The sequence below is a fragment of the Miniopterus schreibersii genome (genome assembly GCF_964146895.1).
Source record: "Miniopterus schreibersii genome assembly, chromosome: 10".
NCBI lineage: Eukaryota > Metazoa > Chordata > Mammalia > Chiroptera > Miniopteridae > Miniopterus > Miniopterus schreibersii.
The window spans coordinates 53,871,200-55,024,632 of NC_138110.1; the positions used below are offsets into that span (position 1 = coordinate 53,871,200).

The following is a 1,153,433-nucleotide window of genomic DNA, read 5'->3' on the forward strand; positions in this document are numbered from 1 at the left end:
CACACCCGGGGAGCCCAGGTGGTAGGTCATTTTCCTGACAGCAACCAGGCCCTGGACTAGCTGGAAGACCCGGGCTCCAAATGCAATTCTGGCAAGTGTGTTTCCTGAGGCTGACACTGTTTGCTCTTGGCCTTGACTTGCACGGCTTTCGTGAAGTAGAGGAAGTAGCTGCTCCTGAGAGCGAGTTCACCTGGCTGCTTCGGAGTTGGCGGGAGTGTGGCTCAAACACCTGGAGACCTGGTGGGTAGGAGGGAAGGGTTGCCAGATTTAGCAGATAAAATAACTATATTTGCACAGGACACATGTAAACTAAAAAGTTACTCATTGTTTATCAGAAATTTACATTTAACTGGGTTTCCCTTATTTTATTTGAAAACCCTAGGTAGGAGGTGATAAGTCACTTAATATAAGAAATAACTGAAGATAGGATAGTCTAACCTGACAAGTAGTGAGCATCTTGTTGCTGGAGGTATACAAGCAGAGGTTAGATAAGCATGAGTGGAGGTGCTATGCATGTGTGATAGGGCCTTGTATCCTCCACTCGCTTGTCTTGGAGGTGCTCAGTTTGTTTGAAACAGCTTGTAGATGTCCTGGGTGGTGAGAAAAGGCAAAATGTTGTCCAAGCCCTCCATGTCTCCCCTGCCCCATATGCAAGCCATTCCCGTGACTGGGCATGTCCTTCAGGGACTGTCCTCAGTGAAGCACTGTGCCTCTATGGTTCTCTAAGTGTGGTCCCTGGACCAGCAGCAGCAGCACCTCCTGGGTATCTGTTAGAAATTGAAACTCTCAGTCCCACCACAGACCCACTGAATAGGAGCTCTGTGTCTTATAACAAGCACTCCAGAGGATTGAGATGTGTGATCACATTTGAGAACCATGGGAACAGAGGATTGGGGCAGAAAACTGACCTGAGACCTCAAAACCGTGGCTTTGAGTTCATCTCCTCTGGGGGTGGAGTGAAGCTGGGAATTGCATTTGGAGTCAGGATATGGGAGGGGAGAGGTGGCTAATGCTCTGTGGGCTGTGGGCTAGCACAGAAATGAGGGCTTTCTTTCTGGTTTCTCCATGTGGCTGAGAGAGAGGCAGAGAGACAAAGCCAAGAGAGCTTGGTGAATGTTGTTAAAGAATTGCATTAAAAAAAATCCTCACCTGAGGATCTGTTTTTAAAAAAAAAATGATTTTAGAGAGAGCGGAGGGGGAGAGAGAGATAGAGAAACATCGATTGGCTGCCTCCCTACATGCCCGAACTGGGGATTGAACCCGAAACCTGGGTCTGTGCCCTGACTGGGAATCAAACCTGCAACCTTTTGGGTTAAGGGAGGATGCTTCACCCAACTGAGCCAGCTGGCTGGGGCAAGAATTGCATTTTTTAACAAAAGGATTTTTCTGCGTCTATGCGGGTCAGGTGTCAAGGAGGAAACTCAGTTCACACCTTCAAGGAGCTCACAGTGAAGTGGGGAGACAGTTAAAAAACAAGCTGCAACTGACAGACACAGTGCGTGCTGTAAACATGGCTGGGCAACATGGTAGAGGGGGATGTGTTTGTTTGGACCGGGGAGCACGGGTCCTGGAGGGTGGCATGGTGTGGCTTGCATATGGCGACAGGGGCAATAGTTTGCCCTCTCTCACTATCTGGGATGTCCCCAAGCTGTTAGAAGCAGCAGCGAGGGCCCTATCCTTGGAAGCAGGTGAGCTTAGCCTGCAAGACCATTCTAGTGCTGGACGGGAGCGTGGCCTGCATGACCTTCCAGGACAGGTCCCTTCTAGGATTGTTAAGCTGACCCCAGCCAGGGTCAGCTGTGGGTGGCCTGGGGCCTCTAGCTCTGGTCCCCTTTGTGACAGCCACTCTCTGCACCCCATCCCAGCTAAGTAACTGTCCGACTACTCATTTCTCATTAGTGGGCAGAAAAGAGTAGCTCTAGGGGCCATGTGTTAAATAAAGGAAAAGACACCAAGGGAAAAGATGGGAGTATCCAGGCTGAACCCTATGTGTTCACTAAATTTGCTTCTGTAAGGAGCAGCTTTATCTTCCCTACTTATCTCCCTCTGTGGAGGCGTCGTGGATTTTCTAGAGTACCTTTCTTAGCCCAGGGGGCACAGTGGGCATCTCCCCGGGCAGCTGTGTGCACTTGCCTCCCACAGATCTCTCCCCTGAATATGCTACAGGGCCAGCAGTCCTGTGTGACCCACCTCTGGGCTGGGTGGGGGCTGCGGGCCAGGGGCTGCTGGGATTCCAGGGGACTGGAGGACACCGAGGCTATTTCTCTGAAACCACACATTTTCTGTGATTGTGACTGAAATGCTTCTCTGGCAGCTGGCTGCTTGGCATCGGGAAACGTGGTCACACCGTTTGGCTGTCTTCACAGGCTCCATTTTAGTAACAGAACGTTGGCGCTGTTGAACTTGGCTGTGCTATTTTGTCCAGGTTGTTAACAGTCTCATAAACCTCTACCCTCCTTTTTCTCTCTGATATTTCTGGTCCATGGCCATGCCCAAATACATAAATTCTTCCCTACTCTGACTGCCAAGTCTAATAATATTTGTGCCGCACCCACAGTGTACAAAGTGCTTCCACACACAGTATCCAGGCCTCCGAGTGCATCAGCCTTTTCATCTGTAAAGTGGGAGGAATGACAGTAACCACAATAGTCACTTGTACTGAGAATTAAATGAGTTAATACATATAATGTTCTTAGAACAATGGCAGATAATAAATGTGGACTATTTTTGCTTTAAAAAAATGTTTTTATCAATTTCAGAGAGAGGAAAGGAGAGGGAGAGAGAGAGAAACATCAACGATGAGAGAAAATCATTGATCGGCTGCCTCCTGCACGGCCCCTACTGGGGATCGTGCCTGCAACCCGGGCATGTGCCCTGACGGGGAATCTAACGTGACTTCCAGGTTCATGGATCGACGCTCAACCACTGAGCTACGCTGGCTGGGCTATTTTCACTTTTTGAAGTAGGAATGATTTTCCCTGAAGACAGGAGGAGTTCCAGTATTAGTAGCGTATCAATGAATATCTAGTCAGAGCAGCTGCTCATAATAGCGCCCATCCCATTCATTCCTCACAGCCCATGGGCGCATCCCAATTTTGGTTCAAGTCTATAAAATGTATTATTGTCCTGTGACTCCCATAACAAATCACCACAAACTCACTGGCTTGAAACTATGCAAATGTACTCCCTTAAGCTCTGGAGGCCGGAAGTCTGAAATGGGTCTCCCTGCGCTAGAATCAAGGAGTCAGCAGGGCTGCGTTCCTTCAGCAGGCTCTGGGGGAGGATTTCTTCTCTGGCCTTTCCAGCTCCTGGAGGCCACCTGCGTTCCTCGGCTCCTGGCCACTTCCTCTGTCTTCAGGAACAGGGAGCCAGCCTGTTCATCTCTCTCTCTGCTTCTGACCCCAGCCCTCCTGTCTCCTTTTACATACAAGGACCCACCTGGACAGTCCAAGGTACTTCTCCCATCTCACAACTTTTAACTTAATCGCATCTCGAAAGCACCTCTTGCAATGTAAGGCCACCTATTCACAGGTGCTGGGGATTAGGACATGGGCATCTTTGGAGGGGACCATTGTTCTGCTCCCCCACATTCTCCATCTCTCCCATGGGTGTTGGAAGGCTGTGTGTGCGGGGGGCTGTGCATGTGGGCACACAGCTGGCATGTCGTAACGGGGGTTTCTTTTCCTACCTGAAGGTCTGATTCTGAGGAAGAGCCTGCTTTCCGATGGGGTCCCCTTGGAAAACACAGTCAGGGGGACCAGAAGGTGGCCCCAATCCAATTCCAGCCACCTTGTGGCAGGTGCTGCCAGTGCCCACCCCTCCCCAACCCTCTCTCCTTAGGGGTCACCTGCAGTTTCAGTGGGCAGTTCCTGTACACAGTGATGCCTTCCTACTGCAAGCTCGGGTGTCCCCCTGCCTGAGGTTTTTCTCCGGCTGCAGGAGTGAGCTCAGCCTTTGGTGGTGCAGGTGGAAATGCTGGGGTTGGACCACAGGAAGAATCCTTAACCAAGAAGGGGTAGGAGTTGGTGGGCATATCAGTGTCCTGCGGCTGCAGTAACAAATTACCATAAAGTGGGTGGCTTAAAACAACAGAAATTTCTTCTCACCATTCTCGAGGCCAGATGTCTGAAGTCAGGTGTTGGCTGGGCCTCACTCCCTGAAGGCTCCAGGAAAGAATCCTTCCTTGCCTCCTCCAGCTCCCGTGGCTCCTGACGTTCCCTGGCCTGTGGCTGCATCGCTCTAATCTCGGCCTCTGACTTCACAGGGCCTTTTCATTTTCTCTCTGTGTGTCTCTTAGCAGGACACTTGTCATTGGATTTAGTACTCACCTGGGTAATTCAGGATGACCTCATCTCAAGATCCTGAATTAGACTGATAAAGACCTTTTCTCCAATGAAGGTCACATTCGCAGGTTCCTGAGTTTAGGATGGGGATGTATGTTTTTGAGGGTCACAATTCAGCCCACTACAGTGAATGAACACCTGGCTTCCTCATCCCTTGGGGACACGTCTAAGTTGTATCCAAGTGAGATTGAGCCCCACCTGCTCACTAATACAGCGTTTACTGACCGTCTTCTCTCCCCTGGCTCACTCCCCCATTCCTTCCCTGTGTTTGCTCAGATCACCTTCCAAATGGCCTGCCTGCACCCAAATCCTTGTCTCTAGATCTGTTTCTGGGGGAACCCAAATTAAGACATGCCCTCTTCCTTGTAAGGCCCTTGCAAATGGCTGGAAGTCACATCTTAGCTGGTTCCCAGATGTGGTTTGCTCTGGACCACCTCGTGCTCTCTCATTCCTGGCTGATCTTTTTCTCAGATGCTCCCTAGTCAGTCCCCCAGTCTCCCTGGCCTGTCCCCTCCCCCATCACATTGCCCTTGTGATTCCACAACCTCATTCTTATCTTCTGGAGACCCCCAGCTGACGAGCGGCCTCAGCAGAGGGGAAGTAATTGCAAAGGTACCTGCTGCCTTAGATAGTGGAGAAAGTATCACAGTCAGCATGTGGCTTAATTGAATTAAAGGAAAAAAAAAAAGTCCCACTCCTCTCCCTCTGTTAACTCATTGCCCTTGACGAGATGCAAACAGAGCTCATCACAGAAGCAAGAGTCGAGGCCAGGAGGGTGGCTGGGCTGCAGGCCTGGCTTTATGGAGCTCCCAACCCTAAGAGGGAAGGAGCTGAGTGCTTGAGCCCCGGCCAGAGCTCAGGGGCATAAACAGGCCCCAGGCCTAGGGGCAAAGAAAGGAGGGTGTTTGGGGGTAAAAAGGCAAAGGTTTGGCTCTAGATGGATAGCATGACCCAGGAAGGTCTGATCAAGAGTCCTGTGCTCAGGGCCAGCAGGTCCAGAGAGCTGGCTAAGAGGGGTGGGAGGTGCTGGGAGGTGCTCTGGCTCCTCCCGGGGGGAGGAGTCAACTTGTCTGGTAGGTCAAGGCCAGGCCAGCGATTGGATCGTGGCGAGTTGTGGGCGGGGCTGCAGCGGGGAGTGCTGTAAATCACTCCTTCCCCCCCGGAGGAGGTGTCTCAGGCCAGCCTGCCCGCCTGCCAGTGTTCCTGGGGCTTTGAGGAGCAGAGGCGCCCCCAGTTGTGCTCCAGCCTTGGGTCCTTGGAGCTCTGTGCTGTGTGGACCAGGCGTGTGCCCAGCTCATTGCAGCAGAACATGGTGCTTCCTGTTTGGTGACTTCTCTAATGAGGGCTCCCTGAGGAATCCTGCAGGGAGGCAGAATTCAGGCAGTCCTGTGTGTCCAAACTCAATGGCATCAAGGCCTCACTTGACACCAGAGAGACCTCGATGCTCCTTCCCCATCAGAAGAGTGGGAGGAGCTGTGGGAGCTGTGGGGATGGCTCTGTGGGGACGGAGGGGTTCCCAGGCTAGTGAGGTCCCAGGGGACAGCCATGTCTTTTGTTTGGGAAGTAAGCAAATCAAAGACTGATCTTGTGTTTCCTTGTTGCTGAAGGTCCTTGTGTCAGCCACAGAATAAAGCAAAATAACTGGATTTTTTGGTCCACCAGGAAAGAACAGTCTTTTCCTCCTATTAGAACTTTGATTATGAATTGACTCAATCGTGTGAGTGCTTCGCATCCATACTTCCTAGGTTGTCTTCTAGTAGCCCCTGCAAGAAGCTCCCTCCTCTGTGACCCCCCTAAGACTTGCGTTTCACTGAGACACTTTCTCTCCATATGGTTGGAGAGGTAAAAGGTGACAGATTAAACACAATCTTGACCTAAGGTTGAGGAAGTTAAGAGCTATGGGCTTCCTTCTGGGGTACTTGGGGTTCATGGAAGGTTATGAAGCTGAGGGAGCACATGGTCAGAGCTATGCTTTGATAAGTAAAAGAAGAGACACATGTGCAGGTATAACAGGGCGTGATGTGGGGACAGAGATTTAATGCATCCAAAACTGAATGTTTGAACTAAAGGCCTTTATGTGTCCTGGTCCCTCTGCCTAGAACATTTATTTATTCCAGCTTAAACATCACTTCTCAGAGAGCTTCTCAGTTGACCTTTTTCTCAACTGAATTTCTTTCCCTTGTCACCCTCTCATGGCTTCCTCCGGTTTTCTGTCATAGCATTTACTAAAATTTTGAAAGTTTTAATTTGTTTTCCTAATCAGACCTTAAATTCTTTGGGGGCAGGATTCATGTTTTATTCATTTCTGTATGATGCCAAAGAAAAATTGTACTAGACAGAGTTTAAAAGGCAAGTAAGACTTTATTTAAGACTTGCAATAGGGGAGAGAGATGGAACTCAACTCCACAAAAGTCAGGAGGGCTTTTAAACTCTGGGGTGAGCTAATGGAAAGCTAGTGGAGGACATCTGTCTACTTGATTAGGCCATTTGTGTTTGCTAATCAGTGCTGATCAAAGTGAGGCTCCTACCCTCCCACAGAGACTGGGAGACAGAGGCACTATCTTTCTTGAGGGTTACATTTCTAGGGGATGGCTCCCAGGTCCTTGAGAAAGACATTTATGGGTTGTAAAACCAGCAAGAAGCTGGGAGAAGGTCTGCATCTCAAAGGGGCAGAGAAAGAACTTATAATTACAAGTTTTTTAAAGTAAGAAAAGGGAGTTCAGGAGTCTATAGTCAGGAAGAAACAGTCTAAAGTTTGGTGAAGATGAAAGAAATGTTAAGGCCACGCTGGTCAATGATTCTTTGCTACCTTCCTCCCTACAGTACCTGGCAAAAACCCAAGCTAATAATGAGTGTGTTTAATTGAAAATTAACATTTGTATGTCTACTTGGTTAATCTCCATTTCCCTCTCTAGACTATGAACTCCATGAAATGCAGGGATCATGCCCAGCTCGTTCATTAGTATAAATCCAATACTGTCTACTTGCTTCTAATGGGTGCTTAGTAAGTGCTTGCAGAATGAATGAATGAGTGGACGGATTGACGAAGAGAGACACGTCAAGGATGACTTCCAGCTTTTCAGTGTGGGAGAAAGAAAGTAATGGGGTGAGCGGTGGCTCATGTGTGATGGGATGAAGGCAGCTGAAACAGTTATTTGATCCCAGGCTGTCCTGCTGACTTCTTAGGGAGTAGTGTTTGGTATCTGAGATGGAGATGATTAAGGGAGGAATATTGGAGCCTGGGGAGGTGCTAGGACATGCAGATTACACCTCTCACTTGCCCTCTGTTTGATTTCTAACAAGTGACAATAGTCCTGGGGGGGAAGCGACAACAACTATGCTCTTTTGAGTTTATTTAGAAGACAGAGCTGCATGGAGGTGAGGACCTCCTTCCAGGCCACCCCACAGGCGGATGGATGCTGGTGCATGTAATTACTTTCAGTGTCAAAGCCTTGCAATCAGCCCTTTTGTCAGCAGCATCCATTGAATAGTTTTATCGAGCGCCTGAGGGTGATTTGTTCTAGCGCTGGAGTAATTGTCCAATCAACCTTGGGTCCCTCGGGAAGGCGGTTATGAAGAAAGCATCCTAAATCTTTGTGATTGAGAATGGATGGCTTCATTAATTAACTCAACAAACATTCATTGAGCACCTACTGTGTGCTGGGTCCGATGTCAGGTCTTCTAGGGGTTGGGGGGAGAATTTTTGCTCTAAAGAACCTATGGATGGTTACAGGGGATAAACAGAATAGCCCCTAATCTCATATGCATCCCAGGTGCCCCAGTGACAGCCCTGAGGGACAAAGGCTTCTCAGGATAGGGCCTGAGAAGACAGTGGGTGGGACTGGGGTGGAGACGAGCCGGCACTGACATTCAAAGTCAGTGACAAAGATTCTCTCCTTGACCCAAGTATCCGGGCTGCTGAGCCCTCTTCCTGGCTGGGCCTCAACTTTGGCCTATAAAGACTTGAGCAAACACTAACATAGCCTCTAGCAGCTCAAGGCCACCTCCCTTGGATGACCCTAGATTCCCTTACAGTGCCCGCCTGAGAAAACTCAAGGCCGCCAAAAGAACTATTTGTTCCATCCCACATCTGAGCTAGAGCCCTCTCCCTGTCTCTCTGGTAGAGCAGGCGCTTAACTTCGATTCTTGTTAGCAAACCAACCCAGATGGGCCAACATCGCCTTCCTGCTTTCCGTAATTTTTCACCTCCCTGACTCTGTTCAAGCCCTTGCCTCTCCCTTTCCCTTCTCCCCCACTCTCCCTGTAAAACACCCATCACCCCTGCACAAATCAGAGCTTGTTGCTTTCCCCCCTGTCAGTGGTTACCGAATAAAATGTCTTCACTGCTTTAACTGATGTCCATCTGTGTTTATCTCTGACATCAGTTCTCCATGGAAAAATAAAAAGGGAAAACTGACTCACACTGTTACTCAAAAAGAGACCTTTTGGGATTTGATCCAGCAGGAGAAATAGGGAGAAAAGGAGCCATGGACCCTGCAAGCTCAAGCCAGGAGTTGGGGCAATTATGCTCAGGGCCACAGGAAGTGGAAGAGTTTAAGTTGGGAGTCTTAGGATTAGAGCAGTGCCTTGCACGAAGTAAGCATCCACTAAATGTTAATTGTTGCTATTATTATTTAGTTCAAAAGAGCATTCCTTACCGTGGTATGGAGAGAGGATTGTGGGAAGCCAAAGTGGAGATGGGACAACAGTCAGGAAGCTGCTGCAGTGGTCCAGGCCAGAGATGGTGGTGGTCTTGCTTGCTCGGTGGTTACAGAGGTGGAGAGAAGTGGTGGATTCCAGGTGAGACTTAGGAGGTCGAGTTGGCAGGACCGGTGAATGGCTGGGAGTGGTGGGAGTAGGGGAGGGAAGGGCACACTCGGAGGATGGTGTCTAGGTTCCCGGAGTGGGAGTGTGCGCGGATGATGGAGCCGTTCCCAGGTGTAAGAGCAGGTGTGTGGGGGGGCAGATCACTTTCAGATGGAATTAAAGAGCAGGTGGGGGTGTCCAGTGTGCTGTTGGGACATGGGGCTGGAGCTCTGGAGGGCCATCCTTCAGGGAATGGGAGCTCTTTTCATTCCCTCATATACTTGGTTTGTCCTTGAGCTTCAGGCCCAGCACACGGAACCAGGCACATACATGACTTAGTTTGGGTTGTAGGGAAGGGAAAATTCTCCTCTACCCTCTTAGGCTCTCCGGCTGGGCCCAAGAATTAAACCACCAAACAGGAGAAAAGCATACATATTTTATTTCATTTTCACATGTACATGGGGCCTTCACGGAAGAATGAAGACCCAAAGAAGTGACCGGAGCAGCAACTTTTATACCTTTTAGACAGAGAAATGATAAATTTGTGAAGAAATGAAGAGAAGGAGGCTTGGGCTAGGGGCAGTAAAATATGGAGAAATGACTGGGAGTAATGTTGGGGGGAAACCAGTGGACAGTAAGGGGTGTTTTAGTAAATTTGTTTGTACAGGCCCATTTCAGCGTGGATTCCAAATCTCTGCTGATAAAGACGTTCTTGTGTTCGGCACAGGGGGGGCACCTTTCTCCTGGGAAATTTTATGGCCTGTTTTGAGGTAGAAAAGGGGAAGTCAGAGAGCCCCTCCTGCATCTGCAGTTTCTCAAGTGACTTCAGCTCAAAAGAATCAATATGACAAAGTGACCTATTTTGGGGTGGCATGTCCTGAACTCCTTCAGGGTTCTCCCAGACTTTGAGACAAGATTCAAGTGAAGGGACTTTAGTTTGGAAGTAGAGGTCATACAAGCAGGGAGTGAAACAGGGACAGAAGGAGCTAACAAATGTGTTACTGAGCCAGCACCCATGATGGCTGATGCTTCAGAATGACCCCAGAGAGAGACAAGGGAGCTGGGGTGTTTATACACCAATCCCCTAGTCACTGGCTGAGGGCGGCTCCTGGGAACCTCCGTTCCCTGGCACATCTGGCCGGCACATGCTGGCAGGGCAGCTTTCCACAGTTCCTGGAACAAGAGTCCTTGGGCACAGAGATAACAGATACTTGGAGTGAAGTTGCTGGCACTCAATGAAATGCCCAAGGGGGTATGGGCAGGACATGGACAGTGATGGCTCCAAAGTTTGATAATGCAATTTGTATAAATATTAGATTTGTATCCCAAGCTAGATGAAACTGGTCCTCTGCTTAGTCTTATGTCATATTACCAGAGTTAATTGCAACCTTCAAATAAACCCAGTGAGATTGGAGCAAATTATACCCGTAGCACAGGGAATCCAACCGTAACCAACCCATGAACTAACACTTCTGCGTCTCATCACTTGGGGTTCATTACTTTGTGAGCAATGAACGTTACTTGAGCATCTATTATGTTCTGGGCCCAACACTGGGTACTTCATAGCATCTCATTTAATCTTTGTAATAAAAACCCTACTAGAGAGGTATGGTTAGACCCAACTTCTAGATGAGGAGGGAGTCAGTGGTTTGCTCTGGTTGCAACAGTTGGCAGTGGGCAGAGCCAAGTTGCAACCCATTTTCTCTCTTCAGCCGTTTGCTGCCGCCTGGCAGGTAGAAATTACAAGAGCCATTTCAGCTCAAGTGCTTGGCTCACATTTGCATTCAGTATTTATTGACGTTCCCAGGCCCTTCCAGTACTTACTGTTGGGGCTTAATAAGTTCTAAATAATAATGACTTTTTCCCTGGATGACGACAGATGCTGTGTCAGCTGAGGCTGATTTCCACCTAATTTGCAGGGAATTTGTGCAGCACCGTGATGAGCTAAATATTTATGCAGGGAAGATGTATGTACAAATCACATTTCCATAAGAAACGCAAGGCAAATGAGCGTTTCCCACAAAAGAAGTTTATTGATGGGAAGAGATGCTTCAGAGAATCAAACATTAGCCGGGATTAACCAGCATTATCCAAGAGTTAGCCATATTTAGGCAATTTTAGCATTTATGCCAGAGGAGTGTCTTTATTAAGAGTTGCCAAGGATTGCTGGGGGAGAAATTGTTGAGGGAAAAGACTTGGGAAAGTGGAATGGCTCTTTCTTCAAATGACTCATCCCTCTAGGTGGATGACCCTGGGCAAGTTGCTGCTCTCTCTGAGCCTCGGTTTCCCAGGTTGTCATCTACTGGACAGGATTAGTTGTTCCTCAAGGCCTGCCCACCGCATCCTATAATTCTGTGCACTGCGACTGTATGTCTGCCTTTTCATTTGCACTTGAGGAGCAGGCTGGAGACCTGGACCACCAGCCTTCTCGTCGAGGGAAAGGAGTCAACGCTTAGGCCACCCACTGTGTGCCAGGCACTCCCTAGGTCCCTATGTCAATCAACTCATTACTCCTCAGAGCAGCTGAATGGCCTAGGTTTTATTTCCATTTTATAGCTAAAAACAAATAAGTTCCAAGTTAAGGATCATCTACTTTGGGGTCATGTTCCAGTGCTTTCCACCCATACCTAAGTAAATTGAACAAAACTTTTTTTTTAATCTTCACCCAAGGATATGTTTATTGATTTTAGAGCCGGGGGGGGGGGTTGGAAAAACATAAGTGTGAGAGAGAAACATCAACTGGTTGCCGCCTGCATGCTCCCTGACCAGAGAGGCAGGGAGCAAACCCACAACCTAGGTATGTGCCCTTGACTGGGAATCAAACTTGCAACCCTTTGGTGTGTGGCCGATGCTCTTACCACTGAGCTTACCGGCCAGGGCCAAAACCTTTTATTTTGGGTACCAAGGGGCAAAGAACACAGGCCTTGAGTCATATAGGCCTGAGTCAGAATTCTGCTTCCTCAGTGTACCAGCTCTATGGCGGGGTGAGTAACATCACCTCTCCAAGCTTTGTTTTCTCGTCTGCACCCACTCACTTTATGGTCTCCACGGAACAGGGCTATGGTGTGGTTTCTATGAGAAACCATCTAGCTCTTTGGTTCTAGTCTGAATAGTTGGTCATTCTGGGCTTCCCTCCAAGGGTCGTCTCAGATGGCCATGCTCACTGACTCCCTGGTGTAGGAAGCTGCTCTTGGTGTGGCTCTGGCTTTATCTCCACCCTTGTTCCCTTGAATTCCTTTGGCTGGTTCTACCCAAGCCCTGGCCTGCCTGACTTCTGCCTATGGACATGGTGTGTGGCTGGAGATACGGGTTCAAGCCCCAGCAGTTCCCACTTTCTACTTGTGTGACCTAGAGCCACTCTTTTGATTTCTCTGAGTGTCCATTTCTCTTCTGTAAAATGGGGATGATTTTACAGACTTTGTTGAAGACTTTTGCAGTTGATTAAGCTTCATGATGTTGGATTTAATTGCAGCTGAACCGTGTTCTGCCATTGCCCCAGGGAATGACCTCAGTCCTTCTGAATGAATTCTTTTGTGACCTTCAGAGTCCAAGGGTTAAAGACTCCCTCTGGCTTTGTTATAGAGGTATATCTGAACCCTGGTCCATTACTGTCAAGATTTAGGTGCCTCGAATAAGCCAGTAGGTGAAGACCTCCCTCAGGTGTTGCTTTAAGAAGACTGATCTCTGCCTGGCTGGGACAAATTTTCATGTAGATGTATCTCATTTAATGTTTTCAAAACCCTGTATCTAGGCGCAACCTGCCGAGGTCCCAGAGCCTGCAGGTAGCTGCCCTGGGACCCGGAGCCAGGTATCCTAGCGTCCTTTCTGCTGTGCCCACTCACAGCCCTATGCTCTGCTTGGAATTCAGCTTTGCCATCCCCAAGACCCACAGCCACCCCAAGACCACAGCCAGACTTTGAGTTTCACTTTCTTCGGAGGTTGTAATATGACTTTGAAAAGATATTTCAGGAAAATTACAAAGTTGTAAAAAATTTAGAGGTATGGGCTCGCAGGGGACTTCAGAAACATACAATCTCTCAAATAACAGCTTCATTGACATACAATTCACACACAATAAAATTCACCTTGTAAAAGAATACAACTCAGTGGATTTTAGTACATTCACAAAGTTGTTGTGCAATCTAATTTTAGAACATTTTCATCACCTCCCAAAGAAACCCCACACCTGCTGGCAGCCACTCCTCAGACATCCTGGCAACCATCGATTTGCTGTCTGTGACTGCCTATTCCGGACGTGTCATACACATGGAATCATGCAATAGGTGGCCCTTTGGGACTGGCTTCTTTCCCTTTTTTAGCATCATGTTTTCAAGGTTCACCCATGTTGTATGTGTATTAGTATTTTACTCCCTTAATGGATGAATAGTTCTTCACTCTATGGATCCACCACATGCTATCCGTTCATCAGCTGAGTTGACGGGCTACTCCAGCTGTGGGCATTCATGGGGAAGACTTTGTGTCACATGTATTTTCATTGACCGAGGCATTGACCGAGGACTGGAGCTGCTGGATCACTCGGCAACTCTGTGTGACACTCGGGAACAGTCAGACTTTTCCAAAGTGGCTGCACCTTTTATAATCCCACCTCCAAAAACTCTTGTATGGTTGATGTTGGTTGAAATGGGTTTGTAGACACTGACAGTCTGTTTGAGCTTCAAGCCCAGTTTTGTTCGAAGTCTCACAGGAACACTTAGATTGAATGAAAGGATTGGACTTAGCATGGCCAGAAAAGACCTTCCATGGTCTACAGTGTTGTACCCTAGATATGCTGGAATCAAAGTTAAAATACAGTCTTGGATTTGAGTTTTTGAGTAGGAGCTGTGATCTAGCACAGAACAGTTTAGAACAGTGCCTGTCTCTCTTGGAGTTCATTTTGATGAGACACTGAGACAGGGACCTGAGTACAAGCCATCTTCTTGGGAGGTGATCCCAAGAGACACCTGTTAAGGACTGGAGGAAATGAGACAGGGAAGGGAAGGAGGCAATGAGAGTGTGTTAGCAAGCAGGGCACCACTGTGGGCAACTGGAGCTCAATTCTGCCGGGGAATTCTGGGATCCAGTGCAGAGCATGCCTGAGAATTATCCCAGTGGAGAAACAAAGAGCTGGAGCATTCACCCACCAATTCCTGGTCTGTCAGTTGCTTGGCGGCTTCTGGGGTTTGCCCTGCACACTGGCCTGCCTGTACCCACAGCCAGTGCCCTGAGCAGCCTTTGGTGTGCCAGCATCAGCCTCGGGGCCAATTCGAATTGATACCTGAGTCACCTACCGGTAGCCATCTCTGCCCACATTAAAAAGGCTCGGTCAAAATGTCATGTAAAGCTGTTTCGGTTGACTTAAAGGAATCAAAAGTAGGAGAAATAAAATCTTTCCCTCACCCTCTCCCAGAGGTTCACAGCACAAAGCTTCCAGAGCCCAGGAAATAGCTGATAATATATTTTTTAAAAATTGAAGTTAGAGGCTGTTCTTTGAGAAAGAAAAGAATGGGGCAATTGAAATGCACTCGCTGAAGTAATCAGAGTTGAGAGGCAGGAATAGAAATGGAAATTAGAATCTGCCTGGAGACAATTTGGTGGGATAATCAAGGGCTAGGAATTGTGCCAGTTCCCCACAGATCGAAACCGCTGTGCTCCACAGGGCCCTGTGCACGTGTTTATCTTCAGGCCCCATGGAAGAAAGGGCCTCGGGGAGCAGCAGCTTCCAAATGCCACTGGAGACCAGAGTCACCTGGGACGTGTGATGGAAATACAGGTCTGGGGTCTCACTGCAGAATCTCCAAGGTGGGGCCTGGGAGTCTGAATTTAACAAGTTCCCCAGGTGACCGTGAGTCAGATCTGGGGACCTCTGAGAAGAAACAGTGATACTGAAGATAAAGTTCCAGACATTTCTGGAAACTGACAGGAACATGGACAATCTCCTGTGCTCCCTTCTCAGCCTCCCCCAGAGCCGTACTTGGATTTCACTGATTTCTGCTTTTGTAGGGGGCCCAGGCCTTTGTTCCTCCCCTGGCTCAAGTACCCGGCGGGAGTGTCTGTTGGGTTGGATTTTAGTCCTGCAAAGTGGGAATCTCAGACTGGCACAGTCCTCTCTGTGCGGCCTGGCCTCAACCAAGCAGACAAATAATCAAAGTCTAGTCAGTTGAAAGAGACACAGAAGAGTTGCTTTAACTTGAGTCTCTCTAAAAACACGAAGAGCCATGAAGGCCTCCCTTCGCCCCTCCTCAGATTTCCTTAGTCGTGTTATGGGCGGGATTGGGTCCTCCCCAAATTCATGTTGAAGTCCTAACCCCAGTACCTCCGAATGTGACCTCCTTTGAAGACAGAGTTTTTACAGATGTAATCCCGTTAAAATGAGGTCTTTAGGGTGGGCCCTAATTCAATACGACTGGTGTCCTTATCAAAAGGGGACATTTGGAGACAGACATGCATACAGAAGGGTGCTATGTGAACAGGAGGACGGCCTTGTTCAAGCAAAGGAGAGACCCTGGGACAGCTCCTTTCCTCATAGACTCAGAAGGAACCAACCCTGCCCCCAAGTTGACTTTGGACCTCCAGTCCCAAGAACTGTGAAATGATGAATTTCTGTTGTTGGAACCACCCAGTCTGGGTATTTTATTACCTAGTTAGCTTTGTCTCCAGTGGAGCCTACCTCCCAAATTTCTCCCAGTCCATCTTCTCTGTCCATCTTCAGAACCTTCACTGTAACCCAAACCTCCACCATCTCCCTGGACACCTGCATTAGCTCCTAACTTGCTTTTCTGCTTTTACTCTGCCTCCCGCCCCTCCCCCCCCCCCCCCCCCCCCCCCCCCCGGGTAGTTTTTCTCTGTCCAGCCACCAGCATCATGTTTTATAAATACATCTGATCCTGTCTCTCCTCAGCTCTAAACTCTGTTGTGGCTCCCTATGACTTTCAGGGTAAGGACCAGGTTCTCTAGCAGACAGGCGCAGTTATTGAGACCCGGCAGCCTCTTCCCTGCGGGCCGCCTTGCTAAAGGACTCCTCCCTCTGACTATCTCTGCGTCTCATCTCCCTGCTCTTCAGGGCTCTTCAGCACGCTGCCCGGCTGCTTGAGTTTGAATTGCAAGCAGTTAAGTACTGTATGTTTTTAAGGGAGAGGAAAGGGGAAAAAATCCCACCCCACCATATCAGAGCCTTCCTGGGAAACATGCACAGGCATCCACAGCTCGGTGTCCAGATGGGAGCCGAGCTGAGAAACAGTCCAGGTGACTGAGCTGGTGAGAGACCAGCGGTTCTCAGGGCCCCGCCTGCTGCTGCTCCTCCAGCAGGTTCCTGTGGCACCTGGAGTGTCGCCTGCTCATGGACGCCCGCGACACCTCCTCGCTCCCTCTCCCCAGCAGCAGGGCTCGAGCAGGTGTCTTTGATGGAATTAGTAGCTCCTCTAGCATAACAGAAATGAGATAACATCAGAGAGAGTGTAAATGAGGAGATGGGAAGATTTACTATATTAAAATGTTCACTGTGGTGTCACAGAAATGTGATGGGATAATTTACTGAGATGACTTTGTGCTTTGTTGAGGCAGTGAGAGTAGGATCAGAGACTGAGGGCCGCCTGTTTTGGATTTCGGTGTTTTCCTTCCTGTCCATGCTCTTTCCAAGTAGGTGTCTTTCTGCTCCCCTGCAGCGAACTAGACTCTATCTCAGTTCCGCCTGCCATGAAGTAACAACACTTTACTGCCAGGCTCCATCAGCTCTTCGCTACAGGCTCACAGCAACCCTGTCTCTCTGTGCCTCAGTTTCCTCATCTGTAAAATGAGGACAGTAATTATACCTACCCTCATGGGGCTGTTGTGAGGATTACGTGAGTTACTCTAGGTAAAGCACTTAAAACAACATCTGATATGTAGTAAGCGCTCTGTAAATGTCAGGCATTATAATCAATTATTATCACAGATTTATGGAGTCCGGGGATGGAAATAATCAGCATGTGTATCAGTCAGGGTTCTCCAGAGAAATGGAACCAGTAGGATCTCTGTCTTTGTCTGTAATCTGTATCTCTTATCATCTGTATCTCGATCTGTATCTATATCTATGTCTATCTACGTCTATGCTGATATCTCTAATAATCTATCTCTATTTTTAGATCTGTATCTCTGTGTATATCTATGTCTCTAAGGGTATCTATATCCATATCTATAGATCTCTCCTATCTTTATCTCTATATTTATATACGTACGTTTATTTCTAGGAATTGGCTCATGAGATTGTGGGGGCTGGCGAGTCTGAAACCTGTAGATGGGGCTGGCAGCCTGGGAAGTTTCAGGCAGGGCTGAAGCTGCAGCCTGGAGGCAGAGCTGCTTTTCCCCGGGACCCGCGGTGCTGCTCTCCAGGCCCCTCCCATCGCGGGGCGTCGCCTTCCCTCCGCCCGCCGACGGCAGGCGCGCCGCGCCCGGGCGCTTACGGACTCAGGGGCGCTTACGGACCCGGGGCGCTTACGGACCCGGGGCGCTTAGGGACCCGGGGCGCTTAGGGACCCGGGGCGCTTAGGGACCCGGGGCGCTTACTGTCTTGGGGCGCTTACGGACCCGGGGCGCTTACTGACTCAGGGGTGCTTACGGTCTCGGGGCGCTTACGGACCCGGGGCGCTTACTGTCTCGGGGCGCTTACGGACCCGGGGCGCTTACTGACTCAGGGGTGCTTACGGTCTCAGGGCGCTTACTGTCTCGGGGCGCTTACGGACCCGGGGCGCTTACTGACTCAGGGGTGCTTACGGTCTCGGGGCGCTTACTATCTCGGGGCGCTTACGGACCCGGGGCGCTTACGGACCCGGGGCGCTTACTGATTCAGGGGCGCTTACTGACCAGGGGCGCTTACTGACCCGGGGCGCTTACTGACTAGGGGCGCTTACTGACCCGGGGCGCTTACTGATTCAGGGGCGCTTACTGACCCGGGGCGCTTACTGACCCGGGGCGCTTACTGATTCAGGGGCGCTTACTGACCCGGGGCGCTTACTGACCCGGGGCGCTTACTGATTCAGGGGCGCTTACTGACCCGGGGCGCTTACGGACTCAGGGGCGCTTACGGACCCGGGGCGCTTACTGACCCGGGGCGCTTACTGACCCGGGGCGCTTACTGACTAGGGGCGCTTACTGACCCGGGGCGCTTACTGATTCAGGGGCGCTTACTGACCAGGGGCGCTTACTGACCCGGGGCGCTTACTGATTCAGGGGCGCTTACTGACCCGGGGCGCTTACTGATTCAGGGGCGCTTACTGACCCGGGGCGCTTACTGACCAGGGGCGCTTACGGACGCGGGCACAGTAGCCGGCCAGCGCACAGGGGGCGGCCGTGGGAGCCGCTGCCCGCGGGGCCTGCCCCCCAGGACATTCTCCCTCCGACTCCCGCCTCTGCCCCAGGCCGCCCCTCCCCGCCCCTGTGCAGCGGTTCCCTGCCCGGTTTATTTCTCCTGAAGGTAGGGGGATGGGGTGTCTTTGGGGTCCTGAGGTGACAGAGGGAAGGCAGAGCAAAGAGGGGTCCGGACACGTGGCAGCAGCGTCTCCTTCCCCCGCCGCCCCGGCCGTCCTCCCGCCGCCCCCCGCCGCCCCCGGCCGTCCTCCCCCCCGGCCCCCGCCGCCCCCGGCCGTCCTCCCCCCCGCCCCCCGCCGCCCCCGGCCGTCCTCCCCCCCGCCCCCCGCCGCCCCCGGCCGTCCTCCCCCCCGCCCCCCGCCGCCCCCGGCCGTCCTCCCCCCCGCCCCCCGCCGCCCCCGGCCGTCCTCCCCCCGCCCCCCGCCGCCCCCGGCCGTCCTCCCCCCGCCCCCCGCCGCCCCCCGCCGGCGAAGCTCCGCGGACACTCGCGCGCTCGGAGACGCGTTTCCCCGAAAGGGCGTCTGTTTCCTTCCCCGTCTGCAGCGAGGAGAAGCCCCTGCCTGGTCCCCCGCGCCCCACGCCTCTGCCGGACCACAATGGTGGGGGGAGGGGCCGCCCTCTCCCGCGCTGGGGACTGTGCCCCGCCCGGGGTTCCCGCGGGAGAGGAGGCGGTGCGCGCCCTCAGTCACGGGCCCTGCGCCTCGGGCGGCGGAGGCTTTGGCAGCAAACTCTTCAGGGCACGTGGCCTGTCGGTCTCCCCCAGTTGTCAAATTTTGTTTTAAAAAAGTGTGTGCCACGGAGTACTTACAGATGGAAGGATAGACTCTGGGATTCGCCCCAAGATTACACGGGAGGGGGAAGTGGCGGGGCGTGTTTGAAACCAGATCGGCAGCAAGTAGATGTTGGTGAAGGGGGCGGCGAGCGTGGGGGCGCCTTATACCGCCGCGTGTACTATTGAATAGGTTCTACGGTTTTCTATAATGAAAAATGTAAAGAGAAAAAGAGAAAAAACCCACATTACAAAATCCTTGAGTATTTCTAAAAAAAAAATAGTGTTCCTCAAGAATATACTCAAGGCTCCACGGATGTTTGATTACAATGTAACATTCTAATGTATTCTTAACTCTGACAGTCCAGGCAACAGGACGCGGTAGTTGAGAGCTGGGGCTGTCAGGCTCTGTAAGGGCCAGAGAGAGATCCGTTGTGGCTTTGTGGGCCATTTAATGCGGAGCAGCCACAGGCAGTATGTACATGATCGTGCATGGCTGTGCTCCAATAAAACTTTATGAACACTGACATTTGAATTTTATATAATTTCCACACATCTTCTTTTGATTTAACAAAAATCATTGCAAAATATACACAGCATTCCAAACTTGTGGGCCTTACAAAAATAAATGGTGGTCTCTCTCTGGCTTGCATGCCATAGTGTGAGGACCATGATATATAGATGATCAATTAACAAACCAGAGAAGAAGACCAACAAGGTAATTAGGCCTCCAGAGTTGAACTGTTTTCTTGAACAACCTGGGGAATGAAACGTCTTCCGCGTGTTAAAATAACCAAACCAAACCAAAACACCCAAGCCAACTGCATGGGGTGTTGGCTGAAAAACAATAAAAACATTAAGATGTGACAAAAGCGGAAGTCCCTTTCCTCACCGCTGAACCCTGACCACTACCTAGAGGTAACAGCTGGGTCCCTGTCTTCGGGGATGCCAGGACACACTTCTCCAGCCCTCTTCTTCCTGCCAAGGCCAGATACACATCAGTGGTGTTTCAAGGATCCAGCAAGAAACAAAGGTAATCTGACCGTTTCCCCTAGTACAAAGATGACATGCTTTACATTTGAGGATCCGCCCACTCACTGGCAGGCGAACGCTTGCTCCTAATTGATAAACCAGGGAAGAAGGGAATAGCTGTATGTCTGCACTGACATGTGTCAGCGTTGCTCTGAAAAATGATACCCATGAGCAGTAGCCTAATGGGGCCCTTGGGCAAACATTTCTTCTTGCCTCAACTTCCCTGGTCTCTCTGGCCCCATGTGGGTCTCTGGCTGGCGGGGGATAAGTTATCTGGTCCACCTGAGTGCCGTCTCATGTTTTCCCCCCTCTCTTTACTTTCCCTTTTGATCTCCTGAGAGTGGACACTGATTCGACTCAGCTTCCTTTCTGTTTTCCCTTGGGGAATCACACCTGGCTGTTTTTGTTCCTGGGATGGTGAGATACATTGAAAGCAGTGAGGAAAAAAAGTGTGAGAGAGAACAAACTGGCTGCTTCCACTGGAATCCTCGCTGGCGGTTCCTGAGTTTCCCATGGAAAGCACTTGGATGCTCAGAAGAAAGGGTCTGTGGCGTGTGTGCTGCGTATTTCTTTTAGGACCAGGAGGGAGGAGCCTCAGGGATTAGCCTGTCCAAATACATTCCTTTATAGATGGAGAAACTGAGACTCAGAGAGGTGGAAGGCAGGAAATAGGGGAGGGGTGCATGAATGAGAGAGAGATATGTTTTGGGGAGGCTGAGCAGGCCTGGAGCCTGGGATGGATGGGAGGAGGTTCTATAGGGTGTGTGATGGATGAGAGATGAGGGGGGAGGGGACCAGGCCAGATGCTCCTTGAATGCCCAGCTTAAGACTTGGCTTCCTCTTGGGGTTAAAAAGCTACTGGGAGGCTGAGGAAGGGTGAATGTTGGGTTCCACGATGCTTCAGAAAGAGCTTTCTATGAAGGAGGGACGTGTGATGTCTTTTGGCTGGAGGCTGGGAGACCTGGGGAGATGAGGAAGGACAGACAGCACGTCTGGACGTGTGGCGGTGGGTAGAAGAGCGAGAGGAGATAGTGGCCTGGGAGAGAGGCAGAGGCAAGGCCGGGGCCTTTTGTCCAGATGGGAGCTGAGTACATCTGAAGGGTAACATGAAGGAATCTGTGTGTGTGTGTGTGTGAGACTGAAGATAGGATGAGGTTGTCCCAGGGAGGGAGACCTTGGAGATCGTGACCCAGGGCCAGGTCAGGGATTCGGGGAGGACTGAGGTGGCAGGTGTTGGCTTTCACAGCTGGGGACCCAGCGTATAGTACGAGCCCAGCCACAAAGGCTGACCTGTGACAGCCCTGTTCACCATTGAGGTTCTGGTGTTGGAGGCCCCTGACCATAAAGGCACTGGCCACAGAGAGCAGAAGCCAGATGGGCAAGCCCGGGACCCTGGGTTTCCAGTGTGTCTCCGTCAGCTCACTGTCTCTCTGCTGGGACGAAGTGGAATCAGGGTGGTGCTGGGTACTGTTGAGTGATGGGTGACGTGAGAAAGCAGAAAACGTAATGACCTAGAAGAAAACCTATGCACGGGACGTCTGGAAGCCTCGGCTCAGTGTCCCTGTGTTTATCCCGACCCCTCTGGCCAGGCTCCTTACATGACATCAGGTGCTGCTCCAGTCATATTTATCTCAGATCCTTTCCAATTTCGGACAATTACTTTCTTGGCCATTAAGCTGGACCGAAGCAGAAATACGTTAATGTGCTTATTTATATTTCATTGGTTACCTAAGTTCCCTGCTAAGTGAGCTCTATGATTTCCAAAAGTGTCAGTGTGAAAGCTGAAATGGACTCAGCAATTTCTCAACCTGTCTTCCTGGAAGGTCAGTCTCGAAGCAGACTGCGTCTTTGTCACCGATCTCACGGCCCTTCCACCACGGTTGCCTCAGTTTTGAGCACAAGGACCTTAGACTCACAGAGTTACGGTCGGTATGCGAATCAATTCGAGAGCGCAGCAGAGAGAGGGCCTTTCTGGCTGGGAGGGAGCCTGGGTGGACATATGGAGAGTCACCGGAGCCTGGCCCCTTTGGGGAGCTGGAACCTGTAGCCGAGGGACTGAGACACCGGTGGGGTGGGGTGGGTGGGGCAGATGAGTGCTAGTCACGGAGGATTTTATGTAGGGAGATGGCACCGCCAGGCTTCACCCGAGGAAGATCATTTTGGCTGCGTGGTGGAGGCGCGTGGAAGGAGGAGAGGCACCGGCTCCCACACCCCGTCAGAGCCAGCTAAGACCAGCCTCATGAATTTAGAGCCCAGTGCAAAGTGAAAATGAGGAGCATCTTGTTCAAAATCTAAGTACAATGGACTATTGTTCCGCTCTATGGAGGAATAAAGTACTGATCCATGCAACAGCGTGGATGCACCTCAGAAACATGCTAAGTGAAAGGAGCCAGGCACAAAAAGTCACATATTGTGTGATTCCACTATATTAAATATCAAGAATAGGTAAATGCATAGACAGGGAAGTGGGTGCTATGGGCTGGGGATGGGGGAAGGGGGAATGGCTGCTTGATGGGCACGGGGTTTCCTTTTGGGATAGTGAGACAGTTTGGCACTAGATATAGGTGGTAGTTACCCAAGATGGCGAAGACACTAAATGCTACCAAATACACTAAATGTACACTTTAAAATGGTTAAGCGTTGTGTGAATTTTGCCTCAATAAAACCCAGGTACCCAGGTGCTGGGGGTTAGGGTGTGGCCATCAGTCGGGGGCGGGGGAGCATTCTGCCTTCTGCCCCCTGTGGCATGATGGTGAATCCCTGGCTCAGTAGATGCTGAGCCAGAGTCTTCTAAAAGGCCCACTTTATTGACAGGGTCCAGAAGTTCTTTGCCACTTTTTAGATAAGCTATCTTTCTGCTCTTGTGTGTGTTTAGAAAGATCTGTTGATGTGTAGTAGTAGCTACTGTAAATATAGGGTCGCTGGGACAGTTGGGTGGATGTCATGAGTTCCACATAGATTTCCGTGTCATCAGCTTCTCTCCCTGCAGTTCATCTAGCCTGGAAGGAGAGGGGCTGGTAAGTGTACAGAAGAGAAAGGGACCACAAGGGCAGGCTTCAGGCTCAGTTATTTAGTCCAGCTCTTTTCTTTGATACATCACAGAACCTGAGAATTGCAGGAAAACCCCTCTAAGCACCCCGGTGACCTTCCTTCCTAACAAATGCTTCCAGAGAGGGGAGCTCACTATTGTACTTGTCATGCCAGATAACCCCAAGGTTGAACGTTTCAACGCTTGGGACGCTTTTATTTTCCTGCGCTTGGAACGTGCCTGTTCCCATGATCTTGCAGGCTTCTCCAGAGCTCGTCCACCCTCCCGGGGATGGAATTTATTCACATCCCTGTTCAAATCTGGTGAGCGGATCTCTTTCCCCTCATTCCAGTGCCCCCCCTCTTCCCCCCCCCCCCATCCCCTTCTCAGGGGGCTGCCCCTCGGTCCTTAGGTCATCTCACACAGGAGCCCTTCTTCTGACTCTGTACTCCCGTGGCGGGGCTTGTCCATCTCCTAAGAAAAGACAGCTCCGCCCCAGAGGCACAAGCTTGCTGACCTCGGAAGGGGAATGGGTCTGTTATCAGCTGAATTCTCACTGCCCCCTTCAACTGGGGGTTGAAGTCCTAACCCCCAGTACTCTCAGTACTGGCAGCTTGAAGTTCCCGCTCTAGTAGGGTGGCCACAGAGGGCCCCACGTGCCTTCACAGGGGTCATTTCTGCAGGGTGCGGGGTTCAGAGGCTCATTATTAGCTGGACGCATGAGCTACATTAAAAGCAGAACAGAGTTCATCCCTTCCTGTGGGCTTAGCCTAGATGGTGCCTCAAGCCAGGCATTGATTATACAAGCGGAGGAAGGCCAGTGCGGAAAGCGGACACAGCCCTCTGATTGGCTGAGCTAGGTCACCGGGAGCAAACCAGAGGACAGGAGGTGGGGGTCTAGAAGCAAGAGACCCGGGGGGACCCTGTCACTGACAGCTAGCTGCCTTCTGTTTTCAGTGCTATGGGCCAAAACTAGTTGTCTTGGTTACGGAGCCCGTTTTCTTCCAGGAGCAAAGGGCAGATGTATTACTGTCTGTTGTGTCAAATGTAGGCGCCGTGAAGGAAAGCCAGGATTCAGACAGCCAGGGCTGGGGATTTTGGACCTCGAGGAGGCGGGGTGATTTCTAGGGAGGGTCAGGAAGGCGCTAGGAGCGGAGTGTCTCCACCCCTTGCCCCTCTCGGGCTGCAGCTCCGCTCTGAGCCCACGTTGAGCAGCAGTGATGCTAATGAGTCGGGCTCTGGGATTCTGCCCATGCTGAGGTGATCTGAGCTGCTGTCGCTGACGGGACATGCTTTGTGGCTGCGGATGTGATCCCTGGGGAGCATTCTGCAGTGTTGGGCTTAACACGAAGGAAGGTGCAGTTTGACGTGCTGCCTTGGTAGTGGGTGGAACAGAGAGGCCTGAATGGCCCAATCGCGAGTCTCCCTCTCCACTCTGCTCCCGTGGCTGGGTCCCCTTGTCACACAACCTCCTTATCAAGGGAACCAGGCACAGCTCCTACTTATCACTGAGGAGCAGGTCTCAGATTCCTGCCAGATTGTGGCATTATTCAAATAAGCCATTCACATCCTCTTGTGGGAAACCAGGGGACACCCCACCCCCTGATACTACAAGGCCTGTCTCCACAGCCCCTGGGTTTTCATTCAGTTCTGGAGTACAACACCCACGTGTCCTGGCATGACCCGCAGCGTCCTTCCCACCTGGCTGTGAGTGTGCATGATCAACAAAGTGCTGCCAGCTGTATCTTTCCAGTGGCGGGCCTTGTGTGCTTGGCCGTCGAAGGTACCAGCTCCAGCCCTTGTGAGCGTCGCCACAGTCCACTGGTCCTGCTCTCCTTTTCTCTTTGGAGGTACTGATAGGACAAGACCCCCGCTGTCTGGGTGTGCCAGCGTGCCCAGGGTTCAGATGCTTTCTTTCTATATGAATGAGCGAATTCATGAGCAAGAGGGAGAATCGGCTGTGCATAGTAAGGGAATTTGGCTCAATGTTCCCTAGAGTTGTGTGTTAGTTCAAATAAAAGGCACAATGCTGTAACAGCAGGATTCAAGAACACGGCTTAACGGACAAAGAAGTTGTTTGTCTCTCATACAAGGTCACGTTCTAAGTCAGTAGGTAGCTCTGCTCCACACAGCCCTTCAGGAACCCAGGCTGATTATGCCTTTGCCTTCTTCACGTGGCTTCAAAGGTCACTTTGGCTATTGCCATCTAGCCAGTAGGAGGGGGAAAATGTGAAAATCCAGACCATCAGGGCCATGAATTCTTTGTAAACAAGTGAGACAGAAATGGCACATGTCCATCACTGAGATGGGCAAATGGCCATCTTTAGCCTCCAAGGGAGGTGGGAAATGCAAGCCGTAGCCTGATGGCCATGTCCTAATCACAACAACTATGGAACAAAGGGAGAATAGACTTTGGTGGACAGCTGGCAGTCTCCCCAACAAGGAGCAACTTGATCTAGATGAAGGGACACAGGGCTGGGAGTCAGAAGGTACCGGTTCAAGTCCTGCCTCCCCCCCCCCCCCTTGCTAGCTATGTGCTCTTGGGCCGGAACCTTTCCACGCTGAGCTTTACCTTCTCCATCTGCAGAATCAAGACCATAGCCATGTTTACCTCCCTGTTTTGTCCTGAGGATCAAAGTGAGATGGCATGTAAACTCTAAATTGCTGGCATGCATAAGATACACTGTACCTCAAGGGCAGGGGGCTCTTGTCTTGATATCCTGGTTGCCTGCAATGCCCAACTTTACAAATGTGGCTGTTCACTAGGAACCAGAGAATCACTGGGACTGAGGTGGGGGTAACCTTCAGTGCTTGGGGCTCTGCAGGCAGCAGATCCTCTGGGAAGGCCTGCCTCTACCCACAGCTTTAGGAATTCCCTTTAGATTTGAGTATATGTAGTGGAGGAAAAGAGGAGTTGGACAGGCAAGCATTAGAGCTGGGGTTTTCAACCTTCGGCCCACAGACCTTTGGAGGGATCTATGTCTGGACACTGGGGTTTTGAACTCATTGGAAGTGCAATGAAAACATTTCCTTGAGGGAAGAAATTCCATACAGTTACCAGAATCTCAAAGGGCTCCTTGATGAAGGAAGGCTAAGAGGCTTGTGAATGATAGACAGTCTCAATCAGCGCCCTATAAAAAGGACAGTGACCAACTGGTATAGGTTTAGAGAAGGCAACTCAGAAGCTGAAGGGACAGGGAACACATCTTATGAGAAAGACACGCAAAGGGACATTGGGCTGTTCAGTTTGGAGGTGAGAGGTTGGGGCATCATGGTAGCACACAAATGTGGTCACCAGGTTTCTGCAGGGCAGAGTAGCAGGTGCTGCTCTGGAGGGTGCTGATGGCTCCCTACAGCAAGTCCTGCAGCTCTGCCTGAGGCTCTTCTCTGGCTGCAGGAGCTCAGGCACACGGGCAGGTTGAAATTCTGGGGAATGTACACCCCTGGGAGCAACACCCAACCAATGCTGTATGGAAATGGGTGGGTGGAACCTCAGTCTCCTCACCCCCTGGGTGGGGTAACTCTAAGGAATGTTCTATATCAGCGTTGAACAATAGAAATGTAATGTGAGCCATAATTGTGAGCCACATATGTACTTTTAAATTAAGGTTAAAAAGAAACAGGCGAAATCAATGTTAATACTGTATTTTAACTCAATATGTTAAAAATGTCATTTTAATTCATAATCAATATAAAAATCATTCATTAAGTATTTACTTTTTAAAAAATACAAAGTCTTCAAATTCTGGAGTGTATTTTATCTTTACTTGACATCTCAATTTGGACTACCCACAAGTTCAGGCACTTAATAGTCCCAGGTGGCTAGTGGCTGCCATACTGGCCAGCACAATTCTATATCATCTCCCAGAGGCTCCCCAGAGGGATGAAGCTACAGTTGCTCACAGTGGTAACATGCTCATCAATGCCTCCCCACAACCTCGTGTTAGCTTCCTTCCTTTCCCTGTCTCAGTTTCTCATTCCCTAACTAGGGGTTCCTAAAAGCACCTCCCAGATCAGGGTCTGCTTTTGGGAATCCCTTCCTAAGACAGGCAGCCAAGACCAAGGGTGCTCCAGAGCGTTAGGACCCATGGTGAAAGTATTAGGAGAGTTCTTGGAGCAGCACGAGGCCCATTCATTCATTCATTCATTCATTCATTCATTCATTCATTCAAAAATATGTGTTGAGCTATTGCTATGTGCCACGCACTGCTGGCCACTCGGAAGGGGAACCGGTACGATGTTCCCCATCACAAGAGGGGTCCAGGAAGAGGCAGACTGAATCCTCGGTGGGGCGGCTCCACAAGGACTTCACGAATCAGACTAGGATTTTGGTCACGTGCTGCTGGCCTCCTTTCCAGCCTGTAGATGCTGCCTTCCGTGATTCATCTGTGCCTCTGTGAAGCTTCTCGAGTTGCTAATTGCCTGTCTCCCACGGCACGTTTCTCCCTAAAGCTGCAAATCAAGGTTTTTGTGACATTTCTTCTCCAGCAGTGACTTGTGATTAGGTTGTTGTTCCTAAAAAAGGTCCATCCCTCATCATCTTTGCAATTTCCCTTTGATTTTCTTGTTTGGCAAATTGCTGTTCTCCAGATAAAAACTGGTTTGGCGTCTGCTCACTTTCACCCTTCATTACTCAGCTCGAAAACACACCTAAGACTACTGTTGCTGAAAGGGACCTCGGAGACCATCTGGCTCAATGCCTTCATTTCAGAGATGGGGAAACTGAGAGCTGGGGGGGACACTGCTAGCCCAAAGACACAAACAATGGCTCCGCTGAGATGGCAAGGAAGTACGTGGGGTCCCTGTAGTCTCTTTCCTCACCTCTCTGCCGCAGTCTGTCCTACCTCCAACCCGTGGGGCTGGCCCAGCCCAGGGCAAGCCTATACTTTCTGCATACATCACCGGCTGGGAGGTGGGTTGTGCCCCAGGAAGGAAATGGTTCTCATGATGGGGGGGGGGGGACCTTTTTTTTTTTTTTAGTCCTGAATTGCCCTGAGGCTTTTTTTTTTTTCTTTTTTTCCCTTTGAGGCTTTTGAGAGTGACCACACAATGATTAGGGCTTGAATCAGGATCCCAGTTCCTCCTCTGCTGGCTGTGGAACTTGAAATGGGTCTCCTGGCCTCTCTGAGCATCAGTTTCGACCCCTGCAGAGTGGGAATGATGATCCCAATAATGCTCCTTCGGTTTGCTCTGGCGATAAAGGACCAGTAAGTCCTTGCTGCAGCCTGCAAGATTTGTCCCCTGCTGAGCTTGACGACCCCTTTCACTCAGTACTTGAGCCTCTTGAGTTTTTTCCTCAGTTCCTCAAATATGCTGGTGTTTTTTTTTTAATATTTTTTATTGATTTCAGAGATAGGAAGGGAGAGGGAGAGAGAGAGATAGAAACATCAATGATGAGAGAGTCATTGATCGGCTTCCTCCTGCACGCCCCCGACTGGGGATCGAGCCCGCAACCTGGGCATGTGCTGTGACTGGGAATCGAACCTCAGTCTCTTGGATTCTATGTCGATGCTCAACCGCTGAGCCACGCTGGCCAGGCAAATATGCTGGGGTTGTCCTGCCACTGGGCCTTTGCCTCTACTGTTTCCTCTGTCAACAGTGTCTCTGCACCACTTTCTCTTTGATGCTCATTTATTTAATGCCTGCTTATCCTTTGATTTTTAACTCAGGAATGACCTCCTCAGAGGAGTCTTATTTATATTTTACTGAGGTTTGAATGTTAGGTCTTCTTGAAATATAATTGCTCACCCAATCTTTCTAGTCACCTAGTAAGGGAGGTGTTATTATCACATCTTGTGGCAGAGACAGTATTGCTCACCAAATATCACATTTGTTTTCTTATATTTCTTGGCTCCCTTGGAGTTAGGCAGGGCCAGGTGACTGCTTCTGGCCAATAAAATCTGAATGGGAGTCATGTGTGCCACTTCTGAGGTAGTTCAAAGCCCACTCTATTTAGTTCTTCCCTTGCCTTGCGGATATGGAGGCCTCATTTCCAGATGGTGCAGCTATAAGATGGTAGTGACTCTGCAGAGCGGAGCTCCTCACAGGCATATTTTGGATATTTACTGTGAGCAAGAAATAAGTTTTTGTGGTGTAAAGGCATTGATTGGGAGCTTGTTTGTTATGTAGCATAGCTTAGTTTATCCTGACTAATACACTCCCATTTTGCAGATAAGAAAACTGTGCCCCAGAGAGGGGAGATGACATGCTCAAAGTCACATGGAGTTATAATCAGAGTTTGGATTCTGCCCCTGTTGGTTTCATGAGGTTGTGAGGACACAGGTGAAAGTCTATTGAAAACTATAAACTGTTTTGTAAAAGATAAAATTTCTAAGGTGTTTTCCCAAAGGTCTGGTCTGAGGAGTTTAGGTTCCACATTAGGGGGTAGAAGAAAGATGCAGAGATGCCACGATGGACCTGTTGGTCTGGAGGACCTCGTACTATCCTCCAAGTCTGAAGTTTTTGCTTTATAGGGACCAGTGGATTGCAGTTAGTGGCTATGGCTGTTGAGGGTGAACATTGGCCTGTTCCCCCACCCCATGGGGCTCTTTCGTTCTAAATGCCACAGAATCTGAGTTTTTTGGGTCAGCTAGTCCAGCTGTTACCTAGCCATTATGGCCCCCAGACCACATGCTAGGCCAGTGGTAATCCAGTCTATGTGGAAACATGTTCTGCATTTCCAAACCAGATTGGGAGTGAGTCAGGCTGTCCAAACTAGACCTTACATTTCTGTCCCTCTGTCCCTCTCAGCTTCCCTCCCAACTCTCAGAACAGAGAAGCCAGTCCAACCAAAAGCTGCTCAAAAGAAGTGAAGTGCATTCTAGGCAGAGAAAATAGCTTGAGCAAAGGCATGGAAATATCAGAGAACTTGGTATAGCAGGGATAGCAATTGTGAATGAGTATTTTTAACTTTCTCCCTGATTCTATGGGGAATTCCGGCCTACTTGGTCACTTCCTGAGTTCACCTTCCTTGTACAGAATCCAGGTAAAGAATGAAATGGAGAGAAAGCACTAAAACTGTCAGAAGGTTAAGCTGATCTATCCAGTGAAAAATTGATGTGGAAACGTATAACGGAGGTGAGGACTGGAAAAGCCTCATGGTCTTGGAGATTGAGAGTGACTGAAAGAGAGAGAGAGTTTTAGGTAACTGCTGTGTGTGGGATTTTGGAAGCAGCAGCCACAGGGGAGATTTTAAAGATGTGTGTTGTTTATAAAGAATGTACTTTTGTCTTTGAAATTCTTTGAGAGAATAAATATTTGTATTATTTTAAATTACTTTTTGGCTGCTGGATTGTTTCTTTCAATATAACATTGTGTTGAGACTGGACCATGTGGTTCACCTCCATACTTGGGTTACATGATGTTTGGGGTTGAATTTGTGAGCAGCCAGTGTCAGCATCGTTGGGGGTAATCAGGGGAGAGCATATTATAGTATGTGAGGCTGTAGAGGATGAGAGACTTCAGAGCAGTGCCGGACCTATTCACACGCCCTAGGTCACCCACGTCCTGGTGCTGTGTTCTTCCCCTAGTGATGCACGTGGGAGCAATATTAATACTATTTGCTCACATTTACCATGCACTTACCATATGCCTGGGAGATTTCTAAGAGTTTTACTAATATTATATCAGTAATCCTCACAAGTACCCAATGAATAGGTATTATTAACACCCTCATTTTATAGAGAAGGAATTGAGGCATGAAGTTAAGGGATTTGCCCAAGGTTACTCCACTTGGAAGTGGTGGAGTCTGTATTTGAATCCAGGCAGTCCGGCTTTTGATAACTGTTATAGGACCAAGGCAATTGCTTTGAAAGGAAGGAATGATTTTGCAAGTTTCTGCAAGGTTTTTCTTATACCCCTTTCTTTTCCTTCCTTTCCCCTTTCTCTTTTGTGAGGGACTTGTCATGATATTATGTGAATTTATTGGATTTATAATACGGTTTACAGAGGCAATAGTTTTTAAAAGAAAATTGGCTTCCTTTTCAAAATGTCATGTTTCTCATTTTCTCTCAACATCTTGGGCTTTTTTTCAAGATCCCATCAGCTCCCGAGTCATTCAGAAGCATGCTTCACAATTAGAATGCTAGAAAATCTCAACCAGCCAATTTGAGTTTTGTGATTTGTTTAAAAGGACACTTAAAATAAACCCAGGAGTTGATTGTAAAGGAGAGGAATGAGTGGGCGCTAGGAGGTAGAGCCACAGAAGCAAGAAGGAGGCAGTTAGGCGTCCCTAGGGCTGAGGGGCTCCGTTCATCCATTTATAAATGACCTGACCATCTGTCTGTCTATCCTTTCAAAGGTACAGACATCCTCACTCATCCCTTTATCCAACCATCCAATCATTCCCACTAATTCTTGTACTCCATCCATCCATCCATCCATCCATCCATCCATCCATCCTCCATCCTTCCATCCACCCATCCATCCATCCATCCATCCATCCATCCATCCATCCATCCGTACGATTTCTCAGGAATCAGTCTGGAATGGCTGATTTATTACCATTTATTAAACATCTTCCATATGCCCAGAATTATCCTAGAGAGTTTATAAACACCATTATTTATAAAAATCCAATATTCCCAGCAACCCTAAAGAAGTAAGGCTCAGAAAAGTTAAATATCACACCCCCCACCCCCACCCCAGACTCTAAGACTACAGGGCTAATGAGAAGCAAATTAGGAACAGAGAAGGTGGATGTGGGAGAGTTGGGAACTGGCACAAGGTTTGCCCCTAACGTGGGCTAGGTTCTGGGGTAATTGACTTAGAGAAGATGGGGAAACAGGAAGTTCAGTCAAGTGGGGTGAGTGCTGGTGTCTGTCCAGAGGTATATCAGTCAGCTACTGCTGTATAACAAACCACCTCCAATTTCTCACTCCTATCACAAAGTTTCAGGGTTTAGAGGCTATCTTCCAAGAGCTGGGAACAAAGGCCAGACCTATCTTTGGGCAAAGCCAAATTCTTTACTACACAAAATTAAAGTTTGAGAAGGTTTGACTTAGGAAGAGGGGTGGAATCTTGTTGCTTTCACCCTCAGACACCTCTTCCCCTTGGTAAGCTCAGAATAGAGCTGCACACTAACAGGCTCTCCCTCCATGGTTGCTATTTCTTCCCTCCTGCACCTTTTACTCGCCTTCAAAGCAGAGTTTCTAGTGTTTTTCTTCTGCATGGACCCCCTCCCGCCAGCCTGGTTAGGCCTGTGGACTTCTACTCAGAATAAAGTTTTAAATGCATAACATACAAAGGATTCCAAAGAAAATCAAATTATATTGAAATATAGTTATTCAAATGTTAAGAAAACAATTTTGTGATATTGTGATAAATATGCTTCTTTGTTAACATGTTAACTATCGACCTAGTGGAGGGTTTTAGAAATACTGTGATTTCAAAGTTGTATTGAATATAAATATTTCAAAATATCTGAAACATACAGCAACTGTTAGGTGATATGAAGCTACCCATGGATTTTATTGGTAAAAGCCAAGCTCCTGCTGATACTACTATAGTTTGTTGCCTATATTCATAAGAGGAGAAAATGCAAAATTTCAGTCAGAGAGTAGAGAAAAAAAGATGTAATTTTGTTCCTGCTCAAGTTCAGAGATCACTGAATTCTACCCCTAGACTCGTAGAACCCAGGTTCAGAGGCCCTGCTGCAAAGTCTTGCATGACAAGTACTTATCTTTAATGGGGCACTGGATGAAATTTATTTTGAGAAATTTTTGAGAAGTTTGCAAGAGTCATTGAGATAATTGGAGGTACCCTAGAGTTTCACAGAACTTGAACTTGATGCACTGGTGCCTGAAGGACTTGTGGATAACCGTGAGTGGGGCTATTGATGCTTTCATCACCACCTCCGCACCCCCCACCCCGTTTGCAGACGTTACATTGTGTGATGTGGCTCAAGACTGGGCTTGGCTTTTCCCATTATCAGTAATGACATTTAAATGTAGTCAACCCAAAAGTACTGGCCCAAGGCCAGGGTGAAGATGAAAGAAAAATAAATGAAAATTAAGAAAAGCTGAAAGAAAACCAACTGTGCACAGCCTTTGGGAAATCCATTTGCAGCCTCCCAGAGTCAGTGAGTCCATCTGGAAAAAGCCAGAATTTCCACACTATTCAGGACAGAAAAAAAAAAGAACGAGACCAAGAGTAAGACTAATGGTTTTAAGAAAAGGCATTTCCAGCATGACCCCCAAAGATTTTGATTAGGTTCATGATTTCTTTTGCATAATTTTCACTGGCACTGTAAAATCTTCCACTCACAGAATGGTTTTCTTCTGTGTTTCCTTTTAAGCCATATGAAGGCAGACGTTGACTGTTGGACGCATGCCAAGGCTCTATCAAAGCAAAGCGTTTCCCCAGGAGCTCCGGGCCAGGAACCTTCCCATATTTCTATGTAACTAGTCCAGCCCCTGCCCCCAGGTGATAGACAAGCTCTGGGCATGGGTCCCCTTGGGATCCAGTCGGGATGGAAGTCTAGCAGTGGGGTTGGGGAACATTCTTACCTGGATCCTTTTAATTGTCAGAAGTTTGACAATGCAAAGGTAAGAGGGAAAGGCTGTCTTGTTGGGCTCAGCCTGAACTGCTGCTCCAAAGCCCAGCTGACAGCCTGCAAACTCACATCTGAATCACTGGAACCTCCCTGAAAACCCAGGGAATGGAAGCTGCGAGCCCTCTGGGCCCATTGCTCTGGTGTAGGGCTGAGCCCACCACACAGAGCCACAGGAAGAGGTATTATTGGCATTGGAGGGGGCACTGAAAGGTGCTTGTCCACCTTTGAAGGTTGGGTTCCACCTTAGATGTTTTTTGTCCAAGATGGAACTCAAGATATCTCTTCTAGCCTGGTCTTCTCCCAGGGAGTAGTGACACCAGGATCTTAGATGTGATCTTCCTCCTCAGTCCCCAAATCAGCATATCTTACTAATTTCATCTTCTAATTATATTTGAAATAATGTCCACTTCTCTCCATTTCCACTACCATCATCCTAGTCCCAGCCACCATCTCCAAGAGTCTAGGACCTTGACAACTACAGTGGCTTGTCATTGGTCTTCGTGTCTCACTCTGCTCCATTTCATTGATTTCCCGATGAATAAAAGCAAAGGAGAGAAAATGCATTTATTAAGTACCCACTATATTTTAATTCTTTAGTTAGTCAATACATTGAATAAACATTTATTGAGTATTTACTAATGTCCTACAAGCTCTGCTTTAGGTCTTGTGAGCTGAGATGTGTGGTCAGCCTCTTTCTGGTGGCATTCAGTGTTAACCTGGAGTGATCTCAAAGTTAAGTGTCTCTATTCTTGGTTAATGATGATTATCAAGCTTAACCGCTGTGCCTTTTCATTGTAATGACAAATTATTTTAAACAGAACAAGGAGTTTGGAAAGAAAGCCAAGTATCTACCACCCAAAACAAACACATGAATATTTAATCATATTTGCTTTAAATATTTCTTTAAAAAAATAAGTCAAATGCTATACTTACGACTGTGAGTGCCTCTTTGTGCCCTTCCTCAATCCTAGTCTCCCTTCCTCAAGGGAGTCACTCGGTTGATATTCTTCCCACTCATGTTTTAATACCTCATTTACATATGGATGTATTTATAATCTCTCTTTGCCTGGGTGAGTTTAAAAAATTAACATAAATGACATCATGCTGTAAATATTCTGCAACTTGCTTTTAAAAATTCAAACAATATAGTTCAGAAATTTATCCATGCTGATAATATCGATCAAGTGCATTCATTTTGACTGCTGTATAGTATTCCAGCCTAGAAACCCATCACAATTCACCTCTATGCTTGTCTAGTGAGGGCTATCTAGGTTGTGAATACTTTTCTTCTGATGGCAAATAGTTCTGTAGTAAAGGTCTTTATACCACTCTCCTCGAGAGGGATATTTCTATATCTTCAGTCTTTATCAGGTACTGACAAAGGGCTTTCTAAAGAGGCTGCCTTGTGATGTGGCAGGAAGGAGTTGGGACTCAGGTGACTCGGCTCCAGTCTAATTCTGGCACCGACTCATGACGTGCCTTCAGTCTTCCCCTTTCTTGGCCTTAGTTTCCCCATCTTGAAAATGAAGGCCAGGAGCAGCAGATTTCTCCAGTTCCTTTCTCCCGAGCTAGTTAAAGAGATGTGTTTCATTAAGATCTGTGGAAACCTCCCAGGGGCAGGCGTGCTGTACCCCACAGAGAAGCGTTTATTGGGGAGAGCGCCTGATGCTTTTCTGAGCTCCTACCAGGGTTGGGCGCTTTTGTTTTTAAGTTACTTGACTCAGGGAGATTAAAGGGTTTGCCCAAAGACCGCAGAGCTGGGAAGTCTCAGGATTGGGACTTGAACACAGGACCGAGGGGTTCCAGAGCCTGGGTCCTGTCTACCGGACAAGCAGCTCTAGTTTGGGCCCAGGGCACGTTCCCTCCCAACACCCCTGCCTGGGCTGAAATGGCATCTCCATGGGACGCTCCAGGGCAGGCCGCTGATGCCCGGGGGCCCAGGCCCGCTGGGGGAAGGCAGAGCTGAGCCTTTTGGGCACGAGGGGCTGAGAAAAAGCCCTCTCCCCAGGGAACATGAGGAACAAGTGGGCCGGGCGGAGGCTCAGGACATTGCAAAAGCTCTGGAGGTGTTTAGCCTCCGACCACAGCCGATGAACCGGCGCGGAGGCGGCGTCTACAGGGAGCAAATGCAGGCCGGCTGCCCGCTCTGCCGCATCCAGGGTCAGGCTCGCACCGCCAGTGCCTCCCGGGGAAGCCAGCCCCTCCTCCCCAAAAAGGCCTTGATCCAATAAGCCAACTTTTAATGGAGCAGCATCTTTCAACAGAAGGACGGCCACTTATCTCTGGGACCTAGCTGTGTGGTGACACAAATTTTCTGAGCTGCCCAATCTCACTCAAGGTTAGTAATTAAGGCGTAATTGAAATGAAATTAATTGCAATAAATGTGTAATTAGCACAGCCACTGATTAAGGGCATTTGAAACGCAATCTATGCATGAGACATTGATTGCCACGCTTTTTTGATAAATGTAATTGCAGTGATATCTTTTGTTATTCCAGAAGGTCCTTTTTTTGGTGTGCAAAAATTTCCACAGGAAGGACTGGCCATGAAGCCATCTGATTTTCTGAAATTCACACATTTAAAATGAGAATAACCTAGGCCCCAGTTGTGTTGGTTATAGCTCTTTTGCTTAGATTTTGTTTAGGATCTATAGGAGAACAGCCTCCTAGCCCATAGACATCTTTGTTCAAATCAGAAAAACGCACCCCTTCCTTTGGGCAGACCCAGCTCCTGCCAGGTGCACAGCTTGGCCAGTGGAGCATGGGCTGTGTTTCCACCCTCACTGTTCAACCAGCTGGGCACCTGTGTGCCGTGAACAACTTTTACATCCATACCCAGCAGACTTGGTGCCCTTCTCTGGAGGGAGGTGACAGGAAGGCAGAGCCAGACTTTATTGGCCTGAACCTTGTCTCAGGATCAAAGCCTACAGATCCTGGGTGTCCCCCTTCTCCCCCAGTCACCTTGATTGGTTGGATGTTATGCAGAGATTGCTAGCTGGAATGCTACTGCTAAAGGGCCAGCATTCCCGCTAGCAATTTCTGCATAACACGGGGTTGCTAATGGTGCCGCTGTTTCTAGTTCTGGAGCACTATGTGCTTCCTTCACCCTGCTCGTCTGTACATGGTCCCTCTTTTAAACTCACCTCAGTTAGCTCTACTCTACTTCCCCAGTGTCCTCACCTGAAACTGTCCCCCTTCCCACACTTTTCCTGGACACAGCAAACTATTTCACCCCCCTTTTTTTGCTCTGTCTTCCACCAAGAATTCACTCTCTCCCCTGTGCCTGGAAAACCCTAGTTAATCTGGCAAAATTCAGCTCAGATATTGGTCACCTCTATCAGGAAAGCCCTTCCTTTTCTGGTCTTGGCTCCTCCGGGCCATCGGCCAAGCCAAGCCCCACAGAGGAGAGATCAGAACCATGCCAGGCCCTCCAAGGTCCACACAAGGAGCCATTTTTAAAAATCCTCATCAGCAGATTTAGAACAAAGTTTGAACTGCATATATGCTGTGGTAGCCATGGTTACTGTAAAGGCATTCTAAATGGGGACGATTATATAACCAGCTGGGATGACTCTTTCGGGAAAAAAAAAAGTTTTGACCCGCTTCTTGCAATGAACTACCCGATGACCCAAAGACTAGGTGGTGACTCTGCATGAGGTCACTAAGGAATAATGCATTTGGGCTGCAGGTAGCAGTAAGTCTTGTCTACAGAGTGCCCCATGTCATCATCCAGGACAAAGTTCTCATTCTGCAGATGGGAAAACTGAGGCCTAGAGAGGGGAAGTGACTTTCCCTGAGTTCCACAAAAAGCTAGAGCCAGAATTGGGACTAGCTGCAGGGTGCCACAGGGGAAAGAGCCCTGAATTTGACATGAGACAACTGCAATATGAACCTTGGCTCTTGGAGCCTCAGTTTTTCTAAGTTGTGATTATTATTTGTATTAATCAGCATAATTAGCGTTGGTTGCTGTAACAAACATCCCAAAAATTTCAGTGACTTTTCAATAATAAAAGTTCTGTTATTTGCTTATGACACTGTATAATTGGGCACTTGATGGAAGACCTCCCTGTGATGACTTGGGAACCCAGGCTCCTTTCTCATCTCTTGGCTCTGCCAATCAAAGGATCTTTTTCTGTTTTGTTTTGTTAATCCTTGCCCAAGGATATTTTTTCCATTGATTTTTTTAAAAGAAAGAGTGGAAGGGAGGAAAGGAAGGAGGGAGGGGGAGAGTGAGAGGGAGAGAGAGAGACATTGATGTGAGAGAGACACATCAATTGGCTGCAACCCAGGTACATGCATGCCCTTGACTGGGAGTTGAACCCAGGACCCTTCAGTGTGCGGCTGACACTCTAACCATTGAGCAACACTGGCCAGGGACAATCAGAGGATCATGAAGAGCAGATGACGAAGGGCCTCCTTCTGCTAGGTGGACACATATAATGACAAGGAAGGTGGATTCATGCATCTCAAGGAGGGAACATGGAAAAGAGCTGTCCTCCAGCCAGGGGTATTTGCGTGGATTGCTTCATTTTTTACTTAGTAAAGTAGCATTTACTTACTACTTTAGCTAAACGTAGCAGCCTGCTTTAATATAAAGGTTGAAGGTCTCTGGAGCAGAGCAAGGAGGGGACCTATTAAAGCCTTCCACTTCCACCAGGCTCTGTCCCCGGCTGCCATGTTGGAACTCATCTTTTTGGGAGGCCACAAGATATAGGGAAAGATCAGAAACTTTGAAATTAGGCAGGTCCGAATTTTATCTTTGTTCCCATGGAATCTTGGGCAAGTCATTTACCTTCTCAGAGTTTCTTTATCAAAAAAGGGGATAATTAATAAGGCTGCAAAGATCTAAAGAGAACAGTATTTGCCCATAGCAGGTGCTCAATAAATATGCTCTTTATTTCCTTTCTGGTCTGCTCTAGAAACATTTTTAGAACCTGGAACCTACTGACCCCTCAAGACTGTGACCACTATTCCTCCTGTGGCTTTGCCTCTCTTTAATCCTTATACTGGTAGCTGTGCCTGGGGCACACTTCAGAAGAGAAGCTCCGTCTTCTTTGCATTTCTCACTCCGAGCTCCATCCTAGAATGCTGTTGTCCCCAACAGGCCCTGGTGGGAGAGGCCGGTGGATATCCCTTAGGACCCCCAGGGCCAACCCATGTAGTTTGTTGGAGGCCGAGAGGTGATTGGATTTTATTCCAAGTGCAACCAGAAACCACTGAAGGATGTTACAGCTCCAGAGAAGAATGACTTAATTTACATTTTAAAGGAGGCGACTTTCCGCGCCCCTGCTCAGTGGGGATGAATTGCAGAGATGAAGGCCTAGAAGCAGAAGACCCCTGGCATGAGGGTAGTTGGGGTGGAGAGAGGAAGACAGATTTAAGAAACATTTGGGAGAGAAAGTCAATGAGTCTCAATGAGCTGGAAGTTCTCAGGGAACACGAGGTGGGGGGCTCTGAAAGTGATCGGAGGGCGGAGGAAGGACACGGAGGGTCGCAACCTAGACCACAGCTCTTCAGCGAGAGACAATGGCACCCTAGTTGTGGAGGCAGCAGCAGCTAAAGGCACAGTGGTAGAAAACTTGACTGAGCTAAAGAAAGACTTGAATCTACAGATGGAAAGTCTTCCTGTAAAAATAAGAAAAAGAAACCATCTCATAGTTGCCTCCAGGGAAGACTGTGAATTTCAGGGATGAAGAGACAATTCGACAGCTACACTTGAAGGTAAACGTTTGAAAAAGAAAGAGAAAAATCAGACAGACTCAATGGCAAATTTCTCACAACATTAAATACAGAAGAAAAGAGATCAGGAGTCAAAGCTTTGAAGCAAAAGTTACCCCAAAATTCTGTATCCAAGGGAGAAGCCATTAACACTGGGAGACAGCTTAAAAATATGCTCAGGTGTGCAGAGACAGTGACTATACCACTTGGACTTTGTTTTTTCTGGAAAAGAAAAATAAAGGAAATACATTTTAACATATTAAGGTATAAAAAAACACTTTAAGGATAGAAAATTCAGGATACCAATGGTGGGCATAAGAATTGAAATCGTTTAAACCTAGCATAAATCGAAATATATTTTTGAATGGAAAGCAAATGTCAAGATAATTCTAGAAAGACTAAAAATAGAAATAGCTAATGGTTAGTGAACATCTCCTATGTGGTAGGTACTAACTGCTTTATCCGTATCAACTCATTTAATTCTCAAATCTTCACGAGGTGGGTGCTTTTAGAAGCCCTATTTTTAAAATGAGGAAGCTGAATATTGGGAGGTCAAAGAATTTCCCCGAGATCACACACACATGAACCCAGGAAATCTGACCCCAGAGTCTGCATGACTAATTATATTCCTTACTATGCATATGAGAGGGAGAGGGTAATAAAAATGAACATAAAGATGGGGTGACTTGCAAACCTAGGCAAATAAGAATGTGTATTAGAGGAAGTTCAGGTGGGAGTTCAAGCAAGATAACTTCCTACAACAAACACATAATCATCTTGAAAGAAAAAAAATACTTTTCAAGTTTGTATTATTTGACCCAGGAGTTCTACTTCTATAAATGTATCCTAAAACAGCCAGTCCCAGACCCAAAGATTTATGTACATGGGTGTTTATTGCAGTGGTGTTTATTATGGGGAAAAGTTGGATTGTTGTCAGCTTGGCCTAATGGTCTGACAGTCTCAAGATGCCCAAATCAGATGAGTGCCTCCTGTGTGCCAGGCGTTGTCCAGGCTGAGGAGAGTTCAAGGCCTAGCGTTGCCTTTTAGTGACTGTGATCGCAGACAGAGCATGTGCCTGCTCTGCGGTTCAGCTTCTTCATCTGTAAAGTGAGCCAGTACAGGGTGGGGCAAAAGTAGGTGTACAGTTGCGAGTATGCAAAACAGTTTATTCTTGAATTGTTATTGATTGATTATTGTATTATTTTCCATACGAACAACTGTACACCTACTTTTGCCCCACCCTCTATAGCCTCTACCTCACGGGATGGGAAGGAAGATTCATTGAGCCAAGACCCATGAAGTGCTTGGCACACTGCCTTAGTCCACTGGGGCTGCTGGTAGCAAAGTGCCACAGACTGGGTGGCTCAAACCACAGGAGTATGTTGTCTCGCAGTTCTGGTGGCTGGAAGTCCAAGGTCAAGGCGTTGGCCGGGTTGGTTCCTTCTGAGGTCTGTGAGGGAATGATCTGTTCCAGGCCTCTCTCCTTGGCGTGTTGAGGGTCATCTTTCCCCCGTTTCTTCACATCAGCTCCCCTGTATGCATAGCTGTCTCCAGATTTGCCCTTCTTAGTAGGACACCTGTCGTATCGGGTTAGGAGCCACCCTGAAGACCTCATCTTAACTGGATGACCTCTGTAAATGCCCTGTCTCCAAGTAAGGTCACATTCTGAGGTCGTGTGCGTTAGGACTTCAGCATATGGATGGGGGGGGCAGGGCACAATTCATCCCATGACGAGCACCTGTAGCCTCTGCAGCAGAAGCATTGGTCGCCATTATCACCAGAGTTCTGTGAGCTTTGTCAGGCTGCCCAGGCCATCCTGAGTTGCCACGGTTCTGATTTTCTGGAAAGGGGACAGCATCTTTCTTGCCTGAGCCACCGAGGGGGCATCCCTGCCTGTCTCCCAGGCCTCCATCCCAGACAGCTCAAAGTACCCACAGTCTCTGGAGTGCTGCCGGCTTCTACCCTGCAGGGCCATGCCTGTGTAGCTCCTTCTCTGTCCGGATGAGAGTTTGAAAAATTTATTGAATTCATCTATTTAGCAATCACTTCTTTTATGCTTCCTATGTGCTAGGCATTATTCTACACGTCTTGCAAACACTAACTCATTTAATGCTCACGGCCTATGAGGCAGGTGCTGTTATCCTTCCTAGATAAGGAAACTGAGGCCCAGAGATGCTGAAGAACTTGCCTGAGGTTTCACAATGAGCAAGTAGGGGAGCTGGGATTTGAACCCAGGCAGAGTTCTGTTCTGAACAACTACACCGTGAAGGGGGAGTGATGTGGGAGGAACACAGACTTTGGAGTCAGAGGAACATGAATTCCAGCAAATAAGCAGAACTAGAAATTTCCAGCACAGCCCGTTCCACTTACAACTTTCCATAGACGAGCAGGTGCATCCCCCAGTCCTCCTGACCATGTTCTGTCATGTTCTCCATCTCCACCCGAGATGACATCCCTGCCCCCCTGGTTCTGCCTCCCTCTCCCCCTTTCTTTTAAGGGCCTCCCTCGATAAGTCACGTGCCCAAGAATCCCCACCTCAAGGGCAGGATGGATTTCCAAGAAACAAAGACAGACACCTGGACCCTCAGCTGATGTTCCCTTTCCGGCTCCACAAGATCTGGCCTTGTTTCCTATGCTAGGTTCTGAGTGCTTGATTTTCTTTCCCAGCGGCCCCCCTTTGTCTGAGTTTGCATGAGGTCTTTCTGTTTCTTGCAGCTCAGTAAGTCCAAAATTGTGTGAACTCAGTAAAGCTGCTCAGCTAGTCTCAGTGTCACTCCATCTGGCAAATGGTGCTTGTTACTGTCCCACCTTCAGCCTCGCTTTGGTGACATTATTAATGAGAGAGCGCGTGGGGTGCCCTGCGGCGTTGTGAATGGCCTAGAGCAGGCACTCTATTAGTGGCTTCTAGATTCTCTTACAGTGTTCCCTTCCTCCCTTGCTCGAGTCAGCTCAGGCTGGGGAAGCACAAAGAGCACCTCTATCAGAGCGCCGGCCGTAGGACTTTCAAAGGGCCGCGGAAATGTGGGGATTCAAAGAGGGTTGAGTTTGGAGTCCCAAAGATCCAACCTCGACACTCTAGCTCGCTGCTTCTGAAGTTATAATGATCATGTGTCACCTGGCGGTCTCGTTAACATGCAGATCCTGATTCAGGAGGCCTGGGTGGAGCCCGAGACGCAGGCTTTGTATCCGAGCTCCAGGCGGGGTCCATGCTGCTTGTCCTAAGAGCAGCGAAACTTTGAGCCGCAAAGCTCTTGTCTTGTCTTTTGTTCCAGAGCGAATTTCCCCTCCCCCAACAGCCGACCTGAATGGCAGGCTCTTCCCTTTCTCTTTCATGTTTCATATCCAGCAAGATACGGTTCCTGCCAATAAGGAGATCTCAGTGGTGGAGGCGGCCAGGAAAGTTGTCAATCGTGAAGTGTGTGTGGTTAGTAGAGTTAACTGGAGATGTGACAGGCACTTGCTCCTGGAAAGGGGCTGTGGGCCTATCACTCTGCATGGATATCTCCTGATTTCTACCCCCTGCTCCTTGAAGCAAGGACCACATACCTAGAATCCAGCATTGCTGGGCCATCTCCTGTTGTCTGGACTCTGGTCTGGGTGCCCTCCGGTCTGGACAAAGTTAACCACACCTGAGCCTACCATGTCCCTATGGCAGTGGCCTTGGGCCTCCCAGCTCCCTACATATTAGAGGTCCCAGCCTACCTCTCCCTGATCCTGTTTTGACAGTGCCTGTGAAGAGAGGATCAGGTAGTCCCCGATATTAGGGAGGAAAACTGTTCTTTCCACAACATCTAATGCATTTTCTCTCTTAATTATAATCCTGGCCAAGTCCTTACAGACACTTTCCTTTTCAAACCGAGATTGGTTCCTTCTTCATGCTGCTGGCCGCTGGGCTGGGTCTCCCCCATCTGCTTGCTTTCTACTTGGCCGCCCTCCTTCCTTTGTTCCTCTCAGGGTTCACAGATTGGAGGCATTGTCCCAGAAAGGCCACCGTAGGTGTGAGGAGGGGTGGGTAGGCAGGTCCCCTGCTCATTGCCAAGCCGCCTTCTGTTGGCGTGTCTAGGAATTTGCACTTACAGCCTGAGAGTAACTGGACAGAGCGCAGGCCCTTAACCGATGCTGAGAATCCAGGCGTGCCAGGCACTGCCCTGGGGTCCTGGGTACAACGGTAAACAGTCGTGGTTCCTACCCAGTCCAGCTGGGGGCATTCCACTTTCCTTATCAACAGGGGGCGCCACACACACACACACACACACATATTCTGGTTTTCAATCTCCCGGGGGACCCCATCGCACTGTCTTCAGGGGAATGGCCTTTGTTACAAGCCTAAGGAAAACAAAAAGAAATTCCTAGAAACATACCTCACACCTGTTAGAAGGGCTTTTTATCAAAAAGAAGAAATCACAAGTGTTGGCAAGGATGTGAAAAGTCCCCCTGTATACTGTTGGTGGGAATGCAAATTAGTGCAGCCACTCTGGAAAAAAGTATGGAGGCGCCTCAAAAAGTTTTAAAAAATTAAAAATAGAACTACCATCTGATCCAGCAATCCTACTTCTGGCTACACATCCCAAGGAACGGAGATCAGGATCTGGAAAAAGAGATCTGCACTCCCAGGTTTATAGTATTATTCACAGTAGCCAGGACACGGAAACGACCTAAGTGTGTGTCAAAGGATGAATGAATAAAGAAGATGTGGTGTGTGCACACAGTGGGATATTATTTAGCCGTAAAAAGGAACGACAGCCTGCCATTTATAACAAATGGATGAACGTGGAGGACACTATGCTAAATGAAATAAGCCAGACAGAGAAAGACAAATGCTGCATGATCTCACTTATATGTGGCATCTAAAATAGGTAAACTCGTAAGTAGAGAGTAGCATGGTGCTTGTCAAGGGCTGGGGGAAGGAGGAACTGGGGAGATGGCCAGAAGGTACAAAGTTTCAGTTATGCGAGGTGACTCAGTTCTGGAGATCAAATACTGTATAACAATATGACTATAGTTAGCAATACTGCATTATGTACTTGAAATTCGTCTTGATAGTAGATCTTAAATGTTCTCCCCACACAAAAAAGAATGTGAGGTTATGGACATGTTAATTAGCTTGATTGTGGTGGTCATTTCACAGTACCTACGTATATCAAGGCATCAACTTGTACATACGCCTTAAACATATACAATTTTAATTTGCCACTTATACATCAATAAAACTGTTTAAAAAAAGAGCTAACATTTTCGTAATTTTTTATTACTAAGTGGAGGCGAAAGGAGTGGGGATCACAGGAAAGGTTTAGTACTGTTGGTAAAAAACACACCCAGAGTGCTGGGGACTTGTTTGATACGGAAGAGGGGACAAGTGGCCTTTGGAGGGTCTGGCCCCTCAGTGGAGGAAGACTGCTCTTGACAGGTGATGCTAATGACATATCTGGGCACCGCGTGCTTACACACAGGGCTCCGCGTGCAGCAGGAGAGGCTCTTGCCTGGAGACTGATGGTGAATGCCGACAATGCTCCAATCCCTGTGGAAAATGACTGCACTCAGCTCCCCAAATTCTGTTTTTCCATATTTATATATGCTGTTACCCAGTGAATACCTGATTAAGGAATGCAGCTGCCAAATGAATACATTTGTTGCTCATCAAACAGCACCATAAAGCCAGTGATGATGGGGCTTATTAAAACCTTCTTTCACTCTGAAAAATCCCCCACATGTCCCAGCCAGTCTCAATATCGCAGCTAATGAAATGGGTAACCAATACACAAAGAGATGTATTCAAGAGCAAATTAACTGCCTCAGGAATATGCACCATAAAGATTGCAGCCTGGAAAATAAATAGACAGTGTATCGGGCAAATTGGCCTCGTGTTTAAGTGTTGATGGGGTGGAAATATTGGTTTAGCTTCTTGAGAGAAGCAGGCAGGGGGGGATCTGGAAGGCAGACATGAACAATGACAAATCAATGCGGGGACCCTTTCATTTGCTCAAACAGGGACGCGGGGGGACAGGACTGAGTGAACATCTGTTGAGCCAATCCTAAGTGCCGGGCCCTGTGCTGGCCGTCTATGTGTGCTGCCACTGAGCCCCTGCATCACCCAAAGAGGTGGCACCCCTATGTTTGTGGCCTCACCTACTTTTGAGCACATAATGAGATTACACAGAGACTTTGTTCCTCTGTCTGTCCAAACTACTGTTTTAGTGCGCAGCTTCTATTAAAAACAACCAACCTCTCTTAAACAGCCTCCAGGCGTTTCTGAGCATCCTTGAACCCTCGCTCATGATATATATATATATATATAAAAAGATTTATCTTTGCTTCTGCTTCAAATTTTTGTCGTGCTCTCTGCCTGCTGTGCCTGTATCGTTCTCTGGGCACCTCCAGACCGCAGGGAGGCTGCACCCCACAGGCCCAATGGCCTTTCCTACTGTAGCTCCTTCTCTAAGACCCAAGGCTTGGTCTTCATGCTCTTGCTTCCCGAGTCCAGCCTGCAGACACGCATACGACTTGAGGAGAAGGCAATAGCAAGGGTTTCCAGTCACCTGGATTTGGGACCTGTGATCCCGGACGGGTCGCCTGACTCTCCTGAGTCCCTGTTGCCCACTGGGAGAGTGAAGATGATATCGTCTCCCTCGCAGGCCAGTGGGGAGGAATCCGTGGAGTAACATGCAGAAAGTTTCTGGAGTGAAGATTCCCAAACACCAGTCACTCCTGGGTTCTGATCTATTCCACGATTTTCATGGGCTTTCTTCCTTCCAAAAAGAACCAGTGAAGGCGTTAATTGGAAGGAAAGTCACTGCAGCTGGGGGCCCAGCCTCTCTAGAGGGACGAGAGGAGCTGGCTCCACGTCAGCAAGGCCACGAGCAGACAAAAGCAGCAGCCCCGAGCAACACATGCCCTCTGCTCCTGCTCAGGCAGTGTTTTCGTGATCACGTTTATTGTTTTATTTATTCTTTATTTTATATTAATATGTTTGCTGTGATATAATTATTATATTTCATTTTAGTCTGATTATTATAGTGATTATTTTAAAGGAAAGCTAGTGAATTGTTTGTACCTATCCCCTGACCCATTCCAGGCTGATTGACAGTAAATTTCCATTTGAAGTAGACTCCTAAGGGCTGTAAGGGCTGTGCACCCCATTTATTTATTGGTGCAGGCCTCAGACTGGGCTCCCCCAGAAGCAGACAAGGGTGTGAATGCAAGTGGTTTCCCTGGCAGGTGATTGGGAGCAATGGTAGGGGAATGGGGGACAGGGAAAGTGACAGGGAAGGGAAAGTATAGGGTGCCTCATTGAGCAGGCTACTGCTGTTGGGGAGCTTCTGGTAGACGGCACAGAACACACATCCCAGTTATCCCACCTGAGGGGGAGGGGGAGCGGAATTTATCCACCAGCTTTGGTTAGTTGTTGGTTGAAGCCTGGGGAAATTTATTCCCTGGCATTTCCAGCCTGCACACAGCATACTCAGGTGGCAGTGGTGGTGCCATCACCTACCGCTGACAGTAGGAAGCCATCACCTTGCACAGGAATGGTGAGTGCCAAGGGGATGTGGGTCAGGCATCAATGCTATCCGCACAAACTTAAAGATCCGGGACCTACAGAACATCCCACTTTTGTAATGATGTCTTTCTGTATTTGCCTTTCTCTCTGGACTATGAGCTCTCGGAGGACAGGACCATGTCTTGCTTTGTCCCCACCGTCCAGCGCAAACCGGGGCCAGAACAATCACTGAGCAAACACCTCCCGATGGACTGACTAGACAACTGAGGGAATAAGTGATCGAAGACTCGAGAATGCACAGGACAGAGATCACAAACTCAGGTGCCTACCAGGGCCAGGGGGAGGGTTAAATGAGTAACATGGTTCAGAAAGAAAAAAACTAGGAAGGTGGAGGTTGTTGGGGACCTGGAGGACACATGTCCTGTCTATGGGAACAGCTGCTCAGTCCCAATTGACTGTCACCTTGTGGGAATTGGACCCATGATGGCTGGACCTCTTGACTTTTTTTTTTTTAAAAAAAGCCAGGACTCCAGATTTTTATGTGAAACTTGTTGATTTTTAAATGTGGCCAATGACATAAAATATTTTTGAAAAGGGGCAGATCCCTCAAACCCATCTGGGTGATGTAACTCATTGCCAGGCACATGTACATGGCCATCTAGTTACCTGGAGCGGGAGACAGCGTAGAGCTCTCCTAGGGAGGCAGGGGCTTCCAGGTCCTTAGGGGTCCCCACCGGGATGTGTCCTTGAATGTTCATGAATTAGTAACATATAGTCTACTAGGTTCATGTAGTTCCTTAGGCAGGAGACTTGGTTTCTAATGCTGGTTGACTAGGAGGAAAGCCCTCTCCTCCCATATTTATGAAGTAGGTACATCAGCCTGACCTTTTTTGTGGCAAGGATACATTGAATAGGACAGTCCTTTATAGACTGTAACTCCAAGCTGGGTTGGTGCCCTTCCCAGAACTCTCCCTGCCCCAACTGAAGGCTGTTTCCTTAGCTTAGGGTTCTTCTAGGTTCTCTTACCTTCCCTACTCTGAGCCCTCTGGGCCTGCTGTGGAGGTCAGGCTCCTATCTGGTGGCCTTTGTCATGATCTACCTGTCTTTGCCAGGAGCCTGTTGATTTTTAAATGCGGCCAATGACAGATGTTTTTGAAAACAAGAGACAGATCTCTCAAACCCATCTGGGTGGGTGATGTGCTCAGCCGTGATTTCCACTTCTGGCAGGCTACCTTCTGGACCACTCAGCCTGGGTTTGCAGCTTGAAGTTCATGAGTCTGAGAAGCAAATACGAAATCAGTTCCTACTTTTGAGGCACTCACTGCCCTGGTGAGGCAGACCCTACTCCATGGCAATGCAAATACTAAGGGTCAGTGGCCTTCCTTTGTTTACCAAGGCCTATCCCTTTTTCTGGCATGCAGCTAAGACTACATTTCCCAGGGTCTCTTGCAGTTCAGTGAGATCGCATGACTGAGTTCTGACCACTGGAAAGTGGGCAGAAGCAATGTAGACCAACCTCCAGCATGGCCCATAAAAATCTGTGCAATTCTCAACACTCTTTCTTTCACCATCCACTGGGTAAAAGGACAGAGCTCCAAACACTGAGATAAGGGTGTAGCCACAAGATGGAAAGAACTTGGGATCCTGAATGACTGCACAGGGTAGAAATTTCTGCATCTCCAAAGGACACGTGTTGTGCTGTGATGTGAGGAACAAACATTATTGCTATGCCACTGGGGCTTTGGGGTTGTTTCTTACATCAGCTTGCCTCTTCTGTCTGACACAATGCCCTAAGGGGAAGTGACCTGCAGAGTGAACCCCTGGGCCACCTTAGAGGAAGGCCCTCTGCAGGGGGAAGGGCTGGACTTTGACTCAGCTCATTAGGGAGTTGTATGCTCTCTACCAGGGTAAGGGAAGTGTGGAGCTGGGGATTTGGGCACATCTGCTTCCACATATATTAAATTAAACATAATTAAATGGATTTTGCAATGCCCCTCGAGGTGGATAGAAAGAACTTCAGGCAAGAATAATTGTCCCAAGTTGTGGGTGAGAGTTGCTCTTTTAACCCTCCAGGAATCCTCAGCACCATCCATCTCAGCGGCGTAGGGTCGGCTCTACTTCAGGATAGCTAAAGACCGTGAATTGCTCTTGGCAAATGGTTCTACTTCTGAGAGTCACTTTTCTTGCTCACTCTGTGAGCCGCTGACAGTAGGACTGAACTTCACAGGCAGGCAAAGATCACTGGAGCTTGAAGCTCCACTAGCAACTTCTGTTCTGCCTCTCGGGACCTGGGAGAGAGAGTGTGTGTTTTCCACTCGGCGCATATCCCCTGCAGAAGAGAAGGGGGAGTAGTTCGGTCCCACACCATTTGGGGACAAATGTGTTCAGGAAGTCAACCTCTTTGCTGGATATTTATACCAACTACGTGTTCCCCCAGGACTGGATTACAAGGTTCAGAAACCAACTCTAGCTCTCATAAAGGGGAGGCTGCCGGAGCCCTCCCAAAGGAGGAGGGCTGGAGAAGGGGGTGTCAGAGTCAAGGCGGCTCCTGAGAGTAGGAAGAGGAACAGTGTGGGATGGGATGGACCCCCTATTTTGGCAGTTTCTGTGTCCCTCTGTTCAGTGAGGGAAGCCAGTTATACAAAGCACAGGACTTTGGAGGGCATTACTGGAGAGATATACAGGCTCCAAGGACCCCCAAAGTTACCCATGGGGATGTTCAGTTTTTGCTGATGCCGCGGCTGGATGAGAGAAGCTAGCCTTTGTCATTCTCATGAGGGTTGTTATACTCTATGGGGGGCCCTCTCCCCTAACTGTTCTGGACCCTCTGCAACTAACCAGTAAGATACAGCTGCACTGCCCTGCAGAGCAATGACTGTGACCCTGGGAGGCTCAGAGGTACATTTTCTAGACGTAGCATCACTCGGCAGGTCCCAGCCTCAAAGCTGCCCGAGGTCTGTCTGTTCCTGGGGCGGGGATTGACTTAGTCCTGTTTGCTTCTTTCTTCCTCCTAATAGCTCATCCTTCAGGGTCTGTCTGTAACAGATTGTGACAGCTCCTTGGCCAGGTGCCTCAGTGTCTCTTAAAATGAACAAGCAATAGATGTGTGAGGGTGGTGTGGGCCGCGATTGCTCCTGCTTATGCTGGGAAAGGGGGTGCTTGCAGGGACACGGGCGACCAGATGGTTCTGACACGAAGCCCCATTCCTGGGATCTCCAAATACGGCCAGCCCCTCCTTACCCGTGGTTTCGCTCTCTGCGGCTTCAGGTACCCGTGGACAACCGTGGCCTGAAAATACGAAATGGGAAATTTCAGAAATCAACAATTTATACGTTTTAAACTGTGTGCCACTCTGAGCAGCGTGATGACATCTGGTGCCATCGCTCTCCATCCTGTCCAGGGCGCGAATCATCCCTTCACCCAGCGTTTCCACGCTGCCCGTTAGTCACTCAGCAGCCGTCTTGGTTATCAGATCAACTGTCAGGGTATCACAGTGCTTGTGTTAAGTGACCCTTGTTTTCCTCATTAATGGCCCCAAAGCACAAGAGTAGTGACACCGGCATTTTGGATATGCCAAGGGAAGCGTTAAAGTGCTTCTCTGAGAGGTGTGTATGCACCGGGAGAAACATAGTCTATCTAGGGTTCTCGGTACTATCTGTGGATTTGCTGGGGGCCTTGGAATGTACCCCCTGCAGATAAGGGGGGACTACTGTTGAGACAATACTTTCAGAAGAGCGGCATAAAGCAAGTTCTCTGGACAAAGAGGCACTGGGTTAGCTTGTTGGATGCATCAAAAACAAGCTCTGAAGAGCTGAATGTTTCACCAGGGCCTGTAACACTTTACTCTTTGGTCTTCTAGGCTGTGGCACCAGGGGGCAGGCACCTGTAACACACTAATTTCTGCATATGGGTAAGGATGGATCTTTCAGAAGAGAGAAATCAAATCGGAGCAGAGATCACCCTGGGAGGGAGAAGGGGAAGGTTTTAAAAGGGCAGTCTCGGTAATGCGTTGTTCCCTCTTTAAATGTTCATTAGTGTGATGTCCAATGGCCTTATTTATCTCTTAAGTAGGGTATTTATAGAGTATTTTCAATGTGTGAGGCACTGGGAGGGATGGCTGCAAATATAAATAAGGTCTGAGCCCTCCTCTCAAAGGAGTTATAAACTGGGGGTAGTGATAATAGGGAATATTTATAGGGGGCTTTACAGTTTTCAAGGCCTCTTTTATGAATATCATAAAGCTATTGATCACGGATATTATACATTCAGTATTGTTTTAGTCGAGTGTCCTGAACGCATCAGGAAATGGAAGCTCAGAGAGGTTAAGTACCTTGTCCAAGTTCACACAGCTCGTCAGTGAAGAGACTAAGCTCAAAGTTGGATCCTCTGCCTAAATGTATTGTGTGTCTAGTCAAGGAGACAGATACATGTTCAAGAGATAGGAAGGGTTGTAGGAATATTAGAGAAGCGGAAGGAAGATGCTAACAGTGAAGTAACCACCGAGTCCTGGGATCGGTGAGGTGTGAGTGTGAGGAGAGTGCCCCCCTCAGCCCTCTAGCGCCTTCCTCTAACCCGTCACACTGCTGCGGAAGTTATTTTTCTACCATATCAATCTGATCGGGTCACTTCTGAGCTTAAAATCCTCCACTGGCTTCTCTCCGCCTCCAGGTAAAGTCGGCGGTGGACACTGAAGGTTTCCGCGGGACTGTTGTGAGGTTTTGTCCAGCAGGGTTCCCACGGGGACAGCGTGCGGGAGGAGGGTGCTGATTCTCTCGGCAGCGGGCTGTGGCCAACGGGAGACAGGGAGACAGAGGGTGAGGCAGGACAGCAGCCAGAGGTCACAGGGTCCACGTGACACAGGGAGGGGGCAGGAGGGGCTCCTGGGCGCGAGTAAGGGGAGAGGTGGGTGAGCTGGAGGTTGCAGAATGGCTGCGGGGATGCTTGGGCATTCGGCCGGATGGATAGGAGGCTGCGGGGAGAGTGCTGCTTAGCGACTTCCAAGGAGGCAGGCTCAGATGCTGCTGAAGTTCAGGGAGTGACCCTCCCAGGGGGCGCCTAGTAGAATATTGACCCCTCCCCCCAAGATGTCCATGTTCCAATCCTTCAACCTGGAGAGAGAGAGAGAGAGAACAAAAACTGCTGGCTTTGAAGATGGAGAAAGGGGCCGTGAGCCAAGGAATGCAGGTAACTTCCAGAAAAGTCAAGGAAACATTCTATTCTAGGGTCCCCAGAAGGAACACTGCCACCCTGGGCTTCTGACCTCTAGAACTATGAAACATCATTTATGTCATTTAAAGTCACTAAATTTGTTATAGCAGCCACTGGAAACTATCAGAGTAGCCAAGAGAATGGAGAAAGAAGCTTTTGGATGACTCTTCACATGTTGGGTTCTCTATTTCTTGACTAACTCCTCACCAACCAGGGAAGGCCTCTCAGAGGAGGTGACATTAGAGTTGAGACCTCAGCAATAAGAGAAATCTAGCCATGTGAGCCTAGAGATGTGTGTTCCAGGCAGAGGGCATAGCAGGTGAAAAGGCTCTGGGGTAGGAACAAGGTTGGGAGTTTCAAGGGATTGAAAGTGTCTGGAGTATGGTGTAGTAATCATGCAAATTAATGATAAAAGACAGTGCTAGGAACATTCTGGTTGCTCTTTAGATATTCATTTTCTTTATAGGGATGTGGTCTTTGCCCAGCTCCACTGGAAGATAGAGATTGGGATTATTTATAGATTAGGATTATTAATTTAAATCATAAGAGTAATACATATACAAAATTTTCTTATAAATGGATTTTTTGGCCTCTTAGGAGGCTGCATGCTGTCTTGGGAAGATTCCTGTGGGCTGGGGAGGCAAGGGACTTGGGAACTAATCCTGTGTGGTCTGTCACTGCTCCTCTGGGCCTCATTTCCCCATCTATAAGGTTATAACAGGGAGGGGCTGGGAGGTTCCAGCTGATCTGCCCTGAGCCCGAAGCCTGCTGACATCCCCTTAAGGGGTAGTCTAGTTCCTCTTCTGCCTCTCTCACCTCCTTTCCCTCTTTCTGATTCCACTTTGGACAGACATGTCTGGGGTGAGGCAGGAGAAAAAAGGGAATGGGTTCTTTTGGAATTACCACCTATGTCAGATGGCGTTTGGGAAATGTGCTTTGAATATACAGTAATGCTGGGAGCTAAGTCCATGCTCTTAATGGCAGTTTTCTTTATAGTTATTGCCCTGCTGCTGAGCCCAACAGTTTTATTTCTTACAAATGGACATCTTATGAAAAGAACAGTAAACAGAGCTGCAGAATCATGAGTGTGGCACTTGGACTTGACTCTGCAGGATTGAGGGAGAGGGTGGAGCCCCGACCTGGACCTTCTCCCTTAACTCGGGCACATTGTCAGGCTCCTCTGAGCCACTGTTTGCTCACCTGCAAAATGGGAATGATACCCCTTACACTGAGTTAAATAAGATGACACATGCCAAGTGTCTGGCACACAGTAGGAGCTCAATATTCGTCAGTGATTGTCTTCCATCCGTCCCCTGGGAATGGAGGAGTGGCTCTTCTTCCTAGGCAGCCAGCAAGCCCCTCTTTGCGGGCAATTCTCTAGGTTTGTTTTCTTGTGTAGTAATTAGGCACCAGCAGCCGAGAGTATCCAAACCCGCAGTGTTATCTTTTCCCAAAGCTGCTTCAGTTGATAGAGGGTTGGGTGGTAGATGACGGCTTGTTTTTCCAGGGAGGCTGTAAAATGTTCTGTGGAGCGAACACACAGCAAAGCTCATTTGTCTTGTCTTTTGTCTCTACAACCACATAGTTCAGAACAGACACCGTCCTCCTGTCTTGCTGACTTCCTGGACCTCTGAGCTTTGCCCACAGTCCCCCCTTCTGCCCACTGCCTGGAATGCTGGGGCTGCCCCAGCCCCCCCCCCCCCCCCCATCGCCAGGCTTCCCTCAGCAAGAGCATCGGCCAGGAGGGCGCTGTTCACCCTCCCAACGTGGCTGCTCCCCACAGCTTTCCGCCTGAGTGTCCACAGGCCCTGCGGGCTCAGCCTGTCCCAGACGGGCCCCCCTTTCCACACTTGCACCTTGTCTTCTCTGGGTCTCAGCCCGGGCGCCCACTGCCAAGTCCATGCGGGTCTCGCTCTTTTCCACCTCCACATCCCAACATTCATCGGGTCCAACCCTTTTCTCTCTGAAGTCTCTCCCAGACTGTCCTTCAACTCAGGCCCTGCCACCACCCACCCGGGGGAAGGATCCCCCTCCTTCCGCAAGGCTGCAGCCAGGGGGACAGTTCTGTTCTAGAACACTCTCCGGACTGGGTCAGCCTCTGCCCCCAGCCTGCGGTCCTGAGGACAGGTGGGGGGAGGAACCTATGGTCATCCCCAGAGGCCTGGGGGCAGGGCAGGGCAGGAAATGAGCCCAGGTTTTGGGGAAAAACAAACAAACAAACAAAACAAAGCACCCTGACCTTTGGTTCTGGTACCACCGTGTATTAGCCGTGTGATTTCTGACAGTATTTCAAATCTCCCTGGAGCCCAGTTTCTCCGTTTCTGAAAAGGAGACCACAGTTCTTATCTCAAAAAGTTACTGTAAAGTTTAGATGAAACCATGTATGTGGTCGATAGTACAAGCTTGGTAAATGTTAGGCTCTTCTCCCCGTCCTTCACTTTGGAACAGTACTTTGTGGTTCTGAGAACCTTTTCTTAGACGATCTTGATCGATCCATTCATTCCACACACTCGTGTGCCTGCTGTGAGCTGGGTGTAGTGCAGTGCGAGGTGCCATGTGCTGGGCGATGGTGGAGAGCAAATCAGACTTAGTTCCATCTTCCCTCAGCTTACATTTTGGTGGGGGAGACATCAAAAGCAAGCAACGAGCAGATAATATAACAGGGAGCATTAAGTGTCAGGATGAAAAAAATCAAGCAAGATGAGATAGTTGTGATAGAGACGGGGAAATCCTGGAGCTTAGATATCAGAGGCAAAGAGTCAATAAAGAAGCCAAACAAGAATTAAAATAATTTGCTGCTGGTGCTAAGTGATGTGAAGGAAGGAAGCATGGTTATGAGAAACCACAGGCAGGCTGAGAGAATGAAATAGTAAATGTATGGGACGTACCTTGTATGACAATAAATGACAGGCGCCCCATGACCCACGCTTCCCCCCATAGCTCTCTTTCCTGTATCTTTAATTTCTCCCTCTAGCAGATCCTTCCCGCCAGCTTTTATACGTGTTCAAGTCTCTGCTTGGCACACACCTCTGCCCCAAACCCCATGCCTTCCCCCATCTGTGATTCTACCGTAGCCCCCTCTAAGAAAACTTTTCTAAAGAGTCGTCTACACTTTCTTATCTCCACTTCCACGCCCCCAATTTATTCTTCTACTCATTTCGATTTTGTTTCTGCCCCCAGAAGCGTCCCAGAAATTGCTTTCTATGGAGTCACCAGTGACCTTCATGGCCACCGAATCCTTTGAGTTCTCACATCCTGTCTCTTGGCCACATTCAGTATCATTCTCTCTCTAATTTCCAGTGTGCCGTCTCTTCAAGTTTGTTTCCCCCACCTGTCTGCTTACTCTCTCAGTCTCCTTTGATGGCTTCTCTTCTGTTGGTTCCCAATGTCGAGTGTCCCGAGATTCCATCCTGGGTCCCCTTCTCTTCTCTCCCTATACATCCCTGGGAAATGGCTCAAGTCTCCCTAATTTATATCCTCAGCCCAGTTTGATCACCTGAACTCCAGGCCCATGTTCTTAATTCTTTCTTGGACACCTCCACTTGAAAGTCTCACAGTCACCTTAGTCTCAACAGGTGTAGACCGGCACCCACCATCTTCCCCCACCAATCCTGCTTGTCTAATCTTCCCATCAGTGAGCTTCGTTACTCTCCACCTGTTGTACAAGCCAGGCCTTGGCACTCACCATACTCTTTGGCCTCCCTCACCGCCCCGCACCCATATCTGCTGGTCATCAAGTCCTGTCGACACTCTACTCGCTTTTAGATTTGTCTCTCTCTCACCAATTCCTCTGCCTCCCTCCCCAGTCCAGGCCTCTAGCATCTCTTGCTGGGACAATTGCACAGTCTCCTTCCTTTCTCCACCTGTGTCTCCATCCCTCTGATCCATCTGCACACAGTGATCAGACAGATCATCCTAAAATGCAAATCAGATGGCATTCACTCTCCTGTTTGAAACCCTTCAAGGCTCTTCATTGCCAGCAGGATAAAAACCTGACTCTCCATTGCACCCCGGCCCCGTGGGCTTAGCCATGACCCATTTTTCTGCCCATATCACTTGTCTGTCACACAAGGCTCAGTCCAGGTCCTTGGACCTGCCAAGCTCTGTCTTGCCTGGGACCTTTCCAGTGCCCTTCCTCCCGACTGGTGCTCTCTTCTCACCCTCTTCCCAAATGGCTGTCCTGTGGAGACTGGCAGATGAGCTGCTCCAGCACCTTCTTTCGTAGACCAATACCCTGAAGTCTGGAGAGAAAGGGTGACCTGCTGAAGGTCCCCCAGCAAGTCTGGTGTGCTTTATACTAAGCCATCTCCTCAGACATCATGGGAAGGAAACTTGGCATCAGCTTGGACCCTTCCCCAAAGATTCAGGTTCTTTTTGCTGCTGAAATCAGAAAATGAGCTAATGGTCCCTCTGTCTTTGCCTTGCATTTCTGAGGCTGAGGCCTTGGTAACCCCCTGGCTTCTCCCACCACCATTCCAGACCCTTCACAATTCTGCCTCAGCTTTTCCCCATCCCACCTCCGATACAGACCCTCACCTACCAACACTCCTGTCTGCTCCCTCTCACCTAAAATAGCTTGAGTTTCTTGGTGGCTATTGGCACAACCTGGTTGGGAGTACTCAGACAAGGTGTCAGATCTGGGTACCCTGAGCAGAAGAAGTAGGGTGGATGCCAGGCCAAGATCAGTCAGTGAACCCTTGGCCACAGACTGGGCTGTAAACCAGGTCATAGACTAGCCCCAGTCTGTGCCCTGATCAGGGACTAAGCCCTACCCCCGGTCACAGACTAGACCTGCAGTTGTGGGCTCATGGTAGCTGATTCAGGGCAAGTCTGTCCCCTTAGAAGAGGACCCAGAATGAGTTTTCCGGGGAAAAACAGAGCCTGGACCAGCCTCTAGTTTTGTGACACTCACATGGGTTTTGAGAGTCACAGGCTGTAGAAGAGCCAGGCTCAAAGGACTGCAGTAAAATCGCATCTGGCAGAGCTTCCCAGCCAGTTTAGCTCCCAAATCATGGAGAGATTATTCCTGCCGATATCCATCAAGCTGCGATTGAGAGCATTTCAATGAGAAGGTGCTTTGACGATTCTTCAAGGATTTGGGGCCTAATGACTCGCACATCAGAGGACGATTTAATCTTTCCCTCCTAAAGCCCTCGCAACAAGGAGATCAGCTGCAGAATCCCAATTCATCCTGACATAAAAATGTGAGCTCAAGACAGTCCCACGTCCCCCGTAACTGCCCGGGGCTAATCGCTATGGTCTTGGGAGGATTTTGAAGAAGCTAAGGGAGGGTGGGTGCGGCGGATGGCATCCAGGGCCGTGCTGGGCTGTCATCCCCTGCGAGGCCCCTGGGACGAGCTGACGGAGGTGACATTGGTGGATGAGATGGAGTGCGGTTAAGGGGGGGAGTAGAAAGCCCAGCCTCCCGGGCTGGCCCGTTCCCTGCAGGGGGGCCTCCTCCTCCAATCATTCTCCACTGGACTTGGCCCTGAGCAGATGTCTCACAGCCACTTGCCTAATAGTGAGCCCTGAACGTGCCAGAAAACCCCTGCTTCCAAGTCATAAACGTATCAGTTAGAGCCCATGAGAGCTGCTATGGAGAAAACCAAAAGGAGGCTGCGACAGAGGCGACCCAGGCGTGTGTGGGACAGAGCGCCATCCTTAGAACTGGCTCTCCAGTGCTCTGGGGGTGGGAGCGGGTGCCCCAGCCACGGGCTCCCCTTTTTCCCCTCCACACCTGGCTGCTGGCTGGGGTCTCACACGTCTCCGGGCCCAGCCCACCATGGAAGCCACGGCCCATTCATCTCTTAAATGCTGAATCTCGCCCATGCCTTCCTTTGCAAAGATTTTCTTTTTGCTGCGATCGATGACATTGTGGGAGAAATTATGGGCTTGGACTTCAACAAATGGAGCCACTAATTTCAAAAGGTAACATATTTTGTAATAATTAGATGGCAAAAAACTGGAAACGATGAGGAGAGAACTCAATCAAGCTCTGGTCGGTGTATAATATAATCGTTTATACTAAATTTATGTCCATAATATACTGTGCAGCCAGGGAAGGTATGAGATAAAGTAATCGGACCCTTTTCCCATTTTTCCTTTCTATTAAAAGAAGACAACATTCTTCAAAAAGACACACAGAAGGCTTAAAGAAAAAATTTAACATATTTTACTACAGAAAAAACTTTAAAAAACTTTAAAAAACTTCTCTGCAGTGGAACACGGGGCTGAAGTTAAAGAAAAGCAAAAACCAGGAGAAAATCCTTGCAGCATCTACAACAAAGAGCCACAGTACCAAATATATGAAGAGTTTCTGCAGATCTATAAGGAGAAAGCAAGGGTGCAGTGGGAAATAGGCAGTGGCCGCGGCCAGATGACTTGTAGAAGAGGAAACACTGGATTACAGTGGAGGCCATGCAGATGGTCGCTCAGATCTCCCTTCAAGAGCGCCTCCTGTGGGGAGAATTGCTGATTGACAGCCTCAAGCTAAAGCATCTTTGGATCCTCTGTGGTGGTCTCGCCGGACCACGCTTCCCCTTGGCTGGTCCCAGTCAGTGCTGAGCACAGTGGGGCCCTTGAACCAGGCCGCCTTGGAAACTCCCCACTGGTCTGGTCGAGTCTTTCTCAGAAATGTGCTGTGGTACATAAGAAGCTATTCCTCCGTACTCATAATGCAGGAAGTACAAATTAAAGTGATACTATTTTCAACATATCAAATCGACAAAGCTTTGTAAAAGGTTGTTAATATCTGGTTTAGCAAGGGGGTACAAAATGAATCTGTCCTCCATGTTGTTGCTGATGTCAAGAGTGTAAAATATATATACAGGGATGGGTAAAGTAGGTGTTACACTTCTGAGTACACGAAACACAGATTATTCTTGTATTATTATTTAGTAAGTGGTGTTTTATTTTCCATATGAACAATTGTAAACCTACTTTTGCCCCACTCTGTATTCATTGAATCAGCATTTCACCTCCAGGAACCACTTCTATAGACACAAAAATGTGTTATGTTCAGGGCACCATTATTTGTATGCGTAAGGGACATGGAAATAACCTAAATGTGCATTAATAAGGAACATTGACATCAATCATGGAACCCACACAATGTAATTTGCAGCTGTTTAAACGAAAAAGGTAAAGCTATATGACATGAAAAGATATTCGTGATGCCAAGCTCAGTAAAAAAAAAAAAAAAGCAAAACTGAAGGATATACTGTATAATGCCCTTTAAGTAGGGGAACCCTTCATTAAATGCATTTACATACAAACAAACTGGTGAAAAAAGGCCAAAGTCTGGAAAGGCAGACACTAAATTGCTAAGATTGTCTTTCGGAAGAACAGTGAGATTGAGGCTAGTATGAAAGGGAGCCCTCAGTTTTCACTGTTTACTTCTTTATTATGGAGATGGTTCACAGTGCACATGGGTTTGTATTTTTAATTACAGTGAGCAATACAAAAGAAGAAAGGAAAGAGCCCAACAAGTCACCGCCAAAATGAGTATTGACCCCCTTGGGAGGTCGTGTCCGTGTCCCAGCCAATCTGTTCATAGTGTTTGGACTCACCTGGGAATGGCCTTCGGTGGCTCTCATTCCGTTCTTTATCCTTGAAAGTTATTTAAACAAAAATGTTAACAGGAAGTGGCATTGCTCACCTTGGTCTTTACCTGATTGGTCATGTCTGACTTCGAAAGTTTTTTGTTTTTTTTTTAAACAGGGAGAGAGAGAGAGAAACATCGATTTGTTGTTCCACTTATTTAGGCATTCATTGGTTGATTCTTATATATGCCCTGACTGGGGACTGAACCCACAACCTTGGCATATCAGGACGATGCTCTAACCAAACCGAGCTACCCCGCCAGGGATGAATGTCTTTTTATTATTTTCAAAAATTCACCACACCCTACTCTGTGCCAATCCCCTGTCCCAAAGGCCAAACCTGCTATCACTGAAGATATTGCAGGGACATAGCCAAGCTCTATGGCCTCAGTTTCCCCATATGTGTTGGAAGGGGTTGGATGAAATGGCTTGGCGTCTGGCAAATGGTTTAGGAATCCGAGGCCACTGGCACAGAGCTGCCATTCTTGGCACATCTACATGGCTGAGGTGTCAGGGAAGCCCACCCATGGCCATTGGCCTCGCCTTCACCCAAGTCTTCTACCTCCCCTCCAACACCCCATGATCCCTGGGAGCCGCACAGCTGGATAAATGCAACCCTGTGTCTCCGCCCTCCAAGACCCATGTGCCACACTGCTCTAGCTTTATGTTTCTGTACTGAGTCTCTTATGATCTCCTCTGATCAACCAGTTTGGGTTCCCTTTGCATTTTCTCTATAGATTGTATGGTTTGTACAATCAGCCGCTTTGTCCTGCTGCCGATATGACCAAGAACTTTACTTACCATATCAGAAAACACAGAGCCATGGAACCGACGTAGCTATAGACTCATAAACCTGAGACAAACCCCAAAGAGCAGAGTTCCCAAAATAATAAAGCCTTGAATAGTTCCCTTAAACCTGGACTGCCTGACAAAGACCATCTTATCCTTGGTCCTTGTAGTGACGATCTCTGAAGACGCCTTTGGGACTATGATAATCATGTGAGAAAGTTGCTGTTTTTACGCCATGAACAGATTAATGTAAGTGCCTTGAGCTTGGTGACTTTGCAGTTGTTTCCCTTTAAATAATTGCTGTGTTTTGCATTTGGTGAGCCAGCCCTTCGGAAGCCTGACACCCTTGCACTCTTTGCAAGTGAAATTTTCTTTTCCTTTGTAAATACTTCTGTTTCTGATTCTGCCTTTGACAGATGGGATAGCTTAATACACTAATGTGCTTTGTGTTCTCGCATTCCCTGTTCTGAGGTCAGGGCGTTTGTCTAAGGGAAGACTTGTGGTGCAGGGTGAACAAGAGAAGCTGCCTGAAGGAGGGGTCTTTTTTTTGGCTTTTGTTTTTTGAAAACCTAGGCTCACTGGGTGTGGGAACAGTGCAAAGTGAGGGAGAGAGTGGAGGTGGGGAGAGAGAGAGATAGAGAGAGAGAGAGAGAGAGAGAAAGAAAGAGGTCCCAAAGACCAGGAAGGACATGTGGTTGGAATTCTGTAAGGAGAAGGGAATTCCTGGAGGTCTCAGGGTACAGAGGGGGTAACTATGAGGGGTTCTAAGGAGGCTGGGTCCTTGGCATTGGGGCTCCCAGTCTGGGCAGAGGTTCCTGAGCCCAACTTGGCATGGAAGCAGCATTGCCATCTGCCAACAAGGATACCTAACGGCTTATAAAAGGCAACTAGTGTGGGCCTACAACTACTGGACATCCCAAAATTGGCTCTATGTAAAACCTTTCGGACCTTAATGGGAACTTGGGGGACAAGAAAGAACCCCAAGTATGACTTTCCTGCTAGATCAGTAAGCTGGGGCCTGGGATAGATTTTGAGGAAATAAAATTATTGTGACCCACTGCCATTTCTTCCAGTATTTAGCACCATCTGTCTTGTATTGTCTCCCCACCTGTGCTCTGCCCTCCCGCAACCTCCTGCCTTCCTCACACCCTGCCACCCTACAGGATACACTTTTGTTTGTCTGTCCTTCCCAGTAGGACCCGTTTTCATATTCCAATTGTCTACCACGCTGCCTTGACCCCAGCAGGTGCTTAAAAAATGTTGGTTGAAATGAACTGAGTTTCACCGAATCGTAGCCCACTTCCAGCCCCCCAGCCCTAGCACCATGCTCCGGGGCTGGTTGGCATTCGGTACATGTTTGCAGAACGGAGGAAGGTGAGTGGCGTATTCCAAGGTGACCACTTGGAGGAGACAAGACCAACCTGAATGGGTAAGTTTGGGTGTGTTTGTTCAAAAGCCGTTAGTGACCTGGTTTAATCACAGGAGACTGGCTAGCAAGGGGCCTGTGCATCTGCGAAGCCAGCCATTTTATGCCAACCCTCGCGTGGGAGCCGGTGCTGCTTGATCAATTAACCCCGTGCCCTTGTCTTCCATCTGTGCTTGGATCAAGACGCGCGGCTCTGCTGTCCGCGCAGAAGGTAATATCCATCCTTTGAATGGGCCTCATGTGCTCGGGTGATTGATGGGGTCCTGGGATCCGAGAGAGATCTGAAATCAATTGCTCGCTGTCTGCACACAGTGGCCGGCCCTCCCCGAGGCTTGGGAGGAGAGGAGGCGTCAGCTGTGGCCTCTCGCTAGGGACACCAGCCGGCCAGACGGATTAGGCCTGCCAAGGGCTGTTGGGAGGGCTTGTCCTCTATCCCCAGCCATGGCTCTGCCTCCTGGCAAAGAAATGAGTCCTGATTTGTGCCCGGGGCCACCAGGACACCTGTCGAGTGGTAAAAACAAGCTGTTTTAAAAGATGATGTCTGGCCAGTGTGAATAAGCTAGACTCCAACTGAATTATTTTTTAAACTTGTTTTCAAAGTCAATGCGGCTCTTGGCTACCCGAAGCTGTCTGTGAGGACACTTCATCAGGCAGCATTAAGGGCGGGCTCTGGATTCAGGCCGCCTAGGTTCCAACCCTGGCTTCTCCACTTGTTAACTGTGAGCTCTTGGGCTTACTTAGCTTCTCTGGGACTCAGTTTTCGCATCTGTAAACTGGGGATAATATTAGTACTTAACTCTAGACCCTTGCGGAGGGTTAACTGAGGTCGTCCTTGGGATGGTGTTCAGCTCGGTCTGGATGTCCCAGTACAGTTCCAGTGGGAACACTGGTGTGTTGAATGGGTGATTCTGGAGATGTCTGATCTCTGATTGTTTGTGTCTGTCTCCTTTGCTAGACTAACGGCTCTATGAAGGCGGTGGCTCTGGCTGCCTTGTTTACTGCTGGCCCCTGAGGTTTTGGCATTGAGCCTGGTTCACAAGATAAGTATCTGTTTCAGGGGGAAGAGAAAAAGGGTGATATGGGCATGAGCCAGGGACCCAGAGAAGGCTGGGGCAGCCCTGGGGGTTTGGGGTGGTAGGAATCAGGTCAAGGTGTCCGGCCACGCTGCACCATAGTGAAGCCCCAGAACGGGGCTCAAGGGGCCGGTATGGACACTGTGTGTAGACAGGGGATCTTGGGCAGCTTTCTCGCCCCTGGCACACTGAGTCGGGCATGTGGGCAGCAGACCTGGGCCAGCTCAGCATGAGCACCTTTTGGGCTGGGTCAGAGTATCCACGTGACTAGACATCATTGTGGGCAGCTGGGCAGGTCTGTGGCAAGCAGGGAGCAGCGTCAGCTACAGGATGAACCAACTACTAAGATGACCAGTGAGGGCATCTGGGAGCTCACACCAGCTTTGGAATCACGAATATGGGTACAGATCCCCTTCTGTACTTTGTGACCTAGGTAAATTAACTCCTAAATCTTAGTCTCCTCATCTGTAAAAGGGGAACTGTAATGCCAGCCTCACAAGATCTGCGATTGGAATGAAGCATGTGCATGAATGGCTAGCTCAGTATATAGTAGATGTTTAATAAACACTGCTTTCCCACCACCTTCCCTTTTGGGGAATCATTGAAAAAGCAATAACTCATTTTTTTGTTTTGTTTTTTTTGTTCTACTTGAAAGAAGCAAAGTACTTTACAGATGCTTTTATTTGAGAGTGATGAGTGACTGACCCATAAATTCACAGTAGGAATTCAGTGACTGTTTTGGAATACGTGAAGTGTTTAAGTTTCTGCAGCTTCCTCGAGGAGAAATTAAAGCTAGCACCAGCTTCTGACAGTCCCTATAATAACCTTTCTTTTAAAGATTTTATTTATTTATTAAAATTTTTATTTCGCTGAGTCATAAGTGATTTCGCTGAGTTGTCATCAGTGATGATTTCGCTGAGTCATGATGCACAATTTTGCTTATTTCATCCTCATTTTACAGATGAGGAAATAGAGGCTCATAGGGGTTAAGTGGCTTGCCTTGCATTTCATCCTGATACGTAGCAGATCCAGGAGCTGAACTGAGTCAGGCTGATTCCAGAGCCCATGCTCTTGCCCACTAAGCCCCGCTGCCTTCTAGTTCCCCTAGCCCAGGTGCTCAGTGAAAGCACCGAGTGAATAAACTTAAAAATGAAGCATGTCTTCAAAAAACTAAACATAGAATTATCATTCGATTCAGAAATCCTATTTCTGGGTATATACCCAAAGGAATTGAAAGCAGGGTCTCAAAGAGATACTTGTACACCCATGTTTACATTTGCAGCAGCATTAGTAACAATAGCTAACATGTGGAAACAACCCAGATGTCCCTCAATGGATGAACAGCTACACAAAATGTGCTATATGCAAACAACGGAACATTATTCATCCTTAAAAAGGGAAATTCTGATACATGCTACAACATCGATGAACCTTGAAGACGTCATGTGAAGTGAGATAAGCCAGACGCAGAAGGACAGATCTCGTATGGCTCCAAGTGTGTGAGGTACCCAGAGTATCAAAGGCATGGAGATAGAAAGTGCATGGTGGTTGCCAGAGGCTGGGGGGTGGGGGTGGGGGGGAAGGGGAGAAATGTGAAGCTTGTATTTTATGGGTACAGAGTTTTAGGAGGAGAAGATGAAAAATCTCTGAAGAGAGAGGCTGGTGATGGTTTCACAGCAACGTGAACGTACACTTTAAAATGTTCAGCTGGCCCTGGCCGGTATGACTCGGTTGCGTGGAGAGTTGTCCCACGCAGGGTTTGATTCCCGGTCGGGGCACATACCTAGGTTGCAGGCTGGGTCCCCAGTGGGGTGCGTATGGGAGGCAGCTGATTGATGTTTCTCACATCGATGTTTCTCTCTCTCTCCCCCTCTCCTTTCCTCTCTCTCTAAAATCAATACAAACATAACCTTGGTGAGAATTAAAAATAAAATGGTTACACTGATAAATTCTATGTTATATATATTTTAAGCAATAAAAATGACACATCAGTGGCTTTTCATATATCACAAGATTGTGCAACCACCGCCACTCTGTAACTCCAAAACAGTTTTATCACCGCCCCCCGAAGAAACGCTGTACCTGTTAGCAGCCACGCCCCATCCCTGCCTCCCCGCACCCCCGGCAAAGACATAAGGGGCCACATATTGAATGATTTCATATTATGAAGTGTACAGAACAGGCAAACCATATCACAATTTTTAAAGAAGATGGTGAGGAGAATATGTATTTTAAGTTCCTTCTTGGAGAGAAAGATGAGAGTGCTTGGAACTATTTGCATTCTTTCTTCAGATCCCCATTACAATCAGCCGTATTGCCCAGGGAAGCATGTTGTCTGGGCCTTGGGCAAAACAGAAGAGAAGGTCAAGTGTGGGAATCAAATCAATAGAATGGAACATGGTGAACTTTTCACCATCGTCAAGATAATGGTGAGTCATGGCTCTCACATATCAGGTGAACTGAGGCTGCTGAGTCTCATCAAGAGAAGGCTCAGGGGGAACATTCGAAGGGCTGCCACGGAAGGATATATGGGATCATGAACACAGTGGGGACCTTGGAAGCTCACAGACATGGATTTAACTTCTGGCTCTGCCACTTAGAACCTGCCACATCTTGGGCGTATTTACCTCTCTGAGTGTCAGTTTCCTCTTTGGTAAAGTGGAGATAATCACAGAGTTGTAAGATTATTGAAAGAATTAAATAATTTGTAAAATAGGTTTGATTCCCCTCTTCTATGTGCCTGCTGAGGGCAAAGCTGTCTCTTCATTTATAAGGTATTTGTTAAATCCCTGCTGAAAGACAGGCCTCTGTCAGGCATGGGGCAGTCATATGGAAGACAGAACCATCTATTTGAGGAGGCAGATAGATGAGTGACCACGACACAAGATAAGGTTCACTGCTTTGTTGGAAGCATTGAAAGGAACAAAGAGACAACTGAGAAAGTCATGGATGACCCTGGAAGGCTTAGGGACATTCTCGCTCAGGACATCATTCACGCTGGGTCTTTTAAGGGCGAGTAAGTTCAAGGGGAAGGGAAGCACAAGCATTGTGGTCCTGAGAACAGCAAGGAGGCTTGAAAACAGGGCTCTTAGGGGTGGTGAGAGGTTTGGAGAGGTTGCCTGTGGAACACTTGAGGCAGCAGTGGTGGGAAATGGGGTCGAGAGGTGAGTCAGACTAGATGGGAAAGAAGCTCAAGTATCAGGCCTTGGGGCATGGCCTTGACCTCTCTTGAAAGTCTCCTAAGGCTTATAGGGAATGGTATTTGGCAGAACCCCAGAGATGATAGTGAAGGAAGCGTCACTGGAGGCAGGGAGACCAAGTAGGAGGCCGCTTCACAGTTCAAGGGACAAGAATGAGACTGGGCTCATGGTGGAAATATCTAGGGAAGAGATTAACCAAAGAACTTATATGCATACGTGCATAACCCACGGAAGGCCTGGAGAGGGGGCGGGAGGGGAAGGAGAGGGTCAGTGGGGGGCATCTGTAATACTTTCAACAACAAAGATAAAAAAAAAAATACTTAGGGAACCAAACAGAGGGAACTTGGAGAAGGCGCAGTGTAGGCGTGTGGGAAATGGATGTGTCAAGGATAGCTTTTCCAAGAACCGCAGGGTGATGGTGAGAGAGGTGGGATTAGAACCCAGGAGCCCCCCTTTCCTGAATGGTGTAGTGAGGTCAGAGAGACCTGAGTCTAAGTCGCAGCACTGACACTGCTGTGTGACTCTGGGCAAGCCTAGTCTCCTCTCTGAGCTCAGTTCCCTCATTTCTAAAGCATGCATGATAATATCTATTCCACCGTGTGAAGATTAAATAAGATTCTTCAATGCAGAATTTACAGGTTGGAGCCTGCTTGTCTGTCAGCATCTGTGCAACATTTAACTTTTGAGAAAAATTTTGAACACTGTTCTAGGTGTTATGGGTACATCTGAGACCAAAACAGACCAAAAAATCTCAAAGTGTTTCAAAACTGAATTAATTGACAATTTTTAAAAACCAGGAGCTTTCAGTGAGTCTGAATTTCTGTTTTTTTTCTTAGACAATGGAAAGATCTGGCCTGAGTCATTTTTTCCTGTGGGAAACAGTGGGCTGGAGGTGAGTAGTGACTGTTCCCTTTAGTTAGAGCACTTACTCTACAGTTTACCACAGTCCCCACTACTCCCTATCGTCAACCCTGCTTGCTTCATACATTTATATCATCTGTGGTCATCTGAGTTTGGGACACCTGGTTTGGTCCAAATGTTGGTACACAGAAGAGGCTGAAAGGGTGAAGGCCATATGGGCTATTGTTAAATAATCCAAGGGTGTGGACTTGGGTTGAGGCTGTGGGGGTGGAGAGAAAAGGCTCGGTAAGAGAGAGACATCAATCACAAAAAGTCATCACCTGGAAACCAAATAGACTTGAGGGATAGTAGGGTGAGTCCAAAATCATCTAAGTTTTCCATCTTGGATAGGGAGAGTGATGGGGTATGTGTGTGGGGGGGCAGGCATTGAGAGGCAGGGGAACTGGAAGGATGTGAGAAAAAATGACAGTGGGACCTAATTCTAACCCCCCCTCCCACCCCCACGACCCCCGCATGGCTGCCTTAGCTTTGTTCGTTTATCAGAGCTGTGCAGGCCTGCTCAACAGAATTCCTTTGCAGTCTCCTCAGATGTCCTGGACCCACGCAAATGCTCAGGCCGCCCTGAGCGATGCCAGGAATCTTGGACTTTTCCACAGCTTCAGTCGCTGTGTTGCGCCTGCAGAGAAGCCAGTGCCTTTTGCATTTCTTCCCTTCCACGGCCACCTGGGCAGATGCCAAGGGTCCCAGGCAAGGCCTGGGGCGGAGCTTTGGCTCCTGTCCCAGGCACCAGTCGCCACGGGCTTCCATGCCAGCACTTCCTGTCCCTGGGAGCTGGTCCCCTGCTTACAGTTGAGGGAATTTTCCTTTTGTTATTTCCTTCATTACGGCTTCTCTTGCATCTGTTCTGCTCCCTCCTTCTAGAATTCCAAATGGGAGCTTGCAGAGCCTCCAGGCCGTGCCTCTGTTTCTCCTCTCCTGTTTCCTCAAATCCATCTTCTCCTCCCTTTCCTCGGCGTTTGGGGACATGGCTCACGCTGAACTTCCCAGTGACTCCTGCGCCTGTGGGCAGGTGAATCTGTTGCTTGGCCTCCTCTGCATTTAGGCATTTTCACGACCACTTTGCTTTTCCTTCTGAAAGCATTTTCTGATTTCAGAGCTTTTCTTTCAGAGATGCAATGTTATTTTTTTAGTCTTGTCTTGTGTTTTTTTTTTTTATGTTTCAGATTAGTTTTTTATTGTGAGAAAGCTTGCATAGGTCATTTGTATATACTTGCTTTAAGACAAGTAGAAATATTCAACCACAAAAGAGACGGAAAGAAGCAGTAAACCCATGCACTACAGCTAACAGTTTGTCTAAGTCCGTGCTTCTCAAGGCCGCCTTTGGTGAAGACCAGTTGCTGCATTTTAAAGATTAAAAATTTTTCATTTTTAAACCTTTTTTGTTTGCATTTTCAACTCATCACTTTTTAAAAATACTGTTAAAATGGGTTCCCCAAAACTCAAATAGAAAATGTATAGGTACAAGCCCCAAAGTCTTGTCTTGCTTTTATGTTTTATTTTGGAACGATATTGTATTTACAGAAAAGGTGCAAATATATTACAGGGAGCCCCCATGTACCCCTCTCCCCGATCCCCCCGGCGTGAACACGTTGCAGTGTGTGCTTGGATCTTACTGCATATGCTCGGGAGATTTCCTGAAGGAGCCTCACCTGTAGATGCAGGAAAACATTGGAAGAGACTCCGCTGCCTTTGGCTTTGCTCTTGCCACTACGTCTCCTCTTAGGGTAGGTGTTTCTGCTTTATTTCTGTCTTTTTTTTTTTAATATCTTTATTGACTTCAGAGAGAGGAAGGGAGAGGGAGAGAGAGCTAGAAACATCAATGATGAGAGTCATTGATCGGCTGCAGCCCGCAACCCGGGCGTGTGCCCTGACCGGGAATCGAACCCCGATCGCCTGGATCCTAGGTCCACGCTCAACCGCTGAGCCACGCCCGGCCAGGCTATTTCTGTATTCTTTGAGAGAGTATGTTTGCCTGCCACTGAGATGGGTTCTGCCCAGAACCTATGCTCATATCAGTTTGCTGAGACAGCAGCCCTCATGCCCCTGCCCACCTAGGGCCCCACCCTAGGGCCCCACCCTAGGCCCCACCCTAGGCCCCACCCTGGCAACGGCCCCACTGTGTTTGACCCACCACCCCACCTTCAGAAGGTTTGGGGTTAACTCCTATTTAGTTTAGGTTCCCTTAGAACCTGCGGTTAAAAATTTATGTGCAAATAGTTTATTTGAGAGGGGATTTCAGGACCCATCTGACATGGGGGGAGGCAGTGAGACAGGGAAGCAAAGGCGGCCAGTTCAGGTGCATCGCCCAGCAGGGCACCCCCAGGGACACCTGGGGCTCATTCCTGCCAGGGATCTCCGGGAACCGGTGAGAGCATGTGCCTCAGAGTTATCCTGCCAGGGAGGTGAGGGAGCTGGTGTATTTATACTCCTGCTTCCAGAGGCCTGATACTCCTGGTCTAGCTCCCACGGACACGGCCGGCTGCGACGGTCAGAGTCCTCGGGTGACACGCTGCCTGCTGCGAGCGCTGGGTGCTGGCGGAGGGAAGTCAGGCTGGCGTGCGGGGACTAGGTGCTGAGACACGGGTGGCCTCGCCAGCTCCTGCGCTCTGCGCTTCCTCTCCGCTTTGCTGTCTCCTCGCCTCTTATGGCCTTAAACTTTGCCCTTTGCCAAATGTCTCCCCTCTGACCTTTTCCTCCCACCCTGACACTCTTAGCTTTTCTTTTTCGGGTTTGGGGAGAAGGCAGGGACTCTGGTCCTGCCAGGGACCTACCTACCCTCCCTACTTTCCGGATGGGCTTTTTCCTTCTTATTGTGAATCGGGGTGGGCCAGCGTTCCCCTCGGTCCACTGCCACCTCCACCACAGGCATTCCACGAGGATTTTGCCTTAGAAAGTGAGACCCATCCTCACTTTCTGACATGGAGACAGAGTCTTCCCTTTGATCAATTTTAGATTTCTTTGTTCATTTCTATTGGTAGATCTGAGGAAAGAGATTTAACTCTCTCAAAATGCAAATATGACTTATTTCCCCGAAAGTACTCTCAATGTATTATCTTGGGGGGCATTTAAACGTATGTGTACTTAATTTAATAACAGTTACAAAAATAGCAGGCAGAAGCCGCTGCATTATTCACTTGGTTCAAAGATCATTTGTGTTTCCCCAACATTAACTTCCTGTACTTAAAGCTGACAAACCCCAGATAAATGCAGTAATTTCTTCACATTTCGCCAGTGATGAGCTCTTTACTTCTAACAGCAACAATTGCATTTCTCATTAACTTGTCCACTGCTGATCCTTGGAGTGTTTGAATCTTAGAAAAAAAAATTTGTAAGGAACTGTCATAGCTCCTGTAAGAGACTGAAGAATAAAGAAATAAGCTCTTGTGGTTTCCTCCTGGACACGAGGATGCTGCTTGGGCCCTGAGCCAGAGTTTCATCATTTCTTCTTCTGCTGCTGCTGATAGTAATTCTCGCCTATGCTGTTTGTGGTAGATGCTGCTTGGGTATGTGATGGGCAGAGTAGGGGAGGCTTCGGTGGGAAGCTTCAGAGAAGATTGGGGATTTTAGAAGGTCTTGAGTGCAAAGAGGGAAACAGGAATTTTAAACCAAGAGTTTTTAAGTGACTTCAAGTGACTTTAGCATCACTGGCTGAGTTGAGGTCAGAGGGAGATATGCACTGTTACCTGGTTTCACTGTGGCAAGTTGCAGCTCCTTGAGTGTTGCAGGCAGCATCTGGCTGTTGGTCAAGCCCTTGCTCTTCTCTCTGGGCACATTGCTAGACTGTGCTTCCCAAGCTCCCTTGCAGTCAGGTGTGGCTATGTAACTTATTCTAGCTGAGGAAATGTGAATGGAGTGATGGGCACCACTTTCAGACAGACCTATAAAAGCCTCTCATCTGCATCTCCCATACTCATTGCATTTATGTCCTGCAAAGGAGCATGGAGATCTTGGAAGCCACATGATAAGATGGACTCTGTCCACAAGAGAAAAGAAGCCTGGGTCCCTGAGTCACTGCTTGGAGGAGAGCTATCTGCTCATCCCAAACACCTCTTTTATCTTTATGTGAAGAGAAGTAAGCTTTTATATTGGGTTTGAACTGCTGTGGATGAATATTGTACAACAGCAAATATTATCTTGGCTAATATGTCCAGGGTCTGGCCGCAGACTGGAAAGCATTAGAATTACAGCCTGTGTTCTAATCTCCATCTCAGAGGCTCCCCGATGGGGTGATTGGTACAAGGAGTGGTCTGGGAAAGCAGGTGCTATGATGGGATTTTGGAGCCAGATCATCTGCTACCTGGTTGGCAATGAGGGTTGCAGTCCTGGTGGTAGGCGAAGCACAGAGAGCGCCTGATATAAGAAAATGTCACCAGTGTGAGCTGGGACGGTATTCTAAGGAAGAGAAAGCACCAGGTGATGCGAGCTACCAGGAATTTGAGAAATGGGGACAGATGGTATCTATACACTCAGGGGAATTGGATGGCTATTGCTAAGCTCAGTTGACACATTGGAAAAGATAAGGAAAGACTTTGAGTGATTCATGGGCAATTAAAAGCAAAGTGTGAAAACCCAGAGGCCCTCCTCCATAACAAGGAAAGGAACTCTCATTTCCTTAAAGCAGCGAGCAGAGAAAGCTGAGGCCCAGGCCCAGGACTTCATCATGAGAGAAGCGAAAGATAGATTCCCATCTAATCCTGTTTTCTGTGCCATGGTGAGAGCCCTGGCTGGGATAGAATGGGACTCTGACATGTGGGACAGGGACATCTGCATTGATGTACCCCAAACCTTGAATCCCTTGATTTCCCTAAACCATCTGAGTCTGCAGAAGTGGCCTGAAGATGGTGCAGAAGTTCAGAGCACTCTCCTGGGACATGTTGGGGCAAACAATGTGCGATTAGCAGGGATTCTAGAAGCATGTAAAAAAGGACCCATGGACAATGGGGGTGCTCTACCACGCTGCCCAGATCCCCATGCCGGACTGAAGGACTCGATCCCCTGCTGCTGGGGGTGCTGCTGGCTGTCAGCCCTCAGCCCTTGGTCCTCTGTAGGAAGACAACCACCTGTCTCTAGGTCATGCCCCTGCCCAGGGCAGCCTGTATTCACACGGGTATATGGAAGCCCAGCCTACTTCCCCAACTCAGGACAACTCTGAAGGGCCAACCTCAGAGAATCCTATGGAGTCAGCTGAGGCTTTTATCACTGTCCAGCTCCTCTCTGCCCAATCCTGTTGCCTTCCCCAGGGAGAGATCCCGGGAGCACTGGCTAGTCTCTGTCTCAGAGTCTGCGTCCTGGGGAACCCAACCTGCTGCACCTTGTAGGAAGGTTTCTCAGTGTAGACTAGCACATGGCTCTGGGTGAGTCCAACACAGCCTCTCTTCCTCCAGTGCCTGAGCAGGTCGCTGGTTCAAGGGCCTTGTATGAAGAAACAGGTATCCTCAAACCCTGGACTTCTCATCAATGCAGAGAGGTGCCAACACCGTGAAAGGCAGATTCACAGCCCCAGCTCATGCCCACTCTGGAGCCTGTGCTCACTGAGCAGGTCGACAGAGGTTGTCTGAAATCATGCCGAAGCTGATCACAGACATTGTAATCATCTATCCATGCACGCACGCTCCCACTTATGCATCCACCACGCACCCACCCTCCATCCACATCTCTTCATTCTAAGCCCACTCACTGATGATTACTGTGCGCAGGGCTCAGTGCTAGGAGCGGGGGACTACGAGGTGGGTAGGACTCAGAGCCTGTCCTGAAGCATCTCACAGTCTAGGGGAGGAGACAGACACATCGCCAGGCTCATGTCAGCGTGAGAAGTGTCATTTAGGGAGCTCTATGAGCCTGGAAGACAGAGCGACTGTGCTTCCCGTGTCTTCCCAGAGGAAGGGATGGCCGAGTCTGGCCTTGAAGGGTGAGTAGGAGTTTTATAGGTGGGAAGAGGGAGGTCAGTGGTGCCTCTGTCAGAGCAAAAGACACCTTAAAGCCAAGGAAGAGAGAAGGATTCCCTGGCATGAGAAGAGAACATGGTGAGGCAGAGAGAGAGAGAGAGAGAGAGACGGGAGCTGGGAGGGTGGGCAGTAGTGTCACACTGGGCTGTGTGGGCTTTATCCTGTGCATGGTTGGGGCCGGAGGCAACCTTCAGGGGAGTGGGACAGGGGAGTGAAACACAATATGAAAAATGGACAATCATCAGTTGAGAGCATGCTGAGGGACCAAGTAGGAGATGGCCAGAAGTAAATATAGATGGGCCAGAAAGAGGAGGCACTGCGGGTGTTTAGGAGGTAAAACCAACAGAATTTGGTTATAGCAGATGTAGAAGGTGAGGGAGAAGGTCAAGCCAGAGTCCTTTTGGTGTTTCTCTCTTGGGAGCCTGAGGACACGTTAATGCCAGAAACTGATAAGGGGGTCAAAGGAGACTCAGGTTTATTTGAGGGAGAGAGTAAGGGGCTAACCCCTCTGGAAAGATCCCAGATTGCTCCTCGTAGGGGGGAGTGCAGACTTCTACCCACAGGACCTCACCATGCTCTCTCACCTCCCTTGTCCCAGCACTATACTTGTGATTATGCGGCCCAACACAACATTAGAAACTTTGGGCATTCAGATCACACCATGGATCCACTTTAGTGTCACATCTCACCCGTTTGATACATGAACAATTTTTGAACAGAGTGTTGGTTCGTATTTTTTCCTCTGAATTCCATTGTTAGACTTGGCCCACTACCTCAGCTTGGCAAGATCTTCCTGAAACCTGATTCTGTCAGTCAATGAGAGTGGGAGAAAATTAATCCTAACAGCTTCAGGCTGAATCCCAGGGTTCTGAGCAACTCTTTAGCCCCTTTTGGAACAGTTTGACTGCTCAAGGTTGGAGTGAGTGGGGAGCACAAAGGGTGGGAAGAGAGAAATCAGTGGTGCCTCTGTCAGAGGTGAATTCACCATTGAGGTGAATGCCTCATTCTGTAACGATTTTTTGGGAGGCTGAGACTGGATGTGTGTGTGTGTGTTACAGAAATAAAGCCCAAGAAGGAAGAGGAGAGAGATATGAAGCAGGTAAGACCCCACCTGCATCATTTAATCTCAAGTTCTGTGTGAAGATTCAGGTCAGCTGGTACTTTCAAGACCAGTTCTGTCATCTCCGCCTGGGTGCCCAGTGGGGACTGAGCCAACACTCACTGCTGCTTCCATCCTAGGGGCTATATCTCGCCTTGGCCCCAAGCCCCACTGCCTGCCCTGTCTGCCCTCTCCGAACTCCCAGGCTGGTGGAAGAGGTACTTGATAACTCTCAGCTCCCCTTAACTCTGACACCCTGCTGTGTTAGGGGAATGCAGCCAGGCTCTGGGACAAGTTGGACAAAGCAGTCACTGACTTCCTATATGGGTCTTGTCCTTTGAGCCTCAGTTTCACCAGCATGAAATGAAAATAACAATCTGTGCTTCGTATCTGCATGAGGATTAAATGATATGCTTGAGCTAAACAAGTGAGCATCTGGGATGCAGTGTGTTCAGAGGGTGGGGGTCAGGGAGGGGGTCAGTCCTGCCAGGGTTCTATCAACCCAGGGGTTCTAAGAGCCCCTGGGGGGATGTTTTTCAGATCCACAAGTCTGGCTTGGAGATGGTGGATCAAACCAGAGAGGAGCTTCTGAGCCCAGCACAGTGCCTGTCCCCGAGCAAGCCCCCAGCCCCACTCACGGGCCATTGCTAAGCTTTCTGGGAAGGCAGGTGTGCTAAGACCACCAGCACTCCTACAGGCTGGAGCCCCAGGAGCCAGCAGCTTCCCTGCCAACAGCCTGTACGAGGAGAGGAGGTGATGCTCTTGGTGCAGACTCCCCACCTCCCCACGTCAGATGCCCGCAGAGCCAGGTGGAGCTGTGGAGGATCTTGGCAGGTGCAGGTGGCAGGACTGCAGCCAGCCTGGTGCCAGAAGAGGGGCTTGGCAGACACCACAGGGCAACAAAGAACACCAGCTAGGGAGGCTCAGAAATGTTCAGGAGAACAGTGACCACGAGGAGGTGGCCGGGCTCCTGAGGGGGTGGGCAGGGAGTCAGGGCAAGATATGAGAGGTGAGGTTCTTTTCTGATCTATTTTTGTTACTGTGGCCAAACGCACATCACATAAACTTGATCATTTTAACCACTTTAAAGTGTACAATTCGGTGGCATTAAGTACATTCACAGTGTTGTACGACCATCACCACTATCTAGTTCCAAAATGTTTTTATCACCCCGATGGAAACCCATTAGCAGGCACCCCCCCCCCCCCAGCCCAGCAACCACTAATCTGCTTCCTGTCTCCAGGGATTTGCCTCTTCTGGACGTTTCATATACATGGATTCACAGTACATGGCCTTTGCGTTTCACTCCTTCCATTTAGCATGACGTTTTCGAGGTTCGTCCCTGTCGTGGCATGGATCAGCCCTCATTCCTTTTTACTCTCATGCTGCATAGAGCCTGCGACACCGGCCGCACAGGTAAGTCAGTCCCCCTTCCCCTTCACCACTGACTTCCACCCGTGGGAGCTTCAGGGTCCCTGGGGGTGAAGGGGTGCAGGGTGGAGGAGGAGGCGAGGCAGGGCTGTGCCCGGAGCAGGGCAGGATCGTTTGGCTTGGAGGGAGTGTGACACTCAGCTGCGGGCTGGCACTAACCCCGAGCGCGGCCAGGGGGCAGCATGTCCCCGCGGAGCCTGCGCGCCCCAGGGGGAGCGGCCTTTATGAAGAAGCTAAACCTGGGCGCGGGCTCCGAGTTCACCGCCTTTCCACCAGGCGTGTTTCACATGTCTGCTCCAGGCAAACAAATTGTCTGGGCTTAATTTCAGAGAAATCGTTGTCAAGATTTGCTGAACCAGTTTAATTCTAAAGCACGTATTTATACGGGGCTTCAAAACTCACATCCCTGAGCACAATCACAAACGGAAGGGAGAGAGTTTAAGGTCAGATCTGCGCAGGGAGGGTCGCGGGGAGGGCCTGGAGATGGAGCGGGAAGGCTGGTGGACCCCACCACCTGGGCCTGGATGGAGCAGGGGCCCAGTATCTGGACTCCTCTTCCTCTCAGACCCACGGACAAGCTGGTGAGTGAGCAGAGGGAGTGTGTGTGTGTGCTGTGTGTCTCATGGGACATATGGGGCTTTGGGGAGAAGTGGCCTGTTTGGTTTCTGTTGACTGGTCCTCTCCCTTGGAGAAGCCAGCCTGCCACCATCTCCCCCATGCCACACATTGAGGGTTACTCTGCCCTATCCAGGCGCCTGCCCTCAGCTAAGGTTGAAGGGAGCAGGTAAGACTGATTACATGTTTGGAGACAGCTGGAGCCTCTAGCCCAGAAGAAAGAAGGCAGGGAGAATCTTGCCAGTGGAGGTCCCCTGCCCCCTGCTCAGGGGCGCGTTCTGCTGCAGCTGCAGGGAGGCGGTCACAAGCCCTGTAGTGAGGCCCAGTGGAGTCAGAGCACGCTGCCCCAGATTCCCCATGGAGGGCATAAGACAGAGGGGAGGAAGCCTTGGCCATGGAGACAGCAGAGCTTCTAGCAAGACTTGCTGTGTGATCTTGGCAAGTCCCCACACCTTTCTGGGTCTCAGTGTTCTCATCTGTACAGTGAACGTGTTGGACCCATTCAGATTCAAAAACAAACATAACTGAGCGGATTTTACCTTCCAGACTCCACACTAAGATCTTGCACGTCCATGATGTTGTCTAACTCTCAAACAGATACTGGAGGAGGCATTATGCTATGCCTTTTGCAAATGAGGAAGCAGAGGCTTAGAGAGGGATGTCACATGGGTGGCAGGGACTGTGTCACAGGGGTGGGCTGCAGGAGACCCTGCACACGCATCCTGCCTGGGAACCACAGTGAAGCAGATTTGAGCCCTGGAGACTTGTGGCCACCATGACTTCAAAAGGTTCATCTTAGAAAGAAATCTTTACTACAAAGGTCAGTTTCATTCACAGTGCCCCATACAAAGTTACCAAACTTTTAAGGGAAAAAAGGGTCAATCCACATTATACTCTGACACGTGAGGCAGCTGGTACAGCTTCATCAACATAGGCTTTTGGATTCCGAGAGGCCTCTGTTCAAATCTCAGCTCTGCTACTTTTGTAAATTGGGAATAATAATAATGCTTTAATTATTTTATAGAACTTGGTGAGATAGTCTCCATAAATGTAGCTTTAATGCGCATACATTGATTGAATGAGAAGCCTGAAGTTTGTACCTAATGTCAACTGAAATCTACAACATTCATGAAAACCTAAGTCACTGGTAACAGTCCATCTTGAAGAGACAGGGACAGAAAGGGCTGGGGAGGGGAAGGCCCGGAGGTTGGGGTGTTTGTAATTCATCCAGACTTTTCAAGGCATTGGCCATAGGAATGAAGAGTGGGCTTCCTTGTTCTGCTCAGCAACCTTGAACTTTATTTATTAAACCCTGCTTTGTGTTTAATCTCTCTCTCTCTCCCTCTCTCTCTCTCTCTCTCTCTCTCTCTCTCTCTCTCTCTCTCTCTCTCTGTGTGTGTGTGTGTAGTGACACAGCAGAACATCATAATTTTCTAATATGCAGTGTCAGCATCTTGGGGGATTTCAGGACTGATCCTAATAGCCGGCAATCTCGGCATTACAACAGTCAGATGCAAGAATCCTTGAAAGGTATGCAACTCTCTAAAGCTGGACACTGAAGCAGTTTTTCTTTAAACATTTATTACAAATACAAACATTATTTGTATTCAGCACACACTGAAAAGAGACTAAGCAGTTGGTCCTTTTTATTGCACTTGAAATCTGGCCCAATCTGGCAACCCCTTTTTAGAATCATACTAAATAAAGTTCCCAAGATGTGTGGGGAGGTGTGAGAATTTCTGTTTGTAGCACAAGGTTGTTGCAGTGGGCGTGAGTGTGGGTGTGGGTGTAGGGTGGGCGGGGTATCTGCTTGCACAGGCTAGGCACGTGGCTGGCCTGGGAGCCAGCAGGCTGCAGGCTTACCTCACTCTGGGTTGATGATGAAGGTGAGGTTGGGAGGAAGGAGTACCATATGAATGTTTATTTTTCAATTAAGAGGTCTCCAAGGTCAAATATACTGGTCAGAAACTCAATTCCAACCAGCTTAAATAAAGAGAATTTATGGACTCTTGGGGCTAGGAAGTCCATGGGTCTGACTTCAGGTATGGCTTGATCTAGGTGCATCTTAGGTTGGATTCCCTAGAAGCAGAGCTTACAAGTGGGGATTCTTGTGCAAGTGATTCACTGAGGGAGTGCTCTCAGAAGGAACCGCAAGGGAGTGAATGAATTTGCAAGTAAGATAATGCAGGAGAAGGAGCCAATGAAGAATGTGTTTACAGCCGGAGTCTAGCATCAACCCGATCCCACTGGGAGCTCTGAGGTATGAATAATATAGAGCTGGCCCACTCTAAGGCAAAGGCCTGGCCATTTGTACTCCCACGTTAGTCAGGCATTGGCTATGGGCTGCTTCTGGAATGAAGGGCATAACCTCCTTGGAATCTCTTTGGCCAAGGGCAAGGCTCTAAAGAAGAGTTCGAGTGTGAGCTGTTAGCAATCAGCAGCTTTAGCCAACACTTACAGATAAGTGCATCGGTCTGGGAGAGGGTATCTGGGTGAGGCAACAGCATTATCTACATCAAGGGGCTCAAGCAATGACTCCAGGTTTCATCTCTGACCGCTTTTCTTGGCTCCATTCTCAAACAGAGTGCAGGGACAAGATGATCACTGAAGGCCATAAGCTTGTGACATCCATGCAGCTTATATAGAAAAGAGGCCTGATATTTTCTGGTGTCCAAATATTAAGTTTCCTGGATTAGCTTAACACAATTTCATGCTCACCCCTCTGGTGGGGTTGACTCTAAGTAAACCTCATGGATAAGGTTCCCCATAACAGGTTTATGTTTCTAGAAGAGGGAGAGATGCTGAATAGGCAAAAACCCAGCAGCGATCCCCTGCTGGGCTCTTCTGAACTCATTTTAAGTCAGAAGGCCATTCTTTTTCTTTGCTTGTTTTGTAGTTTTCTTAAGAAATGTTGAGTGGCAGAGCCTGAGGGCCTTCAGTAGTCACCTCAATCCAACCCTCTCAACCTGCAGATGGAGAAATCGAGGCCCACAGAGGGGAAATGCAGAAGGGGGTTCTGGATGAGGGAACAGCATGTGCACAGCTATAGTGTGCTAAACATTTGGGGGAGCAGAAGTGCGCTAGGTAAACTGGAGGAGGCAGTTTGGGAGGGAGTAGATCAGCAAGTTCAGCTCATGGAAGGCCTCATGGACTAACAAAGGAGTACAGACTTTATCCTGAAAAATATGGGTTTGGTTTGAGGTTCTTCTGAGTTCACGCGGCTCTCTGCCTCTCATACCATTCTTCCCTCAAGGGTCTGGATCAAGCCGCCAGGAAGGCTGGAGACTGTGGGCTTAAACCCAGCCAGTGCCAATATCAAAGGGACCCATTCCAGGGGCAGAATTCAGTAGCAGGGTTGCTGGGTAGAGGTCGCATGAATTGGAAGGTAGGTGGGCATCACCTATGACATTTGAGTTCCCAGTGCGTTTTGAACAGGTCTCAGTCCAGAGCTGGGACGGGGGATGCTGACCAACCCTGACCAGGCAGTCCCAAATGGATTGCGGTTAGAGTCGGTCCCATTTTGAGGGGAATCTCTTGTCCTCTTCAGGGAAATTGAGGCAGGAACCTAGCTGGGAGGCTCAGGCGAGCACACAACAAGGAGAAATTGAAGATTACCGCTCTCCTGAGAGAGCAAGTGGGATTTCAACCCTCCCTCCACAGGGAGCTGAAGGTGCCAGGAGTCAGGAAGAGAGATACTTGTTGAGGTTATTCTTGCAGCTATAACCAATAACCTTCATCGTTTTAGTAACCTAATACAAGTTTTTTCTTCCTTGTGGATACCTAGGTTCCTTCCAGGTTATGGCTCTACCATTCTCCAGGGTCTGCATCCGTGCAGAAGAGCGAGAATGTGGAGAAAGCACATCCAAGTCTTTCTTGTCCTGGAGAGCCCCAAATATCTTCTGCTCATATTTGATTGGTGAGAACTGGTCACATGGCCTCACTTAGCTGCAAAGGCAGCTGGGAAATGTAGTTCCCCAATGGGCTGTGCTCCTCAGAGAGAACTCTCTATCAGGAAGGGGGGCATGGTTTTGATGAATAGCAGGCCAGCCCTGCCACGGGGCCCAGCAGACACTCCATCAGAGAGGGGCCTCGGTGAGTGCAGCTGGGAGTGGGATCACATCTTTGCTCTGCCCACAAGCAGTTGTACCTCATACAACCCAGCCTCTGAAATGATCTGAATGGTCTTGAGCTGTTTTCAAGCCAGCAGCCCGTGGCATTGGACTGAGGAGATAGGGACTCAGTGAAACACTGAGTACACAGGGTTTGAGATAAATCCGGCCTCCCTCCTGCGGCCTCTGTTAGTGCTGGGGCTGTGCTTGATCAGCGCCAGTTCTGTTTGGAATCAAGCACCTTCTCCCACCGTTTATTCCTGGCCTTCTCCTGGATCCGCAGTGAACGTGTGTGAGGCTAAATTCATAGCCTGAGGACATTCTCTTAGCAGCTCCTTGTCATGATCTAAATATAGACGCCTCACCTCTGGTGCAGAGCAGGGAGGAGAGAGGCTGCTGTGCAGACTCCTCACTGCAGCATCCTGGGGCTGGTCTCGAGCCTCGGCCTCTCTGCTTAGTCTGTGTGACCTTTAGTCCCTTTAGTCCCAAGACCTTTAGTACTGTTCCTTCATCTGTAAAATGGGAACAGGTGCTGTTGCAATGACAAAAACAGATAAGGAGTCCTAAAAGAGTTTTGTAGACTGTAAAGCGCTGTGACAACATCAGGGATCATGAGCAAGGTCCCTTGAGGAGCTGAGCTCTGTGGTCTTCTGCACTGACGTGGAAACATACCTTTTACGGGCTTCCCCTCCTCCATGTCTTGCTCTCCTGCTCCCTGGGTTGCCTCTCCAGTCCTTGTCTCAGTCTTGTTTTCAGAGGACCCAGATGTGGCCCTGCCTTCTCCAGGTGAGGAGACCAAGGCTCAAGAGGTTATTTATCCAAGGCTACCAGGCCAGTGTGAGGCTGAGCCAGGATGCAAACCCAGGTCTGATCCAAATCAGGGGCGGGAGAGAGAAGGAGCCGGAGAAGGGAAAGAAGAGGAGGAGGGGAACCGAAGAGGGGAGAGCAACAGAAACTAAGAGATCGTGAGAGCGGCAGGAGGAAGCAACGAGCGATCTGACCCATTCACAAACCTGCCTCACCACTCCTAGTCTTTATTTTTTACTCAAATAAAGTTCAATGCAAGTAAAACAAGCAGATATTTCAGCAGGTTTGAAGTATGTTGGTTCGTTCCCACTTCTCTTAAGTACATTTGTTTCTGGAGATGCTGTTTTCACTTCTTTTCCGGGGTGGGGATACAGAGAATGGAATTGATTATCCTTTGAGTTGGGGGCATGTACCATTATTGCCTTAAAAAAACTTTTTATTATGGAAAAATTTATAACAGAACATGAAACTAATAGTACAGTAACCCCCCATCAACCTGTCAGTCAGCTTCACAATTACTGAACAGAAAATGCCCTGCCTATAAAACTCAATCACCACAACAACTTTATCCTATGGGTACTATTATTACACCATTTTGCAGATGAAGAAACTGTGGCCTGGGAGATTAAGCAACTTTCCTAGAGTTACCCAGGCAGCTGGACTCTAGAATCCATGCTCTTGACTGCCATGCTGCCTGGGACTGGCTCTTTATTTTTTTATTTATTTACTTTTTCAAAATATAGCTTTATTGATTTCAGAGAGAGGAAGGGAGAGGGAGAGAGTGATAGAAACATCAATGATGAGAGAACCATTGATCGGCTGCAGCCCACAACCCGGGCATGTGCCCTGACCAGGAATTGAACCCTGATTGCCTGTATCCTAGGTCGATGTTCAACCGCTGAGCCACGCCCCGCTGGGCAGGACTGGCTCTTTAGACCTGGAGGTATTGTGCCATCTACATTCCTGGGAGTGCTGTTGATTATTTCAGGATGCTGGGGGATATGTGACATATTTGTGCCTTTGCTCAGAATATAATATAGACACTGATAGTCAAAGTATGACCCCACAGACTGGCAGGTTGAGCCTCTCCTGGGACAAATGCAGAATCTCAGGCCCCAGCCCAGATATTCTGAGTCAGAACTTATGGGCTTGTCCACCTGGAGAAAGAAGATACCTACCAAGAAGGTCTCCTGGTGGCTAACTGGGTTGAAATTTAAAGACAGAGCCTAGCAGCCGTTTCCAAAGCCACACTCAGGGAGAAGCCTGCCTTAAGCTGCCTGCCGCCTGCACTGAGCTGCCTGCTTGCACTGTGTCCCTGCCAGCGGAGCTAATCCTTATAAAGGAGTTTCTGGAATCATATTTTAGCCAATGGAAGTGAGACGTTCCCCATCCAATTAGAGCTGCCTAGCTGTAGCCTTATTAGCATCCTCACCAACCAATCAGAATGGCCCCATTCTGACCAATCAGGACAGTGCTTTTTGGACCAATTAAACTATGATGATTTTGAGTCAGCATTTGCATGAGGACGGACCAATCAGGGGCCAGGCAGGGGCTTCTCTCTCTGTAAGTCAGAGCCCTTCTGGCTCAGGGAGCGCCCTTGCCCTTTCCACTGAAGACTGGGTCCCAGGCTGGCTCTTGGTGGCCCAGGACTGAGCAGAGCTGTCTATCCAGAGAGGCCGCCTCTGCCCGGGGCTGTCCAGGCCCTCAGGCCCTGCTGTTCCCTAGCGGGCTCCATCACAGTTGAGCTGTAGCGCGACTGAGCTGCCCCGCAGCTGTGCTACATTACAGTCGAGCTGTTTGCCCTGAATGAAGTTTTCTTCTTCGCCACAACCCGAGTTAGGGATTCCTGTTGGAGCTGATTTGGCACCAGTGGCTATCGGTTGACACAGTGGAGCCCAGCAGTTTGTTTCGGCAGGTTCTCCAGGTGGGTCTGCGGCATAACACTGGTCTGCAGGGCTTTGCTTCCTCCCAGAGCGCTCCGCGATGCTGCTCTGCCTGCCATCCTGGGACTCCTCTCCCCCTCCCTCTCTCGGAGGCACGCTCCGTGTGTGCTTAGACACTCCATGCCTGGTGTTCCCAGGACGACACAAATCCTCGGAAACCCCATCTTTCTGACCGCACAATAGCTGTCCGGCAAATTGTCCACAGCCCAGTGCTCCTAGTAGATTCTGCCCATGTGGACTGCAGGCTTCTGTGAGTGTTGTCAGACTTGTGCACCAGGCTTCCAGGTCCTCCAGGCCGCCACCTCACACCACTGTGACTTACATATGCAGGTGGGAGGGGCGCCTGTTACAAATATACACCAGGGGGGTTTCACTTTTGTACCATAAAAATGGACAATTCCGCCACCCATAAAAGCTCATTTATTACTGAGTTCAATATTATGCATGAAAGACCAATTAATTTAACTCCCTGGCAATACCTTCCTGCCTGAGGCTGGACTCAGGATTGCAATTCCGGTTAAGGTGGGGCAGCTAAAATGAGCTTGAGGAGGTTGGCCTGCAGCCAGGTGCTAAGGGGCTGGGTTCTGATCCTGCCCTGGTGTGGCTACTGACTCCAGGCAAGTCTAGTCTTTCTCAGACTCAGTTTGTCACTTGAAAAAATGGGGATAACCCATTTTAGCTACTGCCTAAAACTGTGGCAATTAAATACTACCTTATTTCTTGAAACCAAGCCACTGACCACTAACCGTAAATGCCTTGTATTTTATGCATCACTAAGAAAGAAATGTTGTCAACTAAACTACATTCCATGCTTTTTATCACTTAAAATGTTTATCTTATGCTTATTGAAAGAGCTCTTTTAAATTCATTTAGACATAGATTCTATTATATAACACACATTTGCATAGATTAAAATAAAAATATAAGCAAAATAAATTGGTGACTGTATTCCTCAAACTTCTCCATATTCAAAGTTCAGTGGAGTTTTTCTTTTTTTCTCCTGGTATCCTCTGAAGTCAGGCCAAACAAAAATCCACATAGAGGATGTGAGTCCCACACTCTCCGGCATTTATCAGAATGGCCCTGGGAGTGTATTAATAGGCTGGAGTCATGGTACAAATGGTTATTTATATGTGTAGGTGATGGCTGAAGTACACCCTCCAGGAATTATTCACAATTAACAAGCACTTCAATAAATGAACAAATCTGTTCTTAATCCATTGAGGCAGCAATTTTTTATCTGGAACTCATCTACCTGAAACTTCTGGTTAACCAGCCCTCCCACACGGATCCAGAACAAAGCTAATTAGATATTATAATCATGACCTTCAGGCTCCTTCCAGAGCTTGAAGGGTACTTGAGTCATCAGTGAATATAATGTGTTCAGTAGAGTTTCAGTTGACAAGCGTAATAGAGTTGAAAATGGGTGTTCTATATGTACCTGTTAACTCTCTGTTAGCTACAAAAATGACTGGCAGCTCTCATGTGGTGAGCTCTTACCTGTGCCGGGGTTGGTGCTAAGAATTTTACAGGTATTAGCTCATTCAACCCTTCCAACCTCCTCTATGGATGGAGGTTCCGGTTTTGGGGAATCCCAGTGTGTCCTTAGGCAAACAGTGGGAACCAGGCTCTGCTCTCCTGCTTGTCCATTCTAAGTTGTCCTTGACTCAGGTCCCCATGCTAATGCAGTTCATGGGGAGTCTGGGATGCCCCAACTGGTATAAACCTCCAAGAGGCTCCTGTTAAATTCTTACATTTTACATGAGGAGACTGAGCCCATTGAGGTTGAGTGATGTGCTTAACTTTGCCCAGAACCCGTCTCCTAGACCTGTGTTTTCTCTGTTACACCAGAGTGTATTTGACATAATTCAGTTGCTATATTGATCATCGCTGGGAGTCTGTAGATTTATTTTATGGCCAAAGACAGGATCCACCAGACAGACCTTGTCTTTTTTATGATGGAGGAATTAGCTAAAACTTTATGCATTGACCGTATATGTTATGAAGCGTTGGCTGAGTCTGAATCCTTGAGGATAAGTGTGTCATGCATAACATTTGGTTGGTACATTTCTATTACTCTTCCCTTTCCTCATTCCCTATGTTCAATCTGTTAGCAGTCCTGCCAGTGCTAATTTTTAAAAGTATGGTAAATATGACTGCTTCTGACCATTTCACAACTCTTTCTTTGGTCCCAGCAGCTGACTTCTCTCACCTGGATGACTTCCTCAAACTCCTTACTAGAAAACCTGCTTCCATGCTTCTCATCACATATAGAATACAATACAAATTCCTTACCAGGGCCTCAAGACCTGGTAGGACTTGACCTCTGCGCTGCCCCCTAACCCCATACTCTATCTCAACACTCTCTTGCTCTGTTCTGGTCACCCTGGCCTTGCCATGGCTCAAATTTGCTAAAGTCATCCCTACCACAGGACCTTTGCACAGTCTATTTCCTTCATCTGGAATGATCTTTGCTCAGATGGTCTTTTAGCTCACTCTTCCATTTTATTCAGGCCTGAGAGGCTCTCCCAACTGCCATATCTAAAATAAATGCCCCACCCTTTCATTTTGTATTTCCTTATGCTGCTTTAGTGTTATAAAGAGCATTTAATAGTGCCCTTTTCTAAATAACAGTACTATTTATAAATATTTATTTGTTTCTTTGGTATTTGTCTGCCAACCTGCTAGAATTTTAAGCTTTGTGAGAACCAGAATTAACTCCCTATTTTTTATAGCCGTGCCTGGCATGTGGTAGGTGCTCAGTAAATAATTGTTGAAAAAAAAGTAAACTAAAAATTTAGAACTAATAAGAAGATATCCTGGAAAATAAAAACCTTAGGAATTTCCATATCCAGAAGGTACAGTACCCACACGAAATAAAATGGAAAACTTCATAGAGCCAAATGAAAGCCAATTTAAATAAATGAAGAGGCATATTGTGTTTTTGGATGGGAAAGACTTAATACTGTAAAGAAAACAATTTTCCCCAAGTTAGTCCATAAACTGAATGCAATTTCAACCCAATCCCCTTAGGAATTTATTGTGTAATTTGACAAAATTATTCAAAAATTCATGTGGAATGATAAATAGAGGAAAATAGTCAATGTATTTTTGGCAAAGTAATAAAAATGAGGAGACTTCAATGTCCAGATTCTAATATATATTATAAAGATGCGATGATGAAGATAATGTATTACTGGGGCAAAAATATGCCAAAATATCAATGAAATAGAATAGTAAATCCAGAAAGAAGAAAAGTAATACATTAGAATTTACTGTAAAAATTAGATTATAATCCATGAAATAAAATAAATATTAATGAGTCTATTCAGATACAAATAATTATATTTATTGGAGGAGAAGGGACAGCTCTTCCTTGCAGAGGACTTTTAATTAATAAACGTAGAAGGAATTATGGAAAGAGAAAATCTCATTAGGCAAGCACTGCAGTGATAATTGTTGCAGACAAGTACCATCAATCGATGTTAAAAATTAGTGGGTGAAAGTATTATGAGAAACAGGATATTTGCATGATTCTGAAGTATTTGCCCACAAAATGCTTATTAATTACTAGGAGAAAAAAGTAGCATTACTGTGAAGATCACCCAAGTGATCAATGTTAACATCATGTATAATGAGACACATCAATATCATATACCACCTGATGTGATGGATTGAGAAGGACACAACATCACAACATCGAATTCTATGATATTCTTGCTAGAAACAGGTAACCTCAATCTAATCACAAAAAATCAAGCAAACCCAAATTGAGGGACATGCTACAAAATAGCTGGCAAGTACTTCAAAATGTCAAGGTCATGAAAGACAGGGACAGACTGAGGAACTGTCAAATTGAAGGAAACTGAGAAGATAGGACACCTAAATGCAACATAAGATCTGGATTGCATCCTGGACCAGAAAATGGAAAAAGGGGGAAAATCAAATAAGGTTTGTAGATTATATAATAGTATTGTATCAATGTTAATTTTCTGGTATCAATAATTACACTATGTTTTATAAGTTTTTAACATTATGGGAAGCTGGGTGAAGGGTATACAAGAATTCTCAATTTCATTTTTGCAAGTTTTCTGAAAGTCTAAAATTATTTCAAATGAAGAGCTAAAAATAGTTTACTATGAGTAAGGTGGGGCAAACAATGGATTGTTCAGTCAGTGATGGTGGGACAATTAGCTAACCATTTGGAGAAATATATAGTATTTATTATATATAATATGTATGTTTTATTTATAAAAATGTAATTCGTACCATATACCAAAATAAATTCCATGTAAATTAAATAGCCCTAAACAACACATATAGAAAGTTACTTAAGTTACCTACTCTTTTTTTTTAATCCTCACTCGAGGATATGTTTTTATTGATTTTTTAGAGAGAGAGGAAGGGAGAGAGACAGAGAGAGAGAAAGATCATTGTGAGAGAAACACATTGGTTGCTTCCCATATGAGCTCCGAACAAGGATTGAACCTGCAACCTAGGTATGTGCCTTGCTGACTGGGAATCAAATCTGCAACCTTTTTGGTGCACGGGATGATGCTCCAACCAACTTAGCCACCTAGCCAGGACATATACTCTCTTTAAAGCAAAATAAATTGAGGTTAGATAAAGCAATAGTGGAAAATAAATATCTCATTTATACTCAATAATTATGAATCAGTTAATATTTAAGCTATTTTAATTAGTATTTATGGTTCAATATATTTATCCTTTTATAAAAAATAGGCTATTGTTTATACCTTTCTAATTAGGAACATACATCCTGGTCAGTTTTTAAATGAAAATCAGAAAGGCCTGGGGTTCAAATTTAGACTCCATTGCAAACTAGATATGACTCTGAGTCAATGTTTAGATATTAATTAATGAATTAGATTAATATAGTGTGTCCCCCAAAATGTATACACACTATGAATAATTATAAAGTCAGTGTTTATTAAAATACATTTCATTTTCAAAATGTAATAGAATCAGCTGTTAAAGTGTGTATACATTTTTTGGGGGGGGTCACCCTGTATTTGTTGAGTGAACACCATATGCTAGCCATAGTACTAGAATTTCCATTCTATTTTATGCTTTTAGTCTCCATTAATTTACTTGTAAACTAGAGATTACAGTGTTTGCCTCATAAGACTGTTGAGAGGTAATAAGATGGCATATTGAAGCTCTCAGAACAAAGCCTGGTATATAATAGATGCTCATTCAATGTTGGTGCATCTTGCATCCATCAATTAGATGTTATTTCATTTGCGAGTGACCACACACAATCACCTGAATTGTAAAAACATCATATTTACAAGTCTAATGTAGTGGTTAAGAGAACACATATTTTGCCCAGATGAGATGAACCCAAAGAGGCCCACACCAAGACACATCATAATTAAAATGCCAAAGGTTAAAGACAAAGAGAGAATCTTAAAAGCAGCAAGAGAAAGACAGTTATCTATAGAGAAGCTCCCATAAGACTGTTGGAGAATTCTAAACAGAAACATTTCAGGCCAGAAGGGATTGGCATGAAATATTCAAAGAGATCAAAAGCAAGGATCTACAACTGAGACTACGTTAGCCAGTAAGGCTATGATTTAAAATTGAAGAAGAACACCCCCCAATTTTTTTTTTAAAGTTGAAGGAGAAATAAAGAGCTTCCCAGACAAGAAAAGCAGTTTATTACCACCAAACCAGTATTACAAGATATGTTAAAGACCTTTCTTTCAGAAGAAGGAGCAGAAAGAAACACACACACACACAAAGGAACATAGTTAAAATAACAAAATGGCAATAAAAACATACCTATCAATAATCACTTTAAATGTAAATGGCTTAAATACTCCAATCAAAAGACTTAGGGTAGCCGAATGGATAGGAGAACAAGACCCTTATATATGCTGTCTACAAAAGACCCACCTCAAAACAAAAGATACACACAGACTAAAAGTAAAAGGATGGAAAAAGATGTCATGCAAATGGAAATGAAAAAAAAGCAGGGATAGCAGTACTTCCATCAAACAAAATAGACTTTAAAACAAAGCCTATAGTAAGAGAAAAAGGGCACTGCACAATGATAAAGGGAGCAGTCCAACAGGAGGATATAACCGTGGGTAACATTTATGCCCCCAATACAGGAGCACCTAAATATATAAAGCAAATTTTGATGGACACAAAGGGAGAGGCTGACAATAATACTATCATAGAAGGGTATTTTAATACCCCATCGACATCAATGGATACATCTTCCAAATACAAAATTAATAAGGAAACAGTCTTAAATGACACACTAGGTCAGATGGATTTAATTAATATTTTTAGAGCATTTCACCCCAAAACAGAATATACATTCTTTTCAAGTGCACATAGAACAGTTTCTAGGACAGACCACATGTTAGGACACAAAACAAGTCTCAATACACTTAAGAAGATTGAAATCATGTCAAGCATCTGCCCTGACCACAATGGTATGAAACTAGAAATCAATCACAAGAAAAACACTGAAAAATACACAAAGACATGTATGCTAAATAACATGTCACCAAACAATGAATGGGTTAACAATGAGATCAAGGAAGAAATCAAAAGCTGCCTTGAAACAAATGAAAATGAGAACACAACAACCCCAAATCTGTGGGATACAGAGAAAACAGTCCTAAGGGGGAAATTTGTAGCATTATGGGACTACCTGAAGAAACAAGAAAAACCTCAATGAACAATCTAACTGTACACTTAAAGGAACTGGAAAAAAGAACAACAAACAAAGCCTAGAGTGAGTAGAAGGAAGCAAATAATAAAGATCAGAGCAAAAATAAATGAAATAGAGTCTAAAAAAACAACACCAAAGATCAGTGAAACCAAGAGCTGATTCTTGGAAAAGATAAACAAGATTGACCAACCTTTAACCAGACTCATCAAGAAAAAAAGAGGACTCAGATAAATAAAATCAGAAGTGAAAGAGGAGAAATAACAACTGATACCACAGAAATACACAGGCAACACACAATACAATACGCAGATGCTGTATTATAGAATTGTATTATAGAATAGAATTACAGAATTGTAAATCTATATAATTTTATTAACCAATGTCACCCCAATAAATACAATAAAAAAAAAAAAAGCAGACTTGGAATCAGACTAGGTTCAAATTCTACGTTTTCTACATACTAGCTGTGTAACCTTGAGCAAGTTACTTAAGTCTGATACTCGGGGCCCCATCTACAAATTGGGGATAATAAGAGGATCTATCTCATAAGAGTGTTACGAAGATTAAATGAGTTAAGATTTGAAATGCATTTTGAATAATACTTGACATATAATATGTGCCATATATTGGTTTGCTAGATAGAATATAGATTTATACTTAGCCTTTCAGAACAGATCATGAAAGCCCAAATCTCTTTACCCTCTTCATTGAGATTGGTAAAAGGTGCTATCATTTTTTTGCTTGTATAACAATTTAAAAAAAAAATTGTTTTATTGTTGAAAGTATTACAAATATCCCCCATTTTCTCCCCTTTACACCCCTCCTTTCCCTCCCCAGTTCTTCCCCTGTCCACTGTCTGTGTCCATGGGCTGTGCATATATGCTTATAAGTTCTTTGGTCAATCTCCTCCTGCTATCATTTTTAGCTCCTGGGCATCAGCCCATGCCTTTTGACCAGGGCCTAGAGATTCAAAGCTTCACTCATAAGGAAATTTTCCATGCAAAGCAGTGGGCTGGTAAGGGGAGGGGGACCAGAGAGAGGGCTCTGTAATCACATTAGAATTGCAGCAAATACAAAGTTAGTGATTCCAGGCCGATTTGCTAATGAATTATTAACCTTAACACGGTGACAGTGGATCTGCAGAATAAATCATGTTGGGCTAAATAACCCAATTTACTTAGAACTAAGAAGGAAAGAAGAGACTACTCCTCAGTTGTGGGAAAACAATTCCCCATAGATCACGAAGTGTTTCACAAAGATGCTAACAGATTGCTTTCCTGTGGAGAAGAGAAATTGCCCAGCAGCAAAGTTCATGGGGAGCTGGGAACTGAGGACACACGTGACCCAGACCCAAGGCTGATATTCAGCTGGTTTCTCTGGTGCAGCAAACCTCCTGACGTCTGTCCTGATTGCTCCTGCCCATGCCAGAGTTTCTGTTTAATACTTTTAATAGCACTCTGCTTGGGACCACGGTCACTTGATTATAAGGCTGCTTCCATGCACTGGCAGATAATTAGCTGAAATCCAAGAAACACCAAGAGTAAAATTTGTTTGCTTTGTCAGGTTTCTTTCCCAGGGCAGTGATTGCCAAGTAACCACCTGGCTTCTGAACTTTGACCCAAGTGGGTGGACATACCTTAATTTTTCTTTCTTCCCTTCCAGGCAAGAATGCATGCACATTTAATTTAATTCTGTAAGAACTTAGGAAGAATTGATGACAGGCCATTTCCTTAAGCAGTAACGATAGTGCCCTTCCTTTCTAAAAATTATAAAAGAAAAAATACCAAACCACAAAAAAATGGGATCATCAAGATTCCGAATTTGGAGAGTGGACAGAAGGCAGCTTGGAAAATGGAGCTAGTTCTCTTTGTAATTGTGAAAGGAAAGTGAGGGATAAGCCAAGATAACCAGAACTTAAGAGTCGGAGGGTCGCCCGGCCGGGTGTGGCTCAGCGGTTGAGCGTCGACCTGGGATCCAGGCGATCAGGGTTCGATTCCCGGTCAGGGCACATGCCCGGTTGTGGGCTTGATCGATGACTCTCTCATCACTGATGTTTCTGTCTCTCTCTCTCCCTCTCATTTCCTCTCTGAAATCAATAAAGATATATTAAAAAAAAAAAAAAAAAGTCGGAGGGTCTGAAGTAGGGAGAAAGGACAGGTGTAGAGAAAAATAAAGCTTTGAAGAATCCTTGCTCTATGAACAGAGTGATGCTGGGAGATGTGTTAGAGATCTAAGGAGATGTCATCTCGCCAGCCTCCTACAAGACAGGTTTAACCAAGGAGAGTTTAATAAAAGGATTGTTCCAAGGGGTGGGAGTATTTAGGGAGACCCCTGAGAGATGGTACAGCACCCGTGGGCTAGCAACTGTGTGGAGCCGTTCCCACCTCAGGCCTGCGGCACCCAGCTATGCTCTGCCGGGATTTTTGATGCCTAGAAACAGTAAGATCATAAACATTATTTTTAAGCTGCTAAATTTTGGGGCAATTTGTCATAATGAAATAGATAAAATATACTATTTCTCTCCCCTACTTTCCTACTGATATTTTCTTCATTTCCCAAATGCATGAGAATCTTTGACTGAGGTCTTTTTCTTGGGGGGAGCCCGAACTAAGAAAACACACACACAAACGAAGGCCCAAAGAGAAGAAGGAATTTTCTGGAAGTCCTGCTTCGGGCTGGTAACACTTGATTCTGAGTCCGGGGTTCATAGCACCCCTTCCTGCGGGGGTGTCATTTATCAGGGAACGGGTGGCCAGAGGGAGGAGTGCTGGGCTTGAGGTCGGGGAACCGGCTTCGAGCTTCTGCTCTGCCAGTTTGTCCCAGGCGGCAGTGAAGGTTTTCAATACTTCAGGGCCTAACAACTGCTCAAGTGTGTGTGGATCAAATGAACCTAAAGCCAGTGACCAGGGCTTTGGAAATCTGCACCTTCCCGAAAATGCGAGCATTATTATGGTCCAAGTGGCCACAGGTCCCCAACTCGCTAATCACAGGACTGGCCATGTGACCATCAGTGGCCTGCGACTTGGAAGCTGCCCCCTGGGCTTCCAGCCTCGATGGCTTGTGAGCAAGTTCTTTTCTGGGCCTGGAATGACCCGGATGACTGACTGCCTCGTGCCCCCGGGAAGGAGGCGAGCGCTAGGTAGTCAGCCATCCGGCCCAGCCCACTCGCACCTCAGCTGCTCCCTCAACTGGGCTTTGTGTCCCAAGGTCCTTTTAAAATAATCCTATTTTGAGATGTTTATATACAAACCAGGGAAAGAATGGGGATATTATGCCTGTAATGGAAAGCGCTCATAAATAAAAAGGCACCATTTATCGTGCATTTCCAAGGCAGCGCTGCAGGGCTGGCTCGCTGGATGGGTTTTTCTGGCCGTTTTGTTGGGCCTTGTCAATCAGGCCTGCTGGGGAAGGAGCGTGCTTTGTGCTGAAGACAGTTTGCGGAGTCCAGGAGTTTCTCTGCGGCGCTGCTTATCTCCCTGTCACTGGGGCCTGGTATTCCAGTCCGTGGAGGATCCACTTCAGGAAAATAACTTTTTCTTTGCAATCAAGGCTTCTAACACGTTTCAATGGATTCTTCACAATCACTTGAGAACCTGTGGGGGTGGGGGCGGGGGCCAGGATGGGTTTGAGTGCAGCAAATGACACACATATATCACAGGCTACTCCCAGTTATGGCCTGTTGGATGTCTCCACAAGCACATCACCTCCAGGCATACCCGTCCGGCAATCCCCTTTATGGCCGTAGGTGGGTACTAGGGAAGGCGCCTTGAGAGGGGTGAGGAAAGAATATATTATCTGTGGCCCACTAGGTACTGGGCACAATGCTGAGAACTCTCTCTTCATTATCTCATTTTGTCCCTGCAAAAGCCCTGAGGGGCAAATACCATCATCATTTCCATTTTGCAGATGAGAAAACTGAAGCTCAAGGAGATGGAGCTAGTTGGCCAAGGTCATAGAGCGAGTAAGTACCGGAAAAGGGATTCAGACCATCGCTTCATGCTGTAAGTGTCTCCCAAATGATTCACTGGCTATAGCAAATATTACTGGTAAAACTGCTACTGCTGCAGAGCTACTGTTTTTCCTCCCTCTTGGGTCCTCCCCGAACATACCAACAATGCACCTATAACAGACTTCAGAAGTGTGGTCGCTGTTCAACAAGTATTCGCTTCCCACCGCGCTCTGCCCCGGAGATGCTGGCCTTGGCCATGTGGGCTGAGTGGTATGTGAAAAGTAGTCAGGACTTGGGCCCAAAGGCGGCTGGAATGCCATGGATTCAGTGGTGGCTGCTTCCCGCTAGGTAGAGTCAAGGAGCTCTGTCTGAGGAGTCCACAGGCAAGCAGACAGTGCAGCCTCGTACCCAAGACCATGGGCTCTGTCTGAATTCAGTCCTGGCCTATCAGCTCCATGACCTTGAGTAAACTCTTTCATTTTGCTGAGTCTCAGCTATGAAGTGGGCACAATGATGGCACCTACCTCATTTGGCTGGCAAGACAGTTCATGGAAGGTGCTGTAGCGGATGTGCGAGGGCCCTTCTGCTGTTCTCTTGACTCTCTGGTCACCTGCAGGTTTATCGGGTGGTTCCTGTACATGCCCATGGCCTCATTCATGCCTCAAAGCCCCTGCCATTCCCTCTGCCCACGAGCTTCTCTGGCCACAGGACAGAGCCACACGGGCATATAGAAGGGCCAGAGAGTTAATGTCTCAGGAGTGACTCTCAATTATTGAGGGGTGGGAGTTGGTGGATAAACCTTACAGTCAGTGGAATAATTCTAAGTGTGCAACATAGAGTTTCCATAAGTGTTTCCGGTGAGGACTGAGTCCCAGCTGCCTTCAGAGGGACCTACTCATTACCGCATGTTTCATTGGATTTCCTCTTGCCCTGTCTCTTCCTCACTCTCTCACTCTGTGCTCTGGAACCACCTCCCAAATAAACTACCTGCACCCAAATCCATGACTCAAATTCTGCTCTTGGGGAACCCAAATAAGTCAGGGCCTTAGCACAAAGCCTGGTGTTTAGTGAGGACTCAGCAAGCAGTCCTTCCTAGTGGACTATTATTACTTCTGCTGTGACTCTGGCTCTGCAGCACCCCTGTGACATCCTTGGGATGTCCTGTCTCCTCTATGGTCTGGGCCCAGCTTTGGAGAGCAGGAGCTCTGGCTGTGAGCTAGAGGGTGGCTGGCCAAGAGCTTCACCCCTTTTCTGAGTTTGGCTTCAGCACCTGTCCGCCAAATAGTTCCCGAAATCTCAGGGAGCTCAGCCAGCATTGGCAAGAGTACATCTTTCCTGCTGGACACAGCCTAGGCCTGGGAGTAAGAGAATCTACTAGCTGCATGCCCTGGGAAGGTGGCTAAGCCTCAGTTTCTTCCTCTGTACAGTGGGGTAATTAAGAGCATAGTGTTGTCTTACTTCATTCGGGCTGCTATAACAAAGTGCCACAGACTAGGTGGCTTATGAAAAATAGACATTTATTTTTCATAGTTCTGGAGGCTGGCGGTCCGAGATCAGGGTGCCAGCATGGTTGGGTGCTGGTGCAGTTCCTGTAAGTATAAACTCTCGTTGTCATCCCCATTTTATAGGTAAGAAACTGAGTCCCAGAGAGGCATGGAGCTTGCCCAGAGTCACACCACTGGTAAGTGGGGGTCCTGGGATTTGAACCCCGACAGTCTGGATCCAGAGCTTTTGCTTTAAACTACCTCCACATGCCCCACCCCATACTCACAGTAGCATGGGGGACCTGTTCTTCCAGGGGTCCCTCTGGGGAATTTTTGTACAACTTTAATTAACAATGCATCTGTTAGTTTTAGCCTCCTGGCTCCTTCCTACGTGCCAGTAAGTTGACATTTCTGGGCTTGGGTTGAATTTGCTGGGAAATTGTAGTCAGATATTCCAAGGACAATTGAACAGACTCTGTCCTGGTTTCCCAGGGGCCCCATCCTAGCTTCTAAGTGTGAGGCATTTATCATGGTTTCCCAGGACGTGACCAACCACCCAGTCATTTCCTTCCTCCCCATGGAGGGTTCTGAACCTTTGCAGGGTCACAGATTGTGGTGGGCACTGTCTTGGTGGCCTGCCAAGGTTCCTGTACTCAATATTCTCCCAGCTGCTGTGAGCGTTGGCTGCTCGTGTCTCACAGCTGCCCCCTCCTTAGGGTTAGCATATTTAGCAAATAAAAATAATTTGTTTAATTTGGCAACTCCAACTCTTCTCCAGAGAATTGTCTTTGATTGATGGGAGCAACCTACAGCCAATGTCAGGCTGATATGGAGGTCCAAAAGGTTTACCCCTTCTGTAGGATAGGGACAACTCTATGGTATGGTTTATGGTACATTTTATGGTCCAGAGTCTGCCTGTGGATCAGGCCAGGGCTACGCATGACCTGAGATCACATCCTTGCTGGGCATTTTTCCCTCTTCTCCTGACAAATTTCCCCTGAGAGCTCTTGCTCAGAAACTCACATGACCCTAAATCCTTGTCTCAGGCTCTCTTCTAGGGAACCCAGAGCACTTGAGAATATGATAAAAACACCCCCTGAAAAAAGCGCAGATGCAAACACACCAACATTGGCATTGATTTTTGAGATTAACCTTGAAGGGAACCCCTCACTCCATCCTATATTTCCCAGATCTTGTCTATCTCACCCTCTCAGAGCTGACAGTCAGTGACTGGAAGCCACTGGGATGGGATGAGGGTTAGCATGAAGTCAGCACTGCAAATTATAGGCAGGCTTTTTTGGCCCATGTAATTTCCATTATATGCAGAAATGGAAATCAAAATATGTCCAGTGAGAGGCAGTTGTCAACTGAATGTCATGATAAGGAATAATAGTTGAAAGGATATGAAATAAAAACAAGTTTGATCAAGTAATCTCTTTAAAACCATTCAAAGGCTTCCCACTGCTTTCCTGATAAAGAACAAAGCCCTTGACAGTGTCTCAAGGCCCGCCATGGATGGGTTCCTCACACCATGCCAGCTGCATTAAAAATTAATCTCCCATTTGATCTCTATGCTGCACCCACATTGGTCTCTTTCAGTCTTTCCCACTTATGTCCTTTCCTGCCTCAGGGCCTTTGCACATGTCACTTCCTTTCCCTGGGTTACTCTCCCCAGCCTTCTTCCTCCTCTCTTACTCAATTGCTTCCTTAGAGAAGCTCTTCCTGACTCCCCAGATTAGATCAATGCACTCTGCTTCACATTATGTAACATCTTGTATTTCTCCTTTATGTTAGCTACCTAATAAATCACCCCAAATTTAGCAGCTGAAAGAAGAAACACTTACTTGTCTCACAGTTTCTATGGGTCAGGCATATGGGAATGGCTTGGGTGAGTGGTTTTGGCTCAGGGGTCTCTCATGAGGTTATAGTCAGGCTCTTGGCCAGGGCTGCAGTCATTTGAAGGCTCAACTGGGGATGGAGACTCTGCTTCCAAGACCACTCAGATGGTTGCTGGAAGGCTTCAGTTTTTCACTAACTGGCCCCCTATCCATCAGCTGCCTGAACATTATCATGGATGGCAACTGGCTTCCCCTAGAGCAGTGATTCAACAGAGAGAGAGAGGGAGGGAGGAAGGAGGGAGAGAGAGAAGGAGGGAAAGAGAGAGAGAGAAGAATGCACCTAAAATGGGGACTCCAGTCTTTTTTTAAAGTTCTTTTTTAAAATTTATTGAATTTATGGGGGTAGCATTGGTTAATAAAATTAAATGGGTTCAGGTGTACAATTCTATAATACATCATCAGTATACTGTACTGTGTGTTCACCAGCCCAAGCCAAATCTCCTTCCATCACCATTTATCCCCTTAGCCTCTCATATCTCCTCCCCCCTTTCCCTCTGGTAATCACTATACTGTTATCTGTCTATAAGTTTTTATTTTATTTTTTGCTTAATACCTTCACCTGGCCTCAGTCTTTTTATAACCTAATCTTGGAAATGACATCCTATCACTTCCATTCCGTAGAATCGAGTCACTGAGTCTAGCCCACACTCAAAGGAAGGGGAAGTAAGTTCCACCCCTTGAGAGGAGGAGCACCCCAGAATTGGTGGGCCCATCTTTAAAATCACCCAATCACTTCTTATAGCTGTAGTTTTACCTTTAGTTTGGGAGATTACTTGATTCAAATCTATCTAGGCTGCACTACTCCCCGTTTTCTCACCACTGTATCCCAAGATTCAACAAATAGCACTGAATCAATATTTATTTAATAGAGGAATGACTTTATTTATTTATTTTGTCCATATAGTTCAAGAAAAACCTTTGTCAAAGAAGTCAGGATCACTGTTTGATAGAACGTCATTGAAACTTGGTGTACACATGAAAATTCTTACAGCTGGCTTTTCAATTTTCTTTTGAGGGTGAGGCATAGAGTCCATACACTTTTTTTTTTAATTTTGCAAACATTTACTGAACACTTACTATATACTAGAAAGAGTCCCAGTAGTGAGGGTGCAGAAATCAATAGTTTTATAAATGAAAACACCCACGCGTTAATGTAGAAAGCAGTCCAGAGGCTTTTGATAATCTTCAGATATGAAAGACAATTGTCATCTGTATTAGAAACAGACCCCTGGATGCAGTTTGCAAAGCTGTTTTACCAGCCCAGCCAGTCACCCAAGCGAAGTGACGTATTTACCTTTTTTAAAAGATCTTTATTGTTGAAAGTATTATAGGTGTCCCATTCCCCCCCCCCAATTGATCCCTTCCACCTCGTTTCCATCCCCTCCCCAGGCCTTCACCTCGTTATTGACCATATCCATGGGTTATGCATATATGCATATAACGTCTTTGGTTAATCTCTTCCCACCCTCCATCCCCCTTCCCTCTTTCCCCTGAAATATGATCGTCTGTTGCATACATCAATGTCTCTGGATCTATTTAGTCCGTCAGATTCTTTTGTTAATTAGCTTCTTCTTAAAGAAGCCCCTTCAACATTTCCTGCAGTGCTGGTCTGGTGGTGATTTCTTTAGCTTTTCCTTGTCTGAGAAGCTCTTTATCTGACCTTCAGTTCTAAATGATAGTTTTGCTGGGTAGAGTAATCTTGGTTGCAGGTTCTTGTTTTTTATCACTTTGAATATTTCTTGCTACTCCCTTCTGGCCTGCAAAGTTTCTGTTGAGTAATCAGCTGACAGTTGTATGGGTGCTACCTTGTAGATAACTAACTGCTTTTCTCTTGCTGCTTTTAAGATTCTCTCTTTGTCTTTAACCTTTGGCATTTTAATTATGATGCGTCTTGCCGTGGGCCTCTTTTGGTTCCTCTTCTTTGGGACCCTCTGTGCTTCCTGGACTTGTAAGTCTATTTCTTTGCCCAGGTAGGGGAAGTTTTCTGTCATTATTTTTTCAAATAGGTTCTCAATTTCTTGGTCTCGTTCTTCCCCTTCTGGCATCCCAGTAATACGAATGTTGGGCCTCTTGAAGTTGTCCCAGAGGCTCTTTACACTATCTTCATATTTCTGGATTCTTTTTTCTTTTTGCTCTTCTGGTTGGGTGTTTTTTGTTTCCTCATGTTCCAAATTGCTGATTTGATCCTTGGCATCCTCAACTCTACTGTTGATTCCCTGTAAATGATTCTTCATTTCAGTTTGTGTAGCTTTCATTTCAAATTGGTACTTTATTATGTCAGCGATGGCCTCACTCGTTTTCTTAATAGTCTTACTAAGATCCTTGAGCATTCTTACAACAATTATTCTGAACTCTGTATCTAGTAGCTTGCTTGGTTCTATTTCATTTAGTTCCTTTTCTGGATATTTCTTCTGTTCTTTCCTTTGTGACATGTTCCTTTGCCTCCACATTTTGGCTGCTTCCTGGTGTTTGTTTCTATGTATTAGGTAGAGCTGCTATGTCTCCTGGAATTTGTAGAGTGGCTTTGTGTAGTAGGTGTCCTGTAGGGTCCAGTGGCTCAGCCTCCTCAGTCACCTGAGCTGGGCCTTCTAGGTGCTCCCCTTTGTGGGCTGTGTGCACTGTCCTGTTGTAGTTGAGCCTTGATTGTTGTTGGTGTCACTGGGAGGAAATGACCCCCAGGCCAATCAGCTGTGAGGACCAGCTGCAACTATAGCCAAAGAGCTGCTGTGCTGGAGACACCCCTATGGAGCAGGATTTACTTCAGTGGAGCGTTGGTGTTCACCAAGTATGCCCCTTGAGTGTCACTCGTTGATGCAGTAGGGTTGTAATCTAGTGTGGCTGAGTCTGACCACCAGGTGCACTGTCTCTGAGGCCTCTGGGGAGGTGCAAAGTCAGCCTGTGCTTGTGCCTTGCCCAGGGCCACCCAGCATGAGCTACTCAGCAAACTCTAGTTGGCTGCTACTTGTGCTGGGCTTGGCAGTGTCCAGGAGAGGCCAAGCTATGAGCCAATGCAGCTGCCGCCAGTGCCAGGCCTGGGGCCGCTTATCAAGCCGTATGGGGCCCGCTGCTGCTTGTTGGAGAGATTTTAGGAAAGTCCTAAGCATGAAGCTCGAGAGGCCACTTGCACAGAAAAGCCCCTGGAAATGGCCTGGATGAGCTGCAGGTGGGGGGGGGCGGGGCCTCGGGAATCACGGGGCGGGGCCAAAGGTGCGAGTCAGGTGCTGGTGACTCAAACATGGCGCCTGCCTGCCGGCTGTGTGCGGGGAGGACTCGCCAAAGGAGCCATGGCCTCCGCCAGCCCTTCTGCCTGGGAGGAAGCCGCCCTCCGCCTCTCGCCCGGATCTCAGGCAGGTCAGTTCCTCCCCGAGTGTCCCGGGTCCTTTCCGGCTGCTGCCCGGCGCTGGGCTCAGAGGGAGCGTCCGAGTGAGTCCGTGCCGGGCCCTTTAGAGGAGCTGCTGGGGCTCCCGCAGCCTCCTCGACCCTCAGCCTCAGTGTCTGCTGGTTTCACAGCCCGGAGTTGTGGGGACTTCCTGGCCCTGGAGCCCTGGGCGGGGCTTGCTGTGGGTCTGGGACCCCTCCCTCCTCCGCCAAGATTCCCTCCCGGGTTTAACCCGTGGCACCTGGTGTGGGCCCGCAGCCAGGTCTCCGGATTCATCCCCTATTCGCCCGCATCGCCGCCCTTCCTACCAGTCTCGGTGCTTCTTCAGCTCCCTGGTTGTGGGGCTTCTGTTCAGCCGGATGTCAGGAGGCTCTGAGTGCTGGTGGTTCTGTGTTTTAGTTGTGATTTTGATGTGGTTGCGGGAGGCGGCAGGGACCCGGTTACCTGCGCCACCGTCTTGTTCAAGCTCCTCACGTATTTACCTTTGATTCCAAAGTGGCAGTGCCAACATCTGCCCTCTGGGTTTCCTACTTTGCTCACTGTTTGGAAATGTATAAGCGCTTTTGTCCTAGGAGCGGGATAGAGACGGAAAGGGGAAGGCACTATGTACGTCTGGAGGAGACCTTGGAGCGGTTGATGCTGAGGAACTGTCAGCGGAGGTCGCAGGGGCGTTCACAGAGAGCGAGGAAAATGTAAAGAAATGGGACTCGGGAAATGGGCCACAGCAGGGACAGGCTTGGGCTGAAATGAGTGCAGTTGGGAGGAGGCCTGGTCTCGGCTTAGGACACCTCAGTTCCTGTCCCACTGGGCTACACAGAGCCGTGTGGTCCCTTTCCTGGGCCTTTGTGTCCTTGCTTATAAATATGTGCACTGAATCAGGCCAGAGGCTTTGCAGTGTTTTTGTTAGCATATCTCTGTGCCATAACCCGACACCCAGACCTGCAGGACAGGTAAGACGCAAGCTCTCTGAGTGGAGTAGGGGGCTGTAGCTCAGGCCCCTGGTGCCTCCATGGTCCCTTGCTCTTAAAATTTCGGTTCGTCCCACTGAATTCCAATCACTAGCACATGCTTTTGTTCTTTTTATTTTTTGCCGAAAGCTTTTCTCTGGCTGCGAGTCCACTTTACCACCTATGTGGCAGGTACTGGGGAATTAACATCCCTACAAGCAGCCCTCAACCAGTGAGTGATAGGGGCTGGGGCATTTATACCTCAGGTCCCTTGCACCACCTCGGGTGGGCAGTGTGATGTAGGCTGACTCTCAGAGTTCCCCAGGTGGCACCAGCCCCGGGTGCCCGCAGTGGTAACTGTGTTGCTAACACTCACTTTACCGACTGCCTTCCCATCCCTGTCTCACATCCTCACTTCCCTACTGGTAATTCCTGGAATCACCTCCTAAGAATACGACTTGCATTAAAATTCTTGTCTCAGAGTCAGCTTCTGGGGGGAACCAAACTAATACAGGGGCTCAGAGCATAAAAAAGCTCCCCTTCTCTCCTTTCTTACCTCCTGAGATGCCTCTGCAGAGCTCCTGGGCCCAGAGCAGTTTGCAAACCACTGGATTTAAAAAAACCCCATTTCTTTTGGCCGTGGTGTTGGAAAATGCACACGTCTCTGCTTTAGTAGACTGTGGTGTATTAAAAGCAACATTACACTAGTGTTTTTAAGTGAAAAGAAGCAGGAGATTATTTATAAACCCAAAGTCAAATTATGCTTCGACTTTGTAGAAGGCGTATCATGAGCTTGCTTTCTCTCTTGCTCACTTGCTTTACGGAGCGAGGCAATGAACCTGTGCCAACTGGCAGGCGCACAGCCCCCACTCGGTTAGGGACGATGAAGCTTGAATGGTTTCTGGATTGATGGCCATCCCCTTCCTCTGGATGGGGGTTCCTTTTCTGACTCTTCCAACCTCCTTGTGGAAGAGAAAGGAAGAAAAGCAGAGCCTTAGAGATGTTTCTCCTCCACAGCTGGGGAGGTAAAATAAGCACAAAGCTCGCTACGGCCACCTGCTCAGGTTCCGTCCTTGACACTTCCAGGCACAGTGGCCTGACGTCCAACGGTCTCACTTGCGTTTTGTTACCTGCCGGCACTCTGCTGCCTTCCAGGGAATTCATACTCCTGGAGCAGCCCTCAAGCAAAAATCGATGGGTGCTGGGGTACAAAGCCCCCAGCCACCCTGCCCCTGGGGTAGGAAAGCTCAGGGGGTGTGCCACACCACTTCCCAGAGCTCCCCTGGAGTCAGGCTCCTGTCGCCCACAGCGGTAACGTGCTTGAAAACGCACCCTGTGCGCTGCCTCCCTTCCCCACTCCTCTGCTGGTACTTTCCTGCACCTCCCAGTAAATTCCAGCTGCTGCTCGAATACTTGTCTCCTAGTCTGCCTCTGAAGAAACTCAGACCAGAAGAAAGGTTTCCCAGACGAGCATCCCGTAGTTTCTACTTATGCCTTATGCGTCCCCGGAAGCCTATTTTGTAGGTCTCAGTATCAGTTGATGGGTGGAAGTTCATGGGCACTGTTGAGGGCCTCTGGGACCGGGACCCACGTGTGGTGAGAGCTGCCCCTGGGAGGCTGCTGTGGCCTGGAGTAAGGTAAAGGCCATGAATTGGTTCTCCATGACCACTTCCTCGTGGGTCAAACCTGCTCCTCCTGCTTAAATCCTACCCCTAGCGGGCTCCCGTGGCCTGCAGGTTATCCATGGTCTCTGCCCACCGCTTCTCCTCTGCCCTTTATGCTCCAATCATAGGCCATGTGGAGTTGCTCCACACCCCATTTCCATAGCCCTTTCATACCTGATGATTTTGGTTTACTGTTCCCCCTGCCTATATTGCCATTCCATACCTCCCCTTAGCAAAATCTTATTCATTGTTTAAAATCCAGTCCAATAGTCCCCTCCTCCAGGAAGCCTTCCTTGCCTCCTTCAGATGGAGGAAGAGCCCTTAGCCTTATTATCTGTCATGCCTTCCCATAACTCCCCGCACCTCTCTCACACTGTACTGAAATTGTCAGTGCAGGTCTGTCTCCTTGCCAGATGGCGAGCTCCTTGAAAACCCAGGCTATGTCTTCTTCAAAGGCCCTGGATGTTGCAGATGCTGGACATAGGCATTGTTTCCAAGTGATTTATTAAGGAACTGCTTGCACAAGAAACCAGTAAGGGGGCGGGAAAAGAGTGCCAGGGAGATATCAACACCTGGTTATGTGCACTCATGCAAAAACATCTTCAGGAGTCCAAAGCCGGTCTTCCAGAAGGTCACAGATATGGGCTGACAGAGGCAAAGGCTAGGGGATGATCCTCCACAGGCCCCAGAGCAGAGCCCCACAGACATGGAAACAGGGCACTGAGGGGATCAGGCTGATCACCAGGAGTGTCCGCTAGAGGGCTCCCCACAGTCCTGAAGACTGAACTGAAATGTGGCCTGGCCGGCATTTCCCCTGCGTGGCTCTGAGACACCTCAAACACAGCGTATCTCAAACCCAGCTCATCCGTGGCCCATAGGCCACTTCCTCCCCGCTCCCATTCTTCCTGGGGCCTCTGGCACTTGGCTCCAAATACTCACTACCTCCAGGGGGACCTTTGCCTCAGCGTCCACCCTCTTATGGTTACCCTTCATAAGTTCACCCAGTTCTTCCAATCTTCCTCTTAAAATATTTTTCAGTCATTCCCTTTTTTCCATTTTCATTATCTTGCTGCTCCATCCTCTGAGCCTAGCATAGTACTTGTATATATTTATTGAATGAATGAATGAATGAATGAATGAAAGAGGGATGGACCAGTGTGCAGAAAGAAGTCCAACCTCCCAAGCCTGGTGAGCCTGGTGTGCAATTTCCCCAGGAGCTAACCCCACCTTCTTTTTTGACCTTATGAGCTCCTAAATCCACATTCTGCTAATGACAAAGCAAACCACTCACGCCTTTGGTTCTCTCACCTGGGCGCTGCTCTTCTTTGCTCCTAAAAATCCCAATTTATCACCTCTACCTGTAAAAATCCTGCTTGTTTCTAAGGCTCAGCTCCCCAGCCTTCTTTGAACTGGTGACATTTATTTTGTTCCTCTCCTAAGGAACTAACTGCTAAAAAACTGTTTTTGTCATCACCACCTTTAAAAGATAGTGAACTCCTCCATGCCAAGAGTTGTGTGTGTGGTTGGCATTAGCTGTTCACCAAATATGGGGGGGGGGGCAGAATTAGGTTCACTGTTGTGGGTGTGGAAAATAATACAATAATAAGTAATGGTACAAGAATAAACTGTGTTTCACATATCCACAGCTGTAAACACACTTTGCCCCACTCAGTATTTTGGGTTGCCCCTCTTGTGGACACACAGAACTGTGTTTTCCTTTCTTCTCTCCATCTCTCCCATTTCACTTCCTTCCTCTCGTTCTTTTTAAAAAATATGTTTTTATTGATTTTTAGAGAGGGAGGAAGGTAGAGGGATAGAGAAATAGAAACAAGGATCGGCTGCCTCCTCACGCCCCCTACTGGGGATTGAGTCTGCAACCCAGGCATGTGCCCTGATCGGGAGTGGAACCAGTGACCTCTCGGTTCCTGGGTAGATGCTCAATCTCTGAGCAACCCCAGTTGGGCTCCCTTTCAGCCTTTTAAATTTCATTTTATCTGTTGGTTGAGCATGAAACGCTTGTGTGAGAAGCAGGAAGAAGAGAGCCATGCGATTTTTAATTTTTTAAGGTATGACTAAAGAACAGAAAACCTTGCCATAAGAAAAATAAATTTGTATTTTGAAAACATTAATCTTTTGGCCAGCAGAGGCAGTTTTGATCACATCTCTCATTCTTCAATTTCCCATCCTCTCTATCTCAAATTTCACCCCAAAAAGCAAAAGGGATAAGCTTTTCTAATGACGAAATAAATCTAATATTAAATCTTTGCGTCTTGCTTGTCTCACTTTCTGGGGTTATTTCCTACTATAATGGTCCGGGATCTTCAAAATGTCTTTAAGGGAAAAAATTTTTTCATCAGCTCCTGCGACGAATGAATCATACAGACAATTTGCTGCAACGGGCTTTTCTTTTGTGCGAAGGCAGGAAATCCTGAATGAGGGAGCTCAGACTTCACTAACCTCCTGGTTCTGAAATTACTCATCCAGACACCAAACAAAATTGAAAAATCAGAGAGATCTAGTTTAAAAGAAAGGGAATGGTTGATGGCCTGGGAACCAAGTAAGTACTCATTTCGCTTTTGTACCATTGGATGAAGATGCCAGATGAAAACAGGACTTGGAAACATCATGGAATTGACAGGCGGGGCTAAAAGATGGTGGCAGAGTGTTTATCATACAAAAAAAAGCGTGCATCTGGAGTGCCAGCAGCGGCCCTCGGCCCCAGAGCCTCGCCTGTCCCCTGTTGCCGTAACGAGCTCGTCCACGAGAACTGTCACCGAGTCTGCTTTATCTTCCGTGTGCTGGAGAGAGGGCGCATTCCAAGTGCCTCCCACATAAATCGGGGTTTGCTTCCTGACCTGGGAGATCAATTCTCTGTCAGAGAGCTGGCTGATGGATCACGGTGTGGCTGCCCTGCATTGAAAATCACATCGAATACCTTCTCGAACTCGCTTCTGAATTACAAGCTGCGTCTCCAAAGAGGAGGTTGTAGGTGACTCCACGCAGCTCGCCTCCCAAAGCCGTCTCGGTTTTCTCGGCTGCTGAACAAGGATGAGCGTGTGGTGCCTCCCTGCCTCCTAGGGCTGGATCTTAATCTGTGCCCCTCAGGAGCAGACCCTGAGACATGGATTCAAGAGCAAGAAGCGAACTGGGAGGTAAAGGTAGATGAAGGGTAAATGGAGACAGGAAAGAGAATGGCCGATAAACAGTGAGCTACTGAGCAGGCCACCAGTGGGTGACCGGCACTTAATCCCACCGGGGAGCCTGGGAGACTTGAAACATGCACCACAGAGTAAAACACCCACCCAAGGGTGAAGGGGCTAAGGTATTCGCCCCCCAACTCCCATTTGTCCTTCACCAGGGGCTTCTCGTGTGTGTGAGTGCACAGGTGTGCCTGTACATGAGTGCTTGTGCATGCGTGTACATGTGCACGTGTATATATGTGTATGTGCAGTGCGCGTGCAGGCACACACGTGCGCATGTGCACGCATATCTGTGCACATGTGCATACATGTACATGTGTGTGCATGTGCACACCTGTGTGTGTATGCAGGGAGGGGTGTTAATTCCCTGACACTTCTCGTTTGCCCTGCCCGCTGTAGAGTGGGCTCTGTCGGGAAGGAAAAAGCCCTCAGGCAAAGTGGTGCCTGGGCTGGCAGCCGGGAGTCAGACAGTGCGCACTGGCGAAGTAAGGTGAAGGGTGTGTGCAGGGTGACGACGGACTATTCTGAAGATTAAATGAGTTAATTATCCTGAAACGCTTAGCAAGTCCCCGGCACAGGGTAAGCACTCCTCACAGAGCTTGATGAGCTGGAAGCTAGACAGCTGTCCTTTGGAAGGACTTTTTGTCTTAGGATGGATTTTCCATATTTTTGTTTTTCCTTTTTTTCCTTTGGGACAACAAACAAACATAACAGTAGCCAAATGCATTACAGGTTTTCCTGAAGCCGACTGTAAGTGTGAAGTGTGCTTACAGATGGAGCTGTCTCAGTCAGAGGCGGTATAATGTCCCGGTGACGCGTGTGTGACAAACACCTGCCTCTCTGTTAGAGGAGCCGTCACATGATCGGCACGTCATTCAACCTAGCTATGCTGTGCTGTAGTAACAAATCAACCCGGAATCCTAGTGGCTTAACAGGAATTAACACTAGTCTCATCTCCTCCCTCCTGTTGGCTGGCACTGTGAGCTCCTTGAAGACGGGCATGGGCTGGACTTTAGTCACCACTGTATCCTTGGCACCTAGTACAGGGCATAGCACAAAGAGGGCACACTAAGTGAGTGAATGGACAAATCGGCAAATGGATCCCATAAGTATCATGTTCACAGATTTACTTTCATTCGAAATGTTGGCTTCCTCCCATCTACTCAGCTCCTTGAAGCTTTTCTTGCTCTCCCGAGTCTGAAAGAACTCATCTAACTTCTTGAACACTTTGTATTTCTCCACAGTGCATCCCATTCTGCCTTGCAGTATGGTAATCTGTGTGCATGTCAAACCTTGTCACCCTTCCCTCAAAAGCCTTACAGGGCTTCCAAGCACATTTAGGACACTCTCCATGTTCCTACTGGGTCTGTAAGATTCCACTGGTTTAGCACCTGAGTCTCTCCCTGGGCATCTCACCACCTTCTCTTCAACTCTTCTCCAGACATGGTGGTCTCATAACTGTTCCTTGCATGTGTCATGCATGGTCCTGCCTCAGGCCCTTTGCACCCGCTGTTCCCTATGACTTCACTTTCTGCCTCCAGATCACTTGTTCCATTGACTCAGGTCACTGCTCAGGTGTCATCACCTCAGAAAGGCCTTCCCTGACCACCATATCTTAAAAAGTATACACACTACAACATTAATCTGCTTTATATTTTTTCCATATCACACATTTGGTTGTTCTGACTGCCCCCTCCACGCACAACAATGCAAACTCTATGAGGACAGGGATCTTGTTTTACTTAGTGTGGTATCTTAAGCTCCCACAACAGTGACTGGCACTTAATAGGACCTCAGTAAAATATTTGTTGAATAAATTCATAAAGATTATTGTTCCATTTTAGACATGGAGTAACTGAATCCTACAGAACTGAGGAAAATTACACAAAGAAACAGCTATTTATCATATCACATCTATGTGCAGATAATTTAATCTTTATAACAATACTACATTTTTTACATATAGGGAAACTGAGGCATACAAGACTTACGTGACACAGTCAGGGAGCAACAGAGCAAGGATTCAAACCAGGTAATCTAGCTCCAGGTTTCATACTCTTACCCACTGTGCTATTCTCTAGGAGGTAGCCCAGCAGGATTGCACTGAGGGTTGTTGGAGGAACCACCAAGAGATTTAAACTAGAAGGTCTTTGTCAACTGTCCCAACATGGATTGAAAATTTCACATACAGGACCCATTATGGAATTGCCAACACTTAAACCTGGACCAAAGCCAGGGGTGAGTGTAGGGAGCTGTGCTGGGGGTGAGGCGATCACCCCCCTAGGAAAGCCATCAAACCCACACAAGGCACACACTTGAGGAGATGGCCTCATCATTGCGTCTGCAGGCGGAAAGGCCATATACAGAGGCTGGCAGGATGACTTACCATGTGAGTAAAAGTGGACAGTGTCTCTGCTTCTGGAATATTCGGATGTCATCATCCAAATAGACTCATCAGTGGGCTACCATCTCAGCAAGACATCCTTCCCCTAGCAAACTCCTTGAAGGCAGAGCTTGTGTCTCTACGGTACCTCATCCAGGGCCAGAGGTATGTGTGAGGTGCTCAATAAATGCTCAATGAATGGGGGTGACGTTTCTCCACCCATAAGTAGGCATTTATTTAGGGACACACCCATCTGCCTGACATGTCTCTCTCCACACTAATCTATCCCACACAGGTGTTCGACTTCAACCTCAAATATGACCAAAGCCCTTTCATGCTCATGAGCTTTCCCTGGTTTTTCATTGTCCCAGAAAAATTTCCAATGGCATTTATACTTAGAAAAAAGTCCCCTTTGCTATAGAATGTCAGCACTTGACAGAGGCCCAGAGACCATCTATTGTGTCTCCTCTATCTTTGCCCCCACTAATTTTACAGAGTTCTGATAAGGGGAAGGGAATTAGCCAAGGATGCAGAGGTCAGTGGTGGAGACAGGCCTGGAATCTGGGTCTCCTGAGGCCCAGCCCAGTGGCCCATCCTCTGTGAGCATCACAGGGCACAAAAAATCAGTGGCAACATCACAGAGCGCAGCTTTCCGCTTGAAAGCGGCTGAATTCTCCCCTCCCCCTGGCATAGTAACCATTTCGATATAGCTTTATCCCTCTTTGGACTCTGATCCAGGGGCTAGATAATTAATCAGGCTTTTGAATAATTAAAATTATTTAAAAATGCCTTTGTATCTGTGAAAATGGCTCCAGTAATTACTGCCTTATCAAGAAACTGATTCTGCAGACTGAAATCTTTCCCAACAGATAAGGTGTACTTTCACCTGAGGCTTCGGGATTCAGCAGTTGAGGAAGGGTGTTGGTTATGTTTAGCCAGTGCTTTTGGAGATGAGTAGCACCAGCTCTTGACTCCACACTCTCCACAGGTCCTCCTCTCATTTGTAGAATTCGATTTCCTAACAAGATACAGCATATTGCTTTCAAAGGCTGCTGCAAAGTATGATAATTCATTAAAATATTGGATTATTTAAACCCAATTCGGCACGTGGGCCTTGCTGAGCCTGCTTTCTAGATTTGACACCCACTTTTCAATGAAAACAAACTCTTGTAGAAGCAAAGTGAACGGGAGTGTTTGCTTCTCCTGAGTTACTCCCTGGTCCTGAGCCCTAAGATGTAGCATTCTGTCGCTGGAGCCCCACCCCTTCTTTGTCGTACCTCCCAATGGGTGCTCAAGGCTGACAACTTCATGCTGCGTTCAGGGTGCTTCACAGAAGCATGTCTGGTGGGCATTTCCAGGAATTACAATGCAATGGAAGAACCAACTACCCAACTGGGGCCTCTTACATCCCTCAGGACCAAGGATAGGGCCGATCACTGGATTAACCCAGGTGCAATCAAGTGGGGGTGGTGGCCGTGGGGTTGTATAGGAAGACCCTATTTTATAGTGGTTAAGAACACATGCTCTGGACTCAGACAATCTGGAGGTTGTGTTTTTCCAGATGCCTGTTTCTGCTGGCTTCCCGCTGGGCTTGGCCAATGGGAGGAACTGATGGGATGCTGAAAGGGCAGGGAAAAGGAGAGGCAAGGGAATTTCTTCTCCTCTCTCCAGCAGCAAAGAATTACCCTCCTTGTCTTCAGCTTCCCCTGGACACATCTGTCCTGGTCCCAGCCTCCATGCATCACCACAGGCCTTTGTCCCTCCATCTTAAGGCTAAGAGTGGCTGCTTGCTCTTAGGTATTTCTGTGTTACCTTCCTACCCTTTTTCAGGCTCTCAATTCCCTTCCCTTATCACCGCTATAGCCAATGTTATGAATTAAATTCCCTCTGTTGTAAATGCCTGAAGCAGTTACTGTTTTCCTGATTAGATCTTGACTGATTAACCACTATTTGATTAGTTAAGCCAACGTGTGTCCTCTTTGGCTTAAGTGAATTTGAGATGAGCCTCTGTTACTTACAACCCGGACAGTCTGGACTTCTGCAGGAGTCAGTAGGGAAAAAAGTAGCTACCAGCTCCTGAGTACTCACTCTATGCCAGGCACTGTGCTTAGCATGTTGTCATTGGTGAGGTAGGAATTATGATTTCCACTTTGCAGGTAAGGATGTGGAGACACAAATGGGTTAGGTAAACTTGATCAGGACCAAGTTCATTTTCTTTATAGGGAAATTCACTCAAAACCAGCTGCTTCTTTAAAATAAAGAATCCCCACAGATATATGGAGGCTCAGGGGAGGGAGGACAAGAGAGGAGGTGAGGAATGACAAGAGGCAGGTCTGTGTGCTGTTGCGTGACATGGGCTTAACATGCTTCTCCCAGTCAGGAGTCTAATGAGGAAAGAGAGCGCCGTGTAAATGAGGTACAGGCATTGCTGGTGACCGGGGTTCAAGTCAAGTTCTTGCTGCTAATTGCCCACACATTTCGCTAAAGGTAGTAAAGGGGAATCATTCGCGTGTCCTTAGAGACCGCGGCACCATTCAGTATTCATAGCAAATATATCACTGAGCTTCATAAGAATCATTTTAAAACAAAGCTTGGTCAGCTGTTTAATAATTTACTGATAGTGACAGCAGGGAGAATATCTAATAACCAGTGAGATTGGCTTTCAAATAGAAAATAAATTCATGTTAGAAGAGTTACAGGAGGGCAGAAAAGGGAAGGAGGGGGAAGCGTTATTAGCAGTAAGGAAATATTTAACGTTTGCCAATTCCAGATTTTTTTTTTTGACTCCTATCAAAAGGGAGAAACCTGATTATCCAGTGGTTGCAGAATCTCATGCATTTATATTTTACAACATTCATGGGCCCTTAATGTTCTTCACACAGGAAACAAAAATTACACAGAGGCCTAATAGCCCGCAGCAGAGGCTTTGACTCCAGCTGAACCCTGGGGAGCATCATGTTTGTTAACCTGGGGACTTGTGGGGACTATAACGTTTTTGCTGTCATATCTTGGTTTTTCCTGGAGTAGGAAAGGCCTGAGACATTTGAAAAGCAAAAGCCTCAAAGAAACAAAATCAACCCAAACTATAACTGTGCGTTCTCCTGCTCCGGGGAGAAGCTGGCTCAGAACTTATTACAGGGAATCTGGCTTCCGGGTAAATGGAACTTACTTATTTTTGTTTACTGGCTAATCTCTATTGAAATGTCTGTAAGAAAAGGGGGTTTGTGATGGCCGAGCTTGCAGTTTCCTGCTAAATTCTAATATTCTTGTTGTATGGTTTGGAGACACTATTTTACAGCAATTTTAAAAGGTCCAGGAGATGTTGAGAGGAAAGCAAAAACTAAATATACTGCCAATCACCAAACCTCCCTGTGCCTCAGTTTCCTCACCTGTAAATGGGGGAATAACACGAGAATTGTAGGGTGGATCACACATAGGGCTCTTGGCTGTGCATCTAACTCACAGTAAACTCAAGTTCAAGCGTGTTGGAAAGGCAGAGGCAAAACCAAAGGAAAAATCCCCAAGATTATCAGTCTTTAAGCTTCAGTGGCAGACAGTGATGAATAGTGTTTTTGGGTAGAGCAACATCGCGGCCCCCCTGCCCTTCAGCCCCCTCCCCAGAGCACAGGGCCCACTCTGTGCTCCAAGCAATCCCTCCCTTTGCCACTCTGAAGATAGGCTTCCAGATAAGACAGATGATTTCTGTGTTCCCAGACGGTCTTTCCTGGGGTTTTACATTCCAGGACCGTAACCCCCATTCTTCACGTTCATTTCAACAAACTCACTCTCATCCTGCCTTGAGGTATTAGCATTTTTTTTTTTTTTTTTTTAGCTTGTAGAAATAATGATTTATCAATGTTTTCCTTGACGTGAGAAGGAACGGCTTGGATAAACGTGAGCAGTCTGGCCTGTCACGCCAACGCACAATGTCGGTGCGCTTGGGCATCCCCGCCACCACCCCGCTCGGTTCCAGGAGGCGTGGAGGAGATTCTGGGGGCTGCTATCATTTTGGGTGAAGTGACTTTCTGCGAAGCATAGTAAAGTATTTTTCAAACAGATGTCGTTCTCTAAAATTGAAAGAATTATTTATTTCACTGGCTTGGCGATGGAGTAGCTGTCTGGTGGAGAACCTACTGAGGAGAACACTCATGCTTTGGCACAGAGGAAGGGGGAGGGAGGTTGTGTCAAAGTCAGAGGGTCTGTGTGGGTGTGGGGATTGAATGGGGTGTCGGGTGAGAGGAGGGGTAGGTAAGTAGAGGGCAGACCCCATGTAAATGGTTAGGTTTATAGACCACATATTAAAGAGGTTAATGAACATTTTGATTCATAAGTGAGATGGACAGATGTCACCTGACTACCCAAGATCCTTTGGAGAAGATACTCCTTCCCCCCTCCATTCCCTCTTTCCTGGGCTGTTAGTTATGGTGACCATCCCAATATGGAGGGGTGGACAAATGACCGAGGCAGGCCAATTAAAGCACTGTCCTCCCCACCACTTCCCTGGCCAAACAGATTGTTTTCGGAAATGGAATGTAACCCTACACTTTAGTCTTCACTCAAGTTTGGCAAGGGTGTTGCAAATGTGCTCTCTTTCTCTTTCTCTCTCTCTCTTTACTGAGTACTAAGCTACAAGAACTGTACGGAGCTGTCATTGTCCAACTTCCCTGACCACCCACTGAGAGAAGCACAACTAAGATCTGGAGAGAGGTGGGTGAGGGAGAGAGAATGAATGGCAACTGAGTACCTGAATCCAGCTTTGCCTGAAGGTACTCTCGAGTCATTCTGCTAAATACATCACTGGATGCCTCTTTTCACTTATACTTGTATGAGTTGAATGTCCTCAAGGAGTCTTGGCTAAAATACAATGTATGTTTGTGTTCCAGGCTCAGTGTTCATCCTCTAAGCCCTTATCGGTGTCAGAGACACAAAAACGGTCAAGATGCAGACCTGGCCTCAGCAGGCTCAGAGTTGTCCCTGGAGGCTCTCAACTTCCCTTGCATCAGCCATTTACAAATGTACATGTGCCTAAGAATCACCTGTGTCCAAGTTAAGAACTCAAACTCCTGAGCTACAACCTCTAGAGATTCTGATTCAGTTCCACATGAAATTAACCAGCACCCCGAGTGGTTCTGGAGCGGGCATGGCCCAGGGACCCATGTTGAGAATGCTGTCCACTTGCCCACCACGCCTTCTCCTTGTGTCCTATTTGAATGTCCAGACTCTTTCACATCTGTGAGCATGTGCCTGGCTGTCCCAGCTACCCAGAGCGCCCTTCTTTCCTTCTCTACCCGGTGAGGACTCCTCGTGGGGGGAGTTTAAGGTGAAATCGGGAGGAGATAGGCTTAGGAAGGCAGGTAAGGCCCAACCAGTGAAGGGCCTTGTTGGCCACATTAAGAATTTTGGACTTTATTCTGAGGGCAATGGGGCATCCTTGAAGGATTTTAAGCTGGCGAGTGACAAGGTTGTGGAGTGACGGTCTTCTTGACTGCTTGTTTAGGGTGGGGCTGGGAAGAGGGGGCAGAGAGGAGCTGAAGTTTGAGCTGAGTTCACTGCAGGGAGATACAGAGAAGCAACAGGTTCGCTGCGCTTCCAGTGGGTGAGTCCATCCCTACCTGGGATCCTCCTGAATCTGTGTCTGGAGTCTGGGACAAGGAGAGAGGCTGAGAGTCCTGGGGGAAACTTGGTGCTCTGAAAAGGCCATGTCCATTTACAAGACACCAGGCTGCCACAAGAACAGTGGCTTTTCTCCTGCTTCGTTAGAGAACCACTTTCCTGGGAGCGAGAAGTAAAGGCTCATGTTTTGATGTCATTAGTCAAACCCTGACATTACCACCACCCTGTCCCTGGTGTGCTGGTGGGACTTCTCAGTGTGGGCTCCTGTGGATGGGGTCACATTACCTCGGCATCCCCACTGCTCAGCAAGGCGCTGGGCACAGGTTAGAGACACAAATATCCATGGAGGGGCCCTGGCACACATCACTTAATTTTGTTGTGTGTATGTGTTTAATTAAGAGAAACAGCTGTTTGGCAGAGTACTTAGGCAAAGTGAGCTGCCGTCCAGCATTAAATTCAGGACCTCTCTGGCACTGAGGTCTACCTGCCAATAGTCTGGACCATGTGCTGGTGTTTTGGCCCAGGGACGGAGCAGCTGGCTCTCCATGCTGTGTTGTCATCCAGATGTCTATTAGAGTTGGCCTGGAGTCAAGGCTGGGGTGGTGTGGCGAATCTAAGACTTGGAATAGAAAAGAAAGGAAAGTACCTCTTGAGTGGGCCAGGCCTTGTAGGTGTTTTCATCTCCATTAATTCACTTAATTCCCACTTAGCTCAGCGAGGTAGAAATAATCACCCCAATTTCACAGATGGGGAAACAGATTTGGAGAGGGAGAGTATCTAGTTCATGGTCACCTGGGTGGTAAATGGAGGCGTGGGGAATGTGGGCAGGTACGAGGCCTCACCCCAAAAGGGGGTGTTGCCAATATGTAGCATGTTCTAGAATAAGAACCAGGTGTTGGGGGTCTGAAAATCATAAAAGAATAGGAGCAGGAAGGGTGTAAGGAACAGAGGATGCCTACCAAGAGCATGCTGCCATCCAAACCAAAGTCACCTGGAAGTGTCACCGGGCTCTGTGTGTCCCAGAGAGAGGAGCCAGCTTTGAAGCAGCATTGGGTCGGCGCAAGGGAAATCTAACCACAGGGCCTCAACCTGCAAATAATTCTTTCGTAAGGTCCTGCTTATGGACACAGCAATATCTCTGGGTAGAGCATGTTATTACAGAACAAAATGGTTGGCTCATGAGGTTACACTTGAAAAATACTTATCGTTTCTAAGTTGCATTTGGGTTATTTATAATTGCGTGCCTTGACAGACAGCATTAATGTTCCTGCCATAAAAACATTATTCAAGCCAGAACTACTGGCTCTGAAAGAGTCCGTGGTGTGTGCAGAAGCCACTCTGCTAATAGAAAGGTTAACTTGTATTTTTGAATTATTGATGGTGGCTTGTTACTAATTTTTTTTTCCTCAGAAAGGAGGAAATAATTAATGAAGAGATCATTGCCAATGTGTCTGACATCTATTAATGGTTTCATCTTGCAACCAGATTAAAAGAGACAGCTGGTCCATGAATTTATGTGTGGAGACAGCTCTGAATGTGCTGACAACTCCGTGGGAGGGCGGGGCGACCAGGGGAGGGGAGGCGGGGTGGGGGGCGAGGGGAGGGCTGGGCATCAGCACAGGGCTGCTGAGTGTCCCCTCCCAGTTGGCTGGCTGGGCCTCATCAAAGGGCTCTCAGAGGCTTTGCTGCAGAGGAGCCAGGCAGCGAATGGGCTATGACTCTCCTGACATCTTTCCAAACTGGTCTGTTCCCCCAGGAGCCCATTAACACCGTCACTGTGCCAGTCACTCGATGGTGTTTCCTCCATGGGTGTTTTAGATCAGTGGCTTTCAGCTTGAATCTGCATCCGAATCTCTAGGGAGGCTGGTTAAAACACAGACTCCTGGGCCCCACCTCCAGCACTTCTGATTCAGTCAGTCAGGGGTGGGGCCTGAAAATGTGCATTTCTAACAGGTTCCCAGGTGATGCTGAGGCGACTGGTCTAGGGATCACAGTCTGAGAACTGGTTTTAGACCAATGATTATCAGACGGTGCTGTGAGACTGCCTCAAGAGAAGGGCCAGCAAACTTCTCTAAAGGGCAAGACAGGAAATACCTTAGGTATTGAGGGCCAGCCAGACTCTGTCACAATTACTCAACTGGGCCTCAGTAGGGCAGATAACAGCCACAGGCAGTACGTAAACACATAGGCAGGATGTGTCCCAATAAAACTTTATTTATAAAAATAGCAGGGGGCCATCTCTGGCCCACTGGAAGTAGTTTGCTGACCTCTGTTCTAAAACAGTGTGGCGGCATAGAACTTTCCAGAAAAAGCATGGAAATGTTCTATATCTGTGCTCTCCAATTGGGCAGCCAGGAGCCACACATGGCTACAGAGCTCTTGAAATGTGGTAGTGTGACTATAAAAACTGAATTTCTAAATTTTAAATTTAAATGGCTAGTGGCACCCTGCTTCACATTAAGAAGATAAAAAGCTCTAATGGAGTGGCCATTCCTTGGCCACCTTCTTACACAGGGGTCTTTGCCCTCTTTGAGCCTCAATGTCCTCATTTGTAAGATGGGAATAAAACAGTAGCTATATCACCTTGGCCTAATGTGTCTCCTCCCAACCCCCACCTAGTGCTTTGCTCCCCACTGGAGGGCCGACTATCCTTGGGGACAGGGGAAGAGTTGGGAGATAGATGGAGGCCATCTCCATCTGTCCCTGTCTTTTACCTCCGTTATCGCCCAGTCTTCCCCATAAGGGCCAAGACTGCACCTATTGTTCAAGCTGCAAGCCCACAGCCCTGCCATCCCTGGCATGCAGCAGCCACTAAGCTCACTTGTTGAAAGGATGCCCCGAGTTTCAGGCTTCCCCTAAAACTGTGCTGGGATTAAGAGATCTGCAGCTAAAATATATGATCACTCCTGTCTGAGCACCCACCAGAGCTGAAAGGGAAGCCACTGTGCAGATAGGGAAACTGAGGCCCAGAGAGGGCTTGCCAAAGGTTCCAAAGGGTTAAGGGCTGAGTCACCCCAAGGATAAGAGGCTGCTTTCTTGAGCAGAATTAAAGGGGGCTGAGCATCACTCCACCCTCTCCAGCATCACCAAACTCACCCCAGGCCCCACCTCCTTGCCCCAGCACTGACATTGAGCCCAGCCCTGAGCTCCCCTGGCTGATGGGGGCAGATGGGAAAGCAGCCCCTCTTTTCTAATTAGCACTGGGCTCCTGGGAAGGAGGGTGGGGGATGCTGCTGTCACTCTCCGGTCCCCGAGAAGCCAGTTGAGAGGGGGCCTGGCTTGAGGCATCTGTGGCCTTGAGCCAGCCCTCTCCTTCCGTCACCCAGCAGCCTTGTGGAACAGACCAAGGAGAGAAACCACATTCCTACAGTGTGAAAAGCATCATTACAGTGGCCAGCCCAGGGGCCTTGGCAACAGACCTTGAGCAGGAAGTGCATCTTGGTCAGAGTTTCATAGGAAGCCTTAAGGACCAGCGTGAGTTTACCAGGGAGATGATGCAGGAAAGGGCCCTCCAGACAGAGGAAACAGCAGGTGAAAAAGCTCAGTAGTGTGCCTGGGTGCCAGAGCCCTGTTGGACAGCAGGTGAGAGCAGGTGCTCCTGAAAAAAATAGAGAGGGCAGTTTCTGGATGTGGAGGGCGGCTGGGAAAGCATAGAGGGCCAGGGTTCACCCTGGGCAGGTATAGCCTGGTACTGAGGTCGGGCACTGGTCCTGCTCCCCCAGCTCAGTTACCTTTGAAATGGAGCTTTTCTCAGGGCCACTTAAACCCCATTCAGACCTGGGAGCTTTGTGGGCAGCGATATAACATAAATAGTAGGAGGGCTCAGGAGGGAGCAGGAGGACCTGTGCTCTGAAGACTCTATGAGAGCTGCTGTTTTATACTCAGAAAGCTTGGGAGAGGGAATGAACAGGTGCCCAAGGGATCAGGGACAAGTTAGAAGCCTGACACCAAGCTCCTTAGTGGCTTAGAAACCTCCTGCTCTCCTGGGTCCTACCCTGAGATTAGCAATCAGCCATGCCCAGGGTCATAGGTCATGGGCTGGTGTCAGGCCTCTCCTCAGGCTTAGGGGAAGGGTTAGGAAGCAGCCAGAAGTTCACCTCTGAGCAGAAGGGATCTCTGATTGCAAATGTCCTGAGGGCCACTCATCTCTGCATATCCAGACTTAGCACAGAGTAAGTAAGGCACACTGTTAAGTGCTCCCTAAGTATTTGTAGAATTATTAAGAATCTCTGAGGCAGCCTGTGAAAGTTCCCCTCAAAGCTCCCACCATCCCCACCTGTGCAATCCCACTTTCCTCAGGGGCATGCGAACCAGCACACAGAGAAACCTGCCTGGCAGTTTTTATGTGTGGGACACACTGGCTGTTCTAATAGACTAGTCCAAGCCCTTTGCCTTTTGAAGGTGGGGATAGTGGTGGAAGCATGTGCCTGGGATTACAAGTGCAGGTGGGAGTTAATGGGTCTCCATTCAAGAGAACTGTTCCACTCCACCTAGTGGGAACTTGGGGAGAGAGGCCCTGTGTTCTCTGCCTTAGCAACTCAGTCCAGAGCCTGAGGATCCCCACTATGGAAACCTTGGCCATGCCTGACTTTCACATTTCTCCCCCAAAGTCTGTCCAATCCTTGGAATCCCCAAAAGGATGAGGGTGGGGGGGGGCTGTTGCTGTGCTGAAACAGAGGAAGGGGGGCTTTGGACAGGTTCACAGTGTGAATCTCTTGAGCACTGCCCAGGTGGCCCTGCCCCTGGTTTTTACAGCCTAGGCCTCCCCACTCCCAGGAGAGCAGAGAGTCTTAGCCAAGGGACAGCTCTGACTCTGATCTGTGGTTTATGAGCCCCAACCAGGTCTTTGTTCAGACCAGGAAGAAAAAGGGAAAAACTATAGGGTTCTGTCTCTGGAGAAAGGGAAGGGGGGAAGGCAGCAAGAAAGAGGGGGAGGCCTCGTGCCCCTTTTCCTCCTGCAGCTTGGGGGTTGGGACAAGGGAGAAACGTAGGTGCATAAGGGTACCTGGGCGGCTGAGGTGGGGGTGGGGGGCTGGCGATAGCGGCACAGTCATCGAGGAGCCCAGAAGAGTGCGTGTGTGCGCGCTCGCGTGTGTGTGTGCGTGTGCGTGTGTGTGTGTGTGTGGTTGTGGGGGAGGTGTCGACTCAGATGAAATTCTCGACTCAGGGCGTGCCTGAGACCCCTGCCAGCAGAGGCCCGCCCCAGTTTAGGACAACGCCCCTCCCCTCCCCTCCCCCATTCACTCGGCATCCTCGCCCCGCCCCCACTCACCTGTGGGCTGCTCCCGCTTTCCCTCCTCCCCACACCGCCCCGTACCTGCGCCCCAGCCGGGCAGACGAGGCTTGGCTGCGTGGCGCTGCGCTGGGCGAAGAGGCGAGGACTCTGCGGGGCATGTGGGTGCGGGGGGGTGGGGGGGATGTGTGTAGGCGCGTGACTGTGGGAGAGGCCCCGACCCGGCCAGCCCCGCGGACGGGGAGCGGGGGAGCCCGCGAGTGCCAGGCGCGGGCGTGTGCCAGGCGCGGGCGTGCGCGCGAGGGTGTGTGCGCGGCCGAGGCGGAGCGCGGGGCGGGCGACAGCGGCGGCGGCGTTAGGACTCGGGGGACACCGCCCCCCGCCCCCCCCCCCCCCGCGTCCCGCCCCCGCCCAGCCTCCAGCCTCAGTGCGCGCCGCACCTCGGCTCCGAGCGCAGCGGCGCGGGCTCCCGGAGCCTAGCGGAGCCAGCGGGGCGCCCAGGGCACGCACAGCCCGCGGCCGAGCCGGCGATGCGGGGCCGCCCCGCGCGCGCCCCAGTCCCGGCCCCGGCCCCCGCGGAGAGGGGCTGAGCCGCCCGCCGCCCGGATGGCGGGCATCGCCGCGCTCGCCCTCGTCCTGCTCCTGCGGCTGCAGCTGCCGCCGCTGCCCGGCGCCCGGGCTCAGAGCGCCGCAGGTGAGTGCGCCTCCCGGCTGCCCGCTCCTCCCGGGACCCGCCGCGGCGTCCGCGCGGGAGAAAGTTGTGCGCGTTCGCGGAGGGGCTCGGGTCCCGGTGGCCGGAGCCGCCGGCAGCCGCCCGGGAGCCAGCGAGCCCGCGTCTGGCCAAGTTTCCGCGTTACTTTCCGGCCGCCCCCTCCCCCCGCCCCGCGGGCTGGAGTAACTTTCCGCGGTTGTTGCGAATATTCCCACTTGCTGCCTCCCACTTGTCGGAATCCGTCCCTTGCGTGTTTGGGGCGAGAGAAGACGCGGCGGCGACGCCGGGCGTGGAGCGCCAGGGCCCGGCGGCTCCTCGGGCGGCGCGCGCTTTTTGCGGGGCGGACTGGTCGCCAGCAGGCCTCGGCTGCGGGGCTGGGCTGCTGCTCTCCCGGGTGTGCGGGAAGCTCAGACCGCTCAGCGCACCGCGCCCTTTAGCTGGCCCTTAAGCAGGCGCTGATTGCATGGGGGGCGGGGGGTTAACCACCGAGCGAGCCACCCCCTCCCTGTCCCCTGGTTTTTATCCAGAGCAAATGTGCGCCGGTGTTAAAGGCCCTTCAAGTAGAGTGGCTTTGACCTGTGAGCACGTCTGCTCCTGAAAAGTTTGGAGGACTCACCTTTGGGTCTGACCGTGGGGAGGAGGGGAGCAGAGGCAGTGCTCAGCGTGGGGTTGGGGTTCCCGATGGTAAGTGGGCATGCACAGCAGCCCCCCACGGCTCAGGGGCTTACGCACTTCCAAACTGTACCACAGGCAGTTCCCAGCCCCGAACCCCCCAAAAAAGCAGTGGCGGGAAGGAGAGAAGGGAAGAAGTGGCCAGGGTGTGCTGCCAAGTTCAGAATCACCTTGAAATTTCTTAGCACCAGTTGGCTTTGCTGTGACCACACTGCGTGGAGGCCGCTGGGGTGACGGGGACAGGCTGAGATGGGCAGGCGGGACTTGGGAAAGGCTCGTTTTGGACTGCTGACTACCAGCGGTGCCCAGTATATTATCATGCTGAGAGAAAGAAAGAAGAAAGAAAAGGAGACAGACAGACAGACGAGAAAGGAGCTTTGGGGCAAACGTCATTAAATAGGCTGCTTCTGAAGTTAAGAACCTCTGGAGTGACATCCTGTTGGAAGGAAATGCACTGGGGTCTCCCTCGCTCCAAACCAAAATGGGAACCGAATATGGGACTCCCCTCGCTGGGAAGTGAGGCGACTAGGACGCTTCTTTTGAGGTGTGTGAAGCGGAGAGATGGGGTTAGCAAGGGAGAGGAGAGGGACAGCCACGACACTGTTCTAAAGATGGTGCTCAGTTCTTGTTTTCCCGGGCTCGGGTCCGTGCTAGATGTGCTAGGGAGGGGAGGGAAGGAGGCTGTCTGTGGCAGTCCTGTGGACCCAGGCATGATTCGTCACTTAGATTTTCCGATCCTCCAAGTCCTGGCCCATATTAATAGTGCGCACCTTCCCAAAAAAACAATATCAAAAATATTCCACCGTGCGTCTCGCTCAGTCGGATCTTGGGGTTAGCGTGCGGTAAAACCGTAGCGGCTTGGGGACCCGTTCGGCGCCGAAAGCACGCAGGTTCCGGATGCCCCCGCCAGGTGGCGCTCGCCCACAACGGTTAACATGCAAATCTCGGTGGCTTTCATCTCAGGAACTGAACTTCTCTTTTCAGTGTTTAAATGAGTAATGTGTTTATTCAGCAGCCTTTTGTTAAAACATTAGAGAAGAGCGAGGAGCCAGCACCTTTTCTTCGTTTGCTCTTTGGAACACAGGGGAAAGAGAAGCAATCCTGGAGTACAGTTTGGGAGGAAATCCACCGTGTGTGTCTTTTGGTCCTGCCTGAGCTGGGTGGTCCCTGCAAACCTTCCCGAGCATATACTTAGCAAGTGACTGCGTTTGTTCCACGGGCTCCTTAAATGAGTGGGAGTAGATTGCTTTGGAGACTGGGTGTATTTTAAGCCTCACTCATTTGTAAAAATGGGGATTTTCTGTGTATAGCTATTCATTCTAGTTTCTTGCTAACTAGACCAATTAAGTTAGATTATTTTTCCAGGTTCCTTCATGAACATCTGCATTTGTAGGTGCAGCAATGCTGCCAATGTTGACTTTTAAAAATGGACTTACATTCTTACTTTTTTTTTTCTAAACACAGAAATTGTTGGAATCCAAATCTAGCATAAATAACACAATAGCTTGATTTCCTTTTGAGCATCTTATTTGAAACTTTTGTGAAGTTTGGGTAAATGATACATTTTAAAATTCAACGGCGTGCTCTCCACATTCTTTTAATATGAGATTCCCAGTCTGAAAAAGCAATTTCAAGTTTGTGAGCTTACATCCAGTTCACAGTTGGGGTGATATGTTTTGCTATAACATGTTGGTCACTGTGTCCAGAAGTCTGTGGTTGTAAGCCTGTCATCCAAAGGCAGTTTCCTTCTTCCTTGCTCTAAGATAGTGTTTCATGAGTCAGGATGATTTTTTGTAAGGAATGATAGTGAAAAAACATTTAAAATCATCCTGTTAAAGAGTGTGGCAAAGCATGATTTAGGATGGGTTAAGAAGGAAACAGTTAAACAAACAGATAAGGGGGTAATTGGTCCATTTACTACCGGGTTTCAGCCTTCACACATTGAGAGCAAAAATGGATCCTAGAGGGGGCTGGCTTGAGATCGCAGTTGTTAGCAATGCAGTCATTTAACTCGATAATCATTGCCAGAGACCTCTGGGGAACTGTTAGCAGTACAGTCAGATTTTACTTTCTGTCCTGGATTGCTTGATTTGTTTCCTAATAAAAGAACAATTAACGTGCAAACCTGGCTTGGATTCTGTTTCAGCAACAGTCGCAAACACATTCATAGTGAAAGCAGACCATCTCCTTGGGTTACAACCCACTGCCTTTCTCCTCTACTTCATTTCTTCTTGCCTTTCCCTGGCATAGCTCCTGCAGGCTCCAAGCTGCCAGCTGAGAGGCGTCGGCTGTAGCATGTAACTGTCACCTTTCAGAGCCATGATCACAGGGCATTACAGCATTGTTCTTTTAAGCACAGGATACTCCCGTGACTCTCCAACAGTGTGTTGCTGTGGAAACAAGAGCAATGCCATGTAGGCGGTGGGCCCTTCCTTGATAAATATTTATTGATGATGATGAAGAGATGGTGGTGTCTTGTGGCAACTATGATGAGGGACAGGGAGCTTTGGAGTCTGAAGTCCTCAGTTTGAATCCTGCCGCTGCGTCTCTCTAGCTCTGCCAGCTTGGGCAAGTCATTTACCTTCTCGGATCTCCGGCTTCTCATCTGTAAAAGGAGGATAGTTATAGCTGCCTCAGTGGGTTTTGTGAAGGCTGAAGATGCCGTATGCAGAGTGGGAAGGAGCCTGGTCTCGGCAGGACTTTGTCCTACTGGAGAGCCTTGACCATGCCTGGCCTGGGCACTGGTGTAGGTGCACTGGCCAAGGGAGCATCGAGGACGAGCTCCGTTAGGAATTGCCATTTAGATGGCTGGGTTTGGGTGATGACTGCTAGTTTTTCTTCTTGTTGGAGGTTGATTTCCTGCCCCCACTTTTAGAAAGAGATTTAAAATGAAATTTTCTAACAGGTGCCACTAATACATGTGGCCATTCGAGGGTTTAGACTGGCACTGTTTTAAGGGCATTTACCTTCCTAAATGAGAATTGATTAAAAAAACCCCCACATGGTTGCTCATTGTAACGGAGAAGTGTTTGGGTTTATTCTCACTCCCTACCCCCCTCCCTCATCCAATCTTCCTTCCCCCAGGGCCTGTCCCCTCCTCCGTTTGCATCTCTCACCCAGAAATCAAGTGCGGGCACTCTAGGGCAGTGGGGGTGGGGGAGAAAGATGCTTTGTGCACTTGATAAACAACGGAAGACTAAACAACCATAGAGAGGGCCATGGCACTCCAGAAAAGAAAGAACAGAGCTACGAGGTTACTGAAGATAAACCATGTCCGACAAGTGTAATAGCATTTGCCAGCACTTTACAGACCTGGGGCCAGGAGGCAACACCACGTAGATGTTAGGAAGCAGCTGGAGTGTCTCTGAAATCTTATAAAATGGAGTCGATTGGTTTGGAGAGGAAGAAAGCCATAGTTTTTGTTGTTGTTTTTTTTTTTTATGGATTAATAACATTCAGATGCAGCCAAAGGGACAGTGGTATCACTAGTGTTGTGTCCAGCTGGGCCAGGGTGGCCAGTTGGGGTCATGGGGTTCAGAATCTGGTGTGGGCTTGCTGGACACTTTTATTTGCCTGGGAAACAGAGACACGAACATGATAACGCCATTTATTTATTATCTGTTAGTAAGAGTTTCAGGCACTAAAGAAGCTACAGAGGGACCCAATGAGGATTCTATGGAGAGATCCCAAGGAACTGACCAGAAGTCAACTGTGAAAAAAATGAGAATTAATGGGTCAGAAAAGTGGAACAGTGAAAGGGCAAGGAGCCACTGAGAACTGGTGATCATTTGGCCTATTTTATCCCAAATGTCAGCATTATTTTACTTGGCCCATCCTAGGTATTTACACAGTGGCTGCTCAGAAGCCATCAGGCTGGCGGAGAACTAGTACACTGATGTGATCCACAGTGTTACAGACTTATTTTCATTTCACGCTGGAGTCGGACTGCTGCCTGACACACACACATCCACTGTGCATGAGTGGAATAGATATACATTCTTTCCAATTTCTCAAACATTCAGCTTAAAATTTTTATTGGGTGCTGGAGGGAACAAAAAATGGTGAAATTACTTTGGTAAGCAGTTTGGCAGTTTCTTTAAAAAGTTAAACATATATGTGCCATAGGATCCAGCAATTCTACTTCTAAGGATGTACCCAAAAAGAATTGGAAACATGTCTACACAAAGACCCATGCGTGAACGTTCAGGGCAGCATTATTTATAGTAGCCAAACACTGGAGGCCATCCCAGTGACCACTAGCTGGGGAATCCATCCAGTGGAACAGGGCTAGCAACAGGGCTAGCAACAGGAAGGCATGAACTATTGATATACTGCACACCACAACATGGACGGACTTCAAAAAGCATTATGCTAAGCAAAAGAAGCCAGATGCAAAAGATGACACATTATATGAAATATTCAGAAAAGGCAAATCTATAGAGACAGGAAGCAGATCAGTGGTTGCCTGGGGCTGGGCACAGGAACAGGGATTTATAGAGAAACTATTTTGAAGTGATAGAGAGATTTGAAAACTGGAAGGTGGTGATGGTTGTGTAACTATATAAATCCTGGCTCCCAGCTTGGGATGTGTCCTTGATAAGTTACTTCTCTGTTCGGAACCCATATTTCTGCAGCTGTAAAAGTGGGCACAGCAAAGCTTTGGTGCTGTAAGAGCCAGAGATCACACCAGTCAGTCATCCAGCTCTGTTCCTGGCATGGGAACAGCATTACTCTTAGCCTTTGCCAGTTTCCAGAATAGTTTGTTGCATTCGTTATTTGAAAGCCATTAGTTTATTTTTTATGTATTTTTTATTTTTAGTTAATTGTCATCCAAAGATATTTTTTCCATTGCTTTTCAGAGAGTGTGGAAAGGATGAGGTGAGGGGGAGAGAGACACAGGGAAGAGAGAGAGAGAGAGAGAAACATCGATGTGAGAGAGAGACCTCGATTGGTTGCCTCCTGCATGAGCCCCGACTGGGGCTGGGAATCGAACCTGCAACCCAGGTACGTGCCCTTGACCGGGAATCGAACCTGTGACCCTTTGGTGCAAGGGCCGACACTTCCATTGCTGAGCCACACCGACCCGGGAAAAAGGCCTTAGTTTTTGATTGTCTCCCTCAGCTCTTTGGACTGTGAATTAAATCAATGAACCAGCATTTCTTTCCCCTCAGCAGTTTGGCGTAAACGAAGACGTTCGAGACTATCAAGTTTTGCAAAGCATCTGAGCAGTTAGGTGGCTCTGCTCATTGCTGAGTCATGGCTACTGAAACAGGTCTTTGAGAGCTAAATTGGCAACATCTATTAAAATCGAAGATGCCGGTACCTAGGGCCCGGGTTTTGTGGGGTGTGGGTTGGCGAGGGGAGAGAACAGACCATTCACCCGTTTCCTTCCTCGTTAAGCCGAGGAAGCGGACATTCCGCAGAAGAGTGGAAGCTCCCCGCCCAGGGCCGCGCAGCACTGCCCGGCCCCTTAGCTTCCAGAGGTGAGGCCAGAGCTCCGTACCTGTGGGGTTTTCCGCCTTTGTAGGGGGCTTCCCGCAACACCCGTGAAGAACATCGCACGGGTGGGCCCTGTCCTGTTCTTCAAAAGCTGTTTACTAACCTTGAACTTTCCCAGCACCTTGAGGCTCACCCCCATCCAGTGAGAACAGGGCCGTTGCCCACACTCCCAGGGCCAGCGTCCCAGGACCTTGGAGCGCCTGTTTCCTTTCCGATCGCCCCAGCTCCGCTTTACCGTGGTACCGAAACCAATCCCGGGGTCACAGACCCGGTTCCTTGCTCCCCCGTGGCTCCTGCGGGCGGTTTTATATCCGGCCTTCCATTTCGCCCTGCGTTTGACTCTTTGGAATCAAGCGTGAGTTAATGGGTTCAGGCCAGCAAGGAGAAGTTTTGAAAGAGCACTTAATGCTTGACCATCATGAGTGAGTGGCTTTGGAAGGTCTGGACTTGCTTTAATCGACTATAATTATTGCTTATTACTGCTGCTCAAATGATCACAGGTTGGTCAAACCAGATTCATTTTCACCATTTTCAGACATTTTTTGAGAGCATCCTTACTTTTCTGTGACAACAAGGATCTTCAGGCTCACCTCTAGGTTTTCTCTCGCAAACATGAAGTCAGTTATTTTTTTAAAACAGAGTCCTCGTCTCTTTCAGTGGTGACATCAGAAACTGAGGTGCACACTGTGGTGTTCTATTTGAACGCTGGAGTAAAACAGAATAAAACAGGGACTGCTGGTGATGGCAAGGATAGAAAAAGAAAGACCATAAATAGCACGCATTATGACTGTTTATATCTTTGATTTTTTAAAAAATTGATTTGAGCACAAGAACTTACTCTAATTAAAAATATTTTTTGACATTGTCATGCTATGTGTTTAAATTAGAGGCCAGTTAGCTTAGAAGTTGATGTCATCATTTCTTTTTTTTTTAAGTATCTTGGAATTGACCCCCTAAGTGCACGGGTCCAGATGAGTCTCATCTCTCAGTGTTTCTGGGGCACCAACTTTCTGAGAAGAAGAGAGACAAATCCTAGTCTCCCTCTAAGGGAGGGAGATAACTAACTGTGTTAGTTATTGATCGCTGTGTAACAAGTTATCCACCCAAACTTAATGGCTTTATTTTCTCACCATTTCTTTGGGTCGGGAACCTGGGCGTGGCCCTAGCTGTGTTCTCTGGCTCTGGATCAGTCACAGGATGCAATCAGGTGTCAGCTGGTGCTGCAGTCAACTCAGCTCGAATGGTGGCGGGTCTGCTTCCAAGCTCACTTGCATGGTTGCTGGGAGCATTCAGTTGTTGGCTAAAGGGCCTCAACTATTGACTAGAAGCTGCCCTGGGTTCCTTGCCAGGTGGGCCCCTCCATCAGGACATGGTAGCTGGCTTCGTCAGAGTGAGCAGTTGAGAGGGCAGGAGAGAGTGTGAGCAAGACAGAGGTCAGTCTTTTAAAACTTAAATTTGGAAATAGCATCCCATCACATTGGCCGTTTTCTATTTGTCGGAAGGAGTCATAGGTCCAGGGCACACTCAAGGGGGGGAGTCACTCAAGGGCTCGGATACTGGGAAGTGGGGGTCCTTGGGAGCCATGTCAGGAGGTGCCTTCCGCAGGAACCTCAGATAATAGACAAGGGTAGGAAACCTTGTATCTTGGAGAAAAATGCGAATATAACTTTTTAAGTGTGTCCAAATCTTTTAATTCTTTGTATTATTTTGGGCACGAGTGTCAGCTCCTTGTCAGGCTTTTACTCTTTAAAGACCTTTGAAATGAGAGATTCACTGTCTTAGAATTCACTTAGCCCAAATCTTAAGAAATTAGGAATGTCAGAAAGTAAAAATGAATTAATGTAAAGATCCATCAGAAAAGTTTTCAAACTTTACCCTGAAAGTTGAAGTACTATAATGTTTTTATAATACTGTAAATCTTTCACACTAGTACCCAGGTTCTACAAGAACCGATTTATAAAAAGCTCCAAATAGATTAGAGCTATGATATAATTTAGCTGAAATTTAATATTTTTATTAGACTTCCCAGCTCTAGAAGTTAGTACTTACATTAGACTTTTTGACACATTTCCAGAAGGTTTTTAATTGTCACGTAAAACTAACACTGAGGATTTAATAAGTTACAGCGATTAAAAGTTTTAATGGAAATATACAAATAGTTGTGTGGATCAAAATATGTCCTGCCTGCACTTGTAGTTCCAATTGCTGTGACAATAGTACAGTCATTACAGAAAAAACTTAGTCACAGTATTTTTTCAGGTTGGGGCCCACGAGATCTTCCAGTGAAGGATAGTTTTGTCAAAATCCAGATGTGCAGACTAACCATTGGAATTCCTGGTGGGGACCTGCTCCAGGGATCTACCTGTTTTCACAGATTACCTATTTGTCTGGGACGTTGGCAGTGGTCATGGTTCCAAAGGTCCCATTGTGCCTGTCTAGGCATTGCCTGTATTTACGCTGGAGGGTCACACCAATTTATGATGGTCCCAGCCCCAGGCCCTTTTGGAGTCATTTCTACAAGGTGACCCTGGGGAAGCAGGAGTCAACACACCCTGAGTTGGCCCTTCATCTGCCCTGGGGAAGTGCTTGTCTGGCCTCCACTTTCAGGGGCTTGGATTTTTGAGCACTTTCTCAATTATTGACTGTCATCTCAGTCCTGCTGGGTCAGGCTGTGCAAGGTTGGGTGCCAGGCACCCCTCTGGTGGGAGAGAGGAAGGGAGGGGCATAATTTCCTAGGCGCCTAGGTCAGGGCTGCCGCAGGTGGTTATGTGGAGCCTGCTCCGCCTCGCATGCAGGACGGGGGCAAGGACCTCGTGCTGCTCCGCTGCAACTGCTTGATCTCAAAGCCATTTCCATGCCCCTTCATCTGTTTCCAGATCCTGAGCTCATTGGCATTGTTTCCTTTTGTTCAGTGAATCTTCCCTTCACCGAATATTGTCCACTTACTATTCCTTCACCTTTTGTGTTACTTTTCATCTTTTGTTATAGGGACGCGTGTGTGTTGGGGTGGGGGGCATGGTTTCCAGCTCAGAAACTTCAGCAGCCAAGACTTTAAGCCAAGATTTTAACCTGTCTCAATCCAGAGGTGGGGGGGAGGCATGCCCACCTGTTTTCAGAAGCGGGAGCATTGCCGGCCTCTTCCCTGCATCTCAGCTGGCTCCAGCTCAGGATGGTTATCTTCCTCTCAACAGAATTGTCTGCAGCAAAGCAAAGGGCAGCTTCTAGACACTTGGGCTGCGTTGTCTTGAGGCCATTTAAATTAGTTTGATGGAGGAGCTGTGGAACTTCCTGGAACAGAGGAAACTTAGAATTTTCATCTATTGCGATGCTCAGTTTAGACATGCAAACACCTTAGCTCAACCCAAGTACCAAACCACCCTGGCTTCACACAGGAGTTTAAAAAACATTTTTTTGTATACAAATCATTGCAAAATTTCCATCTCGATGAACTCTTTTGAATATTTTGCACAGATAGTGTGTGTTCCAGGTAGGACTTAATTTCTGGGACTGCACCCTTTGAACACCATCTTTGGTGGAGGAGTGCAATTAACCTGAACAAATCGCAGCGTTCCAAGGTCACCATTGCCTGTAAAAGATGTACGCATATTTTAAAATAGTGTATCTTTAGTTTAATTTGGGGCCACTCTCCTTATTGGTCACTTTTTTAGTGAAAGTTAGTCAAGTCAGAGCTTTCTTTTATTATCTTTGCTTTTTCCCACATGTAAGACATTTAGCACACATTTCCATTCACTTGCATACAGAAGCGTACTGTTACTGTTTTTACCTGAGAATTGGCTTAGCAAACACAGAAGCATTTCTCAGTTCCATTCTCATTGCCTCTCACCTCCCAAACCTCAGCAGCTATCATTTGTCCCTGGAAAGTTGCTGACCACCTGTTCCACCTGGAGCTCTAGGGTTCCTTGGTACTTGCCCCATCCCAGGTTACATTTCCATATGTCTCTTTGGGGGCATCCCTTTGCGATCTATAGATTCTGAGTCAAGCTTCAGACATTTCTTTCTTTTGGGGTCTGAACTCTCTTAGTCTGAGCTACCGTTTTGGCTCATATAGAAGATTCTGGGAGTTATGCCATGGGCTCATTGCCCTTTGTTCAGCCATCTTTTATTATATGTTAGGTCCAAATAATTGGAGGGAAAGGAACAGTGGATGCATTTTATTTGACTCTGCTCTTCCCACAAAAAATTCCTGTGGTTCAGTCTCGTTTTATCCATTGTTTCCCACCTAGACATTCTGATCCTCAACTAAAATCTGGCCACAATGAGGAGCTCTTTATGCCTGTCCCACTTATGACACCAAATGGCATCGTTTCATATGGGTTGCAGATGATGTGGCATAGACCTCATATGTACTCTCAAACTTTCATAAATCCCTGACTTGCTTACCTAAAGATGCAGGATATCAGGAGAGTGACGTGAACACACAGAGGAGCAGCAGATGTGGTATGTGTTGGCCTGATCTTTTTGGCTTCTTGGTTCCCTAATGGGGTGCATAGTTTCTAGTGACATCTTCAACACTGGCAGAATCCTGCTTGTGCCCAGAGGCAGGATTCTTGCTCTGCAGCTGCCCTTTTATATCAGCATCTTGGAAGAGCTTATGCTACAAATTTGAGCATCTATTAAGGACTATTTACAAATATTAGGCTCTTCTGGTTCACAGGCCAAACTCATCATCTGCTAGACCATCTTCTATAGGAAGGAAAAAGAATCAATGTTATGGATGTAACAATCAAATATGTGTTAATAATCAAACCATGGATGTTTGTGGTGGTATAAAGAGCAGGCTGGAAGGCTACATTCCTTAGGAGAGTCACGGGGAGGAATGGGGCTGGGATGGTAGATAAAGGGCAGCTTGGCTTTGTTTGTAATAGTCTATTACAGCTGAAAAGAGGAACATACTTTAAGAAAATTAGTTAAAATTAGTTAATAATTTGTGATAGAGAAAAATATAGGTGTTAACTACATTTCTCTTTGTAATATACCTGCATTTGTTTCCTTAAAAAGGAAAACTCCTGGAGTTTAATATTTGTTAGTAAAGTGCAGACGATAGAGATTTTAAACATATGTACTATTTTCATCAACCATTCTTTTGAAACAAATTAGGTCTCATTTTCCATATGGAAGACCTTCTTTCAACGCCTGTAATGATGATTCCTGTGGGAGTTCTAAGACCTCTGCGTTGGTTAGCGGGAGAGAAGAGAGGATTGTGTCACAGGTGCAGGGAGGCAGCTGAGCAGGAGCGGTTGGGGTCCCAGTGGAGGGGGCCTCATTAGCCACTGTGCATCCCCTTCGCACAGCCCTTCTCTCTCCTGGGACCTCCATGGAGACATTGCAGAGATTCCTCCATGGGATAGCCTTTGGTCCTGGGTTTTCTTGGGGCCCCAAGAAAGGCACATCTGGTACCCGGGGATCATGTTGCACAATCTTTTCAATGTTTAGAGATACCATAAACCTGGGCATAGTTTTCCCATCTGTGAAATGGCTTCTGTGCTCCTTAAGGGCTGGGGTTCTAGTCTCTGACTTTAAGAGTTGATTTTTTTCCCCCCCTGAAAATCAAATCGTTTGAGATGCTTGATAGAGGTTTAATATATTAAAAATCTACCCTTTCCCAATTAATCAGTTTTGTTGTCTGACACCATCCATAGTTTGCTTATTCAAAAGGAATAAGTTGTGAAATCCCAGGTCTAGGAGATGAAACAAACAGAATCTGTTTCCGGGACTGTTGTTGTCAAACAGGGACTGCGGTGGAGCAGTCGGATTAGCACACAGCAGAGGAATTCTCACTCCCCCAGGATGAAGCTTTCTAACCCCAAAGAGCATACAGAGGAGAGGAGCAGTTGGCTCTTGTTGGAATGGAAAGCAGAAAATATAGGGCGATGACAGGCCATTTGGTGAAATGATGGATGAGAGGGGAACAATAATAGGGAACCAGATTCAGAAGTTATGAAAATCACAGGTGCACCTGGGTATGTCTGCAGATCAGAACAGTGCACACTGAACGCCAGGGGAGTAAATGCAGGAGAGGAAATGGCTACCAGATAGCAAACACTAGCTCTGCTGCATGCTTTAAATACTTACAGCGAGCCAGACATTTTTCTAAGGCTTTACTAATTGTTGCTTATAGAGTCTTCATAACAGTCCTATTATATTGGCACCGTTATCATACAAAATGGGGCACAGAGTGGTTAAGTAGCAAGCTCAAGTCACTCAGCTGGTGAGTGGTAGAGCCATGACTTGAACCTGGGCAATTTGAGGCCTGAATCTGTTCTTAGCCACTATTTTTGCTCTCTCTGTAGTTTACTTTGTGCCCAGTGCTGTGCTAAGTTCATACTCAGGGGAAACATTCACATCCTATTTGAAATTCCTGGGCCGAAAGCTTTCCTTCAGAATTTTCTATGAGAATTCCTTTGGGGGAGTTCTAAGACTGTTTAATTCTCATAATCATCCTGTGAAATAGGCATGACAATCTCATACATCAGATAAGAGAATCGGCTTCATGGAGGTGCAAGGGCTTGGCCACTGTTACACTGGTGTTTGTCTCATTTCAGAGTCCAGGTTCTTAACCACCATATGATGTTGAATGTTAGGAGATTTTTATGGCCATAAGAGGTGTGGGAGAGAGGGGCTATCTTCCTAAGAAAATGCCCCATTTTCCTCCCAAATCAGTCTTAACTATCCTGTCTTATGAGAGGGTAGTTTTGAGGGGAGGACCCTCATTTGTCCTGGAACAAAAGTTGAGCCCCTGGCTGTGGCTGCCACTGATTCCACATTGGGGGCCCAGTTATTGAAGCTGCCACACCCCCAGGAACTCAGATGGGATGAGGGGCTCATCCAGACTGTGGTCCTTAGACCTCTGGTCTCCAGCAAACAAAGCATTTCAGGAAAGCACTTTTGGCTGGACATAGTTTGTTGAGTTTATTTAAGCCACAGGATAGCTGCCCTGTGTATTTAAGAGAGGTGATTACCATTCCAGTTTTACAAATGAGAGGCTGAAGGCTAAGCCATCTGGTAGGACTGCCTTTGAATTCATAGGATGCATCAGGTGTTGGCCGTCACAGATTTTGCTGCAAGAATCTTTGATTCTGAAATATAGGGGCCTATGTAATTTTTTCAAAATTAAATTTAGTGGGGTGACACTGGTAGGGCCTGTGTAATTTTCTCTCTAATCTCCAAAGGCCCCACATGCCGGCCATTAAGTTTTCATTGTGCGCCTGCAACAAAAAATGTGTAAACCCCTCTCAATTTCTACTCTTGTGACAGCAGTTTCTGAGCTTGGTCCCCGCTCTGACCTGACCTTTGGTAGTTCTTGGCTGTTTTTCCCGTGGAATCAGATCTGGAGCAGGTGGACCTATGTGCTTTGTCATGAAGGAAACCATAGTGGTTAAAAGTGTAGGCTCTGACCTTGGACTATGTGGGTTCAAGTCAATGCTGTGCTATTTATAAGCTGGATGACCTTTGAACAAGTTATTTGAGCCCTCTGAGTCTCAATTTTATCATCTGTGAAATGAGGCTAATAATAGTGACTTGCTTGTAGGGTGGTTGTAAGAAATCAGTGAAGTGATATGTGAAATGCTGAGCCTGGGGCCAGGCGCATGGTAAGTGCTCAATAAATGCCAGCCATTTTCGGTGGTGGTGCTATTGCTGGAGCAATATTGTCTGAGCTCAGTGGAGCAAAGCGTGCATGGCTAGGGTGACCAGTTGTCCTGATCTGTCCAGGATGTGGGACCTTCAGCGCTAAAACCAGGCATGTACCAGGCAAACCAGGGTGAATTGGTCACTCAAATGCCCATGCAGCTCTTCCAGAGTGATCTGATTGCATATGCTGTGCAGGCTCCTGCAAGTTGCATATATAATTCATATTCACATAGCAAAAAAAGATGATCTGATATTTGATTTGCATTTTATAGATGTCACTGTAGGAAGAAATAGACTAGCTTTTGTCAATTTCTGAAATATCACCACTAGAGGAGCTGTCTGGGATCTGGTGGTGTATCTCTCTGGATCCTGACAAAACACAGAATTCAACCCCAGTGTGTCAAGAGATTTTAACAAGGGACTATTCACGGGGTGGGTTTGAGTTTAAGGGAACCCACAGATGCTGAGACATTTAGTGACTAGGAACAGTCAGAGGCCATTGGCCCCCTTTAATTTGCAAAGGGGCAAGGAGGGGATTGTGTTAATGGAGCCCTTCTTTGTACTGCTCTGAGTTCCGGGAGGCATGACTCCTTTGCACTCTGTTTTCTGATTATGTTTAGCAGATGGGAACCACTGGCAGGAGATTATAAGGTAGGAGGAGAGGGATTAGGGTATTTATCCTGCTCTCTTCCTGCCTCACTGCTTTCTGGTATGGCTAGATTTCTCAATGGCAATTGTTCTCAAAGTGTGGTCCATAGACCAGGGGCATCAGAATCACCTGGGAACTTTTTATAAATGCAAATTTTTGTGACCCACCACAGACCTACTGAATCATAAACTCTGGGGGTGGGGCCCAGCAATCCGTGTTCTAACAAGCCTGCTAGGTGATTCCGATGCTCATGAAAATTTGAGAGCCACTGGTCTAGAGAGCAAAGATACACCATTAATTTCATGTGGGGCCTTTGGTCAGTCAAGCTCATGCTCTGGCTTGGAGGTCAGTTTCAGTCTTAGACAAATGAGAGGGAGTTTTGCTATCTCTGTTCATAGCACTTGATTCTCTTAAATAGTCCTTTAATTTACTTACGAGTTTATTTCCTCTTTCCTGCTAGAATTTAAGCACCATGATGGCCAGGACTTTGTTCTGTTCACCGTGATTTCCTGTGCCCAGCACAATTGCTGTACATGGTATACTCACTTAATGTTGGTGAATGAATGGATATTAAGTGATTGCTACAGTCACTTTCAGTAATTTTAGTCTTGCTTTGAAGATTCTGTGTTCTCTTATATAATAATGGCTGGTTTATCTTAAATCTGTCAATCTGAAATCTCAACCCACAATTCCATTTTTAAAGGAAAATAATAATTGATGAATTAAGGAGAGAACACTTAAAGCACCCTCTGTGCGTGTCAGGGACCATGGCACATACAGTATGTTACACAGTATCCCACTTAATCTAAATAAAGTCTCTGTGAAATTGGATCACTATAAAGAAATGCAATCTCAGTGAAGTTATGGAACATACCCAAAGTCACATAGCTATTCACACCAAATCCAGGTTTCAATCAAACTGTGCTCACTCCCAGGCCAATATTGTCTCAGTTCCAAAGTTGTGCAAGCTTGAGAAAAATCTACTGAATTGCAAGGATTGATTATGTCATAAAAAATTAGTTTGCCTTGAAATATACTATTTTATCTTGGGTCATTCAACTTGTTGGAAAGAGAATAGGCATTAAAATCAGAGAGATGTGAATCAAAATCCAGGCTCTTGCTACTTACTGGCTGTGTGTCCTTGGGCAAGTTACTGTACCTTTCTGAGCCTAGATCCCCCATCTGTCAATGGGGATAATCTACAGTCTGGTGGGGTGGGGGAGTTGTGACCATTTGAGATGATGCATATCAAATACCTGGCATAGATAGATAGCAATGGTCATTTCTGAGAATTTTTTCGAGAATTGGTAATTCATGTATGAATCATAGTAAATCTCAGGTCAGTAGGTGGATTTTAGAACTTATTGCTCTTCATTAGGAGAAACTGAAATGTAACTTGAACTCACAACAGTGTCTGGAGATATTTTCATTCCCGTCTGGACTGGCCGTGGGGTCAGACTGGCTGGGATCCTTAATTATCCTGCTTGCCAGCTGCATGTCTTTGCGCAGATGAGTTAATGCCTCTGAGCCTGAAATTTCTTTATTAGAAAATAGGGGATGATGGTGCCTATCCCATAGATGTTTACCAGCATCACGTGAAGTAACGTGTGAAGCAGTGAATAAATGGTGTGAAAATTGCCACTGTTCAATGGGAGTTTCCTCTGTACATCAGACATGTCCATGGTCTCATGGCTTTGAGTATTTCCCACACAGATACACGCCTGTGCATGTAGTTGGGCGCTGAGTGAGGTCCTACGTAGAAACAGTAAGTGGTACCGTATACACCAGACACTGTGTGAAAACTTTCTTTTCCCCAATCCTGCTATTTAAAGGGCCCACCTTCTAGAGAGCCATGAAGCACCTGGAAGAAGCTAAAGAGCCTCTGGGCTACCAACTAGCTATTAAACCCACACAAAGCTCTTGTCCTTGTCCAAGAAGAGCCCCCAGGCTCTCAAACAGTGTCTGCAGCTTTGACTTTGCACACAGGTCTTGTTTGTATTTGATTTCCAAGCCCAGAGGGTTTAGAAGGAAGGAGACTGGCTGCTTCAGGAAGGCTTGCTTGCAGTGGTGGTTAAAAAAAAGGTGCACCCAGCGGGGCGTGGCCGCGCAGTTGAGCATTGACCTGGTATCCAGGAGATTGCAGTTCGATTCCCCATCAGGGCACTTGCCTGGGTTGTGGGGCTTGATTCCCGGCCAGGGGCGTGCAGGAGGCAGCCGATCAATGACTTTCTCATCATTGATGTTTCTCTCTCTCTCTTCCTCTCTCTGAAATCCATAAAGATATATTTAATAATAAAAAAAAAGGTGCGATGGCCTGATTTCTGGAGAATTCTAAGCAGCAGCAGTGCTATCTCAATAAACTCAGTAGCCAGAGCCGCTGGGCTTGTGGGCAGGGGATGCTCCTCGCCTCTGACGGCCCTGGAGGCCATACTTTACTGCTTCGTAGAACATGTAGTGGCAGACAGGACGTGTGTGATTATTTTCAGGAGAAGAAATAGGTGTGGGATCTGAGTACAAGGACTGATTTTTTTATGGATAACTGTGAGTTATTAAAAAAAGCTAAATTGTTTTCTTTAATCCCAGTGATTCTGTTTTATACAGTGTTTTCAGGCATATTATTCCATTTTAATCCTTGCTCTTAAGTGCTACCACCCCTTTGCTGCTAGGAGGCTGACTCTTAGATGCAGGAAGGGACCAACCCAAGGTCACAGGCACTGAAACCTGCTTTTTACATTTTGTACTCACTGTGGCTCTATTCTAGCACGGAAGAGGGAAGGGATGTGTGTGGAACATTTCTATAGGCTCTGTAGACACAGCCCTTCAAGTGTCAGCTGTGGTGTTTAGTCTGATGCCTTCAGCCTCATGAACCCTGGATTTAACTATTTGGAGTAGTAACTGGAATTAAAGAGCATACCTTAGCTATCTGGGAAGCTCTGTGATCATGAAGGCAAGTGTTCTTAGGAGCAGCTTGAATGAAGGCATAGTGGAGGAGGCCGAGCAGGTAGGGGGAAATGCATAAAGAAGGGTGCAGGTTAAAAAAGGAGAGGGAGGGCCGAGGGCCTGGAATGGCATTCGGAGGACAGTCGTGGGGGAGCAGGGCGTTTCCTTGGAGGAGTATGCTTCCTCTCTCCTTTCTGGGGCTCCTTTGATTTTGCTTCACCTGACTCTTCTGGGGGAGCAGGTTGACAGCCTGAGGCTCTTTGTTAAAAATAACTCCTATTTGCCAAGAGAAATTCACACTAGCATGGGGAAAAATTGCTGTGGAATGGAGATTTGATAGAAAATGATGACCTAATAGCCACCGAAGGATAGTCCACATCTGGCTTTCTCAGATGCTGGTCCTGTCCAGTTGGCTGGGGTGGCCATGGCTCAGGACCGTCTAACTGCATTCCTGGTGGGAGACAGGCCAGGCGAATGCTGTCAGCCCCTCCTCCTAGATGCAGAGATGGCCATGCCACGCTTTGGCTTTCCTCTTTGTCACTTGTGTCAGAGGAAGATTTGGCAAATGACGTCCCTTTGTTGGAGAAAAAGGATTGAAATGGGTTTAATATTGTGGCTCCTTGAAAGAAATTAGTGCCTAACCTATTCTTTTACATTTGTGAAAGCCCAGCATCATGCAGTTGGGGGTGTGTGGAGAGTTGGCTGTATGTGGTTTCTGGGTTAGGATGACCTGAGAAATTTACACTGAAGTGGACCCTGTGTTAGTTAACTGCCGCTCCCTAAAAAATCACCACAAAGTTAGCCACTTAAAACAACACTTACTAAACCATGTAAGCCACTGAAAACATTGGCTCTTTCACAGTCCCTGTGGATCAGGAACCTGGGCACAGCTGAGCTGAGCCCCCTGGCTCAGAGTCTCTCAGGAGGTTGCAGTTAATGTGTAGATGAGGGCTGTGGTCTCACCTGAAGGCTTGACTGGGGAAGGGTCTGTTTCCAAGCTCATCTGGTTGTTGGCAGCATTCATTTCTTGCAGGCTTCTTGACTGAGGGTCTTACTTCCTTGTGGCTGTTGGCCAAAGGCCACTCTCAGTTCCTTGTCACATAGGCCTTTCTAACACAGTGGCTCACTGCATCTCCTGGCAAGGGAGAGAGAGTCTGTCAGCAAGACAGAAGCCACAGTTTTACTTCCCTAATCACAGAAATGACATCAAATATATATGCATATGTATATTTATGTAAACGTTAGCATATTCTGGTTGGTTAAAAGGTCATCACTACTGCAGTCCACCCATACTCACGGGGTGGGGATTACATAAGGGAGTGAGTGCTGGGCGGTGAGGATCATTGGGGACCATCTCTGAGTCTGCCTGCCACAGACCCACACCTCAACATCCGCCTCTTTTTCATACTCTTCAGAGCCTTGCCACAAAAATCTTTGGTTCTGTGAGGATGGGAGAGATTGAGATTTAACCTAGAGACTGAAAGAGAGGGATGGAAAGTTCCCGTTGAATTTGATCTGGCTACCTATTTACCTGGATTGACTTATCACGTGTCTTGCAAGAAGGCTTGTAATACGTGATTTCCTTTCACCCTCACTATAACCCCGAGAAGTCGGCAGGTGAGCGAGCCAAGTCTTAGAAACGAGCTTGAATTTTGTCCGGGTTCACAAGGGCCAAGAGCCCTTGGATTTTGAACAGAAGGCTTCAAGAATAAAGGCTTTGCTGGCGTTGACTAACATGGGGGCACTTCCTCTCTGCAAGGGCCAGGATTAGCTAGAGCTGGGCCACTGGGCCAAGTTGAATGTCAAGATATCAAGTAGAGTCTATGAGCAGATATGAAGGTCAGGCCAGGCTCCAGAGGGGATGTTGGAAGTCAGGATGATGGAAAGGCAACCAGAGAAACACAACAAAGCCTGAAAGGGCCAAGTCTCTTGACAGTCTTTACTTTCATATAAGTTAGAATTATGGGGGGGGGGGGAGGGGAGGACCTGTGCTTTTCCTCATTACCTGTGCACACCCCCACTGCTGAATTTCAACTTTGTAAAGTCAATCAGAGCCACTGCACTCTGATATCTGCCAACCACGAGGCGGGTTTTTCTCTCTGACCACTTTTGTCTGCATAGCTGTGATTGAATTTTTTCCAGTTTTTTTCTTATATTGAAAAAGTGAGTTACAAAAGGAAATGTGAAAATGCCAGAACTCATGATAATATATTGGAGGCATAGCTGGGCCTGTCCTGTGTACAGACAGTGTTGACTGTTTAGCTTCGACTTGTTGCTGGTCAGATGGTCTCAATTGTGAAAGGAAACAAAAGGAAAGAACACGTGTGAGTTGCTGAAAACGCATCCCCCGACCTTGGGTCTCAAAGCCCATGCTTAGTGATGGAGGAAAAATGGGGAAACCTTTAAAATTATGGATTGAGAATAAGCATTAAAGACAAGAAAAAAACTTCAGTGATTCACATACAGAGAGAAATCAACAGATCCATAGAGCTTTTGATGGGGAGATGGTTTGCCCCAGACTCTTTAATCAAGAGAATGGTGCTCAGCTTCCTATTGACACATTTTCCAAGAAAGTTGATGACACCAACAGAATCACCATGCAACTGCCAGAGTAATTCTTTAAAAACATAAATCAGACCGTGTTCCTTTTTTCTTTCAAATCTCTCCACTTGCACTTAGAATAAATAAAGCCCCAGCCCAAACTGCCGCTCCCTGCCTGTAAGAGCTGGTTCCCAAGAATGCCTTCCACCCCGTGCTTGACTGAGTCTAGCCTAGGGCCAGCGCGCTTCATCCCACAGGCCGCGTCTGGCCTACCACCTGTTTTTGTGCGGCCTGTGAACTCAGAATGGGTTTTATATCTTTATATGGTGGATGGCACATCAGAAGAAGAAGAGTTATTTCCAACATATGCAGATAGTATGAAATTCAAATTTCGGTATCCATATAAAAGTTATTTTGGAGCCCAGCCTTGTCCATTCATTTGCATGTTGTCTGTGGCTGCTTTCATGCTACGGGGTGGAGTTGAGAATAGTCAACCCCTCTATCCAAGGTTTCATTTTCTGTGGTTTGTTACCCTTGGTCAACCTCAGTCTAAACATGTTCAATAGAAAACTCCAGAAACAAGCCATTGCTAAGTTTTAAATTGGGTCCTTTCTGAGTTCTGTTGAAATCTCGTGCCATTCTGCTGCTTCCCGCCCTGAATGGGCATCATGGCTTTGTCCAGTGTGTCCACGCTGTAGACGCTCCCTGCCTATGCGTCACTTGGTAGCCATCTCCATTATCAGATCAACTGTTGAATCAATGTAGTGCTTTTTAAAGTAACCCTTGTTTGACTTCATAATGGCCCCTAAGCCATTTACATAATTTTCATTACTGTGTATTATTATCATTGTTGTACTTTATTATTATTGTTAACCTCTTACTGTGCCTAATTTACAAATTAAACTTTATCATAGGTGTGTCCGTATAGGAAAAAACATGGTATAGTATATATAGGGTTCAGTACTATTCGAGGTTTCAGGCATCCACTGGAGGTCTTGGCATGTATCCTCTGCAGATAGAGGGGACTGCTGTAGTTGCAATGAAAACTGTATACCCTGCAAAGGCTAAAGTAATTACTGTTTGGCCCTTTATAGAAAAGCTTAGCTGACCCCTGAATTAGCCACATGGACCTTCTTTTTTCTTCTTGAACAGTGAAAACCCGTGTTCACCTCAGGGCCTTTGCACTTGCTGTTCTCGCTGCTAGGATCCTGCTTCTTTTCAAACTCTTCTCAGCTATCACTCCTTCATTTACTGTCCACATGAGCTCGAAAATGCTGATATGATAATAGTGTCAAGAACTCAAAAGCATTTATTTCTTTACTTATTAGTTTGTTTCTCCCACGTGAATGTAGGTCCTGAGAGGGAGCAGTTGTGTCCTGCTCACCCCCTAGGAAGCGCCTGGCACATACCAGGTGCTTTGTACATGTTTGTTGACAGACTGCAGGAATGAATGGAAATCAGTGCTGAATCTGCAGCTCGACCCTCTGCCACATCTGTGCCAGTACATCCTCTGTATTCCTCTCCAACAACAGACTCATCTCCTTCATACAAAATGTCATTTTCAGTAAGCTGAGGTAATTGGAATTTAAGATAAGACATCACAAAATTTAATTTATTGTTTGTAACTTAATTTATTTTGTAATATTTGAAGTGAACAATCAGGTGTGCATTGTATCACACTTGAGGAGTAAGGGAATGAAACAGTCACATCATAATTAAAATTTCGTAGTTTTTAAAACTCCCCCGACGGTCACCCTCTTCTGTTCTATTCTTAAAGCGTGTAAGGATCTATATATTCCAGCTTTCAGACTTTCACTTGCAACTAATTTGGGGAACATGTTTTCTAAAAGAGAAGAGGCGGAATAGTGTTTATTCCTCCCTCCTTTATATACACACACACAAGGACACACACAGGTGAGAGAGGTGTGCTGTGGGTGGACATCCTTGGATGGCTTTTCCCTGAGGACACTGGGCCAGTGCAGGTGCCACAGAACTGTCCTAGTAACATGTGAGAACTAGCTACTGCCTCACACAGCCAGCCTGTTCCTCAGCTCAGGGTGGCACAGCATGGACCGTGCAAGCACTGGTGTGGTCAGGGAAGAGTGAGTTGTGTTATAGAGTAGCATGTCGAGAGGCAAGTGCTCTGTCCACCTCGTGTTCGCCAGAGATATTTATTTTGGAGACTCAGAAGCCACTAAGAGGCGAAGAGGGTACTGTGCCATGGCAAATCTTAGTAGGCACGCTGCCGTTCTTGGCAGGGCGTCCTTGCTGCTGTTGAAGACAGGTCTCCGCTCACCTTAGCCAGTTCCTCTGGTCCACCAGTGTTTGCTCAGTTCCCTCTCTGGCTCACCCACTAGAGTGAACACCAGCAGGGGAGACACGAAGGACCATTCCTGTCCTCAAGGAGTGCGCTGTCTGGTTTGGGGAAACAGATGGGTGTGCTGGCAGTCACCATACAGAGACTGTGGACATTAAGACACTGCTGCAAGGGACAGCCTGGGGGACAGCTCACTTGGCTGGAGACAGGGAAGGTTCTGGAAGATATTGATGATTGGCTGTGGGGTAGTGAGCCAGGTGAGGGCGTGAGAGGGCTGCCTGGGTTGAGCCAGTGCCCAACAGGTCATCGTGGAAGGCTAAGCCCTTCCGTGTGTAGGAGCCTTTGGAGGCCAGGATGGTGTGGTGGGAGGGTGAGAAGCAGCTTTATGACCTTATCCAAAGGCTTGACTCCTTGCTGGCTCTGGAGTCAAGGACCCTGGAGACCTCTCTTTGCAGGGAGGTGATGTTATATTGGCCAGGATCACTGAGATCATTTGGGGCATCTCCAGTTGTGTGCTTCAGTGACTTGAGGTAGGACAGCATGGAATAGCTTTTGCTTCTGCAGAAAGCTGTTAACACTCTTGCTTTTTGTGTATTTGTTAACAGAACAAGGGCTTTTCAGTCAGACACTGCTTTGGCCACTCCATTTCACACCCTGGGAAGTTCCTTAGTCTAGCTTGGCCTCAGTTTCATCATCTGTTAAAAGGGTGTAATTATAAAACCCACCTCTAGGGTTGTTCTGAGAATTAAATCAGTTAATACATATGGAAAGCACATACATAGTAAGTATACATCAGTGCTCCCTATTACTACTATATTTCCCTTTAATTTATTGCTCTCTCAATCCATCAAATGACACGTTGGGAAAATTTTAACTCTTGCCATCAAGTGTCAGTTGTGGAATAAAATTGAGTAACGGGTAGCAGTTTCAGTATGTAGTTCTTTCATTGAACAAGCCCCCCAAATGTGCACCATGCCTATTTAATTACATTTCCCTGCTTCCTGCCCTCCAGTTTCAAAGGCAGGAATCACCATATGAGCATGGTAATGTCACCATAATAATCTACTGAGTCTGTGTAAATAAGGAACATCTGTGCAATATTTATGATCCATAAAACACAGTTACACTCTAAAATGTTCTTATCCCAAGTAGGTCATTGCGATGGAGCTGCGACCAGAGGACCCTCCTGGGGCCCTCTGCTCTGTGTGCCGAGTTCTGTGCCAGCCGCCCAGATAGGAGGGGGCAGTGCCACATGGCATTTGGTGAAAATTAGGCTCCTGAGGATTTTGTTGCCCAGCAGAGCAAAACATGAGCTGTCTTTTTGCAGGAAAACTGGGGTGAAGGTGTCTTTATTTTTCTTTATTTTTGATCAAGAACAGCAGCTTTCTGTTGTGTGCATGGGTTTGGATGCTCTCTGGGCTGTGCAGGTGAAATCTAAAAACCCCCAGTGGTTTCCTGACGTTTGTGCTGCGTGTGTTACCATTAGTGCTTGGGTGTCCAGGCGACTCCGAGTGGAATTTGCAGCCCAATCTTAGTCATTGCCAAAGATGTCACAACGGGCGGTTTTCCCTTTGGTATTGATTTTCTTCCATTTATTCTGCTTTCCTTACTTGTATTCTCATGGGATTATATGTGTTTTTATAAACTAACATTTAAATTCTTTAATGAGCATGTCATTAAGCTCTCCTTGTCATTTGACATGCTCTTAAAGTCCACAAACTCATTTACGTGACCGGCTAAGAAAAACACAAGCAGAAAGCTGCGCCTGCTGTGTGCTGGGCATAGTCAAGCTCAGTGTTTTGCGTATAGTGTACACAGGGCTCCGCAAACTTTTTCTGCAAAGGGTCAGATAAGCAGACATAATATGTAACAATGGGCGTGGCTCTTTTCCAAGAAAACTTTTTTTACGAAAACAGGCAGCTGGCCCCTAGGCTCTGATTTTCTGACCCCGGCACTGGTATAAACATACATAGAGAAAGTCCACTAGTCACTAAGTGTCCACATTGACGAATTATCATCACAAGATGATGCTCCCATGAGACTGGCCCAGTGTCTAGGAAGGAGAACAGGACCAGGGGCTTAATTCCTTTATACCTCTTCCCACTATTACCCCTCCTCCAACCCTGGAGGTAGCCAGTGGCTTCTAAACATGGTAAATGTATTTTGTATTACATTAAATCCTGCATGTGAAAACACCATAGATTTAAAAAAAAATATTCTTGAGAGGCAGACTTGCTGCATGAGTGAGAGTGTGCTTCTAGCCGGCTCTCCTGTTGACTTGCTTTAACATCCCAAATTATTGATAAGCCCTTTGACTTTCAGTTCTTTTACCTGTAAAATGGGGATGTGAATGCTTGCATCAGGGGCTGTATGAAAAATCAATCAGATGCCACACTCGAGGTCCTTCATGCCGTCTTGTATACAGAAACCACCTAATTTTATTTTTTCATGGACGAAATTGCGTTATCCATGTTGGTGAGTCATTGGGTGCAGCAGGGTGCCTGCCACTCTTTGGGACTGTCACTACCTCTAAATAGAGAGCAGTTATCAATCAACCGGACTGATTAGCACGTCGATCAGTCACCAACCCTGATCAGCCTCAAGCGTGGTTAACTGCTTTCAGATTTATTCTGGCTGTTGGCTGCCTCCGTGAGGCCTGTGCTGGCATTTGGTTTTCCCAGAGCACCAAACAAATAGCCGTTGTGGGGGTTTCCTGGCACGGAGACCTCCCTCTTCGTTTGTATGCTGGTGGCTTCTCGCTCACACATGAGCGCTTGTCTCCGAGGCCCAGGTCCGGCTCTGCTGTATGGGCCGGCGGGGTGCAAGAGGCAGGCTGCTTCCTGCGGGGGCCCTTTTAAGATTGGGCTTTTGGGGGGAGGGGTGGGCAAGAGGGATTGGCTCCTTTTTGGGTCAACGTGCCAGTGTTTCTTTCAGCAGCGCAGCACGGTCCACACCACGGAGCTGAATGTAGTCAGGTTTCCAGCGCCTCTGTCTTCGCCCGTTTGCTTTGGCGATAGGGTGCGATCAAGGGCAGCAGCAGAAGTTAAATGTACCTTGGGGACATAAATGGCCATCGTCACTCTTAAAGCGCCTCCACCTCCTCCATCCAGAGGGGGATATTTAGGGAGACCATTATGGATGTGGAGAGTACATTACAGGGAGAGGTGCTCCGCAGCTTGAGAGCGATGTCGTAAAACCGAAAAGGCCCTTTCCAAAGGGCCCGCATGGCCCGCGAGGAAGCGCGCTCTTCCCTTTATGTGCGGGGAGTGTAACGGGGGAAAGACAGAAAGGAGACAAGTTCTACTCGCCAGGCGTCGTGCCAGGGGCACTTACAGACGTTATTTTGTGAAACTCTCACAGCAACTCTGAGAGGCAGATGTCATTACCGCCACTTACTGATGAAAAACTGAGGCTCGGGGCAGTTGGGTGGATTGCCCCACTGTTAGGGGCAAAGCCACATGATGATAATGCTGTAGCAGATGTCGGGGTCCCACCCACATTCTCTTCGGTGCTCCTCCCAGGTGTTAATGCCCCACCCCCACCCTGCAAGCAGCTCTCACCCATCGACTGATGGGAGTTGATGTCTAAACACCTCAGCCCCCTCACCCTCAGGTGGGATAGTTGGCAGTCACTTGTTCTACACTGGGCCCCCAGGATTTGTTCTCTAATCCTGGTCTCAAAAACTGCCTGTGGAAGAGCCCAAACCAAGTCAAATACTACTACTACTAATAATAATATCAGCATAATAATTATCGCTGATATTTACTGAGCAGTTCCTATGTCCCAGGTGCTGTGCTAAGCGGTTTAGATGGATTTTGTCACTAACTACTCAATAACAAACTTATGAAGTAGGTATTTTTACCATTTACATGTGAGGGAACTGAGATTCAGAGAGGTTGAGTGTCTTGTTTAAGGTCACACAGCTAAAGAGTCATACCCTTAAGAGAGCCAGGCTTTCTCTTCTAGGTTTTCTGTCTCCATGTCCAGTGCTCTCCCCAGCGAGCTGCCTGTTTTGACAGAAGTTGTCTTTGGCAACACTTGGGTTATTATGGAGTAGAATTGTTTTAGGAGGTGCTCATGCCCCTGGCGGTGGCTCGCTGCTGTGGCAGCTTGGGCCCTGTAGTGGGGTCTGGCTATATGTTCTGGGGTCATAAGTAGCTTTAATGGGAGCACAGACCTCATTCTGGAAGGCTTGCTTAGCTTCCTCAGCTCTGTTGGAGGTAGGGTGGCTTAGGTGATCTGGGTCTTGAGGTAGGAATAGGAGTTGGCCATTGTGAAGGGCAAGGGAATTAGATGTATGAACTAAGCCAAGAGGCAGAATTCTGAGTCAGCATGGCAGGTCCGGGGAGCTCTATGAGGCTGGCAAGAGGCCATGCAGGGGGTGTGGTGGGAAAAGAGGCTGGACATCCAGGCAGGGCCAGCTCACCCAGGACCCTACTACAGGGTGACACCAAGGAGTTCTGGGGACAGTAGGGAAACATTGACAGGTCCTAAGCAGGAAACTGACATAGTTCAATTTGCTTTTTAAAGTAATTACTCTCATTCTTGGTAAAAGGATGAATTGAATAGGAGAAGCCCAGAATCAGGGATACAAGTGAGGAGAGTGTAGAATAGCTCAGATTAAGGGTTGTAAATTTGAGATAAAAGCAGCTACATGTGTGTGTGGTAATTGATAAGGAAATGGTGTGACATTACTTTATGACTGAGCAGATGCCGAGGGAAAGGAGAGTCTAGGATACCTCCCTAGGATCCTTACTGTAGGATATAGATGGTAGCGGGAGCCCTTTCTGTTGATGCCTACTCAGCATTACTTCTCCCTTTCCTTCTAAGTGCACCTAGACTTTTATTCTCTTTCCCTTGGAATTCATCTCACGTCCAACAACCCTGTCCCCACCCCCAGTCTGTGAACTGGTCTTAGCCAGTCAGGGTTAATCCAGCTTTTTTGAATAGTTTATTGACTTTTTTAGAGAGAGAGGAGGGGAGAAGAAACATTGATATGAAAGTGAAACATCGATCAGCTGCACCCCTCCTACTGGGGATCGAGCCCTCAACCTCGGCCAGGGAATTGAACCAGCAACCTCATGGTTCATGAGACAGTGTCCAACCAATTGAGCCACACCGGCCAGGGCCACACACTACTTTCTAAAGAACGTTTCAGTCATGCTGTTCACATGGTCTCCAATCTCGAGGTATAGTTTCAGTCTCAAGATACTTAGCTTCATGAAGAGGAATGGTCAGAGGGCTGGTTCTCTCTGTGTCTTCAGCATGCCTTTGCCACAGTGTTTCTTCTGTCATTATAAATCTGATGGCAGCTGACTATCTACTCTGAGTGTGCTCATGTATTTGCCACTGGTAATGCCCCTCGTCTTAGGACAATGAAGTATCTGGGAGTCGATAAAACCTGGCTGAAGGGTAAAAATGGGGAGTGATTTTCTTTTAGTAAAAAATCAGGGAAGTGTTTGAGTCGTACCATCTCCATTTCAGGTTTTGGAATTGAATGCCAGGTGCAGAGTGTTAAATGGGACATTTGCAGAGCTTGGGAGAAGTTTGACACATAGTATGTAATAGGCTGGGGAGAGTGCTGTTTTTTTTTTTGTTTTATTGTTTTTTTTAATGTCCTCTACTTGTCACTTGTGCAGATTTGATTGCAAATATGCTTTTTGAGGTTACAAGGGTAATTGATTGAGTGGTTTCTTTCAGGAAATGGCATTCACCTGAGTGACATCCTCGAAACTGACAGATCCAGAGAAAGAGTGGGTGAAGGAAATACAAGACACTATCATTTTTATTCACTTAACAAATATTTATTAGGTACCTACTATGTGCTTTGGACCCTGCTGCTCAGATGGGGGTACAGTGGAGATGGCAGAGCACTGGAGGGGTCTTGCCTAGTCTAGCAGGGGACAGAGAAGCCAAGAGTATAAGCTAAACTCTACTGGGATAGATCTTTGGGTCCCAGATTAGGACCAGATGCCTGACTCGGCTCCCTCACTCGAGTGGGATGAGTGTATATATTTTATCTTTCTTGTCTAGTTATATATTATTTTAAACAAGTAAGACCAGCTCATTTAAGAAAACAAAACTCCTAGAGAAAAAAAGAACAGAAACAAAAATGGTGTCTCTGTGATTCTGCTACGGAGAGTCGGCCACTTTAATACTCTGGTAAATTTCTTCAGTCTTATTTTTTTGGCTTACGCTTAAAATGTAAACTTACTGTTTAGTCCTTGCAGCTGTGGTAAACTCGAACACAGGACAGAGCCTTTTCCCGAGCAGTTCCCGTATTTGATGAAACCATTGCTTCCATGACGAGGAATGAATTCAGAGTGAAACGGTCAAGGCTTCATCCAGACGGCACTGTGAAAAGAAGCGTTGCGTCCAGCACCGTTGCTGGTTCATCGGGTGGGTTTGCTGAGGCCGTCCTCCGCCTTTAGGAGAGCCAGAGGGGTGCCTCTTAGGCTCATTAGTCTTCCAGTTCTTGGTTTCTTAATTTCAGTGCATCTGTGGATTGAACGGAGTGTATACAGTTGACCCTCGAACAGTGTAGGGATGGGGGCGCTGGTCCCCGTGCAGTTGAAAATCCACCTTTAACTTTCGACTCCCCCAGAACTTAACTGCTAATAGCCTACTGTTGACCAGAGCCCTACTGATGGCATAAGCACGGTACCTTAAGTCGGTTAGCGCATATTTTGTATGTTATATGTATTATATACAATTTTACAATAAAGTAAGCTAGAGAAAAGAAAATGTGATGGAAAACACATTTATAGTAGTTATTGAAAAAAAAATCCGTGTCTATGTGGACCCACGCAGTTCAAACCTGTGTTGTTCAAAGGTCAACTGTGTTTAATTAATTAGAAAGCCACAGCATGGGTGTGCGGTTTACCTGTTCGTTTCTGGAGTCCAAGTTCCTGGATTCAATGCAAATCTCTCTGAGTTACCAAGCTTTCTGAGACTCAGTTTTTTCATCAGCAGAGTTTGCTTTCTTGCATTTTTTCGTTTTTATTGATTTGAGAGAAAGAGAGAGAGAGAGAGAGGGAGGGAGGGAAACACTGATTTGTTGTTCCACTTATTTATGCGTTCTTTGGTTGATTCTTGTATGTGCCCTGACTGGGAATTGAACCCATAACCTTGGCATATCAGGACAATACTTTAACCAGCTGAGCTACCCGGCCAGGGCCTGCTTTCTTGCCTTCTTTATTAGCTCTCTTTGTTAGAAGCTTCCTGATATGTTTAGGTGGAGAATCTTCAGGACATCTCAGACCAGCTGTGGTCTGTCCAGTCCCTTCTCATACTTGAGGTCCCACGTGGAGGCGGACCATGCCTGCCTTCATCTCTGGGAAGGGAGAATATTCCTTCCGTGGTAATAATTTTCTTCTAGAGTTTCTTCTCTCCTGGGGCTGAGTGAGCTCCAGGTGTTTGAAGGCCCTGGGGGGTCATGACAGCAGCTGTGATGATGGCTTCTGGGAAGAGCAGTGCTGACCCCCCAAGTATTTGCTCCAGCAGATACGGTAGAGCATTAACTGGGGATGTAGACCACAGTCCTTTCCTGGCCACTTTTGTGCTGTGTAGAAATCCACTTGAGAGTCTCTAAGTTTTTTTGCCCCAGGGGATGCCTTATTCTATACAAATAATGGACACAGTGGAGGACAGCCTACAGGGTGAGGCCGACTCCTTGGCTCTAGCAAGGTGGTGACGTGGGGCATCTTGGGTTCAGTCTAGCCCATGCTTCCCATTGTCAAGAGAATGTCTGGGAACCTGATTTTAAATGTTGGCTACATTTTAAACAAAACATATTTTGTTGTGTGCATCTGACAGAACCTAAGTGTGGGTTACCCATTGGATTAGGATTATCTAGAAATTTCCTTCTGGTCTTTACAGTTGAGAATTCTGCACCCCCCCCCCCCGCCTTGTCCTCTGTGCACATCTGCAGGAGTTCACACCTTCCTCCCCCTACATTGAATGAGTCCACTTTGCTGTCATTTTACTTTTGAAAATGTGGGACCAAGAGACCCCAGTGTTATAGATGCTGTGCAGTGATCTTGAAAATTAAAATACCACAGCTGTAAAGGAGGTTATGATTCATGCTGTTGCAGCACAAACCACCTATGGCTTGATGTGTGTACTGCCCAAGTGAGACTGGGTTGGGGACTTTGACGTACATTATCTCATTTAATCCTCACACCGCACCGTGAGTGGGGGGGGTGACCTCCACTTTACTGACGCTCTTTGAGGTTTAATCACTTGCTCAAGGATGCACAGCTGGCTAGGGACTGAGCCACACTCACTCTCTTGTCCATGCCTTGCACTCCAGAGTGGGCTGGGCTTCACCAGTTCATGGGGTGTTATTTCCCTTTACTCCTGGCCATCACCAATACCCCCCTGGACCGCGCCTTGCACAGAGTAGGTCCTTTACAATTGCCTTTCGTTCTTTTATAAAAAAGTAGCTTATTGATATTTAGAGACAGAGGAAGGAAGAGGGAGAGAGAGAGAGAAACATTGATGTGAGAGCAGGACATTGATCAGCGGCCTCCTGCAACCTGGGCTTGTGCCCCTGACCGGGAATCAAACCAGCAACCTTTTGGTGCACGAGACGACACCCAACCAACTGAGCCACACCGGCCAGGGCGGCAGTTGCCTTTCTTGATAATGATAATGTTTAGCTGGCTTTTCTCTAATGGGGAGAATTAGCCTAGTGGAAGCAATTTTTCTAGGCATATAATGAGCCTTTTCAAACCTGAATTTTCATGACAAAGTTTATTTTGTTGAAATACAAAAGAAAGGCAAATATTTACTTATTTTTATTTTATTAAAATGTAATGCACAGAGGCATATTTTTAGAAATGACAAATTGTTTCCTTCACAAAGGCATCTTGGGGAGAAAGAAACGTACCACATTTAGAAATTATATACTATTCTAGGCACATATCAAATACGTGTATTATTTGTAATTACATTGGTAATATATGTAATTACACAAGAAAACAATTAAAGCCAACCACATCCCGGGCAAACAGGAATCAAGATTTTTTCTCTTTTCCCCAGTTGCTTTGCAGCATTAATTTGTCTACCAGACGTAAGAATATCACACAGACATTTAAAAAAAAATCCCTGACCTACCTCAGGCACTTGAAGGATTTCTTGAGCAATGATAATGATGCTTCACAATCCAGGAGGTGAGAGTGAAACCTGTCTACTTCACTTCTGCTGCCGTGTGTTTTTTGCTCCATAAAAAAGGTAGCAGGCAGTACATTTTGAGATATGCTCACTCTACACCACCCCTGCACCTGAGCCTCCAGTGGCTCAGCTATGGGTAATTTCTTCCTGAAAAACAACAACCCTCATATCCTTTATTCCTTCTGCAAAAAATAGCTGGGCTGGTTGTGATCCATTGTTTGGAATGCACATTCTTTTAAGCAACTCAGGGGTTATGTGGAACATAATTTAAGCCTCTGATCTCAGGGGGGATTACTCATTGAACCATTGGTGCATCAGGCGATTATAAAGTGCCTGCTGTGTGCATCCAGTGCTGTACTGGGAGCTGGGGTTTCGGAGGGGAAATACCCAGTTCCTGTTCTGTGCCGATACAGTCGGGTCTGGTGGGTGAAAGACAAACAAGTACCACATGGCATGGACCATGCTGAGAGCCACGTGACAAGAACCAGGGGACCCTGGAGAGGAGGGGTCCAGAAGGATGACAGGTTTGGCAGGAACAGGTTGAAATTACTGGGATGCCTAACTCTTGCCCCAGGGGTGGGCTGGAGGGTTGGTGAGAATGCATGCCAGGCAGGGGTTGCAGATGTGCCAGGACAGCAAGGTGAGGACACCCTCTAGGAACTGCCAGGTCCTTAGAGGTGAGAGTGAGGGCCGGCTGTGAGGGTGTGGCGGGAGATGAGGGTAGACGAGGGGGCAGATGCCACCTCCCAGCCTGGAGGTGTGCAGATGTCAGTGATCTGCGGTTAGGTCGCAGGTGTGGACTCGGATCAGGTCTTCTCTGCAGCTACCGCAGAGAGAGCCCTTGCTTTGCTCAAGGAGATCCGTCGTGGATTTAAACTCTTGTCTTGGGTTACGCAGTTATCATGGTGTCCAGTCCCACAGGAGGGATCTAGATGGGCCGAATGGTGTGTGTGCTTATGGCCAAGGGTGAGGTCTGTGCTCGCTTTGGCTTTGACCAGATACTTCTTTCCCCTTGGAGATCTGTCCACAAACAGAAGTAGATGGAGGCTGCTGCTCGGGGGTGGGGTGGGGCTCTGCAGGCAGACTCTTAGGGGTAGACAGAGAAACATATGCAAAGTTGCTTCGCTCCCTGCTCCTCCTGCCTTCTCCCACTTTTCATCAGGTTCTCCTATATAGACTTAAAATGTTAGCAAACAAGAGACTGTGGGCTGCATTATTGAATCCTGCCTCCGTTGGACAGAATATAAATATCACTTAATTCCTTTGTGTGTTCAGCAAACATTTATGGAGCACCAGGCTCTGCACAGGCTCCCATCTCCGCTGCAGTCTCACGGGGGCGGTTGAATGAATTGTTGAGGGGTTTCTGACTGAGGGCTGTGGAGCAGAATGCGATGATGATGATGACAGTGACAGAGCTGGCATTTACTGAGTTTCTATTTTTCAACAAGCTTCATGTTCATGTCTCTTCTGCGAGGAGAATACTATTGTCTCTCGCTTTGCTGGTGAGGAAACTGAGGCGGCGGGGTTTTCTGGTAAGTGGAGGAACCAGAATCCACACCCAGGGTAGTTACCGGGCTTCTAGCTGGTGGGCACAGGCCCAGGAAAGGTTTCTCAGAGCTGGTGCCCCTTCATTGGGTTCTGAAGGCAGAGAAGTGTCCTGAGGGGTGACATGGGGCAGAGTGTGCTTTAGCTTGAGTAAAGCTGGATGAGTGTTTCCGGTGGAAGGTAGTAGGCAGTGTGATTGGAGTCAGAGAGGCTCTGCTGGGCTGCTCTGGGAGGGTCCTGGGTGCCGGCCAGGGATGCTCTGTCTTCCTGCGGATGACCTTATGACACAGCCTATTCCTCCTGACCGCTGAGTGCATTCCCAGGGTGCACTCAGAATCCCCGGGGCAGGTCCAGGAGGTGTAGAAGCCTACACAACCTGAGGGACCTCTTTAAGAAAAAGAACACAACATTTTTAATTTTAAGTTTTGTTAATTCTCACCAGAGGATATTTTTCCCGTTTATTTTTAGAGAGAGAGTGGGGGGGTGGAGAGGGAGAGGGAGAGACATCGAGATGAGAGAGACACATCCGTTGGTTATCTCCCGCACACGCCCTGGCTGGGGCCGGTTATCTAACCCGCAACCAAGGCGTGTGCCCTCGACTGGTAACTGAACCCACGACCCTTCAGTCTGCGGGCTGACTCTCTAACCACTGAGCGACACCGGCGCCAGAGCAAGAATACAACATTTTAAATACAAAATCAGGGCCTTGGAAAGGATGTGTGTAAGTGAGGGGCCTTGAAGTGTCAGCTTTGTTAGCATCATGCTAAATCCAGCCCTGGACAGACTTTTTCATTGACGTCATACTTATTTCTGCACCGGTCCAGGAAAACAGTGCTTCATGGTGGTTTTCAGGCCAGAACTGAGGGGGGTCTTTATTTTGTTATGACGTCCCCCAAGTCTGGAGGGTGGTCTAACCACAGTCTCTTTCCGGGCTGTGTCCTGGGATCGGCTCACTGGTTACTGTGGACAAGGGTCATCTTATGCACCCACGTACGGCCTCCTTGTACATCTGTTTGTTTCACTGCAGAGGGTTTAGAGACGGTTGGTATTCAGGACATAATTCACAGAGTGTTAGTGCCTTGCTAAATTTCAGTTTGTGTGTCTTTTGTCAAATATTTGGCTTAGCTGGGGCTGGTTGGCATATTGTGTTAGCTCAAAGTGATTTATCGTCTCAGTGTCATCCATTCAATACAGAGAGGTAATATTTAGAGTGTCAGTAGGGATTATGTTGTAATCTCAAGAAAAATATAGGAAGTTGGGTAGAGGAGAGAAAAAAAAATCCAGGGAGAAGAACCATGCAGTTATTAAAATAGACTTTTCTAATATATGTTCTTTTGCTGAGAGTTACATCCACAACTTCATTTCTCATCAGAAAGTCTCAAAGAGCCAATTTTCAGAAGTTCTTATCCCTCCTTGCATCTGATTATTTGGGGGCATTTTAAAGTGATATCATAAAATAGATCGAGAATGAAGTCCTATAAATGATCTTTAATCAACAGGCTGTGTTGCTTTGTGGAACAGAAAACAGTGAACAAAAGGCTGTGATTTTAATTCAAGGAAAGAGAGCTATTTACTTTAAGTATTTCTGCAGAATGGCAGAAGTAACTTATTCAGTTGTAATTAGACACATTGTAAAATGGACGATTGTGGAGAGCGTGGTTCTTGCTGGCTTCTGCGAGCGGGGAAGGCTCTTCTGCGTGGTTCTCTGCTATATCTGGCCGCAGATCCTGGTGCCAGAAATTAATCTGTGAGCCAGGGCAGAACCAGAGAAAAGCAGAAACCAAAACTATGCATGTTCCCTTTTTCATCCTGAAAATGGGTTATCCTTCCTTCTGTCTTGATAAGAAAATCCTGCAGCAAGTATTTAGATGAGGGAATTGCTTGGCTCTGAGATGGAGGAGACCTGGTTTAACAATAGGTAATGGGGAAAAATCTCTAGGGGAATTATATGTGCATCTATAGTGAACTGCGGCAACTTAAAAAAAAACACCTCTGTTATTTGGGGCTGCATTAACAGGAGAATAGGGAACAGACCATTGGAGGTGACCATTAGATGGAAATTCTTTGCTTTCTTTCAACAGGTATTTATAGAGGGCTCCCCATGTGCCAGGACTGAGGAGGCATTGGTGGGCAACATAGACATGTTTTGTTGGAGATCAGAGACTTTGGAAGGAGGAAGATAAATGGACAGTTAATTTCAAAACAGCTGGAGAATCCACGGGAGGAGAAGTCCAGCACTGCATGTAGAAGCCAGGGGTAGGGATGAAGCAGAGGAAACAGCCTTTGCATTGGCTCAGAGGTGAGCCAGCTTGGCACTTCGAGGGAACAAAATACGCAATGCTGTTGGAGCATGGAGGTGGAGGGTGCTCTAGAGCAAGAGGTGAGACCAGGAGGTGAACAGGCAAATCCTGCCGAGAAATACAGACCGTGGGGGTAGGTTATGGCTATTTCCCCAGGGCAATGGGAGCCACTAAAGAGTTTTACACTGTGATGGTTGTGACCAACTCTACTTTTTAAAAACATCGCTTTCACTTTTATGCCAGTAAAATGAATGGAGAGGGAAAGACGGCAGAAGGGAGATGAGTTAGAGAACATCTTTGAGAAAAATAAGTATGGCTTCAAATGGAGTCATGGCAATGAGCATGGAGGGGCGGGGGGGATGGACTTGAGAAATGGTTGGGGGAAAGATTCAACAGACAGATGATTATCTGGATGTTTGAGGACAGAGAGTCAATTCGACGCCCTGTTGGGAACTGGATAGGATCCATCTTCCAATAGAGTGTTGGGGTGTGTAGAGACAAGGTCACAAGTTCGGGTTTGTGTGCACTCAGGTGTGAGTGCCCATGGGGCACTGCAGTGGGGGTGTCTGGTAAGCAGTTGAGCATATGAGTGTGAAGTCTGAAGAGAGGCTAGAACCTGAGATCTTAGAGCCATTGGCACACGGATGGTCATTGAGTCTTGGGAGTGATGGGAAGAACCAGCTGTGCAGTGGGAAGAACCAAGGGTTCCAACACCAACGTGGTGGCACTGGAGATGTGGTGCCCCTCCTCTATCCTTGCTCTGTAGCAGAACCAGACCCCAGCAGGCACATTATCGCTGGATAGCAGGTAGGACTTCCACATGATTGCGAATACCTGGAAAGCATGGGTTTCTTATAAGGCGGTGAGTTTCCTGCTGCCCGATGTATTCGAGCAGAACCCCATGACCACTTGCCCTCAATTCTATGGAAGGCGTTCATGCATTAGGTGCAGCTGTTGCCTAAGTGACTTCTAGATACCACCTCTGTGTGATTGCTCCAGTCAAATTGCCCTTTTGGATGGTGGAGGCTGCTTCCAGATCCTTACGTTCAGTTGGCTGCCTGCCTGTCCCCTTTTGTGATCACTGCCTTCTCAAGTCTGTGTGGGTTCATAGTCACCACACCTGCCATTCTCCTTCCTGGAATCCCAGTTCCCTGCCCCTTTGTGTCTTCGTCAAGCCCAACGCCTGGACAAATTCAGCCCATTTTCTTCTCTCCTTTTTCTCAGGGGGCTGGATGCTGCTGGAGGAAAATTCTTCAGATCTTAAAAATGTGGCTTCTAGAAATGTGTGGTGCCAACCTCACCTGGGCCTTCAGGTTGGCCCTGTAATGTTTCCCTGTGCCTGGGCAGCCTTCCCAGTCTCTCCTGTAGCCCGCCTCGTCCTTCTGCATGCCTGGCAGGCTTCCCCTGTGCATCCTTTCCCTGTGCTGATTTGTTTTGTGTCCTTTCACTATAATAAATCATAGCCCTGAGTATGAGTCTCTGCTGAGTGCTGTGAGTCCTCCGCTAAACCATCGACAGTCAGGAGTTGTCTTGGCGTCTCCCGAGACACCTTCCCACCTTCATCTCTCTATATGCTCAACTAATTCATTTTAGCAAAGGAAAAAAAGATCCATCAGCAAAGCCATGCCTCTCCCTGTACCTGAGGGAGGTCTTCCCCCAGCCACCGCCCAGTGGCCTTCAACGCCATTGGTCACTCCTCTCGCTCTGGCTTCTTTGGCACAGGGGGCTCTGGCAGCTCCTTTCCCGCCTCCTCTGGGGGCTTGTTCTCTCAGTTGAAGTTGATTGGGGTCCTGTCCTAGTTAGCTTCTCCCTCTGCTTTGAACATGCCAGTGCTTCTTGCGGGGCTGAGATGGAAACATCGCAAGCTGCCAGTCCCCGGTTCCTGCCTGGGGAGGCAGACCAGACTCTCTGGGGAGAGGAGCCTGCACAAAGTGTCCCAAGGGGTCTGGGCCAGATTTCCCCCTTTAATTGAGAGCTGTCACCCTACATGACCTCACCTATACCCAATTCATTTACATGACAGGACCCCCCCACCCAAATCTGTACTTCCGGCCGCAACGCCTCTTTTGAGATTTGAACCCAGACCAGAACAGGTCTTGCCTGCTTTTCTCCATCCCTGTCATTGCCACCTTTGGCCAGGCTAGCATCTCTTGGGCCCCCCAGCACCCGTTCTCCCGCTGTGGTGGCCACAGTGACCTTTCTACACCAGTGTAAGAGAGTTGCCCCCTGTGTAAAACTCCTGAGTGTCTCCTTGGTGCTCTCACGCTGGGCTTGGCATTTGGTAGCCACTTAGCGTTTTTTTTGTTTTGTTTTGGTCAAATGGATGAGTGAGTGCATGAATGTGTGTTAGATTTTATTCAAGAGCCAAATTAGCAACCCCATGAGCCCTTTAGGCAGATAAAGAGCCAGAGTTGAGATTTAGAGCCAGCAAGCTGTTGAATTTGTATTTGATCAATTTGCTGAAGACTGGAAAGTGTAAAGGAAACCGGTGAGGGTGACAGGAAAGGGCACCACTTGCTTTTGTCTGAGAGTCTTAGGAAGAGCAAGTGCAGAGCATGGTTGAAGATAACTCACGGTGAGGGTACGGGGCGGGGGGCTTCTGATCCCTCCAGAACCCTGCAGTGCTCCACAAGACTCCCTCTTTATTGGGAGGAGAGGAGTTATTACAAAGATAGAGTCTCCTGGGAGGTGCAGTGATGCTCCTGGTCTGAGTCCAGCTCTGGCACGTGCTGCTGGTGTGAGCCTGGACAAGTCCTCTGTGCCTCAGTTTACTTATTTGTAAAGTAGAGCTCAGGATGGCTATCCCTAGTGGTAATCATGGGCATTACAGAGAAAATGTGTGTAAAGCTGGCATAGGGCGATCATTCATAAAAGCTAGGTGCAATCTGTCGTTGGTGGCGTGGTGGAGGCAGGAACAGTAGAGTCAGCCATCATGATCGGACTTCAGGTCTCCGTGTAGCAGGCCCTATACCTGGCACATCAACACCGCTTCTCCAGCCCCTCCTGTGGAATCTGGCACATAGTAGGTGCTCAGTGAAAATCACTGGATGGGTATTCATGGTCTGAATGCTAATTATTTAATGTAGGTGGGTTGATTGGCGGTATCTGCCATGTGGTTGATATTCAGCAAATCCTAGCGACTGCTCTTGTTATTTACCTGGAAACATAAAAAGTGGTTGTGATGGAAGGTTTATTTCCTTTCACAGAGAGCTAGTTGTATGATTCCTCAGGCCTTTAGCGGAACAACATGAATTTTCATGTCTGTCTTTGTGTAGGGCTATTTTCCCAGCAAGGACTCGCCTGGGGACTTAATTTCCTTTCGGTAGAGATAAGGGCCAAGACCTGGCCATTACCACGGAGGGCGAAGAGAACACAACAGTTCTGCCATCTTCAAAATTTTACATCCTGACCAGGTGCAGCCCTGTGCCCTGTGGCCACACTTGTTCTGTTTACCTTGAATGCCAGCTTATGGCCTTGGCCTTCCTTCAAGCCCTCTGCTCACATTTATAATTTCTGTTTTAGTAATCAAGTCCGTTTAGAACTTTGGGCTTGAGTCACTGTTTCTAGGTTTTCTCTCTGCAACACTGGGCACTTCAGGCACCTGGGGCACGGTCACAACATCGTTTTATTTGAATCCTCCCAGCAGTTCTTTATGGCGCTTCTGCCATCTCTGTTGGGAAATCAGGGAAGGGATGGCACGCGGAATTGAAATAACTTCGGGATCTGAGGTTAAGCTTGAGTTTTCCGTAGCCCATGTCAAGTGCTTTTAATTCTGTGTCGTAGTCTCCTTGAGGAAATCCCTTCAGAGGCTGCACATCGGCGTCATGGGTGCCTGGATGCCAACTTGGAGGAGGACTTGGAGTGGTTCTGTGGATGCCTAACTGCTGGCATTGGAGGTCTCTCCGCTGGTTGCTTTATGTAGATTTTGTTTCAAGACGCTATTCTAGGAATAAAGCCGGTAGTTGAAAGCATCTCTGCATTGCAAAGCCTTATACAAATATCATTTCAGTTTGATGAGTTTATAAACAGTTGATGTGGTCAGTTGTAAAAACGGCTGTGAATTCTCCCCCTTACCTCCATTGGTGCCCTCGAAGAGGTGGAGTCCCGTTTCTCCAGCCTTGGAATGGTCACGTGACTTGTCTCGGCCAGTGGGACAGTAGTAAAGGGGACGCAGGCTGAGGGTGGGAAAGTACCCGTGTCCTGGGGTGTGTTCTCCTTGGCTCCTGGGGTCCCTGCTGCTGCCTCGCTCTGTGTTGGGGAGCCCAGGCTGGCCTGCGGGACGAAACCATCATCCCAGCTGATAACCGGCTAAGTCTAGAGGCAGAGCCGTGAAGCTGAGCAGCGGCCGATCCCAGGTGCACAGTGGAGTCTGGCCTGGATCAGCAGAGCTGCCAGCTGCACCTGGATCAGGTCACTCACCCACAGGATCACGAGGTAAGTAAGTGGTGGTTTTTGAAGCCACTAAGTTTTGAGGGTAGTTTGTTGCACAGAAAAAGCTAACTGATAGAGTTGAATTAAATGGCCAATGAATTTTTTTTATTAGCCAAAGGATTTAAGAAAACAAAACAAAACAAATTTGTTACAAGATTTATTAAAAGTTAACTCTTTATCAGGGACTGTGAAATATCTTTCAGCTCATCAGTCTGGCATTTGTTCTAGAACTTTCCAGAACACATGCGGCTTATGAGCTTGGATTTCCAAGTTCAAGGAGAGTCTTTGGCCAGAGTGTGAGTCCGAATGTGTGGCCTCGCCAGACACCAGGATTAGTCGCGCTTGAGAATTCATGATCCAAGGAGGAAGAAATTTAGCCAGAAATGTTATCCTGAGCACAGCTCTGGCAGTTGGGAGTAATTGGCTGAAAACTATAAATTGCTTGGATTCAGCATTGTCAAAGATCATTTCACACACGGTGTCTCAGTGAGGGTATTAAGCCTCAAAAAAGTAACCTGGATTAAGAAGGCCTAGTGGATATGAAACATTGAATGGGGCATTAATAACGGAAAGTGTGGATGAACTTGAGGAACAACAGACTCAAAATAAAGCAGATGAAGTGAACTAGGATGAGTTTCTATTTAGCTCTAATATTCTACAACCAGAAGATCTCATCCTGTTGTATTAAAAGAAAATAGGCATTTTTTTCGTTATACACACACACACACATGCACACACCAGAGGAGATTTGCTAACTCTTTTCCACTTAAAAGCAATTGCACTTCTAAGAATTCTGCCTGGTGAGTAGCGTGTGCGTGCATGTGCGTGCATGTACAGGAAATGTATGGACTAGGGTGCTTACTGCAGTTTTCCTCATGCATGATGCAAATGTCCATACTACTGTTAAAGAGCAAGAGCAAGATCTCGAAGCATTAATATAGAACACTACCCAAGATCTGCTGATTGACTAAAGCAAGGTATAGAACGTTGTCTAGTGGCTTATCAGTTTTATAAGAAAGGATACTCACAAAACACACACACAACATATTGTATACTCATGGACTTATATGCCCAGATTACTGCCAGGAGGAAATACAAGGGTGTTAATAGTCAGTGCCTAAGAGAGGGAGCTGGGTGGCCTGTGGTCAGGGACAAGAGGGAGATTTTATTGTGTACTCTTTTGTATTTACTTTTCACTGTATTTCTGGATTATCTTTACAAAAATGTTCTGCAATGCATTTAAAATACAGTCGTCCCCCCTTATCCATGGGGATGGGTTTCAAGACCCCTAGTGGATGCCTGAAGCCATGCATAGTATGGAACCCTATATATGCTGTGTTCTTCCTATACATGCTTACCTGTGATAACATATAATTTATAAATTAGGCACAGTAAAAGATGAATAACAGTAACTAATAATAAGATTGAACAATTATAACAGTACGCTGTCATAAAAGTTATGTGAATGTGGTCTCTCTCTCCCTCTCATAACTGACCTGATAACCAAGACAGCTACTGAGTAGGCTAATGGGGGGCGGGTACATCTACAGCCTGGAGCCGCTGGACTAAAGGATGATTCAGTTCTGGGCAGGATGGGGCTGGACGCAACACGATGACAAGAGAGCTCACCATGCTACTTAGAACAGTGTGCAGTTTAAAACGAATTAATTCTTTATTTCTGGAATTTTCCACTTACTATTTTCTGACCGCGGTTGACGGTGGGGAAAAGTGAACCGCAGGTTGGGAGAGATTGCTGTGCTGCTTCTGTTCCACGTTGAGCCCCTGAAGGCTTCATGCCCTCGCCCTGCCGTGAGCCATGCCTCTGATTTCCGAGAAGGGGGAGAAGCTCCCGCCCAGCAGAGGAGTTGGCAGCACCCACTTTGGAGGCTCATCTGGGTTCTAGGCCACGTGGAGGCTTTGAACTTGGTTTCCTCATCAGTGAGCAGGACCTTCGTCCTGGGAACAGTCAAGGAATGAAGCTTGGCTCCCCATCTGGTTTGGTTCCAGGGCTAGCCCCTGGGCCACCTCACATTGCCACAGGGAAATGGAGTGGGCTGCCACTGGGGGGCGAGTTCTTCAAAGCGGGAGGTGTCCATGCAAGGTGACAGTGCCCCCAGGACCTCTCTGGGGAACTTCACCCTCCGGGGTTCTCCGTGGCCTGCAATTCTCATCCGTGGGAAACCAAATACACCAAGAAGCTGAGGAGCCTGAAGAGCAGGGGTGTGGAGGGATGCCAGGGAAGCACTATGGTTCCGTGTAAGCAAAACCAGTTAGAGAAAGTAGGATTTAAAAATAATTGCGTGGGGGGCAGGAGTAAAGGAGGTCTGGGAAGAGATGCGGAGGGAGGCAGGCCATGATGAATTTGTAGTATGCAGCTCAGTTCTTTCCGCAGGGTCACCGGTGCAGCAACACTTCCTGCTTGTGCCACCACATCTCTCTATTGGATTAAATGGATTTATTTTGGCGGAAATTAGCATTGGAGTTAGCGAAATACACTGGCCGACTTTCTACGGCTTCAGAACAGACTCTGCAGTGACCTGCAAGGTGGAAGGGTCTTGAGGAATAACTGATCCGCATCCTGCCTTTCACGGCTGACTGAGTTTTACCCAGAGAGGGTGAGTGGCTCTCCCACAGTCACTCAGGAAGGAGCCTGGGGTGCCAGGACTGTCCCTTGGTGCACCTGCCGCCTGACCTCTGATCTCGCTGTGCTGCACGATGGTGGTTCTGTGTCCACCTGTTTGTGGTCTGTCTGGCACCTGAGAGCAGTGTTGGTGGCAAAGTGTGTGGCCGTGAGGGTGTGTGGGGCCGTGGTTGGGGACAGGCAGGGTGTGAGACAGGGCCGGGGAAGGAAGGGAAGGAGGCTCACCTTGGCTGAGCCTCCAGGGGAAGCAGGAGAAGGTGCTGGTGCCCCAGTCCCAGGCGAGGGGGCTTTGTGGCTGGGACAGCGAACCAGGAGTGGTCTGACTGGGGAGGGTGTTTCCAGGTTGAATTGTTTTCCTTTTAAAGGACAGTTGCAATGACTCATCAACAGAGGGACCCTAGCTGGGCCCAGTATTAAGGTGCTCAGGTGTTTCATCTCCTTCGGTCCTCACAGTGGGGTAAATGCTACTCTCGGCTTACAAATGAGGAAACAGAGGCTCAAGGGGAGTCAATGGCTTGCCCGGGGCTGCACGATTCCCCTGCATTGGAGATGGAGGAGCTCCAGTGGGCTTGACGCCAGTGCTCACCACGCTCCTAACTGCCTGTCTCCCATCCCCGTGTTCCAGGCTGTGCGATGGGTTCTGGCCCACTTGGGGGTCTTTGGTTTAGCATTTCTGAGCAGTGCCCTTGGAATGAAGGAAGCCTGCTTCAGACCCTGTGTGTTGGAGGCTCCCCTGGATACCAGCAATACCAGCATCTTGACCTGTGTGTTGCCCAGTTGTCCAGATGTCCAAGGCAATGCTTACAGAGGTCACCAGAGCCCTGACTCGCACTCACTCTCTAGGCACTCTGCTTGCAACACCATGTGCATTGCGTCATTGAGTCCTCAGGACTGTTGGCTGTCTGAGGAGAAGTCATGGGCTCAGAGAAATTCAATAACTCTAGGTCACCCAGCTGGTGAAGGCTGGAGATAGGACTTGAATCCAGGCAGCCTGACTCCAGAAACCATGCTTTTCCTTAGGAACTGGAAAAGGCCTCCTCCCTGTGGGGAGGTCCCTTGGCTTTTGGCCTTTCCCATGCCCTGGAGTTGAGAGGCTCTCTTTTGTGGCAGCCTGAGCTTAATATTCCAGAACTATATTATGGAGGCCATAGCACACTTGAAACTCAGTGTGTGTGTGTGGGGGGGGTGGGGTGGGGTGGTATATGTTGGATGCAACAGCCAAAGGTGTCTGACCGTGAGTGAAGCTGCATTTCTGCAAAGTCTATGAAAATGCCATGGGTAGCAGGGGAGGGTAAGGAGGAAGGAGATGACTGGTTGTGCCCTGAGGGGATCCTCCCATTCTCCTTTGGAGCTGCTCACCTTTGAGGAGACTAGTAAGGTACTCAGCTGGCATTCTATGGGGTGTCTTCACCAGCCTTTCCTCTCCTACTTCCTGTTCTTCTGAACCCTCTAGCAGGGGTTAGTCAACTAGCAAGATAGTAAATATTTTAGACTTGTAGTTCATATAGTCTCTGTCACAATTAGTCAGCTCTGCCGTTGTTGCCAAAATTAATCATTGACAATATGGAAATAATTGGGCATGGCTGTGTTTCAATAAAACTTTATTGACAAAAACAAGCCGAGGGCCAGATTTAGCCCACAGGGGTTAGTTTGCCGATCCATGCTCTAGAGAGTGGAAACTGGGCTCTTGGGGCTTAGGAGACCTCAGTCACAGCCCGTGCATTACCCTTCAGTCACATGTCACCCTGACATCCTGCTTTAACTTTCTAGGCCTCAGTTTCCTCTTCTCATCAGGAGGAGGTTGGACTAGATCTCTTTGGGGTGATTAGAGGAGGATTTGGGGTGACATGGAACCCTGACTGGATCTTGGCAGAAGGCCAGGAGACAGGCATGGCAGAGGATTGTTAGCTGAGAGTTGGCCTTGATTCCAAAATGTGATGTCAGTTCTCATGCCAAACACTGAGTGAGTTGAGCAGAAAATGATTGGGAGTAGCAGGAAAATCTGCTGTAGGCTGCTGAGGACCTGGGGGAGGCCGTGGGGACATGTCTTCAAATAAACTCAGGAGCCTTTGTGGGCAGAATAAAAAAGCCTACAGCTAGAAGGAATTCAGAAACAGCTATAAATATAGACATGCCCTATGCTGCCTCATGAATTTAAACTCTGGAAACTAATTAATTAATTAGTTTTATTAAGAAGGCAATGATATTGAGCACAGATCGGCTAAGGCACGAAGAAGTAATGAAAAGTATCACCAGGGCCAAGGTGTGGAGGTACTGGGGTGTTGCAGATAGAAGTGTGTGTGTGTGTGTAGTAATGGGTGGGTAAATTAACATCTTCATTAACCCACCTAAAGTGGGGGTGGGCAGCACATTCATGGAATCTGAGACTGCTGAAAATTCAGGGCCTTTGGTAGTCCTAGAAATAACTGGTGTTTCCCAAGAGGGCTAGCAGTAGCGAGAAGGAAGGGAAACCTGATTGAATCATTTTTTTCAGCAATTAGCACCTACTGTGCACTGCTCCCTCTTCTAGGCACTGGGGACACAGCTCTGAAGAAGGCAAAGTCTTTGCCTTTATGAGCTCCTCCTTCCACGGGGAGGGAATGACTGTGAAGGTGCAGAAGATCTTACGGCAGATCATGGGAAGGTTGAAGACAGAAAGGGATCTGAAATTTGGGCCAGAAGGAATCACTGGGAACTCTGGCTCACTGTTAATTACTTGCTCCAAAGTCAGGCTGCAGCCACCCTGGTGAGCCAAAGCAACAGGTGATTAAATATCAAATAATTTATATTTGGCATTGAAAAGCAGAAGAGTAAAACCCCTGATTCCCCAGATCTTTGGGGCATGAGTCTAGCTTAATAGCTGAATTTTCTACTTGGATTTAAGCACCAAGATGATTATTTTAAAAACTTTAGTTTAAATATTTGCCTGGCAGGGAAAATATCATTCTCTGTTTAGAGAGAAGTCTTTCTAAAATTTATTCCATGTGGCTCTGTTTTGAAACAGGGGAAATCAAGTGGAATTTAGGTGCCCAAGATAAGTTATCAGGAAACACACATGCATGTCTATGAGCTTGCTTTAGCTATGAGGTATCTTTGCCCCTCTACTCAATAGCTCCATGATTTTGTACTTCTTAAGATTTTGTATTTGTTTTGAATAGTCTTTTTGTTTCTTTTCTTGCCCACATTGTCTCTCTATAGCAATCCCTTTCTTCTTTATCAGTCTTTATTTTGTTCTTTTACATTGAATGCTATGTATATGTTCATGTGGAAAGCTTTAAAAACTACAGACTGGAAGAAGAGAATTATTACCTACAGTTCCACCACCTAGAGACCATCGCTGTAAATATCTGGACTCATATCCTCTCTGAGTATCTCTTTGTCTCTCTTTTATATCGTACTGGAGTCACAATGTACGTATTACCTGGTGACCTGTTTTTTTTCCCCACCTATCATGGACATTTGTCAAAAATGTGTTCCTGCAGTATTACCTCATGTGTTTCTTTAAAAACTTTTCATCAGAAGTGTTCAAATATATATTAAAGCGTAGGGACTAGACTGGTACCACCATGTACTCACTTCCCAGCTTCAATAGTTGTCACCATTTTTCTAATCAAGTGACTCCTTCTCCCACCTACTCCACATAATTTTTCCTGGAGCATTTTAAAACAAAACCCCAGCCATATCACTTCACGTGCGAATTCTTCAGAAGACATATCTTCTCTACTGGGAGCAATTTTGCCCTCCAGGGGACATGTGGCAGTGTCTGAGACAGTTTTGGTTTTCATAGATGGGGGCGGTGGTGGTTGCTACCGGCATCCTGCAGGGAGGTCAGGGTTGCTGCTACCCATCCTATAATGCACAGGACATCCCTCTTCCAAACAAAGAATTACCTGGCCCCAAATGTCAACAGTAGTGCCAAGGCTAAGAAACTCTTGTCTAACAGATGGGGACTTCAAAGAAAATCTGCATGATTCTATTACCACATGCAATAACACTGATGACGATTCTTTAATCTCACCAAAATTTAACTTCTCAATTTTAAAAAATAGGCAACTAGTTTGAATCAGTACTCCAAAGTCTTTTAATTTCTTTCAGTCATTGACAGTTCCCCCTTTGCTTTTCTTCATGGCATTTGCTTTTTGAATACTCTGGGTCATTTTTGTTATCTGTAGATTTTCCCACACTGGATCTGGCTGACTGCATGTTTATGGTGTTCTGTATCTTGTCCCTCTCTTGCCCCATTTCCTATAAGCTGAAGTTCAGATTGATCAGTAAGTTCAGGTGTTGTCAACCTGATTTATTCATTGTGAATTTTCCCGGCAACCTTTTGTTCTATGCAGGTCCTCAACTGATTGGGTGAGGCCCATCCACATTATGGAAGCAATCTGCTTTACTCAGTATCCTGATGCATAATGTTAGCCTTATCCAAAAACTGCCTCACAGAAACACCTAGAATAATGTTCGACCAAACACCAGAGCCCTCTGTGGCCAATCAAGTTGATACGTAAAATTAACCGCCACGCCGAGCGATTCTGATGCAGGCTAGAGTTTGAGAACCACTCCTGCACTGGCTTTAACTGCCACTGATGGGCACTTTCTAGATGAACGATTTCATTAGGTATTGTAAAATGGTGACTTTCTAATTCTTTTGTTCCTTTTTGCATTTATTAACTGTAACTTTTGTATGAAGAAGGATTCTTTCTCATTAAGTCTGTGCTTACCCTGAAATACAGTCTTTACAGGAGAGACAGGATAAATGCTTGATTTATTTCCTTTATTATTTCTTTTTTTATTGAGGCATAACTTACACCTGATAACATGCACAAATCTTGACTGTCCAGCTCCATGAATTTACATGTGCACGCCTCATGTAGCTACCACCCAGGCTGAGCTACGGAGCATTCCCGGAGGCCCCCCTTACGCCCTTCCCAGCCGATGTCCCTCCCCGGGGTAAATAGTTGTATTTAAACTGTATTTATGCCATCTCTTTCCTCACAGTTTGTTTTTTATGGAATCCAAATAGTCATTTGTTTTTTTTCACAGTTTCTGGACTTGGTTCATTGTTATAAACTGTATTATCCAACCCAAGATGATAGAATACCTCTTCCTCCAGCCTTTAATATATATATTTTTTTGATTCAAGTTTTCCGAATAACTAGCTAGCTGCCCTAACATCATTTATTGAGTCCGCCCTCCCCCCCTTACTGATTTGAAGTGCCTTTTTAAAAAATCTTGTAGTAATTTCCCATATAAACTTGCATTTTTGTCTGAATGCTCTGTCCCGTTATATTTCTATGTCTCTTTCTGCCCAAAATCACTGTAATATGTCTTACCGTCAGGCAGGCCGAGTCACCCCGAGTCATTGAAGTAATTACATTTTCAGATTCCCCCCCCCCCCCCGACTATTCTTGCTGAATTCATTCTTCCGGGTGAATTTTGGTATCTTGTCGTCAAGGTTCGTGAACTGGGATTTTGGACTGGAATTACCTCTACAGTCCCGCAGAATTGAATGTTACGAAGCGCCTGAGAACAGCGGTCAGTGGGTTCAGTAGCTCCTTTTTGGCCTCTAGTACAGCACTCCAAGGTTTTGTATGTTTTTGTAAAATTCATTTCTAAATATTGATTTTCTTTATTTTTATTCTTTTGGAGAGGTATCTTTTCCCACTTTTTTAATATAGTTATTTTTGGTGTAAAAAGCTATTGATTTTTTAAATGTTTGTTTTTAAATTTAGTTCTCTTGCAGATATCTCTCCTTTCCTCTGTTCGCTTTTCAGTTGATGCTTTTGGATTTTTCAAGTATACAGTCAGCCACAAACAAAGATGATTTTGCTGTCTGTTTTCCAATATCTACGACTTGTTTTGTTCCTTTTGCCTTGACGAGCACTTACGGGACCAGGTTAAGTAACAATGGTGATAACGGGCATCCGTGCGGTTCCCTTTCTCTCGTGGGAACGCTTCCAGGGGTTCGCTCTTAAGTATTGTGCTGAATAGTTTGTGGTGGCGGCGGTGGTGGTGTGTGTGCATTTTTTATTGAGAAGCAAGGGTTCTGTTTTAATTTATCAAGGTTCTTTTACTTTTTTGTTAACTCAGGCATAAGTGAGGAATTTGATTAAATGCTTTCTTGGTGTCTACCGAGTTAAAATGTTTGCTTTTTAATGTATTAACATGGTGATTATTTTTAATAGACTCTGTTCTTGGGATGAACTCTATTAAGACAGGGTGTGTTATTTTTAAAAAATGCTTTTCTGAGTTTCTATTAGCTAAGTGCTTAATTAGGATTTTTACTTATGTTCATAAATTAGATTGATTTCAAGTCCTTTTCTTCCAGTCTTTGCCAAAAATCTGTTATTAGTATTATGCTAGCTATAACAAATAAAAGCTTGACTAAATAAATCACTCCTGAATCCATCTAGGCTTCAATGTTTCTTTGAGGCCTAATTCTTTGACAAAGACAGAGGATATTTTTATTTTAAATAGAAAATGAATCATTTTAAACGAAAATTTAAATTTGGCTAAGAGAAATGGTTTTATTTCCTGTCAAATTAGTTTTAAAAATTATTATAGAAACAATGCGTAATCATCACAGAACAATTTGAAAGTTCTAGAAAGTGAAAGGAATATAAAAGTCATTGTACCAACGTCCACAACATATTGGGGAAAAAACAGGGCTTCCAGGGAACAAGCGGAAGGCATTGGAAGCAGGGATAGAGGCGGTGTTGCCAAACAACCTGTAGAAAGCATGATGAACAGATTTCTGGAATTTTCTTCTGGATCCTGTAGTAGATTGTTTTCAGAGGTATGTACCTCCAAAGTCCCATGATGCTGTTCTTTTTTATTTGTTTTGCAGTATGTGAAAATTAAGTTCTGTGTGTTCTCTTTACTCTCGTGAACAGGATGCGATCTGTTCAGAAGTCATGTTTATTGAGCAACAGGGACAACTGCATTCTTCACGTTGTGTGTCAGGTTAGGCTTTTAAGAATGCCTTTTGCACTGATGTCCGGCTTAAAAAAATTCCTGCTCCTATGTCACATTCTTTAGTCCAGGGGTGGGGGTTGGGGTAAGGGAGAATATAATATATTCCAGTGTTTTCCACTTTCCCCCAATATCTGTCTAGTTTCCTGGGACTCACACTCTCTCTGGATCAGTGAAATAAAACCTTAGGAACCTGTAAACCCATGTGGCTCAGCCTCTGAATGGCATCGTGTTCTAGGAGTAGAGAGATCATTAAAAGGACATTTAGTTATTTGCTCACATCTGTTAAAGACCATTTATTAATGGGAATCCAAATATTTCTCAACTTTTTCTTCTCCTGCCCTTGCCCTACTTGCAAAGTCTTTGTAACACAGATCAGCTTAGTTTTTGGCCTAAATTCTTTCCTTTTGTCTCCTGCCTCTCTATTTCTATCTCTTTTTCTGTGTTCTCTTGATCCTGTTTCACAAAATCTCTAAAAAAGGACTCTTTGGAGTGGGGAAGGGGAGGTGGCAGCAGAGGAGAAGCTAAGCAGCTAAAGGTAGCTCCCTGTTGGTCAAGAGAAGGGGGGAAGTTGGCAAAATATCAGCCCCTTTTTCCCAGCAGAGTAGAAAGATTATGGGGTTAGAAAGGGCATGTGGGGTGGGGCTCAGTAGCTATTTGGTTCTGCAAATTAGAAGAAGATGCAGCCCCTTGTGGCCAAGCGCATGGTGTGTGGGGGGGAGACACTTCAGACCCCTGACTCCTTTGCAGGAAACACCCTGAAGAGTTACAGGGAGGGCGAGAGCCTATGGTGAAAGGCCGGGGACGCCATCAGTAAGCATGGTCTAAAACCAAAGGCTAAGACATTTACTGAACTGACTTATGAATGACCTGCCTAGGCTCAGGGCTAAGTGGGAGTTAATAAAACAAGCAAACGAGCAGTGTCTCCATGGAGACTCTTGTGGAGCTTACAACTCTATAGGGCCGATGGTCAGAAAACATAATACTATATATACACACACATGTAGTATTATGTATATGTATATATAAACACATTTATATATAAGTATATTTTTAAAATATATGTTTAAAACTGTGCTGAAGGGGAGCTTATCCTGACATATTATGATGTGCATAGTTTAAGAATGCACAGGGGCACCTGTCCTAGGCTTACAGCATGGACCTGTGGGGTAAAGATACAGACCACCCCCTAATTTTGAAACTCTTAGCCCAGCCAGGTCTGAATTGCAGACAGAGCAGGCTTATGGCTGGTAACCTACAGCCTGATTTTTGTTTTTCCTTCAAATATGCTGGAGGTTAGTGAAGCCAAGGGCTTGGCACTCCTGTGGTCTTAGAGCCCAGATCCACTCGTTCAGGTGCAGTGGCAGAAATGGGGAGCCCAGTGAAGACCTACATCCCCTCTCCAACTCTTTGCTAATTAGAGAAGCCTCTTCTTACAGCTCGACCTTTCTCCGTTGGTGCCATGTTCAGTGGAGGTGCTGTTCTGCCTTTTGACCTTTCCACCTGGCTATTTTGGGACCCCAGTAGTGTTTGTGCTGGGATAGGCTAGAAGAGTGTGTTGGTAACCTCAGGATTGTCAAGAGCACCAAAGTGCCTGATTTGTTGTAGGAGCTTAAAGCTTTCAGAGCTCTGCATGTCATCGTCTGAGATGGGATAGATACAGCAATAGGTCCAGTACAAGACTGGGTGCAGATCAGTCAACAGTTGGTCATTTCTTCATCTTATTAAAAGCTCTCTGACCCCTTTTGAATCTGTTTGCCCTGTATGGCTGCCACGAAAGTATCCAGTTGAACATGTCCTCCTGGTGCAGTGGAGGTCCCCTGGCTGCCTTCACCCACCTCCGATGGGATTACCAGGTTCCGACGTGCTTTCCTTCCCGTTGGTAGGGTAGACCTCTCCATCTCCGCATAGGCCTGGCTGACATTGCCTTCCCACCCTCGGCGCCTGAAAGGACAGTATTGTTCTGACCCCTGTCCCATGGCACTTATCAGCAGGAAAGATCTAGCAATATCTTCAAATACTCAGATTTGCACCTGTGGGAAGGAACTTGGGTAAATTAATCAAGCAGAGCGAGACTCATCAAAACCAAGCGAGGAGTGGAGGTTAGCCTGAGTCTGGCATGCAGAGAACCCACTCACCCACCATGTGGAACGGCACGGCCCAGGCTCTTCAAGCTCAGACACTACACCCGCCCATGGGGACATTCTCTTTGGCATGCCAACCTGGAGGACATGCCTACGGCACCCCCACCTTGGATGCTTTAACCCCTTCCGGGCCTCCGTTTGCCACAGGAAGTTTCCCTTTGCTACATTACACCAAGGAAGAGCCTTAGAGCAACTGCCTGGCTTTCACTGCATCAGCCCTTCTGGGCGCTGCTGGGCCAAGGGGCTGGCCAAGGGGCAGGCTGGGAGTGATGTGCCCTCCAGGCTTTTTTTTTTTTTTTGGTCTTTTACTAGTGCCAAGAGGTGCATTAGGGTGGAGAGGTGTCCTGGCTGTTTCCTGATTAGCCTTTTCTTTTTTTGGTGATTGCATTTTTTTTTTTTCTTACCTAGTGTTAAGGAGGAACCCAAAGGAGGGAGAGAAGTAGCTCACAACCATGCATAATTCTGCCCCTCAGACATCTCACCCTTGCCATGTTTCATTTTCTGTTGCAGTGAGGAGGAATGAAAACCATAATCTGGGGTCTATTTCTTGTTCATGCTGAATCCGGTGCAGATGTTGCTGGTTGGGTGGCTCTGCAGGGCAGCCCTCCTTTCAGTAAGGACTTTGGGACCTGGCTCAGAGGCTACATTCCACGGATTTTGTGGGTTTTTTTTTGACTGATAACCAGTCACTTCTATTCATTTCAGGACATAATATACTTTTTAGATCCATGGATGACACTAAGTTATAACCCTGTTTAAATATTCATAGGGTATTTTATTTTTGCAAAGATAGGTTCTAAAAATTATAATGCCAGATAGACTAATAATAATATACATATCAAAATTAGATTAAAAATGTAGGTCATGGCTCTCATTCACTGTCCTGGTGTTAGAGATGCCACGAAGACACGCACCTTAGAATACCACCGAGTACCCCAACATTTGCAGACACAGGCGTTGTCAAAAAGGTCTTTCTCTGATTTTAGCAAAGAGAAACTGACCAAGTTTTATTCTTTAACTACTGACATGATTTAACTTTGGTACATGGTATTACTATTTCTCCCATGGTAGCAAGTTCTCGTTTTCTCAAGGCTTTCCCCCTGACTTTCCTGAAATAAAATATCATATTTTCAATCTTCAAATTAAAGTGCTATCCTCATAAATATATGTACCAGGTTGGTATATTAACATATATGCTTTCCATTTCAGGCTGAGCAAAGACATGCATTTAGAGCTGCATTAACATTATTAAAGCAAAAGACAGTCCAACTGAATATCAAGAGAAATTGTGACCTTCTATGCAGTGTTTGATATAGAAAACATTGATTTTGACATATCTTTTTTTTTAAATCCCTACCGGAGGATATGTTTTTTTAAATTGATTTTTTAGAGAGAGTGGAAGTGGGGAGAGAGAGAGAAACATCGATGTGAGAGAGACATATCGATTGGTTGCTTCCCGCTTGTATACCGACAAGAGCTGGGGATGGACCCTGCAACTGAGGTACGTGCCCCTGGCCGGAATCGAACCCGGCACCCTTCAGTCCGCGAGCCGATGCTCTAACCACTGAGCCAAACCGACCAGGGCTCTTTAATTTTTTTTAAATTGAATTTATTGGGATGGCATTGGTTCACAAAACCATACAGGCTTCAAGTGTACAACTCAATAAAACATTATTTGCACAATGTTCTCCAAGAACATTCAAATAATAAGCCAAAAGGAAACGGCTGTTAAAGATTGTTCTCCAAACATCACAGCCAGGGAGGCCACGCTTGCCCACGATCTCTCCGATGGAAAACCACATCCATACCCCAGTGGCCACTAAACCTTTTAGCAGAGCCCCCTCACCAGTTTGAGCTGTAGGGATCTCCACAGGGGTGGGAGGAACCAGCTTAACCTTGGCTTAGTGCCAAAACGTGGCCAACCGAGGCTGAATGTCACCCCCGTAAGGATCCACCGAAGGGTCCACGGATGTTCGTTTACTGCTTGTAAGCACCACGGCCGTGCATGGCATCCCCACTCTTCCTGCTGCTGCTGTTACTATTACGAGGTGTCTCCATCTCCTCCTGAGAGTGGGAGGTTGGGGATGACTGGGGCGGGGGGCTGGTGTCATTCTCGGAACAGAAGTTTACTGTTCATTGTTTAAATAATGTACTGATTCTGAAATCGGTGCTCTGACTTTTGCAACATCTCTCCATATTGCAGGGAAGCATTGGCATCTGCTGAAAAGGGGCAGCGTAAGAAAACGAGAGCGTCCGGGGGAACTCCCCCTTTCTCGGGTGAACTCTTCCATGGAAGATTGTAGGGAGCAGTGCAGGGACGGTGTGGTCAGGCCTGGCTCTACCAGTGTGCAAGCCCGTCTTATAAAATACCCTGTTCTTCATTCTTTTCCAGATTCTACCCAATCATCAGCTACTTTCTTTTCACCTTCAAAGAACACATAAATAGTGACTAAGTACACAGTTTTCAGTTGTTTAAATCCATTTCTACAGATCTCCTCCCAAATGCCTTTCATTTTAAAAATCAATTACCTTATCCAGAATGCCTCCCTAATCTATTTCATTAAATTACCATCTTTCTGTGGCTTTCCTTTCAGCAACATAATTTGCTTTTAATAATTAATATAAAAGAATTTGAAATGTAATCTCTGAGCTCACTTAAAAGGTCTCTAATCAATTACCAGAATCTGTGGGTCTGCGACAGAGGTCCCCTCAAAGGTTTCAGCACCCCTTTTACCTAGCTGAGTCCCAACAGAAGCCCCATTTATCACACATTCCCGTGTAGTTGGCCAGCCCTCCGAAGACAAAGAATGGGTTTCAAATGAACAGTGATTCACACAATTGCTTTAAGGCTCTTTCAGAGGGAAAATAATGCCAACATTTATCACATAGAAATTAAAATGGAAATTTTGCTCAGGCCCAGTGCAGAGTGAGGCATGGTGGATAGCTACGTAGCACTGGTCCATTCTGGCTACTGAGGATTCTCTAATCTTAGCCTTATTTTCTGAGTTAGAGAGTCTGTTACATACGGTGGGAGGGGAAACTTACTAACAAGGATTTCTCTTCTATAGTCAGCGATACATGAGGTCAGAGTTGCAGGTGTAAGTTTGGCCGTTCATCCACCCATTCAGTGTGGGAGGTAGAAAGAGGGCAGAATTTGGCCTCGGGTAGATCTGAATTAAAATCCCAAATCGAAGTTAATTTCTGATTTTGAGCAAGGTACTTCTCTTTCAGCCTTTATTTATAATTCCCTTCCATGTAAAATTAGGGTAATACTTAGCTTATAAATATGTTGCTCTTTCTAATATTTGGGACCTGCTAATACACTGTGTTGCTCATGACTTTCAGATTTTTATTTCTAGAAGCCGATTGGTGTTGAGCCCAGCTAGTTTGCATATTTACGTTGGTGGTTATTTATTGTTCATTGCTTCTCATTATCATCCTCTGGGAGGGCAGGTGTCTTTGTTTCTTACACTGGTATCGAATGGGGCCCTGCACATAGTAGGCCCTCGGTAACTGTTGGTTGAATAGGCGAATGCATGAATTTTTGTCTCTGTTACCCACACGTTGTCAGCGTTTCTTGGAGTTGGTCCGTGAGGTTTTCCTTCCAGGTGATTTATCTTCTGAATGATGCTTTGTGTGAGTGCTCATTAAGTCCAGTCTCAGCACAGCCTGACTGATGAGTGCACTGGGGCCCAAATGCGTGGCCAGGGAAGCCAGCCTGGGATTAATCCCTGGCCTTGGTTACTCCTCGGGAGAGGCAAAGCCTGTGTGGAGATGTTGCCAGATTGTTGTGTGTGCAGAATCTAATTTATAGTTGTCCAGGGTCTCCTGAGAAGAAGGTGCATTTATATCATTACTAAACAGTAATTGATTACAAAGCCTGGTTGTGAAATTTACAATTATTGAATTACTCTGTGTTAGCTCATAAATTTCATTGCTTAATAAAATTATATGGGTTTCAGGTGTACAGTTCTGCAATACATCGTCTATATTGTATTGTGTGTTCACCACCCCAAGTCAAGTGTCCTTCCATCACCATTTATCTCCCCTTCACCCTTTTCTACCTTGCCCAGCCCCTTTCCCTCTGGTAATCACCATGCTGTTTGTTGTCTGTGTTTATGAGTTTTGGGTTTTTTTTTCTTAAACCCTTCCACTTTTTCACCCAGCTCCCTCAACCTCCATCCCCTCTGACAGCTGTCGGTTTGTTCTCTGTATCTAAGAGTCTCTATTTTGTTTGCTAGTTTATTTTGTTCACTAGATTCCACATATAAGTGAAATCATATGCTACTTGTCTTTCACTGTCTGGCTTATTTCACTTAGCATAATACTCTCTAGGTCCATCCATGCTGTTGCAAAAGTTAAGAGTTCCTTCTTTGTTATGACTGAGTAATATTCCATTGTGTAGATGAACCACAACTTTTTTATCCACTCAGCTACTGATGGGCACTTGGGCTGCTTCCAAATCTTGGCTCTTGTAAATAATGCTGCAGTGAACATAGGGGTGCGTATCTTCTTTCGAATTAGTGTTTCTGATTTCTTCGGATATATTCTCAGAAGTGGAATCACTGGGTCATATGACAGTTCCGTTTTTAATTTTTTGAGTTAACTCCATATGCTTTCCACAGTGGCTGCACCAGTCTGCATTCCCACCAACAGTGCACAAGGGTTCCTGTTTCTCCACGTCTTCGCTAACACTTGTTGTTTGTTGATTTATCGATGACAGACATTCTGGCAGGTGTGAAGTGATACTCATTGTGGTTTTAATTGCATTTCTCTGATGATCAGTGGCATTGAGCATCTTTTCATTATGTCCACTGGCCATCTGTATGTCCTCTTTAGAGAAGTGTCTGTTCAGGTCCTTTGCCCATTGTTTAATTGAATTGTTTTTCTTGGTGTTGAGTTTCATAAGTTCCTCATAAACTTTGGATATCAACCCTTATCAGATGTATCATTGGCTAATATGAGCAGGGTGGAGCCACCAGGAGTTGGGAGGATATGGATAATGGACCTCCCCTCAGGCTTGGGGGAAGGTGGGGGGGTGGCCCCCACCCCAGAGCCACACATCCGGTTCTGTCCTGGATTCTGCCCAGACTTGGGCAGGGTGAGCCAGCCAGGAATTGGGAGCATGGGGCCACAGTGAGCCCCAGGTGTGGGGCTTGCAGATCTGTGAGGGGTAGGTGCCGGTCAGGCTCATGAAAGGTGAGGGGAATGGCTCACCCCAAGTCACACCACTCAGTCACTGACACCCCCTGAGTCTGCCCAGACCTCTACACCCCGGCCCAGGCAGCTGACTCTTCTGCAGGGCGGGGTGACATGGAGTCCAGAAAGGTGGGGCTGTTGCTTCCCTCCCCCCCAGCTCATACCTTAAGGAGGATAGTCCTCCACCCAAGAAAGATAGTGTCTGCAGCATGGGAGTGTGATCAGCACAGGGATCCTGGGTCTATCTCTCTAATATCTCCCCAGAACCACAAACCCCAGCCTCTCCTCACATGACTAGTCTGTTCCCCCCTCCCTCCCCCAGAGCCCAGGGTGAGTGGCTGTGAATGACATTTTGTGTATTGGTCCTCTAAGACAGTGCCTGTGTCTAGCAGACTCGGGTCTCTCCCTGGTAGACAGAATCCCCACTAATTTTCACAGCCAGATGTTGTGTGGGTGCCTCTTCTGGCTCTGGTGCTCTGGCTGGGGAGCCCAGCCTGGGGTTGAGACCCGATGCTTCTCAGGGGGAACCCCCCACAGCTGAGATCCCTCAGGAATCTCAGCCATCACTCGTGGGAGTGGGGCCAGCCCTTTTCGCATCTCCACCCTTCTTACCAGTCTCGATGTGGCTTCTTCTGTAAATCCTTGGTTATAAGATGTCTCTTCAGCTGGTCTTCAGTTGGTTATTCAGGCTGATTGCTCTATATTTTAGTTGCAATTCCAGTTTGGTCCTGGGAGGGTGTGAGTGTAACATTTACCTACTCAGCTGCCATCTTGGACCCCCAGCTCATAAAGTTCAAATCTTTATTTCTAAAAGCAAATTGATATTCAGTCCAATAAATATTTTATTTAGATGTAATAATGGTGTTAGAGCAAAATTAAATTCTCATTTGGAAAATAAAGAATGACCTGGATGGGATTGGGAGGAGTGACTTGGCAGAGATGCACAGCAGGACTGTCGATGGGATTCAGTTACTTACTTAGAAGAGACTTTTCACACCTGGTTTCTTCTATTGCATTTCCTCTTTAAAAGTTCTCTAATTTGTAGGAAATCAAAGTACTTTATATATTGTGGGACTTTATATTTCATAAAGCATCTTTGGACTAGGTAATATTTATGCCTCGCAAAAGTCTTTTGAAGCAATTACAATGTACATTTCCCCCCCTATTTTACAGATTGAAAAACTGAGGTACAGAGAACTAAAGTGACTCACTTAGGATATACTATGAGAGAGGGAGTCCAAACCGGGTCAAGTGGTCTTTCAGCTGGCTCATAGTGCCTGTTAGCATCTATGTACTAGTAGGACTAAGTTCAGCTGCATAAAAAAGAAGCCTCTAAGTAACTGTGGTTTAACCAACATGAAAGTTGATTTCCACCTCTTGTAAAACTGTCATAGAGGAGGCAATCCAGCTAATCTAGTGGTACTAAAAAATTGAAAGGGTCCTAGGATCCTTCCAGTTTACTCCTCTATCATTCACGTGGTTTGTGGCCCCAGACCTCATGGTCCAAGGTGGCTGCTTGAGTTCCAGCCATTGCATGTGGAGTAGCTGGATGGAGATAGAGAAGAGCATATCTCTTCTCTTTTAAGATTCTCTGGGAGGTGGGTCTCAGCCATGGCTGTTGTAAACCCTTGGGACTCTGTGTCTGGGTCAAACAATACTGGGGCACTGCTGGGCCATTTTTTAGCTTTTTGATAGTCACCCAGGAGATGTTAAATGTTTCTAAGAAATCAGCAACTTGCTTTGTGAACTTCTCCAGGCTACAACAGATCACAAATATTCAAGCTGAAATCAAGCAGAAAAACCTTGAAATTGAACTTCTAAGACTAGAAAACGATACTGCAGATACTGTTCATTTTCCTTTTTGGCTCAAAAGTGTCCTACTCTGTAAAGCATGAACAATCATTTGGAAGCGGTGCTGAAAGAGAAGAGGTCCCTCAGGCAAAGGCTGCTGAAACCCATGTGCCAGGAAACCTGCCCGTTGAAGCTGCTTATCACAGATACCTGGTACATTTGCTGGAGTTGGCAGTGACTTTCATTGAGAGATTAGAAACCTATCTTGAAACAATTAGAAATATTCTTCATTTAGATGCAAATCTGAAGAAAATGAGCAAGGGTTTAGCCAAGGTGGATATTTTGTGACAGAGACAGAACTGGCAGAGAATATACTCACGTGGCAAGAACAACAAAAGCTAAAATATTAGCTGAAGAAACTTATCTTACTAAACATGATGTTATAACGCCTCCTTTCCCTTTTACAGTACTTCTAAAATTCATGTCCAAACTATTAATGCCAAATAATTCAACTGATTCAATTATAAATCATTAAAAAATGAATCATTTTTGCTTAATTATGCGTAGTCACGTGAAGTCCATTTCTAGTCAATGGTAACGTGGGTATTTATAGGCTTTGGGGCTGGCAATATTGAAAGAGCCCTCTCTATATTGAAATACTAAGATTCCAAGTTCATTAAGACCAAACTAAATTTTTCTTTGTTTTTCACATATAGGGTGTCCCCCAAAAAATGTGCACACGCTTTAACAGCTGATAGCTCAATTTTGAAAATGAAATGTATTTTAATAAACACTGCCTTTATAATTATTCAACGTGTGTATACGTTTTTTTGGGGCACCCTATATTTTCACTCCACTTTAGATAACACTAATGAAGATTAAAAAAAAAAATAAAAAGACTCCCTGGAAGGTCTACCTCAGCTTGTATCTCGTGGCTCAGAGTTTCATCATGGGGTATGTCACAGTGCAAAGGAGGCTGAAAAATAGTCTTTAATCTGGGCAAATAGTGCTCGGCAAAAACGGGAGTGCTGTTACCCAATGAGAGAGGGAAGATTAAGTTTGAGGGGACAAGAGACAGTTGTCCACAGCATGCACTCATCAGGGGCACGGGCACATTTGCCTGAATGCCACCCGTGAGGACTGTCTCCAGCTTCCAGCACCATCGTGGGTGCGGGGGTGGGGGGCTGACTGCAGAACGGGGGCATTGCTGGTTTATGCTGATTAGAAGGAGGCGGGGGATCCGTGAAGTCATCCGCTTCCTTCACATTGTGGCCGGCATTTCTAAACAGCGCTTTTCACCCTTCCCTTGGCCTCCGTCAAGTCTGGAGGGTCAGGTCATGGCTCCCTTCACTTCAGCCTGGGCAGCCCGAGAGGCGTGGGGTGTGGAGAGCAGGCGGGAGCAGCAGTCACCCCGTAACCGTGTGCCAGGCACTGGGCCAGGGCCCTTGGATACTGAGAAATGAAAGGCATGACTGCCGTCCTGTAGATCAGCGGTTCTCAAAGTGTGAGCCCACTGGCATCGCCTGGGAACCTGTGAGAAGTGCAGAGTCTACCCCAGGCCTCCTAAATCAGGAGCTCTGAGGGTGGGATGCAGCAGTCTGTTTTAATAAGTCCTCCAGGGCATTCTGAGATGTGCTAGAGTTTGATAAATACTGGAATCTTATAATGATGAGAAATAGCTTGGTGATCAAGAGCAGAGGTTTCAGAGCCCCCGGACTGGGTTTGAATTGTGGTTCAGTCACTCAGTAGCTGTGCAGTGTTGGGCAAGTTATTCAGCCTCTCTGAGCTTCAGTTTTCTCATCTGTAAAAGGGAGTGTTCTCTGTCCTGAGAATAAGGGTAAGATTTGTGTGAGGCGATGAAGTGCTCGGCACCTAGTGCGTGCTTGGTACACGACAGCTCTCATTATGTTCCAGCTTCTCGATGGGTGGCAGTATTATTGTGAATTCAGAAAGTTCCAGGAAATTCATATTTAAATACCAGAATAAAAACTGAAATTGAAGGATAAATGTAAATTATTTTTTCTAAATGCCCACCATTGTTTCTTTCCCCTGCCACTCCTTCCTTTTCAGTACGGGTAAAGCATGAATCGCTTCTAAAAAATAAAGCAATGTGGTTAAGAGTCTTGAAGAGGCCTTTTACCAGAGAGGATATTGACACTAAGCATGTGCAAAGGTGACAAATCTCCTTGGTCATCCAGAAATGCAAATAAGACTACAATGAAATTTCACTACACATGCACCAGATTCATTAAATGATAGACATGCTGTCGAATGCTGGTGACGATGTCAAGCGACTGGAACTCCCATATGCTGCTCCTGGGAGTGTACATTTGGCAGGTCCAATAAAGCTAAATATGTGCATAATTCATGAGGCACCATTTCACTTTTCGATCTACACCTGACTGAAATGGGTAAACATATTTACTCATAGACATGCACACGAATGGTCTCAGCATCATTATTCATAAGAACCAAGGAAGACTAGAAACAACCCTAATGCCCGTAGCAGGGTGGATAAATTGCGATATATTTATGCACAGGAATACCATCCCGTGAAAGTAATGAACTACTTCATTGCAGCAAAGTGAACAAATCTTAGTCAGCTTTGAGCAAGAGAAGCCAGACACAGATGATGAAAGAGTGTATGATCTCATTAATAAGTATTTCCCAAACAGGTAGAAACTAATCTGTGGGGCTAGAAGTCAAGACAGTAGTTACCTTGAGTGGGCGAGGGGATGCTGACTGGGAAGGGCCCTGAAGGGTGCTTCTGGGAGGTTGGTAGTGTTTTATTTCTTGATCTGGATGGCGATTATCTAAGTGTATTTGTGAAAATTTCTTAAGCAGTCTGTCCATGATTTTACACTTCTCTGGATGTATGCTTACATCAGTACATTTATGTACAATATCTGTGCAAAATGTACACAGTAAAACAAAAAGCACTAGAATTGTACACCTGAAACCTATATAATTTTATTAACCAATGTCACCCAAATAAATTCAATTAAAAAAAATAATAAAGCCTGGCCGGGAGTGGCTCAATGGTTGAGCATCGACCTAGGATCCAGGCAATCAGGGTTCGATTCCTGGTCAGGGCACATGCCCAGGTTGTGGGCTGCAGCTGATCAATGACTCTCTCATCATTGGTGTTTCTATCTCTCTTTCCCTCTCCCTTCCTCTCTCTGAAATCAAAGATATATTTAAAAATAATAATAATAATAATAAAGTTGAAAATCCATTCTACAAAAAACCACACAAAAGTCCCAAAACCCCAAACAACAGGAATAACAAAAGTCCCCGAAAAAGCATGATTAAGGGAGGCAATAGAACTGGCATTGGCTAGAAGAATGTCAGTCGTTCTCACATATCCCATTTCTGTTTAGCTAAGGAAGACAGGGGTTATCAACACACACACACACACACACACACACACATACACACACACACACACACACACACACACACACACACACACACACACACCATGTACTCACACAGTGTCTGCCTCCAGTATAGAAGTAGATAATCAGTTTCCAAGGAGAGTTCTTAAAAATCTAGATCTGAAAGTGGCAGGTGAGACAGACATCCCCAGTGTTATGCCCTGCAGTTACGGCAGGAACCCCTGAGATATTTAATGTGTTCGCGATGTTGGTTATTTTCTTTTTAGATCTTTATGACTCTGTGGCAGGTGTTGACCATGTGGTGACCATTCCTAGTTTAAGATTGAGGATGCTAAGCCAAAGAGAGCTTTAGTGGCTCGTCGTTGGTCACTCATCTTCTAAGTGGCCTTGCTAGGGACTCAAGCCTGGTCTGGCACCTGATTTCTGGACATTGCAGTGAGGTACCTGGAGGAAACTCAGACTCATGCATTGCTTACCTCAGGCAATGTGAAAAACCATACAGATCACATCAGTCACTTTGCAAATGGTGCTGGGATATTATGTGTAATATTAGCAGTAAGGGTTGATTTTGAATTTTTATTTTTATTTTGTTTTAACCAATAACTCTAGAAAGGATGAATGTTGAAACAAGAAGGTTTATTTTTACTCAGCAGGCTTTTAAACAGGACCGGATTCATGTACGTCTGTACATGATTCATGCTTGGGGGGCAGTTCCAAACATTCAAAGGACTGCTGCGCCAGGCTTTTAAAGATGAGGGATATAAACCCAGGTTTATGCCGCAGCTTATTGTTAAGGATTGTGCATAGGAGTCTCCCTTGAGTTCGGGGGATGGAATGGTTGCTTTTAAAATTTTCATTTATGTACAACTTACCCATAAGAAAAGACATAAAACTGAACAATAGAAGAGAGGCTAGAAAATAATTAGGGATAAAGTGCTTTTAAAAAACATATTCATCTGATTGTAAAAGTCAAATATATATATTGAATAAAGTTTGGCCAAACCAAAAAAGTTCAAAGAGTAAAATAAAATTATCTGCTATCCCCAAACCAGGGAGAGCCAACTGATCATAAACAAGTACTCAAGAGTGTTTCTTTCCAGAGCATTTATGTGTATAATGTACGTGCTAAAACAATAGAGATTTAGACAGTATGTTGCTTTCTGGTTATTTTTTAACTTATTGTTATTGTGAACATTTTTCCAATATTATTGCATATTCTCATTAACATTACTTGCAATGGCTAAATCATAATTTGTTCAAACTTCCCTTTAATATTGGACACTTAGATTGTTTCTAATTTTACAGTACTGTAACAAGGGCTTTAATGAACATCTTACTCATAAATTTGAGTTCCACTGATGATTTTCTTAGAATAAAAGTGGCATTTCCTGATTATTCGCTATAACCATTTTAGGCTCAGAATGCGTAATGGCAACATTTACGATGCTGGAGAAATCACTGGACCGGGGTTAACACAGGCCTTGGCTGGAATCCTGCCTTTACCACGCGCTAGCTGTGTGATCTCGGGTGGGTCCAAAGCTCAGTGAGCCTCAGCATCTCCGTTTGTAAAATGGGAATATAGTTTTCCATCTTATCAACCTATGAAAAGGACTCAGTGAGTACGCTGGGTGTTTAGGAGGCTTTGCTTAAATCAGACTCTGCCGAAGAAATTTTATACATTTTCTTTGTCTTCTTGAAGATCTTGATCAATTATCTAGAATTTTAACCAAATATATTCTCGTGTTTTTATTTTATTTTATTAAAATTTTTTTATTGAATTTAGAGAAAGGAAGGGGGGGAGAGAGAGAAAAAGATCGATTGGTACGTGCCCCCACTGGGGATCAAAGCCACAACCTAGGTATGTGCCCTGACTGGGAACCAGACCTGCCACCTTTCGGTGCATGGGACGGATGCTCCAACCAACTGAGCCACACCAGCCAGGGCTATTCTAATCTTTTTAAATCAACAAAGTATGATGCATGGGCCAAAGTCATCTCTCTCCCAGTTTTTGTGAATAAAGTTTTATTGGAATGCAGTCCTGCTCATTCATGTATGTATCGTCTGTGGCAGCTTTCACGCTACAGCGGCAGAACTAAAAATATTTATTATCTGGCCCTTTATAGAAAAACTTTGCTGAATTCTTACCAACCACAAAATATTTATTTCTGAAGTCATGATAGATAAGTGCTTTGTACTTCTAAAATCAAAGTTTTTCTGAGATAGAGGATGGACCTGAGCTTGTAGGGCTGTCCTCTCCATTGAATATAAATACTACAGGGAACTCCACTGAATGTAAATGCTGCAGAAGGAACAAGGAGATTTGGGCCTCCTACTTTGATCTACACACACATTTCTTTAGATTTCCCAGGAAAAAAGCCAGGGTGACCTCAAGTGAGATTGGGGTGATTTTTGTCTATGTTGTCTGCGTTTCAGAGCAGAACCTGGCACTGCACAACTTGAAGCTTTGTTGAGAATGTTTTGGAAGCATTTGTCGTAAGAGTGTAGGACAGGCTCTTTGCTCCTGACACTAAAATGACCTCTTTTCCTGAAACTGATTCTGCGTAAGAATGCCTTCTACCAGGCTCACAGAATGTCCGAGAGGTTCTGTTCCTTTGGTGTGTGGATGGGGGTTGACCTTGGCAATGTGGCTCAGTTCACGAGGCTGGTCCTTTGCTGTTTTCCCACCTACTATTCATAGTTCTTGTGACTGTGTCATATTGCTTCCAAATACTTCAGAAATGAAGTTTGGGACAGGAAAGCATGATTGGAGCAAAGCTTCAGACACTGTATTTTCCATCTGGACTTGGTTTTGTCAGGGAGCAGCGAAGTGTGGTGAGCTTCGGTGTTAGGCCTTGGTTTGTATACCTCATTACTCCTCTCCCGTGGTGTGACCTTGGGCTAATTAATAACCAGGACCAGCAGAGTGTTAGCTACTGCAATGGAGTAACACAGGTACTGACTCCTGCTGGTGGGGGTTTGGGGTAAAACATTCCCATGAATACACATGACTGCAGAAGTATGTGAAAACGGCCCCCTCTTTTCCGTGTAAGAGTCCTAACTAGAGTGGATTGTTGCCCCCAATTCTTCATCCCACCTTCTGTGCACAGGACTTCGTATTTCCTCCCAGTAGAGAGGTGTAGCTTCCTTACGTACCTGGTGAAGTTGGCATTGTCCATATGACTTCCTTAAGCCCATCAAGTATACAGTTGGGGATATCTGTGCCCAAACCCCAAGAAGCACCACATGTTTCTGTTTGCCCCTTTTGTGTTCTGTCATTGCCATGAGATGAACATGGGCGTCTGGTCCACTGGTCCAAGGTGGATGACAATCATGTGGAGGACACCTGGACCCCACTGGAGGCCCAGGCTAAGTCCAGCTGAGCTACACCATGGTCAGTTGTCCTGCAGACAACCTACAGACATGTGAACACAGAGTATGTTTTTGTTTTAAGCCACTGAATTTAGTGCCACCATTTTTGTGGCAAGAGCTATCTGATATAGCCCATGTTTCAACCCACATGGAATCCACAATTGGTGGCTGTTCAACAGTGGCATGTACTAGCCCCATGCCGCCTGTTGCAAACATAGACCCAAACAAAAATATATTTTCTCTCATTAGGAGCCCACAGACTTGTGGTAGAAAAAGAAAGAGATAATTATGGTAAAGCAGGCAAGCAGTGGTGATGGCAGTAAGCCCAATGCATTACCAGAACACAGGGGGGGCTGGACCTGTGGCAAGGGTTCATCAGGTAGGGCTTCCTGGAGGAGATCACTTGTGAGTAAGAAGCACAAGTAGGCATTGGCTGAGTAAATAAGGTGGTGGGTGAACATTGTCATTATTTATTATCACACAGGTAAGTCCGGTAAATAATTGTTAGGCTTTGATGTAGTTCTGTTATGTCATTAATTTCATGGTATCAATATTAACAACATTTAATGAATCCCCCACCATCTCTTTTTGTTCTGGTTTGTAATCATCAGTGATTGGCCCAGTGGGGTATCTGGAAGTCACTGGTTCTGTGTGGAAGTCGAGACTCGTGGTTCTAGAGGGCTGATGTGTGGTTGATGAGCTTCGATAGTGCTGAGTCAGCTGCCGAGTGTTATTAAATGGAAAGTTATTCTTTGTACGTTTGTTTGTCCAGTTCAGTAGATTCTTTAGTGGAGCTGATGAAAACAAAGTCATGAGTTCGGCCCCCTGCAAGGATCAGGTAGATTCACTGTCTGGAACTCATTACCCAGAGGTAAGCTTTCCGGATAGTACCTAGAGTTGGTGCGGACAGAAAGCTGATTACGTGATTTCTTCGAGGACAAGCCCATGAGGATGACAGCTGCAGTTTGCTGAGTTTGCAGTGTTAGGGGGTTTTCAGATGACTTTATTAGATTCCTATTTTGTAGAGAACAAAAGGAAGCTCAGAAATTGTTACTTGCCCAAGGCTATTTGTCTGCCTATAATGAAGCCATCCTCTGGCCTGTCTGGACCCAGAGGCTGTGCTGTTTGGAAGCCACTTGAGGGCAGGGTTTCTCATCTTTGGCTTAAATTGGCAATTGAATTGACATTTGGGGCCAGACAGTCCTTTGTTGTGGGGACTATCCTGTCTTTGTAGGATGTTCAGCCGCATCCCTGACCCCTACCCATTAGATGCCATAGGAACTCTTCCCTTCCCCAGTCCTGACAGCAAAAAATGTCTCCAGACATTGCCAAGAGTCCCCTTGGGGACAGTCACCCCTGAGTGAGAACCACACTCTCTGCTCTATGGTATCATTGATGGGGTAACCAGGGGAAACCAGGATCTGCAACTGGGGGCCGTGGACAGAGCGGAGAACCCCCATTTAGCATTCCTTGATGGGGCTTTGGATTTAAGTGCCTGTGTTCTCTGACCTTGACAAACTGGACATACCCGTGGGAAGACTCTGGCCTCCAGCTTACGGGCTACAGCAGGTTTCACCCACCTGCTTGTACCTTCTGTGTCCTGGGCACCTTCTCAACTCCTGCTTGACCTCCTAGGGCAGGGATATTGGAATTAGGTGTCTCCTCCCAAGAAGTGTCCGACTGTCCTCTCAGGGCACTGGCTCCAGGGGGTGAGTATTGGGGAGAGGAGATATGAGCGAGAGGTAACGCAGAGGGGAGAGGACTCTCACCAGGAAAGCTTTGCACACATCTGCATGCAACGATGGTGCACGTGACACATGCAGAATAGCGCCCGGCATGTGGGTAATGCTTAATAAATGTGGGTATGATTACTGTTATTATTAATACTGTTTATAACTGTAAGTCCTTTTTTTGTAAAATAAATAAATAACTAGTTTCCAGAACACATTCCCCCAGGCTTTCCGCTCCATTAATATTCAACTTACTTATTTAAATGTAATTTTTTTCAAGGTCCTATGTTTAATTTTTTAAAAACCTATAGAATTATTAGCATTTTAATGCATAATGACATTTAATAAATAATAACACTAGTGAGGGCTCAAATGTAAGCCATTTAATTTAACACCCTACCTATGTTTTCTCAAAAAAGACACAGAACAAAACTGTCTGCAAGAAATTGTACACTGTGACCAAATGTTCTCTGTAATTTGAGCTTCTGGCTTTTCTTTAAAAAAAACCCGCACATGCTATCAGTGGGGCAATGACCTTGCAGTGCACCCAACTCTGTGTATTTTATAGGCAGAAGTGCCTAGTAGAGTTAACTTTATTTAGAAATAACAGAACATGTACTAGTACCAGTAGTTGTTCTAAGCATTTAGAAATATTAGTTTATTTAATCCTATGAAGTAGGTACTCTTTTTGTTCCCATTTTCTTAGATGAGTAAACTGAGGCACAGAGAGATTTAGTAATCTCTAAATTACTAAAATCTCTAAATCTCCAAAGGCACACAGCTAGTACCTACAGAGCTGGGGTTCAAACCCAGGCAGTTTGGCTCTAGAATCTGCCTTCTTAACAATTACCTTCTTAACAATATTGCCTCTTCATAGGAGGAGAGGTGGGGGTGATTTATGAAATGGTTTCCCTTCCCCTTGGATATTAGGGAAAAGCTAATGAACCTATTGCTTCCTGCCTCAGCTGTTTCTCAAGATATTTCTTGACAGCAATACTGACTGCAAAAAAGGTTTACCTCGCATTAGATCTCAGAGAAGTAGAGAGCAGCACTCTGATGATGATCTCATCCCGTATATTTTACAGGGAAGAAAAAAAAATGCCTTTCTGTAAACACATTTTATTTAATGTGGAGTTTGTGTGTGTGTGTGTATTTGTTTTATCCATAGTTTGGCGTGTATAGCCTTTACATTATTATGTACATGTAAATTTCTAATGTATATAGAAATACAGATCATAAAGGGCATAACTGCAAAATTTCATTTGATATTTTTACGTTTTATTGTAGTGGTTCCAGTAACAATTCTACACTGAAATGAAATGTGATTCAATGTGTGCTGTTTCTCAAACAAGAGGTTCAGGAACACTCTACGCTGCATCAGTTATGAAATTTATGTTCCTATAGGTGTCATGGCAGGCTTCCTCCCTGCCATGTCCAACTCTACCAGAGCTCCAAGCCTTCAGTCTTCCCACTGGAAGCTTGAAGCCCACCCTTGAGTTTTGTCTCTTCTTTGAGAAGGACATCAGTAGCATAGAGTTCCCCTTCCCCATAGAGCTTATCCTTTGAGCTTCTTTCAAGGACAGATTGGCCATGGAGCTGACCCAGGATCCTATTTCTGGGCTTTCCAATGGTGACAGTTTTAAACCCTGTCACACAGAGGTGGGAAATGCATGGAGCACTTAATAAAAATGTTATCAAATTAAAAACCAAGTAGATCCACTGTGAGCTCTGCTATAAATAACTTATGAAAAGTGAAAAGATGTTTCTGTTAGCAAATTTAAAATAATCATCAGAATCCTTCAACAGATTGCTGGTAATTAAATTGAGAATTAAACAGCTTTGTCTGACTGTAGAGTTAATTAATAACTCATTACTTTTTTAATAAGCCAAATTCATTTGGAAACAGAAGAGAAACCACAAAGTTTATCATGGATGAGATGTTAGATTGGGATTATTTCTTCTTCTCTTGATGAGAGACTGAGCTTAATGAAAGCAGGAGACCCATTTGTATCATGAACGAGTTGCATCCAGAAACCTGACCATCCAAGGCAGAGAAAGCGGCAACCGTCCTTATTTTGAAAGTCTCCTTGGGCCACGTGGTGTTGATAAAGGTTGTGTCTGAATCTCCCTTTCCAGCTTTTGAATTTCAATTCGCTTATGAAATAGTCCTTTTTGAAGCTGTACAGATTCATCGAAACTCGTGGCTCTTCCTTCTATTTGCTATTGATTTTTCTTTCATTCCAGACGTACTAGGATCTTACCTAGAAAGAAATTCTCCGTTTTCCCACCTGCCTGCCTTTCTTCTCACTGCTGCCCTCCCCCTCCCGCCTCCCGCCCAGCCTCAGATTTCATTATTTCTTCATCTAGTTTTCTGACCCTTAGGTGACCTTATGTTATAGCATGGAACAGAGTGGAGTAGAGAGAAATGAACAGTTTCTGATTTTTAAGGCAAGTGCATTCTCATTCCATATGGAAATTTTCTGCTCCCCTGTTTGCAGGCACCAAGGAGCCCCATTTCCACATTGCAGTCTCCCATCCACAGTTCTTGGCAGTACTTGGTCCTGGGTAGATTGAGTTTGTCTTTTCGGATGTGTATGTATGTATGTGTTTGTTGAAGTGCAGCTTACAAGTGTTTCCACCATTTTGCCTTCTAGCCAATCAAATAAAAGTCACTCACCCTAAGATTTGAAAGAGTTGTTAGCTGTCATCTGGTCATATGCTCCTAGAATGCTCTGGTCCTCTGTTACCAGTGTGTCTCGTGCTGCTAAATCAATAGATATAATTTGGATCCCTTTTTTTCCACCTTCATCTACATATGAGGACATGTTTCCAATCATATAGATTGGAGACTTCCCAGCCAGAGTGGGAGGGAGATCAGAAGAGAATGTCATTTTCAGGGAAATGTTAAATGTCCTGCCTGGTGATGAGCTGATGTCCCCCTTGGCATGCAAACGAGTTTTCATTTTTTAAACAGATGCTGTGGCTCACTGCTAAGCATGAAAGTCTGGAAACTAGGAGCTCATTTCAAGAGCTGTTTGCCCACTCCAGGAGTAATTAGCATGACCTCAAAAGGTGATTAATCCTCAGAGTAATCCATTCTACAAATCTTTCTCGAGATCAGTTTGTTCCCATACTTTCCAAATGAGGACAGGGGCTCCCCAGCTCTCTGCTTTTGAGGTTTTCTCACTAGATTATTTTTTCTTCTTTAAACAGTGCTGTTCTTTAAAGCAGATCACAGAGCCCAGATCTCTAGCAAAGAACTGAAGAAGTCCCATTGTGGGCCCACTCTCGTGGAGGGGTCAGAGTAGCGTGAACAGGCACTCACTGCTCTGCACCCAGACTGCACCCCTTACCCTGGAACCGCCCGTCCACATTATAACTTGTGCTTCCCTACCCTTTCTAGCCTCCCCTTTCTTCTCTCACAGCCATTCCCCACAACTGAGACATGGCAGGTTCCAGAAATACTCGATGGATTCGTCGTTGGATAAATACGTGTTTCTCTTGTAGTATCTGAATTTCTTCCCTCCCACCCATTGGACTTGATCTGGGTAGCTCTGCCCAGTCGATGGGGTGGAGCTTGAGTCACAGAGGCCAGTGCAGGAATGGATGCCTTTCCCGGATGCCAGGAGGTGTGGGGTCAGGAAAGAGGCCCACCTCTGAAGGCAGGGGTCTCTGACTCCCTCCGTTTGTCTTTCTCTCCCCTGCTCCCCACCCCACCCAGGGCACCCTCAGGTATCTCCACAGGTTTCCTATTTAACCTGCCTACCTCTCCTCTTGCTGCTCCAAAATCCATGTCCTGGGAGAAGCCAGAGTAATTTTTAGTAAAGATTTTAGTGAAATATGCCATATACAGGGTGGGGCAAAAGTAGATTTACAGTTATTCGTATGGAAAATAATCATTAATAAATAATAATACAAGAATAAACTCGCATACTCACAACTGTAAACCTACTTTTGCCCCACCCTGTATACAGAAAAAGACGTTTACCTTAAATATTTATAAACTAAAGACCCCCACACAAACAGCACCCTGGTGAAGAGATGGGGTATCGTTAGCCCTCTGTATGCTCCAGCCTGCCCCTTCCTAGTCACTGTTCCCCCTAAATGTGAGCACTATCCCAACACCAGGGCAGTTTTTAGAATCATCAACCAGATTTTGTCACCCTTTAACTTCTGAGAGCATGCCAAGTTTCTTTTCAGCCTCAGGCTCTTTGCACATGATGAGTTCTCTTCCTGGAATACTGTTTCTCCAAATCCTTTCCCCCTTTCAGGCCTTAGCTTAAATGCCACCACCTCTGTGAGGTTTTCCTCAGCCACCTAACCTAAACTGGCCCTTCTCATATAATCCCCCTCTGTCACATCTCCTGTTCCTATATTGACTTACCATTGTCTATAATATCTTGTTTTTTTAATTGTTTGTTTGTGTGTGTATTTGCTTTTTACTTGTCTTTTCTACTTGAACTTCTGCTCAAGTGAAGATAGGGGCCATGTCTGACTCATTCATTGCCCTGTCTTCTGCCCCTGGTACAGTAGGTGCTAAATAAATATTGGATGAAAACCATGAACATGAAGTAGGCTGAGTATGAATGTCCAGTCTTGAGGGACCGAGGCAGGGAGTGAAGTCATGTCCCGCAGTGAAGGGCTCGGAGGTGAAGGCAGGCCTGCTGCCTGGTCCTGGCGGGCCGCTGTGGCTCCTGAGCCCTGGGCATGTTCGAGACCTTCATATCTGGCGCGTTTTGAACGGCACACATTACTGCTTTCCAGCCCAGTAATCAGCATGAGGGCTGCGCCCCAAACCCATTTTGTTGTGTGGCCACAGTCCACTGTTTCATTCTCTTCTCTACAATGAGGCCTGGTCCCTTGCCCACACTGTCCTGATATTTTCATTCACATGACCACAGTCCTTGCATAGTGAGACTTGCTTCCTACCCATTGCTTTATTGTGTATTGGAGAGTAAGGAAAACACAGAGAAAGGGAAGGAAAAATGAAAGAAATCAGGGAAACTCAGCAAGCGCCCGACCTCCTTAGCCAACTTCTCAGGTATGGCCATCCAATTACTGGGGGGTAGTGGGGGCTGGTCCTGGAATTTAAGCGACTTTATCTTAGATCGGCGCCAGAGGCGGTGCATTTGGCTAATGCATTTTTTATTACTCTAAAATAGAGACTTAAAGTGGATAAGGTTATTTGCATTTTTTAAAAAGCTTTTTAGATTTCAGATCTTAAAAATTCTGCTTGATTGTCCCACCGCATGGCTCAGAGCAGTGATTTTAGCACCCTTAGAATGGTGGGTCTAGCAAGACGTTTATTTTGTTTTTCGCATTGTTGGCTTCAAGTGCATTTCCCCTCCTCTCTCTCCGCAATGCTGTGGCATTTGTAGTGCTGCTTTTTGAAGAGCTCCTCATAAGCAGATAAGGGCAACTCCTGTAGAAGACCCTTGAGGGGACAGGCTCTTTATCTGTCTCAAGCCCCCACCCCAACGCTGTCTCCCAAGTCATGTTTTGCTTTTCTTTTCTTATGTAACCCCCCCCCCCCGAAATTTACTGACTTAATAGCAGTGTATTATTATCCCTCATGGTGCTGTGGCTTGTGTGGGCTCAACGGGGCGGTTCCTTCTTCAGGCCTGCTGTGAGGCTGTGGTCGGATGGTGCTGGCATTGGAGTCACGCGAAGGCTCAGCTGGGCTGGGCATCTGAGATGGCTCCCTCATGCTATGGGCGGTTGATGCTGGGCACCAGCTTTGAACTCAGCTGCGGCTGTCAACCAGAGCGTCCACAAGTGGCTTCTCACAGTGTGGCGACTGAGAAACTAGTGTCCCCAGAGGCAGGAAACACCAGATGCTGGGAAAGTGAAGAGCTACGCCTGGAGCCAGCACAACACTCTTTCTGCCCTATGCTATTGGTCCAAGAAGTCAGAGGGCCACCCTAGAGTCAAGGGGTGGAGATACAAACTCTACCTCTTGGTGGGGGAGCGTCAAGATCACTTCCCAGAAGAACAGGTGGCCTGGGAGAGATGGTTGCAGCCACCTCTGAAAAATACAGTCTCCATACTTTCTCTCCCACCTCAGTTTTCCCTGCCTGTAGCTATTCCAAAAGGCAGTGGGCTTTGGGAATGAGACCCTATATGGAGCAAGTGGCCAACGTTAATTCACTGCTGAACTCTGAGTGTTTAAGGTACCAGATAAACAGTATAAAAGATGTCAGGTTAACGTGCCATTTGTTTTCACACTTTGCACACACTTTACACACATACACTTAACACACACACACACACACACAAAACTGTGGTAAGAGCTGTAAATTGTTTTTCTGGAGTCCTGTAACCACCTGAAGATCCTTCCTTTGCTTCTGGCATTTAGATAACCCTCAAAAGCAAACCTGTTTAAATTTCTGCTGGCGTCGTGCAACTGCGATATTGATCCTTTGAGTTGAGAACAAAGTGCCTGTTCATGCCGCTGACTCCATGTACCTGCGGAGGCATTAGCCAGCGAGCCTGAACTTGATGCTAAATGACTGTTGTTTTTTATTTTTCCTTGTTATATAATTTGTTCCAACTTAAAAAAAAAAGCCTAATGGAAGAGGGTGTCTTGTCTTTTATTTTGCTCTTTTAACCAGAGGACGTGAAATTCTCCAAGTTGTGCTGCCATGTTCGTTTTCGGGAGAGATTCGTCAAGTGAATTGGTAAATGCTTGTCTTTCTTCTTTTCGGGCTGCTTTTTCTTTCGGCAAACTTTTCTAAAGGTGATAAATGGCTGAGAAGATGAAATGTCCACCCTCTGCAGGCTCGCTGTCTCCCACACACCCCTCGCTGCATATCAGTCTGAGACTATTTCCCCCCTCGCTTGACTCTGCTGGAAGATTTTGAGTTCATTTCACTTGAAAAAATTTTAAAGCAGTCTACATCCCTTTTTCCCCTTAAGTGGAAACAGAAAAACTAAAATAAAAAATTTTTAAATATATATTTTTATTTAATTTTAATTTTCACTTTCCTCACACACGTACATTCCTAAGCTGAAGAAATCTGGGTGGAGGAATGTTAACCTGTTACCTTATTTTTGATGCTTTATTGAACTTTTGGAGTCAGAAGCATGGGGCTAGAAGGGGTCTTGGGAGAACCAGTGTAAACCTCAATGTTACTGATGAGGCCCAGAGACAGTAGGTAACATGCTCAGGGCAGCCCAACAGTTCAGTGGCTGGTTGTTGTCTCTTGTCTGGCCTGGGGCAGCCTTGGCTTATCCATCTGTCTGGAGCAGCCCCTCCAGTGACCTGTCTTCCCTCCCTGGGCCCATTGCATCCTTGCGATTGAAGGGCCTCAGTACGTCCAGTGCCCTGTACATTGGAAACTAGCACCTGGTGTGTCGAAGAATGAATTAGTTTGAGACTCAACCTTCTCAACCACCCAAGCATGCACCACTTTCTATCAGGGTCAAAGGACAAGGGAACAGCTGTCATTGAAATCTGCCATGAGCCATTGTTATGTGCTGTCTTATTTAATGTTTATTTTCACTGCCTTCAGGAAGGTAGACCAGAGCAGGGAGGAAAAGACCACGAGGAGCATCAGACTGGGATAGGCAGCCAAATATGTGAGATCCACCCCTCTTCCCAACTTGCTGTGTGTCCTTCATAAAATTGCTTTCCCTCTCTGATCCATACTTCCTTCATCTATGGCAAATAGAATACATTCCTGACCTACTGACCACACTGGGTGTCAGGACATTCAAAGCAGATGGTGGCTGTGAAGTTATCCACATACACACAGGAAATTGTTACTATTATTTTTTGGATATGGGGTATAGAGGAGAGATTTAATCATCTGTCCCTGCTCATGGTGTAAAGATTTATCATTATTGTTATGGAGAAATGCCTGTGTGTGTGGGGGGGGGGGTAGGTGGGAGGGCGCAAGACTGCTGTCACTCTGCCTTAACCCAGGACAGAATGGCACCGGGGACGGGTGTGTGCTGTCTGATTTGGGATCTTTTATAAAGCTAGTATAAATCCGGCCTGTGCCAGAGTCCAGCCCGGTGGGGGGTACTGCCAGCCTGAGTATTAGTGGGCGGCGAGAGGAATGTCTGTCAGATGCAGGTAGCCAGCTCCCACTACAGGCAGACCACTGGGTAGGTGAGGGGAGTCAAAACTGAAACCACTTACAGGCTTCTGAAAGCCGCACATGCAATTACGGTGTCTCCTGCTGCTGGCCCAGGGGCCCGGAGCGCCACTACTTAAACATGGCCTTTGTAGACAGTTGTCATGCTAAGATTTATCCTAGAGGCTTTTTTCCCCTTAAACATATAATTTGGTTTGCTTCAAACTATGGAGTCAACTTCCCCATCCTTGTAAGGACTTATTCCACCAGGTTAGGGACAAATGCTGAGGCTTCAGTCCAGCCTTTGAAGATGCCATAGGATAAGGGAGCCCTCTAAAACAAAAAAAGTCGCCTTTTTGAAGAGTGGGCAGACAGGTCATGGAGAGCTTTCTAGCTAACAAATGCTTTTGGAGTACCTGTGGGGCAGTATTCTACGTATTCTGTGCATATGGATCCATGTCCTCTTTAAATGGCCCTATGAAGTAGGCACAGTTATCTTCATTTTACAGGTGAGGAAACTGAGGCAGAGAGGTTGTCTGACATGGCCCAGGTCCTCCAGACGAGACTGGATCCCAGGAAGACAGGCTCCAGGGTCTGTGTTCTTAGCGATTATGCTACGCTGTGTCTCTGTGGCTTTTAAGTAAAGGGAATCTTAACTGCAAGTTAAATATTGATTTTGGTAACCGTGGGTCTGTGATAAAGTTCCAAATTTCAGTTTAACTTCAGGCCCCCTGGGGCTTCTTTCCATCCTGGGAGATGAGCAGACTGGCTGACTGGCACCTGGCCCCAAATCCTGGAGGGGCCCTGCTGTCTGGGCCTTCCTCACGTGGCTGGCAGGGTGGGGGCAGGTGGAGGACCTTGGGGTCATCTTCAGAAGCCTCCTGCCTCCCCTTGCACAGCCTGGGCCTGCACTATGTCTGCATCTTGCATGCATATTAACATGAGCTGGTTTTCGTGTAAGAAGAGAAGTTTTGGGGCTTTCAAAGCCACATAGAAGACACTTAGGATCCCAAGGAGTCCCCTACTTTTTGCTGTAAGGAGCTGTGACCAGGGTTCGGCCATCATGTCACTGTCTGGCAGTGTGCCTAAGCTATTCCCTTGCCCCCTGGGCTTAGGTGTCTCCCTCTTTGAAATGAATGTGGGAAAAAGGATCCCTGTGTTTCTTTTGGCCCCCAACTTCTGAGAGTCAGGAGAGTGCGGTGTTTACCATCCCAAGGAGCCTGGTCAACTGGGTTCGAATCCCATCACCATCCATGACCAGCTGTGTGACCTTGGGCAAGTTACTCAGCCTCCCTGTGCCTCCACTTCTCCAACTGCAAACGGAACCGTAATGATATCTTGTCACAGAACTGTCATGAGGGTTGAGAGTGAACAGAGCCTGGCACAGAGCAGGTGCCTGACATTAGCTCTCATTAATGTTCTGTGGACATTAATTTCGCTTTCCTACATCATCAACTCTGTTGTCCTCGTGGCTGTCATTTTGAGTGGTGCTTGTGGGCAGGTGCTTACAATAACTCTGCAAGGCCCTTTGGATTTAACCCCATTTTCTGAGCCAGGAAAGAGGTGAGGCGACTTGCCTGAGGTTGCAGAGCCCGTAAGCTACAGAGCTGGGATTTGAGCCAACCATTTTGTGACCCACAGCGTGTGCCCTCTTCCCTGCCTCTGGCTTCCCTTTCCTCGGTGCCCTCTCCTGGCTCCCTTCCAGGGCTTTGCTCGGGCCCAGGGCACCGAGGCCCATGTGTGGCCCACGAGTGTGCTTGTTGAGACCCATGTGTGGCTGAAGCGTGTGCTCGCTGAGGCTGGCGCGCATCAGAAACTCGGGGGAAGCTGGTTTGGCTGCTGTTCTGGGTGCTCCTTCGCTGACGGATTTATGGTTGCCATGGCCTCCTGTTGCTCTGGAGCTCTGGCTTTTGAATTTAATCTCCTCCAAAGTACCTGCCTTCATCCTGGCAGTGCCTGCCTGTGTGCGAGGTAGAGGGGAGCTGTGAGCCCACACCAGCTGGTTTATGCCTTCGGGAAGGGGAGCCCAGGGCTTCCAGCCTCCCCAGCCAGCAGCCTCCTGCCCTGGCCCCTTTGAGCTGTGAACAGGGCCATCGTGAAATGCCTGCCCATTGATACGCTGAGCCCAGCCCTGACCAGCCCGCCCCTGGGGCTGGGAGGGGTTGTCTGGCTTCTGGATGCTTGTCCATCTGGAAGGGCCCTTGTTAGTATTCCAGGCAGGCAGGGCTGCGGATGGGGGAGCCTGCTGGGCCCAGAGCTGGCGGGGGGTGGAGGAAGCCCTCTGTCTAGAGCTCTGGGAGGAGGAACGGGGAGCAGTCTCCTGTGTGAGGCTCTTCCCAGGAGCCGACTCTTAGGGGGCTTTTCTGTGCTGTCACTCGGGGATCACAGCCCTTCCTCACATGCTGTTTAATGGCTTGGGCCACCTAAGAAAGGAGGTTACAAACCTTGCCGTTCTGATAGTATTGAGAAGGCAAGTGATCAGCTCCCTGTCTGCAGTCAGGTGGTGGGGAGAGGGGCGGGGGGAGGGAGGGAGAGAGAGGCTGGGCGGGGTTCAGGGGTGTGTGGGGGAGCCACACTGACCCATCCAGACCCTACGGGCCTCCTGGCCTGAGTGTCCAGAAACAGGAAGGCTGCGGGCTCCCAGCCTTGCGTTTGCTCACAGGGGCTGAATTCTAATCCTGGCCAGCTACTAACTCTGACAGTCACTTAACCTCCAGGCTTCTCAGTTCTCAGCTATAAAGCTGAAAAATAATAATAGTGATTTACCCCTCAGAGCTGGTGGGACACATTACTAATGGCAGGCGACAGGGTAAAAGTACAAGGTATTATTCACTGGGTATAAAACTACTTAATAACAGGCCAGCCAGCCAGTGGGCCCAAAACTGGAGCCTCAGGTGCATCGGCCAGCGCTCTGTTGAAATGGGCCCTGTCCTTCCCGAGGCACAGGTAGCTGGTGTGGACAGTCTCCCCAGGCTCCCTAGTGGGGGAGGAGACTTAATGTCCAAATGCAGAGAACGTCCAAGTCCCCAACCTCCCTGCAGTGCTGGCCCTGCTCCCACCCCAAAAGCTCTTTCAGGCAAGTGAGCCCCTGCACACCCCATACCCCATACCTGTAACACCTTCCATCCTTAACTCCTGACTATCCCTCAGAGCAGAGCTCCAGCATGTTTCTCTCCTAGAAGCCTCCCCTGCCAACCTGCTGTCATCTACCACCACGCGTGGCGCACGCTCCCGTTACCCCGTTCACAGCCAGGTGCACCTCCTGTCTGTAATGTTCATTCAACAAGCATGTATTAAACCCTTATTATGTGCAGACACTGTTCCAAATGCTGAGATGCAACCACAAACTAGACAAAAACCTCAGGCAATAAACACGAAAGTGGAGAAATACACACAAGAAATGGGGTTGTGGTGGGTTCTCTGAAGGAAGGGAACAGGCTGAGGGGGAGTGACCGGGACAGGGATCATTTTGGATGTGGCGTTCCAGGAAGGCTTCCCTGAGGCAATGGCATTTAGGCCCAATCCTAAAGGATGAGAAGGAGGATGCCTTGCAGAGAGCCTGAGGATAGCATTCCAGGAATGGGGAAGAGCAAGCCTGGGGGCCCTGCGGTGGGGGAGGAGCTTGAGAAGGAGCTTCATGGCTGGTGCATAATGGGCGATCGAGAGTGGGACAGTGGCCAGGTCACCTGGACCTCGCAGACCACGGTTAGACGTGCAGATTTCCTTCCTTAAGTGCAATGGGAAATCATCAGAGGGTTGAAGCATGGAAGTTGCATGAACTGGTGAACCTTTCTAAGGATCCTTCTGGCTGCTGTTGGAAAATAGATTTAGAGGGCTATGAAATAAATTGGATGACTGGTCCCAGAATTGATTTAAAACACTGATCTGTATGCGTGCGTGCATGGGCATGAGTGTGCGTGTGTACATGCACAGGTATTCCTGTTGTTGGATTCTGCAAATTGGATTTTCTAAGATTCTTTTCTCTTTTGAGAAAAAGAATCCTTATTAGCAAAAGCTGTACAAGTTATTGGGAGATTTGGAAGTTGCAGGAAAAAGCAGCCCAAGGTACCTGAAAACTTTACTGAATGTTTGGGAGACTTCGAAAATTTGCAAATTGTAAAGCTGAAGTAAACTTTTGAGCATTTAGGACTCATTGGTCAGGATATCTGAAGAGAGATTTGCATGTTATACGAAGTGGAAAAGGTATGGGAGTTTAGTTTTTGTAATGGGCACACAGCAAACGTGTCCTTCCCACCAATCTCTCTTCCTAAGTACAGCACTTTCCCTCACTTCAGTTCTTCTTTTAATGTTTGTTTTTATAAATAGTATACACTCATTATGTGAAATTTAAAAAGAGAAAATGTAAGAATGTCTCTTGGAATTTTATCAACTGAGTGCAAACACTGTTAAGTACTTGGTGTGTTGCCATTCTTTCTTGTGTATAGGTTTATGTTTTATGCACAGGGTAATTGTGTAAAATTTTGTAAGCTGGTTTCCTTCCCACAACATTGTGAAGTATTTACTCATTGTATCAGTCAGGATGGGCTGGGTTAAGCTGCAAGAACAAGTAATACCCAAGTCTTAGTGGCTTTAGACAACAAAAGTTTATTTCTTCTTGACTCTCATGTCTGCTAGGGTGGACTGGAGCCTCTGTACTGGGTCTTCTTTAATTGGCAACTTATGGGAATGGAACAGTTGTTATCTGCAATGTGGTTGTTCACTATAGCAAGTGGAAAGAGCACTTTGGAGTGCCTCACATCAGCATTTAAATGTCCTGAATGGAACTGGGATATCACTTTAGCTTTAATTCATTGGCAAGAGCTAATCACATGGTCCCACTTAACCACAAAGGGGCTGAAGAGTGGAATTTCATCCTAGGCTGTGATAGCTGACAGCCAAAAATATTTGGTGAGCAGTGCTAATGTCAACATACTATTTGTGTTTCTCATTTACACAGTCATTATTACAAAATATTACATGCACATGGAAAATATAGTTCTAAATAATGAACTGTGTATCTCTCATTTTCTCTTCTGTGGCTTTTCCGCTGCTGCATCTGGCCAGCTTCCCGCTCAGACATTCTGATGAACATACTCACCTGGACATGCCAGCCCCCTTGGGCAGCCCTTGACCAATGGGGGATGGATGCCAGTGGGTCCATATTCCCATCTTCCTTCCCTGGGCAGATACTCACAGAAGGCCCCTAGTGGGATACACTCTGTGTTGTTCTAGCGGCGATCAGTCCCATAGTGCACCCTTGGATTGACTTTCCCTCCCCTCCTGTTCCACTCTCTCCCTTCCTCCACTCCTGGGAAGACTGTCACCTGGGGTCACTTCCTAAAATAAAGTACCTCCTCACATGCCCTTGTCCTATGCTTTGTGTTTTAGGAAACCCTGGACAAGAGAGGCACGAATGTCTCTGCAATCAGAATTGTGCCCTTCAAAGGTTGCGGGCACCAAAGTTGGACGAATTTGCTTTCCTTACCATCCCACCTATTGCTAGAACCACAGCGTGATACGTTTTGACTGTGTTGGCGTCTGACTTCCCTGTGCAGCTTTTTGTTTGCTGCTTGTCTTTCATTTTTCCTGTTGATGGAGGAAGCAGATGCCTCTTCCCCGCATCCCTAACCCTCCCAGCTGTTCAGTGACACTTGTGAAAGACGGGCTCTGAGGCCTTCTACCTTCCTGGTGGGCCTGCGGCCCCGCGGCTCCTGGGCTTTGGTTTCTTGCTTTCCTGGCATTTCCTGGTTTCTTCTCTTTCTGGAATTCCCTGTCTTCTTTTTTCTAGTATTTCTTTTCATTTCATTTCACTCTATTTCTAATTAACTTTGTAAATGGATAAGTATATGAGAACATTTTCTTCTTGAGGATTGAAAAAATTTTTTTTAACCTTCACCCTGTGGGGTGTGCGTATATGTGTGTGAGTGTGTGTTTGTATGACTCTAGAAATTTAAAGTCAAAATAATTTTCTCCTTGACATTTTAAAACATGTTCCGTTGTCCTCTTAACACGGAGTGCTGCTAATTAGCTCAACCCAGGCCATTCTCATTCCTTTATGGGCAGTCTGCTTTGTTCTGGCCACACCGCCTTCCCTGACACGCGCCTGGAAGATTTAGGATGTTTTCTCTACGGGATTTTCCATTTCTCCTGTTTGGCGCTTGATGGATCCTTTCAGTCTTATTTCTTTCTTCAGTTCTGTGAATTTTCTTTCAAATTCTTTTGTGATTATTTCCTTTTCTCTGTTTTCTTTATTATCTCTCTAGGAGCTCCTGGTAGATGGGTATCTGCTCCACTGAATGGCATTTCACATCTCTGACTTTGTCTTTCATTTTCCAAATATTTATCTCTTTGCTCTATATTCTAAGAGATTTCCTGAAAATTTTCTATTAATGTTTTGGGGTTTGTTTTTGCAGGCATGTTCTTTATTTTTATAAACTCATTTCCTTTGTTTCTTTGCTTTTTCTTAAAAAAACAAAAGAAACAAAAAAAAACGCCAAAAAATAGCCACCTGCTCTTCCCTGTTTAGCGTGTCGTATCTTTTTTGATATCTTGGATTCTGGCCTTCTCATGACCTCCTCTGTCTGAGCCTTCCACCTCTGACCCCTCTCGCTGTTCACCCTGGACCTGTGGGTCGCCTGGGACTCCGGGCAAGGCCTGCGTGAGAGAGGGTCAGATACCACTGGGGCTGCCCACCTTGCTGTTCCTGCATAAGCATCTGCCCCCAGGCCCTTTGATTTGCAGCTGATGGACATTTTTATGCAGGAAACAATTGCTTTCCCTCTTCAAAAAAAAAAAAAAAGGATTCTTTGAAAGTTCTTGCCTGTTTCTGGTTACCTCTATTTTCCTTGGAGTCAGTTCCGTTGGTTCACTCCCTTCTTTGGTATTGTTTGATGATACTGGTGGTTCATTCATTCCAGGAACACAGGGCTGGACTGGGGTGACTGATGCCGGTAGCTGGAGTGCTGTGGGTTGCCTACCACCGTGTACACAGGCAGCTGAGTTGATTGGTGGGCTTCCCTGGGACATTTATGGAACAAAAGCAGTTTGTACACACACGTCTCACGCTCAGCCAGAGGAACATACTCCGGGTTGATAGTCCACAGTCTGGAAGCAGAAGCACCTCTTTGAAGGTTAATTGTCCTTAGAAATTATATCTCCTGCTTCATCCTGGGAAAGCTCATCTGCTGCTTGTGGGGGAAGAGGTGAGGGGTGATGGGCGAGACTGGGGGAGGCCAACACCTGTAACCTTCCTGCAGGCAGTTTCCACTCACTCGTCCCTTCCTCCCACTCCTGCTGTCCATATCTACTTCCATCGTGGCTTCATAATGGAAGCAGCCTCACCCTCCAGGTCCCTCCAGATCCCCTGTTTCTGCTGCCAGCACTGCCACCTGTCTTTCTTGTCCATAAGTCACCATAATGTCGAGGTGCTCTTATGATATCATCCTACTTCTACTTAATTACTGGAACATCAGTGGGTTTGGTGGGGAGGCGGAGAGGTGGACACATATCTCAGCTGGCCTTCAGGAACCATTCATTGTCATGATTTCAAACCCCTAGATTTATGGGAGCAATGCCTGGCTGTTAGCCGTTTAATTGTTTTCCAATTTTTCTCCCCTTTGCCCATGAGGAACATCTTTATAGAAGAAAACTTTTTAAACCATCGATCATTATTTTTGGGGGTCTGATTGCCAGGAGTGGAGTGAGTTTAAACGTTATGGTAAAAAGAACAGTTCACATCCTCACAGTACCGTGTACCAGCTGGTGGTTTTGAGCAAGTTGCTCAGCGTCTCAGCCTTATTTTCTTCATTTATTAGTCAGGGGAATAATATTCTTATTTTTTCTTTGGAGTGGGTGCATGGATTAAAATCAGTAATGAAAGTAATGCATATTTCGTGGTATTTCTCCCTTAAATATGCTTTCAATTAGTAATACCCACTATTATTATTATTATCCACTATTTGATCCTTACAGCAGGGAGGGATTATTTACTTCATTTTACAGACGAGGACAGGCACACTTAGGGAATTTGTCACTTTCTCAGGCCGCTGCTCTCATCCTCCTGCCCAGCTCCTTCGTATGTGGGAGAGGAAGGGCTCTTGTAGAATGCAGACGAGTTCAGAGTGAGTTCTTTCCCTAGGTAATGGGAGTTCCCGAAGCACCTTATTCTTCAGAGGTAAACGTTTTGTGAGATGTTTAGAAACTCCCCCAAACCCACTGGTGCCAGGCTAGGTTACTGGACCAGGGGATGGGCACAGCCGTGCATGCCAGGTAAGTTGGGCAGAGTCAGTGCCTGGTTTGAACACCTTGGGCATCAAGCTTCTTCTGCGTGACCTTGCTGCGGAGTCTGTAGAGGGTTAAAGCGTGAGAGGAGGGATTTGAACTCAGCACCATCCTGACTCAGAACCTGGCTGATGGGTAGGGATCGAATCACTCCTTGCGATGAGCACCATGTGAACGTTTGCAGACCGCGCAGGCGCAGGAATGAGGGCTGTTGAGGGAGACGCTCGGTTGGGGTGGCGGAGGCCCCCGGCTGCCTCTGCTGGGAACCTCAGCCCCTCTCTCTTGCAACCTGGGAAGGGGCCACCAAGGAACCTCCCGAACGGGCTCCTGGCTATTTTTCCTCCTTTATCGGAGTTCACTTTTCCCTTCCAGAGTTACCTTCGGCCCCTGATCACTCATCCAAAAATGCTGCCTTTGTCCACAGCAGTTTTGGAAGTTCCACTTTTGGAAGTGTTTTCAGAGCCAGTTTTACACACACCACACCACACACACACACACAGGCACACATCAAAACAAAACAAAACAAAGGAACATGATCTGCCATTTCTTGAGAAATTTGCTCAGTGGGATTGTCTTATTTTTGAACTAAAATGGTGCTGTCCAAGTTGACTGCTGGTATATTGTACTCAGGTGAGCTTGACCAGTAGGCTTCATGCCCCTGCTGTGCTGGGGTCACCAAGTTCCACAGGCCAGGGTTTGTGTCCTTGAGTAAAAGCTCACGGGGTAGAGTTTTGCTCTTTGAAAACATTGTCCCGCTCTCAAAACATGAAGATTTGTTTCACCTTTAATATACAAAGAAGAAAGTATCAGGTTGCTCAGGAGGCCCCCTGAAAAGGAGTTACACACCTTGTGAGCAGTGACAAAGAGCCGGGCCTGAGGCTACCAGCTCCCATTTGGATGTCCCAGTTTTACTTTAGTTAAAAAACAAAATCAATGCAACAACATGGATAGCTCTTAAAGATTATACTAAGTGAAAGAAACCAGACTCAAAAGCTATATACTATATGATTCCATATATGACATTATGGAAAAGGCAAAACTGTAGGAACAGAAATTAGGTTCGTGGTTGCCAGGGACTAGGGGAAAAGGAAGAGGCTCACTATACAGGGACATGAAGGAATTTTGGGGGGTGATTAAAAATATCCTTTATTTTGATAGTAGTGATGCTTGCAGTATTGTGGAAGTTTGTTAAAATTCACAGACCTATATACCTATAAAGGATGAATCCTGCTATATGCAATCAACCTGGGAGAAATTAAAATAGGACCAGTCACATTCCTTAATAGGCATATCTCCTCTACCCAGTTCTGGCGGCATTTAGCTACATTTACTGTGAGAAAAGCAATTCTTTTATGCTTAGAACAGAAGGATTAGTAAGCCCTAAGCTTGCTGGGTTTTATTGAATAACTTTGTATGTATAATGCGACAACCTCGTGGTCCTTAGTCACAAATTTGAAGTGTTTGCAGGCATTCTGAATCCTCAGAGGAAGAGATTATGTTTAGAATGGTTTTAAGGTTGAATGTACTTTATTATTTTTATGGTCTTTTGGAAATTAGTAATTCATGCTTGGTGGCTTGGATGACTCCCTATGATTGAGCACAAATTATTCCTTAGGCCAAAAAACACAGTCCCCTCTAGTTGAAGGTTGTACTTTGCTTGATGTTGAAGACATTTCCGAAATTATTCAACAAAGTCTGAGCTTCAGCATAAAATGATGATGTAATATATGCAGTTAAATGATTTTTTTTGGGTCAAATGTTTTATTCTTTAAAGGATGTAGAGCTTATAAGTGCCATGTTATGGTATTTTGGGGGGGGGCCTCACTTTGGATGAGTTGAATTAGAGAGTTTTTGCCTGGCTGCATCTGCACTTACGGTTGTCTAAGGCATCTATTTAAAGCAGGTCGCTGGACTTCGTATGCTGGACTTCGTATGGTTGTCTGCATGCAGGCAAGACATTTGGTGGTAACCGGAAATGAAGAGTGGGGGAGAAGCATTTGAGAGGGAAGCTGGGTGCAGGGAAGCTGAGCTCTTCCCTGGGTCTTGCTTCTTCAGTACTTATCTTGTCTTTCTGGGACCTCTGGGTTCTGTATATTCAGCTGACACCCCAAACTCGCAGGTGACTTTTTCTTAGAAATGTTTTTTATTTCTTAGCTAGAAAAAGAAGGGTTCCTTTTCTAAACTCTTACAGACCCTCTGTGTATTTGTCCCTTATGATTCTTAGTGCCCTGTTCTTTGAGAGGTACATGATTTATTATTTGATTGTAAACTCAGGGAAACTCAAGGAAATGCATAGTTGGTGCTCATTTGTTACTTGTTGGATGAATGGCTTTGGCAAGATTTCTAGCTTAAGTGTTAGCCAAGTAGCATTTTTAATTATGCATGATGAGGTGGCTTCTGGGATCACTGGCTAAACATAGAATGACTTAAATACCATTCATCTTGTGGAGTTTGGTGTAAGAACCAAATGTGGATGGGGAGAGCCTGGACAATCACAGGATGCGCCTAAAGGAATGAGATGTTTGAGGAGCCAAGGTCCGTGTTCTGATGCTGTTTCACAAAGCACTGTTGTGCATCCAGGCTCCTTAGCTGACTTGAGGGCCCTGGAAGCTCTATGGTTCTCTGGAACTTAATAAAACCAACAGCTCCTCTGAGAGTCAACCTGGAGGCTGGAGGGAAACTTCAATATCTAATTGTCACTGTCGAGTAAGAAAAATAAGGTTATAGTAGCTGTAAAACACCTCAAGTTACTTATTTTTTTATAAAAATTGTGTGTGTTCTTTTCATTATAAAAGTAAAGATCTATTCCTTATCAAAAGGAAAGGTACAGGAAGGTAAAAAGAAAAAACACCCATAATCCTATCATCTGGAGACATCCATGTTCATGGTTTTGGTGTATTTCCTTCTAATATTTTTGCTCTTTCCCCCCCTTAACTTCGTGAAGATCATAGGACATAGACACAATTTTCATATACTTATTTAACTATTCTTCCTGATTACAAAAACAATAAAAGTACCTACTACAGTGAGTATAATAAAAATGACATAATAGTAAATGTTGGCGAGGATGTGGAGAAACTGGAAAACTGGAACCCTCAGACGCAGCTGGTGGGCACGTAAAATGACACAGCCACTTTGGGAAAACAGTTTTGCTGTTTCTTAGAAAAGTTAAACATAATGTATCATATGACCCAGTAATTTTAGTTCTAGGCAGCTACCCAAGAGAAATGTGTGTGCACAGAAAGACTTGTATGAAAATGTTCATAGAAACATTATTTAACATAGCCAAAAAACGGAAGTAATTCAAATGCCCAGACACTGGGGAACGGATCCTGGAAATGTGGCCCATCCTTATGATAGAATTCATCCCATCCAGCAATAAAGTGACAGGAAGTGATAATATGTGCAGCATATAAATGAACAGCAAAGACACAGCTAAGTGAACGAAGCCAGGCAGAAAAGACCACAAATCGGACAATTACATTTATACGACATGTTCAGAAAACAGCAAATTAGTGGAGACCTAAAGTCGATTAGTGATTGCCTTGGGCTGCAGTTAGAAACAGGGTTTGGCTAGAAAGAGGCATGAGGGATGTTTTTGGGATGATGGAAATGTTTAAAACTATACTGATGGTCAGGCAACTCTGTAAGTGTAATCATAATCATTGCATCATACACTTAAAATTGTACCTCAATAAAGCTATTAAAATAAGAATATTCATAGAAGCACTATTCTTAATTGCCCTACCAAAAAAAAATAATAAACAAAGAGGAGAATTCTGGTCCTAGTCAATGTGATGAACAAAGCATGATCTGCTCGCAGTACCGGATATGCCAGGAGAGCGAGGGGCAGGGGTCCCATAACCAGTCGGAACTAAATTTCCAGACCATGCCAGCATGAGACATGCAGTGTGCGTGAGTATGTGTGAAAGGTCAGAGGTGGGGGGCAACAGCAGTATTGCAGGGAAGACACAGTCTTGGGTAACCTTTAGATATTGAGAGGCAAAAACAAATCTAAGTGTGGGTTTTACTTTGTAAGTTAGGGACAACCAGTAAAACATATTTTATAGCTTTCAAACTAGAAGTAGGAAAAAAATAAAATTTGATCAATTAAGCAAGAGATAGGACACCAGAAAGAAGAAAAGCACAGTACATGGAAAACACAAAATATGATGAAGAAATTAATCCTGCAATATCAGTGATGACAGAATAAATAGGTTGATCTCACTGATTAAAACACAGGAGCTAGCTCTTGCCCTGGCTGGGTAGCTCATTTGGTTAGAATGTTGTCCCAATATGCCAAGGTTGCAGGATCAATCCCCATTCAGGGCACATACAAAATCAACCAATGAATGCATAAATAAGTGGAACAACAAATTGAAGTCTCTCTTTCTCTCTCTCTCTCTCCCCCTCCCTCCCCCTCTCTTTCACCTTTCCTCCTTCTCCCTCCCCACTTCCCTCTCCCTTCGCTCTCTGTCTAAAATCAATATAAATAAAAAAATAAATAAATAAAGACACAGGAGCTCTTAGACTGGGTTACTAAAAAGATTCAGCAATACATGGTTTTAAGGGAGTCACATAAACAAGAGCACAGAGCAAAGTTGAAAATACAGACATAAAAATGGCATTCTAGGAAAATAACCAAAATAACACCAGGCTAGCAATTTCTGTATCATGTGAAATGGAATTTAAGGTGAACAACATGAAAAGAGATGAAAAGGGATGATTTATTCTGGAAATGCCACAATACCACAGCATTCCAAGAAGATACAATAGTCATGAACAAACATACCCAACAACACAGCCTCCAACTATATAAAGAAATAATTGGCAGAATTATTGTAATACAATAGCTCAATCTACCATTGTAGGTAGGGATTTTAATATAGTCTTCTTGGAAATGGATCAAACAGACAAAAATAAGCAAGACTGTGAAAGATTTGGATAACATGATTAATAAGCTTGCACCCAGAAAACACTAAACACGTATTATATTTTGAGCATACATGGAATTTTTACAAATATGGATCACATTATAGATCAGAAAGTCCGTCTCAGATTTCTAAGAATTGACATCATTCAGACCATATTTTCTGACCCAATGAAGTCAGAAGGATTGAAATAACAAAATAGGGTAGAATTTAATAAAAGAGGGATGGAAAAAAATAGAAACAATTCGGAAAACCAAATATTAGTTCTTTGAAAAGGTTAGGAATATGGACAGGTCTGTAGATCAAGGATAAAAAGAGAAAAGATGCATATAAAATAACTACAGATATAGAAGCAAATTACATATCCTAAGTGAATTGGATAAACAACTGTACACAAAGAAATGTGAAGAACCATGTGAAATGAATAGGTTTATGGAAAAAAATATAAGCATCCGAAGTCAGCCAGTTGATAAATGGAAAACTTGAGTGGAACAATCACTGCTGAAGAAATTGCAAGAGTGGTGAAAACTTCCTCCTCCTCTAACAATCATTAGGCCCACGCAGTTTTGTATGAATATAGAGTCTGCGTTGTACAAGTTGTTACAGAGACTTATAACAAGGGGAAAGCTGCTCTTGTTGCTTTCTGAAGCTTAATACCAAATTTATATCCTCAACATCAAAACTGAATGAAGATAGCACCAGAGAAGAGAAATTACAAGTCAGTTTCAGTTAAAATCTGAAATAAAATGTTAAGATTTTAAATCCAGCATTGTATTAAAAAAATCATACATGGCCCTGGCCAGTGTAGCTTAGTGGTTAGAGTGTTGGCCCCACACCAAAGGGTTGCAGGTTCAATTCCCAGTCATAGGCATGTACCTGGGTTGCAAGTTTGCTCCCCTGCCCCAACTGGGGCACATGCAGGAGGCAACCAATCGATGAGTCTCTCTCACATTGATGTTTCTCTCTCTCTCCCCTTCCCTCCCTCCTTTCCACTCTCTCTAAAAATCCATGGAAAAAATATCCTCGGGTGGGGATTAACAACAACAAAATTGTATATGGTTGGATTTGTCCTTGGAAGTGCAAGGGTGGTCTATTAGGGTAAGGTTAGCCTTTCTAACAAATAAGCTCTCTTATACATAGAGGTTTATTTCTTTCTCACAAAGTGAACAGTGGCTGGCAGGTGGCCCATGTGGTGATTCAGGGACCCAGGCTCTTTCCATCTTGTGGGTCAACCACTCGCTAAGGCCCTAGAGTCCCAAGAGAGAATGTGGAGAACCTCTTTGTAAGAGCTCTGTGCCTATAAGTGTTACATGCGTTTCTGCTCACATTCTGTCAATGAGAACTAGTCCCCTGGCCACATCTGCATGCTGGTAAGTGTCGTCCCAGGCTGGGTGGCCATCTCCCAGTGACAATGCCCCACTGTAGAAGGAATGGCACTAATTTTTTTTGATGGGCCAGGTAATGTCTGCTACAGATTTAACCTCAGGAAACCTGTCAATATAGATAATTACATTAGCAGGTTGAAGGGGAATAACCATATGATGATCTCAAAGGATATAGAAAAGGCACCTATTTATGACAAAAGCTCAGAGAAAAATAGGAAGGAATAGATTAGTTACATCAATCAACTTTTTGCTAGGTTATGCTACAGTAACAAACAGCCCCCAAATGTTAGTGACTTATGACCACAAGGGTTGATTTATGGTTCATGTTATGTGTTGGCTGTAAGTTGGCTGTGTCTTTGCTTGCTTCGTTCTGGAACCCAGGCTAGAAGAGCAGCCCCTACCTGAGGTGTGGTGACCCAGTAACAAAGGAGAAAGAGTGGTGGAGCACCAGATGATGGTTCCAAGTGTTAGCTTGGATGGGGCATATGTCACTTCTTTTATAATCCATTGGTCAGAGAAAGTCACATGGCTAAGCTTGATGTCCGTGTGATGGGATCAATAGTTTGTCCTATGGAAAAGACCCTGTGGAGATGGGCCTAGTAGAGAGAGGCAGCAAATAACTGGGAACAGCAATACAATCTGTTATTGAAAGGAAAGCCCTTAACCTGATAAAGTCTTTCCTCCAAAAACCTGTTGCAGACATTATGTTAAATGGATAAATTTTAGAAGCATTCTTTTTCAAGGTTAGAAAGAAGGGAGGATACCCATGATTATTGCTGCTACATACTGAACAAGGCTTGGGGTAATGCAGTAAAACAGATAAAAAGAAAGTCATAAGGGTTGGAAGGAAAAAGACAAATTGTTATTATTTGTACATACTATCATTTACTTGAAGAAAAAAATAATTAGCAGTCTAACCATCAGCAGTAGCGAATTCAATAATTTGTCAGATAATATACACATACAAATATCAGTTCTCCTCTGTATCAGAATAACAAACTCAGAAAATGTAATTGAAGATGTCATTCACAAAAGCAACAGCTATAGTGTATCTAGGAATTAATCTCCTCAAAGAGCGTGTAAGATTTATCCAGAGAAACTCCAAAAGGCATGAAAGAAAGTCTAAATAAGTGGAGAGGTATACTATGTTTATGAATAGGAAGGAAGGCTTAATATTGTCAAGATGTCATTCATTTCAAATTAATTTATAAACTTAATGTAGATGCAATAACATCACAGCATTTCCAGAGGTAGTTGGTCAAACACATCTTCACATTTGTATGGAAAGAAAAATACTCATTAATAGCTAATTAAGGAAAAGAACAGAAAAATGTGGGGATTTGTCCTACTCTCTGATGTGATTTTGGCATCTGAGAGTCGGTTGCTTGGACTTTCTAGTCAGTGAGTCCAAGTGACATTCTAGTTCACTGATTTCCAAGTCTGTTTCATTTATGATAAATTTATCTCTTATAAGAGAGTACAACCCTACTCTCTAAGCATTAGTTGAATGTTTACTTTGTGCCAGGCATTGGGGAAATAAAGAGGAATAAGCTTTGGACTCTGCCTCCCAGGAGTTCCCTTCAGGGGGCGAGGCAGAACACAAATGTTACTTAGCATGGTTGGTTCTAGACTACTGGTAGACAAGAGGGAGAGGGCAGGAAGGAAGCCGTGAGCAAGAAACTGGAGATGGCAATGTGCTTAAGAAGTAACTCTTAATTTTTAGGGGAGATCTGTGTTCAAAGTGTACAAAAATGGCACAAAGTGAAAAATGGGCCCAGAACAGAACTGCTGAGCACTCTGCAATGATGGAAATATGATGTGGGGGAAGCGAAGTGGCATGTGTATTTATGTGTGCCTGGTGCTAGCAGCAGGACGGCGAGAGAGCCGCCAGTGAGAAGAGCAGCTTTCCTGTGATCATTTGGAAGCGTAGTTTATTTCCCGATTGTTGGCTCTGCCTTTTCTCTGCCACTCAAATGTTATTGGGAAATGGATTCTCTTGCCAAAAGAGTGTGATTAATACTGCAGCTGGGTGTGGACTTAACAATAGATTGATGGTTATGTTTTTAAAGGGGCAGCCTGCTTACAGTTTATGTCACCATGGTATGTTGCATTTATCATCCCTAAGTGGAAGAGGCCTGTTTAAGTTAGATTTCTGTTCTTTTTCACAAGGCATTTATTTGTTCACTGCCCCTCCGCCCCCCGCCACCTTGCATTTGTTATTTGATTTTAGAGAGCAAATATGCATGAAACAGGGGCCATCATACCACATCTTACGTGTGGGTAGCAGTGTCTGCAAGTAATGCAGTGACTGCCACTGGATTTCCTGGGTGCTAAAGATGAGATGGGAATATTAGAGACGAAGGCTGCTTGCATGCCTAAGCTGGGCCTTGGTGAGCCACCAAGGTCTAAGTCTGAATTCTCTTTTCACAGGCCCCCAGACTCATTTACTCAGGGCCTCTTGAGGGGTCAGTTTCAGGCAGATTGGCACCCTGACCAAGTGCACAAGACACTGGTGCTAAAACTTGTTAATTCATAATGACAAATATAATTGTTAGGGAGCGTAAAAGTCTTATTCGTTCATTCATTTATCCAGCAAAGATAACTGAGCATTTACTGTATGCTTCAGCCAAGCTAAGAAGATACAATGACCGAAGGATGGGGGTTGTGAATGGGGAGGAGCAGTCCAGGAAAAGAGAACAGTGTGGGCAAAGGCCCCGGGTCCACTGCCTCTTACCTTCTCACTTCCGTAGGTTTCTTAACATCAAAAGCCAACATGGGTAAGAATGGTGCTTGGTGAGCATGGACCCATCAAAAAGGATACTGGCAGGTGGGACCCTTCAGTAGCTTTCCCCTTTGCACATGCTCAGGGGTGACTGGGAAGGATAACTGGAGAAGGTGGGTTTTAGATTGCGTGCATGGGTTGGGCCTGGGCTCCTTCCTCTACCTTAGTTGGATCTCAGACTTCCTGATGTCCTCTGGACCCTGTCAAAGCTGAACTCTGTTTCAGCAGGGAGCTCCCTCTTGCACGTTTAAGAGGTTTAGCTGAAGTAGATATCATGGACAGTCCTTGGTGGGTATATGCAATGAAATTTTGATTCACACCACTAGGTCCAGCTCATCTAGACCATCAATGTTGCCATCCTGTGGGAGGGTGTGTGCTATAGTGGGGAAGGACTTGGGCCCTGTCACCTCTTCTGGGGTTGAGCGTCTGCCTGTACCACTTAGTGAGCTGTGCAGCCATCCTCCTGCCTGACAAACAGGGTAACTTAGGGTAACTAATACTACCTGCCTTGTTGTTGAGAAGATTAGGCGATATAATGCATATAAAGCATTTGGCTCTTCTCCAAAGAGTAAGCATTTTATAGTGTTGGATGTGATAGCTATTATTATTTTTCAGTCCTTTTATTCATTAAGAAAAGTTCCACTGAACCTTACCATTAATTGAGTGGAGATGGAATGAAAAGGTGGGCTGGGCCCGGCCGGGCGTGGCTCAGCGGTTGAGTGTCTGCCTAGGATCCAGGAGATCATGGTTTGATTCCCCGGTCAGGGTACATGCTGGGTTGCGGGCTCGATCCTCAGTCGGGGGCATGCAGGAGGCAGCCGATCAATGACTCTCTCATCATTGATGTTTCTCTCTCTCTCTCTCTCCCTCTTCCTTCCTCTCTCTGAAATCAATAAAGATATATTAAAAAACAAAAAAAAAGGTGGGCTTGGCCAGACCACATTGGCCGTGGTAGTCATGCTTGGCGTTTTGAACCTCACCCTCGGGCAGTGGGAATCCAGCCCATGTTTTCAAGCAAGAGTTGATGTTATCTCATTTGTGGTTTAGAACCGTCCCTCAGGTCACAGGAAGGAGGACCAGAAGTCCCTTTGGGAGGCTGGTTGGGAATCCAGCGGAGATGTGCGGAGGGCCAGAGTGAGTGAAGGCTATGGCTTGAGGAGGAGAGGAAGGGATGGTGTCTAGAAATGCTTAGGAGGTATGGTCATGGAGACTCATGTGAAGTTGTGGGAGATGAGGGAAGGAGAGGAATGAAATCGTCCCCTGGACCTGTGTCTCAGGCGACTAGGTAGATGATGACACCAGCAGGGAGTGAAGGGAGGAGAGTGTGTGGAGGTGGTGATGGCAGCTGTGGATTTTTCCTTCTCTTTGTCTCAGCTAGCAGACAACCCTGGAGTTCTTGGGTTGGAGTGTATCCTTTGGGATCATTTTTGGGGACCCAAGAAGACCTTCAAGACTACTTATTCTCTCCTCCAATTAAGGACCACATATTTACAGTAAAAGGTCAGCCAGAGACCCCATCAAAGAAGAAAGCAGGCTCATTAGTGTTCTTTCCTGAGAGGTTTTTTTTTTTTTTTTTTTTTTGGTTTCATTTGGCTTGCATTTAAAATCAAGGGGAATGAGATGAAACCCTATTAAATATATCTCATGGTAACATTTTATTTTAATTTCATGTGCATAGTTAAGACACGGTATCCCAGGTGCATCAGAGAATGTAGTGCTAGGCTCCAGGAATCCTAGCACGGGACCCCAGCAATCATGAGGGAACTGGGGAGGTAGGGCTTTTCCTGGAAAAATGGAAAGACAAGATGTGCATAGAAGAAAAAGGCATTATCTGCCCACCCAACAAGAGAAAGAATTTAGTCGCAATGTTGTTACTGTTAGGTTAAAAAAACCAGCCCTTCAATTACTGTCTTTTCCCAATTACAATAGTGGAAATGATTTTTCAGTAGGGGATTTAAGATCCCTGACAGACATGAACATTTAGAAAACTTGCTGAGATGAAACTGAGCCTCTAGCCAGAGGTTCTTCAGCTCTGTAATGCATGGGATTCTGGAGTTCTGGCGAGTGAAAAGGGGATTTCAACCTTTCGAGTCCTGGGAACTCACATTTCTTGCTTTGCAAGTGAGCAGAAAGCTCTCATGACCGCTTTCCGCAAAGGACTGGGAAGTTCCAACTGCGCGCACCTGTTCAGTGAGCAGTTTAGCTTCTGCACATTTATTTATTCCTCCACACTCGGAGACGTGCTTTCCATTTCAGATTGTATTAGCTCTCAGGTCTTCCTTGGGTCCATGCAGATCTAGCTCACAGCGTGGTTGCAGATTAGTCAGGGGAATGGCCCAAGAGGCCTGGCCAGAGTCAGGGCGGATTTCTTCTGATTTTATCTTCAAATCGAGGCGCTCACATGAAAGGAGAATGATTTCCAGTTGGGCAGCATGTTTCACGCGGGAGGCTGTGGGGCACATCGCACAGGGATCCCAGCTTTATCACGGAGACGCAGCCACCTGTGGGGCAGAGCCTGACAACTGTCTAGCAGAGCACAGCCTGGCGGCATAATGAATGGCCGGAGCAGAAACGCTGCCAGCGCCCGGCCTTGGCGAGCGCACGCTGCCTGCCCGCGCTCGTGAGCCCCCAACATCTGGGCGTGCGTCCCCGCAGAGGAGCGCTCCTCTCCCGGTGCCAGACAGATCGGGAAGACGGCGCGGCCATATGCACTTGAAACAACGCCATCCAAGGGTCCCTGCCAAAACATGCTGCTTTTTCAGCATAGGGATGGATGCTCATACTTTGGTGAGGAATCCCACTAGGGCTCCGGTTCTTAAAACTTTCTTTTAATTAGGCGGGGTCTTAGGATGCTGATACATCTCCGTTGTTGAGCGCTAAAAAGCAGGGCAGTGGCCTAGAGAAAAACAAAACACTGTTCAGGAAGGGCTGCGTGCATCTTCGGCATCCACGCAGAAGGGGCTCTGTCCACAGGCCCTGCGCTGCGCTGGGAGTGAGATGAGAGAAAGTGCTGGGAAGGGGCAGGGCGAGGTGCGCGCTGTCAAAGTTGAAGCCAGCACATCCTTTCTGGAAAGCTCTGGCTGTGTGGGTGGAACCTCAGCGGTGGTGCCTCCAATGCTGTTCTTCCAGTTTTTTTTGACAGCCTGGTGTTTGACCCATGGACCCAAACACTTAGCTGCTTGATTATATGGAAGCTTAGGATTGCAAACCCTAATTAGAAATCCAGCCCAGCCCTCTCATTGTACAGATGGAGAAACTGAGTTCCCCTTCCTGAGAGCGGCTTCACGAAGGTTCTGTGAGAATGTGGAAAGAGGACTGACTCCATGGTGTTCCGCAGGGGATCACAGAGGGCTGATTAGTGTTAACTTTCTTTCCTGCAGAGTGGAGCTGAATGATGGACGTATGGAGCTTGGGCAGTCCGGTATGCAGATTGCCAAGTAGATCAGTTTTATTTTCCCTGCTTTCAGGACTCAGACTGCTGGGAAAAAGAACATATGGTCATTAACAGACATTACAAAATTTTGTTTAGTTTTTGCTTTTATTTAGCAGCCTAAAATCGAGCAATCTTTTAAGTGTGTGTTGACACGTTTTTATTAAAAGGATTGGTTGAGTCAATTCCGTTATAGTTACCTATTGCAGAGTTTCCAGACCTTTTTTTCATGACCCTTCCCCCCTCCAAAGAATCTCTTGGGCATTTTCCCCCCCAATTGCCACCCCCCCAACAAAATTTTACCACCACAGATGTACTGTATGTTTGTATCTGTGCTTTATACATGAAAAAGACTAAGATATTTTTGTACCCCCACCCCCAGGTTTGAGAATGAGCGACGCAAAAGAACAGCCCAGGCGGGTCTGAAGGCAGTGTCACCAGGTTCTATGCTCACTGGAGTAAGACACAGGCGCGTGCAAACACTTTTGAGTAATATAGGAAAATGTTATACTATGAGGAAAATGAGAGAGATGGACGCAAAGTGTGATCTGCAATATAGTACATCCATTGTATGTTCAACATTAAAAAAAGGACATCTGTGTTAGGAGTAGTTGTCCCTAGGCAGCTGATTTTCTTTTTCCCCTTTACTACCTCACTTTGCGTTTCCCCACAGTTTTTTTTACAATGAGCATGGATTCCATTTACAGTAAGACAACTGTTATTCTGCGAAGTAAGTAAGTGCTCTTTGCTCCTGCCTTTTTTGTGGACCTGCAAGGTCCTCAGTTGGTGGCAAAAAGGCTTCCTGGAATCTAAAGTGGGAGGCTCTGGCCTTTTTGAAGGCACAGGTGGCCTTTTTTTTCCTACTGACATCTTCAAATCCACTTCTGCCTTGACCTTACGCGAGGGACCACACCTGGGCCAGTGTTTGAGCTTGGTGGGAACCTAAGAGAATGTGGGCTTAAGAAGATACAAATTCCAGAATTAAGCACTAATTAAGTTCTTGGACACAAATCACTTCACACACTCCACTTAGAGGATTTGTTTAATTGACTGAGGAAATAGTTTGAAGGGGAAGAGCATTTCTTTTCATTAGTGTTCAAATGAAGTGCAAATTATAGAACTCGGGCTCCATATTTCCTAAAGATAGAAGCTTTAGAGAAAGGGGGACAAATTAGGATCGGAACTTAGTTTAAAACAGAAACAAATGCAGTTTGGGTAGAAGAGTTTGGACAATTTTCTACATGGGTAATTTGAGAGCAGCCAGCTAGTGCTGGCTTGGAAATGACTCCCCCCCCCCCTCCCCCCAGAGCTCAGGTTTGCAGCCGGATTTTATTTTGTGTTGTTTTATTTCACATTCAGCTTGGTTCTTTAATAAAAAATGTCTCTGGGCTAAGGAGACAATGTGAATATGGGAACCATGTGTCAGAGGCCTGCAAACCTACTTTGAGGAATTAGATGTTAAATGAGTCAAGATGGCACCTGCAATTACATGGACTGGGATAAAATTACAAGGGTTATTAATCTGCAGACTTCAGGGCTTAGAATGACTTCCAGGTGATTCAGCAACCAATTTCTCCTGCATATTACATCTTTGCACAATTATAGCCAGTGCATAGCTGTAATGTCTATAAGGTCATTATATTAATTTGTTGGTGGGGATTATTTCTTGGGTTCTTAATTGCATGAATTTTTCCTCGGAGTCTCAGAAATGTTGGCCAGTTTCAACAGTCAGGTTTGGTTCAGTTCAGCTCAACTCAATAGAAATAGATGAGTGCCAGCTACATGCCAGGCTATGAGGATACAGAGCTGAGAAAGGCAAGCCCTGATCTCAATGAGCCTTTGGTCTGGAGAGCTAGATCATATGTCCAGACAGGCACAGACCAGGCCAGTATGCATGAAATAGGCCAGGTGTAAACCAATGGAGATTCATGGCAACTGTTTCAATGGGACAACAACCCTTCCAGGTAAAGCTGATTGCTTCCTTGTAGGAAAGAGGCAATTTGCAAGAGGAGCTGGAAAGAGCAGATTTTAAAAATGTGAGCTTTCCTATTTTGGGTTGGTTCTCTGCAAGCAGAACCCAGGATGGGGGCCTGTGTGAAGGTAATTTAACTGAGACATCCTCGGAGGCCATGGTCCTCAAACTCTAGCAGGCTTGAGAATCACTGGGATGGCTTGTTTCAACACAAATTACTGGGCTCCACCCCCAGAGTTTCTGATTCAGAAAGTCTCCAGTGGGGCTTGAGATCTGCGTATCTAACAAGTTCCCAGGAGATGCTGGTGTTGGCCTGGGCACCAGGCTTTGAAAGCTACCGCTCTAAGGGCATTGGAGGTGAAGGAACCAGGACTGGAAGGAACAGGAGCAGGAGCGAGGCAAGGATGTGGTCATGTCCAGCTGCGGTGTGACCCATGGCTGTGGGTGGGGTGGGGGCGGGCCCTGGAGCACGAATTGCCCCGAACTTGTTCCCACTTTGGGACAATTTTGAGCAGGTCTTTGGTCCCCTCCCCACACCCTGGTGTTCATCACTCATCAGCCACTGCTCTGTGGTGGAGGTGAGTGGCCCCTGTTACGTTGAGGGCAGTTCCGTAGAGAAGGGGCACCTGTGAGCTGGGGAGTGGCCACCTCCCAGTGAAGATCTGGGCAGCTCACCAGCAGCAGCCACCAACCTCCCAGGGTAGAAGGATTGGGAACAAATTTCGGTATTAAAAACATCACACTCAAAGCAACTAGGCAGGGCCGTTAAAACACATCTGTAGGCCAGATTTGCTCATATGCTGCCTGCTGGTCACTTCTGGGCTAAAGATTTTTCTAGAACCTTCTCTAAGTAGGCATATACTGGGGCTGGTTGACGTCTTCTGAATAGCTTCCTGAAGTTAGTGGGAGGGTTCGCCTTAGCAGCTCACAGTGAGCTTGGTTCTCCAGAACATTTTCCCTGGCCAAGCAGGATGCTTTTCCAGCTGATACTGTATAAATCACAGGAAGGCTCTCCAAAGCCTCCTAGACTGGCTCACCATTATGCAGACTGTCATACATGACTAACGCATTATTACGGCCCCAGAGAAGCTGAGGGACTCCCACCTCATTTCTGGGGAGCCCATTTCACACCTGAATAGCTCTTATTTTAAAAAGTCAGCCGGATACTCATTACAAACTTGCCTTTGCAAAAAGACGCCTCGCTGCTTCTCCTTAAGCGCCTTCCCCACCCCCAGCCAAGTTCTTTCCTTGTCATACTGGAGATAATTCTTCCTCCTCCGTGGTGCTTACCTCTTTAGTTAATGTTATAAAGGAGTGTCAAGGGTGAATAAATAGAATGTGGTTATATTATTTATTATGGCCTTTTTGGATTCCACTTTTAGTAATAATGGCAAGTAAAATTCATTCTGTTTCTAAGGAATCAATTTGCTCTAATACACCACTTGTCATCATTTTGAAGTTAATGTAATATTGTAGAGGATTTGTTGCTGCAAATAGAAACAGTGATGGCACTGTCCAGTCTGCAGCTGCGGATGCCAGAAGAGCCTGGGTAGTAGTGGTAACATCAATATGAAGTATGCCAGCTGGATTGACGTGTCCACCCAGGGGTCCTGGCTACACCGAGCGCGCCGTTGTTAGAGACATCCTACGCTGGGCCACAGCTGGGCCAAGTATGCATTGTGGTTTGCCTGTGCCGCCCTTCCAAGCACGGGGCTGAGGGTCAGGGAAGGGCAGAGCTCACAGCTTTGGCATTTATTTCCTTTTGGGTGCTAAGCATTGTCCTCACTTATCCTTTGCATGGCCTCATTATGTGTGGCCTCGCTTATCTAGCAACCTCAGCTTCTCAGAGGAGAAGTCGAGAACCAGGAGGTAGATTTTGAACTCCACTGTTATCATTTTGCTAGTCACCCTCCTCCTCTTTGTCCATCACCAGTTCCTTCTCTGTGCTTTTATAGCATTTGGTACCTACTGTAGCCTTTCCATTGCTTCCTTTCACCTGTGCTCATCCAATTCTGCAGTGTTTGCCCTAGTTCTCTCTCCTTTCTTCTCTCATGGCAACACCACTGCCCTAAGGATGACCACTGCACCTCTTTCTCTGGCTTTGCTCTTGCTCTTAAATCCCAGTCTGACATCAGGTAATAACTTCCTGTTATTACCATCCCCTTACCCCCATCCCAGTTATCCCACAGGTGTATAAGCTTAACAGGTTGCAAATTGATTGCCCCCTTTCCTAATTTGCTTTTTCCCCTTTATTTCTAATTTTTGTTACTGGTGGCACCCTCTCCCCAGATACCCAGGAGTAATCTGAGGACTTCCCTTTTGGTAACTATTACTAGATTCTTGCCTGAAAGCACATCTCAGATCGTGTCACTCCCCTGTTCCCAAATCCCGAGACTGACTCCTTTTAAAAAAAAACTTATTGAGATAAAACTTGCACAACATAAAAGAACCATTTTAAAGGGCGCCATTGCATGATTTGGTACATTCAGTGTTGTATAGCCATAGCCTCTATCTAGTCCCAAAACCTATTCATCACCCAGAAGGAAATCCTGTGCCCATTAAGCAGCTTCTCCCCATTTTCCCCCCCAGCCCCTGGCTTCTTTTGCTTAGCGTAATGTTTTGCGGTTCACACTGTGTAGCAGCACCTATCAGTACTTCATTCATTTTCATGGCTGAGTAATAGTCCATTGTATGCATACCACAATTTGTGTATCTGTTCACCCTTTAGTGGACATTTGAACTGTTTCTACTTTTTGGCTCTTGTGAATAGTACTCTTATGGACATGTGTGTATATGTATTTATTTGCATACAGACTGACTACCTTTTTCTGTAGAACTCAATTTTATGACTTAAAAATGATTTCTGTTAAGGGCCAGATAGTAAATATTTTAGGTTTTATGGGCCATAAGGTCTCTTGTCACAACTACTCAACTCTGCTGTTGTAGCACAAAAGTAGCCATAGAAAACAGGTAAATGAATGGGCTTAGCTGTGTTCCAATAAAACTTTATTTATAAAAAGAGATGATGGGCCAGATTTGGCCCACAGGTCGTAGTTTTCTGGTATAGAACAAAATGAAGTTCCTCTCCCTAGAATCACATCCTTCCTGATTGTGTCATCCTCCCTAACCTTCCACCACCCTTTGCCATGTCCCAAAGTTCAGATGAAACAGGGTGCAGGGGACCACGGGGATGGAGGGTAGAAAATGGGACAGTGTGATTAGAGAAGAGGTAAGTGTGATTTAGTTGGAGTACAAAGTAGAGTAGCTGAAATAACCCTGGAGAGCAAACTCTGACTCACAGCCCTGAGGGCTTGAATGCCAGGTTGATAAATTGTCATGGAGTGTTTGTCTGCCGTCCTTCGCCATGCAGAGCTTGGGCTTCCATACTTTCTCAGTGTGGAGAATTCTCCTAGAGAATTCTGCTAGAGAAGCACTTTTCATTGGAAGACTTTCACGGAGCCTCTGCCGTGTTCTTGGGTTAATCTCATTTTAAAAGATGGAAGGAAAGAAGTTCATTGTCTGGAACATACCCTTTAAAAGAGTTGTAATTCACCGAGCTTGCGGAGATGTGCTCTCGTAGGTGACAGGGAGGCCTCCGGGGACAAATAAAGAAGAGTTTATGGAAAGAAACTGAGCTGAGCCCTTCTTGCATGAGCAGGAAGCCATCTGGGTGACACAGACTGTGGTGGGTGTGCATCTTTGTCCTTGGGCTCATTCAGGCCCCTGCCATGTGTGTAGTTTATGTAACTTTGGAAGGAGAGACTTTGAAAGAGCACACTGCCTGGATGGGAAACATGGTTTCCAGAAATCTTTTGTCTGAGAGAATACTCCAGCTGGTCGCTGTTTTCTTGAAGGCCCACACTTGGGCAGATACAGGGATAAAGACAACTGACAGACAGACTTAGGGTGATAGATTCGGGGAGCAGAGGTCCAGTCCTGACTTCCCTGATGGCTAGATGTGCAACTTACAAATTGTTTTATCTCTCTGGACCCCTTTGTTTCCCCATTTGTAAAGTGAGAGTTCCCCCACTCTGAGTCTTTGTCTGTCTGTGACACCATGAGTCTGCTTGTCCCAACCAGCATGTATCTATGAGGCAACACAAGCTGGTTTTGTCTTAGGACCTTCCTGGTCCACTCTGTACACACGAGTTTCCCCTTTCAGAAACCTTGCTCCCAACTTGTGTGACGTACATCACCCTGGTTTATTGTGCAAAGGTAAGATTTCTCCTTTGCGTAGCTCTGGGAAATTTCATTTTTCTATCGATAGATCTTTGGATCAAGTCCTCGAAAGCTGGCTAACTGGGAGACATTCTCTTCTCCCACTGGGTCACACACAACGATGTGATCACCAAAATCCGTATCTCCTTTCCTTTTGGGCCACAGTGAGAATACATTCCTATACCCTTTGTTGTCAGATGTAGGCCTGCATTGAGTTCTGGCCAGTGGAATGTGGGTAACTATGGTGAGGGCCTGACCCATACATCCCCACCACATGGGATTTTTGTTCTATTTTCTTGTCTGTGGAAGACTCTAAGGCCATAGGTTTTGCTGGAACTATAGGAGCCTGAGTCTGTGAGTTTGTGCTGAACTGTTGCATGAGTGCAAAGAAAAGGTTCATTGTTTTAAGATACCAAAGTGTCACCATTCTTTGGTACAGCAACTGGCCAGTGCTGACTAGTGCACCTACTATGTACTTAGGGCTGGGGATGCGCAAGGAAAGGAGATGGTTTCTCCATTTGGAGGTGCCTCCAGTCTAGAGTATGACTCTTCAGAAGCATGGCTTGGAGGCAGTTTTGGCTGTGGGTAGAAGGGTCATCTTTAGCAATGGGGACAAGCTACATCAGCATGACAAGAAAGGGCCAATGTGAAGACAGGAGATGGTCAGGCTAATATATGCTAGCTTCCAGAACCATGACTGAGTCTAGAAATAACCTCTTCTATTTTCTTAACCAAGCGCAGGGATTTTTCTGCCTATTGGATCCTGATACTTCCCAATTAACCTTTTCTTTGGAAGACAGTGGAAAAAGCTGTACTGAGAACCTCATGATAAGCAGGTAATTGAAGTGTTACCAGAGGCAGCCTGAGACATGTAGGTTTCCTGTTTGACATGAGCCAGCTCCTGTCAACTCTTGACTTCTAGAAGACTTACTTGAACTTGATGTTTGTGGGCAAGAAAGGATGAGATGTCTGGAGACAGTTCAGAGCTCGAAGCAGCAGCTCTCAAGATGACTTACGGTGCGATTTGATCAAGAAACATTTGTCCTGCATTAGCTAGATGTTGGATCCTTCTGTTGTTTTTCAATTTGAAGTCACTTAATGGGGGTTCTGAGAGGAAAACCCTATAGCAGGAAGGTGTGTTAGCCAGGACAGGCTAATTCTTGTAACAAACCACTTCAGCATTTCATTGTCTTAATACAATAAAACTTTGTTTCTTTCACTGCATCCAGTGTGGATGGACAGAGGAGCTTAGTTCCACACAGTCATTCAGGACTAAAGATTTTCCATATTGTGGTTTTGCCATCCTCTAGGTCCATGGAGTTCTTTCCATTCAGTTGGTGGGTGGGGAAAGAGGGAGTGTAGGTGGCATGGGAGGCTTTTATGGATGAGGCTGAAGAATTGCCATCATTATATCTATCTACATTCCATGGGCCAGGATTCAGTTACATGGCTGCACCTAAGTGCCTAATTGCAAGGGATCCTGGGAAATGTGGTCCCACTGTGTTCCCAGGAAGAAGAGGAAATGGGGTAGGATGAACAGGTAGAAGTCTCTGCCTAGAAGGGAGGTTGTTAAAAAAAAATAAATTGCCTAGGCCTCTTGAAAAGCTGTTGTTCACAGGTAAATGCAAGGAAAGCCAAATCATAAAACAAAACTGCTATGCTCTTAGAAAAATTTATATCCTGGAGAGTCCAAGTGAAACTGAGCTAGTGCATCTTTATTCCCCAAGACCTCTGGACTGTTAGGCCCTGACTCAGGCTGGGGATGGAACATAATGCCCTGGAACTTGCAGAGCTTCCTGTTGGGTTAAAGAGTCATGTGTCAGTGGCTCCTGTGTAGGTCATAACTGCTTCCTTCTTTCTCTGGAACTTTCCACATGTCTGGAGAAGGCCCTCAGTTCCCCAGCTCTCATTATGGAGAAATAGCACCATGGGACTTCTGACAAAAGGAATACAGCTCTTGACCTTGAGTCGCTCTGTCCTAAGACTGAGAGCACACTGGGATGACTCAGCATAGCATTTAGCAGTAGAAGCTGGCTCTTTGGCTGGGTGAAAGCGGGACAAAGAAGCTCCCTAAATGAAGTGTGGTTGGAGGCATTTACTGAAAGATGGGTTGACCGACACCTTTGCCACTTTGAGCCCATTGCTGCACGGTCTCTTTCATTCATTTCCCATCGAATCACCATGATTGCTCAATCTTCTGCGACCTTGAGTCTCACGTCTACCAGGAATCTGAAAACTTTCTAATTCACCTTTGCTCCGGCTCCAGGGAAGTTATTTGTAAGCCTAAATAGAACCAAACAGTTTTCTGCGAAGCAATTTTCTGAATGTGAAAGGACGTGACCAATAAGCAGGGAGATGTCCTCACAGATCTTGGCTTTAAAAACCACCCAAACCAGGTTGCTATACATTTGAAACTTGCCATGCTGCTATGCCTTATCCCTAGAGAAAGGCCCTCTTGGGGAATAAACTAATACAAAGGGATTATAGAGTCCAGAATTCTTTCTTTTTTCCTTGTGACCTTATTAGAGAAATTGTACCCTGGATAACAATATAGTGGAAAACTCCCCATGGAGTTACTTAGACTGAAAATCTGATTCCTTGAAAAGAAAATGGTAACTGTCAGCAGTGTTCAGGTTTGCATTCATCTAAGATTCCGTGGCCCATATTCATATATAAACATGAATTCTTTAATCTACATCCATTTGGTATTCATTTCTGATGATTTCCTCCAGCATAATGTTAAAATGATTGCATGCCACAGAAGAGTGTGTGTTGGTTTTCAGTGAGTGCTAATAGCGAGGAACATTTAGCAGTTTGAGATCTACCCTGCAAAGCAGAGAATTGAAGCTGATATTCAGATTATTATTTCTCATTATTATTAATTAACAGTAATAATAGAAGCTGCTGTTTATTGAAGGCCTGCTCCTTTCCCAGGTGTTTGGCATGAATTATCTCGAACCCTGACAACAGCCCGAAACCGAGGCTCAGTTGCGTTAAGTTGCTTGCCCCAGGTCACCTGCCAGGGAGAGACAAAGTGAGACTCGAAGCAAGGGCTGTTGGTTCCAAAGGCTTTTCTTTGTTTCTGCATAAAAAATAACAGCTTGAGTCACATTTAATAAAATGCACACTTTTGAAGTGTATAGTTTGAATTTTGACAAGTGCATGACCGCATAACCACCACCTGGATCAAGGTGTAGAGTAGTTTCATCCCCCAGAAGTTTCCCTCCTGCTCCTTTGCGACCCACCTCTCGCCTGCAGCCCCAGGCAACCAATGACCTGATTTGGGTCACTATAGATTAGATTTGTCTTTCGGAGAACTTCATAGGAGTGGAATCCTGCAGTATCAGCTCTTTCATGATCCTCTCCTTTTGTTTAGCATAATGTTTTTAAGCTTCACCCATGTCGTGTTATGTCTCTGTCATTTGTACATTCAGAGCTCCACTGTCACGCTTTGAATTGTGCCCCTGTTCTGTATATATTAGTATCAGATGAGAATTGCTCTTCCTGAGTTGTGGCAGTTCCTTTATGATGAAGGGTGGGACAAAGATGCAGAGATAAGATTTGCAGATGGGCTTTCGTGGGATCTGAGAAGACTGGGGTGAAGGGGTGCCTTGCAGCTCTGCTGTTTCAACTGTAAAATGCGGAGATAGACCTCTCTATGGATTTATTGTGAGGACTGCAGGAATGAAAACACGGAGTATCTAGAGCAGTGCTGGGCATGTAGTAAGTGCCCAATAGATTTAGCAGTTACTGTGCTCCAGACCAAGGTCATGAGCTCAAGAGGGCAGACGGCGTCGACAGCGGCAGAGCTGCTCAGAGCCCAGTGCTCGAGTGGAGCTCCCAGGACCCATCCTTAGCAGACAATATCTGGCGGCCCATCTGGACTCACGGTCCAAGGAGATTTTGAAGAGTTGAGTGTGAGCAGTGCAGTGAAGGACTTAAAGATGCTCACCCGGAATCAGAGGAAGTTTGATGGTTAGGACCTCTGAGTTCTGTCCTGAGGAGGAGGTGGGCAGAGGGTGTCCACCTGGCCTCTTGGGTGGGAGTGTCAGGGACCAGGACTCAGGAATTTCAGAACTGGCTGTGCCATCCCACAGTTGAGTGGATGGTCTGTGGAGGTGAAAGAGTGGGCCTGTTCATTTTGATTCCAGAATTTCATAAATATATGTGGAGCCCTTAGCATAAGCCACATGCTATGTTCGGTACTTTCACTGAATTCTCTCTCTCTCTTTCCCTCACCCCTTCTCTTTCCTCTCTCCTCTCTTTATAGCTATCTAACTGCTAAGCTACCTAGCTCTCTAGTATCTAGATATTTATCTTATTTTCTAATTTAAAAATTTGAGTTATAATTTAAATACATAGAGCTTAAGTGTATATGGTTCAATAAGTTTTGACAATTGCATACACTCTTGTAAAACCTACAACCTTACCAAGATACAGCACCTTTCCACACCCCAGAAAGTTCCCTTGGGCCCCTTTGCACTCAGCCTGCTCCTCCCAAGCAGTAATTAATCTGTTTTCTCTCAGACAAGTCTTCTCTGTTCTAGAACCTCAGCTGAATGGAATCACACAGTGCACGCTGTTTTGTGTCTAGCTCCTGGGGAGAACATGGAAGCTCCTGTTAAGTGTCAGCATGCTGGGCCCTGCGCCGGTGGCATTTCTACCCATGATCGCATTGGATCTTCACGGTAACCTTGCAAAGTATGTGTTTTTGCTCCGGTGTTGCAGACGAGGATGCTGACGTTCAAGGAAATTAAATAACTGGCTCACCATCACGTAGGTGGAAAGTGGCATCCGTTGGCCACACAGGCTTTGCGGTGTCTGTAATACGGCTTTTCTCAGGCTCGGAGAATTGTGTTTCACATTCTAGCACGTTCTGTTGCTGACAACGGCACCTCCTCGAAAGATAAAAAGAACCACAGATCACAGTCTGATGATGGGAGCAGGGCTGGTCGTGGAGCTCATTTTCCCTCAGTTATTCCCAAGCTTCATCTCACTGCTGGCCGGTTTGTTGTTTTGCATGGACTAGTCATTGCTCGGTGGGAGATGGCTCACGTTGCAATACCATTTCAGAGCAGAGCCCTGGGTCTGTGCAGCGCGGTCTTGTTGATATTTGGGATCCGTGTGTTCAATGTCACTCTGTGTTGGGCAGATTTTCTCCCCCCCTTTCCTCCCCCCCCTTTCCCTGCCGCTCCCTTTTCTTCACTCCCCTCCTACCTACCCCCCCCCCCCCCGCTTCCTTGCTGTCTTGCTTTTACTTGACCTCTTCCCCTTGCTTTTACTCTCTCACTCTCTTATGCTTCTGTTCTTTTGTTTTTTTCTGTCATTCTCATTGTTTCCTAAGAGAAAGCAGCTAGAAGAAATAGGAGCTGTTGAGAGACGTGTTGCTATGGAAAGGCCATTGGGCCTTCCAGAAGCCCTGATGTTTATTTATTTTTAATTGTTGAAAGTATTTATCTTTATTGTTGGAAGTATTATAGATGCCCCCCTTTCCCCCCCGGCTTACCCCTCCCCACTCCCACCCCCTCCCCAGGCCTTCACCACACTACTCTCTATGTCCATGGGTTATGCATATCTGCATATAAGTTCTTTGGTTAATCTCTTCCCGCCCCTGCCCTTCCCTCTGAGATCCCTCAGTCTGTTGCATGCCTCCATGCCTCTGGATCTATTTTGTTTGTCAGTTTACTTTGTTCATTAGATTCCACATATAAGTGAGATCATGTGATACGTGTCTTTCTCTGATTGGCTTATTTCACTTAGCATAATAATCTCCAAGCTCCTCCAAGTTGTCTCAAAGGGTAAGAGATCCTTCTTGTTTACAGCTGTTTAGTATTCCAACGTGTAAATGTACCACAGCGTTTTTATTCACTCATCTACTGACGAAACCCTGATGTTTTGGCAACTACCCTGCCAACCCCCTGCAGCTGTGTGCACAAGGGCAGGGCACTTGGATCTCTGCAAAATGGGGATAATCATTCCTTCCTTGCCTGTTGTTTCCTTTATTTGTTCATGCAACAGATATTTACTGAGTGCCTTCTGTATTAGTCTTTGCGTTAGGCATTGTGCAGGGAACAGGATAGACTTGGTCTCAGACATTTATATTCTAGAAGGGAGACAAAGACTAAACACATAATCATCCAATTAGCTGGCTCCTAAATTCTCTGCCGTTATCACACTCATGTTCCCCAATCACAAGGCCTATTTCCTGACTCAGAACTTCATGGTTCAGGTCCTACACTATCATTTAAAAAATTTTTTTTTTAAATCCTCACTTGAGGATATGTTTTTATTGATTGAAAGAGAGAGAGAAACATTGATGTGTGAGAGAAACATCAATCTGTTGCCTCCCATCCCCGACTGGGGATTGAACCCACATACTTTTGGTGCACAGGACAACGCTTCAACCAACTGAGCCACCTGGCCAGGGCCTATACTAGCATTTAAAAAATATTTAACTTTTTACTTTGAACTATTTCAAGGTGCACAAGAAGTTACAAAAATAGTATAGAGAGTTCCCTGTGCACTTTATCTAGTTTTCCCCAAAGGCAACGTCTTACATAACCACAATACATTGTCAGAACTGGGAAATTGAGTGTTAACTCATGGATAGGCCTGATTCAGACTTCACCGTTTTTGGTATGCTGCTGAGTCTCCTCCCCCTTCCCCTTCCCCTCTCTCCTCCCTCCCCCTGCCCCTCCTTTTTGGTGTATCGTTCTGTGAAATTTTATCACATGTGTAGATTCGGGTGGTCATTCCCACAGTCAGGAAGCATGGTTGTTCCACCACCACCAAGAAATTCCCGGTTGGTACTTACTGCTTTACTAGTCACACTCTCCCCCCCACCTCTAACCCGCAGCAACTACTAATATGTTCTCCGTCACTATAATTTTGTCATCTCAAGAATGTTATGTAAAGGTCATGCCTGGAAGTGGGGTGGCCCATCGCTTCCATTTTCATTTCATGGGCTTGAGTGCATGGGCGAGGACCCTGCTGTGAGAGGTGGAATGCGAGTGGGTGGAAGGACGGGAAGATGTAGTTCCTGGCGACAGCCACGTCTGGGGGGCAGCGCTACACCGTGGAAGAGGGGAGCCACGGTTTGGGGGATGGCTGTTTTCGCCTGTGTCCCAGTGAAAGGCTTCACTTTAGGTTAACAGTATCAGTGGCATTGTAAAGGATGATCCGAGTTCAAGTTCTGGGTTTGCCTCTTCTCATGCAGCCAAGGCAAACCATTCCCCTCTCTGCACCTCGGTTTTCTTACCTACCAATAGTGGGTTAAAGTAGATAATATGGTAGGTTCCTCTCTAACATTTAATGGTTTTATATTGTGCTCAATTTATTGGTCTCTGACACATTGAAAAATCTCTGAGATCTTGGCTGAAGGTAGGTTCAGTAAATCTGGGCTGGTTTGTTAAACCAACCCCCCATTTACCCACATCTTTAACCTGGAGGCGAAGGGAAACATAACAGACCCTGGGACCTCCCAGCACAACTGCAGTTGGAAATGGAAGGGTTTTGACAATTTAGTCAGGAGAGCAGTAAATTCAGCTCCTGATAAATAATTTACTTTGCGGACCGGGAAGCTGGTTTCTTTTTTCTTGCCTAGCTTGCTGCTTGAGAAATACAGACAATTGTGGTCATGCCAGGAGGGAAAGAAAAATAAAATGTATCTCCTTTGGCCTGTGACTGCCTGTCCTGTATGCTTGCACCACCGTTTCAGAGAAAGCCGCGGATTTCTATTTGCCAGAGCAGTGAGCGCCTCTCGTTTCCAGTTGGCCAGCCCTCGATCGCCAGTGGCGCTACCTGTCAGTGTCACAAGTCACAAGAAAGACTTAATAATTGCAAAAATTATGCTGATTGATACTGTGTGCACATCGAATGAAAGGGGATGAAAAGATAAAGCCCAAATGCCTCCTCAACAATTCCCTTCTCCCTTAATTGACAGGACCGGAAGGAGGTCCAGCCAAACGTGTGTGTTTCCAAGTCAGGCTTCATTTTGGTCTTTACATTTCATTTCTTTCATGTCTGAAGTTGCTTTTCTACATGCCCGGGGAACAGAGCAGCTCGGCAATGCGTTTAGCTCTCTGTCATCTGGGTTTTCAGGGGTCGATGAAACTTGGATGCTCATTAAGATTACTGAGCCTCATCATTTTTAATGTTGGGCCCAAGGTAATATTTAATGAGGCTGAAAAGTATATTAATAAAATTGCTTGTAGTAATTAGCAGGAAATTATAATGGTAGGGTGATGGGGAGATTTTAGAAATCAGTTAGTAGTGATCAAGACCAATCTGGAATGTCACTCCTTGTTCTTTGCTGCTTTCAATCATCATGAACTACACCTTTGCATTTTTGTCTTTGAAAAGAAAGGCTTTAATTGGGCTCATGCACATTGCTATTATTTCATGTTGTTTTGTTCCTTACTGAGTATCATAGAGAGTTAGAGATAGCTGGGTCTTTAGAATGATTTGTAAACCATCATATTGCCCCCTAGAGACAAATAGGATCTCTGTTATCTCTGCTGTTAGGACATCTCGTCTGAAAAGAGGGGCTTTCGGAGTCGCTGTGGGCTTCTCTGAACGGGTGACGAGAACATGAGACGTGAGTGGGGCTCAGCAGCCCAGAAAATATAAATAAGTGTAAACCCCCCAAAAGCTCACAGACTTGGGAGTTAGATTAATATCAAGGGCCTTCGTAGCATCTCCGAGTTTGACTTTTCCATTAACCCTTCTTCACTGCTCCTTATTTTGTTTTACAAGTAGGTTTGGAGGTAAAACTTCTAAAATGAACAAGAATCCAGGGAGGCAGGACTTCCCGTTGTTACCCTGGTTGGGGCCTGCGCTGGGTTGTGTTGGGAGTTTCCCTGTCCTGGCTATCATTGTCATCAACTCTGGTCTTCTATTTTATTTCTGCTCAGACAGGGGGTGGGGAGTCTGGAAAAAACCTGAAGTGGGCAGGAACTTCCAACATCTGAGACAACATTGCTTGTTGGTGAATAAAATAGTACCTAAGTTATTGATATAGGCGTATTAATTTCCTCTGCCCCTTTCTACCTCTCTTCCTGTGACACATTTTCATTGAGAACCTACTGTGCGCCATGCAGGCTGGGCGCTAGTTCCTGGGTACCACTCCTGCCTTTCAGAGGTTCGCCCAGCATTGGCCAGTGACCTCTCAAGGTGTGGGGACATGAAGGCTGGGAAGGTATTGGACAGCTCAGTGCCGGGGGAGGAGCGGGAAGGCTTGAACTGTGTGGAAGATGGTGTGGTATGTCTCCGCGAGAAAGGCAAGGGCAGGCCTTCCAGGCAGGGGGAAGAGCGCAGCCAGGCAGGCACGGAAATGTGCGCGAGTGCGGGATCCAGGGAGCTTCACGTCGTTGGGAAATGCTGCAGCACTGCGTGTCCGACATGTGAATGGCGGGTCCTGGGCCTGGGAGTTTGTGTGCGGTGCCACGGGAGTTGCTTTAATCCGTCTGATGACAGGGATGTGGCTAAAAGGTTTTAATAAGCCCGACCAGATTTGTGTTAAGAGAGACTGTTCTGCAGCTGGTGCTTGGGGTAGGTTGGAGGGGAAGGCCTGGCACCAAGGGACCGAGGGGGAGGGTGTGGCACTGCATTAGAGCAGTGGCCCTGAGGATAGGATGGAGGGGTGAGTGTGATACAGTGAGGAGGAGTGGATGCTGGGGTAGAGGGAGAAGAGACACAGGAAGACAGCTTCCAGGTCAAAAAAGGAAAGAGACGTAAACAGACTCATATACTATGTGGTCTTTTGTGACTGGTTCCTTTCCCTTAGCCTAGTGTTTTTAAGGTTCATCCATGGTGCAGCATGTACCATTCCATTTTGGGGCCAAATAATGTTCCGTCATATAGGTGCGTCACGTTTCCATTGTGTGCTCTTCCACTGATGGACAGTCGGGTGTTTCCACCTTTGGCTACTGTGAATAGTGCTGTTGTGAGCATTTTATGTACACACTTTTGCTTGAACACCTGTTTTTAATTCTGTTTGGGTATATACCTGGGAGTGGAATTGATGGCTCATATAGCTATTCCCCAGAATGGGCAAGTCTATAGGGACAGAAAGTATATTAGTGATTGCTTGGGGGAGTTTTGGGGGACTGGAGGGTCATAGCTAAAGGGTGCAGGGTTTCTCTTTGTGGTGATGGTTGCACATATCTGCAAATATACTAAAAGCCATTGAATTCACTTTAAATTGGTGAATTGTATGGTATGTAAGTTATATCTTAGTAAGTCTGGTTTCTTTTTTTTAAAGGGAATAGATAGAATGACCTCACCCTATTTTAAGTAGCTCCTAGAGCACCAATGAACTGTAAGTACAAATACAAAAACACTCATTCCAATTCAAAATTATGCATTTATTTGTACACGCAAACGTTGTACAATGAGATCGAATACTCCATGAGGGCAGGGCCCATGCCTAGCTTTGTGCTGTGTCTCCAGCGGCTTGCATGGTGCTGACACATACTGAATATGCAGTGGACATCTGCTAAGTCAGTGAATGAGTTGCTGTCGTGGTCCAGGGATCTAGTTTTTTACATACAGCACGTGATACTTATTTTACAGAGCAGCCAGGTTCCCCGGGCTTTGGGCTTAGTAACTGTTCCTTTGTTCATTTATGTGGCATTTTGAATCATTACCCCTGTTGTGTTTCTGTGCTTCCTGCCAAATTGACCACTATAAAGTCACTGGCTTTACCTTGTGCCAGTAATGGAGGTGGGCTGCCAGAGGATGGGTTGTCCACAGGGAAACTGGGGAGCCCATGATGGGACCCAGGACTCTCCTATTACATATTTTCTGTTCAACTCACCTCTTGCTATTTTGTTTATGTGAAACCATTGGTCCAAGTATCAAAAGTAATTCCAGGAACTTTTCATTAATTCATATTTATTCTTTAAAATAGAAAATTAAAATTACCTTTAAATGGTTAGTTTTTTAAAAGGGTTTGCTACATTTTCAAGTAAAATTTTTTTGGGTAGTTTTCTGTTCTCCTGGAGGCATATAGTTCCAACCTGATGAAAAAAGTCATTAGTGAAATAGGATACATAGATAGAAGGATGATATATTTTATTTCTGTACATCTATGTATATATTTATATCTAGGTATATATATAAAATATTTATCTATCTCTGTATCTATCAGTATATTTTTTTATTTAGTTTTAAAGTTTACTGAAGTTTTAAGTAAAATATTGTGTTTGATTTTTTCAAAGATATTTTGCAGTAATTTAATCAAAATAACTTGAAAAATTGCATTGAAAACACAGAAATTTGATTTATAAAAAAATATTTAGTATTTTTTAAAAAAATTATAGAGTAGATAGAAGGATGGTAAGTGACTGAGTCTAGGATAGCTTCCTGGAGTGGGTAGATTCAAGCAGAATTTTAACAAATTAAGAGAGATGAGTTGGCAAAGCATTTGTGTCTACCCTTACAACTGAATGATTTAGTTTGGTTTATTAAGAATATCTTGCTCTAGCCAGTTTGGCTCAGTGGTCAGAGCGTCGGCCCTCGGACTGAAGGTTCCCAGGTTCGATTCCAGCCAAGGGCACATACCTCAGTTGCAGGCTCAAGCCCCTTCGAATGTGGAAGGCAACCAATCGATGTGTCTCACATCTCTCTCTCTTTCTCTCTCTCTCCCTCTGAAAAAGCAACGGAAAAATATCCTAGGGTGAGGGTAAAAAAAAAAATCTTGATGGCAGTTTCAGTTTCTACAAATATTTTGTAGTTATTACTGATTCTCAGCCATCACCCTCACCTCCCTGGGACAAGAGAGCTGACACTGAAAGAAGGAAAGCTGTTTTTGATATGCACAGTGTGCAGCGGCCCTGCCACTTAACTGGATCTCATTTAATCCTTGTAGCAAACTTGCGACCATGCTTTCAACAAGAGCCACACTCAGTTCAAACTGGAATTAGCAGAAGGGCAGTATTATTGGTTCATGTATCTACGAAGACTATGAGATGACTTGGGTTTCAGGCAAAACTGGATCGGGTAACTCAAGGAATGTCACTGGGCTCAGCTTTCCAGCTCTCCCACTCCCCAGCCTCCCTTTCCTCACCCGGAAAGTGGGAACCATAAAGATGGGAAGGATTGGCTGGAATAACCTATGTAAAATGCTTAGCACACAGCTGGTGGCACAGCAGGAACTCGGTAAATATTAGTGATCGTTGTTATCCATAGCCCCTGGCTCAGGGAGAGTCCATGGCTAGTCCAAGTTCATACAATTAGATAGTGGCCAAGCAGGTCCTCGAACTCAGGTCTTCTAGCTCTTGTCTCATTTAGGAGAAAGGAGTGAGAGTTAACAGGCCTCATGATGCTACCTAAAGCATATTCAGACCCAAAAGAAGGTGCTAGTTTCCCCAGGAGAGTGAAGCTTGCTTGTCAGAAAGATTTTCCCAGGAAACACTTGGGCAGGAATACATAGGATGTTAGTGGTATAATTTAGAGCTTAAACGCAGAGCCAGTCTGGGAATTTGGTTATACATGAGGAGTTTGTTCTTCAAAGCTCTAGGTTGACCCTTGTCTGAGATTTTTGGATGCAAGATGATTACCAGGCTGCAAACTTTATATTGCCACTTACACTCCTATTACCAACTTTATGCCTCTTGGGAAATACATTGAAAAGATTGTTTTTTTAGACATTGAAGTTTCAAAGTGTTTATGTGTGTGTGTGTATGTATATTAGTATGTACCTAATTTTATCAGGCCTTTCATGAAGGCAACAGATCAATTAGATTTAGAATTGGACTCTTCTCTTTCCAAACAATATTAATCTTTCCTCCTTGCTAGACAGGAGGTTCTGACTCAGGATTTTGGATGCTACTCCCTACAACCTGCTCTGTGGCTGTGGGACTCTAGGGCCCAGGATGCTGAGGGTGACTTGTCTCTTCCCATGTTCCTGGGCTTGAGGGGATGACAGGATGAACACAGGGTGGTGGCCTCTGAGGCAAAGCCAGCACTGAATATTCAAGCCACGTTTCATTCTCTTGTTCAGCCCTTACATATTGGTGTTGATGGCTGCCTGGGACTCTCCCACTGCTGTTTGGAGTCCGATGTGGGTGTTGAAGGCAACAGCCAGGGGTGGTGTGTTACCTGTGATGGGAGGGTGGTGGCTGGGCAGAGGTGAGCACGTACCTTAGCGAGGGTCACTTGCAGAAAGACAGCTGTTGGTCAGCACCTCTCTCTCTGCATGGTGTCAGGGATGGGACAGGGCATCATGGCATGTCACCAACTTTGTCACTTTGTTGATTAACTTTGCCTCTCGGTTGTGGAGCAGATGGCAAAAATACATGAGGAATTCATCACCACCAGAAAAATAGAAGTAGAAACATATTTTCCCCAGGAGATATTTGGAAAAATGGTGGCTGATATTCCTGTAGATGACTCTATGAGCACTGGCAACGCCTGTCATTTCTACTTTCTTAGCATCTCTCAAATATCCGCTGTTTCTTCCCCGTGCCATTGCCTGGGGTCAAGCCCTCCTCTTCTGCCTGCCCAGACACCTGCCAAACTGCCTCCCAGGTGGCTCCCTGCATCCTGTCTCCCAGACCTGAGCTGAGCTGCCACATGGCTGTTTGAAAGAGTCTACGACTGGCCGTGCCGCTCCGGCACTCACACCCTGCCCTGGCCTCCATGCCCCATCTTTAGCCTGCTGAAAGTGTCTTCACGATGCATTGGCTCCCGCCAGCGAGGGCCCCTGGGCCCCCTGCCCACGCACTGCTGCCCCAGGATGGCCCATTCCCTCAGGCTGCCCCTTCCCACGTTCTTACCCTGCCTGGCCCACCCCCTCTGCCTAGCCAACCCCCCTGAGCTCTTTTCCCCCGGGAGTGCATCCTCACGTCTCCTCTGCTTTTGGCTGAGCCAGGACCTGCCTTTGTGTTTCCAGATTCTCTTTCTTGTTGCTTTTCCCCAACAATTCACGCAGTTGAATACTTGTCTGTTTTGCTTGCTACCCACAGTGAGTTCCTTACAGGAGGGTGGCTGTTCCTTATTTATCTTTGAACCCCTGAGACGGGAAGAAGTGTGTTACAGGGGTGATGAGACAATCCTGGGTTCCAGTTCCACTTATATCTGTGTGCTTTGGGTACTTTGGTTACCTTTTCTTAGCAGTACTGCAGCAGAGACAGAATTGCCACTATTTATGGAGTTACTGTGGGTATTAATTCTTATAGAACTGTACTTGGCACAGAACAAGTGAGCTAAATAAATGGTACATAGTGTCATCATCATCATCGTTGTCACCATCATTCCTAGTTTCTGGAAGATGCTACTCAATAAACTCGTGTTGATTAGAAGGATTAAATGGATGAGTGAAATGAATTGTTTTGTTGAGTTCTCTGAAATTGAGTTAATAAAAGAACATTAATATTCTCATGTCCCTTTTTTTCTCTGAATTTTATTTTCCCTTCCCCCAAGAGTGAATGATTCTCAGACGTTAGCAAAACACTTATAGTTGTTTGAGCGACCCAAGAACGCTGGGAAGGGAACCATTTTGCCCAAGACGCTCATAGCTAATGTCGGGATTTGCCTCCCTGCTGGTTGAGTGACACCCCATTTTCCCTCTTAGAGGAACTAAATGGCCTATATTTCTTTTTTAAATTAAAGTGAATGAAGATGAATCTCACAACTCCCTTGGAGATGCCTGGAGACACACTGGGACCTCAAATAAAAAAAGTTGGGAGTTGCTGAGCTTAAGCACAGCACTCCGGGTTCCCAAGAAAGATGAGGCCTGGGAAGCATCCCGTGTGCAGGAGGAAGGGGCGGGAGAACCAAGGGAAACAGCTACTTGGTGAGGCACAGATACGGGGGAGAAGGGACAGAGTGGGGAGGAGGGGCCATGTTGAAATGAAACTGTTGAGTGACTGATCTTTAACTTGATGAAAAGGGGCAAAACCAGTTCGAGCCGTGCTGAATAATTGCCCGAGAATTGTTCCTGGCCACCCTGTAAATGATGCCTCGCTATGCCAAAATATTGAAAGCAGACGGGAAATGATTGTTTCGAGCTCAGAGATTTCTCAGCTCTCTGCCTCTGCTAACGAGATGAGCCCATTAGCCTCCTCTCACTGTGAGCCTGCGTCGATAGCGGAATTTGTATCTCCTGAGGGATTGTCTACTGAGTTCGGTTGGGTTTAACAAGTGTTTATCAAAATCCCCGGATGTGTCTCGGGCTGGGATCGGATCCATGCAGGATGCCGGGGTTGTGGTGACTGGATCCTTGGACCCTGGGGTGGGGGGGGGGGATTCCTGGCGAGATGACAGGGAACCACTGCTGTGAACTAGAGTATAAAACAGACCGTGTGAGCCTGCTGCTCCGCATTGCACCTGGTTCCTTGCACCTGGAATAACCTCCAGACTCACGAGCGTGGCCTGAGGGGCATGGCTTGGCCCCTGCCAGCCTCTGGTCCGGTTCTCCCCCGCTGTGGCCTTGGCATGCACTCTTCCCTCCTCTGGAGTGAGTGCCGGTCCCTAACGTCTGCCGGCGCGGCGCTCCTCAGTTCCCAGGGTTTGGCTTAGCTGACGCCTCCTGGCCACAGAATCTGAATCGACCTCCCCTTCCCTGCCTCCTGTCCTCCTGTCCTCCTGTCCTCTCTCTCTCTCTCTGTTATCTGTAACTGCTATTTGTGATTGCTCTTTGTTTTCATACTCGTCTTTCTTTTCCCACGAGACTGTGAGCTCATGAGGGCAGGCCTTTCTCCATCTGGCCCTCTTTTTTGTCCCAGGACCTGGCATACAGCAGGTGCTCAGTACACTGTACCTGACTTGCCTACGGTGGCTGAGTCAGTAGCAAATAGCACTAATGGGACAAAGGAAGGAATTTTAGGGACAAGAGGTATTATGGAAGGAGCGCTACTTGGGGAGACCTGGGCCAAATCCTCTGGCCCCTTGGGACCCAGTTGCCTTGTGTCAAAAGAAATTGTGCTCAAGGATCCTCCCACCTGGCTCTCAAAATTCATGGAGTGGAAAAGCTCCGAGACAGAACAGCTTATTGATTGACAGCTCTTTGGCCCAAGCCTGCCCCCGAAATATTTTTATGAAGAGGCGTTGCTCACGGCTTGCCTGTCTCATGTTGACATTTTCAGGCTTAATTCGAGGCTGTTACCCCTTAAGTGGTCACACACCAGACACGCCAAATAACCTTGGCATGAGTGCTGGGAGAGGAGAGTGGAATAACAATTTGATTTTAGGTAGTTAAACGCCGAAGGCCTCTGCTCCACAGTTGCTTGCTTCCTTGTTTTAACAAGTTAAGTGAGTTCCGTATGAGATTTTAAAATTTGCTCAATAACGTTTTATTGAGTCGTCTACACTAGCTTGGAAGCGGTGGGAAGCACTGTTGAAAAAGGCTCCCTACCACTCCGAGCGATTGTTAAGAACATATATCCGAGCTTTTTACACACCTTGCTGCATTTAACCCCCCTGTCAACTCCATGGGGCGGTGCCTCAGTAGCGGAGTTTTATAGGGGGCCGCGCACAGATATAGAGAGGTGCCTGCGATGGAAGGCCACACGTTGGGGAGACGCAGGATTTGCATCTGGGTCTGTGATTCCAGTGCCGACCACTCTTGTTAGAGGGGGTCTGCTCCTGAGGAATTGATGATGTATTGATCGTAGTAGAACAACATGCTAGAAAGACTTGGCAGCTGTGCAGCCCACTCTGCACTGTGGCTGTCTTCCTGTCTGGAGTGGAAGACTGCCTGCCGTCTTCCCAGGCCAGTCTCCTTGACTGGCATCGCCTGCAGGGACCACTCTGTCCCTGAAGTCTGCAGGTGGTCACCTGGGTCAGCTGCCCCCAGAGGCTCAGCTGCCAGGACCAGAGGCTCTGCTGGGCCCCGAATTCTGCTTCTGCCCAGGCCTATCACACCCTGGCTTGGGGACTGGACTCCTGCTGCCCTCTGGGATCCTGCTTCAACTCCCGTGGACCCCCTGAGCCACAGTGGTGCCATCTCTTAGGCATTCCTGCTGGGTATCCATTGAAAAGGCCCCTAAGATTCCCTCAGCCCAGCATCAAAAGAGGCTAGACTTGTGCACGTGAGCCATTCTCTGCCGTGAAACTGAGGGAGGAAGGAAGAGAAAAGAATCGCCGGTCCTAGAATTTGAGAAGCCCTGAGAAGCCTCTTCCCAGGCCTGTGACATAAAAGCACTTTGTAAAAGTCACATTCTTTATGTTATTTGGGTCACTAAGTCACTGGGTGACCCTGGGAAGGTCATGTCCCTGCCTGGGCCTCAGTTTACCCACCTGTTAAGTGGGAAGGCTGAACTGGCTAAATTCACAGGTCCGTGGTCTGGTTTTTGGCCTGCCTTTAAATTTTTCACACATTCTCATGTAAAGGGACCTAGTGGTTAGAATCTCAAACTTTTGAGGCAGGGAGACTTCAAATGGGGCTGGCTGTGTGCAGGCTCTGTGACCTCGGGCAAGCCAGCTAAGCTTGCTGAACCCCCACTTCTCCATGTGTAAGGCAGGTGACACTAGATCCTCCCTCAGAGGGTATTTGTGAGGATTGATGAGGATAATCCAGGCAGCGTGGTTAGCCTATGTCTGGGACACAAAAATCCTGATTAAATATTAGCTAAACGTTAGATATTACCTATTTCTTCTCTTTCCTTCTTGCCCTAATCCCTGACCTCCTTCTCTTTTCTTTCTCTGGACACAGAGCCCTTCACTTTCCATCTTTAGCCCTGTGGATTGAAAGTAGTCAGCTCATCAAACAGCTCTCCCAGTGCCTCCCGAGGGCTGAAGGGAGGTGTCCCTGCTGGCCCCCCGGACCCCTTCCTCGCACTGTGCACTTGCAGTCGGCACCAACCCTGGGCGTGCTCAGGTGCCTGGCAGCTGGCAGACGGGGCGCCGGCAGGAGAAGGCTCACCTGTCGTTAGGACCAGAGTCCTAGAGGTTAGAGGTACTGGGTTTATCGCATCAGCACTTAAGGATGACTCGATTCCGATGGGCAACGTGGGAACCGGGGCTGCTGCCCAGCAGGCCTGGCCTCAGAGTGCTTGGCATTGATGTTGTATTAGTTTGCTAAGGCTGCTGTAACAAACACCACACTGAGTGGCATAAATAATAGAAACTTATCGTCTAACAATTCCAGAGTCTAGAAGCCCACGGTCAAGGTGCTGGCAGAGCCATGGTCCTTTGCAGGCACCAGGCGAGAATCCGTTCCAGGCCTGGTGGTTGGCTGGCACTGGTTGGTGTTCTTTGGCTTGTAGAAGCATCTCTGCTTCCTTGTTTCCTTGGTGTCCTCCCCGTGTATGTAGCTCTCTGTGATGAGGTTTTCCCTTTTTATAAGGGCACCAGTCCCATTGGATTAGGGCTCACTCTCATGACCTCACTTACCTTGGTCGTCTCTGTAAAGGCCTCCTATCTCTAATAAGTCCACATTCTGAAGTACTGGGTGTTAGGACTCCAACATATCTTTTTTTGGGTTCAATCCATAATAACGATTAATGGTTCCACATATGAATAGTAACATCATTGGGATACAGGCAAAATAGGGGGAGAGAACAGCAAAGACTAGGCATAAATACCCCCATTTAGATGATCCGATAGGATACAGCTCGAATCAGAACAAGGGAGGGAGAGGCTTGGACCACTGGGGCTTAGGTTACAGGAGATTGGAGGTATGAGAGGCTGGGAGGGAGGCTGGGAAGGGCAGACAGGTGGGGGGGCTGATGGATGGGTGGGTGGAGGAATGCCCTCCTCATTACCTGGGCCTAAGGCTGTGCTCCTTGGTGGTCATTCCTGTACTTAACTGAGAATATAGTTCTGTGTTCTGAGGTGGTCGGGGTTATAGAACTTCCGCTTGGGAAAGATTCTAAGATCACCAAGAACGGTTCTTCCTGAGGTGCGAGATTTGTGGGGACCGAGCACTGTGCAGTGGGGCTGCTTTCTCTTTCCCTCCCACAGTCTGGGACCTGCTGTCCCTGGGACCCAGTTTTCATTTCTAGGGAAGAGCGGATTGCTGGCTCTGGGCAGGACAGGTTTGACTTTAGGAGATGATGTGTGGCATCTAAGCGTGCTGCCTGGTTAGTAAATTATCCCCCCTGTTACTGGACGGTGAGATATTTTACACTGCAGCCTGCGGGCTCTGGGGTGCCTCTGCGACCAGATTTGCACTGGGAGTTGACCTTGAATGGACAGACCACCTGCCTGCTCTGGGCCAGAGCTATGGTCACTCACTGTCTTGAGCAATGTCTCTACCTAAGAAGGGGAGGGAGGAAACTAGTCCTTAGTGAGCACCTGCTGTGGGCCAGGCCTCTAACATGCTTCGTTGCCTTTACTCCTTACCTCAGTCCTAGGGAGCAACTATTACACAAATGAGGCAACTGAGGCTCAGGAAGGTTAAAGGACTTGCTGGAGTTAGACCTAGAATTTGAACTTAGGCATGATTGACTGAAAAAGTCTGTTCTCTCTCCAGGGATTGACAAATACTTGGACCAGGGCTTGGCAATCCTTTCTCATAAAGGGCCAGGTAATAAATATTTCCAGCTTCTCTCTCTGTCAGCATGAAAGCAGCCATTGATAATACATAAGCACAGTAAGCCGAGCTATGTTCCACTTACACTTTATTTAGAAAAACAGCCAGGGGGCCAGATTTAGCCTGGGGGCCGCTGTTTGCTGACCCTTGCTCCAGAAGAGCTGCCGTGACACATTACAGTCGCTCATGACGGCCATCCCTCCAGGGCGACAAGGCTCTTTTAGGTGCTTTCCAACAACTGGCTGTTGCTGCCTTTGGGGAACCAGGGGAGACTTGTCCCTGTGGTCTAAACATGAGGCTTGTGGGACAGATGGGGTTAAATGAGAAAGAGCGACATCAGCATAATTTCCTGCTCTGTGGTCACCGTCATACATTTGGAAAAGTCAATTCTAAAGTTAATCGCAATGCCCCAGCCAGTTCAGCTAAGTGGGTAGAGTGCTGGCTCTTAGACTGAAGGGTTCTGGGTTCGATTCTGGCCTAAGGCACATACCTCAGTTGCAGGCTTGATCCCCAGCCCTGGTCAGGTCGTGTGTGGGAGGCAACCAATCGATGTGTCTCTCTCACATAGAGGTTTCTCTCTCTCTCTTTCTCTCTCTCTCTCTTTCCCTTCCACTCTCTCCGAAAAGCAATGGAAAAAATATCCTCAGGTGAAGAGTAAAAAAACACAAAGTTAATCATAGCAACATTTAAGAACATTATATTTTAAAAGGAAACTTGTGTTCACTGAATATCACACAAGTAACATAAGGAGGCAGTAGAACATAGTGTGTAAGAATATAGCTTTGTAATCAGATCTGGGTTCAAATCCTAGCTTGACAACACACTCCTGGCCGCATGGCCCTGAGCAGGTCATTTAGGCTCTGGGTCTGGGTTTCCTGAGCTGTGAAGTGGTTAAAGTGGGGTTCTCAATCTTTCGCACACGTGAGAATCACCTGGAAGGCTTGTGAAGCAGGGATGGCTGGGCGCTATGCCCAGAGTTTCTGATTCAGTAGGTCTGGGGCAGAGCCAAGCGTTTGCATTTATAATAAGTTGCCAGGTGATGCTGTTGCTGCTGGTCTGGGCCCTGCACTTTGAGGATCACTGGGAAAGAAGATGCGAAGTGCTCCAGCTTCTTTTTCCCAACAGACACAAGTAGTGGGACAAGGGTGTGAGTGGAATTGGGAAGCAGGTAGTTTGCACTGCACGCTCAGGAAGCAGGAGGGGAGCATGGAGACTCCTCCAGCTTTGGGAGCAAAGTAAAGCCACCCACGGCCACCTGGAGGAGGCCTGGGCAGGTCGAGCTCTCAGTAATGTGATGAGAGAAGCTCTGGGAGGGTGAGGGTAAGGGGTTGGGGGGGAGGGGGACACCAGTAATGCAGGGAGAGTGCTTTATAGCCCGGTGGCTGGCATATGGTGAACAGCCAAGAAGTGTTAGTCATTGTTATTTTGTGTATTGTAAAAAAAATCTGTCGTTTCAGAAGTGCGTGTTGTGAAAGATACTCTGTCCTTCCTCCCCAGTCCCGCTCTCTATTGGTGACCACCATTGACCTTTTGGGGTGTATCTTTCAGGCGTTTTCTTTATTGACACTCATCATTCATAATTCTACCGAATGACCAGCAGCCGCCTGAAGGAGCTGGTGTTTTCACGCTCCCTTCCCAGTTCTGTTTATCGTCTGTCTTTTTGACCTTTCTATTGCGTAGAAGAAAAACTTTTTTTTTTTTAATTCTTACCTGAGGATATTTTTTCCATTGCTTTTCAGAGAGTGGAAGAGAAGGAGAGAGAGAGAGAGAGAGAGAGAAACATTGATGTGAGAGAGACACAGCGATTGGTCGCCTCCTGCACACGCCCTGACTGGGGATGGGGATGGAGCCTGCGACCGAGGTACGTGCCCTTGACTAGAGTTGAACCTGGGACCCTTCAGTCCGTGAGCCAGTGCTCCATCCACTGAGCCAGACTGGCCAGGGCTAGGATAAGCAATTTTTAATTAGCATTCATTTAGTTGAAAAATATTTTTAAATGTTTATTTATTTCTATGTTTCCCCTTCCTGTGACTTCACTCATTCGTTTTTCTTTCAGGTGGTTTTCTTCTGTTTCACTTGTAAGAGATCTAAGGGTATCAGGAACAGTAGTTCTTTATTTTATTTTTTAAATTTTAGAGTGTCAGTCTGAGGGCTGACACTCTAACCACTGAGCCAAACCAGCTAGGACAGAAACAGTGATCCTTTACCACACATGTAGTATTATGTTTTTCTCAGGCTGTTTCCTTTTTAATTGGTTATGAGTTTTTATATATATATTTTGTCACACAGAGGTCTTTTTTATGGTTTGCTTTCTTAATCTTTATGTGGTGAAATTCATCGGTATTTTGTTGTTCTTTGATTTCATGTCATCATCAGAGAGGCTTTCCTTACTTTCATAAAAGAGATCCCCCTCTACTCTGGTACCTTTATAGTTTCTCCTTTCTTTCCTCTCTCCTTTCTTTCCCTAATTTAAATATTTAATATATAAAAAGCCCTTATTTTGATATAAGGGGTGAGGTGGAGAGCTTGCTTCATTGTTATTTTATTCCAGGACGACAGCTAGTTATCTCAGTATCTTTTATTGAATAATCTATATGTTTCCTGCTTATAGGAAATACAACCTGAAATCCCATATATTTTAGGGTCTAATTAGCTTCTGTTTATTTCTCTTTCTAGTTATACAGTGGTACCATCTTGCTTTACTATTGCAGCTATGATATGTTTTAATATCAGAGGATTATGCCCCAAATATTTTAAAATTTCAAGTTTCCCAGGCATTTTTGCATGTCTTTTCTCCTGGAAAAATTTTAGGATGATTTTGTTAAGTGCTCTCCAAAAGATCCTGTTTGGGTTTTGGTTTGCTTTGCATTGGATTTATAGATTAATTTAGACACCACAGACATCTTTATAACATTAGTCCTCTCACACAGCGCAAGATAACTTTCGCCATTTACTCAAATCCCTTGTGTTATGGCCTCAGTGGGGTTTCACGGTTCCGTCTTTTAGGTATTGCACATTTCCAGTTTATTCCTATATCTTTCTATCTTTTTATATGGGATAAATGTTTCTATTATGTTTTCTGATTGGCTATTGCTGTTATAAAAAGACGTGGTTTTTAGGCATATATTTTATATCTGGCTTCCATACTAAAAAATCTTCTCAGTTCTAATAATGTTCAGTTATGCCCTTGGGTTTTAAGGTAGACAATAATATCTTCTACAAATTATGATACTTCTGTCTTCTCCCTTTTAATACGTGTTCACTCTTATTTATAACTTTTTCTTGTGCTAGAGCTTCCAGAATGAGGTTAAATAATAGTGATAATAGCAGGTATTGTTTTTGTTTTTCTTGATTCAGTTACAACACTCCCAGTTTTATTAAGTATGATGACTGTTTTTTGAGATAGATGTTCTTTATCATTTTAAGGAATTGGCATTCTATTACTGAGTTGGTTTTTTTCACATCAGAAATAAATGTTGAGATCATCTGTGTCTTTTACCCCATTGATGTATTATTTTTACACATTGTATGACTGAACTTTCAGATATGCAGCCGTGATTGTAATTAATTTCAATTGGTTATGGCTTATTATTTCTTTAATATAGCACTGGCTTTGATTTGCTGTATTTTATACAGCTTCATAATCCCGTTTCTGAAACCCTTTGGGTGGAATGTGTTTGCAATTCATATCTTATTAGATTTTAGGAAGGTAATGTGATACATATACTGTGAGCATTATATAATAATCCCAGTGGAGTCTGGGGAGGTGTCCCCTTAATCAAACACAGTAATATTTATGCAGCCAAACATGTGAATGCAAAGTTAAGTCTGATAAATAAATTCTAACAGTAGTCTCAGGTCAGGTGTAGCTGCGAAAGAAGTTGAGGTCAGGCTCGCTACTGTCTCAGGACGGGCTCCCTAGCAGCAGATCCGAAACAAGGGCTCACGTAGGATGGCTGGTTAGAAGGCATTGGCAGGAAAAATGGGTGGGCGGATGGACACGTGTGACCGGGAAGGGAGAGAAAGGAACCAGCAAAGTCCCAAGGAGGGTGACTGTGGCTCCACCAGAACCAGGGAGCTGGAGTGTTTATGCACAGTGGGTGAGGGCCGGAGGTCCTGTGCTTTGACAGCCCGGGCCGCTGCTCAGGCCATTGCCCAGGCCACTGCCACTCAATGAATTAGAAAACAGTCTTTAGAGACTTTTCACTTTCAGAATTCTGGATAAGAGATTGTGGATGTATATTTGATTTTGGCCGTAACATCTCAAAGCGGAGCTGTCTTTTCATACTCCAGACAAGCTGGGTAGCAGGATTTTTCTAGCTGCTTATCTTGGGAGCTTTCTTCCCTTTCTCTGGACAGCAGTGTAATTTATGAAACACCAGAATCATCGGTTCCCTGGAGGTTTTTCAGAGCAAGTGGGTAAAGCCACCGGCCACAGCACGTGGTTTGTGGAGGTAAATTTTTGACAAATATTTGAGTTTTAAAATAAGGGTTATTGATTTAGGCAAACCTGTTCCTGACTTTATATTTTGCTCAAAAACAGTGCCTTCCATTGACAGAGTTGTTGCTCATAGAATTTGCATATTTTCATAACACACTATAAATGCAATTACTTATCTTTTCTCCTTTATGTGAGTTAAGTTAAAGCAAAAATTTCATCTAATTCATTGTTGTGTCACCAATTCCTGACACTTAATAAGTGCTCAGTGAATATTTGCTGAATGCAAAAATCAATGCATGTGGCGCATTCACTCTCGCAATGACTAATTTTGCCTATTTATCTTCTTCCCTCTTGCCAAAGCTTTATCTATATTAGAGGCTTTTGAAAAGAACCAGATATTACATTTATCAATCCTATCATTAAAGATTTTTCTAATTCATTTAATACTTCTTTTAGCTTATTAATTCATTTCTGTTTCTTTTCTAAAACTTATAAGTTGATTGTTCAGTTCATTTATTTTCATTTTAATTCAATAGAAAAATTCAAGGTATGCATTTTCATTTGAATACAGCTTTGGCTTCATCCTGAAATGCTAGTTATTTCTTTTCTATTTTTCTAATTAGTCTGTAATTATATTTTACTTCCTCTTGAATGCAATAGTTTAACATATTATTTTAAAGTTTTTGAGTGGCTGAGCTTTTAAATATTTTCTCTCATAGCTAACTTCAAATTTTATTCCATTGTGATCGTAGACTATTACCTGTGTGATTTAATCTTGGGGATTTATTTTTATGTTTAGTTTTCATAAATTCTTAAAAACAAAATGAAAATTTCTCCTCTTTTCTCCTCTCCTATCCCCATAACGCACCCACACAACGTTATAAGAAACTGAGGAGTTATTCCTCCCACCAAACTGAACAGTGTGGATTAGGTGGCATTTATTTAATGATTGTGTATGAGGTCCTTTTTTATTTTATTTAATTTATATTTATTTATTTATTTATTTATTTATTTATTTATTTATTTATTTATATATCCTTATTGCTTTCAGAGAGAGGAAAGAAGAGAGAGAGACAGACAGACAGAAACATCAATGACGAGAGAGTCATTGGGGATCGAGCCCGCAACCCGGGCATGTGCCCTGACTGGGAATTGAACCCCGATCGCCTGGATCCTAGGTCGATGCTCAACGGCTGAGCCACACCCGGCCAGGCGAGGTCCTTTTTAAAAATCTCCTTTTTTGGGGAAGGCAATATAAAAATAACACATAACCCTCCTGACCAGTTCATTCCATTCTATAATACAGGTTAGAGCGTAAAATACAATAATGTCATTTTTTCTTTGCTGACTCTAAAAGGAAGCATCTCAGAAGGAGATTTTTCTCCAGGCTCCGTTTCCCTTTGTTCGTGGGGTTTGGCCCCTCAGCAGATGTTGGGACAGACTCACTGGGACCCAGAGAAGTGGGGACACTGGTGTGTGTGTTGTTGCCGGCCCAGGGGGAGTGCTTAGCGTACATTGCAGTTCCGAGCGGACCTTTTCCATCCCCTGCTTCCAGACGTGAGCACAAAGATTGCTCCTCTAAGTTATGTTCACATCATGTAAATTTTCAATAAATATGAATTGTCTGAAATTTCCCTCAACGGGCCGCCTGCTGTGAGTGTGGAAAAGAGAAATTTGACACAGGAGAGCAATTAACCTTGTTCAGTGAACTCCACTTTCTGTTTTCTTAAACTGTTGTGAGCCTCTTGGCCCCTCATCGTTGGGCTTCAGCATCTAGGCACCCCTGCGGACGCATCAGCCTCAGTTATCTTTAACCATCTGGGTTTTGAACGTAGCTTTCCTCCCTCCTCCCACAGAGGGCCATGGAGCACCTGCAATGTTCAGAGGTCAAAGAAAAGATGAACCAGACAGAACCCTCATCCTCTAAAACGGGGGCCAGAACATTACAGCCTGGTGGCCAGATCTAGCCCCATGGCCATAGCCTGCTTCCCACCTGTGTTTGTAAATAAAGTTTTATTGGAACGCAGCCATACCCATTCTTTTGTGTATTGTCCATATCTTTTGCGCTACACGGATAGAGTCAAGCAGCTGCCACAGAGACCATATGGCTCACAGATTCTAAAATATCTACTGTCTGATGCTTCACAGAAAGTTTGCTGACCCCTGATGTAGAAAGTCAAGGTCAGGGAAGAAAGATAACACGGAGCCCTGGGCATGCCGACATACCTAAAGCTCCAAGTGTTGGTGGTGAGGGCTGGGCCCATTTTCTGGGTGGTCCTTTTTGGAGGCAGGAGGTGTTCTGTTGCCTCTCGGGTTCTGCTCAGAGGGTGGGCGCAGAGGGGCAGGGTCACTCCCAGGAGCCTGGTCTCACCTCCCAGGGGCCTCGGGGCTGGAGTTAGGTGCCCAATCCAGCCAACCAGAGTGACACTTTGTTCTTATCTGCCTCGGTTAATATTTTCAAAGTGCTTAGAACAGTGCTTGACACAGAGAAAGTGCTATTAAGTGTTTATAAATAGTGAAAGCCTCTGAGGCCCTTGGGGGCCCTGGTAGAGGCCAGTAGCAGCTTTGGGTGCCCCCTTTCTCGGCCACACTTACGGGACACCTTCCAACAAACCCCACCCTGGACCAGCCCACTGAGCCTCCGCTGGCAGCAGGTGAGGGCGTGTGGGATGATGCGTGACCAGCTCTCCCTCCCCTTCCTCCTAACCCTCTCCTTTAGCTGTGGCACTGGGCCTGCATACTTCTTACAGCTGGCTGACCTTGAAGAATAATACTGGAAATAATGGTAATAACACTGATAATGAGCATAATTATTATGAGTAGCTATCATTCATTGAGACTTAGTATGTGTTAATTACTTTGCCTCCATCAGAGGCTGGCTTGCGCTATTGCCTGTTTTTGGATATAACATTTTATTGGCGCACAGCCGCATATTGCCTACGGTGCTTTTGTGCCGACAGGGCCAAGCGGAGTAGCTGTAGCGGAGACCACAGAGCCTGCAGGGACTGGAAGTTACCATCAGGCCCTTTACAGATCAAGTTGATCAACCCCGTGCCTACATTATCTCATGTAATTCCTCCACCCTCTCTGTGAGGTGGCACTCCCGTAAGCCCATTTTACAGATCGGAAATTGAGGCTCAGAGGTTAAATGACTGGCCCATATAGCAGAAACCAGCATCCTGTCTCCAAACTGGGGTTAAGGCTTTCTCTCTCTCTCCTCCTTTCCAGGTTGCTCAGAATTACGGGTGTGGAGGTGCTCTTGGCGTGGAGTGGCGTGGCAGAGGGGAGGGAGGGACACAGGTGGGATCAGGAGTGTGGAGAAATCTGGCCCCTGTTTAGCCATTGTCTCACAGTGATTTTTTTCAGTGTTGGCACAGTGAGTGGGCCAGATTGGAGCACCTGCCAGGCCCTTCCAGCTCTGATGGGCTGGCCTTCCGAGCCAGGGCGCCAGGGCTGGGGAATGCCGGCCTCAGGAATGAGGTTTAGCAGAGCAGAGGCAGGTCTCAGGGTGGTGTGGTGGGCGTGCCTTATGTGCCTGTGGTGTAGGGGACAGCTCACAAAGCCTGGCTTTGAATTCCAACTTCCCTCTTCTAGCCAGCAAGGCTGGGGGCATGTGCCCCACCTCCTGTGAGCCTCAGCTTCATCCCTCGTAAAATGGGGAGAAAAGTATGACAGCTCTCTCCTTTCGCTGCCTTCTGAAGGTACCGGGAGAGGTTACTCCTTCACACAGGCCACCCTGAATCCTCGCTGCTGAGTCACAGGGAGGTGGCAGGGATGGGTGGGCCGAGGTTGGGGTGGCATGCCAAGTCTGAGGCCCTGCCCTTGGATCGTGCCCAGGGCCCAACAGGCCACGTGTTGCCCTCGGTGCACTTGTTCTGACACCTGGCTCTCCACCACGGGAAAACTGGAGAGTGGGAGGGGAATCGAGACGCCTTCTCTTCTGCTCTCTGCTGCAGCTGCTGAGCTCCTCGCAGATTTGGGGGTAAAATTACCTTATTAATCTTTCTCTTGTAAATACCACTGTGAAAGAAGGGGATTTTGCATTCACTCGTCTTTTCATTATTATGGTAATAGCTTTCAATTTATAACTAATTAATGTTGCTCCTTCCTAACCTGGCCTTTATTATGAGAGGCCTGGGAGGAATCCAGGAGTGGATGGGGCCTGTGTAAGGATGCTGGAGCAGTTCTCTGTGGTCGCTTCTGGGCGGGATCCCCCAATGCAGAGGCCTGTTCCCATCTGTCTGCAGGCCAGGGGCTCAGGTGTGGCTGTTCACCTCTTAGGAGGAGATTGGCACCTGGAGGAAGGAGGCAGCCGGAGCAGGGAAGTTTCCAGAAGGCACCATTGAGAGGACCAGGAGAGAGCCCTGGAGATGGTCCAAAGGGAAAAAGGAAAGCTCAAGAGAATATAACTCTTGTCTTCAAAATGAATGTCACGTGGACCTGGACTGGTTCCCTGAGTTCCCAGTGAGAGACTGAAGAGAAATGGACAGTGGTTACAAGGAGGCAAATTTGGATACACTGTGAGAGATGTGCCCACTGTTGTGACATCCATAGGTATCTGAAAACAGAGCTGTTCTCCTTGGGAGGTCTCCAGTGCCCCACTACACATCCGCACACACACACCCTACAGGAGACGTTTGAATGAATTCAGGTTTAAAGACACACATGGCTCAGCATGAATTTTATGGTTGGAAAGTTGGGCCAGAGAACCTCCAAGGCCCTGTGATTGTGGGCTGCACATCACACATTTGTGTTTGGGAGAAGTGACAGAAAGGGACTTGGACACCCTGCTGCAGCTGTTTTGCTTCTATTTATTAGCATGATTGTTGAGTAAAGGGCTCACTCTATTGACAAGCTAACGCAGGCCAGTCTCCTGAAGTGTGAGCAGGATTGAAAACATAGGAGAAATGGGAGAAAGTTTGCTAATGACATGCACAGATCCTCTTTGATCTCGGGCTTGATTCAGAGCTCAGCCCTTCTGCTCTGCGGGGAGGCCAGATAAGAGATTCCAGTTTCCCTGTGGACTTCTCTGGAACTACAGAGTCATTAGTTTTCCTTGTTTATCAAGTGAACATAAATAGGTACAAAAATGGTTTCTCTTCTCCCTTCTGAATTAATTATATACGTTCCTCCATCCCTCCCCCAAACCCATCCAATGCTGGATTCATTAGATTTATTTGCTACTTTCTTTCCTACGAAAAGATTTGGGGGCAGTGGGTAAGGGGCATGGAGAGAATTTGGATCACCCTTGAGGCAATGTTGATGACTCCAAAGCATCCCTTTTTCAACACTGTTCAGTGGAATATTCTGCAACGATGGAAATGTTCTATACCTGACCTACCCAATGTGGTAGCCACTATAGCCACTAGCCTTGTGTGGCCACTGAGCACTTGAGCTGTGGACAGTGCAATTAGTTTTATTTAATTCTGCATTGATGGGGGTCCGAGGGGAAAGAGCAAAATGGCTGTCCACGTTTAATGGGCCAAGGCAAGTCACATTGCCACCCCTGAGTTCAGTAGGATGGGGGTGTATCGTCTATTAGGAAAGATGCCAGCAATGACATCACCAAGCCTCCTCCCCCTGGGACAGGGATGTCTAATCTCCCTCCAGGGAGAAGCACCCCAGTCACATGGGCAAGCCAGATATCAGTAGGGTGGGGCGAGGTAAACCTGCAGTAGTAAGAGTCTTAAACAATATAATATGAAATACTGTATAGTGGTATCCCAAGTTAATTGCCCAAAGGTCTTTGGGAGTCAGTTTCAGAATGCCTGGCCATCGAAGGTGGGAGAAGGAGCTGCTACACGGTGCCCCTGATTTGTTTCTGGAAGCTGTCGTTCTGGGTGTGATGCCAGTGTCTGCCGCCGATGCTAGTGATAAAGGCTGAAGCACTTCCAACCAGGGCCGCCCATTGGTGGCCTGTGTGCATGACTTTACTGTATCTTACCAGCAGCTGGTAGACCATGGAGACGCTTGATGGACAGCTGCTCCATGTAATTTCTGGGCCTGTAACTTGTTTGGAGCTGTCAGGGGCCAGACAGAGTGACTACTGTACCATCATGGCTTTGAAAAATACCTTTTTAAAGGCTTGTTCCAATCAGTCACAGGATGGAATAAATTGTGGAAGGCACTGAGACCCTGACAAGGCAGGCCTCATGGTCTGGAGGTGGAAGTCAAAGCTTTGCTTCTGTGCAGGCAGCTGAAGGGGGCACTGATGGATGACTCCCGGCTTGCATGCTTTCCCGCTCTGACCTGGACATGCATCGCCCTGTAGGGTGGGGGAATGGAAAGGATCATGCATAGGGAAGTGACTAGGAGAGGCCTGACCCTGTGCCTGCCTGACTCTCTGGACCCTCTCATGCCATCCACTGCCTCCCTCTTCTTCCATTTCACTTATTCCCCCTAGCCTGGCCCCTATTTTAGTTCTCAGTTTGCTCTCAGATTTGGCATTTACTGAAGGTTTTCTCAGGCTTAGCCCTGGTTGCTTGTAAGGCATTTAGATCAGATCTGATTCATACCAGAATAAAGATTCACTCTTAATTCCAGCCCCGAGGGATCTGTACCTTGCCTTAGGCTCTAGGATGCTCTGGCTGACGGGAGTAGCACTCAGCATCTCCGCTGGTGGTCTAAGACCTCTCACTGGCACTTTGTCCTTAGGATTACTTCATGACCCCAACTTGTCTCCTCTGAAATATTAGACCTCTAGAGGGAAGGACCATGCTGCTCATTATAAAAAGGGATTGATTTTATAACATTCAATTTCTTTATTTAGGACTAGGATAAACCTTGAGTGATGACGGTGCAAGATGGTAGGGGCTTCCAAAGCTACAGTGAATAAAAGAGGATATTTTGTTTACTATAATTTAGGGACCTTTGGGTGTAGGGTTTTTTTCTAGGGAAATAATTGCTGTGCATCAAGTTCAAAGGGCAAAGCGAGGGCAAAGGAGGAAGTATAAGAAGGAATGCCTGTGTCCCGCAGCATTCGAAGGAGCCTGAGGTCATCTGTGAGGAGGAAGGACAGCAGCTTGTAACTAAGCTTATGGGTGATGACTGTGAGGCATCTGCTCTCTATTCCTTAATGGGAGGTGCAGTAACAGGCGTGATAGTTTAGGGACATGTACAATGACTCCTGTGGCTTCAGTATTTGATAATCTTGCTTCCCTGTTATGTTTCATTAAAGACAAATATTTTAATTCAGAAAATTCTGGCCTGTATCACATAAGAGCTTTTCACTTTCCCTTTAACAGAGAAATCACTGTTTCTTAAAGAGAAGGACAATACTGGGATGGAAATGATGCTGACGCTGTGTGTCATTCTTTGGAAGTTCAGAAAGAGAGCAGACCTAGCTCTGAGATTTATTCTTGTCACTTAACTCTTGACCAGAGAAATTGGCAATTTCATTGCTTCTGGGACTGTGTGGACAATATAAATGAGTTATGTGTGTAGTTAGTGTATTAGTTTGCTGTGGCTGCCATAACAAAATACCGCAGACTGAGTGGCTTGGCTTAAACAACACAAATTTATTTTTTCACAGTTCTAGAGGATAGAAGTCGAAGATCAGTTTTCTGAATTAAGAGGTTTGGTTTCTCCTGAGGCCTCTCCCCTTGGCTTGCCGACGGCTGCCTTCTTGCTGTGTCCTCACATGGTCTTTCCTTTCTTCATGCACCCCTGGTGTCTCTTTTTGTGTCCAAATTCCCTCCTCTCATAAGAACACCAGTCAGATTGGATTAGGGCTCACCCTAATGACCTTATGTTAACTCAGTCACCTCTTTAAAGGTCCTTGCTCCAAATACAGTCACATCCTGAAGTACTGGGAGTTAGGGCCTCATCATATGAATTTTGAGGGACAGGTTTCAGGCCTTCACAGTTAGGCAGTATAGAACTGCATTCTGGAAGACTGAAATGCCCTACTGGAGCAACAGTTCTCCTGGATAGGCACCTACTGTTTTCAGTCTCCTCACTATTGTTGTCATCCTTCGCAGAAGGTCAGCAGAGAGCCTTCCCACGGCAGGTGCCCAGCAGGGTGAGAGGACTGGGATCCAAGCCAAAGGAAGGGATGCTGAAGTCTTGAGACATTGTAGTTGCCAGTAGAATTTTGACAGGCTGTTTTCCAAAAGTTCTCTGTGTTTGTGAAATATATTCTAGGGCTGATAGGTAAAAGTTCTGGGAAACAAATCTTAATGTAAGAATGAAACCTTTGAATGGCCAGAGATCTCTAAAAGTACGATGGATTGTTCCAGAAGATGGGAAGCTCCTGGGCTCAGGATGTATTTAGGCTGGGGGACCCCATAGTGGGGTTTTGTAAAGGGGATTCCTGTTTTACCTGCAGAGTTAGACCCGATGTTGTGAAGGTGGCTCTCAACCCTTGTTGCCTCTCCGTTTCCAAGTGTTTTATAAGTTGCTAAGCACCACAAAGCCAATGTACTGCTAAGATTTTCACCGTCAGTGTAAAAGGATGAGCTACTACCGGAAAATCGTGTTCCCTGGATTATTGCACTTTCTGACATAATTGTATTTCCTAGCCTGCAGTTGCATTCAGATCTGCCTCAGGAGGCCACGTGTGGGGGTGTGTCCAGGAGCCAAATGAGCTGTATCTCTCACACTCTCATTCTCACTCAGCAAATGTGGATAACGTCCCTCATACGTGTCAGGCGTGGAGAGCTGAGGATGCACCCTCTAGACATCCGCTGTCTGAGGGAGAGCAGGCCACCCTCAGAGGTCCAGTGTAGCCACGTTTCCAGCTCTTCAAAAGCAGGCCCTGGCTAGGCAGAGGTCAAGCCGTGGAACTGCTCACTCCTGGCATCTCTTGGCTGTTCTTGCCCTTTCTCGCCCAGCTCTGATACCCACCCCATTTGGGCCTTGATGCCATGTGGGGAGACCATCGAAGGCAGTAAGTACAAGACTTATTTGCCATCCTTGTGTCGGAGGACTCTTTTGAAAAATCTCCATCCATTGCAGACATTGGGCCCATTGCCTCCAGTTCCCAAACTTCCTGAGCTTCCGTGCCTCCCGTTGGATCCCTAGAGCACGGAGGAATTCACAGTGCTTATCGCAACACCTATCCTGTAAGGTAGGCTCAGCCAGTGGCTTGCCCAGTGTCAGCTCTTCCCTCATTCCTCACTCAGAAGGCCGGACTTGGTTTCATGCGTGTCTAGCTTGAAGCCCCATTTCCCAGCCGTCTCTGCAACATGGGTAGCCGTGTGACACAGGTCTGGCCAGTGAGATGGAAGAAGCTGGCTGCCTTCCGAGAGTCCCCCGCAGGGTGGCCCGCTCAGCTGGCTTACTTCCCTCGGTCCTTTCCCTTGCTCCTTCCTGCTGCCTGGAATGGGGACACCGCGCCGGAGGTGGAGCAGTGACCTGTGACGACAAAGAAACCAGGAGGAGAGAGAATTGCGGAGATCTTGGCCTGACAGCCTGAAGCCTTTGACTCAATGCCAGTAGTTGTTTTTTTCCGTACTTCTGATTATGTGAGAAAAACAAAACCTAATTGTTCAGGCCACATTATTTTGGTTTCTGTTACAGCTGAGTGCGGTTGTGAAGATTTATACGCAGTAACACTGCCTCTCTTGTCTGAACCCCTGAACTGCCTGTGTCTCCTCTGTTAGGCAGAGGTTTGAAAGGACTCTGGTCGGGATCAGCCAGGGCCCCTGGGGAGCCCCCACCCCTGCATGCAGCCTTCCCACGTCCTGGGGGGCCGGAGTGGGAGTGGAGCAGGCCAGGGAACCTGCTCCCCTGGGGGGCTCCTGCCCTGCGGGGAGTATAACCCGCTCCATTCAACTGAATTCAAGTCAGTTCTTGGGTTGCGAGCGCTGGGTGGGCCTTAGGCAAAGTGAGCAGGTTCTTGCTTTTGAGGGAATGACCTTAACCTGAAAGAAACGTGCGGAATTTTCTATAGCCACAGGCTCAGCGAGGACAGTGCAGCCCTTGAACTGGCTGACTAAGGGAGGGTCCTCTTTCGCCCTCGCTCTGCATCTTCTCGGATCTGGACTTGGCAGAGAAGAGGTCTGTGTGAGACCACTGCTTTCTTTCCGCTGGCTTACGCTGCCAAGATCTTACAATTTCCTCTGAAGAGATTATTTACCGTGTACTCTTCTTTTGATTAAATTCTATCTTTCAATTACAGTTTACATTTACTGTTATTCTGTATTAGTTTCAGGTGTACAGTGTAGCGGTTAGACAATCATATGCTTTACAAAGCGGTCCCCCGGTACTTCCAGGACCCACCTGGCACCATGCACAGTTACCACTGTGTGTTCTGGATTTCAGTAGCACTCTGGGTAAGTGGTGCCTGCGCAGTATCTTTAAATCTAGTTTGGTCAGTAGCCTGGGCTACCTTTGGTCATCTTCAGGGCCAGTGTTGGAATGGACATGGGTTATTCTGCTTAAGAGATCTGGGTTCAAATCTCAGCTCTGCCACTTACCCGTGAGGGGGCGCCTAGGATTTTCAGTAAGATAGATAGTGTCACCTTTAATAGGATGATTGTGACAATGGGGAAGATAGAGGCTTAAAAGTGCAAATCATGTCATAGGCATTAGATATATAGATGGCAAACTGTTTTAGCTTTGGTTCAGAATGTGTCATGGTTCCTTGAAAATCTCAAAACATGGTCAGGGTTAATTTAATTACAAATAGGTGTGGGCCACATGGCTTCCCTTTGAGAGGCGTCTCAGATCCCCAGCACGCTCGGGGCAGGCTGTGGGGCACAGTGGTGTTGGGCGGGGAGATGGTGCTCTCCATGTTCAAAACTGTCCTATTTCAAGTTATGGTTGCTGAATACTTTTCTTTTTTGTTATAGAAATATCTTCTCTTCTATGGATATAGAAATAACAGGTACTCGTTGTGCAAATGTGAAGAGTTGGATAGTGCCTGAAGGGAAAAGTGAATCTCCTGTCACCCCCTCCCTGGCACCACTGTGGCCTGTTTATGTGTCTGTGCTCCCAGTCCTCTTCCCATGCATGGAAGTACACACACTCACATACACTCACATGCATTTACACACAGTCACACAGATACTCAACACACTCACACGTACACATTCATACACATACACTCACATACACAAAGTCACACACACTCACATACACTTACACTCACACAGATACTCAACACACTCACACATTCATACACACACTCACACACATTCACACCCCCACACACTCATACATACACTCACACTCATACACTCATACTGCCACACACTCATACACACTCACACACACTCCAGACACACATACTCAGACACTCAGCACTCTCACACTCATACATTCACACACAGACTCACCCACACTCACACCCACATACTCATATACACATACTCACACACTCATACACACACACTAATACACACAAGCTCACAGACACACTCATGCATACTCACACACTTAGACACATATAATACACCCACTCTCACACACACCTCATACATTCACACACACACATACACTCACACACACACACATGTTCTTATAAGGGATCATAATATCTATTTCTACATTTTTTTGAGAACTTTTCCCCAGTAGTTCATATCGATCTATCTCATTTCTTTTATTGGCTGTATTTCTGCTCCTTTGCTTGGATGTACTATAATTTACTCAGTACCCAGTTGTAAGACATTTAGAATGCTTTCTTTTTATTTTTTTGCTCTTTCAAACAATGTGATGATGAATAAAAATATGTATTTATTAATTTTTAGAGAGAGAGAGGAAGGGAGAGGGAGAGAGAAACATCGAAGAGAGAGAAACATCAATCGACTGCCTCCTGCATGCCCGCTACTGGCTGTTGAGCCTCAAAGCCCGTCATGTGCCTTGACTGGAATCGAACTGCCAACCTCTCAGTTCACAGGAGGACACCCAACCAACTGAGCCACACCTGCCAGGGCTCTGCTTCACTTTTTAAATTCCTGGCCTAAGAGGCCACATGGAGACTGAATTGCCCTGTCCTGGGGAATCTGGCTCCTTCCCAGCCTCAGTGTCTCCCATTCCTGCCAACAGGCCTCCCTGCTGGGCTTTGGCCCCCACCGTGCTCCTGTCTTCCATCCATGGAGTGGGACTTGAGCAGCAGCCAGCGGCCTGCTCACCTTCCTCTGGGACGCAGGCATTTATTGCTCATGATGGTTTGACAGGAGTGCTGGCAGATGGTGGTTGATCTGAAGGTCTGAGGCGGGATGGAGTTTGGGCTTTTTCCTCCAAGTCCTGCCTTCCTGCCAGGAGGAATCCTATCTGTCCTTTGTACCCCTGGCAGTGCTTGGGTTTGATGGGTTGGCCACAGGTGCAGCCAAGATGAGGAGAGACATTTTCGGAGGGTAACAAGAGAGGGAGAGAGAGAAACTCAGAGCCACAGGGACAGGAGGAGAGAGAGACAAAGAGATCCAGGGAAGAAAGGCAGAGAGACATGGTCATGGTCAGGGTGTATATGCAAATACATGTCAGAGGAGGGAGACAGAGACAGAGGCAGAGACAGAGACAGAGACAGAGACAGAGACAGAGGCAGGCTAAGGAGGAGAGACATGGTTCCACAGAAGTAGAGAAAGGAAGAGGGGTGGAGAGGGCTAAGCACAGGGGAAAAGCGAGAGCAAGAGACAGGAAGGGAAATGCATGCAAAGGGAACTGGACCCCAACAGAAGCATTTGCCTCCAGAGCAAAATTTCAGGGGATGCCAAAAACCCAACAAGCAGGATAAATAATATTTTAATGCAGTATTTTAAAAAATCAAGTTGGTAAACTCCAGCCATCGGGCCGGCCACCTGTTCTTGTAAATGAAGTTTTGGAGGAGGGGTGGATCGGGGTGAGACAAGGGGGTTGGACAAGGGCAGGGGCGGATCCTGTCTTCCCCCCAATTTTTTGATTCTTTGTTCATCGTGGAATTTTTTTGCATTAATTATTTTTGCAAAACTGTCATGGTTTTTAAAAACATGACATTAAAATAACACTTATTTTGATTACTGAATTTATTGGCGTCTCCTTAAAAATTTGTGTATTGCTGACCTCACGCTAGTCTGGGCCCAGAAAGGAAGCAGCAGGGAGAGGAAAATACACTGGGGACAGAGGAGAAAGAGAGTGAGAGCCTGATGGAAGGAGAGGAAAAGGGAAATAGGAGGAGAGGAAATCGGTGGGGGGTGATAACAAGTGGTAAGAGAAAAACAGAAGAAAGAGACCCAAAGAGGAGGCAGTGAAGGAAGCAGTTAGAGGAATGAGCAGAGAGGACAGACAGGACATATCTGCCACAGGAGGGAGGAGGGGAAGCTGATCCAGGCAGAGAGAAAGGAAAAAGGACACTGACAGTCAGAGAGAAAGGAGGCAGGCAGCAGGGGGGACAGAGGGAGGGGGAAGGAAGAGAGGGGTGAGCACCCAGGAACCAGGGGGGAAGAGGCTGGCCAGAGGCAAGGAGTCTCAGCCCCAAGGCCGAGGCTGATGGGGAGAAGAGAGGCTGTGAGGACCGCTGTCCAGTGTGGGGTAAGGCCCTGTCCCCCAACCCCTGGACACTAGCTGACCCACAGCCCCCCTTGAACAGGAGCTAAGAGTGAAGGAGGCAGGGGACTGACAGGTTTGACAATCCTCAGGAGCAACAGGGACCCTTTCAGCTTGGGGCTGGGCTAGAAGGCTCAGATTCTGGAAGAGGGGACATCTCCCAATTCCGGTGTAGGATGACTTCCTTTATTTTGGGGGGCAATATTTAGTGTGTATTTATTTATTCTGTGAACCTTTCTGATTTGCATGTAATTCCCGAGGCCTCTTCCTGGATTATATACTTATGTCTCCAAAGAAGTCTACCGGCAGGTAACTTACAGGAGTTGCAAAGCTGAGGAGGTTAATACAGTGGTTGTGCCTGGTTATAGGTGAGGAAACCAGCTCCTGGAAGAGCGAGGTGACTTGCACAATCACTTGCAAGTGGCAGAGCTTGGAATCCGGCCCAGGAAGTCTGAGTCCACCACCCCACACTCAGTTCTTGTTCAGTGCTGGAGGCCTGCCAGGCTGTAGCATGTGCCATATGCCAAGGAAAGCAAGCCAGACAGGACCTCATTCAGGACACTCAAGCTTATGCCCACTCCCATCCCAATCTCCATCTCTGTCCTTAAATACCCCCTTTGGGATTGTTTTTATTTGTATCTTTCCTTTCCTGCAGAACTAGATCCTAGGAAACTGGGATTGCTTATTCATTGAATTATAGCATTAATAAAATTCTCTTTGTGTCTCCCTGATTTATTACTGCTCCAAGAAAAAGCAAAGAGAACAGAGGTGACACCTTTGAATACCTGCTCTGTTATGCTCAAAGATAGGAATTACCGCACTATTTTGCAGATGTGGGGAGTGAGGCTGGGAGAGTGTAAGCAATTTGCAGTCAGTGAGAGGTAGGGTGAGGATTCCACCTCAGGTCTATCTGGTTCTGCATCCAGCGTTGGCTTCTCTCTACCTACTTGTCTCCTAAGAGCCAAGCACTCCTGGACTTTCATGTACAAGTCCCTTCCAGCATCCAGTGCTCTTGTGATAGTATTATAGTGGGACCAGCCGAGGAAAGGTTATGCAGGTTATAAAAGAGGAAGAGTCTATGGTCCAAGTGGAGACCCAGCATTGTTCCCTCACTGTGTAGGACGCAGGTGACTGTAGAGGGATATGTACCATAAAAGCCTTAGAACCCTGGAATGCCTCCTTTTTCTTTAAAAGATCTCATGTCCCTGACTTTGCGTGCAAATGCTTTGAAATGCCTATCTAGCCCCAACTTTCACATCCCCTGTACTGTTTGACATGCAAAGTGTCATATTCAAAAGCAAATTAGTCTGAAATGAATCCTCTTTTACCCTTTTTGTTTCCCAAATCCAGATTTAGAAATTAGGCTCATTAATATGCACAAACACTGCTCAGTTAAGCCTGTTTTAATTTCTCTGTGTGCGTTGTAAACAGGGGTTACAAAGACGCTTTGAATTTTCATGGCAGATTTGGAGTAATATATACATTCGGGCCATTATCACATAATAAATAAATAACCCCCTGAAACTCAGTGTTGATGGTACCATCCCCGGAATGTTGATTTTTACTCTCCTTATCTTATCATGTGGGTATGTGGCTTTGCATTCAGAAGTCGCTGGAGGCCTGAATGTGGCCGGAAAATAATGCTCTGCCCCTTGGTATCCATTTGGTGGGCATATGCCAACATTAACACTGAGGGGAATGAGACCTCAGCTTGGCTCGTGAAGCTGGACTTGGAAAAACATCCCGTTTATTAAATTTTCCACTAAACGGTGACAGTTGTAGGCATTAGTTCCTCCTCATCTCTGCCAAATGAGTTGGAAGTGTGGGCCCGTCTTGTTATAGGCAGATAACAGAGCCGCAGGACTTGCCGAGAAGGTTCTGACCGTCAGGGTACGTGGCCAGGAGGCAGGACAGGGATGACACATAGAAACTGGATTTGCAAAGAGATCTCCTTTTCCAAAAATGACGGACAAGATGCCTTTTCCCATGATGCCACGGGCGCTGTGCTCTAAAGACGGCCTCCGCCCCAGGCCTGGAGGGAAGGAAATGGGGCCCGTTGGTAACAGAAGAAACGACAATATCTAGCATATACTGAACGTTTTCTACTGGACAATGAGCTCCGTTGCCTTATGCTCATTATTTTACTTAATCCTCACAACAATCCCTTGAGATATTTGCTGTTATCCCAGGAAAATAAACCGCCGAGAACTCAAACCCAGATCTGTGTGTCCCAAGCCTTTTTCCAGCCTCTCTCTCTCTCTCTCTCTCTTTCTCTTTCTCTCTCTCTCTTAAATATGTTTTTATTGATTTCAGAGAGAGGAAGGGAGAGGGAGAGAGAGAGAGAAACATTAATGATGAGACAGAGTCATTGACCAGCTGCCTCCTGCACGCCCCCTACGGGGGATGGAGGCTAAAACCCGGGCATGTGCCCTGATCAGGAAACCAACCGTGACCTCCTGGTTCATGGGCTGACATTCAACCACTGTGCCACACCAGACGGACCTACCAGCCTCTCTCTTGCTGCATTTATATTGTGCCCCCAGGGCCGGCACAGGGTATTAGAGTGGGTGCTCAGAAATGGTTGCTGAGAGAATGAATGAATGAACCAGGGAGTAAAAGCAGCACCCCCCTTCTCAGGCCATGCTTCCCCTTTGACCTCTCATCAAACTGATATGTTTCGCTAGAGAAGCCCCAGCTCCAAAGGGAGGGCCTGTGAGCGGGGTGGCCCCTCCCAGCTGTGTACCCTCTCCCTGGGTTGTACTTTCTCTTGGCTCTTACGGCACCTGCTTGTTTGTTTACTCTTGACCTGCATGCAGACAGGCTCCGCATCCTGACTTATTCACTGCTTTATGTATCTCCAGGGTCAAGCATAGCTCCTGGGCACACAAGAGGTAGCAGAGTTTATATTTTGTTGCTCGAGCTGGTTTGAGGGTTGCTCGTTATGAGTAAAATGCATTAATGGTAGCAGAAATCACTTCAGAGCACTCGATGCTTTGGGGGAGGATTCCACATTTCATGCCTCAGCCAGTTAGGCGCAGCCGCAGCTAGGTGAGGTTCTCTAGACCACGCATTCGCAGTGGGGGCCATAGCACCTCCCAGAGGGCAAAGTGGGTCATTGGAGAGAAAAGTTCTTACTCTTTTCATGTAAGAAGCACAGATGTGGTGGTACATAAATAGATATATAATATGTCTGCAGTATTAAGATATCATGGGGGGTGATTAGGGAAAATGTCTGAACAGGCTCCTGAGAGGGCAGGAATGGAAAAAAGTTCAAGAAACACTTCTCTGCAGGCAGAGTCTGCGAGAGGGATTCATGTGAAAGTGACTTACTGAGGGACCACTCCCAGGAGAAGGAGGGGAACAGGACGGGCCGGGGGAAGATGCTCTTAGCTGGAGACCAGCCTCAGCCTGACCCCACCAGTCAGGGGTCAAGAGCATCGATTGGTTCTCCCTTGAGGCAAGCGGCCTTGTGAACCCCATGACACTCAGCCACTGGCCGCTGACTGTCCACAGGGGGGTGAGTGGGGGAGTAACCTTCCTGGTGGCTCGGTGGCCAAGGGAAAGCCACAGCTGTGACCCTGCAGCAGCCAACCCCACTGTGGCTGAGGGTGGAGCACACCAGGTCAGTAAAAGGGATTTGGTTGGATGCCACCAGCATCTTCTATAGCACAAAACATTTCTTCAGTGGCTTTGGAGAAGTCCTCTGATTTCTTTCTCTATTTTTTACTGGCAAAGTGTACATAACTTCAAATTTACCATTTTGGCCATTTTTAAATGCACAATTCAGTGGCATTAAGGGTACATTGTAGTATAAACATCACCACCACCCATCTTCAGAACTTCTCATCTCAAACTGAAATTCTGTACCCATTAGACAACTCCCCATTCCTCTCTCCTCCAGGCCCCTGGTAACCACCATTCCATTTTCGATCTCTATGAGTTTGACTTCTCTAGGTAACTCATGTAAGTGGAATCACACAGTATTTTGTCTTTTGCGATGGGCTTATCTGACTTAACATAGTGTCTGTAAGGCTGATTCATGTTGTCGCATGTGTCTTTCTTTTTAAGGCTGAATGGTATTCCATTGTACGTGCAGACTGCATTTTGTTTATCTGTTCGTCTATCAGTGGACGCTCGGGTTGCTCCCGCCTTTAGGCTGTAAAGCTGCTGTGAACATGGCTGTGCCGGCATCTGTTTACCTCCTTGGAGTTTATGCTCAGATGCACTGCTGTCCTGGGGAGGGTACCGTGCTCTGACTCGTCACTGCGTCTCACTCCAGGCGTAGACCTCAGCCCATCATTGGGATCTTTGGCTGTGGAACAGGAGCAGCAGCAGAGGTGGGAGGGATCTTGCATTTGGGCAGGAAAGACTCTCCTGTTTTGGGGGATTAGCATCAATAAAAAATGAGCTGATTTTTAAGTTCCATTTTATACAAAATTATAAGCGGAGACAATTAAAATTGGTCATGTTTTAGAAACATTTTACCTTTTTATTCAGCTCACAGGGCAGACCCTGTCCATTTGTTGCTTGGGATATTTGCACTTGACTCTCTGGCCTCTTCCGTAGCCGGCTTGATGCTTACAGAGCATGTGGGAACACAGGCCCAGCAAAAGGTTTTGAATGAATGAATGAATGAACGAACGAATGAGTCCAAGAGTATATGGAAAGTGAGTTTGCCCTGGATTTGAGCCAGTAGCCTGCAGCTCATTTGCTTTCAGAGTAAGCGAAGGGCACCTGCCTAAGGAATAAGTTTTTCAAATTCCCTAGGCCTGGGGAGAGGGCAGCCTCCAGCTCTAGGGCCACCTGCCTTGCTTTTTGTCCCTGTCTTGACACTCCTGGGGACAATGGAAAAGCAGCCTTACCTGTTGCTTCTCTCTCAGGGGACTTGTGAAATCAAGTGGACTAAGGCCTTCCTAGCTCTTTACTCTCTTAGGAAGAAAGGCATTTTATGAGGATGGTAATATGCTGTCCTTGATATGGGAAGAACCTGCTTGGTGCTCACGGTTAGGGGGGCGTTCATGTTAAAGAGGATTTTTCATCTTTCTTTTCCTTCCTTGCGAGCGGTGAATTTTCACAACTCTATGGTCCTAGCTGATGCAAGGCATTTGAAAACGGGAGGTATCTGAAAATAAAGTTTGATGGTGATGGAATGATGATGATGATTGTTGATATGATACAGTCAACCAACATACACTGAGTGTTACTAAGTATGAGACTGTGCTTAATGCTTCATGCTTTACCTGCATTATCTCATCCAACCCTCACCACACCGTGAGGTCAGTGCTACAGTTGGACCAGTTGCATAGATGGGGAACCTGAGGTCCAAAGAGGTGATGATTTGCTCAAGGTCACACAGGTGGTAGGTGGCAGAGTTTTACATACATGCTGCAGTGTAGCTCACAGTAACAGTGCCCTAATGTAGATGTAAGCCAAGCCCTAAGCAATCATAAAGGAAGGGAGTAGATTTCTAATGGTTTATGATGAAGAAAGAGTTTCTGTAAAGGGGAGCATCTGAGTGGGCTTTGAAGAATTGGAAGGATTTTAGGGGGTGGGGAGTTAGAGAAGGCCATTCCAGAGCAGGTGTTGAGTTGGGTATGCAGGGTTTATTTGGGATTCAGGTGTGGCTGGACATTTAGCTTGTGTTAAATAAAACAGTGACTACCCTTGATGGAGATGAACCAAACCATCTCATGGGCCCTCATTTGAAAGATGGACAGATCAGGGAGCTCATCAGTTGCCAATTAGTAATTCAAGGTGACTGAACCTGTCAGCAGGGCCTTTGGGGAAGGTCTCATTGGAAAGCCAGAGGAACACGCACCAAGCATTCCAGGTGGTAGTGGCACAGGGCACTGTTTATAAGTTTGCCAGGGCTGCTCTAACAAAGTATGATATATAGGGTAGCTCTAAACAACAGAAATGTATGCCCTCACAGTTCTGGAGGCTGGAAGTCTGAAATCAAGGTGTTGGTAGACTAGGTTCCTTTTGGACGATCTGAGGAAGAATCTGTTTCATACCGCTCTCCTAGCTTCTGGTGGTTGCTGGCAGTCCTTGGTGTTCCTTGGCATTCTTGGATTTTACACACATGGCTCCAATCTGTGCCTGTTGTCAGGTGGCTGTCTTGTCCTTGTATGTCTTTGTCTCTGTTTTCTTATAAGGACGCCTTAGTCCAGTATGACCTCATCTTAACTAATTACATCTGCAAAGATCCTATTTCCAAATAAGGTCACATTCTAAGGTTTGGGTGGACATTAATTCCTGGAGGACACTGGTCAACCCAGTGCACATAGGGAGCAGAAGCCAGAGTAGAAGTGTGAGGTGAGTTGGGTGATTTGTTTAACACGAAGACTTAACAAGATGACTGCAAAGAAGATTCTGCTGGAATAAAATAACGAGAGATGTGACTATCTTGGGTCTGAATGTCTCACCAATGATTATTAACTCTACACAAGCTGGGAGTTTGGAGCCCACCAGCTTTGGCAGGGAGTGACTTGACAATGGAAGTTGGGTTGAAAAGGGGGATGACTGTGGCAAAGAGCCCAGATGGGTCAGCGTGGAAAGAGTTCATGGGTGAGCACTACGGTCTGAACTAGGTTGGGGGCAGTGGGCTGGAAAGGAAACAGAGATGTGGGGACATTTTTGAAGGAAGACACAGCAGGGCTTGGTGAGAGATGGGGTGTGGTAAGGAGTGAGAAGGATCTTTTGAATATAGGTGACCAGAATACTAAGAAGGAAGAGCTGGTTTTGTGGGAAAGATGATGAGTTTGGCTCTGGATGTGTTGAGTTAGTGCTCCCTCTGGGAGGGCAGATTGGAGATATCCGTGAGACAGCTGGAAATGTGGTCTGCAGCTGGGAGATGCTTTCCCTCTTTGCTCTGCTTGAGTAAACTTTAAGTAAAGGGTGCTGAAGTGTGAGGACCCCCTGCTCTCTGAGGGGATCAGATGATCAGAATTTATGTAAATGTAGCCACAGTTACAGATTCGAGTGAATGGAATAAGATAAGAGTGCACAAGAGGCAAAGATGGCAGAAAGATCTTTCTAAAACACAAATCTTAGCATGTTACTCTCTTGTCTACCCTCCGGGGGATGGTCCCCCATTGTTCTCAGGGTGATACCCAACTCCTTAGCTTGTGTTCCCTGTCCCTTGTGGCCTGGACCGAATCTTACGCCATTCTCTCATCCCGTCCTGACTACCGCCTCTCTGAGCCTCCCACAATTTGAAGAACACGTGGTGTCCCCCTTACTCTGTGATTCTGCGCCTTTCCCTCCCCTTTCCTGGAACCTCCTCTTAGGAGCTCTCTCCTGTCCATCAACATCCCAGGTCATCATCTTATAGCCTGTAATGCTCTGGGCTAAATGTGTCTCTTGACAGGCCCTTTCCCCAGTAGCCTCAGGCTACCTAAGGACAAGGGCTGCTTCTTGGGCATCCCTCCGGTCCAGCTTCTCTCACAGGGCTGGGCTCAGGATATGCAAGGATCAGTGAGTGAGTGAATGAGTGAATGAATAGGATAGAGAGAGAGATGAAATGCCATTTATGTTTAGTTCTTTTGGGGGGGCATCTCTTTTCAAGTTCTAACTTTGTCTTTTTGAAGAAACATTGGAGGTGTTGGAGAAAAAAATACATCAGTGACCTTGAAGTGGTCTCCACCCTCCCCTTTGCCTTCTGCTCTGGCTGCCTTGACATTAGCTGCCCGTAGCTCCTGTCATTTTTCACCAGGTCATTAGGATCATTAGCTCAACCACAAGATGCTCCTGGGCCACCACGTTCTGGTGAAGCAACCAGGACTCCCAGAGTGTTCTCAGAAGGAAGCTCTTCACATCAGGTGGAAAGCCCCAAACTGCACCTGACAGGTGCCTGAGTGACCAGAGTAGCTTTTGTATTTACTCTGCCCATCACAGAGCACTGGAAATAGGTGGGAAGGGTGGCATGCATGGTCAAGAGAGATGTCAGTCTTTGCTTCTTTGTTTGAATTTAGTCACTTATTGCCCCCCTCACAGTCATGGCCAGCTCTCTGTCTTTTAGAGGCACGAGTCCTTAAGTCTAAAGAACGTGACAAAGCTTTACTGCAGCATTATGGCTACGGAACAACGATCTACTCACATTTATTGAGCACTTAACATGTGCCAGGCACTGGGCTAAGGCAGCACTTTTACTTGGATTAGCTTATTTCATACTCGTGGCAGGTTCTCTTTCTTTACCCATGTTATAGTTGAGGAAACTCAGGCTAGGAGAGGTTATAACTTGGCCAAGGTCACGCAGCTGGTGAGTGCAGATAATGCCTGAAGTCTCAGCTACTCTGCTTACTACCTTTCTGAGCCTAAAGACTCAGAACTTTTCAGATTGGGCCGAGGAATGGTTCTAATATGTAAACAGAAAATTTTAAACAGAAAAGTTGATCATAGTTTTAAAGTTACTGGACAATGGGCCATGATGAGAAACTGAGAAGGAAACCTTCAGTGGGCGAGTTTGGATTTTAAGTGGTCTCCAAGTCCACAGAATTCTGCCCAGACAGTTCCCCTTCGTGGTTCAAATTGGGCGGTTCTGTTGGATTCACTTGGATAAGCAAAATCTGCAATGAGAAATATTAGTGTTTCTCCATCTTGATCTAAATCAAAACATTTGGTACAGTGGATTTAATTTACATATCAAAGTTATGAAAGTGAAATGATAAATAACTCATGAAGGCAAAAAATGGCTAAAGATAGGAGACAAATAAGACCTGATACTGCATGTATTTAAATCCCGAAGCCAATATTTCCATTCCGAGAACTGTTCCAAGCAAATATGTGTTTCCATTTCCAAGTCAAAAAATCAGAACCAAAAAAATACTTCTTCTCGAGGTCTTGTTGTTGCCTCTGAACCCTTTGAATTGTCAGGGGGAAGAGCAAAACTGCTTGGCTGAAAGACAGTTTTCACTTGGACTCTGCCGGGTACTTTATTTTCTACTTAAGTGATGTTTCAGATCTTGTTTAACCCTTTGATTGCGTGATCTCCTGGGCTATAATCTGCTCTTTCTGGACTTCTCTTGCCACTGTTCTTGATTTCACATTGCTCTGGCTGCTATGATTTTCCTGGGGAAGACTCATCCGGGTTCGATTTGTGCTGCTGTAGGAAGGATTTGTCCCCCTGAATTAGAATGAGATACTATTTTTATGACCTCAGGAGCTTCACAGTTGCTGTGGGCTACAGATTTCTGGCAGACTCTAAATTGCCAAAGCACACCTTGCCTCACAGCTTTTTCATAAGATACATTTTAATCAGCTTACCATCAATGTCTGCTTATGCGCTGAAGTGCTAGACTTCTCAGCAGGGGCGCGCCTCTCTTCCTGCGGGCCTCTCAGGAGGGGTATGGATGGGCTACTGAAAGTCGGTAACTTGCAGAAAGAAAAAGAATTTAATTGAGTTCATTTTGAGAGGCATGCAAACAGATGATTTCACTCATCTGATTTTATATTCATGGGAGGAGACAAAACAGCTCAATAAATGCTTCTTATTATTTTCATATTATGGCCAATAAAGAAGAAAAAGGCAGCCCTGGGGAGGATTAGGGCGCAAGGATGTAAAGTTCAAAGGGAAGTTGAGGGAAACTGAGCATGAAATATAAAAGTAAAGAGCGGTGCAGATGGAGCAAGCAGAGCACAGGGAAGGGGGACTCCGAGCAGACGGCCCAAGCGGCGGAGAGGCGCCGGGCTGGCAGCTGCAGGGTGTCATGTGTTTCCGCAGGTTTGGAGGTGAAAGAGCCCATAGTCATGATTTTTTGGGGGGTTGAGAATCAGAATAAATTACTATATGCTATTACTATGCTTTGCATGCTGGTAGAATCTCATGCAGTCTTATCTGGAGCAATCTTCCTCCATTGGGTGTAGCCATCCTGCAAGTGTACTTGAAAGTAAAAGTTTCCTTTTCCCTGAAACCTAAAGATGACACTCAGGGAGAGTGACCTGTTTTTAAAATTTTTTAAAAAATGATGTTTACTTTGCATTTCTGTTTCGAAAATGTATCCTCTTGCTCAATGTCAAAAATTAGAAATCTGTAGAATGGAAAATGTAGGGAACATATGGAAGAAAAAGTCACGACTCATATTTTGGACTATTTCCTCCCTCTATTTTACATACAGAATTGTGTGCTCTGTTCTTATAAATTTAGGGCTCAACTGCATTAAGTTTCCTACTGTAACCTTTTAAAATTTTACTACATTACCATGTACTTTATCATTGACTATTCCATTCCACATATTAACTTAGTAAAATATTTCCTTCTTGTTGGGCACATAGGTTGTTTCCAGTTTTTGCTCTTAGAAGAATGTTGTAATGAAAATCTTTGGCTATTGATCTTTGTGTACTTCTCTGATTGTTTCTGATTGAGTCCCAGAAATAGGAAAAGAGAGTCAAAACTACTTCTTTTTCAACGTTTTTAAGGTTCTCGAAGCACTTTCAAAATGGTGTTCACATTCACATACTCATTTGCCAGCACCTGCAGTTTCACAGCGTGACAGGTTCTGAGCTAGATTGCTGGGGAATCGGTGGAGGGCAAACTAAACACAGAATTTGCTTTCTGGAACATGCATTCTACTGGTAGTACGTAAGTATATCAATAATTAATTTAAAAAATTACAACCAATTTCATTTTTCAAAAAGAACTGTGTTAAGTATAAGGAAGGAGACAGTCAGGGACTTGTAATATCTAATCACAAGACAGCTGGTTAGTGGATACTGCTCTGAGGTGACATTTAAGCTGAGACCCGAAGGGTGAAACACCTGCTCTGGAAGAGCAGGGAAAGGACCATACCATGTAGTGCAGAGAACATCACGTGCAAAGGCTCTGAGGTGGGACAGAGCTTGGAACATTCTGGGAATTGTTAGAAGGCGCATGTGGCCAGAGCATAAGATGTGGAAGGAAAGATGGAATGAGATGGGGTTGGAGAGTGGCTGGTGGGCCATTACTGTCTAGAGTTTGCATTTTTTTTCTTTCTTTTTTTTTTTTTGCTGTGTGTGGTAAGAGCACTGAGAAGCCAGTGGGGGAGAGCTGGGATTTAATTCACATTTTAAAGAGGAGCCTGGCTGCTACATGAATGGAGGCCCAGAAGGGGGTGTGAGTAGCAGGAAGAACAGTGATGAAGGCACCTGAACAACCACCCATGTGTTTGTCCTCAGGACTGTTGGACTGAACTTGACAGCCTGGGACATCCCTTTCAGAAAGCTTTGAGTGATATTTCCCTAAACCTCTGTTTATTTTACATACAGGGCCGAATCCTCACATAAGTTATTTCATTGTCATCATTTCAAAGGTCTTAGGGTTTCTATTGCCTCTAAATGTCTTAGCGTTGGATCTGAAATGCTGCAAAATAAATGAAATAATTCACAACTACATTTTATTCTGCTATTGATGTGATGAAAATAATACTTGTTTCTATATACGAACAAAGAATGAGATCAAGAAATGTTATTTGAAATTTGTATGCTGTTTTCCTGTTGGTGGACATTTAGGTTGCTTTCGCTATTATAAATAATACTGTGATGAAGATCTTCATACATATTGGTCTGTTTCTGGGGGTGTAGTCTGTTAAAAAGTATGCATTTGAAAAAATTATTTAACCAAATTAAACGTCAGAACAATTGTGTGCCAGTTTAAACCCTGTCCTTGATGCATAAAGATGCCATTTCCTCACATTCTTGTCAACTCAGGATATTAATCTGTCTTTTTAATCTCATGCCTGTCTTTTAGTTGAGCAAATATATGTCTACTGGCGTTTCTTTGACAATTTAGTAGTTATATTATCTTTACTTATAGGGAGTTACTTTGTTTTGTTCACTGAACCTAGAGCAGAACTTTGAATGGTGCCTGGGTGGATGCTCATTTAATGCTCGCTGGTTGAATGAATGAAGACACGGACCATTTGCCCTCCTTTTGTGAATTGGTGAATAGCCTTTTCCCATTTTTTTGTAGGAATCGTCATCTTTTTCTTGGTAAGTGTTAGTAGTTTTTATATATTATAGATAATAACCCATTGTCAGACACTTCAAATACGTTTCCTGTGCTAGTCATTTCTCTTTGTAATTTTAGTGATTTTTGCAATAGGGTTTTATAAACTTTTACGAAGCATTTCAACCATTGCCCTGATAGTTTCTGGCTTGGAAACTATACTCAGAAAAGCCTTCCCCAGCCTAACATTATTATTTTTTAATATAAATTCACTCTGATTTTTCTTTTTGGTCAATAAGTTTAGTAATAAACTATTGTCACATTCCTGGAATAAACTTCACTTATTGTATGGTTTTAATTTTGGTGTTTTTCTATTTTTTAATGAATTGATTTCTGCTTTTATCTTTATTAAGCCCTTCTTTCTCCTTCACTCAACTTTTTATTTTCTAGCTTCTCGAGTTGATCGATTTCTTTAATAATTGATTTATTTTATTTCTTGTTCAGTTATTAAAGTATTTAAGGCTGTGAAATTTACTTATAGTTCACTTTGGCCACTTTCCATGTATTTTGACATGTGTATTATTGCTATTATCTGAAATACTGTAATTGCTATTTTGGTTTTTTTTTTGACCCAGGAATTAGTTCCAAGCTGTTGGAAAAATTATTTAGTCTCCTTTTGAAATTAATTTCTAGTTTACTGTAGTGCGAGTGGAGAATATAATCTATTATTAATTTCTTTTTGGCATTTATTGGGATTTTCTCAGTTGTTTAATGTTGGTTGATTTTACAACTATTCAGTGGGCATTAGAAAAGGAACTAAATTCTTTACTTGCAGTATACAAAGTATGAATAATGTGTTTACATTGACTTAAATAATATTGGTCAGATTTCCTACTTCGATGCTTATCTTCCTGGTTAGCTGCTGCTCTTACGTTTTTTCATCCCCTGCTCTGTATTTTCAGCAGGTTTTTCTTTATAATGTTTGATGCTATGTTATTTAGACTATGGATATTTTGACAGTGATATCTTTATTGTGGAAATAGCCATTTGTCAATTTAAAAATGACCTTTTTTGGTCAAAGTCAAGACTAGCCCTCTCACTGAATTCAACTGGATCACCTATAAATAGTCTCTGCTTTCACTTTATTTGAATTTTCTGGTATATTCTTGTCTTTATGTGCTTTTTGTCTTAATATTTGTGTGTGGTGTTGTTTCCATCTCTGAGTCACAGCTTTAGTTTTCTTCTTGGTAAACATCAGATACTTGTTTTCATTGATTTTGGAATCATTTTAAGAATCTGTTACTGATGAGTTTAGCCCCCTTATGCTTTTAGTTTTAACTGATATCTTTGCCATTAAATCTGTTTTCTGTTTGTTATGAGTGTTCATTTTGCCCACAGGCAAGACCTATAACTTACTACTTCTAACTACAGGTCATTTTTTATATTTTAAAAATAATAAAGTTTTATGCTTTAGCTATTTTTATAACTATATTTACCACAGTTATTTGACTAAAGTCAAATTTTGAATTTCATCAAGAATTTAAAATACTTTCATATCACTGCTTACTCATCTTTGAGAGCTATATTTTGGTTGAGCTTTTGGTCGTTTGGAGGCTTTGGTGGTTTTTCTCAGCGATGGCACATTAGCATGAGCCTCCTTGAGTGCTTGCATATTTGGGAGCATCAGGATCTTCACTTTGCCTGTTGTATCGCCCTTGCCTCTCCCCGCCCCAGTTCTGCATGACCACCTTTCTCCTTCCCCCTCCCTTCTCTCCGTCTTCACATGAACAGCTGGCTGGCTGGCTGGGGGACACCTTCCTCGCATCTCTGTAGACCCTGCCCCTCCGTGTCCTGGAGTCCCCACCTCCCCCCTTTGTGTATCACTCGCTTTGGCCCACGGGCTTGGTCATTCCGCCTTCGTCCTCCCCCCACCCCCAGTTTTCTTGAGGTGAACCCACAGGCATCACTGTATCGGTTTTAGTGTACAGCGCAGTGGTTCCACTTACACTATTGGAAAGTGACTACTGCAGTAAGTTTAGTTAGCACCCGTATAGGGACAGTAAACGGAGGAAGCAAAGGGAAAATGTTTTTTCCTCATGATGAGGACTTCTGGGATTCGCGCTCTCACCTTTCCTGTGTGTCATCCGGCAGGTTACGGGAACCGTCATACTGCACGTTACATTTCTGGTGCTTATTTATCTTGTTACTAGAAGTTTGTACCTTTTCACCACCTTTCTCCAAATCCTCCTTCCCCCACCCCCTGCCTCCGGTAGCCACAAATCTGATCTCTTTTTCTATGAGTTTTGTGTTTAAGATTCCACATAGTAAGTGCGGTCATAATAGTATTTGTCTTTCTCTGCCGGACTTATTTCATTTAGCATAATGCCCTCTGTCTTCCTCCTTGATATGCTCAGACTTCACTAGGATTCTTTCTCCATGCTGGTCATTTTTCAGTATTTTTTTTCCTAATGTCTGTGAGTCCTGTCAAGAGTCACAGTCAGATTTTCTTTATGATCATGAACTTTTTCTTCTGTCATATCACTGAATATAATTTCTATTTTGCTTCTTTAGTTTTCTCTTGAGCCCACCCATTCTAGATCCTTGGTGTTTATCTTTCATATCTAACGTTGTCTCCCTGATTGCTTTTATCAATTTATCCCTCCCCTCCCCTCCCCTCCCCTCCCCTCCCCTCCCCTCCCCTCCCCTCCCCTCCCCTCCCCTCCCCTCCCCTCCCCTCCCCTCCCCTCCCCTCCCCTCCCCTCCCCTCCCCTCCCCTCCCCTCCCCTCTTTTTCCCCTTCCCCTTCCCTCCCTTCCTATCCTCTCATTATTTTATCACATCTCAGAGCCTCTGATTTGAGTGCATATCCTGTCTTACTATGTGAAAGATTCCAAATTGTTCCCCATCCCACAACTTCTCAAAAATTTAGCCACACTGTTAATTTTCATTAAAAACAAACAAACAAGCAAACAAACTGCTGAACTATTTGTGGCTTCTATTAGGTGTGAGCTCAGAAGCATTTTATTCCCCACCCACTGCACCCCACCCCACTACAATTTGCCTTAGTTTTACAAGTAAAAATTTTAATTACAAAAATAAAACATTCTCATTGCATAAATCTCTGAAAGTCTTAAAAATTATACAAAGAGGGAAGCAAAAGCTTCTTATAATTTCACCATATGGTTTATTTTTTGATATATACTTTTAGTCTTCTTACCTATGTGTGTACGTGTGTATATGAATATAATGTGGATAATCTTCATGCTGTATGGAAACCTTTTTGCATAGCAATATATTGTAGAAATTTTCCATGTGGCTAAATATTTTTGTGTGGGGGGGAGTGAAATTTTATTTTACTTTTACATTTTTAATATATCTTCATTGTTGAGAATATTACAGATGCCCCCCATTGACCCCTTCACCCTGCTCCCCCTCCCCAGGCCCTCGCCGCACTGTCGTCTGTGTCCATGGGTTATGCATATATGCACTTAAGTCCTTTGGTGAATGTCTTCCTGCCCCCTCTTCCCTGCGAGATTCATCAGTCTGCGCATACCTGTGTTTCTTAGTTGTCTAAAGAGATGCTATGTATAGGAACTTAACGAAAGGCAAAAATGGGTGAGGCACAAGATGTATTTGGGTACAAATCTGAAGTACATCTAGAGTTGATTTATTACTGGAAGTGGCTGGGGAAGTGGTGGGTGGCTGTAGCGTGTCTCCCCTACACGCACTCCCCCGCACGTAGACACAAATATTCCCGTCAGTGGGGTGCGGAGGTGGGTTATACACCAGGTGTCGGGAGTCCCCAGAGGAGTTCAGGCTCCTGTCATCCAAGCCATGTGACTAGGGGCAGGTCACTTGACCTCTGAGCTTTATTTTCCTCAACTGTAGACATGGGGGATGGCAACACCTGTCCTTGCATATTTTACAGAGCTATTTTATTCCCAAATAAAATTGGAATGAGAAAATGTCTATGCAATTGCTTATTGAATGAATAATTCTATATACTGCAGAGGGACAATCTTGATGGCAAAAGTCCATTTGATTCCATTAACGTTTATTGAGCACCTACTCTGTTCAAAGGCCAATACGGGTAATCAATATAAGAGGCACAGTCCTATACTGAAATGGCCTTGTTAGGAACGTTTCATTTTTCTCAAGTCAATGATCTTCTGGGTGACAGTGCCAGCTTCTTCTCATCACTCCGATATGATTAATTCATTCATCACGTTAGACTGATTTAATTATTTATTATGGCGTTTTGTTTATTTAATTTGCATATCAATTGCCAGGGTGTGCTGCATATCTCAGCTTACAGCGGAATCCTATTAGGAAAGGTTTCGATGCTGCTGCAGGTTCCAGTGGCCTCCCCAGGGGCAGAAACTTTTCGGTAATTGAATACTTAGGTGCTGGGATGCAACAGCTAGAATTTTTCTTTTCTGACCTGAAGCTCAACCTCCTCCTTCCGGCTTCGGTCCAGGGAGACAGCTGGCTGTGAATTATGCATTCTCATCTAGTCTCTGGTCAATGTTTGCATATTTTACTTTTCCGTGGAGGGGACAGATGTTCCCTTGAGAAACAGTGTCTCAAACCCTTGGTACTTTATTTAAAGGAAAAGAAAGAAGGTTAATCGTTGTTTCCTTACCAATTGTCTCCTGGTTCTCCTTTCTCAACCCACGTAGTGCTGGGGCCCCAAAAAGACCTCACCCATTATTCCAGCTCCCCAGCTGGGAGCAGGGGAGAAGTGGCGCTTGACTCCCTGGACAGTGGGTTTGGTTACCTTCCTGACCATCAGTGTCATGTGAAGTGAGCCCTGCTGCCTGTCTTCAGTGCAGGGTGCTCTCTGCCCCCATCTCTCATACCCAGCGTCTTGGGATGAATGGCTGTTTGGACCCCAGAACACCAAAGTGTCAGAGGGTTTTAAGGATGATATCAGTTCTCAAGGGGACACCTAAATTGGGTGAGCCACTCAGGTTCACACAAGTTTTTTTAAAATATTTTTTTAATTGATTTTTAGAGAGAGAGGAAGGGAGAGGGAGAGAGAGAGAGAGAAACATGGATGTGAGAGCAGAACATCGATCGGCTGCCTCTTGCACGCCCCCTACTGGGGATGGAGCCAGCAACCCTGGCATGTACCCTGACTGGGAATCGAACTGGCAACCTTTTGGTGCATGGGACAACGTCCAGTCAACTAAGCCACACTGGCCAGGGCTCACACAAGTTTTGAAAGGTAGAGATGAGACTAGGATGAGAGTCTCTTGATTCTCCCAGCTCTGACCCTCTTCCCTTTTCTATAATACTTTCAATATAGGCTCTGACTTAAAACAGAATCAGTGGGTTCGCTTCTACTTATTCATTCATCTTGACTGCAACGTCATGAGACCCCTACACCAGAACCACCCAGCTGCTCCTGAAATCCCTGTCACCAGAAACTGTTGAGATGATGAATGTTCGTTGCCTCAAGCTGCTAAGATTTGAGGCGACTTGTTATGCAGCAACAGTTAACTAGTACAACAAGGAATTCTCAGTGGCCTGTACCCTTTAAAGTCTCTGTTCTCTCACCATGTTGCTGTGTCCCCTTTCTCAGCCCTCTGTGTCCATGTGTCCTTTAAGGACCCTTATCAAGAGATTGCTGCACCCTCCAAAATTCCTATTATTGATCACAATTTAGCTTCTTTTTTTAAAAAAAACTAAATCTCCCTCTCATGTTGGCCATGTCTGGATAGGCCTCGTCTTTTATGAACACATTCAGATGTTTCACTAAGCAAAAGGCTGTTGCTTCTCACGGGAAATTCTGCTGCTCTTCTCGGCCAGCTGGCCCAAATGGTAACCAGCTTACCCAGTACCCGTTGTTCCTCCATCACAGAATCTGAGGCTCAGAGAAGGGGCGTGAGTGAGCCACTCAGGGATTCAGTCAGGAAGGAGCAGAACTGGGTTTCATCTGGCTCCAGAGGCCGTCTCTGTCGGAGGCTTTAGGATGCTTCTCACATACTCACATTGAAGTTTTTCTAATAGTAGAAGAGAGTGTGTGCAGGCTCCCTGGGGGTCTGGGGCAGAGCCAGAGTAGCCTGCCTCCAGCAGCACATTTCTTTAAAGTTTCATGTTTTAACTTAAAAAATCCATGTGAATTTTTAATTCTTCTCATTAATATATTTATGTTGGTTTTAACATAATATTATGTTAGCCAGGCCAGTCTCAGTCATACCACAGTAACAAACAAACTCCAGAATCTCAGTAGCTTCCTTGATTGGGGAATGTACCTGGCATCTCGTCTTTCAAGGTATGAGACAACCAGTGTAACAAAAAATTGTATTGACCCAGATTCCACTAGTTGCCTGAGTTTTGGTTATCTTAAGTTAGCTGTTAACTTTGGAGCAGGAAAGAAAAAAAAATCTCAATAGCTTAATATGCATACACACAAAGGTGATTTCTGATTCAGATCACATTTCAGTGTGGGTTCTGTGGTTCCTCCAAGTGGTGACTCTGAGGTCCTTTTATCTTGTGACAATGACATGTGGCCTCTGAGGTTAGCACAGAAAGACGAGAGAGAGGGTAAATATGGAGCATTATTGGGCATTTTACAGCCGAGCTTAGGAGTGGTCTAAACCCATCCGGTTGACTGGACCCCAGTCCCATGGTCCTGATGGGACTGTAAGAGAGGACTGGTGTGAGGAGGTCATGTTTGCCCTGGAAGAGATCATTTAAACAGGATTTGACAAGTACATACCACTGTCTCTGCCACAAATATTTAAAATTACTATCAAAAGAATAACATCGAAAACATTTTCTACTATTTCCATTATTTAAGGGGTGAGATTGTGTTGCTTCGAGACTGTCACCTGGGAGATTATGTTGAGCAAGGGAGCCCACAGTGCGTTTTGAGTTCTGTGTCCAGGCAATTTCTCTTCTATTTATGTCACAATCTCTCACCAGGCCTTACTCACATAAATTGGTTATTTCACTGTGTTACAAGTGATGCCGGGGCAATCAGCAAGCAGACAGGTTCTGAATGCCCCTGGCCGCTGGCGTGATGCAATGCTTTAAGCTAACATCGGTGGGGTTTGGTGATGAGAATCGGGTTGCTTATAGCATATTGTCCTGTTTACCATCTCTGGGAAATGCTGGTGTGAGGAGTTTGAGCAAAGAAAAAGAACCAAGAATATTTTCTTTGTCACAAATAACTTAAATGTCCAGCCACGCTGTTCGCAAATTCCTGATCCGTAGACACCACGGGAGGTAATGAATGATTAGTGTTTTAAACCACTAATTTGGGGGTAGTATGTTACACAGAGACAGATAATCAGAACAGTTGCATCTAATAACTCTAACCATCCAATCCTCCAGCTTCCTTTCTGGGCTCAGCTATATTGCCATTTGTCATCAGAACACTAAGAGTTTCGCCCTGATTGCTGAACAGAGATGATAACTTCTTTCTTTGCTCCCTGTGCTCCTGGGAGGCAGGAAGAGAGGCGTGTACAGGCCAGTTTACGCAGACTGGGGTTTCCCCGCCCGTCCAGGGAGGGGCCTTGCTGAGTGGAACAAGCAAAGCAGCCTGGACATCCATCTACACCATTTAGGACCTACAACAATTTATCTAAAATCTCCAGGGAGTCCCTCTTAATGTATAGGCTCACTTTATGGTTTTTTTAAAATGTATTTTTCTTGATTTCAGAGAGAGGAAGGGAGAGGGGGAGAGAGAGAGAAACATCAATGATGAGAGATCTATTGATCGGCTGCCTCCTGCACACCCCCCGCTGGGGATCGAGCCCGCAGCCCGGGCATGTGCCCTGACTGGGAATCGAACCGCGATCTCCTGGATCCTAGGTCGATGCTCAACCACTGAGCCATGCCGGCCGGGCTGTATGGGCGACTTTAACCCCCGTATCCAGACCTCAAGCTCTTTTCCTCTTGATCTCATTCTCAGTGTGCCGTACAAATCTGCTCTAGACTGTCCTCCCTCCACAGGTCAGCTCTTGCAGGGGACAGCAAACTACAACCTGGGGCCAAGTGGGAATGACTTTCCCCCCCTTAATTATTATAGCACTGATTTATATTTACCTCTTAAAGGTCAACGATAAATATTCCATATATTTAAAAGAGCAATTGTGTCACATATGTTACTTTAAGTAAATGGAAAACCAGGAAAGAATTCTTGGTTATTCTCATCTGAACAGGAAAAAATATTTACTAGGATTTGAAGTTCATTGGCTGTATTCGGAAGAGCATTTAACCTGCTGGCCATCCTGAGAACTCTGGACGGACTGAGGGGGTTTGCATCTGGTGGTAAAGCCATCCCGGGGGACTTCTCACTCCATTAAGTGGGAGATGCCACGGGGATCGCAGTTATGAGGCACAGGTGTTAGCAGCAAGGAATCAGATATATGTATATATATTTATGTACATAAATAAATATATATGTGTGTGTATATATATACATATATATACTTAAATATATTTAACACTTACTGTGCTAAAATATACATAACACATATCATTTTAATCATCTTTAACTATGCAATTCAGTGGCATTAAGTGCATTCACAATGTTGTGCAACCATGATCACTGTTCATTTACGGAAAATTTTCATCATGGCCAAAGAGATTTTGTACTCATTAAACATTAACTCTCCATCTCCCTCTCTCCCTGCTTCTGGGACTACTCCTTTCTGTCTCCATGAATTTGCCTATTTTAGGTTCTCATATAAGTGGAATCACCCAATATTTTAAATAGCCCCCTTTTTTAAATCCTCACTCGAGGATTTTTTTAAAAATTGATTTTTTTAGAGAAAGAGGAATGGAGAGAGAAACATCAATCAGTTGACCGGGGATCAAACCCCCAAGCTAGGTATGTGCTCTGACTGGGAATCGAACCCGCAGCCTTTTTTGGTGTACGAGATGACGCTCCAACTACCCAAGCCACCCGGCCAGGACGATAGCCTTTAAAAAACACACCCACCAAATACGGTGTGATTGGGACACGGCCGTGCTCATTCGGTTGCATACGGTCGTGGCTGCTTTTGCGCTGCAAGGGCCGGAGAGCAGGGCTAAGAAGTTGTCATAGATACCGCGCGGCCTGCAGAGCAGAAACGTTCCTTATCTGGTGCTCTGAGAAAAAATTTGCAGACCCCTGAGCTGGAGGGAGGGCGGCTGACCTCTATGATTATTTCATTAGCATGGGAAAGGTGCCTCTTTCCCAGACCAGTGAGGGTCGATTTTTACAGTATTAAAGTATGAGACCTTTAGCTCTGCTGGATCAAATCCCTGCTCTGTTTCCAGCCTCCCTCATTTTCTTTGTTAAAAGAATGCAGACCATTTCAGAGCCCTGCCTGGCTTCTCTCCGGGGTTTGTTTCTGTCCACAGGGTCTCACTGACCTGCAAAGCCCTTCTTTGGCCTGAGTTTCCTAATTTAATACCCTTTGTTTCTACTCGATAATCTCTATTCCTTTCCTTGCAATGGAACAGAAACCTCTTCTGACCAATACTGCCCACTCCACACAGCTGTTTCACAGTTATGAAACAATATCTGCTAAAATACCTACCTCTGCAAGCTCCCCTTGACCTTAAGGTGAGTAATGGGTTAGTTCTGCCTTATGTAGATTTTGACCTTTCTTTGTGTTATCATTTTATCCCCTCCATAAAGAAAAATAATATTTCGACCTGGATTTCTAAAACCATGACAGTGCCTATGTTTTCTCAAAGTCATTTCTCTGTTTATGATGCATTTGTTTACAAATATAGTTCAGATGATCATTTTGCTTTATTTTCCCAAGATCTGTCATTTGAACCCTCCTGTTGAACATATGCTTTGGGGAGAGGTGGTGTCTGTGAATGAGGCAGACATTTCTAGGACATGGGGTTTGCTGTGGATCTCGAGGAACACCGTGGCTATTAGCAGGTTTGTTCCTTATTGATTTGGGCCCATTTGTGTGTAAGTTCACACATTTAAAAAAATCAATCGGTTTGCTCTCCTCAAACAAAACAAACCAAAATCCCGAGTACCAGATAATTTTGCCATCCGTCACTTATCAATGAACATCTTCATAAATGCCAACCCTGAACACAACCTCGGTGAGCGGTCTCAATCAGGGCGGGCAAATATTTCCATAAAGGACCAGCTAGTAAATATTTTTCTCCATAAAACCGTATTTGCAAAAACAGGCAGCCGGCCATAGTTTGTCAACCCCTGTTCTAGATCACTCGCAATCACGCTTTGTTTTTCCAACCTTTAAAATGACCTTGAGCAGGCGCATGGACCTAAGTTGTCTGTTCTATAAAATGGGTATGAGAATATCCATCTCATGGCATCTACCCATTCCCTCACTAATTTATTTACAAAGTGGTTATTGAGTGCCTACTGTGTGTGACACACCGTGCGATGATGTAGAGACGTTATGACACAGAATAGATGTGGACTGACTGTCTAGGAGATGTTGCAAGGACTAGGGGTCAAGTATGTATAGTCCCGGGGGTGGGAGGTGCTTCATACACAGTAGCTGCTTGTATTCCGTCATCATCATGCTCACTAGCGTTGGCAGTCTCAGGCCACAGGGTACGTGCTTAGCTTGTCAGATGGTTGCCCTCATTCCTGGCATGTCCCACCAGTTGACCCTTTGACTCTGTGTCAAGACTCGGTGCTCATCTCTGCTCCAGTGATTGAGCCGATCACAAGTTCTCATCAGGGGGCTCCTATTTCTCTGTAGCCACCGTCGCTCCTGGTTTATCGCCTGGGAGAAGCATCTAATAAAAAGTCAATGGCTCTGCTGGTCCTTCGTGAATGTGTGCTTCCCTGCTGCTTGGGACATATAATTTCATTGACCGTCATGAACCTGTCGTCCCTGTGTGATGTAAGGCTGAACGGCTTGCGGCGCATGGGGGCTGGGAACTCTGGACTAGACCCAAGTCAGAGGGTGCGAAGCCTTGAAAGCCCCCCCACCAAGGACCCTGTCCCTGGGAGAGCAGCCCCCTGGACCACTGATCCACACCCCTTCATGTTCATGTCACCAGTGTAAGAGCAAGGACAAGATAGAGACTGTGTCCTGAAAATGTGCCCAAGGATATTGTGGATGGGAAGGAGCCTTAAACATTTTCGGGCCTGACTCCTTGGGTTCATAGACGAGGTAAGAGAAAGGCACTCAATCATTTTCCCCCAATAATATTTATGGAGCATTTACTCTATGCTCAGCACTTTGGGGACACAGTGACAAGCAGGACAGACAGCCTGTAGTAGCCAGTCTCTGAGATTGCCCCCAGGGACCCCTGCCTCCTGTTCTCTCACCCTCATGTCATCCCCTTGTAGCCAGCAAGGTCTTCCTACAGACGCCTGTCAAAGCATGTCACTGGCCTGCTGGAAACCTCCCCCAGCTTCCCTTTGCACTTTCTACACTGTCCCGTGTAACATCCACCTGCCACATGGACTCTCTTAATTTAAATCCAATCATATTTGATAAAATGAACAATTCAGTGCCTCAGATGCACTAGCCACACTTCAGACACTAAGCTCTGCCCGCTCTGGGGTCTGCCCCCAGGACTGTCTCCTCGGGCTAACTCCACCCTGTACTCAGGAGCCACTTCCCACGGCACCTCCTCAAAGGCGCCTGACTTGAATTCCCATACACACACACACACCACACACACACACATACACATAGTAATCACAGCAGTGATGGAATTTGGCAGAAGTGGTGAGTTGGCACGTCCAAGATTAGATTATAGTAAAAGCTACTGCAGCTTGCATGTGGGTCTCCCTTTCTGTGGGATCCCTCTCTCTGAGGGCAGCAGCTGCCATGTTATGAGCTGCCCTGTGATGAACCCATGTCACCTGCAGCCAACGGCCATGTGAGTGAGTGTGGAAGAGGAGGACCTCTGGCACCAGCCAAACCTTCGGATGGCTGCTGCCTTCAGGTGTTACAAACCTAGCAAGTGCCATGGAGGGAAAGAGGGGCATAATGAGATCAGAATGACTGCTGTGATTACTGTGTGTGTGTGGTGTGTGTGTGTGTATGGGAATTCAAGTCAGGCGCCTTTGAGGAGGTGCCGTGGGAAGTGGCTCCTGAGTACAGGGTGGAGTTAGCCCGAGGAGACAGTCCTGGGGGCAGACCCCAGAGCGGGCAGAGCTTGGTGTGCCTGAAGTGTGGCTAGTGCATCTGAGGCACTGAATTGTTCATTTTATCAAATATGATTGGATTTAAGTTGAGAGAGTTCATGTGGCAGGTGGATGTTACATGGGACAGTGTAGAAAGTGCAAAGGGAAGCTGGGGGAGGTTTCCAGCAGGCCGGTGACATGGTTTGATAGGCGTCTGTAGGAAGACCTTGCTGGCTGTGTGGGGACAGTGGATGGAAGGTGGGCAAGGGGAGGCCGGGGGAGGCTCTTGGTCCAGGTGAGAGACAGCGCGGCCCCCCAGCAGCCCTGGGTTCTGCAGCTGGAGTGTCAGTGTGGGATCATTCCCACCTGGTCTGGCCCAGTGCAGGGGCATGGCCTCCAGGACAGTGCTGCTGAGATGGCTGCAGAGGACAGATGGTTCCCTCTGGCAGAGGAGGTCGGATCTGCTCCCAGCTCCCAGCCTTGCAGAAGTCCCTGTTACAGCTCCCTTTCCCAGGCTCGGGTGGAGCTGGGTATCTGCACAGTCCTACGTTGCAGGTTATTTACTGCCTGTGCTTTAGCTTGTTCATCTACAAATTGGATATTAATACTACCAAACTTTAGGAATCCCCTGGGCCTCAGATGAAATAAATCCATCTAAACCACTTACCACAATGAGTGGTACATGGTAGATTGATGACTGTTAGTGGCTGTTTGCCTTCTCATAATCACCGGCACCATCTCGAGCCCCATGTGCTAACCGCATGTGACCTCACCTGAGCCTCAGGGCTGGAAGGGCCTGATCCAGGAACAGCCTTTGAGCTGTTACTAAGGGGAATTGGGGCTGGATTCTCCGGCTGCTGCAGAGGGGAACTGATGAACCTGCATGAGCTCAGGTGGACAGAGGTACCAGAACATTCTGGTCCCTGTTCATCACGTGCCCATTGTTGCCTGAAAATGGACAGATAGAAGTACCCAGGAAGCTGATTGGCTTTGGGAACAGTGGATGCTCCTTAGTGACTCCCAGAGGAGCTGGGAACACCCCCAGGTCTGTGCCCTCACAGCCAGTGGCACTCTGGAAGTACTTCTGATCGACAAGAACATCTGGTTTGAGGCCCTCTCATCTCCTGTAGCCTCAGGAAGGTCACACATGTACAATGAAATATTAGTTTCAGGTAGTGTCAGGTCTTCATATTGATGTCAAGTATTTGTTGACAATCATATTAATATACTTTCTGTTATTCCTATGCTCAGTTTCTGGAACGAATGATTTCTACAGATGAATGAAAAAAGTACCAGTAAGCTCAGCCTTTCTGCACCGTGGTACTAATTTTATTCTGTGTCGCCTCACCTTTCGAGGCACCACTGGTTCACAGGGAGAATTTAGACCTCATGTCCCACTTCCGTCTTCCTTGTTCACGTGGCCTCGGTCAGCCTCACTGGCCACTTGGCTGTTCCTTGAGCTAGGACACACCTGGCCGTGCTTTTACATGGGCTGTTCTGGATACCCAAGCATCCTTCACACCCTCCCCCAGAGATCTGTGGGGCTCACTATCTCCCCCTCTTTGTTGAAGGTCACCTTCTCAGTGAGGCCAGCTCTGAGCACTGTTGATAATGATGGCCTCCCCTGACCCTGATCCACTTCTACTCTCTCTTCCCCATCGTATTCACCAACTTCATTATATATAATCTACTTTTAAAAATCACATTTATTTATTCATTAAAGAATAGTTAACATACAATATTATATTAGTGTCAGGTGTACAACATAGCGATTTGGATTTATATACCTCATGATGTGATCACCATGATAAGTCGTTACCATCTGTCACTGTACAAAGATACTGTGATATTATTGACTGTTCCCTGTGCTGTACATTGCATCCCTGAGGCTTTATTTTATAACTGGAAGTCTGTGTCTCATTCCCCTTCACCATTTTCACCCATCCCCCATTCTCCTTTCCTCTGTATCTATGAGTCTGTTTCTGTTTTGTTTATTTTGTTCTTTTAGATTCCACATTTAAGTGAAATCATATGCTATTTGTCTCTCTCTGTCTGACCAATTTCAATTAGCATAGTGTCCTCTAGATCCATCCATGTTGTTGCAAATGGCAAACTTTCATTCTTTTTTATGGTTGAGTCATATTCCATTGTATATATATACACCACATCTTTTTTTTTTTAAAAAAAAGTTTTTATTGATTTTTTTTTTAGAGAGAGAAAGGGAGAGAGAGAATAGAAACATCGACGAGAGAGAGACATTGATTGGCTGCCTCCTGCACGCCCTTTACTGGGGATCGAGCCTGCAACCCGGGCATGTGCCCTGACCAGGAATCGAACTGGTGAACTCTTGGCTTATGGGTCGATGCTCAACCACTGAGCCACACTAGCCGGGCACCACATCTTCATCATTCACCTATCGATGGACACCTAAGCTGCTTCCAGATCTTGGCTACTGTAAACAGTGGTGCAGTGACACAGGGGAGCATATCTCCTTTTGAATTAGTGTTTTTGCTTTCTTGGAATACATGCCCAGAAGTGGGCTTGCTGGGTCGTATTGTAGTTCTAGTTTGAACCTTTCAAGGATCGTCCCCACTGTCCCCCCCAGGGTCTGCGCCGGTCTCCATTCCCACCCCCAGCGCATGAGGGCTCCCTTTGTCCACATCGTCGCCAACACTCGTTGTTTGATGTATTTTTTTGACCTGTTTCCCCTCGCATAAGGTAAGTTCCACAAAAGTAGGGATCTTGGTTCCTTTCTGTACTGTCCCCTACTGTGTTCTCATTTTCTAGGACAGGGTCTGCTTATACATAGAGTGGTTGAGCCATAAAAATGTTGAATAAATAAGCATCCAGACTCTTTAGCCTGCTATCCAAGGCCCTGACCTCCCATACCAGCCTTCATTCCGCTCTTTCAAGATCCACTCTGCTCTGGCTCCCTATTGGGTCATAGTCACTTGACCTTCATGTTATATTTCTCACTTCTCCTTCCTGAATTGCCCGCTGCCTTACTCTTCTCTTTCCCACCCAGTGAATACACCCACCCTGCGGCCCTCCTGAGGCTCCTTACGCCACTGCGCCAGCCTCTCATTAGCACTTGTTGGCTCTGCTCACCTTCTGACATTCACCCCTTTAATTTATGCCCATTCTCAGGTGTTGAGTCCTTGAATGCTTCGTGCTTATGGTTGGCATCGCACAAGGAGAGTGCACTTGGGCGTCAGATCAACCCAGATTCTCTTTCCACTACTTATTAGAGTAGATCAAGTCAAAAAATTTCTCTAAGTCTATTTATCTAAAAATAGGAATAATAATACCTACCTGAGGAGTTATTGTGAGAACTAAATAAGATAACATGCATGAAAGCACATAGTAGGTGCCCAAGAAAACTTGTCGAGTGACTTTTGAGTGACTGCGGAGTCTTGGGGTGGGGGCGAGGAGCTGCCTGTTAACTGAACATATTTGATTCCAGGTGCTGATTGTGGAAGGGAGATTGTTTTGGTTCCGCATTAGAATAATGAGGAAGCTCTTATCTTTATTGGAATCCTTCCACAGAGAGAGGCAAGCTGTATTTGTGTCAGAGATAATGTGGTTCTTTTTACAGGCTTCTGTGTGACAGACAATAGTAGGGGCCTTTAACTGGTGTGCTCAGAGCTCTTTCTGTCTCTCTTTACCTGGTCTGTCAATGCCAGTCTTTACTTGGCTTCTGGGTGACTTTTGTGGCACTTGAGCAGTCACTTCTTTGTGAATCAAGGAGGGATTATGTGTGCAAGTGCACCGGCATACGTACACATACATGGGACCTGCGTGCTTGTGCACATGTAGATAAATGCATGTCTGCTAACACAGATGCATGTGCTGTGGGTGAGTACAGCATGTGTGTGATTGTGAGTGAACTTGGTGATTTCCTGTGGACACAGCACAGATGAGTGTGGCAGACCTGCCCAGATGGAGCCGGGCTTGGGGGCTGAGATCAAAGTAGAGTTGTCTGAGTAGGAGACCGGGGGCATGGCATTGGAGAGGAGCAGAGGGCATAGCTTGGAGATGTCTCTCATGGCAGCCTGGGGAGCTTCACCTGGGTGGGTGCCTGGACTCCCACTGTGGCTCTGCCCTTGGTAGCTCTGTGAACTTGGGAGTTGCTCCACCTCCTGCGGCTGATCAAGGGATTAAACAACACCATGATATAAATAGAGTGCTTAGGACAGAGAAGAATTACTCGAGCAGCACCAGCTTCTTTCTCAATTCACCTTTTTAAATTTTTTATTAAATTTATTGGGGTGACAATGGTTAGTATGAACATGTAGGTTTCAAATGTGGGTTTCTGTGTTACAAGATCTGTATATTGCTCTGTGTGCCCACCACCCAAAGTCATATTTTCTCCCATCACCATATATTAAGACCTTCAGAAAAGATGTTCAACCTCATTGGCAGTTAGGGAAATGCAAATCAAAACTGCAATGAGATACCACCTCAATTCACCTTTATTGTTATTTTCAACTCTGAGATTCCAGGGCTTTTGGTAGCCAGCATGGCTCTGACAGGCTGTTACAAAGCAATCTGAATTTTTTTTTTTAAATCCTCACCCGAGGATATTTTTTCCATTGGTTTTTAGAGAGAGAGAGAGAGAGAGAGAGAGAGAGAGAGAGAGAAACATCAATGCAAGAGAGACACATCAATTGGTTGCCTCCAGTACAAGCCCCTACCAGGGCTGAGGGTCAAGCCTGCAACCGAGGTACATGCCCTTGGCTGGAATCAAACCCGGAACCCTTCAGTTTTCAGGCTGACCCTCTGACCACTGAGCCAGACCGGCTAGGGCCAGAGTGGCATGAATTTAACCTAATGAAACATAAAGCCTCCCTTTAGGCTCCATGAAATGACCAACACGGCATGCAAAGGACTGGAGAGCTTGAAATAAGCAAGAAGAGACAAAGCCCCCAGGGCTGTGTCACCTCAACACGAAGGACCATCAGAGACACCTAGGACCTGAGCCTGTGGAAACAGGTGAGGCTCAGATCCCAGCACTGGCAGATACCTGCCAACCCTGGCTGGTTGTGTGACCTTGGGCAAGCCACCTAACACCGCTGGGGTATGTGAGGGTAGGGTTTGTATCTTCCACGTGGGTTATGAGAAGTTAGAAAGGAACAGTATCTAGCATGGAGGAAAGAGCACCTCTAGTCATCAGATCTCTTGACCTTGGACCTCCACAACTCAGAGCAATGATGACAACCTGGAGCATGTCCTCAGGAGGGTGGGTGTGAAAGAGGTTGGAAGGGATGGAGGTTGTTCAAGCTGGAGATACTGGTCCTACTCACTTCTGTAGCTCCCATCACCCTTATAACCTTGCTCATCAGGCTCCATCTTCACTGGATGCCTCTGACTTCTGGAAGGCTCTTGCTGCCTCAGGGCCTTTGCACAGTTCTCTTTGCCTAAAACTTTTTTCTTTTAAGTTTTGTGAACGACTAACTTTTTCCACACCCTTTGATCACATTTCAAATCCTACCTCCTCAGAAAGGCCTTTCCTGAACATCCTGGCCAAGTGAGGGCTCATGGTCCCTGGTGGGTGCTAATTGTCCAATGGTAGCTTTCTGGGGCCTTCTAAGGAAAGTATTTCAGTTCTAGAAGGTGCCTGAGCCCAAAGCAGGACACCCACATACTGCTGGTCTAGATAAGGTTGTTAGGAAAGCCACATTTTCCTGCAGATTAAAGTTGCCATGTCTTCAGACAGAGATTGTATCCGGGCCTACCAGCCTCCTATCTCTTCAACTAACTATAACACCTTAACACTAAATGTTAAGACGAGTGAACCCGATAACCTTCTCTTCTACCTTGGTAGCAGCACTAGCGTGAGTATGGACCCCCAGAAAGCAACAGTGAATCTCTTATGAATGCATATGTTTTCTGAACTGACACTTTTTGGATGAAAAAACAATAGGATCTTGGTGAAATCACTAATTTCTTTTAAGGGAACTAACCTTTTTTTTAAAATTAATTTTATTGTTAAGAGTATTAACAACTGTCCCCTGTTTTTCTTCCTTTGCCCCCTTCCACTCATCTCCCACCCCACCCCAGGCCTTCACCTGTTGTCGGTGTCCATGGCCTATGCGTAGATGCTTATAAGTTCTTTGTTTAATCTGTTCCTGCCCTCCATTTGCTAAACCAGTAGCATTAGGTTAAAAATAAGAAAATTACAAAATTCAATACCTGTGAGGACAATGACATCGAGGAAGCAAAAGTGTTTCCTTCAGCTATCTTAATCACAAACTGGCTTCAATGAACTCTTTATGCCTTCTGTGACCTCTGGAGCCACTGAGGTTAGCTTTGGGTCTGCTAATTGGTCTTACCAAAGAAAAAGTCGACTTTCTCTTGTCTTCATGATTTGAGGGAGTTTTGTAGTTGGAGCAAGGTGTTCACTGAAGTTAGGCTCCTGCCCTCCCACAGAGACTGGGAGACAAGGGTACTGTTTTCTCCCAAGCTTACGTTTCAAGATGGTTCCTAGGTCCATGAGAAAGACACTGGGTTCCTTGGGTTGCAAAACTGGTAAGAGGCTGGGAGAAGATTTATGTACATTTCAAAGAGGTGGAGAAAGAATTTGGAATTGTACATTTTCTAAAGTAAATGCTCCAAGAAAGGGGAGGTGAGGGCTCTATAGTCAGAAAGGAACCTGCGTATAGTTTAGTCAAATCCAGGGTAATGGTCAGAACCAAGGTTTGAACCCTGGGCTGTCTCATTCCCACAGATGCTCTCCTTCCCCCACAACTTATAGTGACCACACACAATGCAGGCTGCAGCTGAGGAGGTAAATCTGTCATTTAGAGGCAGCTTGGGCAGCTGCTGAAGAATTTGTCTTCTTATTTGAATAAGAGAATGCATTTAACACGTTGATGTTTCCTACAAATTGCAGATGCAACATACAGAAAAACTCTGTCTTAAAATTAGCTGTAGAATTTAGACTCACAATCTCAGAGCCCAAAGGACTCATAAATACAAGGTAATTTATTCCCCTGGGTATACAGGTGGGAGACCAGGTCTTGCCCAAGGTCACCGAGTGAACCCCAGGGTCAGTCCTGAGACTATGGCTAGGGCTCCAGACTCCCGTTTCTCAGCACTGAGTTCTTTTGGCCCCATCCTCCAAGACTTTGTGCCAGCAGCTTCTGGTTTTTTTTTGTTTTTTTTTTTCCCCCCTTTCTCTTCTTTTTAAAGGCTCACTGGCAGCTACTGCTCCAAGGCAGCAAATGTATTCATTTAAATGACTTCGTTTGGAAATAGAAGCTTGAATAATGATGTTACCATTTATAATTGCTCTGATTAACCACACCACGTTTTGCAGTTTAGAATAAAAAAAGCCTCATTCCTTTTGTGATGTGAATTTTAATTACTTTTTCTCAGGAAGACCCCCTCCAGGCATACCTGCCTGTTCCCCACCTCCTGGATCCTCAGAAAGACCCCTGTAGGCACACTGTGTGCTCCCTGGGTTCTCTGGCAGAGCTTTGAGCTGGGCACAGGGCAGAGGTTCTGGGAATATGTAGCTGGTTTGAGATTTTGGGGCAGGATCTACCTGCTTCCATATTGGGCCAAAGTTTCATACTTCTCTGGGGAACCCCACAGCATGGGGGCCCCACAAGGCCCAGACCGAAGACCTGGGATAAGGGAGCTTTTCTAAGGCTGTTTGATGCTCACCGCAGTTGTCATCCCTGAGATTACAAAGGGGCAGAATCATCCATAATTTATCCGCCAGTGAATATGGCTTCTCAGATGGATTTTTTTTTTTAACCTAAGGATATTTTCAGTTATTTTTCTATTCTTGTTTGACATTTTACCCATATGAAATAGGAAACAGCATAGTGCAGTGGAAAAGGCAGAGTTTAAGAAAATATAGGTGAATATTTTTTTGATCTCAAGAGGAACAAGGGCTTTCCAAGAGTAAAAGCCAAGAAATAAACTGTAAGGGGAAAGAGTGATTGATTTTGTTACGTCAAAATCATAGGTATTTGATGTAAACATTTAAGTAAAAATAAAATGATAGATGTTCATGATAAATATTTACCATAATGTTTATCATAAACATTTTTTTTAATCTTCACCCAGGGATATTTTTCCATTGTTTTTCAGAGAGAGTGGAAGGGAGAGAGTGAGAGAGAGAGAAACATTGATGTGAGAGAGACACATTGATTGATTGCCTCTCACATGTACCTCAGGGCCAGGGATCGAGCCTATAACTGTTGTATGTGCCCTCGGCGGGAATTGAACCCCGGGCCCTTTAGTCCACAGGCCAATGCTCCAACCACTGAGCTAAACAGGCTAGGGCAATCATAAACATTTTATATAAACATTTAAGTAAAATATAATGACAAGAAAGTTAAAAGACAAAGAACCTGGGGAAAATATTTACAACACACATCATTTACAATGGTCAACTATCCTTAATATATAATGAACACCAACAATCAACAAAAACACCAGTGTCTCTGTAGAAAAAGAAGAAAGGATGTGAATAGACAATTAAGGGAAATAAAAGCTTTATTTGTAGTTACTGAAATATAAATTAATAAAGAATAAAGGGGCTGTTTTTCTCTATTTACATGGACAACCGTTTAAACAATGATATTGGTGAGAATGAAGTGATGCGGTTGTCCCAGAGTATAAATTTCTGCAGTTATTTCTGTAGGAAGTTTCACGTATGTTTGAGAATCTTAAAATATGCATACATTTGACCTTATAATTCCATTCCCAGGAATTTATTATTATAGAGAGATAATTAGAGATGTACATAAAAGATAACATCAAAGGATTTTTATCAGCACATTATTTGGAATGGAGAAGATGAAGAAAAGCGATCTAAATGCCCAGTAATGGGGAGTACGTGCCTTTCACATAATGGAATTATCTGCATACATAAAAAATAATAGTTTCCAGTAATACTGAATGCCTTGTGGGAAGTCTCACACTACGTCCAGTCTAAAAATCAAGAAACTAACCTTCATATACAATCTATTACAGATTTTATTTAAATTACATATAAACATACATCAATAATGGAATAAAATGACCCAGAATGTTAGCAATTCTTGTCTTGAGTGGTACATTATGGACAGTTCTTAATTTCTTCTGTAAAGAAACTGGCAAACTGTTTTTCATATTTACTATAATAAACAAGTATTTCTTTTAAAAATGCCAAATGAGAAAGAATCAAGAAGTGCGGGGCGGAGGAGCCTGGGTTTAATCTGAGCCTTGCGTTTAGTAGCTGGTTGACCTTGTCGGTGTTTGGGGACCTTTTCTTCCCTGTCTGTAAAATGGGGATGAACGTAGCTCTGTGCAAGGTTTTCTAGGGGCTAACGCGGAATATAAGCAAAGGGCGTGGCGCTGGAGACACTCTTAGCGGATGTTCGCTGGGGTCCCCCCTCGCTCCGTGGGCCTTTCTGGCACCTTGGATTTGGAACTTAGGATCTGGATTGGTCTTTGAACTCTCTCCCACGGTTTGGTGTTTGTTTTGGGTGTTTCCTCGTTATTTAACCATAGCCACTTGTTCCACTTTCTCAAAAGATGACTAAATCACGCTGGTTGTCTGGCCTTGACGCTGCCCTGGTTGGAAATTAGAATGGGCTTGGCCGGACTGTAGCGCACTGGGCAATGGGCTCTTAAATCTCCCTCCCTCCCTCTCCCTCTCTCCCCCCCCTCCCTCTCTCTCTCTCTCTCTCTCTCTCTCTCTCTCTCTCTCTCTCTCTCTCTCTCTCTCTCTCTCGTTGGCTTGACTGTTCTAAAATCGTAACTCCTAGTGGTGGCAAAGGTGTGACGAAGCGGTTATTTGTATACTGTGGTCATGGGCATAGAAACACACATAACTTTGGGAAAATACATCAAAAGTCTTTAAGTGTCTTCAGACCTTTTGAGTCAGTAATTTTATGTTTGGGAAATACTGATTTAAGATAATAAACAGATAAATAACCATAATTTATCTATGATTAATTCCAACCCCGTGTCCTTTGTAGGATCTGAGGGGATAAGGCCCACATCTGGTTGCCTATATTCATGAAACCCATAGAGGTAGGGCTCCTTTGGCTGGAGGCCCCATACAGGTCTGTCTAGGTTATGGTGATGGGCAGGGCTCCAGCCATCAGACACAGTTCTCTCAGTCACTGAGGTTTAGATGAAAGAGGCCCTGTGGGGTCGTGCAGAGTCTGATCACTGTCATCAGCAAACACAGATCTCCACCCAGACAATGACAGGTAACTGATTTGTGACTTTGAGCAGAGCCTCCCCTTTCTGTGTGTCCATTTGCTCACCTGTAAAATGGGTGTGATGATGCTAGCCTTCCAGGGGTTTGGCGCATAGGGGAGGAGAGAAAGCATGCAGGGCAGGGTAGGGCAGGGCAGGAAAGACCAAGCACTTCATGGTCATATCTAGGTCATTCCCTTTTTTGGGTGAATTGGACTGATAATTGTGGGTACTTTAGCCTTCTGTGTTGATTCCCCTGGCTCCTGGGGAACAGCCAGGCTCTCACACTCCCCCCACATCCGTAGCTCCCAGAAGCAGTGCTGGCTGGATCCTTAGCCAGCTCTCCTAGGAACTGGGGGTGGGTATGGGCATGGGGGCGATTCTGTCTTGTTTTCTCAAGCATCATAATGCCTTGAGGGCACTTTAAGCCAGATGCTTTTGCAGGAAATGTTTTCACAAAATAAAAGGAGCTTACAAATATGACATAAACTTTATTTTAAAATATAAATTTGCTGAATGAAAAGGTTTTGGTAAAAAATAATGTATACCTACTACGAAGTTTGGAAAAGAGAGAAAAGCAGAAAGACTAGGGAGGCAAGGACTCAGAGTGTTCTGCCTGCCCAGAGACAGCCATGGTTAGGGTTGCCCTGCGTTTTCTTTCATGGCTGGCTGTGCCTTTCCTGCTAACTGACATCGTGCTGTATAGATTATAACGCATCTTGTTTTCATTTTTCACTTGGCTACATAGTATACCTCGTGGTATTAAAAACTTTGTAAAAATAGCTTTGAATAGCTGTATGTTATTATTCCATCCAGTGGCTATTAGATAGACAATTATTCATTTCAATTATTTGCGAATCAATGGAAAGTGATGTTGTTTTCCATGTCTGCTATTTTCTGACTCTTATCCTTTAATCTATATCAGATATTCCTGAAATTATTTCCTTGTTCAGAATGTCTCTCTCTCTCAGGCTCAGGGCTGGCGGAATCACACCTCCTCTCGATGTCTGCAATGATTCATGGTTAAATCTTTAATTCAGTTCAGCTATTTTTTAATGTTCTGTTGTCTATAATTTCCACTGGAAACTGAGCTGTTGCAGCGGCTCTGATGAGGAATCCTGCTCTGAGAAGCGAAGAGAATGGTGCGGTCCTGATTTGCATGCTGATGACAAATCAAAACTGACCGTGTGGGGTGGTGCTGGGAACAGCTCTTGTTTTAATTTTTTGTTAAGAGTTAAGATTAGTCAAAAAGATGAGGGCCTGTTCCGTATTGTGGGTAATGTGAATACAGTTGAAATTGAACAGATTTTTCTACTCTCTGTCTCTAGCCTTAGTGGGACTTGTACTAATTTTCTGGAGTTGTTCACCCGGCGCTTATGATTGCTTTTAGCAAAAGCGATCTCATTTCAGGAGCCTGTGAAGAGGAAAAGGAAATGTATTCTCGCGACTGCGAGTCAGTGTGGAGTGAGAGAAGCTGCGGAGAGCGCTGCATGTGTCTGTGGGTGTGGAAATGTGTGAGAGAGTGTGTTGGGTGCGGTGCACTTCCAGAGAGAAAGAAGTCTGAGCAGAGAGAAGGTGGTGAGTGCAGGGTGACCTGATGTATGCAGGGCAAGGGAGTCGGGAGTGGAGACCAGAGAGGCTGCTTGGCTTTGTCAAGATTGCACAGCTCAGTTCAAATTAATATCAGTGTCATTGCAAAGCTCCTCCTCTTCGTGGCCCACCGCATAGCACCTGTTGAGCCGGGATACAATCTGCTGCAGGGTGGAGGGAGGGAGGTGGGTGGCGGTGATCTGCAACAACTAATTGACGGCAGATAGCACTCAAGGACATTCTGAACTGTAAAAACAGCAGCCCAGGATTTACCTGGTTTTCATTGTACACACCCTCAGCTCTCAGCCCAAAACCTCTTGGAGAGAAACGGGACTGCAGAGCTGGGAACTACGTCCTGCTTAGCGTCTCACTTACGCACCTGCCAGGCGAGGTGGATCATTACCTGGAACTTACTCTTGGTTTTCTGTTTAAAAAAATACTGGTAAATAACCCCAAGCAGAATTTACTCATTTATACCTGGGGCAGGTATGTGAGCACACTGTTTTCCACTATTTTGTCTTGTACAAATTCAGTCGGGAGACCTACCCTTTGAGGCTTCAGCCCTGTTTTTTGTTTGTTTTGCAAGATAAAGATATGTATCCTTGTTTCTTTAATTACTTCAGCACATAATTAAGTACCTGCTATTTGCAGGTACCATTCCAGGAAAGGGTGTGTGGGGGTGAGGCCTTGTATGAAGAGTGTGCAGTTCAGAGAGGAGGGAGGCGATGCGTCGGCGATCAGGTAATGGCAGATAACAGTGCAGAAGAGAATGACATGGGACCTATGAGAGTGATAAAGAGGTGGGGCAGGGATTGTGCCTGGCCTCTGAGGGGGTGACATTTGAGCTGACATTTGAGGCCCAAATGTCAAGAGTAACCTGCCACGTAACAAGTTGGGAGGAGCAAGTTTTTTTTGGTGCTGGGTTTTGTTTCCTCCCCAAAAGTTATCTCTTCCTCAGTCTTCCCCAAAGAATGGTGCCACCACCCACTCAGGTGCTCGAATAAAAAACTCTAGGCGTCGTCTTCGACTCCTCGTGTCCTTTTCCCCCCCTCACCCTCCTTTTCCACCCCTGAAAGATACTCCCAGCTCTGCCTCCAGCTGTCATCACCTCTCTCCTGGACCATTGTAAAAGCTTCCTGTGTCCGTTTGCTTTCCTGTGCCCTGCAGTTATTGTCCACCAGGCCAACGCAGTAGCTACCAGCGGTAGGTAGGTATTTAGATTTAAATTATTAAAATAGAATAAAACTTAGTGGCTATTGCATTTGACAGTCTAGATAGAGGACATCATTGCAGGAAGTTCTTTGGATAACCCTTAGTTAGCTTGATCTTTCCAAAATATACACCAGGTCACTGGGAATAAAATCCATACTCTTATTCTGACTTACAGAGTCCCACGTGATCTGGCCCCTGCCCATCAGTCCAGCCTCATCTCACTCCTCTCCCCTCTTTCATCACCATCATACCTGGACTCCCTATTTCTGGAACACAGAGAGCTTGCTCACTCCTTGGGGCCTTTGCAGGAGCTCCCACCTTGGGTTCCCTCTGCAGGGAATGCCTGCCTTCCCTCCCCCAACCCAGACATATTCTTTGTGTGATGGCTCCTTGTTGCCATTTAGATCTCACAATAAATTATCACCACCTCCAGAGGCTTTTCTTGACTCTCCAAACTTAAGTAGCCACTCAGTCGCTGTCATATAATCAAGTTAAATAGTCTTTGCACTCTGGCTACTATGTGATGTTTTGCTTATTAATTTATTGCTGAATTGTCCTTTGTGTGTCTCAGCCCACTAGTGTACGGGCTGCCAAATGGCAAAGGACTTGTCTGTCTGGATCAGGGCTATAATCCTAGTGCCTAGAACAGTGCCTGCCTTATAGCAGATGCTCAACTAATATTTGTTTCAGGAATGAATGAATCCACCCAGGGAAGCAGGACAGCTTCTAGCCCACATGTCTTCTTTGTATGAATTACAAAAAAGTTCCCTCTGCCCTGGCTGACCTTGTATAATGAACATCCCGCACGGCTGAGCTTGGTAGCCCTGGGAAGGGGGCGATCTTTGCAAATGCAAAGAACCTGAGGCAGGAATATGCTTGATGTGTTTGAGAAAATGAAAGAGAAAAAGGATTGGTATGTTTGGAACATAGTTTGTAAAGTGAGGCAAAGAGTGAAAAAAGTCAGGAGAGATGGGTAGAAGACAGGTCACGAGGGACCCAGAAAATAGTGATAAGGAAATATTTTGTTCCAAGCACAGTGGGAAGCCATTGGAGGACTTTAAGCAGGGGAGAGGCATCTGATTTATGATTTATTTATTCTTACAGTTTTATTTCTTTGCTTTTATGGATAAATCTGTGTTAACATTTTTCTCAAGTATCTGATTTGGGGAAACTTTTAGTTTTCCAATAGGTGAGGATTTGCCTCTGTGAAGACTGAAAAATCCTCAGTCGACACTTTCAGGCCAAGCAATTAGGTTCCAAACACATGTTGAGTCTTCTCTGAAATGCTTTCTCACATGCACTGAAGCTAATTTTGAAGGTCAAAATCGTCACCTTTCTCCTAAAGGTGACAGAGGCACAGAGTAAAACTAATGAGGAAAAATCCCAAGTAGTTGAGTGTGGCCATTTGTTAGAGCTTTGAAATGCAAATAATTTGCACAGCTCTTCCTTTGGAGCTGGCACCTAGTCCTAGAACTAATCTGCCTGTGAACAGGAAAGCGTGGCCTCTGAGTAGAGACACATATAAGCACCGTTTGAATCTGTAACTTGCTCTTGTCTCAATTTCTTCTCTTGAAAATAAAGGAAAAATGCATCAAGTTCTTTGAAAAGTATTATTTACCATTTTCTCTCAATTCGAAGGTGCTATAAAGAACAAAGAGGCACCACGGGCTACTTTCTGGGAACAACAACATAAACATTATATTAAAAATACACATCAATGACAAAAAGGACTCCAATTTCAGGGAAGTTAAAATGTGAAGCAAAATATCTGTCTAACAACCATCCATCTGTCTGTCCATGTATCTACCTACCTACCTACCTACCTATCTGTGAATCAAAGGCTAATATAAGACTTACTATATTCTAAGTGCTTTAAATACAGACTCATTTAATGCTCATGCCTACTCTTGAGGTGGGTACTATTATTACTCCCACATTCCAGATAAAGAAACTGAGGCACACAGAAATTAAGTAACTTGTTCAAGGTCACACAGCTGTAAAGCAGCTGAGCCAGGATTTGAATACGAGCTGTCTGGCTCCAGGGTCTGACTTAACCTTTGTATGAGACACGGTGAAAATTTGGTGGGTGCTGACCATCAGCAAATTGATAGATGTCTTTCTTTGCTATTTAGCATAAAAACTCAAGTATGGATCCTTTACAGGTAGTTACCCATCTATGACTGATGTTGAAATTGCACTTTTTGTTAATCTGCACCCGAGGATATTTTTTACCATTGATTTTTCGAGAGAGTGGAAGGGAGGGAGGGAGAGGGGGGTTGGGGAGAGGCAGAGAGAGAGAAACATTCATGCGAGAGAGACACATCGATTGGTTGCCTTCCACATGAGCTCTCCCCGGGGCCAGGGATCCAACCAGCAACCCAGGTCCGTGCCCTTGCCTGGGAATTGAACCTGTGACCCTTTGATGCATGGGCCTACACTCTAACCACTGAGCCACACTGGCCAGAGCTGTTGTCGTTGTATTTGACTCTGGATTTGAAACACAGGCCCATATCTCAAGATTTGTTTTAATAAAGTCTTTTAATTATGGTCAGCCTGCTGAGTGGGATGAGCCCCGCCTGCCCGAGAGCCTGCTGGTCCTGGTAGACTCTGACCACCTTGTTATACTGTGACTGTTATTCTCTGAAGTTCTGGTCTAGGGCCCAGAGCACCCGGCTGATCTCGGAAGCCGGGTCCATCCTCTGACTTACAACAGCGTTTCACTGGCTTTTGGTTGTTCCAGTCAAGAAAGAAGGAAATAAATCAGAAGGACGCATTCCTGTTCCCCCCCTAGGTAGAATCATCCATTCTGCTGACTCTTTTCTTTTTTTATGGCTGTAAAATGAGGGGGAAATTGAGAACAACAGCAACCCAAACAGCATCTTCCTGTAGGCAAGCGTACGTGTGACACTCCATTAACGATAAGTGACATCTTCTTCCATCTAGCGGGAATCAACACAGTGTTCGCGTTAACCAGTCGTCGACAGCGCCAGAAGCGGATGATGACTTGTCAGTTTCCATCCGATCAATCATTTTCAGGCAAACGGTGTGCGTCCCTGGGCTCCACATGGGCACAGTCAGAGGGACACACCACTCGTTTGTGTGTAAGTGCTTGATGGGAATCGGGGGCTTAGAGCAGAGCCCGGGTAGGTCCCATTAGGAAGAGCAGAGACTGCAGAGGCGGACAGACCGAGGCCCCGGGCTCTGCCCTGCCACTCGCTGGCTTTGAGACCTTGGCTGACGTCCACAAGCTCTCTGAGCCTCGGCTCCCTTCCTTGTCAATAGAAATAACAGTGGTCCCTTACCTCACAGGTCATCGAGAGGAGTAAGTGGCTTGAAGCGTGTGAAAGTGATTTATAAACCGGGAAGCCCCGGGAAATGCCAGTTTTGTTATGATGTGTTTATCTTCAGTCAACTTTTGATTGAATGAACATAGAGTTCATTTGTGTAACTCTCAGCTCTCTCTCCTGAGGTCCAGCACCCTTCTTTCAACAAGTGTCCATGCTGTAGTTCATTTGGCTCTTTGCCAGTTCGTGCACCCACCTCTCCACCCACCCACCTCTCCAGTGGGTCCCCGTTGCCTGCCAGGTACTAACGAGGATCCAGACAACGAGGACAGGAGTGAGAGAGCTCAGTTCTGCTGGGGCTGAAGGGCTTAATGTCGTCTCATGAAGGAGATGACACCTGAGCAGAGCCTGAAGAGGTATTTCCCTGTCCCACAGGAGGAAGAGCATACCTGGAATACCATGTGACAGCCTCTCACATTTAGGGGGCTGAATGCAGGGATCATTCCTGGATTGAGTAGAGGGTGTTCAGGGGGTTTGTCTTGGCAGATATAAGGTGCAAGAGGCAAGCTGGGGCCAGATGATACGAATCCTCATGCATCAGACCGAGCATCTGGAGCTATCCCGATGCCCATGATTGGGCTGCCAGCCATTGACTGAAGGTTCCAGGTAGGAGAGTGTCAGTCCTTGGTTTCGTTCTTGGAAGTTCTTCCTGACATCTGACAGAGGTTGGCTTAGAGGGGGCAAGGCTGAAGGCGGGGGGCTAACAAGGAGGCTGCCGCAGTGGTCTGAGTGACAGTCGGAGAGGGAAGGGAGCAGCATGGGGCATCGGGACACAGGTGCTGGAGAACAGGCTTGGCCCCTGTATAGATTCCTAGGCTGCTGTAACATATGACCAGGAACTTGGAGGATCGAAACTATGGAAGTTTATTCTCTTACAGTTCTGGAGGCCAGCATCTGAAACCAAGATGTCAGTGGGCTGTCCTCCCACATGTGGCTCTGGAGGACAGTCCGTTCCTTGTCTGGTTGCTTCTGGTAGCTCTTGGCGTTCTTTGTGGCTGCGTCACTCCAGGCTCTGCCTCTTCTCCATGTGTCTGTGTCTTCTGTTTCTTATAAAGACAATTGTCATTGGAGTGAAGGCACACCTGGGTAATTCAGGATGATCTCATCTCAAGATTTTGAAATGAATTACATCTGTAAGGACCAGCTTTCCAAATAAGGTCACATTCACAGATTTGAGGGATTAGGACGTGGGCATATCCTTGGGGGGTCATCATTCCACCCACTACAGCTACGGAGTGAATGGAGCAGCTTCTGCTCTCAAGTCCCCTTAAGTAGTCGGAGAAGGGCTGGGCTCTTGCACAAATGTCCCAGCCGAAGGGCTGTATCATCTCCCCACAGTGCCTTTCTGGTGTCTGATGAGTAGACGATGCCACACCACCTGCCTCTCTGAAAGGAGGTGTTGTAAAGACTCAACAACAAATAGAAGTTAAAGTGGGGGGCCTCTTTAGAAATTAATTAGACATTGAAGTGACTCTTACCTGCGGAGAATCAAGTTTTCGCTGGCACTTCCCCAGGTACACTGGGGCAGTCTCCTAAGCGAAATGTGTTTTCTGCAGGCAGTTTTCCCTGAATTTTACACTTTTCTCTGCCCAATGATCATGTACAATAGAATGAGCTTTGGCCTCGCTCTGTTTGTGTTTTTCTCCTTGTTTGTGCCCAGTGGCTGTTAATAATGTTGGCAGAACCATGTCCCTGGGAAATTAGCGCCATCTTTATGTGGTTCAGACAGATGTGGCCGCTGCTGACACCCACGTGAAGAAGCTGCACTTGCCCGGAGCCCGCTGTCCGTTCGTTTGGCGAATGCCCTGGAGCACCTGCTAGGAGCTGGGCAGCGCTTTCTGCTGCAGATCCGGCGTGAACGAGGCACGGGCCCTGCTCAGACCCGCAGCCGTGGGGAGAATGGGCACGCATGGCCCTGGCACGGCCTACTGGGGCTGTGAGAGGCCCTGCAAGGGGCTGAGGGAGCTCAGAGGAGAGAGGGATTTCTACAGCAGAGCTGGCAACACCCAAGAAGTGCGTGAAATATTACCAGCCTCATGGGACATCAGGCATGCTACTTAAGGCCGGGTACCATTGGCACCTGTCAAGCTAGGCGAGAGAAAATAAAAATGGCATAATAGTTCGTGCTGGCAAGCATCTCACACATGGGTGTATTAAATAAGTAAATACTCAAAACTCATGATGCCCTAATTATTTTATGATATTTTATTATTAATCACCTATGCTCTTGACGTTATGTCTGTTGTATATCTGTAAGGCAGGAAGAGTGTCTAAGGTATCCTGTGGCTCATCCCTTTCAGTTTACATCTAGTGGTGCCACGCTGGGCATTTGAAATTGGTTATGGTAGGAATAGTTAAACCACAGAAATCAGCAAATGCCACAGATCAGGGCTTCCCCCCATCCCCACGAGGACAAGTTGTTAAACATTTACCGGAACACTGTAGAGGAGTGCTTATTTATGCCACTGTGTATGTATGTGTGTGTGTGTCGTACACATGCATGTGTGTTTATGGGTCCATGTCGTGAATGAGGTGTCTTTCCCCAGCTTTATATTTTCTTATTGGCTGATGGTGTTATATGGAAAAACTATGAGTTTATTTGCTTACTTTAAGCTGGCTATCTTTTTGAGTTTCAGTATACGTTACAATTTTCCTGTTGATTACCTTGGTTTTCCTAAGTAGATAATCACTTTCAAATAATGATAATTAAACAGTTTTACTAAGAATTTAAATCAAGAATGGTTATGTATTCTAATGAAATATCTTTTTGCATCTCTTGATACATTTGTGTGATTTTTAATTTAAAATATATTCCTCCTTGGATTAAATATATTAATTGATTTATTAATGCTCAAAAAGCCTTGTATTTCTGGAATGAATTTTACTTGGTCATGCTATGTTATTTTTTCATATATGATAGGACTTGGTTTCTTAATTCTTTTTTTGTATTTTTATTTATACACATGATATTGGTTTATAGTTTTATAATTCTTGCGATTTTGGTCAGATTTTGGTGTGAAGATTATGACAGAAATCTTTGTAAAATAAATAGTAGTGTGTTCCATTTTTTTCTTTGCTTTTTAAATTTATTAGTGGATAAATGCTGCTTGCCCTTTCGCCTTGTGATCAGGTAACAGAGCTTATAAGACGTTTAAAAATGATCTGTTGAGGTTCTTTTGTGACATTATTCTGTTATTTTTAAAATAAGCATTTAAAAAATATTCAAAACAGTATAAAGGGGATTCTCTGTAGGAAAAAAAAGTTTTATCCCTAGCTTTCAAATCAGCGTTGCTAATTATCCTCCTATGGAGTCCTCCTCTTTAGCTTTCCCCTTTCTGATCAGTCCGACTCAGAGAGGTGTGCACTATTGTTATGTTTCTGTTGCTTTCTTGATTTCTAACAGTTTGCTTTATATATTTCAATGCTGTATTACTCGCTGCAGAAAATGTCATGATAGGATTTCTGTGTGAATTATACCTTTTAGCAACGTAAAATGACTCTCTTTGTACTATTTAATGCCTTTCCTTTGAATTCCACCTTAATATGAGTAAGGTGCCCACTGACAGTTGCCTAATAAACCTGCCCATTTTTTCACATTTAACCTTTTTTGAACCTAATTGCTTCAGATTGTGTCTTATGGAGGATATTTAGTTTTACTGGATTTTTGACTCAGTCTGTGACTCAGTCTTTTACTAGGGAAGTTGAGGCCGTTGAGGCTTTATTTTTTCCCCTTTCTTTTTCTTGTTTGTTTTAGATTCTTGCCCCACACTTCCTTTCCTCTCTGACTAGCGCAGCACCCAGGCTTACAGTGGCGTTTGCATTCTTAAATGGCTGCGGAACAGAACAGGACAGAATCATGGAGAATGTGTGACAGTAACTGTATGTGGCTCAGAAATACTTGCTATTTGGTCCTTACAGAAAGGGTTGGCCAATTCCTCACTTAATAATTAGGTATTTATATTACATCATACTTTTTCTTTTGCGATTGGATACATGTAGCTGTGTTAAAAAATGTCTAAATTTAACTTTTTCTAAAACTTATTTCTAATTGCCTTCAAAATATTATATATTTTATTGGCTTTCCTGGGCGAGGTAGGGCAGGTAGGTTAGTTTTACAAACCCTTGTATGACCTCCATTCATTTTCTCAGTTGTTGAGTGTGTAGTATGGGATTTTTATCCATTCCTAATTTGATCAGTTATTTAAAATTATATATCTGTACATTAAAAAAAATCACTATTAATAACATTTATATTGTTTATAACTGTATTTACATTAGTTTTTAAGAAAATTCCATATTTAGCTTTTTTTGGTGCTCACTACCAGGCCTTAAAAATATTATTACCCATTCCTCATTAAAAAATATTTACCTCGCCTGGTCAGGCGTGGCTCAGCGATTGAGCGTCGACCTGGGATCCAGGCGATCAGGGTTTGATTCCCGGTCAGGGCACATGCCGGGGTTTTGGGCTTGATCAATGACTCTCTCATCATTGATGTTTCTGTCTCTCTCTCTCCCTCTCCCTTCCTCTCTCTGTAATCAATAAAGATATATTTTTTTAAAAAAAATTTACATCTGTTCCCTTTCTTTTTTTCTCTCAGTACTTTTCTGAGGAAAGTTAGCTGGTAGGCGGAGGGGATAGGTGGTGGTGGTAATGGTGTCTCTGCATTGCTGTCCAAATCCTTTTACATTTATAAATACCTTTTGTACACGAACAAAGAGGGCTTTAAACCCTGCAGATGTTTAGTCATTAGCTGCTGCAGTTCAGTGTTGTAGAGGAGAAGGCTGAGATCAGTCATTTAATTATATCACTGATTACTCATATAGTATCATTTTTTTCTTCCTGATGCTTGAAAAATTATTCAGGATGTTTAGAATATTCACTATAGCTTATTTATCTGATCTAATCTATTTTTAGGAATTCTCATTACTGATGGACCTCTCATATCTTTCATATTTCTAATATCCTTCCTGGTCATTTTATCATTTGGAGCTTTCTTTCTACACTGGGACCTGTAGTAACAGGTTTTCCCGATATGTCAGTGTTTCAGTATCCTTTGAACTCTTTATGGCGATTCTACATTTATCATCATATTAAGCATTAGTACTTCCACTAATGCTAGGAGGTATCAACATTATAAGTTAGGTATAAGATATCGAAGCTGAGAGTGAATTCTGCATCTCTATGCCTCTTTTCAACAAAGCACCTGCATTGGTTTCCTGTGGCTGTAACTCAGTGACTTAAAATAGCACAGATTTTTTACCTTAGAGCTCTGGAGGTCAGAAGTCTAAAATCACAGTATCGCAGGGCTGCATTCCTTTGGGAGGCCCTAGGGGCCACCTGCATTCCTTGGCTTGTGGCCCCGCAGCATTCAGGCCTCTGCTTCTGTTGGCACATTTCCTCTGACAGTCCTGCCTTCTTCTTCTACTTATAGGGACCCTTGTGATTACTTGGAGCCCAACGGATAACCCAGGAGAATCCCCCCATCTCAAGATCCTTAGCTTAATTATATCTACAAAGTCCCTTTTGCCACATATGATAACATAATCACAGGTTCCTGGCATTAGGATATGGACATTTGGGGACCATTGTCAGCCCACCGCAGGCCCCTTCCCTGAAGCATGCAGGGCCCCTCACCTATGGTCCCTGTTCGAAGGCAGTAGAGTGGTCTGTTTTCCTCTCCTCTGCCTTTTCTCCCACTTGCACACCTGTCTCATTTCTATGAAGTGGATGCCTCATTTTTCTGCCGGGACACCCATTCCTTCCTCCCAGCCAAATATAACTATAACCTTTCTTCTTAGGAAGTTACTTCATGTTTATTTTCGTCACCAAGCCATCACCCAGTTGTACACGATCACTAAAGCAGACATCATTCCTGGGCTGGGATACCGGAACAGGGAGGTTTGCTTTTAATAGGGGATAAAATAAGGTTTCATGTTCCTAGAGAACCAACGAAGACCAGAACGATCTTCACTGCCTGCTTCTTTCCGTTTTCCTTCCTGGAAAGTTGTATTCTGCAAATCACTGCTTCAGTATCCCACAGCCTCAGTTCTTAGAGCTTTTAAATACATTAAAATTCTCTTACCAACCGTTGAATTTCAAAACATTCTTTATTTTAATTACATATCTTTAAGTTTTTTCCTAGTCTTTTAACTAGATCCCTTTTTATCTGTTTATCTCATTTTGTTTTAAATTTCCTTCTTTCTTAGAAACCAGGTTTTCTTGAATTTATGGAGAGCTCAAAGCAGATAGCCAGAAATTTAATGGGCATTTCATGCAATAAATCATTTTAGAAAAGCACATTTTCCCTGCATACTTTATTCTCTCTGGTTTAATTTACAAAATATCTTCCTAGGCCCATATTGGTTGTATTTTTCTTTTGTAGTCATTTATAAATGGGGACAGTTCTACCTGCTGGAGTATTCTCGAAAAATCGAGGACTGAATTATTCGGGGTGCTGTTTGCTCTCTTTTGAGATGATGTGTGAGACATGGCCTTACCCTGGCAGCTGCTGCTTGGATTATTGTATCACCTGCTGCTTATTCGACAAGGACAGTTGTCTGAGAGGTGTGTGTGTGTGTGTGTGTGTGTGTGTGTGTACACGTGTGCGTGCCCATCAGTGTGGGGAGCCGGGTGAGTGGTGACGGGTACAGTCTGATGACCACACCTACCTGCAGAAGGGATACTTCTGTTGACTTAACTGAGATAGTTTACTAACATCTATCAAAATAAACGTGAACGTCGATTGAATATGCGAGTGACCTGCTCAGAGACTGAGTGTGCACTGCAGGCAGTAAGAGGGCTGGGCGGTCAAGGGGCACAGGAGCTGTGAGTCACCTGGGGACAGGGACTGTGCTGTCCCCGAGTTAGGGCCGGAATGGGGCGGGCCGGGAGGTCCAGGCGCGAGTTCCTGGGGGGGGGAGCGCTGCTCGTTGCCAGGTGCGCAGCTTTCCGTGTCCTGTGCTTATTCCCTTTGGCTTCCCCCTCAGCACTCAGGGAATCCTCCCGAAAGTTCCAGCCATTGGCAGCCATTCAGAGTCGGGGGAGGGCTTGTGCCTGGGTCCTGGCGTTAGGGGGACAGCAGGGCCCTGGGGTGAAGGTGTAGGAGGAGGGTGCTCGAAATGAGGAGGGTCCAGGCAAAAAGGTGAGAGTCAGCCTGGCCCTCGGCACTTTTTTTTTTTTTTTTTTTGGGGGGGGGGTGTTGTTTTTGTTTGTTCATTTCCAGTTGGCCCCTCTGGACTCAATTCTTGGGGGATTTGGTTTTGTGGTGTGATGGAGGCCAGTCACTGTATCTCTTTCCTCATCTGTAAGATGGGGGGGTAGCAGCACCCCGCGTTTTCTGGGCTGTTGAATGAAGTGATGCTTTTAAAGTACTTACCTCAGTCCCTGGCCCAGCCAGCTGTGCTCAGCCACATCTGGTTTTCTTTTCTTCTTCTTGAATGAAAGATACTCTGCCTAGTTTAGGGTTAGAACTTAGGTTAGTGTTATTTCTTTTGGTCATCACTGCTTCTTTAACTTTTAAAATTATTATGATTTAGAATTCAGCAAGTACTCATGTAGCACTTTCTATGAGCCAGGTCTGTATCAACTCCTCTAGTCCTCACATGAACCCTGTGAGGTTGGCACTATCTTACCCGTTTCACAGATGAGAAAATTGTGGCGCAGGCACCTTAAGGAACCTGCTCAGAGATACCTTGCTAATAAGTTCAAACCCAGGCAGTCTGGCTTCCGTTTGTCTTAACCATTAGGTTTATCATGAGGTTAGGGTGTTGGGTGCAGTTCACTAATACTGTAAAATAATAGTTGGGGGATGGTAAAATATACAAGATGAAAAGAGATACTGGGAGAACTGAGAAACCTAATTTAAGACAAAAAGTGGGATTGCTTTGCATTTCTCTGATGATTGATGGTATTGAGCATCTTTTCACATACCTGATGGCCATTCATATCTCTTCTTTAGAGGAATGTTTATTCAATTCCGTTGCCCATTTTATTTAATCAGGTTGTTTTGTGTGTGTTTTTTGCTTTTGAGTTGTAGGAGTTCCTTATATATTTTGGATATTAATATCTTATCAGATACATGGTTTCCAAATATCTTCTCCCATTATTTAGGTTGCCTTTTCACTCAGTTAATTGTTTTCTTTGCTGTGCAGATTTTAGTTTGATTTAGTCCCACTTATCTTTTTGCTTTTGTTCTGTTTGTGCTTTTGGTGTCATATCCAAGAAATCACAACAACCCTGATGTCATGAAACTTTCCTCCTGTGTTTTCTTCTAGGAGTTTTACATTCTAAGTCTTACATTTACATCTTTAATAACAGTCCTTTTCTTTGCTAAAAGTGCCTGGCATAGGTGATAAATTATATGTTCACTGTAGTGGGGTGGGTGGTGGAGGTGCAGGGAACAAGGTGGGAGGGAAAAAATGTTCTAGTCAGAGGTTCTGAGAGCTGGGGGAGGCCACTTCCCTTCTTGGGCACCAAGTCCCTATCTGCAATTAAGTTGCTTTGACCAGCCATTGTTTATGCCCCGCCCTCCCTCCTTCCCTCCCTTCCTCTTCTCCTCTTCTTCTTTTTAAAAAGAGTTTTGACTTTTAGAGAGAGAGGAAGGGAGCAGGAGAGAGAGAGAAACATTGATGGGAGAGGGAGACATGGACCGGCTGCCTCCTGCATGCCTGGCACCAGGGATCAAGCCCCCCGATCCAGGCACATGCCCTGACTGGGAATCGAACTGGGAACCCTCTGGTGCCCAGGACAGCGCCCAGCCAACCGAGCCACACCGGCCAGGGCACTTTCTTTCTTTTTTATTTCTAGCTTGCCTAGACTCTCACAACACACATTTTGGGGGGAAGCTCACCCCCGAAAGGGTGATGTGTAGGATGCTGGTACATAGCCTGATAATAACATGATATAGTACCAGCTCTTTCTGCTGAGCTCCTTCAAGGACCCCATGCTTGACTGATTACCTTCAATGAGGTGTCATTTAAGGGCAGGTGATGTGGGGATTGTAAGTATTGGGCTGAGAGTACAAAGTATTAATTGATACAAAAGTAATTAATGGAAACCTAATTAAAGCAGACATCCTGAACAGGGCACTCCTGGAATCCTGGGACAGTCTCAATTAACTTTCCTCCAGGCTTATTATGTGTAATTGGGAGGTATTAGCCTCTAATGGATGGGATTAATACAAAAATTAATTAATGAAAAAGGAAATTAAATGTGAGTTTGTTAAAAATTGCCAGAGATGGGTACATTATACCGGAACAGTCCGTCTAGAAGGTTTATTAATGGAAATCTTCACAAGTGACAAAGTCTCGCATGCGGAACAGACATCCGAGGCCCCCTTTCCATGCCCAACCTCACTGGGCATCATTTGTCTCCATTAACTAGCATCTGATGTCAGTGAGGGCTGCGAGAACCAAGGGAAAGTCTCAATGTGGAAGAATTGGAAGTTTTTCATTATTTTCTAGGAGAAAACGTGCATTCTGGCCTCCCTCCCCTGTGGCTCCACTCACACGGTAAAGGGTAAACAAAGACTGAGTCTTTTGGTCACTCAAAAAGATATAGAATATCAGCTTGACGTAGAGTATGCTATTAAAAGCAAACTTACTTTTTCTACAGCTGTATGAAGAATTAACTTGTTTTCATATCCAGACCTATTTGTGTAAGTGTGTATGAGCAAGTGACGTTGGTGAGGGCCCCTAATTGTGCTGGCGTGCCCTGCACATGGCCTCCCATGTGCCCCTGTGCACTGCAACCCATCCGTCTGTATGATTCACTGTTCTGTTCTATTGATCTGTAGTTAATCACTTCTGGGTTTCGATTTCTCGCCCTTGAAATGAGTCAGGGAGTTTAGGTATGCTCAGGGCAGTGCATGGTGCTGCTCTAGATGCATCTGAAATTTAGTGTGCACAGAAGTCACTTGGGAGCTTGTTTCAGATACGTGGGTTCCATGGTCACAGGCCTGAAGGAGGCTGCTCCCTTAGCTCTGGGGTGTGGTCCAGGAATCTGCATTTTCAGTGGGTGGTTTCCATACAGGCATCTTGAGTACTGGGATTTTTGATAGTTAAATGCTTTTTGCCACTGAATGAAGGAACAGTCACTTTTAATTCAAAGATGCTGTGGACTGAATGTTTGTGCCCCTCCAATACATATGTTGAATCCCAATGTCCAGTGTGATGGTGTTTGGAAGTGGGGCCTTAGGGAGGTGATTAGGTCACCCACATGAATGAGGTTAGTGTTCTTATAAAAGAGGCCCCAGAGAAACCATCTGGTTTGGATTTGCTTTTTCTCCCTCTACTGTTGTGCTCTTCTTTGGGTTGGCTTGGTCCAGTTTTCTTTGCAGGCCCCACAAAGGAAGGAGTGATATTAAGAAAAGGAAAGCTGGTGGGGAAGAGTCCCATTTCACTCATAAGCTGAAAAGGCATGAAAGTGTCTACAAAGGCCCAATTTATCCAGCCCAAGATTTTTATAAGTATACCTAAAAAACCCCACCCTCTCATTAGGTACCTGGAAACTGTGCTCCTGTATCCATTTTAAAAATATATATATATGATTATTGATTCAGAGAGAGGAAGGAAGAGGGAGAGAGAGAGTTGAAACATCAACGATGAGAGAGTAATCATTGATCGGCTGCCTCCTGCATGCCAATTGGGGAATCAAGCCCGCTGCTGGGCCTGTGCCCTGACCAGACATCAAACCATGATCTCCGGGATCTTAGGTTGATGCTCAATTGCTGAGCCATGCCAGGCTGAGTTCCTGTATCCATTTTAAAGGTGAGAAAGGAAAGCCTTAGAGAGGTTCAGTGTCTACCCAAGGTCACACAGCAAGCTGCTGGCAGGTCTGTTTCCAAACCCCTTGTACTGTATGTAACCCACTCTCAGGACTGTCATGTGGACCAAATGGAATAGCACATTTAAGAACTTAGTAAAGCAGCTGGGGTGCCTGTTGTTTTTGTTCTCGATGTGCTTTGTGGCTACACGAAAAGAGACGGGAAGCTTCCGATGGAGCAAGACATGATGGCCTTATTTGGTTATGCAGCCTCATGACTCTGGCTCATGGACTTTCTAGTTTGGTGATTCCCCATGTAGGATGGATGGGGTCCAGGCTCCTGAACAGTTTCACTGGTCGAAGAGGGTGCTGTTGATGTGTGGACCCAGCTATGTATGCAGCAGGCTGGTGGTAGGCGTCTGGCTAAAGCCTTGGGAGAGGAGAGGGCATAGGCTGGATACCGAGTGGCCGATGACCCTGCTCTGCTGTGCCTTTGAGTTTTCTCTCTTGACCTTCTGCCTGCGCTTTAACCCTGACAACTTCTGGTGGTCCTCATGGCTGATAGTCTGGGGGCTGGAGCCAGGGATCTGGTGTCTTTCCCTAAAGTGGAGGTTTTTAGTCTTAAAAACCTTTTTTTTTTGGCCAGACCCTATATCTGGCTCTTTCATATACTCTGTCTCATTTATTTCTCATGGCAACTCTAGGAGGTGGATGTCATTATCCATGATCTATAGCTGAGGAAACTGAGGCTCACCCAGCATGTAAGTGGGTGAACTGAGATTTAGAGTCAGGGTTACAGGATTCAAGTCAGTCATCACATCCTGCTGATAACCCTTAAATCTACTCCCACCTCCCCGAACCCACTGCCATTATTCTAGGCCAACCTACCATTGACTGTCCTGTGGACCACGGTGATAGACTGTGCACTCCTCTCCCTACACTGTACTTCATTTCCTGCTCCAAAAATATTGAAATCTTAGTTCCTCAAGGACTGAGACTTTATCTCGCACATCCACTGGTGAATCCCTAGAGTTTAACATCATGCCCGGCACATGGTAGGTTCTCACAAATGTTATGAATGAATAAATGGATGGATGGTTAGATTTATATTTAAAAAAAATTATCCTGGTGGATGGGATTTGCCCATCCATCCATCCATCCATCCATCCATCCATCCATCCATCCTCCATCTACTCATTCATCATCCATCATCCATCCATCTATCCATCCATCACGCATCCACTCATCCATCATCCATCCATCATCCATCCATCCATCCATCCATCCATCCATCCATCCATCCATCCATCCATCCTCCATCTACTCATTCATCATCCATCATCCATCCATCCATCCATCCATCCATCCATCCATCCATCCATCCATCCTCCATCTACTCATTCATCATCCATCATCCATCCATCCATCCATCCATCCATCCATCCATCCATCCATCCATCCTTCATCTATCCTTCATCCCCTCTTTATTCCTATCTATCTACTCAATCATTTATCAGAGCTAGAAAAAGGCAAAACACATTGAATCCTGTTAGGTCAAACTCAAATAGGTATTATAAAAGTTCTCTTTGATGAAGAAAACATATTTCTTTTTAAAAAGTGAATCAAGATAAAAGAAGGCACTTTTCATGAGTTAACAGGTGTCTCAAAATTTGGACCTTCATCTAAAATATTAAACTACAACCTGTGCCATTTCTAATTTTCTTCATAGATGGTCAGGGCAGCCCAAGTAATTCACATACAAGCTAAGTTCTGATTCCTTGCCTGTTAGAAAACCACTTGTGCTTCGGGTGCAAAATAGAGATTGCAGACATATTAATATTTAAGAGCTCGGAGTCTAAGCTGAGATATAGGCATGTAAAACAAGTAACCGATTACAGAGCAGATTTTTGTAATGTCCAGTAAGTCAGGGGTCCATAGAACCTCACCTGTAGGGCCCTTGTCCACCATCCTGGGTGCCCCAAGAACACCAGAGAAGCCAGCTCTACCTCTGAGGTTGGGGTTTGGAGCTGTTGGCACCCCAGTAGCTGGGGATTCCATGCTGCTTCCACAGACTTCTGCCTGTGGTCATAGTTAACAAAGGCAGCTAGGCGAGGAGGGACAAGATTACCAGAGCAGGAGCCTCATAAATATGAGATGAGACGGCTGGGATGGAAATGAAAGTTGAGATGCTCAAAAATAAAGCGTGAAAGAGGCCGGGCCCTGTATAAGAACGGGATTGATCTCTGCACGCTGACAGAATGTGCGATTTCCCTTTGCTTTACTACAGTGCTTCTGTTTCTATAGAAACCACCAATTTTATAGACACATCGGCTTTGTGAGAAGGCGTGGGGAGTTCAGTTTGAAGCCAAGTACCGTCAAGGCAGCGGCACTTCTAACCCCAGGGAGGGGGGCTTTCTTCCTTGCTAGCTAACTAGCTCTCCCGGGGATAGTTAATGATTACCAGGTTTGGAGCCTGTCGCTATTATTATAATAACACTTGCAATGTTTCTTCACTTCCATAGAGCCCCAAAGAAATGGCTCGTTCTAGGGTTCCCAGAGCATTCTCATGAGGGCAGCGCTGTCAACCTTCTTCCCTTCTTCCATTCATTCGTTCATCAGGTACATACTGATATCTTAGCCCCAGACCCTGTGCCAAGCCCCGGAGGAGTCCATGCTACAGTAAGGGAGACAGACAAGGAAATCAATTGCTTTATTTCAGTTCTACAAGGGAGGTTTTCCTGGCCAGGGCTCTCTTAGTGAGAAGTGGATGGTGTTGGGTGGATCTCAGGGATGGTTTGGCAGAGGTAAGCAATATCAGAGTGGTTCAGTTGTTTGCTGAATGACAAGCTACCCCCAGCTGAGTGGTATAAACCAACAATGGTTTTATACATTCACTGTCCTATGAATTGGAGATTAGGGCAGTGGAAAGGTTTGTCTCTGAGCTATGTTTGAGGCCTCAGTTGTGGTGGCTCTAAGGCTAACAGTGGCTGGCCTGGTTCAAATGGGTTTGTTTATTTTGAATATTGGTTCTTCTCCTGGCGTATGCTTGAGCCAGAATGTCCAAGAGTGGCTCTTCAACCCGCATGTCTACACCTGGTTAGAATGGCGAGAACAACTGAGGGCTAGTTGGCATCATGCTCTGTCTCCAGCAGCTTGGGCTTCCTTACATCATGGCCTCCTCAGGATAGTTGAAGCTCTTTCATGGCAGTGGATGCTGAGAGGCTTATTGTGACCTATCCTCCGAAGTTCCAAAGCAATACTATCGCTGCATTCTATTGGGAAGACCACTCATCAAGGCTAGAGCAGGGGAGGAGAGGAGCAGGCCCGACCTCTCAGTGGGGGAACGGCATGCATGTCTGGGCAGAGAAGGAGCTGATGGCAGACACCTTGGGCATGAGCTTCCCTCTTGAAACTAGCCGAGTTTTTGTTTTCAGGAATGTGGTGGGACCTCATGGAGAGGAAGTCAGTGTTGTGATGTCTTGTTGTTGGACAGTGGATCCAATAGGTGGCATGAAGACAATGTGGGTTGTCGTCATGCACATGGTGAGGGCTCCTGGCTCAGATTTTGATTCAAGGAGTGTGTTCCCAGCAGCGTATCCATGTCACAGAGGTCATAAAAATGTCCCCAAACAAGTGGACGTGTGGGTCTGATGCTCAGAATGGAACCAGGCATGGTGACATAGACCTCGCAGTCATTATTCTAGCTGGGGCTGGTGATTATACTTGGCAGACTCCAACCAAAACTGGCATAAGCAAAAAGGAAATGTTTTGGGTCATTTAAGTGAAAACTCCTGGGGTTGGGTCCTTCAAGCATAGCTGGATCAAGGGTCTCACATGATCTCTCTTTCATCTTTTCACTTTGCTTTTTTATGAACTGGCAGAATTCCTTCCTAGGCATGATTTCCTCTTAGGGAGGTGAGATGGCCACATTCTTACAACTCTAAGATCAGTGGGAAGGAGAACTGCTCATCACCAACCACTCAAAGCCTAAGTCAGACTTGCATTGGCTTGTGTTGGGTCACATGACAGTCCCTGAACAATTCAGTCTGGCCAGGGACATGTGGGGTCCTCATTGACCAACCCTAAGTTAAGTGCCTACACCTGAGTGAGGGTGGGATGGGGAGTTGATCCAGATGTTCCTAGAGACCAATGATGAATGGATAGAGCAGCCCAAACAGTACTGCCCTCTCCTGGTGGTAACTGAGGCCTAGAGAATAAATGAGGTCTAGGAAGAGAGTGTTACTGAGTGAGAATGGGGCCTACAAAGTTCTGAGGAGTAGCTGATGGATGGGCTAAGAAAGTAGACACCATAAAGAAGGCAGAGATGGGGTCCCTTGGAAGGTGGGAGGAAAGCCAACGGTATATAGCTTTCTAGAAACTAAGGGAAGGATGCATTTCAAGAGCATGGGAGTGGTCAGCATTGGAAATGCCTTGCAGAAATCAAGTGAGAGTCACTCATTCGTTCACTCAACAGATATATACTGAGCACCTATTATGTGCCAGCCACTGTTCTAGGACTGGCGATACAAAAACAAACAAAACAGACATAATTTTATGCCCTCAGGGATCTTACATCCCAGGTAAGAATGAAGAGTGGTCACTAGATTCAATGACAAAGGGGGCACTTGTCGGTGACTTTGGTGAGAACAGTTTCAGTGGAGTGCTGGGGGAGAGTGAGTGGAAGGTGAGATGACTGGAGAGCCCTCACAACTCTTGCAAGAAGTTTGCTTGTCAAAGGAAAGAGAGAAAGGATTGGAGCTGGAGTGGATGAGACACTGGGCAAAATTTTTAGATTGTATTTTTTTCTTAAATGAGAGTGGGCTCTCCCTTTCTGTGGATATGTTAGTTATTCTTCTGCAGCCTCAAATATTGTGATACTGTGTGTGGTCTGGTCCCCGGAAACATTTCTGCTGTCTGTTTGCCTTAAGGAGATACAGGTAGGCCCTTGGAGGGAGAGAGGTAATACTAGAATTTTCTCTTCCCCGAGAAGCAGATCAGAGGGGTCCTGCCATCCAGAGAGGAGGAGGGGAGACCCTCATCCCACCTTCCTTTAGTGCCTGTGCTGCCAGAGGACGGCGGAAGGCTGGGAGGATGCATTTTAATGTGCTCAAGTCTCTCCATCCTAAACACAACAAAATAAATAATTCAACCTCCCTGTGAGTGAGTCTGCATTCTTGATTCTAAATTCCTTCTCCGCAATGGAGACAGCAGCTTGGGAATGGTGAATTGGGCGGACCCAGGTAGTATGGGGGCCAGGGGGTTGGTAATGTGGAAAACCGGCCCCTGGATAACTGAGAGTTGATTATAATTTACCTAATTTTGTTAAACACGGCACAAGATCTCATACCTACAATTCCCAGGCAACCCTATCAGAAACCCCTTTATAGCTTCTCCCTTTCACCTGATTTAAAATCAGTGGTTCTCAGCCAAGGTCCGTTTTGCTCCCCAGGTGACATTTGACAAAGTCTGGGACATATTTTGGCTATCATGATGGGGTGCGGGGTGCTTAGTGGCATCTAGTGAGTAGAGGCCAGGATGCTACTAAACCTGCGATGCACAGGGCAGGCCCCCCCCCCCCCCCGGACAAAGAATCACCCGCTTAAAATGCCTGCAGTGCCGAGGCTGAGAGATCCTGTTGCCTTGTGTGGCAGAGGGGAGGGGCCGTGATGTTGGTGAAGAAAGGAAGGAAGACTTGGTGCAAGAATTATACAAATATATACCACAAATGATTCTGAGGCTCCCCCAGAGAGAGGGATGTTCAGGACTGGGACTGAGTTCTGGCCAGAGAATTTGATGGTTGCACTTACAGTCACAACTCAGGGCCCTTGTCTGAGGGACTGATAACATCCTGACCCCGTGCCATGTGGGTGACGTTCTCTGCTGATGCCAGAGCAGGGTCAGACCACACTGCCATCCTCACAGCTAAAATAGCAAAATTTGAACGTTCCGGTTTGCTTAGGTTTTGGGATTGCTGTTTTGTGTTTTTGGTTTTTTTTTCCCCAGCAAAAGCATAAAGGCACACGAATATTAATGTTTTCCTTTTTCTTTATGAGCGCTGGACCTCCCAGGGCTGGGCAGAACTGGATTCTGGCGACCCTAAGTGGTCGCCTTGCCACCTGCTCTGGCACTGCCCAGGTGAGGCATTGGGGGGGCCGTGTTTCCGCCACAGGGATCCTGCAGAGGGAGGAAGTTTCTTGGAGAATACGCCTTGGGGTCTCCCACTTCTTAGGGGGGCTGGTAGGCTGAAGGAAGGACAGCTGTCAGCGCTGCCTCCTCCATCGGTGCCCCTCACAGAGGCTGTGATGTCTCTAACTGGCCAGTGGTTGATACCCCCAGGGCTGTGCTATGCCTACAGTGTGCAGGACCCCCTGGAATATTATGCTACGTGAGAGAAGCCAGACACAGCGGACACATATCATGTGGTTCCATTTAGGCGAAATGGCCAGAGCAGGCAAATTCATACAGACAGAGAGCAGATTAGGGGTTGCCAGGGGCTGGGGAGAGGGGCAGGGAGCGACTGCTTAATGGGCAGGGAGGTCTTCTTTGGGAGTGATGAAATGTTTTGGAACTAGATAGAGGTGGTCGTTGCACAACATTGTGAATGTACTAAAAATGCCACTGAGCTGTACATTTTTAAATGAGTAGTTTTATGTGGAGTGAATTTCACCTCAATTAAAAGAAAAAATAACCCAATGGACAAAGAGGCTCAGCTGGCCCATCTCCGGGCCACAGAGCCCTGGGGGGGCACCAGGGGTGAGGCCCTCCCTTGGTTGGGGTGGGGGCAGCCCCTGGGAGGCCCCGATGGGGAGGCCCTGCCCTGTTGGACACTGGAAGCAGGGAGCATCTGCTGGGTCTCGTCTTTTTCATGTTCCATTGGAAGTGATAAATGAAGCTTTGCGTTGGCTTCACGGCAGATTAGTCCCGGGAGAAGCAGCAGACGCTCTGGCAGACACGTTTAAATCCTCAGTCTCAGCTTCCAGCAGGATATAGAACAGGGCTCGGGAGGGGTATCGCTCTGCCAGTGGCCCTTATGGGCACAGGGTGGCCAGCAGATGGCGGGGCACAGAAAGTAGACCTTTTTAATTCCCCCCACCCCTTTGTGGTCCACCCTGGGGGGTGCATGATGCTTGTGTTTAGTTCCAGTTCTGAGATAAACTACCCACCAGTGTTGTTAGGGTGACAAAAGTCAAACAGCTGTCATTTATTCGCTGTGTGACCTTGGACAGATTATTTAACCACTCTGCTCCAGTTTCCTTATCTGCAAAATGGTGATGATAATGCCTCTCCCACTGGAACCTTGAGGCTTAGATGAGCTTGTATAAATGTATGTACTTATATTTATTTAGATATGTATACATCACAGAAATATAATGTTTAAATACATTTAACATACATTTGTAATGTTATAGTTATGATGATAATATATAATGCAATAGCAAAACAAATATTTATAAATAACATAAACACCATATATAATATATAACATATATATAACATGATACACACTAGCTCCTGCTACAATGTCTGGCGCACCTGTAAAATGGTGGAGCGGGTTCATTCATTTATTCATGGAGTTTGTTGAGTACCTACTGTGTGCCAGGTGCAGGGACTAAACAGTGACTAAGAGGAGCATATTCTCTGCCTCCATGAAGCTTACATGCCAGCAGAGAGATAAAATAAGACATCAAAGAGAAACATAGTGGCAAATTCTAGCAAATACCGTGACTAAGAACAGGTGAGGAAGTGCTTACAGTAGAAATAGCTGCGTATGGTGGCTGGGAAAGGTTTCTACAAGGAGATGCTGTTTAAACTGAGACCTGGCCTAACAGAAGATGCCATCTATGTGAAAAGTGGGGAGCTTTTCAGGCGGAGGGCACAGCAGGGGAAAAGCTCTGAGGTGGCAGGGCGCTCGGCCTTCTGAAGGAATTGAATGAAGGCCCGTGGGGGGGATGGCACGCGGCCATGTGGCAGAGAAGGTCAGAGGGGCAGAGGGGTGGTCTGCGCGCAGTGAGCGCCTCGTACGCCTGGCCCAGGAGCGTGGATTCTATTCCAAGTTTCAAGCGAAGCCAGTGCGGGCCTGGGAGCGACGGGATTGTGCTGTAGGAGTGTCACTTTGCTGTTGTGAGGGAGATGGTTTGGGGAGCTCCGAGTGGACTGGGAAGAGCAGCTGCAAGTTTTTGCATTTGTCCCCGTGAGGAAGCGACACTTGCTCTCCAGCCTGCCTGGGAAGGTAGAAGTCCCAGCAGAACCTCCTTCGAGTCTTCCAGCTCCAAGATCCTAAACCGCTCTCCCATTTTTGCTCTTTTAGAAGAACCTTCACGACTCAGTGGGGGAATAGTGGGCACAGGGGTGTGGGCGGTGTTTCGTGGAGGTAGACAGAACCCCGGTCCTCCCTGGGCTCCTTATTTTGACTGCTGTTGTCACCCATGAGTTGACCCTAATGAGTGAGGTTTAGCTCATGACCCGACTCTCCTGGAGCAGAGGGGCTTAAATAACTTCAAGGAGGTGTATTGTGTTGAACTGCCTGTTGAGAGGTCAGTTGGGTGGCTTCGGATCCTCTGTGCAGGAGGAAGGAGATGGAGGGGATGTGGTAGCAAGGCGAGGGGGAGATTCTGGGCAGGGTGGAGGCTGTGAGCCCTATTTCGTCTGCCTGGTTTCCATCCTTCCAGAGATCGGAAGCCAGTGGGCAGTAAGGGGGACCCGAGGAGAGACTGCTGCTGTGCAGCACCTAGTGCTGGGGAGGGGAGTAAGCTGCTGGGCCTTCAGTGGGCAGCATTTCACATTAGGCCAGGCTTCCCCGCGCCTGCTCAGCTCCAAGCATTGGGCAAATGTTTCGAACCTGAAGGCTCTGCATACCCAGCCACAAGCCGGTCCCCAAAAAGGCTGGCTTTCGAGCGGTTGGGTCTGTTCCAGCAGCTGGTGAGTTCTGATCTTACTGCTCTGGGCTGGTATCCACTGGGTGTCTGAGCACTTAGGGGGACACTTTTCACACTGTGACATTTTCCTAACCTCAGCCTTTTTGGCAGCCAGGCAACTGGGCTGCTGCCTGCATGTCCTTGTAGTGGGAGTCTCGGCTGAGCCATGAAACCCTGTTGAAAGACCTCTCTCCCTCTCAAGTCATATTTGAATTTTGGTCTAAATAAATGGATGCTTGAAACCGATGCCATAGAAAAACTTCAAATGACAAGTCGTGAGCCCTTCTCATGAAGAATAGACGTGCTAAATATTAAACTCTGTGGATGCCTGTTGCAGAGTTGATTATAAAAGCGACGTAAGCCTTTCCCCATGCGCTCGACAAGCATTTGTGGACGCCTGACCCCAGTAAGAAAGTAATAATAGACGTGTGCTGAGCACATCTTATATGCCAGGGAGTGAGTACCAAACTATTCTGTGCATATTATCTCTTGGAATGTTCTGTCACCTTCATGAGGATGGTACTTTTAATGCCCTTTTTAGGGGGATGAAGTAACTGAGACTTAGAAGAGTTGCCCACTGGTTAATGGTCATTTAACCACAGCTAGTGGCGGTGCCACCGGTAAGGGAGAGAGCGCAAGAAAAGGCCAACCTTTCATCCTAAGTCTAGTGCAAAGAGGCAGATTCTAGACGAACACCTAGACAAGTACGAAAACGATAAAGGCAATGAAAGCGGCGTCCAGAAAGCGGTGTGGTGGGGGTACCTAGCCTATTCTTGTTTGGACGGGTTGGTCAGAGAAGGCTTCCATAGGCAGAAGCCACTTAAGCCTAAGTCACTCCCCACTTGGGTTCTGTTATCAGTTTGTACATGCTCTCCTCTGGAGCTATGACGGGGTGGGTGGGTAGAGGATCTGTCTTTCCTCTCTCTCGCTGAATGTCCCAGCGTCCTCCGTCCATCCTGTCCCCCTTATCCCTCTTGTTCCTTGCCAGCCAGCATGGACATGCCACATCATTTCTGTCTGCAGGATGTCTTTGGGCTGAGCACCTGCAAATGCTCCATGAGGTGGAGGAACCTAGATTCAAATCTGGCCCCACCATTTTGTAGATAGGTGACCTCAGGCAAGATACTTTCATGACTTCGAGCCTCTGCTCCTCATTGGTAGGCCCAAAGTAATAAGTACCGTCTCCCGGGAAGATGCTATTTTAAGAGTAAATCAGATAATTCTATTTCAAAGGCCCGGCACTGTGGCTGACTCACTGGAGACACCAAGTGCTAGTAAATTCTCCTGCATTACCTTTCAGGAAGTGGGCAGGGTAGTGGTGTTGAGAGGGGAAATAAATTACTTTCATCTCTCTGTCCAACAAATACTCCCTGGCTGGATAAGAGAATGTGCTTGAGTTTTTGTTGGATGGGGGATGAAGATAAAATGAATTTCTTCCATTCCAGCATTCTTCACTCTCTATCGCTCTGCCCTGCCTTTCCTTTCAGAGACCTTATTTCTACAGGAAACATTATTTTCTATTAATGATACCATTTGTTTACTTATTTGTTCATTACCTTTCTCTCTTGCTAAAATGTAAGCCTTCTGAAAGCCAGAACCTTGTCTGAGTCACCGCCAGGGCCCCACCTGTTAGTGGAGAGTGCAGCTCGTGGGAGGTATCGAGTGAGTATTTGATAAGTGAATGAAAAATTGAATCAAAGGATTTAGTTCCATTTGATTAAACAAACACTATCTGAGCACCAGCTTTGGTGAGCGCCAGCACCAACTACTGAGGTAGGCATTGGATATAGAGGTTGATGGGATAAATTCTGCTCTCAAGGATAGGAGAAGGGAAAACTGGGAGGCTCCATCCCATGGTCAGACAGAAAGCTGGGGCCTCCAGCCTTTCCCGTTCCCGAGCCAGTGTTGGTAGAAATGGGCTGAAACGGAAAGAGGGGGAGGAGCAACACCTGGGCGGAAAGCAGTCTGTATTCTGGGGCGCCTTCTACTTTGCAATTGGCCCTCCTCCTCACCGGGAATTAGCTTGGGCCACCTTGCCTGGCAGGAGAAACTGATAGCCCCCCGAGATCCATGTGATCCCGGAGCATTTGCCCCAGAGCACCCGAGGCGCTGCCATTTGGGGAAGACTCGCTTAATGAGAGGCCTGACCCGTGCCAGTGTGTGAGAGCCGGCTGGCGCGTCTTCTCTTTCCATGGATTATACAGGAACCGGCGACAGTTAAGGGGGCAAGTGAGTTGATAAAAGCATCTCTGGAGAACAAGCACTAAATGGTTTCTTTATTGCTCACCTCTCAAGGAACCTTCTGTTTAAACTGCCGGCAGTAAGTGCAGGTTAGACCTGTGAAGTTATTATCAATGCCGTTTTGAAGCCTAAGAACTTTATTTTTTAATTGGTTTCCTTTCTTTCCTTCCTACCCCCCGCCAAACTACTAATGCAATATGAAGAATGAAAATTTGTGATTTTTTTTTTTAAGACACAGGAACTGTTGAGAGAGAGAACAAAGAGGCCATTGAAACACTATAGACTTTTGGTAAAACGAAGACCACGCAGAACCCCGTTCCGTTCCCTCCTTTCTTTGCGCAGTGGAGCCCCCCCAGCGAGCGTGGGAGGAGTCAGGCTGGAAATGCAGGGGTGGGTGCCGAGGTAGGTTTACAGGCCTGAGTGCGCAAAACACAGTTTAGTCTTGTCATATTATTTCTTAATTATTGTCTTATTTTCCATATGAACAGCTGTAAACCTACTTTGGCCCCACCCTGCAAATACCCAGGCACATGCTATTGAATGAGAAATAGGCCACGGGAAAGAGGAAGCAGAGGGCTGTTCCTGACATGGAAAATGCAGAGGGCCAGAGACTGAATTGGTCAACTCTTTCTTCCCCAGAGCCTTTCTCTGACCCTCCTCTCATATGCTGCCAGCAATTTCAGACCTGTTTTATGGTTGGGGCTTAAAAACAAGTCAGTTGAAGTTATCTACAGCTTTTCCTAGAGGGCACTGCGAGGAAGTGGAAAGAGTCAGGAAGAACCAAGTTCACATCAGTTTATGCTTCCGTGGAAAACCGCGGTTGTCGAGACTCTGGGTTCTAGAGGATGCCCCTCTGGGCTGTATGCTTTGCTGCTGTGGAATTTATGCTATAATCTGTGAGTTGTAGGTAACTGATAGATAATGCACGTTCTGTCCCACCAGGGAGAGGGTCCACTGACCCACGCGACCCTCCTGAAACAATTTAACCTCTATCACCACATCCATTTAGATGTTTCTGATCTATGGACGTGACTATTCTGTGGATTTTCTTTTGAACCAATTATAGTATCTTCTTAATACTCATTGATTAATGACAAGATAAAATAAGTCATCTCTTTTTTATTTGAAATCCATATGAGAGTCATGATTTTACTGTTTTTTTTAAAAAAATATTTTTTTAATATTAGCTACTGAGGTGTGCTCTCTGAGTTGCTTAATCTCTTTGAGCCTTGATGTCCTCAGCTGCAGAATGGGAATAATACAGAGTGAAATTATCACAGTTTTTACTAAGGGCTTGCCAATTCATTGTCCCCCTTATTACTGATAGATAATATTTAGCAATTCAATTTTAGCTATTGTGAATGGGATTGTGTTTTATCAAGTGTGATTCATAAAATGTGATTCAGATTTTAGCTGGTGCTAATATCATTGGCGTCAAATGAAGATTTAAGAATTGCTCTAAAACCTTGTGATTTGAATGGGAGAAAAATTTTTCTCCGGTGGGTTCAGAAGTGAACTGGGAGCAGTGGGTAGAAATTGTAGGGTCAGATTTTGGCTGATAATAATAGGGGAGGATTCTTTTCTAACAGCTCACTGTAATGCTGGCTGGGGCCGCCTCCCAGGGTAGTGAGGTTTCCAGGACTAGAAGCGCCCAGGCAGAGCCTGGGTAGCTCGTGGTAACTGCAGTGCTAAAGAGAGGCCCAGCCTGATCCCCCATTTCTGAGATGCTTAGAAAAACACAGGCACACATAGGGAAAGTGACCAGAGCCCACTGCCTGGGAACCCGAGAGCCACAGCCTCATACTCCTTAGAGACCCTGTGTGTGTGCATCTGTGTGGATGGCACATGAACAGTGCCTGGGATAGTGCCTGGCACACAATAGATGCACATTGAATGGTGGCTTTAAGTAACCTGTCCTCTTGGAAGAGTTGTATCATATACCTACACAGGAAGGCATTAATTTGTTATACAGCAACACGCAATGCATACATGATAGGGAAAGCTGGCTGTCCACTGAGCAGGTGTGTGCGACTTCTGAGGGGTTGGCCATTTGCAGGTCAAGTAAGGAAACTGAGGCCGGGTGTGCTATGTAAACCATGCTTGGTTGCCCAGGTTGACTGAGACTCACTCGCAGGGGCTCTGCCCCCGAAGGCCAGTGGTCTTCTTTGTTTTCTGTCACATCCAACACTGAGCTCCTAATCTTCACTTCTAAACTCTCTTTTTCCCCAACGTTCAACTCCATTCTTCAGGTTACTTGGGTCAACACCTTGTAGCTATGGCTGATTCCTTTTATCTCATACTCTATAGTTAACACATCAGCAAATCCTTGACTCTACCTTCAAAATATATCCTAGATCCAACCTACTCATCTTTGCTGCTACCACCCTGGGTTAAGTCATTGTCAGCTGCCTTCTGAAGTAGAGCAGCAGCCCCCTAACTAGTCTCCCTCTTTCTGTCCTTGCCATCTCCCTAAAATTGGGCTCCATCCACTAGTCAGAAGAGGCCTCTGAAGCTATGAGACATTTATGTCACTCCTCTGTCCCAAGCCTTCCAGTAACTCCCCATCTCACTCTGCATAAAAGCCAAAGTTCTCACACACACCTGCCCCTCACACTTGTCTTACCTCGTTCCTGCTGCTCCGTCTCAGTCTCTCTGACTTCCGGCCAGTCGCCTCACTGACTTACATGCCTGCCTCATGACCTTTGCCCATGCCGCTTCTGTCTGCGATGCTCTATTCCCAGGTAGTCAGGTGGCTTGCTCCCTAATCTTTTTCATGATTTTGCTTAAATGTCACCTTCTCATTGGGGCCTTCTCACATGCTGCTTATTTCAACCTGTGCCCCTCACCCCTTCCTCAGCATTCCCCTCCCTACTTTGCTTTCTCCACCCAACACATTAGTTTTCATGTTCACTTTCTCCTTCCATTAGAAGATAAGCTCTATGAGGGCATGGCTTTTTGTGTGTTTTGTTCACCTACCATTTAGAACACTGCTTGGTCCCCAGTTGACACTCATTAAGTGTTGTTTGAAAAATAAACAGCCCAGCCAGGCATGGCTCAGCAGTTGAGCATTGACCTAGGATCCAGGAGTTCGTGGTTCAATTCCCTTTCAGGACACATGCCCAGGTTGTGGGCTCAATCCCCAGTCAGCAGCCGATCAATGACGACTCTCTCATCATTGATGTTTCAACTCTCTCTCTCCCTCTCCCTTGCTCTCTCTGAAATCAGTAAAGATTTTTTTTTAAAAAAGAAAAATAAACAGATGAGTTTCCAAAGACTTGCATGTGCCAGACCTTAGACAAGAGGCTCTGATGATACTTCCCTGCAGTTTCATTGGGCATTTCCGTGGCAGGCAGTTTTTGACCTGGTTCCCAATAATTCCTGTCAACTAGTATTCATGCCCTTGTGTAATCAATTCAGGTGTGGGCTGGACCTGGAGACTTGCTTCTAATAAATAAAATATGGCAAAAGTTATGGGATGTCATTTGTTAAATTAGATAAAAGACTAAGTTCCATCTTGCTAGAAGTGTCTCTTTGCTGGCACTTTCTCTTGCCCCTTCACTTGCTCACTCAGATGAAGCAAGGTGACATGGTGAGATACTTTATAGAGAGGCCCATGTGGTAAGGAACCAAGGGAGACCTTTACCTTGCCTGGTAAAGAGCTAAGACCTCAGTCTGATAGCCCAGGAGAGACTGAATCCTGCTAACATGACATGAGTGAGCTTAGAATTAGATCCTCCCCTGGTCAGGCCTTCAGATGAGACCACAGCCCAAGCCATCTTGATTGTACCTGATGAGATGCTAAAACAGAGGACACAGCTAATTTGTGCCTGGATTCCTGAGCCGCTGAACTGTGAGAAATGTGTATTATTTTATTAATTAATTTTTAATTTATTGATTAGAGAGAGAGGGAAGGAGAGAGAGAGAAACATCGATTTGTTGTTTCACTCATTTATGCATTCATTGGTTAATTTTTGTATGTGTCCTGATTAGAGATCGAACCAGCAACCTTGGTGTATTGGGATGTTGCTCTAACTAACTAAGCTACCTGGCCAGGGAGAAAACGTGTATTATTTGAAACTGCTCAGTTTTGGGGTAATTTGTTACACAGCGGTACATAACTGATACACTTATAATCTTTTCTTTTCCAATTGGGAGTTACGTTCCTTTATTAGAGGAGTTGAATTTTCCACTTTGTTTCCCTCATCCACAGACACACACACTTTAATTTGAGGCACTGTTGACACTGGTATTTGACACATGCTCAGGCCCAGCACACTGCCTGAGCCCGTTAGCGATGCCGTAATAAGACGGGTAAATTCTCAGCACCTCCTGGCACTGCTCAAGGCAGAGTCATAAGTGAGGCTTGTTCGATAATGCCGAGGTGTGTCATCGCCTGGAAGGCTGTCTGGTATTTATAGGAAGCTGAAAGTTAGGCACTGGGGAAAAATGAGTTCCAGACTGTTGCACTTATTTTCAGATAGAATCATAGTCTCGGAGAAATTGTGTAGGAGGTTGAGCTGATGGGGAATTCACCGCGCTTTCATGGCTCACTGGGCTCGTACAGTAGAGGAGAAAAATCAGCTTGTTGGTCGGGAAGACAACAGTCACATCTCCTCAGCTGCCTGGTGATAGATGTTCTAGGACAGGCTGAGGACACAGCTGCATTCTTTTTCTAACTTGAAGCCACTGAGTTGCATTTTAAAGTAAATCGACAAAAAGAAGGTGCTTTGACAGAAACATTGTGAGGCCCGTCTCACTGGAGGGCCAGGCTGGTTGACAAAACTGAACACTTTGAGATAAGCGTTTGGAAATTTAAAGAGGCGTCTTGTCTGTCATTTGTAATGGCTGAAAATGTGGAGGAAAATACAGTCTCGCGTGGAAAGGTTTAGAGGAGCTAAGTTTAATCAATCAATCAATCAATCAGTCACCGGACAAGCAAATAGCTACTGTATGCCTATTGTGTGGCTAAACCCATGCTCATTGATGGAAAATACAGTTAGATAAGACTCCATTCCTATTATTAAGGAGTTCATGGAATAGTGGTGGGCAACACATGTAAACCTAAAAAAAAATCACAATTCCATGCAATGAGGGCTGGGGCTCTATGGGAGGCCAAAGAGATCAATTGGTCCAATCCAAAGGGGACAGGAAAGGAAAAAAAATAAGGTTTTCTGAGGCAAATAAAATGGGTTGGTAAGTAGCAGGATAAAGATGTATGAGAGCAGAGGACATTTGAGGTTGAAGGACCAGCCTGTGCAAAGGCCCAGAGGTGAGTCAGCGAGGCTGGGATGGGGAATAGAAAAGTTCATCCAAGCACGTATGTGGGAGGCAGGAAAGGGGCTGCAGGGATGGATGAGGCTGGCCTGGAAAGGCCTTGAGGCCAGGCTAAAGCTTAGATTCCATTTTAAGGGCAGTGGAGCTCAGGTAGGGTCCCCAGAGGGAAGGCCTTCTCAGATCGGGGTTTGGAAGGGTCACTCTGAGGTCCCATTTGGAGGAGAGGCTGGAAGAGGTGAAAGCAGGGGCAGATAGATCAGTGAGAGCAGAGATGAGGACAGTCATTTGTATGCTACTCTGAACTACGCTTACTGTTCCCCATTATGTGTTTTCCTCATTTGGGATGAACTGCAGCCATCTCCAAGTATCAGGACACCCCCAGTGGGGAAGTAATGCAGTTAGTCATCTCAGAGATAACCTAGGTGTCTAGGGCGGACACAAGATTTTCAAGGTCCTTCTCAAAGAGCACGGTGAGGGCCCACCTGGAGGGTGGGCTGGCGGTGGGGTGACCAGCTGTCCTGGTTTGCCTCGATGTAGGACTTTCATCACTAAAACCAGGAATGTCCTGGCAAACTGGAACAAGTTGGTCACTGAGTCAGCAGGATGCCACTGACCGGGCTGCCCAGGGTGGAAAACAGGTTCTCTCCCTTTTTTACACTCTACCTCTCTCGTTCAGCTACCGCCCCATTCTGAATTGTCGAGCTTCTTTGTGTCCCATTTCAGTTCCCTGATCTCTTTGTCACAAATGTGGACTGGCCGCCTTCTAAAGGCCCACGGTCTTCACTTGCTGCTTCTGCTCCAGCCTGGGCCTGAGCTCCTTGTTCAGACCAGGCATGTGCCCCACTAGGAGGTGCTAGCTGCTCTACGGGAGCTGCCCCTACTCCAGGATTCACGTGCGAGGAGCTCAGATCTCTCCCGGGCTCCGTTCTAGGCTTGGGCCTGGGCTCCAGCTTTCATCTTTGTCACCTCAGGAAGTGGGCCCTGCCTTCCCTCAGCCCCAGGGCCTCCTCAGTCCGTGTGTTCTCAGAGCCCACCCCTCAGTGTTTGCCTCTCTGAGCATGGACTCAGTAGGACCTGTGCCCAAACCAGGCCCGTGTGCAGTAGTCCTGGGCCCAGGAGGCCGCTGAGGCCTCAGACCGCTGTTCCCAGGCGGCCCATGAGAATTGGGACGAATGCAGACAGGATGAGTTTTTAGTGCTAAAGTGAAGACCACGGGCTGAGACCTTCACTCCCAGTGGTCCAAGGCCGTGGCTCGCCCATACCAGCGTGGGTTGTGGAAGTGTGGGCTGGTCCAAACAGCATAAAGATGAAGACATTTAAAAAAGAGCTTCTGTATTCTAGGTACCAGGCACAACCATTCTCATAACCTCAGCTCATTCATCTGGCAGCTGTTCCATGCTACTTAGTGGACGGTAAGCTTTGTAGCTATGGTACAAGCTCCATCTCCTCGTAGAGAAGGCAAGTCTAGGACTTGTCTCTGAGGGTAGAGGAATTGGGGCAATTAGGCAAGGACTTTACTGCTACCCATCACGTTGCTGGTGCTCTCAGGCGAGTTTTGTTGAATGAATGATATGGGGCCGAATGCCCAGGGACACATGGCTGGTCCTTCGAGGACAGGCTGATCCTTGGTAGATGGGCACGCTTCTGGCTCCTTGGGGAAGACTGCACAAAGTGAAAGAAGGTCTGCGTCTTCTGACTGTGGAGCTGCAGTGGGAATGGTCTGGCCCCTCAGCTGACGATGCGGGTGGTCCCAGGAGACACCTGGGGAGGCACTGGGTGGTTTTCCGCCGCAGTGGCCCTGAAGGCTGGTGGCAGTGTTAGAGGGCGCTCCGGAGGCAGAGCTCATCTCCCTCACATCAACAAGCACCACGCAAGCCTTTCTTCTGATTTATCAGAAACAAGTTCAGGGAGATTATGCTTAAACTTTCCCCAAGTGGCTGCTTTCTGGAACGGGTACCAAGCATGCTGATAGCAGCAGCCTGGAGCCAGCTCCCTAATTTGGGGACCTTCTTCGGTCAGACCAGGCACTGATGTGGGGACACAGAACTGGCAGCAATGAGTGGCATGACCATTCCAATGCCCATTTACTAATCAATAGTGGTGGAAAGATTTCAAGTACTTAACAAATCGATTGCTAAGATGTTACCATGGCAACTGCTAATCCTTGAATGCCCATTCAGGGAGGGGTTCTGGAGGCACCTTCCCTGACATATGCTTGCTGGGCTGAGGATACGTGTATCCCTACAGACATCACACTGAGTACTGTCCCGTAGGATTGATCGAAGGGGAAAGCAGCCCCACCGTTTTGGCTCTGTGGGAGTAGTTGGGGAAGCTTTGCCAGACCTGGGACTTGGGCCCTGTCAAGTGGAAGCAGTTTCTCCCACCCTAACCTCTCTCTCCTCCTTTATTAGTTTTTAATTAAAATTTTTAAGTTTATATATAATGCATATTTTCTGTAGAAAATGTGGGGAAATGGAGAAGCACACAGAAGAAATAAAAACAGAGGTGATTTCTCATAAGAGCAGAGGTGATTAATATTCTATTTGGAGCACTTCCTTCCAGTGTTTTTTTAAATTTTCACATTTATGCGCTTGTATATTGCTAACACAATTGGAATAATTATGTGTGTGACAGTTTATTTCATATCCTGCTTTATTACCTAATGTCTTCCCATGAAATTGCCCCTCACTGTGGACTACTTGGAGCTCTCAGTTACTGATAGCAGCATGTCCTTCAACTACATGAGTATATATACTAGTGTTTTAAGCAGCCTACTTGGAATTCTCTTGCATTCATATAAATAACACTTTATTGTGCATCCTTGCCTGCAAGCCATAAAATACCCTCCTAGGAGAGAATTACTGTATCCACCTCTAAGGTTGTTAAAAATGACACAGGTGCCCAGACTTCCTCAGGGAAATGTAGCAACTTGGTCACCCACTAGCAGTAACTCTTTCATGGCTATTTTACCAAATTGATGGGCCATTTTGTTTGTTACTCTAGTATTTCCAGCTTGGAATCATCCAAAGTCAGTGGTAGGAGAGGGTTAGATATGAGAAGAATGAAACTTATGACTGATAAGGTCAGTCCTTGGGGAAGGAATGTTTTTCTCGTTGGTGCTGAAGCAACAGGATGGGTTTGTAGGTGTTGAGTGGCAGTTACCTGCCCTGGACAGTTGTGGAAAGGGGCTGATTCTCACTTGGAGCAGAGAAGGTGGTAGGGATGGGTGGAGGCCCCAGTACCTGAAACCCAGGAGTTCCTGCTCTGAGTTGGCTGAAGGCTGTCTGTCTGACACCTTTTTCCTGTCCCGCCGACCATTTCTTGGCTCTCTGGGCAGCTCTACCCACACCCCTCTCCTACCCACCAGAAGCACCATGGCAGGGCATCCCCAGAGCCCCTACTCTCATCCCTCCGTTGTCACTTTCACAGGACATATGCCACACGCACACGTTCTGTGGTACAAAGACAGGTGCACCCCAGAGGTTTCCTCTTTCTCGCGCCTGATCCCAGCCCGTTTTGTCCACCCCACAGCTCACAGCTGCAGGTGCCAGGGCTCTCCCCAGACAGCTGCAGTCATCTGCGTCCTGTCTTGGCCGTGTCCCCCTCTTCCCCTCCCTCTGCCCCTCTTGGGGCATCTCTGAGGGCTGCCTTGCCGGGAGCAGCTGTTGATTCAGATTTTCATCAGGACTTTGGTAATTAAAGCTTGAAGCTCTTCAGACATTTGCGTTCCATTACACTGAAAGAGCAGCTGTGTAAATTGGGGCAGGGAACCAGAGCCTTGTGCGGTGAGCTTGGGTTTAGATTAATCGAGTCTGTAGAGCTACTCCCCTCTCATCATCCAGATAGAGGTTTTGGGAAAGCAACGCTCGGCCCCCACCTTCTACCCCCCATTTCTATGAACAACCACTGTGTTCCCGGCGCTGTGCTGTGCTATTAATGACTAATGGCGTGTGACTTGGAGCCAGACTGCATGGGTTCGGACCCCAGCTCTGTCTTTTATTAGCTGTGTGACCTTGAGCAGGTTGCTTAATTTCTCTGTAGAATGCAGGAATTCCTAGTTTTTGTCATAGATGGTTAGTGGATCAAGCGAAATACCGCACAGAGGCTGCAGCACAGAGTAAGTGCCTAATTAGTGTTTGTTTATATTATTAGAATTTTACTTAAGGCCCCTGATAGCTCAGTTCACCATATCCTACCCCGAGTACAGAGGAGGAAATGGAGCCCTGTGGCGGATATCTGTTGGATATCCATGTGGATATGTCATTCAGGCCCTTAGATACGTAAGTCTGTAAGTCCAGGGGACGGGTCTGGAATAAAGATGGAAAATTTTTCAATGTGTAGATGCTATTTAGAGTCATGGGCTTGGATTGAGATCTTCAAGGAAGCACAGAAAAGAGATACAAGGACTGAGCCCTGAGCGTTCCAACATCTAGAGATCAAGAGGATGGGGAGAGTCCAGCCTGGGAGGGCCAGAGAGAACAGTGTCCAGACATCCAGGTGACTGTCAGCCATGTCCACACAGTGGGATGAGGTCTGAAGAGTGACCTTTGGGTTCAGCCACGTGGAGGTCATGGGTGCCCAGGGGGAGTGCAGTTTCCTGTCCTGGTGGCAGCAAAGGCCTGATTGGAGTGGGTCCCTGATGCAATGGCTTGTGATCGACACGGTGACTATGGAGAGCTCTTTCCAGGGTCTTGTTCTGAGGGGAACAAAGAAATAGTGAGCTTGCACGCCCTCCATGCCTCCGATAGCATTTTATTTTGAAAGGAACAAAGTAGTAAAGAAAATGTGGAAAATGGAGAAGAGGAAAGTATTACCCTAGACCCACCTCTCTTGTAGCATCACTGATGGAATATAAGTTAATTTTTAGCCCCACCCCCCACCATGCGTGTAGCCACTTATAAAGTTAGTGCAGGGTCGTTTTTTATCGCGCTTTTCTCACTTAGCGTTTTATCCCGAGCGCGTGTTTTCTCCATGCTCTCTCTGCCACAGTAACCTGGGCCGTTTAAAATTTGCATGATCTCATTAGGGCCTGTTCCCAAACCCCATATTTCCTGCGGAGTCTGAAACTAATGAAGGGGATGAAGAAATGCCTGTAAATATTTTGTTGTTTTGCAAACACAAGCACTCTTAAATCCAGCTTAATGATTGCTCCGTTTAATTAAACACTCCTGGTCGTCTTCGTTACCCACTTCTCTGCGCTGATTACTGCCCTGAAATGAGGGCAAGGATTCAAATGCGTTTCCTTCCTTCTTTCTTTCTCTTCTTTCACAAATGTGGGAGGAGACGTCGGAAGGGGAGTCTCTGATTCTGCTCTGTGTGTTCTTCAGACTCGCTTTGCTTAAATGTCCTTTGTGTGGGGTAAAGTTCCCTAATCTTTTCATGTGTGTGACCACGACTCCCTTCCCCCACTCTTGTTAAAAACGTATTAAGATGTTATTTCCAGACTATAAAATTTAAGTGTACGGCGTAGTCAGTTTTGGTCATTGTATACAGTCCTGTAGCCACCATCCCATCAAGACAGGGAATCATTCCCTCACCCTAAATGTCTCCTCCCTCTTTGCTTCCTGTTAACTACCCCCAACTCCTGCCCCAGGCAACTAGTTATCTGCTTTTTGATACTGTATTTTTTTTATTTTTACAATTTTATATGAAGGAATAATATGGCATATTGTCTTTTGCACTTGACTTTTTCTACTCTTTGCGAGATTTATTTGTCTTGTTGCATGTGTTAATATTTCATGCTGAGTAGTCTTCCATCGTAAGGATCTTCTACCAGGATTTGTTAATCCATTCACTTACTTTTCATTTCCTGTCTCGCTCAACTCACTGTATTCATCCTTAAATTGTGAGTGACAGAAACACCCAGTGAGCTTCTTTTAATGTTTTTGATCGCCTAGGACAATTGAAATGCTGAGTGCTCCACTTGTACCTGTGCTTGCCACACTCCCCTCGCGTGATCATAAATCCTAACCCAGGGGACTGGAATCCTAGGTGGGGATTGGGTTCTGAAGTCAGCAGATAAATTGGGGATGACAGGATTGTCACAGTTACCCTTGGAACGTCCCTTAAGGCACCCATGATAAAGTATGTTTGCTGGAGTAATTCTTATGCACACTGCAGTTTAAGATCCTTTGAACTAGACTAAAGGGAAGAAAAAAAGAAAGCGATGCCTATGAGTGGAGCAGGGAAGGTGTCCTGCATTTAGGGGGCGGGCGTTCTAAGGTCTTCCTGCTCCACTTTAGTTTGAAGTCTCTGTGTCTTTAATTCAAATGATTTTATTTATTCAATTTTTTTGGTAGGAGGGATTTAATGAGATAATATTTGCAAAAATAATTAGCCCACGGATTTGATTCTACCTCTTGCCAGATCAGAATCTCACACAAGCCTCATTTTTTGGGAAGCTGTTCAGAACTCGGCCATCTGATCTTCATCTTGTCCGGCTGCCTATCTCTGGTGTGGCCCCACAGACCAGTGCCATTGAATTGGTCTCTTAATCCCCTTGTCCTGTGTCTGAACTCAGTGTTCAGTCCTTGAGGGGATCTCAGATGATGGGGTCCAGCCATCCTCAGGCACAGAAGGGCAGAAAAGCACATTTGCTCTCCTGCTGCCCAGAGTCCCTGGCAGTTGTGTTTCTTGAGACATGTGCTGTCTTAATTCCCAGCTGCTTGGCCAGATCAGAAGGTGTCCCTTTGTTCGTGGTGAGAACGGCACCAGGTGTTAGACCGGTGGGGTCAGACGGGACCTGGGTTCAGCAACCTCAGTACTTGAGTTCTGGCTAAGAAAGAATTCAGAGTCAAGCCTCAAACTATAAGAGAACGTTTATTTAGAAAGTCACAGAGAGAGAAGTTAGTGGTATAAGAAATGGGCTCAGGAAACAAGTTGCAGAAGCAAAAGAAGGGCCCTTGGAGCTTAGGAGAGAGAAGGGTAAAAGTGAGGTGACTGGTGGGGGAGGGAGAGGGGGCCTGGAAAGAGCAACCTGGGTCCTCTGTCCTAAGGTTTTTAAGGGAGGGAATTTTAGGGGAGGTCCCAGGGAAGGATCTCAAAATAGATTCATCAGCTTTCCAGGTGTGTCTTTTCAGGGTCGTGGCCTCCACTGATTGGTTGGTGCCAGGACAGTGGGTCTAATATTAATCAGTGCAGCTGGTCCTGATGTGAGCCATGACCTTGCTTGTCTGGTTTTGTTGCTTTTCTGGGCCTGGAGCTGAAACACAACTGATGCCTAAATGTATTTGATGCAGGTCAGAGCCTCATTGTCCATGGGGCCTAATGCTTAAGGGCTGTTCTCCAGCCCCCTTGTTTGTTCCACCTCTAAGGGGTCTAACCTGCATGACTAGAAACATGCCAGGGGAGGAAAGGGTACCCTAGGGTGAGGTCCTTGTTGTCTCAGTTTTGCCCCTTGCTAGGCACCTGGAGAGGTAGCCATTCCCACCTACCCACTCCAAACAGCTTCACGCTTGAGCTCCACTCCCAACTAGCTGCATGGCTTCTGGCAAAGGCAGTTTCTTTACCAATTGAATGGGGACAGTGGCACCTCCCTCACCTGTAAGTTCTGAGGCACATGGGAGTTCCCTTCCATTCTGGCTGATGGGAAGATGGGAATCAATGTGATTTCACTGGCTAATTGTTTAATTGGTTGAGATCTTCTTTTGGTAATAAGTCAGCCCTAGTGAGTGAAATGGCCTTTAAAAACAATAGCAATTCATCTGTCTCCGGCAGTAGAGCTAGACACACTGGGAGCGGTATCCTAAGGCAGCCGCCTCCACCACTAAATCGTCATGGTGACTCACTCACACATCAACACCTGGACACTGCGCGGAGCATGGAGCACAGGCCAATCTGGTCCCCAGCCTGTGGATGTACCATGTCACCTTGCTGGCCAGCCTGCCTGGCCCAGAGAGCAGCAGCCAGCCCTTGGACATGAAGCCCTTGTGCAGACAAGGCAGTTAGCAGAGGGCCCTCAAGCTCAGAGGTGTGCTGACAGGGAGGAGACCAGAAAGCCTTACCTACAGCCTGGCCAGGCCCGGGATCCTGTTCTGAAAGGCTGAGTGTGTCCTGATGTGGGGCCTCTCGGCTGTGCTGTAAACTTTTTAATAGAAGCTCAGAATTTGAAGCACATTGTACATTGCAGTTGGGCTCTCAGAGAGGCCCTAAAAATGGCAGAGGCTCTCATCCTGGGAGCGATTTTCTCTTTGCTCTGACTACACAACATTAACGAAGACATTAGCATGGCCATTTCACTGGGATGGGCCAAAGTTTGGGCTGCCTCTGTTTCCTTAATTGCATCTCTCCTTTTTCCTCTTTATCTCTTGGTTTATTAAGTCATTGGCTGGCACACTCACGAAATGGGCTGTCTAGGGAGGGATAGGGTTTTGATAATTGGAATTGGAAACGGTGCCCTAAAGCCATGTTTTCCAGGCCCCTGCCTCACACAAATTTGCTCTTGTGTTTGTTCTGTTAACTGTAGGTACCAAAGACGGACATAGGATGGCATAGTGAACCCTCACTGTGCAGCATTGATAATTATCTCCTCGTGGCCAATTTTGTCTCACCCCATGGCCCCACCCACTTTACCCCTTATACTGTTGTTAATATATTTTTCCACTATTCTCCAAGTTCCCTCATGCTGCCCCTTTGTTGTCAAATCCTTCCCTCACCCTCAGCTCCCCGTAGCTGCTGATGTGTTTACACTTCCTGTAGTTTCGACTTTTCCAGAGTGGCAGATAAACGGAATCACGTATTGTGTAGCTTTATGGATCTAGCGTCTCTCAGTTCACAGCGTTTGATACTTGTGCATGTTGCTGCATGTGTCAAAGCTTTGTCCCTTTTTATTGCTAAGCAGCGGTCCACATTTGGTGTTTGAACTGGATTCTACGCATCCAAGGACCCGTGGAGATGGCTGGCATTGCCTTCATGGGTAATCCACCCAAGTATGTGCAAGTGGCCACGCTTCCGAGGGAGAGGGGATCTGAGCTCAGGTGGCCGATCACCTCACCTTTCCTGAAATGAACTGATGTGATGAAAGGTTGTGCCAGGCTGGGAAGCAGAAAAGGTGCCGTCCTCCTGCCTCGCACTCAGAGTAGCCTCTAGGAGATACGGTGATGAGATTAGATTGAAGGGGTTCACTGAGGGTTGATCCACAAATCTCTTTCCTGAGAAGGCAGAAACAATCCTGGCTGTGAAATCTGTCAAGGGAGTATGTGGGACGTTTTCACAGATGAAGATGGATACAACCATCAAAACAAAACAACAAAGCAAACACTCTCAAGTCTACTCCAGTGGTGTGTGTCAAAGGGATAACGTAGCACCCTACAGCAGAATTTAGCCTGGAAATGGAGGGAAAATTCAACATTAGGAAATTAAATAACACGTCACATTGGTACATTAAAATAGAACAACCATGTGATCCATTCAAAGACTTTTGATAAAATCCCACACCCATTCTGGTTTAAAAAGTAAGGAATCCAATACACCAAATGCTTTGGTCAACTAGAAATTGAGAGAGGAATCCTTGTGATACTAAAAACAAAAGCAAAACAAAACCTGCCCCTAAAAACCCAAAGCCCTATTCTAAATCTAAAACTAATGTCTTCATTTACTATGAAAAATTAGAAACATTGGCGTTGAAGCCAGTGTTAAGACTAAGTTGTCTGATACCCTACCTTGACCATGAAAAAGGTGTAATACATAATGGCTGTTATGGGTTGAATTGTGTTCTGAAAAAGCACATGTGTTGCAGTCCTAACCCCCCCATACCTCAGAATGTGACCTTATTTGAAAATAGGGTCTTCGAAGGTTTAACCAAATGGAGATGAGGTCATTAGGGTGGGGCCTAACCCCTTATGAATGGTATCCTTATAAAAAGGGGAAATTTTGACACGGAGACAGACAGGCACAGAGAGAAGACAATGCGAAGGGGCAGAGAACACCACGTGGAGATGAGGCAGAGATTGGAATAATGCATGTTCGAGCCATGCAACTCCGGAGACTTCCAGCAGACCGCTGGAAGCTGGAGGGAGGCATGGAACAGGTTCTTCCGCACTGCCCTCAGCAGGAACCAACCCTCCCAACCCTTTGATTTTTGACTTCCAGCCTCCAGAACCGCAAGACAACACATTTCTGTGGCTTAAACCACCCAGTCTGTGGTACTTCGTTATAGCAGCCACAGGAAACAGACTGAGTGCTCACTCTGTGTCAGGCATGGTCCTAAGCACTTTTATCTATGAACTTTTAATTTTTACAACAGTTTTATGACAAAGAGAGAATTATTATTGATTTTTTATCGAGAGAGAAACTAAGGCACAGAGACACAAACAAACTTTCCAAAAGCCACCTAGCTAGTAAGAAATAGGACAGTGATTTTAAACTCAGATGGTCTATATCCTGAACTAATCCCTAACGTTCCCACTAACTGTGGCCTATTCAGATCCGTGGTAATTACATGTTGGTACTTACATATTAGACACATAGATCAATGGAACAGATCGAAAGCCCAGAAATAGACGGTGTATGTAGGCATTTCACATATGGTAGTTACCAAGGAGGGGATGGGTTATTCAGAGGTGCCATAGAATTGACGGAAGTACTTTAAAACATAAAACAGAGTTATATTTATATGCCACATCATACATTAAAATTACCTCTACAGGAATTAAATATTTAGATGTATTCATGATTTAACAAGGGCATCGAAGGCCAGTACAGGTGAATATTTATTTCTTCTGCAGTATACAGAGTGTCTGATATTCTCTGTAGGCGATTCTGCCGCAGTGAGACACGATTTACAGATTTTACCTTATACTCAACCATGTCCAAATGGCCCAAATAATTCAGAGGTTAAAATAAACTAGTGAACTGTTTATAACTAAAAATATAGAAAATGGGCTAATGTCTTTAACGTGTAAAAAGAGCACTTACACGTTAGGATGGGTAGAGCCCAATGATAAAGCGAGGGAAGGGCATGAACAGGCAATTTACAAGCGGAGAAATGCCAAGGGCCTGTTGAAATGAAAAATGTTCAGCCTCATCCAGTATTCAAATAACTTAAAGTTAAAACAATGGGCCTCTGTACTTTACCAATTAAATTGAGGAAGATTAAAAACAGTGATGCTTCGTACTGGTGAAGATGCAAAACAGCCTTACACATCGCAGAAAGCAGTGTTCCTTGGAACAACGGTCCGGGAAGGTGGTGTGACTATATGTAGCTGTGAAGTTATGCGTGCCCTTTGATGCTGGAAATTCAACTTTTAGAAAATTATACCAGGGGAATAAGTGTGGATGTGTCCTAAGGTTTATCTCCTTGCTTTATAAATAATAATCATGAAAACAAGAGAAGGGGTTTGGTTTAGTAAATTATGGGCATATAGAATGGCAATCATTACAATTAGGTTTTAGGAGAATGTTTAGTCAGAAATGTGCCTGATATGCACTTTAAAAGCGGGTTGCAAAGCTTTATAGTTCACTCTGGTTCCAATTTATTTTTAGAAAATAAGTTTGTTTTTCAGTAGGACAAATGTTGCAAAATCCATATGAACAGTGGTGACTCTTGGAGAGGTAAGATCCGAAGAGATTTTGTTATTTTTTTCAAATTACTTGCAGTAAAAGCATATTATTTTTGCAATTAGATAAAACTAAGAAAGCTGATTAGATTTACATATAAATATATGTAGTGTGCTCCAATATAGTGTACACACCTTTCAGAGGTTAATTGCACCCCCACAATGCCATTTTGTCAGATGCATCGGTGCTAATGAGAGTTCTGAATATCTGGGACTTTATGGTAACTGGAATAGTTACTAATTAATGTGTATCAACAATTACAACTTGTTTAAATGTGTGTTGTTTAATTATAAATGCATTTTATAGGCACTCTACTCCTACTAACAATAATAGCTGATATATATTTCACTCTGAAAATGTGCCAGCCTTTTCCCTAGGTCTACATGTTAATGGTCTCTTTGAATGCCCCTAAGAAATTCTGTGAGGGCTGTGTGAGTGTGTGTGTGCACCAAGAGTCACAGAATACATAAAATAAATATGTTAGGTTTTTTTTGGAGGCGGCACCGTGATTTAAGAAAATGTCTTTTTGTGAGTGACTTTAAAGAAGACTCTGTGTCCTGTCCCCCCTCCCCCCCAGCTGCCTCCTCACGCTGCTCTTGTGGGTGGCGGCTCTGTTGCGGGAAGGCCGCTCTCCGGGGATCTGAGCTGTGCAGGCTCAGCGGGCTCTCAGAGATGCTCTCAGTGGTGTCTGCTTAGATCCTGGAGCAAACTGTAGACTCCCTGGGGAGCAGATGGAATGAGCTCCCCTTAAGCCCACCCTCCAGCGACATCATTTCTCCTAAGTTTTCAGTCAGAACTAGACAACAGTTTCCCTGTCTTACGTAACCTTTGTTATTTCCCGGATAGCTAGGCCGTGATGGAGGAGCATGTGACAGGGCTGCCATGGCACAGGCTGCTGCTTCCCGCAGCTTCCCGGGCACGGAGGTTGCCAGCCAGGGCCCCAGCTGTTTCTTAGCCCGGCCTGGGAGGCTGCCCAGAGGGGTCCCCGGGAAAGCTCAGCGGAGGAGGGATCCTAGGCCGTCCTGGGAGATGGGGGGCTGGGGTGTGTCACACGATGTGGCCTCCAGCTTCTTGTGGGAAATACCTCCAGCCAGACCACCTGCAGGGATTGAAGGGCTGCAGGCTGCCCGGGACGCTGGGGTTCAAAGGCGTGACGAGGCGTGGAGGGGGCGCGGGGAGCAGCGCCCAGGAGAGGAAGGGGAACGTTAACCGGAGTCTGAAATACCGGCGCCTCGGGCCGCTTGAGCGAACCAGGCAGGCGCCTGAATTATAGTATTTTGCCCAAGTTGGCAACAGCAGCGGTGTTGTTATAGTACAGTTGTTGAATGTTTTTCTCCCCAGGGTGAAATCCAAAGTGTTTGTGTGAGAGTAACAACGTTGGTGAGTGTCTTGCCCCTCAGGGCCGGCCCGTCTCCTGCCTGGGGTCTGGCGTGAAGTCGGGAAGGCGAGCTGCGCAGCTGCCCGGGTGCCCTGCGGGTGTCCGCGCTGGGCAGGTGGCAGAGGCCTCTGGGAAACGTGGCAGGACGGCCCTCGCTCCTGGAGCCCGGCGCCGCGCCTCCCCCTGCTCTCAGCCCCGTCACCCTTCCAAGGCCCTGGGAGGGGCTCAGGCAGCATGTTCAGATCGTCATGTATTTTATAAAATTATCAAAAGTAAGACAGTTTTAACCGCGTTGGTTAAGACTGCTGTGGGTTCTCCTCCAGCTTTCCCTTCATCATTCTTTCCTTTTGGCTGGGGGAAGGGGTTGAAGGTGGGGCTTTTGGACTAGACATGGGCATTTTAGGATCTGGATGAAGTGGAAGTTGAAATTTAGCTTGGGTCAGTGGAACCTATATATAGTATATGTACACACATACATATATTTCATATATAGTATAGACATTAGGTATGGTGTATATATTACACATGTAAATACCACATATACTAGGCATGTATGTGCTGTACATATGCATAAATATACTATTTGGTATATGTATCACATGCATATATAGTACATGTAGAGTTTATATCCACACATAAACATATTTCTTTTTTTTTTCTTATGTATAGTGGAAGTGACTTGCAGAAGCACAAGTCATCGAATCAAAGATTATTTATGAATGCTGAGGACACAGAAACACTTGTAATGCCCTGAAGTATTACAGACTGTACATGAAAGAAATTTGATAGTGGTTTCCCCAAATTGGACCACCATCCTAAAGTTTACGTGGCATTACATAAATGATGACTTGTGAACTTGAAGGAAACTCTAAAAAATTATTGCTAATAATAAATATATTTCAATTAACTTGCTAGAGGGGATATTGGAGTTTCTCATCTCATAAAAAAATGATGCTGCAAAGTCATTGTCATGAAGAGGTAATCAAGGGAATGCAGCCAGGCAGGTAGGGGGAAATATTGTCGGGAAGATAATTAATAACAGCTATTTTTCTGGATTGCACAATGTTTGTGTTACTCGTAGGCTGTTAGAAATTTGTTATTTGTAGTGATTTTGTTTTCCATTTCAAATAAATAGTCTCTCTTCTATGTTTGTACTCTTTTCCCCAAAGAATGTTTAAGCTTCAGGCTGCACAACGCTCAGACCTGCTCCTGGGACGGGAATGTTATTATTACCTTGTTACAGATGAGGAAATTGAAACTCCAAGAGGTTAAGTGGCTTGTCCAAGGTGACATGGTCATGGGCCGGGCTCGAAGATGCTCATCGCCCAAACCTGGTGTGGCCCTCACAGGGGCCGTGAGCGGGATGCGTTCTTGCTTCTCTGCGTTGGTGGTGTTGTGGCCGCCCTTTGTAGGCAGCTACTACTTCGGGAAGCACCCCTCTGTGTCCTAGTGTGCGGGGAGCTTTTTCACCTGGCTTCAGGTGAGTCAGCTCCTGGGGGCAAGTTGTGCAGTCCTGCCTGAGGCTGTCCTCCCCTGAAACTCAGGCTGCCATTTCTCACTCCTTTCACTCTGTCCCCGCTCTTACCTGTCAGGTTGGGGCTCCCCCTGTTGAGAGAAGGTCCCGTGGCCTCTGGGGAGGCTGGGTTAGAGAAGAAAACAACATCACACTGATGTGGCCCTGAAATGCTGTTGATGGAGACGGGGCAGAGGACAGCTGGGTCAGGCATCCCTCATCTTTTCACAGCTCTTCCCTCCAACAGCCCCTGACATCGCAACTGGCGATTGCCACCGGGTTTTCTAGAACCGTATCCACTTCCTCTCTCACTGTGCAGTTCTCTCAAGAATGAGTTGCGTGGTATATAAATTGTTGGCATTTTGGGGTGGGCCCTAATTGTCTTGCATCCTCTAAGTCAATGAAAAAAATATACAGCAGCGTAGCTTCAATGTTTGCTATTTTGGCTTCCTTTTGCCCATTTCGGTCATTATTGAGGTCAGAGGGTTGAAAAATCTGCATGTATCCACTCTCCTTTTCACTAATGCTGGTTTTGATTCTGATTTGTGCGTTTTTACTTTCTCTGAAATCCTGTATTAACCCACAGATCTGTCATCCAATACTGTTGTTTTTGCATCTTATATTGGTGTCTCTTTGTAGCTTTCTCTTCTTTTCATGAAGGGCTGGGTCTCTGCATCCTACTGAGGATACTGAAGATTTTTAAAAACATCTTCAGGTTCCTGTAGTAGGTCGGTTTTAGAGGTCTTCTGTTTAAGTTTCCGTGATGATTTTTTTGCTTTTGCTTTTCTGTTCATACTTTAAAAACTCACAATAGTTTTTATTTTTTTCCTGAAGATTCTATTTTTTGACTGTAGGTAGGAGATGGCAAGGATGAGACACTCCGAGTGGGTAAAACAGGTCTTATTTATTACAGAGGGCCAGTGGCACAGCTTCCTACTTGTTAGACCCTATTCAGAACTTCGGTGTTGACAGTGTGGAAGGAACACCTGGTCTACCTGGTTAGTTCCAGGCAGATATGGTTCGCCATCCCCCTCAAATTACAACAAAGGTTATCTGCCATTTGCATTGTAAAATCCGTTTCAGTATTCTCCAGATGCCAGTGATAGTTTTATTGTGAGTCCTTGTTTTCATTTCTGTTGGAAGTTTCACGTTTTCCAGTGTGTCCATAGGCATTGCAGTGATTTTCTGAGACAGACTGTCAGGAGCTTCCAGCCAGATGCATGGAACATGACTTGGCCAAGGTCATGTGGCCAGTTGGTGGCAGAGCCGGGTGTGTAATTCAGAGCTCCTTTCTCCCAGGCAAATCTTCAATCTTCAAGACCACCTGCTGCTCTTGTCCTGTCAGGACCTGAGCTATGATGTGATTTAGCAAGTGGTGGCTTTGTTAGAAGTTCATTTCTGTTCCAGAGAGTTTTAGCCTGAGGTAGAGTCACGCTGGTAGGGGCTGCACTCACAGGATCATATGTGAGGGCCTTTGTAGATTGAAAAAAAATGTGCATGGAGCTAAAAGTTGCTGAGTGCTTGTTCCAAAGAGAGAAAAGTGTTTATGTGTCCTGGCCACGAATTCCTAGGCATGGGGGAGTAGGAGGGAGGTGAGGTGGCTTGGAGGTCCTGGGTCTGTTTTTTGTGCTTAGGAATCTTTTTTTTTTTTTTTTTTTTAATGTGTTTTTATTGATTTTTAGAGAGAGAGGGAGGGAGAGTGTAGAGAGATAGAAACATCGATGAGAGAGAAGCATTATTGATCGCCTCCCTCCTGCACGCCTCCTACTGGAGATTGAGCCCACAACCCGGGCCTGTGCCCTGACCAGGAATTGAACTGGTGTCTTCTTGGTTCCTGGGTAGACTCTCAACTGCTGAGTCACACCAGCCCCGCTGTGCTTAGGAATCTTAATGAGTGCCCTGCCAACTCTTTTTGAAATGGTCATCAGAGGCTGCTTCCTTAATTATTAGGACAGTGCCCACTTCCCATTTGTGGTGCCTCTGTCTTGGTGAGATGTATCCAAAGTGTCACTTGGGAGAAAGACTGGACAGGCTTAATGATTTAACACGGTGGCCTGCTAGCAAAGCTCTCATTGAAGCTGCCCACGGCACCATCTCCATCCCTGAGACCTGAAAACACACTGGATCCACCATTCCTTTTGGACTGACCAGTCCTGGCATCCTGGTCATTTGAGCTCTAGCTGAGTTGAGGCTCCTTTATACTCTGACCTTAAAAAGCCTTCACTGCACATTTTTATAAGTTATTATTTACAATTTTTAAAAAATATATATCTTTATTGATTTCAGACAGAGGAAGGGAGAGGGAGAGACAGAGATAGAAACATCAATGATGAGAGAGTCATTGATCGAGCCCACAACCCAGGCATGTGCCCTGACCGGGAATCGAACCCCGATCGCCTGGATCCTAGGTCGACGCTCAACCCCTGAGCCACGCCCGGCTGGGCTTATTTACATTTTTAAAAAATGAATTTATTGGGGGTGATATTGGCTAATAAAATTCTATAGGTTTCAGGAATATAATTCTACAATACATCATCCGTATGTTGCACTGTGTGATCACCACCCTGAGTCAAGTCTCCTTCCATTATTATCTATCCCCCCTTTACCCTCTTTTACCTCCCCTCGTTCCCTTTCCATTCCCCATTTAATGCTCATTTAACAGGTAGCTGAAGCCCGGCTGGCAACCACAGACAGATTTGCAATGCTTACCTGTTCTGAGGGAGTTTTCACACCACCTGTGCTTATTATGATACTACTCAGACCTCAGTAAATATTTTATCTACACAATTACCAGTTTGGTGATTTATATAATGCTGGATGCTGTTACTGAGTTTAATTGACTACATGGAACCCTAATTTTTACTTCATGTAATTAAATGTTAATATACTTATAAGCACTGAGTCCATAAACCAGTATCTGTTAACCAGTCCTAAAAGTTTCTTAGGCTTCTGTGTGCATGGCCCTGAGGAAAGGGAACAGAATCAGAATCCACAAACCCAGGGGACCTGGACCGGACTCTTACCTCGCTGGAGTCTCAGGGTCTTCATCTTGAACGTGAGCATGAGTAACTCCTGCGTCCTAGGAGGTGGTTATGGTTGAGTGAGATTCTGTGGACGGCGGGCCTGACGGGAGGCAGAGAATGCCACTCAGTAAGATCACTGTCTGTGTTCACCTCCTGGATTTGTTTATCGAGTGCCTAGCGCGTGGTTACCAGCCGAGGCGGGGACCTTACCTGCTTTATTTCCCTCCGTGTGTTCACGGTCAGGTCCCCGTCCTAGACCGTGAGGCCCCCGAAGGAGGGGGACACGGCCCTTGTTAACCCCGCTCTGTCTCTGGTGCCTGGAGTAAGTCTGGCTCACCGTACACACTCAGTATAAGACTCACGCGTGACATCCAAGCTTGGGGACACGCGCCAAACTGGAGGAGCTGACTGGTTTTTCATGCAACAGACATTCTGATTGATACAGTCGTGGGGGCCTGTGCTTTGGGGTCGAGCTGAAAGTAATTCTGTCCCTGACTCTGCCCTTTGCAAGCCGTGTCACCTTGAGGAGGTAGGCTATTTAGCTCCTCTGAGCCTGGGTTCCAACCTCGCAAAAGCCGCGTTGAACCCCGAAGGGTGCTGACGGGGCTGCGGGAAGGGGAGGCGGTGCTGTGGGTGCCTGGATTGTTCACTTACCCAGTGGGCCACTGGCTGGCTTTTCCCCCAGTGGGACTCGGGGAGGCTTTAAGTGACCTGAAGAACACGCTCCCAGGGATTTCTGATGATTTTGAAGTGATGATTACAAGGGTCCACTCCTCGCTGGCAGGGTGGGAGCACCTGGCTGAGGCCTCTCCTGAGGTTCTCTAAGCCGGGTCACTAATGGTGCCGAGGTCTGGCGTGGGGTCAGAGGGAGCCCCGTGCGGACTGTGGGGCTGCACATGACCTTGAGCCACCAGGTCAGTGAGTGGAGGCGTGGGAAGCTGGCCTTGTTGGCGTGTCCTGTCAACTGAGGCTCAGGACACGTGGCTGCTTCTCTTTCTCTCTGAAAAAATTATGTGTTAAAAATAATTCACTTTCAGAAGAAGAGGTTTTTAGAAAGTCAGATATTTCTATAGCAGAAGCAACATTACTGATCACTTAGGTGGTATGGCCCAGGGACTAAAAATGTTGTGTTTGGAGCAGGACAGCCTCGGTTCAGATCCCAAACCAGCTAATTCCTCACTGTGAGATTTGGGGCAAGTTATTAAACTGGTTCTCAGTTTCATCATGCGAAAGTGGGATAGTAATAGTACTCACCGCATGGGGCTCTTTGAGGATTAACTGAGATAATCCGTATGGCTTAGCACAATGCACAGCATGCAGTAAGCACTCAGTAAATGCCAGCTGCTGTCATTATTGTCCCCACTTTACAGATGAGGAAATAGAGGCTCTGAGGTTACTCTGATCCACCCAAGGTCACAAAGAAAGTGCCAGAACCAAACCGTGCATTACCTTCAGATGCCAAGTCTGACACTTTACCACACTTTGACGATGAGGCATTGATTGAGTTTCCCTTTAGCTCTCAAGCATCAAGTGCCAGGCTCCTTGTCGAGTCTTGAGGATTCAGTGGCAAAGAAAGTGGGCATATATTTCCTCCCCTTGTGGACTTAGACTGGTGGTGGGAAGACCAAAAAAAAAAAAAGTAAGTAAATAAACTACTATAGAGTTACTGGGGAGCTCAGCAATACCCCCAGGGAGCAGAGCAGCAAGGTAGTGAGATAGAGAAGTGGAGGAGGGGGGAGGCTAATTCCCACAGAATGTTCAGAGGCTTCTCTGAGGTGGCGGCGTTTGGTCTTTGATGTGGCAGGTGCCCAGAGCCAGCCATGGGAAGCCACATGCAACTCAAGTGCAAGAGCATTCCAGGCCTGGGGAACAGCAGTGCAAGGACCCCGAGGCCATCCAGAGCTTGCCTTGGGCCACAGAGGCCTTCCCAACATGGGCACAGCTCCTGCCAGAAACCAGTGTAAAGCCCATTCCTGTGTGTAGAGGAAAGTTTGCTCACCTTTCCCCAACAGATCTAAAGTTTCCCTGAGACGGGTTATGACCTGTGGCCATCCCTTTCTTTCATTGCTCCCTCAGAACTAAAGATAAAAAGGTGCTGCCGTTGCCTGAGAGAAGATGAAAGATGCTATTCTGGCTTCGGAGTGGGCAGAGCTCTGGCCCGGGGCCAGGAGAGCTGGGTTCTGTCCCAGCCCTGCACCCCTTTCTTGGCAGCCTTGCCCTTTTCATGCCTGTTTCCCCACCTGTAAAATAAGGAGCTGGGCCAGATGACCCCTTCCCTCTTCAGACGTGGTGCAGCAGCTAAATCCCTGAATCTGCTCCTGGGCTGTTTTTTTGGGGTGGAGAAGAAAAGACTCTCCGTTGGGTGGGGCTGCTTTTCAGGCTGGTGGGCTCTCCAGCTGGACTCCAAATTGAGCCATCTCCTCTGTCCCCCATCCTCTGCCTGGCCAGATGAAGCTGGGGGTGACCCCGCACAGGCCCCCTCCTTCGCTCCTTCCTGCCGGTCACAGTGCAGGGCATCACGTGCGAGGTTCCTGGGGCAGAGCAGCCGGCTCTCCTTCGAGCCTCCGCTCTGGGTCTGCACGAGGCGTGGTCAGGGCCTGGGAGGGTGGGCCGGGTGAGAAGACAGAAGTCTGCCTGCCACACCCCACTGCGCTCTCTTCTTGTCCGACATCCAGATGTAACCTGGGGAAGGACACAGTCGCCGTCTCATAGGGTGTCAGAGATCCGAGTGCCCTTTGAGCAGGTCTAAGTTATTGCCTCCTGTTGTGCGGGGGAAATCTCTGGCCTGAGAGGTTAGTTGACTTGCCCAAGGTCACACAGCAGTGAGTAGTGAATGAAGCTGGGATATTTAGTGTAGATCAGTAGCTTATCACCAAAGGCACTGCTGATCCATGCAGGATATGATGGACCAACTCAGAGAGTTTCTTTAAATCTTTTGTTTTTGAGTTTATATAACCTGAACACTTAGAGCATAGCTCTCTTTCCCATTGCTAATTTATACCTTGGGATTTGATATTAATTTAACAAACCTTATTTAGCACCTACTATGTGCCAGGAACTATTCTAAGTCTTTACAAATATTAGATGTACCCAATCTTTATAAAACCCCCAAGGTACAGGCACTAATATTATCCATGTTTTACAGATGGGGAAATTGAGGAACATAGAAGTTAAATGACTTAACCAAGGTCACACAGTTAAAAAAAATAGACAGCTGGGATGCTGACCCTAGAATGGCCACACTTTAACCCCTACCATTGCTGTGTCTCACTGGGCAAAGAAGGTCATCCACCATCCAAGATGGGCACACCCAAGGGCCGCTCACCAACTTGAACTTCCTAGTTCACAGTTGGAAAAGCTGGAGCCTGGCAGGGTCCCGAGAGCACTGGATCGGGTTCCAGGACGTCGCTGTTTCTGTTAGCCCTGGCCTTTCCCGCTGCACGGCGCTGCCTTGGACATCGGAACAGGTCTCCGGCCGGAAGACACCCAGCAGCAAGTTCGTTATTCCCCCCGAAGTCCCGTTGCTGACTTCCACCTTTGTTGTTTCCATTCCTGGATTTATTATAATCCGCCGAATTAACCTGCGTTGCCTCGTGGAGTCTCTGGGAGAGGGCACCACTGGAACAGATCAGACATTGTTCTCCGGTCCTTGGGGAATGTCCGTACCATTGGAGAGACATCACCTTATTTATAACAAATTCACTGTTCAAAGAGGCTTAAAACAGATTTTTTTTCTTCTATTAGGACTATTGTTTCTATCTGTTGAGTCCATGAGTGTTTGACATTGGATGACTTTATAAAACATTCTACTAATTGGATTTGTTAAAGCAAATAAATCAAACACTAATTGGAACGTGCCCTGCCATTATTTTTGCTTACTGAATTAGATATAACGGTGCGAAGGCCTTCTTATCATATTTGTGCACTTATTTAAATACCCCCCTGGCATACACTTCTGCAAATTCAATTAGATATTCAGAAATGGAATTCAATTTATGCAAGGCTGGTTTGCATTCATTCGGGGGGCAGGACTCGCCTACCCGCGACAGGCTGCTCACGATTAATAAGCCCCACTTAGACGTGGCCCTGCCTTCAAAGCAGTCGTCGCCACGAGGGTGGAATCCCGATGATTTGGAGGTTGGAGAACTTGATCGTTAGAATGTGCGTGTCCACAGAACAGGAATGGCTTCACGGGCGTGTGACGTGTGTAGTCACACAGTGCATGGGACTTGAAAGGGCCCCTTGCTCTGCTATTGGACATCTTAATTTCTTAATTTTTTTTAAGCAAGAGGCTCACACTTTAGTTTTGCACTGAGTCCCACAGATTTTGTAGCTGAGATCTGCCCTGGTTCTCAGACCCCCTGGCTTAAGGAAGGAGTCCTTGGTTTGAGTCTTGGCTCTGCCCCTGATTGACGTTGGTGTTGAGTATGTCACTTGCTCCAGCCTTGGTTTCCTCGTCTGTGAAATGTGAAGACTGCTGGAGAACTCCTCACCATGGAGACAACGTGCTGTAATGTAGGTGAAGTGGTTATTTAAATCCAGGGAGCCGCTGTGTTTCTCTCTATCCCTTATCCTACCGGCCAAGAGTGTAGCTTCGGGGGACAGTGGGGGACGTGCTCCCCTCGACTTCCCAGAGGAAGGGAGACACATTCTACAGCTGAGAATTGGGAAGGAGGTGTCGAGAGCACATGATATCCAACACTCAAATGCTGAGACGAGGTACTTTTCTGTGACTGTTAAAATTGGAAATTTTTATGGCATTGAAGCGAAGGTCAGCAAGTACAGCCTGCAGGTCAGTCTGGGCCTTCGCTGGTTTGTGCTCAGCACATAGAGGCAGAATGGCTTTTCCATTTGAAATGGTCAGACAAATCAAAGAAGAATACTGCTTTGTGACATGTGAGCGACATATGCAATTCAAAGTGCAGTGTCAAAAAACCAAGTTTTATTAAACACAGCTCTGCCCGTTCCTTCTGTATGTTCACGGCTGTGTCCATGCCACAGCAGCACTGCTGAGCAGTAGTGACAGAGACTCAGTGGCCCACCGAGGTGGGCCGAATTCTAAATGGGCCCCTGAGTTTTCCAGCGCCTGGGACTTATATCCTGTGTAATTCCCATCCCTTGGACTGGACTGTGAGTAGGATAGAGTTCACTCCCGTCACTAGGTTATGTGAGTGACAAAGGTGAAGGAATTTTGCAGATGTGCTTAAGGTCCCAAATCAGTTGACTTCAGTGAATGAAAAAGGAGATGATCTTGGATGGGGCTGCCTGAATGAGATGAGTCCTTTCAAGGGGCTTCACCTGCCCAAAGGAAGGGATTTGAGACATGAGAGGGCTTATGGCAAGGACAGTGGGTGTCTGCTAGGGGCCGAGAGTGGCCTCTGGGTGACAGCGAGTCAGAGAGCAGGGACCTCAATCCTATAACTACAAGGAACTGAATTTGATCAAATACCACATGAGCACAAATGAGGACCCACACTCCAGAAAGGAATGCAGTTCCCCTACGCCCTGACTTCAGCCTTGTGAGGCCCCGGGAAGAGAGCCCGCCCCAGCCTTGCCTGGATTTCTGACCTGCAGAAACCATGAGATAGGAACTGGGTATTGCTTTAAGCCCTAAGTTTGTGGTTATTTGTTGGCTAACAACAGGAAGCCAGGACACCCACACGGTGGAAGTATTTACTCTCTGGCTTCTGATGGGAAATGTTTGCCAACCCCCGAGTCAGAAAACAATACTGGTCATTTCTATGACATCTCCCTCTCTGGGGCCCTCTAACCATTCAGTCCTGCCGTGTCTTGACTCTGTCTGAATAGCTCCCAAGTGTGAGCTCTTTACACGTCGGGGACGACTAGGTGAGACCTGACTCCCCCAGGTTAATAACTTATATAAATTTCAGGTGTATGGCTTTAGAGTGTGGCATCTCTGTGTATCATGTGCTCACCACCTGAAGCCTAGTCTCCCTCAGTCACCATATATTTGACCCCTCCACCCTGTTCATCCCCCCAGCCCCTTCCCCTCTGCCAGCCACCATTCTGTTGTCTGTGTCTGTCAGTTTGTTTTTGTCTGTTTTGTTTGTTCGTTTGTTGTTCCTTGTTTTACATCCCACATGTGTGTGAAATCATAAAGTTCTTGTCCTTTGTCATTTGACTCCTATCACTTGGCCTAATACTCTCAGGATCCATCCATGTTGTTACAAATGGCAACATTGCATCTTTTTTTTTTGTGACTGAGAGGTATCACTGTTCTTATTGCTGAAGGTGACGTCACTCTTTTTTCTTGAGATCTCCAGCTGGGCATGTCCCTTAGGAGCTCTGATGACAAGTTTGCTTGTGTAAAATGCAGAGAGCAGTGCTTCTCCCTTAGAGCAGGGGTTGGCAAACTGCGACCCCCTGGGTAAAATCGGGCCGGCCGCCTGCTTTTATAAATAAAGTTTTATTGGCACACAGCCACATCCATTTGTTTACCTATTGTCTCTGGCTGCTTTTATGCTGTAACAGCAGAGTTGAGTAGTTGTGACAGAGATTGTGTGGCCGCAAATCTGAAAGCATTTACCATCTGACCCTTTCCATAAAAATTATGTTGACCCCTGTCTTAGTAGTGGTGGTTGAACTTCCTCCATTTATACGCACACATATATAAACACATGCTTATATAGCTCAAGTACGGTACCTGACAGAGCAGAAGCCCAACAAATCTTTAGCTCCTCTTCTGCACTTAATTCTGTTCAAGAATACACAGGATTGTATCAGAAATGCAGAGGCGGGCACACTTATACTTTTATTGAATTCTGTTCCTCTCTCATTTTCAAAAGAAGGGCTTATGTTTTAAAAAATTCTGATTGGCACTATAAACTTTATTTATGCTTTAATGTATCCTAAAGTATGTGGCCTGCACTATTTTTACTTCCCTTACAGATGCTGATATGCTATACATTACTAAACCCAAATGGATTTTCAAAATCCAATTTCCTGGCTACAGTTTTCCATCTCTCTGTTGACTTTTTATGCTTGACTCACATCAGAGCATCTGGGGCCTTTGGCACATTTTGACTTTAACCTGTCCAGTTAAATAGCTCCTCTGTCTGGGTGCAGAGAGGTAGTGCTGGGTCCTTGGCGTGTGACTGCATTGCCCTGTTTTCCCTCAGTTATGTGGATCTTCCCCAAACCAGGACCTGTGATCTAGACACTGAGCCCATTTCCCAAGGTGGGAGTAGGTTTAGGAGGGTTTTGATTTCCAACCAAATGATCGTGATGGGTTTGACATCAGTTAAGTGGGGCTGCTTACTCTTTAAAACTGAATGAGGTGAGCAACCAAAAAGGGTCTTTTGGGGAATCTCTTCCACTATAAATCTTCTGCAAGTAGCCTGCCACAAACATCTGCAGAGGTGGCAGGTGTTGATGGCAGGCTACTTTCTGTCAGGTGTTATGGCCCCAAGGAATTGCACTGAGACAGATAAACATACTTTTTGAAAGAGCAAGAAGAGCTGCAGTGAGACTCGGGATCACGGGTTTGAATATTTTGTACTGTGGGTCCTGGCTTCTCCTTTCTTCTTTTCCTGTGGCTTTCAGTAGCTGGTCCTTGGGCTGGTGGCATGGCTCTGCATCTCTGTGGCACCTGCAAGGCCCCAGTCCTCTCTCAGTCTCTGGAATCCTTAATCTTTGCCACTGGAAAGTTCCTTAGTGATTATCTTGTCCAGCCCCTTGCCTTGCACACCTGAAGATGAAGGCCCAGAAATGAGAAGGGATACATGCCAAGGGTCTGTACCCAGATGGCAGGCTGGACTGCTGCCAGGGAGTATAATCTGAAGCTCATAGACACTCTATTTCTCAATCTGTTGGTTGAGAAGAAGAAAATTCAGGGAGGATTACTTAAAAAATATTTATTAAGTATATTTTCTCTCCCAGGAAGCTTTTAAAACTTATCTCTGGGTCAAACCAAACCAAAAGGAAACAGATTTCTAGGCTGCATCATTTTGGTCCCCAATGAGTTGCTTTTCCAAAATTATGTGTTTGGGTGATGCTATCAGTTTATATTGAGAATGATTCTGAGAGATCCTCTCGTGAAGCTGGCCATGCACCCTTGTTGTTGGATGCTGTTTCTGGATGTTGTTGGATGGTGTTCATTACAGGTGGGATTTCTGTTACCAGAACCTCTGTGGAGAAGTTCTTGTGGAATCTAAACAGCTGGAATGGTTGCTATTTTCCTGAGCAATTTGGGTTTTATTGTGTGAACACAGAGTGTACAGTATCCAAACAGATTTCCCTTTTTCTTTTGGCCATCGGAAGGTCAGAGTTAAATATGTAACTGCCTTTTAGCAGGTGGACATGTAGGAAATTGCAGCACGGACTTGCAGCCCTTTCCTTCTGTCCTGCTTTTCTTTGTTTTCCTGGTCTCAGTGTGCTTTTTGCTAACATGCTCTATTTCCTGCTTCTGTGTTTATTAGACCACTTAGACAGCGTCCTTTGACTGGACTTTATGCTCTCCGTGTACACAAAGCATGGGGCTGCTACACGGTCATCTTTCCCAGGAGTTCCATGGAAAAGTCATAAAGGGGGTTTGGACATACGTGTGAGAAAGTGCAGGGTGGGGGCCTATTTCTAGATATTCTTCTGTAGGGAGGGACACTGAGGTCCCCTATGGGATGGCAAATTCTGAAAGAGTGGGATAGAACCCCCAGGTGGCCTGACTGTCCCAAAGAAAGAGTAGCTTAAGATAGAGAGGCTGCTTTGGACTCCACTAAGCCAGCTCCTAGCAGGAGGCAAGAGAGGCCTGTGGTCTGAAAATAGGAGTTGGGTCCCTGGGGTCTCAGGCCTGCTGCTGTGGGACCCCAGGATCAAAGAGCAGACTGTTAGAAAGGAAAGGCGTTTGCTCACTGGCTGAAGGTTGAAGTGGCCACTAGAGCTCTGCAGGTGGAGGCAGCAAGGCACCCAGGGCGTGGCTGTGAAAAGTGGCTGTGATATGTCCCCTTAGAGTGCTGGGACCTATCAACTCTCAGCTCAGGGGTGGCCGAGTAGGCCACCTACCATTGGCCAAGGCCTGGAGGCGAGGAGTGGACAACTGACCCAGTAGACTAGGGACAAATTATTAATGTAACCTTGCTTGGGATCTGTAAGCTGGGATGCCCAGCGGTATAGCTGTGAGCCCTCTAAATCTTGTCTAGAAGAGGCAGAGAATTCGTTTACTTAGACCATAAGTTAAAATTTATTGATAACCTCCTCTTTGAGCTTTGACACACACCTCTATGAAAGTGTTTTCTGCATTGCACCTTAAGGTATGTTGCTGGGTTGTCTTTCCCTAAACTCTGCAAACTTTTTGAGGGTAAGAATCATATCTGTTTATTCTGTGCCCCTTTGTTAACTGTTTCTAGAATAAGTAAGGGAGTGGATTCAAATGAGAGAGACACAACCACCCAGAAGTTCTTTATCTTTCTGCTCTCCTCTCATCACCTTTTAAGTGAAAGGTTTGGTCCTTGGTCTGGGGGAGTACATTCTCTTTGATCTAGAGAGAGCATAGATTCTGTGGTTAGGTTGCAATGGATTTAAACCTAGCTCCAACACTTCCCTTTTCTGTGACCTGAACAGGTCACTTAACACTTCAATGCATTAATTACCTTTATTAAAGTAGGGATAAAAATCTACCTCATAAAGTTGTGAGAATTAAGTGAGAGCAAATAAGATGGCATATGCAACCAGTGCCTAGTGTATTCCCTGGCATGGAGCAAATGCACTAGAGAGCATATTCCTTATGTTAGTCAGGATGGACAAGGCTCTGCTGTGGTAACAGCTAACCCCTAAGATGTCAGTGGTGTGAGAAAAGCTGGTATTTTGCTCTTGAAAAGCTGAATGCCAATATTACCGCTTGGGTGACTCTTTGGGTGGCCATCCTCCAATGAGTGTCTCAGGGAGCTACATATTTTTCTTCCTTTGATGCCACCACCTTCAACAACAGCTGTGAAGGTCCTCGCAGCTTGGGCAGGTGAGAAGGGATGCTTTTTATGGGCTAGTCCTGCAAATGGTGGATATCGGTTTGTTACATGTTTCCAGGGTTTATCACGTGGTCTTCCCCAGATGCAAGGTGGCCTGGACACACAGTGTTCTTGTGCACACGAGAGAGAAGACCCAAACAGAGTGCTGAACACATAGCGCTGTCTTGGCCACACTTTTCCATCTCTAGCCCTGGAGGCTGACCTCAGCTTAGGATTGATTCTCAGTCAGCAATTCCCAGGAACACTTGAGATGCTGCAGGCTGCCCTTGCTTATCAATTCCAGTGTGTCGGGATCTGCTGTCGATGCTGTTGACCTGATTCATTTGTCTCCCACAGGCTGGGCTCCAGCAGGGCGATTACAGTTTAGGGAAAAGAGGTTGACCCTCTTAGAGCCACTGCAGCTGCTGCTGCTATGTTTTATACATTTTAGATGCAGTGTCTTGTTTTCATCTCTGGGACATTCATTCTGCTATTCTGGTTGCAGCAAGTTTCTAGAAGAGATTTGGGAGGATTGTTTGGAATTTGTCAGGTAGGCAGTGTGGGGAAGGAGCTTTCTAGGTTCGAGGGGCAAGTATGAGACTTGGAAGAGGAGCTCTAGCTGGGGGACTGGTATGGGCTCATGGTTCCTCACGTGTAGTTGGCCTGTGTCAGGCATCCCATGAACATGTATTGGTTCATTCATTCAATGTTTATTAAGCCCCTACTATGTGCCAGAACCATTCCCACTCTACCATCTAGTGGAAGCTGGTTGATTGCCTCCCTCCTTGCCTTTCCAAGGTCATCCTTCCCCACTGTATCTGGGGTGAAGTCTCCTCTGTCATCTGTTCCTAACCTTCCCTCTGGTCTCCTGGGCCTCCCATCCTCACCTGCTGACCCATGTCAATCCACACTGGTCATTGCCCTTCTTTCCTCAGTTCCCCGAAGCACCAGTGACATGTGGCTGTGGTGTGCAGAGGGACATCACAGAACAGGACAGGGACCTGTTTCCCATTCAAGGTCAGACAGGCTTCCTGGGCCATTCGGACTCAGCAGTCTGTCGCCCACCCGCCACAGCCTTCCTGGCACACGCTGAGACACGTGGTTACTCACTAGCTTCTTCTTGACCGTGAGCCTGTCTGGTTAAGTTGATCACGGTAGCATGCCTCTTCTGTGACCCATCGTATAGCTAGGACCTAGTACTCTGCTAGATCTACGCTAAGTGCCCAATTAAAGAATTGTTAAATTATTGAAGGAACAAATGAAAGCACATAGATATTTTAGTTCCTACTGATGCATCAGCCAGTTCCCATCACAGGAGACTTCTCACTAGCCATCGCCTTCTGTAGGTTTCTGCTTCCATGGTGCTCCTCGGACCTCTCCCTCCCTCTCCTTTCCTTCTCTCTCTAGCTTTCTACATAAAACACCCCACATTGCTGTTACATTTTAGTGCAAAGCAGTTTAATACTCTGCTCACTTCCAAACCCCTGTGCTACCAAAAGGGTTCAGCCCTCCTTCGCCCACCCTGAGACGCATTGGGGTGCTAAACGCCAATCTTCTGGGTTCCCATACACAGCAGGGAAGGAAGGTGGACAAAGCTTGGACCTCACAGGCGTTCTTCAGCGGCGTCGTGACCAGATTCTGTACTGAATCTGTCGACAGGCCTCTCACGGCCACTGTGCAGAGGGAGTCCCTGGTGTGAGGTGCATCGAAGGGGTTTTTCCTTTGCAGCTGATGGAGACGATGGCAATATTGCCTGAGGATGCAGACACACGCCGGGGCTCGCTGGGACTGGTTTCTGTACATCCAGCAGAGCCGCGTTTGGATGGGTGGCAGGGACCTACTGGGTGTTTATGGTGATGTGATGAGATCTGAACACCATAGAGACAAGAAAGGGGCAGTGGAAAAGATGGGCTGGGGCGTGAACCCGGGTCTGGGGGACCAGTTGGAGGCTGCTGTAGGTCTCAGTCCAAGTGTTGCCTCTGACTCTGTGCATCCTGCCAGCTCACCTGGAATGTCCTTCCTCTTCCTCTCCAGCCCTGGAGGTGCTTGCACGACAGCAACTGTGGTTACAGCTTGGGCCTGGGGACCAGTGGGTTTACCTGGGAGCAGATCGGGGTTCACGGCCCTGATCAGTGCACCTCCTCCAGGATATTGTGGGCTCTTGTTTCTCTGGATGGACCAGCGTTTCCGATATTACCTGGATGGAAGAGTTTATAACCCAGAGCATGTGCTTAGTAAATAATTCTTGTCAAAATCGAATTGACACAGCTTATTGTAAAATGGTGGATGTCTTAGATTTTAAAGGGGAAAGCTTTAAACACTGTCAACATTGACTTTATTATCTGCCAGGCGCATGCTTGTCTAATTCTTCACATATTTGATTTTTACTTTATGAAAATGATTTTTCAAAAATTGCTTTTAGAGGGGAGGAGGTGGACATTGAGAACTTATTCTGTGCTGTTACTTTTTGTATGTTATTCCATTTCATCCTCATGATATTTCTGTCTGGTGATCTGTCCCTCTGTAATACAGGTGATGAAACTGAGATACAGGTGTACAGACTGCTGAGGCCCCTGGCCGATTCACCCAGCTTTGCAAAGCTGAGATGCGTGTCTAGTTTTGCTAGACTCCAAAGCCGGTGCTCTCTGCTGCCTCGCAGCATCTCTTTGTGCTGTGGGAAGCAGTTCGAGAGGCATGCCCCCGCATTCATTTCTTCCTACTTAAAATGAGCCGTAGCTGTTTACTTTCTCAGGAAGGAAGATTAAAATCAATGTAGCTAGCCTTATTAACTTTTTTAAATAGGGGGGACCTGCAGCTGCCAGAGCCTTTCCCGAGAGCACCAAAGCAAATATAAAAATCCAATTTGCTTGCCCCCCCCCTTTAATCTTCTCCAGAGTTTAAAATTCAAAGCTGTAAATGAAGAGCCAATGAGACGGGGTAACGAACCGAGCCCCAGACATGAGGATGTATTTACCCATATCTCTTTGTTTGCAGGCGGCTGTTCCTTTGACGAGCACTACAGCAACTGTGGTTACAGCGTGGCCCTGGGGACCAATGGGTTTACCTGGGAGCAGATTAACACGTGGGAGAAACCAATGCTGGACCCAGCTGTGCCCACAGGTAGGTGACCCATTGTGTTTGGGGCTGTGATGGGGATGGTATCTTTTATGATGACTCATGGGAAAGAACTTTCTGATGGGTTAAGTTGTCTGAGAGGGTAATACTTAACTTTGTTGGTAGTAAGTTCCCCGTCCCCAGAGGTATGCAAAGCAAGGCTGAGCAAACTCTTAAGAATGTGGTTAGAGTCATACGTTACCTAGATTCAGGAACCTTTGGGATTTCTTTTAGCTTTGAGATTTTAAGCTTTAGCCCTGGTGCACACACCATCGGCTCTCGCCTGGGTAACTGGAAGGTTTTCTAACAGGCTTCTTGGCTTCCTCTTTGACATTAATCCTCTCTCCACACTGAAGCCAAAGAGATTGTTCTAGAATATGGACCTATTCATGTTACCTCTTTCCTTTATTGTCCCCGCTTCTCTTTATTTAGAATCTTTCTGAGGCTTCCTATTGCCCTGAGAAAGAACACCAAAGCCCCACGGTGGCCTCCAAGGCCGGGCGTGGCGGGTCCTGCCCATACCTCCAGCCGCTGCACCATGTCCCATTGCCCCGAGCTCACTGCACACTGGCTTCTGTCAGTTTCCAGAACGTTTAATGCCCTTTTCTGCCTCAGAAACGCACGTAAGATCAGCAGTGTTCATGGACCCAGCTTCACATCACTGCCTGAGGGTGGCTCTCCCTGGATGCCCCAGTGAGGGCCAGCTCCCTGTGCCTGTTTCCATCGCCCCTGTGCGTTGCCTCAGTGACACGCGCCGTACTTGACGCCACTTGTTCGGTGCATGTTTTACCCCAGGTGAGAGCTCCGCGTGATAGGGACCGTGACAGTCCTGTTCGCAGCTCCGTCCCCAGCGCCTAATAGAGCACATCACGTGTCGTATGTGCGGAATAACACTTCTGTTGGATGGATGCCTACAGACGGGCAGAGAGTCTTTATCACGTGTTGTTTAAATGAAGGAATGAAACCATAAATGCCTTTCGCCCTCTATGAACTGATCACACATTTTTAGTCTTTGCTGCCAATCCTTCCATTTTACAGGTGGGAAAACCAAGGCTTGGGAAGCTCAGTGGCATTGCTGCATGTCCCACTGTGCCACTCTCTCCTCCCAAAGGGACAGCGCTGCCTTCTAATCTTAATTTCCCCATCCGCTCATTACGGCGGCGTGTCATCTCGTAAATATTGGATCGTGCTAATGCAGTCTCCGGAGCTTTGCTAAGCAGAGGCCTTGGCTAACGATCGCCGAAGTCGCTCTGCTGGTGGCTTTCAGTGGCGCGGTCCCGTGTGGGCGGGGGCATGAAAGCGAGTCTGGATCGGGCGGGATTGTTTGTTCTCTCTGGCAAAGGCTGAAGCCTGACTGTTTCTTCTGTACAGCGAGCAGCCTCCATCGCGTTGGAAATCGAGTTCGAGTCTATATTCAGGTGGCCCATAACCTTATACTGACCTGCTTCTGTGTGACAGGCTCTGTGTTGGACTCTGAGTAAAGGAGACCGTGTCACTCTTGCACTCATCCCTCCGGTGGCTTCCCCCGGCCTGTAGGAGGAAACCTGAACTCCTGGCCGTCGCCTGCATGGTCCTGGATGATCGAGTGTCTTCTCTGAGCCCCTTTTCTTCTCTCTCAAAATGCTGCAGACACACTGGTTATTTTTCGGTCCCTTGGGCATGTGGGTGCACCCCCGGCTCAGGACCCTGCCTGTGCTGTTCCCTCTCATTGGAAGTGTCCGCCACTCCTCACCTGGCCGGCTTCTTCGGGCCTCAGCTCGGAGAACTCCTTCGGGAGACGAGCCCTCGTTGGTCTAAAGAAAGGCTCCCTCGTTCTCACAGCATTTTCTCCTTTGCTTTCCAAGTCCTCAGTGTGGACACATTTACAGGCCAGCTTATTCCCATCCTCTGCCGTAGCCGAGTCATTCTGGGGCCCCCATCCCTCTGCCTCAGTTTCCTCATCTTTACCAGGGGAACCGGTGTGAGAGTAAAATGGGACGATGCCTTTGGGGGTGTGAAGAGTCCACACATAATAGGGCTTAATCAGTGCTGGTTCCCCTAAATTCTCTCTGAGTCTGTCTCAGCACCATGCCCCCTCCTTCAAGCTCACCTGCCACCAGGTGCTGCTTTCACAGGTGACCCTTCCAGCGGGAGGTCTGCCGTGGACCCCGAGGGACCCAGAGCGACTCTCCCATCCCCAGGATCCATGCTGCCCGGGGGCCGGAGCACCTCCTGCATCCCGGCTCCGTTCATTCCGCGTTACACACACAACCGCTGTTGCCCCTGTGGGACAGCCCGGGCTAGCATTCCAGCCTTCAGACCCGGTTCTCCCCCACACCTCATCTTTATTTTGGGGGCTTTCACAGGGGACTGGGGTTATTACATCCACTGACCTCCTCTGCAGGCCTCTGTCTTTTCCATGGAGCTAGCTGCAGCTACCACTGGTTCCTCGCCCTGCCTTCCCCGGCCTTGGCGTGGGTTTCCACATGTCCAGGCTGAGGTACAGCCCGGGGCCCCGCAGGAGGGTCTCTGGGGAGCTGAACGGAGATGCAGGTGCCGGAACTGTCATTTTAAAAGGGCTAAAGTCAGAGGTAATGAGGTTTGGGCGGTTTCCTTCTATTTCCTCCTAATGATTGTAGGAGATTATTTTAAGTGCTGGGATGAATTTGGATTGAATCTCAGGCTGAAAAACAGGTGCATAGGAAACACTGCATTTACATGAACTTGAATCTGACCCTGAACCCCCACGGAGTTGGGTGTTTTCAGTCATCATGCTCCCCCATCTCTGTGGGTCTACAGTGTCCTGGGGACTTAAGCAGGCCACTGTGGCTTTCTCTGAGAAGCTCACTGTCCCATTTCCTCTGGTTCCTTTGGGTCTCGCAATTGTGCTGCCTCTTTCTCAGGCCTGGAGCCCTTGTCCCAGGTCCAGCCAGCCCAGGTGCATCACCCAGCAGCCCTTCTGGCGTCTGCCCCTCCTCAAGTGTTGTCACTAAGAAGTGTGGGACCATCAGACGCATCTCTCCTCCTTCCCAGTGTGGGAGAACCTCCGCACTCACCTTCTCAGCCTTACAGGCACACCTGTCTTGTCTGAGGCCCCCAGCATAATCTCTTCAGTAAGCAGAATCTTAGAAAACCCCAGGCAGCTTCTTGTGTCCAGAAAAAATTTCTAGAGCAGAGAAATACCATCTTAGCTGGTTACCTGACTGGAAGGGGCAGGTACTGGGAAGAGCCCAGGGAGAGCTGACACACAGGCTGAGTTTGTACATGTCCGTTAACTTCCTCCAGCCCCATCTCTGTCTCCTCAAATATTACTATTAACAGACTGATGTGTTTTGAGAGAGAGAGAGAGGAGGAGGGAGACGGAGAGAATATATGCATGTGATAACAGTACCAATAATAGTAAGGAAGCAGTATTTATGTGGTGCTTATTACGTAGCATGTACTCTCCTAAGCACTTCAAATACATCAACTGATTTAATCCTTGCAACAGTACTCTATGTAGATACAGTTATCTGCATTTTACAAATTGGAGAACTGGAGGCACAAAAAGCGTGAATCACTTCCCAAGGTCATAGTTAGCGGATGGTGGAGCCCGGATTTGCCTGCAGGAAGTCCGGGTCCAGAGTCTGTGCTCCCCGCCACCTGTCTGGGGCCTCCTAGGAGTTTAGATGAGGACTAGGATCTTAGTTCCCGGACTGTGTCTCTGTTTAGATCTGGTTTTCCCCTCCCAGAGCCACGGATGCACCATGGTTTATTTAACTGATGCCCAACAAATGGCAATCGGCGAAGAAACGATAAACATCAAACCTTATCCCACACGCCCAAATAAAAGGCAAGGTCTTTTTTCTCCAAACAGCTCTTGGAAATGTTCTTACAAGACATCTCATATAATGGGATGGTCTTTTGTATACTTTGAACTACAAAATTAATTGAGGAAACTACATTAACCAGCAGTGACCTCAATCGATGCTAGTTTGGGATGTTTACAGTGATAACAGAATTGATAGGGGGGAAAAGGCACGAAATTGAAGACAAGTTTAGTATTATTGTGGAGGACATGATCAAATAATGATGAGTGATAAAGATGCCTTGGAAACTCAGCAGAGGATCTTTGTGGCCAGATCAGAACATACATCTGTCAGATGAATGGAAAACACGTTTGTTCTGATGCTCACACAGACTTTTGCCTTGATGTTCAGTTTCCTGTGACATCAAACCCCGATTCAAAAAGTATTATATCTAAATAGAGTAATTGGCAGTAAAGGTGTGTTGACTGAGAAAGTACTTCTTCTGTGACAGACCTGATGTCAGTGGTATAGGTGATGAGTTTGAATAAGTCTCTATAATATATGGGAATGGACACTAAGCCACTGTTTTTTAACCTTACACATGTGTACTACTTCCTGGACAGTGTTCTGGGGGCTTTACATGTTTTAGGCTCATTTAATACTTCAGTTGCACTGGGTACTGTTATAACCTCTGTTTTATAAGAGAGGAAACTGAGGCCCAGAATGTTAAGTGACTTCAACCCTCAAATTAGTAGTAACTAGAGGAGTTGAGATTTGAACCCAGTCAGTCTGGCTCCAGAGTCTAGGCTATGAACCTCTGTCTATTTTTAACGTAATATGTTATCTTATGAAACCTGTGGCTTTAAGTATGTATGTGGAATTAAATCACATCTTAGACACCAGAAGTAGACATTTGACTGGTTTCTCTGTGCCCTGAACATTTTCTATATTAAAGTTGCCAGGAATGAAGGGAATGCCCCACTTCTAATCACTGAGGGTCGCCCATGCGATCAGTTTGTTGAACTGACGGAGCCCATCAGTGTCCACCTAAATGCAGGCATCGTGAGCAATCAGAAGTGGCCCTGCATCAGAGACATGTAGCTGGACCACAAAGGTGACCTCCCACATGCTCTTCAGTGTCCCGCTGTTTCCACATCAGCCACTCCCGGGACAGCCCAAGGGGAAGAGAGCAGACAGTCATCACAGTCACAGTGATGGCAGCCAGTGGGTGCGTGATGGGCCCACCGACTGGTCATCTTGTTTGGCTGCTGTTCTGGGGCCAGGGCTCTGCCAACTGAACCCCTCGGTTTTGAAAATACAGATCATACTGTCTTTAATGAGATAGGTTTTCATTATGCTTTAAATACTATAGAAACTTGAATTTTAATGACATATTATGAAAGATTTGATAAGAAAAAAATGGTAGTTTTGTACAAATATGGTAGGTTTTTTAATTTAGTAAAAAAGCCGGATGGCATGAGTGACTCCATAAAACAGGGTCCAATAATCTGGACAATTTCATAATCCCTTTTAGTCTCACTTGAGCACTTGAAATGTGGCCAGTCCTGTAAGCGTAAAATACACACCAGATTGTGAAGACTTAGTGTGAACAAAGGAATGTAAAACACCCATTAATAATTTTTATAGCCCTAGACGGTTTGGGTCAGTGGTTAGAGTTTCGGCCCATGGACGGAAGGGTCCCGGGTTTAATCCTGGCCAAGGGAACATGCCTTGGTTGCAGGCTCCCTCTGAGCCCGTCAGGGTGTCTCTCTCACATCAATGTTTCCCTCTCTTTCTCTCGCTCCCTTCCACTCTCTCTGAAAAGCAAATGGAAAAAATATCCTCCAGTGAGGGTTTAAAAAAATAATAATTTTTATCATTCTTGAAATGATTATGGTTTATATATATATTGAAATGATTATGGTTTAGGTATATTGGGGTAAATAAAATAAACTATGAAAATGATCTAACCTATTCCCCCCCTTTTTTAGCATGGCTACTAGAAATTTTAAAATTGCATATGTGGCTCTCATTGTACTTCTATTGTCCAGAAGGGTCCCAGCTGATCAGCTTTGTATCTTGTCAGTTGCACTCCCAACAACAGGGATGTCCCCCCTTGGCAATAGGAATGGCGAGCATTTATTGAGCACTCACTGCGTTCCAGGCACTCAGGATGTCTTCTCCTGTGTGGTTCACACACGCTATGTAGTGGAAGTGCCACTGTGTCCCTGCGTTTTGCAGATGGGGGAGTTGGAGCACGAAGAGGCTAAATAATTTGCCCTTAGTTGCAGAGGCAGTAAGTGGCTGCGGGCATGGCTCACACTGATGCCTCCCGGGCTTGCCTCCTTTAGGCGCGCAGACCAACATTTTCATCCCTGCCTTATACTACTGACTCGGCCTCTGAACCTGTTTCCCCAGTGAGGAGTGGGCTGGAGCATCCCTCAGGCCCCTCTAGCACTGTTCTTCTGTGGCTTTGTTGTGCTTCTGTGGGGGCCACGGGACCACGATGGGACCGGGGGTGGGCACGGTCTCTTCCACGAGGCCTTCTGGTTGGCCTGACCCTATCTCAGGGGGCCGGGGAGACTTCCCTGAGCGCCTTTCCCGGCTCTGCCTCTAACCTGAGACTTGGAGCAGGTCGGCTACTGTTCTCTGTGCTTTCTGTGTGCTTCTCTGTGAATAGGTCTAAAAGCAAGGAGTCCTGGGTTTTAGTCCTAGCTTTGCCGTTAACATGCTCTGTGACCTCATGCCAAGCTCCAGCCTTCCCCGGCCTTATTTATGTTATGCATGAAATCAGGAGCCAATCTCTTCTGGCTTTCATTTGTAATTTATGACACAAGACAAAAAGATACATTTTTAAATGTAGAAATTGAGTGACACATTTATAAAATAAAATGTCGGGGAAATCCTGTGGCCCTAACCCCATCTTTCTGTCTGTCGGTAGCCATGGTGACAGGGGCATTTGTCTTCATGAGTGTGTGGGGATGGGGCACAGGAAGACAAATCTGCCAGCCCAGCCGAGCTTCCTCTGCTCTCAGACAGCACCAGGAGTGCAGTGAGCAACCCCAGGCCCCTGGAGATTGCCTGGGGCACATCTTCAGATTTTATTTTCCCACAATTACTGATCATTTGGTCATTTTCAGAAATTCCCCTTTAACTGAGAAAGACGTCTGAGCCTCCTCTTGCCCCCTCCCTGCCACCCGCTCTTAGTCCACACGGTTTTGCCACTCTGCTTTGTGCTAACATAATTACACTTGAGCTTTGGAAAGCAACCGTTACTCTCGCAAACTGTTTTTCAAACTTTTCTCGACTCTGACAATTTCTTTTAAAATTGCTTCCTTTCCCAAGTGCTGTGTTCATCATTAAGGAGCCCAACCAAGTTCCAGTCTCTCAGAATTCAAAGCATTACTTGTTGTTAGTGAAGTAATTTGTAAAATCTACGGACTAGCAAAAGTATGCTATGTCCTTTGTTAAGAGTCCTGAAAGTTTCTAAGGTTCGAATTAGACTTACAGCTTGCAAGAGCCTTCTACACTGTTGCAAGAGCCTTCTAAACTATAGCTGCTAAAACATCTGTGTTCAAACACATAAACATGATGAGTCCATCATTCGAGGTTTAAGTAAGAAACCACTCTAGGTATTTCAATCAGGAAGATGTTTAATATAGGGTATTAGAGGCTTATAAAACTTTTGGAAGGCCTTGAGTATACGGTCAAATGAGCTTCAAAAAGGGTGCCAGGACCACACAATGGGGAAAGGACAGTCCCTTCAACTGACTGTGTCTGAAAACTACTTATCCACATACTAAGATTAAAGTTGGGCTCTTCCCTTACATCATGCCATACACAAAAATTAACTCGAAATGGATTAAATACCCAAATGTAAGGCTGAAACTATGAAACTCCTAGAAGAAAAATAAGTGAAAAGCTTCATGACTTTGAATTTGGCAGTGATTTTTTATTTGTTTTTTGGTTATGACAACAAAAGCAGAGACAACGAAAGCAAAAATAGGCAAGTGGGAGGGACGACATCAAACTTACAAACTTCTGTGAAGCCAAGGAAACAACAGAGTGTCAAGCAATCTCTGGAGTGGGAGAAAATATTTACGCACCTTGATGAGTAGCTGGGCCCAGGTTTCCTGTTGCAAAGAAATGTGTTGCTCTCAGCTAAAAAGACCACCCCCCACTTACCCACCCAGCCCTTCTGAGGGCAGATTAGAAGTATTGTGGCTCCAAACCCAGCTGATATAGGCTGTAATGCACTAAATTATCACTTGTTTTGCAGTCTTGACGAGAAAAACGAATGCAATTACACTCATGAATGTTGAAAAATGAAGCAAAGCAATGGGGGTCAGTGCATCCGAGGTGCTTTTCCAAATGAAAAGCTGTGTACGATGAATGCTAATGGCTCCCCCCCCTCCCTGGCATGTCATGCGATGTGATCTTTCTGAATTAAGGCAGCAGCTGGGCCAAGTGCCCAAGGCACAGGAGAGGTGGCTTTGAATGGCCCCCACAGTAGGAGACCCAGCAGGCAAACCCCAATTCCCTCTCTTGGCTGAGGACCTGGAATAGACCCAGTTTCCTAAAGCAGGTAACTGGAGTGCTCTCAACGATGCCTCCCAGCTTATGGACCCTGGCATCTATTCTGCAGGTTTTCTGTCATCCTGTCCAGCAAACATTTGCTGAGCATCTACTGTGTGCCATGCATGATGCTGGTAGTAGTAGAGATGAATCTCATATGCCCTGTCCCTCCCAACCAGTCTCTGCTGTCACCAAGGCCTAATGGGCATGATGTAGTCTGATGCTGGCTAACACGGGGGCCCCCACTATGGGGCTTACACTATATTTCTGTTTGACGTCAGCGATTTAGCCCCTGTCGACCTTTTCCTTTATGTCCTCTACAACACCTCCCTCCCAACCCCTTGCTGGTGGCCCTTCTGTCAGTTTTTCAACAATATCAGGCTCTTTCATGCCTCAGGACCTTTGCACTTGCTACTCCCCTTTCCCGGAAGGCTCTTCCCCAGCTCTTTTTCAACATAAATATCATCTGCTATGAGAAATATCTTCTGATTTTCCTATCTAAATACACCTGTCCTGTCATTCTTCAAGAAAACACCCTTTCTTTGTCATGATTGTAATATTTAGGTATTTTATTTAGTTGTTTGTGCATCTGTTTCTTCTAAGAGAACATTAGGGCAGAGAGCTCATCTGTTGTTTTTGTGTTTTTCCAGTTCTAACCTTATTACCTACCACGAAGTAGGCGCTCCATTATTTTTCTTAGAGAATGAACACATGTTTAAATGTCCCAAAGGAGAAAACTATTTTGATCATTTTGAGACGTTGACAAGATATTTGAAAACACTTAGTGGGTCCTAATTTATCAGTCGGGTATGGAAATTCTGGGTGAGACGCATGTGGCACCTGGAGGCTTAAATGGAGAGTGAGATGAAATACAGGGGGGTCAGGATGAAGAGAATTAACCAGGGATGCTGATGCTCCGGGTGCTGGCAGCAGTGGAGAGCTGTTACCGCCCTGGGACGAAAGGGCGATGGTAGGGGATGGGGTTATGGGCCTGCCTGGCACTGCCACACTGCAGAGCACCACAGCCACTCCCAGACCTCATCCCCCACCCTCTGGTGTTCTGCCAGGACCTCAGCCAGAGCAGAGGGGGAGGGAGGCCGGAGGATGCCAACCCCAGAGGTCAGACTCTGAGAACAGAGCAGGGTGAAGACGGTCGGGATTGGGGTGGGGGTGGGGCGCACAGAATAACTGCCATCCTGAAAACAGCCTGGAAAGCTGTTTTCTTAATGTGCCAGAGCACATCTATTCCAAACCAACTTCCAGTGTCCTGAAAATGTAAGGACGCTCACGATCACTAAAATTATTTGACATCACTCAGGGATTTCTGGTACCAGAATTGGATGGGTAATTATGGGAAAGGAAGAGAGAAAGTTATTATTTGCAGGGGATGTTATCTACCAAAACTCCAAGAGAAATTAGTGGAAAACGATTAGAAGCCATTAAAAGGGTCCACATGGTGATTAGTGAAGGAATAAATATACAAAATCAACAATTTCCTAAATCCTAGCAATAACCAGTTAGAGATATAATGTTAAAAGATTCATTTCATAAAAGCAACAAAAATATAAAAGGCTGAGGAACCAACTCCGAGGCGATCTGAAGGACCTGTAGAAGGGAGCGACAAAGCAAAACGGAGAAATTGTAAATGGATGTTTCTCTTTCTTGGATGAGAATACTTTATATTTTTAAAACTGGTCAATTTAATTTAAAATTTACAATATGAATTGCAATAGAAATTTGTAAGCAATGTTCCAAAATGATTTTAGAGTTTATCTGGAAAAATAAATGGTCACAGATTATGAAGCAGATATTGAAAGAAAATAATGAGGGAAGACCTCTACTTGTAAATTTTAGAAATATATTCTGGAATTAAAAGAGTCTGAATAGCACATGCCAATCCAAGAAGAGACAGGTAGATCAATAGAACATAATATATCCTTCAAATAGCTGTGTGTGTGTGTTAGGTAATCTTAACATTTCCAATTGATAAGGTTAATCAAGATAAAATTGAAATGATAACCCACCAAGAAGGGTGTAGGCCAGTTGAGTCCTCCATACTTGTATCAAAATATATTTTAGATAAATATAATACATTTGAGCTAAATGTAAAAATCTGAAAGCATCTAAGATATATAATACATACATCAATATTTAAATGACCTTTGGGAGCAGGAAGATAATTTTCTTTTTTATCTTCATTGCTTCTACCTTTAATGGTAACATCATAGTTAAAGGTAGAAGCAATGAAGACACAAAATTTATACATTTGTCCCTAAGTACTGTAAACATGATGAAAAGATCTACAGTAAACTGAACTCTAATATTTATAATACAAAATAAATGATCGATATCATTCATATGAAAAGAGCTCTTACAGATCAATAAGAAAGACAAAGGATCCGTTGGATGCATGTGCAGTGTTGCTGAGTGTTGGTGAGACTTCTGAGCAATGGGCGGTTGCACTGCTGGTGGGCATGCAAGTTAATACAGTGTGTAAGGAGCACAACTTAATGTCTTTCAGAGACATAAAGTGTGCTCATCTCACATCAGAAATTTTATTTTGGGGACTGTGTTCAAAGGAAATAATCAGAGATAAGTGTAATGTGAAAAATTCAGGGGTGTGACCTATGACATGGCACTTGACCTCCCGAAGCGTTCCTTTCTCCATCCACAGTGCAGGAGGGTGAATGAACTTGCCTTGCAGGGTGGCTGTGAGGGTCATTTGGGATGAGCGGCCTGGGAAAGCACTGCAGCTGTGAAACTCTGGGGAAATGGTGTGCATTCTCTATTAATTTGGGCCTGTCACACTTTGCCTTCCTCTCTACTCCCAGACCCTTGGACACCATCTACTGGGCAGCTTCTCCTGCCATTTCAGCTCAAGAAGGAACAAAGAAGAGAGAGTGTTGCACCTTTGCTCCAGCTCGGCACGGCCACTCTGAGGATGGGTGCTCAATTTGGCTCAACAAGCACTTAGGACCAACCACATATGAGACAGGATTATGCCAGACCTTGTGGTGGCAAAGACTCTCTTCTTGACCACATGTCAGTTAGGTTCCTCTGATCCCTCTGCTCAGCTAGGCCTTGGCCTTGCCCCCTACCCTAAAACTCCCACTCCCTGTCCTGTCTTTGGCCCGCCGAGCCCAGTTTTAGCGAGAATAGCAGGAATCCCCTTACCCTTGGTACCTGACACCCTGCTTGCCATCAGCAAGAATGCTGTTAAGTCAGTTCAGCAAGATTCCCCCACCCTCTCAGTAGTTCTCAGTCCACTGACCCACTTACTCCACCCCTTGGCTGTAAGTCCCCAGCTGTCTTCGCTGTATTCAGAACTGAGCCGAGTCTCTCTTCCCAGCTATGGGAATAGCTATTCCCATTCCTCTATTGCAATAGTCTTGAGTAAATTCTTCCTTGCCATTGAAACAAGTGTCAGAGCAATTTTTTCTTTGACAGCGGTTACCATGGCAAGTAAATCTCTGTGTACCCAAAGGGAGCTTTGGGTGTAATGGGTAGACAGATAGGCAGATGCACGATCCTCTGTATAAAAGAGAAGCTCATTCATTCATTAATTCGGCAAACACGTATCAGGAACCTGTAATACATCAGACACGAGGGATGCGGCTGGGAACGAGATGCTCCAGCTCCCGCCTTTGTGAAGCCTGCGGTCTGATGGGACAGACGACAAAAGTGAACATAAACAAGAAGAGCACAGAAGGAGCGGGTTCCTCGCCCCTGTGGCTGAGGGACAGGCGGGAGGTCCCAGGTGAATAAGAAAGCTTCCTGCAGGAGATGGCCTCTGAGCTGGGCGTCCACTGAGCTTAGCTGCTGTCTGTGGTCTGCGGGCATCCACAGGCTCAGAGCCTTGTAAGCACATTTGTGAGTAAGGACGGTGTTGGGTGAACCAGAAGCTAGCCTACGATGGGAGACCGTGGAAAGAGGCAGCGCAGCTGGGAGGGGACACGGACGGGGGGATTATCCTAATAGGATTTCACAAAGACCACTTAGCAGTCGCCGAGCTCCAGGGAAAAGCAGTTATGAGCTGAGGGTGGAGAAATAGCCGAGAATCTCGCAACTCTGCAAAAGCTTGGAGAGAAAAGCTGACAGCCGACACACTGAACAAGATGATGCTTGCAAAAAAGGTTAAAAGAGTAGACAGGAGGGAAAAAGTACACTAAGAGATATGGATGGAAACGGAAGCGCATTAATATAACGGGGGAGCGCGCGTTAAGATCATTCCCTCTCTAAGAAGGAGCAGAGCCAGGACTTACCGGTTATAGCCCTTCACACTGTCAGGCAACTCCTGGAACAAGATGTGGCAGTGGCAGGTCAGAATCGGCTGGAAAGAAAGCAGGTGCGGATATAAAACACAAGAGACAGAAATGGGATAGCTAGTCCTGACCCCTCCTCTTTAGAGACGGGGAAGCCGAGACCCAGAGCAATGATGTGACTTATTCAGAGTCACACAACATAGAAAGCGCTAGAGCTAAGAAATTGGAATCTTGTCCCTTGCTGGTGGAGATGCAAAGTGGTGCAGCTGCTGTGGAAAACAGTTTGGTGGTGCCTCAAAAAATTGAACATACAGTTACTACATGACCCAGCAATTCTACTCCTAAGCATATACCCCAAAGAACTGAAAACAGGTACTCAGACTTGATCCATGGTGGGTCTTCTGGCTACCAGTCCAATGCTCTTTTATTGCCCCCCAGCTGCTGTTTCTATCTTCCACTCTCTCTTTCTCTCCTCCCCCTTCTATCCCTCCCTCTTCTTTCCCACTTATATATACTAAATATATGACCTTGTTAAATATATGACCTTGGCTTCCCTGTCTGGTCATTGACTGGGACTTGATGAAGGTCCTTTCAGCCCCGATGGTGTGTGCATTTTCGCACACTTGGCTAACACATGTTCAGCAACTGCGGATCTGGTATTGATGAGGGGACAGTCCCCTCTGAATCATGCAGACTTGGGGGGCTGTCCAGAAGCTGATGCAGTCCCAACCTTGAAACAACTCTCATGTCCTCTCACATTTTAATTGCTTGTCTCAGGAGTTTCTAGTCTCTTTAATTTCTCTAGCATTACAAAGCAGTTGTCTCTCTCTGTTTCCTGGAGCACCTCTTCTTCCAGAGTGAGGGTTTTTGTTTTGTTTTGTTTTTACTATCTTTGCATGTTAAACCTACCTGGGGTCTGACACAATATTCATTTAAGTCTTAGGCTGGTTTTAGTTTTTTTTTCTCCTACTTGACTACATATATAAATGGGGACAGTTATACAGTGTTGTTATTTGATCCAAATAGTGAATGCTGAATTTTCTTTTGCTACTCTTCCTGTTTATTTGGGCACAGCTTGACTCCTCCCCTAATGGGAGAGGAAATCACTGGAGACTTGCAAAAAGCCATTGGGAGTCTTGTCTCCAGTTTCTGTCTCTAAATTAATCCAAAGTCTTACACTTAATCCATTTCTACTGAGTTGGTAACAGTTGTTCCTAGAGGGGGCAGGACCTCAAGCCCCTGAATGTGAGTCTGCCACTTTCATGGTCATTGTGTTTCATGCGTTTTGTTTTTTTTCTTGTGGTTCTGTTATTTTTTGGCTCATTCATTTTCTTTCTTTGCTCATTTGAGCCCTGGTGTGAGACGGTTTTCTGTCCAACAGGCAGTTCTGGGGAGGGATTAGGGAAGGACGTAAATCCATAGTGGGGAAAACAAACTCCATTTGGCATGGTTTGCATCTGTCCCATGGTTTGACAATACTTTCTAATTCATTCCCTTCAAATTGGGGGCTATCATGGAGCTTTTCTGTTCACCCAACATTTTTCTCCCTCCAACAGCTCTGCTCCATTTAGAAGTGGAAGATGGGCATGGATAGTTCTCCTTTCATTTCGGTCCAAGATGATGCTTAAAATCTGTGGCCTGAAGTTAGAGCTCTTTCTGTGTTTCAGCATTAATAGTATATACTTTTCGTTGTTGTTCGTTTCAGTCCACTTTGGAGATGGAGGTTCTGTGAAATGGTACTCAAACCACCATATTTTCTGGAAGACCTGGCATTCTCCCCACTCCACCATGCTGTGCGATTATAAATACACTGTTGCGCAGTCAGTGTGACATACTCTTATTGGAAAAGGTTTTCAATGACCATATTCACTGAAATGGCCTATTTTTGTGTCAAGTACATTATCGGGTATGTGTTTCTGAAAGAGTAGAACAGCAACAAACAAAAGACCCAGTTCCAGGCTGCCCAAAGATGCTGCAGGGCCTCCCTGGTCCCGACCCTAAGCGTTTATGTCAAGTTGCCACATGAGGTCTCAATGGTGAGTGCCTTTCGCTGGGCAGTGGGATTAGGTTTTCAGAAGACAATTTCCTTGTTTTCATTTAAGATCTTAATTTTTTTTGAAGGTGCTGCTGCTTTTGCTTTTACTGGAATAACTGATCAAATTTAATTTAATTTGCTTCCTTGCAAAGAAGGTGATCTCTGGCCCAGCTGCTGCTCTGGGCAGAGAGGGAGCAAGCAGGCTTGGAGATAAGCTCTGAACTTTATCAGCCGTCTCCAAGGTTTATGCTAATGAGCAGGGCTTAGAGATTCAGAAACTTTCCCAGTGATTGCTTTAACTGCCAGGCTACTTCCTAAGCAGCCTGAGTCTCTCTCTGAGGGGCCGTGAGGAAGGAGAGGGGTGGAGGGGATGTGGGATCATTTCTTCTGGCCGGTCTGTTTCATTGCTTTAAGGTGTCATGCCTGTGATGGGAACAAGGTACGTGGTAGGTGGCCGTGTTAGGAAGGGTCTCCTCCATCCCTCCTGTCACTGTGTGCTTAGGAAAACTCTGTGGCGTGAACTCTGAGGGGTAGCAGGGAGGGAAGGGTTTCGTGGCCCTGGGCGCAGCCCTGGTTGTGCCTGACTGCATGGTTTCCTCTGTGGAGCTGCTCGGCCTTGGCTTCCTCACGCTGTGTGTAAATAGGGGAAGTGCCTCAGGATGGAGCGTGTCCCATTCTTGGCTCTGCTCTCAGTAGCTAGCGGGGCACCTGCCAGAGTAGGCTTGGTAAGTATTTGCCGAATTAATGAATAAAGGGACTCATGAAGGAATGAAAGGAAACAGATGGGTACCTGTGGAAGGGAAGATGGAATGCCACTATTGTATCTCCAGATGCAGGCTCGGATGGAAGAATACTTGAGATTTAAATTCCTTTGTTCTTATACTGAAATGCAGCAAAGCTGTTGCTAGTTCCCCCGTCACCCGGGATCTGATTCTTCGCATTCCCATCGCCTTGGGCCTTGACTTCAACACCCGGGCCGTCCTGTTTTACCAACAGCTTTGGCTCCTCAAGTATCCTGGCAGCCTGGGTGGGACCTGCATTTGTGAACTCTCTCGATCAGTCAGATTGGACTTGTGTCCATGGCCTGGGCAGATCCACTCTTCCCAGTGGGCTTCCCCATGCCACCCACATCCCAGTCTTTCTTCCCCACCCAGTCGTGCTGAGCTAGTTCAAATCCCACCCAGGCCTCATGAACCAGAAGGCTGTAGATGCTAGAACTCATGTTGACAGGTCAGGTGAGGGGTTACATGAAGTAGGGGGGCAGTCTATGGTGGGGATAGAGTCCCTGGGTGAAGGATATACCTTCAGAGTAAATAAATGGAAAAAAGATCTTCAAACCAGTGAAAAACTGCTCTGGCTCTGAAAATCAAAGGACATAGCCCCTGAACAAGTGTGATTAGTATTCTAAAAACTCTGCAAGAGCATCAAAGGAAAACACCATTGGCATGAGCAAGAGGCTTCAGGGACAGATACAAAATAAATCTCAAAAATTTTTTAGCTTTTTTGTATGAGCAATTTTTGAGTTGTAACATATAGAACAAAGACAATCCCAATCATAATAGTACAGAATATTTTTAAAAGCTTTGGACTCAGGGTGATGATAAAAAATGCGGGACCTACATGAAGACATAAAACATGGAGGCACATCAAAGAGGACGTGATTGTTTGGAAAAGTACCATGTTTCTGAATGGAAAAGTTTAATCATGTAAATATGTCAGTTCTCCCCAAAATTGATTACACATTTATGTTATTTCAATCAAAATCCTTAAGGAATTGCTGTTTAGAACTTGACAAAAATTAGTCTAAGGTAATAAAAGGGAGATTTACATGGTAAAAAGTTATAAAGGGTTATAAAAATAATTTAACACTACAAACAATTTAGTTTAGTGACTGGTGAAATGAAATATAATTAGAACAGAACAGAAAGTAAAATAATAAGATTTGAGCATATGTAAATATTTATTATGTGATAATGATAGATTTCAGATCAGTGGGGGAAAGAATAGACTATTTAATTAATGCTGCTAGGAAAATTGGCTGTTTAGGGGGAAAGTTAGATCATTAACTCAGTTCGTATGAAAATAGATTGCTAGTGTGTTAAATGTAGGAAAGAAAACATAATGTGTTTCAATTTTGTATGATGTTAGAGTGAGAGTGATATTTCAAAGGACAAAGTCAAAGATGGAAATTATAATGAATGGTTGATATGTTATATATATACACATATATCTATATAATATTGATATTGTGTATGTGAAAATGAATGTTAAAAATGCTGTAAATGAAAATAAAATGCCCCATTTTTCTATTCCCCATTTCAGCAAAGCTCGTCCAGAGAGCTCTTATCCTCCCTGTCCCCAGGTCCCCTCGCTCAGGCCCTGCTGCTCCCACCCGCCTCAGGACCAGTCTGGTCAAAGTCTCCGCTGACTCCATGGCGCTCAGCACCGTGCTCCCCGCGTCGCCTGACCTGTCAGCCGCGTTTGGTCCGGTCAGTCTCTCTCTTCCTGAAACTCGGTCATCACTCGGCCTCTAAGTCGCCGCCTTCTCTTAGTGGCCCTCCTGCGGCCCTGCCTTTTCTTCCTCTCCCACGCTGGTTTCAGGTCCTCCTAGAGGGGGCGACCCCTGGATGCTGTCTCTTCTCCAGCTACACACCCCCCTTCAGGGACCTCACCCAGGCCCGTGGCCTAAAGAGCACCCATAGGCTGGAGGCTCCTAATTTTTTATCTCCAGCTCAGGCCTTTCTCAAGCTCTAGCTTGAGAAACGTGCCACCCCAGCTGCCAACAGGATATGCTCGTTCGGGGGCCTGACTGGTTCCTCCAGTTAGGCAAGCGCTGCACCAAACTCATCTTCCCACATCCCGCCCTCGGCCTGCTAGAGTGGGGAGAAATAGCATCACTTCAAATAATACAAATATAAATTAAATACCATTTTCTTCTATCATAGGAGTCAGCAAACTATGGCCTACAGCACAAATATGGTTCTCAGCCCGTTTGTGTAAATCCAGTTTATTGGACCATAGCCACACCCATTTAATTACCTATTGCCTATGCGTTGGCGCTGGCGAGATAGAGATGAGTAGTTGCGGTGACGGTGTGATCTACAGAGCCGAAAATATTTCCTGTTCGTCTCTTTACAGAAAATGTTTGCCGACCCCTGCTTTGTCACATGGATAGCAAGAACTTGAGCTGAAGCGATGGCAGACAGACAGAAAGCATCTTGTTTTCTATGGTTGGGTGGCCATCTATAAATTGTCCCAATTGGGACACTTTGAAGAGTAAAGGGATGCCCAAGGCAGGCAGGGAGGCATCATAGTTATATAGTTATGTAGAATAGATCTTTGACAATTAGGTGGGAAAAGGGAGAAATGCAAGACAGTGATTGATTAGAGTTGAGCAAGATTAATTAAGAAAGTTAGGTAAGAATAACAGATATTAGCACAGTCCTTTAACAGAAGGGGGGAGCTTTATGCCTCTTAATGTATCTTCACATATTTCCGATGGGAAATGGTCAATCAAGCAATTACTCTCAGTCCCACAGCAGACAGAATGCTATTTATTATGCAGCGTAATGGCAGAGACAGAGACTCAAGGACTTCTTAAGCTGTGTAGGGGACAGAATAGAAGATGCAAGACGGGAACAAAATGTTCAACTCTAATGAGTGAGTAGGAAGAACATCAGAAGGCTAGTAACTTAGATGTTTGAAATCATGGAGAATGGCCGACAGGAAGGATCAGCTATAATTAAGGGCACATCTAAGGAAGTGGCATGAAACTGCTTTGCAAGTTTGACTTAGCAGCGAGCCAGCTACTGAGGGCTCTAACGATGACCGAAGAGTGAAGGTGTTTATGGGGAAATGAGATACAGGAATCATTTTGTTTTTCCCCCATTTGTGAGCTTTCCATGTGATGAAAAGAAAAGGCATTGGGAGGTAGGTTGGCCCTGGGGATGCTCTGTGAGGATGTCTAACTTCAGATCACTTCTTCATGGTCAGGAGGGGACACTCTGAGGTGAGCTCCTGGAGAGCTGTTTTGCAGATGAGCCCCTGGGATTCTGAGCATTCTCCCTGCTGCATGGGGAGTAAGGACCAGGCCATGGGCTCCGGGTCTCATGAAGGGATGTGCAAGTCCAGGTCCTTCAGGGGCGACACCACAGGGCAGTTGGTATCTAGCAATTAAATGTAAAGGATTTTGTCTCCCTAGTGCCAGGGAGATGCCAGAAGATTTGCCAGGGGTAGATACATTCACAGCACTGGATGACAGCACTCATTTTCCTAACAGAAGCACAGCGTCTCCATCGCCGTGGGTCCAGACTTTGCTAAGATGGGCCACAGCCTATGTTACCAAATACCTTTGCAGGTTGGACTTGGCCATCCTCAGTTATTCCAGCTAGGATCTTAGAAGGACAGACTTGGGAGGCTTCTGAGAAATCAACTAGTCCAGTGCTTTTCAGCCTGAGGACCTGGGGATCTGGGAAGGAGAAGCGGTAGTCCTTGAATCACTTTTTGTATTTCAAGATGCTTGTGTGACAATGCGCCTAAGCTACACTGGTTTAAAGGAATCTCCAGTTCTTTGGGTTGGGGTTCAAGTGGCATCGTCCCAGTGACTAAGGCTGGTGATTTCATGCTGCTCAGGAGCCCTGAGGGGGGCAGTTATGTGTTGCTTTGATCAAGAGAAAATGGAGGAAGAGGTAATTTTTACTTCGGAAGCTCCATTTATATAATAGACATGTCTTTTAAAACATGGGGTCCAGGGAGAAGTGTACTCATAGGGAAGGTTGAGAACCACTTGTCTAATGCATTCGGTAGACTGCACCCCTTTATTTTGTTGTTGATGAAACTTACACCCAGAAAGAAATGAGACAGGAGGCACAACCCAAGTCGTAGGAAACCGAAACAGTGGGATTTGCCAGCTCTGAGTCTGAGATTTCAAGGGAAGACACAGGGAATACTAACTGAGGCACCTGGATGCCTGGAGCTGCCTGGAGGGCTGCAGCACTAACACTCATTGAGGACCTACTGTGTGCTAGGTGCTGTTCTAGGAGATTCATATACTTCGTCTCATTTAAACCTCAGAGCAATCCTGTGAGTTAGGGATTAATCCCTGAAAGATTTGGATGATGAAAACAAGGCTCAAGGAGTCTAAGAGTCTTGCCCAAGGTTATATAATAAGTAAATAATGGAACTGGTTCAGATCGAGGGGATTTGGGTCCCACAATCGATGTTCTGCCCACTACTCTGTTCTCCTTTGGAGAATGTGCCTCTCACAGTTTGGGCTGACCTAGGGACATGTGAGCAAAGGGTTCCAAGATGGTCTTCTTGGGAAAGAGAAGCCATTGACAGTGCCTGTAGATGTGTCTGAGTTGTTTCGGTGCTCCCCAGAAGCCCCACATGCCTGACTCTGCATAAATGCTGGATGAATTGATTCGACTTATTGGATTGTCACTCCAAGGGGCTCTTTTGTGGAAAAGAGAGTTTCATTGCTCTGTGGAGCTCTGAATTCAGACATAGAGCAAGTGGTGGAAACTTAGAAGGGAGCTGGTTATGATTTAAGAGAAGGTGGGACTCTGGTAATTAAAGGGATGGACTTCTTCCATTCACTTAACAAGTTCTGCTAACCCAGTGAAAGGCAAGCACCATTTTGACAGTCAGAAGGAGCCCTGTTTTCTAAGGGATGGAAACATCCCCTGCCTCTTGCCCCAAGCCATGTGTCCAAACTAGCCATTCTCAAGATGAACTTGATAGGTCAACTTGGTAATCTGGGGAGGGGCTGAGGGAGCTGTGCCAACTAGAGGTGGCCATCCATCACCCTCAAGTTCACCCAACAGTGCAGCTACAGGCCTGTGAGAGACATCGATGACTATGGCATCTGACTTTAACTCCCAATTTAGTGACCAGTGCTGGATCCATGTATCCTAGGCAGTGGTAATGGGTAGAACAACATCTCATGTGTATTGAGTACTTACTCCCTGAGCACTTGTGCACTGTGCTGGTGTCTTCCATGTGACCCCCTCATCCATCCCTTACCCTTCTCCATCCTGTTCACTCCTTGGAAGGCTGACCTGTAGGGAACACACCAGTGCCTGTTGGCTTTCATATGGCCAGAGATTGGAAGGAGGGACAGAGGAGAGTGTGGTCTGGGTACTTAGTCCCTGGACACCTCCCTATGCAGTCACCTGAGGCCAACTCTGTCCCTTGGCTGAAGGTCACTGCTCCTTTCAAGTGGGCCTTCTCACAACTGTTCTCTCTTGTTGGATTCCAGCGACTACCCTCCGACCCTCCTCTGACGACAGCTTTTCAGCTCTTGCCCTGCCTGTTCCCTCATAAATAGTTCCTTTCCTGTCTCCTCATTTGAACATGCCAAGTGTGACCTGGTTGATACCGGTGTGGTATCTAATTTGGTTGCGATAAAAACTGGACAAGATAGAGACTACGATTATTATCACCTCTGTTTTTAAGTGAGAAGACTCTGGCACGGACTGGCTTTGTCTTTTCCCCCAGACTTGCAGACTTAGTAAGGGGCAGAGACAGAGTCTGCACCCTGGCTGTCCATGTTTTTCATCACCACGTGAGGGTACCCCGTTTGCAAGCAGACTTAAGACGCAGAAGGAAAGGGAAACAAAAAAATGAAAGGAGAAGCAGGATGTGCCACCTTCTAGGAACCTGTTGCCCAATCCATATCCTTATTTTAACTCTCAGGGCTCACAGAAGATAGGAATGATCCAGCCACGTGGGGGCTTAGCCCTCCTAAGGGACACGCCAAAAGAGCCCTAAAGGGGTCATTTCCCAGAGTCCTGAGCTTTTAACCCCTTTAGTTAAACTAATACTTTATCCATATTGTGTTGGAGGTTCAACAAATGTCTGTGGCCTTGGCGCCACCTTCATATCAAGTGAGAGTGGGGCCTCTTTCGCCCCCTAGAGGCCAAGAGACGTGAGGTGGTTGCTGTGGTTCTCTTGACTGTGAAGCGGGGAGAGGAGCCCCAGCACCTCAGACTTGGGGAACATCTGGTGAGGGTGCAGCCAGCCCAGGTCCCTCCCTGCGTGGCTTTGTGCTTTGGAAGCATTTGCCCCAAGCCTGACATCTGCTTCTGTGATGCATTTGCTGAGCTCTCCTCAGAGGGGGCGGTCTCCACGAGGTGTTTCATTAGGTGTCTTAATAAGCCTTGTAACTGCAGCCTGGCCCGCCTGGCCCCTGTGGAGCTGCCTTCTACATGAGGCAGGGAAGGGTGGATGGTTCAGACATAATTTTCATTGGCAGCAGGAATATTATTTTTGCATTATAAAGCACGGTGGGTGACCTCATCAGCGGTGGGAGAAGGGAGCAGGAGCAAGCCAGTCATGGTTCAGTCACACAGAGGCTGGGGTGCCTGCAGGTGGTGGGAAGGTGCTAACTCCAGGTGCTCAGATCCCCTGTAGACCCCGAAGACGTCTGTCTCTATAGAGAGACTCATCCTGGACGCAGCAGGCGTGGCTGTCTCATGACTGAGGGCAAGGATTGTGTGTGCTCTTTGGGGGCGCCCCTGGGTTGAACCCTGAGCTCTGGACCAGCTGGAGGTTTGATTTTTCTCCTGCCCAGTTCTTCCCTGTTCTTGTTTCTCAGAGGTATGGGGCTACCTCTGACTTCCCGAGGTGTTCTAGGATAATCCAGCTTGCCCTTGAGCATGTACTACATTCTTGGCTATTTCCCTAGACCAGATGCAGAGTTCTGTTCGTATTTGCCTTGGATTCCTGCATCCAGATCACACCCTGGGAGCATCCTGACATGCCCCTCTCCCAGGCTTTGGCCCATCCGCATGCAGCAGATGGGTTGTGTGGCCTGTGTGCACCTGCCCCCAGACCCACCGCAGAGGCTGTTCGTGCTTGGCAAGGAGAGTCTGGGATTATAGACTTTTTAAAGCAATCCAGTGGTGGTATTCAGCAGGAACCCAGTCAGAATTTTTATAGATCTCTCTCTCTCTCTCTCTCTCTCACATACACACACGCTCTTCAATTTGTGATAGGATGGAAAATAGATTTACATAAAATCATAAACCATCAGACATGGAAAGGACAACCTTGGACAACCAACTAATACAACCCTCTAATTTTACAGAAGCAGCAGCTGAGATCCACAGGGCAAGTGACGTGGCCAATGCCACATAGCACATTAGTCGTTTGCACTTTCCCAGGCTGGACTTCCTGCGACTAAAATGATCATGGGCGGGGGTGGTGGTGGTGGGGGCACAAACCAACAGAAACAACATCTGACTTGGAATAAGGCTCTCGTTTGACAGCTGTGATGATCTTGAGAGCATTCACAGGCTCAGGCGTGAGAGAGGGGAGCTCCTTGCTGAGCAGTGTCCAGGCCCTTTGTCCTTAGGCATTACGTCTCTCTCACGGGGCATCTCCATCTCCTCTTGCATTTTAATAGGGGATGTTAACTTAAAGTATGGTCCAAGTTCAAGAAAAGCACCAATTCCCAGAGGGCTGGATATCAGGGACCCCAAACTCAACACTTTATTGACACACTAGCAGAAGATACGGGGACTGAGTACCTGGATAGGAAGGCTGAATAGAGTCGTGGATGGGGAGACATGGACCATTGACCCTCCACAGTAGATAGCTTGTTAAATACCAGTACTCCTGTCACCTAGCATGGGGTCTGACCCAAAATAGGTGCTCTCAGTGATGGACGGATGGATGGATGGATGGATGGATGGATGGATAGATGATTTCCAGACCGGTATTATACTTGCTCTGGATACTTGGAGGTACCCAAGGACAGGTTATTTTGGTGATTTGGGAGAGGGTAGAGGGGGTGGGAAGGGAAGTGTTAGTAGCCCTACATGCCTGTAGTCAAATGAGGGAGTGGTCAGTTGACTGTCCTCCAGGAGTCCCCACCAGGGTGTCTTTTGCCACTGCAAGTAACCGAGTTGGTGTTCTGTCAAAGTGTTGCCGGACAACAAGGCAAAAATGAGCCCGTGGCATTTCTGAAATCACTGGTCCTGGGAACATTCTGTACACCCAGAAGAGATCTTACAAAAAAGGCCTCTTCATTCCTATGGTAAAGTGGGGCCCTGTGGTGGCAGGAGCCCCCCTCCAGGCTTGTCTTTGAAGATGAGTTTATAAGAATTTCCCCCTTGATGCTTTTTGAATTTTACGGACTTCCTTCCTATCATGAATCTAAGTTATTTTTCATCATAAAATTAAAAAAAATACTATTACTAATGGTGTTTCCCCTATTATTACTGCTACATAACTGCCAATACTGCTTCATATGTTTCTTATGAGACTGAAGTGAAACAATGAATTTGCAGTGCCCAGCACAGTGCCTGCTACATAGTCAGCATTCAGACAAAGGCCATCCCTCCACTTAGGCTCCTCCGGATAAGTGTTGTCCCCAACGTGTGTATTTATCTTGGCTGTTTTGTTTCGATGTTCGATGTTTTTCCTCATTATCTTCTCTCATTCTGACAAATTTTACGAAGGTTGTTGATCTTGCCATTTTCTTGGCCGAGTTTCTAAGATTTTACACACAAACACGCACACATTAGTTTCCTAACCAGTTATAGAATCTTCTTCCAAAGGAAGGAGATGTACTCTATGAGGTCACCATATGTGATGATACGTGGCTAAGATATTACATGTAGAATTAAGCACAGAGAAGGCTTTGCTCCAATTCAGCACCCCCCCCATGCTTACTTCCCTCCTGAGAACCAAAGCTGCCACCATGGGGCATGGCCTCCTTTCTCTGCACATCTCAGGGACCTCTCTGTCCCCAATCCATCCCCTCGCCCCGTCAAGTACCCATTACACCTGCCACGTCCTTTATATTTCTCATCTTTGGATTCAAGCCACCAGAGGTTGTCACCCTTGCCAGCTTTCTTTGGAGAAATGACAACTTGAGATGCTACCATCTGCCACATTTACCTGAATTACCTCCAGTTCTGGAGTTTCTGCTTCCAAAAAGAAGTAATTCCTTGGGTTGATTTCTGACAGGTCCCCGGTTGTGGCAGCTGCTCCAGCAGAGGCCGTGGCGGGAGCGGCCAGTCCGCGGGGGTGTCGGGGGCAGAGTCCCCGGGCCTCTGCGGAGCTGAGCTGATCTTGTGACTTGTCAGCTCACTCAGGCGGCATGTGGGGCGCAATGTGCGCTCTGTAATTGCTTGTTTCCCTCCCGCCTGCGATTGTCTATCGGAAGCTATCAATAGCTGCAGTTTATTTGCCAAATCTCCTTAGGGAGCCAAAGTTTATCTCTCATGGGAAGAGTCCTCTGATCTTGGAATTTTTAAGCCAGAAGCTCCTTTGGGTAGGATGAAACCCACCTGCTTAGCAGGTGGAGAATTCGAGATCCAGGAAGCGAAGTCGCTTAGCCAAGGTGGCACTGGGTGGGACTGGACGGGGCTTTCCCCTAACTCTGGCCTCGTGGGGTTCAGCTGCCCACTGCGTCACGGGGCGCGCGGCCGTGTTGGCAGACGCTGGGCTCTTTCCCAGTGTGCTTGTCTTCTGGAGCTTGGGGGATGTTCTCAGTGCAGCCTCCGTGGGAACCTCTTCCAACCCCAGGAGGGAGACCTCCCTGTGTCCGGCTGCCTTTCATGACACCAGGATGCTGTCGGAGAATATGGGAGTTTTCTAATTCTGAAGATTTTTCTAAGAGTGGCCCTTGTTGTAACAGTGACTTGTGCCAAATCTTAGGCGATGTGGAATTGAGCTAATTAAAAAAACAAAACCACTGTGATGATTAGCATGAACGTGGCCTCTGTAACATGCTGAGACCTCGGCTTGGGGCTGATGATGAAGTGGGGAGCAAGGGGGTCGCTAGGACATGGAGCCACTTGCGTGAACTCGGGGCCTTCAGGCCAATTGATGGCTTCTTAAGGAGTGTGGCAACTTCGGCGTGAGCTGCATTAAAGCTGCTTTCCTCTCCCAGATTCACAAGTATGTAATGACCCTGCAGTAGCCAGTCTGCAGGGAGCTGCACAGGTCTCCTCTCTTGTCAGGTCGCCACAAGCTCACCAACCAGGTTCAGGTTGAATTTTCTACTTGTAGTCCGAAAATCCAAGAAGCTATGAAAATGGGAAGTTAGTTTTTAAAGTTTAACCCTAAATTCATTTGGCTGCCAAATCTGACCCAAGCTGATGTGAAGCTATTTATAGCATTTACTCATCTCACCTTGTGTGAGTTTTCATATGCTTCCTTGTGGAAATATTTATGTGTCTGAGCACAAACTGTTGCCCCAGATCCCACTGGGGAGGTTATGGGAACCATTCTGAAATCGGAAGTAGTCTTGTCTTGAAGGTTTTGGATCAAGGATGTGGATATAGATGACAATCTGCATTTTAGAGTTAGGGAAACAGAACCTCAGAGAGGTTAAGTGATTTGCCCAAGGACACTCAGCTCATGGATAGCACAGCTAGATCCAAATGTCATAGATTTCCAAGGGGCTTTGACTCATTAATGGGGGAGGTTCCTCCTCTGAGGATGCTCCCCAGCAGGGGGCAGGAGCCAGGCCAGCAGATGGTGGAATGTCTGCTTTGAGGCCCAGCCCCAGCTAGCAGTGGGATTTGCAGGGATGGGTACAGTGTACCTCTCATGGATAGAGGGCTTGGGGAGCATGCTTTCAGCAGCCTTGCCAAGCAGCCTAGGCTTCAGGGCCCAGAAGCCAAGGTCAAACAGACCCAGGGAAAAACGCTTTGCTCGAGTAGTACAGACACCTCCAAGGCCATGAAGAAGGAAGTCAGAGCCCTATGGGCAGGAAGGCCATTGGGGATCCCCCCAACTATATGGCATATTGGGCCTCTAATTAGCAACCCCTGATATGAGCTTAGAGTTCAGGCAATAGACAGGCAGAGTCCATAGGGCAGCTGAGTGGGTTGAACTGTGTCCTCCCATAAAAAGAAATATGTTGAAGTCCTGGACTCCTGGACTCAGAATATGACCTTATTTGGAAATAGGGTCTTTGTAGATGTAATTAGTTGAGCCATCCTTGTGTTGGTGAGCTCCAGTATGACCGGTGTCCTAATTAGAAGGTGACCACGAGAAGACACAGACACTGGGGAGCACACCATGTGGCCTGCCGTGAAGCTGTAAGGAGTGCCAAGGATTGCCCGCAAACCACCAGCAGCTAGGGAGAGGCAAGGAAGAGTTCTCCGCATGCCTCAGAGGGAGCGTGGCCCTGCCCACACCTTGATTTTACACTTTTACTCCCAGAACTGTGACAATCGTCACCAGTTTATGGTGAGTTGGTATGGCTGCCCTAGCAAGCCAATGGACCCAGGTATGTCACTAGGCAATGGTTCTCAGCCTTGGCTGACATTGGGACCTCCTGGGGCTCTTTCAAAAAGTCCCGATGGCCAGGCTGCACCCCAGTCCGATCTCATTAGAATGTCTGAGGGTGGAGCCCAGGCATCAGGGTGTTTAGAGCTCCCCAGGTTAGTTAGGGCCCGCAGCCCAGAGCACTGCTCCTTCAGGGTCCTGGCCGGTTCCCCGTAGTAACCGAGTACGGGGGAGTCTGAGTTTGGCTTCCACGTCACACCCGTCACAGGGTTTTCTGGGTCATTCTCCTTTCGTTCTGCCTTTTTGTTCACTTCTCAGCTTCCAGCCAGCGGGGTTCAGGGAAACAGCTACTTTCCATTAGAGGTAACACAGAACAGTGCCCGGTGCAGAGTAAGTGCTTTCTAAGAATTTGCCATTGTGATTTCTTCAGCCACTTTTACAATCCTCACTTCCTGGAAGGTGATCCCAGAGTGGGAAGATGTTACTGTTCTGGCTCAAAGGGCCATGCTTCTTGATATGTTTTACTTTCTTTTAATTAAAGCTTTTTTTCTTTTTTTTTTTTTCTTTTCATTTTGCTGGAGAACTAGATCATGTGAAAGTAACTTTTTTTTTTTAAAGAATGACCAGAGTGACATGGAGCTGGCTTTTCACTCCAAGGTTCAAGAGAGCCAGGGATTGGACTCTTACCTGAGGTGGGAAGGGCTGAAGGGCTCAGGGAGGCTGCGTGGAATGCCAGCCCCCAGCAGGATGCAGGAAGAGACCACCTGCCAGCATCTGCCCAACAGATGCCTCTCACTTTCTAGGCCTGGTGAGCGTTGGGAGGAGTCAGGCTCAGGCCTGTCCTCAGGGATGCTCACAGTCCCTGGTTGGGGCTGGGAGACACATTTAAAGTAGCCAGTGCTATGCAGTGTGACACAGGATTCATGAGGCTTGTGCCAGGGACAGAGGCTGTGGGCAGACAGAGGGTGGGCACACTCACAGTGGCACCGGGGATCCTCTGATGTGTCTTGTGGGTTCCACTCTCTGGCAGCATGAGGAATGAATGGGAGCTGAATCCTAGCTCTCTCCCAGCCCCTGTGTGACTGCAGGGACACCCATGTACTTGCTTCAGAACTTGGTCTCCCCACGTGTAATATGGGCTGGGGGAGAGAGAGGGCTGGGGACCATCACCCTCAAGATGTTACGTCTTTGAAGAAATCGGGAGGCACTGTAGGTATGTGTGACCTCAGACTGCCTGGGTTCAAATCCCAACTCTAGTACTTCTTTGCTGACTCACATGGGACAAGTTGCTTAGTCTCTCTGTGCCTCAGCTTCTTTATTTTTAATATGAGGAGGTAATAGTTCTTGATACTTAATTTGTGAGGATTAACATAAATGAACATAAAATGCCTGGCACAGAGCCACAGATATAACAAGTACTAAATAAACATTAGCTGTTGTCGTCTAATTCTTTGTTAGTCATTTTACATGTAGAGGAGGCCTTTGAAGATGAAAATTTAAAAATTAAATTGACAATAAAATTGTCCCAGTTTTATAGATGAGAAAGCTGCCAACAGGTATCAAAATTAGTGCCAGAAAGTAAGTGGCTTATTAGGGTGTCAAGCCCAGGTTTGTTCCACAGCTGGCTCATCCCCTTGTGTTTTGTTGGCCCACGCACAGGTCTTCCAGCTCAAGGTCTTGAGTTTCTCTAAAGACTTGGTGTTTCTTTTCGTGTTTCAATGCTCTGCTTGGCTCTTGGCTCTGAATTGCCCACCTTGCAAAGAGTCATGAGGATCAGCCTCTGATCTGGGAGGGCTTTGAAGGAAATAGGAATGTCCTATTTCCTGTTCAATAAATGTTGCCACTTATTGAACAGCTGGGAGTGCACAAACCAGGCAGAGACACTGAAGTCCCAGCAGCCATTTATAATTGATTTGGGGAACCTGTTTCCTGGGAGGTGAGCAGTTGAGAGGAGATGTAACACTTCCAGGAACGTAGTGCTGTGAATGGAGTATCTGGTATGGGAACTCTCCTGGCCCCAGCATTGATGGTAGGCAGAAGAGTGTTCCTTGCCTGAGCAGTGGGAGGCTGGGTAACTTGTTCCTGGCAGGTCTCTTGGTGACAGCTTGTTGGAGTCAAATTCTAGAGCTAGAGAGAGCTGGCCGACCCCAAGCCTTCATCTTACAATACAGATGAGGGAACTAGCCCAAGAGACCAAGTGGAGAGGTTCTTGCTGTCTGGACCCTGTTGTGTGCAAGGTACTGTGATAGCCACGTCCCAGCACGCTGTCTCAGAAACCTTTATTCTGCCCAGGAAATCCCCGCTTTCTAAAATGCAGAGCCCGGCGGGCGTGGCTCAGCGGTTGAACGTCGACCTAGGATCCAGGCGATTGGGGTTCGATTCCCGGTCAGGGCACATGCCCGGGTTGTGGGCTCAATCAGTGACTCTTTCATCATTGATGTTTCTATCTCTCTCTCTCCCTCTCCTTTCCTCTCTCTGAAATCAATAAAGATATATTTTAAAAAAATAAAATAAAATGCAGAATTCCTTCTTAATAAGACATGGATTTTTATTATGTTTTACCTGATTAAGGAGAAAGGAGAAGTATTTTCTGCTCTTGAACACACTTTCTTATTCTCTGTATCAGCTTCTGTCTCCCTGTCTGTCTGTCTGTCTGTCTGACTCTGTGTCTCTGTCTCTCTCTCACTACCTTCTTCTGATTATTAAGATGGAAAGTTTGGGAAATTCAGGAAATTGTGACAAAGAAAATGATAATTATCTATAAACCTAATAACTAGAGATAATCATTGTTAATACTTTCGCATCACTCCTACAAGTTATCTCTTTTCTGTTTTAATTAAAAACTATGTTCTTGCTTAGAACAGTTTTAAAAATAATATAGTATACAAGGCTTACAGTAGAAAACAGCAGCCCCCTCCCTCTTCATTCTCTCTCCCTGAAGGCGACCAGTCTCACCTCTTTTGGCTGTTTTCCCCCCGTTGTGATTCACACTGCATTTCTAAGTAACATATGAATTCTGCTATTTCTTGTTTATTTTGTTTGCATATTATCTATTGACTTGTCTGGCAGCTTTTAAAAACTTTCTGCCCAGCACAGACACTCACACATCCCAGCATGTTTCCTCCTTCAAACTTTCTTATATGGTAACATCATCAGATGGAGGAAACTCAGTTTTCAGGGTTGGCCTCATTTTAACTTTATTGATATTATCTACATCCAGGTGATGCAGTATATTGTGATAACATTCTTTTTTAAAATTTCTCTTGTAAGAGTTAATAATTGCCTTTTACAATTGCCTATTTAGTTTTCTTTTAACTGATCACTAAGATTTTCTGACTCTTCTCCCAGGAGAGTTATTCTCATCTCATTATATTCAAACTCATCAGGTTATCTGTTGTCCTCATGTGTCTGGAGCCCTCTGACTTCCTACTTTTATCTGAACTGCTTATTCTCTGTACCCTAGACACAATGGTTTTCCTGAGATTTCCTGCTATCTCTCCCCTTTTTCCAGGTTCCACAACTTCCTCATTCTATTAGAGTGCAGTATCTAGGAGCTTCCTAAGAAAGGCTTCATGCAAAGTGAAAATTTAAAAAAATTAAAAAAAATATCTTACATGGTTAACGGTCATTTTATTCTCTCTTTACATTATGTTGATAGTTTGGCTGGGTATAGAATTCTAGTAGGGTATAATTTTCCCTCACAATTAAATTTTTAAATTGACATACAGTAAAATTCACTCTATTTGGAATATAGTTCTACAGGTTTTGAAAAATGCATAGAATCATGTATCTATCACCCTAGTACATATAGAATAGACCCATCCCTCCAAAACTTATCTCATATTGACCTTTTGTTGTTGACCCCTTCCTTCCCTACTCCCTGCCCCTGGCAACCACTGGTATGTTTTCTAGCCCATGGTTGTGCCTTGCTATATAAATGGAACCGTATGTCACCTAGCTTTTTGAGTCTGACTTTTTTCAATTAGCATAATGCATTTGGGAGCTATCCATATTGTGGTGTATATCACTAGTTCATTGTTTCATTGCTGCTAAATAGTATTCCATTGCTTAGATTTATGACAATTTGTATATCCTCCACTTGAAGGATATTTGCACTGATTCCATTTTTTGGTGATCATGAATAAAACTGTTACAAGCATTGGCACACAAATATTTGTATCAATGGTCAATGTAAGTTTTGTTTTTTTTGGGTGAAGACTAGGAGTGGGATTACTGGGTTATATGATAAGTGTTTATTTAACCTTATAAGAAACTGTCAGTTTGTTTTCCAATGGCTGTCACATTTTGCATACCCACAAGCAATGTGTACAGTTTCAATTTATACCACATTCTCACCAGCACGGGGTACTCCCTTTGAAAAAAAATAATTTTAGCCATTCTAGTGAGTGTTGTGGCTTTAATTTGCATTTCCCTAATGAGTAATGATGTTGAGCACCTTTTTATATGCTTATTTGCTTTCTATATATCATCTTTTGTGATGTGTTTGTTCAAATCTTTTGCCAATTTGAAAAAATTCGGTTCTTGATGTATTATTATTGATCTTTGAGAGTTTTATATATATTATGGATATAAGCATTTTGTCAGATAAGTGATTTTTAAATATTTTATTCTGGTCTATGGCTTGTCTTTTCATTCTCTTACTAATATCTTTTACAGAGCAAAAGGATTTTAGTTTTGATGAAGTCCAACTTTATCAAAATTTTTTTATGGATGGTGTTTTGTTGTCACATCTAAGATTTCTTAGCCTAACTCAAGGTCATAAAGATTTTCTCCTCTTTTATGGTTTTACATTTTACATTTGAGGTTATGTCTCATTTTGAGTTAACTTTTGTATATGGTAAAAGGTATGAATCAAGGTTCTTTTTGGTATATAAATGTTCAATTGTTCCATCACTGTTTGTTGAAAAGACTCCCTTTTGCTATTGAACATTCGATTATCTTTGTACTTTGTCAGCTTCTCAGAATTTTTCTCTCTGTAAACCTTCAGTGTCTTTTTAAAAACACACACCACATTTTGAGGATTTCATAATGCCTTGGAGTAGATATTTTTTATTCGTAGCTCAGAGCTATTGGGTTACCATTCCAACCTACAACTTTATTATGTTTGGTTCTAGGAATATTTTTGATATCATTTCTTTGATAATATAGCTTCCGTTTTCTTTTGTCATTTTTTTTTTTTTTTTAACAAATCTTGTTAGTCAGGTTTTGGGTCTCCTAGGCTAACCCTGTAATTTCCTTTCCCTTTTCTTCTCTTTTCTGTTGTTCTGCTCCTTGACAGTTTCCTTACCTTCCCCTTCTAAGCCATCTTTTTACATTTTACTTCAGCCTTCATATTTTTAACATTTGAAACCTCTCTTCTGGTTCTCTGAATGCTCATTTTTTTATGACATTCTATTTTTGGATGAAATATCTTCTCTGTAAGTTTCTTAAAATGCTTTTAAAATGTTCTTTTGTTTTCTACCTGCCCTTTTTCCTCCTGTTTTTTTTTCTGCTCATGTCAGAGGTGTGCAGGTTTGCTGGTGATCGCCGGCTGCTGTCCACGCATCCCTAAGAGAGGGGACTAAAGTACTGAGTATGTGTATTGGGTGGGAGAGAGCTTGCTTACTGATGGCCTTGACCACACAGAGAAAAGGCAGTAAACTGGCCTTTGTGCTGGTGACTCTTGGAATGTTGACACAGAAGGTCTTTCCTTCTTTTCTGATCAGCTTCCCCAAAGATAAACCCTCTGCTCTTCTGAAGGGATGGGCAGCCCCTGTAAAGCTGACTCCTACCACTCTAAGAGCCAAGTAGGGGAGGTTTTTTCCACTCAGTGTGTTGGTTTCCCTGGATGCCCCTGTTTTGTTTATGGCACGTTGCCCCTCCTCAGCAGGTCCTGAAACCCTCTGTTTGATCAGTTACCATTTCTTTGATAACAGAAAACCATTCTTCTTCTTCTTCCAGAATGTTGACATCTCTCAATTGCTGTCATTTCCTTTTCCATTCTCTTGGTACTTGGGGATTTATGTCTTTCTAATTCCTACACTGTCATTTTAGTGAGAGTTGTGGAGAAAAGGGAGGTTAATGTTCATGTTTAATCTGTTATGTTAAACACTAGATAAAAGACTCCTCAAGTCTTTTTGTTTTCTGTAGATAGTGATTACCAAACAGACACACAAACACACATACACACATTTGCTAAATATGTAAATTTTATTTTACAAAATTTGGAAACAATCCATAAGTACTATTAGATAAACTTTTTCTCATTTAAAATTACATCATTGACATTTTTCTGTTATTTAAGAGTATTTTTTAATGACTGAAATTTTGCATCAATTAAATTATATCATGTTGCCATATTATTATTTTTTTAATCACGTCCTTACTCTTGGGCGCTGAAGTTGCCTCTAATCTTTCACTATTATGAATAGTACTGTTGTGGCATTTTTAACCTAAATTTTAGTTAGGATTTCCAATTATTTCTTCTAGATTGGGATTGTCCATTTGGCAATGTGGGCATTTGCGTGTGACATGGGATTTATATTGTAGTATGTGATTCATAAAGTGATACTGTGATACATATTGTCAAGCTGTCCTTCAGAAAATCTTTGTGCCAACTTTAGTCCAAGCATCAGTGATTATTTACTAAACCTTTGCAAATATTAGGAATTGTCACTGTTTTTCATTCTTTGTTAATTTGATAAGAGGAAATGACACTGTACATATTAATTGGGATTTTTCTTTCTAATCTGAGCTGGAACATATTGTATGTTCTGTCCTCTATGAATTATCTATTCATGAATATTTTTATATTTTTCACATATGTTTATAGGATCTTTTATGGAATAAGTTTACTTGCTACTTATATTAAAATATATTTTCCCAGTTTTCATTTGCTTTCAGAATAGTTCTTAATGTCTCTGAAGAATAGTTTTACTTTTTATTTGCAATTATAGAAAACTTCATATCTTCTTTTGCTTTGGGGCTTCAAACATTATTCCCCCATCCCCAAATGCAATCAATACTCTCACTTTTTTTTATAGATCTTTAATGACTTGATTTTTTTCATTTTTTCATATTCAATTTTTATTCTTTATATTTATGTATTAATTAACTAATGAATTAATTAATTTTTGGTTCATCATGTGGATAGGAATCTAAGTCTGTTGTGTTTCAAATAGTTAACTGGTGTCCCAGGACCATGGAGTTATAGTCTAAAGTTCCTCTCCTGACTTGAAGTAGAAACTATTTTTTAATCAAACACCTTTTTTTATAGAGTCTTTTGTTGGTGGTGTTAGTTTGTTTGTTTTGGGTTTTTTTGCTAACCTTCACCCGAGGATATTTTTTCCATTGATTTTTAGACAGGGTTGAAGGGAGGGGGAGAGGGAGAAGGAGAAGCATCCATGTGAGAGAGACTCTCGGGTTGGTTGCCTCCTGCACACGCCCGACGGAGGCTGGGAGCGAACCTGCAGCTGAGGTACGTGCACTTGACCGGGAATTGAACCCCTGACCCTTCAATGTGAGGGCCAATGCTCTCAGTGCAACACTTTAAATTATTGTAGCTTTATCAGGGATTTCTTACTTGAAAGGACACTTCTCTTTTCACTTTCCTTAAAGAAGCGTGGCTCTTTGTGTTTCCTTTTAGATGATCTTTAGAATTACTTGATCAAATTCCAAAAAACTCTTGGGGTTTCCTTAGAATTGCAAATATTGTAGAAATTATTTTTGCGTGTGCGAATTTTCCTTTTGACTGTATTGAGTTTTCAGATGTGGAATCATTACATATATCTTCATATTTTCATGGTTCTCATATCCCTCAGCCGAGTTTTATGGGTTTCTTTATATGTTGCTGTTTAAGTTGATTCCTAGGTATTTGCTACGACTGTGATTTGATTCACTCCCTGTTAGAGATTCCAAGTGGCTTTGCTGCTGCATAAGAAAGCTGTTGTGTTTCATCCATTTTTTAACCACTCACCTTACTGAACTCATAGTCCTGCAGATTTCTGAGCTGGTGCTTGGGGTTTTCTAGGTATTAAATCATCTCATCAGGCAAATGATGTTAATTTTATCTCCTACTTTTTATTATATATTCCTCTCCTCTTCCCTCACTTCCTCCTTCTCTGCCTCCCTTTTTAATTTCATTCCTTAGAACCTGCCGATCAGGTTGGACAGTGTTACTATAACCCTGTTTCCTCCTGAAGTAATGGAAATAACGTCAGTGTTCGACACGTACGAGCGATGCTGTCTTTTAGTTGCAGGCGGGCACTCTGCTGTTGTAAGGAAGTCTTCCCATGTCTAGAGTACTGACTGTTTAAAAGCCAAAAACGTTGAAAAGATTTCACCCAGAGCTTCTTTAGCAACAGTAGACTGACGACTGTATTTCTCACCTTCATCCTGCTAAAACGATAACATATAAATGCATTTCACATTTTTAAACCATCTTCCCATTTCTGGAATAAGCTTATTGTCCCTGAATATGCACGTGTTTCTTTTTTTTATAATGATTAATTCAGGGAGCAGTTTATGTGTGCATACTTATAGGTGAGACTGGTCTATGGTTTTGAAATTTAATTTTCAAAACATTTTTCAAGGTGTGTTAAACCAAAAAGTACGCATGGTTTAGATACCGAGCAGCTGGGAAGGGCTCGCAGTGACAGGCCACTCCGTGCTGTCCCACGGCTCTGCCCCCCGGAGCCCTCTCACGGCGCTCGCCTCTACTTTTGTTTCTCTGGTACTTACATCTGCATGTGTCAAGGCTTTGCTTAAAGTGCTTTTCTTGACTTATTAACTTATGCGATATCTACTGGTTTTCTGTTAAGGGAAACAAGGACTTGCCCTCTTCAGTCACCCTCCACTTTCCGTTATAGTTGGATTTTACCTTTCACGCCTTCTGCTGGCGATCTTTGCAATTCAGGCAGCATGCTGAGGCCTCCGCTGCTTGCCCCAGCTCCACCGGTAAGATGAGGCCGCCGGGGCTCCCCCTTTTCCCCACTCAGCTCCCTCGTTTCTATCTCTCAGCCTTGTCTTTACTCTTTTGTGGCCAAGGTGGGTAATTTTTAGACTTTTCTCTGTAACGGCTCTTGCCTTTCATGATTAAATAGCTGGATGATTATAAAAGTAGAAAACTCATAAATAACACTTTTATTATGACCGCGCAGATGGTTTCACTGCAAAGCCAGTGTGCGAGGATCATAGTTTGTTTTCTGCCAGACTCGGGAACATCTTTTATACCTCTGTGCCTAGCTTCAAGGTTGAATGGATTCTTTCTTTTGTTCACATTCCACTATTTTTTTTATTGTACCATCTAAACTATTAATCCTTCCTCTGCTATATGAGAGACCTCAGTCACTTCCACAGCCACCTGACCAACTGCCCAAATCATTGCAGATACTCTTCATGGTTCATTAGCTGCGTTGTCCTATCACAGTTAATATCAATGGCTTCAGCCCACAATGGAAGGTTTCCCCACCTCTATTCCCCCCTCCCCCCGCCCAGTCCCAAGCTTGGAAGTTAATTTGCTTCCAAACACATTTTACAAGGTTCACAGAAGCCCGGTATTAACATGAGATGAAAGAGAGCACACAAATTAAATATTTTCAATCCAAATAAGACTATATTCTCACATAATTTCCAAAGAAAGAACATGTAGGAGGTAGAAATTTTGAGGCCTTATATGACTGACATGCCTGGGTCATATTTAATTGATAGTTTTGCTGAGTATACAGTTTTTGGCTGAAACCCCCTTTCCTTCAAAATTTGAAGCTATTATGACTTTTTCCCCCTAGGATCCAAAGTGGTTGATAAAAAAATCCCTTCGACTGTGGCCCCCTCTTGTCATCATTGTTATTTTTGAACTTAAACAGTTAAAAAATCCATTTACTATTTCAAAGATGCCCTGGGTTATTACTATCAATGATTAGTTTGCTATTTGGGTCTGAAAAAAATTATTAAATTTTGTGCTCTCTTTCATTTGGTCTTAATATCAGGTATATGCAAACCTCCTAGAATATGTTGGAAAGCAGACACCAAACTCATCTTGGTGTTGAGCAAAACAAGGGGGCCTGTGAATGAGACGACCTTTCTCTAAAGAAAAAAGTAAAACTATTTCTTCTCACACATAGGGGTTAGTCTCAAGAGGAATTCTTGTGAATAACTTATTTTCCATCAGATTACAGACAATATAATTCTTATGTCACTCACCTCTTGATGAAACGTGGTCCTCAAGATGGTAGTGTGCCATTTGTTTCCTTCTATATAAAATCATGGGCTGCATGATTCCTAGGATTCCTTTAAGTGCTAGCATTTTATAATCCTATGAATTAGATAACTGAAGTCATTTTCCTAGAGTGATAACAGCTCATTCATTCACAAATACATTTATTGAAAACTTGCTCTTCGTATAAAATTTAAGAGCTTGCAAAGCAATTTACATATATTATCTAATTTAGTATTCCTAAAAAAATCCATGAGTTCACTATGATAATTATTTTCTCAGCTTACATATGGAAAACGTGACTCAGATGTTCAATTAAGATCATTGATAGAAACTGTATTACAGAATTCCTCTTGCCCAATACCTATTGAATTGAGCAAACCAAAATACAAGAAAATAAAAATTAAATTCGCTACAACGTCTATACAAGGTAAAGGGAGTAGTCAAATGCAATAAACCTTAAAAACTGGTAAATAAGGAAAGAAACAGAAAATACTGTTGTGATGTAGAGAGCTGGAGCTGGACTTCTCGTTCCCCATCCACTAACAGGCATACCCTAAGATTTCTCGCTACTACCCAAACATCTGGAGGAAAAGAGATGGACTGGGTAACATGATCATCTCCCTGTCTGACTAAGGAGTAAGAAAAATAGTGGGGGCAGAGACAAGTGAAAGGAGAAAGGTGGAACGCTTAGGGGGTGGTTAACTCTCTCATGGTGGCAAAAGCTTCAGGACTATGGACCTGATTGGAGAAATAATAGAAAAGGAGAGAATACCTCCTCATAGCTAAGAACAAATACCTGCCAGTAGATGGAGTGAGTCTGATCATAGGATATTTCTCAAAACCTAGGAAGAAGAAATAGATCTCCCGTATTCTAACCATGACTAACAGTCACCCTAGTGGAGCCTTCTTCCTGTCACTGCTTCTGTAGGTTACAGAAATCTGGTAAAACAAAGGACACTCAATCTTCAAACTTTAGCTTCAAGGGGAAAACTAACTGTTCCCAGCTCTGGTTGGAAGAGAGTCAGGTGTCACCTGTGCTATATATCACAGCAAATAGAATGTCAGGACAGAGCCACCCAAGCAGAGCAAGAAGGAGAGAGAGAGAGAGAGAAAGGCAAGCAAGCAGGGGGCTATGGAATGCAAAAACAATATTTCCAACCTAGAAAGAGGTATAAATTAAGGAGTAGAGCTGAATTATTCACAATTACTGTGCAGAACAACTTGATATGAAGTCAATAAGGTAAGAAACAGTTAAGAGATGAGGTGGTAAATTTACGGAATGAGATTAATAGGGACAAACAGAAACAAGGTGAGGCCCAGGTAGTATTCATGGTATTAAAGAGCCCTTAGGTAAATTAGGAGCAGCAAAAATGAAACAAACTAAAAGCCAAATAGAATATACACTGCAGGGAAAAAAAGTAGAGGGAAAGTCTTAATGAGCTCATGAATGCAGATGAAAGATGGATGCAAGTAGTCGAGGGAAGATTAATATAAAGATAGCTGAAAGGGAGAGAAGATTTATTCAAAGATAGATATAGATATGTAAACATGATTTATTCAAATATATAACTTAATATAGCTTAATCTAATATAGCATACAAAGAACAAATCCTTTTTGAATTGGCTATGCATGAGGCAGTTTTGTTTTTTTTAAAGAGGTTCACATGTATTTAATTTTCTACTAAAAGAGTGTGAGTTTAACACTATTAGTATTTCCAATTTATAGATGAGGAAATGATGACATAGTTAGTGATTTGCCTTACACCCTTACTATGTATGGCAGAATTGTGATTCTGAAGAGCAGGATTTTGCTCTTCTGTGTCTGAATAGAAAAAATCCTGAAGTGAATCAAGACCTGAGCTTGCAGCTCAAAGACAATGTGCCTTCCCACCAGCGATGGATGAGGGTTCCAATTTCTCCACATCTTATTATGGTGGTTTTTTTTATGTGTGTGTTTTTATTATAGGATTCCACTTATAAGATATGTATAATAGGCAAGTTCATAGAGAAAGTAGGTTAGAGGTTACCAGATTGGGGGAGGGGAGAATGGGGTATTATTGCTTAGTGGTTATGTTAACGGCGAATAGCACCAGATGTTAGACCTCAGTCCTTGAGTCCTGGCTAAGAAAGAATTCAGAGCCAAGACTCAAAGACAAGCAAAAGTTTATTTAGAAAGTCATAGAAGCAGAAGAAGTGAGCCATGGAAAAAGTGAGCCAGCTGGGCTGTGTGGGCTCAGGAAACAGGTTATAGAGGCAAAAGAAGGGCCCTTGGAGTTTAGGAGAAAAAAAGCAAAAGTATGCTCCTTGAGGGAAGAAATGGGGAAGAAGAGCACAGGTGTGTGAGAGAGAGAAAGAGAGAGACAGAGACAGAGAAAGAGAGAGAGGGAGAGAGAGAGAGTGTGCAGCTGGTCCTTCCTCTTAAGGGCTTTTATCTGGAGATCTCAGAGGAGAATCTCAGTAGAATATTCATTCACTTTCCAGGTGTGCCGTTTCAGGGTCGTGGTCTCTCCTGATTGGTTGGTGCCAGGGCAGGGGGTCATTAGTCATCATAGCTGGTCCTGATGTCAGCCATGGTGTTACCCTGCTAGGTCTTGCTGCTTTCCTGGGCCTGGAGCTGAAACACAACTGAGTCCTAGATGTTACCCCTAGGGCTTAATGCTTAAGGGAGTGGTCGTGCAAGGGCTTGCATGGGAGCTGTATGAGGCTATTCTCTGGCTCCCCTGTTCCTCCTCCAGGGGGGTCTGCCATATGGCTGGCGACATGCCAGAGGAGGAAAGGTCAGGGGAGGGTCCGAACCACATGATTAGTGATATGAAAGGTCAGGGGGTCTAAATCACGTGACCAGTGATATGCTAGGGTAGGAAAGGTCACCCCGGGGAGTGCGGTCCCACCTTACACTTGTCTTTTGCTAGGCACCTGGGGCTTTCCACCCTGGTGACCTTCCCTACCTGGCTTATTGTTCCTATTCTGCTCTTGTTTAACTGCCTACTACATTTACAGAATTTCCTTTCGGGGTGGTGAAAAGTTTTGGAAATAGATATTGTTGATGGATGCACAATATTGTTAGTGCAATTAACGCCACTGAATTTTACACTTAAGAATGGTTAAAATGGCAAATTTTTTGTTTTATATTTTACCACAATGAAAAAATAATAAAAAAAGATAGTGTATTCCAGGAAAATTTGGTACAGAATGCAGAACACCAAATATATCCTACTTAAGCTTGTAAACCTTCAGATAAAAAAAGAAATTATGCAGTTTCCAGACACAAGAACATCCTCCCCAAGGAGAAAGAAAAAAATACCAGGCTGGCTTCAAACTTCGTGCAGCAGCATTTGGTTTTGGAAGACAGTGGAATAATGTCTAATAGATATGATGGAAGGAAAGCACAGCCCAAGAATATCACGGATATAGAGCAAACAAGCAATTGTCCTCAAGAATAAATGTGCTCAGAATAAATATGCCTTCCACAAGATCTTGAAAAAAATACTGAATCACAAAGCCAGCTAATTAAGAGTGAATGAAAATAAAAGGTTTATGAATACGGAGCTCATGGTATAAGGATTGATGATGACTAGTGACTCCATATAAATAGAAAACTAACAATAAACAACTTGGGCAATTACAGTTATAGATCAGGATGTGAAGGTTATAAACCGGGCAGCATAACAACAGCCCACACCAACAATTAAAGCTGAGAAATTGGGAGATGGGGTTGGTGGGGAGTTGAGAGGAAGTCTGAGAGTACTAATGCCATCTTTCACAGCATGCAGTCATTAAAGAGTGCTTAAAATTAAAATAAATAGTTAAAAGACAACATAATTACTCCAAACTCTTTATGTTTTCTTTGCAATCTGTGTTCTTAACCTCAGAGGGATCTTTTGGCAAATATCTCATGGCGAAGAAACGTTTGAAGGTCTAGATTTCCTATAATTTTGCTTTAATTTTCTTCTGTTAAATACAAGGAAAAATAAATATAACACATAAAGATTTTAAAGTAGCGTGTAATATTTTATTCCACATTTGATCATTTCTATCCATCCCTTTGTCTCTGTGTTTATCAAGGTAATGACAATGATGTTTGCCCTGTGTTAATGACAGCTATTTCTGGGTGGTGAGACTTGGGATTTTTTTTAAGTTGGATCTTTGTCTTTTTTAATTTCTTGAAATTTTCAAAATGAGTATGTACCATTTCACAAAAATAAAAAGGCAGCCTTGGCCAGGTGGCTCAGTTGGTTGGAGCACCATCCTGTACGCCGAACGGTTGCCGGTTCAATTCGCGGTCAAGGCACATACCTAGGTTGTGGGTTTGATCCCCGGTCAGGGTGTGTGCGGGACACGATTGATTGATGTTTCTCGAATTGATATTTTTTTCTCTCTCCCTTCCTCTCTCTCTAAAATCAATGAAAAACATATCCTCTGGTGGGGACTAATTAAATAAATAAATAAGCAAAGTAAATGTGTCAAAATGTGAACAGAGGTTTATTCTGGATAGTGGAGCTATGGATGTTTATTATTTTATTCCCTGTAGGTTTCTCTATTTTTGGATACTTTTAATTTGTCAAAATTTTAAAAGCATAAAAAAATAAAGTGCAAAGGGGCATAAGTTACGTAGCTAGCGTGTAGCAGAGCCATGAATCAGGCTTCAAGGCTGGAGCCCTGGGAGTTATGAGCCCTGAGCAAAAGCAGGGAGCAGCGCTGAAAAACTTCTGGAGAGAACTGATCCCTGTTGACTCTGACTTTCCTCTTGTGGGCAGCGGGCACTATTTCAGTTGTTGAATTGAATCTAATGCCCAAGCTTTTATAGAAATCCTAAAACCATAGACTGTGAGAGCTGGAAGGAATCTGGAAATCGTTCCATCCAACCTGCACATTGAACAGGTGAGGGGTTGCGGGCACCAGATTCATGCAGTCACAGGCTTTAGAACCGGAAAATACTTCTGAGGCAATCTAGAGCAATCCTGCATGGGAACAGGTTACTGCTTTGTGTTAGCTCTGCATGAACTGGGTCAGTCTCCAAGTCCTGACCAGTCCTGGGCGACCACTCTGTAGCCATGGGGTGGGTGCCTGATTCAGATTCAACTGATACTGAATTCATGCTTTCCCTGTGCCTGGAACTGTGTTAGCGAGAGATCCTGGAGGCAAAAGAGCTGGGAAGCCACAAGTCTCCAGCAGGTAAGAGCATCTGTTGAGCTGCTGGCAGTTGGCAGTCATAGGGTCATACCTGTGTTTGTTGAGCACCCACTTTGGGGCCAGAGGAGCCAGAACTCTAGGCATTAGGTTTCCTGTGATTCTTGTACTTAGGGATTTCTAGAAGAGAACTTTCCTGATTACCACTCCCCAGCCTTCCACTGGTTGTGCAACGGTCTGAGTCATATAAAAACTCTAGAGTGGATTTGGTTTTTCTGATGGAGCCTTGATAGGAACATGATCTTTGTGAAATGAATAGTTTATCATTTCTCAGTTTTCCTTAAAAACATTTACCAGGTCCCAGTGGATGGTCAACTTCATCATTTGACCACCAAGGACTTGGCTTCATTCTTGACCTTGGCTCACATGTCCCTACACACCAGTGAGACCAAGATAGTAAAGGATTCTGGAACTTGGCTGTGGTGCCATCTGCCAGGTCTTTCCTCACTCTGTTTCCTCTGCCCCAAATGATCGTTCCCTTTCTCTACCTGGAATAGTCCTACATGACACTTTAAGAACCAATACAGATGTCACCTCCAAGCCTCCCATATAGAATGATTTGTGCCTCTTCTGTGTCCCCAGACCCATTGTTGAGTTCTCTGGGAAGCAGAAGCAGAGACTGAATTTGTTCAGATGTTTATTAGGAAGTGCCCCTGGGACTAGCAGCTATGATAGGAGGAGCAGGCAGAGCAAGAAATCGAGCTGGGTGCAGACTTCACACCGTTGTAGCCAACCCCAGGGGAACTCTGTAGCTAAGAGCGCCCATCCCAATCTGCAGGGGGCAGGAACAGCAGGAGCTTTACACTCCCGCCTACATCTGTCATTGGATGTCTGGGACCCAGAAGAGCAGGCCTTGGGTGAGGCCCTCTCTGCAGCTGAGACAACCCTTGATGGGGCTGATGGCTGAAGGCCATGTGCCAGTGTCCTAGCAGCTGGAGCAACAAGACTTTTCTTGAAAAGGGATCTGGGCAGTGCACCCCGAGGTCCACTCTACTCATCTGGACCAGGAAGTCCTCCAAGGAGCATCATACTTATTGCTTGGCTTGCATTCCTGGCACCAGGAATCATGCTTGCTCAGTGAATGTTTCTGATGGACACAGGATGAGTATATGAATGAATGAATGATTATAAACAGATGGATGGGACTGACGCCCAAACAGGTAGAAATCCCTTAAAGGAGTTAAGAAGTTTGGTCCATACATGTCACCTGTGCTTTTGGCTCTCGGTCCTGATATATCATTTTGGTGAAGACAGGAAAAGCAGGGCATAATGTACCCCTTGGTGTAGGTCGTGAAGGACAAGCCCTGAAAATCCCAAGAAGTGAATGAAGAATTGGATCCCCATGTTTGGAGTGAGACAGTGGGCACCATGGAGAGGACAGGGCTCAGGAACTCTATTGTGGATGCTTAGGATTCAGGGTGGGAATAAACCTTAAGATCCTTTAGAAATCCAGCCTCTTGTAGCTTCCGTAAAAATTCCCATGAGGACAGCACCAAAGGCAAAGGCCATAGCAGTAAGACAGGCAAAGAATCTGGGAGAAATGTTACCCACCTATGAAACGAACTGAAATGGTCAAAAAAATAAAGTTAAATCAGTCACCTGCGCCGTGCCCCCACAAAAGTGGGACGTGGCTTAAATTCTTTCCCATTCCTCTAGCAGAAGATCAAGGTCTATGCCAACCTAAAATGGGACAGTCACCCCTTTACAGGGTGAACAGGACTCTGAAGCACTCGGAGTTCTATTGTTTCCTCCCACCCTTTCTTTTTACATCTTGCTGGAGGCTGAAACTCACAAGCGCAACACGGCAAAAATTAGCAGGGAAATGGTGGCGGCACATTGCATCTTGGAAGGTGTAGTTTTCACAAGTCGAGTGCTATAGGTGGGCTGGGAGGAAAGTTTCTGTGGATGATGGTTTTTTATGTACGCCATCTGTTCATCGTGTCAGAGAGCCAGACCGTAAGCGTAGGAGACGATCCAACCACCCTGCTTGTGAATCTAATCATAGTTAATAAGACTAGCTAACGTTTATGGAGAGCCTAGTATTTGCTGGTACTCTCCTAAGTCAGGGGTCTGCAAACAACACCCCATGGCTGCCTCTGCTACCTGCTTTTATAAAGTTTTATTGGAACACAGCCTCATTCATTTGTTTATCTGTGCTTCATGAGTAGAGTTGAGTAATTGTGACCAAGACCATATGACCTACAAAGCTTAAAAGTGTTGATTAAATGACCCTTGATGGGAAAAGTTTATCAGCCTCTCCTCTGAGCCATTACATATTTTAACTCAGTTCATCCTCACAATGATCCTGTGAGGCTGGTATTTGTATTATCCCCATTTTGCAGATTGGGAAACAAAGACATGGAGAGTCTTAAGTAATTTGCCCGAGGATGCACTGTAGGAAATGGCAGCTCTGGGATGTGACTTGGGGTAGCCTGACTCCAGAGTCTGCATCTTCATCACTGTGCTGTACTCTCGAGGACAAACACACAGGATAGAAGAGTCTTCTATATATTCAGAATTAGGGTGTGAGATGAGCCTGTCTACCTGCTTCCCAGGTGTGTATCCAAGAAGAGGATCTGACAGACAAGGGACCAGACTGCTCTCCTTTGCCTATTAGCAGAGCGAGAAGCAAGGGACTGTGGCAATTCCAAGGGGATACATAGGTCGAGACTCAAGAAATTTCCTTGCAGTCTCATGACCTATACTATAAAAGTGATGCAGTAGCAGAAATGCATTGGTTCAGAAAATATAGCACTCATAGAACCTTCCTGGGGAAATAATCACTGAAAAGATACTTCAGAGCGTCAAAAGATTAGCTGGAAATCAAGAAGTCAAAATGAGGAAATCATGGGATAAAAAGGCTCATGACCATCCCTGGGGGGCACCTGCAGAAGCCCTATTCAACGTCTTCCAAAGCTTTCACGAAGAATTTTCATCTCAGCAAAGTGTCTCTGATTAAGTATCATGACTGTTTTGTTCCCAGCTGCCTTCCCAGAGCTCCAACAGTGCCTGGCACATAACAGGCACTCAGAGTGCATTTGCTGTGGAACAAACTGGCAACATCAGTGAACCGGCCACCCTGGGAAGGATGCTCACACCTTTCCTAGTGGCACCTGGTGGAGCTTCAAAGCAAACAAGTCCACTCTAAGTTGCAATCCCTCATTAAGACTCTCCTTCAAGAAAAGTTTACCAACTGCAGTTAAAAGCTCAATTAAATGCCACAACTACATAGAAAGTGCTAACTGTGCCAGTAAATGTGGCTGAAAGACCTCAAGATGTCCGTGTGGTGGTCTCTCTATGGTGGCTGATTTTCTCCCCTCCCTGCCACTCTTCTGTTTTTCCCCAGGTTTCACTTTATAATGAAAACCAATGACTACTGCACCACATCTGCAAATTTGATGTTTGGCCATCTACAGAAACCTTCCTAAGCCACTGCCTTAGACACCTCTTTGGGTGGTGAGCACAGTTGGGCTGTAGGAAGCTCATTATGGGCTGGATGGCATCTGCCCCTCAATTCTTATGTTGATCTCCTAACCAGAGTACCTCAGAATGTGACCTTATTTGGAAATAGGGCCATTGCAGATGAACTGGATGAGTCACACTGTAGTAGGTAGACCCCTAATAGAATGTGGCTGTCGTCTTTGTAAAAAGGGGAAGTTTGGAGATGGACACATATGCAGGGAGAATGCCACGTGAATTTAAAAGCAGAGATCCGGTGATGCGTGTACAAGCCAAGGAGCACCAGAGATCCCCGGCCAACTGCCAGAAGCTGGTGGAGTAGAGTGCGATAGATCGTCCCGCAGGGACTCAGAGGATCCCCCTGCCACACCGCCACCTCCGCCTCTAGCTTTCGGGACTTCGAGGCAGTGCATTTCTGCTGCTGCAGCAACTCAGTTTGTGGCACTGTTCCAGCAGCCCTAGCAAATGCAGACATAACTCATCGCCCACTTGACAGCTTTCAGTCCCTAGCCCCAGCTTTCAGTCCATAGCCCCAGCTTTCAGTCCATAGCCCCCCTCACACACGTCGTTTCCTCTCTTTCTGCTCTCTCCTCCCATTGCTGTTCCTGTCCGCTGTGGAGCCAGGGGGAGCTGCCGGGGCAGGTCTCCTTACAGCGCGGAGCAGAGGACCCGCAGCTGGACGGGGTGGGCAGAGTGGGCGGAAGGGCCACCGGGGAGGGAGGTGTTTGCACTGTGGCCAAGGGGTCCAAAGTCCGAAGTGGATTTTGGTAGAAGTGGGACGAGGGAAGGAGTCTGAGGCTGGGTACTGAGAGAAATGTAAGAAATAGGGCCTCCGGTCTGTAGTGGACAGGATTAGGAACAGGTGGAGAAGGGAAGGATGAGAGGGGAAGGGTGAGCTGATTGGGATGAAGGCCATGAAGAAGGTTGGGGGGGTTCAGAGACTTGATCTCAGAGGCCCCAATTGACAGCCATGGGGCCCCACTGGGACATCTTGGTGGCTTCAAGGACTTAAATAGGACTGGGAGACTCTATGTCTATTTCTGCGAGCCAGCATTTCTCTCTAAGAGCCTCCCTCTTCCTGCCTTTGACATGCGGCGACAGCTGTGGTCACCTCCTATGGCAATCAATGCCTCTCCCAGGCTGGACCACAAGGGGTGGTGCTCGGAGGCCTTCCTGGAAGTGGGAGTGGGAGTGGGAGGCAGTGCAAGGCAATAGTCAAGAGTGGGGCTCTGGACCGGTGTTGCCATGTTGTCACCCCAGGTGACCTATCCCTTCTTGAAAAATTTGGGGAACATCCAATAGACAGGAGCTGGCATGAGTCCCCTGGGTTACCATGGCCCACCCAAGTAGGCTGAGGCCCGGGGAACCCATCTGCAAGGAAAGGGGTTTCTCAAACTGGAGTGTGCACCAGCACCACCTGGAGGGCTTGTGGATGCACAGGCGGCTGGCCCCACCCCAGAGTTTCTGATTCAGGAGAACTGGGTTTTTTATCAAGTTCCCTGGTGATGCTGATGCAGCTGGTTTGGGGACCACATTTGGAGGGCCACTGGCAGAAAGAGATGCTCCTGAGTGTAAACTGGGGAGGGCCATGGCTTCCTGGTGCCTCCTGGGGTCCTTGCAAGTGGAAGGTGACGCGGGACCTGCCTTATCCTGCTGGTTTGTAGGGCCAACTATCTCACTCATTGCTGGAGTAGTTGGAGATCCACGAGAGGGCTCTGGGTCGATGCTGCCCCTGATGCTGAACCACGACAGCTGACATTTACATAGCTCTTACAATGTGTCAGGCACTATTCTAAGCATTTAACATCCATAAACACATTTCGTTCTCATGACGAATCTATGAGGCAGGTACTATTACCATGATCACTCTCATTTTACAGATGAAGAAACGGTGGCCTAGAGAGGTTAAGTCACTTGCCTAAGGCCACACAGCTGGTTGTGGGCAGAGCTGGGATTCCGTCTGGCAATCTGAATCCAGAGCCTCTGTGCTTATCCCCCAGTATCCCACTGCCCCTGACGGAGAAAGGAGGCAAGAAATGACCCTAATGATGTTGCCCAAGTTATCTGGCCTCAACTTGCCTTCCTTCTTACCTCAAAAAAGGAAGTAGCTTTTCCCATCTTAGATGAAAGAAATTCCTTTATGTTTTAAAAAAATAGGCTGTCAGGTTTAATTGGATAACAGCTGTCAAATTCTTGTAGCTCCTCAGAGGATGGTAAAGAGGAGGAATAATTATTGTGCTATTTTCTATGCAGACCCTAGTACATTTGGGGGAGTCAATAAGCGTCTAATGATATTCCTGGTAATTGGCCATGATTGAAGAGAGGCCTTGTTGAGTGTCTTCATGCTTGATGGCCAGTGGCCAGAGCTCTACTGCCCTGAGAGAGGCAGCAGGGTGTGGCCAAGGTGGGAGAGGGCCTCTTACGTGGGTCAGCTCGCACCCTTGCTGCCCTGGGTGGAGAGAAGGGCCGGCACTGCCTGTCCATCGGCCCGGCTTACGGACCTGGCCTTTCAGGGTTGGCAGTTAGGGACCAGCCAGCCCAGGGGTTCTCAGGGGGGCCCCGTGGATCAACAGCCTCAGCTTCACTTAGAAACTTGTTAGACGTGCAAATTCTTAGGCCCCCACCCCCAAACCTACTGGGCGTGGGGTCCGGCAATCTTTCAACAAGCTTTCCAAGTGATTCTGACAGAAGTAGCACTGACTCGAGGCAGACACACCCAACTTTGTGTCCTGGCGCTGCCACCGTCTGGCTGTGGGAGTGGGCAAGTGGCTGTGCCTCTCTGTACATCAAGTTTCCCACCTGTAAACTGAGGGTGGCGGGTTAGAGGAGTGGTCTGTAAGGTACTTGCTTCAGTCCCTCCACATGTTAGAGCCTATTTCTCTCCTTGGCTTTGAAACAGGCTGTCTGATCTGCCGAGAACATTCTGTCTGCTTCCTCTTTCCCTGTCTGACCCCTGCATCACCCTAGGCCTCAGTGTGGAGTTTATTTGCTCCAGCCAGGCGTTTTTTTCTTGCTTTTTATACCTCCTCCCCCAAATCCGGTCTGGGTTAGATACCCCTCCACGTGCACACCTATCATAGAACTTCCCACGTCCTCATAACTGCCTTTTACTTGTTGGCTCTCTCCGCAGGGGCACAAACTCTGCCCTGCTGACTGCTCTTTCTCTAGGGTCAGACACATAGTAGGTGTGCGAGTAATACTTGAGGTTAGAACCAGTGTCATTCAGTTTATAAAAATGCTTGGTTCCGGCGGATTTTGTGAACAAGCCCCTGGAGGGCTTAGCCTTCATGCGTGGAGCTGCATGGGGAAACTGAGGCATGAAGGTGCTGGCTGACTCAGGGATGCGTGGGTAGGAGAACAAGAGGAGAAAGTAAGTCCCAGTGGATTTAAGGGGCGGGGCTGTGGAATTGGGGGACGGACAACCTTTAGCACATTGGCCAAGGCGCAGAGGGGCCCGTGTGATGTCAGCGTTAGGCAGTGTCAGACCCTCCCCTCCGACACCCATGCTGGGGCCCGCTGACGAAGAATGCACGATGACATGTGGCCAGCACTTGTGGTAAGAAGTCTCCCCTGGCATCTCCGGGGCTAGCGTTTTGCAAAGCTCAGAGTAGCCCTTCACCTCGATGTGTATATTTATTTACTTATTTACTCCGGACAGGCTTAAGGAGCTCCGAGAACTAGATGGACGCTCTCTCCAGGTAAAAAGCGCAGGAACACGTACCTGTCACAGCGTCGACCTTGCCTCTCGGTGGGTATGTGGCCAGGCTGCTTTCAGGGTCAGACCCCATTGTTATGGGGGAGATGCAGGTGTCAGGTGAGGGGAAGGTAGATTTTAATACGTTCTGCCTCTCCAAGCCCGGGTATTTTAAAGCTCGGGAAATGACGGCAGTGACCCAGTTTAGTAACGTGAAGGCAAGACAGAGTATTTGGACAGGCTTCGTCATCCCTTCGCTCCGCTTTCCTCCCCCCGTTCCCAGTCGCGTCTTTTCCCATCGCAAATATACGAGGTAATAATCCAGTATTTTCCATGGAGCATGGCAAACATGCTCTATAGAAGACACAGTTGAACATTCTGCGAGTGTAATTGGAGCGTAAATGTAACTAATCAAAATATTATCATGCCAGCAGATGTGCGAAGAGTTTGGAGATTTAGAAAATATATAAATATATATATTTTAGTTCCATGTCATTTCAATTTAGAGATTTAGAGTTGCAGAACCAAAGAGCTCAGCCCAATGTATGTCAAGAACAATTTGGGGTCTGAGAATGTTCCTGACAAGCCCGTTGTTCTCTTTATTCTTAATATGGCAGCAGCTTGACAACTGATTTCATTTTGGTTCTTTCCTCCCACTTTTTGTTCCTCTTGCTACCTGCACCGGTTCCCCAGGGCAAGGCCAGCTGACCCCAGGGAGGGTGTGAGCCCCCCTTGCCGCCAAATACAACACGCCTGCCTGTGATGTGGAGCCTAAGAGCTAAATGATGATTGGAATTTCCTGCATTTGAATTTTGGCTGTGTTACTAGCTGTGTGGCCTTAGGGAAGTTACCTAACGTCTCTGTACCTCAGTTTGTAAGAGGAGGATAATGGTGGCTACCTCCTAGGGTTAATATTAGAATTAAATGAATGAATTGTAGTCAAACGCGATGGTACGTGTTTGCTGTTGTTGCTGTTACTAGTGAGCAGGCGTGACTTGTAGGGAAAGGAATTCTGTGGGAACACAAAAATTATGATGTTTCTCTGGGAGCTAGACCCAAGGACAAAGGTCTCTCCTTCCCCCCTCCTCTCTCCAGAAGGCATCTAGATAGAAAAATCCAAGCCAGCCCTGGCACCTAACTCACCACTAACTATTCAGGTGACTGTGAAGTCTGGGAACCGGAGACTTCTCTACCTGGAGGGAAGTTCAGGATTTCCCTGCTCAGCAGCTTTAAGGTGAGAAAGGGAGAGAGAATCCCTGGCTCTGGGGGTGCCATGTAACTAAGTCCAGGTGCACAGGAGAGGTCGGAGTCTGAGGGGAGCGCACGGCCTGCCCTTCAGTTCTGCCTTGACCTTGCCGACGTTGGGGGATTTCCCCCCTCCAAGAGCAACGCAAGCAAGGCCTTAGGTGTCACCGTTTCTGTGGCCGGTTCTCGTTCTGTCTTGTGTTGGGTCCCATTGTTTTTCCGTCAGTAACGTTGAGCTTTCCTCCTGGGGTGGTGAGACATCGCAGAGTCCTTGGCGGGGTGCTGTGTGAGGTTATATGCAGGGAGAACCCCGCCCCGCTGGGCCCCACGCCATTTCCCTGCATCTGTTTTCATCTCTAGGTTACTGTAACATCCAAAAGGAGAAGGTGTGAAAGTTGTTTATTTTGATTTTGCTTGGGGAGTGAAGGGAGTGGGCGTGGTTAAGGGGTGGTATGGGGTTTAGATTTTATTCCGCTTTGTCTCCACCACCTGCCTCCTCTCTGCTCCTTCCTGCCGCTCAGGGTCCCTTCCTCACCTGCACTCTCTTCCCCGGCCCGGCTGCCCCTTCCCCTTCCCCCTGCCTCCCCTCCACTTCCCTCGTCTTCACTGCCCTGCTTTCTCCTTCCCTTACTTCTCCCTCCCTTCCTCCTTCTGCCCCCCTCTCCTCCGCCTGCCCCTCCCTCCCCCTCCTGTCTCTTCTCACCTTCTCTCTGGGTGGGGAAGAGGGCTGGTGCCCCAGGTACCTGGTCTCTAGGGGCAAGGCCCACGCATAGAGCCTTTTCCATCCAGCCACCTGGGCTTAATTCTATTTTTAAACTGCATTATCTGCGCACACATGGATTATCAGAGAGCCGCTTCCTGGAGAATTGCCTTAACCGATTTGCATACGAAATGCTCAGACCCCAACTTTTGGTCTGAATGAGTGATTACAGAAATAGTTACTGCTTGTTCACACAAACCGACTCTGACACCGTGTTCAGTGTTCAGTTCCGTTGAAACTGCAGGGTGTTCTTGTTGTAAATAGGTATTATGTATCCATTAAACTGTAATTAATCCCTTCCTCCCTCCCTCTCTCCCTCCCTCCCTCCTCATTTTCAAGTGTATTATAAAAGAAACAAATTTCTTTGCTTTTTTTTGGACATGTGATAATTAGATTGCTTTGATTGAAAATATGGATAATGCTGAGTGATATGTTTGTTACTCTGGCCGCTGGTAAATTGTTATGTTTATGGTTAGCTGAGTGACTATTAGTTTTCATGATGTTACTGGTAGAACTGTTTCTCTTCCGCCTGTTTTCTTACTTTATGGTGCATTGTGTCTTTTGACATTTTTGTGTCCCTTGCTCCTTTGTTGTGATCAGACCGCTAAATGTTATCATTCTGGGCTTTTAAATGAGGCCTTGTCCAGAATAGCTATCATAAAGGTATGTGTGGGGAAGGGATGCAGGCATAACTGTTCTGTGGGCAGTAGTGACAGTCACGGAGAGTAAGTGAAGGACCATGCCTAGGCCGGGCAGCGTGGATTTCAAGAACACCATCACCTACGCAAAAACTCAGGAGCTGAGAAGTCTAGAGTGTGTGTTAGTTTCCTATTGCTGCTGTAACATAAAAATAGCACACATTTTTTTAGTCTTATTCTGGAGATCAGAAGTTCTAAATAGCACTGGGCTAAAATCAAGGTGTTGGAAGCACCATGCTCCTTTCTGGAGGCTCTGTGGGAGAATCTGTTTCCCTGCCTGTTCTAGTTTCTAGAGGCCACTTGTATTTCTTCATTCATGGCTCCCATGTCCATCTCCAAAGCCAGAGTCTTAGCATCGTCAGATCCCTCTCTGATTCCGCCTCACCTGCTTCTCTTGATCAGAATAATCTCCCCATCTCAAGTCATCTGATTATCAACCTTAATGCCATCTGAAACCTTAATCCCCCTTTGCCCAATAGGTGACATATTCACAGGTTCCACAGACTAGGACGTGGACATCTTTAAGCCACTGTTCTGCTCACCATGGGGTGCATGAGGACTGTGTGGGCAAAAGACTTGACCTCCCTCTTCCTCAGTGTTCCTCTCTTTAGAACAGGGATAGCACAGAACCACCTCATTGAGATGCTGAGAGATGCTTAGATCAATGCCTGGCACATACTAAATTTTCAATAAACATTAATAACATTAGACATGTGGTCAATTGCATGGGGCCCACTATCATCTGCTGCTGGCTTTTTATTAGGTATGAAATTAACATTTGTTGAGTCCTAGTGTTTCATTTAATTTTCACTGAAAACAGACAAACAAAAAACTTTGACGTGTAGCTGTCACAATCCCATTTTACAGATGAGGACATTGAAGCCCAGGAATGTTTACTGACTCGCTCAGAGTCATGCAATGAAGAAATGACAGGAGAGGGACTGAAACCCAGTTTTCATGCCTGCAGATTGAGGGCTCGTTCCGTGCCACCACAGCTGCCTTGGCTTCGGGCAGCATTTGGGTCCCTGCTGCCATCCGCTCCCTTCCCGTAGGTGCTGTCGCTGAAAGCTGGCGGGGCCACCTGTCTGCAGGGACGGCTCTGAGCTCTCGGAGCTCCAGGCGCTCAGCTGCCAGTCGCCCGAGCACACTCATGTAATCTTAATGAACAATGTGTAAAGCCATTAAAAACTCAATTTGGGCTTTCTTTTTACTGCCAACGTGAGGAAATGCAATCGTGAGGTGCTCATGTGTAAACACAATAGCCGCCATCTGCTGCGGAGAAGCGTTTTGCCTCCAAAAAGGGGATCTGTGCTGCAGACACATCAATAACGGGGCGCTTATCAAGGCGTTATTATGCACGAAAGGGGAAAATGCAGAATTTATGGCCAGCCGGAGAGCACTTCCTGGTTTAATTTCACAATTTTGGTGCTATGTATAATAACTATGAGGAAACTAATGCTAGTTTATGTTCCTTATCACGTCAGTGGATTTTTGAGAAAGAAAAAAAAGAGAGAGAAGAAAAAGAAATGTATTTACAGTCTCCCTCTTTCTTGTTTCTGACTGATCTCGGCGTAATGACCGGCTCATTTTTGATCTCCAGGAAAGTGACAGCCGCAGGATGATATTAATTAAGCCAACCTGTTGATGAAAGAGGGCCCCACTGAGCTGCTGATCCGTGAGGGCTTCAGCCCTGAACGAGCTGTAGACGGCAGGCCTGTGCTCTGCTCACAGATACGGCTTCCCTCCTTCCTGGAGGAGGTGGCTGCGCCTCTGTAGAGATGGCTGGATCCCTCCCTCCCCCAAGACTCTACCCTTGCATTGCTGGATGCTGTGGCTTCCTGCCCCTGTGCCTTTGCATGTGCTGTTCCCTGTCTTTGAAATGCTCTTCCAGAGTACCAGCAGGCACACTTCCATGGAAGGGATCCTGACTGGAAAGAGGACAGGCTCCCACATTCTGATGTGTGGAGTTCAGCTATGTACCCCCTGGTATCTACTTATATTTGCTGATGTATCCTAACCTGATGTGGTTGAGGATATTCCTGGGGAAGGGGCTTAGGAGAGAAAAACTTGAGCCCTGTGCAGTTAGGATATGAGAGCACTCATGTGTCCTACAGACCTGAGAGGGCCTGTTGCAGGGAGTGACCCCAGGGACACGAATAGAGAGAAAATCCAGCCCAAAGGATGATGCCAGGTGGAAGTAAGAGTTGAACTGTAGGGGACAGTGGTGCTGGGTGAACATGCATCCGGATGGAGAGGAGGAAAGGCCATGGGAGTTTGCAGAAAGAGCTGTCTCTTGAACCTTGTTGACTTGGGGGAGAAAGCAGTTCTGTTATGTGTCCCCTGATTGTGTCCCAGAGCAAAGAGACACTACCAAGGACCTGTCCGATCATGGAGACACCACAACTGGTGGCAAGGGCATATGAGGGACCTGTGCCTGGAAGTGCAGAGGGGACAAGGGGATTGCCATCGTTAATTAAGGTGCCTTGGGGACTTTGGGAATACTTGGGGAATATTGCTAGGAGCTGGAGTTCCAGCAGGTACAGGTGGGGGCTTAAAGGTGCTAAGATCCCACTGTCAGGGTTCCTAATATGCTCATTGGCTGGCAAGGTTTTATATCCATTCACTCTTCAAATTCCAGCTCAGCTTAGCTCAGTCCTGGAAGATGTTGACCCGCCTGGCCGAGTTAGCCGCTGCCTCTGTGTCAAGGCGGGATTCCCCGCTCGGTCCACTGGCAGGCTGCCTCTGCCGCTGGAGGCACCTTCCTCACTGCTGCTGCCCTCTCCATAGCCTGTGGCTCACTGAGCCCTGGGCCATGTACCTCCTGGCTTCCAGCGCAGACACTGGGGTTGGGTGCACCTGCTTGGTGGAGCCCAGGTCCTGTGCCTGAGTCTTAGCTACAGAGGAGGCTGGGAAAGTAGGCACTGGGCTTTTTTTTCTTTTAGATAGAGGGGAATGGGTCCTGCTTCAAAAGTTGGGGAGATTCCCCAAACACAGGAAGGGAGTTGAGGTATTGAGTGGCCAAACCACAGGGCAGATTTCTACTTCAGATCACTGTCTGGGTAACTTGGAGAGCGGCCTGAGAGCAGCCACACGTGGTGGGTGGCGTCTGAGGAGCAGTGTGTGACCACGATGGCTACACTGCCAGCTGCCCTGGTCAGTTTCCACTGTTGAAAGGTGGGCCTTCCCCAGGTCTGGCCCCAAGCCTTCTTTTGTTCTATCCAGATTGGGAGCTAAATGAGCTAATCCCACATTTTTCTTTTTTGTTGTTGATCCTTACCAGAGGGTATTTTTATTTCCATTGCTTTTCAGAGAGCGTGGATGGGAGGGAGGAAGGGGGAGAAAGAGACAGAAACATCGATGTGAGAGAAACACATTGACTGGTTGTCTCCTGAATGCACCCTGAGCGGGGCCGGGAGCAAATCCACAACCCAGGTACGTGCCCTTCACTGGGAATCAAACCCCCAACCTTTTGGTGTGGAGGCCAATGCTCTAGCCACTGTCCCTCTAAGACCTTGGTGAGGACGGGCTCTGACACCATGAGGAGCCTCCTACACTCACATAAGAACACTCAGAGTTCCTGGGGCCCCTGCTGTGTAGACAGTGTATACCTGCTGCCTTCTGAAGGGGCCCATCATCCGTTTATCTCTGGCCCACTAGCCTGGGAATACATATGTGGTCAAATTAACAAAATGCCTGTGATGACAGAACAATGGTCCTCCAGAGATGTCCGTGTCCCAGTCCCTGAAACCTGTGCCTTACGTGGCAGAGGGGACTTTGCCAATGTGATTGAATTAAGGATCTTGCAGTGGGGAGATTATGCTGGATTGTCTGAGTGGATCCAATATGTAGGATCCTTATAAGAGGGAGGTAGGAGGGTGAAAGTCAGAAAAAGGAGTTGTGCCAAAGGAAATAGAGGTTGAAGTCATGCCCGTTGGAGATGGAGGAAGGGGCCATGAGCCAAGGAATGCAGGCAGCCACTAAAAGCTGGACAAGCCTCCAGAAGGAAAGCAGCCCTCCTAACACCTTGAATTTGGACTTCTTGCCTCCAGAAGCATAAGAGAATACATTTGTGTTGTATTAGGCCGCTGAGTTTGTAGTAATTAGTTATAGCAGCCGTAGGACACTAATCCAGGATCTAAGTCGTGTGTCTCCCAAGCCTCCGCCTACTTGACTGCTGGGCCTCTGTCTGCCACATAAGGCTCTCCCCAGTGTCTCATGAGCGCACAAATGCAAGATCAGTTGCATGTGCTGCCCTTTTCTGGCATCCTGTGGAAGCCCACTGCCTGCAAGCCCTAGAAGGGGACCCTCACCACAGCTGCTGTGTGGGTGCCCTTCCCAATGTCACAGTACCCCTCTCCTGTGCCGGGGGTGCCACATGCTGATGCTGACTTTTAGCACCACACCCATGAAGGAGGCCAGTCTCTTACTTTCTGTCATTTGGATCCCAAGCAGCACTGCTTAGCAGTCTCACCAAGACATCCCTGAGCAGGACTCCGTCTGCCCTAACCTTCCGGCCTGCACCCTTCCCTCCTTTGGGATAGGCTGGGTGGGCAGCCATCATTTCTTTTTTTTCTCTTGTTTTCAATTATCTCATCGATCTCGCTGAGCTTAGCACCAAAACATACCTTTCTGTCTAGTCTGGGGCCAGAGCATGATATTCAGTTACACAAATTGACATCATGGACCAGGGTGGTGGTGGGGGGGGACATGGCGTGTGTCCCTGACCAAACCCAACCTGGCCCACCTATGACACGCAGGGTCCTAATGGGGCCTGAGGTGTCCCTTTCCTTGTCCAGGACTCATTCTTGGGTCCATTCTTTCCATCGTCTTCTTTCTGCTTTGTGCCCAGGGATGCTGCTCGTAACGATGTTCTTATTTGGAGCGTCTTGCAGCTTTGCTTGGGAGCTATCGTTACTCACCTCGTCTCCCTAAATAAAGGGACTTATGGAAAGCAGGGGCTCTGTGGGGGCGCAGAGACAAAAATGAGAATGCTTACTGTGGAGATAAATGACAGAATTTGAATGGCTCAGTGACCCAGGAACAGCTGATTCCTTGTCTACGGAAGGTCTGAAATGAGTATTCCTCACAGGTGGGTGGCCTTGCTCATGGCCATGGCTATTCAGGGACTGGGCTCCTTTTGTTGTGGCTCTGCTGTCACTTAGGCTCTTGGGCTTGTAGCTGGTGCCTGGGAAAGACAATGGAGCTGTGATGCTCACAGTTTTCATGGGCCTCATACAAACAGGCTGAGGATTTTGGTAAATGTAGATTTGGATTTTGTAGGCCTGGGATGGGGCCTGAGGTTCTGCTTTTCTTTTGAGCTCTCAGGAGATGCTGAGGCTTCTGGTGTGAGGATCATCCCTTGAGAGACAAGATACAAGAGGCTGGAGCAGTGGGGGTCGGGGGAGGGTGGAGGGAGGCAGCTTTTAGGGACCAGGCCTGGAAGTGGCACGCTTTATACTCACGTCCCACTGACTAGAATCCAGCTGCACGGCCCACCACTCTATAGAGGGAGGCTGGGGACTGTGCCCAGCTATGTGCCCAGAACAAGAGGACAGGTTTGTCCGTCAACAAGCAATTTCTGCTACATGGAGAGTCCATGGAGGGCTGAACCTTTCCACCATCTCCATCTTTGTGGAAATGCGGCTCCTTCTATCAACAGTCATAGGGACAGCAAGCTGGGAGTGGGTGGTCGTCACACGGCGCCACCTCCGCAGTGAGCCCGCCTCACCACTGGAGCCATGATGAAAAGAAGTGGGAACATGAGCTTGGTTTCGTACACAGATCTCAGAGCAGCAGTGCTTTTCTAGGTGACAATATTCATCCCGAATCACCTGAGTTTATCTGCTGTGTTTTATGATGCCATTTATTTCCTAGAATCATGGGACTTTTAAGTCACAGAGTATAGCCCTCTAAGTGGATTGTGAAGTTTCCTTAGACATCTCAGTTCCTCCAGGCTCTGTACCACCTGCAGAGCCGGGGAGCTCACTCTGTCTCCAGCCCTGCTGTCAATCCCATTTTGCATCAGCTCTACTCCTTAAAAGGTCCTTTGCACTGAAATGTGCCTCCTGGTGGTTTCTTTCAGAAGTCTGCCCTCAGGCACCTCTGTCACTTAGCTGCTGCCACAATAATGCGAGTAACATACTGGGAGGGACTACAGGGTTAACAACAGTGAGCACTTACCCTCAGCTCACTGTCCGAGCATTGAGCGTGGTTCTGCTGCTCCGGGTTGGGCTGGCGGGCCACAGGGCTGTGCCTGTCACTGCGTGGCTGGCGGGGCTGGGTTCTCGCTGTCGGTTCTACCGGGCCCTCCTCCGCTCAAGTCTGATCTCCATCCAAGCTGAAGGGGGCAGCAGCTACCCAGGGCGTGCTCTTCCTTGAAAGGTGGCGTCCCTGCAGGAGGGGTGCCCCGTGGGGCACTCACGCTTCAGGCCTCCGCTTGAATTGTTCTGTTAGCATCCTATGACCAAAGCAAGTGCCATCCAAAGTCCCAGGACCAGGACGCACCCTCTGCCTCTTCCACAAAGGGAGAGGCCAAGGACGCAGGTCTGGGGAGGGGCACAGGACTAGAAACAACCCTTTAACCTGTCATAGCAACTCCAGAGAGGCTCACTCCTTCCTAGGGGACAGCCTTTCGGATGCCTGGAAAGACTCGTCGTGTTTTCTGCAAATAGTAATAATCACACACACCTTGCGGTTGGAGAGCATCTGGTCCTCATTGCTCCCTGTGTGTGTGGCCCAGGGCAGGTCACTCAGGCTTTGCGTGAAAATCCTCTGTCTCCCAGGGTCATTCTGAAGATTAAATTGGGTGATATCGCGCTGGCACTCCTTACATGCTTAGCACTCCCTACCCTCCTCTCCAGGCCGAGCATCTCCCAGCTGGTCCTCATGTTTCTCCAGGGTCTTCCTTGTTGACTTGGCTGCACTGTGCTTTTCCTATACCCTCTGCCGATATTCCCCGTCCTGAATGCAAGGCTCGGGTGGAATATGTTGGAACAATGACATCTCCCGTGTCATTGAGCTCTTGTTTCCACTGAGACAGCCCCTGCTTGTGGGGATTGCATTCGCCTCCTGTTCCCCGTGGAGGTTGCCGTTACCTAAATCCCAGGGTTTTCATTCCATGCTTCCTGCAGGAGCCGCTGGATATAAGGCCCCTCCCGTAAATGTTTATAGAGTGTCCACTTTGTAGGAACATATTGTGCATGTTACTAGCTCTTCATTCTCAAAACCACCGTGTTGAGTAGGGTTTTTATTCCCAGAAGAGGACACTCAGGTTGAGAGGAGATGCGGAGGCTGAACCAGACCCTCCTGGAGTGACCAGATTTCTGGCCGCCGTGTTGATGGGTGTGACTGGTTTTCAGGAGGATTTTTTTTTCTCTCTCCTTATCTACGTCTTGCCCCTTGGCGGGCCTCCAGGCTCCTTCATGATGGTGAACAGCTCTGGGAGGGCCTCCGGCCAGAAGGCCCACCTCCTCCTGCCCACCCTGAAGGAGAATGACACGCACTGCATCGACTTCCACTACTACTTCTCCAGCCGCGACAGGTCCAGCCCGGGGGCCCTGAACGTCTACGTGAAGGTGAACGGCGGGCCCCAGGGCAACCCCGTCTGGAACGTGTCCGGCGTTGTCACCGAGGGCTGGGTGAAGGCAGAGCTGGCCATCAGCACCTTCTGGCCACATTTCTACCAGGTATGGTGTTTTAATAGTTCAGTTTTTTTTACGTGATCATAAACCCATACACCCCCTGCCTGCCTAGAGTTGTGAAGTTGAGAATGGACTTCACTTATTCATTCATGCAACCCATGCTTATTGAGCTCCCCCTGCTAGCCAGGCCCTGCGGGCACAGAGGCTATCCCGCACGGCCCCCGCCTCCCTGGAGCCCACGGTCTGGAGGAGACTGGTAGATAAGTATGACAACATAGTGGGGTGTGTGTGAGCTCCCAGGATGCTCAAGGAGCATAGACATTGAAGCCGTTGCTACAGTAATTGATGACGGAGATACTGTCATCCGATGAGGAAGATGCTATGATTATCCCTGTTTTCCAGATGAAAAAGTTGAGGTTCAGAGAGGGGAGAGAACTAGTCAAAGATCACGCCTACAAAAGAGGGTGTCTGGGAGAAGGCAATTTGATGGCTTCTAAGAGGAGATGACAGCTAGGCTGAGTCTTGAAGGTTGAATAAATAATTTCTGAAGAAGGAAGGGAAAGGCATTTCAGTTGTCAGGGGTAGGGCAGGCCATGCACTCGAGGAGTGCGTGAAAGATTTTGGCAGAGTTTGGAAACTCTATGTGGATTAAGGGGAGGTTGCAAAGGAGACATACATGGAATGAAGTCTGCAGGCAAGGAGGTCATGGGGGCTTTGAATGCCAGGCCAAGGAGATGACATGTATTCTCTAGTCTAGAGCAGTGTTGCTCACACTATCTGTAGTGGAAGATCAGACCCCTCCACAACTCATGGTGGACCTGTACTTCTACAAATGCAATAAAAATGTCACAGCAAAGCCAAATGGCTGTAACAGTTTTTAAACACCTCTCGCTTTCCCTGCTCATCTCATTGGGGACTGAGACACAGCATACAAGCTGGCCCTAGCCCACAGAGCTCCCAGTTGTCCTGGCCTGGGACTCTTGAAAGTTTTTTTGTTTTTGTTTTTGTTTTTTTAACAGCACTATAAAGGTGCAAGGCACATATTATAGACTCTACTTATTTTAAGTGTAAAATCCAATGATTTTTAGTAAAGCTACTGAGTTGTGCAATAATCATCATAAAGCAGTTTTAGAACATTTTTACCACCCTAATAAGACCCCTTGTGCCTGTTTTCAGTAATCCCCATGCCCACTGTTGGAAGTTTTTAAGTAAGAAAGTGCCATAGTCAGATCTGCATTTTGGAGAAATTTCTCTAGAGTCTGGAGCAGAAGGACCTGAGGGTGGCAAGGTTAGTGGCCGGGAGCTGCTGGGACATCAGTTCAACATCCAGGGTATAGTCCTTTCAGATATATCATGAAAGCAGCTGCAGACAACATGGAAATGAATGGGTGTAGCTGTGTTCCAATGAAATTTTATGGACAAAAACAAGTGGTGGGCCAGACTTGACCTCCAGGCCATAGTTTGCTGAACCCTGGTATAGGTGATAGAGCTGAGGTCCAAGAGCACACAGCAAATCACTGGCAAAGCTGGGACCAGAGCCCAGGTGCCCCAGTGTGTAAATGCCAAGTGTCTATAAGCCCATGGATACCTCCATGGATGCCTTCAGGTTCCCCTCAGAAACACCTACCTAGGACCAGATACAAATGGGACCACACGTGCAAGTATATGAACAGGAAAAGTGACCCAGGAGAGGGACATTCCCATTATTGGCCATCGTCTTTTGGAGTATAGAGAGGAAAAAGACATTTCTTGGGCATCCCTGTGTCCCAGGTCTGTGGTAAGCATATTGCCTCTCTCTTATCTGCATAGTAACTCCTGCGTTGGGTAGCAACATACCCTGTGTTCCAGAGTAGGGGGTATTATTGGAAAACTGAGGCATAGTTCCTGTGGCTCCAAGTTCAGTTTCCCACCTTTAGGGCAAATAGCCTGCCCGTTCTGAGACTCCTGTGCACCAGCTATGTGATGTTGGGTGTATCTCATCATAATCTGGAGTCAGGGTTGTGTTATGTGTAAGGCGGAGAGGGTAGTGGGACCAAAAAGAGGCTCTCCTGTGGATTTAATGAGATAGCACGTGTATAACATCACACTGGGCTGTCAGTGGGCCTCAGCAACTGTTGGGAGGGAGGGAAGAAGGGGAAGGGAGGGAAGACAGAAAAAGAGGAAGAAGGCAGGAGACCTTCTTAAAGAAATGCCCTGTGTGGCTGAGTTTGTCCTCAGTAAGGTCTGAGCTGGCCTCTGATTAGCAGCTTCCCCTGGGAGAATTTTCTGATTTCCAACTTGTTGGCCACTAGTACATTACATTACATTTCCTCTGCTCTGAGCTATGTGATGGAAAAGCCACTAAGGCACTGGGAGCAGCAATTTACAAAAGGCACGTGTGTCACACCCACCCACACAGTAGTGGATGGTCCCATGGCACATGCACAGCAGAGCACGCATGGGCTCACGTACCTGCACGCTCCCAGGCTCACCGCACACTCAGGGCCACCCACGCACATATGTCGGGGAGAGAGAAGAGGGGACCTATTAGGAGATTCAAAGACCTTTGCAAAATGGATTTTAATTTCACCGACCCCCAAGCTCTGGTCCTGAATGTATGAGTCTGTGGGCTAAATACAATTTTAGTTTTCGGCAGAGTTGGTCCTCACATACTGAAGGCTTATGTATTCACTTATTAAAGTCATATTTCACAGTCCTAAAATGGACTTTTAGCTCCGTAAGAAACAGAGAATTTTCTCTTTCTTATTAGTGGGCTTGTGGCACCAGGCCTTCAGCAGGGCCTGGGCTGAGAATGTCCCTGTGCCCCCCACCCCCACCTCCCACCTGGCATCTCTCAGGTGAGTGAGGGCTTATCAAATGCTGCGGAAGCCCCGCTTCAGATCGATGCCCCTTTCCAGGTGGTATTAATTCTGTTTCATGTTTTTAATGATTCTGAACTTATCCATCACAAGATTTTAAAAAAATAAAAGAACTCTATTAATTTTGCAGCCACTGGCTCAGTCTTTTCTCCATCACCTGCCTAGGTGAAATTAGCTTTTATTTGGCATGGTAATTACTCCATAGACCCCTGAAATTTAGGAGTCACCTGACTTGGATTCAGCTGGACTCAAAGCCCATTCTCAGCAATTCCTCTGGCATCCAGCACTCTGTAGGGAGCATCCCAAGGAGAGGGCCACTCTCCCCCTCTTTAAATTCCACTCCATTTCCTCTCTCATCCACCCACCCTCTCTGCTGAGCACAAACCCTCCTCGTCTGTGCAAGCCTCCTTGATTTCACCCTAAGCAGCTCTTCCTCATAAAAATATAAATGGTCCACTTTCTAGAAGTTCTGGGGCATTCTGGTGAGCCAACAGTTTTCTATCTCTTGTCTTTTTAAAAAAACTTTTTTTTTTCTTTTCAGAGAGAGGAAGGGAGAGAGAGATAGAAACATCAATGATGAGAGAGAATCATTGATTGGCTGCCTCCTGCACGCCCCCTACTGGGGATCAGGCCCGCAACCCGGGCATGTGCCCTGACCGGCAATCGAACTGTGTACTCCTGGATCCTAGGTCGATGCTCAACTGCTGAGCCATACCCAGCCAGGCTCAGTTTTTTTTGTTTTTTTTTTTAATTGTTAATGATTTTTAGAGAGAGAGGAAGGGAGAGGGAGAAACACTTTTCCTATTCTCAGCAGGTTTAGAATTTAGGGAGTGAAATGATTCATGAGCAAGCAATTGCGATATGGTGTGGTAGGTGCTGTAGTGGAGCTAATTGTACGGTGGTACATGATATCGTGATAATATAACATAAAGGGAAATACGAAAACATACCAAAAAGCATTTCATTTTTATTATAAATATAAAATAACTCATTTTCACTGCAGAAAATTTGGAAAATGTAGAAAAGTGCAAAGAAGAAAATAGTTCTCCTGAGAGTCATTAAAAATATTGCATTTGTAGATTACCATTCCGACTTCATCTTTGTGAATTGCCTGCTGAGGTCACTTGTCAGTTTTGTTTTTGGAGAGTTTATGTATTTTGTTGAGCCCCAGTCATTCTTTACACAGAACAGGTTGTTCACCTTTTTGCTGGCACATGTTGCAGATCTTTTTTCAACTTGTCACGTGACTTTTAATTTCCTTTCAGACTTTGTTAATGTACAAAACATACTTTGACATCATAGTTATTAAGAAGGTATTGCATATTTAGGCATTGCGTAACGTTTCAAGGTTAAGAAATGGACTTTGAAGCATTTGTCATTAATTTCCAGCTTTAGTGAATTTGGTGAGAATATGTACAGACCCAAGCCTATATGGCGCCTTCTTTGACGGATTGATTGAAGTTGTGCGTTAGCCTGTTATGTGATCTTTGTGTAAATAGCCCATGAGCATTTGAATAGAAATTTTATTCTCTAGATTCATTAACATTTATTTAGTAAATGTAATATTTATATTATATACATACTCAATAAATGCATTTTTTCTATTTGATTGGTCAGAGTCTAAAACATGGGTCACATTAATATAAGTGAGTTTTATTTAAACTATAACTACTATTTGTTTGTTTCTGTCATTTTCTCCTTTTAAGCTTATGGACTCATGTATTCTTTCAAATGACCATTTTAGTCTCCTTCCTGGTTTTTATTTTGCTCATGGTTTAAATTCTACTTTGATACTTTTACATTATTTTTGCAACAACCGTGTTCTGTTTATTTGTATTTCCCTATTATTTCCCTTTGTTCAGCTTGCTATTCTTAAGGTTCCTGAGTCATTCTGTTTAGGTGTTTATCTTATTGCTTACAGTTAGCCTTTGTCTATTTAGACAGTCGGAGAGCTTTTCTCTATTTTAACCTATTTATATTTATTGTCACAATAAATATTTTTTGCTATTTCTATCATTTTTATTACACAATTTGAATGCTTTTATACTGTTTCTTTATAAATGTATTTTCTGTATTCTATTTTCTTTTTATTGTTTTCCTATGGGCTTTACTTTGGTTTCCTTTGAATTATTAAAAATATAATCAAATAGGTAGGTAATAGTTTATAGAAAGGCCTTCTGCTGACTTTCTCCTTTGCGGGGTGAGGCAGCTATCACACTTTCATTTCTGCAGACTCTCCCCTACTTCCTGCACAGTTTTGTTTGTTAGCTCTCTCTGAAGGACCCTGCTATCTTAGCAAACCCCTCTTCCCGAGCGGTTGTCATGCAGGTGCCAGCTGCTTTATGTTTGGTGTGACTGCCATTCCCAAGTCACTTTATGTAATTCCCAGGCAGCCGCATGTTGACTCGGAGGAAGCTGCCCTTCACAGCCATCACCACCCGCTCCACCAGTTCCTTGGTGAGGGCAGCGCTGTAATGGGCTCGCCGAAGTTATGAGGTTGCTAAGGAGTTGGGGCTAGAGGTGAGAGTGGTGTGGGTGATTATCCAGTGTGGCGGGGTACCGGGCTTGTTGAGAATATAGGGAGGTCTAGGCAGGCCTATGGACTAGAAAAGTTGAGGTGCCATGTGAACCTGAGAGCAGGTTTAAGAGGAGTGAATTGGGAGAGGGGTGTGGGGCAGGAGCTGTGCCAAAATATAGGAAGATGGAATTTCCACTTTCTGGAGTGAAGGACAAGTCTGAGCCCGTGGCTGATGCTCAGTGAAGATAAGGCCATTGGAGTTAGGGAGGTCAAGGGGTTGGTCAGGTTGTCCTCGCAGATATTCACAGCTCCTGGATGGAGGTAGGGGTTGGGTGACAAAGGAAGCTGTTAATTGAGCCACAAAATCTTTACTGAAATAAGCAATTTGGTTGGGAGTCAGAATGGAGAATTTAAAAAATGTGTTGCCCTTGGATTCCCGGATACCAACAGTTGTGCATGGGGTTTACTTTTGAGAGGTGTTATTAAGACCCTCAGATGAACTCTGTTCCTTGGGGATATAACTCAGATCAGGATAAGCCCTCCTTTTCTCATGGTAGCTGCCAAGGTGAGCTCCTCCCTCGCCCTTCATAGGAAAGTTGGGGTATTAGCAAGTAATTCTACTCCGTGTTTCACTTGAAACAGCAACGAGAAAGGTGCAGATTGGGGTCTTCAGGCCATATTTGGGTGGTTTTTCCTGCATCCAAGCGTTATTTCTGAAATCCATTAAAAATGTTCCATGCGGCTGACTCTTTCTATGCTAGTCACCAGAGTGTGGCCTTTCTACCTTGTTTTGAAAATCCAAGTCAATTGCCAGGATAGCATCCTAGCCTAACATAAGGCCTCTTTGGGCGGTTCCAATGGGAAGCAGAATGATAAAGGGTTTTGGGGGGTGGGCAGATTCCTATGACCGGTGCCTTCAACCACTTCGTGAAACTGACTCCCGCCCTGTGTGTGTTGCAGGTGATATTTGAATCTGTCTCTTTGAAAGGTCATCCTGGCTACATCGCTGTGGACGAGGTTCGGGTTCTCGCTCATCCGTGCAGTAAGTCTGTCCCCTCCTCCTAACGCAGCCTTACTCCGTGCCAGGCTGGGTAGCTTGGGGGCTGTGATCACCCCCCCCCCGCTCGTTCAGCTCACAGACATCTCTCACTCTCTCTGTTTTTTAATTCTTCAAAAGTGCTTACGTACTTTGGTGCAATCAGTCCTGAATAAATCCATAATTTTGCCGGCCTGTTCAACAGGCAGCACCTACAGGAATTTGCAGAGACTGGCAAAACATCTTTGTTTGACTCTCTCTCCATTATTAAGAGAGTCTAAAGTCCTGATTGTTTATTAGTGGGATTCAGACCACTGAAGTGGAAGAATTAGAGGGCTTTGGATAGAATTGCATGCAATTGTCTTAAAAAAAAGAACAGCACCAAAACACTGAAGAAATTAGCACACTGTTCACTCACAGGGAAAAGTACCCCAAAGCTATTAATTTTTAAAAGTAATTTTAAATACACTCATCAGCTCTGTGTAGGCGTAGAGAAAGATTTCTCACAGTGGTTAGTACTTATGGTACAGTGTCAAGAGCCCTCAAGGGCATACCACTCCTCCGTGCCCATCAAGTTTCCCTTTGAATTTCTCTCTTTTTGCTGTATTTATTGTAAGATGCTTGAGTGTGTTTGAGCAGGGAGCTGTCATTCCTGGGTTCATTAAATCTCAGAGGGGACAAGTCCTGGGTGTAGGTAGTTGAGATGACATCATACCCCACTTGGTGGGGGGAAGGGCTGTAATCAAAGAGATGTGCGTGGTAGCTCCTAGGAGGCCTGATTGGGATGCCAGCCCTATTAGTTGGTGAGTGTTCTGCATATTGGAGATTCTCATCAGTTTCTCAGCAGCCATCTGGTTCCAGGCAACTCTTAGTAGGGCTCTGCTTCCTCTTTATAACCATGAGTCATGTTATTGGCGATGGTGCAATTTGCTGTTCCCTCAAGAGACATCATGTGCCTGAATTTCAGTCCTCCCATTTTGGGGCTATTCTCATTTCAGCCCCATCCATGCCACTTTAATTGAAATGACTCTTCCTATGTCTGCTGCAGTGAATTTGTCAAATCCTTGAACGTCACTTTGTTTCCCTGACACTAGAATGCCATTGTTTGACTCACTGTCTTAGGGCACTTTCTCTGGAGGAAATCGGGACAAGTTCCAAGGGGTTTGGGCAAGGCAATACTTGGGATAACTGTGTTCGGTGTCTGGGCAAGAGACCCTTCCTTCCCAGAAACCAGCCAGCATCTCAGGAATGCTGAGATCACTGCATATCGATCTGGGGAAGGGGCATTCTGGGCAGAGGAAACAGTAAGTGCAGAGGCTTTGCAGTGGGCATCAGCTTGATGGTGTGAGCATATCCTGGGCACTGTGAGTGCAGGCGAAGCGGTCTGAGTGAACGCTGGGGAGGGAAGCCGGGCCTGACCTTGCAGAGCCCTGAGAGTCATCATGAGCAGCTTCGATTTTAATCTGAGTGCAGGGGGTGCCACTGGAGGGGGTTTATGCCGGGGTTTGATATGATCTCATTTAATTGTTAAAAGATCGCTTCGGCAGCTCTGTAGAGAATGAGTTGAAGGGGAAGAAAGAATGAGTCAGGAGATCTATTAGAAAGAAAGTTCTGGAGTCATGCAAGAGATCCTGACCAGGGGAGTGGAGAGGCATCCACCCATCATTCAGCAAGCAGTCACTGAGCAGGAGCTCTCCGCCCGGCCCTGTTCTGGGCTTATGGGAGCAAGACAGATTCATTCTCTGCTCTCATGGGCTTCCCTTCAAGTGAAGGAGACTGAAAATTAAACAAACCCATCAGGTAATTCATTATATGACCTATACTAGATGGTATATTAGTTTGCTAAGGCTGCCATCACAAAATTCCACAGTCTGGAGGGCTTAAACAGAAATTTATTTTCTTGCAGTTCTGGAGGCCAGAAGTCCAAGATGAAGATGGCAGGTTTGGTTTCTCCCATGGCCCTCTCCTTGGCTTGTGGATGGCCGCTTTCTCACTTTGTCTTTACATGGTCTTTCCTCTGTGCACGTGTGCCCCTGTGTGTCTGTGTGTGTCCAGATCTTCTCATGAGGACACCAGTCAGATTGGATTAGGGCCCACTTCAACAACCTCGTTTTAAATTTAATCATCCCATTAAAGGCTCTCTCACTGAATACAATCCTAGGATGAGGTATCGAGCATTAGTGCTTCAACATATGAATTTTGGGGATCACAGTTCAGGCCATAGCACATGACAAACCATGCTATGAAGAAACATACACCGAGATGGAGAGCAGTGGGCAGATTAGAGATACATTTAGGGAGTAAAGTCAACTGGACCCATGTGATGGTTAGAATGGGAGCCAGAGCTGTCAGAAATGTAGCATTCCCAGATTCGTGGCTTCAGCTACTGGTATGAGCTCAGATGGTGTAAGTCTGGGGAGAATTGAGTCCTGCCTTCCAAACTACTGACCGTGCATGGGTCCTGGTGGCTGCTCATGGGATCACACATCATGCAGCCTGCCGGCGGCTTCCAGACCATCCATTGGCCTGACAGGGCTTTCTCCCCAACTCCAGCCTTAATACGGATGCATTTATAACTTCACTCAAAGACTGTTAGAAATTCAACTAGATTGAGAAATTTGCATTCTCTTTATGTCAGGCTTTTTAAATCTCCACTTTTGTCCTCCAAAGCATTATTTCTATTAACATATGGTCAGCATTTATCAATACTTATTTCGGGGGTGGGGGTAGTGCCCAACTGGCAATTGTATTCTTGATTGATTTAAATGCTTGCCTCCCAGCTTCCAAAACAGTGACCGAAAGATTGGCATCCTACTCAAAGGAGATTGTTTTCTCATACAAACTGAAATCTCTCGTCCATATTTTATAGCCCATTTAACATTTTTGTGTTACTCTGAACGTGTTTCCACCATAGTTACCCTCCACCATTGTTTCTCGGTGTTAGCCGTTAGCAGGGCCACCGCAGTTATAACCATGTACAAGAAATGTCAGCACAATTTTCCACCCAATTTCAAAGTTTCTAGCTCCTGTGTTGACTTTTAGAATTTTTAAAACTATTTTTTTACACCAACCTTCGGGCACAATGTCACTGGACCCGTGGAGCGTCTGTGACACGTCTCTAATGTATGTACCGAGCTTTCTCCTCGATTGTGTGGCTTCCTACTGAGCGCTGTCAGGTTTCAAGCGCGAGATAAAGGGCAGAATAATATGTCTTCAGATGCTGCAATGACATCTGCAGGAGTTTAAATGTCACCAACATCAAGGCATTTTGCCCCAAATGCACAGCAGTCTTTTGTTAACCCCATTCAGTGGGATTCCATTGTTGGGGGGCTGGGTCTCAGTGGGAAGTGGGTGTGGGATGCTGGTCTGGGTCCTGAGGTCAACTGTATTTGGCCGAAGGTTAGGGAGTTGACACTGGTGGGGTAATTCCCCCCCCACCACCACCACTGAGCTGTAGATGTTGGGGGGAAATAACAGTTGATAGAGCACAGGGCTCAGAAGTGAAGTGGAGAGTGGGGCTGGAATTGGGGAGGAAGATCAGAGAGACCAGGAGCTCAGAGAAGTGGACCAAACAGGTCCCCAATAGCCACAGAGAATATCCACAGAGAGAGATGTCTGTCATGATCTGGGGATGAGACCAGGGATCAGAATCAGAGACCATCATTGTTTCATTTGACAAATGTTAACACTCAGGGCCATCAAGCTTCTAAATTCTCTACCACTGAACCTAGGAGGGAGGGAGGAAGAGGGATGGGCATCCCTTTATAAAACCCAACGCCAGGCCTCCCAACATTACAGCTAAGACTCTGAGCTCCCTCCCTTCATGGAGTAGATGTTCCCCTTCCTCTTTAAACCTGTGGCATAAACGGGCTTTGGGTTCACAGTACATATTCCCATGTGAAGAACTGACTTGAACTGAGAGTTCCAAAAATAACTGTACAAATTATACAGAAGAGCAGAAAGGAAACAATTTCAGACAATCAAAGCAGCATGACATTTGTCAGCTTGACTAGGTGCAAGGAATCTTCAACTCTGAGAAGCCCACATGAGAGGCCTTCCTTGGGTCTTAGACTGTTGACTCCACTGTAGCCATGGTGTCCCGAAGGTAGCATCAGGGCGTCTCTGAGCTGTTGTTATTTGAAAAACCTGAGCAGAAGGTATATGTTTTTGCACAAGCATCTGCCCAGTTTCACCAAGGTTCTTGGTTCTGCTGAACTTTACAGGTGGTGACACAGTTTGGTAGAACAGATAGTTTAGAGGGTGAAGGCCATGGGGACAAATGGTAAGGAAAGGGATCCCTTGTGATAAAATATTTGGGAGTAATGAGAGGAGCCTGGAGAGTCAGCACAGCCTTGCCTTTGAGCCCTTTCTTTGGACCCCAGAGTCCAGCTGATACCATTGACCTTCCATTGCCCAGGAAGCAAGAGAATGTTTGTTAAATGCTGGTTTGGGGGCTAATATGCACCTGGTCTGAATGCTACCTCTGTCATTAAAGCTGTGTAGCTTTGGGCAAATGAAACTTGGTGAGCCGTGGTTTCTGCTTCTCTAAAAGGGAAATAATATTAGTGTTTGCTTTACAGGAATGTTTTGAAGTTAAATTAGATAAAATCTCTAAAGCATTTATCACAGTACCTGGCATTGTAGGAGCTTTCAATGAATGACATTATCATTATTTGTTTCTTTGGATATTTGACTTCCTCTGGAAAATAGGCCCATGTTGAATCTCCCTGATCCTCTTAACCACCGTCCATTTGATCCCATTCTGGGGGTAGTTGGTGACTGGCTCATCCTGGATTTGGCTGATGTGATGAGGACCCATGGCATTTTTGTACCTCAGTGAAGAAACACATTCTCCGAGGCATAGGTTATCAACCACGCTCATCTTTGAAGAGCTCACATAGGTGAGGACTTGTCTCCACAAGCAAGGAAGGAGATGAACCCAAGTTACCCATCATAAAATTTATGTTTAGTTCTAGATTTGATAGCTTATGGGCACTGTTTCATTTGAAAGTCCTTTTTTCTGTTACGCCAAGTCGCCAAACTAAATGTCCCACCTCCCTCCCATCTTTCAGAGAAACCATAGCTTAGAGGTGAAGACTCTGCCCGTTTTTGAGTTTCCTGCGCCTCAGTTCACTACTGTGAAGTAGAGATAGTAACACGACCAACCGTATTGGTTTAAATGAGCTGTTGTGTAGACACGGCGCCCGACACCAGTCACAGTCTGCAGGAAGGGAATGAGAGCCACTAGCACTCCCCTCCCCCTCTTCTCTCTCCTCGGCTCTCCTCCCTGCCCCTCACCTTCCTCATCGGCATCTTGGCCAAGGCCAGCTATGGAGGTCTGAGGCCCGAAGGTGCTTCCGTTCAGCTTGCTTCTTTCTTCTTTCTGCTCACCCAGGACACAAGGAGGAATTCCCTGCGGTGAACGCCTCCCCCAATTTCTTCTTGCAAACATGGCAGCACTGCCCAGCAGTTAGTAATATGGATTGGAGGTTCTCAGAGACCTGGATGCATGTCTTGGCTCCCCCATTTTCTGGCTGTCTGACACCTTTGAGCCTTAATTTTCTGACCTGTGAAATGGAGATACTGCCCACCTCATGGATTTTTGTGAGATGTTAGGCAAGAGGATGCATGTAAAGCTCTCAGAACATACCTGGCTCATAGTAAGCGATCAATCAATGGTAGCTCCTCACCGAGCCAGGCCACTTCCCAGGAACAAATTCCACCCTGCCCGGTGTGTCTTCTGAGCTGCCGTGTACCCGCAGGGAAGATGGTCTGCCTGTTGAATTCTGTCCTTATGTGCTTTTTGGTTTCTCTCTTAGGGAAAGCACCTCACTTTCTGCGGCTCCAAAATGTCGAGGTGAATGTGGGGCAGAATGCCACATTTCAGTGCATTGCTGGCGGGAAGTGGTCTCAGCATGACAAACTTTGGCTCCAGGTAAGGATGGGAGAGCCCCCTCCTCACACCTGCCCATCCCTTAGTAAGGGAAAAAATGGACATGCTGTGATGAAGGACTTGGTGGGTAAGGGGAAAGGATACTTTTTAAATACCTCTGATATTTAGTGTCCATGATCTTATTAAATATCAACTCTAATTCTATTATGTAGGCATCAGTATACCCATTTTACAGATGGAGAACTGATGCTACAAACATAAAAGTGCCAGAACTAGACCTTTCCAAACTGCTCTCTAATAAACTTTGTCCTTTAAGTCCCGATTCCCAGGGCTAAGGCAAACTAAGTCATTTTCACATGACTTTTAGAATCACTTTGTCGATTTGTACAAAAAAGCCTGTGATATATTAATGGGGACCGATTCCAGCTAATCTATAAATCACTTTGGGGAAAATTGACACCATAGCAATAATGAGTCTTCCGACCATGAACATGGTATATATTTTTACCTATTTAAGATCTTCAGTAATTTCACTCAGCAACGTTTTGTAATTTTCGGTGTACAGGTCCTGCACATCTTTTGTCAGACTTATCCCTAAGTATCTCATACTTGTGATGCTGTTGTAAAAGGCACTTGAAAAAATCTCAATCTCTGATTTTTCATTAGTAGTATATAGAAATCCAACTGACTTTTATATACTGATCTTGTATCCTACAACCTGTTAAATTTACTATGACTGCTTAAATTTAAATCAATTAAAATAAATTTCAAAACTCAGGTGCCCAGTTGCACCAGCCACATTTCAATGTACTGTAGCCTCCATGTTGGACAAGTGCAGGTACAAGAGCATTTTAGACATTGCAGAAAGCCTTATTGGAGAGGATAGCTCTAGAAAGATACCACTTCTGATTGAAGGAAACAGGAATATCGCTCGAAAGAAGTGGACTCCAGTTACCTCCAGCATCATATATTCGAAGACCTCTTTGGTTTCCTCTGATGGCCATAGTTTGGCTATTGCTCCCTAACTCATGCCCAGCACACTTGGATGGGAGTTCATAGTGTCGCTTCTCTTCCAGGATTTGAGCACATTTCCTGCTGTTGGAAAATCCCCGAGCGCAGAGCACATCTAGAGGCTAGTGGTTCTCCCTTGCACCTGAGCAGTAGAGTAGAGTGAAAATCACAGCAGTGCCCACCCTCCTGCTCCCTCGGGCTGCCTGCGGACCACAGGAGAGCACAGCACACCTCCACATGCCTCTCAAGCACGAAGTAGCGTTATTTACTCTTTTCACTATACTTAGTATTAAAGTGCATCAGGCTCCCCAAAAGCTTTGTCATTTCAGTGGCATTGCTGGAGTTGAGCCATGAGAAAGAAGGGACAATCACAGTATTTCCGGCACCTTTATTTGGGTTTCCCAATTGTTTTACACTCATTATTGCCGCAGTTCGGAGTTGCAGGCCCTGCGCCTTGAGTGTGTCCTTGGAAGGATGCTAAAGCAGGAGGCAATCGAGGTTTTGAAGGAAACAGGTGGGAGCACGTGGCGCGGCGCTCTCCCACGTCTTATTTATCTACTTTCCAATGTAAAGCAAATCCTGTCGCACAGAATGCTTTTCAGGTGGCTTACAATGGCACACAAAACATGACAAGGTAGCGGAAATTAAAAGCGGGGCGGCATGAGATAGAAGGAAAAGAACACCCCGGAGCTGGAAAGAAAGCTAGAGCCGCTAGCTCCACGTCCCCCGCCTGCGCGGGCCACACAACGGAATCAAGGCAGCTCGTCAGATACACAGTTCAGTGTCCGCAAGATAAACACAAACCGATTGCTGGGGAAAATTCTAACTGTTGTTCACACGGGCCAGACAGGAATTGTTCCCAGGAGCTCTCGGAAAGAAACAGCCTGTGATGTAAGGAGCTGCGCTCTCCGCTGCCGCCTTATTGAGGGCACGCGGGCGCGTTTCAGGGCCTTGCTGCACATAATGATGCTCGGCTAAGAGCAGTGTGGGGAGGTGGCTGAGGAGAGGGGGTGGGGTGAGCAATAGGATTTGACAGAGGTTCCTCGCTCTCTGCTGATCCATCTGTGTCCTGGGGTTCTTTAAATGTATCTGGTGAGTGAACAGATTCAATATTTCTTCAAGGAAACCTCCCCCAATATTGTCTCCCTCATCTATATTTCAGGAAATATTGGGAGGTAGACAGTTTCCATATGCTCTCTGGCAAATGCCTGCTTGGCTAGTTAAGTCCAGACTTATATCCTGCAGTGTAGTTGGAAATAGGTTAACATCTTTCTACACCTGCTACCCAAGAGACAGCTGCAGCCCGGATCAGAGACGGGCTGAGGCACTGGCGGATTTCTTATGCAGTGTCGCTTGGGATTTGTTCCAGCCCCTGGACGTGCAGCCTACAGACTCCGCCAAAGTTCGGTTCCATTTAACAGGGCTGGGGCAACTGAGCCTGAGAATTTCCAAAGGCATTGAAATAGACACATTGTGACCAAGAGTCTCCACCAGACACCCACAGCAGGTCTAATTCTCAGCAGTGCTATTTCCTGCTGTCGCTTCCAAGACAAGCTGAGGAATCAATGAGTCAGCAGAGGCAGAAACACTTTCATCCACCAGTCTTAAGTCAGGGAAATGAAGACAGTGACTTTGTTTCCAGAGCAGCATGTCAGTGGCCTTCCTTCTGGCAGTGGTCAGGGAGCAGTCGGCAGGCTCATAGTCTGAGATAAATCTTGTGGCCTGTGTTGTAGAGAATGCCTGCCTTCCTTTCTATAGAGCGGGACTCTGTAGCCTGCTCATCCTTAAATGGGTTCAGATCATAAATTAAGAACTTAAAAAGGAAGACCAGCCAGTCCTCCTACTTTACACCCTCCTGGAAACTCAACATGCTCTTTACAAGACCCCATCTGCTGGTGCCGACTATCATGGAGTTACAGCCAGAGTCTTGCGTCCGAATCAATGGACAGACTGTGTACCTGAGCCTAAAACAATTCTAATCCTTCAGGGAAAAGGCTAATAAAGGCTGATAGGAGTTATAATCAAGTTCATCTTGTTCTGGGGTGACTCCTTCTTGAGGTGAGGCGTACACACGATGTATGGGGGAAGGTCTGTGGCCTCATTCATAACTTGCTTCTTTCTTATGGGGTACATTATTGGCCTGAAGAACCCAAACTTGCAATTTTTCAAGCATTTTTTTCAAGCACAGAGACGGTGTGCATTCTGAGTAGAATGTCTAGTCTAAGGTTTGGGGAGCCCTTCAGAGAAAGAAACAAGGAACACTGTCCAGGGTACAGTAGGTGTAACTGTACCGACTGGATTAGCATGCAGCACAGGAATGCATGTGGGCACGTTTCCTAGAAGGTAATTTGGCGATAGATATCTAAAACCTTAAATGTGCACATTTTTCCAGCAAGTAATTTTACATATGGGAATTTACTCAGGAAGATAACCAGAGACAGGAAAAAAATTATCTGCCAGTGTGTTCAACAGAGGGACAAGCTGAGAACAACCCACATGTCCAGCAAAAGGGACTGAGTAAGTGAATGCTGGAATGGTGTCATTACATATCCGGTTATAGAAGTCCATCTCATGATATTCTCCCATATGTATTTAGGTGACAAGAGCAAGTTATAAAACAATTAATATGTTCAATGTATTCATTTTTATGAGCAAACAAACATATACAGCAGTCCCCCCTCTATCCACAGTTTCAGTTATCTGTGGTCAACAGTGGTCCTAAAATATTAAATGGAAAATTCCAGAAATAGACAATTCATTCATTTTAAATTGTATGCCTTTCTGAGGAGTGTGATGAAATCTCTAGCATTCCTGCTCTGTCCCACGCAGGCTGTGAGTCACTCCTTTGTCCACCCTGTCCATGCTCCATACCCTACCCACCTGTGAGTCACTTAGTAGCTGTCTTGATTATGGGGTTGGCTGTCTCAATATCACAGTGCTTGTGTTCAAGTTACTCTCATTTTACTCAATAATGGCCCCAAAGCTCAAGAGCAGAGATGCCGGTAATTTGAATATGCCAAAGAGAAGCTGTAAAGTACTTCCTGTAAGTGAAAAGATATGTATCTGTGACAAAACAGTGTATATGGGGTTCAGTACTATCCACGGTTTCAGGCATCCATTGGGGTCTTATACCTAATCCCCCACAGATAGGGGGGGACAACTGTATACACATATATATCCACATATTTGTAAACACAAATGTGTACATGCTTGTACACATACACACATATAACACTATGAGACACATATCAAGACATTTAGGCATTGATTGTGATGGTAGATTATGTATGCTTTTATTTTTATCTCTGTTCTGTTTCATCTAAATACACTAAAATGAATATAGGTAACTAATATAAACAGGAAAATGCTATTAAAATGAGAAAAATGGTCAAAAATATTCTAAGGATGGTAGGAAGCCTTAGCAGGGCTTTGGGGTAGCGAATTCCTCAGTGGGGGCAGCACAGACCCCCCCCCTTTGAGGCTACAGGTAAAATTACCCTTGGGTTTTGCCCATACCTTCATCGCCACCGTTGGATACTTTTCATCCATGAGGGGCTTTAGAAGTGTTTCGTTTGTCACCCAGTCTCTGTGGAAGACTGTGGCCCACGGGGGCCATGCTCACACTTCTCAGGGGCTCCAGAGCAGGCCCTATCATCCCCACTGCAGGGCTCATTTCCAGGCATCCCTACAAAGGATTTGCTCCACCAGGGGTTTTTACAACAAATAACATTTTAAGAGTCTCAGAAATAAGGCGATGTTTCTAAATGCTCTGCACAGATCTCAGCAGGGGCAGTGTATGTGTTTAGACAAATTGTAAATCGCAAATTGCAGGCATTGAACAGGGCACAGACCCTAATCTGGCAGGAAAAAGCTCCTGCCCGGCGAGCACATCAGCTCGACAGCAGCTACACCAGGCTGAGGAGATAAGCAGACACATCGGTCCTGGCTGCAGCAAATCTCCCAGCAACCCTGTTTGCCCGCTCCCAGCAGGGCGAATGCTGACTCCCGGGTGTTCTGGAGGCAGCTCCTCCCCTTGCGCCTGCATCAGGTGGCTCTTGCATTGTGGGGCTTCTGTTGAAAACCTAGTGGCCTCGCCATTGCTAAACAATACTGATAAATTATTGATAATACTTCTTATAGCTGATGTTTATTGAGTGGTTACACATATGATGTATTTAATTCTCCTAACCTGTCTCACAGGTAGGTATTATTTCTAGCCCATTGTGTAGATGAGTGTAGATGAGGCTGAGCCTTAGAGGGGTGAGCGAGTGGCACAGGTCAGAGTCATGCAGGTCATGCTGGTGGAGGCAGCCTTGGTCTGTGTCATATTCCTAAGTCCTGGGCTCACCCTTCCACGCCCACCTTGTGGGTCATCCTGAGTCACCGCTCCAGCCTTTCTTTCCGTACAGATGGCTTTCTATCAAAATAAGTCATGTTTAGCACATATTTACAGGCCTCTCATTTGCACTGTACTAGATTCTTAAATAGATTTGAGTTTCTCAAATCTAAAAAGTCAATGAAATAAAAATACCCTTGGAATAGTTTTCAAGTTCCTCCCCTCTAGTCGCCTTCTTGCTTGTCTCCACCTTTCTCAGCCACATGTATTGAATGTGGTGTCTACACTTGCAGTGGGCTTTCTGCAGTCCCCACCTCTTCCCAAAACACGGAGGTCACCAGAGTTTTCTTTGTTGCTAAAGCCAAGGGTGTTTATTGTTATTATGATGATGATGATGTTATTATCAGTCCTTATATTTGATTCCTTTAGTGTTTGATGATGCTCCCCTCTTGAAAGTCTTCCTGCCCTCTTGATTCAATGAAATCATACATCAACATCTATGAAGGGGGCCTGAGATTTTACCTTATTTGCAAGCTAATGAATTAGGCTGCAGGTTTCATAGATGTTGTCAGGAGATGTGAGTCTCCCGGGTCAGAGACGAAGCACTTTATGATTCACCCACCTCAAGCAGCATGAGCTTCATGTTTGCAACAGTTTTTCTTGTCTCTCCCTCTCCCCCCAGTTCTGTGGGGATGATATGAGGCTGGATCTAGGTGGGGTCTTCATACAGCAGGTCGGTGTCATAGCCAAGGGACCCTGTCTTAGGAAACCTTAATCTCTTTTAATATCTTTGTTGAGATATAATTTACAAACCATTAGTTTTGTAAGTCTACAATTCGATGGTTTTGGTGCATTTACAAAGCCACGGCACCATCACCACGTGCTTTGTCTTTCCTTCTTTTCACCTGCAGGTACCCCAGATGAAAAAAAGAACAGCTCCTTTAGAACAGCCCAGGGCGTGAAAATCCAGCTGGGCTTTGAATTCCTGGGAGGCTGCATTCTCTCAAATTCATCTGCCCCTCATGCCTCCCCCCCCCCCCACCTGTGCAGCTCACCTCTAGCCGACTCTCACCTGGAAACCCCCCTCTCACACTCACTCTTCCCTCCTCTGCTCTCTCCTGCCTTTGCATCAGTGTCTTCCCTCTGCCCACCCTCAGTCCACACGCTTCAGGTTTTGGTTCTCGCTTGTCCTGGCCCCAGTGCACAGGAGCTTGGAGAGAGGGTGTTGAGCAAGGCCGACCTGCTTCTTGCTCTCAGCGTTTACCTTCTGGCAGGGGAGACAGACATTAAGCAACTGACCACAGGGTTAAATATTTCATTACCCACGTGACCAGGCTACCAAGGGAAAGAAGGGTCTACTGAGTAGGGAGCAGGGAGGGCGGGGAGGCTACAAGTATCAGATAAGTGCTCTAGAGAGACGTGGCCTTCGAGCGGAATTCTGTGACGTGAACTGGAAATAGCCAAAGGGGGATTGTACCGCTTTGGGAGATGGCGCATGGGCAGGCCCTTCCCCACGCGCTCACCCTCTTTGCTCAGGGTTACGGCCAGGCTCCCCCTGGGGCTGATGCCAGGACCCTCCTGACTCGGCAGAAACTCTGAACCCAGAAATCAACCCCCAGCGAGCAGCCAGCGGGCCCTTGGCAGTGCTTCAGCGCAGCTAATCAAAAATGATTTCTGTCCACTTATATTTCTCTTAACATTTAATAAAGAGTAATCAAAAGCTATTCTTTAGAGACCGCCAGAGAGGTACAAGTATGGTCTTAAGAGAATCAATAGGCCAGGCTTAAGCGTGTTTCCAAATACCATGCCGTTGAAACAGTGTGACTCAAAGAGAAGAATATTCATTAGGAAGTGTGGGAATTTTACCTAAACATTATCTAGCCAGGAGATTTCTGGAGCAATTAGAGCAATTTTCAGCTGCAAATGCTGGGCCTTATTTTACTTTTCTTTTTTTAAAAAATGCCAGAAGCTAAGCTCAGCCCAGCACGCGGAAGGCAGGCTCTCCTCTGCTGAAGGGCCGGTGCTTCCCATCTGCCCACCGTAGGCCAGTTAGGGGCCTGCACGCTCTGGGCCTGCGCGCTCTGAACTGACCGCAGCCGCTTCGCGGGCCCTGCCTTACCTCTTTGTGAAGGGAGTTGTGTCGTGACACACGGAGCAGAGAGGATGGGGAACTGCAAAACGGTGAGGCCATTGTAGATACCCTGGTAGCTAATCGGGTACCGTGGACACGGCACGCTCCCCGTGGCACCGGGCGCTTCTCTGTCTCTCTCTCTGGGTGGCTCCTGAAAGTCGAGAGGCCTGGCCCGGGGCTGGAGGGAAGCACGTGTGCTAGGGTCAGGAATATTCAAGTGGGGATTTGCAACCCCTGCTCTTGCAAAGAGTGTGTGCTTTCAAACTAAGACCGTTTACCCCACATAGAACAGACTACGGGAAGGTGGAATTCGAGTTGTTTTAAAAGAGAGAGAATAGAAGAGAGAGCGGGACCACGGATTCACCTGTAGAGTGCCCTTTTCAATGGAGAACACGTGTGCCCCCTGGGTGGCTGAATTGGAAAAAGGTTCGCCTTCTGGGCGGGTTCAGCCCCATGAGCACGTAGTGTGGCAAGCAGACAGGGCCTTTGGAAAAGAAAACAGACAACGTTTGCTTGACCTCTCTGCTTCAGTTTCTTCATTTGTAAAACAGGAGTATTAACAGGACCTATCTCATGCTTTATCATGCACCAGAATCACCAAGAGGATCTGTTAAAACATGGCGTGGTGCCACCCCTTGAGTTCCTGATTTATTAGATCAGGGCTGGGACCTGAGGATCTGCATTTCTGACACATTCCCAGGGTGCCAGTTATTAGGTTTGGACAGAAACTTCATGTTCCTGAGGGCTTACCCCTCCCCTTCATGAGAAAGTAACTTTTGCGTGAGAATGTACCTTTCCCCTATATTCATTTTGTTCCTTATGCAAAGTAACTTTCTGCTCCCTGCTTGAGAAAGTAACCTTTAGATGAACTCTAGCAACAGCCTCGTTGGTACCCTTGCTAAGTTCCTGCCCTACACCCTATAGAGAGACTTCCTCCCCACACACTCCTGGCTGATGCCATTTGGAGCTCAGCCCATCTGTACTCAGAAGCCCTAAAAAATCCCCCTGACCTTCTCATCTGGCCTGTGTTCCTCCTCGGCAAGCCTAACACCAGTGAAGGGGGGCCTGGGGACCACACTTTGAGAAACACTGCTCTAGATCATTCTAAGAGTATTGCTTTTTCCACGCCAGCACTGTTTTCCTGCATGAAGTTCGGTATTTCAATGCTCAGCTATGTTTTACCCTTTATGCTATTTTGTTGCAATCTTCACCCAGCCTGTAAATTTCTCTGGGCAAAAGAAATTATGCTTTCCACAGGCTAGGCTCTCTCATTTTCTGTTTTGTTAAATAATGAGTACATTTTCAGTGTGATCAATAATAGAATAAAAAAAGGGGGGGAACCCTCAGACTACTAAGCCTGATAAACAACATCTACAAATGGATATCAGCCCCTGAATTCTCTTTAAAATTTGCATTTCAAACAATTCCCAGGTGATGCAGATGCAGCCGGCCCAGGAACCACCCTCGGCAAAGCACTTTTCTAGGGATTTTAAAAGCATTAAGTGAATTCCATCTTGTAAGCCAGTTAACACAGTGCCTAGCACAGACCAAGCACGTGCAAATGTGACTTTTACTAAATAAATGCTCAGACAAGTCTCATTAAGTTAAACAACACATTTATCAAACTCAGTTATGGGACTCTGTTCGTGGGAGATATCGTGCCTTTTCAGAGGAAGAGTGTGCTAGTTCAGGGTGCTCAGCTTTCCCCTGTCGTCAGTGTTCTATGGGGGTCAGTTCCAGCCCCATTGTTTTATGACACAGATCTTGGCGCAGACTATCAGCAAATGAGGCAGTGGCTCCTGGGATTTCCGGACACCCCCATGCCTAAGGTACTGGAGGAGGGGGCAGAGATGGGGGAGTGCTGGGTAGGATGGGTGCTGTCAGTGTGTTTATAGCATCCTTTATGACTCCGCGCCCCCAACCCCTGGACACTGTGCCTGTTGGCTGCTAAAGGCTCACAGCTCCTGCGCCCTGGGTCAAATGGGAAGTTTCTTCCTCCCCTCACTTGGCAGGCCATGGCCAGTGCCTGACTGCCATGGGGTTCAGTGCTGGCTCCTTGTCTCAAGGTGGGTCAGCTCTGTGGTTCATTTCATGCTCCAGAGCTCCCGTGGGGTCGGACTGAGGCTAGACATCCTTGCTCAGCTCCTTGCCGCCCCCTGTCCTTCACCCCTGTCTCCTGAGGGCTCCCAGTAAGTCACCGTGTCTCAGACCCTGCTTTGGGAAGCCTGACCTAAGACACTATGATTGGTGCCCACTGGGAAATGTATTCCGTTGGCTCCTCGACTCAGAGGGGCTAGAAGGTGATTCTGATTTAGCGCAGCTGACATAGGTCTGAAAGACCTGCCACAAGAGGGAAGGAAGTGAGCCCTGAAATTTCAGAGCAAGGATATACTTGCGTCTGAAAAAGATTACAGGAGCCAGAAGAAATTTCATGAGCCAGAGTGGTGACACGGGCCTAAGAAGGACTCCCCCCCCCCCCCCCCGCATCATCCTTGCCTGCTTCTCTCTGGCTTTTCCCTTCGCTGTCCCCCTCTTTCCTAGCATCCCCCGTTCACATCCCTGCGCGTTTACATGGCACTTGCGTCTTGGTTGGGAAGGTTTGCTCCCCACCTTGTCTCTGGGCTGTGGTCCCCTTCAGCTCCTGGCACAGCGCCTGCTCTACGCCCCCCGTGTCCACTCAAACCTGCTCAGCACCCATGGGCCTGGATCTCAGTTCTTTCCTGCTTAATGACCGCCCCCTCTTGCTTTCTCCCCTTGCAGTTTCTCTTCTGCCTCGGTCTGGGGCGGAGACAGTGGCTGGGACCTGGGCTTCTTATACACTTGTGCTACTTGAGTCCCTTCTCCACGTCGCCACAGGGCTCTGGCGTCCTAGCCTCTCGCCATCGCTGATCTTCCAGAATCCCTGCTGGTCTCTGTTTCTGGGCTCCTGGGTCACTGCTCGTCCGCCTTGACCTTCCATCTGGGCTCGTCTCTCTGGACTTGCCCTTCATGTCTCCTCGCCCACGGTCCGTCACAGCGCCGTTTCCTCTCGTGGCCCTGGGCCCTCCTGCTCGTCCCTGTCCTGCTGCTGGCTGCTCCCAATATGACAAGTGTGATTATCAAAGGCCTATTTTCTAGAGATTTTATAAGACAACCTGCAATTTCCTATCCTTCAATGGGAGAAAGCCTGGTGGTTTAGGAGCTAAACAGAAAGATGTGAATTGTTCAGGAGGATGCCCTTAATTCTCTCCGGTCCTGCTGGCTCTGCCATCATGAACAAGAAAAGTAACTAATTCTGGAGGAGACATCAAAATAAAGATTAAACTAAATGTGAAAAATGAATGTTTTGCACTTAATCAGCCCTTTGCTCTTTATATTAGTTTCTCATTGCTTATGTAGCAGATTACACAAATCTAGTGGCTTGAAACAGCACAGATTTATTACCTGACAGTTGTGGAGGTCAGAAGTCAGAACTGGGTTTTACTCGGCTAAAACCGAGGTGTTGGCTGGGCTGTGTTCCTTCCGGGGGCTCAGAGAGAGAACCCCTTCCTGTCCCTTTCCTAGCTTCTGGAAGCTGCCCCAGTCCCTTGGCTTGTGGCCCCTTCCTTCATCTTGAAGCCATCAATCCTGTCACTCTGACCTCTGCTTCTGTCACTACATCTTTTCTGACTCTGTCCCCTCTGCCTCCCTCTGTCACACATAAGGTCCCTTGTGATTATACTGGGACCTCAAGATCCTTAATCACATCTTTGAAGACCCTTTTGCCAAGGAAGGTGACAGACATATTCACAGGTTCCAGGGATTAGGATGTGGACATCTTTGGGGGGCATTATCCTGCTTACCCTACTTTCGTGGCTAATTTCGTGGCTAATTTGGAGAGAGCTCCACTAACGCCAGACTATGCCCTCAGGTGCTGAGCGTTTCATACGCCTTCCCATTTATTCGTCCTAATAACGCCATAAAGTGGACACCGGGATCAAGTCCATTGTATATGTGAGGAAACTGAAGCTCAGTGAAATAAATCGCCAGCCCAGGTTTGCACAAATGGAACATTTGGTTCTGTGTTTTACGATCAGGTCCTGTCCTGTCTTTCCCTTGCTCCCTTCCTGTCCTCTTACAAGTATCTAAATAACCGTAGTCTCCCCGGAGCTCTCCTGTGACACTGGGGGACGAGCCGTATCCAGGAGAGGGTGCCTTAGATTTGGAAACGATGGCAGGTGAGGAGTTTTAGGCCACATTGGTTTATGTATTTATTATGGCACATGCTTTTTTTATCTGGATTTTTATATACTTCCTTTTCCTTACTAGTCCATATTATGAACATATACCTCCGTTACCCCGGTTTTCATAAATTTTGCCAGGTGGTCGGCGGGCCGTTTCGAGCCGAAGGTTTTGGCGCTCTGGGTCAGGGAAGCGCCCGCTGTTCCTCGGGCTGTGAGCGGAGCTCCTCTCGTTCGGCTCCTCCTCGGGGCGCCGGCTACTTACACGGCAGGTAGCTGTCTGGTCTCCCTTCCCTTCATCAATGGTCTCTCCAGTTCCTTTCATCTTTGCTCGTTGGCTCTCTGGGTCTTTTTTCCAAGCCTGTTCTCAAGTCACTGATTTTCTGCAGCGCTGGTCCTGCGACTAATCATCTAGTGCCGTCCTGAAATCTGCACGAGGCAGCGTTTGCTTCCTGTAAGTCTTCCCTTGGCCCCTCAAGGTCTGTTTTCTTTTCTGTGCATTTCCTTAAGCAACTCGCCTCTTAGCTCATGTTTCTTAGAGCCCATGTGTCAGTATTACTCTTGGTTTCTCCTCTTTGATCCCGTAGATTTCTTGCCTGTTCAAAGCCTGGGATGTCTGAGAAAGTCCTGTGTCTCCTGAGCTGTCTGGTTGGGGCATGCACGTTTTTGTTTATTGCCTCTCACCTGCTACGCTACATTCCTCCCTCCACCTCCTGTCACTGTCCCTTTTTTATAGCAAAATAGGTGGATCCTGGTCACACCCATTACCCATACTCTCCCGCATTTGGGACTGGGGGTGCTCGAGGGGGTGAGTGATGGGGAAGTAGTTCCCCCACATTAGAGCTACGCAGGTGCGCAGGCTCTGAAGCCCGATGCCCTGCGTTCAAATCCCAGCGGTGCCCCTTCCAAGCTGTGCAGACTCGGGCTGGTGATTCCACGTCTCTGAGCTTCAGCTTCCTTGTTTATACAAGACACTGTGTGCCCCCCTTCTGGGTTTTTATGAGGAATTAATGAGAAGGCATGTGAAACAGCCTATAATAGCGTGCAGTCACTATTAGCTTATAAAAGAAAGAACAAAGTGTCCATGCTCTTATAAGCAGGTCAGGTTAGAAGACACCCACCCCTCACTCATCACTCACTCACTCGTACCCGCCAAGGTGGCCCTGCGGGGCTTGCTCAGCAGTGGGGAAATGGGCTCTTTGGCGACTCCAACTCTTCCCAGGCCCTCCCATACATGCGGCCAGCTCTTCCTCAAATCAGGGTGCATCCCTGTAGTTTCCCAGAATTTCCTCTACTTTCCTATTTGCAGATTGTGGGAAGGGAGCTGTGTTTGGAGCCTGGGAAGTTCTCAGCGTTTGATTCTAGTTGCACCATGAGGCAGGTGGTTGGCAGGTTCAGCCCCAGTGACTTTCCTTCCCCTTCCATTTCCTCTCTTTTCCTTTGTTTCTACACATCCTGTTGCGCAGCTTCTGGTATGGGAGGGGTTGTGACTACCTCTCATACTGCTGTGGCTTTTTAAAAATACAACTAGTTTTCTTATTTTCAAGTATAAAAGAAAGACATGGTAGAGGCAGAAAGTCCAGGGGATGCCAAAAAAGTAAAAGATTGCAATCAGGCTGTCCAGTCTGAGCAGGTCCCATGGATGCCTTGGTTACTCCATCTTTCGTGGCCTCGTGCTCACTGCCCTCCCCTGCTGTCCCACCTCAATTGCTCGGTACAGCTGAGCACGGTGACTTACCCGTCTTGTGTCCCAGTCCTGACACATCACTGACGGGGGCGATGGGAGATGACATGGATGAAGGTGGGTCACCCATGGGGTGGCACTTTCACTTTGTGCAGGAAGTGGTGATGAAGAGTGCATCTCGGAAGACTCGGGACATGGGGAAACTTATAAATCACAAGGCTTCCCTAACTCCAACCAGGCAATTAAAACAGTCCATCTTACTTTTGGAAAAAAAAAAAAAAATTAATGCAGGCAGTCACGAGAAGGTCTCAGTGAAAAGAATGCTTGGCTTGAAGTTGGACAACCTGGACAAGGGACTTATTTGCTCTACATATTTATTTAACCTCGCTGCCAAGTGAGTTCCTCTAAGAGCAGCAATAATGGACGCCTGAAACAAAGCTGTGAGGGTGAAAAAGGAGAGTCAGGGTCTGGCGCATAGTAGGTGCTTAGTAAATTTTCACTCAAACTGCATCCTCATGCTTGTGTCTTACCAGTTTTTATCACCTGTTGCTTGTGAAATGATCTCCTTCAAATTCAAAATATCACCTCCAAGATTCAGGAAGGGAAAGACAAAAATGCTTGTGTAGTCACCTTGATTCTAGAAGTGCCTGTCATGTCGAGAGGTTTCTGGGCACGGTGCTGGAGATGAAAAGACCAAAGCCCTGCTCTCAGGAGCTCACAATCCACAGTGGGAAGCACTTGTAGGCAAAAATGCGTGGGAAGCTTGTGCCATATACAGAGAGTGAATAGCTTCCAGAAAGTGGTGTGACGGGAATCGGGGGAACTTACCTGAGATGGTGATGAGCTGAACTGAGTTTTAAGAGAGAGGGAGTGTCCCTAGGGACACAGGAGGTCTCAGGCAGAGGGAAGAGCCTTTGCCACCCAGGGGAGGTGCTGAAAAGCCTCCATTCACACTCTAAGCTGGGGTTGGTCCTTGGTAGGGGTGGGACCCAGAGCCTGTGTTTGGGGTATCAGGACCCTAGCATGGGACTGGGGGCCAGGCTGTTTTTGATCACTTCCTGGGTTGGATTTTCACTAATCTGTCTGAGTCTGTCTTTGGAGGAACCCTGTGGGTCCTGCTTAAGAGACGAAGGAAAATGGGAGGAAGGTTAAGGGGCTAAGGCCCAATCCCCGGATGCTGGCTGAGCAAGAAGCCAGGTGTTTGGAAGGGGCCTGTGCCCTCTCTTCTTACCACCAGGCATCGGCCCTCTTTAATCAGCTCACCAGCAATGTTTCTTCTTGAATCAGATCTCTCCTGAAAGCCGGCCATGGAAACTCCTTCTTATAGAAAGTCAGGCCCAACCCCTTCCTGGGATGGTTGGAGCCTCTATGCTCCAGGTCACCCAGGAGCACGTGATGATATTTCTCCTCTCCCCACTTCCTCTGTCCTGCAGCAATGGAACGGCAGGGACACGGCTCTCATGGTCACCCGCGTGGTCAACCACAGGCGCTTCTCGGCCACTGTCAGTGTGGCAGACACTGCCCAGCGGAGTGTGAGCAAATACCGCTGCGTGATCCGCTCCGACGGTGGCTCCGGCGTGTCCAACTACGCCGAGCTGATCGTGAAAGGTGAGTGCCACGGCTCGGCGGGTATCAGGGGCTTTCTTGGCTCCACCCTTGCAAAGGAGGCCTTACGGGGTTTTCTCCTCTGCTGCTAGCCCTCCTCCCATTCGGGAGCATAAGACACAACTTCCGATCCCACGCTCCAAAAAGGGAGCCGCTATTGGAAAATCACGTGGTATCGCATTGCTTTTCAAAGTTGGGTCTCCCGTGCAGGACCCCTAAGTGACAGTCTGTGGGTACAAGGCGTGGAAGCCGCCTCCGCGTTCGGCTTTATTCTGCCCTTACAGTTAGAAGGAATCCGTGTCCTTGTGTTTGGTGGCGCTCTGCTCTAGTGTTCAGAGAGTACAATCGTTTCTCAGGGATTCTTATATTGAAAACACGATATAATGATAATATTTTGGAAGGACTTTTGAAATAAATAATCCTTTGCCTCACTGGCCCTGATTTAATTCTTTTCAGTTTTCTTGTTCACCTTGACATATCCTCGATACGCCTCCCGTTAGGCATGCACGCTGCTTCCTTTGCTGCCTCTTTCCAGGAGCTGCAAGTCCCGTTTATTCTGGAAAGTCTGTGTGAGCTTTGTTAGCATGCTTAATGGGTGTACACTGCTTCCTAAAGTGAATCACCCAGCATTTTCACGTCTCCCCGCTTGTAGTCACGGAGGTCATTCCAGGGGTCTTGTTTTCACGTCTCTCCTCTGTGCGTGCAACAATTAACACCTCAGTGGCGCCTTCTGAAGAGAGCGTTTTTATTCCACTGAACCAGGTTATTTCCTTGGATAAATTCCCTGGGGGTAGGGTTGGTAGGCCGAAGAGCGTGAGCATTAATTCTGGATTTTTCTTTGTTTTGCAATATTGCTTTTGCAGAAAACGGTTTGACAGGTTACACTGGCAACAGTAGCATATGAATGCACTCGCTTTCCAGCGCTATGCTCAGCGATTAAAATTTTCATATAGCATAATTTAGTGCATGAAATAATGAGGCTGTGCTTATGCTTGCTGTAGAATGGTACCTGGTGCGCTTGAAGGTGAACGAACACATTGACATCATCTCCCACCCCCCACCTCCCCAGAAGGCTCCCGAGCGGGTCTCCTTGGCCCAGGGATGGGTTGGTATGAAACCCCTGACCCCTCTTCGCTGCCTCCATGGAACTGGCAGCCCGGCCTGGACCAGACTGGGGTTTGCAGTCTGGGATTCTCTGTCCTGGGCTGTCCTGGCTCTTGATGTATATGCGTGTGGCTGACCATCTGGCTCGGCTTGGGTGTCATCACGTCAACTCCTGTGAGAGAATTTCCCTGAATCTCCTTCCCCAGCCCCACTGTGGTGATTGACTTCATTCTTTTACATCACCCTGGTGCCTTTTCTGCTTTTTCTATGTGGCACTATCACACTTCAAAATGATAATTTTCCTTTGTTTACCTGGTAACTTCCTGCCTCTCCCTTCAGGATATAAGCTCTGTGAAAAGAGGGGCATCTTCTGTTCAATTCATGGTTGACAGTAAGTCCCTGGAGCTCAGTGGAGGGCCTGGCCCAAGGGCTGGGCACGCCGAACCGTGTGAAATCGCGTGTTCAACTGTTTGGACCTGCACAATCCTTCATTTCATAAGGCTCAACCTTAAGATATTTGCTGAATGATGGATGAGTGAATGGATTATTGGCCTCAGCAGGAATTCATTTTCACCATAATGCCCTGAACACTTAGGCTAGAGATCAACAAATTAGCCAGTCATGAACAAAACAACTATGAGGGGAAAAAATCTTTAAAATTGTTGATATCAAGTGCCATTACTATATAAAAGAAACCATCATTTCTATTGCATTAGGCTCCTATCTTTGGGTTTTTTTGTGCCAATAGATTGATTTCTGTGACGAGTGGCCTTTGTAGCCCTTCCAGGTCCTCAATGAATATGTAATTTCCTGAGCCGTCCCCTCCAGAGCGCTCATTGTACCTGTTGTACGGTGGCCTCCCACACTAGAATAGAAGACCTGGGGGACCGTGGACTGTGTTGTCTCATGCTCTCCACGATCTTGCGAGCACCTTACACCTGCTGGGTGCAAACTTGGTTCTACATCAGACAGATGGAACCAGAAAACGTGTGTATTTTTCTTTCCCTCTGTCCTCAGTTGTGGGGGAAGAGGTCTGGAAGGCCAAATGCAGAGGCCTTTGGGACAGGATGTGGGTCCCATGATGAAGCATCATTGTCTTTATTTGGAGGGGTGGCCGGGGTTGACGGGACAGTGATTGATCCTTTGCTGGCTGTGCAGCCTGGGTCAGAGTTCAGCTTGGAGGGAGCGGTGCACGGGCCATGTTTGTGAACAGGGCAGGGAGAGGACACTGGGCTGTCACAGAAAGAGAGCCACCCCCGGGCAGCTGTTCTCCAGGTTTCATTCATTCAGTTCCAATTCAAAGGAAAGAGCTCGGGAGCCGGGGTGCCCAGGTTTGAATCCTTGCCCCATCTTGTCCCAGCTCTGTGACCTTGAATATCGACCTCTCCCAGCTCACCTGGGAGTGAAGATGTAGGATCACCACCCTCAGAGGGTGTGTGTCCTGAAGACTGAGACCGTGGATGGAGGAGTTCCCAGAACACTGCCAGGCCCACCTCCCTATAAAATGTTTGTTCCATAAAATAACCTGCTGGCATGGGTAGGATTTCCCAGGTGAGAAGTCCCAGGTGGTGAAAGGCCAGCGGGTGGGTAGGGGCAGGACACCTGACCCAGGTGCTGATTGAATTGCTGTCTATCTGGCCTTGAGGAAATCATTTAACGCTTCCTCCGCGAAGTGGAGCTCTCTCCCCATACAGTTGTATGCTGCACATAAGGAAAGGGAGGGAGGAAATATAAGCTGGGGCCCAACAAGTGGGCTTGGGGACATTTGAGTTGTGCAGTGCACACTAGGTCAGACTCCCCGGGTCTCTTCCCATATCCACCACCGCTGAGCCAGAAATCTGGGGACCAAGGAAAAGTAGTTGGTCATGCCTGCGCTCAGCCATCTAACCATATGGTCCCCACTCCACCTGGCATCATTCATCAGAACTTGGGCCATGCTGAGGTTGGGAAGTCATTGTGCCCCTTGGTGCCAGGGGGTGCCCGGATCTGGTGGCCCCTCTGATGCTGTTCACGGCAGGTTCTTGCACTGGGCTGAGCAGTGGAGGCCCAGCCTGGGCCTCTGGCTCCCTGAGCAGGCATGCTTTTGGCTGCCTTGCTCACGGCTAATGTGCTATCCTGAGATTGTGAGCATCCTAATTTGAGTGCAGGTGATATCAAATTCTCAGCGCGACACACAGATCGAAATGAAAGCAAATTGGAATTACTTAATTCCGAAGGGCTGTTTATTGAGTTGCGATACCGTACCTGGGCATACATTGGATTGCTCTGTAATTGAGGTTTCGCTCAATTGACAGTCCGGCCCCCTGACCTACCTATTTCAGACCAGTGTTCACAAATGCGCTGATTCTCTCCTCATTTCTGGGTCTCCAACTGTTTTTGATTTCAAGGCGTCTTAACTTATCCCAAGGATGTAGTTCTCTTCAACTGAAGTTATGCAGATGTGGTCCTGATGAAAATTCCCTAACATAAAAAAAAATGTGTCGTGGGTAGTGATTTTTAAATCTGTCTTCCAGCTCCATTTAACAGCCTACCATGGTCTCAGAACCCTCTTATCAATGTGTGGATTAGTGCCCAGCAGAAATACAATACTGCTGCTGGAGTCAGATGCTCTGATTTAAGTAATGATGTGACTTCCTGCCAGGGCAGCTTGGTAGTGTTGAGAGTAGGGATTTTTGGATATAACCACATGACACTTCCGATCTCAGTCCTGGCCCCAGTTGTCTCCCTGACTTCCGGCACATCATGTATTCACTCTGGGCCTCAGTTTCCTCATCTGTTCAATGGGGGTGAATATATCTAATTGGATCCTTATGAGAGGGAGACAATATGTGTATAGATCTTGGCACAAAGTGGACATGCATGCAGTTACAACTGTAACTCTCCATAATCATATTTTACTATCGTACTAAGGGGTAGTGTCCGAGCACATTGTCCATTTTTCCATGTCCTGCTTAAAGGAATGATAAGCTATACCGTAGAGATTTAAATTTAGTCACCTTCAGGTCTCTCTCCTCTCCTCTGAAATGGGATTGATGTCACCAAATGCAGCCTATTAGTCAAAATCACTTTCAGAAATGCTTTATTTATGTTGCACTGCCTTTTTTTTTTTTCCTTTTTTTTAAAATTTGTTCCAATATTTAAATTCCTCTTGAAATTGTGTCAGGTTTGGCCACATTGAGCCGGCATTCTGGGATGGCACTGCTGGATAGTGTGGCTGCTCCATCCTGGGGCATGTGTTTCACACTCGATCACTGCCCACATTTGGCCTGTTTTTCTCATGTAACTAGTCTAATTGCTTTAGGCATTTGAGTTTCCAGCCCCTGGTTTAGAGATTTCATGGCTGGAGTAGCTGACTTGTCTCTGTGTTCATTTGTGTAATAGTTGATTGAGCCCCAGCTAAGTGTCAGGTGGTGTAATGAGGTCATTGTGTAGCGGAAAGAATGATAGAAACCTATAATGCCTGGCATCTGGCTTGTGTCAGACTCCTCATACATGATCGTACTAATCCTGTCTACAACTCTGATACATGTTCTGTTAGTATCTGCCTTGTACAAGTGAGGGAGTGGTGGCTCAGAGAGGTTAGGTAACTTTCCCAAGGTCACACAGCTTGTATGTGGCAGAGCTAGCCTCAGACCATGCTCTTTCTCATACCACATTTCTTACAAAATCCAACATGGGAGGCCCTGTATTCGGGGGTGAGCTGAGGAAATACGGAGGGTGAACAACTGATGCAGTTTGGGAAATTCTTTTGAGGCTTCTAAGAGTGGTCCCATCCAAGCTGGACAGCCTGGATCACAGTTCTGGGACATGAGTGGGTGACATGTTGGAGGCTGGGAATCTAGGCAGGGGGACACTTGCAGAGTAGAGTGGGAGCTTTATTCTGTGGCAGTCAGGCGGCTCTGAGGGACCCTGCTACCCGGGGTCCACAACAGTGGTGCACACACGCTCTTGAGGCCGGGCCTCTGCATCCATCTCTTCTCCTCCCCACCCTCCCTGTGCCTGGTGGAAAGCCATGGTCAGGAAGGTGGCTGTGGTGAAGGCACAGCCTGTCCTTGGAAGAGGAGTGAAGGTCAGAAGCTTACGGGACTAGGGCCCCCAGAAGCCAACTTGACAGGGACTGGATGGAAGAGGCTTACTTTGGGTGCAGAGAGATGAGACAGGGAGAAGGGCAGTCCTTAAAGGGCACTGTCAAGCAAGTGACCACTGTGGGCATCTAGAGCTCAGTGCTGCTGGGGAACATGGGATCCAGGGTAGACTCCTGAGGCGTGAGAGTCAGGGTATTTGTACCCTCACCGCCACTGTTCGTTGTTGGGGTCCGCTCCTGGGGTGTTAACTTCCTGGCACTTCTGGCTTGTTGTACAGGACACAGAGGGGAGCACCCGGGGCTTTGGAGAAAGCCCACGGTCATCGAGGCTCAAATATGACAGTGGGAAGTTGGCCTGCACTCTTTGAAATAACAAGGCCTGGGAGATGGAAGCAGCTTCTGCTCCAGGGACCCTGCAGCAGCTGCACCTTGGAGGGGACCCAGGCCGCTGGCCGCTGCCTCATCGGTGGGAGCAGCGTGGGCGGGCCTGTGTGCTCGCAGAAGAGGCAGAGCCCGGACCACTCGGAGCCTTGGGCGCAGGAAGGAGCAGCTGGGGCTGCGGGGCGCAGCGGCAGGGGGCAGGCAGGGGCAGGCGGGAGCAGAGCCTGGGCTGGGGCCTGGCCCCTGCCCTGAAACCGTGCGTCCTGAGCCTGCCCGCACCCGCCACGCCCCACCGCCCTGCTGTCCAGGGGCTGGCACACCGCTCCTGTGCAGGGCGCGAGAGTCAGGGTTGCAGCTCTGTGTTCCAATTGCTCAGCTCTGCAGTTGCAGTAAAGCAGCCGTAGACAATATGTAAATGAGTGAGTGTGACGGTGTGCCAATAAAACTTTATCTACGGAAACCGGCTGTGGGCTGGATGTGGTTCCCTGGCCAGGCAGTTTGCTGATCACTGCATGGGACACCCACCCCCAACCCAACCCCTCCCCCACCTTTTTCAGTTGGATGACTATGCCAGCTTCCTCCATGCTCCACTCTCACGCCCCTGAGGTCTGCCCTCCATGGAGCAGCCGGAGTGATAATTTGAAAGCAAGTTTTTAAATCATAGTATTTCCTTGCTCTCAACCCTCCAATAGTTCCGATCACACTTAGAATAAAATCCAACCTTCTTAACATGATCTCTGGATCTGGCTCCTCTCTGTCTCTGGTTCCTGATCACCCTACCCCAGTATCTGTCCTCTCATTCTCTTCTCCAGCTACTCTGGCCAATTCCATCTTCCTCGAACCACATCAAGATAGCTCTGACCTCAGGACCTTTGTACTTGCTGTTCTCTTTGCCTGAAATGTTTTTCTTTTAGGTAATTATGTGGCTCATTTGTTTTGTCCACTGTGGTGTCTGCTCAGACATTAGCTTCTCAGAGAGTCTCCTCTGAGAAGAGTCACCTTAACTGAAACAGCTCCCATCCCCACCTCTGGCAACCCCGCACCGTAGTGCTGTGCTGTGGTTTCCTCCCTGCCTCTTAACCACTGCCTGATGTTGTCACTTAGGTCTTTATACTCCACAAACTCCTGCAGGAAGACGTTGTAGGTCTTGCTTTCTGTTGGACTTACAACACCTGGGACAGTAGTTGGCTTATTGAAGCGGCTTAAACATTTGCTATATCTGATGGAGTGTTCTCAGATCACCCCTCACAGCAGGCAGAAGCATTTTAGACTCCTCACCAGGCCTTCCTTTTGCTAAGCTTCTCATTATTGCTTGATCTCTAGCTTTCCTCGTACCTCTAAGCAAGTTGCATCTCCTTTATGGGTGCCTCTCTGTCTTTTCCACTATGTATTTTTTTCTTCGTTATTTTCTTCCTAGCTATGGAAGCTGTAAGCTTTGTCATTCCCTGTGTCCCTCCTATGGCCTTAGTTGTCCTGCTTTGGTTGCAGTGTTGGGGTCTCAGCTGACTGCCGTCGCCGTGCCACTTGTCCAGTCTACCATGTTGCCATGCTGATGGTCGTTTGAAAACCACTGGGCTCGCTCTAATGCCTGTCAGAGGAAGGCCGGCCTCGTGGTGAGCCCTCCCTTTTCTCCCCCGAGCCCTGCCCACCGGAGTAAACCTGCTCCCGCCCACGTCTAGAAGTTTAACACCTTTTCATGTCAGACTTAGCCCACCGCCTCCTCCCACTGCGTGTCTGACCTTGGCTTTCCTGGCAGATACTATTTCAGGCAAACCTCAGTGTCTTCATCTTCTCTGCAGGCTTTATTCTCTGTAGAAAAATATCCTGAGGATCAGACTCTGATTTTTTTGTCTTTCTTCAGTCATAACTTTGATTAATGGATTGCATCTTTTTTTTTTAACCACGGCTGCCATTGGCAAGCACACACAGATTGCAGCTCAGAGGTCTTGGGTTCAAATCCTGGTTCTTCCCCGAATTAGCTGTGTGAATTGGGAACATCGTTTCATGGCTCCCTCATTATAAAATGGAGCAACAGTGCAGCTCTAGACTCGGGACAGGGGCCCTGGGTAAGTCCGTCCTTTGTAAGCAAGGTGATGCCCACATGTTTATGCCTGTCTTCGCCAATCATCATCATCCCCACATTTGACAGCTGCCTGTCTTGGCCCTTGACTCCTGACTTTTGGATGATGTCACCGTTAGCTTTTCATGGGAAGAGAAAAATGACAGATGAGAGGAAAGTGGGAAACGTAACTAGACTATGTGTGTGTGTGGAGGGGGGAGGGAGAACCAGGAGATAGATGTGTACATGGCATTCTGTATGGGCACAGAGACCGGCCTGTTTTAGAAAAAGCATACATGTGGATAAATAAAACCTGCCGAGTATTGGTTTCCCTGAATTATTTTGACTGCTTCCTCAGCTGCATGCTGATGTGTTGCATTCACACTTTTAACAGATTTGGAAATTAAATCAAACAGCAATTGCATTAAATTCTCATTCACTTGGAACATTACCCTCCCGTGTTCAAATGGGAGAATTAGCCGGGGTGTGGAATGAGCTGTGAGGGCTGCAGTGAGCCAACGCCAGCCACTGCCCTGGGTGTTTCACCCGAGATCCCCTTTAATCCTCACAGGCTCCCTTGTTTCTGATGGTGCTGAGGCTGGTGACCCAGCCTCCTCAGTCTCACCGCCCCAGGTCTGTTCTCATCTATGGTGACTGAGACTTTTCCTGGCCCTCCTGGTGCTAATTTTCCAGAATGTTCTCTTCTGTAGCAGATGTACACGGAATATTGCTTCTAAGAACCTAAGTTTCAGTCTCAGTTAAACTCAGTGAGACTGTGGGCCCCAGATTTGGAAGGATGCTCCAGGCCACTGCCTCTGTCCCCCCACTGGAGCCTAATTCACTCTGAAATGTTACAGCCTCTGCCTACCCCCGCGGTCCTTAACTGAGGGTGATTTTGTCCCCCAGGGGACATTTGGTATTGTCTGGAGGCATATTGAATTGTCACAGCGGGGAGGGAAGTACTGGCAGCCTAGTGAGTGGAGGCCCCAGATGCTGCTAACTTCCCCCTAGTGACAGGTCAGGCTCCATCACAGAGAATCATCCAGCCCGAAAGGCAATGGGGCCGAGTGAGGCCCAGAAACCCTGACCCAGAGCTCTTCCCACGGGAGGTGTCTCTCTCTCATGCGCTACTGTTCATCTGCAATCCTATGGGCTCTGGGCAGGTGGGACGTGACATGTGGGAGAAAGAAGGTAGAGCTAGCCATGTGGCTGTGAAGAAGGGATTCACCTTCTCTGAGCCCCAGTCTCTCTGTCTAGAAAATTGACCCTTCTGGTTTATGCTGCGGCTGGTTTGACACTTGACTTATGGCTCTGGGTCTCCTCCCTCCCATTTTCTCACTAATTCCCCAGGGAGACCACCAAAAGGGAAGTGCAGTACTGGGAATGTGAGATGCTCCTGCTAACTCTCAGGCCCATAAAGCTGCTCCATGTCTGCCAAACACACGAGCCTCCCCTTCCACTGAGTGGAGCTGTGATTCAGAAGCAGCTAATCAGGGCCTGCATTTCCCAGCCTGCCTTGTTCTCAGTAGGACCATGCAATTTGCTCCTTAAAGGAAGGTGAGCAGAAGCACTGCACGCCTTTTCAGAGCCAAAGTGTTTAAAAAGCAGGTAGTCATTCTTTACACGCTCTTCTCCCTCTTTGGTTGGATGGGTGTAGACAATTCTAGAAGGTGTCAGAGTCCAAATATCAGTCCTGGGTTTCTGAATCGCTTTGTGCAGAAAAATTGCCTGCAAAGCAGGCCTATTATTTAACCAATAATAAACTAACATTCTGTTAAGCCACTATGCCTTGGGGTTTGTTACAGCACCTAGCTTCATACTAATTGATACAAGTTGGATCAAGAGAAGTCATTAGCAAGCTCTCCAGGCTAGAAAACTTTCTAACCTACCTCAAAGCAGATGAGAAGATGCTTATTCCCTCTCCCGTTGGTACTGGGCTCAGAGTTCCAAGTTTTGTACAACTCAGATGCTGGAAAATTATCCTTTCTTGTCAGGTGTTGCTTTTTTGAAAGATAAAGAAACTATCTCTTCCCAACCATTATTCATTGATGTAGAATCTACAAATTGCAGAATAACATGGGAGGGCAGAATTTGTGTGTTTATGGGAAGGAAAGGGGTTGGGATGGCTATGGCTGTGGCCCATGATACCCAGAAACTATGGGAGCTCACACCTGTCCAGATGTGACAACTTGGAAATGCTGTCCAGAAGGGTGGGTCTTGCATTAGGAGCCCAAGGACAGATGATACCCCTGTCAGGTGTATCAAAGTGTAGGATATATGTGGGGGCACAGAAGGGCAGAATATCTGAGAGGGGGCTGTCTGGGGCTCTAGTCCCAGGAGGACCTGGTACGTGAGCCAGATCTTCCTCATGCCCAGACTCCCCCAACACGCCACCTCTTCAGCTCAAGTCAGGTCACCTACCAGTGGAGCCCAGTGACTCCCACTGGGGATGAGTGGGATGGGGAGAGGGGGTAGAGCAAAGCATTTTGCATTTCAAAAACAAGTACCACGGTCCTTTAGATAGGATCCTCTGGAAGAAATCAGGGCAACCCATTTAAACATAAAAGCTGGAGCAATTAGGGGCAGATGCCAAAAAACAGTATTTCAGCAATTGGTAGGTGGGCACAGTGGGTTCCCAGTGTAATCAGTGGGGTTCAGGATGCTCACGTTGTGCTGTTTTTAAACTCACACGCATGTCCCCTGCCCAGGATATGCTGCCACCTGATCCAGGGACGGCAGGGCCAGCGCCCAGGAGAGGGTTAGCTTAGAGGGGAGGTGGCCTCCATCCTGCTCCTAAGTAGATACGAACGACCGTTTCTCTGGGCCTCATGTTCCCCATTTCTCAGAAGAGAGGGCTGTACTATACAAGTGGGTTTCAACCTGTTCTGCATTCAGACAATGGAGTGCCTTCCCAAGATGGCAGGGAAAACAAGTGACTCGGCCGCCAGAGCCGTGGGGCCCCTGGAACAGTATAAAGCCCGTTTCCCAGGTGCCTGGGCAGGTGCACTTCTCCCCGTCTTTAAAGGTTTGTGTGGGGTTTTTCCCTTTAATGCATAGGGCCCTCCTACTTTTTTATGCTGTCCTGGGCCCTGGTAGAAAATGAGCCTAGGATTTGGTCTCTTCTCTTTTAATGAAGTGTGCCCACTTCTCATTAGTAAAGTCGCAGCCCGCTGCGGTAGCCGCGTACCCAGAGGCAGACGCGACGCGCTCTGCCCGGCAGCTGGAACCCCTCCTGTCCAGGGAGCTTGGACTGGTGGGCAGCGGGCAGATGTGGCAGAGCAGCTGAGCGCCTGCCCTTAGAGCGGAAAAGCCTCCTGTCTGACCTCGTCAGCGGCCCCCGGTGCCCTGGGGCCTGCTCGGCTAATCTCTCACACTCGTGAGTGGGGCTCTGCCTCCCCGGGGCGGGCCTGCGATGTGCTGTGTCTTAGCGAGCAGTTGAAAATGGCCTTTCGAAGGGGAAGCCAGGAGGCTGCACTTGAGAAGCAGGCGGGGCTGGGGCTGGTTCCTGGCTCTGCTCGCTTTTTACTGTTGAATTAAACTCTGCAAGTGACCAAGTCTCAGTTTCTCCATCTGTAAAAGGAAAAAAATGATGTTACTCGCCTCCCATTTTCTGAGTGAAATAATGCATGGAGATTACAGAGCGTGGGACCTACTTTGTACTAGTTGCGGAAGTTCAAAGATTCATGTGACAATGCCATTTGGTCCCTGTACCGTTTAATTTTCCTCCTGGATAGGCAGGATGTTACACTTCCCAGACTCCCGCATCCAGGCGCAACCAGAGGGATGTGTCCCAAAGTGATAGCACCCCTTCCAGGCCAGCCCCTCATCTTTCTCATCCTGCTGTGACCTTGGGGCCCATGTGTTGAGCAGGCAGCATCTCCAGACAGAAGCCTGGGCCCCAGACTGGTGTGTGGAGCCAGCATCACCCCACCCCACCCCACCCCACTCCACTCCACCCGTAACCTTGGGCTGTGGCTTGAATGAGCAACACTGATCTCACCACGACTAATGCATCTCATGCAGGCAGGTCGGGTGGGACTGACGGCAGGCTCTGTCCATCACCGTGGCCCTGCCTGCCTGATGACTTACAGACCTCATTCTCAGGTTCCCCCCTGTGTAGTGGACAGACACCCACAGCGTCAAGGTAGTACTATAGTTCCCACTCGGCATTTTGTGGGGGCCCAGCAGTGACCAGAAGGGGGTTTTCTGAGTCTGACCTCATCGCAAGGGGAGATAGCTGATTCTTTCTGCCCAATGCCATCGGAATAGACTCATTGGAAGGCTGCTCTTTCTAGGCATTGCTACCACAGGCACATCTGTAGTCACCCCACCCCTGTGACTTTTCTTTTGGGGGTGCTGAGCTGACCACCTCTTTTGATCTTCACCTATCTTTCCCTAACTAAATGAATGCAGTCCACTAAGACCCAGCAAGCTCGCAGGCCGAGGGACAAGGGGGACTCCTCCAGATACCTGTACATGTCTGCTGAATCCTAGGCTCTGTGGACTTTATTCCCTGACTTCAGTGATAAGCGGAGATGAAGGCAACTGCAGGATGCCTTCCTCCCAGGCCTTGACCCAGAAGCTGGCTGAGTGTGGACTTGGTCCTGTTGCCTGTGCCTAGGGGGCCCACCTTATGGCCCCCACCTTAAGCTTATACTTTTCCCACCCTCTCTTATCCAGTCATGACGGCAGGGCTCCCACTTGGTTCCTGGTCCCTGATGTCATCAGGGCCTGCCCCACCATTTCCAGAAGCCACGGGGAGGCAGCTCCTAGATACATCTGTCATAATCATGTTTGCATGAGGGACCCTGCCAGGGGTTCTGGGGCCTGGATCAGAGGAGAGCTCCCTTAGTCCCCAATTTATCTCTGACCAGATGCCAACAATAGTTATCCTGCCCTTTGAGATTTGGGGAGAATGAGCTTTGAAATTTTTCAAAATTTTCAAATCTTTCAAAATTTTCTATACTCCCAGGGCCTCATATTGTGGCCACTTCTGACTTGACCTGGTTTCCATTCCTGCTGGCTTTTATCTCAGTTACCTCTCCTTATATGTTCTCTCTGCTCTGCACCATCCAAATTTGGGACTCATTCCCTTTTCCTTAATTTTTCTTCACCTTTTTCCCAACACGTGCACGCACAAAACATACACACACACACACACACACACACACACACACACACTCTCTCTCTCTCTCTCTCTCTCTCTCTTTGTGGTGTAGCAGACTTCAAAAGATTTAGGGCAAGGGAAGAGCTTTACCGCACAGCCATGCAAATGCCCCAATACTGGACATGGGGTTATTATTTGGTTATGGGGTTATGGGGGGTGCGCTCTGGCAAGCACTCTTGCCACCCCATCAGGAGGCTCTTGGTGGCTGCTGCTCTGAAGGCTCTGGCCTCCCTCCACGCTGCCCGGGCCTCTCCCTCCTCTTGCTTCCTCAGAAGCTCTGAGGCAGAGCAGTCTGGCAGCAGAGAGTTGCCCTGGGACCTGTTTGCATAGCTTGTTTCTGCCAGTCCCGCTCTCCAGTTATCCCCCTGCGGGCTTTGGATGAATTCCCCCTGGCAGATGTACGGCCCTCCCTTGCCTTTGTTTTGCATCTCAGAAGCGGGGCACATTTCACTGCCAGGGTAGATCCTACCCTTTCCTCGGCCCGTGACACCTACCTGGGCCTGGAGATCTCTGCAGCCCACAGATGCCCACACCCTCACTCTTGTCCTGCCAGAGCTGTGTGGTGACTGGCACAGTCAAGGGCAGGAGGGCTCAGCAGGGGCTGCTCTGAGCGTGGGGATGGCAGTGGGGAGCTATTCTCAGGCTCCTTTCAGTGGTGAGTGACAGCAACCCAACCCTAACAGGGTACAGCCCTAGAGGAAGGTGGTTGGCGCGCACCCCTGGGATGCCCAAGCACGGAGCCTGTGCAGCATCCCATTCCAGGGCTCGAATGGTGGACCCAGGGCTCTGCCTCTTCCCTGCAGTTCCTTTTATGCTTGTCCCCCCTCAGCATTATTCTCATGCGTGCTCATGGGGGAAGCTGGAGGCATGTCAGGGGCTGAGAGCTCCAGATGTTCCCCTTCCAGTTTAACTCTCAGCCTCAAGGGTAAGAGAGTTTTCTTTTCTCTCTGTCTGAATGTCAGCCCCAGGAGAGAACTCTGGTGACCCCTGTCTGAGGTGATAACCAATGCTGGACCAGCCATTCTGCCCAGTGGCACACGCAAGGGCCCTGTCGGTCCTGCGCCCGACTCTGTGGCCGGGGCAGAGTGAGTGTCCAGGCCTCGGGAAGATGCAGAGTGGGCGGCAGCCCTGCCCCTAGAGAGGGCTTCTGGGCAGACAGAAGTCAGACGGGCACAGGCTGGGTTTCCCTGGCTCACGCCCCGCTCTGCTGGGCCTTTTCTGGTGGCGAGGGGAGGGCATCAATCGCATCAAGATTTAGGATCGACTGGTAGGTTGTGGTCTACAGTCTGGGTCTCCTAGTTTCAGGCTTAAATAGCAATGATGTATTTTAATTATTTTTTGTGTTAGTGAGTTTCACAAGGGTGCAAGGCCATTTTACAACCAGATGTGTTCAGTTCTAAGTTCTACATCTGTCTGTCCCTGTCAGAGTCCAGTCCGTCTCAGTGTCTCTCTCAGTCTCTGCTTCTGTGCCCTTCCTTCCTGACTTACTCTCTCGCTCCCACATCACTTTCTTTCCTGTTGTCAGTGTCTTCCCAGCCCTGCTATCACCCTCTCTCGCCACCTTTCCTGTGCGTCAGAAGGTCACAAACAGGTAGCTGGGCTCCCTCTGCCTGCTTGTCCCAGTCCTCTGGTAGGACAGTTCCTCCTGGAATACACAGTTCCTATTTTCCTTCCTGCCCTCCCCTCCCCTCCCCACCTCTGCCCCCTCTCCCTTCTCGCTCCCTCTGACTCCAGGCTCTCCGTCACTACCTTTCCTTACTTGTTAATGCCTTATTACGCACCAGTGTTTGGGTGACAGCCAGTGGAGTTGCTGGCAGTGGCTCCCTCAGTTCTGATACCCGGGGGCATAGATGGGGCTGTACACATGTGGCATTAGCATCTCCCTGTGAGCCTTCTCCGATCAAGGGCAGCTAGCAGTCTGCACCATTCGCTGCTTTGTTAAACCAGCATAGAAATATATGCTGTCTCACCCTCCCTGTTAACTGCCCCTGTTGATTCACCAATGACGCAAATGCTTATTAAACACATACTATGTCCCAGGAATCTTCTAGACATGAGGGGTACATCAAAGAGCCGTATGGGGCCAGGGCCTCTGCTGCCTTGACGCTTGCACTCTAGTGGAGGGCAAAGAGGGAGGTGAGTTACCAGGTGAGGTCGTTGCGAGACCATCAGATACGGCTCTTAATTCGGTAAAGAGCGAGTGCTCTGCCGACCTAGGATCCAGGAGATCATGGTTGGATTCCCAGTCAGGGCACACCCCTGGGTTGCGGGCTCGATCCCCAATCGGGGGCGAGCAGGAGGCAGCCGATCAATGACTCTCTCATCATTGATGTTTCTCTCTCTCTCTCTCTCTCTCCATCTCCCTCCCTCTCTCTGAAATCAATAAAGACATTAAAAAAAAAAAAGAGCAAGTGCTCTGTGGGTGGCTTGTATTGACCTCTGTGGCTCCAAAGCAGGCCACAGGGTGACTTGTCTCCAATCCCAGCTCTGCCGCTCGCCAGCTCTGGGACTCAGGTGTGGCACTGGGACTCCACAAGCCTCTTGTCTCATCTACAGTGAGCACAAGGAGGTTGACCCCTCAGGTTGGCTGTGGGGTGTGAGTGAGGTGGCAGCTGGAAGCTCCTGCCCTCGGGGTGGACACCAGCCACCCCCTGGCCCTGTTCCACATGGCAGGGTGAATGCAGTTGTTGGGGTCCCTCCACTTGCGCCAGTGCTGCTAACCGGTACCAGTTCAATCTACTGCGGTATTAGTTTCTCAGGGCCGCCATAACAAGTGATCACAAGCTGGGTGGGTTAAAGTAACAGGAATTTATGCTCTCAGAGTTCTGGAGGCCAGAGGCCAAAATCAAAGTGTCAGCAGGGACCCCCTGGAGGCTCTGGGGAGAGTCCGCTCCATGCGGCTTTTCTGGTGGTTCCCGCTGGTACCTGGGCTTTAGACACGCTCCATTCTCTGCCTCCGTCACCACGTGGCCCTCTTCTCTTTGCGTGTGTCTCTGTCTGAATGTCCCTCTTCTGTCCCTCCAGTCACCTTATTCCAGTATGACCTCATCATAGCTCCATCACATCTGCAAAGACCCTATTTCCAAATAAGGCCAGGTTCCCAGATACGTGGGGGTTAGGAGTTGAACATATTTTTCCAGAGAGCACAGTGGAACTCACAACACCTCTATATGTTTTATAGATGTAAAATCTCCCCTCCAACTCCTCCTGAATTATTCGTGTGTGCCTTTGCTTCTGCAGAATTCTGATAGCTTCTTCTGTGGTGAATCAGGTGTGTGTCTTCCCCGGTGTGAGCAGTGGCTGGAGCTGGGAAGTTGCAGCTGCTGCTTTGTCTCCCTCCTTCGTCTCTCAGGCTTTGTCCCCTCTTCTCTTTCACACCCTCTCTGTATTGTGCCATCAGGTCCAATCCCGCCCCCACTGGCCCCATTACCTACAGGCGGCCCCCTTCATGAATTGGACCCCGTGCCTCTCCAGCCACCGCTCCCACAAGCCCCCTCCCTAGACCTCACCACAGACTTCAGTACCCTACCGGCTGGTGGTGTCAGTACTCACATGACCTACCCACATGCCTGGTTCCTGGCTTCCTGATTCCCCTTTGCCCAGCCTGTCATCTCGGGTGACCTCTCTAAACTGCATACCTTTTAGCAAAGGTGTCAAGTTCATTAGACTATGAGCTCCATGAGGACAGGCATGGAATCTGCTTGCTCATCCAGTATTCCTAGTGCTTGGCATGTTTTAGTCACTCCATGGATGTTTGTTGTATAACTGCGCCAATTACACGACCTGAGTGGCTCTCTATTACTTACAGTTTCTATGGGAGGATGGGAAAAACTCTTTGAAATTTCTTTTCTGCCAGACCTCTACAGTCCACCCAGGCTGGAAACCAGCCCAAATCGTTAGTTAGCCTCTGTGCTTTTGCACATGCTGTTCCCTTTTCCTGGAATGTCCTTCCCTATTTTGTCTGTCCTTTCATAGCTCAGCCTAAGCATTTCCCCACCAGGGAAGCCTTCCCTGGTAACCTTCCCCACCACTGAAAGTTATGTTAGGTGCCTCCAAATCTCTAGCCACCTAGCAGGAACCATTGCTAGACTGCAGTGTCTTTGAAGGTAAGGGCTGGGTTGAACTCATCTCCTTATTTCCAGGATCACTGTTTGTAGGAGGAATTCTGTTGGTGGCTACTAGCATGAAATTAAGTAGCTTTTTAATGTGTACAAAATGATGAACATGCCCCAAAGAGCTGATAATTATTATGATTTCCTTTTTTTTTTTTTTGGTGAGGAATCAAACTCTGAGAGGGTCAGAGACCTGGCTAAGGACACACAGCTAGAGTAGAGTTGGTGGGATGAGTGGCCTCAAGTTCTGTTGGGGGAAGCGCATACTCAGGAAGACAGGAGAGCAAATGCTAGGGTGTGGGATGCCCACGCAGAGACACGGGAAGCTCTGGGGGAGGCCTGGCTCCTGGCTCCGTCCTTGTGGAGACTGTGGGCACCAGGAACTGCAACCACTGTCCTCATTGCGATTCTCAGGAGACTCCTGTTCTCACTGCTCTTTTCAAGTGTCGTTCTTGCAGTTCAGCATGTGGGGGACATAGTGTTTGTCGCAACTGCTAATGACAGGGCTACTGAAAAAGACTGTCTATTTTTGGAATTAAGCTTCAGCCTAAAAGAAATAAAAATAAACATTGAGAGGTTTTTTTCCCTTTTTTAAAAGAAAAATATGTAGAAAAAAATCAATCCATCTCAGCATGTCTCCCTCTAGTGAGAATGGGAATGTAACCTAGTACTGGAGGTCAGTGGCTGGGGCTTAAGCCCTGGCCCTCCATGAGCTCACTTTCCCATGAGATTTCACTTTCTCCAGTTTCTGCCGGTCTCAAGGACAGCTGCAGGGTCAGAGCCAGCCTGGCTGCAGCCTCTTCCCTCTCCTCTCGGCACTTCTGGCCCTGTCACTATTCTTCGAGCTAGTCTGGACTGGGCAAAAGGGGTTAAGCTCCCCACGGGGCCACTGTCAAGTGCAACCCCAGATTCTGCCTCATCTGCCGCAGCCTCATTTGAGCATTAGTGAATCATTGGCAAGTGCCACTACTAATGGTAATGATGTGAATGTTGATCACATCTAACATATTCTGAGATTTCTGTGTGCTGAGCCCTTGCTAAGCACCTCTGGAAGACTGTATTCTGCAAATGTTTATCTTTCCTGATCCCACCCCGTGGGAAGAATGCATTTCCCCATCAACTTTGACAGAACCCCATTGACTTGAGCTTGGCCATTTGACTTGCTTTGACTAGTAGAAGGTGGGCAGAAGGAACAGTGCGCCAGTTCCAAGAAGAGGTACCATGTATTTCTGCCTCCCTGCTTGCCCATCGCCACCCATCATTAGAATCTGCTTCAGGCAGCAGCTGATCCTTCAGCCTCTTTCCTGGAATGAGGGGCACAAATAGCAGATTTAAATCCAACTTGGAGCTAAGCCTCACTGACCCACAGACCTGAGAGCAAGAAATAAGTATCTGTGTACATCTTTAAGATTCAGAGATGTTTGTTACTACAGCAAAAGCTGACTCATACAGCATATTTAAAGGGTGATCTTAGATAACTCTCACAGCAAATCCTCTGATATAGGTAGGGTATTACCTCATTTTACATATAGGGTTGTACTAGATCTTTTCCTTCTAGGATCCTACCAAGCTCTGATCTTCTATAACCACAAGCCTTGAGATCTGGTGGCATCAGCTCTCTATTCAGGTTGTGGTCAGTGGGCCTTGAAGAACAGAGTCACGTAATTTGCCATGGATCTGAAGAGTCTACTGAGAAGTAGCCTGAAGTCAAGAAGTAACTCCATCTCTTGGGTTCTTACTGATGTTTGGAAGGGCTGAGAGTAGTCCTTTGCCCTCCAGAGAGGAACTGGCTTCTGGAAGGCTGCCCTGCAGAATTGGAGTCAGTGATGTTCCACAGGACTCACTGTCCAGAGGTCCTTGAGGATCCCAGTCCCAGAGTTCTCTGGCTGAGCTGGAGTGATTGTCTGCCAGGTGATATGTAGAGCTAAGATTCTCCAGGGCCATATGCAGGGCAGCTAAAAGCAGGTCTAGGCAGCAAAGGAGTCATGAATAGCTCTCATACACAGTATTCTCAAGACCTTACATCTGAGTGGGAGACCTAGCTTCAGGGTCTGGTTCCTGGGTGGGACTCCTGAGCCATTTCTGAACTCCCCATGCAACACCTGTGGTCTCGAGGGCCTTTCTTCTCACATTGCCCCAGCACCCAGCTGAGGCTTGGATCCCCACTCCCAGCACCTGGAGATATTTCAGCCCAGAAGACCGATGCACAAAGGATGGAATGCCATTTCCTGTGAAGTGAAGCCGAGTGTGAAGCCCAAGCAGTCCTCCAATGGCTGTAAGGGCCGTGGATAGAGCGACTGCAAAAACATTATATTGATTGCAGAAAGTAACTGAAGTGAGAGTTCTGGAAGGCAGGCAGCCCTTAGCTCCAGTGAGGTGCTAATGAGCTCTGCAGCCAGCTACAGCTTGACCTTCATCTTCCCAGCAAAGACCCAGGGCTGTTGTGGAAGAGGGCACATGCCAGGGTGGGTGATGAGGTGATTAATGCTGAGCAGCTTCCTGGGCTCATACCAGCTCCTCTCCCTAAGTCTGTTTCTTTTTCCTTTTATCTCCACAAAGCAAAGCAAAGAGCCAGGCATGCACTGGGAATTTCTCCCTCTATCATGTTCTGATCTGTTTGCTGGTATAAATAAGCCAGTCTTTCAGAAGAGAGGGAGCCCTCCCCCTCTACAGACAGTAAGCCCAAGGATTTGCCTTGCTTCCTGCCCCTGTGATCCCAGCCACCCTCTTGGCTTCCCAAGGCTGAGTCACCCTGTTCCCCCGTGATGTCAGGATGTTCATGTCATCTGGAGGGCAGGCGGCTAAACCTCGTATCTGGGGAGGGAGTTGTTTGAAAGCGGGTGTGTGCCGTCCTATTGAATGGGGCAACTTGACTTCCCCACGGGGTTGCATCATGTGTTATCCTGCCGAGAAGCCTTCTCAGGAGGTCAGCTTTCCTGTTCATCCACCCGGAGCTCGGTACCTTGTCTCCTGGGCAAACGGAGTGTGCGAAGGTGTGTCTTCAGCACAGAAGCCACAAGCACAGGCCAGGAAAGGGATCCGGGGATCTTTACTGGTTATTAAAATATGAACGTTGGCATTCGTCTCTCACCTTGGATTTCTCAGAATCGCTATGTTTTTCTTGTTTCTCATGGATGTGCTTCACTAGCCCAGGTTTCAATTCCAGACCCCGAAGCAAGTGTCTCAGCCGTGAGCCCTAGAGCGTCAGACTTACAAGGAAAGGAAAACCGAGTTCTGATCTCAGTTCTGCCACCAACAGCAACATCAAGGGACCTGCCAGCTCCCTGAACAGTTAGCTGCAGGATCTTTCGCCCTTCAGTGCTTTTCCCTCTGCCATCCCGTGTCCTTTACCTTATCTCACATTGTTGTCTTTCAAAGCTCAGTTTAAATGTCACCTTCTCTATGAAGACTTCTTCCACCTCCCCAGATAGATGTGAACATACCCTCTTCTTAGCTCTTTTGAACTATCTCTGTTTAAAATATTTGTTGTTGGTTTGGTCATTTCGCTCCTCAAATATTTACTGAGTGGCTACTATATGCCCAGGCACTATTGGAGGACCAGGGATACAGGGGTTGATCAAACTGACTGTGAATATATTGTAGACCAGCGCTGCCCGGTACAGCTTTCTGTGACGGTGGACACCTACACCTGTGCTGTCTGCCGTCCGTGACTCATAGCCACGTGTTGCTGTCTAGTGCTCGAAATGTAGCTATTATGACTTAGGCATTGAATTTCAAATTTTATCTAATTTTAATTTGAACAGCCACACCTGGCTAGTGGCTGCCAATTCGGACAGCACCATTCTATAGGCAGAGGTGGACTTTGAAAGAGTTAATTCACCCATATATTATTACAGGTCGTGATTGGAGGCATGTTGGAATCCAATGGAGTATAATTGTAGGAAATAAGCAGGGAGAACCAGAAAGGCTTCTTAGAGGTAGTGACATTTTCATCTTAGGCCTGGAGGGTGAAAAGATGTCACCATTTACAGAGTGGGGAGAGTTATCTAGAGAAAGGCCACGGTGAGTCGGAGACAGTAGAGGCAGGAATGACCGTGGCATGTCCGAGGGATCGACATGTGTGGCCAGAACGGACTGGGTGAGCTGTGGGAGTGGCGGCTGGAGGGATAGTCAGAGGTAAGATCCTTGAAGGTGTTAGAGGCGCTGGGGGAGAGGACGGGGCTTGCTGGAAGTTTGAGAAAGGGCAGGGCAGCGAGCCGCGCCCCGGTGCTGGCTCAGTCCTGGCACCCACCCTGTGCCCAGCAGCCTGGGCCCCCGCCTGCGGCCTGCCCGCCCGGCGGGGAGCCTCATCTGCATCCTGCTCCCGTCCCTGCCTCCAGCCTGAGTTATTTAGGCCCGTCTGATTTATGTGGCTGCTACACACGGGGTGTGCATGTCGGGCTTAGGGGCCTGTCCGTGTTTGTCTCTGTGAACGAGAAATACTACCGTCTCCGCTGGAGCCATCTTTTCTGATCACGCCCGCTTGGTAGTTAAGATTCTGGGAGCATTTAGCACAAGGAGGAATTGCTGTAATGACAAGTGGATCCTTCTGTAACCTCTGCTTAATTGGATGAAGTGACAGCCCCAGCGAAGACTCAAATAAAATTTGGTGCAATTAGACTCTGCTGAACGTCTGGCGCCAGAGCCGCGGTGGAGATCGTGCAGCTCGATCACCGAGCCACGGAGGCGTCCGTCGGGCAGGAGGAGCCTGTGCCCGGGGCCAGGCGAAGGGGCTTCCCTCCCGTCCAACCCAAAATCCCGTGAACCTTCTCTCGAGAGGCTTCCGTGAAGGACAGGGTGGAGGCACTGAGGCACAGGGAGCGTCTTAGATTGGGTTCCTTGGGAATCAAATATGAGACAAGGAGTTAGATACAGAAGGTTTATTCCGGAAAGTTCTACTGGGGTGCACCCGCTGGGCAGTGAGGAAGGCAGGACTGGGCAGAGGGAAGACTCTCTTGCTATGTGGTCACAACTGAAGGCATAGGGATTAGACAGTCGGAGGACCCTGGAGCTTGGATTTCCCTTCAGAGTTGTCCCAAATTGAGGCTAAAGGACCCGGCCCTTGTGTTCCCACATCAGCCAGTCATTGGCCATATCCTCTGAACCCCAGCAAACGTAACCTTGGGTAAGGCTGTTCCCAGGAGGGATGAAGCCGTGAGTGATCAGCAGCTGACATTCCCAGCCCCTGGGAGGGCTCACCTGCCTCCCTGTCAGCAGATTACTACAGTGTCCCCTACAAGGTCAGCCAGAACGGACAGTGCATGGTTCCCTGGGAATTCCTGATCTCCTCGGATGTTGACGCCAGGCAGCCCCACTTGAACGCCCCTCTCCTCTCTCCAGTCCCTTTACCTTGTCCTCTGCCTGCTCGGGGTGAAATGGAGCAAGTCCTCTGACTATCTGGATCCGGTTCTCCTCTTCTACTGGCTTCCAGCACCTTCACTGGCCTCCAGGGCTCCTGTCTTACAGCTTTCTGCTCTCCTTCCCATGGCTGGTCAACTCTGTCTGAAGGAAACTTCCCAACGCACTTCTCACTCCCACCATGATTCCTCCCTGTTGGTGGCCTGATTCCCAGCAGGGAGCCTGGAAGCCCAACTCCATTGTCATCAGTGCATCCTGGTGTGATGGTGAAGTGTGGGCTCTGGGTCACATGGACCAGACTGAGGACCCCCACCACTTTCCAGATGAGCGATACTGGAGAAGTCAGGTTTTCTCTTTGTTGACACTGGGGATACAGACATGGATTCATATGTCTTGTGTCATATTTTTGTCATCTGGACCTTTCACCCTCTGTAAAATTGGAATCCGTCTGCCTACATCGCAGAGCTGTTGTGAGGACTAAGGTAGTTGTGACAGACCCACAGCACAGCACCTGGCAGGCCATGTTCAGCTCGGCCTGGCCCCAGGCAATCCAGGCCAAATCTCAGAGTCAGGTTAGAACCCAGATGCTTGAATGAAGTCCCAGGTGCAGCAGAAAGTCCTGAGGAGAGAGGGTGCGGCCTCCAGCCACATCTAGGCCCGATGCCCGAGATCTGAGCGAATGGACACCTTGGGGGCTACGCCTGAGTGCAGCTCCCATCTCACAGCCGAGGGCCAAACGGCCTTCATTCCTGGCTCACTCCCCCCGCCTCCTGCCACCCAGCCCCCTCCTCATGCAGCGCAGCCCCACAGCCTTCGCTTCTGCGTGGGAGAGGGGCTGTGAGAACTGTGTGTCCCCAGTCCCATGACTCGGGCTCTGTGGAGGCGTGTTTCTGTCTTGCAGGCAGCGGGAGCCGATGCGGAGTCGCACGTCCCAGTCCTGCCCCTCTCCCATTGTTGGACACACAGCAGGACTCCACAGGCAAATGGAAAAGAAAAGGCTTGATCACTGTTTATTTTCCTTAATTTTCATTGTGCCTCTTTTATTTTTACCCTTGATTACAAGCAACAGACAAGTTCCTCTCCGTCCCCCACCTTGCAGCTGTTAGTTTGAATAGCAGCTGCTAGACACCCACCCCCCCCCAACTCAAGGCTCAGAAAGGAGAGAAATTGGCTACAAGGGAAACAAGGGAAGCATTTTTAGGTCAGGGTGGGAACCTCATTTGGCCAAACCTGCAGTCTTTTGCTTGGCTCTGAAGTCTCCTTTGAATGCCAGACCACAGCTCCTGGGGACACAGTGTTTTCTGATGTTGTCATTGTTTTGCTCATTGTTTTTATTTGGAGACAAATGGCGTCCTCGGGGCCCCTCTATGGATAACTCTGTGGATCTAGTCATCCCATGTGTAGGGAGGGGCCATCTGCTTGTTAAGATTTCAGTTGTTTTTCCGTCCTTTATTTATCCCTTTTATATACTCATTCATTCATCAGGTGCATTTATACACCTGTGAATTGCTTGCATGTTGCTAGTGTCTGGGATGCAAAGTTAAATTAGACACTCTTTCTGACCTCAAAGATACTCAGTCTGGCTGGGGAGACTCGCATGCAAAGGATGATTGCAGTGAAGGATGGGCAACATCCCGTTTAGAAAATGGTCATTGCTAATGCCTGGGCGTGCTGTCCCTGTCCCGTGGCCCAGGTCTCCATTTTAGCAAATACTGCCCTTGTGATCTCAGGTAGGTTACCCTTTCCATGTCTGCTTCCTCATCAGTTATATTGTGGGGATTGATAGAATTCACCTCAGAAGATTATGAGGGTTACATGAGAGGGTGCAGCCTTGCTGGGCGTGGCTCTGCGGTTGAGCGTCGACCTAGGATCCAGGCGATCGGGGTTCGATTCCCCGTCAGGGCACATGCCTGGGTTGTGGGCTCGATCAACGACTCTCTCATCATTGATGTTTCTATCTCTCTCTCTCCCTCTCCTTTCCTCTCTCTGAAATCAATAAAGATATATTTAAAATAAATAAATAAGTAAATAAATAAATAAATAAATAAATAAGAGGGTGCATATGCCATGTTTGGTGGAGTACCCAGTGTGGGGTCAACTGTTAGTATCTTTTGGCTGGTGCCCCTGCTCTTGTTGACTAAGGAAGCTCAGGCTGTGGCTCCAGAGACTGGGGTTCAAAATTTGGCCTCATCACTGCATCATTTAACCTGTGGCAAGTCACCTAGCTTCTCCTCCCTTGCAGAATGGTGACATAATTTTACTCACAAGTAAGGCAATGCTACTCAAAGTGGGGTCATGGACCAGCAAAATCAGTATCACTGGAAGCTTACTAGAAATGTCAATTCTCAGGCCCCACCCCAGACCTGGAGAATCAGAACCTGGAGTAGGGTGTATGGGTCCATGTTTTAAAAGTCCTCCCAGGGATTATGGTGTGGGCTAAAATCTGAGAAGCACTGGGTTACAGATAAGGTATGAAAGTTGCCCAGCACACGACCTGCCCAAATGTTGATGATTAATAAGCTGTTATTACAGTGAGAGCAAAAATAACAGGTGGTGAGAAAGGGTGCAGTGTGGCTCAGTGGAAGGTTGAATTGGAGCCAGCTCTAGGAGGATGACTGGGGGTTTTTGAGAAGGAAGGCCACCTCTGGATGGAGGCACAGTGTGGGCAAAGGCACAGTAGTATTTGGAGGATGGTGAAAAGTTTGGTGCTGCTCGGGCAGAAAGTTCAAGGAGGGACATGGCTGAAGACAGTAATAGAGGCAGAGCCTGATGGAGCCAGATCACGAGGGTCTGGCTGGGCCAGGCCAAGGACTTTGAGCTTGATCTTGGGAAGATCCAAGGGCTCTAAACACAGAAGTGCCAAGATGAGATTTGTTGTAAAATGAGTCATAGAGCCTGCAGGGTACCAGTAAGAAAACACCCGGTGGATCAGGGCAAACAGTGGTCCCTTGAGTCTTCAGAGGAAACGTCCTACTGAAATTGAGTGTGGACTGGTAGACCAGTTGTTCTTTTTCACTTGCTCTTCCATCTGGCTTCTTATAAACATTCACTGAGTACCTGCAGTGGCTCTCTAGGCATTTGGGGATACACACAGAAGACAAGTGAAGCACCATCCCTACCCAACCATGGTCCACAGCCTCCTGAGAAACACGACGAGTGTGATCGTTAGACCTGTGATAAGGAAAGGAAGGCGACCTTCACCGAACAGCTGGTGCACCGGAAATGCCGTTGTTACATGATTCCTGCTAGTTATCATTCCTCGGCAGCGCTCTCAGGTGTCCCAAGGGTAGTTTCACTTAGTCCTCACAGTGACCCTTTTATAACTGAAGACACCTCACTCAAAGGTGTCACATGTATCAGAACTTAAAAAGGGATAGATATCAAAGAGGACATCAGGTTTGGGGAGGACGTTTTTTCTTTGTGCTGGGACACACAGGTTGCAGGACAAAGCTGGAAGGGCGATCCGGAGACAGGCACAAGGCCGCCTGAGATTCCAGACCAAGGAGGGCTCATTTGTCTTGTCAGCAGCAGAGCGATCTTAAAAAGGTGGGTGACATGATCAGAGCCACTTCAGAGAGACGCTTTGACATCTCAGAGTATTTTCTGGCAAAAAGTGAGGTTTTAGGAGGTAACATTTTATGAGGGGCACTGACATTTATTCATAGCATTTATACTTCTTTGCTTAATTCTCCTAAGACCTGTGTCTCTGTCAGAATCTTAGCAGAATGAGTGAGGTGCCGAAGCTCTTCTATTATCCCTCCCTTTCCCAGAAAAATCCCATTAGTAACAGCTCATCAGTCCATGAAGCGTAGTGATGGCAGCCACCAGGGGACTGAACGTAGGCTGCACTTGTGTGTCCTGAGAATGGAAGGCAGAAGGGGGCCAAGAGGAGAGGTGGGGATGGGGGAGCCTTACCTGTGTGGGTTCTTGACACGCACCAGCTCATGTAGTCTTCTCAACATGGCGAACAGGCATTGCTCCTGTTTTGCAAAGAGCAAAGTAAAGCTCAGTAAGGTGAAGTGCCTTGATCAGAGTCACACAGCTGCCCATCAGCTGGACCAGCCCCTTTTATCAAAGGGCCTTGGAACCCTGGTCTTGTGTGTGGCTCTGCGTAGGTGACATTGTTGCTAGTAACACCTGAGCAGTAAGTCAGTTTGTGATGGGCAAACTTCCAGCTGCTCTAAGGCCTTCGGGCCCTGTGGCAGGCAGAATAATGGCCACCCCCAAGAAGCCTATATCCTAATGTTTCTGCACTTCCATCCTCCACACTGCTGAGCCTGAGTTATGTCAACGTCCTCCTGTCATCCATGTCACCCACATTATCCTCCAATCCTACCTCTCACTGATCTATCTCATCTCCAGCCCCCAACATACACTTCTCTTGCCATTCTCTGGGTTCCTGTCTTTCTGGGGCTTCCTGTTGCCTTTAAAATAAATTTCAAATTCCTGAGTCAAACTTCAACCATCCATTGTCAACTCATTTCCAAGAACCCCGTTGCTGTCCATGCCTGGATAACTTTTGTTCTTGAAATTTCCCTGAAGATGCAGACTTCCCACCTTTGTTCATGCTGCTCATGCCCTGTTCACATTTCTTTGGAGAAGTGCTGCCCATTTAGAGGTAACAGTTCTGTCCCCATAGCCCATTTCACACTCTTCTCATTTGACACTTGTGACAATTGACAAATTGTGTGTTTACTGGAGTGTCCTCTCACACAGACAGACTGTGAGCTCAGAGGAGCTGGAACAGTGCTTGACATCACAGAAGACTCTCAAGCTTGCTAAGTTCATTTGGGTTCCCCCCCCCCCCCCCCCAGTTCTGATAAGCAAGGCTTATAAGTGTGTTAGTTCGAGATAGTGATTCTCAAAGTGGAGTCTGGACCAGCAGCATCAGCATCACCCGGGAACATATCAGGAACTCAAATTCTTCACTCCCATCCCAGACCTACTGAATCAGAACATTTGAGGATGGGCTTAGAAATCTAGAGTATTAATAAGTCCTCCAAGGAGATTCTGATGCACACTCGCATTGGAGAATCACTGACTTAGGTGAGAGCTGCCATAACAAATCACAAAATAGTGTCTAATGATTAAAGCAAGAGAGAAGTTTACAGTTGACTCATCACATATCTAAAATTGAGGCTCTCCTTCAAGTGGCGACTCAGGGACCCAGGCTCTTTTTATCTTTTGTCAACCACATTTACCATATGGCTTCTAAGGTCACTCTGTTCTTTGGCATCAGATGTTTGAAGGGAAACATTTGTGTTCTGTTGTGATTGATTTTTGTTTGTTTGTTTTGATGGACTAAGTCTGAAAGTGCACCTATTCGCACTCTATTTCCATCGACTAGAACTCAGCTGTGTGGTCATACCTAATTGTAAGGGAGGCTAGGAGTATCAGCCACCTTGTCCCAAGGAAGAAAGGCAACAGGCTTGTGAATTGTGAGATGGTCTTTGCCAAGTGAGATAGTCTTCATGTATTTATCAAAGGACAACTGACCCCTACCTGGTGCCAGGCCCAGGGCTCATCTGTGGCAGTGTGACACTGGAGGCCCCTCGGTCATGGGTGGTCACTTACTGTAGACAGCAGGTTGGCAGAGGCCCTTATAAAGCTTGAGTGTGAGCAGACAGGTGAATGGAAGCACATCACCCATTGGACTCATTTGCGATTTGGGGGTCATGTGCAGTGGAGTTAGGGTGAGGAAGGGCTCTCCTCCATATTGTTGGTTCTTTTATGAAAGACACCATGTTTTGGTATTTTTAACACTGAATGAGAAGGACTTATGGGTGAGGGAAAAAATACTCAGGGAAGTTAAGTGCCTTATCCAGGTTGTCCAGCTAGTTAGCTGCAGAAGGGGGAGCTGAATCGAAGACTTATGACCTTAAAGGGCTTGGGTTCTCATCTATACCTTGATATCCATATCAGAGTGCATCCTTCTAGAGGCCTCTCCCCAAGTTCAGCCTGAGAACCTCAAAAATCAGAGCTGGAATGAAGCCCTGAGGCCATTTTGCCCAGGCTTCCATCAAAAACTTTGGGCATTCTACTTCAAATTCTACATCTGCCTTCAATTTCTTCTTTACAGAAGGAACCATGGGCATGGCTGCCTCTGCGGCAACCCTATGTCAGCCTCCCTCTGGGGCCTCTTCTTGCCCAGGGAGATGCTCTCAGATCTCTCCAGGGTGCTGGACATTCTGCAGCTACCACACCAGCTCCAAGGCCCCTTCTCTCTCCTGTGCTTTGAGTGTGTGGAGATTTAAGCAGCATGAGCTCTAGTCTGCACGAGGGCGCCCCCACCTCCAGATGTGGTTCATTCAGTGATCAGTTGCAGTGGATCTGTGGAGGGCCCTCAGCTACCAGACAAATCGCCCACAGATGCTCCTCTATTAGCACACACATGTGAGATCCTGCTTAAGTGCTAAATCAATCCTGAGCCAGGTCACGTTGGGGAGAACACTTCATTTTGGTTAAAATTAGATTAAAGGGATTTTTTAAAATTTGGACTGGATTTTGTGAAGATGCTCTTTCTGATGGAAAACAGGTTTCTCCTAAATGGAAAAAATCCAAAGAAATGAAATATTTTCTTGATCATTTTTGTTTCAAAAGATCAGAGTTTTAAATATTTCTGCCATCTGTTCCCTATTATTTCTGAAACTTTGTGCTGAGTATCAGGGGGTGGGAGAGACTCAAACGGTCATCAGAGTTGTTTTAAGTAATTAAAACTGATAAAATGTGTAAGTTTTTACCTAATCTCTGGATGATTTGATTGGAGTCAACCAGATGTAAAAACGCCTGCAACAAATTATTCTCTGCCTATATGACATGCGATTTTGACAAAATATCTTGAAAACAGCTGCTAAGTATGCAGTCTGGGGATTTGACAGTGCAGAAGTTCAATTCTGTGTACTCAGAAAAGCTTGGAGAAAATCCAGAGTAACTTTGGTCATAAGAATGAATTGTGCTTATTCAAGAAGGAACTATATCTTGAGGCAAGATCTACAGATAAGTTCCCCCTCTCGGTGAGAAGTAGGCTATGGGCACATATGTTCTGCTAACATTTGTGCATTAGTCAACCTTTTCTTTCTCTTGACCTTTTTTCTCTTGCAAAAGCTCTTATTTCAAGGCCTAGCGCATTGAACTCTCTATAATAACCAAAACCATTTGCATGTTTGTGACACTCATCTCACCATACTGCACAATATATATATATATGCAAGTTATTCTGTGCCTATATGACATGCTATATATACACACACATATACACATACCTACATTCATGTATATGCAAGTAATTGTGCAGGATGGTGATAATGATATCATATATCTTTCTCCATTTACAACCATGTGACCTTGGATTAATCACTGAATTTTTCAAGCCTCAGTGTCCATATATGTAAAATGGGAATCGTGAGTTTCACCTCCTAGTCCTGCTAAAAGATAAACACATTTATCATGCACGTAAAGCCCACAGTTTTGATATATAGGGCGTGTTCAACATCTGCTAAGTCCCCTTTCCTTCCTCACTGGACATCCGAGATGAGTAGTAATCTCCTCAAGGGTAAGAACTCTTTCTGATCTCCATATATCACATAGTAGGCATTTGGTATGTTTATCAAATGTGAGTGAATGGATGAATGAATGGTAAGCGAAGCTTGTTATTTTCTGCTGGATCTCTAATAGCTGCGCCGAATGTCCCAAAGCTGGGGCTCCTGCCCAGGGCACGAGCTCACTGCGTTAGCCTTGGGAGGAGTGACCCCTTCATCGCAGCGCGGGCCACTTCTTCAGACGGGCCTGTCCGCGCATCTGTTTGTACCCATGGAGAACACCAGGCCATCTCCCGTGGTGCTGGGGCCTGTTCCTTCTGCTTCCTCTCGCAGGTACCCAGTGGCTTTCCCCGGCTGGCTCTTTCCGCTTGGCCTGTAAGCTTGTCCCTATCACCTCCAGTCTGAAAAATAATACCGGGCTTGATTTGCACATGCAGGGATCATGGTGATTACAGGGAACGGCCTCTCGCTTTTGCTAGACACTTTACGCAATCTCATTTATTTCTCGTAATACCCTTTAATGCAGGTCCTGTAACATTCCCCCTTTAGAATTGAAGACACTGAGGCACAGATTGGAGACATAAACCGCCCAAGGGCCGCAGCTGCAGAGCTAAGTCCTTGCCGTCCAGCTATGCTTCTGAGAGGACTGGCTTCACTGTTGCCCCTCTGCGCCCCTTTAGGGCTGGCCTCCAGGGCTGACGCCTCTGGGCTCCCTCCCTGTTGCTACCGCTGGGCCTTCTCTGTCCTGGGCGCCCCGGCTCCGCGCCTGTCCCTTCATGTAGTGCCCCCAGCGCGCTGCTCACATGCCCCTCTTGCTCCGTGTTGTCTCTGTGAGTGACTTCAGCCAGTCTCATTATTTTAATTATGACCAGGGATGTTGATGACTCCCACACCCATGTCCCTTGCTTGGACAGTTCTACTGAACTCCCAATTAACTAGCTGCCGGAGATAGTCCGTGGATTGCCACAGGCACCTTCAGTTCACGATGTTCTCCCTGAATTTTTGATTTCCGCTAATGGTCCCACCATTCATTTCATCGCGAACGCCGGAAAGAAACCTGAGACTCGTGTCAGATTCTTACCTTTTCCTCATTTCTCCCCCCACCCAGTCCACAGATCTAATCAATCAAAATGGCCCTTTCGATGTATCACCTGAATATGTTGTGACTATATCTTTCCCATCATAATTATTATCATTGCATCACCTCTCACCAGTTCTCAATTGGACCCTTGCAGTGCCTTTTTGGGAGGCAGGAGAGGTAAAACTTTTATTTTGGAGCCTGGCATGAATGCAGAAAAGGCTCACACAGTAACTGAATATACTAATGTTAAGAGCATCCTGATCCTGGTGTGAAATGTATCAGCACCTCAGAAAAGCCCCTTGAATCCCCTCCAAGCCCTTCATTCTCTGTCCTAAAAGTGTTCTAACTACTGGAGTTTTTCCTGGTTTTGAATTTATAGAAATAGATTTGTAAAGTATGAATTTTTGTCTTATTTCTTCCATTTGAAGTTATATTTGTGAGTCCCATCCATGTGTGTATAGCAAGAGTTTTCATTCTCAAATAGCATTTTCTTACTTGTATCTATTCTATTCAGTATGTGCCTGTTCTGCTGCCGACAGGCATCCGCGCTGTTCCTGTCTCGGGCGTAATGAGCCATGCTACATGACTATGCTGTATGTGTTTTTAGCGGCATTGGGCTCCATTTCTCCTGGCAACACGAGCAGCACTGGAATTGTTTTGTGGGGTTAGATACATTCTGCCAGACAGTATTCTAATGGAACACATCGAGGCATTCAGTCTTTTAACATTAGTCATTCTGGCAGGTGTATGGGGATAGTTCATTGTGCTTTTATGTTTTTATACATTTTTAATTGGATTTATTGGGGTGACACTGGTGAAGAAAATGATACCGGTTTTAGGTGCACAATCTGACAGCACATCATCTGTACACTGTATTGTGATGAGAACTGTTACACAAAGGGGAGAACTCATCGGGCACCCTCCCACGTGTATATCTTTTTGCCATTTAGATAACCTCTTTTAGAATTGCCTGTTCAAGTATTTTGCCTTTTTTTTCAAAAAAAACAACAACACTGAGGTGTGTCTTATTAATTTGTAGAAGTTCTTTATATCTGCTGGATGAGCCCTTGTCATTCATGCGTGTGTGTGTGTGTGTGTGTGTGTGTGTGTGTGTGTTCTATGACTTCCCTTGTCTTGTAATTAATGGTGTGTTGATGAATAAAAAGTTTTAATTTTAATGAAATCCAATTATCAATCTTCTGTTTAATTTTTTGCCATACTTAAGAAATATTCGTGTTCCCCATCAAAAAATGACTCCTGGGTTATCTTTTAGAAGCTACATTATTCTACATTGCATATGTATGTCTATGTGAACCATCTAAAATTGATTTTTGTGTAAGGTCTCATATAAAGACCAGGGTTCATTTTATCCATATGTATGTCAATCAACCCAGTACCATTATTAAAAATATCATTTTCCCCAATTTATTGCCGTTGAATCTTTGTAACTTATCAGGTGTCTATAAATGTATGGGTCCATTTCTGGATTCTCTGTTCTTTTCTCTTGTTCTGTTTGTTTATTGTTATTTATATATCTCATTGTCCTGATTGCTGTAGCTTTATTGTAAGTCTTGGATTTATCCCTACAACTCTGCTTTTTATATTAAAAAAATCAACAAACAGCAGTTATTTATTTGCTCACATGTCCGTGGGTTAGCTAGAGGTCAGCTGGTCTAGGCCAGGTTAATCAGAACTGCTCTATTCAAGTTGTGGGTTGAATAGCTCAGATCTCTGCTCTGTTTTTATTCTGGGACCCAGAATTGAAAGAGCAATTATTCAATTAGAAGACTCTTAGGACAATCACAGAAGTGCAAACAGGAGAGGCCCACCACATAAGCACTTAGAAAGGACTTTAATTTTAGAGCAGTTTTAGGTTCACAGCAAAACTCAATGGGAAGAATCATTTCCCGTGTACCCCTGCTCCCACACACATGCTCTTGTTTATCAAGAGTGTTGCAACGATTCCAGGTTTTTTGTATTTCCATAAAAATTTGTAACATCGATACATAAATTATATAACAAAAAAGCTTTTGGGATTTTGACCAAAATTTACACTGAGTTTCTAGAGCAATTTTGGGAGAATTTACCACTTAATAAAATGGAATCTTCCAATCCATGAATATGGAATAATCTCTTGATTCAATAAGATTTTAAAAATTTTCTGAACAACATTAAGATGTTCTCTTTATTTTTGGTTTTTATCTTTGGAACATTATTTCATTATTTCTTTAAATACTTTTTATGCCTATTCTCTCAGCTCCATCTCTCTGAGATGTCAATTTATACATGTTAGACCACTTGATATTATCTCACAGGTTTCTGAGTCTCTTTGCTTCTTAATCATTTTTTTCTGTGTTGTTGAGATTTCTACTTTCTGCTTTCATGTTCGGTGATCCTTTCTTCTACAGTGTCTGAACTGTTGCTAATCCCAGAGTAAACTTTTCATTTTAGATGTGGTACTTTTCAGTCATAGAATTAAAAAAGGAAAAAATTATTTTCCATTCTTCTGCTATGATTTATTTGTTTCCCCATCCTGTCCAAAATTTCTTTAAAACTTTCTGTACTTTTATAATAGTTATTTTAAAGTTCTCATCTGCAAATTCTAACATCTGAATCATCTTGGGGTCTGTTCTTTTAGCTGTGTGTGTGTGTGTGTGTGTGTGTGTGTGTGTGTTTCTTCACAAAAGAACTGTGGCTAATATGCTGTAGGTAGTTTGGATTATGTCAGTTTGCTTTAAATGGTATTAAATTGTATCCTGGTGGGCAGTTAAATTACTGGTACATTCTCCTGAAACTGTCAAGATTATTTGTTCTTTGTAAAAATGGATCTACTTCGTTTCGTCAGTCATCTTGGTGTGTGGTCCTTACTTTCGAATGTGACGCTCAGTTTTGTGACTGGTTCTTTCTGGGGTCTCACCTGAATCTTCAGTGCAGCTGGACCAGGATTCCAGTGTTCCCCAGCCTTGTGCAACCTCTGGTATTTCTGTTTAGCTCTCAGCCCTGTATCAGCGACTCTCTTTTAGACCTTACAGAGTTTTGCTCTGCATATGTGCAGACCAGCAATCTTCCAAAGACTGGCAGTGTATTCCCAGATGTCCTCCCCGACACCGTGCCTTACAAACTCCAGCCACTTCAGCAGCCCCAAAACTCTAATTCTGCCTCCTCGATTCAGCAAGACTGCCACACTCTGCTTGGACGCCACCTCCCTGTACTGGGGCCTAGAAATCACACTCAGGACACTTATTGGTCCATGTGGGACGTTGTCAGATGACAGTAGAATCAGACAACACATGTTAGGTAACAGATCCAAAGCTCCCTGTAGGATATGATCTTGCTTTGCTTTCTATCATATGATTCTCAGAACTCTAGAAAGATAAAACTGGGAGGCAGGTGACCGAAGGCATCACTTACCTTTTTTTCCATGGCCCTTTTTGAACCAGTGGAGAAACTGAGGCCCCGAGAAGGCAAGGGGCTTGTCCAACAGCCTTAACGGGAATTAGAGCTCTGTCTAGAACCTAGTATTGCTTACTCTTTTCCCTGGTTCCTTTCTCTTGTACTTAAATACATTTCTTCAAAGTTGAAAAGAAAGTGCTAAAGGAATCTAAGAGTTGCATTTTAGGTGTATGGTGAAATTTCGCAGGAGAGGGGCTGACAGCAAGGCAGATGGTACAGTGTATATTGGGAAGAAAAAAGACAGGGTTTTTTTTTCCAGGAGAAGCCTTTGGGTGCTGGGCCCCAGGAAGAAGGTATGTGAGATCCTGCCGGATCCTCTCAACGTACCTGCAGCATTTTCGTGATTCTCATTCAACCCTTGGCTGGCAGCAGTTTTTTAAAAAAATTGTTATTTGTTTTTTGGAGGTACCAAATTTAAGTGATTCAAAACTCAAAAGACAAAATAGATTATACTGCTGACCCTCAGTACAGCAGGGGTTTGAACTGTGCAGGTCCACGGATACGCGGATTTTTCTCAATAAATCCTGTAAGTGTATTTTCTGTATCTTATGGTTTTGTTTTTTTCTTATAATTTTCTTAATAAAATTTTCTTTTCTTTGACTTACTTTGTTGTAAGAATATAGTATACAGGGTGGGGCTAAAGTAGCTTTACAGTTGTTCATATGGAAAATAACACAATAACTAATTAATAATATGAGAATGAACTCTGTGTGTAGCATACTCACAACTGTAAACCTACTTTGTCCCCATGCTGTATAATACAACATGTAAAATATATGTTAATCAACTGTTTATGTTATCGATGAGGCTTCCAGTCAAAAGTAGGCTATTAGCAATTCAGTTCTGGGGGACATCGGCACCCCTCACCCCCGTGTTGTTCAAGAGTCAACTGCACATTGAACATTTGTCCTGCTCCATATCCCAGCCACATGCTTCTCTTCCCTGGAGATGATCAGTGTTACTGTTTTCTTGTGTATCTTTCCAGAGGTGTTTATGTGTAGACTAATCACATCTCCGTTCCACTGTCTTCTTTTTTAAAAAAAAACAATGTCTTTATTGATTTCAGAGAGAGGAAGGGAGAGGGAGAGAGAGAGAAACATCAATGATGAGAGTCATTGATCGGCTGCCTCCTGCACGCCCCCTGCTGGGGATCGAGCCCGCAACCCGGGCATGTGCCCTGACTGGGAATCGAACCGAGATCTCCTGGATCCTAGGTCGATGCTCAACCACTGAGCTATGCTGGCCGGGCTGCACTGTCTCCTTTTTCTTACGTAAGTTATAGCATATTACACAAGCTCTTTCAGGTCTTACTTTTCCTCCCCCTTACTGTGTCTCGGGCACCCTTCTGTGTTTGGACTGAAGGAGCTTCTCTTCTTCCTGACAGCCTCGGGCTTTTCCGCTGTGTGGACAGGCCACCGCCTGCTCACCTGGTTCCTGGGGACGGGCACTGGGTTTGCTTCTGGTCTTTTGCTATCGAGTGACCCTGCAATGAGTGTGCAAAAGGCATTTCATTGCGCTGGTGCGTCTTTAGTGTAATTTCTTAGGCCTGCCTGCGGTTGCCGAACATTTTTAACTTTTATAGATATTGCCAAGTTATTCCTCATAGGGGTTGCACTCACTTACATGCCTGCCAGCAATGTGCGAGAGTTGGCATCTGTTTTGATTGTTGCATTTTCGAGCTGGAAATCATTTTATATATCACCTTTCCCATATCCCTTGTGCTACGAATAGAGAGTCTAAGGCTCAGAGATGCAACCGAGATCATGCTGACTGTGAGTTGCTGTACCCTAAGTGCTCAGTCTGTGGGGGCTGCAGACCGCCAGGATGCCCAGATGTGCCCTGTCCCTGGCAAAGCGTGTCCTCGCACCACACATCCTCAGCTCATTAGAGAAGTACGCAGAGCCTGACTCAGTATCCAAGGCTCTCTGCAGGGGCCTCTTTCCCGAGCTGCATTGCAATGGTTTCTTCTCTTAAAATAAGAGTTAGTGTAGCCACTGGCAAGCCAGCTGCGGCCTAAGAAAAACTAAGCTGAGATCCAGGCTGGGCAGAGCTCATAATTAGACCCTGCGGGACTTGGTGAAAGGGACCACGTAGGCACCTGGGAACAGAAGCCTCATCTGAGGACAAAAGAAACGTCATTTAAGATTCCTTGTCCTAATGACATCCCTATTTCAGCCACAATGCCCTTGTACTTGGCGTCTCCCACATTGCCTCTGACTCATTAGTCCAGGTAAAAAGAGGAACACGATGCTTCTCACTGTCACGTGAGACTCGCCGACATCCCTGCTCCCGCTTGAACATAGGGTCCTATGGTTCCAGCATCAAGGGACAGAGGTATGTCTCCCCAGTGAATGGGAGTCGTGGGTTCTAGAGTGAGGCCACCCAAACTTGAGTCTCAGTCCTATTGTCAGGACTTAGTCGTTATGGGAATGTAGCCAACTAGTTAATCCCTCAGCCTCAGTATCCCCACTTGTGAAAGGGGGCGGGGAACATCAAGCCTACTAGCTAGGATGCACTAGGTAATGTTGCAGACAAACAGCACGGTCTTGTTCACATGATGTGGCCATTAGGGGTTGGACAGGGCTTTTCTCTATGCTCATGCTTTCTTTCTGAGACCCAGGATGGTAGAGCAGCCACCATCTGAAATTTTGCAGGTGACCGTGACAAAGAGAAGAAGGGGACGTGGGGAACCTGTGCACTGCCTCTTAAAATTTCCACCCAGAAGGACAGAAGTGCCTTCTCATTCGCCTTTTAATGATGAAAGCAAGCCCAACATCCCTCTGAGTTTCCATGGGCCATGTGGTCTTAGGGCTGTCACTCACCTGGGGCAGCCTCCTGTCTCCACACCTCCTCCTGGTGGTCTCCGTGGGCACTGCTGTCCTCTCTGCTGTGGACGGAATTTGGTGCCCTCTCTCTGGGCCCTGACCTTTGGTGGGGCAGTTCTTGTTAATGCCATTCCTGGCAACATCCCTTTGAAGGACGTGTGGGTAGTTACAACCCATTTTTCAGGTTACAAAACCAAAACTCTCAGAGACTAAATGTCTTCCTCAAGGCACACAGCAAATAAATAGGAAAGCAGGGAAATATTATTTATTGAGCAATTCTCTTCGTGATTTACTCATCCTGATAGGAAACTGAGGCCACGGGATATTAAGCAACTGGTTCAGGGACACGTAAGAGGACAGCGATGGAGAGATTTTTGAGGTCAAATAGAGAGAGTGAGTCAGGACCCTGAAGCGAAAAAGACTTTGTAAGTGTGGGAAGTGGAGAGTGCCTGGCCACCTTTGGCCCTGGGCTTAGCGGGCAGTGTTAGCCACAAGGACGGATGTCTCTGTTTCTTCCCCTGCGGCAGGGAGGTGAGTGGGGGCAGAGAGGGCTTGTGTGGAAATTCCAGAGAAAACAGTCATTTGTGATGTGATGACACATTAATCTAAGAAGTTACCTCTCTCTGATGGGATTGTATAAAACCTTGGCTCTTATGTGGCCCTGTTTTTCAAATAGCTTGGAATCTTGGGAGACTGTGCTCCCTCCAAGACTTTATACTGGTCTGTTCAGCGTGGGCTGAAGGCACAAAAAATCTTGTTAGTTTATAATTTTTTAAATTCTTAAAATAATGCCAGAAGACTAAAGACAACTTTGAACCTCCAGTCTTGTCACCCTAGCACATCTGAAGTCTCTTTGCTGGTTCTAATTCATCCACATATGTATGTGTTTGGCAAAGATGCCATTGGAAGAAAGTACCACTTTTATTTCACATATTTTTAAGTTAATGTTATGATGCACCTATTTTGTGTGTTCCTTGATGGCCTCTGATATATTTAACAAGTTCTGGGATTCGAGGCAGGTTATAGTTGAGACTGCGCACACTCCCATGTCTCTGCCACTTAATAGTGGCCTTGGGCACGTCTCTCAGGACCGCTGTGTCCATATCTACAAAATGGGGAGAAGAAATAATTCTGGTTCTAGTTGTCCCACAGGACCTTTGGACACTCCAAATATTCCCAAAGCGTGTGATCCAAATGTCATTGGATCTGTCCCTGTGGACCCCGCATTCTCTGGTCTCGGGCCATTGGTCTCTGCAAGACTTTCCACATCTACCTTACTCTGCCTTGACCTTCTTCACTCAGCTTCGGAGCCGGAATTCACCCTGGCGGCCGTGGGACTTGCAGCTCCACACCCAGCCCCCAGGTCCTGTACCCAGCCACCTGCTCCTCCTGGGGAGTCGCTTCTCCCCACTGGCTTTGCTGACTGCGCTCTGAGGGCAGCGAGTCCTGAAGACACGGTGAAGGGCGGGTAGTCTCCATGCCTAGGCCCTGGGCCGAGAGGGGCCCTCCGGTCACATGCATCACGACGCTGTCTGAGTGGCATCCTGGCGCACCCACAGCCGCTTCCACGGCTCCGGACTACCCGGCGCTGTGCGGGTTGCTGCGGCCTGCGGTTCCATCAGTGCCGTGCCCGCCTCTCTCCCAGTCTGGTCCGGATAATTTACCCACAGTGCCGGGATTTTGTCCAGAATGAGCAGGGATGACTCACGTTATTGCCCTAAAACCCCAGTGGGGACATGTCGCCGCTCTCTTCCTCCCCGGGGCGATCAGTTGGATTCTAACCTGCGGATGGCCACTCGCAGCCGGGCGGCGGTTTAAAATGCGGGCAAAGATTCATTCAGCTGAACCGAAGCTGGCAGGCGGATTGCCAGAGGGAGTCCTTGCTGCACACGCGGCTGTGCTCTGTCTGCTCTGGCGTCGTGGCTGCTTTCCGATGGCCGTTAGGGACCAAACGCTCTCGTCACATGGGCCGCCCCACGTGCTCTGCTCTGCTCGGGCTCCTGGAGGCACAGCGTCAGCCAGTCCCTCACCTGTCTCACTGTGTCTGGCCTAATATGCCCTTAATAATTGATTAACTCTTATGTTTTCATTTTAATATTAAATTATATATAAAAAAAAGAATCACAGATAGAAAGCACCTCAGAGAGCACCTCGTCTGGCCCAGAGACGGACAGTGATGTCGCCCAGGTGGCCCAGCGAGTCGGTGAGAGAGCTGGAAGTGGACTTGGCTCCTGCCTCCCACCAGGGCTCCCAATCTCCTTGGTGCTTTTCTTGACAGTTCCTGTCCCTGTCCCTAAAGGCTGGGACAATTCCAGTTGTGCCTTATCCTGTTGTTTCTCAGCCTCTTCTGAGTAACAAGGTTGGCTTGTTTAATAAGTTCAGCGTCAAAGTAGGTCAGGGATTTTATTTCTGTGCATGGGCCATTAGCATTCTTAAGTGAGAACACTTTTTTTTTTTTTTGAACTGCGAAAAGATCCCCTCTGTGGCTGAAATGCTCTGTGCCTGCCCATTTCCTGAGCTGTGTCCCACCCTTTTATACCACAAAGCCTCTGTGAGGGGGCTCCCAGCCTGCAGGCTGCTCAGCGGGCTCGGAGGCCACTGGGAGGACGTGGAGGGGACCGCGTGCTCGGCAGGGACCCAGGAGCTGCAGCGTGTGCAACCGGGGCCAGAAGGGCGAGGTGACTCCCCAGCCTCCTCAAGCCGGCGGTCACACTGAAACGAGGTTTGTGTTATGTTTTGTCAGAGCTAATTCTCTGAAAAACCCCAAACGCTAGTTTTGAGAGGGTTGAGCACTATGTCAAGAAATCTCTTAAATTTTTTGTGACTTAAGTGCCTGCCCAGATCTGTCACCCAGTGGCCAAGCTGGTGGGAGAGAGTTGGGGCCTGGCCCTTGCTGCTGTCTGTCAGGGAGAAGGGCAGGACGGGGCCAGGCGGGAGTTGGGGAGGGGGTGGGAGGTGACATGACACCTCATCTATTTAGGGCTGCTCCTGAGGATACTATCAAAGTTATATTTTTAGCAACGACCTGAATTGTTTCATGGGCTCACTCCTTTGTCACTTGCCTTTAACCTAAATGGGGCTGGTAATGCAATAGAAAAATTGTCTCTATTAAAAGTTCCTGCGTAAGGCACCATTGCTTGGCCTCAGTCCCCGCCATGCCATGACTGTTGTAGGGAAAAGACACAGGTGCAAATGAGCGCCACCCGCAGGCTGTAACGGGGGCTGCAGAGGCCTCTGGCCAAGTTTTCCACCCATCAATCTTTCCTGTGCTCCCCTCATGGTTTCTTTTCTGTATCTGTTCTCTTATTTGTTGAATACTTTTGCTTTTAAAAAGGCACATGTTTCCTTGATCTTTCAGATGAGAATTCCTATCACTAATCACTATGATGAAAGGAACTGATAAGTTTCTATTACAAGCTAAAGTATATCTCCAACTATTATGGTACTTTATAGATAAGTGCCGAGGATGTGCACCCGGTTGAACTCCATGTCCCACAGCATGTACCACACTCGGGAGCATGTCAGGGAGGCAGGTGAGGTGTTAGCCTTGGAGGAAAGAGCTATTTTAGTAAGTGTGTAATGACTATGAATATTTTATGCATGATTTAGTGCAAATATGTGGGGTGCATGAGGATTTGGTGGGAGCATAGAATAAGAGGTGGTGCGTTGGCCCCTTGGGACTGAGCCTTATAGTACCATGATGTAAGTGTGGTTCTTGGGTTAATTACACAGGGCTATCTGTAAGCATTAGAAATCCTTCCTGTATAACTAAGCCAGGAGGAGACAGATAGATGAGGAAGGCCATTCATCCATCCATCCATGCATCCATGCATCCATGCATCCATGCATTCATGCATTCATTCACTGCAGCCTCAGTGCTGGAATTAGAGACAGACAGACACAGGGCATGACTCACTGAAGAGCTGGGTGGCTGGGGAATTACCCAGAGGCCATACATATAATGAGTATTCCCCAAGTATTTTGATGAAAGAGTGAATGATGCAGCCCACTGGTTCTCAAACTTGGAAAGAAAGGGGGGAGTTTAACAAAATACTAATTTGAGATTTCACCCTAGAGACTTTTACTAAATTTGTAAGAGCTGAGACTAAACACCGGGAGCTTTATAACCTCGCCGGTGGCTGTCAGTTGAGTTCGAGAACCACCGTGAACCACTAAGGACTGTGTGTAAAGCCAGCTTTATACAAAGGGCCGTTAGTGAAAGCATTGGCGCTGTGTGGGGAGTGGACTCGGAGGGGCCCAGGCTGGTGCCGTTCAGGCGCGAGTCCGGCTCAGCTCTCTCACAGGCTCCCGTGAGCACCGGGCCTGCAGAGCACTGACAGCGATCTTCCTGTCACTGAGAGGGACTCGGCGTGTGCTTCTCATCTGCAGAGAAACTGGCTGCTTTTGAGCTGACACTGAGGCCTCGACAGGTTCGCACATCAGCCTTCCGGGCAGAAGGTGGATGGTTGGGATCAATCTTGAGTACAGCCATCTGTGGGGACACCTCACTGGGGTTTACATAATCCGAGCTGCGTTTCCTTTCCTTTAGAGGAATCAAAGCTGGGAGAGGGAGTTCATGGGGCTGTTTGAAGGGGCCGTAAAGGCCTCCACGCCGTGAAGAGCTGGGTAGGAATGATGCCCTCAGAGATCAATTCCTTTAAAAAATGTTGATGCCTTGGGAAATTGCCACATTAAAGCTGTTTGTCCTGTAGTATATGTGGCTTTAATCAGATTGCTTTCCAGATTAAGGTTCTAGATGAGGTTTTAGGCGAGATTTTATAAAACTTTGTTATTACTTATGTGTGTTTTTCCTCAATGAAGAATGATAGCAATTTAACCGTGACCATCAACGTGCCTCATTGAATAGGCCCATATAGATCTCTGCAGCAGGGCAGGCTTTCAAATTCACCTCTCCCTTTATTGCATATATGACCACAAAGGTGGGCTTTAAACATTTTTCTCCATTTTATCCCACCCCATCAAGAAATAAAGAGGCAGGGGTTAGGGCAGCTTTATTACCAAATCATACTCCACCTGCCTGGACGTTTGACTGCACAGTACCGTGGTGTAGACCCCTCTGCTCTGCCCTACGGCTGTGTCCGTCTCACACTCAGTCCCATCCATGCACCATCCATCCAGACCTTGTTGACATTTCCTTCCCCAGCTAATTTCATTTGAAGTATTTTGCAAATGAATGCCTTCAAAGGTATTCCCATCGTGTAATACACAGAAGAAATATATAACACTGCCAGGTATTAATTCCCTTGTTTGTTTACCACTACAAAATGCATCACTGGGTTTACCAAGGTGCAAGTCCATTTTTTCAGTACATTAAAATGTCTCCTTTGAGGGGGTCATTCAATGAGTAGGATGCCTCCTTTTATTTTTATCTCGAATAGATTCAGCCATGCCTTCCCCAGTCTATTGCCTGGTTGTGAGCCTCACCTTCAAAGGTGATTCTGGAACTGATCTTAAAGGAAGCTTCAAGCAGTGTGTGTGTGTGCGCGTGTGCATTTGATTGTGTCTCTTTATGTTAACTTCTAGCCAAGACTTTATGCTTTTTAATTACCAAAAAATCTGGTGATATTCCTTCAAAATTTTAATTACATGTGGAATATGTGTAATGTATTCGTCACCTATGATGACATAAAGCTGACCCCCAATGTAGTGGCTTAAACCGACAAGCATTTATGATCTCGCAGGCACGGGTTCGGAGCCCGGGCGCGGCCTGGCCGGTGGTTCCGGCTTGGGCTCTCTCACAGGCCACAGTCACCTAAGGCCTGGCTGAGGGGGGATCTGTGCCCAGGTTCGCTCATGTGGCTGTTGGGCGTCTTCGGAAGGTCCTTTTCAGAGACCACTCACATGGCTGTTGGCCTCAGAACCTCAATAGCTGTTGGCTGAAGGTAGCATTTCATTGCAATGTGTGCCTCTCCCTAAGGCAACTCACCGCAAGGCAGAGAGGAGGGAAAGGGAGAGGAGAGAGAGAAAAAGAGAAAGAGGGAGAAAGAGTGTAAGGAGGGGAATGGGAAAGAGGGAGGGGAGGGGAGAGGAGGGGAGGGGACGGTTGTCTTTTTGTAACCCACTCTCAGGAGGCACATTGTCACATCACTCCTGCCCTACTCTGTTAGGAGGGAGTCAGGCGGTCTAGCCCACTCTCAAAGGGTCAGGGTTACACACGAATATAGATACCAGGAGCACTGAGTCACTGGGGCCGCCTTAGAGACTGACTGCCCACAGCAATGGGGGCCTTTCAGCATCACAAAGGTGATCATCCTCTGTAGATACAGTTCAGGATTTCTTGTGCGGGAGGCACTGCGTTTTAGCTCTTTACGGTTCTGCAATGATAAAAGTCGAGTATTAAATACGTGGCTGAGTATATCTCCCACTTTCCAGATGCGCCACTGAGTCGGGCGGCTCTCCCATCTTCGTCTCTGTCAGGTCCAGTGAGGGGTCCGAAGGCCAGGGCCGTGCTGTGTACTGGCTGCAGGCTGTTCTGAGTTTCACTGTCTTACGTCTTTTTAATAGTTTTGAGCATATACTTCCTAATTCCCATCTTTAAGCAACTTCCCATCATCCTGATTGAAAACATAACTTAAAAAAATTTTATACTTATAAAAAATAAATGAAGAGTGCCACTAAAACTTGCAAAACAAAACAGATATATGTTTTTTCAGCTTTTCTGTGCTGTCAGGAAACTCTCTTCGGCTGGAAACAGAATCAAGTTATATGTTTATCAACTTAGCATTTGATTGAACACACTTTTTGTCAGGAATCTGAACTGATTTGTAAGCACTGATGAATTTGTGCAGAGTCAAAAGTAAAAGATTAACAAAGACTTGACATCAAAAGCATGATTTATAATTGGAAAAATTGACAAATTGAACTAATTAAAACTAAACTTGCTTGGTGAAAGCTCATATGAAGAAAAGACAAGCGTAAAAGAGAAAATATTTGTAAACCACATATGTGACAAAGGACTAGTACTTTGAATATATAAAAAATTCTTAAAACTCCACAGCAAAAAAATAATAAAAAACAAACAAAAACCAACAATTCAATTAGAAAATAGGCAAACGTTATGAGCAGACATTTCACCGAAGAGCATATACAGATGGCAAATACGCATGTGAAAAGACGTTCATCACCATTAGTCATTAGGGTAGCACACGTTAGAACCACAATGAGATATCACTACATACGTTTTTAGGGTGGCTGAAAAAATGATAGCACTGAGTGCTGGTGAAGATGCGGAGAAACTGGGTCACTCGTACACTGATGGCGGGATGTAAAATGGAATAGTTATTCTGGACGGCAGTTTGGCAGCTCCAAATTCCATATGACCTAGCAGCATCAATCCTGAATATTTTCAGAGAAAGAAAAACTTACATTCACACGAAAACCTGTACAATCATGATTGTCCTTTGCAGCTTTATTTGAAATAGATAAAACCTGGGAACAGCCCAGATGACCTTCACCAGGTGAATGTTTAAACAAGCTGGAGCCCATGTGTGACATGGAATGCCACTCCGCAGTAAAAAGGAACAGCTATGGATATGTGCAAGAGCCTGGCTTTATCTTTAGGGAATGAAGCTGAGTGGGGGGAAAAAGCTAATCCCAAGACATTCTATATTGTCATTGTTTTTAAATATCAAAATTTTAAAAATGTGATGTGCACCTTAAACTTATACAGTGATGTATGTCAATTATTTCTCAATAAAACTGGAAAAACATTAAAACATAGAAATGGAGACTGGATACGTGGTGCCCAGGTGTTAAGGCTGGGGTGGGAGAGGGAGGGAAGGGATGTGGTTATAAAAGGGCAACATGAGCATCCATGTGGTGGTGGGAATGTCCTGGGTCTTGACTGTTCTAATGTCAATATCCTGGTTGTGATATTATATGAAAGTTTTGCACAAAGTTATCAGTGGGGAAGCTGAGTAAAGGATACACAGGATCTCTTTGTTTCTTACAACTAGCATAAATTCGTAATTATCTCAAAAAGCTTAATTAAAAAGAATTAACACTGACATTTAAAGTGGCATACGGAATTCTCAGCCCCAGCTGGCGGGTCATTTCTGGGCAGGGGTGTGCAGTCCCCTTTTCGGTAGTACAGGGCTCTGTTCGAGACCTCTTATGCTGCTGGGTTTCCTAATAACATCCCACTACCAATTCTTGCAGGCCCTTTCTATTTATCAAAATATTTGTCACTCCAGGCCTTAAGGGAAAAATCAGATTGGCTGACAGCAGAACAGGATTATTCTGACTTTGCTTTGACTCATTCATTCAGCAAATATTCATGATCATTTGTTATGTGCCAAGGATCATGCAGGGCTATGAATAAGTTGGTGAGAAATAGAGAAGTGGTCTCTGCCCTCTTGGTGCTTACGGTCTGGTGGGGAAGAGCAGCATAAACAATCACACTAAATATCAATGCCATAAAGAAGAGTGTCTGGGAACAAGGGGGAAGTCAGGGAGGGCTTCCTTGAGGACGTGAGGTTTCAGCTGAGATAGGAAGCATGAACTAGGTTAAAGAGGGAGAAAGAGGAAATAGTGTGTGCAAAGGCCCTGAAGTAGAAAGTAACTCATTAGGGATATTTAAAAACAGACTTGCACGTCTGGAGCCTGAGCAGTGAGAGGGGCAATGGCAGGAGACAAGGCCGAACGGATAGACAGGGACCACATCACATCGTTCATGGTGTCTGAGGCCATAGGATAGAATGAAGTTGTTATTGTAGGAAGATCAGTTGGGCTACAGGGTGGAGAATGGATCTGAAGAAGGCAGAAGTAGGAGCAGGGTTAGAAGGCTTATGCGTATGGTAGAAATGGATGATTTAAAATTCTTTCTTTTTGTTAATTGAAATCTAGCATACAGTACAGTAAAGTACATTGGCTTTAACATATTCTCTTTTTGATTTCCATCATAATTTGAGGTTCTTTGGGATTTTTCTCCATACGCAGTTAAGCAGCCTGTGAATAAGGAAAGCTTTCTTACTTTCTTTCCAATCCTTATGTCTTTCATTTCTTTTTCTTGCCTCATTGCACTGGCTACAACACCCAGCAGAATTGGGAAAATCAGGGAAAGCATTCAGTATTTTACCACTGATTATGATGTTAGACTTATGTTTTAGATACCTGCTACCAGAGTAAAGAACTTGCCTTGTGTTTCTAGTTTGCTAAGAGTTTTATCATGAATAGATATAGACTTTCATTAAATGCTTCCTTAGCATCTCTTAAGGTTATTACATGATTTTTATCTTTTAGTCTGTCAATATGATGGGTCATATTGATTAATTTTCTAATGTTAAACTGATCTTGTAGTCCTGGAATAAATCCAAGTTGATTATGATAAATTATTCATTTATATGTCACTGGATTTGGTTTGCTAATATAAGGTGTAGCATATTTATCTCTATGTTTATGAGAAAGATGGGCCCCAAAGTTTCTTTTCTTGAGATATCCTTATAAGGTCTTGGCGTCAGTTATCTGGGGCTTGTAAAATGAGTCCGGAAGTATCTCTTCTCTTGTATTCCATGAAGCAATTTGTATAAATAGGGTATTTCCTTGAATCCCTTTATGCGTGTAAAAATTCAAGCTCATTTTACCTTATAGCTTCAAGTAGCATTTTGTCCAAGGAAGATGTTTTATCTAAAACTCTGTCATCGTGTAGATTCTCTTGGAAGTTTTTGTGTATTTCTTTGGGTTTCCTCTGCCTGTGTCTAAGAAGTACATGATTAATGCCCATCTGGCGTGAATCAGTGGTTGAGCATCGACCTAGGATCCAGGAGATTGCGGTTCGATTCCCGGTCAGGGCACAAGCCCGGATTGCTGGCTCGATCCCCAGTGAGGGTTGTGCAGGAGGCAGGTGATCAATGACTCTCACCACTGATGTTTCTCTCTCTCTCTCCTCCTCTCCCTTTCTCTCTCTGAAATCAATAAAGATATATTTTTAAAAAGAAGAAGTACATGATTAAGACGTTAGAAATACCTAATAGTGCCTGGAATGTGATAGCCACTCAATAAGTTTGCTTTCTCCTGTCCCCTCAGACTCTCTACCTGCCACAGAAGTACCCGGATTCAGGGGCCTGTAGTGGGCACCAACCTGAAGCCACTGATGCTGTTCTCAAAACCCCAGTGTCCACCTGCCAGAGTAAGAATTGTGGCCTTGGGGATGGGGACCATGGTCTGTGGCCCTTGAGACCTTGCAGCTTTCTGTGGTTATGAAGTCCTTCCCCAACGAGCTGCTGTTCGGGCTCGCTAACACTTCATGCTGAGTGTGGCAGAGCCCAGAGGCAGCCCCAGGGGGACCAAGGGCATTTGGAAGAGGCTCATTTTTTCAATTCCTTTACATAAAGGGGGCAGTCGTGTCTTAAACTCTCCCCACAGGCTGATCAGGCTGTTATGGCTAAGCCCCTTAATCCATCTGGACACTCTTTCCTGGTACTTCAGAGCAGTCGACACTTCCAGTCACTTCCAGCCATTTCAGCAAGCTTAGAGACTAATTATGCATCTCCCACCTGCAATAGGGATACGCCAAGGAGAGAAATTTGCAAAACAACAATATCTCTAAAGCCCCAGCCCCTTCATTCTCTCTCTTACTGTGGCTGGTAGCGTAGCAACTGAGGAAGCTGCCCAGACACAGGTCGCCCTGAGTTGCACATTTCTTCCCTCCCTCCCCCACCCCCTCTCCCTCTCCTCTGGCTTCTCTCAGATGTGTTCTGTTAAGACAGCTGCCATGTTTTCCCCATGGTGCTTGTTGAGTGTGAGTTAACCATCCCAGTGGGAGACTAGCAGCTTCCTCATGCATAAAGCTGAAATTGATTTCATCACATGTCCTGCAGGAGCCCCAGATGCTGGGAGTAGAGATCACAGGAGGCCTGAGAAGCTGGGTCGAGTGGCCCATTAATGGAGAGGGCGCGGGCAAGGCGAGAAGGACCAGTGAGGGAGGCCTTCTGAGTTTCAGGCATTTACGGTTGGTCCTTACACAGGGACCCAGTGAGATATGATCCATTACCTGGGTTTTACACATGGAGAAACTGAGGCTCAGGGGAATTATGTAACTTGCCCAAAGCCACACAGGTCAGTGACAGAGGTTGTAAGCCCAACTTCGTGTGTCTGACCTGGTGATCGTGCAGTTTCAACACACCACCCTGCCCTTCGTAAGTGAAAATAAATATGAAGACCAAAGGGATGGAGTGTAGAGTTTGGGTGCGTCATGGAGAAGCTGGGCAAGGCACTGGCGTGCTGGGCAGGGAACGTGAAGTAGATGACCCTTATGTGGACTGGGCAGATACTGTGGCCTCAAGGAAAGACGGAGGCTCCTCAGGCATGCACATGCCCCGGGCTTACCCGGCCTGCTGAATCCTAGCTTTATGCTTATACTGGTCCCATCTCCCTCCTGCTTATTCAATCAAGGACCAAGTCCTGTCCAGTCTCCTAGTCCTGTGTCGTCCAGTCCCTCTGTCTGTGCCCCATGGCCATTACCTTGGACCAGACCTCCAGTATCTCTCCCCTCAGTAATGGACGTGGTTTCCCCCGACTCTAGTCTCTCTCCTTTCAACCCATTCTCAACCTGCACTCAGAGGAGGTGTCACATTGCCTACAAAGCCTCAGGATGTCCCCTCAGGAAGACCCTTCTGATCTGGTCCCTGTTAAGCTCTCCGATTGCCCTTCTGCTGTCTTCCCCAGCAGAACGTGTTTCAGCAGGACGTGCCATTCGGAATGACCCAGTCTGCTCTTCTCTGTGAAGGCTCCCTCCTCCCCAGGTGCCTGGTGGACCCTCCTCTCCTCTCATCATCTCATGATTTGATTGCCCCAGGAAACCTTCCCTCATCTCCTCCATCGGATCTCCTCCTTGTATTAATTTCCAAGGGCCACTCGAACTACCACAAACAGTGGCTTAAAGCAGCACAAATTTATTCTCTACAAACATGGAAGTCAGGGTCTAAAATGGGTCAGCAGCGCTGCTTTTCTCCTGCTCTCGGGGATAGGCTGTTCCCTTGGCTTTTGCAGTTTCTGGAGGCCGCCTGCATTTCTCACTCGTGGCCCCCATCTGTGTTCAAAGCCAGCAGCCCCTCGGCCCTCACCCCCTCTGACTCCTGTCCTTCTGCCTCCCTCTTGCGCTTATAAGGTGATTTCATTGGCCCGCTTGGATGTTCCCAGACACTCTCGCCACTCAAGCTCATTCGTCACATTTTCGGAGTGCCCTGTGCCATGCACAGTTCTGGGGATTAGGGTGTGGGCATCTTTTGGGGGCCATTATTTCGTGTACCGTACTCCTCTGCGTCCACAAGATGCTGGCTCTGCCATGGTCCAGCCTTTTTTATTCTGAAGATTACTGATTTCTGCATCTGTTTCACTCCTCTCTTAGGTTCCTCCGGGGTAGAGACAGTCACTTTGGTTCACTATCCTCAGAACACAGAATCCGCCCTCCGCGCTTGTTTGTGGAACAGGAGACCATATCTCTCTGGCTCCCCTCTACCTGCCTCAGTCTCTGGCAAAATGTGAATCACGATGGTATCTACCCCTAGAGTTGCTGTGAAGATTAAATGAGTTAATATTTTAAGGCATAAGAACAGTGACAGGTGCACAAATCTGCAGTGTTTATTAGCTGCCACCGTTGTCAGTAGTATTGTTACGATTCTCATCTTCACCGTCATAGCCACTGTTTCCGTTGCAACTATGAGGTCGGAGAACTGATCTTCCAGTCTTTTTTGTTTTGGTGGAGATCTGTTTTTGTCTAGATCCCTGTGGGAATTTTCTTTCATCTTGGATTTCAAAACATTGCCAGTATGTGCTTAAGTTTGAGTCTTGTCATTGATTTTGCCTGGAACCCATTGTGCTCTTCATAGTCTGCAAAATCAGAACTTCATTTACTTCAGAGGCATTTTTTCGCTTCCTCTTTGGTTATTGTTCTGTTCCAGTTGTTTGGTATGTGCCCCCCAGGCTGCTAATTCTTAGCTTTGATGTCCGTTCACTGTTCTCTGTAACAGTCTCCTGCTTGCTTTTGTCCAATCCTTTATTGCCGCCCCAACATCTTATTTGGGGAAAACTTACCACATATTTTCTCTACCCGTTTAAATAAAACATCAAACATTTATTGAACATTAGCGTATGTTAGGCTAGGTAACAAAGACTAAGTCTAGTAGGCACCTACAGGCGGGTTCGGCATTCACCAGCTCTGTGTCCGTGGATTCAGCCGACCAATCAGTCAAAAAAAAAAACTTACAGTGTTGCTGATATGTATTATTTAGTTAGGCCTACAGCGCTTACATGTGTACTGAATATGCACAGACTCTCTTCTTGTCATTTTTCCCGAGACAATAGAGTATAACATAGCATTCACATGGCATGAGGTGTTATAAATAATCTGGAGATGATCTAAAGTGTAGGGGAGGGTGTGCGATGTGCGGAGGTTACATGCAAATACTATACCATTTTATATGAGGGACTTGGACATCCACAGATTTTGGTGTCCATGGGGGTCCTGGAATCAGACCCCCATGGATGCCAAGGGATAACTGTATCTGCTTATTATATCTTACGTTCAGGGCCCTCATGGGCCCATGCCAGGGAAACAAGAGAAGATGGGGCCTACGGCCGATGACTCGCACTCAGGGTCGTCAGGGAGCATATCCACATAGAACCCCTGTCGTCTCTGGCAGAAAATGTAGATACCTTTATAATTAGAATTATAAAACAGTCTTTCATTCTAAAGATGAAAAGATTGAGAACCACAAAGACTGAGTGTTCTGTCCAGGGTCACCCAGCTGGCTCATGCTAAATCCAGGGCAAAAAGAGACTCAGCCCATGGCCCCAAGCCAGTTTCCTTTCTGCTTTTTGATCCTCAGTTTATAATTTTATGAAACAGTGCTGCATGCCAATCAGCAGAATATCTAATCAGCGCGATGCTTTGAACATCTACTCTGTGCTGAGCCCTGTGGGGCCACACAACCGAGTAGTCGTGAAGTGGAATTGGGGAAAAAAAGGGTGGGGGGCAGAGTTGGATTAAAAGGGAAAGGAAAGACGTTCCTGTTGGGGAAATGCACGTGCAGAAGCCTGGCCGTGGGAACGCTGACACGGTGTGTGGGCCTGTGTGTGTGGGCGTGTGGGGTGGGGTGGGGCGTTTGGCAGACCCTGTGGGTCAGTGGGTAGCGGTGCGGTTATGTGATCAGGTAGAGCGAGGAGGCTGGTAGACAGAGTTGGAGGCCAGGTGACATCCACCTTTACATCCAGTTTTTCTCGAATCGTTTGATTTCTGTCGGGAGCGGACAGTGCATAAGCGCCAAGCTTGTTCTCCGCCTATTTGAAGCACTTTTGCTCTCTGTAGGAATTTCTGGGGAGTCAAACTGCTACAAGAGCTCACAGCAGGGAAAAGAAAGACAGAATTGGTCTGGAGATTGCTGCCTGAGGACGGGGCAGAATTACATTAAGGGGTCACCTCGCCACCTCCATGCTGAAGGAGAGCCCTGGCAGGTCAGGGGTGTTGCCGCCGAGGCCTCAGGGGGGCTCGCAGGGTCTTGTCCTTGACTCGCTTTGATGCTTTGCTGGTGGGGGCCAATAGCATCTCACCTTAAATCTCAGCTCCCTGAGGCCAGACTTCCTCCCTCTGGATGTGGTTCTAAATTTTGTGAGCAGAGAGTGCCATCAAATGTCAAACAATTTCTCCTGGCTTGGCACAGTTGAGAGAGATGATAGAGGATTTAAGTCTCATTCTCCCAAATATTCTGCGGTTCACGTCCTTGTAAGATGTAGTGGCATTTCCCCCACCTGCTGGGTCACACATAAGCCATATTTTTGTCTGTTTCTTTTCCTTAGTCTCTTTTTTTAGGTATCACTCACACCAGCAAAACACCTATATTTTAAGGGTACAGTTGGATGATTCTTATACCACTCTAGTCAAGAGGCAGAAATTTTACCACCCCAGAAACTTTCCTCATGCCCCCTTCTAGGCGGTCACCCCGCCACGGGCGATGCTTTCCTGATTATTATTAATATTTTATCACCCAGGTCAATATGTCATGTATTCCAGTGCCCCGGAGAGCTCTCTCCTGCCTCACCCTGCTCAGCACCTGCTCCCATAAATGGCTGTACTTCGGACATTGATCGCCGCAGATCAGCTCCGCCTGTTTTGAGCGTTTCCTGTGGGTGGGATCGTCGTGGGTCTTTCCCTGTCGTGTTCTACACAACACGATTTTCGTCTGACGCCCGTCCGTGTGGTTCAGTGATGTGTGCCTTTTTCCTTGCCGGGCGGTATTCTGTTTTATGCACATGCATCGGTTGTGTCGTAAGCTCCCCCCCGGGCCTGGCCTGGCCTCTGATTTCTTTCCTCCAGCAGCTTCTGAATCAGCTTCTCTCTCTGCTTGTGTCTCTGTCTGAGTCCTCGAGCGGAAGCTAAATGCGAGCCCGGGCAAGCAGCGCGGTGCCCGTTTTGCTCACCGCTCTGTCCTCAGTGCTCAGTTTAGAGTGGACACGCAGCAGGAGCCGGCGTGTGCATAATGAGTGAATGAATGGACAGCGTTCAGGACGCCTAGTTTTAATTGTGGACTCTTCCAGCCCTGTGTTTACTTCCCCAAACAAATCGGAACTGCAGGATTCTCAGGACAGTCTCTTGGCCCACAGACATATGTGAGTTTGGGAGCCCACAGATCGCACTCAAGCTCTCTCTGTAAGAGCTTTCCGAACCTCTAGGCCAGATTAGGTCCCTTTACAGGCCTCATAACTGTCTCTGTCACCCCCATCATGACCCTCATTGCACTTTATTGTCATTGCTGCTCTCAGTGGCTGCCCTACCCTCTGATTCCATGGGTCCAGATGGCCTGTATTTCTTTTCACCACTAAATTCCACACTCAGCACTCGAGGCCCATGAGAAGCACAGGGTACGGACTGGGTAGGGCTTCTTTCACAGGGAGTTGCTCTCTGACAGATTGTTCATCTCAAGACCCCAGACCCCAGATGTTAGACAAGAGAGAACTAGATTTTAAAGGACTGAATGTTTGTCTCCCCCCCCCCCCCCAAAAAAATTCATCTGTTGAAGTCCTAACCCCTCATGTGGTTGTACTAGCAGGTGATGCCTTTGGAAGGTGATTAGGTTTAGATGTGGTCCTGGTGGGTGGAGCCCCCCTTATGGGATTAGTGCCCTTATAAGAAGAGAGAGAGGCTAGAGATCTGTTTCCACCGTGTGAGGACACAGCAAGAAGGCAGAAGTCTGCAAACCCAGAGGGGCGTTCTCAGCACAAACTGAATCTGCCAGCACCTTGGTCTTGGACTTCCCGCCTCCAGAACTGTGAGAAATGTCTGCTGTGTAATCCGCCCAGTCTGTGGTATTTTGTGATGGCAGCCCAAGCTGCTAAGACATCCCTGGTGGAAGATTTCTACATAAGGTATAACCTTTCATGGGCAGGGGCTTGTCTTTATCCCTTAAATATTTTAGCCCAAATATTAAATCTCTGAGTGTGTTTGGTGGGTCATGGTCATGGGGAGCTAGACATTTACTTGGTGTTGTCCTGTGGAAGTCTTAGCATGTTCATTTTCACCCAAATATTTGGGATTCTGAGAGCCTGGAAGTACTAGATCTGTGACCTCTCCATCAAGTTCCGTTCATTCACATGATTGGACTCCCAGCCTCTAGCCCCCACAACAAAGGGTGGCTTCGGGGTCCCAAGAAGTGTTAGCTATTATGGGCATGTGGTCTCTCCTCCTTTCTTCTCAACATTGATTCTTCAGGGCTCCGTGCATGGGCGTCAGGAGGGTTTGCGGATTCCCGAAAGGATGTGCAAAACTCTAGGTAATGTGTTTATGTGCATGGTCTTGGGAAGGGAGTCGGGAATCTTACCAGATTTTCATAAGGGCCTCTGCATCCCCAAAAGTTCCTGGTGTTGGGTTCCTTCTAGTTAATCACTGAAATATCTCAAGCACAAGAGTAGAAAGGGCAAGGCAAGAATGCTACCGGAGCCCCGAGTTCTAATCCCCAACCCCACCTTCTTCTAGCTTTGTGGGTCCTGAGCCCTCCCTGGATCTCAGTTTCCTTTTTGTGACTCTGGTGGTTGGATTAGATGACTTCATAGGTTTCTTGCAGTGTCTGGTCGGACAGTTTATCACGGAGAGGAGAGCTGACACAAATCAACATGGTCTTTCTGTGCCTTTTTGTAAAAAGGTGGTATCTACCAAAAAAATCATTGTGTGTCTTATCCCAGCTTCTGTCTCTTTGAGCCCCTAGTACTTGTGACTTCTAAAGAATGGCAATTATAATCCATGGATTACGAGGAAAAGAAAACACAAAACTGTAATCCAGGTACAGGAAACACTGTGGTGTTTCCTCGGTGTGTTCTTGAGGGGACAGAGGGAGAGATGGCGGCATTGGCTCGTCTGCACAGGGACTTGAACTAGTAAGTCATTTGAGATGGAGACATTTATGTGCTCGAGGGAACGTCTGCAACTATACTCGCTCCGATCATCAGAAATACACGAAAAGCGACTCAACGTTTGGAAAGATTAATACTTTATTTTCTTTCTGTTGGTCAGCAATTTACTGTTAATGCTTGAAACAGGAGAACAGAAACGACAGTGGAAAGTCGATGGAAGAGAGTTTAATGTGGCCTCTTGCTCCAGCCTCAAATATTGAAGTCAGCTGCTCTTGATTATGTCCAGGGCCCTTTAGTAAATGATTAGCTTAAGGAATTGGTCAGGGTCTTCCCAGAGCTACAGATACTGCCCTTGGGGCCTCACTGGAGACAGATGGGAGCTGGGGAGAGTTGATCATGGTGATCAAAGGGTCTGTATATTTAAAATGCACAAAGGATGAGCCCAGAAATTATCTGCCTGCCAACCTAACTTCTCTACTTGGAACAAATTATCCAAAAATCAATTTGCAAACACCTTTGAGATAACAAGGCCTTGAGTAATAACCTCCGTGGCTTTGTAAAGAAAAGCATCTAGCTTGACTAATCTGCTTAATTTCCTTCTCTGGCCAAATGGCAGGCTATAATAGAGGCAATCTGAAGCTGTCCCTTAAGATTTCCTCTGAGCCACACTGAGAAAATATTGTCCACCTCTGTCTCACAGCAATTATTCTGTTTGTGGAGAATCTTTGTTGCTAGGTAATTAATTAGAAAGAAAACACTGAGTGAGTTTTATCTATCCGGAAGCTCTCACCTGAGTTCCAAACTGAAACTCATACCTGCCTCAGCCACCTGAATGACCCAGAGGTTGTCCAAAGTTCTTTAATATTGTACTCCACTCCCAAATGCCTCCCCTTCCCTGCACTTTCTAATGCTCCTCAAAGAATCATTAACTTGCTCATACCCCCTGCTAGATAATGCCATTCCTGGAAGGTGGTCCTAGGAAAATGTGAGACAAGCAGGACTGGAGTCATTTGCACAGAGATGTTCACTGCAGCATTAGTTACCAGAGCAAAACTTGGAGCAACTCACGTGCCCAACAATCGGAGGATAGTTAGTGTGGTTACCTGATGGGTTATTCTGTAGCTATTAAAGACGGTGATGATAAAATCCCTATAGTATATAAGCAAAGCCCTTAGGCTATAATAAGTGAAGGAAAAACAAATGTACGTTGTATCTATGTGTTCCTGGAACCGCATGAAAAAGGTGTACATATGTGAATAGGAACTGGAATGGAACATAGAGAAATAAAAAAGGCTATTATGTTGGGTGATAGGGAAGGGAACATATTTTCTCTTGCTTCTCACTTTCTTTATTGTTGTTCCACTGCTGTTTTTTTTGCAACAAGTAAAAAATATATCCACTTTGATTTCCACAAAATGGGCTTCAAGAGGCAAACAGCTTCCCAAGGGGCGAGCTGGTCTCGGAAGGCGTGCAGCGGTGGGTTCCATCCTGCCTTACGCTCCATGATCTTGGTTTGGTGACCTGGTCACTTGGGTTCTCAGTTTTTCCCCCCATCAAAACCGAGGTGATAATGTCTGAAGAACTATGCAAAGCAATGCCTGTGAGATTTCTTGGCCAACAAGAAGTACAAAATACATGTTGATTTCCGCAGCTTTGCCAGTGTTCGGCTGCCACAAATGCTTGCTGAAAGCTGGTCTGCTTAGCTGAAGATGCGGAACTTAACGGATGAGGGGCCGCAACAGGCTGCAAATACAGTATAACATGGCGTGACTGCTCCCTTGGCCCTCGATTCCCCTGGGCCGCTGTGTCCCTGCCGGAGGAACCTGCTAGAATGGAGGGAGAAGCTGAATTCTTGCTGTGTTACTTAGGCTCAAACCCCTCTCTGGGAGAACGTCCACTAACAACCTATGTGTTTCTATAAAAGAAATGTTTGTATACCTCAGGCGACCCTGGGTTTTGAACCAGACTCCGTTCAGTAAAGGCAGGTGCTCACCTGGGGACTGAAAGCAGAGTATTAACCCCGACGGCTTTGCTGTGTTCTGGGAAGACCTCCTCCCGGTTGCTTCTCTCTTTCCTTTCTTTAAACAAAAGACATACCCTAGGTACTAAATATAGTTGCTGAAGAAATACCGATTTGGGTACTTGGGTGCCGAACGTGAGCCAGGAATGGGGTTAGAAGGGGTTTGGGCTGTGTGGTGGCTCTGTCTGGAATCTTGTCCCTTTTCCTCACATGCTTGGATTCTGTCCTGTAAACCACATGAGTCTTATGTCCTTTCTGGATTGTCTTTCAGAGCCTCCCACTCCCATCGCCCCCCCAGAGCTGCTGGCTGTGGGGGCCACGTACCTGTGGATCAAGCCAAATGCCAACTCCATCATCGGGGACGGTCCCATCATCCTGAAGGAGGTGGAATATCGCACCACCACCGGCACCTGGGCCGAGACCCACATCGTGGACTCTCCCAACTACAAGCTGTGGCATCTGGACCCCGATGTGGAGTATGAGATACGGGTGCTACTCACAAGGCCAGGAGAGGGGGGCACAGGGCCACCGGGGCCTCCGCTCACCACCAGGACCAAGTGTGCGGGTAAGAGCCTCCTTCCTGATGCCCTTTGGAGAGGCTGGGCAGTTGCCGTGCGTGATCTTCCCCTTGGCTCTGCGGGACAGTCGTTCCTAGGCTTCCTTGGTGTGAGCGTGCGTCCTGTTGGGGAGAGAAACAGTCGGGGTGCTGGTCTCGCCTGAGAGGGCCTCCTGGCTTTCATGACATCTCCACAGACCTCTTGCTCTGACTGTGACTCTAAGAACTGCCTGACTAGCTGTGTCCTGGTTCTGACAGTGTTGCCGATGGGACGCTGGTTTGCTCTTACCAAGGGCTCCTACTGTTGACAGTGTCTCTGAGGGCTCCTGGCTCTGACTGTGTCCCCTGAAGGTCTCATTTGGACTTTATCTCTGAGTGCTTCTGGTTCCTGTTGTAATCCCGAGGTTTCTGATTTTAGCTGTGTCCCTGAGGATCCCTGGACTGGGCCTGTGACCCTAATGAGTTCTTGGTTTTGACAACTTATTCGAGGGTTCCTGGTTCCAGTTCTGTCTTGGAGGGGCTCCTGGTGCCAACTACATCCCGAGTGCCTCCTGGCTCTGAAAGTGTCTCTCTGTGGATTCTGGAACTGCTTAGTCGCAGGAGCCTCCTGGCTCTATGTCCCTTGGGGACTCCTGGCTCCTACCTGAGAGTCTGGGTTGGGACTGACCCCCTCCCAAGGGTCCTCTGGGTTCTATTCCTACAAGCTCCTGGCTCCATGTTTGCTGGGGAGCCTTGGCTCCAACTGTTTCTCTGAGGTTCCTGTGTGCTGCATATGAGTTTGCTGGCTGGGTCTGTGTCTAGGAGGGCTCTTTGGATCCAGCTATGTCCCTGAGGGCTCTGGGACTCTCTGCTGTTTCTAAAAAGGGGTGTTGGCTGAGATTGTGTCTCTAACTATATCCCTGAGATGTTCCAGCTCTGAATGCAACTCAAGAAATTAAAAGAACTCAGTGTTCATATTTCTTTTGCAAATCACATTATTTATATTGTCTCATTTCCCCCTCTAAGTAACCATTCAGTGTAAGTTATTTTATCTCATATATACATGAATGAATGGAGATTCAATTTTTAAGCATTGTGTTCAAAGTCATAGGATTGGCCAGTGGCAGTCAGGATTTGTACCTGACCCCAATGCCCTTGATCATTGGTGATTAACAGAGAGGCATGTGCCATCTGTGAGGTACAGACTGCTGGGGGGTTTCTGTGGGGGACCAGGGAAGCCATCGTGTGGGCTGCTGGGTCCAAGGGAAAAGGACACTGACAGCTTCGGGGTGGGGAGAGAAAGACCCATCAGCACAGTGCCCACCCTGGAACAAAAAGCAAAGTAAAATACAGTCCGTTCTGCTGTAATGTGACATACATGTTCCTAAAAATCACTGCATTATGCAAAGTTATGCAATAAAAACCACTGGGCTTGTGAGGCACAACACTTGTACCTCATCGGTGACATGCAAAAAAAAAAAAAGAGAGAAATATAGTAAAATTGGTGGCAGTTTTACACACGTTAATGGTCAAGATATGCATAAAAACTGCGATGCATATGGTGTTACCTTGAAACGCCCTGACGTCTGCTCGTGGACGTGGCGTCAGGAGGCTGCAGCGTGGGGTGCTGGGGAGCGGTGCAGGAGGGCCACGTGGCAGTGATGGGCCGTGTCACAGTAGGTGTCGGCGGGTGCGGCCTTAACTCAGGCGGTGAGCTGCGGGAGCGGGTGGGTACTGCGGGTGGGTGCTGTGTGTGTTCCTGGGTGGCTCAGTTCAGCCGGGTGCAGTTTCCTGCTCCATTCGTGTGTCTACGTTCAAAGTCACACACTGCAAATGTGAAATTCTTGTTACGCTCAAACTGTTTCCTAATATGTCAGTCACGATGGGGCACATTCACATTGTCAAGGCCGGAGTTCTGGAGGAATTGACTGTAGCCGTTCTAAAGTATCTGAGGAGTGTATCTCGGCTCTATGTAACCCAAAGGCAGTTTTTCCATTGCTTGGGAATATTCCTTTGAAAGTTATTGAGCCGCTATGATGAATGGAGATGCCGTTTTCTCGATTATTTTAAAAAATGGGCCTTTGGTAAAATTCCTCATTGAGACCTGATTATGAACCTTACTACTTTAAAAGGACGTAGGATATGTTATTAAATCAGGTAATACCTTATCTCAGCTTTGCAATTCAATATCCATCCATAAAAATAATTGATTCTATCCTGCCAATGAGACTTTCCTCTTTCCACAGGGCAAATCTAAGGTTTTCCAGGGTTTCTGATCTTTATAAATGATATTCAAAGTACTGTTAGGAGCCCCCACGGACTTCTTGCTGATGATCATATAATGCATTTTGAAATTCAATCGCAAGATGATCATCTCAATAAAAATTTACAGTCTATTGAAGATTGTTGCCATGACCGTGTAATGGATTTTGCATGTTGAAAACACAATTGTCTGACTATCACTATAAAAATTATGAATCGAAGTGCTTTTTGTGGCTTTATAGTTAAAGAAATGTTGGTGTTTAAGTAAGGAACGACTAAAACCTTTAATAACTCCCATTTTCTAAAATGTGTCATGAAGAAGATAATCTTTTTCCCCGCAGTGCCACTGATGGTGGGGTGTCCTTTGGCTCGTAATTAATTTTTAAGAGAATTCCAAGCCTGATATTCATTTGTGGATGCTGATTACTGGGGTTGGTAGCCTGGTCCTCCAACCCTTTTCTCTATTCGTTCTTAACCGCACTGAAAGCGAACTCATTTTACAAAACAGAAAATGAGAGAGTATGGAGTGTGGAATGTATAATCTCTGCCCAGACGAATTTACAGGCTGGGTGAAGATTTTAACAAAACAGCATAAAGGGTAAAGCATCAGGTTGAGTAGTGAAATACCAAACTTCATGGAGGAAAACAAGGCTGGCGTGGAAAGAGGAATGTTCTTAGTATGAGCTAGAGCAGTGGTTCTCAAAGTGTGGTCCCCAGACCCACTGCATTGGCACATGTTAGAAAAGCAAACTCCCAGGCCCTGGCCCCTGACCTAATGATTCAGGAATTCTTGGATTGGGGCCCAGAGATCTATGCTTTAAGGAGCCCTCTGAGTGATGCTGAGTGGTTCTTAAATGCTCCCACATTTAAGAACCACTGGTAGACTGTGACACACCAGTGCGGCACTTGGAGAATACCCGATATATTGCTTGATCCTTGAGGCAATGCTGAGAGGGAGATGGGAGGAAATCTTAGGTTCAGAATCATCAAACCGAGGTTATATAAGTCAATTCAGTGCTTAGAGCTGAGTCTCTTGGCCTAAGGAACTCCCCCAGTATATGGACTGATGGGGTTTCCTCTGCAAATGTCCACTTGAATGTGGGACTGGATGATAGGGAGACTGGTCACTGTGGAGACCAGCTGAGAGTGAATGGCTGCCATGGACCGCAATAGTAGTCCTGGTGGCAGAGGCTGGCCTAGTAAGGGCATGCTAAAAGTAGGCAGAGGCTCACAGCAAAAAGCTACAAGTTTGGGGATAGCTCAGGAAGATACCAGAAGGCCAATTCAGCAAGGACAGGTGGGATGCATTATGGCTCTGCCAGGTCCGACAGGTCGCTGAGCAGGCATGCCATCAGGGGATTGGCACAGTCCAACCCTTACGGTGGAGAACATATCAATAAGAGTTTGGCTACAGGGCAGCATCCAAGACCAATAGTCTAGAATTCAGAGCAAGACTTTTAGCCAGTTAAGTCAGAGCCTGGACAGACTATAGTTAGGAGTCAGGGAAAGCAGGGATGGGAGCCAAAGATGACACTCCCAGGCTTCTGGCTGGGGTGACTGAGAGACGAGCTGTGGAGCCATTTTCTGAGGTGGAAAACACACAAGATGCCCTGGGCAAGGGGGTAAGTCTAGGTTTGCGTGTGTTGTGTGCGAGGTGAAGATGCCCAGAGGTGATGGTGGATGTGAACCTGGAGCTCAGGGGAGCCCAGCAGATCACCTCTCCCTCTGCCGTGGACCTGCCCGACTGTACCTGGATTTTAGCATCCCAGGGACTTCTTAGCGTCAATGAGAGCAGTTTAATTCTCTTTCTCCATGCTGTGCTCTTGACATGCCTCATTCATTCACCTTTTTCATTCATCATTTGGTTCCTTTTGCTCCGTTTAATCACTCACCGTCCTTCCTGAGATACAGGCCTGGGAGCAAACACGATAATGTACATCAAAGTGCTTTGGAAAGCTCAAAATGCTCTTTAGATGCTTCTAATGAAGCCAATCATCATTATTTGTTGCCGCTGCTGTTATGCGTGTTATGATTATGAATCATCGTATCAAAACAGGAAGCCTCGCTTGTCCACTTCTCTGGGCTGACTGGCATCAGGAAAGGTGGGCATGTGCTTTTCTGTTCTTCGTAGTCCAGTGGGAAATCCCATTTCAGAACACAGTGATCGGATTGTAGTCTGGACCCTCGGGGGTTTTCTTGCCATAACAGTGGCGGTTTCCTCCGGCATCGCCCCGACAGCAGACCTCCAGTGATGTGAGTTGGGCCTAGTTGGGTCGTCTGGTGCCCACCCAACCTCACCTTGAATGCTGCCTCTGATGGGAAGTTCACACTCTCCCATGGCAGACTCCTCACTGCTGGGGATCCGGGGTGGTTACTAGTATCTTCCACCCAGTATTACAACTCTAGATGGGGTCCTTTGTGGGAGCAGACAATATCCATTAGGTTTAAAAGAGTTGGGGCAGCAGACAGGCTGCTAGCATCAACTGTCTGGAGTCCACAGGAGAACCAAGGGCAATGACATTGAGGATGGGGGTCTAGGTCCGTAAGTAGGGAAGGCAGGTGAAATAAGAGGTGCAGACCAGCACTGGCCCAGCTTGTCCCTGCATCTCTTCTGCAGGTACCACTTTGAGTGGCCTGGGCCCTTGCGTGTTGATGTCATAAGCTATCACCCAGCATCAGACAGAGAAACTCTTCTCACTGTAACCTAAATCTGTCGTGCTCGAGGGACATTGTTTCTAGAGCGGTACAGGTGAGCCTGGATTGAAGGCAGTAGCCCCTGGAGACTGACGATGACCACCGCTTACTCACAAAGATGTGGATTTGGGATAACGGCCATTCAAGCACTTCCCCTCCCCCGAGCTGTCTGTGATGCCTCTGCCCTTCCTTCTAACCCTGGGGGGTAGGCCCAGGAGGAGAGATGAGGGATGAAGGAGGGGGGTGCGTGCTCTACCCACACTTGGTTCTGGAGCTGCTGTGTGAGCCAAGAAGTATCTGCAGACGCGCAGGCGTCTGCTCGGGCGTGAGATGTCATCTCCTCCCACTGCGCACACAGCGTCTGTAAGTGGTTCTTGAAGCCCCCATCACTTGGCTTATGGAAGGGTCGGAGAAAAGATAAAAGCCTTTTGCCCTTATACCTACAATACACAACCTCAGTCACAGCCCACGCCGTCTCCTTATTGTATGGGCTGAGTGCGGTGTCGGAGTGAGAAGTGAGGGTCCCGTTGGCACCTCCTAGCACTCTCTGCAAGGGACATCTGGAAGCGCCCTAGCTCGCCTCTGTAGGATGTGGCAGGATTTACTGCTTACTCTCCTTGATTTTGTAGCCATGGGTAAAATTCTAAAGCAACAAGAAAAGCCCTATTAAACCTCTTGCTACTCTTAGATTTTTCTGCCACCCCAGAAGATGGAGCACAGTCATTCAGCAAACATGACTGGTAAAGCCTCCCCCTTCCCCTCCTAACTTTGAAGGTTGGGATTTGAAGAAATAATGAGGCGCAGAGTGGTATTAATGATAAGAAAAGCTGACTGTGTTTGTTTATCAAGCTAGTTGAATTTAAAAGAAATAGCTCCAAATATTAAAATTGGAGGTCAGTCATTACTATAGCTTTGGAAATCTTGAGGCAACAACACAAGGAACACGGATGATGACAGTAATGGAACCAGCGGCTCTCCACCCAGTCGGAGTATCTGTGATACGCAAGGCCCGTGGTGTCGGGCTTGAGCGTTTTACTTGTAATTCCTGCCGCAGCCTCGAGGGCTGGGTATCATTTTCTCCATTGACTGTCTGGAAGATAAGTGACTTACCCAACGCCATATATAGCTGGCCAAGTGGCTCAGCAGGGAATTGAACCTGTAATTATATCTCTACAAAGCTCAAGTTTTTCCCGTGTGACCCCAGAATCCAGCATCATTATGAAAGCATGAGGCACCACAACCAAGTTGGGTTCATTCCAGAAATGCACTGATGAAAAGTGTTGAATATTAGAAAAACTACTGGTATGATGCCTCGTATCAGCAGGTCATAAGATAAAAACCACCCGATCCTCTCCAGAGAGGCTGAAAGTAATTTGAAAAAATTCAGCCTTCATTACTGATCAGAATTCTTAGTGAGCTAGGACTAGAAAGGCACTTTCTTATTTGTAGCAGAAAATGTTCTTATAGCTTCAGAGCCTTAAGAGAATATACTAAACCAAAAAAGAAAAAAAAAAAAAAAAGCTTATTAGAACTAAGAGATTTCAGTATTATGGTCCGACTCAAAGCAAATAAACAAAAATCAATAGCCATATGCCAGTAATAACCATTATAAAAATATAATAAAATGTATCCTATTCTCAAATGCAATTAAAATAGAAATACTTAGGAGTAAACCAAGAAATGTGCAGGATCTGTATGAAAACACACACACCTACAAAACTTTATCGAGGATGATGAAATAAGACCTGGATAAATGGAGAGATGCATCATGTTGTTGAATTAACAAATTTAATATTGGGAAGATATCAGTTCTCCCCAGATTAATTTATGGGTTTAATACAATTGCAATCAAAAGCCTAATGGATTCTTTTTGGAACTTGACAAAGTGATTTCTAAATTGATGTGAGAGAGTCTGCAGGAGAAAGTAGTGAGGAACACTTTGGAAAAGCAGTGGTGGGGGGGAGGGGTTCCCTGTGAAGCACGGACATTTATTATAGCTGTGATAATGAAGCCCAGAAAATAATCCAGTATGTACTGAGACTAGATTTTAAAATTTATGTGAATGGAGACTCCTTAGCAAATACTATATTTGTAATTGGTTAATAATTTGAAAAAGATAGACTCCATTGCATACATATCATGATATGCTAAGTAAATTCTGGACCTGTTAAGAACTTAATTTAAAAGCTGAAAAAAGCAAGAACCAGAAGAAAATAAAGAAAATTTCATTCTCGTATTAGGAGGGACTTTCACTTCATTAAAAGCAAACAAATATACCATAGAATCCAAGTTTACAAATTTTATTACATAAAAAGGGAAGAGGAAGGAGAAGGAAAATCTTCTGTACTATCTTAACAAAATTCAAAAAGCAAATGGGTAAACTGGATGTGGGGAAATATGTGACAAAATTGAGAAAATAAGAAATCGTCTTACATATAAAGAGCTCTCCCAAGTCAATAAAAATGTCATCACACTGATACAAAGAAAAAGTGGCTAAAGGGTATTATCAAGCAATCGCCAAGCAAAATAGGAATGGTAAAAAAGAATTTGGTGAGAAAACAAAACATCTGATGGCACAGATAAACAAATAAATGCATTTCTAACCTGTAACATTAGCAAAAAATATCTGTTTTTAATTGAAAATAAGCAGCATTGGCAAAGAAGGGAGCAGGCACTTCTGCATGGGGGTTAACTGGCATAGCATACTTAGCGAACAGTTTGCTAATTTCTTTTTAAGAAAATAATCCAAGCTGCTCAAAAAGAGTTGTATACATAGAGGTCATCCCTGCATTATTCATAAGGGCAAAAACTTGGAAATCACTTCAATGCACTAATAGGAGAGCAGTTCAGTACATTTTGTGCACGCCCACGGTGGGGATCTATGCTGGCATTGCAAATCATGTTTTTATAGAATATCTGATGACACGGGTCAGTGTTCATGCTATAATAAGTAAAAAAAAATAATCAGCTTACAAAGCCACATACACCATTGTGTCCCCATGTTGGAGCTGGACATTAAGCGGGGGTTGAGGGAGGGCGGCTAATGCTGAGATCAAAGCCTTTATTTTAATGGGAACAAACCTCCCTCAAAAATATCTTTTAATTTATCTGCATTCGTGTACATGCACAGACCCCCCCATACATATGGTGCGTATGTGCGCGCACCTGCACGGAACGAGGTTACGGGTCACTGTCAACCTTTCCTCTTAGTTTTGCTGTGCTGCATACAATTTATACCACTTAAAAGTAGGTTTCCCCTTAGAATCAAGTGTGAATGTGAAAGATTGTTCTGGGTTGTACCGCACCCTGCATAAACGCGGGAGGTTGTTTTTCTCATGGGTAGTGAGCCACTGACGTTGTGGCGAAGGACAGCGATCGTTCGCTGCACGTTTGCGGAGCCCGGGCTGCGCACCAAGCGCGGTCAGACGGAGCAGGGCGCAGGGCGCAGGCGAGCGAGGGCCTCGCCTTCAGCCCGAGTCTGACTCCGATTCCGGCATCAAGATGCTGTACAGTCTTGGGCAATCTGCTGAACCTCTCTGACCGTTTCCCCATTCTGAAGGAGGGGTGGTACCGCTCGCCTCCTTGGCTAGAACTGAGGGTCATTAATATTAACCATGGCTAAGAATGAATGCGGGGACACCGCGTGCCATCCCGTGAGGAAGGTGTGTCCCTCCGTCTCCGTGCTACCGAGGCTTACGGAGGTTACATACTTTGTTCCAAGCACAAAGCTTAGGAGGCGGCTGAGGTGGGGGCCCGGGGAGCCCGATTCCGGCCCTTGGGACTCTTCCGGCCCAGCCTCTCCCAGCCGGCCCGGGCTGAGGGAAGGCCAGCTGCTACAGCTGCTGCGGTGACTGCCTGTCGTCGCCCCATTGTCCTCGTCAGCCTCGTGCTTGAGAAAATTAATCTTAACACAAAAGCAAATTTTTGAAAATAGAAAGTATGTCTAATCAGCTAGTTAATTTTTTGCTAGAGCATATTCCATTTCAATCATTGACCTAATTCTTATTATGCAATTATGTCCTGTGTGCCATTTATAGTCCCCACCTGTCACTCAACACCTAAAAGTAAGTACTTTACAGGTTATTAAGGAGTTTTCAACATTGTTTTAATGGCCCCATGGTGTCCCATAGGGGCTAATTACGATAATTTACTAAATGATTCCCATATTGTTGGGTAGTTGGGTGTTTTCCAAAATGCTGCCACCATTCTGCCTGTAGCCTTCTGCTTGAATTACTTTCTTAGACTAAATTTCAAGGACTGAGGCATTAGAAGGTGGAGGTAACCTTCTGGCTCTTGCAACATTCCACAGATTGCTTCCAATGAAATAATCATGCTGTTTTATAATGACATGAGCACTTTCAGTGTAACCTTGACAGAATTTTGTACTATATATATTTTTAATTTTGCCAGCTCCATAGGCATGAAGTGATCTTTCAAGCCTCCGTTAATTCGTGTCTAACCTCCACTTTCGCATTCTTCTCTGCCTTGCTCGCCCGTGCCAGCCACTCTAGTCTTTTTTTTTTTTTTTTTCTGTTCCCCAAAACCACCATGGCCAAGCTTTTTCCTACCTGGGGGCTCTTGCCCAAGCTGCTCGCTCTCCCTGGGACTCTCCTCCCACTCACACCCTCCCCCAGTTAACTTCTTCCTTTGTGTGTCCCTTTAAAAGTCACTGGACAGAGAGACCTTGCTTGACACCCTGTCCTAAATTAGTCTCCTTCCCACTCCCCCTTATAACCACTTGTGACACTCCTCATAAAACTTATCCTAATTTGTAATCAGCTAATTACGCATGTGCCTGTCAGTTTACTGCCTCTTCCCTCCCTGGGGACAGAATCCTCACCTGTTCTGCTCACTCGTGCCCTGTACATAGTAGGCATTCAGTAAATAGGTGTCGGATGCATGCATGTTGTGAAGATACTTGTGTGCACTGCAGAAAACGTGGAAAATCAGAAAAACACACTGACAAAATTTTAAATAACTCAACACAACGTCCCTCAGTGATAGCAACTATTTACCTAGCTGGTTCTTAAAGGTAGTTTCATGTTTTATATTTAAATCATTCATCAATGTGGGGTTTGTTTTGGTCTTTGGTAAATAGTGAGTATCCCAACAATGAGACATTGGGGAGGAAGCGTGGGAAGTCTTTCGGGAGCGGGAGGGGAAGGAAGATGGAGGGGTCTACCCAAAGGAGGTTCGCAAAAGAAAACCCGTCAGAGCGAGGGCCTGGCCTGTCGAATAGCGGACAGGCACCGAGACCAGTTGGGGGAACGAGTTTTGAGAGGAAGGCGCCAACCCCATCCAAGTGGCCAGCACCACCTGCATTTGCGAATCCTTTACAGTCCTATCTCCCTAAAGTCTTTTGTAAATATTATCTCTGTTCATCCTCACCATGACTCTGAGACTAATTTGGCTAATCACCCCCATTTTCTATTGGGGGCTCCTGAAGCTCTCAGAAGTTAAGAGACCTTCCCTAAATTTCCAAATTTGCCATAGCTGTTGAATGACATCTTCTGGTCCCAAGCTCTTCCAGGTCCTGCTCCCCGGTCACTGTGGAAGGTTTCTACGTGCTGTGAATCTTGGATTAACCAGATGGCCTGGAGGAAAGGTGGGGGCGACAGGGCAAAGAAGGCAGGAGTTCTGATTAATTGAATGTTTTCTTATTATTTGAAGGTTAAGCAGAAAATCCATTTAAACTTGGCCCAGACTATTTTATGTAGGATGGTATGTGAACTAAACACAATAAAATTGAGCCCAGAGGAATATCTCCGAGAAGAAAGAAGTCAGTAGTATGAACCTTAATTGCCTTTAGAGTCGTACATGCACTTGGCTACTGCACCCACTCCAAAGCCTTTGATCAAAGCCTCGGCAGCTTCGACATCTAAAGGCCTCTCCTAGGCCGGAGAGGGCCATCCCTCTGTCTTGAGTTGTACTAGATTTTAAACTCCCTGAGTACAGAGCTGTGGGCATCTCACCTGTGTCTGGCTGGCACACCCAGAGGGCTGGAGAATGGATGAGTATGCATCTCAATTAGACGCGGCTATCAAAGTAACGACACTCTGTTTTTTGGGGGAGTTTAGGATTCATAATGAGTAGGCTGTGTGACACCTGTAATGCGCCACACAACATATGCCAAGAGCATGACACTTAATTCTGGCCACATATTCACCAAAACATGGAGTGAAAGATACTACCTAGGAGAGTGCTGGCGTTATGGGGATGAGCTATGAAACCTGTCATAGGAGCCGGATGGAGATGCTGACCAAGGTGTCTGCTTGCAAATTAGAGACCGGTGCCTGCAGTGCATTGTGGGAAAGATAATGCTGGTTTTCATATTTTAATGAAATCTTGTAGAGTCGATGAAAGAAATATATTTTCATTATTTTTATTTTGGAAGATACAGGAAAACACTAAACAATGTAAAAATCACCACTCATATATACAGCTACTCCACATTTTGGGATAACTAACTCTTCCTGTTAGGGTTTTATTATTTTAATTTCAATGAAGACATGTACATCCCAGTGGATAAACATGAGCCAACATGTACATGTTGTTCTGAAACTGATTTCCTTAACAGTATATAATGAATATTTTTCCATGTACTCATGCGTTTTGTGCTTCAATAAATACAAACATACATTGAATAACTCCATGTACCAGGCATGGGACTTGATATTAAGTAAGTAGCATGGTTAGTTAAACAGACATGATCTTGGTTTTTATGGATCCTGAAGACTGAGGGGAGAGACATGCATTACATTTAACATGAATGCAGAAATACAGTCCACCCTCATCATTCGCGGACTTCATATTTGCAAATTTACCTACTCTCTAGAATGTATTTCTAACACCAAAAATCAAATGCTCCTGGACTCCGCAGATTCAGACATGTGCAGAAGGTGGAACATTGGAGGTGCCTAATGCACACTTTCCCCGATGAGGTCGGACAAGGTGACTCTCTGCCTCTTTGTTTCAGGTCTCCGACTGTAAACAGATATCCTTTTTATGGTCTATTTAGTGCCATATCTCCCCCACTTTTGTGCTTTTTGTTGGCAATTTTGCTGCTTTTTAAAATGGTCCCCAAGGGTAGTGCTGAGAGGCTGCCAAGAGTTCCTAGGTGCAGGAAAGCTGCGATGGGCCTTACGGAGAAAACACGTGTATTAGGGAAGCTTTGTTCAGGCGTGAGCGCAGGGCTGTTGGCTGGGAGCTCCGTGTTAATAAGTTAACAATATATATCAACTAAGGTGTCTTAAAACAAAAACTCAAAGCAAAGTTATGTGTTGACTGACACCAATGTTTTATCAGAGGAACTTAAGCTCATACTTCCTCTAGGAGCTGTGGTTCAGTGGTTGCTAAATCCGTGCAACTTGGTAAAACACGACCATGGCAAATAGTGAGAATAACTATACGTATATACAAATCAGTAAGGTGGGGGAGGTGGAGACACACATGGGTTCTTTGGCTTCAGATAACATTTAAAATTGTAAAAAGATTATTTTCACAAAAAGGTAAAAGCATGACTTTCAGATAGGTGTAAAAACAAACATGATTTTATTTAATTTATTCATGAGGACCGGTTGAGGTGTCACAACCGGTACAGAGACAAATCCAAAATGCAGAGGTATTTCTAGATCAGGGATATTGATATGCGTATGCAAATGGAGGCAAAATCGGCTTTGTTTTCCTCTGGGAGGGGCAGATTGTCCCTCCCTCAGATAGAACCATTTGCATGTCTATAGAGAAAATTATTCTGCTTTACTGTCTGTTATCTACAATTTGCAAAGTTGTACAATAGCTCCCATAGGATCAGCATCAGATAACGGAAGCTCCTGCTGTAGACAATGCACAGTTTCCCCCACAAAGCCTTGGTGGTAATAAATGTGATCAATCTAGAGAGGGTGTGGAGATAGGAGAGGCCAGCCCTGAGGAAGGCCACCGCAGGAGGTGGGACTGCCAAGGCTGAGCCTGCAAGGGAGACAGAAGCAGCTCCAGAGACAGAATGAAGTGTGGTTCCTTCGGGCCACAGCAAGACTGAGGGTGGAGAGAGCTGTCGACCCCTCCTTAGGCTGAGTAAGAGGCACTGACAGGTGGCACAGGATAGGGGAAACGGGTGACAAAGTGGGAATGTTTAAAGTCTTAATATGCTCTTATATGGACATAACATGCATTTCACCCTAACCTCAATTTCTGGATAATTAGGTCTTCTCACATTTTTTTAAAAATTGTAATAAATATCCTGATAGTTATAAATCTGTGTGCACATATCTAATATTTTTCCTAGAAAAATCCCTGTACATATCATTGCTGGGTCAGGGAGCGATTTTAAGACGTTCAGACAGTTCTTAAAAAAACTGAGTCATTTTGCACCCTGCCTTCAGCAGTGGGTGGGCAGCTTTGTTTACTGGGACGCACTCATCTGTGGTGATCTCCAGGCTGTGTTCTCTTGTTAATCTTCTCCGTTTCCCTGGGAGAGTAACTGTCCACAAGTGGTTTGGTGTTTGGGGCTGATAATCAATGGCTTTTATTTCTTATCATTACTTACAAGTCATAGCCCCCCATTTGGAGCAGAATCAGTGCTCTCCCTTGTTGGCACAAACACACGTCCAGTATTTGCAGGTTCTTACCTTTCTTTAGGCTTGGCTTAGGCTGGCTCTGAGTTTTTAGCATCTGACATTTCCCCTCTCCTAGCCATCCCTCTGTCTTCCCTTGGGGCATCCCTGTCTGGCCTCGGCTTCTGGTCCTTCTGAGGCCTGGCCACACCTCTGTTTCCTAGAGAAATCCCCTCCTGTCTGCGTCCACCTTTCCCTCCCTAAGGGCTGGATTGTCCATATATGCCAAACCCAGTTTTCTCATCAGAATGCTTTTTGCTTGTAGAACGCTTTATAATCTAACACTGTTCAGTGATAAAAAGAATTTAGTTGTGCATGTAAAGGGACCCATTTGAGAAGTAAGGGAATAAAGTAGCCTTTAGAGTATTTGGGGGCCTCTCTGGGGAGCTTCACCAGAGAAATGGAGGTCTGCACACTTTGTCAAGAATGCTGGTGTCCCTGGGGGTTCTTAGTTGTGTTTTCTCTCTGCACGTGGGGCCCGATTTCATTTGCTTTGCGCTTTGTCATTCTTTACCGCGTGGCAGAGATGAATATTTTCTCCACTGTAGTTGTTGTTTTCCTAAGAAGCTAAAAATATTGGGAGGAAATTGGTTTTTCTCTTCTGCCTTATCTGTGCATAAGTATTCTCAGGGCTCTCGGAGCGGCCCTGGAGACCACCTCTGTTTCACTGCTGCTGCGGAGCCAGGGCAGGAACGCGGGCGGCGGCGAATAAAAGCGGCCCTGGCCTCTGCGACTGTGTCTCCCGCAACTGTCAAGGTGACAGTTGGAATGAAGCCGCCGGTCAATTCCAATTTAGTCCAAACCCCGATTTGACACGGTTCCCGCCCTTGTAGCCGATTGACCAGTTGTTTTTCATGATTGATGGAGGTGACAGATTTATTTTTGAAAGTGAAGCCGGTTTTCATGATCTTGATGAGTCTGGAGAGATGGAGTCTGTATGTACGGTGTGTGTGTGTGTGTGTGTGTGTGTGTGTGTGTGTGTGTGTGAGAGAGAGAGCGAGAGAGAGAGAGAGAGAGAGAGGGAGGGAGGGAGGGAGGGAGGGAGGGAGGGAGATTGGGCGAGGCAGGGAAAATATGAAAATATTACATCGTTAGTGGCTTCTGGCAGTGACTTCTGTGAAAGCCTCATCTGCTCAGAAGGTGTGCAGTTAGGGAAGCAGTGAGCAGGAAATTGGGTGAAAAAATCTGGATTCCTAGCCCTGGTTCTGCTGTTTACTTGGGCAAGTTTATGAACTCTTCTGGGCTTCTTTATCACCTGTAAAAATTGAGCCAGGTGGAAGGGACCGCTAGTTGCCTAACCGATATTTATGTTCACTTTCTTTCCTGTTGAGACTGGATTTTATTTTGGCAGTGATATGACCAGCTAAAAGACTACTTTTCCCAGCCCCCTAGCAGCTGGGTATGGCCACATGACCACATCCTGACCAACGAGTTATAAGTAGAGTGTGGGCAGGACTTCTGGGAGGGCTCTTTCTAACGGTCAAAGGTTGGTGAGGGTTCCTTACTGTCCACTTCTTCTCCCCCCTGCCTGGGTAATGTAGACCTGAGGGGTTGAGCCTTGCAGGTACCTAGCAGGTAGGACAGGCTCTGACTGGCTCTGTCCTGTAGACTCTTGAGTGCTGTGCAGATACAGAGAGGTCCTCTAACTGCAGCTGGATTGCATCTCCAAGCCTCAGAGGGAAATTGAGGGCTGTGTGTGCTCTCAAGGAACAAGCACTTTTTGCAGTAAAGGAAGCTTGAACCCATGGACTCTTCGAAGACCCTCACATAATCCCAAGGGACTAGGGAGTTATTATCTTAACCAGCAATTGTATCTTTTTAACTCCAAAAATGGGTTTTGTGCCTTTATAAAAGGCTCCTGAGAGCTTGTTTTCCCCGTCCCCCACGTGAGGACACCAGGAGAGGCCAGCAGTCTGCAGCTTGGAAGAGGGCTTTCATGAGAACTGTGCCAGCACCATGACCTTGGACTTCAGCCTCCAGAGTGTGGGAGGTAAAGAGTTGCTGTTGATAAGCCACCAGGCTATGGTATTTTGCTATAGCAGCCCAGGTGGACTAAGACAGCAGGACATGGTGAATACGCGGAGCGGGTGATTCTGAAGTCAAATTGCTTAGTTACGGGGGAACAAAGGGAGATGAGTGTTCTGCGTGGCCAGCTTTTGCAGGGCTGTGGCCTTGCCCGACCCTGGGTCACCACTGACATAGGCCTCAGTGTGAGTGATGCGCCCTGGAGTCCCAGGAGACATGGCCCTAGACACTCAGGGGACCTCTGCACAGGTGCGAGGTTGTGGCTACAGTAACTTTCTTGGGCTGCCTCTTAGCCCTGCTCAGGGGCACAGGGCAACCTTCAGTTGGCAGGTTCTCACCTGATGGCAGAATTCACCTGAGTGGCTGCCTCCCTACCACAGTGTGGTGATCGAACGAATGTTTTAATAAGAGACAAAATATGGCTGAGGCTGACTGCTCCCGTGAGGGCTTCTCTCTCTGCGAGGCTTAGTCTGCTGGAGGGACAAAGGGAGCCTTGGAGAACTGGAAGGGTGGTGTGGAACAAGGACACAGCACCGCAGCACCCCCTTTTCTATGGAGGAAGGACATTCAAGAAGGACCCCCTAACTGAGCTTTTACTCTGCCAGCTGTCCCTGGATGCTTTGTCCTCAGTGCCGCATATTGAAGACAACCTGGCATATTAAGCAGCATGCCACAGACCTGTGGGCCAGGCCCAGGGGCTTTGGAAGAGCCTGGTAAAAACCCCGGGAAGCCTCAGGGTGAGCCTCTTCCCGAGCATCAGGGGAGAGTGTTCTCAGCTGGACTCAAAGCAAAGCCCCGAGGAAGGGTCGCACGCCAGCCCCCGCCCCAAGCGCTCCCGGATACCGCGCTGAGTGGGCAGCATGTCCTTGTGAAGCTCATCTCAGAGGAGAAATTCCTACCTTAATGATTTCTTTTTCCTCTGACCACTTCAGCTGTGATTTGGAGCATCGTATGATGAAACCAGAAGTCTAGATAGTCGGACTTTTTTCCTGATCCTGAAATCTGAAAGGAACCAGCCACAAGAGCCTTCATTTAATGAGCGTCGCCCAGTGTCGCAGACGCCGTCCTGGTTGGCGGGTGCAGGACGCACTCCCCACTCTCGCGTCCCCTGCGCCTGCCCCTCAGAGGTGCCGGGGTGACTGTTCAAGTGCAGCGTCTGCAGAGGCGGGGTCACGGGGCTGAGAGCTAAGATCCAGGTGTGGGCATCCCGGAGACCTGGCTCATTCTACAGCCTGGACTCAGGGGGACTTGCAAATGGAACGGTTTCATCTATTAGCTGTCACAGCCGGACTTCTGGGCAAGGCCGAATGGCTGAGATATTGAGCCTGAATTCTGCAGTAGGAACGGGTCAAGAGGAACTCCGGGCTGTTGGCTGGCCATTCAGTCTACAGCATGTGAGGGGGCCATTCATTCACTCATTCATTCATTCATTCATTCATTCATTCATTCATTCATTCATTCATTCATTCCCTGTTTATTGAATGACTTCCCTAAGATAGGCACTGTGCTGGGGACTGGAGATTTGGGGGGGGGGGGGCTGACATTCTCCCCTGTGACTTAGTAGCTCACAGCCTTTGTCACAAGAGAGGCAAAGATGTGGACCCTCTGATGCAATGCAAAGATATAAATAATTGTCTTAGGTTGGGTTTCCTAGAAGCAGAGCCTGAAAGAGGGGTGCAGGTACATGTGATTGATTGAAGGAGGAGCCTGTAAGGAGAGAGGAAAAGGGGCTCAGAGTGGAAGGGGTAGAGTAAGAATGTGATCAGGGAGCACCTAGCCTTGACCTGATCCACGAACCAGAGGCTCTAGAGCAACGCCGTGCAGCTGGACTCCCGAGGCGATGGGAGCGTTCTGTATCTGTGCTTTCCAGCCACACAGCCACCAGCCGCCGTGGCTGCTGAGCACTTAAAATGTGGTGGGTGTGGCTGAGGAACAGAAATATTAATTTTATTTAATTTTAATAATTTAAATTTACACATGACTGATGGCTACCATATTGGACAGTGCAGATCTAGAGTAGGGCTGGTCAAACTTCTTCTGTAAAGGGCCAGTAAGTAAACGCTGTGGGTTTTGTGGCCCACACAGCCTCGACTGTGTTGTAAATCCTCGACTGCTATTGTAGCAAAAAGCCATCATAGATAGTCCCAAGGGAATGGATGTGGCTGTGTGCCAGTAACTGTTTAGAAAAACAAGTGGCAAGCTGGATTTGGCCCGTGGGCCATAAAGCAAACTGCAGAGTTGTCCCCTGCACAGCACCAGCAAGGGCCAACCTCATAGCTGGTTCCAGCCTTTGGTGCAGGCCACCTGGGGGAAGCTGGTACTTCCTGGGCAAGGCAACTCATCAGCTCAGGGTATCTCCCAGGGTGGGGTAAGCGAGATGGTGGGGTGCTATGATTCCTTAGGCACCTGCTTCTTGGCCATCCGGGATGGTGGGTGGCTAGGTAAGGAGAAGCTAGGAGCCACAGTCCAGTGTCTACTATAATAATTAACAATTTTATTGTGTGTTCACTGTGTACCAGGCGTAGTGTTAGGTACTTCACAGAGATTCTAGTAATTGAATTCTCAGGAGTCCCTATGGGGAATGTAATACAAGTATCTTTAGTGCATTTCTGTAAAATTCCCTGATTTTTCATCACTATAATTTTGTTTGCTTAGTTACCAGTTACCTCCAAGATATTCTTCCTCTCTCTCTCTCTCGCACACACACACTTCATCTGACATATAGGTATGATATCACCAAGTGTCAGTCATATACTTTTTTTCTGCCAAATAGCTATGCTCTACTCCCAGAGACCCCAATGAGCGGATCTATTTTTCAGCCCAGATTTCCTATTTGATAAGAAGCCCACTTATCCCTGTCTTATTTAGGTTTCCCTTAAAAACAGGTCCTGATTTGGGTACAGGTAGTTTCCTTGGGCTGATCTCAGGAAGCACAAGGAAAGAAAAAAGGAAGGGAAAAAATTCAATAAATGGTGTTTAAGGGGGTGGAGGGGTTACCGGGTGGGTTACTATCATAGTCAACTGAGGTTTATTCCCATTGGAGGCCCTGCTGGACACACAGCTTAGAACTTGAGAATATTTATCCATCTACTCTCATCCCACACTGGGTGAGGGTTACTCCTGGAGGGTTTACTCCCCAACCCTTTACACAGCCCAGGGTCTAGCATATTCCTTCAGAGTGAACCCCTTCCCCTCGGGCAGAGAGACCCATGAAGCAGGCTGCCTGTGACCTCTGGGCTACTGGTAGGGTCGTGGCAGCGTCTGTCTTACTCACCTTTCTTGCTTTACTAGCAGTTCTCATTTTGCCGACGTTTCCCTTTGCTGTGCAGAGGGTTTTTAGTTTGATCTCGTCCCACTTGTTTATTTGTGCTTTTGTTGCCTTTGCTTTTGGGGCTAGATCCAAAAATCATCACCAAGACCCATGTCAAGGAGCTTACCATCTGTCTTTTCTTCCAGAAGTTTTAGGTTTCAAATCTTACATTCTGATCTTTAATCCACTTTTGAGTTAATTTTTATGTATCCTATAAAATACTGGTCCAGCTTCATTCTTTTGCATGTAGCTGTCCAGTCCTCCCAACACCACTTATGGAAGAGCTTGTCCTTTCCCCATTATAGATTCTCACCTCCTTTGTCATAAATTAATTGACCATATAAGGGTGGGTTGATTTCTGGACTCTTTATTTCTGTTTCATTGATTTGTTTTTATGCCAATACTAAGCTCTTTTGATTACCGCTAGTGTTTCCAGTTTGGATTTTCTCAGTTTAAAGGATTTATTGCCAATTTCTACAGTGCAATAGATTCTGCCTGATAATTTGCATGCTCAGGGAGGAGCTACAGACTTATTAACTTGGGGCGATGACGTGAGGAAAGCACTGCATGAGCTCAGGTCTTACTCCTGATTGACCTTCTAGGTCTCAAGTTCCTCCTCTGTGTAATGGGATGATGGCAAGACATTGCTATACCCCAAGTGAGGTAATGGATGAGCTCATGCTTAGTAATCTGGGGAGCATATAGGGATGTAAGTTATTACGGACTAAGGCTGTGATTAAGGCCATGGAAATGAACTAGTCATCATTATCCTGTCTTTATTTCTTTTTAAAATTTTTTTAAAAATATGTTTTTATTGATTTGAGAGAGAGACATCAATGTGAGAGAGAAACATCGATCAGCTGCCTGCTGCACGCCCCCTACTAGGGATTGAGCCTGCAACCTGGGCCTGTGCCCTGACCAGGAATCAAAGCAGTGACATTTTGGTGCACGGGACTGGGACAGTGCTCATCCAACTGAGCCACACCCACCATGGCCTAGGTCTTTATTTTAATGTGTGTGCAGCTGAGCTCCCTATTTAGCCTGCCCCCAGAAGGCTCTCTGCCAGCTCTCAGGGCCAGACTCTGAGGGTACAGTGAAGACCACTTTGATGAGTCTCTGAACTCAAGGGACTCGTGGCCAGAGGGAGGCATGTCCCGGACCAAGGCTCTCCATGCAAATCAGCTTAGTGTTCACACCATCCCGCAGTCCCTGTTCCGCTACCCAGTTATCCCCAGCACAGGTAAGAGCTTGACCTGCTCTAAAGCCCCTAGTCCAAGCCAGAGAGAGGCGCATGAACATGGGCAAAGGGAACACCTATGCTCTCCTCTGGGAACAAGCGATCAGTGCCCTAAATCTCAGAGGATGTCCTGACGAATAGGTTGGGGACTTGAGAGCTATATTCAGGTATTTCCCTTCAGGGACACACTGCAGGGTTTTAGGCAGAGAGTGACAAGTGCCAGTGTGCATTTGGGGAAGATTCCCTCATCTGAGGCATAGGAGGGGGGATTAGGAAGCTTGCAGGACCCATGAAGAGGCTGTCACAAAGGTCCAGATGACAGGTCTGGGTGAAAACAGAGCTGCAGGTCTTTTCAACCTGTTCATGCAGTTGGAGCCTCAGTGATGGATCCTTGGAGTTTTCCTGGGAGGTGGCAGGAATAGAGTCAGGACCGCAGCTGGTTTCCCTGGACCTCCCAAGCACCTCGCAAAGCCAGTGTTTTAAGAGCAGTGCACTGTGAAGGGCACACACCACTTTCCACCACTTCAGACCTTGTGTCCTTTGAAGCTTCCTTTCCTGAGATGTTTCCCGGGACTCTGGAGGACCTCATCCAAAAAGGAGGTGGAGCCACATTCTCAGAGAGGAGGGCAGACAGCCCTGGCCTGGCCAAGGGACTTACCCTCCTGTGTTCTCTGCAAAATGCTTAGTAAAATGCAGAGTCTTAGTTAGAGCTGATGCCACGGAATGCTCTGGGGACTAGAGGGAGAGCTGATTGAGGGCAGGGACAGGGGCTGCAGGTGAAGGCTGTCAGCAGACAGGGCATCTGAGGTCCAGGGCCCTGGGGCAGATTTAAATGATCTGCTTTACCACAAGGGAAACTGAGAATGACAAAGGGTGCACTTCAGCCCACACTGGTGGTAAAACAAAACAGAGGCCTAAACTTACATTTTAACCGATGCCTACCAGTGTTCCTTGCTTGATTATTTCTTGCTTTATTTTGAAAAGTATAAGTGCCATTGTCAGGCTGGCATAGAACAGCTGTAAGTGGACCAAGCTGCAGTCAGACTAAACCCAGCTCTTTGTAGATGTCATTGAGAATGTGCGCATTTTTCTGAGCTGGTTCAAACTGAAGGGTCACCTTGGCCGCCCACTGAAGACATTAATGGCTAAAAGAAACAATTGGGAAGGTAATTTAACATTCCCACGTTTGAGTTATAAAAGATCTATCTGAAACCTTATAATTACGGTGCTGTGGCAATCTTTGTTACAGGAAATTTTTTCTCTGGCCTTTCTTTAAACCTGTGGTATTTAAATAAGCTCTTTCATTTTAATTCCTTAATAATTTGTGGGTATTTCTTATATATATTCTTTCCAGTAAATGAGAAAACAGTTTGTAAACAGAGTAGACAACTTAAATCCAACCTATATATTAAGGAATTTTTTAATTGATGAGAAAAAATGACTACAATTTAAGCCAAAAAAAATGTTTAGACAAAGAATAAGTGCTATAACCACCCATAGTAAAATAATTTTTACTGATGTTTCCTCCGTTCTGTCACGTGTGGCCTGGAGTATGTATTTTAATTATTTGTACTCTACTTGGGTTTGCAGTTTTCTATCTTGCCTTTAAAACAATCACTTAGTTGTAAGTGAGAGGGAGATTTATTGACTTATGTAACTGAAAATCTATTGGTGGATCTGCCTTTAGGGTTGATTAGCATGACCCTGACCCTTATATTTCACCCCTAGACCAGGGATGGGATCAGTTTCCCCACAGTGCATGTGGAGCAGGAGGACATGTGGATATCACACCAAAAAAGCCCATGTCCCCATGTGCACCTGTTTTCAGTTTGGACTGCTCAGGCAGAGTAGATGTCCAGCCCCAGTGGATGGACATCCCCAAGCAGGATTTAGATGAACTCTTCAAGTCTATCCCCATTTGTTTTATTGATATGTCTCATTTTCCCCCCTTCATTTGGTAACCAGCTCATCTGATGACAGGCCTATGAGCTTGGCTATCAAACTGAGCACTGGAATATATTTCTCTATGGACTATGGGTGTGCTGATAAACAGACTCTCTGGAAAAAAGAAAAAAGAAAGCCTTGATTTGTAGTGTTTGCCAGTTTCTTTGGTGTAAATATTCCTATCGAAACTGATTTTAAACTATCAGTGTAAAGTCACTGACTGTGGGGTGGAGAGAGATGTGCACAATTGACTCTTGGGAGTGGATACAGTTCAACCTACCTTCTGCCTGACAACTTCTCAGTAATGCATTCTCTTATTAATAGATTGTTTTCCTAGACCCAGGCTTGCTTTTAAAACCTTATACCTTTACCCTGATGGCTTTTTCAGCTTGGAGCTTGGCTTCTCTGCAGCTGCTCTTTCTTCAGTTCGTTTATTCAGTCAATAATTTGTCCTTTTGATTAATAAATATGCATTCAATGCCTGTTATGTATCAGTTACCTGCCTGTGCACTGGGAACATAGCAATATACCAACCACAGTCCATGTTCTTAGAAGAGAGAGACTATTAGAAAGTATTATTTATCCAGGTGAAAGTGATGTGAAAAAAATTAAACCGTGAAAGGGGATGGAAAGTGAGGAGGAGGGGACTTTGGATGGAGAAGGGGCTGTTTCAAATAGGATGGTCATGTAGGATGGTCATGAAGACCTCTCTGAATGCAATGATGTAGCAAGCCATTTGGAGATTTGTAGAAAGAGCGTTTTGAGTTAGGGGGACAGCATTGCAAAGGAGGAGAGGTGAGAACAAGCTTGGCAAGTGTAAGGAACAGCAGGAGGACCATAAGCCTGGAGTGGAGCCAGCCACAGGGAGAGTGGCAGGAGATGATGCCAGGAAGGTAGCCAGCATTCAGATCATGGAGAGCCTTGCAGGCCATTTAGGACTTTGGATTCTAAGCCCAGTGAGACGCGAGCAGGGGTGGGTCATTCTGGCTTCTGGGTGGAACACCTAGACCAGTGATTCTCAGAGTGTAGCCCTCAGACCAGCAGCATAAGCACCACCTGGGAACTTGCTAGAAATGCAGATTCTTAGGCCCCACCCTAACCCCACTGAATCGGAAACCCTGGGGGGCCCAGCCACCTGTGCTTGCCCCATCCCCCGGGGGTGCTGATGCGTGCGGGAGCCTGGGACCGAGACCAAGCTAGGTGCTCGCACGGTGCTCTCCCTCCCGCGCCAGGGCCACCGTAAGGCTAACGCAGTACTTTCCATGTTGATACTGCTAGGTGCCCACGATGACCTTTTCACAGGCCCTCAGATCTGCACGAGCTGGGCTGGGCGCCGGGACTCAGTTCCTCAGCACACTTCCCATTGTGAATCTGTTAGAAACCGGTCGTTACAGGAGAGCCCTGGGGAGGTCAAGCCCAGCCGGGGGAATATCTCAGTAATATTGGCAGAGCTATGCATGGCGCCCGGTGGCTACGAGATTTAGGGGAGGATCACTTAGTTATGTAATCTCTAATCACTGGGGTGTATGCCTGAAACTAATATAATATTGGCTGTTGACTGGAATTGAAAAATAAAAAATTATTTTTAAAAACCCTACCTGTGAATTCTTAAAGCCAACGGTGATTATATCACTTTCTTCACCAAACATTAGCTTCTCCCTCAAACAGTTTTATGGAGTTTGCCCCCAGGTTGGTAATTTTTTCTCTAAGATGTTTCTCTCCATCTGTTTGAAGTGTAGCAGAAAGAACAGTTTGCTCTGCTACCCAGCATAAAAGTTATATAATTTATATGTAACTGGTATGGATTGTTCCATGATGCTAAATCTAAATCAACTTAATTATGACTCAGCCTTTACCCACTGGAGACTTTTGCCCTCCCTTGAAATTACCTATAAAACAATGCCAGGGCTCAGGCAACCTCTGTGTGGTCACAATGAACCGAAGACCCACAGCCCGTCCCCAGGGTTTCTTCATTGTGTATAAAGGTAACCAAATACAGATTAATGTGGCCTAATATTATTCAAATCGTCACTCAACTCTTTTATTTTCACAAGTACCAATTTTTAGGGGCATATTCAACATTAACTCAAGGACTTTCCTTAAAAGCCAAAAGAAGAATCCTCCCAGACTAATAGTTAATAATTAGTTTTTATGAGTAATATATAACTAAATTGTATGCAAGTCCTTAAGAATTCAGTGTGGACACTCAGCCTGCAGAATTGTTGGTGATGGATCTTAAGCTGACCATTCACGGGTATTTTTCAGCAGGCATTTTGAACTCCATTTGTATCGTGTTCTAGCATCTAGATCTGGAATTGAGTATCCATTGTTTGAACGTTGGATTTTTATCTGGTATTAAAGAAACCAAACCAAACCTAAGACTTCCAGATAAAGAAGTTATGAATTTCGTGCTTAATTCCAGAATCCTGGCATTTCCAAAAATAAGAATGATTACTGTGATGTTTGTTCAGATATAATCATCTAGGCATATTTCTAAACATATCTGTTATTCTTATTACAAACAATTCTAGCAACAAAAATAATAACACTTTTTCAAGGATTATAATTTCATATAATTGTACATCGGAGGAAAATATGGATATCAAGCCTCTGAAATGTTGAGATACAGCACATTGTTGCCTATTGTATTTTTCAATTCCTTGTTCATGAATTTCAGCTTAAAACATATCCCTTTTCTTATAGCTTTGCCCTTTTGTTCATAGATTTCAGGAATAAAATTAACCATGGTATGGAATTTAAATCATTTCTTGATACTTAAATTCTCTACACTATAAAGTGGTTATTTCAAATTTTATTTACATAGTTATCATCTCTCATCTGGGGACACATGCGTCTATCTATTTTTAATATACACATAAGTGTAACTTTCCCAAGTTTATTATCACCCACGCATTCATACTAAGGAATTTTTATATTCTGTAATGTTTCCTTCGGTGAGAGTCTCATCACTCCATCATGACTAAGTTAAGGAGGTCCCGGGGGACAAGATCACTTCCAGGGTACCACTCACCATGACAGAGAAAATTTCAGTCCCTCTGAGAGTGGGGTTAGACTCTGAACATGGTTGTTTCCATAGTTCTGAGATCATGGATACTAACCCACGAGCACTTCTGGTACCACCACATTGTGAACTCACTCAGACCTGCCTGACAAGCGCTTCTCAATCCCTAATCCCTTTTATTTTCATGCCACCTGCCCAACAGGTGCTTCTATTTCTTTCCCTGTGTGCAGATAGTTAAATAAAGATTTGTGGGTAAATAATGTAGGATTTTGAATTAAAGTCCATGGGAGGAATTAAGTTTCGAAAACCAAGGACTTGTTCTGTCTTTGCACTCAGAATCAAGCAACACCAGAGCCGAGAATTAGGGAATGGGTTATTCGCATGCTGGCCTGGAACCCGTTCAGCGGCTTGTCGAGGACCTAAAGTCATGCCTAGATGGTGCCTGGCTCCTGCCCCCCCTCTGCCCCTGGTCTTGGGTGACGTGTTAGTTTCTCATTGCTGCTGTAACGAATTACCACCAGCCTGGTGGCTTAAAACAACACACATTTATTACTGTGCAATTGCAAACTGATCATCTTCTGACTTTCTGAAGTCAGAATTTCTGAATGTCAGAAGTCTGAAATAGGTTTGATTAGGCTAAAATTGCGGTGTTGACCAGGCTGTGCACCTTCTAGGGATTCTAAGGAAGACTTTGTTCACCTGCCTTTTCCGCTTTCTAAAGGCCACCTGCGTTCCTTGGCTCCCGGCCCTTTCCTCCATCAGCGCAGCCAGCAGTAGGGCATCTTCAGGTCTCTCTCAGACTCTAATTCTCCTGCCTCTCTTTCAATTCAAAGAACCCTTATGATTACACGGGGCCCACCCAGCTTTCAGAGGATAATATCTTCATCTCCAGATATTTACCACATCTGCAGAGTTTGTGTTGTTGGGTTCTGGGGATTAGGATGTGGACATCTCTGAGACTCTCTATCAGCTGTGGAAGCCAATATCAGCAACACCCCCCCACTGCCCCCAGTAGCGCAGGTGCTCATCGATGGCTGTTTTGAGTCATGCCTGATTCCTTATGTCCTTTGCATCCCTGGTCTATGGCCAGGCCAGTTCCCTTATCTCTATTGCTCCCCAGTTCTGGAATGTAGCCTCTCCTTGTTCTTTACAGCTCATGTGACAACCTTAAGTCACTGCTTGCTTATAAAGTCACTTGCTTTATATGCAAAAGGCATCTTTGCCCTCAGAGCACCAAATGAAATATCCCAGAGCCCCAGAAAAACCAAACTCTCCCCGAGGAACATCCAGAAGGTATACCTCTCACCAGGCAACATTCGAATCACTTTAAGCAATTGTTGGGGCATCATGAGAGCAAAAGCTGTCTGAAACTAGATCCATTGTGTGGCAATGTCCGTTTCCATTCAGCTGCTTCCTCCCCTGTTTTCTTCTGGCTCACCAGATGCTTGGTAGCACACAAGATGCTTTGTAGCATCTCTCCTTAGAATGTTATAATTGCTTTAACTTTTATTCTACCTAGCACACCATAAAGGCAAGCAACTGATCTATGCCTTCTTTGACAACTATAGTTTTATTTCCTTTACTTAGAAACAAGTGTAATTACTTAAACTGGAGAAGACAGAACTACTTATGTAGCAAAGTCAAAATATGCATCAACACTCATCTCTATAATTATTTCACCAGGGGGAAAAAGTTTGCACTGGCTTTTATCATGAATGAAGAGGGTCCTCGACAGTGGTTGGCTACTTACTAAGTAATGTAAATCAGTTCTGCTCTCATGACCATACACCCCGCCTGGCCAGCTCACCGAGGTGTCCGGGAGTCATGCAGACGAAGCTCAGAAACTTCCTATTGCATGGCCCAGCCTTGAAGAATACAGCCTTTTGAGAAAGACGAATCTAGGTTTGAATCTTTAACTCTGCTACTTCCTTGCTGAATGTTATTAGGCAAGATCAAGGCTACAAACTTTATCTGTAAAAGTCCAAATAGCAGATACTTCAGGCTTTGTGGATCCCCTGGTCCCTGTTGTAAGTATTGAACTCTGCTAAAATTGTAGCATAAGTAAATAGTAGGCATGCTTGTGTTCCAGTTACACTTTATTTGCAAAAATAGGTTGGATTTGGCCCAGGGGCCATAGTCTGCTGACTCTTGGGCAAGATACTTCGACCTCTTAAACTTTCGATATTAATAATGAGTATTGAAAGCTGACATCTGGGTGTTGTTAAAATTTAATGAGGTAATGGATAAGTGTTTAGAATAGTACCTGGGACAAAATAGATGATCAGTATATTTCTGGATGGATGGATGGATGGATGGATGGATGGATAGGAAAGATGGAGAGAGGGAGAGAGGAAGAAATAAAAAGAGGGAGGAAGCAGCCATACTGAAACTAAATATATTGAGCAATAATTTGGCAATTTCTGGGAGAAAGTTCTTCCTAGCTATAGGGATAATGGGCTGAATGGAGCTAAGCAGGTGACTCATATCTTAACCCAGAGCAACCGTGCTAGACAGGTCGGCCACAGAGGCTGGGCCACCATAACTAAAATGTGGTTGGTCCATGTCCTGCTGTCACCTTCCCTCTCCCACCCAGGAACGTTTGTGTGAGAGCTAGAGCCGTCCCCCCTTCCCTCAGCTCCTGCATAACTTCCCTCCGTGAATCCAGGATGGTTATGAAAATCCCAGGTGCGGGGGCCTGGGGAATGGTCGGTGCTGTGGCCCCATCGCACTCGCATGGGCCTTTCTTCTGCATGCTGGGCATCTTGCTGATATCCAGATGGTTTGGGGGCTGTGATGGCTCCCAGGTCTGAGGGTTTTCAGGTCTGTTTCTGCAAATGACTGACCTGTGGTCCCCTAGGGCAGTCTGGAGGGATAGAACCTTGCTCATGCAGCGTACATGTGCCCAAGAAAAGACAAACCTTTACAACATTGGAGCAAATGACAAAGATAGTTATTAGTCCCCAGTAGTTATTAATCACCCTTGTAAACAAATCAAAAAAGCTCAGACTGGAACTTCTGACTTTGATTTTTAGTCTTTGAAACAGAGTGTCCTAGCTTGCAACTAGCATGTTAGTGAAGACATTTTTAAAGAAGAAAAAGACAGAAAACAGATAAAACGACCCCACAGCACTGAAGCGAGGCCTGAAAAATCGGAACTTTCTTCCAACAGTAGGAGGTGGAATTATTTTATTGATGCCTGAGTAAAGGTAGATCCAGACATAAGTAAAACGATCCTTTGCCTTATCCTGTTGTCTGATTCTTATGCCAGAAAAGCATGACCTATTCGAGTGAGAAGACTGAGTCCGGCCACCACCCAAGCGCTGCTTTTTATGACAGACACATGCTCGAGCACTCTCGCTATGGATCCAGAACATTATGAGAGTTTGAGCATGAAAAATATATTAAAATTTTAGGCTTAACCTTCCCCAGTCTCATAGATGTCTCAGGCCATGCAGGGCTTTGGTTCAAGCAGTATGTTTACCATTCAGTCAAAAAAAAAAAAAATGCAGAGGTTGGTGGCCCTAGGAGGGCGTGTTCAAAAGGAGCACAGAGCAGAGGCTCCCCACCCGAGCCTGAAGGTAAGAATCACATGAAAATGAGAGGACCGCCAGTGTTACCTGCTGATGCAGTGACCCTACCACCCAGAATTTCCAAGGCAGCTCCAAGTTTCCATACTTTTTTCCCCTTAAAATAGATGATTCCCAAAATGTGTCCAGGGAATTTAATTGTAATTTTTAAACCATTGTGCATTTTTTTTTTTTTTTTTTTTAATCTTTGGCTTAGAAAATATGCTCACTGGGAAGACAAAGGTCCAGTAGTGAGACTCATGCTGTTAGCTGAAGCCTGGAAGTGTTTAGCACCAAGAGGGCCTGTATCACATTTCCTACAAAATAGAACTTTTCATTAAGGTCAAGACAGATTAGGGGGTACTTGTGAGGGCGCGCTCAAGGTAGAGTAGCTGACATCAATCGACGCCTGCTAGGTATGAGATGGGTCTTCCTCGAAAGCCTTCAGTGATTACCAATCAATACTCACTCCTTCCGAGTTGACTGGCTCTTTCCCCACCCTGTGGGAGCTGGTCTTGTGCCCGTCACCACTCGCTGCTTCTGATGCTGCTCGGACACCAGGGGCGGGCCCGTCCCTGGGTCTCTGCACCGCTTCCCCCGCCAGATTCTGAAACGGGGGTGCAGCTACAGCTGCCTGCGGGGGTGAAGAGAGGACGGGAGGGGCAGAGGGTAGGAGAAGCCGGAGAGAGACTAAACAGCCAGCAGAGGAACGAGCAGGCTGCCGTACTCTCACTGCCGGATTTAATTTCACAGAAGGGATGAAAGCCCGAGGGAAAGTCATCCCAGGGAAAGATCTGCAGTGTTTCAGGTGCCAGGACCTCACCGACCTCACCATTCCTTATTCATTCTCTCTCTTTCTCTTTCTCTCTGACACATGACCTAGCAAATTACAAAATATCTACTTTAAAATGTCTAGTTTGTGAGGAGCAAGAATGCGCCCCAGAGAAATAATTAAGGGTCTTCTCCAGAGCCATCCAGGGTTCGGCTGGACTTGCTAGGAAGGACGCCCAGCTCCAGAACTGAACTCCTTTGTCACATACCCGGGTCCCTCCCCTCTTCTTGCAGTTTAACGGGCCTCCTGACCTTGTAGTTATCTGTGGGGCCCCTGTGTCAATGTTTATTTAGCCTCTTTTGAAAGGAAAATGCTGTGGAGAGCCTTAGGCCGGCACAGGAGTGTCCTTGCCGTGGGAGTCGCCGCTGTCCTAGGCTGGCCCTGGTCCTGTACTCCCATCCCCGATTCCCCTTCTACTACCATGGTGTCCCCGGGGGCTGCCTCAGGTCCTTTGTGGAACTTGGTGGCGAGGAAATGAACCAACAGGAACTGAGTGCCACGCGTGTTCTGCGCGGACCACTGACGGTTCTTAGTTCACTCTGGTTTGCAGCTCCGGTGCATTTCTCTGCTCTCAGATCTGAGTTTCTGAGCATCCCTTACTTTTCTCTTTTGTCTGCTCTTATCAGAACATTTAGGACTAAGCGAGTTGGGGATGAAAAGTTGGAATAGTTTGTGCTTTTTATACAGTTCTCTCAAAGTGCTGCTGGGTCCTAGCCTTTAACTAGATATGGATTTTTAAAATCATTAGTTTTCTCCATAGTTTAAGCACCTCGATTAACGCATTGGGCTACTTGCAATGTTAATAACTCATGTGTTCTGACCTTATGTTCCTGATAAAGGAATTCTCTGCTGTTCAAGGCTCCGGGATGAATAATGGCTGAGTGTTTCTATTGTCTTCTTAAAATGGAGATTACTATATGTTGAATCACAACAGAACTACTGTTTTATAGGCTGTGAATAGCATAAAGGCCCATCATGTTATTCCAGGCAGGGCCAAGTGGAAGGATAATGGTGAGCCAATTATTATAAATAATGCCTTATTTCCTTTCGGCCCCTGTGCGAATTTCACAGAGCAGGATTCTATTAAAGGCTGGAGAATAAATGAAAGGAGACTGTGTTGCTACCAGCTCCTAACACAGTGCCTGGCACAAGTCACAGCAGAATCAGCATCTGAACTCAGCAGAGGTTTCGGGTTTTGCTTTGGTTGTTTTGTATTTAATTTTTTAAATAACTTTTTAAAAAGTATGTTTTTATTTATTTTTTTGGAGAGAGAGGAAGGGAGAGAGATAGAGAGATAGAAACATTGATGAGAGAACATTGATCAGCTGCTTCCTGCATGCCCCCTACTGGGACTGAGCCTTCAAGTCAGGCCTGTGCCCTGACCGGGAATCAAACCAGTGACTTCTTGGTTCATGGGTCAACACACAGCCCCTGAGCCACACCAGTTGGGCAGCTTTGGTTGTTTTTTCCCCTCACTTTTCCTTTGCTGTGGTAAGGGTTGCAAACAACCATCGTTTCTCATTCAGGTCCATCCATGGAGCTGGGTCGAGCTGGGCAGGGGCATGAGCTCAGGGCACTTTGCAGAGCTCCCGGGGGCCCAGGGGGGTGGGCAGAATGTTGCTTTGTGAGTCTGGTTGTGGTGGAGCGAAAGGAGGAAGAAAACAGAAAGGAAAATTCTAGCAGAGCAGGAGGGGCTGAGGTTAGCCTGAGAGAAGAGGCAGGGCTGGGTGCAGGCATTCAGAATCCAGGCCCGGGGGCCTGCTGCACTGTGGGCATGGGGCTGGCGAGGGTGAGGGGTTCAAGAAGAGCCACATGGAGGAGGTGAGTGTGCCAGAGGTCCTACTGGGTAGGAAGATGACACACTCCGAAAAATTCTAGCTCAAAGGCCCTAGCAGAATGAAGCCATGTTTTCTAGGCCTCTCGTGTGCTCGTGGAATAAGAACCAAGTTCTTTCACCCTCCCCTCCCCTTCCACAGAGCTTGGCCTGGAGAAAGTGTCACCGTTCTCCTCTATGGGCCTCACTGTCCGTGTTTGAAAAATGAGCATTGGATCCCAGGTTCTGGAAGATTCATGTCTTTGTTCATATTTTTGTTTTGTTAATAATGATGTGAGGCCGTGTCACGTAAAAGCAGCTTTTTTCCCCCCCCAGACTAACATATGTCTGGAAGCCATGAGCTTTTATGTTGCTCATCTTGTTTATTATTTAGACATCTATTGTTCTACGCTGACTTCTCAATTCCCAGCTACTAGCGACTGTAACTCCATGAGCGATGGAGTCAAGGACCAGGCTGAGTGGGCAGTGGGAAGCATAATTTAATAAGGACGTGCCGCTTAAAATTATACATCTACATAGAAAATGTGACAACTACTCCAAGCTACCACTGCGCAATTTGATGACAGATGCTTGATTTTCAGTGGACAGTCTCCGTATGCCAGGGTGTGGAGGAAGAATATACTTTCTAGGGTCGGAGCCTAATCAAATTTAATTCATGTCCAGGGGGTGTCCTGTCCCTTTAGATATAGGCATGCAGAAAGAGTAGCAAGCAGTCAAGGACATTGGATTTGAGAATCCTTTTCAAAGATATCAAGTTATTTAGTTAATTGTCCCTTAGCCCTCACTGCACCTCTGCATTTCTTGACTCTGCCAAGGGGGGGATCTTTGCCCTCCTGAGCCCATGTCAACCCATTACTCTACCACCTGTTGGCTGTCTCTTTCACAGCTGTCATTGTGTGTGGATCGTCCAAGCGTGGGGTGGGGCTATAATAATAGGGAGGGATATGAACATCTGGAATTCAGGAGAAGGAAGTAGCAGGAAGTACAGACTTGGGAGTCACCAGGATACAGGGAGTAATTTCATTCATAGTAGCAGATGAGATCAGAAGGGTAGGAGAAAGATCTAGTACCCAGTACCAATGTACACATTGAACATATGGATGGGCAGGGGATGAGGGGCCTGCAAAGTAAACCAAGAAGAGGAACTGGAAGTTACAGGATCACTCGGAAGCCAAGGAATTGTGGATTGAAAGGAGAAAGTAGTCGGTGGCGGTTCACACTTGCTGAGTGGTCCCTTAAGAGAAGGACTGAAAGAAACCCTTAGTTTGGCCACAAGGGGTCCATAGCAGGAGAACTTCCAAAATACAGGTGAGGGCAGAAGCCAGATAGGAAAAGTTGAGGACAAGAAAGAGATCACTCCACTTCATTCTTTCATTCCTTCATTCTTTCTTATGCTTAATGCGGTAGAGGGAAGGGTGTGGTGATAGCCTGAGATGTTAAGGTAAGAGATATGGAGACAAGAGATTTGGGGAAGTTAAAATGCCGATAGGAGGAAGAAGCCAGTGGAGAGAGGGAGGTGGGAGATAGCAGCAAGAGGGATCATTGGCATGGACAAGGCCCCCGAGGAGGCTGGATGGAGGGCAGGAGGTCCAGAGTCCAGGAGGAGGAATGTCTCTTGCTGTGAGACAGAGCAGAGGGGGAAGGAAGGATGCAAGAAGGGCTGCGTGGCAGTGTGGTCAGAACCTTCCCTTGCGATGGCCTCTTTTTGCTTCTATGAAGTAGGAGGTAAGATCATTCCCTAAAGTTGGGGGGATAGAGAAAGATTTAGGAGCATGGTGGAAGTTGGTAAAAGTAGCAGTGGAAAATGCGGGGGGGGGGGGTCACCAGAGAGTCAGAGAGTCTCTCAGCTGACATCAGAAACCATCCATCAGTCCGGGAGGTGTGCAGTTTTCTGGAGCAGAGCTCAGCAGCCAAGTTGGGGCATGGCTGGTTGGGTTGATATAAGATGTCATGGGCTGAACTGTGTACCCTCAGATTCCTATGTTGAAGTCTTAACCCCCAGGATATCAGAATGTGACCTTATTTGGAAATAGGGTCTTTGTGGATGTCATTAAGTTAAGATGAGGTCATGAGGGCTCTAATCCAATGTGACTGGCGTCCTTATGGAAAGGGGAAACTGAGACACATGCACACAAAGAGAACACCTTGTGACGATGAAGGCAGAGATGGGGTGATGCTTCTACAAGCCAAAGAATGCCAAAGAGTGCCAGCCTACCACCAGCAGCTGGGGAGGGTCGTGGGGCAGGTTCTCTCTCTCAGCCCTCAGAGGATACCTTGATCTTGGTCTCCTGACCTCCAGAATAGACAATGAGTTCTGGTGTTTAAGACACCAGTTTGTAGTTCTTTGTTATGGCAGCTCAATAAACTAGTACACAAGGGATGGGGTCAATTGTTTATTTTCTGGTTTTTGGTGTTTTCTTTACTCTCAAGTGGTCGTGAAGGACTTAAGGCAACACATGGAGAGCACATTCTAAAAATATTATTGGAGAGAGCTTAAGGAACCCAAGGAGGCTAGAAAGAAGATAAAACAGGAGAGGACACAGGAAGGGAAAGGCTAAGGGATTTGGGGTTGAAATTTTGAGTAGCTAGTAGGATCTCAGTTTCTTGGAAGAATCTCAACCCTATTAAGAATTTTCCTGTACAAGTTCACCTTGGCCTCTGGGCTCTTGCTAAAGTGATTACTGTGTTACTCCTCAAATTAGAACTGCGACTTAGGTCACGGCCAAGGTGTTTGCAAATAATCATTTCTTGTTAGGCACTGGCTTACATTTACATATGGTAACCAAAGATCGAATGTGTCCTCAGAGGGACTTTGAAGTTATCTGCGCTGTTTGCGCCTTCAAAGGGCCGCATGACTTGCGTGGGTTTAATGGGCTATTTGCCCCGTGATGCAGCATTTCCTAGGTCCCGGCACTCGGAGAATTTGCTCATTAGCTTCGAGAGACAGCTTTGTAATGGGATAAAATAAGGGGGAAAGTGGGTTGTGGTTTCAAAAGCTGCTGTGATTAAAATCATGTGGACAGCTGCTGATCAGCCTGGCGTCACCCAGTGTGGATGAAGCGCTCGCTGTCAGGAAGCCACTGGGCCGTAAATTCTGTTTACTGTGCCACTGGCCGCTGTCTGCCGAGCTGAAGTTTTAGGGAGAGCACGTGAATAGGCCGCATGAAACGAGACCAATTTTTTAAAAAGTCGTATTCTGAAAAAATAACTGTTTTCTTCCTGGAAGAAAATTTGAGAAACATATGAAAATAAATATATTTGGAAAAAGCAGATAATCTCTTCAGCTTTTTAACATCCAGGGTGTCGCCCAAGCCATCTGGTCTTTTTCTTGCTGCGAGTACATGTCCGTGCGCGTATTTACTGACTTGGAATCAAACCGTAATGCAGTTTTGAAACTCACTTTAGTCAACGTTACATCCTGTCCACACTCCTATGCAACAAAAACTGTCAGTGGCACTTCATGGCCCACTATCATAACTGATTTAATCCCTTCTCTCTGGGGATTGAGGCTGATTCTAGATTTTTGCTATTACAGATCACTTGATGTACATTTCTCAATATGTCTTTTTTTTTAAAGCTCAAGGCTTCTGGGCATTGCATTGGAATCTGTTGAAGTGACTGTGGGTACAGAAGGCCTTGAATACCAAGCTCTCTATCTGACTCCTTTGAGCTCTAAATTCGAGGTCCCTTAGGGAGGAGGGCACCGCCTGATTTTCACTTGCACGACCCGGGAGGGTTTGACACACACAGCGGAGCGCTGGAGGTGGCTGCGGGGAGTGGGCCTCCGCGGAGTCCGGCCCGGAGCTGCACTGCCCCCTGTCCAGCGAGCTCAGGCTGCGACTCGGGGCGCAGGCTGTGGTGGGGCCGCTCCCCTTTTTCTCTTTCCTCCACCCTGCCGGATGCCTCATGACGGAAAATTCATAAACTAGTCTCGGCGACAGTTGTGTAAAATGAAAAGCTCTGCGAATGTGTTGAGAATAGATTATTCTGACTGCTGTTAAGCGTTTGACAAATTGGGAGTTTTGTCATACATCAGAGAACAATGGAGGGGGAATGAGGGACGGTGGCATCACATAAATGCAACACACCTGACGGCTCCCCGGCGTCATTTATCTTCCTGGGCGGTGGGGAGGGGGCAGGCCAAGGAGAGGGGCGGGCGGGGGGCCGGGCGCTGGCCTCCAAGAGGCTGCGTGTGCATTCTGCCACCAAGATCCCACTTCAGTGGGTGTTTTAAGGAGGTTCCACGTTGTTTAGGGCCATGCTCATTAATCTCTTGAACTAAAGAAAAGATTTCCATGAGTCTGATGTGGGGGACCCGACGCCACAAATGGGCCGGGCAGCAGGCTCATGTGCTCTCCAGCAGATGGGCGCAAAGGCTGCTGAGCTACCTCCACCCAGGGGAGCTGGGGCTGGAAATCCACCAAGCACACCGACGGGGTGGGGCAGGGAGGCATGTCGGTTTCTTTCCTGGCCGCCTGGGTTCCTACCCCCCAAAACCGAAGGATGCAGACAGCCACAGGGGGTGGTCAGTCCCAGGACTCAAGTGAGGAAGGACAGATAGGAGAGAGGATTCAATTGCTACTGTTCCCAAATTTCTCAGTGATGAGTCACAAAGAGCAACCTGCATGGTGGGCGGGAGCCAGGGCAGTGAAGGGACATCAGGCAGTCCTGGCAGCAGCTGGCATCACTCCCCTTTTACGAGTGGCGCCACCGTTGGCAGGTAAGTGAATTGACTTCTTTGAGCCCCGGGTTTGAGGTCTGTGAGATGGGATGGTGGTCCTGCTCGTGTAGTAATGCTGTGATTAAATGAGATAATACAGGAAAAGAGCCTACACAGCTACTAGGATGGCTCTGATCAAAAAGACGGATAGTAGCAAGTGTTGGTGAGGATGTGGAGAGATGGGAACCCGCATAGAGTGCTGGTGTGGATTTAATGGAGTGACCACTTTGGAAAACAGTTTGGGAGTTTCTCATAAAGTTAAGTGGAGAGTTACCATGTGACCCAGCAATTCCATTCCTAAGTATGTACCCAAGAGAAATGAACACATACATCCACAGAAAAATTTGTACATGAATGTTCATGGCAGCATTACTCACAGTAGTCCAGAAGTGGAAACAACCCATATGCTCATCAGTTGATGAATGAATGAAAAAAATGTGGTATGTCTATACAAGGGACTATTATTTGACCATAAAAGAGAGTGAAATTTGGACACATGCTACAACGTGGATAAACCTTGAAAACATGCTAAGTGAAAGAGCGAGTCACAAAAGACCCTGTGTTATATGATCCCATTTATATGAAATGTCCAGAATAGGTCAATATATAGAGACAGGAAGTTGATTAGTGGTTGCTGAGGGGGGTGGGTGGGTAGGGGGGATTGGGAAGGTAGTCGCTAATGTGTATGGGGTTTCTTTTTTGAGTGATGAAAATGCTTTAAAAGTGATTGTGAATATATGAAAATTCATTGAATGGTACACTTTCAGTGGGTGAATGGTACAGCATGTTCATTATACCTCAGGAAAGTGTTACTCGCCCCCCAAAAAAAGAAGCAGAAGGGAAAAAGTGCATGATGCCTGGCAGGTAACATATTTAAACAAGAGTAAATCCTTTCCTGCCTCACAGATTAGTTTGGAAACGGTTGGCAGGGCCCCTGTTCTCTTCTTTTCATGCTCAAGTCTTCATATTCCACTCCCTACACTGCCTGCCCTCCAAAAAGAGACACCAAGCCTTCCATTTAGTCCAAGTGCCCACCAGGGCCACGCCCTCTGAGTATCGCTGCGTTCTAGAAAATCGGGTGTGAGCTAGAATCCCAGTTTCCATCCACTGGATTCCATCTCACACCTCCGGAGAGCACTGTGGTTTATCAGCACCTCAATCGAGTCTGCCGTATCACGTTGCAGGGGAGTCTGTTGGAAAAGCTGTTGTTTGGAGAAAGAAAGAAAGAAGTTCTTCCTGCTGTCTGACTCTTGTCTTCCTTCTGCAAGTGAAGTCAGCTTCCCACGGCCGTCTGCATCCTGGCGTCTGTTGAGGCCTGGATGCCTGCAGTCAAATGGAGTAAGTGCCTCTTTGGAGAACAGCTCCTGGAGGCCACCGCGCATTTGTCACATGTCAGTGGGATCTGCATATGGATGTGAAATGTATATTTAAAAATGTGCACACACTCGGCTGCACACACATCCTGCTCTGAATGTGTTTATCCAATTGCCCATCACAGACCCGCCCTGGCGGGGCGAGCCAACCCGCTCACCTTTGCCTGCCAGCCCACAGCACCCCCATCTGTAAACATGCCCTGGCCACCCCTCCTTTCCCGTCTCCCTACAGGGAAGGTGACTGGAAGGCCTGCTCTGCAGCAGGTTACTTACCTCTAAAGTGGGATTCCTTCCCTTGACAGGAAGGAATTGGCAGCCCTAGCTCCTAGAGCAGCCCACAGCCCAGGAGCAGACTGAGCACTGGGTTGGGAGTCAGCAGTCTCCTTTTTGAACACTGGCTGTGTCACTTAGCAGCCATGTGACACAGGGTATAGCCAGTGACTTCCCTTGGTCTCAGTTTCCTCATAGATAAAATAAAGGCATGGATCTAGGTCCTTTAAGACCCTAAAATTTGGAGTACCCTTTTCTTTTATGCCTCTAGGGAATAAGAAAGGCATAATCCAGAGGCTGGGATATTCTGAATTACCTCTCTGATGGGGACTGCGGGCTGGCGTCTGGGACCATGGTACTCAAACCCAATTCTAAATCCCTACAGCAAACTCTGACATCTCCTGTTATGGTTTTAAAGCCTGGTCCCAATTCTCAGGCATGTCTCCCATCCAGCAATAGAGTCTGTGCTTGCTTCCTGGAATCTGAGCTGCCCCATTACTGTCCCTGCCCCTGGAGAGAAGCAGGAGTGCTCTGACCTCAGAGGTGATCTCTTGGGACACTGTTCCTTCCAGAGAAGCTGTTTCTCAGAGCTCTCTGTTTATGCAGTGAGAAGCCCAGGTCACACAGGCCATACATACATCGGCATTCCAGGTGATAGTCACAGCCATCCCAGCCCAGGTCCCAGACACGTGATTGGAGAAGTCTTGTTGGAAATGCATTCCTCCTACTATACCTGCTTGAGCCATGGCCATCCAGATCACCCCTGGCTGTTCCCATCTTCCCAGCTGATGTCACAGACGTTGTAAAGCAGGATGGGCCTTTCTGCTGGGTCCTGCCCACATGTCTCATGTACAGAATCCATGAGCCTGACAAATTGTTTGTTGTTTTAGGTCACCAGGCTTTGGAATGGTTGCTATAGTTATGGGCTAAATGAATATCTCCCACCCTCCTGGCCAAATTCTTATGTTACAGCTCTAACCCCTAATATGATGGTATTTGGAAGTCTGGCCTTTGGGAGGTAAGTAGGTTGAGATGAAGTCATGAGGGTAGGACTCCCATGATGGCACTAGTGCCCGTATAAGAAGAGGAAGAAATACCAGGGCTCTCTCGTTCTCTTGTCTCTGTCTCTCTGTGTCGTCCCCCCCCGAGAGCATGCACTGAAGACAGGCTGTGTGAGCACACGGTGAGCAGGTAGCCGTCTGCAAGCCAAGAACAGAGCCCTCACCAGAACCTGACCATGCTGACACCCTGATTTCAGATTCCCAGCCTGCAGAGCGCTGGGAAAATGAATGTCTGCTGTTGACACCACCCGGCCTATGCTACTTTGTTATAACAGCCCGAGCTGACTAAGACAGCTGTGCAGAAGTAGAAGACTGGGTTATACCCAGTCTGAGCCCTGACATTTGCCACTTGGTCCCTTGGTCACCACGGGTGTAGCCTGCAAAGTGTGAACTAGTCACTGCAAATATACCCCCAGGAGAGAAATCTTAGTCTCACACACACATCTGCTGGTAGATGTGAGTTGTCTTTGCTCTGTTCATAAGAGGCCACTATGAGTTGGACTAAAGTGAGTGTATGTGTGCACGTGTGTGTGCATATGTGTGTGCGCCATGCACACGTGTGTGGCCGTGTGCAGCAGGGCCGGTGTGGGGAGAAGCTCAGGAGGAGACACAGCGCTCTGGGAAGACTGAAGCCCCGGCCCCCTTCTCCCTTGCCCAGCCTGTGTGGCGTGAACAACCCGGCGTTGTTTATCCCCAGACAGCCTCCTTCCTCCTGCCCTGCACCAAATCAAAGCCATTATCCAAGGACAATGAGGGGACTATGGGCCTTTCATTCTGCAACAGCGAGGCAGAGCTGACAACACGGGTATTTATCTCACACGCTGGCTTTCCAGAGGCCTCATATTCATTAACGAATTAATCCTTCCTAACAACAGCCCCTTTATTAGGGTGGCATCTTAATGTGTGCTCATCAGAAAAAGGGACTTGGCAGCAGCCAAGGCTGCTGGTGATAGATACACGGGACACCCCAGCTGGGGCCTTTGAGGACTCACTCATTCCAGGGGCAGATGAGGCCATGAGGTGCCAAGTGCAGACTTTGAGAGTTGAAGCTGGGGGTCTGGGTGTGAGTCTACCCTCTGAGCATTCCTTGGACAGACGGCTTTATTGCTCTGAGTCTCAGTTTCTTCGTCTGTCAAATGGGTGGAGATACTAATCCCACCAGGGCACAGAGTTCTCACGGTGAGTGGGTGGTACGCGAAGCTGCTCTGTAAGCTGTGACACAGCACACTCAGGTTTACGGCCGTCGCTGCTGCGCCTTAGTTACAGTTGCTGGAAGGATCAGCAGCTGCACTGAGGAGAGAGTCGGCAGGACAGTGTGAGGGCCCCTCGGATACCCAGGATTAGGATGATGATGAAGACCCTGCAGCAAAAGCAGGCATCCACGGGTCCCTCCCCATCCCCACTCAAGTTCCCCTGGCCCAGCCCTATGTCACCTGCTGTCCCCCCGTGCCTCCACCTCCGGCTCCCCCGCATGCTCATTGCCCTCCCTCATATGCTGGAGCTCTCAATCATTTAGGTTTTACTTTGTGTTTATATTTTCACGTGTTCAGGAAATGTTTCATTGTAGCTCCAAGTGTTCAAATGATCACTGATGAGTGATAACAAATCCACCCTTACGGTGATCTGTGCGTAGTCCTGCTCAGCTCCTGAATCTTGGCTTTGGCACACACAACAGTATATTTCTGACGAGCCCGCACAGCATCCCGCCCATGGGTGTGGCTCAGTCATAACGTCCAACTTCAAGATCTGGCTTTTGCATAAATGCTGCTCAGAACTCCCTTTTTTCTTTTAATTTTTAAAAATTATGATAAAATACACATGATGTAAAATTTACTATATTAACCACTATTAGGTGTACATTGTGTATCCAGTCTCCAGAACTCTTTTCATCTTGCAGAACTGGAACTCTGTACCCATTCAACAACAGCCCCCTATTCCCCCTCCCAGTCTCTGCCACCCACCATTCTACTCTCTGTCCCTATGGACTGCTCTTTGCACCTCATATAAGTGGAACTGCACAGTATTGGTCCTTTTGTGACTGGCTTATTTTACTTTAAAAATGTCCTCAAGGTTAACAAATGTCATCAAATAGATAAACCTTGAGACATTTTTTTTCTTTTTAATATATTTTTATTGATTTCAGAGAGAGGAAAGGAGATGGAGAGAGAGATAGAAACATCAATGATGAGAGTCATTGATTGGCTGCAGCCCGCAACCCGGGCATGTGCCCTGACCGGGAATCGAACCCCGATCGACTGAATCCTAGGTCGACGTTCAACCGCTGAGCCATGCCCGGCCGGGCGAGACATTTTTGTTAAGTGAAATATGCCAGACACAGAACGACAAATACTGTATGATTCCACCTGCATGAGACACTCATAGTGGTATGTTCAGAACTGCCTTGCTTTTTTTAAAATTCCTTTTTTTAATTAAAAAAATTTTTTTTCTTAAATCCTCATCCGAGGATATTTTTCCCATTGCTTTTTCAGAGAGAGTGGAAGGGAGAGAGAGAGATAGAAGCATCGATGTGAGAGACACATCGATTGGTTGCCTCCCACACGTGCCCTGACCAGGGCCGGGGATGGAGCCTGTAACTGAGGGACGTGCCCTTGGCCGGAATCAAACCCCCGACCCATCAGGGGCTGATGCTCTAACCACTGAGCCAAACTGGGTAGGGCAGAACTGCCTTGCTTTTTAAGGCTGAATAATATTCCACTGTGTGGCTATACGATGCTTACTCATCCACGGGTGCACACTTGGGGCCCGCGGTTTAGCTGCTGTGAATACAGCTGCTGTGGCCACTTCAATGCAGAATGAGTGGCGCCATCTAATGGACACGCGTGGCGGCTGAGCAGGGCGCTTACCCGCAGTGGGTACTAATTGAGGTGGAACAGGCAGGGACACCCCCAGAGTAATGTTCGAATGACCACATACGAAAAACTAATTGATCACAGGTGTGAGACAGCCTCTTTCCATGCTGTGATGTCACTTTAAGTGTTTCTCAGTCTTTCAAAAATTATTGTCCCCTTTCCCTCAGGAACTTTTTAAGACCTTTTTTCCTGACTCCCATGAACATTTACATACTGTTAAGTGCATCTGTACTTTATGTATAGAAAAGATTAAAAATTTTCTCAACCCTGAGAACCAATTTTAGCCCCCTAGGGGGCACTCTCCTTCCCACTGAGAACACATATTTCAACAGACGGCTTTATACAAGGTTCTGAAGAGAAGCAGCCACTTACGTTTCCTTCAGAAGGCCTCGTACTCCCATCCGCTTTTTCTGGTTGGTCCAGTTTATTTTGTTTAGATGCAATAGAACAAAGCAGTGGCCTAGTGACCTTCTATCCAGTACTGTCCACTACAGTAGCCACTGGCCACATGGGGCCGCTCAAATTTAAATGAAAGTTAAATAACAGTAAAAATTCAGTCTCAGTAGCACTAGGCACGTTTCAAGAGCTCAATAGTGTCACGTGGCGAGGGGGACAGCACAGGTCTAGAAGATGCCCATCATCCCTGGTGGTTCCGTCGGACAACATTGAACAGGTTGCCCATGAATCTTGCGAAAGGAATGACCACAGATTCACTGACATTATATGTGTTGGAACAGCGCAGGCGCCATGGGGAATTATCCTCTCCTGAGTTGCTTTAATTTTCCTTGTAACAAAATCAACACAAATCTATGAATGTTGCTGTTCTCTCTTTAACTGCCTTCTGCTTCCCCTCCACTGTATTCACCTGACGTCTAAAATCAGACAGACCTGGTGGGGAGTCCAGCTGGAACGCTGTTTATTAACCTTGGACAAGTTACTTAGCTTCTTGGGGGCCTCAGTTTTGTCACCTGTAAAATGGACATCATGCTTTCTGTATCACAGGCTTGTCGTTGCATGTGCATCTCAATGAGAAAATGCATGTGAACAGATTTTTTCGTCCAAAGGGCATTATATGCATGGCATCCTTCATTTCCCCAGGGCCTGGAGCATAGCAGGTGCTGTACGTGTGTTGGGTGAATTAGTGATTGTTGTCTTCTTTTCTGAAATCTGTAAGCAGGCAGCAAGCCTGCAACCTCTGGATTTTTTTCAGTCCTGTATCTCTTCCTTCAGATCGGCTGTGCCGAGGTCCCTGCTCTGCAGAGGCAAGTTCCTACCACATCAGCCCGGGTGGTTAGATGTATGTGTGTGCATGTCTCCCTGTGAGGTGGGGCCCAGGAGAACAGGTGCATTTATTACTGGGTGGAAGGGGTTCCCCAAGGAAGTAGAAGTATAGGGGGTGGGGGTCACAAACAGACTCGGAAAATCAGGACCAGAGATGGGCCCAGGGGCCCATAGTGTGGTCTAAGTCAGCATTTCTCAAACTTTAACGTGCACAAGAATCACTACGGAGCCTGTTAAATTTAGACTCTGATTTTCTGTAGGTCTGGGGTAGAGCCTGAAATTCTGTAATTCTAATAAGTTCTCTGGTGATGCTGCTGGTGATAGTCCACCTACCACAGTTTGCACAGCAAGGCTCTCAGGACCATCTCCATTAGACTCATTGGAGATCTTGGTCACATGGAGATTCTTGAGGCTTGGACCACATTTAAGGTCAGACTGCTTGGGGCCAGGGCCCAGCACCTGCATGGTGAACACATTTCCTGGGTGATTCGGATGCATCTGGGAACCTGAGAACCACTGACCTGTGGACTGAGGTGGGAGGTTCTGAGCTCCTATAGGAGGGGAGAGACCCCCTTGCCGGATATTTATGCACCTCTCCAGAGCAGCACCCCGGTGGAGGTTCGTGTGCCAGGAAGCCAGTCTTTGCTCACGCTGTTCTTTATGCGAGTTTCAAAAAGCCTTAACTCTTTAAGTCAATCTTTCACAAACTTTGCCAGAAACACCCTTTGTTCCAAGGTCTGAAGATATTTGGATAAGACAGCAAGACATTTACAAAAATTGAGGTTGAGAATCAATGGCTGGGTCTGAGGCGTTAGCTCAGCCATGATTACTCATCTAGCCCTTGACCTTTCTGTGGAGATATCTGAGAAATGAGTAAATTAACACCAGCGGGGAGTGACAAAGGCCTGCAGACCCACAGCTCTTACACAGACACTGATGAGCAGAACTGGGTTTCCGTGTCACCAGCTCCCACCGGGATTTTGAATCCCTTTGAGTGCCCCAAGCAAGGTCAAAGAGCCCCCTCCTACAGACTTTGTCCTGAGGGTCATTTCTGGCCTGAGGCAGAAAGTGGCCAGAGCCCCACCTCGGAGATGGGTTCAGCCATGGGGCTTGGTTCTGACTGTGTAGCCCATTACCATAGGCTCCAGGACAAGTGTTAATGGATCTCCCCCCAGCTTTATTGAGGCATAATTAACAAATAAAATTCTAATATATTTAAAATGTACAATGTAATAAAATAAAATGTGCAAGTGATGATTTGATATATGTATACATTGTGAAACATTCCCTCCATTGACTTAATACGTCTGTCCTCTCACATATTTACCCATTGGGAGGGGTGGCATGGGAACTCTTAAGTTCTCTTAGCAAATTTCAGTTATACAATACAGTGCTATGAACTGTCAACATCTCATACATTAGATCCTCAGACCTTGTTCATTTTATAACTGAAAGTTTATACCCTTTTATCCAACATTCCCCTATTTTCCCCATTCTCCAGCCCCTGGCAACCACCATTCCACTCTCTGTATCTATGAGTTTGATTTTTTATTTTCTTTCAGATTCTACATATAAGTGAGTTCATGCAGTATTGTTTTTTCTCTGTCTGGCTTCTTTCACTTAGCTTAGTGCCTTCCAGGTTCACCCATATTATTGCGAATGGCAGGATTTCCTTCTTTTAAGGTGGAATAATATTCCACTGTGTATACATACATACCACATCTTCTTTCCCCATTCATCCATTGACAGATGCTTAAGGTTGCTTTTATACCTTGGCTTTTGCGAATAGTGCTGCAGTGAACATGGGAGTACTGCTATCTCTTTGAGACAGGATTTTATTTCTTTGGCTATGTACCCAGAAGTGGGATTGTTGAATCATATGGTAGTTCTGTTTTTAACTCCTTGAGGAGCCTCCATACCGTTTCCCACAGTGGCTGTACCAGTTCACATTCCCACCAACCGTGCACGAGGCTTCCCTTCTCTCCACATCCTCACCAACGCTTGTTTGCTTTCTTTTGCATAACAGCCATTCTAACTCTGGTTTTGATTTCTTTCCCTGATGACTAGTGATATTGAGCACTTGTTGGCTATTTGTATGTCTTCTTTGGAAAAATGTCTATCCAGGTCCTTTGCCCATCTTTTAATTATTTGATTTTTTGCTGCTGAGTTTATATGAGCTCATATTTGGATTCTTAATGGATTCCTTAGGTCTCCATCTAGGCCTGTGCCTTGCACTTTGCATGAGCCTCAGTTCCTGTAGTACTCAGGCCCCACCTAACTTCATCAGTTCTGCTCCCGTCCCTGCCTGCTCCAACCCGCAGAGGTTCTGAGATGCTCTGTCTCCCTTGGCCTTGACCGTCTCCCAGCTGGCGGGGAGTCCCACAGCCTCCATCAGACACCTATGCTCACAGCTTCCCCGCTGTGAACAACACAGAACTCCTGGCCTAGATTTTTTTCTTAATATCTGAAATGGGAGCTTCTTTCTTAGACCCACTAAGCCTCAGGAGGGGCCTGGGTCCACTGCCAGGGTACTCGCGCTATGTCACCAGCCAGGGCAATGCAGGCTATGGCAGACAGGAGCTCAGTGCAGTTACGGAGCTCAGTGACTTCAGGGCATGAAAGAGAGGTTTTGACAAAGAACGCCAGCTCAGGGGCATTCCCAGGAGAAAAAGGGTAGGATGGCTTTGTTCCTCCCATCCCCTGCCCTCACCCCCTTTCTGTATGACAAGCATATCTTGGGGAGCTGTTGCCTTCTGAAGGGCATACATTCTCAAGCATCATTGGAGAGCCTGGACTCTGTAACCTTTAAGTGCCCCTGTGACTTGAGCATGTAGCATCCTTTATACTCTGTGTGTGGTGCAGGGACAAGACATTTTACCAACCAAATGGCTGGGGCGAGGCCACGGCCAGAGCAGACCCTGCGGCTGAAAAATAGGAGCAGGTCCAGGAAGCAGATGGACCTGAGTGGTGACACCAGCCGAGGAAGAGCACAGGCAAACAGGAGGTAGAGTTCAGCTTTTATGTTCTTGTTTTTGTTTTATTTTGTTCTGTTCTTTCCTCAGCGTGTCCTAATTTTTCCACAGCAGCTTGGGGCATGGGCTCTTGCACCCTTCTTGGCAGCCGTGAAGCTCTGGTGTTTATGAGTCATGTAGGGAATGGAGTGGCCTGGCTTTCAGGACCTCAGGAGGGTGTACTGGCCCCTATGGGTGCCCGGACCAAGAGGCCTTGGGGCTCAAGCATCTCCACCTAGCATCTGGTGATGTCTGCACAAGACAAATATGAGAACAAGAGAGCCTCCTTCCAGCGTGTTCTGTTAAGTCCCCCCCTTCCACCACCACAGCCCCCCGCGTTGGTAATGGATTGGGAAGATATTATCAGGAGAAAAAAGAGAAAGCAACTGCTACTGAGGCATTGTCCTGAAATAGTATCAACTCTGTTCTCTTCATGAGGTAGAATCACTGTTTCCTGAGCTCCTGAGGACCCAGACAACCCAGATTCCTGGTCTCTAAGGGATCACTTGCCCCTTTCATCTGAGACCCAACATCAATAATTCTGATGAGTCTCAAAACTTGGCAGGCCCTGCCTATCAACAGACATAAAAGAGAAGAGAAAATATTTTACAGTGTGTGGTTTCTCACCAGATGACTGTGAAAGACCAGGAAATGCAGAGGCAGGAGAAAAACAGGAGAATTAACTGGAATATTGTTGATACATGGGCATCCAACGCCAGCAGGACGTCCTCACTGCGCCCGCTGGGTGCCTGATGCCACCTGCGACATGCGCGTGCCTTTGGTTGGAAAGCTAAGAACCCCTTACACACTCATGGGTCTACCTCTGTTTCCCTTTTCAGCTGATTTACATGCCAGTCCCTTATTGTTTGATTTGTTTCTACAAGTATGTTTTATAGTAAGACAAAGGGAACAGGAAGGTGTTGGATCTGTGGCAGTTTTGAATCTGGAGTTCCCCAAGGAGCCTGGGCTTGAGAACAGCTGATATCCATGGGGACGGAGTCTGAGATGTGAGTGGACAGTGGTCGGTCACTCGCTGCTGGCTCCGGTTCCCTCTCTCCTAGGTATCTTGGGAAACCCATCTAGGGAGATGCAGCAGAAATGCCGTTCTTGTCCATCCAGCAAATGAAGTTTTGAAATCTACCATTTATCTCTACAGGTTTCACCTCCGAATATATTCCACTTGTCTTCCTTTCATTCATCTTCCACTTACCCAGAATGAGCTCTGAAACCAGAAATCAGGTCCTGTCACTCGCCTACTTAAAATCCCCTGAGAGCTTCCGATTGGACTCAGATAAAATCCAAACTCCTTGCTTAGCGTGGCCTGCAAGGCCCAGCATGATTGAGCCCCACCAACCTCATCTCCTCCTCTTTCCCTGGCCTTCTTTCTTTCTCTTTTTTCCCACTAGCCATTGTTTTTCTTCTGTGTTAGACTGACATAGTGGGTCCCCCTCCCATGAAGTCTGCTTTTTAAATCGCCTTTACCAAAATATTTTATTGACATGTAATATAAATCTCTCTTCTTGCCTCTACTATAGTCTCATTTCTATATCAAGTTACATGCTGTATATTGTATTGATAAGGGCATGTATTTTCTGTTTCTTTGAAAATGATTGTAAAGACAATAAAATTAGTTACTTTAACAGGCTAGAATCCCCAAATCAGGATATACATAGGCGTAAATATTCCCTGCCTTCTTTCTTTTCCTGGAAATCTTCAAGGTTTCTCTGTCTGTATGCATGTGTTGTTTTTCTTTGACTGGAATGTTCTCCCCCCCCCCCCCCCCCCCGATCTTCACTTGGCTGGCTAATGCTTCTCATTTCAGTCTCAGCTCAAATATCATCTCCCAGACTAATCTAAACATTCTCTCCCTTCCCCCTTCCCCATTACTACCTCTGTCGTATATTTTGTTTAATTTCTTCATTACACTGCTCTCTCCCTCTGAAATAGTGTGTCATTTGTGCCTTTGCTTTTTAATCTTCTGCCATCCACCACTAGTCAGTAAGCACCGCGAAAACAAGAGCTTCGCCAGCACCCAGTGCCATGCGCGGCACATGGTTGGTGCTCCATAAAAAATTGATGGGTAAATGAATGGCCAGCCCGGCCGGCGTGGTTCAGCTGTTGAGCATCGACCTAGGAGCCAGGAGATCCCGGTTTGATTCCTGGTCAGGGCACATGCCCAGGTTGCAGGCTCAGTCCCCAGCATGGGGCATGCAGGAGGCAGCCGATCAATGACTCTCATCATTGATATCTCTCTCTCTTTCCCTCTCCCTTCCTCTCTCTGAAATCAACAAAATATACTTTTTAAAAAGTGAATGACCAAATGAACAACAAATGAAGGGTGCTCTGTCCCCCATCTCTGCCTGGGGACCCTCCACATTTAGAGCGTGCCGGCTGTTTATTGTCCTTATGCCTTAAATGTTTGCTAAGATCCCAGACATGTAGTATCCTATATCTTTACACCTTAAGAAATTAAGGCTTAAAGAGAGAGGTTAGTTATTCGATCTGCTCACAGTCATATAACAAGTAATCTGGGGACAGCCAGGAATGCAGGCAAGTTCTAGCTGACTGTAAAGTTTCTTTCTCTATCACATCTAATATTTGGTGGTGTTGAGGGAGTGGCCTGGAAGACTGCTTGGAACAGGGGACTAAATAATTTTAGGAGGAAAGAAGAACAGCACAGTGGAAAAAAACACGTACTCCAGAACCACACTCCTGGGGTCCAAGCCGGGCTCTCTTCGAACTCTGTGACCTGCCACATTTCTTAGCCTCTCGGTGCTTTGGTTCCTCCATCTGTCAAATGGGCTTGTTAATATCACCACCCTCGCAGAACTGTAATGAGAATTAAATGAAAGGATATATGTAAAGCCCTTTGGCCTTTGTCTGGCACAGGTAAGCACTATATGATAGGTGTTTACTACTTGTGTTGTTTTCACCATCTACAGCTCGCCTTGCATGGTGCTTTTGAATCTTTGTTGAGATCCTACTAGCACATAGGTCTCTCTATAAAACCCCCAGTCTCCCCCTCCCTCCCTCCTTCCCTCCCTCCCTCTCTCTCTCCCTCTCTCTCTCTCTCTCTCTCTCTCTCTCTCTCTCTCGACCTGCAGGAGCTTTTAGAAGGAGTTTCTCTGTTGCAGGTGACTTTGGAGAACGTTCTGTGTAGCCTATTGTGTAGCGAAGGACATAAACTTTAAAAGCAGAGAAGGAAATGGATATGTTAGTGACACAGAGTTGTGGGAAAAGCCACCCACTGAATTACATCTCTGCAAAGAACGGCAAGCAGATTGGGAATGAATGATGCTGGGATGGCAGAGACATAAGGAAGCAGAGCCCGTAACGAGGCATGGAGCCCCCTATTATTTCTAGCATCAAGGAAAGTGTGGTTTTATTATTTTTTTCATAAGTGGTCTCGATTTACTTTCTTGTGTTGTTTCTTACTCACAACCGGTGCAGCTGATGTTCTTGGACCCAGCACAGAGCTTGGCCCGACAGCTGGTCTGGTGGCTGGAAATCTCTAGTTACAGAAAGGGAATTCCAGAGAGATCCCTGAGAACCATTCCACCTATACACATGCTCATTTGCAAATGAGAAAGCTAAAGCCATGATGGAAAGGGACATTTATTTATTCATTAATTCAGCAATGATTTATTGAGCAAGTTTGCAAGGCCCCAAGTTAGGTGCTGGAGAAAATCAAGAAGGTTCTCACTTTCAGAGTGAAACGTACACAATTAACTCTCATGGAAGACTGTTTAATGGAGGTAACATGCACAGAGCTCAGGCCTGAGAATTACAAGTCTTAGTTCCAATCTAAACTGCCACTTTGTATCTGAACTGGAGTGATTTACGGAGCTTCTCTAATATGGGGAAGGTGGTGTCTGGCCTGTGAATCGCGCTAGGGTTTTATGAGCACCCAGATAATCATGACACGTGCTGATGCTTGATGGCCTGTAAAGCAATTTGCAGATGATGCTGTTGTTACTGGTAGGACCATAATTTGCAAGCAGGGAATTGCAGCCACTGGAATGATATAATGGAAAATGAACGGGGCCGCTGTGGAGGGTGGAGGGCAGACTGTATGTTGGGGGTGGAGCAGAGAAGAGCCAACAGTGGCCCCAAGCCTTTATCCTAAGGGTGTCCTTTGTGCTGTTTGGAATAAATGGAAAAGGACTCCACTATGGGGAATGGCTCATTCAAGCAGGCAGCAGCTACCACTCGCTAGTATCTAATTGAGTGATAGGTGTGAGGAGGGACGGCGCTGAGCCCAGGCGTGGCGGTCTAGACCAGGGGCTGGTGTTTGTGAGAGTCATCTTGCCAGGGTAGCGTGGTGATATCTGATCAGGATCCTTCAGTTACAAATGTAATTTACAGCCAGAGCCAGTCTTCTGCCATGACGGCTGGTCTCAGAAGTCACCCACGGCTTTGTGAAATGTGCACCCGGCTCCGCGGGACAGGTTTTCATGGTGGGGATGCACACGGCACCTGTCATTATGGGACGGCAGATGGAGAACACACACACCAGAGGGAAGCTGTGCACGTGAGAACCTGCCCAGGGAGCAGAATAGCAGGGCCTCGGATCCACAGAAGTCACTCAGCATGTGCAGTGCCCGATATTGTAACCAGCCCTTCCATCGCCATCCTCTCTCCAGGCTGCAGGGAGTAACGGAATCCTAAGGTGGTGGGCGTTTCCTCTCTGAGGAGGGATAGATGGTTTTGACTCATAAGACATGCATTTATTAGGCTCCTGTGGTTTGCAGAATCAGCCAGGTGCCTGTGACAGCTGGGAGAGTCACATCAGAGGCCTTGTGGCACCGTCAGATGTCTCCACCTGGCTGTCACACATGGATCTCAAACCCAGTGTGCCAGAATTTGAATTTGTCATTTTTTTCTCTCTCAAAGATGTTTGCCCTTTCTTTGGACAAATATCACCACCAGTTGTCCAAGTCAGACCCTGGGAGGTGCCCTCAGCACTTCCCTGCCTGAAGCCCCAGCCCCACATTCCCCAAATTCTGCCCATTTTACTTCCTTGCTGTCCCCCTCAACGTCCCACACCTAACACCGTGCTCAGTCTGGTCCCCCTGCCCCCGTCCAGGTTTGCTCCGTGACTCCACCCTCCACCTCCTGAATCTGTCTTACAAGCTTGGATGCTCCTTTGCCGGTCAGGATTTTCTTCATTCATTTACGGAGCACCTTCTGCGTGGCAGGCCCTGTGGTGGGCGCTGGAGGGACAGAGGAGATGAGGCAGGACAGGGCCACCGGCGCACTCACAGCCTGATGCGGGGGCTCATAGTGAAGGGTGGTGCTGAACCGCTGAAGGAAGGGAGAAGGCCTTTGGCTTACTCCTTTCCCTGCCTGCAGTTTCTTTCCTACACTTAAAAAAGAAATACCAGGGATTTATTTGAAAACACTATGAAAATAACGTTTGTGCTACACTGAACACGCAGGAAACAGAGCCAAATAGAAGCTTGAGATTCCCCATTGTCTCAACCTCTGTCTGGCTCGCATTAAAATTTTGTGTCTTCCCTAACACAGTTTTTTATTCACATTTATATTTTACATGACTGGAGATGCCTTGGGGTATACTATTTTGTATACAGCTCTTTTTACAAACAGATGCCATAGCATTTAAAAAACAGCTCTATTGTTCTTTCTTGTTATAAAAGGGATACACAGCTCTTTCAAACAGTTTTACAAGGTAAAAACTGCACGTAAAACGAAGATCGCCTACCATGCCCATACCTGGGGATGTCTTCCGCTCATACCTGTGTGTGTGTTCTTTCAGAAAGTTGTTTTTATATACACAGTTGGATACAAACGTAAATGTGGAAATAGGTGCAGGTTGGCTTCACCTTTAACCTGATTTTCTACTTAATATACAGGGTGGGGCAAAAGTAGGTTTACAGTTGTTTGAATGGAAAATAATACAATAGTTGATAAATAATAATACAGGAATAAACTCCTGTTTTGCGTACTCACAGCTATAAACCTATTTTTGCCCCACCATGTATTATAGCTTTCTTTTAATTAAATATATTTAGATCACTTGTGTTCTTTTTGTTAACATCTGTAGAATATGACTATATGACATAACATCTATGTGACTTTAAGTTAAGCAAAAGGGAGGTTACCATGAGTGATATTCCATATAGATATATCAAATTATATATCTAATTTTATAGTTATGGGTATTTAAGTTGCCTTCATTTCAGGTAGCAGAATGATGAAAAGGCTGGTGTGAGCATACGTTTATTTCCTTGGGATAAAGTTTTAGAAGGGAAATTGCTATGACAAAAATCATGACCGTTTTATGTTTGGGTCCATATATGTGGTTGGCAGAATTATCGGATGACCTTTGTTGATGACCTTTGTCTTTGTATAATTAGCTCCCCTTGAGTGTCAGGAGGACCTGTGATTGCTTCTAACCAATAGATTGTGGCAAAGCTGATGGGGATGTCACTCCTGTGATTGTTACATTATATGGCAAAAGGGAGGGATTTTGCAGATATAATTATGATCTCTAATCAGTTGACTTTAGGTTAATCAAAAGGCAGATTACTATTAGGGAGCCTGACCCAATTGGGTGGCCTCTTTAAGAGAAAGTCTAGAAATCAGGGACTATCTGGCCTTGAAGAAACAAGCCACCGTGAGTTTACAGTTGCAATGAAATAAATTCTGCCAGTAATCTCATGAGCTTGGAAGACGATCCCAAGCCTCAAATGAGATTCCAGCCCTGGCTCACACCTTCATTGCAGCCTCTGGAGACCCTAGGCAGAGACCCCAGCTAAGCCCTGCCTGGATTCCTGACCCATAAAACTGTGAGATAATAAATGCATGCTGTTTTAAGATGATAAATTTTTGGTGATTTATTACAGAGCAGTAAAAATCTAACACAATATAGGAAAACTGCCTCTGATAAATTGTACACAAATGTACACTTCCAACCAATATAAGAGCTCCTATTTCTATGGGTATTGACAACTTTTTAAATCTTTGCCAGTCCAAGAGGTTAAAAAAGCTTAATTTGTGGCCCTCAATCACAAGTAAGGTTGCACATTTTTCATATTTTCATTTCCATCTTAAAACTCATTTGTAGTATACCCAATCTTTAGCGATATGTTTTAGTAATCATATCCTTTGTCTATTTTTGAATTTTTTATTGGTTTCTGAGAACTTTTTACATATGTGGAGGGCAGGAAAGAGGCAGAAATATATAGATTATCTTATCTGTTGCAAATATTGCAAGTACATTTTATTTCTCCAACTTGACAGTTTTTATTTCATATATTTATGGTATTTGGTGAGGATGGATATGGATGTTTTTCACTCTGTCGAGTTGTAGAAAGACCACTCTGGTAGTTGGTATGGAAGATGGACTGATGGCAGGAGCAGTGAAGAGGCAATGGCACCGGTCCAGGTGAGCTAACGAAGGCGAAGCCTGGACTACATTAGGTATTGCGGGGATGGAAAAGAAGGGTTTAAGCCCAGAGACATCTTATAAATGGAATTGGCAAAGCCTGGTATTCTCCAACTGACGTTTTACTAGACGGGAAACAAAAACATAGAGATGATGTACCTGGTGCATGGTCCTGCCTGCATCAGTAGGTACTAAGTTCACTGAGGAAGTTTCTCTCTCATAGAGCCTCACCACCCGAACTTCACCTTGCAAACCCCAGAGACTGAGCAGAACAGATTTCCTGAGATCACGCCCCTGCCTTTATTTTTGGTGGTGAATGAATAAATCATGCCTGGAGGCTCTTCTTGCCTTCCTAGGAGACGGAAGCTTCCCTCTTTGCTGTCTTTTCTCTGAAGCCCCTGACCAGCCGGACCTACGGTTCTGAGGCTGAGCAGATGAGCGGGTGCTTGCTCAGACAGGCGCCCGGTGGGCACGCCTGGTGCAGGATGGCTCCCCCTGCCGTGGTGCCCCGCACAGCCCCGTCTCGGGCCACGGGGGTGGGGGGAAGAGGGGGCGGCCTAGCAGCACAGCCTCCGCTGAGATGCTGGACATCGCACGAACGCTGTCGGCAGGAGCAGAGGAGGTAGCCTGTCCTGTTCCTAGACTATTAGGTTCCTCAGACCACCAGGAATGAAGAAATGCTGCCCACAGTCCGTGATGGCAGAAATGAAGATCTGTCGGGCACAGGGCTGACACGTGCTGGGGGGCTCCCGCTGGCGGGAGTAGGAGCTCAAGCCTTGTTGGTATCAGTGAGCCTGTGGTCCAGTTGGTTTCCTTAAACATCATTTCATCGTTTCACTGCAAGTCTCAGTTTCCAAGAGCCTCCTGATGACGCTAAGTGAGGACTTGCTGGGCACAGATGTGAAGATTGACTCCAGATGGAACGAGGGTTCCCTTTCTTTTTTAATGTTTGTTGATGTTGGCAGCCTTCTTTTCTGTCCCAAGAGATAGGAAGAGAGAGAGAGAGAGCAAGCATTACAAAGAATAAATATTGGCCCTAAATTGTCACTCAGACAGGATATCAATCAATGTCTGTGTTCCGTTTCCATGAGACAGTTTTAAGGAAGAAATGTGTTTTTGTGTCTCCAGGCTATGTCTCAGAAGTGGTTCGGGTGGGACGGAATCTGGACTGACAGCCTCAAATGGGAGCTGCCTGGAGGCCGAGTCTCTTGCCAGCAATCCCAAGAGGGTTCTCATCCTTGTCATCCTTTGTTTTTATTATTGTAAATTGCTTTTTTTAAAAAAATTTTAGTTGAGTTTATTGGGGTGACATTGGTTCACAAAACCATACAGGCTTCAGGGGTACAACTCAACAAAACATCATCTGCACACCGCATCGTGCGCCCATCGCCCAAAGTCAAGTCTCTTCCCCTCCCCATTTATCCCCCCTTTGCCGTCTTCCACCTCCCCTACCCCTTTCCTCCTAGCCATCACCATACTCTTGTCTGTGTTTTAAATATAAATATATATATATACACATTATATATATATAAATATATTTTTTTGCTTAATCCCTTCACCCCTTTCTCCCCCAGTCCCCCAACCCCTCTTCTCTCTGACAGCTGTCAGTCTGTCCTATGTAACTATGCTTCTGTTTCTCTTTTGTTTGTTAAATTGTTTTCATTAGATTCCACATGTAAGTGAGATCGTACAGTATTTGTGTTTCTCTGACTGGGTTATTTCACTTAGCATAATAGCCTCTAGGTCCCTCCATGCTGTTGCAAAAGGTAATATTTCCTTCTTTTTTACAGCTGCATAGTATTCCATGCTGTAAATGTCCCACAGCTTTTTTATCCACTCATCTACTGATGGGTGCTTGGGCTGCTTCTAGATCTTAGCTATTGTAAATAACCCTGCAATGAACACAGGGCTACATATATTCTTTCAAATTAGTGTTCCACGTTTCTTAGGATATATTCTAAGAAATGGAATCGCTGAGTCAAATGACAGCTCCATTTTAAATTTTTAGAGGAAACTCCATACTGCTTTCCACAGTGACATCCGTGTCATTCTTAATTCCACTTGGCAGGAGCTACCTCTTGTCTCTCACTCCTCTCCGTTAACATCAGTCTCCTGATACTCTGGCTTTGGCTATTTTGACTGTTTCCCTTTTGGCTTGTTCTCTGGAACCCTTCCTGCCTTCCACTGAACTGTCTCTATTTCATTAACTCCTAAGGCCTCTACCAGCTGACTCCGCAAATGACTCCTAAATCCACTCTCCAGCCTCAGTCTCTCCCTGAGCCTACGCCTGCGGGCCAGTGAGAGGAAAGCACATTTGTAAGGCTCAACTCATTTCCTCCCACTATCTTCTACTTCTAGCGAAGGAGCCACCCCCTATCCATCAGTGTGAGAAATGCCAAGTGGGGCTTGACTTATCTTACCCCATCGATTAGGAGACAATCTCAGAGCTGCTTACAGTGTGACCCTTCCTTGTACTGCTGAGGAGGCTACTGGGTCCTTCACGCAATCAATGTCATTCATCATGAATAGGACAGTTGTCATCTGTTGTCATTATTGCCTTAACGTGATTCCGAGCAACTTCCCACTCCTCTCTGAAAGCGTGAGTGTGTCAGTAAATATGGAAATAGCACCTTCCTCCAAATCTCATTGTCACAGATTAGATGCAAGCTCTCTAGCTCTGCCTAAATGGCAATAAGTGAGCTATGTGACATCACAGCCATGTAACCCCAGTGCATGGCACAGCATCTAACACAACCATTAAGAAGATGAAAGGACATATTAGACAGTGACAGGGAGAGTGGACAGGGCAGGCTTCTCTGGCGAAGTGACAGAGGAGTGGGTGTCCAAATGGTGTCACCTGGAGGCTGCCCGAGCCTGGATGGCCACTTGGTGAGGAAGGGGATTTTGCCTTCCAGTTGGCACCAGGTAGGCAACTTTTTTAGGACTTTGTTCTGATGGTTCTGACATCCCATCATGTGCCTTCGCCGAGACCTGCATCGGCAAAGAGTCACCAACTAGAAGCTGCAGCTCCGTGCCTACCTCCTTTTCTTGCATTCACTGCACTATGACTTAGTGGGACACTCCCAGCTCTTTGTTTCGATCCATTAATGGCCTAATTGACCCCCTAGTCTCCCCAAGACGGAGTTATTCACATGCAGGAAATTCATCAACCATTTCGCTGCGCTGGAAATGGAGGGAACATTTGGGGTACTCTGCATTATCATTTTTATTCCCAGAGATCCAGAAGATGCCTTTTGAAAATCCTTGATCCAAGGTGGAGTCCTCAGAGGGCTGCCGGTGGGAACCGGGGAGCCGGCGCTGGCGGGCAGGCACCCCGTGCGATCTCTGCGGGTCTGCGAGGAGCGACTCCGGGGGCGCCGTCTAAGCATGGCCCCTCCACATCGTTTCCTCTGCCCCTTGTTCTGAAAGTGCCAATCCACTTCATGCCTCCCCAGCTCTGCGGGATTAGGGGAGGAGTGAGACGCGCAGACCCAGCTTTAAGGGCTTCGTGGCCCTCGGCCCGCAGTCGCAGGAGCCTGGGCGTGACGATGGCCCGAGCGGCTCGGTGTGCCCGGCGCGCGCTTGCACGGTTCCCACGCGTCTCTGGTAGCACGTTCTGTTCGTCTCCGCAGCGTGGCTTACAGGCAGGAAGCAAGGAGCAGGAAGAAAGGGCCATCCTCTGGGCAGAGGCAAGTGGACTGGCTTATGAGGCCAGTCAGGCCCGGCCTGCACGTTTGTCACGATGGAGTTCCCAGCAAGGTAACCACAACAGCATTGTGGCGGCCACCGACACTAACTAGGCAGCTTGTGTCATCCCCTGTGTGCCCCATCCTTGACTTTGCATGTGCTTTATTCCCACTGAAGCCCTCACAGCCTCTCTGGAAGCAGTTGTGATTGTCCCCATTTTGCTGATGAGAAAGCTGAGGTTGAGCAAGATGTAGCCAGATTCTAAATTTTGGAGAAATGAGCCTAGGGTTCGTGGAACAAGTTGAAATCCATAAAACAATGCCATGTTTTAGCTGTTTTCTTGTTTCTTGGGCTACTTGAAAGCTGCTTCAGGCCTGGCCAGTGTGGTTCAGTTGGCTAAGTGTCATCTCGTACACCAAAAGGCCACTGCTTTGATTCTTGATCAGAGCACATACCCAGGTTGTGGGTTCGATCCCCAGTTGGGGTGCATGCGGGAGGCAACAATCGATGTTTCTCTCTCTGCCTCTCTCTCCCTCTCCTCCTTCCACTCGCTCTAAAATAATAAAAGCTTTTTTTTTTTTTTTTTTTAAAGATGCTTCAGTGGCTTTGCATGGCAGTCTTGATGACTTTAATGTCACGGCACTACCTCAAAAACAGTGATGGGGATTTTCCAGGGCTGAGGTGGGGCAGTAGGGAAGCGATGGACTGCCTGCTTCCCCCAGTCCAAGGAACACACACACACACACACACACGCACACACACACGTATTTGTTTGTGTCCTAGATCACATGATGAGTCAGGACCAAACCAGAGCCTTTATCTTAGTCCAGACTTCTATAAACTGATCATCCAGTAAGTCTGATTAAACATCGGCTCTGTTCCAGGCCCTGTAATGGGTGCAGGAAGCTACAGACCTTAGGATCGCTAAGGAGAAGCTGCAGTTTTCAGGTTGACACTGTACCCATCTTCAACCTTGATAGAAGTCATTGTTTGTAAACTTAGCTTAATATGCACCCCTGCTCACTTCCCCCCACCCTCAACATTATATAGCATTTTTTATGTAGCTGGATTTACTGATCTTTCTCTTAGGGTGTCTGGATTTTGTGTAAAGAAGCAGAAACTCTTTAGATACCCCAAGATTTTAAAGAAATGCACATGCATTTTCTTCTAGGACTTCAAAAGATTAATTTTTGCATTTAAATATTGACTGATTTGATCTTAGTATACAGTGTGCAGTGTGATATATTTCTGGAAAGATCCATCCTTGGAAGGCCACTTTTAGTATATACTAGATCGTTGTGGCATTTAGGTCTATTTCTAGACTTCCTGATGTTCCTTGTGGCATTTGGATCATTGGTCTGTTGATATGACAACTGTTGAGGTTTAATTATTAAGGTATTGCTTTTGAGGTTTTATGTTGCATTTAAACATTGGGAAGGCTTTCCCATGGTTTTATTTCATCTATTCTTACTATTCTGTTTTCCCTAAACCCTTTAAAATGAATTAAAAGCTCTGTCTCCTTTACCTAATTGACACTGACTCATTCTCAAGATTCAATTGAAAATATCCTCTCCATCAGGGGAGCCTTCCCTGATGTCCTCGGGCTTTATCATGTTCCCCAGCCCTGGCTTGTTCCCAGGGTACCCACAGGCCCCTCTGCCACCTGCTCATATGGTGCAGGCTTGTGATTGTCTGCTTTTCTGCATCCCCCATGGGGCCATGCTTTCCCTGAGGGCAACACAGAGTCAGCTTCCCTGCTGCACCTTCTAGCAGAGAGCACAGTGCTCAGCACAGAGCAGGGACTTGCTCCGATCACCTATTGCTGCATAATAGACCACCTGGCACTCAGGACAGCCCTCATCTGAGGATATTTTTCCACTGCTTTTCAGAGAGAGTGGAAGGGAGAGAGACAGAGAGAGAGAAACATCTATGTGAGAGAGACTCATCAATGGTTGCCTCCTGCACGTGCTCCGACTGGGGCTGGGGCTCGAGCCTGCAACTGAGGCATGTGCTGTTGGCCGGAATCAAATCCAGGACCTTTCAGTCTGTAGGCCGACACTCTAACCACTAAGCCAAACCGGCCAGAGCAATGCTTTACTTTTTATCTCTCAAGTGGTGAACCGTGACTGGGCTCAGCTAGGTGGCTCCACATTTGGGGTCCCTCCAGGTTTGGGGATCCTTATGTGATTGCTCCAGACGATGGCTGGAGCCATGCTTAAGGCTTTTTCACTCACAAGTCTGGTGGTTCATGCTGACTGTCCCCCAGGAGCCTCAGCTGGAGCCGTTGGCCAGAACACCTAACCATGGCCTCTCCATGTGGCCCGGGCTTCCTCACAGTGTGGTGACAGGGCCCCCAGAGCAAGGGCCTGGTGGAAGCTGTGTTGCCTTTAATGACTCAGCTTCAGAATCACACTGCACTTCCCTGACTGAGGCAGCCTCAAAGGTCCACCTAGTTTCAAGTGGAGAAGATGTAAACCCTGCTTCTTAATAGGCACTGGCAAAGTCAAATTGTAGATGTGGGATGAGCAGTATAGTAATGGCCGTCTTTGGAAAATACAATCTGCTGCCGTGCCCCAGACGTGTTTGTCAAATACTTGACAAACATGATTCAAGATCACCGGGATGGTTCCACGCTGGGGTCAGACTTAAACCAGGGCTTCTGACCGGGCAGCAAAACAGCAGGGGCTCGAATGAATGTGCTCCCTGCCCTCCCCGGGCTGGGCGTGAAGCCAGGTTGCTGGGCCCGGGGAGAGTTCTCCCGTTCAGGGAGCCGGACGAGGATTTGTGCGGTCATGTCGGTAAAGTATTTTGTGTTCTTAGTCGTAAGCTTTTTCTCTCCTGTTCAGAGTACTGGGTTATTAGAGTTTGTTTTCCCCTCCCTACTTTCTGAAGTGCTTTGAGCAAGACGGATGTCAGAGAGACGGCACATGAAGCATTTCTGCTGCAACGTGGGGTTTCTGCTCAAAGGGAAGGTGCTCACACCAGTGCAAGGACTGAGCTTGCTTTTTGAACAGTTGAGTTTCCCATTTTGGCTCTCGAAGGTGCCTCTCTCTGATGGAGAAAGCTAAGAGGGTTTGAGGAATTGTCCCCTGGGACTCTGCCAGGTGAAGGTGATCTGGGCAATGCTTGAGGAGTGCAGGAGATCAAGTGAGAGAGCTCCCCACCCTGCTGGGCCTTGAACAGTCTGCGGACAGTGAGACACTGGTGCTGGGGGTGGAGGGGAGGGTGTGGCTGCTGATCGTGTCTCCAGGACAGCCTGTAGCTGTCCAGTACGGGGGTTTTTGCCCTTGAGGTGACCCGTTCATGGGAAGGCAGCCTCCATTGAGCTGAGACCGCCTTTAATGAATGCGGCAGTTAGCACAGAATATAGGCTCCGGATCACGTGCTGGGCCGAATCCTAGCTCTGCCTCCGCCTCCTGCTGTGCCCTGAGCGTGTGGCTTCACTCTCGGTGCTTCCGTTGTCCCAGCTCCATAACTGGGATAATAGTGGTTCCTACTTCTCAATGTTGTTGTGAGGATTTAAGCAAAGTGTTTAGAACGGCGCCCAGCGCGTAATAAGTGCTCAGTAAACACTATTGTTTTCACTGTAGCTGTTGATGTTTTTATTGTCATCATTACTCGTGCACGGCTCCTCCCAGACCTCTAGACCTGCAGACCACATATATAATTCTAAACTTCCTAGTAGCCGCATTAAAAAAGGGAAATAGGTGAAATTAGTTTTAGCAATATATTTAATTTGGCCCCATATATCCAAAATAGTATCATTTCAATATATTATCAATACAAAATGATCGATATACTTTATATTTCCTTTTTTATACTAAGTCTTTGGCCTTTGAAATATGGGGTGTTCCTGAAGCCCATCTCAGTCTGGACTGGCCACTTTGCACGTGTTTGATAGCCCTGCATGGCCGGAACCACCTTAAATTCAGCTCTAGCTGACAAGATGCCTATGAGGGCAAAGAGATGAGTTTTATTGACTTTATTTTTTTAAATATGATTTTATTGATTTCAGAGAGAGGAAGGGAGAGAGAGAGAGAGGAGAGATAGAAACATCAGTGATGAGAGTCATTGATCACCCGCCCCCTGCACACTCCCACCGGGGATCAAGCCTGCAACCCAGGCATGTGACCTGACTGGGAATTGAACCGTGACCTCCTGGTTCATAAGTTGATGCTCAACCACTGAGCCACGCCAGCCAGGCACCAGGCACTTCACATGTGCCATATAATTTAATCCTACAGTCATCTTGCCAGCAGCTGTTTGCTCCATTTTACAGATAGATGGATTCCTGAGGGTCAGAGAATTCATTTAGCCAGAGTCATGCAGCTGCACAGCAGCAGGATTTGAGATCTAGTCTATGAGACTGAGGCTCTTCCTCATCGGGAGGCAGTAACTAGAGGCTCGATTTTAACATTAGCGGGGGGCATGCGTGTTGTCTAGAGCTGAGGCAGATGTCACACGGAGCCATGTGCACACATGTCTCAAGACTCCGATGTGACCATACCTGAAGAGAGCTGGTTGGGCTCAGTCACAGCCAGGCCGACGGCTGAGGCTGAACCCAAGGTCAGCGCTCAGGACAGATTCGGGGCTCAGGGTGTGAGGCTGGGGTCTGGGTGCAGTCTGTACAGGGATCAGAGTTGAGTCTAAGTTTGATGTTTGATCTGAGGCTGGTGTCAGGGCTTTGCTTTGAGTCAAGGTCTAAGCCCATTTTCTGTCCAGGGAGCAGAGTGGTGCATGCAGCAAACTCACAGGAGTTCGCAGCGTTAAGGGGGACCCTGTGGGGCTGCCCACATGCCTGGCGGTGCCTTTGAAAATGCCAGGACTTGGTCTTCCTCTGCCTCTTTGTGGGAGCAAGTGACCAGGACCGTCTGGGGGGGATGCACATGCCTGTTTGGAGGCGCAGCTGCAGCGAGGGTGAGGGATTTACTAGGGGTGCTAACTGCCCCGAGGAACGTTCGGAGCACCAGCAGCCAGACGCCTCCACCACGTCCACCCTGATGGGATGGGGACCTGTGAAACTAGGGTCCAGCAGCCCTGTCGCACAGAGTGCTCCCCGTGAGCCTGCAGTACAGGGCAGGCGGAGCCTACAGGGGCCCTGCCAGTGGGGCTGGGCCATGGGGCGGGTCAGGGCATCTGGGGGGCTCAGGGCTCCGCATGCCACTCACTCCTGAGGACTGAGCTGAGTGGGGGGCACCACCCGCGGGGGCCTGGAAGGTTTCGTTTGTTTGAGCATGTCAAGTGTCAGGCAGCGGGCCACAGGGGGTCACCTCTGGCACAGGGTAAATAAATGATGCTATAGCCATCCAGTGAAATATTACTCAGCTGGAAAAATGAATAAAGAAAGCTTCCAGAAGTATGGATACATGGATCAGACTGGCCGGTGCCCGAGGGGAAGGGGTGGGGGTGACTGGATAAAGGTGAAGGGATTAGCTAAAGAACACATATGCATGCCCTGTGGACACGGACAATAGTTTGCTGAAGGCCAAGGGAGGGGGACATGAGGGTGGGTGGAGGTGGGCAAAGGGGAGGGGGTGGGGGGCACCTGTAATAATGTCAACACATTTTTAGTAAAAAATATATGTAAAAAAAGCAAGGTAGGAACAGGATGTGTAGTATGCTCTCTTTTATGTAAGAAAATGTGGAAATAAAAATATAAATGTGAATGTCAAAGTATGTATGAGATGCTAATGAAAAGAGTTACCATTTTATGGAGGTTGACAAGGAGGGTGTCCTCTTAACAAGGAGCAGAGCTGTGTCCAGGGACCTAGTGATAGGATCTTGCATAGCTTCTAGAAGTCCAAAAACTGGGGGGCAAGCTTTTCATTACTGCCCCCATCTCCAGGCCAACATTCTTGTCCGAGTGTGGCAGGGAGTGGGGAAGGGAGAGTCGGGGGGAAGGGAGAGTCGGGGGGAAGAGCCCCAGCTTTGGGAGCGGGGTGACCTACTAGGAGCGGTTGCCCTGCGGTTTCTTACCACAGCAAGATAAAAATGTGCTTCGGGCACCTGGCCATAACCAACTTGCCGATTAGTTTGAACTGAAATCCAAATGATTTTTCGAGAAAACTAGAGAAGTGAAAGGCGACAGAACTGAAGATGCACACGCTGCCCAGTTCCCCCGGGCTAGAAGAGCTCGCTCCTGTCGCGGCTGCACGAGGTCTGGAGCAAAGCGCTCGGAGAAACCAGTGTGCGCTTCTGTTTGTGTTTGACAGGTACATATTTCAGGAGAGCAACACTGAACGTGTATTTAATCAGGATTTGTAGGGACTCGCTCGTAATCCTTTTATGTTTCTTCTTTATATTCCTAGATTATAAGTTTGCGTCACTGCACACACCACAGAAAGATTAAACAGCTAAGCGGATCGGCAGTGCAGTGGGACTGAGTGTCAGCAGACACTGTGTGTGGGTGTGGTTGTGTGTGTCCAGGCGGGCCGTGTATGTGTGTATTACCGTATGTTGAAAATACATTCAAACTATAATTTTAATTCAGCGGAAGAGGGATGGGTTATTCAATAAACACTTTTGGAGCACTTGGCAATTATTGGGGGGAAAATAATTATGTCCTCGCCTTAAAACAAACTAAAAAAAAAAATCCCCATGAATTACTGTTGTTAAATAGTAATCACAAGTATTAACACTGAAATCATAAAGCGGTTTGCACAATGTGTAGGTAATTATTCACATATGGTCTCGTATAGGAAATTATTTCTTAGCTCTGTGCCTCAGTTTCTTCGTCTGTACAGTGAGATTGATAACGGGGTCTATTTGATAGGATTCTGTGGGGTTAGACGACGAATCTATGTAAAGCCTTTAGAAAAGTTCCTGGGGTTGACAATTGTGCCCAAGCTCTGACCCTGGTTTCCCCCCGCCACGGGATGACCTGCTGCCCCACCCACCTTGACCAAAGGACAGGGCCTCTGGGCCGGGGCCCACATTCCTGGGATTGTCCATGCACTTGCAACCCATATCTGGGACCAGAACTGGATCCCCCCCAAAGTCCCAGCAGCCACCTGAGCCAGCGAACCAGGGGTCACCTGGGCGGGTGCTACCCTTGTGCACTCTCTCGGCTCCAGCGGCGGACCTGCAAGGACGTGGGCTGGGACTGCCTTTCTCTAAGGCAGTTCACCTTGGGTGGGTGTGTAAATCCACTCTTCTGCTTGTCAAAGTGACATTTTCATGACGCCAACGTTATTAAGTGACATCTTTGGGCGCCCACTTTTTAACCAAAGAGGAGCAGGTTGGAAAATGTCAATAGAGATAATGCACGGTGATGTCCCCGGCACCGTTTTGATTGAACGCTTGATGGAGATGGTGTGAACTGCGGAGCCCTTGGCAGGGCATTGCCAGTGAAAGAATTTGTTTCGACAAACCGGGTTTTCACTGTGAACCCTGAGCGTCTTCAATAAAATAGCAGCTGGCACAGCCTCCCGACTGACTAGGGAACATCAGAAACTCGGCCTGCGAAGCTCTGACTGGCTCCCAGCCCCCAGCCCACGTCTGCAGGCTCCAGGCCCCCCTTGCTCTGGAGCCCAGGCTGCCCTCAGTCCGAGGAATGGAGGGGTCTGTGCTGCTCTTCTGCAAGCCCACCCTGCTGACACCGGGCTGTTTCACCCCCACCCTCACCAAGCTGGAGGGTCTGCCCTGGTAACTGTAGACAGAGGTTTGAATGGAAGGACGGAAGGAAAGAAGGAAACAGGGTCTGGTGAAGTCAGAACGTGCATCGTGGTGTAGTCACCTGGTAAATGACCCTGTTCCACACCTGGGCTCCAGCTAGACTCTCTCCCAGGGTCTGAGACTCGCAGGTTCCGGCTTAATTCCCATCACAGTGCTGCCCAGTGCCCCTCTTCACTGAGGTGCCTCTGGGGCCTTGCAGCTCTGTCTGTCTCCTAGAAAAGCCCTTCCTGCCAGGGGAGGGTATTTCATCCAGACCATCGTGGGTGGGGCAGTTGGGGGCACTCATCCCAGGAGCAGAGAGATCCCCCAGCGGCCAGGGTGCTTGCCTGGCCCAGGGCACACTGCCTTTGCATTGCCAGGGGTATTCCTCTCGTCTGCCCACCTCTCCTGTCATGGGGCTCCTTAGCTAGGAGCTTCTCTCCCTCCCCACGTCCCCACGTAAACACCCCACATTCGGCTGCGGTGTGGCCAGCAGCCGGTCTCCTTCTCTGAGTGCGTCTCATCCATCAGGACGGCACGTTGTTTCTCATTTCCATTTTCTTGTGGACACCTTGCTCGGCGTAACTCCTACACCTTGTTGCCCGCTCCTACAATATTCGTCAGTTGTTCATTAAATAATTCATTCTTTACTTTGACAAACATTTGTCCAGCAAAGATGCTGGGCACTGGAGATATGCTGGCAAACAAGACCCACATGGGCCCTGTCCTCACGGAGCTTATATTCTAATGAGGGAGACAGATATTTTTAAACGACTGAGTACAAATCTTGTGCATATAAAAAACGAATCTCTCTATTATAGGTAGACATTATCTGTGGGAGGTTAGCACCTACTGATTGGAAGGGCCATGTGCACAGGGGGCTTCTAGGATGCTCTAGAATGCAGAGAATGTTCTGTTTCTGACCTAGGTACTGTTGATACAGGTGTGTTTAGTTTGTGAAAATTCATAGAGATTATACTAAGTGCATGTTTTTGTATGGATATTAAACTTTGACTGAAAGTTAAGTAACTCATTAAAAGGTTAGTTCATTATAATCATGGCAAGTGCTTTGGTGAGCAGGGCAGTGGACCTTGCCTTTATGTCAGGAGGGGGAGGGGGCTTCATGGAAAAGTGTTTTCTATGAACTCTGAAGGACAAGGGGGTGTTATTTAGGATCAAAGTGGGGAGAACGGTCCAGCACAGGAGCCAGCATGGCAAAGCCCTGAGGTACAGGCAGGAACAGGGCAGAATCAGTTTCCTTTTCCAGCTTCTGGAGGCCTCCTGCATTCCTTGGCTTGTGGCCCCACCCTTCACCTTGAAAGCCAACAGTGTAGCATCGTCACCTCTCTCCCTTTCTCCCCCCACTCCGCTCTCCCTGCTGATTACGTTTTCCCTTTCCCCTCCCACTTTAGTTCTCTCCCTGTCCCTCCTGTCTGTCTGTCACTGATAAGGACCCTCCTGATGACATTTGGTTCTCCTAGCTAATCTCGGCTAATCTCCCCACCTCAAGATCCTTAATCACTCAACTTAATTAATTGACTTAAACTGCAAAATCCCTTTGGCAGTGTAAGGTAATTTATTTCTAGGATTCTAGGGATTTGGACATGGATGTGGACACTGTTTGGGGGTGGGGGACATTGATCTTTTTACCGCAATAACCACAACAGCATTGCTGTAATGATGAAAGGTTACAAACAACCTAAGTGACCCGTAGAAGAAAATGATTCTGTAATACCTCCCCCCTCACCACTTCTGCCGCTATTAAAATGTTTATGAATGTCTGCTTCTAACTTGGACCCTGTTGATGCTGTAACATTCAGCAAATGTGAATAAAAGTATTATCTGTTAGACACACACACAAAAAATTCACTTCCATGGCTGAAGGCCTTGTTAAAAGAAAGGGTTTATTAGGCCATGGCTAGCAGACAAGGAAGACCAGTCTTGGGCATGGGGTCTAAACCACCAGCAGCGTGGCTGGGCGGGAAAGACAGACACGTCCATTCTCCTAGAGTTTTGCAAGTGTTTTTATACATCAGATTGTGGGGAGGAAGATGCAAGCTGTTCTGAAAGGACTTGCATTAGCTATAGACAAAGGGGATAGGAGAATTTGAAATGGGCTGGTTCTGGGACAGACGCAATAGGGTCTGTAAGCAACAGTGTCTGGGCTGGTGGATGTTAGCTGTGGGCAGCAGATTGGAAAGTTCATATGTACCTAAGAAGCGGAGGCTCCTGGGTTTCCATGGTGCCTGGTTCTTCTCTCTTTTGGGTAATCATGGAAATAGCCACCTGGAAGTTAATCTTAAATCTCAACAGATACACAGGACTATGAGCAGTCTTTTGTCAGAACTGGTTCACAGCTATTAGCAGGCTGCTTGCTCTCTTTCTCTCACTCTCTGCCCACCGTAATTTTAATTTAGAACATCTCAGTTTTTTTTCTTGTCATATGCTTTGCATGAAGTGTAAAAAAATTGAATAATGTTTCACATTAGTTATACCTGGTGGTTGAATCATGTGCATTTATTTGTTAGTTTCTAACTTTCTACATTTCCCTAATTTTTCATAAGAAACATGATTATTTTTTTAAAAATCTGTCAGCCTTGGCAAAAAGAAAGAAAGCCAGCCAGCTTAGACTGGGTAGAGATTGAAAAGAGTTGGAAAGTTTCTGAAGACTCTCTGGACCTAAATTAATGGTTGACACAATGCTCTGATGGATGTTAATGCCCCAGTCACCTGTTGAGGTCAAGGTGTTAGGCATCAGTCACTGTGTGGAGGCGGGGGAGAGTGTAATAGACCAAGGACATCGTTTGGCCTGGTCCTACTGAAGATGACATTCCTTAATTATGTGATCAAATTGCTACCCAAAGCTAATAGTGTTTGTCCAGGTGTAGTAGGCTCCCTGGTGACACACTGTACACCTGCCCAGTGCGTACGACCTCACTTAGCGTTCCCCAGCAAGGCTGGCCGAGCAGTAGGCACAAATGGACATCTCTAGAATGACGCATTGTTAGTCTATAGTAACTCAGTTCCACTGATGTTCATTTCTACATGCAGCTAAAGCTACTTATTAGTAACCCACAAAATCCCTTGGTTTGTAAGGGAAATGAAAATTTGTGTTCTTGCACTAAAATTAGTTCATTAGTAGAGCTTTCTGAGGATCTAATTCATTATTCTGCTAAAATTGTTGGCTGCCTTGCTGACACCAACACTCAGACACCTTAAACAGGTACCAGTGGATATGCATCCTTACAAATAGTGGCGATCTCTCCAGTGATTGTAAAGGATGTAAGTGTGGTCTTGAATTAGTTGTAATTTTCAGTAACTTTTTTTCTTGCATTCATGTAACTACGGAATTGCTATTAGTTTTCATTTTTGTTCCCTGCCATTGCTGCATTGTTACGATTTTGATCATTCTGTCCACGTTCGATTTTAATGTATCACCGATCTCACTGGTTAGAAAGCGAGACAGGAAGAATAGATAAGCGAGGCCCTTTTACCTTGCCCGTTCAAGTTAGCTGCAGGCAGAAAAGTTTGGGAACCGCTGAGATGGGTGACTGACGCAGGCTGTAGGAGGTGCAGAGTAGGATGACAAATAACGTGAATTTCCTTGGAAAATCTTTGGCAACATTTCCTGGAAATATCTAAATGTCGGAGTAAATGGTGTATTAATTATGAGGCTCTCACCTTGGTAATTAAGCAATAAAAGCCCATCAGGCAGTGCATTTGTGGGCGATTAGAGCTGTATTTGGTGGAGTCAGAAATTTGCAGCTAAAGATGAAGTGTTTTTCACCACCTGAGAGATGCATTAATCACCTGGAGCTCCCCTACCTGGTGGATTTGGTTGCTTATTTGGAGTGGCATTTACACATTAAAGTGAGGAATATCTGTACGTGCTAAGAGAGCTCCCGAGTCGAGGATAGTTACTCAGCAAGGACAAGCAGGGTTTCTAGGTGTAATATCTTGACTCATTATAGCGTCTGCCCAAGGGTCGCCTTTGTGCTGCTTTTGGGAGGTACAGATAGAAGAGAGGCCCCGCACACTAATGGCACAGGCTGGATGTCCTGCCATGTGTAAATGAGCCTTTCACGGGGTAAAGGGCACATCGGATTCAGAGTCAGACAGCTCTGACTTTAAATATTAGCATCTTCTCTTACTGTGCGAGGCTGGGCAAGTTACTTAATCTCACTGATCATCAGTCTCCTCCTCTGTGATATGGGCATGTTGATGTGCACTAGTCAGCTATTCCTATGGAAGGAGTCAAGCATGAAATAACAGTGGCATATAATTATGAGGAGTTTTTTATTGGAGTTTTTAAAAACTGATTTTATTTTTCAATTACAGTTGACATACAGTATTTTTTTTTTAATCTTCACTGAAGGATACATTTTTATTGACTTTAGAGGGAGAGAAAGGGAGAGAGAGAGAGAAACATCAATGTGAGAGAGAAACATTGATTGGTTGCCTCCCATATGCACCCTGACCAGGGATTGAACCCACAACCTAGGTATGTGCCCTGACTAGGAATCGAACCCACAACCTTTAGGTGTATGGGACGATACTCCAGCCAACTGAGCCACCCGGCCAGGGCACATGCAATATTGCATTAGTTTCAGATGTACAACCTGGGAACTATAGTCAATAATATTGTAAGAACTATGTAAGGTGTCAGATGGGCACTAGACTCACTGGGGTGATCGCTTTGTAAGCTATTTGAATGTTTAATCACCATGAGAGTTTATTCAGCTCATGTATGTGCAGGTTGCATGATCCCTGCTGAGCCTGTTTGCGTGCCTGCGGCTGACTGGAGGTCAGCAGGTCTAGGTGGCTGGGCTGGCTCTGGTTTTGATGTCGTTCCGTGGATCTGCATCTGCTCTTGTCTTCCTTTCTCCTTTCTGGACCAGTGAGCTAGTCAGGGCTTGTCTTCTCATGAAGGCAAAAGCATAGAGGGTGAGTGGAAACCTCCAAGGCCTCTAAAGACTAGTGTCAGAACTGACACACCATTGTTCCTGCCTCTTTCTATCGGCCAAGTCAAGGCACAGGGCCTAGCCCAAGGGCTATTCCTTCAGTGGGAGGAGCTGGAAAGCCACTAGGGAAAGGGCCCCAGTAAAGGGAGGGTGACAATTTTAAGCCGACAGTGTAACCTACCACATGCTTCCTTTATACAACTTCTATTTTATGGGGAGGGACATGTTTTTATGTGTGCTAGACATAGAGTTCTGAACAATCTCTAAGTTCGTGCAACTTAGAGATTAGTGAGCGTGTCAGTCGTTAAGCACATAATCATGTACATGCACAAAAGTTAATTAATGGCCATTGTCATAAATATTACAAAGGGAATGGACGGGATGCTAATGGGAACTATAATAAGGGGCTCTAAGGTAAAGTCTTGAGCAGAGTACCTAGCACATGGTAGGAATTCAGTAAAGCCAGGCCCAGGGTCCAGCTGCACAGGGCATGCATTGCACAGACTCCCAACCAGGTGGGCATTGAACACATACATGCTCTGCTCACCGAGCTTTGCCTGCTGATAAGGCGCTGGAATGCGGCCCTGCAGTGAGGACTGGGGTCCTTCTTCCCCAGCCCCAAACATCTCCCCAAGGTTATGGTGCCCATTTGTAGAAAGCTCACAATGGGCAGATATCTTGTGTCTCATAACAGTCTAAACTACAGTTCAGGATCCGAATGGCCTGCTGAACTGGTCATCTTGTGCTCTGTTCATGTGATAGCCTGAATCGATTGGAATTTCATTCCGGACCTTTCTAAGATGCTGTTGTCCCCGCATTTCCTGTGACTGTGAATATTTCATGCCTTTATTCAGCAATTATTTATCACTTACCATATGCAGGACTGGGATGTGTATCAGATACACAGGTGAACAAGGCAGGAGCATCCCTGCCCTCAGGTGGCTGGCAGTCTGTTGGAAAAGAAAGCACTGCATGTCTAATTGCTGTGAATAAATAAGTCAGTTATTGCTGTGAATAAATAAGTCAGTTATTTATTCACAGCAATTGTTAGCTTATATACTCGAGTCACGCTTTCCTCACAAAGTTGTTGTAAGGGCTTGATGAGCTATGAGCTGACATATCCCTTTTTTTTTTTTTAAGAATAAACTTTTTTATTCATTGACTTGAGAGAGAGAGAAAGAGAGAGAGAGGAAAGACATCAATTTGTTGTTCCACGCATTTGTGCATTCATTGGTTGATTCCCGTATGTGCCCTGACTGGGGATGGAACCCACGACCTTGGTGGATTGAGACGATGCTCTAACCAACTGAGCTATCTCTCCAGAGCAGCGCTGACCTATTCGTATTCCCAGATGATTCCAGGACACTTGAAGGACCCTGGCTTTAGCAGCTCAGACATCACTCTGTGGCTTGGGTAGGGCACCTCTGACCCCAAGTGCCAGTTTTAACAACTGGACTTCAGTTGACAACACTGTGTTTGAGTCTGGCACTCAGCTTTATTGGAGGTCCAACCCAGGAGGGCATGGGAGAAATTGGATTTATTTTTATGACAGATCTTAGTGGAGACTGACTATCAATCATATGTCAAGATGCTATTTCGAAGGGAAGTGGGTTATAGGTGACTTTGGAGACCCAGCTCCACTTTCAGAGTGAGCGGTGGTAAACACATCACCTACTCTCTCTGCTCCTCAATTTCCTCACCTGTAGTGAAGGATAATATTCCCGACCTCAGAGGCTTCTGCTGGGATCCAGTGAAGTAGGAGTGAGAGCCCCAGCACGTGCTTGCCTGGCACCCAGCAGGCGCTCAGCCAATGGGAGCGCCTACCTTCCTGCCTCTGTGTGTTCCATGGAAGGCACTGAATTGACTCTTTAAGCCATTTTGCTGCATTAATACTAATTAAGGTGATCACAATAATGAGGCCAAGTGCCATGTAGCAGTGCAGACGCTGTAGGCCACCTGAAAAATACACCACAACTGTAGAGCAACCCTGGTGTTCCATAAATGCTGTGCAACTAATTAATCATTGCCTACGTCTGTGCAGGCCCTCAGAGCTAATGAAGCAGTTGCACCCTGGTTGGTGCAGTAAATGTTCTCAGCAAACAGGTGAGGTTGGCCTTAACTCTTTGGACAAATGTCCCTGCGCCCCGTGAGGAATGTTGTAGCTATGCTGGAGGTAAGGCTCCTGACTCAAAGAAGTTTTGGAAATGGGCGGGTCTCCTAGTTGCTCCTCGTGAGTGTGATAGGAGGAGGTGTACAGCGGAGGGGGCCTCACCCCCCAGGGATCCCAGAAAGCTTCTTTGTGGAGAAAATGTCAGATATGAGTCTTGAAATGTGACTAAGGGTTTTATAGATGAAGGGGACTGCATTTGCTGGTGTAGGCTAGACTGCAGTAATGGATACCCCAAACACACAATGGCTTAATACATTAGAAGGGTTTTTTAATTTTTTTTAAATAAATTTTTAATTTTGGAATATTTTTGGTTTATAGAAAGTTGCAAAGACGTGCAGAGAGCTCTCATCTACCTTCCACCCAATTTCCTCTAATGTTAATATTTCACATTTTCTACGATACATTTGTCAAAACAACGACGTTAACATTGATATGTTACTGTGAACCAAACACCAGGTTTTATTTGGATTTCCCCAGTTATTGTTTCTAGTGTGCTTTTCCTGTTCCAGGATCCGATCCAGGGCACCGCATCGCATTTAGTCCTGTTTACTTTTTGCTCACTGTGGACAGGTCGACCGAATGAACAGTCCTCTACCTGGCCACTCAGGGACCTAGGCAGACAGAGACCCCGAGATGCTCAACACAGGGCTTCTTAGGTTGTCCGGTCGTTTCCACCCCAGCAAGGCGGGAGCAGCATGGAGGGGGGTTATGTGAGGTGCTTGACGGCTTAGCAACGTCCTGTCCACCCCTTTTGCTTGCATTTCATTGGTGAAAATTAGTCTCGAGGTTCTATACCTTCGGCTTAGCTTTGCTGTGACCCTAGAACTGCTCTAAAAAAATCAAAGTATATTAAAAAAATAAAGAAAACTAGTCTTAAGGCCACTCAGAGCCAAAATGGGGGGAGGGAAATAGATTCTCCAGCTCAGCAGCCGTTTGCCATGGAAGGAGTGCATGAATTTGGTGGGGAGCTAGTTGTCTTTGCCACAGTAGGATACAGGAGTGTATTTAAGCTGAAGAAATTGCACTGATAAAAGGGGAAGGGCAGGTGCTGGCACTGCCATCTTACAGGAGGGAAGGCTACAGGACTCGGCCCAGAGGGCACAGGGTTAAGCAGGGCTGCCGGACTCACCTGCCTGGGCACTGCCCACCCATGCTCGTTCCCTGGCCCAGAGGCTGCAGACCCGCAGGCTGACCGGCCAGACGAGCGCAGAGATGGTGTTTCTCTCGCACATGTTTCTGTAAAGGAATTTTACCTGAAGCCTTACAACTGCTCAATGTAGGAGGCAGGCTTTCCCCCAAATTCCTCCATTCTCCCTGAAAAGAGCAAGTGATGGGAGAGGACACGAGAGGCACTCCAGTGGCCCCAGATTGATTTGCTTTCGCCACCAGGCTGCAGGCTCGGTGAGAGCCGGCAGGACGGGGCTGGGGTGCGGCAGGGACTGTGGGCGACCTGCCCGTCCTCTCCGCGGGCTGCGTCTGCGTGTCTGCCTGGGTGGGATGTAATTGCTCCGCGGCTGACAGTGACAAATGGTGGTGCGGGGAGTGCTCCTCTGAGTGATGGGATGGGCTTGCGCACCTAGACTGACAAAAACAAGCCCTGTCAGAAAGCAGCAGGGGGCCTGGCTCCTCAGCGTGAGGCCTCACAGCGCGGGGAGAGCTCCAGGCCGGCGGGCTCGGAGCTGCTTCAGCAGCGGGGTCTGTCCTGAGGCTTGGGGGGCAGCTTAGGCACGGTCCAGGCACTGGCCACACCCGCCCTGGCACGAGGGCCCCAGCGCCCCGGGACACCAGTTGGAGCTTGATCCCCACTGGAGGACTGGGCCCAATTCCTCTCCGTGGCCATCAACATGGAAATGGCTTTATTGGGCTTTTCCTCCCTTCTTTTAAAAATGATCGGTGTCCTTTGGGAATATCCAGGCATGCGGAAGAGTGGAAGCAGAAAGCAAAGATGACTGACATGCTTCTAGCCAGACCTCAGCACTCAGCGGGCATACAGCCTGGCCCCCCTGTGCAGCCCCGACCCTGTAGTCAGGGGTGGGCACGTGGTTGCATTTTAGCCTGTGGTGCATGATGAGCAGAAATAAGTGTGCCACCTCCAGACCTGGCCCTTAAACTGCTCCACACCCACTGTCTCTTCCCTCTTCCGATGGCCAGAGGCAGATGACCCTGTGAACTTCAGGACTTGGGGACAGTGGAGCCACTGATAGAAGGAGCCGGGGCTCTTTGGTGACCTAGAGCAGCAGGGCTTCCTGCAGACCTGTGTGACCATGATAGGGGAAAAATATAAAACTTTGTTGTGTTCATTCTCAGGTTACAGATGTCAGCCCACCCCGAACAAAACACCGCCAAACACCTGCCACGGGCCACAGCGTGCATGTGCGCACACCCCACGTGTAAAACAGTGAAGTTCTAGCTTTAGTTATGGTTTTGCAACCTGCTTTAGCCTCTCAGATATGGCGTGAACATCTACGGATGATAAAGGTAGATTTACCCAGTCACGTCAATGTGTATTCCATGATTTGTTCAACTGCTTCCTTCTTCCTGGACGTTCAGGTTGCTCCCAACTCTTACATTTTATAAGCACTTTTCTTATAAGCACTTTCTTATGTCTTTGTGCACGTTTCCAGCTATTTCCTTAGGACATATTCCTAGAAATTGTGTTACTTGACCATGTTTAAATGGTTTTTGCTCATCACAGGAATATCTTCTTGGAAAAGGGGCATTGATTTATAATTCCATCAGGAGTATAGGAGAGATCTGATTCCCCCAAACTGTCAACTGCCTGAATACTAAGCTGATAAGTGAAAAATAATAGTGTGTTTCAATATGTTGTTCTTTATTTATTGATAGTTTCAAGCAACTTTTTCATGTTTATTGGAACTTTATTTTACTAATTGCCTCTTATGCATTTTTTTCTGTTGAGGTTTTACACGATTATTGTTTAGTAAGAGCTCTTTGCATATTAAAGATAATATATTACAAATAGGTCTTTACGTTTTATTTAGTTTCAAACATATTTATATTCTTATATTCTTTCTATAGGGACAATTTAAATTGTTATTTCAGTTTTTCTTTCTTGTTTTTTAGCATCATTTACTTTTGGGGAACTAATGTCAGAACAAAAGCTTTTGTAGATTTTCTAGCTTTTTTTTTTGCGTTCAGCCTCTAATCTTTCTAGAATATATTTCCATATAGAGGTGACGTAGTCATCTGGCTTTAATTTGCTCTGAAGGCCAGGAAGGGAGATAGGAGCGCTGGAAGAAGCTGGGCTGGGCGGCCTGGAGCACCGGAACAGGACATGTAGCACCAGGGCTGCCGGGGCTGCAGGCCAGGTTGTGAGGGTGATGGACACGCCGTACGACATGCTGACCCCAGGTGCCTGTGGGACACCCAGATACGCTGGTGGGGAACTCAGGTGAAAGATGAAAATGACGGTCAAATCTCTGAGACTGGAGCTTGGGACAGACTCAGGAGAAATGAGTGGGTGTCCACAAACATTCCTGCAGAAGAATGTTCAGAATAGGTTTCTTCATAATAGCCGCACACGGGAAACAACCCATATGGCCATCGACAGGAGAATGGAAAATAAACTGTGATATTATATCTATACAATGGAATGCTACTTAGCAAGAGAAAGGGGCAAATTATCGGCACACTCAATAGTGTGGATTAATCTCGAAAGCTTTATGTTGAACAAAGCCAGACACAAAAGAGTGCATACTATATGATTATAGTTATGTGACTTCTGAGAATAGGCAAAACTACTCTAAGGCCAATAAAAGTCAGAATGTGGGTGTATTATTACCCAGAATGGGAACGAGGGTACTTCTGGCGTGATGGCAATAAATGCCCTTTGTATCCATTCGGGTGGCACTTATGTGGATGTAGACATATGTAGACATTCATGAAGTCGCACACTTAAGATTTGTGTATTTTACTGAATATAAATTATTATAGCTCCAAAGGAAAAACTATCCTCCTGGGAACGGAAAAAAATGTCCCACCTCATTTCAGAGGTGAAGCAACTGAAGCCCAGAGAGACGGTGTGATTTTCTGTGAGCTGGTGCTTCATAGTAGGGCTGCCTGACCTCAGGGCTGGAGCCAGGTGATGACAGGCTCGTGGCTTCCTAGAGCAGCTGTAGGACAGAGGTGCAGGCCTGGGGGGGGGCCCAGGGGGACCACAGCCAGTATCGGCACCTCGGTCAATGAGGCTGCAGCCCCAACAGAAATCTGGCATGTGAAGTAGGGAAACTGAGGCATAAGTGCACATCAGCATGAGCTGTAAGCACATGCATATTGGAATCACGGGAATATCCTCGGGGCAGAGTTCGCCTGATCTCCCCGCTCCCACGGCACATGGAGCTTGGCAGAGGCAGCCACGTGATGAAGTGTGAGGATTAGCATTCTGACCTCCCCCTAAGTCCAAGAGAAACAAGTGTTGGCAGGAAACAAGCAGAAGTACACCCAGTTCCAGAACTGGAGCTGTGCAAGCGTCTAAATATACTCCTGAGAAGTTTACACCTGGCTCCCTGGTACCCACCTGTGGGATCATTCCTGGCAGTTTTTATCTTCAGATGTCCCCGTGGCATGCATGGAGCCCTGCAGGTGACACTAGGACAGCCTCATTGAAGCTAAATACTCACTTATGACACTTGCACTACGAAGCAAATCAGACCAAAGGCACCTTCCTGCTGCCTGCTGGGTCCCAGCCTAGCCTCCAGCCTGAGCCCTTTGCAGGGACTTGGGCACCGAGGCAGTGACCGGGGGCCTGTGCTTTCCCCTTGAGTTTGCAGGAAGGGGCAGGTACCTATTCGCAGAGCTCGCTAAGGAAACTAGCACATACGTTTACTGACTCAAAAGCAGTTCATCGCTAAGGTTAGATTTCCGAGGAAGAAAAGGCAATTGTTAGAGCCCTTAAACGGAGGCAAAGGCGGACCTCATTTAGAAGCGATTGCTGCACCCCAGGGACCAGCAGCATTTGCTGCCAGGCACAGGTTAACCACGGGGTGCTAGTGCCAATTTGGAAGCCTCCTAGACCTTTGGGTGCCCTAGAGGAAATTGCCCACAACCGTGAAGAGTCGTTATAAAGAGAAGCTGGAGCGCGGGCAGGACAGCGTGCCTGTGTTGCCCTAAGGAAGAGGCCAGGAAGGAGGCTTCTTCCACGAAAGGCTCTGCAATTCCACTTAGACACCTAGAAACACTCCCGTGGCGGGGTGGGGGTGGGGGTCTCAAATGTGAAGGTTGCGGTCCCTGCCCTCCGGGAGCTCAGAGTCTACCGGGAGACACAAAATATTCTCGTTTGCGCACAAGGAGAGTCCAGATCAAGGTGCACACACTCTGACATGCGTGCGTCCCAGGGTCCCGGGGCCACACAGATGGCAGGCTCAGTGGAATGGCAAAGGGAGTGAAATGAAGGGCTGTCTAGAAAGGTGAAAGCAGTGATTCTCAACTGGGAGCAGTTTTGCCTCCCAGGCGACCCTGGCAATGTCTTGGAGATGTTCTTGGCCACATTTTGGTCACAACTTGGAGAGGGTGCCACTGTCACCTAGTAAATGAAGACCAGGCGTGCTGTGAAATATCCGCCAGTGCACAAGACAACCCTTCACGACAAGGATTATTCAGCCCAAATGCCAGTGGAAGTGAGGTTGAGAAACCCTGTTGTAAAACGAGGTCACTGTTAAACCAGGAGGAAGCTGGGGGAGAATGGTGACCCCAACCCTCCTCCATCCTGTCTTCCAATCTCCTCGTACCTCCGATGGGCTGAACTCAACAAGAACCTAGCGGGACAATGTGTAGAAATTAAGTTTCCCTAATAGTGGTTGTTGATGCCAGTATCTACTATGAAGGCAGGCGGGCCAACGTTATAAGGCAAGGGGCCCAGACGCGCCCCACATTCCCCGTGAGCCCTGGTCCGCCCAGGCAGCAGGACAGGTTCTCGGCACCCCTGCCCTGCCCCCCTTTCTGCTCTTTTGCAGTTTGCTTTGGGAATGCGGGCAGGCCTTGGGGCGGGAGCTTTATCTGGACCTGGGGGGGGAGAGTGCAGGATGGCGGAAGAGAGCTCCGAAATGGGCTGGGATGCCTCGTGTGGATTTTCGTGCGGTTCAAAGACTTCTCACCTGCCACCCGGCTTGCGTGAGAAAGTCAGAGTTACGGAGCTGCGCCATTTTCCTAGCACAATGGGCTTTGAAAGTGGAATTGCTGTGTGACACAGTGACAGCTGGCGCAGTAAGCAGGCCGAGTCCAGCTGCACTACGGGTATTTCGGCGTTGACGCTTCTTGCATTTAGCATGGCCTCGGCAGGGGTGTTGGGGACCAAGTTGCTCTCTCTCCTCAGCAGCCAGTTTCCTCAAGTCAGGGGTCAGAGGGCACCAGCGGAAGGGACTGTGATGTCAGGCCACGCCCTCCAGCCTCTCGATGTCGTCCATTCTCTTCACGGCTGCATATTCTGTCCCTTAATAAAGGCTGCATGCCTTTAGACACTGGGAGGTCAAAAATAAGAATATGTTGGAAACCTATTGAATGAACGTATTGAGAAAGTAGACTGGCGTGGGGGCAGGGGACAGAGGTTGCTGCTCGGCTAGTGGGCGCCAGGCACACAGCTAAGTGCTCCCACAGGTGGCCTCTGTTGTCAGAACCCGACACCCTCACTTCCCTGTCGCTGTGACCTCTGGGGTCACAGAAAGAGAGGCGGTGAGGACGACATCCAGGGTGGCTTGCGGAGTCTCCGGGGACTTACAGAGCTTGGACTCCCTGCGCACATCACGCAGCAGGCAGGGTGGCATCGAGCATTAAGCCCTCGGAGGCGTAACTTTATAGATCAGGTGGCCATCCTGCTGCGACTGCCAGGCCCTCTGGCTCCCACCCCCGCCTCAGCCAGACTGTTTCAAGAGCCGTCTAGGGTGAAGGGAGGTGTCCCATCGTAGATGGGTGTAGGAAGTCAGACCCCCTAAGGAGAGTCACCCCCCTCGAGTACTGAGAGGGTGTCAGGAGACCCCCAAGGGTGCAGACCTCCAGCTGCATTCGGGGGCTTGCTGACTGCGGTCATTACCGCCGCACTCGGCCTCCTTGCCTGGCCTTCCTCCCAGGAGCTGTGCAATGGATCCCAGGCCCCCCCTGTGTGCCATGCGAGCCCATGTCCCTCCCAATGGGTTTGTCAAACACCAACAGTGACAGGACCAGCTACCTTTCAGTGAAAGCCATGACCCATTTCACGGAAAGGATATTGTATCTGTAATTTCTGGATGTGTTGGCCATGGGCAGGGTCTTGTGGCCCGATGGATGCGTGTCCCAGCCTTCCTGCGACACTTTCCTGCGCACTCCAGGGCCTGAGCTGGTTCCTGTCCATTCAAACCGTGCAGGCCGAAGCGTCTTCCTGGAGACACACCCCGTTGTCCCTCACGGTCTCTGATTCCCTGGGACAGCTCTGGGACTCCTCCCGTCGCCTGCACCCCGCTGTCCCTTCCACCCCTCAGTCAGTCAGCCCCTGTCCTTGCTTCAGACACCGGCTCCCAGCACACGCAACTCTCCCATTCTCAATACTCTGGCCCATCTTTTATGTTCTTTAGCCAGAATATAATTTCCTCTTGGTTTAGAAGAGGAAGGCATTTTCTATGGAATAATTGGGAAAGGTTTAAAGAAGCAAAGCTAGTTAGCAATTCCACCACCCAGGGTTCATCCCAAAAATAACTCAGTCTATTTCTTACATATTTTTTTCCACGATGTATATATTTCCCTCTAATACTGAGATCATGGTGTGTAAAGTTCTCAGTACACTATTTTTATAGTTAGAATAGATCAGAATAGTTCTTTATATTATGAATATTCTTCTGAAGCATCATATTTAGTGGTGGGTGGGAAAGTATTCTACTTTATGGGTAGCCTACAACTGACCTAATTAATTCCCAAATTTTTTTTATGACTTCCCCATGTTTTTACTACTATTAAATATGTAATCAAAGGCATCTATGTCTTACACCATTAATTAATTATTTAGGATAAAGCCCAAGAAATTGAATTATTGAGTCAAATTATTTCAAATCAAGCTACCACTGGGTTTTATCTTTTTTTTTTTTTTTTTCCATCTTGGCCAATAACAAGACCAAAATGGATCCTTTGCTTATGGTTTGTTTTTTTTCTTAGTTAATAGTCTTGCTGCCCATATGCCATCAGTCATCTTGATCGCTTTTCTAAATCAGACAATCTGCTTATGTCCTATTCCCACTTTTGAAAACTTCCTGGTTGTCTTTTGCTTATTGATTTGTAGAGATCTTTACCTATGAAATAGAAGCAAGTCGTTTCCTGTGGTATAAATATTATTTCTACTTTGCATTTTACTTTTACTGTATTTTACCTATGTGGAGGAGTTTAATTTAAATGTGTACTACTGAATGTTCTAATTACAAAAGTAAATGCATATTCAAGCCAGAGAATTTAGAAATAAATAGAAATGTGGGAAGGCAGGAAAACCAAAGAGCTAAGCAATTTTGTCTTTATAGTCAATATTTTTTGTATTATGCAAACATGGCATTATACTATATATACACTTTTATAGCTGTATTTTGTGATGATAGCAAATATTCTGTTACAGTAATTTTTTACAACTTAATAGTATATTCTACGTAGGTCTTCATTTCACAAACACAATAGTCCACTAATTTGCCAAGTACTGTGTTTGCTTCTGGGGATACAGGTCTGAACAAAATCAGCATGTTCTCTGTGGCCTGACAAGGAGGTACAGAAGAGCTGGGTGTTACAAAGAAGAATTATAGACTGTGGAGTAGATGTACAAAAGGCCAACTGAAATCATCCAGGGAGTCATGGAAAGCTATGAAGGAGATGTATTAGTCAGTGCTCTCCAGAGAAACATAACCAATAGTAGGTATATAGTTATAGACATAGATATAGATATAGTGAGACAGAGATAGAGATAGAGATAGAGATAGAGATAGAGATAGAGATAGAGATAGAGATAGAGATAGAAACAGAGTTAAGAAGAGATAGAGACTGGTAAGTATGAAGGTTTGCAGTCAGCAAATTGGATACCCAGGAAAGCTGATGGTATAGTTTCAGTCCCAGGACCCACATATTTGAGACCTAGGAAGAGCTGATGTTTTAGTTCTAGTCCGAAAGCAGCATAAAATAGGTGTCCTGCCTTCAATCCAGTCAGGAAGGAGGAATTCCTTTTGTTCAGAGCAAGATCAGCCTTTTCACTCTATTCAGACCTTCAACTGGTTGGATGAGGCCCACCCACATTAAGGAGGGCCTGCCTTACACAGTCTATCAATTTAAACGTTAATCCCACCCAAAAACAACCTCACAGAAATGCCCAGTATAAGGTTTCTAGAGTCTTTTTAAGCAGGGAAGTGACATGATATGACTTTTGTGTTTGAAAAATCACTCCGGCTCCTCTTGGGGGGAACGGGTTGGTGAAGATGAACAGATCAGAAGTGGGGAGGCCAAAAAAGAGGCTCATGCAGAGATGGGAATAAGTTTTTATTTGAGTGCAGATGAACACATGTTTGATGGATTCCAGAGATTTTTAGGACTTGGCATTTGGTTGCCTGTGACAAGTAAAGTCGAAGATAGGATGAACGGTGGCTCCGGAGCTTCTGCCTTCAGAAACTGAGAGGTGGGTGGTGGTCAGGGCTGAAATGGAAGCACCAGAGGTGTCCAGTTTGGGGAGAAGTTGGGGAGTTCCTTTTGGGATGTGTGCCTGTGGGACACTCAAGTAGAGATGGTAAACAGGCACTGCAGCTGTAGGTGAGGGGCTCAAAGAAGAGGTCTGGCCTTAAGACCATCCCTTATGAGTGAGCATGGCATCATTTTAGTGGCCACTTTTTCGGTTGGACACTAACCCAGAACCTTGACAGGGGTTATCTCATTTTATCCCTAGAACAAGCCTGGGAGCTAGGCATCGTTATTGCCCCATTTTATGGGTGAAGGCACTGAGGCACAGAGAGGTAGGTCATTAGTGGAAGGTCACAATAAGCGCAGAGGAGAATGCTGAACCCAGGGAGTGTGTCTCCCATGCTCTTGCATGAGATCACTGTGCTGCCCTGGCTCCTCTCACTAGCACAGAATAATTTAAGATAGTGGGTCTCAAACATTAATGGGCGTCAGAGTCTCCTGGAGGGCTTGTTAAAATACAGATTTCTGGGCTCCACCCTCAGAGTTTCTGCTTCAGTAGATCTGGAGTGGGGCCCAAGGATTTGCATGTCTAACAAGTTCCCAGGGAATGCAGATGACGCTGGCCCAGGGGCCTCACCTTTAGCAGCACTGGTATAGAAAAGGAGTATGAAAAGGTGTGAGGAACGCCAACATTTAGTGAGAAGCTACCAGAGAAGTAACAAGGAAAGGGCACTGGCAGAAATTGGCTCGGGAACTAGAATGTTCCAGGAGAGAAAGGGCCAGGTATCCAGAATGTGGCTGGGGTAACAGGTGAGCTAAGGATCAAAAGGCGAACCTTGAATTTAGTGACAGAGAGGCCACTGGTGACTGTGTGAGTTCATTAGAATTTAAGGATTAAATACGGATTGGAATGGGTTGGGGACAGAGTGGGAAATGGTGAGGAAGTGGAAATAAGTTTAAGGAACTTTGGGGGGAAGAGATTTTATTTGAGCTAGCCTATCATTGAATTTTTATGTTATTTCCAATTTCCATTATTATGCCATTTCAGAGTATAGGATTCTTTCAGATAAATTCCTAGAAATAGAATTTCTGAGTGAGAAATTATTCACAGTTTTGAGGTTTTAGCTATAGAGATAGGCTGTAGACGGCAATCTGAACTCTAAAATTGATATATATCAATATATCAAATATCAATATCAATATATCAATATATCATATATCAAAAATGTTATTGTTTTAATTTTTAATTCTTTGATGCTTGGAAGTGGAACAGGTTTTCATGTTTGGTGGCTACTTGTATTTCTTCTATTGTAAGTTACAAATTCAACTCCCTCACACATTTGTCTTTGGGGGCAATCATCCTGTTTTTATTGATTTGTAGGAACACTTTATTTATTAATAGCATCGATATTGGTTGGTTCTGTGTATGGCAAATATTTTCACATTTAAACATGTACTTTGGGATGTGCTAATGGTCTTAAATAATGAGAAAATATTACTTTTAATGTGATTACATTTATCCATGGTTAATGGTTTTATCTTTGGAAGCTTCTTGCACAAATTTCATAAATATTTACCTAAATTGCGGTGCCTTTTTTTTTGTTTGCTTTTGTACTACACTAGGAGTTTTGTTCCATCTGGCATTTATTTGGGGACAAAGTTAGATATATATTTCACATCTTTAACCAATTATGCCAATACTATTAAACAGCTCAACATTATTCTGCTGCTTTGAAATGCCACCTTTAGCTTCTGAACTTCTATCTGTATTTGTCTGTGCTTTTAGACATTCTGCTCTACTCTCTACATGCTGCTCCTGTAGCCACAGCCATAGTCCTCCCCACGAAGGTCAAGGAGGTTTTTTCCTCCTGTATCTGATTCCTTTTTTTATTTCATTCCGGCCTCATCTTCATTATGAATCCAGCAGAAAACCTGGACGTCCTTATGCTATTGCAGCGTTCCTCATATTTATTTCCTTAATCATTTCCACGAGGAACAGAGACTCCACTGAAAAGAATGGCCTAGATGTTAGACAGGAGTTATGCACGTCAGAGCTGGAGTCACAGGTTAACGTTGACATATGTACAGGTGGAAATGAATGTTTGAGACCAGTCAGGTTACCCAGGAGCGGCCTGCTCCCAAATAACAAGGGGTTAAGAATGGGAAACCCAACGAGTCCTTAGTGGGAGAGGCAGGAAAACAAAAAGTATTAAAGGTATGGGTATAGAAGTCAGACCAGTGTTCTCCTAGGAAAGCCAAGGCACGAGAGGGTTTCCAGTGGGCAGACTGGAGACCAGAGCCCCATTCGCCAAGCAAGGCAGCGAGGCTCCCTCAGAGTTCGCGCAGCAGACTGTGCTCAGCAGGCTAGAGGTGGCCCGCGCGCGATTCGGACTCAGAGCTTCAGGTTTCTTTATGATGCAGGCAGGAACACCAGAAGGAAGTTTAGGGTACGAGATAAGCATTGACTAACACGTTTCGCATAAGGGGAAAATGCACTTAGTCAAACAAACAAACAGGAATCTCTGTTTAGCCATCCCTTTCCAATTTTTATAGAAAATTGTGTAGGCAGCATCCATTATGCTTGGGCAAATTTAGACTAATTAATGGGTTGACGAAGATAATTATTGAAATTTGTCTGTGGATGAAAAGAGGAAAGATGAGCCGTTTAAATTGCTTTTTGTGTGTGCCTGATGACTGTTTCTAAAAGAATGAGCCCACTGGGACGGGTATGAAATGGGAGTGGCCCAGCTCTCTGCACGGTTTGATGACAGAGTAACAAGGCAGATGTTTCAATCAACATGCCAGGACTAATGCTTTAAAAAGTCTAATATGCATGAATACATATGACAAATACCTTATACGGAGAGATAGATAATTCATTTGGGGTCAAAAACGTGCAAGAATTCCTCCAGATGTTTTATGTATGTTATTACCTTTCATCTATAAAAGATAACCCCAGGAAGGAACTATCACCATCCCCAGTTTACAAATGAGGCTCCTGAAACTGGAGGCATTAAATAGGTTACCAGCTTACACAGCCAGTAAGGGAGGAACTGAGTCCCACTCCCGTGAGCCCTGTCTCTTCAAAGAAGCCACCCTGGGTGGGAACGCACTCGCTGCCCTGAGGAGGCCACTGCGCCAACCAGACTTGGACTCACTGAGAAATGCCTTCCAGACCAAGACTTTGACTTAAATGGTGTGTCATTCTTATTTCCTTCCAGGCACACCAACATTTTGAAAAATATTTTCTGGCTTTTCTTTTTTCATTTCATTAACCTAAGCTTGGGCAATTTCTAACAACTTCATCTACCTATAGTGGAGGAAGCTTGACTCCGTGTTGAAGCAGTTGCAAGGTGGATTGTCCAACATGCTGGGGTTGAGGTGGCCCCGTCGAACCAGTCTGAGTTTGTATGGAGACAGCAGGGTTCAATAGGGAGAGCCTGGGCCTTGTATCAGAAACACGCCTGCTCAGCAGTTCCTGGCTGCGTGGATGTGGACAGGCCATCTGTTTCTTTGATTCAACTGATAGAAACCCAACTCAAAAATCCCTCACCGAAATAATAACTCCATGGCTCATACAATTAGAAAGTTTAGGGGTATGACTTAGCTTATGTCTCTTTCATTTTCTCCCTCTGCCTTCTCCCATTCCCCTTCTCACCCACATCATTGCTTTTTTCTTTACCTTCATTTGCCGGGGGACGCCCTTCAAGGAATCGGAAGGGTGGTCAGCAGTTACCTCCATTCTTTCTTGACAAACCCCCATTGCCCTTGCTGAGGTCACATACTGACCCCGGTGTCAGGAAAGTCTGGAAGGTGATAAGCAACCCACCAGGAGAACACAGAGAAGGAAAGTTACAATTCACAAAAGCAAGAGGTGCACAAAAGACAAAACAACCAGTGATTATTCACTATGGAGCCATCATTTCCTCAGCTACGAAAATGGGCTTGAGACTTATCTTGTAAGTTTGGTTGTAAGTGTAAAGGGTAACAGATGGGGAGTGCTTGTCACATAGCAGTTACTCAATAAAGGGCTCCTGTGACTTCTGAATTTTGAGCCCCAGCCCACAGTCCCCCCATATTGTGAAATCTCAAAGCATTCACAGTTCATGCCCATTTTTAACTTGAAGCCTCTGGTCTTTGTTTAAGCTCTTCTGGCTAAGTTGAAAAGTACTCATTTCATGAATTATTGAGATAGGTCCTCAAGATAGAAATGAGTCCGGGTGGGTCTCCACCCTTGATCATGTCTAAACCTAGTGCCACAATTTTTCCCGGTGGTGCTGACCTAGCTAGGTATATCTGATCAGTGGGAGAGAAGGCCGTGGGTCAGCGCTAGCTACTGGAAATTGTACGTAGCATAAACTGCATCCTTTCCCTCCCATTCTGCCCCTGTGGCGAGGGGCTGGTACTGAGGGAAGTATCTTTACACAGGGGTCTAGGCAGATGAATAGGTGGGTGCCTCTTCGCATGGATGGTTGTACAGTGTTAGCTCAATATTTATTTCATAGAGGTGAGATGAAACCGACTTTCCTGTTGACCTCTGGTGCAGTTACTGAGTTAATGATACACCTTCCTTTATGACACCTGATCACACTGGTCTGCAAAAGCCCCCTCTTATTTAGTCACTCCCTTATCTCCCTGCTCCCCTCTTCCATTTTCCTCCCCACCCCCACTGTCTTTTTAGTGTGTTCACTTTACATTCCTTTGTGTTCTGGAAAACTGTACTCTATTATTTTGAGTATTTTTAAATTACACAAACGAATCATTTATAACTCATCCCTTTTCACCTTTTTTACCCAGCTCTATATGTTTTTCAGGTTCCGTCTGGATTAGTTATATGCATTTCCCCCCTTGGGTCTAACCTTGTGTTATATTCTACACCGTTTTCATCTGTCCCCTCAGAATGGATGCCCAGGCTGCCTCCACACCACTCTCACCACATACAAAGTCCTGACACACTTGCACCCATGGACTCTGGGAGTAGCTCTTTGGACTATAAACCAGGATTTGTATTTATGGATCCTAAATTCTGTTATTGGACCAAGTAACTGAAGATCGTTTTTCAAAATTGCTTCACAAGTCAACACTCCCAGAGTCGGGATTGAGTGTTCCCACAGCCCCACAGCTCTTCTATCTATCACTACCTAGCACTATCTAGCACTACCTAGCACTGTCTTGCACTACCTAGAATTATCTAGCACTGTCTAGCACTACCTAGAACTCCTAGCACTCTCTAGCACTATCTAGCACTCTCTAGCACTATCTAGCACTACCTAGCACTATCTAGCACTATCTAGCTTTCTTATATTTTTGTCAATCTATTCATACACGCATGCCGAGGACTCGGAAGAAGTCGCAGGGCGGGACACTGGCGTGGTGAAAGCTCCCAAGGAAGGGACAGTCAGGCGGCAGGCTCAGGTGCCGGGCGACCAGCACGCGGCGCCCTGGGTTCTGTGGCCCTCGCCATCGCTGGCCCGGGGAGGGCATGCAGACCCCTGTCTACCCGCCTTCTGCGTCTCAGGTGGGCCTGGGCACTGTCTTCCTGCCAGCGCCCCTCGCCCGCCCTCAGGTGGCCCTGCTTCCAGTGTCCTGTGCGGATCTCTATGGAAACTGGGGCCGTGGCCAGAGAGGGAGCCGGCTGGGCGCGTCCCAGGGCTGGCAGCGTGCGCCCCCCGGCAGCCAGCCCCTCCGCATTTGCTCGAGGAGAGGAAGGCAGCTCTGATCACGACACGTCCCAGTGCTACGTCCTGTGTACCTTCACTTTTCTCGCCCGCTGGAAAGCCATTGTCCTCAGTTTACAGACGGAATTGAGGCTGACACAGGACACGTGCCTGCCACATAGAAGCTGGAAAGCTGGGACAGTGAAAGCAAACACATACAGAGCATTCTCCATGCCCCAGAGATTCTTGAGGCACCTTATGTATATTAAGGCATTTGTCCCTCAACTAACCCCTTGAGGTCGGTGCTATTAGAGTCATCCCCATTTCAGAGATGAGGTAACAGAGGCACCAAGAAGTTACTGGCTCAGTGTTGCACAGCTGGAACGGCAGAGCCTGGTACCTCCCAGACTTCATTCTCCTGATGGTGATGCTCGCCTGTGCACCGGGCAGTACACACCCAAGGCCAGACACAGTGCCCTTCATGCCCAGCCCAGCCTGTGCCTGCTTTCCAGGTAGGCAGCTGACTGAAAGGCATCAGGCGCCTTGTCAGTCTTTCCATGGCTTTGTAGAAGAGCCAGGGCTGAGAGCTGGAGCACACGCACGTTGATTACCCAGTTCTGCAAAGGAACACTGGGTTTATGGAGCAGGCCAGCCTGAATTCCTCTGCTTGATTTTCTGGAATCAAATTAGGCTGGTGAACAGGCCAGTGGCGTTTTCATCAATTTCTCAGCCTTCCCTTGGAACTGAGCCTGATTTCCTTGGCCTCCCGCAACGCTGCCTGCTGTTTACTGAGCAAACCAGCTCCCGGAACCAACCCCACGTTAGCAATGCAGCAGGGCAGTGTGGTGGAGGGAAGATTACAGGTATTAGAGGCCATTTAGGATCATTTAGGATCGAGCTGTTTTCTGAGCAGGCAATTAATCCAGTTGCATTAAAGAGAGCTTTTGGGGCTTCCGTACCTCTCCTGTATTAAGAGAAGGGATTTGGGAGGCTTCCGTTAAATGACTTTGTAACTAGCAGTGGGGCTCAGGAGGCATCTTTTATGTGGGGAGGGATGTTAGGGCCACCCCTGCAGAGCTATAGCTCTGCCTTCAGACGGAGGAGAAGTCTGTGTTGAAAGGATTGGGTGCAACATTAAGCACCTCCCAAGGTCTCAGAACAGAAGTTGGGGGAATGATGTCAGGTCTGGGGAGATAGCCTGGGGCCCAAAGCAGCAAATACACTTCATCAGGGCCTTCTCCTTCATTTAAAGTGGAACTGGGCACAGCGTGTAGCCCTTTCCTGGAGAGAGGTGAATGGATCCCTGAAAGACTCTAGAATGACGTCATCCAATGAAGCCCTCCATGTGCTGAGCATCAGCCTCAAAAACAGTCTTATCGGGTAGGGACTACAGGAGGTAAGCTGAGGCTCAGAGAACTCAATGAACTTGGGGCTTGAACCTATGAGCCCATCGTGGCCGACCCTGCACCCAAAGCTGTACTTACATCCATGGGCCTATATCCAGGAGGCTTCATTCCCAAGCATGAAAGGCAAAGGTCACACTGCATGGCCTCCTCTCATTCCTGCAGCCGTGCCTGTCCCTACACCAAGTTGTACACCCTGTGACTCTATCACCACTGAGCACACGACAGTGCACTGTTGGTGTGGGCCTCTACCTCCCCAAGCTCCCATGAGAATAAGGGCCCCGTCATGCCCATCTCTCAACATCTGGCAGAGAGAAAAAAGCTCTGCTATTCTGCCCTTTTCTCTATTTCGATTTCCCTTTCAGTAAAATTAGAGGGCTAGACTCCATTAGAGGTCGGGGGTGCCCTCCATCTCTGTGGGGCTATGAAGCTCTGCACCTGTAGGACTGCTGGAGGGTAGCCAACATCTGTCCACAGTGAAAACTGTCTGGTCTTAGAGCGAGTGGGTGCTCCCCCGGAGTACTGGGATCCTTGCTTTTGCAGTTTGTCCTTGCATGTGGCATTACTCTGGGGCATCTACTCACAGCCTGGATTCCACTGGCAGCTACTTGTTCTCATGGTTGGCTCTTCTCCAAAATGAAAGTGCCAGGAGCAGGGACCAAGAGGGCCTGGTAGCCAAGAGGCATGCAATATGTATTCACTAAATTAGTGCCTGATAATAGCCGTTAACTTTCTTATTAATGTCCCCCACCGTGAGTCGGGCACATCTACTATCCCAAAGTAAACACAATAATCAATAAGATGGTAATCAACTTACAGAGACCTCTCTTCTTTTCCAATTTCTGGTGATGCCCTTTTGACTATTTATAATCCCGTTTAACAAAACAGATAGACTGTCCCTTGTTCATCCCCATGGCCCATAGGTCAATTTTTAATTTTCTGTTATCTTTGCACTCTAATTGCAAAATGCTAATAACATTTCAGAACATCTTAGCCTAGTTTAAACAGAGAAAGCTTAGCCCCTGAAGAAAACCACAGTTGGCACGTAGGCATATGTCGATACTTCTCCAACTTTCAGATGGTTAGTGACCAACTTTCCTAGATTCCAAAATGGTACTTCCAAACTGAAGGTGGGTCAAATCTATATGCCACCCACAGGTGGCGGTAGAAGTTATACTTGGCCATTTCGGTCTTAGGGATTAAGTAGTTTGTTTCTCTATCAAGGGTTTCCTATGTTTTGTGTTGGGTTTGAAGGTGGGGGGCACTGTGTCATACGGAAGATTCTAGAGCCATGCTTCTCCAAGTGTGTTCCAGGGATTGCATCTAATTTATTTTGTGGTTTTGTTTAAAAAGCAAGAACTTGGGCCCTACCCCAGCCCTACCAAATCAGAAGCAATGCCTCTGGATGCCCGACTTGTGTTATTGCTAATTTAAATGACTGAATCCCATCCTTCATTCCCTGTCCAGTTTGCCTCAGCGGATAGTTTGGGGTGATGATTGGATAAGCCAATGGGTCAGAAAACCACAGTTGGCATGTCGGCATATATCAGTACTTCTCTAACTTTCAGATGGTCCAGTTGGTCCACAGGGAAAGCACAGGAATTCTCACAAACATGAAGGGGAGGGCAAACATGTGCTCAGGGCTTCCCTTCCCTGGCAATTGGCCTGGTTAACTCTTCTTCCTCCCATAAGTCTGATCCCCCAAATTCCCTTCTCTTCAGAGTCTTCCTCGAGATCTCCAGGCTAATAACTGCGCCCTGTTCAATGCTCTCTCAGCAGTTTATACCTCTCTCAATACAGCACTTGGCATATTATGTGTGAGTACCTGTGTCAGTCCCTCCCACTAGACTCCACACTCCTTATGGATGGAGTCATGATGCATAGTGCCTGGCTTGCACCAGACATGTGGTATCTCAGGATGGGTGGATGGATGAGTGAGAGGGTTCATAGGAGTGCTCAGTTGGCCCCCGTATTTTGTAAAAGAAGGTGATCCTAAAACATGTGCTCTTCCTCCAAAATTATTTATCTGCTCTCACTACAGTGAACCATGTCTAGTTTTTTGATGAATCTATGAAAACCACCTCATCAGCCTATAAATAAGCCCTTTCTTTTCTCAAGATAGATGAAATCAATTAATAGCTAAAAGAAACAAACAACAAGTCTACAGTCTTATACAGTCATTCAGTATCAACATAGCTCAATCCAACAAACAGCCTTGATTTGCTCATGGACCATGAAGGCTTCGAGCCAGTATCAGGTAAAGAAATGGAGTGACAAGATAGCCCAGAGCCAAGGAGGGGGGTGGGATGGGACTGCTAAATAAACCATTCCACAGTAGCGCAGGTACTAATATTTCAATGAAAAGTCCATTCCTTGCCTAAAGGACAAACCCATTAAGTCATCTTTTGGACCAAATGAGTTGCTCAGGCGTAAAGGTGATTTTTTTCAAGCTGTTATGTTTTACTTTGAGCTGGGCACCTAGAGGGTGTTTCCAAAGTTGATAACAGTAGGTTCTGCCTTCTCTGGTTCTTCCTGCCACGTTTGTGGATGTTCTTGTATGGCAGCCCTCAGGCAGCTCATCTGACATTGGCAATGTCCGGGTGCACTCTTGCATATTATTTACCAACGTTTTTCAACCTTAAGATGCCCTTTCACACCTTTGCCAGACAGATCCTCTAGCTAACATTCTTCTAGGGGGTTCTTCCCTTTGCTTTTTGAACCAGCAATTATATAGCATAAGCCTTTACTGAGGACCTACAAAGAGCCATGTACCATTCTAGACTCTATCTAACTCCATCTTGCAGGTGAGGAAACTGGATCAGGCTCATATAAGCCAACTAGAGCAAGTAAATTTAGAATCAAAAGATTAGTCTTTTTCACAGATCAGGTTATAAACTTATCTAACTTCTTTCTATAGGAGCTAGGTCTGGCAGGAAGCATGTAAGGATTCAAAAAGACAGTTGTGACAAGCTGATGAGTGACAGAACCATAAATGGATAGTGGCCAGGTTTTATTAAAAAATGAAATAAAAATAATAATAATAGTGCAAAAGACCAACAGATGTGATGTACTAAGTGCAAGAGCCCAATTGTTTAAAAAAATGAGACTATCTTAGAAAATTCCTGAATATATGGCCACAGTTCTGTGACGTTAGAGACATCTAAGACTATACAGTCATAAAAAACAATTGATTTTATATCTATGTGTTCTATTTTAGGGGTTTTAAACTGTGATCTTATGAGAAATCAGATAATAAACTGGTTTTAATGACTTTTCAGAGTTTGCATGTAATTTTAATAAGGGCTACTTATAGCATAGGTCATCATGAAGATGAAACTTGGAGTTACATGTAACATACATAGGATTCATCTGAGACTCAAAGCCAAGATGTCCAAACCAGGGGCATCAGAAGTGGTAAGGGATACAAAATCATCCTTGGTTGCAGGAAAGTGGGTTTGGGCTTAAGAGCTCTTGCCTTCGACACAAAATATTTAGTCATTCATTTGTTCATTCATCTAACACACACTTACTGGGTATATCCTATATGCCAGGCCTTGTGAGGGTGAGGGGTTTGAGCACTGAGTAATGAACATAAATAAAGACCACTTGATGCTATTAGAATGGATACAGCAGAGTTATTTGGCCTGTTTTGAGATCTATGAAGGCTACCCAAGCAAATGAAATCTAGGCTGAGTTATAAAGGGTGAGTAGGCATTGAAAGGCAAGATGTGATAGAAAGATATTTTAGGCAAAAGGAACTAAATGTGCAAAGGCTCCAGGGCTGGAAGAAGCGTGACGCATTCCAGGAACAATAGCAAGACCAGTCTGAGTCATGGTTCGATATCAGAGGGGCCAAGAGAGCCAGATCACGGGCCTATTAGACCATACAAAGAATTTTGTCTCTAACCTAAGCATGAAGGGAAACCACTGAAGAATTTTAAGCAAGGGAGGGACATAGTTTTACATTTCAAAATATGCTATATTCTACTAGCTAGAACTCGAAATTCATTTTTCCATAAAAGTAACTTAATAAATGGTAGTTCTGTGAAGCCAGAATAATGCTATTAGCACAATGTATCCAACTACACAGCCTATTGAAAAGCTGGCCTTGGTTGCCAACTACCATTTATATAACTTGGTTTCTACGAGAAAATGCATTCCAGATCCCAGACAACCTAATTACAAATGACATTTTGGTGGACAGCCTATAATCTACTTAGGCTTGTGAAAAGCCTCCAACATTTTCCGTATCAAAGGTTGTTAAGAAAGGTGAGTAACATACTTTTGATTTTAAAATGGCAGAACAAAGATCCTCTGCTCCCTCCTGCTCTCGGAAATTACCCCTCCGTAAAAAAGAAACATTCAAAGAAAAAGAAATGCAAGTGCTATTGTAAAAGGAGGCAGAATGTGTCATGCTAGACAATAACTGTGAGGAAGGAAGGACTCCAGTGTGCATATCAAGAGTGTGGTCAGGTGCTGAGAGAAGACCCCTGAAGCTGCAGATCTCGAACAGTGTTCAGCAGGACAGTTTATGAGACTGGCAGTAGTGTAACTTAAGATGCAAAACCCATAATTCCTTTGATGTTGGTGTCAGGAATAGAGTACCTAGGGGTGGGACAATCCCTGGATACAAATTGGCACCACAGAGTAGCAATGAAAGAACAACTGGGTAAAGAACCAAGGAGCCAGCCTACTGGTGCATCAGGGTAGCAGAGACTGAACCTTGAGACAGTCATTGACCTTTGCCAGGTAAAAGAATTAATGTGCACATCTAACGCTTTGCACCATAAGGAATTTTACTATGAATTAGGGAGGATTCCTACTAGCTTAGAACATGACCCTGCCCCACATCCAATAAAACCTTCTCCAAATAGCTAATACAGGTAAAACTCAACTCAATCAAAGATTGGTGATAATACTTATTTAAAAAGGAATCAGTACAGATTCTATACAAAGATAATACAATAAAATTGAGGAAAGGAATGGGGGGAAGGCAAGTAAATACACACACACTGTTAGAAAGCGTAATACTACAGATAAAATGAAAATTAGGACCAGATATATTATCATTAATTTAGAAAGAAAATTAAGCAATCACCTCTTTATACCAGAACTCAGTACAGAGAAAGACCAAGCAGGGGATAAAGCATGATCTTGCTTACACTGGGGCAAAATAAAACCATTGCAGAAGTGAAGGGGCCTGTCCGAGGCATTCGGGCGGAACATGAGCAGTCCTGAAAACATGAAAGGGCGCGACTAACAGTGGGGGAGACACAATGGAAATCAACAAAACAGTGAAAAGCATTAGAGGGAAGACGATAAACGAGGGAGAGAAAGGTGATCCAATATACACATCATCGGCAGCACCCAGGGAGAAAACGAAGAAATATAAGAGAAAAGTAATCAAAGAAAATAAAAATATGGTCCAGGAATTAAAGGAGACTCAAATCTGAAGAATGATCCATCCATCCATCCCACTGTGTTCTAGGGAAACACTATCCAGAATATTCGAAACAAAGAGGCATCAAAGTAAAGTCAGTGAATTTAAATTTTAACAAAGAGCCTTTTTTTTTTTTTTTTTTTTGGAACAAGCGAAGATTTCAAGTGAACCATAAAAGAGAAAGGCTGTTCCATTGAATTATTAAATGCTAAATGACAGTAAGATAATCTCTTTAAATGTTTCAGAGGAATAAAGTTCGATCCTCAGAATTTGTAACCACCCAAACTTCCATTTACATATAAATGCAAGAGACAGACATTATTGAGCACAGGATTCCAGGAGCGCAGTGTCCATTAGCTCGTCTTGGTAAATTATTACAAGACAAAATTCGGCAAACAGCGGATAACTGGATTCAGTGTTCTCTGCTTAGCCTTTCTACAGTAGCTTCTTCATTCAAAAAACCTCATTTCTCGCAATTAAAATTACAGAAATGGAAATGTGGTAATTACCCTACTGACTTCCACTATGGCCAATATTGAAAATAAGGTATTCTTTAAAAAAAAAACCCTTCCTTAACAACTACCTGTTTGCTGGAAAAGCACGGTGTGCTTTTAAGTGAATAGCTATGGCGTGTAATTAAAGGTAATATTCAGGGACAAAGTGAAGAGAGAGCCAAGAACAGAGGCGTAAGTAAATGTAAAGCTCTGCTCCCCCTACAGGAACTTCTCGGTTTAAAACAATAAATAAGTAAACCTGGAGCCTGAACTTTACTAGCCACAGGAGGTGTTAGAAGGAAGGCCCCGTCTTCAATACAGCTAGCACGCCTGAATGGTGTCCCCTCAGCAAACAGCCAAAGGGAGGGGAAAATATTTAAAGCACTTAAAAATAAATAAAAAATGGGATGAGGAATCAAGAAAGCACCAAGTAAAAAAAAAGAAAGAAAAAAAGAAGGAAAGAAAGCACCAAAGGTTGAGGCATAATATAAAAATAAATATAATTTAGGTATGAAATTACAAAATCAATGGACATGTTATGAAGGGAATGAGACGTACATAGGAGAATTAATGACTTGAAGATAGCGATTAATAAGCTATCCACAATGTACACAGGAATACAAAAATAGCAAACGTGAGAGAGGGTCGCATGCAGAGACATTCGCATGTATAGTCTGTGACTGGAGCCTGGGGACAGGCACTATTCAAAGAGAACTGGCTAAGAACTTGCTAGAACTCACGGAAGATGATTCTCAGTTTCAAGAAGCCCAGTTAATCCTAAGCAGGATGAATTAAAACAACAACAACAAACAGAATAAAAAGACACTTAGACTTTACTATAGAAAATTTCAGAGAACCAGAAAGTTTTCCAAATGAGGCAGGAGAAATAAATAGATCACAGTGCCATGGAGTGACCAGTCAAAGGCAGCTTGCTCATCAGCACCAGTGAAAGCCAGAAAACAGCAAAAACTCTGCAAAGTTCAGAGGGAGGGAGAAAAAACACACACCTTTATTTGCATACATGATAAAAATCTCCATATAGGAAAGTCAAAAGGTTTTAGTTCAGGAAAGAGAAAATCAATGCCCCCTACAATACAGGATTAATATGCAAGAAAGAAAGGTGAGCGAAGACATTGGTAAACAGAATAGAAAATCTACATAAAAATGGACTGTGAAAAAAACAATCATGCTCAATTTTGCGTGTATATGTGTTGAAGACATGATAGAACTAAACTATTGGATAGTAATCTGCAAAGTGGGAGGAGATCCATTGAAATAAGGTGGCTGACATCCTTGGATTGTTTGAGAAGTGGGGTCCTGATAATATTTAGACTTGATATAAAATAAGCATAACAAAATTTTAACTAAAAGATATAGATTAATATCTAAAACAGTAGAAAAAAACTGAATTAAAGACAGGATAAAAAATTATTTAGAAATTTCAGGACAAAGTAAAGCACAAAATTAGGTAAAGAACTAATACCACATTTATCAGCAACCACAGTGGACATCTGTTATTGTACTAAACTCATCGATTAGGAGAGAAATTGTCAGATTAAGTTGTTTAGGAAAGAAAAAAGTTGTTTAGGAAAGAAAAGGAAAAGCAACATACTAGCAAATGACACTGGTGACTTAGCTTCTTTTCCCAAATTCCCTCACACAGACAGATAAAAAATCTAAATAGCAAAACAAAAACCCCTGGATAGTACCTATCAAATACCTAGGTGACAAGCTATCCTCATGAGTTACAAATTATGAGTGGGAGGGTCAGACCGCTGACAACCAGGAGAGTCAGCACTGAGATGCAGTCAAATAAAATTTCTGTACTTTAAAAGCAAAAATAAATTCTTGTGCTTCCAGGCAAAAAGAAACTAAACCACTTACAAAGGAAAGATCAGATTATTATCAGACTAACAACTATAAAACCTTCGTGGTGTCAGGAGAGGAAAGAGACAAAAGCAGTGAGGAATATATGGATTTCAAAGTCAAAAATAGCCAACAGGTACCCACGGGAAAGGTGGAAAATCAAATGGACAATGGCAGCTGGAAGCTGGGAATGATCTGGCCCACGCCAGCGGTGGATGAAAATGAAGGTTAACAGTAAAGTGTGAAGGTCCAGAGCACCTTGGACTCGGGAACCCTCAAAAGTAACCAGCCCGGCTCAGCTGGGAGTGGCTCGACGGCTGAGCCTCGACCTGGGATCCAGGAGATCGGGGTTCAATTCCTGGTCAGGGCACATGCCCGGGTTGCGGACTCGATCCCCAGTCGGGGGCGTGCAGGAGGCAGTCGATCAATGACTCTCATCATTGATGTTTCTCTCTCTCCCTCTCCCTCCCCTCTCTCCCCCCCCTTCTCCCTCTCCCTTGCTCTCTCCGAAATCAATAAAAAATAAAATTAAATAAAATAATAAAATAAAATAATAAATAAAATAGTGAAAAAAGTCGCCAGCCCGAGCTCCCTCCCAGGAATAAGTACTAGAATGAAGGCTCTAACCTGAGCAGCGCAGAGACGGCAGTGACAGGAACTGGAAGGTCCCGATGAAGGAGCGTGAGGAAAGCAGGGCTGGGCAGCCATCGCACTGGAACATGACGCAGGCGCAGCAAAGGGGGGCTCTGTGAGTTAGAAATTAAGTGCTGGACTGCACCCTTGTCTAAACGTTCAGGAAAGCTGCTGTCACACGAAAGAAAGGACGGAACATGATTGAAATCGGAACCCACACAAAGTAGCATCGAGAAAAAGCGTAGCGTTCCCTCCAGACAGGCCACGCGGCTACACGCGGCCGAAAACGGTGACGCCTGTTTCAGAGAGTGCTCGGAGGGTAGGGAAATGAGGTGAGACGTGAAAGAACAGGGAAAATCGGCACTGGGAAAACCAAGAATGCGGTCCTAGCACTCAGGAAAGAATCGGCAGGTCAAGAAAATGTGATTCAGGAGCAAAGACTAAACCAGAAGTGACCCAAGAGTAAACCAACACAACAGATAGTTAAAGGAGGAAACTTTTACAAAAGAGAGAAAAATGGATTAAAGAGAAAACAGCCAAGTTAGAGGACAGGGTGAGCTCATCATCTCCAAAGAAGAAACCCAAACCAAGGAGACCAGTACCAAAACTTAAAACTCAAAGAAGACTTCCTGAAATAACAAAACGACTGAAGATTGCACACTGGAATGGCCAACACAGAGGCATATTTTAGTCTTTTTTTTTTTTTAATTTGAAATAATAAAAAAATCTTGTGCTCTTCCAGGCCAACACCCAGATCTTGGTCTCTAAATACCATTCTTCCATCAAAGGAGCCGGGCCTCCTTAGACAAGCGGTTGATTTCAGGGCTGGAGCAGAGCAAATGTGACATGAAGCCAGAACAGTGGCCCAGTGTTTTCACAGATTAATGACCCCAGGGAAAAAGGGGTTAGTGGGATGAAGGGGGAAATTCTGGACTAGAAGAGACTTAAGGCATATATTTTAGTACGCTCAAACAAAACCAAAACTAGGGGAAAAAACACTAAACTGTGGTGTTTGGGGATGAATATTTGGCAGATAGAGCTGTACATAAAAGCAGAGAGTGGTCATCAATCATAAAAGTCAGGATACTGGTTACTTTTTTGGGAAAATAAAGAGGGTGTGTGACTGGGAGGGCTTCTGGGCTCACTAGCAAGTTTTATTTGTTGACCCAGGTGTTAATGTCAAGGATATTTGCTTCGTAAACATTTATTTCAGTCTATATTCATGTTTGTTTTACTCGGTTTTTTAATTTGTACTGCATTTTACAATAAAAACATTTAGGTTCTACTTTAAGCTACTTACTCTTAAAGAGATACCTGGCAAGCATAAGGAAAAGAGACAGGAAGTAGAGGGGAGAAAATGGATACATTTTTTAAAATAAGATATTATGCGCAAAAATTAGCCAAAAGAAAGCCAATGTAGCTAGAGTAATATCAGACAAAACAGACCTTCGGCAAAAAAGCATTATGAAAAAAAAAAAAAAGGAAACTGTGATGATGAAAGGACAAATTCACTAGGCAGATAATAATTCTAACTTTGTATTCACCAAATAAAGCAGCTTAAAACATGAAACAAAACTTGACTCTACTAGGGAGGAAATGTTTGAATGTACCACCGTCGTGGGAGATTTTACGCACTTCTCGGTAATTAATACATCAAGCATATAAGCCATTATGGTGGATTTAAAAGATTTGAAAAACAAAATTATTAAGATCTAACAGAAATATAAAGAATCCTACATTTGGAAATAATATACATATTCTTTTCAAGCTCATGTGGAATATTTATAAAACTGATCAAATAGGCCAACACATTTTAAAACCTAACGCAAACCCACATATTTAGAGACTGAGAGAGAGAAGTCCACAACAAAAAACATAACCCTATATAAATGTAGATACATAAATACTTTTCTGAAATTCCAAATAGCCATTCATGGATTAACAATGAAATTGTCTTAAAATACACTCACCTACTATAAATAAAACTGCTGTAAACATTTGTACACAGGTTTTTGTGTAAACAGAATTCATGCAGAAACTTGCGTGTGAACGTTTAGCCCAGTTATACTCTACAGCCCAGAACTGGGAACAGTCCCCCGCCCTTCGGTGGGTGAACGGCTGAGCACCTGTGGTCCCCTCCTGCCTGGGGACACTGCTCCGCAATGAGAGGACGGACGGCTGGCGGGCGGCAGCCTGGACGGGCCTCCAGGGAGTCAGACCAAGTGAGAAAAGTCAGTCCCCGAGGTTCCGTATTATCTGAGTCCAGTTATTTAGCATTCTAGAAGCGGCAACCTTTTTGAAAAGGAGAGCAGGTTAGCGGCTGCCGGTATTAAGGAGGTGAGCGTGGGAGGCGAGCGAGTGTTGCTCTGAAAGGGCCCCATGCGTCACCCCTCCTTGTGACGACGGAAGTGTCCTGTCCTGACGGTTTCTGCTTCAGAAGCCTGGGGTGATCTTGTATGAAAGTTTTGCAAGATGTTAAATTGGGGGCAGGGCTGGATAAAGGGTACCTGGCATCTCGCTGTATTATTTTTTACAATTACATGTAAATCTATTATCTCAAAATTTACACATTTAATAGAAAATACATTTAGCGCTGTAGATTAAAGCATGCAGGGTACAGTGAAAGCAGGATTTGTAGTCTTTAATCTTTATTTTTAAAAGGGCTGAAAATTAGTAAGCTAGTCTTTCAAACTAATGAGCAGGAAAAATAAACTATTAAATTCAAAGAAAAAAAAAAGAATGGAGATAATTAACATAAGGATAGAAATTAATGAAACAGAAAAAAATACCATAAAGATGAACAAAGTCAAAAGGAAGAGAAATCTCACACACACACACACAGACTGTGTTAGAGGAAACAATGCTCAATCTACAGATTTGGCAGAGTTCATAATATTAGAGGATATTATGGGTAACCTTATTGCAATAAATTTGAAAATATAGAAGAAATGGACAATTTCCAAGAGAAATGAAACAGTAAGGCTTACTCAAAAAGCAGTACCTAGACTGCATTAATTGTGATCATTAACAAAATCTAGACAATAGTAAACATAAAACAAAAGAGTAGAAATGCGTCCAGAACAAAGGTATAAAATTTTCCAGGAAAAGACCAGTTTTCCAATTAAATTTCTCTTTTTAATCTAGCTATACACTGTTTAGAGGATCACAATTTAAAACATGAGCTTGTGGAAAGGAAGGAGATAAATGTGTGGAAAAGGCTGTATCAGGAAACACTACTTAAAAGAAAGCTTATATCACCAGCCATCCATAGAACCCTTATATACCGACAAATGTTTCATTTATCTGAAAGACAATCCATTCTAACTGAGTAGCTGCTACGAAGGAGGCTCTAAAAGTGTAAAGCAAATGTTGTTGCTACAAGGACAGGACAAACACACCATCGTTGTGGGCAGTGTCAGCAAGTGACACTTTAATCTGGATAACACTGTCAGTATGAAGATCTGAACACAATCACGAGGTACTACAAATGGAGACTACACATTTTTTTCAAGCATTCATACAAATTTATAAAAAAATAACCATATATTGGGCATGGCTAAATTTCCAAAATAGCCTGTATCGCACACATTGCATTCTTTGATTATAAAGTAATTAGCATAAGATCAATAACAAGTAACTTCGTAAGTGTCTGTATGGGAACTTAAATCCCCACTGAATTACTCAGGAGTCAAAGAAGAAATCACAATGAAAATTGGAAAATAGAACTGCATGATAATGAAAATATTATATATCAAAATGCATGAAATGCAGTTAAAACAGTACTTAGGGGAAAATTTAAGCAATAAAATGTTTATGTTAACAAAGACTTAAAAGGTGAAATTTAATGGACTAAGCATCCCACTTCAAAGTTAGAATAATTGAAAAATAATGAAAGGAGGAAATAATTAGAGTAAAAGCAGAAATTAATTAAATGGAGCACAAATGTACAGTAGAAAAGACTGACAAAGTGAACATTAGTCCTTTCATAAAAGCTGAAATACTTGATAAACCTCTGCCAAGATTAAGTGAGAAAAAAGCAGAAGACACAAATAAACCATACTACACACAAGAAAAGAGACAATACCAAGGCATCAATTATGTGAAAGATAATATTATATCCTTTAAGCTCCTTAATCTGAAAATTTAGATGACATGGACACATTTTTAAAAACTATAAAATGTGAAGAAAAACAAAAAATTTAAGAGGTCCTGAAAATCTGAAATGAATAATTCACTTTATAATCAGTAGTTAACAGTCTTCTCATAAAGCGAATATTAGGTCCAAATGGTGTCATCTGGAAGTTTTACCAAACATTTAAGGAACGGGAAATTCTGATCTTACGTAAAATCTTACAGAGAACAGAAGAAGCTATCCCCAGTTGATTTTATACAGCAAATATCAACTTCATGCCCAAAGTAGATAAAGACACAAAAAAAGAAATTACAGCTTAATTTGCTCATGATCATTGAGAAACCAAAACTGTATTAGCAAAATTTTGTTAGAGTCAGCCATACACAAAAATAACATGACTAAGATAAGTTCATTTTCATAATGTTAGCTTATTATGGATAACATATTAAAGTAAATATAAGAATTTATCGAGGTTCCTATAAATAAGAAATATTAAAATGTCAAGAATAGGTTGTATTCTGATTAGAATCCTTATACCCTGCAAATGAGTTGTAAATTGCTACAACCACTTTGGAAAACCAAAATTATATGGCAGGATCTTCTGAAGCTAGACATGTGCATAACCAGCAAATCTGCTCCTGGGGAGAAATGAACAGAAATGAGGGCGTAAGTACACAGAAGGACATACTCAGAAATGTTCTTGACAGCCATTTCCCCAAACTGGGAACTATTTAAAAGTCTATCAACATTAGGCTGCATAAATTATAGTCTGTGTACACCATGCAAATCTATACATAAAAGAAAATGAACAAATTCTAACCACACTCAACATGGATGTATCTCACAAGAGTGTAATATTGAGGGGATTTTGAAAAAATAGGTAGGCATAAAAGACATTCTGTACGATCCCGTGCGTGTCAGAAAACGGCAAAACGGATTTAGAGTAAAAGAGGTCAGCATAGCAGTCATCTTTATACGGCGCAGTCACTAGTTGGGGGGCAATTCTTATGTCATAGTGATGTTTTGATGCATGATCTGGGTGTTGATGACATGGGCATGTGCTCTTTGAAAATTCATAAAGTTGTACACCTATGACTTGTGCACTTTTCTATACTTTATATCTCAATAAAAAGCTTCTGAAAATCAGTCACACCCTGGCCAGGTGGCTCGGTTGGAGCTTCGTCCTGTACACCAAAAGGTTGTGGGTTCAATTCCTAGTCAGGGCAAGTACCAGAGGCAACCCATTGATGCTTAACTCTCACATTGATGTTTCTCTCTCCCTCCCTCCCTCGTTATTTCTTTATCTCTCCCCCTTCCTCTCTCTCTGAAATCAGTAAACATATGCTCAGGTGAAGATTGAAAAAATCAGTTCCATTTCTATACCCCAGATTCAAACAGAAGAAGCATTCAAAAATGATAATAAATACAATAAAGTAATAACTTTCTAGGACTGAACAACATTTGTACATGATTCTTATGAAGAAAATCATAACATTCTATTGCAAGGCATTAAACGTAACCTAAATAAATAGAGATGTGTTGGTGGATAGAAAGACTCAATATGTTTAAGGTGTCAGTTCTTCCCAAACTAATCCACGGGTTGGATGGCAGTTGAAATAAAGGTCCCAATGCAGCCTGACGGGTGGGCCCGTAATGTGCAGGGGAGGGCATCCAAGGGAGGAAAGCCCTCCGGCGATGAGGGCGAGCTGCGAGTCTGAGAAATTGAGTGTGATCCTGGTACACAGGGAGGTCAATGGAGAAGGTCAGCAAGGCCAGAAATAAGGCCCTATCAGAAGGGAACTGGTTTGTAAAGTGGTAGTGAAAAAAATCCCGTATCTAGCAGCTGCGTGATAGATTATCCACAGGGAAAAGTTGACTTGAGGACCGTCTCTCGCCGCGCGCAGAATCAGTTCCTGACGGGTGAAGAACTCACATAGAGATAAGAGACCCTGAGATTTTAAGGAAAATATAGAGAAAATACTTCATGACTGGGTTAGAGAAAGACTTCTGGAAGATTATTCAAATAGTAATGTTGTTAAATTCCAATCTATTAGAACGCTGGGTTCCTGCTTCTCAGAAAGGCACCCCAAGTGAATTAAAAAGACGAGCCGCGCACTGGCAGAAAATGTTTGCAACGTACAAAGCCAACAAAAAATGAGTATCTAGAAAGTACTGAATCTCAGCGAATGAATAAAATAAAGGTGTTTAAAAAGGAAAGGAAAAAATTAAAAAAGAATAGGCATTTCGTAAAACAAGAATGACCACAAAGAATTGAAAAAGTGCTCAATTTTATTAAAATCATAGAACTAGATATTAAAAGTACTGTGTGATAGGATAGCCCATCTGACATGTAAAAAATGGTACAGAATCCGACGTCGCACGTGAGCAAGGATGCGGGGCAGTAGCTGATGCGCTGCCGGAGGGAGGGGTGAAGGGGTGAAGGGGTGACGCCACCTTACCCAGGACTAAAGCGCAAGGCCGGGCGTCCTGCGGCCCGACCCGGCTCACCCAGGCTCATTCACCCGCATCCTGGGCTACGCACAGGTTACTGTTAGCAAATCGGTAAAAGCTAAAACTTGGAAGCACTCCAGATGGCCCATCAGTAGTAAAGTGAGTAAGCCAGTTCTGATTCTGCACTCAGTCGGGTATTACACAGCCCTGAAAATGAACAAATGATGCTGCTGCAAATGCCGAAATGGGCGAGTTCCAAACCGGGTTGCGAGGAAAATGCAAATTACAGTAGAGTGTGTTCGTTATGATTCCACTGGCATGAAGGTGAACGAGTCATTTTGCACATTTATGTGCACAAGCGTTGAAAGATTAGAACAAAATTCCGATGAGAGTTTGTCTCTAGTTTGAAAAAAAAGATCTAAATCAGGGGAGGAAAGTAAAGAAGCCTTCTGAGGTGTTGATACTGTTTTGTTTCTTAAATTGTTGGTAATATGTGTTTTTCAATTATTATTATTATTATGTAACGTTTATATGTGCCAGATATGTAATAGTAATAATGAGATCATTCTCTCACATGCCTCTCCGGTAAAAGAAGAAATCAATACTAAAATTACAGATTACCTAGAAAATTACAATAAAAACAACATATTATCAGAACTGAGGGATACAGCTAATGTGCACTCATGGACTTAATTTATACTCTTTCATGCTTAATGTGTGTGAATTAAGAACCTAACTCAAGAAGTCATATTTTTTCAACATAATAAACTAAAGGAATCCGAAGAAAATATCCAGAAATTAATAAAATAAAGAAAATACATGGCGTCATCAGGGGTCTAGGGAATAATTGGCACAATGATTGATTTCATACCTAGGAAACACCAAAAATCAACAGAAAACACAATCACAGCAACAACAGAACAGCCTACTTAAAAGAACAAGGTAGATCTAAGTGTACTTATATGGCAGAAAGTCAAACTGTAGAACAAAGTACAAAATCAGCTTCTGTGCTAAAAAATAAAAATTTTAAAATATGTAAAAATAATTTGTCGGTTTCTGAATAAATAAGACATATACCTCCGTGTAACCCAGCAGCCCAACTCCCGAGTATTTATCCTAGGAAAAAATGAAAAGTTACATTTACACGAATGTTTATAGCAACTTTTTCATAATCGCCGAAAACTGGTGGTGGTCCACAGATTAATAGCTAAATAAACTGTGCTACATCCACACATTTGAATATTACTCAGCAATAAAAAGAAATAAACTATTGATACACTCAACAACTGGATAAATTTCAAAGGCATTATACTGAGTGGAAGAAGACAGTCTCATAGGGTTATGTATTGTACGATTTCGTTTATGTGTCTTTCTTGAAAAGACAAAACTGTAGTGATAGGAAGTGACCGGTGGCAGCCAGAGGTTAGGGGTTTGGGGACAGGCGTTGATATTAGGACTATGAAGGGAGAGTCCAAGAGAAGTTTTTGGGATGATGAAGCTGCTCTGTATCCTGATAGTGGTAGTGGGTACATGAAATACATATATTAGAATTCATAGAATCGTAATCCACCAAAAGAAATATTTTTGTATAATAATTTTAGAAATTATATCTATAATATACATATATATGTGTAAGTGCAGAATATCTTTGGAAGGTTGCCCCCCAAAAATGCTGAGTAGTTGCCTCCAGGGAGAGAAACAGGGCAGAGAGCTCAGCTCAGGGAGAGGGGGGTAGAACCTTTCCCTCTTTGCCCTTTTTACCTTCTGGGTATTGTCTCCTGTTCAGCCTGCTCTGCACCCTTGGAGTGGTGGTGTACACACTATGTAAAATTAAATTTTGTTCTGTTAAAGAACGGAGGTTACTGTGGCGTGGAGGTGCTTTTCTGTCCTTGGTAGGAACTTGGCCTTGGTTTGAAAACAAGAGGCAGACCGGCAAAGCCAACAGGTATAGAACTTTTAGATAGAAATATACCTCACTAAGACACCGGTCTCTAAAAAATAGGCTCTTCACCAGTTTCTGATCATTTGTCACCAGAATCGTGGCAGTAATAGTCAAGTTGGGAGCATCCAGTCCTGATCTCCAGATATATTTTTGTGGTCCCCGGTTAAGGGGCTGCTCCAGGAATAACGGTTGCAGCTTATCGACTGAGAACTAATATAATGTACTCTTGAACTTGTTGGCCGTGAGCATGTCATCAGAACTGTAAGTGATGAGTTCTCTCTGAATCAGACATAAGTCTCTGTCCCAGCACCGTTTTAATTCCTCTTCCCCTTGAGTGTCCAGTTCAGCTTCCCCCAGACTTATCACCCTTCTCGTCTCTGCTGGGATGGTTCTGTTGTTGTGTAGGGACCTTTATAATCTGCCACACAGGGGTGACCTTTATTAGTGCTTTTGCTCAAGAGTTATTTTAAACTGTGAGTTTTGCGGCGCCCTAGCTGAGGAGCAGGTCTTTCCTCTAACTTGTTCTGCAGAGCGTCCGGCGCACCCGGCTTCTGCGCAGGCCTGCGGGGCCCACAGCGGCCTTCCTTGCTTTCTGTGGGGTTTCTTTTCATTCTCTTGCCACTGCCCCTGGGCTCTGCCCCTGTATCTTGATTTCTTGCCCCAGGTGATAATGGGAAATGTGGTTTTACTCCATCCTTTTGGGCTGGAAAAATAAGCTTCGCTTGTGGGGATCTGAGCTCTCGTGTGCTCCACATAGCTCTCCTTGCGGGGCCAGTGAGCAGCCTTCTTCCCCCCGTGTGTGTCTATCCTGGGAGCTCCTTTCTTTGTTATTTTGTCTGTCTGTTTGTTTGTCTTGCTTTTAACAGTTTGTAGGGCATGAATTCTTACATGTGGAAGGTAAAACTGCAGATGAATTTTAACCCAACAAAGTTCCAAGAATACATTTAAAAAAAACAACCCCCAAAAACAAAAAACACCAGTTCAGATTATTCAAGAATGTAGGCTACAAGCTACTGTTCCTAGGGAAGGAAGGACGCCAGGGATGCACAACGGCCAGGTCAGGGGAGTGGGTGTTGGAACCAGACAGTGTGATCTGAGACTTCCACGTGACGGTGCATTTGCCCCCAGTGCACCCTGTGTCCTGATCCTTGTCTCCTGGACGTGATGAAATTTAACTAGAAACTGCTCTGTGCCTAGCGCAGTGTTACACATTTTCACTTTCTCAAATGCTTGGTTTTCAGGGCAACCCCGTTTTATGGGCATCCCTCTGCAATAGGGAAGCTTGGTTTCTTGGTCCACAGCCCATCTTCTGTGACCAGAGGGTCCCGGAGCTGCTGTGTCAGGAGTGATTGAAACGACCAAGACCATTCCCCCAGGAAGGAGCAGTTGAAAGCCACAGTGTGGACAGTACTGGGCATCCTCAGAGAGACTCTCTAAGTGGATGCTCGGTACTTAGTTGCTAAATAAGTGAGAGCTGACCATGCTTCTCTGTCCCTTCAGTTTATACAGTGGCAGGTGCGGGCGCACTTCATAGAGAAGGGTGTGAAGGTTCACAGAGATTTGCCTTCAGCAATATAAATAGAGAAACCAGACTTCTTAAAAAAAATCCTGAACTGTTTGGCGGAGGGAGATACAGTGAGTATAAGTAAAGGTCAGATCTATATCAGACACTGAGAAATGAGTCTGTGGCACACCTCACGCCACAGGCGAAGGATGTTTTGATAACTTGTGAGGGGCAGGTGTTAAACATGTAATGGCCTGAGTGTCTGGTCCAGAAGCCAAGTCTATTAAGTAAAAATGGGCTTATGGAACCAATCACAGCAGCAGCAACAGCTCACCCATTTAAAGTACCTGTTCTAATCCCACTCTGCTGCTTGCTAGCTGTGGAACCACGGGCAGGTTGCTTAACTTCTCTGTGCCTTTGTTTACTCATCTATAAACAAGGTATAGTCAGAGTACCTGTGTTGGTACGGTTGCATTAAGGATTAAATTAATTAATATTTTAAACCCTTTAGAATAGTTCCTGGTACATAGCAAAGGCTGTTTAAGTGCTTGCTAAGTAAGTTACTTTTTAAGTAGCTTTGTGTTCCTTCCCAGCAACTGTATGAGGGGTACTGTGTGCCATTTTACAGTCTCAGAATTCAGCACAGGGCCCCTGTGACCAACCTCCCTCACATGGCTGGGATTCAAACCAGCTCGAACCCGAGCCTGACCCTTCCCCACCCCCAGCTGTTCCTACAAGACGCTTGCGTCGGGACCCACACCCTCGGCCATCCCTTCCCTTCCGGCGCTCAGGCGCCCCTCCAACAAAACCAAACAAAAATGGTGTTTTGAGTGTTCTACCTTCGTCTCTTTTTTTTTTTTTGACATACCTAAAAGCCAAAATTAAAGGGAAACAGAAAGATACAACACCGACACACACACACACACAAAGGCTAATTACTGATTTTATTAAAAACATCTATCATAGAACCACAGGACCATGGTTATTTCAGGCCTGGGAATACAATGCACGTTATTAAGCCATTTGATGATTAAAGATAAAAGCATGATTAAATATGTTAATGAAAGTGCCAGGCTGCATCCAGATGAACAGGGCGCATTGGCCTCAGAGAGGCCGGTACCTTCGTGACCCCTTTGTGAACTGTCTCTTCACGGGATTTTCTAGAGGGTAGTTATTTTGTGCTAAAATCCTCTGGGTAATGAAATCCTGCCTGATCCCTGGGGCCTGGCTGGCTACCCTGGCCTCCTGCCCTCTGGCTGCTGTCCGGCCCATTTTCATTTGTTTCTTAGCGGAATTGGAAGCCCGGCCCCTGGCATTCTCCTACCAATTGTCTCTGTTCTCAGGTCTGGAGGGAACAGGACAAAATGAAGGAAGGAGGGAAATAATATTGGTTAAGGCTCACCATTAGCCAGACATTGCTCCCGGCACGTCTTGTATCGAATCATTAGTTCTAATTGTCCGACCTTTATTCTTATCACTATCTTGGTTTAACGGAGAAGACCGGAATGGGAGATGTTAAGTAGCTTGGTGTGGTTGTCATCAGAGAGGTTCTCGAATAGTTTCCGCTCTCCTCCCGGGCACGTGGCAGGGGTGCGCGTCCCTGCCGTCTTGGGTGGGCTGCACCCACGTGAGTGTAAGGGACACGTCTCGTCTGGGCGGAAGCTTAAGGAGCGAGGTTGTGAATCGCCATGTGCTCTTCCTCCGCACCCCTCATCAGGTCGGGTCCACATATAATTGCAATGCACACAGCCCACTTCTAACCTGCCACAGGCAATAGCATGGGTGAGAAATGAGTATTTGTCGTTTTAAACCCACTAAGACGCAGGACTTGTTTTCCCCACAGCATGACCTGGCCTGGCCGGATTAATGTACCTGGTCACGGTCTCACAGCTCGGGGGGATCTGGGATCTGGGGTTTGAATGTGGTTCTTTTTTCAGAGATCTTGTTCTTTCTACTAACCCCCTTTTTTTTTAATTTAAATTTTTTATTGTTGGCAGTATTGCAGATGTCCTCCATCTCCCCACATTCTTTGCCCACCTCCACCCAGCACCCCCCCCCACCTTGGCCTTCACCACCCTGTTGTCTGTGTCCACGGGCTGTGCATATATGTTCTTTAGCAAATCCCTTCACCTTCCTTTCTCCAGTCCCCCTCCGCCCCCCTCCCCTCTGCCATCTGTCAGTCTGTTCCATGCACCCATGCCTCTGGTTCTATTTGGTTCATCAGTTTATTTTGCTCATTAGATTCCACATATAATTGAGATCATATGGGACTTGTCTTTCTCTGACTGGCCTATTTTGCTCAGCATAATCCTCTCCAGGTCCATCCATGCTGCCCCAACTCTTTTAATGAGGCACATTCATACCCTGTTATCCAGAACAGTGCCCTACTGAAATCACCTGATCTCAGTTTTTCATTTATATTACATATAATACCACCAATTAGTCAAAGTCTTTGCTTGGGAGCCTTGATGCTAAAAGAGATCCTGATTTTATCTTGAGTCAGGAAAGATACATTCAAGGATTATATAAGATACTGTGCCATATGGTTCAGTACTCTGTACAGTAAAATATTCCAGAAATATCTGCAACTGAGTGGCCGTAATCTAGGTCTTGGACAAAGAGAGTAGGAAGGAAAAGAAGGTAGGAGGGAAGGACTCTGGAAACAGGTTCCACTGAAAGGCGTCACTGTCTCCATTAGGAATTAGGTCAATAAAGAAAGCAAGCCCCAGATATGAGCGGGGATTGTATGACAGAGAGAGTCCACGGGGCTCTGCTCACATGGGGGTCTGGATGGGCAATCAGATTTGTCCCACAGACCAGTGGACTCATTTTTTTAAAAAGCAAATCTCATCGGTGAAATACTCTGCGCTCACTTTCCTCATATGTACATATACTTACAGATAAATGGGTATACACATTACTAGAGTAATGTATTATGTGCATTATATATACAATATATATACATAAAACATACACCAAAGGGAAATGTTAAAAAGATGAGTCAATAAATAGAAATGTTCTTTCCACACCCTCCAAGGGGTCATTGAGAGTGAGTTGGGATGTAGGTAACCTCTACTGAGTCAAAGGCTTCGTGTCTGTTTGGATGTGACTTTGTTGCCACCAGTTATAGAACCCATGGGGAAGGAACACAGGGAAGCTTTTCAACTCCTTGTTCTGACTCAACCTTTCACTGAGTTGAATGTTTTTGAAAGGGCAATGAACAAAGTAAAATATTCTTTAATCACATTCCAGTGGAAAACACAAAGAGCAAATATAACTCGGGTTTCTTTTCTCCTTCCAATGTCACAGAGGATTGCGAGCCATCTGTGTCCCTTGGAGACCACGCAGAAGGGTGGGAGCATCTTGTTGATATGCAAAGATGTGTCATTTACACATTTAAAACAACAGCTCCTGTTGCTCACATCAAACTCACTCCCCACCTAGTACCCTAAAAATCTGTCATTTCAACAAATAATTAAAGAATCCAATTTGTCACATAGCCAGTTAAAATAATAAAGTCATGAACTCTTCTGAACATACATCTGAAAGTTAAGAACCAACCTCTCGATGTACAGAACAGTACGTTTGGTGACCGTGTTATTTGGTTGGAGGTAGAATAGGGAGTGAAAGGGAAGACTCACCGTCAGTAGGAAATCGAACAGGCCTTCCCCGTTGGGGGAGCTGGTGTTTGAATTATGTGCGTGCTCCCTGCCCAGCTTCCCGAATGCAGGTTATGTTAAAACTGATGCATAAATTTCACAGATGTGTCTAAAGCAAGACAACGTAAGACGGTAAAATAATTCTTAGTATTCTCAACAAATGTAAATGAACTAAACTCTCTAGTTTAAACATGAAATTGTTGCATCTGATTAGAAAACAAAATCCAAATTATGCAATTTTAAGAGATACACCTAAAATATCAAGATGCAGAGAAACTAAAAGTCAAATGTGGGGGGAAATGTATCAGCAAACAATAGAAAAAAGCTGGCAAAACCATATTTAGATCAGATCAAATAGGTTGAAAGGGAAATATAAATTATTATTTTGCTAAAAAAGGATTTGACTTTCTTCGCAGCTGTAAAAGCTCTGTTGATTCTGGGAGCTGCCACGACTCTAAATTTGCATACACATTCATAACATGGCTTCAAAATGCATAAAGTCAAATTTTTTAAAAGTTGCAGAGAGCAAATTTCTGATCTGTTGGTGTCATTCACTCATTAAACAAATGTTTGCTGAACATCTATTTTACTCCAGGCTTCCTTTTAAGTGCTGACGCAATAACAATGAAACATGAGAATTTCTGCTCTTTATGAAGCACACATTCTCCTGGAGGGAAAAGGTAATGAAAACAATGTGTTTACTGAGTCAGCTCTTGGTAAGTGCTCAGATGGAAAAAGTCAGTGAGGGCGAGGGGATGGGCAAGAGGGTCTGGGGTTTAGATTGTGAGGAAGGTAGGGCTCCCTGGAAGGCCACCTGGGAAAAGTGCAGGAGGAAGCCAGGGGCTGGATGGGTAAGAGCATTCCAGGCAGCAGAATCAGCAAGGGCACTGCCCTGAGGAAGCAGCTCCTGGCTGGGCCTAAGACCAGCGGGAAGGCTGGTGAGCAGAGTGCCCGGAGATGGCATCAGACACACGTCTCTCTGTAACTCACACACCAAGCAGGCAAATCGTAAAGAACGAAAATATTTGCATGACACAATAAGACTGACCCAGTTGAAAAATATTAAATACCGCATCTAAAGATAAGAGAATATACATTCGTCCCTAGAACACATAAAATAGTCATAAAAAGTGGTAATTGGTAAATAAAACAAGTCTCAAAACCCTAGTCAGTTTCACACAAATTGCATCCTCTGACCACAATGAAATTAAGTTAGAAATGAAAGGCAAGTATATAACTTTATAGAAACCTATATATTTGGAATGTAAAAGCACTCCTACAAATTATATAGATCAATGAAGATAAAATAAACAAAATTGTGTGAACAACTTAGAATTGAATGACAGAAAATAATACAAATAACGTTCATGGACTTTGGCTATACCCAGGCCTTGAGGGAACTCTGTAGCTGTAAAGAATAGCCAAATAGTTAATTATCTAAGCAAAGAACCATAGATTAAACCTAAGGGTAACAGAAGGAAAGAAATAATAAATATTAGAGTAGACATTATTAAACAAGAAGGAACGCTACAACAGAGTATATCAACAGGCCAAAACTCTGAAAACATGTTAAAAAAACAATAACCCACCACCAACAAAAACACACACACCAAACTCCGCTGTTTTTCTCTTAAGAAAAAAAGTTGGTATAAATATACAATATTAGGAATAAAAGAGGAAACCCCAAAATTACAGCTGGCATTTAAATAAGAAATACACTTATAAAATTGGCAATAATCAAACAGCCTGAATTACCAAGTATGGGAAACTATTTAGGACAACGGGGCCTTTTGAGCACTGCTCATGAGAATGGGACTTGCTGCGACCACTTTGATAAACGACGTGCCGTCGAATATTCAGTCGGCGCTGTGCATAAGCTGATGCCCAGTAATTGCGCCCGCGGGTACCAGCCTGGGCTGGAGAGGCCCCGTGTGCACCCCCAGGAGGTCAGCGCGTGAGCAAGCGGGGCGCTCGGCCCGCAAAGCTACAGACTGGGGCACCGGCATGGGAGTGTCCTGCGGGAGAACTAATGAGTAAATCGTAGTTAGAACCATTCCTAGAGTCTCATCTTACAGGACAGTCAAAACCAGTGCACCATCCCCGAAATCAGTCACCCAGTATGAAAACGGATGACTGGCACAGACACGATGCCTGGGTGAAAAATTAGGGTAAAGAAGAACATATATACTATAAGAATATATACAATATAGGAATATACATGATATTTACATTGTATTAGGTGCTATAAGTAACCTAGAGATGATTTCAAGTGTGTATGCCGGAGGATGTGTGTCGGTTATATGCACAAACTGCACCATTTCTATGTAAGGGGCTCGAGCATCCATGGGTTTTGGTGTACAGCAATTAAAAGTTTAAACTTTACAAGTGAAAAGAGTTAATAGATGAAAGCAAAGTTGGGTTCGTTGAGAAAATGCAAGGGCGGCTAACATTAGAAAATATGTTAATGTAATTACCACATTAATTATTCCAAATAGAAGACTCTAAGCTGACTAGATGATGCATAAAATCATTTGGTAAAATTAAAACCCCATTGGTAATAAACTTTTTAAAAGTCTCATAAATCTAGAAATAGAAAATAATTTTCTTAATTTGATAAGGGGCATTTTAAAAATCAGACAATGAGCACCATAATAAATGATGAAGTTTCAAAACATTACCTTTAAAACCAAGAAAAACTGAGGAAAGGAATTGCCTCAGCACTACTTCTGCTTAACATGGTCTTAGAGGCAGCCAATCAGACCAATATAAAAGTCATTTACATTTTATATGACAGTGAGAGAATTTAATTTAAAAATATCATTTCTTAGCCTTCAGGACAGTGGTTGTGGTGGCGTAGTGAGGAGAGTGGCACAGAGAGGCTTCTGGGGTTCTGGTAATATCTTATTTCTTGATCTGTGTCTGATTATATGAGTGTGCAATTTGTGAAGATTCAACGTGCTTATGTATTTTATACTTAAATAAAAGGTTTAAAATGCCTGTTACAGTAGCAACAAAACACAAAAAGACGCAGCAAAACAGCTACAAATGGGTAAGACTTAGAACACTCTAAAATTTATACTAAAGAAATTTTAAAAGGCCTAGGTCAGTGGAGAGACATTCCGTGTCAGTGGGTGAAAAGACTCAAATCTCAAACGTAACTAAAAATCCATAAATCTAAATAGAGTACTGAACAAATTGTAGTATAGTCCTAAGGTGGAAAACTGCATAGCAGTAAAAATAGTAGACTCAAGGTCCACGTATCCACAGGAATGGGTAAAACTAAAATGATAGAAGCTGACAAAGGACACACACACACACACACACACACACACACACGGTATCAATAATATAGTTTTAAACCTGCAAATCAACACTGTGTAATTCTTGGATGCATGTATGTGGAAAGGGAGCGTGAGCACCTGCATGGAATGCTAAACCCTAAATTTAGTGTCTATGATGCTAGGTTTTGGAGTGTTTATTATGTTTTACTTGTACTTTTCCATATTTCTTACATATCTCACACTAAAATTCTCTTGAGAGCTAAGCTACCTCTTCCTGATGGCAAAGTTTAAAGAGGCTCTACACGTATTTATCAGGAAACCACTGTGCGTGGTCTGCGTGCCTTTTGACAGATTCCAGAAAATGGCTTTTTATTCCCTTCCCCTTGCTGGTTCTTTGGGCATAAAGGGTAGGATGCCATGTGCAAGGACATGCAAAATAAGGAGGAAGCATGCGGGTGTAGCCTTTCAAGTTGCCTGCTCTTCCTGCTCCTTCTAGAAGCTGAGTGGATGCCCCGAGGCGGGAAATGTGAGTGTGCAAAACATGCACAAGGCGCGGCCCTGTAACCCAGACAGCAGAGGTGAGAGGTCTGGGTTCCCAGTAAAAGTGCCGGACCTCCCGCAGACTTACCCAGTGACACAGGACAATTTGAGCAACAACAAAATGGCATGGAGGATGTAGCCTTTTCCCGGATTATCTTTTGCTCTTGAGTTTGAATAGATCACATCTCTGAGTGTCACAGGCCTCATCTGTAACAGGAAAAGTCAGACCTGATAAGTTCTTTCCTACTCTCGCAGTTTATGAGTCTAAGGCTCAGGGACCTTAGATTCCGGGGGAGGAGGGGGGAAATAAGAAATACACACAAATAATTAGAGTATTAGAATGACAAAGCCTAGTGTCAATTGAGAAGTACAAACGCTCTTGGGAGATCAGAAAAGGGAGACCCACTTGTTCCTAAGGAAGTTTTCTAGGGAGAACTGATGCTAAATTAAACCTAATTTTTTTCTAACTAGAGTGATTTTTTCCCCCTCATTATTGGAGATTTGGAAATCACAGAACACTGGAGACAGAGAAAAAAATTTATTCCACATATCCATCCATTTATTCACTCACCCATCCATTTATTCATCCAAATATCTGACTACCTGTTATGTGCCAAGTATTATTCTAGGCACAGGGGAAATAGCAGAAGAGCAAGATATACAGAGGTCTCGCCTATGTGCATTGTTCAGGCTAGGATAAAGGAAATCAGGCAAGTAAATTCCATAAATAAACAAATGAGATCACTTCTGCAAGTGACAAGTGACAAAAATAAAGAGGACTGATGGGATAGTGACATGGTGGTTGGGAAGGGGGTAGTATTTTTCACTGAGGACATGAAAGGTCCGTTTGATGCCACATCACTCATGAACCCACCACTCAGAGTCAACCATTAATACCCGGCGGGTTTCCTTCTCTGTGCGTTTTCTTTCCTAGGCACTTGCTCACCCGCCATCCCCCCTCCACACTGCCTTATGAAGAGACTCTTCCAGGGCCCCAGCTTCATTAGTCTTTATAACGAGGACCTCCCCGTGCATTGTCATAACATCTGCAGTGAGAAAACTTGTTTCCCTAATTTTGAAAGAGATCAATAAAAACAAATTAAAATAGAAGATTACAGGTGTCTTTTTGCAACATTATTTTTCTAAGAACAAAAGATGCAGTAATCTCATTGTTATTTCTCTGGAGGTCTCTCACCATAACATAAAGCCATTTAGTGAAGCTTAACGTGGTAATAACTCACTGATTCTCTCCTTACTCCAGGGAACCATGGGGAAGGAGAAAATGCAGGTAGATGAAAGGTTGGGATGAGTGGGAAAAGCCCACATCTCTACTCGTGAAAGACACTGTAAATTGCATCTGGTTTAGCCATCTATTTGGGGGTGAGGCTTTTCAGGGAGAAGACAGGGAGGGCCAGCAATGTGGAGGAGTATGTGTACCTCCTAGGAAATGGGGAGTTGAGATGAAGGAGGTGTTGAAGAAGAAAGGAGCTGATAGTGTGAAAGTCCCCGGGACAAAGGCTAAGTGCTGTATTTCAGAGGGTTAGCACTTTGGGAGAATCAGAAAGGGGGTGCTGTGCTTCAGATTCCAGGCAAGTGGAAAGGACAATTCCATCAAGTAAGAGAACCGAGGACTTCTTTCGGGAGCCCCCTGGGTCAACCAGAGGACCGGCGGGTGGGTGTGTCCAAGAAACACAGGGCTTCCTCCCTCTGAAGGCTCCTGTCTATGAAGCCTCTGGTTCAGTGTGAAAGACCAGGTGCAGCATTTGGGTTAGGACCATGTTACTACTGAGCTCATATCCTGGCTAGGAACCCTCTCTGTTGTTGTTTCCTGACTTAAGATCGTACACATACAGTGCTTAGCACTGAGCCTAGAACTGACATAGCAAGAGCTCGATAAATGTTACCTCCGACGATGGTAATGATGGAGAATTTCTTAGTCTGAAAAGGAAACCTCAAAGTCTTCCAAACCCCCTCCTTTTGCAGATGAGCAGACTGAGTCCTAGAGCATCCTTAAAAGATGGACTTCGTAGACAAATCTGCAGTTAAATGTCAGCTCTGCAGTTTCCTGGGTGCATGACGTGATCACTTTGCTTCTAGACCCTCAGTTTCCTCATCTGTAAAATGGAGACATTGAGACGTGTAATTGTGAGAAGTAAATGTAATATAAGCAAAGTGCTTAGCCAAGTGCCCAGTAAACAGAATTTAAAACTTTACATGAAACGGATAAGTGTTCACAAAATTATGGTTGTGGTTATGGTCATCATTTAAGTGGAAGTAAGTCAATGACCAAATTATTATATCAATCTGTTTAAACAATACCAAGTACACAAAAATAAACAGGTGTTGAAGACATGAAAAAATATACTTCAAATACTCAAGCTTATTAATATACTGAAAAATTAATATTAAATATTTTTAATATATAGAACTCTGCACCCAGAGAAAACACTTTTTTGAGCACACACAGAAGTCACAAAAATAGAACAGGTGTTAGATCTTAAAAGAAGCCCAATTAAATTCTAAAGACTCCATATCACACAGACCATGTTCCCCAACTGTTAGACAATAAAATTAGAAATTAATAACGAAAGGGCAGCTTTAAAAATCTCATGCATTGGCAGTGGATTAGCATATTACTAAATAACACTTGGATTAAAAAAGGAAATCTTAGAGAAATCATGGAGTGGATGGTAACGGAAGCAGAACGTGTATATTGTAGAACAGAGCTGAGACAATACCTAACGGAAAATCTGGAGCTTGAAATTCATTTAGTAGGAAACCAAAGTAGAAAACAAACAAGCTGGATATACAGCTGGCAAAAAGCACATGAAAACATGTTCAACATCATTAGACATTAGGGAAATGCAAATCACAGCCAGGAGACATCACTACACACCTACCTGAATGGCTGATATAAAAAATAGTGCAGGCACCAAATGCTGGCGAGGAAGAGAGTGCATCTGGCATACACCCCTTGTGGGAAGGCGAAATGGTCCAGTGGGAGGAGTGGCCCCGTTGACGTGGGGCTTGCTCAGATGACTTGCCCTGACCCATATGGCATCAGCAGACATGACATGAGGGAGGCCTTAAGAGCTCTTGCATTGGTTAGCGTGGCTCTGGCGCACCCTTCGTGGCAAGCACGTGGCCTTAGAAATGAGCTCTAGAATATACACACGTGGAGCAGACCTGACCACAGTCCTCAGCCTGGAGTCGGGCCTGGCTGAGCCCAGCCTAGATCAGACAGAGGCATGAGCTCAGGAATAAATGCCTGTTCTCACCGGGGGTGACGTGTTACCCAGCAGTATTGCACTAAATGAAGGAGCCCATATAACTGCATTCCCACCTCACAAGAATCGTAGCAGAGAGGTGTCATTAAGTCCACTTTCCATCTTATGAAACTGGGGCTCAGAAAGGGAAAAATGATTCATTCAAGGTCACAGTTCATCAGTCAGTTTTGGTGCTCAGGAGAGAGAACATGGGGAAATATCGGGCGCACGAGCAACACTGTTTGCAGATGGAGGGGAGATGAAACGTAGGACGGGCCTTGCGACTGATGACGCTGAAGGGAAATCTCGCGTTTTTCAGGGGCAGCTTTAGAAGGTTAAGTCACAGGTAAAAGTCAGGGAGAAGGGTGCTGACCTCTTCATGATTCCGATGGGAAGGACTATCATTTTGTGGTTTACATACGAGCCTGTGCTGGGATTGTGTCTCGCAGTGTCAAGGCAAGGGGCCCCCACCCTCTATTAAGGTCAGCCAGGAGCATGGCGCACATTGGGCCCATCATCTTTGCTGAGAGGGCTCAGCAAGGCCAGAGGGCGCTCCCCAAGGCAGGGAGGCGGGCGATCAGAGGGTAGACGGGCCTTCTCCCTGTTGCCCTCTCCCACTGGGGTTCTCTTCGTGGCCTTTGCCCCCAGGTGACTGAAAGAGACCGCTTTCACTTTGTCGCATGCCCTTTCTCATTGCCTAGGCAAATCCCCAACGAGACGAGGCAGAGAATAAGCCTCCTTTAACTGACAGTGGGTTTTATTTGAAAATTTTCCTTCAGTTTAATGATACTCTTGTACATTTCAGAGAATAAAGCTTTGGCCGTCATGAAAAAGCTTGGCAGGCACTTCCGGGGCTGCTGACGCAGCAGGGCCCGTCAAGGTCCAGCAGCCCTGAATAGTGTCTGCAGATTAATGCAGTTCCTTGGGAGATCAAGGATGTCCTGGGGTGGGGGCTTCACAGTTATGAGCTGCCTCAGCTTTGAAAAGCCCCAGATCTGGATAAAGAGCCCAACTCTCAGACCGAAAGGGAAGGGAGTAGTTCTGGGTGAGGGGCTATCAGCGTCCAGCCAGGAGATAATCCTTCTGGTTGTTTGTGTTACATATCCTGGAAACAATTTGATTTGCACATGGCTTCTCATCAGCCTCGCAGTGATAGCAAATTAGCTATTCCAAAGACTGTTCCTAATTCCAGTGCCCACACTGTTCGTGGCCACCGTTTCCCAGGGAGAAGGGAAGTTCTCAGGATGTTAAAACCTCACCCGGGCCCAACACCAGATGGCTTTGACCATCAGAGATATTTCAGGTTTTATTCTTTCTCCAGCCTTTTTTTTTTTTTTTTAATAGACAAGTAGACTCGTCATGAATTGTGTGAATTGATGTGACACACAGATGTGATGTGCTCGCCTTCTCCCCAACCCCAACCCCACCCGAGACTACTCCTTTCTCTGGAAGCTGAAACCATGTAATTTAGAAATTGCTTCTCTCTTTGCTACCTGATTTTCTCTGCCACAAAAGTAGTTTTTAAACATTCTAAAGCTTTTCTTTCCAGGCTGCAGTCTTGTGCCTGTGTCCGTTTAATCAGAGCACCGAGCGGTGGACGTGGTAGGAGGCGCAGCCGACCACCCTGCTGCTCAGCTCAGCAGCAATCAGGTGGCTGCTTGGGGACAGGGTCGAGGGGGAAGAGGCAGGTCTGAGCCAGAGCTGGGAAGCAGAGTGTGGCCAGGTAGGCCCTCAGACTTGTGGGCAGGGGGTACCCAGGCAGAATGGAGAGGAAGGATGGGCACGCACAGTGTTCACGAATTTCAGACAGTGGGATCGTGCACAAGTCTAGGTCTAATTCAGAGATAAATCACACCTCTTATTCTGACAGAGGGGATTGCCTATAAAAAATCGTTAGCAGTCGTGGTCCTCAAACAGTGTCGAGGCAGCCCAGGACTCCACAGTGAACTCACGGAGGCACCAGGTGAGGGCATTTACATTTTTACCTTTAAATTATCATGCAACACACAGTGTCATCTGTCTGACACCATACAAACTACTAAATTGAGATGGTCCACAGTTTCATCATTAGGTTGGGCTACACTCATTTCGGGGGCATTATATCCCTGCCAAGCTGGGTTTCTGGTAGTTGCTGTGATGAAAGGCAAGTACTGCACAGAGATCAATGTGGAACAGGCAACGAGTGCCGTGTCTAATCTCAATCCAGTGTGAGAAGTTGTTCAGGGGTCAGCAGATGCACATGTCCCATTAGTGAGTAATTGGGCTTATTTAAGAATGAAAGTAAAATAGTTTTCCTTTGATTTGTGTGTACTGTTTTCCCCAAACCACTGTTAAGTTGTTAAACTGTAAATACTTATTAAGCTGCTTGGTCCAACTAATAAATGAAACTGTTAGGTATTTCTTTGGTTAGAAACCTATGAAAAAATTACCAAAATGCCAGAGAAAGTCCGGAAACCTCTGGTTAACTACATGTGAAGAATTGGCTAGGAAACTGAAACGGTAAAAAGAGAACATGAAGGCGTTATACATGCAGCAGTTTGGGAAACAGGTATTGGTAAGGGCTGGAGAGAACAGGCTGGAATTATGAACATTTAAATATTGGAAGAGGGAGCGCTTTTTGGCTGGTGCTGGTGTCTCTGAGATTCTGCAATGAGGCTGACTCTTTAAGTGTTGGAGAAACTGCAAACTAGATGCAACTGCTGTGACAGGACGGCCTACCTCGCAGGGAGAAGTGATCTGGAGTGATGCCTCTGGAAACAGGAAGCCAGTCTCCCGCCTCCGCCTTGCAGGCGCTCTCTATCGCCCCCCGTTGGCAGGACTAGCATGGAGCCCCGTGGTGGAGCAGAGCTGTGGTTCAAACGACATCTATTTTTCAAATTGGTTTTAGTTTTACAAATACAGTTGACAGCCAGTAGTTTATTAGTTTCAGGTGTACAGCATAGTGGTTAGACATTTATATAACTTATGAAGTGATCCCTCGATTAGTCTACTACCCACCTGGCACTATACATAGTTATTACAATATTATTGACTATATTCCCTAGGCTGTACTTTACATCCCCATGACTATTTTGGAACTGTCAATTTGTACTTCTTAATCCATTCACCTTTCTCACCTACCCTCCACCTCCTCCCACCTGGCAACCATCAGTTGCATCTATTTTTAACACTATGTCCCCAACACCCACCTACCACCCCATAGGTGGTCCATTTCAAGCTAAACCATGTTCAGGAAAAGAGTACGAACTGTATAAATAGAGAGGAAAGATCAGGAAAGGTCAAGGAGCTGGTGGCAGGGCCTGAAATCAAAGAAGTAACATTTGAGGCACAAGCTTCCCTGAGCCCCCAATCTCCCTTCCCTGTTTGGTTTTTCTCCAGATCACTAACTGCCCTCGGACACGCTATATAATGTTCTGATTTGTTTTATCGCCCCTTCCCTCAAGAACATAAGCCGCTGAAGGGCAGAGAGGATTTCTGTCTGTTTGATCGACTTCTACAACTTGTACCTGTACATGGAAGGAACTTAAAAATATTTATTAAAAGATTGAATTTCTCCCATGCTTTACCTTTGCCTAAGAATGCTCATATCCCACTGTTACACCTGCCTTGGCTGTGACTCTCACCTCGTAGGAATGGTAGGAGAGATCATTATAATGTGTAACACCCGGACTGGCCTCACCCATCGCTGTGTGGGGGTGTATGTGTGGTGGGAGGTGGGGGTTGCTTCTCCTGTGGCCTGTCCACTCCTGCATCAGAATCTCGATGGCCATTTGCTCCTGGAGTCTTGTCTCTTAGACGTGAAATGTGCTGCCTTCTTTGCCTGGGGTTCACCCTTCCCACTGCCCACCCTCCCTGCCCCATCCCTCCACACCTTGTACCCTTCACCTGGCCAAATCCTAGCCATGCTTTGCCCAAGGCCCCTCCTTCGGGACAGCCTTCTTGGCCTCTGTATGCCACATCCCACTGCCGACGACTCACCCTAATATTTCACGGTGGAATGTTCTGGTCAAGTTGTAGGCTAAGCTCTTGGGGCCCAGTGCTGATAGTCTCCCAATTAAAACCACACTGGGTAGGGCAGATCCCAGGTATTCCATTCCAGTCAAAGGCCCTCACTCCAGAGGCTTCTGATACCATACCTTGACCAACAACCTTTATTTTGCTAATTAGCACAGGAAATGTCAGAAATTGGTGGTTGTGGGTTGAAATCGGGGAACTGTTGCTTCACATAAGAATAAGTATTGTAAATGGACTCTAATTGGTAAAATTGAAGGTCTTTGTAATATGTGGGTTGGTCAAATCTTTTAAAGCACTTTCCGGATAACACAAAGAAGAGGGACCCAAGAAGTCTTCTAGCCTTTAACCTTAGGGATGGCGTCCAAGCCGGGATTCCTAAACAGCCCTGTGTCATCCATTCCATGAGGGGGATTCCTGGTCCTCTGATGTGACAATATGCTAATGGATTTTGCCCCTAGAACAAAGTAGGCAAATTACAGCCCCGTGGCCTTGGCCACCTGTTTCTGTAATCAGCTCTCATCGAGACACTGCCTCACTCATTTGTGCACGTATCACCTGTGTCTGCCTTGGCACTACAACAGGGAGCGTGGCTGTGTCAGAAACTGCCTCACCCACGAAGCTTAAAATACTCGCTATCTAGCCCGTTACGAAGAAGTCAGCGCCTACCCGAGAACGCTGTCATCAAAACTTCCATAAATGACCTTTTCATGCAAGATAGTAACCAGCTCACCTAAAAGGACAGATTGTTGGGACTTCGTTGAAATCTATGGAATAAATTGTTTCACCTGCTCACTACAATAAACAGCCGTGTAATAGATGCTCATCTGTGTAGGAGACTTTGCCCTGAGATTTGCTTTTATTATAACCTAATAATGCAGTTGTTGGGGAATCATTAACCTTCCCTCACCTCCAATTTCTTTGGTGGCTCCTGGTTTCTATGAAAAAGAACGTAAGGGTTGTGCACGAGTCATGATTAAATTGGCACAGGCAGTTCCCAGCACCAGGCTGTGTCTCCCTGCCACGTGCTGCCTAGAACACCAGCACTTGCCAAAGACTCATCCGGAGTCACCATTCCACCCTTCACAGTGGCTGTGTCTGCATCCCCTCCGAAGCATGAGTCTCAGGAAGGCAAGAAAGTGTCTGTCTCACTCACCTGTGTCCCCAGCGCCTGTGCCATCTCAGAGGTGCAGGGAGTGTTTGTAGAGAGGAGGGAACAGATGCATCTGAACGTGCATTCATGGGAGCTCACTAGCTCCCAGCTAGAGCTGGTTCTAAGAATGATCCCAGCAGTCAACTCGATTGAGAACCAGGCCAGGGGTCCCCAGTAACCTACAGGACTCCTACCTCAGTGGCTCCCCCGCCTCCCCCGCTTCTGGAGGCGGGAGCTGTATTCGAGGGAGCATAGCCGTGTCAAGGGGCTTGGTGGACACTGTGTCCTTAATTCACCTCGCAGCCCTGAAAGGCAGGGAACATCATTCCTGTTTTACACATGAGAAAATGAGGCATAGCCAGAGATGGAATATGTGCTTTAGGTCCAGGTAATGTTCTTTTTAGCAGGTCGCAAGGCCTCCATGCTCAAGAGTCTTTTTTGATTAGTGAGTAAGCCAGTGGGCATGTGAAGGAATTACCTTCTCTATGGTGTTGCTACAAGAGGATCACCTCCTTACAAGGTGACATGTTCCAGCTTCAGATGGTTCTAGTTGTCAGGATTGGCAGGACCCAGTGGCCCTGGATTGTGAGACCACCAGCATCCCCAGATGAAGCCTCTGGATTCCCGTCCTCGCCTACCCTCCTAAATGTTCAACAAATTCCTGTCCACCACACATCTCACAGGAATTAGAGGGGGTGTGGGAAGGTAAGCAAGTGAGTGGGTTTGGATGATGCTGGAAAGAAGATGGATTTTAATTTCGTTTCTTTTCCCTCTATGTATCATTTTCATGCCGAAATTGCAAATTAATGGTCACATCGAACTATCTGTCAATGTATTACTGCTCTTGCAGTATCGAATTATGTTGGCAATCATGTTTCCAGCTGTCTAGGACCCTGTTGCGATTTAATTTGAAAGGATTCAAATTGCATCTCCAAATGGATAAAAAATTAATTTTACATATAAGCTGTCCACCTCTGCATTTTCGGCCCTGTGCCCCAAATGATCTCAGTTTAGGTTCACCTTTGAACAGTACATGTGTTACAGCTAACTCCACATGCGGAGATGAATACATAGAAAATCCACGCATTGGAAACCTGCTTTGCTGTTCTTTTATAATAAGATGTTCTGCCTTGATTAAAGTCCTTGAGAGACTCTATAGCTATTGCCTTTGACAGCAGGGATGGAGACTGAGTCCATCTCGAACAAAAAAGGCTCCAATTCTGACTTAACCACATGGTTACACGAAACAATTGGAGTGTAAAGAGAGCCCTGTCCCCCCTCTACTTATGCTTCCCCCCTACAGTATATTAGGGCCTTCATTCCGGTTTGGTCTTCAGTCATCTCTACTTTCTATATTTACTCATACTTAAATTTATTCATTAAGCAGCTGTGTATTCCAATGATAAAAAAATGAAGAGATCTAGGGGCTCAGAAGTCAGCAGGGGAGGTAAAACATGAAGCAAACATACAAACCCGCAATTTAATAAGAGCGATGCGAGAAGGATGCTAATGCGTTAAAGGAAATGGGTGGCGGAGGCATTGGCTCTACCCGGGGAAAGGAAGGCTTGCGGAGAAAGTTACAAGGAGACGGTGGCGTTGGAACTGGGCCTTCAATAGACTGAATAGGGATTTGCCCTGTGGCATCTCGGGCACAGAGAAGATCATGGACACGAGGGTGGAGGTGTGAAAGGACTCAGGATGCGGCACTTCGCTCTAGGGATGTAGGACTCAAGGAGAGAGCGGTAGGAATGCAGGGGACTGGGAGGGAGGAGGGTGCAGGCTGGGTTCGGGTGTCAGGCTGATGGTGGTGCTTTAGCGAGATCCTACCTGGGAAGCGAAGACGTGATCAGAGGCTAGGAGGACCAACCTGCCTTTGGAGATGGCTGCAAAAATGAAGAAGCTTCTGAAAGCTTGAGCCAGTCGGTCACACACAGGCACAGACACGTGCACGGACATGCTCCTGTCCCTAACATGTGCAGGAACACGAATGGGTCTGGGCTGCAAATATGCAGGCCTGTGGCTCCTTCCTTCTCTTTTCACCTGACGTCATCCCTCCCCACAAAGGGCCTCGTGCACATGTGTCCAGAGACTGTGGTCCTCATGTTCAAGCTTTGTCCCCAGATAGCCATCCTCTGGTCACCCAGTGGGCCTCAGGGTGCACACTTATGGAGTACTGTCTGATCTGGGAAGGGCAGACCGAGAGAAGAGAACTGAACACATCTAGGGGGGTAGTTTGAAGCACTGGGGTAGGGAATTCTGGGGTGTCTGAAGCCTGTCTGGAAAGGGGAGCACAGGGGCCAGATGGACACACTGAACCACCAACACCTGTCTTAAGGAGGGCACAGCCTGAAGAGGCTCAGAGCATGCTCCTCACCGCCCGGGGCTCGGGACAGGACCCCTGTCGCCAAGTCTAAGGGCACAGAGAACATGCACTCAGAGGATGAGCCAGTTTGATTTTCCACCAGAAGATGATTTTCTAGCTTCCCAGACAAGCCATCCTCTCTTCCTGTGTCTGCCATCTCGGTGGCCTGTAGGCTGTTACTCAAGAAGGTCATATGGATGGGGCGTTATCTGGAGGCAGAAAGCATAGGCTCTAGATTTGAACATATTTACACAGAAAAAGTAAATTCAACAAAACCAATCTCCATTGCACACACAGGCTTTGTCAGCAATTTCCAGTTTGCACCAACCCAGATGCAAACCTGAGGGTCTCCCTGCTGCAGGCTGTTACTGGAGCAGGAGCTGGGTCTGGTGGCTGAGATTTGGGGGGTCAGATTGAATGCACGAATGCCTCCGTCACACTAGTTCTGAAAACTAGTTTCATTGTCTAAGATTTCAGGACATTCTCTTGCTTGAATGCAAAAATAGATATTGTCCCCTTAGAGACTTGGTGACATCCTGGAGGCGACAGAACAGGGACCGTGGAGTCAGGGGGTCTGAGCTCAGTTCCCAAGAACAGATCACCATCTGTTCCACTCCTTTTAACAAACATGAACTAGCCCCTCGGCAGACCCTGCACCATGTGCTGGGGTTGCCGGACAAATAGAACATGGTCCCTTGCAACCTGAGAAGAGTCACGAATAAATGAACAAGCGATTCCTAGAAAGTGTGACAAATGCTGAGTGGGCTGGACAGCTGTGCGAAGTGCCACGAGAGCCCAGAGCTGGGAACTTGGCTGTGTGGCCCTGGGTAAGTCACATCCCTTCATCGGCCTCAATTCCCTGTGCCAGACAGAGACTGTCTGAGCCTGCAAGTGCCTGCCTGGGGCCACCGCCTTCCCTTTCAGCGTGGGAGTTCTTGAACCCACAAAACACCTCCGCTGCGTGGATCTAACCCATAGGCCCCGCCAGAGGCCGTCTTGCTTTTTGCATGTGAACTGAGATTTCCTTGAGCTCTTGATTTCCGACGTTTTGAGGACCCGCAGCATCACCTCTCAAGGTGTTGATGACACATGGACATCTTTTCCAAGTCCCCCTTGCCTCTGGTCACTGAGTGCCCAGGCGGTATCTTCTTTGGTCTCAGTGAGTCATCCAAACCTCAGCCCGCTCCAGAACCCTTTGAGGACCTTATTGAAGATGTAGGAGTCGCACAGGGAATAGTCACATTGGGCTCCACCCAACCTTTTTCATCTCGATCACCCCACCTTGTTCTGTTCAGTCCAGCAACTGGTGAATTATTTTTCTCTTGCCCCTGAGAGCTGAGCACCACTGACCCCAGGGCCCTGGGAAAGCAGCTTCTATTCCAAGCAGGCTCCTTATGGCATTTCTCCAAGAAAGGCCATGCCCGCCAAGTGGAATGCCCACTGGTGGGCAGAGGCGGTTTCTCTCTCCTCAGTTCATTCTGTTCTCATTAACAGCCCTCTGAGGTTAGCACAGTAACTTACTTTATAGATGAAGAAGTGGAAGCTCAGAGATGAAGTGCCCTGCCCAAGGTCACACAGCTCCTGAGCCCCGGAGTCTGGCTTCAAGCTGTGCTCTGTCTGGCTCCATGGTCCCTGTCTGTCTGATGACAGGCAGTGACAGGTACGTCGGGGGGAACAAGTGACTCTTCCTGACCTTGCAGCCCTGGGAGGGAGCCTCTGTGCTCCATGGCAGGCTTACAGCATCTCTTACCCTCTTTGATAAGGTGCCCCTGCCTGCTCCTTCCTTTCAGAGAAGCAGAGGGGGCTTTGCGTGCACACCCGCACAGGGGAGCTGTGGGCAGAATTCTGCAGTAGCCAGAGACCAGGTGGGGGACAGGCCAGTGGTCATCTTCACACTAACTGTGATTAAGTCCCTGCTCCACCCGCTGCGGCAACCCCAGGCCCCTGAGGGTCAGGCCACTTTGGCCTGACAGTTCTGGGCTTCCTCGGAACATCCTCCCCAGGCCTTCCCAGCTCCTGAGGACTGTGACATGCCTCATGTTTATGTCTGTTCCCTGGTCCCAATCCCTCGTGGTATCACAGTGCCGAGCAAACACAGAAGCACGGGACCCTCGTGAACTTCAAATCTTACTGTGTGGCCCTGAGCCACTCATACTCTGCCTTCCTCCAGGGTGAGGCTAGGCTGAGGCCGTCCTCACAGGTGAGACTTGCAAAATAGGGCGTCCATTCGAAGGGTAGTTGCCAAGGTCCCCCTCTTGGGGGTCTCGGGGCTGGGCATCGCTGCAGGGGGAGCAGGGCCCTGCTCTCAGTGAGCTTACCTTCCACTGGGCAGAGGCGGTTTCTAAAAAAACTGTCACAGTGCAAAGTGATTAGCATATAAGGGAACAGTTAACCATAGGAGGAAGCAAGAGCCACTGACCTCTGCCAAGGGGCGCAGAGGGGGAGCCTTCACAGCAGAGGCAAAGTGAAGGGGTTGAAAGCAGGAGAGGGACTGCCACACGGCAGGCAGCCGGAGGCGACAGGCAGCCAGCAGAGCGGAGCTCAGGAGAGCGTGGGAGAGGCGCGTCCCTCCCCCAGGTGCCAGCGCAGCGCTGGCCCACCCTCTTCCCAGGCCCCTGGTCGGCCCCTCCAGTCAGGCACGTCTCTTTACTTTGCATGCTGGGTGTGGAGTCTGGCTAGTCTCACTACTCTATGCAAGTTCCTGGACCTCTCTGGGCCTCAGTTTTTTCATCCGTGGAATGGGGTTGGCAGTCCCTCCCCTATAGTGTCACGAGATGACACAGATGACAGAACTCAGCTCTGTGGCTGCTGGCCATCAGAGGGGTTTGTTTGTTTTTTGTTTTGTTTGTGCTTTAAGGGCATATTGGAGATCCAAAAAATTATATTTAACACGGGCTGTGTATATCTTAAGATGTCTGACAAAATGGGGTGTCAGCGTCGGACTTCAAAGGGGCTTAAACGTTCCTGTTCTTAGTCGCTAGTGAGATGGAGAGGGACCCTGGGGGTGATCACCCTGGCGGGGCCGCGTGTCAGCCTTGAAGGCACACCCAGAGGAGGAGTGTCCCATGAGGTCCTGCAGGGATGGGTGGCCTCCCTGCCAGGACAGTTCTGGCATCTGGACGAACGGAAGGGCTCCGGCAGGGCAGGGGTGGGGATGCTGGGGTCTTCCGGGTATGACTTGTTAAACCCGCGGCGGCCACACGAGATCACCGCCCCCCACTCCCTGTACTTTTCACCTTCTGTTTCACGCAGGCTCAGCACAATGGACCCGCAGCAACAGCTCCTTCAGTGTCACAGTTTCAAAGTCACCCGTTTGCTTTGGGGACACTGGCTCTCCTTTACACCAAGGACCCGTGAGCATGAGTAATTGGGCTGTAGGAGTGACCGAGAACTCCTCGGTTGATCTGGGGCCAGGCTGCCCACTGTCCCCGGCAGTGCGGAAGCAGGGCTGAGCTGGCTTGCCAGGCTCCCTGACATTGCTGGGTTTCCTTCTCTAAAGTGGAGGGCTTTGAAGTGGTTTTTTTTTTTTTTTTTTTGGTAAGGCTCTGACACAAGTCTCAGGACATTTAAGGACAGATCAGGGAACTTGAGGACATCAAGGCCCACCTCTCCCCCTTCTTACTGCTGCATTGTTGCAGAGGCTGGCTCACCCCTACGCTTTGAGGGGCCCCGAGAGGTGATAGACTCCGTCATTTGCATAAGGATGCTACCCAACACTGTCACTTATAAGACGCTCAGAATAGACACAGCATATGAAACCTTATTGTTATTTTTATTACTATTTCTATTACTGCAAAAGAAAACCTACCATGTATGGCGTGCTCATTAAGTTCCAGGTGCAATTCTAACTGCTTTGCAAACAACCTCTCACTTAACTCCTGCTTTCCTTCTGAATGAAGTTAGCTGCTATTATTACCACCATTTTACAAATGAAATAAAAAGTGGACCCAAAGAGATTGCATAACTTGGTGAAGTCCTATAGGTAGTAGAGGGGGACATATACTGACTTAATCTCTAGCCGGTGCTTAACTACTCTCAGGTAGGAGAATCTGAACCAAGAACTTATGGGGATGCTAATTCCAGAAGAAGTTATGTTTCTACTATAATGAATGTCTAAACCTCTGAATGAGCTTTGCATGTGGGGATTGAAAAATGCATTCATTTATTGTCATCATCTGTTTTGTACAAAAACACCTAGTTCATTTGTATAAGTTAAAAATAGAATCTTCGTAATAAACTAAGACACAGCCAGTGTTCTGGATGGGGTCTGGGAGCACGGTCAGTGGGAAGGGATGGCGTGGGAGACAGCCCTGGGGTAAGCATGCGTGATCAGGTCTGCTTTTAGGATGATGTCTCTGGAGGGGCCTGTTCAGGGAAGAGTGGAGGGGAGAGGAGGAAGGGTGTGAAATGTTGAGTTGCACTGTGAATGAAAGGAGGGGAAATTCCAAGGCGCCATTCCTGGGTCTCGTGACCATGTGGCTAGACTGGGTGCTGTGTGTCTAGGGTGCTGCTCTGTTTCCAGCCTGTGCACCTGTGTGTGGTCAACTGAAGAGAAATGCGGGTTTCCCAAGGGGAGAGGATGTGGCCTCATTAAAGGCATGTCAGAACTCCTGCAGCCTTCTCAGTTAGCATATCCCCAAAGCGCTGTGTTTGCTGTTGGTGGTGCCCAAGATGGTTTTCCCTGGTACCCTGACCAACCTAAGAATTTAACAGTTTTGCATTTATTTTTATGGCTACCATTTATTTATGACAGGCGATTCAGGTTTTCCCTTTTTATGTATAGTTATGGTTTCTTTTAGATGCATGCATTTAAGTAACAAAGAGGAATTTGATTTACAGAAACATGTGAAATTATACTTTGCGTGGCAAAAGCCATGAAGCAGTGGCCGAATGGTGAGACAGGTTGGAAGAGCTGTTCCCCACCGTTCCGTGGGACGCCCGCCCCCCCTTCCTGACAGTCTCCTCTTGTGTCTTGTGTGTGTGCCTGCAGACCCAGTGCACGGCCCGCAGAACGTGGAGATCGTGGACATCCGCGCCCGGCAGCTGACCCTGCAGTGGGAGCCCTTCGGCTACGCGGTGACCCGCTGCCACAGCTACAACCTCACGGTGCAGTACCAGTACGTGTTCAACCAGCAGCAGTACGAGGCCGAGGAGCTCATTCAGACCTCCTCCCACTACACCCTGCGGGGCCTGCGGCCCTTCATGACCATCCGGCTGCGCCTCCTGCTGTCCAACCCCGAGGGCCGGATGGAGAGCGAGGAGCTGGTGGTGCAGACAGAGGAGGACGGTGAGCCAGGGAAGCGTGCTGACTTGGGGGCGGGTGACGGTGGACCTGCTGCGGGGCCGTGCCTGCTGGTTCTGAGGTTTTGGTTTTTCCTGCTTCTGTCATCTCCCCCTCTGCATCTGCTCTTTCCTGAGGTCTTCAGTGCAGACTATGCATTGCACAACTCCAGGGGGCGCTGTTTTCGTAGACACAGCAGGTCTTCCACAGACGTGCGCTCAAGTGTGACCTTTCTACACCCCCATCCCTCTTCTCACTTTATACCACCTTCTCTGCCCAACGTTTAACCACATGGATGCCTCCTGAAAGAGAAGCAGTGTATCATATTAAGCATGTTGAGTTTGGGAGTCAGACAGTTCTGGATTCCCTAAGAATTAAAATCAGAAAATCCTCATAAAGAGGTTAGCACACACATCGACTGCACCCAGAACCAACCTACAGGCCTCTCAAACCCAGAGCCTCCAAAAATGAACGAATCTTCTCTGTACTGATGTCTCTCTCTGCGCCGCATCTCCATGAACTGCATCGAGTAAGTTCAGATGAGGACCTTCCAGCACAAGCAACTGGAAGCAGCACACACCCGCCCAGGGAAAGCTCTCCAGAGTTCTGGAAGTCCACTCCAGCTGCTCGCAGGAAATACGACGCGGATGCGCAAGGAACGGCAGTGTGGTCGGCGCCTGATCTAAGAAGCATTCAGGGCAGAAAGGATGGTTTAGCAGCCAGAGGTCCTAGGTTGCTAGACAGGGAGGAGCCAGTGCTGATTGAAGCCAGCATGAAAATTCAGGACTCAGAAAAACAGTGGGATTTGGCCCAGAAGCAGCTCAGGATGTTTGTTTTTTTCCAGATGCTCTGCCCACCTTGGGCTGCTTTTTGAGGGCTGCCTACATGTGCAGCAGCAAATCCCATGTCCCATCTTCAAGCCACACTTCAACCTCTCCCTCTTGTCACCAGGGAGGGAAAAATCACAAAACCTTTATCAAAACAACGTGAGAACAGCAGTGCTTTGAAATTAAATTTTAATTAAGCAGCATTAATAAAACATTAATTCCTACTCTGCAGAGATGTTGTGGACATTGTCCTATTAAAAACACCAGCATGCAAGACGCCCGTCCTCAGTCATATAGCTGTTCCTGAGGTCCCACCTCGGGAGCCACGGGCCCAAGGAAGGTCTCAGAGAGCACAGGCCCCGTCCATCCGCCAGGTTAGGTGCCACCCCTCCTGAAGAGGGGCCCCTCTGGGATTCATTCATCTCAGGGCAAGCTGAGGCTGGACTCCATTCATGGAAACCCCCTCGGGAAGCCAAAGAGCAACCTCTGGGATGGAGCTGACTGGACGTGAGGTGCTTTCATCTGCACGACAAAATCATGTTCTGGGGAACTGGTAGAATTTGTCATTTCAGCTCCCCAGTGATTGAGGGCCCGGGAAGTAATCCACCGCTGCTGGGAGAAGCTCAAGGCCGCTGGGCCTGGTCGCTTCATCTGAGATGCAGCTGTCGGTAGGAGACTAAACAGGATCTTTATTTTCCCCTTTCCACAGAAGTCTCAGACAAAGCCACAGCTCACTTATTTTGGGGTTACTTCTCCACCTCTCGCCAGACCACAGCCAAGACTGCGAGATGGAGCGTAGGAGTCCTTGGCAGATGGAAACTGTTGGCGACTGTGTCCCGGCTGCCGTTGACTGAGCACCTGCACCCCGGGCTCCCATAGCATGTTACAGTCGCTCACACCCAGGATGTCATCTTGCAATGCTTCAAGGCTCTAGAAAAACTGAGGCAATAGTCCAAAGACCTGTAAACCCTTCTCCTAGATTCAACATTTGTTAACACTTGGCTACATTTTCTTATTCATATACATGTATGATACATATGATAGGGAAATATTTCTAAAGAGACATGTAATATCAATGTGATACTCAATTAGGTTGGTTTGTTTCAATTTTGAGGTTTGCTTTCCCTGCCATCCTTTATTTAGCATCATTATTTTTAACATCAAAACAGCTGCATGGTTCAAAAGTCAAACTGTATAAAAAGGTGCACTCAGAGAAGGGCTGCCACCAATGCTACTTTTTCCCACTGTCCCTCTCCACACCTGAAGGTAACCGTTTTTATTTATTTTTGGAATCCCTCCTATAGTTCATCTTGCAAAAACGGGAAATACTAATTTTCTTTTTCTTATTTTTTATATAAAAGATAGCATAATAGACATTTTCTGCATCTTGGCTTTTGTTCACTTTAATACATCCTAGAAATCGCTCCGTGTTGCTGTGTAGACTGTGTCGCTCCTTTTCAGAGCCTTGTGGGACCTCCCCACGTGGCTCTCCCATGGTATCTTCAAGCAGGTCCTATGCACACACGGGTTGTTCCCCTTATTTGCTATGACAAATAATACTGTAAGAAATAGCCTGGTGCACATGTTGCTTGGGATTGGTGGAGATGTACTTTCAGGGGAAATTCCTAACAGCAGGCTCTGAGGTCAAAGGGTGAAAGCACACGCAGTTTTGTTGGATGCTGACATAGTCCCCCCGGGCGCTGTATCATTCTACCTTTTCACCAGCCGTGTAGATTCAGTACTACTTTTCCTATTTTACAATAAGGAAATTTAGGCTCCCATATAATTTATAATTATATAAAAATCTAACTGATTACAGTTAATAATATAGTATATAATGCATTAATATAATTGATATATAAAATGATGAATCACATATACTGCAGATATTATTTTATTTCCTACAGTAAATGTACTTTAATTGTAGGGAAGACACATATCTCAGGAAAGAGTACCCGTATTTGACACGCATTTCCAACCAGCCTAGGCATCGGGTTTCTCAGGTCGCAGGAGCTGGAACGAGGCTGCATGTTGCTGGGGATGGGCATGCAGCACCATGGGGCAGCCTGGGAGATCTGGAGAAGAGAAAAGTGAGAAATATAAAAGGCAGTGACCAAAGCCAACAGGTATTGCAGTCCAGAGTCCTTAGTGGAATGAGGAGAAGCCCTGCACACCGTGGTGGGAGCTTGCCAGAGCTGGTCATGAGCCTCGCTTCCCACCTCTGACTTCCAGGATAGGACACCCATTGCTTGCAGTTGGCCGTGTTGGGGGTATTTCCACCATGTAAATCAGCAAACAGATCGATGTTTTGTTTTTCCTGGAGAGCTCATAGTGAGACATTTACTAACTCAGCATTGTATAGTTCCATTAAAAAGGTATATTTGATATCTTAAGATATAAAAACTTATCCAGAAAAAAAAATATGTCCTCCAACAAGACTGGAAAATACAAGTAGATTGAACTTGTCTTGATCTGTCTTATCTTCAGGAGACTCACTCACAGTCTTATGTATGGTGGCCTCTGAACCATTTTCAAATTATTCTGGTTTTTCTTAAGTCAGTTCTGATTCTCTTTATAATGAACCATCTAACCAGCAAACATGGCACCTATAATAAAGAGGGGGGGAGAAAACCCCCAAAAGATGTAGACAGATAAGCAGGAAGGGAACTTCTATTGACTGCAGGGCTTTGAGCTTCTACATAAGCTGGTTTGCTACTTCCCACAGCTACCCTCAAGGTCACCATCATTAGCCCCACTTTTCAGAAATTAAACTGGAGAAGAAGAAGAGAAGAGAGGAGAAAACTTCCCTTGATTCCCCTCTGTCTGTCTTTATGTTGAAATGAAAATTTCCCCTAAATTACCACCTGACTTTTAGGTACAAGAAAACATCTGGTTTAATTGCAGTAAATTCACATGAACCTACTGACAAGAGGCACAGTTAAAATTAGCAATTTCAGTGTGCTTTTTTTTAAGAGAATGAAATTATAAAGTAATTAACCTTTGTTGTAGAACTGTGTCAAAAGGATGGAAAGTTCCATGCTGTTAGACAGAAGAAAGGAAATTGTGGGAAGGGGGTATGTGGATTCATTAAAGAATTATACAGAAAAAAAGGGCAATGCGACGCAGAAGTAGAAGATAAGGCAAAGAAGGCATTTTCCCAACGAAGGCTTTTTTTTCTTACAATGGGGGGGTTAGAAAACCCAGTTGAATCAAAGGAAAAGGGATCTGCTGCGTTGCAGAGGACATCTTGACCTACAGAGTGTGTGGTTGGCAAAGGAGCCTGGGCCTGGGGCTGGGACGTCCTGGCTTTGCCACTCGGGTGATCCTTGTGACTGCCTTTCGGCCTTTCTGAACCCACATGTCTACCAGGTGATGGGAGAAAGGGGTGATTCAGAAAATACTTTGGAGACAGAAGGATCTGAGCTCCATCCAGGCTCCATCTACTATTTGGTTATGCATCCTTGGTGAAATTCATGGCATCTGTACACGTTAGTGTCCCCATCTGTGAATTGGGGGTGATAATACCACCAGCCTCTTTACGAGGCACTGCATGAAATCCTGTATGTAAAGCACTTAACGTACGCCCTGTATTAAGCGGTGTGTGGCCAATATCAGACATGGCAAGATAGCCTTTTAATCATGGCTGTATAAAACTAGGGAAAACCAAAACCAGGGATCTTTGCAAAATTTCTCTTTATCATGAGAAAAGAGCCATTTTTAAATGACCTGTAATACCTCTGTAATCTCTATTTCATGTATCTCGCCCTGACCGTAGAAATGAATGGGTGTGGCAGTGTTCCAGTGAAATTTCATTTACCAAACAGGCAGCTGGTTGCCTTTTGCTGCAGGCATAGTCTGCTAACCATTGACCCACACTCATTCCTCCTCATTATTTCCTCCATCTCTGGGCTTTAAAATCCATCCATGGGGCTAAAGATTTCCTCAATTGGTATCTCCAAGCTAGACCTCTCCCCTGCTCTCCAGAGCCATTTATTTACCTGCCTGTTCAGCCTAACCACCTGGGTTGCTGATCAGCCTCTGGAATTAGACACACCCGGAGCTGACCTCCTGGTCATCCCTCAGCCACCACCACACTCACTCTTCCCCCAGCCTTCTCCCTTTTAGTTCACGGCAACTCCATTTTGTTAGTGGCTCAAGTCAAAACCCTTGATTCCTCACTTTTAGCACATCCATGGCCCCGATCTCACGATCCAGAGAACACCGTTCACCCTGTATTCGCTATGCTTGGTGCCCCCTTGCTGTGTGGGAAGCAGCAGCCCTGCTCACTCCCACACCCCATCCATCAGCACCTTCTCTTCGCTCAGCTTTCAATATATAGCAAGACCTTGACCATTTCTTAGAGCCCCTGCGGCTAGCTCTTTGATCCCAGCCACCGTTATTTCCAACCTGGGTTATTGCCCTGGTCTCCTAAATGGTCTTTGGGCTTCCGGCCCAGCCCCTGTACTCTCCTCAACACAGCAGCCAGAATGATCTTGTTAAACCGTGAGGCAAATCACATCATCACCCCTAGTGAGACCTAAATGGGGGAAAAAGAACTGAGCAGTAACTTCATTGAAAGAGAGCCTTCCACCCCCAGGGCACAAGAAGAAAAGTCTTCCAAACCCAACTGCATTGATGCCCAACTCTGACTGACCAGGGCTGGCGACCGGGGGGGTGGTTGCAGAGCTGATGCATGGGAGTGGGAGATCTCAATGTCATGGGCATCTTTTTTGAATTTCAGTTACAGTTGACATCCCATATTATATTAATTTCAAGCATAGTGGTTAGGCATTTATATAACTTACAAAGTGATCCCGCCCCCCTCATATGTCTAGTACCCACCTGGCACCAAACATAGTAACTATAATATTATTGACTGTCTTTTCTGTGCTGTACTTTACATCCCGTGACTATTTCGTAACTGCCCATTTGCACATCTTAATCCCTTCCTTTTTTCACCCCAACCCCAATGCCCCACCCCTATGTCAGTCAGTTTGTTCTCTGTATCTATGGGGTTGTTTCTGTTTTGTTTTTTCAGTTATTTTGTTTTATAGATTCCACACATAATTGAAATCATATGGTATTTGTCTTTCCCTGTCTGACTTACTTCACTTAGCATCGTACCCTCTAGGTCTGTCAATAAGATTTTATTACTTTTTATGGCTGAGTAATATTCCATTGTACATATGCACCACATTGTCTTTGGTCATCCATCAGTGGACACTTGGATTGCTTCTATATCTTAGCTGTGTAAATAATGCTGCAACAAACATAGGAATGCATGTAACTTTTCAAATTAGTGTTTTGGATTTCTTTGGGTATTACCCAGGTACCATGTTCATGGATAGGAAAAATTAGCATCATTAAAATGTCCGCACTACCGAAAGCGATCTATCAAAATACCAATGGCATTTTTCACAGAACTAGAACTAATAATCCTAAAATTTATATAGAATCACAAAAGACCCCAAATAGCCAAAGCAACCTGTGGGCACCTTTATATGCCAGTCCACAGAGCAGAGGACGGCAGCTCTCGCTCCACACCTGCCTATAAATAAATAAGGAAATAAATCAGGAAAGGAGAGAGATTTAATAAAAGACTCTCTTTGGGAAGAGACCCTCCAGTTAAAGGAAGGGACAGTGTTCTAGTTTCCTTCAAGCTGTCCCCCCAAACAGCCAGAAAGCAAACAAACAAAAAGTAAACTTCTCTACAAAATGAGGCTTCCTTCCTGCTCCCTCGTTCCCTCCTCTAACCTCCCCCAGCCCCTCCCAGCACTCCCAGGCATGCGGACCCCTCATCTGGCCCAGCAATGGATGCGTATATCTAGATTATTTCCTCTCCCTTGGGGTTAGAATATTAAAATCACGGTCTCATCTAATCACTAGCAGAACATCTCAGCCCACCAAACTAGACTATCCCATACCACCTCTTAAAAGGTTGCATAAAGAAAGGTTACCAGACAGGTGAAAACATACTTTTACTCTTATTAAAGGGGATTAATCTGATAATGCAAAACAAATGTCCCCTAACAATTACAGCAAGAAACAAGATTTAAAAACAGAGCAAAACATTACTCCCCATTCTCAACAGAACAGATAGATAAATACTGGGAGAAACATGTTCATGGAGTGGAAGTTAATCTAAAGAGGCTCGTCCCCCCGACTGATCTTTGCAAAAGAGTTTAGCACTGTTTAGTCATATTTATCATGTTTATTTAATAACAGACCCCATAGTGCTTAGGGATGTGTGTTTAAGGAACAAAAAGTGTAATGAACAGCATGGCGATGATAATTATGAAGCTAAGTGGCTACCTTGTGAGGGTATGAAGCTGACTTTTAATAAATTAAAGAGATGGGTGTTGGTCTTACACACTTATGCAGTGGTTATTTCACAACAAAAAGGAAAGCAGGAGAAGGCTAAATATCCTTTTATACCAATACATTTGACATTTATGGGTTATGGAAAAATTCCTAGCAAAATATCAATTTAAAACCTTGGCTACAGGGGGAAAATGTATACAACTTTACAACAAACAGAGACATAGACTCAGTAGTTTAAACTCTTGCAACACAGAGAACACCAGCCCCAGATGGTCTCACTAGTGCAACCAGACAGCCACCAGGGCCCGGGCAACCCCACCCTACGCCCGCACATTCAGGGCGCAGGAAAAGAGGGCCCCCCTCCCCAGCGCAGCGCCCCAGTGCGACCTCGGCAGCGAAACCAGGCAAGCTCATTAGGAGAAAAAGAGCAATTAGCTGCAAACGCCCCGAACAAAATAGTAGCACACAATCCAGCAGTGTACGCAACTAGGAAAAAAAATGGTTTAGTTCAAGAAATCAATATTGTTCAACATTAATAACTCCATTAGTGTAATTCACTACATTAACAAACTAAGAGAGGGACAAAAGTATATAATTACTACAGTAGATACAGAAAAAGCATCAGTTAAAGCTCAGCATGATTTAGAAAGAAAATATCCTTACACACCAGGGATATAAAGGATCTTTTTACCCTGATAAAGGGTAACTATAAGAAACCTACAAACACCCGACTTGAGGACGAAATAGCAAAATTATTTTCTTTAACAATGGAAAACAGATGCATATTATTTTTGTTACTGAATATTGTATTGGTGGCTCTGATTGGAGACAAGAAAATTAAGCAAGCATTAAAAGATTGGAAAGGAATGAAACTGTTATTAAGCACAGATGCTTTGATTATTTACAGAGATAACCCAAAGAAATTTGCACACAAATTATTAGAATTAACAAGAGAATATAACGTGTTTGACAAAGAAGTCACCATTAAAAAAAGTCAACTGCATTTCCGTTTAGCTAACAAGTATGTGGTATTTTTTAAAATTTACCTTTATTGTTGAAAGTATTACAGATGTCCCCATTTTTTCCCTACTGACCCCCTCCATCCCAATCCCGCCCCCTCCCCAGGCCTTCCCACACTATTGTCTGACCGTGGGCTATGCCTATATGCATATAAGTTCCCGCCCACCCCAGCCCCCTCTGAGATCTGTCAGTCTGTTGCATGCTTCAGTGTCTCTGGATCTATTTTGTTCATCAGTTTATTTTGTTCATTAGAGTCCACATATGAGTGAGATCATGTGATACTTGTCTTTCTCTGCCTGGCTTATTTCGCTTAGTATAATACTCTCCAGGTCCCTCCCTGCTGTCCCCAAGGGTACGAGATCCTTCTTCTTTACAGCTGGGTAGTATTCCATGGTGTGAATGTCCCACAGCCTTTTTATCCACTCATCTACTGACGGGTGCCTGGGCTGTTTCCAGATCGTAGCTACTGTAAATAACGCTGCTATGAACGTAGGGGAGCATATATTCTTTCTGATGAGTGTTTCAGGATTCTTAGGATACATTCCTAGAAGTGGGATCACTGGGTCAAATGGCAGCTCCATTTCTGGCTTAGTCCTAGACCTGCTTTTTTGTTCCCCTCTGCATTCTTGCTGCAATATCTATTCCCTTCCCATGGGTTTAATGTCTAAACATTGGTCCCAGTCTCATACATCCAACACTGCTACTCACCATTGCCCTTGGGTGTTCTGCACACGCCTCACATGAAGCATGGCCAAAGCTCCCTTCCCCAAACTGACCCTCCTCTAGGCTTCCTCTCTCTGAACAACACTGACCCACTCCAGTCGCATAAAGCAGAAGAGCTGGGTCGTCCTGGACACCTCCCTCCTGTCTCCACCCTTATCCATCACCCCCAAACCACATTAGCTGAGCACCCCTGAATCTCCTACACATCTGCATACCATCACCCTGGTCCAAGCTACCATCCTTTCGCCCCGATGGCTTTTCTCCTCCCACTCTTGCCCCCCCCCCCCAGGGATCGGTCACACTCCACCCCCACCTCCCCGCCTTAGCCCTGGGAGCTTCCTCCTGCCCTCTGGCTGGAACTTCTTTCCCACACATTGTCCTTACCGGCCAGGCTGGCTTTTCCCTGCTGGTTATAATTCTCTCAACACCTGTGCTTTACCTCCAAGCCCTGATAACAACTTAAAAATTTTAATTATGAGGACAATTCTTTATTTAATGCCTGTCTCCCTTTCCACAATACAAGCTTTAGCGAGGATTTGACTCTATCTTTCTTTGCCACTGAGGCATCCCTCGCGACCGCCGCCATCCCTTTGGTCATATTAAATAGTCAATAAATATTTGTGGGAAGGATGAATGGATAAGGGAAAGCAATGAGAGATCTGACTGCTTCGAAGCTTCTACATACCTAAAAGATTTTAAAAGCAAATGAAAAACTGACAAAAATATTTGTAACTTATGCAAAGAAGCTTATGTTCTTCAAAACAGATTATAATCACGAGCTCATAAAACAATGATGAACAAAAATGAAGAGCCTGACAGGGAAATGAGCACAGGGGATAGAGAGCACGTTCATGAAAGAATCAATGCAAATGGCCAATTAAACTGAGGAACAAATCCGTAGTCTCCAGTATTCTAAAAAAAGATACACACGCAGACACAGTGGTGGCAGAGGTTGGAAACAGGCAGATTCTTCTGTTGGGGATCCCAGAATGGCACCGACTTTCTGGAAGGTAGTCTGGTAATATGTATCAAAAGCCTTAAAAATAAAATAGTTCATCTACTTTGGCTCAATAAATTGATTTCCAAAAATGTGTCTTAGGGACATCAGCGGCGCTTCATGCAAATACTTATTTATAAGAATGCTAGTTACAGTGTTACTCATAATCATCAAGAGTTTAAGCCAAATTTAATGCCCAGTAATAGAGGATTGGGGACTGTAATGGGGCATGTCCTTCTCTCAGCAGCCGTTAAAATACATGGCCCCAAAGAACATGTAAGGACTTTTTTTTAATTGTGATTTGTTTAGCTATAAAAGAAGATCATAACACAAAATGCACAGTAGGAGTTTAATTTTTAAAAATAAGCTATGTATATGCATAGACATAAAAGTATCTCCAGTTTTGGGGATTAGGAGTGATTTTGTTCTTTCCTTCCTTTAAATCTTTTTGTATAGTCTTAATGTTCAGCAAATCCTGAGTATCGTGTCCATAATGAGAAAAACTAAATATATTTTAATTTAACAATAGGGAACTGATTGCAACATATGGCCGAGGCTGTATCTAGGGAGGGAGCGTGGTGATCAAGAATATATGCTTTGAAGTTCACAGACAGGTGCTCAGTTCCCTCTTTACAACTTAAAAGCCATATGACCTTGAGCAAGTGACTTAATTCTCTTAGCCTCAGTTCCCTTATCAGCACAAAGAAATAATACCTACTGGGCAGAGCTGCTTTGTGGCTTCAATGAAATAATGGATGTAAAATTCTGATCAAAGAGTAAGCGCTTAATAAGAGTACCTGCTCGTACAAGGCCAAAATAGAAATAGATCCAGTAATGATTTACGTGAATCCATGATCCTCTAGGGGTTATAAGCAGGAACTTGGGGAATTCTTTATTCTGTTCAGCGTCCCCCGACTGTCTTAATGGGGGGGGGGGGAGTCTAACGCTGGCCGGGAGCTCCCGGGTACACAGGCGGCCCAGGAGAGGCCTGCTCATTAGAGCTCAGTGCTGGCAGAGGTCATTCATTCACCTCTTCATCTGACCGGCAAATGGTTATTAAGCAGCTCCTGTGGCCCAGACATTGGAGGCTCCGCAGCGAGACGAACTAGCCGCCTCCTTGGAGCGAGGCGAGCTTCTAATTGGATTGAGGCTTCGGGGCACTGAGTTCCTGTTGGAGTCAACCAAGGAAGCGCTTCCTGCAGCTGCAGAACATTTCGCAGGGTTTGCAAAGTGAAGCTCACTCTGCACTCAGCAAACACCAGTCCTAGGCAAGGGCCTGGTTCCAGGTTCCCAGGTGCGGGCAAGGCCGGGAGCCCTACAGATATCCACCCGGCCCTGGTCAGCTTTAGTTCAAGGCCAGGCTTGCTCAGCCGGCAGGGGGAAAGCCATCGGCCTTCCAGAGGAGGGGTGAACAAACTATGGTCCATGGGTCAACTCCAGCCCATTGCCTGTTTTTCGAAATAAAGTTTTATTGAAGCGCAGCCATGCTCATTCATTTACGGATTGTCTACGGCTGTTTTTATGCTACAGGTACAAAGCTGAGTAGTTGCAACAGGGACCATATGGCTCACAAAGTCTAAACTAGTTATTATCTGACCCTTTATAGGAGAACTTGGCCGACTCCTGTTCTAGGTCAGTGGGGTGGGGGGTGTGAGACGGAAGGTGACATCAGGTTCCTAACTCTTCCCTTCTGCAGTTCCAGGAGCTGTTCCTCTCGAGTCCATCCAAGGGGGACCCTTTGAGGAGAAGATCTACATCCAGTGGAAACCACCCAATGAGACCAATGGGGTCATCACACTTTACGAGGTAAGGAGGCCCCTTTCACTGTATCTCTTGCCACAGCTTCATTCCATTGACTTCAGCCTGAGGTCGGCGAACCCCTGCTGTGTTCAGAGCTCCACTGAGGGCATGAAGGTAGGTGAGACACAACTCACCAACACAGCGGGAAGAAAGCACAGGGGCATACGGCTGAGCTGTCTTGATAGCCCCAATGACAAAGAAAATTGGGCATCTCTGCTTTGAAGTCGTTCTTGATCTTTTCAGCAAAGACTTCAGGACTCAGGGAGTCAGGTTGTCCTGGGCCAAGAAGACCCAGGCCTGGCAAACAGTAGTTACGATTCATCTGGAAAGTCACAATGCTCACACGATGGCAGTCCTACCTACATCAGTCCCTGGGCTTCCAAAAGAATCCCAGTGTCATTCCTTACCCTGGGGGTACGTGATTCTTGAGCTTTAACATTGCTCTGTGGCCAAGGCATATTTTATTGTCATCCAAGCGATGCTGTCCCAGGATTAGCAGGACCTTATCGTATCAGAGATGGAGCAGAACCCCCTCAGGCAGCGACGACGCATAAGCCAACACAATATGGCATCCTGAATACTTTCAAAATTAGAACAAATTGTATAGAAGTCTGCAAAACAAAAACAAACAAACAAAACTTTAATATGGCTAATATAACTCAATTCTAGTGTTGAAATATGGCCAAGAAGGACTCTGCCCCAAGCCTTAGATTCTGAGACAGTAGAAACACACAACAGTGCAGAGGGAGTCCATGGCAGCTGAAGCTGGAAAGACGGACCCTGGTGTCCTAGTAGCTCTACCACAGTCTCAGGTGACCTTTGGCAGGTTCTTCCTCTCTCCAAGCTTCCATCTGGCTTCACCAGACCTCCTGAGTCAGTTTCCATTTTAACAAGATGCCTGGGTGATCCACGTGGGCATTGAAGTTTGAGAAGCATTGCTCTAGACCATATGACTCTTTAGAAAGTCCTGACACTTGATAAAAGAGCATGTCCTCCTGAGCAGGGAGACGGGGAGTCCCGCCCATGCTGGGCTCAACCCAACCCTGCTCCAGATGGTAAGCAGGGGACCCTGCTTTTAAAGACATTTATAGCTGAGGATATGTTTATGAGGCAATTTCCAAATTTAATTAGATGAAACCAATTCGATTTTTAAAATTAGGTTCTGGTTGTAATTCTGGAGAGAAACCCATAAATTACAAATCACTCTCTCTGGCCTCAAAAAGTATATTTTGTGACAAAAATTAAAAATAGAAAAACACAAATGAAAGAGAAATTCCAGATTGTCTGCACCTTCCTATGTTCAACTTTGAACTCAGCCAAGTCAAAAGCCAAAAACAGGGGAGGGGTATAGGTAAGCTATAACTGTTTAATATTATAAACGTTGTTAAGCAGTGCAGGTCCAAACACTATGCAATATGTTAAGATTCAGTTTTTTTCCCCATGAGTCCAAGTTACAACCTCTGGGTCCATCCTTGGACAGTTTTGCTCCCCGAAATCTGAGTGGCTTTTATTATGTCTCATTCTGTCTCTGGGTTTCAGTCTTCTCTTTGTCATATGCAAGTGTCAGACTGTTTCAGGCTCCAACAGGAATCCGGCAGGAATCAAGAGAAAAATAAATCTATGTCATACCTACAAAATCAAAGGTTTAAAACTTATTTTGGAGTCACTCTGCTGTTGAAACCTTGCCAATGGCCAGAGTCGTTTAAAGCAAAGCAGTGACAACACTTGAAAAAAAACAGCTAGTGCAAAGGCCCTGGGGTAGGAATGGCTTTGACATGTTTGACAAACAGGAGGTGAGAGTGACTGAAGCTTTGTGAGCATGGAGGATAGTGAAAAGGCCATGGGTGGGCAGGGTCAGGTTAAGCAGGGCTTCTAGAGTTTGTGCTTTATCCTGAAAGGAGTAAAAAGTCCTAGGATTTTAAGCAGAAAAACAAAGGAATCAGATTTATATTCTTTAAAGATCACCTGGCTGTTGTGTGGCTAACTGGCTGTGGGTGCATAAGCATCTTGGGGACATCTGAAAAACGTGCCAGGAGGCAAGGACATTTCCATCACCTATGATATTGCAATGAGAGCTCTGCTTTTCATTGGAAGACCTTGTACCCAGGTAGAGATGTGAAAACTTGGTCACATCTGCCTCTTTCCTGCTGTAATTCTGGGTTGGGAATCAGACCATGGCCTCAGATCTTCAGGGGGCTATACTTCAATGGGAGATGCAAATGCTCTTCTGTGATCACAGAGTGACAGGCAGGGCAGAGTTAGGTCACATCAAGGGCCTTGTGTCCATAGATCAGCATCAGACATGCAGAACCTCAGGCCGCAGCCCAGACCCGCTGAACCAGAGCCTATGTTTTAGCAAGATCTCCCGTGTGAGAAGCATTGGTCCGAGAGACATTCTAAAACTCCATCGCCTGGCTCTGGAGAGCTCCCCTTGATGAAAGTACCGCAGTTCTTGGATGAATACTGTGCCCATTGAATGAACTGAGTCATGTCCCTGCTCACATGGGGTCCACAGAGCTGAGTATTTTCACCAGGCACAGGAAATCAGGCCATTCCCACAGACCTTCCAGAGCCCTGCTCGGGTCTGAACGGATATCAGGGTTCCCCATCCCGGCATGTGTGTGGATGGGGCTGGTGTGGCCTCTCCTGTCCTGACTGTGCTCTTGTGAACAACACAGCTCACCACAAATTGGTCACCAGCGCCGCAGACAGGCACCCGCAGCCGAACGGGGGCGCGGGAGACATAGCCAGGCCAAACATCCGTTTACAGCTCCTCAATAAAATCACTCACAGACAAGCTGTTCAGAGTTCATGAAAAACAGTAATCAATATGTGTCTCAATTCAATTAATTGTTCTCGTCTCTGTCCAAAAATAAAAATCACGCAGCGTGAGGGAATTGGGCCAGAAGATGTTATACCAGCAACGGGGTTAACGAAGTGTGAAAATATTTAAAATTCAGACAAGTGAAGCTTCCTTGTAAGCTTTTCTGTTTAGCAGTCAAAATTACCAAGTTTCTAATTACAGTGTATAAATCTGAGAAGCTTAAAGGGAATGAGAGGGCCCTAATGAGTCAGGAATGGGTGTGTTGATTATGCTAGAGTTGATTGACATTCTCTTGCAAGCTATTCTAGGCGCCTGGCGTTCAGAGTTGAGTAAAACACACACGTTGCCTTGATAAAATAAGGCGGCGTTCCTGTGTGGGAGTGCCTTTAAAAGGTACGATGGGGTCGGAGGGCTGTCAATATTTTTGCAGCGTGCAGATGGCGTGTGAGTGTATTGGAAATGCATTGCAGAAGGGCTGGGCGTGAGTTATGAGACAGAGGAGTTCTACCAGGGACTGGAGCGGTCACACGCTGATGGGGAGGGGGACCAGTGGCCTGCAGGAGCTCATGAGCAAGCTTTCAAAGAGGTGCTGGCTCAGTTTGGATGTTCAGACACACCTTCCTCCTGTCCTTTGACGCAGCCACTCTGGCCACTCAGAGCTCACTGACCCCAGACACACTCATGGCTCTGTTCTACAGAGGAGGGGGGTGAGTGGGGAGAAAGTGGTCCTGTTGGGCAGGAGGTGGTATAGGCAGGAAATGACTAATACAGCCCAAAGCTAGAATTTGCATAAATCAAACTGGATTTACATTAATTAGGATACACAATTTGCATAATGCAGGCTGCTATAGGGTATAGCTTGAGCCAGGCTGGTAACTAGGATGAAAGCTCTTGTTTCTTTTGAATTGTTTAAGCCAGAAATGTGGGAATTATCTATTCTCCTCACCACCTTTGTGAATGTCATTCCTTCTGCCTCTAAGAATTTTCACTTTATGCTTCTCACAGCTGGCTCCTTCCTATCCTGCACCTCCAGGAGGCTTTCTCTCCCTACTCTTCACTTTATCCGCACTTGCAGACCATTTTCACACTCTGCACTTATTTTGTTGGTATGCTTTAGTATCATCCAGCCTCCTGCTGGACTTTTAGCCCATAAGGGCATGGGCCATGTGATGATCATTGCATGTGTTGACTTAGCTGGGCCATGAGGTTAAGCATTCTGAATGTTTCTGTGATGGTGTTTTTGGATGAGATGAACGTTTAAGTGGACTTTGAGTAAAGCAGATTAACCTCCATAATGTAGGTGGGCCTCATCTAATCAATTGAAGGTCTGAATAGAACAAAAGACTGAGCTTCCCCGAGCAAGAAGGATTCTGCCTGCAGATGACCTTCAGACTTAAACTGTGACATTAGCTCTTCCCTGTTTCCCCATCTTGATGACCTTTGGTCTTGAACTTAATATTGGCCATTTTTGGTTTTGCTTTCTAGTAGTACATATTGGAGATGTAAGAGAGGAGCCTACACACGTGCTCAGTAAATATTCTTTGTCTAACTATGTGGATTCATGCTTTAGATTAACAAGGAGTAATGGTGAAAGTTTTGTTCTAACCAGTGTAGTGGACTAAAGCCTGGCTGAAGATTGGAATCCTACCTTGAGAGCCCCAAAATATAGATAAATAAATAGATACGGAGATGTGTAACTGGGTGGATGGATGGATGTATGTCTGGGCCTCATTGTAGTCCAAATGAATACAAATCCCTAGGGGAGCGGTTCTATCCGTGTGGGCTTTTTTTTTAAATTCCTTGGGGAATTCTAGCATACATCCAGAGTTGGGAAGTAGCATGGTGTAAAATGAATTCGCTCAGTCTGCTTTGCTATGTTATCTTAGTCAAATACCCCCGAATTAAACAGCCTTGACCCTGTCTTCATGCTCACTCTGCCAGAGCCCAACTCTATCTGATATTACACTACAGCCAACTCACTCAAGGCCTAGGTGGGTGCTAGGTGCTCATTTTTTAAGGCTCAAATTCAAGAGGCATTGGCTGTTTTTCCCCAAGGTTGCTAAGCAAACAGTTTGTGGAGTAATTGAAGACATTCTGTCCGTTTCCCTTTGCATTTTGCTCATGGCATCTTGCAGCCCTGATGCTGAGCCCACCACAGGCCGTACCTTATAGATCTTTTCCTCTCTCCTGTATCGCAGAAATCAGTCCTGTTGTTTATTTGTGAGATTAAAAAAGACATACGCACACACAAAACTTAATAGATTTGCCCAGAGGCCTCCCCTAAATCTTAAGAGTCAGGGCCCTGGTTGTCTAGGAGCCATTTATCCTAACCCTCAGCCCATCACTCAGTCTCCATAGGATGTTTCTCTTCCAGGGACCTGAAAAATGCAGGCATCCAAGGGTAGGTGCCATACACAGGTCTGCTGGGCTGACAGGCAGGCTGGCAGGTGTTTCAATAGAAAGGGCTCGAAGTGGAAAGGATGATTCTGTCACTCAGAGTCTGGGAGGACGGGGTGAGTTGCATTTATGTAAGTGAGACCATTACAGCTGCCTGTCACCCACTGGTAAATATCAAGAGCGCCTCCTATATGTTTGCCTCCGGGTGGTTTTTTTTCGTTTTTCTTTTGCTATTAACAACATGTTTGTGATGGAGCCAGGTAACTTGACAGTAGGAATCAACAGATGCATAGCGCTCCTTACCTGAAGAACAGCCAGTCAGGTTCTCCTGGCAAGGAGAAGTTTCTGCACTAAGCATTAACCATTTAGTTCCATGGGAAAACAGCCGAGGTTGCTGGGTGGAAAATACTCCTGCGGGGTGCGCATGTGGAGAAGTAGGTTTGTCTTGCTGTGTGTGGCGCATAAACATGCATGCTTGTGAGTTTATGCAGCCGTACACTGGCACGTGTATGCACATGTGGATTTATGTGTTTGTAGGCATGTGGGGGTGAAGCCTTCACCCTTGGGCTGTACCCACATTCTCAGTTGCATCCTCAGAATTGCTCCGTTTCTTTGGAGAGCTAACTATAGGAGGTGTCAGAGACACTGGGCTATGTCTGTTTTCCTGGACTGGAGGAACCTGGTCACCTCATATCCATGACATGGATTCAGATGTCATGGGAGAAACTCCCTGTTATTTCAGTCGGCTCCCAGCTGTTTCTCATGCACTTTTGCCATAATTCCTCTCTAGAGCTTTTGCTAAAGGAAAATTTTGCATTAAAAAACATCTGCAGGTTGCCCTAGCCAGTGTTGCTCAATGGCTAGAGTGTCAGCCCAAACACCAAAGGGTCTGGGTCTGATTCCCAGTAAAGGGCACGTACCTGGGTTGCAATTCAATCCCGGCCCCAGTTGGGGCACGTGCAGAAGGCAACCAATCGATGTTTCTCTCTTTCTCTCAAAAAAATCAATGGGAAAAAAATCCTTGGGTAAGGATTAACAAAAAAAATAATAATAATCTACAGGTTAAATTTAGTCCTGAGCATGTACGTTGTCCTAGGAGAGTGAAGGGAAGGAAACGAGCAGGTAGCTCTGGTCGGGGGCAGCGCGGGGCCCCTCACGCCCCTTCCGCGGGAGGGAAGCTGTTCGGCCGCGCCCGGCAGGCTTGTGGAAGAGCGGCCTGTGCACCCAGGTGGAGCCCGCTCTCTGGCTGTGTGGTCCTTTCAATGGGCTGTGCCCAGAGGCGGTGTGCAAGCTGCCAAGTGTCTCTTTAAACATCCTAAGTTGTTCTTCTTTCATCTCACACATTTTACCTGAGCAACACACTCCTGCTGGAATTCCTGCAGGACTGGCCAAGGCAGCATGGAGCTGCCGCTTTCAGCAGGCTGGCTCTTCTGCATGTATTGTGGTAAAACAGCCCTGTGTTCGGGAGCTAAATGAAGGGTGATTGCGAGTGTTCGTCTGTCATCAGGGCATTTGGAGCCTTCACTCTGAGGTCTCCGGAGATTGGAATTCAAATTTGTGATTCAGGAATTATGTTGTCATTTGACTCAGGAGATGGCAGGTGGCTTTTCTCCCTTCACCCTGAGCCAATGGTCCTTTTCTTTGACTACCTAAAATTTACACACAAGTGCAGGCTATTGGCCTACATGATTACGTACTCAGTGCGCACACACGTACATAAATACATATGCATGCATATACATGCATACTTAAATACATAAATATATACCAGGTCTTCTTCAGAGCCCTTCAAAATATGTCATAAAAATCATCTTTGCTTTCTTGATCTCCCTTTTATTTTATGCATATTTTTAGTACACGTGTCATTACAAGTCAAATCGTGAACTGTGCAATTAGGAAATTTAGTATTGACTTTTAGTGTGTCATAGTGAGAGCCTTTCCCTACCTGGGCCTTGTTTTCTACATCTATGAGCTGAAAAAACTGGACCAGGTAGATTTAAGGATTCTTCCTGCTCTGACCTACCATTCAGGTGCCCAAAATAGAATTAATCTCACTCCTAGTTTCATGAAACACTTTCCTCACTGGTTTGCCCATGACCCTTGTTTGTATTTATTTGTTATTTCATTTCTGTAATAATACACCAGCTACCAGGACAACCAGAACTTTTTATAATATATTATATCTGCTGACAATCTCCTCCCATCCCAACCTCCTGATTCCTCGTGCTATCCTGAATCTTGTATATAATTCCTTTTTATATGGCTTTACTACCTTTATGCATTCCTTAAGGGTGTATTGTTTTGTTTCATCAGTCTTTTAACGTTAATAAAATGTTCTGAGTTGTATATAATCTTTTGGAACATTTTCATTCCATATCATGTGCTCACAGTCATTCCTGTCCATGAGTGCAGTGGTAGCACATTCCTCTTGATGGCTGTATAATATTCCATCGTGTGAAGATATTAGAACACCTTGATCCATTATTCTTCATAGGCACTTGGGGTTGCTTCCAGTACGTCGCCTTTATCGACAATGATGATAAAAGCACCCTTGTACATATCTCCTATTGCTCATGTGCAAGATAGTCTCTTGGGTTTATATCTAGAAACTAGGTCATACGGTCAATGAATGTTCAACTTTACCCAAAGAAAAGGAGCCAAACTATTTTCCAAACTAGTCCCACCAATTTATACTCATGCCAGCAAAGTATAAGAGCTTCTATGATTCCAGATTCTCTCCAGTACCCGGCATCGCCAGCATTCTTAATTTTGGCTGGTTAAATCGGTATGAAACGGCATCTCATTGTCATCTGCGCGGTACTCCCTCGGCCATTAACAAGGTTGAATATATTGTAGCACCCGCCCATTCTTCTATTACGGGATTATCTGTCCTCTTTTTATTGATATATAGTAGTTCTTTATATATTTTGGATACTGTTTTGTCAGTTACTTATATAACTTGCCATTTTTACTTTCTTTAAGAGATCGTTTGAGACAAAAGCCCTTAGTTATAGTCAGTTTTATCAGTCTTTGCTTCTATAGTCAGCACATTCTGTGTTCTTAAGTTCTTCCCCAAACCAAGGTAAGAAAGATGATTTCCTAGACTTCTACTAAAAAGTGTGCAGTTTGCTCTTTAAATTTAAGCCCTTGACCTATCTGCAGTTAATTTATGTGGAAGGTGTGAGATGGGGTGCAAAATTCCTTTTTTTTTTCCTGTGTGGATTAATGCCCTTCCTAGGTCCTTTTAAGAGTAGTCCCTCTTTTTCCTTGACCTCCCAGGCCATATCTGACGTACACATTCATTTGTTTCTGAGCTCTCCATTCCACTGGCCACCACACATCACAACCACACACAGTCATAATTGTTACAGCTCCCGCTTACTCCTGATCTCTAACAGAGCAGACCCCCTCCCCCGTCCTTCTTCAGAAACATCTTGGTTATTCTTGCCTTTGGTGCTTTCATTTTAGAATCCACTTATCAAATTTAATGAAAATCCCTGTTGTCACTTTGATTAGAATTGCATTCAATGCCTAGAACAACATGGGGGGTAACTGACATCTTCACACAATTAAATCTCTCTATTTATTTAACTTCTTTTTAATGTTTCCCAAAGTTTTATTACCTTACTTACAGAGATACTGCATTTCACATAAAATCCAAACTGCTAACTTAGGTCCAAAAGACCTTGCATCTTGCATCGTCTCTTTCTCTCCCATCTCAGGGACCTTCTTTTATACCCTCCAGGGTGCCCAGTTCCCGCCTGCCTTGGGCTCATTGCTCTCCGCCTGCTCTTCCCCAGCCAGCTCGATCTCGCGCTCCAGGTACCCGCAGGCAGGCGCCTACTCAGGAAGGCGCCCCAACATCGCAAAGCAGGACTCCACCCACTCGCCACTGTTCTTTCTCTGCTTCCATTTCCTCAGTAATGTGCATCACAATTACTAATTGTTATATACGGGGTGGGCAAAAGTAGGTCCACAGTTGTGAGTATGCGAAACACGGAGTTTATTCTTGTATTATTACTTATTTATTAATTATTGCATTATTTATTATTATTAATAACCTACTTTTGCCCACCCCTGCATGTATGTATAAGTGTGTCTCCCTGTATTGTAGGTGCCGTGAAGGCAGGACCCACATATATATTACTCACCAGTGGAGAAACCAGCGCCTTACACAGTGTCTGGAAAACAGGTGCTCAGTTTGTTATTTTTAAATGAATGAAGATTGGAGAGCTTCCCTTTGATGGCTGAGGTACAATGATAGTCAGGAATAACTCTTAGCTTTCATTAGCCCACAGATATGACCGGATATGACCATATAAAATCCTATGATCATGTCCTAAATCCTATAAAATCTACAGGATGTTCCAATGACCAATGAGCTTACATTTAATTCACAGAACTCAACAGCTAACAGGTAAACTTATCAAGGTAAGGGATCGGTTTTCCCTGAGTACCTAAAACAGTACGTGGCTTGAAGCAGATACTCAATATATATTTGCTTAATGAATAAAACTGGATTCCAAACTTGAATCAAAGTTAAGGCAACAGCAGTAATAGATATTTAAATATCCACTTCCTTATGATCGCTTGATTTTTTTTTTTTATAATTATTTCTTCTTTGTTAATGTGAGTGACCTTACAACATTACATGGTGCTAGAAAGATGGGGATTGGAAAGTAGCCCCCTCTCACTTCCTCACACATCAACCATTTCCATAGGTGTTTTGTTTTTTTTTTCTAGTTCTCATGCATTTACTAGATCTTTTGCGTGATTATGACCACATTGCAACATGTGAGTTTTCGCTGTGTTGAGCAGTTTCCCATTTCGATGCGAACTGCTTAACTCTCCCATTTCAAGGCTCCCTGGTCCCCAGGCACGTAGGCCGTAGTTTACTTTCCAGTCGCTCTGTTTGAGAGTGCGTTGATGGATTTTCCTAGATGCAAGACAGAATTTTGGGGTATGGCAAGTGTGACCTGGATCTCTCTAAATAGCTGGTTAGCAGAGTCTGAGCTTCCGTGTTCCCTTTCCTTCTCAACAGATTTGTCGATAGCCAGCAGGGGCACCCGCGTGCCTTTCGTTGATCACAGGACTGTGCTCAACATCACAGCCTGCTCTGTTCACCGGGAATGGACCTAAGGGAGGGGGGTAGGACAGTTCGTCCGAATCCGGATGGAAAATCTATAAGCCCGAAATGAGCAGTGGTGCTCATATTTTCCTCCTGTTTTAACGTTTAAGTCTCCATTTGCTTATCTGCTACCAAGTGGAGATGAATATAGAACATGTGTACTCCCATGCGTCCCTAGCACCGATCCCGCGACAGATCAATAATCAATCAGAGCGAGCCACTGAACTCTGGCGCGGCCTCAGAACCCCTCTCCTAGCGTGCTAGGCGCTCACTTCCCATCACACGGAGAAGCCGTCAGAATGAAGCCTCCCTGCCTCCCCAGCCTGTTTCCAGAAAGCCCGTGAAGCTCTCTCCTCACTCATCAGTTTGTTCTAGAGAACTGCCTTTACAGTACTTCCTTGGTATATTTTTTCTGTACTCTGAGCATGTCTCGGTTTCAGACCCTTTTTGCAACACTTACCTTCTTAACAAACTCTGTTGCAATTCCCGCAGAGACGTCAGCATTATGGGCCAATAAGAAGATACACCAGCTTGTCTCAGATTCTGGGGAAACTGCCCAGATACTCTAGCCCCCCCTGGGCAGCTGTGTCCAGTTGCCAGGAGATTAAAGCAAGGTTCAGACATGTGCATCTCAGGCCTGCTCCCATCTCAGGGCTGGACTCCACACGGCAAGTCAGGGGCCCTAGAGGTATTGGAAAGTTAGACAGTCAGCAGGCCTAGTTTTCTGAGGATCAGCCTCTTGCAGCAAGACCCCCGGCAGTGTGTGGAGGCACAGAGAAATAGCCACGACCCTGTGTAAGCAGGGAAAATACCATGACCCTGTGTAGCAGGCTGGGCTCCGCAGCCTCCCAGGAAGGACTGCGTTAGGCACACTGGCGGCTCTGGTTTGCCCAGGTCCCTGAGTATCAAGACGTCACTAGCTGAAGCTGTGGCTGGACCCTTAGCCCTGGGTGAAGCTTGAACTTCAAAGGACCTATGGAGATTGTATCTAGGAAGGTGTGGGGAAGGTGGGAACTGGGAATAGCCTTGGCAACTCCCTTCTCTAGCTGTTTAGTGTCTTAAAGTGATGTACTTGTGTTCTCCCTGGAGCCCTCAGGAACGGGCCCTGTGAGCCATGGCTGATGCTGGGAATGGAATGACTAGTGGCTAGACCACGGCTCGTGGCTCAGTTCTGTGGAGGGACAAAGATGCCAGAGGTGAGAAAGTCTACCCTAGAGTCACTCATCAAGAGTTTTCATGACTGTGACTAAAACACAGTGCCACAGGGACACAGAGCGTGTGCAGAGCCACAGGGACACGGAGCACACTGTGCAGAGCCACAGGGACACGGAGCGCGCTGTGCAGAGGTTCCCAGACTGTATTGCAACTGCCCTCAGGGATCATGTAAATATCACCAGCTCTGTGCACTTCCCAGCAACATATGCGCCCTGTAATTTTAGACTTCCCCAGCTAGTTTTTGTAACAATGTTACAGAAAGTCTGGATATAAGGGAAAAACATCACCTATAATCTTTTCCCCCAGCACAATTATTCTGCCTTGTATTTATCTTTGTTAATATGCATACATCTTTTACCTAACTAATTACAATTACATAAAATTTGCTATCGTAATTTTTCATTAAGTGTTTTATCACAATCATGAAGCTTTTATAGCACCATGGAAACAGCTTATCTTTTTTAATGATGGCATAATTGTCCATTGAGTGTATATATACCCTAATTTACTTATCCCTTCCTCTATTGTGTTTCCATATTTCTGATAACACTGTAATGAACCTCATGCATATGGTGGTGTTGTGTCCCAATGGAAAAAACATGGTCTTCCCTTAGGATCAGATTAACCTGGATTCAAATCCTGGTTCTGACATTAACTGGATGGAAGACTTGGGCAAGTTAACCACTCCGAAATTAAGTTATCATATATGTTCAGACTTTTAAAAATTCATCTAAGAGAATCAATATTCAAGCCTACAATTTAGAAGTATTGTAAGAATTAGATATACAGTAAGTCCTCACTTAACATCATCAAGTTCTGTGACTTTAAGTGAAATACATTAAACAGAACCAATCTTGCCATAGGCTAATTGATATAAACAAGAGTTAAGTTCCTATAGCATCTCATCAACATTATACCACAATGACATTGAACAAAAGGATGTTATTTGAGGACCTGCTGTATGTTGCAGTCATAGTTACCTAGTAGCCATTCAACATCATGGTTGTTTTACTTTCACCACTATTTGGTGTATTTCTGTTTTAGACATTCCCCCCCTATGAAATTACAGGGTTGAATAGAATGAACACTTTCCTGACTCTTGATACATATTGACAAATTGTTCTCCCAATGGATTGCACCAGTAGGAGTGTGTGCTTTGAGTCTCCTGTTAAGTTTGTATGCCAATCACTGTGTCTGGGAAGCAGGCCTTTGGAAACCCACCAGAGATTTATGTCAGCTTTCATGATGCCCTCAGAGCAGGCCAATGTGTGAAGAGCTCATCACAAGTTGGTAGATCCATTTACACTCTCCAAGGACATGCCCGAAACCCTCTTGCCTCAACAACTCATTGTTCACTCCCTCTCCCCTTTGCCCTTACGTAGCCTGGCCTCCAACAATCTCCCAGTAGGTCCTGGGGACCCCATGGGAAATCTGAATGGAAAACTCACAGCAAGGCTCCTATAGGCCCTGCCACCAGCTTACTCTGATACCTCACCAGTCACCTCCCATGACCTCAATGAGCCCATCTGTGAAGGAGAAGGCTGAGGCAGTTGGGCTCTAAGGCCAAACCACCCAGAATGTGTTCTTCTGTCATCAGCATCCTCTGGGAGCTCTTCAGAAATGTGCCATCTCAGGCTCCACCCCAGATCTTCTGAGTCAGGGTCCGCATGGTTATTCCATCCCCAGGTGATCTCAATGCACATTAGAGTTCGACACGTACAAGCATGAAATGATCTGTGGGCCAAGCTTTCCTGTCATGCTGGAAACGTGCTGAGAGCCCCAGTTTTAGAACCATGCTCTCCCTGCACTGTGCCTGCACGGAGTCAGGAATTCCCTACCCTGCAGTGACACTCTCCCCTGCCCGTGAACCTAAATGCTGCTTCCTATGGGTCAAGTTCTCTTCCAGTCCTGGCCGTTCACCTCAATCCACCCTCTTTCAGTGCATCTCACAGACACGCACCTCTCCGTAACCTGGGCTGCTCACTGGAACCCTCCCCCTGTGTAACACCTCGATGCCAGCCCAGATCCCTCCTGCATTCTTGTCTTGGGAATAAAGATGCTGCTAAGGGCTGCTTTATATTTGTGTCCTCAGCTGGGGAAGAATAAATCCCCCCGTGGCTGCAGCGGGCAAGCCTACTCTGCCTTGTCCGGGAGCGCCGCGATTCGCTGTGGTTGCCCTGCACTCGGTGTGGTCTGGTGGCTGCCGTGTCGTCCCCATAGAAGTGAATCCAGTGACCCCAGTCAGCCATGCCAGAACGTCAGTCACTGTGTAAATGAGAAAGTCATCCCCAAACCAGGCCCTGAGTAGGCCGTGTTGCTGGCTGGATGAGGCTTTTGAGACAGAGCCCCCCCCGACCACCCTGAAAATTCCATCGGACCAGAGTCACTCATGGAGTGAGAGGGAGGCGTCAGCTGTCAACTGCTAACCCTGGTGTTTTCTGCCAGAGGCTCAGGAATCCATTGGTGGGAATCATGTACCCTGACCTATAGGAGTCCTAGGGTGGCAATACCCTTGGTAAAACCTTGAAAGCTGCAATCCCAGCTTTAAGTTTCTATTAGTAAATGGAGAGTATTTGCACAGAGAAAGCGCACCTGTGACATTGGATTCCATCCAGCTGAGGAAAGCAAGGTTTTCTTTGTTGAGGTTGGGAAAAGCCCGAGTGTCCAAAGTCACTGATATGACAGGAACAAATATGTTTTCTGGGGCAAAAAGACACTTTGAGATGGGTCCCTTCGGCATTTCGGTAACATTTGGTGAGTTCAGCAGATGCCTAATGAATAGAGACCCGTAGGGGGCTAAGTCAGAGTGTAGCACAAACTTTTTGTTATAAAAGGTTCGTTGTTTATAGTTATAAAATGTAACAATAGTCACAGAAGAAGAAAACAATTTTAATTACTCAGATTCTCACATTTTCATTTTTCCCTGTTTTCTTCTAGTCCATCTGTATGCACATGAAATTTTTATATAGTCCTAATTATTGCATCTCTATAATTTTAAATGCTTTTCTCTTACTTAAAAGTATATCGCAGTTACAACATTACCAGCATTTTAATGGCTGCAGAACATCCCATCACGCGGCACTACCACAATTCACTTAACCACCCCACGTGGCATTCACAGTCTCCAATATTCCTCCATTATAAATGAGGCTTCCATGAACATCTTCATGAGCATTTGCTTTTTTTCAATCTTTACATTATTTCCTTTAGATAAATTTCTGGAATTGTGATTAGGATGTCCAATACCATAGCTACTTGGAATTCTGCTGGGTATATACTGAGCTTGTACTTCAGTGGTGCTTCGCATCGACCCATGCTCTGGTCAGAAGGGCCGTAAACACAGAGCCTCGGCTGGAAGGAGGCCAAGGCCAGTGTGCACCTGGCACAAGGTTAGGACAGATTCAGGGTGTGGTAGAAGGGACAGTGGACTAGGAACCACGTGATAGGGAGAGATCCCGTCTGACTTTGCCACCAGTCCCTGGGTGATGTTGTGTAAGTCTTTCTTTGGGCCCGATACCTTGTCTGTACGTGGGGAGGACAGTGAGGACCCTGGCCAGTTGGTAACCGAGTCAGTGCCTGTGGTGGGTGAGAAAGATCCAGATAATACCTGGCATGGAACGGGCTAATCTCTGATCCCAGTCACTCTCTGCTCCTGTCCCACAAACATACACACCATCAGCAGCCTTCCAAGTGATGTCTCCAACGTGTTCCTGAAACCTTACCACCCTGGTTGTGACCACCAGCATCTCTTGTCCCAACTACATCTCTTGTCCTTGTAGGAGAGGGAGCTCCTCCCTCATCCACTCATTGCTGAGTTTTTTGGGCACATATGTGCATGTGTGGCTGGGTGTGGGCCTGATTCCAGCCCTGGTGAGCCAGGCCTGACCTCTGGCTTCATCTCACACCAGGTAGTTGTAATGCTGGGACATAGGAAGGAGGGAACCCATGCACAACAGGTGCACACAAAGTGACACACACGTGCAGTCACAGCGATAACCAGCCTTATTGGAGCCATCGTGGCCTCTCCTTATCGGCAGTACCCCTGGGAAGTCAATTCACTTGCCTTTTGCTCATTCACTTGTCCAGTACTCACTGTGCACCTACTATGTGCTGGGAACCGTTCTAGACAGTTGAGATACATCAGTGGACCAAATGGACGCAGCCCTCTCTCCTCCCTGAGCAGATCTTTTCGTTATAATAGGGAGCGGCCCTTATGAAAGCTGCCTTTAGAACAACACTTTAGAACAATACCTTCCAATAAAACATTTTAAAAATGTGAGCCATGGATGTAAAATTTTATAGTAGCCACGTTTTTAAAAACTAAAAGGAAACAATAAACATACTCAACCCAGTTTATCAAAAATAGTATACTTTTAACATGCAATTCATATAAAAAATATTGATATTTTACACTTTTTTTCATGTTCAGACTTTGAAATACAGGGCACCTTTTCCACTGACAGCACATTTCAGTTTATACTGACTGCATTTCAAGTGCTCAACAGCCAGATTTCAGTCTCCTGGTTTGTGCATTGGGAATGTGAGTGCCTGTTCTGTGTGGCCATGGGGACAAAATGAGCTTGTGTGTGAGAACTCCTGGAGCATCGCAGGGGATTAATAAATGTCAAGCTTTCCGCACCTTCACATTACTCACCCATTCTGAGTGTGTTGGGCAGGAATTAATGTTTGCCTCAAAATATAAATGAGCTTTGAACACAGATATTAGCTTATCCATTATTTTGTGCTCTTCTGTTATTTTCCCCAGCTGTGATTTTTTAATTTTATCCCTAAAATGTCCGGGAAGATGACTCTCTGTGCTGGGTTAAAGTGCATCCCTCCCCTTCCCCTCCCCCAAGTAAAAGATGCATTCCAGTCCTAACCTTCAGTATCTATGAATGTGACTTTATTTGGAAATAGAGCCTTTGCAGGTGTAATTAAGTCAAGATGAGGTCATACTGGATTAGGATGGGCCTAACCCAGTGATTTGTCCTAATAAGAAGAGGGACATTTGGACACAGGGGAAGACCATGTGACAATGGAGGCAGAGATTGAAGTGGTGTCTACAAGGATGTTGCCAGGGATGGTTGGCGACCAGCAGAAGGACCATCCTGTCAGAGAAACTGTGCCCTGCCCCACACCTTGATTTCAGAATTCTAGCATCCAGGGTTGTCAGAAAATGAATATCTATGTGGAAGTGACCCAGTTTATGGTCATTTATTACAACAGCCCAAGGAAATAATACACTGTAAATGAACTGTTCCCACATCATCTCCCTCCCATTCATTCCCCAACCCATGGCACTTGGACTCTCGCCTCCATTGCTCATTAATACTGTGCTGCTGGAGTTCACCCTGACCTTGACATCCCCAGATGCAATAGCCCGAAAGCCTGCTGCCCCGGAGCTCTGCTCGTGGCCTAGATAGAAACTGGAGATGCCCGACCAAGAAAGCTGGTCGTTTCTAAGATTCTGAGCTCCACGTGGCCTTGCTTCTGGAAGCACTCGAGGGGAGCTGGCCTTCCCAGGGAAATCCCCGCAGGCTTCAGGATGAGTTTGCACCAAGCTGAGCCTTGAGGGATGACCAGGTGGTTGGTTTGTTCAAAAACAGGAGAAGGGATAAAGGGACAGCCCTGTTTTGTGTTTCCAAGGGAGAGAACGGCGAGGGGTGCACGGGGGTAAGGAGGAATCCCCCCAAGGAGCAGCGCAGGCGTTCGGGGTGCGGGCAGTTAGGTGCGAGGAGGCAGACCTTGGAAGGCTTGGGCCCGGCATCAGCTGCAGCTCGTGCCAGGTCCAGTGACTGGGAGTATTTACCGGAACCCGCCGGAAGAACTTGAGCTTGACTCAGAGACACAAGACCCTGTGCTGTGGTATGAGATCCTCCGTGCCCCTCCAGGGCATGTTTGGCGGGCCTTCCAGACACGGCCCTTCGCTTGCTGACATTTTGCCACCCGATCCCCTTCCACAGGCTCTGTGGCACCCCGGGGTGCGCTGTCGGCTGCGGTGAGCCTTCTGTTTTCTGTTTCACGGTAGCACGGACTCGAACCGTTGAAGTCCTTGCCCACATCTAGGGAGAGCTTTTTCGTAGTTGTTATGCAGGATATGGTCTGATAGCTGCTTTCTCCCACTTAGCGTTATGTCAGAAGCCTTTTTTCCCCTTGTCGCCGGGCTTTATCGTGACCTTACTCCGGGACTATGTAATATTTCATCGTGCTGATGGGTCCTAATTTACTTACCCGTTCCCCTATTATTGGACACCGTTACCCTAATCCAGATAACACTATTATCTCTGCAGCCGGCACATCAAACGGCTGACACAGCAGACACAGCCCGGCTCAGCCATGAATTATGCATCGGGTCCCCTTACAGGCGGCTGCTTCCCTTTAACTTCGGGGCAGCACATAGAAGGCTGGTGGGTCCTGGAGGGTGGGAGGCGCTGCAGGACTCGGTGAGCGAAAGGGGCTTTTTCAAAGGTCACTTCTGGGCTTTGCCGAGGTTGGGAAGCCTAGGAGCTTCCTGCGCCTTCTATAGCAAATTAGCCCAAATCTGGCGGCTTAAGAACAGTAGGAATGTGTTCTCTCGAAGTTCTGGAGTCCAGAAGTCCAGCATGAAGGCGCTGACGGTGCTGGTGGTTCTGGAGGCCCCGAGGGAGCATCCGCGCAGGCCGCCCCGCTTCTGCTGGCACCCCCCACCCTTGGCGCTTCCGCTGGCTGCCCCCCACCCTTGGCGCTTCTGCTGGCACCCCCCACCCTTGGCACTTCTGCTGGCTGCCCCCCACCCTTGGCGCTTCTGCTGGCTGCCCCCCACCCTCGGCCGGCAGCCGCCCCTCTCCAGCCGCCGCTCGCTGGCCGCCCCTCCTGCCACCCGGGTGTCTTCCTTCCCCCCGCTTCTTTTACTAGGACTCTCGTCATTGCGTTTGGGGCCCACTCTAATCTCGGATGACCTCGTCTTGAAATCCGTAGCTTAACAACGTCCACAAAGACTCTGTTTCCAGATAAGGGCACACGCCGTCCGTCTTCGTGCTGAACATGGCTTTTAGGGGTCACCATTCAACCCACTATCGGCGAGAAGGCATTTAAATTCACGAGCCCAGTTATTCACTGCTGGCTCCTGTTAAACACACATCAGCCTGTAATCTCTCGTCTGACTCAACAATGTATTAGGGATACTTTTTTCCTATCAATGTGCTGTAGAGAGATCTCCTGAGCTCATTTTTTATTAACTGCTGGGTACTGCATAGCATGCAGTTCACTGTATGGACACTTATCACCTTTTTCTTAATCATGTGAATTAATAATGTTTCATCATTATAAATAATGGTGAAATGAGCATCCTCATGCACACATCGCTACCACTGGTGCAGTTTGCCCAACATATCGAATTAGTTATTTTTGCACCATTAATCAAATATATATATATATATATATATATATATATATATGCCATCTATATGTATATATAATTATTTTAAGTTCGTAGGGTTGTCTGCTGTTTTTTTCTGCACTGTCACTATATGGTTTTAACTTTGTACCTTTACAACACATTACTAATATCTGATAGACCTACTCCCGTTCCCTTTTATAAAAACTTACTGGATATTGTCACCTATAAATTTTTCCAGATAAGTAGTAGAGAATTTTGTTAAGTTGCAGTATAAACCCTATTGGTTTTATACTGTACCTGCTTTGAATTTATGTGTTAATTTAGGAAGCATTGATACCCTTACAATATTGAATTTCTTATTGTTATGACTCCATGAAATCTTTTACACTTCTGAATAGAATGTCATAGCTTTATTCATGTTGGTACTTGATATTTCTGGTTAAGCTTGTTTCTAGATGTTTTTTCCCTGTAAGCTTTTATGTATGGGAGTTTTCTAGCATTACCTTTTCAAACTGATCGTTGCTTCCCTAACATTTTCGGTTTGTGTATATTGTGAAGCTATTGGCTTTTTTACATTAATTTTGTATCCAGCCACCTTAGTACATTTTTCTCTTTTTTCTAATATGTTTTTTTCAGTTGATTTGCCAAGGCTGTCTTGCGAATAATAATCACTTTTACCTCCATTTTAGCAACAGGAGTACCTTTTATTTCAACCTGTTGATGAATTGCCTTGGCAATTATGTCTGGAATAGAGGACACCCTAGCCTTGTTCTGAATCTAACGGAAAAGCACGGATTATTTCAACATTAAACCTGAAGCAGGGTTTGGATTCGATGTACCTTTCTCTTTTATCATGTTAAAATATAGTGATTTATTTCTATTTCACCGAGCCTTTTATCAGGAATGGATGCTTCATCTCTTTAAAAGCCTTGCAGGTCGCTAGTGACATTCATGCAACAAGTATTTATTGAGCAGCGCCGGGCACTGCTGCAGGCAGGGACCGAAGCCCTCGCCCCGCGGAGAGTAATGTGCTGGGCTGGAGAGGGGGAACCCAGCGAGGACAGTGTGGGGACTGTGAGGGCCCCCCGAAGGAGATCTGAATTCAGGGCGGGGTGAGCTGTGAGGGGCCTGGGCAAAGATACCCAACCGTGGTTTCAGAGATGACCAGATCTTCTCTCTCGCCTCTTAATGTAATGAATGAAGGCACATTTCCTAGTGCTGAATCATCGTGTACAGCCAAAATCCATCTCATTTCAGCACATGGTAGAGTTACTGCAATGGGCTGCTCAGTGGACATTATTGATTCAGGAGCTTTGCAGCCATGTTCCCGAGTTTGGCCCGGAGGGTTTTTAAGCCTATCTTTGCAAAGTTTTGCTTTGTCTGTTACACTGGTTTAAAAACAGGAATTCTTAGGTTGTCTTTCTTCTATCAGTGGCCTAGGTCCATTTCATTGCGGGAGGAATTATCTATTTCTTACAGAACTAAAAACATTCTTTCATAAAACCAGGGGTCCTGGTGCTTTGGGGAAGGAAGGGAAGGGGAACACAGGTCATTTGGACATTCCCATGTGGTTTAGTTTAGTTGATGGTTGTTGATTTATTTAGAGTTTCCTTTGTTTTTAGTCACATTTGTTAGTGTCGGATTACTTGGAAATTCATTTAAGTTTTCACATAGAATAGTGGTAGGGTTGAGAAAAATGTGCTCTATCATTTTAATTTCATTTTTGTCCATGATTATTTGATTATAAATAATTTTGTGCGTATGAATTTAATTAACATTATTTACATCTAATGAAAGTCACCCTTTTTAGCAGGACAGTTTAATGAGTTTTGACAAATGTAGAACCACCACTACTATTGAAATGTAGAATATATCCATAACCCCTAGAACTTCCCCCAAGCCTATTCTCTCTCCCCAGGCCCTGGAAACCTGGCACTGATCTGATTTTCTTCCCTACAGTTTTGCTATTTCCAAAATGTCATACAAACAGAATCGCATGGGTCTTTTAGTCTGATTTCTTTCATTAACCATAATGCTTTCAGGGTTTACCCACGTTATTGGATGAATCAGTAGTTTGTTTTTTTATTTTTTCCAGTTTTATTAAGATATAATTGTATAACACTGTATTAGCTTAAGGTGTCCCACATAATGACTTGATATATGTATATTATTGCACAGTGATGACCACAGCAAGTTTAATTAACGACCATCACGTTTGTCTCCTGTTTGCTGAGAAATACTCCGTTGTATGAGTGCACCCCCATTTATGCACTCACCGTTGGCAATTGGGGTCGTTTCCAGTGTTGTCTACTGTGAATAAACTGCTAGGAGTATTTGTGTACAAGTCTTTCAGTGGACATGTATTTTTGTTTCTCTTGGGTAAAGATCCAGGATTGGGTGCAATGGGTCATATATAAAGTACATGCATAACTTTGTAAGAAACCACAGTCGTGTTTTCCAAAGTGGCTGCACCGTTTTACATACCCAGCAGCAGTATGTAAGAGTCTCACTCGTCAGGACTTTGCATGGCCACCCCTCCACCCCCTGCCCCACTTCTGCTCCTTTGGGATACAAGTAGGTGAGTGAGTGAGGGTAAGATCTCATCATAGTCTTAATTTGGATTTCCCTGACTACTCGTGTTGAGCATTTTTCATGTGTTGCTGCTTTCTAGATATCTTCTTTGGTGAGGTGTTTGTTCAAATCTCTTGCCTATTTAAAAACTGGATCACCTTCTTATTATTGAGTTTCAAGAGCTCTTTATAGTATATTCTAGATATAAGTCCTCTGTGAAATATGTTTTACACATATTCTGTACCTGTCTGTGACATCTCTTTTTATCTCCTTGACAGTGTCCTTTGAAGAGTAAAAGGTTTTAATTTTGAACTCCAGCAAATCAAATATTTTTTTTTTTTGTGCTTTTTGTATCATATCTAAAAAATGTTCACCTAACTCAGAGTCACAAACTCTTTCTTCTATGTTTAGTTTTGGGTTAATAATTGTGTATTGTGTGAAGTATGGTCAAGGTTGATTTTTTACATATGGATATCTGTTCAGCACCACTTATTAAAAGTAATATCCTTTCTCTTACATTATATTTCTTCTTACATCTTTGATAGAATTCTCCAATGAAAACACTTGAGTCTGAATTTTTCTTGGTGGAAAGGTCTTTAAATTACAAATTCAACTTATTTAATAGACATGAGGATATTTGGGTTATCTAATTCTTTTTGAGTGAGCTTGGTAGTTTGTGTCTCTCAATCAACTTATTTAATCTGTGTGATCAAATTTGTTGGTATAGAGCTAGTCATAATATTTCCCCTTTTCCTTTCAATGTCTCAAAGATCTGTAGTGATGTCTCCTCTCTTATTATTGACATGAATGATTTGTTGTTGTTTTTTCTTTTCTCTCATGATTATGCTGGCTAAGGGTTTGTCGATTTTATTGATTTTTTTAATCAGTTTTTTATTTCATTATTTTATTAGTTTTCTGATTTTACTGATTTCTGATCTTTATTATTTCCTCTCTTATGTTTTTTTAATATTTAATTTGCACTTCTTAATGTGCAGCTTAAATTATTAACATGAGAACTTTTATATTTTCTAGTACAGGCATTTTAGTGCGTAAATTTTTAAGTACTGCTTCTGCTGTCTCCCACTATTTCACAGAGTTGAACATACTATGTTTTTATTTTTAATCAACTTAATTAATTTCCTTCACGATATATTATTTGACCCATGGATTATTTAGAAGTATTTTGTGTGATTTATAAACATTAGGAGACTTTCAGATATTTTTCTGTTAACTATTTTTGTTTAAATCTACTATGATCAAAAAACACATTTTCTGTGATTGCAGGGTTTTTTTAAAAATATTTTCTGAGTTTGTCCTATAGTCCAGCATATAGTCTGTTATAGTGAATGTGTCAGGAGCACATGAAAAGTATATATATGGTGCTATCAGGTGTCGTGTGCTACAAATGCTAATTACATCAAGTTCGCTTACAGTTTAACTTGCTCCTATTCTCTCATCTTAATTATTTTCTATCTACTGTTCTGTGAAGTACTGGGAGAGGTGTATTGAAGTTTCCAGCTATCATTGTGGATTTGTGGATTTCTCTTTTCAGTTCCACAAACTTGGGTTATGTTTTTATGTATTTTTGTTTTGTTTTGTTTTTTAACATTCGAGAAAATTCAAACCATTCTTTAGTGATAGAAAACAGATTAGCTGCTAGGAGGGGTAGAGGGTAGGATGCATTGTAAAGGGATACAAAAACTTTTTAGAATGATGGATATATTTGTTATCTTGATTTGGGTCATGGTTTTACATGTGTAAACATGTCAAAACCAATAAAGTAGCATGATTTACATATGTATAATTTATTTTTAATCTTTTTCAAATTTTTTCTTCTCTTTTAATCTTTATTGTTGAAGATATTACAGATGTCCCCTTTTTACCCCCATTGACCCCCTCCACCCTGCATCCACCCCATCCCCAGACCTTCCCCAGACCAATGTCTATGTCCATTTGTTATGCTTTTAAACATATAAGTTCTTTGATTAATCTCTCCCCGCCCACTCCCTGATCCCCACCTTCCGTCTGAGATCCCTCAGTCTGTTCCATGCTTCTGTGTCTCTGGATCCATTTTGTTCATCAGTTCATTTTGTTTATTACATTCCACATATAAGTGCGATCATGTGGTACTTGTCTTTCTCTGCCTGGCTTATTTTACTTAGCACAATACTTTTCAGTTCCCTCCCTGCTGTCCCAAAGGATAAAAGACCCTTCTTTTTTACAGCTGCGTAGTATTCCATGGCGTGAATGTCCCACAGCTTTTTTATCCACTAATCTACTGATGGGCACTTAAGCTGTTTCCAGATCTTAGCTATTGTAAATTGCGCTGCTATGAACATAGGGGTGCATACGTTCTTTGTGATTGGTGTTTTGGGTTTCTTAGGATATATTCCTAGAAGTGGGATCACTGGGTCAAATAGTAGGTCAATTTTTAATTTTTTAACTAAACTCCATACTGTTTTCCATAGTGGCTATCCCAGTCTGCATTCCCACCATCAGTGCACCAGGCTCCCCTTTCTCCACACCCTCGCCAGCACTTGCTGCTTGTTGATTTGTTGATGGAGCCATTCTGACAGGTGTGAGGTGATACCTCATTGTGGTTTTAATTTGCATCTCTTTGATGATTAGCGACATTGAGCATTTTTTCATATCTTGGCCATCTGTATGTCTTCTTTGGAGAAGTGTCTATTTAGGTCGTTTGCCCATTTTTAAATTGGATTGTTTGTCTTCCTTTTGTTAAGTTGTATGAGTTCCTTATATATTTTGGATATTAACCCTTTATCCGATGTGTCGTTGGCAAATATGTTCTCCCACACAGTGGGCTCCCTTTTTGTTTTGTTGATGGTTTCTTTTGCTGTTCAGAAGCTTTTTATTTTGATGCAGTCCCATTTGTTTGTTTTCTCCTTAGTTTCTCTTGCCATAGGAGATGTATCTGCAAACATATTGCCATGAGAGATGTCTGAAATTTTGCTGCCTGTGTTTTCTTCTAGGATTTTTATGGTTTCACATTTTACATTTAAGTTTTATATCCATTTTGAGTTTACTTTTGTGTATGATGTAAGTTGGTGGTCTAGTTTCCTTTTTTTGCATGTACCTGTCCAGTTTTCCCAACACCATTGATTGAAGAGACTGTCTTTTCTCCATTGTATATACTTGCCTCCTTTGTCAAATGTTAATTGACCATAATGGTACCGGTCAGTTTCTGGGTTCTCTGTTCTGTTCCACTGATCTATATGTCTGTTCTTGTGCCAGTACCAAGCTGTTTTGATTACAGTGGTTTTGTAGTATAACTTGATATCTGGTACTGTGATCCCTCCAACTTTGTTCTTCTTTCTCAAGATTGCCGTGGCTATTCAGGGTGTTTTTGGTTCCATATAAATTTTCAAAGTGTTTGTTCTAGATCTGTGAAATATGCTGTTGGTATTTTAATAGGGATTGCCTTGAATTTATAGATTGCTTTGGGTAGTGTGGACATTTTAATGATGTTAATTCTTCTACTCCATGAATATGGTATATTTTCCCATTTGTTTATATCTTCCTCTATTTCTTTTTTCAGTGTCCTGTAGTTTTCCAAGTACAGGTCTTTCACGTCTTTGGTTAAGTTTATTCCTAGGTATCTTATTTTTTTTTTAGTTGCAGTGGTAAATGGGATTGTTTTTTTAGTTTCTCTTTCTGAAAATTCATTATTGGTGTATAAAAATGCCATCGATGTTTGGGTGTTAATTTTGTATTCTGCTACCTTGCTGAATTCATTTATTAAATCTAGTAGTTTTTTGATGGAGTCTTTAGGATTTTCTACGTACAATATCATGTCGTCTGCAAATAATGACAGTTTTGTTTCTTACTTTCCAATTTGAATGCCTTTTGTGTTTCCTTCTTGTCTGATCTCTGTGGCTGGGACTTTCAGTACTATGTTGAATAAGAGTGGTGAAAGTGGACACCCCTGTCTTGTTCCTATTCTTAGTTTTTGCCCATTGAGTATGATGTTGACTGTAGATTTGTCATATATGGCCTTTATTATGTTGAGGTATGACCCCTCTATTCCCACTTTGCTGACAGTTTTTATCAAAAATCGGTGTTGGATTTTATCGAATGCTTTATCTGCATCTATTGATATGATCATGTGATTTTTGTCTCTCAATTTGTTTATGTGATGTATCACCTTTATTGATTTGTGAATATTGTACCAGCCTTGCACCCCTGGAATAAATTCCACTTGGTCATGGTGTATGATCTTTTTAGTATATTGCTAATATTTTATTGAGGATTTTAGCATCTATGTCCATCAGGGATATTGGCCTGTAATTCTCTTTCTTTGTAGTGTCTTTATCTGGTTTTGGAATTAGTCTAATGCTGGCTTTGTAAAAAGTGCTTGGAAGTGTTCCTTTTTCTTGGATTTTTTGAAATAGTTTGAGGAGGGTATGTGTTAATTCTTTTTTTTTCTTTAAGAGCTTTAAAATACATTTAAAAATATATATATACCTTTATTGATCTCAGAGAGAGGAAAGGAGAGGGAGAGAGAGAGAGAAACATCAATGATGAGTCATTGATCAGCTAGCTCGCAACTGGGGCATGTGCCCTGACTGGGAATTGAACCCTGATCGCCTGGATCCTAGGTTGATGCTCAACCGCTGAGCCATGCCCGGCCAGCCTGTTAAGTCTTCTTTGAATGTTTGGTTACCCTGTGAAGCGATCCAGGCCAACGCTTTTGTGTGCTGGGAGCCCTTTGATTACTGCTTCAACTTCATCAGTAGTTATCGGCCTGTTCAGGTTTCCTGACTCTTCCTGATTGAGTTTTGGAAGGTTGTGTTTTTCTAGGAATTTGTCCATTTTATCCAGGTTGTCCAGCTTGGTGGCATATAGCTGTTCATAGTATTTTCTTATAATCCTTTGTATTTCTGTTGGGTCAGTTGTTATTTTACTTCTTTTGTTTCTGATGTTGTTTCTTTGGGTCCTCTCTCTGTTTCTTGATAAGTCTGGCTAAAGGTTCATCGATCTTGTTTATATTTTCAAAGACCAGCTCTTGGTTTCATTGATCTTTTGTATTTTTTTTTTTAGTCTCTATGTCATTTATTTCTGCTCTGATCTTTATTATTTCCTTCCTTCTACTTACTCTGGGCTTTTCTTGTTGTTCTAAGTTTTTAAGTTGTAGGGTTTAGAGAGTCTATTTGAAGTTTTTTTTGTTTTTTGAGGTAGGCTTGTAGTTCTTTGAACTTCCCTCTCAGTATTGCTTTCATTGTGTCCCGTAGATTTGGAGTTATTGTGTGTTCACTGTTTCCTTGCTGATTTTTTGTCTGGAAGACCTATCCAGTGATGTCAGTGGGGAGGTAAAGTCCCCTAGTATGACTGTATTGCTATCAATCTCCCCCTTAAAGTACTCTAGAAGTTTTTTTTTAATAAATTTAGGTGCTCCTATATTGGGTGCATATATGTTTATCAGGGTTATATCCTCTTGTTGGATTGATCCGTTTAGTATTATTTTAATGACCTTTCTTGTCCTCATTATGGTCTTCATTTTGAAGTCTATTTTGTCCAATATGAGTATTGCTACCCCAGCTTTTTTCTCATTTCTATTTGCATGGAAAATTTTTTTCCATCCCTTCACTCTCATCTTGTGTGAGTCTTTTGTTCTGAGGTGGGTCTCTTGTAGACAGCATATATTTGGGTCATGTTTTCTTATCCATTCAGCCACCCTATGTCTTTTTATTGGGGCATTTAATCCATTTACATTTAAGGTTATTATTGAAAGATACTTATCTACTGTCATTTTGTTTTTTTATGTCTATGTTTCTCATTCTCTCTATTTCTACTTCTGATTATAGCAGTTCCTTTCACATTTCCAGTAATGCTGGTTTTGTGGTGATAAACTCCTTTAGCCTTTTTTTGTCTGGGAAGCTCTTTATTTCACCATCTATCTTGAATGATAATCTTGCTGGATAGAGTCGTCTTGGTTTCAGATCCTCGTTTTGCATTACCTCGAATACTTCATGCCATTCCCTTCTGACCTGTACAGTTTCTGATGAGAAGTCAGCTGACAGCTTTATGGGGGCTCCTTTGTAGGTAATAGATTGCTTTTCTCTAGCTTCCTTCAAGATTCTCTCTGTCTTGAATTCTTGGCATTTTAATTATATGTCTGGGTGTGGGCTTTTTGGGTTCTTCTTGCTTGGGACTCTCTGTTCCTCCTGAACTTGTATGATTTTTTTCCTTGACCAGGTTAGGGAAGTTTTCTGCCATTATTTCATCAAACAGGTTCTCTAACCCCTGCTTACTTTTGACCTCCTCTAGTACTTGTATAATGCAAATATTGTTACATTTCATATCGTCCCATAGCTCCTTTAGACTGTCCTCCTGTTTTTTCTTTTTGGGTCTCTGATTAAGTGATTTTTTTTTCTACCCTGTCTTCTAATTCACTGATCTGGTAGTGAACTTCCTCTAATCTACTGTTTATTCCTTCCACTGTATTCTTTATTTCTGGTCATCCTTCATAGTTTCCATATTTTTTTTCATGCTGTTGAGCATCCTTACAATCAGTATTCTGAACTCTGTATCTGATAGACTGCTTATCTCCATTTCATTTAGCTCTTTTTCTGGAGACTTCTCTTGTTCTTTCAATTGGGTCTTGTTTTTTGGTCTCCCCATTTTGGTTGCCTTTTTGGGTTTGTTTCTAAGTGTTAGGTAGGTCTGCTAGGACTCTCAGTCCTTTTGGAGGGTCTCTGGTACAGGCCAATGTCAGACGCAGTTTGAGACTGGCCCTGAGTACCCTGTTTGGAACTGTCAACAACACTCAGCTTGAGATCTCCTCTGCTGGGGCTGGGTGCATTTGGACAGGACCAAGATGCACACCAAAGTCTGCTTTTCCAAGGCCCGGTCCCAAAGCAGATCAAAGACTCAAAGCACTCTGAGGTCTGCCTCTGCGTGCAGGCTGATTAATCTGGATTTTCTTAATGAGCCTCAGGCTGTAGAAATTCCACAGGGTGGGGCGGCTGGTTGTTATCAGTCTCTTAACAAGCCTCAGGCTGTAAAAATCCTTTGGGTAGAGCAAGAGGTTTTCCAGCAGGGTGGGGCAATTGCTTCCTCCTCAGGCAAAAGCCGAAAATTCACTGCCGGAGAAAGATGTCCTCTGCAGTCTGGGGGAATGACTTGGCAGAGGAATCCAGATGGGCATCCTCTGGTCTCACTCTCCAGAGCCCACAACTCCCAACTCTCCCCACACAGCTCCAGTCCCCTCTGCCCTCCCTCTGCTGGAGCCCAAGGTGAGTGGCTGCACAGGAAACTGTGCGTTGGCTCTTTGAGAGGGGCCTGCATTTCCAGTCTCTCCCTGGCAGACAGAAACCCGGCTGCTTTTCACAACCAGATGTTCTGTGGGCCCCTGTCTCAGGTCTGGTGCTCTGGGCTGGGGAGCCCCGCCTGGGGTTTAGGCCCCAGAGTCCTCAGTGGGAGCCCCCCAGCTGAGCTCTCCCTGCAGACCCTCAGCTGCTGCCTGCGGGGGCCCAGCCAGCCCTCTCGCCTCCGCACCTCCTACCAGTCTCTGTGGGGTCTCCACGTTCCCTCCTTGGTTATGGGGGTGCTCTCCAGCTCGTCTTCAGTTGCAGCTGGTTCTTCAGGGTGGTTTTTCTACATCTTAGTTGTAATTCCAGTTTGGTCCCGGGAGAGCGTCAGTGCAGCTCCCACTCAGTCCGCCGCCGTCTTGGATCTCCTATGGATTTTTGTGTTGGGTGTATTTTGTTTTTATGTAGCTCTGTTATTATTAGGTGCCTTTTAATATGTTTTTATTTTCCATTTTTGTATTAATTTTATTAGTTGTTGGTTTATCTATTCTATTATTGGTTTGCTTTTCAACAAATTAAATCTTAAATATAAATATATCTTTTCCATCTACCTTTTTGTTACTTTTTATTTTATTAATTCCTTCTTCTCCTTACCTCAGATATTCACGTTGTGGGGGTGTGTGTTATTTTTTAATTAAATGCCTTCAAGAATTTATTTTCACTGTTTCTGTATGTAATGAAATGATGAAATATGCAGTTTGGACAGCATTCCCTAAGTTTTTGTGTAAAGCATAATAGTTATTGCTCTTTTCTAAAATTTCTGGAACAAAATGTGGTTTTGACTTTTTATTTGAATTAAATATTGATTAGATTTTTAAAAATTTTTCCAAATCGTTTGGATGTTGTTTCTTCATTCCCACTTTTGTAACGTCTTCCTAAATTTATTGAGTTGCCAGAGACTGTATAGTCTGCACTGTTTTTAGAATTCAACATTTTTGGAGTTTTTCAAATCCAAGTAGGTGGTGTGAAAGCAATCATACAAAATAAGTAAAATATGTGTGGCTATCTGCCAATAACACTTCACTTACAAAAACAGAGGGAAGGCTGGCTTTGACCCACGGGCTGTGCCAAACCCTGACCTGATGGGACTATTAAAACACTAATTTGCTTTATCTTAGTTTTCTTATATTTCCTTCAAAATTTTCTTCTGAAACTAAATCAGAAAACAATGCAGTCACAAATTACTTGAGGCTGCTGCTGCTTTCAAATATTGTGTCTTCCAACAACCTATTGGTACTTTTTTAACACAAGAAATTGTTAATTCACCAATTTGTACAAATGCTACACTCAGTTTGACATTGTTCCTGATTTTGTTTCAAATTGTTTTTTATAATATCATAACTCCCATTTTGTTTATCTTTTCAAAAAAGCCCTTAGATTCACTGATTTTTTTTTTTTCTATTGTTTTACTAGTTTCTATTTCTTGGCTTCTTAGACATATAGTCTTCCATATAAATTTTAATTTTATTAAAATTAAAGTAATAAAGATTCTCAATGATATATTCCATTAACTTACTGCCTTTGAAAGGACTGACATATTTAGTATAAGTAAGTTTTCTCATTAATACATGTGGTATTTCTGTTTGTTTAGGACATGTTTTTATGTCTTCAATAAACTATATTGTTTAATTGCTTTTTTTAAATTATAAGTTTGGAAGCATTCCTGTCAACTGTTTTCTCACTTGTCTCATTATTTTATTTTCTATTAAGTGTAGTATTTTTTGTTTCTGATTATTTCCGTTGATTTTTATGTATTTAGATCAGTTCTAGCCAAATTGGCAACTCCTGTAAAAATTCCAATGGTTTTTAAAATAATCTCTCAAGTTTTCTGAGTTTACTATCAGGTCATCTGCAGGTAAATTCAATTCTGTTCTTTCTTATTCAGTATTTTTCCTGAATATTTCATTTCTCGGCTAAATGCATTGGCTTAAATTACCAAAACAATATTAAATAGAAAGGGAGATGGTGAGCATGCCTGTCATGCTCTTGATTTTAAAAGAAATGGCTTCAGTATTTTACCCTTTAATATGAGGTTTACTTTTTAAAATTTAATTTAATTTTTTATTTTATTGTTGACAGCAGTGCAGATGTCTCCCAATTTCTGCCCTCTGCATTCACCTCCTCCCAGCCCCTGCCCCTCCCCAGGCCTTCACCGCACTATTGTCTGTGTCCATTGGCTATGCATATGTGCATCTAAGTTCTTTGGGTAATCTCTCCCCATCTCCTCTCCTCCTCCCCCTGAGATCTGTCAGTCTGTTCCATGCCTCCAAGCTTCTGAATCTGTTTTGTTCATCAGTTTATTATGTTCATTAGATTCTACTTATAAGATCATGTGACATCTGTCTTTCTCTGACTGGCTTATTTCACTCAGCATAATGCTCTTCAGGTCCATCCATGCTGTCTCAAAAGGTAAAAAATCCTTCTTTACAGCTGCATAGTATTCCATGATGTAAATGTCCCACAGCTTTTTTATCCACTAATCTACTGATGGGCACTTGGGCTGTTTCCAGATCTTAGCTATTGTCAATAAGCTGCTATCAACATAGGAGTGCATGATTTTCTTTCTGATTGGTGTTTTGGGCTTCTTAGGATATATATTCCTAGAAGTGGGATCGCTGGGTGAAACTGTAGTTCCATTTTTAATTTTTTTAGTAAATTCCATATCATTTTCCACAGTGGCTGCCCCAGTCTGCATTCCCACCAGCAGTGCACTGCGCTTCCATTTTCTCATGCCCTCGCCAGCACTTGCTGTTTGTTGATTTATTGATGGAGCCATTCTGGCAGGTGTGAGGTGATATCTCATTGTAGTTTGTCTTACTGAGTTTTTTTAAAGAGCCTTTGTCATATATTTTTTAAAGTAGTACCCATCGGTTCCTGTTTTAGTTAAGGTTTTCATTAGGATGTCTACTGGATTTTATCAAATGTATCTTGGCATATATATCAATGAAGACTCTCTCTGTGGCAAGTGTCAGGAAATCTTAACTCATATTTGCTTAAGCAACATGTGAATGCATTGGCATTTTAAAAATTTTACCTTTATTGTTAAAAGTTTTACAGATGTCCCCTTTTCCCCCCCATTAACCCCCCTCCCCCGCCACTGCCCCCTCCCCAGGCATTGGCTTTTATCAGTGAAAGTGCTCAGGATAAAGCTGACTTGAGGCCAGCTTGATACAAGCTGTCAAATTGTGCCACTAATATCTTGTGTCTCTTATGGACTCTCCCCGGTGGCCGCCCAGGAGGCTGCAGCAACTCAAAAACTCATGCACTTCAGCCCCAGTGATGGCAGAGTGGAGGTGTTCTTAGGATTCCAGAAAATATCCTGTTCCACCTCCCAGGCTTCGGGAGGGCCGGGGCTCGCCCCGAGTCGGGGCTGTGCAGTGTGCTGGGTGGCTCAGCTGCACCCCTGATCTGCGGAGACAGAGCCCGCGTGGTCCCCGCTCGCTGAGCAGAGAAGCAGGTGCATCCCCAGAGGACAGTTTCGGTTTCAGCTCCCAGAGTAAGAGAAAACACACTGGGCGACAGAATAACAGATGTCGCTTCAGCATCTTTTGCCTCAACCATATGGCTTTTCCCGCTAATTTCTGCTTGTGAGACATGGTTTTGATCTATTAGCTGATAATGAACCATCCTTGGACTAATTCTTGCTTAGTCATGCTTTATCCTTTTGAGGCGCCGATTAATTCCATTTGTTTAAAATTTTCCATCTGTACTCATAAACAAAATGGATCACTGTGTTTTTTGGTGTGTTTTTTTCTTCTTCATTATTTGTATCATGTTTTGGCATTAAGATTTATGTTTGATACAAAATATGAATGGGAAAGTTTTCTTTATTTTTATACAGACTGAAATAATTTACCTATCACTGGAATTACCTTTTTAAAAGGCTAGATTTTAAACATCAGCTGGAAAAAGGATCTTGACCCGATATGATTTTTATCACAGATGTTGAAGTAACTTTCTTAAACTCCTCCATGATTGTCTACTCCTTGACTGAATTTCAGCTTTTATTCTCAAAATATCATCACTCTCTAGATTTTAAAATGTATTGCTATAGTGATGTATAATCTCTTTAAAATTATAAATGCATTTAATCTCTCCTGTTTATGATAACATCATCTTCTGTTTTCTAGTATTTTATATTATACTTTCTTTATTTGCCTCACCAAATGTGCATATGTTTCTCAAAGGGACAGCTTTGGGTTTTATTTTTTTTTCCTTTTTATGTTATTTCCAGGTCTCATAGCCTTCTAATTTCATTTAGTTTATTTTGTTACTTTTTTCTAGTTCGTAACATTGAAAATCTTGGATCACTTTACACTGAGCATAGCTGTAGCTGCTGCCACATGTTTTGACATGAAATCGCTTCTATTTTTTTTTTCCCATTCATTGTTTTCTAGATAGTTTGTAATATCTATTTGGATCTGTTTGATCTAAGGTCTGGGTATTTAAGATGAACTTTTTTAACCTCTAAGAAATTAAGATTTTCATTTTAATTGGATGAGGCTATGCTTAGAATATAAAAAAATTTTCTTCTATAATAGAATTTATTATGATTTTCTTTTTAGCCATGTAATTTTAATTTTATGTATATATATAAATGGAAATGATGTACATTCAAAGGACTTCAAGTTCTTTAAGTGCATATGTGTGCTACTAAATACACATGTCTGCATGTGTATACATATTTATATGATTTAATTAATCCTGTATGTGCATACATAATTTTATATTTTATCTGTCAAATTATAAAAATAATACATTAAAATCTCATACTTCAGTTGTGTTTATCACAATCTCTTTAAGTTTCAGGAATTCTATGTTTGACCTCTATGTTGTTTATATGACTGTTATACCTTACACTTTTCAAGGTGTCAACTTCAATTGTTTTCTCAATCCCTTACATTTGAAGTTTTTGTGTCACTTGTAAATTTTCAAATGAATAAAATGCTAGGACTAGAACAATTCTTAGTGTGATGTAGACTAGCCTCCTGGTGTTACTAACGGGAAACCTGAGACCAGGAAAGGAGAGGAGTTTTGTTCAAATATATAGATATAGATAGATATAGATATAGATGGTATAGATATAGATATAGATGATATAGATATAGATATACATATAGATGATATAGATATAGATAATCTCCTGTTCCAAGAGGGATGAGTGCGCACCCGTTGGAGAGTGTGAGTGTGGGAGGTCGTTGCTCAGTCATTTGGGGACCCAGGTTCTTCCTACCTGGCGTCCCCATCTTTCCCTGGGCACTTGGTCATGGGTAGGACCTGGCCGGCAGGCAGAGGGAGAGAGGAGTGGACTCCAGTGGGACCCCACGGGCCGGCCTCGGGGCATCGCTCCCCCCTCCGTGGCCAGGCGCGGCAGGCCCGCAGCGAGTTAGACTTGTCTAGCTGTGTGGCCGGGAGAACGGGGTTTGGTGGCCGTCTAGCCAGCCTCTGCCGCATCTGGTCCTCAGGTGGAGGACAGCATTGAGGATGGGCGTCGGGGAGGAAGCTCAGCTGAGCCCAGGGCTCCTCCTGTTCATCTGAAGGTCAGGACAAGTTTCCAAACTGACTTGGGAGAACTGAGCGTTTTTTGGAAACTGGGAAAAGCCCAGAGGGCCTAGAAGTGTGAGAGGGTGGACTCCCTGGCAAAGGAGACAGAAGAACCCAGTATTTGCCTAGATACAAATGGATCGGGATAAGCCCCTACACCATCAGTTATGAGGATAGGTCACCCGTCCCAGACAGGCTGGTATGGACTTTGCGGAGCCGGAAGGTTAAAGGCCCCGGTTCTGCGAGCAGCGAGGTGTGGGAGGGGCGGTTCGGTGGGGAATCTGGTGGCAGGGCTGCCACGGAGTGGGCCCTGGCTTCAGACCCTTTTCCACAGGACTCTGTTTATGGATCCAGTCACTGAATAGGGCAAGCTTGTCCCAAGATAGCACTTAAGACGTTTGCATATTAAAGGGAGCAATTGAAGATTGAAAGTCTCCAGGGCAAAAAGGAATTAGTCTCTGGGATATTAGACTTTAACCCTGACTTCAATTCTTTTTCATTTCCAGCTCCTAAAAGGTTATCCACAAACACGTGTTGCTAGTAAAATAACCATCTGTGAAGCACGTGAGAAAGGTCATTATCTGGGACACACTCGCCAATACAAATCCCCCATAGGCTTAAAAAAAGCTGTGCTAACAAAGCTAATCACTGTGGTATCATTTGTAATTGTGAGAAAAATGAAACTACTGAAATATCAGGGAATTTTTAGGTAAATGATGGTACTTGTCCTGATGGAATTTTAGAGTCATTCAGAAGGTTTATTACAGACTCATAGAGAGCAGGCTGCCACTGTTGGGGAGGTTGCGGGGTTGGGGGCATGGAGGGATTGAGCAAAAAAGAAGAAAAAATTCATAGACACAGACACCAGTGTGGTGATTTGGTGATTGCCAGAGGGAGGGGTGGAGGAAGGTGGAGAGGGTTTGTCGGGGATAAATGGTGATGGAAGGAGACCTGACTTGGAGTAGCGAACACACAATACAGTGTACAGATGATGGGTTGTGGAATTGTGCACCTCAAACCTGTGTAATTTTGTTAACCAGTGTCACCCCAATAAATACAATAAAAAGGAAAAATAAAAATGTTTATTAGGAGGTTCACAAAGCAAGGATGCAGGGTTATATAATAAAATAAGTCACAAGAGCAGAATGCAAACTTGCATACCCAGAATAACTGCAGCTATGGAAAACGAAGAGGGAAAAGAGAAACTGGGGGAGGTGCATGAAAGTATTTAGAGTGCCGTCGTGGATAGGCCTTCTTTCTTCTTTTATGTATTTTTCCAAATACTATGAGTATTGCATTTCGAATAATGAAGCAGACATCTTTTATGTTTTTTGAAGTTTATTGAGTTTGAGAGAGAGGGAGGAAGGGAGAGGGAGAGCCGGACATCGCCCGGCTGTCTCCTGCACTCCCCCTTCTGGGGATCGAGCATAATCCACATATTCATGCATGAACACATACAAGCATGTGGACACATACAGGGACACACACACACACACACACACACACACACACACCACCCCCCCCCAGTACACCACAATTCTCCCGAGAGAGTCAAGACCCAAAGGCGGCATGAGTAGCAGCAGATGCTCTTGCAAACCCTGCAAGTTCCTCAAGATTAAATGCCTTCTAATCCACCCTGGGCATTCTTAACTCTTTTGTTTGTTGGAAACTAGATTGTCGAGTGCCCTCCTCTCTTGTTCTCTCCCGCTCCTCTCTGTTCCCTCCTCTCTCTCTTTCTCTCTCTCCGATCCCCAATGGCCACATATCACTGGACATAGGCCATGGGTCGGACTCAGTGCTGTTCGGAACTGGCTCCTATGTTCGGACCTTTGTCTCTCGCTCTGTCACCGATGAGCAAGCAGGGCATTATTCTGAGAAGGAGCATGTATATTTCTTGGCATTTTGCACAAATGTGTTGGTTGTGTGCTTGCCTCCAGCCTCTTGGGCCCAATTATCTGAAATAGGCCCTCGTTTGTTTTAGCCTAGGCTCGGTCGGTTGCAGATCGTAGAAACCTACCCCACCTGGCTCAGTCAGGAGAGGAAGGTTGGCTGCAGAGGTCCAGGGATAACTCCCAGATCTCAGGTCGGCAAGGCTTTGAGGCCCCAAAACCACAGCAGGAACGGAGGCAGCAGCTGCTCTGTCTCCCTCCATCTCTCTCTCCCTCCTTCTCAGCTCCCCTGCTTTCCCCGCAGACCTGCTTCGCTCTCCTAATCGCTTCTCTCCCTCCACTCCTTCCCGGGGCGGGATGTGCCGTTCCAGCCTCTTGTGACAGTTCTTAGCTTGATTAGAACCAGAGGGACCCAGTTCCAAATTCTCGGGACAAAGGATCTGATTGACAGGCCAGGTGTCCACCAACTGCGACCAGTGGGGCGGAGAGCAGACTGTGGATGGCAGACGCCCCTGCTGCCCCTCAGTCAAGAGCAACGGGCAGGAAATATTTTAAACACAATCTCAGAAAGGAAGCCAGCCAGGTATTTTCCAGGCGTTGGGCTTGTTCCCGTGATCTGCCCCCTCTGTCTGTGGGTCAGGCCGACTGTGACAGCGACGATGCCTGGGGTTTGAACACCCTTCCGTTAAGCCGGGCGGGCACCTCCATCGCAGCATGCGGCCCGCACCGCGCCCGCCTCATTCCGCAGGGCCCGGCGCGGGGCTTGGAGAGAGCGATGCAGCGCCAGTCACCCGCAGAGGTGGCGTCTGAGTCCCTCTGACTCAGCCCCGCCGCCTTCTCCCCGCACCCTGTGGCTCCTTTATGCTATTCCCTGTGCGTGTGTTTTTTCACCTAGAAAGTAGTGGTTAAGAATAATACTCATATTTTCCTTAAAGGCTTGTCTTTACGGTGAGATGGATTGGGTAGAAGCACTTTGAGAACTACAAAATACGATATAAATATTATTATTGTCATCAATTTATTCACTTACCCAGCTCCTCTCTACCAGCCTGTCAAGGTTCACTTTAAGCAATGGTTTGTTCGTTTAAACACAAAACTGATTGTAAAAAATTACATATATATCGTCCTCGTTTTATAAAAACAAGTGTATACGAAAGCTAGTATTGATTGAACACTTTGTACCAGCCCTTTTAGTGAGTTATTTTCATACCCCATCAAAATCAATAGTATCCCCATTTTATATGAAAGGAAACTGAGGTTTGGAAAGTGTAGTTAGCTTCCTCTCTGTGTTAGGTGACAAGAAAGTACCAAAGTAGTAGCAGCCAGTTTTATCTAGTGTGAAGGCCCATGTTCTGTGTGTGTATGACACAAAAATATTTTGAAAAAATACGTTTGCAAATGTGTAAGGGCCATTCCTTAATAAAACAAGAGCGACAGAGAAGCAGCCAGTGGACATGTACAACTTGTTTAACCTCATGGTTCGTAAAATGGAAGAAAATTAAAATAGTGAGATATTCTTCCCTTTTTATTATTATTGGTAAAAAGAATTAAGCAGTGAAACTCACAGTTTTCTAACAAAATGATCTTTTATGTGTGGAAAGATTTATGCGCAAGGATTTCCATCACAGAATTGATTATAACAGTGAAAACATACCCAGTAACAAGAGTGGGTTAAATAAACTATGCACATCTTAAAGATGGAGCATTATGCAGTCATTATGTAAAAGATTAGTTATGAGATATGAAAATGATGAGTGCATTATTACATGAAAAATACAGGTTATAAAATAGCATGTTTAGTGGTAGGTATTCCAATCACACATCAACAAGAACAGAAACACGTTGCATATTAAAATTCTGGAAGGATGTAAGTTTTAATAACAATTACCTCTGCAAAGACATATTATGAGTGATTATTCTCAATTTATCACCATCTAGTATGCTGTACACTTAATGGCTTGTTGATTACTTGTATTTTTGTGTAAAAACATGGTACTGAATTAGATACCTGTTGGTACCCCAGTGTTTAGTGGCTTAAAATAGGAAAAAACAGTGGCTTTTTCCTGTCGTCATGTCGGGAAGCCCTGAATCTCTGGGGAGATGGGGAAAGCTAAGCAGCTCTGATTATGTTGCAGTTCTTTCTAGAAACCAAACCCCGTTCTGTCGGACTCTGTAGCCCCTTGCTTCCTCCTAAGCCAAGTGAACTGTGGCTCACTGCAAAATGGCAGTTACATTTTTTAAAAGGTAAATATGTGGGTTAAGGTAAGAAAAATAAAGTGGATTTAGTTTTGAGAACACATCATGAAATAGATTTGTAAATGCCCTCCACCAGAAGAAAATGCCAACCTCTATTTTCTTATGAAAAACACATTTCTCGATATATGCTAACAGCCCTCTTACCTCTTAGATCCTTAGTTGACTCACAACCAGAAGAGAGGGCAGGAACAAAGACATTTCATGCAAGGTCTGAGAAAAGGTAGGGGAAGAAATGTATGTATGTTTGTGTTAGACCTGAATGCATTGAAGTAAGATCGTCTCCGTTGGAATTGGCTGAAATGGAAGCAAGACATGAGGGATCATGTAGAGCCTGTTGGGAACAAATAAACCATGAGGATGGAAAGGTGGTACCAGGTATAAGACTGGGTAGAACCACTCAGGATCTATGGGGAAGCAAGACCAGGCAGGGGGCAGGTAGGCAGATCAGGACATCGTGTGTTGGCGAGGGTGGTGTGCCCCACTCTGACCACCTCCCATCAAAAAGAAATATCCCAACAAAGCCCTTGACAGTCGTCGTTGACACACGTAGGACATCAGATAATTGACCCAGCCCTCCCCCCCTCCCCTTGGCCGTCACCTCACTATTGTCTGTGTCTATGATATATGCTCTTTGGCTAATGTCTTCACCTTCTTTCATCCAGTCCCCTTCAGCCCTCCGAAAGCTGTCAGTCTGTTCCATGTATCCATGCCTCTGGTTCTATTATGTTCATCAGTTTATTTTGTTCATTAGATTCCACCTATAAGTGAGATCGTTTGATATTTATCTTATTTTAATAGCAATGGAAAGAGCTAAGACCAGTTATAATGCAGCAGTAAATCTAAATAAGTTTCTAAACTCAGACCTGACTCTACAGCACAACTTTTTACTCCTACGTGGCAACCTCCTGCTCAATACTTGAGAGAGCCCCTACTCTTGGTTAATTTTTTTACCGCATGTAAAACAATTATCTATGACCTTACACAGTTTGTGAGGTTCAGGAATCTGAAAGCAACTGAGCTGAGTGGTTCAGGCTCAGGGTTTCATGAGGTTGCGGTCAGATGTCAGCTGGGGCTGTATCATCTGAAGGCTTGACTGAGGCTGGAGGGTCTGTTTCCAAGATAGTGCACTCACAGGACTGTTAGCAGGAGGCCTCAGTTCCTCATCACATGTGCCTCTTCTCGCACCAGGGCAGAAGGCTGCCACCAGAGCGAGGGATGCAAGAAAGAGAGGGAGAAATCACAATGTATTTTATGACCCAGCCTCGGAGGTGGGAGGTCACTATGCGTGGGTGATTAGGATCAGTGAGGGCAGCTTGGAAGCTGGCTTTGGTGAGATGAAGTACCATGTATATCTGCAGCACCAGGGTGAAAAATGACTCCTAGTTTATACTTTTTAAATTAATTAATAACTTAATCAACCCATTTATATTTTCTATTAATTTTTCCAACTGAAAGGGTGGAGATGTAGATAATTTCAGAGGCACAAACCACCAGTTAACTGCACTTCATCTTTTATTCTGCATTGGTTCATTCATCAACTCTTTGTTGATCACCTACCACTTGCCAGGCACTGTACTGGCTGCCTGGATACAACGAGAAGGAAAACAGATTCTGTCCGCCCCCTCGTAGAGTTGTTGATCGAATTATCACACAATTTATGTATCACGACAAAATGTGATGACTGCTATGGAATAAGAGTTTAAGTTGTTATGAAAATGTTTATCATGTGCATCTAATTTAGTCTGAAATGAGGAAAGCCCTCTCGCAGGGTTTCTCAACCCTAGAGCTATTGACATTTTGGGTTGATAAATTCTTTGTTGTGGGGGCCACCCTATGCATTGTAGGATGTTAGCATCTCTGGCCTCTGCTAGATGCCCTCCACCCCTCCCTAAATGGTGACAACCCAAAATGTCTTTGGAGAGTCCCAAATGTTCCCTGGGGCAAAATCTCCCCCAATAAAAAACTACTGCCCTGGAGGAAGTTTTCAGATGGAACGCATTGGGGAGAGGGACATTTCAGGAGGAGGAGAGAGGATGTTAGTGAGATTTTTGTTGACAGGTATTTCCAAATTTAAAAAAAAACAAAAATCATAAAAAACAACAACAAACCCTGGCTCCTTAACTCTAGCTCTCAAGCTGAAATTTAGATCAGACTCATGCCTGCATGATTGCTGGTGCCTTTTAAACAGAAATTCACAGTCTGTGGCCTGTCTGCCTGTGCTGAATCAGGCGTCTCCACATAATTGCCAAGGAAAAAGCATGTCTGGCCTGGAGCTGTCTTCCAAAACGTATTTTAACTTATTGGATCTCAGGGCTGGCTGCAGTTATGTGGCCTTCAGCCTGCTGGTTTATATCAGTGCCTAAAGCAGGGTCTTATCACTCAGAAATACATAGCCTCACTTTTATTGGAAAGATATTTATAGGTACTATTTAGATGCTATTTTGAATTATGTGCTGTATATGAATATATTTAATATGGAAAGTATATAACCAGGCTGGGCATAGGGTCAGAGATCAAGACTCACCCTGCGTCCATTCTGAACAGGTAAGAATTAGCTGGTATGCTTAGAACCCTGAGAACGCAAGCGAAAGGGGCCTTAGAGGTTCTTACGGGGGAACATGGTTTGCGGAGGGCAGATACTTCTGGGTCAAATTCGGCCTGTTTTATGATCTTGGACACACAAAATAGTTTCCATTTCCTCATATGCAATGAAGATAATAACTCTTACCTTACAGGGTTGTTAGGAAGATATGTACGCTCACAGCAGTGTCTGGCATCCAGTAGATGTCCAATAAATGAAATGTCCCTCTTCCCTTTCAGTTACCCAGTTTAACTCCTCTCAAGCATCCCTAAGAGGTATTTCCCCTACAATCCTGGGAGCTCTCTTATCCTCAGCTCTTCCCCTCCCTCTGCATCCAGAGGGTCTTCAAATTCTCTCAGTTTCACCTCCATGTCTTAGTTAGGCCACCGTAATTTCTTTGGTGGACTCTTGCAATGATGTGCCAGTTAGACAACTATAGCCACAGATAAAAATCTAACCATGTCACCCCCTGACTGCCACCTTTTATTAGTCCCACAGGCTCCAAAATGGCATCCTGGCTTACCCCTGCAGCCTCCCCTCTCTTAGGCCCTGCTGTCATCCCGTGCTCTAGCAACGCCAAATCTCTGATAGTCCTTCATGCTGTTTCACATCCATGTGCTCCTGTGGATGTTCCTTCCTCGGACAGAGATTCACTTATTTTTCTACCCATCATTTACCCAGCAGACCTCAAGGAGTCGCCACCCACCAGAGCATCTTCTGACTTCCTACTTGCCTCCTCCCCACTCCATCCCCTCTTTGTTTTGCCACAGCCTTGTACACATTTCTACTCTGATGACTGTCATACCTCATTGATTTAAGTATTTGTTTATGGGCCTGTCTTCTCCACTGCAGAGTGAATTACTACAAAGCAAGAATCTTTGTGTTCTCAGCTATTATCGCTGACCCTGTACTGGTCCATGTTCCATAAGCATTTGATGAATGAATCCATGTTTATCTAGAATCCACACAGGGATGGGAACTCACAACATTGCAAGGTGGCAAGCTGATGCCACCTATGTCAAACCCAGATTGATAAATCTTCCATCTTTGTTGCCATATCTACCTCCCTACCCCCTCGGCCCACTGATCCTACTTAGCAAGAATACATAAACTCCGTCGACGTAGAGCGCCATCAGCATCATGCAGCAACAACATATTCTCTTCTTGGAAAATTCTTCTAGTTATTCCTAGGGCCACATGATATCCAGGTCCCACAGCACCTTACCTTCCTGGTTGGGGTCTGTCGTGGGTGCCATATCTAGAACAAAACCCCAGATACATGATGGATCCTGACAGTGTGGAGGGCTTTTGTTCTAACGTGATACTCAAGCAAGAAGAAGATAAGATAAAACGTGCATTTCTTCCTACATTTTTCTATCGCAGGAGTAATGAGAGCTAACGCTATTGCGTTCTTACCACATACCGGCCGCTGGGAGCAAGGGCCCGAGACTGGTTATTCTCTGTCTCCCCTGAGCTCAACTCTTCCACCATCCCCTTGATCTCCCACATATCCCAGACGCTCCCTGCTGGGGCTGGCTTCAAGGTCATCGCCAGCGTGGTCCAAGCAGAAGGGTTTGGTTTTGTCTGTCTTTGCTTAGCAGTGGCCTATTTTGCCAGACAACTGCATGAGCCCGTGGTGCTAACAGTCACTTGATTATAGTCACTACAGATTATAGCATGTAGTCAAGGCACCAAGGAAGCCAGAATGTCCAACCTGAGAAATCGCGCTGCATGCATCATTCCAGGGCCACTGGGGTCACGAGGGCCATTCCATATTCCATTTGTCCGCGGGGGCTCCCTTGGTGTTCAGAGTGGCTGCAGTTTCAGATGTCCTGTGCTCCGTCAGGATTGCCAGTATTTTAAACCGCCCACATTTATGTACTCACACTTGCAATCACTAACGTGCATTGAGCATATTTTAGATACCGGGAATTGCATGAAACTCTTCATGTGCATAACCCTGCCTAGCGCTTCCAACAACCCACGAACAGATACCTATTTCAGTTGAGGAAACTAGTTCAGAGAACTTGACCAACTTGGCCCAAAATGCAGAGCTGTTATTTAGCGGGAGATTTGGGATTTGAACCCAGACATAACCCCAGTGCTCAAACCCCCCTAAACTTCACCCCATATTGACTCCAGAATCAGTTTATTCTCATACTAAAGGGAGAGGGCAGCCCATGAGTGATACGCATCTGGAAGCCAGGACCAAGGAGAATCTTCACGAACACCTATGGGTGGGACCACTTGTGCACAGAACAAATGGGGACAAGAAACCGGACTGGCAGGTTTTCACCTGTAGAATTTCATCTGAGTGTCATGCCAGCACCCTCTGGCATCTCTTACGCCCACCTCGATATTTCAAATGTCCCTTCTCCCCACCTTTCTCTTTTTTGTATAATTGCTGTTATGTGTGGTCATTTTTCGTTGCTGTTCTGGCTAATGCCATTTTTGCAGCTGTTCCCTAAGGTTTGGAAGCATCAGTTTGCCCGACAACTCTGTCTTCTCACCTGTTGCCCTAGAAACATTCAAATCCCTTCTCTTCCTGGACAGGCCTGGCCCCACCTCCCTGACACCCTTCACCTGGCCCGGGCAGTCCGTTCTTCTGAGGCCCATCCTTTATATCCCAGTTCTAAGACTGCTCTGTCTTGTCCACAAGGACTCGTGATGTTGCCAGTTGCTGTGCAAGGACCCAGAAGTTGTCTGTCAGTGGTGTACCCAGGCAGGGCCAGTGTGGACTTCTGGAGTCAGAAACATTTGGATGCTTCAAAACAATCTCTAGTCCAAGGAAACAAAAGAGCCATTTCACCTAATCAGAAAATCTCCCTGGACCTCAGCCCCCAACAAAGGCCAGCTCAGCTCTGGAGTCCATCAGAAGTTCAATTTCATCACAGGATCCTCTATAGATGCCATTTTATGTGCTATTAAACAGAACAATGGAGCTCACCAGTAAAATCATCTGCAATAACAGCCCATTAAAAGCTTTTCTTAATATGGAACTTTCTAATTAATGTAAATGGGGTGCCAAGCTTGGAGAGCCAAGCGGATTCTAATGGTCAGAAAGTAGGTAAAATAGGAAAGGGTCTTATTTTTCATTAGCAATCTATTAGGGAAGCTAATGAAATCTTTATGGCTCGGATATATTACCAAAATGCTACAATTGCTTTTGTTTCCTGCCTCATTTCTCCGCCACCTTTCTCTATAAATATTGCTATGCTGTGCATTAGATTTGAGAAAATAGAACTTTGCATGGGTGTTTGTGTCTGAGTACTCCCAGGTCCTCAGAGTGCTGGAGATGGAAGGGAGCGCAACAGATTAACCTTAGTTCTGATTGTCTAAGTTCAAAGCTGAGCTCCCAAGAGAGTTGAAGACTAATGTAATCATTTACTTCTTGATGCATCTGCTTGGTTGTAATGGGTCATCGTTACTCACTTTTCATTGCCCAAAAGTCCTGTGGCCATGCCTAACTTTAAAGGGGTTGTAGAGGTGTTATCCTAAATTGAATCCCAAAGGCCCCTCCCACGAGTCAACTAACATAATAATCTAAGATACCACAATGCGTGAGAAACGTACCCTGCTCTCAGGGAGCTCGGAGTCCAGTGGGAGAGGCAGAAAACAAACAGACTCAGGATAGAACATGGTAAGCCATGTGTGAGGCTATTCCAGGAGCCCCAGGGCCAAGCAGGCTCATTCTCTTTCCACTTTGCTGACCTCCTGGGGCTTTGCTGCAGCTCCTTATATAACTGCCTTCCTCTTTTCCATTGGGGTCTAATGTCCAGGAGGGAAACCTATGCTCTGATCCAAGTCCCCAGGTACCTCTCTTCAGTTTCACATCCCCTCAGTCCAAGAGCTCTTGAGACCAACCAGCGCAGGCAGGCCTGAGGCTCAGGAGGTGAGGATCCCAGGGAGGGAAGACCCAGGGTGGGTATGGGCTGAACTTGGTCTCTTAGTAGCCTCCTGGTCAGGGCCTGTTGCATCCCAGTGCCAAGAAGTCAGTCCTTTCGGAGGACAGGGCTCTGTCACCTGGAGGAGGGGGCAGAGCTATTTATTAAGGGATCCAGAAACCACAGGGAACTGGAGAGTGGGGTGAGGAAACTGAGGCAGAAACCCATTGGAAGGTAATACTGAAGTCTAAGGTTTTTCTCAAGCAGCCTGCAGGAGCAGTTTGGCCCCAAAGCTATCTGCTCAAGTTGAACTTAAGTTCTTAGAGGACCACCCACCGTGCACGCCCACCCTCTAGGCCTTGGGCAGGATTGGCTCTGGAAGTCAGGGGAGCAAAGGATTAAGGCCCGGGAGGTGAGGTGAATTGGTGCCATGGTGAGCACACTGTGGACAGCCAGACGTCAAGCACTGTGTCCCGTGGCAACAGGCCTTTGAAAGCCCAGGCAGGCTGCCCTGGCTGGCTTGGTAATCGCCTTCCAATCAGCTTTACAGAATTGTGAAATTGATTATCCTGCTGGTCTCACCCAGGCTTTGGAGCGAGGCAGAGGGGCACCTTCATTCTTTGTTGAGTTTCACAACACTGATTCGAGGAGACTTTAGCTTTTCCATGCATCCCCAAGAGGAAGGGAGTTCAATTACCTTGAAATTACAATTTAGGGGCATTAAGCCTTGACCAGTGTGTTTCATTTTCCCAATCACCGAGCCAGGGCCAAGGCTGAGAGAGGAGGTACCTGGCATATTAATGCCTCTTTAGGAGCTTGAAGAAGAGGTGGCGTGGGAGATTGGGCTCCAGGTGCCCCAGGCAGGCTCAGGCAGCTCCGGGAATGGCAGAGCGGGAGGGTCTGGGAAGCATGGCTGTGGGCACCCTGAACCTGGGCCCGGGAGTCCTAGGCCTCCCCACAAGATGGTGTCATGGGGTATCATCATCAGTTGAGTTATACCAAAGCACTCCCATTAGTTTATCTTTGTTTTCGTGTTCTGTCTTCATGAAGTACTCGGGAATTTTATATTTCTGCAGGGAAATAAATAGAACTTTGTCATGTGTTTCACCAGCCTAGGCACTAAGGGAAATTTCCCTGCAATAAAGGAGCCTGACCCGGGTCTTGAACAATGACCAGGCATTAGTTGGTTGGAGGAAACTAAAGGGGGCATCACGTGCCAAGGCCCAGAGGCACTTTGCTAGAACAAAAGGAGTAGGGAGTGGACGGTAGACGTGAGACAGGGGAGGCCTGACATGCCGAAGAGCTTAGAGTCTAAAGGCAGAGGCACAGGCACATACATTAAAAGTGAAACGTGGGATTCCAAGTGGAAAACAGGTATGGAGAGCACAGCAGAAGCACAAAGTATGAACCAAATGGTCACCTCGGAGACTTGCCAGAGCAGGTTGATTTAATGTCACACCTGTCAACTCGAGCGGAATTCACAAGAAATTTCTTTTTTCTCTAAATGACTTGGGTAATTATTAAGGGATGGCAGTCCTATTGTAGTGGCTGGTAAGTAGTGGGTGCTTATTATATGTCAGGACTGTTCTGATAGTTTTTCATGAGTTATTCAATCGTTTCACAACCTTACGCGGTGAATACCATTAGTATCCCCATCGTCAGATGAGGAAACTGAGCCTCAAGGAGTTAATCAATTTGCAGAAGGCCACAGAGCCATTAAGTGCCGGGACTGAGGCCCAAACATAGTCTGAACCTAGAGTCCATATCTTTTTTTTTCTCATGAATTTATTCAGGGACCCAGGCAGATCTTCAGTGGTGTAGAGCCCATATCTTAATCACGGTTCTATGATGCCTCATGTGATCTTGAGGAAGCAGAGCTCATTTGTTCCTTCATTCAGCAGGCAGTCACTGAGTACAGCTATGCAGCAGGCTTTGTGCCGAGTGTGGAGAAGACAGGGTTGAGCAAATGGCAAGGTACAGTCTCACGTGAGCGTACAGTCAAGTGGGAAGACAGAAAATCAGTGACCAATTAATGAAAAGAGAATATCAGGTTGAAGAAAAACAAAAGTGACATAGGGCATCTGGAGAAGAAAATACCAGAGCTTGAAAGGGTCTTCAATGCCAGATGAAGGAATTGAAAACAAGAAAAGGAAAGATCTGCTCAGAGTCGTACAGGAAATTGGCATCAGGGTTGAGAAAAGAACCCAAAACTAATAGATTCAGTAGCTGTTTATCTGGTGCCTACTCTGTGCCCCCCACTGTTCTAGGCACCGGCACAGGACAGCTGCAGCCCCCCCGCCGCCCCCATGGACCTTATATTCTTTCCTCCGTGCCCTGCTGCCTGGGTACCTGTAACTTTTCGATACACACTGTTTTATCAGTTCCTTGTTCTACTAAAAGGTGACCTTCACCTTTACTTCTCCCATGCTCAGCTCATGGCAGGAAAACCCGAACAAGAGCATTTCCTTCTTTGCACGGCCCAGGTTCCGTTGCTATGAGCAGAACGTTGGGGGAATGAAGGTGAAGGTCTTATGCCTTCCTCCAACTTCCCAGAGGGAAAATCTTAACAGTTATATAAAGTAAGATGATTTCTACCCTGCCACGCCATTTCTTTGAGGCAACCAGCAAACACAGAGTTGATTACCTTCTCTGAAACAGAGAAGTGGGAAAGCTGGAAGAGCAAAATGACACTGGCTGCTACTTCAAAGGTTTCCCCTCCTGTGTATAGTGTCTGTCCTTCCCTTCTCTTCTGCGCGGCCCAGGCCAGGGGCAGACATGCACTCTGGCTAAGCCTGCAGCGTCCCAGACGTCCCACTGAGGTCCCACAGCCCCCGGACTCCATAGGGAAGGCTGTGAAGGCAGGAAAGGGGATTTCTCCAGATCTCATTCCTACCGTCACTGTGCGGCGGGGCACTGCAGACCTGGCAAAGGGGAGCCCATTTCAGCAGCCCTCTCTGGTTATAGAATAATTCAGATCCTGCCTCTGAGGGCCCGGCGCCTTCCCCTATACTCTGACCTCTCCTTTATGTATACTAATTCATTTAACCAAACTAAAAGATAGGTGCCATTATCCAGACAAAGAAACTGGGGCCCAGAAACACAAAACAGCCTTCCTAGGGTCACACAGCTAGAAGTAGACATGGTATTTCCATTCAGGCCTTTGGCTGGCATCCTTGGCCTGCGGTTCCTTCCATCATGAGTTTGATGGCAGGTAGGTAGGGCGGTGCAGTGAGCACTGAACTTGGAATCAGGCAGTGTCCCTGGGAGACCGGACGGCTCCCTCCCTGCCTGTGACACATCCCTGGCTCTCTTCTCCCCCCACACTCTGTAATATGGCATCACACCTCTTCTGCCCGCCAGCGAGAGTTCCAGTCAGGGTCAAGTTGGGTCAGTACTTTGCAAATGGCAGCTCTCTCTCTCTCTGCCCATAATTTCTATTATTGCTACTGTGAATTAATATTTGCTCAGTGGGCTCAGAGGCTGCTGCTGGCCGGTGTTAGCATCAAGGCAGTTAGAACCACTGGCACAACACAGAGGTCATTAGGGGATGTGACAATCAAAGAGAGGTGAATTCTGTTCCCGTTGAGAGTTCCTGTCACTGGCAGGATCCTGTCACTTTACAAATGAAAATCTAAATATTTAGAAACCCTAAGCCCCTGCCTGAAAATAATGGTTAAAAATGAATATTTATGGACTGATAGATTTGTAATTCTGTTCTCAAATGCTCCCCTTTTGTGACACAGATAAGATTTATTGCCTGCTCTTTGGACAGGAGTCAGAGCCCAGCCATGCAGTGTCCTACTCCCCCGTGACCTAGAAGAAGTCAGTCACCCTTCTCTGGGCTTGTCTCCTAAATAGTAAATTGAAAGAGTTAACACCGTGCTATTAATAGGAAGATCTCATAGTGCTACCGTGTAAGTGAAATAATACAGTGTATACTGGGGAGCCTAGCATAGCACCAGGCACACAGTAGGTGCTCAAAACATGTGTGTCCTTCATATCCATAGGCTCTGCCTTGGCTGGGATCTCTGTCATTTTTTTCTTACCAGAATGTGGCTAAAGTCTCAGTGTTTTGGGGTTTTTCCCCAATTTTTTTTTATTGTGGTAAAATATACATAACATAGAATGTACCATCATAACCAGTTTTTAAAAATTTACATATTTTTTTAATTGTGGTAAAATATATATAACATAAAGTTTACCATCTTAACTATTTTTAAGCGTGCAGTTCAGCGGCGTTAAGCACATTCACATTGTTGTACAAGCAGCACCACCATCTGTCTCCAGAACTCTCTTCATCTTGCAAAACAGAAACCCTGTACCCATTAAATGATAACTCCCTACCCCCAGCCCCTGGCAACACGGCCAGTCTACCTTCTGTCTTAATGGGTTTGACTGCTCTAGGTAACTTATATAAGTGGAATAATATAGAATTTGTCTTTTCGTGGCTTATTTTACTTGGCGTAATGGCCTTAAGGCTCATTCGTGTTGCAGCATGTGTCAGAATTTCATTCCTCTTTAAGGTGGAATTATGTTCCACTGTATGGACACTTGGGTTTTTTCTACATAAGTCTCAATGATTTTTATAATCTATTTAGATAGCCTCTAAAATGAATTTAGAACTTGTCAAAACTGAGCAGACCCTGTCTTCTTTTCACCAATCTAGTATTCCTATTTCCCGCCAATCCAAAATTCCTATTTCCTGACCAACTGTCTTGCTGGTCTAGTTGTCCTTCTTTAGTTGGGGGCCAAGATCTGAAGGAGCATCCCATCTTTGAATGTTGGACCCTCTGACTCCTTTATTACATCTCGTATTCATAGGGAAGTGAAGGACCTCTGGAGCCTCCTGATGCAGAGTCTCTCAATTATCCGCCTCCCCAAGCAGCTTCAAGACTAACAAAGCCACAGGAGTAGGGGGGCCTTGCCAAAAATGGTGATGGCCTGGCCACACTCTACACCAACTGACGGGGATCCTCAGCCTGAGCCTGTCCTTCAGCTGATCCTTCCAAGATGACCCCAGTCTTGCCCCCTGGTTCATGTACGCAGGAGTAGGAGGTCTCAAGCCCAGCAGCCCACCTAGACACAACGGTCAATACCTCCCCTGATGAACGAACTGACTCGTGAACTTACCAGCTAGATGGCTGAGGCTCCTAACTCTCCTTCTCTTGAACCAGGCACCGGGCTGGAATTTCAGGCACTGGTCTTGGCAATCTGGGGCTGGAAGACAACCCTGAGCATTGAACCTGAAGGATACTGCCAGGAGCCTAGCAGATGTGGCCCCTGTTTGCATGTTGCTTAGTCTGGTTGGAGTGAGGCAGATACTGATCACAGAAACAAACCAATAAGTGTGAAATTGCGTATGTAAAATGGGCTGTGCAGCTCTGCTTCCAAAGTAGCTGTAGGTCTCAGATTTGGAGACCTGTGGTGCACCCCTCCTTCAAGGGCCCCGTTTGTTGTTGGAGCACTCTCATGGTTGTGAATTCTTTCTTTGGAGGCAAAATCTGGGCTCCTGGATTGTTTGTCATTGAAGGAAAGAGCCAAATTCAGAGAGGCAGTTTCTGATGGAGGATCCCCCCCCACACAGGTTAGGCGGCCCAGGCAGTGTGGTGGAGCCCCCACCCCAGGCTAACAATGAACCCATAGTACAGCCCTAGACGGGTCTCCATGCGAGAATTTCTATATGTATATTCAGAGCACTTCAAAGTGGATTTAAAATTGCTGTTACTTTAGCAAATGTCTTTTATGCAAATTGTGATTTTTTTTCAATGGAGAAGCCTTCACTGGAATCAATGGCATGCTTCTTCCCAGCTCCTGTATGACACACCCTGTGCCTCTTAGTTGTGTGCCTGAGTTGAGCTTTCCGACGTCTTCCCAGGCTCTTTTGTTATCCCACAGCCATCTCCTTAGAGGACTTCCACTTACTGTGTGACCTTAGGCATGCCTCTTGACCTCTCTGAGCCTCGGTTTCTCCTGAGTGCTCTGTAGTTGGAGAAGCTTCCTCCAACCGTTAGGTTCCATTCTGGACCCAGCAGAGGGCCTGCGGTCACCGCTGAGAGGGGGCTGGGGCTTCCTGATGAACTATTTCACCAGAAACACAGGTTCCCTAAACAGCCATGTCACCTGCTGTGTACCCTCCTCTGGGGAAATGCTACATGGGCAAGATCAGGAAAAAGAGAGAGCTTCTAACCGGAGACCAGCAGAAGAGACGGTTAGGAAAAAAAACGCCCATTTTACCCAAGAAGAGAGGAAAATAAAAGCCTTCCTTTCTTGTGGGGAGGAGACATAACCAAAAAACAGGCTTTCACAAAACCTCCCCCTGATTACAGGGGAAAGCCATCTGGCAAATGTGCTCTGCTGGTTTCCATTGATGCTCAGATCTCCAATATGCCATCTCTCACTCCTTCGTAATGCCTAATTTAAGGGAGGGGATGGAGAAAATCAATTCTATTTTAATTTCATGAGAAAAATGCTGAATGCAGGGGAAAAAATGCAACAGTGAAACTTCAGACTTCAGCCCTGGCTGACCCAGAATGTGTGGTTATGTGATCAATGGATTTCTCCCCCGAAAGGCCTCTGGAACCTGCCCCCTGCCTTAGCCTTCTGAGAAGGAGGCCGGGGCTCCAGGCTGGCAGGGGAAACCCTCTGAGGGCTTGGGAAGCGCAGTCCGGTGACAGGTCTCCTCATCTCCTTCCACCCTCCAAATTTACTTCTACCCCAATTCTCCCTAACTTTGGTTTGTACACCCCCAAGCCTCTCACCAGGAGCTCTCCCCATTCCTCCACACGCTAGGCATGTCCTCTCACCCCAGCTAACTCTTCAACAAACGGGTTCTTACAGCAGAGTTTCTGGTCCCCCGGACTGGCCACTCTGCTTGATGACAGCAGGGCACTGAGGCTGAGCCGGCGGAGTCCAAGTTCACAACGCCTGGGTGCCCAGCCTGGCTCTGCCTCCTGCTCGCTGTGAGAGCCTTGGAAGTTACTTCTCTCTAAGCCTCAGTTTCCTCATCTGTAAAATGGGGATAAAAATGGTGCCGGCCTCGTAAATGTGTGATGATTAAGTGAGTGATGCATGGAACGTACTCGGCATGGCTCTGGCTTGGCAAACATTAAGTGGCAATAAATATTAACTCTTCATTGTAAAACATTTCTACAAGGTGGTCAGAAGTGGAGGGTTGAGCCTTTGGCTTCTGGCCTGTGATTCCACAGTTCCAGGTTAGCCAATCAATGTGAGTTAGCACACTTTTTTAGTTCAAAAATAATTTTTTGACTGAGAGAAAGTACAGAGTTTCCATATACCTGTCACCCAGCTTCGCCTAATGTCAGCATCAAACATGACCACAGTAAAATGACTAAAGCCAGGAAAGGAACAGTGACTAATGTGAACTACACTATGATGAATACTATAATCTACAGACCTTCTCTGAATTTCACTTGCTACCCCACTGATGTCCTCTTTCCAGTTCATAGTTCAATCCAGGATCCTACCTTGCACTTCTTTGCTCTTACTCCTCTGGCTCCCCTGATCTGGGTCAGCACTAAATCTTTCTTTATCTTTCAAGTCCTGGGCACTGTTGAAGATTATGGTTTCTTTTGTTCTATTCTGGTCTATTTTGTAGACTTTAATTTAGGTTATGCGGTTTTGGCAAAAGTACCACACAAGCGATAAGCCTTACTCAGAGCACTTATCGGGCGGTGCCTGATTGTCCATATTTCTCATTACTGGGGTTAACTTTGATCACTTGGTTAAGAAGGTACTATGTATTTATTAAGCATCTACTCTGGTTCCTCTTTGGGATACAAAAGTGAATAAAGTGGTATCCGTGCTCTCAATGAAACGCTAAAGTATAACAGACAACTGGTGCTCTAGTTATCATTGCTGAGTAACACACCGCTCCAAAACTTAGTGGCATAAAGTCACAATTTCATTATGCTCCCAGATTCTGTGGGTCAGGAATTTGAAAGGACCTAGCAAGGGGGGCTTGTTTTAGCCCCATGATATCTAGGGACTCAGCTAAGAAATCTCAAACGGCCAGGAGAGACTAGACAGCTGAGAGCCAGAATCATCTGGAGCTTGCTCACTTACCAGGACAGGTATGATCCAGAGACTGGATGCTCCTGGGGCTATCAACCAGAGCATCTGCACATGGCCTCTTCGTGTGGCCTGTGCTTCCTCGCAGTGTGGCGGCCCCAGGGGGTTGGACTTCCTACATTGCAGCTTCGATGCTCTAGACGTGAGTGCCCCCTGTGGACTGGCCAGAAGCCGCATTGCCTCTTATGACCCAGTCTCAGAAGTAGCACAGCATCACTTCCTCCACATTCTTTTGCTCAAAGCAGTCGCCAGTCCTCCTAGACTCAAGAGGGGGACATAAGCTTCATCTCTTCATGGGAGGAGTGTCGAAGGATTTGGTGGCCATTTTTATAAACCACCAAAAATTTGAAAGCACTGAAGGGTCTTTCTACTTTTGTGGGTTTGAAAACTCAGACCCAGTAGGACAAGAGCTTCACCAGCTGGGGTCTCATTAATGATTAAATACGTAATTGAACTGAGTGCCAACTATGTACCAGGCAGGCATGGATTCAGCTGCCAGGGATGCTTCCCAAGTCTTTCTCCCCATTACATTGGGTCTGTCTCACCCAGGCAGACCCACTACAAACCTGTGTTCAACAGTTGCAGGCACCCACTGCCAGTCCTCCCCCTGGCAACTGGTCACACGTGAACATGCCCAAAGGGCAGGTGACAGGGCCAGGTGGGAAATGCTGGACTTTGGCATCAGAACGACTTCATTGCAAACCCAGCTGTGCTACACTCTGAGTTTGTAACATTTTCATTCCTAATCCTCATTTATTCAGTAAACCTCATTGACTTCTCCATGCCAAGCTGGGAGCTGGCAGTTCTAGCAATGAATAAATAGCGCGCAGGCCTTGCCCTCAGCGAAGGATTTCCCCAGGCTGCCTCTGCCAGAAAAGCCACTGGCGGGGCTGCAAGTTCCAGGGAGCAGGGTCAGGGGATTATCCAACTTCTCTCGCACCCCCACGCCCAGAGCCAACTGGAGAGGAATTGGTCATGCAATTTAGCAATTTAACCAGGTTAAACTCAGCAGAACAGGAATCAGCTGAGTGTGAAGTTGAAAGGCAAGCTGCTCACATTTAAAAACCCAAGAAATACTGCGACGCAGACTAAAAGCAATTGGGAATAGCACTAGACAGACTCATTAAGCAAGAAAGTTTCTGTAAAAATAACAAAATCATCGCACCCAGGACACCCCATCATGAGATTAAAAGCTGAAAGGGAGTTTAAGCTTCATATTATTAAATTGCTTTGTGACAGTTTAGCGAGAGAGCTTAGAGCCATTATAGTGGATGGTGGCCCTGTTATGGATCTGACTGCGTCTTTGAAATTCAGAGCAGTTTCAAAGAGGGAAACTATCCCTCCCATGTGGGTCAGTGGAGGAAAGAGGAGGAGACTGAGGAATAGCCCAGTGGCAATGCTGGCTGGGGGAGGAGGTATTAACAGGAGGACCCTCCCCTGAAGTCTGTCTGAGAGCTGAGGGCAGGGTGGTGATTTAGGGAAGAGAGTGGGCACATGCTCAGCACTCAATATATGCTAATTCTTGTTATGACCACCTCCCTGCCACCTTGCAGTTTTGGTTGCTAGATGGTGAATACAAATGACCCTGGGCCAGCTGGATTCAGAGCTTGCTTTCTCCTAGTGTTTGATCCCAAGGCCACCAGGAAACCAGCTGAGGTCAGACCACAGGGTATGCCTGGAAATCAGCAAAGCCATGGTGGGCAAACAAGGCTACTTCCCATTTGCAATGCCTCTCTCATCCTTGGGGGCATAAGGTCAGGACCAGCTCCCTGCAGAGTGGTAGCAGGACCCTCATTCTGGGTAAATTGTGGGCACTGTCCCCTATGCTGACAGCCCTGGGGAAGGAGCGCAGCCCACAGTCTGGGTCTGACCCTGGAACTCAGTTGGGAAACCAAGAAGCCTGGCAGGCCCTGCAGGTGCTCTACTTGCTGCTCCATCCAGTTGTTAGTAGAGCACTCTGGCTGGTGAGGTTACAAAATATGTCCTGATCACTCATCTCTTGAAAAGTGGCGGATCTGAGCTTCAGCACAGGGTCTACAAGGCTGAAATCCAGTGGCCTTCCCTCCCCAACTCTTCTCGTTCTGAAAGCCAGCATTGCCAGAAGGGTCAGGCTAGTGGACGTGCACAGATCTCCCCCAATAGTTTCCAGCCTTAGAGGGCTCATCTCCCTTAGGCCTGATGCCATATGTTGACTCTGTCTTATTTCTACATTTCTAAGGACCTCATCCTTCACCAGCCAGGACTCAGTGGCTCTCAAACCCACTTCCTTCTCTCCATCCCCTCAGCTTCTGGTCTGAACCAGGCCTTCATTGTCACCTGCCCTCTGGGTGAGAGCCAGACCCTCCAAAGCAGTTCCTTTCCTCCGGTCAGGTCAGTCCTCCATCCCCTTTCCAGAGAATGTTCTTCTCCAAAGTTGACGTGCATGAGAATCACCCGCAGAACTTGTTAAAACACTGAGTCCTGGACCCTAACCCCAGACATTTTGATCAGTAGGTCTGGGATGAGCCCTTCAATCTGCATCTCTAACAAGCTCCCAGGCTACGCTGGTGCTCTGTTGTCTCCAGACCACAATTTCAGTGGCACCGTTCTTGGATCCAGAAATGACCCTGGACCTCTCTGGATAGCCCACCTTCCCCTTAATGGCTCTATGTTACCCTCCCGATAAGATCTAAGCACTTGAGCATTCACATAAAGGCTTTCCTGAGCTGATCTCGAAGTAGGGCTGCCACGTACCTTTGCATAGTTTGTGCCCGGCACAGAGACACAGCACAAAGCGAGGGGATTCACTAAGCTCTGGGCTGGCTGGGGCTGGCAGGAGGGGCATGACTAGGCACATGAAAGACTTAACCTTTTTGTTCTCACAGGGCACTCTCAGCTCATGGAGGTGTAGGGGACTGGGATTGAGGGGTCACTCTATCTGCCTCGAGAGGTGCCTTTCTCTGATTTGTGCAAAAGCATCGCAGGAGCCAGTAGTCATCCTGCCCAAGAGCATCTCTCAGGCTTCCTTTCTCTCCTGTCTCCCATCACCCCCTCCCACCTCCCCCCCACCTCCTTCATCCGGTGAGCCCCTCGCCCTCCAGGGGAGGACTTCCCAGCCCCAGAGCCTCCTTTTAAATTCTCCCAAGAACCACGTCCCCTTCCTTCAGAGCAGGCGCCCCAATGTGCCCTTAGCACTCATCCCTGTGGGCTCTCCTGCCCCCCTCCCCGTACTGGAAGTTTCTATAGGCTCCCCAATTCCTAGCACAAATCAAGAGCTCGATGAATATTTGTCATAGATTCTATTCTGCAGCCACAAAGACCTCACAGGAGCCAAAACCCAGCATGCCACTTTTTGTTGTTCTTTCTTAAATATTTTATTTTGAAATAATTCTGAATTTACAGAAAAGTTGCAAAAATAATGCAGAGTGCTCTCTACCCTTCACCAACTTTGCCGAATGCTAACATCTCACGTAGCCATAGTGTATTTGTCAAAACGGAGACTCTGCATCTGCGCATTGCGATGGACTAAGCTCCACAGTCTGTTGTTGTTGTTTTCCGATTTTCTAAGTTTCCTGCAGGTGCCCTCTTGTCCATCCTAGGCTCCTGCATAGCCTCATTCCCCTCCAGTCTGTGACAGTGTCTCAATCTTTCCTTATTTTCATGACCTTGACATTTTCTAAGAGTGCTCAGTGTGGGTTTGTCTGATGTTTTCTCATCAGAGGACTGAGATTCTGGAGAAAAAGACCACAGAGAGTATATACCCTTCTCATCACATGGTACCAGGGGGCGCCCTTGGTCTCAATATGACTTACCATTGACGATGCTGACCTCGGCTACTTGGTTAAGGTGGTGTCTGCCAGGGCTCTCCACTTTGCGACTGTCTCCCCCTGTTCATTCAAAGTGAGTCTCTAGGTCCGGCCCACACTCAAGGAGAGAGGAATTAGGCTCTGCCCTCTGGGGGATGTCGAAAAATTTGTGGGTTTATGGTGAAACCGCAACAGTAGCTGGGAAATCCGGGCAAGATAAGGCTATGGAATATTCTGTTTCACCCACCAACTTCAGCATTCATCCGTGAACCCGGTCTACCGCCATTGTGATGGAACCGAATGGTGCGTTTCTGGTTCCTCCCAGCGTGCTGTTTCTAGGACAGCTTTCCTTGGCAAGTGCCACATTTCACAGTTCTGCCTAATCCCCTTCATGCCGTAGGGTCCAGCTCTAGTATTCTCAGCCCCGGCTGCCCAGTTCAGTCTTCTGAAGAACTTTTAAAATGTACCGATGCCCAGGCATTTGTATCCACAGCATTGACTCACTTAGTCTGGGGTAGGGTCAGGCATTGGTGCTCTTTAAAAAGTCCCTGGGGCATTCTGTGCTCCGGAGTCCAGGCTGAGGGCCTCTGGCCCAGCCAACCCTCCAGTAGCTTCTTTGGGAAGCTGTCCTTCCTCTCTCTGGCAGACCCAGTTACTCGTGGACCTGTGTTCCCAAAGGAATTCGTTCCCTACAATATCCATCAATCCTTGTTTGTCCCCAAAGCCAGGAACAGGGATTTCTTCATTGGTGTTTCCACAGAGCGCAGACCAGAGTCCAGCACAGAGCGGGTTCTCAGTGACATTTGTTGACTGAGGGAGTGAGTCCATCTCAATGGACAAAAGCGTTAGCTGTCTGTGCACAAAAGTGGCAGGTCCCTGCACTCTGGCTCAGCGTTGGAAACGCCAGGCACAGCAGTACAGCGCTGGTCACAATCTTTTTTCCTGCTGTTTCATAGTCCTCAGTTCTCTCGGAACGAGGCCCCGTGGGCAAGAAGTCACGGCGTGTGCATTGCGGCCATCTGTGCCTTCTCGCTGTTCTTCGGAAGGAATCTGTTCCCACGTTATTTTTAAATTGCTAGGAAACCAAAGAGTCTACACTACACTTCTGACACGCGGAGATTACCTTGAGCTGGTCTCCTTTGGCACGTTTGCCTCGGAGGTCACCAAGATGGCAAAGGCCATGCCCGTGCAGTGGGTCAAAACGGGGTAAATATTTTCACCCGTTGTTTTGAGTTGACAGAAAATTAAAATGAATTTAACCCTTTATTCAGTGAACTATCCATGTTGGTCTGTTTTACCTGTAGTCTTATTAACAATCTGGAAGTCTGTGTTGAGACTCCCAGAATCTGAGTTGGAAGCCAGTTGAAGAAAGTCAGGAGCAGGTGGGATAGGTAACTTAGGGTGCTGACGCCCCCTCCCCCAAAGGGTTTGGGATGAAGACACCGTGGATGTCTTCTGAATGCTTCTGGAATGTCGAGCTCAGGGGGCAGGTTGTGACCGGTTTATATGATCTCCGCTGACAGCTGACGCAGTTATGGGCTCCCTCCGTGCGGGGTCGCCTGCCTGGGAGCGAGCCGTTTGAACAGCCCCCTGGTCCTTCCAAGGCGTCTCTGAGTGTTGGAATAGGCTCCTCCGAGTTCCCGTCATCACGGCACCCACGGTGCTGAAGCTGAGGCTGCAGAGGACACTTTGTGAGCTGTGGGCTGCCCTGTTCTTCCAGCGTGCCGCCGGTCACACACATCGCTGCTCACCCCGCTCCCACATTGATCACGTCACCGCCCCCGGCCCCAGTGTCCTCAGCGGGGGAATGGGGGTAACCGTGAAGAATCCATACCTTTTTTTTTTTGAGGCTTAAACTAGGTGACTTTTATGTGAACGCCCTCTCACAGTGGCACATGGCAAGTGCTCCAAATGGTGTTTTTGTCACGATCGCACCTTCTGGCCAGCTGCTTCTGAGTCCTGGCCGCCGCCCCCGTGGCTGCTTTATCCCGTGTCTTCCCCTCACCCCCGTCACCGTCTCCCCCTCAGGACCCGAATCTTGTCAGCTGCTCCATCTGAACGTGGAGCCGCTGGGTCCCGCCCGTGCGTGGGGCCTGTAGCTCACCGTGGCCCAACCCGCGTGTGTTCGAGAAACAGCCCTTCCCGCTGGGGCCCTTCGAGGGAAAGTGCTTCCTTCCGTTCTCGCTGCCTCTCTTGTCCCTTCTCTGCAGTTCAGGGCAGAAGGGCTGCTTGCTCTTTGCTCCATGGCAACTGGAGCCTTGATGCAAAGGCTAAAGTCACAGTAAAATTACTACTTAACCCTTAAAGAGCCCAAGGCTCAGAGAGGTTAAGCAGATGGCTCAGCCCACACAGCTAGTTGGGTCATTCACTTACACATGCAAAGGGAAGAAATGTGGAAGGAAAAAACAATAAAGTCCTTGCCCTCTTGGAGCTTAAAGTCTAGGCCAGGGATCACCGACCTCTTTCTACACAGGACCAGAGAGAAAATGTTTGTGACTGTGCGGGCCGTGGGGCCTCAGTCGCAGCTACTTCTTTCTGCCATCGTAGCGTCTGAGCAGCCGTAGACAGCAGGTAAATGGATGGCACAGCTGCGCTCCAGTACAGTTTTATTTTTACAGACACAGGCGAGGGGCCGAATTTGGCTTTAAGGCTTTACTTTTTTAACCCCTGGGAGAGTGGAAAAGGGACTCACGATGAAATAGTTGCATGGCTAAATGTAAAATTCCTAGTTCAAAGAGGAGAGGTATGATTTGGGGAACATGGAGGCTGTGGGCGTCGGGGAAGGTGCTCATGAAAAGTGTCATTTTAAGTAAGATCTAAGGATGAGGAGTCATTAATTAGGTGAAAGGGAGGAAGAAAAAGTGTTTTGAGCTGACAGAATAGCTCGTGCAAAGGCCCTGTGGCAACAAGGACCACGGGCTTTTGTAGACACTGTAATAAGCCGAGGTTGCAAGAGAGGCTAACTCACGGAGGGAGCTGATGGAGACCAGGGGATTTCAGTGTGGTCTCCATCCCGAGATATGGGATTCTGAGGACAGCCTGATTAGATTGTCATCCTCGCTCTGGCTCTGGCTAGGGATTCCACCCACAGAGACCAGAAGAGACTGGGTGGCCTCGATCACCTCGCTGCAGCCAGGACCCTGCAGCCAGGTTGACATGCAGCTCAGCACCCTTTCCCCTCTTAACTCTTTGTTTTAGGTTTGCTGTTCCAACTTATCTCCGTCTTTCTCCCCTTCCGAAGGAAGATTCACATCGCATTATGCATTTTATGGCCACAGCTCCATCCCATTCCATTTTTTCTCACCTTCCTTCTTTCCCTCCCCAGCCCGACCCCCATGCGTTGCAAGTTCATAAAACTTGCAAGTTAAATTTTTCAAAGACTGTTTCTGACAAAGCAGTGGGGATTAGACTTGGAGAAGCCCTCCATAAAAAATTGAAGACACGCTGTATTAACATACATGGATTTATTCATAGTGTTTCATTACAAGTAAGCGAGGATCCTGTAATACCAGGAAAGGTTAGGAGAGCAGGGGAACACGGTATATTATATTGACAGCTCGCTGGAAATTGAGCTGCTTCTGGATTGAATTTGGAGGGCAGAAAAGGAATTGGCTAGTAAATAAGGCATGAGTTTTACCTCCCAGTGCCTGTATATCAATGTAGTTGCCACCAGCCCAGCCAGGGAGACTGGGGAGAAATTTCAAAAGGATGCCTGTGTATGCCTTCCCCACCCACCCAAGGGCTGGGGTTAGCGGCTGCAGGAAGAGTTCTCTGCACCTGTCCCTTCTTCTGCCACTAGGGAAACCTGCAGTCCAGCCCCACACTGAACCCTCGGCTCCCCCACCTGCTCACCACTCTCCAGTCACACTGGGCCGCTCTCTGTTCCACAAGCCTTTTCCCACCCGGCCTGTGCTCAGGCTCTCCCTCCATCTAGAACCTAGAACACTCCCCTGCCCCCACTCCTATCGCACTCCGGTATTAGTTCAGCTCTGCCCTGACATGTGTCTTAGTTCGGTGTTTCTCAGGAGCAGGCCCCTGAGACAGAGATTTGAAGACCAGCGATATCCGTAAGGTGGCCCGTGGCATGGAGCTCGCGGACCAGGCCCCTGCCCTCTCCTTTCCCCCCGAGGCTCCTCCTCGAGAGCTCCGTGCAGCGTCCAGGGCGAGGTGCTAACTGGTTTGTTTGCTGGCTTGTTGCACAGATCAACTACAAGGCTGTTGGCTCGCTGGACCCCAGCGCCGACCTCTCCAGCCAGAGGGGGAAGGTGTTCAAGCTCCGGAATGAAACCCACCACCTCTTTGTGGGGCTGTACCCGGGGACCACCTACTCCTTTACCATCAAGGCCAGCACAGCAAAGGGCTTCGGGCCCCCCGTCACCACGAGGATCGCCACCAAGATTTCAGGTATCTCTCTCAGAAAGTTGTTGTTGTTTTGCCCCATTCCTAATTTTCCTGGGAATGCAAAAAAAGGCCAGAGCCAGCTGTCAGTGTGCGGCACTGGAGCAATCAGGGCGATGCCGTCCCTCGTGAGTTACCTGCAGTCACAAGAAGAAAACCCAATCCACACACTTCCTAAGGGATAAAAGATATATTAATTAGGCCAGGGGGAGAGTGATTTGCCAAAAAATGTACTACACAGTTGCACTAAGTAGTGCTTTTTTTTAATCATACACATTGGCTTGTAAAAATGTGATTTATTTTCAGGAATATTTCTGTGGCGGGGCAGGGCCCAGCAGAGGTGCTTATGAAATGTTTGATGAATGGCTGAATGTTGCAAAGCCATGGTGGTCCAAGATTTCACCTGTCGTCTCCATCATCAGTCAGCATCAAGCAGGATTATCTCAGAGCCGCTTCTACAGTTTATATTGTTTCAGTTCTGGTCTGCGTGCACACCTATTTTGCATAACAGACCCATGGTGTTTTTTTGTAGCTTAATGTTTTCACTGATGTTTACACCATAAGCATTTTCCATGTTGCTACATTGCTTTCATTATAATGTTCTGTCAAGCGGATGGACGTAATTTAATTAAACATTCCCCTGTGGTTGGATATATTTGGTGCTTCCATGATTTTATAAAATAACGCTTCAATAAACATGTTACAGAATAAAGTTTAATTCGTCGGTTCGGATTATAACTTTGGGATTAAATTCCAGAAATTGAAATACTGAATTAAAAGGGATGTGGATTTTAATAGCTCTTAATACAAACGGCTAAATTACCTTCCCAAGGGATTAGATTTAGTTGCACTCTTATCGGTTGGGGATGAGAGAGGGAGCATCTCATGAGGGGAAAAAAAAAAAGAATGACTTCATCGCTGTTGTAATTTGCATTTTAAATGTGCTCAACAAGGTTGACTGAGCTCAGGTCTTTGTTGAGTGCTTATATTTCCTGCTTTATCTGCTTATTCGTGTGGAACTTTTTGGTTCATGAGGGTTACTGGCCGCATCACTGCCCCCCTTCCCCAGGCCCTTCTGCACCGCGAAGGGACCCTCAGGCGGCTGGGGGTCAGGGCCTCCTTTTTGCTGAAAGCCTGGGCCGCCACCTGGCTCTCATTTCAGCCTTTCCCAGGTGTCCTCTTTCCATCATCCCAAGTGTCCTGAGGGGCGGCATCGAGGGGAGGCGGTGAGCAGGGTTTGGGACCTGTGCTGAGCTCCACACTCTCTCTGTTCTCTGCCCAGCCCCGTCGATGCCCGAATATGACACAGACACCCCACTGAATGAAACGGACACGACCATCACGGTGATGCTGAAGCCTGCTCAGTCCCGGGGAGCCCCTGTCAGGTGAGGAGGCGTCTTCACCTCGAGTTCGCAGTTCTCCTTCTCTGCACCATGCACACCTCCCATTGAATCATGTCCCCATCAGTGCCCGTGGCAGGACTGGCAGGAGCAAGGCTTCCTGGAGGAAGAGGGTCAGCAGCCCCAGCCCAGTTCAGGGGGGCGCTGAGCCAGGAGCCTCTCTCTGCACTATGGGGTATTGGAACTGATTCCGAGGGAGCATGCCGATGGGGACCTGAGGAGGGTTGGGAGAAAGCTTTCTGGAACATAGCTATTATAAATTTATTTAGTGAGTCGGAAGCCTGGAAACACAGTCTCCTGGCCAGATAACCTTTCCATGTCTGACTAGCATTAACAGACAAATGGACAGACTCCCTGAATTCTGCAAACAGCCTGCTCAGAGATGATGAGTGGACCAGACCTCTGGGCTGGGCTAGGCCAGCTTAGGGCCTTAGCATGCTAGAGTCCCAGGACCTGAAGTCCGAGCCCTACTGCTGATTTTCACAAGAGGCTGCTGGAGGTCAGGAGCATGCTTATGGTGCAAGCAATGAAAGCACCTCCGTAACTAAGCTGTCCCCGTGCAAGGTCATGGCTCGTGGCTACCAGGAAGGTGGGTATCTCTTTTAAACCAGCTACACTTTGCACAGGGCAGCAGCTCCGATGTTGACTGCTAGCTTTGCTCAGCGGTCAAGGGACTACAGTTCCTTGAAAGCAAACAGAGTGTTGGGTGAAACAGCTTTCAAGTTGGCTCAATCCAGTTCAACAAACCTGCACTGAATACCTTAGATGCCCGGAATGGGGAGGGGCACGGGATGAAAATGATTTGTTTCTTTAGTCATTCAACAAATAGTTATGGAGCACTCCCTCTGTGCCAGGGCCTGTTCAACTGCTAGGGGACAGCAGTGAACTAGCCAAGAGTAACTCATAGTGGAAAGAAGGCCAGACTGGAAACATAATTACAATACAGTGCATGCATATGGAGATATGCATGGGTCATGATGAGAGCTCAGAGGAGAGAATTCCCAGAGAAGGTGACACTGAGCTAGATCTTAAATGTTGTATGAGATCTTGCCAAAGCAGTCAGAGGTCCCAGCATGAGCGAAGCCTTGCAGGAGAGAAGCCGCCTGCTGTCCTGGGAGCAGCCAGGAGTGGTTACGTCTGCTTCAGCATAAAGATGAAGGCAGGAGTGGTGGGGTGACGGCTGGGGCTGTGTTTGAGATGCTCAGCCTTGTCTGAGGGTCCCTGGGAAGCCACTGGATGGGTACATGCAGTGTAATTTTTATGAGACTGGGAGACCAGCCAGGAAGGAGGACATTGGGATGGTCTAATTATCTGTTTTCCAACCTGATCCAACTCTGCCCAAAAATTATAGGCAATGCAGCAGATACAATTAATTGCCAGCAATTAGGAAGTCCCCATCAGTTCCCTGGACTTTGAACAATGTTCTTTCCTAGGTCAAGTGAATCTTCAGGCCTTGTAACAGGTGTGTGTAATATTTTAGGAGCATCTGAATTAAGAACTTTTGCCTTATCTCCTATACACAGGTTGTTCTGGGACTGTCCTAGATGTGATAAACCAAAGCAGGTGGTGGCTCTTGCATCAAATAAATAGCAACTGAGTTACTTGCCTTTATTCCTGCTACTTTCACGCAACATTGTCATTTCATTCTGTCTCTACACTGAGATAGTATTATCCTCATTTTCAGGCTCAGAAATTCCCAGGAGCACACAGACAGTACGTAGGAAGGCTGAGACTGAATGCAGGCCCACCAGCTGCCAAATCACGTGTTCCACTTGGCCACCATTGCCCCTCTCCCTTTCTCAGCTCTTACCTCTTTCCCAGAGCGGCATTGGCCATGTTTCACAATCTGAAAGCTTTCCAGATGGCCAAGTATGGTGCAGAAAAGAGAAACAGTGTATCCAATGTTACACAATAAGTCAGCAGCTTACCCCAAACCCCTGACCTTTATATAATAAACCCAGGTTGCCCTTCATTCTGCAAACCTACAAAACTGCCAGCATCCACTATGTGGCATTCACTATCTGGCATCCACTGGCTTCCTTGTGGGTGTGGATTCAGTCCAGCTCCCCACAGTCTTCTGTATGGGGCAATGGAAAGGATGGGAGCTTAGTGGCAGGGAACCTGGGTTCAGATCCTGCTCTAACTGCTGTGTGACCTTGGAAAACGTGCTTAATCTCTCTGAACCTGACTTTTCCTAATCTGGAAAGTATGGAGGGTAGCAATTTCACAGAGGCTGGATAAAATGTAGACGTAAGCCACAGCAAGGCAGGCTGTCTCAGAGAGTTAGTTCCTTCATTAGCTTTGCTTCTTCTCTTTGGAACTTAGGAAGTTCTGTTCAAATGGTTTTTGAAAAATCTATCCCACCACAAGGTCACAGTGTTGCCCGCTTCCTTCCTGTTCAAATTCCCGAAGCTCCGTGAGATCCTGATCCTATGGTGGGGAAGGAAGGACTTTGTTTTTTCCTTAAAATCCCCTAACTTCTTTCCAGCACGAGGTTATCAAAAAACGTTTTCTTAATTGTACTAAGAAATAAGCAATATAAAGTCCGGCAGCATAAAGTTAAATTTTATACAGAGGATTAGGGTCCCATCCTTAGGATAAATCAGATGATATGTCTCTGAACCTCTGAAAACTCATCAAAATAATTAGCATCATGTTTTATTGGGCAACTACTATGTTCTAAGAATTTAACCTTGACTGACCTATGAGTAGTATCTTTTTGTTAGAACTGAAGAAACTAAAGTTCAATCACAGAGCCCGTAAGGGATGAAGCCAGGACTAGTATCCAGGCCTGCCTGGCTCCGGACCCCAGCAGAGGGGACCTCTGAGCAGCCCAAACCAATGTTTCTGGGAAAGCTCTTCCAGTTCCATAAGGAGAAGCCCCTTACACTTTCCCTCCCAGCCTCGTGCTCTTAGGTTGCCCGTCTGCTTAGTAATCTCACGCATCCTAAGACTACAGTAAATTAGGAGATGAGAATGGAAGTGCCCCAGTAGCAGTGAAAAAATGACAGTTGCCAGGGAGCTAAAAACAGGAAAACTCTATAAAACCAACAAAGGGACTCAAGAAATATAGAGGTCTGCTTGCTGCAGCTCCTCACAGCCATGGTTCTTTCATCCATTGTTCTCAGCTTACCCAAAAATGTAGCATTAGGCTCCACATTTCCAAGTGAACAGAACCTGCTAGCTGTCATCCAATGAGCAAGGACTTGCTGCGTGCCTGTCACCACAGATAAACTGTATCCTCACAGCATGGCAATAATAGTCTCCCCATTTTACAGATATGGAAACTGAAACGTTCAGACCACAATGAGTCGGTTGGCCCAGACCATGAAACAAACAAGTGGCACAGGCAGAATTTAAACTGACCCTAAGCCAACGCTCATTCCACTATACCGCACCACCTCCCTGGGAGAGAGTTGTGCATGATATATTTTTGGTGACATTTCCATGGGAAAAAAATGAAAATGTCACTGCTCCAAGGGGCAATGCTTGGTGTCTGGAGATGTCTGGCTGCTTTTCCTCCCAAGGCCCTGGATCATTGAGGGTGGCTACACTCAGTTTCTGGGATTATTTTTAAACTGTTGCTTGGGCATCTGCCAAGAAGGATAAGAGATTAAGCAGTGCCGCCTAGCAAGACTTTGGGGACAGCCCGCGATGACAGTAGTAGCGGTATCACAGTCGATTTCCGTTACCTTTACTCTTTCACCTTGAACTTGGGGCACTAGGATGCGCATATGGGAGGCAGTTGACCAAGCAGTTATTCAACAAATGTTTATGAAGCATTTGCTGTGTCCCAAAAACAGAAGATATGTGGGCTATAGCAGGAAACTAGGTAGGCACACACCTGTGCCCTGGAGGCTTGTCACCCAGTAAGGGTGCCTGTGAACGGGGCAGAGAGGTGGGGCAGTGAGCAAGCAAGGAACCGAGTTCATGAAACTGGACCCACAGATAATATAGGGCCAGTAAGGACAGTGACACCTATTGATTGAGAAATAAGTAGGCTGGCTGTAGAGATGAGCACAAGTGGGCCGGTGTGTTGTCCCACAGTTTGGGGGAAGCCGGAGCATTAAGAAAACAACAAAGACCATGACTGCGGGGCACAAAGAGCTCATTAGATTCGCGGGACCAAGGACACCTGGAATTGTATTTTATAGTTGATCGTTCCTTTAATTCATTCCACTGTATCATTTACCCAGCTGGGTGGGAAATATCATCTCCGTTTCAGAGGATGTTTTCTAAGATGTTAAATGGCTGGCCCGAGGTCACCAAGCTTGTTACACGTACAGCCAGGACATGGACCTCGCTTCCTGCCTTTGACCTCATTGCTCCCCCAGGAGGCTCTGAGGTTCCTGTGCCTGGGGTGTCGAGTGATTGGTGGGGTCCTTCATCTCTGGGTTGTGTGGGCCGAGCCTGTCACTGTGAACCTCAGTGGGTCTCTCTCGGAGTGGGGAGTCGCCCTGTCCTCACACAGCATCGGGGCCGAGCCCCAGCCTCCAGGCCTCCCCCAGGTTGGCTGCTCCTCCTGCCAGCGATGCCCTGGGCCCGGCTCGGCCACACTCCAGCCCCTGCTCTGCCGCTTGCTGCCCCGTGAAGCCCCAGGGGTCTGCCTCTGTCTGTAGAATTGAGTGTGCCTGGAGGTGGGGGGCAAGGAAGGGAGGAAGGGAGAGCTGCCGCGTGGGGCTCCCGCACCCTCATCTCTCCAGCCAAACCACGTCGGCAGCTTGGCCTATATTTCTAATACTCCGCAATAGAGATTTATTGCTTTTGCATTGCTTTCCCCAGGCCTTCAAAGATTTATTGGTTTTTAAGTGACAGAATCCCAGAATTGCTTAAAAGATCAATCAAATAGTGACTGGAATCTAATATTGAGCTCTGACTCGCGCCCGCCGAGCCTCTGCCTCCACGCCCCGCCTGTCCTGCTGATGTATCTGTAGTAACCTTCATGAGAAAGTAACTTGGCCATGAACTGATCGCCCTTAATGCAGTCCCCGGGCCCCGGACTCTGTAGCAGACCCTCCCTGGGTCCCCCCTGGCTTCCTCAGAGAGGCCCCTTTCTGCCCCACTCTCCTTCTCACCCAGTGGGTCTGGGGCCGCGTCCACTCAACGTCAGGCTCAGCTTTGGGATTAGCTCTTCTTTCCTTCCTTCCCTCCTCTCCCTCCCCGACCCCAGCCCCACTCTCCTAGCCTGCCAGGGTGCCTTGCTGCTTTCCCAGCCTAAGTTTCTCTCCCTTACCCGTCCCCCACCGAGTGGCTGGAATCGTCCTTCTGAGGCACAAACTGGATCAGGTTAATTTTCCTGCTTAAAATTCTTAAATGGGTCATTGGCTTTCTACCGCATTTAAATTCAAGCTCCTGAGCATGGAATCCAAGGCCATCAGAATCTGGCTCTAGCCTGTTTCTGGTTTTATTTCCCTTCACTTTGCCCCCTAACCAGGTTTTGCTCGAGTGCCCTGTGTGGTTCCTTCGCCATTCCTTCCTGAGCTTTTTGCCGGGTTACACAGCCGTTGTGTTTTCTCTGGGTTTGTTTCTTGCGTGCTCCTCACTAGACTGTGAGCTCCAAGAAATCAAGAGGCTTGACACTAATAGATCCCCTTTCCTGGGGACAGTGGCTGGCATTTAGTAGATACTAAAAAAAAAAACCACAAAAAAACGTAAAAGTAAATCAGCACATCTGTTTTGCACACCTGGCAGGTGCCAGGTGCTGGGACTGTGGAGATGCACTTCCAGGCCCTGCCCTCAGCTACCCCTGGTCTGTAAGAGCTTCCTACAGAGCCTCCTGCCATGATGAATGCGTCCCGTATCTGTGCTGTCCAAATAGTGTCCACTAACTGCATGTGGCTACTGAACACTTAAAATATACTTAATGTGGCTGAGGAACTGATTTCTTAAGTTGTGGCTAGTGGCTACCAATTTAGATGGTGCAGGTCTATAGGAAGGACATTCAGAAAAAGTGCTGATAGCCCTGCGTGCTTGGTCAGAGGTTCCTGTGAGAGCTTAGTCACACCGGCATTTGTCATTAGCCTGGCGGCTCGGGTGCGGGGAGAGCTTCTTGGAGGCAGTGTTGCCTGATCTGAGACCAGACGGATGAAGGGGAGTTTGCTTAGGGTCAAAGGGAAGCATGTGACCCAGGAGGAAGCAGTGTACACAAGAGCCAAGGCAGAGAAGGGTCACAGAGTGTTCAGGGAAGCATGGTGGGCGGCAGAGATGAGAGAGGCAAAGGGGCCAGGTAAGGACGGTCCTCGCTTAGGGTTGGACTTCATCCTGGTAGGTGTGGGGAACGTTTAGTAGGCACATCAAGGACCATCCCCATCCTACAGCAGAATGCATGATCCCTTCCTGGGGCTCCCACTCTGTCCTGGCCACTGTTCTGTCAGGGACTCACATTTTCCATCTCTACCAGCCCACGACCTCCTCGTGTGGCTCCTGACTCAGACCTTCGACCTCTCACACTCTTCCTGCCTCAGCAGGCTTCCGAGTTGGGCACCTTAGAATGGCAGTGGCTCCTGAAATCAGATCCAACCTTATGCAGTCGGCACTGAGTACCCTTGGGCCAGTTACTTAATTTCTCTGATCTTCAGGCTGCTTGTTGGTAAAATGGGAATGCCCATGCCACAGGTTGTTTTGAGGTTCAAATACACTCCAGTGTGTGAAGGACGACTGGAAGTTGTTCAACTTGCTCCTCAGCTTGGCCAAGCTGTGGGCCCAGGAGCTGCCTGCCTTGGGGGCTTTGGGATGGAGAACTCTCGGAGCCCTGCTGTGAGCTGACGCCTGTTTGCTGGGGCTCTTCTAATACCATGGGGGCTCTGTTACATGCAAGGTGCTGGTAAACCTATGACATGTCAGGGAATGTGCAGTTATCTCCAAGGGCGTCCCAAAGTCCTCGAAACAATATTACCTTAACAATGGACCCTCAGATTTGAGTCCCCGTCACTCACCAAATCAAGCAGATAGGGCTAGGGTGTCTCAGCCCCTGAAGGACCAGCAAGCTAAGGTCAGCAGTGCTCCCAAGTTGGAGGAGGTGCCGCCTTACATTGTGAAATCATAGCAAAGCAGACCCAAAGACCCCCCCAGGAAGGGGCATGGGGACCACACGAGCTCCCTTGATGGAGACCTTATGACTACTGGGCGCAGAGCAGGTGGACAAAGTCCAACCAAGCAGGAGAGGTAAGACCAGATTGCAGGAGATGAGTCCGGTTTGTCTGTTCACTTGTTCATGTGTTTTCAAGTCATTAACTAATTAAGTCAGTAAATATCTAACTCGAATTTGAGCAAACAACCACATGCCAGACATTGCTGAGCCCTGAAGATCCAGGAATGAGCCTAACAGGCCCATGTGCAGCTGAAATCCTAACGGAGAGACAGCTCTGAGCTTCGGTGCCACAGACACTGACGACAGGCTGTTATCAGTTGCAGCCCATTCTTGTTGGGTCCGGGTCGCCATCTGCCCTCTAGTTGCAGCGGTGGCCTGCGGGACAGCTCCATGGGGAGCTGCAGGTTCCCGCCTTTGCTCCGCTTTGCCTCGGTGCTTTCTCCGAAGCCCCACGGCTCTTGTTTGGCCTGAGCAGGCAGGTCAGAAGCTCAGAGGATTTAACACCAAAGGGGCAACCTTCCGCCAGCGGGGGACGGAGTCCAGGCATCCACGCCCTGCCTCCTGTCCTCAGGGTGGACCATTCTGGGGCCCACGCCGCGTGGGTCCTCTCATCCCCGTCAGGACGAGCCCCCGTTTCCCAAATGTGGGCCCGCTCGGCGATGCGCGCTTTGTTGGTTTTTTTTTCCCTCTGCGTCTCACTCTTTCCAGACTCAGACTGGGGAGTCCAGAGATGGCGTCAGAGAAACTGAAAGGAGGCCCGGAGGCAGCCGCGGGGGAAACGCGAGGGGAGAGGCGTGTGACGAGAGCGGGTGGGGACCAGATAACACAGGCTTTGTGTTTATTCTCAGAGTATTGAGGAGTCAAAGGGGGGTTAAGCAAGAAAGAGTGTGCTCCCTCTTTTTACAAAAGGCCTTTCTGGCATCGGAGTGGAGAACAGCTTGGAGAGGACACCAGAGGTGCAGGGAGGCCAGCTGGGAGGCGGCCGGTTGTCCGGATGGGAGATGACGGTGGAGCGAGTCAGAGTAGTTGTGGCGACGGAGCTGAAACTCGGAGGAGGTAAAGTGAGCGAGCCTAGGTGAGGACTTCTCTGCAGGGCGGGGGGGGGGGGGTAGGAAAAAGCCACTGTCCGGGGTGGTTCCCAGGTTTCTGGGTTGGTCAGTGGGGCACATGATGGTGCCAGTCTCCGAGCCAAGAAACACTGAGAAACAGAAGAGTCCAGGAGGACACTTTATCCAGGAGAGACCAAGGGCGGTGAAGGTAGTCTGGGAGCCAAACGGTAGAGAGTTAGGAGCCAACTGAACAAGGACAGGCTGAGACCCGACGTGTGGTCCAGGTGTGCACTGGGGACATCTGAGGGACGTCCTCCAAGTCAGGATGTGTGGACAGCTTTCGTGGACTGCCTGAGGCATGGCGCACAGAGGGTGCCGCTCCAGCTTGGAGGACGGGGTTGGGGCAGATGTCAGGCTGAACACTAGACGACAGTGTGACATGGCAAATGGCTTCGGAGGTTATTGCAAGTTCTCATCGCTCCCTGATGAGAATCCGCGAGGCCTTTGCATTTGACAGGTGCAGCTAGTTAGCACTATAGATTCTGAAATACACAATGATTAGCTACAGGACAGACTGGAGATCCAGCCAAGTTTTAAAGAAATAAGAAACATCGCTGGGAAGAAAAGAAAACGATTGCCAGATTTCTTCCAGGATTCCTTTGATAGCTGTGAAACCCGGAGCGGGCGCGCCTGAGACGATCACAGAAGGGCTTTGCTGGTCCGTGGCGCCGCAGTGAGCAGAGCTGGCATCGCTGCCATCGGATCCTCAGGCAGCAGCCTGTGGCGCTGTCAGCCAGGCTGCGAAATGAAACTCTAGAGGGCCTATTAACGTGGGGCAGCCTGCGGAGCTCATGCGTCCCTGTCCACGTGGGGAGAAGGGAGAAGCTGAGATTACATGTAAACGCTCCTCCTCGAAACGTCATTGGTTTTGCTTAGTTCCCAGCTCTCTCGGCCACCTTTCCTGGGACCTGAAGATGAGGAGTGTGCCGAGTCCCACTTTGGAGTGGGGGGATGCACCCCCACATAAATTGCAGGGAGACTTAGCTCTGCAAGTCATCCCCTTGTAGCCAAGCCTAAAAAGCATGCCGGGACTTCATCACAGCAGGTTGGAAAGAGGAGGAATCAGATACTAGAAGAAGCTACGAGAAATAAAAAATAACGGGATAAGTGCTCCTGCAGAGCTATTCCCTGTGGGGCATGTTCATGGTGTAGATGTAGCGACTAAGGGGACATGTAACTGTGATTAATGGGACATGTAAGTACCACCCGTGAAACTACCCAAGGAGACGGGGTCAGTCTGGTGAGGGTGGCACTGAGCTGCAGTCAGAAAGATTATCCAGGGGAAAAAGGAAAGAAGGGTGACACCCAAATAATTTAGGTGGGTTCGTGTCCACTTCAGCTCAACCTAATTGCATTGCGGGTCCCCTTTATCACTCCCCCAAACAACCCAGCTTGCTGAGCATTGGCTCTGGTGTTGAAAGATTCTGGATTGAATCCCTTAGGCTCAAGCCAAGGAAGAAAAGCAGGTGTTTCAGAAAGAATATTTTACACGGAGCAGGAGCAGTTGCTGGAACATGAAGGAGGAAGGAGTGTTCTATTTTGGACCGTCTGCCATCTGGAGAGATGGAGACGAGACTGTTACTGGCGTGAAGGAAAGCGGTGTGGTCGGCATGCTCACCTCCTACCACAGGGCCTATTTAAATTCCCAAAGGCGGGAGTGCTGGGGAGGCGCCCGAGCCGGGGGCTGAGAATTGGGATTCACATTCGGGTGGCTTTGAACACGACCGAGCTCTGTGAGACTCCAGGCAACCAGACGGAGCAGGACTGGCCGGAGGGGCAGAAGGAAAACCAAAGCAGTTAAGACAGGAAGGCCAAAGGAAGAGTGGTTTTAAAAAAGAAACACTGTCAACATTTCGCAGTTTCATTTTCTGCAAGGACTCTGAGCAGGTCTTACAGTAGAAGAGAGACATACAAGTTGACACAGGGCCATAGGAAAACAAAGCGGGTGATATCAACAAAAGGGCTTGAAAGTGGACCGTATAGTCCAGGCTTGGCTTAGAGCCTGTGAAAGCAGATGTACAGATAACAGAGATATTGGGGGCTGGACGACTCCAATGCTGTTGAAAACTCTTATACAGGGGTACAAAGCTGGGGGAGGCTGGAAAGACAGCAAGTGGTACTCGGAGAGTCAGATGATTGAAGGTAAGGCTTCAGTAATGGAGCCCTGCTATGGGGTAATATCCCTGCTACGGGATACTATGGCCGTGGGTGTGACTGTGTTGGCAGTGATGGTGGATGGATGGTAATGGACTCACGGTGAAGGTCCCTGAAGCCAAGTATGTCAAGGATTGCAGGCCGGGCTATGGATGGAAGGGCAGTCTAAGTAGATGGAGTTTAATGCTAATCCTCTCGCCCTGGGGAGCTGGTGAAGCCCTTTGCAAAAGCAAGTGTCTCTGCAAGATGCCATCTCTTGGGCCTCACTTTTTCTCCAACATTTTTCCTGCTGACTTTTACTTCTCACGCTGTTTCCAGCCCTGTGATGGTTTGTATCACTGCTTTGTCTCAGATCCTGCACAGTTGATGACCAATGGCTCTCATCTCTGTGTCTGCAACCACCCAAAGGTCAGACTTGCAAGTCGGCCTCCATCGAGCACATTTCTATGGCCTCATCTATTGATGCTCTTCTGAGCTAGTGCGTGGATCTGTGCCACGTTAGAACCCAAGGAGGTTCGCTCTCCTCCAGAAAGCATCTGCACAGTGCTGGCTCCCGCTGCCTGCGGCTGCTCAGAGGGTTACCTTCTCTTGGCAACAGTGAGAGAGGTGATCCTGGAAGCCCTGGCTTTTCAGTAGGAAAAGAACAACTTAAAGTTTAAAGGCATAGAGTGTAAGTCCCCAAAGCCAGAAAGGGACCTATGGCTGGGCCGATTTGCTGCTGAGATGCTGGCTTACTGAACTGGACTTCCCAAATCCCACTGCCTCACCCTCCCTGGGGATAGAGTCTGGGAAATGGTTTATCCTGAGTTTTCAAACCTTAGTGAATATCAGAATCATTTGGAGAGCTAGGAAATATGTAGATTCCTACCCATCCCAGGGGATGATGGGACTGGGCCTAAGAATCTGAATTTTGAACAAGCTCCCAGATCACAATGGCGACCCTGCTTGCCAGATTAGTCTGTAGGTGGCCTCAGGGATGGAGAGGGAGCCTGTGCAGGGAACCAGGTATTTTCTTCCCTGGTGCCAACATTTGTGCGGTGTCACAACATAGAGAAGCTATTGTTTTGCATTTTAACGTGGAGCTGCCCCTGGTGGATATACAGCCTTTGAAACTCTTGTGTCTCCTTTGGTGTGTGTTTCAGCAGGAGGATCATGAGTTTTAGCTCATAAGAGCTGAACAAGGATCTCTGCCAGCCTCTTCCTCTATCCCTGTTCATGTGGGGGCTGAAAACACGCCCCTATTTTCTTATGATGATGACAATGACGCGTGTCTGAAATTATCTGCGCGTCACGTTGTTGCGTGCTGATAGCATATCTGAATATATCACTTCCATGCAGATACAGGGCTTAGGGAGAAGATGGATGTTTGGTGAGACTGAACATCAGGACCCAAACAGATCTGTATTCTTTTGCGGAAGGCTAGAGCATCCTAGAGGAAACCAACCCATTTCCAACTTTTTACACTGCAAAAAGTTCCATATTTTCTTAGATCAGACAGAAATCTACTGAGTGCCAAAATGCTGCAGCAACACGGGCACGTCGCTCAGCGGGGTTGGAATCTGTATGCATTGTCCCCCGGGCCAGTTTTGATTATGTTCTTTTTTCCTTTTATTGCAGTCAGCAGATCTGAATTTGCCATTGTGGGGAGAGCAGGAAGAAGAGGGAGAAAATGAAGGTTTTTAACCTTCAGAAAGTTCAGAGGTTCAGCCTGAACAAGCACAAAAACTTTCAGTGTGCTTCTGAATTCCTTGAATTTGCAGAACTGCTCAGAATCCCAAGAGAACTACCTTGCGCACAGGATCCAGGGCCTACTTTTAGCTAAAAGGCAGAGCAGAAATTATGAGAGAGGAGCAGAATTAGAGTAAGTGAGAAGAGGAATCAGTGGGAAGAAAGGAGCTTGGTCCCCATGCAGGCTACGTTTTAGCCTATTGTTCAGTGTCTTCCCTTCAATGCCATCTGCTCTCAGATAACGTCTCCCCTGCCAGGACACCCTGTTCCTGCTTAATTGAAATTAGTTTCCAAGAATAGTTCTCTAAAGCAGTTTCCATCGGTGGGAATGTTTTGAAAGTCACAATAGGAGCAGAAGCTTTGGGATGCAGATTCTACACACGAGCCAGCTGTTTAAAGGCTCTACAGCAGGCTGCTCATTCCCAAAGCCAGGGGGCCTCCCATTGGCCTCTGCAGCTCACCAGTGGCTCCTTCGAAACTCGCACTGTCTCTCCATCAGGGACCTGTGATACTGCAAGTGTGACAGGAAGCAATCGCTCCCTTTCAGGTTTAGAGCGATGTGTTCCCCGGGCTTAATTATACCACAGGTATATAAATTACAGAAACATGTTAATGCTCCCATGATTAAAATTATAGAGTGCCTAATTGAAAAAGCATAAACTGAATTGAAGAATTCCTAATTATAGTTTGCTTTGAGGTGTTAATTTCCTCCATCATGAATGCATAATTTCTTGGAACTTACAAAGGTGGCCTCTTGCATCAGCCCATAGGCTACAGGCAGATGGGATCAGGTCGTCTTCTTTCAGTTCTGGAAGTTGACCAGGGAGGCTTGGCTCAGTGGGAGAACCTCCGAAGGGAGCTCGGGAAGGAGGGGGCAGCGGTCAGGACTCCAAACCAAGGTCCCGCCCAGTGGGCAGTGGGACAGAGGACAGATGGGGGACCCTTAGAAAACTTTCCCACCTGTCTTGCTCTTACCTTTTCAGAGTCTCAACTTTGATCCCAGTTGGCTTTGGTAAATGTGCATGTAACACGATGGTTTTCAAAGTTTGGTCCCTAACCAGTGGTATTACCTGGGAGTTTGTTAGAAGTGTAGCTGCTCCGGCTCCCACCCCCTGACCTGCTGCGTCGGGAACTCTGGGTGGAGCCTGGCAATCTGTGTTTTAACCAGGCCTCCTAGAGATGCTGATGCAGGTAGAGGTTAAGAAGTACAGTTCTCAGAAGTGGGTGGTAGATACCCAAAGCCACATTCAGAGATTCAAGGGGCTGGCTTGACCATCTCATATGATCTGTGAGAGCTGCAGGCCCTGTCTGTAGGTTCTGATGGAGACTCAAGTGTGTTACATCGTGTATTTTGTTCACTGCTATCATATAGTTTTCACTGATATCTTTGCCAACAAATGGATTTTCTAAGCAGTGTAGAGCTGGAAGCTGAGGCACTGCTGAGAACGCCTTCCAGGTGAGTCGTGACTTTGCTAATGCTGAGTCCGACTGTAGAATGAGGGAGGGGGCCCCTGCATATCTGTAATAATTACTATTAAGGGCATAGATTAAACAGTGATGTGAATTCTAAGTATAAAAGGCCACAGATAAACAACAACAACACTCCCTCTCCTTGCATAGTGACCCTAGCATCCATGAGACCCCCATTAGGGACTCTGGGGACCAGAGGAAGTTGCCCTAAAACACACTACATCTGCATCTCCTCTTTTCAGACACCTTGGTTTTCTCAGGTTTCTGTTTCCTAGTCTGAATACATAAGAGACTATGTGTGTGTGTGTGTGTGTGTGTGTGTGTGTGCGCGCGTGCGCCTGCGTGTGTGTGGCAGCTTATAGCCAATTCGTAGCCATCTGAAACGGTAAACTTATGTTCTTGGTTTATAGCAATCCATCAAGTTTTTGCATAATTCTTAACCATTCCTGTATGCTTGAAAGTTTGGGTCATTTCCAGTTCTTTGTGGTTATGAATAACCCAGCAATAAATGTATTTATTCATGTTTTTCTTTTGGTATTATATCTCTAAATAGGAAGAATCCCCAGGGGTGGAATTACCAAGATGAGTAACATGGAACTAAAGTGTATCGAGTGCCTGCTCTCATGTGCCAGGCGCTGACAGCCAATTCATAGATATTAACCTTTTCCATTCTTTAATTAAAAAATCTCCAAGTAACGCGGGCACGTAGCTGGGAAATCCAATAGTCAAATCATTCCTTGCTTCACCTTTTCAACCCCCCAGTCCTGTGGCCCAGAGGCAACTGCATTTAAATTCTTTGCGATTTCTTCTGGGAATTGGCAATGTCACTACATAACGTGCTATTTTAAAGTTATTGATTACAGACATTATCTATTTACTTCCTGCTATTACAGATGAGAATTTGGCTGTCCTAAATCATCCAGTGCCTCCCTTCCAGCTTCCCAGTGTAGCTATGCCACTATTTTTAGTAAATTCATACACAGTGGCTAATCTTGTGATTATATAAAAGCAGGTCACTTCAGTGCCAAGTGGTATATTATTTTTATTACAGTATTATATAATTAACTTAAAGCTTACTATGTACTAGACACTATTCTAAGTCCTTTCTATATATTAACTCAATTAATTCTCATCAAAACCCTGTAAGGAAAGAACAAGTCTTACGTCTATTTTAAGATGGGGAAACCAAAGAACTGAAAGGTTAAGTGACTTACCTAAGTCCATGCAGCTTGTAGTTGCTGATCTGGGATTTGAACATAGCAGTCTGGTTCCACAGTCTGAACTCTTTTAACCTTTACGCTATCCTACCCTAGATCACTCCCCTCATCTTGTAAAGTTGTGCTTTTTTAAATTCATCATGGAATTTACAATTATTCTATTTTATTCAGGCAATATTTCTATTATACTATTCATACATTTTTCTACCCACAGAGCTCTATCATTTCAGTTTAGCTATTAAATACCCTTTTTCTTTTATTTTCTTTCTCTGCTATTGTTCTTTTTGTCCTATTTTCTAGACTAATATCAATGCCTGTGTAACATTTGTTTAAAATTTTAGCAATCAACTTTCCTTTTAAAAGCAATTTACTGTTCTGTAAATGGTTGGAGTTTTTTTTGTGTGTGGGCTTGTTTTGTTTTTGTTTTTGCCATAGCATCACTTCTTGTTTATGTAAGCAATCATTTCTCAAACTTTTCTGAGGATACTATTTTTTATTTAGGGAGAGATGAGGGAAGAGGCAGGGAGGGAGGGTGGGAGGGAGGGACTTTTCTGACTCCTGTATTATCTCTGTTTCCTCTGGAGTCATTTTTTCACATTTGAATTGACTACTCTCTTTCATGTTGTAACATTTCTCACCTAACCAGTGACCTCCATAATACTCAATATTTAAAAGTAAAGTGGTGTGAAAATTGACTAGAGGTGCTGTGTTTGGGGCTATGAAGGCATTCCAACTCTCCAAAGATGAAACCTCCTGTCTCTTACCTGAGGAGTAGCGGATAGACATGCAGAATCCCATGTTCAAGAGTTTTTGACTTTTTCATGTACAGACTTTTGATCAGCACCCCTGTTTTCAGTCCGACATATCACTCACACACTCTCCATACTTATCTCTCCAAGATCAGAGTCTTGCTTGAGATCCATTAGGCAAATCAACTCCCCTTACTCACACCTCTTTACAACTTGGTTTTCTTTATCCTGCTAGACCAGATTTCTCTCTTCTGGCCAATTTTAGTCTTCCAGAATCTTTTTTGAATCCTCTCATCCACTAATGGCCCTTTACATCTCCTTTTTAATACAGATTTTTCTGCTTTTTTATCTTTTAATGTCATTTTAGTGGGATCTCAGCAGAGATAGGAGATAAATGGAGTGCATTAAATCTTCCACTCTTAACTAGATGTTCACTTACATTATTATATAAGCCAGCTCTCACAATAATCATTTATGGAGACATTGTTATTGTCTTCAGATTTTCAAATGTCATTTAAATATTTAAAGGAAGGTCCCACAGATAGCAAATTTCAGAGCCAAAATTCAGATTTAATGCAGATTTTTAGAATCTATGCTCTTTGTATTCCTAATTCATAAGGGTGTTTATGAACCTTGAAAGAAATTACAAATTATTTCCCCAATTTGATGAATCAATTTTATAATGCTGCTGGAATTCCATAATCCTACCAGTTTCACCAAAACTTCACTGACGAGGCCTGTTACAATTTACATTTACTTTGATAATTTAATAGGTTTTAAATGGAAGCATGTTATCATTTTGATTTGCATTTCTTGGTTTGCTGGCAATGCAGAATTTGTTTCCATGTATTTTTATACTATTGAAATTTCTTTTTTGTAAGTTGTCTTTTTAATATCCTTTCCCCATTTACCAATGGCAACAGTTCTCAACCAGGATTCATTTGTCCAACAGAGGCACTATCTGGAGATATTTTTTATTGTTACAACTTGGAAATGGGAGCTGCTACTGGCATCTAGTTAGTGAGTATAGGTCAGGGATCCTGCTAAACATCCTACGATGTATAGAACAGCCCACAACAAATATTATCGGGCCAAAATGCCAGTAGTGCCAAAATTGAGAAACCCTAATCTGTGAGTCTCTTGATAGCCTTTTTATTTTTTATTTGTTTAATTGTATTTTTAATCTTCACCCAAGGGTATATTTTTATTGATTTGAGAGACAGACAGAGACAGAGACAGAGAGAGAAACATTGATATGTGAGAGAAACATCAATCAGTTCCCTTCCGTACATGCCCCAGACCCGAGATCAAAGGGGTGTAGAGGACTGAGCCACCTGACCAGGACTTTTTAAATTTTTTTTGGAAAGTGCATGATTAAATCAAAGGTTCTTAATCTTTTTAGTGGAAAGACCTCTTTACATTATTAAAAAATAATGAAGATCTCAAAGAGCTTTTTGGTTCATATCGCTTTTGTCTATCAATATTTACAGTATTTGAAATTAAAGCTACCTTTAGAAAATATTATAATTTGTTTAAAAATAATAAATCCATTACACATTAATATAAATAATATGTTTATGTTTTTCAAAACAATAAAATTAGGGAGAAGATGTGCACTGTTTCACATTTTTGCAAATATTTTTAATGTTTGGCTTAATAGAGAATTGGATTTTCATATCTGTTTTGCACTTAGTCTGTTGTCATGATTTGATTTGGTTGAAATATGTGAAGGAAATCCAGCCTCACAAAGGTATATAATTGGGGGAAAAAGGAGTATTTTAATAGCCTTTCTGTGTAATTGTGGATATTCTTCTTTGATATTACACCAAAACTCAGAATGGTAGTTTCCTAAAGTTTAGTTGCAGTGAAACCATATTACTGAACTTTTCACATTCTGTTAAATTAAAATATGTCAGTTTTGTTGCCCTTTGAATGAATATTTTATCCTTGATTTTGTAACATTATGCATTCCTCATTTGAAAAAAATTCACTGAATTATAAAAATTTTCCAAATGTTGACACATTTTATGATATATCAAAATATCACATTTGCTAATTTCTCCACCAGTCTCATCAGTAAAGTTTTTAAGTATTGGGAACCTGTCACATTTATAGTGACAGATAAGTTTCTCAAATTCTCATTTTCCCTTGAAAGCTCAGTTATGAGCAAATACGTTCAGTTTCCTTAAAGTGACAAATAAACTTCATTTACTTTAGAGGGAACGTTTACCAAGTATCCAACGTGAATAGCCACAATGTGTCGGCCATTCTTGCAAAAAAAGAAAAATGGTCTTTCATTAAAAACGTGACTAGTTTAGGGTGCAACTTGAGCAATCACAGGGATGTTTTTCCTTAAGAACATAGTACTTCAGTCAGTAAGCGGGAGATGTGATTTATGCGTACTTCCCATTGTATCAAGTGAATATGAAAAAGCTATGTACTCAAGGGTTGAAATTAACACTTTTTACTGCCTCATCAGGGATATTCTTGAGGAAAAGTACCATTCTAGTTTTTTATAGCAAGCTGTTATATACTGGTGCAGAATACAAGGACACAGTTGGGTACCACTGCCTTGATTCATGCTAAGGCACCAGCAGTTGCACCCAACATCGCATTTGCATTCAGTGCAAGTATCAACACAGTGCAAAAAGGCAAATAAAGTCTTAGCATACTATTAACATCCTTTTGATGTTGCAGAATCACTAAAAGGGTCTTGGGGACCCCCAGGGGTTCATAGATCACACTTTGAGAACTGGTAGATTAGATGATGATACTGTATCCAACAGCCTCTGATTCACATCACAAATTCAAGGCAAGCCTTCCACAGGAAGATCTCTGAGATTCGGTGGATATTAAAAGTATCTTGGTGAGCTTGTTCAAAGTTGTCATTTCCTAGCCCACATTCAGGGAGTCACGGTGGCGCTCCGCAATTCACAGCGGATTCTGTTGTCGGATGGAGACCTGGCTCCTTCAATTCTCTATACATAGGTGGTGATTTTCATCTTAATGCATTCCTACAAATAACCTCATCCGGGGTTACTTGTTCCCATAGGAAAAATGTTTTAATTAGCATTATAATTCTTCCATAGCATTTATTTGACCTATCTGGCACTGTTAGGCTGGTTATTATGGTTAATTTAATGGTTCATTAATAATCATTCCTTTTACCTTTTGAGAGCTTAGAAGGGCTTTTTGAGGATAATTGATTTCAGATGGTCTTACAAAGACATGCTGGAGGATTTTCATCTGGACACTTTCCTTTCCTTAAGCAAAGTCTTTGTCGCACGGAGAGACATCCAAGGCACCCTATTGATTACTCTTTAAAAAGTCAGTCGCTGTAGCATCTTCCTCTGCAAAAGCATCACTGTGGGTTTTAATGGTGAAGTTTGGAGGCTGAATCCCTATTGAAGCTAGCCTTGTTCAACTTCATTTCTTTTCTTTTCTTTGCTCCTCTCACAATATAAGGTGACTTTAGAAAACAACAGTGACATTTCGACAGAAAACTTGGCAGGAGGGTAAAGGGGTTGCTTCCCAGGACATCTGAGGAAGAAGGCGGTATTGGGAGGCCTGGGGTGAGCCAAATAGCCTGGCTCTCCACGGAGGGACATAAAATGCTCTGAATGTTTATTAAAACACAGAACAAAACAACAACAAAAGGGAATATTTCCAGTTCCCTAAAGTGTTCTATTTCACTTTATTGCTTTTCAAAATTTAATGCGTAAATGAATTAACCTGAGATCTTTTAAAATACAGATTCTGATGCAGGAGATCTGGGATGGGACCCGAGAGTCTGAATTTCCGACACATTCCTAGGTGGCGGGGATGCTGCTGGCTTGTGGACCACAGAGTAGCGAGGTCCTCCAGCATTCTGCTTCTCCTAGCTGTTGGCTCTAAACTCTTGGTTACTTAATTCTACATAAACTGTTTTAAAGTTAGTTTAAATGAGCAATCAGCATTAGCTAATGAGAGCTCTTGGTCAGTGGCCACTGTAAACTGAGTCAACTCTCCTTCGTATATTGCTGGATTCTTGATCAATTGAAATGACACTGTTCAACGTGAGCCTGGAAAATCACGCTTCTGAAGTTAGGTAGGGACACAGTATTCACAGGTCAGCGTTACGCAGGAAGCTAGAGGTGTATTAAGCATAGATTATGCCACGTCACCTATATGCAGAAATCCATCCACCAATTAAAAATATGATACAGCAGCTAGTTGTAACATATATTAAACAACCATCTATAAAGTATTTTCACATTCCTAATTATCTTTGATCCTTGCAATAATACTGAGGTAGTTATTATAAGTACTCTAGCTTTATCATTTTATTTGAAATAAAGTTGAATTTAGATTCATCACAAAAATAATATGTGCTATGTAAAAATTATAGGGAGAAAAAGAGGAAATGGTCATCTATAAATTCATAAAATATTAACGTTTGAGGTGGGCTTTTTTTTTTTCATTTTTCTGTACTAAATTAAAAAATTCGGTTGTACATAATTTTTTGTCAGTTACAGTTGATATTCAGTATTACTTTGGATTAGTTTTTGGTATACAGCATTGTGGTTAGACATATATAAAATTTGCAAAGGGATACCCCCGATAATTCTAGTACCCACCTGGCACCATACAGAGTCATTACAATATTATTGACTGTATTTCCTGTGCTGTACCTTATATCCCCATGACTGGTCTGTAACTGCCAACTTGTACTTCTCAATCCCTTCACCTTTCTCACCCGGCCTCCCGACCTCCCCTTCCCTCTGGCAACCATCAGTCTGTTCCCTGTGTCTGTGGGTCTGTCTCAGTGTTGTTTACTTTGTTCTTGAGATTCCACATATAAGTGAAATCATACGGTACTTGTCTTTCTCTGCCTGACTCATGTCACATGGCACGATATTCTCTAGGTCTACCTATGTCGCAAATGGGAAGATTCCATTCTTTCTGTGGCCGAGTCCTGTTCCGTTGCATAGATGCCCTTGACCCAGGCGTCTGTTGATGGGCACCGAGGTCGCTTCTGTTTCTTGTCGTGCCGGCCAGGACGCGGGGAAAAGGCTGCGCGTCATTTTGACCCTCCCTTACAAAGTGGCGTTCTCCCTTGTCTCCTATCATATTAGCTGTTATCACGTTCATGATGTTTACTGTACGCTTCTTATTTCATTTCCCCAAATAGCTCAGTTTGCTCCGTACCACTTACTGCTGCTCTCTGCAGCCCTGCTCATGCATGATGCTGCCTGAGTGTGTCTACGGGCGTGTGTGTGTGTCTGCGTGTATGTGTGTGTGTCTGCGTGTGTGTGTGTGTCTGCGTGTGTGTGTGTGTCTGCGTGTGTGTGTGTGTCTGCGTGTATGTGTGTGTGTCTGCGTGTGTGTGTGTGTGTCTGCGTGTGTGTGTCTGCGTGTGTGTGTGTCTGCGTGTGTGTGTGTGGGTCCCACTATACTCTTGGTTTGCCTTTGCTAGTCCATTGGATCTGCCTCTCTGTTGGTCGCTCTGTCTGCACCACCCATTTTTGTTAATTCTTCACCCAGGGATATTTTTTCCAATAATTTTTTTTTTAAGACAGAGTGAAAGGGAAGGAGGGATTGGAAGAGAGAGAGAAAAGAGAGAGAGGAACACCAGTGGGAGAGAGACACGTCAATCGGCTGCCTCCGGCCCTCACCCCGACCAGGGCCGGGGACGGAACCCGCAACCCAGGCGCTGCCTCCCGAGAATCAGACCCGTGCCCCTGCAGTTGGTGGGCTGGCGATCTAACCACTGAGCCACACTGCCCAGGGTGTACCACCCACTTGAATGATAGCCTTACAAAGCATTTTACTATCTAGTCCTCCTAATGATGCTTGTGTTCCCACTGTTCTTAGCTATTTTCACCCACTTATGTTGCCCTGTGAATTTTAAACCCACTTGATCATCTTCCCCAAATAATCCCCAGTGGAAGTGGTTTAAATTGCATTCGATCTCTTCATCTCAGATGGTTACGTTAGCTCGAGCCCGTCCGCACCGAAAGGGAGCGAGCCTGTTCCTTCCTGGGAGCCGCCACTTCTCAGGGACACTGCGCGGGCTCTCTCCTTGTCGATGCCGTCCGCAGCTGCCCTGTGAAATGGTTTCCTGCCAACACTAACGTGTGCTAGCTTGTGCTAGCTTTTCCCCATTATATTTGCTAAGTGGGTTTTGCTGTGTTTTAGGGAAACTATGTGTGTGTGTGTGCATATTTTACCCATTCAGTTTACCAAAACCTCTTGTGAGTTTCTTTAATTAAATTTTATTATCTTGGTTTACCAGTCTAATAATCACATCATCTGCGAGTGATGATAATTTTGTGTCTTCCTTTCCCATTGCTATAGCTCTTATTTTGGATTTATTTTTTGTTGCATTTGGTAGAGCTGTCTGGGCAATGGTGCTGAATAGTGTTGACAGTTGACCGGTTTGTGTCCCCCCCAAGGCGAGCCTCCAGCACATTGCTCCTGTGCGTGATGTTAGCTGCGGGTTTGAGAGGAGTGGTTTAAAACGAGGTAAGGAAAAATACCTCTATGCTACCACTTATCTTCGTGACTCTTAAAATCAGAAACGGGTGCTAAATTTTATCAAATGCCCTTTTGGCATCTATTTATAGGATTATATTGTTTTCTACTTGGGCTTATTTATGTGTTCTTTTCCTGATTTTCTATAAGTAAATTTATCTCGTGTACCTGAGGTAAATGAACCTGCTTACGGGGAACCAATTTAATAGTATATCAGAGGAGCAAATTGCAACAATTCGAGATGCTTTTCCTCTTTTTCTGACTTATGTAATTATTTCTGTAACATGGGAATTATCAATTGTTGAAAGATTGAAAGAACTCATTGGAAAAGCCATCTGGCTTCAGTATTGTTTACTCTAATTTTCTTTTTATGGAATGCTTAATTAATTTATTGTCATTCTTTTTTGTTTAATAACAAAGGCTTCTCAGATTCTGCAAACAGGTTTGGTCCTACCCCAGAAGCATTACAGGTCATTGTTCTCGTTGCAATAGTTCCTAAAGAGTGTGAAGTTGTGGTTTTGATTTCCTGTTGGATATGAGAGTTCCTTAGGAAGATTCGTATTTTCCCCAGTTGGAAGTGTTTATTTGTTTAGAATTTGGGGTTAATAATTCCTAGCCCTACCTCATGATACAGAGAGAATACAGTGCATAGCTTTACTTATACAGAGACTTTATTGATTTTGGTGTAGGCCCCTTGTCATTTTTACCCCCCATGCCAACTATCAAACTATTGTTTTCTTCTCTGTCATGTTTTCTGGGAGGACTAGCTTTTTCTAATTTGTTATTTTATTTTTTATTTTTGTATTCAGACATTTCAAATTTCTGCATACACACCTTTTTTCTTTTTTCTTTTGTGAATTGTTCTGTTGTTAAAGCTTAAGATGATTGTTTCCACTCGAGATTTTTTTTAAATTTCAAACCCACAGGATGCTTGCGAGAATGGTACAATAAACATCCACACATCCTTCCCCTAGATTCACCAGTTGTAAACATTTTTGTCATATTTACTTTCTTTTTCTTATCTCTCAAGTGGTTGCTAGGTTAGTTGTAGCAATCATAACGCTTTTACACATCTAGTGTGTGTCTCATAAGAAAAAGGTCAGTCTCCTACATGGTCAAAATGCAATCATCACACTCAAGAAATTTAGAGTTCGGTGTAATACTAGCATCTCACATAGCTCGCATTCACGTTTCCACAGTTGTCCCACTTAATTGTCCTATAAGGCTTTTTAAAATTCAATTCACGATTATTTTTTGATAAACTTTTCTCTTTTATATTGATTTGTGTTGTTTCTATATGTAAAATTCACACACACACACACACTTATCCCATATTTTTAAAAATCATACCTCAGTGCCCATGGTATAATTATTTTAACTTCATAATATGCTGTGATATCCAGGAGTGGTTTTTAACCCTTTTTGTTTGTTTGTTAAAAAAACAGTTCTTAACTATATTTTCCATCTTAAACAAACACATGGGAAAAAATCTCATTGAAGTTATTGGAATTTCCACATTAAGGTCATTCACATCTTTAGGGCTCCCGCATGTCACCTAACCAACCTCATATTTTCTACAATTTGCTTTTCCCCAAAGAAAACACATCAATTTGGCAGAATTGACATCTTTGCAACACGCGATGCTTTCACCCGGCCGTCGGCAGTTTTGTCCGTTTCTTCGTCTTTGGCTCAGCAGCTATTTAACACCCGCTCTGCTCTGCTGAGCCCTGCAGGAGAAGCCGGGGACCTTCCTTCCTGTCGCCCAGGAGAGGCCCAGTAGAGGCGACAGGAAAGGTCTCAGGCTTCTGGCACAGGGCTGGGCAGAGCGGGTGTCCTTTCGTCCCCCGCGTCAGTCCTGTGCATGTCTTATTTGTGTTCCCGTAGCTATTTTTAAAGGACTCTATTCTAGCAGGATTTTCCCATTACATCCTCAAGCTTGTTTTTCACAGCGTGCAGTTTATTTATCTCTATCTTCTCTCAAGCCACTTTACTGAATTCTTTTATTAATTTTAAAAGTCTTTCAGTTGATTCTCTGCGATATATTAGGCCACAGTCGTATTATCTACAAATGATGATAAAGTGCTTTCCTTTCTAAAATGTACGTCTCTTCTGTTTTGTGTCTTACGGCAGCGGCCAGAATTATCCCATCTTAGAAACAGGCTCTAGAGGCAAAGGGACTTGCTCAGCATGTCAGATAGAGCTGGCGAGCGGCAGGGACAGAACTAAAACCTCAGCCTTGTTTGTCACCTTACCACTGGCTTTAGAAAAGGTCACCAAACCAAGGTCATCTCTCCAAATATCAGCTAACTGGCTTCACATCTGTCCATCTACCTAGTTGCTCTTTCCCCAAGGAAGGTTGACATTTGCAGTGCTTACAGTTCTCTTTTAAAATGACTGTATCTCTTAGGTGCACACACACACACAGACACATGCACACACAGTGTGAGTGATGATGATAAATGACACAGAGAAAACTAAAGCAGGGGAGGGTAATAGGCCATGTCGGGGTCAGGTTTGCTATTTTAAGCAGAGGGCTCAGGGAAGATGCCACCGGCAGACAGGAAGAAGGAGCCTTCCAAAGGCTGCGGATATCCCAGGACAGCTTCCCGGGCATCGCATCGAGGGTGGCAAATGCAAAGGCCTTGAGATGGGAGCGTGTCTAGAGTGGTCAAGGAACAGCAGACAGGCCATCGTAGCTGGAGAAGAAGTAGAAGAGCTGAGTGGATAATTCATGAGAAAGGGCGGAGAAGACATTGTAAAGATGTTGCCTTTTACTCTAAGTAGAGAGGGAGCCGGAGGAGGGCTTTGAGCCAAGCGTGTCAGGACCTGAGCCCTGTTTGTGAAGGGCCACTCTAGCCACTGCTTTGCGGAGAGATTGTTGGGGGCAAGAGTGGAGGCAGGGAGACCCATTGGGAGGCTATTGCAATAATCTAATTAAGATGACGGGGGCTGTAGCCAGGGTGTTAGCCATGGAGATGATCGTAGTCAGGTTCTGGAGATGTGTTGAGATTAGAACCCCCTGAGTTGCTTGTGTATAGTATTGTGAATGAGAGAGGACCCCTGATGGTGAGAAAGTGTGTGAGGGCAATAGACAGGTCTTCTGCATGTTGATTTAAAATATATCTCAACCCAAGGACAAGCTCAATTAAAGCTAGTTAAATTTCCTTTTTTACTCATGGAATTTAATGAACAAACTGAACTACCAAGCAAAATAGAGACAAACTCATAGATAGAGAGCGGGCAGACAGCTCAGGAGTTTGGGGCATGTTGGGGGCCTGGGGGGATTGAGCAAAAAAGAAAAAAAGAGAGACAACTCATGGACATGGATAACAGCATGGTGATGGCGGCGGGGGCGGGGGGGGTGGTCGAGGGCATAGAGGGGATAAATGGTGATGGAAAAAATAAGATGAAAATAAATAAATAAATATTGAAAAAGAGGAGATGAAGCTCTCGCCATCATCAGATGGTCATCTGGTCTTTCTTTCCAAGGTTCTTTTAGCTTTCATTAAAAAATAAGTAAAACATGCCCGGCTGGGCGTGGCTCGGAGCATTGACCTGGGATCCAGGCGATCGGGGTTCGATTCCCAGTCAGGGCACATGCCCGGGTTGCAGGCTCGATCAATGACTCTCTCATCATTGATGTCTCTCTCTCTCTCTCCCTCTCCTTTCCTCTCTCTGAAGTCAATAAAGATATATTTTTAAAAAATTATCTTAAAAAAAACCCAAAAACTTAATTTAAACTCTTCAGTTGCATTGCTCTGGTTTCTTTACACAATATATACTTCTTCCTCTATATTTCTACTCAAAATTCACTTTTGTTAAATTTATCAAGCAATCCAATCACAGGAGGAGGGTCCAAATGGAAAACCAGGCAGATCTCTGTTGTCTAATTTGATAACACGGAGATGATAGCGCACGCAGCAACTGTGTCGGCTCCAGCCAACTTCTGTAGAGCACTTGCCTCTCTAGAAAACGCTCTTTAGATGCATCACCTCATTTAGTCCTCGCACTGTCCTGTACGCACCCTTTTCTCAGAATCCTTCCCCGGCCCAGTTCCTTTTCCTGCCTGAGTCTCACTAGATTGTGGTGGACAGTTAGTATCTGTCTTCCCCACCTCAGTTCTGAGCTCCTGGGGCCAGAGGCCATGTAACATTCAGATGTGCACCTGCTACACTATAATCACTCAATGAATATCTGATGAATAAATGAGTAAGTACATGAAAGACCTAGAGAGGGAGCAATAGGTCACACGCTAATCAGAAGCCAAGCAAAGAAGCACATGCAAGTGTACACCTCTCCCCACCTCCTGGCCTCCTCGAAGAGCTGTTGTGACTAGGCAAACAGTGAATAAAAACAGGAATTCCCAGAGCCTTAGAATAAAGGTTGACTAACTAAGACACACCATTGTAAATTGCAGCTATGTAGTTCCCGGTGACCTTTAATGTGGAGAAAGTAATTGCAAAGCAAGGCTCTGTTGGGGATTCCAAAGCTCACACTTGTTTCTCAGCCCCTCGTGTACAATAATGCCAAAGGTTTATCACAGCATTTTGCATTAAAATGTGTGCACAGTTGACTGATAAAGCACAGGCTTTGGAAGGGAGAAAGAACATCCAAGATTATTCAGCCCATTTCCTTCATTTATTTAACAGCTTTATTGAGATATAATTTACATATCATAAAGTTCACCTATTTTAAGTGTACAATTCAATAATTTTCAGTGAATTAATAGGGTTCTGCTACAATCTCCACAATTCCGTTTTAGAACATTTCCATCACACCAGAAAACACCCCGTGCCCCTGTGCAGTTAGTTCCTGTTCCCACCTCCAGCCCTAGGCAATCACTAATCCAATTTCTGCCTCCATAAAAGTGTCTTTTCTTGACATTTCATCTGAATGAAATCATACAATAGATAGCCTTTTGCATCTGGCCTCTCTCACTTAACGTGTATTGGAGCTTCATCTATGTCGAAGAATGTATCAGTATTTCGTTTCTTTTATTGCTGAATAATATTTCATTTTATGGACATACCGTTTATTGTTTATCTGTTCAGTCGATGAACATGTAGATTGTTTTAATATTTTGGCTATTATGAGTAGTGCTGCCATTAATATGTGTATCCAAGTTTTTGTGTAGATGTATTTTTTCATTTCTCTCGGGTAGAAACCTAGGAATGCAATGGCTGAGTGAAAGGTAGATTTATGTTTATCTTTTTAAGGAACTACCACTATTTTCAAAGTGACTGAACCATTTTATCTCCTCACAGGGTTCCAGTTTTCCCATGTCCTTGTCAACACTTACTATAGTCTGTCTTTTTACTGATGCCATTCTAGTGGATGTGCATGGTGGTTTCTTAATGTGGTTTTCATTTACTTTTCCCTAATGACTAATGAGATTGCCCTTCTTTTCATGAGCTTATTAGTCACTTGTATTTCATCTTTAGAAATGTCTAGTCGAATCTTTTGCCAATTTTTAATTGGGTTGTTTTACTGTTATTGAGTTGTAATTATGTATATTGGATGTGAGGCTTATACATATGATTTGCAAATTTTTCTTTGAAGCCCAATTTTTTTAAAAGTCTAATGACATCCAGTTTATGTGTTTTTCTCCCATTAATGGCTCATGCTTTTGGTGTTGTATCTACATACCCTTTTTTTAAATCAAAGGTCATGTAGATTTCCTCCCCTGTTTTCTCCTAGAAGTTTTATAGTTTTAGCTCTTACATTTAGGACCATGGTTTCTTAGTTTTGCTATGTTATGAACTATTAGATCTGTTACTTCTTGTGTAAATTTAAATTTAGATTTTTTTCATGTGAGTTTTTAATTGACCCAGCATCATTTGCTTAAAAGATTATTCTTTTACCATGAAGTTGTCTTGGCATCTTGTCAGGAATCAATTGATCATAAATGTAGTGGTTTATTTCTGGACTCTCAATTCTCTTTTATTGATCTATGGGCATATTTTATACCTATTACTGTATTGATTTTTATAAATTATGAAATCAGGAACTGTAAGTCCTCCAACTTTACTCTTATCATTTAATTGTTTTTTTCCTATGTGGATCCTTGCATTTTCATATACATTTTAGTATGAGTTTGTTAGTTTTTAGAAAAAGTGTCCTGGGATTCTGATAGAGAAGGAAGGGGGGTTGGGGGGCTGAGTGAAAAAGGTGAAGGGATTAAGAAAAAAGACAATTCATAGACACAGACTACAGCAGTATGGTGATTACCAGAGGGAAAGGGAGGTGGGGGTAGGTAGGAGAGGGTAAAGGGGATAAATGGTGATGGAAGGAGACTTGACTTGGGGTGGTGAACACAATACAATATACAGATGATGTGTTATGGAATTGTATACCTGAAACCTGTACAGTTTTATTAACCAATGTCACCCCAATAATTTCAATAAAAGCTGAAAAAAAATTTATAGATAAATTTGTTGAGAATTTCCATCTTAATAATATTGACTATCCCAAACCGTAAACATGGAATGTGTCTCCATTTACTTAGGTCTTCTTCAATTTCTTTCATCAAGTTTTCTACTTTTCAGTGTACAAGTATTTCAATTCTTTTGTTTAAGTTTATTTCTAAGTATTCTTTTTGATATTATTGTGAATAGAATTGCTTGCTTAATTTCATTTTCAGATTGCTCTTTCCTAATGATAAACATACAATTGAATTTTGTCTGTTGATCTTGTATCCCGTGACCTTGTTGAAATTGAAAGTGTGGTATGTAGAGACAATGGATTATTATTCAGACTTAAAAAAGAAAGAAACCCTACCATTTGTAACACCATGGATGAATCTGGAGGACATTATACTAAGTGAAATCAGTCAGATGCAGAAAAACAAATACTGCCGATATCACTTACATGTGGAATCTAAAATAACCCAGTTCATAAAAGCAGAGAATGGAATGGTGGTGGGCAGAGGCTGGAGAGTAGAGGAAATGGGGAGATGTTGGTCCAGGGGTTCTGCAGGATGAAATTCTGGAGAGCTGTATCATACTGTTTTTTATACTTGCAAGTTGCTAAGAGAATAGACTTAAGTGTTCTCACCATACACAATGGTAACTATGTGAGGTGATGGATGTGCTAATTAGCTTGATTGTAGTAGCCATTTCACAATGTGTACATCTATCAAAGCCTCACATTGCACATCTTAAATATGTATAATTTTTATTTGTTAATTATACCTCAGTAATACTAGAAAAACCAACTCATAGAAAATGGACTCATTGAAACAGAAAGCAGATTGGTGGTTGCCAGGGTCGCTTGGTAGTCAAAGGGCACAAACAAAAATTTTAAAACCTTGAGTTTATGTGAGTAATACCTACTGTCATATATCAATTTACCATATTAGAAAATGCAACTGAGAAATATTTTTAAATATTTAACAAAGCTTTCGATAAAAATTAGTTTATTGAAAATAAGTCGTGAGCCCATTACATGTTAACATAAATAAAACATTTTTATAAAAACAATTATTGTGATTTAGTGATTGAGTGAGAAGTGTAGCGTGGTTTTACCTTTTTGGTCATCTCTAACATCCGGTGGACTAGAAGCCACTGGATTCCATGTCTGCTTCTGTGTTTAAACTATCGCATTATGTTGCTAGATTGAAGTTAACGGAGAGAATTCAGCCTCATGTGGTTGTAAAGTCCTGTGGCAATGAAAGAACTCCACAGTACACTTGTGAGACTCTGAAAGTGCAAAAGGTGAAGAATATCTTAATGTTAGTCTGAAACTAGGTTTGATTCCCCGTCAGGACCTTTCCCGGAATGTGGGCTGGATCCCCAGTAGGGGGCATGCGGGAGGCAGCTGATCAATGTTTCTCTCTCCCTTTCCCTTCCTCTCTCTCTCAAATCAAGAAAAACTTTTTTTTTAAAAAAAAAAAAAAGGAAAACCAAATGTGGAATGGTGATGGTAAGGAAGACTCTTGTGTTTATGGATTTGAATTGGCGATATCGGTCTGAATAATTAGTATAAATTTTTGGATGTTTAAAAAATATATTTCTTCATTCTGTGCAATACACGGGCATAGGAACATTGGAATCACAGTAGCAGTGAGCTAGCTGGGTACCCAGATGTTGCCTTATAAATTTCTTCTTTGTAGAAATGCCTGATTACAATCTTGGTAAAGGGGGCACAGGTGAGCCTGGAACACCTTGTGGTGCCAGCAAGTGAAGGTGTGCTCAGCGACTATGGAGCCACTAAAGGATGTGAGAGCTACCTGGCGGGACTCCCACTGGACTGAAACTATTTTTATTTTGCAATTACTTAGATATTTTATATTTGTACATATTTATCAACACCTTGTACCTGTGGCTCTTATACAAGTGTAAAAGTAAAACAAATTTACAAATGAACAAATTGGTATCATACAAGAAAATAATCAGTGATGGAAAAGTCACTGTCACTTATGGGACATCACCATGTACCTCAGCTGGAAACAAAGGTTGAAAACCATCTTGTCCACCTGGATCTCTGCTCCTATGCAAGTCTCATGTGCCCTGTAGGGGACACTGTAGGTGCTGACTCAGGTCCTCTCATCTCCCCTCCCCTGCAGTGTGCCCATCCACCAAATGGCTCTCAGTTGTGATGTCCTTACATTGTTTGCCAGTAGACTACCACAGCCACCTTGCCTGCCCCACACACTGAACTGGGAATGCCTGGGAGTTTCTGTCTCTACAGTGGGGTACATAATCAATAACTAATTGGTATCGGAGGCCCAAACGTCCTTGGGTTGCGATGAGATTAATTCTGGGGTACAGTTTATATTCCAGAGCTCCCCATTGGGATCAGGCTGAGACTGGAACTTTGCCTGAAATTTCATTCTTGCTGGTTCCCTCCCCTCTCCCCTCCATTATTCCCTTTTTGGTTTCTCCTGGGTACACTTCCTTAATAACACATCATATGCATTGAAACCTTGGCTCAGAGTCGATTCTGGAAGAGCTTGAACTTAGACAAGTCCACTTCTGGGAGAGCATGAGTCCAAACATGCCCTTTGAAGCCAGGCAGCCTCCAACTTTGAGCTCTCCATTGTCCGATGCCAGCGTCCTAAATGCACACAGCCCCTGGCTGGAGACATCATCCCTAAATATGGAAAGGGGGCCACAGGATGTGTCAGTGGTGGATAGATGGCCCTGATAGGCCCCTGGTCTCTCTCAGTGAAGCAGGAGTCATCACCTAAACCATTAGTCCAAGAAGCAGAGGAAGGTCTAGCAGCAGGGCTCCCTGAAGCCTGCAGAGGGATGGATTCCTGCAAGCTTGGCTTTTAAAGGTGTCTGAGGCAACTGCCCTCTAGGGGCTGGGAGGGGTCCTGCGACTTGGGACCTGAGGAGTGTTTTTGTCTCAGGAGACACTGAAACTAAAGGATGAAAGTTGCTGGCAAGCCCGAGTCTGGAAACCTGGGGAAAAGAGGGATGGGGGCCAGTCACTCTAGCAAAGAGGATGAGCAATGGACATTGAAGGTGGGCTTCAGTGAGGACACCGAAATCAGGGAGGGGACAGGAGGTTCACACTCTCCTTACCTTATGCACTGAGGTGGGGCTGCAACATAGCTTCCTAACCTAAGAAGAGGCCCTCAGGTTAACTTATGCAGGAAATATGGCCATAAGTGTCTTTCTTCCCATTGGGAGAAATAGAGACGGTGTCACAGGAGGGGAAATGTGCGAGTAAATGCTCTGTGTCCTGAGGTGAGCTTCCTAAGGTCTTCTCTCAAGCTATCAGGATTTTTCTACTACAGAAAACAATCCCTGCTGTTCACAGATAACCCTACGTAGTTTATTGCAACCACTTTTTTTGCACTAGAGCATGACTTTTGGGGGCTATTCTCATTTAGATATGATTTTATCATTACCAGTGAGCTGAAAAGAGCTTAGATAAATATATTTTCAAGACAGTGATGATGAGGTGAAGCTACCACAGTAAACAAAAACACCCCCTTCCTTTCCCTTCTTCCCACACCCCTTCCTAAAGCAATGCGTCAGGGCAAGGAAGCTTGCACGTGCTGTTCCCTCTCGTCTCCTTGAACAGGCCTCCAAAAGGTGGACTGGAAGCCAGGCAGAGTTTCCCAAATGCCAGGGTGGGGAGTTGGGATTATGTCACCTGAATAATGGAGAGCCTCGAAAAGTGTTTGAAGAGGGACAGGACTACATGATTAGGAAGAGCAATGGATTGACTGATTAGCTGATCAAATAAATCAGAGACAGAGACCAGTTGAGTATGGGTAAGAGGTGGGTAAGTGCCCATCCTCAACATCCTGAGTGCGAGGAGAAGGCGGAGGAGCAGGTGCAGGTTGCTGGTGTCAGGTGAACAGGGCTTATTGATTCGAGGTGTGGAGTGAGATCTAAGGAGGTAGGAATTGAGGATGAGCCCCGATGCATGATCTGGACACTTGATGGGCAGCACTACCCTTCACTAAGGAAGAAATGTAAGAGGAGCAGGCAGGTTTGTAGGGGCTGGGACCGAGTTGCATTAAAGGACACATCCAGTGTAAGCTGGCTTTGGGACATCTAGACGGAGGTACATTTCTACAAAGCAGCGGTCTAAGTCTGAAGCCCAGGAGGGAGGTTCAGGTGCAGACAGAAGTGATGGTAATGAGTAATAAGTTCATCCCTCCAGGTAGCGTTCATGTGCCTCTTCTCTGTCCTGTCCAGTGTCTACCAGCTGGTTGTCAAGGAGGAGAGACTTCAGAAGTCTCGGCGGGCAGCTGACATCATCGAGTGCTTCTCGGTGCCTGTGAGCTACAGGAACGCCTCCAGCCTCGATTCCCTGCACTACTTTGCTGCTGAACTGAAGCCCGCCAACCTGCCTGTCACGCAGCCCTTTACCGTGGGTGACAACAAGACATACAATGGCTACTGGAACCCTCCTCTTTCCCCTCTGAAAAGCTACAGTATCTACTTTCAAGCACTCAGCAAAGCAAATGGGGTGAGTAAGGCCACGTGGAGGCCATCGCCTGGCTTGTTTGTATTTTTCCCTTTCTGAAATGATTACGTAGCTTTAGAGCAGAGGTTGACATGTAAGCTCTATGGACCAAATCCAGCCTCATACCTTTTTTCTTTTTTTTGGCAAATAGGGTTTTTTATTTGTTTTTACTACAGCAGTGCCTTTTTATTTCTATGTCTATGGCTGTTTTGATGCTGTAACCATACAGCTGAGGCGTTGACACAGAGACTCCATGCCCCACAAAGCCTAAAATTCTTACTATATGGCCTTTTACAGAAAATATTTTGCAGAGCCCTGTATTAGAAGATAAAAGAAAAAGGTGCTTCATGGGCAAATCACATGGCCTGAATCTTAATTTCCTCGTCTCTGAGATACCCACCAATTTGATATCTATGGATGTACTAAGCACGTTTAGGTTAATCAGTGGACACTGGCTCCTTTATCATTCCTGTTAGTCACATTAGAAAATATTTTTTTCTTCCAAAGACAAGCTAACCTTTTTTGTGTGTCAAGTATTTTCATTGGTCAAAATATATTTTATTGTAGCTTCTATGCATTGCCCTCGGTCCATACTCTTAGGGACCAGTAGAACCCATGCAATTGCCTCTCAGGTGGTAGTCTTTCAGTCACAGAAGATCCTTCCTACCATCCGCCTCCCCTCTGCACAAACACACCCACCTGGTCTTATTTCCTGCAAGCTAAATGTATTTTGCTCCTCTTATGACACACGTTTATCTTTTCTATCTAAGATGCTTTTGTAGACATACTCCAGGTTAATATATTTCACTCAACAAATGTATAATAAACAACTGATATATGCTAGGCCTCCGTAGTTCATATTAAGGTTATGTGGTATGCACCCTCATAGAAATGCAAGGGAGTGGAGAATGTGCCATGCTCCAGTGTAGCTGGGGAAGTGAGAAGCTCAGTGGAGATAAAGCAAAATTAGGTAAAGTGTGTGAGTAGCCGGTGCAGGCTCTGGGAGCAGTCATCACCTTGTGAGAAACCTAGTTTGAGGAGCTAATTAACATTTAAAATGTCCACAGACCCATTTAAATTCCACATTGGTATTTCAGTTCTACATTTATTACTGGTTCAAACAACACTCCTCACAGAGAATATAAAACTACAAAGAGAAGCAGCCAAACTGCCTTCCACCTGCCCATCTGGTCTTCCCTATGCATGAAACACTGACGTGTTGCGGTGTTGAGGAGGGAGACATAAAGGTGGCAGAAGCGTCTCGGGGCCCATCTCGTTCCTGCCTCCCATACCAGCCAGTTTATGGGTTCAGCACGACTCTGGGAAGGCGTGGCTCTCCCTGCTCTCGGCAACATGGCAAGGGATGCTGTTGGGTTTGTGTGCTGTGAAAAGGAGTCATAGCTGTTCTCAGTTCACACTCTGTTACATTCCTACTAAGATACTCATAACAACCCAGCAAGAGACCACGTCCATAGAACCCAAAACACTGACAAATGGACTCCAGAAGGAGCATGGTGGGCCCGGAGCAGAAGAGCAGGAGAGGCAGAAGGACTTCTGCAGGTTTTGTTCCCCAAACACCACACAATAGACCCCTTCTCGAGACATGGGGTTTGGCCATTGGGAATCAGTCACCCCACTCTGAAGCTAGCTGACCTAGGAAACAGGTTCTACTACTGCTTCCAACACGAACAAGGCCTTGCTCATTAAAAAGCAGCGATCACTTATGCTTTCGAGCCCACGCCGTGTGTGTGCTCCCCTTTTGGATCTGAGATGCGCAGTCATGGAACAGGCAGAAATGGGACCAGAAAGGCTCTCAGGCCGGGTGTCTCGAGGGTGTAGTTGTCCCCACAGGAGCAGCGAGGAAAAGCCGTGGGAGCTGTTGCCTTTTCTGAGTGTGGTATTTTTCTGGCAAGAGAATGATTCCACACTGCTTCAAATTATGGTACTTGGTATAAAGTTTTACCGAACAGGGTTGCGTGAAAGGGCCGTAGGAGGGGGAAAGCTATTCTCTGCCGGACAGATCTCTGCCTGGCCCCTCTCAGATTTTTCACATCAAAAGCAAGCAGCCAGTGCGGCCGAGCCTGGAGGGCTTTTGAGGAGAAAATGGTATAACCCACAAATTCCTTGCCAGCCAAGTTGTTGTTCTTGTGTCAATACATCAGAAAGACATTTTCTGCACCCTCGGGCTCCCACGTGCCCCGCTTCTGATGAGTCATTCACGAGTCAGGGTGCGGGAATGGGAGCAGAGAGGCCGGGAGGGCCGCACGTAGCGCTCACACTCACTGCATGCTCAAGTGTGTTCCCGAAGAGAAGGCTAACATGAAAGCGAGTTGCTTGAAGAGGGGATGCATAATGTAAAATAGCAACAGTTGTGATCTGGGTCTATAATTCACTATTCTGTCAATAGAAGCAGGGAAAGAGCTGGAGAATTTAGGAGTGTAAATAAAAGTCTACTAATTTTCCCACTTTAGACAGGATGGAATAAATGCTACTGTTTTATTTTTGATACTGAGAATTTTTTGAAATACAGTTTTTAAACATAAAGGCAACCTTCCAAACTATTGGATGTGGGGGGGAGGGGATCAATGGGGGGAAAACTGTAATATTTTTCAACAATAAAGACAAAATTTTTTTTAAAAATTTCAAAATCCACCCCCCCCCAAAAAGTCCAGAAAACAGCAACCTACAAAGAAAAGGGGGAGAAACAAAGGGAACTATAAGCAAACATAAGAATGGGCAACTATAAGAAGCCAAAAGACAAAGGCACTAGATTTGGGTTTTTTAAGTGTTGCTTTTCTCCCTCCTAATAGGGGGAAAATATACCTTGGGTCAAGTAAAAGCCAGAATTCAGTGAATCCCTGTCACTGGAAGATTAAAAACACAGGGTGAAGCCAAGTTATATTAAACTAAAACAAGTTATAGGAAAGGGTAATGGCCATTTGTTTCAGGGCAGTCATGTTCCCAGTTGAATAATTCACTATCAATCAAGTTCATTACTCCCAACTTTAGCTTCAGGTTTCCGCCAGAGCAGGGTAAGGGAATGTTAGGGTCCGGGTAGCTTCTTCCAATGGCTATTAAGGATGGTGTTTCAGCTTAGAAAAGTGTCTAAATATTCAGCCTTTACAATCACACTGCCTACACACAAAACCCTAGTAACTGTGAGACTGTAAGTAAGCCATTAAAAGAGTTAGATATTGTTGATTAACTAAGTCAGTGAACATCTAGCAAGCTCATACTATATGTAAAAATAAAATATGTACTTCCAAGCGCTGGGAATAAAGCAGTAAGCCAGACAGACGAAGGACTTCCTGTCCTCATAGCATTTACATTCTAGTCGGGGAGAAACCAAAAATCAATAAATATGTGAAATAATGTTCCTTCTGGCCGGCACTGTCCATGGTGCTGAATTGTAAGCCCTTGTCTCTCCTGTGGCTCAGGCTGTGTTGTCACCATTTGTTTTGAATACAACTATCTTCTAGTCTACAGCATTTTAGAGCTGGATGGATTTTGAAGTGTCATCTAGACTAGACTAGAAGTCAACAAGATATCTCCAATGAAGCATTCTTGACAGGTCATTATATAGTCTGAGCTTGACCACTGCCATTCTCTGGAGAGAGAGTTGAGTCTTTGGGGAGCAGGTAAAATTATCAGCACTTTCTTCCCTCTGTAAAGCCAAGTTCTGTCTCCTTAACTCACTTTTCTTGAGCACTTGTATTGATTTGAGCAAATCAAATCTTTTTTCCCATGTCAGCCTTTAGGAGAAAATATAAGAGCACCCACTCCCATCCCTGGCCACCCAGGCCATTTCTCATTGACATTTAACATGCAGTTACTTCTGTTTCTCACATGGCATGATTTCCGCACCCCTTCCTCCTACATATTCTGTTCTCTCCGAGGCATACTTAACCTTGTACTTCCGCTATAGTTGTGCCTGCTACATTTTAACCACCCTTCTTCTCTTGATCGTTTCCAAGGCATTATTTCGCAAACATTCTAAGATATTTTTCTCACTTCAGGACCTTCACGCAAGCTGTTATTTTACCTGAATCTCCCTTTTACTTATTCTTTGGAGAACTGATGCCTTCTTATTTTTCAGATTTCATCATTAATGTCACATCTTCTGGGAACTCTCCATCCATATTATCTAAGATTCATCCACACCAGTACTCGCTTGCATGTTAACCTGTTCGTTGTCTTTACAACACGAGGTGTATTTGAAATTGCACTTGTTTTTGTGTGGTGTGTGCCTCCTTCATTAGACTGAGCTCCAGGAGGTGGGAACTCTGTTTTGTTTGCTGCCGTATTTTTTTGTTTGTTTGTTTAAAATATTACAGATGTTCCTTTTTCTCCCCAATGACCCACCCCACCCCATCCCACCCCCCTCCCCAGTCCCTCTCCACACCATTGTCCATGTCCTTGGGTTGCTGCTGTATTTTCCATACTGAGTACATAGTAGATACTCGACAATCATTTTATGAATGAATGAATGAATGAATGAGGTTATGAACTGTTTCTTGTTGTTTCTGAGTCTCAGTTTTCTTAGTTATAAAGTTAAAATTAAAATAGTAATACTTACTTGAGAGCAAATTGAGAAAACATCTCGAATACTGAAAGGCACCAAGTAAGTGTGAGTACAGTCTGGATTTCCATTCAGCGTAGCATGAGAGACGTGGTTCTGAGCTATTTTCACCATAAACAGATGAGCCCTAAAGGACTTTCCTTCCATTCTAGCAGTAAAACTTTTCCCCAGCTGTCTCATTTCCAAAGCTCCAGGCTCCTGGGCAGCCTTGATTTCCTCCAGATCTTCCCAGTGGTACCCATAGTAGCAGCCTCAGTTGTAAACAGTGGGTGGGTGCAGTTTTGTATTGTTTCTTCCCAGAATGAGGTCTGCTGAATCTACTGTTCTCTGTTTCCCCACCATCATTAGCCGTGATTGTAAAGTTGAAAGGACCATAATTAATGGTTGAATGCAAGACAAGTGTGGCAAATTCATGCAAATATCTTTCAGAAGCCATCTCTGTGGGGCAGTGCAGTTGTGTGTGTTCTGTTGATGCAGAGAGAAAACTCTTTCCTTGCCATGTCCTTTTTATCATGTGGGGACACATTTCACCTGGACAATGCCTCTGCCAAATGGTGAGCTAAATAATTGTAATGAGAAGGAGAAGGGTGATTTTTCTTTTTCTCTCACCGCCTCTTCCAGCTCCTGGACTCAATTACCTCTTGAGAGCAGTTGGAAGCCAGATGCTATTTTGAATAGGTCATCATGTTTGTAGTGTGATCACATTATAATAGTTGGGATAATCTAGGTAGAGCTGACTTAGGGGAAAATATCTGTGCCTGTGAATGAATCAAAAGAAACTATATTTAGTTGTGGCCAAGAACTGTTAAAACATATTTGCACATGGATGGGTTTTCTATGGCATGGTCAGATGGGAAGTAACTGAGACTTGGACATCAAACAGACTTGGCTTTGAATTATGGTGTTACCGCCTATAGGAACCTAATTAAGCTGGTTACTTAACATCTCAAGATGTATAATGTGATTCATGATCTATCTCCCCAAATTTGGAGGAGAGCAAAAGAGACAATAAGTATAAGGCATCTGTCACAGTTATTGTAATATTTGTACTTCTTCCTGTGTTGCTGGGAAGGGGGTGGAGGTGGGGCATCCTTACCTGGCATCTTTCAGTTTGTCCAGTGGACTCCACATGGAAGCACATACCCCCCTAACTCTGGAGGATTTCCTGAACCATGTCAACAGCTGTTGACTGCCTTGCCTCACCCATGACTCAGTTGCTTTACAACCCCACCACAGGCTTTATTCTAGTTTAACTTTTCATACGTGGCTTAAAGCCTGACATCTGTTCCTGTTGAATCTTTTAACACAATTGATCTTGTCTTTTGGGTATGGTCTTGCCCCTCCCTACCCCATTTCTTGATTCTCTTTTTAGTTTAGTGATGTTCACATGTCACATAAAAGTTCAGGTGGGCCATGGAATAAGGAGATGTGGGGACCCACCCTCAAGTGGGCTAGAACTAAGACCACACAGGATATCTCATGGCTAGGGTCTTAGATATTTCATCAGGGAGTTTATTAGAAAACTCCCGTATTGGTTAGCATAGAGTCAATTATACAGTAGTAACAAAGCACCATGAGGTCTCAGTGTATTACCAGAAAAATATTTTTCATTCCTTCTCCATATCACCCAGGAACTCAGGCTGATGGAAAGTCCATTTTGACACATGCTTTCACAGTCACCAAGGCAGAGAAAGAGAAATGTGGCAAGTAGGGTACTGATTCTAAAACATTTCCCCTTGAAATGATACACAGCACTTTCACATTCTGTTGGCCAAGGCTAGTCGTGTGGTCATGCTTAACTTCAAAAAAAATGAGGCAGCGCATTCCAGCTCCGTGCCTCTAGGGAGAATGGGGCTATGTGAGAGCATCCTAATGACCACCACACGCCCTCATGACACCCTAAGCTTTCCCTTCAAACTCTCATAACACCCAGCCTCCCTCTTGAAGCACCTATGTAGTTCCTGTCACAGGTTCTGAGGACTTTCTATTATTGAGCACCTGCTGTATCCCAGACACTAAGCAAGGTGCTTTCACCTACCCTACTTTCTGATTGGTCTCACAGACAAAGTGACTCCGTTTAAATCAGTGGCTAGATGCACTGCCGGAAGCACCCTGGGATCTCCTAGAGCCTCGGTTACTCCAGGCTGAAGGAGGACTTTTAGAGACAGCTTTCTCTCTTTGCCTCCATGGAGGTGTGGGAAAGAAATGTCTAGTACTCTCTGTGATACTGTTCCACCTTGAAAGACAGTGGTTCTTCCAGGTCTCCCAAGAGGCTTTAGAAAACCTCAGATCTCTCCCACCCATCAGTGGCTGAGCCAAGGTAACAGAAAACTGTGAACCAAAGGCTGACATGTGTCTGTATTCTGACTTGTTGCCATAGTCATTTTAGGAACATATTTCTAGGTTTTATTAGCTCTGCAGCATCCCCGTGGAAGTGAAGGTGAGGACTGAAATAGACATTTGGAATCGAAGGTTATCACAACCTTTTTATAACCACTTCTGAAAGCCTTGGCCTGGTATTAAAGGCCCCGTCCCAGTTTTTGTCTGTCAGCAGAGGCTGCATTCCATGCCCATGGACCTGCCTAGGACTCCTTTCTAGTCCTCAGTGGAGTCTGCCTCCTGGGAACACCCAGCCCTCCAGGCCTGTTCTACCATTTGAGACATGTCACCTGCTCTTGAAAGCTCTGAACTTCTGTTGAAGCCCTGTTGGGTCTCAAACTTCTCTTTCCAGGTGAGAGAGAAATTCCCTTAGTGTCATCTTGTACAAATACCAAGATGAGCCCTCCCAGGTTGCTAATTTATTTTTCACTCACATGCAGTTCCTTCTGATTTTATTATCATGGTATGAGACCTGAGGGACCAAGAACATTTTCCTTTCAATGCAAATATACTTTAAACTCATTTGGAGAAGGAAATGAAGGTTACACAAATATTGACAGCTGATAATCTTGTCAGCCTGGGTCTTGAGGCATCAATGCTCCACACTCCATCCCCAAAAGGCTCATGGAAATAGCAACCCACGTCTCTTTATGCAGGGTTTCTGCCTTCCAAGCTGAGGGTCTCCATGAACTTCAGTCCAGTAGGTCCCCAGATGGTGAAAAAGTGGGTAAATCTCTGAATTTGGAAACTGGATCCATGGGTTTAAGTACTAGCTCTGCCATTTTTGAGCTACATGAACTGAATTCTGGACTACTCAACTGCAGTTTTCCCATCTGTCAAATAGGAGCAGATGTGCCCTCCCAGCTCACTGGGGTCTTTGTGGGGAGGAACAGCAGGTGTGATTACTCTTTGCCTATTCCTAAGCACCTTTCAAATGAAGGTGTCCCAAACATAAATATGTGCGTGTGCAAATACAGCCTATGTGTGTATATACACATATAGTACATACACATAAATATTTTAGCATGTGTATGTATGTATGTATATACAGGGGTGGGCAAAAGTAGGTTTACAGTTGTGAGTACATGAAACACACAGTTTATTCTTGTATTATTATTTATTAATTACTGTATTATTTATTTGTATTACAGCTGTAAAACTACTTTTGCCCACCCCTGTGTATGTACATGTATATATGAATGGGTATCTATTCATATTCAGGTAAAATAAAGTTTTAAATTAGCTCAAGAATCTAAATGGAAGGAAGATTCCCACTGCACAGGGGCCTAGTATAGGGAGTTAATGAAATAGAACCTTCTCTATTTGTCTTGAGTTTCCTGGAAGCCAAGGCAAAAAGGGGCATATATTGGGTTAGCATAGCTTCTCTTACTGGATAGGAAGACAGTTACATTGTTTTCATGAAAGATCCTAGAAGGGGGATGAATCATACATATAAAAGGGGCCCTGAGGATAAACCAGTCGGTATCATAATAGCACTTTTGTTCAAACACCCTATTAGTCCCTTTTCCATCAATGTTGTAATACAATATTAAACTGGAAGTTAATGGAGCCATTTACACTCAAGGAATCTTTCTACTTCTTGTGCTATATAATGGCCTTAATGCTATTAATTAGTACCATCAAATAAGATTAGTGGATCTCCAGTGTCTTTCCCCTCAGAATTTTTGATGAACATGCTTAGTATGGGGGCCTTTCCTATTGCATAGACTGGCATTGACCATCTATGTGAACTTACGCAAGTGAATTTGACTCTCTTGAGTCTCTCATTCTCATTTGGAAAATTTTGTTGCCCATAGTATCAACTTGGTAAAAATGTTTGTAAATATTAAATGAGAGGATGCATGAGAAAAATGCTTATCATGGTGTTTGGCGGGCAGTAAACGCTGTCAGCTATCGTTACTAGGGTGTCACAGGTGGTATGCATGGGGCAGAATGGAGGCGCATGTGGGTGCACAGAGATTTTTAACCCGCCAATCGAATCTGAACAGACTGTAGGCAGGATGCAGGAGGAGGGACTGCAGGGAGGAGAATGGAAATCAGCGACACCCGTGTGCACAGGGCACCAGGTGACACCCTGCATCCACCGAGGAGAGAGATTTCAGAGGAAGGTTGGGACTGTTGTACTTACAGAAAGATAGGGGGGGGATTGAGACAGTTCTTCTGTGGGCCCTTCCCAGAGGCTGAATTTGGGTCAAGTTCCATCTTTTACATCATAGTCCCCAACTTTGCAAACTCATAAACTCAACTGATTAGGGTACAGGGTTGAGAGTCGAGTACGCCAGACTTAACAAGAAACTCGTGGAAATAGTAGGCGATATCTTTTTAAATCAGCTCTTCCCTCCAAAAACATCCCCAAGTCTTTCCTGTCTCTGAAGTGTGGGTTGGCCAACACACTTCAACTTCTACAGCCAGTTGTCCTCAAGTTCTGCTGGTCCTACACTCTAAACTTCTCTCCAATCCATATACTTTTTTCCTTTTCAGCGCCACCATCCCTCTTGCCTGGGAAACCCCAGGAGCCTCTTAATTGGTCTGACCAAGTCCATGCTTCCTTCCCTCAAACCCATTCTCCAACAACAAGGAGTGTAAAGTGATGTATCTTCATTTCCAGGAGCAAGAGACTGAGCTGGATTTGAACCTGTGCATGTAGAAGTGCTGTTAGGCAGTCCTGCGCGTTCAGTGCCATGCTACCTGCTGAGTCATAACCCCACAAAGTGGAATCTGGCTTGACTGAAACCAGCAGGAGTCCCTAAAAGACCCTGAACCCCCCCCCCATTCTCATTTTCCTCTCTCTCCCACCAGGCCTGGCCAGCCTCGATCCCCTCTCAATCTTGGAACACCTGCTGGCCCTGCCATTAACATCAGCAAATAATGAGGAGCTGTACTAATAACAATTACCATAATAAATTGGCCTCTGATTACATCTGTCACCTGAGAGTTTCAAAGGCTTTACAAACATCAATTAGTAATTACAGCTCAAAGGATGCTCACCGAGAGCAGGGATCATCGGGGTCAGATCGGATCTGCGCAGGGAGGCGTGAAGGGCAGCTCGCGCCGAGGCTGCCTCAGGCCGGGAGTCGCCGGTCCCTGGTGCAAGGTCTAAACCTCTCTCCATGAGGCCCAGACCAGCCGCACTCTGACATCCCAATTAGGGGATCATTTGTTCAGCTGTTCTCTTGCCTCCAAGTCCCGGTGCTGTGGAATGGGAAGCATAAAATGCAGTTTGGAAAGGGAGCTTAGAGATTGTGCAGTTTTCTTCTGTTGGCAGAAAAAGAAACTGAAGTCCAGAGTGGGGAAGTGATGATGACCATGACGATAAAAATCCAATAATCATTTTTTAAGCGCTTGCTCTGAGTCAGTGGGGGGGAAACACAGATAAATAATATATGGTTCCTGCTCTCAGGGAACCCAGAGTCCAGTGGGAAAGACAGTTATAGAAACAAATATGTCCAATAAACTGTAACAGGAATCACATTGGTGGGATACCTAGTGTGCAGCTGGAAGCCTGGGGGTGCCGGGGATTAGGAGGCGCTTAGCAAAAGTCTAGCAGAAACAGTAACATGGGAGCTGCGCATTGAAAGGTAAGTGGGTATTTTCCATGAAGGCGGCAGGGCAGAGGACATGGCCTGTCCTGCAAAGGGAGCTTCTGGGCAGAGGCCCAAAGGCTGGGAAGAAGGGGTGGGGTTGGTTCCAGGCCAGACAGAGACAGAGACCGAGACCAAGTAAAGGGGGGAGGCCTTGCATGCCATGCTAAAAAGCTTGGAAGTTATTCTGTTGAAGACAGGGAAAATGATCTTGTCGATAATCCTGATATCTATTTATTGCAATAATAAAACTATTCCTGTATAGTCTTTGCACTTTTCAGGCACCCGTGCACTCAAAATTTTGTTCAACCCAACGAGATGTGCAGAAGGTCTTGCTACTATTCTGTAGGTGAGGACACTGTAACTTTTTAATGTTTGCAAAATTAAGAGATTCCCCCTTCTTATAGAAAAGATAACATACTATAGATACCTGGAAATCAGTTTTTTATTAGTTCGTAGAGGCCTTTCTCATGTTTTTATAGCTACATAGTATTCTATTATGTAGATATGTCTTAATTTATTCAATCACTCTCACAGATGGACACATAGGTTGTTTAAAACATTTTTCAGTCGCAAACATTTCTGCAATAAAGGACTGTGTACCTATGTATTTCGTATTGTTGGAGGTGTGTCAGAGAACATTCCTACAAGAGGGATGGCTGGATCAAAAGGTGGACAGATGTGCAGTCTTCATAGATATTTCTGAATTTCCTCTCTTAGGGGTTGAATCGATTTGCGCTTCCTGCAGCAGTGTTTCAGACTGTCTGGCTCTCCACAGCCTGGCCAACAGTTGGTGTGGTCGAACTGTAATTTTTGGCAAAGTTACACATAAGAAGTTTTATCTCAATATAGTTTTCATTCCCTTTCTCTTATTGAAAGTGAAGTCGACATCTTTTCATGTACTTAGGAGACTTTCTATATAACTTGAATTACTTGTGTATGTCTTTTGTTCAATTTCCTATCAGGATTTTTACCTCTTTTCCCTCAATTTTCAAAAGCTATTTATATATCAGGGATATTAATTCTGTATCTGTGATATATGTTGCAATTTTATAAATTTTGCTTATAGTACTTTTGGCAGACCAAAAAAAAAAAAAAGGAAGGAGCCAAGTGCTTTCATTTTATTTTATTTTTTCCTTGATTGGATCCAGACTTTGAATCAGTGAAAAAGCCCTTTCTTACACTAAGCTTATAAAGGAATTCACCCATCTTTGCTTCTAAAACTTGTATAGTTTAAATTTTTTACACTTAATTTTCTAATGTTTGGTATTTATTTTTGTATATGGTGTAAATTATGTATCTAATAATATCTTTGTTTCTAAATGACTATCTAGTTGTCCTAGCAGCATTTATCTGAAAATACATCTTTGCCCCCCAAATCCAAGATGCCGCTTTTCTATTTTAAGTTTTTGCAGCCTATAGTCCTGCACTGTCGTAATTATAGAGGCTCCGTGCTTTAATGTCTGGGAGGGCAAGTCCCCCTACCTGGGTTTTGTATTTCATGATTTCCTAGTTCTCGCATGTTCATTTTTCATACAAGCTTTAGTGTCAACCTCTCCAGCTCCATAAAAAGCCTATTACTAATTTTACTGGGAGTGCATTAAATTTATACATTAATTAGAGTGTACTGACATCTTTAAGATGTTGAATTACCCTAGCTGAGAACAGAGGATATCTTTCTCCTGTTTGTTCAAGCCTACTTCGGTGTCTTTCGGGGGTGCTGTAAAGTTCTCTTCTGAAGCTTTCAAGTTTATCACCAAGCGCTTCATCTTTGTTGCCATTGAAATTGCGATCTGCTGCCACGATGTCCTCCGACTGATTAAATGCGTCCTATTCACTTTGTGTATTAATTTTATATCCTGCTGCCTTGTATTATTGATTCTCTAAGGATTTTCAGATGTACTGTTAAGTCATCTGCGAACAGAGGTAAGGTTTGTTTTCCAGCGTGTATCCTCTGGCTGACCCTTCCAGTGCCGCCCCGGGGGGCGCCGGGCCTAAAGGACGCCTGCTCATGGTCTTGGCCTCGGTGCTTACGCCTTGACCACAGCCCACTCACTAAGGTGCTGGTTTTAGGGCTAAGATATATTTTCATCACGTCATGAAAGTATTTATCAATTCCTAGTTTCTTGAGCTTTTTTTTAAAAATCAGGAATGCTGTTAAAATTGTGTCCGATGCTTTTTCTGCTAGAGGTAATGTGATTTTTTTCCTTTGATCTGTTAATATGGTTTATCATCAGAGTGGATTTCTTAACGTGGAACCAACCTTCCATTTCTAGACTACATTCCACCTTCTCATGGCATTTTATTGTTCTTAATGCAGCATTGGATTCTGGTCACTAACATGTTATTGAACAGGCTTACACATTCAGAAGTAAAATTGATCTATAATTCCCCACCCCCACCATATATATACACATATATACATATACGTATATGTGTGTGTGTGTGTGTGTGTGTGTGTGTGTGTAAAACTTTCCTTAACAGAGTTTTGGTGTCGATATTATGATGGTTTCGTTAAAAAATGAGAATGTTTTTCTTCATTTTTCATGTTGCAGAACAATTTATGTTACTAATACCTTGTCTGTAAAGGCCTGGTAGAAATTCCCTGTGAAGACATCTGGGCATGTTTTTTTAAAAATTTATTTGTTTGTTTCTTTATGGAATAGTTCCTTAATGTATTTCTCTATTTTTTCTATGGAATTAGAAGTGTTTAAGTTCATATTCCTAATAGAATCCATATTTATAAGCTATAATTTCCTGGAAATGTATCAATTCCATTTAGCTTTTTAAAATTATTTCCAGAGATCTGAAAACTAGTCTCATTTTTTAAAAATTTCTTATTTTTCAATAGCTTTCCCCCCGTCATTTCTTATCTGGTACACTGGTGCTTCCTCTCTTTTTTTTTTCTTTTTTCTGTTTTTATCTTCTCCACTTCATTAATTTCTGCCCTTACCTTTATTATTCCCTTTTGTGTGTGTTTTGGGGGATCACTTATTTTTGTTCCTCTTCTAGATTTCTGTGCTGAAAAATAAGTTAATTTTTTCAGTTTTTCATTTTACTGATATACTTTCATCTAGTCACCACCTTAAATGTTTTTCATAGATTCTGATATGTAGTTTTCATTATATTTTATTTTAAAATATTTAAATTTTTGTTTACAATTTCTCCTTTCACCTAGGGGTTGGTCCAAGACATTATTTTGTATATTTCCAAGTGGAAATATCTGTTTGGTTTTTTAAATCTTCTTAATAATTTCTCATTTTACTACATTATAATCATAGAAAGTTGCTCGCAATGTTTCTACGTTACGGACCATAACGATGCTTTCTTAATCAGCTAATCTGTGGTCAATATTTGTGACCGTTTCATAAGCTCATAAGGTTTTCCTCTGTTATCGGGCTGTGGGCTTTGATACATATCCACAGATCTGTGGAATTATTTTAGCTCTTCTAGATCCTTCACTACTTTTTTGCCACTTGATGCGAATGATACTGACAGTAGTTTTCTTAGTATCTTGCACCTCCTGTAGTTTCTACTTGGTAAAGGTGATTTCGTGGGTTTTAGTTCACAGATATTCATGGATACCATATTTCTTCTTAATTGTGGGTTCCAGCATTAAAAAGTGTCCTTTGTTATGTGTAATGCTTTTTAAATGGCATTTTACTCTGTTTGAAACCAAGATCACTACTGAGCCTTTTTTTTTTTCTTCATTTGCCATTTATAGTTTCTCTCGATCCTTTATTGCCGCCCCCTTCCTGAATTACTTTGTTTTAGCTGTGACTTTTATAGATAGCAGAAAGTTAGGTCTTGCTTTAGGAGACAATTTGGAATCTTTTTTATATAATTACATGAGTTAAACCTATGCACGTTTGTTGATACGACTAATACGGTGGGTCCTAACTCTGTCATAGGTTCTTTATGTCATAATTTACTGTACTAATTTCCTAATACATGCTGGGGTGTCTTCCTTTCTCTTTTATTTTAAAATTTCTTCTGATATTTAGAAAGTTTTGCATTTTTGTTCTAGTTACCTTTCTGCTTATACGTTTCAATACCTTTAATCCTCTCCTTACTTACTTGCCCTTCTCCTGTCTGGTTTGTCAGCATTTTTTCCCAGCATTGTGGAGGTATAATTAACAAATAAAAAATTATATATATTTAAGCTGTACAATGTGATGTTTCCATGTACAGGGTAGGGGTAGGGTTAGGGGTAGGGATAGGGGTAGGGGAAGGGGTAGGGCATTGTGGGTGGTAAGAATACTCAAGGCCTATTCTCTTAGCAACGTTCAAGTGCGAAGTACAGCATTACACAGGCCTCCAGAGTGTCTCCATCCTGCGTAACTCTTGGACCAACATCTTATCTCCTCTACCCTCCTGCAAGCCCCGTCCTACTCTCTGCTTTTATGAGTTTGACTTTCAGATTCCACATGTAAGTGAGATCGTGCAGTACTTGCTTTTCTGTGTCTGACTTACTTCCCGCAGTATAATGTCCTCCAAGTTCATCCATGTTTTTGCAAACAGCAAGATACTCTTCTTTCTAAAGGCTCAGTCATAGTCCATTGTCTGTATATGTCGCAGTGGCTTTTCACTGCTCCCAAACTGTTCAGCCATGCTGAGCCCCTCACTGTTCTGGCTGGGACAAGATGCGATGGTCCCCTTGGGCACCCCCTGCATAGCTGGGGAAGCCAGGCACTCACTGTGCTCTCACTTTCCCCCATGGGAGAAATCGGGGGCCCAGGTGGCCTCTCTTAGTCCTGAGCTGGGCCACATGGGGAACAGGTGACATGAGTGAATTGAAACTAGTCTCCTTACCTTCTTCAATGCATCTGTTCTCAGACTTTTTGCTCCAATGAGGTGCTGGGACCTCTCTGCTAGACTTTATAAGCTCCCACAAAGGTACGCTCATCCGTGGGTGGTTGTCAAAATCATGTTTCTGTGGGAGGATGAGTGCTGAAAACTCTTATTCTGCCATCTTGCAGACATCACTGGTTTGTCAGTTTTTGAAGGTATCTATTGATTTTTTTTTTTTTTTTTTAGAATCACATAGTATGTAGCTTTTCATATTTTTAAATATATCTTTATTGATTTCAGAGAGAGGAAAGGAGAGGGAGAGGGAGACAGAAACATCAATGATGAGAGAGGCATTGATCGGCTGCCTCCTGCACGCCCCCTGCTGGGGATCCAGCCCACAACTCAGGCGTGTGCCCTGACCGGGAATCGAACCGAGATCTCCTGGATCCTAGGTTGACACTGAACCACTGAGCCACGCCTGGCCCGGCTCTCCTGATTTTTACCTATTGCCTATACAACAGTCAATGGACTTATCTACTCGCCTCTTCCTATTTCTTCTCTCCCTTGTTTTAACTTGCATTATATAAACATTTATTTGTTTTGCTTTCAACCGTGTCCCCACATTAATTTAGTCTCAAGTTTACAATTAAATATATTAAGTGCTTATTAACAGTCCTTTTGCTGAAATTTCCGGTGATTTCTTTGTCGAATGAAGCTTATCTTTTGGTATGTTCTTCAAGAAAGACTCATGAGTACAGTGTTCTCTGAGTTAATGGATATTGATATTTTTCTGTAGCTTTGATATTTGAAAGACACTTGGCTAGCTGTAAAATCCTTGGTTCATAATGTCTTTCTTTGAGTTTCTTAAAAATGCTAAGTCATATCTACTGGCCTTGTACGTTGCTTTGGAGACATCTCATGTTAGGCTAATTCTCTCACTCTAGTGAAACAGTTGACCATTTAGCCTTGAGTTCTTGAGAACTTTTTCTTTTCTTTTTTTTCAATTAAATAGTTTTACCAGGATCTTGGAATCTGTCTTTCAGGTCTTTGGGTCCTTTCAATATGCAGGCTCAGGTTGTCCTGTAATTCCAGAGAGGTTCCTTGGATCATTGTTAGGAACCTTGACCTATCCAATGGTTCAATCTGTCTCCTCCGGGGTTTCCCGTGTACATACCCTGGAGCTCTCCTGTCCCCTTTAAGTCACTTTTCCGCTGACCCTTGTTGCATTTTTCTTTGTCTCCTCCCCATTCCCTGCGTTGTTTTTCGCTGTCTTCAGTCCACCTCGTCACATGTTCCTCTGGACACCTTGTAACTTACCTTCGTTTCCCAAGTCACCCCCCTTTCTCGCCTTCCCCTTAGGCCACCATCCCCGCGCGCTCTGCTGACTTGCACACGTTTCTGTTTTTAATCTTCTCATTGCTAGTTCACAGTTGTTCGAGGAAATTTAAGTCCCCTTGGAGCGCCGTGTTACACTTTTCTTCTGCTTGTCATTTTTTTTCCCCAGGGGTGAGTTTTATCAGTTGGGACATTTGGATTTTTATTTTCCGTTTCCTCCATACAGTTGCTATTTGTCTCTTCCATGTATTCATTTCATAGACGTAATGTGACTTGTAAGATTCCTGGTTCAAAACCACACTGTTCTCATCAGGTAGAGAAGTGTGGTTTTTTCGCGGACGACTGAGTTTTTTGTGTCGTGGGTGACGGGTCGCTGTGTATACTCTGACTGTTGCTGTGCCTGTTCTCTTTCGAATTACAGGGCCTTAAAATTCCCCCTTTGGCCTCTGTTCCCTCTCACCGCCCCATCTGCCCAGGGATGCCCACTGGAGATTGCCGCCTGAATCTTGTGGGCTTTCCAGCCTTTTCCACGTACGCATTGCCTGGGTCTGCCGGGATTCTTTTTCAGACTTTCCACACCTATGAACGCTGTCTTCCGGAGATGATTTTACCTCCGTCTTACCGGTACTGGACCCCTGCTTTTCATGCTGTTTTCCACATGGCTGTTGCTTTCCATCCACAAAGGCTTGCGTTGAGAGCCTTAGAAATATTTCCTTCATCTATGGTACTTATTTCTTCTACTAACAGGGACTGCGAAGTTTTGAGGGTTTGCTGTATTTTAACTACATTGAGGCTGTAGATTTTATGAATTTTTGGAAGAGAGTCGAGGGGTATTGGATGCAAGGAGGCTAGACTGAGGGCCCAGTGGTGTCACTACCAGAAGTGCAGACTGATCCGTAAGCATGGGGCAGGGTGGTGGGAAGTCTCTGGGGCAGGCAGAGCCTAAATATGCTTTCCAAAGTAGGGGAAGTTGAGGCAGGGTCTCTGCAGTCACTCTCCTGATCAAACCACCACTGTCTCTCAGCTAGACTGTTACCACACTCTTCCCGCCAACCGGTGTCTCTGACATCATAAGTTTATTCTCTAAATAACAGGCTGTGCATTTTTAAAAAATGTAAACCTGAAATTTTTATTCTTCTGGCTCATAGCTCTTTGATGGCTTCCTGTTGTTCTTAAAATATAGACCAAAATTCTACAGTCTAAAGGCTATGTCTCTAGCTTCGTCTGACACCATTCTCCAAGCGCTTTGTTATGGTCTAACCACAGCCTTCCCTGATACGTCATATATCCAACCCCTGCCTGTCTTCTAGGTCTCAGGTTAAATGTGCTTGCTCAAGGCAGTTAGCCATCTCCTTCTCTCCCACGCCCCATGTCATCTTTACACATATATAGATAGCACCTATTACTTTTCCCACGTAGTATTTATTGAAACTTGTAATTATATATTTATTTATGAGAATAATTATCTAATCTTTGTCACAAATGTTAGAAAAATAGTGTTTGCATGCTCCAGGAGGAGAGGGACCATGTTTATTCTGTTCATTCTTGTAGCACCAGTACCCAGCACCATGCCTGGAACATACTGATTATTCAGTAATGATCAATATGATCAATAATGACCACATCAATCAATACCTGTTGATTGGCTAATTAAATGAATAAAGAGTCTTAAAGGAAAATCAAGGCACAAGCCAAAGCAGTTGGGAAACCTACAGGAAGACTGTGGGTCGGGGCTACATCGCATATTAACCGGGGCAGCTCAGTCTTCGGGAAGACAAAGGTGTGAGTTGGGGTAACTGGGAATAGGATTTGGAAACTGTGAGATCTGGGCTAAGTCCCCATCCTGTTAAGTAGGCCAATAGAGTAAGAATTGTGTGTATTACACAAGTACCGAGGGATTCTTGATCAGGTTGGCACAAAACTTAACCTAAGTCCTTCTGGATAATAAACAGCAGCTACTGTAAGACCCTCAAGTAGAGACATCCTCTCATTTCAGGAAATAGTCAAAAGATGGATGGATGGATGGATGGATGGATGGATGGATGGATGGATGGGTGGATGGATGGATAGGTGGGTGGGTGGATTATGAGTAAGTAAGGAGGCATAGGTGTGAGACATTATGAAAAAATAAGGTAGGTGGTAGCTTACTAAAAAAGAAAAGAAAAGCTATTTTTGTGGGGTGAAGTGATATGGAGCAAGAATAGTTATCTAATGCTTGTCACAAATATTAGAAAATAATGTTTGCATGTTGATGAGGACAGACTACTGAAAAAACATGAGTACTGCCAGTAGCCGAAACCAGACTCACCATTTGAGAACTTGATGCAACCTCGCAATATCCTGTCTGCTCTGCCAAACCAGCCCCCTCCATTCCTTTCTCGGCCATTTGATTGATGGGGAAAGTGAGCCACAGTATTGCCCAGCACTGGCAGGGCCTTGAGCAGAAGCAGGTCTGAACAGAAGCACAGTGGTGAGGATGCTATGTTTTACCCCAAGGTGATATATACCCATGTGCAGATTTGCAAGTTTGGGGTGGGAAGTGGGGCATAGTGAGGTTAAAATGATGGGGCAATGGAATTGTATTGTACTGTAGAGGTAGAACAGAAGATATGAAATGTTCCTCCTCTTTCCAAAGTCTTAGTCAATCTAAGCCCCCCAAAAAGTCCTATTTCCTACTTATTGAACTGATTGGGGACTTTTGGCAAATGCACACTGCCCAGACTTCCCATACAATAGGATACAAAATTTCCAGCATGTCCCTGACCTGTTTGCTAGCAATTCAGTCACCCAGAAGGTCAAAAGAGTGACTCGGGACTCTGTTATTTTGTTCCTATTTCTAACCAACAAAGATAAATTGGTTATGGAATTGAAGGTGTCAGGAACTTGGAAGAAAGAGTACATGTCAGTGTCATGTTTGTGAGAGCCAGGGAGAGTTAAGCATAATGGGACACGCGCTCTAGGTTATAGAGAACAGATTTGAATAGATGTGGGGCAGAGGAGGTGGTGCTGGGAAATGGCCCAATTTCATGCATCACCTGAGAAGAGCAGACGATGCTAATGAGAATTGGGAAGTTCTCACAAACCACCCAGAGGGGAAGAGAAGGCAGGAAGTAGAATAAACCATCGCAGCCACCCAGGATTTCCTTTGAAGTGACACATGTTAAAGAGAATATGCATCTATCAGAAAGCAGGTTAGTGTTCACCTCTGCAGGGATGAAGATGGGGTCAGTGTTAGATCTGGGGGCTGGTCATCGGTGTGTGTTCACTTGTGAAAGCTTCAGCAAACCATGTTTAAGGTCATTATACTTGTCTACATACGTGTTAGACTTTAAGTTACGGACTTATTTTTTAAATGCTTATATTTGCATGTTCGTTGTAATAAAATTGTACTTTTCTTAATTTTCTTATGTATATTATTCCATGCAATTACACAGTCCTGTAATCATGTTTGTTAACAGCTGTGTAATATTCCGCTGCATGGACAGACCACACCTTTATCATGCCTGTGGGGCGAGACAGATAAGGTGTTCTTCCCTGTGCTGTTTTTAAAAACACTGGGAAAGACATCTTTGTAGATGAAGGTTCTTCTACATTTAAGATGATTCACTGAGAATAGATTCCTAGAGATAATGAGATTACACTGATTCTCTTTAAGGTCTAGATAGATTGTTACAAATTACCCCCAACAGTGTTGGCCTCATCAAATCCTCGCCCACGGCTATATTCGACAATTATGCACAGAATTGGCAAGTTTTCTAATACAGTACTTGCCAAATGTTTTTTCTCCATGTTAATGTAAAGTGGGAGTTCCTTCTGACCACGTCTGATCTCTTGGCACCTCTCCCACTTGACAGTTTCTCAGCGATGCCCATGGTGGTGCTGCACGACCATTAGCAGATCTCTAGGGGTCATACGTCCCTTAACTCTCTCAGGCTCCAGTTCACTGACCTCTTACACCAAAGAACAAAAACGGAAGCCAAGAGGATCTGAAGAACTTTGCTCTTTCTCCAAATGTGAAAACAGAAAAAAACTAGTTTGCTCACTTTTTTCATGATTTTTAAGTTTTAACTCATTTGTGACTCAGGCTTTTATGGCATCACATTTAGACAGTTCTACTTTATTTTTATATTTTTTCTCAGTCATTTTCCCTTCTTCCCTTCTTGTGAATGTGCTCTTTAAAAAACACACACAAAAAAAACCTTTTTTCTCAGAATATAGCATATTTCAAATACCATATGAACACCTGAAAGGAACACTTCATGTATTTGAACCATGATGTGTCATATTCTGCATTTTCCATTTTATAAAATAAAACAATTATTTATTTTTAAAAGGAACACTTTCAGTATAAAAATAGAGAGAAAAGGAAATACTTGTTCCAAGGAACAAGTCATGTCAAGCCAACCTTCCGTTACTTAAGAGAGTCCTCGGGCTGATCGATTAGAGAAAGGCGGTAGACAGAGTATGAGCATCTGAAGATGTGACCTTCCTCTCAGGCTGTGGTGGGGAAAACTACAGCATTAGCACCCGCGTGAACAAGCACTTGGGCAGGTGGGTAGCTAGTTAGATGACCAAAGAGACCGAGGGACAGCCCAGCGCCGGCCTGGAGCAAGGATTCCGGCGCGTGCACAGAGCTCGGCCGTGGCCGTTTCACAGGTTCCTACGTACGGTAGTGATCCAGATGGAGTGAGAGGAGTGATGTCCCCAGACCTCCCGACAGTGGAGAATCTGACGACAGGTTGTAATCGGAGGAGCCAAGGAGACGGCAGCCGATCGTGTATACGGCTGTACTTGGGTTTCAGAAACACAACCGCGTCTACCTATGTGGGAGCAGGCAGGTCATTTTTTGGGTGGGGAGTTGAAGGTGGTTGGCACATTCGCTGTGATCAGTTAAAAACTAGGATGTCGGCTGTGCGCACAGAAGCCCAGTACCAGTACGGAAAGCGGAACATGGTGACTAGGTGAGCGGTATGGACGGGACCACGCGGAGACCGTTGCCCCCTGTTTGTGTCCTTCCTCACTGAGGGGGACAACTGGAGGACGTCCCAGGCCCAGGGGCTAGGAGGACTCAAAGGCCTCGAGCTCTTGTCGTATGAGAAGGTGCCGAAGACTATGAATGTTAATGAACCGAAACCCGTCTTCCGATACGCAGACACCTTTCCGTGCAAACCGGGGCAGGCTTTCTGTGGCTTGGGGAACAGGGTGAAGACCGTTGAGGAGTCACACTTGGTCTAATACAAGTGGCAGTTTCTAGCACTCAGAGGTGCGCAGGTAGAAGGGACCCTGCTGCAGGCATGAGCACGCCTTCCGTCCTGGGCGCGTGAAGGCGCATTGACCTCGCCCAAGCGAGGCTGGGCTCTAGCCCTGAAACCTGAACAGAGCAAAAGCGTTGCTTCTGATACCCAGTGTCGCGTGTCCAGCGAGGCTCTTCAGCATGCTTTCCTCCTGCCTCCGTGAGCACAGAAGCCTGTGTTAAAGTGGAGGTGCCAGCCTTGGTCCCTGTGACTACGTGACGAGAGTCTCGCATAACCACGACGCGGAGCTGCCCCAGACCCGGCCATTGGGCGTGCAGCTGGAATGGAAAATGAGCCCTTGCTCGTTCTAGCCACTGAAGGGCACGGGTTTCATTATTTTTGCGTAATCTTTTCTGTCCTGACTAACACAAGTGCCTTCAAGATGCAATGGCTCCTATGAGCGAGCGTTAGCAAGACAAGCTTGGTGTTCCCGAGACCCACACGCATGGCATTCTTTGTCTTTTATTTTGATTGCTACGCTACATTCAGACTATTGCTAGGGGCATAACTTAGTGAACTGGAATTTTCAGCTTGTTCCAGGACTTCCTGGGAGATGATCCTAATAAAATCGGCTAAGCTAATTACCTCCTGAAGCCCAACTTCATGCCCAGCGACACCACAAATTTATGGATCCTGTCCACAGGGGAACAGCCAACAATGACTAGATAGTTCGCTCTGCAAAGATTCTCTTGCCACACACACACATACACACACACACACACACACACACACACACACACACCACACCCCCCCCCCCCCCCCGTTATCCATGAAAACTGTGAAGTCCACCAGAGATCTCAGGACCAAAGTGGCTTTTTGAACATGAACTTCGCAGTTTGATTCTTACACATTCATATTGACAGGGCTATTGCCAAGTGTCTGTTCCAGTCTGTGCATGTAGATGCATTATTTACCTGTAACAAAAGTTTCCCAGAGGTGCCCTTGGTACCATCTACAGACCCATGCGATCTCTCAGGAGCCCGTGCAACCGAATGGAGCACACTGCCTGCCACACCGTATCCACTTAGTGTTATTGTTAAAGTTGTTCTCAGCCGGGCAGTATCTGTTATGTTTATAGAGAGGTTCTGTCTGGGGAAGAAGCTTATGAGTGATGTGAACTAGGATGTGAAAGGAACAAAGTATGTACCTAGCCTGGAAAGAAAATGAAGAAATAGAATTAAAAGGTGATTCCAATGGGGAAAAATGGAAAGGACAAATTTTAAATTATAATTAAAAGTACATGTGAATGCGTATATGTATGTGAATATACATATATATAGTTTCTTTATATATCACACCAAACCCACAATGAATTAACTAGAGCCTTACTTTTGTTGTTCACAGGAGACCAAAATCAACTGTGTTCGTCTGGCTACGAAAGGTATGTTGGCATGTTCTTGTTTGTCTTCAGCCATTCTTTAGTCATTTAAGCATTTCTCCCTCTAGCCCCACAGGGAGTTTAGGCAACAATAACAATAAAGAATTGATATTTTTATTGGAGTCATTTGCATCTGGTATTAATACATACCTGACTGTGTATATATATTAATAATGCAGTGCCTAAAGCATAGTAAGGGCTTAGAACATATTCATCGAATGGATGGATGGATGGATGGATGGATGGATGGATGGTTGGATAGACTGGTACATTAATCAGTGGCAAATATAAATTTACTCCAGTATTCTTCTGCTATATATTTTCTTGTCTTTAGATCTGCATTGATGTTGGAATTTTTAAGCATGTCTTTACACCTGTCTTATGGGTATTGTACTTTATTCAGTTGGCACATGACTTTCAAAAATGAGGTGATTACTGCTGGTGCCTTTAATAACGAGGAAAGCAACACTGCTTTGTTTTGTAGTTGGCATTTTCAACACTTACGCCCAAAACGAAGGCAACAGTGTTCAGGCTCATCACTTTTTGTTTTCCTAATTATAATTGAATTGTCTGGCTCTTTCAATTGGTGCATGTTTCTGTTTATTACTCTTTTTAAAAAAATCAATGAACGGTTTGTTATCATTTAACCTATTACAAGGTTGAATGGTTAGAAATCAGGTTTATCTTTTTGTTATAGAATTGATATTTTCAACAGCTATCTTTCCCATATAAACACACCATAATTGGGCAATTCTATTTTGTTCCCTGCATTTATTGACAGCGTATATAGTTTTATAGGTTGCTTCCACGGAGATGACAATTATAAACATAAGTATAAATATAGTCATAGATATAAAGTATAGATAAAAACAATGACCCAAGTATGTATATACATATGTGAACATATCAACACATGTGCACACATACGGAGAAAAATGCGCAGCTATGTGTGGGGAGGTGGGGAGAGACAGAGACAGAGATTTTGAGAGAGAAAGAGAGAGAAGGGAGATAAGAATATGGTTATTTGGCAAAACATGCGCTGAGACCTAGCGAGCACAGCTTTCACAGCCTTGAGGAGAATCAGATCAATATGTCGGCAGAACAGGGAAGGCACAGGAGGGAGGGGAAGACAGAGCGCTAAGGGCTCCCTGTGGTAAGAACGCACCCAGGTTTCACACAAGCCACGAGAGGTCGGCATGTCCCTAACTGTTCCCTCTGGGGAACAGGCTACTGGACAGAAAGAAATAAAATACCCTTCGAGGGGGCCAGGAGAATTGATGGCCTGCAAGCAAAAGTGACACAAATCACAGGCCTTGGCAGACTTCTCCACTGAAGAAAACAGATAACATAGAAGGAAGGACACCATCCATTGGCCAGCACTAGGCTGTACATGGCAAGCAGGACAGCTGGTGTCTGCGGCGTCCGGTTTAAACAGGCAGCCGGGAGAGGGAAGGACACTTACACAGAAACCTCACGGTGACGGTGACGGTGACGGTGCTCCATGGTTCCCTCTGGCCTTTGACCTCTAGACAGGGGGAGGGTTGGTGTGGTCATTCCGCCCTCCATGGGGCGTGTGGGAGTCTAAAAGGTAGTTTGTTGGATCACGTCTTCTGAACGGGGGACATGTGACTGGACAGGCAGTAAGTGTGGGGACTTTGAGAGAGAGGATTTAGCACTGTAGTTTCCTGGGACCTTCGGGACCCACCGTGCTCACAGACTGCAGAGCAAAGGCAGGGAAGGGAACCTGGGTTTGGTTAGTGTCTGCTTTGTGCCTGGCATTACTATTGGAGCATCCAGGGTCGATTAAAGGCAAACCCACACCTAAATCCATGCACCACCCACAGGGACTTTGTATCAGGATCGAAGGCCAGGAATCAGTATTTAACCTGTCTCTTTCCTGAATCAAATTTCCCTCTTTGTGGGTTTGCTGAAAACACTATTCTTTTTAATAGAGGAAAATATGATACTGGAAATCCCGCAGGCCCCGGGGGTATAGAAAGTCCCAGTGGCAGCTTCCACGGGCCATCTGTTTCCTCCGCGCTCCTCCCCCTCTCTGTCATTATGGCACCTTCTTCATGTGTCTGCCAGTGGGCATCCAGCCCTGGAATGTGAACGTAAGTGCTGGCTTGAAGCCAGTGCTCTGGTGATAAAGCACCTGCTTATGTCCTGTCCCTGACCGTGGTGACACTGGACAGTGTCTGTGGTCAGCTGTGTGAGTCTCGCAGAACCCTAGGGCTGCCACTCAGAACGGGACAGGGTCATTCTGACCTGACCCCACGCCCAGCGAATCTTCTGTTAGATGCTACACCCTGCCTGTGTATAATGTCACTGTGGGTCACCCCAGCTCTGATACAGTGCTGCCCGCTTTGGAGGGTTGCAAAGGAAGGGACCTGCAGTGGTTTTCTGTGGGTGTTGTACCAAAGTCACACAGATTGAGTGGCTTAAACCATAAAACTTACTGCCTCACAGTTCTGGAGCCTAGAAGTCCCGCATCAAGCTGTTAGCAGGGCTAGTTCCTCTTTGGCGCTCTCGGGCGGGATCTGCTCCATGCCTCTCCCCAGTTTCTGGGGGTTGACTGGCAATCTTCAGTGTTCCCTGGCTTGTAGAAGGACCACCCTGATCTCTGCCTTCCCCTTCACATGGTGCTCTCCCTCTGTGCATCTCTGTGTCCAAATTTCTCTGTTTTACAAGGACATTGGTCATATTGGATTAGGGCCCACCCTGCTCCAGCATGGCCTCACCCTAAATAATTACATCTGCAAGGACCTTGTTACCAAATAAGGTTACATTCTGAGGAACCTGGGGTTAGTTAGGGCTTCAACCTATGAATTTGGTGTTGGGGGATCACTGTTCAGCCCATAACAGGAAGCATGCAGCTAGGGGTGTCCTGTGGTTCTCATCGGAGCCTCTGACTGTCCCCCATCCACAGTGCGATCCCAGTAGCTTCTCAGGGTGTGTGTTGAGCAGGGACCCGCCCTGCCGGAGGGGGGCCCAGACTGGACTGAGGTCCCCATTCGGCTCCTGTTCCCTTCAGAAGCTGGGTGAGGCTGCCTCAGGCCAAGGAGCCGGGTCTGTGGCAGCAGGACCCTTCCCACACCCCAGACGACCGTGAAGGTCAGGTGCTGCTCCAGTCATGGTCTGGGGCCTGGACAGGCTGGGCTCCCAGGGGAAGGAGCCAGCACTTCCCTCTGAGGGGAGCTCTGATGAGGAGCTGCTCGGTCTTCATCACTAATTTGCCAATCACGTGTTGCCGGGGCGGGGAGTTCCTGGCACATAGTTGGCACTTGGAAAATGCCCGCCGATATGAGTGAAGGCGCTGGCGTCAGCATCTCACTGCAGCGAGGCCTAGAGACCTTGAGGGTCTCACCTGACCTTCCTGAGGCCCAGCAGCTTCACAGCTGAAGCGATCCCCATGCCCCTGTTCCTAGGACCCTTTGAACATGCATACTGGCTGTGGTTTGTGGATAAAGCTGCTCTTCATAAAAGAAAAGCCCTCGTGTGTTGTCTTTGTTGATCTCCAGGTGTAAATATCCCCACCAGGCCCCATTTCAGGTTACCAATGGTTTAACAACCGGGCAAGCCAGCTCCACACACCAGGACCTCTCCCCCCCAGGTTGTTATGAGGATGACATGATATGATACACATAAAAGTGGTTGATTTACTGCAGAGTATTTGGGGGGGGGAGTGGGGGGGATATGTTCATTCTTATCTATGACTGTTATTTCCTGCATACAGCCAGCTAGCTCACTGAGCATGCATGACCAGGCATCTTAAAAGTACTGAGGACTTGTGAGCCAGCAGGCATGGTCCCTGTCCTCAGCGGTGTACAGTCTCGTGTGGAAACAGGCAGTATGTGGATGCCTTCAACAGGTCCTTGCCATCAGTGCTTCCGAAGGGAGTGGGACTAAAGTAGCCCCGTGTGGCAATGGCCTGCATGTCCCTAGGCCACCACCTAGGGCTCTGCCCCTCTGGGACGGGTGCAGTGTAGGAGGCTTTTGCCTCCCTGCCCCATCACTATGCCTTCTCCGCTAGCACTGGGGATTGGGTGGTACCCAGAGCAAGCGTGGGATCTGGGAGGCCAGCCGACTGAGACCTCAGGCTGTGAGGGGACCCACACTCCTGGCCCAAGCCCCACAGGAAGAGCCAAGTCTCCCGCATCTAGAGAGGACCCAGCTGCTGGATCCACACGTCACCAGGACGGTCTTTATTTATAGAGGCAGAGCGGAACTTCACACTGAAGGCACAGCTGAGGTCCTGGGGCTGTGTGTTTGGATTTGTTAATGGAAGGGTTAGCTCTAGGACCTGGACAGGCTCATCTCAGAAGCCTTGAGGGCAGCTTTGCCATTGATGGGGGCTGTGGCCACTGCCCGAAATTCACATTCTTGTTCCCCGGCCAGAGGTCTGCTGGTATCAGCTTTGACTTTAGAGGAACCCGAATGTGAGTTCCGCCACGGGGGGGGGGGGGGGGGGGGCGTATCAGGAAGCACACAAGAGGGCTTCCCTCAGAGCAGAGCCTGAGGCAGGGATTTGGGCGGGTGAGGTATAGAGGGAGGGCTCCTGGGAGAAACCTGTGAGCGAAAGAGGGACGCGAGATAGGGTATGAGGAAATGCTGAGCAAGAATCTGCTCTGGTGGCATGTACATTTCTCTGGAGTTGTTTTGCCTTGAGACACCAAGACCAGGATTTCTACCTCCTTCCCCATGACAGTCAGTCCCTGGCACCCCTGTCCCCCCTGGGCCTCTCAGGTGGCTCCAGGGCAAATGACACCCTTGAGCTTTGCACAGGTCTCTGGGGAAAGTCTCCCGTGCAAGCCTTTAGCCTCAGCGCTCAGAGCAGTGGGCAGATGACACACCAACCTGGAGAGGAGAGCTGGGTACCACGGGGATCTTATTATATAGAGGATGTATTTCATCGTGGGGTTGAGGGACAGCAACAAGCTAATGGGATTGCCTCAAATTCAAGAGCTAAAAGAAGATGTTAAAAGCCCTTTGTTTGGCCCACTCTAGCTCTGGGAATCTGCCCAGAGCTGTAGAGAGAAAACTGCAGACAGTGGGTAACAAACATTGAGTTTTGGTTTGGAAACAGAAAACTATTATTCAGACTTTGAAAGGGGGGCAGTAGAAAGTCAGGGAGCAAAAAAAAAAATCAATTTAAAAAGTAAGATTTGTTCTTGTTAAAACAGGAACTGTGAGAAAGGGCAAGTAAGAGGGAGGGAGATGCACTTGGACCCATTCAATAGTATTTACATTTGGAAGGTGAGGCACGGTCTCAGTTTAGGAACCAGGCTGGAGATGTAAGCTGAACATGCTCAGAAGTGACCCTTGGAAAATGGGTCACATGAACATTTGGGAAGGGATACTCAGACTTCCAAGGTGCTGAAGCTGCGAGGGAGATAAAACAACCCCTCCTATGGCAGGTGATCTTCCCATCTGGTGGGAGATGGTCCAGGCTGCAGCTGCTGGAGGTGGCACCCAAGTAACTCAGTGCTTATCTCCTGGTCAGACACAGCAGGCTGAGGGGAATGGTTTCTGATCTGGAGGCTCAGTTCTAGAACCTAACCAGTCAGTTTCTCTTCTGGAAACTGACGTCCAGTTCCATCCAAGCCCCTTCACCCACGGATGCTCTGTGTGTCTGACTCTTCTCCTGCCTCCCTCCACACACCCGTCCATTCGCTTTGTCACTTTCTGTTACCCACACGCCCCGCTTCCAAAGACTTGCCTGCGTGATCTGGCCGCTTCCCACCCTGCAGCCTCATCCAGGCTTCATGCTCTTATTTACTAGACTCCAGCACACTGGTCTTCTTGCACTTCTTCAAGACACATCAAGCTCCTTCCTACCGCGGGACCTTTGCCCATCCTGCCCCCTCTTCCTGAAAGCATCTGGCCACCACATGTATCTGCTTAACAGACATGCATCTTTCTGACTGTAGCTGAGACTTCACTTCCTTATAAAGACCATCCTGACCTCCAATCTAGTATATGTCCCCAGCATTCTCCACTCTCATTATACCCGGCACTTTTTCTCATAGCACTCAGCATGGCTTGCAAATATTTATATATTTGTTTGTTTACTTACATGTTGAACATCTGTCTCCCAGCTAGATTCTAGGTGAAGTGAAAGCATTGTGCCTATTTTGAGCACTGTTGTATCCCCAGATCCTAGCATACATTGGTGCTCAATAAAATATGTTGAATGAACAACTGGATAAATGAATTGATGGGTCAGTTGATTAGTCAGCCGATCAGTCAATGGATAGATAGATGCCTGGCTGGATGGATGGATGCTAACCTGTCATTCTTCCATGGTTTCATTTTTTCAAACCCAAGCTACGTGTCATAACTGTTGTCTTAGAAAGTAGGAGTAAAAACAATAGAGGAAGGGATTGACTATGTGATCTATAATCCCCACTGACAAAAAGACCAGCCAGGGCTCTGCCTGGGTACCTGCTGTGATAGGGACCTCACTACTCCCCCAGGGAGTTCCTCCCACCATTGGACCCTTCAGTTAGAGGGAGGCTCAATGTCATGAGTCCAAACTGGCTCCCTGTTATTTCTACCATTCAGTCTTTGAGGCCACATAGGTCCTGTCTGCCTTTTCTCCTTCCAGAAAATAAAATCTGCTTCCCCTGCCCTGCTCCCCCTGCCCTGGTTAGAGTCCAGGAGGTACTTGCTTGTCTGCTGTCTTTCCCCTGAGACCTCTCTGGCCACCAGCAAGCAGCAGCACCCCCATCTCTGGTGCCAGCCGTCAAGGGGACACAGCTGGCTCCGCTGATTCCCGCTGGGTGCGCCCAATTCCTGCTGGCAGTTAGAAAAATCAGCTTTGATTTGATTTGCAAACTGAGCCGAGTCGTTGAGACAAAATAAATCCGGAAACCGAAAGCCATTTGCAGAGTTACTTTGCAGAAGACAGCCACGGTTTTCATCCAGTAAACACCCTCTAACGGCCCCATTCAAACAAGGGCCGAAGTGCAGAGGAATGAAGTGAGAGGTGCGGGCAGGGCCAGCAATGGCACTGCGCCGCTCCTGGTGGGCTGGGCCCGCTGTCCCTGGTGCGACAGGCACAAGGCGTGGATGGGCGACCGTCTTTTGTAAATGTGGCTTCTTTTTATAATGGCTGAGCCTGAAGTAGGGCACTTCATCCAGTCTGTTCTCTCCAGTCTCCGTAATCAACGGTCACTCCTGCAGACAGTATCTCTGGTGAGGTGCCTCCCTTTTGCAGGTGCTAAGACGGGGGCCGAGAGGGGGAGTGATGGGGCCACGGCCTCCCTGTCCCCAGGAGTAACGCGCACGGGGGCGTGAGAGGCCAGGCGAGGTGGGGAGCTGGCTGCTGCAAGACAGGAAATGCCTGCCCGCCCGCCCCACGACCCGGTGCCCCCTGGACGGCTCTGCGTGGTGTGTGCAAGGCCTCCTTGAGCAGCGGTGTGGCTTAATGGGGAACCAGAGACACCTGGAGTAAAATCCTGCGCCCAAAACTTAACTTGGACCAGTCACAGCCTCTGAGTCCATCACTTCCCTTCTAAGCCTGAGGTCGTTAGTTCTTTCTGCTGATTATTCGAGATAGCGCACCGGAAAGGTCAAGAACGTAACAGATTAATAAACAACTTGAGCTCCTTCCCTTCTCCCTTCAGACCTTTTCTGATGTGAGGCCTGGAGACTCAGGTCTGCTCAGCTCATGTCCTCTCTCTGCTGCTCTCTAAGGACGAAAGGGAAAGACTGGACTCTAATTACATCTCGTACGATTGTACAGATCAGGCTTTTATCAGATAGACTTGAGCTAGTTTCAAAGTTCAGACACTGAAAGGGGACAGGAAGGATGCTGGTCTCGGCTTTTAGCATTTAACCTTTTCATCTATAGGTCACCGTATTTAGATGAGATCCTACATAGCAATGATATGTAGTTATTGACTGAGAATAGGATCTTGCTTATCCAGGGGCTAACCTTTGACTGTGACACTTTTCCTTTTGTCATCATCTGCTCAGAAATTTTGGGAGAGACTCAGGACCAGAGGATGCCCAAATGTTGCCATGGCAGCTGGAGGAAAACTCTTGGCTATTGTTCAGTCCTTACACATCCTAGACGTTTGGAGGGGAGAGCACAAGGTGTGTGTTTGGGGTTGGGTAGGATAGTTCTTTTCTTCCCCAGCCATGCCAAGTGAGATGAATTTTCCATGCTGGGGCCCTCAGAATTACTTGAGTGTAACAGGTCTTTTAACCCATGGTCCCCTTTGCTCTCACCCAGTATCTTCTAGGTCCTAAGAATAATATGGATTTTCCTGAAGGTCTTGTGACAAAATGGAAGAAGAGGCTTAATTATAAGTATACCATAAAATAACCCAAAGATGACCTTTAAATATCCCAACCCTTTCTTTTACATTTTTCTTGCTACACTAGCTGGCACATCTCTCTAGTCTTCTTCTGTCCCTCATCTACCCCCACTTCGTAGATTTGCTCAAACTGCCACCCTCCCCCCACACACAAACACACACACACTCCTTCTCCACACCCCACTCAGGAAAACAAAGCTGGTGTGAGAGAAAACAAAAACCAAGGTCAACTTTTGTCCCTCAGGCATGTCCCTGGGGAGTCTCTGTTCATTCCTGTAAACTAGAAATGAGAATTGGCTACTCAAGACCTGAGACACCTGAATTGACTATAGCCCAAATCTGTTGTTCCAAAGCAGTTGCATCTTAGAAAGGGAATAGGAGGCCTTTTGAAATAAGGGGTCAAGAAAGGAGAAAAATTTGGGTAGGCTGGAGACAAGGGTTATAAATAAAGATGATAAAGCTCCATTTGATCTTTCATTGATGGAGTTTCAATGTTGTGTTGAAGTTGGGGGTATTGAGGGTTAGCAAAATTAACCACCCATTGTGTGCCGGTCACAGGACTGTGTATGTTGACATGAGTTACAATGCAATGATAAAAATAAAGCCTGTCACATAATATGCACTAAATAAATAATGGTCATTATTATTACCCTTACTGAAAAATTGAAACCATATAGGCTCAAAAGGGTTAAATAAAGAGCTCAAGTTCGCTCAGAATTGTAGCTGAGATCTAACTCCAAAACTCATGGGATTTCCATGGCACCGTTTTGAATCCTGTCAATACCATGGTCTGGGTGAGATTCCATGGACCACTGTCAGGGTCCCCTGACAGTTAACTCCTTCTCATGAATCTTTTCTAGGAATCGTTGATGATAGAATCTTTAGGGTGTGTTGGGTCTTTGGCCTGTCTTTAGTGGTGTCCAAGCTAAGTCCTGGGATCTGGAGCAGAAATCTCAAGGAGCCCTCAGCTGTCTTCACATCCACATCACATTGAAGCTAATAAACCAAGAAATTAGTTTGTCTTCAAGCTTATCTGCTTCAGTGCCATCTTTAGCCCATCAGCATCTTTTTGCATTTAACGTTCATTGTTGTAGAAGGGAAATAAAAAAAGGAAGTCTGAGGTACTGACCTCCTTTATCTCTGCATGGTCTCAATGTTTTCATCAATGGCTGACATACATACGTATGAACAGGGCCTGAAAACTATGAAGAGAGAGGGGTTGAATCCTCCAGTAAAAAGCCATGTGGTTGTCGACCAGGTGATAGAGGAGGAAGCCAGAGACTTCCACTTTTTCTCTCACTGGATTAGTCAGGATAGGATAAGCTTTGCTGCAACAACAAATTGATGCTCAAATCTCAGTAACTGAACACCACAAAGGTTTATTTGTTGTTCTGTCACCCAGAATAGGTGTGGCCTTAAGGGATCCCATAGCAGGGGCAGGGGGGCATATGGAGGTGGTAGCCCAGGTCTTAAATACTCACTTGGAAATGACTCATGTCACTTACTTTCACTTACATGGCCTTGATGAAACTTGGAATCTTCCATATGCCTAAGAAGGAGAGATGATGGGTCAGTCAGTGGTAAACACTAGTAATCTCTAGCATGACATATATGAGTCCTTTTTCTATTTCTACTTCCCTTTCTGTCCTTTGAGATCCATGATCCATCACTTATCTGCTGCTACTCCATCCACTAGGAAAACCTGTCCCCATCCCAGCACCTGTCTGGCCACACCTCTGTTCCTATCCATAGCTGAGCATTCCTAAAAAGCGAGTTGTGGCCCTAGATGGCAGGGTGGGGAATCTCCCCAGATCTGCCAACTGAACTACGGCTTTGACAGTTTTCCATTTACTCCTTAAAAGAACCTCATGAGATACTCATCCTCATTTTATAGGTAAAGAAACTGAAACTTAAATTTACATAGTTTTCCAAGTGACATAGCAAGTAAGTGAAAAATACTAAACTAGAACTTCATTTCATTTAGTTTTCAGTAAACATTTATTGGGTGCAACTTAGTGCTGATCTGTGGTCCCTCATCCCCTAGAGATTAAAAACTTTGTCGCTGGATTCGGACAGTCTTTGATTCTAGGCTGGAAAGGGTATTTAACTGCTCTGTGGCTCAGTTTCCCCAAAGATAAAACAATGACAATTAATACCACTTATATCATGGGGCTGATGTAAGACTTTAATGAGCTAATGGACATAAAATGATTTGTCTAATGCCTCGCTTATAATAAGTAGTATAGCTAATGGGAGAGCAACAAACAGATAACTTGTATCAGTACAGCGTGATAAGGGCTCTGATGAAAGGAAGTAAGTTCAGCAGCCCATGGGAGCACAGAGAAGGGAAACAGAAGTCAGTTTAAGGTGTGCATTCTCAGGTTTGTGGTTGAGACAAGTTTTGGAAAAAATAAATGACAATTACCATACTGAACAAGGTTGGAGAGGAAGGAGATCTTCTGAGCTGAGGAAGTAGCATGTGCAATTCATTGGAGCAAGAGAGCGCGCCACTGAACTTGAACAGGACAAGGCAGAGGAACAGTGGCTAGGACGCCAGGGTGACCAGCGGAGGCCGGATGTGGTGAGAGGTGAGGCTGACGCGGCAAGCAAGACCAGGACACCAAGGACTCTGTGTAGCCCCGTAGCATGTAGATGAACATCATCCGGAGACAGTGGAAGTCCTTGAAGGTGCTTAAGTAGACCGCCTTTGTTGAGAAGGCCACCCTATTTACAGGGTAGAAAATGGATCGGAGAGGGGTTCTGAGGCAAGGACAGGCGGGAACAGTCCAGGTGGGAGCATGAGTCATCTCTCCTTTGAGCCTTCTATTTCTTTTACTGACAGGCAAGGCCAACAGTCTTTGTCTTGCCTACCTCCAAAGGTTGGAAGGAAAATAGCAAAAATAGCCACTTAGAACAGGGGTTGCAAACTTGTCCAGATAGTAAATATTTTTCAGCTTTGAAGGCCATCTGGTCTCTGTCAGAAAGATTCAACTTTGTCATTATAGCACAAAAGCAGCCGTAGATAATACATATAAAATAAATCTGGCTGTGCTCCAATAACATTTATTTATGGACACTGAATTTTGAATTTTATAAAAAGTTTTTATCTGTCAAAAAATATCTCTCTTCTTTTTATTTCTTTCCCGACCATTTAAAAATGTAAAAACCATTCTTAGCTCAAGGCCACACACAAAACAGTCAGTGGGAGGTCGAATTTGGCTCATGAGCCACCTTTTGCTGACCTCTCCCTGGGAATGTACTTTGAAAATGGAGACATTGCCCACCTCTAAGGGAGGAGTATTATGATTACTGTTGACCAAAATGTGTTGTTGGTCATGTTCTATAGCATTTTCATGGCTGTTAGTCAAGCTGGCCCTTCCTGTGAATTTTTGCAATTATGTATTTCCTGTTTGTCAGTTGGTCTGGGACGCCCTAGCCGTATCGCCATTCTGCCTAAGAACTTGATGCAGTTTTGTTGATGAATTGCTAGAGAAACAAGCAGCCTTTGACCAGCGTAGGACACCTTCATGCCTTTTGTATCCCTTTCTTTAGAGAGGCAAGTGGTGGGTTTGAAGGGACAGGAACATTCATCAGGCAAACCAGGGCTTGAATCCTGCCTCTGCCTGTTATTATTTCTGTGACCTTGGGCAAGTCGTATCAATTCTCTAACTTACCATTTCTTCATTTGTTCATCCATTTATTCAGCAGATATTCAATGAGTACCTACTATGTGCCAGGTAGAGTGCAAGGCCACAGAAGTACACTAGTTAATGGTGCACAGTGGCTTCCTTCAAGGTGATTATAGAAATGAGGGGAAGGCAGCCACTTATAATACAGTGAGAAAGACAGAGGATGGGCATCTGTCCCACACATGGTGAGACACTAAAGACTCCTTAGAGAGAAAGAATTATAAACTGACACCTAAAGAATGAGCAGTTGGTGGCTAGGTGCAGAGGCAGGAAGCGGTGTGTCCCACACAAAGTGACAAGCCTGGGGAAGGCCTACAATCAAGAAGGGAGGGGGACTCTTGATGCTAGAAAGGAGTTTGTGCTTGGGGCAGGGCAGAGTGTGGTACTGGGGGTGGAGAGAAGATGAGGGGGCAGGCAGAGGACTGTCACTGAGGGCCTGTGAGCTGCATGATAGGGTCTGGAGTTTACCTTCACAACAGTGGAGCCACTGAGTGCATTTCAACTGAAGGGTGGACATGGATTGAAGGGGAGCCAGAGGGGAGGCAGGAAGACCAGTTGGGGCAGCGTAAATAATCCAAGGGGAACACGAGGGTGGCTTGAACTAAGTTTGGAAACGAAATTGCAGAGAAGAAGAGAGCTTCGAGAGTTTTTCTGGGGTAGGTCTGATACGCACTCTGAGTAATTAGGATTGGGAGTTCAGAAAAGCAAGGGTGATGCAAGACTCCAGGTTTCTAACCTAAGCAGCTACACAGGCTGTGGCGCCATTTACTAAGAGAGGGAAAACTGGGAGAGAAGACGCTGGGGTCAAAGGTGATGGGTTCGTTCGTAATGCTACTGGCCTTTCTGGGGTGTTCTAAGTCTTAGGCACATTGTATGTCAGGTACCTAGCCGAGTACCTGGCAAGTCGTGGGTGCCTGATAAATGGTGACTCTCTTCTTGTTCCGTTTTTAAAAATCTATTTCGGGCCCTGTTTGGTTAGATCACGATGTTCTCTTGCTGTTTACTGTGAGCTCTTCAGAGCCACAGGAATTGCAGTTTTGTTCACTGTACCGCACGTTTTCATGTGTGTTTCTTTCTCTCCTTCTCTTCTGCATGCTGCCTGGGGACTGGCTTCCTTGTGGTCAGCACCAATGGGCAGCGCCCAGGTGACCCTGGGGACTCCACTCTGCCTCCTCACCACAGGTGATCACCAGAGCCCTGGGCGGGTGGGAGGGGAGTGAGAGTGGCCCGCGCTCAGCAGGTCCTCCAGGCCAGGTGCACCATAGAGGAGCTGGCAGTCCCTCCACCCCACCCACCCCCCACCCATCCATCCACCCACCTACCCACCCACTCATCTCTCCCTCCATCCATCCATCCATCCATCCATCCATCCATCCGTCCATCCATTCTACTAATGCTTACAAAGTACCTACTATGTGCCAGATACTGTTCTAGGCTCCAAGGGATACAGTGATGAGCAGAAGAAGTCCTGTTCATATGCCTTTCTGGGAGGGGAAAGAGCCATTAGTCAAAAAAACTACACTAGTAAGCATACAAACCCAACCCTGAGTGGTGCTGCTAATGAGAGGTGTGTGGTGGTCAAAACACACACACACACACACCCCGGGAACTAAAGGAGTGCTTCCCAGGCAAGTTACAATGCGCTGTGGCCTAAGGTTAGGAAAGTTGACCTTGCGTGTCTGTGCTTAGGAAATGAGCAGCTCTGGTTCTGATCCCTGGTCTGCGATTTGTCCTGGACAAGTCCTTTAAATGTGATGACCCCCACCTCCCTTCTCTGTTAAGCAGGAATGATAATACCTGTCTCTTACCGTTTGCTCTATGCTCTGCGCATGCAGGGCCTTCTGGAGTTGTGTTCTGGGACAAAACAAGGTAATGGGCGGGGAAAGTGGTGGGATGGGAGCGCCCAGGCTAGAGTAGGTATTTGTTTGCAAGAACCACCAGCCCCTCCCCTTGAACCCATAGTTTGAGCTCATTTCACATAACACCTGCCTGTCTTCAAGGCTGGGATGCAAAGCCCACCTGTGTCAGAGGCTGACGCCCATCGTCACCCTCAAGACAAAGGAGACTCTGCTGACCTAGAATCTACTGCTGGGACCTTTCTGGTCAGTGGGAAGTTTCTCGGAGATTTCAAATATTTGACCATTGCCTCTCAAAGTTGTTGCTCAGACAGTGGCTTCCTCTCTCGTAGTCCCTAGCTGGTCAGTTTATCACGGTGGGAAAGGGGACCCAGCAGGCAAGGATGACGTGAGACCAGCCATCCAGTACCTTCGCCTCCTTCCCAGACTCAGAAACATTGCTGTTAGTGAGTGTCTTAGGTGGGGTTCCCTGGACACAGAGTTTTAGACTGGAATTCTTGTGCAAATTATTCATTGAGGAGCATCCTCGGAATGAAGAAAAGGAGGGAGTCACGAGAGGGTGGGAAAGAAGCCGAGGGAGGGTGTGGGGCCCAGTCAGCGGAGCCCACAGGGGATCCGGAGTGTGGACTGTATGGCAGGGCTGCTCCCATCCTGAGACAAGGCGGCCGGCACTTGTCCCAACCAACAAACACACCATGTCAGTCGGCCACTGGCTATGGGCTGCTGTGGGAGTGCATACCTTCCTGGGGAGGTGACACCCCTTGGTCTGATGGCACTTCTGCAGGGAAAGGGGTATCTGTGAGCTGTTAGCAGCCAGCACAGCAGCTGGAGATGAGCTGTACCTGCCCAAGCAAAAGAGATCTGGGCAAAGCCTCAGCAGTACTCACTATAGCCAAGTCCTATCCCTGCCATTGACCCCCAGAGCCCAGTGTGTCACTACCGACTCCCCAGGAACGCCATCTAGCCACTCCCTAGTTATAGGACCCTCAGCAAGTTGCATGGCCTTATCTCACCTGCAGAACTGTCACACTCGCTCCAGGGTCATATGAAAGGATGCATTAGGGACTCCGAGTTGATGGTGCATTGAATGTCACCAGCTTACTCTCAAATAGTCAAGGGAAGGGAAAGGATTACATTAGGTGACCCTCGGGAGTGCCCTGCCCAGGAGCAGCACCAGCAGGCCCGTACCAAACGCCAGTGCCCTGCCCGCGCTCTCATAGCCCACTCGCATCCCCCTCGCTCCAGGAGAGGCCGGGGCTGCAGGTGGATGCACGGGGACGTCGAGGGGACAGTGACCCTCAGCGCTGTGCTCACACCCACTGATGGAGAAGCGGTGCCCCTCAGAGCGTGCGGGCCGTGCTCTCGGGGCCCCATGCAGGCCCCGCGGCCTGGCGGGTTTCTTTGAACAGCCCCCCCGTGTCTCGCGCAGCTGTGCCCCCCTCGCCTCCCGAGGCGCTCCTCCGACAGGCTTATTGCCCTGGGCTCCATTCCTCTCCCCGCGTCCTCTGCCTGTGTGACACGAGAGGTAGCAGCCAGTGCTTGTCTCTGGCTGGCTGGCCTTTTCCAAACGTGCCTGTTCACGCCTGTTGCCTGCTGGCAGTAATGGCTGGTGTAAACGACAACTGCCCACACCTGAGCGAGGCGACACTAGGCGGTAGACACCGCCACCGCCTCGGACAACCATGGCGCGGTGGCGTTCCGAGCGTGGCCGCTGAGTCTGGCTCTCGGCTCTGCCTGGTGGCCCTGGGCTTCCCCCGCCCACCTGGACAGGTGGGTGACAGCACCTTAGCCGCAGCTCGTTGTGAGCACTTAGCGTGATGGCAGCTCTCGCTTCTTTGCCCAGCTCACTCCAACGAGCTCGTCAGGCCTCTCCCACCCGCCGGCCTTTCCTTTAAGGAATCCGTGCTTAGGCCAGGCTTTCCCAACCGTGGCACGAGTGACATTTGGGGACAGATCATTCTTGTGGCAGGGGCTGTCCTGGGCATTGTAGGATGTTTAGGAGCATCCCTGGCCTCTATCCATGAGATGCCAGTAACACTTTATTCCCCCAGTTGTCACAGCCAAATAGAACTCAGGACCCTGAGGGGCAAATGTACCCTGAGGGGCAAAAGCGCCCCCTGTTGAAAGCCTCCAGAGCTGCACTGTTCAGTAGAAATAGATTCTCAGCCCTGTATGTAATTTTAAGTTCTTTAGAGTCACATTAGAAAAGTACAAAGTAACAGGTGAAATTAATTTAAATATATAGGCTGTCCCCCAAAAATGTATGTATACTTGAACAGCTGATAGCTCAATTTTGAAAATGAAATGTGTTTTAATAAACACCGTCTTTATAATTATTCAAAGTGTGTGTATACATTTTGGGGGAAACACCCTATAGTTAATTTAAATCAATGTACACAAAATATTGTCATTTTAACATGTAATCACTATTTTCAAATTACTAATGAAAGATATTATACATTCTTTTTTTGCACTAAGTCTTTGAATCTGGTGTGACTTTTACACGTACAGCACTTCTCAGTTGAGATGCTAAATTTTAAAGAGTTAAAGTGAAGTATAATCCTAAAAAGATCAACATCATGTTTACAATTAAGCACACTGTACACTGCTTCCATTTTTAATTTAGTTGAAATAAAATAAATGTTAACATTCCGTTCCTCAGCCACACCAGCCACATTTCAAGTGCTCAGAAACCACCTGTGGCATTGTGGACAGTTCAGATCTAGAGGTAAAATAGGCCTTGACCATCCCTGCACCCAGTTGCTTAGCAGAAGTGCATATGCACAGAGTCGAGGCTCAGTAAATGCCCAGTTCCCTTTATTCCATTCCGCCTGCCAAGCTTCCTGGAGACTGATTCTCTGGGGCCTTTGCGTGGGGCTCCCCCAGATCGGCTGGTGCAGCCCCACTGAGCCCAGCAGTGCCCAGCCTGTGCTCGCGTGGCGCTGGCCCAGGAGCGGTCAGGCTGGGGGCGGAGGCCCGGGCATCCAGGGGAGACCTCTCCCAAGACGCCGAAGGAGCAAGAACAGACTCGACAAACTCCCTAGATCTTGGCTTCTGCTTCTGTCATCTGGCTCACAGAAGAGCTGCTTTTCCCATCCTTTGTTGGGGGGGGGCGGGTCAGCTTTTAGTACAGAACACAGAGATTCAGTGTTTCTGCTTCCAAATCCAAGGGGCAAAGGCCAGAAGAAAGAAAACACACGCGCAGTGCGTTTGGCGGGAACCTGAACAATGGACGCCGTCCTGCTGCTGGTTTATTACCCTCACTCAGTTTCGTCGCACTGATCTGAATTCCGTGCCGCACATTTACTGGCTGTTCTCTCTGATCCCGCTCATGCTTCCACTAATCCTTCCTACAGATTTCTTCCCTCCCGCACACCTCTCCCCTCTTCAAGCAGCCTGATGCTTGCTGCAAGCTGCCTGCTCCAGAGGCAAGATTTGGACAAAGCTGCCCCAGCTGGGCAGGTCTTTGCCTCTCTTCCCCCTTCCTGCCCCATTGGGTCAGGCAATGCTGTCACTTCTGGGGGGCATCAATTTGGTTAGTCTGTTGCAAAGAATTGAATTATGTTTCTGAGTAAGAGCCTTAGGGGCGACTTAGCCCCTGGTGCACCCTGCTGCCCTGTTCAGACAAATAAAGACAGGACATCTTGTCCTTCTAGAAGCCTCCTGTTCTGCTGAGTCTGTAACCAAGCAGGCATCTCCATCCCTCTTCCCACGTACTTTCCATTTGGCCCTGACTCCTACCAGCATTTGATTTTACTTAATGAAATGCGAAGACTCCCTCCCATTTGCAGCCAGTTCCCAGGCTGCTTGGGTCATGACTCAGCTGAGCCTGGCGTTATGGGTTGGATTGTCTCTCAGAAAAGACATGTTGCAGTCCTAACCCCCTGTTCCTGCAAATGTGACCTTATTAAAAAGAGGGTCTTTGCAGATGTTATTAGTGAAGATGAAGTCATGAGGGTGGCTCTAATCTAATATGACCGGCGTCCTGACACAAAGGGGAAACATCACGTGAAGACAGAGACACACGAGGAGAACGCTATGTGACAACAGAGGCGGAGACTGGAATGGTCCATCAGGAACCCCAAGGCTTGCCAGCAAACACCCACAGCGAGGAAGAGGCCAGGAGGCCATCTCCAAGGGAGCCCTGTCACACCTTGATTTCAGACCTTGTGTCTCCAAATGTCAGTTGTTTTAAGCCATCCCGTTTGTGATAATTTGTTACAACAGCCTAAGAAACGAATGCACTTGGAAATGCAGCAATCCGGAGCACTGGGCAGCGGATGGGGTCCACTCTCAAGAGCTTGCCTTTGCAGACCTCAAGGAGACCAAGGACAAGAGCTGCCATCTCAGAAGGTCTCTTTGGCCCACCCTGTCTCCCTGTGGGGTCCCCTTGTTGGCTGTGTTCTGCATTGGCTCGGACTGGTCTCTACTCTGTGGCTCTGATGCCCCCCTTTTTCTGGTCCTGCCTCCTGCGTTTGAATAGTCTTTGCATCTGTGCTGGTCATGCCCTGGCCTTGGCCTCTGCCTTACCAACTAGGCTGTTGTAACCTGTTCTCAGAGTCTTGGCACTGTTTGACCTGTAGACCACCCCTGGTCGGCTTTTGAGCTGTCTCCACACGGACTGCTCCTGAGAAGGCGTCCCCTGTTCCACAGCTGCCCCAGGACTGCCCTGGCTCCACAGGAAGGACAAGTCTGCTCCGTGTGACCGTGAGCGCTCTCATACTGGGAAAGTCTAAAGGGACTGTCACTTTGCCACAGAGCATCCAAAAGAGCCTACATTCTCTCTTACACCTGCTCCTCAGACCAAACCCTTAATCCCCAACGCAGGCCGTGGGTGCCCCTCTCTGCCATAGTTAAGCAGCTTTGAGCCGCCTGGGCTCCTGGCTCAACACACAAATTTCTGCAGGCAGGGAGCCAGTTCTGCTGGTGCTGAACTCACTCAGCCTCCTGATCCTCCCCAGCGGGGCAGACCTCGGCTGGACCACAAGGAGCCGGGGAGGGAGTGGCGGGAGGCTGCCACCAGCTGGTCTCAGGGATGCCCATGGCCTGTCCCACGCTACTAATGACGTGTAGAAATAAAGAGTGTAGTCTAGTTTAGCCTTAGCAGAATCACGCACGCCCTTCTCCGCACACAGCTCTTCATGGCACCCCTCACACTGAGTTTTGATTGTCAGCTTGCGCACTCCTGAGCTCCCAGGCAGCAAGTTGGTATCTTAATGACCTCACCTGCAGTATCCACTATCTTCATTATCACCACTCACACTAGGCAACATCCAAGACTTTTCCTCTGTGGCCAAGGGTTGAGTTGGTTCTCATGAGGCTAGTATATAGGTCTGATCCATTTGGAGGCCACTTAGCTCTGTCTGGTTTCATGGGCATAGGTTGACCCTCACTGTGGGTACAGACTGACTAGCAGAATGTTCCTAAGCTCTAGCCACTGGCTGGCCCCTGATTCTTCCTTCAGCTTTGACCCCTATCCCAGCCACATCCTGGTCCTTAACTTTAACTGTGTCCTGATGTCTAACCAGTGTACAAAGTGTACCCATCTCTGGGCTCTTAGACAGTGTGGCATTCAACTCTAGCCATAGCTTACGATCCTAGTCTGGTCACAGGCCAGGGTCCTGGCACTCATGCTGAAGGCCTTCCCTGGGCTCAAGAGGGAGCATTTGAGACCATGGGAAGAGGTAAAAGGATTCTCAGCCCACCACTGGTACAGCCCTTGAAAGGACATGCCTTACAAGGGACCTGTCAATAATGACAGTGCCTGGCATCAGTTGATCATAACTGATCTTAAATATGCTAAATTCCAAAATGCATTTTTAAAAAGTTTAGAATAAAGGAGATTTTTTCACCCAGTAGTGATTCACCCTCAGGGTCTTACATAGCCGTCTTTCCTACCATGAGTAACATGATTGAATGAGAATTTGACCTACACGGAGCAGCTGCTGTGCAAAACAAGGTCTACCTGGAAACACAGATTCGGGGGGTGCATGGGACCAAGGGGAATCAGCACTTGAAGGACAATTTATTTGTGTGGCCAGAGTGCTTTCAAACAATCAATTAAAGCTACTCCTATCTCATGGGGTGTTAACCTCCATTAAAGTCTGAAAAAGAGGGCAACCCCTGTCAGCAATATTTAGCAGTTTTAGTTGTAGAGCCTGTGATGAAGTCAATTCCCGCCTCTTAGGACAAGCTGGGTAATATTGAGGGAGTCTGGGATATTATAAATCTGTGTCTTCTTTGTACTTAACTCAGTACTTATTCAGTGGCTTTCTGCAGCAAGGGTAGAGCTATCTTTGAAAATCCTGTGCCTCTGTAGTATTTTCCAACTACTTGACATTGACTCTGAGTTAAATCTTGGGTAAAAGCAATTACTGTCATATGATGAATTGAGGCAATTTATTTATTACTTGAGAAACATCCTAGGTGATGTCACTTAGAAGAATGATGGAATAATCCTTCTTATGTACTCCATTATCTACCAGATCTCGTGATGGAGGCATGTTCCGAGATGTGGGGGAGGTAGCCAGCAATTTGAAAAATTAGTCATCATGAGATCAAAGAGAGAGTATTGGAAATAAAGCAGAAAATAGTTGCCTAAACTTGAGCGAGACTTGTCTCTCTGTGAAATTATATGGGATGCTTTGGTTGCTAAATATCAAGAAAGGTATTATAAAGAAAGCCCAGGGACTAATAATAAAGTTAAATGCAATATATTAAGGGCTCGGAGATGGTGGCTGGTGTACAAGGAAAATGCAAAGGATGAGGGAACTTAAGTTTAAAAGGTCAAGTGTAAATATCATTTGAGCAAAGTCTGTATAATTTGGCCCTTATAACAAGATTCATATGACATGCTCATCAATCTCTTAGATATTAGAATATTATATGTTAGTGAGAGGGCAGGAAGCAGAGGAGAGGAGAGGAGAAGAGATCATCTTCAAGAAAAGCGGGTGTAAACGGAACTGCATGACGCAAGCAGGTGGCTCACTGAGCAGGGACAGGAATAAATGCAAAGGCATCTTCATCTGGCTGGTCAAGATTAGGCTCTAGATTCCCTAAATACCAGTCTGCTTTTTTTCCCTGATATTTGAGGAAAGACAAGCAGGTTTCTCTGCTTAGCAATCTCTCCCCCTAGTTATGGGAGAGGTGGAAGAATGGTATAATGATTTAAAGAGAATGAACTCTGGCCCAGCCAGTGTGGTTCAGCGGTTGAGCAGCGATCTATTATCCAGGAGATCGAGGTTTGATTCCCGGTCAGGGCACATGCCTGGGTTGTGGGCTCAATTCCCCCCAGTAGGGGGCGTGCAGGGGGCAGCTGATCAATGACACTCTTATCATTGATGTTTCTCTCTCTCTCTCCTTCTTCCTTCTTCTGTCTGAAATCAATAAAAATATATATTTTTAAAAGTAATAATAAAATAAAGAGAATAAACTCTGTACCAGACTGTTGGGGTTCAAATCCCATCTCTACCACTTGCTACTGTTACTTAGTCTCTCTGAACCTCAGTTTTCCTATCTCTGAAATGGGTATAATGAGAGAATCTGCTTCATAGCATTGTAGTGAGATTAAAAGACATAGTATAAATGAAGGACTTAAAACAGCACCCTGGCTTATAGTTAAAACTCCCAGTATATGTTAACTCTTTATTGTTAATAATATTTCTGTTTCACATGTGGTCAGGTGTCCTGACTCCTGTCGATCCAGCCCAGTTTAACACCTGGCTAACCAGAAAGCCAGTCACAATGTCTTCATCTTGACCATGACTTTGCTCAAGACACAATACTGGACATTCCTTCTGATTTACAAGTCCAGACACCTCTCAGAAGTGGTAACGAGGTGAACCTAGCATCACATGTTCTTCGAAAGTGCATTCTGTTCATTGGCTCGTTAGGCCTCACATCCAACCTTTGCTCCCCACCCCTGTATGCTGGGACATACAGATGACCCCTGGGCCTCATGTCATGTGGTGTCCAGGTGTGGCCAACAGGAGACATGAACTGTGGAGCAGAAAGAAGGAAAAGGCTTTCCCTCTTGGCCTCAGGCCCCTCCATGGCTCCAAGTTCTCTGGGTCTCTCTTCTGTTGGGTGACCCTGACCTCTGGGTTCTGCCCTTTGTCTCTCAGGTCTGGGTGGGTAATGGCTGCGATGTTACCCTCTGGGTTGCCTCGCCATCCCCTCCTGAGCCCTAAGTACCACTCACCCCTCTAGTAAGTTTGCTCCGGTGTAAGCATTTGGAGCAGTTTCCCTTTTCCCTGTTGGATGCTGACTGATGCGGAGCCCTTGCTGGCTTCTAGTGGTTATTTCCTCCCTTAGTAAATGGTAATGAAAAGGAAACCTGATTTAATTATTCAGTCTGTATATTTTTTCTATATCAACATCACACTTACTCGTGTGAAATATCTAGAATCCACATTTTTCCATTAAAAAAATTAAGTCAGCAACAGCATTTGTTTCTCCGCAGGCCTCTCGCACCCTCCTGTGCAGTAACCACCACCTCAGTCCCCAGAGACGCCAGAGTAGCTCCCAATCACAGCTACAAAGCTCGCGGCGCCTTGGGATGCATGTGCACAGTCTGGAGGCTTCAGTCTAATGAAGGATCCAGATGCTTTCCTCCAACTCTTTTCCTGTCTGGACTTCAGTTTCACCTTAGCCCACCATTCTGAGAATTCGCTTCCAGCAAAATCAGGCAGGGATTTGGTGCATCCCTGACTTCAGGAGAACGGAAAGTTGCCCAGCTTCATCTTTTCCCTGTTGCCGCCTCTTGGCAGAACCCCCCGTAATCAGAGAAGCCTGTGATACTTAAAAGTTTCTCTGGCATAGAGGTGGCAGCTCAGATGCAGGGTCTCAAAGCTTCTCTCCCCTGGGTGTCAGATGCACGCAGAGCCAGGGTAAAGGCAGAGAAACTTCAAGAACAGAAGTCATTAAGTACAGGGGGTGAACTGCCAACATGCTCAGATTTGGGGATAATATGCCCTTGGGTAGCTAAGAGGCGACCGTTTATTTTAAAGACTTCAGCTTTCAGGAGTTGTGTCCCTGAGAGCTGGCTTCCTTTCCTCACCATCAGCAGTGATCATCAGCGTGGGCTATGCTTCCGCTGGGATTTACTTAGTTTTATCAATCGCTATTAGATGTTCTTTATCTGCAACTTCTATTTTTGCTCCATATCTTTACAGGGGAAATTCTCTGAAGTAAAGCTATAGAATTGGGCCTGTAGCCAGTGAGAGCACTTTGAGGATGAATCATTAATCCCTTGTTGCCAAATTATGTTATCGCTGCCATGAAGTCATCCAGATGTGAGCCTGATACAGGCCTTGCCTATAGGAGGGAAGTTAACTGACTCACTCTGGGGGCTCTGCCTGCCTTCATCCTGAGGACTGGAAAAACTCAGGCAGCAGGTTGCAAGGAGGCATCGCCCCAGCACCCACTGTGCACCCACAGTTTTCAGACACCAAAAAACCTTGCTGTCACTCTGGAACCAGTCCCAAGGACATGCTGTCATTATGCCACATGTGTGAGCAGTTCCTCAGAGTTTGTCAAGCATTTTTACCTCCGTTGTTACATTTGATCCTTAGAAAATCCCTGTGAACTTGGCATTTACTCCCTATTTTATAAATGAGGATATTAAATCACATTACAGTTAACAGCTTTGATCAAGGTCACGCAACGAATTAGTGATGGAGTCTGGATGCAAGCTCATGTATTTCTAATTTTAAACCCATTACTTTTGACCTATCTGATAAAACCATAGCATCTCAAACCTCAGAAAGAGTATTAGAGGTCATGTAGTCTCTTCTGCTTGATGGGGATTGTGCTCAGTGCCCAGACAGTGCCTTTCATTGTCAGTGACACATTTTCCTGTCTTTGTTGGTAACTTGGGGGCCTGGAGGTAGATCCCGTGGGAGTCTCATGACTCTAAGGGTGGCAGGGAGATTGTCTTTCACCCAGAGCATGGGTGTCACTGGAATCAAGGGATGCTGGGTTGAGGTGGGAGGTGGGGTCAATCACAGAGAAGAAAGGTCAAGATATTGAGGGCTTGGTTGAGCATCCAAGAAACCTAGGAGGTGAGACCAGCTGGAGACAGAGTAGGTCACGTAAAGGTATAGCTAACTCTGAAATGGACTTGGGAACCATGGCTGCTTTTGTGCTGCTCTCACAGCATAATGCCACCTTGAAAGGGGCTGGGCAGGTCCTCAGCTGGATAGTACTTCCACATTATATACTTTCCTGTGTTGGCCCCAAATCTGTCCCTGTCACTTCTACCCAGTAGTATGAGCTCTGACCTTTAAAATTCAAGGGACCAAATCTATTCCATCTTTCTACTCTTGCTTTTAACTTTTTGAAGGCAAGAATTAGGAGTCATCTGAATCTTTCCTTCTTTAGACTGAAAAGTCTTGATTCCGACTTCCACTCCTCCAAAGTCAATGATGTCTGGATTTTAATGTGTACCTGAATCACATTGTTAAAATGATGATTCAGTAGATCTGGGGTGGGGCCTGCGATTCTGTATTTGTGATAAGTTCCCAGGTGATGTTGATGCTTCTGGTCATTGGACCACACTTTGACAAGGCTCTTGGCCTGTCTTCATCCTGGAGCTCCCTCTCCGAGGCTGGGTCCACAGCTGAACAAGCCTCATCAGGTTGGCCCGTCTAGTGCAGAGTAGAGCTGAGCAGCATTGCCCTTGTTGGCTCCTAGGAGTCCTTGGGATGTAAACCATCATGGTTGTTTGGTAACATGGAAGGAGGCAGTAGGGGAAACAGAACATGGTGACTGGGTCCTATGTATGGCGTGAATATTGAGAGAGGGGGACAGACTTCAAGAGACCAAGAGCCATGCCTTGGGCACCAGGTTTCCATGTCCAAGAGTGGACAAGTAGTATGTCAAAAGCCAGATGTGGGCTCTGAGCTGGAGCTAGGAGGGCACTAGATTCTGTGCCACAGTAGCTTTTGTGGAAAGAGTCAAGAGCAGGGGCAGCAATGCCTTTTTTAGAGGACTGGCTCAGCCTTTGGGAGCGCTCAGAGCTGGGAGGGCACAGCTGGCCGGGGTAGAAGGTCGGGCGTGCAGTCTCATGTTGGAGACAGGAGTCCTCTGCAGTGCAGGCTGAGTTCACAGGATTGTTTTTGAGGATTACGTCACACAGGCGACTCAAGAGGAGCCTGGAAGCTACTCCAGTTGGATAAATCTACCACCTGGAACCTCGTTGCCAGTTCTTATTTACTCAGACTGTTCTCAGGCTGGCTCCCAGTGGGGTGCAGAGATGAAGGGGATACATTCATATGCCTCCCCTTCTCTCAGTTCTTAGACTCCCAGTTCCTGCTTAGTAGACAAAAGTCACCCAGGGCCAGGGCCAGAGCCTTTTTGGGTCTGAAGACTGGTGCTAAGTTTGACTCTCATGAAAAGGTTTCCAGTTCTGCCTCTCTGAAGAGTTCCCTTGGATTCCAGGCAGTGGGTGAGATGGCTGGCCTGTGCGGACTCAGTGCCGGCATTGCCTCAACCACAGCTCTGCCAGGACAGCTCGTCGTAGCGATAGGGGATGTGTCCTGCACACAGAATCCCAGCTCTGGAACTCACTAGTGAGACGGATGCCAGGGACAAGTCACTCACCCTTTGTGAACATTTCTAATCTGTATAAAAGGGAAAATAAAACTAGCTCCTTCTGCGTCGAGTTTTATGAAGATCAAATGACTTATTGCTTAGCACATTGCTCGGCACCCAATAGGGGATCAGCACACTTAAGCTAAATTTTTAAAAAGTCATGATTGAGCTTCTGTTTGGTGAGGAGCCCAGCACCTGCCTGAGAGCCGCTCACATTGCCAGGAGCCCCATCATTAGCCAGCCTCACATGCTTCCCTAAGTCCTATCACAGGTTCTCGTCTGCTCGTGGAGCACTTGTGACGTGAGCCCTGCGGACACGTTCCTGACTGCAACCCGACCAGGACAGGCTCATCCTCTGTCTCTATCCCTCTCGTTTTCCTCTCAGCTATAGGAGCCACCTGTGCATCCTGCCTGGCCTTTGATCCAAGAGTCTTTTCCTCTGTACTGTGTCCCCTTTGAACACAGCACACTTCCCTTATGAACAGAAGCACAAATCCCCAGACACCAGAGCAAGTGCCCTTGAAAGGATTGAAAGGATGCTGAAGTGGAAGTTGAATTTGCCATGTCCCCGGGAACGTTCACGTTCCTGTATCTGTAGGCCAGGTGGACCAGCCAAGCATGGCTCCTCATAGTAACTTTGCTGTGTAGAGTGGGATGTCAGCTCTGATGCCTGATGGCTGAACTCATTGAATTTGTCTAAACTACTGGGCTGTGGCCTTTGAGATGGCCTCTCTGAATGTTTTGGATGTTCCTCTGTGACCCTCAAGTATGTCCCTTTGCTGGTTCATGATCACCACTGAAGGTGGAACACCTTAGAATTTTGGGGGGAAAGGTTTTCACATACTCGTCCAAGATCCCCACTTACCTCTGGGCACAAGGCTTGAGTCTATCCCAGGAGCTGTGTTTGACACCGCTGATTTCTCCTTCCTTCTTGAAACACACTCTTCTCTTGGCTCTAGGACACAATACTCTCCTGGTTACTTCTCTTACCTGTCTCGCTTCTTCTCGGTCTCCTATGCAGGCTCATCTTCCTCGACCCCCTCACTAAATACCACAGGCCTTCAAGTCTCAACCTAAGTCTGCTCTCCTTTCAGTCTTTACTCTCCCCTGGGTGACTTCATCAACCCCCAGCTTCAAGTGCCACTATGTGTGTTCACACATTTTTACCTCCAACTCTTTAGAGCTTCTACTTTTCTAGAGTATCTCTCAAGCTCAGATTACCCTAAACACACACATTTTCCCTCTAGAGCTACCCTTTTTCAGGTGTTTCCTGAACTCATAAACAGCAAGCGCCACCAACCACTTTGTTATGAAAACCAAAGGCTTGTGATGCTCCTCGACAGTTCTCTCTCCTTTATTCCCGAATCTAGTCCATCAACAGGCTTTATTTATGTCTATTTCAGGTAATTATCTCTCTGTTGCATCTTCCCATCCACACTGCCGTTACCTGAGCCCAGCAACTGTCATCTCCCCCGCCCCCCGACGTGCCTGCAGAATTCGTCTCTCCAATCTACTCTGGCTTCACAGTGAAAGCTGCAGCGATGTGTTGGAAATAAAAATCCCACCACATCATTGCCCCATGATAGCACTCAAGTGGCTTTCTATGTTTCTTGGGGTAAAGAACAAAAACTCTCATTGTGGCCTATCATGTCCTGTGCTGCCCCCTCCAGCTTCTCTCTCGCCCTCATTACACTATATTTCTTTCATTTCTTGAATGCGCCAGGCTCCTTGCCCCATCACACAGCCTGTCCCGTGCTGTTTCTTCTGTGGCTCCCATGTGACCCTCTCACTGTCTCTTCCTCCAGTTATAGCCTGTCTGCCCTGGGAGCTCACCCACTGGCCACTTCCTCCCGGAGATGATTCATTTCCCCATTATACGCTTCCCAAGTGTCATGCGCCTCTCAGTTCTGATCCTTAATAGGGTCAAAAGCTTACTATTATTGATTCTTGGTTCATTAATCCTATTTCCTGAACCCCACCAACACTCACTGTAGGCTCTTTGAGGGCAGGAACTGTGCCTGTTTTGCTCACCACTGGATCACCAAATGCCTGTCATATAGAGGGTGCTTGTGATTACTTATTAAAGGAATGAAGTGTGAATCTCATTAGACCAAGCTAATAACAGTGTTTCTGGGGAGTTAGGATCCTCTCCAGGGCTCCTTTGCCTTTGAACCCCCAGTCTCTGAAACTGGATCTCTAAGCAGACACTAAGTCAAGTTCAGCTATGCCAATGAGTGAATGCTCCTGAGCCAACACTTCCTTCCAATCCAAATACAAGGACTCTGACACTCTTAAGGAAACTGATCTGAGGTACGCAGCCTCCTTTGTGCTTGGTCATGTCATATGTCTCAGGGACTAGATATAGTTTAGGAATCTTGTCTCCAAACTGGGAAGGAGGAGCTGCATGGGGGCTCCTGGGAACCAGGCCCCACTCTGGAAAGTGAGCCCAGCCCTGCCAGAGGCGGTCAGCTAGCTCCACCAGGAACTCTCTGGCTCTAGATAAATGGAGCCGGCACAGGTGATATTGGGATTTCATGCTCCGGCTTTCTCTTTAGCGAGTGATGGGAACAGGAGAAAATCCCTCAGCCATAAGTCCTTCCATAAAGAGGATCTCTGACCCCACTGACAGGATAGTTTGGCCCACAGCCATGGGTGCTCAGTAGCAAGTTAATGAAGGAAGCGAATAACTGTGGTTCCCTTGCCTTTATGTCATTCGATGGTCATCCGCTAACCAACAATGACAAGGGAGGAGGCCTGGGCTGGACACTGGCATTAGAGAGATGACTAGGACACACTCCCTATTCTTGAAGACTGGCTGTTTTCACTAGGGAGGCTTGGCTGAGTCAACCCGGCTTGTCTAAGTTACAGGGAGTCTGGGGACGGTGCTCCGATAGAGCACACACCGGACACTTAAGCAGAAAGAGGGGTGCATCATGGTGCTGGAGGGCTGTTCTTAACCATCGGGGAGTCTGGGGACCAGAGTCATAGCTCATGGGCATCAATGTCCCTTCAACTCAGCTGAGTTCTATGAACACATGGCTGCAGAAAGGAGAAACTCAGTTTGGTTCCATGAGAACAAATGTGTGTAGGCAGCGATGTCATCCCTTCAGCTAAACACTGAACAGTGAAAACATTAAGGGAACACCGCTTATGAGCCAGGCTCTGGGCTAACATGAGGAAGCAAAGATAGAGGAGGCATCACCTTGCCCCTCAGGAGCTTGCAGGCCACTGGAGGAGACAGTTGGGGGAACAAATAACTAATAATATCAGGACATGGAGGTATATGCAAAGTGTTACCGAGTTACCAGAGCAGAGAGGGAGGAGAGGAACTCTCCCAGGGGCACAGGCGACCAAAGATGTTGTTGCTGATGAGGGATGAGCTGGTGCTGACATAGCAGAAAAGTAGGGGTGTTCAGGAAGAGGATTCTCTGCATTTAGGCAGCTTCACACAGCCCTGGCCCCAGGGAAGCTGAAGAGCGGCAGGAGGGACTCACTCAGGGCGCTGGACCAGCAGCGCTCTCCAGCAGTGTCCACACGGGGGTCCGGAGGGAGGACTTGCCTCTGATCCCTGGTCCGTTGCATGAAGAGGTCAAGCTTAGGCACTTTCTGTCTGCTTGCTTTTTCTATGGTGTTAGCAAAATCATTGTTTGGGGGCAGGGGATTGAGGGACCAGGGGACCTGAAAGTGGAATGCGAGGTTTCTGACGAGGCCTAGACTTCGTGTCAGAAAACCTGTGGAATCCTGGCTCTGACCTTTATCAGCCGTGTGACCTTCAGCAAGTCCCCTTGGTTTCCTCTCTACAAAATGGGAAAATCATTTCTACTTTTGGGAGTGTTTGTGAGGACTCACCAAGGTGGATCCGTGAAATGGCCCAGCACGAGGCAGAGGGTATCGTAAGTGCTCAGCCCCCTGCCTTCCTCTGCCTGGACCTGAGCCAGCGAGTTAGCATCCGGCAGAGTGTGTAACATCAGCGTTAAATTTAAAAAATGGACTTAGTCGCATGTAAGTGTTCTTTGAACCCAAGGCAATTCCCTTTTAAAACACTAAATTTCTGCCCCCTCCACCCGTTTTCTTTAAATAAGTCATAAAACAAAAACTTTGTGTTTATCTTTGTAAATCCGGCGGCCTACTTGTGTTGCCTTACCATAGAGCTGTTGTTTTCACCGTTTGCCTGAAGGGATGAAGTAGGGTTTGGAACAGCGTCATGAACCCGAGATCCGAGCCGTAATTCCGTGGCCCGATCCCAGAGATAAGCAGTACGAGCGATAAGCCCCTCCTCTGAGGACGTGGACAGTGGGGGTGCCCCAGCACAGTGAAGGTGTAACCTTAGGGCACTCAGTCTCTCCGAGGCTCCCTTTTTACATCTGCAGAAAGCAGGATATAGTGATAACCCCAGCTTCAGAGGGGACTGGCCCTCAGAAGGATTGCACGGGACGGTGTGTGTAACGCCCTCAGCACAGTGCCTGGCACATAGTCAGCCCTCAATAACTGTGGTCCGTTGTGGTTGCCATCATTGCATAACCACGTGCGTGAGCCTTTCCAACATCTTTCTCCTTCCCTCCCCCCAAGGTGCCTCCGCCCAGAATTCTAACACCGTGGAGCCGGAGAAGCAGGCGGACAGCACCGTGAAGATGGCCGGGGGGGTCGCCGGCCTCCTCATGTTCATCATCCTCCTCTTGGGCGTGATGCTCACCATCAAAAGGAGGTGAGTCTGGCTGCCCCGCCGGCGATGCCCACTGCAGGTGGCCCAGCCCTGCCACGTGGCCGGGTCACTGCTCTGGGGGACACTTTCGAGCGGGGGCCTACGGCTGGATTGCTGAGGTCCTGAAATACTTGGGCCAGTGGTGGTTCATTTTGTTGGTGACTGAGGGCAATGGGCTGCCTTCAGGGGAGCGCCCCGAGATGGTCCGTTTCTCATGGGGTAGTGCACCCTGTGCGTCGGCCACCTCGACATGCCGTGGGGGCCTTTATATCATGGAATGAGTCTTCTCTGACTTAACTGCTTGCTCTGTTGTGGTTGGTCATGTCATCAAGATAACTGGGGATCCCCAGGGACACCAATGAGCCCAGAAATACAGATGCAGAAAAGTACCGCTTCTCCTTCTCATCTTTTTTCACCCCCATCTCCTCTGGCCGAGCAATGACGGGGTAAAGCCTCCAGAGGGAGAACAGTCTCAAGGGAGAGCTCCTTCCTCCTCTGTGTCCCGCAGAACCTTCCCAGCCGGACTGGTGCTGCTTGGCACCGCTCAACAGCGTGTCTCCCCGGGCACCTCTGGTCAACCGGCACAGTTTTCTCCTGTTGTGTGTGTTCCCTTGAGACTGTTGCTCGTGAAAACAGGGTACAGATCCTTCGGCATCCCCGAGATTCGCACTCGCCACCTTCTGTTTATCAGATATGCACAGGCTTGAGGGTGAGGCAGGGGCCCTGCAGAGGGGAAGGAAATGTCCCCAGGGAAGCCGGTCAGCCTCAGCAGTGCGCCCCTGCAGTGCACTCGCTCCCTAGACGCGCCCCCCTCCGCCTCTGCTTCGCCCCTGGGCGGCTGCCAGGTTCCCCGCCACCCGCTCGCCTCCGTGTCTCCTCAGTTTCTCCACCGGGGTCCCAGCCTTGGCCTCCATCTTCCCACTCCCCCAACACGCCAGAGCGGGCAAAGCCTTTACCTGCATTGTAAGAATATGCGCTGCCGTGTGCCCTGCCCCCAATTTAAAGAGACTTTTCCATTATTAAAGAAACTGCTCAACACCTCAGCCCGAAGCTCTAGGTTTGGTCTCACGGAGTTCGGGGCAAGCCCAATAGCAAGGGCCAGGGACTTGTTTCCATCTGTAGAATAAAAAGTGCTCCTGAAACTTGTTTCCCGCAGAGACGAAGGGACAGAATGTCCCAAAGATAGCACCCAGCTTCTACTTAAGGGGTGATGTGAATATATAAATGCAGAAAGTTAAACAAAAATAATAATTTCCCATTTTCAGCCACCAGTGAGTCAGAAATACTGTGGCTCCCACATACACGCAGCCAGCCTTCTCTCAGCCATTTTGGCACCAGAGTGTCCCTGTGTCTCTGATGGCCCTGTTCTGAATCAGTCAGTGTCTGCTACGGCCAGGACATCTTACTGGTAGGACCTTGTCCTTTCCTGACGTCTTTTGTGTGACAGGACCGCTCTCTCCCTCAGGCTCCAAAGCAGAAGGACTGAAGAGTTAAAGTTCTCACCCAGCTGCTGATTTTGTGGTTGGAGAGGTTGCAGGGGGAGGCACTGTGTTAATATTGGGGAGCAAGAGTCCCCAGAGGGTTAAGGACAGCACCGCATTGTCACATTATTACCTTCATCCCTAAAACGTGGCCATATCGAATGTCTCCGTGACCAGTCAGCGGCTATTCGATGAGGTCGAACATGAGGTCTGACCTGGGGGGGAGTAAGCACATTGCACATAAGATTGCCGTGTTTCTTAGAATCGCAGGCCCATTGGAGGCAGAGGTGAGTCTGGGATTGTCTACCTGGAAGAGTAGCCAGCTTAAGAGAACCGCATTTCTATTGATAGACCTGCAGTGTTCTTTGCTACCAACTTGTAAGTCAGCTATGCTCTTCTGATTTTGCTCTTTCTAAAGCCTGGCTTCACCCACATCACTGTCGCCTGTGAGCCTGTGAAGAAATTTCACTTCCTCCCCAGCAGCTATTTCTGAAAGCGTGACTTCTGGGAGGGAGGAGAGGCCTTCCTGCTTCCTGGGTGGGAGCAAGTGTAAAGGGGGTCCCTTGTGTGGTTCTAGCCTCTTCTGCGTAGCTCCATCTCTCACCTGTGTCACGTCACCCATCAGACCCAACCCACAGGTGTCGCATGATCACCATTTCTCCCCAGGAGGCAAATCGCAGGTGTGGTGGCCCTCGGCAGAGGTTGGGAGTTTACCAATCAGCATTTACATATGCAGTGTCTTTTAGGGAAAATATAACATTTTGCTGAACTAGTTGATCATAATGTACAGATGGGTATAGGGGAAGGAAAAGGGGAGAGAGAAGAAAAGAGGAGAGGAGGGAAAAAAGGTAAAGGGGGAGAAATTAAGCCAAGGCCTGCACTCTTTCCACTGACATACAATGTCTTCTCCTGTCTAGAGATGCCCAAAGGCCAGTGAAGGGCTTGGGGGGCTCCTTTACCTTTTACGGGGAAAACTTCATTGGTCGATTGAGCCTGTCACTAACTTACTGATGGCCAGAACACTGACCTAAGGGAAGTATTATTAAGGTAAAGAAACCCCCAAACAATAAGCAGATCAGCACAACTCAGGATCCTGTATCCGCATCTCTTCAGTCCCATCGTGGTCCACAGGTAGTTCCTGGATCCAGGAGCTCTCAGAAGTCCAACACCTGGCGCAGCCCCTTTCCTGGCTTCGTCGGGGTCTTCTCCCCAATCTTCATGGCCATGGGCATGGTGCTCCCTGTTTTCTCTGCTCCTCGTGGGTCCAGCTGGTTCAGAGTCTTCGAAGTTGTGGCCAAATGTTTCCAGGACACATAAGATGTCCCTAGCTTCTTTCCCTGAAGTGTTCATCTTCATTGGCCTTAGGGCTTCTTTGTCACTCTCCAAAGAGAGTTTTTCTCTTGCTGTGAGGTGTTTTCTTTTGTGATACTGAACTAGAAATCAGGCAGAGAATGGGTTAGAGGTACAGGGGATGAAGGGAAGGACTTAATGAAAGAAGCTAATTCAGTTTGCTTTCAAAGTGTAAGGTAGAAAGAGAGAGGAGAGAGGGTTTTTTGTCCCTGTTGCTTGGTTGTTTTGTAATGGGTGGAGGGGGCCGTGAGAAATGAAAGGGTGCTGAAAGGGATATGAGAGGGTGGGCAGTTCAAACAGCGTTCCCTTATAGTTTGCAAAAGATGCAAGTCAAAGTTCCGAATTCTTTTTGTATACGTTTGGCTACTTGGACCAGGCTTCTTTTAAAGTAGGACCCTATAGAGTCAGGACTGCGTGGAGACACACAGGAGTATCTCCGTTTAGATGAGTGTGTGTGCTTATGGGATCAATGGATAGGTGGATGGATAAATTGTTTAGTGAGTAGATAAATGGATGGTTGGATGGAGGGATGGAGGGATGGATGGGTTTATGTGCTAGATGAATTGGTAGATGGTCAACTGGATAGTTAAATAGACAATTTAGTCCTGTTTAAATAGTATGGAACAGAAAAGGGAAAATGTGTCTCAAGTCAGTCTTGCAAGCCAGTTGAAAAGAAGAGTTTGTAGTATGTTATTTATTAAGTTTGGGGTTTGTTTTTTCTAAGCACAGCTGTCTTCTTGCTCAGGATTTTTGGTCTCCGGCAATCTGTTATTCACAATATCACTGTATCCTTGTAAATTTAGACCTTCAGTAAATCTTCTTCGAGCCTTACAGTAAACACACATGTCTACTATGTTTGATCACAGAATAAAAAGCTATCATCCCTGCCCTGGAAGACTTTGCCATTTAATTGGGAGAAGGCACTCAATTAATAAAAGCCTGTCAGTCATTGTCATTCTGGAGTTGCCTTGAAGTGTGGTCAGGATAGCACTGGCTTTTGGAAGCAAACAGGAAACAGGATAACTCGGAAAAGCTGCTCGGGAGTGGTGGTTGAAGGTTAAGGAAGCATGTTGGCATGGGGATGTGGCCCGGGCAGAGGCAAATCCTGAAGGTTGGCAGCATAAAAGCCAGAGGGTCCAGAATGTTGAGGGGCTGCTGACAGTGATGAAATCCTGGCTCAGGAGGGAGGCTTTGCAACTGGTCCAAAAATACACAAACCTTAGACCTAGTGAAGGGTGACCTCTTAGAGCCTGAGATCCCTCAAATAAAAATGAGACTAACACTCCATGGGGTTGTAGGTAGTATTAAAGCAGATATATATGTAACGTCACAATGCCTGACTCACACATCTGATTTCTTCTTTCTCAAAGGTGGTGCAGGCCAGTGGTCAAGAACATGAGCTTTAGAGCCATGTTCCTATCCAGTCCAGTTACTGAGTGATCTTAGGCAAGATATTTAACCTTCTTTGCCTCAGTTTCCTCATCTGTGAAGTGGGGGTGATAATAATACTTATCTTTCTGGGTGGTTGTGAGGAATACGTAAGTTAATGCATGGTAACAGCCAAGAACAATGCCTGACTATGTAGCCATGCCACATAAGTATTTGTCCTTATTTTATTACTATTTTAATATTCCTAAAGAGGTGAACACTTTGCTCTTGGTCACGAGATTGAGAAGCAGCAAACCTTATGTTTGTGGATGAGGTGGGGGCATAAATTCCTCCTTATTGAGCCCTACTATGTTTCAGAGTTTAGATTAATATCATCTATTACTTTAGATTAATATAATTTACTTATAATACTTCACATAACATATATAATTTGAATATAACCTAATGTTAATGTCCATGATGACTCTTGGGGAATAGGTAATTGTTACCCACAACTTTGAGATGAAGAAACTGCGACTCAGAGATACTAACTTGCTCAAGGCCATCAGTTGGCAAGTGGTGGCACTAGGATGCTAAGGCATATTATATTTCCACTCCTCAGCACTGTTTAAGCTGGTAGTTATCCATGCTATTCGTCTGTACATGGATCAGGAAACAGAGGTCCAGGAGAAAGAATCAGCTTACTCAAGATGTCACAGCAAGCAAGTGAAAGAGCTGGGATCTGAACCCTGATCTCTCGATGCTCAGCCCAGTGTTCTTGACAATATGGAGAACACAGGGGTCTGTAAGTCTTCCTTAAATGGATCCTGAGTTTTCTGCCCTTGAAGAATCACATTTCCAGGCCCTGGACCACAGAACCATCAATGAAGGAGAGGAATGGTCTTATAGTGCAGCCTATATGGTTGGTGAAGGGGATCTGATGACAGGCATGGACTCTTCCAATTCCCATCCATCGCAGTTGGGAATTCTTCACCCCTTTCGTCATCACCCAGGGCCACTCTTCATTTGGACCCAGATATTGACTCTTTTATGAGTGACCTGATCTTGCTTCACTAGTTCATTTTCCCCAGCTCAGCCTCCCAAGGTCATTTTCCTTCTGAAGCTACAAAGTTGGATGCTCTTGAAGTGAGAGAAAGCCTAGGAGCGGCCCTGCCGTGGGAGCTTCGGCCGGTTCATACTTGAGAGGGGGAAATATGAGGCCCTGAGGACATGGTCCCACTTTGCAGATAGAAAGACTGTATCTTCCTGTGCCAAACAAACTGGATAATGTTTGCAATTAACCAAGTAACTCAGGAGGGAAGGAAACTGTTCTCTCCCATTCAGATGGCTATTAGGGAACCTGAATTAGTCAACAATTTTTCTCAGTCTACAAGTGTATCAGTTATTGTCAGTGTAACTAAGTCTGTAAAAAAACATGTTACTTACTTTTCTACAAAATATGAAGTTATAACAAAAGAAATATTCTGGACTTATTTGAGCTGTCTATTGTTCAGAAGCCAAGAGCTAGAAAGAGATTGAAGGCAGAAAGAGATTGTAGGCAGAGATTTTTTTCAAGCTTTCTTTTGGAGAATGGAATTCTTAGTCATGTGAATTTTTTAATGAAACTACAATTTAAAAAAATAGTTAGAAATGAAGCATCTCTGCAGGTAGTGGGGGACCAGCAGCCCCACCTGCTCAGTGTCCCCCTTCCCCATTACAGTGAGACTGTTCTGCAGAACCCCTGGGTTCCTGGAAACACAGTTTGGAAATCACTGATCTAGTTCAACTCATCTGAGTTAATAAAGAAATAGAGAAATGATGGCACAGAGAGTTTATTCAAGTGCAGTCTCTTCAGACTAAAGACTGGAATTCCTCTCTGTTCTTGCAGTGCTTTCATGAAGTTTGAATTTTGCTCTGGTTATCTGCTGATTTGTAACAAACTACTCCCTGAAATGTACAGGCTTAAAAAGAAGCTGACGGCTGGCTGGAGATCTCTTTGTCTTCATGCATTCTTAGGGTCTCTCCATGTGGTGTCTCCACATGATCTCCCCAGCATGACAACCTCAGAACACTTGGACTTCTTACATGGAGACTCAGGGTTCAAAGCGAGAGTTGCAAAGACCCGGACAGAGCTGCAAGGTTTCTTCTTGACCTGTTCTAGAAAGTCCCAAAATGTAACTCCTGTGACATTCAAATGGTCAGATGGGGCCAGCCCTGATTCAGTGTGGGGGGTTGGGGGTGCACTACGCATAGGCATGAGCGTTGGGAAGCATTGATCATTGGGAGGCATCTTGGATGCTGGCTACACGATTTCCTTGTTCCTGGCATGACCTTACTAAATAGAGACTGATGTGATTTGACCTGAAGCAGAGGACATAGAAGTCATTATGGTTTTCCTCAGCTCTTAGGAGCACTGTCATATGGAAGAGTGGTAGACTAGTTCCAGAAGGCCACAGATATCTGACTGAAGACTAAAAAGTTATAATTAATGAAGCTAGTTTTAGTTGACCCTAAGAAAGAAACTTCCCAACTAAAACAGCCAACATGAGATGTGGCTTTCTCTGAATGAGTAGTGAGTTTCTCCATCACAGGAAAGGTCTCTCTCATTTTTTCTACCACTGAACATATCTGATTCTCAGCAAAGATGACTAGTAGAGAAACGTGCATCTCCTGGAGCTTAGGGATGCTGAAATACTATGTGCATTTCTAAGAATCAAGATTTTATATAAATCTAATTCTTGTTTATTTGTCTTTTCTTTTTCCCCCTTTTTGGACATTTCCTTCATCTGACTGCCCATCAATATATAGAAGAAATGCTTATTCCTACTCCTATTACTTGTAAGTATTGACCCGGGGTTAACTTTGCTTCATGCCCTGTAAGGGAACCTGTAGCATGTGTTTCCTGCACCAACCAAGTGTTCTGTTGGTTTCTCATACTCACTTCTGTCTAAGTTATCTGTAGCCCCAGTTGTTATTTTGCGTAGATGTTTCCCATTTGAAATGCACTGTCATTGTTCGTGTCCAATATGTTTCTGCCATCTTGGGTTTTTCCCCTCTATCTTTGGAGATGTGAAGGGCTGTTTCTCTGTTGTCAGTGTAATTTTCTAGTTAGAAATCTCCAAATTCCAGCAAGAGCTCAACCTAATCCTCCTGTAAGACTTGCACACATAAGGCAGAATCACAGTTCTCAGCAACTTCAGAGTCCATTTGTGTCTACTTGGGGGCTTAAAGGTTAGAAAGAAATTCCTCGACTGTCTCCACTATTTCAGGAAGCCTGCAGAGAATCATGACTTTATCTAGAAGCAGCTTCGCAGGCGACATCCAGGGTCTTTGCTTTGGGCTGGAAGTATCTCAGTTTGGTTTTAGCCTTAGTTATCTCATGCTGTAATGCATTTTGTTGGCTGATTGCCTGTCCATTTTTTTTTATTGCATTTTCTAAATAAAGATGATGATTTTTCTCATTATTAAACCAGACATTTTCAAAGCATGAGCATAAAGGAGAAAAACTCCATAAATAGGCTCTTGGTCATGTAAAATTAGAAAACCACAGAAATGGTCTCATATTCCTAATATGCATTGTCCGTACCTTAAAACTGAGGTCCAGAGAGGTATGTGAGATCACACATTCAGTTATCAAAAGCACCGGATGAAAATGCAGAACGCCTGGCTCCTGGGAAAGTACATTGTCCTTCATTCCGCGTCGCCCTCTGCCCCGGGAAGCCCGCCTTGTGAGCGAGCCCCCGTCTGTGAGTGACCGTCTGCCGAGGCCTTCCCAGGAGAAGGTGGGGCTAGCAAGAGCCTCCATCCCCTCTGCTCCGTTCTTAGGTCCGCTGGCCAATGGGCCCAGGCAACGAGCAGATGAGATCCTGATACCCTCCCCTTGTGCTGTGTAGAAATCCATGGAGCCCTACCCGCAACACCAGAGGCACCAGGGAACGTGCTTCATTTGTTCATTCATCCATCTGGCAAACAGGCATTGAACATGCACATTACAGTCCCGACACTGTGGTTGGAGAGGTGGCCAGGACTTTGAATGTCACCCCAACAGTGCTCAAGCCCCCCCGAGAGACCAGCATGAGATCAAATACTCGGAACGTCGCCTGAGAGGTGTCCATATGTACTGTGGTGTCAGAGCCCTTAGTTGGGTGACACATTTTTTAATGGGGCAGGGGGATAGTTGTCAGTGTTTTTAGAGACAGATGTACCCAATAGTGAAGAAATAAGGATTCTGAGCAGAGGGAACGGCACCTGCAAAGGTATGGGGTGTGAAACAAGACGTAACACGAAAGCGGCCCGTAAACAATGTGTAAATGAATGAGCCCGGATTTATTCCAATAAAGCTTATGTTTTAAAATCAGCCAGTGGGCCAGATTTGTGCCGAGGGCCCTAGTCTGCCTGCCTCTGCCCTAGACTTTTGGGATCCAGGGAAGATGGAGTTGAAGGCTGATCCTGTCTCCCGGCGGTCTGCTGTGAGCCCCCTGGTGCCCCCCTGCAGACTCGGAGGAGGGTGCAGCCTGGCCAGCCTCGGCCGGGTGGAAGTTGGGGAGAACCCCCTGCGGGCGGCTACCCCAGGCCGGGCCCATCACCGCTTACAAGCCCTTCGAGATACGTGCTGCTGTGCTGAGGGTGTTTAGACATTAGGACTGGGGTTTGAAGACTTGTCTACCTCCCACAGCCAGAAGTGACAGGGCTTGGGTTTGAACCCAGGATCATATGCCCCCAAGTCACACTCATTCTTTACAATAGCCCCTGATCTTCAGGGGACGGAGGGACTGCTGCCTGGACTGTGTGCTGGGAGAGCCCTTGGCCAGGCTGCGGGACAGCCAGGATTCACGTGCAAGCCTGGCTGCCTGTAGGGCTTCAGTTTTGTGCTTGGACATCAGCACCTTGCTAGGGACAAGAAGGTGATGGCCACAGTGACTTTCCGGCATTTTCGTGAGGGGTGATGAGAGTGTGTATGTAGTGTGGCCAACACAAAGGCGCTATTTTATCAACAGCAGCTAATGCTCCTCCCATTCGGAGCTGGCAGGAACGTGGGTCTAGAATCCTCCTTGCCTTTCTATAGCAAGCAGACCAACGCTTCAGCGTCTGCTTTTTAAAAGGATATTAAGCGTTGACGTGTGTTCACAGGTTAATTTACCTCGAGGTGTGTGATGGGCGCAGTAATTGTTTCAAACAGAGACATTTTAGTGTAGTAGTTCTTTTAAAAGCGCTAAAATGTTTTCCAACCGTTCCTGGCGGAGAGAGAGCACTTAACCATCTCGCTTAGCCTTGGACAGATGCCTCGGGCAAGTGCCCAGAGGCGGAAAACAACGATCTGGGCTGGTGGCTGTGTGCAGGCGCTCTGGAGCGCTGGGGCTTTCCCATATTCTTCCTGTCTCTCCCCATTTCCACGCATTCGAATCTAACATCTATTCTTCAAGGGCCAGATCAAACCCTGGCTCCTACAGGAAGTCTCCCTGATTCTCTCCACTCGCGAGAATGGCCTTTTCTCCATATTCTTGCTGCAGTTAGTTTGTTCTCATGGGTGGGGGCAAATGTGTCTTAAGAATGTTCTTTGTTCATTGGGGTGCTCCCCATGGTGCCCCTAACATGCACAGTGAACTCCTAGTAAGCGTATATGGGTGAATGAAAGAAAAGATGAAATTAAAAGATAAAACAGCTCTAGTCACTAGGGAGATGATCTGTCCTTGAAGAGAAAACATATAGCAACCATTTTTAGATAAGTCAAGACCTTGCGCCTTCCTTGCTTCGGTGGCTTTCAGGAAACCTTTGCCCATGTTCAGCACCTGTGACCTGGACGAGCCACTCAGTTTTTCTTGAGTCTCAGTTTCCTAATATGTAAAGTGGAAACTTAAAAATGCATAGCTCAAAGAGATCTTGCAAGGATTCAATGGGGTAATGTTTGGAAAAGTCTAGCACATAGTAGGTCCTCAACTAAAGTGCGAAACTGCCTCCCTTTTCTCAAATGCACAGAGCTTTGCACATCATAGCCTGTCGCAAGTAAAGTATCATTGCCTCAATGCATTTAAAGAGGAATTTAAATGATTACATCAAGAGATACTCAAAAAGCATTTTATGTAATTCATCAGTCACTTCAGATAAAGATGAAGAAAAAATAGTAATAAAAGGAAACCATTTAGAAATGATAAGTATCAGTTACCAAAAGCTAACAGCAAACATGATGACAGGTGAAAATCTAAAGCATTGCCAGGAAGGCGAGGCCGGGAAGCCTGTCACACGACCGCCGCCCAGCCAAGGGGAAGCCCTAGGTGAGAATTGATTCCGGGGCCCACCCATGAGTGGGTAGCCTGGGGCCCTGCATTCTAACCCACACCTCAGGTTGTTCTTTTGCATGCTGCCTCTGAGAGCAGCTTCTCTCCTGACACCCTCACGTCACCCTGACACAGCTGTCCCTCCTGGGCGTTGCCTTGCACCGGCCGGGCCCTCCTTCTGGCACACCATTCCACCTTCTGTGCCTGGAAAATTCCAGTGCCTTTAAAAAGGGGAAATGCTGTTCTCCTAGCTGGGTGGCCATCCCCAGCTCCCACAGATTATATCCCTAGCCCCGGGCTCACATTTTGGTTGTGGCCTTCGCCTTTCACCATCCGCCCTGTGACTCATTCACTCAGGAACCATCCTCGGGTCCTACCGTCCATGGTGTGTGTGACATCTGTCCCCTCGACGAGGACTGTGTGTTGCTCATTTCCATTTCCCAATGACTAGCTTGGTGCCCAGGACAGATCAGGCATCGTAAGAATGTTTTGTTTACATGAACGAATATACACACAGATGGGTGTACTTGTTGGGTTATTGCTCCCCCCCCCCCGTTTTGTTTTATCCCCATGGAGCTGTATTATTCCATTCTCTAGAAGTTTGTTTGTATCCATTTTTATTTATTTTGGCCTGGGGTGATGGCGCGGCTTCCAGATCACCTATTTTATAACTTTATATTGGTTTTAGTTTCACAGTGTACTCACATGTCACAATTATAAATGTATAAAATTAATGAAAACCACTGCAACAACACAGATATGCATGCACCGGGTACCTCATGTGGACAGGTAGATTTGGGGAGGGGTGTGGCGGAACGGGCGCTTTACCGTTCACTCTGTTGAATGAGCGTCTAAACACATCCATCATGAGTACCAAACAGAGCAAATCTACAAGTCAGACCTGTCGCCTTAATCAAGGGGAACACAAATGAGTGTTTCCCCTCCAAAGGTGGCGAAAGATGTTTATACCTCAGTTTTAAGTTTATACTTTCAGTTCTAGTACCAGCCAGGTCTTAAGGATGTCGTGTGGCTTAGAAAGGTCCGTCTGTGATTCTAAATGCTTCTGTTCTGTAAACGCATCGAACTTTGTCAATAAGGTGTAGAAGAGAGTGGGTGGGGTGGGGATTCTCTGTTGACAGAGAGGGGTGACCTGTGGAGGGCGCTGTAATGTGCTGCTATTCAGCGCCCCAAGAATGAAGGTCCCTCCCCCAGGGGCCAGAATTACTGCTGAAGCCAGGTCTTGGCTAACAGCCCCCTTCTGGACTACTTGCCCTTCAGTGCCTCCCCCAAGGTCATCCATGTGATTGGTCAACACAGGGGTGTAAAAATCGCCCCGGCTTTAGAATTTTCCATGGGGTTGGCTCAAGTCATCACTGCGAACGCATCACCATTCAGCTCCCCCTCTGCCCACTCTTTTCCCTCCCCTTCCCTCCTTCCCCTCCCCCATATCCCCTTCCCTTCCCTTCCACAGATGTTGACCCCTGAAGCTCCTCCTAATTCATCCCTCGTGTGTCGACCTTCGTCTCAGCGTCCCATTCTCAAGGAACACACCTGTGACTCCCTCTGGTTTCTCTTCAGTTTGCCTCTGGAGGCAGGTGGTGTTGAGCATGTGGTGTGCCCCTCCCCGAACATGCTCGCTTCATTGCCTGCGGATATTTTGTGTACCAACTAATTGGAGTCACCACTTTGTTGTCCACTGATGATAAATAAGCTCTAAAAAGTCCACTCTTGGGCAATCATTCACTCATAGGCATTTGTTTCTCTCCTGTGCCTGTGCTGGGCACAAGGGCTGTGCCCATCTTCACACGGCTCCGGCCTGGGGGAGCTCACGGTGGATCACAGAGGGGACTGTAGTAAGAACCGGGTTTCCAAGCGCCCAGCCCCAGGGCCCCTTAGCAATGGGTCATCGGGGCAGGAATGGATTTAATTCTGAAAGCACTTGCCTGCAGCGAGCATCCGCAAGGTGGGAATGGCTCTGCAGCTGGGGCCGCGGCAAAGCGAGGACTCCGAGACACGCCGGAAAGCGCTAAGTGCTCAGCGTAGTGCTCCTAATGGAAGGGAGTGCTTCCGTTAAGCTCCGCGGCGAGGGCCGCCGCGATTACAGCTTGTTTGTACTCTGTGCTGCTTTGTCTCTTCCAAAATGATTTCCACCTATTACCTGGTTGTCTGGTTGCGCTTGGAGGTACTTAGCAAGATATTATTACATAGATGACTGTGCCACTGGGAAAGAGCCTGGGCATTCCGGACCCGCGGTTTTAGCTAAGTCGCTTAACTCCATCTCCGTGTCAGCTTCCCGTATGTAAAATGGGGTAATAACACTGCATTTCAGAAGGGCTGCGAGGTTTCAATGGCACCTCTCTTCATTCATGAGCATTGACTGAGCAATTTCTTTGGGCTACACACCAAGCTGGGTGTTAAGTATTTAGGGAGGAATATTCCTCTCTCAAGGAGCTCACGGCTGAAAAGGCAGCTTGGACATGTTAACAAAGAGTTACAAAGTAATGTTATAAATGCATGCAGGAGGAACAGTGGCAACTTAACAGAGGGAGGCAGTCACTGATTCCGTGCTGAGGAAAGATCCGATGGGCTAAAGGTCCTGATAGGGGGCCTGGTATGGGCCAGATGCAAGATGTTTCCCTAAAGAAATGACATATTCACCCCCTTTGCTTTCTGGGGTCACTGTCTTAAAAGACACAGACACATACACACACACACACACACGCTTCCAAGAGAAGAAGAGGGTCTGAATCCCGTGTTTACTGCCTAACAGCTATGACTCCTAAGCTCGCTGAGTTTCCATTTCCCATCTGTAAACGGGAATGATGGTGCTCAATTCATGGGGCTATCATAAGGAATTAAATAATATAATGCAGGTGCCAGGAGAATTGTTGTCATTCCTTAAATGGTAGAGCTGAGCTAGGACAGCACAGCGGCTGGTGTGTCGGGGGGAGGCAGAGCGATGGAGGCCGTGACCGCCCAGCTGAGTGGCGGGAAGAATCTGCCAAATAGAATGAGGCAGGACAACTGAGACAGTGCTTCTTAAACTTCACAGACTTCCTTCTCTGAGCAATCGGGTAGGATTCATCCTCCTGGCATCCATCCCTGCTGATATCAACAAGAGGGACCAACGAGAGTTGATGAATGATTCTGGCCAGAACCACAGGGTAGGCAGTGTCGTTTTCACACAGGAAGACTTTGTGGACCAACAGGTAGCAGGTGGTGGCTGAAGGCGGAGAGGGCTGCCGTGGTTATTTCTAAATGTCGGGGGTAGGGGACAGGCTTGTCTTTTGCCGTGTGGCTGCCGAAACCTGACTTGGAAGAGGCATGACTCTCCGAATGCAGAAGGGGCCACTGTGTTCTGACAGGCCCAGCGGGAATCAGGCCTCGTTCCTGGGAACGGAGCTCAGAGGAGTTGCCGTATGTCTGCAGAGGGCAAGCCAGGTAAAGAGGGGATCATGGCCGCAACCTATAAAGCAAGCCCGGAGGAGGCCTTGCATTGGTCTTAACTGAGGCCTAGACATGTTAAAGTTCCTCAAGTTATTCTAACCTGAAACCATGACTGAGAATCACCCATCCGGGAGAGTTTGAGAAGCCAGGGTCATGGCATATAGGCACCCGGAAGATTAGCTTGAGGTCTCAGCCTGGCCGTGTAACCCTCAGTGAAGAATTTGGCCTCGTGGCGTCATCAGATCAATACGGCTTTGGTCATGATGATGGAATCTGAGTGGGGAGGGCATAGTCCATGGAAGACAGAATGCTATTTGACGGCACCATTTCCTTCCTTTAAATATTGGAGTAGACAGTTCTTATGCTGTTCATAAATGCGGAGAGACCATTTAATGAATAGCGAAAGTGCCCCAGGCTCATTTTTAAATAGTATTTAATTTCTCATAACAATCTCTCCTCACGAAGGTGTTGGTGCCCTGTGAGGAGTGAAGACCCCTTGGCCGGGACCAGTCTCCTGAGAAATATCTGTTCATAAGTATTATCTTCATCAATGAACCTTCAAGGGGCCCAGTCCTTCTGTTTATGAAGCCTCCTGTTCAGCAGGATGAAAGAACACTGACTGGGCCTCTTCCCGGAGCCTTTTTCATCCCAATGGCTCTGAGCCACCTTGCAGAGAATTTCCTAAGAGGGTGGGAATTTGTGTATATTGCAACCACCCACGTTAAGTGGAAGAACTGAAAGATTAGTGTGGTCATTACCCTGTTTTTAATGGGAGACTTGACTTTTGTAAAGAGTGAAAATATGGTTTTATTAAGGTTATAAACCAAACTGAGCCTCGAGACTAAGGAAGGCTTGTTTTGTTTTGGAAAACAGCTTGGCGACAATGCGCTTTTTTTGGGAAACAGAGAAGAGCTAAGATAATCTGTGTTTTGCCTATTTTTTCTCTCTCGTGTCATTTATGATTTAGATGCCTACTGCCAAGGAGACAACTTCTGGTGAAAAAACTCTCAGCTCAAATGTGGTTGATAAGGGATTTTATACTATGCTTGTGTCTCTGCCTTTTCAGCAATACTATGGAAACTCGGGACCTAAGGGTTTTCCAGGAGCTCCGTGGCTGATTGGAAGTGTATGCATCCACTATCTTACCACGCAGGGTTCTGTCAGCCTTCTGGGTCGTGTGCAATTCGCTCAAGAAATTATACCTCAGCAATCTCACCTCCCACTCCTTAATGGTATTAAACTGTGCTTTTGCCTTGGCTCTGAATGACAAAGGAAACAATACTTAGTACCTAGAAGTAGCACTGTAGTAAAAAGAGCGTGGGCTACTGCATTTGGGTTGGAATCCTGGACTCAGCCATATCGGACATAGAGGAATAAACAACTTTTAAAAATGTAGCCGGGCGAATGGGACGTCTAACATGACAATAGGTGTCATTTTGGGGACAGTTAAGGTTTGGAGGCTCCCCCCCCGCCCTCTCTCTTTCAAAATAAATGTTCGGTGGCATTTTAGAATCAGCTTGTTGGTATCTGCAAGAAGGAAACCCTGCTGGGTTTTGACTGGGCTTGTGTTGAATCGGCAGATCAATTTGGTGAGAATCGATGGCTTGACATTGAGTCCTCGGGCCTGGGAACAGGGCTTGTCTCTTCGCTGGCCTGGGTCTGCTTTGATCTCATTCAGCATCCTCTTGTAGTTTTCTGCAGGCAGGTGCCATGCCTGTTTTGGTGGATTTATACCTGAATGTTTCATGCTATTGTAAAGGGTACTTTCCCCCCCACATTCTGATTGTTCATTGTTAATATATATAAATGACACTGATTATTGTATAGTTAAAAAATAAATAGGCATGGACCCCCCCCAAAAAAAAAAAATTAAGGCAAGAAAAGAGAGGTCTCAGATGGGGAAAAGTAGCTGTTGCATGAAAAATGGATTAGGTTAACCAACCTGGACCAGGGCCTCTGCAAAGTGCCCAGTAAGGGCCCAAAGTGTCAATCCCCTTCCGTCCTGCCCTCTTTTATTTTGCGGTGCTCTAGGTGCTCTAAGCCAGGCTCTAGTCCACGAGTGGAGGTTATGGAAATTAGAACTGTGCGATGCTTGAAGTGGGAAGACCTGGTTCCAGGCAGGCCGAGGTTTGGACCGTGGCTCTGCCACAGACTAGCTTCTCGAGCGTATCTCTCGCCCCTCTAGTCTTTCGTTTCCTGCACTGCAAAGTGGGGATGGTACATGATAAGGTTGAAACTTGACTACATCCCAGTGCCTGGCACCTAGCGAGTGCTCAGTGAACATCAGCTGTTCTTGTTGGTTATGCTGTTGTTAAGTTACAAGGAGAAAGATTCAAGGGCTGCACAAAGGAGGACTTTCTGACAACGCTTGTCTGACGGTAGAACAAGTTCAGTGTGAAGCAGCGAGCCTCCCCTCACGGCAGAATGGACCACCCCGTCTAGGCTGCCACAGGAGGGTCAGGTTCCCTAAGCGTTGCCCCTTGTGTTGAGGTAGGACTATGATTTCTTTCCACGGCATTAGAAGCAAGTGGCAGCCATCCCAGGTCTCCCCAGTCACCTGTCACCTAAGACGCTTGACCGACAGACACAAAGAGCGCGATGCGGCAGACAGAAACGGTGTCGGTGAACACACAGCCACAGACCCGGCGTGTCTTTTCACCAGCTGCGGTTTAGGATTGCACATTAAATTCAATTGCTTTCTTTAGGAAGCCGGTGTTGAGACCCGTCATCGCTAGCCCAGCGCCATCTATTCTAGCTTTCCCCAGGAGTGCAGACAGACCGCCGCCTTCCCAGTGTACGCTAATTAATTTATCTCATGCTTGTGATTTTACGGCGCTTAAGTGCTGGAGCATTTCTGTTTATTCTTCCCCCTGCAAAGCACCTCACGTTGCATAAAGACCATGAATCTCCATTGCAGACACCGTCTGTCTTGCGCTGGGGAACAGCCCACCAGCTGCCTGTTGTCTTGCCGGCACGGCCTCTTCCAGCCAAAGTAACACATCCATTAATTTATCCTTAATGACATTTTGACATTCCAATCAGTTCATCAGATGTTCCTCACGCACGACTTCTCCCGCACGGCAGGGCCAGGGTGCCAGGCCACTCTTGATGCATAATGCATGAGGCCAGTGCTCCGCTCAGTGCCCTCTGCAGACAGACACAGCTGCTGTTCACAGGCCCCGTGCTCCTAACAGCCCTGTGCCCCGGCGATCCACACGGATGCCCTCAGAGATGTTTTTCTGTGCTTCCAGCTTGCTGTGCTTGGGGGGAGCTGGTCAGTGCAAGGGGAGATGTCCTAGTTCAGAAACATACACGCAACGGTGTTATTTGGGGGTAAAGTAACAGTGTCTCAAACCCCCACCAAGTTCAAAGGATTTAAGGCAGCTTTAATTCCACTAATTCGGGTAGAAGGAGGACCTGGGGCAAACCTAGCATCTCGAATTTCATTACTGTGCACCCACTTAAAAATAATGATCGCAAAGACATTCTGATAACAATGGATATCAAAGAAAAAAGGAAAATTATCCTTAATACCTTCCATCTAACACATCAGCACAGATACTTTCTCGTAGTGGTAATCACAATGTGAACACAGTTTTATTTGCTAGTGGTTTTTTTTTTAACTTAATGTAATCCAGCTAGCATTTTTCCATGTCGTTACATAGTTTTCATTTTTAATGGCACTCCATCATTTTAATAGCTGCATAATATTCCATCCCAGGACACACCATAATTTACTGAACCAGTCCCCTCTTGTTAGACATTTATGGGGCTGTAAGTGATGGTTTGCTCTTCAGGAAAAGGAGCAGCCTGAGGGAGAGAGCTGCCAATTCCGCCCTGTAGTGAATTCAACATCCAGAGAGGTCAGGGCGTGTCCATGGTAAGTCAGTGAGCTATTTGGAGGCCCAAGGCTGGCACCCAATCTCCTGCCTCCTGGTCCTCCTTGACAAAACATAAGGACTCTGTACTCAGCATCAGGGTTCTCACACTTTAGCAAACATTAGAATTCCCTGGCGTGCTTGTTACTCACCTGGAGTTTCCGATTCAGCGGGTCAGGGTGGGGCCAGAGAAATCGCATTTCTAGTACGGTTCCCAGTGAAGCTGATGCTGCTGGCGCAGAGACCACACTTGGGGAACTACGGTTCTACATCAGTGGTGCTCAAGGCTGGTGGCACATTACGATCACCTGGAGAGCTTCTAAAACCCAGGTGCCAGGCTGCACCCCAGACCAGTTACATTAGCATCTCATCAGTAATTTTTAAAGCTCCCCCTATGACTTGTGCAGCCAAGGTTGAGAAACACTGCTTCAAAATACATCAAAGAATGTCTTTAGAGAACAGCCACTCTTCAGGGCATCCGCTTCAGAGGACTCGTATTTAATACATAATGAGGTCATTTAAATGAACATGCTGTTTCCTGTATTGAAAAGATTGTCATACCAGAGCGCGTTTATTGAGCGCTTACTATGTACCATGCACTGGGGGAAATGCTAGTCACTTACCGTTTGGTCTTCTCGGCCACCTTCAAGGGGAGCACTGCTGTGACCCGCTTCTTTAGGCAGGAGTCACTTGCAGGAGCTCACACAGCTAGTCTGAGATGGAGCCAGGTTTTGGTGCCAGTGTGTTAACTGCTGCACCACCCTGCCTCCTGACATAAAGAGAAAGCGACATGTTCTCCTTTAAACCCTGCCCACAGCCACACCCTCACTTACATATTGACTCCGATGTGGCGCAGCCCGGCGTGGCCTCAGGGATAGCAGTTCTGGGCGAGTGGGGTTCAGATTAATGAGGTCCCGCTGCACTCATAGGGACCAGAGCCATGAGCACCATGGACTGAACTTGTACTTGTGATGTCATCCCGCAAAGGGAGGCGGGGAAGGTTGGAACAGGCATCCTGAGCCAGCAGCAGGAAGCAGGGCTGGCTCCTGTGGCTTCCACCAACGTGCTGGGCGCCTCGGCTAAGCCCCGCCCCTGTCCGGGCCTCAGTTTCTTCTATCAAATGAGAGGATGGCTCAGCTCCCTTCCAGTCCTGAGGTGTGGCTTTAGAGATCCAGACATGTCCACACAGCAGCCTCCTGGCTTTGAGGAGTGTGGAGCCAGCTCTTAGCGGGAGGAGAGCCTCAGCTGTGTGCTTGCTTGTCCACCTCCTAAGGGCTGAGATGGCTCTCTGGGTTCCCATCTTTTGTTACCCTGGGAAGGTCTGTCCAGAGATGCAAATGGATGAGTCGGGGGAAGAGCCCTATGGGGGAGGGAAAGCCTGGCCCGTGTCTCCCCAGGAGACTTCACATCCAGGGAAGAACCGTTGGTGGAACCCCAAGACTCTTCCCCCAGTGGACTGGGGCCTCCTGTTCTCAGCCCAGAAGAGATTTGAGGGTTTTGCAGAATCCAGTTGCTGGAATCCCCGGCTTCCTCTTGTCCAGGTGGTTTCTCAGTCTCTACTTGACTCCTCCAAATGAGGGGGAGCTCGCTACTTCCAAAAGCTGAACAGGGGCCTGGGGCACACCTGGCATTTCGCATCATGGTCACTTGCTGCCTATCAGCCACTGGTACAAAACTAGGTGCTCATTAAACATTTTCCCAACCACTTAATGAGCAAAGAGGAAGAAACGAATAATGTTGATAAGGGCACAATGACTTCTGAGAATTGGGGACAGTTCTTAGTTGAGCCTCAAAAGGTGAGGAGAAGGTTGCCGCAGGAGAAAAACTGGGAAGGGCAATCCAGGCATTAGGCACTTCCAAGAGAGACACAGGCAGCTCTACTCTGCTAGGCATTTCTTCCTTTTGTAAAGCCAGTCTGATTTTAATTCTGCTCCCTGGGGCCACTCGGAGCCAGAACTCAGATGTGTGGAGAGTGCACTCCTGAATGTTCCCTCTCCATGAGAAACATACCTTTTTCAGCCACTGCTCCTCTCGTAGCATGATTTCAGAACCCTTCGCTGCCCCGCAGTCCCCTCCCTGAGCCATCCCACCTGCCACTGTTCCTTATAAATAAACACAGGACTCATGGGCCAGCAGCACAGGCACAGCCCTGCCACCTACCCTCGCTCAGCTAACAAGCCGAGGTCAGAGAGACCTCGGAGTGATCTGTCAGAAGAAAGAATGTCAAAAACTGTGGCCACATTGCACTGTCCCCACCTGTCAGGAGCAGTGAACTTCGGATTGCTACGGCTTAAAACATCCCTCAGCTCCAGCAGTGAGCCTGCAGAGGGGTGCACAGGCCTCCGCACGCTCTCTTTCTACCAGCGTTTGGTACCCCCTGCTGGTGAAACTGTGTGACCCAGCTGGCAAGGCTCAGAGCAAGGAGGGAAGGAAAATTCCAAGTGTGTGAAGTCACAAGTACCCGAATTTTGAAGGATCTGAGGATTCCATGTAAAATGTGACTATTTTATGAGGTTTTTGTTTGCCTTCTAGTCTATAGCTATGGCTCATCTGCAGGCTTTGAGGGGGAAAGTCTCCGACTCATCCCATTAATTCTTCGAGCATCCCAAGAGTTCTGTTGGCAACCCCAGGGAGGAAATGCTAAGTTGTTAGCCCCAAATATTCATAGGTATAGATTATTCCAGGTCACAGAATGATCGATTTCGTGCAGGTTTTTCTTCCTCTTTCCTCATATGTATCTTTTTTTAAGTGGTTGTAATTTGCACTCCGAGTAGGATGACAATCTTTCTACACTTCACATTGTAGAGTTTTAAACATAAATTTGGGCAACAAATTTGTTGAGCACCAGTTATGGTGCCAGACACTCAGCAAGAACCTGGAGTAGGTGCAAGAAGTCAAAAGCCCTTCATTCAAGAGGTTCTTGTCCTGGTGGGCGGGAGAGTTGAATCACTGCCTTCAGACTAGTCAAGTGCTCAGCTGACATGGCAACAAGGCCTCCCTTGACCTCCTGCCAGGACGCACACCAGCTGTTAGGTCTCTCGTAGGTTCATGTGTTTCTCCTCCTTGGCTTTTAACACCGTGGTGGTTTTACATTTGTTCCGTTTATCTGTTTAGTCCCTGCCTTTGCCATTCGTCTCTGTGGTCTGTGAAGGTCAAGGCTATGTCTAGTGGTTTATCACTGTGACCTTCTTCCATCTAGCAGAGATTGGCACACGTAGGTGCTCAATAAATATTTGTTCAGTGGGCGAGTCAGCCAAGCAGAGAAAAACTCAGATCTGTCTAGAAGAAACCTCCGAGAAGCTATGGCCTTGGAGTACCACTGAGGACGAGTGAAGAGGAGGTGGCCAGTGGGGAAGATGGGGGACACACTGAGGAAACAGGGTAGTGAGTGTGGTTGCGGAAGGGGGATGAGATGGGTCGTTGGTGTTTCCTAAGAGGAGATTGGTGTGGACAGTAGGCTGAATTGAAGCCTGGAGCCGGTCTGAGGGTCCCGATTAAAGGAAGGGGCGTTGATTAAACTCTATAGCAACAGGAGAAGATATAATGTCTCCTTTCTTACTGAGAGGGTTTTTCAGGACTTACATTTTGAATTCTGATAAAGATAGGTCCCCAAGCGGTGGTTTTGTGCTTTATTTCCTTCTACATTCCCTCCGTTCCCACTTTGTGGCGTGTTTACCTGTTGCTGAAACACCTGTGAATACATTTTTGAATTACTGCATAGCATCATCATCACCACGAACAGGCAGGGTCTGCCATGGGCTAAGTACCAGGGATGTCATATGTCAGTTTTTACAACTCAGTTGTCCAATTTTTAAATACTGTATGTGTTTTGGGGAGGCTCAGTTTTTTACATTGTTATGCAGGTGTTCAGAGCTACTCACACATTCCTGTAAAATGCCATTTTCACAGAAGCAGCAAGGTCCTTTTTTTTTATTAATATTATCCCTGTAGAAAGCAATGATTTGTGCCAAAGACAACTCTCTCCATATTATTTTACCCTGAGTGGAATGAGATTGGTTAGGAGTTCTGCCCCCAAGGAAATATCAAAGGCTCCAATGCATACTCATTTATAGTTTTAAAGTTTACTCTCTTATCAGATTTCCTTTTATTTCCTGCTGGGGTGATGTGAGCAAAGCTCGGATGGAGGCTGTATATCTTTTCAAATTTATGATTAAGAAGGTCACATATACATTTTTAAACATATTCCTTTTTGATAATAAATGAAGAATAAAGCTTTGAAATGTCATCAGTAGCAGAACTGCTCGTTTTTCTTTCGCTGGCGTTCCCCCGTCCCCGTCTGATTGCCTGTGGATGGTGAGAAAAACTGATCCAGTGCTTCGTTTCTTGTTTTCATATCTGCCTGGAATAGTTTCACTAGGGGAACAGTACGCCTGGGGCCAGAGCATTCTAAGCAGAAGATGCATTCCTATTCCTGAGCGCCCAGCTTTCCCCACGCCCATGAGGCTGGCAAAGATAAAGAATTCCATTTCGGCCTGCATTTGTATGCCAGTTGTGGCCAAAGGAGGGAGGCAGAATCTCTCCTTTTCCTGTTGGTGGGGTTTCCCGGATCCAGATTCACTCTCATGCTTCTCCACATTGCTGTCCACTCTCAGAGCTGGACCCATGTCACTGGCTTCCAGTTGGGCTCAGCTAATGAGAGCCACTGCAGGGGGTCAGGGGGAGAGGGGAGCGGTGGCCAGGGCCTTGATGCCTCTGGTTTCCGCCTTGTGAAGTCATCCAGGATTGGCTGGCTCCTTCAAGAGAAGGTGGCTTCTGTGCAGGTGGCCTCTTCACGACTCTCCTTTGGGGTTCTGGCAACTGCTTCCTCTCCTTTCCTTCTGGACACTCAAGTGGTAGACAGCTCTCTGGTCATCTATTATACTCCTGGGTTCCCCTACACCCTTCTCACCTTCATTAGTGGTCCTTCTGTGCATCAACTCTTCTCAAATTACCCTCACATTAGTGTGGCACCGGTCACTCTTCTGTGCAATCTATACCTAGGTCAAGGGGCCCATGCAAAGAAGGATGCTATTAGACTGTCCAGCTAGAATTGATCCTAGATGAGCTCCTCTAAAACACTTCTAAGTCCAGGTTCACCCTTTCATTTAATACCTCTTCTGACAGGGAGATCATTAGCTCTTGAAATTGCCTATTTCCTACTCAGGAGAGCTCAACGTTGGAGACTTATATCCTATATGGTGCTGAAGTTGACCTTCCTGGGGCGTCTGTTCTTCTTGAGATAGGAGGGACCAAGATGGAACTTGAAACCAAGTTCTGTGAAAAATGAGGGAAGAGACCTGGGAGAATTTTCCCAGAGCCTTTCATTTCATGTGCAATCCATAGCCTTTCATATCATAGGAACATAATAACTATATTGAGATGCATACATGTTGGGAAAACCCAGAGGGACTATGCTGTCTTTTAGAAATACTTGAAGAACTGTCATAGGCAAGAGGGGTTAGTCATATTTTTATATCTCTGATGATAGATCTAAGACAAATCAGTTAAAACTTAAGGGAAATAGATTTCAAATCCATACAGAGGAGAACTTTTAAGCTTTTAGCTCCCTGGGGAGGTGTCAAAGTCTCCATCACTTGATATAATGTGGGGATTTCACAGAGCGGCTGTGGAGCGGGATTCAGACGCTGGAGTGTAGTTGGTCCGTGGTGATGATATAAAACAGGAATAGCAGCTGCCACGTGTTGAGTGTTCACCGTGTGCCAGGCACTATGCTGTATGTGTTTCACGCATTGTCTCTTGAATTCTCACACCCCTTTGAGGTTGGTCCTGTTATTTGCCACGGTACACGGAGGAAGAGTTCCGGGCTTAAAGAAGTTAAGGGACTTGCCCTGGGTCATGTGGTTGTCAGGTGGTAGAGGTAGGGCATGAACCCAGATGTGCCTGATGCCAAAACTAATGGCTTTAACCTTCAGTGGACAGTATCAGAATAACCAGGGGAACTTGGTGGCCATGCAAAAGTCCAGGCGCTGTCCTACCCCCATGAGCTTGGGCCACTGTGTGTGTGTGTGTGTGTGTGTGTGTGTGTGTGTGTGTGTTTTCAGCTCTCCAAATGATTCCAGTTTACACCAGAGTTGGAAAACACAGCTCTAAACTAGTATTATTATAGATGCCCATCAGGCTCTGAGAGCCTATTATCCTTCTGGAAAGGTTATACATCGAGTTCAGCTTTAACTTTCTCCTTTTGAGCTACAAGACTAACTAAACTCCACCCTCACCCACTACCAACCACCAATCCCTACTTCAATCTACCATTGTTTTCTGGGTTATGTCATGAGCTCGGTCCCTGAGAAAGGCCAGATTCCATTTAAATGTCATTCAGAGGCTTGGGAACAGACACACCAATCTGGCCTCTCCCTCCCTTTGACAGGGGAGTTAGGGAAGCATCATGCTCAGGGAAGTCTCACTGAGCTCCCTTCTAGGCTCATCTAAAGAACACACCCATAGTTGGGGTGAGACAGGATGCATATCATCTTTCTGAGTAAATAGAAGCCACTAATGGTTTTAGGAGGAATTAGGTTTATTCCACCTTGACATTGGAGGGCTCACCTTGACTCTGTTTCTGGAGACTGACCCAGGTTTGGGGTTGAGGATGATGGGTGGGGAAGGAGAGCAATCTGATCTTCTCGAGGCTTTCATGCAACTGGCACCATCTGACTATGATTTTTCCCTTTGCACATGTCCCAAAGGAAGCTGGCCAAGAAGCAGAAGGAGACACAGAGTGGAGCCCAGAGGGAGATGGGGCCTGTGGCCTCGACCGACAAACCCACCGCCAAGCTCAGCGCCAGCCGCAATGATGAAGGCTTCTCCTCCAGCTCTCAGGACGTTAACGGATTCAGTAAGTTGAGCCAACTCAGGGGAAGGGAGCATCTGTGGTCCAGCTTGACCCTGCTGCCTCTGTGGACCCCTCACAGTGGTCAGGTGCTCTAGGGTATGGGGTCAAGGTATGGGGTCAGATTCTGCCTCAAAATGGGGGCAACCTTTTCAACTGCTTGTGGACATCAATAGAGACAGGTTAAAACTAGTAAGAGTGGGCATGGTTATGCACTTAGGGAAAACTCATGCCATCTTGAATAGAGTGAGCGTCTTACAGTTCTCTACACCGTTTTTCACATAGGCCGTGTAAGGTAGGTGAGTCACGAGTTACTACTGTCTCCATTTGAACACTTAGGAAACTGAGGCCCAGAGAAGCAACTTCTGTAAAGTCCCAGGGCTGATGAGCCACATAGGCAGACATGGACTCTAACCCTCCCAAACCTTGGCCAGCTCCAAGCTACAGCCTAAGTTCCAAGTGGCATTTAGTCAGGAGCACCTGAGTCCTGGCAGAGTTAGTACAGGATCCCAAGCCAATAGGAATGACTAAGATTTCAGGGTCGACCCACCCCCAAAGGGCAACCTCCAGGCTGGTGACCTAAAGTTACCTTGGTGATCAGACTCGAGAGAGCTGACTTCTGTTCCTGTCTTTCTGCCGGCCAGGCCTTTTCCTGGGCTTGATAGCAATGCTGGATTCCCCAAGCTCTGGCCCCACGGCAGACGAACCTGAGCGTGGACAGGCGACCTCCGCACGCTGTGTCAGCGGCAGATGGAGGAAACCTGTTTGTAAAAATCACTTTAGATCTGATCAGTTTGGGATGATGCAGATCTATGAGTAGACAAAGGAAGAAAAGAAACGAATATTTATCGACCACCCTCCTCTTCAGCACAGCCAATGTGATTGCTCCCCTTTCCTAGATCAGGGCTCCCAGGCTCCCTGTGATTTGCCGATTTTCCCAGAGTTCCACAGCCAGTTCCTGACGGACCCAGGATGGGAGGGGAACTCAGGCCATTGTCCTGAACCTCCTGTGCAGCACAGAACCAACCCATCCAGGCGGTTTTCAAAACGTACATATCTGGGCCCCACGCCTTACCCACCTAATCAAAATCTCCTGAAGGAAGAGGGGTGGGGAGCGGGTGGGGGTAGGGAGGGGATTGGGGGAGGGAGGGGGTGGGGGGAGGGAGGGGATGTAGGTTTTGTAGAAGCCATTCAGGGGGTTCTTATAGGCACCCTGGTTAAGAATGCTGAACTTCAAGGGCAGAAATGGCTTTTTTAAATATTGATGTGCTGCCTTGGGAAAGGGAGATTAGTTTTAAACCTATAAAAAGTTGGAGGAAAAAAACACACAGTAAAATGGATACTCTTACAGCCTTTGTCTTGATTCACCAGTTGCTCATATTTGTGACTCTCCCTCTCTCTCCATCTGTATATGTGTGTGTGTGTGTGTTTATGTATATATAAAATATATATATATATTTTTTCTGAACCATTAGAAATAAGTTGCAGACGTCATGACACTGCACCTCCAGAGAATTCGGCTTGTTTCCTGAGAACTAGGTCAGCTCTTCAGCATAGCCACAATAACCCTGTCTTACCCAAGAAAGGCAGCCTTATTCCGCTACCTAATATACCAGCCCATAGTTGATTTTCCTCAGGGGCCCTAAAATGTATTGTTGTTGTTATTTTCATCCAACCAGGGTGCTCACATTCGATTGGCCATCACGTCTCTTCATCCCCTTTCATCCAGAATAGCCCTCCCACCTTTATTTCATCTTCCAGGATGCTCACATGTTTTTAAGTGTAGACCGGTTGTCCCGTGGCATGTTCCCCAGGCCAGGTGTATCTGATTTTTTCCATCATGATCACATTCAGGTTAAACGTCCTGGCAAAAATACGCTGTAGGTGATGCCGTGTGCTATCTGTGCATCCTGTCAATGGACACCTGCTGTCACCTTGCCCGTTATTGACGATGCTCAGTCTCAGTGCTTCTTGTGGTTGAGTGATGGCTTTAAGACAAACTCTAATGGCACTTGCTGATTATTTCATGAATAGATACTTAACTTTCATTTTCCTCGGAGTGCAGAGCAAGCCTCTGGTCTGCTGAACCATGAAGCCAGTCCTTTTTCCATTCTCAACCAAGGGGAATTGCTGGGATTCATACACTCCCCAGGGACCAGGAAAAGGGGATATGGACGTAGGCCAGGAGAAGCAGAAAAGGGATGAGCCAGGAAATGGGCTTGGTGTGTCCTTACTGAGCCCCCAGCCTCGTGCTGTATTAACTTGTCACTGACTCTCCTGCTTTGGCCTGGCAGCAAGTCTGGCTGATGGAACATACTGACCGAATGCCACCCATTTACTCCAAACCTTTTTACCCCAAACATTTACTACCCCTGTGTGGGCCAGTCTCTTGTGCACACTTTTTTCCATTTGTAAGAATGTCGTTGGAAGACTCTGAATACCAAAAAGTTTGTGGTCAAAGATACATGACAATCATGGTGACCTCAAAGTTCTAGGTATGTGATCTTAAGCTTCCTGATCCCAAGTTGAAACCTGGGTAACACCGATTTCTTAGATTTCAAGGGGAAGAAACATCACCACCCTTTTCCTCATGGACCAAAACTTAGACTCTTAAGAAGAAAGCACCTAAGACTGAAGTAGATTAGCCAGCCAGAGAGGAACATACTGTACAGAATCTAATTAGATATTTTAAAGCCCAGAAACACTATCTCCGGATGATTGATGTGTGTGTGTTTTATATATACTCACACAAAGAAAGAGGTATATACATTCATTTTAATGATATTGCTTTTTAAAAAGACAGGAAAAGCAAATTTCAATTGACATTATACTCAATTATTAAGAAATTTTGCATTTGTTTGAATCAATCAACGTTTTAGAATTTGACCTATGTATGTAATGTCCTCAGGCTATCGCCACCAACATGCTCTGGGATTCTTCTCAATGCCCTGGGATGCATCAGGTACCTTTTAAAATGCCTGTGGAACCACTGGAATAAGGTTTGAGGGAGAAAAAAGTGTGAGTAATGCTTACACTGGAGATGTAGAAATTGCTCCTGAAATCACCCTGATGTATATAAAATTGAATCTATTTTTGAGGCATTAGGGAAGTGACTGTCTGCTTCAGCATCAGTGTCTTGAGGAGGCCCTGAGATTATTTGCAAGTGTTGAGGAAGCACTGAGAGAGGCAGAGCCCAAGAGTAGATGTCGCATTGGAAAAGATTACAGAGGAACACGCCCCGAGCAATTATTTCATTATGTAACAGGTGGGGCCTGGCCTAATTCAGACTCTGTTTCCCTGCACAGGTTTATTTTCTGGGGTTTTCTAGTTCAAGTCACTGCTATGCTAAGTTCTACAGCATCCGTTCCCTCAAGCCCCCCCATTTTGCATTAGGAACAACAACCTCTGGGTGATGGGGCTTTGTCGGGTGTGGGCCACTGCTTTGCCATTCTTGGGAAAAGGTGTGCATGTCCCATTTCAAAGACAAGCAACGTGCATTGTTTTCAGTATGAGGAAATGCTGGCTTTAGTTAAGTAATTTTATTTTGATCATATCGCCCTGTGTACCTGATTGTTGTTGTTTTCCTAAGATCTTTCACTCACTGGGATCGTTTTCTGGGTCTTTTTTCTAGTGTTTTCTTCTATATTCCTGGCTTAGGTCTTCATCTTTATATCTTTTATTCACAGTGCCATCCTCTCCTTGTTGATTTTCAGCCCAAGTCAGAACGCTTCCCAACAAACCCTGTTGAGCTCCTCTGATACGAGCTGCGGCTGCCTGCCTTTCCCACGTGGCACTTGAAGGGCTCGCTTGCCCACTGGGTGCCACTAGGTAACTCCATGTCCACTTTCATGCTCCCATTCTGGGGATGCTTCCGTCCCCGGCGAGGGTCACACACACGGCCGCTGAGGCAGGGAGAGAAGTTAGCTCTGCTTCTCCCCCGATGGTCAGCCAGCTTTTCAGTCACATGGGCAGAAGCTGCCACTACAGCTGCGTCCTACATGGAGGCCTGGGGCCAGGCATTGGCATGGTCCAATCAGATTTCCGTGAGGTGCCAGGCTCTGTGATCAGCATGTTCAAATATGACATCTTAGTCCATTTTCACAGTAACCCTGTACAGCTGATGTGTTTATTATTAAACCCATTTTACAGTGGAGAAAATTGGTGCTCTGAGACATTAAAAGATCTTCCTTATGATGAATAGATAGTGAGGTCTAGACCCCAAAGCAGATGTTTTACTTTCAAAACCAAGTGCCTGTCTTTCCTCTAACCTTTAGGTTTCTCTCCACCACAAAACTGGTGACGGAGAGAAGAGAGATTATGGTGAATAGCCTTGCTGGCTGGGAGGATAGTGCCTCATCTTGGTTCCTCTGTCCACTTCAGAGCCTGAACTCCTGTGACATTGGATGCTCTCAGAGGCAGATTCTGTGGGGATTGTCACACCAGCTTCTTGGGCATTCCTAAGCTGGCAGAGAGATGAGCATGGAATGACCCCCGTCCGCAGAGAGTTCCCAGCCTAGTGGGGCAAACAGATGGCCCAGCAATGAGCATCTTTACACAGCCCAGTGGGGGCTGCAGTGTCAGCCTGCAAAAAGAGCCACAAGACCCTTCCCCTGACTTTGTACCTCCAGTGTGACCGAATATATACCTGGTCGGCAGCAAGCAGTAGTAGCCTTAGGAGATATTTGCTGCTGATGAGGAGGGTGGGCCCTGAAGCCTGATGTCCCATCTGTCTTTCAGCCCACAGACCAGAGAAAAGTGTGACCTTACAGGCAGGTGTGGAAATGTTCAAGCTTGACTCCCCACTGGTGGTTTAGCAGAGATGGAGCGGGGGGGGGAGGGGGGGGAGCGCACCAGGCAAAGTTTTAACCTGATTATTTTAGAAACATGTTATGTAACTAAAGCAATTCAAATGGGGAAGACAGATCATGACTTCTAAAATGTAGTGGGATTGGCTGGGGTTCTGGTAAACTCCTGAGGAAGATTCCTTAATCCTTTCAGGGAATGGCGAGCCAGCTGCAGAAATGGGTCTCTAGAAAAAGTGATCTGACCTGTCCTTCCCTCGAGAAACAGTGGCCTTGATAACAGGCCATGTTCAGGATTGGTAATCATTCCTTCCCTTTGTTTGGGAGCTTCTCTGGGGCAGTCATTTGCTAGGTGCTGGTCACATATTACCTGTCATTTTCAAAGCATTGCTACCAGGGAGGGATTACTATCCTGATGTCATAAGTAAGGAAACCTAAGCTCAATGAAGTTAAATATATTTATGCTATCCCATCTTTGTGATACCCGAACTTGGCCTTCCGTTCTTTTGCTTGAAACCCTTCAGAGGCTCCTTGTTGCTCCTAAGGTAAATAAAGGCTAAAATCCTCAGAATGAATTCCTGGGCCCTCCGTGGTTGCTGACCGGTACATACTCTGACCATTGCCCAGCTACCTGGTCCATCTGATACTCACTGAGATTTGTTTGAATATATGAATGAATGAATGATGGATCTGGAATTCAAACTCTTCTGGTGATGAGTTCTGTCTTCCTTTGAGCTGAAATCTGCTCTCATCACCCCTATCCATTCATTCATTTTGCACACAAGTATCTATTGGTCAGCAACCATATGCTGGCCCGTGTCTGCCCTCTGGTGTCACAGGGGTAATAAAGTCAGCCTTTCTCTTCCTGTCTCCATCACCCCTCCCCCAGCTGTTGGAGGGCCACCACCTGTGTGCACTGTAGGTCCTTCCCTCAGGCTAAGCAGTCCCCACATCAGCCATCAGCCTTCTTCGGGACACATTTCTCTTTTTTCAATCTGCTCAAAATCTTGTTTGGCACCTCTGTGTCTATTTGGTCCATGCCCATATACAAGACAACTATGATCCCCTCCACTGGGCTTAATTGCTGGAAGTCCCGGAAGCTACCATTACCCTCACGCTGGACGCCAAACCTGGGCTCAGCATGCAAGGCTCATGTCTGAATGAACCTCCAAATGATAGTATCTCTGCCTACTGCAGAGCTCATAGCTTCCGAATAGGGCTGCCTCATTCAGCTCAGGTGAAGATGAATTTGGGGGCCCAAGTAAAGGACTTGATATTTCATCCAAGCAGTGTCGTCTTGTGAGATTTGACCCCATTATCCCAGCCCACTGAGATAATTTTGATTTCTGATTATTTCAGCCAGTGAACTCAAAATGTAATAATTATTAATATTCATAATAACAATTATCATCTATTGAGCATTAATTATGAGCCCATTTCCAGCTGAGAGTTTTACATGCATTATCTTATCTCATTGGTATGTTGAGAGGATTAAATAAGTGTTATGATTATCCCTGATGATTTATAGATGAGGAAACAGGTTTAAAAAGGGAGAAACTTGCCTTCATAGATTTAAATAGCTGGGCTAGAACTTGAACCCAGGCCTGTCTGACACCCCTAAGCCCACAGCAATGACCACTCCACTATACTGCCTGTCATACTGCCCTCTGTAAGGTAGGTGTATTATTCCCATTTATAGAGAAGAAACCAAAGTCCACAGACATTGAGCCATTTACTCAAAGCCGTGGTTCTCAAGATGTGGTCCCCAGATGAGCAGCACTGGCATCACCTGGGAACTTTCGGGAAGTAAATTTTTGGGCTTCACCCCAAACCTACTGAACACAAAACTCACTGTTTTAAACAAACCTTCCAGGTGATGCTGACACACGTTCAAGTTTGAGAATCGCTAGCACAGGCTCAGGCCCAGGACTGTCAGACTCCAAAGCCCTGTTCTTCATGTGCTAAGTCGTCTCTGACAATAGTAGAGTTACAGGCACACTGGGAGAAGAAGGTTCTAGCTCCCCCTTTTGCAGGGTGGACTCGTCAAAAAGACATTGCCACTTAGAGGACCTGAAGGCTGCTGAAGCCTGTATGTAGCTGTGAGGGTCCCTGAGCCCTGAGGTCCCCTCCCACCCATCTCTGGAACTTTCTCTCCTTTTGTCTGAACAGCAAACATCCTAAGAGTCAGAATGGAAGGAGTGGAAATTTATAAGGAGAAGCAATCATGAGTCATACCATGAAACCAAGAGCTCAACAGAACATTGTGAAGATGATTTTTTTTTTTTTTATGCACAAAATTCTGTTTGCAGGGACAATTATATTTTCTGGTTGCTCCAGGTTTAAATTGAATCTAGGAAAAGAATTGAATATTACAAGCTCGCTACCTCCAGTTTTATTGAATATTTTATAGGGATTATTGAATATTTTGCGATCATCCACTTGGCTGGCAGATTAAAGGGCACTCTTATTAAGTTCCTGGCAACCCAAGCCTGAATGGGGTTGTTTGTTCCTTGAAAGTGAAAAGTGGAAATTTAAGTAGCCTTGAGAAAGTAGACAAATTATCTGTCACAAACACTAAGGAGTTAAATGAAGACAAGTTTCAGAGAAGGATATTAGACTCAAAACAGAATATAATAGATCATCAAAACCAAAAAGTTACATTAGACACCATCTGATCCAACTCCTTATCTTAAAGGTGAAAAACTGAGTCCAGAGAGTTTCCTCAAGGTCATTCATTGAGTCACTAGCAGAGCCTGAACTAGAGCTGGGGGCTGTGGCCATTGTAATCCTTGCCCCATAGTCTCCTTCAGAAGAATAAACTTTGGTCAATGACGGTTTGTCTTCTAATATTTTCTGTAACCGCTCCCCCCAATCTTATTTCTATACAATCAGATCTTCTCTAATTGAATTACACTTTTCATCTCCTGGTTATGGGATTAGCTGAAGTGCTCCTTTAAATATTCATTGAATGCCGACTATATGCCCAGTGGAGTAGGGATTGGAGGAATAAATAAGATGAGGTGTCTGCCTTCAGGGATATTACTGTCTTCCAAGAGAAGATTTGGAAGTGGATTGGTTTCAATAAATGTGATAAGTGATACAGGAAAGGCATGTATAGCGCCCCAGAAACACTGAGCAGAGGCTCAGCCGGTGATTAATTCTGCCTGAGTTAGACAGTACTATGCAAGGAAACGGGCTTTGACTTGAAGGAGTTACAAGAGGATTGTCCCAGGTGGAAATGACAAAAGACTTGGAGGTGTAATGAGCATGGTGGGCTCAGAGAGGGGGGGCTTGGGGTACAAGGTGCTCTGTTTTGAGCTCATATGGCCAGAGATGTGGAACCTGCCTTTGGGACTTAATATTTGTAGCCTCATCAGAATCACTTTCCAGGAAGGGCAAGCAATTTGGAAGTCAGAGGGATCCTAGGGTTAGGTGCCTGTGCATGTCTGGGACCCGGTCTCAGGCTCTCTTTGATTTGCAGTCAGCATTGCATGGGAGATGAGTAGCATCAGCATTTTATCAGCTGCAGGCCTTCCCTTTGTGAGCCCGCCCAGGCCTTCCTTCTCAATACCCGTCCAAAGAGACCTCAGTAAATCTGTGAAGCTGAAGTTGCTTTTGACAATTTATGCCAGGCCACTATATCTTGAGGAGAAAATAGAATTGTTCTGTGCACCTCACAGGTGGTCCTGAATTACAACAGGGCACTTATAAAGTGCTTGCTAAAGTAATCAGGGATAAAGAAGTGATGCTGAAAATGTAAATACACTGTTGCTAGGTAGCAGAATAAACCAAGCTTAGAGACCATTTTTTTCCCCCTCAGCTCAAAGCTACAGCCTTGATAAGTTGAAAACATAGATAATAATTCTACCGGCTAACATTGTGTGAGTAAATACTGGACAAAGCACTTTTCATGCATCGTTTCATTTCATATTTTCAACAACCCTATGAGACAGGTTAGGAAAACTGAGGCTCAGAGAACTTGAATAACTTGCTCAAGGGCACACAGCTACCAAGAACCAAACCCAGGTTTGGATGTGGGTCTATATGGTTGACTTAGCAGCCACCCATTCTTCTTGAAGCACTTTCTTTCTTTGCTTGACTTCTCTCTCCTGGTTTTTCTCCTCCCTCCCCAGCCATTTCGTAAGCTTCTTTATTGCTTCTTCCTTTGGTTTCCATCTTCTAAACATTGAAGCATCGCAAGGCTCAGTCCAGAATCTTCTCTTTTCTGCTTCTACTGAGTCTGAGTGGGTGGTGATGACATAGATATAGATAACGAGCCCTGGAAGAGGCCAGGTTTGGAGCAGAAGGGAGGGTTGATCCAGACAGGTTAGGTTTGAGGTGCTATTGGCTCATTGAAGAGATGTCCAATAGGGAGTTAAACCTGTGGGCCTGGAGCCCAGCAGAGGAGTATGGCCTGGAGGTATAAGCCTTTGCTACATTGTGGATAGAGTTGATTGAAGTCTTGGCCATGGGTAAGGAAAAAGGCACATTGAGATGAAATCCACTAGGGTCACACAAGTAAATGGAAGATCCAGAACACTGAACCAGGATTTATATATTAGCAGTGCCGATAGAAAAGCAGTCAGTTAAAGCTGAGGGCAAAACGGGGCTCTAGAAGGGGCTGTGCCCATGTGGTCCAAGGGCAGAACCTTCTGGTCATCCACCTGGGCCCTAGATGGAACCCAGAGTCTCGAAGGATTCAGTGGGTTAGGTGGCCTCCTGGTTGTCTATTCAGCCTGGATTATGATAGGATCTCAGTATTTAAAGCAGAATTTTCCAATTCAAAATCGAAATCTCAAAGAACCTGAAGCCTAATTTATATGTTAGTGGTTGGGAGTGGATCTACATACCTTAGAAAATTGAAGGGATCGTAGGGTTGACTCTACCACAGAGGTTGAGGAGCCCCCCTAAAGTTCTTGCCCAGGGGGAAGGCTGTCCCATTGGCCACAGAGGTGGGCAGCAGATATAAGAGAGGAATTAGAGGTTCAGAAAGGGAACATCTTTAAAAAGTAGCATTTGAGGAAGTGGAAGAAAAGATCAAAGGGCCAAGACAGGCAAACTGCCCCTGTCCCTGCTTACTCCCGCGGTCGTTCTTTGGACGGTCTCCTGCATGTTCCTGAAGGCGGGTGTCCTGATGTGTGCTCACTCAGGCTGGCTTTCGGTGGGATGCTCCTGACTGTGTTGAGAGACCTGCCCGCACCACATCTAATACGTCTCTAACCCGAGCCTACCTAGTGCAAAGTGAGGAGACCCCCCAGCCAAAGCGCTAAGCGTCAGTGACACACGCAAGACTGAGGCAGTTCTACCCTCAGAAAGCCCATGATGGGGGGAAAGGGGAACATCTGTAATACTCTCAACAATAAAGATGACAGATGATAGATAGATAGGTAGATGATAGATAGATAGATGATAGATAGATAGATAGATAGATAGATAGATAGATAGATGATAGATAGATAGATAGATAGATAGATAGATAGATAGATAGATAGATAGATAGATAGATGATAAATACTAAAAATAAAAATAGAGCCCATGATGTGACAGTGAACACAGGCAACCGTGATGTGACATCATGACATGATGGAGCAGAGAGATGCTAGTGCCTGGTGAGAGGACGCTATCCTGGCCCACTCACCGTGTCATTTATCTCCCTTCAGGTGATTTACTTTTCACCTCACCAACCACATGAGTTGACTTCCTAATTTAATGGAGGCTGGAAATGAAAATAAAAATTCAGTTTCTTGAATCTGAATTAGCACCGACTCAAGAGGAGCTGTGTTGGACACAATAGTACAGACCCATTCAGCAGATACAACATGGACGAACCTCGACGTGTTCCCGCGCCTCTCCCTCTGCGTCCAGTAACCGAGTCGTGACCATTGCACACCTTCAGTGTAGCCAGAACCCACCACATCCACTGCCTCCCTTCTCATCCAAGCCACATGATCTCTTGCCTCAGGTAGATCCATAGCCTCTAAATCAGTTATTCCCAACCTTTTTCATCTCAGGGCACACATAAACTAGTTATTAAAATTCTGCGGCACACCAAAAAATATATTTTTTACCGATCTGACAAAAAAAATAGGTATAATTTTGATTCATTTACACCGGGCAGCTATTGCGTTGGCTGTTGTCATTAATTAATTTGACAATCGAAGGGAAAGGAGGTCAGTGCCCCTGACTAAACTCACAGGTATGGCATGTTTTTAAAATGCTTGCAGCACGCCGGTGTTGAAAATCACTGCTCTAAATAATCCTCACATTCATTCTTGTCATCCGTAGTCCACGTTCCTAACAGCCAGACTTCCTCATTTAAGGGAGAGCTACTCAAGGTGGATCTTGCCCAGCCATCCTCTCAGGCTCTCACATCTCACTGCCCTCTTCTCTGTGAGTTCCAGCAGTTACACTACCCTCTTGTCTTGGTGCTTCACCTTTTCCACGCCCCTTCTGCCACAGGACCTTTGTGCACACTGTTGCTGAATCTTGAGCAAGGCGAGCAAACTGCAGCCCATAGGCCAGATACAGCCCACTCTCTGTTTTTGTAAATAAACATTTATTGGAAAACAACCATGCTTATTTTTTAAAGAATATATATAGCTGCTTTCATGCTGTATCCGTAGATCTGAGTAATTGCTACAGAGACCATCTAGCTCACAAAGCCTAAAATATTGACTCTCTAGCCCTTGACAGAAATGTTTCCAACTCTTCATCTACAGCACCCACTACACCCACACTCTGTCCCTAAATGACTCCGCTAGATCTCAATTCATGGATTTCTTCCCTTCTCGGTCCCTTTCTCCCCAGACCAGATTGGATTTCTTTGTCAGGTGCTGTCATAGAATTTCATTCCCTTTTTTCCTCAGCACTGACCTCATCTTCAAAATGGGTTTATTTAAGGCCCAACCCCTGTGACAGATAGCAAGCTCCGAGAGGGGAGGACTATTTATGTCTCGCTTACTACTGTATCCCCAGCATATAGCATGGTGTGTAGCACAGGGTGCCCCCAATTCTTATTTAGTTGAATGCATAGGTGGATGGATGTATAGACAGATGGGACTCAGATATAGCAATCCTATATACTAAGTCAGAATGAAAAGAATGTTTGGAAAGCCTGGTACAGCTCACACTACATACCATTGCCCTGTTTTCTACATCCAGAATTGGGTGCAGACAGAGAAAGGAATCAAAGAATGTTTCTTTGCCAGTGAGTTGTTATCCAGATTTTAGCCCATCTCCCACCCCTGCCACCAACCTCTAGCCTGCCAACACTGAAGGGAATTTTACAAGTTCCTTTTTATGGTTCCTGCAAAACTGGGACCTGCTACTCAAAGTATCCTCAGTAGTCAACCATTGGCTGGCCTGGGAATGTGATACATTCATTTCTCCGGTCACAGGAAAAGGAAAGGGGGGAAGCTGGTGGTCTTCGGATGCAGATGGGCTGCCGTCTGGCTCTGCCAGTGGAAGAAGCAGGAGGCAGATGTAACAGCAGATCGTGGTTCTCCATTGGCTGCCTGGCCTCGCAAGTAGCCGTGGCGACACCAGTTGTCTAAGAAGGTTGTGGGAGCCAATGGGCACGTGTTATGTGGGTCTAACATATGCGGTCATGGAGAGCTGGCTTTCCCACACCACTAGTCCTGGGAGCTGAGATGCGTCTTTAGTTACTGAAACTTGCTTACTAGGAAGCGGTTTGGATCAGGTTGGTTTACTAGGTGAGAAAAAGCCAAGATGAGTTGATAGAATATAAATAGAAAATGGAAATAGGCTCCTTGGGCTGCTTCAAGATGATCAAGAGAAAAGTCATAGAGGAATTGAATTTTAAACGATGAGTGGCCTGAGTTTTTCAAGCAGAAAGGGAGAAACGTGTCATTGCTCTCTGTTTTGGTGTAACACACCGTGTCGACACGTAATGGCATAAAACAGCAACCCTTGTGTTTTGCTCACAATTTTGTAGGCTGGGCATTTGGGTAGGGCACAGCAAGGGGTATCCTGTGTCTATATGAAAATGAGGAGACTCAGCTGGAATGGCTTGAATGGCTTGACATAACTGGGACAGCTCTCCAAGGCCATATACCTGGGGCTCCAGCTCTTCATCAAGTGGCATCTGCTGAGGATGGAATCCCCAGTTGGCTCTTTTATTTGCATGTCTGACCCCTTGGTTGAAATGACTAGAACATCTGGAGCGGGCTGGCGTTGCCCTCTCCCTGTGCATCTAACTTAGGCTTCCTCGTAGCATGGCAGACTCGTGGTAACCAGACTTCTTGCATGGCAGCTGGCTTCCTCCAGAGCGACTGTCCTGAGGAAGCCAGGAGGTTTTCCAGTCTTTTCAAAAACCTGGTCCAGAACTGGCCAGCATCACTTCTGCTGCATGTAATCATTAAAATCAGTCACAGGCCAGCCTCGGAGAGTGGAGAAACAGGCTCCACCTCTCAATAAGTGAAATGTTGTATGCCTATACGAAGAGAAGAAATCAATGGTAGTCATCTTGGAGAAACTACCACACTGTTCTAAAGGAAGAGAGTACCTGAAGGGCACAGAGGTGTGAGAAAATCTACTTGGCTGATATAATCAAAAATAAATAGTATTTTTCAGATCTCCAGTTTCCACTTTGGTTAGTATGATTAATTTTCAATTACCAGTACATGGTTCACCAGAGTCTCTTTGTACAATTCCCTGTGAGTGTAGATGTATTTCTTAAAATACAGAGACCAAAACATCAATAGTGTTAAATTCCCCAGAGGACTTGAGAGAATGTGAAGGGCAGATGGTCGGGTCTCTGTCCAAGGTGCTGACCTCCTTGAGGTCAGACTGACCCTGACCCTTTTCTCAGGAAGTCTCTTCCCTTGGACTTGTAATTATGGGTGTGTTGACCTCAATGGAGTATTTGGAGTATTAGCTCCATGGGGTTAAGTGGCTGGAGGTGAACCTGGAAAGAAATCAAGGACTGTGTTTCAAAGGATCTCAAAAACTAGAGAGTTAGAATTGTATTGTTTTCTGCAAGGGGCAGGATTGAGTCTAACTTTAGAAAGATAATTCTAGGGACAGTGAGGAGAATGTACTGGATTAGTAGTTAATAAGGCTAATAAAAACTAAGTATTGTTCATATTGAAGAAAAATGACAGCACAGTATGTTGGTGCATGTGGAAATTTTATTTTACACATACCTGGCTACAGAATCAACAATCACTACAGAGCAGTTGGCGTGACCACCTTTTTGTGATGAAGCAGATGGGAGAGCGAGGAGGCTCTACGGCGTTGCATTTTGGGGACTGCTGTTAAGTTCGCAAGTATTAAAGCCACCTCCCTGCTTGCTCCGCCTTTTCTTGGACAGTCAATAGCTTGATGGTTTTATGCCTGGAAATATTTGGATATATTTGATTTTGGAAATGGCTGTCCTTGTTCAGTTAATGTCTCATTGGGCCAGTTCAGTTTTTCCAAGGTAAAAACCCCTTTCATCTTCAGGGACTTTGATCTAGGTTAGACGAACTTCCCTCTGATCTATAGATGCGACAGAGGCCCAGAGAGTAAGAGGGTTGTTCCAAACGAGCAGTCTCTTCTGCTCCTGCTGCAGCGTAGACCCATGTGGTCCTTCACTGAGCCTTCTACCAGCTGTGCCCTGGCAAATGCGTGCACTTGCAAAGCTGGTCCCTGGACACTCACATATTCTCTCTCCTCATTCTGTCCCATCACTCTGCTTCCAAACGGATCCATCAGCAGAGGTTTACCTAATAATTCAATGTCATTATCATGCTTTACTTATAAAAGATCTACTTGCCTGGTCTTCTCTGCAGTTTAAAAATGCAAATCTCACCAGGCCACTGCCCAACGAAAAGCCTGTCACTGGCTCACTGTTGCCCTTGGGATGGAGTTAACATGTGTTTTGTGGCCTCTAAGGCTTAGAATGATCTGATTCCTGTCTACAGCTTTGGTCTCATCTTTGGCCACTCTCTGGATTGCTCAATATAGTCCATTCATATCGACTTTCTGTTCTTCAAAAACACTATATTCCAACATCATGACTTCCACAATTCTGTTTCCTCTTCCTAGAACATTCTTCCTGTCTATAATTTATTGTGTATCCCCTATCTACCCTTCATATCTATGATTAACTGTCACCTTTTGAGGGCTTCCCCATCTTGAACCTAAATAGTGGCCTTTCTTTTCTAACAGCATTGTGTTTTAGTCCCTCCCGACATGAACTGCAAGTGTCGTGTGTGCACATTTATTCGCTTAGGAGTCTTTTGGTTAGTGTCTGCCTTCTTCAGTAGACCGTGAGCTCCGAAGTGCAGAGACCGCTTCTGTTTTGGCTACCCCTGTATCCCTGGAGACTAGTATGGTGGTTGGCATATGAGAGATGTTTGATTGGTGTTTGTTGAATAAATCATTATGTTAATTTTTTGAGCTGACTCCTCTGGCAGCCTAGCTTTCCAAAGCAGAGAATGAACTAATAACCTTCACCCTCACTGTCCATGACAAAACACATGTCCATCTCTAGGACACTCTCCTGAAGCCGCCACTTTCAGGACCTCTCCTTGGTGCTGATTCTGACCTTCCTTCGCCCAGTAAGGTCTGGCACTGAATCCTGCCTCCGCTTGCCCATTACCTGTCTCTGCTATGACTCCAGGCTGGCTCTACCGGGTATGCCAAGTCCCTATTTAGGTCAATTGCCCTTGCTAGGGCCACAGTGATTTTTCCGCCCCTGGCCCTGGATCTAGTGCATTCAGCCCATTCAGCCTTATGGCTTGGTCCCTGTAGCTGGCACGGTCACTTCCGTCAGTTTTCTAAAAGCAGTGTCACTTTTTCAACTGATCCTAGATGTGGCGAGTGTTTAGTCACCATTACGAGCCATGTATTTAGCATGAAAATTTATAGTCAGTCCATTGTTTAGTAAATTGATCACATTGCACTTTTTACTTAACAGAATCACTTAATTAGTGCTTTATTACTGGAATCGACTGTCAATTATGTGCCTAATTCATTTACTTAGGGAGTGAATTTTTTATCTGTGTAAAGGCATTCAAAGTGCATTGTTAACTCTTTAGTGATTAAAGATTATTATCAATGGCAATGTCTGTTGTCAGGAAAATTAAACCATTTATTTCCCTTGAAGTGTCAGATGTTGGGGAAATGTTTGGAGGAGTGTAGAGACGGTGGTTTAGCACCTTTCATGAATTAAAGAACTTACATTAGCTGAATGGTTCAGAACACTTAGCAAAGCTAAATAAAATTAGTTGGAGGGTTTGGATTGGACCCCTAGGAATAAATTACCATAATATAATCTTATACGTGTCTATTGCTGTAATGTCTGTACATGCTCTTTCATTGACATTTCTTTGGGTTCTCACAAAAGCATTGTGGAGTGACATTGGGGCCTGCGGTTGGCAGTCTCTAAAATGGCCCAAATAATCCCACTCTCCTATTCCACATCCTTTGTAATCCTGTCCTTGGATATAGGCTGGATCTCGTTACTCACTTCTGAGTAGGATGTGACAAAGCGCTGGGATGTAATTTTCCATACTGGGCTATGAAAAGACTGTGGCTTTCATCTTCTCTCACTTTCTCATTTACTTGCTCTGTGGGAAGCTCTGTTGGGGTTGCCTATGGAGAGAAGCCTCTGGGCAAGGAACTAGGGAGGTCTTCAGCCAACAGCCAGCAAGGAACTGAGGCCCTTGCTCCAATAACCCATGAAGAAATCAGTCTGCCAACAGTCACATGAGTGACCTGGGAATCAGATCCTCCCCCTGTTGAGTCTACAGATTCAAACATAACCACAACTGATAGCTTGAGGGAAACCTCATGAAAGACCTGGAGCCATGAAAGCTGCAGTCAGATTTCTGACCCACCGAATCTGTGAGATGGTAGATGTTTGTTATTTTAGGTTGCTAAAGTGTTAGGGTTTCCTATGTAACAGTTGATACATAGCTTAACGAGTGAGATGTTATAATTATTTACCCAAAGCCTTTGGTTAATAAGTAGTAGATGCAGTATTTAACCTTGGTTCTTCTGATGCATTTCCATAAACAAACTCTGAGGGGTCCTTACAGCTTTGACATCCCACAAGTGCAGCTATTCAATCTGTTTCTCTGTGACAGTAATTCCTTGTGACCCACACACCTTCATTACCTTGAAAAAAAAGCCAATGGGATTTGGAGAAGCTGGTGAGCAGGCTTGTAGCACTGATCTTCACCATGTTTTAATCAGAAATTGAATCAAAACTCCTTGTTCTGGCACCCAGTCCCTGTCTCCCCCCCACCCCCATTAAATGATTATAACAGTAGTTTCCCAGCATGACTGGCCCCAAACTAAAACTTCTAAATTCTTAGGTCCAGGTTAGGGAGCCAAGGAATCTATATTTCAAATGCTCTCTGAGTGCCTCTTGTACAGCACCAGGATGTGGGGTCCACTATATTAAACAAGGTAGTTCTCCATTTCAGTGGTCAACTTCTATGGCCCAGCCCCTGAGGGCCTACCAGGCCACACCTTGGTGTGCACACACTGTGTTATTAGTTCTGTGTGCACACACTGCGTTATTAGGTGTCTGCTTGGTGTGCACACACTGTGTTATTAGGTGTCTACTCTTCCCAGAATAAAGGCCATCAGCTATCATTGCTTGAAATGTTTTGCTTGGCTGTTTTGGGACAGTGCTAAGCTTTACTACCTTATTCACTCTCTCAGAGCATAAAGGATAGTGTTTGCTTTTTTTATGAGCAACACTAGGACTGCTAATGAACAAACTGCATTTCTGAACTGGAAGTTCCCTTAGAGACCGCCCCTTGCCACTCACAGCGCAGGTTCATGAACCACCTGCATGGGCATCACCTGATCTCATCACAAATGCAAATTCTTAGGCCACATCCTAGACCCACTGAATCAGAATCTGCACTTTAAACTCTCCCATATAATCTATATTAAAGTTTGAGAAGTATTGGTCTAATCCAACACCCTAGTTTTATTTTAATTTTTACTTCATTTTTATTGTTGACACTATTACAGATGCCCACCGTTGTCCCACATCGTTGTCCCACATCGTTGTCCCCCATCGTTGTCCCCCTCTTGCCCACCTCCGCCCAGCCCCCCTTCCCTCTGGCCAACACCACTCTGTTGTCTGTGTCTGTGGGTCATGCATATATGTTCTTCGGCTGATCTCTTCACCTTCTTTCATCCAGTCTCCCCCACCCCCAGCCCCTCTGACAGCTGTCAATCTGTTCCATGTATCCATGCTTCTGGTTCTATTTTGTTCATCGGTTTATTTTGTTTAGATTCCACATATAAGTGAGATCATATGTTACTCGTCTTTCTGTGACTGGCTTATTTCACTGAGCATAATACTCTCCAAATCCATCCCTGCAGTTGTAAAGGGTAAGAGTTCCCTCTTCCTTACAGCCCCGTAGTATTCCATTGTGTAAATGTACCACAGCTTTTTTATATCCACTCATCCACTATATGGGAGAACATATCCCTCAATCATACATTGGATAAAGGGTTGACCTCGAAAATATATAAAGAACTCATACAACTCAACACCAGGAAGACAAACAACCCAATTTTTAAAAATGGGGAAGGGACCTGAATAGACACTTCTCCAAAGAGGACACACAGATGGCCAAGAGACATATGGAAAGATGCTCAGCATCGCTAATCATCAGAGGGATGCAAACTGCAGCCACGGTGAGATATCGCCGCACGCCCGCCAGAATGGCTGCCATCGACACATCCACGACTCCCACGTTTTAAAGTTGAGGGCCACAAAAGGGAAAGCACTCGTGGGAGACGATTTCGTGGAGGATCCAGGGTGAGAACTCGGGGTGAAAGCTCAGGAACTATGTGATTTCCACTGTGAGTGTGCTGTGGCCCGCGTGCTTTATTATATCCACAGGCTCCGCTGAAGTCTACGGCGCATAGTTTGAAGTGGAGAAGTCAGGCTCCTCTCTGCTGAGGGCAATGGCAACCTCATTTCAGCCTGCTCTTGCACATTTCAATCTCCTCTCCCAGACAAGCTTAGTCATTTCATTTCTCTTCCTTCCACATCAAAGGAAGGCAGAGTCACCTGTCAGGCTTGAAGATTGTACAACCTGTCGAAATGGATTTTTTCCAGTTTAGCTAAGTCTTACTCTGCAGCTATTTTGTATACCTTTGTCTTACCACGACGTATGGCGAATGAGAGAGAAAATGAGACAAGCCCACGTTTTGGGTGTGAGGCATTGCTTGAGGTTCTTTCCTCCCATCACACATCGTCCTGTGAGGCCCTAGGTCTCGGAGTGCAGGGACAGAAACAGCGCAAGATGCTGCGCGTGACCCTGAAGCCAGTGAGAGACTCTGAGCATGTCCAGATGAAGCTGGAGTCTCTGGGAAGCTGACAACCTTTAGTCTAAGAGATGCTCACTGGCTGCAGGCGTCACTACAATCACCAGAGGCCCAGCTGGGAAAGAAATGCATTTGCAGTAAATAGGGCTTCTCACTCTCCAAATTTACCAAGGCTGGTGGAACTGGGGCAGAAAGTGAAGATATTGCTTCTCTTGCCATAGAACCACGAAGACATGAGAGACGACCCTTGGCAGCAGGCAGGTGTCGTCGTGTCTATCAGCAAGCTGGAGGACAGATTTTGGAGGGGCAGGTGGCCCTACCTGGCCCATAAGTATTTAGCGAGCAGCCGCTCAGTGCTGGAAATGCCTCCGTCAGCAGCACAGTCGGGGCGCCTGCCTGCGTGGAGCTTATCTAGTCGGAGTACAGACGTGAAATATTTCACTATGAATTTTTCAAGCACTGTTGTGGTTATGGAGACAGCAGGCACGTCCAGAAAGCTCGCTGCAGCTCCTGAAGGAGGCGTTGTATGCGGTACTCTCGGATGGGGTGGGGCAGGCAGGAGTGTTTTCCTGATATCTCCAAGTATGCAGAACAATTAATACAGAATTTTTTCAGTAAACACCCACCTACTCACCACCTAGACTCTACCATTAACATTCTACGACACTTACTTTATTGCTTATTTCCCGTCTATCCCTCCCTCAGTCCGTCGTGATTTTTTATGCATGGCAAAGGAACCATCAGACACCAGTACACCTCTCCCCCCACTGCTGCACTACGCATATCAATAATGCAGACTCAGTGTTCTGTTTTTTCCCTTTGAGGTAAAATTTACATACAGATCAATGCACAAATCTTAAGCCTTCTGTTCCATGAGTTCAACGGTCGCACCCACTTGTGCAACTCAAACTCCTAATAACATACAGACGGGCCAGGAAGATCCCCCATGCCATTCCCAGGCAAACCCTGCGTCCGCTCAGGCCAGTCGGCCTCCCCTGTCCTGATGGTTTTTCCTGCCATAGATCAGATCGTCTGTTCTAGAAAAGGAAGTGACTTTTGGGCTGAGTTCTGAAGGATGAGTAGGAGTCCACTTGGAATTGGAAGGGCGAGGGGATGTTAGCCATTCCAGGCAAATAGCCCACGTGGGCAGAATCTCAGGCGGCCAAGAACTTGTACGGCTACAGCCTCGTGAGCAAAGGACAGAGAGACAAAAGATGAGGCCGGCGAGACAGGCAGGAGCTAGACCAGTCGTAGCCTTGGAGCCATGGTCGGGATCAGGAACGTAGCCAAAGGGCAGTGGCCAGCCAATAAAGGGCTTCAGCGAGGTGACTCCTCGCCGCTTAGCTTTGAAAATCCTCATGCCTCGCTGTGGAGAGGCAAGAGGGGATTCGGGAAGATGCGAGGCTGCTGCTTCAGCCATTCTGGGGACAGAGGAGTAGCATAATGAGGTCCTGGCCCTGGGGAGAAGGGGCCATCTCTTCTTCCTGTTGTGTTGGCCTCTGATGTGTGGTGCTTCTAACAATATAGATCACAGCGTTACATTTTCCCTTTCTCTCTTCATCTTTCAGGGATGCCAGTCATGAACCCTTTGTGGAAACTGTGGTTCAGAGAGGTTAGGTAACTTGCCCAAAGTCACACAGCCAGTAAATGGTGGTGTCGGGGCTTTCACTTGGATTGATTTACGTTCACAGTCAATCCACTTCTGACCACTTCCGGGTCTTCAGGGAAATAGGATGGGTGTCTCTCAGTCTTTCCAGGTGGAATAATTCTTTTCCTTGCTCCATCAGATTTCTCAGCCACTCCAGAATTTTCAAGGTGGAAGTCTTCCCCAGTTGCTAGCAATCCCAGCCAACTTGAGTTTACTTTGAGGATAAGTTCATCTGTAGCCCAGATTTCCCTTTAATGATGATTTGGGGCAGTTGAGTAAACCAGTTGTCTCTACCAATACCCAGTTTTATTTGTTTTTATTTGCGCTGGTTGTAGCCCTGGCCAACACAGGAATGGCATGCAGGAGCCACGTGAAGGCTCTCATGCTTTCCGGTTCAGTCGACCCCTTCATGTGTAACTCAGACCCTTCCTCATTCAATCTCAGCCTTTCTCTCTGCACAGTTTCCCTCTCAAAAGGCACCCCAGTATCACTCTTTCATGCTTAAAAGAATATCGAAATTCTACAATTTTCTTTATTATTTCTGCCTCAGGTAATTCACTGATCAAGACATGTCCTTCTAAGTTCTTTTGAATATTCTATTTATATTAGTATGCACTCCCACATGCAGAACTTTTACTAAGAATATTTAGTAACCTCACAATAATATTAATCTTTCCAATGCTGAGTAACCTCACAGTTTCTTCTTACTTTACTATACTTAACTTTCATCTGATAAGTAAGCACTCCCCAGGAATCCATTTCTTCCCAGCCAATATTTGTACCATCCTTTATCACTAGTTTACAAAATTGTTTAGACACCTATCTCGTTGACTATGTATGGAATATTTTCCTGCTCAGCAAAGTTCAGATACGTGCCTCTGGTAGTACATACGTGCATCTAAAAGTACAAATGAGCCCAACTGGCGTGGCTCAGTGGTTGAGCGTCGATCCATGAACCAAGAAGTCATTGGTTCGATTCCCTGTCAGGGCACACGCCTGGGTTGCAGGCTCCATCCCCAGCGGGGGGCAGCCGATTGATGAATCTCTCTCATCAATGTTTCTATCTCTCTAAAATCAATAAAAACATATTTTTTAAAAAAGGAAGAAGAACAAAAAATTCAGAAGCAGCCATCAGACATAGCACATCTTTTAAATAAATAAAAAAAGTAAAAGTACAAGTGAATAGCAAATATGCAGCAATTAAGCACTAGACTAAGTGTATAAGAATGGGTTGTGTAATGGGCTGTGTTCCCAGTGAGCTGAAACATGCTGAAAGTCCAGAATCCTACCTCTTCTCCTTTGCGGGTCAACAATATATTTTCGGGATCTCATGCATAGCCCTGAGCTTTCTGCTCTTCCTTCCCACTCTGATCACTTAAGTGGTTAATACCTCGGAGCATCCTGTTGCTGCTATAGGTCTATTGCTTCTGACACACCCAATGAGCTTCACTTTTGTTTCAATTGAGTTAAGATTGTAGAGGCCGCGCTGTGGAACACTGGTGTCAGCACTTTTGCTGTCTTGTTTTCCCACTGATTTTCATAAGATTTGTGACCCCCCAAAAATAGAAAACAATGGTTAGCAAAGGCTGTATTGAATAGTAAAATCCTTTCTTCAGAAACAATCATACCTAGAAGTCTATTTCATAAAACAGAGATTAAAAAACCATTTAGCTCTGGTTGGAGCAGAGGTGAGGGAAAACCCATGTATTTTCCGGCCATGCCCCCCCACACACAGGCACATGTGCACATGCATACACATATATGTGCCTGCACAAAACCCCTCATGGGAGTCCAATTCTCTGTCCACAGAAGAGACTCTGAGCAGAGGTCTCCCTTCCTAAATCAATCTCAGCTCTTAGGATACTAAGTCCACAGGCTAATAATTCGCTCATCCCTGCCCCTCTAGATCATAGGAGTGAACCTTTCACTTTATGATTTACAGAAAATGACAATAACGACCCAGCCACTAGTCACTTAAGTAAAGACTGATGGCTTTTAACTAATAGGATGTGAGTCACAGAGCAAGGCCATTACATGACTGGCACCCTCTAACACTGAGCAGTGCACAGCGTGATGGCCACACGCGGTGGCCCTGTGGACCTCTGGATTGTAGGAACATCAGGGAAGAAGGGGCCCCAGTCTGTGGGGCTCTGGCAGACTTCAGGTTACAGTGAGAGACACTATTTTCCATTATTGCTACAGTCACCCAGGGTCCAGTAACCAGCCCTCAGCCGAGACGCAAGAGAAACTCACAGGCTAGTTCTGTTGCATGAAGGGTCCTTTTGCTGAAACTACTTCGGTATTTTGGCTATGGTGGTGGTCACAGGAATCTGCACACGTGATTCAACACATGCACGCGCACACATGAACACACACACAAGTGCACATAGAAACATTGAGCTCTGAGTAAGGTCCGTGGAGTGTATTGGTGTCCGTTTCCTGATTGTGACCTTGTACTTCAGCTATGCAAGTGATAACACTGGGCCAAGAGTATACAGGACCTCCCTTTGTTATTTCTTATGACTGTCTGTGAATCTGCAGTTATCTCAACAAAGAACTTCTTTGTTTAAAACATTTTTAAAAAGCCAGTGCCCTGGTGATGGGTGATCTGATCTGTACCTTCTGACTCCGGACACATTCATCAGTCTTCAGATATGTTCATGGTTCTCCGGGCCATCTCCTCACTGGCCAATCTAAGCATGTGATTAAACGTGTGCTACCGGTTCCTAGCAATTGGAAGGAGTTTATCTGTGTCTTTTTTCTCTCTATCACTTTTAGCAGAGATTTGTCTAATTTATTGGTGTTTTCAAAGGAAAGAGCCAGCTTTTACTTTCCTTCAGCTTCGTTATTGTGTTTTTAACTTCTATTGTGTTCCATTAACATCTGTTCTTATATTTATTTACTTGCTTTCTACTTTCAGTGACTAGATTTTTCATCTCCAGAAGTTAAATTTGTATTTTTCAGACCTGCCCATCTTTTTTCCACGATGTGTTGCGTTGCTGCTGTGGTGCATAGGCCTTCCGTTTTCTCTTTAATCAATCACAATGTGGTTATTTTATAGTCACTGTGATTGTTTTATTATTTTCAATTCTTGGGAGGCATATTTCTCTGTGTCTGGTGTCTCCCGACTTTCCCTCCTGGGGACAAGCTTGCTCACATGGCTTGTCATTCTTTGTATTTTATTTTCCCGTTACGAGCTCATCTTCAGTGGAGGTAGTTTGGTTTCGTGGGGGCATGGATTAATGTGTCTTGGATTATGAAAATACCTCTATAGGGTGGTTTTTCATTTGCTTGTCAGAACAAGTAAATTTTCAGCAGTGGCTACACAGGTTTTGTTTGTTGGTTTCTGTGTTTGCATTTTGTCTGTCACACCAGTAGCATAAATGTGGCCCCCAGACCCACATGTGGCAAAGGTCCACTGTTTCCTTTGAAGGCTACATACCTTTCTTTTTTCTATAATAATTGATCCCTTTAACTTAAACACACACACAGTTACAGAGATGTGTACAGACACGCTGGAAATGAGATCTTCTAATTAAGAACAAGATTAAGATATGTTGACTGTCCGATAGGAAAGGTGAAGAAAATACTTTCAAAATATTTTTTAATTTTTCAATTACAGTTGACATATAATATTTTATTAGTTTCAAGTGTACAGCATAATGATTAGAATTTATGTGAATTATGAAGTGATCACCTCCCTAATTCTAGTACCCATCTGACACCATGCATAGTTATTACAATATTATTAACTATATTCCCTGTGCTGTACTTTGCATCCCCAGGACTGTTTTTATAACTGGCAATTTGCACACCTTACTCCTTTCCCCTTGTCACCCATTTCCCAACCCCCCTCCCATCTGGCAACCAGAAGTTGATGTACTTTTATTTTTAGTGATGCATCCGTCACCCACTTCCTGGTTTTTGTTGGCAAAATTTCACATTTTAGCCAAGAATTTTTATATTAGTTTTTTTTATATAGTTTCTCTATAACAATTCTTTTTTATAGTTTATTCAGTTTTATTCCTATTTGTCTTGATTTTTATATTCACATCTATGTTAAACTGATTTTGGTGTTTAACACATCGGTTCTTTTATTAAATGCTTACCTCCAATCTTGCAGGGGTTTTTTCTACTTCTCCACGTCCCCAAGCCTCTGGAAAAGAATCAGAGCCAGTAGCCTCACTAAGGAAAAACAACTCGCCCTAGCCGGTTTGGCTCAGTGGTTAAAGCGTTGACCCGTGGACCAAAGGGTCCCGGGTTCAATTCCGTGCCCGGTGGGGGGGGGTGCAGAGGCAACCAATCAATGTGTGTCTCTCACATCAATATTTCTCTCTCTCCCCCCCCCCCTTCCATTCTCTCTGAAAAGCAATGTAAAAAATATCCTCCGGTAAGGATTACATCATCAACAAAAAACCTCATATCACTGTATCGTTTTGGGGTCACAGCATTTTCCCCTCAAAAATTTTGTTCCATTGCTTTCTGGCATTTAAATTTGCGCAACAGAAAATATGGCTAGCATTGTTTCTTTTCTCTTACCGACAATCATTTTTCCCAGCCTAGATGTTTATCTGCGTGTTTCTACGTCAACACTATTTAAACAATTGTATCATGAGAGCTGTCCTATTTTTAAGTTGTGCGTGGAAAACTCTATTAAAGATTTAGGTTTTTATTCTGCCAAAGAGCTGCTTTTACATTGCACCTCTTATTATTTCCTCTGTTCCGTTTACTCGGTTCTCTTCTTTAGCAACACCAATTATCTGGCTCTTATGCTTCTGTTTCCTTTCCTCTGAAAATGTCTTTTTGGTGCCTTGGCGGGTGAACCCTCAGGAGCGGGTGGGAGGTACAGGAAATGGATCTCCCCCGTGACACCGCGGCGTGTCCCTGCCAGGCCCTGCCACCGGGCCTCGCTCTTTCCCCTTCCGGACGCCCACGTCCATTTCAGCTCGGCCCTGCGCCTGGTCTCAGCCTCAGTCTTCCCTTGCCTCACCCATCAAGGGCTTTTCTAGTTGCTTCTTAACTTGATGCATATTTTGAAAAATCTGTTGTCTTGTTATTTAATCTTTCACTTCTTTTATTCTTCCATGTTTTCTAAAATGCATTTCTGTTTTCTATCGTGTAGGTTAAGATGCCAGTAACAGAAAATAAGTCAAATTTGCTTAAACAGTGACTGTATTATCTCACAGAATCGGAAGCCAAGAGCTAGTGCAGGTCCCGTGCTTGGCTGAATGAGGTGCCCAAGAATGTCACTAAGGACCCAGGCTCTTTCAAGCCCCCCACTTGGCCCTCTCGTGGGGGCATTGTCCTCGGCCTCGCCTCGTGGGTGCAAGACGCCTTAGCAGCTGCAGGCATCACACCCGCATGTGGTCATGAGCAGGGGGAGAGGGGCCACTGGAATAGTCCTCTGAGAAGTAAGGGTGCCTGCCCTAGGAGCCCCTTAACAGAACTCCCCTCCTGTCTCATTGAAAGATTGGCCAAGGGGACAGGAGCACCTGACTGGCTCCAGGGAATCGGGATTTGCCCCTAGATCTAGGAGTGGGGTCGTCCTCCCAAGTCACATGGGGAATATGTGGGCGCGCAGACTAATCCGAGGGCTCTGCCAGCAAGGAAGGGGGTAGCAGGCAGTGGCTGGGTAAACGGCCAGCACTGCTTTTTTACTTTTGGAAATTGTATTTTTCTCAGCATCCATGAGTGCCCTTTTCTTATTTGTGACATGGTGGGTTTTCTAAGACCCGTGTTGTTTTGTTTCTGTTCCCTTAACTTTAGAGGAGGAGCTGCCTCTCCAGGCTGGTGTTCGCCGTAAGCAGAGCAGGCAGGTGCTCACGGCTGTGCCCACCGTCTAGCTGGTGGGACCCCTTTTCGTGTGGCTGAAGCAGGAGGCGCAGGGAGGTTCCCAGCCCCATCCCTCTGTGGCGCGTCTACACCGCCCTTCCATCCGGCGCAGCGCTGCCGAGAGAGGGATGCGCGTTTCCTCCAGCGAGAGGAGGGCTGGTTTCCTTATCAGGAGCAATGAATCCAGAAGGCACCGGCCCCGTGACTGTTTCCATCACAAGTTTCTCCTAGTACTGAATCTGCGCTCTGGGCAGAGGTCTTTATCTGCCGTCTTTTGTTTTTGCCATGTCAGAGAACCCAGGGAAAGGGACTGAGGGGAGAAAGGGCTTGAGATGCCCAACCCCCCATATTTGACTATTCTGGCCTTTGATTCTGAACCCAGGAAAGGACATAGGAAAAGAGAAAACATTCTTTTTTTTCTATCCTTCAGGTCACTGTTACTTAAGTAACAAAGTATATCAGTGTCAATTGCCAATTGTATCATGTCCATTTTAACTTTGTAAAATGTGGTTCAGTGGGTGGCATTGTACCTCCTACTAGATTCACCAGTTTAAGCCTTTGCATTTAGTCAGATTTAACGAAGAGAAGGTAATTCCATCTGCCACTGGACTGAGTGAGAGCACAACCCCTAGTGGAGAGGAGATGGGGGGTATGAATTTGAGGTTCCTCGGGGGTCACAAATCTATACACCTATCCTAGTTTAAGTCTAGAATAAAGAAATATAGAACACATTTTTCTTACAACACAGTATCTAAACATAAGCCAACTACTACATCAGATGCTTCGCCAAAGAAATTGCAATCTCTTCCAGCCCTAGAAGGGAAATGGCCTATGTTGAATCAGGTGAAAGATGATTTTATACAATTTCAGAGATTTTTAAGAAATGTTGGACAAAATGAAGTCTTTATCTTCATACACATATCAAGTGTGGTACTGATATAATTAATGGATATTCCTCCTAAATTCTGGCACTGGGTTTGTTGACAGATTTCAATGCTATTACAAGTTTTTTTCATTGAGGCTTTATTGGTATTTGGTGGGGGAGGGGAGGGAAGGCATTGCCTGCTAGCCACATGCCATCTTGAGGCTTCTTCCAGTGGAATCCCATTTAATCCTTGCAACAACCTCCAGTCATCATCATATCACCATCATCATCATCACCATCGTCATCATCGCCATTTCTATTGCCAGTTACAAATAAAGGTCTTAGGCTCGAAGTAACTTATCTGAAGTCCCATAGCTAGAAAGTTATGAAGCTCATATTTGAATCCAACTTTTTTTTTTAATTTATCTTTATTGTTGAGAATATTACAGGCATCCCATTTTTCCCCCCAATTGACCCCCTCCACCTCGCTCCCATCCCTTCCCCAGGCCTTCACGCCATTATTGACCATATCCATGGGTTATGCATATATGCATATAACTTCTTTGGTTAACCTCTTCCCACCCTCCACCCCCCTTCCCTCTTTCCTCGGAAATATGATTGTCTGTTGCATGTGTCAGTGTCTCTGGATCTATTTAGTTCATCAGATTCTTTTGTTCATTAGTTTCTTCTTAAAAAAGACCCTTCAACATTTCCTATAGTGCTGGTCTGGTGGTGATGAACTCCTTTAGCTTTTTCTTATCTGTGAAGCTCTTTATTTGACCTTCAATTCTAAATGATAGCTTTGCTGGGTAGAGCAATCTTGGTTGTAGTTCCATGTTTTTCATCACTTTGAATATTTCTTGCTACTCCCTTCTGGCCTGCAAAGTTTCTTTTGAGAAATCAGCTGATAGTCGTATGGGTGCTCCCTTGTAGGTAACTAACTGCTTTTCTCTTGCTGCTTATAAGATTCTCTCTTTGTCTTTAACCTTTGGCATTTTAATTATGATGTCTCTTGCTGTGGCCTCTTTGGGTTCCTCTTGTTTGGGACCCTCTGTGCTTCCTGGACTTGTAAGTCTATTTCTTTCCCCAGGTAGGGGAAGTTTTCTGTAATTATTTTTTCAAATAGGTTTTCAATTTCTTGGTCTCTTTCTTCCCCTTCTGGCACCCCAATAATAGAATGTTGGCCTCTTGAAGTTGTCCCAGAGGCTTCCTATTCTATTTTCATATTTCTGGATTCATTTTTCTTTTTGCTCTTCTGGTTGGGTGTTTTTTGTGTCCTCATGTTCCAAATTGCTGATTTGATTCTCAGTGTCCTCTACTCTACTGTTGATTCCATGTAAATTATTCTTCATTTCAGTTCCTGTAGCCTTCATTTCAAATTGGTACTTTATTATGTTATTGATTTTCTCAGTTATTTCTCTAATAGTCTGCTTAAACATCCTTATAAACAAAACTCTGAACTTTTTATCTGTTAGCTTGCTTGGAGCTATTTCATTTAGTTCCTCTTCTAGAGATTTCTTCTGTTCTTTCCTTTGTGACATGTTTCTTTGCCTCCACATTTTGGCTGCTTTCTGGTGTTTGTTTCTATATATTAGGTAGAGCTGCTATGTCTCCTGGCGTTTGTAGAGTGGCTTTGTGCAGTAGGTGTCCTGTAGGGTCCAGTGGCTGAGCCTCCCCAGGCACCTAAACTGGGCCTTCTAGGTGCTCCCCTGTGTGGGCTGTGTGCACTGTCCTGTTGTAGTTGAGCCTTGGTTGCTGTTGGCGTCACTGGGAGGAACTGACCCCCAGACCAATCAGCTGTGAGGACCAGCTGCAACTACAGCCAAAGAGCTGCTGTGCTGGAGACACCCCTGTGGAGCAGGATTTACTTCAGTGGGGCTTTGGTGTTCACCAAGTGGGCCCCTTTAGTGTCACTCGTGGGTGTGGTAGGGTTGTAATCCAGCGTGGTCGAGTCTGACCACCAGGTGCACTGTCTCTGGGGCCTCTGGGGAGGTGCAAAGTCAGCCTGTGCCAGTGCCTTGCCCAGGGCCACCCAGCATGAGCTACACAGCAAACCGTTGTTGGCTGCTACTTGTGCTGGGCTTGTAGGTGTCCAGGAGAGGCCAAGCTATGAGCCAGTGCAGGCTGCCGCTAGTGCCAGGCCTGGGGCCGTTTATCAAGCCGTATGGGGCCTGCTGCTGCTTGTTTGAGAGATTTTAGGAACATCCTAAGCATGAGGCTGGAGAGGCCACTTGCACAGAAAAGCCCCTGGAAATGGCCTGGATGAGCTGCAGGTGGGGAGGGGCGGGGCCTCCGGGAATCACGGGGCGGGGCCGAAGGCGAGTCAGGTGCTGGCGACTCAAACATGGCGCCTGCCTGCCGGCTGTGTGCGGGGAGGACTCGCCAAAGGAGCCACGGCCTCCACCAGCCCTTCTGCCTGGGAGGAAGCTGCCCCCCCACCTCTCGCCCCGACTTCAGGCAGGTCAGTTCCTCCCCGAGTGTCCCGGGTCCTTTCAGCTGCTGCCCGGCGCTGGGCTCAGAGGGAGCGTCCGAGTGAGTCCGCGCCGGGCCCTTTAGAGGAGCTGCTGGGGCGCCCGCAGCCTCCGCGACCCTCAGGGACAGTCCCCGCTGGTTTCACAGCCCGGAGTTGTGGGGACGTCTCTTCCTGGCCCTGGAGCCCTGGGCTGGGGGCCTGCTGTGGGGCTGGGACCCCTCCCTCCTCCGGGAAACCCCCACCGCCGAGATTCCCTCCTGGGTTTACCCGGCGGCACCGGGTGTGGGCCTGTGGCTGCGTCTCCAAGATTCAGCCCCGATCCGCCCGCGTCTCCGCCCCTCCTCCCAGTCTCGATGCTCCTTCAGCTCCCTGGTTGTGGGCCTTCTGTGCAGCCAGATTCCAGGAGGCTCTGGGTGATGGTGGTTCTGTATTTTAGTTGTAATTCTGATGTGGTTGTGGGAGGCGGCGGGTGCAGGGGTTACCTACCCGCCATCTTGTTTCCTATCAAGTCCAACTTTTATCTTCCGATTCTGTGCCTGGACCCTGATGCCTGCTGTTGCCACAGGCCCCCCCCCCCCCCCCCCGTGTTTGTTCTAATCACATCTCCACTCTGAGCAGGTGAGTAGCCTCCTCCCGCCTCCCCCCTCCTCCCCTCCCCCCTCTTCCCTTTCAGTAAGAGTCTCTAAATATTTACCATCCACCCTTCATGCTCTTCTGCCCTGCAGGGCACATGGGTGTGAGGAATTGTGATAGAGGAAATAAACAATGCATACTGGCTCCAGAAGCTACAGGAGTCTGATTGGTCAGTTAAGGAATTTTGTCTGGACTCTGTGAAGACTTTTGCTAAGATGGACTTGATCAAAGTTGTGTGAAAAGAGCTGTGAAATGGAAGAGTCATTAGGCACCTGATGGAATAGTTTTGTCCTGGGGACCTGAACTCGGGCAGCAGCAGCAGGAGTGAAGTAAAATAGATGCCTATGGAGTGTCACGGAGGAAAGGAGAGAGAAGCCCTAAAAGACTCCCCAGGTGCCCTCGCCAGTCTGAATTCTTATGTGCCCCACAGGCCCCCTTGTACAACATCAGAACAACTCTTGATTTTTTTCACTGCTTGCCAGGTACTAGGCACTCTATAAGCGTGACCAGGCATTAGCTCTTTGAATCCTCGAATTATCTCTCTGAATCCTCACTACGCTCTTTTTCCCTGTGTTATAGATGAAGAAACTGAGGCCGAGAAGTATTAGTCACTCGGCCAAGGTCACACAGCCCATCACTGGTTGATGAAGGTCGCCAACCCCGTTCTGTCTGTTTCTGGGATGCAGACTCACAGCATTCCTCGGGTTGTGGACTGTGCTCCTCTTATGGGGCACGGGCAGGCCTTTTCTGAAATAGTTAGGTCAATATTTCAGCGAGCATTGAAACAAAACTAGCGTATCACACCCATGACTTTGCGCTACCCATTAATAATAATATCAAGGAAAACCTGGTTGAAAGTTGACTTCAAGAAAAAAATTTGAAGACATAATTGTGTAGATCTGCACAATTCAATACAGTAGCCACTGGCCACATGTGGCAAATTTCAATTGAAATTAATTGAAATTAAGTTAAAGTAAAAATTCAGTTCCTCGCTCCACATTTCAAATGCTCAGTAGACACAGTGGGTAGTGGCTACCATATTGAACAGTGCCGATACAGACAGTCTGTCAGTCGTGTAGAGTTCTGGTGGGCAGTGCTGTGCCATCGCTGTCTTACATTAGATCAATGTCTTGTTAGAGTCCGTGGTAGCTCTAAATCAGCTCTTCAGAACTTGACATGGCTCTGGATACACCTGTGGACATCTGCATACACCTGTGCTGCCCAGGACGGTAGTCGATAATCACCTGTGGTTAGTCTGAGTTGAAATGCTCTAAGTATAAAATACACACTGGGTTTCAAAGCCTTAGTATAAATAAAGAATGTAAAATACTTCAGCAATTAATTTTATACTGACTATGTTGAAATATTATTTTGATGTATTGGGTTAAATAAGATGTATTCTTGTTCCTTTTTACCTTATTTAATGTTGCTACAAGAAAATTCTGTTACCTTTGTGGCTTGCAGCTTATTTCCACTGGACCTCTTTGCCCTGCTACATGCCTCCAGGGTGCTCTCATCTCCCCATTTCTTTCTTTCTCTAGATCTGTGCGGCCCAATGCAGTAGCCACATGTAGAAATTTACGTTTACATTAATTGAAATGAAACAGTTTCAATTTCAGTTCCTCAGTCACATGAGCCACATTTCACGTGCTTAGTGGCCACGTGTGGTCAGGGGCTACCATCCTGCCCAGCACGGACCGTTCCCAGCATCGTGGAAAGTTCTACTGGACAGAGGTGATATAGGTCGTACATAGTTATGGCCAAGCCCAGAGAGGTGGGGCTTGAGTGCCTGTGCTTGGGAAGCATTTCCATGGTGCCTGACCCCGCAGAACTTCACCCTCGCACCCATCTGGACACCTGTCCCTTCCCGGCTTTGTTAGGCCTGGGTACACCTTATCTCCCCTCCTCTCCTGCGAGGGCTGTGGTGCTCTTATCTCCCTCTGAACACACACTCCTCCACCCTCCTGTGTGTGCACGGTATCTGACACGGTGCTTTGTACAATATGGGTATTCAGTAAATATTTGTTAACCAGCCGGAGTGGCAATTCCTAGCAAGTAATTGGAAATATGTGGCTGAAGCTAGAGGGAGATATATAGTGGCTGGTAGTAGAGGGATAAAAAAAGAGAGAGAAGGTCAAAGCCAGACTCCCAAGGAAAAGGAAAGAGGACCTGGTAGAAGGACAAAGGAGGAAGTCACTGGGATGGCGGGGACCTGGGATCTCATACATGTCACCAAAACCCCTTTGCCCGCCCCACCAGCCCCGCACAGGCTGACGAGGCATCGCAAGGAAATTCACAGGCTAAGGCAACAGCTATAGAAAGAGTGCAAAAGAAACCCAAAATATTATTACGTGATAAATAAACATGCAAAACCCATAAATGAGAAGTTGAACTGGCATGAAAATTAGGGGTCTAGTGCAGAGAAAAATGAAAACCGTCCTCTCCTGGGTCGGCTGGTTTGCGTGATGTTTGTGAGGGGTGGGTGCGTCCCAGCCCCCTTGTGGAATGAGCAGCGGACTCGCACATTAGTTTTAAGGCTCCCTCTCGAATAGGAACATCATAACGCTTTTTAATTGGGGCCGATAAAAATGTAGCATTACTTGTAGGTTCCTGAGAGAAGTGAGTTGTGAAATTGGGTTTTCATTAAACCTAATGATGGAAAATTAAGTAATAGTGCGTCGGGTGAAATGGGGTGTGATACGAGGCCCCGCTTCTGCGTTATCGGAGGTTAATAAGGGAATAGGTGAGGTAGGATGCATTGGAAAAAAGAGTCCAGCTAGTTGAATTAATAAACCTTGAAAATCCCTTGGTTCCGAGTCTTCATAGCATCATTAGCACCGGCGCTGACATTATTACAAATGTTACGGCAACACGAGTTGCTCAATTTCAGATGCATTTATTTTCCATTGTGGCGCTGGTTTTGCTGACACCAAGTGCACAGTCCGTCTAGCCGTGTGCTTAGGGAAAATATTCATATTGGTAGCTATTTGGTTTTGGAAACATTTGGCATCTCACAAAAATTGCCAGGCGCCCATTCCCAAGAGGCCAGTCTCTGTCAGGCAGCCGGTCCCCCAGGCAGCCCCTGCCTTAAGTCCTTGGGGAGACCATGGGTCTCTGGAGACATCTGTCCCCATAGCTCAGAGGTGGGGAACATCTGGCCCGCAGGCCATATACGGCCTGTGAAATCATTCGGCCTGGCCCTGCCAAGGCCTCACCAAAAAGAAGCAGTTCCAGCCATCGCATTAGGGGGGACTTAATTAAATGTTTGACCATATATAGCAGGCTAATTTTTAAGTTGATAATTTTGTGTGGCCTGCAAATGATGTTATAAATATCCAAATGGCCCTTGGCAGAAAAAGGTTCCCCACCCCTGCATAGGGGATGGTGGCTTAGGTGGGAGACACTCACAGGGCTCCAGCTCCTCCTCTCCTGGGGATCGTGCAGGACAGAATCTAGAGGAGCGAACTCAGGTAGTCCTTTCCTCTCCATCCCCAACCCCGCTACACACACCGTTTATCACAGGAGTGTGGTCGCAGGCAGGAGGCCTCGTGTCCATGGCAGCGGACACCACATAATGACACGTACAAGAAATACTGAGTCCTTAAAGAAAGGGATCCTTCTTCAAACCCTTCATCAGCCTCCCACCCGCTTGAAGAGGCACATCCACGGCCTCTCTAGACGGACCTCACACGGTCTCTTACAGCTTTGCCCCATCACATTTCCGCCCACAGCCTTCACTCCCTACCAATCTACTTGCTCTTACCTAAAAGCACTTGGCTTCTCCGGCTCCTGTTCTTGTCAATTTTCCTACTAGACATCAAGCCTTGAGGGTGGAATCTGCATTGTTGTGTGCATGACCAGTGCCAACCAGAGTGCCTGGCACGGAGTGGGTCCTCAATGCGTCTAACTCCCGATCACAAGGGTATGATCGATGGAGAAGGGAAGCAGCCCCCACATTCGCCAAGCGCTATGTTCCCTGTTACTTAAACCCCAGGAAAAAATGTAATCAGTAGTTTTATGTGCTAACATCTCACCAGGCCCTTCTTTCTTGGGCATAAAGCTGTAAACTCTAGATCTTTATGCTGGCAATTCTTTTCTCCCCAGGAACAGTGTTTCTCGAGCTGTCACGTAGGAGGAGAGCTCACCTTCACATACAGAATCCATGTCTGATAGATTATTGAGACATGAGACACACCAAGCTGAAGGAAATGTGGATTTTGAAAAGACCAGTTGCAGAAAATCAGGAATATGTGTTAAGCCTCCCAGGGAATGGGTATGGCATTGGCCTAGGGGTTCCTGCAGGGGTCCCTGGCTGTGCCTGAACACGCCTGGGTGAGACACATCAAATCTGACACTCTCATCTCTTGCATGACACAGAAGGTCCAGGGCATAGAGAGGCTGTCCATGTCTTTTGGAGAAGGCTGGGCAGACCAACCCCAGAGGTTCTGGGGAAGATAAACCGGCCCTGAAAATCCTGCAAGGAATGCCCAAGGTGGTAGGTCAAGAAAGTGGTTTTACTGGTCCAAAGGGAACAGATAAATTCAAATCCAACCTCAGCAAGCATCAGTTTCAGGGTGGCCAAACTAATAGAGGACAGTTAAAGCAATGCAGTGTTTATAAAGATTTTTATTGCGAAAATAGGTATCTTTTGTCAAGGAGGGATGTCATGTAGGAGATGAGGCTTAGGGCCCAGACCTGGGAGAAGTTACTGGCAGAACTGAGGAAGGTCAGCTTCCCTAACTGCAAGGTGGGTTCAGCGACACTCCTGAAGCAAGACTAAAGTTGTGGGGAAGCTAGACAGTAGGCAGAAGATGGTCACTGCTCTAGAGCCCGTAGCTGGACAGAGCAGCTGAGAAGGCAGGATCCCTGCTATTGCCAGGGCTCCAGTTCCTTCTCCCCAGTGTACAACCCAACAGAAACAAACTAGTAGAGACGCCTGATCCCAGGGATGCAGGCACATGGACCAGAAGCATACACACATGGCCCAGATCCCCAGGACCCTGAGGCTCTCCTCCCTTGCAGGCAGGTACCCTACGTCCTACAAAGGAGGGCGCTCCCAATATCCATCCTGCCTGGCTTCTCATGGCTTCTTGGTGGTTTTGATATTGGCCAGGATTGGCCAAGACCACCCTGAGGAGCCTCAAGGAAGGTCTGAGATAGAGAGGGGATGACAGCCCATCTGGACTTGGTCTTTACTCCATCAATATACACCCTTGAGACAGAGCAAACCTAGGGCTGCTGTGTTCATGTGTGTCTATCTCCGTAGCCATGCCGGGGAAGCAGGTGTCCCTGTTCTCTGTGGTTCCTTTCTGGTGTCCCTGTTCTCTGTGGTTCTCAGCTGGACCCCGAATTAGTTCCCTCTGCCTTCCTCAGGTCTAGCTGGGGGAGGCACGGAGGTCGGAGGACAGGGCTCCCACAGGTAACTGCCTGTTCTGCCTTCTCTTTGAAGCAGATGGTAGCCGCGGAGAGCTGTCCCAGCCCACCCTCACCATCCAGACTCACCCCTACCGGGCCTGCGACCCCATGGAGATGAGCTACCCTCGGGACCAGTTCCAGCCCGCCATCCGCGTGGCGGACCTGCTGCAGCACATCACCCAGATGAAGAGAGGCCAGGGCTACGGGTTCAAGGAGGAGTATGAGGTAAGGGACCAGCCTGTGCAGAAACTCCCTGAAGGGTGCAGAGCCTCTGGGTGCTAAAGCTTTGCTACTCAGAGCACAGTCCCCGGGCCAGGAGCATCAGCAACACCGGGGAGCATGTTGGAAACTCACCGCCTCAGGCCCCACCCAGACCTACTGAATCGGTTACCAGCATTTTTACAGAGCCTAAGTCACTTATATGCCCTTTAAAGTTGAGAAGCACCATCTAAAAGATTCTGATGCCTCCTTTTCTCCTTCCTTCCTTTCTCTCTTCCTTCCATCACTCAGTTATCTCCAAAGTTTCTACACTTTGGAGCCACAGCTTCCCCCAGTATGAAGCTAGAATGGCTCCAGCCCCCACCCCACATGTTGTAGGAAAGCCAGCAGATCTCCCCTGCCAGTGCTTCTGGGAGGCTTGCTTGCTCCTGGTCACCTGTTGCCTCATTACTGCGCTTCTGCTGTGTTCTCAGTTCCCCCAAGGCAATACCTCCTCTCTAGCGCCTGCTGTCCCCTCTCTGCACTGGACACCCCTTTCCTTACTCCCAAAGCATCTTTAACCCCAAGCTTGTGAGTAGCAGTTGCTACTGAGATTTGGGGGATACCTGGGTGGGAGTGGGTCTTGTAGCAAAGCACAGGAAGTGCCTGAATCCAAGTGGCCCTAAGGTTCTGGTCTCCTCACAGGTCTCTACACCCACGGCCCTTCCCAAAAGTTCTTTTTAGTGTCCTCAAAAGATCCTTTTTCTTCCAGCAGCCCGGAAAGGCCTCCCACACACCCCTTCCTTTCTTAGGCAGAACAATTTTGCTTTCTTTGTCTCACTCCTTTTGTTTCAAAACTTACCTATTAGGCATCCCCTTTTACAAAGGAAAAGTGAAATAAAATTGAAGGGAAAACTGATTAAGATGTTTCCTGAGCTAAAGAGCGCCTCCCTCCCCCAGAGGACCACCCCCCTAAGAACCGCCCCCCCCCCCCACACACACACACACACAACCTTCCGCCTGCAGGTTGGACTCCAGCTGCAGCCAGCTTTGAAAATTTCCTTTTTTCACTTTTCCTTTCTCCTCTCCCTCTCTTCCTTCCTTCCCAAAATATCTTTGAGACATCTACTGTGTGCCAGGCTCTGAGTTATATGAACTAGTATTTTTTTGTGGCTTTTTTTCCCACACGGGGCACGTGCCCCAAATATGCTCGGTTCAGTTTTGTGGTGTTCGGTGAGAAGGCATTGACTCAGACTCTTCCCATCTGGAATTCTTGGTCATGCAGACTAAGTTTATCTCTCAGACTATATTCTGAGAAAGAGCTTACCAAGCAATGATTTCAGGAGCTCTGTGAGGTCATGAATTGTGCTACACTCTGGGGCCAGACGGCCGGATCCCAGTCCCACACACTGTGATCTCAGCCTATCATTTTGTCACCTGAGTTTTAAAATTCCTTTGTTCTTTGAGTGACTGGTTTGGATAAGGTGATTTCTAAGGGCCTGTCTGGTCCTAAAACTTTATGAGAGTGTAAAATGTGGTGGCAAGGGGCATGTTTGACACATTTATGAGAGCAAACGCGTTCGTGTCGATGTACGAGAGTGATTACCTGCTCGGAAGAACCAGCAGTTCATTTCGAATGCGGTCTAAGTAACATAGCATTTTTCATATGCTCAGTCTACAAATTTTTGGAGGATGTCAGGATAAAAGTTGAAGGAAACCTAGGGGGTTGACTGAATGGTCCTAAGCCCTAAAAATGTGGGGGATGGGGTGCCAGTGTGTGCTTATACACACCTACATAGATAGGTTTGTTGAGCAAATGTCAGGAGAGCGTGTGTGGTTTGTAAAGGCATATTCTGTATCATGGTGGTTTACTACGTCAGTAATATTTAATTTGCTTTAAAGTTTCAAATAGCATTAGGGGAGCTATGTTATATCAAAAAGGGTGACAAGTAGTTGAAGCCTGATAAACACTGTTGTAACAACGTACAATCTAAAATTTGAAAACAAAAATGCAAATGCATTTGACTACTTTGGTGCATTGCCTTCCAGATTGATATCGCTTTTAAAAGTAACCATCCCTGTGTGGTTGATTGCAAAAAAAAATTTTTTTGCCTTAATAAACAACAGAAAATATTTCTTATAGTTCTAGAGGCAGGGACATCCAAGATCAAGGTATCAGAAGATTCAATATCTGGCGCTCCCACTTTCTGGTTCATAGACACCCATCTTCTCACTATGTCCTCACATGGTGGAAGGGGCAAGGGATCTCTGTGGGTCTCTTTTATAAGGGCACTAATCCCATTCATAAGATCTCCACCTTCATGACCAAGCACCTCCCAAGGGCTTTACCTCCTAATACTAATACCATCACATTAGGGATTAAGTTTCAACATAATGAATTTGGGGGGACACAATTATATAGACAAATATTCAGATTACAGCACTCTTCCATAGCCACAATTCAGTGATAAAATTGAGGCAATTTAACACTGATACAATTTGTGTGTGTTTGTTTGTTTTTCCCAAACTTTCTGGCCTGGAAATGAACTGCTTTTATAATGAGAAAGAAAATAATACATGTTGTTTCATCATTTGGAAATATCACTAACTAGACTAGCCATGACCTCAATTAGTTCAAATTATATTCATTAGTTAGCTGGAATGCTTAGCTTCTAGTTAACAGCATTTTCTGATTAACTGGAGGTTAATTGGAAAACATTACTTAATGGGAGTCTGTCCACAAAGTGCTGTTTCACTCTCCTAGAGTGTAGCTGGCTATCGCTTTGATCCTCAGGCTCCTGGAGGCTACACATACTGAGCAGGAGTCACAAACCTGCTTGAAGACTGTGTCCTTTAAGATAAGATTCCTGAGTCTCTGATTCTACTTTCAAACCAACACTCTACCCTGCTCAGTGTGTGTTGTGTGTGTGTGTTTCCATTCAAATGAGTGGGTTTGACAAGTTGACATAGAAGGGACCTCTCAGCAATAAGGAAGCTGTGTCTTCTAAAATTCAGTTCAGTTGTATAATCACTTACAAATTTATTCATTAAATTTTTACTGAGTATTTACTGTTCCCAAGGACTGTTCTAAATATTTTAGATATGACAGTGAACAAAACAGACCAAGATCCATGCCCTCATGGCGCATGTGTTTTATCAGGGGAAACAGGAAATAAACAGTAGACTTAAAAATAAGTTATTTTACAATCACTTAATGGGATGTGTTAGTAAATAATGCAGTGTGATAGTGACAAATACTGTTTGCTGTGTTACAAACTAAATCCTAGTGACGTGAAACAACCAATGTATTGTGCTCACTGGTTCTGTGAGTTAGGAGTTTGGACAGGGCACAGCAGGAATGGTTGTGTCTGCTCCATGGTGTCTGAAGTCTTGACTTGGAAGGCTCTAAGGCTGGGGGCTGGAAGCATCTGAGAGTCTTTCACTTCATGTCTAGTTATTGATGCAAGCTGTCAGCTGGGATCTCAGCTGGGATTGTCAGCTAGAACACCTACACATGGCCTCTTCGGGTGGACTGGGCTTCCTCACAGTTGCCTCAGAATAGTGGACTTCTTACATGGTAGCTCATAGCTCCAAAGGTGAGCTTCATAGCTAACAAGGTAGAAAGTACGTCACCTTCTGTGACCTAGACTTGGACATCACAGTATCACTACCACCACATGCTATTGATTATAAGCAAGTAATAACTGCCTGTGTTCTAGGGAAGGGGAATTAGACTCTCTCTTGATGGAGGGAGATGCCATTGCAAGTTCTAAGAGGGAATGCAGACCTGGAGATACTGGAAAATACAATCTTTGGATGATACAATCTCCTACAAGTACCATAGGGGGCGGGGGGAAGAGTGGAGCAAGGAAGGGACATGGTGTATTCCAGGGACATAGTGTGAAGGAAGAGGCTCCAATATTATGTAGGGGAGAAGGGTAGTCCTTAATTAGAAGATGACATTTGAGCAGAGACATGATGGAAGAGAGTTCCAGTTCAAGGGAGTAATATATCTGGCATGTACAAGGAGGCCAAGGTTGTCATGAATAAGTGAACAAAGGATAAAACTAATAGAAGGTGCTATTGGAGAAATAAAGGGGTGTCGACCATGTAGTGCCTTCTAAGCCATTATAAGGACTTTGGCTTTTACTTGGAATGAAATAGAAAGTGACTACAGTTTTGAGATGACAACTGAGAAAGATCTGACATTGTTTTGAAAGACTCATTCTAGCTACCATGTTGAGAATAGATATAGGGAGGCAAGAGTAAAAGCAGGGAGACCAGTTAAGAGGCCATGGCAGAAACCGGGGTGAGAGACAACGGCGACTCAAGCCAGGGTGTGGCAGTCGGTGGAGGTGGTGAGAGTGGCTGGATTCTAAATATATTTTCTGCATAGAGCCAATGGGATTTTCCAGCACAGTAAATGTGGCATGTGAGAGAAAGAGAGGAATCAGGGGCGACTCCAAGGTTATTCTACCTGAGCCCCTGGAAGGACGGAGATGGGGAGGCTGCAGGTAGAGAAGACATGGGGACAATGGAGCAACTGTGAGTTAAATTTTGAACTGAGTTTAAGATGCCTACTGGACATCTTCATACTGGAAAGTAGGTTATTGGGTATGTGAGTCTGGAATTTGGGAAAGAACCCTGGGCTGGGGACAAAACTTTGGGAGTTTTTGACATATAGGTGATAGTAAAGCCACAAGACTTCAAAGTCACCAAGCAAGTGAACAGAGGAAAAGACAGGGACCGAGGACTGAACTTTGAGGAATTTCAACTCTAAGAAGTCTGAGCACTTTCCAAAAACCAGACCTTGTGCTAGGTTCTAGGAACTGAGGAGATGACATGGAGCCTGCCTGCATTCTGAGGAACTTGAAACCTGTTTTCACAGACAGGCATATAAACTGATCATTTCACCATCCTGGTAAAATGTCACGATAAAGGTATGCCCTTGGGGCTGGGATGCAGTAAGCCTAGCCTGAGGGTGGATGGCCAGTGGCTCTCTGGGAAACAGAAAGCCTGAACCAAAGCTGGAGAAGTAGGAGTAACCAAGTAAAAGCAGGGAAGGGACTGGAGCAAACAAGCTGTGGCATGGAGGTTTGCACAGTAGGTTGAGTTACTAGAACTGGGATCAGTTTGGTACATATAAACTATGGGAGGGGACCTGGAGGGAGATGGGCTGAAATTGTCAGCGGTAGGCATGGGGTGGGGGCAAGGGGATATCTGTCAGGCTAAGGAGTTTGGATTGTATTCCAGGGGGCCATTGGGAGACATTGAAGGGAGCAGAATTTTTAAGCTAGATTTGCATTTTTAGATGTAACTTATCTGGCGTGGATCAGAGCAGGGAGAGCAGAGATAGGTAGGTGGCTGGGACAGTAAGTAATTCAGGGAAAAGATGGGATTGCCTGAAGCAGGAGACTGGGCCCAGAGCCCAGACAAACCCACACATAATCTCTCATGTAGAGACATAAAATCAGCTTGCTCTCTTTGGCCTGAAAACTTGAGTCTCTCTCTATATATTTTAAGTTCAATGACTTGAAGTAATGTATGAATCATTCCGAATTGATAGTCAAAAATGCCTGGATTCAAGCCCTGTCTCTTTCATTAAGTATATGGGTGACCTTGGGCCGATCACGCCACCTCTCTGAGCCTCCATTTACATAATTATGCAATGAGGGTGAGGGTGTTGGTCAAAATGCTCTAAAGAGCATGTCTGTCCATGATTTTTGAGAGTCTGTGTAAGAAGCAACTGCACAGTCCCGCTGGCTCTCCTCCTACTGATTGTCCCACTGGACCCACTCTCTAGGGCTACCACCCCGTAGTCCTAGCAACCATGATTGACCAGGGGCCTTGGGCTACTAAGAACTCAAGGAGGCCTAAGGAAAATTAACTACACCTACCATACAGATTTGTGTCTTAGAAGTATTCAGTCTTGGCTGCATATTAGAATTACCTGGGGCAGTTTTGAAAACAATACCCAGGCCATCCTTCGCCCAATTAAATCAGATTCCCTGGGGGTGGGATCCAGAGATCTCTATTTTCTATGCTCTCCAGATGACTATAATGTACTCTTAAAGTTGAGAGACACTGGCCTAGAAAGATCCACAGTGCATGCCCTGCTTATGCCCAGCATCCAGCACCTCACCAGCTGTACTCGCTGCTGGTCACATCTGATGCCCATGGAGGTGTGTGATGACCACACAAGTCTACCCTGCTGGTGGCACACAGCCAGAGTAAAGTCAAGGGGCTTCTGTGTGTGACTGTGGACTGCAGAGTCTTCCCTCCTCCCCACCCTACTTCCCCTGCCCAAATTATCTCACTTTCCCAAAAACAACAACAAAAAATGAAGCATGCCAGCAAATGCGTACAGAACTTAGCTGGAGAGTGGGGTTGTCTGTGAGCCTATAACCCCAGCCATCATCATGATCAGAAGAGTAGTGGGTTTGGGAAAGATGAGGGACCACAGGAAGAGGTGACTTTGTGATGGAGAGAAGGAAGGGAAGCATGTTAATGCTAGTCCCATCCAGGCAGTCTGTCATCCTGATGAATGGATCAAGTCCAATACGGTGACCAGAAGGTATGTGGTTGTTACAACTCCATTAAGACTATTTAAGCAGCAAGGAACAGCTGTGTGGAGTGTGACACAGCCTAATCAAGAGCAAACATTGTTTTCCAGCTCAGGGCGGACACTTCACGTGCGGACACGCCGTGTGCATGGCTTTGTGGGGAGAGGCCAGTGTTGCCATCTTTCTCTTAGTCTCCTGTGGATGATGGTGGGCAGGCAGCCTCCTGATGGGGTGTAACCATGGAGATGGACGCTTCAGGTCACCCCAGCGCTCTCTTCTCTGCTCAGAGCCACCTAAACAGAGGCAGAGTAGACCTTCTGCTTCTCCCACAACTTTTTCTCTCCTCGGTTGGTAAGAGATTCCTGAGAGATTCTAGTCCAGTTTCTCCATCCACAGATGAGAGTGGTTCTGGGTAGAGGCATGGGGAATTCATGGCAGATCCCCAACTCAGGAAGGGAAGACCGTGGGTGTTCCGGGAACTCATAATGACCCAAATAGGAAGACTTGGGCTCCACCTGCTCATTTCACTCCACTCCCCATGGATTAAAATAAGGAGAAATGGGCCATTTCAGGGGGTAGCCAAAGACATCAGTAACCCATGAGGTTTCAGACTTGGGAGTTTTTCCAACAGGAAAGAGCTCGTGTAGGAGAGACTATTAACTAATTCTTTTTCCTTTGAGCTTATTTTTTCCACTTAATTCTATTTGTAACCCAACAAACTATTTTCTGCATTTAATATAGAAACTCTCCCCAACCAAATGAGCAATTTTCAGATGGTACTGTAGAAAACTCCCTTGGCCAAGAGTCAGGACCTGGTTCTCAGTCTGCCCGACATGCCAGATGGTCTTGAACATGACTTCCATCTCTGGGCCCCCATGTCATCTTCTGGGAAAGGTCTGACTACGTGGCATGGACTTCGGAAGCCTGATAATGTGAGCGTCTACTTCATTTGGTCAGAAGTACTTATTGAGTACCTACTATGTACCCCGAACTGTTTGGGCATTTGAGGTAGTTAGAAAGCTAAATAAAGACCTTCCTTTAAAGGAAGATCATGGTCTTGCCAGGCTGTGTAATTACAAAACAGAATGCTGGTTAAAATGCTTCATAGACGTGTGAATAAGTATAGTCCAGGGGGAACACAGGAGGTTGTGGTGTTTGTTTTTGCTCTCTGTCAGTTGTCTCTGCCAAGATCAATCAGGAGCTTCACAAAAGATGAGACACTGAGTTGGAAAAAAGTAGAAGAAGGCTGGGTTGAGGAAAAGCATGTGTGACAGAGGGACCCACATGTTCAGTGGCTGGGAGGCATGAAAGAATCGAGATGTTGCAAACGAGCTCCCCGAAGGGAGAAAAAGGTGCCTGCCTATGGAAAGAGAAATTAAAATTAAACTAGTTGTGGAGATAGATAGGGATTTTACAGCCTTGCATAGTTTTCCTGAGCAGAATTAACAAGGTGATATTTATGGCCTTGACAGTCTACCTCTTAGCTCTAGCTGACCTCAAAGTTAAGGGAGAGCTGTTGACCCAGAGACAGCCACCCAGCAACTCTTGCAGGAAGATGGAGACAGTGTGTGGAGGGGACCGGAAGCCTGTAGCCTGGAATTGAATGCAGGGGTTCCCCAAGATCATAGGCTCCGCGCTGGGAGGAACAGAGAAACCCTAGTGTGAAGTACTAACTTAAATGGATTGCAGAGTGCTGCTGAAAAACTTTGTGATTAAGACAGTGCCAGTAAGCCAGGCCGGGGTGGCTCAGCAGTTGAGCATTGACCCAGGAACCAAGAGGTCACAGTTCGATTCCAGGTCAGGGCCCATGCCTGGATTGCAGGCTTGGTCCCCAGTAGAGGGCGTGCAGGAGGCAGCTGATCGATAATTTTTCTTTCTCATAGATGTTTCTATCTCTCTATCCCTCTCCCTTCTCTCTCTGAAAATCAGTTTAAAAAAATAGTGCCATTAAGGGGAGGAAAAGGCACCAGCACCGAAAGCCCCTCACCTCTGTGGGCAGCCGGTACAGCTGCACCGAGTGTCTGCCTGAGCCTTTCGGGTGAGTCTTCCCCAGGAACTCGCTGTTTTCATCTGCCTTACTGCCTAAGACAGTGGTTCTCCAGCTGTGACGCGTGTGGGAATCAACTGGAGAATTAGTAAAGAGCATTACGACAGGAGCTCATTGACGTGGAACAGGACTCCGGCCTCTGCCTTTTACCCAATTCCTTGGGAAATTTGAATCCCCCACAAACCCTGGGAACCATTAGCCTAAACTGTATCATTTAAAACCGTATAGCTTTTAATGAAGCCTTTAAAGGGTGCTTTGTGACTCTACATGCAGACACCCTCCACTCTTCTGCCCTGATCAAAGCTCCTGTCAAAGACAGATACCCCCATCGTGCTGCAATCTGATTTTCTACTTCGCTTCCCCAGCAGAGCTCATAAATTACCTTCTGTTTAGTGACATGGTGCGCAGTAATGTTTGCTCTCCTGATGCCACTCCAGGTAGACGTCATCAGTCACCCTTGCCTGTCCTCTCTGTCCACATTTATAACCCGAAGGCACGTGCTTCTCAGCACAGAAGGAAGCATTTGTTGAAAGCTTGGCCTCTGCCGGGGCCACCACTAACTCACAGCGCACCTTAGAGTAACATAGCGAAAGGTACACCTGTCTCGGAATGATGGACTGTCACCTCCAGAATGTGTCCATGATAAACACAGAAATCGATCATGTCTACCAAATCACGATTCTCCTTAAGGCATGGTACTTTGTGCACAACCTGCACAGCCACCCACCAGCTGGCCACGGACGCCAGTAAACATAGGCGGTTACTAAACCCAACAACCACAACTGAGACCAGACCTCAGGCCTCCAGTAGCTCCTGAAACTTTCTCACTCCCTGAATACTATGTCTTACCTGTACCTAAAGGAAGCAGCTTGTCCCAGTTTCCCCAGAATGGTGCCAGTTTTATTTATTTTTTAAATTAAATGTATGGGGTGACATTGGTTAATAAGATTATGTGAGTTTCAAGTGTACAGTTCTGTAACACATCATCTGTATATTGCATTGTGTGCCCACCACCCAAAGTCGAATTTTTCATCACCGTGTATTTGACCCCCTTTATCGTTTCCTAAGCCCCACCCCCTTCCCTCTGGTAACCACCATCTGTCGTCTGTGTCTGTGAGTTTTGTTTGTTTGTTTTTCCTGTTTGTTCATTTGTTGCTTTCAGTTTTATATCCCATGCGTGAGTGAAATCATAAACTCCTACATTCCAGGAGTCCCTTGGGTCCAAGGCAAAACAGGAGGCATGTTGCCAGGAGCCCCCCTCTTTGGTCTTGTGACAGTAAACTGAGTGTTTCTGATCAACGGGAGGCAGAGTGTGAATTCTAGGTGTGAGCCAAGGGGGCGCGATAGCACATTCCTGGGAAAGAGTGGGATGGGAGAGCCTCTGGACACCTGCTATGGACCAGGCATTGTGCTAGGTGCCTGGAGGCATTATCTCAGGTAATCACTGGTCATCACAGAACCCTGTGGGATATGTTATTTTTCTCATTTACATAGTATAAAATTCATTTGGGGGAGAAGTATACAGATGCATGGTTTTAACAAATTATTGTCATGCAAACATCAACACGATCAGGGTACATGAGAGTTCCATCAGCTAAAAATCCCCCCGTGCTGCCCCATTGTAGTCAAATCCTTCCCACCCCTAAACTGAAGGGCATGTTATTGACTGCACTGTCAGAAAGTTAACAGAGACTTGGCGTGGTAAAATGGTTTGCAGAAAAAATGCTCACTCTGTCTGCCTTTTGCAAAGCCCCGCCTTCTCCCTGACTCATACACAGTTAGTGGGCAAGAGGTATTTCCTGACAAGGTAAATGAGTGGGAGACCCAGGTAATAAATGGCACCTCCTTGGTGAAGACTGAAGTCTTTCCTGCCCCAGGAGGGTACAGTGGTGGGCAGGGGCACAGGGCAATAATCCTGGCCGCCTGGACTGGTTGGTCATGGAGGAAACAGGCCCTCGGCTGTGCCCTGAAGCATCAGCCGGGAACTGCTTGGTCAGCATTCCCTGGACCTGCTTTTGCTGCACCCCAGGGCATATCACAACCAATTATCTCCGGGATACAGTCAAGCCAAAAGGAATGATGGGGGCGTCATAACTGACAGAATCTGCTGAGGATAGCAGGTGGACAGGTAAATTTAATGGACCAGGATGCTCACCTTGGATTGGCGGTGAGCTACTCTAGGAAGCTCTGTGTTCTGTCAAGACATCTCACTATTCGGGGCATAACTCTAAGAGGCTTAAGTGCAAAGGAGAGTATCCAAAGAAGGATGGCGAGCTTCAGAAAGGACCCCCCCTATCTCAGCAGGGCCAAATCAACAGCTAGGAGAAGCAACCAGCCAAGCAGGCATCAGGGACAATTCTTAGTTCTAGCAGGGAATTAGAGTATTAAGTGGGGAAACTGAGGCAGGTTGCGCAGTCCTATGGGCTGACTCTACACAACAGGGCATACGAGGCCTGTGACTATGGTCATGTGGTCTGAGCCCACACTGGCTCCAGGAGGCCCCAGCTCTGTGGCTGGGAGGTCGGTTGGATGGATGGGTAGGTGAATGGGTGGGCTGTAACCACAGGAAGAGTTAGTCTGGGACAGGAACCAGATAACAGTTTTATCCTAAAGGCTATGAAGCCTGTCAACAAAGATGAAGGGAGAGTTCAAGAGACAAGTGCTCTTAGCCACTTGTCTTGATGCTGGACTGGCTCAGCCTTCCCAGCTTAAAAAATGTTCAAAGCATTCCCATTGGCTTAGAATAAAACGCACATTCTGCCTGCGGCCCACAAGATCTCGAATCAGCGCCCCCCCCCCCCCCCATGTCACCCTCTCCTCTTATTGTCTCTGCTCTGGAGAGCCTCTCTTCAAGGTCTAGAACCCACCAAGCTCATTCCATCTCAGGGCCTGGGCATTCGCTGTCCCTCAGCCTGGAACGTTCTTCCCCAGCTCTCACCATGCTGGCTTCAGCTCATCACTTAATTTTCAGCCCAAGCGTGTCAATGAGAGACCGGTGGGAACACACTTGCAGTTGAACGAGCTGTGTTAGAAACTAAGGGACAGCTCAGGAAGAGAAAGCTAGAAGGGACTCATAGGATGTGGGTGGGCTGTGTGAGGTGACTTGGGGCTTTGTTCCAGACTGGACAGTAGTAGCGAGCGGCATGACTGGGCACCTTAATAAATCTTAACTATAAGAAGGGAACGTGAGATCGAGGCTAAAGCTGTAAATATCAAAGAAGGAGCAGCCACTCATTAGCCAGGATAGGAGATGTTTGGTCGTTTATTTTTGGCTTCTTGGACAATGTTCATATTTTTGTCTGTGTTTGGATATGACTGCAGGGTGGTCATGCTTTTGTCTGCTCCATCCTGGTCTCAGAGCAGCCGTGTCTGATGCTGGTATTCTGTGAGATTGTTTATGCTCGACCAGAGAACACCAGGGCCCGGCTGTGAGTCCTACACCAGCCCCCGGGAGACAGGGCTGCTCTTTTCCTTCTCAGATGTCTTCTTTTCAGAGTCCTGCCCACCCTACCCTATCTAACGTAGTCCTTTTCACTAATCACTGTCTGTCCCAGCACCCTGTTAATTGCCTTCATAGCACTTACTATAAACAGTGATCTTGTGTGTTTGTTTATTATCTGCACCTTCCCAAGACTCAAATATAAAATTCATGAGATCGCCTGCCGTGTCTGTCCATTGCTATTATTTCTAAGACCTAGTGCAGTGCCCAGCACCCAGAGGGTCACTGTGGAAGGAGGGGAGGAAGGGAGGAGAGCAGACTCATTCAGTGTATATTATTCAGCAAGTCATTTCCTGTTTCTGGACCTCACTTTACTGATGTGTAAAATGAGGCAAGAATTTTTCCTACAGGTCCTTCCAGATCTGACTTTCGAGGATTCTGTGAATTTCTCAACTCAGACCTCCAGGGATTAGGACACCCCTACATGTATCCTTTAGGACACACACACAAAAATGATCACCTTAGAAAGCAGCACTGTTGAAAGGCAGGAACCATTTCCCCACTCTTTCACTCTGAGGTGTGAAAATAGAGCTCAACACTCAAGGAGAGAGTGAGAAAAGGAGAGCAAGACTGATAATGGATGGATGTAATGAGATGGCAATTTTGGTTTCAAAAGAATGTGATTAGCTCCTAATGACTGTCACAATTCCCTGGTCAATCTACTGTAACTACCCACTAATGCAAAAATAATGCCCCTCTGCTGGCTCACTTTGAAGACAGAGCTGAGTCTCTCTTTCATACTTTTACCCCCTCATATTTTTTCCTTCCGAGAGATCATCCCCTATTAGATTGCAGCTCCCTCAAAAGGGAAATGGGTGTGTGATCAAAGTCTGCCAATTAGGGGGTCATTACCACTCACTCCTGGGTGGACAGCTCTGCTAGGCCTTGCCTCTTCTGCCTTTGTCACCATCATCACAGCCCCCAGGCTCCAGATTGTTCTTCAGTCCCCAGGGCTGTGGCAGGGTCCTGCATGGTTTCCCATGGAGAAGTGCCATTTATCACAGGTGTTTTGTTTTGTTTGAGATTTTTCAAAAGATATCAGTCTGCATGCTTGGTGCAACCTAAAAAGCATGGCCTGGATGCTGAGAGGGCTCCCAGCTGTGTGTCGTTCAAGGGCTCCAGGAGTGGAACGGAGACCTTCATCAAATCCCTGCAGTGTCACTAAACAGAGGGTGCACACTTCTTCTATGGGGCCCCATGGAGCCGGGCAAAGGTCAAGTACATGGAGGCAGAGTAAACAAAACACTGTCCAGTGGGTCTGTCCAAAAGCAAGACAGGAAGCTTTATGGGGCAGTGAGCTCTCTGTTCCTAAGGGTATCCAAGTAGCAGATGCTATAGATCAGCTTATCAGCTGCCTAGAAGGCAACTGTTAAGAACACGAGACGATTTTCAGTCACTTGCACCTCTGAGACTCCAGGACCTCTGCCTCCTGCATGCACAGGAGCCATCTCACCCACTAATTTTTCCATCCATCTACCAATCCATTAACTTATTCAAAAGGGGTGACTCAAGCATGGATGGAGTACAAAGCCAGTATTGGGTTCTGGAGTTACAGATGCTCATCTTTCCCTGGAGTAATCTGTCACCAAGTTGGGAGACAAGACTTTCCGATTATTAGATGGAGAAGAGTCCATCTAATAATAGAAGAAGTGGCTAAGTAGTTGGGAATGCTGTGGGGTGGGGGGAAGGTGAACGGGGAAGGTTTCACAAAGGAGAAAATTCTTGAACTGGGTTTTGAAGGATGTGTAGAAGTTTACCAGGTAGACTCAGGTGGAAGAGAATTTCACACAGAGGGAGCAGCATGAATAAAGTCAGTCTCAAAAGTTTGAAACACCTGAAATTGCCTATAGCATTGCATTTAGTTCCTTAGCATTGGAATATTAATATAAGGGTAAGAAATGAGGCTGCAGAGGCAATGTGGGGTGAAGTCATTAAGGACCTTATATTAAGGACTTTGGTATTTATCCTGGAGACGATGGCAAGGGGAGTAACTGAGTCCTGTTCACATTTTAGAAAGATCTCTCTGATTACAGTGGAGAATGGATTGGAGGGAACAAACCCAAAGCAAGAGAAACCAGTGAGGAGACTCGTGGGAAAGTATTTCTCCAGGTAAATTCACTATTTGCAACAATCATGGCTGCACATTAGACTCACCCAGAGAGCTTTAAACACAACCGACACCTGTGTCTCATCCCCAGAGAGTCTGATTTAATTGTCTGGGGTAGGGCATGGCTTTGGGAGTTGTAAAGCTTCCCCCGATGATGCTAATGTGCAGCCATAACAAAACCTTAAGCAAACTGTAACCCAAACCCTGGCACATAGTAGGTACTCAACAGATATTTTCCCCCCAGAAAATTAGGATGAGAACATTCGGAGTGTCCCCTTCTTGTCTTCACACCACTTTGGTGGACGTAATTGGATGAACATTTGGCTTTTATCACAGAGGGTTTCAGGTAGGAAGCCCACCCCCAGCACGTGAGCTTCAACATTGAGAAGTTCAGTGCTTCCCCTGCAGAGAGCCCGGAGCACAATGCTGGTTGCGGGAAGCGGCTGTTGCTACCTGGCCGCGGTGGGAGGGTGAGACCAGGGGCTGGCACCTGAGAGTTACAGGCAAAAGCAAGAGCCATTTGCAGTCTAGAGATGGCCTGTGCTGGTGGCAAGAGGGATGCAGAGTGATGGTCATTTATAGTGAGGAGCCCTCCATTTGTAAAATAAGCATTTTCCTATCTTCATAGCACTTTTCTCGCACTCGGATTTAAGGCAGAGATTGTGCCCAGAGCCTAGCTACTGTTTCGCTTGTCCTCCGGGATGCCTGTCTAAGGGTTTCAGACATACAACAAAACTGTGATCCCTTGATAGCTGGGAAGGCCCTCTATTCCCTCACCCTAAAACCCTGGGGAAGCTAAGTTGGAGAATGTGGCTCAGCTCAGGAAGCCCAGGCGAGGACCCCCCACCCCTTCTCCGTTCCATCTGGAGTGGGCGCCAATTCTACCTACCCACCCACTGCAGAGTTGAGGATCTTGGTCATGCTTCTGGAGCAAAGGTCAGCAAACTATAGCCACGGGCTCAATCCAACACCTGTTTTTGTAAATAGTTTTATTGGAACGCAGCCATGCCCATCTGTTTGCATTTTGTCTGCGAGTGCTTTCACTCTGCAACAGTGGAGTTGAGTAGGAGTAGTTACAACAGAGATTATATGGACTACAAAGCCCAAACTGCCTACTTGTCTGGCCCATTAGAGAAAAAGTTTGCCAACTTCTGCTCTAGAAAAACACCCCCCACCCAGGTTGGCTTAACATATGGGAGACTGGAACCAAAAAAGGGGACATCATGCACAAGCTAGGCTTTCACTAGACAGTGGTCCCATCTGTCTGTCACACATGGCCCACTGAATGGCTGAATTTCTGACCTGTCAGGTGACAGATTCCTCCTTGATTAGGATGGACCTAGCGAGGAATAGATGGGTGAAGGCAAGGCTGGTGTACTAAGATGAGTGGATGCTGCTTTGCCCTGCCTTGCTGACAGGGACCTGTGCAGACTGAAGATGTTGAAATTCCATCCCAGAGGCAATGCCAGGGCCACTAGCAGGACATTCAGCCCATCCTACCAGAAGCAGGGTGGGAACAGTAGTCAAAATGTGGCCTGACCTTCAGCTTCCCGCTCCCTTAAATGCCCAGCTTCCTTCTCTTGCAGATAACTGACTATACCCTCCCCTGTGTTTCCACCGCACTTGGCTCATAGCTGCGTTAAGTCATTCCATATAGTCGCTTACTTGTCTGTCTCCTCTTAAACCGATGACCCCCATCTCTTCCCTCCCCCAAACTCTGACTCTGAACCTCTTTGTCCAACTCACTGCTCTGTATCTCAGCTTGGATGTCTAATAGTCATCTCAGACGTGGCTGCTGCTGCTCCTGCTGTTCTTATGGTTTTGAACATGTGAAGAAGCACGTAATACTCAGCAAGTGCCAGGCACTGTTCTAAGCCCTTTATGTACCCAAAACACGACACTTAATTCCTGCCTCCCCAATCCTGTTTCTCCCCACCTGTTTCTTCTCCATCTCAGTAAATGTCATGACTCCCCACTAAATTCTTCAAGCCAACAGCCTGGGCGCCAGCCTTCATCCCTCCCTTTCCTTCACAGTCCACATCCACTGTAGATGAGTTGGTGGCCTGCCCATGTCCCTTCTACACTCATGTCCCCAGTGCCTGCCTCCTGGAAGCACCTATAACTTTTTGCCTGAGGACTTTCTCAACACAAAACAATGCACACCTTGCCTACGGAGCATGGTAGGGTTTTAAGGGAGTTCCTAAGAGCCGTCCTCGACTACTGATAGATGGAGATCAGTGGATAAACACCCCAACTCCCTTCTCCCTCTGGTGGGAGAAAGAAATGGGCCCATGGGATTGCGCCCCAGGCACACACGGTTGATGTACCTTATGTTGACTTTCTTCCCTTGATGGTCTCGCTTCCCCGACTCTCACACCCGTGCTCCTTAGGATTACCTCAGAAATAGAGTCTCATATTCAGATCCTTGATTCTTTCAAAAGCAGTGAGTCTGCTACTGAGCCCAAAATCTACACTATTCAACTGAAAACATTTGGTTCTCACTACATCTAATGCCACCACCCTCATACAAGGGTCCAAGGTGCCGTTGTCTCTTACCTGGACTATTGTAACTTCCTAATTGATCTCCCTGAGCCTGTATTTCATACATGAGCCAGAATGTACTTTATAAAACAAATAAGATCAGATAACTCCCCTGCTCAAAGCCCTCCGATGGTTTCCCATCGCACTTAGAACAGCACCCACTGGTTACCAGTGGCCGCACTGTCCCCTCTAACCTGAACCCTCCCAGCCTCTTCGGATGCTTCTGTCCCTGCTCACCCCTGCCTCATCCGTGAATGTGGTCATTGGTTACCACCTTCGCATCACTGTTCCCTCTGCCTGGAAAGTGCTTCCTACAGTTCTTGGTTTGAGAGGCCTTTTTACATCATTAAGGAATTAGCTTAAATGTTACCTTCTCAGAGAAGCCCTCCCAGAATGTAATCTGAAATAATCCCCTCCTTCGTCGCCAGCCCTTCCCCAAGCTTTATTTTCTTCATAGCATTTTCCACTCTCTAAAATTATATGTTTTTCTGGTTCATTTGCTACATCTCCCAGTCGACTGGAAGCTCAAGGGGCACTTAGTTTATTTCTCTGTGTCCCAAGTACATAGAACAGTGCCAATCACATATTAGGGACACAATAACCATCTGTCGAATGAATGAATGAGTGAGTGAATGAATGAATGAATGAATGGCTCCCCTACTGGGCCAGGTTTGGGCTCATGGCACACAGAAGATATCAATAGCACTTGAGCCAATGAAGGAGGAAATAAGGCCATGGAGGGGCCCAGCCTGTTCTCCCCAGGCCCCTGCACCACCACTCAGCCCTGTGTGCTGAGTGACCCATCACAGCGGGTGTCATTTCCCCCACTGACTCGTCTTCACCTGGACAGAGCTCCTATCTCAGGCCACTTTAACCTCTGTCCTTCCTTTACAGGCCTTACCCGAGGGGCAGACGGCATCTTGGGACACTGCCAAGGAAGATGAAAACCGCAATAAGAATCGATATGGAAACATCATATCTTGTAAGTGCCCTTCAGGGAGGTCCCAGGCTTTGGGGATGCAGAGGAAGCAAAGCTGTTACTATTATTTACCTAGAATTTGTTATCAAGTAAACCTTGATGTTTCCAACTTGGGGTCAGCATGCCAAGCTGGGAGCTGTACTTCAGCCTGGGTGACAGAGCAAGGCTGACCTCAGCCACAGCAGCCAGGTGGGAAGCTGGGTCCAAGCAGAGGAGACCCAAGCCTCTGGAAGCTTGGTCTGGTCTGGTATTGCCCGCTGCTCAAGAATTGCTCAGGTTAGGAAGGAAGCCCAGCGAAAGGAATCCTTTTTGTTCCCAGCAGTTCCTCTAATGCAAAGTACCACCATAGAAGTTACTCAGGGTGGGAAGCAAGGTCCAGGCCATGTGGGCGGAGCCGAGAACACCTAGGCAAGAGAATAGTGCTACTCAGAGAAGATAGAGTCCCAAGCAAGGATTGCTGCCCAGAACGAGCCAGAAATTCTGAGCTTTTGCGGAGCAGCCAGCTGAGGGCTCAGAGGAGCCCAAGGCTACTCTGGTCATACCAGAGGTAGGGCTTGGGCATCATGACTTCTGCCAGACCCCACTGCTAGTGGGGCAGAGGCTCTAAGATGAGTGCCTGCTGCTCAGGGCTGCATTGACACAGGCCTTTGGTGGCCCTGAGCCTGCAGGAGGAAAGCATATTTTGTGTGGAGCTCGGGGAGGCGTGGAAGGACACTGCCTTTTGCTTGACAATGAGCTCTAGGCAGCCCTGATGTATGATTTAGTGAAGGCAGTGTACAGAGTGGTTAGAGCCCTCTGCAGTCAAACTGCCTGGGCTTCTGTCCCAGCCATGGGACCCTGAGCAGGTTTCCTGACCTCTCTAAGCTTCACTTTCTCACCTTTAAAATGACGAAAATAATAAATAGGGCCATTGAAGAAGGTACATATAACCCTGGGCCAACCCGGACCTTCTGACATCTCTTCAGCTGGGTACATAGCATTCCTTGGTCTTAGCTCTCAGAGTAACCCAGTTCATCCAAAAAGAAAAAGAAAAAAAGATCGTGAATAACAAATTATTTCTAGAACAGCTTAGTGTTTTGTTTTGCTGAACTGTCTAGACACTGCCTAAGAAAAAGCTTGGAGGGAGAGAGCGTAAGATGCAGCTTGCAGAGGAAGGAGGCAGAAGTTTCGGCTTAGCTGCTTCCTGTGCTGATTTAGGAATGGGCTATGAATGGCAGGACTAATCAGAAACATTTATAATTTGTCTCTTGGATGATAGTAATGCAGACAGCAAGATTTCTTGCAAGTGAAGCATTGGAAAGAGATGTTCAAACAATCAGGAAATGTGTGTCAAGACCTATGACGTGTGGGCGTCCTCTGAGCCAGGCCCTGTGCTGGGCATGGGGACACTTGGTCTCTGCTCCCAGGAAGTTCCCATTTGGGGAACATGTGGCTGATCACTCTGACTATCCTCTGCTTGAGGACTGCGACCTAAAGTATCTGCTTACTTGTCTGTCCCCCCTATTAGATTGTGAGCCCAGATAGGGTCACTAAATTATAGGTGGTGAGACCTTGTGTGATCATTCTAAGCCTTAGCCTTCTGTCTATAAAATGGATACAATGATGTCTTCCTCCCAGAGGTATTGTGCCTATAAGAAAAAATAGATGACTAGAGCACAGTGAAGAGACCCTGCCTTCCTGAGAGACAGGGATACCCAGCCTGGGTCAGGTATCAGGGCCAAAGCCTGTGGGAGCCAAGGATGGGGAGCCAAGCCAAGCTATGTATCTCTCCAGACCCCACTGCTCACCCTCTGCTCTCAGTACCTTTGCCCACACCGTCACCAGCTCTCACCTGGTCTCTGCCCGGCCTCCTTCCTGGATGTTCCACATCCACCTTTGCCCCCAACTCTGTACCTATCTGATCTCTGGCCGAAGCCAGAGAGACCTGAATTAGATCATGTCATCTTGCTGAAAACCCTTCAAATGGTTGCTCTTCGCTCATGAACATGCCTTATCCAAAGTCTCTTAGCTGCCTCTCCAGCCTCGTTTCCCACTGGGTTCTCTTCCTACTGGTCTCCTCAGTTAAGCCACACTGGCTGTCCTTCAGTCCTTAGAGCTTTCCATGCTCATCTATGTCACAGGGCCTTTGCACAGTCTGTTCTATCAGAGTGTCCTTCCCTCCTCTCTTTGTTCAACTAATTCTACGTTGTCTTTAGGTCTTGCTCAGCCACCACTTCCTCAGGGGATTCTGACCTTTAGAATTAGCACATAGCCCTGTATCCTCTTCTTGAGCACGGATGTGTCTTCTCCTTAGCCCTGTCAGCCTTGTGATTTGAGAGGCATTTGGATGGCTATCTGTGGACTGCCTCATAAAAATAGATGCTCTGTGACAGCAGGACCATGACTGTCTTGTACTTCTGTGTCCCCAAACCTGCCATATGGTTGGTGCTCAGTTAATTGGAATTGAATGTGGGAAAACACCAATTCTCTGCAAGACCCCAAAGGCCTTGAGCCTTGGGTCTCTCCCTCTGGCTTTCCAACAAAGTAGAGAACACCCAAAAAGGAGGGATGGAGGAAGGCCGGCTCAAGATGACACTTGAAACGATGTCCAAGTAATGTCTTCCAGGGAGGAAGAAGGTACTGAACCTAAATGAAGGGAACAGAGACTAGATCCCAGGCAGCAGGGAGAGCAGTGAAGGGGCTAGAATTCCATCACTGGGGGTGCAGAGGAAACTGTCAGTGCCCTACCCACACCCCACAGCCTCACCACCTCACTGTGCAGTGACACCAGCTGGCAGTACCAGCATCCAGGGCCAGGACCAGGGTGGGGCAGGCGAGACACCCAGCCTGCAACATTCAAGGAAGTTCCTTGACCCTGCATCTAGCAAGCACCTCCCTAAAGTGCCGAAGGCGCCTCCCTCGTTTCCCCCTCATCCTGCCCTGTCTGTGTCTCGTTGCGTGAGGACTTTCTCCAAAGTTGGGCAGGATGCTCTGTCCATGCACAAGGCAGTCTCCCCCTGGACCGTGAAATAGCCCAGCTCCTCCCCCTCCTACTAGGGTGTGTACTTCACACCTTTTCCTGAATCCCACAGGGAGTAGGCTGAGGTTGCCCACAGTAGTAATGGCCTTGAAAACGCACCTTTTCTGGGCTGCCTTCCCTTGGCTCTCTCCCTCGCCCCCTTTCCCCCTGGTGACCCCTCTCCTCTTATGTGAGCGATCGCATTGGAATCCTCATCTTACATCTACTTCTAGAGAAACCCAAACAGAGGCAGAGGGGATTCAAACACCCAATGACACCACCTGGATGGGCTTAAATAAACCTGAATCTCCCTTCTAGTGAAAGGGTCAATAATTCTGCAACCAATCAGGGCTGAAGCAGGTCTGTACTCAGGCCTGAGACAGTGGCAAGGTAACCAGTGGATCCTAATGCCTTTCAAGACATACGGGGGAACCAAGAAAGAAAAGAGAGGTCCTGGAATTGAAATGAGAAACGTGAAATAGAAACAGCCCCGAGGAACAGGAGGTGTTCCTGCCCTTGTAGGTGTCTCTCCCAAAGGCGAAGTCTGCCCTGGCTTGATAAATAGAAACATTCTTGGCACAAGAAGAAAACCAGGTGTGATCGGCATCTTAAGGAACCCGAAGAGGCTGGAGTTGATGACAAGGCCCAGGCCTGGGAAAACAGAAAGATTAGCAGGGAAGAGGAGGGGTAGGGCACTGCCTGCAAAGCAGACAAGGAAAGAGGAACCTCGGCCAAGCCCTTTCTTCCGAATGATTCTACTTAGGATTTAGTAATAGACGGTGGGGTTTCCAGGGACTGGAGCTGGAGAGGAAATGAAAGGGAGGGAAACGAATGGAGAAAGCAGAACAAAGGGCTGTTTGCTTTCAAGTAGCTCTGGGCAGGGACTGTGAACAGGAGGAAATTTCAAGAATACCAAAGCACTCCCCATGTGGAGGTTCTAGAGGGGCCTCCTGGGCCGGCCGGAGGAAATTACACCCAGGAGAGGAACAGGTCTCAGGGGTTGCAAATTTTACAAAATGAGGCTTCCCTTTGGGATCAGGGAGGGCCCCAGCAGGAAATAGATGGGACCCTCAAATAAGGGGATTTGAGAAGAATTTGATGAAGTGAGTCTTTATAAAGGTGTGAGCTAAGTGTGGGAAGACCACAGGAATAGTGCAGTCCCCTGGGGCTAAATGCCACCCCTCTGGCTACAGAGGGTTCAGTAGGGAGAGGTTACCAGGACCCAGAGAAACACTACTAAATGGTATCCATGTGACCCAACCACGGGAGCAGGAGTAAGTACCTTGATGGCATGCTCTTCCCTTCATCCAGTCTCCTGCCTCTGCCTTCCATTGGCTAAACCCAACCAGAAGCCAGGGGACAAGGGAATCTGTAGACTTAGTCCAGTGGTTCTCAAAGTGTGGTTCCCATCACCTGGGAACTTGTTGGAAATGCTCATTCTTGGGCCCCACCCAAACCTACTAAATCAAATCCTGGGGGTGAGGCCCAGCCATCTGTGTTTTTCAACGCTCTCCGGGCGACACTGATGCACTCTCACGTTTGAGAACCTCCGATCTTGTCCAGAGATCAGCCTCCTGGATTAGAGAACCAGGTGCCGGTATGTTCTCTGAGGCATCTTTCCTCCTAGTCTAAGATAAGCCCCAGGGCTCAGCTGTACTGGAGAATTGGACATGGGTCAGGCAGATCCAAAGCTAGTCCCAGTTCTGCCCTTTACCTCAATCATGACCTTCAACAAGGTCGCTTCGCCTCTCCGACCCTCAGTGTCTCATTGCTCAATGCAAAGAGGGCGAATGGAGATGAATGAATATTGAATCTGGTGCACAGACTTTAAACCTAGACAAGACTTATTCTAGGCTCTTTGAGTCCACAGGCGAGGAGCAATGGTTCAGAGATCTGGCCCCTGCCCAAGGCCACACAGGGCGGCTGTAGGACAGCCCCGACCAGAGCTTTGGGCTCCTGCTGCCTGGACACCACATGCTGCCTACCTAGGGTCCCTCTGCATCAAGGCACACTGTGCTCTTGGGGTGAGAGGGACAGGCTGAGGGCTCGACCTCAGAACAGGTGGCAGGCAGGGCCGAGGTCTTCAGAGAGGCTGTTCTCACTCCCGGGGAGGAACTCGGGTTCAAAACAAATCCAGGGGCTTTTTCTCACAGTAGACTTCTCTGCTGATTTCTGGGGAATCGAGCTGGGCTGACAAAACGGAGGCCTCGGTCAGTGCTCCATTTTTTGTTTGGTTGGTTGGTTTTTGTTTTGTTTGTTTTCTGCAATCTCTGAGGGTGGCCCTGGCCTGGGCCCTCCAGGTCCTGGTGCAGACGTCTCCAGTGCCTTTGTTTATCGGAGGACTTGCTCTGCCTGCTTGCAGGGCCGGCCAGGACTGCCAGGACATTCAGTGTCCCAGGATCAGCCCCAGCCGAGGACTGACGGGGACAGGTGTATAAGAACCCCAGCTCCCTCTCCCCTGAGGCTGAACACCCGGAGGCCCACCCTACACTATCTCCCAGAGCTCCCTGAAAGGCTTAAGCCCAGATGTCTTCACGGTAACTTGCTTGACGACGCGCCCTTATTGGATTCCTTCCTTTCTCCATCTCACCTCCCTCTCTCCCGGTGTTTCCTGGGTTCACCTCCCAAATCAAGTCCTTGCGCTCAAATCCTTGTCTCCAGTTCTGCTTCTGAAGGGATTCGAATCTGAAGGCTTCTCTTTCCTGAAAGTTTCCCTAGTGGGGTGTGGGCTGGGCAGCCCCTAAGGAGGAAGCGGTAAGTTCACCCGACGGCCCCGACCCTCTCAGCGCTGCCAGAGGTTCCCCTGCCCCGGCCCGCAGAGGGGAGCTGCTCATGCTCAGCCACCATGGAACTGTCAGAACAGGGAGGCGCACGAAGGTCCCCGTTTCCCTCTCCTCCCCAAGCCACCCTCTCTCCTGATAATGGCCATTCGATCAGGATTGAACGCGCAGGCCTGTCGCTTCACCAGGGTACCCGGGCAGTCTCGGCGGAGCCCCTGCCTCCTCCCATCCACACACGCAAGAGGGCGGCATTAACATTTCCAGTTCTTCTAGAAAATGACTTGCAGCTCCACAATTCATTGTAATGAGCCGAACCTCTTTTCTCTGAAAAATGGCACCTTTTCCTTAACCCCCCAGTGCCCAGAAGACAGGATAGAGAGAATCACGTGTCCAGGGGATAGGTAGTCTCTCCCGGCCCCTCCTCTCTGAAGTGATTCTCTCTTTAAGTGGATGTGACTTGGGAAAAGCGACTTATTGGGCTACGTTTGCGGGAGGGGGAAGGGAAGAGGGGTTGCGATGTTTTGAGAGGTAGAAGTGTGCGGAGGAAAGGGAGCCCGGTCCTGCGGGTGGGCATGGGACACAGCGGGCTGGGACAGTGTTGGAGTGAGAACTGGCCTGGAGGAGGTGTGGAGGCGGCGAGTCTTGGGAGGGGTGGGGACCCCGCACTCTACAAAGAAGCTTTCAACCTTATACCTTCCCCTGAGTTCTTAAACTTCTTGGAGCCTTAAGTTTCTCATCCATAAGACATGGTGATGATATAGACCCCCACAGGGTTACTTTGAGAATCTAATGGCATAGCATCCATAAGGCTTCTAGAATAGTACCTGGATCACCTTACACATTCCGCACAGGTAAATAAATCCCTGCACCTCACCATCTAACACAAGGTGGGTCTCTGGTCCTCATGGCCCAGTTCCAGTAAGAGCCTTTGGTCTTTCCCACGACAAATTGAAGTAAATTGTGAGGGCACCTCTGCGCTAAACAGCTGAACATTGGTCTGAACGTTCAAACCTAAGTGTGACCAGAATCTCCTGGAGGGCTTGGTAAAACACAGATGGCAGGGCCCTGCCTCAGAGCTTTGGATTCAGCGGGTCTGGACTGGGACTCAAGAATTTACATGTCTAACATGTTTCCAGACGTTGCTGATGCTCTTGGTCAGGGGACTATATTTTGAAAACCAAAATTGAATTTATACATTTGTGTTGATTTCTTGCAACACCCCAGGTGCTTTTATGGCTTCCTTCTTTTAATCCTTGCCGCAGTCTGCTGAGGTAGATACAATTTTGATGCTATAGTTGGGTAAACTGAGGCTCAGGGAAGGTAAGTAACTTGCTGCCGGTGATACGGTGGTATGTGTGTGTGACAGACCTCAGGTCTGCCTCCAGAGCCTACTTAGCCCTTCACCTCTCTCCTACTGGATGCAAGAATTGGCTGCCAATTTTGGGACAGAACAGGCTGGGTCTGCAGGTGGGTTAAGGAGTCTGCTGTGGAGAGAGGAAGAATTTGAACCCAGGATCCAGGCAGGTTCAGCCAGCCTTGTGTACGAGAAGGAGCCTGGGGCCCAGGTTAAAATGAACAGTATGGCTGTGAGCCAGGGGCCTGCCCCTCTCTCCTTCTCAGCCTTTCAGACACAAATATGAACTCATTTATTAAACAGATAATTATTGAGCATCTGCTATGCACCCCACACTGTAGAGTTCAGTAAATAGGATGCCCTTCCTTAAATAGGGTGTGGAGGAGAGCCACAGGTTAATCCGACAGTCACAAAAATACAGCTGCTCTAAGAGCTGGGAAGGAAAGTACAGGAAGCTATCAGAGTCTGGGGAGGAGAGATGACAGAAGACTCCCGGAGGAAGGAATATTGAGATGAGAACTGAAGAGTGAGATGTTGCCAGCCTTATGGGGTTGGGGTGTTCCTGTACATGTGCAAAGGCCCTGCGGTCAGAGCAGACATGCGTTTGAGCATCTGAAAGGCTACAGTTACCAGGTAGTGTGTGGGAAGCAGGGCACGAGGCTGCACTGGGAAGCAGATCCCACACCATCAGGGTGTGGTAGGGCTTTCTTCTCTGTCCCTGGCATCCTGGAGCTGGTTCATGCCAGCTTGCAAGAACGGACTGTTAAATTTCCAGGAATTTTGTGAGCTAGTGGATGCCGTGTTGGTAGCCTGAGGTCAGCCGCCGTGAGAGGGTGTCACAGAAATCAGCAGACGGTGCCAGTCAGGGCCTTTTGTTCTCCAGAGAGCTGTTTGTGAAACATTTGCCGACATACCACCGGCCTTTGTCCTGAAACTACAAGGAATAGATTCCAGAGGGATCTATTCCCCTGGGTTTGTTTCTGTTCCCCTGGGTTTGTGTTTGGGGTGCGGCCCTTTGGATCCCCCAGTCCTTGCAGTTATGTCTCGCCTCTATCAGCTGCCAGCTGCCGTCTCCTCCCCACGAGCCAGCTCTTGCCCATTTCCCTCCTCAACTGAGAGCCAGGCGGAGCCAGGCCCCTGCGGCTGCCCCTCGCCATCGAGGAGTTTGCTTCTCCTCTGTATGACTCTTCTCAGTTCTTCTTGTCTTGACTATCAAACAAGGAGTGCCAATTTAGCTGTTTCTCAGGCTTGCAAAATGTAGATGGAGCATAATGAATGTGCTGGGCGGCTTGTAAATTACCTTGTGTAAACTCCTTCACACCGCCCGCTGCCCCATCTCTCTCCCTGCGTGTGTGGATAAACACAATTTTTTATCCTTGTAATTATATAAAGTTAGGCGAGGAAGGGGACACAGAATAATATTAGCATCTCCCAGAAGGAATAAATAAACCATGAGGACACCGCTGCTCCTCGCAATGCCTTTCCTCGGACCTGCGGCTGAGTTCTGCCCTTTAGTGAGTGCACACACAGCTCCCTGCCTCTGCACAAGGGGCATTTACATGTGGGATGAAGGGCAAATGGGGACCGCCACGTCGCTAAGTCTCTGCCATCAGTGCACAACCTGCCTCACATCCAGCCAACAACCACCACCACTTATTAAGCACCTGCTGTGTACCCAGCACTGTCCTAACACTTTTTAGGGCAGTTTTAGATTTACAGAAAATCTGAGCAGAATGCAGAGTCCCCATACACCCCCGACCCTCTCCCATATCCAGTTTCCCTGTTATGAACACCTGATGTGATACATTTGTTACAATTGATGAACCAATATTGATCCATTATTACTAACTAAAGTTCATAGTTTGTAGAGTTCACTCTTTGTTTTATACAGTTCTTTGTTATTTACGGATGTTTGGTGACATGTATCCACCAGGACAGTATCATACAGAATAGTTTCACTGCCCTAAAATCTCCCTGTGCTCCATCTGTTCCTCCCTCCCTCCAAGTCCCTGGCAACCGCTGATCTTTTAATTGCCTTTTCAGAATGCCAGGGAGTTAGAATTACATACCGTGAAGCCTTTTCAGGGTGGCATTTTTCACTTAGCAGTATGCATTTAAGTTTCCTCCATGTCTTTTCATGGCTTGATGCCTCATTTCTTTATACCACTGAATAATATTCCATTGTATGGACATACCACAATTTGTTTATCCATTCACCCGTTGAAGGATATCTTGGTTTTGGCAGTTGTGAGTAAAGCTGCTATAAACATCCATGTGTGGGGTTTTGTGTGGACATAAGTTTTTAACTCCCTTGGGTAAATATCAGAGATAGCAATTGCTGGATCGTGTAAGAGTATGTTTAGTTTGAGAGGAAACTGTCTTCCAAAGTGGCTGTACCATTTTGCATTCCCACCAGCAATGAATGACAGTTCCTGTTGCTCCCCCTCCTCGCCAGCATTTGGTGTTGTCAGTGTCCTGGATTTTGGCCATTCTAGTAGGTGTGTAGAGGTGTCTCACTGTTTAATTTGCAGTTCCCTGATAAAACATGATGTTGAACATCCTTTCATTTGAATATTTGCCACCTGGATATCTTTTTTGGTGAGGTATCTGTTCAGAGATTTTGCTCATTTTCAATTGAGTTGTTTTCTTATTGTGAGTTTTAAGAGTATTTTTATATGTTGTGGCTACAAGTCTTTGATCAGATACGTCTTTTACAAATATTTTCTCTCAGTCTGTGGGTGGCTCGTCTTTTCATTCTCTTAACGTCCTTTCACTTTTCATGCCTGACTTTCCTCATATAACCCTCCCAACATTCTGTGAACTATATAGTATTGGCCCCATTTTGCTAAGGAACCCAAGGCTAAGGGAGATCAATTGACGTACTAAATGATGGAGCTAAGATTTGAACCCAGATCCAACCCTCATCTTCATACGTCACATCCTCAGTGTATCTTACTTGCCACAAGTTAGATCATGTAAGACTGAATCCCTAAAATAACCTTTCACAGCCTCAGAATGTAGAGTCTGAATTGGATGCCCTGCAGACCCCAGACCCCGGGGGATGGTTACCTGCATCAAAGTGCCTTAATATGGCCTGGAGAGCCCTCTGTAATCTAGCCCCGGCCACCTCTGTCTCCTCTCCCATCGCTAATCCCCTCACCCTCTACCTTTACAAGACAGGAAACTCTTCAGCTCCCAATGTGTGTGCTTTTTCAGGATCTCTGCCTTCACTCTTGTGGTTCCCTCTGATGGAAAGACATTCCTCATTGTCCACAGGTCAAACTTAATTCATTTTTAATTCCTCATTCCTATATCACTCCACAAAGCCCTATATTCTCTACTTTTAGACCTTGAAGTTTCACTTCAAAGCTCAGTCTGTCTCCCCCACAACATTGGCAAACTCCTTAAGCTTGAGTATCACTTTCATACACTTTCTTAGTCCCTTCGGCAAGCCTGCACATAGTAGGTGCTCAGTAAATGTGTTCTTAATAAATGAATGGAGATGGGATGCTGGCAAACACCATCAGCTGGTGGTTAGAGGCCCCTTTCATCTTTAAGGATCTTGAATGGGCCCTAGCTGGTGTGGCTCAGTGGTTAGAGTGTCAGCCTGAAGGCTGAAGTGTCACAGGTTGGATTTCCCGGTCAAGGGCACGCACTTGGGTTGCAGTTCGCTCCCAGACCCTGGTCAGGGTGCATGCAGGAGGCAACCAGTTGATGTGTCTCTCTCACATCGATCTTTCTCTCTTTCTCTCTCTTTCCCTCTCTCTTCCCCTCTCTCTTCCCCCCCTTCCATTCTCTCTGAAAAGCAATGTAAAAATATCCTCTGTGAAGATTAACAACAACAACAAAAAAGAGTATCGAACGAAATAAGTTTGTTTCCTTTTGTTTTCTTTTTAATAATTTTGGCTTTCAGATTTTAAGTTCCATCGTATATTAAAGAAAATTACCTTTCAACATTTTACACCAGAATCTCTGTTCTCAGTGCAATGGACCCCTGGAGCATAACTCGATAAATAAAGGAGATTTTTGAATCGATAAGTCATTAGTGAGACCAATGAGTGAAAACACAATATGCATTTTCACTTTTTTAAGGCTTACAGTTTTTGTAACCTCTGGTAACAAAGCTTAACAGCCGGCGCTCAGAATAAGATGCGGGGCCCTATCCAACCCCTGCTGGGTGGGAGGTCCCCCAGGGGTTCCACTCTCTGGGTTGGGACCAACCATTTGCATGGACTCCAGGAGTGAGACCTGTGAGATGAGAGAAGTCCAGCACATCGTGGACAGAACCAGGGTCCAGAGTCAGACAGACCTGAGAGAGTCTCAGCCCTGCTACTTACAGGCTGTATAACAAGGGAAACCTGCTTAACATCTCTGAGCCCCAGTTTCTTCATCTGTGAAATGGGGAGAATCATAACACTCTATCATTTTGGTATTATTATAATAATCTATCAAGTTATTTGGGGGAATAAATAACGAGGTAAGATCATGTGTGTAAAGTCTCTGGTACCTATCCTGAACTCCATAAAGGTTAGCTTCCGATTCCTTCACACCCCACTCCCCCACCCACCCAAAGGGATGGCTCAGACTTCCCACCTACTCCCTCAGTGCCTTCCCCTGGAACTCTTCCCCGTGATGAGCTAGGCATCCAGCGCATCTCAGTGTCTAGCACTCTGCCTGGCACATGGCAGATGCTGAATGAATAATTCTTGAATTAATTAGTTGGTGAATTAATGGATACGGGGTGGTATGCTGTCCAGTCCTGGACCTGTTTGTTCATCCTGGGGCCTATTCCTTGCCTTCCCCTGCTCACCTTTTGCTCATGGGGAACCGATCCCTGCAGGTTGCATTTCTCAGTCTCTCATCAGCTGGCTTCGGTCTGGCTTTGGCCAAAGACATGCACCGGTGGGAGATTGGAAGGTGGGAGAAGGGGAGAGGCAGGGGTATTTCTCCCCCCTCTGTCCCAATCTCAGGCTCCTCCTTTTCTCCAGCTTTCACCAAAGAAGCCCACTGCAGCTCCAGTTCCCACAGGTGGCCCCAGCCCTGAGCCCTGGTACCTCCGGCTCCTCCCTCTGTCCCACCGTCCCTTGGGAGGCCGTGTCTAAGGAGACACAGTGCTTCTCTTTCTCAATTCATTCTCTGTTTGGTTTCTCAACTCGTCCATCACCAAGGTAACCACTTCTCTGTCATTAATTCCTTGCGCTGTGGACACTTGAAGTGATTTCTAGTATCCACTTAGACCCCCCTTTGGAAGCTTGAATGTCTGGACCCTGCTCTTCCAAGTTGCCCCATCCGCTGCTGATGGCCAGCCAGTCCTTGTGAGCCTGTTTCCTCATTTATGACAAGGGCTAACGGCATCCTGCTTCTCTCCCAGCATCCCTGTGAGTCCCATGTGGTCATCCATTCATACATTCACCTGTGAGTACCTGCCACATGCGGAGGTGCAGAGGACAGAACAGGAAACAAAGCAGTCAGTGTCCCTGTCCTCAGGGGGTTCGTTAGTAATAGTAACTGCTTATAAACTGCAAAGTACTGTGTAAGTCTAACAGAATTCGCTGACCTGACCTTGGCCCCTATGGACCCTTGAGGATGCTCAAAGCTCTGCAGCCCACTTGCTTGGAGCCCCAGCCCTGTCCTAGAGTAAGGTGGACTGTCCAGAGCCATGCAGTGGCGTGTGCACAGTGACCTGGGCAGCAAGCTGAGCCCCTCCTCCCAACCAGACCCAACCAGGGCCTTCCGATTGCCTGTGTCTTTTTATGTATCAGAGCTCACTTTAGTTAATTGTAAAAGATTTGCCTGATTCTTCTGCGGTACTTGTTTTTTTTAATGGTTTTTATTTGGTGTTATTTGAAGTCAGCGTGCCATCGACCAAAGCCTGCAAATCTTGTTTATGCCTAGATTGTGTTAGGAATGGTGTTCTCTGTAACACGGTTTTCAGTTATTGATGACCTCTTTTATAATGATTTAGTCGGCTCCGCATGAATGATAGTATTGATAGCAATATGTGGCCGACAATCTATTTGCAAACCTCCAAGAGGCAAAAGAAAAGCAATTTGTGCCCATGTGGAAAATAGGTAGATTTGCTGCTTTTAAGCAAGCATGAAAATGAAGCATATTAATCCCGATCCAAAGTCTCGCTTCCCGGGAGTTTTCATGTTGTCTCTCTCAAATTGTCCTGATTCCATCCCCATTTTAATGACAAAATCATGAAGACTCACGCAGGTAGGTAATGCCAAAGCCAGAATCAGGAGGGCAGGTGAGGAAAAGAGAAAATACAGGTCCTGTTTAAGGCATAGTAATCTCCCCGGGCCTCAGCTTCCTTATCTGTAAATGGGGACAATAACTGAGGGCAGTGCTGGAGAGTTCAGTGAGGGGGTTTGTGCAAAAGTCACATGATGCTAAATGTGCAGTAATTAATAAATGTGGCTCTAACGGAGGGCAGGGCTGGCTCCTCACCAGACTGTGTCTTATCACCCATCCCTTTGTTCTCTCTCTCTCTCTCTTTCCCTCCCCCCCCCCCCCCCCGTAGACGACCACTCCCGAGTAAGGCTGCTGGTGCTGGATGGAGACCCGCACTCCGACTACATCAACGCCAACTACATTGATGTGAGTGTCTTCATGGGGCTGGGCAGCCAGGGGCTGGGGTTGACTACAGTAGCCTCAAAATCTGTGGCTGTCCCCTGACTCTCCCACAGAAGGTGGCCTTCCCAGAACATGTCCATGGCTCCCCTGATTTGTGTAATTAGCATCACCCAAGTTAATGATCCATCTAAAGCTGCCTATAATGACTCAGTCGGCCCTGCTTGAATGACAGTACTCAGGCAGGCTGGAGTGGCCTGCTCTGTAGGGCCCCAGAACAACTGCCAGCTCTGTTCCCCTGCTGATTCATCTGTATATGTGTCTGTCTACCCATTCATTCATTCATTTGAAGGTACAGCCATTTAGACAAGAAGAATTTTAAAGTGCCTACTGTGTGCTGGAGGCTACAAGAACCATAAAGCTTAAAATGCCATAGTCCTACCCTCTAAAACCTTAGCAGGAAGATAAGCTGTGCCCATCAGTAATTCCAGAACAAACTAGAAAGTGGTTAAGAGACATAAGTTCAGATAAAATGCTATAGCGGTTCAAAGATGGTGCGGAAATTGCTTCTTCCATCAGGAATGCAAAATGTGACGTGAACCAAAGCTTCAAGCACAGGTAGACTTGAAAACCAAAGAGAGGGAAGATGGGCCTCTGGTTGGAGAGGACGGTATAGTCGAGATGTAGCAGCTGGGAGCAAAGACAGGCCCCAGCTCAGTGTGAGGGGAGCAGAGACTGCGTGATGGGAATAGTGGAAGGTAAGTTTGGAGCTAGATCATTGGTGCCTTGTGATCAAACTTAAGAAGTAGGACTTGATCCTGTGGACAAGAGAAAGCTATGGAGAGGTTTGAACAAGGTGGTGACCAGTTCAGAGCTGAGCTTCGGGCTGACTGATCTATTTCCAGGGGTGAGAGAGATCAGAGGGAGGAGAGTCTGGGATTAGGACACCGAGTTAGGAAAGGGGGCACTTCTGTATTCCAGACACTATTGAGGAAGGGACTAAATACAAGAGGGGTCAAGACAGGCACCCATGGGAGTGGGAAACTTTGCAGAGGGGGAGCACGGCCTCGGGGCCAGGTGGACATCTCAGGGGGACTGATTCAAGCCAGGCTTCTCAGGACCTCAGCGGGGAGGTCCTTGACGAATGGCTCAGAGACCCAGGGCCTTGACGAATGGCTCAGAGACCCACCTTGGTTCCTCAAACTCCCATGTGCTTCATAGATCAGCTATAAAACGCAGTGGCATGCTCTGGAATTTCCCATCATCTGGGCTGAACCGGAGGATTTGTCAGTTCAGCAAACATGAGCCTGTGCTGGTCATTTGCCTGTTTGCCCTTAGACCTGTTCCTTGTGCTTCCCCGTGCTGTGTGTCTGTGTCTGTGTGTATGAGTGTACGTGTGTTGTGTGAGTGTGGATGTGTCCGTGTGTGTGTCTGTGTGTGATTGTATATGTGAATGAGTGTGTGTGTGTATATGAATGTGTGAGTGTGTATGTATATGTATGTGTGTATATGTGTATCTGTGTGTGTCTGTGCCTATGTGTGTATCTGTGTTTGTGATGTGTGAGTGTGTGTGTGTCTGTGCATTAGTATTCCTTTCACAGACACTGAGCAGATCCTGCAGTGTACTGGAAATACAGACCTTAAAAGGGACTCAAGCCTGATGAGGGAGTCAGATTAGGAAAAAAAGCCTTACAGAGCCCAGCCTGTAGAGGCATAAAGGAAAATCAGAGCCTCGAGGTGGAGGTGGGGTGGTCAGTGGGGAGGCCTTCCTGGAGGAGGTGGCACAGTGCTGCCTTAGCGAGTAAAAGTCAGCTAGGAAAGAAAAGTTGACAGCAACCTAAGAATTATTCATCACCTCTTGTACATCAGCATTACCTTAACTAGTACCACAACCTCACAAAGTAATTTCCAGGTGAGTAAACTGACGCTTTCCAGGTCATGTAACTTATCCAGGATCACAGTGCTAGGACTTGAGGGAGGAGGGAGCAGGAGTCTGAGTCAGGGGTGCCTTCCCCACCATGCCCTACAGGTTTAATAATAACAGTAAAGCAATAACAAGAGCCAATGGTGCTAAATGAGTCATTCTTGAGTCCTCATATGATGGGTGGTTTTAAATGAGTCAGTTTATCAAGACCTCTCAATAGCCCTCTAAGGTAGGCAGTCACCCCCATTTTCCAGATAGAAAAGCCAAGATTGCAAAGCTTGTCTAAGGCAATGCAGCTGGTCAGCGGCAGGACCAGGCAAGGAACCTGACCCGAATGACTCCCAGTTCAGGGTTCTTCCTACTGCCCCTCCTGCATGTGCTGAACTAGACTGAGTCAGTTCCTTCCATTTCCCCTTGACCTCTGCAGTTTGAGTGAATGTGGTAGCCTTGAGGGCCACGGCCCATGTGGGGTCTCTTGGCCTGAGTTGCAATACCTGGCATTTGTCATCTGAGTGGTAACCTCTAGCAAAATTCACTTTTCTAGATAAACAATCCAAAGTTGAGTGAGTATCTGACTGCATGCTTTGGTGTTTTATAGGCAACAAATGAAATTTCTGTAAATGCAAGTGAATCTCTGCCGCATCAATGCTAATAACACTAATAGCTAATAACTAATAATGCTAATAACACCACCTATTTAACAGCCAGGAGTTAAGGTTTGCCTTGCTAAAGGTCACACAGCTAGAATCCAGTTCTCTGCCCACCTAGGACACACCACAGCCTTCTCCCTCGCTCTGTAACAAGCAGATTTTACAGGCTGGCCAGACAGCCTCTGCTGGATGCTGTCTTAACACATGATACTGGGTTCGGTGCTGGGTCCCTGTGGTTAAAGCCAAGGGCTCACAAGCCCAAAGTCATGAATTCAGTCATTGTAGGGCCTGTTGAACCTGGGCAGTTCTGTTTACTACCCTTACGCTCTTGTGTAAGTTATTTACTTATTCTGATATCTGTAATATGGGATAATATTGCCACCCCACAAGAACGTGATAACTGATGTAAGTTGTCTATCTGTCTGGGTCCCATCGAGAAACAGAGGCTCACTCAGAGGGATTAACCCAGGAGAGGTTAATAAGGGTGGAACAGGACTGAGGGGAACTAGCAGGGTGGGGTACAGTGTCCCCAGGACTAGCAACAGCAGAGAGCTCTGGGCCTAGAGAGGGAGAGAGCAGCTGTGAGGAGAGAGCCCCCTGCTAGCAGCGGCCACATTTCATGGTCCAGGCCACCCCGTGGTGACCAGATAGGAGAGCACTGAAACAACACCCGCCCAAGCTCCCCATGCCTCTGAGCTCCTCATCTGCTCCCCACTGACCCAACCCAGCTCAGACGGGAAGGCATGGAAGCGATGGTGCGGATACAGGTCAGCCTCCCGCGGCGCCGAGCAGAGCATACAAGGGAAGAGAGGGGCAATGGGGGACAGAGAAGACACCAAGCACAGGCGCCTCCCAGCCCAGTGTTACCAACACATGCCAGAGGGCGGGAGAATCCCAGTAATTGTAAGCCTACTGTATAAGCCAGCAAAGTTAAAAAACCTGGGGCTTCTCTGGGTGCACCTGGCAAGTCAATACTCTAGACAGCTGTCTAATCTTCACCCCTCGGTCCTGGCCTCCACACCAACCTAATCCTCCCAGCTCTCCAAAGAGCTCACTGGCCACGCTAGAATCGTTTATCCACAATTGGACCCTGACAGTCCATTAGAATGACTCCATTTGGACAATGAGTTGAATGGGGCCGGCCCTTTCTGTGCCTCCAGAGGCCATGGCTCTGCTACCGTCTGAGCCATCCCTCTGGCGGGGTTGTTTGTGCGCCTGAGAACGTATTGGGCACTTGAATCTGTTCTAAATTACCAGTCTGGAAATAAACATCGTATGTGGGTCCCAGTAAGTAACAGATGCATGAGTGCAGAGCGAGTTTAATGCGTTGGGATGCGAACCTCTTTCCCATTGCTCACAACAGATGCAGGCTGGCCCAGGGCTGGCTGCAGTCGGTCTGAGTGCTTTATAGGTGGGACTTAAATGAACCCCAAGTTCCTTTAAGGTTAGGAACTCTTCTGTACCAACTCTCAGCAAGTCCCCCGAGGAGCTGCAGTTGAGCAGTTCATTTCCTTTTATCAAAACTGCTGGAGTCTCGCTCATGGTTAGAATGTTTCCTCTCTGGGGACTGCATGGGTTCTTGGAGGCCAGACAGGGTCTCTTTGCTTAGACGCAGCATGGGGACAGGCACACAGCAGGCATCTGCTGTGCATTTGTCAAGGCTGCTGCCCAGGAGACTTCTCTGGGCTGGGCACAGCTGTGAGCAGGCCGGACACAGCCCTGCCCATTGGAGCTCTCATTCCACCGGGAAACAGGCAATAAGCATGTAAATAAACACAAAACATTATGCCATTTGGTGGTAAGTGCTCTGGAAAACAGGAAACCAGTGAAAGCAGAAAGAGCCTGACAGGATGGGCAGGGAAGGATTCTCTGGGGAGGTGACTGACAGTCTGGATGAAGGGAGAGAGCAAGCTGCTCAGTTGTTTGGGGACAGACATAGCAGGCACAGGGAATGGCCACTGCTTAGGCCTCTAGATAGAAACTATTGTGTCTGAAGAAAAGCAAGACAGCCACTGAGCCCCAGGGAGAGCAGCAGGAAACCTGAGAAAATTGCTGAAGAGATAATGGGAACAGCAGCAATGCCAAGATGCCCAAGCTCAGCTTACGAGGCCAATTCAACAGCCTCTACCTCAGGGAACACTTCTCTGCGTCCTTGGCTGAGTCAGCTCCCCAGGGGAGCACCACAAAGCCCCACACCTTTCCCTACCCCAGTTTGTTGATTCCAAAAGCTCAGAAGCAAACCCCACATCCATCTGGTTCACTTTTATATTTCCAGTGCCTTGTCCATAGTAGTAGGTGCTCAATTAATACCTGCTGCTTGAATATTGAATAACTGAGAAAACAAATGAATGAACAAACTAGTGAACCCAAATCGCCTAACCCCACAATTGAAAGGTGAATTTCTTGCTCAGAATTTTATCCCATTGACTTTCAAGCACATTGGAATCTTCCAAGTCAGTTTCCTCCAAAGGGTCTTTTTCTGCCCAGTGCATTAGGGAGAGACCCAGCCTCACCTCAGAGATATATTCATGCCAGTATCCCACCAACCAGTCTTTGCTGAAAGCTGCACCTGGCTCTGGGCCTGTCCCATGGCCCAAAGGGAGAAAAGCACAAAAAGCATAACGCAATACATGTTGGAGGTGTGTTAACTGGGCATATACAAAGCCCTGCAGGACCACTCAGGAGCAGGGAGGCCCCATATTGGGCATTGCTCTGAGTTTCACACTGTACTAGGCTCTATGGGAAAAATTTTTGTAACTTAAGAGTCAGTGTTTGTCCTCAAGAAGCTGACAACCTCACTAAGAAGATAGACCCACTCAAGCAAAGACTTTAGATGGGACTGTTGATTTCTAGTGGTTAGTCCAACAGTTCTGGTCATAATGTTGGTTTGATACTGACAGGCAACCCAAGCACTACCAGTAATTAGAACATACTAAGTAAATACTTGTGGAGCAAGTAGAAGACAGGTAGAGAAATGCAGAGGACTCAGGAACTAGTCTTTGAATCAGAAAGCAGATCCAGAACTCAAAGACACCACACCATAAACCATGCAGATGGCAAGTCTGGCTCAGTCCTGAAGAAGGGGGTCTTGAGGCAGCTCATCCACCTCAGCAGGACAGAAGGACTGATCACCAAAACTTAAGACAGAAATAGGTATTCATCAAACTATAGGACTTATTTTCTCCTGAGATGGTTGACCACGAGGGAAAGTGGATTTCAGAACTGTCAACAACCTCTCCACCAACACACTCCATAATTGGCATCTGTATTTTCTTAAATTTATTCATACACTAACTCATTTATTCATTCAATAAACGCTAATTACGTTCAGTGCTATGTACTAAACACAGATCTGTCTCCAAAACTTGAACTTTTACCCAATATGATAGATACACTTCCTCTCTGTAACAAGAAAGGGAATCCTCCACATATGCCACGTCCAGGCAAAAGAGAAAGTCATCTTCCACCTCCTCCCCAGCTATTAGGATTATGGGGTGCCAGAGTCACCCCGCACCAGAGCCAGCAGGGCCTATTGGAACACTGTAACATACAGGGGGTCTCGGAATCAGAAAGTGGCTTTATCGGTCTCTAGGGCACACCAACAGGGGTCTTCCCCAATGAACGGGGCTTCACTTCCAAGCCCAGCCGTGTCGCGCAGACAGGCAGTGCAGCTTCAGTCCCAGTGTTCTTTGTCTAATTGTCACTAATGCAAGGAGCCCAGAATGCAATTTTTTTCTTAGGTGCCCTACAGGGCCTCATGCAATGCTCTGCATATAATCATGGCTCAGAAAAAACTTCATGGTGATTGATGTCCCACAGAACCCTGAAAATTTCTTTTCTACCTCTTTCTGGGTGCATGGGCATAAGTGATGCCCACCCAATTTCGCTCGTCCACTGGCTCCGAGGCGAGCCTGCATGGGCACCTCCCAGCTGTAGTAATATAGTGATAGCTAACATTTAATGATTTGCTGAGCACTTTGTACACATTATCTTATTTAATCTTTACCACTTCTCTGGGAGATGGCCAATGCTAGTCCCATGCCTTAGAAAGGATGATGATTGATATTATGCTGTTTGCAAGATTGAACGGGAGGCCCTTCACTGTGCTTTTCTCTGTTATCCAGGGTTACCATCGACCGAGGCACTACATTGCAACTCAAGGTAAGTGCCCTTCTTTCTCTCTAAGGGGCCCTCGCCCTTCACTGGAGGAGAGAAATGAGCTTCTGCCAGCAAAGGGGTCGCATAGGGGTTGTACTGGAGAGCCTCCAGAGGTCTTGAGATGGTTCGTTTGTTTGTTTGGGAAAGAAGGAGGTGACAAGTTCAGCTCCAGTGGGAAGGGCCTGAGCTAGAAGGGAAGGAGGTGCCACCAGGAAATGGTCAGGCAGGACAGGCCAAAAGTGTCAGCCTAGGGCGGTGCCCCTGATGCCGAGCATTCAGAAGTGGACCGGATGGCGCCTTGTCTCCTCGGTGGGTGTGAGCCCCGAAGAGGGAAGCAGCCAGCTGCCCTAGAGAGCAACTTGGCAGGATGTGATCAGAAGGCTGACAAATGATCGTATTTCTCAGACCTTTCTGGGGGGAAGTCCTGTGGATGATTACATCTATGGACAATGACATATATAAAGATACTCTAACCAGTATTATCAAGAATAGGAAAAAAAGTGAAAAATCTTAAGTGCCCAACAATTGGTAGATTGGTTAACTTGTGATATTTCCCTCTTATGGAAAATTATGCATGTATGAAAAGTATGCTTGGTAAGACTTTTAAGGGCTTGGGAAAATCCGTATAATAGATATGATGCTTATTACAGTAAATGCAGATGTATACATACATACACATACATTTATATATGTGTGTGTATATATAGAACAACGGCATTCAAATTTTTATATCAAATACACATATCACTCTTGTAATTTTAAAAATAATGATGGCCCAGGATGTTGAAGGAAGATTTTCCAAGGAAATGGCTTTGGATTCTCAGATCCTATCTCCCATGTCTTGTCTACTTTTTCCCGTTCTGTCTGAGCTCCACACGAGTGCTCAGAATCAGGCACCTTTTCTTTGCGCTCCCAGCGTCTGGCTCCAGGTAGCTCTCCATGACCCCTGCCCTCTCTACCCCAATTTCCTTCCTGTCTCATTGAGGTTCCAGAGCCCAATTTTTATGGAAACTCCCCTAAGCTATATTATTAACCCTGTAATATAGTCCAGATAAGGTGATGGGTCAGGGGAAAAGGGCTGGTGGGAAGGGTCTGAGCAGCAGGATGGGCGGGGGGGGGGGGGGGGGGGGGGGAAGCCTCGGACCTTGCCTGTTTGGAATGTGGATTTTCTTATCCCTGCTCTGACCTCGCACTCCTCAGACCCGTCTCAGCTACCTGGGTATCTCAGTGAGACCCCCGTGGTCTCACTGTCACTCACCCATGTGGAACCTGGGCTGGGCAGCCAGAAGGGACGGCCTCCTGGCTGCTTCCTGATACTTGCGGTCTTTGATCCTGTTGTCCCCTTCTCTGTTGGCAGGTCCGATGCAGGAGACCGTAAAGGACTTTTGGAGAATGATCTGGCAGGAGAACTCAGCCAGCATCGTCATGGTCACGAACCTCGTGGAAGTGGGCAGGGTAAGCCCCTCCTGTGGTTACCTGGATAGAGGATGCTGGCGTTGCACAGCTGAGCATGTCTCTGCGCCTGCAGTGTGCCCAGTGCCTCCTGTTCCGCATCTCACCCTCACAGCCACCTCCAAGGGAGAAATCCTCACTTCTGTCCCACACTTGAAGACTCCTTTCCCTCCAGACGCCCCTCATTCCTTTCTCCACCCTCACTCTCCGTGGATGACATCATCTCATATAGTTAGAGGAAATTTAAGGCATCAAATGTGAACTCTCTCATCTTCACCCCTCAAAGCTTGTATCTACTTGTGTCTACAACCATCTCATTGCTCCCCTCTACTACCAGGTTGAAACATAAAAATAGTTGTTTTTGTTGACCCCAGATGGTAGAATATCAGCTGATTCTTTGGCTCAGCCTAATACGATGGAGGAAGTGACTCTTGCCCTTTCGAAGGCAATACCAGTGGCTTGAATCACAGATCCTGCTCAAGAACTTCCTCACGTCCCCCCTCACTTGAAAAATAATTCTCTTTCTGATCACTAGATGTTTGCATGCAACCCTTCTGAGTACTTTCCCCCTTAAAGCTATAAAACAGGTGAACAGGGGATTCTCTTGTCCCTGCCTTTGTGCCAGACTTTCAGGACTGTCAGGCAGGCTCTGTTTCTGCACTCGGTTCTCTTCTGCCCACTCCAGCCTCGCTCCTCCCTCCATCCCACCCACAGCGCTGCTCTCATCACCAGCATCCTTCATGTGGACAGATCCAGCAGCCACTTCTCTCTTCTCATTGTACTCAACCTCCCAGCAGCATCCGACCCTTTGTTCCCTGACTCTGAGTCTCCACCTTCTTCAGGGTTCAGGCCTTGGTCTCCCCCTCTGCTCTCTCTCAACTCTCCCCTGTGTGGTCCTCAGCTACTCCTAGGGCTTAGAAACGGGACTGTGCCCAGCTTGCTGTTGCCTACTTGGTAAACAGTGGCATGCGGGTGGGTGGGCTGCTGGGTTCACAGGCAGTGTGCACACACTAGAATTAAGAGGGCCTCTCTGCTTATGGACTGACTAAAGAGTGGGCAGGTAAGTTTTCATTTGGGCAAGAACAAGATAAGTCATCAGAATAAAGTCCTGGCTTCTGAGATCATGGGGAAGGGAGACCTCGCTGTGAGTCATAATCCAGTAAAGGGCAGTGGACATCTCATGTCCTAATAGGAATTCAGAGCCAGGGGAGACTTGATCCTTGAGCCCACTCTTGTCCATTCCCCAGTTTTACAGATGAGGAAAGAGACCCAAAGGGGTGGAGTCACTACCCTGAAGTCACCCAGCCAGAACCCGGGCAAGATCTTCAACTCTTGTCTCTCATTCTAGTGCTCATGGTGCCCCTACCCAGGACTGCTCCCCAGAGCCTGAGGCCCAGGCTGTGGCTACAGTGGACAAAAGCCATCCTGGGGTTTAAGATTCCTGAGGCAAATTCCAACCTGTTCTATAACATATCCCACATGTTCTATAACATATCCCTGGATGGGTAGATCATGAATCTAATTTGCATTTGGGAAGGGGACAGGAGAGCAGTCTCTTAATGGAACTCCTTCTAGGAGCCAAGCACTGTGCCAGAGCCTATCATGTGTTAACTTCATTTCATCTCACAATTATACTAGACAGTGTTCCTGGTAATTATTCAGATGCCCTGGCTTTGCATCCTGGCTCCATCCCATCCTGACTGTTGACCTTGGGCAATTTTCTTAGCCTCCCTGTGCTTCCAATTCCTCATTTGTAAAAATGGAGAAAATAATAATATCTATATGGTTATAGTGATAAGTAATTAAAATACCACATGTAAAGTATTTATAGAAAACATAGGGCTAGACATAGTAAGCACTCAATAAGTATAGCTGTCATCATTAATAGAAGCTGAGGCTCAGAGAGGTCTCAGCAGTTTCTGGAAGCTGCACAGCTACTGAGTGTTAGAATCATGCAATGCATCCATTTGCCTCCAAAGCCTGCTGCGCTCTACCAGCGTTTCCCTAAGTGGGTTCCATGGGATGCTAGTCTGCAGGATGCTTAGTGAGAAGAGGGTTCCATGGTTAAATACGTTTGGGAAATGCTGTGTACTCTTTGCCCCCTTTTGGAGAGTCAAAAAACAAAAAATCAGAGAGAGGAAGAAAAGAAAACATTAGCAATAGCATATTAAACCAGCTGAGTAGTCCTGTAGCAAAACAGCCTGTTTAACTTTGTTTAATCCAGCATTTCCCAAACTCATTTGACCACAAAACCTTTTTTGTTTGTTTTTTGTTTTCTTGTTTTTTACCTAACACCTATTAGCACCCAGCGGAACACACTGTGGGAAATGCCACTCTAGGCCGTGCGGCGTCCCCCGGAATGGTAATGCTTTTGTTCTTTTAAGGGGAAACCATGATCTCTTTTTCCTCCTGCGGAGTGTGACACAGAGTCAAGTGTGGGAATGGCTTGTTCGTAGCGTCCGAGAGCAGTGGCACCGTCTTCCCCCTGAGCCCAGCACCTACCATCCTCCCCCCACTGCGAGCCTTCTCCTTGCAGCCCCTGACTGCCAGCTCTTAATATTAACGTCCCTCCCGACCACTTCTGCTTTCACCTCCTCGCTGTTTCCCACCTTTTATTCTCATCTCTGCTCTGCTGATATCAGCGGCCCTAGCCTGATATACCACTCAGCCAAAGGTAGAAAACTGGCCACATGACCTTGGCCAAGCCACCAAAACCTCCGAACTTGAGTAGTATTTTCATCCGTGATATGGGGATACCACCACCCGCCTAGCTCGCCTAGATCTATTTGGTAATGGACTTGGAAATTATCAGGAGCTCTGCAAGAGAAGGTACTACCGTTATTCCTAATGGCTCCAGTTCCTCTGGGGGTGAGGTTGGCCCCATGCACGTTGCCAATCCCTGGCCGGCTGAGAATCCCTTGGACTGAAATGCCACCAAAGTTGCCCTTGGGTTTATTTGAACGGGAAAGCCAGATGAGGCGGCTGCTCACACTCAGCCACCTGCTCACACGTCTCATCTCTGTCCTTCCTCGCAGGTGAAGTGTGTGAGATACTGGCCAGATGACACAGAGGTCTACGGAGACATTAAAGTCACCCTGATTGAAACAGAGCCCCTGGCAGAATACGTCATACGCACCTTCACAGTCCAGAAGGTAAGCATCCCTGTGGCTGTGGGCAGTCTGTCCACTAGGCGAGCTGGCTGGATTGTTCATTCAGGACACACAGTGAGTGGGGTCCACTCTGCACTATCCTGTGCTTGGCCACAGGGACATATCACCAATCAAGTTAGATGTGGCTCCTGCTCCAAAGGCTCCCAACTCCATTGAGAGGGATGGGCAGAATCCAAAAGACAAATAAATGTAATAATGACATGTGGTGATACAAGCCATGAAAGAAATAGGCCATGAGTGCAGACAAGAGGATGAGGTAGTCGGAGAGGGCTGCCTGGAAGAGGCAGCATTAGGCAACTAATGAGGGGGAGGAAATTTCAATGCGTTCTAGGCCTGTGGTTCTCAACTCAGGGTGATTTTTGTCCCTCAGGGGACCTTTGGCAATTTTTAGTTGTCAAAACAGAGGAAGGAGGGGAGTTACTGGCATCTAGTGGGCGGAGGCCAGAGATGCTGATGAACATCCTATAATTCACAGGACAGCACAGTCCCTACAGCAAAGAACTGTCCAGACCAAATTGCCAACAGTGTCAGGACTGAGAAACGCTGCTCTGGGCACTGAAAGGAGGCCAGGGTGGCAGGCACTTGAGAGCAAGAATGAGATTGTAAATTAGTATTCCTATTTATAATGTAATTATTATAGAGCCACTGTTATTAGTCATTACTATTGCATTGTAATGATAGCTAACATTTATTGAGCACTTACTAAACCAGGCACTTTCCTAACTGCTTTGTATAAATTAACTCATTTAATCTTCCCCTAACCCATTTAACAACCCCTTAAGGTAGGTACAGTTATTACTTCCATTTTTATAGACCCCAAAAATTAGGCACAGAGTGTTTAAGTCAGTCGTCCAAAGTTGCCCAGTCGCAACGTAGCTGGACCAAGATTCACACGTGAGCCCCTAACTCGAAGCTCGTTGTCACTTCCACTCCATCACAGTTGCCACTTTCTAAAAGCATCAGAATTAATGGACCCTGTGGCCACAGGCCGGGGAATGCCGAAACACTGGGGACTTCAGTGCTTTGAGAGCCTTGCCGTCAGGATTTGAAAGTCCTCGTGAGGACCAGAGCTGGCCCTTGCAGTGCTGGTCCTGTGTGCACAGCTGAGCGCTGGACATACGTTTGCTCCCTGCGGCATCCCCACTGGAAGGGGGACCACAGGTACATCGATGTGGTCTTAGGGCTCCCTCAAAGCAGAGCCTGAGACAAGGATCGGATGCACATCGTTCATCAAGGGGCCACTCTGGAAAGAAACTTGTAGGAGAGGGAGAGAAGCAGAAGAGAGGAGGGGAAGTCTAGCCTGGTTTACAGGGGCTGGAGCATAAACCATGCCATAGAGTTGACCCCTTGCCTCAGTCAAAGGATGGAATGAAAAACTGCAAGTATTCCTGCAGCTGTTTTTCTTCCCCTACTTCAGCTCATCCAGCAGAACCTTAACCTGGGCCTTCATTCACTCCCGCCAGGGCTGGGCAGCAGCCTCCTGACAGCGCTCCCTGCCTCTGGCCTTGACTTGTCACAAGAGTTTCCAAGAATCAGAGCCTGAGGCGATGATTCTGGTCCCCTTGGTGATGTGTTGAGGAGAAGGGGAGGGAGGGAAGCGGGACAGGACAGGGCAGGGGAAGGAGCCGAGCAAGGGTGTTGGTCTCAGGTGGAGACGAGCCTCAGCCTAGTCCCACCAGGAGCTCTAGGGCATGAACTGCGCCACAGAGTTGATCTCATCTTGAGGCAAGAGGCCTTTTGTACCCCATTAGGGTCACCCATCATCCTGATTTGCCCAGGACCCTCCTGAATTTGGCACTGGACAGACCGCTTCCTGGGAAATTCCTCAATCCTGGGCAGACTGACAAACTCAATTGGTCACTCTAAGTCTCAGTCACTGACTGTCAGCTGTCCACCCCCCACCCAAGGGAGCAATTCTCTGAGAGCAATTCTCTGAATAAGGGGGTAATACTGCGCTGTCTGCAGCCAAAACTCAAAGTAGTTGGGGGGCTGCCCTGGCTTGGGAAAGGGGATCTGGGTGGGCATGATCAGTGCCCTCTACACAGCTCTCCAACACACCCAGCCAAATCCATCCCCCTCATAGTAGTTGGTGTGAGCCTCCTCAAATGTAAGTCTGATGCACTGACCCTTCTGTGCAACCATCTGGGCAACCACCCTCTAGCTCCCCAGTGCCTCTGGGATGAAGTCCAAAGGCCTGAAAGTGGAATTCCAAGCCTTCCAGGGTCCAGCACCCACCCAGCCTCCCACCCCCAGTCCTGCTGTCCACCCTTGCCTGTCTTCCACTTTCCTCTGAAGTTGCCCTGGGCTCTGTGATTCTGTGCACGTATCATGCAAAGTCCTGTCCCCGTGCTTTGCCTGCACTTCCTCTCTGCCTAGGAATCCCTCCATCTCTTCAACCTGGGAACACTCAGGCATCCATGTGTCATAGTGCTTAAAATCTCAGACTGTGGAGCCAACAGCCAGGGTTCAGATGGCAACCCTGTTACTTAACCTTGTTTAGCCTCAAGTTCTTCATCCATAAAAGGAGATAATAGTATGAGTATTGGCATGGCGATTCAGTGAAATAATACATTGAAGTGTTCAGAGAGTGGCAGGCACCTAGTGTATGATTAATAAATTTTAGCCATTATTTTCACTATTGATATGTTTCAAGATACAGGTCAGGCATCACCTCCTCCTAGAAGCCTTCTCTGATTTCTACTCTCCCCAGAAGGGGTTAGCTGACACTCCTTTATGTACTTTAATAGAATTATCCACTTAGGAGTCTCCCTCCCCAACTAGATCATGAGCTGTTCCAGAGACAGAGGCTTTTATTTCCACCTTCCTTGTGCCTAACATGTGGCTGGTCATGGATAACCCTCAGTGAATATTCTTTAGCTGAAAGAATGAACAATTGAGCATGCTTCCTATTCAGTGCTGTCCAGATATCTGCAGGAGACTGCTAAGAGGGAAAAGTAGGTAGAGACACTGCACAAGCAAAGGCCCAGGGTGTGACCTGCCCAGAGAATAGTCATGAACTGTCACTTGGACTGGAGGGTGTCTATGTGAGGGGTGGTGAGAGGAGAAGGGAAACTGAGTGGAGCTCTAGGCCCCACCTCCCCCATCCGTCAGAGAAGCTTGACTTTTGTTTGTTCTATATCATATAATTCTAAATAAGAATCTAATTAATAAAGAAGTCCAGTAATTTGTTTTAAAGCCACAGAAACTATCATAGACAGGACTGGAAAACTGAAGGAACCCAGACTGTAATCTCTGAAAGTCCTCATATTCCACTGGAAATTATTTGAACTTGGTGTTTAAGGCCAACATTTCTGTGAATCTGTTATGCTGAATACAAGTTCCATGAAATATTTATCAAAAGAAGGTCTCTTGGGCAAACCTGGGGGTGTCATAACGCCCCCTTGGAGATTCAAATATATATATTAGCACACTAAAGGCTCTGACAAGTCCTGCAGTGATGCAATCATTTTCACTTTATCTACTTCCCAAGTTCCCAGATGTAACAGATCACAGAACCCCTCTGTGGAGGAGCACCTATTAACCCTTTGAGGGCCTTGTCCCCCTGACAGCAGGGAGACTGGTTCCTCAGTGCAGCAGCTGTGGTCCCCATGGCACTGGCTCAGGTATATGGGAGCAGCAGCTGGAGGAACAGAGGCCCATTCTCTCCTCAGAAAGGCTACCATGAGATCCGGGAGCTCCGCCTCTTCCACTTCACCAGCTGGCCCGACCACGGCGTCCCCTGCTATGCCACTGGCCTCCTAGGCTTTGTCCGCCAGGTCAAGTTCCTCAACCCCCCTGAAGCTGGGCCCATCGTGGTCCATTGCAGGTAAGTGAAAGCCCCCTCAACCCTAAAAAAGGGAGTCTCTGCTGCTCTGCTCTCTCAGGGAGGGGGATACCATCTTGTCCAGCGGCCCCTGTCTGTGTCCGCTCTGCCCAGCGCCTTCTGATGAGAACCAGGTCCTGAGGTCTAACTAGAACAGGAGTGACAGTAGCAGTCATTGTTATCTCTGTTGTCCTGAAATAGTAATGCCACCTGAGGACAAGGGCTTGGCCCTGACAGCGTCTTCTACATGTGCCCTTTACCCATATTATTTCATTCACTTCTCACCCAACCCTGACAGGTGGGTACCATTATCATTCCCATTGTACAGACAGGAACACTGAGGTGCCGAGCAGGTAGACACTTCGCTCGGGTCACACAGGTGTAGGGTGGTGAGCTGGGATATCTAGCATGCTTGGAAGTGGTTTCTCTTCATTTCTATTATTTTAAAAATCAATTTCCAGCCAGCACGGTCCCTAATAGAGAGTAAATGGACAGGTCAGGCTTCACCTTATTGTGGAGAAGAGATATTTTCAGCTCTGACCTGGAAGGTCACATTGGGAATGACTGGCACATCTTTGAATTCTCCTAAATGGAGATGGAGTGCCCTGTCAAGGATGTGAAGAGGCGGAGGAGGGTGGATGTCCAGACCCAAAGGCCGGCTAGCCTGCGCCACTCAGCCTCCTTCCCAGTGACTCTCTTTTCCAGTGTGACCTTGGGCCAGGCTGTCTTTCCGATCCTGCAGGCAGGTTACCTCAGCCCTGCCCTGGTAGAGCCACGTCAGTCAAGGTCTTGAGTCAAGTCAAGGAGTGACCCCATAAACTGGAGACGTCTCAGAGCCACCTCTTTCTCACGTGGCATCTATTTTCTTTCCCCACAACGCCAAGATGAGAATTAGAAATCCCATTTCACAGATGAGGCAATTGGGGATGCAGAGGCCCTACTCATTATACCCCCTGGGCTCTCCAAGAGTTTTGCATATATTCTCTGCTTTCTATCTCTTTGCAACCCAAGGACAACAAAACAGTAGCCCTCAAGTCATATGTCCCAAAGAGCAGCCAGAGCAGGGTGAGGGAGAAAGGAAGACCGTGGCAAACAGTTACCAGGCCCTCCTCGCACGATGCCTCCATGTCTATCTCCATAGCCAGTCACCTTAATGCACCTGAGCAAGTGGCACCCGCTTCTGAGGCTCTTCTGAAGACTGAATGGGTTGGCTAACATATCCTAGGCGCCTAAGAGAATTCTGGACATTCTCTGCCTCTTAATGCTGTCCCCCACTCCAGACTGCTCATCCTGCAGGACAGGAACCACGCCATACTCACCTTCATATCTCCACTCCCAGTCCCAGCATCTAATGCCTAATAGGTGCTCAATAAATATTTGTCAAATATACATAGCAACCGCTTATTGAGAAATTGCTATGTAGCCAGGCACAGGGCAAAGCAATTTATATGCATTGTGTTTTTTCAACATAATTTCATGCAATTTACATATATTGTGCTATTAATGCTACATGGTGGGTCTATTTATTATTTTCAGCCTCATTTTATGGATGAGGGTATTGACACCCAGAGCGGTTGAGTCATCTACCCAAGGCACATAGTTAGTAAGTGGTAGAGCAAGAATTTGATCCCAGGGGTCTGACCCCCAATAGCATGAGCTTAATTACTATGTGACGCTGAAATAAACACAGCTCAGTCCTCATGAGAACCCTGCAGGGAGGTGTGTTGTAAGGGGAAGAAAACTGAGGACCATGGATGCCAGGAGAGGGATCTAAGATCCAAAATCAAGTCAAGTTAGTTCTTGCCCCTAAAACAGGCCGAGGGTGAGACTTCAGAGGGGACATGGATGGGGTGGCTCTTAGGCCCTGAGGCCCCAGCCAGCTGAGTCCCCTCTTGGGGGTCTGGATTGGTGGGAGATGAAGTGCTCTAGGGCAAATACAAGTCAGATGTCATTCAAACCATGAAATTTTACCATGAATGGAAACTCTGCTTCCCACAGGTTACTTTCTAGGTCATTGTCTGCGACGGGCCCCACTGGCCTGTCCTCCTTGGATTCATGCTCAGGCAGCATTGCTTTCCCTACGGTTCCATCGCTCTTCCTCTTTGCATTCCTTTCATTTCCACATTGTGAGTCAAAGACACTCATCTCCACTAGGGGTGCAAGACGAAAACACAGCCAAGGCAGCCTCCCTCGGTCTTCACTTCCAAAACTGTGTGCATTTGATTATCTTTAGCCATCAGATGAGGAAACTGTCCTACACACATGTATGTACTATGACTGTTATTAAGACAGGGAGTGTCAGAGCACAGACAGTGGAGCCAGACTGCCTGGGTTAAAGTCCCAGCTGCACCACCTGCTGGCTGTCTGACCTCACGCAAGGTAAGCACCCTGTGCCTCAGTTTTCTCACCTGTGAAATGGGGTGATAAACTTTCCAACAGCCTCGTAAGAGAATTAATAGGTAACATTGGTGAAGCACCTAGAACAATGTCTGGTACTTGGTAAGTGCCAAGTGAGTGTTTGCTAAATGCACACAACAAAAATAAGCCAATCCTGGTCAAATGGCCCTAAAGGCAAAGACTACTCTCCCATTTTACAAATGGCTCTAAGTTTAGTCCTTTGCTCAGGGTCTCCAGGTTCTGACCTCTGTGGCGTGCCACCTCTCTGCAAGGTCCGAGGGGACAGGGCTGAATGTGAGGGGCCTCCCCAGGGCTGGTCCCACCTCAAGGTCCGTGACACAGACTACTGTCCTTTCTTCCAGTGCTGGAGCCGGGAGGACGGGCTGCTTCATCGCCATCGACACCATGCTCGACATGGCGGAGAACGAGGGGGTGGTGGACATCTTCAACTGCGTGCGCGAGCTCCGCGCCCAGAGGGTCAACCTGGTGCAGACGGAGGTGGGTCCCGGGGGACTGAGCCGGCAGCCACCTGCAGCCCTGGCCAGGGAGGAGCACGACAGAACAGGGAGACCCACGGGTGGTGTCACCTATAGAAAGGGGCCCGGGGAGTACGTGGTTTGATATGGTGAGACCATCACTGAAGCTAGGACGGCCCTGCCAACCCTGAGGTCCCACAGTTCAGGGGCTTCCATCAGTGAGGAATGGTGGTGAGTTCCCCACCTCCGAGGGCATCTAAGCAGGGGCTGAATGAATAATATCGCTGCCTTGGGTGAAAGAGAAGAGAGATAGGGAAGGACTGGATTTGTTGAATGCCTACTCTGCCCAGCATTGCTTTAGTCACTGTCGTGAAATTACTGAGTTGTTGAGTCAGGTGCTAGAGATCCCACGGGAGAGAACACACAGCCCTGCCCTTGAGGGAGAAGTAGACCTTCAGGCGCCCCTCTGTCCAGTTAGACAGCCCAAGACCTAAGGGAACTGGGAGGGGTTCATCGTTATTGTTGAGCACCTGCTATGTACCAAGCATCGTGCTAGGTTCTTTGCATTCAGGGAATTGTTTCTACTCCTCACAACAACCCTATGGGGTAAATCCTACTAGTAACCCCACTTTACAGATGAAGAAACTGAGCAATTGTGTCCCCAAAGACCCCCATAGCCAGATCATGGTAGGACTCGGGTCAGTGTGACATCAAGGGCCATGCTGTTCCCCATGAACCACACTCTTTCCAGGCAGCCTCTTCTGCCTTTCCTACTCCTCGGAGCAATGGTTTGTTAGTCCTGTAATAAGCCCACCTTCTGGCTCTAGTGAAGGCTGTGGGTGCCAGGACAGTCAGCACTGGGCACACAAAGAGATGCTTCCATCGTCAACCCTGCAGAGGGAAACTGCTGCGGCTTTGGGCTTGGCCAGTCCCCGCTGGCTCCGCCGGGAGGCCCCCGCTTACAGGCTTGTGCATGTAGGACCCTGCTACAAGCCCTGAGCCAGCCCCCACAGGCCAGTCTTTAGCTTCTTGGTGAGGCTGCTAAAGCCGAGAGGCTGCTTCCTCTGGTCCCAGGTGCACGCACGTGGAAGACAGGCTCGCTGGCTCCCATTAGACAGGTTGTGGTCCTCGCTGTCTGGTGGGGAGACAGGTATTCACGTACATTCACATCACATGCATCCAGATAAGCATTTTATTTAAAGAGGTGGGCCAAGTTCTGCAGGAAAGCAGTCACTCACCACACATTTGTTAAGGAGGTGACAACACCGCCTTCCTCCTGGTGAATTTAGGGAAGACTTTCCAGAGGAAGCAGGCCACTGAGGCACAGAAGAGGGGAGTGGTGTCCAGGAGAAGAGAGCATCGAGGCGCGAAGAGCGGAGGTGGCAGAGGGGGCGTCACGTGTTTTAGGAGCAGCCCCTGAGACAAGCAGTTGAGGGCAAGTGGGTTATTTGGGGTGGCGGATCCCAAGACACACTGGATGGTGAGAGCGGAGGGAAGGAAATTGAGCCCTGACCCTGTTAAAGTGTTTGCTAAGCTCTCTCACCCTGTAGACACCTGGAACACAGTCCTGGGAGCTCTGAGATAGTGGGGATATGCTCTTCCAAGGGCCCCCCTTAGGAGAGATGGGACTTAGGTCTTTGTACCCCAGCTCTCCACCTGGCATTGCTTGAGGGCTCCTTCCTGAGGCATTAGGTCCTCGACCCTGCAACGGCCCAGGTGTGCCCCTGGGACTAGGAAAAAACCCTCAGCGTGAATCCCAGGTATCTAGTAAGCAGCCTTCAGCAGGTCAAGATGACAGCTGAGGGGACAGGGGCAGGACACCAAGAGCACCTGCAGTAGCACGTCCACAAGCTTCTAACTTTTACCTGTGACGATGCTGTTCAATCTTACACAAGGGACAAAACTCACCATAGCTGAGGCCGTCACAAAGCATGTGGAAACTTGGCCCTTCCAGTTATAGGCAGGAAGGTGGGGATTCTGCAGTGCAGGTGATGCCCATCCTTCACAGCCGCGGACTCAGTGTGGACACCCAGTCCCAGTCACTGTTTTTACTGGGTGCCCTGTCCGCTCTGCCCTGATGTTGCAGGAGCAATACGTGTTCGTGCACGACGCCATCCTGGAGGCGTGCCTCTGTGGCAATACCGCCATCCCCGTGTGCGAGTTCCGCTCTCTCTACTACAACATCAGCAGGCTGGACCCCCAGACCAACTCCAGCCAAATCAAAGATGAATTTCAGGTATGAGCACAGCCCAGGCCCAGTGGCGCAGCCGGCGTCAGGGGCCCGGAGCACACGCGTGGGTTTCTTTGTGAGAGCTGATATCTACGGGCGTCCAGCGTCTGCAGCTGTAGGGGCTGCAGAGTGAATTCCAGAATATGAACCAGCCGCGCGCTGCTGTGGTACCCATCACTCAGTGATGCCGACGCTTGTTTTAACTACGATTAGGTTTGAACTGAGGGCATATTTAGTTCTAGGCCAAGCTGCGGGTGGAGACAGGTGTATACACGCAGGTAGGTGTGAATTTCATGCTCCTCTGTCCCTGAAGAGACGGGTTTTCTCAATATTTCTGTACAATTGGAGTGTGTCCTAGACCCTCACTACTCAAAGTGGGGCTGGAGACCCACAGCATGGCTTCCCCTGGGAGCTTTGGAAATGCTCCAGGGTTGGGACATGAGACTTGGCTCCCTCTGCCCTCAGGACAGCTCAGTGCTTGGAGCATCGGCCCGTGCACCTAAAGGTCGCGGGTTCAAATCCCGGTGAAGGGCACATACCTGGGTTGCAGATGATAGGATATCACCACAGAGGAGGAACCGCCCTGGGAAAGGCACCAGAGGCCAAGCTGGAAGGATGGAGAGGGGGGGTCAGGCTGAGTTTGAACATCACTGTCCCTCTGTTCTGGGCAAGCATCCGAGCTGTCTGTCTATCCACCTTTGCACCCGCAGACCCTCAACATCGTGACTCCCCACGTCCGGCCCGAGGACTGCAGCATCGGGCTCCTGCCTCGGAACCACGATAAGAATCGGAGCATGGACGTCCTGCCCCTGGACCGCTGCCTGCCCTTCCTCATATCAGTGGATGGAGAATCCAGCAACTACATCAACGCGGCACTGATGGACGTAAGCTGAGCCCTGCTGGGGAACGCCCCTGCTGGCTCTCCAGGAAAAGCTCGTCCCCAGGTGGAGGTGGCTGGGCCTCCCCGAGCATTCTCTCCTTGCTTTTGATCTTGCTGGCCCCAAGGACCTTTGCTCCCCCTGAAGGCTCTTGTCCAAGCCCATAAGCTGTGCTTTTGACTCTTTTGCTCCCATAAAGAGTCTGGAAAGAATTGACAAAAGCTTAAAGTGGTTCCCCTGACACCACCACCGACCTAGTCCCCGCTCCTGCTGCCAACAGAGCTGACTCTCAGCCTTGAGTGCAGCTCAGGAAATATTCTACATGCCAGGACCTCCCAGACCTGTTCCCAGACAACTCCTGTGCAGAGGCAGGAAGGAAGATAGCACCTAGTAGATGCTCAGTCAGTGCAGTGGGAGGCAGCAATGGGAACGTGGACTATTCTGTTAGGGGCACTGTCTCCTGCTTTCTCAGCATCGGGTGCTCAGAAAGGGTACCCCACCCCAACCTGGTTTGGGATTAGCGGGTTATGTCCCTGCCCCAAAGGGTTCATGCTCCTGACCAGCATGGTTCTCCCCTGGGTCCTCCAGCTACTTCCAGTTATTGTCCCCACACTTCTGGGAAGTAGAAATATTTGCAGCAAGAAGGAACCAAAATCGTCTAGTCTCATCCTTGCACTTTTCAGCAAAGGAAGTTGAGGCCATAGAAGGAAAGAGACTTGCTGAACGTCACCCAGAGAGCTAGTGGTAAAGCCAGAACCCAGGACTCCTGGTTCACACTCTAGAATTCATTTATTGAGCCTTCCCACACCACAGTTTACTCCATCCAGTAAGACTCAGACATCTTGCCTCCCGATGCTCAGGATTGAGAATACCATTGCCTGATGGGGGATGAGCCCTGCCAGGCTCCCTTCCCCACGATGTCATCCACCCAGCCCAGGTGAACCTCCCATCTCTCCCAGAACAGACAGGAACAGGAGGTACTCTCTTCTGGGGCCAAGACCACCAACTACCTCTCTGGCCTCTGAGCCTCCTGAAACTTTCTCTCCAAGGGTCGTAGGTGTTGCAGGCAGAGAGATGACAAGAGGTCAGTGCCTGTCCCAGTTCTGTAGGGATGTGCTCTAGCCTCTGCTCAGAGGGTGCTCAAGTCCTCCATGGAAGGCCTAGGCCCAGAAGCAGGGAGAGTCTGGTCATATCAAATAGCTGGAAATGAAAGGAAGACCTCTGGCATTAGCTTTGGAGCGTTCCAAGGTCAAGGGGTGCATATATATATGTATGTGTGCATGCATGTGTGTGCATGCATGTGCAAGTGTGCATGCATGTGTGGTAAAAGATGGAGCCTGGGGGTGCACTCACACTTCCAAGTTCCCCTTAGCTTTGTCTTCTACTTGTCACGACTCCTGCTCCCGCTCCCTGCCTTCCTCATCAAAGCAAGGATCGCACATGCTCCTGGCCTCTGCTTAGTAGGTTAGACACTGCCTGGAGTCAAATGCCTTCTTCCAAGCAAGCTCTGATGCTGATAGTATTCTCTGTGTCCACAGGGCATTTCTCCTGTGAGCCATCACTGGGGCCTTTGCCTCTCTTCCCAAAAAAAAAGTCCTTATCTGTATTCCAGCTCAGTCTATGCATTATCTGGTAACCATAGCAGCTTTGCTCCCAGCAGAAAAATATGAAGTCCTCTGGGTTAATTTTTAATGTTTCCCTGGTAAGGGATGATGTTATCCATGAAATGGATTGCTGGCTGGTCCCTGAAACCCAGCAGGAGCACGGATCTCGAACATATTTTCAGATAAGGCTTTGTCAGGCATGCTGGCCTAATAGAGCATTTATCACGGGCATGGGGGAAGGGAAGGACACTAACGTTCACCGAGCGGTGGGCACCAGGCCGGCCCTGGACTGACACTGTCTGGCTCGCGTTTGCCTATTATTATCCCATTTCTAGAGGAGTACTCGGTGTCAGGGTATCCCCATGACTGTCTCCAGGCAGACTAGCTGAGAAGCCATGGAGTCAAGGGTCCAAACCCCAAGTCTTTGATTCTGAAAGCCTGATTCTTTTCCATAGTTGGCAATGGCCCAGAGACCTGCTGTATGCAGGGAGAGTTTGGCTTTAGGGAAAACTATTTTGCCTCCAGACCTTCCTCTGACCATTCCACTGGCCAAGAAAAGACCCTTAGAACACAGGACCCCCAGTGCATAGGTGGGATCCACCATTGCATGGCTTTTTTTGGCCACAAGTGCCCTGAGAGATCACAGAGTGAACGGGTGCTTTGGATCATCTCCTTGGCAGGATCTTTGCCTGGTTTGGATGGGTGATCTCCTCTCCTCTCCCCTCCCCATCTTCCTGCTGACCTGTGACTCCACTGAAAACATCTGGAACTCCACTAGGGACCCTCTCCTAGGAGAACTTGTTACAAACATGGACTATTTTTTAGGTTTCACAAACCACTAGCGAGGCGGAGAAGCTCCCCAATCTTTCCAAACATCTCACAGGACTGTAACAAATAGGGCCCTGTCAGAGCTTAAGGTATAGTCCAGACTCTCATAGGCCGTTTTCTCTGGACCTCAGTTTCCCCATCTGAATATGGGACTGCATTTATTTGTCTTCTAGAACTGTACTGGGTGTCGGTGTGCCAGCACAATGTCCAAGCCAAGGCTGAAGAACCAAGTCAGGGGTGTGTCTGCCCTGACAGCAGGCTCACAGCTCCGTTCTTGCTTGCTGGTCTTTTCACACGCAAATCTCATTCAGTCTGTAGGACGTCATCCCCTTGGAGTTATGATTTCCATTTTCCAGATGAAGAACCTGAGATTTGGAGAGATCTAATAACTTGCCAGTGCTTAGCACCAGAAAAAGTGACTTTGCAAATGATGCCTGAATGAATGCATGGATGCATGAATGTCGGATGGATGGATGGATGGATGGATGGATGGATGGATGGACGGACGGACGGACGGACGGACGGATGGATGGATGGATGGATGGATGACATAATGGACAAGTGGTAAAGCTGAGTTTGAACTCAGGCCAGCTCAGCCTCATTCCAACCTTGGGCAGGAGTGAGCCTCCTGCAATATGAGCCCCTTCAGGAACTCTCTACCCTGGGCTGAGCCGATCCTGCAGCACCCTGGGCAAGGGACACAAGACATCCCTTTTATCCCAAGAGAAACCTTGGCCAGGAGAACAGTGAATCTCCATCCAGAATCTTTCATTTCAGAGTGTAATGATGATTATTTGCTGAGCTCCAAGACACAAATAATTTATTTGGATAATCCCCATCCGAGTGACACTTTCCTAATGAAATTCTCAGTTTGGAAGAGAATGAGTTCATTAAAAAAGGTCCCCTTTGCCACCAGGGTGCCCAGAGATAACAGCACGGCCAGGTGCTCTGTGTCATCTATTTGGCAGGCTCGGGGCCTCTGGCAGCCATCCGGGCCTCATCAGCATCAGAACATCACTGATGGATATACATTTTACGAAGCCTGTGTCATTCCTTTGTCAGAGCCACAAGCAGCCGGCCGCCTTTGTGGTCACGCAGCACCCTCTACCCAACACCGTGGCGGACTTCTGGAGGCTGGTGTTCGACTATAACTGCTCCTCCGTGGTGATGCTGAATGAGATGGACACGGCCCAGGTAGGAGGCCTGGCCACTGCCCTAGGTGCTCAGGTGCATTAGGACAGCCGTGCCCTAGAGTTGGAGGGAGAGCCCTGCGGTCCAGCAGAGCACTGCCTCTGCCCAGCCGAGCTGCTGTGTGATGGACACTGAGGCTGTGAGCACCAAGAGAGCCCACTCAGCCTCTGGCAGGGCATCTCCTTGCAGGCCCTGCCACCTCAGGGCCCTCCGTATCCCAGCAGTGACCCCCTTGTATGGGCTTTGTCTGGCCCCCTGCCACCCAGTCCCAGACTCTGTGCTCCATTCCCCAGGCACTGGTTAGGGCCTTGTTCCAAGTCATGCAGAGCTCACAGAAGAGACTGCTGTCCCCAACTCTGAGCGTCTCCAGCCCCACAGAATATCCTGATGCCTGGCCACACCCACCCACCCTGACCCCCTACATGATGCAGCCTGCACAGACAGAGCCTGGGCTTGCACCTTGGACCCTTTGCCCACTGACCAGCGAACCACGCCCTGGCTTCATCAGAGGTGGTCCTCGTGTCCGGCAGGCTTCCTGCCTGAGCCCCTCTGGGTCTGACTGCTCCAGGCATCATGTGCCTAGAGCACATCCCTGGGCTCAAGACGCAGGACACGGATCATGGGACAGTGTCTGGAGCCCACATCCCCATGCAGGGCAGCTGTTCCTGGGTAGAGGAGATGACACTGGCCTTTCGGGTTTTTGAAAAGCAGTCCTTTCACTATCGTGAAGGAAACTCCCAGTCACTCGGTGCACTTCTGTGTGAGTGCTGGCCTTGTGTGGGAATAAAATAAAAATGAATCTGAGCTATAGTCTCAGCCTCCAGGAGCTCGCAGTCTGGCTACAGAGACAGATGAGCAAATTGTCCCCACCTCGTGTGGCAGCACTATAATAGAGGTCAGCGGCGAAGCGCTGTGCAGGAGGGAACAGGGAACAATTAATTCTGCCCACAGGGTGAGGGAAGGCTTCAGAAAGAAGGTGACCTTGGCCTTGAAGAAGGCAGCAGAGATTTGGCATGTGGGGGATGGAGCAGTTGGGAAAGGACATTCCAGGCGGAGGGAGCAGCAGGGGCAAAGGCAGGGTGGGGTGAGTGCGTGCAGAGGAGCTCTGCGCAGTGTGGCGGGGGCCCGGGCTGGGGCAGGAGACGGTGGTGATGCCAGAAAGGGCACAGGGCCCAGCTTGCAGAGGGCCGCCCATGCCGGGCTAAGGAGCTTGGGCCCTGGCCTGCAGCAAGGTAAGTGGTTGTTGTTTTTAAGACTTTTATTTTGTACGCAACAGAATCCTTTCTTTATATTAAAAGTTTTTGTTCAAGTCCAATAAATGAAGGAGGTACAATTGAGACCTCCTAGCATTGAAGTGGGGGGAGGGGGTCTAGAGCTTCACCCACCTGGGCTTTTGGCTCCCCCTGGTACCTCTTAGAGAGTCACCTACCATAGGTACCTTTGTGGAACCCCTGGGGTTCCTAGGAGCACAGTTTGAAAATACTGTGGAAGGAGGAGAGCTATTGAGAGGTCGCGTGGTGGTGTGACAGTTTCCTGTTCGAAGGCTGAGTCTTGGGGCCAGTGAAGAGAAAAAGCTGGAATAAAAACCTGGAAACCTGGAGATTGGGGCGCAGAATGTTACAGATGTGCAGAAGATGAAGGGATGAGCTGGCTGAGGAGGTGACCAGGAGGCGGGAGAATGGAAGTTAGATGTGAAAACGCCGTCAGAGTTAAAGTCCCAGGCTTGGGGACCAGATGGATGTGGGAGAGGAATGAGAAGGAGAAGTCACGGAGGGCCGCAGGGGCTCTGTTCCGGGCAGCCAAGTGTCTGGGGCTGCGACCGGCCCAGGTGGGGAAGGCAGGTGGGGGAGCGCGAGAGGGAGCGGGGAGGGTGGGGACGCCGAGGGGAGTAGGTGACAGAGGTGACATTGGGCACGACTTGGGTTTGCGGTGAGAGACGCTGGGGACAGGTTCTGCTCGTTCCCTGGGCGTGTCTGCTGAGTACTGCTATTTGCCAGACGCTGTTCTGGGTGCTGGGACGCACCAGTGAGCAACACAGAGAGCAAAGCAGAAAACCCCCATCTCCCGGGCAGCCTCTGTTCTAGAACAGGAGAGACAATAACAGCACGCTCTCTGTAGTATCCTTATTGCATATTAGAAGGTGACAAGTGCAGGGGAAAAGAAAAATAAGAGAGTAGGGTGATGAAGATCGGAAGGCTGGTTTGGGGGACAGGGTGCAACTGTGATAGAGTGACCTACCGAGAAGGTCACATCTGAGCCCAGGTTTGGAGGAGGTGAGAGAACGAACCATGTGAGCATCTCAGGAAGAGCATCTGGTCTGAGGGGACAGCCCACACCAAGGCCTTATGGTGGGCACAGGCTGGCCCATCTGAGGAATAGCTTGGAGGCCACTGAGACTGGAGCAGTGTGAGTGTGGGGTCAGCAGCAGCAGGTGACAGGTCCTGGAGAGCTTTAGGAAGAACTTTGGATCTTATTTGGAGAGAAATGAGGAGCCATTGACAGGTTTGGGGGAGAGGAGTGACTTGAAAAAGTAATTCAACATTTTTTAAAAGCACCTCCCTGGCTGCTGTGCTGACAATAGACCGTTGGTGTGGGGAGGGGGACGGGTGGCTGCTGAGAGTGGAAGCGCAGAGAACAGAGAGGGGCTTCGGCAGTAGTCGGGGTGAGAGGATATGGCCGAACCTTGGTGGTAGCGATGGAGAGGATTCTGGACAGACAAGGTAGACCCAATAAAATGTGGGAAGTGAAAGAAAATAGGATGACTCCAAGGGTCGGGCCCAAGCAACAAATGGTTGGAATCTGCGATAAGTGTGAAATTAGACGATTTCCATAGAACAAAGACCCTGGCGGAGTTCCAGAGCCACAAGGCATCACGTCGGCTCCTTTGCCTGAAAGTGAAATGGTGAGCGAATGTCGCCCCATGAGCCCGTGAGCAAAGCAGAGCCAACGGAAGCCTGTTTGCTGTTCCCTTGGTCTAGCATCCCGTTTTTTGCTAAACCAGAGCTCAGACACAGAGTATTTTCAGAGAGCCTCACTTTGGGACACTTAGAGGAGAGAAGCAAAGGTCAAGGTCGTTGGCTAGAGCGTCCCCTCTCGGGGCGGGTCCGGGAGAATGACGATCTTTCAGCCCCAGATGTTGGTCGGTACAGCCTTTGAGAACTGATTCTCTAAATGCGAACACATCAGGCTCAGCAGTTCCCCGAGGTTGGCTGCCATATGCAGCTGGCAAGCATCCCCTGGAACCGGCAGATGAATGGAGCACTTACTGATATAAATATCATCACCGCAGCAGCTGGGCACCTTTCGAAAATAAACAGTGACACAGCGCGAGCATCAGAAAAGCCGCCCTCAGCACCTGGAGGGGCAGCTCTTTGAAGTGGCATCAGCATTTGTCTGCCAGGGTGCCCGTGCCCGTGCCAAAGCAGCCTGTAGCTGCAGCCTGCGCAGCAACTCTGGCAGGGCAGCCCCAGGTCCCAGGCTCATGAGATTGCTCCCAAGAGGACCAGTGCCACATCCTGTGGTTTGACTGGGGACCATAGGGCTCATGTTGGCGGTGTGGCTGAGCTACCTGTAGGTTGCAGCACATAAGGTTGATGGGGTTTGGGGAGGATTCTGCGCTCACTGTCATCCTGACCGGAAGTCAAAAATTGTTTCTTAAGTTGCACAATTCAGTTGTCTCTTTCCTACCTGTTTCTAAAACCTGCCCTGAGCTTTGCCTTCCACCCACCCCACCTTCCTCTCTAGATATTCTCCTGAAGCCCCACCCTTCCTTCCGGGAAACGCACTCTGATGCGACTGTCGGTGACTGTCGGTGTCCTGTCCTAAGCCAGTTTCCACCCCCTTGCTGGAGATGCATTGTTCACCCCAGGGGACCGTGGAGAGGCTGGATGGAGGAGGGATGTGGGCATGGCACTGATTACTGTCCCTGTGCCCACTGCCTCACCCACCATCTGTCTTCTTTAACTGGCTACAGTGTTAAAACCAATTACATGTTTTCGGCTCTTTATCGAATCTAGTTAAAGGAATTTTATAATCACTGACCTGAATTTTAAAACCAATTCAGGTGGCTCTTTTATATTTTTTTCTCTTAGCAATACGAATTCACTTCACCTTTGGGTGGCTTGGGATTGGTTCCCCTGCCCTGCTCCTTGGATCACAAGGACCTTGACAAGTCGGGTCCTTAATTTCTAAGGCTGTGACATTCCTTGGCTTTTCCATTTTGCCAAAGTATTATTTAATTAACGAAAGGTATAGCTAAGATGCATGGAAATATGCTTTAAAATTGTTTATTCCAAAGAAACAAGCCATATGCTAGTTTTCATTCAGCACATTCGGGCATGTTTATTCCAGAGACTAACAAGCTTTCTAATTCCATCAGCAAGAAATGATGTTTAGCAGTGGAGCTGCCTTAATGTTTGTTACAGTTCACGTGGGAATTTGCTCTTTGCGCGGCCCACACAGCCATGGAGGCCACTTGGTGGAACCATGTGTGGCAGCTATTCCCGGGCTATCCACAAGTGCTTCATGATTTCCCCTCAGTTTCACTTGTTCTGACAATAAGTAGCAAAAGTCGCTCTGCTTTTCTGGGGGCAGCATGGTCGTTTCTAAATCAGCAGCCATAGCAGGACCGCTTCCCTCCAGGTGTGGTCTTCTGCACTGGCTGTGTGTCTGCAGAGGGGAGGCCACTGTGGACAGACAGCACCTCCCTCCCCACACCGCCGGTAAGAGGGGAGAGTCCTGGGGTATGAGGTCGCAAAAGGCTGCTGGTCCAGGCTCTAGGCTGAAGGATTTGAATCAATTCTTGGAGAGAGCGTTTCGACAGTTTTCCATCTAAGGAAGAAAATACCAAAGTGTTATTGCTTGTATGTGTGGCCCCGGGTCAGCTGAGACCTCATGGCTTTAGAGAATCAAGTGGACTTTTGAACCCCCCATTTCCAGGGTCTTAAGAAACCATAGGTCTCTACCCCCAAGATTTCTATAAAATGCTGATGCTCATGTGTTCGTGGTCTGGCCCCTCAGACCACATCTGCGGTCTCTGCTCTGTTTCTGTGTCACCCAGGAAGCAAAGTTCAGGTCCTCGCTAGTTTCCACAGGAAATCAATAACATTGAGCACTGTGCATGTTATTATAAATTTGCTGAATATTTAGGAGGTGGGGGGGGGGGGCACATGACACATCGATTCCCCTTCGACTGTTTCACTGGCTCCGCTGCACCCAGCCTTCCTCCCCTACCTCCTAGGTCCCCCTCCAGAACAACCCACAGGACTCCAGAACAGTGCCCCCATGTCCAGGATGCCCCCATCCCCACTGCTCCCCCAAGCTGGTTGATCAGGAATTTTCACAAGGGCAGTCCTTTGGGTATAACCCTAAAGAGAAATTTTCATAAGAGCTACTAAGTGGAGGGAGAAAAAAAAGACTTCACTTTATCCATCTCGTTGGAGTGGCCTCCCCCACATTGCCTAACAATTATAGCTCACATTTACTGAGTGCTCACTAGTTACAGATCCCTGTGCTAAGCAGACACATTAAGATTCACAGCCGCTCATAACTCAGACAAGCTAAAAGATTTGGCCAACTCATTCAGCTAGAAAGTGACAGGGCTGGGATTTGAACCCAGGGCACTTCTAGTGGGAGCCCTTTTGCTACACTGCATACACAGCCAGAACGGCAGCGCCCACCGAGGCTCGACCCCAGTGCCTGGGCACCAGGACAGCCTCGAGCTAAACCACAGAGGACATTTCTTGTTGATGAGAATCATTTCTGAGCCCCAAAGGGTCACTAGGAACACTTGGCTTCCCCCCTTCCTTCTGTCCCCATGGCTAGATTATGTGTGATGTCCTGGGCTGTGGGGAGACCCTGATGACCCTTGGCAGCTAAAACGCGACATCTGCCCACAACACCCGGCTGAATGTCACCACAGTGTTGCTGATGCGATCTAGAGAATTAGGGAACTTGAGTGAAAGGGTGGCCCTGGTTTAGAATTAGAAGGATTCTGCAAACTTCACCAGCCCTCTGCGCATTACAGGAGAGTGACCTGGAAAATCAAATGCAGAGAGGTGTCCCAAATATAGAAGTCTTATTTGAGGCATAGTAGAACCTATTAGCTTGAGAAATTGGTCTGGAAATCTTATTAAAAGAGAAAAATCATTCCGCATTCTCTCCAGACTGAAAATATTGGGGGTAACAGACTTTCCCTGATGCCTCGGACCCCTGTACCTGATATCAGGATCACAGTCAACCTCTGGCAAGGCTAAATTCAATGCAAGTGATAAAGGCAGTTATTTTTTTTTTAATGGGCAATTCTGATGAGTTCTGATTTCTCTGGCTAGCCACAGATTTATCGGTACTAGTCTCTCATTATCGGGAAGGGTGCAAGGCCGAAGAGCCAGTGGCAAAGAGAAATGAAGTTCAAATTGTGGATTTGTCATTACTGCCCAGCTCAGCAGATGACTGTCCAGCCACGGGGCCCCTGTGCCCAGCCCCCCAACACACACACACACATATACACACACATTAGTATGCTCCATTAACCCCCAGTGGAGACGCCAGGACAGCAAGCACCACTGCGTTAGGAAACCTAACCTTGCACATCTTTGCTGTTTGAGTATTTGAGACGAGGTAAGAAGAATTCTTCAGCTTTAGATGTTAGGCATTATCGTAATTGTTATTTTCATTGAGCACTGATAGGTTCAATGATACTGTGAATGGCTGGGATTTAGTGGGTGCTTAGTCCATGCCTGTTTGTTCACATGCATCATCTTCTCTATTCCCAGAACAAGCCAATAGTACAGGTGTTGGCCAGCTTTCTCTGTGAAGGACAAGATAAGCAATATTTTAGGTTTTGTAGGCAATGTGGTCTCTGTGGCAACTACTCAGCTCTGCTACTGTGGCTCGAAAGCAACCACCGGCAGTAATACGTAGACGAATAAGTACAGTGGTATTTCAATAAAACTTGACTTACAGAATCAGGTGCTGGCCAGGTGTGGCCTGTGGGCCACACTGTGAGCAGTGTCATCCCTGAGCCGGAATGTGAGTTCCACAGCTAGGAAGGAGGGAAACGGAGACGTGTGCGTTTCTGTCTCCTGCATCTTTCCTCCTCCTGGCTTTTCCATTCTGGCTCCGGTTCTGGAGGAAGGATAGAAAAAAAGACACTTCTGCATGTGACTGGCCAGGGTGAGTTGGCTATTCTCTCTCAACAAAAGGGACAGTGGTCGCTTTCATGAAAACCCTGCATCCGTGGCGGCTGAGAGGAGGCCACCGGGTTTCTGTGGCTCACCTCTCACAATCTGACTCCTTGTCTGCAAGCTCAGCGGAGGCTGTGGCAGACCCCGCTAATGAAGGAACTGATCCCGAGCTGCCCTCAGATGCCTCGGAGGGTCTTGTGAGTCTCAGCTCTGTCCTCTGGGCAACCCCCAGGTCGAGGGTCTAACACATGGCCTTTTTGTCTGCACTGGGGTGGCCCCTAACAAGCATGCAGCCCAATCTTAGCTCCCTTCTGTGCCCAGTGCCGAGGCCTGTAGACCTGGACAGGGTCCACTGTCTGCCACCATGCCCCTTGGGAACCAGGAATTTGAGGAGGCACGTTTGCCCCTCTTTGAGCCACAACCCCTGCCAACTACCTCACTGTTCTTTCTCCAACTAAAGTCAGCTGGTGGCTCAACAAATACAGGGGAATGAAGAATCTATCTCTCTTTCTTGCTGAGACTATAAACCTGAAGAACAATTTGTGATCTTAGGCCACAGTTAATGTCAATCTCTGTCTGCACTGTTGATATTTGGGGCCAGAGTACTCAGTGGGGGGAAGTATACTTGCCTTGGAAGATGTTTAGCAGCATCCTGGCCTCTCCTCACTAGATACCTATAGCAACCCCCAGGTGTGACAATCAAAGATGTCTCCAGGCATTTCCAAATGTCCCCTGGTGACAAAACAACCTCTGCTGAGACACTGTGTTAGGTTGAGGGGCAGTCGTTGCCTTTGCTCTCAGCCATAGGATCTAATTCCCAATTCCAGACAAACAGGAAAGATCACTTCAAGAGCTCTCAACACCATGCTGCATCACCTTTTGGTGCAAGGTAAGCATAATTATCCCCATTTCACATATGAGAAAACTGAGGCTGGGTCACACAGCTGGTCAGGAGCAGAGCCTGTATTTGCACCCAAGCCTACCTGATGCCAAAGCTTAAGTATTTTCTAAAACTGCTCGTGATCTGATCATGAACATTGTGAAGGTTTTCCTGGATGGGGAAGCATTTGCCGTGATTCGCGTTACTGAAAAGAAAACTGGGGATTGTACCTGCCCTTCCCTCGGTGTGTTCTATCTAATCCTGACAGCAGCACGTCAAGGTAAATATCACTCTCTCCATTTTACAGGTGAGGAAAGTGAGGCCCAGCAAGGCTGACAAATGGTGTGAAATCAGCATGGCAAAGTGTTTCTGTGCTCAGAGCTTTGACTTGCCCACAACTCCCCCGAATGAGTGGCCGCTCCCCAGCGGGGAAGCAGAGTCTAATTTTCTACGCAATACCTACGCTCTAGCCAGCGTGTTCTGCTGACAAGAAAGGCTCAGTGATGACATGAAACTAACCCCTTCCCACCCTGTCCTTGCCTCCTCCTGTCACCTCCTTCCCAGCTCTGTATGCAGTACTGGCCTGAGAAGACCTCCGGGTGCTACGGGCCCATCCAAGTGGAGTTCGTCTCCGCCGACATCGACGAGGACATCATCCACAGAATATTCCGCATCTGTAACATGGCTCGGGTAAGCGTGCGCCGCCATTGCTTCCCGTGCCCCCAAAAATAGAGGGAGGCTGCGGGGAGAGGACCCTGCCCGCCAGCCGAGAGTCTGTGCTGTTCTCTCCCGATCATCTCGTCCTTGGGGAAGTGATGCCTCTGCCGATTCCAGCTCCAGACCCAGCCATGGCGCCAACACAGAGACGCGCAGAGCGGGGCGACATCCCGCCTGCCATCTGCCTGTTTCCTGACACACTTGCTGCCGTGTAGACAAAACTTCTTAGAAATTAGCGCTTTCCTACTGTGTCGCACTGTTTTGGCATGAGTCGATGCAGCCTTTGATTGGCTCCACTAAGCTTTGGGCTAGACCCTGGGAACAACACCAAAATGAAAGAGAGTTGCTTCCAAGAAGAAATTCACTGCTGGGTGGAGGAGTATAGGGTGGGAGGAAGCAGATTAGTAATCTATGAAATGGTGGCTATTTGACTAAGTGACTTTAGTCTTTATTGGGGGCCCAGGATGAACTGAACTCAGCCCCTCCCTCAGGGTTCACAATCTACTGGGAAAGTGAGATATATTCTGGCACATGAACCTCAGGGAGAGAGATCAATTCTAACTGGCAGAGTCAGGGAAGGCTTTTCCTGAAGAAGGGGACATTTGAATTGGGTTTTGAAGACTGAGTAGGAGTTTTCCAGGTTGAGAGGGGGTGCATGCAGGGCAGCCATGGCAGGAGAACCAGTGTGCACAAAGGTATAGAGATGAGTAAGGAGAGAGTCTGTGACTCTCCCCACAATGACATGGCTTAGACCTCATTTAGTCTGTCTTCCACACAGTGCTGCAACCCCCAGGGTATCTGGAGGGCTTGCATCCCCACGTCCCCAGCAAAACAGCCCTAACAACTTCTCTGTTCTCAGCCACAGGATGGGTATCGTATAGTCCAGCACCTCCAGTACATTGGCTGGCCTGCCTACCGGGACACCCCCCCCTCCAAGCGCTCTCTGCTCAAAGTGGTCCGGCGGCTGGAGAAGTGGCAGGAACAGTACGACGGGAGGGAGGGACGCACCGTGGTCCACTGCCTGTGAGTATTGTACTATGGAGGGGTCTCTAGGGACACAGAGTGATGGGTGATAGGATGGCCTTGAGGATGTGGCTGGGCACAAATACCAGCCCTAGGCACACCTGGTTGTACCACATCTCAACATCCCTTAAAGGCCAATGGGAGTGCATTCAAGGAACTGCAACCCTTTAATGGAATGGAATTTCCAGTCTGTTGCCCTGAACTAATGTTATATGACATTTACTGATGCAAAACCTGGTGGCCTTTCCCCAAACACAGAGGGTGGACAGAACAAACCCCAATGCTCCCAAGAGGGAGATAAGCCCCGCCCTCCAGCAGGAGGCACGATGTGTCCTGCCAGTCACTAGAAAGCTCAGGATGAAGAGGGTTCCACCAACTAGATGCTGCTCTATTCTTTCCTGAAGAAGGATGGGAATGGGTTAAGTGAGCTTAATGCCAGGCACTCAAAATGAGTCACCTCATTCCATCCGTGAGGTAGATTTCATCATGTTACAGTGAGAAGACTGGGGCACAGACAGGGCAAGGCATCGGGCAGCTAAGAGAGGAGTTTTGAGTTGGATCCACTGGCGTCCAAGCTAACGTGCCATCCATCACCCCACACTGCCTCTGAGTAAACCCAGGGATTCACCCACCGTGTCTGCAACACATTTTCCCAGGACACCGTGGGCTCCGGTCAGCTGTGTTTATACCTCCATTACTGGGGTGAAATGGAACCTTCACCTCATGTCTTAGGATGGGCAGAGCTAGGGCACGGGGATTTCCAAACAGCCCCTGATGTCATCTTGCAGAATGGAGGTCAGGACCCTTAAAGCATTGTGGCTGAAAGCTATCATCAAAGAAATCACTTAATTTTGTGAGTCTCAGTTTCTTCATCTGTCCAATGGGTATGTTGAATTAGGTCATCTTAAGACACTGTGGGACTTTGAAATATTTAGAAAATAAACAGTTTATCTGCCAACATACAGAACTGCAATATCATGGTAGCAAATATGCAAATGCCTGGGTCAGAGTCTACCACAGGAGTATAAAGTAATCTCAGAGAGGGATCCTAGAGACCTGGGACCCAAACAAATCAGGAGCCATAACAGCTGGGTATAGAACACTTGATTCACAACCATTCACTTTGCTTCTTAGAACCTGAAAATCACTGGGGAGACATGACCGAGAGGGCCTCCCTCTTTAAAAAGGCGTGTTAAAGGAAGATTGAGCCAAAGTCGGGCCTTCTTCAGAATAAGTATCTGTGGAGCTAGTGGAGGCACTAATAGCACCTTGACCTCAGAATTGAGTTGTCTTTTCAAAACCAGCTTATCATCCTCCTCTTTCTAAAAGGTGGTGCATGCACGTCAGAAGAATCACAGAGCTTAGAGAGAAGTTATACACACACACACAGCTGAAGGCCACCACCTGTAGCATCCCCTTTTCCCAAAGGATGCAAGCCTCAGACTACAGTCCAGGAAGATGCCATGAGGTGTTGCATGTCACATTGGTGGGTGACATCAGCCAAGATGAGCTGCCTCTGCTCACATCCCAGAAACTGGCAACTGGTCCCCTGCCAGCTAACCCCTGCTCCCTTCAGTTCGCTCCCACACATTCAGGTGGCCTCACCTATAGCACAGAGCGACACCCATCCTATCAGGGTCTCACTCCACTGGGCCCAAGATGCCTGTGTCCACCCACCTCCTCTTCTTGGACCCTGCTGTTCTTGCTCCAGAAAATACTGAACCCTCCCTCCTGGGGGTCCCCTCCTACTCTTTCCCATGGGATTGGTTTTTAGTCTTTTGCAGAAGTACCTTTTTATCCATGTCTCCCTTCGCTGAGGCAACCAGCAGTTTGAACCAAAGGAAAGCAGAGGGTGTCCTTCTATCAACAGGGACCTTGGCATCCCTGGTGATCAGGGACACCAAAACAGACACTGAAATGCAGGCACTTGCCAGTGAATGGAGGGCAACTGTCTGTACTTGAAACATCTGGTGGTTGGCTGTCCTATAGATAAAACATCTGGGAGACTAACTGAGTTCCTTAGTTTCTGTCCAGATGTTCTTTAGACACAGACCATTACATGAAATCATTAGTTACTCTTGGCAGTATGCCCAGGAGTTCCGAATCAGGCAGATTCTGAAAGGGACTTTCTGAGAAGAGTTGGAGGGTGTTCCCATGAAGATGACATATGGAGCATCAGAAAGATGGAGTGACAGGGAGATGACCATGCCAAGCGCCCTCTATCTCTGCTCTCTAGATCTGTAGGGTCTTGTTTAAACTGGGGTATACAAATAGAGACTTGTCACTTCAGGATACAGCATCTCAGACTCCCCAGCCCCCACCCAAACACCTAGGCTGGCTGCCCCCAGGCTGAGAAAGATGTCTCTGGTATTGTTGTCCTCAGTGGATGGGAAAATCACATGCAACCTTCCACTGCCTTCACTGGATGTGTGGGCGGACCCAGAGCATCCTTTTAGATAAAGATGCAGGCACCACATGTATAAAGACACACTACCTGGCCTGAAGGTTGGGGTCTGTGTGCCATGAGTGACTAGAACATGCTCCTAGAACCAAACAAGCATCAAGCTCATTGAACTCTCACAGGTCACCTAGTCCAACCTCTGCATTATATGAATGGGAAACTTGGGGCTCAGACAATGAAAGTCACTTACTCAAGGTCAAAGCAGGTTCATGGCACAGATGGGACTCAAACCGCGACACGTGGCTCAGATTTGGGCTTTGGCCATTGCCTCACCTTACCTTTGCCAGGGCAGCCACTCCCCCCACCGCAGGTGGGGCCCAGGACTGTGGCTCACCTTTCACTCTATGTTTAGGAGTGGGGGCGGCCGCAGCGGGACCTTCTGTGCCATCTGCAGCGTGTGTGAGATGATCCAGCAGCAGAACATCATTGACGTGTTCCACATCGTGAAGACGCTGCGCAACAACAAGTCCAACATGGTGGAGACCCTGGTGAGTGTCCCGAGAGCGGCTCTCCTCCAGCCGGGGTGGCTCCAGTTCCCTCAACCTGAAGAAAATAGTGTCCAATAGTAAAAACACTCCATGACTAGATGCTTTCTGAGCACCACACCACATCCTTTGCTCCCAACCTCACTAGCTTCCCTTTCCTACAGGACAGTCTGAACAGTAACCCTGGTACCACCCACTTTTCCTTCCTGCCCATTCCTTAGGAAAGTGTCACTAATTCAGGCTTAGGGGAAGGGATTCTGGATTAGTAGAATGTGGATTCTGGTTTCCACCCAGTCCGGTCCTATTCTAATTAACTTACGCTAATTTTACAGTATAAGGTAGTGGTAGAGGACACTGGAGAAAGGGGTGGAAAGAGGCGGGGTAGGCAGAACCCCCGATGAGAAGACCCGGTGCAATGGTGGGGACAGACCGTCCATAAGGAACTTTAGTATTAGCCTTTAAACCTGCTCTAAGTGTGGTCCTATTCAAAGTGTGGTTTGCAGACCGCCACCAGCAGCAGCACGTGGGAGCTTGGTAGAAATGCAGAATCTTGAGCCCCACCCCAGACCTACTGAATCAGAATCTACACGAATAATTCTAAGCTGACTGTTAACAGATGTAGATAAAGTTTTCTCCAAAATCCGTACCTCTAAATGCATTTTCCTTCCTATCTCTCTCCTGTCTCCCCTTCTCCCTGTCTGCCTCTCCTCCTCTCAGGAACAGTATAAATTTGTATACGAGGTGGCACTGGAATATTTAAGCTCCTTTTAGCCTGATGGGATAGGGAACCTGCCAGAGACCAGAGGCTGCTGCAGTCAGACCCCCTTTTCTGTGAATGGCAGTGACTGGGCTGAGGGGCGAAGAGGCGGCACCCTGCCAACTCTGAGGCGAAGACTGGTGGTCCCGTGTTCCACGGTGGGCCCTGCACCTCCCAAGGGTCTCCTGTAGCTATGGGAGATGCGGCTCTGAAAGGCCTAGGCTTCCTTGTGCACCCCACCAACCACAGACAAGGACCCACACAGAAGTAGACCCATAACAAGGCCCCGGATTCCTGGTTCCCGCCCTCTTTCTTCTGCTCTTTCCAAGTGTGTGAACCTCACAGCAAGCGGACCTTGCAGTGCCGGGAGACGCAGGCTCGGCAGCACCTCCCCGGCCCTGCCTCTCCTTGAGAGTGGAGGTGATGTATCTCCTCCATGCTGTCGTGGAAATGATTGGGCTCTTGGGGTCCCTGCCCTGCTGCCTTCTGCAGTCTCCTTCAGTGACCTCTGGCACCAGACAACAAGATCATGTGACCTGGGGATGTCTGGAGACCACAGCAGCAGCCCCCATCCTGCCATCCCAGCCTGCAAGGAGCTTGGCCCACTAGTATTCTGTTCCCCTCCCCCAACCCGGGCCTTGGCCTTCTGTCACTCCGGGCCAGCCTGCTGGGTTCACAGCACTCCTGGATAAAGGTTTTCTTTGCTATTTTGTGGTCAGGGGAGGGGGTGGAACTGCAGAGAGCTTGGCTCCTCCTCCTTGTCTATGAAAAGGGACCCCCCACCCTGGAGCAGGGCTCTTGCTGACCCTGGGGTGGAAGCTCCTTTGGGAGGGACGACAGGATAGATTTATTTTTCAAAGTGTATATTAAAAAAACTTTCTTCGGGGGATGTAAAATCTAAGTCTCGTATGTCAAAAAAAAAAAAAAAAAGTGGGGAGGAAGTTTGGATCAAGCCTGTCATCAGGCAATGTCCTTAAAAGGTCCCACCCGGAGACAGCACTGCCACTGAGCGAGGGAGAGACGGGCTAGTGGAGACAGCGCCTTTGGTTTCTGGGGCAGATAGAGAAGCAGCTTTCAGCATAATCTTGGATATCCAAATTCCAGCTCCTTCCTAGGAAACCAGCTGCCACCTTGACCAAGGCCACTGTGGCCCCGGTTATGCTCTGGTTTAAAATAGACCAAGGGGATCATGCCTGGGAAACTGGGGTCTTGCCCAAAGTACGTGAGTCAGTGACAGGAAACCAGCATTGGCTAGGCGTCTACTGTATGCCAGGCATGACACATACTCCATACGGCACCCACACACCCCTAGAACCCCCACGGGAGAGCTGGTGACCTTTCATTATCTTTGTGTTACAGCTGAGGAAACTGAGGCAGCTTCCTTGGTGATGAAACTCTGGGCCCCACAAAGGCAGATCCTGGCAATAAGACTCATTTCCTTGTTCCCTTCATCCTTTCTCAGCCAAGCAATTGTTTTATGGAGGGAAAGCAATGCCAGAAACTTCTGGGCAGAGAACTCCACAAATGGAAATTTAATTCTTTCTTTTTGATGCCAGTTCTTCTGAGAGACCCAGAATTTCAGTTATAGTTTAGTACCTCATTCCCAGCTCCCCAGGAAAGCTAGTCTCCTGTAGTAATTTCTTAGCCAGTGAAAATAATTCCCTGTTCCCTCAGGCGATGAGGTCTGCCAGCCAGAGACCTTGTCTGTCTACCTTGTCTCTCGCAGGTGCTCAGGCTCAGGACCTACAGCCTGGGTGCCCTGGGATGGAGGGAGCTCCATCATGGAGGCTGGTCTAGCCCCAGACAGGGCAGGAGGCGCACAGGACTCAATAAGACACAGTGTTTGTTGTGTCTCAGGAGCTCACTGTATACTGGGGAAATTGAGCCACAGTGCAGTGTAGGAGCCGAGGAGCAGGAGAGACTGCCTAGGGCTTCCCAGAGGAGGTGACACCTACCCCAGCTGGGCCTCCACTGCAGGAAAAAGAAAAAAAGGAAATCCAGGCCAAGGGATCAGCATGGGCGATGGCAAAGAGGTGTGAAAAATCTTGGGGTGGGGGGCGTATGGAGGGAGATCAGCCCACCCAGAGGTCAGGAGAGGGGTCAGGGTCAGGGAGATGGATGCTCCGCCCACAGTGCAGACTTTGCCCCATGGGCCACAGGGAGCTGTGAGTGATGCTCTCAGCTCAGTGTTGGAGAAGCTCCCTCTGGGGCCAGGGGCTGCCTCTTTCCCTTCATCAGACACTGTGACAACATTCCCTTAAGCGTGTGCTCTTTACTATCACATCTGTTTGTCTGTCTGCTCATTATTTTCTTGCTGGAACAAAATACGCAGTGGATCATGAGAGTCTGCTTCTGTGAGGAACTCAGGGTCTCTGCTCTACCACAGAGCTGGGTGACCAAGCCAGAGCCCACAGGGAGGGGACATGAAAGGAGCCACAGAAGCTGCTCCCATTGGCACAGGCTCAGGAGCTGTCTGGAAGTCCAGGGATACCAGACTTGATCAAGGAAGGGCTGTCACTTTGGAGGTTCAAAAGGAAGCATCTCAAAGCAAAGGCAGGCAAAGGAGCCCCATGGCGAACTCACCTTCTCCTTCCCAGGGCCCTTCCCTGGTGAGCCTGCGCCGGTCCCCAGGCCCCAGCCCCCACTGCTCCTGCTGGCTCCCCCTGGCTCCAGTCCACGGCTCCGGCCGGCGTTCCCCCAGTCTTCAAAGAGCCTGCAGCCAGGCAAATCATCCTGTTATATGCTCTTTTCTCAGATCTTGGTTCATCCATACAGAATGAGTGGCGTGAGGCTATCTAACAAAATCCTGGGATTTATTCTGCTCAGGAAGGGGTAAAATAGCTGGCAGATAACAAACGGCCGTGGCTTCTATCCTTTCAGATGGTAGGAATTTCAAATGTGACTTCAGGGAGAAGGAAAATTGTAAAGCTCAGCCACAGTGGGATAGCCCAAGGGCCAGTGACGGTTCCCTCAGCTTGTTCCCCTCATTTCCTCACAATCCAACCACCTTCCAAGACAGCAGGACAGTGAGCAGGCCTTAGGCCAGTTTACAAGGAGAAAACTGAGGCTCATGGGAGGGGATGCCTTCCCCAAGACCCCACATGGCAAGAATGTGGCAGGTTCTCGCCTCCTAGTTATGGACCCTGATTGGAGAAGAGGCAAGGTATAAATGAGAAGGGGGCACCGATGCCCAAGAATTTGAACTTGATCAAACACCACCTCCCCCAAGGTGTCTTCCCACCCCCCAAGGTGGACTCACCTTCTCGATGCAGAAGAAAGAGCACTCATTCTCTCTGAGGCTCCACAACTGGGACTAGCCTCTTGTCTTTGGGGTGCCAAAGGGAGTGCCAGCCCTCCCTTACTGCAGAGCCTCATGGTTCTCACCTCCTAGTTATGGACCCTGTTTGGAGAGGAGGCAAGGTATTAATGAGAAGCCCGGAACCATCCCCACCTGCATATGTTTATGACTTCGGTATCCTCTCATTCTTCCTGTGAAGATCCTGGGTCACCCAGGGGCCTTGGAGCCTCTCGATGGCCACCACATGCCTGCCTTTGTGGGAACAGAAAGGATCGGCTTGCTTTGAGGCTGGCCCTCCCTTTGGGTGTGACCCGAGCAATGGCCTGCCAGATGTCAGCCTTCAGATGGAACCCGCAGACCCTGTACTGGGGACTCTATCATGTGAGCTCATTGAATTCTTTCTACGTTCCAAAGAAGTGTTTGCGATTGTCACCGGAGGAGAGAAATCATCTGCCCACAGTTCCACAGCTACTAAAGGGGAAGCCAGGATATAAACTGGTTCTTATTTTCCCATCATATTGTCTCAGATTTTCCCATGGGGCTCCCCATAACAGCAAAGGCTAGAAAGGAAGAGACAGCCCAGTGGATCTTGGAAAGCCCAAGGCAGACAAGGGTAAACTTAAAATTCCTCAGTTTCATGTTTTACTTTAAAAATCCATGCAATATTTGCACTCCTCTCATTTAGCCTGATTTGTCTTAATATGACTATAAATATTTTTAACCACATAACCATGTCCCTCACATGTCACTATGATGAACCTTAGGGAATTACATCCCAGCCTGAGAGGCACGATGCCTGGCCAATCTGTTTCCTCCTGAGGCCAGCTCCAGGCTCAAGCTCAAGTCCAGCTCACCTTCCCCAGCAGATCCTTTAGTGTGGGAGTACCCTGACCTCAACTCATCTTCTCCAGTCGGGCACTGGAAGGAACCCACTGACATGTACCACACAATGATGAGGACTTGCCCATCGGGCGTGGCAAACGATGAGCCCATCAAACCCAAAAGGGAAAGACGCTGGATAAGCCTTACTCAGCAGATTCCTGAATGCTGGGGCCTCTAGAAGGCAGCGCCCTTTGTCCAGATGGAGTCGCACATGGTTGTTAATATGGGCAAATCTGAGGACACACTGCACACTGCACATGAGGTCCTGGGTCTGGGAGGCTCCTCACTTTACTTCACCCACACATATTTACTGGGTTCCTATAACACACAGGGCTCTCCCTGCAGGGTATGGTGCAGTTCATCCATTGGTGAGGCATGGGGTCGTGGCAGAAAGAGCTAGGTCTTTGGTTCTAATCCCAGCCCAGTCATTTCTTGGCTATAGAATATTGGACCAACCAGTGAGTGGGAAAAGATGCGAAAAGAAGAGCCTCAGCCAAGTAGAAGAGGTAGATTTGGAAAGCTTCAGACAGGAAAACGGGAAGGCAAGGCCGAGACATTGGGACCCAAAAGGAATGCTCAGAACCAAGGATATATATGGACAACTGGGCAAGTGGTCGCTTCTATGACACAGCAGGACAGGGGATGGGGAAGAACTGGCCAGAGCCACCTGGAGCAAGGATGTTGCTTTACAGTCGGTCTTTGTCTTAGAGCAAAGATGACAATTTTCCCTCTGGCCAATAATGTTAATCATCATTTGTTCTCTGCTGCTAAACTAGCTCTTACTGTGTTTCCTCGCCAGGATCCACATGTCCTCAGCTCTGGGTGAATCCCTGGTGTGCGCACAGAGGTGTCAGTCTAGCGAGGCTGTTGCAGATAGCAGAAGTGAGGCCCAGGGAGGAGCAGCCAGGTGCTTATGTCATCTCTCCAGGAGGCACTCCCAACCCAGATCCAGAGACATTAAAGGAGATTGATAATTCAGCCCCTCACTGCCTTAAAACAGAATGAAGAAAGCCACCCTCCCTTAGCCTGTACCTGGTCACTTCCAGGCTGGACGGACAGGCCATCAGAAAACCAACTTGAGGCAGAAGTAATGCCATGGAAAACCTGGGTGATTCCAAGGGTAAAATGAGCAGGATGCTAATCCTAAACCATGAGGCCAACAGATTGTATTGGGCCAACATCTTTAGGAACAAGTGGTCAACTCAGGCTGCAGGGCAGTTCAGAAGATGAGACCCGATGACCATTTCACAGAGACGGCCATTTCATCTCAGAGCCCTGACTTGCCTCCTTCATCATCTAACTAGTCTGAACTCCTTGGCCAATGATGTCAGCTCCAAGTCACAGCCAAATAAAACAGGGAAACAGGCAAAGTAAATCCATCTAGAAGAGGCCAGCTGAGATTCAGCCTTTTCCTAATTCCCATTCAAGGGCTCCATATTAGAGGTTTTCCATATATTTATCTAGAAGTGATCGAATGCAGGGCCTAGGCGTAACATTCCAGATCTGCCTCTGAGGTCATAGACTGTCTGAACATCAGGGAAAGAAGTCAGTGACAGAGAATGGAGGAGGCTCCAGTCTCCTCTGACATAAATTTCAGGGTCATGGACATGATCCTCAGAAGCACAGCAGAGATGTCTAAGCCATATTTGTTCACATGAGCAGACTCTCTTCTGGTTCGTTAGTTACCAGAGATAGACCTCTGCATGGTACTAGCTGGCTGTACAACTGTCTTGTAGATACCAAGACCATCTCTTGCATCCCTCCTGCCTACTTCCAGAGGAGGCAGGAAAAGGTCATCAAAGGGGCCACAATTACCCCCCCCCCCCGGAAGCCACTCATGAATGTTAGGTTCCCCAAGAGAAGCAGTCAGCACCCACAATGGTAGACCCTGTGCCTAGCATCCTAGTTACCTAAGAGGTGGGGGTAGCCTATTGGGGATGATACAAGGAATGTGGGAGGACTCAGGATGGCAGAGGGTCCATAGGGAAGAGCTTTTGGGGCTGTATTACCGTGGAATGTCTTTCTGGATCTGAGAGCTGCTGTGGGTGATGGGAACTGAACCCTGGTCCTTGGTTGAAATGTCCAGAGAATGAGAGTCTGGGGGCCTTAGAGTGTTGGACAGAAAGGTATTGGTATGAAAGGCTGGAGCTCAGGGTAATTAATATAATTCATGGCTCACTGGTGAGTGGGACTCTTAGATTTGGAGGGAGGAAGGGGAATGGCAAGTAACCTGCCAAAACTGACAAACTGAAGTATACATACTTCAGTGCCTTTGAGCCTGTGAGTACAAATTCATGGACCTTTCATGTGATGGTTCAACAAACTGTCAGTGCCTACCATGCCCCTATCCCTCCCACGGAAGATTAATGATATAAGGTGTTCCTTGGGTCAAAGTGCCCAGGGCAGTACGGAGGCTCAGAGGGCAAAGTGGTGTCATCCCAGGTCAAATCAGTTGTCTGAAGGGTCAGACACAATACTAGTGCCCATATCCTCCATTGGTCTACAGATTGTTAGAAAATTCAAGGACAGTTTGCCAGTCCCAGGTCACTCCTGTGAGTGGAACTAGGATCAGTGGATGAAACTTAATAGCTATAAAGAACTGCTGTCTGCCAGAGAAGATGAGCTGCCCACCTCAGCAGCGACCCAGCAGAAGCCAGGCGTCTCTTTAAAGGGAAGCAGGAACAGTGCTGAAATGGCCTTTGAGTTGCTTCCCCCTGATGGGTGAGAGCTTATGGAGCTGGGATTGTGTCTGAACTCTCTCATTCCTGCAAAGCACAAAGCCAAGCAGGTTGTGCTTGGTTTATGCAGGGTGAAGCTCCCTGCTCTCCTGCCCGAGTCTCCCCACCACACGGGCTCAGATGCTGCTCTGGCTACAGATCCAGGGCTCATCCAGGCTGGTTATTACCAAACAGCCCAGAAAGAACAGCTGCTTTTCCATGAAGCCAATGTCCACCACAATCTCTAATTAGACTAGCCATAATTCAGACCCACTGGCCAACAAGGCCCTCAGTAATAGCCAGAACCAACAACAAAGGTCCAAGCGAGACACCGAGCAGAAATTTGCTTACCATATACATTCTCTCCAAAGGTTAATTCAACCCCCACACCCCACTTCCCACTCCCCACTCCCTACTCAAGGCCTGTTGGAGCAGATTGCAAAGCAAAAGCACAGTGACTCTGTTGGCACACAATTGTAACCATTCCTACTATCACACATTTCATTGCCAGGTGGATCCTGGGCTAGGCCAGGCTGATCCAGGCTGACCTATATTGCCAGTCAGACTCAAAAGCACTTTTCTACCTTCTCTTTCCGCCCTACGTCCTACTACCCGATGAAAGGCAAAAGGTTGGGCTTCTTCTACCATTGATTTGACTACTGGACACCATCACAGCCCTCTCAGGCCACCAAGGGGCTCCCATTCAACTCCACGGAGACTGACATTTTCACGTCCACTGGGCACATGCCACTGCATGAGACCAAAGTCTCCGCACTGTTTGCAGCCTCCTCTGTGAGCCCCGATGGCCTGCACTTGTACAGTTTGGGTGTTCGATAGATAAAGCACGTATGAGAAGAGAAAACAAATAATTTTTTTTAAAAAGCCAGCACTGTTCTGTCAATGTTCTTTAGTTTTATTTCTTTTCCTTTCTAATTCTAGCTTAAAAATTCAAAGGTAAATAATGTCAGGTCAATGAATATCAGATATATTTTTTGACTGTACATTACAGTGAAGTGTAATCTTTTTACACCTGCAAGTCCATCTTATTTATTCTTGTAAATGTTCCCTGACAATGTTTGTAATATGGCTGTGTTGAAAATCTATACAATAAAGCTGTGACCCTGAGATTCATGTTTTCCTAAGATGTTTGCACTGGTGTCTTCCTGAGATTCAGTGGAAGTGAGGTAGAGACAAGTTAAAGAAAAAAGAAGAAAAACCTATTATCAACTAGGTTTCATTATATTTATGTTCATTTAACCCTCACAACTATGACACAGGAAATATTATCCCCTCTTTGCAGATGAGAAAGTTGAGGTTCATAAATATTAAGGGATTGTCTGTGATCACACATTGCACTAGGAAAAGGCTTGGGTCTAAGACAGTTTTTCTCAAGTGTGGTCCATAGAGCACTGGCCTCAGAATACTCGGGAAGTTTGTTGAACACACATATTTTTACGCCCCAACAGAAACACAGTTTCAGGATCTGCGTATTAACAGGCTGTATCAATTTGGTATTGCTATGTAACATACCACCCCAAACTCAGTGACCTGAAGCCACAGTCCTTTAGGGAGACCAGCTGGGGCTTGACTGATCTAGGCTGAGCTCAGCTAGCCTCAGCTGGCCCGCTCATGTGTCAGCGACAGGCTCTATCTACTCTAGGCCGGGCTTGCCTGGGACACCTTGGCTGGCACAGCTCTGCTCCATGTGTCTCATTCTTCTCCTGGTCCAGCGAGCCAGCCTAGGCAAATGCTTGTCATGGTGACAGCAGGAGCATGAGAGAGAAAGTTCAATCATGTAAGTTATTCTGAGTCACGTCGGCAACATCCCACTGGACAAAGCTAGTTGCACGACAGTCCTCAGAATCACGGGGCGGGGGAATATACTCCACCTCTTGACGTAGAGACCCTGCTTCTCAATGTCCCGATAAATGCTGAGATTAGGCACCAAACCAATGGTGCCAGACGCAGTCTTTAACCCTCTCATGTCAGAGTGTGGTCCAGAGATTATCTACATCAGTTCACCTGAGAAACTTCTAAACATGCAGAGGCTGATTCAGTAGGTCCAGGATGGGGCCCAGGGATCTGCATGCTTACCCAGTGGCCCAGATGACGGTGACACATGCTGAGGTGAGGCAAGCACTGTCCTAAGTGCTATTGCTGTTTGTTATAAAGAGAACAGGCCCAAGGTGACAAAGAGACAAACCAGTTCCCAAATTAAGGTATGAGGCTGCCAGTCTCTGAGTTGGATGCACATGCTTTACTTTCCAAGTGAGCAGAAAAAAACAGCTGGAACCAACTCCTTAGAGTATCCTGGTTCCCAGTCCTAAGTATGAGCTAGAAGCATGAGTCACAGGGCTGGAGCCCAGGGCTCCCTTGGTTCTCATCGGCCTGGGGAATGCTGGCAGGGTCCTCCAACCTCAGGGACCTGCACTTATCCTCCAGGCCACCCGTAAGCCGCAGGGCCTGGGGGACACGGGCTTCCCAGCATGGGCGCTGGGCAGGGAACCTGGTGGCCAGCGGGTTTAGCAATCCTTGTCCCTTTGTCCTTGGTCTTGCTAATCTCACTTATTCTGCCTGCTATAGTCATCCTTTTTGCCACAAATGATAATAGTTGACATTGGGAAAATAAATTCTTTTTAAAAGCATAACATTTCACATATCTCCTAATAACAAATTTGCTTTAGGGCCTATCATTTTTCCCCAAACAGAAAATGTCTTTTAAAGAGTTATAAAAATAGCATATACTCACTTGAAAAAATTCAATTCAAAATTGTTTGAGGCATAAGGTGAAAGTAACCACTTCTCAAAGGTACTTGTCAATATTTTTTTGCCATTCCAGACCTTTCTATGCAGATATATATATTCTGAGACAGGTTTCTTTCCACTTAACACCATGCTGTGGTCATATTTCCATGGAAATATGATTAAATATCCCTTATCTTTCTTGACAACTTCTCAGTACCCCTGAACCTGGGCTGACCTGGTTTGGGCACCTCCAGACTCAGGTGCTCTCACAGCTATGTCTTAGGGCCATCAGTGAGGGATGCCACCTTGTGTGCCCCCACCCTGGAGCCTGACCAGAGTGGCACATTCTCCTCACATGTCAGAGCTGAGCCAAGTGTAGATTTGCAGAATCCGGGGTATTTTGCAGCCTAAGCATCACCCGGCTCTTTGCTCTGAGTACCATGAGCTGGACACTGTTATCCCAGACAAGCACCAAGGCAATGGTTGAATTTGGGAAGAACCAACTGAGCCAGGAAGAAGAGTATCATCTCCTTTTGAATGTCAAGGACCCTGGTAGCTCTATGTGCCTAGAGAGAAGGTGAAGTCATCCCTCTGTGGGGCGTGCAGGGCAGGACCAAGAAGCCATCCTCGAGATCATGACTGACTCCATCTCACCCTACTCTCTTCCACTATCTACAAATGTATAGTAAAGGCTGGGGACTTGGCCATCAGGCCATTGAGTGACTGGGGGGAGTTCCCTTTGGTTAAAAGATACAAGGAGCTAAAATGAGAATCAGCAGGGGCTGGTGCTGAATCATGCTTTGCTACAGAAGATGTAAAAGGGCCTCCGAGAAGATGAAGCGTTTCATCCCTCCAGATGGTCTGCACTCACTCAGAAAATTGGTCAATCGTCCATTTCCAGCCCCTGGGAGATGAAAGGACATTAAGAAAAACCCCTGTGGGAGGGAGAATGGCAAGGAGAAACCTGCAGAAATGCATGCATGCTGAGGATGTTAGCTTTCATGCCCCCCGTCTGTTCGGATCCTCTGCAGGTTTCACACAGGGACAGCCCCGGTGCCTCCCCTCAGACAGGCGCTGCACCTCTCGCTTCCTGCCCCAAGGTTTCTGATGCCCACAGGAACCCACTCCTGTGCGTGTCACCCAGAAATGCAGGGGAGTTAACCCCCCATGGGGCAACCTCTGACCAACGGGAGACTAGAGCCTGTAAACAAACGCCTCCTCCTTTCTTTCCTCCGAAGGTGGTTCTGAGCTATATTTGATGTAACTTTTCAAATGTTTCCAGGACGAGCACATGGACTCTTGTAGAAACAGCCAACCCCATAGCACACCTTGTATTGCCTCCCCCTCCCTGCTCTGATTTATACCCCTACCCCTCTTGCTTCCTGGAATCACATTTCCAAATACAACATTGTCAGAGGCTTTGCATTTGGGGAGCACCAGCCGGGAAACTGGGCTCCAGCTACACACACTACCCCCCCTCCAGCTATTAACCCAAGATGGGACTCTGCCAACACACACAGAGGGCGGCCAGGTATCCTAGGCTCATTCCAAGTGTCATGATGTTAACTTGCTACTCAGATTTGGGAGCAGGAGTCCTACCATCTCATATTTTTGCTGAAAATAGAAAGCCTGCCCAGTAAACACTAAGAGGGACTGTACATGGCCCCGCATGGGGCCCACTTGTGTTAGCATTCGCATTTGGCCGGTGGAATGGGGGAGTTATCTGGACCAGGGATCCAGGCCCACAAAGCGAGGAGCCTGCAGCAACACCAACCCTCATCCTGCCCTTGGCAGGACATGACTCATGAAGAACCATGTAGGTAGCTAGTCCTAAGGGGGAAAAGGTGCCAGGAAAAGATAGGGGGAGGGCGTTCCGGCCAACACTAATTGCAGATACCGCTTCAGGGAGGATGCAGCTCCCTGAGCTGAGAGCCCAGCTCTGGCTAAGCCCCCTGCCCCCACAGGCTGTTGGATTTCTGAACTGGCAGAGAAAAATAACACTAAATGTCAGCTTCCTTCCCCTCCCCTCTTCTTCCCTCCACGGTGCTCTCTGGCAGCCCCCAACTCCGAGCAAGCTCAGAACTTCCCTTGTAAGGATGAACAAACAGGGAACATCACCAGACACATGAAAAGATGCAGGAGTTCAAAGCAGAGGTTCACTTTGAGGAATCAGGGAAAGTGTCTGCCTGTGAAATCAAGTCCCTGCCAGGAAAAGGAAGACGCTCCACAACAAACACAAATGCAGAAAACACACTAGGTTGGATAACCGAGCCCAAGGACCTTCTTTGCTGTTGTAGTCAACAAAACAAATTACCGACAATTCTAATCAAGATAAAACACAAACACTCAAGATTAGGAAATGGAGAAGAGGTATGGCATCGACTGGAGAAACTCACAGCATTCTACAAGGATATTATGAGTAACTCCGGCTAGCATACTTTAAAATCCTGATCAAGTGGATGATTTTGGAAATGTATGGATATTACCAAAATTGTTTTTAAAAATAGAAAACCCAAGTAGACCAATTATCAGAGAAAAAAAATTTTTAACTTGTTAATTCTCTCTCCTAAAAGATACCAGAGCAGATCATTTTATGAGTGAACTTGATCAAACTCTCAAACAAAGAAAAAATTCTTATGCTTTCTATATTACCCCAGAACAATGAAAATAAGGGAAAGCTTCCCAATTAAGCTAACATAGCACAGATACCAAATCTGAAAGAGTGAAGACACACATACACATACCTCTAAAGCCTCTAGACTAGTCACATTTATAAATGCAAAGATTTTTACTAAATATTAATTATTATTACATTTATCTGCTTTTTAAAAACCCTATACCATGTCCAAGAAGCCTGTATGCCAGGAATTCAAGAAGAACTCAACATTAGGACGTCTAGAGGTAAAAAGATAAAGGCATATAATCATCTTAACAAGTACTGAAAAAGCACTTGACAAAATTTAATATCAATTTCTGATTAAGTATAATAGTATCAGTGAGCTAGTAACTGTAAAAAACTATTAGCATAAGAGTTAAAATAATGAGTGGTAGGCATTACTATCTACTTCTCTGTCCCGCCCAGGCATAAAGGCATATGTGACAAGTCCTGGCCGATAAGCTTGAGCAGAAATAATGTGTATCAATCCTATGCCAAAGTATTTAATTGCTGCATATTTCAATGCTGAAACTCTACAGCATTTTCTTCCCCTGTCTCATCAATCAAGAAGGTCTGTGTTTCAGATGGAACAGCCATGGGACAAGAAAGCCACACCAGCCTGGGTCACTGAGTCACCACATGGAGAACAGTTGCTCCTCGGAGTTACCTGGACCTATGGAACTGTGGTGGACTTAGCCACTGAGCGTTCGAAGTTCTGTATTACTACAGGATGCCTAATATATATGTAGCCAATGTATTAAATAATAATAATAATAATTAATGTATTTCCATTAAAGTCTTGAGTGCCTACATCATTGCTATTATTTAATATTTTTGGCTAATGCCAATCCAGCTATTGCAATTAGGCAAGGGGGAAAAAAGAGATTACTGTTATGGTTACCATTGCTGTGTAACAAATTAGCCCAATCAACCATTTTAATTTTGTTCTTGACTTTGTGGATCAGGAGTTCAGGGGTCATCTGACCAGTTCTTGTTTAGGGTCTGTCCTATGGTTACAATCAGATGTGGGCTTGGGTTACAGTCATCTTTAAGCCCTCATTGGGCTGGATGTCCCAGATGGCTCATGCACATAGCTGCTGTTGATGCTGGCTACTGGCTGGGAGGTCAGCTGGGCTATCAACTAAAGTGTCTATACACGTGACCTCTTTAGTTAGACTCATTGCTTCACCCAGAGTGAGTGTCCCAAGAGATTCTGGCAGAAACTGAGTGGCCTTTTCTGACTTGGCTTTCTACATTACAAAGAATCATTTCTGTTGGATTCTACTGGTTATGAAAGGTTCACTGAAGTCATCCCTGATTCAAGAGGAGAGGACATAGACTCATCCTCTATAAAAAGAGTGTCAAAGAAGCTGTAGACATGTGTTTAAATTGCCATAACTACTTTGTTAATGAAGATTCAAAATTATCACAATCGATGATATATGCCTAGTAACCCCAAACTTATTAAGAGTAATATGGATATTCAGTAAAGGTATAGGTTATAAAATAATTATGCAAAATAAGCTGTTTCCCTATTCATACTTGTAGAATGAACTAAATGAATTAATGCATTCATTAATATAGCACCAATTATGTTAGAAAACATAATGAGAAAGAAAGATCATATTCACGATAGCAGTACAAAATATTAATATCTAGGAATAAACTTAAGAAATGTTGAGGACTCACATAAAAAAACAATAATACAGAGCTTTATCTTAGGACCTAAAAAACACAGGAATAAATAAAAAGATGCAGCAGATGGGAAGAAAAACCATAGTTAAAACGCCAATTCTAGCAAAATTTAAAGAGTAGATTTAATTCAGCTTCAATCCATATCAGTCTATTACTACATAACATGAAGAAAATCACATGAAAGTTTACCTGAAAAAAATGTACACACAAGAGTAACCAAACAGTCCATCCAGGGCGGCTCAGTTGGCTGAGCGTCATCCCACGTACCAGGAAGTCGTTTCGATCCCTGGGCGGGGCAAATGCCCGGGTTGTGAGCTCGATCCCCAGTGGGAGCCTTGCAGGAGGCAACTGAGTGATGTTTCTCATCCATCGATGTTTGTAGCCCTCTCCCTTTCTCTCTCTGCAATCAATAAAAACATATTTATAAAAAAGAAGGTAACCAAACAACTTTCAAATGAGCTACAATAATTAAAACTACATAGTACAAATGCAGGAACACAATTCTTTGGCATTTCTTGTCACACTATATATTAGGAAGACAAGTTTCACATCTTTCAAGACATACTTTGAATAAAACTGGTTTGATATTATCTAGTATCCATTGATCAAAGGCAAGAGAAAATGAGAGGAACAACTTCTCTCTTACAAGTCACCAAAGCGGAGTTGTTGGTTTGTGTGTTTTTTTGTCTTTTGGGTTTAGTTCAATTCAATTCATTTTATTGTACATCCATTCATATTAGTGTCTAAGACCTAAGGAGTTCATATAATTCCTTTGCTTAATTTTTAATTACACAAATAATACACAAATACATTCTCCTGGTAAAATAATCAGAATATTACTGATACAGATTGGCCACCAACGCCAATCCCCAGCCCCTCCCCAACAGAAACTGAAAGGTCTTTGCTCCATCTACTACTCCAGATCCCCTCACTTCTCTAGGCAACCATGAGAACAAATGGGCTTCAAGGTACTAATCCAAGGATTAAAATCTAGGGGGGAAAATGGCTTTGCAAGGTTGAGAAGATGGAAGTAAGCAGAGAAGGACCAGCTTTAACAGGTTGACCCCAGCCTGAAATGATGGGCAAAGCTGCTCCCAGGATTTATGTCATATTCCACCTTTCAGCTCCAGCAGTTCTGTGCAAAAATAGGAAACTAGGTGAAGAATTTTCCTCGGAGGTGAATACATATGTCTCTTTGAGAGTGGGCTAGGAGAGCAATCAGCCATCACTAATGACTCCAAGTAGGGCCCCTGGGGACACCCAGATGGCTCTGCATCCAGTTCCCCAGAGATGACTAATGCTGCCCCAGGTTGTGGAATAGATGCCAACTAAAAGAGCCTCAGAGAGGCACCATATGTCCACCCAGACTGTGGGGGCCTTCAGAGGGGAAATGTGCTAAGGCAACCCATGTCCTGCTTGGCACAACCACAAGAGCCAAAGAGAGACACATGATACATGCAGAAAGAAAAATGCTGACCAGTTTTCCCCTTCCTGTGCCACTGAAGAAAAAAAGATCTGAAGCCATGAGTATGATGAGATAAATATTCTAAATTTCAGGTATCTTGAAAAAAGAAACAAAAAACAAAACACCTTAAAACCTACGTTTTAAGCCAATGCATCAGGATTTATGCCTTTATAATCCCAAGCAGTAAGTGCAGGAGAGATGCCTCGGCTCTGCGGAGAGTGCCCCAGACTGCTCACAGGGTCTGCAGAAGCAGGTCTGTGACTATAACAGTCATAACTCCCCAAGAAGCAGCTCCCCTTGACTCTCACGAGCCCAGCTCAACTGTTGCAAGTAATGCATCGCTTCCCAGTTCCTGAAGCAGGTTAAGGAGATAGTCGGGTTTTTAACACTGGAGTGAGGATTACTGGAGACTCAGATAAGCACAGAAAATTCCCAGAAACAGTGGCAAGGCCATAGGCGAGAAGAGGACCTATGAGTCCTTCAAGAGAAGGAAGCAGAGAAGAGGCCTCTGTCTGGGGCTGGGCAAGAGATAGTTCAGGTATGAGATCCGGAGTTGAGACATTTGTGTGAAAGAAATACCATTCCTAGAGGTCACGGAGACGGGGGGGATTAAATGTGCATGATGTTAGGCATACTGTCATTATGGTTTCAGTTCTATAAGCTGATGAAGTCCCTCTGCAGAGACACCTCCACATCCCTGCAGGCTGCCTAGAAAGGCATCGATCAAACTTTGGAGTGATGGATCTGGAATGGAGACTCCAAGCCCTGGTCCTTCCTGATGCCCCAAGAGCTTCCCCAGCATCCAGGTCCCTACTCTGCAGGGAAAAGCTTCCATTCTTTTCAGATTTTTTAATTCTCAGCCAGCCCACGTGGCTTTATATGTTCTGACAAACGCAGTTGACCTCCCAGCTGACTCCATTCAAAAACCTGAGAGTACACTCCTCTTTGCAGGCCTTCTGCTTAACACTTCCCACAGAGGGAAGGGAGTAAGGGCCCTCAAGAGGCTTCCTTGGGCCTGCCAGGTGGGAGGTGAATAGCTGAGGAGGAAGCCAGGGGCTGGGCAGGGCCCACCGCCTTCGGGTACTTGCACAAAGGTCAGCCCCTCTGGCTCTTCCCCAACACTGGGCTGGGGTATCTGCCCGAACAGGGCCTCTGTTAGCAGCCCCCCCGCCCTGGGTTCTGGCTTGCTACTGGCACAGTCTGTTTGTCTTACAAGTGTCAGAGACTGTGGATTTAAAACCATAGGCGCCTTGCATCAGGCCTGGAGGAAATGTCAGAGGCGACACCTTGCCAACAACTCCAGCATGCAGCTGGAGTCGAAGAATCAAAGCCCCGGGGAGGCCGAGCCATGGATCCCATAAGCATCTCAGGGTGATGGTTTTGAATGAACCAGACGACTTATCCAGAAGGTGGCTACACAGGTAGCTGAAGTGGAAGGAATGCCGGCTTCTGCATTCCCAGACACCCAAAGGGTTTATCATTCCTACTCCCTCCCCCGCCAAACTCCTTCCTATTGGCAGCTGTATGGACAAAGCAAAATTAATAAAAAAGATAAAAGAATAATAGTGGAAACATTTTAAATTGAGAGCATAGTAGGAAATAATAAACAGGAATAAAATACAAGATTCTGGTAAGAAGATTAAACTATCAACACATAAAAAATGAGGCTTCTTTAAAAATAACATTTATGATGGACCTGGAGAGTATTATGCTAAACGAAATACACCAGAGAAAGACAAATATCACAGGATCTCACTTATATGTGGAATCTAACGAACAAAATAAACTGAGGAACAAAACAGGTCCAGGGGCATGGAGGCATAGAACAGACTGACAGACCTCAGGGGGAAGGGGGTGAGGGGACGGGAAGAGATTACCCAAAGAACTGATATGCATATATGCATAGCCCACAGACAGACAGTAGTGTGGCGAAGGCCTGTGGTGGGTCGGGGGCTGGGTGGCGGGGGGCAAAGGGGGAAAATGGGGAGCATCTGTAATACTGTCAACAACAAATAAATAAATTAGAGGTATAGAAAATTTGATATTTAAAAGAATCAAATGAAACAACATTCATTTTATATTTAACAAAACTTATATATACTGGCAGAAACAGTTGCATTCACAAAATAACCCTGCATTTCAGGGGAGATAGCACACCTCACTTCTCGTATGGGTTGAGAGATTCTGGAAACCACATGTTAAAAGGTTTCACAGGGCGAAGGGAATCTGACTTCTGATTCCAACACCGAGGGGCCTGGAGAGTTACCCAACCCCCTCAGACTCAGCATGACTGAAAAACAAACCTTTGTTGGGTTGAGCCAATGAGATTTGGGGGTTTATTTGTTACTACAGTATATCTTGATAATACAGGTGCTTATAATTAACTCATTTAATTCCTCCTTATAATTTTATAATATAGGCAGCAATTATCCCTGTGAAGAGGAAAGGGGCAGAGAAAGGGGCAGCGTTTTGCAGGTCTCCTATTTGGGAAGCAGCAGGCGTGATTCGAATCTAGGCAGCCCGCGTTCTTAACCACCACGCCAGGCCGGCGCTCACGCACACAGGCATCTTGGAGGAAAACGCAAGGAACTTCATGGCCACGTTCCCTCTACAGAAGATTTGGGGATGTTGAAACGAGGAAGACCAGGGGAGTCAGGAGGCAGGGCAGCTCTAGAAAGGCAAGCGAGGTGTTAACCCCTTTCTTCCCGTCAGCGGGGTAAACCCACTAACCCTCATGTGATGAGAGAGGGAGCTTGGACACAGAGGTCGATTCTAAACGCCAGCCTTTGAAGCCGGGCCTTCCCTTGGTGAATTTCCAGCCCGTCTAGTAGAAAGACCCTCACACTCAGGGGTCAGGACACTGAATTCCGGCTCCCAGTCTGCCTGTGAAACATTTGGGACTGGAACAACTGCCGAGGGTCTCCCGGGGCCACAGGTGCTGCAGCTGAAATTTGGGGATAATTATTTCCATCTCATCGGGTTGTGGAAAGTTCAAACCAAACAGTACATGTAATGATGCTCTGGGAAACTGCAAGTGCTCTGCCGACGTGCATGATTACTTTCATTAAACTGTCGGAATGAGGAGGCAGGAGGGGCCTCCGGGGTCATGCCCTCCACTTTACATATGGGGAAACTGAGGTCTCAGCGAGTCGGCCATGAATTAGAAGAATTACTGGAATTATGGAGGTTATGTGACTAAATAATAATAATAATATGTAAGTGAAAAAACCAAGGACTAGGCCCCAGGCCCTTAGCTACCCAGCTATCACTTCTCTCCTGATTATGGTCTGAAAGCTCCCGGCTCCTTTCTCTGTGTGGCCCAGGCTGCAGCTCTGAGGCCAAGACAGCAGAGAGAGGAGGGGAGACAGTGCAGTGACCGGGAGACCCTGAACTGGCCTGTGGCGGTCTCCAGGTCTCCCTTTGCATCGCCTCCTTAGTGCTGCTGCAGTGATGATGTCCAGTCACACAGAACTGTCACTTCTGTAGGCAGGTACCACAATTTCATGATTCAACCCAGTAAGACACAGTACGGTGTGTCAGGCACCCCCATGCTCCTCCCATCCTTGGGCCTGACCCTCGTGCTTGGACCTCCTTCACGCATCTCACACTCCTTTCCCCTTAGGGTGACCGTTTCCCATGAGGCTCTTCGGTCTTTGTGCAAAGAGACACCTGCTGGCAATTCCCCAGAGCTGCTGAGACACACACCAGCAGCGTCAGACCACAGGCCCTTGGACAGAGCACCTTTCTCCCTGCCTGTCATCTTGCTGCGTCCACGCACAGCCCTCACAGCCCTCCGAGGAAGCAGAGCAGGGGGCAGCCCTGTGCAGAGGAAAAGCCCAGCCGGTCAGGAACCCGGGCTCTGCCACTGCCTTGCTGTGTGGCCTGGGGCAACTTTATCTCCCTCTCTGGTCCTCAGAGTCCTCACCCAGGAATGAGGCTCTAGAACGAGATCAGCAGCTCCCACTCCACCCTGTGCAACAGTCACCTGGGAAGCTTGTACAACATGCAGATGCCCAGGCCCCCCTCCAAGGACTCATTTTTAATAGGTCTGGGCATCAGTATCTGTGAAACCCTGACCAGTTGATCATCATGTGTAGCCAGGTTGAAAACCACGTGACTTTGAGGGTGGGTCTATGAGATCCAGTTCCCTGCCCCCTGCCGTTAGATGGATGCCTGGGCTCTATCAGGACCCAGTTGGAAGGCCATTTCATTTGGAGAAAGATTTCCTCTAGGTGCCTCTCAGAGGCCTCCTTCTCTGATCCGGGGAACTGAGGCTTTTCATTTTAATTAGCAAATTCTCGTCATTGCTGCTGGAAATGGGTCTCTGTCCCCATTTCCTTTCCAGACTCTGTCAGCGGAGATGACAGAAAGGGCCCTGGTAAGGTGACTGGGGAGCTGTTATCTGTTGCAATTTCTGGGCTGGTGCAAGGCTCAGAAGACGTGAGAGCGGCTGAGACCACAAGGAGGCAAATCATACACTTAAGGAAATGTTTCATGGCTTTGGGACACAGTGACTTGGGATAGGGCTTCTTTGTGGAACTCGCACATGTGTGCTCTGGGGAAGACGAAGTTCTGTTAGGTCCACTCAGGCTCCAGGGGCCCAGTGGTTGGATATGTCACATCTTAAATTAAGAGAAGCTTATTAGGGAGAAAACACACACATACTTTTAACAAAATACCTATAAATGGAAAGAAGTGAAAGATGGCATTTGTCTAATGCATATTTCATAAGCCCATGACCTCTCCAAGCTGGAAAGATGCTCACTGGTCATCCAGTCAGTCCTGATGTGTTGGTGAGAGGTGGCCTTCCTGAGGTTCCCCAGATCACAAGAAGCCCCTATCCCCAGAGCTCAGCAGGAGGGAGAGGCTGTCCATGTGACATCTGGTGTAAGTGGCACGTTTTCTAGAACCAGCCCTACCATCTCTTTTATGAGTTTCCCTAGTTCAACTAATCCAAAACTGAGGGAATTCTTGACCCAGGTGAGGGCTATAAAAAGGTAGGGGCAATTAGGAGAGATGTCCTTAAATAATTATCCAGATCAGAAAAAGGAAAGAATGTTTGCAGATGTCTTCAAGTTCATCCAATCAAATCTGAATCAGGGAAAGGAATGTGAGGCAGCTGCAGACCAGTGTCCACACTGTAGCTCACAAACCCCCGAGGATGTGGCCCTCTCTCCAGAGTCCCCTCCCAAGTCCCACCATCAGCCAAACTGAGTTATCTGAATCTCCCACATGCACCATCCTGGCACCAGGCCTCACACCCACCAACCTCTGCCAGAAAGCTCTCTGATTCCAGGTCCTTCCCTGTCCTCGCCTCCTTTCTTCAGGTGCCCAGTCACCTGGCCAAGCAGGGCACTATTTAAAGGCTCAGCCCACTCACTCTTCCAGTATTTATTGGATACCCACACATGGTAAACAACATGGTCATGGATGGCCCCACCTTCATGGTGTGAGGGAGGCAGATATTCAATGAAATGGTCTCACAAATGCATGAAAACTATCTCAGGGCAAGGGTTTGGGAAGAAACATCTATGGAGCTATGAGAGTGCATAGGTCTGGCGGGCAGGTCCAGGAAGGCTTCCCAGAGGAAGGGATGATGGAGTGAGACCTTACTAACTGGAGGGAACTGAGGATAGATGGGGAGAGGTCATTTGGAAGGCCCAGAGGGAGCTTTGTCAGGAAGTCTCCTGCTCTTCCCTGTGCCAGGCATTATGTAGGGTGACCGCATTCTTGCTTTGCCTCGGACAGTCCCAGTTTATGCTTTTTGTACAGGGCTTAGCATTTATCCCAGAGGTATCCCAATTTGGAGGATACCTTGGATGGTCACCCTATTAGTGATGCTCTTATGACACTTTGTCACTGACTCCACATTGTTGTCTGCTGGCCATATGAATGCGCACGCTTGCACGCCCCATACACTCATCTCACACAGGACTGAACCGGTCTTGTGGCCCAGAACCTGGTCCTTATTTAGCCTCTCACGCCCACATTCAGCGCAGCACCGGCACACTGGTATTTGCATACGGTGGGTGTTTGGCGAATGTGTTTTGGATAAGTGAATAAATAATGCGAGCACGAAAACCCTCTAGAGATTCTCAGGCCTTGCAAGCCTCCCCTCTCACTTCAGCTATCTATTTCTCATGCCTCCACGATGCTCCCAATCATATTCAGCTCCCATTTTGAGTTTGTCCAAGGGCCAAATATACTTTTTCCACTGCCTGACTTAGCCTCAGAAGTTGACCAAAGCATCATCTCATTAGAGGTTATTTGAGTAGAAATTATAGGCTTGTTCTCCGAGTAGGGACTTGAGAGCACTTCATAAGACAATTACTGCGGAATATCTAAAGAGAAACACCCTCGCTGGCATCTGAAAGCCCATCTCAGGTCAAACCAACCTAAATTCCTCTCAATACAATTAGAACTTCAGTAACGATGAGAGAAACAAGCTTCCAAGAACATCAAGACCTCAAAGGGACAATAGACAGCACTGCTGGAGGACTGAGGGGGGACTGGCGAGGGTGGAATGTTCTGGAAGGCAGCACACATGGAGCGCACAGCCACCCACGCTTTGACCAGGATCAGTCAGCTACCCTCCCACACGGGAGAGCAAACACAGGCAAACATGGGTTAAGATTTACGCTCCCGCTTCTCTGCCCTTTCTGGTTCCGCTGAAGAATCAAGAAGAGGCATGTGCCCCAGGCCAGTCTGAGCCTCCAGGCCTTCGTAAACGGCTCCTCCTGCTCCAAACGCTCCTTCCTCCTTTTTGCACTTCTTTCTCTCTTACTCCTCTGTGCTGCCTCCCCCTTCCCCCAGCCCTGAGCAGCCATCCCTTTCTCTAAGCCCTGGCACCATATCCAGGAATCAGGCAAGGAACACACGTGACCAGGGGAGGACAAGAGGAAATGGCAGGGCTTGTCAGGCCGGCTGCACCGCCCACCTCCAGGGGGCGCCACTGCATCGTGGTTTATGTAAACGGTGCCCTCGGAGATCCGGCATTCAAGTTTGCTCTTCAAAACACAGATACTCAGCTGCCTGCCTGCCTACGCTCTGGCACCTCTGTCCCCTCTCTCCTGCCTCCTCCCCTCGACTCAGAACCCTAAAGACAGGAATCCAGTCTCTCTAATATCCCTGCTTCCTCGAGGGTCACACGAATCACAGTAAAGTGAAGACACGACACTGCCTGACTCAGCCCTTGACACGGTCAGCAAAAGACAGTCATAGAAGGAATGAATACATTTAAAGCCAGAATGGAAAGGGGTGATAAGCCAAGCTCTTGATCCCACCTATAGGAAGAAGGTAACGCAAAAATTGGGAGAAAATTTTCCAAGGATTTAAGTGCCATTTGGAAATGGTTTCTCTAATTTGTTTCATGGGAAAATATAAGAGGTAACCAGAGGCTACGGTAATGCTGGGGTCTCACCGGTACGCGACGTAAGCACACATTCCCACAGAAACACTCAGGACGAGCAGTGGGCCGCATGTGGGCCAAATCTGCTTTAAAACAATTCCTCTTCCACAGGGTAGGTCTCCGGGAAATGGAGAGAGAACACACCACTTCTCCAGGTGACAGGTCTCTGCCAGCCTCCGCCCCTCACTGCCCGGTTGCCCACGAGAAGGATGACACAGCCACTGCCTCGAAGGGCACCTCTCCTGCACATCTCTTTCCCACCTCTCCTTAGGTGAACGCCCCTGGACACTGGTGAGGGGTTGGGTGGGTCTCCTCCGATCGGGCAGAAATACTTATTCCCCGGGGAGAGAGGATCGTGGCAGATGTGGGAGGTGGGGGGAAGGTGGGGCGGGGAGTGGAGTAATGCACTCTTCCTCTAACTGCCCCGCTGTCTTAGGTCAGACAAGGGGCCCCTTACTCCCCGACCCCAGCACCCACAGGCACCATCACAGCCATGGAGGGTTCCAGAGAGCACCATTTAAAGACAACTCCCCAGAACAACCCCTGGGGACCCCTCCAGCTCTGACATTCTGTGAGTTGAACATGGAAAAATATTCAGCGACAATCGCTGGCACGGTCAGGCGGCACATTAGCAATTCCTTTTTATGAAATTACTGTCTCTCTAAAGTGCAAAACATCTTTCCACTTCCGAACTGATTCATTCTTAAGATGGGCTGACCTTTAAATCTTACAGTGGCTCTCACCCCAAAACCAGTTCTACAGAAAGGGGTATTTCTGATCAGACTCTGTGCCCCCCGCCCTCACCCCAGTGAGCAGAGAACACTGCAATGAGAAGATAAGGAGGCCCTCTAAACTCCTAGAAAGCCCCTTCCCCGCCTTGATCAAGGTCACAGGGCCCTGGTGCCTGGGAATGGATCTATCATGATTGAGATTAATGTTGTGGGTCATGAGAAAGACCACCCAGGATGTCCACCATTATTTAACGCTCTCATGGCAGTGAAGCTCAAGGAAGTAGCTTGTGTGGTTTAGTGACCTTCAGCCTGTTTCTAGACCAGAGACTGACCCCTGACCCTGGGTCCCAGGCTGACTCCTGATGCAGCCCAGACTCCTGCCCCAAACTGGTCCCTAACTCTGATAGAAGACTGACCCCCCTCTTCCTCTTTGGCCACATGAATCACAGTAAAGTGAAGACAAAGTTAATGGCTGACTCAGCCCTGTTTCCTGGACACCAGAACAGGAGCTGGCTCCAAATAAGTGCTCAGTAAATGCTAATTGAATACATGAAGGAAAAAATCAAATGAATGAAGGTGTGAGCAAGTGGGTTCAAGTTGAAAATTACTCAGTCTGGTCTTCTACTAATAGGTTGATTTTTCAAAGATACGGACCCAAGGAGATGGGTGTGTTTTCAAGGTATCTTATCTCTAACGTCCACTCTGGGGAGCTCCAAACTCTTCTTCATGTGACACATTAATATTCCTGCCACCAGGCTTAACTGTGCAGTGGGCAATTCCTCCTGAGCTAAATGGCAAGCAATTGAAAACTAATGATGTGAGAAATGTTCCCATTGTCTGAGCCCATTGATGCCCAAAGCTGAGCTCATCATACCTCTGGTGTTCCAGGGAGGGCCCCCAGAAGTCCCCAAATGAACAGGTGGAAACAGAGGGGATCCTGGTCTGGGAGGAAGACTGGAGTTGTGCTCCAGCTATGCCTCTGATCCAACTGCAATGCTATCATTGTCCCCGCAGTGAAAGGAAAAGACCTGTAACTGCACTTACAGTTGAACTTCATAAATATCTGTGACATTTTCAAAAGTACAGATTTATGGGTCCCACCCCAGAGACACTGATGCAGAACCTCTGGATATGGGACCTAGAATCTGGACGTTTGGCATGCAACCTATGAGTGACTGCAACCAATATAATTATTCTCAGGGCCCAAGCTCTAATTCAGGGGTTAGCAAACTGTGGTCTGCTCGCTGCTTATTTTTGTAAAGTTTTATTGGAACACAGCCACACCTCATGAATTACAAAGTGTCTATGGCTGCTTTCCAGTTACATGGCAGAGTTGAACAGTTACAACAGAGACCACAAAGCCTAAATTATTTACTATGTGACCCTTTATAGAAAAAGTTAGCCAACTGCTGCTGTGATTTACAGGTGCTCCCAGCAAGCAACTAGGGTGAGGTGTCTGACACTGGCCCAGGTTTTTCAGGAGACAGGAGCCTGCTATTCCTGACCACTGTGTAAGAAGGAAGCAGGAGACTCCAGGCTGCAGGAGCCCTGAGGCTGACCTGTATGGGGAGAGCCTTGGTGTGTAGCATGGTACAGTGGGTGGGGTGGGAGGGGGAACCGGAGGCTCAGGTGAGTATGGCGCCCATCTGAGAACCAAGCTTCAGTTCTCATCAACCTATATCCTAGTGAGGTAGGTGCAGAGGGTGTACTCAGAGATGAGTTTACCTCTTTGGTTTTAAATTTCTACACCACTTGCCCCCTGTTCAAGACTCACCTGATGGACTAAAGAAGGAGTGGGAGGGGAGAGAGTAAAGAGAGAAGCAGACTTGGGGCAGCTCTTCAAAACTACAAATTCTCCAAAACACAAAAATAAGCAGGTAGAGTAACTGAACTCGAGGCCATTGCTGGGACCCACAAGATGTCCTAGGAGGGAAAGAAACCACCCAAGCCAACTGTGGCCCCAACCATCTGCCTTGACAGTCCCTCTCTGGGGTCTGGGAAAGCAGGTCTAAGGAGAGTCTGCCATCTGCCCCGTGCTCAGAAGCAGACAGGGCCCAGCAGAGTCCACTCAGAGCACATGGGTCCCAGGCCTGGTGGGCCCCTTGCTGGGAGTGCACGAGCCCAGGGCTGCTCCAGCTCTCAGGACTCCCTGATGAAACTGTGCAGGCCAAGTCCGGCTTCTGCTTGTCCTTCTATGCCCACCCAGGGAATGCCACCCCAGATGCCAGGAAGCAAAACTGCAGTCAGTGCTGGAGTTTAGGTAGATTTGAGTTACTTAAAAACGACTCAAAACACAAACTTACACATCAATCAATGTCATCTGCTCCTCTGGCAAGTGGAAAGATGCTCAGGGAAATTCCAGGTCAAACAGATCCAGCAGGAGCTAAGCAACCAGGAGATTGTGTCCAGAAGAGCTGCTTGTGCGGACAGTTTGGGAAATGGGTCTCCGGGGAGTGGAGCACCAGGTCACTTAGACTGGAGAACAGCTCTGCCACTTTGCATTAGTCCCAGGGGAAACTGTGACTTAATTTTGAAGTGGTGTCTAGATATATTTTAATTTTATTTGTGCGTCTGCACCCACGATGAGCCTAGGTGGGGATCCAGAATGCAATCTCAGTGTGCAGTGCAACTTCACTTCCTGCTTCCCTCTCATCTGCTCCCCAAAATCAGAAGTTGGTTTGCCACCAGTCCCCACAGAGGCCTGACACCCACTCTGACTGCTGGTCTCTGCCTTCCCTTGCCCCTCAGCACTGTCCCTGGGGGACCTGCCTGGGTTTTGCAGGTGGCTGTTGTCACAATACCCCACTGATGGAGGCTTGGGCAGTCCTAGCTGACAACCAGGCAAAGCAGGACAGGAGTGACTGCTCATAGTTCTTTGCCTTCCCTGTCTCACTTCCCTATTTCTCTGGAGTGCTTCCCAGGACCACCATTGAAATAAACTGCGGCCCCCACTCCTCGCCTGAGAGCCTACTCCCACAACACCCAGCGAAGACAGTGGGGCTGAGCCCTCCTCCCACTCTGGCCCCAGGCACGGACCACCAAAATGAACTTGCTGGCATCACCGGCAGTTTTTAGGGCTTGGGGAAGCACTGGGCCCACTTTTGGTACACTGGCCAGAGTGAGTGAGCAGCAGTGTTTTGGACTGTGGGCCGGTCTCCTTGGTGGCGCTGAGATAGGATCTGAGCATCTGAGCATCTCTCTGCATCCCTAGGCCTCTCCTGTGTAATGTGTTTGCAGCAGCTCCAGGAGCTCACTCTCTCTCCCACTTAGTTCTCAGCAGGTGGCCCTGATGCAGGCTTTCCTCTCCCTGGCTGAGCCGATGTTTCTCCACGGGGAGTGCTATTTTCATACATTTGTGTTTTGGATCACTCACAGTTCCTGGCCCTATTTTTGACGTGTCAGTAATAGCCAGTGGGTCCCTCTCAGGGACACAGTGACTAGATCCTGGGCACAGCAGCCCCTGCCGCTGCTCCTCTAGACTGGCTGAGAGAGCAGGGACCTTCTCCGTCCCTCACTCTCCTCCAGGACTCAGGACATGAGCTGCTCCTGCTGCAGTTGGCATTCCTCTGACTGCACCTGAAAGGTCTCTAGTGGAATTAGAGCTTTGCTATGACTCACACCTCAAGACAGAGGTATTCCTTCACAAGGAATGTCTCCCAGGCTGCTGTGGGTAAGGCACTGTGCAAAGTGCTGGGGATACAGAAGAATTTGGCGAGGCAAATGTCCCTGGGATCACATGGTCCGATGGGGAGGCAGCCCACACACATGTGCAGGGCTCAGCACTCAGAGGGACAGGGTGGTTGAGAGGGACTCAGAGCCAGACACCCTGAGTTCAAAGCCAGGCTCTGCCCCTTACAACCTTTGTAACCCTGGGCAAGATACTTAACTTTTCGGGGCCTCAGCCCTTGAATCTAAAAACGAGGGTGTTCATGGAAAGTGTTTAAACAGTGCCTGGCCAATAACCATTCATAAATGTAGTATCCTTTGGAGGGGGTCAGGTGCGCAAGACAAGTGGAAAGCTCCCAGGCTGCAGCTCTGCTTACATGCAAAACCCAGCATCCTCCAGAGGCCAGGAAGGGGAGGCTGCCTGTGATCACGGGGCAGCTGCTCAATCAGCAACTACAAAGGAACCTCAACTCACCAAGTCTTCAAATTGGTAGGGAGAGGACGCTATGCGGGCTGTGCGTGCGGCACCCTTCGCTCTTCAGGAGGGGCCCTGGGAAAGTCTGGAGCACTGCTCAGTGTGCGGTGGGGGTCGGAGCTCTTCCTTGCGGGAGGAGCTGTCACGAGGCTGCCAGTCTGCAGGCTGGTGGAGGGACACTGAGGTGTCTCCAGTTATAACAATGAACTAGAGGAAGCACAATTTAAAAAGAAGGGAGGGAAAGTTTCTAAATAGATATTTCTCCCAAATTTTGGGTTTCTGGGCCACACAAAAAGTGATTCCTCGATGTTGGGGTCCAGAAATCTGCATTTTCGGCAGGCGCCCCGTGAGGTTCCCGCAGTGTGAGAGCCACCGCCCTAGGAATGGGAGGCCTGGACATTTTGTTTTTGTGGCTCCAGTTAGGGCCTGGTGGGTGGTTTTGTTTTTTAAGTTTTATGTTTCAGAAGTAGCGTCAGAATCCCTTTAAGAAGTCTGCTTAGGAGCCTTGCCTTCAGCCCGGCAGAAGTTAGTAAGATGTTCACAGGGTTTTTATGATTTTAATTAGAAGCAGGCAGTGGAGCCCCTGTGAACGTTACTTTCACTTGGCAGTAAAGGCCCGTCTTGCGCAAAGCGGTGGCCAGGAGACCCGGGAAGGGCCTTCTGCAAGTTATGGGAGCTATGATTTGCTGAGCACCTATGCGTGCCAGCAGCTTTGATACACATGGTCACATTCACACCCTGGGAGGTGGGTGTCACTGTCCTGCTTTCGGTTCAAATAAAGTATGGCTCTAATTCCCTGCCTCAGAACTAGAGACAGTTATAGTGGTATTTTGCTGCATAAAAAAACTACCCTAACGCTTAGTGGCTTAAAACAACTATTTTATTATGCTCACATGCTCTGTGGGTCAGGGATGAGGCAGGGCAGAGGGAGGGTGGCTTGTCAGTGCTCCTCATGCCTGGGGCTTTAGCAAGAAACTCAGTGGCTCCAGGTGACTCAATGACTAGTGGCTGGTATCACCTGGAGGCATCTCACTCACATGTCTGGTGGCTGACGCTGGCAGTCAGCAGGGCTCCCAGTTGGGACAGTCAGCCAAAACACCTATACGTGGCCTCCCCATGTGTCCTGAGCTTCATCACCACATGGCAGCTTGGGTGTTCTTATGTGGGGGCTCAGGGCACAAACATGACTGTCCCAAGAGGATCAGGAGGAAGCTTATGATCTGGTTTTAGCAGCCACCTAACATCACTGCTGTCCTGCTCTGTTGGTCATCGAGTCACTCAGGTGAACCCAGATTCAAGGGAAGGGGACACACACCCCACTTCTCAGTGGGAGGACAAGCAGAGAACTTGTAGGCAGAATCTGAGCCTACATCAAGGCTTCTCCCCAGATCCAGGAATAAATGACTTTTCCATAAGAAAAACATCATATGTGAGTTTTATTGCAAACTGTACTAGTTAGGGGTTCATCCTGGGCCTTTTCTCACCCTTCTCAGGGCCTGAATAAAGGCTCTAAAGGCCCTGCCCAGCCTCTGGGCTGCTCCTTGGAGAGAGGAGCTGGGAATCAGCCCAACTCCTGCTCTTTTCCTCCCTGTGCCAAGACAGGAGAGCCTCTGAGCCCTCCTTCCCACCTCCATCTCCGCTCCATCTTCTCCAGCACACAGCCTGAGATCCTGAAAGTCTGTGCTGGGACACCAAGACTAGGAAAGTGATCCTGTGTGCCAGGGACAGTGCTGGATACAGAGTCAGCAGGCCCTGCCTCCCTTGATACTAAAAGGTAAAAGCCACAGATTTTTAGATGGACCACAAGGACCCAATGTCACCCAGAAAAGGTGACTGACAAATTTCCCAGGAGAATTCATTAAGTGTAGCTGTTCAGTTTTTGTCTCAAATTTCAGGATCCTGTCCTTGACCAGAACTAATGGGTGTGACCATCCCTTGGGGTTAGACTCACATTCTAAGTTTACCAGAAGCTGACGCATACACCGAATGCCAACATTTAAATTCACATGGGAAGTGCAATGGCAAAATCATCTATCCAAAGAGAATCTACAGGGGAAGCCAATTCATTACCACACAGCTGTCATGTGACCCTGGGCTCAATGCAAGCGGAGCTGGTTGTGTGATCGAGATGTGTGACAAGCTGGATACAGAGGGTCAGATGGTCTGTTTCCCAAGGAGGCGCTTATCTCAAGAGCAGACAAGCTGACAGCCCAGGCAGCAATCCCCCGGGGGGCTGGTGAGGGAAGGAACACGTCCTCAGCCAGCTTAGCCTCCAGGGCTGCCTGTCTGCCAGGATGGGGCTATTCCTAGCCCACCTCTCCCACCCAATTAATGACAGTTTTCTTTAGACATGGCAGCGTTGCCCATTGGACTATAGCAAAGATCTTGTCCCACTTCTGGTCTAAATGACAGTATGTATTTAAGACAACCTCACAAATAGTTGTGGGGCTCTCTTGACTGGGACAAGTTACTTTTTCACAATAAGCCTCCACTTTTCCACTGAAGAAACTTGGCAGGGCTGATGCAAGAATTAACTCACATGCACCACGCAGTGTCTGGCTCACAGACTTACAGTAAATGGCAGCTGGTGATACTAAGTGATCCATGAGTGACAATATCAGATATTCTAGCTCATCTGGAGGAAGGGTGGGTCTTAGCTGTCATAGTCCCTCCAGAGGAACTGAGTCCCTCAGGCACGTTTCTGTGGCTACAGGCAGAGCCAGGAATCTGGGTGCATCACCAGCACCTCCCCCTCCCTCACCCCCAACACACCCACCCACTTTCAAGTGACAACCTTTCCAATGTGTACACATAACCAGCAGTGTTCTTCCTTTGCCTAACAAAACAAATTGATCACGAGTCAATGCAGGTCCTAATTACAGGCTCTGCCCTGGAAGATTGATGGTGGGAGATGAAAAGGGAAGAACAGGCCCTTGATGGGCGCCTGTAATGAGGTGTCACTGGTCCCCACTGTAAGTCGTTTATAAACATGGCCTCATGTCTGCGTCTGTCAGCATCCCCGCCAGAGCTTAATGAGCTGCTCCTTCCTGCCCTGAGGTTAATGTCAGAAGCTGATCATGTTTTCTGCTGCTAGAGTTACTGCCTGATGGTTGGCGAGTTTCATCTGCAAATGTCCCCGTTCACTCAGGAAATGCATTTTTCCAAAACTTCTGGCAGGGATACACATTGATTTTTCCCACTGGAGCCTCTTGACCTCCAGGAAGTGCCATTGCTAACTTCCCCATGGCAGCCTCTTCTCTTGGCTTGGGTGGATATAGAAGAGTGTCAGCCCGGCCTGGAGTTTGGGTCCTGGAGTGAGTGGCTAAGAAGGGAGACCTGGTATCTAACTATTCAGCCTCGAATCCTGGCTCTACTATTCACAAGCTATGTGACCTCTTTAAGTCTCAGTCTCTTCATCTGTAAAGTGGGAGCAATCATAGATAAAAGAGCAGCTTTACACCTGGAGCAGTACTGAGTGCTGTGTTTCACCACACTGGCTCTATCCATTGAAGCTGATAAATAGCTATGGACTTGGAGTGACCAGGAAAGGACCCCCTCCATGGAGCTAGATGACTCTTTCTTGACTAATATACAGGGAGACTTTCTTAACCGGCCATGTACAAACCAATGGACTCATTCCATCGAATCTAGGATGCAAACTACAGCTCTTAATTGGCATGATCACAATGAACCTTGCTTTCCTAGCACATAAAATTCCTTGACATTGTCCCTTCAGGGAGCCACTTGGTGAATTTCCTCCCCAGCATGTCTTCTGTTGGCTGGTAAATAAGTAAACTCGGTGATCTCTCTTCCAATCACCATGGCAGTCTTTGTCTTTCCTTTAACTGAATCTCTTTCATTAACAGCACTCTCTCTAGTAGGCAGAACAATGTCACCCTCTCCCCAAAGATGTCTATGTTGTATTCCTCAGTATCTGTGAGTATGTCAGGTCACCTAGCAAAGGAGACTTAGGGTTGTAGATGGAATTTAGCTTGCTCATCAGCTGACCTTAAGATAAACAGAGTATCCTGGATGGTCCAGGTGGACCCAATGTAATCATAACATCTTTACACGGAGGAGAGAGAGGCAGGAGAGAACCAGGATGGCAGCAGGAGGACTCAGCTGACATTGCTGGCTTTGAAGATAAAAGGGGCCATGAGCCACCAGACACAGGTGACCTCTAGAAGCTGAAAAAGCAAGGAAATGGATTCTCCCCTAGAACTCCCAGAAAGAAGACAGCCTTCCCAACACCTTGAATTTAGCCCATCGAGCTCCATGTCTGACCTTTGACCTCCAGAACTGTAGAATAATAAATGTGTGTTGTTGAGCAGCCTCTGCTTTATCCAGGCTCCTGAGCTCTTGGCTTGTCTCCTGCTCTCAGAACCAACCACACCCTGTTGCCTCTATTGGCCTGTCTCCTCATTTGAATGTGACCGCCTCGAGGAACTGGGACAGTGCCTAGTTTTGGCATGTGGGTCTCAAAAATCTTTGTTGCATGAAGAAGGGGTGAGATTACAAATCATTTTTATTTGTTCCTTTAAGACACAGGTGCTCTCCACAGCAATGCTTAGATAAATAGGTTGGGCCTTTTTCAATGCCAGGGTCAGGACCCGGCTGAGGCAAGAGAAGCACCTAGAGGGTAAAATTTAAGGAGGCACTCACTTCCAGGGCTGACACTGTACTTGAACAAACCCGTGAGTAAGCACCTCCTTAAATTTTACACAGTAGGTGTCCCAGCCCTGTCCACTACAGTAGATATTGTTTCAGCAGGAACCATTACCGGAGCTTGAAGCAAATCTCATTAAATTTCTTAATGGTAAATAAATCAATTGTCCAACATTCAACTGAAAGATGATGAATATAGCTTGTGTATTGGTGAGGATAATAATGCTAGGTTATGCTGTAATAACAAATTAATCCTGAAATTTCAAGGCTTAACATAGCAGCTGTTTATTTCTCACTCACATTGCACATCCACAGTGGCTCAGCGAGGGGGCTCTGCTCCACAGAGCGACTCAGGGGGCCAGGATGACGGAAAGAGAGAAGAACTTGGAGAACTCACCCCTGTTCTTCCATAGTTTTGCCAAGAAGTAACACAATTTATTTCTACTTATAGCCCATTAGCTACACATCATTACATGTCTCACCTAACTGCAGGGAAATTAGGAGATGGACTCTTCCTATGTGTCCAGCAGGAGGGAGAGGGGAACCAAGATTGTCTACTTGAAAAATATAATTAAGATCCTTGCCTGAATGGAGCTTACAACCTAGGGCTGTACTTCTCAAACTTTAGGATGCAAAGGCATTAATGGGGCCCTTGTTAAAAATTCAGATTCCTCATCTCTACCTCCCAAGGCTCTGATTTAGTAGGTCTTGGGAAAGCCCAGGCATTTAATTCTTTGCACATTCCACAGGTAATTTAGATTCAGGTGATATGTGGAGCACAGTCTGAGAAGCGATGTCTAACCACGGGATCCAGCCAGATAATAGCTGGGCCCTACCAGTGCCACATGTGGTCTGACCCCCAGTACTCCCAGAGGTCACATGCCTTCAAATGGATCTCCAAATGGCTGTGAGTTCTGGGAACCTTCCTGAAGGCACAGACTTGGATAAGCTCTGGTCTTAATGGGGGGAGCATGCTGTCACTGCAGGATATTCTCAATGGGTAGGCATGGGCAAAGGCATGGAAGATCTGTTATGGAGACAGCAGCAGCCACGTGGGCTTGCCATCCCCAAGGAGGTGCCTGATTACCATACCATGGGCATTTCTTTAAGGTAGGAGGGCTCTGGCGCTGGACAGAGCAAATTCTGCAGCACAAGCTGATGAGTTAGAAAACAGTCCAGAACTGAGGAGAGCTAAGAACACTGACTGACTCTAGACTTGGCCAGTGAGGGGAGCCCTGATTTGTGCAACATCTGAAGAGACAATTAACTTCTCCACAGCTGGTATGAGAAATCCCTAGGGAGGGGCCTTCTGTGCTGAAAAAGCAGCTTGGGGGTTGAGATGAGGCAAGATACCAAGGATCAGGGAGGGAGGGAGGGAGGGAGGGAGAGACAGATGATAGATGATGATGATAGATTAGATGATAGATAGATAGATGATAGATAGATAGATAGATAGATAGATAGATAGATAGATAGATAGATAGATAGATAGCGGAATGGGCTGGGGGCACCTGAGTGGGGAGTATGGGAAGGAATCCTAGTAAGCTAGAGAAGTGTTATTAGGTGGCCTGCTGCATGGCGCACAGTGAAACTTTATCTGTGGTCTGCTCTCCAGTGAGACCTCCATTGCTCACCAGTGTGTGGCGGGTGGGTTTTCTTGGGGGAGGGAAGTGAATCTGCAGGAGGCTGGCTGAATCCTGTGTCAAGAGGGCAAGGCAAGGGCAGTGGGTCATTCTCCCAGCTTCACTCTGGGTCACCCCGCAGTGCTGAGGTCTGCCCCCCCCCCCCAGTGGTCTGGGAAGAACTGCTGGACCTGCACGAGCAGAGGAAGAGGCAGTAACAGCCAAGAGGCCACACAGCAGCACGAGTGCCTAGCAGGACTGATGGCTGTGGCTGGCGGAAGATTGCCTGAGAAGAGAGCATGCTTCCCAGGAAGTGGGCTTGATGCTAAATGCAGGTGACACAGCACCTGGGAGCTTTTTAAATACTCGGGGCGTGCAGGGCACACTTACAGGGCTTGGAGTTAGTGCATACATAGGAAGGAGCTAGGAGCCAGGGTATTTGGATTATGTCACTAACCTAAACAGTTGACCATAAGGGTAAATAATAATAGTAACAATAATAATAAACAATAATAACAGTAGCTAACACTTATGTAGGCCTACTATGTGCAGGTCGTATTTATTAACTCATCTATCCCCACAACAACTCGTGACTTACGTATATTATTGCCCCCATTATATGAGAAAACTGAGTCCAGAAAGAAGGTGTTGGTCAAGGTTACACAGCCTGCAATGACAGAGCCCCGATCTGAAGGTAGGCAACATGTCCTCAAAGTCTGTGTTCTAAACCACTGCCCCCTAATATACTTAAAAGTGCTTTATTAAATAAACGTTAAAAGTGCTGAACAATGTAATGTATCACTAGGCTCCTGGATGTCTAGACATGAGATATTAAAACAGAAGAAAGTAAAACCAACCCAAGAACTAGGGACTTTCTGGGAGGTAAAGAACATTGTGACTTAAAGACAGGCCAACTTAACCTGCGACCTTCCTCTGGTGGGCAGGGATGCTCACCATGCCCAACATCTCAGCCTTGTTTCATGATAACAATTGCTTCGGCACTTCTCTTTAGCAAATAACAAAAAAATCAATCAAGCCTTAGGAACTGCTATGAACCAGATCAAATACCATTTGTACTCAGAAAGTCATAGAACTGGGCAGAGGAGACAAAACAGGAGCACAGAGGGTCAGTGCTGGATGGGGCTTTCTCCACAGCTAGATTCAGTGAACAAGCAGCCAGCATTGGTTACGGGGGGTAACTTAGCACAGACCAATAGAGAGGTTCACCAGGAGATACCAAAAGGTCTAAGGATTGAGGATTCGAAGCTGAGCACAGCCAGGAACATGAGAACCGGCCCAAGAGAGTCAGACCAAATCCTCAGACCCCCCCTCCCCTGGAAACCCCCTAACCCAGGCATAAAGGCTTCGCCCAGCTTCTGCAACATGACACTGAGGACACCTCCAGGTGACTTCGGAAGGGTCTAAGGCCTACAATGACCCTCATTACATTCACGCCACAGTTTTGATATAAGTGCAAATCAACCAGAAGTAGCTTTATCAAATAATTTAAAGTTCTCATAGAATTTTTCAACATAACAAAAGATCACCCAGTACAAAACCATCTAATTTATCTAAAGTGATCTTTCCTGTTAATGTACACACAACACACATAATTGGGCAGGGGTGAGGAGAGGGTGGGTCTTGGGGTAGAAGGTCACGGTACTTAACCCCTAGGCAGGTAGTAAGATATCTCTTTCCCTGGCAGCCCTCTAAAAGCCATTCCCGTAGAGAGAACCCTACGTGAGGAGCCTTGAACCCCACAGTGAGGTTCAGAGCTTCTGACTCAATCTGCAAATATTAGGAGAGCGAGAAAGAGCATGGACTCTTGCCATGGGGGCAAGTGTCATTGAGCTGTGAGCTTTCATACTCCAAAAATCCTAACGTGTTCGTGTTAGTGTGTATGGCACCTGTACCCCTGCCCATCTGGCTGTAGCAAACTAGGCACCCCTAGTGTGGTGGGCAGCTTCTGACATGGCCCAAATCACCTCCAGTGTTTGCTTCCGTATGAAATGCCCTCCTCTTGAGTGTGGGCTGGATCTCGTAACTTGCTTTTAATGACAAAGTGGTAGATGTCATGTCTGAGACCAGGTTACAAAAGACCATCATGACTCTCTCTCTTGTTGGCACTCTCATTCTGGCTCCTGCATGTGTGCTCGGATGAAGCAAGCTGGAGATGTCCACATGGCAAGGAACTGAGGGTGGACTCCAGTCAGCAGTCAGCAAGGAATTGAGGCCATCAGTCCAATGGCATTCAAAGGAGTTAATCCTGCCAACAAGCATGTGAGCTGGGAAACAGGTCATGGGTCCTTCAGATGGGACTGCAGCCTCCGCCAACACGGGACTGCAGCCTGCGAGAGGCCGTAAAACAAAGGACCCTGCTGGGCTGTGCCCAGATTCCTGACCCACAGAAACTAGGACATGATAAAGATGTGTTGTTTTAAGCTGCTAGGGTTGGGGTAAATTGTTACACAGCAGTGGGTGACTAGAACATCTAGTATATCGATTCTCATGCCTATGTAGACATAGACAGCTCTTTTGGTTGCTACTGATAATGTGCTGGAACCATAATTAGGACTTAGAGTCAGAATTAATACACATAATTATTCTACAGTCAGCAACAGGGGAAAGGCAAGACAAAGAAAATGAATCTGAATGGAAAATAACCTTCTGAGGCATCACAAGTAATAGTAAGTGATATTCCTGGTAAGTGCATCCTGTGCATGGGCACTCCCTAGGCATGTCATATTGTTTAATCAGCACCACAACCTGTGGTGTTGGCACTGCTCCAATCCCTGCTTTATAGATGAACAAACTGAGACTCAGAGAGTTAAGTAATTTATCTAAGCCCACACAGATAGTGCTGAAAACCAGGATTTTAACCCAGGCCTCTGACTTCAGAGCCTTCCTTCTTAACCACTGCATTATAACCTTACTAAATGGGGTGGGAGCCTTTTACAGCCTGAGATTGAGGGCAAGGTCCTTCCCAGACTCCACCTTCCACATCCATGATATAAAGTGTGGCAATTCCACCGGGAGCCCTCCAGATCTATGTCAGAGGCTGTGGGTGGAGTACAATGTCATTAAGTCTTCAGTGAGCCCCATAATCATGCAATAAGAAACATGCATCACACTTTATTTTTAACATTAATGACAACAAAGAATGATTAGGAGAGGAAAGCAGGGAACTGAGACTGAGAGAGGTTAAGTAATTTATGTAAGCCCACACAGATAGTGCTGAAAACCAGCACTAAAAGCCCCTGAGGTAAAGAGAACTCTACCCTTGAAATTGATAGCAGCTCAGGCTGCTGAATTTATAGTCTTAAAGGATCCGATATTCCAAGGAATTTTCAGACTCTTGGCCTTCCCATCCTTCCTCATTCAGGTGAACCAACCAAATCTCTGGAGAGTGATTCTATAGGGGAACCTGACTTTGTAATCAAAACACCTTAGCCCATTTTATATACTTACTTCTCTGGCCTCACCTCCCTTTATTTTCTAGCCAGGTCGAACTTTGACTGTTTCCGCTGGCCTCTATGACTGTTGAACTGTTTGGAATACCACCTTGCATTTGGCAAACATCTGTTAATATAAACATCAATTTGACTATAACTTCCTCTCAAAAGCTATTCTGGAAAAACTTTTGTGCTATCATGTATTAGTTATCTATTGCTGTGTAACAAACTACCCCAAATGTAGCAGCTTAAAATAACAAGTATTAATTATCTCACAGTTTCTGGGAGCAGCTTAACTGGGTGTTTCTGGCTAAAGGTCTTTCTTGAGGTTACAGTCAAGGTGTCAGTGGGGTCTGCGGTCATCTCAAGGCTCAACTGGGACTGAAAGATCCACTTACAGGCTCACTCATGTGGTTGTTGATAGGCTTCATTTCCTCGTGGGCCACTATAGGGTAGGCCTCTGTTCCTCACTGCTACTTGGGGTCATAGAACTGCTCACAATGTGGGAGCTTATTTCCTCTCAATGTAAGAGATACAGAGCAAGAGAGAGAGAGATGTGTCACATGTCATAGCCCTTTTATAACCCAATCTCAAAAGCGGTATCCTATCACTTAATACTGCCATATTCCATTCATTAGAAGCGAGTCTGTAAATCCAGCCCATTCTCAAAAAGAGGGGATCACACAAGGATGTGAATATCAAGAAATGGGGAAATCACTAGAGTTTGCCTAGGACATAATCACTTCTCATGACTAAGACAGTATACTTTTTTATTTATCCATCTTCCTTCCCCACTAGACTGTGAATACCTTAAGGGCAGAACTATGTTTTTTAATATACTTTCCCAGTTCTGATACATGTTGGGAGCAGGACTGGAGCGAGTAGCCCTGGCCCTTTCCTGCATGCTGAGCTGCTCTCCTGGGCCCTGCACCAGCATGGGGGTCTCTGGCCTGTTAGCCATCATGAGGGATAACAGCCTCTCTGACTAGAGACATCTCTCCTTGGAATAAGTTTGCCCAATAACTCCCTCCTCTGCCTGTTCTCTTCCAGGTGACTGAATGGAAAGACAGACGGTCTTCTTGAAGAAAGTTCCCTGCCCAGGTGTGTTTTAGGATGACCATTACCTTCCTGGCCAGATTGCTTGCCCCACCTTATGGCCCCTCCTATGAAGATCCTGCCCCTCCTTGTGCCTTTCTCTGTCCTCTTGAGTCTCTCTCCTCCCTCCCTCCCTTTCTCTCTCTCTCTCTCCCTCCCTCCCTTCCCAGGCCTACTTTGCTGAGTCAAATCCCAGTTTGAAGAAAAGCCAGAACATTCTGTCCTCAGTAGAGTGGTGAGATATGCGGTCTATGACAGCAGATAGCTTGGGTTAGGATCCTGGATCTGCAGATGGGTGACCTTGGGCAAGTTACTTAATTTCTCAGTTATTCATTGTCTTCATCTGTAAAATCATGATAATAATAGTGTTCACATCTCATAGTGTTGTGAAGGTTATGAAATTCCTGGGATACTGTGAGACACAGTGTTATAAAGATGCTTGCTAGGTGAATGCATGATCCTGTCAAAGGATGTGCCAGAATAAAATTAACCATCACTATCTCTTATCCTTATATAGTGCCAAATTATTTCCAAATGCTTTCATGTAGAGTCGTGCCCTTCTTTGTAACAACAATGCAATGAGGTAGTATTTATTATTATCACATTTTGCAGATAATTGAAGCATAAAGAGGTTAAATGTCTTGTCCAATGTCACACAGAGTGTTAGTGACAGAGCACAGAGTAGAGCCAGGTTCCCAGACCCCAGTTACACTCTACCATGCAGGAAAGCCCGTGCTCTTCCAAGCTCATGCCTGGCACCATTCTCAAGTCACTGCATCGCTTCTCTCATAAGGATAAATCAACAATTAAATGAGCCGCATGAGGTCCCTGTTGATAGAGTCAGCTCACAATAATGTCTTTTTCAGGACGGTGATTAGTCACAGAAATCTTGAGCTGCCTGTGAGAGCTGGGAGGGGGTACAGGTGATTCTCTGCCATCACGAACTGGCTCAGAAATGGGGCCCGGAAGGTGCTATAAAGGTTCAGTTGGATCCATATCTGCCCATTGTGAAGGAACCCTTTGCTGTCATTACATATTAACTTCCTGAGTTTTCCTTTTCATGATGGCTCTCCTGAGAAATGTTGTCAAATCAGTTTGTTATCCGTAAAATGAGAGCTGGACCTTTCTCCCTCCCACCTTGAGAGAAAGGATTTTTTTTTTTTTTTTTTAATTGTTTTCTTAAATTGATTTATTTTTTCAAACATAACATGAGGAAGATATTAAAACTGTTGTTAATGGAATAAGTACTCCAGGTTGGGAAGGGATAAAGAGGGAGACATTCAGAAGCCTTCGCCAGCATCTCCCCAGCCTGATCACCGTGGATTAATGTGCTCTGTGGACGTGATCAGTCAACAACACCAGCCTGAAGGATTTCCTTTCTGCACCAAATCCCACTGAGTTACCTGGTCCCCTTGGCTGAAGAAGAACCATCAGGCGAGGAGCACTGGCATCATCTGGGGTGATGCTCTTCAAGCGACTGACCAACCTATCAGGTTGTGGGGCTGCCACAGCCTTGGGACCCTCACAGACTCACCGAAAATTACACGCGCCGGGCGCTGATTAAGAATCACCGAGGAGAAACAAGATGGCGGCGCAGGGAACCGCTGCACCCGCCGCCTCCCGCAACCACATCAAAGTCACAACTAAAATACAGAACCACCATCACTCAGAGCCTCCTGAAATCCAGCTGAACAGAAGCCGCACAACCAGGGAGCTGAAGCAGCACCGAGACCAGCAGGAGGGGCACAGACGCAGGCGGATCGGGGCTGAATCAGGAGACGCAGCCTCGGGCCCACACCCGGTGCCACGAGTTAAACCCCGGAGGGATTTCCCGGAGGAGCGAGGGGTCCCAGCCCCACAGCAGCCCCCAGCCCAGGGCTCCAGGGCCAGGAAGAGACGTCCCCACAACTCCGGGCTGTGAAACCAGCAGGGACTGTCCCTGAGGGTCTCAGAGGCCGCGGGAGCCCCAGCAGCTCCTCTAAAGGGCCCGGCGCGGACTCACTCGGACGCTCCCTCTGAGCCCAGCGCCGGGCAGCAGCCTGAAAGGACCCGGGACACTCGGGGAGGAACTAACCTGCCTGAGATCCGGGCGAGAGGCGGAGGAGCGGCTTCCTCCCGGGCAGAAGGGCTGGCGGAGGCCATGGCTCCTGTGGCGAGTCCTCCACACACAGCCAGCAGGCAGGCAGGCGCCATATTTGAATCGCCAGCACCTGACTCTCACCGTTGGCCCCGCCCCGTGATTCCCGGAGGCCCCGCCCCTTCCCACCTGCAGCTCATCCAGGCCATTTCCAGGGGCTTTTCTGTGCAAGTGGCCTCTCCAGCCTCATGCTTAGGACTTTCCTAAAATCTCTCAAACAAGCAGCAGCAGGCCCCATACGGCTTGATAAGCGGCCCCAGGCCTGGCACTAGCGGCAGCTGCACTGGCTCATAGCTTGGCCTCTCCTGGACACCTCCAAGCCCAGCACAAGTAGCAGCCAACTACGGTTTGCTGTGTAACTCATGCTGGGTGGCCCTGGGCAAGGTACTGGCAGAGGCTGACTTTGCACCTCCCGGGAGGCCCAAGACAGTGTACCTGGTGGTCAGACTCCACCACGTTGGATTACAACCCTACCACATCCACGAGTGACACACTCGAGGGGCACACTTGGTGAACACCAAAGCCCCACTGAAGTAAATCCTGCTCCACAGGGGTGTCTCCAGCATAGCAGCTCTTTGGCTGTAGTTGCAGCTGGTCCTCACAGCCAACTGGCCGGGAGGTCAATTCCTCCCAGTGACGCCAACAGCAACCAAGGCTCAACTACAACAGGACAGTGCACACAGCCCACACAGGGGAGCACCTAGAAGGCCCATCTCAGGTGACTGGGGAGGCTGAGCCACTGGGCCCCACAGGACACCTACTACACAAAGCCACTCTACAAATTCCAGGAGACATAGCAGCTCTACTTAATACATAGAAATAAACACCTGGAAGCAGCCAAAATGTGAAGGCAAAAAAACATGTCACAAAGGAAAGAACAGGAGAAAACTCCAGAAAAGGAACTAAATGAAATAGAACCAAACAAGCTACTAGATACAGAGTTCAGAATCATGGTTATAAGGATGCTCAAGGATAGTAGTAAGACTATCATGTAAACAAGTGAGACCATCGATGACGTAATAAAGGACCAATCAGAAAAGAAGGCTACACGAACTGAAATGAAGAATAATTTACAGGGAGTCAACAGTAGAGTAGAGGGCACTGAGAATCAAATCAGCAATTTGGAACATGAGGAAACAAAAAACACCCAACCAGAAGAGCAAAAAGAAAAAAGAATCCAGAAATATGAAAATAGTATAAGGAGCCTCTGGGACTACTTCAAGAGGCCCAACATTTGTATTATTGGGGTGCCAGAAGGAGAAGAACGAGACTAAGAAATTGAAAACCTATTTGAAAAAATAATTACAGAAAACTTCCCCTACCTGGGGAAAGAAATAGAGTTACAAGTCCAGGAAGCACAGAGGGTCCCAAACAAGAGGAACACAAAGAGGCCCACAGCAGGACACATCATAATTAAAATGCCAAAGGTTAAAGACAAAGAGAGAATCTTAAAAGCAGCAAGAGAAAAGCAATTAGTTACCTACAAGGGAGCATCCATATGACTGTCAGCTGATTTCTCATCAGAAACTTTGCAGTCCAGAAGGGAGTGGTAAGCAATATTCAGAGTGATGAAAAACATGGAACTACAACCAAGATTGCTCTACCCAGCAAAGCTATCATTTAGAATTGAAGGTCAAATAAAGAGCTTCACAGATAAGAAAAAGCTAAAGGAGTTCATCACCACCAGACCAGCACTACAGGAAAAGTTGAAGGGTCTTCTTTAAGAAGAAGCTAATGAACAAAAGAAGCTGACGAACTAAATAGATCCAGAGACATTGACGCATGCAACAGACGATCATATTTCAGAGGGAAGAGGGAAGGGGGGTGGAGGGTGGGAAGAAATTAACCAAAGAAGTTATATGCATATATTCATAACCCATGGACACAGTTAATAACGGGGTGAAGGCCTGGGGAGGGGGTGGGAGCAAAGTGGAGGGGGTCAATTGGGGCGGGGAAATGGGACACCTGTAATACTCTCAACAATAAAGATAAATTAAATAAATTAAAAAAAAAAAAAAAAGAATCACTGAGACTTCCACCTCACTTCCAGCCTGCAGCTCAATGCCATCCTGAATTGTTTCTTATCTAACCCTGAATTCCCAGCCCCTGACTAGTGGTTGGTGATGATGTATTTTGAAGATCTGATGAGTGATCTTTGAAGTCTAGCCCAGCTCCAGCATTTAAACACACTGACAACAAAGACAGGCAGAAAAATAAAACTATGTTAAAGAAAACACACAATAACTCAATGAGTACAATTATCTGGGGCCACTCATACAAGGGTAAATAGGCTTAGTATGTCAGCAGATTCTGAGATACCAGTGAGTTCACTACTTAGTCAACAAATATCTGTGGTGATGATTCTGAGTCACCCAGAGTGTTCAGTCTTGTTGGAGGCATTGTTGGTGTTGCATGATTAAATTTGTTAACTATGGCATCCCCATGCTGGAGGGATGGTCTGTTGAAGACTATATCTAGTGACTAATAAAACCACAATAAATTTAACTCAACTGACATTTTTTGATATCTACTGTGCATCACATACTGTATGAGTTCTGATTCTCTGAGCAGACACCAAGATGGGATTCTATTTGCAGGACACTCTTGGGGAAAATGCCTATGAAAGATAAAGGGAGCAAGAGTAGTTGGGGAGAGCTCTCAGAGAGAAATGCAAGTCTGACATCAGTAGAAGGAAGGAAGAGCTCAGATTACATGCAGTTCTGAGAGAGGGTCAGCCAGGGACAATGGAAAGAAGCCAGGAAAAGGTTGCCCCTTGGCAGAGCTCTATGTTGAGCAAGAAAGGCGTGGCTCTAGTACTCCTGAAGTGTTTAGCCTTGGGATAGGAGCAGTTCAGGGGAAGCTTGGCCTTAGCCTGAGTGCCAGGCAGAGTCCAAAGGCACAGCAAGGAGGCTGCCAGTCACCATGCAACAATCTTTCCCTTGAAGAACTTTATTTCTCTTACAAGAAGGTCACAAAGAATGAAAAATATATGAGAAGAGACACTCACAGCAAAAAAGAATGAGATGTTGACTTATTTGGGCAAATGATGGTGACTCAGAGAAGTGATCAGAGAGGGCATGACACTGGTCAAAATGTAGAGGCACCCTGGTGGAATGAGCTGGCTGAGCTGGATGACTATAAGGGCTGCCCTATGGGAAAGAACAGATTTTAAGAATCAAACTGCCTCATTCTGTGAAGAGGGAGCCTTATAGGGATCCTAAAATCAAAGTGCACAAATTCATAAAGGAAGAACAGAAGGTGGAAATGAACTTGCTCATCAAATCCCATAACCAAGGAACAAGGAGAGAGTATTTTAGAGCAGATGAAGAAAAAAAAAGTGTGCTCTACACTGAGGGTTGTCACCATTATAGCTCATCAGAAGGATCTGAAGATGCTATAGCAATGCCCCAGACAGCTGACCCTGCCAGGAGAGGAAATTTTCCATGCATATAAAATTTCCATGGGACAAGATGTACTTTTAATGAAAACTAAAAAAAAAAAAAAAAAAGGAGATTGGAGAAATCTTTCTGAAATGAATAGACTAATGCCCTGGCATCTTAAGGACCATTTAAATTCTTCCAGGTGACTTGGAAGAGCTTGCTAGGAGCATGAATGACTATGTTCAGATACATCCAATACAGTGTGGAAAACTATTTGCTCCTACACCAAATGGCTCCAGATACTTCACTTCTGAAATTGCCTTGTCACCTTCTGCGTCCACTACCAAATAATCAACAAATCCTTCTTCCTGCTTTCAAAGAATATGCTTATAGGAAATATAGACACACTATCCTTTCTAACTCTTCCGGGGTGGAAAACCTGATAGCCATTCTCATTGGAATTATATTTAATATGAGAGCAAGAATGGTCTGAACCAAGAACTGAGGTTCTCTTCTATTAGTAAGTTGATTGAGCCATTAGGAGTTCATGAATTTGCTGACATCTATTTTTGACAACTCATTTGCTGACATGAGTTTGTATGTGTGTCTTGACGATGGAGGAAGGGGTACTTCTTCCTTGGTTCTGAGATGTATTCTAGGTAACTGAGGGTGCTAAGCAGGTAACTGTTGGATAAATGAGATCCTAGATGATCTTACCATGATGGACAGTTAAGGGAAATTGGGATATTTAGAGCTTTGCTATCCCATGAATATTCCTGGGTTCTCAGCTTGCAATTGAATTACTGGTACATAGATGTGAGAGCAACTTTTCCAATGTTTATACTCATGAGTTTTTCTGCCTTGGATGAAAAGTGTACATACATAACTAATATTATCTCTTATGTCTCTTCTATCCATGTTCAGAGACTGAAAGACAACCCCTGGCTTCGTTTCTGTGCATAGCTCGTGTTCAGTCAACCCCCTGCTGGGAAGAATTCAGTGGAACAGGAGCAGTCACGGCCTGGGCCAGAACTCCTGACTGTGGGCTTATTATGAAGATCATGGAAACGGGGCTGCCCACTCTCCCAAGGACATCAGTGTCTGGAAACGGGCGAATGAACAAAGATTGCTGGAGTTCCATGTGTGTCAGGCACTGGGCTAGATGTCCTAACACCCATTACTTCATTTTAAAGATGAGTAACCTGAAGCTCAGAGAAATTAGTGCGATTGCCCAAAGCCAAGCACTGAAACTAGAACCCACATTCTTATTTCAAGTCTGATGCCCTTTTCTTTACATGCAGCACCCTAGGGAGCCTGGAAAGCCCATCTCCCCCATGGAAGCAGACTGGCTGGGGGAGAGTATTAGCAGTCCCACTGTCCCAGTCTTCCAACCCAGACATGTGGCTGCATCCCTCACTTCGTCACCAGTGGTCAGCTCTGAGTCCTGCCCCATCAACCTCCCTGGCTCCAGCTCTCCACACTTGCTCTGTTGGAAGAGCATGACATGTCCCCCTATAATTTAGCAACTCAAAACCAGACCCTCCTCTGCTTGGGCTTTCTCTTTTTCCCCCTTCATTTCCAGCTCACCCTTTCTGACCCAACCAAGAAACCTACTCTCAACCCTTCAGATGGCTAGTACTTGTGCTTCCTTCTACACCTTCCCTTTGGGCATGCATCTGCCTCAAGAATAATACGTGTCTCTCTCTCTCCTCTCTCCATCTGGGCTCCTCTCCTTCAAATCCCTCCTCAAACTCATCTTCTCTGAGAACAACTGGTTAAATTCAGCTAATCTCTAGCTCCTTAGAACCTGGAAAAACATAGATGCTGAAGTCAGGAAGAACTGGGTTCTAATCCTAATGTGACCAACAACTGGCTGTATGAGAGGTGAGTCACTTTTTCTAACCTTTTCTAAACTTTATCCTTAGCTGTAAAACCGAGATTTAAACACCTACACTTTGCCCAGCCATGGCAGAGGCATGCAGTCTGGTTGAGTGTTTGCCCTTGGGAGTCAAAGTGCAAGAGTTGAATCCTGGTGATATCACCTCGAGCCAATTATGGCACTTCTCTAAAGCCTCAATTTGCTCATCTGCAAAGTGGGCTGATAGGTGTACCTACAGAGTTGTGAGGACTGCAAAATGAGATCATAGACCCCCTAGCAGAGTATCTGCCTGTAGTAATTGCTCAACAAATGTTAGTTGTTAGTAGTAGTATTATTGCCTACCTCACTGGGTGAATGTGAAAAAACGAGAAATGAGAAAGCTTATATTGGCTTGTGAGGCTCTGTTACCCAAAGTTAGGAACTTTGAAGCACTTTGATGGCAAGTTAGCAGCTTGAAATCAGCCCTGATGTGACTGTTTCACCACACATATGGGGGGGAGGTTACGTATTAGGGGTTTGGGGTTTTTTTTTTCTTTTTCTCAGAGGTAAATATTTACTGGTACACTATTGCCTCGAACTGTGCCTAAAACACAGTAGTGAGATAGATAGACAGACAGACAGACAGACAGATAGATAGATAGATAGATAGGATAGAGATAGAGATGATAGAGATAGAGAGAGATAGATAGATAGAGATAGAGATAGAGATAGAGATAGAGATGATAGAGATAGAGATAGAGATAGAGATAGAGATAGAGATAGAGATAGAGATAGAGATAGAGATAGAGATAGAGATGATAGAGATAGAGATAGAGAAAGACAGAGATAGAGATGATAGAGATAGAGATAAAGAGAGAGAGACAGACAGAGAGAGACAGAGAGAGAGAGAGACAGAGAGACAGAGATATAGAGGTGGGGGGTGCATTCTGTCATTTGAATTATACTAAGAATGATACTCGGGCCCTACCCTCCTACGGTACAATTCCTCCCTTAATCTATTCCTTCCCCAAGTTCCCACAGGTGGTAAAGCCTCCAGTGCACCTCACTAATGGAGGGGCGCCATCTAGTGACAGAAATAATAATATAGTTTATCACTACTACAGGGATCCTCCAGTACAAACTACCACCTGGAGGCCAAATCCAGCCCTCTGCCCCATTTTGTAAATAAAGTTTTATTGGAATACAGCCACACTCATTCATTTACAAATCATCTACGGCTGTTTTTTCACTACAGTGGCAGAGCTGAATAGCTGTGACAGAGACCATATGACTCGCAACGTCTCAAATATTTACCATCCAGCCCTTTATAGAAAGTTTGCTGACCTTGACCTACAGTACAATTGTGTAAGCTGCTTTCTTTACATTTACCCACCTGTGTTCATAGACCTCAATCCTCAGATTCCTGGCTCCGTGGCATTTGATTCCCTGTGGTTGTATGTAGGTCATTTCCAGTATTTTTATTCTAAATAGTGCTGTAGTGAATCAGTTGTCATTTCATCATAAAAGTGTTGAGGTGTCCCTAAGGTAAAGAGCTCACTCTGCCATCAGGAGAAAAGCACTCACTCAGTGTCTTCTGTTCACCGCCTGTGGGGTTTGAGGCAAAGTGCTTAATGCTCCCCGAACCTCAGCTCCTTCATCTGTTAAGTGGGACTAATAGCAGCATTTGCCTCCTTGGTTTGTTGCGGGGAGCAAATGAGATCATTTGTTAGCTAGCCTTCCACAAGCTACAAAAACAAATTCAGTTGGTTTTATTACCTAGAGAGCCGATGGAGGAATATATGATGTTCCCCATTAATCACCCAGGACTGAGAAGAACACACGTTCTTATTTGAATGTGCTTCTGAAGGCATTTCCAACACCCCTGGTCTGGTCCCTGAATCCCACATCTCCCCTCGGAATAGGAGCGCTTCCCAGGCAGGACTGTGGCTGAGAGGCAGCGGGTGTGCCCGGGGGGGGGGCGGGCGCGGGAGGTGCACCTGGCAGATGCCACGCGGGACACCTGTGGAATAGGAGGTCTTCAGGCCCATGGTGGCTTAGGGGCTGAGTCTGAGAATACAGGCCTCAGTGTGAAAAGGAAACGGAGCTGGGGGTTTCCTCCTGGGCCTCGCAGGGGAGAGGCCTCCGGGAAAGCCCTCGGGAGGAGAGCTGAGAAGCAGAGTCCATGCCCAGGAGGCGGAACACAGCCCTGGGGATATGGCCTGCTCCTCGGCCTGGCCAGCCCCTGACAGCTGCTCCCTAGCGCCATCTCCAGGGACGGTGCCCCCAAAGGGCATGGTTTTCCTTCTCCTTTCTGCCAGCATCTTTGGCATCTCCCCCTTCCTTTGTCCTTGCTCCCCTCATCCCAGCCACACGCCTGGCTTATAGAAGGGCTATGGAATGCCCACTGTAGCAGACAACGTTAGCGCCCCCCAACAGTCCCTCAGCTCTGCCCACCCCCATCACACAACCTGGAGACTGCCAACTGAAATACCTGAGATGCTACCTGGTGGCCCTCGGGGCAAGCTGGAAGTGACAGCTCATGCCTCCCACCCCAGGTGCAGCCTTCAACCAGTGACCGATGGCAGTTGGCGGATAAACACCCCAGCTCCTTTGGCCCTCAGTTAAAATAACTGAGGAATGTTGGACACTTTCTCTCAGAAGTTTCCTGAAAAACTGAGTCCCAGTTGCCCACAGTAATAACCTGCTCCACGTCTTGCCTTTTTTGGCTCTTTTCTTCCCGTTTCCCCACTCATGAACTAGTGCCCCCTGGGATCACCACCAGCACTCACTTTCATATCTCAGGGTTTTTTCTAGGGTATCCAACCCAGGACATCTTATGACCACCTACTATGTGCCAAACTCTTTGCCAAGTAACTAATAATACAAAGAAGGAAGACTCCTTATAGTGGGCCTAGAAGGCCCAGCATGGCCTGGCTCCTGCCTACCTTTATTACCTCACCTCCAACCATTCCCTGCTCACTCACTTTTCCTCAGCCTCATGAGTGCCTCTGCAGTTCCACCAACATACCAAGCTCTTTCTAGCCAAAGGCCCTTTGCACATGCTATTTTCTCTGCTTGGAACATCCTCTCTTTGCCCAGATGACTTTTCAGCCTTTGGGTCTTACTTTAAATCTCACATTTTCAGAGTCTTTTCTAATCACCTTACTTAACTAACTAATCACCTTACTTAACTAACTTACTTAAGTAACTAATCCCCATTATTCCATTTTAATATTTTATTCATTTGCTGATTTAATAGAATTCATTAAAATTGATAATTATGAGCTTCATTGCCAATTTACTTCTCTAATAACTTTCTTCTTTCTAGACTAGGCAGGGATGATATCTGCCTTATTCACTCTATCACTAGTGCCAATCAGAGGACCATGCACATAGTAGGCACTTGATATATATTGTTGGATCAATGAATGGATGAAGCCCAGCTGATCTTCCATTATCCCTGCTTGTACATTCACCTACCTTGCCCTCACCAAATATTGCATACATGATTGAAATCTTCTTACAATGAGTTTTCCTCCTCCAAAGAACTGTAATCAATTAATCAAACTCTCTTTGTTGAGAAAACAAATGGAAGGAGAAAGATGAATAATTCAGAAGTCCACAGCCCTGCATCTTCCTTTAGTCTTATTCTATGACCTTGGACTAGGAAATGTCTCCTGGTGCTCGGTTTCATCATCTGTACAATGAGCACAGTAATTTTGCCTCAATACTGTGGAGTGAATGGTGTGTGTAAAAGGGGCTTACAAACTGCAAAGCATCATACAAAAGTCTTACTGAATTCCCTTGTGAGGTGTTGTGAACTGCCACAGTAATCCTTTGCTTTCAACATGGCCAATAGCAAAATGTTTTAAGCCCTGAGAGTTTGCTTACAGTTACTAACAGTTCCCCATGTATTTCACATTCCCAAGTGCACTCAAGGCAGAAAGCCAGAACAGAAGCTTCCTGAGCCCAATGGGGCCTGTCAAACAGCAGTCTAATTGCCTGCAACTGGATTCACTAAACCAGGTTTGCGGTGGGTATTTCAGGATGCTGGACAGCTCCAGGACCCACAGCAGCACCTAGAAGGGGCCCCAGAGAGGCTCACCTTCCATAGGATGAGATCCAGGGGAGCCTTGCTTGATGGGATCTGTTGGTGTGAAAGGTCATTGGAGTGAGGGCAGGGGTAGCAGAGATGGTGGTTGACCTTGGTTTTGTATGCAATGAATCAGAAAAGCCTAAGGTGTGAGTGAAGTAGAAAGGGTGGGAGATATAAACAGGTGCATGAATCTCAAATTCTGTCCACTTTTCACTCACCTGAGAGATGAATTGTAGGATACAGAAGCACATGGATTGGCATCAGGGAGGGTTTAAATGACCTCCTGAAGGAAGGTAGGATTCATAAAGTTCTCTTTAAGAATCAGAATCAGGAGGAAAAGTATGGCCTTTGGTGACCAGTAATGCTGGGTTTGAATCTCACTTTCACATCTTACTAGCTGGGTGACTGGGAAAATTTGTTCAACCTCTCTGAACTCAGATTTCCCATCTACACAGAAGGTGTAATACTTGTATTATTGAATCACTGTCCTCAATTCAACACCTTTTCTTGCATTTATACCCTGACCATTACCTCATCATGGGTTGAGTGTATGTACTCCTCTGCCCTTTGCTTTTATATTGGTCGTGTGTCTTTTGGGGCCAATGATATATGAATGAGAAAAACAGTCTGTCTAGCTGACTGATAACAAGGAGAATCCAATCCCACAAATTTGCAATGAGAAGCAAAGCCATGCCAGCAAAGTTCAGCTTGAACAATCAAGCTCCAGCCAATCCACAGACACGTAAAAGATAATAAACTATTGTGTCAAGACACTGAGTTGTGGGGTGGTTTGTTACACAGCAGTAGCTAACAGATGCAATAGCCAATAATGCCTAGCTCTCAAGTTTGTCATACAAGTTGGATTAAACAATATACATAAGCTTCTAGTACAGTATCTGACATAAATGAGAAGCCCAGTGAATAGAGGCTCTTTCTTCCTATACTCTTTCTTCCAGTGTGTCTGGTGGCTGCTGCTGGTGTCTACATTATCCTGATGTTCCCAGCTTCTGCTTCTGAGACATCTTCAATGACTTTAAGGAGAAGAATGTTTTCCTTCTCTATTTCATTTGCCTGGTGCCAATTAAATCAAATGTATGGAATTTACTCCGGTTGGTAATTACCCTGGGAAATTTATTTCAGATGGTTTAAGAAGCAACTTCACCCTCCTTCTCCACCTCCCCAAATTTGCTGGCTTTGGGGCAGAATTATGACTGTAGAGTCTCTGTTGCAAGGGAAAGAAGCTATTGCATTATTTATTTCTTTGTATTTGTATTTATCAAGACAGGTAAGGGATTTCAGGCTACTCAAATCTCTTATTAGAGCAGAGGAAAGTGTCAAGGATTTGGTCTCTCAGGCTGTTATAACTTCACTATGACCAAGTTCAAACTGAAGTTAATTATATCACTAAGCCCTGAGTGATCCCTACAAGGCTACATGGCTCATTAGCTTATTTTCTATGTATTTATTCTTTCATTTTCTCTGCTGTAGGAGATAGTGGTAACACACATGAGCTCTGGAGGTAGATTGCCTGGATTCAAAACTGTCTCTGCCAATTGCCAGATGTGTGATCTTGGGTAAGGTACTTAATCCCTATGAGACTCAGTTTCCTTGTCTATAAAATGAGAATAATAATAGTGTTCACTTCACACAGTTATGAAGTCCAAATGAGATAGGGCATGTAAGGCTGTAAAGTGTTCAACACAGCACCAGGCTTAGTAAAGGCTTACTCCATGTTTTGTGAGGGCTTCCAGTGGGCTCTGCTCTGCCCTGGGGATACAGGAATGAGCAAGATATTGCCCATGCCTAGGAGAGGGCACAGTTCCATGACAGGCACAGAAAAGTTAATCAGGCTGAGGACAGAGTACTGTGGCGGCAAAGAGAGCCTACCCAACATACTTGGGAAGTGAGAAGTCAGGAGGGTTTCCTGAAGGAGGTGACATTTAAGCTGAATTTTGAAGGATGGCCTGGTTTCTAGTCTTTTTTAAATTTTTTTAAAATTTATCTTTGTTGTTGAAAGTATTACAGATGTCCCCCTTCTCCCTCCCCCATTGACTCCCTCCATCCTGCTCCTGCTCCCTCCCCAGGCCTTCACCACACCATTGTCTGTGTCCATGGGTTATGCGTATATGCATGTAAGTTCTTTGGTTAATCTCTTTCCCTCCACCACCCAACTTCCCTCTGAAATATGTCAGTCTGTTGCATGTTCCAATGTCTTTGCATCTATTTTGTTCATCAGTTTATTTTGTTCCTTAGCTGCTTCTTCAAGAAGACCCTTCAACATTTCATGTAGTACTGGTTTGGTGGTGATGAACTCCTTTGGCTTTTTCTTGTCTGTGAAGCTCTTTATCTGACCTTCAATTCTAAATGATAGCTTTGCTGGGTAGAGTAATCTTGGTTGTAGGTCCTTGCTTTTCATCACTTTGAATATTTCTGGCCTGCATAGCTTCTGTTGAGAAATCAGCTGACAGTCTTATGGGAGTGCCCTTGTAAGTAACTAACTGCTTTTCTCTTGCTGCTTTTAAGGTTTTCTCTTTGTCTTTTACCTTTGGCATTTTAATTATGATGTCTCTTAGTGTGGGCCTCTAGTCTTTTTATTTGTCCTGACCCCTGCCCAGGATCCCACATGTCCCAGAGGGAATGACAGAAGCACAGAAGGACCTAGAAAGAAAGACAATTAACTCACATTCATTAATCCTCTAAAATGAGTCATATATTTTCACATCACTTGTCTTACTTGATCCTCACAAACCTGCAAAGTAATTTTATTGATTTCATTCCACATGTGAGAAAATTGAGCCTCAGAGAGGTTGACTTACCCAGAGTCAGAAAATGAAAAAATGGTTGATCGAGGGTTCAAGCTCAAATTTCTCAACTCTAGGCTAGTTCTGTCTTTGCTGTGTCCCGTAGAACATTCTGAAAGGAAAAGAGAACCACTTATTGGGTCGCTAAAGAAGACTAGGTCTCCCAATGTATTTCCTCTTACTTATATTTTTTGCAGTGCAATTAACTAAATTAATCATCTAAAATCAGAATGAAAACTTTAACATTCCCAGAGATTATAGCAACTCCCTTTATCAAGAGTTCCCAATTCTCCTCACCTCAAAAAACAAAACAAAACAAAACAAAAAAAAAACACCTTCTGGAATCCCATACAGAATTTAGGGTTGTTATTGTTTGGGTTTTAATTTCTCTGGAACTCTGAGGAGATGAAAATATAAGCTCTTCATTTCCTCTGCCTTTAAATTCAGAACAGAAAACACAAAATGGGAAAAATACAGCAAGGATGTAAATGTATTTAGTTTCAAATAATGGCAAACTGAGGTAGAGGAAAGGAAAGGAAAGAAGTGAAACAGGAAGGAAAATGTTTGGGGAGGGAGGGATGAGGAAGAGGCTGAGAGAGAGGAGAGAAGCAGCAGACGGGCTGCCCAGCCCTGGTGACAAAAAGGAGGCCCAGCGAGAAGGGAAAGAGACAAACGCAGGAAGCGTAGGGGGTTATGCAAGGGAGGGAAGGTGGTGAGAAAGGACAGAGGCAGAAAACCCTGGGTGAGGAGAGGGGCTCAGCAAGTTCAAGTGTGAAGCTGCACTTGGCCGAGGCTCTCCAAGCGCTTTCTCTCATGGGTTCCCTCCCCCTTTGACACATGGATGACTGAGTAGCACTTTCAGTTCTCTGCCCCTCTGTTCTGCAGGGACCTCTGCTCCGCAGTACAATCTACAAGAAAGAAAGCTATTCATGGGACAAATGTAAGCACACTCTGAGAGCTGGGTGACATAAAATATGGGGCCAGAGAGTCCCCTGTTTGTGAATTTGAGGTGTTATTAGAAAATCATTTCACCGCGTATTCCGGGAAGACCGAGTCAATGCCCCTTCTCCCTGGAGGCCCCTTTAAGCTCTAGGACACTGCAAACAGCTTCAACAACATCAGTGCTTAGGTCAGAAAGAGACTGGAGCGAAGCAGCGCAGAAATCAATTGGTTTCTCTGAAACCCGCAGGTTTCGCGGTGAGTGGAGATAGCCAGTCAGACTGGCTGGCAGCCGCAGCTCTGCTCTGGGTTTCTCTTCAGGCATCTTTCTCCTGGGGCTCAGCTCCCGCAGCCCTCTGCCATGAAAGCAGAAGGGACTGCTGGAGGCCAGGGAAGACGAATAAATCTGGCCTGACACTTCAGACTGTGGTCTGGGTGGCCACTGGGCTCCACTGGCCCTAACTAGTTCTGGATCCTTCGGGACTTAAAGGGTGTGAAAGTTTGAGAGCAACTTCCCAAGTCCCTCCACTCCCCCCCCAAGTCCTGAGGCAGCCAGTCAATGCCAGCCTGAGTCCCTACGAAGACGGGGCCAGAGCCCTGGCCAGGTAATTCAATTTATTAGAGCACCTGTCCTGATACACCAAGGTTGCAGGTTCGATCCCTAGTCAGGGCACATACAAAAATCAGTCAATGAATGCATAAATAAGTGGAACAACAAATCGATGTTTCTCTCTCTTTCTCTCCCTTCCTCTCCCTCTAAAATCAATAAAAAGAAAAGAGAGAGGGTCAGGAGTGACAAAGGCCTGGAATCCTCCTTACGGCGCAGAGACCTCCCTGGCCTGGGTAAGGAGAGCTGAGGAGTGTGTGTGCTTGGTTCCCACTGTAACCCTAGGACCACCACCAGCGAGGGTGAGGTCAGAGCTGAGAGAACCCTTAGGCCAGCCCCATCATTTTGTTACCAAAACACAAACAACTTGAACAGTCAATATACTAAAACAGTATCATAAAAATAAAAGCTATGCCAAAATGCATAAAATAAAAGGTGAAAGTGCCCCTATTATCCCCCTCATTTCTTCTCCCCAGAAGGAACTATTAACAGAGTCAAGCATGGAGCCTTCTAGACTTTTTGCATGCCTTTGCTGATATGTCCAAGCACATATGGAGAGTTTCCGGATCATTTCATTTAGGTGAACAGGACTGTGCTATATATGCAATTCTGTCACTTGTTTTTGATATTCAACAATGCGTCTCATATTTTCATGTCAGTACATAGAGCCCCCCTTCATCACCTCTATTGGCTACAACAGTTTGATAATTAGCTGCTTTCCAGTTTTTCGGAATTACGAGTGATATTGCAAGGAACACTCCTAGAACGCCCACCTCTGCACAGCGCTGCAGTAGTTCTGCAGGATAAGCAGGTCTCTGGAAGGGGAGTGGCTGAGGTGATTTTCCATGCAGGGAAACTGAGGCCCAGAGAGAGGAAGAGTTTCTCCAGGTTACATAGACAATTAGGAATGAGAGGAGACATCAGGGTCCCAAGTGCCAGGCCAGGTTCCCCCGTGACACCATCCTCCTTGGGACTGTGAGCTTGGACACACTCAACCCACTGCCAAAGCCTGTGGGATTTCAGACTCATGCTGAGCAGACAGGAACAAAGTTCAAAGGCAAAGGAGAGTGTGGCAATCCCAGCATCCAGGGAAAGGGTGGGTGGCCAGAGAGGAGCCAGCAGAAGACAGCGGGAGGAGCTCTGAGCTTGGAACGTAGATCCTTCCACTCTATCCTGGCTCCCCACCCTCCACCTGTGTCATTTCGTATAACCAAGCCTGTTTCCTCCACTATGAAACACTCAATTCCACCTTCAGGTTCCCCGTGAGGGCTGAGCCAAGTGGTCATGACACCACCATAGCGGCTTCCACTACTTGAACTCTGGCTCTGTTCCAGGGACTTGGCTCAGTACTTTTCCTGAATCATGTTATTTGACACCCACGACAACTCTAGAGGTCGGTCCCATTTTTGTCCCCATTTAACAGATGAGGAAACTAAAGCTAGAGAGTGAGTCTTTGCCCAATGTCCCCCAGGGAGCAAATGATGGGCCCAGGAGCTGACGCCAAGCAGCCTGGCTCTGGAGCTCAAATTCCTGGCCCTAAGAAAGGGGCACGAAGCTTGTGGGTGCCCCAACATGGCCATGAAGTCCCTGGACAGGGCAGGACAGGGCTCTGAAGGCACAAGGGCCCAGTGTAGGGACCAAGCCCAGCGAGCCCCAGCTGGAATGTGCTAGCCCCAGACCACGGCCGAGTGCTGATGCTCAGCCTCAGGTTCCACAGCCCGGCCTGGCTGCCTCTCCCTCTCGTCGGCCCACACCATAATTAACCTGCCCCGCGGGGGCCACCAGTACCTGGGGCTGGCAGGGCCCTAATGGAAGCACGGGGACCATAATTGCCTCCATCCATCACCCGGCCCATGAAAGGGGACAGAGGCTGGCTGGAGATTTAAACAAGCTGTTTCTCTGCAGAAAGGAGGGCCAGCGACAGGGCCCGCTTCCTGGGCGTTTGAACAGGCAACGTGGACCAAAGGGCCCGGCAAGCTTTCCTGCCCCAGAAGCAGGGGAGAGAGAAGGGTGGAGTGGAGGAGGGAGGGAAGCAGCAGAGGGAGAGAGAAAGATGAAGAAACAGATACAGGAAGATCGTGAACTCGGTGGAGAGAGAGAAAGGCAATGAGCCAGGAAAATGGTTCTCAAACGGAACTCCCTCAGCCCCTCAGAGACAGAGACAGAGACAGAGACAGAGACAGAGATGGGGGGTGGAGAGAGAGAGAGAGAGATGGATGGATGTGTGTATGTATATATGTACATGTGCACATATATATTATATGCATGTTTGTATATTTAAATATATACATATATATGCTTATATGTTTTCATTTTGATGATATCTTAAAAAATAAACATGATCAAATTCAGGATTCTTCAGCCAACTTTGAGCAGGGTACTGCCATCCAATATAACTGCCCGCCCCCCCCACCCCACCCCTGTGAAATGAGAACACTTCCCTGTCCAGGTTCATGTGAAAACTGGGACAGATAAGGTCCCTAAAGTGCAGAGCACATGCTCATTAAACAGTAGCCATTGCTGCTGCTTACAAGCTACTCATACAGAGCAGTCACCCGTGCCGGCTGGGGGCGTGTACTGAGAGGAAGTGACACCTGAGCTGGGTTTTGAAGAATGAAGAGAAGTTCACAGGTAACAAGGAAGGGAGCCAGCTTTCCAAGGAGAAGGGAAGTAGTCCTTGAAACAGGAGCAGCCAGACGGGCTCGGAAATGGCTGGGATATGGAGAGTAAGAGGAGGTTGGTGAGATGAGGCCGAGGAGGTAGGCAGGAACCGGGACCAGGAACCCCACCTTTGTTCCCAGGGCCAGAAAGCTCTCCAAGCTCACCGCATTAGCAGGTAGGAGATTTCCACAGCAGACCAAAAAAAGGCATCCAGGGGTGCTAGTATTTCTTTTGGAAGTTTTTCACTGTAGACAGGAGCTAAGCTGTACAATTTTAATTTACCCAGAAGACAAAGGCACCCTCCGTCCCTCCCTCCCTCCCATAGCTGCCCCCACACATGCACAGCTGTGGATGTCTGACGAGATAGTCACTTAGGCTACACTCACGTAAAAACAAAAGTGAGGAAGACGCTGCTGTATTTTACCAAGGCCCGTGTTTTTCCCCTCTTCCTGGGATAAACTAGATTGCATTTCTCAGCTCCCCTCGGATTTGAGTATAGCCATGTGTGGACACTGTCCTTGCTGGGCCCAGTCCCTTGGATTTCACTTGCTGTTTCTGCACGCGCATCCTCCTGGATCGGAGAGCTGATTCCAAGGGTTTGCCCTGCAACTTTCCTCAGAGCCTGTCCTTGGCGAATGGAGCCCTGCATGGGCAGAGACAGAAATAGAAATGGCGAGGAGTTCACATGCCCCTGGGCAGCCCTCTGCCCGAGTTTGAAAGCCTAGAGCCCTTGGTTGAGGTGGGATCTACCCAAAGGTGTAATTTATGCTCCAGAGCCCCCCCCCCCATAGGATCACAACAACTCTGGGGACTGTGCCTGAAATTACCCCCTCGCTGGCCCTCTTCCCCTTCGCAGCCCTGCCTCTTTCACTGGTTTCTCCTGGGAGCACCTCCTAATAAATCACCTGCACATGAGTCCTGTCTCAGGGCCTGCTTCTGGGGAACCCAGCCTAAGACACCACATGAGCAGAAGTGCCCCTTCCTGGCCTCGCATAACCACCCACTGTGCCCTGCCATCTCCTTTCCCTTCAGGCTAATCGGAATAGAGATGACCCAGAGGGTCACCTTGGAAGACATTTATTGATGATGGCAGAGCCTCCAACAGCCTGGATCCTGAATTACCGCACTGAAGAAAAATATGTGCCAACAGGAGCACTGCGCTGGGCGGTGCGGGAGACTGGGAGGGTTACTGTGCTGAGGCACGAAACATTTGTGTTTATTTGTAGTGGCAGCTAGTGTCCCCACACTACAACAGAGAGGGACTTTATTCTAGCCCTCAGCGAAGTCTAGACTGGATGAAACGCAAGAGTTGAGGAAACCAGTTACACCCCCGCCAGGCTGGGTCCTTGGGGAGCCCTGCAAGCCAGGCATGGGGGCCGGGACACCTGGGCAAGATGACAGGATTTAAGGCCTCTCCCATCAGGACCAGAGTTCCCAGAAGACAGCTCTGCATAAATTCCCACGAGCCCGGGATTCTGCCCAAAGATGACCCTTCACAAAGCAATTCACACAGCGCCCACATAATACAGACAAAATGTATTATGAACATATAATTATTCACAATTGTCCACCTTCCTCTGGATTCCAAAGAAAAGGGACCCTTGCTCTCTGATCTCTAGGATCACATTTTTTGCTGAAGAAAAACTGGATAACTGGCCAGCAAGAGAAAATATTAATAGAAGTCAGAGAGGGTAAAACCATACACATAAAAAAAGAACCAAGACCATTTGGCCGCAAGGTCAGGGAGAGAGACGGAAAAGCCATGTGAGCTGGGCGTTCGTGAGAATTTAAGAGTTAGGAGATGGATATGAGAGTGGGAGGAGGGTGGGCAGGAGCGGCGGCCGTCGGGGGGAGGGGGTGGCAAAGGCGGTGCTCTGGAGAGAGGAGATTTTATGGTATTTTCTCTGCAGTAAGGATGACTAACTACAGATGTGAAATTCTCATGATTAATTTTTGGTCCCTGGACTGTTCCTGACCATGTAACACCATAAGAAACTGGTCTCTTTGGGAGCCTGGGATATGTGAGGATTATACGACATTCAAGGGTCCCGAGGATTTTGTAGCGGAGTCCAGGACACTTTTCACCTCTACATTCCCGTGATTTAAAACAGCCGAGCCCCAACAAATTTCTTGAATCTCTACTGTGAAAATTAACCCCCACCTTGCAGCGTCCTATCCTGTGCCTGTTTAGCTATTTGCCTGCGGCTCTAGCACTTAGTTTCATTACCTACCAGTCAAGTTAACTGATAGCATGTTTGATTACTCAGCTCGATCGTCAGACCTTTAAGAATGGGCATCGCCTTTCCATTCTCACAGCATCTGTCTTGCGCTCGATAAATGTGAGGATTTCTGTCTTCTCATCACTCTCTCCGGCACCTTCCAGATTATCTGATTGACGGTAGATGCTTGGTAAACGTTTATTGAACGAATAAAATAATCACTCAATCATATCCATCAAAACTGAGTTGATCACAATCAGCCTCCAGTCCAGCGGGTCATCATATGGCCACACTGCTGCTCCGTGCCCCCCTGGCACTCGCCTTTGCGCTCCAGCTTGCCCTGTGCTTCTGGAGGGGGCCTGTCCCGGGCACAGCCAGCCCCAGCCGAGAAAGACGAAGCAAGGGAAATGCAGCGGAGCTGAAACACCCTCATCTACTTCCGGGGTGCTGGAAGATCCCCAGTTACGAATGTCACACAAGGGGACAAATGCCCTTTGGGCCAAATGGAAACCTAGCACCTGTGTCTTTGGTTCACAACATACATGCTCCTTGCTGCACATAAGGGGAGGTAAAGCACGCGCACTGGCATCGTGTGCCCGCTCCTCTGCCTCCCAGCCGGGTGGCTTCGGCCAAGCTATGTAATGTCTCCAAACTGCAGCTCCCTCCTTTGTACAATGGGCATTGCAGCACCTTCCTCACGGAACGACTGTAAAGATTAGCAGATAATCTATATAAGCTCCCCACCCCATGCAGGAAAGTGGCACAGAGTAGTAGCTACAAGAATCCTTGCCTCCTTCCTGGCTCGTGGCACACGCACAGATAGAGTCAGAAAAAGAAAAGAATTCTGATATTTCCCAGGTGATGCAAAGAGGAAAGGGCTATAGGTCTTTCGTGTCTTTTAAGTTCATCTGCAAAAAGCACAGGACCATGAACAAACGCAAGGACCCAAATTAAGTGTCCTCAGTAGCTCACTCCTTCACGAGTTAGTGGCAAGACGGAGTACTGACAAGGAGAGAGGGTAGGAGACAGGTTCTTTTACGCTGTAAACCTGATTCTCTCTTCAGATGAAACAATAGCATTGTCCATTTATCTTAACTGGACACTTTGCAATTGTGAGTCAATCTGTAACGGAAGAGAAACACACCATTTCTATTTTTATTTTTCTAAGGGACCGGTAGAAGAAATTCACATAGTTAATTACTGGTGAAATCCCTTTTATGAGAACAGAGAAAGGGTTAGACTTCATTTTTGGAAACTACTTTCCAATTGAGACATTGCTCATAATGCCAAGAACTCCCACTTTTAAAATGACCACCTCCCCAGGTGTTGTCTGTTCACACAGTCCACATGCTATGGCACCAATCTCTGCAGAAATATCCAGATGCACCCAGGTGATCTTATGCCTGAGTGAGGAATATAATTGTTACTCTAAAAAATATTTGGTGTGTTAAAATTATGTGGTGTGTCGAAATACATTGTTCTCTCAATGATATTTAAATTTTCATGGGTTTTGTACTCTCTTTCATAATATTTAATAGTTTGACTATGAGACTAACCTGCTTAAAAGGGAAAGTTTACTCACATCATTTACAGCCCTTCTACAGGCTACAGTCAAAGGTCTGAATTATTTTAGAAACTCCTTGTTTGTATTAGGAAAGGGAAGAACAGACCTGTATCAGTAATGTAGATAATTTTAAATCAAAAGTACTCTTGAATTAAATTATTGGGATATTTCTGAGGGAAAATAATCCAGGGACCATCAAGACCTGGGTAATTACCTTCATTATTTAACTTACTCTGCTAAATCTGGCTCAAATCACTGGTCCTTGAGAGCTTTTGAAGAAGACATTTCAGAGAATCAAAACACTCAGAATGTTTAACCATATTTTTTCCACTGGATTCACAGGCCCACGTGATGGAAAAGGTCAATGACTTATTTAGACAACCAAAAATATCTTAGACCTGGAGGAGACCTCAGATTCACCATTTCTATAGAAACTTACAACTTGCAAAAAAAATTGCAAGAACATTTTATCTTTTGATCCCAGCAATCAGTGTGTGAAACACAGGCCATAATCGCCATGTGTACAGATGAGAAAAACAGAGATTCAGAAAGGGAAATATTTTGTTTAAGGTCACACCACAAACAAGAGAGGCTGGGCTGGATGGCAGATCTCCTGACTCCATGTCCAGAGCTCCTCTCACCACACCATGGCTCTAAGGACTGGTTGAGGACCAATGGTCACAAGGAGACATAACTAAGCCTCTTGTTAGTGTGGCTTTGTTCATTTTGTCTTGGCGTTGAGAGTCCTGGCATTGCAAAGAGTCAAGAACCCTAGACAAGAAGTGAGCTCAGCCTCCAGTCCTGCCTCTAACACGGGCAGGAAGCTGTGTGGTTTCCCTATTTTACAGACTTGGTCATTTCTTTCTCTCTCTGCTTCTCTCTTTCTTTAACTTAATAACTTTGAACTTCTGATTTTTACAGTTTGAGCACCTACTATGTGTTGTAGGGGATGCAGGGGAAGGAAGAGACACTTATGATAGGACCCAACAGCCTGTGACATTTAATGAAGCAGAGGCTAACTCGATGGTGGACAGCATGAACGTGGGAGAGAAGGGCAGCTCTCTAAGGGCTGTGGGACAATGAGGAGCGGGCCTGAGTGAGCAGGGGGGACTCCAGGGAAAGGAAACGACATCAGCGATTATCTCAGCAACACTCTGTCTCCATTGCAAGTCCCAAGAATCCAACTCAAACCAGCTCAAAGGGAAAATAAGAGGAGGGTGGGGCTTTACCCTCCTCAGAAGGGCTTTCTCCACGTAACAGGCAGGACAGCTGCTGCGAGGTCCCGCATCACAGTCTCAAAACCTGCGATCTAAGGAAAAGAGGACGACCTTGCTCTCCAACTTGGGAAAATCTGGAGAGAAATCGTGAAGGTGGGGCTATCTGAGCCTGGGTTACACACCCACCGCTGCAGGCACGGGGCAGGGGGGTTACTGGGATTCCCCTGGGAACCGCATGGGCTCGGACAGGAGCAGTGCTCCACAGCAAGCGGGAGATGCCACATCAGGAAGCAGGGAAAACAGATTCTAGGCGGATAAACCGCAGTAGGTAATACAGTGCTTCACTTCTGTGAACCCCATTTCACTGATGAGAAAGCTGAGGTTCTGGCTACGGGGCCTGCCCAAGGTCAGGTGCTGGACACGGGCAAAGCCAGACCTGAACCCAGATCCACCTGGTCAATCGACTGCCCAGGGCTGTTGTATTCTCTTCTCCGACTTAAAAAGCAATACGTGTGCATATTTTTAAGAATGTGGACAGCATTTTAAAGATTAAGAACAAAATTAAAATTTTGACAGGAATAATTGCTGTCAAAATTTGGGGTGTGTTTTGTTCCAGGCTCTGTTTCTATGTATCTATGGTAGACATTTGGCTTGTGCGATTTTATCATTCACGGTCTTGACTGATCCACAAAGCATGTCCCAGGGCCATGAACGCAGTGAGATCTACCCAGATCCTCTTTACAGACCAGACCGCCCTCCCGCTAGCTGCTGCTAAGGGCTCGCAGCTCGCCCCAGCTGAGATGCTTGGAAGGCCCTGCCCCCATCAGAGTCCCAGCAGCCAAACACAGGCTACAGTTGAGTCCTAAAAGCTCAGCTCCCCTCCCTCAGGGCAGAAACACTCTAGAGTCCCACTGGTGCTCCAGCTTCCTGTGGAATCACGTGGAAGCTAGACTTCAGTTAAAGGGCCTCTTTACTTCTCTCCCTCCCCCATCCTGCTTTCACCACATCCTTAGAAGTGTCCTTCAACTTATCATTTGCATAAAATTCTCATCTCAGGCTCTGCTTGTAAAGAAACCAAGGTAAAGGCTGAGAAAGTCTTAATTGTGCTAAGGAGTGGGTTCCAATCACCTGCTCCTTAAAGATGGATGGGCCATTTAAAGGCCGGCCGCGCCCAGCCGACCCCCCGCCTTCACATCTCAACATGGTTTTGTGATTTTCTGTTCCTTTCTACCCTTGCAGTAACACTTATGAAATGCTAAAAGCTGTGTTTCCTGGTTTTAAAAGCTGATTACTTTAAGCATTTCTATAGTCATGTATTTATAGAATCATTAAGGCTCTGAGGAAAAACATGCATTATTCAGTTAAATTTTAATGCACGTCAGGGGAGGAAAGTATATGCTGGAGTAGAAGTCTTAATTTAAGGATTCATGGAGATTTGGGGGTTATTATCATATTCCCTCCATTCTAACATATACAGTTTAGTGTTTTTAAAAGTCTTGGAATCAATGAACACATTTAGTAAATGCTTTTTCTCCCATCCCACTTCCCTGAAAACTTATTAAATATTTTCTTTTTTTCTTTCATTCACATGAATTCTAGTATCACTTCATTGAATTCCAATACATTGCCCCCACTGCATAAAATTTATAATAAAGGTAGCTCAAACCTATAAATTAATATGAGAAAAAAAATGACATTTTTGTAACATAGAGTGCTCTCAACCAATAATACGGTATGCCTCGCCATTTAATCAAGTCTTCATTTATTTCTACCAATTGGTCACTGTTATTTTCTCTGTGTATGTCCTGTACAATTCTTATTAAAATTAGTTTGTATTTGCATTGCTAATAGAAATATGAGTTGTTTTCCATTATATTTTCCAAGTGGTGATGTTACTATATATAAAAGATGTTTTTAACATTTCTTAAACATTTGATTACCTTTTAGATCTGTCTTATTAGTACTATTGGCATTTCAGTTGATCATTTGGGAAAAGCTGTTCAGATAAATGTATCACTTGCAAATAAAGACAATGTCTCCTTTTTTCCATTGCTATACATTGTATTTCTGATGCATGTCTTGTTACATTGACTAGAACTTTTATAAAATTTTAAGTGGAGATAAAAATGAAATAATTGAAAATGACTCTAGTATTTCATCACTAAGCATGAAATTGAATGCTCAATATAGATGTTTTTCAGCATGTTATATAAAGTATGTCTACCCTAAGCAATTAAAAAATCTTCCTCAATAATGGGGTATTATCAAGTACAACCTTAGGCATTTATTAAGTCAGCTCAGGATGACATGCAAAAACTACTTTCACGCTTTGGAGTAAGTTGGACTTGGAGTTGAATATCAGCCTTAGTGCTGATCTTGGCTTTGACCAATTTATCGAAACCTCTCCCTGCTTTAGTTTCTTTAGCTATAAAATGATAATTAAAACTCATAATGTTCTGTGATCACTAATTAATCTAGTTCGAATGGAGTGTCTAACACACTGATGATCCCGTGATAGATGTTCAATTACCTGGCATTTCCAAAGTAAATCCTACTTGGTCATGGCATATCATTCACTTAATACACGGATAGATTCAATTTGCCATCATTTTATTTAGAACTGCGGCATCCGTCTTTGTCACCGTGTGCCAAATGGAAATATTTTATTTTCTCTTTGTATCACTTGGAAGATAGCTATGCCTTAAAAGTTAGAAGGGATAGACTTAAATTATTTTTATATTGACATATAACATACATGCAGAAAACTGCATGAAGGAATGCATTCATAAATCCATTAAGACCCCAAGTGTTGATGGCTTGTTTCCATTTATGCTCAGTGCCATTGGCCACTGTGTATTAGACACTTGTGATGGGCCAACACTGTGCTAAACATTTCATGGGTATCGTTTAGTATGATGGTCACAAAGTCACCGTGAGGGAAAATTAGTCTCCCCATTTTATGGATGAGGGGGCTGAGTATCATGCCCAAGGGGCATAGTAATTGATCAGAAAAGATAAGGTTGAATCTGGAGTAAATCCTCCTACACACTAAGCAATGCTGTCTTCACTGAAATGAAGTAACTGCAGTTTTGGTGTCTTGTTGGGCTTAAATGGTATGGAAAATACTTATCAAAGAATTAACCAGAACCACTTCTGATATTCAGATTGTCAGTTTTCTTTGTAAACTGGTATAGGTTCATTGTGGTAAATGCTCCATGAACAATGAATAACATTTTTTTCTATCCATTTGAAGGACACAAAAATTAATCCAAATCTATGAAATCCAAATCAATATTATTAATCATCCATTTTCTTTTCTATTTTTTGCCAAAGGCCATGTGATGGGGGACATCTGTAATACTGTCAACAATGAAAAATAAAAATAAAAAAGAATAGTGTCTCTGTCATCTCTATATCCACAGTATTGAGTGTTCAATTCTCCCTGAAGGAAGAATCAGGAGCTAAACTGATTAGATGGGTGGAGTCAGGACTAGCAGGTATCTCTCTAACTTAGAGAGCAGGTAGGTGTCTCCTTAACCTGGAGATGCAGGTGTCTCCCTAACCTGGAGATGCAGGTGTCTCTGTAACCTGGAGAGCAGGTGTCTCTGTAACCTGGAGATGCAGGTGTCTCTCTAACCTGGAGATGCAGGTGTCCCTGAATAGTACAGGGTGGGGGAAGGAGGGCAAAAGAAGAATCGGGTGAGGCAGGACCAGGGGTAAAAGGAGAAGGTAGGCTCAGCACAGCTTCCAAAGCAAGGAGGATCTTAGGCAGACGCTACAGACTAGAATGTAAACCAAGACATCTAAGGGCTAAGACGAGAAAGCCACAGGACCTGGGGACCTGGACTATTGTTCCCATGTAGCATGGACTGCGGACAGACACGCTGCATCGAAAATCAGACCCTTGGTGAATGTTTATTAAATTTACGGAACCAAAATAAATTATGGAAAGCAATACCACTTTCAATTCCCTCACCCCTCTGCCAGAAAGCTCCCCCACAAAAATGTTGTATGAAAGTCACCCTCCACACTGCAAAACAAAACACTGCAAAAACAAACAAAATTTGGCGTGTAGGATTTGAAACTGCACAGGCTTGTCTTCAGGCCCCAGCCATCACCTGTCCACGGCCTTGGGCCACTCCCCTTTCTGAGCCCAGTTCCCTCAGCTACAGAACGAGAGCACCACCGAGGACACCGGGACTGGGCCACACACCCAGCGCCCAGCACAGAGAATCGTTCAGCAGGCGCATCCCAGCCTCGGGAGCCTAAGGAGGGCGCAGGGGGTTTGCCTGCTTCGCAGCCCGGGGGAAGCGGCTCTGGACAGCGTGTGGATGAGCAGGATGATAAGACGCCTGGGTCGGTGCCAGCCGGTGGCCCCTGATTTATAGGAACACATGCACCTCCATTACCCAGCCCCTTCCTTCCTGCTTCCCTCTTCCCTCCCCTCCTGCTGGACCCTTCTCTGCCCCTTCTTGCCAACTGGTGATTATCGATGGGAGGGAAGAAGATTGACTGACCTAGATGAGGCATCAGCCAAGCCCACAGCAAGTCAATTCCCAGAGAAGCAACATCTGGTCACTTGACTCAATGCAGCAAACACCTGCTGAACTCCCTCTGCCAGGCGCCCGATGGCCATGATGCCAGGGCGCGTGGGTTACAGCCAGTCCCAGCAGCATGGGCGCTTAACCCCTTCGAGCTCCGGCGACCTCCTAGGAAAGCGATGGGGATGAGGCCAGCTCCTGTCTCACAGACAGTAAAGTCTTCATGGAAAGCAGCGATGATGCTAAGTGTTACCCACCCAGGTGCCCAGGCTCCAAACCTTGCCATCTCCCTTAAGAAACTTGACCACACTAAGGCTCAGGATGCCAGATTTGCAGAAAATAGCCCACCTCCCTCAGGGCAACTGGGCTAGTTCAGGCCTTCTCCAGACTTTTGCTTCAGAGAAGGGAGAGGATCGGGGCGGGGAAGGAAGGACTCCAACACTGGCTTAGAAACTCCTTTGAGCCAGGCAAGATGGTAGTCATTTCGGACGATTCCATTTAGCACCCGCCTAGCTGGGCCCCCTGCTGTTGCTCTCAGCCTTTCCTTCAGCCCTCCACGTCGGCCAACACAGATCTCTCAGACACAAGCCTGACCTTATTGGGGCCTGAATTAAAATCTTCAAGAGCTTCTTATGAGATGCCATATGAAGGTCATGGTCCTTGGTCTGGCAGCTAAGGGTCTTCATGATCTGGCCCAGGGGCACATCCAGCCGCTCCTCTCTACCAAGTCCATAGCCCACCTGGACAGCTTACATTCCAAGAAATCAACTTTCACACCCTCCATGCTCCTGTTCATGCGGAGGTTCACAGATGTCGCAGCGAGCACGCAGGCTAACTTGGCAAGGACTGACATCCTAAGCTATCGACTGACTCTCCCTGTCCAGAACTACAGTCTGTCTTTCCATTGATTCTGGCCGTTCTTCATGGCCTCCAGTAAAGCTTCATAATTGCCTTCGTATGAACCTGGCATGTTTCTAGTTAATCCCAAAGAGTTTATCTCTATTGTCACTGCTGCTATTATGAACGGGGTCCTTTGATATATTACATTTTCTAATTACACGTTTCTGATCAATAGAAGTACTATTTTTTCTTCATGTTCATCTTGTATGCAGTTACCTTATTGAAATCCCTTATTAGCATGAACTGCTTTTAGCTGAATTTCTCAAATTTTTTTAAAAACCCAGGCATGTCATCTATAAATCATGATATTTTTGGTTTAAATAATTATGGTAAATTTATCACAAGTATAGTGAGGCATAAACAAAACCCAGGGGCTCAGGAACAAATAGAATCAGAGCCTCAGATGCCATGAGAATTCTGTCTCTCCATCTGTCCCTATGAACCTAAATTCAGCACTTTAATGTTAATTAATTTTTGTATGGATTAAAATATGCAATCCTTTCCTTGTCTGTTTACTTTAATTAGTTTATACATCAATTCAAAATATCTTCATGTTATAAAAACACATATATAAATACTTAGCTAAGGATTACTTTTTAAATACATGTTTTTCAAAATAGTCTGAAAATTCAAACAATATAAAACAATTTGTTTTTTCACTCAAAATTGAAATGGATAGATGATACATGTAGATATAATCTATTTTTTTTCTTTTATTTTTAAAGATAGCATACAGGAAAATTGGATCTTTCTTTTCTGTACACTTCTAGGAGTTTCAACACATGTCTAGATTTGCATAAACACCACCACAGTTAGGATACAGAGCAATTCCAATCAATCCTTTTGCCCTGCCCCTTTTTAGTCAATGCCTCCTCCTACCCCCAACCACTGGCAACCCCCAGTCTGTTCTCTGTCACTATCATTTTGCCTTTTCCAAAATGTCATGTAAATTGAATACAAATCATGTAAGTTTGGATCTTCCTTTCTAATATCTGTATCTGTTTTTTTCTTGTCTTACTGCTTTGGCTAGGATGCCATTGGATCCAGTCAGTTTATTTGAACTCATGACTCTCCAGGGAGTTTTATTAGGGATCCCCTCACAAGAGGAATTTGTGAAGAATACAGGATATTCTGGCCATCCCAAAATGGGAGTTCCAAGTTCAAGAGGCAAATGAAAATAAAATTAGGAGGGGCTGGTTCTGGAACCAGATACCCTGATTAAGTAGGGCAGCAGGAAGGACACCCCAACCACTGCCCATTGGAGGGCTCTCTATCCTAAAGATATGCCCCCCTCCTAGACTGCGCAAGATGACTGTTTCTTGTCCTTGCCAAAAACTGAATATAACAACCACTTTGTCTTGAGAGAAAGAGATGTGTTATGTTTCACACGGAAGGATATGCTATGAGAACACATTACTAGGGCTTCATCTCTTGATATGTATGCTCATGTGGTACTGGCCTCCCATCACGTGTGGGAGCTTTCCCCTTGTTTCATAGACATTAATGGATCTGGATCCATCCACCTGTCCTGACCATGGCCAGAGCAGGGATCAGAGTTCACACCGGTGCTGGTTGGGCAGCATGCAGATCTAATTTCCAGAGCTGTGGCAAGTCCCATTTCATCATTCCTGTCAAATGCCTCTGCCCCTTGCTCATTGGTTATTGAGGGCTGGGAATGCAGTTGGTCCCTTAACAATATGGTGAAGATCAGTCAATGATTGACTGATGGCCACAATTTCAGAATCAAGGATTTGCTTCTATCCTAACTCAGCACCACAGGAAAATAATAAGACATAAAAAAGATTAATAAATTTTTTAAAATAATTTTTAAAAGTGAGATCCTCTATTGACTAGACTTAGATAAAAGTTAATTGGTCAATAATGGGGGGGGGCTCATTTTTTTTTCTTCTGTCTCATAGCAAATCTATTTATTTCCCTTGGGCTGGACCCTTCCTAATCTGGATTGATTCAAGTTGAACCTAAATCTGCAGATTTGGGGGGTGGTGTCAGGAGAAGATTAAAGCATACATATTAATATGCATCTAAATCACCTGGATGTGGTGTTAATATGCAGACCCTGACAGTAGGTCTGGGGTGGGGTCTGAGGCTCTTTGTTTCTAAAGAGCTCCAAGAGGATGGCAATGCCATAGACCACCCTTTGAGTAACAATGTGCATTAGTTTCCTCTTGTTGCTGTAACAAATTACCACAAATTTAATGACTTAAAACAATATGAAATTATTCTCCTAATTTTTGAAGGTCAGAAGTCTGGAAATGGGTCTTATAAGGCTAAATTCAAGGCGTTAACCAGGCTCTGTTCTTTCTCGAGGCTCCTGGGGAGAATCCCTTCCTTGCCTTTTCTGGCTTCTAGAGGCTGCCCCTCCCCCCAATTCCTTGGCTCACGGCCCCCTTCCAGCAATGGGAGCACTCCAACATCCGCTTCCATCATCACACCACCTCTGAAGCTAATCCTCTTACCTCCCTCTGATAAAGACCCTTGTGATTACATTGGCCCCATGTGGATAATCCAGGATAATTTTCTCATTGAAAGATCTTTAACCTAATTAAACCTGCAAAGTCCTTTTGCCAAGTAGGGTAACATATGCACAGACTCTGGGGATTAGACCATGGACGTCTTGGGGAGGGGACTGTCATTGTTTTGTCTCCCACACAAGGGATTAGTCAACCTGGAGAAAATCGTGAAGGATATGGGTGGTGATACAGGCAGACAGATGTTTAGCATTTGGAGTTGAGTTGGGTTCACACGTGACTAGGGGCTATAAAGAGGCAATATTTGGAGTCCCTGTTATTTGGCCACATGGGTGGGCAGGCCGTGATAGCTGTCAGGGGGTCTGGGGAGCAGGTACTGGGGTTCTGGGCTGATGTTAAGACAGGACTTTGGGGACTACAAGAGAGCTGGGGACCAAAATGGGCCAAGTCTAGAGGTCATGGGAGGCTAACTTGTCTGCTCCAAGTCTCATTTGACTGAGGACAGAGAATTGAAGAAGTACTTTGCTTCCCTCCCTCGCTCCCTCACTCCCAGCAAGACCCGCTTCTCGGAACCTAATTATGACCAGCAAAGACAGACTGGCTGGCAAAGTGTAGGCTACAAGAACCTTGAGGGAAAGTGACCGTATCAGCTCAGAGTACCTATTGACCAAGAAAAGGTTGGACACACGACTTGAAACAAAGATGTTTTCAAAAAGTCCAGATAAAGATTGGTACAGGCTGTGACAGAGAAGATGGGCAGCTCCCAAAGCCCTAATTCTGGCCATTTGTGGCCCCAGGGAGAGAAGTGGAGCATATGCATCAGGGATATCCCAGGGGCCTTGGGTTTTTAAAGGTCAGGCAGAGATGAAAACTTGACACATCACCAAGGGGTGCTTGCTGTGAGTGTGACACTGACTGGGAGAAATGGATGGGGAACCTAAAGCGCCAGAGATCTGGGGCTGCAAAAATTGTTTGAAACAAGACAGGCTCTCACAGTGTGGCTTAGAAGAGCAGGAAGATCAAGCGAGGGAGGAGGTCTGAACCTGGGTCTTATGCTGGCTGTGCCCCCCTAACCTACCCCTGCCCCAACTCTCTACCCTTCTCTATCTTTCTGCCATGAACCCCAGAGAATGACCCCTATGGGCTCCATCACCAACCCCTTTTGCTCTCTCATTTTGGGCTGGGCCTGACCAATGGGAGACACGGGCAGGAGATAGAGGGGTGAGGGTAGAGAAGAGTCAAGGTATTTATTTTCCAGCTCCCTCCCTGCCGGATCAGAGTGGGCCGCGGCTGCATCCCAGACCCAAGGCCACAGCTCCTGTCAGAGAGCCCTCTCCTAAAGTCACAGCTCTCTCTTGGGTACTGGTAACTGCACCCACTCCTTACCCTTCACATGTAGGAATGATAACAGCTTCCCACAGTCACTAAAGACCTTTGGTGCTTCACCATCTCCTGTTACTTTCCTCTAACTTGGCCTATCCCTTCCTCAGAGTCTCTCCAATTACCCCTCCGAGGGCGCCCCTCCCTGCCCGCCGCGGCACAGCACTTCTAAGGGGCCTTGTTCCCTACCCACTAGTCTGCCCTCTCTCACCCTCTGACCACCTCCCATTCTCCTCCTCCAAGGCGCTCAACTCTCTGCTTGATGCCCCCACCCTCCACCATTCACACAATCACTTCTCCAGATGCTAAATATGTCTACAAACTGGGACTCATTAAAAAGGAAACAAGTTATACGTGAAGCTTAGAAAATTACCCCCGTTGGAGGAATTAGCAAAGTCTAACTTCTTTCCGGAAAACTATTTGGCCTGAGGTAGGTTCAATCCTTATCATCTTAGGGCAGGGGGAGCAAAGAGGGCTCAGATACCCGACCTACGATCTTGATAAAGTACCAACATGGCCTTGCCGAAGTCACTTCCCCTCCCTGCGCCTCAGGTTCCTCAACTGTAGAATGAAGGGGTTGGGTTAAGAGATCAACTGAGGCCCTTCCGATTTTATAATTCTATCTTGCTTCTTCATGTTTGGGTTTCTGGGGCACAATTAACTCCAATTATCTACGAGGGGAATTATCCTAAAAGAGTCCTGGCACCCAACAGTCATTCCAACCACTGGAAGGAAGGTTCTGGCTCCATGTATATACTTCATCTTCCCCCAACAAACAGCTCTTCCTTCTGTATCCACCCAGTAACCTAAGTCAGAAACCTGGGGTCACCCAGACTCTCAGAGTCCTCACTCTCCCTCAGTCCCCATAGCTGATGAATCACCAAGTCCTGTTCAGCCTTAAAATCTCTCACATCTTAACCTTCTTCTCTAGCCCACTGCCTCTGCCCACTTCAGGCCCCATTAGTGCTCCGGGAGATTGTTTGGAACTGCCTCCCACCTGATTGCTTGACTAGTTGCTATGCATACCCCCTCCAACACTAGCTACCACAGTGAGTATCCCCAAAACACAAAGCTTATGCTCGACACCCTCTACCTTCTCAAGAGCTTTCACTGGCTCCCCACTGCCTAGAAAACAAGATCCAAACCTGAAACATGCCCTATGAGGCTCTTTCGATCTGAAACCCTGCCTGTGTATCTGTCAGAGACTCAGCATTGGTTAATGATGATGATACTACATCTAACTGCTGCCTTGGTGCCGGGCTCTGTGCCAGAACATTGCGTGGAGTATCTCAGGTCTCAGCTCAGCAATGTCAGCCAGGCTGCACATGTCTCCATCCATCCCTCGACTCCCAGAAGCTTGGGATATCCTGAGTTCTGCTGTGTCCTCTCGATTCCAGCACCCACGCATCCCCAAACTCAAATGAGATGTGTCACTTGATTGACAGAGAGACTACAGGGCCCTTTCAAAAGGACCGAGAAACTGCAGAATAGTGTGGCGGGAGCCATCCTAAAGCGGTTAGCTAAGAGCACACAACCATTTCGCTTCATGCAGATGGCGGTGAGATTCGGAGAACTAGGAGAGGGAATTAAATCCGAGTGTTTTTTTTCTGCCTTGTCTCCCAGTTCATTCTAATTCTCTTTGAAAATTAGGTTGCCATATGGTTAATATTAGGTCTCTGTAGCATTAGGGATCTGCAGCCTTAGCTCGTTAATGCTCATTAACAGGAAAGACTTATAATAATATCCCATTGCATCTGTGTGGCCCTTTACGGTTTTAAAGTGATGTCATATGCATTATCTCATTTAACTGCCTTTAATCCGTGGGATATAGGGTCGAGCTAGAGGAGCTCGTTGATGAGGAGAGGAACACCCCCCGTCAGAGATCATGGGAAAAGATGAGAAGACCAAGGGGTGCCTGAGAGGTAATGAGGAGATGAGGGGGGTAAATCAGTTAAGCGTAAGCCTCTGAATTACAAATACCTTTACAAAGAAATGCTGCCAATGCTTCTTGTAAAAAAAGGGAACAGGAACAGATTTAAGAGAGGGCTGCCTTAAGAGGTCCGGCTTTAATGAGCAGATAAGAGTTAACTTACAATTAGCACATCAGAGTGTGGCCCATCAAAGACTGGACTTGGTTTCTTTTGCAGTAATAACTGTGCTAGAAAAGCCACGCATTCACTGGATAGATAAATATCACTCTTGCCCTTGGCCTTCATTTTCTCCATAAGCCAAGAGTGATGCCCTGCTCGTGCCACGTGGACACCCACTCACTTGTGCATGGTGATGTAAGAGGAGGTCAAAAGTATTGGCTCTGGAATCACAGTGACATGCTCAGCTCCTCTGAAACCCCTTCTATTTGCAAGTCACACCAGCTCTCCAAGCTTGAGTCTCCTCATTGGTGAAAATGATAATACTCCGTACTTCATAGCGTGGCTATGAAAAATTAAGTCAAATAATCCAAATGTGGATCCAAAGTTTTACTGTTATTATTATTTAAATACTCAGAGATGTCTGTGTGCTTGCCTGTCTACCCCATTAGAGTTTGAGGCCCCCGAAGCGCTGGGACCAGAGCTGATCACTGTACTCATCTGGTAGTCCAACACAGGACAACCCCCAGAGCACTGCTGGCTCCCAGACTGGAACTGCACCATCGGCTCTCCTGAGTCTCCAGCTTGCTGACTGCAGATCTTGGGACTTCTCAGCCTCCACAATCGCGTGAGCCAATTCCTCCTAATAAATCTATATGTCCTATTGGTTCTTTTTCTCTGGAGACCCTGAGTCATCACCCCAAGCCATTAGAAATGCAAATTCTCAGACTCACCTGGGATCCTCTGAATCAGAAACCCTGGAGGTGGGCCCATCACTCTGTTTTAACCAGCCCTCCAGGTAATTCTGATGCACACTCAAGTTTGAGAACCACAGCTCTATAAAGCTTGGTGATGGGGAGAGGAGCTATATCCACTGAACTGTGACAGCCGGAGCAATGAAGTTCAGAAGTCTGGGTTCAGATCCTGACCCTACTACTCTATCCATGGGACTTTGACTTAAGCTCTGAAAGCCTCAGTTTCCTCATCTTCAAACAGACATAATAATGAATGTCTTTCCAGGTACTCCTAGTTCTTCAGGGATTCCAGTACCTCCTAGGGTGAGAAGTTAACATGCATCAGATAATAATTTGGACACTGCATAGAGTTCCAGCTCTCAAATATTAACTTTCCCCTCCCCGACCAAACAATTCTCTTCGTATTTCCCTGAAAATGTCCAGTTCTTCCTCATCTTTGCAGTGTGCTTGTGCTGTTCACTTTCTGTTGGTGCATATGCATTTTCTGGTTATCATATTAAAATGCAGATCCTGATTCCTTAGGTCTGGGGTGAAACCTGAGATTCTGCATTTCTAACAAGCTCCCTAGTACCCATGCTTCCGGTCTGTGGATTATACTTTGAATAGTAAGGGTCTAGCCAATATTGCCAGGTCCCTATTTCTACCTGATGAAATTCTACGCACCTCCCACTGCCCAGCTCTAATGCTGCAACGTCCACCAAGACACTGAAAATAGATTAAAGTATGAGTTGGAGAACAAAAAGGTTGGGGGCAAAAAGAGCCCTGAGGGGAGAGAATGTCAATAACTCCTGGCATGAGGTGATCGGTGCTCCAACTATGGAAGACGTCAGGGGGAAGCAGCGGGTGGGGGACATGACTGAGAAATTAGAGCAAAGGGCTTGGGTTTATTGACCAAAAATGCTGTCAAGAATCCTTGTAGAGAACCAGCTTGAACAGATGATATCCATCAGTCATGGATATCATCTGTGAGTAGGGAAGAAAGCGTGTCCTCAGCTTGGGTATGGATATACTGGGTTTGAGGGGCCTGTAGACTATTCAACTGCAGATGACTAACAGGCATTTGGATATTTGGGTCTGGAGCTCAGCAAAGAGGCCTATGCTAAAGGCTGAAATGTGGAAGTCGGCTGCATGCAGAAGTGGTCACAAATGTGGCTGAGACTGTCCAGAACTATGCAGGAGGCGGAGTGCATGCTTCCATCCATGCCTGCCCTACCTCAACCCCCATCTCTCCCCAACCCAACAGCTCTGTGGGGCTGGAGATCTGGGAAGGGGCTTAGCTATCCCCTTGGTGGGAAAAACATGAGGATTTTGAAAGCAGCTAAACCTGGGTTTGAATCTCAGCTCTGCCACTTACCAGCTGTGTGACTTCAAGCTCATTGACTCAGCTCTGAGTCTCCATTTTGTTATCTATAAACGAGAGCAAAAATATCCCCCCAGGTGGATAGTCAGGGACTCAGTATGATACACGTATGTTTATGATGTGCTTCCTGACACCCAGAAGGTATTCAGGAAATATGAGGTCCCTTCTCCATTTCATCCCCATTGCTGCCCTGAGGCCAAGAATTAAACTTCTTGATGGTGACATTCTTGGGTGGTGGCCTTTCATATCTGCCTCATCTAACCCATACTCCCTGGGGCCCAGGATGCTTGACATACTCAAAGCAGAGGTTCCTTTCACCATCTTTCTTTGTCTCACCATCTTTCTGTGTCTCACCAAGGGACAGAGTCCCACGTACCTCTCTTCTTCCCTTACCCCATCCCCATGCCTGACCCTTAAAACTATAGCTACTCATATCCCTAAATGCTATATCTCATTTCAAATATTTGTTGAACAAATGCATTCACATGTGAAAAATCTCAGGCTCAGAGATGTCAAGATGCTCCAAAATCACACTGCAGCCTTAAATCCAGGGTCACACGGCTGAGTGTAAAATCCATGCAGTTTTCCTTTTTCAATGACAGCTGAGCTTGTTTTCACCTGAGTGGGACTTCTGATTTATTTTTATTTTTAATTCTGCTTCTCTCAAGCCAAAGTTTACCATCTGCAAATGGACCCAAATAGCTTCTGCATTCGTCAAGGTCATTCCCTATCTGTCCAAGGTGGGGGGTGGGGGAGGGCTCTGCCCAGGCGTTCTTGTGTGTAGATGCTGCTGGGGGGGAAGTCTCCCCTGGGGCATAATGGATCCAGGGGTCAAGGCTGCTGTTCCTGGCTTTGCACTGCCTCTCGTTAATGCGCTAACCGCCTCCCAAAGAGAAAGCTCCAGTCAGAGTGGTTAGTACTGCATTATGCTCTTGAGAACTAGAAAGCAATTCACAGTGACAGGGGAAAAACAGATAATGTTAGGAAACGAGTGGAGCTGCTCCATCCCTCATGTTTCCAATTGAGTTTCCTAGGAGGGTGTAAACAGTCCCGTCTTTCCCTCCTCCCCACCCCTCTGGCTGTCCCCTCCCATTCAGAAGCTGAGCTGGGCCATCGGACACCACTGCGCTATCACCGGCCACACCCTCCTAAAATCTGTTGGGCTCTCTTGATGCCAGAAATGATTGCCTGACCCTGGTAACAGGCCTCTATTTCCTAAAACCTTTCATCAAACAAGAAGACAAAACATCATAGTCAGGGCGCAGGGTTCAAGCTTAACAGCACTCGGCCAAAGCTGCAGTTCATAACCAGAGGCAGGGACAGAGCGTTTGCTTATTAATAATGCACCAGCGGTAATTACCGGCCACCACAAGATCAGCACCCGCCCCACTACTTAGCTCTCCACCACACACTGCCTTGCATCCTGGAGCTGCACGGATGACTCTGCAAAGGCCTGGGCAGCCTCCCTGAAATATTAAGCAAGCAGCCTACTGATCCACACACAAGCTTAATACAGTGATTATATATGTGTGTGGTTATATACGTGTGTGGTTATTTCATTAACGTTCACCTTCCTCACTGGCTGTGAACTTCATGAGAACAGGGCTGGAACCTGTATTGTTTGCATTTGTTTCACAGGAGACACTCAATATCTATAGCATGAAAAAGGAATGAAAGATGCACATGGAAAGGGTGGAACTTCTTCCCAACCTATCTCTTATTTTCTGCTACTTAGCCACCAGGCATGGTGGACACCAGTGGGGAAGAAGCTGGGAGCCTGAGTCTTGGGGAGCTCAAGCAACCATAATTACCTGGCCCCCATAAAGACCAGCAGCCTGAATCAAATGGTCTGAAGGGGGTGGTGAACCTGCTCTCCCTAAGGGTCTGAGTTGATGGTCACAGAGCAGGTAGATTTGTTTCATGGTGACAATGGCTGGGATTGAGGGTTCAATGGTCAGAGTGGGAGGCCATGTGCACACTGAATGCACACTCAGACTATCCTGTGTCAACATTGTCCAGGCTCATCTCTCCAGTTCCTTCCACCATTCTCCATGTGACCAGATCCCTTGTCACTGCTCTACCCCAGGCCCTGTCCCCTTCATGTACTCTAGACTCCCAATTTTGGGAATAATACTGATCCAACCAGCCCAGAGAAAAGGAGACTTCTGTTATCTGCTTCCTCCCTGACCCACAGGGAACTGTTAACTGAAACCACTTTCAGTCCCTCATTCATTTTTTTCTCACATATTTGTTGCACACTTCCTGTGTGCTAGGCACTGTTCTAGATGCTGGGTGTAGATTCATAGATTGAAAAATAATCCCCGCTATTATGGGATTAGATAGCTTATATTCTAGAGCAGGAGTCAGCAAGCTACTCCAGATCTGGCCTTTGCCTGTTCTTGAAAATCTAGTTTTACTGGAACGGAGCCACTCCCAGTTGTTTGTTTATGAATGGTCTGTCTGTTATCGCTGCACAGCAAAGCTATGGCTGTGACCACATGGCCCGCGAAGCTGGAAATGCTGGCTACGGGGAAGGTTTCCTGACCCCCACCCTAGAGTGCCTACCAGGCTGCTAGACACTGAAGATACGGCAAGGAAGAGCCACGGTCCCTTCTCAGGCTTGTGTTCTAAAAGCTCAACCATGTACCAGGCAATGTTTGGGACGGTGGAGATTCTGCAATGAGCAAAGAGCCTCCTCTCATGCGTTACCCTAGAGGGCCAGGTGCCAAGCTCTGTGCGTGGCACTGGTACCGAGGCAACCGTGCCCCCATGGCCTTTCCAGTCCAGTTGGGATACCGCAATAAACAAAGAAGGGCCCAGTTCCTGACGATAATGAATGCTCTAGAAAAAGCAAGCAGGAGCCAGGCATCTTTGCATGGCCTGCCGCGGTGATTCCCCTATCTGCTCCTTGTGCAACTGTTTTGCATTCAGATGGAGGCCCTCATACAGATGTAATCCAGTCAAACTCCATCAAGCTGGGCTGTTGAGATGTGAAGGGGCACAGAGCCTAAGCTGTTGGTCTCATCAACCACTCAGGCATGGTCACCAGGTGACTGGCCTGACCCTGAGCCCCAGGGAGGGGGTGCCCACAGAGGCACAGTGCACCCATACACCTCCTCCCCTCCTCATTTCACAAGGAGAACAGCTAGATGGGGGTGGGGGGAGGGTGCCTAACACTTGAAGGCAATCTTCACTGCTTCGTTTAACTAAAGTATTTTTCCACCCAAGTTCTCCTGCTCAAGCATTCCTTCTAATTACCACTTCCCTTTTACAGTGTGTGGTGTAGAGCTCACAGGAGTGAGCTCATGGTGAGCAAGAGCCCGGGGTGGCAGGGAAAATAAGGCCTGGCTATTAGGGGGCCCAGTGAAGCGGCAGCTTCTATGTCTTCCCAGTATGGGGGAGAGATGGCCTAGAAACTGCACGCACCAGGCCAGACGCAGCGCCGCAGGACCTGGCTCTGAGATGGCTTTATAAGGTTAGGAAATACCATCGGCTTTGAAGGGGAGGTGGAAGCTTTATCCAGAAGCATGGACTGTACCAGAGAGTTTCAGTTACTCTGTGGACTGAGGCACATCCGGCTACTCCACCAAGACCTGGTTTCCTCACAGGAAACCAGTTCATTCAACAAGTATGCAGTGAGTGCCAACTATGGGGATTTGAGGGGTTAATATATGTCAAGCAGTTAGAAAGGTGTCTGGAGCGTAGTGGGTACTGAACCAATACTTGTTGCTGTGATTATTATGATACCCAGAACAGCCTTCATTTATTCATTCAGGCAGAGAAGTTACAGGAAGCCTTTGGTGTACCTGGGAACTCTCTGCAGGTGACCTTGAGGGCTGGATGGTGGAATACGTGTGGGACGTCAGTGGCATCTCCCGCAATGACTATGTCCAATACTTGGGGACTAGAACAAAGCATTTCTCGAGAAGATCTCCTTGTGTGAGTCAAATCTAGAAAATTGACAGGAACCAGATCAAAAGAACGGAGCGGAGGCATGTGAGAACGAAATGGCTCCCAACTGGCCAAGACTCAGTGTCCTCATTTGTGAAATGGGCATCCCAGTAGTGCCGACCTCACAGAATGGTTTGGGGGAGTAAAATGAGCCAGGGCTTGTAAAGCAGTTTGGCATAGGCCTGAGTGAGTGGTCAGTCGACGCTAGCACTTGACACTGACCTCTCATTTGACCTGATTGGGTGTGCACGTGTACACTGAGGGCTCTTTAAGATCTCAACACTGATAATCTTTTAGTGACTTTTGCCCTGTGTCACGTTATGGTCAACAGTGAGGTGGGCCAAAGGAAAGTCTAGCAAACAACCACAAAAACAGCATGATATGGCCTGGCTGGTATTGTGCAGTGGTTGAGCGTCGACCTATGAACCAGGAGGTCAGAGTTCGATTCCCGGTCAGGGCACATGATTGGGTTGCGGGCTCCATCCCCAGTAGGGGGCGTGCAGGAGGCAGCCAATCAATGACTTGCTCTCATCATTGATGTTTCTCTCTCTCTCCCTCTCCCTTCCTCTCTCTGAAATCAATAAAGGCATATTTTTTAAAAAAATAAACGAAAAAATCCAGCATGATATAATCTGAGGGAGTGGTTGCCAGGCACCAGAAGAAGGAAAACTCAAAAGGATCCAAGAGCCAGAATGGTGGACAGAGGGATGACCATGTCAGGGAGAAGGGTGTCCCTGGATTCAGAGCACAGGGCAGCATGAATCAACCCGAGATGCCAAAACTTCTCACACAACATCGCCAGACCGACCAGAAGCTTCAGCCAGCAGTGTTCGTGGGCACAAAATCCCAGCCTCTTGTGGGAACACAGATTAATTCTTTTCACTGGAAAGCAGTGAGAAGGTAGCAAGCCCCCCACCCACCCCAGTCCAAACATATCTAGGAAAAGAAATTTCAGAAAGACATCTCTGCTCTTACCACATAGGGGGGCTCTGCATCTGGCTGTTTATCTCCAGCCTCGGGGCCTAAGATGATTATTCTGATAAACTGGAATGAATCTTGCAGCAGAAGGGGAGCTAGCAATAGCCCTGCTGATTTATCGCCCTTTTCAACCCAGTTGGGTTCCAAGAGAATAAATCTTGCTTGCCTCTGGCTAGGTACCCACAATCACGCCACGGACCATGACTTTCATATCCCATTAACTCTGAATTACTCAGTCTGGGGCTGAGCTGAGAGGTAATTTAAAATGGCAAAAGGGGGAAAATGTTCTGATTTAGATCTGATAGAGACTGGATTAAGTCTTCCCATTTTTCAGGGCTTAAATGTGAGCTTTGTGGAGGGGAGTACCTGCGGGTTGGATTGGATTCCTGCGAAGGACCTGAGCCGCAGATTAAATGAGAGAACTTAAGTCAAACACATGTTCCGAGGGTCTGCAGGCTCCACCTCGTACGCAACCATGAGGCAGGTGCTGAGTTTCTCAGGGGAATCAGTCCATTAATAACCACCATTCTCCAAAGTGTAAACTATCACATCCCTTTAGGGCAGCGATTTGGCAGCACCTATCAAGTTGGGGAGGGGGGGGGAAGCATACCCTCTGACCCAGGCAATTCACTACAAAAACACTTGGCCATGTTCAAGGAGATGCGTACAAGAGTATTCATCATTGCCTTGTTTGTAACACTGAAAAGCCAGAGACCAGCAATGTGGTCCATCCAGAGTGGAACACCTTACGTTTTCTTAAGGACGGCACACCGTTCTGTAAGAGAAGTACCCACAAAGGAGACTGAGGTGGAAGGAGGTTCATGACATAAAGTAAAATAAATTTAAAAAGCAAAGAGCAGAAGAGTTTCACATAAAGTGAGCTCCTGTTTTTGTTTTTGTTTTTGCTTTGGGAAGAAAAAAAAAGCTATTTGAAGATTGAAACCACAAGGTTTTTCTTCATCATCTGCATCGTCTTAGTGTGTAAGGCATCTTCTTTATCAGCAGTCACATAGACTTTTCAGTCTGAGCCACTTTCAACATCCCAAGGAAAAATTCGCATCCAGCCCCACCTGGTCTGATTGGGCCTTTCTGCCAGGCCCACTCTGGTGCCCAGGTAACAGACATGGGGCAAAATTTACTGGTCATTTTTATTGCTCTTTGGGAGCAGAAAGCCCTTAGCCTGATGTTCACGACCCCTGGTAACCTGGTCTTGCATTAGTCACAATAGAATAAGATATGCTATAATAACATGGAAACCCCAAATCTCAGTGGCTTAATATAACAAAGGTTTGTCACCCACGTAAAGCCTGGTGCTAACTAGGCAGCCTCTTCCATGTAGTGACTCAGAGATCCAGGCTGTTACATCCTGTGGCTCTGCCATCTTGCCACGTGTCTTCCAATGTCACTGCAACAGGGGAAGGGGGATCTGGGGGAGAGGGGCATATGTGTTCCTAACTGTCTCAGCCCAGAAGTCACTCCCACTAGTCCACTGATCAGAATTGTCACATGGCTCCAAACTAATCCTAAGGGAAGCTGGAAAACAGAGCCCTCTTATGTCCCAGGAAAAAGACACTGTGCACTTCTCACCTTGTCTCCACTCCAGGCCCCAACATACCTTTCCAACTTTATCACACACACCTCCCTCTGTGCCCTCTTGCTAGTGCTATTCATTCACTCATCCATTCACTCAAAAAACACTTATTGTGCATCGATAATATCCAAGCACTGTGCTAAGTCCTGAGTTAACAGTAGTGAGCAAGAAAGACAGTCTCAACCCTCATGAAACTTACAGCCCAGGGGCCCGTTTCCACCACCTCTGCCTCCTAAAGCCCACTGGGCTCTGCTCAGCTGCCACCCTACCTCTCCTCTTCTCGAGCGTGTTGGGAGGGTGAGCTGAGTTGGTGCATGCAAAGGCCATGACCCAGCCTGGCACAAGGCAAATGCTCAACAAATGTGAGTTGTCAGCAACAGCAGCCACCTTATCTGAATGGGAGCCCTGAGAGGCTGTGCTGTGCATCCCAGAGTCTGTTGTTCCTGTTCTACAGCCCCCCTCGAGATGAACTTCCACCCCCGCTCCCCCACTTACTAACAGGAGAGGACCTGCCTGTAGACTCAGCATAGGGCAGCTGCCAGGCGTAACAGGGGTTGAAGCTGCCCATGCAGGTCTTTACCTTTTTTCCTTAGGGCCTTGAGAGAAAACTGGTCTTTTTTAATACAGGGAGAGCTGAGGCTCCTTGAGGGGGTTCAGGGACCTGATACCCAATACACTGACGGAGCACATCAAGAAGGAAGCATAAGTATTATAAAACATTGTGGACTTGTGTCCTGCAGGTCCCTGCTGAGATGTTACTCCCCAGAGAGACCATCCCAGGCTACCCTGTATAAAAACTCCGCCTCCGTCATTCTTGACTCCTATACCCTGCTTCCCTACTCCTTAAACCATTTATCACAGTAATAAACAGCAAGCTTGTTCAAGATTTCAGAGCCCCTCAGCCTGGAGAGCGGGCCGTTGTCACATCCCCGAGGGCACCAGCTGGCTCAAGGTCTACACAGTCGGCTTCTGGGAGACAGAGAATGGCTGGGGTTACCCCTCACACCCTCCCCGGTGCCTAGGCCAGAGCCTGGAAGCATGCATGCTCCCTAAAAACACGCTGCTTGACTGGATGGATTTTACAAGACGGGATGAGAGGGAGATTATTAAGAAGTCTGCCTCTGTACCTTAACTTTTTAAATCATGTTAAACTCCAGGATTTCTGTAGGCGCTTGTTTATAAATAAAATTAGATTCATCCACAACTGAGTTATTCTTCATGGTCGGTTAGTTATTACTGGGAATTTAAAAGCACTTATTTGGATAATATCCAGGTCATTTGGAGTCGGCATCTTCTGAAAGTTGGACCCATTACAGATAAACATCCCTGCTGGGCTCCAGGGCACAAAAAGTAGCACAATATGCTTCATTTCCTAGAGCATTCGATGAAAAGACAACTCCTCCCCCCCTACCCACTAAATATAGCCTTTCTCTAAACAAAATACTCAGTACGTAGCATGAGATTACATTTGTGTCCCAACATGGGTCTCTGTTAACATACCTCATGCTGCTTTTAAAAATCAGATAGATTGGTTAAATCCTTTTAAGAAAATTAGGCGAGCCAAGATGCCATTAGTTCTAGAAACCCATCACACACACGATGGAAGCAGAGTAATTATTTTCAAGGCCATTCTTTTTTCTAATGCTTGTCATTTCTGAGTATTAACTCAAAAAGCCAGGACTTGGACCCTCTTCGGGGGCTGCCCTTAGGATCAAAGATAATACAACTTATCACACACTTTGCTGGTGGTTTTCTTATTGCCCATTCGATTCTCTTGTCAGTTATATATAGGGCGACCATATAATTTCCTGCCCCGAGAAGACACTTAAGAGTGAAAAGAGCTCGATGAATATGAATGAAGATGCCACACAGCAGACGGGGCCTGCTGTCAGCCCAGCCTTGTACCTGATGAGCTTCCCTCAGGAGCGAGGTCCTGCGCCGGCCTCTGTAGGGAAAGTGCCAAAGAAGCTGGGAGCTGGTCATGGGAAGGAAAGTGGGGGCTAGACCAGGGACCTGTAAACTTTTTCTTCAAGGGCCAGATAGTAAGTATTTAAACTTTACAGACCAAGAGGCCACACTGAGGATATGATGCCAATGGTTATATAACCACTTAAAATGTAACCATTTAAAAATGTAAAAACTATTCTTAGCAGTTGGCTGGACTTGGCCTGCGGGCTGAAGTTTGCCAGCATCTGCGCTGGCGCATTATAGACGTTAAATACTGAGCTAAGAAGTTTGGGTTTAATTCTGTGGCCGGTAGTTTCTTAGGAGTAGAGACATGTCCTCGAATGAAGCACATATGGAAGCCCAATATATATGCAAAACAGATAACAATGGCTCTGCTGTGTCTGAAATGGGTTGAGAAGCAGCGTGACGGCCTCTCCCGCCCTCAGCAGCGAGCCCAGAGCCGAGGGGTCCCGCTGATCGCCATTTAAAAACCACAGCTACAGGCAGTGGGGCGCTACTAGACTTCTGAGGAGAGGGGCAAATGGTCTCAGCTGTGTTTTACAGCCACCCCTCTGGGCACAGTGTGATTGGAAGGCAGAACAGCCACCACAGAGACCAGCCAGGAGAGTCCCGCCTGGGAAAACGGGACGAAGGGATGTTTCCGAAGCAGACATCAGGGACCTGGATGTGGGTGTTCAGGGGACCAAAGCCTCCAGCAGGGCCAGCTTCGTGGGCAGGCGACCTGTGCAGTTTCATGGGGCCCCCATGCTTAGAAGGGTCCCACACTTGCTTTAATGCTCTGCTGTCCCCATCTGGAAATTCTTAATATGTTTTCAACCAGGGCCCTGCACTTTCATTTGCACTGGGCCCCACAAATTATGAAGTCATCTAAGGAACACTCGTGGGAGCCTGAGCACGGGTGTCTGCACCTTTGTCCCACTGCCTGGCCGGGCCACTCTGCATAATCCCTGGTGTCAGGCGCTTCACAAGCACTCAGGTGTGTCCACCCCTCCTCCCTGCGCGTCCAGGAAACACAGCAGATGTGCCCCAACTCCAAACCTCTCAGGTACCAACCCCAGCGGGCACACCACTGACCAGCTGCTGCCTCCTGCCGACCTGGAGGGCTGTCCGTAGGCATGAGAGCCTAAGGTCACCTCGGGGTGGGCTCCACCGGGAGCGGACACTCAGACAAGGATTCAGGGATGAGTTTATTTGGGATGTGACTGCAGGAAGCCCCAGGAGGCAGTGAGGAAATGAGACAGGGCCGACGGCAAGCCAATAACGGGTGCGGGTTACTGCTCTGGGCCACTGGGGGACTCTCTGGAGACCATGATTACACCTCAGGATTTTCCCCCTGACTGGTGAGCAAGCTGGAGTATTTCTCAGCAACACCCACCCCTCACTGACTGAGTTGCTCCTCGGGTCCCCAGAAATCCTGGCTGCCCCACATGCAGGTCAATACCCTCTGTGGCCAGAGACGACTCTCAGGCAGAGAGAGACAGGGCTGCCACCACCATCTACCAGAACTGTCTTCAGTGACCTCTGGACAAGGAGCCCTGAGCGCAGTACCAACGATGTTTGCTCTAACCCCAGAACCACCACCGGCTGGGGAAGACTGACTCTGGGGCACTTCGAGAAGGAGAGCTTACCTGCCAGGACTCTCTCAGCCCGTCATTCAGAAAGCACGCCCTGGACGCCTGGTAGTGCCGAAGTTCCGCCCGTACGCACAGCTCCCTCTGCACGCTGTAGGGAAGGACCATGGGCAGGGTTACAACCCGGTGCTGTCGACTGTAAGGACCAAAGAGCAGGAGGAAAGCGGGTGTGCCCGCCCATCAGAGGCAGGACCCCCTCACCCTAGTTTCTTAGCACGTCCAACCTGTAGCCTTCCTTTCATACCTGAGAATACCCAAGACTCCCCCCAAGACTTCAGGGGTCAGCAGGGGGTGGGGCCTGACGCACACAGAGAAGGGAAAAGAGGGCCGTGAGCTAGAACCTTCAAAAAGGCTCTTAGGAGTAAGAGGGATAGTGTAAGAATAATAGTGGGAGCTGCGTGACCATGGGAGGCCCTTGTGACAGCAAGGACGAAAGAGCATGGTGGCCTGGAGTAAGTGTTGGTTGCAGAAATGAAGAAAATCAGATCGATTTGAAATATAATTTAAAAGTAGAGTTAACCAAAAAAAAACAAAACAAAAAAGGCTTTTAAGGAGGCACAGAGGATATGTCTGAGCAACACTGTGATCTCTTTTGTTAGTTGAGATTTTTAACTTTCAAAACATGGTCTTCATACGCTGGAGGAGGGATTATAAGATAGTGCGACCATTTTGGAGAGTAGTGTGAAAAAAGTTAAACCTAAAGGTACCCATGACCCAGCGACTCCACTCGTAGTTGTGCATCCCAGAGAACTGAGAACACAGGTCCACACAAGAACTTGCACTCGAGTTCGCAGAAGTATTATTTGACTTCTAATAGCCCCAAAGTGGAAACAGCCCAAATTCCTATCAATGGAAAGATAAACAGAATGCAGTGTTTCCATACAATGGACTGTTATTTGGCAATAAAAGGAAGGAAGTGCTGACGCATGGATGCGCCTCGAACACAAGCTGAGCCAAAGAAGCCAGTCAAAAACCCCACAAGCTGTGTAACTCCATGGGTGTGAAATGTCCAGAATAGGCTAATGGATAGACTCGGGAAGTAGGTGAGTGGTTGCCTAGGGCTGCGGGGACGTGGGGGGGGGGGGGGACATGGGGAGTAACTGATAAAAGGTACAGGGTTTCCTTTTGGGGTGGTGAAAATATCCTCAAATTTATCGTGATGATGGTTACATGACTTTAAAAATATACTAAAAACTGCTGAGTTGTACACTTTATTTTTTAAAATTTATTGGGGTTACATTGGTCAATAAAACTATATAGGCTTCAAGTGCACAATTCTACATCATCTGCCTTGTGCACTCACCATACAAAGTCTAGTCTCCTTCCGTCACCATTTACCCCCGTTCACCCTCTTCTACCTCCCCCCACCCCTTCCCTCTGGTAATCACCAGGCTGTTGTCTGTGACCATGAGTTTGGGGCTGATTTTTTTTCTTAATCCCTTCACCTTTTTCACCCAGTCACCCAGCCCCCTCCTCTCTGAGAGCTGACAGTCTCTCTGTATCTATGAATCTGCTTCTTTTTTGTCTGTTTATTTCATTCATGAGATTCCACATATAAGTGGAATCATACGGCATTTGTCTTTCTGACTGGCTTATCTCACTGAGCACGATACCCCCAGGTCCATCCATGCAGTCACAAAAGGTAAGATTTCCTTCTTTTTATGGCCAACTAGTGTTCCACTGTGTAAATGCCCCACAGCTTTTATATCTACTCATCTCCTGATGGGCACTTGGGCTGCTTCTGAATCTTGGTTACTGTAAATAGCGCTGCAATGGACATAGGGGTGCATATACTAAACTGTATGCTTTTAATAAGCAAATTGTATAGCATATGATTTATTTTATTTTTTTTAAATATATCTTTATTGATTTCAGAGAGAGGAAGGGAGAGAGAGAGAGGTAAAAACATCAATCATGAGTCATTGATCGGCTGCCTCCTGCACGCCCCCAACTGGGGATCAAGCCCGCAACCCAGGCCTGTGCCCTGACCGGGAATCGAACCCCGGTCCCCTGGATCCTAGGTAGATGCTCAACCGCTGAGCCACGCCAGGCCGGGCAAACGTGATTTATATCACAATACAACTGTTATAAATCTAACATGAAGTTCTAATATCAATAAAGGAATTGACCATATCTCTGCCCTCTTGCAGCTTCCATTCTAGCGGGGAGAGAGGACAATGAGTAGCAAGTGTGAGAAATACACTGCACGGTGTGTTGTTGCGGGGGGTGATCGGCGCTGTGGAAATAAACAAAGCAGAGCAAGGAGGTAAGACCCCTGGAATGACTGGGAGAGCCGCAGTTTTAAATATGGGGGTCAGGGAAGGGGGCACTGAGGTGACACTTGGGCAGAGACTTGAAGGAGCTGGCCATGGGGACATCTGGGAAAGGGCATTTCATGTGGAGGAAGGAATGCAATGGCCCTGGAGGAACAGCGCCAGTTGAGTTGGAGCAGCCTAAGCGAGGAGGGAGCACGGTCAACGGAAAGGTGACCCGGTTGGCCCTGCAGGGCTGAGTGAGGGTGGAGCCTTGTGACTGCTCAGATCACATGAGCAGCTCCAAAGGGAAGCAGGGTGACCTGATGAGACAAAGGAGAGCTTGTCTCTCCTCCCCTTCGTGGCTCAACTGGCGGGAGACCAGGGATCTTGTCACTCCCTGAGCAGAGGAACCAGGTGGCCCAAGCCCACGAAGGCAAAGCAGGGGGTCCATCATGGGGATTTGCAAGCTCCAGCCCCAAAACAGGCATGAAAAGTTGAGAAGCAGCAGGCTGACGGAAACTGCCAATTCACCATCTAATAACCCAGCATGTTTGTGATTTTCAGGTTCCAATTTTTGTATCGTCACAGTCAATTACAGGTCACAAATGATTTCCAAAGTGGGCTGCCCAGGGAGGCAGCTGTGCAAATCCATCTTCCACAGCCTTGCAACTCCTGGCTGCTCAGAGCCCTTGGGGCCAGAGTGAGGGGGAGGGGAACCCAGGTGGGGGGTTGAAAATGCAACCAGCCTGGGGCCCCAGATGGTGCTTCCGCTCCAACTACACTATGTGCCTGCTTTGTGACCCTGGCACAGTCACCTTACCTCTCTGAGTCTATTCCTTAATAGGGAAAACTACACCTGACTTACTTACCTCACAGGGATGCCATCAAAAGGGGGACAGTGGGAAACACTATGAACTAAACTCAACCACACACCTGTCCTGAGCAAGCTCCTTCATTCTTCTCAACAGCTTTACTGCGATATAATTTATGTATCGTAAAATGCAGTCATTCTAAGTGTACAATTTAATGATTTTTAGTGAATTTATGGAGTTGTACAACCATCACCACCATCAAAGATATCTCCAGAGCAATCCTTTGAGGTTAGTGTTCCATACATAATAACATTAATGCTATACCAAAGCAAAGAGAAAAATAGCAATTATTAGGTTGAATAACATGAAATTGACATTTTTATAGGTTAAAAACATCCAAATATTTACAGTTTCACATAGTCAAACTTTTTCATAATAGTTTTTATTTTATTTTTTAATATATATATTTTGTATTGATTCCAGAGAGAGGAAGGGAGAGGAAGAAAGAAATAGAAACATCAATGATGAAAGTCATTGATCGGCTGCCTCCTGCACACCCCCCATAGGGGATTGAGCCCGAAACACAGGCATGTGCCCTGACCAGGAATCAAACTGTGACCTTCTGGTTTATGTGTCAAAGCTCAACCACTGAGCCATGCCGGCTTTACAGTCAAACCTTTCTTAAAAAAAAAGAACATTTACAAACACAGTACTATAAATTACAGTTTGCATATTAACTCACATACTCTATGAATTGCCTGTGTGATGTACTTATACATTATGTTATACAGAAAACTACATATATAGGACTTTGTGGGTAATGTAAGGGTTGGAGATTTTTCGAGAGAGAAAGTTTGACTATACTTGGCTTTCACCTTGGGCACTGCATTTAGAATGAACCTTCACAGGGATGCCCACTCTTGAGCCAGCTCAAGCTAGAACCTTCCATTTGCAGTTGAAAAAAATGAAAGCTTAGGTAGCCTATTCACGCACTATCAGCCACACCATACTGCTTCAAGAAGCGTGAATGAAACGCTGTAAGTGGAAACACCTTTTGTCTATAGCATCATAGAACCACGGTGTGTACTTTATTTTTTATTATTCTGCATGCTTGCTTTACAGGGGTGGAGATAGGGGTCCTCTATCTCCTGCTGGAGTCTAAGATCCATGAGAAGAGATGCCAGGTCTTTTCACCTCTCTCCCCAGCATTTAGCTGTACAGCTCTTGCCATATGGTACATGCTCGATAAATATTGAATAAATGAAATAATTTGATGGGGAGGAAAGACTCTGATTTATAGATGTAAATGCTCCATCACACACACACACAGCCTGGCATCACTGTAGTCACTAAAAGATACTGTGAACAGGTCCAAAAAGCTTTTATGTCAAGGCAGGGCAGGCGCAATTCAAGCTAGCTCAGGCAGGCCCTCCCAAGGGGCTGGTGCTTGAGAATGCAGGACAGTCTGCCTTCCAGCTCCAAAGTCAGAAGTTTCCAATCCCAAACCCTGGGAGGGAAATGAAGGCCAAGAGAAGAGGCGGTGCAGAGAACCACACCTGGCCAGGCATCTGCAGTCTTTAAGGAGTGAGAGGCCAGACCCCTGGCCAGAAAAGGGTCAGCAGGAAAATGCCCAGAGAAGCAGGGCAACTGGATGCTGGAGCTGATGCAAATGCTCCCTGTTGGGCTTCCCAGGGTTTGCAGGGGAAAGAGAGCTGTGCAGATTAGGGAGGGGACTTGGATGCAGGAGTGGGAGCTGTGCTGCTCCTCAATCCCACAGAAGAAAGTGTTACGAGCCCCACCAATCTCTTCCCTAACTCCCCCAAAGGGAAGGTATCACCAGTCTAACTGATCAAAATCTAAGACACTGATTGAACGTGGGTGCTAATGGACAGGGTCACTGTGGTAAACCTGTGTGGTGTGGGGCTCTTTGCTTCCTGCCCCCAAGAGGGAGTCAGGCCCAGTGGCAACTGGACTTGTGCATCTGGAGGTGTTAGTCACTGTCTCCGCTCCTAATAATGCAGCTTTGCAGCTCCCATCGGGCAGCTGCTTCCAGCACATACCTCCCCCGGGAAGCCATCAGCAGGGAGAGGTGATTGGCATTTCTAGGTTCATCATTCTATCAAATGGTTTCAAAATCCTGGCAGAATCTCTAGCCTGGCTAAGACATCCAACTGTTTGTTCTGAAAAAGATGTACAAAGAAACTTGGGATCACTCTTGAGCCTAGAGAAAGGTCTGGAATGATGCACACCCAATGGTGAGGTGTAATCACCTCCAGAAGGCAGATGCGCAAGAGGAATTGCTGAAGGGGCTTCCACTTTCCACATAAACTTCTGCATTGGTTCCATTTTTTTATGATAAGCATATGACACTTTATAATTTAAAAAAATAATAGCCCTGGCCAGGTAGCTCAGTTGGTTAGAGTCTCATCCTGTACACCAAAAGGTTTCAAGTTTGATCCCCCGTCGGGTCTCATGTGGGAGGTGACTGATCGATGTTTCTCTCTCCCCCCCACCTTCCTCTCTCCGTAAAAAAAATAAAATAATAATAATGGTGATGATAATAATCAGAGGAGTTGGGAATGGCACATAATAATATCAATCCAAATTTAAAAGTCAGTAACACTCGCCCGGCCGGGCGTGGCTCAGGGGTTGAGCGTCGACCTGGGATCCAGGCGATCGGGGTTCGATTCCCAGTCAGGGCACATGCCCGGGTTATGGGCTTGATCAATGACTCTCTCATCATTGATGTTTCTGTCTCTCTCTCTCCCCTTCTCCTTTCCTCTCTCTGAAATCAATAAAGATATATTTAAAAAAATAAATAAATAAATGTCAGTAACACAACACCTAAAGTGAACCTTAATGCCAACTATGGACTTTGGATGATGATGATGTATTAATATAGGTTCAAAAATTGTAATAAATTGTATACCACTCTAGTGGAAGGTGTTGATAATGGAGGAGTCTATGCACATGGGGGGCAGGATATATGGGAAGTATATTCCTTCCTCTAAATTAAAACTGCTCTTAAAAAATTGGTAGCCACCCTTTTGGCTCCCTGAGCAGCACCATGGTGGTGGGAAAGAACAAGCGCCTTAGGAAAGGCAGCAAAAAGGGAGCCAAGAAGAAAGTGGTTGATCCATTTTCTAAGAAAGGTTGGTATGATGTGAAAGCATGAGCTATGTTCAATATAAGAAATATTAGGAAAACACTAGTCACAAGAACTCAAAGAACCAAAATCGCATCTGATGGTCTCAAAGGTCATGTTTTTGGAGTGAGCCTAGCTGATCTGCAGAATGATGAAGTTGCATTTAGAAAATTCAAGCTAATTACTGAGGATGTTCAGGGCAAAAACTGCCTGACTAATTTCCATGGCATGGATCTTATCTGTGACCAAATGTGCTCCATGGTCAAAAAATGGCAGACCATGACTGAAGCTCACATTGATGTCAAGACTGCCGATGGCTATTTGCTTCGTCTATTCTGTGTTGATTTTATTAAAACACGCAACAATCAGATTCGGAAGACCTCTTGTGCTCAGTATCAACAGGTCTGCCGAATCCAGAAGAAGATGATGGAAATCATGACCTAAGAGGTGCAGACAAATAACTTGAAAGAAGTGGTCAATAAATTGATTGCAGACAGCATTGGAAAAGACATAGAAAAAGCTTGTCAGTCTATTTATCTGCTCCATGATGTCTTTGTTAGAAAAGTCAAGATGCTGAAGCCCAAGTGTGAACTGGGAAAACTCATGGAGCTTCATGGTGAAGGTAACAGTTCTGGAAAAGCTACTGGGGATGAGACAGGTGCTAAAGTTGAACGAGCTGATGAATATGAGCCCCCAGTCCAAGAATCTGTTTAAAATTCAGACATTTAATGGTGATGAATAAAAAATCTTATTTGTGGGGGGAAAAAATTGGTAGCCAGCATTATGTCCCAAATAACTGTATAATAATTATGAAAATCATATGCACCCACCTATTTGAGAAAAACAGAAGATTCTGAATCCCAATGTGCTGCTGACAATTCAGATTTACTAGCAAGTAACCTCTCCAGGTCTTAGTTTTCTCATCTGTAAAATAGACATAATAATGCCTGCTTCACAGATTTGTGAGCCTCTGTGTGACAATGCATAGCACAGTGTCCCTAAGACATAAAATGATAGAAGGATGTCTTCATGGTGAGCATTTCTGGCACTAGCTAGGAAATTGGCTGGTTTGAATCAACTGGCCTGTTTTTAAAAACAAATGAAGTGCTTCCACAGCCTTCCTGTAACGATAGCTGAGGATACCTATGTCATACGTATTACGCTCAGTGTCGGGTGCACAGTGCAGCTCTGCAGAGAAAGCACTCAGCACACATTTGTCGAATGAGCAGCCCTGCGAGAGAGATCATCCACAGATAGGGAAACTGAGGCTCAAAGGGAAAATGGAAGAGCAGCTTTGCTGATGTCAAAGCCATTTTCAACCAACTCTGCCCTGTTTCTATGGGTTAAAGGAGGGACAAGAAGAAGGGAGGGTAGGACGGATGGGAAAGAGAGAGGATAACAGAAAGCAGCAGCTACCGGGATCCAAGTGATCAGTTCCTGCTTGAATTAAGGTGCAGGGAGAAATGCCATTTTGATGGATACATGCATGTGCTGCCTGCTGTCAAGAAAAGAACACTATGTACTTTTTTGTTTCTTTATCTGCCATGGCAACCAGGACGCTTAGAATCCCGTTTACTGCTTGAATAACAATCAGCCCCACAGTCTAGCAGCACCTGCTTCTGCTTCCCTCCCAGAGAAACTGTTTTCTGATTTATGTTTCTCTCTGCACCCCCTGGAAGCACCCAACCCCTGCCCTAAACCTGAAGCAGCTTAGAGGACTTTTCACGGATTGTATTAATTGCGCCATCCTTTGATTCCTTATATCTCACTAGCCCTACACTGATCGTGGGAGTAATATCAACTGTAATTAGGTATCATAAGGATAATGATTTCATTAAAGCTCCTTTAATGGGTTCGGACATGTACAAGGAAAGGTGTTATACAACACAGTCAAACACTTTATCACCTTGTGATAATTGGAGCTGCTGAATTATAGCAACAGAGCAACCGAAGGTAATTTCCTATTTGGCCAAAGCCGTCTGGCCTCCCCCAGGCCTCCAATTATCATATTTCTTCTTGGAATCAGGTCTCCCTTCCCCTCAGAAGCCGCTGTGCGCTCCAAGCTATTACAGTGGACTCTGAGCTGCACGGGAGCTGTGAAGTTCTAATTTTCTCATTACACAACCTCATCTGTCAGCTATTTACTGGCGAGCCAGCCCTGTTCTTTAGTTCAGGTGATAAATAGGCATGAACAGCTTAGCGAGAGGGGAGGCAAATAAACATTTGAAAATGATCGGGCCCTGAGCATCTTCTATCAGATGGTGTTATGGGTCACAGAAAACTTGAGCAAACCACGGAATGAAACATGAAGAAAAGGCTGAACCAATCTTGCCCCCTTTCACTCAGAATTGCAATGACAGCAATAGGCAATTTCTTCTGCTACAGAGTCTCTGCTGGTTCTTTAGACAGTGCTGTCAAACTCAAGGAAGTTGATAACGAGGGCTGCCGCTGACTGAGCACCTAGTAGGTGTGCTACAGTATGGGAAGGCTTTTAAATGTACTGACCTCGTGTGCAATCAGGAGAACAGTTTACACTATGCACGTTCGCCCGTTCATTCATTCTCATCCTTGAGATGATAGCGTACCTGGCAGGCTATAAGCACGATCGAAGCGTTAGCCATCAGCTTCTACTGGTTCATGTGAATGACCCAGTGCCTACTCTGAGCCGAAGCACCAATACAAACGTCAAAGGTGCAACTGGGAATGAGGTGGACACAATCATTGCCCTCGAGCTGCTTACTGTCAGGGACTGAATGCTTGTGCCCCCGGCAACATTTATACGTTGAAGCTACTCTCCAGTGTCATGGTATTTGAAGGTGGAGCCTTTGGGGTGATTAGGTCATGAGGGTGGAGCCCTCATGAGTGGGATTAGTGCCCTTATCGAAGAGACTCCAGAGGGCTTTCTCCCACCCTTCCGCCATGTAAGGACACAAGGAAAAGATGACCATCTATGAGCCAGGAAAGGGGGCCTTCCCCAAACACCAAATCTGCCAGCACCTTGCTTTTGGATTTCCCAGCCTCCAGAATGGTGAGAAATAATTGTTTTTTGTTTAAGCCACCCAGTCTGTGATTTTTTTGTTATAGCGGCCAGCATGGACTAAGACTCTTACAGTCTAGCGGAGTATCGACACTATATAAATCATCCCACAAATATTCTCACTACTGCCATTGCAAGGAATGTAATGAAGAAAAGGCACAGGTGCCATAAGAAGATAGAACGAGGGCTCTGACCTCTTCTGGAGAGGAGGGGGGTCAGCAAAGGTCTCCCTGAGGAAGTGGTCTTTAGATTAAGACTTTGAAGTTATCTTGGTAAAGAGGTAAGAGAGAGACTATTTCAGAGATAGGGAATGGCATGTATGGAGGATCTTATGCGGGGAGGAGCCTGGTGTAATAAGCACATAAAGAGATGGTTTGGCTAGAGCTTCATGAGCTCTGTCGGGGGGTGGGGGACACAACATCATATGGCACCTTGTAGAACAAGGGAAGGGTGAGAAGTTTATTCTCTCGGGGACAGGAAAGCACTGAAGGGCTTAAAGAAGGGTTGGCTCCGGCTACCATGATTCGTAGGACTTCCGGATGATTGACCAACAGCCAATTCATCCAGAAATGTTTATTTAGAAACTACTATATGAAAACACCTGTGTTATAATGGAGAAAATGTAAGCATCTCTCACCATTTGTTCAATTATTTTATTTTATTTTATTTTTTATTTACTTATTTTTTTATATCTTTATTGATTTCAGAGAGAGGAAAGGAGAAGGAGAGAGAGAGAGACAGAAACATCAATGATGAGAGAGTCATTGATCGAGCCTACAACCCGGGCATGTGCCCTGACCGGGAATCGAACCCCAATCACCTGGATCCCAGGTCGACACTCAAGCGCTGAGCCACGCCCGGCCGGGCTGCTCAATTATTTTAAACAAAACAGTTTGACCAGAGCATAAGGTTCGGCAGAGAATTGGAGGAGAATGAGGTTGGGAGACTTGCGACTTAAAATGCTAAGACGAGGGACCTAGTCTTTTTCTTTCAGAGAGGAGACGAGGGAGGCAGAGGGCAAGGAGAAACTAACCTTCATCGATTGTCTCTCACCCGCCCTGCACTGTGCTGGGTGTCTTATCCACAGATGATCTCATTTGATAATCAAAACTCTCAGAAATTCATTTAATTTAAGCTTCTCTGCACAATCACCTTCACATCATCAGACTTGCCCATTTTGACCGCTGAGGCTTGGAAATATTCAAGAAATTGTCCAAACTAAGCTAAGCCTTGCCTTCCCAGGTTTACCTTCTTCTAAGACATCCTAGCCCTGCCTACATCCTTGCTACCACATAGATAGCCCCACCCTCACACCTCTCCAGCCGCAACGGCTCACCCCCAGACCCCTGGCCTAGGGGATCAGGTTCCCCCTACTGAGAATCTGAACTAGATGAACCAGAGTTTGAGACAGTTAAGAGATGATAGGAGTTCAAAATCCAAGCCTGGAGCCACACAGGTCAAAGGTTAAGTTGTGGGGGCAGAAGACGCCATGTGACAGAAAGCCCATCTGCAGAGAGACGCAGGCAGACGGCACAGAGACTCAGCGACGAAAGCCAGCACAGCCTTGCCAGAGACAGAGGGGCCACGCTCAGTTTTTTCAGATGGTTCATATGGTAAATTTTATGTTATGTATATTTTAGCACTATTAAAGTAAAAATACTTTTCCGAAGAGTGGGAGTATTCATCTATTCATTCTAAAACAGGGCCTGGAACATAGTAAGCATTTAATGAATGCTTTTGTTAAATGAATAAATGCCAGAGACTTCCATGGTGCTTTCATAGGTACCGAGCAGATAAAACCAGATTGAAGGCAAAGGGTTTGAAATGATCTCTCCAAGCAAAGAGTGCTCCACCTGGGGAGAGAGTGGATGAGACTTTAGGATCCCAAAGCTAAGGGAAGTGAAAACAAAAAGTGAATGAATGGAATTATGTCAAACTAAAAAGCTTCTGCACAGAAAAAGAAGGCATCCAAAAAACAAAAAGGCAACCAACCGAATGGGAGAATATATTCGCGAATACCTCCAATAAGGGGCTAATATCTAAAATATAGCCCTGGCCGTGTGCTCAATTGCTTAGAATGCCATGCTGATAGGCCCAGGTTGGCGGGTTCAACCCCTGGTTACATACAAGAACCAACCAATGAATGTGTGGATAAGTGGAACAACAAATTGATGTTTCTCTCTCAAAATCAATAAATGAAAAAAATATATATATATATACATACATACATACATACATATATATATATATATATATATATATATATATATATATATGAACTCGTACAACTCAACAAAAAATCCTATTAAAAAATGGGCAAAGGACCTGAACAGACACTTTTCCCAAGAAGACATACAAATGGCCAACAGATATATGAAAAGATGCTCAACTTCATTAGCTGTCAGGGAAACGCAAACCACAACCACAACGAGATAGCACCTCACACCTAGAATGGCTGTGATCAGTAAGACAGGAAACAGTAAGAGCCGGAGAAGACGTGGAGAAAAGGAAACCCTCATACCCTGCTGGTGGTGGAAACGTGATCGCAGCCACTGTGGAAAACAGTACGGAGGTTCTTCAGAAAAATTAAGACTAGAGCTACCATACGACCCTGCAATTCCTCTTCTGTGTATCTACCAGAAAAAAATGGAAAGCATTTATTTGTAAAGATATAAGTACCCGTGTCCACTGCAGCATTACTCACAGTGGCCGAGACATGGAAACGACCTAAGTGTCCTTGATGGGTGACTGAATGAAGAAGATGTGGTTGGTGCACGAGATCATGCTACTCAGCCACCAAAAATGCTGCCGTCTGAGACAACACAGATGGAGCTTGGGGGTATCACGCTAAACGAAAAGGGCAAGGACCATGTGATTTCACGCGTATGTGGGATGTAAAACAAGGCAACAGGCTCGTAGACACAGACAATGTATGGCGGTTGCCAGAGGGAAGGGGGTAGAGGGATGCGGAGGGCAAACGGAGTCAGATACATTGTGACAGAAGGAGGCTAGACTTTGGGTGGTGAACACAATGCAACTTTCGAATGATGTACATATTACAGAAATATTATAGAAATGTACTCTTGAAACTTACATAATGTTATTAACCAAGGTCACCCAAATAAATTTAATAAAATATATATATTTATATTTTATATATATATATATTAAAATACATATATATATATTTTAAAGACTTTAGGAGGCACCCTACTCCTGGCTCATTGTAAACCATCTAGCTTTTTTCTGGCACAGAAAAGCCAGAAATGTTTCAAATGTGAGTAAAGAAAAAGTTTAAAAATGCAATAAATTTTTTTTAGTTCATGGAGGAAAAAAGTCAAAATTTCTACTGGAAAAAAAAATTCACCTGCAGAATTTTTTTTAAATACTAGAAGCTTTCCCAAGTCTTAGGAGAAAAAGACAATGATAAAAATTATAAGGAAGAAGGTAATAGAGCCCTAGCTGGTTTGGCTCAGTGGTTAGAGCGTCGGCCCTCGGACTGAAGGGTCTCGAGTTTGACTCCGGTCAAGGGCACGTACCTCAGTTGCAGGCCCGGACAGGGCGTGTGTGGGAGGCAACCAATCAATGTGTCTCTCTCACATCGATGTTTCTCTCTCTCTCTCCCTTCCACTCTCTGAAAAGCGATGGAAAAAACATCCTCTGGTGAGGATTAAAAAAAAGAAGATAATAGAAAATGGCAATGCAACAGATAATTTATTTCCAACAGACTAGAACCGAACAGAAGCAATAATAAGAAAAAAGAACAGAATGCTTTCCCAAACTAGGTAAATAAGATTATAAAGATATGTACATTTCAGATACCTGATTTCAAACATTTCAGTTAAAATTAATACCTAGACACCGTCTGAAAAAGTCTGTGACCCAAGAATTTTAGACCCAGAAAAGCTGTCCTTTTTCAGTACAGAGGCAATAAAAGAACATTCTCGGGGAAGGACTTAGAAACCCTTCTGGAGTTAAAAAGCAACTTGAAATGAACATCAACTAGTTAAGACATGATACAAAGTTAACAGCTTCCAGTTAAAAAGAGAAACCTCTAAATGATACTTGCAAGTCTGTTTAGAAAATAATGCACCTCATGAATTATTCTTAAAAAAAATAACCTGCCCTGGCTGGTTTGGCTCAGTGGTTAAGAGCGTCGGCCCATGGACTGAAGCATCCTGGGTTCGATTCTGGCCAAGGGCACGTACCTGGCTGGGTGGCTCAGTTGGTTGGAGCATCATCCTGTACACCGAAAGGTTGCAGGTTCGATCCCCGGTTGGGGCATGTGAGGAAGGCAACCAATCGATGTGTCTTTCTCACATCGATGTTTCTCTCTCTCCCTTCCACTCTCTCTAAAAAGCAATGGAAAAAAATATCCTCAGGTGAGGACTTGAAAAAATAAAATAAAATAACCTGATGCAAGATCCTAGATTATGTTCATAAAACCCAAGAAGTTGAGGCCAAGAGAATAAACCCATGCTCGCATGTATGTTAAGTAGAAAACACTTAAAATATAATTTTATTTTTGGTTATAAAAAGTTAGAAAACCATCAGTTAAAGGATGGTTTTGAAAACTTAATAAAAACTATAACTCTAATTAAAATACATCTTGTAAAATAGCATTTTAAAAATATAAAGTAAATATAATAGTTCTGTAGTAAATGATGAAGAAAAACAACAATGGGGCATAAAAATTTAAAGCATAAAACAACGCCAAAGAAGTAATATCAAATGGTTTGAACAATAAATGCCAATGTGTTAAATTCCACTATTAAAAGAAAAAAAATTCCCAAATTAAGTCAAAGACAAAATCCAATTATAGAGTTTTCAAGAGACGCAAATGAAGTGTCTTTTTATATTAAACATAAAAAAAGGCAAATGTATATTAGGCAAATGCAAATTTTAAAAGTATAAGTACAACATTCATATCAGATAAAGTAAATTAAAGGCACAAAAACATATTAAACAGGACAGTAACGATTGTCGAATATTGATGAAGTTCAGGCTTCTTAATGAAGACACTACTGTTGTGTCTTAGCCTGTGCTCTCCCAGAAGAAAATGAGACAAAGGCTTAATACAAGGGCACATAGAACAGTCACTGCAAAAATTCACCATATCCTGGACTAAAGCAAGAGTCAGCAAATTTCAAAGATTTAAATCACGCAAAGTAACGTGTCTGGCTACAGTGGAATTAAGCTTAAAATCAGAAACAAATAATAGCAAGAAATTTACCGCGTTTGAAAATTTTAGAATAGAAATACATTTCTAAACAGCCCATGAGTCATAGAAGAAATCACTAAGGAAATGGGAAAACATTTTCATTTAAATCATAATGAAAATATATCAGAATCTGAGGGATATAACTAAAGCCATGCAGATATTAAGAAAAAATACAGGCTGAAAATCGATGAGCAAAGAAGTCATCTCAAAAATTTGGAAAAGGAATAGCAAGTTAACCCTGAAAAAAGTACAAGGAAGAAACAAAGTTATGAGCAAAAATTAGTGAAACTGAAAAGTAGGATGGAATAGTGTGTCTCAAGGTAGATGAAGTTTTCTTAAACCGTACACAGAAATTGTGAACCAAACAGGAAAAGGAGTAGTTAGTTGGACTACATTATAATTAAGAATTATACTTATTAAAAAATTTCTTAGGTGGGGAGAAAAGGGGACATCTGTAATATTTTGAACAATAAAAAAATAAATAAAAAATACCATTAGACCATGAAAAGGAAATTCAAAGAAAAAGTTATAAATACAAAACCAACAAAGAACTCAGACACAGAATATTTAAAGAACTCTTATAAATTAATAAGCTAGTCAACCCGATATAAAAATGGGGCAAGTCCTTGAATAGATACTGTCCAAAAAAGAAAATCCAAATGTCCTCCCCCCCAAAAAAAGAAACAGTAAAAAGATACTCAACCTTATTAGTCATCAGAGAACACGTATTCAAACAAGATACTACCACACACCCATCAGAATGACTGAAATCAAAGGTCTGACTGTGCCAAGGTACTGGCAAGGATGGCTGCACTGGAAACCGTCTTTCAGTGTTGGTGAAGGTGCACATGGCTATGGCCTCTGTGAAACAGTTTGGCAGTAAAGCTAAAGACACTCAGACACTCTTACCAGCAATTTCACTGCTAGCAATGCACACTGACATGCATCAGGAAACATATATAAGAATGTTTATAACAGCATTATTCATAAAAGACAAAAATTGGAAACAAACCATTTAACCCCATTTCATCACATCCATTATGAACTCATTAACTGGAGAGCTGGAGAAACCCATTAACCAAAACAACCCATTAGTAGTCAAATGAACAAATAAGTGGTGGTATATTCATGTAATAGAATAAACAAATAAATTGCAGTATACTCATACAGCGAAACAGACAGCAATTGAAATGAGTGAACTACAGCCACACATCATAAGTGAATCTCACAAAGACAATATGAAGCCAAATAAGCCAGACGAACAAGAATAAACAGCATTGTTCCATTTATATAAAGTTTAAACTACAGGAAAAGCCAAACTGTACTGTTTGTACACATGTGTAGGTGGGAATAGTAAACAGAAAAGAAAGGAAGTAATTATCATGAAAGTCAGGACAGTGGTTACTTTGTGGGGACAAAAGGAGTAGCAATTGGGTAGAGGTACAAAGTCAACCCTGAAGTGCCTTGTGAAGTTCTGAGCCTAGGCTTCAAGATACCTTACACACTTCCTGTTGCTCTCTCAAAGCCCTACCACCACCATGTGAGCAAGCCCAGACCAGCCTTCCAAAAAATGAGAGAGCACAAGGAACAGAAATAAACCATCCTGGCCGAGGCCACCCCTTGATTAACCAGTCCACAGCTGGCCTGGCAGCAGACCACTCATCCAAGACCAGAAGAACATCTCACCTGAACCCAGCCCCAACTGCCAAACCACAACATCGTGTTGATATTTTTAAGGCTCTACATTTTGAAGTGGTTTGTTACACAGCAGAAGCTAACTGATACATATTATGAGAACCACTATTGGTTCAGAATTAGACAAGCTGTAGCCTGAAAATAGGAAGGCCTCCCACAGTTTTGTTTGAATGATTATTATCACAGAAATGTGTATGTTATTTGTCTTCATATCCTATGGCTCTGTTTTATTGTTGGCTCTTGTAGACTGTGCTGCAAGCAAAAGTATAAGGTCAGGTCCAAAGGTGACTCAAGGAGAATGGGAGGTTCCTGCTTGTACAAATTTAAGGGAAAGTAAGAACACATTTGGCTTTGCGTCTGTAAGTATTGATAAGTCAATTTTTCATCTGTAGTTTGCAATAACAGAATATATCTGCAGAAATAAAAATAAGTGAACCTCTATTATTGACATTTCAGTAAGAAAAATTACTTATTGTAGGTCTGAAACCAAGTCCTAACCTTCTTTTGTCACATCGAAACCATTTTTTTCATAATATAATCTTTGAAATGCAGTGTTTCTAATAACATGACTGTTTTATACCAGAAAAGATTGTAAAAAGAAATAGGGAAATGTATATTGGATCTTTCACAATAGTGGGTACATTCTTTTTTACTTATTAAAAAAAAAACATTATGTATCATTCTATGCTGATAAATTTGAAATCCTGAATAAAATTAATCTGGGTGATTCACATTTTCCTAAAGAATATTTAAGAAGTTGGAAAACTCCGGCAAACCATTAACCATGTAGGAAATATTTTGAAGAGAGAGTGCCTATATTCTTATCAATAAAAGTATAAGAAATCCAATTCAAATGCACGTTGGCACAAAGGGATTTATTGGGAGGGTAATCAGGCATCCCTTGCAACTATAGGAATGAGAGACACTCCCTGGAGCTGAGTGTCAGGAACAGCTGGAACCAGACACTCGAGCCATCAGTACTCTTTTGGTCATTGTCATTGTTTTTCTCAGAGTAGTCCATTCCTTCTGTCTGTGTGGCAAGGTTCCAGTTTAGCTGTAATTCCTGATTCCTCAACCCAAGGCTCCCACAATCACAAAGGGATTTCTCCTGGACTACATTGAACTAAAAATATTTTGAACAGCAAAGGAAACCATCAACAAGACAAAAAGGCAATCTACTGAGTGGGAGAAAAATATTTGCAAATGATTTATCTGATAAAAGGTGTCAATATCCAAAATATAGAAAGAATTCATCAACTCAACATCAAAAAAACAAACAATCCAATTAAAAAATGGAAGGAAGTTCTCAAGAGACAATTCTCCAAAGAGGGCAAACAGATGGTCAACAGACACATGAAAAGATGCTCAACACCACTAATCACCAGGGAAATGCAAATCAAAACCACAATAAAGTATCGCCTCGCACCTGTCAGAATGGCTATTACTAAAAAGACAACAGACAAGTGTTGGTGACAATATTAAGAAAAGGAAACCCTCCTGCACTGTTGGTGGGATTTTAAACTGGTACAATCATTATGGAAAACAGTATGGAGATTCCCCCCAAAATTAAAAATAGAACTACTGTACAACCCAGCAATTCCACTTCTGGTATTTATTTTAAGAAAATAAAAATAATAATTCAAAATGATATATGTACCCCTATGTTCACTGCAGCATTATTTACAATAACCAAAATACAGAAGCAACTTAGGTTTCAATTGATAGATGAATGAACAAAGAAGATGTGGCGCATGTATGCGCTGGAATATTCCTTAGCCATAAAAAAGAATAAGCTCTTGCCATTTGCAACAGCATGGACCGATCTAGAGGGTTTTATGCTGAGTGAAATAAGCCATACAGAGAAAGACAAACACTGTCTGATTTCACTTGTATGTGAAACCTAAAAAGCAAAACAAATGAACAAAGAAAATAGGAATAGACTCATAGACACAGAGAACAGACTGATGGTTGCCAGTGGGGACGGGTGGGGAGATGGGTGGAAAAGGAGAGGGGATTAAGGACAAACTTTCAGTTATTAAATAAGTCACAGGGATGTAATGTATGGCACAGGGAATATAGTCAGTGACATAATAATAACTGATTACTAGACCTACTATGGTGATCACTTCACAAGGTATATAAATGTTGAATCACCATGTTGTACACCTGAAACTAATATAATATTTTATGTCAACTCTAATTTAAAATTTTTTTAATATATGAAAAATAAATAAAATTATAATCAATCATGTACAAAAAGCAGGTGGGGAGAGGGACCCTACTTCCAAATTTAAAAAACCCTAGAAAAGACTCAATCAGCTACATCCAGGGGAGCAGACTCCCATAAACACCTGCAGACACTGGGAGCCCACCAGTGGATACTGGAGTCACTCCTGGAAAAGGGAAAGCTATTATGCAGTTAGAATGAATGATGATGAATGTTAACTAAACTTACTGTGGTAATCATTTCACAGTATATGAGAGTCAAGTCATTATGCTGTGCACCTCAAACTTCTGCAGCGCTATATGTCAATTATATCTCAATAAAACTGGGGGGAAGACTGAATTACCCTCATAAAACAAGCAAAATCCGAGCAGTTTTAGAGGTTGGTTCTCCTAAATTTTCAAACAGCAGATCTTTATCATAATAAATAAACTCTTCCAGAGCACAGGAAAAATAAACTAAAAGACCACCTCCTCTATTTTTCCGAGTTAGCAGAACAGAATACCAAGAATAGTAGGAAATGTGAAAGCCTCGGGTCCATGTCACATAGCAGTAGAGTTGCCAAATAACTAATGCAATATTATCAAGTATGATTTAAATTAAAAATAGGTGGAAAACATGAGAGGCATTTCTATTCAGGAGCATGGTAAGGATGCTCGTTATTTAACATTGGCCTGGAAGTGCTGGTAATGGAAGGAAAAAGAGAAAGCAAAGGAGGGGGCGAGAAGGGGAGGCAGGAGAGAGGGAAGAGTAAAGAGAAGGAAGGGTACTGAAAACCACACAAAGCTATAGTTATCACAGGTAATGCCCGTTTCTATTTAGGAACCCAAGAGAAGCAACTTTAAATGATCAGAACTAAAAAAATTTCATAAATTTGGTGGTAACAAAACAAATATAAAAAACGAGTAGCTTACCACCCTGGCCGGGTAGCTCAGTTGGTTGGCCTGTCGTCCCAGTGCACCAAGGTTGCCAGTTCGATTCCTGGTCAGGGCACATACAAGAATCAATCAATGATACATAAATAAGTGGAACAACAGATCTCTCTCCCTCTTCCTCTCTCTCCCTCCCTCTCTCTCTCTCTAAAATCAATCAATCAATAAAAAATTTTTAAAAACTAGTAGCTTCCTATATATAAGCTATAACCAGTTAAAAATAGAGGAAGTCATTCCATTCCCAATTGCAACAAAAATATGAAATAACTAAGAATAAATTTAATAGCAACATATAAGACTTTTAAGAAGAAAATGTCAAAACTTTACTGAAGCCACAGGGGAAACACCCTCCCTGGCAGGAGAGAGAATAGCAGAATTGCCCTGAGGTAAGACTCAATCCCATAAAAATACAAATGATCCCAAATCAATTAAAAATCTCAAGTAACTTATCAAATTCTAAGGACTATTCTAAAGTCTAACTGCTAAAATACACATCTGAAAGAAACCCAAAAAATTTTGGAAAAAGAGGAAATACTGTTTGGAAGAATGGGAGACAGGAGAAATTGCCAGGAGGTAGAACGTTACATAGAGTCTCAATCATAAAGCCATTCGGGTGGAATACAAGATTAAACAGACAGATCAGTGAGCACAATGAAAAGCCTTAGATATAAATATTTAGTATACGATAATGGCAGCATTCTAAACCAATAGGAAAAAATGTATTTAATAAATATTGGTCAAATTATTTAACTGTTTGAAAAGGAAAAAAAGTCTCACCTGTACCATCCACATGCCAAAATAAATCCCAGGTGTATTAAAGACTTTTATATGTAGGATATGAAACTGCTTAAGTGTTAAATAATATATATGTAGAGGCTTATATAAGCTTGAGTTCTAAGCAAGCAACCGAAAGAAGGAAATACATCAGCAAAAACTTGATTGATCTAACTATATAAAAATGTAATATTTCAATATGTCAAAAAACACCGTGAAGAAAATTGGAAGCCAAATGACAAATGGGGAAAAATAACTGCAGTGGGCATGCCAGATGAAGGGTTAATATCCTTAATATTTAAAGACCCCTTACAAATTAGCAAGAAAAAGAAATATGGGGCAGTATAAAACTGAAATGCAGCGTGTGACTAGAAAATGCATGAAACAAGACAAATTACCACTAAATACGTGAAAAAAATGTTTGACTTCCCGAGTAATCAAATCAATAAAAATTAAAACAATAATATGACACCATTCCTCATTCAGTGAAGTGACAAGAAAAATGTCAAGTCCTGTATCATGCAGAATGCTGGGATATGGGCGTCCTCAACGCCACCGAGGGGGCTGCAAGGCAGCTGAGGAATGCACATTAGAAGCTATTAAAATCTCCAGCCTCTATTCTCTCAACTTTTGTGATACGTTTGACATTTTATGAAAAATATTTTTTCGAGTTCATATTTTACCTAGTCATTTAACCTCTAAAATTATCCAAAGAAAATAATAAAGGATGTACAGAAAGATTTATGGAAAGATTATAGGTGATGATGATAACGGTAATGGTGGTGGTGGTGAAGATGGTAAGGATTTGAGATGACAAGCAAATTTTTGTTTCAAAAGAAAGGAATTTCTTTGACTTCTTATATACACATAGCCTGTGACCCCAAATGGCTAGAGGGAAAATGAAAACTCCTCCCCAAGCGCAGGCAGAGGTCTCCAGGGTTTCCAACACTAACATGCTTCCAGGCCCATCTGCATAACAAAATCAGTATTTCACATATTCATTCCCCTTTGACATCTTGGAAATCTCTTCTAAAATTTAGTGTCACAGAAAAGTGAGAAGATGCATCTGTTTCTTTGGGATGACGGTAATGATCTAGGGAAGCCTTCCTCACCTCCCTCCTCCCAGCCCACGTCTTGCCCTTTTAAGGCTGGGGTAGGGGGCGGTGAGGAGGGTGGGAGCAAAGGAAAACAAAACCACCATGTGGGACAGGCCCTTCTCCCTCGCTGAGTCCCCAAGGCTGTGGTCTGCTTTAATGCAGCAGGTACTTAGGCTGTAGACATTCATCTCGTTTACATTTACTCAGGTTTCTTACTGAGAAAAAGATTCGAGATTAACTAACAGCCCTGAGTATAGCGGCTGATACATACACAGCAAAGAAAATCTGCGTATTTCAAAGTGGCAAACGAGGCCTCAGAAACAGAAGGAATCCTCACCGACCATAAAATAAAGCACGGTCAACGTAGCCAAACTAAGGCACAATGGGTCTTGGCCAAGTGGAAACCTAGAAGTGTTAAATATCATGAGATATCATGAGAAGGCTTTGTTCTTTTAGGAATAGGCAAGAATTAGAGGAACTCCTTATCTGCCAAGACTCCTTTATCAGAGAAAGCCTGTCCTGAAAGAACCCTGTCTTTCTTCTTCTGGGTTCACACCCAGGAGCTTGGAAAGATGGTTCTGGCATCATCTTTATGAGACAAGCCCAGCCATTGCGTAGAGGCGTCCAGGGGCAAAGACTTTGGGTGTTTAGATGCAGTCACCCCGCACCTTGAAGCCAGCCAGCTGACTTGCCTCCATTATGAGCAGCCAGAGCTGTATGAAATTGTTCAAATTAAACCCTCTCTGGCCTTCTCCAGGTGCTGAGAAACAACAGGTTTGAAGCAGCCCTTGGAGCAGGGGTGAGACCCCAACAGAAGGGACAGAATTCCAGATGGCCAGCCAGAAGGGGAAAAGATGCTGTCAAGGACACCGAGAGCAGGACTCAGCGCTGAACACCCGCCAAGCCTGCCCGATAGGCAGAGACCCCCAACGGTAACACCAGAGAGCAGTAGCTCCAGGTCATGCTGGTACCAGCCAAGTATCTACACCATGTATCTGCCCCCTTGCCCAGTTCCAGCCCTGGAGAAGCCAGGGGCAGCTATTGGGGCAGGGGGTAGGGGGCAGGGAGGGAAGAAGCCGGCCACAGACAACCTCTGAGTCTGCTGCAGGTTTCTAACCTGAAACAGAAATCAGCCGGGAGAAGAGAGAAACTTGAATTTCTCTTCCCTCTTCCTGCAACTAGGGTGCTGTATGTGCCCCAGTATCAGCCAAAAGATGCTCTCCCGTGGGATTCTGCATCCTGAGGGGTGATGCAAAAGTGCAGACACAGTTTAGAATGGGTCCACAGCACCCGGCGGCCCGGCGCAGCAGGAGCCAGCAGCTGGGTCCCAGCCAGAATGTCCCTGTGGTCCCTGGTCTTCCAAATTCTATGAAGCTACCCGCTGCCCCAAGAATACATTCCTTTCCTGCTTAAATTAGCCACAATTTTCTGTTGCTTGCAAATGAAAGCACTTCTCTTACTTACCAACTGGGTTATTTTTCTCTCTCCCTGACTCCCGCCCCCCAGGTACCACCTGGGCCTCTAAGAGCCGGGCTTGGCATAAAGCAGTAGACACACACTGGATGATTAGAGGAGTTTATTAAGGGACCGTTTACCTGGGTGTGGGCAGGTTGTAGGGAAACTCCAAAGGATAGTGCAGTACCCCGAATTAGGAACAGTGTGGTTGTTACCCTTTCTAGACTCGAAATGGTGAGGGGAAGAAAGCAGGTACCAGAACTGGAAGGAGAGTCACGGAAAGGGAGCCACCTTGAGACGAACACTGACCTTCAGCTGAGAAGCACAGTCAGCCTGAGGCAAGTCTTTGGGAGGACTCAAACCCTGATGGCTCCCTCCTCCCTCGGTCCCCAGCGATGGGAGGCACCTGGCCACCGGCAGGCACAGGATCCTGCTGCTGAATCCTTAAGAGTCAGCATCCTGGGAGGAGAGCAGGTGGAGAACAACCAGCAGGCCTCGGGGTGGGGAGGCACTTGCAAGGCATTTGGCACAAAACCCTAAACTAAGAAGAACTGCACATGATCCCCAAATGCCCATGTTATACAAAGTGCTGAGGTCCCAGAAAACCTCAGAGTATTGTTCTTGGATTCCAAAGAAATTACCTGCAGGAGTGGCTGTGAAAGACATGGTTTATTAGGACTTGTGTGTGCACCGGTGGTGGCCAACTGCTGAAGTTGAACTACTAAGTCCCATCCAGCCTGATGATGGGCCACACCCGGGGCAGCCGGCCAGGGCTATTGTTTGGCGGCCACCTAGGGCATGCAGGGGGCAGGGGTCATTCTAAGAAAGTTGTGTGAGATCAAAAGGCTATTTTCCTGACTGAGGAGCTGGCCATTCTCCCAAGGTCTCACAGTCCACTCACTGATGGCCTTCACTATATTTCCCACAGGCGGGGTGGGGGGGGTTGGAGCATGGGAAGGGGCCCACGTGCCCATTTACCATACAGCCCACATATTTACCCAACAGGGGTTCCATCATCCAGGTCCTCTCCAAGTCAAAACTCCACCAAGACACAGGGCCTCCTACATCCAAGGCGTACAGCGTTCTCTGCCTCGGCTTCCTTTACCTGTCCTGCAATACTTCGTCACCTCCATGACTTCTATCTTTCCCAACCATCACGCTTCCATTACTTCTGCTATAGCAGGAAGACTCCTGCACAGAGAGCTGAGACTTTTTTCGTTGAGGACAAATCTAAAAGATACTGTTTCTGCCCCAAAGCCAGGGGCTATCAAACTGCAGTGGGACTCAGAGTCAGCTGAGAGACAGACATACTGTTCAGATCACAGGTCACCCAAATCAGAGAAACAGAACAGAGCAATAATCCATGTGAGCCATTTGCCTTTTCTACCAACAATTGTCGGTGGGCGTTTTGCTAAGAATATTAGAGGAACACAAGATCCCTTTAAAACATAGTTCAGAGAAAGTCTGTACTTGGAAATATGAAGACTGTAAGCAATTGCAGACGGAGAAACTGAGAATTCTTTGAAACTACCCAAGTGTGAAAGGCATTGACACAGGGAATCAACCCTTATCACTCAGCCTGTCTTGAGATGCAAAAGCAGAGCAGTGAGAACCAATGACCCAAGATTCGTTTATTCAACTTTCCACCAATATTTATTAAGCATTTACTGTGTTCTCAGCTCTGGGCTAGGATCATAAAAAAAAGACCAAAGAGCCAAAACAGAATTTTTTGCCTTAGTTATATCTATTTAAGCCTTTTACCATTTCCCAGGAGAAAAGGGATTGGAGAAAAAATAGCTACCATTTACTGGGAATTTACAAGTGCCAGATATTATATTAAGCATTTCCTATTTACACCTTTCTGCAACCCTATTAGGTAAACACTATTCTTATCCCCATTTTACAGATTAGACATAGAAGTTCAGTAACTTGCCACAAGTCACCCAGAAAGAGATGAGGCAGAAAAATAATAGCAGAACCAGGACCACGGGGTCTAGTAGTTCACTGGGCATAGAAAACGTTACGTAAGAAGTCTATGTGGGTTGCTGTGAGGACACAGCTTGGGAGGAGGTTGGGGGGAGGAAATAAATGCTTCCCGCGGATACTTATTCAAGGGGTTAACTAAAATTTCAGTTTCATTGATTCCCCTTTCAGCAGCTATCTTCCCCATTAACTGGTCCTCTGCCAGGAGCTAGTGCACGGACAATGTTTTGTCAGAAAATCCTGATGCTTGGACATTTAAATCAATTAATGCATCCATTTCCATTGCCTCATCATGGGTCAGGAACACCAAGTTCTCTTGCCAAAGTGAGTGCAGAAGTGGGGACAGTGCAGGAAGAAGAGTGTGTTTAGAGTACTTATAATTACATATAAAAGAGAAGTATTTATAATTTGTTTAGATAAATGACTGATTATATAATTTTTTTACCGAAAAGAGATAATCGGGAGTGCCATAGGGCTCTGGATTCAGCCTGCCTGGGTCTGCCTCGCAGCTCCTAGCAATGAGCCTTTGAGAAAGTCCTTAACTTTCTAAGCCTCAAAGAGAGGATAAGAGGAGGGGGCTAAGAGCTCAGCTTTCTGCCACTGGGCCTTCATTCTCTGTTTCCTGGGCAAGACATGCCGACAGGACCCCATGGCAGAGTGTTCAGGACTAGTACGCTGCTCTGTAAACGCCACTCGCCTCTGCTTCTAGCAGTCAGGCTGCTGCTCTTGCACTGGTTCCCAGCTTATACCAGTTATACTTGTTCTTGTAATTACGACTCTATCCATCTACGACTCAATGGGTCTATGGAAACTGAGTGTGAATACTTTGCAGATCACTTTTTTAAAAATTCTATGGGATTAGGAGTTTGAGAAAAATAAAATTCTAGAAAGATTCTGCCCTAAGATGTCTTCACATCTTAAATTTTTGCCCACTCCAAAAACAGCCAAACTAGGTCTCGTAAAAGATATGGCAACTTAAAGTAAGAAAGAAAAAAGAAAGATTGGTACTTGGAAAAGACATTGACTCACACACACATCCACACACACACACACACACACACACACCCCAAAAGACTGCTGGATGAATATAGGCTTCGATGTTTAAGTTAAAATTAAACGTTTAAGGTGTGATTTCCTGCCTGCATCGACTTTTTGCATTATCTGGATAGAGACTCATTCTAAATAAGGGGATGTCTCCTATGCCTACCTCAAAAGGATATGGTGAGAATTAAATGGGAAAACTAGGGGCTGATGCCAGGAACATAGTAAACCTTCCTTAGAGCATATAAACAGTGACACAGGTGATAGGAGCTCCCAGGAGATAAACTCAGTAAGCACACAATAAATGTTAGTTATTAAAATAAGGTGGAGTAACAGCAGTCTAGTTCTATTACTAATTAGTGGGACATCCACCAAGTCATTTTGTCTCTTGTCAACAGTAAACGGGGGAACTTAAACTTGCATAAATGATACTCAAACTTTAGTGTGCATGCAAATCACCTGGGGATCTTATTAAAATACAGGCTCTGACTGAGTGGGTCTGGGTCTGGCCTGAGATGCTGCATTGGCAACAATCTCCCAGCTGCCGCTGCTGCTGCTGTGCTTGGGCCCAGGCTTTGGGCATCAAGGACCTAGAATGTAATTCTCAAACTTAAGCTCGCATCAGAATCACCAGGAGGGCCTGTTCAAACATAAATTTCTGGGTTTCTGATCCAGAAATCTCGAGGGTTTCTGATTCAATAGGTCTGGGTGGGGCCCAAGAATTTGCATTTCTAACAAGTTCTCAGGTGATGCTGAGGCTGGTCCAGAGGCCACACTTTGAGAATTAAGGTCTTAGATGATCTCTACGCGCTCTTACAACTTGAAGCAAAGACTAGAAATGGTATTTGACCATTTCAAGCCAAGCAAAGTGTCCTCGCTGTGTTGTAGGAGGAGACTTTTCCGATCACCCCGGGTCATATCTGGAATGAGCAGGATAGGGTTACAAATCCTAGCTGTCACCGTCCTGAGGCAACTCACTTCACCTCTGAACTACAATGTCCCCCTCAGTCAATGGGGTTATTTTTTCTGCTTCCTTTTTCCCCTCCCTTCCCTTACTCATCAAGAAAATCTTGGCTGAGGGTGGGAACAGAACCTCAGCTCTCATCCTAGTATCCTGACAAGCTCAAAGACGCAAACATCACTTAACGTGACAGGCAAACCATATGTGCTGTGCGAAAACACTGTTAGTCAGGTAAGGAGATAATGCGCACAGAACATGCTGAGCAAATAACAGCCCTTTGTGAATCAGCATTAGCATAATTACTGAACATCAGTAATTGCTGAAATTATGTTCACTAGGATCGTTTTTTAATTCTAAGTGAGAGGCCTGTTCCACGTACTCTCTCAGCAGGGAGGTGAAGGTGGCCTACCAGCTGGCGTTAGACACTCAAAGAGACCCTAGCCACCTCCACAGGGCATCCCAAAGTATAGACTTTGGATGGACTATCATCATCAGAGAGGCCCCAAACTCTGCCTGAAGCTTCCTGCCTCCACACCTTTATTCCTGCGGTGCCTCTCCTCTAGAATGGCATCCCCTCTTAGTTCAATGTGTCCAGCATTGCCTGGTCAGCAAGACACGGTCATATAGTAAAATGTAGAAGGAAGAGTTTTTATTATGACACCTGGAAAGTGCAGTGGAAGCTGGATCACCTGTCCAGGTGGGATCTTTTGAAGGTCAGATTCAACCGGGAAGCTGCCAAGGGCTACCAAATGCAGGGAAGGAGATGAGGCCTCCCATCATAAATAGCACCTTGCAGAGTGTAACAACACCACGTGGACCTGCGTCATAGACAGAGCTGTACAAGCTGAGTGGAGGGACTGTTTGTAAGAGTAACCTTTCAGTACATACAGAACACAGATGCTGAGAAGTCACTCCCCTTAGTCTCACTCTTCCCTGGTACAAGGACGCAGGTGGTGGAACACAGAATGCACAAGTGTTAGGCAAAGAGCCCAGGTCCAAGAAAACCTCAGTGTACTGTTTTTCAATTCCAAAGAAATAACCCAGAGGACTGGCTATGAAAGACATGGGCTTATTAGGACTTATGTGCACACCAGTGGGGGCTGACTGGTGAAGTTTTATTTTTTTGTTTGTTTGTTTTTATTGATTATAGAGAGAGAGGAAGGGAGAGGGATAGAGAGATAGAAACATTGATGAGAGAGAAACATTGATCAGCTGCCTCCTGCACGCCCCCTACTGGGGATCAAGCCAGCAACCCAGGCATGTGCCCTGACCAAAAATTGAACCAGGAACCTCTTGGTTCATGGGTTGATGCTCAACCACTGAGCAACACTAGCCAGGCACCACCAGTGAAGTTTCCGGCCAAGTCCCATCCGGCCTGCAGATAAACCACACCAGGGGTGGCCGGCTGGTGAAATTTTACCAAAACCCAGATTTCTGAATACAAGGTTATATAGAGTACTATAAACGAAGCAAAACAGGGCATGCAGGGGGAGGGGGGCATGCACACACGCAAGCTGTGTGAGATCAAAACCCAAGCTGTTTCTCTGCAGTTGTTCACAGTCCAGGCTCATATCCGAGAACAGTTTGGCCGTTCTTGACCGAGGAGTTGGCCAAGCTCCCAAGATCAGTCCCACAATCCGCTTACTGATGGCCTTCATCATATTCCTACAGGGTGGGAGGGCGAGCTAGAGCTTGGGAAGGGGCCCATGTGCTCACTTACCATACAACAAGCCACACAGAAAAGGCTCCAGACCCTCACCAAGGAGAGGAGGAACTGGAGCAGTCAAGACAAGCCACGCGCGTTAGCAACGTGTGACTAAAGGCCCCCAAACCGCATCAGGAAGCAAATAGCACACCATCCCTCAGGCAGCAAACCACCCTTCTAACTCTTCTTTCCCCCGCATCCCACCTCCCACCAGCACCGAAGTCCTATAAGCACATTTTTACTCGTTTTGTGGGCTGCTATATCCACAGAGCCTACAAGAGCTAAACTAATGAACTGGATGAATAAATGAGCAAGTCCTGACAGCTCCATCTCCAAAGAAGGCCTTGCATCTGTCTGCATTTCTCCACAGCCACTGCCAGTGTCCCTGACCAAGTGCTCATCGTTTTTGACCAACTGTATAAGCCCCTGCCCTGTGCTCTAGCCTCAGCCCGTGCCCCCTCAGAGCCACTCTTTGCAGAGGCCAGGGAGTAACTCACCCCCGGAGCAGGGGACATACTGACTGCAATAATCCAGATTCTTCCCAGAATGTAAAAAATCATGCCAGAATTCCCCTTCACTGCACCAAGGCTCTACTAAGCTTGACCCGTGTTTGCTATGAGCGAGGCCCAGTATGTACAAGCAATCCTCTGGAATTTCCAAAGCCTACTCCCTCACAAAGTTCAGTCTAACCCCACCCTTTCTGGTGGACCCTTTATGACAAGCCCTGCCCAAAATGTCTCTCAACACGGAACCTTTCTCTGTCCCACGCATTTGGCATTTAGCATTTATCACGCATTCCATGGAATGACCTTTTCATGGATATCATAAAATTACTAACCCATGCCCTGTGCATTTCTAGTCTCAAAGTGGTTTTGTAGCTAGAAATACATAACAAGCTTACTTTTCCATCACTATGATTTATCCCCATGTTACAGGGGAATTTATCCACAACTTTCAGGGAAATTGCTCAAAGTCATGGAGCTAATTGAGTGGCAGAGTCAAAATTCAAACCCAGGACTTAGGACTCCAGCCTGCATAATCTTTCCAAGTATCAGGTGTCTCATTTGCCTTGTGTGTGCCTTGCGTCCTCCAACTAGCCTTATTTATAACCTTCAATGCCTAGTAAAATGGCATATGAATAATAAATAGTGATTAATGTTTATCATGATCTCATTATGTTCTCCACATTTTAGAAGTGGCCCACGTGAGTTATAATTTAATTTTCACAATCCAGTGACATATATCCTATTATTATCCTAAGGTGCAATATGAGACCTCTAAGGCTCAGAGAAGTTAAATAACTTTCCCAAGGTCACATAGCAATTAAATAATGCGTCCAGGAATTAAACCCAGGAGGTCTGGCTCCTGAGCCTACAAATTGAGCCACAGCTCACCCACTTTCTAATAGGCCCTCCGAGAATATCTGTGGGTTGATTGGTGACACCACACTGTGGGAGCCAGGAGAAGAACCTTGGTGAGATCAAACATTTATGTTATCCATAAAATGTCTGTATGGGAGTGACAGTTGGCAGTTGATAAGGTTTGACATTTTCAAATCAATTTCTATTGATTTCTTTCTCCTGGAGGGAGGACGGGGGCTTGACGGATAAAGCCAGGGCTCGGAGTGCTTGGGAACGGTGGAGAAAGTAGGCCACGAGTTAGCTGTGCGAGGCTGGCGGGGGCAGCAGGAGCAGCTGCGTGCTGTCTGCGAGAAAAACCCTTTCTTGGCAGCGCCCTGCCCCTGGGTGTCCCAGCGCGGTGTCGGGTAAATAACACTGGCTCCATTCTGCTGTCACGTGATGTTTTCTGCTGACAGAGGGGCAGGGAAACCGAAGCAAATGGTATGTGCTTGGGCTTGGCCATGAAGTTATGCATATTTATGTGATCAACACATAAAATCCCATTTTAACAGATACCATTTTGATGGATTTAACAAGTTAATCTAGGCTATTTCCACATCCTGGTGGATGCCTGCGAGAGATGAAAGGGGTGGCGTTTCTGTAAATGCTGTTGAGTGGGGAAGCCTCTGAAACAGATGGGTGCATAAGCCCTTGCCTGTTTGGGAAGCTTGCCATTTTGTGTGTCGGCACCGTCTACACACGCGGAGCCTGTGCTGTGTGCCCGGCACTGTGCTAGTGCCCCTGCGGGCTGAATCCTCACGGACACACTGTGAGGCCTTACCCCACTGGCCATGTGGTCTGTGTGACAGCAGGATCTGAAAAGGGATGGGCACCTGGATGGGGCAGAGCCCAGAAGTGTGCGTGCACAGGGAACCTAGGGCTGAGCCCCCGCCTGGCTGGGGACGGAGAGCTTGACAGCCCCAGGCAGGCCGGCTGCCGTTGGGAGCCAGGCTCCTGCATTCCGCGGCCAGGTCCTCTGTCACCTTCTCTGCCTGCTGACCACTGAGGACAGCTGCTCGCATTAGCTTTTTCCCTGACTTGGGCTCTTGACACAGCTCTCACATTAAAAAGCTAGCAAAGCATTTTAACCTGCTCGATTGCAGTTGATCTTCCCAATAAGTAACTGGACTTTTGTCTCCATTTCGTGTCTGAGGAAAATGAAGTTCAGAGAGCTTACGGGGTTTCCTTACCAACAGCTAGTTAAGAAGCTCCAGTGTGGTAAAGATATGAATACTGGTCTTTTCCTTGCAGGCCACGTGCTGTTGCTCCTGCTCCGTGGAGGGTTGCGTTCCCAGAGCTGAGGCGGCCTGGAGGCTGTCTCCCGTTCTCCCCTCCCGTGTTAGAATCACATCTCCCGGCCCTTTCCAGTCCTGCCACTGCAGACGCCCAGCGCATTTCCTCATTCCACTGACGACAGGCTTGGCCATGTGATTTGCTTGAGCCGGTGGGGTTGTGGAAATTACCCAAAAGGAAGCTACAAGTAGGCGTGTAGGGTTTGGCATGGCCTCTGGCACCTCTAGGGTTCTCCATGAGACAAGCACTCTCCAGGTACCTATCAGTCCAGGGAGAGAGGGAGACACAAGGCGTAGACCTGAACCAAACCATATTAGTTTCCTGCAGCTGCCATAACAAATCACCATAAATTTGTTGGCTTAAAACAACAGAAATCTCTTCTCGCACCGTTCTGGAGGCCTGAAGTCCAAAATCAAGGTGTGGGCTGTGCTGCGCTCCTGCCAAAGGCTCCAGGGAAGAATTCTTCTTGCCTCTTCTGGTCCTTGTCTTCCAGGTGCTTCACTCCAACCTCTGCCTCCATCTCCACACAGTCTTCTCCTCTGAGTCTCTGTGCCCTTCTCTGTCTCATGGGAATTCTGACTGGACGTAGGGCCCAGTGTGATCTCTTCTTGATCCTTACCTTAATTGCATCTGAAAAGACCCTATTTTCAAATAAGGTCACATTCTGAGGTTCTAGGTGGACATGAATTTGGGGAACACTATTTAGTTCCACTACAGTTTACCCTCTGTACCCAAAATTCACATTCATCCCACATTCAAAATACATTCATCCTAACCCAGCATTCCCCAAAGTCTTAACTCATTCCAGAGCCAATTCTCAATCAAAATCTCATCTAAATATCAATTCAAGAAGTCGGGACAAAAAAATCCCAAATCTCACCATCTAAATCAGGCACCAGTGGAACTCTTGATATGGTCCATCCTGGGGCAAAATTTCTCTCTATCTGTGGACCTGTGAAACTAAATACACAAGTTATCTGCTTCCAAAATATAATGGTGGGACAGATGTAGGATAGATATTCCCACAGAGAAAACGTGAAAGGCATAGAAGAGTCACTAGTGATGACCCCATCTTCTGCATCCGTGACAACGACCCTGCCCTCTACACTATCCAATTCACTCTACCAATCCATGAATTTGGAGCCTGCAGACCTGCAAGCAGTAAAATAAGCTATTGTTAGCACTGAGATTTTTGAGGTTAGTTGTTATGCAGGAAAAACTCACGGATACACCACAAAACAGTGACAGAGAGGCCTTCAGATGATGTGCTCAGAAATCCTCTACAGACCAGATCCTCACCTCTCCTCCACAAAGACAACGGTTTTTGCAAAGATGCACTCTGCAACAAACTGCCATAACATCAATTTTGCCATATCGGGTAGGATATTTTGTGATTACCTTAATTCAAAAAACTCTAATGCAACACCTTGACTGAATGAATATATGTTAAACATGAAACAGAACAGACAAAAGAAGAAATCTGATGCTGTCCTCACAAGTTCACAGTCTAATAGTGGAGACTGACATAAACATGAGCAATAGTAACCACAGGCCTCGAGATACAAATACTGTAACAGGACAAAACAGCATCTGGTGGTAGGCCTTACAAAGTCAATGTGGCAAAGATGACGCTTGAAGTGGGTCTTAAACATCAGATAGGATTTTCCAAAGGCCAAGGTGAAAGAACAGGAGGAAAAGACCAGAAAGCCATGTCTCGCAAAACCTGTTTGCACAATTGGTCAGTGGTATCCAATGGAGTGCCAGGAGATGAGATGATGTCATGGAGAGCCTTTGATGCTAGACTGTGGAGTTTGCACAAGACTCAATGGGCAATGGGGAGCCTTGGAAGGTAAGGAGAGTGAGGGAGCACTATGAGGGGGTTGTGCCTTAGGAAATTATTATGGCTGAGAGCCAGATGGCGGGATCGAGGGGTTCTAGACTGGAGCTGAGGACACCATGTAAAAACCTGCTGCAACTGTCCAGCTTTGGAGGTCGAGTCACAGGGACTAGACCACCGGGCACCTTAGCAAAGACTAGGTGTCTGACTGAGCACTGTGGGCAGGGCCACAGCGGGAATGTCCTGTTCACTCTGACATATGCCCACCCCACTTCGCTTCTCAGTGCCTTCGCATCCCTGAGCTATTCCTGTTCCTCCTTTTCTGGGGAGCCTGTGGGGCTATTCCTGCCACACATTCTACCGCTCTAGCAAAACATTAGCAAAAGCCTTCCATCCATCTGCTGACTCCACAGAAATTGGTGAACACCAGATCCAGGGACAGAGGGGAGGGAGGGGGAAGGGGACACTCTCCTGATTGCAATATTTTATCCTCAAGCATTTGCCAACATTCATCACTTTTGCTAACATGGCAAAAATTCAGGCTCTTGTCTCCCAAATGACCTAATAAAGCTCCCTCAGAAGTCTGGGATTTTGAGGTGGGCTGCATATCAGGATTACAGGGGCTGGAGGGACCAAATTTAGTGGCCTGGGTCTCTGGGGTGCAGTGGGGAAGATGGGTAGGAGGGAGGTTGGGGGGCCAGCAGAACCAGGATGGGGCTCCAGCTTCACTTTATTTAATAACCACACAAGTATACAATATATATTTTACAGGGGAGAGTTAGCAGAAACGCCGGGTAGACCTGCAACTCCAGCCGGCCCTCCTCCCTCCAAGCAGAGGCTCTGTTCAGGGGGCCCCACCCCAGGCCTGGGAACACCTATTCTCCCTCCCGCCTTTCCGTCCAGTGTTCCCTCCGCCTTTCCCTTCCCCAGCCCACGGCACCGCATCTCTGTCCTCGCATTTGTCTTCTGTGAGCAGGAAGTGGGCCTGACTTGTCAGCGTCTTCAGCACCTTCTGCAGGGCCTGCCACCGCGTACCCGCTAGTGAGCCCCGTCCATGACAGGCAGCTGAGGCAGCCCCGCACGCTCCCTCCAGGAGGCTGACCACTCTGCACAACTACGAGAAGGGAGATGCCAGCACCCCCGCCAGTGGCCCTGCCAGGCCATGTCTCCACAGGCCTCCTGCTCTCTTTCCTGACCTCACACCACAGCTCTGCCTCAGGCTCCATGCCATTCCTCGACCAGAGGCCTCGGCTCATGTGTGTCCTTCAGGTCATTTCCTGCTCAAATGGCTCTGAGCAGCCTCTGAGGACTCTGAGGTTCTCTCTGGACCTCAGGACCCCCTCCCACACCACACACATGTATATGCACCATGTATTCCCCTTATACACACTGCACACACACACACACACGTGTATGCATACCATGTGCACCCACACCATGTATGTATACACACAAACTATACATACCACACATATGTATACATACTGTGCATATCACACACCCACATATATACCAAACATGTTTACACATACCACACACACCATGTTTCCTACAGACAGGATTCCCACACATATATATAAACATGCACATGCATATCACGTACACACGTGTGTGCACCATGTACAGCACCCACACATGTGTATGCACCATGTACACCACACACACATACCACATGTATACACATTCCACTCCACTCCGCACAGGTTAACATGTCATACACACCACACACACGCACACACAGAGCATTCAATGTGACTATAATTCCTCCAGAGAGGCCGGTTCTGATCCAGCCCAGCCAGAGGTGACTGTGTCCTTAGAAGGCTTCCAGAAACCTAAATTCTAAATTCTGTTGCTCTTTTTTAAAATAAAACCCAAGACTCTTTTTCCAGCTCTATTGAGGTATATTTGACAAATAACATTATATTTAAAGTATATAGCATGATGATTTGATATACCTATACATTGTGAAATGATTAGCACAATCAAGTTAATTAATACATCCATCACCTCATAGTTACCCTTTGTGTGTGTGTGTGAGAGAATACTCTCCTAGCAATACACTATTAACCGTAGTCACCACGCAGTACACTAGGTCCTCAGTACTTACTCATCTTATAACTGAAAGTGTAATCCTTTGACCAACATCTCCCCATTCCTCCCCACCCCCAGGCCCTGGCAACCTCCATTCCATTCTGTTTCTATGACTGACTTTTTTTTATTCCACAGATAAGTGACACCACACCATATTTGTCTTTCTCTGTCTAGCTGATTTCGCTTAGCACAATGTCTTCCAGGCCCATCCATGTTGTCTCAAACAGGAGGACGTCCTTCTTTTTATGGCTGAGTAATATTCCATTGTGTATACGTATCACATCTCCCTCATTCATTCGTCATTAGGCAGTCAGGTTGTTTCCATATCTTGGCTACTGTGAATGATGCTGCAATGAACATGGGAATGCAGGTAACTCTTCAAGACAGTGATTTCATCTCCTTCCTTTGGATATGTACCCAGAGGTACAATTGCTGAATGATGTGGTAGTTCTATTTTACACTTTTAAAATTTTATTTTAATTTAGTTTAAATTTGAGAAACCTCTGTACTGTTTTCCACAGTGGCTGCACCAATTTACACTCCCACCAACAGTGCACAAGGGCTCCCTTTTCTTCACATCCATGCCAACATTTGTTATCTCTTGTCTTTTTTATAATAAACAATCTAACAGGTGTGAGATATCTCATTGTGGTTTTGATTTGCATTTCCCTGATGATTAATGATACTCAACATTTTTTCACATACCTATTGGCCATCTGTATGAGTTCTTTGGAAAACTGTCCTTTTAGGTCCTTTAACCATAATTGGGTTATCTGGTTTTCTGCTATTAAGTTGTAATAGTTCCTTATATTTTGGGGATATTAACTCCTTATCAAATATATGGTTTGGAATTTTTTCCCATTCCATGGTTGCCTTTTAATTTTGTTGATGGTTTTATGTGATGTGCAGAAACTTTTTAATTTGATGTAGTCCCACTTGTTTATTTTTGCTTTTGTTGCCTTTGCTTTTGGTGTCAGATCCACAAAAAATTATCACTGAGACCAATGTGAAGATTTTCCCCTATGTCTTCTAGGAGCTTTACAGTTTTAGGTCTTATGTTTAGTGTTTAATCCATTTTGAGTTGATTTTTTTAATGGTGTAAAATAGGGTCCGATTATTTTGCATGTGCATATCCACTTTTCCCAGCACCATTACTGAAGAGAGTATCCTTTCCCCACTGTGTGCTCTTGGCGTCTTTACCAAAAATTATATACATGAGTTTATTTCTGGGTTCTCTGTTTTGTTCCATTTTTCTAAGTGTCTGTTTTTAATGCCAAAATTGTACCGCAAAACCCAAGACTTGTATAAATGCGGGGCTTTTAGACTCTCAGATAACGAGGAGGGCCACAGGGAAGCAGCGCGTCTGCATCTGGCCTACCCTGGCATCTTAATGGTGGTGGCAGGTGACAGCCAGAGATGGAAGGTGTGCTGAGGAGAGGCACTGGGCCAGTCATTGCAGAAGTACATGGTCCTCTTCTTACCAGGGCTTGGCTGTACTGTCCAGGGGCCCGACAAGAAGCCCATACAGATGACAGTTTCCACAGAACTGGACCCAAGATAATGGTGAGCACTGGGAGCGGAGGGGTAGACCAAGCCCATGGACACAGGTAAACCAAGGCCTAGGTGCTGAGCAACACATATATAAAGCCCAGGATCAGGGCCAAAGGCAGGCATCCGGTCCTTGTCCCAGAGACGGACCAGAGCCCAAGCAGTTCTGCAACAAATAAAGATAGGGAAGCTGTGGTGGACAGAAACTGGGGCTCACTTTCCTGGCCCAGCAAGGATATGGGATGGAGAATGGCAGACTGGCTTAAAGAATTAGGGAGAGGTAGACAGAAAGCAGCTGTGTAAAGTAGGGGGATACAGCAGCCTCTAGCATGGTCACTCATTCATTCATTCATTCAACAAATATTTCTCGAGCTGCTACTACATGCGAGACACTAATGATACAATGGCAATAGACAAGTTCCTTTCTATAGACAGATTCCGTTATGGCATTTACCAATCTGTTACACTTAACCACTGAGAGAAGAGCTATAAAAGAGAGTTTAATTCTCACAAGTGGCCTCTCTGGCAAGAGTTAATTTCTGAACCTGAAGCCCTCTGACTTTAACTTTTAGTGGCACTACATACACACTCCCAAATTTCCCTCTCACATACGCCCCCTCCCAGACTCTCGCTTTTTCCCTTTCCCACCAGCATGCCAATCTTGTTCCTAATTTAGCTCTTAGAATAAGCCAGGCTGTCAGTTTGCTATTCCCTAATCCCATCTCACCACAGCAATTGAAACTGATGACTGCAATATTGCTGAGTTCCTTGTTCCACAATCCACTGTGCTCAGAGTGCGGGTAAGCTCTGTCACAGGCCGCTTATGGGAGCTCGCAGAGCCAAGGCCAAGTAAACAATAGCCCCCTGTCCCTGCCCTGGTCCCGTCTGCTTCAATAGCACCTCCAGAGTCCTTCTGATGGAACAGAACAAGCCTCCACCCCCAGGGACTCATAGTCCAGTGGGAAAGGCAGACCCGATGGTTATTGACACAGTATTAAAGGAGGCCACCTAAAGTGGGCGGAGCATAGTGGGCAAGGCTGGGGCATCTTGGGGGGGGGGGCCTGAACTGAACCTTGAAGAAAGGGCAGGAGAAAGCGAGTGCCTAAAGATACGGGGGGAGGAAGCACAGGTTCGGGGGACAGCGGGAGGCAGCAGCAGCACATGAGACAGGAGATTACATACAGATGGAAGCTGCTGGAGCCCAGGTGAGTGTGGCAGGAGTGAGGCTGAAAGGGACACTGGGGCCAGGCCCTGGAGGACCTTGTCAGCCAAGCTAAAGAGCCCGAGTTGATTCAGGAGCTGATGGAAAGTCACGGAGGAATGCTTTGCAGAGAAGGAGGTCAGTTCCAGGGCTGTTGCAATCGTTCTGAGGGAAGGGATGATTTAACCAGGTCACCAGGATGCAACTGTTGGGCTCCTCCTAGGACACACCCCATCAGAAACTACCTTTATTCATAGGCTGTCCCCGCCCTTCAGGTTTACGGCCCACAGAACAGGATTAAACAGCCCCTTTACACATGCCAGCCAATGCACTACCACTTGGCTTATAGTCCAGGGCTTCATCCATGCCCACATCCACCTAATGTATACGCTTAAGAAAACCCTTAAGAGGGAGCCACCCGAGATTGAAATCTCAGGCAGCAAGGCCAAGAACTCTCCTTTATAGCAAAGCCTTGTTTCCTGTTAGGCCCCATCACAGGGATTACTGCAGCTCCTTGACATGCAGCCCACTCAAGTCTACACGTGTTATCAGCCCAACTAGAGTCTAAGCAGAAAGGTATAAGGAAAGGACAGGAGTCTGAGGGGCAGCGACCCCTGTTCCCATCTGATCCTGCTGCTGACCGACCATTGGTGGAGGTCTGGGAAAGTTGTTCATCCTTCCTGGACTTGAGTTTGGGGTGGCAGCTCATCCTGGTTTGCCCAGTACTTTCCAGGGGTTAGAAAGTCCTACGCCCCAGGAAATCCCTTATCATGGGCAAACCGCTGGGTGATCATCACACTTCATTTCCTCGTTGGTGGCATGAGAGTGTTAATGCCTGCCTACAGGGGTGCTGCGAGGAGGAGGAAGTTTCGTAGAGTCTCCTGCAGTATCAGAAACATAGTAAGTGGTCCAAAAAATGCCAGTGCTTTTCTCCTGTCTCTCAGGCTTCCTCCCCCAGGGAGAAAAAAAAAAAAAGCATCACGTCCCATTTGGCGGAAGCAAGCAATTCAGTTTCCCAGGCACTTCCATGGATGTGATTTCGTTTGGTTCTCACAACCCTGCATGGGAAATAGGGTAGAAAATGCGTGCCCACATGATAGATGAGGAAATGGAAAGTCAAACAGGTTAAATGGCTCAGTGGAAACACCCTTTTCCGCAACGCTAAACGTGTCTGCCCAGGCCCTGAAGAGGGAAACAGCTACCCTACTCCCAGCTCCCTCGGGAGGAGAGCTGGCTGATGGGCTCAGTGGGGGTGACCTTGGCGGGGCCACGCCTCACTGATGGGTGAGGTGCCACAAGCCCTCCCTTCTGCCAAGCTGTTTGTTCTCTCTGTAGAGTTACAGGTTTGTTTGGTGAAAATGAACTCAGGTTTAAACAAAAGTGACTGAGAAACCCAGGCAAGCCTAGGGGCCGGAACAACCTTCTCCAGCCGCACTTCTCCCAGAGGCCTTCGGACTGAAATGCTAAGCACCTGCTCAATCTTCTTTAAAGCTGGGACTCTGTCTCTCATCCAGCAATTGATCCTTTGCCAGAAGGCTGGGGAGCAGGGGAGAGGGACAAGTGGTGTCATACAGGCCTAACACCTAGACTCCCCCCCAGCCTCTAACAGACTGGGTGACTCGGCGGACAGGTAGGACTTGAACCTGTGGCAAGTGCTTTTCCCTGCACCGTGGAGCTGCACTAGAAACCCACACCAGGTCGGAATCCAATCAATTCTTGTTAATGCTCCCACCCCAGACAAGCACCTTTGAAAAAAGCTGTTTTAGGCAACATGATCAGCCTTTTGCTGTTGTTCATTAAGGCTTTAGCAGCTCGGTATTGATTTCCTTGCAGCTGCCTGTGAACTTTAATTCCTGCAGCAGAAAAACAAGGTTTTGTCTGCGACATTTCCTGTCCAAGTGGCGGGTAACAACCATTCCTGGGTTGCTGATTTTCCCAGCCACGCTGCGAACCAAAGATGTCCGCAAGGTGTCCTTTGTCTAGTCCAAAGAGTGATTTCTAAACCTGCAGGAGGTCCCTTCAACTGCGAGCTGCAGTTCCACCTCCACCCTACATCAGCTCTGCCTTCAAACTCCTGCCTGGAGAAATTCAATGACCACCCCCTCTCCTCACACTGACCTGCAGCCACAGGCTTTAAGAAGGTGCTGTCTTGTATTTATATCATGTTTGCTGCACCCAGGTTTCTCTTAAATGTTAATTCCTAGCGTTTGGAAAGGACCTTAATCTTCTCTTACAAGCACTTCTCTGATATTTTTATCCCCTCTACAATATCCCCACCAAGTGGCCGTTCTGGCTTTACTTGAACACCTCTGAGGATAGGAAACTCACCCCCTCTATAGGAAAGCTACTGCCTCTCAGGAAAGCTCTGAGGGAGACAAAACTTCATCATGTGGAATCAAAACCTGCCCTCCCAAAACTTCTGTCTTTCAACTAGACTCTAGGCACCTAGAATATCCCAGCACCTAGAGAGGACAGGGACCTCTTTACCCACCACTAAACATCATCACATTGTCTGGCACATAGTAGGTACTCAATGTTTGTTAAATTAATTAACAAATTAAGTCGACAGCTATTGAGTATCTAGCCAGGGCCATGCATTGTGCTGGTGTCAGCATAGGTAGCCAGATATTAATAAAGGAGGGAGCAAAGGGAGTCAGACATCAATCCTAATCAACTAGGGAGCCGAGTCAGACAATAAGCTGATTAAGTCTGAAAGTTACAGCTCAGACACCCCAGGGAATCACATTACCCCACCAAGGGGTTTAACACCCCTCCCTCCCCCATGTAGGGAGAAAGGACCGGCTCTCCAGTCTCCCCAGGGGACAACCGGTCCACTTGCCCAGACTATGGGGGGGAGGAATAAACAATAAGAGGGAAATGCCTCTGCTGGGTGCATGCCCAGTAGGAGCCAAGACAGCAACCATAAAGGCCTGTCTGTCTAGCCTGGGGAAAGGATCAGATTGGATAAGGGACACGGAACCCAGGAAGATCTAAGAAATGGATTTGTTAAGGGGAGAGCCCAGCACAAGCCCACAAAGGACTGGGAAACTGTTCAGTTTGAAAGGGAGCCTGGTCCTTCCCAAGCCCGAGATAATATTATCTAAGCTAACAAAAGCAACCTCCCTTTCTCTCTCTAATTCTCTCCCTCTCTCCCTCCCTCCCCCTTCTGTCTCTCTAAAATCAATAAAAACATATTTTTAAAGTTATGGGCTGTCACTTTCCAGATTAGGTTATAAAGACCCCCTCTCTCTTCCATCTTCCTTGTCTTCGCTTTCTTTCTCACTCACTCTCAAGGAAGGAGGGGTATTAGCTGCCCTAATAGAGAGTCCCACATGGCAAGGAACTGAGAGAGAATTCAGGTCAATACCCAGCAAGGAACTGAGTCCTAGCAACAACCATGTGAGTGAACTTGGAAGTGGATTTTCCTCCAGTTGAGTCAAAAGATATCTGCAGCCAGCCGCAGCTGACACTTTGAACTATTGTGAAAGACACTGAGCCGAAGGACCCAGCTAAGCTGCTCCTGGATCTTTCTCCCAAAGAAACTGAGCTAATAAATGTTTGTTGTTGTTAAGCTGCTAAGTTTTGTTACACAGCCATAGATAACTGATACAGACAGAGAAATGAACAGGGTACGGTTTTTTAATACACCAGAAGATTGGAGTGACCAACTAGAGGTCCAGGGTGCAGGAGACAGAGGAGTCCATGATGGTGCCCATGTTCTCATCATGAGAAATTACATCAATGTCGAGGCCATTTACTGAGTCTGGAAACCCAAATGGTGGAATAAGTGTTGAAGAAAAGAAACCAAAACAAGCTTTGGCCATGTTAAGTATGAAATGCCTCTGAGACATGAAAATGGATGAGTCCAGAAGGTAGCCAGATTTATGACACTGGAGCTCAGAAGAAAAATTTTGGCAGGAGAGAACCATTTGAGAGTCATCAAGCTCCTCCCTCTGGAGTCATTTGGAATAACTTTATTTCCTCACCCACATGACAGTTTTTGAAGTATTTCAAAAGAGTTCTCATGCATCCCATGAGTCTGGCATGTCCCCTGTCTTCCACTTTCCTCCGACACATTGGTTCTGAGTGCCCAGCCTGCTCTGAACATCTTAGATATGAATTTCATTTCACCTACTCTGCTTATAATGCCATGATTATGGGCCAGTTACCAAATTTTGTTTCCTGTAGATTTCCTTAATTTTCTATAGAAAGCAGCCTGTGGAGAGGATAGCCTGAGTACATACACCATAGTGGGCACAGACTGAAGCAGCTGGAGCCTCCATCAGTTGCATGCCCTGAAACAGGAGGTCTGAGAGGTGCAGTCTCATGGCCACCACACTCCTCTGTGTTTTTAAAAATAATAATAATAACCCCTTCCTTTCATAGCTCCTTCAGAAAGCTACAGAATTTTTTTAAAAATTCTTACAGCCCAGCCAGGCGTGGCTCAGCAGTTGAGCGTCGACCTAGGATCCAGGAGATCACGGTTCGATTCCCGGTCAGGGCACATGCCCAGGTTGCGGGCTCGGTTCCCAGTTGGGGGCATGCAGGAGGCAGCCGATCAATGACTCTCTCTCATCATCGATGTTTCTCTCTCTCTCCCCTCCCTTCCTCTCTCTGAAATCAATAAAGATATATTTTACTTTTAAAAAAATTATTATAAAGCTGGTAGAAGTGAATAAGAAAATTCCATCAACCCTGACAGGCAGAGAAGCGCTGGGAACCCAGCTGACTGAAATGACTAAGACGCCTCGCTAAATCTGAGCAGCTGGTACAGATAACCTTTAACACGAGTAATCACAGGCAATAAAACCACCCAAAACAGATACAGGAATTAAGAGATTTCAGAGATCAATAAAGCACACATCAAAAGCTGGACTTGTTCCCCAATCGTACTTTGCTATTGATGTTGGACATCATGCTGGAGATGACTCCAGCCAGGAGCAGATTGGGGGCACTGTCTGTTCTCCTGGCTGTGTTCTCACTGACCAGGCTTCCGTGGTTTCCAGGCAAGCGAGGACCAGCTGGCAACTGTTCCCTGAATGCCAGCTCTTGGTGCTCCCAAGAGCTAAAATGGTAGTCAGAGAGACTGAGCATCTGCAGAGAAGGTCCCCTGGTGTAGGAGAAAGGACACAATTCTGTAGTCACAGTCCTGAGTGTGACTCTCCACTCTGATTCTAGCTCATCATGGGATCTTTTGGCAACTTACTCTCTCTACAAGATGGAGCAGTCATGTTCACCCCGCATTGGTGGTTGCGAGGGTTAAATGGACCTATGAAAGCAACTAGCACAGTGGCTGGCCCATACTGGGTACCTCAGTGTCTGGTCATATCAGAAAGCAGTTACAAAGCAAGGCAGAACGTGGCTAAGGAATAAAAGGTGAGAGAGGCAAAGAAGATACAACTGCTACCCCACCATCCGCTCTTGTGGGAGCCAGCATCCAAGAGCACCCCACTGGCACTGATCCCTACCCTCTCACATTTACCAGAGTTGAGCCATGTGACCAACAGAACAGCAGCAATGATGGTCCGTATGTCACTTCTGAGACTGGGTTCTAAAAAGCTGTGTCTTGTGCATCAGGCTCGCTCTCTCCCTTGGGTCACTTGCTCTGGGGGAAGCCAGCTGCCATGTATGAAGGCGCCCAGGCAGCCTGCGGACAGGTCTGCATGGTGAGGGACTAAAGCTCCTGCCAAGAACCACGTGAGTGAGTTTGGAAGACGGTTCTCCAGCCCTCGTCCAGCCTCAAGATGACTGCAGATTCTTGAGAGACTCTGAACCAAGACCACCCAGCTAAGCCACCCCCAGAATCCCGACCCACAGAACTAGGAATGGGGCACCGCCCCAGTCAGGAAGAGAGGGGACTGAGAGTGAGAGGCAGCAAAATACAGTACACTCTGAGCACCGATCTTGATCCCAACGCTTACCAACCAAGTGACCTGAAGGCTTAGTGTTAGTCTCTGCAGAATGATAAGTAGTCTATCTGGCATATACATAACAAGAGCCATGAAAACATTTATACACGCCCGGCCAGACATGGCTCAGCAGTTGAGCATCGACCTAGGATCCAGGTGATCAGGGTTTGATTCCCGGTCAGGGCACATGCCCGGGTTGCGGGCTCAACCAATGACTCTCTCGTGATTGATGTTTCTATCTCTCTCTCTCCTCTCCCTTCCTCTCTCTGAAACCAATAAAGATATATTTAAAAAACAAAAACAAAAAAAAACACATTTATACATTTTTATTCAAAAACCTGATTCTGGAATTCCAAGGTAATAAAATGAACTGAAATGTGTGAAAACCATCATGCACAAAGATGTTCATCACATCATTGTCTAATGGTTTAAAAAATGAAATGAGTCGATTGTCCCACAATAGAGAAATGGTCAATAGCATCTTGAGTTGCAGACATGATACACACTATATTTTACTTAATTGCAACAATAGCCATTGTGTTCCCATAGTAGAGATGAATTGGGATAAGAGAATTTAAGTTATTTGCCCTAGATTGCATAACTCTTGACAGTGAATCAAATTATAATTATTATTATTAGACCTCACACTTACGTAGTATGTGCTAGACACTGCTCTAAGTGCTTTGCATATAACAAGTCATTTAAATCCTGATTTGTCTGACTCCACAGTGCTCAAAATTGCTTTAAAAACAACCCTGTGGGTCAAGTACTGTGAGCATGGACTTTAGCTGCAATACCTTATTTATTTCTAACAACCCTGTAAGGTGTATACTATTATCAGATCCATTTTATGGATGAGGAAACTGAGGTTCAGAGAGTAAGATGGGCAGTATATTATTTTACCTCGTTGGAGAAAAGATTTGAGTGGAATATACTCCTATGTCGGAGGAGGAGGAGAGCATAAGAAAGAGTTGCCAGGCAGAAAAAATATGTATTTATTGAACATGAACTAATGAGCTAGACACCACTCTACTAATTGCTGTGGGCATAGAGACAAAGCTCTTGATCTCATGACATAGGATTTAGAGTCTAACAACAGAGTAATACACACACACACTCACATATATGCATTATACATATGTATATGTGTATGTGTATATATATATATACATATATATGCATATATACACACACACATATATATATGAAGGTGATTAGGGCAATAAAAGAAAGACAAACAGAAAGGAAAGAGCCTGCTAGACATGGGACAGAGTTGTTATAACACAGGATGGTTGATCAGGATGGCTTTCTTTGATCAGCTGACACTTGAGCAGAGATCCGAAGGAAGTGAGAGAATGAGCTTTGCAAACTAAAAAAGAGCATTCCAGGCAGACGGAAACAGCCAATGCCGAGGCCCTGACTTAGGCATGTGAGGTTATGTCTGAAGAACAACGAGGATGCTAGTAGCACTAAAATGAGGTGATCTAGAAGGAAACAATAGGAGGTGAGGTCAGTGGCCCTGAACTCTACAAGCTCTTTTAGGCCACAGCAAGGTTTTGGCTTTACTGTGAATGATACAAGGGCCAATGGAAGGTTTGGGGCAGAGGAGTGACATGGCTGCCAGGCTGAGATTGGACTGCGGGGGGACAAGCGCTGATGCAGGCAGACCAGTGAAGGGGCTGTTTCAGTAACTGTGACAGAACTAGTGGCTTAGATTGGGGTGACAGCAGAAGTAGTGAGACATGGTGGGATTCAGGATATCTTCTGAAGGAGAGACAACAGGGTTTGTTGATGGGTTGGGTGTAGAATATAGGAGAAAGACAGTCAAGATAACTCCAAGGTTTTTAGCCAGAGCAACTGGAAGAACAGGCATGTCACTTACTAAAATGGAGAAAACTATGGGAGGAGCAGACTGGGGGAGGAAGAAACCAAGAGTTGGGTTTTGGTGAAGCAACGTTTGAGATGCCTATTAGACATTTGTGTGGAAATGTTGAATAGTAGGTTGAATGCATGAATCTGGAGCTCAGAGGAGAGATCCCACTTGGACTGATCAATTTTGGCACCACCCACCTATATTTAAAGCCACGAGACTGGGTGAGATTACCTACATAGTGAGTGTAGACAGAGAAAGTATCTACCGGGCAGCCTAATCTTTAGAGGTCACAGAAATGAGGAAGAAACAGCCAAGGGGACTAAGAATAACTGTCCTAGAGGGTAACTGAAGGAAGCACTTGGGGGAGGAAAAGGGTTCAGCCGTGTCAAATACTGCTGATAAGTCAAGTAAGATGATGGCTGGGAACTGGCCATGGGACTTGGAAACATGGAGGTCACTGGTGACCGTGATGAGAGCTGTGTCAGTGGAGTGATGGAAATGAAAGTCTAATAGGATCAGCTTTAAAAGAGAATATAAGAAGAGGAGGTGGGGTGAGCATGGATATCCCTCAGGCTCAGGCACCTACTGTGGGCACAAACTGGTTCACTGATGTGACAGGTGAGCACAGAGGCTACTTTGCCCTTCACTGTGGTGACAGAGCTCAGGACAGAGGAGTAGCATCTCATCAGCAGACAGAGAGGCTTTTCAGAGTCATCAAGAAACCAGAGAGGAAAGTGACATGGGTGCCAGGCACAGCTTCATGCCTGGAGTGCCAGAGAGGGCCATGGCAGAGGCAGGGAACCTATATGGCCGTTCTTAGGAAAGATCCCATAAGGAACAGGCAAGTGTGGGGTTTGGGCTGGGGCTGAGCCAGAAACATGTCAACTCTTACTATGGCAACTCCCCCACTCATGGATGTGACCCAAGAAATGGGTGTACATATGGAAAAACGTAGCTCATTTAACTTAAAGAGGAAAAAAACAGTATAGGGATATATGCAGCATTATTACTATGTGGAAAAATAAAATAAAATTCCAGGAATAAAGACACTAATGAAAGTTGGCAAAATGTAAAACAATGCCAGTGTTAAAGCTGATCACAAGCAAGCTCTTATTTTCTGTTTTGCAATTTGTCGTAAAGTACTTAGATAGCTCTTATAATACAAAAAATTTAAAGGATAATAATCCAGGACTTTCTCTGAGAGTTGTTTTGAAGATTATAATAATGACTAATATTTGAATAGCTCACAAAGTGCTTTTCACACATGTAATCTCGTTTAATCTTCATCACCAACACGCCTTCCCTTGGCACCTTGCAGAAGCTTTTATTATTGCACTTAGCGAACTACTGCAATGATCTGTTTATATGTCTTTTTCCCACTCTAGACTGGAGTACCCCAAAGATAAGAGTGATGTCTTTTCATCTTTCTCCCTGACAACACAGTACGTGGTACATGACAGAAGTTTATAAATGCCTGGAAATGGGTGGATAATGGCTGGAAAGGTGGGTGGGTGGGTGGGTGGATGGACAGGCATCAAGGGATCAATAGATCACTACTTTAGACTTGAGCACTTGATTGTCCCCAAGTCACATAGATACTCTTAATGCCTACAGGCTGCACCAACCACCACTCCCTGCCCCCAAACTAAATAATTTTGAAACCATATGTCAATTCTCTCCATATCTCACATTTCTGGTGATTTTCGTCAGTGTCTCCTCTTAGCTATCTTCTCTCTTACTTATATTCCCACACTGCCCTGTGCTTCCTCTCTGCTGCCCTGACCCCACACTGCTTACCCCGACCTTTCCACCCAATAAAGCAGAGCCTCTGAATCATGAAAAACACAGCTCCATCCTCAAACTCTCCTGTTCTGCACTAAAGCAAACCTAGCCCTCACCTGTGGCTCCGCCTTCCCCTCCCTGAGGAGCTTCCAGTTCCCTCCATCTCTAGGGCATCTTTGTAGGACACCTCTGGGTTAGGTATTCTTCTATGTGCTCTCATAGGACCGTGGGCTGGATCTGCCGGTGTATTATCTATTTTAGCAGCAGTTACCTTCATGTTATACAGAAGCTGTACGTACAAAGCCAGATTTTCTGTGTAGATGCTTCAGTCTCATTCACAGATTTGGGAAGATTTTACAATTAGATGTTTGCAAGAAACATGACACACTCAGCATATGCATCAGGACCATTTCAATCGCAAGTGACAGAAAGCCAGCTCAAACTGGCCTAAGTTAAAATAAAGGGACTATATTAGCCCATGAAACTCAGAAAGCCCGACGTGGTTCTGGCACCAGATCATCAGGGCTTCGCCTTCTTTCTCAAGCAGGCTCTTCCTTCTTGGTGGGAAAGATGACCACTGGCAACCTCGACCCTATTTATCCCTTTGGCCCATCGTCAAAAAGAAAGAGGCCTTCTTTTCCCAGCATGCATCTATCAGTCACACAGAAGACCTCTCACAGACACTGGATTGCATCACATTTCTGAGGTCAAGGGGACTGTAGTGTCATGACTGACAGCCCCAAAGAGAGCACGTGAGCTGGGAACAGTGGTGGGAGGAATACGGATCCTCGAGATAAAACAACATGCACACTACATTTAAGCTGAGTCTATATCATCTCAAAACAAGTCAACCGTGGACCGGTTGGTCACAGACCAAGCAATTGATCCTTCGACTTTTATATCTGCATCACTTTCCACCTGGCTAAGAATTCACAGCACCTGACTGGAACATGACTAGAAAAGGGGATTTGTCCCTTGACCAGAAATTTAAATATAAAATTATTAGCCGCGCCTTCCTCTAGGGAGAAGCGTGGGAGTGGGAGGGGTAGTGTTAGAAAGGAATCTGATTTTTTGTTCTTGTGTATATTTTTATGCATTGCTTGGTGCTTTTACAGGGCTTATGAAGGAACTGAAAAGCTCCCCATAAAGGATAGAGAATGAAGATGCAGGAGCTTAGTCCAAAGAGAGACCAGAGAAAGCAGAGGAAGAAATGAAGTCTCCTGGGAGCCCTGCTCAAAGCTGCAGGACCTCGGCCCATGCCCCTTGTTCTTGGGAAAGCTAACACAGGCATGAGGCAAAGAATGGTGACATCTGTGGTCCCTTCACAACGCTAGAGAGCTGGCACAGAGCTGCGGGAAATTGCTGTTTTTACTAGTGCTGTATTTGCCTACTGTTCAAATCCGTACTCTAGTGTATCAGGAATTAATTCAAACGTGGAAATTACATTCATTTCCTTGGAACAGTATGCTGATAAATTGAAAGTTAAATTAGGTCTAAAATCTGTTCTATCTTTAAAAAAAAAAAGAAAAAGTCACAGCCAGATTTCAGAAAAGCAGGCCAGCTTAAAAATAGGAAAACACCAACTTGAGAATTAATGTTCCCTCTAAATTTGATAATTATTGATTTACTGTGGATATAAGTTCCAGTTAAATTATCAACCCTGTCTAGACAGAATGAGAATGTTAGAAAACAAAAAGTAGCCTACAAGTCAAGATGGGTGAATGATGGTGTCCAATGCGGGTATATTTGGGACTGGGGGAAAAGTGAATGACATATCTGACTGTCACTAAATCTGCCATGGGTGAGAAATGAGGTCACTAAATCTGAGAGTATGCTCACGGTTTGGGAGCCAAATCGCCACAGAATGTAAAATTAAGAGAGAGGCACAGCATACGTAATCTATGTGTGGGATCAGATCGGTTTCACCCAGAGAAGACAACAGCCTCTGCTGAGAATTACTGTTTAAAGATCATCAATATTGTATATTGGAGGACCATGTTTCATTTGAAGAGTATGGACAAATTGAGAGAACAGTTTTGAGATCACCTGACGTTAAAGAATTCCACACTAATCTGAGTGGATTTAATATCCTAAAGCAGAGTATTTGTTCTTGTCTCAATCCCCCGTGGAGGTGGGGAGCAGAGAGACAGATAAACAAGTGTTTAGCATTCCTGCCTAGACCAAACCTTTGTGCATTAATCAGGATGCAGCTGCTCAGAGGGAAAATTACATACAACGTCTTTCCGCCCAAAGAACAGGAACATGTGATCTTTTCACGATGCACTCAGAGGTGCCTCCCCTTTTATAGTTTGTTAACAATAACTCTATCCAAATAGATTTTTATACTAGATTTGTCCGAGGAACCAAGGAGAACAGGAGTCAGCTCAGAATTAAAGGCAAAGAACAATGACATGAAATTGGTGATTGCAAACCAATTCAAGGTGTTTAAAACAAGCACTACTCTGACAGAGAAAGACAAATATCGTATGATTTCACTTATATGTGAAATCTAATTAACAATAAACAAATCCAAACAGACTCATAGATACAGAGAACAGATTGAGAGCTGTCGGAGGGTGGTGGTGGGGGATAAGGGGTCTGGGTGAATGGGTGGGAAAGTCAAGGGCTTAAGCAGCACAAATTGGTAGTTACAGAAAAGCCACAGAGAGGCAAGTTACAGTACAGGGAGCACAGTCCATAATATAGATAAATATGCATGGGGCCAGGTGAGTATAACATAGATAAATACGTGGGTTTTTAAAAAAATAAAACAAGACCTACTATTGGACAGGACCAAAAGGCCATTTTCCCCAGCCCCCCACCCCACTTCCAAATAACCTCAAACAGGCTTTTACATTATCTTCAACTGGTTGGTTATATCAACCGGACAACTGCTGATCATACCCTTTCATCGTCAGTCTCATTGCCAGGCCTCACCACCTGTAATGCACCATGAATGAATCCCGTAGTTAGGTCATGAAGAACATAATTATATTTTGTTCTTTGGGTGCTAAAGTGTTAATTTGTTTAATGTAATCTTCTTTTAAGATCTATAAATTTGTACCCTGTTTTAGCAGGTAGGTTTTGAGGGTTTTGTTTGTTCATTTTTGTTTTGAGCCTTAAAATATAGAGAAAAAAAGAAAAGAATACAGTTCTGTTCTTTTTCCATCTCTGAAAAGCCATGGTCAGCAACTAAGACAATACTAAGGCAGTTAATGTAGTTGAAAGAAGTGGGGTGGATGAGAATAGGGAGTGGTGGGGACTGTAGCAGACAGAGGAGCCTATGCCCAGATGCCCCACTGAATGCTGCCATGTGGGAATTCAGGCCCAGGGTTACCTAACCTTCCAATATTTTCAAGAGAAGCCATAAATCCAGATATTCAATAAAATATCCCAATATTCAAAGGCTGGCGGAAATGTTTTATTATACTCTTTATACCAAACAAAACATATCTGTCGTCCAGAGTTAGCCTGTGGACGATTAGTTTATACTCATGACATACTTAAAGGTAAAAGTCTAGTCATGTAAGGCATTTAAAGAACCATGGCAATGGGGTGGTCACCCTAAGGACAAGACGATCAGGACACGGTCCGTGGGTCCTGTGCAAACATAGGTAAGGCCCAGATATGGTAAGATGGCCCAAAGCCTTTTTCTTCAGTGCAGATGTGCAGCTGTTGTTACTGGGATGGGTGCACTATACAGTAAGTGGGGCTCATGCTATTTTAAGTGCACTAATATCTCTGTTATAAGCCCCCCAGACCATAGGATATTGCCTTTTAAAAATCATAAACTTTTAATAATCTAATGTTATACAAAAAAAACAAGTAATAAGTAGATTCTAAATTATTTAACAATAAAAACTGTTCTTTATAAATTGAGATAAGTAGGGATGTTGAATTCAGGAACCACCAAAAAATGCAGAACTGGGGCCTCAGTGAAATAATAACAGATAAAACTGTTAAGGGTTCAAGGATAGGGTATATAAGTTTATTTATTTAACAAAATATTTACTGGATGACTGATCTAATCTCTACACGCACTGTGCTAAGAGGTACACATGTGTATGTTATTTAATCTTTGCCACAACCCTGTTTGGGTTCTGCAGAAGCACAACCTGAGAAAAATTTGAGTGCAAGTGTTTGTTTGAGAGGTAATTGCAAGAAACACTAGTAGGGGGGTGTGGAAGGAGGCAGAGAAAGGCAGGAAGTCAGAGAAGGTGTATTATCACAAGCAGTTACCACCATGGGAAATTGGATCTCATACCACCAGGGAGCTCTGGGATACAGTGTAGATTATGCACTTCAATTACCCATTCAAGAAGGGAAGGAGCTGGGACATTTATACAACAACTCCCTTTAGTCCCTGCTCTCAGGGAACATTAGTTTCTTGGCATTTCCGGCTGCCATGCTTGTGAGCAGAACAGTCTTTGGCAGCACAAGATACCCCTCAGGAAAAGAAATACAGGTGCTGGCAATAAAAAGTTAGGCCAATATGCAAAGAAATGGTAAGATCCAAAGCGACATGGGTAGAACACAAAAAGTGTCTACTACAGCCATTATGGTAGATGCTACCCACTTTGCAAAAGAAGAGACTTGTGGGGTTCACTCTTTGAGGAGAAAACACTGCCCAGTATTGCCCCCTTGGAAGCAAGCCAGTCGGGAACACGCAGATAAGACGCCGACAGACGGGGACATGGAAGACACCAGATGTCAGCTCCTTTGACAGCCAGAGGAGGAGGCACTGGCAGTCTGTACATTGGTCCCCTGGTTTAAGCATCAATAATGCACCAGCAGGCATCAGCATCCGGAGCTTTGATGCAGTGAGGTCTATGCAGTTTGGGCATCACCAGAGATGGGAGAGATCGCAATGAGCTGAGACAGGAAAGCAGGAAAATGACAAAGACCATATGCTAACCAAAAGGGCCATTGTGAAGGACTGATGAAGCGAGCTACCCCTGGAGACTTCTGACACCATCTCGTGGAAAAGTACATCTCCCTGGACTGTTTGTAACAATTTAGAGTAGCGCAATTCTTATCTACAACTGACAGAAATTAAAACATTGAAGGTACACTGGGCTTCAGAAATACTTTCCCTTCCTCCATTGAAGGTTGTACCAATAATTTAAGATGACATAGATCAATTACCAAACTGTTACATGTCAGTTAACATCTTTGGAAACAGAATACAAAATGAACCAACGAACACTGTCTCACTATAACCCCATTGTGTATAAGAATTAGGTTTAAATGCTTAATGAATGTATGAAAATATAATTACCAAGCTATTGCTTGGTAGAGGTGATTAATAACCATATCATTGACTTTTCCACTGTGCTCCTGAGTTATTGAGCTGGAATATTTCTGATGGGTTCTCTTCTCTGTAGTCTTTTCTGCTCTTTATAGTATTTGTGATTCTTTTCAACCTGCCTCCTTGTTATGAACTGAATGTGTCCCCTGATGCTCGTATATTGAAGCCCAAACCCCCAATATGATGGCATTTGGAGATGGAACCTTTGGGGGGTGGTAGGTTTAGATAAGATCATGAGGAGAGTACCTGCCTTCATAATGGATTTAGTGCCCTTATAAGAAGAGGAAGGGACATGAGAGCTAGCCCGCGCGCCCTCCCTCCCTCCCTATCTATATCTATCTATCTATCTATCTATCTATCTATCTATCTATCCATCCATCCATCCATCCATCCATCCATCTATCCATCTATCTATCCATCTATCTATCTATCTATCATCTATCTATCTATCATCTATCTATCATCTATCTATCTATCTATCTATCTATCTATCTATCTATCTATCTATCATCTATTTACCTTTACACAGATGCACCAAGGAAAAGCCATGTGAGCGCACAGGAGAAGGTAGCCATTTACAAGCCAGAAAAAGAGCCCTCAACACAAGCCAAATCAGCCAGCACCTGGATCTTGCACTTCCAGCCTCCAGAACTGTGAGAAATAAATGTTGTTTAAGCCACCCAGGCTGTGGTACTTTATTATAGCAGCCTGAGTGACTAAGACAGTCCCCTGCTAGATTCTAAAATGCTCAGGAACAGTCACTGCCATTACTTATTCTTTATTTCTAATACCTAAGGAAGAGCCTGGCACATAGTAGGTGCCTGTGAATGAATGAAGGAACCTACCTTTGTGGTTGAACACCGTTTTTGGCTTTATTTTGGGAAAGAAAATAGAACTGTATGGTCATATTTGGAAAAGATAAATAAGTTCAAGTCTTGGGCCTACCACTTACTAACCAGGCAGCCAGGATCAAGTCACTTGACCTTCCTGAATGTGTTTTCTTCATTGTAAAATGATGGTGACCTTAGCTTGGGTTCTTCAAAGTGATCCTTGAGATAAGGACTGGGATGCAGGTGGTTCTCTGTAGTGGGTGAGGAAGTAGAGAAAGTGACACAGAGAAGGGAGAAAAGCCAGTTAAGTGTGTGTTAATGAGCAGGTTGCTGCTGTGGGCCACCAGAGCACAATCCCACAGGGGGAGCTCTAAGAAATGGTGTAAAACAGGCCCAGAATCTTCACACAGGTCAGAGGCAGGGGCAGATTATCTGCTGACTTCACTCTCTCATGGGTTAAGGGCTACCCCAGAGGTCTTTAATTCTACTTTCAGGTTCTATCTATGCGTGTGCAGTAGAGCAAGTTTCCGTGGTGCCAGATAAAGCCCTTGGGCAGCTCAGATTGTATAGAAATCACAGCTGCAGGCGAATTCAGGTGGGCAAGGTGAGATGAGGCGGGGCACCACCAGCATCTGCTACAAGAGCAACACCTATACCATAGAACCACCTCACAGAGAAGTCGGGAGCATTAAATGAGAAAATGCGTATAGAGCACCAACCACAGCACCTAGTCCATGAAAAACCCCCTATAAATTTTTGTGGTGGTGACTGCTGTGATTTTTCTTGTTAAATATGGTGGTGAAAATTGCAATCCATGGGGAGAACACTTGAATTTACAAGCCATTGCCACAGCGCTGTCTGTTCTGAACCAAGGTCTTTTGCAGGGCCGTGAATTACAGCCCCATACTCACATTCTGTGTGGGACAGCCCTGCTCCGCCTCACTTCATCTCTTCGGCTGGACTTGATCTTTCTTATGGTATCAGGGGAAAAAGAAAGCCATCAGTGCACATGCATTTTATGACTAAACCAATACACAAACTACATCATCACCTCTACCAAATTTTGTTCCACATACAGGCCTTATAGGCAACAGTCACTGCCCTTGACTATAAATATGTTTATTCTCACATGGTTCTCTTTCCTCCTAATCACGGGTACCCATCAACTATCAACAGTGTCTCAGTTTGTGTTCTCCCAGAAGCAGACGCTGAGAAGATTCAAGGGTAAGGACCACATTTGGAAGATGATCTTGGGAAACTCCAGTAGGGAAGTGGGAAAGTGAGTTAGGGGGAAGAAGGTAACTAATGTAAGGTGTATTATCCACCAGTTATCACTGTGGGTAACTGCATCTTAATCGTACTGGAAACTCCAAGTTGGTGAACAGACACCTTAGAATTATCCCACCTGCGAGATGAGGAATCCTGGGTATTTAATGTACCAACTCCCATTGGGCACTGGTTGAGGGTTGCTTCCAGAGGGTACTAATTCTCCGGCTCTTCTGGGCTGCTGAGCTTCACCAGCAGAGTGAGCTCTGGTTGCCAGAGAAAGCTTCCAGGCAGTTAGAAGTAGGGGCAAAAATGAGGCTCAACTGAGTAAGCTCATGCCCCAAAGCCACAAAGGAGATTCACCCCACGACACGAGGCCAGGGACTGTGTCTGTCTTCATCACGATCCCCAATTCCTAACACATTCCCTGGCATGTAGCAAGCAGTCAATAAGTACTTTGGGATGCATGGATAGATGGACGGACGGATGGCATTTGTGCTTTGTCCTAAAGGATGGGTAGGAGCTCACTGGGCACCCCGGGATAAAGGAACAGCATACGAAAACATATAGCATTATGTAAAAACATGTCTCCATGTTGGGGAAGCTCCCAGGGAAACCTGGTGCTTTGTTTAAAATCTACAGATGCTTAGGTCTAAGGCCCCTTCCATGGAGGCACAACCTGCCTTCCTGTAACTTCCACTCCCTCATCCTACTTTTGCCCTTTAAAACAAAACAAAACAAAACAAAACAAAATTCTAACTTCCCTTTCATATCACAGTCCTTAAGATACTTGGTAACATGTCCCCTTTTCCCAAACCCATACATCCCTGGTTAATGTCAATGCTCCAGACTGAAGAGTTTCATCCAGGTAGTATTTGACCACAGGACATTAGATTTGGGGTCCTCAGATCAACTCTAGGATATAGTACTGTGTAGTAACTCTGGTGTCCTCCAGATCTGGGTTAAAACTTTGACACTACCAGTTGTGTGATGTGGGGTGAGTAATTTGCCTTCCCTGAGTCACATTCTCCTAACCTGTACAATGAAAATTATAATGCTCATCTCACTAGAGGCTACGGCAGACATTTAATAAAGTTTATTGTCTTTCATTGAACTTTCTGACCTTCTCCACCATGGTGCTGCTGAGTCACATCCCTGTGCCCCACCCATCCCACCCCCTCCCCAGATGTGAGCTTTCAATCTAGAACAAGGATAAGACCAGAAACACAGCCACAATGCCCGGGCCACTGCACAGAGAATTTGGTCCACCCTGGGCCTTCCCCCTCCCCTCCAGCAGCTCAGAGTTAAGCAGCCACCCCTGCTCCTACCAAAGCTGAAATAAGTACTGCTCACTTGTTCACCTGCTGAGCAAAGGGACTGATTACCCAAGAAAGGGAAGTGTCGCCCACAGAAATCAATACAGATGTGGTTTTGAAAAGGTTGGCTAGCTGCACAGGATTAGATATTGATCTCGCTTGTTTTCCCAGTTATTGCTCTGTTCACCACCTGTGGAGGCCACCTCTAATCTCCTCCTAATACCAAACGAGACAAGAGAGCTCAGCCCCGAGCAGACTCGGGTGTGTGACGATTGCAGGACATAAAAGAATTCCCAGTACTCGTGTCTAGAAAACCATGAACACAGGGAAAGAGATCCCCCAACACTGCATAACAACTCAGGACTGAGTGGAAGGTTAAAACCAAACTGGACACACAGACTGAACCTGGCATGAGGCCAGTCTTCATGCCTGCCCCATGGAACTCTGAGATGTCCAGAAAAGATCAGGAGGAGGGCACCAGGCATTTACACAAATGTTTGGTGATCCTCTAGGAATCCTATAAGTGGAAATTTAGGGCATAAAAATAAGAGCCTGCATCGAAACCTATACAAATATAGTAAGAAAACAAGGAGAGAACATTGTTTTCCCTACCAAATTGGAAAATATTTTTTAATGATATTATTTTGAGTTCACTGAAATAGAAGACCTGGATAACTTTTCTGGAGGGCAATTTTACAATACACTTCAAAAGCTGTAAAATTCATCATACACTTTGAACCAGTAATTCTACTTCTAAAAATTGATCTGGAAAATGTAATTGAAGTGTGCACAAGGCTTTGCTACAAATTACAAGGCACATGCCCCTTCCTGTGACACAGATCGGGACAGAAGGGAGGCTGGCTGTGGAGCCCAGGGTGGGTGGGGCACCCTGTGAACGGTTCCAGGATGCTGTGGAGTGAAGGGTCCAACCTGCTGCAGAGGGAACCATACCAAGGCCGAGAGATCCTTGGCTCTCACTGTGTCAGACTGTGGAGAAGACTGCATCAACGAAATGGAAAAGTGTGCAACCTGTGGGAAATCAAGGTGGGTGGATGCAAAGGACAAGGGGTTAATTCCACACAGTCAGACAGCAAGCCTCCATCAGGGTGTGGCTCATGAACTTCATTTAACAAAGAAGACAAATGGGGGAAGAAGGTTCAAAGGTATAAAAAACATTCATGGAAGTTCGTGCAGATAGATAAGGGATGAGAGGTACCTCGGGAGAGCAGAAAGCAGTAACATCATGAGGGCCCTATGAGCCACAGGGAAGAGCCTGGATCACAGTGACTCAAGGTGGGGTTCCAGCGAGGAGACATGGAAGCCAAGGCAGTGGCCCATGCTTTCCTTTAAAATCAAAGCCAAGACTGGGGAAGGGGAAGGGACGGGGTGGAACGGGTCATTGGGGAGATAAAGGGACATCTGTAATATTTTAAACAAAAATAAAAAATAAATAAATAATAAAAAATAATAATAATAAAATCAAAGCCAAGCCCTGGCCAGTGTGGCTAAGTAGTTAGAGTGCGGGTTCAATTCCCAGTCAAGGGCAAGTACCTGGGTTGCGGGTTCGCTCCCCACCCCCGGTCAGGGTGCGTGTGGGAGGCAACCAGCTGCTCTGTCTCTCTTCACATCTCTCTCTCTCTCAATCTCTCTCTCCCTCCTCCCTCCCTGAAAAGCAATGGAAAAAATATCCTCGGGTAAGAACAAAACAAAAAACTACGAACCCCCAATGAAGGAAATCAAAGAAGACCTAAATAAATGGAAAGACATATTATATTGGGTTGGAAGCCTCAACATGGCAAAGATGTGAATTCTTCCCAAATTGATATATAGGCTTAATGCAATTTCTTTCAATATCCCCAGCAAGATTTTGTATATATAGATAAGTTATTCTAAAATTTATATGAAAATGCAAAGGCTTAATAACTAAAATCTGAAAAAGAAGACTAAAGTGGGTTGAATCAGTGTACCCAATTTTAAGACATTATATAGTCATCACGACAGTGTGGTATTGGCAAAGGGGTAGACAACACAGATCAAAGGATTGAACCAAGAACCCCAAAACATACCCACACAAATATGCCCAACTGACTTCTGACAAAGTGCAAAAGCAACTCAGTGGGAGCAATGTAGCCTTCCAACAAATTATTCTGGAGCAACTGGACATCCATAGGCAAAAGAAAAATGAATCTTGACCTAATTCTAACAATATGAAAATTAATGTTAAAAGGAGAACAGGCTTAAATATAAAACATCACACTATAAAACTTTTAGAAAAAAATAAAACAGAAGAAAAGCTTCAGGATCTACAGCGAGTCTTTAGACTTGACATCAAAAGCACAATAAAAGGAAAAATTAAAAAGTTGGACTTCTTTAAAATTGAAAGCTTTTTCTCTGTGAAAGACCATGCGAAGGACATGGAGTGAGAGAAAATATTTGCAAACCACATGTCTGATGGAGGCCTGGTCTCTAGAGAATATAAATAATTCTTTTTTAAAAAAAATCTGTAAAAAAAAAAAAAAGCAATGCTATTAGGAAATGGGCAAAGGACATGGGACATGGAGAGACATTTCACTTAAAGGATACATAGGTGATTATAAACCTATAAGAAGATGATCAGCATCATCAGCCATGAGGAAAACAAAAATTAAAATCACAATAAGATATCACTACACATCTATTGGAATTGCTTAAAAATTGTTTTAATGGCATCACCAAACTCTGGGGAAGATGAAAAGGAAGCGGGATCGCTCACGCACAGCTGGCGGGAGCGTGGAATGACCCGGACACCCTGGGAAACAATGAAACAATTGGACAGTTTCTTTAAAAAAGAAAACTAAGCATGTAATTCCCATACAGCTCAGCCATTGCACTCTGGGACAATTATCCAAGAGAAATGGAAACTTATGTTCACATAAAAACCAATATGCAAATGTTTAGAGAGGTTTTGTTTATCACAGTCAAAAACTAGAAACCATCCAGATGTCCTTCAGCGGGTCAATAGTCATACAGACTGTGATACACCCACCATAGGACACTGCTCAGCAATAACAAAGGACAAGCTTCAAATTCATGCAGCAACCTGGGTGCATCTTCAGGAAATAAAGTTGAGTGGGGGGAGAAAAAAAAAAAGCCAATCCCAAAGGGTTACGTAAGTCAGAGTTCCATTCTCAAAGTGACAGAATTCTAGAAACGCAGAACAGATTCGTGGTGGAGGGGATTAAGATGGGGGTAAGGGAAAGAGGGAAGCGGGTGTGGTTATAGCAGGTGGGCCTCTGCGGGGAGGGCACGCTCTGTGCGCCGACTGCACCGGCGCCAGCGTCCCGGTTGTAATACTGTGCCATAGTCCTGTAAGATGCGGCCATCAGAGGACACCGGGTAAAGGGTACACAGGCCCTCTCCATATTACTTCTTGCAATTGTATGTGAACCCACAATTATCTCAAAATCAACAGTTTGATTTTTTTTAAGTAAAATAAAAGAATGTGGTAGAAGTGATGTACCAATTTCAAGCCAAGGTCTCAAGAAACCTTCCCAGTTCCTTGTTTGGAATCCCCACCCAGGTGCCATGTGAACAAGCCTTGGTTAGCCTGCTGGAGGGTGAGAGACCGTGCGAAACAAGACAAACCATCCCAACTGAAGCAATCCGACACCAGCCGGCTCCCAGCCAGCCTGGCAGGGAAATGCAGACACACAACCGAGCCCCTCAGAGACAAGAAGAAATGCCCAACTCGGCCCTGCAGACCTGCACATTGTGAGCTGAGTAAATGGCTGGTGATTTTAGACACTAAAATATCAGAAGATTCATTGTATAGTAAAAACTGATACGAGTCAACATATTTACATATTTTTAAACCAATATTCACCTTGGAAGCTTCCCTAGAAGGTTATTTTGTTTAAAGTTAGATGTTTTGAAATCTTTTGTGTTTGAGCTTGACACTTAATAAGCCCCATTACTTAAATCATCGAGGCTAAAATGATAAGGGCAGTGTAAGGCCCTTGATCCTGCTCACAGGTACGTCGTAGGCTCGCCTCATTAGGGAGGTGAGATGGCCCTGTTTTCAGGCGTGGGGACTTGGTAAGATCCTCCACATTCATTAGAGGTCATCTCTGCTTCCCCAGCCCAGCAGACAGTCGAAAGAACCCAGCTCTGCCTTTAACAAGCTTCACAGAAGAGCTGCTTCCCAGATAATTGACCTCCAACTCACTGACACTCAGTCCTTATCAAGAGCTCGATATTTGTGGAGTGTCTGAAAGCTCCAGCGCCCTCCCGTCCCTCCAGGTGCTCTAAGTGCCGTCCTTGAGTCGGGCCACATCATCAGAGAATGAAAGGACCGCACTGTTTGGTCCTCGTGGAATTGCTTTTATTGAACTGCACTTTGGCATTCAGCCACTTCCCTGTCTTAGGGGACTTAAGAAAAAGCCCCATGAAACCCAATATTGTCTTTGCTCTGATGATAGGGCTAAGAGCCTTATCCACAATGAAAGCTTCTAGAACCCTCTTTCTCTCTCTGTTTTGATTATGAGAAGAAGCGGTGTAACTCTCCTAAGCAGCTAGTTGATGGATCCTACATGAGCCCCTGTGAATCATGTCACTGACATGCCTTCCCACTCATCTGGGCAGCTGGGAGCCAAACTGAGCAGGTGAGACTCTTGTAGAACAGCCTGTGGCTCAGATCTGGGCGTCATCAGATCCCAGTAGGGGCCCTTCTCACCTGCAGCCTCGCTGCCTGCCGTGCATCCCAGAGCTGAGCTGGGGGGCTGGACCAGGGGATCTTCTTGTTTGTCCTAGAGCCAGGTAGAGTCATGTGTATCACATGGGTCTAAGTTTATAAATTCAGCCTTGTTCAACAGGTGAATTCACCACCAAGCAAATCAGCTACCAGGCTCGGAGGACAGGGAGAGGGGAACAGGAAAATGACAGATGCATCTAGCCAGCCTTGGTCTGCAGATCGGACACCTGGATCTACAGCAGGGGCCGGGGCCACCACCAGCCACCGTTTCCCTTAATAAGTGGTGATTCACCAAGCACCTCGGGTCTTGAGGCAGCAGAGTTTATAAAGTATTTTCACAGGCCACTATTCGTTTTCACCTTCACAGCAGCCTTCTAGGTAAATGGGATAGTATTATCATTTTTCATGCCATTTCTCATGTGAGGGAACTGGGGCACAGAGAGGCCCATATGTGTGGGGTCAGGAGAGCCCAGCTCACAGCCCATATTCTGCTGCTCCGTCGCTGGGAACTTACCTGAGGGCTGAGGTCAACCAGGACCCCATCTGCTAGGGATTTCCTCAACTGAGTTAAACTGATGACTTCTGCTAAGGGAACACCAAGGCACTCTCCTGGTCTCAGCCAGCTCTGAAGCCTGGGGAGGGGAGTGTCTCAGAAGGAAAGGTTCTTGGGGTTCAGCTCAAAGCCCAGCTGAGAATGGGGACTCAGTTCCCACCTCAGGAAGTGGAGCTTTCCAAACCCATCTCCTAACCTCACCTACCAAATCCCATGTTTTCCATCTCCCTACCCACCCAAACCCATCCCCACCCCCACCCCCATCTGGCCTGGCACCTCTACTCCCAGTGGACACATCCTAACCCCAGAGAGCCAGAGGGGTGGCAGACTTCAGGTTCCCATAGCAACACGGCCAGGTTCACAGGCAGCGAGTTCCTGCCCTTGCAGCTGGCTCAGTGTAACAGTCAGTGGCCAAGGCAACTTCAGGTCAGCCTAAGAGGTTAACCTGTCTGCAGCTTCCTCTGCACAGAAGCCACCAGCATGAGAGAAAGGTGAGTCATCAGCCCAAACCACACCATTAAGCCAGGACCAAGTCTGGTGGTCCTGAGTTTCCCCACTCAAACCTGAGAGACCAACCCTAGTAAAGTGTTCATTGTCCGATAATCAGCCCATGATCTCTGAATATCTCATGAGTGGCCCCCGAGGGTACGTGGAAACTTCCAGCATTAGTCAGCATGTGTTCATGCCCACTAAACAGGGGCTGGTGCCCTCCAAGTGTTCTCTCTCTCTCACCCTGCCCTGGGCTCAAGAGGGGGAGACACACACAGCAAGGTGTGGACAAGAAGGGAAGACTCAGACACCAGCTCCAAGGAGGGAGCCAGGCAGGGCCCGCATGAGTGGCTGGTTGTCGGGAAACATTGGTCCCTGTGGTCAACTCTCAGTTCGGAGGGAGTACTGACCATCTCCTTGGGACCAGCAATAGTGGTTTGTGTACTAAGAAGGCACGGCCCTGTCTGCAGCCTCTCACATTTCCTCGAAGGTCTGCTGTATGACTGGCCCTGGGGAGGGACAATGCAGGCCTCTTCATTGCCTGACACTCGGCTAGAAGACCCTTCCTCTCTGGTGCTGGCCTGAATCGGCCCTGGAGGCACTGGCTCTCCACTGCTCTGCAGCCGATGTCTGTGATGCCTGCAGGTGCGATGCTCAGAAAAGAGGGCGGCCTGGTGTGGTTCTGTGCCCATGTTCCGGTGAGCACATGGTCCCACGGGCCGTGGGTGGAGAAAGGTCATTTACCTATCTGTTAGGCTCACTTGGCCTGACAACCACAGAGAAACTGGGGTCTGGGTCCACCACACCTGAGGACCTGTCGGGGCAGGGGAAGAGGAGCTTGTCCAGCAAGGCCACAGTGAAATGGGGGAGGATCGGCCCCCAGTGTATCACCAAGAAGCTGACAAGTGTACAGGGGTCAAGGCAAAGGAGCCAGTCTGCATAATCAGGAGGCTGGTCGCATACAGGAGAGCTGAGAAAGGAAATACTAGATTGAGCACAGTGGGAGCCAGCGTTCTCGCTGTCGGACAGGAAGATACAACACAGAAAAGGAGAGGCAGTTAGGTTGGAACTGGAGACATCAGTGCGAACGCAAATGAATGTATAACCAGAATTTAATATACGCAAATGAATGTATAACCAGAATTTAATCATGAAGAAACATCAGATAGATGAGAAAATCTGAGAAACGTTCCAAAAGTATCTGGACTGTGCTCCTCAAACATGTCAAAGGCATGAAAGAATGGAAAAAACTGAGGGACTCTTCCAGATTGGTGAGGACCAAAGAGATATGACAACTAAATGCAGTGCAGGATGCTGGATAAATCCTGGACCAGAAAAACAAGGGTGCTTATGAAGAACGGTTATCGAGGTAAATGGCAAGATCGGAATGATCTGTGGATTGAACAGGATTAGTGTAGCAACGCTGAATATCTTTACTTGTGGAGTCATATTGAGGTTATATAACAGGGTCCTTGTTTGGGGAAAATATACACTGAACTATTTAGAAGTAATTAACCGTGCCGCAACTTGCTGTCAAATAGTTCAGAAAAAGTAGGGGGGGGGGGAGAAGAGAGAGAAAATAATAAGGCAAATATGATTTTAAAATGTTAACAACTGGAGAATCTGAGTTGAGTAAACAGGAATCCTTTGTTCAATTCTTACAATTTTTCTATAAATTTAAAATTATATAAAAATTTTTTTAAACATTCTATTGTATTTCATTGCATATTTGATTCCATTTGTTACTGCAGGGTAACCTACCCTCACTATATAGTATGTAACTATGTTTTGCCAAGTAAGGGTTAGAATGTATCATGAACATAGCAAGTGTTTATTGCGAGCCCTATGTGTGCCAGGCACCATGTAGGGGCATAAGACTGGAGAAGACAGGCTCTGACCTCATGGAGCTTCCAGTGAGATGTGGCAGATATTAAACAAATTACATCATTTTTAATTACAGTTTTGGTAAGTGCTAGGGGGAAGTCTTTATAACAGGGCACTCTAACCTCATCTGGGAGAGGTAGGAAGGGTTTCTCCAGAGAAATGGTATTTAACAGTTAAAATTATCCCAGGTAAAAGACATAGATTGCAATCGAAGTGGAAGTGCTTAAGTGTTCAATATCTTATCATGATATTTTCAAGGTCCTGGACCTCCTCTAAATAAACTATTATCTTCTTGTGAAAATGCTGAGAAATTGTCAATGTGTATATGAGTCCACCCAAAGATTGCTATTGATTTTTGACTAATTTTAAATCCCCTGATTCTATCCTTGCCGCATTATAACATTATTTATACTGTAACCAGAGAAATCTTTTGAAAACATTGATAAGACCATATTGCTTTCTGCTTAAAACCCTCCAATGACTTCCCATCTGTATTTGTTACCTATTGCCTCAGTAGTGTTGGATAGCAAACAACCACAAAACCCCAGTGGCACATAACCACAAATGTGTGGGCTTCTACTAGTTTGGCTGGGCTCAGCTGATCTGAGTTGGGCTCCCTCAATGTACCAGGGAGTCAGGTGCACAGTGTCTAGGAGGGTCCCAGTTGGAATAGCTGGATTGCCTCAGCCCTTTTCGACGGTTGTCATACTCCAACAGGCTAGCCCAGGCAAGTCCCTAGGGCCAAGAAGGAACGGAGCAGGAGTCAGTAACCCCAATCACACAAGGGTTTCTCGAGCTCCCATCTGAATCCTGTTTGCTAGAATACCGTTGGTCAAAGCCAGGAGCCTGGCCAAGCCCAGAATCAGACAGAAGGGAAGCGCTGAGTTACGTGGCAAAGGTCATGTATATAAGGAGTGAAGACATGGGTCATTAATACAACCAACTGACCACAGCATCCCACACAGAAGAAAATCCAAATGCCTCTCCAGAGCTCACATGATCTGGACCTTAGCCTCCGAATGTCATCTTGGAGACTGGTAATATTCAGGGCTTAGCTTGGAGTCTAGCACGTGGTAAGTGCTCAGTAAATATTTCTTCACTGAACGAATACATGAGCGTAACACGGTCTTCTCTCTTTGGCATTGCTGAATAGTTGGGAGTTAAGTTGTCTCTAAACAATTGAACATGGTTGCTGTCTTTGACTTCTCTTCTGTTTCAGTACATACAATAGATGCTTCTATACCTCCCCCATGAAGTCTGGAAACTTTAAAAATGTTTAACCCATTGTAATAACAAAAATCATTAGGAATTAGTTTTTCTCTTAAGGTATACTAATTTCACATCTGCCCCATAAAGTTCCAGGGAAGGAAAAAGCAAGGTGGTGCCTCCTTGAAACACTTAGGACTAGAGCAGAGAGAGGGCTCGGGCTGCAGACAAACAGGGAAAGAGAGGTTAGAGTGCCCCAAACCACGGCTGTTGTAGCGCCTCGTACACAGTGAGCAGCTTGGGAGCTAGTTCTCCTTAGGGATGTCCTGGGCCTGTGGTATGAATTTGGGAGCCTTGCACAGTTGGGTGGATCGGGGAAACCCTGTGCTCCAATCTGTTTCTTCTGGTGGCATCTTAAAGAGTTACTGTGGATTTGAAAAGGCCAGATGGTCACTTCCACGTCTGTGTCTGTTAACTCTCGGCCCCCAGCACCTAGCTCAGTGGGCAGGAAACAAATCTCTGGGGAGGGAATGCATCACCTGGGTGAAATGAATTAGGGCGATGAGGATGGGAGAAAGTGAGAATGACCGAGGACAAGGCCAGGCCCTGAGAGCTGACTGGGACAGAGGTGGGTAACGAGGAGTCAAAGGGGACCTCTGGGCTCTTTGGGACCTGAGGGCGCAGGAGCCACACTGGCAGAGCTCCTCAGGAGTCAGGAATGGCATCAACGCTCTGCCTGTTCCCAGACGCCTCACCATCTCTGTCACACCAGCTTCACTTCCAGCGGCCACATCTGCGTCTCCGTCAGAGGCCCACCTCAGGCTCTGCACTGCGCCACATTCACCGGGTGCCGGAGAGTGAACATCCCCCTCGGATGGGGGTATAACCATCCCAGCTCCCTCACTGTGCCATAAATCTGAGGAGTGTGTTCTGGGGTCTCTCAACGCCACCCCATGGGATTAATCTCCAGTTTCCTGCTGTGTAGTTCGATCAATAATTCATTCATTCGCTGCCTTTCCTTCTGTAGATCACCTCCCTCCTCATCTACTCATATTCCTGCAACTCCCAATAAAATGCTTGCACTTGAACCCTTGGCTCAGAGTCTGCTCTGGGGGGACCCCACAGTAAGACAGACGGGCTGTAAGCAAAGCCGTCCTCAGACAAGAGCAATGCTCCAGCAGGAACAGCTCGCAGGCCCCCCCCCCCCCAGGGAGCTGGCGCGCCCCCTCCGCCCAGGGCCTCCCTCACCCGCACCCTGCGGGCTCAGCGCTGACAGTGCCAAAGTGCCCAAATGTGCAGCTTCGCTGTTTATTTCACAGGATGCAGGATCCATTTTTGTTGCAGCTCTTTCCTGACAGTCGGTTTGTTTTAATGGACTGCTCTTCCGCCTCTACATAATTCTTCTCTAAATTGAATTTTCTCAGCTCCGCATAACACACACTGGCTATCAGCTCATTACTTTTACATCTTCCCTTGTTCTGTTTATGCAAAGGTTTAATTAACTATGAATTGCTCTGTAGGCAACAGAAAAAACCAGCCCCCCCATGTGGCTGTGGGGATCAACTCTATGAGGAAAGAAAAGCCATAGAGCACTACGGGGAAGGGCCAGAGGTGAGGTGAGAGCACAAAGACTTGAATCCTCTCACTGCTGCTTTCGGCAGGTCATTTATTCACTAAATATTTACTAAGTTGCTGCTGTGTGCTGGGCATTGTTCTAGGCGTAGGAACAGTGACTCAGGGGGACATGGGCCCTGCCCTCACAGGGTTTGCAGTATGCCAGGGGAGACAGACAAATAATGTCTTAGCTGTTTCTTTCTGCATAACAAATTACCCAATACTGGCTTCAAACAACAACAAACATTCTCTCATATTTTCAACTCCAATGTCTCAAATGGGATCACAAGTGGACCAGGAACTCCGGAGTGGCTCGGCTGGGCAGTTCTGTCTAAAGGTCTCTTGTGAGATCGCAGGTAGAGTCATCCAGGCTGCAGTCACCTGAAGGCTTGATCAGGCTAATGGATCCACTTCCAAGGTGACTCATTCACATGGCTGTCCAGTGGGTGCTGGGGTTAGTGGGAGGCCCTAGTTACTCCTCATTTGGGCCTCTCTATGGGGTGCTGGCATGTCCTATGGCAAAGTAGCTGGCTTCCTATGGACGGAGCTGTCCTACATCATCATTTCTGCTACACCCAGACGAGCACGATTCACAATTGGAAGAGACTACACAAAGACATGAATACCGGGAGGTGCGGGTCACTGGGTGCCATCTTGGAGGTGTCTAACACAATAAATAAACAAATAAAGGAAGCAATCGTTATGCACTGTGGCCAGTGATGGTAAGAAAACAGAGTAAGCCCAGCTGGCGTGGCTCAGTGGCTGAGCATTGACCTAGGATCCAGGAGATCGGGGTTCAATTCCGGGTCAGGGCACATGCCTGGGTTGTAGGCTCGGTCCCCAGCAGGGGGCGTGCAGGAGGCAGCCAATCGACTCATCATTGAAGTTTTTCTCTCTCTCTCTCTCCCTCTCCCTTCCTCTCTCTGAAACTAATAAAGATATAGTATTAAGAAAAGAAAACAGAGTGAATGTTGACAGTGACTGGCAGGGCACAGCCGGTTACGCAGTGAAGGTGATCACGGAAGGCCCCTTTCTGGTTGTGTAAACCAATGAAAGCTATGTAGCCTTTCCCACCCCTCATCTGTAAAAGAGAGACCATAACCGTTCTTAGCTCACACGGTGGTGGGAGGCTCCAGTGGGATCCGGAGCACAGAAGTTCGGTTGTTATTTCGTTTCTGCATTCAAGCGGCTACATGTTTGCTTCCAAAGGACCAATAACCTTAATGGAGATAGGTGGGTGGCCCCCGTGATGCCAGCTTCTGAAGGGAAGTCCAAAGAACACTTGGGCAGAGACCAGAGCTGCCAGGAGCAGGCTCCGCTACACAGACTGCTCTCCAGCTCCCAGCTAGGAAAACGCATTTGGCTGAAGAACATCTGACAAGCTCTGTGTCCTGGGTGAGGCACAGATGTTGGCAGGCTTGACTCCTCCCTCCAGAGGGCAGCTCCTTCACAGAATTTCAGCCCAGTTGGTGCTGGACAGAGTGAAAGAATTCTCAAATTCACAATTCTGGATGTGAAAGAGAGGCACAGCTGGTTTTGTCACTTTTCCACCCTCGGTCCCAGACAGGACATGAGAGGCAGGATCTATGTCTTCACCTTATTTTGACAACTGCTGTACAACTCCGTGGTTCTCACTCCTCTTCTGCAAAGGGGAGCAGTTTGACCAGATATAGACAGACAGACAGTGCCCAAGAAGGTATAAGAGATGGGCTGTGGTCTATGGGACTGAAGGGAATAAGCTGGTTTGACCCTCTAGGGGCGAATGGACAATCATGGCAATAATTTATAAGCCTTTAAAAAAGTCATATCCCTTTGAAGGACCAATTGCACACAATGAACTGATCCTGATAAAACAGTTAAGGATGTGTATCAAGTCATATGTATTTACATGGAAATATTTCCATAATATATTGTTATATTTTTAAAGAAATTTGCGAGATAATATATATATATATAATATAAACCTACTTTTTGGTAAAAGATATAGACGTTTGGTCAACATAGTGGTAAGAGTTCATATTTTAAACTTGCATCAGACAATTGACTATATTCTTTTTTAAAATATGTTTTTACTGATTTTAGAGAGAGATGTAGGAAGAAGGGGAGAGAGAGAGAGAGAGAGAGAGAGAGAAACACCAATGTGAGAGAGAAACATCCATCAGTTGTCTCCCCGACACATCCCAACTGGGGATTGAACCCACAACCTGGGCATGTGCCCTGACTGGGAATCAAACTGGCAACCTTTTGGGGTGACGCTCAACCAATTGAGCCACACTGGCCAGGGCAGACTATATTCTTTTCTAGCACACATCAAAAATTTACAAAAACTGATCACATTGTAGGTCACAAAGACAATCTTAATACATTTCAAAGAATTATAACATGTCTGTATTATATAAGAGCAATAGAATTAAACTGGAAATAAAATAAAAAAAGCCTACTAATAAGGAAAACATCATTTGCTGAATTAAAGACCACTCTTACATGACCCATGGGATATAGAGAAATCACAAGGGAAATTCCAAAATATTTAGAACTGAGAAGCCATGGGAATAGTGCGTACCAATCTTATAAGGACAGAGCTAAACAGGACATCCAAAAAAATGTATAGCCTTAATAAATTATCAAAGAAAGAAACTGCCCCTCAATATTTATTCTCTCTCTTTCCTATAATAGTAAAACCTCTGGATTCTAGGTAGGCACATGGCCGCTAAGAATGAAGACCACATTTCCCAGGTTCCCTTACAGTTAGAATGGTCAGTGCTGAAGTTGTGGCCAACGGATTGTGAACAGAAGTAATATGTGCAGTTTTCTGATCATGTCCTCAAAGTGACTTGACAGTTTTCACCTTCCTGCTGAGAGAAATATAGATCTGGTGACAGTAGGTTGACTGTGGTATAATAAATAATGTGTCTGGTCTCTGTCCCAGGTTCCTGGCACAAAGCTTCAAAACCCTAGGAATCTCTTGAGTGATAGGAGCATCTCTGTTATGCTAATGAGGTGCCTTGTGGTGGGACCCTAGACCACATCAGGATGGGGACAGGTCACCAGAAAGACCAAGTGGCTAGGACTTTCAACGGCCCAACCTCTGAGCAGTGGAGGAGGGCTTCATATTAAGTCCACTCACGTGGCTGTGATTTAATCAATTGTGCCCATATAACAAAGCACCAATAAAAACTCTGGACACCAAAGCTCGGAGCAGCTTCCTGATTGGGGCACACATTGCTGCACTGAGTGGGTGACGCACGCTGACTCCACAGGCAGAGGGCAGGGAAGCTCTGCATCTGGGACCCTCCTCGATCCCTCCCTGTGTGTATCCTTTATGATGAAATGGTAATTCTAAGTTTAGCACTTTCGGTGAGTCCTGTGGATCATTTTAGCAAATTATCAAACCTAAGGGGGGTTGTGGGAACCTGCTAGATTAGTGGTCAGTTGGTCAGAAATTCGAGTGGCCTGGGGACCCCACTTGCAACTGGTGTCTGAAGTGGGGATAGTCTTGTGAAAGAGTGAGCCCTTAACTTGTGGGATCTGATGCTCATGCTGGGTGGTTAGCGTCAGAAATGTATTGCAGGACACCCAATAGAGATGGAAATAAAATAGTGAACAACCAGCTTGCCCAGCACTGAGGGGTTTCCCAGGCATGGGACTTCTGGTGTTAAAACCAGGACAAGTCACACTATGTAGTGGTCCGTCTAGAGTCATAAGGACAAGGGAAACGCCTTAAAAATTGGTGGAGCAGAAAGATCTTGAGGATTTCATGGAGCAGAACCTCCTCCTCATAGGCCTAGACTGCCTACCTCCAGAATTTTGTATGAGAAGTAAGCATTTATCATGTTAAAGCCATTGTTTCTGTTAAACACAAGATGCCTAATCTGAGTACCTGGAAGTGGAGTGCTGAATGTAACAGAGACAAACATACAGGTAGCATCAGAGTGCTGGCTGGGTCACAGGCACTGCTGAATCAGATACTGCAGGTTGGAAAGTAAGGAACCTTTGTTATGCAGAGACTAAATATTTGGCAAAATAGCAAGTCTCTGCTTCAGAAGACAGACTACATGTTCACCGAGGCTAGGGCAATATGCATATAGTGACCCCTGAACAACTCCGGGGTTAGTAGCACTGACCTCTGTAGAGTAAAAAGGTCTGCATATAACTTTCGACTCTCCAAAACTTAGCTACAGTTGTCTCTCAGTATCCATGGAGGATTAGTGCTAGGACCCACCCACCCCCGCTCCCTAGATACCAAAATCAGTGGATGTTCAAGTCCCTTATATAAAACGACATAGAACAATGTATACAGCCAACCCTAAACATCCACAGATTCCCAACTATGGATCAAAAACACTACTTTCGATCCATGATTGGTTGAATCCATGGATCCAAAACACGGGGATATAGATCGCTAACTATATATCTATTGAAAAAAATCTGCGTGTAAGTGAGCCCACTTAGTTCAAACCCATGCTGCTCAAGGGTCAACTGTATAATATAGAGAATGTTGCTCTGAGTGACAGCTTCTTGTGGCTTTCAACAAAAGCCTAAAGAGGAGATACAAATCCAGCATAGAGCCAGCCAGTGTGCTCGCAGAAATGTCAGAAAGTACAGCACTGAAGCCCTCTCTGCCTGGGTTTACAGTCTCAGCTGAACAGGAGTCTGGACATTCAGGGCTTCTCAGACTGAAAATTGCTTCTATACCCCAAATATGCAGCTATTAAGACTGATAGCTCTGGAGTGGCAGACTTAGCAGGAGATAATATCATGGTCCCAAAACTTTGTCAACATCTTCTTTGAAAAGATGTTTTTGCCAGAAAACTAGAGCCAGCTTGGAGGAAGCACTTAAATTAATGGAGTTGTCCTTCCCACCCAAATCTTCAAATGCAACTAGTTAACTGCCACTAAGTTGAAAGAGAAAGTAATGAGCAATGCACAGGGGCAAATTTTTAAAACTAACCCAAGAATCTTCAGGCTTAAAAGTCAATTTCTAAACAAGAGATCTGTCTATGGACGTTTGACCAAGAATTGACTTGCCATAGACCAGCAAGAATTGGGCTCCAAAAGCATCTTAATCCATAAAAAGAACCTACTCTGCAAGGCCCACCTCAGATGTGGCCAGGAAGGATCATGGACAAAGAAAAACATCCAAGAAAGTGATGCAGGAGATGTAAAGAATGATGAAGGAGAGAGAGGAGAGAGATTGAGAATTAGGCTGCTGGATGGGCAATGCGGAGCATTTGCTGCTGTGTGTTTCACCTTCTCTGTCCAAATGAGATTTTTTGTTGTTGTTTTCCAGCTCCTACTTCAGCATGGCATATTGGTTACATGACAGGCAGATAACTTATCTTGTAGTTTTTAAGTTACCTCAGCATGAGGAACCACACTTAGACCTGATGGACAGGACTGTGCATTACCCAGAGATCCGAGACTTTGAAGAAGCTCCAGTAGCTACAAGGAGCTTTGGCGTTGTCTCCATGGACTGTGGCAGAGAAGCCTCGTTCCCAGTGTCCATGATTCTTTTCTCCCGTAGTAACAGATCCCTTGATTCTTAGCTGGACATGTGGCTTCTCAGAATAAAGACCAAATTTGCCAGCCTCTCTTGTGTGGCCATCAGACTGAGTTTTTGCCAATGGGATATGAACATGTAACTTCCAGGTCATATCTTCGAGGGAGGGAACTTTCTTATTTCCTTCCTCCCACCCGCTGGTTGGAACACAGAGATAGATTATCTTGCATTGGGTAGATAAGAGCAATGCTCCGCCAACAACAAATCCGCAGGCTTCTGAGTCCCTAAGGCTTTGGCAAAGCACAACTGCCATGCCAGCCCTGGATTTTCTACCTTCTGAATTTTCATGTATGAGAAAACAAACTTTCATCTTCTTTAAGCAACTGTTATTTTCAGCCTCTGCTATATACAGCCAACTCTTATAATGCGAAATAATGTAGGGAACACTGAGAATACATGAATTATGCATTCACTTTTAAAGCTAGAAGGACAACTCAAGAAAATAGAAGGAAGTAAAAATAACAGAAGAAATTAATGAAATAGGAAAAAATAGAAGTTTTCACAAGAAGTTTTTGAGAAAACTTAAGGAGTTTTGACAAGGAACGAGCTGGTGCTCTGAAAATACTATTTACGCAGATAAACTTACTAAAAGCTTGATCAAGAAAAAGAGAAATGAGGCACAGGTAATATTCTCATTCGGTCATAATTAAAATGCAACAGAAGTTTGTTTTTTCATCCTAAGAGATTGTTATAAACAACTTTAGGTTGGCATAAAACATAGATACAAAGACAATTTTTTTATACAATTATAAATTACCATAACTGACACAAGGAAAAAGATTAAAAACCTGAACATATCAATAAGGTTTTTTTTAAATCCTCACCTGAGGACATTTTTCCATTGCTTTTCAGAGAGAGTGGAAAGGACAGAGAGAGAAACATCGATGCGAGAGACACACATCAACTGGCTGCCTCCTGCACGCGCCCTGACGGGGGCCAGGCATCAGGCCTGCAACCGAGGGATGTGCCCTTGGTCAGAATCGAACCCAGGACCCTTCAGTCCATGGGCTGATGCTCTAACCACTGAGCCAAACTGGCTCGGGCAAAAAGCACAGTATTTCCTTAAAGATCTTTTATTGATTTTTAGAGAGAGAGGAAGGGAGAGGGAGCGGGAGAGAAAAGCATTAACGTGAGAGCGGAGCAGCAGCCAGCCCCTCCCACTCTGCCCGGGCTGGGGGTCAAACTGGCAGCCCAGCCAACTGGACCGCACTAGCCAAGGTTCAATAACTGTTCTTTTCAATTGAATCATTTGTCGAAATTCTCCTACACCCAAAAATATATACCAGACCCAGACACCTTTATAATCAAATTTTATCAAACATTTGAGGAACAAAATATTTCTATATTATATAAATTCTTTCAGAGGATAGAAGAGAAAGGTACCAGCCCATTTTATGAGGCTAGATTAACCTTGATTCCAAAATCAGATGTGGATAATTAATTAGGCAGCTTACTGTGGTGACAACCGAACCGATCTCTGTGGCTTACAAAAACAAACATTTGCTCCTCGTGTATACTACGCATGGGCTACAGGTGAGCTGAGGCCATGCCCCAGACTGCATCTTCTGTTCCATGTGCTTTGCGTTCAGGGGCCCAGGCTAAAGGACATCCTCTATGTGGGACAGGCCCATTTGAGGGGAGGTGCACAAAGAGCCAGAAAGGTAGTAAAATGGTTGTAATGCCTCCCTAAAAATCTCTTGGTTTTAGCATGGGACTGACACAGAGTCACTTTTACACACATTGGTCCAAGCCTGTCATATGATCAAACTTGACAAAGGGTCACGGAAGTACACTCCAGCTACAGGGATGCGGTACCCGTTGTACTGACCACATACGCATCTCTTACGGGCAAGGTAGACTAAAATAACTGTTGACAATACAATCCTCCACAGATAATATAAGAAAAATATAGACCAATTTCATTTATAAATATTAATATGAATATCCTAAACCAAATAATCCACTGAATCCAAGTTTTAAAGCATTATAAAATATGGTCAAATAGAATTTATTCTATGGATTTATGCAACGATGGTTAGAAGTCAAGAAAATTTGGCAATGTGATGCACCACATTGCATGTTAAAAGATAAAAACATTATCTCAACAGTTGCAGGAAAAAAGTATTCAATAAAACTCAAAGTCATTCCTACAATTTGAGCAATGAGAAATAAGATTTAAACCTAACAATGTATGTAAAATAATAATGATGATGACGATGATGATAATAAAAGCTATAATAAACATAATACTTCTGGTTACATTTCAAGGGAATGTCCATTAAAATTTAAAACAACAAGGCTTTGGTGCAGGAATAAAACCGTAGTCCCCTGGAACCGAATGGAGAACATAAAAGCAGCTCTACCTACGTAAATGAATGAAGTACGAGAGCATTATGTATCTCCATAGCCATTCCAAAATCTGGCAATTTGACTTCTATATAAAATGAAATTATACCTTTGCTTTATGCTGCATATAATTTTTAAAATTGCAGGTGGATTAGAGACCTAAATGTGAAAATAATTTTTAGAAGAAAATGTACACTTCCTTTGTAAACTCATGTTTGGGGAAAATTTCTCAAACAAGAGAGAACAAGCACACATCATAAAGGAAAGACTGACAAATTAAAACCTTCTCTATAGAAAAGGGTATGATACAGAAAGCAAAAAGACTGGACAAAGTGGGTGCAGCTGTTTATAATGCACATAGACAACTAAGAATTAATTCCCCAAGCATGTAAAGAACACCTACAAATCAATAAGAAAATACAGAGTCTTCAGAGTTGATCCCCAAGTCAAAAGTTACAATAATAGCTGGTGTCCAAAATTGCAGGTGGTAATTTTTGATCAGGTTATTTCTTACTCCGGCACCTTTATACTCCAGCACAATGAAGCTCGATTTGCTGAGAGCTGATAAATGCCCACATCAATCAGAAGTGGACAGAGGTTTGTGATAAGATTCAAAATGGAGTAATTCGGTGTTGCTGGAGGACAGACAGGGTGAGATAGAACAAGCAGATATGGGAAATGAAGGCAGTGAGGAAGGCATGGCTAAAATAAACAAACAAGTAAACACAGACTCCAGGGGAAGACGAGAGAGTGGGTTTATTGACAGACCCATATGAGGGTCAACAAGTTCATGAGGGGCATCTCTGCCCAAAGCCAGGATGGGGAAACTGGCTTAGCAATAGCACCATGAGGAGAAATTCCAGAATTTGGGTCAACGGTGAAGTCAACATGAACCAAAAGTGGGGTGTCACTATCAGACAGCTAAAACCACCTTGAGCCACATCATCAGGAGAAGCATAGCGATAGGAAAGGAAGTCAGAGCTATTGTCTCTCCTCACTAATCAGACTGCACTTGGAAATGGTGTTTCCTTCCCTTCCTTTCCTAGGTGTCCAAAACTGACTTTCCCATCAACAAAAGGTTAAAAGCCATCCCCACTGAGTGATTATGTATGTAGACCTACTGTTCATTTATCAAACAGTGATGATCGAGGCATGCACAGTCTCCACCCCTACAGGCTGGGGTGTGGCAGAAGGGGGTAAATGGGGAGAAAGTTAAATAACACTTCATTGGAATGTGTGCCTTTTTATAAGATGCTGTGGGAGCAGAAGGAGAGGCTTTGTATCAGGCAGCTTAGACTAAGTTTTGCTGTAGTAACAAACAATCCCTAGATTCCATTTGCTTATAACCACAGATGTTTAATTCTTGTTCTTACTGATGTTCATTATGGGTCACCTGTGGCTCTGCTCCACCTGCTCTTTATTCTGGGACCCAGAATGGAGGACCAGTCTCAATGCCAATCTCATATCGGAGTGAAGAGCACAGTGTCAGAACCATGCAATGGTTCTTAAACCTTCTGATCAGAAGTGACATACACTGTTTCTATCACATTTCATTGGACAAAGCAGGTCACGAGGCCAGCTCTTGTAGCAACTAAGTGGAAAGTAAAATCCTCTTGCAAGAATGGACCCAATGGGGAAAAGCTCAGAAAATAGAGGTAGCAAATATTTTGGAAAAGAAATGAAATCAATCAGTATATATATTCTTATATGCAGTAGAAGAAAAAATAAATGCATATGTTCAGCAAAAGACACTAATGTTCATGGCAGCAATATAAATAATAGACAAAAACTGGAAACAGCTGAGATGCCATCAAGAGTAGAATGGACCAAAAACTTACAACATAGTCATACGATGGGTCGTACAGTGGAATACCACACGGGAGAGAAAAAAGAGTGAGCTACTGCCGCATGCAACACACAGACGAGTGCAAGGAGCCAGATACAAAGTGTGAGGACAGGATGACTCCCTCTATATGAAGTTTAAAGAAGACAACACTAAGCTATGGTAACAGCAGTTACTTCTGAGAAGGATCTACTAAAGGAAATATGAGGGAGCCTTTGGGGTGCTGTAGATGTTTTATATCTTTACTTGAGTGGCTGTATACTTGAAATGGGTCCACTTAAGTGTGTATAAGTTACCTTAATTTAAAAGAAAAAATCTGTACCATAGACCCCTGAGCTGGAAAAGGGGACCTTTCAGTGAAGGCTTCACAGAGGAAGTTATTTCTGAACTCCAACTTGAAAAGGGAGCAGAAGCTACCCAGGAGGATCAGCGGAGCATGCTGTGGGGAGAGGGAACATGTCTACGTGAGCCCTGGGGACCAGAGGTGTCATGGCACAATCAAGACATTCAAGAACTTTCTGACAGGCATGTCCCTGCCAAGGGAAGTGCTGGGAGCTGTGATTGGACCAGACACTGCAAATCCTAAGGGGCATGTTAAAGATTTTTGCCCCTGATGTGATGAGCATGAGGAAGCCACTAGACAGTTTCAAACAGGGAAATGGCATAGTCATGTTTTCATAGAAGAATTGCCCTGCCTACGGTTCATTTACACCATGGAATACTACGCAGCTGTAAAGAAGAAGGATCTCTTACCCTTTGAGACAGCATGGATGGACCTGGAGAGGATTATGCTAAGTGAAATAAGCAAGGCAGAGAAAGACAAGTGCCACATGATCTCACTCATATGTGGAATATAATGAATAAAATAAACTGATGAACAAGATAGATCCAGAGACAGAGAACCTTGGAGCAGTTGAACAAATTTCAGAGGGAAGGGGGGGTTGGGGTGGGGAGAGAGTGATCAAGAACTTAGAGGCACATGTACCTGACCTATGGACACAGGCAATAGCGTGGAGAAGGCCTGGGGGGGCGGGGGGATGCTGGTGGAGGGGATCAATGGGAGGAACAAAGGGGGCATCTGTAATACTTTCAACAATAGAAAAAAAAATAGAACTTGATATTCCAAAAGAAAAAATAATTTAAAAATAAAAAAATGTACTTGAAAAGGCAAACTGGAAGCTGAGAGGCCGGGAGCAGGTTGGTGTATTTGTCTAAAGCAGAGAAGAGGGAGGTCCAAAATAGAGTAACTTACGGTAGTGACGACATGGCTTTTTGTCTCCTTTTCTATGCTAATTAATTGTGGAGGCAAAGAGAAGGAAACAGGTTTAAGAGATACTCAGGAGGAAGAATTGATAGGACTGCAAGATGTTATTTGAGGAACAGCTAAGGAAACCAAGGTTCGTTCATTCTGGAGGGAGATATGCAAAGCAGGCCCAGAAGCAGAAATGACTGGGCAAAGTCAGAGTCAATGGGCAAAGTCACAAGGAAGAGCTTTCTCTTGTTTGTGCTCCCAGCCAGGGTGCAGACCAGCACCTAGGAAGGGCCGAGCTGATGGTGCTGATTACCTTGCAAGGACTCTGTGAAGAGAAGCCAAGGAAAGGCTGGACCAGCTGACATCCAAGGTCCTACAGTGCAAACACTTCTAGGAACAGCAACCCATTCATTCGTCTCCTCTGAGGTTAACTCTTATAATACTCCAAGTCTGGTCCCTGACTATATCTGCCACGAGTTGCACTCCATGATCTGGGCTCTCTGCCCAAAATATGTCCATCACCCCAACCTGTCTTAATCCCTATATTTCCATGAAGTTGTCACAGTATATTTTAATTATCTTTTTCTGTTTGTCAACCCCTACGAGACTGTGAACTACACCATACCAGGGATCACGTCTGACTCATTTTTATTTCCAAGAACTTATCACAAGGCCAGGTGGTATTGAGTGGATGAGCTGACTTACCCATTTCTCAAAGTTGCATATTGTTCCATTTTATGAGTGTAGCAACGTGGAGCTGTGCACCCCAGCCGTTCTGAAATCAGCTGGACTGAGGGGATGTAGCTTAGAGTACCAAAGAGCCCCTTCATTTATCTTTGTGTGTGTGTGTGTGTGAGGGATGTTTATCAAAAAAGACCATAATTTGCCTTTTGAATGACTCCTAGAAATTAATGCACACTTATGACCATAAACTGAGAACTTTCTTCTTTGAAAGAAATGTAAAGCAGGACTGAGCTCTTGGTAGGTACTGTACGTTTTTAGTATTCAACACCTCAGTGGGAAATGCAGGTCTAGTTCCTCTGACTGACAGCTCCTAATGACAGTAATAAACCAAGGTGGCCCCATGGGCCAAACAGATGTTGTGAGTTGACAAAGGGGATCAAACATTGCCCTAGCAGTTACTGTTCTGTTTTCTAACTGCTGAAACCTGTCTCAAGGCCTGAGCTATAATGTGCGTGTGCGTTATCATCAAAGAAATGAATGTACAGACGACAAGAACATGTAGCCCAATGAATCAGAAAGGGGGTACCCACAACGTGCAGACGAAGGCAGACGGGAGCTCTGACGGCTTCACTAAAATACTTCAAAGCAAGCTCAGAATGAACTGGAGTGGAGGGAGGCGGTGAACAAAGAGAGGGGGAGGTGTAGTAATTAAAGTGCATTACTCGTGTTACTATGGCAGCAACCCAGAACAAGCAAAATCAGACACCCGTTCAAGGTGAATCCCAGACAGGGCAGAGCAGCTGGGAGCAGACAATTGTTTAACAGAACTAAACTCTACTGTTAACCCTCTTTGCCCAAAGACAGTCTTCCTCTGATCAGTCCCAGACTCTAACAGAAGAGGTATTATCTGAATCCTAAGATCTCGTACCCATATGTGCACTGGCTGTTCTCTCAGGATGACCAAATAGGTGGGATGTTGCTTAGGGTCCCCGAGAAGCTGACCCTGAGGTAAGGATTCAAGTGCAAGTCGTTTATTCAGAGAGGGAGGAGGGAGTTACCCCAGGAAGGACCAGCAGCAGAGTGAAGTGAAAGCAGAAAAGGGAGCTAATAAAGGGTGTGTCTCGAAGCAAGTTTCCACTCCGGGCAGTGAGTACATCGTCCACTAGGGAACTCTGGGAACTGATTCAGTTATCCTGCCCAGGGTGAGAGGGAGCTGGGGTATTTGCCTACCAGCTGTCAGCCAGGGCTGAAGGCTGCTCCTGGGAGGTGTGCATTCCCTGGGGCTTCCACACGTGCTTCTAGCCAAGGAAACGGGAGCGGGGGTGACGCGCATCACTTCCGTCCCCGGCACATGCAGTCCTCAGGCCCTGTTCTCCCCACACATTTCTCTTCCTGGGTAACTGGAGTGGAAGTAACTGGGTGACCACAGAAGCCATGTGTTGCAGAAGAAAGAACCCCAAGACGAAGATGAATCATCACTTGGAGGACTCCCCATCAACTGGGAATGCCCTTTTGGGTAGAAAGAGGGAATCCAGGTAACCCATCTCCACTTCTAAGACTGAGGTTGCTGAGACCCCAGTGTCCTGCTCAGGATGTATCTGGAACCAAACACGTACGGAACGATAAGGTCAGTGACCCAGGGTGGAGGGGCAGGCTGTATCGATCAGGGTCCCAAGAGGAAATGAGTTCACCCCCGATGGTTCAAATGAAGGGACCTCACTAGACTACTTACATCAGTAGTTCATTCACTGTTGTGGCTGAATGATATCCTATTGTATGGCTATATCACAGTCCCCTTAATTCTTTGCTTTGTAAGCTGGTGGTTCTCAAAATATGGTCTCCAGACCAGCAGCTGCAGCAATCCTGGGAATTTGTTGGAAATGTGAATTCTCGGGCCGACCCGCCCTTCATGGAAGCCCATCAAGCTGATTTTTAATGAACCCCCCAGGTGATTCTGATACACGCTCAAGTATAAGGCATAGATGAACCCTGAAAACAGTATGCTGAGGGAAAGACGCCAGACACAAAAGGTCACATAGTGTGCAATTCCTTTATATGAAATATCCAGAATAAGAAAATCCATAGCGGTAGAGAGCAGATTAGTGGTCACCAGAAAATGGGAAAAGGCTCGATGGGGAGTGATTACTTCATGGGTAGAGGGCGTTCTGGGGTGACGAAAAAGTTCTGAAAAAAGGCTGGAAAGACATCCAGAAGCCAGCAATAATAGGAACTGCTACTGCCCTGGGCCTGAAGAAACAAGGGGAGGGTACAGGTGCAGCAGCAGCAAAGCCCATAATGAACTGGAACCATCGAGGAGGGATGACCGAGCCAGCAGCAGGCATGGAAGGGGGAGCTCGTGCCCGACACAGCACCCATGCGCAGAGGGAAAGGACAGGGAGTTCGGCCCCAAGCCTCTCCCTTCCCTCCTCTGGTCCACTCTCATTGGCCAAACGCAAGCAGAAGGCACGAGTACCGGAGCCAGGTAGCGCCATCCACAGACATCAACCCGGCGTGGCACAGAGCACAGTGGAAATGTGTGCACGTGGGTCTAGGGGGATGGCCGAGCCAAACACGGACTGACCGGCACACCCAGCCTGCCTGGTGGGCTGGGACAGTCTGACTCAGTTTCAGCCAGTTTCCTTCAGAGGCTGAACAAATCCCCCTTTCGAAGAGCGTGAAGGAAGATGTGCTTCGAAGGAACCATTTCTCAAATCCAGCCGGGACTGGGAATCCTAAGAAGCCAGAGGACAGAATTCTCAGGAGCTGACCTCTCAGCCACGGCGACCAAGCAGAGAGAACTTCCATTAAAAGCGTCTCCGCCCTGGCACTGTGGCTCAGGTGGCTGAGTATCCTCCCTGCACCAAGAGGTCTCCATTGGAATCACCGGTCAGGGCACGTGCCCGCTTTCAGGCTCAATCCCCAGTGGGGGGCGCATACAGGAGGCAGCCGATGGATGTTACCCTCTCACATCGATGTTTCTCTCTCTTCCTCCCCCTTCCTCCCTCTAAAATCAATAATAAAAACATATTTAAAAAGAAAAGAAAAGCAGTCTTTCCATGCTGCTGACCTGCTTCAAGCAATCCTTTGGTCCCTGGCTGCCTCCCTGAGTCACAGAATACTTCCCACCCAGAGAAACAAACACAGCCCCTGCCACCTGGTATGTCATCGCCTAATAATCCCAGGTGCATGCAGCATTTTCCCACGGCCTTGACCTTCTGAGTTCACCCAGGAGGCCTCTAAAATATGGCCCTGTCCACACATGCTTGCAAAAGCAGCGCCAGTTTGGCACAGGACCATCTCGGTCTGTCTGGTCCATGACCCTGACACCATGCGGCCTCTGGGTTGTAGGAAGGCACAGGGGGAGGTGGCATCAGGCTGCTGTGGCTGCTGCTACTGCTGCTGTTTAAAAGCCACCTCCCTGGGTGCCAACCGTAATTAGTTGTTCTGTTCCACCGAGGACCCAATCAAAAGGCACTGCAGGGGGTGGTTTGCCAGATTATTGCTTCTCATTGGTTCTGCGTTACCAAGAAAACACAGAAAATCACATTAATCGAGGAAAGGGAACTTTGGACCGAAACGCTGAGGAGTCACTGCAAAGCAGGCCCCGCGGGAAAGGCCTGCTTTGCAGTGACTCCCCCTAGTGTGCAGCCCAAAGCCAAAATGCTGTCCCTTTTGCTGGGTTTTCAACCCCAGGTTTAAGATATTTTGATTAATGAAAGTTTTTAAACTTTAACTTCATAGATGAATTTCTCAGCCAACACTGATGAATTTCGCCCATCCATCATCGTGCCTTAATGTGACGTGTCGCTTACAAAGCACTTACGCTTCAACTTGGCTCAAAAAATAAGTAAAAAGGGATGAAGGGGAAATCCTCAGAATTTTGGTATCTCAGAGCCTAGGCACAAAACACAAACGACTAAAATCCTCTAAGTCCTGGCTATAAGGGGTGACGAGGAGGAGACTATAACAAAAGCTATCGAAGTACCCTTTGTCTCTTCCTCCTTGTTTCCCTTGAAAAGCTCTTATTTATCCTTCAAAACCCAATTCATAAGCCACCTTTGTTATGGCTCTTCCCTAGCCATCGTGATCCCCTTTGAGTCTATTGTTACTCTTTTCACACTGCTGTAACTTTTATTCACGTCTGTCTTCTAAACTCTGCAGTCTCTGATTTTGTCACCCTACATACCCAGAACCTAGCATGGTACCTGGCACATAGTAGGTGCTAAGTAAATGCTTGTTGAATCAGGTTGACTCAGGAGGCTTATGTTCTAATTCTAGCTCTTTAGCCTTCTATAGCTTCACCTCCCCACATCTCAGTTTCCTTGGGTATAAAATGAGATCAACTGTTTTCTACCCTGCTGTCTTAGCTTGGGCTAGCCATACCATAGGCTGCGTGGCCTAAACAGACACTTACTTCTCACAGTTCTGCAGGCTGGGGAGTCCGAGATAAAAGGTGCCAGCACATTCAGGTCCTGGTGAGAGCAGTCTTCCTAGCTTACAGATGGCCATCTTCTCTTTGTGTGACCTCTCTTTAGTGCACGGATAGTGTCTTCCTCTTCCCAGAAGGGTACCAATCCCATCATGAGGGCCCCGCCCTGATGACCTCATCTCAGTGTCGTCACTTGCCAAAGGCCCCACTTCCAAATACCATTACCCTGGGGGCTGAGGCGTTAGCATATAGGTTTTGCAAGCACACAAACATTCAGCCCTTCACACCTGCTTACTTCCTAAGGCTGCTGTGGGGGTCAAAGAAGAGGAGTCTGAGTAAATGGCACTGTGAGACCACATGGAGCGAGGCAACATCCTGGGCGGGCAGGAGCAACAAGTACAGAAGCAGTCCGAGTCCCTGAGCACTGGCAAAGGACAGAGCAGCCACACCATCTTGGACTTTTATGTAAGGGAGAAATAGGCGTCTTTTTACTAAATCGCTGTCATTTTGAGTGTTTCTTAGAGCAGCTGAAACTCTATCCCAACTAATCCAATTTCAAATACATTCCCATTTAGCTTTTGACTCCACGACCCCGCCTCTATGGGGAACAAACCCCATTCACTTCTCCCAATATAATGCAGGTGAGCGCCCAGGTGAGGAAAGCCCTGGCTTTCAATCAGTAAAGCTAAAAATTATAAAAATGCCTGCAGAACTCTGTGCCAAAGACCCCTATTATTACCATATCGCTATGTCAAAATTGAAAGGCATGTAAGACTTCTCCAGAGAGGCCGTCCACAGTGCAGTGCGGAGCTGTGTAGGTGTTCTGTGAAATGTGCTTTATGCAATTGAGAACACACAATACTAACATTACGGAAAGAAATTGAGGGTCTGTTCATCTCCTTGTAGCATGTTCATTATGCATGTTATAGTCCCTTAACAAAAAAATCAAGTCGTATACATATTCGACTTAATTTAAAACTTTATTTTACCTGCTAGTCATCTTGGGTGTCCAATGAAGAAGAAATACTCCCTCATTATTCTTGTATTAGTTTCTGACAGTTCAATTTCTCTGACTGCTACGCTTCAGACAACCTCCACTGAAAAAGCACAGAGGTAATTGCTTTGATCAAAATTTCATGCCAAATATTTTAGATTCCATGTAGATCGCAGCCTCTGAACAGAGACACGTGGCACCAGAGCCCATGAAGCCAAGCCTGAGAAAAGTTTCTCCATCCGAAACGTGGCTGCAGGTAGACCTCCTTAGAGAGGCCCAAGGGAAGGATGTTTCTGGCTTACAAGATTGTCCTATAATCCATTACGCCAGAACTTCTCAAACTTTAAAGTGCATATGAATCAACTGGGGAGCTTGTTACAATGCAAATTCTGATTCCGTAGGGCTGGGTGGAGCTCAGGGTTTTTGCTTTTTTAACAAGCTCCCTGGTGATGCCCACGCCATGATTTTGAGTTCAACAACCATGTTTTTGAGGAGCAAGATATTAGACCCTCCTTGTTGTCGTTTTTTATTCTACTCAAACAAGAAAAGACTCAGCTGCGGAAGTGCTAGGGAGAGAAGAGGTAGGAATAGATTTAAAGAGAAGCAGGGGAGAAACAAGATGGCGGGTAGGTAACCGCTGCACCCGCCGCCTCCGCAACCACATCACATTCACAACTAAAACACAGAACCACCATCGCTCAGAGCCTCCTGAAATCTGGCTGAACAGAAGCCCCACAACCAGGGACCTGAAGAAGCAGCGAGACCGGTACTAGGGGCGGAGGCGCGGGCGGGTCAGAGCTGAATCACGGAGACGTGGCCGCGGGCCCACACCTGGTGCCGCGGGTTAAACCCGGGAGGGAACCGCGGCGGTGGGGGTTTCCCGGAGGAGTGAGGGGTCTCAGCCCCACAGCAGCCCCCCGCCCAGGGCTCCAGGTTCAGGAAGAGACGTCCCCACAACTCCGGGCTGTGAAACCAGCGGGGACTGTCCCTGAGGGTCGCGGAAGCTGCGGGAGCCCCAGCAGCTCCTCTAAAGGGCCCGGCACGGACTCACTCGGACGCTCCCTCTGAGCCCAGCGCCGGGCAGCGGCCTGAAAGGACCCGGGACACTCGGGGGGGAACTAACCTGCCTGAGATCCGGGCGAGAGGTGGAGGGGCGGCTTCCTCCCAGGCAGACGGGCTGGCGGAGGCCATGGCTCCTTTGGCGAGTCCTCCCCGCACACAGCCCGCAGGCAGGCGCCATGTTTGAATCGCCAGCACCTGACTCGCACCTTTGGCCCCGCCCCGTGATTCCCGGAGGCCCCGCCCCTCCCCACCTGCAGCTCATCCAGGCCATTTCCAGGGGCTTTTCTGTGCAAGTGGCCTCTCGAGCCTCATGCTTAGGACTTTCCTAAAATCTCTCAAACAAGAAGCAGTGGGCCCCATACGGCTTGATAAGCGGCCCCAGGCCTGGCACTAGCGGCAGCTGCATTGGCTCATAGCTTGGCCTCTCCTGGGCACCTCCAAGCCCAGCACAGGTAGCAGCCAACTACGGTTTGCTGTGTAGCTCATGCTGGGTGGCCCTGGGCAAGGCACAGGCACAGGCTGACTTTGCACCTCCCGGGAGGCCCCAGAGACAGTGCACCTGGTGGTCAGACTCGACCACGCTGGATTACAACCCTACCACATCCACGAGTGACAACTCAAGGGGCACACTTGGTGAACACCAAAGCCCCACTGAAGTAAATCCTGCTCCACAGGGGTGTCTCCAGCACAGCAGCTCTTTGGCTGTAGTTGCAGCTGGTCCTCACAGCTGATTGGCCTGGGAGTCAGTTCCTCCCAGTGATGCCAACAGCAACCAAGGCTCAACTACAACAGGACAGTGCACACAGCCCACACAGGGGAGCACCTAGAAGGCCCAGCTCAGGTGACTGGGGAGGCTGAGCCACTGGACCCTACAGGACACCTACTGCACAAAGCCACTCTACAAATTCCAGGAGACATAGCAGCCCTACCTAATACATAGAAACAAACACCTGGAAGCAGCCAAAATGTGGAGGCAAAGAAACATGTCACAAAGGAAAGAACAGGAGAAATCTCCAGAAAAGGAACTAAATGAAATAGATCCAAGCAAGCTAACAGATACAGAGTTCAGAGTTTTGTTTATAAGGATGTTTAAGCAGACTATTAGGGAAATAACTGAGAAAATCGATAACATAATAAAGTACTAATTTGAAATGAAGGCTACAGGAACTGAAATGAAGAATAATTTACATGGAATCAACAGTAGAGTAGAGGACACTGAGAATCAAATCAGCAATTTGGAACATGAGGAAACAAAAAACACCCAACCAGAAGAGCAAAAAGAAAAAAGAATCCAGAAATACGGAAATAGTATAAAGAGCCTCTGGGACAACTTCAAGAGGCCCGACATTCATATTATTGGGGTGCCAGAGGGGAAGAACGAGACCAAGGAATTGAAAACCTATTTGAAAAAATAATTACAGAAAACTTCCCCTACCTGGGGAAAGAAATCGACTTACAAGTCCAGAAAGCACAGAGGGTCCCAAACAAGAGGAACCCAAAGAGGCCCACAGCAAGACACATCATAATTAAAATGCCAAAGGTTAAAGACAAAGAGAGAATCTTAAAAGCAGCAAGAGAAAAGCAATTAGTTACCTACAAAGGAGCACCCATACGACTGTCAGCTGATTTCTCAACAGAAACTTTGCAGGCCAGAAGGGAATGGCAAGAAATATTCAAAGTGATGAAAAACATGGAACTACAACCAAGATTGCTCTACCCAGCAAAGCTATCATTTAGAATTGAAGGTCAAATAAAGAGCTTCACAGATAAGAAAAAGCTAAAGGAGTTCATCACCACCAGACCAGCACTACAGGAAAAGTTGAAGGGTCTTCTTTAAGAAGAAGCTAATGAACAAAAAAATCTGATGAACTCAGTAGATCCAGAGACATTGACACATGCAACAGACATCATATTTCAGAGGAAAGAGGGAAGGGGGGTGGAGGGTGGGAAGAGATTAACCAAAGAAATTATATGCATAACCCATGGACACAGTTAATAACAGGGTGAAGGCCTGAGAAGGGGGTGGGAGTGAAGTGGAGGGGATCAATTGGGGGGGAAAATGGGATACCTGTAATACTCTCAACAATAAAGATAAATAAATAAATAAATAAATAAACAAACAAATAAATAATAAAGAGAAGCAGGGTTTGCTGGGGCCCTGGTATTTGCTCTGCGCCCAATAACTATTTTCTTAACCATTACAGTGAAAGGCATGCCACTCCCTTCATATTCAGAACCATGAAATCTTAAATATTTGGTTAAAAATGTTAAATGCATGAATATGTATCAATTTCAATATCTTTGTTATGATATTGTACTATAGTTTTACAAGATGGTACCTCTATATTAGTCTTATAACTTTAACTCTCTGTATTATTTCTTACAACTGAATATGACCCTACAATTATTTCAAAATTAGAAGTTTAATTTAATTTAATTTAATTTAATTTAATTTTTGTTTAAAATATTACAGATGTCCTTTTTCTAGAAGTTTAATTTTAAAAATCTACAATAAAGAAGTAAATGATTCTAGTGAGATGGTAACCAATCCTTTGGTAAGTCACAGTTTCCAACTCTGTGCTTTCAACAAAATTGAAAAACAACTTAATAGATTTGTTGATTAGGTGATTAAAAAATACTAGGAATAAAAAGTGATTCAGGGTTGTACTTAAGTAAAAATAAACTTTAGGTGAATAGAGGAAAGGAATGGGTTTGCTTTTTAGATGTTTAGACTTAAAAACATGTCAATCTCATTTTACAATCAGAAACCAAAAACCTGGTGTGTAACCATAGCAAATACATTTGTTTCTAAGTTTCATAGCATGGTCACTGAAAGAAAGCTGAGGAGAAGGGACACAATCAGAAAGGAAGGACTAAAGAAAGTGAAGAAGTTGACATGAGAGAGACCCATAGAAACAGAATAGAAAAATGAGTAAGGCTTAGGGGTGTTTGGGGTGAGGTCTTACTGTACTGCCCTTTGAAACTTTGATTCATAGAATTGAAATGATAGTTGCAGGGCTTTTAACACTGAAAGGCCTCTCAGACAGTGGTAAATGTTTAACGAATTGCTTGGGGGGGAGGTGAGTGGGAAGGCCCTGATTCACAGCATTTGCCAGTTTCTGTGGTGTAAATGCTCCCCCTGAGGCCAATTTCAGGCTACCAACATAATATCTGAACAGAGAGTTAGGAAGACACAGTTTGTTCTCATGAGTCAGTATGAACCAGCTCCAGGACACTATTACCCTCAGAGATCATTTCTTCCAACTTCATCATTTCACAGATGATGCAACTAAAGCCAAAGAGGAAAGGTGCCTTGTCCACATGTGCAGAGCCTGCACGTGGCAGAGGTGAAATCAAAACCCAGGAAATAAAAACTTAAAGTCCTGAGGCTAATGCTTTTCCAACACATTCTCCTCTTTTGTCCTTATTAATAGCCTTGATATTAAAATACATTTCACATTTCCAGACTCCCTTGTAGCTAGGTGGTGGCCATGTAGACCCTGTTTGAGGCAATAACATGGAAATAGATGATTATTTTTCTAATCAAAAGGGATATAATTAGCTTGCACACAGCTTTAGCTTTTGCCCACCTTCTTGACATCTTGCAGCCCAGAGGATTAAAATTTCACAACAGCCCGGCCGGGCTTGCCTCAGCAGTTGAGCATCAACCTAGGATCCAGGCGATCAGGGTTCGATTCCCGGTCAGGGCACATGCCCGGGTTGCAGGCTGCAGCTGATCAGTGACTCTCATCATTGATGTTTCTATCTCTGTCTCTCCCTCTCCTTTCCTCTCAAATCAATAAAGATATATTTTAAAAAAAAAATTTTTTTTTCACAACAAAGACGGTGGGCAAAACACTTTAGACGGCGTTTGGATTCCTGGTAACCTCTTCAAGAAGTTGCACCAGCTCTGGACTTATTACAGTATGTGGAAGAAATCAACTCCAGCTTGGTTAAAGCACTATAGTCAGGTTTCTGTTACATGCAACCAACTGCAGTCCCAGCTGCCATACAACCCATCCGCGGTCAGGTGGACCACAACTTGGAAACATCTGAGTTTGAAGGCCTAAATAAGGATCTGTTTCCCCATAGAATTCTTTCGTTTTGAATGTGTGTAAGGAAGTGATTTACATTTCAGCAACTCACTTTGGAACTTCAGAAACATCAGTTCTTTTGACTGTCAGCAGCTGTCTGATTGCCTTATATTCACTCTTTGAGAGATTGGACCTACTATATTTAGTTGGAATCAGTGTTATTCTGTATCTTTTGCAAAAAAAATAATAAAAAAATCAGATTCCAGTCTGGAGAATCCAGTCTCAAGAATTCAAAAACTATCCAAGCTGATTCTATTACAAATACAACCAGAAATTAGTACCTGTTTTGAGTAAAATTGACCAGATATCTTACTGTGTCTTAGACAAGATGAATCTTTCAGGTTACTTCCTCAAAGCCCCTACAAAAGCAGAAGTTTGAAATACATATCATTGCAAATTACATATGTAATTTAAGTGTCCATTTTCTGAAGCCCCACAGGCTTTTTTTTCTTTAAAGAAATAAACTTTATTAAAATGGCAGCCTAAAATAATAAAGATATTGTATAATAATTAAAGTGAAAAAACAAATACATATTTAAAGCAAGAATTTTAAGCTAGGCATTCAATCTCTGCTTTTTGAAATATAAAAGAGTACATTTAAAATGGTACATTCTTTCTGAAGTGCAATTTGGAAGCAAGTATCAAAAGTTTTGCCTAGACAAAATAGAACCATTGGAATAGACTAACAGATGTCAGAGGGGAGGAGGGGAGGGTGGCCTGGATGAAAGGTGAAGAGATTAGCCAAAGAACATATATGCATAACCCATAGACACAGAGCACAGAGAGATGATGGCTGGGGGCGAGGGGAAGGCTGGGTGGAGGTGGCAATGTGTGGGGGATGGGGGTCATCTGTAATAGTGTCAGCGATAATAATAAAGTGGGGGGGGGAAGTATTGCCTACCCATTGCCCTCAGCAATTCTGTTTCTAGGACTTTATCATGGCCAAGGGCAACAACCTAGCAGCACAGTTACAAGAGAGAAAACTTAGAAAGCAACCTAAATGCCCCCAAATAGAGGATTAATTAAATTGTAGTACACACATACAAGGGGGGAATTAAAAATGGTCTTTTAAATGGCTGCCTAACAATATGGAAAAATATTCACAATAAGTGAGAAAGCAAAAAAAACTATGTGAACCCACTGGATAAATGTGTTATGAAAGGGCATGTGCAGAAATGACTTTTTCATAGATAATTATTTTCCTTGTGTTTATGTTTTAAATAAATATATAGGACTTCTAAAAGAAGGAGTTGTGTGTGTGTTTCAATAACTGCTGCTACTGCCGCCACCTCTGGCTACCAAGTAAATTATCCTTAATGTCCTTTCATATCTCATCAGAGAGAGTGGCAGGAAGAAAGCTCATCAAATGTGAGGATGACAAGTTGCTAGGAGGGATAGCAGACACGTAGGATGGCAGGGAATGATGACCAGAACAGGCCAAATCCAATTTAACAGGTCTGAGGACAAAGTCCTGACTGGGAGACCGTGAGAGCCTGTCTGCACTGCCCCGGAATGGACAGGCTCAGCTTCAAAGCTTCGTGGATGAGAGATAATCTCCCCCAGGCCAGGCTATATTTAGAGAAATTATATTAAGTGCATTTTAAGAAGGACATAAACAAACTGGAATATGTCTTAAGAAAAAGAGCCAGGACCCAGCGGCAGCTTGAAGACGTGTAGTGAAAGAGACAGCTGATGGAAGAGGAAGCGTTCAGCCTAAGAGGACATGGCAAGTGGGGGAAGGAGTAGGGGACGTGCGAGTGACCCTCACACATGGGAAGGACTGTCATTCAGAGGACATTTATCTAGAGTGCAGAACTAGATCTAATGAGTGGAAATTTCAGGCAGGGAGACCAATTTTAGTTGAAAATAAGTTGGAATTATTTTTTAAATCAAAACTACCCAACAATGGGACAGGATGCCTTGTAAGGCAGTGAGCTCTCCATCACTGAAGGCAGTTAAGCCAAGAATGATGAACTAGTCAAGTATTCTGTAATGGAGTCTCTGGGTTCTATGGGCAATTAAACTAGAAAACTGTTTCCCTCCAGCTCAGAAATGTTCTAATTCTAGAGTTGGCAGCCCCATGGGGGACGGCAGCAGGACCCTACTCACCAATTCTTGTCAAAAATTCCCTAATTTGCAAGTAATTCCTATGGCTTCACCTTCCTTTGATACTAAAATACCATTTGAGACCAAAAACGGTCCTGTAAGCTGTCATCGGTTCTGATCGCATGCGTGTGAATAAGCTTACGTGGGCCTTTCCCGGGAATGGGCAGCTTTCCGCGCTGGTTGACCGATGAACGCAGTCATATTTGGGAGTCACTGAGAAGGAGAGAACGGATGCTCCAGGGACCAAGTTCACAATCCTGTATACCAACACGCCAACCCGGGTCCTGAAAGTCCGTTTTAATTTCCACCCCATGGCCCAGAGCATGTGCCGATTACTCTCGCAGTTTCTTCAGTCCAAGGGTGGTTAATGAGCACCGGCCCAGGCTCTCTGGGCTGCATGTGAGTGCCCACTCCACCTCTGCCAGCCAGCTGTGCTGTTGAAATTAACTTGCTCAGCTGGCCCTCCAAATAAAGCCATTTAAAGAGCGCAATGTACCATAGAAAGCAATTTGTTTCTTTAAGATTTAGTACCCCACGTGAAGATTGATTTTGATTTGAAAGACAGAAGCTACCGCAAGGTGAATAATTTTAAGTTTAACATATTCCTCCTCTCAGAAGCCAAATGCATTAAAATTAGGTGCAAAGTGCTTCTAATTTGTCAATCACTCCTTGGATAATTCTGTTGCTGCATTGTCAGGGAAATTGCCCAAGAGACCTGGCTTTCGGCTCCTTTCCTCTCCACTGTTTTTAACTTGATTGAGGCTGCAGTATGCAAATGTGGCTCCACTGCGAGAGGCTGGGTGAGGATGGATCCAGGATAAAGACAGCCTGAAACCTACAGTAAGTTTGTTAGGAGGTCAGAGGTAGGACGGGCTTCCTAAGTTTTGTCACACATGAGGTTGTAGGCCAGGACACTCAATGAAAGGGCTGACACAGAAGGCAGTTCTCCTCCACCCAGGGATCTTACTTGTCCCTCTGTCCACTGGAAAGCATTCACCGAGCGTCTGTTCTGCATCAGACTCTGTGCTCAGCCCCTGGGCACACAGATGACCAAGGACAGATCCTGCCCTTGAGGAATTCAGCATCAGAGATAGGAGAAAACCACAATTACTCCTGCAGGGAGGTAACTGCTGTGTTGGAGGACAGGACACTCTGAGACCACAGGGAGAGAACCTTGCCCAACCTGAGAGGATCATGCAAGGCCTCTGGGGAAGATGGTCTTAAAGAATGAGCAGTGAGCCAGACTATGCAGTTGGCGTAGGGCACTTTCGGAGGAAGAACACATCTAAAGAGCATGCGGAGTCACACCTGGCATTTTGTTAGTACTTCTGGTATTCCACTCACTATGCTAGGCACCTCACACATATTTTCTCATTCGGCCCTCACAATGGCACCATGCTCTATTATAAGGTAGGGACTATCATTATTCCTATTATACAGATGAGGAAACTGAGCCGTGGAAATGTTAGAGAATATGCTCAAGGTAACCCAGCTTCTAAGTGGAAAAGTCAGGATTCAAACCCAGTAAGTCCATTACAAAGTCTGTGTAAATGTATTGCTTTCCAAAAGCCGTGGGTTGATGGAAGGACTCATAGCTGGACAGGCGGGAAGTGGTTCCATGTGGTAGTCAAAGCATAGGCCGACCTATAGGCGACATAGGTGAGATAATGTATGTAGAGCTCCTAGCACAGGACCCAACATGTAATAAATGCTCAATAAACTTTAGCAATGATGTGGAGGAGGAGTGCTTGTGGGAAATTGGGGGAGAGAGAGACTCCTGGAGGGTCTCTCCAGCAACTCTTGGAGGGTCTCATGAGTCATGCAAGTTCTGGACATTACCCTGAAGGTAGCAAGGGTTCATTCTTGGTGAGGGTGACCTGCTTGAGGTTTAATCATGGAAAGGTGATCATGGGGAATGTAGATTGGCAAGAGAAAGAGCAGAAGTGGGATCTTGGAGTTAGGACATGTGCCCCGGGAGAGAAAAACTGGAGCAGAGATGGCAGGAGATGGGTTTCAAAGGATATTTAGGAGAGAAACAGAAAGGTCACTAGTGGTAAGGAAGGGAAAGACTCCTGTCTTGAAGGATTCGGAGAATGGTAGTGTCATTCCCAGGACAGGAAATGTGAGGAAGGAAATAATGTATTCTATTGGGATATGATTGAAGTGGCCATGGGGTGTGCATATGGGGATGCCCAGCAGGTCTTGGGAAACAGACAGAATGGAACCCAACTGACTGGCAGGGAATAAAATGAAAGTGCCCATCCCTACATGGTTCCAATAGCCACTCAGGTTGACCCAGACTCCTGCTCAGAACATGAAAGGAGGCCTCCAACACAACCTTGTCCCCCTCACTGCCTTAGTACTGACTACCTGCCCTGACCCACTGTACATGTCACAGCACAACCTGCTCTCAATCCTGCCAACCTCCGAACACTTTATCTGCACTCCATCTCCCAGCCACAGGCTCCGCTTCCTCTCTGTGTAAACTTCAAATACATTCTTGGCCTTCCCACTTTAGGACCCCTCTGAAAAAGCCCCACAGCCTTCGAACCCAGCACCAGTCCCCTGTGGTCAGTGCCTCTGGGGTCTTGACCTGGTACGTCAAGAGAAACATGAACAGGGATAGGGTGAGATGGAGTAGAGTTGGGCATGAGGCGCTTAGACTCCTTACCTGGAGTCAACAATACCCAAAATGGCCCACCCATGCCCGTAGCATGGTCCAGTGCAACATCTTCCATGAAGCCAATCTCTTCAATCTCTTGGGACGATCCTGGCCCAAGTTTGGGCATCATTCTTGCTGAGGCCAATTTGGAAACTGTCATGATTTCTGGAGGGAAAGTGTGCAGAGGGAGAAAGTAGACTTATCTTTGCCAAGTGTTCCACCCACTGCCTTTGATGGAAACAAGGTAAGCTGGAGCTACCAAGAGTGTGAACCCACCCCTTCCTCCATGCTGCTCCAATTTCTTGCCTACCTCTTGTTCTCAGGCTTCCTTCCATCTTTCATCCTATCCATATCCCAGCATCTAGAATATCTCACACTGGACCTGGCACGTGGGACTAAGGCTACCAAGTTGTCTATGGCCTACTGAGTACCTACTATATTAAGCACTATACTTACTCTACTTAGTACCACAGTGTTCAATCCAAGCCAGGGCTGGTACTCAATTGCTTCTTGTGAGTGGGAATTAGACAGTATTCCATCCTGTCCGAGACTCTCCTTGGCCAAGTTCCTTGCATAGTGGCTTTGTTCTGACTAAAGGAAAGAGTTTTGTTTAGTTGGGGCAGAGTGAAGAGATGGCCAAAGGTGGGTTGGTTACCGGCTAGAAGCCCTGTGGAGAGAAGGATCAAGGCCAGAAGACAAAAGAGATGCTCCCATTGAAGACATTGTGAGACTGGGCACAATTGGTGCATTTTTGAGACGCAAACAACAAAAGAGCACAGCTATGGGAAGAGGGTCACTCTCCCTGTTTCCTACGTACAACCCAGCCCTTCAAGGCAGTTTGGGGGAGTGTAGGGTAGAGATCCTACTTCACCTTCTCCAACGCACAGAGACAAAGTTCCAGCTTGGCCAGCCCTGAGTGGTTCTAATTTGTGGACATGTTACAATCCTAGGAAGACTCTACATGAAACTGCCTTCCCGCAATTCACAAGATGTGACTATTCCTGTCGGTGGAAATGGAAATATGGTTACAAATACAGTCAACATCCAATGAATAAACTCCATTTTATGTTTGACATTCAGTCTTTTTGGCTATTGATATAGGCTCCTCTCAAAAGGTAATGAATGAGTGCTCCAGTCTTGGAAACATCCAGGCAGAGATAGGACGGGCAAGCAAAGCTGATGCAGAGCTGATGCGGAGGGGCAAGCAAGCCATGGATGAGCTGTTCCAACTCTATGAATGTGTCCTTCTCTGACTGTCCAAGGCTGAAAGGCTAGAAAATGGCAGAGCTGGGAATGGAACCCAGGTCTCCTCCAGCCAGGCCCAGCACCCTGGTATCTTGGTGACAGGCAACAGATTGCTGCCTGGATTCAGGTATTGACCCCCACCCACCCCCAGGAAGGAACAGCTATGTACAGCCAGCATCCTGCAGTACATAAGGTTTAATTCTTACTGTGCGTAACCAATAACCATTCTGTCTTGGACACTTGATTCACCAGTATTAACTCCGGAGGAGTCCTCTGCTGTTTTTGTTCTAGAAATACTGCAAATGATTGCAGGTTGGTGAATAAATGGAAAGTAATAAAAGGGAACTGGCTAATAAGCCACTCCTTACTCTCTTTCCATATGAAAGAAAAAGCAATTAAGAACAAGGAACCTGGGCCCACCCACCCAGAGACTGCTGGGCAAGCCCACAAATGGATCCAGCTAGTGCTTTGTCAGAGACAGTTGGCACAGGGGCACATCTGTTTCAGGAACAAAGCACCTGGCATTGCCTGCCAACGACCAAGGCTCCCATCCCACCCCATAGCCAAGCCTGAGAAAGCTTTGCTCCCACATGGAGCTCTCGTCTCTGAACTGTTGAATCATTCTTGAATTTGTATAGTAAAGGCTGTCAGTGGGGTCATCTTCCCAGCTTTCTGTTCTGGCGGTGGCTTTGCAAGAAAAGATTTGATCATTTCTGGCAGCAAAGCCAGTGCTCCAAGCGAAGTGTGAAATGACAAGCAGGCCCATTTGCAGCAAAAACTCCCAGGTGGATTCACTGGCACCGATGACGCTCATCTTCCTTGTACCTCCCAGAAAACAGCATCTTTAAAATCAGGGAGGCTCATTAGAGAGGAAGTTGGAGGGGACACAAGAGGGACTGTCTCAGCTCTCAGCTGTACACGAGCTGACGCCTATGACTGAGACAGCAGCTCTGCAAAGTGTCATAAAGAGGCATTTATAATCATAGTGGGGCCTCCTGCACTGGTGTGTAAAGAGACTAGACTGGGAGGGTCCGGAAGCAGAGATGACGAACAGAGATGATAGGAAGACTAAGGTGAGTTGGGGACCTCAGCAAAGAGGCTGAGTGCCCCAGATGGTCTGCACAAGCTAGTGATTGCTAAGGAGCCCATTTCTGGGGCTGGAGTTGGTAGCAGGCGTCTCAAACAGAAAACAATACTCATGGTCCAAAAGGAGCAAACAGGGTGTGCGTGAAGCGCTGACCAGGAACGAAGCCCAGCAAATGACTGGCCGTACAGACACAGGCCCTCCCCAGGGAGGGGCGCTAGCGGGGGCTGAGTATCTCAGCCCAACCATGCAGGCACTCAGATCCAGCAAGGAATTACAATGCAGAAGGGAAACTGAGGCAGGCGCCCAGTGCTGTGGATGAAGAAGACTGCAGCTCAGGAGATAACAGTGTCTGGCATAAAGTAATTATCAATGTTTCTCAAGTCAGAATCTGTCGTGTATTATATTTTTTTAGATTTTTATTAAGATATAACATACACAAAGGGCACAAATCTTAAGGGTCATTGAATTTTTACCTATGTGTCACTCACATAATCCCCATTCATATCAAAATATAGTTCATTTTGCCCAACAGGTGTGGCTTAGCGGTTGAGCATCAACATAGGATCCGGGAGATTATGGTTCGATTCCTGGTCAGGGCACATGCCCAGGCTGCGGGCTCAATCCCCAGCAGGGGGTGTGCAGGAGGCAGTGGATCAATGACTCTCTCATCACTGATGTTTCTCTCTCCCTCTCCCTTCCTCTCTCTGAAATCAATAAAAATATATTAATATATATACATAGTTCATTTCTAGATACAGTGCCATGCTCCGGAAGGTTTCTCGTGCCCCCTCCCAATCACGAAGGAACCAGGATACTGACTTCTACACCTCGGGTTAGTTTCCCTCCCGTTTCTGAACTTCGCACGTGCTCTTCAGTCCTAGCCTTTTGCACTGACATAGCGCCTGGTGCCCACGCAGGCTGTGGCCTGTAACAGTAGTTCCCTCTTTCGCTGCTCCGTGGATTCCGAAGTGGGAGCCCTGTCGCCTGCGCGTCCCTTCTAACTTGGCAGACATGTGGGCTGTCTTCTGGTCCCTGGCTATTCAGAGTAATGCTGCCGGGGACAGTCTCGCGCTTGTCCTGCCGTTAGTGTATGGCGGACACATGAGCTCGCTTCTCGGGTATGTACCCAGGACTTTGTTGGCTTGTCCTGGGGGCATATGTCTAGCCTTAGTAAATGCAGTTTTGCTGCTGTACTTTGTATCCTTATAGCCATGATATACAACATGACTGTGCCCTCTGCTACTTGTTCTCAGCGGATGCTTTTCTCATTCTATAATGTCCCTCCTTGTCTCTGGTATTTTTCTTTATTCTGAAGTCTACTTTATCTGATATTAATAGAGCTCTGTCAACCTGGAAAAAAAAAAAAGGAAATTGAATTGTCATTTGTAACAATTATAAGGAAAGGGCACTCTCATACACTGTGGTGAAGATATATGATAATAAAACTTTTTAGATGACAATTTGGTAGTATTTACTGAAAAATGTATATACATGCCCATTGATCCAGTGATTTTAATTACGGGAATCTATCCCTCAAAAAAATAATTACACACTTGCAAAAAAATACTGAATAGGCAAGGATGCTGATTGCAGCATTGTTCATAACAGTGAGAAAACAGAAGCAGCCTAAATGGCCATCCATAGGGAAATGACTCAATAGTCTGTGTTGTACTTATGTTACAGAGAAGCGATGTAGCAGGTCAGCGAATGAGGCCAGTCCTGTGCACGGCCATGGGAGATGCCTAAGCCCTTAGGGAGGGGGCATGTTGCACAATAGGGAACACAGTGTAATATGATTTATATGTTTAAACCACAAAAACAGTATTACACCTTCAATATAACCAGTGTGTTTGTGTGTGCAGTGACTACATGTGGAAGGGTAGATACCAGAAGGGATAAAGAACTGGGGTGAAGGCCCTGAGATTAGGATAGAAGGCCAAAGAAAATGTTACCCTAATCCATACTGTTTTATTTTTATATGAAGGTTTTTTAATGCATTACTGTATAATTAAAAATTAATTAATAGTACCAATGTTGATGTCTTATGTGCCATGGTAATTGTAAGATGTTAACATTAGGGGAAACTGAGTGACAAGTGTACAGGCACTCTCTGTATTTTCTTTGTAACTCTATTGTAAACGTAAAATTATGCCAACATAAAGTTTATTTAGAAAAACTAGTGAAGGTAGTTGATGGAAATACAAAAAATTACAAGGTATTTTTTTTATAGATTATTACATAGCCAGGTTGTAATATTCTCAACAATAAAGGTAAATAATAATAATATATATTAAATATTGTTATATGTAATAATAATATTAAAATAATAATATTAATATTCTGCCATGGAATAATCCACAAGACATATAATCAAAGGGGAAAAAAGTCTAAGAACAATACACATAGCACAATCTCAATTATGTGCAAAATTAAATAGAGTCTATGAACATGCCTAGAATATAGATGAATAGAGAAAGGCATATGAGTCCAGATTCTAAACCAGGGATCAGCAAACTTCTATAAGGAACCGATAGCGACTGTTTTCAGCTTTGTGGGTCATCCAGTCTTTCTCACAACTATTCAGCTCTGCCGCGTAGCATGAAAACTGCCATAGACAACGTGTAACTGAAAGGGCATGACTATTCTCAATAAAACTTTATTCGCAAGAACAATCTGCAGGATAGATTTAGCCCATGGATCATAGTTGGCCAACCCTTGCCCTAAACTGTTAGCAGAGAGTAGTGAACTCTTTATTGCTAAAATAGTTTACAAAAAAACTTAATACTATTTGCATTAAAAATAATAGTAGCGTGTCCTAATGCAGCACCCGCCATAAAGAAGTGATCAATAAAGGTTGCGTGCTGTCCCCTTCTCTGTCCCCCACCCTCTGCAGCTGAAACCACAGGCTGCCTTCACGTCTAACCCGCCAAGCGGCTACACTGACGTGACCCATGCCGTCCAGGGCGCCACTCAGCTTTGAGACTAGGAAGCCGCCGCCTGTGGAGGGAAACAAGGCTACAGCAGGTGCCACAGCCCGGCACTGACACGAGCTCTGACCCGCTCCCTGTGTGCCCCGTTCCCCACAGCGGCTTCCCCGGAGGCCAGCCGGGTCAGGAATCTTCCAGGAGCCTCCAGGCCCTCTCAGGGAGAGCGGCCGAGGAGCGCGGGAACTGGCAACCGCGCTGAGTGACAGTGCTATTCGGGAGCGATTCGCAAATCGCGTTCCCCTGGAGATTATTAGTGGACTCATTAACAGTACAACAGTACATTACTTTCTGAAATTCTGATCTAAGCAGAAAATTAAAATTATTCGCTAAATGACCTAATAAAATTGAATAAAATGTGCTGAGAAAATGAAAACCGCAATAGATCATCCTGCCGAATTTGGCTAAAAATAACATCTATTTTCTGTCACTGAGAGGAAGCACGGTGGCGGTGCCCTTTGTGCAGACCTGGGTGGACCTGGTGCACCAGCCTCAGTGATCCCACCTGCACAGTGACTCACTAGGCAATGGGGGCTGGACTGGGTGCCAGCAGGAGGCTCATGACTCGGAGCCCCTAGTCCAGGCTGAAAGCCCAGCACCACCTTCCACCTCCCTCATGTCCACCTCCTTAACTCCTGTTCAACTACGTCCGCTACTGTCTTACTGACCTCCTTGCCCCCTCACTACCCGCTCCAATGAAGTCTCCACCATTTCTGCCAGAATGCTCCTTCCCATGTGCAAGTCTGGTTTTGTCACCCTCCTTAGAACATTTTCAGGTGCACTCTATTGCTCAAAGGTCCAAACTCCCCAACAGTGATTCTCAATATGTGGCCCCTGAACCAGTAGCATCCCCTGGGCACTTGTCAGAAATGTAAGTTTCTGGGCCCCACCCAGACCTACTGAATCAGAAACTCTCGAAGAGGGACCAGCCATCTGAGTTTTAACAGCCTTCTAGGTGATTCTGATGCTCGTACAAGTTGGAGAATGACTGCTCCACAGCATGGCACAAAAATAATGTTGAAGTCTGGCCTTGCTCTTCCTGATTTCCTACCCCCACTCCCACCCACCTCACCTTCCATCTGTCCTCAACCACGCAGCCTTTTGACCCAAAGAGATTGCATATTTGCTCCTGCTGCTCCCTCTGCCGGGAAGACCTCCCTCTTTTGCTTAGTGACCATCACACCCTTCAAAGACCCAGCTCTAAAACACCAATTTATTTTCCCATTTGAATGGCCTACCCCAGACCTTGTTTGCACTGTCTCCAATAGCCACTCAGCTGGTCTCAAAAGCAGCCTTGCCTGAGAGCCCCAAGGTCATTTTCTTCCTTACCTGTCCCTACTTAGCTTTCTGTGTCCCCCTTAATGTCTGTCTAGAGATTGGCTCCTCTGCTCAACTATGAGGAACTGGGGGCCAAAACAGGGTCTTCTTAGGACCCCGCATGGGGCCTGGGAGGGAGTTAGTGCTTAGAAAACACGTGCATATGAACTTGAGCGTATGGGGAAAGCCTCCAAAAATAAGTCCAATTTTCAACACATTTGATTTTACCTGCCCCAAAGAGACAAAGATATTCAAAACAGCAAGCCCCCCACCCCAACAAGAAAAGGTAGCAGAGTTCTGTTCCATGCATTGTAGGCAAATGATCGAGCTCACACGTTTTTAGCATAAGTTAACAGTTCACTCAGCTGGAAAAGATGTGGTGTCGAGGTGTTGCCAGGTGGTAGAGGCAGGGTTTGCAGCAGCTCTCAGAGGCCCGAATGTTCAGCAGACATCCCTTGTGGGTGTGTGAGGCACAGGTGACACACTTATCAACATAAGACATGTCTGCACTCAATCAACTTAGTGAATATCAAAATCGACTCTAACCAGAACCATCTAAGCCCATTAATTTCTTGAAAACTAACAGCTCTACTAGACAACATGCCTGGGCCATGAACCCTAAAACCCAGGAATCTGCACCAGCCCCAAACTCTCAATTCTGGGGCCCCATGACATGACCTGTGAGAGACCCTGGGGACCTAAAACCTCAGCCTGAGACCTGAGGAAGGGGCTTTCGAAGCCATGCTCTCTGACTTCCCATTGATGCCGGAAAGCTCCCTGGCTACATCCTCAACAAGCTGTGGGCCATTGGTAAGAGCCCAGGCTCAGCACCCTCCTAAAAGGTAACTCAGGTTTGGCACTATGTCCCAAATATCTAGAATGTAACATCTTCAAGCTATGAAAATAAACCTTAAATATCACTTAACTCAGTGGCTATGGAGCCAAAGATCCCCAAGCTGCTGTCCAAGAATTATAGTCTTTGATCAAAAAGACCAAAGAAAATCAGATATTTTCTAAAAACAAGGCTAACCAGGCTGTTATTGAATTACACATTATATTTCGGGGCGTGGAATAATCTCTCAAAACATGGTGCCCACAATAAAAGGAGAGTTGATTGAAGGAGGCCCATTGTGTAGAAAAGATGAACACAAATGATCTAGTTTAAGTGGATGCACAGCGTCTCGGTTCATTAGTTGTATGGATGAGCCAGAATGATGTCTGGAGTAAGTACTCGTCCTCAAGACAGAATCATTCCATCCATGGTCCAGTCCTGCTTCCTCATAGCGGGTAACATTCCCTCAGCCTCGGTTTCCGTAGCTCTCAAATGGGGACCATGGCTCCTATTCCGCTGGTTTATGCAACGGTGAAGGGCAATGTCTCGCTCGGGAGGGCACGTCAAACACAGATGGCTGGGCTCCAGCCCAGAATTCCTGGCTCAGTTGTTCTGGGGTGAGGCCTGAGAGTGTGTATTTGTCACTGCTGCTGGTCCATAGGTCACACTTTAAAACAGCCTATTTCAGATAGTGTAGTGAGAACATGTAGAGGACACATTATGATCCCTCGTAAAGAGATGACGGCGGTAACAGTGACGATAACAGTAAGACTCGCAGTGGTTCCAGGACTTAAATTTCACACCATAGGCAAGTTTTCTATCAAAATAGTTTCAAATTCATTCAGACACTGGGAAGATGGTATGCTTTCTGCATAACCACATGAAAAAAAATGATATACTTAATTCTGTCACATGAGTCAGGAACCATTTTACTAGCAGAAAATATGACTATATTATGTGCATGCAGGTTTCTGCATCTCAAAAAAATAACAATACATAAAATACTCCTTTAAAAAAATCACATTTCAATTTTTTTTTTCATCCTCCCCCAAGGATATTTTTTCCATTGCTTTTCAGAGAGAGTGGAGCGGGGGAGAGAGAAACATGGATGTGAGAGAGACACATCGATTGGTTGCCTCCCACACACGCCCCGACTGGGGCCGGGGACGAGCTGCAGCTGAGGTAGGTGCCCTTGGCCCGAATCGAACCCAGAACCCTTCCGTCTGCAGGCCGACGCTCTAACCACTCAGCCAAACCAGCCAGGGCAACATTTTCTTTTTATTATTATTATTTTTTAATCCACATGCTTAGAGAGAGGAAGGGATGGGGGGAGAGAGAGAGAGAGAAACACCAATGTGAGAGAGGAGCATCGATCAGCTGCCTTCCATACATGCCCTGACGGAATTCAAACCCGCAACTCAGGTATGTGCCCTGACTAGGAATCAAATCAGCAACCTTTTGGTGCACAGGATGGCCTCAACCAACTGAGCCACACCGGCCAGGCAAAAATCACATTTTTAAATTTCTCATTAATATTTATTGTTCATTCATTTTTGGCTCAGTCTAAAGAAAATTTATGGGAGGAAAAAAAAACTTAAATTGAGAAAGTTCTACCCTGAGACCTTGATATTACTGATGAGTTTTGAAAAGGCCCCTGTGATGTGATTTTGTGGTATAACCGTTTGAACAGCTCGGGGAGCTCAGGGTTCCCTGTGGGCATAGTTGGAGAACCACTGGCACAATGTAGCTATGCCAGGCCAGGACTGCAGATTGAACTCTGTGGGACGTGGCACCGTGGCAGGTCCCTCCATATTGCTTGTCTTCAGCTTATAGCTGCTGCCAGTCTGTCCCCGCAGTTCTCTCTACCTGCAGGTGTGGTAACCACCCTCTCCCTCCTTTCTCCTTCCAAGTCCCCCGCCCACCTCCCATTACTAACCCCAGAATATTGCCTATTCCTTGTGATTTCTCTATATGCTGCCCACACCTTAAGAAAAGTTTCTTTTCCTAGACTCTCTTCAAATTACCCACTTTGAGTATGTCATTTGTTTCCCACTAGGACCTGACTGATATGTAACTTAGACGTTCCCAGACTTTTTGTCTACAGAACCCTTAGTGACTCCATAATTTTTTCATGGAGGTACCAGGCCAACAGAAATACCTAACAATTATGTTTATTGAGTAGTTAAGTCCAAATAATTTAATAACTATTTATGTCCAAATGTATCTATTTTTAAAATAATGCACATAAATTGAAAGAAAAATAATATTTATTTCATTCTCAAATAACTGCAATCACTTAGTAATGAGGTACATGCCCTGTTGGGCACTGCACAACTTCTCAAACCTTGGGACCAGACTGGACACCACCACTATCACTCCCTGCTCCACAATGAGTTACAAACCCTACTTGATTTTTATCGCAGCAATGACTGAAACCCAGCCTTGCAAAATAGGACATCATCAAAAGAAATGTAGCACAATCTACCATTGAAGCTGTGAATTACCTTGAGCTGGTAGTTAGCACAAAGTCCAGAGGATGTCGAGTTTCCCTCAAAACATTTAAAATCTCCCAAGGGGCCCCTCTGAGTTTGCTGTGTTGCTCTGTGGCATCTTAGCACAGTTTGGGAACCATGGATGTAGCATCATTCTCATTCTCTTGGGTTCTGGTATGTGCTTTTGAGTAGGAAAAAAAGAGGAAGAGTTGTGGCCAGCCTGGCAAGAATTGAATCTTGGTAAAGTGTCTCAACAAGGGGAGGAAAGGAGGTGGTGAAGAGTCGTCCGTATAAAGGACTACCCTACCCCATGGCTGATGGGCCTGTTCCACTGGATTCAGCTTTTCATAACCCCCCTGCATCAGACCTTGGCTTCCACTCCTAGGAGTAACTCCTGCCTCCCATCTGGGGCCAGCAAGGCCCCCCCTCCGTCTGCAGAGAAGTCTGAAACGGCTGCATCCGTGTCCTTCCTCGATATGTCTTCTGTCTACGAGAGAAGCCTAGCAACGATCTGGCTGTGAACCTTATTTTTCTCATGGTCTCTTATCTCCTCTGTTCAAAGCCAATGTCTATTACCACTTTGCAGCCAACATGGCCAAAGATGGAAGATTCTGTCATTATTTTCCCTACATAACAAATCACAAAGCTGCTTTATCCCATTCGCTGATTGCCTCTGTTTCAAGACTCATTGTTTCTAACCATCAGAGGCACATATGAATTTCCTCTTTATGCCTTTTCTCTTCCATTCCCTGCAAACACTTAGCCATTTATTCATTTTTATCAACACAAACATCGGTAACACTTCGGAATAATCGGCGCTGCTATGATAGCTCATTTATTATTCATTGCAATAACCTTCAACTCACTTGACATCAATAAAGCGGAGAGGGAACCAGCTCAGCCCTCCCACGTGTGGGCTGGGTGTGCGCTCTCAGAGCTGCCATGGGAAGCCCTCTGCACACAGCACGGGCAGGGTGCCTGGACCCTGCCTTGGATCACTCACCAAGCACCTGAAATTAATCTGGAGCTCTGGGGCCCATGCCGAACCTCCCCACAAATTCCCCACTGTTTCCACTAACGTGAGGCTGAAAGAGAGGGGGCTTTTGTGTCAGACAGCCTGGGTCTGAATTCCAACTGCACTCTTCACTGTCAGGTGACTATGAGCAAGTGACAACCTCTCTGAGTCTTAGTTTCTTAATCTGCAACACAAAGCTATATACTACCTTCCTCTGAGCCTAGGTATAATGATTAAACAAACTGGCACATAGTAGGTGCACTACTGTCATTAGAGCCATCGGTCCCTCACACACTGAACCCAGCTGGCAGGCTTCATCATAGCAGACAGAGGCAGCAAAGCAGCTGCACACATGGACTTTCAAGCCAGGTTCTGGGTTCGCTGGGACGTTTCCTCACTTCCCAGGTCAGTGGCCTTGTACAAGTTACTTAAACCTCTCTAAGCCTCTATGAAAGGAGGCTGATAATAACCCTCCCCATAGAGTTGTTAGGATTAAATATCTTAGTGCCTGGGAAACAGCAACGCATTGCCTGGGGCATGCTAAGTACATAGCAAATGTTCAGTGAGCTGTTTTATAACCATTAGTAATGTTTGCCAAAATTCCTGGCCACACCAGCCTGGGAGTAAAAATGGTAACAATCCCACCGCCTGGGATATTTCTCTTGCTCTGACACTATGCACTACTGAAGGATATTTCAACCCTCAAAGTCTCCTCTGTAGTGGGGTGTCCCTGGAAATTACACCCAGTTATCTCAGCTACCCATCCCTCAGCTCTGCCTCTAGCTGTGGGATGGGGTCTGCTGTGCTGACTTCCAAGGCTGGCAAAGCCATTGACACTGACCTCTGCCCTGGGCTTAGAAGCCACAGTGTGTCAGAGGCAGGGGGTATGGAAGGTGCTCTGCGGGACTAAAGCCACCAGCATAGCACTGTCCACAGATGGGGAAGACTCCTGTACCCTAACCCAGGGCCACATGCCAACACGCACACCCGTGAGGCCCCACCTCTTGCTCCTCAAATCCCCCAGGGTCCGGGGAGGCTCCCCCTTCAGGCAGCTTGCCCATAATGTTGACTCCTTCACTCTGCCTCTGCTGGGATCTGCTCACTCCCTGCCAATTCTTCCCCGCCCCCCCCAAAAAAAATGGGTCTCTGTGTCAACGGGACAGTCAGCCAGGAGGAGGCACTGCAGAATGTGGAGGAAAAGGAGACCTGAAAGCCAGGACTAACAGGGATCACCCCCGAAGGTCAAGTGTTGACGCCCTTCCCAGGTGCTCTCAGCCCCTGCTCTAGCCGGACTTGGTGGGTGAGGCGAGGACACCCTAAAAGCCTCAGAGGCCACTCCCATGATAAAGTTGCTCAAACCTACAAGGTGTTTAGAAAAAATAAACTGCAGCTTCCTCAATCCCATTAGGAGGTTCGAAAGAAAGGGTGTGTGTTGGTTATCTACTGCTGCATAACAAATTACCCTAACACCTAACATCGCAAAGTAACAAAACCTTCTCATGCTACAGGTCCTGTGGGTTAGGAATCCAGACCTGGCTTATCAGGGTCCTCTTTCCAGGTCCCCTCACAAGGTTGCAATCACAGTAGCCACCAGTCATGGTCTCATCTGAAGGCTCAAACGGGGGAGGAGCCACTTGCAAGCTCACTCACCTGGTCATTGGCAGGATTCAGCTCCTTACTGGCTGCTGGCTGAAGGCCTCTCTCAGTTGCTTGAACATGGGCCTCTCCATAGGGCAGGACATGGCAACTGGCTTCTCTCGGAGCAAGCAAGAGAGAGCAAGCACCCAAGACTAGCCACAGTCTTTATTTTTAACATGTACAATTTAATGGGTTTTTTCTTTCATCGCTCACACATGTAATAGGTGGTAATACTACCTATTCCACGGAGTTATGTGTAAGAAATAAACTTGGTAACTTAAGTGAAGAGCTTAGCATTTCATAGGTGCTCCATAAGGGTTAACTCAATTCCCTCTTCCCTCGACACAAAAAGCCTGGCCGGTAAGTGCAACTCCAGGTAAACCAGCTGGATGCTTTCAATCCTAAAGACATCTATTTCCCTATGGCATAGTCTTTTTATAACCTAATCTCAGAAGACACAACCCATCACTTTAGCCACATTCTGTTTATTAGGAGCAAGTCAGCAGGTCAGTAGGTCTGACCCACACTCAAGGGGAGAGAATTACCTGGGCTTGAATACCAGGAGGCAGAGATCCTCAGGGGCCATCTTAAAGGCTGCCCCTGACAAGGGTGATCTACAAAGAGGCCAGAAAATTAGAGCCAATAGGAGGTTTTCTCTAGTTGGCCCTGTGAAAGAAAAGCAAAGTCACATCGACAAGACATCTGAAGGGAGTTTTTCTGGGGAGCAGAAGTGGCCGCTCAGACTTCTCAAAGTTGGGATGACATAGTCCTTGATCAGCCAGGACTCTGACCTCACACAAAGCTGGGTTCCAGCACCAGCCCTGCCACTTCCTAGCATGCTCTTGGGCAGGCTACTCACCTGTCTAAGCCTTAACTGCCTCCTCCACAAAACAGGGCTCTAAACAGAGCCTGCCCCACTGACTGCTATGAAGGTGAAATAGGCAGTGCTCATGAAGAGATGGCACAGCGCCCTGCACAGAGAAAACGGCGAATGAAGGATTCCTGACTTGCTGCCCAAGCAAGAAGTGCCAGCTCTGCCTGGCGCACACGCTCCACCACAAGAGGGCGCCATGAGCGAAGGGCCTGGGTGTTCTCACCCCTGGAAATAGCTTTCCTCAACCAAAACAACCCCGGGCCCCTGGCTCCTAAGTGAGTGTATAGGAGACCGACTCACAGGAAAATAAACAAAAGATGTGTGTGTTAGTCTTCTAGGGCTGCCGTAAGAAGGTACCATAGACTGAGAGGCTTAAACAAAAGGAGTTTCTTTTCGATCAGTTGTGGACAGCGAAGTCTGTGTCTTAATCTCTTCTTATAAAGACACCAGTCCTTGGATTGGGGCCCATTTTCATAAATCACATTTTAACTTAATCTCCTCTTTCAAGGTCTTATCTCCAAATACAGGCACATGCTGAGGTCCTGGGGGTCAGGACTTCAGCAGGTGAACTTTGGAGAGACACAGTCCAGCCCCTAACAATGGGCAAAGCACTTCAAGATGTAGAGTCCCTGGGGATCACAGCACTGTCTGCCAAACGCTGCGAACTGCTGGCACGCCCGATTCTGTCACATGAACACAGAACACGGTCCTCCTGCCTCAGGGATCTCACCTCCACGTGGCCTCTGAGGGAGCCCTCCCTGTCGACAGCCCTGTCTCGTCTCTGAACTGTCGCAGTCAGCACTTGCATCAGAAACAGCAGGAGAGGCGCCTAAAGAGCACCACAGAAGGATGTGAGAAAAACTGTCATCCCTACAAGACACCATGACACTGTCTACATTCCTCGGCACAGTCCCCCCAGGGGCAGAGAGCAGAGTGGTAGGTTTAGGACAGAGGTGGTTTGAACAAAGGAGGCGTCTCTGAGGGTACAGGGCAAGGTGCCACGACCACCAACATCCCGGGGTGGAGAGGCAGGACAGTCAGGACTACCAGAACAGGGCCCCACAGGCCAATGACCATGCTCTCACTCCTCAGCAGGGGCTAAGAAGCTGGACGTGATTGCAGAAGTGGTTCTAATTACAGTGACCTTTGGAGAGAGCGCTGGAAAGGATTTTATAATAAAGCCTTGATGAGGCTGAATGAGGAGTGAAGGGCAGGGAGAGGGCCTGGGAGAGGGTGGGCAGGAGCATATGTGTCCGGGAGGTGGCATTAGCAGACCTGCTTCTTGCCCAAGGACATTTCTACTGCAGAGCCAGCCCTTCAGAGAACAGAGACTGGAGCTCACAGGAGATGTGTAGCCTGGAGCTGCATGGCTCTCCCTGACAAGAAACAGGATGCTAAGCCTGATTAGATATCCTGGGACTGTCAGCCCCGCCTCAGGGCCTCAGGCCAGCCAGACTGGGAAGAAAAACACGGATATCATTCTTATGAAGTAGCAGGCACTACGGTTCTTTAACAGCTCAGTGTGATCCTCGTAACAACCTGCGATGTAGGTATGAGCCCACTTCACAGGTGGGAAACTGAAGCACAGAGAGGTTAAGTTACTTGCCCAACGCTGTGGCATTAGGAAGAGGCAGAGCGGCTTTGAAGGCCCACAGTCCCAGCCTATGTTGCTTTCCTGACTGAGAAACAAGGATGAGTTGGGAATCACGGCACATGGAGGCCGGGGAACCAGGCGTCAGGTCCCATGCTTGATGAGAAGCCCACCCACCTCCAGGGCACAAGGAGGGGTCTGGGGCAGGATTTCAAAATGCCAGAGGTGGAAGCTGCTGCAGAAGAGGGGCTGAGGAGGCTTGGAGGGTGAGCTAGAGTGGGGACACCAGGGAGGCTCCCCAATACCCCCCTTTGGGCCATTTCCAGTGCTTCTGCCTTCAAGTATATCCCCTTCCCCCGCTCTGCCACGGCCCAGGCTTAGCCAGACTTACATCCCCTACTCTCAGGGCAGGGCTGCTGTTTATAGCCTCACAGCCTATACGATGCTCAACTCCAGGGGGCGCCACTCACATTGCAGTTTGTGTTGTGCCAGTCAACCCTGCTCAGAAGAAGAAAAGGGAGCTCTTTATGATACACGGAGTTGGAGGGGACCCTGGGAGAAGCTTTTGCAACAGGGGTTGATTTTACCTGTTATACCACTGGATAAAAAGCAGAAAAATCATGGGGCTTGGTTGACACTCTCAAATGTTGTATAAAAATAGCATTAACTCATGTGTTCACTCACCCAACACATTTATCAAATGCCTACTGGGTGCCGAGATACAACAGAGAATTAAACAGCACAATTCTTGCCCTCATGGAGCTTGTTGTCTAGCAGGTGAGACTGACATCAGACAATCATAAATAAGTACAGAATCATAACTGTAGTTAGGGGCAAAGATGGAGGGTTACACAATAAATGAGAGCCTGTAAGAGGGAGCTCTAGTCCAGTCAGAGGAGTAAGGGAAAACCTTTCAAAAGCACTGACACTTACATCAAGGTCTAAAGAAAAACAGGGACAGGGGAGAAAGCTCTCACCAGGCAGAGGTACAGCATGCTCAAAGGTTCTATGGCCAGAGGGAGTGTACTGGTTAGCTACTACTGTGTAACATACCACCCCCAGAACACAGAAGTTGAAAAGCATAAGCACTGATATGCTCACAGGTCTATGGGTCAGCTGGGCTTGCTCAAGTGTCTACTATCAGCTGTGGGTCATGAAGGTGGCTCTTTTGATCTTGATGCGACCCTCCACCAAGTGTGGGGTCAGCTGGCTGTAGACTGGTCTGGGATGACCTCAGCTGGGACCATAGGGATCTCTTCCACATGGGCTTGCATCCTACAGCAAGCCAGCCCGGATCCAGCAGGACCAGAATGAGAGTGAGGCAAGTGGCGTGAGTCTTACAAGTACAGGATTAGATTCCATTTTTGTTTTAAATTTTAATATTTTGTTCAACATAGATTTATTACATTCATTTTTATTCTTTTAAATATTCAAATATTCTCTACCTTGACTACTGAGTTTTTTGACACCCCCTTAAATTTTGCCCCTGAAGCAAGTGCCTCACATGCCTCACCCTAGACCTGGCCCTAAAACAGGGGCAGTGCCCAGGTGGCCACAAGGAGGAAGTCAATTATCTCTACCTGAATAGGCCCAGGAACTTTGTAGGTGGTTCCTGAGAGGTCAGTAAGAAATGGACAAGTGGACAAGGCAGGGATCAGCATACCAGGCAAAGGGAACAGCATGTGTCAAGACCCAGAGGTATGGAACTGAGTCATAAAATGTGGGGTGAAAAGGCACTGAGAGGTTGATTTTGAAAAGAGAAGTGGAGGCCAATTACCCAGGGCCTTCAGTCCCAGACTGGCCAGCTCAGACCCTCCCCTGCGGATGGTTGGCAGGGATGGAGATTTTGAAACAAGGAGGAGATATCACTATCAGATTCAATTTATTTAACAAATTCAGTAAGTGCTCTGTGTGGGGTGGTGTTCTAAGCACATTTACATATGGGTGGGTATGTAACTCATTTAATCATTGCAACAACCCTATGAGATAGACCCATCTAGCAGATGAGGAAACTGAGGCACAGCGAGGGTAAGTGGCTTGCCCAAGTTCCCATAGTTAATAGTGGCAGATACAGGATTTAAACCCAGACAGCCTGTCTCTGTAGTCCCCATTCCTAACTATTACATTGCTATTTTTCTACCCATGCATATGTAAAAGAGTTTGCTTTGGCCAAAGTATAGATGAACAGGAAGGCAGAAACTGGGGCCAGGGTGGAGCGGGGAGTGAAGGAGTAGACTGTTGAAGAGTCTGTTTTAGTTGTCCTGGAGGGAGGTGTGGGTGGCCTGAACTGGTACAAGGGGGACATCGGTACAAGAACTCTAGGTGAAGAGGGCATCAACCTCGTAGGCAGAGGAGCGGCCCGGGGCGATGGCTCAGAGAGGGAAGGCAGGCAGGGAGAGAGCCCTGGTGCATGGAGCTTGGGGGAGGGGGGGCAGGGACAATGTTTAAAGAAGGGTGAGAAAAAGGGGGTGGCAGAGTGCTGTGGTTGGGGCTTCAAAGCAACAAGGGCATTCTGTGCAGAGTCCTCCTGTTTTGCTTTTCTTCTGCCGTGATAATAGCATGTCCCAAATAAGGGTACCCTTGCAGCCTGGGCGCTGGAATAAAGACGCATGGGGAAGGCAGCTGACCCATGAGTGGCATAAGGCAGGAATGAATAAAACCGTATTATTTTAAACCACTGAGATGTCAGGCTCATTCGTTACCACAACATAACAAAAGGTAACTAACACACCTCACATTGGCTCTATTACCTAAAGCAAGGAACTAAGCCTCTGTGAGCCTTGGTTTCTTTCTCTATAAACATAGGACTAATAATCATAGTATCTTCTTAATGGGATTTTTGTGGGAAGTACCTGAGCTAATGAGTGAGAAGAGTTAGTACAGCGTGTGGCACAGAGTGAGCACCCGATAAACGTTATTGTTATTATTATGTTTTCCTCGACCCCACAAAGAGACTTCCTCAGAGAGTTCTCTGGAGGAAATGCATCGTTCCTGCAGGGCTCACCCCCGGCTTGTTTGCTAAAAGGCACTTACTTTCCCCTCCTAATGGCCCTTCTCAGAAGCGTGCTGCCCCACCCCAGTGCCAAGCGAGGTGCCCACGTCCCGGCAGGCCTGCGCGCGGGAGACCCATAGCAGCTAATGAATCCCCACCAAGAGGTCCGGATTAGACCCGGTGTAATACCCCGACATGGCAGGGAGTCATTTATCCATGAGCTACGGCCTCTCCCTCGTGCCTGTGCATTACGAGTTATTTATGAGGCAATTTGCAGCTTCCCACTGGCTGGCCATTATGCTGCCGTCTGCTACCCACCGCTGAACCCCGAGACAAAATGCCCCCCCCCTCGCCTTCCCGGTGACAATGAGCCGGTGGTGTTCCCCCAGTGCAGCACGTTTGCTCTTGGAGAAAGAGAGCAGGGCCCAGAGCTGGGGAAGAGAGCTCCTGACCTCCACCCCGGCAACTCGAAGGCACCTGGGCGCTTGTGATGAAAAGCAGGCTCTAGGAAGCACCGCTGGGAAAGCCACCGGCTGCAGAGAGGCTATTTTGACATAGGCCCTGAAAGGAGGTGTGCAGGCTGGCATGGCAGACACACCCCCTTTGACCCTGGGCATGGGGAAATGGCATCATCTTGTGAAGATATGGCTTGGCATATAGGAAAATCTCACTGAAGGTCACCTGCTGTTCTCATGGTCTGGCCTGCATCCCAGCTGGCTCCCATCCTCTTGGGCATCCTGCTGCTCCCACAAGCTCAGCCACAGGTGCAGAAGCTTCCGGTTCAAGCTACATGGGCGTCAGCAACTGTACAGAAGATTCTTCTACAAACAAGCTAGGCTCTGGAAGACAGCTTGGAAGTTCACATGCTCACACCGGCCGAAAGCAACACTACATAGGCAATGCTGCCTGCTGCTGACAGATTGTTCTCTTTGGAGTTCAGCTTCCTGTCTTTGAAGTCCTTGCGTAGAATTGCTCTGTGTTCCAATTACTACTGCAAAGTCTGTCCCTAAATTCCACAGTGGCTCCATGCAGCACAGGAGGGTCTAGAGATGGCGTTGAGCAATGGGCCTCTACACTCCCTATCGGCAGAAGAGTGTTTCTAGATCTCCACGTTTGAGAAAAGAATATATTTGAGCTGAATGTGGTCTGATTCCCATGCCCTCTCTTCCATGACCACCTCCTGTCTGCCATTCTCAAAATACCCTACTTTCTGCAAGGACTGGCTTTATTAATCATTTCATTCTATATCACATAGCTCCTGGACACAACCTTGGGTCACTTTTGCTTGTCCCTTTTCCCTTGTGTCATCTTCTGTGTCTGCATGTTCCCCATTCCATTTCAGTAGAATGAATATACTAGTTATTAATAAAAATAGCTAAAATCTGTTGAATGTTTGCCTTGTGCCAGGTAGCCTGCAAGTGTCTTGCATGCCTTATCTCTTAATCTTCACAGTCACCTGGTAAGTACTGTTTCTTATCCAATAGATAAGACTAGAGAGGTTCAATAACTTGCCCAAGGTCACACAGCAGATAGGAAGGCGAATCTGAGGTCTGCATCCTGGTAGCATGATTTGAAAGCCAGAGCTTGTAGCCAATTGTGTAGGTGCCCCACCCACATCTCCTTGAGCCTCACCATTTCAGGGCAAGCGAGTAAACTTCTATCTGTGCAGTCTGCCTGCAAAGCAAACTAAAAATTCCAGGCCTCAGCTAGGGGCTGCTGGAAGGTGGTGTGTAAATGCCCAGCTCCCTCATCCTTTGAGGGGCATAATTCAGACACATGTGCACTGTTCTGACTCCCCGAGTTTCCCAGTGGGATTAATCTTCATTTGCCTACAATGGTAACCTGCTTGAGAACACATCCCGCACAGACTTCCTTCCCTTCCCTGTCTCGTTTCCCACCAGTGTTTCCTGGGATCCAATCACAAATCGAGTGCTTGCTTTCCAATCTACTTCCCAGTGTCTGCTTCCAAGGAAACCCAAACTAAGACGATCTTTCCTCCAGTCAACTCAATTCACGTCCCTTCTCTTAGAACCGAAATTCTTCCCTCATTGAAGCTACAATGTTCCTGAGCAGTTTCCAGGAATTCTATTCACTGCCTCTGTCACTGTCCACATAGTGAAGGGGCCGCTGGAGGGCAGGGGAGGCTCTGTCTGACTGGTGCAGGCAGGGGGGCCATTCCGCATCGTCCTGCATAACCAAAATAACCAGCACACAACGAGAAAAGTTTGCAGACGTGCTGTCTGGCTCATGTGTGGCTCAGACGCACTCAAATGGACCCAAACTACAAGCGATTCCCATAATTATGGCTCCCAAGCGTTCGCCTTTCTGAGGCAGCTAATCTTTGTTTTACTGACGCACATCAACAAGCAGATGATGGGTTTGCTGACAATTCCAGTCACTAGATAATGCAGGGGGAATTGAAAAGAATAGAATAGGATCCGATTACATTGCGGAATTCCCACCAAGGAGGAGAAGCTGAAAACGCAATCTTCACTACTTTCAGCGGAAGCCAGCCCCAAAGACCCCAGAGCTTCCCAGCGGGAGAAAAACCCTACCCTGGCAGGAGAGCATTGCCCTTCTCAAACCATGGCCCTCATGCCTGTCCTGACTAAGCTACGTCACTTCTCTGAGCCTCAGTTTCCTCATCTGAGAAGTGGGAACAACAATACCTACTTCATTCATTCAACTTCTTACTGAATGTCTACCATGTGCCAGACACACGTAAGGATCAAAAGAGATAATGTCTGTTCACACATACTTGGCACATGCTAAGCACCCAATAACCTTTAACTAAAATCATTAATTATCATTGTTACTTTATTTCATCCTCAAAACAAAACTGTACTGTGGCTGCTCCTGCCTCCATTGCATAGATGAATAAACCAAGGCTAAGAGAGGGTGGATGACTTGACTAGGGTTTAACAGCCAGAATTTATACCCAGATCTTCTGACTTTAAGATCAGGTATCTTTCCACCCCTCTGTGTCTTGGGGACCCTGGACTATAAAATAGAGCACTCCCGCTCTGGCCGGCGTCGCCCAGAGGTTGGAGCATCGGCCTGCGCACCAGAGGGTCCAGGTTCGATTCGGAGTCAAGGACACATGCCTGGGTTGCAGGTCTGACCCCCGCCCCCGGTCAGGGAGCGTGTGGGAAACAACCTATCAATATGTCTCTGTCACATCCATCTCTCTCAGTCTCTCTCTCCCCCAACCCCTCCCTTCCACTCTCTCTAGAATCAATGGAAAAAATATCCTCACTCCTTGGGTAAGAATGTTAAAACGAAACACAAAACACTCCCTGCAGGAGCAAAGTGTAGACCAGGGGTCGGCAAATGGTTGCTGCAGAAGTCCAGATAGCAAGTTCTCCAGGCTTCGTGAGCCACACGGTCTCAGACCCACTCCGCTCTGCTGCTGGAGCACACAAGCAGCCAGAATGTAAACGATGGACACAGCTGCCTTCTAGTAAAACTTTAGTGACAAAAACAGGCAGCGAGCAGGATATCACCTGTAGGTTTCCAACCTCTGCTGTGGATGAAAAAGCCTGACCTCTGCAGCCAGACAATCCAAGGCCCAAATCCCAGCTCAGACAATACCCTGTCCTCAGGCCCCTAAACTTCCTAAGCCTGGCAAATTCTTCGTAATGAAATTCCATCATTAGTCAAATGAGAATCACAACATTTACTTTGCAGGGTTTGTCATTGGGTGCAGGGTAGGGCTTTGGTGCTTAAAACCTACCATTCCTTCCTCTCATCCTCTGGGTTTCTGCTGAGGAACCAGTCCCTTGAGGCAGATTAGGAACAGAGTCCTGGCTCTCTTAATGGCTGAACCTGTACAATGTCCAAAAGCAAAGGTCTCTAGGAAAAGGGACACTGGAGCATACACACAAGTCCTGAGGTCTAAGTGAGGCCTCCCACCTCCCACCCCAAAATCTGAATCTTGAGATGGGCATGCTCACCTATAGGAAGAAAGCTATGTGACCAGGTCTTTGGAGCACATCCAGAGTCTCCAGACCCCACCAGCCATGTGGACCAGGATGTCCGGTCTCTGCTTCCCAGTGGCCTCACTCACTACAAGATGTGGCCCAGTTAGCATTAAGCTCTGGCCAAAGGGACTGCCAACTGCTGCGGGGCTTCAGACAAGATCTGGAGCCCCTCTGTGGGCAGGGAAGCAGTGTGGTGCATTCCCTCCTCGGGCTTGGTTTTGAGGACCTACCTTGGTGCCTGGCACAGAGAAGGTGTCTTAGGGTAAGTCCCCGGGAAGCAGAGCCTGAGGCAAAGATCCAGATGCACATGATGCATTGAGGGGAGCTCTCAGGAGAAACCTGCCAGGGGGAGGGAAGGAGAAGGAAGGAAAGAGCCCAGGGAGGGTGGTGTTTGGGGGAAAGTCTAGCCTTGACCTGAGCATGGGGGGCTCTGCAGTACAAGTTACACCACAGTGTTACCTGCCTGGGGCAGTGGGCTGACATTTGTACACCTGGGACCTTTTACAGATAGGCGCTCTCACCAAATGGGAGCTCTCTTCTCTTGCTCCCCTGCTTTCTGCAACAGGTTCCCTGGGAATGACAACCAAATGGCCTTTGTCATAAGCAGAAGAGGCTTCTCAAATGGGGTCTAACCTTCACCCGTTCATCAGTGGTTGCCAGTCTGACAAGAGGGGGATGGAGGGAGATCAAAGTCTAGGCCTTCAGAGATGGAAACTCACCTCACTCTACCCTCACCCCAAACCCTCACGTCCGGCCCCCTCACAGAGGATCTGGTGGGCTGTTGCGTCAACCTGAGGAGGTGCTGTCAGGCTCACCAAGAGCTAGAGAGGGTATGTTTTGCCAACAGGTTAAAAAAAAAGAAAGAAGAAAGAAGAAAACAGAGATTCTGCCTGTGTCTGAGAAATATGAGTGTTTATGCACATACTAATTGCAATCGACTCAGTCTCCATATGCACACAGTTAAAGGGACTGGTGTTCTAGACACCGAGACAAAACAAAAGCCATTTGCAAAACATGATGCATTATTCAGGCTCCTTACAGAACCAAGTAATCCTTTCTGATGGTTTTATATTCAAATTAACTCCACAGATATTCTGTGTGCCCAGCACTGTGCAAGTCTAAAATACAAAAACAAATGAGTAAGAGGTCACAGGCTGCTGAAGGAAATCGATGCATAGAGAAGCAAACAGGCTACAGCACAGCTGGCGGTGGCTGAGGCGCACACAGAGGAGGGAGCTGTGCTTTCTGCCTGAGGAGTCGTCTCCCCGGGGCCGCGGAGGAGCTGGGTCCACAAGGAGACGCAGCTCACAGGAAGAGAAAGGTGCTCCAATAGCTGAGCGCAGAAAGGGGCATGGTCTAGAGGAACGAGACATTTGATGTGGCTGAAGCATCCCCAATGTGGGCAGAGAGGAAGGTGATGATTATCATCAGCCAGGCCCCAGCTCCAATGTCACCTCCCCAAATAGGCCTTTTCTGACCATCCTACCAAAATATTGTCATTTCCTACCATCTCACCCTGTTTTGTTTCTTTGTAGCACTTAACATTCTCTAAAGTTACCTTAATGATCATTTTATTTGTTTGCTTTCTCTCCAACCAGAATATAAATGCCTTAAAAGAGCAGGGCCCTTGTCGTGTATCTGCAGCTCTTAGAACAGGGCTTCAGAGATACTCAATAAATATTTGTTTTTAAAAATGAACATACGAATAAATCGATGAATGGAAGATTTGCAGCCTTGGTTTGTGGAGCACTTCAAACGAGCATACATATGACGGCTCTATTAGTTAGAAGAGCACCAGCTGCTGTAACAAATAAACCCAACATTTTCACTATCTTAACCCAATAGAAATCTATTTCTCACTGACTTAGATGACCCACACAAGTGTTTCTGGGCGACAGGTGGCTTTCTTCTGCATGTTGATTAGGAACCCAGGTACCTTCCATTTTGTGGTCCCACCATCCTCCTGGGCCTCGAAGTCCTTTGTTTCCACCAGTGGAAGCAGAAATAGAACCTGAGGAAGCCCCACCAGCTTCTTAAAAGCCTTGGCTCAGAAGGGACCCACATCACTGCCACTCACATCCCCTTGGGAAGAATAGTCACATGGCGCATTTCAATGCACATACAGCTGGAATAAGGAATTTCTGCACAGGCACCTCTCGATGACAGCACCACACTGGAGGGGGGAGAATGAGTTTGTGATGGACAAACACCTGTCTCAGCCACAACAGCCCTGGGCTCAGAAAGCTTGAACCAGTCACTCAAGAACATGTCACTCACAAGGAGTGCAACTGTCCTTTCAATTTAAGTATTGGCCAAGTGCTTCCCCTCCCCTGCTCTCATTTGTGCTAATTTTATAAGCATGAGGTCAGAGAGTAATGTTCCCTGACCTTGCTCAAGATTCTGAAGAACTTCCCTATTAGAATCCTGTAGCCCCTATAAGCAGAGGTTCATTTATTCTGTTCTTGGGGGCAATGCAAGCCAAGTTTTTTAACTGAAGGGCAACAGAGGAAGTGCTAGAATTTTGCCATAAATACAGAGAGAGAACCAACGAGTGCAGAAGACAGGATGTCAGAGGGGAAGAGAGGGGGAAGGGACAGCAATGCAGCCAGGGAGGGCAAATGAGTCTGCTTCCTCCCACAGCAACGCTCCAATAATATCAATAATGACAACTAACATTTACTTAGCATCTCCTGTAAATCTGGCACTGAGCCAAGTGCTTTATAATCATCCTCTCACTTAATCTTTAGAAAACTTAATACCATAGTTACTATTATCCCCATTTTTGCAGATAAAGAAACAGACTCAGCGAGGCTAAGCAACTAGCCCAGGGCAACCCAGCCAGTCAATGGAAAAGATGGGATAGTGCCAGAGCCAAAACTTTTCAGCACCACATTAGCCACATTCTGCATCTAATGGGCTGGTGGCCAAGGCCTGAAGGTAGGCGATGTAAGGGCTGTGGTCCAGCAAAGGTTGTCATCTTCATCAATGGCTGAGCCTCTTGTCTGCAGAAGACCTCCGCCTGGGGGAGGTGGAGCTCTGGTGGTTCTCAGGAGTCAGGGTGCCTGCTTTGTTCTACCAAGAAAACAGGTATCTTTAAGCATTGGGGTACCTTCTGGACCACAGCAGGGGTTACCCCACTTGCCCTAACATTCATGCTTTGCGTCTGACACATGAACATTTTTTCTTTTCCCTTCTTGTAACAAACTGTGCTGTACTTCTAAACCAAACAGTGTGGCATACATTCAAATCACAGTCCTCACTTACGGTTATTCAGGCCTCTTAAGTAACCAATCACCATGACTTTGAGTGAGTTTAATTATCAGGGTACTTCAGTGCAAAAATGACCATGTGCGCCCTGTCAGCCGGGCTGGCAGCTCTAATTGATCCAGCAGTCTGGTGTCATCGGGTAGAAACCACTGGAATTTGGTCCTGACATTTTCTTTACACTGCGTTGTCAAGGTGATTGGGAGGATCAGTCCAGTGGAGCTGCAATCCCCAAAGCTGTCCCTTTCTACAAAGACTCAAATCTCTTCTCTTCAAAAGGCAACTTGACTCATGAGCATAAAAAGATGGACAATTAAAAATAAAAAAACTTCTTTGATGAGAGCACCCATTTTCAGGGTGCTTTCAGACACAGCATCTCATGTAATCCACTCAATGACTGTAGCAGCAGCATCCTCCTGCTCAATGGTTGGAGCTTAATCAATATTAGTTGAATGAATGGCAATTCATAGATGAGGAAACTGAGGCTCAGCAGCTCCACGGCTGATCCAAGCTGATATAGTCAGTTCAGGGCAAAGCCTCTTGATCTCAGATCAGCCAACCTAATTATTGGATGGAGAATCTGGAACTAGTGAGGCAGCCAGCATCCCAGACCCAGCTCATTCTCCAAGACCCAGGTTTAGCAGCCTGGAATAATAGGTCCTGGGACCCAGGTCCTTCCAGCTCTATCTCCTGCCTTGGGGGCCAGAGCAAACCTGAGGGCCACCCAAGAACAGATTGAAGCAGCATTGGGTGGTCAAGAGACCAGACACTTTGGGTCCTAGCACCTCTCAGAGCATTGTCTCACTTTTCTCTTTGACCAAACCCTTCCCCTGGGCTCAGAGGGTAAGAGTCTCTCCAGATCTGTCCCCTTCCATGCCATCTAACCTGAAGTTTCTTGACTTTTTTATCCAAGGACAACTTTGGCAATTTGTTGAAGCCTATAAATTGCTTCTCAGAATAATATTTTTAAATGCATAAAATAAAACACAAGGGATTACAAAGGAAACCAAAGAAAATGAAATGGTTACCAAAGTGTTTTTAATGTGATATAGAAATATACGTGCTCCTTTATTAATACATAAAACAATGAGATCTATCAGACGGCCTAGTAACTTCCATAATTTCATAGTAGTGATGAGCATGTGTGATATCTGAGATATCTTCTATACTACAATGGGAAATAAAATAAATATAATGGTGATTTTTATTAGTAACAAAGTCACAGGTACTGCTGATACTACCACAGTCTGTTGCCTACATTCAATAATTGAAGGAAATTGTAAATTTCAATTAGACACTAGTGAAAATAAAAATATAATATTTTCCCATTTAAGTTCATAGGCTCCCAGAATTCTGCCCAAGACCCTCAGTGAACCCCAAGTTAAGAACCTGCTCTAATCCCAGGCTGAACCAGTACCATCTCCTCTGGACTTGAAGAAGGCAGAAATGAGCTTCCTAAGTCAGCATCCTTGACCCAGGCTGCCCCTGAACCTATGTCCACACAGGGTCCCTGAGCGTCATCCTCCCAGGACCCTGCCCCCCCTTGAAAGCAGCATCCTAGGCTATTTTCTAGAACCTTGGCTTCCTACTTGTCATTAGTTTAATTCTTTCTTGTACCATTTCCCTTTTTACCAACTTTCCTATTTATTTGTGCACGAACCACATCCCACATTTCTTTCCAGCCTCCAGCTCACATCACACCTCTTCACGGCATCTTCACTGAGGGCCTCACAGTGCACATTAGACTTCATACAATCACAAGACACACTGGCAAGAGAACGCCAGCCCCACTCATTTACAACACGCACGTCCAGTCCCAGGCTGGCGCAGCATCCACTGCACAACCTCCATCCCTGCCCCAACTGAGGGAGACCCAGTTCCTCCCTTGGAATTACCCTTAACATCCTGTGAGGACCAGCGCTTTCTCCCTGAGGTGGCCTTACACCCTGGTAAGAAGCATGGACTTTGTATTAATATCAACATGATGTTCATATGGACAATGACAGATTCCTCTCTTTAAGATAGAAAGTATGTGTTCACACACTGATTTAGGGACACTTGTCAATGAAAGGAAGTCAATAGGAGGTGTTGGAGAATTGATTATTAAACAGCCAATAGGCTAAGTGTGTGCAAAAGAGGAAAGAGATATGTCCAATCCCTAAAGACGCACCTTCCTGCCCGCGCACCCCTGGAAAGGTACCTGCTCTCCTGCCAAAGCTCTGTTCTCTAGAATTGAGACTGAAAACAAACTTTGGAAATGATCTGAGCATATACTTGAGGGCTTTCCAACCCAGCAACTTTTTCAATTAGCATTTTGGATCGAGCAAAGAGTGGTGTTGACTGGACCTGTTCATGAGTTCCCTTGGCTTTTGCAACTTGCCATCGAAGAAACGGTGCAGACCCACATCTCTTGCTCCCGATATTTCCAGGTGGGCATGCAAAATAGCCAGTGCCTGTTGTTGTTTGTTTGTTTGTTTGTTTGTTTGTTTGTTTTGAGGGGATTCAAAGTTGTACCACTGTCAATTTTTAATTAGGGAACTCTTCAGACCATCAAAATTTCATAGCCATGGGCAGGAGGAAGACAGGATATCACACTGCTGCGTGCATTGAACACAGAACCACGTAATACAAAGAGCTAGCACGCTGTGTGCAGGCGGTTCTAAGGGCCTCATGTGAGTTGCTGCCATCACCTCACATTAACATGAGATGAGGGCAACTTTGTCCTTACTTGACAGATAAGGAAATGGGGCTCAGGAAAGAGAGGTAACAAGTTCAAGCAACTAGTAAGCAGCAGGGCTGGGCTATGCGCCGGCCACTCCTGTTCTCGGATGTGGGCTCCTAGCCACAGAGATGTGTGAGATAGTAGAAGACACTCTTACTTAGGAGTTAGGGCCCCCACGCTTTGCCCTAGCTCTGACAGGAGTTTAAGCATCTCAAGTGTAATCCTGGCTCTGCCATACACTTCTTGTGTGGCCATGGGTAAGTCACTCCCCTCTCTGGGCGACACCCAGCTCACTGTGTTGAAGAGTATAACACTCCTATAGTCTGAGCCAGGGAGATGGTGTTATCAGGCTGTGTGAGCCTTGCTGGAGGTTAGGGAGGATGCAGGAGGAAGAAGGGGATGCTGAGACCTATGGCATTGCCAGAGGCAGAAAAAAATACTGATATAGAAAAGAAATTCAAAAGGTGGGTGCTGGCAAACCTCTCTGAAAATTACCCAATGAAATACAAGTGACCCCTAGCCTCACCTCATCTTGATGCAAGGGGACAGGAAGCAGGATGCTGATGGACCCCTGCCACTTGTCCAATGAACCCCAAGTGCCCTAAAGGGTTCACCTAACCTTGGGGCACCCTCATTGAAAAATGATGCTACCCAAGCAGAGAGCTGGGGGAGTGTGGACTTATGGTGCACACCAGTCTGCATTTGGATGGGTCCTCGGGTCCCAGGATGCAGGAAGGAGCTCCCAGAAATGAGTTGAAGCTGCAACCATCATATGACTGAGATGCAGGAAAAGACAAAGGAAACCAGCCTCACTAGATCTCTCCAACTGACTAGTCCCTTAGGGGGAAAATTAAGCTGGATGCCTATCTCACTCCCTATGCCAAAATAGAATCCAGACAAATCACAGATGTAAACATAAAAAGGGTATGCAGAAGAATACCACAGGACATTTAAGTAAAGAACTTTAAAATTCCAGGATGGTGAGGGCATCTTTTAACCATCAAGTCAAAAAGAGAAACCAAACAGGAAAGACTGGCAGATTGTACTGCATAAAAATGTAAACCTTCTGTTTGACCAATAAATAAACTTGGAAAAACATTTTCAACATATGTTATAGACAAAAGGTTACCATTATTCATAGAAACAGAAAACTCTTACCAAAAAGTAAAGGAAAAAACTGAGCATCAAAAGAAAAAGACATGTGACCTAGCCAATGCCATTCTTAGGTATACATATATCCAAGAGAAATGAAAATGTATGTCCACATAAAAAGCTGTCCATGAATGCTCGAGCAGGATTATTTATAATAGCTTAAAAGTGGAAACAAACCAAACTGTGGGATATGCATGCAATGAAATATTGTTCAGCAGTAAAATGGAATAAAGTATTGTTCCTTCATGGATACAACATGAGTGAGCCTTGAAAACATACTAAGTAGCCCAGCCACTGTGGCTCAGCAGTAGAGCATAGACCTATAATCCAGGAGATCTCGATTCGATTCCCCGTCAGGCACATGCCTGGGTTTAGGGCTCGATCCCCAGTAGGGGGCGGCCATGAGGCAGCCAATCAATGACTCTCATCATTGATGTTTCTATCTCTCTCTCTCTCTCCCTCTCCCTTCCTCTCTCTAAAATCAATAAAGATATATTTTTTAAAAATACATTCTAAGTAGAAGAAGCCAATCACAAAAGACCACATCTTGTATCATTCCATTTATATAAACAGTCCAGAATAGGCAAGTGCATAGAGACAGAAAGTAGATTAGTGATAGCATAAGGCTCAGGAAAACAAAGAGTGACTGATAATTAGGGTACAGAGTTTGTTTTGGGGGTAATGAAAATATTCTAATATTGAATGTGGTGATGGTTACACAACTCTGAATATACAAAAACCCATTAAACTATATGCTTTAAATGGGTGGATTGTATGGTATGTGAATTATATCTCAATAAAGCTATTATGTAAAAGCATAATGTTCTTGATAATAAGATCAAAATGTAATTCAAAGAAAAAAAATATTAAACTGGAAGAACGGGACCAACTATAATGAAAGTTTTATTCCACAGTGGAAATGCAGACACCTTGAACTTTTATGTACTAAGTAGCATGTGTCATCAAAATAGGTAATACAAAAAAAAAAACTTGCAAATACAAGAACTTTTTTAAAAGGCTCAGTTCTGATGTTATGACAGATCAAGGGACTAAAATTAAGCAGGACTATGGAGAATCTGATTAATAAAATTGATAATATAGATCAAATAGATAAGTTTTTAACTCTACACCCTCCAAAAAAGCGTATTCTTTTTAAGTAGCCATGGAGCATCTATAGAAGTTAACCCTAAAGAAAACCTTAATAAATTCACAAAAGTAGAAACATAGCACATTTTTCAAACATAACACAATGAAACCTAGTAATAAAAATCTAACCCAAAAGTTGACACAAACAAAAAAAGAGAGTCAAAGTATTAAGAAACAAACTACACTGAGGAAATCAAAACTGAAATTGTGCTAGACTATGTGCTCCACAAATTCTAAGACCTGGTTGCTCCTTTCAAGTATTTTGTAAACAATATTTTTCCACAAAAGCATAACTACATATAGATGAAGATTTCCTAACCGTTATATATGTTGCTGGCTCCACTTGGTGTTAAAAATAACTTGTGTCCTTTAATTTGTCCCTGTACATTTAATTGTGCTTTTTTAAATTACTTTTTACTTATACACATTTATTCCTAAACTGCTGTAAAACCTTCTTTTTATATTTTATTTTTTTATCTAGAGATTGTTTTCAACCTTTCTGTTTAGTAATTCTAGTATTAAAGGTAATGAATTTTCCACCGATAATGGCTTTGGCTGCATCCCAGAAGCCAAATATATTAAACTTTCCTTCTGATTAAAAAAGTAGCATATTATTTTTGTAAATAAAAAATAAACATTTAGTAATGCATGACTTAGATGGAGAAAGTCCTCTGTTCTCTGTAATTCTACCCCTTACTGCATCTTCAACTCCCTTAATTAATGTTACAGTTTGGATATTACTTCAAAATTTTCTAGGCTATTAACAAGGGTATATATGTATATAATAATTTTTAGCTGAAATAGAATCATACTTTTATACTTTACAAAAAAATTAGTTATTTTCACTTAACCATAGAAATGGCAACTTTCCATGTTAATGCATACAGCCTTCTCTCAATGGTGACATAACGTCCATTTTTATGGATAAAATCATATGTATTTAACAAGTCCACTATTGACTGATGTTTCAGTTGTTTCCAATATGGATATTACACATACTGCTGCAATGAACATTCTTTCTCATGCATCCCTAGTCACTTATACAAATATTACTGCTACAGGATTTGTAGTTTTCTCATTATTATTCCACAGGCACCAAACAAGGTTGCCTAGGACCACAAATTCCATTTCAAAATAGCATGATTAAAGAAACAAGAAGTGCCTGCCTAATATGGTTTCAGGATAGGTGGCAACAGATTACCCACCCCTCCCCAAGAGAGATGCAAATAGGGATCTGAATGGAGGGAAAAAAGAGGATTTCAGGTTTCATAAATGTGTGAAACCAAATTTGTAGGTTTCAAAACTTTGGGGGCATTATAGGCTGACTTCTTCCTAGTGACTCTCGGCAGTCAATGAAGGTAAAAATTGACACACACACACTGACTGCTCTGACTGTTCTACCAATCAATGTGGTAGAGGTAACCATGCACCAGAGATGCAAATTCTAAGACCAAAATAAGCAAAGAAGACTTCTGCCCAGATGCTCTTCCCATTCTCACCGTTGCCAAGGGAGACTGAGCCCACCTGGAGTTGGGGGACAGAACAGGGAGCCAACACAGCCAAGAAATCCTAACTAGAGCAGACAGGAGGAATAACTAAAGATAACAGAAATTAATTTACTTGAAAACAGAAAAGAGTTGACTGAACTCATTTTTTTAAATATGTTTTTAGAGAGTGGGAGAGGGAGAGAGAAACATCAATCATTCGCCTCCAGTACGCACCCCGACCGGGGATCAAACCCCACAACCTGGGTATGTGCCCTGACCAGGACTCGAACCAGCGACCTTTTGGTGCATGGGATGATCCTCAACCAACTGAGCCGCACTGGCCAGGCTAAACGCATTATTCTTTAACGAGTTATTCTTTAAAAGATCATAGTTCAAAATAATATTTATAATAAAACAGGTAAACCAGGACACCATCAGGCCAAGCAGAGTCTGCCCCGGCGCAGAGGAAATGCTACTGGGGTGCAAGGCCTGATGAAAGGTAATGCTGCAAAGGCAGGCAGCTGCCAGACCATGGAGGGCCCGGTGTGTCACACTAGAGAAAGCGGACTGTGCCCAGGGGGCACTTGGATAGGAAGAACATTCAACCTGGAACACTGGTTGAGGGAGCTGGGGTGTGGCAAGGGCTTTCTCCGTTTTTCAGAGGAACAGCAGGATAACTCTTTACTTTTAGAGCAACTGCTGTGGACGGCAGGATGGAGGGAGGAGAATTTGAGGCCGAGGGAACAGAAACTATGCCATTGCTGCAAACAAGAGGCAAGGCGAGGACTGACAGCCGCAACGGGAGTGGGGGAGCTGGCTCCTAAGGAAACGAAGAGGGGGGCGTGTGAGATCACACCTGGTTTTATGGCTGGGTAAACGTTTCTTATCGACGAAATGAGGGTAATAACGAAAAAGGCTGTTGTAAACATGCTACAAGTGGGCTGTCTTTAAAGGTAACTGACACCCCATCTTTGTTCCAGAAAAGACTTAGTGCCACTTAAATTAAGGCAGCAGCTGTGGAAACTCTGTGAAAGGCCCACAAATGTGAGCCGTCCCGGTTTATTGCCGGCACTGCCGCCGCCAGGAACACCTGTGCGCGGAGAGGCTGAGCTTGCGGCGCAGTGCGGGGCGGGCGCGGCCCAGCGGGCGCTTCCAGGGGTGACCTTGGAGCCTGGAAGGAAGGCCAAGGTTACGAAACAAATCTGGGAGTTGTGAGCTCAGTGGATCTGGAACTGGGGTGCCCATGTGAGCCGGTCACTGTGCCGGACCTCTGTACCCCTTTATCTCATTTAATCCTCAGAGCAAACTTGCAAGGAAATTGATTTTTTTAAGAAAAGACTTTACAGATGAGAAAATATGAGGCTGTCAGAGGTTAATTAGCCACCTCGGTGGGAATCCGAGGGACCCCCGCTGGCTTTCTGTCCTTTCCCAATGACACAGAACACTGTGTCTGAAAGGGTTGGACAGAAATGTGGCCCGAGCAGTTCTGCCCTGGCTGCGGCCCACGCAGGGCCCCAGCAGCCCGGCGGCGGTGGTCTGGCCGGCAGGTGGCGCTTCCAGGGGAAGAGAGCCCTGTCTCCCCTCCGTGGTTTTTCATTCTCCCTCCCCTTCAACAGCAAGCGGCCCCTGGACCCCTCCCTCCCTCTGGCAGAACCTGATGGCTGCTCTCATGCTGTCTTTGGTGGTCATCCCTGACCTTCTGTCAATGTGATGCTGACCTGCTGTCCCTGCCAGGGCCCCACTCAATGGCCACATCCTAGCTCAGTTTCGCAGCTGCAGCGGGACCTCCCTCGGCTGAGACCACAGCTTTCTCATTAGGCCGCAAAGCGAGGGTTTTAAATTGCTGTTGCCCTGCTGATGGGTCAGGTGAGTCTCTGGAGTTGGTACCATTCACTGTCCCTCCAGCAGCATGTCCAAAGAAAAAGAGCCTGTTGCACCACTAAAACATTTGACAAAACTCCCCAGTGTCACTTTTAACAAGTCGCTTTTGACGCTCAGCCCCCTTCCTGGTTCCCATCTTCGCTTCACCCTAAACTTGGGGTTTCTGGCTGCCCCAGGAGTTGTCCCGTTGGGTAAATCCTGATAGGATGGCTCCCAGCTCCCGGCTTACCCCTGGGCTGACTCTGAGAGGTCAGGAATAGCTTGGCTTGATGTCAGGACCTCTCATACTAACCTGGGCCAACCTTGATTCTGCTTCTACCAAGTTCTATGGTGGCCACAGGGATAATTATACACATTTTACACCCAAAGAAACTGAGGCTGGGAGGTTAAGCTCATACTAAGCCATATTCTCCCCACTGGGCATCTGCAACTCAGCTCCAAAGGTGAGAGTGAGCACAGGGCAGGAGGAGCTACAATTAGCTTCTCAGAGTCTAGTAGCTGAGACCTCAGAGACGCTGGGTGGTTGGACGCAAAGGAGGGCAGGCCTGTCAGATCCCTATATGACTGGGGAAACTGGCCTAGGGGAATCAAGTCGTCATGATTCACCCAGGACTTTCCAGGTTTTAGCACTGAAAGTTCCACATTCCAGGAAACCTGTCGGTCCTTGTTTCAAAACGGAAAGTTCTACATCCTGGGAATACCTACCCCTTCAGTTCTAAGCAAGTGGGGTCAGTTAGTCACTCTAACTCTGGTAGGCTTTCTTGTCCATCAGATGAGGTGTCCAAGTACAAGGCAGGCTCCAGGGGATCCGCTCAGAGACTGCATTAAAGCTATAATTCAGATCATCAAACTGCAAGGCACCCACTGAGGCACTGCAAGACCCGAGCCAGAAACTGGGGCAGAGGAAAAGGAGCCCCCACTCTGGGCAAGGGCTGGCCAGAACCAGGCTGGATTAGCGCAGGGCAGGGCCCACCATGTAACTCCAGTCCAAGTCCTGGCTGCTTTATCTGCAGTTGTAAACCCCAGCTCCTAGCACATAAGAGAGCTCAGTGCGTATTGCACAAATGGATGCATGCATGCCTGACCCATCAACAAGTAAATACCAGACCCTCAGCAGCTAGAACAGGTCCCCACACCACCAATGGGACCCAGCTCAGCGTCATAACTGCTAACCCACAGGTTGGATCTGTGGGAGAAGCAAGGGCCAGGATGGACAAACCCATTTCAGAAGGTTAAGCTGGAGAGAACACACACTGGGGGCTTGCTGCTGCTGCTGGTTCTGGGAAGAGGCTGGCCTTTCAGAATCCAGCCATCTCTCCACTGAAGGGAGACCCAGGCCAACACAGCCAAGGAGACGAGCCTCTCCCCGAGGCCTTCTCCAAAAGCCTTCTTTGTGAGGAAATCTCGGTCATTAGACAAAATCCAAGGCCAGTCAAGCAGGGTTTTTGTTAGGCAATCACTTCTAACTTGTAAAGCAGTTTTCACAATAATTATTGCAGCCGCTACTTGCCAATCCCTGTGGTCAGGCCAGGGAAGTGGTGCCAGCACCATCTTGTGGCCTTCTCGGGGACATCACAGGGCTGTCTCAGCCCCTTCACCCTGTACAGCGCACACTTTGAGAAGTCACAACTTCGGATAGCTTAATAAGGACATCTGCCCTGCTATTTAACAATCTGATCCACTGAGAATCTCTGATGAAGATTAAAAAGCATAAAATCAATCCCCACATCACTCTGAATTCAAGAACATGGGGCCTTTGGGTTTTCAGAAAACGGGGCTTCCCACAGTGGGCCCACACTTGCTGGGCTGACCGGTATGCCATGCCCAGGTGCCAATCAGAGAAAGACCGCTCTTCCCAGCTCTCCATTCCCCTCCTACGCAGGCACACCTTTCTTGCTCATAAAAGGAAATATGGTAGTTGTCTGCCACGGTGCCAGGACCTCAGGCATAAGCCAAAAAATTACTGAAACAACGGTGCCCTGGGGAGAGTGCTATGAAGGGACACACAGGTGCTGTGAGCCAGTGTGATGAGGCAGGGAGTGGGAAGTAGTCCAGGAGGTCAAATAAGGCTTCCCCTGTGATGCCAAGAAGTAAAAATCTGAATTATTATCTTCCAGGAAATTCAGAGAGGACATGAGCTGTCAGCGCATTAAGGCTACAAGCTTAATAGGAGATGACTGCTGGCAACAATGGGATTTGAATTGATCCCCAGTTCTGGGGGTGTTTCATCTGGTTCAAATTCACTCCCCCCGCCACCACCACCACCACCACACAATACATACACATATGCACACACACCGGCACATGTGTGCACACATCCACACACATACCACGCACAATTGATTTCTCATCTCTTTGTGTTGAACAGAAATTAAATTACCTGCAGATGAAAACTGCAGTCGGATGGAGACATGCTCAGGTGGGGAAGAGCTGAAAGGGTCTTTAAAAGAAAACCTTATCTCTGAGGTCCAGCCAAGAGTCTGTAGAGCAGCAGCTGAGCTGCCCCAGGGCCCTGTGCCTCCAGCCTGAGTCCCCGAGGAAGAGAAGATGCGGTGACAGCTTAACGCAGCTGGGGGACTTCCTAGGTGCAGAAATCCGGGGACCTTCAAGCTCACTTCCTTCTGATGTTTGAAGGAGGCTGGTGGAATGCATGTGAGTCTTGGAATCAGACAGACGTGGGTTCTAACCCCGGCTCCACGTGATTTATCGAATTAACCTCCCTGAGCCATTTCGTCATCTATAAAATGAAATTTAGAATCTCTGTGCTGCTACGAGGCTCAGGCTCTGTTCCTGCCCCCAAGGCTGGACTCCTACCCCCAAAGCCCCTGTTCTCTCTTGCCTTGCATGATAGGAAATTGTTTTGCCAAATATTATTGGTTCTTTCTTTCTGAAAAAAAAAAAAAATCTAAATTCAAGATTCTAAATTTGTACTAATGTTGTAAAGAATCAATTTTTAAAACATCCTTATTTTTCCATACTGGCATAAATAAATCATTGAATAAATAGATGACAGGAAAGAGACAGCTCTTCCATACAAAAGAATATCAGTTAATAAGTGTAGAAGGAATGATGGAAATAGAAAATCAGCAGTAGATAAACTCCATGGTAATAATTGTCACAAGCAAGTACCAGTGAAAGTAAAATGAGAACAGGATATTTGCATAACCTCGAAGTACGTCCCCTACAAGATACTTATTAAATCCAAATAGGAAAACAGTAACTTTACAGTGAAGAAACCTAGCAGGCACATGTTAATATCACAAGTAATAAGACAGAATCAGCATGAATGATATGTTGCCCCAAAAAGGGCGGCACATCACTTCTGTGGTATTGTCACCAAAAATGCATAACCTCAATTAAGCCATGAGAAAACACCAGACGAACTCAAGTTAAGGGTCTTTGTACAAAATAATTGGCCAGTACTCTTCAAAAGTATCAGGGTTATGAAAGACAAAACAAAAAACACTGAGAAACTTTCATAGATTAGAGAAGATTAAGAAAACATGACAACTAAATGCAATGTGGAGTTTCAGATTGGGTCTGGGACCAAAAAAAAGAAGGACATTATTTGGAAAACTGGTAAAATTCAAATAAGGTCTGTAGAGTAATTAATAATATATCAATGTTACTTTTATTGAGTTAAGTTATGAAAGAAAGTGACGGAAACCATTTAAACAATACAGAAGGGTGTAAGGTACAAATGCCTCTTCCAAAGACCTACCTCCTACGGGATAACCACTGTTAAAAATTTGGTGGGGGATTTTTGTTTACATAAAACAAAAACAAACACATACACTTACATGTTTTATGTACATATACATAAAACAGAACCCTAATATATATGTGTGTATATATTATATATATGTGTATACATATATATTGTCTTATGACATGATATATTCACTCAACAATATATCCTAGATTATATATCTGTCTTGTTTTTTGTGGCTGTATAATATTCCATTATAATGATAAATATTTATTTAACCAATCTCAGATGTTTCTCCAATTTTTCCCTATTATAAATGATACTGCTATAAGCTTGTTTATGTGTTGCATGTGTTTGGGTATGTGTGAATATATATAGAATATAGATAACATAATATATAATAGAGTCATAGAAGGAGGGTGGTTGAGTCTAAGTGTAAGAAAAGTTTAAATTCTGATCATACTTTCACCATCAGCAAATGAAAACGACCATTTCTCCATAGCCTGAAAAATAATAATTATCAGCATTTTTCCATTTTTTTAATACAGTGAAAAAAAACATAAATCATTGGATTAGTAGCCTATCTGAATGTCACTCCCAGGCCTCTCCCATACCCAAAGGAGCTGTGGGTGCTTGAGTGAAGTTCAGTCTCTCTGTTTGATGGCCGAGTTACTTGAGCTCTCTGCGATGGCCAGTCTACTGGCATGCGTGTCCTTGCAGAGTCCCTTCCTCATTCTATCATAGTTGGTCTGTGTGACCAATAGAATATGGCAGAACTGATGACATGTGGTTTCTGAGGCTAGTTCATAAAAAGGCATGTGGCTTTCTCTTTTTTTCCCTTGGATTACTAGCCCTGTGGAAACCAAGTGCTATATTAAGCTGACACTCAGGCCCCCTATGGAGGCCTCCTGACGACAGCCATGTGAGCCATCCTGAAAGCAGATTACCCAGCCTCAGTCAAGCGCTCAGACGATCGCACCCCAAGCCAACATCTTGATTTCTACCTTATGAGGGACCCTAAGTTAGAACAACCCAACTAAGCCACTCTCAGACTCCTGATGCTCAGAAGCTGCATGAGATAATAAATGTTCATTATTTTAAGCTGCTAAATTCTGGAGTAATTTGTTATGCAGCAAATTACTTTGGTATTCTTGCCAAAAATGCATAACTTCAATTGAGCCATGGATAACAATACACTCTCTGAGCCTCACTTTCCTCACCTGTAAGACAGGAGTGAGCACAATAGTAAGAATGCCCACTTCAGCGAGAGAAGGTTATGGGATAACCTGCCAGCCGCCTGGCCCAGGAGCACTAGAATCTGCTCCCCTTTCTCCTTGGGAGGCCCTTGTGACAGCTTGTCGGGCCTGACTAAACAGAGAGGAATGTTTTGAGTTGCAATGCTTTTGACCTTTTCATTCAAGATCCATGTCAAATCAGCTTCTAATTCATTTCCAGACGCATCGTTCTGAGAACGAAGCAGGGAGTGAATCTTGTTGCAATGTGTCCCCTACCCTTTCATCTGATGAAATCACAAAAACAAACAGTCAAGTTGCTCTGGTCTTCAGGCAACTGCCAAAGCTCTCTCAGTGATCGGGGAGTGGCGGCTTGGGGCCCTGGCCAGTGACCAGCTAGTGTGGAGGGCTGAGGGCTGAGGAGGGAGAGCCTGGCCTTAAAGTAGCTGCCAGTACAGGAGGCACACCTTTGTTTCCAAGCAGCGTGGACACACATATACAGAAGATAAACTGCTCCTCCATTCTCATCTGATGGAAGTTCCTGGTAGATGGACTGAGCCCAGTGGGTCCTGGGGGGTGGCAGAGGAATGCCAGGAACCATGAAATCCCCAGGGATGCTGGTCTCCCAGCATCCAGCCCAGTGAACTCTGAGACGGGTCCCTGACCTAGCAACATAGGAACTACTTTCCGACTACTCCTGCTCCTCTCCCCTTGAGCAGCCCACACCCTGCCAGGCCAGGCCAGGCCAGCTTAGAGCCTCCCTGGAGCATCCCTGGAAACCCAGGCACCTCCCGCTTTCCTCTCACAGGTCGAGTTCCACCCAAACTGTTTAATTAGCGCTGCTCTACACTCTGCCCTCTGGTGGTCAGAGTCAGCAATTGCAGCTTTCCCGCCGGCCAGTTATCTTCAGGGGGTTGGGGATGTGACCTTCCGTCTGTGTTAGCCACTGTTGATCCCCGCCCAAAGGCGTGACCAGGCTCTTTGTGTTTGGTCCCTTGTGCCAAGAAACTTGGGTGGATTGCCAGGGAAGGAGTGAGAATGTTTTAAATAGACACCATTCTGAATCCTTCACAAAATGATTCTTCAACCCGGCTGCCAACCAGAGCCCAGGCTGGAACCTTTGTCTTGCCTCCAGCCAAGCCCTCTCTGCCCCCAGGACACTTTTCCTGGAGGGTGGAGTGAACTCTGTCCTTGTCTTTGTTCCTGTGTTAATTCCAGTGTCCTGAGCCATTAATCCCAACAGCTTCTCCATCTGTAGGAGGCTCCTGGCTCAAATTCTCCTGGTGGGCATGAAGACTCAGCTGACCGCGTACCTTGCCAATCCCATGCCCAGATAGGACCTGGTGGTAGACAGAATCATGGTCCCCACAAAGGGGTCCACATCCTAATCCCAGAAACTATGAATGTTACCTTGCCTGAGGCGGGTCCCACTGCATTCTTCATTTTATAGAAAATGAAACTGAAACACAGAGAGTAAGAGACTTGCCCAAGGTCCTACAGCTAGACACTTCATCGTTTGCTGAAAGCCAGCCCTGGAAATGGCCCATCCCTACCTAAAGGAGAAAGGGGGGGCGAGAAGAAAGACATTCCAATTGGAGATGGAAGAAACTCTCTCGTCAGGGAAACTGGAGCCTGTGCTGGCTTTAGGGTCTGGGGTCTGGGATTCTGGCTCTCACTCGACAGTATCGTGTGTGACCATGGGTGATGGCTTCCCTTCTGAGACTCTCACTGAAGGTCAGGAAGACAGAGTAACAGGCCTGAGTGCATATAAAGAGCAAGTGCTGGAATCAGGGTCAACCAGCTCCAGGAGATGGAGAAGACCTGACCCCTGAATCCTGTGGCCTGGGTGGACGTGGGGTTGGGGAGCCACTGGTGGAAGCGGTATATGTGGCCAGCACAGCCTAGAAGTCATGTCCTGCAGAAGAGCCAGGTGAGGTCAAGCCAAGCATCAGGGAACCGGCTGAAGTTTGGGATGGGTGTGGAGCTAACATGAGAATGTAGGGACAGTGTCCCTAAAACCGAGGACCAGAGAGCCCATCAGGCAAATGAGTGCAGCCTAGAGGAATGTGGAGGCATCGGAGGTGGCTTGGGTTGAGAGCCGCTGCTGTCTCCGGGCTGGCTGAGAGAAGCCGCCCTTTCTACCCACACAGCATGTCAGCCCTCAGCAAACCCTGCCAGTGCCGTGCACGGGAAGCCCTAGAAAGTGAGGAAACTTCTGTGGCTCCAAGACCTGGGAAGCACCCATTCCTTCCTTCATGCATTCCTTGGGTCATTTTATTTTTTAGGTCAGCCAAGTAGAGGCCTTTTGTTGGACACTGGGGCACCGAAAAGGTTGCAGAAAGCTCAGATGCCACACCCCAAGGAAGGCAAGGAGGAAGGAGCTGTAGGGCCACGGCGGGTGGGTGGGGGGTGGCGATGCCCAGCTGGGGTCCTCCTGAGCTCCCCATCTGCTATTGTCCCAGGAATAGCCCAGCAGTCGCAGATTTGCAATGGGGATGGAACAGGAGGCACTGTGCTCACCTGCGGGGCTTTTGGAACCACACAATACACTTGATCAAAAGGCTCTTTTAGGAGCTTAATTTTTTAACATTAAGGAATTAAATCAATAATGTCCCCATTTCTGCTTCTCTGTGATTGTGTCCTTTGTGTCCTGTTTGCTATTTAGTAACAAGCTTTCTAAAATTTACCATCTATGTCTTCTGTACCAGAAGAAATCGGGGAAGGAGGGAGGAAAAAGGGAGACAAAGAAATTAGCATCAGATGAACCCCCACTATGTGCCAGGCACCCTTTTACCTCAGGCCACCCTCACCACAACCCCAAAATGAATTTGTGGCTATAATCCTCGTTTTATGAGTTAGGAATCTGAAGCTCAGAGAGGTAACAAGACTTATCCAGGGTCACACAAAAGAGCAGAGCCTGGACTCAAACTCTCTCGGCTATTAGATTCCAAACCCATCCTCCACCACAGCCCTCATGGTTGGTTTTCTCCACTCAGCCCCCACTTATGCCAAGGACCTTCCTGCGGCCGGCAGCGCCCCTATCTTCAGGCATGTTCATGGAGCTGGTGGGAAGGCTTTTCTGGCCCACCTGGCTGGGCCCCTCAGGTGGTGCTCGGCCTCCTGAATGGCCCCGGGGATGGGAGGTGGACCCCCAGATCTCCTGTCCACAGAGGTCAGGGCATCAGCCTAAGCAGCAGGATTTTAATGTGCAGGGTCCCCAATTTGGGACCAGGAGTGGGGTGGTTGAGACAGTTTCAATCCTGGCTTCCAGATGCACCTTTGCTACCCTCTAGCTGGGAGACTCTGGGTGGGACACTTGCCTTTTCTGAGCCAGTTTCCTCGTCAATAAAAGGGGACCAGAGCTTTATCTTCCATGAGGGTTGATGAAATTAGAGGTTGTACAGAAAAGTTTCTGGAGTTTTCCAGGCATGGTGTCCACAGAAATAGCCAATGTTGTAATGCTCTATGATGGGGACTGTCACATGGGGAGCAGGAGAGGAGCTCACGGTCAATGTCCTAGTGCAGTTTTCCTGTGTCCTGTGTGGAGAGGTGCCCTTGAACCAGCTCGATCGCAGTGGGGCTCAGAACCATAAAGCCCCTCACATGTTCCAATGACTCCTCCTGGGCAGGGGCAGGCCTCCCTTCCTTCAGCTGCAGGTGAACTATTCCCCAGGGTCAGCCCGAGAGTCAGGCTCAAGGGTGTCTGAATGTCAGGTCCCACCCCCCTTCTGATCACACCCAAGGCAACTGCCGGCACTTGGGAGATGAGCAGAGCTGATGCTGTTCTCTACAGGCTAAACCCAAGTTTTGGGCACGAAGAAAGGGAAGCAGGCTTTTATGCCCCACTGGGCAACTTCAGGCAAACCCTTCACTCCTCATGTATTGTCATTCACTCCAGGGATAAATTTTATTGAGACCACTGTGTCCAGCCCCTGGAGACATGCGGTAAACAGGTAGGCCTGGTCCCTTCCTCCATAGTGTGGAAGCCTCATCTGTCTTTGGCTCCCTACATCTGTAATCTGAAAATCGGGGTGCCTGCTGTGCAGCGTTGTCATGAGAATTAGGAGGTAACATGTGTGAATGTGCCTTATGAACTTCAGATGTCCACAGATGTTCATGGCAGGTTCATCCGCAAGAGCCCAAAACTGGAAACAACCCAAATGTCCATCAACAAATGAATGGGTAAAAACAAACTGTGTTAGCAACTATTTCTTTACATCTCTATAACAGAATACTACTCAGCAATAAAAAGAAACATGATTAATGCCCACAGCATGGATGAATCTCGTAGTAATTATGCTGAGTGAAAGAAGTCAGAAAAAAACATTTGTGTGATTCTGTTTACATAAAATTTCAGGGGAAACGCAAGCTAATCTAGTGCGACAGAAAACAAACCAGGGGTGTCTGGGGGTGGGGGTGGAGTGGGAGGGCAGGAAGATTGTAGGGTCAACAGGAAAATTTTGGAAGAGATAGGTTGTTATGGGCTGAATTGTGTCCCCACCCAAAAAATTCATACGCTGAAGTCCTAACCCCTGGACCTCAACATGTGGCCGCACTTTGAACCCTGTTGTCAGAGCCACCCAGTCTATGGCACTTTGTTTTGGCAGCCCCAGGACACTAATACACAGACATTCTCATTGTCTGGATGGTGGTGATGGTTTTGTGGGTGTGTACATATGTCAAAACTCATCAAATTATACATTTTAAACATCTACGGTATATCGTATGTCACTTATACCTCAATAAAGCTGTTTTTAAAACCCACTATTAAGACACTGTTTTAGTTTAATGAATTAAGCATCCACACAGGTCCCAGGCCAACTGTTGTCTCTGGTTGTGCCCCACAGGGAGGACCCAAGGCTAGAGGCCCAAAGAGGGCCCTCGACAGAGTCACAGCCATAAGGCCTCGGCCTTGTGCCTCCAGCCCAGTCCCAAGCCTCTCAATCTTGCCTGTACCTTTGAATCATCTGGGAAGTTTTTAAACCCCCCACACCCACCCTGCCCCTTAGATTAATTAAATGAGAATACTTGAGGGTGGGACTCAGGCATGAGTACTTTTAAAGCTCCCAGGCAATTGCAAAGTGTGTCCATGGCTAAATAGTGGCTACTTCACACCCTCCCCCAAGAAGCCTACCTTAAAGAAACAAGCTCCTTCCAGCACCTAGCTGAGCCCAGCCAGGCACAAGGATGCGCTCGCCTGCACTGATTGGAAAACCTAATTGCCTAAGGTTCTGTGCAGAGCCAGCTGAGGCTTAATCATTCCACTCACATCAAAATATTTACTCCAAATAGTCATCTCCACCTGGAAGGGGCCTGCAGGTAGCGAGGGGAGAGGGGGTGGGGGAGACCCAGAGTTCAGCACAACCTGTAAGGGAAGCAGACTGTCTGCAGAGGCTGCTATCCCCATCGTCTAAAGCTCAACTATCCTTCCCCACCCCCCTGAGAGATTTCTTAAGTGTTTGCATTTCAGTGTTCCAAAGCTTGAGTCATCTGATTCTGCCTGGTGCAGGTGCTGGGGCTTGGGAACGTACAGTAGATGATTTGCATAAAGTGAGTGATTTGCAAGGAATGGAAAATTTGCATGCAGTAAATAGCTAAGGGGAGCATAAAACAAAAGTTCAAAAATGGCCCAAAATAACGTGTTAATTTGTAGTCCTAGTGTAATCTGAATGCTGCTCTGAAAAGTGAGCATCTGCCTTCAGAAAGAGAGAGAGAGAGAGAGGAGTACGCAGTTTCAGGCAATGACTATCAAAAGGTAAGAGGACTGGAGCTGGGCACATTGCTGCCGGAACAAAATCAAGACAGCTGGGGGGAGGGGGGGGCAAAAAAGAACAAAAAGAGAAAGAACTCATGGACTCTGACAACAGTGTGGTGTCTGGGGGAGGTGGAAGAGGGTATGGGGGAGATAAATGGTGATAGAAAAAAATAAAGAAAAAGTTTTTTAAAAAGATTCTGTTAGCAGAGAAGAGTCAGAGAAAGTCCGTTGGGTAGAAAACCAATGATATCAACCAGTAGTAATAAATGTCTGTTAATGAAGAGATGAAGCAGCTATTTATGGGACCTAAGTGGTGTCTTCTCTCTCCCCCTAAGCCCAAATCCAAATATTGAGATCTTATCACTACATGACACAGATGCACAACTCAGTAAGAAGTATGAGTAAGGCAAGTTTGTAGGGCCGAGTTCCATTACTTACCCATCAGCAGCATGGGAGTCAGGAAATAGAGGAATTCAATCAGGAGAGAGTGAGAGCCTGTTCTAGCATGGAGAGTGTTGCCATTAGCCCAGATAATCATGATGATGTTGACAATTAACACTTACAGAGCATTTAATTTACTATGTGGCAAGCACTTCTTCCAGACCATCAATTTTCTATTTTAATTTTTCTAGTTGTCTTCAATTTTTCTTCTAGACGAAAGTAGATTTCCTTTCAAACTATCAAAGCAATTCTGGTCACTATAACAAGCCAATTAATACAGAGGTATATAAATTAATAGCCAACGATAGCCCTCTCCCCATCAAAATAGCCAATGTGAACAGTTTAGCAGATCGCTATGTTTCCACATATGTGAAAATATCCTCTCTGCTTTGAGGGCCATGCCTCTATAGTTGGGTTATCTTTAGTCATCTGCCAGAATCTTAGGAGAACTTCAACTTGTAGAAGACCCATCAAACACTCCAGGTACTTCTTGACTTCAACATTTGCCCACATTCCTCTTTGTCATTCCATTCCTTATTCCCACGATACCTCTTCTTTGACCACATTGAGACTGCTGGCCCACCATCAGTCAGCTGTAGGAGACGGTGTTGGCCACCGGGGCTGAGGTTTGCAGGGAGCCAGGCTCTGGGCTTCAGCAGTCACATGCCTTTCCTGAGAACATTACAGAAGCTCTGCTTCTCTGCCCCTCAAGTCATCAATTCTGATGACCCTGGCATCCAGCCCCCCCAAGTGATTTTATAGTACCTTGGAGCTTTTGTGTGCAACCAGGTTCAGTGGCAGGACCAAGGACTCCCCACCCGTTTGCTGGAAGGAATTTGCTTTACCTCTTTTTTGTGAGATTAGAGATACATTCCAAAGCTCCTGTTGAAATTGGACAACTGGGTGCAGACTGCCTGTCACTACTTGAGCCAATTAAGCAAAAACAGGTTTGAACTGTATATGAGCATTTATTCCAATAATGCCAGCAGTATGGGAGAGCAGCAGATCATCCACAAAAATCTGCTGTACCCTCTCCCATAAGCCAGCTGCTTATATTGGGTAGGACAAGCTACAGGAAACGTGGGCTGGGGAGCTGCAAAGGATGGGCGCCTTCGGGACTCCATTGTTTCAGCAACAAGGTTGTCAGTCTTTCCATGATGATAGGCAGTTCTCAATCAGGAGAATGGACCACAATCCAAGGTTAACTCCCATGTCCTGGGGTGTACAACTCCCGGCCAGAGCAGAATGTGCTTTTCTTTTTTAATCCCTACCCGAGGATATTTTTTTCCATAGCTTTTCAGAGAGAGTGGAAGGGGGAAAGGGAGGAAAAGAGAAAAGGAGAGAGACATCGATTGGTTGCCTCCTACACGCGCCCCAACCGGGGCTGGGGATCAAACCTGCAACCGAGGTATGTGCCCTTGGTCAGAATCGAACCCAGGACCCTTCAATCCACAGGCCAACGCTCTAACCACTGAGCCAAACTGGCTAGGGCCAGAATGTGCTTTCTTTAATTAGGACAAAACAATCGTGGTCAACAGAGCATGATTAATATTTCTGTCCCCAACACTGTGAAACCTGGTGGACAAAGGGTGAGCAGGAGCAGCCCTGGTGGCTCTAGTCTCCACTCTAGAGGGAATCACAGCCCTTTGGTGGATGTAACTGGTTAACAACCATGTTGAGAAAGAAGTCCTGCCCTTGGAATCTGAAGACTTGGGTTTGAGTCTTGAACATATTATATGATCCCTCTGGGTCTCAGTTTCCATAACTTGAAAATAGTAGCAGTATCTCCAGCAGCTCCTCCCTTAACTGTTTGCCACAGGGAAACGACATTGGTCAGTCAGTCCAAGGTCCAGAGTGTCCAGTATCAACCCAGTAGCCTTCCACAAGCCCAATAACCTAATTGTTGAAGGACAGCTAGCACTATTCCCAGAAAACAGCAATGTGTTGTATTGAAAGCTTTTTTTTTTTTTCTTTTTTAGTAGTAGTAGTTCAATTTCTATGCATTTTAGCTCTGGAGAATAATTTCAAGTTTGGGAGATTCTTTTTTTTTTTTTTTTTTAATGCAAATTGTCTTTGATTTAGAAAGAACCGTGACAGAGCTCCGAGGTGGGGCCTCCAATCTTAATGACCACATTTGCATATCACTGGCCTCTTACTTCATTTGCTGCCTTGACCACCCTCAGAGCTTAGATGGCTCAAGACAGAATGGAAAGATGGGAGAAACGGTGGTGGTTCTTCCTTTTTAAAAAGTTTAAATATAGAAACTGCTTTGCAATAAAAGCTTCCCCATGGACTTTTGAAGTTAGACCAAGCAGGTAAAATAGATAATATTTTATTAAACTTTTTGTGCACGAAAAGGGGCCACATACTAAACCTGACAAGCTCAGGGACATCCACCTTACAAACTCAGAGACCTGAAATAACCACAAAGGATGATCTGAAATTAAAACTTTTTAACTAAAAAACAATTTATGTCCTAGGCTAGAATCTTCTCTGACAAAAGTCAATCTTTACCTTAACTAAGTCTGTCTGTTGTCTCTTTGCATGTATAATAAGATACCTTTGGAATGTCAAATTAATTTCCTTTTTCCAGACCCCTCAAAGCACAGGCACTGTTCTGCAGAAACCACAAATCCCCTCATTGTTATTGAGTTCATTGTTGACTGTTAACTATCCTGCACTCGCCTAAGTAAAAGAAGTGTACCTGTCTATCATTTTACTTTGCTTCCAATTCCAAAGTTTCCCCCACAATCCTGCCCTGCTTTGCTTTCACCGGCCTCCCTAATCTATCACCAGTGGATTTCATGTAATCTACTTATGTCTCCTCTTTAAACAGTAATGTATAAAAATAAGGTGCAAAACTGCCATTCTCTGGAGCATTTTCTCAAGCCACTGAAACTGCTTCCTGGCAATAGTCATAAGTTTGGTTCAAATACACTCACAAAAATTCTCTACAGGTCTGAATGTTTCTTATGTTGACATTACCAAGACTGTAAAACCCTTGAGACACCTTTGAGAAGAAAATAATGGCTAGGTTTGGGGGAAAGGTCTGAGCTGGAGATAGATGTGTGAGAGCCCTCTCATCTCACCATTGGTCTTTGAGCGGCCAGTGCCCGTCCTGAGTCATCTCATTAGCATAAACCCTCCAGGCCCATCACAAATAACAAAGACACTCCTATTACTCAGGACTATCTGAGGATTCAGGGGTTACCTCCCGGGAACCAGGGCCCTAGGCCAACCACATTCTTTATTACACAGAAATAAGACAAAATCCATTGTCAAACAAAAATTTTTTTAAAAAAAATCTTCCATCAGGAACCATTGCAAGGCCCAGCTGGCATGGCTCAGTGGTTGAGCATCGACCTATAGGATCCAGGAGATCAAGGTTCAATTCCCAGTCAGGGCACATGCTCAGGTTGCAGGCTCGATCCCCAGTGGGGGACGTGCAGGAGACAGCCGATCAACTACTCTCTCTCATTGATGTTTCTATCTCTCTCTCCCTCTCCCTTCCTCTCTCTCTAAAATCAATAAAAACTTTTTTTAAAAAAAGTATCATCATAGGTAGGCCTAGAGCATTTGAGTCAAAAACTACCAAACTCCAGGAACATGGTCTCAACTCCTTGCAGCTTCCAACAGCACAGTTTGTATCATGAGTTTAAAGAGGCCACTTAGATCTCTCAACAGTTCCCATTTCAAAGGCATTAGGATAAGTCATTTCACTTTTCTGCAGCAGGTCGGGGGCAAACAGTAAATACGCAGTTGTGTAGGAGGGAAGAATAAAAGAAAATAATTTGCATTTGTTGTCCAATACTTTCCAATTCAATTTAATATGCCAAATTCTTATGATAATCACAGCCTATGTTACTTTAATCAAATCAGACCCTTCGAACGCTCCAACTCAAACAGGGAGGAAGTCAGGCTTCCAGAAGCAGCACGGAAAAATCACTGTATAATTGTAAATTAGAACCGTAATCAGCCCTCTGGCCCCTGGGCCTTCATCACTAGGCTGTGAACCAAGATGACTTACTGAGAGTGTATCTGCAGAAGAGCTCCAGGCACAGAACAGAGAGAAACGCCTTGTTCACAGCCCTAGTTGAAAGAATAGAGGGGAGAAATGTTCATGAAAAATGAAAAGCGGAGGCTTGTTATCCAGTAAATAGAGGCTCTGGAAGCATCAGTATTCTCTCTGCAACTGGTTTGTTTTTAAATATGAAAGTGATACATGCAAAGTAGTAAAAAAAAAATGTTCAACAGTAAAAATGTGTAAAAGAAATTACACTTAAAATATTTAACTCTGTCAAGAAGGGCACAGACCAATCAGAACGGGTTCCAGCAACTCTACTGGGGAGGGCCTGCTCTGGACACACAACAAGAAAGTGGTTTCTCACCCCAGACTTCCTGCTGCACTCCCCAGAAGTTACCACTGTTAATTTCTTAGGACTTGGTCTAGAAATGTTTTATGCATCTACCAGCATATCTGTGTATTTACATAACCCTTTTTGTATAGATCTGTTTTTGAAAACACCATACTGTTAATAGTGCATACTTTTTAAACAATGTACCTTAGACATCTTTCTGCATCTACACACGTAGAGCTACCTCATCTTTGTGAAGCTGGAGCAGTGCTACCCAAAAATGTGACCTGTGCACCAGTGCTGGGCCAGGAACTGACAACGCTTTTTATCCACCAGCAGACTGGTAGCCAACAGCAGACTGCATACTTTGAGCAGCATGCAATAGCGTATGTGCACCTTAAGCTATTTAACCAATCCCCCATTGATGCGCACTCAGGTCCCTACAGGTGAGCATTCTGGTACGCACACATTTTTATGTACTTGGGTGAGTATTTCTATAGGACAGATTCCCAGGAGTGGGATCACAGGCTGTGCAATTGATGACAAAGCTGATCACGATGGTGCCAGTGGTTAGAAATGACCTCAGAGAGGACTAGCCCAACTCTTGCTAAAGTAAAACCAGAGAAAAGTAAAACCAGAAAGGTAACAGCAAGTTCCAAAGTCAAACAGGTCCATGGCAGAAGTAGCAATGGCCCCAACTCCCCTAAAACGCACTAGGTGTCAGTGGAGCAACAACCTAGACGAGAAGCCTTAGAGTCCAAGACAAGGGGATGAGTGGATACACTCACCCCACTGAGTGAGTCTATCATCAATGTCAGTATAACTTGGAACAATTAGGGGTATCTCAGGGGTACCCTGGGGCATGGTCTGCAGGAAATCAAGTTGTTTTTCCATGGGTATTGCTAGGCTTCTTAGGAAGACCAGTGAAGGAGACTGAGGAGTACACTGCTTGGGCCTGATCCAAGCCATCCCACAGAGGAAGGAAGGAAAAGGTTGCATTAGACCAGGATATCCTAATAAGGCAGATAATTCGCCTGGAATTAAGAAGAGTTAAATGATAGTGGGCTCTGATCAGAGTAAGGAAAAGAAAGTGAAAATGAATTAGAGGCAAATGAAGG

General features: G+C 46.3%; 1 protein-coding gene and 2 pseudogenes across 9 annotated transcripts; all 3 read left to right on the plus strand.

The window, feature by feature from the left end:
* Positions 1-120,316: 120,316 nt before the first annotated feature.
* On the plus strand, positions 120,317-924,857 carry PTPRT (protein tyrosine phosphatase receptor type T; the record flags this gene model as incomplete). 7 transcript variants are annotated; one of them, XM_081150334.1, is made up of 33 exons in its annotated part: positions 120,317-120,404; positions 357,805-357,930; positions 417,488-417,759; positions 424,051-424,132; positions 429,946-430,061; positions 444,814-444,988; positions 501,800-502,093; positions 632,272-632,568; positions 644,147-644,256; positions 705,321-705,522; positions 706,799-706,901; positions 739,602-739,875; positions 763,197-763,233; positions 793,261-793,396; positions 800,401-800,430; positions 817,900-818,048; positions 854,049-854,239; positions 868,335-868,430; positions 871,864-871,951; positions 885,607-885,683; positions 892,355-892,391; positions 893,746-893,843; positions 896,143-896,202; positions 896,876-896,992; positions 900,682-900,836; positions 903,593-903,728; positions 905,793-905,942; positions 906,647-906,820; positions 910,309-910,440; positions 919,066-919,191; positions 920,078-920,241; positions 923,055-923,190; positions 923,905-924,857. In XM_081150334.1, 33 exons carry the CDS (start codon positions 120,317-120,319, stop codon positions 923,956-923,958), a joined length of 4,482 nt encoding a protein of 1,493 aa, XP_081006460.1. In that variant the 3' UTR covers positions 923,959-924,857. The 7 variants fall into 7 exon arrangements, with proteins under 7 accessions (XP_081006460.1, XP_081006461.1, XP_081006462.1 ...); XM_081150335.1 differs by lacking the exon at positions 868,335-868,430; XM_081150336.1 differs by lacking the exon at positions 868,335-868,430 and having other exon boundaries at positions 854,052-854,239.
* LOC308562297 (HAUS augmin-like complex subunit 2 pseudogene) lies at positions 178,708-179,394 on the plus strand (annotated as a pseudogene). The gene has a single exon. The product of its transcript is annotated as an HAUS augmin-like complex subunit 2 pseudogene (transcript).
* Positions 924,858-1,015,743: 90,886 nt separating the features above from the next.
* LOC308562927 (small ribosomal subunit protein eS1 pseudogene) lies at positions 1,015,744-1,016,595 on the plus strand (annotated as a pseudogene). The gene has a single exon. The product of its transcript is annotated as a small ribosomal subunit protein eS1 pseudogene (transcript).
* The last annotated feature ends 136,838 nt before the right edge of the window (positions 1,016,596-1,153,433 follow it).